This window comes from Camelus bactrianus, chromosome 11 (assembly GCF_048773025.1).
Source record: "Camelus bactrianus isolate YW-2024 breed Bactrian camel chromosome 11, ASM4877302v1, whole genome shotgun sequence".
Classification (NCBI taxonomy): domain Eukaryota; kingdom Metazoa; phylum Chordata; class Mammalia; order Artiodactyla; family Camelidae; genus Camelus; species Camelus bactrianus.
This window is the reverse complement of record NC_133549.1, coordinates 71306354-72145885: the sequence shown is the minus strand read 5'-3', so window position 1 is coordinate 72145885 and position 839532 is coordinate 71306354. Positions and strand designations below refer to the sequence as shown.

Below are 839532 nucleotides of genomic sequence, written 5' to 3'. Positions count from 1 at the left end.
AAGCAAACCATTAAAAATTAGAAGTGCTAGGTGAAGAGGACAAAAACTGAGGCAGTGGTCCTGGCAATCCAAGTTTGGGAAACACCATCTTAGTCCCGGCCCTCCCGTCCTGCCCCAGGGGCTGCAAGTCTCTGGCTCTGGTTGGGGTCACTGCCGGCAGCCAGTGCAGAGCTGGCTGGGCTGCAGGGAGAAAGCAGGAGCCCATTCTGGTCCGTGTATAAAAGCTGTTGTAGCCCATCCTGGATATGGGCTGACTTAAATCCTTTTATCTCTTTTGTGTTTTTTACCATGTAGTTGTTTCACTGATTCAACAATATGATGGGATATGATGTAATGATATAAACCAGAGCTTTCCCAGCAAACCTAGCACAGTGATCAAGAACAGTCATAAGGATGAATGAGTGAATACATGTCAAGAAGCATTTAGAACAGGGCCTGGCACTCCATACGTGCACTTCTAAGTGTGTTTGGGGTGAGGATGGTTAAGGGAGAGAATGGGCTGAGGGCTGGGGAGAGGAGACTCTCTGAGGAAGCAGATCCTTAATGAGCTCCTGCCAGTGCAGCTCAACAATCGATCTGTCTGATGTGTTTCAGGACTTGCTTGGTTTCAGGTGATTGCACAGACCTGCCAGTGTGAGCCGGGGAAAGTGGACACATTCTGCCCTGGCGCCTGGAGAAGCAGCATCTGATGGGGCCTCCACACACCGGCAGCGGCAGGATTCCACTGCCAGGGGAGCAGAACATTAATGAGTTGCTGTATCCACATCCGTCATACACCTACCCTGCGTTGAGGGCTGCGTAAAGCTGGCTGCCAAGTCGAGGAGTCTGTGTAGGTTTCCAGAGATGGGTACCATCAGGCAGAAGTGGACTTTTAAAGCTGGAAGAGATGGATTGTTCTATGCCTCTGAGTGAGTCAGCTTAAGACCAAGAGGACAGGATTAGGTGGGAACCAGGCTGCCCAGTGAGACCAGGTGCTGGGAGCCATTCCATTCACCTGCACGGCCCTTATCTTCTGCAGAGCTCTGCGGGGTGCCCGCAGACCTGGCAGTGGTTCAAGGGCAAGGCCTTGAGGAGAATGAACGTGGGTGTGCCACTTGCTGGTTGTCTAACTGCACAAATCATTTATCCCCCTGGGTCTCACCTTCCTCACCTGTAAAGTGCAGTTTGTTGTAGTACCTGCCTTCCAGGGTTGCTGTGTGGACCAAATTAGGTAAGGCAGGAACAGTGCCTGGCACTTAGCAGGTGATCAGCCAGTGACAGAGTTACCTGTCATGGTGTCATCTCTGCTGCACTGAGGGACGGGCAGCGTTCTAGAACTTATTTGACAGATATGACTAGGCTGCAGGGAGTGGAAGTGACTACTCCAAGACACACGGCTGCTAAAGGACAGAGTCCTATTTTCAAGCCCTTGTCCCCCCTACACTGTGTAATATGTCCTGGGCATGGCGGGATATCTAGCCTAGGGGCCCTCTGAACTGACCAGGAAATGGAACAATGAAGTTCAGGATCCAGAGGGCAGCCTGGGACCCCTGTATGCTCAGATACACAAGGATTTGTTTTGGTTGATTTATGTCACTGCTGTGGACAAAAATGTGGCTAAATTGTTCATTTGGGCTTGGGCAGGGGATCAGTAAACCAATGAAGACCTTTTTTACACTTTTGTGGCTAAAGCTAATCATTACAGGTTTTTGTTTGTTTTTTGTTTTGGGAGCAGGTAATTAGGTTTATTTATTTACTTATTTATTTTATTGGAGGCACTGGGGATTGAACCCAGGACCTTGTGCATGCTAGGCATGCACTCTACCACGAGCTATACCCTCCACCCTTTGTTTTGTTTTGTTTTGTTTTGCTTTGCTTTATTTTGTTCATACAGGTTTTTTACTGAGATGTTCCACTTGCCATGTACTGCCTCTGAAAAGGCACTTGAATTTTCATATGTGTTAGATGCACACAGGCTCAGGAAAAAGTCTTCTAGTGTGTGAAATCTACACTGACAGTTCAGCATGAGGCTTTGGAATCACGTTGCCTGGGTTCAAATCCTGAGTTTACCATTTACGCACTGAGATGAGTGGCTTTCTGGCAGGCATCAGCTTCCTCGTGTGTAAGTCGGTGGTGATAGCGGTGTCTGTTTCGCAAGGTTCTGTCGATTCAGATGAGGCTTAATTGAGGCTGTGCTGTAGAAAGCACTTAGCACAGGGTCTGGCGAACAGGAGGTGCTCCGTAATGATAGCTATTACCATAATTAAGACACAGAGTCTCACTTAAACTTACAAAGCATTATCTTTGCAGCCCAAGTAACAAATCGTTCTCCCCAGTTGTGGACATGAATGATAGCTCAGTCTGGAGCCCTGGTGTCTAAGCTGGATGCCTTTTACCTTCTGGAAGCCAGCTTCTGCATCTCGTGCGTCTTTATCTCCTAGCTCCCACCCCCTCCCACCCTGCCCCAGGTGTGGTGCTTGGCATGGTGGGCATCTCCGTAATGTCTGCCCACCAGAGCTGAGTGTGCCAGCCATCAGGTGGGGGAGTTGTTCCAGAGAGACAGTACGACGGCAGTGCCTGGGTCTGGGGCCAAAGGTAGTGAAGCCAGGAGGACTCTGTCCGGCAGACACCTGGCTGTGACTTCAGCGATGCCCCTTCTGATTAAAAGCAGTGCTTTCAGGGGACTTTCCAGGCACGTCTTACTTGACGCACGCTAATAGCACACAGCGCGCTTTAACACAGCTTATCCTGGGCAGGTCATTTAGCCCCTTCTGACTTAATTCTCATCTCAAAAAATAGGAGTGAAAATATCTGCCCTTGTAGGGTTTTGTAAGAATCCAAGTAGCTCATAAGTGTAATGTAAAGACTCTCTGTCTCTCTCTCACACACAGAGACACACACCTGGTTTACCAGCAGTTGGCTTTCCATCTTCCCACCCTGACAGGCTGGTGGGAAGATCGGGGGGCCCAGAAGTCCCTTTTCCCTACATTGATTTGATCCTGGAAAGCTCCGCTGTCAACTGCAGCCTCCAGAAAGAAGGGGTGGCATGCTGCTCGCTGGGCGGCAGGAGATGGATCATTAATATGGTGGTCATGATCCTACTGATTCATCACCCCGTTCGGCTCAGGAAGGCGACATTTTTCAGGTGGGAGATTCATGAGCTAAAGGTAATCTGTCCCTAAGGGCACACAGCTCGGAGGCGAGTGTGGACCGAAGCTCAGGTGCTCGCTCTGAGAGAGAAGTGCCCGCTGATGACGCCGTCCTCCCCGTCCTGTGGGGTGTGGCCAGCTCCACTCAGCTCTCGTTCTCTCCCTCCTCCGGGCTTCTGAACTGTTCCCTCCTCAACCCCAGTTCCAGCCTTGTTCTTTACAAAGCCATGTCACAGAGTCGTATGCTGATAAGTCAGAATTCAGACCCTGGCGGTCTGACTCCAAAGCCCAGACTTTTGACCCCTGCATCTTATGTGCTGCCACCATCTGGATGGGAGGGATGGATGGAAGGAAGGAAGAGAGGAAGGGAGAAAGGAAGGAAAGGCAGGCAGGCAGGCAGGCAGGCAGGATGGATGATTATCTTCCAAGTTGTGAGGAAGGAATGAGAGACTCTGTGAAAGCACCTTTATACTTTTAAAGTGTTAAAATGGACTAGAGCATTGTCATTGTTAGCTCAAAGGTTGTCCCCTTCAGAAAGAAGTTTGTCTTCTCTGAGCTGGGCCTTCGGCACCTCTGCATCTGGCTGAGACCCCCAGGGCTTTTCGGTCCTCCAGCTCTGTCCTTACCCCCAGCTCTAAGGCTTTTGTCTCCCACTGGGATGTGAGGGGCCCAGGTGTGCAGCCCAAAATTGGGGGATTTGGAACTTGCTGCCCTTGGCCGTCTCATTGCTCTGTGCCAGACCTTGGGTGAGTCCCTTCACTGCTCCGTATCCACGGCCACTTTTGTCTCTAGTGAGGAGGTTGCCCTGCGCCACCAGCCGCAGGGCTGGGAGGATCCCTGAGAGCCGTGTGTCACAGCACCTGATTCAGCTGCCTAATTTCAGGTGCTCTGTAGCCACCATGACTGCTAGGGGCTGTACTGGACAAGACAGATGCAGGGAATTTCCATCCCTGAGAATGTTCTATCGAACAGTGCTGCTTCAGAGTTTAATATTTGTTTTCAGTTTTGAGGTAAAACTTGCATACAATGAATCTTATCACTCCAGTAAATTCCCTCAGGCCCCATCCCAGTCAGTCCACCCCCAATCCCAGTAACTGCTGTTTTGATAACTTATTTTAAATATAAATTAGTTTTGCCTGTATGTGAAAGCCTTTGATTGGCATTGCCAAGTGTCCCCTGAAAGATTGCACCATTTTTCACACTGCTCAGGAGAAGGAGAGAGTCTTGGGATTAACAACGTCCATCTTCTCTCCTCCTCGCTTCTCGGCTTCGCCTTTGTCCGAGGGGCAGCACAGCTTCTCTGGGAATCTGAAGGTGGGCTGACTTCGGGGAGTTTGCTCCGTTCTGCCTGCCTCGCGGACTGGGCTGGACATGCTTCCCGCTGTGTCCCTTTCTGGGAGTGTCTGATCGGCACTCCCAATGCAGGCTTTCTGCCACCGTGTGCAGGATTGCCAGGTGGACGGGAGTGGGCTAGGACAGCAGAGGCTGTCACCTTCTAAGGACTGTCAGAGAGGGAATTGGCCCAGAGGACACTGCTCCAGGCTACACCAGCCAGTTGGTGGCTGGTGGCTCTGATCCTGTGGTGGGGGGTGGGGTCCAGGAGATTTGAATCAACTCTGAGTTGGAATGTGAGCTCTATAAATTACTTTTGGCTTCAAATTCTGGGTAAAGGGTAAGGAGCCGCATTTTACCTTTTTGCTTCAGGTCAGTTGAAAAAAGGCTCAAGAAGAAAAACCAAACTGAACTCTTTGTATAGATATTATCCCCAAGGTTTGGAAAATTCCCAGGTGTTCACAGCCTGCCCCCAGGCCAGGACCTCCCAGTGCCTGCCATTGAGGGAGGATGGCCCCAGAAGGTGTCCATGAGCTGAAAGCCAGCTGGGAGGATGGGAGCTATGATTCCAGGGACTCCTGAGCTGGTGCAGGATGACACGACTGACCTTAATCACTTTTTCCTGAGTGAGGGAAGAGGCCCTGCAACGGGGGAGGGGGAGGGAAGTGCAAGGATGAATGTCACAGCCCAGCCGGAGACTTCCTGAGCCATGGAGGGGATGGTGGATGGCTCCAGCGCTCAGCAGGTGGGACCTCTATACAAGGCCTGGAAACTCTTACCTCCTCTGTCTGTCGGTCGTGCTCACTGGGGTGTGTACTGATTGGCAGCTAAGCCAGGATGAAAGAAAGCAGCCTGTGACCTGATTACAGGAGGGGAGAAGGCAGCTGGGGACACTAGGGCCAGGGAGGAAGGAAGGTTGCAGCTGGGAGCTGCCCTGAGGACTCCCTGAAGCTGACAGGAAGGAAGCAGGCCCAGGATGGGGAGGGGTCGAAGGACTCACCTGGCAGCAGGAGGGTCACAGGTATCCCTGAAAAGGCATGGTGGCCAGGCTAGAAGATGATGGGCCAGGAGTCAGGTGTGGAAAGGAAGGCTATTTCGCTCCCTGTTTCAGGGCCCCATGAGTGAGTCAGTGTGTGTGTGTGTGTGTGTGTGTGTGTGTGTGTTGCGGGGGGGTGGGTCAGTGAGAACCTTGAGGGGCTGACCCAGGATCTTCACGTTCCCTCTGTATGAGAGGCTTCCACAAAAGTTTAGGAGGTTCTAGAGATCTGTGTTCAGGGAGGTTACAGCCTCTCTGCGGCCCCAGAACTCGAAGCACACAGCCAGGTTGCTGCCTGCAAGGGCTGTGTGGGAGGCCACCTGGCCTTTCCCTTCCCTCCACCAAACACAAATGCAGAGAGAAAGCTCTTTTCTTCCAGCTGGGACCTCAGAGTTATTATCAAGCACCTGTCCCCAAGTTCAGGTTTGCCCTGTGTTGGGCACCAGTGACCCACAGAGCTTGGCCCTAGATATGCCAGGCAGACGGCCAAATCCTGTCCATTCAACAAGGGGCGGGAATAGGGCTGCTAGGGGAGGGGAGGGGGTGAGATTGCTGTTGCTGAGAAGCATTAAATAAACACTTTAAATTTTGAATAGCTGGAGCTCTCCTACCGTAGATTGTAGAAACTCACTGGAAAGCTAGTAAACGTTCCATCACTGGTGATATCCAAGCTGAGACTGGATAAACACTTGTCAGGGATCATGTGTGTGTGTGTGTGTGTGTGTGTGTGTAATTCAGAGGAGGAATTCAATTTATACAACTGTTGTAGGTTTGTACGAGATTAATACTTACCATCCATGTATCATCTTCCAGATTTTTGACATATCTGGGACCCATTTAAATATTTATGTATTTATATATTATTTTTTCTTTAAATAATTCACTCTTTTGGACACAAATAAATAAATGTTTAAAGAAAACTTGAAATCAGTTTCTATAAAAGAAAGCCAGAATCTTGTAGTATAGATGGAGAATAATGCTCGAAATCACCACCACCACAAACTATTACCAAATCCTAGCTGGGTACTGTCGCCTGCCTTGTTGTCTAGGTCAGAATGGAAGTTAGAGAAATGCTAAAGGGAGAACTGCTCCTCAAAAGGCTTTCCCTTAAGATCATTAGAAGCATTGGGGATGAACTGAAAAGTGAGCATGCTGCTCCCTGAGTGGTTCCATCTAATGCCTGCTCACGGGGGCATCACCCCCAATCACCTGGACCCCGTGCCCCTTGGTTGTTTCCTTCCCCCTACAGCCTCACGTGGCGGGGGGAAAGATGCCCCTCACCCCCGTTCTGCCATTTGTAAAACGAGGTGCTTGGCTGGAGAACCATTGTGAGGGTCCCTTACAGCTCTAACGTTCTTTCCACCTTCATTCTCACAGGATTCTTCACCTCCTGTATCATTTCTCAGGGTGGGCTTTCAACAGCCGTCATCCAGGGAGGGAGATGGGATCCACCGTAAGCATCTGCTGGCCCTGTGGGAGAAGCCTCCTCTCCTGCTGGGCTTCTGTCTCCGAACTCCTTAGAGCCTCTCCGTGGCCCCCCCAACCCCAGCTTCCTCCTTTCCAAGTCTGGCTGCTTTGGGAGCTTCACGTAAGCTAAATGTCAGTTTAAAAAACAGAGTTCCATGAAAAGATTATTGTCTGGCTCCTTACTCAGTGCTCTGAGATGGAGCCCGTCCTTATTTGATTTGGTCCAGGGGCACTTTCAAAAGAAGGGATGGTGGTGGGGGAGCCAATTTATCACTGAGAGTGAGAGTCAGAGAAGCAGGTTTCATTTGGGGCTTTGTTTATAATTGGAAAAGTGCTTTGAAATATTTTCACCAGCAGGCAATCGACAGGATGATGCCCTGTTAAGCTCAGCACCTAAGCCAGAATACAGCAACACCTGGCTCAAAGCAAGTTCACGATGTGAAAACTTGGGCGGAGGAAGGAAAGGTAAATTAGTAGGTGATTATGCTCTTTACACAGAAAGGGTTTCTATAAGGAATCCTTTAAACAGGCAATCCCTGGTGGCTTTTAAATAAAATTTTGTTTCTTCTCAGAGTGTGGTAAGGACTTAATAAGATGACCATGTTTCAACTAGCTGCATTTTAGGAATGGATTTCCTCCTGGAAACCGTTAATCTCCTTTCCGTCTCTATGGATTTGCCTATTCTGGGCATTTCACAGAAACAGAATCATATGCTATGTGGTCTTTTGTGTCTGGCTTCTTTAACTTGGCATAACATTTTCAAGGTCCATGCATGTTGTAGCATCTATCAGAACTGCATTCCTTTTTACAATTCCATTGTGTGGATGTGCCGAGTTTTATTCATCCATTCTTTAGTTGGTCAATATTTGGATTGGTTCCACTTTTTGGTTATTGTGAATAATGCTGCTGTGAACATTTGCATACAAGTTTCTGTGTGGACCTATGTTTTCATTTCTCCTGGGTATATACCTAGAAGTGCATTGCCGAGTCATATGATACCTCTCTATTTAATCTTTTGAGGAACTGACAGTTTTCCTCAACAGCTGCACCATTTTGCATTCCCAAGAGCAATGTAAGAGGGTTCCAGTTTCCCAGTGTCCTTGCCAACACTTGTCATTGTCTGTGTTTTTGTTTTAGCCATCCTAATGAATGGTATCTACCTAAAGTGGTATCTCCTTTTGACTTTGATTTGAATTTCCCTGGTGCACACCTGGGGTTTAACTCCAAGTCCCTCAATTCCCAAATCGCTGCTTTATCCACAATATCAAGGACAAAGATGAGGAGCAATGACTTGAGGGAAGAAAAGCATGTTGTTCCACCATTCCTCCTACTGTGTCTAGGGAGGTGGATTTGTTCAGGCTCCTGTATGAAAACTATTGAGCACAACAGGAAGAGGGGACAGTCTGTTTTAGATGATGCAAAAAACTCAAACCAAAATAGACTTAAGAAGGCAAGGGCAGAGAGGACTCCATGGAAATGTGGAACCAGTTCATTTAAGATGTAATAGTAAAAAATAAAACAAAACTATAATAGTTCCCAAGAGACTGGGCACAGTGTGTGCCTACAACTCCCTCCCTCCCCTCAACCCTTCCCTGGAGGCTCCCTGAGCTATAGAGCCATCATCTCTGCTTGGGCGGGGTCTGGTCCCTCAGGGATGCTGGGGCAAAACCAGCACCGAGAACCATGCTGTCCTGGCTGCTATTTCATGGAGTCAGGCATTCCATCACTCTACCAGTGAATTATCAGTCAATTTAGGTCTTTTTCCAAAAGGCAAGTACCATAATTTTTAGCCTTTCAATCTTCAGTGCCTGGCATATAATAGTCTTTCTAAAATTGTTTGTTGAAGTCATCCATCCATTCAGCAAATATTCCTTCAGCATCTACTTTGTGCCAGGCTCTGTTCTAGGCTTGGTGGATACAGCAGTGAATAAAACAGTGAAAAATTCCTTGCTCTCATGAGGCATACCTTCTTGCAGATGAATGAATATAGTTTATAAATTTGGGTGTGAGACAATGAATGTGAAGGGAGTTTGTGAGCTTTACATGTTATATAAAATAAAGGATTATATTGAAGGAAATAAGGAAATAGTAATAATACTAGCAACACAACAGATATGTGGTGGCAATGACTATGTGCCAGTCACTGTTGTAAATGATATATATTTTATATATATATACACACACACACATACATATACACATGAGGGGTTTATACATATAAGATGATTATATATGTAAGGATTAAATGGGATTTTATACACACACACACACACACACAAACAAAATGTAAAACTTTATTTAATCCCCACAACAACCCTATGAGATAGAAGTTACTATCATCTCCACTTTATAGAGAAGAAAACTGAGTCACAGAGAGGTTAAGTAACCTCCCCAGAATCACACAGTGTGTAGGTAGAAAAGCCAGAATTTGAACCCAGGCATGTGCCTGCAGAGCTTGTGTGCTTGACCACTAGGCTGTGGCCTCTCTCAATGGACAAGAAACAGACATGCATTTGGCATGAGGTGGCTTCCTGGGCTTTGACTCCTGGCTGCCACAGGTTTTATTCATCAGGCCTCCTTTGCTTGGAGCAGGCCTGGGATACTTGCACTGGTGGCACACTAGCCGGGTCATCAGAGCAGAGGCAAGAAGGTCTTTCAGGACCCACCTCGCCATCTTCCTGTCCCCGGGGGTCGTCCTCAGCCTGCACTGCGTGACCTCGTGCCCTGGAAGCTGAGTCTCCCAGGGAGCACCCCCAGCCCCCTTGCTGCCCTTCCCATAGGTGACTTTGCGGGCACTTAACACCCGTTCCCGGCAGCTGCTGAGTGACCTCATGGCTGTGGCAAGGGCTTAAGAGTCAGGAAGCTTACTTTCCTTTCCTGGCCGGGTCAGCATCCCCAGGCAGGGCAGGGAGCCTCCAGGAAGCTGCAGAAGGGAGGTGGGCAGGGAGCAGGGGCCTAACTGGAGTTCGGTCACATTTTCTTCCTGAGTGGGGTGAGCTGTGAACGTCCTCTGGTTTCTCCCCGTAGAGGACCAGTGGCTGGTGCTGAAGGTGCCTCTGAATAGGAATGGAGACACATGTCAAGGACCCTGAGACTCCGGGATCCCGGGCTGCGAGAGCGTTCTAAAGCTAAGCAGCACACGGGAAGTGCCTGTGGAGTCTTGTCCTCGGCTGTGTTCCACTGCCTAGCAGGGCGGCACACAGTGGGCGCTCGGAGTAGCTCTTGATGAAAGGGCTGAAAGGGAAAGTAAATACCATCTGGTCCAACCCTTTTATTTTACAGGAAGGGAACTGAGGCCCAGGGAAGGGACGTAGCCCAGCTAAGCCAACATTTACAGTCAACAAATGGGACTAGCAGAGACCCAGGCCGGGCCCCGGCTGTGCACTTGAGAAGAGGTGTCCGTTCCATGGCACCAGGTGGCCGGGCCTGTGGGATGCCCTCTCCTGGAGGGAGCCTGTGCACGGGTCCCCTGCCTCTCCTCTCCCCACTCCCTCTGATCTCCACGAACATCTGATCATTAGCAGCCCAAATTGGACGGTGGGGAGGCAGGAGGAGCCAGTTAACCTCTGCAGTTTGAAATGCTTTCTTGAGGGGAAGGAGAGGAGTGCGGAAAAAAGGGAATTATGACAGTTATGTTGAAGACTATGGCTAATTAAAGACCTACTAAGTCCCAGGCCCTGTGAACGGATCTCTTTCCATGTTTTATTTTTATTTCCTCAACATTCTTAAAATATATTATTGCCCATGGTCCGATGGTCCTGGTTGCTACTTAAAACTAAGTAGGTGATGGAAACTTTCTAAATAGAATGGAAAAAAATTATGGATGGGCCCAGGTACCCCAGACAAGTGCTCAGCCCAGCAGAGGGGTGGGCAAAGCTCCCCCTGCCTGAACTGTGGGCTGCCTGTGGTCCCGGAGCCTGCAGCCCCACAGCACAAGCTAAGTACCTACGACGTCTTGGGTTCCAATACCAGCACCCCCACATGCAACCGAGTAGTAGTCCCTTTCACAACTAAAAGGAAACGGATAAGAACATTTACCTCCCAACAGTGCAGAGAGGATAAAGTATGTGGGATGAAAATGGTCTCAGGTCCATAGCACATAGTAGGTGTTTGACAGTGGTTGGTTCTCTTTTCTCTCCCACCTGCAAACCAGTGTCTACTTCCAAGAAAGATGATGGCCTTGCATCCTCTTCCCCCAAGGAAGCAGCATTTTAACCGATGACTCTTAGAAATCACATTCTGGAGGCTCAAAGAAGTGCATTTGAAAAGGTAATTGGGAGCCTAATAAAAACCACTGGCTTGTGCACTTAAGAAAACTTGAAATGCCCTACCATTGTTCAGCTGATACAGGAAAGAACCTTGACAGAGGTCTTCCCAAATGTGGTACCAATTCTGAAGATGTACATGACATCACCAATAATAATCTGTGAAGCTGAAAGGAACTTTTCTAAACTATCAATGATAAAAGCAAAATTTGGTTAAAAAAATGTTACTGGGAGAGACATGTAGGAGCAGAGGGGTTTTTCCCAGGTTGTCCCCAAAGGGCCTCAGACCCCTTAAAGACTTGAGCACATTTAGTCGCTGCATCTTTTTCTCGGCTGCCTCTCAGCCTCCTGAGCAGGGAGAATGAGGTCTGGGAGACACCTGGGAGAAAGGAAGTCCTGACCTGCCCATGTCAGCGTCTCAGGGCTCAGTGCGCCCAGCAGGTGCCCTGTGTGAAGGCTGGGGACGGGAGAAATGGGCAGTGGTGGCTGCTGTTCGGGAATTCGAATTGAGGAAGGAGGATGCTAGTGACCTCTGGCACCAGGAGAAAGGAGTTCTCTGCTACTGTGAGGGTGTTGCAGTGTCTCATCACCATCTCCCTGATGTGGGGAGGAGGATAGCGATGATAATTTACTGAATGTCCCCAGGTGGGGCGAGATATCCCAGAATGCCTGCAATTAACATTTGTATCACCTTTGAGGCATGGGGACTTGGAACAGATTAAGTTTGGTTTCCAAAAAAATACTAAAGAAAGTAGAGTTTCTTGTGCCTGAGGGTTGGGGTAAAATTTAAATATACAACAGATGCATAGTACTAGCATGTTAAGTGCAATATAGTAACACTGGATCTATATGCCCTTTTATTTTTCCTTTAATGATGTAGCTGATACTGGTTAAAGGGCAAGGTAAGAGGGTAATCATAAAATTCATATATGCATACTTTAAATGTTGTATTAATTTACAATACACTAACATATATTAATTTAGCAATTAAAAATTTTTTCATTACAGAAAATTTAAAACATATACAAAATCGGCAGAACAGTATACTGAACCCTCATGTGCCCTTCATCCAGCTCCAAAAATTATCAAATCATAGCCAACCTTGTTTCATCTGTATCTGTCTCTCCAACCTGCTGTTACTTTGAAGTAAATCCCAGATGGAATTTTACTTAATCCCTAATATTTCAGTCTGCATCTGCTATGGACTGAACAGTGTCCTCCAAAATTCATATGTTGAAGCCCCAGCCCCCAGTGTGATGGTTTTTGGAGACGGGTCCTTTGTGAAGTAGTTAGGGTTAGACGAGGTCATGAGGATGGGACTCTCATGATGGGATTAGCACCCTTGTAAGAAGAGACACCAGGGAGCTTTCTTCTCTCGCCACTGACATGCATCAAGGAAAGGCCATGTGAGGACACAGTGAGAAGGCGTCTGTCTATAACCCAAGGGGAGAGCTCTCACCAGGCACTGGCCTTGCTGGTACCATCATCTTGGATTTCCAGTCTCTCAAACTATGAAAGATAAGATTCCTGTTGTTCCAGCCACCTAGTCTATGGCGTTTTGTTCTGGCAGCCCACGCTCAATAAAACAGCATCTCTAAAAGATAAGGGCTCTTTAAAACAAACAAACGTAACAACAATAACATTATCATACCTACAAAATGTATCATTGAATCCTTCGTTTCATCAGATATCAGCAGATGCACTTACGGTGTGGGGCTAAGGCTCTTCTCCCGAGTGTGCGTCAGCTAACTGGAGTCCTGTATTGCCTTTCAGCGAAAACCACGTCCCTAATACGTGATCTACAATTTGCAGTTTCCGTTCTTTAATGCGGAATGAGAAGCTAAAGATATTTTGGAAGCGATGATGACAGAACCCTCCCAGGTAGTGATTACTCTCCCCCGCTGTCTTGTATAGTTGTCTCACACACCTATTCTGACATCATCTTGGTTTTTTTTTTTTTTAGAAGCTCCCTTTTATTGAGCATTTCCAAAGCGTTCACCTTAGCTTCCACAAAACTGACTTTTCTTTTTTGTACTCATACCTAATTAGTTTTTGTAGTATTTAGTTATGAATTAACAGTGAAGGCATACATAGATTTGGGAACAAACAAAAGTGACTCCTTCTAAGCATCTTACTCAACTTGATGGAGGAGGGTCTTGGAGTGCGGGAGAGTGGGCCGTGCTCATCACGTGGTTGCTTTTACAGAAAGACTAAGAGCATTGAATGATTTGGTAAGCCTGTTAGGAAAAGACTAAGTGAGCTGCGTCTGGGTATCTTGAAGATCTTTTTGTATTAGCACAAATAGTTCCACATCGCCCTTCTTCTATATTGCATGGTATCCATTGTACCATATGTCTTAACCCTTATGTTTCTTACTGGTAGCCATAGAAGTTTTTTCTGTTTTTCGCCTGTTCATTTTGCTTTTTTACTCAAAATGCTCCCATGAGCTTCCTAACTCATACTCCTTGCCGTACTTTAACCAGAATATCCACAGGATACATATCTTACTTTGGAATTGTTGAGTCAAAGAACAGATAGATGTATGTGAAGTTTTTATTGCTATTGCAAATTGTTCTCCAAAATTGTTGCACTAATTTAAAAGTGTGTATTTAAAAACGTGTATTGCGTGTCCACTATTACCAAACTTCTTCATCTTTACCAGTCTGGTAAGTAAAAAGTGTTGTCTAATTGTTGTTTTTATTTTAATTTCTTTAATTTTGAGTGAGCTTTAGCATTTTTCATGTGTTCAATGAGTATTGGGACTTACTTTTCTATGAACAGCGGGTTCATATCCTTTGCTTTGCTTGTCTTTTAAAACAAACTTGTGGAACTCTATTTAAGTTAGCAATATTTGCCCTTTGCTTTTCTGTGTGTGACATAAATTCACAATGAGGCTACGATGGCTGAGTGTTCATCAAAGACGTGTGCTCTCTCTCTTCTGATGTGTGAAGCTGCTCCTGGGAAGAGGTTGTCAGCTAGATGCTCCATTTTCTGGCCCCTTTTAGGGTGGGTGGGGCCATGTGACTGAGCTCTAGCCAATGGGCTTCCAGCAGGGATGATCTGTGCTACTGGGGGCCCAGCCTATGAAAATTTCCCACCAGCCCTCTGCCTTGATGGCATCAAAGCTGGTAAGACCCCTGTCAGCCTGGTCTCTGGATGATTTGGAGGAGGGCAGCTGCCCTGTTCTGTGCCATTCATTGAAACCACTGAGCTTGAGCCATTATGCATTTGAGGGTCTATCTTTTTTTAGAAAATAGTAGTAGTTAACCTCTGCCAACTGGTACACAAAATACCTAGCAAGTAGCCGATTCTAACTTAGGTATTAAATATGTATAGTGTTTGCTTTTTGACCTTTTCTGTGTTATTTATTTTTTAACCAAACAGATTTATAATTTTTCTTACATGGCATTTTTTAAATTGACTATTGGCTTTTGTGTTACCTGAAGAGAATCTCCTTACTCCAAGATTATTTTGAAAGTCACATCTGTATCTTTCTAGAACTTTAAAAATTTACATTTTTTTGTTGAAATCTTGCTCCATCTGTAATTTATTTCAACCTAAAGTATTAAGTCTCCAGTTTATCACCTCTACCCCGTGATTAGGCCATTGTTCCCAACCCATTAGTCTGATTTAATTTTTAATACTGATTTGAATTGCATTTTATTTATACCAAATTCTGATATGCATTTGGGTTTATATATGGACTCTCTTCTGTTCAGTGGATTTGTCTATTAATGCACTGTCCCAAAGTGTATTACTTACTGTAGACTGACAATGAGTACTTTTAATTATCTAGTAAGGAAGTCTATCTTCATTTTCCTCCATCATTTCCCTGACTATCCTCATATATTTGTTTTGCAGATAAACTTTTGAGTAAGTTTGTCTTGTCAAAAGAAATTATATTGATACTTTAACTGGCATTGCTTTAAATGAGGAAACTGAAATTTTTACTACACTGAAAATTTGTATTCAAGAATATATACCTTTTAATTTATGCAAATATTATTAAAATTCCTCAGTGAGAGGTTAAAGCTTTTTTTCATCTAGTTTCTACACAGTTCATGTGAAATTTATTCTCAGGTATTTTATTGTGCTTTTTCTTGTTATAAAAGGAATCTTTTCTTCCAGTATATTCTCTAACTAGCTGTCTTTTGTATAAGAAGAAACCACCCAGCTCAGTTCTCTTCTTATTTCTAAAGTTTTCCCATTGATTTGGATATATAATCATACCATCTGCAAGTCATATTACATCTACTTCCTTATTTCTAATGTATTTATGTCTTATTTTTCTCTTTATCTAGTTGCACTGGCTTGTACTTGAGGAATGATGTTCCACAATGATGTTGGTGGCAGGAATCTACCAACCAATAGGAGGGAGTCTTTTATCCTTTATTGGCTGCCATCAAACCCTCTCGGAGGAAGTTGGGGAGTTTGCTAGGGGAGGCCTCTGGGGACAGGCAGGCCTGCTGGAAAGGCCCTCCCTGGCCATGCCCTGTACCACAGTAACCCCGGTCGCCTCAGCTCCCTAACCTCCCCCTTCTCCACCCCTCATAGCACTGATCCCATGGCATAGGATACACTCACTATCTGTCTCCTCTTTCCAGGGCAGAAGCAGGTCTTTCTGTTCTCCTCCTGCCTCGTGCCCTGCCTGTTACATGGGAAACACATAAGCAGTACGTGGGCAGTGAAATGACACGATGGCAGATAGCTGCGGGCTGTCTCCTGTAAAATGTGTCCTTCCTAACAACCACCTCTCCTGTTTTTACAGTCCTTTCTAGGAACAAAGCCCTCATATTCATTATCTTGCTTTACCCTCTCATTGAAAACCCTGCCCCATTTTTTCTTCTTAATCCTTTTTTTGCAGATATGGGAAAAGAGGCTCAGAGAGGTTAAGCAACTGGCTCAAGGTTGCTCAGCTAAAAAGTGGCAGAGCAGGATTCCGTTGTAGCCTTCTAGTTCTTTCCGTTGAGCTGTGCTGCTACTTAGCTGGCCATCCCTTGGAAAGCAGCTCTGGAGATTTTCCGTCTTGATAATGAAATGTGACTGAAAAAAGCTGTCCCTTGGAAGAGAGTGACTGAGGGAAGTTGGGCCCCCAAGAAGATGCTGTTGATTTTGCCCCTGCCAGCAAAGGGTAGGTTTGTGGAGGGGGTCTGGGAAGGTGGGCTAGGGCTGGGGGTGGGGGTGTGAGGGGTGGCAGCCTGGACAATTCTCAACTCGTTATGCAGATGAACAGTCCTGAGCTGCTGAGTCTTGGAGCCCGGACAGTGATGCTACGTTGGCCCCTGGGTTGGTGGTTCTGTGGAGAGTAATGCAGACCTCTGGGCATGGGCCACCCGCCCTCCCTGCACACACAGTCCTGTTGTGGCCACTTTGGGATGGTTCGGAGGAGAGAAAAAGCACACCCAGTCCTTACCCTCAGGGGCCCACGTTCTGAAGGGAGAGAAATAATGTAGCACCTACTGTGTGCCTTTGGCCACCTCACATGCATCATATTTCCTTTAGTCGTCATCACAGCTCAAGAGTGAGCTGTGAAGATGTCCAGAAGCAGTCTCAGAGAGTGAGGGTTACCAGGTGCCCGGCTCACCTGTGTCAGGGCTGGAATTCCAGCCCTGGGTCGGCCATGACCATGCTCTCTGGTTGCTCCCCGCTGCCCTCCCTTGGGAACGTGTAGTCTCACGCAGACAGAGCAACCCAGGGTAGCAGCGCTGGGTCCCAGCAGGGGACAGGATCTGGGAGGCTGCCTGGAAGGCAAGTTGGAGGGGTGTGCGGGACCCAGGGAAGGCAGAAGTGGGCTCTGAATGGGATGGGTAAACAGTGTGGTCTGGCGGTAAGCAGAGCCCCAGGGATCAAACCCAGGCTCCGTGTGAGAGGGTGACTTCTAAGTCAGCAATCCTGAAGGCCACGTTCCCTGAACATGGAGCTTGACGAAAATGGTGATAAAGTGTAGCTATTTTTTCATCCCCTCCCTGAGCCCAGACTGGCTTCTGATCCCACGAGGCCTTTCAATCAACCACTCACTGCCCCCAACACCTGCCCCATACCTTCCCCCTCGCCCCCAACACACACACCACGAAGGGGTCCTCGGAGGCCTGGAAGCCTTCCAGGCTGTCTATGGAGAAGGAATTGCTAATGTGGGCATTTGGGCAGTGGACAAGCTGGTAGGAGGGTCTCCTGGCACCCCTTCCTGTCTGGGGGACCCCTTCTGCCTGCCCCACAAGGGGGTCCACAGGCTCAGGAAGCTGGGGAGCTCAGTGGACAACTTCCTTCCCTGCCACGATGCTGCCTCAGAGACAGCGCCGCTGGTGACTTTTTCCTTCGCTGGCCCTGGTACCAGGCCTTCTGGTGTCATGGACTCCCCTCTAACCCAGCAAAGTGGAGCAGCGATTCCGAGTGAGCGGTGGCCCGCCATTGGGCGACTCGATTTCACTATCAAGGTGGAAAATCTCCAGGGGTTATTATTTTTCCGAGGGCTGGTCACCTCCCACCCCTGTCTCCGTTAGTGTCTCCTTAAAACGCAATCCAATATCCTGGTGAAGATCACTTTGAAACCAAATCTGGTGTCCCCTGCCTTGCCTTAATCCCAGTAAGCCTCCTGCCCGTCGCTGAGAGCTGACCCAGCACTGGCCCCTGTGGCTTGATCCTAAAATGACTTGGCTTGGGAGGTGGCGTGGGATGAAAACGGAAGCTCACACTTACCAGCTGGACAAAGCGGGACAAAATCTGAGGCCACTGCTCTTGGAAATTTGGTCCCCCTCAAACTGTAGGTTAACACAGGATCTCCAAACACCTACCCCTCATCAGGCTCAAAGAACCCCTAGTCAAGGATAATAGTGACATGGAAGGGTCCTGCCAGATTGGAAGATGGGGTTCTAAGCTATAAAACAGAACTGCGGGAACCAGTTCCCCTTAAACTTTTCTGAAGCCAGGGGCATCATTGCTTCCTAATCCCTGTCTGTTTTATCCCCAACTCCTCAATCTGCCCCAAAGAACAAGAACATCAGATTAGCACTATGAAGACCTATCATGTTTCCCATCAAGACATGCGTCCTCTCTCTCCTCCCTTCACATCCATTCTGCTCACAGAAGCCCGTCCTCCCTGCTTCTGCCCCAAGACTGCAATTGGATCCATTCCTCTAGGCTAAACCCAACGTCTGCCTCTCCCCTCGGTCTCCCTGGGTACACAGCTCCTTCTGTCCTCAGAATGCAGGAGACATTTAGAACAGGGCTCAACACTTCCTGCTACTGTCACTCTTTTTGTTCCTTGTTCTGTGGGCAGCAAGCCCTCCTATCCAGCTAGATTACAAATTCCCCAAGGACCTGTGTTCTCCTCCTCTGTTACCCTCCTGTGCCTACCACAGGCTCGACACACAGTAGGCCCTCAGGAAATATTGACTATTCAATTTTGGTTTCCCATCTCAAGGAATCATTCTTAGTTGCTTAAAAAAAAAAAACAACAAAACCCAGAGTGGGGAGGGTATAGCTCAGTGGTAGAGCATGTGCTTAGCATGCACAAGGTCCTGGGTTCAATCCTGAGTACTTCCATTAAAATAAGTAAATAAATAAGCCTAATTACCCCCCTAAACAAACAAACAAGCACATAAAACTAAAAACAAAAGAAAACAAAAAGCAAAAAACCTCAAAGAAGGCAAAGCACAAGAAATGTAATCAGAACATGTTTGAGTATTTTTCACAAGATGTTCTGCGAATGCCTGCCTCTGTGTGTGGGGGCATGCCTGCCCTCATAGAGGTACATGTGGTACTTTGGATCCAAGGCAAGATTAAGCTCATTAAGAAGATGCTTGCTGACCGCTTGCATATGGGGGCATCGTCACAGTCCTAAAATTGTCCTGATTTGAGATGCTGTCTTCTTTGCACATTGTAACAAGCCCACAGTAACGACAGGGAGCTGAGGCTGGAATGCCTAATGAGCTGTGGATTAAGAGACGATGTGATAGCATCTTGCAGATTGTAATTAACACACGGCCTCTATTATGTCCAATCAGAGCTGCGTCTTCTTGCTGACAAGTAATTCCCCCAAATAATCACTTGTCTTTCAGCATCTTGACTCGAGGACTAATTGTGAAGAGCTCCTGCCTAGAAAGGCCACTGGAGCAATTTGGGGACAATTACACGGGGACCAGTGGCTGCCGGGCACAATTACCTGGACTTGCTTACATGGTGAGTGAGACCAAGCAGGGGGAACAAGGCCCTGGCCGGGCACCCAGACAGCGCCTGCCCTTGGCTGCTGGCTTCCCAATGGGTTTTCTGTGACCCTGACGTAGAAGAGTAAAGCCCTCATCAGGAGTACTTGAAAGGACTTCAGTCATTTTCTTCCTTAAATGATACTAGTCATGATTATCTGTAGAAAAATTAGAAAATATAGATAAATAACAGAACCACTACCAACATCTTGGTTAGTATAATCACTGTCGTCACTGATACCACCAACACTCCTTTTTCCAAAATGTCCAGCAGCTGCCTACCATCAATCAAATGTCAATGAAGTATTCTTGTTTCCCTTTTCATGATCCGTCATCATCATCTTCACCACAATTGTTACCATTTAGGAGCGTACACTCCATTCCACGTACTTTGTGAGGCACCTTAAATATTTTGTTTCTAGTTCTAATAAAAATCTTGCAAGGTGGGTGGTTATAGTCCCATTTTATAGATGGGAAAACTGAGACCCGCATCTGTCCCAGATCACACAAAGCTAATTATTATTAGAGGTGAAATTTCAATTCAGGTCTGTGTGTCCAAAATCTGTGCTTCCATGCCTGTTTCTGTTGCCAGCTTTATGGAGGGAGGATGACCCTTTGGCTTCTTGCCGCTACTAATAGTTGTTTTGAGAGTTGAGTAGGATACTGCATGTGAAAGCTTCGCAAACTGTAAAGTCTTGAATAGATTCAGGGCTTGTTAGGCAGTGCCTGGCATCCACCCGGGTACCATGCCCAGCTGCCAAGTAAATGAGCAATGTTCAGGGAATGCTGTTTCATTGGGTCTCATTGAGAAGCTGAGCCTGGGAAGGTTTGTGCAGTTTTCCTCTGGGGAAGAGGAAGAAAGGGAGAGGAGCAAAGCTGGGTACATGGTGTGGACATCACAAGTTGAGAGTAAAGAGAATGACTCCACCAAGTGGAGTAGAGACTGACTGTCAGGCAGTGGGGATACCCTGCCCATCAGTCACCCCAAAGAAATATGGATTCAGAATCAAAACAGTGTGCTTAACAAGCAACTGCGGCCTCCACACAAGTTCTCTTGTCCCTCTTCCATCCAGGTTGTCAACTTCTTATATCAAAATCCTAGAGCCACTGTGGATGCTGGGGACAAGGAGAGCCTACGTTTGAGGATGTGGGGTGAGCAGAGTTAAGTGTCTGAGTATGAGAGGTGGACCAGAGCCAGACTTGAAACGATGTGCTCTCTGCTTCTGCAGTTGGCCTCACCCACCTTTCTCTCTGCTTCTGCCTCTGCCATCCTCACTTCCTCTCTCACTTTCCTTTCATTCTGCCCCTTGACTTTAGGAGATATATGGAAGTCAAAAGCTTTGTCTCTCTTGTGTGTATATAAGTGTTGGAATCAGGAATCGGTTCTCATGTTAAAAGGCAGAGGTAAAGAGGCCTTGACATCCTAAATGTCTACACAGGATGCCAGCCAAGTGTCCTGCCAGGCTTGGACACCGAACTCTGCTCCCATGTTGGAGGTCCTGATGGCATCTCGAGAAATTAATTGAAGTTCTGTTGGGCAACTCTCCTCCAGGGCACCTCTCCAGCCTCCTGTGGCTTCTGCATTTGTCTTGGAAGATCACCAAGCTAGGAGTGGAGTTTGACCAAAAGTAGGTGGAATTGACTCATAAGAGCCAACTCAGGCAGTTGCTACCATCCAAAAAAGAAAAGAGAAGGTGGATGGGGAGAAAAATTGGGCAGCATCAATAAAGATGCTACTTTGCTGGGAAGAACTTACAGCCACAACCTGGGAGGGAGCAAGGCTGGATATGTGCAGCCGCACATATCCTCCAGCTGGGGTCAGGGCAAAACACAGAACCTGAACTTGGCCTCTACCTCCGTGCACTGTGAAGCAGAATCCTCCCCGGTCCCGACTCTGCCACCTGGATCTGTCCTGGCATGCTGCTGACATAATGGGGGACTGTTCCACTGACCAGGCATATTGCCGTTGGCTGCTTGACCCTGTGGTCAGTGAACTGGGAGAAGTAAGGAGCCAATGATGGCTCTCTGCACACGGCTGTGTGGTGACACCCTTAGAGAGGACACCAGTGGCCATGAACTTCCTTTCTTGGTGCTGTGTTCCGTGCATCAAAGACAACTTCTCCCTTCATTCTTGACATTGTTGCGGGGATTCACAGAAAAGGGGATGTTGGTGTGCCATTTGCTCTGGGGAGGTTTTTAGAAGGAAAGAGTGATTGATGTGAGGGAGGATGTATAATGGGTGGAGGAGATTTTCTCCATGGAGAGGAATGAATGAATGTTTAGGAAATTAAGCTGCTGAGTTGCAGCATTGAATATATACTTGGATAATTTAAGCTGAAAAATCACATAGGACTGAAAAAATGGGCACAGACATATAATCGAATTGGAGTTCAGCACCAGGGATCTGCCAACTATTAACCACTGTCGATTAGTGGACTTGATGCTGATGCCGTCCCTCCCTGACGGGCTGTGGAGTCTGCAGGGATTCCCAGGGGAAGAGAGGAGAGCTGTCCTCAGCGTCTCCCTGCTGTTCTAAGGCCCATTGCTCCTCTACTTTGTCCTGACCTGCAACCAGCTCATCACAGGGCAGCCAGAGAGAGTTATTCTGGTCAAGATGAGACTTGGCCCCTGGAATGTGGCGTCCAAAGTCATCATATCCCAGCTGAATTCTCCACCTAAAGATAGAGAGGGTGGCCTTGAGAGGGTGTCGTGAGCCTCCCTAATACCCTGCTTAGATGGGCTCACGTGAGGTGAAACTCAGAAGTGACACACTTAAATAACAGAATCTCCAGGGATTCAGTCCTGGAATCCAATCAAGTTCTGGCATTCCGTTGGCCCAGCGCTGACCTGGTTCTGGTGCCCTCGTGGGTCTCCACTCTGGAGTGAGACTTGAGGACCCATTTCTTTGAGTCTCTGACTCAAGGAGTCCCTCACTTTTGATCCTGTTCCGTCAGTCTCTGGGTCCATCAAGTTCTACCTGCTTCTTAGCTGTGTTCCGTCCCCCTTTCATGAGGCAGGAACCGCTCTCTCCTTGCCTCCCTTGTTTCAGTCTGTCAAAACATTTGATGAGGCTCTAGAAACCAAGTTTTATGAAAGATGTCTGAAGGATGATGGGATGTTCCAGCTGAAGAAGAGGAGATGCCAGAACGGACCATCACCACTCTCTTCAGCCCACTGTGAGGTGGTGTGTGTATCAGGAAGGGCAATCAGATCTTGGGTGGCTCAAGAAATAGAGCTAAGATCCATGGGTGGGAACTGGAGGGGACAAGTTCTAGGTCAGAATAAGGAAGTTAGCAGCTGCAGCAGTTAGGAGCTGAGCTGCCAGTCAAGCAGCCGGTACTGGAGGAGGCTTGTCTATTATTTACATTATCATCATCTTCATCGTCTGCATCATCATCACCGTTTACTGAACATTGATGGGCACCATGCCCACCCCTTTGCTAAGCACTTCACCTTCATGATCTCAGTTAGTACCGCTTCTGCTTACTGTCACTTGTTCTCTCTCTACCCTCCAGCGCCTCTGGCTTGTGATCTTGGGGCAGTCTGGAGCTTGGAACGAGGAATCTTGACAAGGCTGGGGAGTCTGGGGTGAGGGTGGTCCTGCTAGGGAGATGCCTACAGGACTGTAGGGCTTAGGAAACAAAGTGCTTGCCTGATGCAAAAATAGACTTCACCCTTCTCTATCTGACAACCAGGCCTTGTCCTTAGTGGAGTAAGCAGATAAATGTGTCATTTGACCCAGCCTTCCCTTTCTGAGCCCTGGACCCCACATGCTGTCCATGAGTTACACCATCAGCACTCCCCTTTGCAGCATCCTTCACCCCAACCTGCATGGAAAGCTGCATATAGAAATGAGTTACGCACCAGATTCTGTGTAATTTTAAGATTTTGGTTTCCTCTTCCAGGGCAATTTTTTTTCCTACCAGGCTGATTTTTTCATAATACAATGAAAGTCTTTGTTCTATTAGTATTGAAGGAATGTTATGGTTCTGAGAGCAAGTGGGAGTATTCCAGGGGGCTTGGCAGGGGACTTGGTTCCCTTCAAACCATGCTACATGGATAAGTGCCTGGACAGACAGGATGGAAAGAAGGAAGAATGGGGAGTTATTATTTAATGGGCACAGGGCTCCAGTGTGTGACGATGAAAGAATTCTGGAGATGGATAGGAGTGATTGTTGCACGATGTTGTGAATGGACTTAATGCCGCTGACGTGTACATTTAAAGATGGTTAAAATGGTAAAAGAAAAGAAATGGTGACTTGGCATAACATTTGGAGACATGGAGGTGGGCAGCAGAAGAAACAATGAAAAGAGTGCCAAAGGACTGTCCCTTTGTCAAACTCCGGTCTGTTGCCAGAGAGGATGCAAAATGGTACAATCCTGATGGGGAGCAGTTGGCAACATCGATCAGAATCACAGATGCTCATGCCTTTTGAGTCGATGATCTCACTATTTATTCTGTTCATTCTCAGAGTGTGCCTGTTCTTGTACAAAATGACGATGGATGAGGGTCTTCACTGCAGCAGTGTCAGGAGTAATGGAAGGTCGGCATTGGGAACAGCCCAAGAGTCCACTCAGAGGGGGCTGGTTAAAAGATCTAGGATAGAACCACACCATGGAATACGATGTAGTTGTGAGAGATTTATTGTAAGGTAAAGACATCAGGGAATAGAATAGTGTAAATAGAATTCTACCTTTGCATAGGAGAAGGGGAAGTACCTGAATACATGCGTATTCTATGTGCATAAAGGAGCGCTGGAGGATACAGGAGAAGCTAAAGAAAGTGGTTGCCTGAAGGGGCAGCAGTGAGGAAGGGAGGACAGACACAGAGATGGGGCTAGACTCTCATGGTGTGTTTTTATATTGCTTTGATTTTTTTTAAATTGCATGAATAAATTACCTAGTTAGATTTTCTGGAAAAAAAAAAGAGAAGAAAGAATGACTAGGAAATCCCTTTGCAAACTCTAAAACACTCTGCAGATATCAGGAATTAATCATGAGAAAACAATTATGATAATAATAATGCTTTTAACGCCTACCAATTCTCAAAGTGTTTACTACCTGCTGTGCTAAATACTTGACATCTACAGTCTTCTTTGTTCCCTGCACAAGGATCTTGATTTTTACAGGCGAGAAAACTGGCATTCATTAGCTGGTCCAAGGCCACACTTCCAGGAAGGCACAGAGCTGGGGTTTGAACCCAGATCCGTGTGCTGCCACATGCTGCCCTTGACTGTGCGGTGCTGCCCATCACACCACGGCCCCGTGGTAGCTGTTCTTGCATGGCAGCTTGCTTTATCTTCTACACCGCCAGCGCTTCCCCTGGCATCCACTCTCCTTTCCAAGGGAAACTCTGAGTCTCCTATGCCATTCTTGGAAAAACCAAACACCTTGACACCGCCGGTCGGCCCCCGGCCGTGCGGTCATCCTGTCCTCAAGAGGTATTTTTGGTCGCAATTTTCCTGCAATATCCGGAAAAGTGCCATGATTAGGCACAGCGGTTCTTTGCGGTTGCTCCTCACCTTCCTGAAATATCCATCCAGGACCATGCTGGCTCCGCAGCCTTGGATGGAGCCCAGAAGAAGGTTTTTATGGAACACGTCTTTAAACTGGTTAACGATTTAGGAATGACTTGGCAATGAAGGCATTATGCACACGTACGCACAACAAAACCTTTTCCTGTATTCAGACAACCTTGGAGCCGTGCACTTAAACCTGCAAATAGGGCCGGGGTAATTACATGGTCCCAGAGGACACCCAACAGTCAAATGAAAATTTGGTTGTAAAAATAATTAGATCACAGGATATTTAAAAATAGGGTCCAGAGGTAGAGCTGTGGGCTCCATCCTGAAAAGACTTCACGGAAGGGACCCCAAGTCAAGAGTAAGCTGAGATGTAAATAGTGCTGGTATTTGGCAGATGGAATTTCCGAGCTACATTTCCCAGGGCACATGTCTGCTGCTGGTGGGATTGCCAGATGGAAGGAGAAGCCTTTTCAAAAGATTCCACTGGGGAAGTTCACAGCCTGTGAGTGCCCAGTGTGTTTCCATAAATGGAGCCCAAACTACCCTTTCCCTAGCACCATGCCTGAGGACCTGTCTCTACCACAACAGTTTATACATTTTTTAAGTTAATGGTGCTCTGTGCCCAGAGAGTGAGGCAACTGACGTGCAAGTGCTTCCCTGGAGGGGTGAGTTAGGGGATGTCTAGTGGAAACTGAAGGTCCAGTTTGTTTCAGAAGAAATGGCCTTATTGTGTTCTGTTTTCCCTGTCTCAGCTGATTTCCCACACCAGCCTAGCGCATCTGGGTGTCACATTGGGGTTGGGAGAGGAGAAGGTAGTGTTTTGTTTGTTTCTTGCCATAACTGTCAGCCATGGTATCTCAGAATGCCATCTCACCCCAAGCCATCTCTTCTACCCAGGTTCTGAGCATGAGCTGACAATTCAAGTCTCCCCAGCTAACCCAGAGTTTCTAGACCATTCCCTGGTGAAATTTGTTGGCGGGGACCTGGCTTTTCCTCTCAGTGGTGGACATGCTGGAAACCCATGATGTTTTTTCCAAAGATGTCTAAGGTGGCTCATGCTAGAGTGGGGTCCGAGAGCTCTGATACACAAGTGCCTGCAAGCAGGCGCTCTGTCCGGCCGTGTCGGCGGGGATTTCCACCAGAGGCTTTGGAAGCACTGACTTCTGTGCAGCTCTCAGATGCACCAGCCCTGGCTGGTGAATTGGTGACATTTGGTAATGGTTGCTGCCATTAGCCTGTGTCTTTTCCAAGCAACTTTCAGCAAACCCCTCAGTGAGATGCTGCTCCTGCGATTTTGTGGATTTTGTGACCCCTGCTTCCTGGCAGCATTTTTGGTTTTTTAATTGAACTATAGTTGATTTATATTGTGTTATTTCCAGGTGTACAGCATAGTGACTCAGTTATTTTTTTCAGATTATATTCCATGAGAGGTTATTACAAGATATTGAATATAGTGCTGTACGGTAAATCCTTGTTGCTTATCTATTTTATATACAGCAGTGTGACTCTGCTAATCCCATACTCCTAATTTTCCCTCCCCACTACCTTTCCCTTTATTAACCATAAGTTTGTTTTCTATGTAAGTCTGTTTCTGTTTTATATAGTCATTTGTATTATTTTTTTAGATTCTACATGTAAGTGATATATAACATTTGTCTTTCTCTGACTTAACTAAGCATAGTATTCTCTAGATTCATCCAAGTTTCTGCAAATGGCAGTATTTTGTTCTTTTTTAATGGCTGAGTAGTATTCCACTGAATGTGTGTGTGCGTGTGCGCACGCGTGTGTGTGTGTGTATACACACACACACCATATCTTCTTAAGTCAGTTGTCTGTTGATGGTCACTTGGGTTGTTTCCATGTCTCGGCTATTGTAAACATTGCTGCTGTGAACACTGAGGTGTGTGTATCTTTTTCAGTTAGAGTTTTGTTTTTTCAGACTCTATACCCAGGGATGGGATTGCTGGATCATATGGTAGCTCTATTTTTAGTTTTTTAAGGAACCTCCATACCGTTTTCCATGGTGGCTTCACCAGTTTACACTCCTGCCAACAGTGTAGGAGGGTTCCCTTTTCTCCACACCCTCTCCAGCATTTATTATTTGTAGACTTTTTGATGATGGCCACTCCTCATTTTGGCTTTTCTTTTTATTGAGATATAGTTGATGTACAGTATTATGTAAGTTATAGGTGTAAAACATAGTGAATCACAATTTTTAAAGGTTATACTCCACTTGTAGTTATTATAAAATATTGGCTGTATTCCCCGCCTTGTACAATATATCCTTGTACACTGTGGTTTTGATTTGCATTTCCTGGCAGCTCTTTTGAGGAACTTGTTCCCCTGTTCCTAGAGTTGGGAACTCACTGTAGAGACACATTTATACCTGGAGCTTCTTATTCCTGAAGGAAATGTTCTTGGGGTTGCAGAGAGAGTTCACCAGTCGGTGGTTATCACGTCTGATCTCAGGCAGCCCTTGGTAACAGCTGCAGTTCTCCTCCCTGTGTCCCATTGTGGACTAACCAGGTGAACAGAATCCCGTGGATAACTGGGGTGACCTGCTGCTCCCTGAGATGGGCGTGCAAATCATCTCCAGCCTGACCTCCAGGTTACTTTCCGTTGGTGTCAGGTACCGCAGAGTCTTGTTCAGCAAACACAACTGAGGTGTGAGTGCAGACGTCAAGCTGGCTCTAAGAATATATTTATATTTTCACTGTATGGATTAGACCTCACCCATTCTTTTCTTCTGCTGAGGTGGTACAGGTCTCGTATCTCTGCTTTAGGGACGGCAGGGCCTGATGGCAACAGCTCCTTGGGTACAGGAATATTGGTTTCCCATACAGGTTGCCGCTCCCCCATTCACACTCCATCCCCTGAGGCAGGCTTCTCAACACTATTGGCATTGTGGACCAGATCACTCTTTGTTGTTACAGGCTGTTTTGGGCACTGAAGTATGTTTAGCAGCAGTCCTGGGTTCTACCTACTAGATACACCTTCCTACTGGATGTAACAACCAGAAATGTCTCCAGACCTGGCCAGACGTCCCTGGTGAGGGGTAGGGAGTTGAGTGGCAAAATCACCCTGGTTGGAAACTGCTGCTCTAGTGATGCCAACCTGCTTAGAGTTCCCAGCATGTCACTTGGCCTGCATTTGGGTCTTTGCTCATGTTCCTTCCATCAGGGATGTTTCTCTCCTCCCCAGAGGAAAGACACCTGATCTTCTTTCCACTGAAACTCTCTCTCCCAAGAATCCTTCCCTCACCTCCCTGTCCTGCCCTTGTTCCCACGGGACCTCTGCACGGCTCCACCATAGTGTTGACCATGTTGGAGTGGTCATCGCTGACACATCTGCTTGAGCTCCCAGGGGTCCAGGACAGGGTCCTGCTCTAGTCTGTATCCCTTGTGGCCAGTGGAGTACCCAGCACATCGTAGGCACCCAACTGAGGGGATGCCATGCAGCCAACAGCAGACTATGGGCTGTGTCCCCTCTTGAGGGTTGGCACACTCTGGCCACTTCAGATGGGTGTACACAAATTAGCCCCAGTCTTTTCAAGTTGATTAAAAATCATGCGGTACTATTTCTTGGGGGCAGGGATAAAGTTCTCCTCTACCCTCGCTGAGGCAGTTCTTAACTCTCTTGATTCATGAAGTTCATTCTTCGTGAATGCACTTTAGGGGGTCTGCAGAGATGCTGAAGGTTTTGTGTATATGCGCAAACAGGCATTGATTTTCCCCCCTCCCCTGCCGCGGGTGGGATCTCATAGGTTTCATCAATTTTCCAGATGTATCCATGAGTTCAGAACTGTTAAGAATGATTGCTTTAGCTAAATAACTGCTGGCTCAGCTGAGCGCTGTGGGGGCGACAGGGAGGCCCTAGACTCAGATGAGCTGTGAAACAGTTAAAGATGATTTCAGGGCTGAACTGCAGAGTACAAATTATCGGTGCAAAGAGGTTCTAGACAGGAGGATCACTTACAAAGCCAAGTTCACCGGTATCTGTGGAAGACCCCGGGAGGGCCTGTGTGCCGTGAGGTTGTTGGCATTCATGTTCTTTGTTCCACAACTTTTAGTGACTATGAAGAAAAGTGATCAATTGTCATGATTTATGATAGCTTCTTTAGGGTCAGTTCGTATATATCTTGAGAATCTGCCATATATGAAGTTCTGTGTCTATTGCTTGGAGAAGAAGTGTAGCTTTTTAGAGGAAAAAAGTCTTGGCTTCCCATCAGCTCTGCCATGTAGGAGCTTGGGGCTTTGTCAGTCACTTGGCCTGAGTCTCAGAATTTTATTTGTAAAATCATAGTAATAAAATCTACTCTTGTGGAACCCATCCGTGTGTCAGTCCCTTCTGTTGGAGGAATGCCCCTTCTCTACATAGGTTTTGAGGTTTTGGCTGGGGGTTTTGGTTGTAATACTCCACGCCCCAGGCTGGCTGGACACTTGACCAAGGCTTGTCCAGTCACAGTGGCCTGTCCTCCTGGGCTCACTGGTGGGCTTGGTCGGGTAGAACTGTGAGTCAGACTGAGCCAGTCAGAGTACTTCCTCAGGGTTTTTCTAATGGGAGACCCATCTCTGTCCTTACTTTCCACTTAGACTGATTTAAATTGGGGTTGTTTTCTGTAACCCAAATGGTCCTAACAAAGTACATGCATTGTGAGATGTAGCAAAGAAGTAGAAATAATGTATACAGAATTATTAACATGGTGCCTGGCGCCAGGATACTAAAAATATACATTAAAAAAACAGCAGAACATAATGTTACAATTAAGAAGGATCTCTGTTAATGAAGTAGTGGTTACCAGTGGGGAGAGAGGAGGGGAGGGGCCATATGGGGGTAGGGGAATAAGAGGTGCAAACCATTAGGTATAAAGTAAGCTACAAGGATATATTGTACAACATGGGGAATATAGCCAGTATTTTATAGTAACTGTAAATGGAGTATAAGCTGTGAAAATTGTGAATCACCATATTGTACACCTATAACTTATATAGTGTTGTGCAGCAACTATACTTCAATAAAAAATCCTGTCTGGGAGAATGGTAAAACAAATATGGTCAAATGGCAACATCTGGAGATTGGTGAAAAGTATATGGAAACTGTTCATGCTAATTTTTACGCTTATCTGTTGAATTTGTAACTGTTTCAAAAGAAAGAAAATTGTTATGTATAATGGTTGCGGGGGAAGAGAAGGATCTCTGTTTATGCCATGCTTGAATTTGGGCTACTGGAATTTATAAGTGTGCTGTTCATTCCTCCGTGCCTTTGCTCGTGCAGTTTTCTGTTTGCAGTGGTTTCCCCCTTCACCCACCATTACGTTATGTCAGTTCTCCTTATTCTTTAAGTCTACTTTGTCTGATAATAAAACAGTGAAACTGTTTTCTTTTGGTTAGAATTTGTCTGCCACGTCTCTCCCCACCTTTCAGCTTTTCTGGATCTTCAAATTATAGATGTGTTTCTCAATAATTATTATTATTGAGAAATTATTTAAATTATTCCTCAATAATTTAAATCCAATCAAGTGTTTCTTTTAATCAGTTGGTTGAATCTGTTTACACTGACTGTGACTTTAGATCTATTTGAATATGTTCTACCATTTTCTTTTTTTATTTCTGTTTACCTTACTTTATGCTGCCTCTGCCTTGCCCCTCTCTTTTCTGCTTTCTTTATTTCCCTTTCATCCCTCTTTGATCTGGGAGCTGTCAATTCTATTTTTATTCTTTCCGTGGTTTCCCCTAAAATGTTAACATGTGTTTACTTCACTTAACTTCAAAGTTAATGCACACCTCTAACCCTCTTGCATACGATCTGAGAATCTTAATATATTTAACCCTGAAGCACACTCTCTGTCTAACATGCTATTGGATCTGGTGTCTTGGTTCCGTCTGGTTTGGTACTGCCCAGGCTGGTCACCGATATCACTGTAGTTGTTTTAGAGATCAACGCTTGTAGCGTATTACCCACAAGGCAGGCGGTATTTTTGCTTATCAGCGTTTCTTTTTTGTTCCTCCCTTCCGGGTTCTGTTTCTTGCCCCTGAGGTTCCTCCTTCAAAGTTTCTTTCAGGGAGAGGATGCTGGTGACAGAGGCTTTCAGTTTTCCTTTGTCTAAAAACACTTAATTTCAACCTCACGGTTGAGTCACAGTGCAGCTGCGCAGAGAGTTCTAAGTTGACTATTATTCTCACTCAGCCCTTTGAAGAGACTGTTCTGCTGTCCCTGGGTTCAGCTTTGCTATTGAGAAGCCTAATTGTCACTCCTCCGTAGCTGATTCCTCTTTTCTCTCTTGTTGCTTTTAGGATTTTACTGCTTGACATCGGTCAATTGTGGTTACTCTACAAAGCCTCTGTGGGTGGGTTTTTTATTTATCCTGCCTAGAACTTTTGCTTCCTAAATTTACGAAGTCTTATTTTTCATCAGTTCTCAGCCATTGTCTCTCTGAATATTATTTCTCCTCATTCTCTGATTGTTTTCTGAAACTCTCATTAGATACTATATGATAGACGTTCTCATTCGATCTGCTCTGCCTGTCATGTCAATGCTCTTATTGGTATCTTTTTCTCTTTGTGTACTGCATTCTCGGTGTATTTCTCAGATCTAGTTGTATTTGTCTAATTCTTATAGTCCAACTGAGTCTAATCTGCTGTTTATCCTACTCACTGAGTTTTAAAATTTCAGTGACTCTTAAGATTTTCCCCCATAAGTTCTTTTTGTTTTTTTCCCCCAAATCTGCTTCTCTTTTGTTCCATTGTGGTCCCCCCTCCACTTTTCTGTTTCCTTCTTTTATACCTTTAATAATTAAAAGTTACTAATTTTATATTCTCTCTCATTTATTCATTTACCAGAAGTCCTTGGCAGTCCTAGCTGATCTTGCTTTTTTTTTTTTTTTTTTTTAATCTATTGACATTTGCCCCTGCTGTGATTGTTTTTTCATGGGTTTTGAAATTTTGGATGGTGAGTTCCTGTTCAGTGAAGCTTTATCTTTTGGAATCCTTCCCATCTTGAGTTGAGGATGTGTATCTTCTTTACACACTTTTTTATTTGTGTCCATAATATACTTTAGTGTGCATATTAGATGCCTAGTAAAGTCTTATCTTTGTTGATGTAATGGACAATTTACAAAAAGGTAGCTGACTCTCCTTACCCACCTTTTATTGGAAGGGGACCTATTTCTCCACCGTGGTCCCTCTAAGTATTTTTGCTTATGAGTCTGAGATTTTCACTGTTGTTGAGACATACATTCTTGGGACAAGAGAATGTAGCTGGCCTCGGGAGAAGAGAGCAAAGGTTCTGAAAACAGGGAAAAGAGGATGGAATAATCCTTCAGTTGCAGGAAGACATTGAGGAACAAACAAAGAGGGATAAACAAGACTGTCATCATTCCTGGGTTAAGACAGGGGAGCGAAGACAAGAGTAACATGGTGAGGGACCACTGTGGTGGAAGGAGGCATCATTGTGTGGAGGACAGGGACTTGGAGAAAGCGGGAAGAGGTACATACGCCCACCTTTCTGCTGTATTAAAGATGGCCGAGGACAGTGAGAGGCAAAGACGGCCCACGTGCCAGGGACTGTGCTAGGAGGGTATCTGGAGTCTTTCCTTTGATCCTTAGAATGACTTATTGAGGAGCTGCTCTTATTCTCCCTAATATATGGGTGGGGAAATTGAAATTGGAGAAGCTAAGAAATGTAACCCATACCCCACAGCCAGAGAGGAGAGCAAAGCTGGAATTTGAACCCAGCTCTGTCCATCTCCAGAGCAGGAGCCTGTAGGCACTTCAGGGTTAGGATGCAAAAGACTAACACACTTGGCAGGTCTTCCAGGGACCCCACGAGCACGCGGTGGTGGCGAGAGCTGCTGAGGATGGGAAGACCGTGCTAATGGAGGAGTCAGTAGCACAAAGCACCTGGCACATGTTGGGTGCTTAATAAATGTTTGCCTAAGAAACAGACAGTGGTTTTTCCCTTGTACAGTTGAGGAGCTGCGCCCTGGAGCAGCGGAATAGGACGCGTTGGGTTGAAGTGCTCTTCTCCCCGGCTCCTCCCTTGACTTTCAACTTCTCTGCAGTCAGCTGGAGAGACCAGTGAGTGCCCTGGTCACTTTCCCTGGTGAGGAGGCTGGGCTGGCTGGGATTTTCGAGAAGCAGGTCACCCTGCAGGCTGATGTGGTGACGAGGAGTTGCTGCCTGGCTGTTTGGACCCTCTCCTGGCAGGATGACAGTTTCTAGATATGGATCCTGCTGAGCCCTGATGGTCAGTCCCCATCTTGGTGATGAGAGAGCATGTAATGAAGCAAGCCCTCCCTTGTCTCACCTCCTACACACACAGCCCAGGCTCACCCCTAGCCAGTATAGACCCCTAGTCTTTAGAGGGTTGGATTCTCCGTGCTGTAGGGGCTCCCTGGACCAGTGCTTTGCAGGTAGACTGAGCATCTCAAGTATTTATTCTCCTGGGAAAGGAGAAAACCCAGAGTGGGAAGGTTCACTTGCCAGGAATTTGCCCCCAGGATTCTGTGTTTTTCCTTTATAAGGGAAATGACTTGTTTCTTACTGCGGAGCCTCCTACGACAGCTGCAAGCTGTCTGAGCTTTGCCAGGGAAGCGGAGCCCCCAGAAGACGCCACCAACTGGGCAGCTGTGTGTCTCTTTGTCTTCCCTGTGTCTCTGGTCTCCTTACTGTTCTTCGTTCCTTCTTCCCTCCCTCCTTCCCTCCTTCTGTCTTTGTTTCTCTCTCTCTCTCTCTGTTCCTGTCTCTCTCTTTCTTCCTTTAACTTTTCATGTCCTTTCTCCCCTGGCCTTCTCTGCTCTCCCATTTCCTCTCCCCTGCCTCACACTTTGGTTTCTGTGAACTTCTCCATTGCTGCATCCACCTCCCACTGCCTTCCTTCTCTCCAAAGGCACAGCACGACACTCCTTCCTGCCTCCCTCCCCCACCATGCCCTGAGAAGGTCCTGGCTTGCCTGCAGCCCCAGGGCTCAGCCCACCCAGATTCTTCAAAGCTCCCTTCTTGGCCGCGGGCTGCATCCGGAGTCCAGGGAGAGGCCGAGGAGCTGGGCTGCCTGATGCAGCTGCTGAGTTAAAAGTCCCCCACTAGGGTGCATTTCCTGGGCTCCCTGGGATGCCCAGACCCTGCAGGGTGCACAGAAGCCCCGATGCTGTGGGGACGGACTCCCTGGGTGCCGGCCATCAGTCCGGGGGACTTCTGAGGTCCTCTGTGCTGACCCACCGTGGGGGCTTACCTGGCAGTGGGCTCCCAGTGCTTCAAAGGGCCCCTGGGGTACAGAGACCCAGATCAGCATTTTAAAGAAAGGTCAGCAAGAAGGGATTTCTGAGATCTGCTGGGAGCAGAGGTGGTGATGGTGAGGGAAGTTCACCACCCCCCAGGTCCCCAGCATGCCCATCTGCTGCCCAGGTGGCATTTGAGAGGGCAGGAAAGGCACAGATAAGAAAGGGGGAGGGTTGGATTCCCACTTCAGCTCAGTCACTGGTGAGCGAAGATCTGGGCAGGTTACATAACATTTCCAGGCCTGGCTTTCCTCCATTTCACAAGTAAAAGTCAGAGGAAATGACCTCTAAAACCCCTCCAGCACTAGAGTTATGACGATCCAAGGAGTGGGCTGAGGGATGCGTGACACTGAGGTGCTGTTGTCCACTGACCCCAGGAAGGCCTTGGAACAAACACCAGCTCTTTGTGTGACTTTGGGTGAGGTAGGTGCGTAGCCTATTTGAGCCTCAGTTTCCACATCTGTCGAGTGAAGGTAATACTTATGGGGTCCTATAAGAATTAACCCAAGAGGGAAAGCGCTGTATTCCTCAGAGGATGAGCTGTGTGGCCCCAGGCGGCACACTGGGTGACGTCAGCTCATCCTCCATCCGGGCACTCACTGAGAACGTCAGGCCTGGTCAGTCCTTTCTCAAACCCAGTTGTCACGGAGACAGTAGGCGTGAGTGTGACATTCACCAGTTTCTCCTTCTAACAAAGGGCGTTCAGGCCTCTGGGTAAGGGCCCTCAGTTGCCAACATCAAGTTCTGATTTGATAACACCATTTTTATTTATTAGGTCTGTTCTTACACTTTCCCTTTTTTTCTAAATTTGCTTTTCTTATTCTTGTTTTACTTATATATATATGCTTTTTATTGAGGTATAATCAGTTTACAATGTTGTGTCAATTTCTGGTGTGCAGCATAATGCCCCAATCATACATGAACATATATATATTCATTTTCATATTCTTTTTCACCATAAATTACTATAAGTATTGAATATAGTTCCCTGTGCTATACAGTATGAACTTGTTGTTTATCTATTACATATATATTAGCTAGTATCTGCATATTTTGAACTCCCAATTTATCCCTTCCTACTCCCTTCCCCCAGTAACCATGTTTGTTTTCTATGTCTGTGAGTCTGTTTTTGTTATGTAAATAAGTTTGTTTGTCTTTTTTTTTTTTTTTTTTTAGATTCCACTTACAAGTGATATCATATGGTATTCTTCTTTCTCTTTCTTGGCTTACTTCACTTAGAATAACAATCTCCAGGTCCATACATGTTGCTGCAAATGGCATTATTTTTATCATTTTTTATGGCTGAGTAGTATTCCATTGTATAAATACACTACGATTTCTTTATCCAGTCATCTGTTGATGGACATTTAGGTTGTTTCCATGTCTTGGCTATTGTATCCTTCTATTTATTATCCTTATGTTTGTGTTTTGTCTTATTTACTTAAATTTTATTTCTTATCATTGATTTACCTTCTTTGTATGGCAACGCTGGTTTTCCATGAAGGTTGTGTTGTAGAATATCCTTGTGATAAAAATTTGAATAAGTAAAAGGAATCAATTGGAGACAACTATTAAGTAATAGTAAAGGCAGCATGATGATATGGTAAAAATTGTGAAGGTGATATAAGAATAGAGGCATTAAGTGTGGGGCCCTATAAAGTGTCCCCTCTGGTCCCTTACCTGCACAGGCCATTTCTCTGCCTGTCATGTCAGCTCCAGGTGGTGCTGATGACACCAGTCTTCCCGGAAGAGCCATGGATTAGAGTGGAGCGAGCTCTCTGGGTGGTGCAGCGTAGGGATAAATTCTGTTCAGTCTTTATACTGGTTCTGAGTCAAATCATCTCTCCCATTGAGTTTAACAGAAAGTCATTTCAATGGGCCACCAGATTATGACTCATTGAATTTTTACATTAATGATGAAGGGGCTGGAATTCCCATCTGAGCCATTGTACTTTAAACAGAATGCCTATTACCTTCTGAAACACAAAGCCACTTATGCATACCAACCAGTATGTCTCAGTAGTGTCAGCAAGACAGATAGATCTTGACAGAAGAGTCAAGAGCAAGTGAAATCAAAAACGGTTAAGTCCATGACTCTCCATCACCCAGGGATTTCCCAGGACTGTTAGGGCAGCTTGTGCGTTACTTTGTTCAACTTACAGCTTTCAGTTCTGTTACAAGTGAGGAAGAACAGAATGAGATTTATAGATAAATAAAGGGATGTTTCTGTAAGCCTCCCATCCAGGAGGCCATCTTGCAGAAAATGCATTTAGAACTGTGTCCTGGGGCTCCCTGGGGCTTTTGGAAAGTAAAGACTCAGCTGTGTGCCCGGCACTGTCTGCCTCTAACAGTCTGCTCTCTCCGAGCTGCATAGTGCAAGGTATCTTTCTAGAAGTTTCTAGAGTATCCAAAGTCTGTGCTCCAATAAGCCCATGTCAGAGGTCCCTAGGGAGGAAGAGCTGGTGAGGTGCTCAGTGGGTGCCCCCAGTCAGCTTCAGCACCTGGAGAAACTGGAGGTCACTTCTCTCTGTGTTTGGACTTGTAGGCAATTGGCATAGCTCTTTCTGGATTAGCAGGACAACTGTGCAAAGTTCCCCTTGGTGGCAGACTCAAGCACTCAGGTCGTGGCCCATAGGTGAGGATTTACCTCTCCTTCTTGTTCTCAGGCACTTTTTCTAAGACAGTGTTTCATATACTCTGAAAATCTAACAGAGTTCTGCCAAAACACGGCAAATGCCTTCCATAAAGACTTTTAATGAAGTTTCCTCTTGAACTCGGCAGTCTGTTTAAGGAGTTGTCTTTCCTGTGTGACTTATTCTTCTGCAACTCCCAGGATATTGCTGGGTTGGGTTCTTGTCTTATTTTGTTTGTTTTTGCAAAAAATATTGCAAAAGCAGAATTTTTTGGTTTCACACAGATAGCCTTACCTCTTATTAAAATACCATGGTTTATAATTTGTTAAGCCATTAAATTATTATCTCATCTCTGGGAAGCAGGAAGCTTGGCCACTGTGGGATAGATACTAAAGTTGAAGAAAGGATGTGACTTCAAGGGGGGCCAGTTGTCAGTGTGAAACTAAAAGATCCTGCTTTGGATCATGTTATGCCAAAAGCAGACACCAATGGCGTAAGTCAAAATTAGAAGTCAACAAAACCCACAGAGACGTCTGACTTTTGACTCACCTCTCCTTAGTCTCAAGAGGGTTTATCAGTGGGAAGGATGGTCTCAGCATTGTCCCTTTTTGCAAAGTGGCAAGAGCTACTAGGCAGAGGCAGGATTAAGCCCCTTGACTCATCTACACAGTCCATCCCTTTTCTGATGCAGTCATTAGAGTACCTTGGGGCACAAGGGATGAACTCCTAGACTGCCCAGATCTTGAACCAGAGTCTTCACAAAGATCAAATCAAGGCCCCTCTAAGAAAAGGATGAGAAAGTCTATTGGTCTGGGAGTCAGAGGAATAAGTGGGGCATCCTGTGGAGAATCTCTTTTGGTGCATTCTTCTCCCACTGGTGAAAGTGGGTGGATGGATTTTCGTCCTGCCTACCTCCCAGGGGCGAGGTCCCCAGTTCTGCTGTTCTGGCGGGGTGACATCGATCACAGGGATGAAGGTAGGAATCTGCAGGATCGTTATTCTGGAAGTCCGATGGGATGGAAGTGGAAGATGAATTCTAAGCAGGGGATGGTCCATGAGTTGGGTCTACTTTGACCCAGCCATGGATGTAATTGAGGGGAATGAAGACTACATTCACTCAGCTTGTATCTTGGCTAGCACTGGAGAAAATGACTGAGAATGTGCGGTGGGACCACAGACACTATTTTCCCCAGCAGCATTGGCTTTGTTGTGTTAGAAAAGGGGAGGATTTTTCTGTGGGTGCTATGTCCTGGCCTCCAAATTCTTCACTCAGAACTGGCTGATTTGAGGCCCCTGATGTGGGGAAAGGCGGGGAAGTATCCCACAGGCATGTTGGCTGGTACGTGCACCTGCTCTGGAAGACAGGCGCTAGGGCTAGGATGTACAAATACCAGTGGAAATCTTCAGGGTGTCTTGTTGACTAGTATGACTCATTAACACAGGTTTAGGACTTACTTAAAAAGATGTTAAGTTTTAGAACAACCTAAAGGTCCGCAGTACCCTTTCTAATAGAGTATTATTCAGTTATTTTTTAAAAAGTGTTTTCTATGATATTTAATGACATGGTAAAAAAAAAAAGCTTAGAATTTAATGTTAAGGGAAAATAGAATAAAAATTAGATGTTCAGTCTTACCCTAATTTTGCAAAAATACACACCCGAGAAGGAGTGTGAAAGAAATATATAAAAATATTAATAATAGTTATCTGTTGATGGTGAGATTCTAGGTGATTTTTATATTCTCTTATGAAACTTTATGAGTCTGAATTATTCTTATAATCAGAAAAAATGTTTATAGTAAACAACCCCCTCAAATCTTGCTCTCTGAGTCCTTCTCTGCATCCTGGGGACCAGTGTTCCATCCTGGTACTCAGAGGCCCTCAGCATGGTGTCAAGGGGTATGCTGCTGTGGTCTTCCTCCTTTGTTGTAAATCATAAAGAGATAAATTTCTCCAAAGATACATGCTTTCTTGTGGTAGCTTGATGGATCTAAGCCTCAGTTTCTTTGCCTGTAAAATGGGAGAATAGCTACTGCCCTTTCTTACAGCACAAGGAGATTATAAGGACTAAGAAAGGAAGGCAGGAGTACTATTAGCCACTTAGAAGATAATACAATGATAATTTAGGGAGTGGTAGGTTACCAACGGTAGTTACAGTTTAGACGATCTGACAGCAGATCATGGCAACAGTGTGAACCCTGTTAGCCAACTTTATCACAACAGTGTGTATGCTATAGAACCCTGACAGCTGGCTAATTAATATTACTGTGGTTGTAGATTTTTACAGCAAGACTTTTCTCTTTGGAATTTTCATATCTCAAAGTTCTCATTAAAGCCTCCTTTTCGAACATTCACAAAATAATGTCATGTGCCAGAGAGACCCACCAGAGGGCGCTAGATCACCTACAGAGTCCACCTGGCTTCTTCACAGAAGAATCACCTAGATTATGTCAAGAGTATCAAAAGTGTGTGCCGGCGTGATCAAAATGAAATCCAGTGTACATTACTTATGAAATTGGGCCTACATTTAAGTAAATGGACTTCTTTGTTCTTTTTGGTCATTACTTTAGTTACTCTGCTTCTTAGTTTGTATGTTTATGCACTTTTATTTCTTTTAAATCAGTTGGGATTGTTCAGATTAGAATCCTTTAGAAACTTGTGTGCTTTGAAAGCTGCCATAGGCTTCCCTCCTCACTGAGAAGCTTATAAATATGATTGAAAATAAATAGTGGCTGGTACTGAAATTTCTACTTTTGTATAGGCTTTCAGTTCAGTGCAGTTGTCCTAAGTTCCCAGCCTGCAGACACACCCAGCAAGAGATGAAATGCACAGAGGCTATTTGTAGATGCTTTTCCATACCCTTCACATGCCCAATGCTGTCCCAGGGATCTGGGAAGCAAGGAGTGGGCATGCGTGTCAGAGTTCAAAGAGCCCATTCAGCCTGGAGCGGCTCTGCCATGCCCTGGAGTCTGTCCTGCCAGTCTGTCTGTCTGTCTGCACAGGTTGCTGTGTAATGGCTGCAGCTGAGGGCAGAAGCACTGTGCCTCAACTCTCATCCCAACTGAGGGGCCTCGCAGGATGGAGGACAGTGAAGTGGGTCAGGGAGCAACAATCCTGCCCACATCCATTTCCCCCATGGCACACGTGCGTGCACACACACTCATACATATGAGACTGGCTTGCGGGTCAGAAGCTCTGGTCTGAGTTGGGCTGTCTTTTTGGGGTCGCAGTACTTACAAACAAGATCTGTATGTTTTCTTTTCCATTCTTACACATAACCCTTTGACGTAGGCAGGGCAGTTCCTGTTTTTATTTCAACTTACAAATGAGAAAACACAATGAATGAAGGGTACCTAATGATACTTTTAAGTTTGAGGTTCTGGGAGAGCTTGGGTAATGGCCTGATGAGATCTGTTTCTGGTGGATGGTGGTGGATGTTGGCACTCTCTCATTTGGTACCTACCAGCCAGGAGGTGGTGAGGACTGGGGGTTATAGCTATGGTGGGAATCTTGACTTTGATGGTGAGGGTCTCTGAGAATCCCGACTAAGCCTTGGTTTTATATAACACAGAAGTTGCTAAAAAGCTTCACTCAGCCAAGAGACAAGTGATGGAGAGAGCAGAGGAGATGATGTCTTAGGGGCCTCCCAGCATCCTCTGGAAGGATAATGAGATGATGGTGATGATGGAGGAGAAATGCAGCTGGGGATTCTGCAGTTGGGGTGATAGAAGTCATTGCAACCAGTGGCTCCCACTGGTGTCTGAGGGGAGCCCAGTCTGTGGGGGAAGTCCAGGAAAGCCTGGAGGGGATTGGTTGGTTTGCAGAAGCTCAATTATGTGGGCGAGGGAATCCATTCTGGGGGTTTCATATCCCACTGAGGAGACAGTCCTATCCTTTGCTGCTCTTTCCATGTTATGAGTGTTTTGTTTTTAAATTTCAAATCTTAGATTTGGTCCTTAATTTTCCTGGCATATGCTGAGGCCCAAAGGCAGCAAACTAGCCATTTAGAAGGAACCTCAAGGCTGCAGCCACCTTCCTCACAGCACTTCTGGGGCTGATTGCCCCTCTTCCAGCCCAGTGCTGGGAAGGACTCAGGGCCTTTGCACGCATGGGACTGATGTGGCAGGGATGCATTCAGAGTGGTTTCTGAACTCGGAGGACCAGGCTGCAGGTACCATATGGGTGACAGACAACTTCATTTTCTGGAAAATACTGTCTGTAGCTCCCTTTGACATACTACTTTTGAGGACTAAACACTGGAGCACTCTTACCTGATTCCATTTCCCTTTGACCTTGGCCTTGACTCTTTACTGTGTATAATGGATGTGTGTCTTGAGCCCAGTGAATGTACCCTGAATGAAGCAGGAGACAGTAGCTTCAAACATCCCCTTGAGCCTCTCTGCCCAGCTTGGTTTCCCTTGCCCCCTCCTCCTCTGCATCCTAGGGTCTCCAAGGGCAATGGGAGGGGCTGAGCTCTGGCTCAGGCAGAAACAGGCCTACACAGTGAAGGATGCTAACTTGGCCTTCACCACAGGGAGGGCTGAAAGGAACCTGAGAATTCCAATTAGGCTTAAACTAATGAGCTGGAAACTTTGGGGAAACCACTGTGGGCAATGAGGGGAGAGTGCGATCATCTTCCTTTTAATTAGTGCTGGAAAAACTTGAGGTCCAGCTGGTAGCATGAGGAAGGACAGCGTCCAGAGGGAGCAAAGTTTTATAGTATCAGAAGGGGGATTCCCCTGGTGGTGCTGGACAGAGGCTGCTGAACAAACCCAGATCCCTGCATCATCTCTTATGTGGAGGAGAGGGAAGACCCTAAATGGGGAAATGTGGGTTTGAATGGAGCCTGGAACTGCCCTTCTCACCTGATGGAGTCTGAGGCTGGATAAAAAAGATATGACTTTAGGGAACTCTCTTGTCTATAGGAGCCTGCACCCCCATCCCGCCCTGCCACCACACCCCATCTCTGCCTACTCTCAGCCTCTGTCGCTTAGTAAGGAAAAGGCAGAAAAACCACTTGCTACCGTCAAAGGCCACAGACCACTTGTCAGCCCCTCAGATGACCCTGCCTTCCAGCCACACGGGGGACACTGGGGCACCTAGGAAGGCGACAGGGAACAGCAAACTGGGGGTTGGTAGAACGAGGAAGTGTTTCCTGGAGAAGGGTCCTCCACATTCCAGAAGCCTGAGGATCTTGGGGCGCCCGGCCTGTGCAGTCAATAGCTGTCGCTCCTCCCCACTGGAGGGTCCTCTGGGTAAAATGGCCTGCCACGGATGCCCGGCCATCCTCCTCGGGTACCTTAGGGAGCTCAGCTGGGGGCGCAGCATCTTGGAGAGAGGTGCGTGGTCCTGCGCCTGGGTTTGGGACTCCACCTGGCGCACTCGGGCTCTGGGGTGCATGCCAGGACGCCGCCAAGGGGTCTGCCGGCCCCCTGCTCAGCCCCTAGACGAGGCGAGTCAGCACGCCGAGCCTCCTCCCCTCCTGCCTCGGGCGGCCTGAGCCCGCGCCGGCTCCAGTTGCTGCAGCTGCTGTTGCTGGCGGCTGCGGGGAGCGCGGGTCGCGCGCAGAAGAGGCTTGGTCGGCGAGGACGGGGACGAGGAGGAGCCTGAGGAAGCGAGGAGGAAGATCTAGCGAAGGCCGAGGAGGCTCAGCGGCGTGGCGACGCGGCTCTGGGATCCCGGGAGCATGGGCTAGCGGCGGCGGCAGCGGCGGGCCGGGCGCGGTGAACCTGCCGCGGCCCGGCGCACACCCGGGCGGCGAGCGGGAGCCAAGCGCAGCGGAGGGAGGAGGGCTGACAAGGGGGCGCCCGGGAGGGGGCTAATGAGACATTATTAACGAGTTGCCTACTAATAAGCCCAGAGCGGCGTGGGCGACGCACGGGGAGGGGGTCCCCGGCCGGAGCGCGGCGCACACGCGTGGCGCACGGCGAGCGGCGCGGCGCCGCGCCGAGGGCACCCGGGCAGGCGCGCAGAGGCAGGGCGGGCTCGGGGGCGGCGCAGACCCCGGGCGCGGGCGGTCCGCGGCGCCCCCTCGCTCTCGGCCCTCGGGGCCGGCGCAGCCCCGGGCGAGCGGGGGACGGGCTAGGGAGGGGAGCTGCCCTCGCTCCCCGTCGCCCTCGCTCCCCGTCCCCCTCCCCCCCCCGGGCGGGCGGGCGGGCCGGCGGCTGGGGGGAGGGCGGGCGGCGGCGGCCCGCTGTATATATCTCCACGCACCCCGCCAGGTCGCGCACAGCGCCCCGAGCCTAGGCGCCTCCCCGCCCCCCTCCCCGCGCTCCGCGGCGGTATCGGCGGCAGCAGTAGCAGCAATATGGCTGTTGATGGGTGTTTGGGGTGGCGCTGGCGGCGGGAGGAGCTCCCCCGAGCCCCTGCGCCGGCCGCCCGTTGCTAGCTATGGCAAATGGTGGCGGCGGCGGCGGCGGCAGCAGCGGCGGCGGCGGCGGCGGCGGAGGCAGCAGTCTTAGAATGAGTAGCAATATCCACGCGAACCATCTCAGCCTAGACGCGTCCTCCTCCTCCTCCTCTTCCTCCTCTTCTTCCTCCTCCTCCTCTTCCTCTTCGTCCTCGGTCCACGAGCCCAAGATGGATGCGCTCATCATCCCAGTGACCATGGAGGTGCCGTGCGACAGCCGGGGCCAACGCATGTGGTGGGCTTTCCTGGCCTCCTCCATGGTGACTTTCTTTGGGGGCCTCTTCATCATCTTGCTGTGGCGGACGCTCAAGTACCTGTGGACCGTTTGCTGCCACTGCGGGGGCAAGACGAAGGTAACGCGCGCCCCGGGCGCCCGCCCCCTGCGCCAGCCCCGCGGCTTCTCGGCGTCCCTTGCAGCCCACCTCCTTACTCCTCACAGCACCGTGCCTCCCTCCATCCCTGCCTGACTTCCCTTCGCAGCTTTCCCTTCCTTTCGCTCTCCTGGCGCCCGCCGAATGGGGCAGCGGGCGGCGCGCCGGGGGTGAGGAGTTGCCCCCAACCGGTGCGCTCCGGGACGCGGACGCCCAATCCCGTCCCCTTGTTTATTGTAGGGTTGTTTGCGGCTGCGGCTGGGGCTGGGGTGGGGGACGCGCGCTGCTCGCGGACAGTGGTCCGGGGTGGGGAGACCTGACCCGTCGGGCACCCGGCAAGCTGGGGGCCCCTGGGTGCACGTTCCGTGTGGGTTACCTGCGGCCGCTAGGCTCCTTATGGTGGGCGAGGGGGAACACGTCAGCAGCACTTTAGAAACCTGTTGGGGAGATGAGTTCGTGGCATCACAAGGCAAGGAAATTCCTTGGGGCAAGGGAGAACATCTTTTGGACTAGGGAATCCCCGGGAAGGAACATGGCCAGGGGAAGTGGGGGGACCTGGATGGGCGAGAGAAAGTTGGGGAGATGCATCCCAGTTTTGGAGGCAACCCATGAAGGCTGCCACTTTAGGAATGTGGGAGGTCACAAATCTGATGTCCCCTGCTCTCCGACTCTTAGATGTTCTCATGGAAGATACCCCCATCCCAAGTGCTTCGGCATCTGTATTCTCGCCCCCATGCCACCACCTTTAGGTCCCCGGAAATGCCACCAACAGCGTGGAGCTGGAGCGGGAGGTCCGCCTGAGAGCCGGCCGAGGCCGCGGGTTTTCACGCGAGCCTCCTCCCCGGCGCTTTTGAGGTGGCTGGATGTTGGCTTAAGCTATTCCTGGCGCAGAGACGCCCACCAGCACCGAGGCTCACTACACCTTATGTATGGTTGCTAGGCAGACTGCCTGGTCTGTCGTCGTGTGTCCCTAGAGATGTCCTCTTTTCCTCGCCACTGTCTGAAGGTGAGAGGCAGGGGCAGTTTTTCATAGAATACTGCAGATTAAAAAAGAAAGCACTGGAAAAGATTGACCGAGCTGCTTTCTTTTGGACTAATTTTTTAACCTAGGGGACTTCCCAGCGCCAGCATTTTCAGAGGGAAAGGAGATCAAAGGGGACTAGGGAACAGTGCAAGGCAGAGGCAGTCTCGGTGGGAAAGCTCACACCTTTTCTAATAAAGTTAATCCGCGGACCCCTCAAACTTCCACAGGGCATAGCAACTGGTAGCAGCCTCCTTAATCCCTGCCGGGAGTAGATAAGACAGGGGCCAGGGGTGACACCAGGGTGAAGGGATGCTTGCTCTCTCGGGATCATTAATTATACGTTGTGTCGGCTGCTGGAGCTCAGCTGTGTTTTGTGGTAGCACATTTGTGCTTTGGAAAATACTGGTGTGTTGGAAATAAGGTAGAAAAATAAAAGCCATCATTCTCTTCCTCCTCCTCCCACCTCTCCGGAGGCCTCCAGATGTTGGCCAGCTTTCTCTGGAGTTACCTTCTTGGCCATAGTGGTTTCTCCTTACTTGTCAAGGCGGAGAACCCCCCCCCCCCACATTCCAGAGCAGCCATCAGATTAAGCGAAGCCCTAACCCTGAGACCCACAAGACCATGCCCCCTGCCGAGTCCTTCTTCTGACAAGCACTTACTCATTCGCCTTCTTATTCCCGTCTCCTCTCTCTTCCACCTCCCTGACAGCCTTCGGTCTTAGAGTTTTTTTTCCCTTTACTGAGATTCAGTGACTACCCTTAGGGGAAAGAGAGCGCATAGTTGTACGAGTCTCAAATGTTCTCTAGAATGAGAGATTTTGGTGAACTTTTAAATGGCCTTTTTTATCCTTCAGAAACTGGGCAGTGTTGGTCATAATGAAAACTTTTTCTTCAGTGAGTCAAAATAAGCTTTGGTGTTTTTGTGATCCTGGGGTTTTAAACAGAGCTTCTAAAGAAAGTCTTTTTACTCTAGGGGTTACAGCGATGCCACTGCGTTGCCTGTGATGAAATGTTGATTGGATCATTCACATAAAGAATCTCTGTCTTAACTGATGACCAAGCATAACTTCTATAAGTTTTCTCAAGAAAATAGGTTTTTGGCAACGATGATTAGAAAAAACAGTCCCTATGTATCAGACTATAGTTTGTGGCTCTAAGATGTGCTGAGTTGACATAACTGGAAGTTTCTACAGAGAATCAACCTGGGGTGAGGGATGCTTGCAGTTGGTTGGGAAGACGTGAGGCCAGTGTAGAAGGAGATCAGGTCACTTTTGGTGCCATTAGAGTCCCTTTTAAAACATGCCCAGAATCTCTTAATACTTGCTCCTTGATTTGCTTAATTAAACCTGTGTAGACAGCTCATTATGCCTCATAACAGTAACTTTGGCCTTTTATAAGCTTTTTTCCCCTAACCTTGAGGTCTGTATTTTTCTGCATTTTTTTTTTAATCCCTCATTCTTTTTGCTTTCCAAGTATTTGGTAGTTGTCGAGACACTGTTCGGAAGAATGCATTTGGCTTTAAGTTGGGAATAATTATTTTAGTGCTGGGTTTCCCAAGCAAACCAAGGCTGCTTTTCCACAGAATTCTACCAGCTGTCAGGTATGATCACCCTCACCCTTGTTCAGCCCAAAGATGGTTTGACCAGAAGTTAGGGTCCAGAGGAAGGCTGGTCTTTTAAAAAGAATGTGAAATTCCAGGGGAGATAAGTTTCAGCAGGAGCTCTGGAATCACAAGCATTTGGTCTGTGGGACTGCACCATCCTTTTCCATCAAAGGAACTTGAAACTGGACGTACATCTCAAAGCATCTCATCCTTAGTCCCCTTGCCTCTGAATTCTCCAATCATAAATGACTTTACTATCTTGGAAAGAACAGTATACGGATTTCTTTAGGAAGTAAAGAAGAAAAAGAATCACATTTCCCCCCTGTTGGGAACTTGGACACAGTCATTCTAGTACTATGTTCTTTGCTGTACTTTTTCACGTTACTGTTTCATTCCCTGTTGGGTTTCATCAGAGCCTTCTATTCATTTGGCTGTGACGTTCTGAGGTCCAAGCCAGTTGCAGATGGTAGTGAATGGGGAGCTGCTCTGGCAGCCTGAATAAGGTGGTGACCTTGAAGAAGTCGTCTAACCTCTCTGGTTCTGGGCTCTTTCCCGATGTGTAAAATGTGGGGATTGAGTTCTGGGAATGCTCATGTCCCTTCCTGCTCTGTGACTCAGTGGGGGACAGTAGAAGGAGCTGGTCAACTATGAGTAAAGTTTCTAGCTCAGAACGTGTTTTGTGGTTCTCCAGCCTTGGAGCATTTCTGTGTTTTTATTCCCATCTTCTACTCCTCTTCCAGCACGCAGTCTGCTTCTCTTTAAATGCCTAGGGAAACTGAGGCCGGCTTCCTGTGGAGCTGTGGCTTGCTGGGGGGCCTCACATGGCCCAGGCTTAGACGCATCCTGCCCTCTGTTGGAGCTGACCTGCCCATAGGAGTTTGGGTTTGATCAAGTCTGGTCTGCATGTGATGAATTATGGCGGTATTGTCTCCTTGGCTGTGTCTGAGAAAACAACACGTTTTCTCTGTCAGGCTTGTGACCAATATAAATATCAGATCCCATTATGGCATGGTAATTACCCAGGGTCTGGCCTGACGCATCCAATCAGGGCTGGAACTTCAGTGCCTCCGAATTCTTGATTCCAGATTGGCCCTGGTGCCTCCTGTCATCCTGGAGATCGGCTGCATTGGACGACCTTCACATGCTCCCTTTTCATCAGCTTATTTAGGGTGGCCTTGGAGAAGTGCTTGGGTCCCAGTCACAGGGGAACTCCAGGTGACCTTCCCTCGTCCAGAGAGCTTTTGCTTTTCTCGTTCCTGGCTCTCTCTCTCTGGTAATGCACGCTTTTTTAGAGACTCTGCAATCAGACAGACCCAAGTACAAATCACGAATCTCACACCTCTTAGCTGGGCATCTGTGGCTGGCAGCCATGTTGAGCTCGGTTTCTTCACCTGCGAAAGAAGGGCGTAATGATGCTTCCTTTGTATTCCTATACGGAGTGCCAAGAATGGCTATGTAGCACCCAGCAAATGCCTGCTGCTTAGCAGGTCTGTAAATGGGAGCTATCATAGCGCCTTAAAGTGGTAGGTTTTTAATTTTCTCTTTGATTCCTCGAAATTTTGGCCCTGAAAGGGCACAGGCTATAACAAATAGAGCTTTTGAACCAAAAGGGACCTCTAGACCCTGAAGTTGATTGTCCTTGGGTCAAACAACCAGTTAGGGTCGGATTGAGGTTTGGGCTCATGGCTCTTGGCTAGTGCAAGGCTGGAAGGCTGGGGAGGGGCGACCTAAGAGGACTCTGGATGAGGGCTTGGCAGCATAGCTAGTGCTTTGATGGCCAGGGAGTCATTGTGGGGCCCCGGGAGCTGCAGCCCTAGCAGAACGGGAAGGTTTGGAGAGCAGGTGTGTCTGTCTAGTGTCTCTTGAGACGGGTTGAATTCAACCCTTATTATCCCCAGTCCAGAGCTCACAGACCTGTTCCCTTGATAATGTCGCAGTTTCCTGGCCGGGGTCCTCTCTACCTGGACCAGCTTTATCCTGACGGCCCCCAGAGCAGTGTTTCCCCAAGTGTGTTCTCGGAGCACTTGCCCTTGAAGTTAGCTTGTGAAACAAAATTATGAGTCAGAGCACACCTGCGTGCCCCTTGGAGTGTCACGTCACGGGCTTGGAGAAGTCTCGTGAGGTAGAGGAATTGGTCCAGCTACACTTTGGACCAATTGCCTTGTGACCTTGGGCAAGGACTTCACCGCTTTGTGCTTCAGTCTCCTCATCTCTGCATTGGGGATTGTAATCCAGCACGGCCCTTTGGGATAGGTCCTCTCACTGACCCCCACTTTACAGCATTTCCTGGAAGGACACTGGTGACCACAAGCTATGTGCTGGCCCTACCTCCTGGTGCCCAGGGGCCTTGTGCAAACACGAATCAGGAGGAAAGGACGAGCTGCCCTAGCGTGTGGCCTGGGGGAGAGAGGACTCCAAGGGCCATTCATTGTGTGCCTGGCACAGGGAATGCGTGCTCCCCCTCTGGGTCTCTCCCTGTCTCTGCCAGGGCAAGAGAAGCCGGGGGGGGGGGGTGGTTAAGGAGTCAGGTAGGCATTGGGTTGCAGTGCCAGGACCTCCTTCTCAAAGTGGGAAGCTGGGGTGTCCCTGGCTCACAGCGGCAGTGGCCGTGCTAGTCTGTGAATCACAGCAGCCAACACTGCCTTCCTGGGACTTCAGGGCTGTGGAGTGCCTGGAGGGCCGCCTCTGTGGTTCCAGTGAGAAGGGCTGTGTTTGTGCCGTGACGCCGCAGTTCCTGGAGCCCTGCAGAGAACACTGATCTTCCTGTGACCTGCCTGGGGGTCAGGCAAGGTCAGCCTCCCGCAGGACCATGGAAATTCCACAGCCTTTCTGTGCACAGCAGGGAGCAGATCAAGAGACTGTCCTTTTTTGAAATGCTTCTTGAGTGGGTGGAACCTTTGCTCTGGGCACATGGAGGAGGAAACTTGGGGCCTACCCTGTGATGCAGGGGTGTCCCAGCACTCTGCGTGGAAGGCTCAAGGGATGTGCAGCTGGGATATAGAGCTCTGCTTCCAGTGGCTGGAGAGAGCATCTAGTTTGTCTATTCCTGGGGCTTCTCACACCTTAATATGCACACAAATCACCTGGAGAGCTATTAAAATTCAGAGTCTGGTTCAGAAGGTCCAGGGTGGGGCCGGAGATTCTGCATTTCTGGCAGGTGATGCCTGTGCCAGACAGATCATGCTTTGAGAAGCAAGGATCTGGTCCATTGCTCAGTCTCCAGGCAGTCCCTCCCTGAAGACATGCCTGGTTTTAAAGATGGAAATTCCCAGCTCTCCAGCAGTTGGGAAGGGTCGAGAAGAGGAAAGGTTCACTGTGCCAGGGCAGCCAGGTGGAGAAAACTCAGTTCAGGCCTCTCCGAGTTGCCGCGGTTCAGTCTGGGCACTAATTGCTAAAGCTGATTGTTGGCATGTTCGCTCCCAAGGCACCCACAAGCGCTGTCAGTTTGGGGTTGAGTTGTGGCAGCCAGAGCAGCATCCTGCTAGACGTCTAGGGTACAGTGTGTGTGTTGCCCACCCGAGTGTGGGCTTTTCCTCACGCCCGCGGGTCCGGCTGCGAGGGGTGAGGCTTTCCAAAATCCAGGATGGCAACTCAGCCAAACCACCTTCCTGCAAAATTAGAGGCTCATGGTGGAGCCAGGGCTGCACCGTGCTGATGCTCCAGGAAGCCAGCTGCCGGCCACGCCCTGTGGACTGCTGAAAGTCAGCGGGCAGCAAAACTGCCAGCCTGATTTTCCATAGAGACCTGGGTGGGCCTTTCCAAACAGAGAGTCCAACTTGAAAGGAGTGGGCTCATGGCCTGATCGCTGAGTGGGGAGAGACATGTGGCACTGTGCTATGCCACCCTCCGGTGGTACTTCTTGAGAATTCTAGCAGATGAAATTGGAAGTAGTTCCTTTTCTCACCATACTGTCTGGGTTTTTACAGCTCCTACTGTCAGGCACTTTTTCCTTGAGAAGTGCTTTTTGTGTTGTTCCATCATTCAGGGGAGAACCCAGAATAAACTTTTATCATGAGCATCTTCAGCCTAAATGAAGGGCTTAGCATGGTGCCCAGCACACAGTAGGTCCTCAGAGAACTCTCATGGTTATTACAGTTGTTTTTGCTTCTATTATGTAGTAAGTGCTGTCCTCTGTCAGGAATTGAGCTAGGTGCCTGGGGAAAAATAAGACTCAGTTTGTTTGACAGCATGGAGGAGAGAGAAGGAAAATTCAGTTATCTTCTGACAGTGTATGCCCACGTCTGGTCTCTGAGTTGCCTGCAAACCCCCTGAGGGCAGGAACTGAGTCATATAAATACAAGTGCACATATGTGTTGGGAGGGCCCTTTCCATTTGGTTTGGTTGGGGGTGGCTGCGTGGGACTGTTGTAGGTGCAAATACATTTTGCTGCTTTTTTGGGTAATTTATTAGACACTATAGAGGAACTCTGAGTGAAGGGAAGGGGTTGGATTTGGTGACACATGATGTTTGAGTCATTTCTAGATTTCAATTATTCATGCCGCCCCAGTCTCCCCTGACCAGTGGATCACAAGGATTTGTTCCCGATGAGTACTTGTTTGCGAGGTGGATGAGTCAGGCAGGGGACGGGACAGCTTCAAAAGCATGGCTGCTTGAAGATGGAATTTGCTTTGGTTTTGGCAGTATTTGGTGCCTGTCTTTGGGGCATTATGTCCAATTGCCAATTTGGAAGTGTAATTGGCAGTCCAGCTCCAGAATGGATATACTCAACATCGTCAAGCCGAACCTCTAAAACTTCTCCCTATAAGCTCTCGTTACTTGTATGGCTAGTCCTTCTTTACGTGGCCCCAAAGCGAAATCATTTAAAACATCTCATTTACTTCATATTCTCTATGCTCTTTCATGGGCTTCCCTACCAGGTTTCCGCGGGGACCGGACCCAGGTGACGCCAGCCTTTTCAAAGGCACAGGAATGCCTGTGTTCCTTCTCTCCTTCCTTCTCTTCTGCCTTTCTTGGATGTCCCTGCTTCCCTAGTGATTCCTGCCAAGTCTAGGAGCAGAGGGACTGAAGTTTGCAGGTTAGTTGATCTTACAGGCATAGAAGCATGTGGAATTTGGATGTCATGGTGGTGGAAAGGTGGTTTGGGGCCGGGGTCCTGCCGCCTCCTCCGTGCCAGTGCTGGGAGCCCTTGGCCCCATCTCCAGAGCGGGCAGGGTTGGTCCTGATCTTCTCAGGCCACTGTTCCATTGTGCACAAACCCACCTTAGAATGAATGGAAAGGTCTTTCTCCTTGTGTTAGTCCCTCTTTGCTTCTGAGCTGTTTCCAAGATACACAGAACATGTGTTGGTGGGGGATAAATTTCAAATTCCAAATCTGGCCCAGGAAGGTGCAGAGCTGGGTGGGGTTTAGATGTCAGCAATGTTCTTGAGATGTAGAATGCCCACCTGTGTTGCTCCCGTGCAGGGACCCCACTTTCTTTTTCTCTCTCGTGACTTCTGGTGTCCTTCTACCTCAGAGGCCTTGAGATTTCCCCCTGCCCCATGCCCCAGAGTTTGCACAACAGCCCAACCTGGCTGTTAGTTCTGGTGCTTTACCCTGTGTGATGTATTGGGTCTTGTCAGAAGCAGTGGGTGAGGATTTGGCCGTCTCTGAGCCATCGGATCACTTCTTTGTCACTAGAACGTGCCCAGTGTTTCTAGAGTTTAGCTCCATTAGGAGTTAGCACTGGGCTTGGCTGAGAGCAGATGTGACTTGGGGAGGATGCCAGGGATCCAGATGCAGAGTGTGGATCCCTTGTTAAGAAGCCCCAGTTGGACTCTGCTTTCTAGTTGTTGGCTCTTCCCAAAGGAGAGAGAACAGACAGAGATCTTGAGCCTTTTTTTGTTTTATTTTGGATGATTTAAATACAGCTGCTCCTAGAATTGAGGATTATTCCTCTCCAACTGCTCATCTGATCTCTGCTCCTCTGGGCTTCTACACTCTAGTGCTGCCATTTCCCCTGTTTTGCTGAATAAGAAGAGAGTGTGCAAGAGAGGAGGGTGAGGGAGGGCAGGGGGAGTGGGAGATGTTTACACACATAAAAGTGGAATTTCTCTTCTGGGAGCTAGAGGTTGGCTAACTATGTGACTGGATGGGTTTTGCTTTCAGTTCCTTTACTTTTTGTCTTAATGAACAAATCATGACAAGTGGCCCCACCCCCAAGGAGTGCAGCATTCTATAAAGACCAGTGGAAAGAGTGATTTCCCTTTTGGAAGATTTTAGCTTTTCTAGTGAGAAGTTCCCTCTAATTAATTGCTAGCATGGGGCCTGTGTGGCCCGGTGGCCCAAGATGCCAGGGGTTATAAGGTTTCTTAGGGCTCTTCTTCATGTGCCTGTTATGTGAGAGCAGAATTCTCTTCTTTGGGAGAAGGTGCCGCATTAACTTGCTTTTTTCCCTTTTCGTGACTTTGAAAAGTAGACTTTTTGTGACTCGGGAAGGGGAAAAAGTGGACATATAATGATTAGCAAATGGAGAACTCAGAGATAAGGGCTCCAAGGCCCTGAGGAAAGATTTGGAAGATGAAAGGATTTATACAAGTGCTGGGGATTTTCATGACCAACATTAGGAGGCAAACGCTTAATACAGTGTTTTTCTTCTTTATGCATCTGGGAGCACTTTCCCTTACAGTGCTTAGAGGAGTTGTTTTAGCTACCCGTGAGTGTGGCCGTTTCTCTCATAGATTGTGGCAGCCACAGCCGGTCAGGTGGTAGGATTCAGGAAGAGGATAGGAGTGGTGTCAGAAGTCAATAATTTTCCTGTCCTAAAAAAAAAAAATCCATTTCTTATGTTCATGTGCAACCCTGTTTTCCCTGAAAGATTTCTTTTTCAATTTGTGTTTTACACTTTTGTCCTTAATCCTAAATGTGGCTATATTCTTTGTAGAAAATGTAGGCAGGACAGAGAGGCGATTAAAAAAAAAAAAGGACACCTCACACCCACTGGGATGGCTACTATATCAAAAAATCCAGAAAACAGCAGGTGTTGGTGAGGATGTGGAAAAATTGGAACCTGGGTGCACTGTGTGTGGGAATGTTGAATGATGCAGCTACTATGGGAAGCAGGATGGTGATTCCTCAAAAAAAAAAAATTAAAAATAGGATTACCATATGATCCAGCAATTCCACTTCTCAGTACACATCCAAAAGGAGATATTTGCACATCCCTGTTCAGAGCAGCATTATTCATCATAGCCAAAATGTGGAAGCAACCCAAATGTCCATCGATGGATAAATGGATAAACAAATGTGGTCTCTACATGCAATGGAATATTATTCAGCTTGAAAAAGGAAGGCAGTTCTGACGCATGCTACAACATGGATGAGCCTTGGGGACATTGTGCTCAGTGAAATAGGCCAGTCACGAAAGGACAAGTACTGTGTGATTCTATTTACATGAGGCACCTAGAGTAGTCAGATCCATAGCGACGGAAGTAGAAGAGGGGTTACCAGGGCCTGGGGGAGAGGGGATGAGGAGTTGTTTAATGGATACAGAAGTTCAGTTTTGCAAGATGAAAAGGTTCTGTGCAGCAATGTGAGTACACTTAATACTACTGTGCTGTATACTTAAAAATGGTAAAGATGGTATGTTTTATGTTATGTCTATTTTACCGCCATTAACATTTTTTTAAAAAGGAAAAAAATCCCTCCAGACTCCGCTTCCTGGAGATGACCATCACTGTCTTTGGGCACCTTCTTCACTGTGGTGCTCGTGTGTGTCCGTGGGGCAGCTGGTATCCTTCCTCTAAGGACTGGTAAATGGCAGTCCCAGGAGACGTGCCCAGAATGGCCTTGTTTGATTTAGTTGGTACCCAGAGTGAGAGCAGAACAGACTGAACAACCTGCTTTCTGTCCACTGAATCTGGTTTGATGGTGTGTGAAGTTAAAGGACCACTGGAGTTTTTGATTTTGACACACAAGTAGCTGTGATATCTTAAGCAAGTCATTGCCTCTGGGCCCCAGTTTTCTCATATGTAGCATGCTCTCTGATTCAGTGATTTCAATATACAGCCATTTCTTAAATCAGATTTCAAAGGTATCATTTTTACCTGATCAAGAACCCAAGGCTAACTTACTCAAGGCCATGGGGCCAGGGAGCAGTTCTGTTCCTCTGTGAATCACGAGAGTGAAATTTGATTGACATGTCCCCAAAACTTGAACATTGACTTTGGTGAGGTGGCATACTTAAGAATTACAGTCTGGGGACACAGGCCCTATTGGAAATATCATCAAACTTGTCATTAAAAAAAAAAACAACAACTCTCAGAAATAGGTTTTGGTGACTATGCTGTTACTTCTAGCGACATGGCCACGCCACTGTTGAGGTTTTAATTTTAATTTCTGGTGTCGGGGAAAGGTTGAAAATGTGTTAGATTATAGACCAGACTAGAAGCAGTGCCCTATGATAGGCTGGCTTTGTTGCGGCGGGAATAAAAAGAAACTTTTGATTAAAGAGGAGGTGGTGCTCATGTACTTATACTTTGGTGCTTTCCCTTAACTTGCCCCAGAAGGCAAACCCGGAGCCAGAATGTTCATCCCAGCCCTGTTCCACGGAGCATTGCAGCCGCCCAGAGCAGGGATAAGGTGACCGCAGCTTCTGTGGCAAAGGAGAGAGTATCTGATGGGACCCCCATCGCTATCCCCAACACTGTCAGTAAGTTCTGAAATAAAATCCTTCCCCCACCCCAAATCGTAAGCAGCCAGCACATCAGAACCGTTTGAATAGTCTCTTCGGTTATATAACACCAATCAGATTATGCTCCCGGGGCCACGTATTAAATTTTAACTTGTCACAGATACATTCTATTAACACTTCCCAGATCCACAGTGTGCCAGGTAGCTTTGGGGTGTTATGGAGCGAATTGGTGATTGTGTAGGACTTGACAAGGCCCAGATGAAAATACTTCCTTAGATTTTCTAGATGGCAGTTTTAACTCTTCTTGGAGGGTGCAGACATCCTGCATGTATTTCTTATAAAATCAACTGAAAATTTAGACTGTGGTTTTTCTATCTACAGTACCGAATGGTGGATTTATGGCCACGAACCAAATAAGACAGACATTTTTTAAAACTCTGGGAAGCTTTTCATTTTCCAGTGACAGGCAATGCAAGCACTATATTTTTAATTGGTCCCTTCTTTAAGTCAGGAGCTGAAATGTTATCATGCAAATCTCTCTTGAGTTGCATGGAAACTAATAAAATCACGAAGGTTTCTATTTGTACTCTATGAACACAGACTGTAATGAAACCGAAACAGCTATCTCCAGGGATGGTGCTATTTAAATGCTAGGCAAGGCTTTAAAACGACTTCAGTGCTGAAAACAGAAGCCAGCAAGTGAGTGGTTCCGTTCTTCCTCCCTGCCTCACCTGTGCCTGTTCACCTCTGCTCCTCTTTCTGTCCCAACCTCAGAAAGAATTCATTGAAAACAGAGACCTCTGTAATCACTAATGTAGCCTGTTTGCTACCTGCTTTAGGAATTTAGCAGTTGATCCCCAAACATCATTCTCTCTTAGTCTTTTCCCTCTTCGTCCTCAGACATTGCATTGATCTCTACACTAACTGGTGTTTTTGTTTTGGTCTTTCTTACCAAACTGAAGTAACTGGCCTTTTAGGAAACAAATTAATAACACATTTTTTTAGAAGTTACTATGCATCAAGCACTGTTTAAAACTCCTTATGTTATTATGTTATTTAATCCTCAAAACAGTCCTGTGGAGGAAACACTTATAGTTCCCAGTTTACAGATGAGAAGACTGAGGCAGAGGGAGTACAATTTTCTCTCTCTCTTTTTTTTTCTTTGGATAACAAACATTGAGTGTTTACTGTAGTAGTTTCTAAGCTGTTCATTATTTAATCCTCAAGACAACCCAGTGAAATAAGGGTTATTATCATCCTCACTTTATAGGTTAGGAAAGGGTGGCATGGAGAAGTTGAATGACTTGTCCAAGGTCACACACTTGTGAGGGGCAGAGCCAGGTGTAAATCCAGGCAGGTGAGCAGTGGAGCCCACCTGTCTAACCCCTGCACTGTCCACCTCTAGTCTTATCTCCTGTATTGGGAGAATCTCCTTGGCTCATCCCTGCCATGGAGTAAAGGGAGCTGTGAAGATCAAGGACTCAGAAGAGAAATCCATGTGTAGAGACTCACACACCATCCCTAGGGGAGATGTGAGATCCCTTGGACAAGTTCAGAGAATTCTGTACTATTGGATAGAAATGCACCTTAAAGTTTATCTAGTCCTTTTAATTTCTCTAAGTCTTGGTTTTCCTTGCTGGAAAATGGGTTCATCACCTTTTCTCTGGCTAGTAAGCAGGTGTGCTGTGTGCAGTTGTGCAGGTTGCTAACTGCACAACTGTAGGACTGCTGTGGGATTCACATCAAATAGTACATGATTGCATTTTATGAACTAGGGCGCATATACCATATCCCTGTGTTGGTGGTGGTGGGGTGGGGCGGTGTGAAGGCACAGAATACATATTAGGGCATTTTTTGAGTATCAATCTTCCTTGAAATTTTGGATAAGAACACTAGTTTTAATATTAATATAAACATGGAAGGTATTAAGAGTAGGATGAAGAATTCAAGCATATTTTAAAAACCTTGAAAGGTGTGTGTGTGTACGTATGTGTGTGCACATGTGCACTCACATGCAGGAGACAGCAGAGCAGTGGAAAAGTTTGACACTCACTCGCAAAGGCTGATCATTAAGCTCAGAACTTGAGCATCCTGATGTGGAATGGTGCTGTCTTATTCCCACATGCTATTTGCTCATATCTCAAACCCTGAAACTGTGTTATTAAAAGAGTGGAAATTCTTGAAAAGCAAATAAATATCTCTGAATTCCCTGGCCTGATATAAAGAAAGTGCATTTTGGATGTCGGTGGGACAGAGAATTTAATCTGCACACTCAGAAGGCGGTAGTGGTAACTTATTCAGTGGTTATGAATCTTCCCTTGCCTTTAGAAATATCAATTCCTTGCCCCTCTCCACCTCCATGGCTTAGAAATACATTATTGTATCACAATATGGATTTCTTTCAAGACCACTGGGCATTGTGGCCTTGTGCCTGCCAAACCCCATGCATAGAATGTTTGGAAGCAGAGATGAATTGGTCAGTCCACGAATCTTTATTTGTGTGGCTGTTCTTTTCCCAGGGACACAGGGTTGTGTAAGACATCATTTCCTCCCTGGCAGGATTGCACACTGCAGTCATGAATGATGCCCCTGGAATTGTGCAGTGCACAACCCACACGTCCATATGTGTGACTTTCCTAGGCATCTAGCTGGGTTGGCATAATACACTCCTCACTTGAGAAATTAAAAATACAGTGCAAGGCCTGTAATTCTTAACGGCCAAATAAGTAAGAGAAACACCAAGAACCTGAGATTCAGAAAAGGTGGAGAACACAGAGAATTAGTCTGAGTGAGGGTGGCCAGAGACAGCCCACTGCGAATGTGGGGGTGTGAAAGTGGACCCAGCCTGCCTGTGCCTAGGCCCAGCCCCCAGGACAGGCTGTGTCTGTGATTTCTGATCACTGTGACATGGAAGGGCCACAGGTCCTCATACTGATTCTTAGCATGAGCCTTTGAGAAGGGGGAATGCTTGGGTGCCAGCCTGTGTGTTCCTAAGGCCCGTGGGCAAGGACTGACAGGACCCCAAGGATTTGGAAAAGTCCTCTCGTTGCACGCTGTGCAATTTTTAGCTTCCTCCCACGGCCCCTGCTGTCCCCAGGTGTTTGTCAGCAAAGCATCCTGTGCTTGTACAGAAAATGGCAGTCGGAGGCCAGGCCGGCCTGTTCGGCCGCAGCAGTCTTCCCACCAGGCCTGGCGGCCGGGCTGGGGCTCAGAGGCTGGCAGGTGGCTGCGAGGGTGATTGCGTAACTGGCCTTTCTGCCGGTCGTGGTGCCTGCTGGTTCTGGGTGAGGAGGTCGAGCCAGAGTAAACAGGTCTGCCATCCACGCTCCTCCCAGAGCCCTGATGGTTTGGACAGGCTCGCGGGCCGGCGTTGCGCTGGCACTGTCAACAGCTGCTTCTTCTCTGCTGCAGAGTGCCCAGGCCTGAGCGACACACCTGTACTGGGATGTGGGGAGGTGGCCTGGCCTGGTCCACAGCTGGTCCCAGGTGTGGAAGAAAGCTGGGCAGTGGACTCAGGGCTGGCCCATTACTTCCCTTCCAACCCTTTTCTCTGTCTCCCATATCCCTCAAGGCTTGGCTCACTTGCTGGGAAGGTCACTTTCCTGGGAAGCCTTCTCTACTCGCCTGAGTCGGGTCTCGCTCTCTCCTTTGACACCCCCACTCTGTTCTCTCCATCCTGCGTGAGCATCGTCTGTTGAATGCTCCTTGTGGCTGAGGATGGTGTTTTTCTTTTTTAATCTGTGCCTCCTCCAGGTGGCTCCAGAGGGTGGGCTGTGGGCATTGGCTGATCAATAACAGCGTGGCAGCTCGTCTTCAAAGGAGGCCCTCAGTGAACCATGAGTCTGGTGTTTATGCTGTTGGCTAGTCCCGCGCTTGGAAGCAGGGCTGGCTCTGCGACTTGCTCGTAATCAATAGGATGTGGCAGGAATGATTCTGCAACTTCGAGACTAGCTGGGGAGAACCCTTGGAGCTTCCCTCTGGCTCTCCTGGAACCCTGGCTGATGAGCAGCCGGCCACCATGTAAAGAAGTCTGACTACCCTGCCAGCACCATGCTGTGGCAAGTCCAGATCTCATGGGGAGGCCCTGCAGGATGAGCTCCACGTGGAGGGGGCTGGGGAGAGAGAGAGAGACTGTCCAGGGAGCACCAAGGCACCAGACGTGGTGGCAAGAATCCACCTTGGAAGGGGTTTGCCCCACCCCACCCCCAGCTGACGTAAATAAGAGATGAACCAGCCAGCTCAGCCTTTCCTGAATTCCTGCCTTAAAAATCATGAACAAAATGAGATGACTGTTTTCAGCCACTGCATTTTGAGGTGATTTGTTATGTAGCCATAGATGATGAGAACAAGTAACTAGTGTTAAAGGCTCTTGCCCTCTGTCTGGGTTCCTTCCCAAGCTCTCTGCACTCGGCCGCGTAGGATTTCCTTCACTTCATTAAGCTTTCTGTTCTTATACCTCTGGGCCTTCCCACATCCCTGCATTCTACCTGAATTTCTCTTTCCTTGTCCTCTCTTTCCTGTTCCACTTAGCTGACTCCTGTTTACCCAGCGCTGTGCTGGCAAGTGTTTGATCTCTAGGAAGAAAGCCCCTATTGGTAGCATTTGTCAATTCCTGTGGTGTAAAGACACCCACTGTGGCTGATTTCAAGATACCAGCATGAAGTCCCAGAACATGGAGGCAGGTGCTGTTACCCACATTACATGGAAAGTGAAGCTCAGAGAGGTTTACTTTCCTCAGTAAATCATGGGCAGGTATGGATTCTGGTCTTTCTGGCCTCAAAGACCACACTCTTTCCACTGCACTACACTGTTCTCATGAAGAACCCAGAGCCCAACCTGCACGCAGGTCACATTGCTGCTGGGCTGTCCTGTTTCTTCTAGACTGGGGGTCCTTCCTTTGCTTCTCTTGAGTTGCTCCTGGCTCTTCCTCATGCTTTGTGCACCCAACCAATCACAGCTGCTAATTTCTCTCCTGGACCGTATTATGGTATCTAGATTCTGTGGTGCATGCAGTAGTCATGGAAGCACTGAACTAAGAGGGGCCCGTGAGATCATCCTGGAGCATGATGAATTATGTGTATTAGGCTAGGCCAGCTGCTGTAACAAACAACCTCAACATGTCAGGGACTTCATACAGAAGTTTATGTATTGCTCATATAAAGTACCATTGATGGGGGGGGGGGTTGGGGATGGGGTCTTGCTCCAAGCAGTCATTCAAGGTTGACTCCTTACACCTGTAGACCTGCCATCTCTTGGGGGCCCTGAAGGTCTAGGCTGAATCCTCTGCATCCCTTTGACAGATTTGGAATGAGAAACAAGGATCATGAGGTATGGTTTTGTGAAAGTAGTCCTGGAAGTCATTCACATCACTTCTGCCCAGGCAGTCCCTTGGCCAGAGCTGTCCTGTGGTACCTTAACTGCAAGGCATCCTGGGAAGTGTGGTTGTGCGCCCAGGAGGAGTAGGAGATGGATTTAGGGAACACTCAGAGGGGCTCCAGAATGCCACACTGCGGGAAAACCGGATTGAGGGGTTTTGCCATCCATAACTGTATCTGCCATAATTAACCATGACTATGAACCAATAACACTGGATGTTAATACTGAATGTTAATATTCAGTGTGAAAACTGAAAATCCAGAATATAATGCTGAATATTAACACAGGGTGCTACTAGGTATCACACGCACTGTTAAGCACGTTCCGTGCTTTATCTCACTTAATCCTTTCAAGAAGTCTGTGTTGTAGAAATTATTACCACTGTCTCTGTTTTATAGCCCAGCCAACACTGTGGCTTGCAGTGGGCATAGCACTTGCCCAAGGGCGTCACTGAGTAAGTGGCAGGGTTCCGCTCAGACTCAGACTTCTCTGGCTTCAGAATGTTAACTCTTAGCTGCTGCCTATGCTGCTCTGGGGTTCCCTCAGCTCTCCCCATTCTTGACCCTGCCTTCAGTTTGTAAGCTATTCTGCTTCTTAAACACCTCCAGCAACAAAGGGACCAAGGGGCTTACCTGCCTTCTCCCTCTGCCTTACAGAGAGAACAAAGAGAAAGGCATCTTGGCTGTGGCCAGATGACGTTGCCCCTTGTTCTCCACCATGGTGAGGGGGTGGTGAATTGATGGCAGGCACCTGCTCTCCTCCCTATGATTTGAAAGCATCCCCTCGGCTCTCTCCCTCCTTGAGTATTACCTCCAGAGGGCTCTTCGCCTGGAACGTCAAAAGCAGAAGGGAGATCGATGGCAGAGGCTGGTCCCCAGGTCCCTTGCTTTCCTCCCTGTGGTGAAGTATTTCACCCTTGGAAATGTCACTTCTCTTTAGCCCATTCCATCCAGTTCAGATGTCATGTTTTAGCAAAGCAAGTGAGTTCAAGTGTTCACTGCTGAGACAACAGGGGATCGAACGTGAGTGATAACATCAGTGATGTGGCTGCTCTTTTAAAACCCAATGGACCAGTACGCACATGTCCAGATAATCTCCAGTTAGCTTGGTGGAGTTGGCAAGAGCATGCCGTCTGGAGCCAGACTTCTTGGGCTCAAATCATAGTTCTGCTACTTGTTGACTTTTAGACCTTTTGCAAATTGCTAAAACTCTCGGTGCCTCAGTTTATTCACCTGGAAAGTGGGACTAGTAACAATCCCACTTCATGGGTGTGTTGTGAGGATAGTATGTGTTTATTGATTACGGTAGCACCTGGTACATCACAAGGGCTATATGAGTATTAGTTATGGTTGTTATTTCATGTTGTGCCCTTTTGGGAGACTGACTCTTTTCCCAACATGGACCATGACAGTCACCTCCTAGGTGGTCACTCTGTTTTCCAGAGGGGTGGCTAGCATGCCTGTCCCCCTGCTGGGTTGTAGCATTTCTGAATTCTGGGACTGTATGCTGTCCATCTTTGCGTCTGTAGTGCATGGGGCTGCGTGAACTATCATCCCCGTGTTGAGGGCTCCAAGAGGACAGGGACCTTTTAATGTTTATCCCTGTTTCCTTAGCAACCACCAGCAGGGTCCAGCATCACAAAATTCTTCTCAAATAGATGCAGGACTGAAAGAACAACTGGCTTCTTTCTTCCTTGGAAAATGAGGGTCTTTCCTTGGGAACAGGTGTGTGATAGCATCGGTGCCTTCTTTTGAATATGGCTGGGGTGACATCTCTCAGTATTTGAAAGTCAGTTTGATTTTAAGAAACTGTCTGAGGGAGTTTGCAGGCAAGCGTAATGAATAAGAGGGGAAGCCAACATGGGTAAGTTACTTCTGGTCCCCCAAATGTGTTGTTATGATTACACTTACGTGTCTGAAGGTTCTGGATGGTGTGTAAATGACCTCTGTAGGTGATTTCCAAAGAAAAGTTCTAGAAATGCTTTGAGTTTTGACAGCATAGGAGCAGCATTCGTTTTGATTTGTTACCTTTGGTCCCTTCAACTCAGGCTTGTGAACTTCTAGCTTAGCCTTGGAGCTGGACGGAGGTGGGCTTAAATACCAGCTCTCCCTTGCACTAGCTTGGTGGCTGTGGGTGACTTACTTAATCTCTTTAAGCTTACTTTCTTCATCAGTAAAATGTGAATACCGAAAATACCTGCCCCATAGGGTTCTTTTTTGTGTGTGCAGGTTAAATGAGATGATTACCATGAGCCCTTAGTGCCTCTTAGGTGCTTAACAGATGGCTCCTGTTATGAGGAGACTGAGTGTCATTTTAAACACGTCTCCTCCATCAATAGCCATAGTAAGGTTGCCGCTGAGAAGGGGAGGAAGAGGCCATTTGAGGGAGCATGAGCTAGGGGCCAGCAGTGAGCACCAGGTGAGGGTTGGTTGAGACAATTCTGAGGGTCCCTCGGTGTTTTTGCATGAATTGTGATTTTTGCCTCTACGTGTTCTGCCCTGCAGTCCCCACTTCCTCAGCCTCAGGCAGATGGAGGTAATAGCAGAGGGGATAAAAGGGATGGAAGTATTGGAGGCCCTGGAAGGTGCTTCTCCCAGAAGGGCCAAGGGGATGTGAAGGGGCTTTTGAGTCTGGTGGGCCCATCCGTCTGCTGTCCTGGGCAGCCTTCCCACCCTGTGAGTGCCCACAGGGGCCGGGTGAGCTGTGAGTGAACCAGGGGAACTTTTGGGCTGTAAGGGCCAAGAAGACGGCCCTTCTCAAGCCTCAGCCTCTCCACCCAGGTTACTTCTAATTTATTTTATTTATTTAATTTTCAAAATTTTGTTATTTTATTTGTTGGGGGGAGACTAGGTTTATTTCTTTATTTCTAGAGGAGGTCCTGGGGATTGAACCCAGGACCCTGTGCATGCTAGGCATGTGCTCTAGCGCTTGAGCTATACCTTCCCCGCCACCCAGTTCTAATTTGAGTTTCCTGAGGCTGGCCATGTGCCTGTTTCAGGGTTTACAGAAAACCTAGTATTTGTCCTCAGACTTTTTCTTCCACCGAGGATTATGTGTTCTGAGGGGCCACAAACAACTTTCTGTACACTAAGCTCCTCCAGGAAGACTTCCTGGTCATCTTTCTTTCCCCCTCCCACTGCCTCTTATCTCAGGTTTATTCTGCCACAGTTACCCAGTTAAGCAATTATTTCCTCTTTGGCAGCTTGTCCCACATGGGCTTGGCTGTGAAGAGGACGCCAGGAGCATCATTCATAGTGGGGCTTCCTTGGCGGAGCCCACAGTGGCTTTGGGGCTGGGTGATGCACACGCCACGGTACTCTTTCCTCTGCTTTTGTGGTGAGGAAGGAAGGGTGTGGGATTTGGGCACCAGGACCTGGGCTCGGCTCTTGCCTTGCCCGCTGATGGGCAAGTTTTCCGCCCTCCCTAAGCCTCAGCTTCCTTTGCCTGTAAGATGAAGACCACGGAGAAAGTTCTACTTAGCACATCAGTAGTAGTGAATAGGTAGTGGCCACCGTGTTTCTTATGGATCCAGGTGGAATGATATCATTTAGCAGAAGTCGATGGATTCAAGCCCACCGTTAATTCGCCTTAAACAAAGCACTGAGTTAGGCAAGCGATGGAGACCACACCTGGAGAATTCCACATTGCTTCCCTTGCTCAGCTCTCTGGCTAGATTGTAAGCTCCTAACCCTGGATCCTTCGGGATTTGGCACATGCTAAGCTGTGGACTTCATTTACCTCCGTATCCTGAAAACCAGGCGCGCAGCCTGACACAAGGAGGGCACTCGGTAGACACCGACAAATGAATGAACAAATGGGCATTCAACAAACTCTTGCTGTTGAAGTGACTAATAGACCACACTGGTAACATTTATATTTTGGGCACTGAATCTCTTTCTTTCCTGTGGCTTCTTTAGCACTGAGGGTATTTAATTATCTCTTGAAGCTGAGGTTGAACCTTTCAGGCCTACCTTCACGAGGATGAGACAGACACCTATCCAATCCTGGGCAGTGGCAGGATGTGGGTGCTGGGGTGAGTCTGCAAAGGTAATCTTGTCCCACCCCGCCTGCCTGTGGCTTGGCACAGGATCCTAGAGTGTCTCATGTCTGGCTTCCCCAGAAGAAAGGGGATTTGTGTGCTCTGTGTGTCTAAGTGTCGGACAGCAGTTTTCCTCCAGCAGACAGTTTCTGATAAAATGACAGATTCATTTTTTCTCCTCCCCTCTCCCCCATCTCCTTCTTCCATTCCCTGTGTGAAGGGGCCTCTGTCAGGCCAGCCACCAGCTATAGTGAGGGAGCCAAGTTCCTCGTCACACTGTGCTGAACAGAATTACTGCAAATTGGATGGAGAAGGCAATTTCAGTTCAAATACAGACATCCTGTCGGAGAACCAAGCGATGATAGTTTTTGTTGCACATGGAGAGTGACAACACAGAGGTGAATCCAAGCATCTGTTTATGCTAATTAACCCCTAGGTGTGCCCTTATGCTGCCGTGGGAGCCTGCCTGCAGCCGTAACCACCTCCCCTAAGGAAGGCCCCTGGGAAATCGAACTCAGTTGGCCCAAATGCCTCTTTGGGCTTCGTGATTTACTTGTTAGCCTCACTGGATCTGATTTTACAAAAGCATCGTTTTGGGGCCCAACTGGCTTTGGGTTCTTTGAGGAGGCACAGAGTGACTTGGAGAGAGGCACAGAGCACCCAGGGTGGGATTGGTCAATTCCATTCAGCCAGGGTTTATTGGGCCCCTGGGAAGTTTTAAACCCTGTACTGTGCCTGGGGGAAGGTTGGAGCAGGGACGTTGCCATTTCTTGAGAGCTTAAAATGTGTCATATTCTGAGCTGACCGCCTTGCGTCTCATCTGATGGAATTCTGACAGCAACCCTGAAAGGCAGATGTTGTTCAGGCGCTGAGACTCAGAGAGGTGAAGTGATCACTCTAGGGTCACACAGACATCCCAGGGGGTGGAAGACACATACCTTGAGAACTTCCAGCCCTGTTGGAAGAGGAAGAGTTCCAGACTGTAATTTATTCCCATGGTAAACAATTGTATTTATGCCTCTGCCTGGTGCAGGGGGTACCTAGGAATGAATCAGCCCAGTTTTGTCTTCCTGGGAGCAAGCAGCCTCTAGAGGACTCTTTACTTTTGTCATTTTGTTTGGGGGCCGGGAGCTGTGGCAGGGATGTGTGCGAGGCGAGGAGGCAGGGACTCATTCTTAGTGGTGAGAGAGGAAGGCTCCCCTAAGAATGTCCCATTTGAAACCTGCCTTGAAGATGAGGAGGCATCTGCCAATGTTTCACCCTTCATTTTTAAAACTGAGGTCTAACTACACACTGGGCAGGCACAGATGTTGAATGTTGAGGTGGGTGAATTTTCATGTAGGTGTGCATCCATGTAACCACCAGTTCTTGGAGGCAGGAACCCCACGTTGTGTTCTGTGTTCAGGCAAAGAGATGAGATGCGGACCATGAATTCCTCCCAGGAAATCAGAGGAGATGGAGCTCAGTAATCCTCCACACACCTGGTTTCCATCATAAGGGAAAGGAAGATGAATATTCATGCATCTGGGTCTCTTTTTGCATCATTTACGTTTTGCTTTCTCTGGATCTGAGGCTCCCCACCTGCCCCTGGGTTCTGAAGAATAATTGTTTCATGCATCACTCTCTTACTGCTCTGGGAGGAAAAGAGGGGAGAAGAAAAGAAATTAGAGGAAGACAAATGACTGGACTCCTTGAATAGTTTAGCCAGCTTTGTGCACATATCTTAGAGTGTGCCTGGGTCTCTGGCCACGTACATGGAATGCACATGTTGTCTTTGGGGTTTGCGGGAGCGAGGCCTGGTGCTGAGCCCTGATGTGCTGTTTCCTCCACACGTCCTTGGAGGGAGTGTGTTTGGATCTGGCTCTTGTGTGGGAGTAGAGGGAGCCAGGGGGAACCAGAAGACCACCGGGACTCTTATCTCCTTCTTCCTTAATCTCCTTTAGCTTTCGCTGTGGCATTGCTTAAGTCATGTCAGGAGGCAAATATATGCTGGAATGTTTTGCAGACCTTAATCACGTGCCTTGTTCTTCTCTTACATTCCTCCCCGCTACTCTCCTGGTCTAGTCTGTGCATACGGTAAGTCACCCCATGAGTGCTTGTTTGCACTGATTTTAGCATCTTTGGTGAAGTTGTTTGTGGCTTGCCATTACAGGGACATGGAATTGGATTATAAGGTGATAAGCCAATATCTAGTTATAAGCCAATAGTATTCATCTCTAGACATCTGGATGAACATTGACCCTGGTGAATAGCATAGGACAAATTTTGGGGAAAAAAAATCACAATAGTTCACACTTCGGAGAACTTGTTATGTGCCAGGCCCAGAGTGAGGGACTTTAGGTAGCTGAATCAGTTATGGTGCATTTGACTGCAGACTTTAATTGGCAGAAATGCTGACTTTAATTGGCTTAAACATTCATGGGACTTTGTTGGCTCATATAATTAAAAAGGTAGGTGACTTCAGGTAAGGCTTGATCCAGTGGCTCAAGTGATGTCCATCATCCAGTGATGTCTCCAAGGACCCAGTTTCTTCATTTTCTTTCTGTCTCTCTAATCTACTTTCCTTACAGGTGACCTCTTCTTGAGGCTGCTTTGCCTCTGGGTTCCAGGATGGCTGCCACAGTTCCAGAGGGCACGTGCTGTAATTTTCACACATGGCAGGAAATAAAGCAGCTTTGTTCCAGCATATATTACATAGGCCCTAAGGGTCACTCCAATTGGATAGACTGAGGTTGAGGGTATGGTCAGAGTCCTCAGAACTTTAAAGATCCTGGAGTGGAGAACAGGGTCTGCAAGGAAGGGGGAAGATGGACATTTGGAAAGCAGTCAACCAAAATCCCCTACACATCATGGTTGAATTTAATCTTCACCACACTCTCGAGGTTGGCACAGTTATTACTCCCTCTTACAGATAGGGAAACTGAGGTACAGAGAGGCCATGTAATTTACCTGAGTTCACACAGGGTGTGGCTCGAGCCAGGAGTTAAACCCGGATGGTCTGACTCTAAGCCTGCAATTCTGACCATTCCGTGGTGTTTTCCACTGAGCTTTTTCTTTTTTTAGCTGAGGGGAAATGTAGCCTTCTAAAGTGTATAATTCAGTAGTTTTTAGTATACCTGCCGAGTTGTGCAACCATCACCATCATCTTGTTCCAGAACATTTTCGTCCCTCCAGAAGGAAGCCTTGTACCCATTAAGCAGTCCCTCCCTGTTATGCCTCTGGGTAGTCTCTGGATTTGCCGAATCTGTACTTTTCATGTAAGTAGAATCATACAATATCTGGCCTTTTGTGTCTGGCTGCTTTCACTTAGCCAGCGAGGTTTTTTTTTGGGGGGGGGGGATAGTTAATTAGGTTTATTTATTTATTGTTAGAGGAGGAGGTACTGGGGATTGAACCCAGGACCTTGTGCCTGCTAAGCATGCGCTCTACCACTTGAGTTATACCCTCCCCACCCAGTGAGTTGTTTTTGACTGGGGTCTGCTGTGCTTAACCTCAAGGATTCGTGTTCCTATCTTACCCATCACAAAAGTCAGTGCTGTTGGCTGGCAGAGGAAGAGGGAGATTCTAGTGCTAGTGAGAGAGGGAGAGAGAGACTCCGAGGAGGGGCTCTGTTTACTTTTTGGGGTACTGCCCCGCTGGTGTCTGGGAGGTCAGGGGTCTGCAGTGTCTTTCAGATATGCACAGTGAGGGTTCCTGCTGCATTCTGGAGCACCCTTATACTCCAGGCGTTGTCCGAAGCCCTGGGAGGACAGTAAGGACAAGGGCTGGGCTGGGAGCCCGGGTGGGGTGGGGGCAGATGATCAACCATCGGCCAGTACATGGGCGATCATTTCCAGGAGACCCAGTGGAGAATACTGGAGAGGGTGATGGTATCCCAGGTGCTTGAGGGGCTGCCTTGGAGGGTGACCAACTGGGGAGGGCCTCTCTGTGGAGGTGTCGTGGGCAGAGACCTGCAGAGGAGAGAGGCAGCCGGGCAGGATTTGCAGGCAGCACATGCTCCAGGCCGAGGAGCCAGTTCCCTGAGGTGGGGAACTAGGTGGCACCCCCTTGGTTGGAGATGATAGTGACTGTCACCTTGTCTCTGCATTTGCCAAGTGGCTCCTCCCTCAGTGGGACCCTCTCTTACCTGCATCCTCTGTTCTGGAAGCGTTGGACCACTGCCTAAAGGTTGTGGTGAGGTTCATCCCTGAAGGGGCTTTATCTTCTGTGTTTTGCAACTTGAGCCCAGACTTCCTCTGGTTTCTGATTCAGGCCTGAGGATGCCCATCAGCTGTTGTTGTTTTAAAGAAAAATTTGGTTGTTCAAAGACTTTTATGTACTTTCTTTTTAGATTCGTTATTGGCCACATTCCAGGGACCTCAGCCTAGTCCAGGTGAACACCTGATGTCACTCACCCCGGGAGCTCTGTAGGCTAGGGTTTGTTGAGTCTGCTGTGTTGGGGAGTGCAGATGGGGTCTGGGGGGAAGGGGGGAAGGGGGGTCCTGAGAGGGAGACCCAGGCCACAGCCATTATGGTGTGGCTGGAAGACGGTGCGAGTGGACATGTCCGTGGCTGTGTCCCCAGAGGCAGGGTGGTGTGGCGGGGAGCGTGGACTCAGCCCTAGCCCTGCCACTTACAGCTGCTGCACGGCTTTGGACAAGCTGCATGTTCATAGGTCTCAGTTCTCTGTCAGATGGGCCCCTTCCTTATGGAGTCTGCGCCCCTGTAGGGAGCTAATATGGGTGAAGCATGTGGCATTTAGGAAGCACCCTAAGTCTGAGCTAATTCTGTTGACATTGCAATGTGTTGGCAGCCCCAGGGTGGGTGGGGCCTGGCCTGGGACATGGAAAACTTTCCAGAAAGGGGAGTGGGAGATGGCCCCCGTCCCCTCTGCCAGCAATGGCCGAGGTGGGGAGGCTGCCTGGGGCTTGTGCCAGGAGACACCGCTGCAGACTGTCCCAGCAGAAGCCGAACACTGCCCTGGAAGCCCATGTGCCGGTTGGATGGGGGCCACTTAGCAGAGGGCTGTCAGGCTGCCAAGTTCTGTCACCTGGCTGCTCCAGGGACAATGGAGGAAGAGGGAAGTGGGCAAAGCCCATGTTTAGAAGCAGACAGATGTGGCCTGAAGCCCAGTGCAGTCCTTTCCTACTTGTGTGACTTTTCAGAGTCTCAGTTTTCCCATCTGAAAGGTGGGACTCACACCCAACTTGCTGGGGGTGCTTTGGGGCTTAGGGAAGGTGCAGGGTGCCATTTACGGAGCCCTTCCAGCTGCAGTGGGGAGCCAGCTCTTTCCTGCATTCTCTGCTTGACCTCTTTCAAGGAGGGCCGCCAGTGCAGCCCCTGGCAGCTGGTAAGCGCTCAGTGAAGGGCCTTTTCTTCCAGGTGGCCTCAGACGACCTTGCAGTCCTGCGTCCCTGGGCTGCAGCTGGGCGGGGTATGGGGGAGGGAACATCCCTCTTCTGAAGGTGCTGGGGTGGCTGCTCTTGGGACTGCCTGTTTTATGGGTGTTCCCTTGTGCTCAGCCTCCAGGCTGTTTTACAGGCCACTGTATTTCTTGGAGCCACACCTCAGACGGGGCCAGCCCTTTGGGATGTCCCAGAGCCCTCCGCGTCACAGTGGCATGTGGTGGTGGCCGCCCTGAGCCGTCTGTGAGAGGAAGGGGCTTGGGGGAGGGCCAAGGCGGGGAGGCCGGGACCGGGATTTCCAGTGACCCTGAGGCCCTCGGAGAAGAGAGCCCGCCTCTGACGAGAGCCTCTGCTGGTCTGGAGGAAGGACTTCACAGCCGGGCTTCTGTGCTGTGACATCAGTCATCTCGACCTGAAGAGGAGAATTTGATAACTTTTAAAAACTAATAAATGCCCTGCCTGCTGATTGTTTTTTTAAAGAGGCTTATTTTATTTTATTGAATTTTTGTTTCATTTCCTATTTCTCTGTTCCTTACTGTCTTGACAAGAAAGGCTTTTTCTGGGCCCACTGTGGGTTTTACAGGAGGCAGTTTGGTGGAGGTGGTTAAACTTATGGGCTTAGCATCAGACAAATCTTGGTTCGAATCCTGTCCTCCCCACTCAACTGTTTTGACTGTCACCTGGCCTGGAGGAGCACTGTGAGCATTTCCTTCCCAGGGGCTGGTTAGAGTCAGCATCCTGCCCTGTATGGGGCAGCCCTGAACAAACAGGGGTCGCCCCACCCCCAGTGCTGGTAGTTTCCCTGGAGAGACGTTGTTAGTGGGTCCCCAATAACATCTGGCATCTTTTGCACACTTTTCTGAGTCACGCACTGTTGTAAGAGCTTCAGATTAACCTTGTGGTGTAGGAAGCATTACTGTCCTGTTCTTTTCTTTTTTCCCTTCCTTTTCCTTCCTTTCCCTTTTCTTTCCTTCCTTTCCCTTCTTCTTTCAGAGATGGAGAACTGTGGTTAAGTAACTTGTCCAAGGTCACCGGCTAGGGCGTGGTGGAGCTGGGGTTGGGACCCAGGCAGTCTGACGTGAGGTTGGCTCCCATGATCACCAAGCTAAATTGTTCTGAGTCCATTCTCTCTCTGGGAAACCAGGGTTCTGCATGAGTGTTAGGCAGCCCTGTGAGTGGGAGGGGTCTAGGGAAGGAGCAAGAGGTGGCACTTCCTGCTGTGTAATGGGAGGAGGTAGGTGTGAGCTCAGGCTTACATATTGCCCCAGCTGCCCCCTTCCCCACTTTTGACTCCTTTCCCTAAACAATGGCCAGGGTTGGGTGTCCAGTTGTTCAATGGCTCTGTATTCCTCTGCTCCCCTCTGCCCCCCACTAATGTAGATGCTCAGCTGACCACATGTTTGGTTCTCAAGTCCTGGACCACATCCTTGCAGTGGGACATCAGAAGGACATCTGTGCCAGCCTCATGACCAGTGGAAACATTTTCTCAGTCCTGGACTCCTTGCTGCCCACTTTGTGCTATAGACATCCATACTGAGATGCTGAGGTGGTGGAGAAAGGGAGGTGAGGCTGATCGAAGGAAGCCCAGAAGGAGGCTGGCCTTGCAGGGGCTCCTGAGAACCCTGGCAGCACAAATACCACGGCCTGTTGCTTTTATTTTTAGCAGTATGAGGGGGATGTGGGGATCCTGTTTTTCGCTCTGTCTTGCTAATGGGACCTCTAGCAATTTTTATGCCTGATTTGTTTTCCTCTGAAGTCTGTCATGCCTGCAGCCCCAAACCGTACATTTCCTTCGACACAGTTTGGAGGGACACGGATGATGGTATCAACTGTCAGGCTGGCAGTCTCCCTTTCTTCCAGCTCCAGCTTCTCCTAGGAGGAATGTGGCCATCTCTCTGGTTTCATATTCTCCCTACCCTGGGCTGGGGTACAAGCAGCCAGCTTTTCTACTAGATAAATGAATTTTCCCAGAGGTGTTTTCTGGGGCTCTTCTGAGAATGTTCCCATGCCCGCCTTGGTTGCTTAGAACCCTTGAGTCCATGCGAGGGATGAGGGCAGTTGCTTGGCAGGAGGGGCCGGCTGCAGGCTGGACAGATTTGAAGGACGGCATATGGGGTGCTGGGAGTTCCGAGGATATGATGACCTAGTGCAGTGGCAGGCTGTGAGGCTGGGGAGCCTTCCTAGCCTGGTACTCTCACTTTCCCCCTCTCCATCAGCACCATTAAAAAACAGCTTTATTGAGACATCCCTTATATACCATACAGTTTATTTATTTAAAATGTTTTCTGGTATATTTATAGAGCTGTGTAGCCATCACCACTCTCTAATTCCAGAATGTTTTTATCACCCCCCTAAAGAATCCCCATACCTCTGAGCAGTGGCTCCCCATTCCCTGCATTTCCTCAGCCTGACAGCTGCTGGATTGCTTTTGGTCTCTGTGATTTGCCCGTTCTGGCCATTTCATGTAAATGGAATCAGCGTGTGCCCTCTCTAATCTCCATGTCATGCTACGAGAATGAGCCTCTGTCCTTTTCTCTGACCACTTCTGTCTACAACAGACACGAGAGTCATCAGAACCTGAAAAGTTAGTACTATAGGGGAGTCTTTCTCTCCTAACCCAGGCTTTAGCGCTGTGGTGGAGATGGGAGATGCCATCAGACTTTGCTGTCAGCATTGGTGAGTTTCACGTGCCTTGCAAATTGGAATAAATTCAATGATTAATCAGGTAAATGGCCATTAAAAGTCATATCAATGTTTGCTGTGCACTTACTATTTTCTTAAATCTTGAACAAAGGAGTTTTCTTTGAAATCTCAGGGCTGGCCTCCAACTACAGGAGAAATTGCCACATTGAAACGTGTTTTCAACCTTACCAAGAAGAGGGAAAAAAAAAAAAAGGAGCAAAATGCAAGGTGTGGCAAGAAGTTAAGATTATACTCTTTTTGTTCTACTGGGCTATTTGGGGCAAAGAGGGCCAAGTTGAACAAACTGAAATCAGTATACAGCAAGTGGGGACAACTGGCAAGAAGTGTTCTCTAAAGGCCTCCCATTCCCTGGGAGAGAAAAGCTCCATTTTCAAGGCAATGCTGCTCATTAGGTTGCATTTCAGAGCTCTGCTTAGGAATAAATATGTCCTGGGAATCAAATGCTACTTGCACACTCAACTGAAAAGGGAAGATGTTGCTAAACATTTCCTTCTGTCAACAAAGTTCCCTTTATGGTCTCTCTGATCAGGTTCTGTATCTGGACCTGGAACGTGGTCATGGCAGTTTGATTCTCCAGTTACTCTGCAGCTCAGCCCTGGAGCAGCCCCTCCAAATCAATATGCATTTATATAGCCATGTCCACTTCCAGCAGAGCAAACAGTGCACTTAGGACAGGAAGGAGGGTGGATGCATACATACACACTGGGAAAAATGACTAGCTTGCCAAAGGCACCTCCCCTGGATCCTGCAACCTTTTCTTTGTTTCTGCCACAAATGCCCCCCCCCCCCCCCCCGATAGAGCAAGTGGCCTTGTTAAGGCTGGGATAAAGCATTCTGCTTCAGAACCCAGGCCCTGGAATTCAAGTTCCGGGGTTTGGAATTCCAGGTCTGTAACTTTGAGGCTGTATGACTGTGAGCAAATTACTTAAATCCTCTATGTCTTGGTTTCCTTATATATGAGGTATACAAAATAACAGAAATAACTTTCTAGACTGTTATGATAATAAAGCAAATATTCCACATAAAAGAAAATTTCAAAAGGCCCCTCCCACCACCTGGGATGGTGGAACGTACGAAGGATGGCCACGTTCTCAGCGCTCTTTAGTAAGGTGTAGTTTTAATGAGAAGCAAGGTTAGTTTCTTAGGTGGCATGGATCTTCTTGTATTCCTTACTGCATTCCTTACTGAGAACTCAGCACTGCCCGCGTGTAAACATTAGCCTGGTTGGGGCCATCTCCTTTGGCTCTTAGTCCAAATAGTTGGCTGCATCCCTTGACCAGCTTGATTTTGGCCATGTGTCCTTGAGGACCAAGACATTGCCTTGAGGTTCATGTGGTTTCTGGTTGAGGCCCTGGCAGTGGCCCTGATGCTTACCAGGGCCTGTGGGGAGGCGAGGCACCATGGTGATGACCTCAGACAATAAGTGGACCTTTGGAACTAGACTGTGGCCTCCAAAGGCAGGAGTTTGGTCATCCTGGGGCTGGTTGGAATGAGCTACAATAGATATTCAGGTTCCTAGATTATGAAAGAGCTGCAAATGTGTACTTCACAAGGATTTAACCATTATATGGTCCAAGTCTAAGGTGATGGCATTATTTGTGCTTGGTTGGCCAAATCATGTCTGATGGGCTGCCTCATTCACATCACCAAATAGTTATGGAATGCATATCACTCACTAACCAGCAGCACAAATTTGGCTCTGAATGTAGGTTTAATTGTAGCTCTGCTTTTTGATGAATTTTTTGAGATTGTCCTTTCTGTTCACCCGTGAGGCCTTGGGTGGGGTGGAGATCATGGTGGTCCCTGGTGTCTCAGCATATGAGTGTGTTGGTGCAGCCATTGGACCTTGGGCAGACCCTTCACACGTAAGCCTCCGTGACCCTCTCTGTCAGATCTTAGCCTCTCAGAGATGTGACGGTCAGATGAGATGTTTCTGAATATATTTCAGAATGGTGGTCAGACCCTCCTGTACGTGAAGGGTCAGGATAAAGTCTCTCCTTTGCTTCTGGATGAGAAAATTGCCTTTGCTCAGCGGAAGGTACCTTCGACCATCTCAGTCTGGGGAGAATCATTAAGTGCCCATTAGGGGCATGTCGTTGTGTTAGGCAGCTTAACAGGCAGTTTTGTGCCCTGTAGCAGGAGGCAGAGGGATGTAGTGGAGGGGTGCCAAGGCTGGAGCGGAGGCCCTCGGTGCATAGCTGGGCTGTGCTATGGGCTGGGCTTCGTCACTGGCTGACTCTTAACTTTGAGCAAAGGTGTGTGTGTGTGGATCGTAGTAACTTCTCTACGTATCCTAATACCTGAGAGGGCTGTTGTGAGGACTAAGTGAGGAAATGTGTATAAAGTGCTTGGAAATGCTTAATAAATCCTACTTCCTGCTCCTCCTTTTCCTTTGGGTTGGTCTGTTATCCTCATTTCACAGGTGAGGAGACCCCAGGCCACCCTTCATCTTGTGTAACGATATCATGGGGGGCATTCCAACTCTGTTTAAATACCCCTGGGAGTGGGGAGCTTACTCCCCCGCTGCCCTGAGGAATCCAGTTCCAGTTTGGAATAGCTTCACATGAATCTTGGAATATGCCGAGGAGGATGGGGAAGTGCTTACATCAAAGTGGTGAGATGTGTATCTTGAGAAGATAGTGTGGTCGGCCCACAGTCCAGGTGTGGGATGATTTTTCATGATGTAGGGATGGTTGGCAGTCCATGTTGTCTTGACTTGTTGTCCCCTTCATACAGGTGAAGGCCCGTGGCATTTTAGGGGGTGGTAAGCATTTGGGCTGGAGGTGGAGGAGATGAGCCTAGGGAGTTACAGGATTGAAGAGAGAAGGCGGCTGGCAGCGGGGCACTGGAGCTGAGGGAGGATGACGCCATTATGTGTAGGGTCATGGGCCTTGTCGCACTTGACCTTGAAAATCAGTGTGGGGCTGGGGTGTTCAGTGCTGTGCAATCCTCATTAAGACACAGTAAGGTGGGGGGACAACCATGTGATGATTTCTTTAATTGCTGAAAAAGCATTCAGTATAATCCAGTTGGCACTTCATTGCAGGCTCGGCACATAAGGGAACTTTCTTAATTTGATGACAGATAGCTACGTGAATCTATAGCCAGTGTGGGTATTCTTGGTAGATAAACATGGGACACATTCCCTTCAAGTAAAGACAGGAATGGGGGTTATGGCTCAGTGGTAGAGCATGTGCTTGGTATGCACGAGGAACTGGGTTCAATCCCCAGCACCTCCGTTAAAAAAAAAGAACAAGACGGCAATGCCTGCAGTTACAGTGCAGCTTGTTCAACATTGAACTGCAGTTCCGAGCTGGTGCAGTAAGACAGGAGGAAGACGAGAGAGACACAAGCCATGGACAGGAGGGAAGAAAAGTGTCATTATTTGCTGGTGAGCTGATCATCTGGCTAAAGGAAATCCTAGACTCTGCATCTGTAAATGATTAGAAGCAATGAAGTTCAGCCAGGTGACCAAAGGTCAAGTTTGAAAATGCTTGGCTTTCTAATAGACTGACAGCAAATAACTGGAGAACAAAGTGGAGGAAACCAGGGTTCGGTGTAGTGAGGGGTTTTGAAATATCCACACGGCATCCACGGTGGTGCTTGTCTCCTGACTTGTATGTGCACAGCACGATAAAGGACGCATAACTTTATTTTGTCTTTGCAGAGGAGGAACCTGTTAGGCTCAGAGAGGTTAACAGTGACCTTGCCCAAGGTTGCTCCATGCATGGGAGGCAGAGCTGGGACCTGGCCTCCCAGATGGTTCAGTGCTCCTTTGCGCTGCTCCCCACCACCTTCTTCAGACCTCACCATCTCTGCCAGTTGGTTGCATGCACCAGAGGCAGAGCTCGGTGGGAGTGATGGCCCAGAGCGTTTCTGGTCGATTAGAATGTGCTCTCTGATTTCTTTTATAAGCTTGTCCTTCTTAGTACGCTTATATACTTATGCGGGAGATGCTGAGTGAGATTAGCTTCTGCGGGCGCCTGGCCTGGGATGTGAGGAGGGACGAGAGAGGTTAGTGGTTGTTGGGCGTGGTCCAGGGTCCCTCTCCATTTTGGCTTGCCCAACCCCCGCTACTTCCTCTTAGTCTGATTTACATCTTTGCTTTTTTGTTTTATTAAATGCCTCTTCCACAACTCTGACAATAACATACGTTCACTGCTGCTGGTGGAATCACAACATGGGAGATAAGGCAGTCTTCTTTATTCTCCTCTGACAGCTTTCTTCTGCTGCACATCTCTTCTTCAGTTTCACTGACAGGTGGTAAGCCTTGTATAAATTCTCCCAGTCATTTCTCCAGGTGCAAACAGATTTTCCAGTCATTCAGTGGGAATTTACAGGTGCTGTGCTAGATGCTGGGGATGCTGCCGTGAGCAAGAGACAGAAATCCCTGTCTTCATGGAGTTTATAGTCTAGAAGGGAGAAATATCTAATAGTGAAGCATCTAAAGTGCCAGCCAATGGTAAGTTCTATGGAGAAGAATAAAGCTGGAAAAAGCTCTGCACCCTTACCCTCCTTGTAATTTTGAATGAAGAAGTCAGGGTAGAATTTACTGAGAAGGCAGGTTTTGTACAGAGACCTAAAGGATTGTGTGGGGGACATGGAGATCTCTTGGGCGGAACATTGAGGCTGAGGGTAAGTGCAAAGGCCCTGTGGCAGGATTGTACCTGGTAATGCACTCTGTCCACTGGAGCAGAGTATGTGATGTGAAAAGAGGTAGGAAATGAAGTTGTGGGGCGGGTGGGGAAGGGAAGAATTAGAGGAGGGAAGATTGTGCAGGGCCTTGTGGGCAAAAAGAGCATCTTACTTTACTATTTTCCCTAACAACTTGCTTTTCTAATTTAATAATGCATCGCAGACATCCCTCCAGGTCCACAGATAAAGATCTTATTTTTAAAAACAATTGCCAAATATTCATGTAATGATCGATTCAGCTGTTCCCTTAAAAAATTGTTTTTTTTTACTAATTTTTATAATCATTTTAAATTTTATTTATCTTACTTTTTATTGAGGTATAATTGGTTTACAATATTAGATTAGATTCAAGTGTACAGCATAGTGATTCAAAATTTTTTTGCTCCATTTTATGCTCCATTTAAAGTTACTATAAAACATTGGCTACATTCCCTGTACTGTGCAATATATCCTTGTAGTTTACTTATTTTATGCAGAGTAGTTTATACCTCTTAATCCTCTACCCCTATCATGCCCCTTCCTGCTTCCCTTGCCCCACTGTCTGCCGTGCTCTCTCTCTCTCTCTCTCTTTTTAATGGAGGCACTGGGAATTGAACCCAGGACCTCGTGCATGCTAAGCACACACTCTACCACTGAGCTACACCCTCTCTGCTGCTGTTCTCTTTTGATGGACTTTCAGGTTGTTGTTTCTTTCCCCACTAGGGCAGTGCTGGAAAAAATATTCTTGTACGTGTTGCCTTCCACTCTGGTGCTTTTATTCTACAAGTTGGAATGTGGGATTTCTAGGTCGGGGGGGCACGTGTATATTTAATTTTAATAGTTAGTGTTAGATTTCTCTCCAGAAAGGTCATAGCTGCTTTCTATGATAGAACTGCCCCTAAGTCTCAGATGGCTCACTTTGTACGCAAATTGCTAAATAGCTACTCTGAAAAGAGGGGAAATCACACCTACCAAAAAAACAAAAAAAAAGGGACAGCTCCGGCATCCTTCCTCCGGTGGGAAGGTGTGTGGCCTTTTGGAGTGTGCTGCTGGGAACAGTATCGATTGCTCTTTTTTGAGCTTGCGTTTGATGGTTGTGACATCAAGAGAGCCAAGAAGGTAAAAACACAGCTGTCGCTGTGTTGTTTGCTTTACGGCTCATTTTCCATATGCTGAAAGTAAGCGCGACAGCAGGGAGCAGCAGGGACCCAGATTCACACCTTGTCGGATACGGAGCATCTCAAGGATAAGGCCTGCCCCTCACATCCCGCCTGTGTGCCCTGTGCCCCTGTGCGTGCTGGTGGAGTGGTGGTGGTGGGCGTGTGCTCGCTTGGCCCTCCTCTCCTCCCCACCACGGTGTTCCCAGAACGATCTTGTAAACTTTGAAGTCCTCTCTTCACCTGTTTAATAGCCGTATGTTCTCGGGTGATTTGTACTCTTGGACACTTAGGCTGTTCCCTATCTGTCACAATTCAAACAATGAATCATCGTGTGTGTGTCTTTTGGCACATGTGTGAGAATATCTATTGGGGAGGTTTCTGGAAGCAGAACCACTGAATCAAGAGGGATTTGCCACTTATGTGTTGATAGATACTACGAAATCGACTTCCCTCTGGAGAGGGACCAGTGTCCCCATCCACAGGCGGTGCAAGAGAGTGCCTTCTCCCCCGACCCTCTGCAACACAGCGGCCTGAAACACGTTTTGACTTTTGCCAATCTGATGGGGAGACTGTCCCCATTACCGTTTCATCTCAGGAGTAAGGGCATACATTTCATCAGGCGGTCAAGAGCTGTTTCTGTTTTTTGTTTGTGAACCAGATATTTTTCAGATCCTTTGCCCTTTTAATTTTCCTGGTGGATTATGAGTCCTGTCTGTGGCCTCTTCCAGCACGGTCTGTCCATGTCATGAGGACATTTGACACTGTGATTAGATAACCTAATCTGTCTGACTAGTTAGAGGTCGATCCACATTGTCTGTATTGTCAGGAGTGAAAATCTAGGTGTTGGAGAAAAGGAAGTGCGTCTCAGTGACAAACTCGATCACGGCTGCATTTGGACAAGTGTATCGTACTGGTTGTTCCTTGAATAGCTTAGATGTAGCCGTAACAGGGAACTGTTAGACCCCGGAGTCCATCAGCCCCGGAACTTCTTTTCTGTGGTCTCGTTTTTCTCCCACCACAGGTTTGAGGAAATATGAGGAAACTTGGCTGTTTGCTACTGTAATATGTTTCTCTATTTGTTTGAATTTACAATTAATTCCATTGCGAGAATTTTCAAAGCAGTGACTCTATGGGGTCACTCTGCTAATACAGGCAGCTTAACTGTATCGTAAATGACCTCCAACTTCAGTAACTTAACACAATCAGAGGGCATCTCTCACCCCCATGATATTTATTATTAACACACCCATGTGGGTATTCCTGATGGGGCAACCCCTCAGATGTCTGACCAAGGATCCAGGCTCCTTCTGTCCATGGCTCTGCCCTTTCCAGGTCCCCAGAAGACTGCTCTGGGTCCCTAGCTGCCAGAGGGGAAAAGAGAGAAAGGCATTGTGTGTGGGAAGGTTTCATGGGTCAGACACTCTGCCGATACGCCGCTGGCCAGAACTCAGTCTTATGTCCCGTCTAACTGGAGGGAGGCTGGGCGGTGGAGGCCAGCATGTGCCCCAGGTGATGGGTCCTGACCCCAGGTGCCTGGTGTGCCGTGATCTCTTGAGTGCCATGTGAGACTTGTAAGTTTCCCGTGTCTTCTCAAGTGTGATCTCACTCCGTTCTTGGGCAACTCTGTAAAGGAGAGGTGAGATGAATGCTTTCAACCACTATTTGGAGCTAAGGAGGCTGAGGCCCAGGGAGGTCAGTATCCTACACAAGGTGAGGCAGTCAGGTGTGGACACAAGGTGCAGGGAGAGTGGGCTTGAGAACAAAGCTCTCACCTGAGCGGCCCTTTCTGATGTGACACAGAGCAGTCACCCACTCCGGGCGTGCCTGGGCCAACTTCCGTGCAGGGAGAATGGGGCTGTTTGGTAAGGGGATAGTGGAGACTGGCCTGAGTGCATCCTCTTCCCTGGTGTCTCTTACCCTTAGGACATACCAGCCACGAGGGTGACAGCACTGCTACCAGGAGGAAGGCTTGGCCAGGATGTCCCACGTAGGACAGAACCACAGTAGACGTGGCCTGCAGGGGAGCTGTTTCTTTCATCATTTGCCTGGGACGGTAGCATTGAGATTGGGGCTTTCTTCTTCACATTCCCATTTCCCTCTATTTAATTATTTTGAAACATCTGATGCTGCAGTGAGAGCAACATGTGAGCTGTGATATCACATCTGTTCTATTTCGAGCAGCTGGGAAACGTGGGATGAGGCTGTCGCCTCCCCTCTGGGTCAGGACTGTGTCTCCAAGAACCCACTGGGTGGACTGAGCCAAGCGGCTCTGGGCACACTTTGGTTGCTTTCTTCTCCAAGGTGGATGCCTCGGTTTCCTTGGAGGGTGAATGCCTTGAAGTAACCTGGTCGAAGCCTAGAGAGGCAGAATCGTAGGTGGATGCATGGATTGTCGAGGTAGCAAAGACAGCACCAAACTCCATAAAGAATTGAGGCATCAAGAGGCTGATGCTCAGGGCTTGGCACGCTCACTCCTTGTGGAATGGCCGCTGAACCTGGCTTTCTCATCTGTGCAAAAGAAATAACATCTTTCCCATCACTCTCACTGGGTTCTTATGAGGAACACATAAGATGAGGTGCACAAAAGTGCTTTGTAAAAGGAAAAGCACGCTGCATTATAAGGTATTATATTAAGAGTAACAACAATCATTTGCAATGGTGGTGATTCATTTGGGGTCGGAGCTCTCATCACAGCCACCGTTACTGCTCCACAGTGTACTTCAAAGCTGCAATTACCATGTGCAATTTCATTTGATGCTTAATGATCATGGAATGTTAGTCCTGGAAAGAATCTTGGGGATTAACTAACCCAGCCCCATCACTTTGTATGTGGTGGAACATACGTGGAGGGGAGGGACTTGTCTGAGGTCCCTGGAGCCTGAACTTCAGCCTCTCAGTGCAGCAGAGTGGGCTGTTCTGCTTTTTTGGGGTTATGGGTGCCTTGTGCTTTCCGAAGAGGCTAGAAACCAGGAGCTCTGGGTGGGACAGTTATCCTTAGTCATTAGGTGGAGTCGCTGCTCTGACTCACGTCTGCTTGCTCAAACCGACCCCACTCGGAGCCCCACTGCTTGAGGTTCTGGGCAAATTTGGACAGTGCTCAGAGGAGAAGCTCAGAAGCTCAGAGGGTTGGGCACAAGCTCCAAGAAAGAAGGGAGTAGGAACTGAAGTGTTTTGCCAGCAAGGAAAGGAGACCAGGGGAATTCCAGAACAGGGAAGGCAGAGGTGCCCCTGCTTCTGACCTTTGTCCTTGCCAGACCCTACCCCCCTTGTGACTCTGACTGTTGTCAGGGCAGGGGGCGCGGCGCTAGCCACCAGGGCACACTCAAGAAGGCATAGCTGCAGGACTGGGAGGCCCCCTCTGGAGAGAAGACTGAGGGGCAGCCAGTGGTGCTTTAAATATTCAGAGGACAGTCAGGCTTACTCTAGATAGAAGAATAAGGACCAGTGGGAGGAAGTTCTGGCAAAACTGACTCTGGTCTTATATTCCTTATTCTTTCACAAACCCCCCTGGTTGACCCCTTTGCTGCCTCCAGGTCTTGTCTAGGGAACCCCTCTATTTCAGCATGCGACTTGCACCCCCTACACTTTGACCTCTCTTTCTGGACTGGATGCACCATCCAAAATGTACTGAAAAACTGCAGATTAGTACCAAGAGCTCCTGTCCACCCTTTACCCGGCTCCCCCTGACGTTCACATCTTAGTAACCATCAAATGGAACAAGGCTTGAACCCAAGCGTTGACTGTTGGTATAGTGCTACTCACTAAACCACAGGCCTCCTTTGAACGTCACCGGTTTTTCCACTCACGCCTTTTTTCCTCTGCAGGTTCCAACCCAGGATCCCACTTTGCCTCTCCCTGTCACATCTCCTTAGTCTCCTCCAATCCGTGGCATGACTTCGTCTCTTGTGGCTTGACATTTGTGAAGAGCCTTGCTTGGTTATTTTTGTAGAATGTTCCCCAGTTTGGGTTTGCCTGGTGTCTTCTTATGGTTATATGTATTGATTTTATTTACTTTTTTTGTGTCTCTCCCTGAACTGGATTGTCGTCTCCCCTAGAACAAGCAACCTGATGTGTCTGGTTTGCTGATGGACCCCACCCTGCAGTGGGATGCCTGGCACACTTGCTCCATCGCTATTTGCTGAGTGATGGATGCAGTGGTGAAATCCCAGCGTTAGCAGAGCACCCGACCTGGAGGGAGAGCAGCCCAGAGCAGCTGGGTACCAGCAGAGCCTTGATAGGCGGCTGAGCTGGGTGGTCCCTGAGGCTTCTTCCAACATTCACGTTCTGTGGTTTTATAGCTTGATGATGATACATGAGCTCAAGTTCATTAAATTCCATGGGTGTTAGCTGAACATGTCCTAGCTGTGGAACCCTGTGCTGGGCATCTAGGACCCAAGCTCTGAAGTGACTTTGTGTTCACTGTGGTCCAGGAGCCCAGGGAAATGCATGAGAAGGGCCAGTGGCCATACTGTGGACAGCTAGTGGTCTAGAGTGAGGACTCTCCATCGCTGGTTCCTGAACCCCAGCCTACTTCAGAGTTAAAACACAGATTGCTGGGTCTCACCTGTAGGGTTTCTGATTCACTTGGTCTGGGGTGGGGTGCTGAGAACTTGCATTTCCAGCAAGTTCCCAGGTGATGCTGCTGCTGCTGCTCCAGGGACTCCACTTTGAGAACCACTGCCCTAGATGATCAGAGGAGAAATAGGCCACTGCCGATGCACAGGAACTAGGAAGGCTTCATGGAGGAGGAGGTCGGGCTTGAGTTGGGTGGGATTTACACCGGTGGGTGTGGGGTTGGTCACATGTGCAATCTGCCAATGCCTTTTGCCTGCTTTTGCCCTGTTGGCCTCTGGCCTCACTGCAGCGTTTTCTGGCTTCTTGGTACCTTGAGCAGTCTTGGCCAGGGGAGTCTGAGCCCCCAGAAGAGGAGACTGACTAAGCCTTTGACAGGAGTTGACCTTGGCTGACTCAGATGGAGTCACTCCGAGGCCTGGATGTGGCCCGTACCACACAGGCTGTCTGGATGTGTTTATTTGCCTGGGCCTTGCCCACTGCCTGCTGGCACTGTTGGAGGTGTTACTGTTGGGCTGCGTGGCTCTATTTCTGTTTTCCCGTCTGGCACCAGCTCAGCGGGGGCAGATGAGGTGTGCGGCCTCCACCCTTGCTTTCTTCTTGGCCCCATGTCCTTCTTGAGGCCGGCACTTGGTCAGGTAGAACATTTCAGTCTCACTAGAGTATCTGCTGTGGAAACAGATGAGTTCTTTTCCGGAGAGAGAAATTCTGGAGGAGGAGGAAAGCCTTTAGGGAGATGAATAATTAAATTATGTTTGGACTTAACACACAGTGATGGTCGGAATGTTTATGTGTGTGTGTGTGTGTTTGTGTGTTTAAACTTTCAGAGTCATTTAAGAATTTAATTCTTTTAAGCAACATTCAAAAATTGATGTCAGAGGTGAGGGGAGGCACCAGGAAGCTTGAGAGACACCATGCTGCTTGTGTAGTTGGAAGACTCGGGGCAGGAAGGCAGCATGTCATCCGAGTCACAGAACCACAGTTGGGACAAGAGGGACTTATTGGTGCTTCTGGTTCAACCCATCATTTTAACCAAGCTCTCAAAAGGCTAGCTCTGCTCAGATGTCACCTCTCAACTATCCCTGGGCAGACCAAATGACTCTTTCCTCCGTGCACCAAAGTTGCTCTATTTATAACAGACCTCTCTTATTTTGTAAGTGGTCATGTATGGGATCAGAGATCAGCAAATTACAGGCTACAGGTCCAATCTGGCCCACTGTCTGTTTTTGTAAATAAAGTTTTATTGAGACATAATTGTGCCCATCAGTTTATTGGCCTTGGCTGCTTTTGCTCTACAGTGGCAGAGGTGAGTAGTTGCTACAGAGACCCGGCAGCCTGCACAGCCCAAAATATTGACCATCCGGCCCTTTATGGGCAAAGTTTGCCAGTTCTGGCACTAGGAAGCGGGCTCCCGGAAGGCAGGCATGGAGTTTCATTTATCTCTGCATCTTCCATTCCTCGTGCATACTAGGTGCTCAATAAATGTATGTTGATGAGGCTCCAAAGGCAATGGGTCACTTGGTCAAAAGTTGAGTGTGCAGGGCTGGAGCCACCACCTGGCTGTCCTGGCTTCCCCAGGGTTCACCCCATGGTTGGACCACTCTGTGACCCAGTTTTCTCTCTGTAGCAAGAAGAGAATATTGTCTGCCTTGCTGAGTTCATTGATTTCGGTGAGAATAGATACTAAAGATCCTCAAAGTCCTACTAGAACTGCAGGGCTAACTCCCGGTCTTCCTGGTGACTCTGACCTAGCTCAGCATGGGACGTCTCTTTATGAAACTCTTGTTCCCTTGGCACCTCCCTCTCCGTGTCTCCCTTTTGCCTACAGGCTAAAGTACACACGGGGGCTTCATTCATGACCCTCCTTATTTTGCCCTGACCTACCTGTCTTGATCTGTTACTCCTCCAGTGCCACCTGCTATGTCCAGGATTTTCTGCGTATTTATCTCACCTTTGCCTGGGACCCTACTCCCCCCTTTCCCTCTCGCTTCTCTACTCTCTGCTTTTTCAGGTCCCCCTTATGCTGACCTTACTCTGGTGTCCATCTGACCTTGACTAGCAAGAGTGACTCTCATTTGCCACTCAGTGTAGTGATTGTTGTTGTTGTTTTCTAGTCCTTGGGGATGCTTGTTGAAAAAAACAGAAGCCCAGACCCCAGACCCATGGAAGTAAATCTCTAAAGGTGGAATCCAGGCCTCTTTGTTTTTAACAAGCTCCTGGTATGATTATGACTGTGACCAATGTATGAGGCACACTAAATTAAAACAGAGTGTTTTGCAGTAGTATTTATCTTCCTGGTTGTCTCTTCAAATAAACTGGAAACATCTTGAGGGCAGAGCTGGGCCCTATTTTTTTTCCGAGTTGCACATTTCTATGAAGATTAGGGCTGGGAGATTGTGTGTTGGCGAGATTATCATCTGCACCAGGCCCTGCGTCTGGGAGACGCTCCACAAATTTTTGCTTGTTGGTCGTACAAGATATGAGAGTGTTCAGGAAAGCCAAACCGGCTCTGCAGAGCGGGGGGATCATCCTCGGGGGCAGGCCTGATGTACATCTTCTACTGATTCTGCAAAAGATGGTCTCAGAGCGCAGGACGCCTGGCAGCCCAGACGCAGAAACTCAGCCCCCTGAGAGATGCTCACCAAGCAGAATCCTGTGTGTCTCTGTAGCTCCGCGCTCTTTGCTTTGATCTCCCTAAGCTGATGGGGAAAGCCTCCTTTTTTCAGTCCGCCTTTGACTTATCCCAGTAATGCAAAGCCATGGAAGTGCATGCTGCTGGGTAAAGGTCTGTTTGGACACTTGAGAATGGAGAAGAGGGTTGAGCTTGTACAGTGAGTTTTGCTTTCCCATTTAAAATGCTCAGGGAGAAGTGCAAATGTTTCTTCTCTGCCCAGCGAGTTCTACTGTCTGTTTGCACAAGCCCATCCTCTGTGGCCTCAGAAAGGGCTTCTTGTCTTCTTCAGGGTGTGATGGCACCACCTTGGTGCTGGGTCGGCAAGCAGACGCAGTGTTCGAGCCTCATGTCTTCTTTCCAGTTATGTGGCAGGAAGGTGATATTCAGAACAAATAACTTCATACCGGGCTTTGTTTAGAGCCATGGTGTGAAGTTACTCAGAACACGAGGATGCCCTCACACCCTGGCAAGACGATGTGGATAGGCCTCCTGTCAAGGTTGTAAACCTGGGTCCCGGTCAGGGCTCTCTCTAACCTGGAGTAAGCAGTTCTTAGTCTGTAGTGGAAAGAGATAAAACAATAAAAACCGACCACATAAAAACAGAAGTAGGAGTCAACAGTGAGGCCCGATTTGGAATTCTCTGTACTTCCTTAGACATTTATGGCCGTCTAAGCATGTACGTGAGCCTTGGCTTTGCAGAGTAAGTGCTCCGATGGCATGTGGATAAAAACCTCTCCTGTTGTTTCATTGTGAGCATGTTTTGTGTGGGGGAAATTGTAGGTTCTAGAACTTACTCCCCAACTTGCTTATGATTTCACTCCATTAGTATGAGGCTTAATTGTTCCAGTTTATTATATTAGAGGCTTATATTGCTTAATTTGAAAAAAATTGAATTGGTTATTACCTTTATAATAAACAATAGCATTTACTCTCTACTGATGAGGGCTCCAATCGTTTAACTTATGACTGCATCTCTGTTAGTTCATGAAATGGAACAAAAACTATGACCTATCAGAAACTGGAGTTGTTGTCGGTGCTCCTATGAATGTGGACAGTGGAGGGTGGCCCGTGCAGGACCCAGAATATGTTTCACGTGGAGCCCAAGAAGAGGCCATCAAATATGAGACACTGCAGTCTGTGTCTAAATGCTAGAATCAGTTTTCCTCCGTTGTCCCCAGAGCCAAGAGCATGGGTGGGAGTAGTTCTGTAGAGTGACCACGTGGTCCTGCGTTATGTGGAGACAGACCTGGCCTGGAGTCTCTGCAGTGATGACTGTGAATAGACTGGTGTCAGATTCGCAAGTGGAGAGTGTTCCGTACTGATTTCAGGAAAATGTGGCATGAAAATCGGGGCCCTTCATGATGTAGAGGGGACAGGAGATGTGTGTTGATAAGCACACTGTTTGGTTTGGACATTCAATTAAAGTGTGCTTCGTCCCGTTGGCTTCTGTTTCTGATGAAAATGAGGTTCCAGAAGGGAGTTTTGGTGTGTTCCTCTGCAGAAATGGCACTGCTCTAATCATTCAACCCCTGGAGGCTTGATACTGAAGAATAAAATCATGAGTGAATTCAGTCTTTGTCCTCAAGGAGCCTGTAGTCTCAGAGGACATGCAGTACACCTGCTCAGAAGGCTGTTACCAAAGGTGGTGAAGCCCTGTGTTCTTGGATGCCGAAGACACCCGAAAACAGGGCAGGAAAGCCATTCATCGGGGACTGTAAGCTAACTTACGGAGGTGGCATCTGAGCTCATCCTTGAAGAATATGTATTTTATAAACAAACAGAGATGGGGAAGAGGTGAAGGGAACAGGAAGAGGTCAAGGGAACAGGAAAAGGTGATCATGTGCAAAGCATGTTCAAGGCAGGTTAATGAATATTTCTGGAGAGCCTATTATGTGGGTGGAGCTCCATTCAAGTGAAAGGAATGCGATAAGGGCTTGGTACAAAGCCAAGCAATATTGCTCGTGCTTATCTTCACTCCTTACAGAAATTATTGAATGTACCAGATGCTGTCTTTGATTGCGTTAATTTATTCAATCATGACAGCAACCCGATGGAGTAAGAATCATAATTGTTCTCAAATTATACAAGAGGAAACTGAGATGCTTACAGTTCAGTGACTTGCTCAGGTTCACGCAGCTCGTGCATCAAGAAGCCGAGACTCACGTGTGCCGGTCCGACCCTGGAGCTTGTGCTCTTGGCCATGGCCCAATCACTGCCAGTTCTCACCCGAGGTGCAGTGCGTCGCCTGTCTGCTCTCCTGCCCCAGCAGGAAGTGAGCAGCTTGAGGGCAGGGACGTGGTTCACTCCTCTCGGTTCCCCTCATCCCGCACTCGGTAAATGTGGCCTGAGCTCGATCAATGTCTGTTGGACACAAAAGATTTGCTATGGAGGCTTTAAGGAGGGAGTGAGCACATCTTCTGGGTTTAGAGGGATAGCTCAGCGGAGGTTAGGAAAGGCATTTCAGGATGAGAGAAGAACACGAATGAAGGGCTGGAGTGGGTAGGTCAGAGGGCTGTGCGGGTAATGAAGGATGGGGTGTCCCTTGGGCAGGAGTGTGGGGTGCGTGTAGGGAGCTGGGGGTGATGCTGGAGCAGCAGGTGAAGGCCCGTGGTGGGCCGTAAGTACCAGGGAGTGCTGGCTTCTCTGGTGAACTTCTCAGGGTCTGAAGGATGAGGATTAACCTCCAACCTCTGAAGTGATCTCAGATGGCCAAACTCTCTCCAGCTCACTTTTTGGTGTCTCTATCAGAGATGGAGGCTGAGGCTGAAGGATCCACAGCCTGGATTCCAGGGAATATTTCCTTGGTTACAAACATTTATTTATTAAAAAAAATTCTTTTATTGAACTATAGTTGATTTACAATGTTAGTTTCAGGTGTACAGCAAAGTGATTCAGTTGTACATATACATACATACACACACAAATTGAATATAGTTCCCTGTGCTATACAGTAGGTCCTTGTTGATCTATTTTATATATAGTAGTGTGTATTTGTTAATCCCAAACTCCCAGTTTATCCCTCCCCCTCATCTTCCCCTTTGGTCACCATGGTACAAACATTTATCAAGCAACTTAAATGCACATTCTGTGACTATAGATGCAAATAAGGGCTGCCCACAGGCCAGTGCTTTTACCTGTGTGTTGAGCTGTTGGTGTTCATTGCTGGGGGAAGACTCGGTGGGTGGTGGGGACCAAGGCTGGCCCGAGGCATTCAGGGGGCTATAAAGCAACCAACCATGGACTGACAGTGATTCTGTGACCCTGAGTTGCTGACCAGTAAGACCCTGAATGTCTGCTCTCTGGATTTTTGTAACTAAGCTAAGCAACTGGAGAAATCAACCAGTTGTCATCAAATCAGGTCCTTGGTAAAAGATGATAATGCATGATAAAGGCAAGAGGAGAGAGAGGATATCCCTCTACCCCATCAATTAAGCTCCCTGCAATTTAGCAATCTGTCATTGATGAACGAGACTGTACTTTCGAGGAATGGAAAATTCCTTTTAAATCTACATAGGGTTGTATCACTTCAGTGTCTCCTACCTGGACGTGATCAGGATTCAGGGTCAGAGCCAGGCCTTCAGGGAGTGGGGTTGGAAGTGATGGGCTTTCCTGTTGAGCCAGCCAGCGCTGAGGCTGATCTTGGAAGGTGGGTCACAAGGATGGGCTGCCTCTGGGAGAATCCCACACAATAAACAGTCAACACCCCTGCCACAGAGCCAAGGAGGTTATTCCCCAACTCAGGACTCACCTCAACCCTGCTCTGCCTGTATGGAGAGTAAAGTCACTGAGCAGGGAATAGGGGACCATTTTCTCTCAAGGATGGGCTTTTTGTCCTGAAGCTGATTATTGTGTTACTCAGATTTCAGATCTTGGGAAATTAGAGCAGCATGTGCTCCAAGGCCAAACCTTTTATAATCATTTCTTTTTGGGATTAGAATCTCCGGGTGTTGGACCAGTCCCCAGAGAGCCTGCCTTCTGCGCTGGTGTCTCTGTGTGAGGAAGGATACCCACCCAGGCTCTGTTAAGCCTGAGTTTGCAGGACCTGGATTCCAGTAGCCATTTGGGTCTCCATCCACCTCTCTGTGAAACTTGGCCAGTGATATACATTGACCTGATTTCTGATGATCTTCCACTGCTCAGAGTGAGGTCATCTGCAGTCAGGCCAGGATGGGGCTGATACAAAGAAGCCCAGCCTGGGAGTCCAGGGAGCAGAAGCAGGGGAGGGTCAGGACCAAGGAGGAGCAGGCAGAACCACGAGGGCCGGGCTCTGCATGGTTAGAGGTGGGCAGGAGGAGCCCTGCTCATGAGTTTGGCACAGAGATGCCCATTAACCATGATAGTCCTGGACCCATGAGTGATATTTGTAGCCAGAGGAAGGTTGAAGGTTGGAGATGCTGGAATTCTCTCACCTCGCCAGAGTCAACTTTGCCCTGAAAATTGGCAGATGGGGCTGGTGGCCAGGCATGGGTGCAAAGTGCACAGGAAGTGGGGCCTCCCCAGCTGGCTGCTCTGGCCCCATGCTTTGGGGCCATGCCCATAGCTCAGCAGTCACATGTCTGTTAAATCCAGTCAGCTGAAAGTCTCATCTTAGCTACATGGAACCAAACACCTGGGTATCTGCCAAGACCTCAACGGCTCAGGTCAAGAAGGCCGCCTCGAGGGGCGCGGCTCTGTGAGCTGCCCTCATGGGTGTCCTGGTGGGGGCGGGAGCTTCCTTGCAGTTGGTCAAGAGAGGGCAATACCGCTTGCTTGTCTTGGGGATTCCAGATGGGATTGACTTAGGGCAAGGCAAAGCAGAGGCTGCTGCCTGGTACGTGTGCATTTCTTTCAGTTCCTAAATTCTAGCTTGAAGATAACGATATTAATACTAATCGCTAGCAGTTGTTAAGCTCTGACTCCGCAGATATTGACACTTTCATGCCTCACAACGACCCTGTGGGGCAGGCCCGGTTACTTCTGTTTTACAGAGGAGGCAGCTGAGGTGCAAGGAAGCCAAGTGACTTGCCAAGGGCAATCAGCTGGTGAGGGTCTAAGCCAGGATTCAGTCCCAGGCTCCCTAGCTCCAGAGCCGCGCACCAGACTCGGGGTCAGCGATGGAGTCGACGACCTTGAGGAGGAGCTCCTCCTTTGCCCTGGTGGGGCGGGGTTGAGACGCGTTTGATCTAGCTGGAGAAATTGCCAATCTTCTCAACCCTTGAAAAATGTGCGAAGTGGAACCTCAGTGCCATATCCTAAAGGCGTGTCTCCTGGTTTGTTGAATTTTTAAAAAAGAGGTTTCACTTTCTTTCTTACGGCAGGCTTCCTTGCCTGGTGCTGGAGATGGATGACGGCTTGTAGAACCGGCCTCTGTCCTGGCTGTCTCCCACCCCTCCTAAAACTCGGGTGCTCTTTGAAGTCCTCCCTTCACCTGTCAAGGGGCGCGTGCATCTGTAGTCAGAGCCAGAGAGCAGGATTGGACCAGATGGGGCGGGGCGGTCCTTCCAAGGCCGTCCGCCATGTAGCCCCTGTGCACTGTTCCCAATCACCAGCCCAAGGTCACTGTGGAGTAAATGAGGATGGCCACATGAGGAGGGATGCCTGCTCCCTACCAAGGGAAAGAGGGGTGGGAGGAGGTGATTTAGGCTCAGGGCTGATTGGCCCAGGCCACTGAGTCTTTGTCCTGCTTGGGTTGAAAGTCCTGACTTGGGTGTCAAACGGATCCTGGTGTCTGTCCTACCTTTGGCTTCTAAAAGCCTGGAATCAAGTAGGTACTTCCCACATGTAATTTCTAACTATGTCATGGTTGGGCGGGCAGGCGTTAAGAGTCCGATGCCCAGGGTCCTTGTGACCTGAGCCTCTTACCACTCAGCAGGACCAGCTGCATAACTTGCAGGGGCCTGTGCAAAGTGAAAATGCGAGCCGCTCGCTCACCAATTATCAAGAAGTTTAAACCAAACATGGAGCCTTTCTAAGCACAAGGAGCTGTGCATCTGCCCAGGTTGTATTCCGCTTTCCTCATCTGTAAAGTGGAGATGGTAGTATATCCCTCATAGGCTTGTTGTGATGTTTAAAAAAGAGAATAGTGCACTCAAAGCATTAGGCCACAGGGTAAACGCTGGCTAAGTGTCGGTGCACTTTGACAAGTGTGGTGTCAGAAATGTACAGCCTCTATTTGAGCCATTGGCAAAGGATTGTGGAAGGGGAAGGGAACCTCAGTGTGACACATGAAAATTATGAGACATTCAAATTTCAATGTCCATAAATAAACTTTTACTGGACCACAGCCATGCACATTCATTTCTGTACCTTCCATGGCAGAGTTGAGTAACTGCAAGGATGGTTACAGAAAAGTTTGCCGACCCCTGAGCTGTAGGATAAAATTAGGCTTCTTGGCAAGACACCTAAGGCACCTCTATCACTGCTGCCTGCCCGCCTTTCCCATCCTTACCTCACTTCTTCTGCCCTCTGTAGTCTTAGGAACTCCCACCTCCTTCGAGGTCCCCTGCCTAGGCCATTTTCACTTCTGTGCTTTGTCCCTTCTCTTTTCTCTATCCTTTCCCCTTCCTAGACGTCACTAACTCATCCCTGCAGAAATCACCTCCTCCAGGAGGCCTTCCTGACTTGTGTCTCTGGTTTAGACACTCCCTGCTCTGGGATTCTCCTTTTGGACGGGAAAAATATGGAGAAGCCCAAAAGCTTGGGGGCAGGGAGCTCAGCATAGGGGGAGCAGGGCCTGGGGTGGAAACAGCTCACCCAGTCAGCAGACGTGGATGGGGCGGCGGACAGGGTGGCTGGTACACACCGCGCACTCTCTAGGTGGAGAAGCCAACTCATAGACTCAGCTCTGTCCCTGTGGGTCTTGCATTCCAGTGGGGGAGACAATTAACGCGTCCATTAACACACACATGAGAAGGAGTTTCCAGTCCTCATTAGTGCTCTGGAAAGGGGGTAGGACTGATGGAGGGGTGGATCGTCTAGACGAAGAGGCCAGGAAGGTCTCCCAGGAGGTGACATCTAAGTCCAGAGTGAGGCAGAGCACCAGGCAGCCAGAAGCTCTGGAGTGAGGGAAAGAGGAGGTCTCGTCTCACCCATCCCTCACCTTTTGCTCTTCAGCCGGAGGAGATGGTGAGAGGCGGCCAGTGCTTCTCTTCTGCGCAGGCCCACGGCACCAGCAGACTGAGAAGTCACACCAGGCTCCCAAGTCAGAGCCCTCCCCTGTGGGTGGGCCACACATTTCCTTAGGCCCCTCTCTACAGCCTCCTGGCGTTGATCTCAGCCACAGGATTCCACCAGCAGCCCCTTTGTGAGCCATTGTGAAATGGCCGGAGGGACTTCCGCCACAGACTTGGTGCCTCCCCATTTCCAGAGACAAAACTGAAACCCAGAGAAGCTGAGTCCCTTGGTCACTGGGCTAATCAGAGGCAGAACCAGAATCCTGGTCTCCTGACCCTCAGAAAAAGAGATCACTCATCTTTTGGTTTTATTGGGAGGTACCAGGAGAAATCAGTCCCCAGGATTGAGATAAGGCCAGTAGAGGCCATTGGGAGGACCTTGGGACCCAAGCACCACCCAAGTTAGAAAGGCCTCTGGCCAAGGTGGGCTTCTTCCTTGAAGAGACCCCTCCCGTGTCTCACCGTTGCTCTGTGCTGGAGGTGACAGAGGCACTGTCCGGAGCTGCTGGCCTCTCATCCCACTGGTTTAATTTAGCTCCAGTCCTGTGGGAGGCTGTGCTAATTATAGCCCACTGGCCATGCTGGGAGCTATAAATAGGGCGGGAAGCACCTGTTTGGCCATTAGTAGGCATTTGTCAAGGTACCTACAAAGGATTCAGCCGTTCGGCTGGGCCTGCTGTGGGCACAGAACGCACCTAGGAAACTTGAGCCATCCTCTTAATTTATAGTTTAGTCAGAGGAAGTCAACAGTGGAGGATGGGGTCAAGAGCATGATTGGGGAACCAGGCTGACAGAGTTCAAATCTTGGGTTTTCACGGCTGTGAGACCTTGGAAAAGTTACTCCAACTCTCCGACCTTCAATTTTTCTTAGCATAGAATAATGGTCTTAATAATATGTACATAATAAGCACGTTGTAAGAGTAAATGAGTATATACGTAACGTATAGATTTCTATAAGTATAAAATAATTGTAATATGTAATTCTATTGTGTAATATAATTGTATATAAATTTGGTATTTATATAACAATCTATTATATAATGTGATTATATATTTATATATAAATACAACACATACTCTATTGTATACTATAGTTATATATTTATATATAAATAATATATACTATTTAGAAGAGCCTAGTATCCTAGGTATAAGAAAATTATTTTTTATTATTGTATGAAATGGTGTGAGGACATACACCACCATACACCACCTGCCCAGGAGTGACCATCTTGTGTGGAAGCCCTAATCTGGGGAGAGCGCTGAGTCTGGGGTCCCTAGTATTTGGTGACACCATGCTGTGTGGCAGTTAAATTTCAGTTCTGCCATTTCTTATCTCTGCATCTCGATTCTTCATCAGTCAAACGGGGCACCATAACAGTGAGCATTTCATGGGGTTTTGGTGGGAGTAAATGAGATAACACCTTAACACAGTGCACTAGTCCACAGTATCTGCAGAGCATTTAACACAGAGCCTGGGACACAGCATCTGGTAAACAACATGACGCATTGTTGCTAATACTCCTTTTCTTGGATGACTTTGGCTATGATGCAACATCTCCAGGCCAATGTAGTTCTGTTGCCTGGAGAATGTGCCGGTACCTTCGGGGGCAGAGGGCAGCCTGCAGATGGGAGGCTGGGTCGTCTGTTTTTGCAGTCCTCTTGTCCAGCTGTTAAGCAACCCTCCTCTAGGGCCCTACGGCACCCTCTCTTAACAATGCCATTTGCTTCCTGCATCTCTGTCCTTGGGCCCCTGCCGGGTTCTGAGTGCCTAGCCCTGGACACAGCACATGGTGGGCACCTGGGAAGCACATCCCAGTGGACAGTGGTGTTTGTCATGACATCGGAAGAAGAGTTAAAGGGACGGGGATTGTTTGCTTTGTATGTATTCGCTTTATCCTGTGCCTCAGAGCAAGGATGGCAGGTGGAGGTGTCAAGGAGGCTGATCTCTGTTGGGGAAAGGGCAAATCGGCGGGCCCTGGGTCTGCTTGACCGGAGAAGCCTGGGCAGAACGCCGGCGTGGGAGCTAGGCCTGCTAGTCTAGGCATGCAGCATGGGTGCCACCCGAGTCCTACTGAGCCCCCATCTGCTTTTTAACCAGATGCCCAGCTGTGCCCATGGAAGTCGGAGGAGTTCTACACCAGTGCTCCTTATGCCAGGAGCCATTCTTCTCAGTCTACCACTGAGAAAACTGAGGCTAATGTGGGCTTTGAGATCAGGTTCTCCAAGTTCTGCTTCTCTCACTGGGTCACCAGGGAGCACTATTTCTTTCCTAGACCAGCAGCATCACCCTCACCTGTTAGAAATGGAACTCCCCAGGCCCCACCCGAGAACCAGGGAATGAGAACCTGTGGCCGTGGGGCTGCACTTTAACCACCCTCCACGTGGCTCCACTCACGAGATTGATAACCAGGAGCCCGCTGGAATCACTTGGGAAGATAAACAAAGAAAATACCTGAGTCAAGAAGAGCATCTGGGTGTGGCAGGGGCGTTGGGAATGTCAGAAGCTCCCTAGGTGCTTCTCAAGTGCAGCCAGGATTGAGAACCAGTGCTTTAAGCCCATGGACTAACCCTCAGTTTTCTCAGCTGTAAATTGGGTAGAATTGGGTAGAATAACCCCACTTGCTTGCTGGCAAAGTGAAAGGGCCTGGGGGAGCCTTTCATGTAGCTGCCTGGGACCTGGAAAAGCACACAGGAGATAAGCCTGCATCTGTCAGGAAAGGTGCAGCTGGGATTCCTGGGCTGGGGGAGGGCAGATTAGATGCCCACCATGGCCTCAGGAGTGGAATTGTCAAGGTGGCTTGGCTGATCCAAGTGCTAAGTGTTGTAAAGAAGATACCCTGCTTGCTGCAATAGGTCTGCTTCGGCGAAGGCTATTGCTAGTTCCTTGAGAGCCCAGTGCAAGCTGCCCACCCACTGCTTCCAAGGCCTAATTTTGGGGCTTGCTTTTAGTGGAGTCCTCTGCTCAGTGCTAGGGAGACGATGACTTCTGCTCCATCCCAGGCTCCCTTGGATTAGAATGGTGGGGCTGTTGGGGAGCTGGGCCCCCTCACTCGGAGCACTGGTAGTGGCAAGAATGAGGTTTAGAGAAATATTTACCCGAAGTAATCCCTCTGCTATGCCACTGCCCGTCTCCCAGGAAGCTGGGTAACAAACACAGAGTTCTGGTCACAGTTTATGGAGGGATTGAGCCGAGCCTTCCAAGGGCTGGGATGAGGCAGGAAAAAGGGTGGTGGTTATGGTCTCCAGGCCTAGGCCCTGCAGCGGCCAGCGTCTTGGGGCTCATGAGAATAGCTGTTATTTCCAACTAGATAGGGGCAAGTCAGCATGATATGCTGGATTTAGAAGTGTCATGGAACACCAGATGTGCAACATAATCATCATCTAATGTTGAGGACGAGATTACACGGTACTTCCCATTGCCTGGAGGTGCTAATCCAAGTGTCACCTCATGTGGTCCTCAGTGACCGCTCCATGAGCTCCACACCACTGTTTCTCCCATTTTACATGAGCAGTTTCTCTTCAGGGGTCTGTGGTCAACCATCTCACAGGTGGGGAGACTAAGACCCAGAGGTTAGGTGCATGCTCGGGGGTCACAGTGAGTGAGCAGCAGAGACTAAATTAGAAATCAGGTCCCAATCCTTAAAGCACATAAAAAACAACAGGTTTAGTGAAACCTCTTCTTGATTTCCAGTCGGGGATGTCTTAAGTTAAATGAAGAGTCCCTGATTATGGAACACCAGAAAAATAATTCACAAGGCGTTTGTTCTGAAAAGATTCACAGGAAATCATGTAGCACAGGGTGTGATCAGGCCACCCACATGGCTGTTCTCTTGCCCTCTGTACATCCCCTGCTCCAGTACCTGCCTCACCTGCACACTTTTCACCTGACTGACGTTCCTCCGTGCTTGCCCCAGCCCCAGCTAATGACTGTTGGAACTTTGACCAGGGTAGTTTATCCGAGGGGCCGTGAGGCGCATGCGCGTCTGTTGGTTTCCCTGGTAACCGAGGAGCCCACCTGATATCAATTCCCGTCTAATTACTGACCTCCCCCTGCCCCCGCCCCTCCGGGGAGTGAAGCCTGCTGCCGAGTCCCGCCCTGCTGGCCGCCTCGCCCGCTGAGGTGTCGCTCCAGGACCTTTCTTCGTACGTGTAAGCCCCCCCTGTCCTTTAAACCATCGATATCTCTGTCGCTGACCCTGGGCCCTTACTTCAGTCTTGAAGCTGGACACTTGCAGGCCTTGCTGGCCTGCGGGGTGCAGCCCAGCAAATGGCGGAACAGCCAGGAGACTGAGGAAACTCCGGTGAGTGCTGAAATGTGAGGAAATAAGGTTGCGGAGGGGAAAGTTGTGGGGAATTGGGGCCTAGTGTGAGGCCTCACCAATGTGGGGCCTGAAAACTGGGGGTGTGATCCCGGAGTGGCCGTCCACTGACACGGGGGCCAAAAGTTGCGGGGGTAATCCCGAAAGTCGCAGGGGTGATCCTGGGATGGCCGTCCCCCAACGCGTGAGGCCCAGAGATTCCAGGGGGTGATCCCAAAAGTTGCGGAGGCGATCCCAGGGTGGCTGTCCGCTAGTATGTGGGGCCCTGCGGTGTCTGTCCTGCAGGAAAGGGTGCTGCTGAGAGAACAGTGGCCCCGAACGGCCCCAAGATTGTATCAGAGTGAACCTTTTGTAGTTGGTTAAGCTAGCTTTCTAGAAGGAAATGGTATTTCTCTGCTTGTGCCTTTGAGATGTAAATGACCTACCTGGCTCTCTAGAACTTTAACTCTAGGAGTGAGGAAAAAAAGATGTCTTTTTAAACTCTAGGAATAATTATGTCTTGGGAATGCCTATCTATGGTAGTCTGTCCAGATTCTGGTAACTTGAAACTAAACTAAGTTAAATGAAGAGAATTCATTGACTATCTGGGACATTTCAAATAGGATAAAATATGGGAACATTAATTGCCAGGCAGGTCTAAGTTTACCTACCTTTGCCTTCAAAGGAGAGGAAGACTAAGGCATAAGGTTTTTGAACAGGAAATGCTGCTATGACAAACAGTTCACAATTACTTGCTTCTTGGTTTTTGCCAGAGATTAAGATCTTTAAGGGTTAAGATTATAATCAGGTGTAATTCTAGTTCTTGTAATCAAGTTTCTTTCTTGACTGCATTGTAATATGGTGTTTAACCGTGCTTTTTAAAGTCTTCGTCATTTCTAGACAGTTATCGTTGTATTCTAAAGCTTTTGCAAAAGTGCTTCATCTTCAAGAAGATTCATAGGAAGGACGTTTTGATAAATACAGGTCTTGGACAAATTTCAGTTTATACTGCTAAACTGGGTAAGAAATGAAAGAATCCGAATGAAAAACCTGATGGCTTCATTAAAAAGTTAATGAAAGGATTGGTTACTGAGTGAAATTATGAATATGGTTACAATTTTTATGATTTTTATTTGGAATTTTACTGGTTTTAATCTGTGTTTTCCAGATATAGGGAAGCCCTTCTTCTCAAGTTAGTTATGACTTGCAGTTATAAACTGCACCTGTGGGTATAATTGAAACATTTTTCTTTTCTTTCTGCCTGGTCCCACCAGAAATTGGAGACACTTGGGTTCTGAGCAGCCTCGTCAGGTGAACAGGAAAGACTGTCTCATGGCATGTGCAGGAATCTCAGTGTTCAGGGGACCTCTGGAAGAGAGAAATTCACAGAGGCAGAGCCTGGTGGCAGGCCTTTGGCATGGCTTTCCTGGCCTTGAGAGGCCTTTTGGGAATTCAGTGTGACTCCTTCTCAGGAATTCCACTACAGCCAGTTTGGAGGAGCCTGTGTGGTCAGTTGACCAGACTTATTTTATAAACAAAATAGTCTTGATTTGGCTTTGTTTGGTGGAGGGTGCTTCTAGAGAGAAAAATATAATGTTTCAGTGGATATTAAATTCTAATTCTGATTGAGGTCTGTATTTATGAAAGTTACTGTGTTAGTCATACTTCTGCCCTGATGTTCAGGATGGAGAGAGAATCCTCTAGTGAAGTTGTCACAGAGTATAACTACTCGTGACACTGCCTGCTTTGAGTCTGCCACTAAAGGCACATGTACGGTGTTTGTGTAACCATTTGGCATGATTGATAAAACGTGGAGTCTCTAAAATGTTTCCCCATCAACAGATCTCTGAGCTTGTTCACAATATCTGATTAGTTTGCCCCGCCGACATCAGTAACTAGGCAAATAAAAAGGAGGCCTAGCACCGAGGGACATGGTCTGGTCCCAGGGCAGGCAGGCAGCATTCACCCTGGCTTTGAGGGACTTGCACTTTGGTTTGGAGAAAGATGTGCAATCGAAAGGGGAAATGATGGAAAAATTGAAACATATTCACTTGTGAAGATGTGGGGAAGTCACTCTGGCTTATGCATGGTTTAACTTAAACTTTACTGACCAGAGTGGCCTGTTTGGTAGGGTATCAGACACGTGCTGTACATCGATCTGCGCTGGCCCTTGTGGAGGGGAATGCATTTGCAAGTCAAAATGGAGTAGCTGTGGGTCCAACATCCAAGGTATGACAAGTTGGCCACTGTAGATGCGATTTTAGGCAGGTTCCTGTATTACTGACAAGTTGAGTTTTCTGAACTGTGGTGCAGACCAGGCCAAAACCCACTGGTGGGTGTGGTGTTATCTCAGAAAGCCGTTACTGCTTGTATTTTGCTTAAAGATCACGATCTCCACTGTGTTGTGTCAGATAGTTGTCTAGATGTCTTACATTTCGTCCCTAGTCTGAGCGGAGAAAACCTATTTGAAGTTGGCAACAATGGCCTCACTGCTAAATGAGTCTAATTGCTGGGTCTGTAGCAAGGTGCCATGGTCATTCTCTGGATTTCCAAGAAAAATTGGTACAGCTAATGCGGCCACTTGGGGACAACTGACAATGGGGGGAAAAACTCTCAGCGTCTTCCTGTCCTGTCCCACATGCCTAGGCATCAGAAGGACCCCCGTTGGTGAACGTTGCTGCACAGCTGACTGCCCCTGAGCACCGCAGGCTGTGCTGTGTGGAATGGAACAGGCTGGCTTTTGGACACACAAGTCCAACTAGTGGGATCAAATGTTTCTGTTTGGAAAGACCTAATGAACCCACCCCTAATGACACCCAGGATAACATGTGGTGAACACCTAAAAGAACGGTGTCATCAGACTTTTAATGTGACTGCTAATGTCTGGTTAGGCCAACAGAATGTGTCTTTTAGAGGCTGAGTCCCAAGGATTTTGGGATGGTGGATTTCAGTGTAGGTATTTTGAGAGAGAACTCATTTATCTGGGTCCACAACCCCTTGTTCACAATTCTTAAATCCCCAAAGCTCTGAAAAGTGAGGGTTTTTACATGATTGACGTGGAGACAAAGCTGCTCTGAATTGATGTGGGGCTGATGATGATCTTTATTCATCCAGCTCAGTCCGAATAGCCAGACGTCTCCCTGCAGAAATGGGAATGGGTGTGACAGGGATGTGCGGCTCAAACCCTTCCCCGCCAGATATACCTGATTAATTTTTTAAAATCGGCAATAGGCAGACTTCTAAAACACATCTGGCCCCAGGGTTTTGGCTAAGGGATGTGGATCTGTAGATATATTTGATGTGTGTGTGAGTGTGTTATTGATTAATCAGTGAGTATTTATTGAGACGAAGGAGGTAGGTGGCGGAAAGTGCAGAGGACCAGTTAGCAGCAAGTTGCCTGTTAACAGCTACAAAATGCACCTCGGAGGGTTTTGTGAGGGTGAAGTGAGCAACAGCTATGAGAACACCTGGGAGGCTGTAGTGGCCCATACTTATGTCAGGGGCTTGGTGTGTCCGATTTCTTTAGGAAGCTGAATTGTATTCTCTAACGATGCACTTATTTCCAATTTTAACAGAGGCCTGCATCTTCTGTGTGTGTGTGTGTGTGTGTGTGTGTGTGTGTGTGTGTAGGCTGAAGGTGTGTCACTTTATTTTGCTGTGTCACAGATGAGGGATAACTGAGCAAAGTAAAAGGACAGGACTGTCTCTGCATTCATTGTAGATGCTTCTCACATCTACTCTGCTCTGCTAGTTCTTCCTCCTCCTTTGTTCTTCTTTATAATAATTCAGACACCCCTTAATAGAAACTGCTGACTCCACGCTGGAATGCACTTTTCCTCCGTACTATTAGTCTTGTAGGGCATTAAAACCTCGCTGCTGCTGCTTTTCTTCTTTCCCAGGAAAGGCTTCAAAATTTCAAAGTTTTTTTTTTTTTTTTTTTAAAGCTCCTGCCTTAGAGGGCCCTGGGAACTCTGGGCTCCTGAGACTACAGAAAGGCGGATCCGGGGTTCAGTTAGCTACAGGAAAGGGCACAGATCCTGGCTCTGAGAAGTGCTTGGAAACGTTCAAAAGACATCAGGCTGAGGGCGTGTCAGACTCTCAGCCAGGACTGAAAGTGTGACCTTTACGAAGGCCCAGGAGACCAAACTTTGGGCCTCTGCCTGGTGGGAAGTTGGAAGTGAGATCCCTGCGTAAAACCAGCCCCTCCAGGGGAGCTCCAACCTCAGGGGACAGGGAGTCAACAAACACCTGCCAGAGGGCACAGAGCGCAGACAGGGGACTTACCTGTTTTGGGGAGGATGAAACAGTGTCTCTGGTGAAAATCTGTAGTCATAGATCTGCCTTCTTGTAGTTCAAGTTTGCTTTTGTACTGCCTTTGTGGCCCCGGAAACCACAAGCTGCAGAATTAATCTGATGGAATAATTTGGGGCTGGTAGCACTCCATCATGTCTGTTGAAATCAAGTGAAAATGAGCTCTGGTGGGCTATACTCGTAGCTCAAGCACTGAAGGATTCCTGTAGGTAAAACCCAGCCTTTCTGACATGAGCTTTTACCCTCACTTACAGGACAGATGAGGAAACAAGTCCCCGTGAATGACAGTCAGCAGAAAGAACAAACAGAAGAATCAGACCCCCAAGGGTCTCAGACACAAGACCAATTGGATTTAGGATGTCTTTAAAATTTTAATAAAGTAAAAAAAAATGTTGTTAAAAAATGAACCAGAAATGCTATACTAATTTTAAAAAATCTATATGTACTTGGAGAAAAACCAATAAAATGTCCAGAAATGAAAAATGTAATAACTGAAATTGACATATACTCTGAAGAGCATTAGGCACATGCTTTCACAGGTTCTTTTTATTAGAAACATCAAGACAGCAATTCTGAAAAAGGATATATCGAAGACAACATTAAAAAGGTCAACTGGCATAGTTTTGCAGGATTGGTTGCATTATAATGCATTAGAAAGCAAACAGATGTGGGTCCCAAGCAGGCTTTCATTTCATGACTGTGTGACCTGGGTTCCTTCTTAACCTCTCAGATTCTTGGTTTCCTCTTGTGTAATTTGACCCCACAGTTTTGCTTGGGGGGTTCAATTAGGTCTTTTTTGAAAGGGTCTTGATTTCCCTTCTCCCTGCACTTCCTTTGATTCTGAAGACTGTTGTCTCCCCCTTCTCCCTAGGGAAGGGTCCTGCAGTTTAATTAGACTGGCTCCTCAGGTGAATGAGGGGACGGTGTTGATAATCACTGAGAGTTCCTCCAGGGACTTGGATATGTTCAGGAGCTCCACCTATTCACCTGGAAGCTAATGGGGAATCTGCAAGGCGGGGGCCAGGATGGCCAAAGGCAGGCCGCCCATCAGAGGGGTCAGTGCCTGGTAGTGTTGTATTCCGGGGGGTGATGAATGGCAGGGTTCTGACTTTGAGAGGGGCCTGAGTGTGGTTAATATGGTGACAGATAAATATTTTGGTCAAATACAGCCTGCAAATCCTGTCCCCAGTTAACCTAATCCCAGCCCTTGGGAAATTTGAATTTTGCATTGAACTTCAACTCTTACTTCTGGGCTCCAGCCCAATCTGTTATATTGCCCTGTAGGCATCTGGTGCCCTGTTCTCTTGGTCAGCTCTCCCAGAGGACAAGACCGGCCAGGACTGTCCCAGGTGCCTAAATGCCTTAAACTGTGGGGAGGAGGAGGAAGGTTGGGGGGTACCTGGGTAGTGGTGTCCAGCTCTCCTTCCCTCCCTCCTTCCCCTTTCCCTCTGTCTCCTCTTTTAGCTTTCTTCCCACCCATCCTTCTTTTACTTTCTCTCCTATTTTCTTTCTGCTTTGATCTCCCTTCTATTCTCTCTCTTTAGCAGAGGCATGCAAGAGCATTTTTTTTTCCCACTCTGGGAAATGAATACAGTGAGAATTTGTGTGTGTGTATGTGTGTTGTGGGGGAGGTGTGGTAAGTCTCATCTGGGCTTTCCTGGACCCAGGACAGTGGTTGGTACATAGCAAGATTTTAGAGGCTGTCAAGTGAGGTTGTCCTGGACCTTGGAAAAGCTTCTGCATCTTTCATGGTGCGACACTAAGGCATGACAGTAGAATTCTACCCAAGAGGGGAAGCAGTGAGTCTGAGCTGTGCGCCCTCCAGGAGGAAATGGCAGGTTCCCTCCTCTCCAGTGACATGGGCCCAGGCCCGCCTTGGAACTCAGCATGGTCAGGCCTGTGGGTGACATCACTGGCCTTCGTGGGACAGCTGCGGCCAGCAGCAGGACACTCCAGAAATGCCAGCCGTAATTGGAAACTTTATTTTCAAATGCTTCCTACAGTATTCATGCATGGCGAGAAGTGCTTCTTCTGGGGGACTTTTCAGGTGGCTGCCCTGGAGACCAGGGGGGACCTGAAGCCTGCATCTTCCCTGGGGTGGGGCTCTTGGGGGGTGGGATGTGGGGACATTCTCCAGAGGGCTGCAGCTGTGTATCAGTGGGATTCCATTTAAATAGGCCTCCAGAGCCCATGGGAAACCTTCCTAGGCAGTACTTTTCCAGGCCCTATTTTTTATTCCATTAAAAAATTTTTTTTTCTTCTTATTTACCTACCTCTGCTGCCTAATCTCTGTGCAGCAGGTGAACATAAGAGAAACGAAGCAAGAGGGAAACACAAAGATTTTAGAGAAGAGACTACTTTGTGGAGATGCAGCTGCTGCCTTCCCACATCTGAGAGTCTGTAATGGGGAGGAGGCGTTGGCTAGTTCTGTGTGTTCCTTGATAAGAGAATGAGGGCTGCGAGGAGGCTCATTTCAACTTGAGATTCCAGTGGGGGTGGGGCGCTCACATCTCTGCACCTGCTCGGGGACAGCCGCCCTGCAGGGGACTTGCGTCTAAGCCTCAGGTGTTAGAAATAGTTTATGGCTGGGCAGACAACCTCTAGCACAAGACCCCGCTAGTTCCCAGTTTCTGGCCACTAATCAGTCAGACTCAGTGCTCAGTGCTGTACCCATCGACTGTTTCATCCTCATGACTCTTCTGTTGGGTGGGAACTATCGTTAACATCGTTTTACAGATTGGGGAAATTGACTTACAAAGAGTCCAGTGGCCCAAGGTCACAGGCTGGGAAGTGGTAGGGAAATCGAGGCAGTCTGACATCACAGCTCCCCTCTTCCCAGCTCTTAGCCACCAGGATTTACTTCTCAGCATGGTTTTAATGTGGGTTGAACCCACCAGCCCCCTTTCCCCACCTTTTTTCTCTACCTTCCTTACAGTGTCATCTTAACTGTTATATTAACCTATTACCTGATCCCATTGTTAAGAAGATACCCCTTTGAGAATATGTGCTCAACGGGGGAAGCTGTGTCCCTGCCTCCCTGCCTCCTCACTGTTTATCCCCTTTAAGGGAGCGCGTACTATGGGAGCTGTCATCTAAAAATGGACTGGCTCAGTGCTACAGGGATTCAGGAGGGGGACGGTGACAACTTGCAGGAAGTCGGTGCTGACTGTAGGGCTGGAGGACTAGAGGACATCTGAGGTCCAGCCCGGTGAGGACAGTCACTGAGTGTGGCCCTTGATGGAGCTCCCACTGTCATAGAGACGGCGCTGCCAGAAGCGTGACTCGCCTGGGGAGGCGGTGACATCCCGGCCCTTCTCACCACCTGCCTGAATTATTGCAGTTGCCTCCTGGCTGCTCTGCCAGGTTTACTTCACTCCCTTCTCCCGGCTGCCCTGCACGCAGCTGCCGCATTAATCTCCCAAATGCTGATTTCATGATGTCACTCTGAACTCCCTTTCCTCCCCTCTGTGCTCAGAAGCCTGAGCTCCTCTACCCAAAGTCAAGGCCTCTGCCCTCAGAACCCCACCTTGCCTTTCCAACCTCCCCTTCCCCATCTGCCCCCTGCAAATCCCACTCCACCCGGCCTGGTCTACAGTGCGCCTTGAACAAGCCCTCATGACATACTTGCTCTTACCTGGTGTTCCCTCCTCCTTCCCCAAGTCTCCTTGTTCGCTCAGGGCTCCATTCATTCTTTCATTCACTCAACGCTCATCTAGTAGGAGGTGACATGGTGCCAGGAAGAGGCTGGGAAAACTGAGACAAGACAGGTTCCCTGCCCTTGAAGCAGGTTTCAGTCTAGGATAAGGGCATCTATGAAAGCACCCTTGATCAGTGTGGTGAGAGTTACTACAAGCTGTGTACAAAGCCTCCTCTTACAGGGAGCCCTCTCTGATTGCTCTGTCATGGTGAATTCGCTTTTCGCTGGAGCCCTGTAGATCCCAGTCTCTGTTCTTCTCTTTCAGTGCCTTGTTTTTTGCCTGGTGTTTATTCACTTTCTTTTATTGTCAGTATCTCTTGGACTTTATCCTAAAGGAACATACCACACTGTGCCTTTTAATAGAAGTATGTGTTTATATTGGGGCTTGATTATGAAGCATGTTCATTTTGTGGTTCCCCCTGATTCTTATACTAATAGTATGGGACAGGCAGGACAGACGTGATCGGCTCCAGTTTGCAGAGTGGTGAGCGACTTGCTCACAAGCACATAGTTTATAAGTGGCAGAGCCCGGACTAGGGCCTGGGGTCTTACCATGTGTGTGTCACGCAGCCTCATGGAAGGGTGGGTTCCCTTCACTGTGGACTCTGGGCTTGCAGTGGGTGTCACGATGCATGTTAGGGTCAAATGAGAGAGTGGAGAGGAGAATCTTGCAGCTGAAATCCAGGGCATCATTAAGGAGCAAGGAGGTTCATGGGGTGACCCGGGCTGGTGAGATAAAGGGTGATTTGTTCTCCTAATTCTTCTCACCCAGGCACATCACCTTTTTTCCTCCTCTGTGGAGACTGGGAATAGCTGCTGGAGCTAGAGTAGAAGGAATAGAGGGGTGGGAGGTGGGGCAGATGGATGAGCAGAGAGCAGGTGAGCAAGGCCTGGGGGCGGAGGCAGTCAGGGGACCTGTCAGCTCCCTAGAGTTGGATGAGCCCTTGGGTTTCCTCAACACCCAGAGAGGAGGAAAAATCTCAGTCCCAACTACCCAGCTTAAAATTTCAGAATTCCATACTGTTCTTTAAAGTATTTAGTGGAACTGGCGACAGGGTATACAGAAAATGGAATCCCAGCTCGCTCTCACCCTGACTATGGATTTTTGGTTTTGCAATTACAGCGAAGACGCTGCCACTGTGAGCACAGGCTAGTGGGATGCTTGGGCTTTTGAAGCTTGGCTGTTTGAGCTACCTATGTGTTTAAAGAAAAATCTTACCTTGCTTTAACAAGAACAAAGTGTGTTTCTTTAGCCCAGGCACGAATCAAAAATAGTTGAACTTTTTTTTTTTCGCTCAAGTTTAAAAATAAAAAAGTCACCTTTGGGCTGCGATCAAGAATGGAAAATTTCAGGGAATAAGAGTAATTTTTTTCCCATCTGTTCTGGCAAGGGACGATAAGGCATTTTGGTGGAAGATTGTGTGTAAACGTCAGTTGTGAGTCCCCCTACGTGACTGTTTTGCAGGGTTTACTTGGTAAGCTGTCCTCAGTGAAAGCCCCCCTCCCTGCTCCTGGCACAACTGAATATGCAGCGTGTAGGAGAGACATGTAACTGAATATAAGCAACTAACTGGAATAGAGGAGGAGGTGATTAAAATTAATAGAAGCCTCAGCTTCTACAAAGGTGGTTTTATCCCGTAACGTGCAGGTTAGGACACCAGAAGATTAATTACTAACACTTTAGATTGGGGAATGACAAGTGTCTAGAGAGATCTGTCAGGTCTAAGGAATTGCATTGGCAAGTGAGAATAAGGTTGGAGACACTGCAGAATTTTCATTAAAAAACATCTGGTTGGTCCTTGACTACGGTAGTTAATTTTGAGGGATATTACGGTTAAAGCTTTGTTTGTTTGAGAGACTCTATTATTGCAGCTCAATATTATTAAGGTATGAAGAAGCTGTTTTATGTATGTCAATTTTACTGTTTCTGACAACATCTTCCGAGAAAGTATACTTTTGTGCAACAGACTGCCTCGGATGGTAATTCTAAATTTAGCAGCCGCCTCCAATGGATGTTGAAATCAGTCACAGAAAATTCAGGTGCTCACTTGAAAAGTCTGAATACACATGAGGCTGGTACTGTCTCTGGTGGAAATTTGGGCAGCTGAGCCTCTCTTAGGATCCCAGGATTGTCAGGGTGCAGCGTGTCAGCTGTTGACCGGGCTCTAGACATCCACAAGACAGATTTATTTTGCAGAATCAGCACGGATGGAGAAAAGACAAATCATGATGGACAAAGCCTCAAAGCACCAATCCAGGCCTCCTGGGTTTTCGTCTCACCTCTGTTACTTACTGTTCTGTGACCTCGGGCATGATGATTTCACAGAGCAGCCTTGGTTTCCTCATCTGTAAAGTGACGGTGTTGAATCACACATGCTCTGGGGTCCTTTCCAGATCCCCAACCCTGTAATGAACAAGTCCAAATTCAGAGATTCAAGTAAGAGCTCTGGCTCTTTCTTATCTGGGCTGTTTTTCATGGTCAAAATTGATAACATATATATATATTTTTTAGTGGCTTCACATTTTAGAACTTTCTTTTTTTTTTTAAATTGAAGTACAGTCAGTTACAATGGGTCAGTTTCTGTACAGCACAATGTCCCAGTCATGCATATACATACATATATTCATTTTCATATTCTTTTTCATTGAAGGTTATTATAAGACATTAAATATAGTTCCCTGTGCTATACAGAAGAAACTTCTAAAAAATCTGTTTTTATACATAGTAGCTAACATTTGAAAATCTCATATTAAAAAAAAAAACAACTCTCTTTCTGATGAAAATAGCCATTGCCCTGAGCTCTGTGAGTGCCCTTCACCACCCTGGCTCCTTCCATGACAGCTTCTGGATCTCCCCATGAAGCAACTACTGAAAGCTCAAGGTCTGGCCCTGCCGGGGGGGCGTCAGCCTAGGCTTGTGTCCGTCCTGATCGCCATGGTCCTGCCTTGGCCACTGTTAAATATATAGACCAGCCCCCTGGCTTACGAGTGCAGTCTCTGGGTGGACTCAACACAGATGATAGGACTTTTCTGGGTCTCTGTTTCTGCCCTTATACATGGAGCCAATCATAGTCAGTAGAGTGGAGGGAGCTGTGAGGGTGGGTTCTGAAGTGGGACCAACAGGGTTCACGTCTTGGCTCTGCCACCTGTCAGCTGTGTGATCGTGGGCAACTTGCCTCAGTTCATTGCCTGCGACTTATATAATAGCGCTTTATTGAGCTGTTGGTGAAATTGACTAATACAAATGAAATGCTTACAATAGAAGAACCACAGTAGAAGTGATAGCTCTGTGTATGTGGTCTCCATCTGTGCACCTGTACATAGCACGTCTCTCTCAGAGTCTCCTGGTCAGGGTCAGGGGGTCTGGTGCTAAGGTTGGGTTAGCTGGTGAAAGTCCTAACTGCACTAGAGACCACTTGAGTGCAGCTCTTGGGGGCTGAGGAGCCAGCTACTTAGCTTGCAGGAAACCTGACACCTGCTTTGATCCAGGAGAGAAGTGAGGGCCTCGGGCTGCGTGGACTGGGAGCCACCTCCGTGCTCTAGGCTCACTCATAACCTGGCGAAGCTCACTCTGCTTCTCTGGTCCCAGTTTCCTCATCGTTCTTGGGGCAGAATTAGCTAGATCGGGAGCTTCCAAACCTTGTTTTTTCCCTTGGGACTCACAGTGAGCACTCCATTTCCATTTTCAACCCGACACACCCATCTATGTATGTAATGAAGTTTCACACAGCAGCCCTTTTCTATATGCAGTTCTTTGTTTTCTATGCTGTGAAGGTTATTTTCTATTTCAGCTGAAAAATGCCAATTGTGAGCTATTAAATTGATTCTGTGACCTGCTCGTGGGGCATAACCTGCAGTTTGAAGACACCGGGCTAAAGGAGAGATGGGCGCCCTCGAGCACTGTGTGCTGTGGTTCTGCTGGGGCAGCAGTGGAAGGAGAGAGCGGTGGCTTCTTGCTTTTGGGCCAGAGACTCTGTGAAATGTCTAGTGGATGACACCAACCAGATTTTTAATTCCAGAGGCAGAGCCAGGAGCTGCTGCTTCTGTTTTGTTCTTTTCCTTGAAAACAAGTAGGTGTTGACATAGACTCCATGGTATGAATACAGCACATGTAGGGCCATAGCTCCTCCTCCACTATTCCCCCCTCCCTGTGGGAATGAAGGGAGGATCCCTGGCAGAAGAGGAGAGCTAGGGGGGTGACCCCCTCGCCCCCTGTGGAGAAGAACGGGTAGTGTGGTTCCAGCTAGTTCTCAGCAAAGTTGGGGCCTCCAGCCTTTCCCCCAGTGGGGTGCTGTGGGTTCAGCTGCGGCACCGTAGACGAGGCACACGCACAGGAGGTTTTCACTTCCTTTGTCAGTTGTACTGCCTGGGTACCAGATCAGCCCCGGAGCAGCATCCACCTACCCCACCAGGTGCTGACTCTATTGAGTTGTTGGATCACAGGGAGGTCTGGGTTTTCAGGAGAGGGGCCATGGTGATGGCAGTGGGCATGTAAGCATTTGGGGCAGAAACTACTTACTAACATGTAGAAAGTGTTTCAGTATTTAAATGCTAGTAGCACTGCACCAGTGCAGACATCTCGATTTCAGCCCTAGGCATATGCCCTGCTGCTTTAGGTTGTCCCAAAGAGACGACCATTAGACCCTACCTACCTCTTATGGACCAGCAGAGGGTAGTCTGAATGCCTTTTGAGGGGCTGACCAAGGGCATGGAGAGTGACTAGTTTTCTGGGGCTGAAGCCCCCAGGTGAGAGTAACCATCAGACCTTTTCAAACATATGGCCACAAGTCAGTCACATTCCTGGAGTAGCTTTGGAGCCTAAATGAGCATTGCTGTATTACAATGACATTATATCAGTGGCTGTCCACCTAAGGCTTACAGGTCACAACCACCTTAAAGGAAGGAGGACTCATTAGGAAGTGTCCCAGCAAATGGGGACCGTGTGAGGGGTTCTGTTAAGTTGCCTGGCTTGACCCGTACTTCCAAGCATCTGCTTCTTGGGTGTATTTTGTGTCTCTGCTTTCTTCTGTCTAGAAGGGCAGAGATCTTCCGAGGAGTTCCAGGACCGCTGTTGAGCCACTCTTGAGAGTTGGCTGTGTTCTCGACTGGTAGGGCAGGTCTGTGGACAAAAAGGTACACGGTCAATAGCAGATTTATTGTAGGAACGTATCTTCCTGGAACTGGCTGGAAGCTGGGCTCTCTCCCTTGGGACACACTTTCCAGTGTTGCATGTGTGAACCATGGGCCAGAGGTCTTGGTTGTTCCCTTCCAGGGCTTTGATGGTTCCCCTTCCTGGGCATCGTTGTGATCAGATGGATCTGATGAAATAGCTGTCTCCTCACGGCTGGGAGGGGGTGGTGCTCATCATACCCCTGTTTTTAGGCGTCTACATGCTGAAGGAGGTGCCGCCCAGATATCACCTGACTCCTGCCGCCTGTTCTACCATCTGTGTCCTTGTTTTGTAAGACCAGAATTACCAAGGTTCCAGGAATTACCTGCAATCTGGAGAAGTGAGAACCCTTTCTGAGCCTTTTCCTTATCCCTCCTGGGGGTAAGAATGCCAGCTTTACAGGTTTGTTGTGAAGAACTTGAGAAAGCTTTGCAGACTATTCAGCTCAAGGAGAAGGGAAAATAATTTATTATTATTAATTACTGTTGTTATTTAGCATTTCTTATAATCTGAACACCCAAATGCCTCGTTTGACTGGTACAGTCTTTCTATAATTCCAGTCTGGGATGTACACTTACTTGTTTAGAGAATGATGTAAAGAGAAAAAAAAAATCACTTCCCAAGCAGACTGGATTTCTTTTTTCTTTTTTTTGTGGGGGTGGGGAGGGAAGTAATTAGGTTTATTTGTTTATTTTTAGAGGAGGTACTGGGGATTGAACCCAGAACCTCATGCATGCTAAGCATGCACTCTACCACTTGAGCTATACCCTACCCCGCTGCCCAGGCTGAATTTCTTAACCTGGCCAGATGCTATTGTATATATTTTTAAATGTGAGGGAGTGGGATTCAGAATCACCCAGCAGCCCTTCTTCTGATAGCACAGTACTCCTGTTCTTTTCTACATTTTCTGTTCATCTCTGGAAACCCTAAAGGGAATGAGAATTACATTGTCATCACCCAATAGTCTCCCATGAAGCCTATAAACGATATTCAACTGCACACTCATTTCTCATAAAGGCAGTTTGGCTAATACTACAGACCTGTTTCTGTCACCTCTGGCTGTCTGGGGATTTGTATTTATCTACACATCCTTTATGCCCAGGGCACATGCCTTATAGGAGAAGCTTGTGCCCTCCCAGCTGGTGAATGCCCATAACTCATGAGCTCAACATTGAAGGGCTAATTGTGGGCCTTGATTCATAGTGCTTCTGAAAGCTTTGGGGCAGGATTAAACTGCTTTTTGGCAGTGATTGACAGCTGCCAAGATTGGAATAATGAGCCTGGAGCCCCTGATTCCCTGCAAACCACTCTGGAGTTAATTTCCTTGCACGGCTCTCCCTCCCTTCTAGAAACCTGCCTCCTGTGTTGCTCTTTGCTCAGTAGATGTCACATCCATCTCCTGCTCTTTTGCCAGAATTAATTGCCAGAATTTTCTGAGTGAGTTATTTATACTGGTCTCCAACCAACCAGCTGTGGCAGCTAGAGGACCATCAAACAGAACCTATGCTTGATTGCCTCAGTGACTTTCAGGCTTGGCCCTGGCAGGGCCCACAGAAGATGGGTCTGAGGCATTAGGGTGTGATTGTGCTTGTGGTGGACAGGCCGGAGTCTGGATCTGGGGAAATGCCCCAATGATTGTGTTTTCTTAGGGTGTTCTGGCTCATGGATGTGCATCCTCGCATCGTGACCATTGGGTGTTGATGCAAGGTGGTTCCCTGTTTGGGCATGAGGCAGTGAACTGGTTGTGTTCATGCTCGTCTTGATCCTCAGTTCTGGATGGATCTGGTCCATATCGCCAGGGCTCTGGGTTCCCCAGGATGCCGCCTGATCATGGCCTTGAGATGAGTAGGGAGCGGAGGCCCTGCCTTACTACATCGTCGTCTTCCTCATCATCAGCAACACAGACGCTTTCTAGTAGCACTTCAGCGGTGACAGAGGTCTTTCACCTGAATTACGACTGAATTCTTCCCAATCACTTTGAAAACTTTCATTCCATATTTAAAGATGATGAAACAGGCTCAGCGAGGTGGGGTGATTGGCCCAAAGTTCCCCAGATAAGTGGTAGAAAGTGGCTGAGAACCCTGATCTGAAACCCAGGCTCTTTCCCTGGCCATGCCACGTGTCTGCCCCTAGATTCTTGTCCAGTCCTCTTTGAGAGGAGCTTCAAATGCTTTCTAATACCTGCATTTTGCTATTGAGTTTTCATAGAATATCCATGTTTGTCTAAGATAATTCTTAGGCAGTGATGATCAAGAATGTGATAGTTCATTGGGATTGACCGAGCTGATTCCAGCCCTGAACTGGAGGCCCCAGACACAACCCAGGTTTCAGGCTTCTCTAGCACCACCTGCATCTCTGGGTGCCACCCTCGTGGGGCGTGTGTGTGTGTGTGTGTGCAAGAGGCATGGGGGAGCTAAGTTTGGATCTCTGTACTGTTCCCTTTTCGTCTGTTTAGTTTCACCTCCACAGCCTTATACCACGTTCTCGGTGCCAAATGGAAAATGATGTTTTTATATTGCTTCATACATCATTCTTAACTCCAGCCTGGGGGTTGGCATCTTGGAACAATTCAGAACGCACAGCACAGGGCTCTGCTTCCAGCTACGAGAAGCTCTTGGATTTTTTTGGTCACTAAGTTGGCTGAACTAGCAGAACTTACAATTTTACAGTTGTTTTTTACATTCAGTTCAGAAAGACAAGCTTGAAAAAAAACAGGTGACACTGAAGTGTCTTATTAGTCAAATTTTTTTTTTTTTTTTTTTGGTCTGTTAAAAGGGAGGTTGACTCTTCCTTGATTTGGATTTTTCAGGTTATTTCTCCAAGATCTGCATTGCTGTGTTATTTTTTTTCCTGATTTGTGGGGTTTTAAAGTTCTGGATACTCAGTTCTTCTAAGAGTGAGAACTGACCCTTGATCCCTAGAGTTTAACTTGGGCTCAGATCTAGTCCCAGAAGCACCAAAGGCCTTGTGACTCTGTCTTGCTCATCCTTCCCCTAAGGTATATCAGCCACGTCTCACTGACTCTGTCCCCACCAGGCACCCAGCTCACTTCCGTAGAATGCGTGCCCTCCCCTCCGGTCAGGGGAATTCTTCACAGATACCTGTTTCTCTGGTGCACATCTGTGTAGGGGTATGTGTGTATGTGTGTGTGTCAGAGGGAAGGGTTGGTGAGGGAAGAGGTTTTGTAGGTCAGGTTCTCATTAGGAAATGGGCTTTCTTGGAAGAGAAGTCACTTTCACACGATGGGAGAAGTTAGTAAGGTGTCAAGGCCAACCTGACCGCGCCCCCTTTGATGGTTCCTGCATCTTCCTTAGGAACTGCCTGCCTAGTCCAAGGGCATGTGCAGTGATGGTTGACTCCGTAGGCTTGGTGCCATGACCATGAAGTCAGGGCCTTTCAAGTGCAAGGAGTTTTTGGAGATGACGATGTTTCCAGGAAGAGGAAGGCCTTGGAGAGTATGCGGGCTCCTAAGCTGGAGGCAAAGATTCTTTTGGATGCATTCTTGGTCTTCTTCCTTTCCAAATTGCAAAAGCAATTTCTGGGGACTCTTCCTCACTTCATCAGAGAGGACCTTGTTCTCAGGGAATGTCTTCCGGGAGCATTTAATAGTTTGTTTTGTTTTGTTTGCTGGGCCCTGTGGCATCACCTGGGCTTTTGGAGGGTTAAAGAACAGCAGACTTGCCCTGGCTGTGGAAAGTCTGGCTCTGACCTAGTACCAACGAAGTTGCTGGGCTTGCTTTGGAGAGCTGGTGTGCCCACTGAGGGGTCTGTGTGCTTCTTCCTCTGTTGTCTGTAGCCAGTGGCCTAGGCCAGGGCTTCTCAGTCAACGCCATGAGAATCACCTTTTGGAACCAAAAAATCCAGTGGCAACAAAACCCACCCCAGACTTGCTGAATTTGACTATTTGAAACTGGAATATGAAATCTGTGTTCCTTAAGTCAGCTCTGCAGGGGATTCTGCTGCCCTTCCAGACTTGAGATCCACTGGGCAGGGGGCAGAGGCAGGCAGGAGGAGGGGCGAGAGGACCCTCAGGTGGGACTTTGTGTCTCTTCGGTTGCCCTGAGCTCAGCTCCTGGCTGCCTGCCTTCATGGTGCTGAAAACAGCCTGCTGCTGACATAACCCTGGGAGTGGGGCCTGCCGGGTGCTCTAGGTCCTGGTGGGGGTGTTTCCCTGAGATACCAGCTGCATTTGGGGAGTGGATGCTCCTTGACATCGCAGATGGGTTCATGGTGGAACAATCCAGCGACTCCTCCTGGCCCACCGAGGCGCTCAGGCCCTGGCTGGGTGTGCGTTGTGGAGGAGCTGCGGAGGGCAGGCGAGGGGCCTGCTAACTGCCCAGTGGGAGGGAGGCGGCCACACTCTGGACCAGCGTCCACTCTTTCATCTCACCCAGCAGTGCCACCTGGTCCCTGCTGTCCATCCTCACCCTTTTCTCACGACCCCAGGAGAGTCAGATTTGGGTGAGGGTGAAGCACCCCTTATTCATGAGGGCCAGTTCAGGAACATTTCAAAGATTGATGAGCTGCATTTTTTTCAAACATTCAAAACAAGAGTAGTTTCTTGGAGTCCCCAGGGGGCAAAAAAAATGAAAAAAAAAAGATTTAGATTTCATATGTCACTCAATAGCAGAATGATTTTGAGAAAACTGGCCCTGCCTTTTCGTTGCTAGAATGTAAATGTCTGTGCTACTGGGGGAGCAGCGATGTGGGGGCAACTTTCTCGCTCTCTGCCTTCTTAAATGGGACCACATATACCGTGGCAGAGGCAGGAAGAACAGAACGATGCCCCCTGGAGTGTTAAGTCCCAGCGCTTCTGTGGGGGAATCTTCACTGTATATATGTACATCAGATCACTACAGTGGACACTTCAAATATCTTATAATTTTGTTCATTATACTTTAATAAACCTGAAAAAAATTAAAAGCAATTATATTATATGTGTTACCCCAGTACTTGGAATTCCAAGTAGAAGGGGAAGAGTGAGTAGCAGCACGTACATGGGTGGATTGCCCACACACCCGGTGGTCCAGCATCCCCTTGGGTGTTTACAACACCTACAGCCTAGAGAGAGTAAGTGCTTGACCTGTATTAAAACCCTTTTCAGCCTCCCTACACCCCTACAATGTATGTGCACAGTATTGTCCCTGTTTTCAGATGAGGAAACAAACCCAGCAAACTGAACAGCCTTATTAAGGTCATGCAGCTGGTAAATGGAGGACTTAGCATTCACACCTGGGCAGGGTTCCCTGCAGATCCTCCCCGCCCCTGTACCTTCTGCGTTCCTGCCTTCTTACATATGGTCTTCCTGATCTTCTTTATCCAGTCCCTTTCCTTATCCTTCCAGTTTTCAGAAAAACCTGGAAATTGCAGATTAGTCTAGGGAGTGTTTTCCCAGATGTAGGCCTGTGCCTCTGGCACTAACATGTGACCTCCTCCCTGCCACTTCTGGCCTTTCACTGGGGCTGGGCTGTGCAGACATCTGTAAGCTTAGAACCATAGTGTAACCTTTGTGCAAATCAACATCCCAGGGCCATCCCTGGAAGGAGAGGGTGACTTCTGAATAGAATAGTGATGGCTGGAGGAGATAAGTCGCCAGCCTGGATGGTAGGGTCCTGGTCCTCCCTGTGTGCTCACACACACCATCCTCAGGGGGAAGCATCTTCCCTGAAGGATCAAGGCTGCAGCATCAGCTAAACCCTGGCTGGAATCTCAGAGCATCACTGTCCTCATCAGAATTGTTTAATTAAGGCTGCATCTTAGTAGTGTGCTGTCCCAGTCACTGGAGAGGATGAGTTAAATTGGAAATGGCTCCTGGACCCTTTCGGGAGGAGCTCCTACTTTCCTGGAAAGAGCATTAATTGTGGGGCCCAGGGACTTGGGAGCCAGTCTGCATCTGTTCTTCTTTTTCTCTGGGTCTCAGTTTTCTCATTTGTAAAATGGGGCCATTAGAAATTTGATGCACAGTGTGACACATTGTGAAACTTATACGATGTTATATGTCAATTCCATCTCAGTAAACTGGGGGGAAAAATTTGGTGTTTCTGAGAATTTTACTGAAGTTCTTAAAGGAGAGAGAAGGATAAAGGTAAATGAGCCCCCCACCTCCATCTCTTCCCTCAGATATAGCAGCAGAATCCAGAGTCACCCACACTATTCACAACATTTACGTAATAAGATTGTGCAGGTTTTCCTTTCCCTAAGTGTGTGTTTCATTCAGTGTAAAAATGGTGTCCTCTCTACATGTAATTTTTTTTCCTTTTGTCCTACCTGGTTTTGTGGGGATCTTTCTTGTCGCTTTGGTTGCATAAGAGATCTGCCAGTTTTCAGTGAGAATTGTTCCACATGTAGATGTGTTTTGGATATATTTCTTGGGGGCAGAGGTTGGGTTCCACATCCTTCTACTCTGCCATCTTGGTCTCCCTCCCTCCCCATATCTTTGAATCAATTTTATACTCCATGAGTTAGTCCCCTGAGTGGCTGTTTTTATTCCTGACGCCAAAATCTTGGGGCTTTACCTCTGGGAGGCAGAGTTTGGGGAGCAGGGCCTGGGATGTGCTTGGGTTGGCAGCATATAAATACAGTACCCCACATGGACTATTACCTTTTCTGCTTATTTGAGAGTCTTATTTATTTACTTATTTTTCTTTCAAAAGTTTTTTTTTAAATTGTAGTCAGTTACAATGTATCAATTTCTGGTGTACAATATAATGTCCCAGTCATGTATATATATACATATATTCATTTATTTGAAAATCTTATTCTCTCACTGTTTTAGTATCTTTCCTTCCCAGACTTAACAACTGTGTCAACACCTTACCTTAAAAATGCTTCATTTGGAAATCTAATTCAAAAAGATACATGCACCCCAGTGTTCATAGCAGCACTATTTACAGTAGCCAAGACATGGAAGCAGCCTAAATACCTATCAACAGATGATTAGATAAAGAAGATGTTGTGTGTGTGTGTGTGTATACATTTACACAACAGAGTATTACTCAGCCATAAAAAAGAATAAAATAATGCCATTTGTAGCAACATAGATGGACCTGGAGATTATTATCCTAAGTGAAGTAAGTCAGAAAGAGAAAAATACCATATGATATCACTTATATGTGGAATCTAAAAAAAATGACACAAATGAACTTATTTACAAAACAGAAACAGACTCACAGACAGAAAACAAACTTACGGTTACCAGGGGAGAAACAGGGTATAATGGAGGGATAAATTGGGAGTTTGAGGTTTGCAGATACTAACTACTATATATAAAGTAGATAAACAACAAAGTTCTAAGGTATAACACAGGGAACTGTGTTCAATATCTTGTAATAACTTATAGTGAAAAAGAATATGAAAAGGAATATATATATATATATATATATACACACACACACACATATAACTGAAACACTATGCTGTACACCAGAAATTAACACAACATTGTAAACCAACTATACTTCAGTTAAAAAAAGAAACATCAAGAAACTGAAAAAAAAAAATGCTCCATTTGGAAAGATGTGCTCAGAAAGGGGCACACATGGCTCTTGCTACTCCCCAGCCTCGCTTCTGCCTAGGCATGGCCCGGCTCCCTGGGGAGAGGCATGCTTGAGTCTGCGATGCTTGCGTGGGAATGTTTTCCAAGGCCCCTTCCAGCTCTTGTGTTCTCTGGGTCTGCACGCGGTTATGAAGCTAAGACAGGCATGCTGACAACTGTGTCCATGGCACAGCAATACGTTCATCCGAGAGATGGAAGAGAAAGTGAGGCAAGAGAGAACTGGGTGAAGTCCCAGAGGGATTCCGAGTCCCCCCCAGGGGCTTCCCAGTGCTTCCAGCGGCAGAATGAAGACAGCCTTGGATTCTGTGCTACCCAGGCATGTAGGCTCAAGTCTGCACTGCAGGCTTTGAGAGAGAGACCAGGTCCAGCCAGAACCAATATGGGAGCCTCTGGGGAGAGATGATCTGATCCGGCCTGGGAGCAGGGCCAGTTCTCTGTCTTCTCAACCCCTCACCCTCCCCACCAGATGCACCAGGACTTCCCCCAGAGGTGGTTCTGTCTCTCCCTTTTCTTTTCTACTTTGCTCTACCCTGGCCTTGGTGGTAAGCAGACCAGCCACGAGCTTCAATGCCCAGCTCGGGAGTGTCTCTTAGATGACAGGGCTCAGGGTCCCTGCACGGTGCCTGAATCTTGCACCTTCCTGTCCTCTTCGTTGTTGCTCCCCTCTTAGTATCCTCCCCTCTTCTGAAGTAGAAGCTGTTGTCTCCCTGGATAAACTAGCACTTTTATCCCCCAACACTGGCAGTAGAGAAAAATATATCATGTGGGCAAAAGGTAGCTGAATCTCCCTAATTCTCTCCAGGTTTGCCTTTCTCTTGGGGCGTTTCTCACTTCTTAGGGCTACCACCAAGTTACCAGTTTTAAGAGGGCCCCATTTTCCTCTAACCATGGTGGCCCAAGTTTGGGGGAATGGCTCTCCCACCTTTGCTTAATTCCTTATGCGTGGTCACACCAAGTGTTGGTTTGGCCTCCCAAAGGTGGCGTATAGGTTGTTGTGTAAATAGAACGTCTGTTACCTAAGGCACTGAGTACCAGGCCCCTAGTCCCCTTTTTGGCTTCCTGTGGGGCTGCAAGGACCCTCCAGGGACATTTTTCTATCCTTCTTTTTCCATGCAAGACTGTACCAATTATATTCTGGAAATACTATTTACTCTTAAAAAGCCTCAAGAAATAGGGCCAATCACTTTTAAAAGTTTTTCTAAATTGAGGGTTGCAATTTTTTTTTTCCTTGTAGAGGGCCAGAGAGTAAATATTTTAGGCTTTGTGGGCCATGCTGTTGGAATACTCAAACATGCCTTTGTAGCATGGAATGAGGTGTAGACAGTACATAACATGTTCATGGTTGTGTTCCAATAAAACTTTATTTACAAAAACAAATACCAGGCCAGATTTGGCCCATGGACTGTTAGTTTGCTGACCCTTGTTCTAAGTAATGCCTGTTATTTCCTTTGGTTTTGCTGTTCCTAGGTACTGCCTGAGTCAGACAATCCAAGGAGAAGGCAGTTCCATATTGAATTCTCAGTCTCTGCTTCAAAACTCTTCTCAGAGAATACCTGCTCAGGAGAGGGCCTGGGAGGTTCTGGAAACATGTGCCTTCCATGCAGAAGGCTTACTGTGTGTGGAAAGGCTGGCTCTCACCCCAAATTCCAGTTGATCTGGAAAAGCCACGCAGAGGTGGGCCTGAATGGGGGACCAAGTCTTGGGTGAGGCTGAATTACTGTAAATGCTCAGACACTTGGGTTTTTGGCTCCATACCCCCTCCCTGCCTTCTCAAAGCCAAGACAAACGAAAGGCAAGGGCTGTCTGAACTTGGGCAAAATATTTAAAGTTTAGTGGGAAGAGTGAAATAAAGTTCTATTCCTTTAGCCAAGCCCGCATGACTCCTCAATAATTCATGGTGAGGATTACAGGTCAGTGGGAAGCAGGGGGGCTCTTCAGCAAGCTGGTAATAGATGTCCGGATTCCAGGAGGTACTGGCTTCTAAGAGGCAGAGTTAGTATGATTTCTTTTTTTTTTTCAGCTCATCTTTGCACAAGGAGATTTTTTATGGAAATTTGAACACTCCCAGCTAAACACGCTTGCTCTTAGCATCTTTCATTTTGACAGAGGCGTTTTCTTCCTCGGCTCTGATGGATTATCCAGGCTGGGCTGGGTTCCTGGTGTGGAGTCATGGGCACTCTTTAGGGGAAGCGTTTGCTGTGGTGGGAAGATCACGGTTTCTGGAACTAGATTTATGTCTTGGCCGTGGGCCACTGCGTGTGCCTCTCTGAGTTTCAGGCCTCACCTCGACAAGAGGGTGATGATACCATCCCCACCTTCGCTGGAGGACTGAATGGGAGCTGGTAGGCACACACAGTAGGTGTCCTATAAAGGAAAACAACAGTTCAGTTGTAAGTTTCAGGTCTGTTTCAACATTTTGGAGGTTGTTTATGTGCTTTCCTGACCAGGAACGACTCAGCAGTAATATTTTAAAATGTGAAGAGGGCTTGAAAGAGCCAGCTACTGCATGGTGAGCGGGCATTTCTTTTCTTTTCTTTTCTTTTTTTTTTTTTTGGTATTAAGTTGTTTTTTTTTTTTTTTTCCTTTTCTTTTCTTTTGAAGTGTGGTCAATTACAATGTGTCGATTTCTGGTGTACAGCCCAATGTCCCAGTCGTGCATATATATACATACATTCTTTTTCATATTTTGAACGGGTATTTCTGAGAGTCAGCCTACCCCTTCCTCCTTCTGGTGGGAAACTTAAACCAGTTTGGGGGCCAGGCAGCATCAGGGGGAAGGGGCACATGTCTGAGACTCTTGGGAAACAACCTTCTTGTGGGCACTTTTCCAGGAGAAGGGGACAGAAGTGACCTGGGGCTCTGGGTATTTCGGGCTCCTTGCTGTGAAGAGCTAGTCTTACCCCTTTCCTTGTACCAGTGTCTTTGTAGATTCTTGGGGGCTGAACTCTTCCTTTATTCTTCTCTTACGTGAGGTACCTTCTGTCCAAACAGGATCTACTGCCCCTGCTTCCCGTGCCCCATATATCTGTGCTGGGCAGTGGAAAACGCCTTTCCTGGCCAGTGGACCAGGGGCTTTCTGTAGGCTCTCAGTGGAGTGGGGGGAGCCTCTGGCACACTGGGAGTCAGTGGGAGGCAGTAAGCCAGGAATTCAGTGGAGGAGGGAGGCCGTGAAGGCCTGAGAGGGGGACAGGATGAGGAGAAGAGAGAGGAGGAGGAGGAGGCAGTCAAGATAGTTCTGTCACTTACACAGAGAGTGAGTGATCACAGCCAGTCCCACACCGACTTCCCTCCAAATGAGAAGGGAGTGAGAAAATGTAATTTTAGCGTCTGGCTTTTGACTGATTCCCTGTGGAGGTTCCTTCTGGGCTGTGGTGTTGAGTGTCTCCCCTTCCCTGCAGGGGACAAAGGGGCCAGGATAAGTGAGTTCAGGTGTCTCCTGAGGAAGAGCCACCAGGAGGAAGTGAAGACCTCTGTATGTGCCTAAGAGGCCTGGGAGGCTGGGATTTCAGGACACAGAGGTGACATCGAGGACACTGCGGGACAGGGTGGTGGGGTCAGCAGCCCAATTCAGGAGCTATATTGGGTCTCCATTCCTCCACCGAGGCATGGCGCGATGTTTTCCAGGCGCTGTTCCATGGCCACACTGCCAACACAGGTGTGCATTTTGGTGGAAGTCTGCCCGCCTCTGTGCAAAACCGAGGCAGCGGAATCTTTCCCTGGAACCTTGCTGGGAAGTGCACAGTCCTGGGAGAATGTATTCTGGGCAAGGCCTGGGGGGCCGCTGTGCCCAGCTGCCTTGTGGCTCCTGGCATGGGAGATGCAGGCAGTATACACTGCCTGCTGGACAGCCTGTTGCATCTTGGTGTGAAAATCAGACCCAGGAAGATTATAAACCAAAGAGACTGCTCCCCCATCCCAAACCCCCAGCCCCCACCTAGCCCAGAGAGCTCTCAGTGATGGTGTGGGGAGGAGTCACACTTGATGGAAAATCTACTTAACGTTCTCATCCTACTTTCCCTCCCCTTACTGCCAGCCAACGCGTGTTAGGGGAGTAGAAACTCATTTAAACGTGAGCCTGTGAAAAAAAATAATTAGGAAGATAAATTGAAAAATGCGTATAATCCAGATATAAATTACTTGATCCACATCACTACCCCCATTCATTAACCCAGAGAGTTGGGAGTTGTCTGTGCCATGAAACTCTCTTGGGAGATCTCCCCAGGGAACCCAACTGTTAGGAGCTGTTAAAAGTGGAACTTAAATGATAGCATATAGATAAGAGCATCTTGGAAACTTCATGATTCTGTTTAAATTCATCCTTCAACAAGTCCATCACGGGTCAGAAAAAAATGCCATCTTTTTTTCTGTATCTTTTGCACCTGGTGTGGGATGGTGTGAAGAGGAAGCCTGGGCAGATGAGGGTCATGTGATTTTTGTTTTCCTACTTTGGAAGGCAATGCCGTATGGAAAGGGGTGAGACTTTTTTGGTGTGTTCTCCGAGAGCAGAGTGAGTGCCTTTGGTTAGAAATAATAGAAGGTGGATATTGGATTGACACAAGGCATCACTTTTCTAGCAAAGGATTTTGATTAAAATCATGGACGTTAGCATCAACTGGAATGTGGATTAAAGGATCTACCACCTATTAGCCAGGAAGCCTTGGGAAAATTTACTTCTATGGGCCTCTGTCTCTTCAGCAGGGAAGTGGAGAAGACTATAAAGAAACCTTGTAACCACATATTCTGAGGATCAAAGGAGAATGTAGATGAATGTGATTAGCTCATAGGGCAGTTCAATAAAAAGTAGCTATTATTGCTAGAACATATGGTGACAAGGATAGCAGTAGTAAGAAAATGAGCTGTACTATAAAGTGGAAGTTGCCCTGCAGTGGGATGGACAGCTGGGAGGCAGTGAGTGCCTTGTCATCCCCGGAGATTTTGACAACAGCTGGGCGGCTGGCTTCTCAGGAGTGCCGCCTGGAGATTTCTGGGAGAGATTTAGGAGTCAGGTTCCTGGGTGGATTCAGTGGTCCTCAAACTTGGCTGTGACCATCTCAACCACCTAGGAGTTGTTCCCCTCTAAAAGCCTTCACGGGGGAGGGTATAGCTTGTGTGGTAGAGGGCATGCCCAGCATGCACGAGGTCCTGGGTTCAATCCCCAGTATCTCCTCTAAAAAGATAAATAAATAAATCTAATTACCCACCACTAAAATTTAAAATAATAACAATTAAAAAAAAGTCTTCACAGTTGTTTTTGAAGATATCCACTACAAATAATTTAAGCAACACCAACACTCAGAGAGAAACTTTAAAAATAATTCAGAATCTCACCACCTTGAAATAACTATCTTGATAGGAGAGAATCACTAAAGAATCTTTCTATGGACATGTGCAGCTGGAAGGATACATAGATCATAGATCGGCAGGAATAATTTTACAATAATAGGATCACACTCTGCATCCTAATTTTAATGAAGAGGATTCACTTACTTGGCTTAATTATCTAAGAGGACACATCTGAAGGAAGTGCTGAGCTCTGGATAAATATTTCTTCATTGAAACAGACATTTTCTAAAAGAACGCACTAAGGTTATGAAAAATATTTAGAGGTTGGAGTCATTACTTTCTGTTAACCACTATTTTCAGTTTTAGACTTTTGAGTCCATACTCTAAAAGATGAAGAAATTAGCATTCACATACTTCCTCCAACCTCCTGCCTCTGCCTTATTTTAATAATAGTATTGTTTGTATGCTGTTAAGGTTGATAATATTTAGTAAGTCCCAGACTTGTTTAGTTTCAAGCCTTTCCCCCTGTGTAGGAATTCAGTTTTCACTTGTATACTTTCTGTCTCCATTTCAGCAATCTGAAATGGTGTTATTTTTGTCTTCAGTTTTTCTTTGATCTAACTTCTTTATAACCTAACTTTTCTTGTTTCATTGAACGTATTTTTTTTTAACATTTTTTATTGATTTATAATCATTTTACAATGTTGTGTCAAATTCCAGTGTAGAGCACAATTTTTTTAAACATTTTTTATTGATTTATAATCATTTTACAATGTATCAAATTTCAGTGTTCAGCACAATTTTTCAGTCATACATGGACATAAACACACTCATTGTCACATTTTTTTCTCTGTGAGCTACCATAAGATTTTGTGTATATTTCCCTGTGCTATACAGTATAATCTTGTTTAACAATTTCTCAGTTATACATGAACATATATATATTCATTGAATGTGTATTCTAATTAATTTCTTCTATAGCATTAAGCACTTGCAGGAAGTTTCCTTGGTTTCTTTGGTTCTTTTTCCTTCGAGACAGGGATCTTCATCTTCTGTATGCTATGTTCATAATTTTTTCCCCTGTAGTATGTGTATACGTACAAGGGCCATGATATTTTTTAACTTGCTTATGCTGAACTTGGGTAGCTTTGGTCTTTGTGATTGCTCTGATGCCGTGGGCAAATGCTTTGTAACTCCTTCTGTAACGTCTCTAAAACCTCTGCCTTTGTGTCTGAGCTGCTGTTTGAGATGATTTCTGATGCCTGATGCAGGGAACACGGGGATCTGGGAGGTTGAGGGCTCGGAGCTGAGTGTTCCTCTGGATAGGACTGCGTGCGCTCTCCTGAGAGTTTGTTTACTGTCCTGTTCCAGGGTTCATTCCACTCATGGGGGATGTGCTGTCTTCCGTGAGGGGATGCCCTGGACGTTTAGATGATCTCCTCAAGTAAGCACTGAGCCTTGGAGCCTGTGCTTCTATGAGAGAAAGAGAGGGATCTCTCATTGTTCACACCACTGTTTACAGCGCTCTTCCTGCTTGTGTCCAATTTCTCCCCCCCACTTTTCCCCTATCAAGTCAGAAAAGGGGGAAAAAATGACAATGCAACTGTAGTCTGCTTACTTCCAAACGCATAGTCGTTAGTGAAAAGTCTCATGATTTTGGCCTCACTCATGATGCTTTGGGGGTGGGGTGGGGACAGGACCCTCCCGAGTCATGCCAGATCCTGATCCCCCACCCACACCCCAGGTCTCCCACTTCATTTGTTGATGACGTCCCTTGATTGATCGCTGCTGGCATTCCTCCATTTTTTGTTTTTGTTTTGTTTTCTTTTGCTTAATTGTGTATTGGGACAGGGAGTTACTGTGATCTGGTTCCACTCTGCCATCTTTCTCCAAAAGCCTCCCTGAGTATCTTTTGGAAAAGATTGTTTCCCATGCTTGACCAGATACAGAGACTCAGATTCCTCCAGAGGTGGGGCATAGAGATCTATATTTTAACAAAGTTTCCAAGGCAGTTCTAACAATCAGCCAAGTGTAGGATCCATTTTAAGTTTCCTATAAGATTCTTCCCACCCCTAAGAGTCTGTGATTCATTCTGTTCTCTTTAAGAAGCAGGGAGGGGGCGTTAGCACAGGGATTCTGTCAGCTCTTTTCCCAGATATTCCCAGACGTGGTTCCCCCTCATCACGAAAGAAGGGGTCGCATACGTCTTAATCTAATTATTTCTTTCTTGAGCTGTTGGTAGGAGGGGTGGGGTTAGAGGGTCATCTAATTTCTGCTTCCCACGACGACCTAAAAAGTACCCTCTGTCTTTTAGGAGACATGCCCTTGAGCTGGTGTACAGATAGTTCTCAGCCCTGCCTGTGCTGTAAGATCATCTTGGAAGGTTGATCTTATTCTATTCTCCTAGTGATCACGCCTACATTTTAACATATATATTTAAACCAAAACATTTTCTAGGAACATCAGAAGTGACACAGTGTTACTGATAAAATACTGTATATAAAGGATCCAACACAGTGCTCGATGGTCATTAAAATGCATAACAAATTCCAGCTATTAGTTCTACTCTTACTACTGCCAACATTACAATTAACATTTATATCATCATTTTACCCAAAGAGCTGCTAAGCATCATTTTTATCCATGAGTACATTATCAAGCAGCTGAACATGATGAAAATTATTCGGAAGAATTTCTAGTCTGAATAGTGACAGTTTTTCCCCAAGGAGGACCTGCTAGGAAGGAGCACTGTGTCTTGGTGCATTTTGTCCCTGGCCTCATGACAACATCTTTTTTGCAGGAGTCTTCTCGCTTATAAAATGTTACACTGAGTATTCGATGGGATGAATCTTTCCAAGTGCTTAGCACATAGTAGGTGTTCAGTAATTGGCCACTATTTTATGGATACCAAGTTGCACTTCCCTTTCCTTGTGCCCCTGGAAGCCCGTTCTCCATGCATGTCCCTCTGGCTCTGATTCCCTGACCCAGATCTCCTGGAGGCTGAGCATCGATGTGACTGCTCAGCACCACCTAGTTGGGACACAGCCAGGCGGGAGGCAGCCCGGCACTGGGAAATCAATCACGATGATTCTGGGAGGAATTATTGGTGAATTAGCGGAATGCTACGAGGGACGGTCCAGATGGAGGTAGGTGTAAAGTAGAGCTTTGCTGGATGGAGTTGTTTTTGCACAACATATCGATTTCCTTGGAGTGGGAGAAAAAAGAAACAGCAGCTCCTCGCTGCTCTCACAGAGTGGCGGGTGGGAGAAGACAGGTGGGAGTCTGTGAGCCCCCTCGGCTGGCTTTTTTTAGATGTACCATCAGGTACTGCAGCTGTATTCCTGCTGCTCCCCAGCAATGCAAAGGGCAGATTACTAAGCAGGGCTGGCTGGCAGCGAGCTTTGCTCTGATTTCTCTCAGTGGCTGCAGTGTTCCCAGAGGTAGGTGGTGCAGATACTCTGAGAGGGAGTGATGCCCATGCCAGGGGCTGACATACTGAGCTTAGAACAGAGATACATGGCTGGGAACCCAGCCCCGGCTCCCCAGTGCCTGGGTTGCCTGCCTCTGATGGACCTTGGCAACACAAGGGCCTGTAGTAGGGTGAACCTGGATGCTGGGGACGGGGGACTTGCCAGAGCTGGGTCTCATGCCTGAAGATGTCTCCTCAGATCTCCCCATGAGAGGACAGAGTTCTGGTCCCCAAGACTCAGTTCTGCTTTACCTCCACAATAGATTGTCCTGGTGCTCACTTGTCCCACCTGGGTGTCTGTTCTCTAACTGTAAAATTAGAATTGCAGGTATTTTAGTGGATTAGGGGTCAGGAGATGAGACCTAGGTTTTAGTTCCATCTCCATCACTGTGTGATCTTGGATAAGCCACCTGACTTGGGTGCTTCACCATCTGTAAAGTGCAAAGTAACAACACCTGCCCTTGCGACCTGGGTCTGGGAAGTTAGGAAGGGCAGATGAGAGAGGGGCCTTGCAGGCTCTGGAGGTGGGAGAGAGTTAAAGGGAAGAGGCTTTCTTAGGGACATCTGCTTCTGACCTAGGCTAGGGGGAGCTGGAATATGGATGGCCTAAGTCTCAGAGTCCCCAGCCCCTTCCCAGGGACCCTCTTGGATAGCCAGCTGGTATTTGAATCTGTTCAGCTCCATGAGTAGATGCGGGATCACACCTGGAGGCATGAGGGAGACAGGTCACTGCTCTGCAGGAAGTGTCGTGCTCGCCAAGCAGTCTAGCCTTGGAGGTAACTTGTGCTATGTGCCAGCCCTGTGCTAAACCACTTCTCAGGCAGCTGCCAGTCTCCCACCAATGCAGCCTTCTAACAAACAGCTCCTCACAGGCATGGACCAATCAGATTAGATGCTGCTTGTGGCGCTGGAACAGGATCCTAGATGCCTCTTGTTGGGTCAGGCTTAACCCTTTAATGATTAAGTTGCAGAAGGCCCTGGTGGGAGGGTCTGTGGAGGACCTAGGGTTGGGGAGCATTTGGAAGCTCATGGACTCAGGGCTCATAATCTGGCTGGGTTGTTGAAAACTGGCTTCATGTAAGCCCAGGAGTTTGGTACTGGCACATGCCCAGCTACATATGAAGAAACTGGTGTTTAGAGAGGTTAACAGTGACTTTGCCAAGGCCACCCAGCTAGTAAGCTGGGATTTGAACTCAGGTCAGCCTAACTGAAGAGTAAGGTGGGAGGAATGATACCAATGAAAGCTCTGGGGTTGGAAGGGGCCAGAGAAAATGGCTCACAGGGCTGCTTCAGTGGCCAGAGAGCTTGGTGGGGAATCCTGGCCCATGAGACCACAGTAGAGGGTTCCTGAGTGCCGGTGGCTGAGGGTGAGAGTGTGAGTTCTGTTGGTGGGGGGTAGGCGGTGTGTAGGGTGTAGGGTACAGCAAATACGCAGAGAATTTGAGTATGTGTGAGTAGGTGGCAGAGTGTAGCTTGTGTATAGATTGTGGGTAAGTGTGTGTGGGGTGGGGATTGTGGGTGTAGAGTGAGTCTAGAGTTATATGAGCATGTGAGTGTGTGTGTGTGAATGTGTGTGAAGTGCCTCCCGAAAGGCCCTGCTCTGCCTGCAGTCTGATCGTCCATCATCATAACAGAAGCTCATTCCACTCCCGCTGAGCCCCACCAAAAAATGAGTGTGAAGGAGAGCCGTAAAGAATGTTCGTGCCCACGGAGGACCAGGCAGCAGCGTTTTATGTCCTGAACGGCCCATTGTGATGATTTGGGTGACAGTGGGGCCAGCGTCGCCACCGAAGCTCTTAATGGCTCCTTAGGAGCTGCTGTATTCTGAGTAACAGATTGTTTCCAGTTTCTCAGTGCTAGGTGGGTTTTTGAAGAGTATTTATTTCTTCTTTTCAAAGCAGAATGGAAGGAGGAAGAGGGGGAGACGGAGAACAGGAAAGACTGAGAGATTTCAGGCGTCACTGAGTAAATTCTGAAGCTCTCAGAAGAAAGATGATTCTGAGTGATTTTTATTTTTTTGCAGTCGTGAGAGGATCTTTAGATGGAAGATGCTTTCTAAACAAGCTCACATGTCTCAGGCTGTGGAAGAGCCCTTCTCAGGCTCTTCTGGGCTTTGGTCCATGGTTTGGGGAAGGCGGGCATCTGTCCAGGGTTGGGGAAGGTGGGCCAGGGGGGAGCTAGTGAGGATGAGATTTCTCCTATCAACACAGTTTGGACACTGCAGATGCATCTTGCTTCTGCTGAGTGAGTGGCCTTTGTGGCAGAAGGGCACACATCCCTTGAGTTGGCATCTGGTGAGTCATGGCAGAGGATAGATCAAAAGGGGGGCATTTCACCCAAAGTAATAAAATACCTAGGAATAAATCTAACCAAGAAGGTGAAAGACTTATACATGGAAAACTATAACTGATGAAGGAAATTAAAGAAGACTTAAAAAAATGGAAAGATACCCCATGCTCCTGGATTGGAAGAATCAATACTGTTAAAATGGTCATACTGTCCAAGGCAATCTACAGATTCAATGCACTCCCTTTCAAATCACCCAGGACATATTTCACAGAACTAGAACAAATCATATGAAAATTTATATGGAACCATCAAAGACCTAGAATTGCCAAAGCATTACTGAAGAGAAAGAAAGAGGCTGGAGGAGTAACTCTCCCAGACTTCAGACAATACTATAGAGCTACAGTAATCAAAACAGCATGGTTTTGGCACAAAAGCAGACATATGGACCAATGAAACAGAATAGAGAGCCCAGAAATGAACCCATACACTTTTGGTCAACTAATCTTCGACAAAGGAGGAAAGAATATACAATGGAATAAAGACAGTCTCTTCAGCAAATGGTGTTGGGAAAACTGGACAGCAGCATGTACATCAATGAAGCTAGAACACTCCCTTATACCATACACAAAAATAAACTCAAAATGGATCAAAGACTTAAACATAAGACAAGATACAATAAACCCCTAGAAGAAAATATAAGCAAAACATTATCTGACATACGTCTCAAAAATGTTCTCCTAGGCAGTCTACCCAAGCAATAGAAATAAAAACAAGAATAAACAAATGGGACCTAATGAAACTTACAAGCTTTTGCTCAGCAAAGGAAACCATAAGTAAAACAAAATGACAACCTACGGAATGGGAGAAAATTTTTGCAAATGAAACCGACAAAGGCTTGATCTCCAGAATACGTAAGGAGCTCATACAACTTAATAAGAAAAAAACAAACAACCCAATCCAAAAATGGGCAGAAGACCTAAACAAGCAATTTTCCAAGGAAGAAATACAAATGATCAGTAGGCACATGAAAAAATGCTCTATATCACTCATCATCAGAGAAATGCAAATCAAACTACAATGAGGTATCACCTCACACCAGTCAGAATGGCCATCATTCAAAAGTCCACAAATGACAAATGCTGGAGAGGCTGTGGAGAAAAGGGAACCCTCCTACACTGCTGGTGGGAATGCAGTTTGATGCAGCCATTGTGGAAAACAGTATGGAGATTCCTCAAAAGACTAGGAATAGACTTACCAAATGACCCAGGAATCCCGCTCCTGGGCATGTATCCAGAAGGAACCCTACTTCAAAAAGACACCTGCACCCCAGTGCTCATAACAGCACTATTTACAATAGCCAAGACATGGAAACAGTGTAAATGTCCATCAACAGATGACTGGATAAAGAAGAAGTGGTATATTTATACAATGGAATACTACTCAGCCATAAAAACCAACAACATAATGCCATTTGCAGCAACATGGATGCTCCTGGAGAATGTCATTCTAAGAGAACTAAGCCAGAAAGAGAAAGAAAAATAGCATATAAGATCGCTCATATGTGGAATCTAAAAAAAAAAAAACGAAACATAAATACAAAACAGAAACAGACTCATGGAGATAGAGTACAAACTTGTGGTTGCCAGGGGGGCAGGGGGTGGGAAGAGACAGACTGGGAGTTCAAAATGTAAAATAGATAAACAAGATTATACTGTATAGCACGGGGAAATATATATAAGGTCTTGTGGTAGCTCACAGAGAAAAAAAAATGTGACAATGAAACAAACAACAAAACCCCACAAAGAATAAAAAAAAAATCAGAAACCATAGTAAATGCAGGTACTGGGTTCAATCTCCAGTACTGACATTAAAGATAAATACATTAAAAAAAAGGGGGGGGGTGCATTTTTTGTCACTGCAGTTAAAAGCGACGAGGAAGATGATAGAGAAGAGAAGCTTGTTCTGGAGAGAAGTCACAGGTCTGGGGAGTGTTGGAGTTAGGTGACACTTCCTTCCAGCTCTGGGCTTCTTTCTGTGTGTTCCCATGAAGAGTTTAGAATCATTGCTACCCCTTGTGTAGGGCTGTCTCTGGGAAATAAACATGAACACAAAATAGTAAGGGACACCCCAGAGGGAAATGAACAAGTGTCAATACTTTTTTTTTCCCCTGCTCTGTGTCAGGCATTATACTTGGTTGTCCCACTTGCTCGGAGATGAAAGAGACCCATCATTTGCCTCTCGGACCTCACACTCTCTGCAGCAAACATTATGAGTGCTTATTTCTCAGTCATTGGCTACATTGAATTATGTGTCCTCCCTGTATCCAACAGTAAGCACCATCAGGATGGCTGTTGAGAAAATAGCGTGGAGTTTGGCTGTCTTGGGAGGAAACTAGCACTGCTACTGTTTATTGAGGATCTGCTGTGGTGTTTTAGATAATTTGACTTTTAAAGTCCAGATGGTGACCTTTTCAACTGGGTGTTTCCCCATCTCCACCTGGACAGATGTATCAGAGTGTCATGGTGAGAGCATGGGACCAAACTGCCTGCTCTTAGTCCCCCACCAACACCAACCAGTTGTAGGGCCCTGAGCAAGCTGCTTACTTCTCTTTGTCTCCACTTTCTCATCTCTAAAGTGGGGATGACAGTAATCGTACCTACTGCTATTCTCACAGTAGTGCTGTTGCAAAGAACAGATACATCCTTAGATGTAAGGCCCTTGGCGTTAGTATCTAGCACATCCTGAGTGCTACAAAATCCTGGTGTCACTATCACCAGTGAGGAGATTGAAGGTCCGTGAGTTGAGGAATTTGCATATGGTCACTTGCTGGTTTCTGGAGGAGCTAGAGTTCAAATCCAACTTCAAAGAGGGCAGAGAGTAGGGATCGTACCCCAGCTGGCCTCAGCTGCTCCTGCTCTCACCAGCTCGGTAGGGGAAAAGAGAAGCAATCTTGACTTTCGAGGTGACGTCTGATAGAGACAGGACAAGCCCTCTGTCTTCGGGGACTCAGTCTCAGTGGCATTGTCTTCAGTGTGTTCTGAACACCACTGGGAAGAAAGACTGTGGCCGGATGTAAGCCCTCTGTGAAAGCCATGCTCTGATTTTAACAAGAAGGGGTGCTGACTTCCCTCTGATCTCAAAGTCAGCTCCTACGCCCTTGCCTGAGGGAAAATTCTAGACTGTTGTTTCTAGGCTGAGGAGTTGCCATACAAAATAATTGCACAAAATGCCATGGTGCGTTTTCCTTTTCTTTCTTTGTCTTTTTTTTTTTTGTCTTAAAAAGCTGAATTAAAGCTTTGTCTATCTATATTTAAAAAAAAAAAGTGATAAACTTCTGGAACCGAACCTGATGGGCCCTGAGAAGTGTTAGGTAAGTAAAGAAGACTCGCATGGTAGCCGTTTTGACTTCTGAGCCCTGACAGGAATTTTCTTGTATGTTAGTGTTTCCTTCTGGAATTGTGACTCACTTTGTGAACTGATGTTGTTGATGTTGGAGTGTGTATGGGTGCATAGATCTCAAGAAATTATAATAACTTCATGCCTCACCTTCATGTAACATCTTCATGTCAAGATTGGCACTTGGGTGATCCCCGCAACCCTAATAGCAACCCTGTGGGTTACAGGTTGTAGATTCAGGCTGTAGGTTCATGTGTCGGTTGTAGTTTGCAGGTGTGGGTGTAGTTTGTAAGTATAGTTTGTAGTTAGAGGTTACAGATGTAGGATGTAGGCTGTAAGTTACAGGCGCAGGTTGTAGGCCTATGTTATAGATTATAGATGTAGGTTGTAGGTTATAAATATAGGTTGTGGGTGAGAAATAGAAACAAAGGGCTTTTTATTTCTCGAAGTCACATGTTCTTGGGAACAGACACACCTGAACTCAGAACTCAGCCAGATCTTTTGATGCCAAGATTTCTGATCTTTCTGAGTATGTGTTCTTCCATGAGAAATGAGATGTGTTTCGAAGGTGGTGTTTATATTTTGCTGTTATAAATATACATATATAAACACAGATAGAGAAGGGACCTTGTCTCTGGTTGGTTACCTTTTGATGTATTTCCTTGAAACCTCTTCACTTTGTACAGATTTTCAAATGATCCATTCATTGTCTTAGCTATGAGTATACTTTTAATCCAATTTTGTGTGCTGCCTGCCCCCTCCCCCGTTACTATAACAAATATTTTCTGTGCTGTTGTAAGTCTGTAAACATTTTTTATGACCCCATGCTATTCAGTATGTCTGGGCCACCATTTCTTTCTTTTTAAAAAATTTTTATCGAAGTACAGTCAGTTTACAGTGTGTCTGTTTCTGGCATACAGCATAATGTTTCAGTCATACATACATACATTGTTTTCATATTTTTCATTATTGGTTACTACGAGATATTGAATATAGTTCCCTGTGCTGTACAGAAGAAACTTGCTGTTTATCTGTTTTATATATACGCTAGTTAATATTTGCAAATCTCGAACTCTCAGTTTATCCCTTTCCACCCCCTTCTCTCCCCACTGTAACCATAGGATTGTTTACTATGTCTGTGAGTCTGTTTCTGTTTTGTAGGTAAGTTCATTAGTGTCTTCTTTTTTCTTTTTTCAGATTCCACATATGAGTGATACCATATTGTACCACCATTTCTTAGCCTTTCTCTTGAGTGGGATATTTAGGCTGTTTGTACTGTTTGGTTTTACAGCTAAGGAAACAACAATCATCTGAGCTGAGTTTTCTTGAAGATGATAACTCTAGGTTTCCCAGCAGAGCGTGGGGCTGGGTGTTCGTCAGGCCCAGGAGACGCTGGGCGGCCTGGTAGCTTCCCGCCTCGCCTGGCTTGTGTGTGCCCTTGGCAGGGGCTGCCCACCCCGAGGCCACCCCTGGGGCAGATGGAGCGAGAGATGGAAGGGTTGGCCCTTCTTCAGTCAGGAATAGGATTTTCAAGCGCAGGGCTAGGGAAAATGGGTGCTTCTCTGAGATCTTGTCTTAGCGTCTGTAGGGGTGGGCGCGGGGTAGGAAGTTAGCAGCCCCACGTGTATAACCTCTCCACACTCATCCCTCCAACATTTTTGCCCTGAGTTGTCAGTGGGCAGACAGTTGAGGCCTTCTCTCCCACAGCCAAAGCCTCAGCAGAAGACAGCCCACCCTCCTGTGTCAGGGCTTGGGAAAGCCTACTTGGTGCTCATCAGAGGGGTCTTGGAAGGCCAGTGACTGGAGGAGTGACCCCTTATAGGTTTGGGTGAATCTTGCAGGGGATGGGCAAGGGGAAGGGGGCAGAGCCTGGCACAAGAAGCGGTGGGGACAGATATGGGAAAATAACTGGTCCCTGCACTCAGGGAGGTATGATCCCCAGCAGCCCCCTTCCAGCCCTGCATGTTCCCAATCCGGGGACACCTCCTCCTTTTGTTTGGCTTATTTTTGCAAATGAAGCCGCCAAGTCCTGGAAAGGTTACATGATTTGTCCAAAGCCATGGAATCATTGAATGGGGACGGGACACTAGACCAGAGAGCTCCAGCTTCCCCAGTGCCCTTCCCACCATGTCTGGCAGCCTTGTCTTCCCTTTGGCTCTCTCTGCTCCTTGAGGGTCAGGGTTTTGTCTTACCTCATTGAATCCCCTACGTGTGATATGACCTTGTTAGGACATGATGGGGCTGTTAGCAGCCCTGAGTGATTTCCCAGAGTGAAAAGGACCTACCATGGTATCATGGTCAGCTCATATTTGGTGGCTGCATGAATGTTCGTCCCTCAGAAATACACATGCATTCATTCTCCAAATATTTTTAAGCATTTACAGTATCTGTCCCGAGTAAATCCATGACTTCTATTCCTGCAGAGGAGAAAGTTGTCAACTAGAGTTACAGAGTTAATTAATTACAGACAGTAGAAGAGCCAAGGTAGAGAGTGATTTCACATTGCCAAGAGAACATATGCAGAGGGGCATGGCAGAGTTTGGGAACACCTTTCAAGATCACCCAGATGTCCTGGGCTCAGAAGTCAAGGTGTCATAGTGCTGAGTGGTGGTGGAGGGGCTCATTGAAATAACTAGATTTTTCCACTTGGATTCTGGTTTTGGCTCTGCTGTTGACCAGCTGGGTTACTTTCATTTGCTTCTTTACATCTTGTTTGCTTTATCTAAAAGCAAGAGATTTTATGAATAACCAGATTACAAAATCCTGCTGTGAGTAATTTAACTACCTCATCACCTCCACCACCGCCACAATGGAAACACATGCAGGAAATCCTAATCCTGCTTTAAAAATGTTCAATACCTGCAATATTTTAGTGTTTTGTGCTTTATCTTTTGAGTGGGATTTGGTCATTGGCTGATTCCTGGGGGTTAAGACTAGGAGTTGTTTCCAGTTTTCAGTGCATAATAAACAAAGATCTGGAAAGAAATATGCTGAGCCAGCTCCTTCCCACCCAGTGGGAGCAGGCTTTGTATGGGATGCATCTCTCTTTTTGTTTGTTGGTCAGTCCCCCATCTGCTGCCAGCCACTTGCCCTCTGCACTTGGGCAGATGGTTCAGAGAGCCCCCTGCCCTGCAGGGGAGAATCTGCCCCTTTTGACACATCACGGGGGAGGCTCGAAGGCATTTTGATGGAGACAAATGACGTGTTAGCACATGCCTGCTTGGGGCATCCTTCTGTGCTTGACATATTGTATGTCACACGGCAGGGTTTGCATCCTGCTGAAATGCATGGCAAGACTCCTCTCTCCCAGCACCAATTCAGTGCATTTTCCCCCCAGTTGCTGCTTTTTGTAGGTGATTATTTCTGATGCATATTGTCTTGTTGCTGGAAAATGCTCCAGAGGGATAATGAGCTGGGTAGTTTTCCTCTTCATTTTTCTTTGTTACTGTTGTTGAATTCATATGGGTAACTGGGCTCTCCGCTTACACTTCATTGATTCCTGGATTTAGGGGATGGCTCTGTAATTGACAATTTTCTCCGCTCATTTTGCCCAGAGAGAAGGGCTCTACCTGTGAATGCTGACTCTGCTGAAAGCGATTTTCCAGTACCAGGGTTCTTGCCTGAAACAGAGGCACTTCTGTCCATCCCTAGTTTGACACAGCTGAGTGCCCATGGGCAGGTCCCTTGCTGCCTCTTGCCTGATTCTGGTTTTCCCTTGCTATCCTACCAGGGGTCAGACCAGATGACACTAGGGACTAGCCTTCCCATTTCTCATATTTTCCAGGCTGGGATGGAAGCCCTTTTCTTTGGTGGCGTGCTGTGTGAAGACGGCGCATCCCTGCATTCACAGATGACACCTCTGGCCCCACGTGCTCTGGCCATTGTTTTCTTAGGAGGCCTGATGGATGTGTGCTGAGTCACACGCACACTCAGCCAGAGTCCCTTGTGACTAAGCTGTGTGTTTTGGGGAGGGCTGGCATGGCTCGTGGTACACAGCCTTTGGACTGGGACAGCCTGAACCCAGCGTTGCCTGAAAGGGGAAGAAAGTGTGACCTTGCTGGTGTGGGTGAGGGGCTCCTCGAGCTGTGCTCGCGTCCTCTCCGTTCCGGTCCTCCTGGCTGTCAGCTCTGCTCATGCATGACTGAATTACTCTAGTTTCAGATTCTCATGGAAAATCTTACTGTCAAGTTCTTAGGACAGGATTAAGTAGAATAGGTGATAAAGGTCGTCAGCATTATTTACAGTCTCTTGGCTTCTTATTCACGCCTGTAGACTGTAGACAAGCTGGAGGCTTACAAGAGTGGCAGAGACTTGGCATTTGAAATCAGGCACACCCAAGTTTGCAGCCCAGCGGTGGGGCTTTGGGCCGTGTCACCTTCAGCACGAGCCTCTCTGAGCCTCCATTTTCCTTCTCTAAATGGTAGAAAACAGCACCGACCTGAGAGGCTTGCTGGTGAAGACTGAGTGAGTGAGTGCTGTGTTTCACAGCGTCCCAGCCCCCGTGGGCTGCTGTTAGGTGGGGCCCAGACGATTTTCTTATTATAGTTGCGTATTTGAATACGCTTGTGAAAAAATAGAACTAGCACATCAGAGCTCGTGATTTCACAGATATTATTGCTGAGGACAATGCTAATTTAAAGAAAAAGTGAGACAATTTAAAGTTGATTTAAAGAACACCGTGCAGTGAATTTTAGTACCGGGCAGGCAGACAGAAATCAGGAAGGTGGGCGAGTGGGACAGAATTTTGGGTACTGCCAAGCTTTGTTATACCAAAAATCTCATGTAGAATCCATAGCAGGAGCAGAGTCAGTGTGTTTTTGCTTTCCTGTTGGCTCCTGGTGCAGGGAAGGTGTAGAGCGCTGGTGTTAAGAAGCTCAGAGAAAAGTTGCTGGTAGCTCAACTTTGTGCCTGGGTCAGCCCGACAGGAGACGCTGTTCACTCCCCGCTGTGAGTTCCGCTAGATGAGTATGGACAAGACGGCCACTTTCTAGGTCCTTCCAGGGCACATGTTAGTCGTTGCAGAATTAGAGCCTTAGAGCTAGGAGAGATCTTGGAGACCGTCTACTCCAGTTTATAGTAGACTTTGATAATTTTTAAAAAAATTTTACAGGAAAAAAAAAGGACCCAGAGAGGTATAGACTTACTCAAAGACACACAAATAATTAGTGGAATGACTGGGATAAACACTTTAGGTGTTTTCCCCCGAAGATCTTTTTTTCCCTCTGTCCTGCTTTCTATCGTGAGCAGTAGCTTCATTGTGTGAAGTATATTCTTAGAACAGGACCCACCTGGACTGAGATGTGGAAGTCCAGTATCGCAAGGATCTACTCTTCGATATCTCCTGTGTTTCTCTGTTTCTCTTGTTGGTGAGAGGGTTGGAGAGCCAGCTGTTCAGACTCTGTGGGAAGAAGAGGAAATGAAATTACAATCACAAGTTTGGGCTTTTTGTACAGACTAGCTAGCTGTGTGACCTGGGTCTGCTGCTGACCTCCCAGAGCCTGAGTTTCCTCCTGTAGAAGGTGGTTTGAATGACATAATAGGTAGGAAAGACCTGGTGCCTGGCTTCCTTGGTCAACGTAGTTGAGAGATGTTACTCAGGTCACTGGTCGTGGCAGGTGTGCAAGAATAGTAAAAGAAAGGCCTGGAGGGGATAGACATAGGTGAGGGCATAGGTGAGAAACCCAGGCAGCGAGGGGTAGGCAGGAGCGCAGGAGTGGAAGTCCCTAGGTAACCCCCCAGCACCCCCAGCCCCGGCCCCTGTGTCCTTCCAGCCCCCACCAGGTAAGAGGTCTCAAGGAAGCAGGGTCTGCATGCTGTGCCTTTTCTGGGTTCTTATTTTTTTGTGTGTTTATATGTTTAAAGTATATATACACCATACAATTGACCACTTTAACAGTTTAAAAATATATGATCACATTGTTGTGCAACCATCACTGCCATCTGATTCCAGAACTTTTTCATCACCCCAGATAAAAACCTCATACCCATTAGCAGTCACTCCCCACTTCCTCCTTCCCATAGCCCCGGAACCATGGGTCTGCTTCTGCTTCTCTGGTTTGGCCAATTTTGGATATTTCGTGTAAGTGGAATCATGCACTCTTTGGCCTTTTGTATCTGGCTTCTTTCACTTAGCACGGTGTTTTCAAGGTTCATCCATGTAGCATGTGTCAGGATTTCCTTCCTTTCTATGGCTAAATAAGACACCATTGTATGGATTAAACCACGTTTTGTTGATCTCTTCATCTGTTGATGGACATTTGGGTTTTCTCCACTTTTTGGCCACTGTGAACAGTGCTGCTATAAATGTTTGTGTACATGTTTTTATTAGAACACCTGTTTTTAATGCTTCTGGGTATATGCCCAGGAGTGACATTGCTGGGTTACAGTGGTAATTCTGTGTTTAACATAGTTACCAGAGAGTAGGTTCTTATCTTGTGCAGGAGAGAATTCAAGAGCGAGCCATAGTAAAGTGAAAGCAAGTTTATTTAGAGAGATATGCATTTCATAGCCAGAATGCAATCTGTCTCAGAAGGGAGAGCGTCCCTAGGGTGTGAGAGTGGTTATATTTTGTGGGCTGAGTAATTTCATACGCTAACAAATGGGAGGATTATCCCAAGTGTTTTGGGGGAAGGGGTGGGGATTTCCAGGAATTGGGCCCCACCCACTTTTTGGCCTTTTATGGTCAGCCTGGGAACTGTCATGGCACCTGAGGGTGTGTCATTTAGCAGCGAATGCGTTACAGTGAGCCCATAATGAGGCTCAAGGTCTACTGGAAGGCGTATCTTCTGCCATCTTGGTCTGAGATGATTCTAACCAGTTTATGTCCTATCCTCAAAGGCTGTGTCATTCTTTTATTGGTGGTGCCTTGCCCCCTTCCCTGTCTCAATACTGTGGAAATTGCAGGATTCCTGGGACATTTCGGCTCCACCCTCTGCTCAGGGCCATGCCCATCTCTCATGCACTGTTAGGTACCAGCTCTAAAAGACAGACTGAACAGGTAGCCTGTGCCAGGCACAGTTTTGTATCCTCACTCGCAGCCCCAGAAGTTGGCGCTGGTCCTGTTCTCAGTTTTCAGATGAGGAAGTTGAGGCTCGGAGGGGTTTAACATCACGCTCAGGGTTGTGCAGCTGTAGCTAATGGATCTGGGGTTTGAACCCAGACAGACTGTCTCCAGAGCCCCATCTTTTCTTGATGCACCACGTGATGCCTTAAGTGGGGGGTGTCAACAGATGAGGTCACAGGCTGAGGTGGGGGGCAGGGGCACTTCCTGATGTGTGGTGGGAGGTTGTGTTTGCAGCATGAAGTCCACATGAGCCCCTGAGTTTGAGGGCTACCTGGGGCCCACTTGGCTGTACCCCCACCCTTCTGTCTTTTCTCACCTTTTGCTTCTCACCCCCTTCTCTGCCAGCCTCACCCCTCTCCCTTTTAGTAATTGAAAATGGTTTCTGGGCTCTCCTAGAAATAACACCATGGAAAGCCCCTGCCCTCTGGTTAATGAGGGGTTAGGGCAGGGGTGGGAGGGAGAGAGAGAAAGCGTTTCTTCAGCAGATCTGAGAAGAACCCACAGGGCCGTACAGCCCTGGGGTTTCTGTGGTGCCTCCAAGCCTGCAGCCGGCGTGACCCTGAGTTGGGCTTGGGCTCTGGTGTCTGAGCTCCCTGCCCCCCGCCCTGACTGTCCGCAGGACCGTCTGCTTCATCTGGGGTGTGTGCGCAGCGCTTACAGAGGGCTAGTAACTGCTTGCTGCCCTGGCTGAGGCTGAAGGTGGGGAGCCCTGGGGGTGGGATGGCTTGGCCTTGGAGGAGGGGGAAAGCCCTCTGGGAGGAAATGAAGAGGGAGCCCCAAACCAGTATGTCGTGTGGGAGCTGGCCCAGATTATGGTTTACAGTGCAAATCTGGGAGCACGCCAGGGCCATATTAATACTGCATGAGGCAGCAAGGGGACCGCAGGCTTGAAACTGGAGCTCTGGCCTAGAATGGAACTTAACAGTGGACCTTGTCTTAAAGGGACATGACGTGCTCCCAGAAGTATGTGCGGCATTATTTCTCTCTAATGCTGTTTACTATATTTGCACACAATGCCCCTGAAGGGTTTAAAAAGGAAATAGCAATGGAAGACGGGAGGTGTTTTTTATTGCACATGGTGGCACCATTTAATGCTCATTGACTGAATTACTGTTTCTTTTGTTACCTTGGTGACAGGGTGGGAGGGGTGGAGGGCAGAGGGAGAGAGAGAAGAGGAAACCTGTGCCCCTGCGTTTCTCCTCTCCCTGATACTTTGCTGAAGTCTCAGTTAGTGAGCACAGTGAGAAATCTGGGACCCATTCACAGGTAGAACAAAACGAATACCACTTTGAGAGCTCAGAACCACTGATACGATATAGAATTCTTTGCTCCAGGGGCCCAGTTTGACTCTTCTGCTCCTGTGATTGAGTTCATGGCTGGGCCCATTGTTCCCATGGAGAAGGGCAAGTCAGTGCTGTTTCTTGATGGAATATTCAGGCCACTGGCATTTGTCTAGAAACCAAGCAGCTACAGTGTGTAAATGTCTGGGTGTTATTGGCTTACGAGGAAGGAAAGGGAGGGGTATCACGGATTTATTTGAAAGTGTAACCTCCATCCTGATGGTGTCCTGCAGCATCGTCCTAGACACTAAAGGAAGATTCAGCTGTGTATAGTATAGCGTTAGTGTGAAGTGTGTGTCTTTTCAAATTGGTGGTCCACTCTTGTAGTTAGGATGCTTCTGGCTGCAAGTGATGGGGAACACTGACTCAAATCAGCTTCAACGGTAAAGAAGTATATCTCCCATAAAGAGAATAGAGGCGGCCGGAGTCGGGGTGGGGGCTCTCCAGTGTGGATGGCTCAGTGGCTGAATGGTGTCTGAGGCCCTGGCTCCTTCTGTGTCTTTACTCTGCAGTCCTTAGTGACAGCTTCACCCTAAATCTGGTTCGTTTCATGGCTGCAGTAGTTCCAGGTATCACATCTGGATGACAGTATCCAGAGGGAGGCTGAGGGCCATCCCTTCTGGTGAGGGCTTTGCAGAGAGAGGAAACCTTTCCTGGAAGCCCCTCCAGCAAGTTTTCCATCTGTCTCATGGACCAGAACTAGGCCAGTTGCCCGCTCCTAAGTCCGTCGGTAGAACAGGAGTGATACAGACTGCGTAGGACCCAGCAGCTGGCGAGGGAGTGGACTCAGCTTACCTGAGGCCCCAGGCAATGTGGAGAGGGGGTAGGAGCCTGAGCAAAACAGGTCCGTGCGAAAGAAGCGGAGGCAGGGGCTGATGTCTGGCTATCTCTTGGATCCATAAATGGCAAAAGTCAGCTCCCATTTACCTGGATGCACAAGGCAGCACGGAGTGCTAGAACTTGGAAGGAAGTGGAGATGATATACTCCAGTCTCTTCACTTTACAGATGAAGGGGCTGAGCCAAGGAACTCAGCCGGTCTACCCTGGAACCCAGGCTCCAACAGTGTGGGCACAGTGGGCGGGTGGGGGCGTTCTGGCTGGTGCTACACAGCTTGTGGAAGAGGACCAGGCCCCAGGGTGGGAGAGTGTTGGCAGGGCTTCTAGAAACTGTTTGTAGGGCCAGTCATTTTGATTCAGTGAACTTACTGATCCACCACTGAGTCTCTTAACTTGCCTTCTCTGGGTGTTATGAGGAAACGTACAGTAAGGGAGCCTCAAGGTGTCCATGTGTCCACAGGAGAACAAGTGCAAGCCCTGAGGGCACAGCCAGAGCTGGCGTGTGTTCCCTTCTGGGGACAGTTCTCATTTTGTTCTAATTTTTCATATACTCACTTCCTGATTCCAAAGACTTGCAACACATTCTGGAACACAACTGGTACTCCAGAAATGCATGTTGCATTGCATCAATTAAAGCCGCATGAGGCCCAGAAAATGCTGACTTCATCTTATTTTAACCTGAACGGGGGGGGGGGGGGGGGGGGCTATACAATGAAACGGTAGTGATTTTCTCTAGACAAGATTGTCCAAAGAAAAATATTAAACCACCTGCCTTCCTGAGAGTGAGCCTGCCTGGCCTCATTTGGGGGCTGTGGTCTTGATGGTTGGGTATTGGCCTGGCTAGGGAATCAGACGGTGATAGTGGGTGCTGGGAAAGGCTGGAGCTGGTATCTCTCCATGTAGGTCATCCATGCTGCCCTTGACCCCAGTGTCTAGAGGAGGTGTGCCTTCCTCTTGCTTCCTGCATAACCCTCGGGCACACCTCAGAGACTTCTCTCATTATCAAGGTGGCTCTGGCTGTCTATTGTAGTCTGATGTCAACTGCAGAAAATGCAGATGGGGAGTAGCTGGTGGACAACTCCAGACAGCTGACCCAGATCCTCAGTCCCTAGGTGCCACACTAAATAAAGCAAAAAAGCCACCCACAGGTGCCTCAGTGTGCCTGGCATTTTCATTTTCTCCACTGAAACTGAGTTACCAGGGCTGTAAATCATTCAGAACTCAGAACATCACACACATGCACCACCCCCCACTTCACCACCATGTTGAGGTTTCTAAAATCAGGCTCTATCTTGAGAGTGTCAGCAACTTCCAAATATTTGAAGGTTCCCAGAGGAGAACGGAGTAGACTTCTTATTATTCAGAGAGAGTGTAGTTTGCACATTCTTGGCTTCCTCAGCATTTGGATTCTTGAGCCTGGTCCGTCTGCGGAGGAAGAGCAGACCCCATCAAAGCTTCTCCTCCTGTCGTGTGGATGGAAAGTTCTCTGCATCTGTCTTATTACTCAAGCATTCCACGTTCCCTTCCAGCATCTCCCATAGCCCTGCTGCTCTGCTCGCCTTTGTGCTGCAGAGACGCATCTTACTTGAGAGGTGGTAACAGCTGAGCTCTCTGTAGGGTGAATTTTTGTGAAACAGATCCTGTTCTCGCATCGACTTCAGTTAGATAGTGAAGATAAATTTCCGTCTGGGAGGGCGTGGGGGATATGTTGTTTAATCATTTCTTTTTTTCCTCTTTTAACTGAACTATAACATGATACTGAAAAGTGAACATAAAATCTAGGCATCTGTGCAACCCAACCACACCCATATAACCAGCATTCAAATCAAGAAACAGAACATCTTCAGAATTTCTTGAAATAACCACTTAACTAGACACAAGTTACATGCACATAGTCTCTGGGGCATTTCTGCACTCCAGAATCCCCCTCTGACACTGTCATGCCTACACGTCACCAGACTGTGGGAATTTCCCTCCCGTGTGGGGTTACCTGGCTTGCATTTCCTGTGTTTTAGCTTCTGTCTTTGTCTTTTTGTATACATGTTAATTTATCTCTATTTTAAGCAAACCCAACATATGAAAAGCCATATTTACCAATGAGAGCAACTGGCAGCAGTCTTTTTTTTAACATCAGGGTTGCTTTCTTTTTAACTGTGGGTGAACTCCTCCCCTGCATTTATAAAATGATTCACCTTAATAACCCATAACTGCTTATTAAGCACCTACTATGCACCAGGCATGCTGGTGGGTGCTGTGTGTTTATCTGCGATGTGAGTGCTGTGGAGACAGGATCCCAGGTTAAGAAAGACGTGGCTTCTCTCCTCAAGGATGTGCTGGTCTAGGGGGAGACAAAATGTGCTTGGCCATGAACTTGCTACATAAGTGAGGTATCAGAGAGGAGTTGTGAGAGGTGTGGGGAAGGGGAACCACCCCCCTCTTGTGAAGGGGGAACATTTTACACTGCCGCTTGGAGACCTGACTCTAACCAGTGATGGAACTCGTGCTTCCGTTTCTGCTGTGAACAACAGCGGAAGGAGTCTTTTTGTGCTCTGAGGGTCTGTGCTGCTATTAAATGCATGAAGCTTTACTCAAAGGGAAGATTTGGGGTTTATTACAAGAAATTAGAACTTTCTGTTAGCAGTTCTGTAAGTTCAAAATGTGATACAACGGGTTTTCTTAAACAGTTGATTGCCCTGAGACTCCTTTCTCGTGCTATTGGCAGCTCGGCAGTGTTTGAACCTTTGCAGATCCCCTCACCCTGAGGGTGGAGGCCGGGAAGCAGGCCCTAAGCTAGGTCCCCAGACTCTGTTCCATAGGTATTCTCCCTTGCCAGCCTGCTGAAGCCTTCCTTCTGGGCAGCAGCAGCTGTGGGGTGTGGGTGAGGGGATGTTGCTAAGAAGACAATTCTAGCTTGCCTTGTCTGACGTGTGTGTTTTAATTAGCATCTTTAAATGCAGTTCCCAACAGTTATTCAATTTTGGAACTACTGGGGATTTGGGGGCAGGTTGAGGGGGAGGAGAGGCGATTTGAAAAGGCAAAACATTTGGGGGAGTTTTTAAAAAAGTTAAATAAAGAAAAGACTGTCAGTTGGGGGGAAGTGCATGTGTCAGAACCCCATCTGTAGATCACAGAATTTCCCTACTCTGCCCAGAGGAGCCAGTTGAAAATGGCTTGTGGGGACATACGGGAAGCCCAGAGTCCTCCTAGGGTCCCCAGAAATAAGTGTTTTGAGTGAGGATTTGGGATGGGTGCATCTGACTGATAACCATCCCCAAGGCAAGAGGGTGTTTGGGAATCTGGGTGTGGTACCAGGGTGAATGTCATTCTCTTCCCAGTCTCTACCCTTCCAAGGGGCCAGGTGGAAAAGGGGAATCTAATAATAAAAATGATGATGCTTGAAATAGATAATGACAATGCTCACCTTTATCAGGTGCCTCCTATGTGTCAGGGGCTGAACTAAGATCTTCATATCTTTTAACTTGTCTTATCCTTAGAGCAGCTCTCAGAATTGGTTCTCTGTTACCCATGGTTTACAGATGAGGGAACTGAGGCACAGAGAGGTTAAGTAACTGCCTCAAAGCACTGAAGTAGTAAGTGGCAGAGCTGGGCACTAGGGTGCCTGCCTCTAACCTTGCACTTTGCTGTCACCAGGAATTAGGCACCAGGATGGAAACTGAGGAAAATAGATGAGAACAAGAGTGTGGAAGGGAAGACAGGAGATGGGACTCAGAGATTTGCTGAGTTGAGGATAGTGTCTCCTGTGGCTTTTTAAAGATGTGGCTTTTGGATGAGAGTGACCAAAGGTGTTGGCTTGGAATTATCTGCCCACAAAGAACATGCCAAGCAATCATGTAGCCCAGGGCCTTTGCATGTACTGTTCTCTCTGGCTAGAATTGTCGTTCTGCCTGTTCTTTTGTGTACTGGCTCCTCCTCATCCGTCATATCTTAGCTTAAAGCCCCTGGTAGGGACGCCTTTCTGACTGTCCAACAATGCTCATACAGCAAATGTTCTTTGTGCATCCATGCACTTTATTCTAGGTATATGGCATGTAGTAATAAACGGACACAAATCAGTACCCATGTGGAGCTTAATTCTCTTGGGGAAGGCAGAAAATACATAATACAACATATAAGGAAAGTTTTGCAGTAAGTGATTTTGTTATTCTCTGTTTTAGCACCCTGTGTGCTTCTTTCAAAGCCCATGTCACAATTTGTAATTATTTTCTTTGTTTACTTGATCCTTGGCTGCTAACCTCCCATGATAAGTCCCATGAGGACAGGAACCTTTGCTGCCTTGGTCACCACTGTATCCCAAGTGCCCAGCCCAAAGCCCGACAGGTAGAAGATGGTCAGTAAGTGTTTGTTGATTAAATGAATGAGAAGTAAAGCTCTTGGACGTTTGGGGGGAATAACTGTACTGAGAAATTTGGAAGATTTTTTTCTGCACCTGAATCTTTTGGGATTTTTATGTCTTCCAGAGGCCAGGGTTTTTGGGGTACCTGATGCCCACGCCAACACGAGGGCTTCATCTGAGCTCTGGTCCGTGCCTTTCCCTCAGGGCAGTCCTTGAGAAAGTCTCTTGGATGCCTCACAGGCTGCCTCTTTAAAATGGGGACAGTAATGCCTGTTCCTCTCAGTCAAGGACGAGAGGGAGGGTGAGAGAGCAGCCTTTGGGTGAGCTGGCTCCCGGGAGGGGAGCAGAGGAGCGTATGGTGTGGGGTGACCAGTGGCTCCCCAGTGAGTGCTGCACTGGAGATAGGCTGAGGGGTATGGGAGGACACCATCCTTGACTCCTTTCCTGGGTTGGCATGGGGACCGAAGAGATCACATCGCTGTGCTTGAGATGGTATTATCACTCATTGCACTCATATTATGGTAGGGGCTAATGTTTAGAGAATGGTGCTCCTTGTCAGACACCCTGCCAAGCCCTTTAAGAGCATCCTCTCCCTTAGTCCTCACTAGCCCCATGTAACGTGGAACCTGCCAGTTGAAGGGACTTGCCCAAGGTCACATAGTTGCTGAGCCAGGAACCCCATCCAAGCCAGCCAGCCCCAGACCTCACCCCTATACACCTTCTTAAACAAGTCCCTCTTCTCATTTTTAGTGTCACCAAGCAGAAGGTGCTTACATTGTCAGAAGATTCCTAGTTTGAACCTTAGAAAAAATTTTCCATTCTGTGTTTCATGGAGGAAGGGCTTAACCATTGAGATAGTAGCAGAATTACTTGGCTTTATAAGCACTCGTGTTATTTATTGTTCCCGGCTATTACTAATAAAAGCCATAATAACTCAGTCTTTGGGTTAGAAAGGCGGCAGGAGGGAGCTGGGTGACCTTGGTTGGGATGCTAAGACTCTTTTGCAGTCTCCTCCATTATCCAGGCAAATGGAATGAGAACCAGTGCCCACAAATGATCATAAAACAACAATAAAAAATTGATTATCTGCTCACTGTGGTGTTGACTGACAAGGAGGGTCTAAGCCTTTTGTGAGGCTGGCCTTCCAATGTGACTCCCTTCTCCGGTGATCTGTGAGCAAGTGCGAGGTGGGAGTTAATCCCTGCTTTGCAAGTCAGGGATGGAGAAGCAGTTTTTTGCTCCGGTCTTCCATCTCTGGGTACAGATGGTGTGTGGATCTCGTCTGCAGCCAAGGTGGGGTGAATGCTGTTTTTCTCTTTCATAAAGCATCTTGGGTGATGAAGCAAGTCATCTTAATCCCCCCTGAGCATTTTGCTGGCTGTGCGGCTGCATGGAAAAATCTCAGCGGGCTGGTTGGGGCCAGGCACAGGCCAGCGTGTCTTAGAGCTCTGCAGGGCTGACGTGGCTTGCAGCTTGGAGGGAATGCAAAGGTCATAAAGGCCCGGGACGAGGGAGCGGACGGAGCCAACGGCACCGTCCGGTAACGTTATATGGAAGGTGAAATTGAAGCGTGGAGTCGTGAGATGCCGGGCGGGAGAACGAGAACTCAGCATTTTCCATGATTAACTTTCTAATAGTAACTGTGTGTGTACAGCCGGTGCTTAGCAACCGGGAGATGATCTCCACGGAGCGTGCATTAATACAAGCGCATGTGGCTTCCCACCATTGTTGGGTTTTCCCCATTTTGTTTCTATCGCTGTCATGTTCTGAGCCATCAGGGAGATCAGACCACAGACCTGCTGTCCCTGGCGGCAAAGTGGGGAGGCAGCTGAACTTGTCTCCTCTCCTAGTTGATCCATCCCCTCCCCTGGAACCCCCAGGCCTTCTGTGACCACAGAGCTCCCTCTCAGCAGTAAGGCATGAGGAAATGGACGCAGAGAGAGGTTACCCAGAAGTGGGCGCAGAGCCAGGACTGACACCCAGGTCTCCTTTCTGCAAAGCAGCCCCTAGCGTTCTCCCTGCTCTGGTGGCAGAGAAGCGGAGAACACCTCTTAGGCATTTGTGTCTCGTGTCATGGCCTGCTGGGAGGAAAGACCGGCCGGTCGTTGCTGCTCTGAGCCAGGCTGTTTCTGGAGGCTGTGGTGTTTGTTAGGTGTGTAGCTAATAATGCAGTGCCCTTCCACTGCAATTGCTTCCTGGAATCTCCAGGGATCCAGATCTACGTGGTCAGCCCTGGTGCCAGGTCACAGGAGCCCAGGCTCCTTCTCAGGAATGCTGGTGACCCCCTTGCCCAGGGAGCCTGAGGCACCTGTGCTTGGTGTAGGCCTGTGTGCTTCAGGGGCTGTTGTGATTGCCCTGTTGTTGCTGTGTAATTGCCTTCAATAATGGAGGCCTGGGTTCCGTTTACGTTATCTCCTTCCGATACGTGTGATGCAGTTCTGGTAGCAGGGAAGAGAGGGAGGAATTCTTGCTGAGGACCCAGGGCAGAGCCCTGTTCATCCCCATCTCTATCTCTCCAGCCGGAGTTTGCACCAGGGGGAGAAAGCACCGCCACCTCCTCCCACCAACACACCTTCCCTGCGCTCATGCTTGTGTGCACACGCACACATGCGTGCCTGCCTCTCCTCCCCCTCGCCAGTTTTTACCCGCACCCCCATGTCCACCAGCACTCTTGTCCCTCCCTCCCTCCCTCCCGTCTGCCCACACACTTCCACTCCCGATCACTCACCTGCAGCCCCTCCAGAATACCTCCGTGGTGGGCCCTGGCCCCCTTGGTCCACCTCCACACACTCAGATGCTAGTCCTGTGCCTGCTCCCCTCGCATGGTCACCCCAGTACATCGTCTTGTACTTAAACAGAAGGGGTTCTTGACCTGGGTTGCAGCACCTGAGCCACAGAAATGTGATGAGGTGTGAGAAATGGAAAAAATTCTGGAGGTAGCCTCCTTACTCATTGCAAAGGAGGAGGAGGAAGAGGCAGGGGTCTCAGCTGCTTCTCAGGAGTGTCGGGGGCTCAGAGGCCTTGGCTTCATGCAGTGCATTTGGGGAGATCTTATTTCCTTCTTCCTAAATCATTCATTTAGCCAACATTTATTGTGCCCTACTGTGTGCCAGGCACTGTCCTAGGCACTGGGGATACTGCCAAGGACGAAGCAGATGCATGCCATGCTCTCATGGGTTTGCATTTTAGCGATGGAGACAAAGATCCTGTTTAAGGTCTAAGTAAACAGGAAAAGTCAGATAGTGATAGGAGCAAACAGACAAGGGGGGAAGGGAAAGGGAAGTAGTAGTGAGGAGGAGGGCGCTTTTTTACACAGGGCAGTGAGAAAAGCTCCTTGGTAAGGTGAGCCTTGAGCAGGTGGATACTGGGGAAGGAACAGCAAGTACGGAAGTGCAGAGGAGACCCAGGAGGGAGGGAGCCCAGGAAACATTTGCGCCTTGATGCTTTGTCTGCCTCAGTTCTACACGGGGCTGCTTCTGTGTTCTGGGATACCTGTGCTGGCTGAGGGATGATGGTTTGGAAAAACCCAGCCCTTCCCTGTAGCAGCTCCTGGCAGCCAGCGGGATGTGTGAATATTCTGCTTGCCCAGGAGGGAAGTGCCCAGGCTGGTGGACCCAGGGGCTGGCGAGAGGGCACTGTGCAGGGAGCAGCTCTTTGGAGGAGCTGATACTTCTGCAGAATCTTCAGGAAGGAAAGGAATTAGCCCTGAATGTGAGGAAAGAAGAGGAAAGAGACATTGTAGGCAGAGGGGTGCCCACAAGGATTTGGGAAATGCCACCTGCACAGTGTATGGGGGTCGGTTTCCAGCAGGCTGGGGGCTCCAGGAGTGCTGTCTACTCTTACCTTCCCTCTGTGCTGAGCAAAGAAGGGAGCAAGACGGGCCCAAAATACTTCCCCCGGCAAGCGAGCTGACGCCGTCATGGGGCAAGCCCTGAGGCTCCCCGTCCCTGCTCCCCAGTGCCCATGACTGGGAATGCCTGGCCCACGCTGTTCACCGTCCCTCCTGCCCATCATCCTGAGTCCCTCCTCCAAGTGGTGGGAGCCAGATTTCCTGGCTCATTGGTTGGGTCTCACCTTCTGGCCAGTCCTGCTGTTTGAGAGGCAGGCCAGGAAGCCCTATTTTGGGAGAAGCAGGGAAGGATGGAGACCTCTGAACCTGCTTCCTGGAATCCAGCCACCCCCTCCCTGACTGGTGGTCTGCAAGTGTTGCATTTTCATGGTTTCTTTTTTTACATTAATTGACTACATTTACAAACAGTTTTTTTTTAATTAAAAATGGGGTGTCTAGATTTCCTTGAAAAAAGATTGAATATGGACACTTAGGGGCTGTGTTCTCACGGATGACTGGTGGGGGAGAGCAGCTGCGGCTCCTCCCACTCAGAGCCCCTTTCTTGCCTTAGCAGCCTGGTTCCAGGGGACACATGGGCAAGCTTGGACCCCTTTTTTCTGCATTAAGGAAACAAACACAGGATTGTGCTTCTGCAAGTTCTCAGGGATTGAGCCCTCAAACGCTTCCTGGTTGTTGTTATTTCTGAACTAGAAGCCAGTGGTTGGGAGCCCCTTCTCTGTTTTTACCTGTTCCAGGACAGCTGGATGTCACTGTATATCCGGAATGGAGGGGGGAAGCCGGAGTGGGCAGGGCTCTAGACCACATGGTTGAAAGGCACAGGCCACATCTCCTGACGTCTGTAGAAACGGTATCTAGATATGTGTAAAGAGCTGAAGATCAGAGGTCCCTTCCCAAAGGCTGAGCAGAGAGACCCCGTGGGTGCAGAGGGTGGGGACAGCCAGGACCTCCCTATTGTCTCTCTTACTCCCAAACCATCCTCTCCTCCCAGTCCCCTCACCCAGCTCAGTCCTGGGTGAATCTTTCTAGAAAGGAAGAGGTCATGGTTGTTATGGTGAGGGTTTAACCAGATGTTCCCCCCTCCTCCACACCCCAGAGCACAGGGTTCCCTTTGGCTTCTGAGATTCCTTCCTGGTCATTTCCAGTAAGTGGGCAGCCTTGAGGGGTGGTGGGTACTTGGAGGAGGCACTGCCTGGGGAACTTGCCTCTTGAGTCTTGACTGAAGTGGGGAGTCATGTTCTCTTCTGGGGTCCACGCTTTGAAAAGGAGATTGAAGGCACAGCACCTAGGCAGGCTGCTTTGATGTGACCACATGTGGATTAGGTGTCAGATGACCACCTGGGGAATGTGCCAGATGGGCAGCAGGACCTGGAGGGATTTGCTTTCTCCTTGCCAGTGCTTTCCAAGGTCTGGTGTTTGCCTGCAGTTTCTGGTGAGGCCTGACCTCTGAGGGCAGACCAGCTTGTCTTTGGGTACAGAAGTCTATCAGGTGGCACTGCCAGGCTCTCCAGACTTTGAACAAGGCCTGATGCACCAAGGAGGGGGTGGCGCTGGGGAGCCACATGCTGCCTGCCACGGATGTTAGCACGGGGGCTCCAGGCCCAGGTGCCAGGCGCGTAAATTGATTTTTCAGCCTGCAGAACTTCTAAAGATAGGCTCGGGTGGTGCTCTGCTGGCACCGGAGTAATGGGCCATCTGTGAATCACAGGCCCGCCTGCTGTGGGAGCGCAGGCCCGGGGCAGGCAGCACTGCAGTGAGGCAGGTCCAGATGCAGGAAGGGAGGGCTAATGCAACGAGGGTGAGTCAGCCCTGCCAGCCAGGCCAGGATCTCCTCCCAGGCCACCCCAAGGAGGGCTTCTGCTGCCTGGCTCCAGGACTGCGGCCGCCTGTAATTTATGTGGTCCCTATGGCTGAGTGGAGCAGATAAAGCCTGACCAGAATAAAAGAATCATCAGTGTGGTTTGTGCTTCTCTGGCCCATAAGCCTCAGAGATTTAAGAAAATGGGTTGCTTTGTTTATTTCCTAAACCACTATTTGAAGCCCCTCCACATTCGCCCTGAATCATCCATCCTCCCTTCCTTTTCCACCCCGTTTTCCTTGAATGACTTGGTTGGCTCTTTTGGGTGTTTGTGACACTCACAGTTGCGTTGCCCTTTACAGTTTGCAGAGCACTTTCAGGCAACACATATTTCCTAGGCCCTGGACAAGTGCTGGGGAGGCGACACTAAACAGACAGACAATGCTTGCTCTTAGGAGGGGATGATAAGCTATTGCTAACCTCTGGGGAAGCAGCAGCACGAAGTGATACCGAGCGTTTCTTTATGGTGGATGGGAAAGGCCTCTCTGAAGAGGAGATGTTTCACCTGAGAGGAAATCAACTATGCGGAAATTTGAGGGAAAAGCATTCCAGGCAGTGGGAACAGCTATTGCAAAGGCCCTGAGGTAGGAACAAGCTGGCTTGTTTCTGAAGCATCAAAAAAGCCACTCTGAATGGGATTTAGGGCGGGGGGGGGGTGGGGAAAGTGCCATAGAAGGAGGTTGGTAGGGGCGTTTTCTTGTAGAGCTTTGCAGGCGGTGGTATAGAGTCTGGATTTTCTTGCTCAGGGTGATAGGGAGTTATTGGAGGGGTTTAGGTGGCCAGGCATGTGATCTGATGATCATTTTTGAAAGCTCACTCTTACAGCAGTGAGGCCAGGAAGTTGGGGCAGGAGCAGAAGCAGAAGGACTGCGGGCTACTGTTTTCATCTTGGTGAGTTAATGGTGTGACCGTGGATTGGACTCCAGGGCTCCTTTGAGGTAATCCATCAGCAGCCCCAGTAGAGAGAGAGGAAAAACAGATGTTCAGAGAGTACCAATGACTTGTCCCATGGCTAGTAAGCAGTAGTGCTAAAAATTGCAGCCAGAGCCCCCATTTAAGGACTTGCACGCGTCCTTCTTCTCAGCTCTGGTATCTCAGGAGTGGAGACACCACTGGATCATGAGTTGGAGGCGAGGGCAGTGGCGGGGGGGTCCTTGTAGCTCCCATATTAGTTTGCTGCAGCTGCCATAACAAATACGACTGACTGGGCGGCTGTTGGTTTGCAGACTGGCCCCTGTGCATGGAGGGTAAGGAAGCATGGAAGAAAGTGGCAGACCACTCCAGATTGGTAGGTGGCAGGTTAATTAGCAAGGGAACTCACAAAGCAGGCATATCTTGGGCAGCCACAAGATGAGTAGGTCCTAGCACCCACCTGCCAGGATCTTAAGGTCTCTGTAAAGGCCTTAGCTGGATTCAGCCACATGCACTGTCCAGATGGTCTCAACAGCACCTTGCTCTCTCAAGGCTGTGTCCTTGGAATGGCTCCCACTATGGGAGCAGTGGGCAGAATGTATGTTCCAAGGACAGAGGAAGGGCTGAGGGGCCTCTGATTGCCTGGGTCCAGCTCCCGGGTCAACCAGTGTGCACGTCCTCTCACTGACCTCCCCCAACAGTGGCTTTAACAATAGGATTTGACTTTCTTGTGATTCTGGAGGCTGGAAGTCTGAGATCAAGGTGTCGGCCGGGTGGTTTCCTCCTGAGGTTAGGTCTCTCTGCTTGGCTTGCAGGCTGCCTTCTCCCTATATCCTCACATGGGCTTCCCTCTGTGCATGTCTGTGTCCTCATCCCCTCTTCTGAGGATACCAGTCAGATTGGATTAGGGCTCACTGTAATGAACTCACTTTAACTTAATTACCCCTTGAAAGACCCTGTCTCCATAGACAGTCACTTTCTGAGGTCCTGGGGGATTAGAACTTCAACATGTAGATTTTGGGGGGACTCAGTACAGTCTTTACCAGCCCCTGTCCTCATAGAGCCAGCTTGGTGGGCAGCATGGAGCTTGCACAATGTACTGCTGTCCCTTGAACACCCAGGGCCCACACTTGCTTTGTCTCCAGGACCACATGACCAGCCAGCGTTAAGATATTTGCAGGTGTCCATGTGTGAGTGTCCAGCTCCAGTGCTACAAGCATGGGGTCCCTGAAGAGAGCAAGTGCCCTTTGTGCGAGGTGGTGTGGGTGGGAGGAAAAGTGAACTATAGCATCTCTCATTGCGACCTGACAGCACACAGATTTGCCAGCTCAGGTGGTTAAAGAACAGAGTTACCAAAAAGAATAATAAAATAAATAAACAGAAAGGTTTCACTGTCTAGCACAAGGAACTATATTCAATACCTTTTAATAACCTCTAATGAAAAAATATGAAAAGGCATGTATATATGTGTGTGTGTATAACTGAATCACTATACTGTACACCAGAAATTAACACAACATTGTAAACTGACTGTACTTCAATTAAAAAAAAAAACAAATTGCAGTATGAAAACATGTAAACTAAAAAAACCAAAACCAGCATTTGTTGAGCACTTCCTAAGTGCCAGGCGCTCGCCCAGTCATCCTGCATTCTTTATTTTGACGTCACAGAAATTCTCTGAGTGAGATGTTATCATTATCATTATCCCCATCTTAGAGATGAGGAAACTGCACCTTGGAAGGTTTTAGCGACTTGTCTGTGCTCCTTTGGTCAGGGAGTGGTGGAGCTGGGACTTGCGCTCTTTCCCGATTCCAAAGTCTGTTAAGCAAACTCTTATAAAAGGCTTCCTTCAAGACCTTGTCCCAGAAGAGAATGGATGTTTCAGATTTTGAATTAGACGTGATTTCTTTGGTGTTGCAGAAAGTAGACAGATTTCATCTATGTCCAGTGTTCAACTTGTATGTGAGGAGGTTTTTACTGTCAGTGTTTCTCAAAGTGGGGTCCCTGGAGCACCAGCTCAGCATCACCTGGGAATGTGTTAGAAATACAGCTTCTTAGGTCCTACCCTGGGTCTGCAGAATCAGAATCTAATGGAGTCTGTCCAGCCTGCTGTGGTTTAACAGACCTTCCAGGTGAGTCTCATGCTTAGTCCACATCAACCCCAACATACGAGCAGGAGTTTGCATTTGGAAATCCAAGGCTGGATCTCCTCAAGGAGCCAGATTTCAAGCCTTCAGGTGGGATTAGGACTAGAGCATTATCTCCCAAAGTCAGTTCTACGTGATGTTAATGGATGTTATGCCAAAAAAGGTCTCTGGTCAGTAGGTTTGAGGAGCAGGGGTTTATTGCAGGCCTTTAATATGTGGATTATTCTTCTGATCTTTGTGGAGATACTGTTAGTGTTTCCCAAACCTGTTTGACCATGAAATATGTTTTTTTTTGTTTTTTTTTTTGTTATTCTTTTTTGGTGGGAGCAAATAACAGGACTAATGTTTGTGAAACATTGCACTCCCTGGAGGCTTCTGGGGGAGCTACAACTGATTGAGTCGGAACCGTCACAAAGATGAGATTCAGTCAGTCAGTTAAGCAGTGTTGACTAGTAGGTGTGCTGTGTTCTTTTCTGTGGCAGAAGTTATGAACGATTCCAGAAATGTATAGGGATTGTTATTTACCAAACACCTCCCCTGTGGCAGGCGGAGTGGAAGGCGTTACAGCCTTAAGGGGTTGTTACCATCAGTCTCAATTAGCAGATGAGGAAATGAGGCCCAGAAAGGTGAAAGTGCGTGTCCTACAGCTGTAGGTGGGGGAGCTGGGATTGCACTCCAGGATGGTTGTGAGCCCCGGATCTCATCAGTATCACCTCACGAAGCCTGGGGAGGGAGAAGGTAGCCGCTTCTGGAGCAGAAGACCACACCCCCGGGTGACTGCTGTGAGATGATGCTGTGAGATGCTGAGGGCAGGAGGAGGCTTGAATGAGCCCTGCAGCATTGATACAAGATAAGGTGGGCAGCATTCGATGAGCTGTCATTCAGCACAGTTTTAAAAAACAGCATTTGTTATTTTTCTGCCTACTAAAATACATAAAAATATAACAATGCCAATTAAGATGACTTTTATTTAAAAAATAGAAAATAACAAGTTGACAAGGATGTAGAGGAATTGGAAGCTTAGTGCATGGCTGGTGGGATGTAAAATGGTTACAGCTGCTGTGGCGGTTGCTCAAAAAATTAAGCATAGAATTACCGTATGATCCCACAATTTCTCTATTAGGAATATACCCCAAAGAAATGCAAAGACTCAAACAGATTTTTGTATGCCTTTGTTCATAGCAGTATTATTCACTGTAGCCAAAAGGTGGAAGCAACCCAAGTGTCTGCTGACAGAAGAATGGCTAAACAAAATGTGATATATACACCGGGATATTATTCAGCTTTAAAAAAGGAAGGACATTTTGACATATGCTACAACATGAATGAACCTCAAAGATAATTATGCCAAATGAAATAAGCCAATTTACAAAAGCACAGACATTGTGTGAGTCTGCCTGGAGACTGGTTATGAGATACCTGGAGTAGTCACGTTCATAGAGACAGAAAGTAGAAAGGTGGTTGCCTGGAGTGAGATTAGGGGGGAAAGGTGGAGTTAGTGTTTAATGGGTGCAGCACGTCAGTTGGCGAAGATAAAAAAGTTCTTGAGATGGGTAGTGACGATGTTTGCACAACAATGTGAATATACTTAATGCCACAAAACCTTCTACTTAAAGATTGTTAAAATGGTAAATTTTATGGTATAAAGGTAAATTTTATGTTATGTGTATTTGACCACAATTTTTTAAAAAGTATGAAAATGAAAGCAACTTTTGCATCCCAGAGATGATCACTCTTAATATTTGGGTATGTTTTATATCCATCTTTTCTCTGTGCATTTAGATGCATATAGAGATCTTTTCCCATTTCATCAACAGTTCTTTGAAAGTATGCTTTTCAGTGATGCATATTATTTTCTCAGGTAGATGCATTGCAGTCTACTTAAACAGATGGTTAGTCTAAGGAACCATCTCCCTGTTGTTGGTCCTGTTAAGTTAGTTTCAGTTTTTCACTGTTTTAGGCTGTGTTTTGGTTAAGGTCTGTATCTGTCCATTTTATTCACATCGCAGATGGTTTCCTTAGGACAGACTCCTAGAAGTGGAATTGTACCTGTTTTTAGGATTCTCTGTACACGTTGCCAAGTTGCTTTCCAGAAGGGTCATGCCACTTTCACTCAGTCTCCCCCAGAAGCGTGTGAGAAGGGGCATCTTTTCCCATTAGCTTTCCCCCGCTTTCCTGAAAGAGAGCCTAGAGGATGCAGAGAGAGAAAGAGCGAGGCAGCCGTGTCCCTGCAGACCTCAGAGTCGGTGTGTATTTTTCTCTTGGGCAGTGAGTGGGCACCTGGTTAGTGAGCCAGCACAGGGCTGATTAGCTCTCTGAACGGCCAGGGGTCGGAGCCTGCCTGCGGGAAAGAACAGCCAGTTCAGGGATAATCCCTTGATACTGGTGCTGTGGTTCCAGTCTAGAGATTTTTATCAGGGCTGATTACCCGGCCAGCTCTGGGCTGGAGCAGTGCCAGCAGTCTGCTGAGCCGGTCAGGTAGGGTTCACCGAGCCTCCTGATTTGGCCCTCTGATCTTATTTCGGGAAAGTGGGAGGGTAATATTCGAAAGCCATCTCCATGTTTCTTTCCTTTAATTTACCCTAGTATTACATTTTAAGGAGTGAGAAAACAGTGCCTTGCTTTCTCGTGGGCATTTTTCTATTTAATAGGAAACTCAACTAAGTTGCAAGAATATATTTTTTTCCATGGTGTTCCATACAGTTGTTTACCTTTTGAATGAAAAAGAAAATAGAGGCTGCAGAGCATTTTCTGCTTTTAAAATTTTAGGAGTTTTTGTGGATTGTAGAAACAAATGTTTGCTTGCCCCAGTCCATTTGGGAAATAGTGCGCTGCTTTTTATTCTAAGCTGACAGCATAAGCATGGGTCTGGAATGAATGGCCTGTTCCTCTGGAATTGAACTCTGTGATGGGTGGTGGGAGGGGCTTAGAACTCAGAGCCTGGGAGACGACTGGGAGCTGAAGGCTTCAGAGGAAGAACTCTCTTTTTCTCTTCCCTTTTTCTCTCTCTCCACATTTGGATTGTTCTTGAAAGGACATGTTTCCTGGCTCTAACAATACCCAGGGTGGGAAGTGGGACTCCCTTGAGTTGCACTCCTTGGATGTGGAGTTAATGGGAGGAAACAGGATGAGTCATGGGCCTGACAATCACCTCTGTCCAAGGATGCTCACCGTTGGTAGTTTCAGAACTTTCAGAACAAAGCCTAATTAGTTTTCTAACCCCACATTAGCCAGTGGGGTTGAATTCACCAAAGAGGGATGGAGAGTTACACCACAGTTTCCTAAGAGGAAATGAGGAAAAGAGTGTGTCTCCCTCAGTCATTCTCTGCGTACATTCCTCCTCTCCATTGCCTAGTTCAGGCCTCCATCACTGCTGGCCTGGGCTATTGCAGTAGTCTTCCAGCTGGCCTCATGACTCTCCCATTTCTGATTTGTCATACATCTGACAACCCAATTAAACTTTCTAAATGTTAGCTGATTATTTCACTTTCCTCATCAAATACTCTTTCAAAGCTCCTCATTGGCCAAAGGAGAACAAAAAGTCCGAACATCTTTTCTAGGTGCTCAAAGATCTCCATAATTCCTCCGTGTCTTCCCTCCCCTTTGTGTTGCTGTCCATGCACCTCTATTTCCTGCCTCACGTGGTGGTGCATTCTGTCCTTTCTGTTTCCTTGTCTGTGCACCCCTAAGTCCCACTCATTCTTCACAGCCAGCACCCTCCTCTCCTGTTCCCTCTCTTAAAGCAGTAAACTTCTGTACCTTCCGTTAGAATTTTCTGAATACCAGTCTTACCTCCTCAAGCTTTGGAAAGCTCTGATTCACCATTGCAGGGGATAGTGCCTTGTGTGGCAAATATGCTGCAATATTTAATGAATGAATGGACAGATGACTGAGGGTGTCCAGTGGTGATGTCTTTACTTTTCCCCTGCTCTGCTATTTGCTCTGCCCTCACTTGGGCTGGTTCCTGCTGGTGACAACATGCTGCCCAGGTGCCACTTCACTTAAGCACTCGTGTATTTCCAGGCACGTAGCTTGGGGCAGCGGGTTAGTGATTCATGAGGAAGTGGAAGAGGTGATCTGACAGCTGCTGACTCAGCCGCCCGCCACTAACCTGGGGCTCCTCTGGGCTGTGAATCAGTGAGCAATCGCTTGAATGAACAGATGGTCATGGAATCTCAGGAGACCCGGATCTCCTGGATCCGTACTTCCCAGCTTTAGAAGTACACAGCCCTCACGGGGAGTGCTAGGTATAAACATGCCACATTTTCCTGGAGAACCAGTTCTTCATGAGGGCTTGGGAACACGTATTCTTTCATATTCATAGTTGTCACGGACAGGAATGCAAATATGCAAACATTTCAAAAGAGAAAATGTAACCCCTTAAAGAAGCTTTCTGCCCGCAGAAGACGCTCCTCAGTTTCCAGCCTTGACTCCCCGAGGTAGGGAGGTCATTGTTCATGCTTCTTGTCTTTAGCGGCTGTGATGGAACGTTTACAAGGGTCTGGCTAGTTCAGCTGCCTCAGCTCCTGGTTGCTAATTACCCCATTGCCACCTGCCTCCCTACCCCCGTGGCCGTCTTTGGCAGGGTGTGGACTGTGACAAGAGGTTTGACTTGGGGAGTGCCCAGAGTTGGGTTCAAATCCCTCCGGCTGTGTAGACCCCAGATCCAGAGGACAATGGGGGATGGGACATTTGTGCTCTGTCTTTCCAGAGAAGAGACATGAATGCTGGAAACATGGTAAGACTGTGAAAACTACATGTGGAATAAATTACAGTTAGTGAAGTGTAAACCAACAATGATCAGCGTGAGAAAAACTCCTTTCAGGCAGGAATATAACGAAAAACAGGGACAGTTGGGAGCACTTCAGCTCATGATGCCACTCAGCTGTACCCCCTTGTAGAGAGACCCTCCAGGGCCACATCCCAGCAACCTGCGCTCCTGCCCCTCCCTGTACCCCACCCACCTTTCAGGTGTGCTGAACTTTGCCTGTAAGAGTGCCTTTGGGCAAGTCACATGCTTTACCCCTCAGTGCCTGACTTGTCAAGTAAGTAAACACCTGAAGGTGCTGTAGCAGTTTTTTTTGCTGCTTGATACCTGGTAACTGACCCTCCCTGCACCAGAGAATCCCACAGCACCTTCCGTAGTTCAGACACGGGGATGGACCTGTGATTTGCTCTTTTGGGTTTTCTGAGAAAGGGTTTAAGGAATGCCAGCTGCATGCAGGCAGGGACTTGCCTGATTCACCCTGGTAGCCCTACCTGCTGGAGCGGTGCCTGGTGCCTGGCAGGTGCTGGGCCAATGCTGATTGGATGGCCGATGCTGGAAGTTGATCCATTAACATGCAAGTGCAGCCAGGTCCCAGAGGATGTGCTCAGAACCGCTAAGAAAGTTACTTGCTAAAATGTTGTGAATTTAGTGACCTCTACCATTTGAAATAAAGCTACCAGGCTTTCTGGAACTTTCCTTAGGAGCCTGAGCGAAACTCTGGGTTTCATGGAATGCCCCAGCTGGATGGCTGGGTGAGAGTTCCCACATCTAGCTGTGTCTTGAATATATGTGAGGTAACCTTTCTCTCCAGACCACTGGTACTGGGGGGAGAGGTGAATGCAATCTCTCTTTGAACTACCTCTCTAAGCCTTGGAAGAAAGAATGGAGAAACCTCAATTTGTATTAAAACAGTGTTTGACAGGATCAAGAAATGAGTCTTGGGGAAGGACGCCATGCTTCTCCATGGAGGTTGCTTTAGCAGGGCTGGTAATTACTCTTAATTATGAGGCCATCAGCTCTGTATTAGTGAATCACTGCCACTCTCAGTTGTATATTACCTTTGATGTATTTTGCTCATATGAGTTTGGCCTCCTTCTCCAGCAAACCATTTTTTCGGAAGTGTAGTTGATGTACAGTATTATATTGGTTTCAGGTGTACAACATAGTGATTCAATATTTTTCTAGGTTACACACCATACAAAATTTTTTTACAAGGTTATAGACTATGTTCCTTGTGCTGTATATTACATCCCTGCGACTTATTTACTTTGTAACTGGTAGCTTGTACATCTTAATCCCTTTCATCTTTTTCACTCATCTCCACACCCCCTTCCCTTCGGCAACCACTAGTTAGTTCTCTGTATCTATGAGTCTGTTTCTGTTTTGTTATTTATTTGTTTTTTAGATTCCACATATAATTATGACAGTATTTGTCTTTCTCTGACTTACTTCACTGAACATAATACCCTCAGACTCCATCCATGTTGTTGCAAATGACTAGATTTCATTCTTTTTTATGGCTAAGTAATATTCCATTGTATAGATGGAATACCACATCTTTATACACTCATCTGTTGATGGACACTTAGGTTGCTTCCATATCTTGGCTGTTGTAAATAATGCTGAACGTATTTCAGCATAGTGAACATAGGGGTCCATCTGTCTTTTCGAATCAATGTTTTCATTTTTTTTTCAGAAAAATGCCCAGAAATGGAATTGCTAGATCATATGGTAGTTCTGTTTTATTTTTTGAGGAACCGCCATACTGTTTTCCATAGTGGCTGCACCAATTTACATTCCCACCAACAGCGCATGAGGGTTCCCTTTTCTCCATATCCTTGCCAACACTTATTTCTTGTCTTTTTGATGTTAGCCATTCTGACAGGTATGAGGTGATGTCACCCCCAGATGTGATGTGCCTTTTGTGCCTTTGTATACCGTATGTATTCATTACTCAAAAAAAAAAAAAGATTTATTAATTCCTGAGGTGAAGAGGTGATAGTTTCCTTTTAAAGGTCCTTTGTATACTTCCCTAAGATTCTTGACGTGGCTAGATTAGTTTCTTTACGGAAGATGAATTTTATTATTACATTTTAAATTAAGAAGTCTGTTACCACTCTGTCTCTTTCCTTATCTTAGAAAGGTTGGAGTTGATGTTTTTGCAGCATTTTAGCCAGAAAGGGTCTTCATTTGTCTGTGCTTCTTTGCTAGGGTTGCTAGGTGGTCTTGGACAAAGCAAGTTGAAAAGTCTGTATTATACACCAATGCTGTTTACCTTCATCATTGTCGTTGTTGTTTTTATTACAGTGACTTCTATTCAGTATCTGCTGGTGGGTCCTTGGAGCTTTACACGTGTAATCTCATTCAATCCTCGCAACCTAGGAGGAAGGTATTATTGTTGCTGTTTTCTAGGTGGAAAGACTGAGACCCAGAGAGTGTAAAGTGACCTGCTCAATTACACAGGGAGGGTAATGGTAGAGGTGAAAATTGAACTCAGTGAGGTGAGAGTTTAGGCTTCATTGCTGGTCCTTCTCTTGATGTCCATGGGATGCCAGAGATGTCAGGGCCATGCTCGCTATTTCCAGGTCAGACACAGCTGGACTTTTGAGGATGAGTCAGATAGTTTGGGGTTAAATCTGAGCCCTGATTCCTCTAAGAGGTCCTAGTGGAAAAGGGCAGGATAAGACCAAGTTTGCAGAGAAGGCTTCCAGGAGGAGAAAGGGATGAGAGGCAGCCCACTAAAGCATCCTGGCCTCAGTCTTTCCATCTTCCGAGGCACATTTAACTAGGAATGAAGCAGTACAGAAGGCACTTTCTCTGTATAAGAAAGTGCTGTAAAGAAAAGGCATTTCCTGTGTCAGGAGCACGACAATCAGTGGGAGTGTCAGGTAGAAACTTCTTTCGTGACTTTTTAATCTCTCTTTCCAGACACCGCAGCTGTTGTGTTTCATGGCAAACTGATGTAGCAGAAAGAAGCTCTTGGCATCCTCGGTTGCATGTTTTAGTCTTTGCTGTTAGATTTTTCTGCTGTGTGGTCTTGGGGCTGCCCCAGAGCGTCTCTGTGATTCATGGGTCTCAGTTGCTAGTTGAGAGGTTACACTGGCTATTTCCTTGGGCACTCATAGCTCTAAAATGCTTGAGTGTATGATCTAATTCTGATGACACACAGTCAGCAATAGTGAAATCCCTGTCACATTCTCAAATTTGAGTTACATCTTTATGAGTGGAAAAATTGTCTCCTGCCTCCTGGGATATTTTATTTAACTAGGACATACCTGACCCTGGTCTGTTTACAGACACAGAGAATTGCCATGTGGCCTGAGGCCTCTGCCTGCCACTGCTCCCCGCCCCAACTGGGTAGCAGGCCAGTGTTCTGGGACATGCCTTGGGCTCCCCTGTGGATTGGCTTTCTTTCCTCTGCAGATACCATCCCCTGGGGTCCGGGTCTGCCTCTGCCCGGCTCTGCCCCTGCCCGGCTCTGCAGACAGGCCAGAGGGAGGAAGAATGGGGGCTGAGAGGCAGGGATGGAGGGCAATGTGGGTGGGGGATGGAGGCTCTGAAATGACAAGCTCAGTGGGTCATTCAGCGTCTGCTCCGGCTGGAGAGAGTCAGGGAGGGGTTTATGGCGCTGCCTCATGCAACAGGCGAGGGACCAACTGTAAGATGCATGAATTTATTGTCAGGGGGCAGCTCATCTTCCCAGAGTACAGGCATGGAGGAGTGGGTACAGAAGAAGGTTCACCGAACTGGGAGGCAGGAGAGCAGCAGCAGGAGGGGCTCTGCTGTGTATCCCTGAATCAGAGTGAGAGCCGTCAGTGAATGATCACACTGCAGGCACCAGCAGTGCTTTGCGGAAATGATCTCATCCCATCCTCACAGCCATCCCCAGAGGGAGGCACTACTATTATTCTATTTGTGGATGATACATCTGAGGCACAGAGAGGTTAAGCATCTGGTCAGAAGTCACCCAGCAACAACCAAATGGGACTGGATGCTCCTGACCCTGGAGACTATAGGCTTAATCACTGCATCACTGATGCTCAGCCTTAAACTTGTATCAGAACCACCTGGAGGGCTGCGTCCCACCCCTGGCTTCTGATTCTGATTGTATCTGGGATAAGCCTGAAAATGTGGGTGTCTGTTAAGTTTCCAGGTGGTGCTGATGCTGTGGGCCAGGGCCCATACAGTGAGAACCACTATTCTGTCCTCCTCTTCCCTATCCCAGTCCCCTCGCCTGTGAGACCAGAGGGTTAGAGTCTCCTGCCATGAATGCTATCCACTGATCATTCATAATTATGTTTAGATTTGGCCAATTTATGACAGAGCAATCACAGTTTGATAAACTCCACTACTGCTACTGTGTTTCTGTCACTTGTCTCCTTTTATTTTTGACGATTTGTTCTTAGATGTTTTGATGCTTTTTTTACTCAGTGCATAAAGTCCATGACTTCTAAACATTCACTTTGGATTATATTCTTTCTTTGTATAAAACCTCTTGCATTATCTACTATCTTTTTTCCTTAAAAATGTCTTTATTTGGATACCAGTGCCTTCAGTGTGGCATCATTCCCTTTACTTCATTTTGCTCACGTATTTAGGTCCATTCTTTTAATTTTAACCTTATTTTATCACTTTGTTTAGGGCATATTTCTTATAAAAGTATATTATTTTATATATTCACCTTATATCATATGTTTTATAGTGTGTGTGTGTAGATACATACATATACATACATATATATATATAAAATGTGTGTCTTTTTTTCTAAAAGTGACCATCTTGGCCTTCTGACTTTCTTCTTTTTTTTTTTTTTTTCTGATTCTTTGCAGACTCCTTTGTCTTGCTAAAATGAACCACTTTAAATTTTGTTTTATACTTTTTTTCAGTAAATTGGAATGTTAGTGCTACCTTTGTTGCTTCTCAGATGCTTAAAATTATTCTTCAACCCTATTTTACTAACAGTTAATGTCCAGAATGTAACAGCCTCTCGACTCCCTAGTATATAAGGTAAATAACAATAAACTTTTCCATCTTTTCATCCCCCACCCCTATAAAGTTACATTTGTGCTTTTATTTTATAATCTGATATTTTAAGTCTCTGTGATTATTTCATTTTACTTTTTTATGGTTGTTATCCTCTCTTTAAAGAAGTTTCAATTTTCATTTTGGTTAGTGATGTATCTATTTTAACAATTATTTAGACCTAATGGATTTGAGTGTTCGTTGCCAGATCTTTGTTACCATGGGCATTCCCCTACTGCTGAATTCCTTATTTTGATGAATGTCTTTGTCATAAATGAGAAAAGCTTAACACCTACAGAGCCTTCCTGAGAAATTTATTCTGATTCATTGCACTTTGTTTCTTCCAATGTGAGTGACACCTTGGCCCCGTTGTTGAGTTTTGCAGAAGTCAGATACCAGCCTCGGTTTTCTTCCTTTCAGAGGTGATCTGCTCTCTTCTGTTTGGATGGCTTTACAGCTTCATCATGAAATAAATAAATAAATAAACAAACATATAGCTTGTTATCAGTGAGCCTTTTGACCTTCAGACCTAGATCTGTCTTCACTGTTAGAAAGTTTTGGGAGTGCTTTTAAGATTTGTCCTGCATGACATATCTTGTTTCAGAGGTTAAGTTCTCTTGACTTTTCTTGCAGGCATAGAATAGATGGTTTCCCCATGCTTCAGTTATCAGAGGGATTCTCATCTACTGAGAACTGTGCTGTAGGTACTGTGCTTAAGCATGTGCGTGCTTTACCCTGTAGAATCCTTAGAAAACAAGTCTGAGAGGCATGTCCTTGGACTGTTCTCACTCACTGTACAGACTGGGAAAACAGATGCACATAGAGGAAACCTCACTTGGTACCGAGTACAGGGGCCAGGGTTCAGGGTCACCCAGTTCCACAGCAGAGCCCATGCTCTTGGCTGTGAGGATCGGATGCCTTTCTAGCCAGTAATTCTTTTCAGCATCTCTTTTTCTTCATTTTGAGTGCTATGTTCTCTACTTTTTGTGTTGAGGAAGTTTTCACAGGTCTGGTGGGAGGTTTTTGTGTTTAGCATCCAGGAATGTGGACGGTGTTTGCCCATAAGTCCGGAGTCTGATTCTCCCGGGTCCCTTTACTATCCACCTCGCTGCTGATAGAATGATCTGGGCTTTTCCACCAGAGCACTGGTTGACGAAATGAGGTCTTCTATGATCCAGTGGACTGTAAGGCCAGGCGAGTGAGCTCAAGCTATGAGTTGTCCCAGAAGAGAAACTTAATCCCTGTGATATTTCTTACCCGAGTTTGGTGAGCCCCTGGCACCACGAGCCAACTCTTTGCATCTGGCTTGCCATTTGACCTGGCCCCCGTGCCAGGTACAAACTGTGCTTGGACTCGTGCTCCTTCCTGGAGCTGCCACCTGCTGTGTCAGGGACAAGCCCCTGCCTCCAGCCAGTTCTCATCTTGGTGTACCCGCCATGTGATTCCCAGGGCTTCCCAGGGCTTCCCAGGGCTGTGCTGACATGCGCTGCTGAGGCTCGTCAGTGACAGGAGGGACCTGGATGGGTGCAGCCTCTCTGCCTCGTACCTGGCTCACTGTCCCATTCAGTCCTTCAGTTTAGGCAGCTCTGCTGTGTGGATCTTTGACGGCCTCCACCCCTAGTTGCACAGCAAGACTGCTCCCGCTGCCTTCTTTCTGTCTTCATCACTTTTTTCCCCCAGAGATTCTTTTAGGTTTCTGGCACAGGGATGGCACCTCTTCCAAGCTTCCTGAGCTGTGCAAGTTCCCCAGGCTTGCTGCTCTCCTTCGGCTATGTTAGTAGGAATCTGGACTGGTGGGCATTGCAAGCCTGTGCCAGGTTGCCATGGTGACATGTAAATGGACAGTTCCCACTCAGGCCCGTTGCAGGGCCTTCCTCCCTCCACAGCCCATGCTCCTGAGTGTGTGGATGGGGGCGAGTCACTGCTTCCTCCTGACTTCTCTACTTGCATCTTCCACTTTCTCCCTTCCTCCCCACCTCAGATCTTAGGTCTGAGTAGGAGAAGAAGGCTGGGGCCTCTGGACTTGACACTGACTTGGATGAGGCCACTGCAGCCTTAGCTTCTGTGACTCTGTATTAGCACCCGTCTTGGTGATCAAAAGGCGGCAAAACTGAGCTGTCTTTTAGGGGAACTGGAGGCTTTATTATAATAAGGAGTAGGTCCTGTGTACATCACAGGCTCCCAGGCTGGGGACTCGGGGTTTCTTAGAAGCCCGTTGGAGTGTTTCTGGAACCCAGGGGTGGACACCCTAATGTGGCATTGATGGCTTGCCAGGAGGTGAGAGCAGTGGGGTCAGGAGTAGACTGAGTGTGTGAGCTTTCACTCTCATGGGCCGTGGACTTGGTGTGCCATTTCCGAATCCATCTGGGTCTGGTGTTGGGCACGCACACATCCTTGAGGTTTAGTTGATGGGCAGTCATTTCTACCGAAGTACCTGACACTCTGGAGATGTCAAATGTGATATGTGGATGGCCTTGGCTCCCAGGCTGAGAAAGGCTGATCTTTCCCCACTGGACATTGGCTATTCGTAAGTGACAGTTGGTAATAAAGCTCTGAGTTCTTCAGCAAATTCAGTAAGCGAGATAGCAGAGTCTTTCCAGTGAGAGCTGGGACGGAAAACCAAGAGGGCACACGTTCAGCTCTGTGATCAGCTGCCCAGGCCAGTTTGAGGTTTGCCGGATGAGGTGTTGCTTGCTGCCGTGTGTTGGCCTCGGTAATGACCTTGGGGGGCACTGGTCCCTTTGTTTGCTCTACCAGCAGAGTAGATGGTGATGGCCTCGGGAGGAGAAGGAATCCAGGAAGAGCAAGGTCTTAGGGTGAGGGGCTGGTGAGGAAAGGGAACAGGGAGTTGAGGGGAAGGGAATGAGTGAAACTTGGGAGAGGTTGAGTTTGAGGTCCCCCAGGACACTAGGTAAAAACAGCCAATTGATAGCAGGAGTGGGGAAAACAGGTCACCAGGGGTGCAGTGGGTGGCACTGGGCTCCTGTTTAGCCCTGTTTTGGGAAACTCAATGTTCTTGAACATCAGTCACCTTACCTGTAAAACGGGAGTGTTCATAGCTCCCTCAGGGTGCTGCTGTGACATCAGGTGAGTCAGTAAGCATGGTGTTGCTTTAGGTGTCGTCTGGTCTGGCAGGGTGCTCAAAACCTCTTCCTTGAAGGGTGCCTTTTCTGGAATATTCTTTGTAACAGTCATGAGGTGTTCTCTGATCTGGGAGGCCTGTCCCCTGGGGAGAATTTTGATTAGACGATAACAGATTGATAGATTTTGTTGTCAATGAGGTGGTAGGGCCGGGTCTGGAGTCCAGGATGGAACTGAGGGCTGGTCAGGCTGTATGGTCAGGTGGGTATGGCTGCAGCAGGGATGATTCGAGGACCCCAGGCCAGGGAAGAGGAGGTGGGCAAGAGAGTTGTCAGGGCAGTCTTGTTGGAGACTACATGCCATCCCGGACTGTCTACACTGAGCCTTCTTCTGAGGCTCCCAAGGACAGCTCTGCTTCTTTATCAGGCTGATGCTTGCTGAGAATTTCTGGCAGATGTGTCAGCCAGCCTTGGTGCCAGCGAGCTCCCCAGGGAGGAAGCCTTCCAGAGCCCGGCAGCCTTCTGTGAGAAACCACAGGGAGCCAGGCAGAAGCGGCCCAGCAGCTCTCTGCTTCCTCCTTAGGGAAACCAGATGTCTGTCTCTGGTCTGAGGTGTCTTCCCAGCCGCTGCTCAGCGTGGGGCCATTTCTTTCCCTTGCCCACTGTCTGCACTGGGGCCAGAGCACAGCTACCTGTGTGCGCCTGTACCAGCCCCCAAGGCAGCGACCTTGGCTTGGGCTTCCTTGTGGGTTTCTTGTGGGAACGTTCTAGAAGGGGGTGCATGGGAAGTTTGCTCTTTCTCCCTTTCATGAATGAGGAGACAGGGCCTGAGAAGTCAAGGGCAGTTACTGGCTAATGTTCCTGTTGGTGCGTTCATCAGGGGTACAGAAGGTAACAGGGGCAGGCCACATTCTGACCTGTAGGCAGCTGTCCAGGGCCGTAGAGCAGGACAGTGGCATGACAGACGTGGGACTCAGAGGCAAGATTTAAGGTCAGGCAGCCTGTTGCTGGAGGACATAGAAGGGAGACAGACCAAGGTCAAGGCAACCAGCAAGGAGTTCATCTACTGATGTGGGCATGGGGCCACAGAGACCCGGGCTGGGACGGAACCAGGAAGTCTTTTCAGATATCTAGCCTACTTTCAGATATCTATCTAGCTACTCTGCCCCAGTATATTAGTAATGTTAGGAATCCCAACTTGGCTTTTTAAAACAACTCTTTTTCCTTTGGGGAATTCAAGTATTGTAGGTTGAATTATGTCCCCCGCAAAAGATACTGAAGTTCCTAGTACCTGTAAATGTGACCTTATTTGGAAATACAGTGTTTGCAGATGATCAAGTTAAGATGAGGTCATTAGAGTGGACCCTAATCCAATGATTGGTTTCCTTACAGAAAAGGGAAATTTGAACACAGACAAGCACACAGGGAGAAGGCCACGTGCAGATAAAGGCAGAGATCAGGGTAATGGATCTGTGAGCCAGGGAATGTCAGAGATGGCCAGCAAACCACTAGAAGCTGGTGAGAGGCATGGAACAGTCTCCTTCGTAGCCCTTAGAAGGATCCAACCCTGTTGACACCTTGATCTCAGACTTCTGGCTTCCAGAACTGTGAGGCAATAAATTTCTGTCCTTGAAGCCACCCAGTTTGTGGTGCTTTGTGATGGCAACCCTTGGCAAATGAATACACCGAACTTTCCAGGTCCCTTTCTTCCATGCCGTGGAAAACTCCTTCTGCTGATGTCGAAGGATCATGTGTGTGACCTCCTGTCCTTGAGGAGTTTACCACTGATAAGCCCTCCTCGCCTGGGTGGCAGAAGCTGCTCTCTGAGCCACAGGCAATCCAGGTAGCTCCTGTGGGCAGAGGCTGCCAGTTCAGAGCCTGCCTTTGGTCCTAAGCTCAAAGCTGGGACCTTGTGGTCGGGGAGGTCACGGTCTGGTGAGTGAGACAGTCAGACTCAGAGGCCACCTTTTAACATCAAGTGCAACATGGTAAGTTTCTTTGGCATTGCAAGTCTCCTGCCGCAGTTCTCCCATTCTGCTGAGTGACACAGTCAGTTGTATGTTCACCCCCAGCCCTGTATGGACTTTACAATGTTTGAATCCCTCCCCTTTATAGTAGTTACAAGCTCCCTAAGGGCAGAAACCTCTCCCTGTCTTGTTCAGTGGGGCACAGGGGAAGTCAGCATTTGCCTGGGGCTTGCCTCCTTCAGCCTCTTTCAGCAGGACTGCAGGGGACGTTTTATCAGCATCATCTTCATTGCACAGGGAAGAAACCAAAACTTCAGAGTAGAGTGATTTGCTCAATGTTTCTCAAGGAGAGCCAGCACATAGTAGGTTCCCTGGAACATAGTAGGCTCACAGGAAATGTGTCACTTGTTTGGCACCACATCAGAGTTGCGTGTTTAATGATGCCCTCAATGTCCCATAGGTGCCAATCTCGTGTCCTTAGCTGAGACCATGAGCGGTCGGGGACAAGGATGACCTCTTCACCACAGGCCCCAGGCCCCCAGCCCTGCTTGGGCACATGTTCCCCTCCTGTGCTGATTGACAGGCATGGTGTCACCATGTGGCCTTTTCCAGGCAACTCTAGGAGGGCGATGAGCTTTACAGATCTGCCTGGTGCCTAAAATTGAACCACACACATAATTCACTCCGCGGACTTGCTCAGTTGAGCCCACATTCTTTCTGCCATCCTGCCTCCAGCTCACGGTTGACGCCTTACAATTCTGGACTTCTCCAGCACACAGCAGCATGGCTGGCTTGTCCCAAATTCCTGACCTTTGGGCCGTGGGTCCCTATGGGCAGCTTGCTGCCATCTGAATGGCAGGCTCTGGCCCGTGGTGAGGCTTCTCCAGTGTTCTGCAGCCTTGCCTCTGCTTTCGAAGCACTGTGTCTACCCTGGCGACTGATGGAGAAAGGGATGAGAAACCAGGGAGCCCCTGGGAAGGAGCAGGGCTCCTGATCCGCAGCCAGGGCCCCCCACTTAGAAAGCCTTGCTAGAAACCTAGAGTTGTCATTGCGTCCATTTAAAGGTCCCAGTGCAGTGCCATGACACGTGGGGATGTGAAAACACAATCACTGTTTCCAGAGAGACAAGACAACCAGCAGAGGATTCTAGTTAAAACTCAGGCTCGTTTTCACGTATCAGGTCAAGTTCAAGTAAATCCCTGTTTATTCACTTTGACCGGAGGCCAATGATTCATTTCTTTTAACTTAATTTCTTTGTAAACTTTTACGGGGTTTTTGTGAGCAGTTCTAGGTACGTGGCACATGGTGGGCGCCCAGGAAAGAATAGCTTAAAGCACCCCGGCCCCTCCACCTCCACTGCAGTGATCAGAGCTGACCTAACCCATAGACAGCGTCTTCTGTGTGGTAGACACCTTTATGGGGGCTTGGTAAGTGTTAACTCATTTTATCCACCCAGAAACCCAGGGAAAGACTGAGGCACAGACTGGTTCAAGGGAACTGTGTAAGGTTCCAAGGTGTGAAGCTGGGGTTTGAGGCAGGCAGTCTGGTCCCTGATCTGTAACGTTTACCACCACACTACGTGGCCCTGCTTAGACCAACCTATGAGACTTAGACAACTTCCTGATACCTCAGATTCCTCATTTTTAAAACTGGGACCCTTAGAGTTTTTTGAGCCTTGTGGAGGATTTAGGAGGATGCCTGGCACATCATAGGCACTCAGTAAAAGGTAGCACTAATTTCAGTAAGAAATACCTGCACAGGTGACCAAAAATGCAAGCTGTCAATGCAGACTGCCCACAAGATGACACAGCTCTCTGATGACAGGTGTTTAGAGTGTGGGGCTCAGTGTGGACTAGATTAGGAGGGGTGGAGAGAAGATGTTCTAAGTGACGGGGTCGACTTGGACAGCGGGGAGGAGGGGGCAGCAGAGGGCCAGGAGGTCAGGGTGCCAGGAGCAGAGTGTAGGTGAGAGCGCTGGGTTTGGGAAGTTAGGCTGGGGGATTTGGGTGTGGATTTTGACCTGTGGGCTGTGAGGAGGGACTGAGGGGTGTCATGCTTGTGGGGAATCATTTCGGAGTCTCCTGGCCCTTGAGCAGGTGTGCTGTCATGGATGAGACAGACTTCTCATTCATTTGAATCTGCGCCCATCCCTGGTGAACAGAGCGGTGTTCACAAAGGGAGCAACCAGCAGGGCACCTGGAATGCTGGCCTAGTCCTGCCATCTGCTCTCCCGAGGGGCTGGCCCCCAGATCCTGCGCTCGTCCTAGGCTGCAGGTTTACTGCCTTTTCAGCTGCTGTTTGTGTCACAAATGCCTGTCCCACAAGGGGCATTAAAAATAACCCAGTGGCTAATAGCATTTCTCAAAATAACTGCTTGCAGAGTACTTTGCTGGGGCGAATGGCTACTAAAATTAGACTCCCTGTACAGTGTGTATGTGTGTGTGTGTGAATTTTAAACCCATTTCCACCTAGGTGAGGCCCACAGTTTTTGCTCTTTTGTTCTGTGGTTCTTCCTGTCATCACTGGGTGTCCCAGAGCCCCGATTACCGGCTCACCCCCAAGATGCCCTCTTTCAACCCCTGGTCCTTGGTAAACTGGAGCAGCCTCTGCCCTACATTGCCTGGTTGTCCTGTGCCGAGAAGTGGAATTTTGAAGAATCTTGGGGGGCAGGGTGGCCTCATTGTAGCAGTGGCCTCATTCCTTGGTGTGCCAGGTAATAATAGCTCACTGTGGGGGGGATCTCGTTCAGCCCACAGTGCAAGGGGGAAACTGGACCACAGAACAGCCAGGCAGCCCCACTCAAGGTGCCCTAGTAACTGAGGGCATGGACACACACTCTTCCTGGCCCTCATTCCAGGCCGAGTCTCCGGAACTGTGCAGTGGTCTCCAGGGCCAGTCCTTGGTGCTACCAGGCAGTCGGGTCAGTCAGGACCCATTACGTCTCCATTCACTAATAATACAAAAGGAAATGAGGGTGTCCTTAGAGCAGTTACAAAAAAAAAGTGAGTCAGCACTTGGGGGGAATTTTGGATGGAGGACAAACAGAATTTTGAGAGCCAGAGGCTGGTTTTTCCCTTAGGTGATAACTACATTTAAAGAAGTGGGCCTCAGTGTTCCCGTCTTTGAAATGGAAGAACATTCAGTAACTTATTTAGCAAGCATTTTTTGAGTGCCTATTGTAGGCCTGGCTCTGTAGTAGGCACTGGAGTTACAGAGTGGTTCAAGGTCAAAGCCACGTCAGGAAACATTTCCAATCCAGTGTGTTATGTGTGTGTGGTGGCCCCAGAGGGCCTGGGCTTCTGTGTGGTCTTAAGGTGAGAAATGCATCCTGGACTTGCCAGCTACATCGTTGTCTCTGCTGGCTATGTACTGTTCCTAGAGGTTTGGGTCCTGGAGATGAAAGCCTTGCAAGTGTTTTACCAGGAATGGATGCCCAGAGAAGAGTGAATTTCCCAGTCTCGGTGGAAACTGCGTGTGTTGGAGTGTTTATATAGTGGAAAGAGCAAAAGCTTTGGAGTCAGGTGGATGCTGTGACTTTAGGCTAATTACTTAAGCTCTCTGGACTCATTTTTCCAACTACTAAATGTGAATCAGCATAGCACCGACCTCCAAGGGCTGCTGCGAGGATTAAAAGATAGACGCGATCCCTCCAAGGGCTGTTGTGAGGATTAAATGACGGACTGAATCCAAAGTGCCTAGGTAGCCCTGGTATGTAGTAGGCACCTCGCACATCATGGATATTGGTAGTGGTAGTTATATTAGTATCAAACTAATAAAAACTGTGTCTGCCTGAGAAGTTCCGATAATCACTTGCCTTTAGCCAGGGGGATGGTGTTTCATTTCTGAGTATGATCAACTCACTGCTGTCTGTAAGGCCATCAAAAAGCTAGTTACGCTAGAAATTGACACATTGTGACTGACTATACTTCAATTAAAAAAAAAAAAAAAAGCTAGAGTTCCTGGAAACCAGCTAGGCCAAGTTCTGAATGCAAGTCTGGGTTGAGGTAGGGGTGCATTTTTAAGAGTTCACATGTAATCAGACCTTGTAAATCACATCCTATGTTAGATTCACTATAGGAGCAGGATATATAAGAGGATTTTTTCCCCCATAAACTCATATGTAAAGCCAAACGTTATTGGCTCTTAAAATTGGCAGGGGCCCGTAGGCATCAGGACATATGGTCCTCTCACCCAGAGGTTCTCAACTCAGAGTGATTTTTGGCCCCCGTCCCCTCCCCCACCTCAAGGGACACTGGGCACGACGGGAGTGTGAAGTTACTGGTACCTAGTGGGTGGGGACCAGGGATGTTGCTAAGCAGGACAGCTCCCCACAATAGAGAACTATCTAGGCCAAAATGTCTCTAGTGCCAGGGTTGAGAAAGCCTCCCCTAATCTGAAGATGAGGGAACTGACCCCTGGCAGGGGAAATTGACTTGCCGAGGTCATGTCTGAGATGGACCTGGGGCCCGGAACTGAGTTGGTTGACCGGAGGCCAGGTCTTTTTCTGTTGTACCTTGTTGCCTTCCTGTTATTGTATGAAGCAAATTATCAACTTTAATTATGTTATTGAGATTTTACTCTATTCTTTATCACTCTCAAGGCACTTTCTCTCCTAAGTTCTGCTTTGGGAAAGCCAGAGTTCCCTATTCTGGGCCTACTGATAGAGAAGGGTTGCTAGATTTAGCAAATAAAAATACAGGATGCCCCGTTACATTTGAATTTCAGATAAACAAGGTAACAGTTTTTGGTTTAGGTATGTCCTCTGCAATATTTGAGTTATACTATTTTAATAAATTATTTGTTTCTCTGAAATTAAAATGTAAATGGGCATCCTGTCTTTGACCTGGAGACCCTCTGGTCTCTACCCACTGCCCTGAGACCACACACTGACTGTGGGACCTCTCTGCCTCTGCCTGAGGCTTCTGGCATTACTCAGAGGCCCCTCTGCCTGGAGTGGGGAGGTGGCAAGGGGAGGGTGGCCCTGAACACTGAGTAGGCATCCCTACCTCCTGGCCCACAGGTGTCTGGGAGGGACTGGCTGTCTACACTGGGCTAAAGGGAAACGGCTTGTAAGCTGAGAGGGTGGCCAAGCTGACCCTGTTTATAACTGGAGGATAGTTTAAGTGGAGTGTCAGCAAGTGAGCTGTGTCTCTAGAAAACCAGGTCTAGGGAGGTCCTGGCAGCTTTGCTCCTGAACCAGGAGCAGTGTCCTCTCCATCTCACCTGCTTCTGTAGATCATTGCCATCTGGGTCTGAGGAGCACCCAGGCTGTGGGTGCTGGCTCCTCAGCTGGGCCACAGCACCCTCTAGGACTGAGGTGCCGTCCCCCTGTGTGGTCCTTGGGCTCTAGACCTGCCCCCTGGGGTTGGAGCTGGGCAGCTGTAGTCAGCTGATGGGGAGAGGACAGGGCAGCAGGATCAGCTACCTCTGAGCTGGTGGCTCCAGCTGCTGCTAGTCCCTGTGACCTCAGCCCCTTTCTTTGGTGGAGGCTGTCAACAGGCTAGGTGACAAGGGGATGCTGGCCTGGCTGTTCTGCTCTCTCAGCCTTACCCTGTCCAGCCCCCTTGATCGGTCTTGCATCTTCATCTTCAGTGACCCCAGACTCTGGGATCCAAAGCAGTTAGAGGTCAGGTGCTAGGGACCAGTAGCCAGGGACGGGGGATGGGCTGCTACTCTGCCCCATCCCCTCCACCTCCCCACCCAAGGTCCAGGCTTGCTGCTCCTGGATGCCAGGATGCCACCTGTCCCCTCTCTTTCCTGCTGGGAGAGTTCATCCCCACAGCCATTCCTGAAGGGCGGTCAGTTGGCCGTGGCTTTGATGGTGGCCTTTCTTCATGTTGCTCAGGGACAGCCTTTGAGGGCTTCAAGGGTAACTGCTTAGGGGATTTACCACGCTGCCTGCCATCTTGTGGACATCCATGGGCCACCTGAGGACCATGGATACATCCGGCCTTTGCTGTGTGGATGCATCTAAGTCTGTGGTGAGCCAATACATGAAAGAGAAGAGCACAGTAACTCCCTATCGTGGAACGTGTCTGATGAGCAAGGCTGAAGTTACTGGTTCTCAAACTTCACTGGGCATCAGCGTCATCTGGAGACCTTGTTAAAACAGAGACCAGCTGCAACTCAGGATTCCTGGCTCTGTAATTCTGGGGTAGGAACCAAAAGCCTACATTTCTAACAAGTCCCCAGGTGATGCCACTTGTCCAGAGCCACACTTTGATAATCACCAGCTTAAATGATTGCCCTTCTCCAATGCCTTGCATTTCAGTTTTACTTTAATTAAAATATTCAAAAAGTAACTAATTAAACAAATCTTTATTGAATACCTGCTATGTCCCATGCACCAAGTTTGGGGGATAAGAAGATAAAAATGGTCTCTAGGAACTCAAAGTACAACCAGGGAGCTGCACATTAAAAACAATTGCCAGCTAATTTGATTGCTTTTACTGGAGTATTGTGTGGGGAGTATAACAGGAATATAGAAGGGGCAATCGGGAGGGATCCCTTTGAAGGCAAGTGTGACAGCGTTTCTGTCTGTGTATTGCATTTCTGTGTGGTTTGTCTCCCCAGTTGACCTGTGAGATGCCTAAGGGCGGAGGCTGAAGTGAATTTTGGTCTTCCTTTTTAAAGTGTGTTCTAGTTCTGGCGACGTGATAAGCAACCAGAGAAAGATGTATTGCTCAAAAAAAGGATGTCACTATCAAACAAGTGAATGCTTCATGGTGGAATTTCAGGCCCAGGTATTAGTGGGGGCTTACAGATTTGGATTCTATTGTATATGCCTGCTTTTAGGGCTAAACTGAATAGAGACCAGCTTAAGCTGGAGGGCACACTCCCCAGTCCCCAGCATGAACTCCCTGCCTGAGTTCATGGAGAATGCTGCTGACCTTCTACCTGCAGGGTTCTTGAAACCTGCCAGGTTCTTAGAAAGCTCATTTCCAAGAGCCTTAAGTGGTCCTGAGCTGACGCTTAGCTGGGACTTGTCTTGGCCTGAAGAGGGGCACACCTTTGCAGCAGGGGGAGGAGGCCCAGGTAACTTTCTTTACCACCTGGGGATCTGAGGATGGAGGCAAGACCCTCTGAGGTGACTGCTTGAGGCTATGAGCTCCAGTTGGAAATCAGAGAAAGGAAAAGTATGCGGCCTGTTATGAACAGAGCCAGGAGAAACCTTTGGGCTTTGCCCAGGGCCAGGGCACCTTCCCTGGGTCTTTTCCTCCACACACCCTCACTGATGTCCTCTCTGGCTTCAAGAGTGGCAGACAGGAGCAGAACTAAGCCTACTCTCCCCTCGTTAATCACAGAAGTATTCACAATAGCTCTTACTGTGTTCAGAGTGCTGTTCTTTAAAAAACACCTTAGATGTGTAATACCTTGAAAAGGGTCAAGAGAGGTGAAGAATAATCAGCACTGATGGAGAGCATGCCCTCAGAGTTCTGAAGCACTCTGCCTGTGCTCCTTCATTCAGCTTGAAAACCACTCTCGAAAGTAGGGGTGTGGTTGGCCCCATTTTAAAGGAAAGAATACCGAGGCAGCAGGAATTTGAGTAACTGTTCCAAGATCTCTCCAAAAATAGAAGGGCAGCATCAGGTTTGGATTCAGTGAGGCTCCAGAGCCTGGGTCCACTGCTCTGCCGTGGGGATGAGGAGTGGGAGGAAGATGCAGGAGAAGGTGAGGGAAGAGGGTGTCTTGGTCTGTGCTCTGTCTGTCCCTCCTGGACCCTGGCTTCCTCTGTACAGTCTGTCCCGGCTACTGCAGCCTACATCAGCCCCTCTTTCCAATCTCTGTTTTCACCTGCTCTGGACCCTTGGCATGATTTGGGTGATTTGCTACTGCTGCTACTGCTGACTACCACTACTACTGTTACTATAACTCTGTCTGAGTAGAACTGCAAAGCCCTTGAGGACAGGCACTGGCCTCAGGCTCACCCGGAGCTGGTACCTGGTCCACACCGAGGGTGACCGGCCATCCAGTGTGCTTGGGATCGTTCTGGTTTTAGCACTGCAAGTCTGGCATCCTGGGAAACGCCTCAGCCAGTCCTGGGCAAGTCAGGATAGTGGGTCACCCTTTACCTCATTGAATAGTCAAGGATGCTGGTGCCCCCAAGCCTCACTGTGATTCTTGGCGGAGGCTGACTCCAGGGCTACTCTCTGACTCAGGATCCAGTACTGTCTCCTCCCGCAGCCTCTGGAAGTGAGGCTCGGCCCCCTGCTCTGCACTTGTAAGACACAACTTTTCTAGGCAGCTACTGTCTTTCTGGATTCCTCGATGCTTCTCACACTCTTTTGAAGAAACAGCTCCCGCAGTCAAGAAGCTTTGGTTGAAAGCTCCTTGTGGGGAGCACTTGTGATATTCTGGGAGCTTATTGGAGTAGTATGTGTGCTCTAGGGGCTTATATTGGACAAATTAGAACTTGCTTTTCCTGGACCCCAGACACAATGATTCTTCCAGGGAAGGAGGTGAATGACAAATTCTCACAGTTGGATCTTGGAGAACACTGAATTCTAGGCCAACACTCTCTCCAAAGTGGGATGCACAAAACTGTCCTTTGGACTATGGGAAGAAAATATTATAACACTGATTTCTGTTTATTTTTAAGATCCTTTTATTTTACTTATTTAAAATTAAAAATTTTTTTAATTTTAATTTTTTTTTTTTAAATAGAAGTGCTGGGGAATGAACCCAGGACTTCGTGCATGTTAAGCATGTGCTCTACCACTGATCTGTTTCCCTCCCCTGCTTACGATCCTCTTAAATGACTTTCTATGTACATTTTGTAATGTATATAATATTCGCACAGTGTGGCCTGTGATGTACACACATACACACGTGGAGGAAGGTGTACCTAACAGGGCTGCTCTTCCAGAACTGCTCTCCATGCTTCTAGAGAAGAGATGCTTTAATGATAATGAGATCTTTTGGCTGGAGGCTAGATGTTAGAATCTCTTTCAGCAGGGGGCAGTCCAGATGAGGAGCAGAGTGAGTTTCAGTGTAAACTGGCTTAGAACATGTCTCTGTTGTCTAACAGATGCAGATGGTGCTTAAGTGTCTCTGGCTCTGACGTGTACCCTATTTATGGTAACAAGTCTCATGAGAGCGGTTCTGGGCCCCATAGGGGTAGCTTCCTGTAGCCATGCTTCACACACTCTATTTCATCACATCTCTAACAGGATGAACGTGTTAATTGATGGGTGCCAGGTGGCAGTGTTCGATGGAGCAGTGGTTCTCAAAGTGGGGTTCCCAGACCAGCAGCATGGGCCTCATCTGGGTACTTGTTGGAAATGCCAATTCTTGGGTTTTACCCCTAGACCCTTAGAATCAGAGGCTGGGGGTGAGGGCCCAGCACACCTTGTTGCGGCCAGCCCTTCAGGTGATTCTGCTACGCTGGCAGGAGCATGGAGTTTGAGTCCTGGCTCTGCCCTTGCTGGTTCTGTGACCTTGGGCAAGTTACCAATGGCCTTTGCGGAGGCTGGGTTTTCCCATCTGACTCATAAGGACTGTAACACCTCTCTTTCAACTTTGGTATGAAGATTGAAAAGGGGCATAATTGATGGAAAGTGCTTAGCACTGTGCACAGCAAATAAGAGTGCTCTGTATCTTCATCAGTTACTGTTTTTCTCACTAATTGGTTGCCGTGGAGTGGTTGCAGCTCCTGTAAGAAAGAGGCCCAGAAACGTCTGGTTCCCAGTTCCTTCCTCCCTAGCTCTGTGACCTTGGGCAAGTCAGTCTCTTTGTTATAAAATGTGCCTACCGACTCCCACCTAACAGGACCAAGTGACATAAGCTGCCCAAAGTGCTTTGTAATTTGTAAAAATAACAATCCAATAGGAGAAATTTCCAGAATTATTTACCGAGGTGGCTCATATTTTCTCCCGTTGGAAAATATGTCCCCCTTTCCCAAATAAGAAAGTCAGAAATTACACCACGCAGGACCTGTAGGCTGGGTGACAGAAGGCTTTCAATTGCCCCAAGAACCACTTTATTTTTCCTCCATGCCATTTTTGTTCCCTCCCACCCTGATCCTACCCACCAAATCCTGTGCTCAACTTGCTTCCCCCTGTGGTCTGATGTTGATCCTCTGTTAAAATGTCAACAGCAAGTCATGAAAACTCAGTCTGGCTTCCAGGAGGAGGGGAGGGACGGTGGTGGCCGTGCAGCATGTCCTTTTGTCATTACAATAATTGCTTAGGTGGCCGTGCCAAGACATCAAATAAATTACCTCCTCCCCTTAAGTGTCTCAGTGCTGTTTTTTGCAACACAAATTGTCCCAGTGCAGAGATAAGCTTTGCTCGTAATTTCACCAGATTCTTAAATGAGGAAAATGGGCAGACAGCTTTCCCTTCCCCACACACTCCCACTTTTTTTCCGTGACAGTGTCCAATGACAACACATCCATCATCAGAGAGGCCCAGAGCCGGCCAGCCTGGGCTGCTGGAAGGTTCTCGTCTTCCCTTGGGAGTGCTGAGGGCCCTGAGCGGGTATCTGCAGAGCAGAGAGAGAGCCAGAGATTCCCGGGGAAGAGAGCCCCCACCCTTGGATTTAGCATCAAGCAGCAGTAGCTCTTCTGCCTGATAGGAGGGACACATCACTGTCCTTCTGGTCCCCTGTCTCCACGAGCCACACGTTGATGAAATGAGCGTTTACGTCACAACCATGACTCCTCGTTGGGCTGATGGTGAATCAGGGTGGCAGGAAAAATGAGTTCGGCTTTGCTATGACATTTCTCTACTTTCCTAGCAAATGGCCGGGACGCCCTTCCCTTGTAAGTGTGGAGGGGCGTGGAGGTGGGGACAAGGGTCAGAGCAGAGAGATTTCCGATATGCTGTTAGTGGTGCAGCCAATTAAAAACAAATTAAAACAGAAATCTCTGCTGGCTGCTGGAATGTAGGAGTCTCCTCTCCTGGCCCCTCTAAACCTTTGAACAAATTAACTGGATGGCTGTTGACCGGGGGGATCAGCCGAATGCTTAGACTCCAGTTCTTTCTGTGGTGAGCAGAGGAAGGTGTGTGTCTGTGTGAGAGAGAAATTCAAGGGGTGTGGGTGTGAGTTGGGGGCAGTTCAGTGACTGAAAGTGTACTGTAGGAAATTTTAAGTGTTTTGGGATGGAGGAGACAAAATCTACTGGAATTTCATCTTGAGGATAATAAAAGGACTGGGAGAGAGACCCTCTGGAGCCCTGGAGAAAACAGTTTGAGGATGTGAAGCACTCTTGCCTCCAAATTCTTCTTTTTCTCTGTCGACTCGCAAGCCTCATGGGGGCTAAAATGGGCTGTTAAGGAAGCCCTTTGTGACTGAGAGTGTTGCTGGAAGGGGGAGGGAAAGGTCAGAATGGCCCCATGGTGCTGTCAGTTGGCAGGGAGATGGACGGGATGACTTTGCCCTTTTGCCATGTCACATGTTTGTCCTGAAGCCCCTTCCACTGTGTGGTCAGGTGACCTGGGATAGAGGCAGGAGGAGGAGGCTGCCCGCCCATTCCCCCTTCTGGGACCTGGACATTTGGGTCACCTGGGCTCCTCCCTGACCTTGTCAGGTCCTCAGCCTGCCTTCCTCACAACCTCTCTTTCCTTTTCATAGATTCTTTAAGAACTTAGGAAACAGTAGCTGAAGTCTTTTGGACCAGGGATCCGGCATGAGCATCCTGTGGTGGTCAGGGCAGGTGAGCAGGCACGGAGCAGAGAGCCCTGCTGCGTTTCTGCTTCTGGCTGATGCTCTGTCCCGGGGACAGTGGTGGCCTCCCTGGGAACGCTTCCTGCCACACACTGAGCCATAAAAGATTCAACTGCAAGGTTATCCAGTATTCATCTGCCTGATGAATGAAATGCTTGCCGATTCTTATGAATTCTTTGCTTTGATTCAATAAAATTGAAGGATGGGAATTGTCTTCTCAGCACTTTAGCAAAAGGCGAGTTGGGGCAGTTACTTTCTGCCTGAGCTCTGTCCCTGGGAACAGCTGGCACCCTGTAGAACCCACCAGCTTCACATGTCATCACTGATCTGTCTTTTTGGACTTTGCACAGGTTATGGTCAAGAAGGGCAGTTCTTTGACCAGCAGCCCTTTACAGCTGGTAAAGCATTATCCCAACAGAGCCCGGCTCCAATATCCTCAACCTCAGATAGCTTTCTGATCTTCATTTTTCTTACCTGTAAAATGGGAATAATAATAATAATACCTTACTTAAAGGATTATATGATATATAGTGAATACCTCACACCTAGCACCTAGTAGGTTCTAAGATATTTTTGCTGTCATTATTACTTTATTTCTATAATGCATGATTGAGTTGAGTATCTCCTTGGATTTGGAAAGGCATGATTTTGGAGGAGGTACCTATGTAAGCTATTGCCTGCATTTCCTTGGAGTTGTCAATTTATCAGTCCATTAACAAGCCCACCTTTTGTTCTTTTATTCATTCATTCAAGGCTGTTGGGTTCTTTCTTCAACTAGATGCACGAAGTGTAAGCAATTGGACCCATACTCTTAAGGAAAATAGACTTTTATTGGGGAAATAACACGTATACACTATGTATGTGTGTGCCTGTATCTTAATACATTCATCAAGCAGGGAGAGAAAAGGTTCATAGCAGTTGGAGTTTAACTAGAGGTGGGGTTTTTAGGAAGGCTTTACCGGAAGGAGAAAACTGTGTAGGGCAACGTGTGGGGGCTATCTCTTAGGAGATGCCTGCAGCAGCCCCTGTGGTTTCGAAAGAATTCAGAGTGGGAGCTGTAGGCCACTGTCTCCAAGTGTGCAGCACCTCTGAGGCAGGCTGAGGCTAAAAGATAAAATTGCAGGTACAGTCTTCTGCCCCAGGCCTGCATTTGCTAAATGTCCTGCCCCTGGAGAGGGGGACTGTTTCCTCATGTGCCGGGGGTGTTTTAATAGTAGAGCAGAAGTAAGCAGGCCCCTGTCTGGTGCCTGTGGCTCAACCTTGGCTGGATGAATATCTGTTCTGTTACAATTTAGGAGGGGCGTTGTGGGTGGGATCAGAGCAGACCAGAGTTGTATAACTGGGATTTGCCTGCTGGAGCCCTGGGTCCCTGTGCCGCGGGTTGAAAACTGGAGTTGGGTTCTGTGGCCAGATGGGAAGTGGCAGGGCCGGCCCTTCCCTGTCACTGGCCTACAGCCAGCCCAGGTCTGTTGGGAAGGGAGGGACACATGCTGATGTCTGAACACCCTGAGAGTTCTTGCTCGGCGGCTTAGTCCCACGGAGGGCAAATAACAACATCACAATTGCTACACACTGGCATCCTTGTTGGTTAGGTCAGTGGTTCCTGGGGGAGGTACATCCAGCTTGTGTCTTGGTTGAAGGCCAGCGTGCCCCACGGGACCATTCTCCTCATTAGCCTATTCAATCAATCGGTCGATGAGCAAGTACTTCTAGAGACTTGAGGTGTCAAGTATTAAAAAAAAAAAATTCCAGACTTGGCTCTATAGGGGGAACAGGAAGTACCCGGCAGGGACAGCATCCTCCATCCTCCGCCCAAGGGGAGCCAAGTGCAGTTGAGGGAAGCAAGGGAGCGAGACACAGGAAAGTTTAAACAACAACTAGAAGGCAAGATGCATGGGCAGCAATTCAGGAGATGTCCTAAGGCAGCACCTACTCCGTGCTGCAAATGTCCGGAGCAGGAGGGACCAGCTGGTGATGTGGGGAGAGCCTGCCTCCTTGCTCGGCATCTGTGTCTCTTTGTTAGATTAGCTTCTTTACTTGATAAGAGAGAAATTCTCTCTGTGTCTTTCCAAATCCCCACAAGGATGAATAATATCTGAGGACATTCTTTTCTATTTCCTAGTCCCCTCCCACTGCTTTTGGAAGTCCTGTGGGCACCGTGCACAATATTTGCAAAGAACAGAAGAGTGCAAAGAAGCAGAAATAAAATCACCCGTAATCACATCAGAAACATCTACTCCTATTCACATTTTGCTTTATTTTCTCCTAACCATGTTACCGTGCATTTTTCTTTTTAGTGCTGAGATCATAGAGTATGTGCAATTTAGTGTTCTGCTTTTACCTGTAACATCATCACATTATCAGCATTTCCACATGTCACTGAGAGTCTATAAACATATTTTAAATGACTTCTATTCCATAATATGCATACTCATCTGTTTTCTGTACATTTCTCCTTTTTTGTTATTATGAGTAGAATTACACTGAATATCTTTCTGCAGAATTTTGTACATTACTTCATCTGTTCTTTGATTTAAAAAGCTTTGACTATCTGAAGTGGTCAAGACAATGTGCTTTTAGCCTTGAGAGAGGGGATTGGAGACAGAGTTGGGCTTTGGGAATGTTATGGAGGACTTAGGAGGAACCATCTAAAATAGCCGAAAGTCACATAGATGAAATACTTAAGAACAAGAAGTTTTGGGATGCTGTTGTCTGCAGTCACTATCCCTGGCTTATAATAGGACCAGGGCATGTTTTCATCTCTGGAGTTACTCGATGGATTTGAAGCTGCTTCCTGCCTCCAACTGTCTGTGGTTGTAATTGGAAATGTAAGATCACCAAGGATCTCTTTTCTAACATCTCACTGAGACTATGTTTGGAGCATTCCTGGTGCACAGATGCTACTGATGGGCTTGGACACAGACTGTCCTCTTCCCCTCTTGGCCATGATCAACAGTGTTCATTTGCTCAGCTCTCCTTTTGTGTAAGTAGTTCGCGGCTTGACTGCAGCCCAGCTCTGTTTGGAATTAGCACAGAAAAAGTAGTTTGATAAATTTGTGAGCAGAGCAATCTAGGAGGGAAGACTCTTCACCAAATGCTGACATGCCAAATCTTGGACATAAGGGAGGAATTTTCTTACCACATTATTAAGCCCATGATAAACTCGAAGAACACATTGTCCTGAGAAGTGTGGAAGGCAGAAGGTCGCAGAGACTTTTAAGAGATGCCATAGAATTAAAGGCCAGAGGTTATCTGATACCTTCAGGGTATTTTATTTTAGTTGGGTGGTTCTGTGTGGCAGGGCCCAAATTCCATAGACCCCAGAAAATGGTACCCAAATTTAAGAGGTAGTGTTCTCAGTTTATAAATAGCATGACAAAGACAAGCTCGTGCATTTCAACAGGAACTGAGAGACCAGCTAAATTGCTAAGGATAGCACTTCCTTCCTGGGGTCATGCCTTTAGCTTTGCTGATTCAGAAAACTTAATTTTAACAATTCACATGGAAGAATCTGATTCAGGGGATTGACCAATAACTCTGTAACTCTTGAATGATTAGGGGATACAGCTATAAATGCATACAAGTAGGAGTGTGGTTGAGGGCAGGTATCAAAGTCATAAATGACAAAGTGCCACCTCCCATCCCTTATTCATAAAAGGTATCCTTAATCAATCAAGATGCTCTTTCCAGCTAAGCCAAGATGCAGGCTCAGGATCCTTCTTAACACAGTGCTCTAAGCAATCGCTACCAAAAAGATGGAGTTCATTTGCTCCTGGAGTAAAACCTTTTTGTCATTCCTAGACATAAAGGCATTCTTTCTCTTAATCGCAACAGCAAATGGGAAAATAAATCAACATCTAGAAGGTTCCTTGGTAAACACAGACATATGATGTCCCGATAAATGGCTTTTTGTCTAGGGATGTTTGTCCAAGGAACTAGGTACCATCTTGAGTAAGACCAATGAACATGGGAAAACACAGGTAGCCCTTTTGTTATCAGCCTCCAGGCTGAATATTGGTTCATGTTATGATAATGAGTTATGTTGTAGGCACTTCCCAGGCTTATCCCTGTGTTTTATCGTGCGTTCTCCATTGTAACACCTGTGGGATCAGCAAGGTTGGTATTATCTCCATGGAGCAGGTGGTGGAGGCTCAAGTCATAAAAATGAACTTTGTGAGGCAAGTCACACAGCTCTGAGCTTTCCGTGGAAACCATATGTCCCTGCCTCCAGGTGCCAGTTCTCTTGGTATTCTTAAAAAAATTTGTTTTTAACCTGTTGAGTTTGTACTAATGTGTATTTTTCTAGGGCAGGCTCATGTCTTGTTTCTGGATCTTTGACTCCTTTTCCTCCCCAATCTCAAGAGCTAGGACTAATCACAGGAAGTGCTCCAGAGTTTATATGCCTTGAATTCATGGCATATAAGTCAGCAGATGATTCATTCATTCATTCATGTAAGAAACAGGGAGATGCCCTTTCCCTTCCATACTGGCCTATTCCAGTCCCTTCTGGGGATAGAGAGTCCCCTGAGCTTTCATCACCAGAGCAGCTCTGGCTGGAAGCCTGCCCTGGCACATGCACCTGTGCAGCAGACGATGCCATTATCAGTTCACTGGAGGCTTTCTTCCCCACAAAGAGGCTAGTCATTAAATCCTTAGTTGCAGCTCCTGACGGCAGAAGCCACAAGCTTCTAACCAGCACAAGACCTGGGGTTAGATCTGCTTGGGTCCCTGGTAGAGGGATCCCTGTGCAGAAGGACTTTCAGAAGAGTGGCAGCACCTGTGCTGTGAAGGGAGGCGGGATGGGGGAACCGAGGTCCTTCATGCCGGGAGCTGGAGGCAAGTCAGCAGGAGAGAGGCCAATACTAGGAGCCTGGAGGGCAGAAAGTAGTGGATTTAGGGCTGGAGGGAGGGCTGGGGGCACCAAATATCTGAGCTCCCCAGTCTCCCTCTGTCCCATCTCTGAGTTGTAATGCCTCCCTTTTGGGGATGGCCTTTTGACACAGGCTAATTATAAGTTGTCCTTTGGTGCGTTCCGAGAGTTCTAATAATTAGAATTTCTAATTCCAGTCCTCTGAGCTGCTCCTAGCAGCCTTCCCCTGTGAGAGGAGCACTTGACACATTGGCTCTCCTGCTGAAAGTTACTGCAGGAGGCCAGCAGCACGCAGCCTGGAGGAGGAATCCAGATTTCGGGAGTAGGCATGGAAACCTCTCCTCAAACCACGATACAGATGTCCTGGAAGCTCTTCTCTCTGTGATCTGTTCATCTTTAGAGAGGAGGATTTTCAAGGCAAGTGGACAAGGGTGGTCTAAGGAAGAGCCCCCTTGGGCCGTGATCCAGGGCCTCACTGTGGGCCGCTGGGCAACAGACTCTTTGGACCTCAGTTTGCTCCCCTGTAGACAGAGGGAATCAGATCTGTGATCTCCCAGGGCCCTGCCAGTTCTGGGATGACTTGAAGCTATGAAACGTGGTGATAGTAAGTTGTGAGGTGAAGCCATCAGATCACACAGCGGCTCTGCCTGGGCCATCTACAGGACTTCATTTGCATGTCATTTGATAACAGGGTATTTAAATAACTTTGTTCAAGGTCAAGATAAGAGCCCAAGCCGTGGGTTTTTCCCCACCCTACTCATTGTCGTACTTAACCTCCCCAGCCTTGGTTTCTTCATCTGTAAAATGGGAGTGATAATACTTGGGAGAGGGTATCGCGAAACCCTATGTAAAGTGTGAAGCATGCGTGAGACTTCTTCATACAGTCCCTGCAGCCTTGCACAGATCCTTCGGAAGAGGCATGTTGCAGTTTCTTTGCTGCCTCAGCCCTGCGAGGGGCTCTGCTAAGCACCTTTAGGACCTTTATAGCAGTTCAGTACCCAGGATTGTCCGGGGGTGGGTGGGGGGAGAAGATAGACGTTCCAGCTCTGACCAGAGACTCACACTGCCTCCTGGGGACTCAGGCAGATGTGGATGTCAGTCCTCCAAGAGTGCACCTTTCCTTGTCCACTAGTAATGGTGAGCGTGCTTGGTGAGGTAGGGTGTTTTACCAGTACATGGCACGCACACTCTTGGTATTTTGTTTACAGGTGTCGGGGTTGCTGTGGGAGGGAGGTACCCGAGGCCTTGTAGCCAGCAAACGCAGGAACAAGACAGGGATGGGTCAGGAATGGAAGTGTCCAGCTCCAGGAAACGGCCCAGCAGCCCCATCGCGTCTCAGCACAAGCTCTGTGTGCTTCTCTTGCTGTTGTCCTGCTCTGCCCTCCAGGCCTCTCCCATCTGGGCTTGTGCCCCAGAGCTGCCCTTGCTAGCTGGCATCCTCAAGCCTGAGAACTTGAAAGGAGAGAGAGTTAGTGCTGGAGGGACCCTCAGATGTCCTTTGGCCCGGCTGTTTCACTGGGGGTCGGACTGATGCTGGAGTCGGGGCTGGGATGATGGAGCAGCTCCGTGACCACAGAGCTCACTGAAATAGCCTGGGACAACCTGCTCTCCTGACCAGGGGACTTTCTCAGATACCCTCTTGCCCCTCTTTTCTAGAAATTCCATCCGGGCTCATATACTGGTGAGAGTGAGGTTCCGGGCTCTATTTTGTTTGGCTGAGCTTTGAGAGAAAGGGGGAAAAAAGCCTTTGGACGGGGTATGTACCATTCTGCCTGTACTGGTCAGCTTGAACTGCAACAACAAATACCCCAGACAGGGTGACTAGGCAAAAGACATTTATTTTCTACCAGTTCTGGAGGCTCGACGTCTGAGACCAGGGTGCCAGCAAGATAGGTTCTTTCTGAGACCTCTCTCCTTGGCTTGTAAATGTCTTCTTTCTCTGTCTTCATGTGGACTTCCTTCTATGTGCCTGTGTCCTCATCTCCTCTTCTTATAAGGACACCAGTTAGATTGGCTCAGGGCTCACCCTAATGACCTCATTTTAACTAGTTACCTCTTTTAAAGACCTAGTCTTCAAATGCAGCCATATTTTGAGATACTAGGGGTTAGAACTGCAACATACAGGTTTGGGAGTGGGGGACAATTCAGTCCCTAACACTGTCTCTCACATTTCCCTGGGTCTGATTTACACCTTTTGGGCATTTTTGTCCAACCCTGTCTTTATGAGGGTCTTAGTGAAAGATCGGGAGAAACCTCAGGATGGAATGGATGTCCCAGGGTACTGGAGAAGGGGGAGCAGAAGGAGCTACCCGTGACCACCCCCACCTTCATCCCACGGTGACTGCTCCGCCGACCTGCTCAGTGAGGACAGGAGGACCTGGCCTGCTCAGAACGCGTGCATACGGGGCCGACGAGGGAGCTGGTAGTCCTTCTAGGGAGCGTAGCTGATTAAAATAATCATATTAACCAGCCCTCAAAGAGACAATATTTATAGCCATGGTGACACATTATTAAGGATCTAATTTGGATCAGGACTCTGGGAGTCTTATTTTTAGGCCCAGAGGAGAGCCCCACAGGCAGGTGACCAGGAGGTCTCTTGGGACTTTGTGTTCATTCTGTCCAATTGAAGACTCTTGAGCTTGGAAGAAATTCAAAAGGTCAACCTGCCCTTCTACCACCGAGGGACCATTCAGCCTCTGCTTAAATGCTTCACATACTCATCCAAGAGGCCCATCCTAGCCTAGGAAAGTGAAGAGGACTTTTCTTCTTTCTGAATCTTCCGTCTGCTGTTCTGGGGATGAGCTGAGGGATGAACGGAATATGTCTCCCCATTTGGCAGCTCCTCAGAGGCCTCAGAGACAGGGCTGAAGGACTGCTGGCCATCTCTGCTCTGCGCTGAGGGCTCCCCCTCATCCTTCAGCAGCTGCTTGGAACATAGCTCCACCTGGGTTTTTGGAAGAATGTAAATGTTCAGTTCCAGGGTTTGGGCCATCTCCAGTGCCTGCCTCCTGGGGACTGCTGTAGTTCTGGGTTCAGGTGAAACTTGGCCAGTTGTAGTCAACTGATCTTTGTTGTTGAAAACTTTGGGGGAAAATAGGCTGCTTCTAAGACAGGCGCCTGTGCTGTTGGTTTGGTGAGGAGAAAGGTGGAGGCCGCATATTGATAAAGGGGTCTGTCCCATGTGAGGGGCGGCACCACACCCCTGCGGGGACCCACTCAGGCCACAGCACCTGGGGGATCAGCTGGAGCACCTGATCCACAGTCCTTTTGGGAGTGAGCACCGGGCAGCTGTGGTTTGCGTGCCCCACCTGCCCAGCCTAAGAATGATTGAGTCCCTTCAGCCACATTTGTATGTGCCCTGGATTGAGGGGAGCCTGGGGTACATCTCCAGCTTCTCCCTGCTTCCTTTGTTGTTCTAAGGCTGAAACAAGATGAAGCCAGGGAATACACACTAGCTCCCAAGTTCTCCAGGATGTCATAGATGAAGGACTAGAAAGCTGCCTCGCCATGCATAGACACTTATATTTTAGTGCCTAATGACAGCAGCAGAACAAAAAGAAAGGAATGAGTTTCTGGTTGTGGGAGAATCAGACTTTTGAAGATATTTCATAAAAGCTGTCATAGTAGGAAAGGGCTGATTGTCCCAATTCCACTTTTTTCTCTGTTTCTTTTGAAAGCTCTCTTTTCTAGTAAAGGAAAGAAAACTATGTGTGTGTAGGGGGTGGTATGTGTGTTTTTTTAGAGCATGCACATGTGTGTGCATGTGCATATGTGTGTGTATGTTCTTTGGACAACCCAGGGGTGTTCCCCTGTGAGCAGGAATGCCTTGCCCACTGCCACTCCCCACCCCAGCTTCCTCCTCTCACCTCCTCAGCTGGCATAGTTACGCTCACATGACCTAAAGGAACACAACAGAAGACTCCAAGTTTGGGGACAAACAAATGTCTAGAAAGTGCATTTCTCAGGGAAATTGCTTTTGGTGGCTCTTCTCCAGAAACTCTTGTCACTCGAAGTAAGATGAGGTTTTCCAAGATGGACCCCAGCTGCTCCTGTGGGCAGGCTTTGAAAAACAATGAAGTAGCTCATTCTGTGTGATGAGGATTGTCGTCAAGTAGTTTCTCTCTCCTCTTCTGCCTGGCCTGCAGCTAAAAATAAGATTCAGGAATTAGGCTTTTCTTTTCTTTCCTCCCCGTAGAGCCACCTCTGTGAGCACTGGCTCTGTTCCCGAGGAGAGTCCCTGCCCAGAAACCTCGGATGGTGACCGAGTCTCTCAGCAGCTCCGGGTGCTCAGGATAAGGTGTGGGGCCTTTGGTTTTTGTTTGGGGGTGAAGCTCTTCTCCTGACTCACCCTTCCTCCACGTGGAGACTCCCTCCGGGTGCCACCCCAGGTCCTCCCTGTGCAGCGTTTAATGAGGAACTTTAATGACGTGGTTCTGTGGCATCACCTCCTTGGTTTGTTCAGTCAGGTTGCCGGACTGTCAGCTCTGCGAGCTCAGAGCCCTGGTCCATCTTAGCCATCATTGTAGCCATGACGTGGTGAGCACCATGCGTAATCATTCATGGGAGAAGTGAACATATTTCTGTTTCTGAGGTCCTCCCTGGAACTGGCACAGGGAACAGAGAATTCCACCGGCTTCTCTCTCCCAGTTCCCTCCAGTTGGTGACTAGTGGAGAAGCCGGCCCCTGGGTTTCTGCCCCAGCCACCAAATCCTACGTCCCTCTGATAGAGGCTCAGAGAGCAGAGGCACAAGTAGGCATCTGCTCCTTGCTCCCGGGGGCTGATGGGATTAATAGAGTCTTGGCAGCATCATTAGGTGTTCATCTGCTATTAGCTGATTAAAACGGGAGGGAAAAAAAATCTGCACGCCCCGACAGCCTGTTCTTAATGCAGCTGAAGAAAGACTAAGGTGCTATCAGTGACTGGCTGGCTGATGTGGCCCTATTTTTGGCCTCAAACCCATTGTGAATTGCTATCTTTTTCCCCCAACCATCGGCTGGAAAATCCATTAACAAATTAAAATTCCCTTCTGAGTCAGACCGGTTTTAGTTTCTGGGTTTCTAAATGACCTTAAGTTTCATCAACAATGCCATACAAGTTTGGAAGTAGCCACGGTCACTGAATGTCTTGCTACTTGCTGAGGCAGTGAAGGGCTGAGGTTTTACAGTTTGGCCAAGCTTCTGGGTTCACGGGTGATTCCTCTGGAAGCTTGCTTGGTTTCTGAGGGTCTTTGTACCCCTTCCTTCATTGGCTGGTCCCAGGTATTTTCTCAGGCAGCTTTAGGTAGGTTCACACCCATGAGAAGTTTTCTACCACTGCCAGTTAACTGGTTCTAGGCCCTCAGGAGTCCCCTCTGGTGACTGTTAGGTTTGGGGCCCTTTGCAAGACAAATTAAGAACGAGGCACAGTTCTCACAGTGCCACCAACAGGCTGTATTATCCTTGGGTGGCCAGGATTGCTGTGCAGAACTGGGTCAGTCCTCCAGCTTATCCCAAAGTAGAGTCTTGGCCAGAAATCTTCTCTCTCCAATAAACTGGCCGGGCAGGCCTGTGATTCCCATAATTTGGGGATCTGGATGTTGTGGTGTTGTTTTCCCATCTCAGATCTCTGCTTTCTGGAGCTCCATCCTGTGTTGTCCACCTTTGATTAACAGAAGGAGATTCAGACATCCCGCCTGGGCTTCAGAGTGTGTTGGGTGGGGACGGCATGGGGACTGACAGGCAGGTCTTAAAACAGTGATGGGGGAGCGATCGACAGCTAGAGTGGGAGGAGCAGAAGGAAAGGCCTGGGAGCGCAGGTCTGGGAATTCCCACTGCTTTGCTTCGAGGTACTTGGGGTGAAGGCGTTGTTAGGAGAAGGGGAGAATTGTTGAGAGTTTGGGCTTGCCTGCAGAAATCGATCGTTCTCTGCTTTCGTGGTAAGCCTCTGCTCACTCGGAGAAGTGAGATAAAACAGTTTGCCAAGGCCGGGCTGCGCTGAGGCTCCATGTTAGTAATAAGGAGTGTAAGAAACACTCACTGGACCTTTTCTCAGTGCCAGGAACTGGATGCTCAATACAACTCTGTGAGGAAGGCCCTCGTATTATCTGCATTTTCCCGATGAAGAAAGCGCGGCCGCTAGGCTGCTGTAACAAATATTGCAGCATGGATGGCTTTCATAGAGGTAATTAATTTTCTTACTGTTCTAGGACCTTGAAGTCTGAGATCTAGGTGTCAGCGGGAACGGTTCCTCCTTAGGGCTGTGAAGGAGGGATCTGTTTCAGGCCTCTCTTCTTGGTTTGTAGAGGGCCCTCCTGTGTCTTCACATCATCTGCCCTCTGTTCATGTCTGTCTCCAAGTGTCTTCATCTTAGAAGGGCATCAGTCATATTGGACTGGAGCCCCCTAATGGTGTCATTTTAACTTAATCACCTCTTTAAAGATCTTATCTCCTAATACAGTCATGTTCTAAGATATGGTAGTTAGGGCTTCAATGTGAATTTTTTTCAGGGAGACCCAGTTCAGCCTGTAACAGGCACAGAGAGGCTAGGGAAGTTGTGTGAAGTCACATAGCTACGGGATTAGAAGTCAGGCGGTCTAACTCAAGAAACCCCTGGTTCTGTCCATGTTGGAAAAAATTAAAAGTGAAAAAACTGCCAAAGCAGGGCTATGCAAATCGCACTCTATTTTAAATGTTTACATGAATTAAATAAAGGAGTTCTTTTAAAAAGAACAGATACAATATGACTATGATATTCAGATACTTAATTACTTAATATTAATTCCTAGAGTACTCCCAGGGATGAGATCTGGGTGACAGGATGAAGTCTCACCTTGGCAGGCAGTGGAATCTTTCTCCCACCCCGTGAGTGCATCTCCCTGGATGCGTGTATAACCTCCTCAGGGATAGCCTCGAGGTCTAAATGTGAGGCCCCTCTGAATGGAGAACCTGGCTAGTGGCCCTCTGTGCCGCCCTGCCCCCTTCGGGCAGCCTTTCTGAAACTTGGAGACCCCTCAGTCTCTGGGCTTGGACCCCTGTGCTCTGCTTCCTCCCAAGTCTGGAACCTTGGGTTCTGGTCTTGACTCTGCCAGGAAGCAGCAGTGACCTTGGGAAGGGTAAATGCCTCAAGCTTATTTATCTTCCCTCTCTGCAATTGGAGGTGTTGGAGTTAAAGGTGACCTTTATGGGCTCCGGCAGCTCCAGACATCCCTGCGTCTCTGATGTTGTGACTAAGGGCTCTGTCACTTGATTCTATGGCCGAATACTAAGCAAAACTAAATTGCAGCTTCTGGAACCCCATTGGATCATCTTCTGTGGCACGAAGGGCTTCTGGTCGCTGAGCATTACGTCCACTGTGCACTGCTCAGCCAACATCATTGTAGACGACTGCAAGGGAGGGGGACCTTCCATCGTGAAAGAATGCAGTCAGTAAAGAGGGCTTGATTAAAGTATATTTATTTGGTATGAAGCCTGTCCCACCAACAGTGTAGCAGTTATCTCTGCATGTTAAGATTTGTTTTTACAGATGGCTATCAAAGGCCAAGAGCCACAGGAGGTGACGAGACCTGTCAAATGGAGGTGGCAATAACTTTATCACATGGTGTCCTTCGCAGTCTGGCCAGAGGTCACCCTGAGGTGTTGGGAGAGGCTCCGTGTTCTTCCAGCTGGGTTTTCCCCATGCAAGTTTCTTTCTTTTTTTTCCCCCTATTCTCTCTTCTTATTTACTTTTCTCCTCCTCTTCTTTTCCCTTTCTTCATCTCTCCTCCATCCTTCTCTCCTTCCTTCTTTCCTTTTTTCTTGTAAGTCCTGTTTCTGTGATTTAGGCTTCATTTCCTCCAGGCTTTCAAATCAAAGGTGCTAACTCCCTGTGGTGGGCATCACCTTTCCACATGTCATAACACGCTTGCCCTCTGTTCTGTGACGGAGCGTTAGAGTAGAGAACTGTCTTGCGTAGATGGGTTATTTGTTCACAGCCTCCCCTCTCTCTTGTCTTTCTGGCCCCTTATTGTCTTACTGGAGTCAGATTCATCCTGTCTCATGCACTGCTCTTTCTATGACTGTTGAAGCCATCAGTGTGGATGATAAAGCCCAGTGATTCCTTTCTTGAGACTTGTCACAATTGAACGCATACATGATACAGATGTTTGTGTGCTTGGCTGATCTCTGTCTCTGACTTGAGTATAAGCAACTTGAGGACAGGGGTCCTGTCTGCCCTTCTCACTCTTACACTTCCGGACCTTTGCACAGTGTGTGGTTCACACTAGGTTCTGGCTACACATTTGTTGAATGAGTGAGATCGGTTGGGCTTTCTAACCACACTGTGATGTAGGTGGGTAGGTATGTCAGTCTTTTCTGGAGCTGAAGAACAGGTTCAGAGAGCTTGGTGGCTTGCCCAAAGCGTCACCCCTAGCCAGCAGATGACACAGATCTAGGCTTGCCCAGTTCAAGGGGATCAGAGTGACACTGGTCACTCCCCTGCCCATGGAGGGCTTCCTGGCTAGTTGAGGAGACAGGTGGGGGAGGGGAAAGTAGGTGCAAGGAGCCCATGCTCTGTAGTGTGAGGGGTGAGGCACGGGCAGCTGGGCTTTAGGGAGGCAGGGATGGGAGGGTCAGCCCAGCTACACAGCCCATCTTTGCCTCCACCTTTGGCAGCTGTGGTCTGTTCCTGCTGCTCCTGCCAAGGGCGTGCCTTTGCTGGGCTCCCCATCTCCTGTAGCTCAGCCCCTGATGAAGCATTGGCTGGGGTGGTCCTGTTCCCCACCAGGGCTGATTTGGGTCTGTCCTTTCCCTCCCAGCATCCCGTGGGATTCTCTGTAAGCTGAGACAGGGTGTGGACTGCCCAGCCCTGGCTGGGACACACCGTGTGTTAAGACCATGATGTGGGCAGTGCATCTGTAGTTGTCAGTGGCTGAGGGGTGGAACTGGGATCTGGCAGGGGCTGGCCCACTCTCTTAATGTAATTTATGAAGGAAGAGTTCATTCCCAGGACCCATCCCCTCAAAGGTTTTGTTTGATTTACATCGGAGGAGGGTACCAATGCTCATCAGATGCCTGCTGTTTGCCAGGGGCCAAGATGGTGCTTTGTATACGGTATTTTACTTAATCCTCCCAGCAGCCTTCTGAGGCTGGTACTGTTACTATACCCATTTTAGAGAGGAGAAAGCTGAGGTTCAGTGTGTTTAAGTGACTCACCCAAGCAGGCACAGCTCACATGTAGCAGAGTTTGGATTCAGACTCAGGCTCCTCCAGCTCCAACTCCTCAGATAGTTCTGTGATACCACAGTGCCTCCCTAAAACCTGGGAAAAGCCGGGCAGTTTCAGAGACAGCCAGTGCCATCCTGAAGCCACAAGGGAGGGCTGGGCCGGGATGCCTTTCTCTCCATTTGCATTAAAAAGTGCTTCGTTGCTGCAGACTGCTGGGTGCCTTGGCTTTGCCCTGGCTGAATCTGCAGTGTAAGAGCCGAGCCCTTCCCACAGCCTGGGGAGACCAAGCAGTTTGCTCTCAGTGCTCTTGGAAACCAGCTGTGGGCAAAGAGCCCGGCTTCTGCCAAGGTCTCCCTGCTGCTCCCTGCCTCAGCAGAGACTGGTTTTGGGCCCCACGTAAGGGCCCAGGAAGACCCAGGCCCGGCCTTGTCAGAGTTAAACTTGTGGATTGCTAATGCATGTGTGTTCCCTCTTGAGTATACTTATGTCTCGTGCCTGGTTTTGGTTTAGAATTTGTGCCACGTCCCATTGTTCCCTTCCCCTGTGGGTTTGCACACAACCACAGGCCTGTGTAGGAGACAGGTGCTTGGCCATCTCCACCGCTGGTGCTGATGGAGGGAAGCAATGAATTTAATGAAACCTGATAAGCAATAATTTAGGAACTTTCTCTCTGAGCCCTGTGATGTAATTTCCTCCCATGGCAGATTTATCTTCTCAATTCTGTTCAACTCAGACCAATATTAGAATGACTCCCCCCTTCCTGCTTGCAGTCCAGGTTGGCTGCCAAGGACGTGGGGACTCTGAGGTCTTGAAGAGAGTTTGCCTTAGGAGGCAGGGAGCCTGCTTTTCTCTTGGCCCTGCCTCTCACTGGCTGTGTGACTTTGACTCACTCACTTAACATCTCTGAGCCTAGAAAGCCCCTTTTCTTAATTGGGAATTTAGGAGTAATACATGGATTGTGTGAAGGCAGGGGCAGTGCCAGACCTGGAATTTCTAGACAGAATGCTCTGTCTTACTTCAGATGCCTCATATTTGTTGCTTTCGCCTTAGCAATGGGTCATGTCTTTTTTTTTTTTTTTTTTTACTTTAACCTCTCTCCCTCCTTTTTTTGAATTGAGAGCCATTAAGTTTTAAAATGAAATTAGGAGGCTATCTTCCTGGCCTCTGTGTGTCCTTCAAGGATCATCTCCCTTCCTTCCTCTCTGTGCACCAAAGACATCAAGAAAGGGGAAGGAAGTCTACTGGTGGGAATGGAGTCATTTTTTTGTAAAGGCCCTCCCACTTCTCCAAGGACTTGCATACAGAGTGTCTGACATGAACCTCCTGGAGCCCATGTGAAAGAAATGAGGCTCACTCGCCCCATAGCCCAGATGAGGAAACTCCAGCACCCAGAGAGGTCAAGCAGTTCCCATAAAATCACACAGCAATATGATGGCAACCGCTGGGCCAGAATCAGTGGTTTTGACTCCAGACCTGGTGCTTCTCAAACTTGAATACATCCAAAGAAGTTCCCGGGGATCTTATAAGATGCAGATCAGGAGGTCTGTGATGGGGTCTGAGATTCTGTATTTCTGACAAGGGTCTTGGCAATGCTGTGGACATTACTTGGAGCAGCATGGGGCTTGGAGAAGCTGGGAGCCTGATCAATCAGGAGTGGAGCCTCCCCCACCTCCTTTGTGTGTCCCCAACTCTTTCCTGAGTTTAATTTCCCTCAAGCTGTAAAGGTCTGGGCTGCCATCCCATGGCTTTCTGGCCCATTTCCCCGGTTTCATCTTGCTTAGAGGGGAAGTGAATGTCCTGTCTTAGCAGGTTTCTGCGAGGCCCCCAGGCTCACATGCCTGCTGCTCTAGGCTCACAGAGTCCCTTCCACGGAGATTCGATGCCTGAATTAACTCCCTCCTGGAGCAGTACGCCTCCCCAGGTGCTAACCTAGTTTGTATTTTTAGAGTGTGCTCCATCAGTTACTTAAGGTGCTGGCCAGGAGTGTTCTTAACCTCGGGCTTTGTGGGCTGCCCCTTTCCTCGTTCCCATCTCTCCTGAGGTCAAAGTCCTTTTCCCTTGATGCCAGTATCCTTTGCATTTAGGATGGAGAGATTATCCACCCCATTTGGTAGATGTGGTGTAAACACGGAGGCCCAGAGCTGGTGTCTGCCAGGCTTGGGCCATGCCGTGTGATGGTGCCAAGAGGTGGGGCTCCTCAGCCCTTCACCTACCCGCTGGGGAGAGGTCATGCCAAGGGAGTGTCTTTCCAGGCCCAGCAGAGCTGGGCTCTCTCTGAGCCACTGTTTTGCAGACGGTGGTATAAGGGGGAGCCAAGTGGGGGCCACATCCTGGGTCATCCTCAGGTAGAGTGAACTCCTGGCTCAGATTTTATGTATAAAGTTCAGCTGGAAAATCCATGTGCTGGGAGAAGGAGGCCAGGTCCACTCAAGCTGGTGGTTTCTGCCACATCCTCCCCACTCCAGGGGATCTTTGACTCCAGCCCCAGACAAGTCACCGATGGCCTGGTTTGAGTTTTATTAGGTTTCTGTCATCTCTGGCGAAGGTGTTAACGAGCAGCGCTTCAGCAAGAGGCAGCCTGCTTCCCAGGCCGACCGGACTGGCGGAGGCCTCTCTGGGTTGGGGGCAGAGAGCTGCTTTGAAAGGCAGGGGTAACATGGTCAGCAGCCAGGACTTCTTAACAAAGCTCTGGCCCTGGGCCCAAGGCCCAAGGATGTGACAACTTCATCCATTCTTCCAGCAGTTAAACATGAGCGCCAGCAGTGTCCATGGCACTGGGCTGGATGCTCAGAGTGCTAATGGCTGGGGGAGGGGAGGGGTGGGGAGGGCAGTGAACCAGGCACAGGCTCTTTCTGAGGGACCTCAGGCATCTTCCTGAGAAGGCACGCTGTGCATGTCTGTAAAAGTCGAAGCTCAGAATGTCAGCCAGGGTGTGCTTCTGTGTATGTGCATGTGGGTGAGTGTGCCCGACTGTACATGTGTTAGGTGTGTATGGATCTGTGTACAGGGATATATGTGTGAGCATCTGTATGTGTGTCTGTGTGTTTGTGTCTTTTTGAGTGTATGTATTTGTGTTTAGGTGTGTAAATATGTTAATGTGCATGCTTGTGTGTGCGCGCATGGGTGTGTTTGTGTCTGTGTGTGTCTCTGTACCTGTGTGCTCACGTGTGTTGTGTGTCAGTTTGTGCTTTGTGTGTATATGTGTGCATATGTCTGTGTGAACATTTGTGTGTTTATGCTGTTGCATGCATGTGTCTGTTCTGCTGTATCTCTGTGAGCATTTGTGTGTGTACAGGTGTGAGAACATGCACGAGTGTGTGCGTGTGCGGGTACCTGTGGGTATGTGTCTGAATCGGTGTGTCTGTGAGCTCAACGTTAGGCTGCAGTGCTTTGAAGCCCACAGTCAGCAGCCCCAGGTCCAGGCAGCTTCGAAGTCTGCCCTTGATACCTGGGGTAGTGGATGGGACAGGGATGCGTTCCCTGTGGAGTGTCCCTGTTTGGGTCTTTCCTGGCTGTCCCCCTGCCCCGAAGACACTGGGCAGTACTCATGGGTGCAGCAACAGGAATTAAAAACAAACAGGACCAACTCCACTTCACTGAGCGCGTGCCTGGTCCACACTGGACACACATCTTACTCAAAGTGCACCAGACTTTCTAGTGTGGGGACACGCTCTGCATGGAGGAAAGCTGAGGCCAGAAGTAAAGAGCCGCTGGAGGAGGGGCAGCCCAGCCTAAACTGAGCCTCACCAGCCCCTGGAAGTGGGCAGCAGGTGGCTGACAGCGAAGCTTCCACTACCAAGCTATCTGTACCCTTCCACCAGTATTGTAGCCTAAGACCACGCTGAATTGAGATCAGGACACCCTGTGTCTGATCCTGACGTGACCCTCACTGTGTGACCTTGAGAAAGTCACTTGGCCTCTCTGGGCCTCACTTCCCTACCTGTGAAAAAAAGGCACTGAATAATCTCTTCCAGGAACTATGAATTCTGCAGCTGAACACATCACTCTGCATATGGCAGCCTGGGACAAGTGTCATGATAGTGGAGCAAGGCCAGTTCTTTGGGGATAAGGCTGAGAAAAGAGGAAAGGTCTAGGAAGGCTTCTGGAACTGGGCCTTGAAAGATGAGTGGAGGAGGAGGCAAGGAAGAATCCTCCATGAGAGAAGAATCTGAGAGGTAGGAGGGCACAGCGTAGTTTATTTATTCATATAACAAACGTTAATAGAGCACTTACTGTAGGGCAGGTGTTATTCTAAGACAGAGGTTGGTATTGCTCTAAGGTACGGCCTGCAGGGCAGTCTGGCCCACCCCCTGACTTTATAAATAAAGTCTTATTGGAACATCTGTGCCCATTCATTTACATATTGCCTATGGCTGCTTTGGGCTCGAGGGCAGAGTTGAGAAATTGCAACAGAGACCATATGGCCGGCAAGGCGTAAAATACTTACTATTTGGCTCTTTACAGAAAGAGTCTGCCACCCCATTCTAAGTCCTTTACAAAGAGGGGCTTGTTGAATCCTCATAATTTGAGAAGGTATTACTGTGCCATCTGTAAAAGATGAGAAAAGTCGAACTCAGAGATATCAAACAACGTGTGTAGCTCCACACGGTGAGGAAGTAGATGGGGTGTGAACATGGGTGGTCAGGCTCCAGAGGGCCTGAGCTCTGGCCGCTGTGCTGTGCTGAGCGCAGCCCCTTGGGGAAGGAGAACGGGCTGAGAAGATGTTGAGTGCTGGTTGTCAGGGCACTACCTTTACCTTGCCAGGCTTTTGACTGGGGCAGTGATGTCTCGGAGCTGTGCTTTGGAAAATGCCATGTTGTGGATATTCAGGGACCTACCTGCCTAATAGGGGTATCAGTCTCCAAACTGTATCTCTTAAGTTCTAGATAGTTCTTGGAGGCAATTACTGTACGCCATTAGTCAGGCACTACTCACAAAGGCTTCTCCATAAAGACTTCCAAATTGAGTTTGTTGGTCTGTGACAGTCGCCACGTGCTGTGGTCTGTGTCCTACTTGCCTCTCGTAGAGCGTAAATGCTTGAATTGTGTCTTTCTCCATGTGTTGTCCAGGGGAGAATGGTGTCTGATTAGGCTGGAGGATTCCAGGTCCTCAGTCCTATCAGGAAGGAGCTATTGTGGAAGGTATAGCTCAAGTGGTAGAGCGCATGCTTAGCATGCATGAGGTCCTGGGTTCAATCCCCAGTACCTCCTCTAAAAATAAATAAACCTAATTACAACCCCCCCCCACCAAAATAAAATAATACAATAAGTAAGGAGCTGTTAAAATGCCTGTATCCACACAGCCTTCCACAAGAGCAGAGTTACGAGTGGGAGGGACCGGTGATGGGAGCAGATGCTGTCAGTGCCTGGCCGTGTCCCCCAGCACTCTCCATTCCTATCGCTACTGTCAGCACCTCCCACACCCCTACCCTGGCTTCCTGGACCCAAATTGTGCCAGGGAAGCTGGAAGTGCCCAGAGTCAAAGCTCCCAGGAGCAGCCCCCTTCACAGACCCTGAGGGGAGCATAAATACCCCAGATTCTGGCTCTCAGGGGCACAGCTCTGAGGCACATCCTACACCAGTGCTGCCTGCAGAAATTCCTGTGATGATGGAAATGTTCTATATCCGTGCTATCCAGAGTGGCAGCCACTGGCCACATGTGGCTATGGCGCTCTGGAAATGTGGCTAGGAAGACTGAGGAACTGAATTTTTAATTTTCAGTCATTTAAATGTAAGTAGCCAGTTGTGTCTGGTGCCTGCGGTGTTGAGCAGGGCAGTTCTGCTGTGCCTCCCAGAGGCCCCCAGGAGGACTGAGCCTCCGTTGTCTGTAGCAGTACCCTGACTGTCATCAAACTTTGCATTGAATTCCTCACCTTCCCCACTTCCTGACAACTGCCACCCAAATAAACTACAAATCTTCCTCGACCTACGATGGGATTACATCTCAGTAAACCCGCTGTGAGTTGAAAATACTGTAAGTTGAAAATGCGTTTACTAACCAACCAAACACCATAGCTTAGCTTAGCCTACCTTCATTGTGCTCAGAACACTTAAATTAGCCTACAGTGAGCAAAATCATCTGAACACCAAGCCTGTTTTATGATAAAGTGTTGAATCTCTCATGTAACTTACTGAATATTGGATGGAAAGGGAAAGCAGAGTCGTTGTCTGGGTGCAGGGTGGTACATGTTATCGGTTGTCTATCCTGGTGATCAGGTGGCTGATTGGGAGCTGTGGTGCCCTGCCACTGCCCAGCATCACAAGAAAATTGTACTGTGCATGGCTAGCCCAGGAAAAATCAAAATTCAAAATCTGAAGTATAGTTTCTACCAAACGTCTTTGGCTTTTGCACCACTGTAAACTCGAAAAATCGGTAAGTCGAACCATTGTAAGTCAGGGACCGTCAGCATTCCTCCAAGCCATATGAAATTGCCCCCTTTTAGGTGAAAAGGTAGTTAATGCCAGTCCTTTCATAAAATTCAGTTTGTACTGAAATCTCTACTTTGGGTCTGCGTCTAGGGGAACCCAACCTCAACATGTGGGGTTCCTGTGTGGGAGGAACCGTGGGAGGGTGGTTGAAGTCATTCTCTGCTCTGGGTTCCAGTCTGGCTCTGCATCAAAGTAGCTGTGTGGCCTTTGGCAAGCCACTGACCCTCTCTGTGCCTTGGTTCTCAGGATAATTCTGTATATACCCTTGCCTGCCCTAATGCCTTACAGAATGGCTGGAAGGAAAAAGGAGCTCATAGACAGTGCTATTCATTAAAAAGAAGCACAGTGAGAATGTGAGAGCCCCTCCTGTGTGGGGCTGTTCCAAGGTGTGCAGTGTCCTGACTGCACTCTCTGTGGGTGGAAGGATGCCTGCTCATGGATGACAGAATCCAGACTGTGTGCGCCTTTGATGCTCCAGGGCTGGCATTCCTGGTTGCCCCAGGCACCCCTGGATGGGAGTGCCTGAACCTGCCTTTGCATACTTGGGTGGTCTTGGCAGGGTGCACTCTGCAGCTAGTGTGAGCTCCTGAGCAGGAGCTGGGGATACTCACTGGCTGCCGCTAGATCAGAGCGGGAACACGACTTAATGAATGGCAGCTCAGAGCCTCACATTTATTTCTCTTATCTGCAGAAAGGCTGTAAACAGTTTAACTAGGTGGGGATTGTGAAGCTTCTAATTTTTAGCTTTTTCCTGGAATGGAACTGGACTGGGTGGGGGCATTGCACTTGCTGGCCGTGTGGGTTACTTTAGCCTCTTCATGTTCTTGAACTCCCTAGGGGTTTGCTCTTTCAGCTCAGACTGGCCTTTTCCAAAGCTCAGAGCCTTCCAGAATGCCCATGCTGGATGGAGTCTCATCCATCAGGGACCACTCAGGAAGTCTTTGCTCATGCCGACAGGCATAGTAGAAGGAGTTTATGTGGGAGCTACTTACTAAGGTGATGAAAGAGAACAAAACTCAAGCAGAAAGTAGGCAACCAGGAAACAGCAATCGCCGAAAGCTGCTAAGCATCTCTAGGGCTGGGGGGATGGGGAGGAGCTGGCTTCCTGGAACCCAGGATCCAGCAGCACCTGGGGATGCTGGAACTTCAGAAGGCCTGCTGGGTGGGGCGGGACCACAGAGGTAGGGACTCCCTGCGGAGGGCAGGAGACCCAGAGGTGGTAGGGCCACTCTAGAGACACTCCCCAAAGCAACGAGAAGGGGAGTGGTACCCTGGTTTCTCTTCTTCTTATAAAATGCAGTCTTCTGCCTGGATTCCTGTTATAGGCCATACTTATCAGAAGGCAGAGGAAGGGAGCTAGGGGAGGGAAGAAGAGGCATCAGGACTGGGTCTGAAGGCAAGCAGGGAAATGACTAGCACATGGGCCCAAGAAGGAGCTTTAGGGTAAGATGTTCTCATCCCGGGGCCTGTGGGGAGCTTCAGAGAGTCTGTGCACCTCTAGGAAATGCAAGCACTATTCTGTCTATGTATGCATGTGCATTTCACTAGAAGAGAATCCGTATCTTTCATTAGATTCTCACATTCATCTGAAACCACCAAAAGATTCAGCATAGCTAACAATCCAACCATCCTTTCTTGCACATGGGAAATCCAAGGGCACAGAGAAACTCCCGTGGTTCCTATTCTCTTGGTACCTATAGGTATACCTATATCTTTATCTGTTATATATACTCGACTAACTGGCTTTTATCCTTCAGTTGTCCCAGCTGAGTGAGCCTGTTAAGGAAAAGTTCCCTCTCTGCTCTGTTCCCCCAGAACCAGCTGTGCACCTCATCCTCCCCGGCAGCCTTCCTGGTGCTCCTGCCAGCCTGTAGCATCGATGTGCATCCTGGTCTAGGTGCACCACACAGGATGATGTGCATCCTGATCTAGGTGTGGGGCAGGCAGAACTGGCACTGGAAATAGAACCCAGTTCTCCTTCATTCAGTCTCCCTCCTTCAATAAATATGTGCCTTGCACCTACCATGTACTAGGCATTTTGCTAACTGCTGGGAAGACAGTGTTAATCTAGATAGGTCAGTGTCCCTGCTGTTAAGGAGGTAGAGGTAGAGTCAGAAAATAAACATAACAAATACTCATGATGATTTCTAATCATGATAAAGGCCAAAAGGATAACAGAACAGGATGATAGGTTAGAGTAATGAGAATGGAATATGGGAGCTGCTTTTGATGAGAGAGGCCTCTTCTAGGAGATGTGAAGGATAAGAGGGAGTCAGCTTTCCAAGATCTGGAGGGAAAATTTGTCTCATGGGGATAGAGCCAGTGCAAAGGCCCTGGGGTAGGAATTGGGGAAAACAACAACCACAAAGAATGGGCCTATGTGACTGAAGTTTAATGAGAGCTCCTGCCTTAGAGTCTTTGACTCTTCCAACTGGCCCTACCCTGTCTCATGCAGACTCTTCTTGCTTTAATGGGTGGATGGGCAGCAGAGTGGCCCTTCCTGAGCCAAGCCCCATTCTCAGCAGGGTGGCTAGAAGCTGGCTTTCTGCCTCCTGAGACAGTGACTGAGTTTTTTTGGTGTCTCTGAGATGCCAGGAGGATGGTGGATTGTTTCTGTGCAGGCCATCAGTTGCACAAAAGCCCTGAGATCAAAGAGCACGGGCTTAATTTATTTTGTTTATTTTGCAGAGGAAATTGTGTTTCCTTGGGCTGAAAGCTGCAAAGACTAAAAGCTGAATGGAGAGGGGGAGTCTGGATTAAATGAATGGGCTGGCCGGCTCTGACCCACTTTCCACCCAGCACAGCCGTGATGGGGGAGGGAATTACATTCTGGCTCTCTCTGCCCTGGCCATGGGGCCGGTCACCTCTCCAGCCTGCCCTTGCATGCGGGACAAACCTTCTGTGCAAGTCAGGCTTGATGGAAGTATCCTTGAAGGGAGCTCATGAGGAGGGGTGGAGGGTCACAGGATGCAGTGGCCTCATGCCCTGCTTGTGTTTGTCTTGGACCCTCAGGCCTGCCTGATGCTACCCTGTCACCTTAGCAAGTGAGGGCAGGTGTAGATTTCAGTGAAGGTCACTTTCATTTTTTTTTTTTGAACCCACAAAATGTGAATGAACTAGGAAGAAAAAATGGCTAATCCTCTAGACGGCAAAGGAGCACTCAAAAGCGGGGATTCTGAGGAGGCCTGGAGTGGACTGGGCAGGGCGGGCAGGGGGCATTCTGACCCATTACTGTGACCAGTTTAGTGCTGTGATTGCAGTGTGTGGGCAAGACGCATCCACGAGAGGCTTGGTTTCAGGAGTCCTGGGTTGGCTTCATGTTTTATTAGCTGTGTGACCTGGAGCCGGTTACTGAGTCTCTTTTAGAGCCTCAGCTTCTTCACCTCTAAAATGGGGGTGATGAGACCTGTCAGTCCCACCTCTCAGGATCGATGTGAGTTTCCAAAGGGATCCAGAGCTTGAAAGTGGTGCCAGGCCCATAGTAGGTACTATTTGTTTGCTTAAATGAAAGAATGCACGAAAGAGACCAAAGCTGGTATGTTATTCTAGAACTTGGTGACTACAAGGAACCAGGATTAATATGTCAGTGACAGGGAGGAAGTTAAGGTAGACTTTTGCAAGGTACCATGGAGATCCCCCATCCCCTTATCCATCAAGAGGGGCTTGGCCAGCTCTTCTGGGTGCCCTCATTGCAGGGCCATCTATCTCTGGATAAATTGCAGACTGTCCTGCTTACAAAGGATGGATACCTGTGAAGCACAACCCTGGGGTGCTGGGCCTCTTCACGAATTTCTTGCTTCTTTAGATTGTTTGTGGATTTCTTGCTTCTCTAGACAGCTGTTGAGAGGAGGACCTTAGAAGAGAAGAGAACCAAGAGTGATGGAAGGTTCTGAACATGGCACTGTAAGTCTGCTCCAGTAATTAACTCATTACATCCCCAAATGAATCCCCAAATGAAGAAGGAAAGGGTGAAGGAATTGAAAGAAAACATGTTCATATGCAGTAGTCCCTGACAAACTCTGATTTTTAACACACCCTTATGAACAAGGAGTAAAGAATCACTGGAGGGCCGATCAAAATAGGATCAGCAAGGCCAAAACACAAAATGAACTAAAACTGGTAAGAACAGCTCAGGATAGCCACAGACCTTTGTAAAATTAATAGGCCCAGAGTTAGAAGACGCATGAGGTGGGAGAGTATCACTACTCGGGAAAGGTGACACTGTTAGCAGAGAAACAAAATAAAAAGTGAGCATTTCTGTGTTTTCTCTATCTTCACCTAGAATGACCCTCTTTAGAATGGAAAAAAAAAATGGAGCAAGTCTCCTACAGGGAATTGGAGAATCGTTTTAAAATGCATTTGTGGGGCCAGGTGGCTTCTGTGGCAGGGTCTTAAAATACATTGTGGATGTGATGGTAGAATTGCTTGGGGGGGGGTGTCTTTTGATTGATTTTTCTTTTTATTATGGGTTGTATTTCCCAACTTCTTTGTGTGCCTGGTCATTTTTGATTGGATGCTAGACATAGTACATTTTATCTTGGTGGGTGCTGGGTATTTTAGTATTCCTATAAATCTTCTTGAGCTTCTTTTTGGGAACATGATGAAGTTACATGGAAACAGTTTGCTCCTTTCAGATCTTGCTTTCAACCTTTATTAGGTGCCTCAATCTGGGACTAATTTTTCCCCGCTAAAGAGGCAATGCCAGTCAGAGTACCTGTATTGGTTTGCTGGGGCTGCCAAAAAATGGCATAGATGGGGAGGCTTACCAGTGGAAATTTATTTTCTGTTTTGAAGAAACTAGAAGTCTGAGATCAAGGTATGGGCAGGCTTATTTCTTCGAAAGCCTCCCTCCTTGGCTTGCAGATGGCTGTCTTCTTGCTGAGTCCTCACATAGTCATCCCTCTGTCTGCATTATCTGCATCCTGATCTCTTCTTAAAAGAACATCAGTCATATTGGATTAGGGTCTACCCTAGTGACCACATTTTGATTACATTACCTCATTAAAGACTATCTCCAAATACAGTCACGTTCACAGGCACTGGAGCGTGAGGGTTAGGACTTGAACATAGGAATTTTGAGGGAACCCAATTCAGTCCATAATAGTATTTGGACTTTTGAGCATTCCTGCTCTGGCTGGTGGGACATGACCTATTCCCAGCCCCCTGTGAGTGCCAGGCAATGTTCTCTGTGCTCCTTTGGGGTGTTTCTTTCCCTTACCTTGGGCAGCTTGCTCACATGCCTGCGCTGGTCAGTACTTAGCTGAAGCCTCCAGGGAGCCCATCTGCTGATCTCTGGGGTGTTGTTTAGGCAGTGGTCTCCTCTCTGGGGCCCTGCCCTGGGAACTCTAGGTACCCAGGCCTCCCTGGAATCCCAGCTTCGTCCCCTCGACTCACTAGGACCCCTGGGCTCTGCCTAGACACCCTTCTCTACACTGCGGCCCGGACCTTCTCCAGGCTGGAGATCATGGCAGTCACAGACTCACCTTACTTGCCTTGCAGGGATCTCTGTCCTGCCCTGTCTGAGCTGCAGTGTTTGCAAACTCTTGTTTCAAATATCACGCCTGGTTTTTCAGTTGTTTCCAGAGAAGGGGTAAATCTGGTCCCTGCTGTTGCCTTTGGGGATTCTTTGAATCGTGAGGAACACCTCTAATGTTCTGGAACTTCTTTCTCTTGCTAGTATTTCTCAGTGGGTGTTAGAAGATGGATTTTGGAATCTTCATTCTAATGATATTGTAGCTTATCCCTGGGAATAATTGGCCAGCTCTTTTGGGTGCCCTCATTGCACCCATTTGATTGGCTTGTTAAACTGAGTGCTTGTAAGCCCTTGGAGATGCAAGTGGTGGTCCCAGGAGCCAACCGGTCTCCATAGATACAGGTCAGGCTGGATCCACCAGTTACTAAGAACCAGTGTCCACGTGTAGGGCTTCCTTCACCACCACTTAACCTTGAGTCATGGCCATGAGTTTTCACTATGAACCAGGATTTCCTCTGTGCCAGGTTTTGTCTTTACAGCAACCCCGTCAGGCAGGTGCTGGCGTCCCTGTTTTCCAGGTGAGGAAACTGCAGAGAGATTAAGGAAATCCCCTAAATCTAAGATCTGAACTCAATTCTGCCGGCCCTCAAACGAGATGCTGTGTTGCCCAGCATCCTCATCAGCGTCCTGATAGGGAGGATCCAAGAGCTGGAACTTCATCTCAGATCAGCAAAACGAAAACAACAGAGCAGATGGAGGACGAAGGATCCTTCTTTGTCTCAGCACTGAGACAGGAAAACATTCCCAGAAGCAAATGGAGTCTAAATACTTACTCCTGGAAAAGGCCTCGTTTTAGAAGGGAACTTAGAGATTATTCAGTCCCCAGTTTATAACTGGGATTGGTGGTGGCCAGCAGCCAGTAGCTCCTGTGACAGTGTCACTCTCATGGTATGGTGGTGTCACACCAGTGTCCCTGGCAGGACTTCACCTTAATGGCCCCAGTCTTCATTGTACGAAGGGGCTTTTCATACAACAAGTGTATATTTCTAAAGTGTCTCGTCATCCCAGTAGCTGGATGGATACAATCTTGTCGATTATAAATAAATCATCACCTCGCCTCCTCATCTCCATCAAAATATCTTTTACGCTCTAATTAAATGAACCCACTGACTTTATTCTCTAATGAATTTTTCCGAAAGTTAACTCCCCTCACTCCCCCTAGAGAAGAACCCTGGTTAGATATCAGCTGTGCTCTGCTCTCTTGGGTACCTGCCCCACTCCCCGCTCCACATCATGGTGCCGGATCTGAGACCCCGCATGTGGTCTGGGTCACCACACAAGGCATGACCAGTCTTCTCCATTGTGTGGGGGACCCAGACTGAACGGAGATGGGGCAGGTGGGGAGATGGTCAGACTTCCTCCTTACAGTGGCCAGGTAGAGGGGCAGGGGAGGGGAAGAGAGACTCTTGCTAAATTTTACTGAAACAGTGCTTTGTTCTTTTGGAATACCAGCTCATGTCCAGAGCACCAAGCAAATATAGGAGCTGTGCTTTTATTTTCACTGCTATTAGCAAAAGTTTTGGTGGGAAGTAGATGTTAAGTGGTGAGTTTAGCCAGAGCCAGGGGTGTTCCACAGAAAATACTTGTTAGGCCTGGTTTCCCATGGTGAAACGATTTGTGAATTAAAACACACGTGCGTGCGCGTGCGTGCGCGCGCACACACACACAATTAGTGAATATACACAAAAGTTTTGTTTACTGCAGGTTTGTAATTGGGCTATATGCCCTGGGAAAAAAAAACAAGCACGCAGATCTCTGGAAGTATAGATGCCCCAACGTGGCGATGCCTCCAGCCTTGCTCATAAGCAGGGGGTGCCATCACATGTGGTCCACATGCTGCAGAGACTGCCCACACCTGGGCAGGTAAGCACCTGGCCTCTGTTTGAATACACTCAGAGTGTAACCCAGTTCTCATGCCACGTCCTCTGGAAGCCATCTCTGTACCCCAGGCTGGCAGTGAGCATCCTTTGTCTGAACCCCAATCATCCTTCATCCTAATCTCTGCTGTTAGGGCTCTGGTCACTTTTTGTCTGGGATTTGAGTTAGTTACATACCTTCTGACCCCCTTGTCTGGTCTGCACCCTCCTTTAAGGACCAGGTCCAGGTCTGGGTCATTTTTGAGATCCCTTCAGTGCTTTGCACAGAGCAGGTGCCATCTCTCCCTGGAGGACAGATCACCTTAAGGGTCCAGTGGTTCTTTTTTTTTTTTTTTTTTAATCTGCCTAATGTTGTCCAGCCAGTGTGTTACTCAGGGTGAAAACAAGAGGAAGAGTCTTCCCTGTTTAATTCTGAGGTGCCTCTGGGTCAGGGTGCTCTTGTATCGCAGGGGTTCGGGGCTGATGCGGGTTGGCTTCAGCTGGGATTTGAGGCTGAGTCAGTAAGGCTTTGGGTCTGTTGTCTTTATCTGGCTTCATACGGCCCTTTCCCTCCTCTGGACTCAGGACTGTGGGTCTGAGGCAGAATGTGACTGGTGAAACTCTGAAATTTCAAAGGTCTGTATTAGAGGCACTACATCCTCTTACTAATAAGATGTCTTAAAGCTGGGAAAAAAAAAAGAGGTTTTCTTATGATGACCATATTTTGTGTTTATGATAGAAAACTCAGAAAATAAAAAAAATGAAATTCTCAAAATAAAAATGTGTAATTATGAAGAGAAATTATAGAGAAAACAATCTCATCTGTAATTCTCCAATGTAGTGATCATATTTGGGTGTATTTTATTATTATAATGAAATGGTTTTCTGAAAGCATGATTAGATCACAATATAGGTAAAGCTTTAAAATATTTCGTTTTTAAAATATAAGTAACACATATGTAAACATTCAAATGATTCATGAAGATATAAAGTGAAAAGTAAAAGTTTTCTGCCCATCCACCGCCCCCTACCCCAATTCCTGAAACTTCTCTCTAAAGATATCTGGTCTTTAAAGATTATTTTGTATTGCTGCATGGGGTTGGGGGAGGGAGGGTGGAGAGGGAAATGCATATTCTAGCTTTTATAATCACCAGTAGTTAAGGCTTATTTGTTACTTTTTAAACCTAGAAATACATAATGAACATTCCCTCCTCTTGCTATTGATATTTCAGAAACATTTAAAATGGTACCACCACGATCTATCATGGAGATGTCCCATTTAATTTATTCTCAGTTTATTTGTTATTAAAAATAACACTTTAAAATAGAAGACATCTTTACATATAATTCCCTACCTCCCCCGCTTATTTTTTTCAGGACAGGTTTCCAGAAATGGGATTACTGTAGCAAAGGACAGAAACCTTTATGGCTGTTGATAGATACTGTGAACATTATGATATACTTTTTTCTATGGAAACAGGACCATTTTTCTTGCCCATAGATTCCTTTTTGATGTTTTGAAGATTAAAAAAGTAATACAAGAAGACCTTCCCTTTATAAAACATTTCAAACAGTACAGAAGTACTTGCAGTGAGAAATAAAAGGCACACCCCACCCTCCTCAACCTCCCACCTCCACTCAGAAATAAGCCCTGATAGAACCAAACTGGGAATTGGACAGACCTGAATTCAAATTCTGATGTTTATGGTGGATTAGCTATGTAGTCATTGGGCCTTGGTTTCCTCATCTGTGAAATGGGTTTGCCAACACTTGCCATGTCAGATTGTGGGAGGAGGAAGCAGGTGTGTGCAGAGGTAGCCACTGGCCAGTGGTAGCTACTTTTATGATTATTGTCTTTGTTGAATGACTGATTGCTGTTCTGTGGTGTGTAATCCACAGACTCAGTCTGAAATTGTGCTAAAAAGCAATCCACTTGTTCTGATGAACGCTGGCCCTTCTCTGCAAGATTGCTTTTAAGTCTGAGCTGACGGGATCACGATGCTGTGAGCTCCCAAGTAGGAGACAGTGTTTCCAGCCACTTGGGGAAATAGTGTGGTTGTCCAGGCCCTTTGAGTAGCAGGGAATCATCTCCGCATTATTAGGATGGACACACCCTGGATTGCTATTCCTGAGAAATCTGACATTAAGAAGAGCCATTCGAGAGAAGTCTCAGCTTGGATGGGTTTTCAGTGTCCCCTGAAAACGTCAGCTTGTTCAAAATTGTAGGCATGACACCATAAACCCTGCTATTTTTATGACACTGAACTGCAAGTATCTTTAGTAACACTAAGCCTTGGGTTGTTTTAGCAGCATTTCTAATTATAACCTTTTTAACATTTACCATGCTGTCGTGCCATCCTGATTAAAGTGTCGTGGTGGTGAGCAAGGCGGTTTGCACCTGGGGGCAGCACTGCCAATGAGAAGGTGCCACTAAAGCTGACCTTCCAGGAAAAGAAAAGGCTGAGCCGTCACTTAGAGTGCTGAGGACCCACTGGACTACTGTCCTGGATCTCAGCATCCTAAACATCCCCGTGGTCTTTAGGCTGCACGCACGTGTAAGATGAAAGAGAGAGGGTGCGGTGTGATTCCAAGGGAGGCAGAAGAAAGCATTTTCTCGTAATGGTGTTTCTGTTTAATTGGCCTCAGCAGCATTTTGTCGACTGATCAACAGCTACTCTGAATGCGCCTGGAAGAGGGCTGGGCTCTGTGAGAGCTCGGTCAGCATGTGGAAACATTAAATTAGTCTATCTGTTTGTCAGATGTGTGTTGAGCATCCTCTATGGGAGAAACCAGGGTTGTAATATTAACGGCCAGCCGCTGAATACTAAGAGGGCATGGGCACTGGTGCACACTCGGTTCTCTGGAAACAGACCTGAGTTTGGGCAGAGGATGTTTATTAGTGATCAATGCCTCTGAAAGGAGGGGCAGAGGCACGGAGGGGGTGGGCAGAGGGGTAAGAAGGAGGCTGATACAGGTCCCACCAAGCCTCAGCCAGCCCAGCAGGGAGCTCGGAGTGAATATTGTCCAACAGAGTAAATCCTTTTGGTCTGGAGGGGCTCGCCTCTATCCCCCCACTTCACCAGATGCTGCTGGTCCCAGGAAGGATATGACCTTGGTGAAGCCACTCCTTGCAGCTGAGGCTGACCCTGATGAAGCTGACAGTTGGAGGCCGTCTGCTGCTCCCCCATCCCTGAAGCTGTGGAACGCATCCTTCCTTGAAGGAGCATGAGGGCAGGGCATCCCGCAGGCAGGCTCAGCTGAGGATGGAGCTGGGGTTCCACCTGAACCCTGAAGGGTGCCTCGGGCTTTGGCTGTCACAGAGGAATAGGGAGAGCTTTCCGGGTGAGCAGAACAGTGTGGGAGAAGGTGCGGAGGTAGCAAAATAGCACACTGCGCACCAAAGCCAGTGTGAAAATCATCGCAGCTTGGGTGTCCAGGGAGAGACCGGTCACCACTGGGAAATGGCCCAGGGGGCCACCCCTTGTATATGACCCTCCTAGCTGTTTGCTTTCTAGCTATCTTCTGCAGCCTGTTACTCCCATCACCTTTATGGCACGTGTCTTCCCAAGTGTCCTAGGATGGCCTTCACTCCGTGTCCTCCAACCAGTTCCCCTTGGGCAACTGGGGAGATTATCTGCTTCTTCCTGCACAGAGCCTGAATTTTCAGGGCTCATCCTTGATGAAGGTAGAGGTGACTTCCAGGGCAGTGGACCAGGGCCTTGAGACTCCCCTTGACCTGGACGCCTATTTTGGTTCATGGCTCTTCTGAGAGGGATTTGAGGGAATCCCAACAGACCATGCCACCTCCCAAGGGTGGAGGGGCTCCCCTCGCCCTCTGAACGGCACCTGGTAGAGGCCGCCAGCTGGACGACCGTATTTGCTGAGCATCTCAGCATCTCCCTCAGATGAAGAAAGTGTAATCTTTGGCCTGACGGTTTGTTCATTCTGATTCCTGAGACAGCTCAGGAGCGGAAGGGATTTTGGTAGGCAATGACTCTGTTCGGTGTCACTAGTGGTCTGGGGGTCTGCTTAGCCAGGCTTTCGAGGCATCAGGGGCTATAAGGGAAGAAAATGGGGACAGAAGTGTCATCCCTTGAGACAGCTTCCCTGGGCCCAGCCGGCTCCCTCCAGCACCTGCCTTCCTGCTCAGCATCCTCCTCTTCCCCACGTGCCCTGGTCCTCTCCCAGCCTCCTGCCTTCCTCTGGCTCTCCAGCCCATGCTGCCACTTGGCCGGCGAGGGCCACACCTTGAATCCCTGTTTCATGATGTTGGATTTCCTCTTGAGTGTCCTCAGAGGCCCTGGCTTGGGTGTCATCATGGTATTTTGGGACTTGATGAAGGAAGAGAGAGATAGAATGACCTGGAGGCCTGTTGGTGGCTAACATCCCTTGGCCTTGACTTACGACTGTGGTGACATGTGTGGACAGCAAGTAGGTCCCCAGTGCAGCCCCGTGAGATTGAGTTTCCCGAGTTATTCCATATCAGCAGTCAGGAGGCCAGACTGCTGGCTGCTAATTGTGCCAGCTTGTACCTGGCGTGGGGTTTGGTTTTCAGCCCCTCCCTCGCTCCCTCCCACTCAGTGCCAAGTTTTCTTAGGAAATGTTGCACAACTAACAATTACTCTACAGGTATAGTGATAGAAGTGTCCGAAGGTAAAGTTAATTGAAAATTGTCATTAAAGGATCTGGTTGAAATAGGTCGCTCACTGATATTTTTCTGATATGCACACCAGCCCTAGGGATCTTTATATATTTTTTATTTTCCATATGTGCTTGCATCATGTGTTTGTGTGTGTGTGTGAGAGAGGAACATCCTGAATGGCTTGTTTCTCTTTGGACTCCCAGCACTGCTCAGCTAACCCATGGGGCCTGCACCAGTCCAGCACATGGCATGCCTTGAGGGAACACTGAGTTGCTTGCCACATTTTCCCCTGTGGCTTCCCTGGGTTTTTCTTCAACCTGAACAGAGCTTGTTTTATATCTCTACATACTGCTGGGTTAGATTTTGCTTTTGGGATTCCGCATTCTGGGTCTGTTTGGGACAAGCCTTGGGCATCTCATAGGTGATTATGCAGCTGCAGTCGGGTTGCCATAGAAACTGAATCTTGTGGTGCAGCATGGGGCCTGTTAGTTCTCCATGTGCTGCCCCTGACCTGGGAATAACAGCGATGGTGACCTCTTTGCTCATGGCCTGAACTGGGAATTCCCTGCACCAACCAGCAAGGCTTTTCAAGCCCCCGCCCACGGCGACCACCACAGGGAATCAGGAACTCTAGGGAGCGGGGTTGGGGGTGGTTTCCCCTTGCTCAGGGGCAGCCTTCAGCTTTGGACAGTCTGCCCAGGTATCCGCCAGGCTTAGCAGCGCTACTGGAGCAGGGGGTCCTTGTGCCTTTAGGACTGCCTGGGAAGCACCCAGGATAACCTCTGGAGTCGTTGGGAACATGGGCTGATAACCACCCCAGGGGCACCCTCCCCCTCAGCGCAGAGACGATTGGGGCACATCACGTGGCATTTTACATCTCATGGGCCAGCTGCTGGGATAGTGACTGTAACTGCCACGTGGCAAATTAAGGTGGCTCCAAGTCAGCTAACAGGTGCCGTTTCATTAGTAATTCCAATCAGAGACATTAGTTACTATTTAAGGATTTAGCGATTTGGCCACCTACACCACACTTCATCTGGCTGCCTGCAGCTTTTGAACAAGGAGGGGAAAAGGTCCCTCTCTTCCCTGCTGCTCGTTCTTGGACAGTTTACTTTGGTGAAACATGGGGTGATTCTCTGGACTGAGTCTTTTCCCAGAGCAGAAGGAGTCTGGGCAAGTCACTACAATAATTCCGTGGGCTGGAAGTTCTCAGCCCCATTAAGTCAGCTGCTACTATGTGCTTGTCATCTTCCTAAATTATATCCTTGTGTTCTCAAACAGCCTATGGTGGAAGGCATTTTCTTGGTCTCATTTCTCAGATGAGCAGATTGAGGCTTAGAGAGGTTAAATGGGTCACCAGCATCCACCCAGCTATGAAATGGCACAGCTAAGATGTGACTCTGACCTCCAGGAGCCAGTGTGTGGCCAGGTTTGGCCTGATTCCTTGTGTGCTGAGGTCTCTGCACTTTCTGAGAGTTGTCATTCTCTCTGATGGTCAAACATCTCACCCCATCCTCTGTGGCCCCCGCAAAGCCCAGACTAGGGGAACTCCCCTAAGAAGAATTTTCCAAGCCATGACCATACTCATAAGTGGCTCTGAAAATGCCCACAAGGGAGTTAAGCGATGGATCTGAAGGAAGCAGGTGTCCATGGCAGACACTGTAAATGTAGGGACTTCAAGACTAAGAGAAAGAGAGCCCCTGCTGGCAGGAGCACCCCAGGAGCCTGCTGGGAGCACTGAGGAGACCTTTCCTTTGGGAAAGCATGCACGTGGAGGCGGTCTGGCCCCTCAGTGGGAGACTGGTGGCCCTCAGGGCTTTTTCTCTCGTCTGGTTGCCAATCTCCGCATGGGTACCCATCCTCTCCTGGAAACTGGGTGACCCTGGGCTGTCACTATGGCACCCATGTTGCTGGGCAAACACATTCACTGAAGATCAAACATGCTAGGAAGGAGGGCTGTCCCTGCACCTTGGTCATCTGTGCAGAGTGAGGGCCCTGGAACCAGGACAGGAGGCGGGATGATGACGGGATAAACAGTGGATGTCAGACACTTAAGAAAATCTGTTCAGATTCACACTGGACAGGATCTGGAGCCCCAAGTACAGAGGTTGAATGTACAGATTCCTGTTACTGCCCGCCCTGCTGCTGGATTGTGGAGGGGGAGGTGGGGAGAACCAGCTGCTCACAGTGTTGATTCAGTGCATGCGTGGTTGGCGAGGGCAGATTGGTGGATGTAGATAAAAGCCCCTAGTGACACCCCTTAGCATTGCCATGGACCAGGCTCCAGGAGAACACTTTCTGTGCGCTATCTCGCTAGTCCTCATAAGCCATCCTGGGAGGTCAGTACCATTCTTGAGCCTACTGTACAGATGAAGAAACAGAGCAATTGAGCCATTTGCCCAAGGTCTTACAACTAGTAAAATAGCAGATCCAGAAGGCCAGGCCAGGCTCATCTGACTTCAAACCTGGGTCCTCACTAGGGTTGCCAGGGGCTGGGAGGACAACTTAGGAGCTGGGGCGAGGGAGTGTCAAAAGACGGACATATAGAGTGCAAAAAAGCCAACTGGGAAGGCGAGGGGACCGGCAGGGCAGGAGTGATGGCCGGGGATGGTGTTGGGGAGGTGGCACAGGTTCTGGTGGTGAGGGGAGGCGGGTGCTGGGTGTCAGGCTTTCTTCTGCCAGCATTGGGAACCTGGGACAGGTGTTCCTGCCTTTGAATGTTCACTTGGCTCACTTCCCGGTCTGGGTCTGGAAAGTTCACTCTTTGGGGCTTCTGCTATAGCCTGGGAGTGAGTGAGGCCCAGAGGTAGGTTGAATATGGGCACAGTGGGTGGCAAAAAGGAAAGGCCTTGGGTGGCGGGAGCTAGGTCTGGACCCCATGGGCGAGGACACACTTCAAAACAAATGGACTTTTCCGGTCACCTGGGGTGATCTCTTTCCTGACCTCCCAACCCCCTTGCAGAACTGTGAGTGGCCAAGCCATCTCCACTGCCGGCTCATCTAGCAGAGGGGGGTCCCCAGCAGACCCCAGGCTGTTCTGAAGCTGCCTTAGGCTGTTGTGGTCTGGATGGAGTGAGTGAATTCCCTGCACTCTTCGCTCTGCCAACTGGGGACCCTGTATTTGTTTGCAAGACAGAGAAAAATCTCAGCTGATTGTGCAACTCTTCTATTTATAGCCACCAAATAATTAAGCAGATCAACCTGTCCTGGATCAGAAGGGGCCACCTGGCTGGCGGGCCATGTGGTGAGTCTGCAGGGCCGCCGTGTGGCTAATGGGAGGAGAGAGGAGGGTTTGGAAAGCCTCTTGTTGATGTTCACGCTTCATTTCTTCCCAGTGTATGTTTGGTCAACAGAAAAATTAAAAATAGCATTTAGAAAAAAATTTTGTTCACTAGATGTGACCCTGGGGGGCTCTTTGGATCATGTTTGCTTGCTTCCCTGATGACATGGTATGCGAAATTTTTAACAGCCCTAGGAGGAAACCCAACAGAAGACTTCAGGTGTCCCCCTCTCTGGTTGGTTTCTGAGGTATGTCATGACCTTAACCTCTTGCTTTCCTTTGTCAAGACCCAAGGACTCCTTGGCCAATGCCTGTGATAATTCATTGAGTCCTCCCCTTTGCCCCCCTCTGTGTATCCAGTGTATCACCTGCAGACATTTTAGTTATGATACTCTACCCTCACTCCAACTCCTCCATGGCTCCCTATTACCCACAGAATAAAGTTCAGACTCCTTAGCCTGGCCTCCAAGGCCTGGCCTTAGCCCACCTTTCCAGTTCTGTGCCCTGCTCTCCTAAGCCACTTTTAGTCACTCAGGGCTCCCCACCTCTCCAATTAGGGAGGCTGCCTCTTTGAGTTTTGACTTCTGCTCGAATGTCCTCTCACTTCCTCTAAGCCTGTTCCAGTCCTGCTCACCCTGCAAACGCCATTTCACGTTCAGTCTCCCAGGACTCTGATCTCAGAATGATCTCTTTTTTTCCCCTGGACTTCTAGAGCAATTCTGTCTGAATGCTTTCATTTGGCAATTAATCATGTTCTGCCTGATTCTTCTCCACTATTATCTCAAAGAGTTATTTAAATATTTCATCAGCATTTAAATCTTCATATTTGTCCTGCCACCTCAGCTGGACTGAGTCTCAGTGGAGGGTGGAGAGAGGCTTTGATGTTCCTCTAGCAGGCGGTGGTCGCCCACACAGAGTCCAGGATCTGCTGTGTCTCATCCTTGCTGTACCTCTTACTAACCCTGTAGCCTTAGGACAGTTTTGACTTCTCCATGCCTTAGTTTCCCCACCTATAAAATGTGGATAAAAATCATACCTACCTCATAGTGTTGTAAGGGTTCAGTGAGTTAATATGTGCAAAAAAGTGCTTAGAACAGGTCTTGGTAGTGTCTGCTAAGACTTTCCTATGCCTGCTTCCCCTCCACCCAGCCCCAACCCACTGCCGTGGACATAGTAGACAGGCCAGATTTGCTTATTCTTTTCATTTGGTGTAGTGTCATTTGTACAGATGAGAAAGCTCTGGCCCAGAGAGGGTAGGAGGGTTTCTTAAGATCACACAGCAGGAGGTGGAGGAGGGCCTAAGGTGGCAGGACTGAGACTCCAGTGCTTCCAGGTCCCCAAGGTCTTTCTTTTCATATGCATCCCCATTGAGGGTCTTTAGTTCGCAAGGGGCCCTGAGAGAAAGCTGTTGTTTTATGGTTGAACACCTTTTCCACGGAGCAGATGGACTGGGGTTGGCAGGGATGCCACTGCTTTGCAGGACTCCAGGGGGATTGTTCACATCTTATTCACCGCCCCTTGTGGTGTACAAAGAGGCCCTGGGATGGGAAATTTCCAACAACCCTCCCATCACACTCCTGGGTGATGGAGCCGGAGGCCTCCTGCAGCTGGAAAACACCAAAGCTTCAGAGCCAAGGAGTGCTATGCTGTTAATCCCACTTAATGTGGTTAAAGCCTTTGACGGTAGGTACAGCCGCCCTTTCCTATATATGGCCCATCCTGCGGTCCCTGGCCACCTTCTGAAAGACTTCCCAGGTCCTGGGGAGGTGTTTCAAGGTGGCGAGCTATTCCCCAACATGTTCCCTCCCTGCTTTGTGCCAGGGCAGAGATCAGAGGCTGGCTGGGACATGTGGTGTTATGACGCAGCAAGTGTTCCAGGATCAGTCCTCCCCTTCCAGCCTGCCCCAGCCTAGCCCACCCCCAGCCTGGGAGGGAATGAGGTGAAGGTTGTCAGAAATGGCAGCATCTGAGCTAAGCCTCGAAAATATTTCCCAGGCTTCTATCAAATGGAACCAAAGGCTACACCCTTCGGATAGACTTGTGATAAAGCAATACAATAAAATATAATGATGTTTGTGGGAGAATCTAGATGGTGAGTATTCAGGCATTCTCTGGGAAATTCTTTCAGTCTTGTTGTATGTTTGAAATTTTTCATAATAAAATGTTGGAGGAGAAGGAGTGAGGACTTTGTAGCTGACTGCCCAAGTAGCCAATCCCCACTCTGCTCCATTCTAGCTGTGTGACCCTGGACAAGTTACTTAACCTCTCTGAGCCTGCTTCCTCATTTATAAAAATAGGGCTAATCATAGGACATATTTTAGGGTGGTAAGATAATGCATTTGAAGTACTTTTTACTCAAAGACTTGGGACAGTGATTGGTGCACTTAATATCTGATAAATATCAGCCATTATTATTATCAATTAGAGAGCTTTGTTTGGATGGGCTCTTAGAAGAGGACATTGAATTAGACAATTAGAAGGTTATGCATAACTTGGAAGAATAATCCTAGGAACATTGTGGGGCAGGGAGGAGAAGCCAGATAAGGGGTTTAAACAGAGAGGAAGTTGGGTGGAGAAGTCGAGTCGACACGTATGGACTTCACTTTTGGAAGGCTTGTTAGAAACTGAAGAGAGAGCTGGGGTAAGAACTTGAGAGGGAAAGGAATTTAGGGGACAGAGGAGATTTGCTTGTGGGCCACAGGAGGAGAGAAGAAGGGCAGGAGGGAAGGAAAATTAGAGATGTGACCCCCTTGCTCCTCAAAGTGGGGTCCCAGGGACTAGCAGCAGCCTGCGTCACTGACGAGGCTTGTTAGAAAAGCAGAACTCTCATGCGCGTCAAAGCTGGAGAAGCTGCAAGCTGCACTACACGGTCAAACTGCAGGACGGGAGGGGTCTTGCCAGGCTCCGGCAGGATGCCTGGATGCCCAGTCTCACAGCCTGAGTCGGGAAGCAGAGTCAAATGGTCCAGCCAAGCATTTTGTCACCTTTCCCTGGGATCAGGGAACCTCAGATGGGGCCTTGCCTGGACCTTTGCAGAAGCTCTTCCCCATTTTAGCAACCAGTATGGTTAGTTCCACCCGGAAGTGTCCTGTGGCCCTTTCCTTGTCAGTCTGCTCTGACCGAAGTGGTGTCTTGGAGTGCGGGGCAGGGTTGCCTGCACTGTGCATTTATACAGTAGGGGGCAGGCAGCAGGCCAGCTTCACACTCTGCAGTCCTAGGCAGTTTCTGGAATATCTAACCCAGAGAACACATTCAGGGTTTGTGCTACCTTCAGGGTGTCTCCATTAAAACAAACAAACAAACAAACAAACAACTATATGCCAACAGAAAAATTAAGGGTGCCCACGTGAAGGTATAGATTTCTAGCTTCTCTTGGAAAAAGAATCAACAGGTCTGGCCACGTGGGACCTGACAATGATCTGGATCTGGGTGGCCTCTGCACTGCCTCCTTGTCTTGCGCATGTGCTGTCTAGGTCACCATAGACCTTGCTGGCCCTTTCCTGTGTCCCCAGCCTAACTCTTGAAAGCATTTGAGTTTATCCCCCCTGGTGTCAGGCAGCCTCTTGCTTTAAGGAAGTTGCCAGTGGCCAGCCAGGTTAAGGGACTTACCCAAGGTCATCCATTCTGTCCACAGAGCACAGCCCTGGCTCCCGTTGTAGGTCTTCTGCCTCTATATCTCATGGCCTCTATATCTCGTGGCCTCTCCCTCTGTGGGTGTCTCGGCCCTAACACCGGAAGCCCCAACCAATCTCTGTGAAATCCCAGGAGCCTGCTCCAGTGGGTTTTGTTTCTCAGAGGCCCCGATGGGATGTATTAGGAACTGTATGCACAACTCTTTTTTGAAATTACCACAAACCAAGTTCCCCTTGGTGAGTTGCTCTGATTTTTCTATCCATGAATGTTCCTAGACCTTTTCACTCCAAAATTTTGCCTGTTGAACAAAGCTATGTAATAAGAACTTTAAAAGATATTTAAAAAACCGGCCATAATCCATCAGCATAGTATAGCAGCTATTCATGTCTTTCATTAAAAAAAATGTTTTCAATCACTGAAAAACTATTCTTATTTTGATCATGCACCACTGACAATATATTTTAACTCAATTTCCTGCCTTCCACCCCACTTCTGTCCCCTTTCCTCCCCTGCCTGTCTTTTTCTTTTCCTTTCCTTTCGTCCTTCCTCACCTGATAACAGCTGGGTAACACGAAGTCTCCATCCAGTATTCACAGTTTATCTCCTGATCAAAAAGCATCCATCCCAGGCCCACCCTGGTGATGGGGCTCTCTGTTCTGCTGCAGGCGGGCCAGGTAAGTTCCAGATCTTTGGAGGCAGAGGGGAGGAAGCTGGGTATTGGGGTGCCCTGGAAACACATTGCTAGCCTTTGCTTCTTCATCTACTCAAGTGGAACATTCCGGCTGAGGGACTGTGTGTGTGTGGGTGTACTGACTAGGACTGGAATGGTAGGGCTTTAGGCACCAGGAATTCCCTCCCTTTGTAGCCTAGTATATTCAGATAGTTTTCCTTTGATGCCTCTGATCCATAATAAGTTTCAAGCTCGAGATGGTCATCTTTACTGTGTATGGCATTTTTAGCATTTATGTGTGTTCACTTCAAACAGTCATTGTGTACCAGAAGGCATGTTTCAGTACATGATCATAACAAGATGCAAATGGTACTTTAATGGGGAAGGCCATGCTGTGTGCTGCTGGTCACACCTGTGCTTTTGGTGCTGGCGTAGCTGTGTGACCTTGGGGAAGTTACTTTACTTCTCTGTGCTCAGTTTTCTTTTCTGTAAAATGGAGATGATCATTCCTAACCCTGCCGGGAGGGTTAATTAAATGAGATACTGTATGTAAAGCACTTACCAGAAAGCCTGGCAAACCGAGCAGGGATTCCAGTTCCCTCCCCCTTCCTTCCCCTACAAGTTTTCTTTAGAGCTTGAGAACCTGCCAAGGAGTAATAATCTGTTAACAAACACTTAAGTGTTCTGGGAAAGCTTAGACTACAAAGGATTGCTATTGAAGAGAGAAGAATCTTCTTGTAATGTAAATAGTCAACTCTAGTTTAAGGTTTTAACTTCAGTAAGCCTCTAGTTTAACCTGTTAAGTTTTCTTTGTCTAGCTCTACCGAGATCTGGCAACTGTGCCCTAATTGGGTCTTGACTGAGAGGCAGGGGTTTGTGGCCTGTGAAGGCCAGCTTTGCCAAGGTCTTCCTGATTTCCTTAGGATCAGGCTTGGGACCTGGCTGTTGTGCAAGCCTCCTTCAGCAATTCTTAGGGACCTCTGGGTATCCAGTTTTGTCTCCCCTTCCTGTTCAGACATTCTGCCTGCCAAGACTGATGCCCTGCCTCCATTGCTTAGGGGTCCTTTGGCTGAGTTCCATTCATGGTCTAAAATTGGGAATAAAATCATCTTAAAAGCCCTCTCCTTCTTCAGGATTTGGAGTCCCAAACAATAGAAGATTGAGGATGCTTCACTGTTACTGCCAGCTGGGTGAACTGGGCTCTTTCTCTCACCACTTTGGTCTTCTGTGTTCTCATTTGGAACCCGAAGACCATAGGATATATTTGACCTTGGGGTGCCGGAAAATTTGGAAACCTAATTCAGCCAGCAGCGCAGTGTTGTTTGAGCATTGACTGACATCCTTGAGCCTGATTTCTGTGACGTTAAGTCATATACCTACGGTGTTAGGAAATCTGGACGGTGATGGAAGCATTTGTTTGTTCAGGCTTGAAGGTTTCTCCCAGTGCAAGAAGCACATTGTGGGTGGGGCCCGTACCTTTCAGTGATACATGGACAAGACCTTGAATTGCCAGGAAGAAGAAAGTCCCTTTTGGTTTTCTTCCAGTCATTCTGATGATCTCAGGGAGAATGTCTCAGTTTGGGGTTTTGAACACCTCTCACTCTCTGCCACGTCCCCTTTGAGCCTTTGCTGGCCATGGCCTCTAGTTGGAATTTTGTGACCTGATTTTCCTTCACATTATGTTTATTTTGAAACTTATCTTTCATTTTTTCACAAGTAATACCAGTTTTTCACATATGGCAATGTTACAGGATTTCATCAAAATTTATTTACTTATTAAAAAATACGAGTCCACTTAAAGAAAAAGCTTAAGATGTAATAGTGCAGGTGGCGTGCAGATAGGCAGAGGTCGTGATGGGCAGGTTTAGGTGCATTTAGGAGGTACCGACTGGGTCCTTCATCTGGATTAGTCCAAAAACTGATGACCCCGACTCCATTTCTGACCTCACCATTGACAGATAACATCGGGGCAGCTTCCACCAGCCAAACAGCTCCTTGAAGGCGGGGGCACCATCTTTTTCATCCTTGCTATCCCGCATTCCTCACAGGGACCTTGACCTATCTTTATCCATCTATTTCCCACACATGTGGATGGGCTGCTTGTGCTGGGCCTAGGGGTCTGGGCGTGAGAGCCAACATTCCTCAGGCTCCCAGGGCTTGAAGACACTGGTAGATGCTGTGTTCTGTGTTGAATGTGGACGATCTTCCTATGAAAGAGTTCACACTCAGTTCTTAATGACCCAAAACACACCCCACACCAACCGATCAGCCTCTACCTGAGGAGATGGTAGAGCTGGCATCTCGATGTTGTCCCGGACATGTATGTGGGTGGTTCTTGGTCATGGCTGCTTCTCCAGAGCACAGTATCGCTTGGTTCTGGTTGCTTCCAACTCTGTCCCACCCCCTCTGGGACCAGGATCCGTGCCCACCATTCTCTCCAGTGCAGCAGGGAGGTTCTGTGTTCTGGGCAGGCTGATTTCCTGGAGTCACTTCTTCTGTGGGGAAAATGGTCCAGGAGGTGGGAGATGGGCCAGGAGGCTGCAGATGTCAGGTGTGCCTAGCCCTCACCCTCCTCCCCCACGTTTGGCTGTAAGGTTAGCCTTTGTGTGTTCCTGCAACAAGGTGAGTGCTGCAGTCATCTGGTTGGGCGGCGGAAGGGAGCTCATGTTAGCTGGTGATATGCAGATACAAGTCCTGTGCTGGGTGACGGAGGGGTCCCTTTGGGGCGACAACATGTTGGTACCGTAGAAGTTTAGCAGAGCTTCCCAAAGGGGAGGCGTTCTGTGGCCAGATGTGGTTCTGATGGCATGCCAGTTACTTTGTGGCCTGGGATCTGGGCTTGGGACAATGAGGACATTGTGCTACACTCAGGCTTGATGCCACTGTGTGGGTTGGTGATGTCAAAACAATCTGTCAAAACATAAAGTCACTTTCTTTGAAAAATTAAAGCAGACATCATGATGGTGGTGATTTCTGAGCCTCTGACCTTTTCTCAGTTTTGAAATATGAAGTCATTGTTTCCTTCTTATTTTGAAGGGGCTTTGCTGATCTTTCCTCACCTCTGACCCTACTTTCTCCCTGACCTTGACCCCTCCATGACCCTCACTCAATCCCTTGCCTCACACCGTTCTTGATCCTCTCCCGTCCCCCTCCCACCTGCCGGCCCCTCTATAAATCTGTCCCTTCCAGGTATAGGATAGCAAGGTCTGTTCTGCATTTTGCTTAATAATTAAAAAAAATTGAAAGCTTAACATTTTATTTTTTAAGTTGTACTAGAATGTCCCAACTTTCAAATGACAGTGTAGGGAGAAGGTCGGGTTCAAAGTGGGGGCCTTTAAGTTCCCTGCCTTCCAGACCTGGCAGGGCCACCACCTCCCCATGGATAATACCTGGGGCTTTTCTGTTTTCTAACTGTCCATTGAAGGTATTTGGGCTGGACAAGTGAGCCTCTTTATTTCTGAATGTCGGTCTACTCCTTGGTGTGATGATGGAGGCCAAAGCGAATCTCCAAGGCCTCTTCCCATTTTAAAGTTCCACGAGTCTGACCATGGATGGCTGGGCTTGAGCTCCATGGCTGTGAAACGAGAGAGCAGAACCTGGACAACCTCTTGTTTTGGATGGATTTTTATGAGGAAGGCATTATAATAGATCAAGTGAGCAGGGCTGTCTCCGCCTTGCTTACCACTGTGTGCCCAGTGCCTAGAACAGTGCCCATGAAATGGGCTAATGGAGTGAAAGAACACGAGGGGCTTGTGTGAGTTTTGTGCAAAGCGATCAATGAGCCTTAAGGGGGCAAAGGCCCTGTGGCTTCTCCTGCAGCATGACCTCACCCCAGTAACTCGAAGGTGCCAGCAAGAGAAGAGGGAAGGAGAAAGGAGGAGTGAAGATGTGGCTCTGTGTCTGGAACCCCACAAGTGGGAGGGGCCTGCTGTCTGCTTTTCCACTCTGAGGGTCCCAGCCTCCCAGGCCTTGGCTGTCTGTTTTCTAAGTGCACAGACTTTGGGGGAGGCTGCAGATACCCAGCAGCTGCTGCTGCATTCATGTTGCAGCTGTTGAGATAGCAGTTGGCTGCAGCTGCCCTGGGGCTCAGCCCTCGGCCTCTGCTCAGTGGCCTTGCAGTCTCTGTGGCAGTCTTCAGACTGGCTGGAGCCAGGGTGAACCAGCAGCGGCTCCCAGGCTTGCTCTCCAGCTTGGAACCCTGTCCTTTCCCTGTCCTTAGACCCCTCTGCTTGGAAAGTCACAAAGGGCTGGAAGCAATCTCTGGGAGCCTCTTCTGCTCCCCAGGGCTGAAAGCGTCTTTGGGACACCAGAGGCCTTGAGGTACAGTTAGATTTCAGTCCTTACACAAAATTACAGAGTGTCACAGCATCAGCAGTTTCCCTCTCAATATTGTTTGGATTGTGTTGCTGAGAGTTGTGCTGTGAGTCTGAGAATGAGAGCCCATCTATGGCCTATCTGGTGTTCGGTCTAGGCAGCTGAAACCACCAGGAGAGTGAATGCTCAGTTGCTGCATTTGGTTGGGCCCAGAGGGACAGGAGACTGGCACCTTGATACACTGCTTCCAGGAGGGGCACCGGGCCAGCTGATCTGAGTCGGAAATTGATCTCTTAACTCTCAGAACTGATGCCAAGTGCAGAGATGGACAGTGAACAGTTCAGGGGAGGGGGCAGCTGCTGTCCCTAAAAAGAGCAGTTCTCTGCAGCCTGGAAAAACCAGGGTGGAATGTGACCCAAGAAAATTGTGGAGAGGGCAGGGAGGAGCGGGGAGGTTTTATTGTGTTCTTGGTCACCTGTGAATTGTAATCAAGGCATGTTGACCATGAAGACCTTGACCTTTGTCGGCTATAACATACTCCTTCCACCAAACTTAACTGAGGCCCACTCTGTGCCACCCCGACATGAAGGTGCGCTGTATTGAGACAAAGCTGAGTTAGGGTGAGTGACCTGGGTGGGAATTGCACTTCGATGGGCTGGTGAGGTGTGCTTGAATGTGACATTGAGTGGACAGCTCCTCCCTCCGTCCTCCATGGTTATAGTGATCACCTCTGTGAGGTCCCTCTCCACTCTGCCTGCACAAAGTGCCTGCTTTGTTTGTTCTCCTGGGGACTGTCATGCTGTGAGTTCATTAGCTTTAGCTTTCCAGGTGGATGTTCTCAGTGGTGTTGGTGGAACCAGACTGGGAGGTGGTTGGAAGACTGCCTCCAATCTTGTGGATAACATCCAAATCATTTGTGCAGGAGGAGGTAGCCTGGGAATCAGGACTGCAGGCTTCTAGGCGTGGCTCTGCTGCTCATCTGTTAATGGGACTGAGGAGCAGGACTGGCTTATTGCTCTACTTCATCTGGTCCATGGGAGGACGGATTGCCTGGTCTATTGTGTGTGCCTGCAATACACATACGTATAAAAATCTCAGGCTGTATTCTTTGGAACATTAACTCTGAAAGATGTAAGTAGATAAAAAAGGATTTTGTTTGAGAAAATTTGCAAAATACTAGGTTAAACAAAGTTATTAAACAGGTTTCTTCTTTTTTTATCGACGTATAGTCAGTTTACAATATTGTGTCAGTTGCTGGTGTACAGCATAATATTTCAGTCATCCATATACATACGTGTATTCCTTTTCATTTTCTTTTTTCATTATGCCTATTGAATATAGTTCCCTTGTGCTGTACAGTAGAAACTTGCTGTTTATCTATGTTATATATAGTAGTTAGTACCTGCAAATCTTGAACTCCTAATTTATCCCTTCCCACCCTGCTGCCCCCTTGATAACCATAAGTTTGTTTTCTACATCTGTGAGTCTGTTCTTACTGCAGAACTTTTCAGGAACTTTCCTATACTAATATGGGCAGTTACTACAGTGGGGTACAGGATACAGTGATTCCCAAACTTAGTTGAACCTGAAATACTTGTGTTGTAGAGAAGCTTACTGAGCTAATGTTCTTGGAATCTACTTTGGGAATCTGTAGTAGATCAGTGATTCTCAGTTGATGGTGATTTTGCCCCCTGGGGGACATTTGGTAAAATCTGGAGACTTTTTGTTTGTCACACCTAGGGAGGGAGGACGAATGTTATTAATATGCAGTAGATGGAGGCCAAGGATGCTGCTAAACATTCTAAAACACATGGGACGGATTCCCACAACAAAGGTTTATCTGGCCAAAATGTCATTAGTGCCGAGAAACCCTGGGGTAGCTCCTTCACCCTCCTCCTGTCTCTAACACTGATTGGATCATTTGGTGACTCTCCGACTTGGTACACCTGTTTACCCTGAGGGATCTCTGGCCATTGAACATCACTGGTCTCTGGAAGGCAGGGGAGGTGAGGTCGTTCTGCTTCATCCTTGTCAGTACCTTTTACACTCCTGGCTCAAGAGCCCTATCCCCATATATTCAGTATTATGATCTGCATTTCTGGCAGCTCAAGGGCTGGTGGCTAGGTGAGCAGAACACAAAGTCTCCCTTTCTTGGGTCTTGTTTTCCACTCTCAGTGGCCAAGCTAGGAGAGCTCGCTTTGCTCTGTTGCCTGAGAAACTTGAGTTTCAGAGCCCACACTGCCTGCCAGGAGCCGTCCCCGCAGACTGAGCTGAGATTCCAAGAAGAATCTTCAGCTCCCAGAGATTCATCATCTTTATGACGTTTTAAAATCACAGATTCTCAAGATATTTCTGCTTTTCATGCTTCCTCTTGACCACACCTCCTTTCTCTAAGCACACATTTTTATCCGGTAACCAAAACACAGTAGGTAATGGAAATTCCATCACTGGCTGACCCACAGAGACCCGAATGGGACCAGTGCAATTATATCTGAAGCCCGGCGCTGTCAGTACTAATTAGCCTCTCACAGAAACGAATTCTCCTATGTGCAGCTGCAGGGAAATCAGCCTGCTGTGTCTCAAGATAGACTCGTTATAAATTCCCTTCTTTCTCTGGGCTTTGGAGGTACGCCTTCTCTGAGGATTCTTTGCCACCATTGGGCCACGTGAACAGTCCAACCCAAGGTGGAAATACACTTCCTACCTGCCTCTCACCCCATGCATCCTGTGCCTGTTCTCATCATTATTTTTAGGGGTATGAGCCATTGTTGGAGAAACTCACTTCTCCCTTGGAGGGCAGAGTAGTCAAGGATCAGCAGGCTTAGCGAGGCCAGCTCTGTCACCAGCAGCAACTCGGGAGGGCCTTGAGGAACCATGTGGGGATCTGTCATCTCCGTAGAGGTGGGGAGTGTTATCGTGTGTCCAGAGATATCAAATGAGATCAAATGAGTAAAATTTATATGACAGACTTTACTGGCCACTGGCCCTGGAGTGGGTGGTAGGAAACACTTTTTTCAAAAAAAAAAAAAAAAAAAAAGAAACCACTCAGTGATGGACGACTTATTGGGCAAAACTCCAGGCTCTTGCTTAATTGGTTCAGACATTTATTGAGTGTTAACCATGTACTAGGGAGAGCCACTATTTCTTCTGGACGTTGCAGAGTCTGTAAACATGGAGACACAGAGGAGGAAGGAAGACCTTTGTATGGTTTTGGGTCAGGCTTAAGAGAGGGCAGCAGAGATCTTCCATCACCACCGGTCAGCACGGATTCAGCGTTGCAAGTCCTGACACATTGTTGAGTGCTTTCTGTATCTCAGCTAATCCTCCCAGCCACCCTCTGTGGTGGACGTTAACAACCCCCATTGCCGGGTGAGGAAACTGAGACTCATGGGAGGTTAAGAACCCACCCGAGTTGTAACCAGACTTTGAACTTATTTCCAGCAGACTAAAGCCATGCTCTTCATTCTGTCCTCCCATAAGTACTGATTTGAATCTGGTTCCTTAGTTGCAAGCTGGTACCCAATCTGTCCAGCCAGGCTCAGGGCTCTGGGTGGGGTCCGAGGGACTGGCCTGGCTGTGACAGCACCAGGGTGCTCACATGCAGTAGACAGGGCTTTCCGGCTTTGGGAAGGATTGCTGTGCGCTGAGCTCAGAAAATGTATGTGCATGTGTTAGAACTGAACTCCCCGGAGAAGAATTTTTCAAGCCATGGCCACAACCCATAAATGGATCTAAAATCAATTTAGTGGGCCACAACCAACGCTAAAAATAAAGAAGATATGAAAGTACATCCATGTAATAAGGTTAGGTGTTGTTTCATGAGTTATTTGTTGCCATGACTTATATACTGGATGTGTATGGGTCACGATGTAAAACAGATTTCTTACTTTGGGTGGAGGTTACGAACTTGAAAGCGCCAGCCTTGGGGGATGTTGGCCATGCAGCCAGCACTCCAGAGAGAGGCATGCGTTGTTTGCTTTTTGAATCTTGGTTGGAGGATGAGTTGAAGGGGAAAAAGGGCACAGCAGGTCTTGGCAGGTTGGTCAGTACGGGTTGGCTGAGAGCCCACTCTGGGCTGGGCTCTGGGCCGATGCTTTGGGGGCTTCAGAGGTGATCGTGAGGAGGCCCCTGCTAGTTTTCAAGATTCTTCTTTCCACCTCTGCCCAACAAGACAAGAGGATGTAACAGGCAGCATCTACAAGAATAACAGAGTAGTGCAACATAGTTGTGGTTAAGAGCATGAACTCCAGGGCAGCCTGCCTGAGTTTAAATCCCAGCTCGATTCTGGCTTTTTATTTAAAAAACATTTTTATTGAGGTATGATCAGTTGCAATGTGTCTGTTTCTGATGTACAGCATAATGTCCAGTAGACTCTGCCTCTTACAGCTCCATGGCATTGGGGAGATCACTAACCTTTTGGTGCCTCAGTTTCCTCATCTATAAAATGGGCACAAGAACAGTTCACAGGGTATAAAGCTGTTAAGAGTATTGAGTTAGTATTTACAGAATGCTCAGAACAGTGCCTGGCCCAGGGCCACCATATGTCTTTGTTACGTAAAAATGAGCATATAAGCTTTATTTGAGTGCCTAGTGGAAAGCTTTACTGAGGCAAGACTTAGAGCAGGCCTTGAAGATTACTTTTTAATATTCCTCTTCTCATCATGATCATCCACAGTTACTGATTTCTCATCATAAGTATATTCTAGACTCTGTGCAGAGTATTTTCCATGTATGGCCTACAATCCAGGGAAGTGGGGCTTGTATGCCCATTTTACAGATGGGGATATGGAGTGTTTAAAGAGGGACCAACCCCCCCCCCCCCACGGCCTTGTCTGGTTGTCCAGAGGTCTGAGATAGATCAGTAGCCTGCTCTGCCCCCCACCTGGCTCATCCTCTCTCAGTCCCAGAAGCAAGGCCCTGGCGGGCCTGGGAGCCTGTGAGAAATGCAGGCTCCTCTTTGAAGTGCGGTGCTGAAGAGATTTTCAGACAGGAAGCATGGCCCAGCAGAGACCCATGCATTTTTAAACGTGCTCCTGCCTTTGGAGGAAGGTCCTTGAGAACAGCCGGGATCATTAGGGCTCTTAGTCATCCGGCTCAACTCTAGGGAACCAAACATCTGGGCTCTGTTCTCAGCAGAAGCCCTGCCACCTGGGCAAGGCTGGAGGGCAGCCCACCTGCCCCACCAGGGTGCTAGGCCCGCGTCCTCTTGGTCCCTGACTTATTAATGAACATTGATTACTTGTTGCACACTTACTGCATATTAATTAGGCACAGTGCTAGATGTAGACGTGTATTTGTATCTGTATCTATAAAATATAAATATCTATTCTAGATAAATGTATCTACATCTACATAATATAAATATATATACTAAGAATATACACACACACACACACACACATATTAATTGTGTTTTTATAGATTCTTACACCCTGGAAGGAGAGGCTATATTTTATTGTCTGTGAGCATTCCTTCTGTGAGCAGTGCACAGGTAAATTGTTAAATGAATAAATGAATATAGGCCTTCATTTCTAACCCCAGAGACCCCTTATGGGGAGACAGCAGGTCCCTCTGATGAGAGCACATGCCCCACAGCCAGACTTCCTGGGCTTAACTCATCTGTTTCCTGGCTGTGTGACCATAGACGAGTGTCTTGACTTCTCTGTGCCTCTGGGTTCTCATCTGCAGAATGGGAGATGTTAGTAATGTAAGGATGAAAAGGATTAGTGCATGTGCATTGCGTAGATTCGTCCTAAGCCATAGTAGGTGCTTTATGCATTAGTAGTAACGTCCAGACACGCCCAACATCTCACAAAATCCTTACAAACGCCCTGCAGAGGATTTATTATCATTTTTATCTTACAGCTCAGAAACTTGAGGTTTCAAAGGGTTTACTAACCTGCTGCAATTTGTGTGGCAAATTTAGATTTTAATGCAAAGCAAAATAAACAAAAAATGAGGCAAATCTGCAAACCCAGGACTGTTTGTCCTCCATGACAGCATGCATTCCTCTGGCTGGGTTAATTCTCAGCTCTGAGTCAGAGGCTGATATGTGGATGTTCCAGAAGTCCACTCTTCTGGCTGTTTATAGTCAACTGGACGTTTGAAATTCGATGCTGGCCTTGGAAGAGATGAGGGAGGGAACACTTAACTTCCAGGTCCGGGGGTGGGGGCATTCTGCTCTGCCCATCTCAAAGAATCAGACCTCTCTTCTATGTTTTAAGGGTCTTGGGATGGGAGACAGCATCCTGAAACTCTCGTGGTCTACTGTAGCAGGGAACGTGGCCTTGGCCCACCTATGAAACATCTGAAGTTTCACACTGACTATGGGTAAGCAGCCAGCCTGGGGTTGGCATGGACTGGAGACGCAAGGAAGGCATTTGCCTAGTTCTGACTTTTTTTATTCTGTGGCTTCTGAGCTTGAGAATAGAGTCTCCATCCCCTGGGGTCCCCTTTCTCTCCATCCACAGTCCAAGCTGTGTCCACATTCCCCTCTTGGCATCTTCCTAAGGTATCGCGTGTAGCTGTGTCTGCCTCTGTTGAGAATAAAAATTATATCCCTATTTTCCAAAAGGAGAGGGGTATAATTTGTGACTAAAACCAAGGTGTTCAGACTGAAAATATCTATTGCTTAGCTGTTTCTCTGTCGATTAGAGAGGGTATTTCTAGCTCAGACCCAGAGCAGAAGAAGCTCTTTGTCAGTGAGAAGCCATTTGTGAGTGTCTCCCAGTGAGAAATGGGACCAGTGGAGCTAGGGTGGGGGAAAGCCAAATCTCCTTAACTTATTCACTGACTCTTTTTAGACCAGAAAATAATTACATGCTTTTTACCAAAACCAGCCCCAGGGCATGAGTCCAACAAGACATCATACTAATTTGATAATCTAATTTCCAAAGAGAGACCCCAGCTCAGACACCCACCAGCTAGCAGTGATGCAGGGATGACAAAAGGATCAGAGAACGGAGGCCCATCGTTCCCTTGAAGCTTACATGGACATTCACCAAGATTAGGGCTTGGCCAGAGCTTCATCTGGGTTGTGTGTGTGTGTGTCTCATATCTGTGATGGTGAGAGACATCCTACTCAGGGGAAAGGGTGCTACAAACAGAGTGGCTTAAATAAACAGAAATTTATTGTTTCATAGTTCTGGAGGCCAGAAGTCCAAAGTCAAGGATTTGCAGGGCCATATTCCCTCTGAAACCTGTAGAGGAGAATGCTTCCTTGCCTCTTCCTAGCTTCCGAGGTGGCCATCCATCCCTAGTGTTCCTTGGCTTGTGGCTGCACCACACTAGTCTCTGCCATCACATGGCCTTCTTCCTTCCTTCCTGGTGTCCTCCTCCCTGTGTCTCTCTGTCTCCTCCTTTCATAAGGACATGGGTGATACTGAATTAAGGGCTCACTTGATTGCATCTCCAAAGACCTAATTTCCAAATAAAGTCACATTCACAAGTACTGGGGCTTAGGACTTAAACTTATCTAATGGGGGGACATAATGCAGCCCATAATATGTGCCTTGCCCCAAGGCTGGATAGATGGGCCAAGGTGTCTTCTGCCAGTGTGGGGAAGTGAACAAGTTGGGGTTCTCCTGGGAATCAGGGCCCTGGAAGGAGAGGGAAAGCTCAGGTGGAGGATGTAATATCCTTTTTTTCAGATCTGAGTTTCCCAAAGTGGGGCCCCCAGACTCGCAGCATCAGCTGAGAGCTTGAATCAGAAACTCTGGGGCAGGGCCCAGCAACCTCTGTTTTAAGTCTTCCAAGTGACTCTGATGCCACAGTTTGAGAAGAGTTCTTCTAAGTTCTTGCTTTTTGTCCCCACTGCCGTGCTGTCCCATGGGGTTGCCTGTGGATGCTGATAGATGTTTTGGCTTAAAGTAGACAGTTTTTGGTCAAATGAGTTTGGGAAGTGCTGTATTGGTCTCAGTCAAACAGGTACTCGATTAGTTCTGAGCTTCTAGGAGGCTTTATGCACTGAACATTGAACATTTCCAGGAAAGGAACAGTAGCATTTCCAAATTTCATTGATAAAAGAATCCTTTTTTGTGCTGAGTATCCCATTGGACTGGCGTTCCATAGAGTACACCCCACGAAACACTGCTCTCATCCGCATATCAAGGCGTTCAACAAATTTTTATGAATCACCTTCTAAGAACCAGACCCTGTACTGGGGGAATTCTGCAGTGAAGACATAGTTTCTCTCTCCACGGAAGTGAGCGTCTTGTGCCAGAGCTGGCAAACTGCAGGCCGAGGGCCAAGTCTGCCCTGCCATCTGCTTTTTTATGGCCTGCTAGCTAAGAAGGGTTTTTACCTTTTTTAAAGAGATGCAACGCATTTCAAATGAAGGATATTTCATGAAATGTGAAAATTATACGAAATCCAAATTTCAGCATCCATAAATAAAATTTTACTGGAACACAAGTACCCTCATTTGTTGACATTTTATCTGTGACCACTTTTATTCTATGATGACAGAGTTGAGTGGTTGCCAAAGAGATTTTAGGCTCCTAGAGAGCGTAAAATGTTCACTCTCTGACCCTTTACAGAAAGTTTGCCGACTCCTGGTCTCCTGAAGCAAAGAGGCTGAGAACAAGTATTCGCAGGTGCCTTGAGTGTCCTGGAGGAGGAGAACAAGGACCATATGACTGAAGGGCTTTCCTCACTGGTGGTGGTTGTGGAGGGGGCGTCAGGAAAGGCTTTCTGGAGAAAGACTGTAAGGATGAGTAGGAAGTCTGGAACATGACTGGGTGGAGAAGGTTGTTACAGGAAACAGTACATGCAAATCCATGAGTCATAAACGAGAACCACTCATTGAAGGAATGGGAGAAAGTCCAGGATAGCCAGAGAATAAGGAAGAGATCACCAAGAGTGGTTTCATATGTGATAAGATGGCAGACAGAGGCCAGACATGCAAGAGCATCTTCGAAGGCCATGCTGAGGACTTTGAACTTTACCCTAAGAGCAGTGGGGAATCATGGAAGAGTTTAAGCACAGGAATGATATGAGTGATGTAAACGGTGTGAGATCTCTCTGGCTTCAGTGTGGAGAAAGGATGGGGCCCTGGAGCAAGAGTGGACACAGTGCAAATAGTTATGAAGCTTAGCAGTCAGGGCAGAGAAGGTAGGGATGCAGAGAAGGGAGTGGATTTGCGAAGCAACGTCTCTCTGTGATGCTCACCCCCTCCTCCCGGATCCCCTGTGCTCCATGACGGCCAAAGAACCTTCTTTCCTTTGTGTTGGGCTTCCATCCCCTAGGACCCTGACTTGATAATGAACATTGATTGTTTATAGCACACCTACTGCATATCCATTAGGCACAGTGCTAAGTGTAGATAAATATTTATTACATTTATCTAGAATATACACGTGTATTCTATAGATGTAAGAATTGATAAGAATATATTTCTGTAGATGTGAAAATTACTAAGACCAGGCTTCAGACCTCAGCTGAGGGGAGTGATGGAGGTATCCACAGTGCTTGAATATAATGAGGACTAATAACCAGAGGAATGAATACTACTCTGAGGGGACAGAGAGTTAAGGTTGTGCCAACACCACTGGGAGATGTTAATTCCAATGAAGGGGATCTGGAGAGGCCTCAGGGTGAAGGTGGCTTTTAAAGTGAGTCTTGAAGAACATGCAGGATTTGTAAAGGAGGGGGAAGAGGTAATTAATCCGACACAAGCAGAACGATGGGCTTGTGACAATGTGAGGTGTGTATAGGGGAGCAGTGCGGCTGGAAGGAGCGTTGAGTGAAGGCTTACAGAGGGTGAAGAGGTGGTCCTGGGGCTCCTGACCTGGTTTGGAACTTGACCCAGACTCCTGATGGCTTAATGTTCTTACCACCCTAATCCAGGCTGTGCTGAGACCATGAGCAACTCTCAGGAGTAGGTTGGTGGGGCAGGGGAAGGCGTACTCTTTTTCTGATGTCCAGGGCCCTGCCTACAGCATTTCATGACCTCCCAAGGCAGGTCAGACCATAAAACCCACCCCTTCTCTATGACCTTGTTTGTAGGCTCAGTCCTTTAACCCAAGCCAAGAGCAAACTGTTGTTATCAACAGGTTCTCTGAAGGTTCCTAACCCATCCATCCTGTGACTATGTCTAATTGTTTTTGGCCTCTGCTTTGACTTCCTCCTTCTGGGGGGTACCTGGCCTCTGCTTGTGCCCCAAGACCAGGGACTTTTCAATGAAATTCTTTCTGGTTCTTGATCCTGTTGTCCAGGGCTGTGACATAGGGTTATTGGGAGTCTGAGTCTTCTGTCCTGTCACAGAAGGTACTTAATAAATGTGGGTGATGATGATGGATCCCTTAAGAAAAGTTTGATTTATTTTTTTAAAATCTTACAAATTAATGAAATAAAACAAATATACAGAAAAGCATATAAAATGTAAAAGTACAAAATAGTGAATAATTAAGAGAAAATCCTGTGTAACCAACTGGGTCAAGAAATAGAATATTGCCAGTATCCCCAGAGGCTTCTCCCTGTGTCCTTTCTCCTTGGCTGGCTTCTCACCTTTGATGCATCAATGCTAAGAAATCCCAGTAACAGCACTCTCTGTCCAGCTTCTGGTCACAAAAGCAGCTGCAGAAGGAGAAGAAAAACAGAGGCTTGAGATTCAGGCAACAATCTGACCTTTCTTTCAAAGCTGTCCACACAAAGGAGGTCTCCTCTCCATGAGTTCTAGGGGCCAGACTGACAGTTGTTATGGAAGCGTGGGGCTCACAGGATGCCAGCTCAGGTGAGGACGACAGCACTCAGACAGGGGTCCCCATCCTGTAGGGCTTTTCTCTCATTGCAGCTGTTAGAACCTTATAAAAGAGACTTCTGAGATTTAAAGAAGCTTCCCCTCTCCTGTTACCTGCCTCCCGGTGCCCACGTGGTGCAGCCAGCCGCACCTCAGCACAGTGGATGGATGGAGCATTAACAGAGGGAGAGAATGTCTCTTTTGGTCCGGGGGAGATTGTGGATGCTCAGGCGAGCATGTGGCAGAACTAACAACAGTTCAATAACAATTCACTAGCAGAATGGATTGACATGCAGGTTTCAGACATCTCTGCAAATTTCGTTTTCTAACCATTGTCTTGGTCCCCCCTCTGGTTAGCGTTTGTGTTTGTGGAGGAGGCTGTCTGGACAGGCACCAGGGGGAAACAATCTCCATCACAAAAGAAGGCTGCAAGGCTTTGCCCTGTCTTCCAGGGGAAAGGTGTGTGCCTCTTGAGATTTCAATTCTTGAATCACTTCCTCCAGTAGCTCTTCAGTATTTATACTGTGTGCATCACAACAAGATCTGCAAAATCAGAAAACTGGGGAGAAGAGAGGGATGCTGTGGGAGGTTGGCCCCCCTGTTTGTTTGCCAGTGTGTGGGTTGCATACACCTTCTTTTGGCTTCCTGTTGGCTCTATTTCTGATGTCATCTTTGGGTGGACCTGCCACTTTGTCAAGTGTGCCCTCCTGACCGAGGTCTGGAGACGCGGAGAGGGTGTGGGTGACCTGTGGGTAGCGAGCCGCCACGTCCAGACACTCGGTGTGCTCTGTCTGGGTGGAAAACCTCATCTGAAGCCAGACTGAATCACACCCGTTTCTAAGACATTCTTCAACCATGTTAGGCAAAAGAGTCCCCTGCTGACAAGCTAGGGTAGAAGGAAACCTGATATAATTTTGGAAAAACCTTCAAGAAAGGTTCTCATAGCAGCTGAGCCTCTCCCGGACATCCAGGGTTGGAGGGGTCCCAGGCCACAGGCAGGAGATTGATGGGTCCCGGGGTGCCAAGTGGAGAGCTGAGGATTTGCAGGGCTGGGGTGCTCGCCATCCCTAACTCCCAATAGAAGGAGAGGAGAGGAGTTGTCGGAACCCGATAGAAATAGAAGTCCCCCCTCCTCTCCCGGCCGACTGTTGAATTATTGTTATTATGTCACATTAACAGCCAGTCCAGATTCTCTTGTGTTTGGCTGCTGTGTTGGAAACCCAGATCCAGACTAGGGTTGTGGGAACCCAGAATCACAGGAGGCTGGGGTTTTGGAGCCCAGCCAGGCACCCGAGGTGGGTGCGAGATCAGAGCCCAGGGAGATAGGCTGCTCTGCAGGGTCCCGGGGCTCTGAGCTTGGGTCTGCATGCTAGGCGACCGTTAGCGTTGCTGGGGTCTGAGTGCATCTGTATGGCTGGTCGCCTGGCTGGCCTACTGCCTCCTGAGGTCTCTCTGACTTGTTCGGCCTTGGTTTCCTGAATTGGGGGTTCATGAAACATTGGGAAGGGCAGTGACAGACCCCCAAATAGCGGCAGCTGTTTTGACCTGAAGCCAAACACCATCCAAGTTCAACAAATTGAAGAGGTAGAAAAATACTCAGTTGGTGAGTCTATAGGCACGTACTGGATTAGGTCCTAAATCGTGGTGGAAATTTTCCTGGAATGGGACAAATCCTTTTGTAAACAAGAACATTCATCTTTTTTTTTTTTTTGACTGACGTGTGCCTGATGAGGCATGTGCCTCTCAGAAGCCCCGTGACATCTGATCTTGTTTGGGATTTGGTGTTTGTATTTGAAAATGTAGCTGCTCTGAGGAACAGCAATTTGGGAGCCAGCACTCCTGTTCAAGCTTCAAGTCATGGAAACTGGCCTGGTTGAGCCAGGGTGTCAGTGGTGCCCGGGAAAGGGCTGGCTTTTCCATTGCCTCCTGAGCCGTTTTAATTTACTCAATCAGTGCATATCTGTTAATTACTTGCTGTATGCTGAACACTCTGGATAGAAAGCAAAATGGACCTTGACTTCAGGGAGCTTTCAGATTAATTGGAGTAGTCTGACATGCATGGATAAAAAGACAAGCAGGGTTGCCAGCCAGTGCCTTTCCAGTGTCAAGTGAGGGGAACAGATTGTAGGCACTGGAGGTTGATCTACAGGGGACTGTCACCCAGGAGAGGGCTTCACTGGTCCCTTGGGGTTTGAGCTGGATGAAGATAGGTGGAGAGAAACAGAGAGGGCATCAGGGGTGGGCACAAAGGTGTGCAGATGAGGAGGAGGACCAGGTCCTCTCAGAGAAATCTGGGTGGAGAGCAGGGTCTGTGAGGAGCGGGGAGGGCAGCAGGCCGGTCTGAAGGCCAGGTCTGGAGGAGTCTGAGTTCTGTGCTGTGGGCAGTGGGCACTGGGAAGACCTTCTGAGATTCCAGAAAATATGAACAGAGTGAAAACGAAGCAAAATAAAACAAAACCCAGAAGTTGTTCAATCATTTGTTTTAACAGGCTATTAAGTCCCCATTCTGTGCTGGACACCGTGCCAGGTTCTGAGGATATGGAATGAGCAAATCCAGCCAAGGCCCTGCCCTCCTGGAGCCTTCCCTCTGGTGGAGGTTGATGGAGAACATACACCTGTGTGTAACATTAGGCAGCGATAATGGTTATGAGGAAAAGGGCAGCCAGCTAGGGGATGAAAGGGATCGGCTTCCTGGGGGGCACTGGGTGGGACTTTGTTCCCGAGTCACTCATCATTTTATCCCATGTCGCTTCTGACTGTTGACTTGGAGGGCAGTGCTCAGCCAGCCACAAGCAATTCATCTCACCTGCAGTCTGCAGGGAATTGCTTTCTCCCCATGGCCCCCCTCAGTGATGGTTTGGGGCCATGGGAACAGTGACCCTGTTTGCAGGGAGATTGTTTAGATTAGGGAGATGGTGCATTTCCTGCTGTGGGAGCAGTGAGGCTGGGAACTCAGGGCCCTGGGGTATGGCCCTGAGCCCTGAAAACGGATGCATTCCCTTCTCTTCTGCTTTCTGGGCTGCGTTACCTGAGCTGTGGGAGCCCCCAGGGACATTGTCTCCTTCCCTTGGGTCCTACTTTTCCTGGCCCCAAGGCTGTCCCTGAATGGTGTGACAGACACACACTGGGCTCCATGTAGGGGGACATGACTGCTACGAGCATGGCCTTGCTGGGGCTTAATTTCCCATCTGTAGAAGTAGGACCAGGTGAGTGAGTGGTTCCTGGACCTTCCATGGGCTACTCAATTAAACTTTAAAAATCATAGAGAATATCACAGGGTTGCCAACTTTTCATTTTGACAAGTAAGGGTATAAACTGTCAAATGCCAGCTCTACCATCATTGTCATTCCATTTAAAGGGCATATTAATACCCAAGAAAGGAGTGATGACATAACGTCAAAGAAAAGGACAGCTCTTCCCTGGAGAGGGGTGTTAGCTGTCTTTCACGGACACACACACTTTGCGTTGTGCTGCTGCTTCCGTTCCAAACTCCATCCTGGAGCAGCACTGCTCTGTGGCCCAACATGTGGACCTCAGGACCAGAGCCAGCCTCCCAGGATGCTTTGCTGTGGGGAGCCAGTCTTCTTCCTGATCCACAGGTGGTGGTGGGCTCCCTTCCAGCTTCTGCCTCCTCCCTCTTGACACTTCCACCATCTCTCTGTCTCAGTAACTCCTCTCCAGGAGTAGGGACACTCCAAACTGTCCTGGGCTGTTTTGCAGAAGGTGGGAGAGAGGAGGAGCCCGTGACCTCACTGGCCAGATGAACGAGCCCCTTGAGCATCTAGATTCTGCATCTCAGGGTAGTATTCAGTTGTTTCCCCAGCCACGTTCACATCCTTGTTTTGATTCCGTTTGCCTCTTCCCTGCTAACTTGAGTCATAAAAGTTAACTGGGTTGTGATATGGAGATTTCTCCCTTTTATGAAAATGAAGGTTTGGGAAAAAAAAAAAAAGAAAATGAAGGTTTGGGATTTCCTGTGGGTCTTAGTTATCCATATCCAGTCTGTTTTGACGAGAAACCACACTGCGCTCTACTTTGGTGAAGTAGACAGAGATGGGGTTTGCTGTCTGGAAAATCCGGATTTCCTTCCTGATGGTCTCTTTATTAGCAGGACCTTGGGTAGGTTGTCGTCCAAGGTCATACGAGTGCGTACTCTGGGACTTAGCAGATAATACTACTTACTCATGACCTGCTTTGCCTTCATCATCATGGTTGATTGAGCCTCACAGATATTCTGTGAGGAAGGTGATTGTAAGCTTGTTTTTCGATGGAGGAAACTGAGCTGGACAAGGCGGAGTGACTTGTGCCGGGTTGCGTAGCTGGAGGGAGAGGAAGCCAGGAGTCAGGCTGTCAGACAGCAGCACCTGTGCTTCCCACACTCGTTGTGCGTCTCTCAGCCACGTGGGTCTACCCGGTCTCTTACGTGAACGAGCTGTGTTTCCCTGACAATTGTCTTCCCAGGCAATGCAAGATTCTTCCTGCAAGGAAAAGGGATTTGTATTGAGTGTATGGGCCTGTGTGGGATTTATAAGGCCACTGTGCTAACCATAGACCTTCAGAAAGCCTCAGTGCCTCACCTACTCATCTTTAAAATGGGGATAATGGTGCCTAACTTGCAGTATGGTTAATAGGATTAACCAAGAGGACACAAGGCATTCAGGAAATTACATCCGTTATTAATCTTTCTGAACTGGCCCTCCCTGGTGTGGTTACAAGTTATTTCCCAACTGGGAAACACATGTGATTTTGGTCTTCTGACTTGGGCCCCTGTGATGGTGTTCTTGTCTCTGTGGTTCTTGAGCCATTCTCCCAGGAAAGGGCAGTTGCCTTGCAGACCAACAGCTCGGCCACCATGTCTTGGCAGGTGAGCGGATGACATGGATCTGGGCCTGGTCACTCCGGTCAAGGGATCAGAGCTGAGGTCTCTGTTAATCCAATTCCAAGTCTCTGAGGCCCAGATAGTGAACTTGGGTCTGTCACTTATATGTTCCCATTTTATGAAGCTGATTGACTGAGAAGGAGATCATTAATTTGCAAATGTCGTATATTGGCTGAGATGGGTGCATTAGTCCTAAAAGTTTGGGGTGGACTTTCTATTTTTAAGCAGCAAATGTGGCCATTTGAGAACACATCTCACCACGGGATATGATGTCTTATCGGTCATTCTGTTCCCAGATTGAGACCCCCTCCCCTAGCCATTATTTCAGCCCTGTCCATACTTGACTGATTATAACCAGATGTCCGTACTACAAAATTTTGTTATTTAGAAGCCATAGGGTGTAAGATGATTGTGTCAGTAGTAGTAATAAACAGCATTTTAGAAGGAGATTCAATCTCTTCTTTGTACCTTTTGCCTATCCTGAGGCAGGAAGGAGGAGAAGGAAAACATAGCCTTTGGTCTTAGAATAGAGTGGATTTAAATTTCAGCTCTACCACTTACGAGGTGAGTGATCTTGGAGATTACCTAACCTCCCTGAGCCTCGTAATATTCCTACTTTACAGGCTTGTTACGAGGATTAAATAAGATGGTGTAAAACTGCCAAGGAGAGAACATGGCCTGTAGAGGCAAGAAGGGATCAAGGATCTCCTGAGAGGCAGCCGATTCCCTCAGTCCCCAGGGGACAGGCCGGCAGCTCAGAGCATGGCCCTGAGAAGGGCCGGGAAGGAGCCCGTCCTCCCCCAGCATCTCACACGCCAGGACACGGCAAGTGAAGGACTCACAGTCCAGACCTCAAGGTCAGGCAGTTTCAGAGCTAGACAGAACCTTGGGGAGCCTTTACACGGCCCCTTTGAATTTGAGACAAGGAAACCCGAGGCAGAAAGATGGTGAGCGACTTGTTAAAGGGTTCCCACCCTTTTCCCGCTGTCACCTTTTTCCTCCCGCGAAGACCTATAAAAAGCGGATCTTACACACAGCACAGGGGAGCTCCTAGGAGTGAGAATCCGGACAGGGCACCCGGGAAGCCAAGCTAAAAATGCCCGTGATGATAAGGTATCTTGGGACCAGCAGAGAGACTCAGTCATCGTGATGGTTTTCTGACACCCCAGAGCAATTGGCTTTGTCTGAGCTTCTTTTTAAGCTCCTGCAGCCTGAGTCTTTGGCCACCGTACTTCTTCCCTGGATGTGTAGTCTGTAGTTAGCAGACACAGCAGCTGCTAGATGGGTTCCCTCGGCACAACCGTGGTACCCCCTGTGCATATGGGGGGTCCCGGGAGGTGGAGGGGGAGGCTGCAAGGGGCAGAGGAGGCTCCGTCCTGCCAGGGAGAGGTTGGATAATCAAAACTTCCCAAGGGCAGAAACCAAATCCACCACCCACTGACACCAGCTCCCGGCAGGGGCCCCGGTCTCCTGCTGCCCCATTTCCCCCCCGCCCCTGTGTGTCAGGGCGCCCACTTCCTCCTTCCTCTCCCTTTGCAGACCTCTCACTATGAAAATCCCAGCTGGTGGTGCCCACATTATGCTTTATTTGCTTGAGCTGTTTCCGGTAATCGGCCTAATCCCTAATACACGGGATTATTAGTACCTGGGAGAACCCCAGGGCTGGGCCACCCTTCCAGGATGTAAAAGAGGCTGCCCACCCGGAAAGGGGCAGGAGGGGGGCCATTTCCTCTTGGCCTCTTTGGAAGAAGTGGGGGTGGCTGGAGGACCATTCCCCAACATTTAGGCTTGGTGGAGACCTGAGGCGGGGGGTGGGGGGCAGGACAGTGGCCTGCACGGAGGTACAGGAAGCCCCATGGGTTTATACGGGCTGAAGTTCAGGTATTTCTGGGTCTTAGACCAAGCTGTGCCACAGGACACCTTAACCATTGCCCTGAAATAAAGCATCAATTAAAAGCTAAAACGGGCCTGTGAATTTCAAACTGGTTTTCCACGGAAGACCTCTTCACTCAGGTGCAGTCTAACGTAGAACCTTAATAGGTGAAAACTGTTCAGTATAGCTGAGCTTAAATTTCTAGGGGGAGGAGGGACACAGGCCTTGCCTTCTCTGCTCTCCCTTGCTAATGCCCTAAGGCACCTCACAGAACACACAATGCTGGCCTCTAAAGAACAGGAAACTATGGGTTTAACCTACTGCCCCCCTTCATTTCCCACGTGGTAACTCCTCACTCTGCTCAGAGAGGTTGAGTAACTGGCCAAGGCCACACAGCCTGCTCCTGGCAAAGCTGGGGCTTGAGTTCAGGCTTCCCAACTTGCAGCCCAGAGTTCTTGGCCCTGCTACCATTGCTTAACAGGAGACCAGGACTTCTGGAGTCCTGCTTTGTGCTCAGCGAAGGGCAGCTGTGTGCTGGGCTGCTGGGTCAGTTTTGCTGGGTGAGAGGGGGCAGGGAGAGGCGGGGGCTGCTGCTGGGGACTGGATGAAGATGGGGGTTCCAGGCTGACTGAAGGAATTCCTCGGAGGCAGGATCCATCCATGCAGGCTCAGGGGAAGTGGCTCTCTGATGGCGACCAGGGAAATTTGAGGACGAAGTGGGACTGTGAGACACTGGAGAAAGACAGATGGCGGTTTCCAGGTCCTTCCTTCCCCCACAGCCCTCTGCAAGTTGCTCACCCAAGATATGCCCCATAGCACCAAGGCCCTGGGCAGAGAGAGGTCTAGGCATGGGGCTTCCAGGGGCGGGAAGTACTCCTGGTCTCTGCTCAGTGCCCCACCCCGTAGGTACCCCTGGCCCTGCAGGACTTGCCCAGGACTGCCGGTGAAGGCCCTCCGAGGATGCAGATGGCACACGGGAAGCTGTCTTCTCCTTTGGCCGCATCTGTATAAAGAACCTCCGTGCTTAGCAGGGGGGCTCACAGCCTGTCACCTTGGCCATGTTCATTTCCAACTGGATGCTCTGCTCCATGAAGGATGATTTATGGTTCCAAGCTGGTTCTTGGCCAAGAAGGGACCTGTGTTCCTCTGTCCTTGATTTAACCACCCCCCCAAGGCGCAGGGACTTTGAAGGAGGGTCTCTGTGGCACACGCAGCACCCAGACGTGGGGCTGATTGAGCGTCCCTGACGGTGAAAGCCCTCTCCGGGGCACTCCAACAGCCCGCGATCGTTCCGCACATATCATCCTGTGGGCTCCTTGCGCCATCCCTGGGAGGAAGTCAGCTCAGGTACTTGTCTCTCTTTGGTGTCAGGCAGCTGGCTTTAAATTCTGACTGTGTCTTCCTGGACCAGCTGCCTAACCCCTCGTATGCAAGTGAGCATATTCAGACCTACCTCAGAGTTGCTCTGATGCTGCCCAGAAACAATGGCCGGTACGGTCACCATCACTACTTCTTAGTAATATTATCTGTTCTGGATATCGTGCTTGCCAACAACTGACTTCCCATCTGTTGCTGCTCCCCTTCTTCCCTCCCTTCCTCTTTTTTCTCCTCCTTTTCTCCCTCCCTCCCTACTACACCCTTCTTTCCTTCCTACCTTTCACCAAGATGTGTCCAGTGCTCACTTCCTCTGAGCTCATAATGTTTTATTGTTGAGGATACAGCAGTGAACAGAAGAGGTGAAGATTCTTCCCCTCATGGAGCTTACAGGCAATAAAAGTTGATTGAAGTGTGCAGATGGTCATATAAATGCTCTAGGGAGGCATAGAGCATAGATGGGGAGTGGGAGAGGGGTGGGTGTCATTTTCAAGGGTGTGGGCAGGGAAGTGCTCACCAGTAAGGTGAGGGTTTGAACAAAGTGTGAGGGGACAGAACAGCTGTGGCTCTCTGGGGCAGGGGGAGCAGCCAGGGCAGTCAGCTGCAGCTGGGAGTGGGCCTGGAACATTCTGGCGGCACAAGGAGGCTAGTGCGGCTGGAGTGAGCAAGCAAGGGAGTGGGAGACTTGGAGGATGATGGGGATGACGTCAGGAGTGGGACAGTTTGTGTGGGTTGGACTGTGAAGTCTGTGTCTGGTCCTCTGAGTGGGATGGAAGCCACGGGAGGGAGGTGGTGTCGGCCCAGTGGTGACACAATCTGACTTATGTTTTTAAGAGGGGCTTTCCTCTCAGATGATCACTGCTTAAACACCTTCCCAGATCCAGCTGAGATGTAATGAAACCCGAGATAGACTTGGAGCTTCATGGGGAGGGAGGTGCGGGTGGCCTCGGCAGGGATCAGCCAGGCGACTCTGAATCCTCCTGGTGGCTGCCCATCCCCTGCTTCATCCCTGATGCAGTCGCACAGCAGGTGTGGTGCTCAGAGTGGCACCTGGCACCTGGAGGGGCAGTGAGCCCAGCCGGGCAGGAGCAGGTGTGGCAGAGGCTCACAGGGAGGGTGTGGCCAGCACAGTGAGCCACCTGTCAGGGCTTGGCAATTCCAACATCCTGTTGGGGCCTGGGGAGTTAATGGGGGCCCTGCCCTGGAAGGTGCAGCTGGGCAGGGATCTGAGAGGTAAGCCACGATACCATCCTTGCCCCTCTTTGTAAAGACGTTGGTACTTTCAGAAAGTGCTGTGCTCCACCTTACCAGATTACAAAGCAGGACACATCCTTATTACAGAAGAGGCTTTGGGAAATGAAATGACTTGTCTAAGAAAGCTGGACTTTCAATCCTCAGAGCTCTTCCTGTCACACAACAGATGTTCCCAGTATACTGGGTCCAATTCAAGAAGGATGAGAGGCGGAGACAGCCTGGATCTGAGGACTAGAGGTGGTGTGGTCCTGGGATTGGCACAGGCCTGCTCCCCGTGCTGGGCCAGGGCATCTCCTACTGCTGGGGAAAGCTGGGCACTTTGAAGACAAGAAACTTTGCCTTGTGGGGCCCCCACACCCAAACCCACCTGTACCAGGCCAGGTGGAGGCTTCTGCTGGTACTGGGAACACTCGGATTCCAGATTGTAGACTTATGGGGCAGGGAGCTGATTGGGAGCGATGGGTTCCCTGGGTCTGGATTCAGAGGAATCATCCTGTCTGGGAAGCAACAAAAGAGAAGAGAAGTAGAGCCAGCTGAGGGTTTGCGTCTTGGCTCGGTTACTACCTGGTGGGGCAGGGTGGCACTGGGCACGTGACTTCCTCTAGGCCTCAGCATTCTCATCCGTACAGTGAGGGGGTTGACATCCGAAGGGATGGCTGAGGTCCCTTCTCAGGCTTTGGTCTTTGACCTGATGGTTCAGGGGCAATGCCCAGACATCCAACAGCTGTGTACTCTGGACAGTGAATACTGGACGGTTGACTGTGGCCTGGTCAGACCCTCGGCACAGGGGACATTGGAGGGTGAGGCCCTCTGTGGCCGTGTTGACAGGAAGTCACTGACGGTGAGGGTGCAGGCCCAGCCCTGTGAGAGGCAGCCAGTGTGGACATTCAGTAGGAGGGGACAGTTGGCCACTCTGCTCCCCAGTGCCCCTCTAGCCTTCTGTACCTGCACTGTCACCCTGCAGCCCTCCCCATCCTTCAGTCTGGGCACTGAGATTAGATTTTGTCCCTTGTTGTCCCCAGGAGACAGCTGTGGCTTCTTTTGCACAAAACTCTAGGGGGAGAGAGGGCAAGGCTGGAGGGAGAGGGGCCTTTTAAGCCAGACAGAGCCCCTTTCCCAGGAGAGTGGCTGTGGCTGGACATCCACTTGCCAGGACACCCCCAGGGACCGCCCAGTCTCATTTTCTCTCTCCTCCTCCCTCCTCCTTGTTCCTCTTTGTTCCAAGAGATCCTTTTCTCCATTTCAGAAAATATGTGATGGTCTGTCTGAGGCTAGGGTAGCTGGAGCCTGTAGCTAGTGGGGCTGTCTCTCTTCCACACCCCCCACCCCACCCCACAGTGATTTCCTGGAGGATGAGCAGGGACCAGGGCCAGTTCTCTCCTGACACCAGTGGGCGCCTATCTGACCCAGCTCAGGAGTCCTCCCAGCAGGGGGCTGGGTCCTTCTCTGCAGGGGCAAGTGGAAGGTCTGGGGATGGAGGGATGCCCCCTCTGTCATTCAAAACAAAGCCCCATTCCCCCCTAGGCAGCGTCCTGTGGGGCACAGGAGACAGCAGTGTGCTGGGACTCAGGGAGCAGCCTCTCTCTGGTCCTCTGTCTCTTCATCACACTGGGAGGTTGAGCTAATGGGGCTTTGAGTCAGAAGGGATCTAAGAGGTCGCTTGGTCCAGAGCTGAGTGTGTAGGGATCCCTGTCCCCGCGGTCCTAGGGGAGAGCCACACAGCACCTGCTGGAACCCCTCCAGAATTTGGGCAGGCACTTTACCTCCTGGGGGCCCATTACCTAGGCGAAACCTCATAGCTGTTAGAACCTACACTTGTTTCTCCTCTGTTCTGTAATTATTACGGTTTCACTCTGGGCCAGTGTCCATCCCAGGGCCCCAATCAATGGTGCAGCTTTAACTGAATATCCTTGGAGCCAACCTGCCCATCAGTGGGTGCTCCGTCAAGGTGGCTATGCCTGCCACACCTCAGCCCTGACCCAAGCATGGTGTGTTGTAAGTTTCACCACCACCTTAACAGGGTCTGTGTGGTTGTCCCCATTTTACACGGAGGAGGCTGAGGCTGTGAGCTAACATGCTCGAGGTAGCCGGCTTGTAAGTGGCAGAGCAGACCTAAGGCCAGATGGGCTCGCTGTCCCCAGCCTGAGTTCTCAGGCTCTGTGCTTTCCCCTGAGAAGTATCTGCTCTCAGTTGGCCTGTCTATAAATTGGGGGCAATTCCACCTGCCTGTTGGATTTATTATAAGGTCTAAGCAAGATAATGCCGAGAAGGCACTTAAGTTTTAGTTGCTGATACCCAGTTCTGGCTTGATAAATGGCGGTCAGTCACTGTTATAATGGGCTCTGCCCCTTCCCACTCTCTCCACCCCCACCCCTGCATGTCCTCAGCAAGGCCACTTAACTTTCTGGGCCTCCATACCCTTTCTCCGGAGTAGGGGTTCCACCTGTCCTGATGAGGGATGCTTTGGCCAGAGTGAGGTCAGAGGTACAGAGGGGCTTTTCCTCCAGACCAAGGAGCGCTAACCTGGCCGCCTGGCTTCAGGCTTTGCAAGGCTCCAGCCTCCCCCCCGCCAGCCACTCCCCCAGTTCTACCGCCCACGCGTAATTAAGCTCACAACATCCAGAGTAAGCAAATGATATTGAGAGCATTATCTCCCTTTAGTCTGTGTTTTTCCTTGCCTATCATAAAGTAATTAAAATAATGAATGCCTTGTAAAACAATAGGTAAGAGGGCTGGCAAGAGACCATTATCTGCCATATGCCTCTTGTGCTCTGAATTATTGATGCACTGAAACCACCGTGACTGGAGAGGACTCCCTGCCTCCCAGCCCTTTCCTTGCCGATTCCCTCCTCCAGGGTCCGCCGGGTGGCTGGGGAGCCTGCACCCCAGGATTGAGGAACAAAGAGCTAGCTCTCCAGGCCCCCGGGCCGTGGCCCTGGACCAGCTCAGAAATGTGCCTGGGAGACGCTGCCAAGGGGAAACAAGCACCTCTGATGTGAGGACCTGCTCCTTGTCCTGATCTCTTCCTGGTCTGGGTGAGAGGAGAGGCCAGCACCGAGCTGGGGGCTAAGGTTCACGCCCCATTTCATATCAGGGCAGGGATGATCATGCCACATCAAGATGATAGGCAGTGGTTCTCAAACTGGGGTTCCAGACCAGCAGCCTCAGCATTACCTGGGAAGGCTATTTGTTAGAAGTGAGGGTCGGGAGTGGGGCCCAGCACAATTGTAACAAGCCCTCTGGGGGGTTCTGGTGCCACTCAAGTTAGAGAACCATGGCTAAGTGTCTGTGGCTCTCGAAGAAGCAGGAGGTGGTGAGACTAATTAATGAAACGGTGTTTTCTGTGTCATTGGTCACTGTTTAATCCTGCTAACACCTATGGGGCAGGCATCTTACAGGAGAGGAAAGCTGAGTCTACACCTTCCGTTACTAAGGCTGCCTCCAGATCAGGGCCTCTGTCTCTCCCAGGACACCCACTTGTGCAGTCTCCACATGGCCAAGACTCGAGGTCCTAACAGGCCATTGAGACTGGCCTTGGGTGGCTTGGGCTGTGGGCTCCACAGACGTCAGCAGGTGGCCCCCAAATATGTCCATTCTGTACCCCACCTCCTCAGGCCTCCTCTTGGACTGTTCAATCACCGAGGGGGCCAGTACACTTGGAAATTAAACATGAGCGCCTGGTGTTGCTGGTCCTCCATCTGTCTGCCCAGCATCCCTGAGTCAGGGGTGGCTGGTGGGGGATAACCAGGCATTGGGAGCAGCTTCCTGCCTGCCTGCGAATCCCCAAGGGGGTGACTCATTCAGTGCCTCCCAGCCTGCCTCACCCTCATTCACTGCAGACCAAGATTTTTGCCTCTGCCTTTGGGTTTTCCTCTTCACTCCAATTCACAGTGATCCCCCAGCTCAGTTTGTTTTAACTAATTCTAGCATTTTAAATGATGAACCTATTTTTGCTGGCATCTTTTTAAACATCTATGTTTGCACAAATAATCTTAGTGGTTATTTGAGTAGGGAGCCCAGTTAAATTTAAATTCTAGACAATGAATATGTTTTTAATATAAGTATGTCCCATGCAATCTTTGGGACATACTTATACTAAAAAATTATTTGTTGTTTATTTGAAACTAAAATCTCTGGGAATCCTGTATTTTATTTGGTAACCCCTAAGCCCAGGCTCTGTAGTCAGTGAGGGGGATGACACTTATAACCTTTTTTATTCATTCATGTTTATTGAGACAACTACATGCCAGACACTCTTTTAGGTGCTTGGAATTCAGCAGCTGGGGGAGGCAGACTGTAAATTAAATAGTAAGTGAATTATGGAGTGTGTTAGAAGTTTTAAATGCTATGGAGAAAAATAAAGCAGAAAGGGCAACACGTCAGAAGACAGTTGGAATTTTAAAAGAGTAGCCAGAGCAGAATTATTGAAAATGTAACATCTCAAAGACTTGAGGGAGGTGAGGGACTAAACTGTGACCCTCTGTGAGAAGAGTACTCTAGGCAGAGGGCACATAACATGCAAGTTTTAGGGCCCTATATGGGCCCTATGTGGGGCTCAGTTATCTAATGAAGTCAGCCTTTTTTCCTCAAGCACATTTTTAGCCATGAAGGGGAATTTATTGCTTCCTGTAACTAAAAAGTTCTGGGGTGGATTTCAGGCAAAGCTGGATTCAGGTGTTCAAATGATGACATCAGTATTCTATCATTTGTAGTTTCCCCTCGTGGCTTCATTCTCAGGGAAGGATTACCTCTTATTCTTTGCAGCAAAAGCCCCAGGCTTGAGTCTTGTTGGGTTGGCACGGCTCATGTAACCATCCTTGGTCCAGTTGCTATTGCCAGAGGGATGGACTGGTCTGATTGACCAGTAGCCATTCCTGGGGCCAGTGTGGACCTTCAGTCCCTTTTGGACCACACAGTCTGGGATGAGGAGATGGAGATTTCCTTAGGAAAGCAGGGTGCACCTATGAGAAGGCTGTGAAGGCTGGGCAGGCAGAATGCTGATCTCATCTCTTTCCCAGCCATTCCATGACCCTAGACAGGTTGGTTTCCCTCCTGAGCTTCGTGATTCTTGTCCTTTCAAATGGGAAGAGAATAATTTCATTCTTTTTTCTTTCACAAAGATATTTTAAGAGGAAACAAAGGAAAAATTCTTTTAAAAAAGATTTTAAAAGAACAATCAAAGCCATAATCCATCCCTTTTTCCCAACCCCTGTGCCTTCAAGCCGTTTCCCATCTCAGTGGGGGCCCCTCTGGCTTTGATTCTTTTGGGTAGGTTGTGTTTTTAAAATCTGCTTGGTGCCTGTGTCTCAACTCTTGTTCTCTGTTGCCAGGAGGCCCAGAAGATTAACAATGGCTCAAGCCAGGCAGACGGCACTCTCAAGCCAGCGGACGAAAAAGAGGAGGCGGTGGCAGCTGAGGTCGGCTGGATGACCTCCGTGAAAGACTGGGCGGGGGTGATGATATCTGCCCAGACGCTGACTGGCAGAGTCCTGGTGAGTCCCCAGCTCCCTCCTCACAGGAGGAGGCCTGCTTTCTGGTCCACGATCTCTGTGTTTATGGGGATGCGATGTTTCACTGGGTCTTTTCCTGGCCACTGGCTATCAGGAGGTGGGGGAGAAGAGCGAGTGCTTACGTCGTCGTGGTCATGGAGGAGAGGCTGGCTTCTTTGTGCACATCTAAGCCAGTGGTTCGTGCAGGGATTTGCACACTGGGGCTGCGTCCGGGGCAGAGACGGTCTGTTGGGGAGGATGTAGGGCATTTCCTCTGCCAGCAGAATAGGTGTGCACATGCGTACACACGCAGTACACACACAGACACACACACACACACGTACACAGCTTGACACTCGTGGAAAGGAGAGAGGGTCAAAGAAATGTGTGCTCAGAATTTGTGGAAGCCCCATAAATGCTAGGCTCCAGGGAGTTCTGTGTGTATGTGTGTGTGTATGTGTGCATGCGTGTGTGTGCGTGCACCTGTGTGTACCACCTAGGGATGTTGCTGTTGTCTCCTGGCTGCCATAGTTTCCTAATCTCCCACCCTGTGTCATTGGGATCCTGCCCAGGGTGGAATTCCTCAGTCATGCCAATGGTGTAACTTGTCAGCAGCCCACCTGAGACTGTTGGCCCCGTGCTTGGCCCCATTGCTCGTGTGACCTTATTTCTGGGAGCCTGTCTCCCAGCCCCACCTGCAGCCAGGGCTCATCCTCCCCTTCTCTGTGCATTTATTGCATTCTCTCTGATTTGCTCGTGTGGAGCTTGGCTTCACTGACTGTCCTTATGAGCTGTGGGTTCTTGGCAAGGATGGTGGGTGGGACAAACCTGTAGTAACCAACCATCCTTGTTTGCCTGGGGGTCCTGGGACATGGGTCTTTCAGTGCAAAGATGGTGACGATTTGGGGTGAACAAGTGGAGTTGGTCAGCACAGCCAGACCAAGCTCCTTCCTTGGGTAGCCCTGTCCACCAGCTTTCTGGGGTCTGCTTAGAGTCAAGAAGTTCCCTGAGAAGGATGTTGTATTCCAAATGACTTCATGTGATTCTGGAAACTGGTTTGTATGGGTTGCCCTTCCTGGGCCTGAAGCTGGGGCTTGGTCAAAAGTCATTTGGCTCAGAGATGGAATAAATGGGGATGTCCTGGTGACTTGGGGGGAATTGAAGATCAGTCAGGGATGCTGGAAGATAGAGGTAATCACTCTCAATGTTTCATGGCAGAAACTCAGCGAGGAGGTGGCTATAGATGACAGAGAGGTGGTAAAACTTCACTCATCAAGAATCCTTCTTGGGGAGAACTCTACATTATGCTTGGGATAAAATATCTCACCAACAACTTAAGGGAAGGATTAAGACACTGAATGTCATCATGCTTGAGTCACAAAGGTGGTGGCCAAACGGCCTTCAAGGAGGACAGGGTTCTGTTAACTGAGGGACCTCTGGGAGCTAAGGCTTCTGAAGAATCTGGTTTTGAAGTCATGGCTGACATTAATTGGCAGCAAAATTTAAAGTTAGGAATTTGGAGAGGAAGAGAGAGAAACTGGTGAGGCCAGTTGTGGTGTGGAGAAAGGCAGAGGGGGACAGTCTGGGTCGGTGGGACCCAGGAGAGACTGGGTAGCCCTGTCTAGTGAGGAATCGAAGATGGCTTGTTGTGGGCTGTGCTATGTGACCACCACCTTCATCTCCCCTCCAGAGTCTTCAGTAAAGTCTCCATTGCCTTTTCACACTTGTGTGAGTGGATTCAGTGTTGGAAACTTAAGGAGGTTGAATTCTGGGTCTGGGTATTCACATGGGATGAAATGGAGGCAGTGCATTCTATACGGTCAGCAGTGATAGTGGATGGGGAGCAGCCAACAGTTTGGTGCACACATGTGATGCCAGCTACTTCCGTGTAGCCACTGAGGACAACAGTTCTAACTGTCTTCTTCAGCATCAGCTAAGAGATACTGAGAACCAGCTCTGGGCCAGGTGTTTTTTCATCCCCATGGAAAACCCTAATTCCACTGCCCTGTGGATGGAAGTTATTGGAGGAGTTTCTGGAGGAGAAATACTCTGAGTACAAACATTGCATAAGTTGTGTATGGCGGGGGAGGCTGAGTATAGGGAAGAAGGGGAATGTCAAGAAAGCCTTCTAGGGCTTCACAGAGAGAAAAACCTTTGAGCAGCATCTTCCAGTTCAAAGTGAACTGAGCACATTTGATGACAGTGACAATATCAAAAATAAAAACATAACTGAACTTGAAAACAAGAAAGGGGATCCCTTACGAGGCCAGAAGCTGAGAATACTAATAAAACAGAAGGCATTTGAGTTTAGCTTGGCAATGTGAGTTAGGATCTTGAAAGTCAAAGGAGAGATTATTCCAGAGCAAGGGAACATCAGGAGCAGAGCAGAGGTGTGGTGCATCGGAGGACTGAGGCCTGGGCTGTGAACACACAGGCCCTCGAGGGGATGTAAGACTGTGACAGTGAGCAGAAGGCAGCTTATCAGGTCTTCAAATGCTGAGCTAAAGCTGAATTTTGTAGGAAAAGGAGATTTTTTAGGGAGTGGCCTTGTGATTGGTGGTTGTGCTGAGAGGAACACAAATAGACAAGTAGAGACCAAATTGGTGAGGCAGGAGCTCAGAGATGCTGGGATGGTTGGGATAGTGAGCTCCCAGCACCTGTGACAGGTCAGGAGAGGGTGCCTTACTGCAGCGGACCTGGTGAGGCAAGGCCTGAACTAGGACCACACGGTGGAGGCAGGTGGCTGGATGTGTGTGGTATTTAGCAGTAGAACTCACAGGCCAAGTGCATCCAGCAGCCACCTTGAAGCTACTGCTGATGACAACATTCTTATGAGCCTCTCGGGAGCCAGATGCTGGGCCAGGCCCTGTATGTTCTTATCAGGTTGAAGGGTAAGGACCACACTGCATTCACTGCATATCTCCAGTTTGGCTGTTGTGTTGTAGGGGTTCATTATGAAGAAGCCAGGAAGCCAATCCTATCAGTGAATTTATGTCCATTTTACAGTTGAACAAACCGAGGCCTCAGAAGGGCAGTGAAGTGACAGAACCAGGCTAGTACGTGCTGGCCTCTGGACTCCTGTCTAGTGCTCCTTCAGTGTCATTACTTATCAGTTCAAGATAACGCCTTTTCTTTTCAAAGCCACTGTGAGCTCTTGCTGTGGCTGTGGCATTTTGACATTATTGTCCCCAAGTCAATTAGGTCCCGAGACTGGCCTGATTCTCTTAACATTTGTGTGGATAGTGTGGTCTGCCCAGGTCTCCTTGCCTGGGACGTCCCATGATGCCAGCTGCCGGAGGTCTCCTTGGAGAAAATGCTGCCTGGGCTGCGCTGGTGTGTTCAGAGCAAAGTCCCCCTGCTTAGAGAGCCAGCAGCTCCGTGTACCTTCGGGCAGAACCTTCAGAGCCAGCCCTCTTCTTTAGGGAAGACAGGTTCTTGCCCTGAGCAAGGAACAGATTTCATACCACATCCTCACTGCACATGAGAAAGCAGCTCTGCCTGTTCAGAACCCAGAGCTGTTTGTCTTGAACTGTCCCAGTGTTTATCTTCACCATAGCGAGACTCAAGCAAGACTAGACACCTGGTTGTTCAGTTTCCCTTTTCAATTTTTAATTTGTTTTCCTTGACGCACAGCTCAGGAGCTTGGCCTCCACATCTGGGCCCCTTTCTCACCTGTCTCACTGCCACAGGTGAGAGACTTAAAGTTGGGGTAAGGCCCAGGTGGGGAAGGGTTCGCCCAGACAACTTCAGCAGGCCCGTAGATTCACTTGTTGTCCAGGATCTCTCATCATTCAGTAAGTAAGTACTTATTTCTCAACTGCACCAGGCACTGTTCAAGGCAATGGGCATAAGGCAATGAGCACCAGAGATGCAGGGTGTGAATTATTTATATGGATAAACTAGATACAAAGTTGTAGAGCTCAATGTAAACAGTGACAAATGAGAGTCGCCGGTCACCAGTGCTTTTTATAGTTAACACCTGGGGCTTCATCACCAAGGTGATAAACATTCCTTAACCAGGTCTCAGAGTAGCCTGTCTCTGCCTTTTCTCTTGTCTGGGCACTCAGGCTCAGCTTCACAGAAACAGCAGGACTGGGCAGAGCCTTCTCTGGGAATGATGGCTGAGGGATTCTGTATCACAGTGCACCCCCAGACAGTCAAGGATGACTGTTTCCCTTATCTTTTTTAAATTCAAAATATTTGTTTTCTGATTATAAAATAGATACCTACTTAATTCAAAATTTGCGATCATACTAGGAGAATTGATCAGCTGCACTTTGGGATTTGGAGTGGGCCCACACCAAGGAATGTTTCTGTGTAGCACTAAATGCTGTTGAGATACCTCCCAGGTGTTTGGGTCTTGCTGGGGACTCTGTTCACTACATCTCACGTTACCTGCTTATGCACAGACTTGGAGTAAATAGTTCTTTGTGCCACAATTGCTGTGGTCCTCCTGGTGAACCTCTAGTAGACACTCTAACTTGGGAAAGGGCTCATGGCCCACTTTTTGTAGTAGCTGCTTGGAGCCAAGTTTGTGGCCCATTGGAAATACACAGTATCTCAGGTTTTGCATGCTATGTATTCATATCTGCCCAGCTTCATCTCTGCGTCTTTTCTCTCACTTCCCCTTGGCTTCCTATTTGAACTTTCCACGTATGTGATTATGTGCGCCATAGAGTTTTGTGAGTCAAATGAAATCTTTCTAAAAGTAAGGTAGTACTTAAAACAGACTTCACAACAACATTATTAGAAGCACAGTCTACATGGGAATATATTCTCCTTTTTTTTCCTCTTTTTAAAAAATTTTTATTTTTTACTTTTTAATTTTTATGCTTTTTATTTTTTAATCTTAAAAGATTTTCTTTTCCTCTTTAAATTTTTTTAAATTAAAAAAATTTTGACTTTTTTTGACTTTGTTCTGTTATTTAGGTATTCTGTTTTTAAATCTTTTTTCTTTTAAAATTTTTGAAAACAAATTTTAAAAATTTAAATTTGTTCTTTTTAATTTTTATTTTTATTTGGTTTTTAAAATTTTTCCTCATTTTAAACTTCAAATTTTATTTATTTAAAATTTTTTTTGTATAATTTTTGGGTTTTTTGCTTTTTTTTTTTTAGTTTTATTTCCACATCCTCTTTAAAAAAAATGAACAAATAAATAAATCACTTCAGGACCACAGCAGATAACTGATAGTCCAAAATCCATAGTGCCAGAGAGATATAAGTAAAATGAAGAAGCAGAGGAACCACTCCCAATTAAAAGAACAAGGAAAATCCCCTGAAAGAATCGTCAGTGAAATAGACCTTTACAGTCTACTAGATCATGATTTCCGAAAGGGAGTGATCAAAGCACTGAAGGAACTAAGAGAGATTGTGAATAGAGACAGAGAATACTTCAAAAAGGAAATTGAAACTATAAAGAGGAGCCAATTAAACACAGGAAGCTCAATGGCAGAGATGAGAGCTGACCTAAAGGCTGTCAAAAGCCAACTAAACAATGCAGAGGAATGAATAAGTGATGTAGAAGACAGGATAACGGAAGTCACCCAATCAGAACAGCAGACAGAAAAGCAAATAGAAACCAGTGAAAACAATATAAGGGACCTATGGGATAATATAAAACATGCTAACCTATGCATAATAGGGGTCCCAGCAGGAGAAGAAAGAGCAAAGGGGATCAAAAAGGTATTTGAAGAAATCATGACTGAAAACTTACCAAACCTAAAGAAGGAATCAGATATGCAAGTACAGGAAGCATAGAGGGTCCCAAACAAGAAGAACCCAAATAGACCTACACCAAGACATATTATAATCAAGATGACCAAAGTTAAAGATAAAGAAATGATTCTAAAGGCAGCAAGAGAAAAACAAAGAGTTAGTTACAAGGGAACCCCCATAAAGCTTTTAGCTGTTTTCTCTACACAAACACTGCAGGCCAGAAGTGAGTGGCAAGATATATTCAAAGTCCTGAATGAGAAAAAGCTGCAACCTAGGATACTTTATCCAGCAAGGCTATCCTTTAGAATAGAAGGAGAGAGAAAGAATTTCACAGACAAGCAAAAACTAAAAGAATTCGGCAGTACTAAACCTATGGTAAAAGAAATATTGAAAGGCCTACTCTAAATAGAAAAGAAGCAGAATGCTATAGAAAGGAGAAAAACATAATTGGAAAGGTGATAACTATAATGAGTTACAACAGAATAAACATGAAGAGATAAAAGGAGACATAAAAATCATAAGGTTGGGAGAGGGAAGCAAGAAAATATAGTTTTTTTTTTCTTTATTTTAGTTCTTTTTAGGATGAGTTTGAGCCTATATGACAATCAGTTCAAAACAGATATAGTAAAGGGTTAATATACTTAAAACAGGGTAACCACAAGTTCAAAGCTTAGAGTCACAAAAATCAAAAAGAAATCAAGATAATACAAAGGAAAATTATCAAACCACAAACAGAAAAAGAAAAAGAAAGGAACAAACAGGAAATACCAATCAACTGGAAACTGAGTTCAAAATTGCAATAAACACACATCTATCAATAATTACCATAAATGTCAATGGACTAAATGCTCCAATCAAAAGACATAAAGTGGCAGACTGGATAATAAAACAAGAACCTACAATATGCTGCATACAAGAGACCCACTTTAGGGAGAAGGAAACACATAGATTTAAAGTGAGAGGGTGGAAAAAGATATTTCATGCAAATGAAAATGATAAGAAAGCGGGAGTAGCAATACTGTTATCAGACAAAACAGACTGTATGTTTTAAATTTGTTAACTTTTTTTATTGAGTTATAGTCATTTTACAATGTTGTGTCAAATTGCAGCGTAGAGCACAATTTTCAGTTACATGAATGTACATGTATTCATTGTCACATTCTTTTTCACTATGAGCTACCACAAGATCTTGTGTGTATTTCCCTGTGCTATGCAGTATAATCTTGTTTATCTATTCTGCATATGCCTGTCAGTATCTACAAATTTTGAAATCCCAGTCTGTCCCTTCCCACCCCACCCCCCTGGCCCATACAAAATAGACTTTAAAACAAAGGCCATAAAGAAAGATAAAATAGGACACTATATAATGATTAAAAGAGCAATACAAGATGAGGATATTATACTTGTTAACATATATGCACCCAATATAGGAACACCTATATACATAAAGCAAATACTAACAGAGATAAAGGGAGAAATTGATGGGAACACAATTATAGTAGGAGACTTTAACACCCCATTAACATCATTGGACAGATCTTCCAGACAGAAAATTAATAAGGCAACAGAGAAACTAAATGACACAATAGAACAATTACACTTGGTTGATATTTTCAGAAAATGACACCCTCCAAAATAGAATATACATTCTTTTCAAGTGCACATGGAATATTTTCTAGGATAGATCATGTACTCTGGCTCAAAAGAAGCCTCAACAAATTTAGGAGGATAGAAATTATCTCAAACATCTTTTCTGACCACAATGCCATGAAATTAGAAATCAACCACAGAAAAATAAAAAGGAGAAAAAAATGACAGCATGGGGATTAAACAACATGCTACTAAAAAAACAATGGGTCAATGATGAAATCAAAGGAGAAATTAAAAAATACTTTGAGTCAAATGACAATGAAAACACAACCACACGAAGTCTATGGGGTGCAGCAAAAGCAGTCCTAAGAGGGAAGTTCATAGCGATACAGGCATTCCTCAGAAAAGAACAACAATCTCAAATAAACAATCTAACCTACCATCTAAAAGAATTAGAAAAAGAAGAGCAAACAAAACCAAATGTCAGCAGAAGGAAGGAAATAATAAAGATCAGGGAGGAAATAAATAAAATGGAGATAAAAAACAACAGAAAAAATCAAACCAAAAGCTGTTTATTGAAAGAGTAAACTAAATTGACAAACCTCTGGCCAGGCTCACCAAGAAGAAAAGAGAGAGAACACAAATAAACAAAATAAGAAAGGAAAATGGAGAAATTACAACCAATACCACAAAAATATAAAATATCAAAAGAGAATACTATGAACAGCTGTATGGAAACAAACTGGATAACCTAGAAGAAATGGACCAGTTTCTGGAAACATAGAGTCCAACAAGACTGAATTAAGAAGAAACTGACCACTTGAATAGACCGATCACTAGAAATCAAATAGAATTAGCAATTAAAAAAACCTCCCTGCAAACAAAAGTCCAGGACCAGATGGCTTCAGTGGGGAGTTCTACCAAACATACAATGAGGAACTCATACCAGTCCTTCTCAAACTCTTCTAAAAGATTGAAAAAGAGAGAGTACTCCCAAACTCATTCTATGAAGCCATCATCACACTGATAACAAAACCAGACAAAGACACTACCAAAAAAGAAAGTTACAGGCCAATATCACTGATGAAGATAGATGCAAATATCTTCAACAAAATATTAGCAAACAGAATCCAACAGCACATAAAAAAGATCATACACTATGATCAAGTTGGATTCATCCCAGGGACACAAGGATGCTTCAACATATGCAAATCAATCAATGTGATACACCACATCCACAAAAGAAAGGACAGAAACCACATAATCATCTCAATAGATGCAGAAAAAACATTTGATAAAATCAACACCCATTTATGATTTAAAAAAACCCTTACAAAAGTGGATATAGAAGGAACATACCTCAACGTGATAAAAGCTGCTTATGACAGACCTACAGCCAGCATAGTACTCAACGGAGAAAAACTGAAAACCTTCCCACTAAAATCTGGGACAAGACAAGGTTGCTCACTCTCACCACTCCTATTCAACAGAATCTTGGAAGTCCTAGCCACAACAATCAGGCAAGAAAAAGAAATAAAAGGGATTCAAATTGGAAAAGGAAGAGGTAAAAGTGTCACTATATGCAGATGACATGATACTATATATAGAAAACCCTAAAAACTCCACACAAAAGCTATAAGAGCTAATAAAAGAATTCAGCAAGGTAGCAGGGTAAAAGATTAATGTACAAAAATCAGTTGCATTTCTTTGCACTAATAATGAATCAACAGGAAAAGAAAGTAAAGAAATAATCTCTTTTAAGATTGCACTCAAACAATAAAACATTTAGAAATAAATCTGACCAAAGATGTGAAAGACTTCTACATGGAGAACTACAAAACACTGATTAAGGAAATTAAAGAAGACTTAAAGAAATGGAAAGATATCCCATGCTCTTGGGTTGGAAGAATCAATATCATTAAAATGGCCATACTGCCTAAGGCAATACAGACTTAATGCGATCCCTATAAAATTATTCAGGACATTTTTTACAGAACTGGAACAAATGATCCGAGGATTTATATGGAATCACAAAAGACCCAGAATTGCCAAAGTGTTATTGAAGAAAAAGAACAAAGCTGGAGGAATAAAACCCTCCCAGACATCAGACAATACTACAGAGCTACAGTATTCGAAACAGCATGATATTGGCATAAAAACAGACATATAGATCAATGGAACAATAGAGAGCCCAGAAATAAATCCACAGACCTATGGTCAATTAATCTTCAGCAAAAGAGACAAGAATATACAATGGAGAAAAGACAGTCTCTTCAGCAAGTTGTGTTGGGAAAACTGGATAGCAGCATGTAAATCAATGAATTTAGAACACTCCTCTACTCCATACACAAAAATAAACTTAAAATGGCTTAAAGACTTAAATATAAGATGATATAATAAATCTCCTAGAAGAAAACATAGGCAAAACATTCTCTGACATGAATCTTAGCAACTTTCTCCTAGAGCAATCTACTCAGGCAATGGAAATAAGAGCAAAAATAAATGGGACCTAATTAAACTCAAGCTTTTGCATAGCAAAGGAAATCATAAGCAAAACTAAATGACAACCTATAGAATGGGAGAAAATACTTGCAAATGATGCGACTGACAAAGGCTTAATTTCCAGAATATATAAACATCTCATAAAACTTAATAGCAAAAAACAAAAAAATCCAATCCAAAAATGAGCAGAAGACTTGAACAAGCAATTCTCCAATGAAGGCATACAAAATGACCAATAGGTACATGAAAAAATGCTCAATATCACTAATTATCAGAGAAATTCAAATCAAAACTATAATGAAGTTATCACCTCACACCAGTCAGAATGACCATCATTCAAAAATCCACAAACAGTAAATGCTAGAGAGGGTGTGGAGAAAAGGGAACCCTCCTACACTGCTGATAGGAGTGTAGTTTGGTGCAGCCATTATGGAAAACAGTATAGAGATTCCTCAAAAAACTAAAAATAGACTTACCATATGATCCAGCAATCCCACCTATGGGTATGTATCTGGAGGGAACCCTAATGTGAAAAGATACATGCACTCCTGTGTTTATATTAGCACTGTTTACAATACCCAAGACATGAAAGCAACCTAAATGTCCATCGACAGATGACTGGATAAAGAAGTTGTGGTATACAATGGAATAACTACTCTGCCATAAAAAAGAATAAAATAATGCCATTTGCAGCAACATAGATGGACCTAGAGATAATCATTCTAAGTGAAGTAAACCAGAAGGAGAAAGAAAAATACCATATGATGATCACTCATTTGTGGAATGTTAAATAAATAAAAAAAAAAAGGACACTGTGAACTCACCTACAAAACAGAAACAGACTCTCAGACTTAGTAAACAATATTATGGTTACCAGGGAAAGCGGGTGGAAGAGGATAAGTTTGGGAGTTTGATATGTACAAATGTTAGCCACTATATATAAAAATAGATTTAACCCACAAACTTTTGGTCAGTTAATCTTTGACAAAGGAAGAAAGAATATACAATGGAGAAAAGACGGTCTCTTCAGCAAGTGGTGTTGGGAAAACTGGACAGCAGCATTTAAATCAGTGAAGCTAGACTACTCCTTCACACTGTACACAAAAATAAACTCAAAATGGATTAAAGACCTAAACATAAGACAAGACACAATAAACCTCCTACAAGAAAACATAGGCAAAACGTTATCTGACATAAATCTCAGCAATGTTCTCCTAGGGCAGTCTATCCAAGAAATAGAAATAAAAGCAAAAAATAAACAAATGGGACCTAATTAAACTTACAAGCTTTTGCACAGCAAAGGAAACCATAAGCAAAACAAAATGATAACCTACAGAATGGGAGAAAATATTTGCAAAAGATGAAACTGACAAGGCTTGATCTCCAGAATATATAAACAACTCATACAACTTAATAAGAAAAAAACAAACAACTCCATCCAAAAATGAGCAGAAGACCTGAACAAGCAATTCTCCAATGAAGGCATACGAAATGACCAATAGGCACATGAAAAAATGCTCAATATCACTCATTATCAGAGAAATGCAAATGAAAACCACAATGAGGAATCACCTCACACCAGTCAGATTGGCCATCATTCAAAAGTCCACAAATGACAAATGCTGGAGAGGCTGTGGAGAAAAGGGAACCTTTCTTCACTGTTTGCGGGAATGATGCAGCCATTGTGCAAAACAGTATGGAGATTCCTCAAAAGACTAGGAATAGACTTACCATATGATCCTACAATGCCACTCCTGGGCATATATCTGGGAGGAACCCTAATTCAAAAAGACACCTGCACCCCAATGTTCATAGCAGCACTGTTTACAATAGCCAAGACATGGAAACTGCCTAAATGTCTATCGACAGATGACTGGATAAAGAAGCTGTGGTATATTTATACAATGGAATACTATTCAGCCATAAAAATGACAACATAATGCCATTTGCAGCAACATAGATGTCCTTGGAGAATGTCATTCTAAGTGAAGTAAACCGGAAAGAGAGAAAAATACCATATGATATCACTCATGTGCAATCTAAAAAAAGAAAAGAAGACACATGAACTTAAATATAAAACAGAAACAGACTCACAGACAGAATACAAACTTGTGGTTGCCAGGGGGGAGTTGGGTGGGAAGGAACAGACTGGGAGTTCGAGATTGGTAGATAGTGACACGTATATGTAGAATAGATAAACAAATTTATATTGTATAGCACAGGGAAATATATACAAGATCTTGTGGTAGCTCATGGGGAAAGAGAATATGAAAATAAATACATGTGTATTCATGTATGACTGAAAAATTGTGCTGTATGCCAGAAATTGACACAGCACTGTAAACTGACTATAACTCAGTTAAAAATAAATAAGTAAGTAAAACAAGATTTGTAAAAAGTTTCTCTTGTATAGCACAGGGAACTATGCTCAGTATCTTGTAGTAACCGTTAATGGAAAAAAATGTGAAAACAAATACATGTACGTATATGCAAGACTGGGACATTCTGCTTTACACCAGAAATTGATACATTGTAGTTGACTGTACTTCAATAAAAAAATAAAATAAATAAAAGTAAGGCAGTACAGACTACCTTGGTGATATTGCTGGTTTGGGTTCAGACCCCCACAATAAAGTGAATATTGCAGTAGAGCAAGTCATATGAATTTCTTGGTTTCCCAGTGTGTATAAAAATTGTGTTTACACTATACTATAGTCTATTAAGTGTGCAATAGCATTATGTTTTAAAAAATGTACGTACCATAGTTAAAAATACTTTATTACTAAAAAATGCTAACCATCATCTGAGCCTTCAGTGAGTCATTGACCAACATCAAAAGATCACTGATCACAGATCATCATAACAAATAATGAAAAAGCTTGAAATATATGTGAGAATCACCAAAGTGAAACACAAAGACACAAAGTGAGCGAATGCCATTGGAAAGATGGCTCTTACAGACTTGCTTGATGCAGGGTTGCCACAAACCTTCAATTTACAAAAAAACACAGTATCTACAAAGTGCAATAAAGTGGGATATATAAATAAATAAAAATGCAGGAAACATACAGACTAGGCTTTTGTGCTGTTTGGTTGTGCTTTATAGAATTGTAAGCCAAAATCACTATTGGAGATAGTCTAGTTCAGGGTTAAGTTTTTCTGTAGAGGGCTAGGTAGTGAATATTTTAGGGTTTGCAGGCCATAGAGACTCAGTCACAACTACTCCACTCCGCCATCATAGTTTGAAAGCAGCACAGACAGTACATGGATGGGTGTGACTGTGTTCTAATAAAACTTTATTTACAAAAACAAGTGGTGGGCCAGATTTGTTTCATGGGTCATAGTTGACTGATTCTTGAACTAATTTAACTCCTTATTTTATAAATTAAGAAATTGAGAGGCAGAAATTGAAAGAAATTCTTTAGGCAGGAATTGCCTAATATACTACAAGACTGATAGTATTGGAGAACCCATTTATAATGAGGAAAGTTAGAGACATAGAGATACACACATGCAACAGATCCACACGCATCACACCATCTCCATTAGAACCTTGTTTCTGAATATCCATATTAATTTCCACATCAATCTCAGAGCAACTGTCTCCCTAGAAAAACTACGTGTTGTGGCCAAGTGCGACCTCACCTCAAGGTGTAAGCAGAGTGCGCTGGCTGAGCTGCACCTCTGCCCCATTACAGACTCAGTGTATTGTGCTCACATTAAAGACTGGTCTTGCCCATACAGCTCTCAGCTCCTTAAGCAAAGGGAGAGCCTTTAGAATGACTCTCTTTAGTTATTTTCCTTATATTCCCATGCTACTCCATTTAAATATTGCTCCAGGAAACACGCACATCTAATCCATGAGCTGAAAATATATGCTACTTGCTTCACCATCTGGGGGATGATTTGTTGAATTAAGGAGAGAGAAAAATGCCAGTCTTTCCTTATCTTCCTAAATATAGTGCATGTGCAGCATTATACATTCACATTATATACACAGCCTGAACCATTCTATCCTTATCTCCTTGGGCCCCAAAGAAAATATGTCTCAGATAAGCCTTTCAAAGAGAAATAGTCCTACTGGTTTAGTAGAGTTAGATGCTTTCACTGCTGTGCTGTTTGTGCCTGAAATTGGACCAGTTGAGCAACATGGAAGGCACCTGGGCAGAGCTGAATCACACAGGTGACATCATTGCCTTCATTTCTCCCTTTAGGTGTCCCATGGTGCTGGTGACATTTTCTCATCAGCATCCTCTACTCTTTGATTTCAGTGGTGCCTGGTGGCAAATTCACACACAGCTCTCATTTGCATCTCACTCTCTCTTCCTCTCAACTCTGCTCCCTTCCCCTCCCTGCTTGTTACAATTTAGTCAAATCTACATAAAATTTCTCTATCACCTACAGATACCCTATGTGGCAGAAAGACCATAGGTTTTATGGGCCTGTGTTTTCACTAAGGGTACCCCCAGAATGAACAGGTAGTTCCCACTTTCAGTGCAGCTGGGAGTCAACTGAGATTTTAAGTTTTCTTTAACTCCCCTAAGTGAGATTTCTTTTCAAGGAGCTGAGTTTAATGGCTCTTTATTTTATCCTGTTCATAGAGTTTACATTTTGAGTATGAATAAATCAAAGAAAGTATGCTTTATTTATATTATTAAATATGAAGGTTTTTCTTTGTCTGATGAAAGATGCACTAGATTACACTAGATTTGTTCCCTGTGACCCAGCATCGCTGGGTGGGAAAACAAGTCAGAGAAGTTACTGGATTCAACAGGAACCCATGTAGGTAGTGAGCTGCCTGTCGCTGGAGATGCTTACAGAGAGGCAAGATCATATTTGGTGGTGCCGCTGCTGGCCGTTGTTCAGACTTCATCCTCGTTGCTTTAATTAGGTTCTGTAGAACCCTACATGTAGGAGATGGTCCAGAATGAAAATGCTTCCCTGGAAGTTGAACAGACTTTACTTCTCATCCCCTTTTCGAGATTGCTAATGTGTATCAGCAAATAAGGCTCAAAGAAGTCCTGCCGTAAGAAAACTGGAAGACTTTGTCCTGCCCAGCATTTCCCATTCCCGTTTCATCAGGGAACCCTTTCCCCATGAAACACCTGTGAGCATCACAAAGAACACGCTTTGGGAAACATTTAACCAGCCCAGGCATTGGCAAACTATAACCCGTGGGCCAAATCCGGCTCACTGCCTGTTTTGTACGGCTCACAAGCTCAGGATGGTTTTTACATTTTTAGAATGGTTTTTTAAAAAATCAAGAGAGTATTTTGTGACATGTGAAAATTATGTGAAATCAGATTTCAGTGTTCATAAACACAGTTTTATTGGGATGCAGCCACGCTCTCATTTACATATTGTCTGTTCCTGCTTTTGCAACGCATTGCAGCAGCAGCGTTGAGTAGTACCCACAGAGCCCAAAATACACCACCCTCAAACAGTTACTGTTTGGTCCTGAAACAGAGCACATTGCCCACGCCCGAACCAGATCACTGAGTTCCCCTTCTGCTCTGCAACTGGCCACTCTAAGCAGCCAACAGGACTTGTTCCACCAGCACAAGGTAGATAAAATCTACCATCTAGCCCCTTCTTATAGAGACCCTGTACGTTTACTTCCACAGGCTCAACTAAATGATGCAGTAGAGATGGCCAGAGCTGGGTGGGCCCACAAGCTCCACAGCTGGCTCAGCACGTGAATTTCCCCTTCCCAAGGTCACTGAAATACATCTGGGAATTCTGTAGCAGAGTCCCTTTCTGTCTCCCTCTTCACCTGCCTGCATCCCCTGCAGTCAGCGCAGCCCAGACCCTGCCCAGCAGCCTGGAGTCCAGTCCTACCCTGGAGGACACTCCTGGTCCGGACCTGCAGGCTGGGTGCATCAGCCCCACCAGCTGCCAGTGTGCTGGCCGTAAGTTCTGTGCCGTGTGCCGATCTCTCCAGCGCATTTTGTAAAAAGCGGCTGTTAATTTTACTAGCTGATGTGTTGGCTCCTCTGACCTCCCCTGTGAAAATGAAGGAGAAATCAGTCCTTGGACAGCTCTGGAGACAGGAAGAGCCTCCTGGCCCAGGAGCAGCCCACATCTTCCCAGGTGTTCATCCCTGGCTCCCATGGCCTCTGGTTTTTGGTGGCAAGTGCTTATGCCTCCCTCCTCTGGGTTTTTTGGGGGGAGTGGGTGCCTGTTTTGTTCTTCTGCATCACCCATCTGTTTCTTCATCCAGCTATATCTACTCATGCATCTGTCTAGTCCACATACCCTCATTGGTGTTCCCTGGCACACAGAATTGAAGACGGCACCCAGCCAGTGGAGACCCAGTAAGTAAGGCAGGACACTCAGGCTTCCCCTTGCCTCTGCTCACTCCATTTCAGCTTATTTGTCTGGGCTGGGAGATAGGAGCCCTGCCCCTTGCCTGATCGAGCATCATCAGAACTGAGGCTCCTACTCCCTTTTGCTCTCCCTTTGGCTCATCGTGTCTCTTTCTCATTTGATTGGAACCAACAGGAGGGACGTGGAACACTTAGCATCCCCAAATCACCAACTCCTGCTTTTCCTCTGTCCCTTGGATGTGCATCCTTGGGAAGGGATGCTGTGGCCTTTGGCACGTGGAGGGCTGCCCTGTGTGGTACGGCAGGGTGGTTAGGAACCCAGCCTCCTCATTCATTCTCCTGAGTCTCAGCTTGGCCACCCTCTGGGCATTTACCCTGGGCTAGTTGCTTCACCTTTCAGTGCCTCTGTCTCCTCATCTTTCCAATGGGCATAATAAAGTCCCTGCCTCTTAATTTTGTTCTGAGGATTTCATGTGTCAGTGTTGTAAAATGTTTAGAATTGTGCCTATTACATGGTTAGTGCTCAATGAACATTAGCTGTGATTATTTTTATTATTGTTGTGGGGGCCTTGTCACTGTGTCACGGAGGAAGCGAGCTAGTGTGGAGACACACGGGTGGGGAGGGGAGGATAAATCCTTTTCTGGAAAGAGATGGAACAGCCCTCAGTCCTCATCAAACTCACATGTCCTCTCAGTGCCGAGCTAGCCCTGGGCATGGCCACTTGAAGGGAATCTGAGTATCCGCAGCAGATCTGAGTGTCCCAGGACCCAGGTCTGGATCCAGCCAGCTGGTGATGTTTCGTCCGTGCACACAATTCAGGCCCTGTTGTTTCTGAAGCTGGCTCATGCCAGCCTGACTCATTATTGACAAGTCGGCCAGGAAATTCTCACTTCATATAGCCACCCTGAGCTTCCCAGGGGCTTGAGGGCCGGCTGGGCTCTCCCTGGGAGCTGTACTGTAGGGCACATGTGTCATGGGAAACATCTTGGCAGGATGACAGATGACTCTTGTGGGAAGAGGATCAAGTGTGCTCACTGTTGTCTCTACATCTAGTCCTCCTTGGAGGTGGGGTGAGGTTGACAAACACAGGGCTGGTTTCAGAGGGCCCGCCAGCTCCTTCTATGTGGGGAGGTGTCTTTAACATCCATTTTGGTAGGCAGCATCCACAAATCCATTGCAAGGATGCAAGAAGTGTTAAGTCACCAGAAGATAAGGACAGGTTCTACTACACGTGCAGGGCATCTCCTCGGAGCCGTTCATCCATTCCTTCAAGCTTTCCTGGACCACCTGCAAGGTGTCAGAAGCTATTCAAAGCACCGGGACACATACTGGTTCTTCTAGTGAAATCTGCAAAGTGAAATCATCCCAAGTGTTGAAAGTGACATGTTATATTGTGTTTTGCTACGGTGCTTTTGGGTGGCAGGGTTTTTGAAGTAATTTGGTGATAAATCAGAGCCTGGGAGCCCAACTCTTCTAATCTTGATCTTACATCCTGCGTCTTCCTGCTGCTGGACCCAAGGGGCCTGAGCAAATGTGTTTATGGTTAAACTCCCTCCTTCCCTCCCATCCAGTAGAAGCTGGCGCCCCCTGCAGGCTTTGTAGGAAATGGAACACCTGTATTTGGAGCCCACCACCTTGGGCTAGGAGAGTTTTCTCACCCAGCTTTTCCTTCAGGGCCTTTGGGAAATGCTGATGGTTTAGCAACCCTTGTTTGCCAGAAAAATATCCTGATGGACTGAGACTCCTTAGTGCCTCCATTTCAGCTGCAAGGGAGTTTGTTTAGCAGGGAGACTCAAAAATAGAGATGATGATGATGAGTCGCCAGCCATTGTCGTTGCCAGTGAGCACGTGTTTGGAAAGTCACACTTGGGACCACACGCGAGCTGATGCTTCCAAGTTTAGTTTACTTGGCTATGTTTAGGAGGAGGCAGACTGACTTGTGCCTCCAGGCCCCAAACATCCCAAATTAGTGCACTAAAAGCCCCATTTTTAAGGTCTGGGTCCAGAATGAGGCTTCTTGCAGAAAAACAACTCCTTCAGAAGAATGACAACACCAGAAATCTACCATTTGCCCTAAAAATTGTATTGCAGAAGATGTTCCCTAGTGTCTGAGTAGTGAGGGAACTAGGGCAGAATGGTTGCTTCTCTGTCTTTCCTAAGGAAATTAGGGCACTTGAAAACTCAATTAAGTGTACCCAGGCCTCTTAAGCACCAGGGCTATCTTTTTGCTCATCTAGCTAATTGTGGCTCATAAAATTGGCCTGGTGCTGCCATGGAAGGCACAGCAAGTCTGGGGAGCCAGAGGCTGGTGTGAGTGGAAGCTTGGTTTCTGGTTCACAAGTCTCTGGGATCACAGATCTTTCCTGAGGATGTACAGCTTCCCTGTAAACTGTACTCGCCTCCTCCCTGGGCAAGCAGACCTCTGGGCCTCCCTTGCTTGTTGGAGGTGGGTTAGTCTAGAAACTAAATGGACTGGGCATACTGGTTTCTTGCACCTGTGGAGAATACAGGATCCAGCACGTTAATCTGAAGGCTTGAGAAACCATCACCTTCCCAGACTGCTTTAGCAGAAAGGCTAAAATTTGACCTTTTCCCTATGTCTCTTTTTTTTTAATTGAAGTGTAATCAGTTTACAATGTTGTGTTAATTTCTGGGGTACAGCATAGTGATTCAGATTTATTTATTTATTTGTTTATTTATTTATTCATATTTTTCACTATAGGGTTTCATATTCTATTTCATGATAGGGTTAATATAGTTCCCTGTGCTGTACAGTAAGATCTTGTTGTTTATTTTACATATAGTAGTTTGTATCTGCAAATCCAGAACTCCCAATTTATCTCTCCCCACCTCCCACACTTTCCCCCTGGTAAACATAAGTTTGTTTTCTATGTCTGAGAGCCTGTTTCTGTTTTGTAAATAAGTTCATTTGTGTCATTTTTTAGCTTCCACGTATAAGTGATATCATATTTGTCTTTCTCTGTCTGACTTCACTTAGTATGACAATCTCCAGGTCCATCCATGTTGCTGCAGATGGCATTATTTCATTCTTTTTTTAAAATGGCTGATCTATGTCTCTTTTTAGTGTTTCTTTTTCCTATGTTTGGTGGCTGATGGTGAAACAACTGTCCTGAGGGAAACAGGGAGCAGCTCATTGCAAAGGAGACAGGAGGGCCAGGCCCTGTTCCCACACCAGCTTCTCTCAAATTTGGGCTTCACTTACACTAAAAATAGTTTGAAACAGAGGCCAAATCACAAAAGGGTGGCATTTCAGAGGGCAGAGGTTGTGGGCTCTCTGGCGGCCACCCGAGCCTGCTGGGTGGGTTGGCCTCTGGGCCCCAGCTTGCCCAGGAAGGTGTAGGGTATGGAATCCCATCGGGAGGGGCCTAGACTGCTCCCCTTCTGTGGCTTGCTAGATCTCTCTGAGTTAATTCTATCAGCTGGACACTCACAGAGCCTTCTGCCTGGGCTAATGCCCCAGGGATGACAAATAACTTCCTGCAAAGGAGAGCAGCTGTTTTCAGGAGCTGGTTAACCTCACAGGCACCTGCGTGGGCTCCCAGGGAAGCGGCCATGAGGTTATTGTCTCCCTCTGAGCCATGAGGTGGGCAACTTGGTTTCTTGGCCACCTTTGACCTCTGCAGGAAGAAAGCTTAGATCATTGGAAAGAAGGAATATAATTTACTCACCTGGCTTCCTGCAGTGTGTCAGTGTGGACCTTGGGGATTGATGACATTGTCAGAGATCAGTTTGGGATATGAGGGTTGAGATGACAGTCACTTCCTTTCATCTGAGGAGCTGCGATCAGCAGAAAACTGGGTTCTCACCCGAGCTCTGCCATCACCTTTCTGGTGACCTTGGACAAGTCAATTCCCTTTCAAGGTCTTAGTGTCTCTGAGGATGAAATGAGGGCATCCCAGTAGTCTCTCCCCTTGTAGCCCCGAGTGTTTCTGTGTTCTCTCGTCCCCTCTACTGTCCTTCAGTCAGTAAAGGCAGCAGAAGTTGACCTCAGACCTGTCGTGCACTTGACAATGTGCTAGACACTGAGAGAGCTGCAAAAGGGAAAGAATGGTCCTTTCTCAGCTGCCAGAACAACTGGATAGAAGCAGGGACTAGTCAAGGAGCGTTCCTGCCTGGCCCTCCCCTGCCTTTTGCATTTCATTTAAAATAAAAACTAAAACTCTCCTTGTGTGATAGGGCCTCTGCCTCTCACTCACCTCCTACAATTCTTTTCCTTTTGGGCTCCTTCTCGGATGGATCTCCATATGCAGAGAAAGAAAACATCTGGCTGAGGGAGCAGGGCCTGTGACCTTGAAGTTGGGCAGGAGGAAGGTTGTCTTGGGAGGGGGGGTCACATCCCAAAGGGCTAGTTCCTCCCTGGAGAAGTTGTCTTCTTTTAAACCATTTCAGTCTTGGATGCCCCTCCTTGAGCCATCTTCAAACACACACACACACACACACACACACACACACACACACACACACACACACACACACACACACACACTGTGTGTACATAACAGGTACTCAGTAAAGAATTCTGAATAAATAAATGCAGAGAATTCAGGATCAATGATGGAATGAGAAGGCCCAAAGAATAGCAAAACTCAAAAAGTAGTTTAAAAAACAAAAACCCTTCTGTGGACCCTGAGAACTTATTATGGTTGATTTCCTTCTTTCCCTCTCTGGCCTCTCTCTCCCAAGCTGTTCCAGGACTGGTTCTGAAGGGTCAGCCCCAGATGTCAGGGCACTAGGGATGTGCCCTTTCAAAATCGATTTTTAAGGACTATAGAAAAGTGGGACACCTCTGAGGGGATCACGTTCTCACTCGGTAACCCCACTGGCACCAAAGTGGACTCGAAGAGCCTTTTTCCCGAATGTGCGGCCTCTGCTCGGGGAGACCCTGGGTAAGATACAGCCTCTGTCCTTTGCTGTTTGCATTGCTTTGGCAGAACTGCTGCCGAAGCAAGTCGCCAAGTCCCTGAAAGTCTCTTCCTCTCTGGGCAGAAGCAGCTCCATCTCTTTGTACCTGTAAACATTTCATAAGAGGCACATTTATTTAAAATAGTGACTGGCAGAGGCACGCAGAAGGGGCTGAGGATGGAGGAAATGTTACCATGGTGAAAGTTGTTTTTTATTTTGGGAGCAAGGTCATGTACCCAGGAGGCTGGTGGGAGCTGCCGGGCTAATCCCCAAATGTACAGCAAGGATGTGAATGCTGCAGGGGATTAGTGGGTGTGACGTTGCAGAAGTTCCCCCCAGTGAAGCTTCATTTCAGGTGAACTTAGATGAACCTAAAAAACAACCACAACAAACCCTCCATTGGCTGTTTCAAGTGTTTCCAATTTAATTAACAAGATTTAAGCAAAGACGGTCCACATTCTTGGGGGTAAGGACTGAGCCTCTCCTTGGATGCTAAATAGCAAAACGTCATTGTTCCTCTGACCTGTGCCCACTTTGCAAACCAGAGGGTTTTTCTGATGGTTTTTCTTAGAAAGTTTCAGCGCTGAAGCAGATTTTCATAGCACCCTGGCCCAGAGAGAGTTACCGTATTGGGGGCTTGAAGTTCTCTCCAACAAAACAACCTCATAGAGGCAATTCCACAAACCACCCTTCCAGCCCCAAAAGGCACAATTACTCTTCTCCAGGCTACAATGGAGAGATCCAGCTAGAGAGAACAAAAATAAATGAGTAACCAGATTCTATTTCATTTAACTCTCTTTCAGACACAGCCTCTGGTGCTAATTATTTCTGCTGTAGATTTCGTCAGACCTTGAATCTCAATCCTTTTGCCATAGGTGGTGTATTTTAGAAATGCAAAATGACATGAAAAACAATCCGCTTCCCTGAAAGATAATTTTGTGTACATTAAACAGACGCATTAAGTCATTTACAAGTGAGATGTTTGTTCTCGGGGATCTGGAGTAAATCTGAATTTCTAATTCTGGGCTCTTTAATAATTTTCAAAAGAACTCAGGGTAATAATTAAATGGCTTTGAACTTCCCCGGGCTGTCTTCTCTTCCATGATCTGAAAGCATTTGAAAAGGAATAGAATTCTCTACCTCGATGAAATCCTTAAGAGGATAGAGGGGACATTGGCCCCAGGAAGAGGATTTTTTTGTTTTTTGTTTTTTAAGCAGAATGAGGGAACTTAAGGTAAAGAGGCCCAGGAAAAATGCACAAGGTCAGTTTTGGAGCTTCAGACTTGGGTTTGAGGGAAGGGCTTTCAAGCCAATTTTCTTCATAGCCTTGGCGGCTAGGGCTTTGGAAAAAAGCCAAGGAGAAGAGGAAAGAGAGGTAGACCTTAGTTAAGGGTATCTGTAATGAGAGTACACATGACATGCAGCATTTTATAGCTCTGGTGTTCAAGGATTAGAAGAGATCTACTCCAGGGATGGTGAACAGGTTTCATCTCCTGGGCCCATTCTGATTAATTGGTAGTGGTTACTGAGAATGCTTTTGCAGAAGATTCAGTGACAGAGTCATTGGGGCTACTGCTCTGCAGAATGCTATGATTGATTAGTGATGTCTGCCATGGGCGATGGCTTGGATAGTGGCAGATAGTGGCAGTACTAGTGTTATTTATGCCTTGTCATGCTTTAGCTGTCTCTGCTCTAAATCATTTTCCCTGAAGTTTACTTTATGAGTGGTTTAAGTGAGGCTTGTCCGAGGTCACACAGTCTGTCAGTCCCTAGCAGCAAATGGACAAGAACCCATGTTTCCTGACCCAGTGTAGTATTTGACACCCCAGCTCCCTACATTAGATCTCAGGGGAGCAGAAAGTTGTCAGCTTCCTGGGTAAGCCTTCTTTTTCTTTTCTTTTCTATTTATTTTCTGCATATTGCAGCCCGACTTCAGAGTTTTCCATCTGGAGACTTTCCTTAGTGTTTGGAGAAGTGGAGGGGGTGAATTTCAGATACACAGTGATTGTACAGACAAACAGAAATGCAAGCATGATTTTTCTATTTTATTAGGTCTACTCTCAAAACTCCTAGCAGAGAGCACACATTGATCACAGCCTCCCACTGCAACGCTCTCCCCTCGGCCCACTCCTGGGGTTCTGTTCTCCCAGTCTCTGCAGATGCCTTTCCTCACGCCCCACTCCCCCAACACCCTAAAAAGCTTTTGATGGGGAGTTGATGCGTCATCATTTCCTCTCTTGCTTCAGAAACCTCACCTTCTATTTCTTCCTGTTTTCTCCCTTTATGTTTTATTTCTTCAGGTATTCATGCTCACATCTTAATGGCTCTACTTACCAAGATAAATACATTTGCCTCTGACCAAAAGTTTCTATCCTGACTTAAATTTAAAAGTCTGCTAGCATTGCCAAGTGGGAACAGGGGTAGAGTCCTCAGCTTCATCCTGGTGGCCATAAAAGTTTGCTAAGCTTTTATTGCCTCCATCAAGATGAAAATGGGATTCAAAGGCTTCAAATATGATAGATAAATAATAAGGAAGACTCCAGCTTTTGTCAAAGCAACGTTCTCGGTACCAGTTTTGAGTCCACCTATTGTGTCTGTTTCCTGACATCCATTTCATTCTGATGTTAGAGAGAACCTTCCCCAGGGAGTCATGCAACCCTGGGGCTGGATAGAGGATTTCAGACAGTGGGTAGAGCTTGGAAGAAGGCTGGCAAATCATGTTCTTGGGCCATAACTCACCCCCACACTCCTCACCCATTCCTCAACTCTTTTTCCTCCCCATCCAGAGTGATAGGAATTAGAATAGAAAGCTCCATTAGCTGTTAGACCCAGGCTGGGTTTAGATTCTGGGGTGGTGACTGATAGGGCAATATAACAGACGGGACTGCAGTTTGATGTACCAGGCAATCTTTCACGTTTGAGGCGGCTGGAATTCTTTGTCACAATTGAATTTGCCATCTCGGCTTCAGTAACCAGCTGCATATAAATGGAAGGGCTCAGCCTACATTTCCATGCTCTGCTCAAGAAAGCCCCACATTTCACCTTCTCCAGAAACCAGTGTTGCAAGGAGCCCATGTGCCACCCTGGATGGCTAAGAAAGTGTCCAGTGAGTGCTCCTTGGAACTTATGTCTCATTTGAATTGTTTGGTTGGAAACTGATATAGACATCTTACATCATGGCAGTAACCACGTCCTGTGGATTTGTGCTCCATGCTTCTGCCTCCATCGCTCTGGTTTAGACCCTGTGACCTCTTCCTTTACCCAGTGTAACAACCGCTGTGTCACTCTACCCATTTGCCCCATCTCCCCCCTTTAGTCCACCTTGTATGTCATTGCCAGATGAATTTTCTCTCAAGCCAGCTTTGCTTAGGTTCCCCCATGGCTCAGAGACTTTTGGTGACATCTCATGGCCTAAAGCCCAAACTCCTTACGCACATGGTCAGGGCTGACTATCATCTGGCCCCGACTCTCTTTCCAGCCAGCCTCCTCTCTCTTCTCCAGTGCTCCAATGCAGTGCTGGGGTCTTCCCGTCCTCTGTAACCCACCACTCTTGTACACTATTCACATATGCTTGTGTATGTAACCTATATGCCCTATTAAAGGCACCACTCAACTGGTTAAGAACCCTGGCTGGAGAGCCAGGCTGGCTGAGTTTGACTTTTGCTCTGCCATGTACTGGTGCAACATTGGGCCATTGACAGTCCTACAGACAGCATCTATCTTGTAGGAATATTATGAGAATTCAGTGAGCTAATATTTATAAAGTGGTTAGGACATAAACTAAATATTATTTTATAAATTGTTTGCTAAACAAATACAGTAAATGGTTCATTCCTTGAGAATAGGAAACATGTATTTTAATATTATAATCCCCTTTGTCTTCCACTGGGCTAAAATAATCCTCAACTAGCTTGCTGTGAGCATGAAATTAAAAGAGAGGGAAAGCACTCTGTCAGTTCTTTATTCAGCCGATATTATTATCTGGAAGTACCAAGCTCTCTGCTAGGTCATTGTTGACGATCAAAATGGAATGAGACATGGTTTCAGTATTCAAGGAGCTCCTAGTCTAGGGGAAAATATAGAGCTATATGTCAGTATCTGAACACATTGACTATGACTGTATGGAAGACAAGTGACACATACTATTCTGCTGTCAGCCCCATGTTACAGATGCGAAAACAGAAATTTTTAAAAAGTAACTTAGGTCAGACCATGCATCCAATAAGCATCAGAATTGGAATTTAAACCTGGGTTCCTATGACTTGATGGCCCAGACTCTTTCCACTGTACCGTGGTGCTTCTCATAAGGAATGAATGAATCTGCGAAAGAATACATTGGATGATCCCAAAGACACATGGCTCTGGGAAGAGCTCAAAGCAGGGAATTACCATATAGGATGAGTTATGAGTTAGATCAGGCAGGTAGTAAACCCCTTAAGCTGTAACCATCAGCATTTCCTATGAGGGACAGTTGGGGGTGTTTTATTGCTTCTGTTTTGGGGGGCCACCTCACCCCTACTGTCATACCTCAGTGCCCTCCAGGCATTTGTCTCTGAGGCAGGGATGGTTTTATTTTCTGCACCTTTGGGTAATACCCAGGACAAAAGGTGGATGTGATGATGAAGACAACAGGTATGTGAGCATTCCCTCTTTAGTCTACTTTCACCATAATGGCCCATTTGGAAGGTTTCCATAGGTACGGATGGGGACAGTGCTTCTCCACTGGGCTTCATCAGCCACTGAATGATCATAGCCTCAGGAAAAAGTCTGGAGTGAGGCTGCCTGGTTTCCGTGGCAACCACTGCTTGCCTCAACCCCGCTCACATATTTCCCTCTTTCCACACAGGCATGTGTTTATTTATTATTGGCTTAACCCAGGACGTGGCTACGTAGGTGCTATCACCGCCCCCACTGCTGAGGTCATTTTCACCATTTGGACATGGACCCACAGGTGGATTGGCCAGCAGCATAAGATTTGCCCCACTGGGAAAAGCTCTTCTTTAGGCCCCCTGATCTTGTGCTGGTGTCGTCATGATGATGCTGATCTGGGGGGTGGGGGGACTTAGAGATGCCGATCTAGACCCATTGGAGTCAGACACTATGTAGGGTCCTGCAGCGAATCACAGATTGCCCTGGAGAGCTGATGGTGATGTGCATGCCTTTCATAAACAGATGGCTCATCCTTCTCCCCTGGGGATGCCCGTGGGCTGGCTGAGCCTGCGTGGGCCGGGGAAGCTCTAGACCAGGGCTGTCCAGCACAGGAGCCACTAACCCCAGGTGGCTATTGAGCATTCAGAATATGGCCAGTCCAAATTGAGATGTGCTGTGTCAAATGTGGTGCAAAAATTTAGCACAAAAAGAAGACTGCCAAATATTACTTATACTTACTAATAATTTTTATACTGATTATATCTTAAAAGAGTAATATTTAGGACAGTCTAACCAGTACCTAATCTAGGTTAAATAAACTATCTTACTAAAGTTCATTTCATCTCTTTCTTTTTACTTTTGAAAAATGTAGTCTTAGATGGAGAGTGGTGATGACTGTACAACCATGTGAATGTACTTAATGCCACTGAAAGATGGTTAACCTGGTAAATCTTAGGTTTTCCCACAATAAAAAGAAAGCAAAAAGGAAAAAAAAAAAGTCCAATGAGAAAGGAACCATCTCTTCCAGACCTCTTTCACAGGAGTCTGGACCCTTTTTACAGAGCTCCCAGGACACCTCCTCGTTTCTCTCGAGGGCCAGAACTGAGTCACATGCTTGGTCTTAAGCCAATTCCTGCAAAGGAATGAGACCACCTGGCTGGTTCAGACTGACTAGGGCTACGGAGGAGTGAGGCCAGGGTCCATTGTGGTGCATCCCTGAAGCCCAGCTCTCTGAAGGAATACGGGGCAGGGAATGGTAGCCAACACTGCAGCCTTGAAGGACAGTGTATAAGAAAATCAATGTGTGTGAGCTTCAGGTGGAAGCAATGTCAAAACTTCCTCCTTCCACTTGGAATTTTATTATTCATCATCAAATCTGTTTATAGTTGTAAATAAATTAGTTAAGTGTAAAAAAAAATGTGCCTCCTAGAAAATCTAAAATTACTCATGTGCGTTGTATTTTATTTCTTTTGACAGGGCTGCTCTGTAGCGTTAGTGGTTAAATGTAGGATCTGGGTTCCTCTCTCCCGTTTATAAACTTTGTGACCCTGGACAGACTGCTTTACTGTGTCTCATTTGCTTCCTCTGTAAAAGGGGAATAAGAGCAACACGTACTTCCTAGGGTTGTGAGCTGAGTTAATACATGAAGAGCAGTTAGAACTGTGTCTGACCCACAGGAAGAACCTGAGAAATCTCAGCTCTTAGCAGACCAGCAGCTGTTCCAGAGTCTTCCAGGCCCTTCCTAACCTGCTCACCACAGTAGGCAGAGCTCTAACTGAGAGGCAGAGGAATCGCTCCAAAGGGAGCTTTTAATCAGATGTGGCTGATGAGTGCCTGATGGATGGGTTTCCTTCTCTGGATGGTCCCAAGATGGCTTCTCCGAGATGAAGGGCCGCCTCCTGGGCCTTGCATCAGCCTTGAGGAAAATAACGAGGAAAAGAAAAGATCCAGAAGGGGAAGCCCTTCATTACAGGCCACCTCAACAGGGCAGCTCCGATTAATTGAACTCAAGCCTCCTATGCATACTCACATGCCTCCAGGATAAGCTGCTGCCTGATGCTGGGTTGCCAAGCATCCTTGCTCTCAGAGTCTGCTTTCTGACCCTTTTTAGAAGTCACCCCTGTCAGGAGGGTGTCTGAGGGGAGGAAGGACTGCGTTTAAAGTTGTTTCTCAGTCAACAATTGAAGAAAAATAAAAAATCACAGTGAATTTCTGATTGTCCTCCCAATTATTAGCGACCAAGAGCACACACGGTGGATTTGGGGGGCACTTCTGGGTAATGTGAGGCTGCTCTTTGTGTCATTGAACCTTGGATCACCGTCATTAGATCTCAACAAACTCAGTTCAGATTGGTACCTACTAGAGAAACAGAACTTCAGTGCTAGAAGGTCCCATACAGAGTACTGCAGAGAAAGAAACTGAGGCTTGGAGGGAGGAGGCTATGTGCCCCATGTTCATACAGCAGATTAGTATTATTTTTCAAAGGAGTGTTCCTTGTATTTTCTGTAACATTTATTCACTTTAAAATAAGTTTCCCCCTATTTTAAATTGCTCTCATTTCCTGTTCTCTGGATCTTTCAGTTTTTCTTTGCAAACTTATAATTCTCTAATATAGTGTATACTTTGCTCATTTTATTTCTCATCTGTCTTCTCCCATCACCACTAGAACCATACTAGCTCCATAAAAGCAAAGACTTTTGTCTGTTCGGGTCACTAAAGTATCATTAGCTTCTAGTTTCAGGAATATAGTAGGTGCTGAATGAATGAATCCATTGAATGAAGGGCTGAGAGCTAATGGGTCTCATGGGTCCATCTAATTCAAAGTCCCTGGAGAGAAACAGGAAAATCATTTCCACCCCAAATGGGGCTCTAAGGTCAGAAAGGCATAGAGTTACCCAGGACTAAGTTATAAATAATGACTTTTAAAGAGGTTATAAGTTTTGGGATTTTGTGCTCTTTTGATGCAGAAAAGTCATTTCACATCATCACGCCCACCACAGTGGTTGATGTGGGTGGTTGCTTGGGGCATCATTTCTTCAAAACAGAAGACATCTTTCATATGAAGTTCCAGTAGGGTTTCACTAGGTTGGGGGAGGGAGCAGGTGTTCCACTTGAAGGAACGCCAGAAGCACAGCTGTGAACCCAGAAGCCTACTATGTGCTAGGCTTTGAGTTGGATGTGGATCTATGACTCACTTATGAGTGCATTTGAGGGAATGAGGGTTCATGAGTAGGACACCGAGGGGGAGAAAGATTAATGTTGAACACGTCCCTAAAATGTGCCTTCATTCTTTGGTAAGGTAGACTGATCAAGAAAGTAATGCAAGAAGAGAGTGTCTTCAAGGGACCCGTGCTCGGAGCTCCAGATGGAAAGATTCCTTTGTGAAGGCAACAAAGGAAGGAAATAGAAGTGATTCTGTGGTTGAACCAGGGGCTGAAAGAAAAAATGCTTCTCGAAATTAGAGTCCAGGCTGGGCTTCCTAAGAAGGCTGGTGAGGAGGGGAGATGACCAAGCTGGAAGGCTGAGTGCGGAAGCCCAGAGGCAGGAAGGAGGTGCAGTGTGTACGTCTTTGGTGGAAAGTGCGGGATGTTCTTCCTGTGGGGTTTGAGAAGAGGATGGCTCTGGCCTTCAACCGAATAAAGAAAGGACTTTCAGATGATGATATAACATTTCCAAACTACTTAAAAAAAATCTGTACACACATCCCTTCTTTTTCTCCATCTTAGATGAACTGTAAACCCAGCTAATAACAAATGCTAATATTTATTAAAGATTTACTCAGCGCCATATATGGTGCCAAGTGCTTTCCCTACGTTACCTCTTTAATCCCCACATCCCTACCAGGAAATGAGTCCCACGTTCATCCCTATTCCGTGGACCCTCTAGGTGAAGAAACTGTGGCATGGGGAGGCTAAGTCACTTGCCTAAGTAAGTGGTAGTCCTCATAAAAATGCTGGCCCAAGTAGATATCAAATGTTGTATACAGAAAACAATATAGCATGGCATGCTTTTGAGTGGGAATGCAGTCATTTTTTTTTTATTGAAGTATAGTCAGTTACAATGTGTCCATTTCTGGTGTACAGCATAGTAACCCAGTCGTGAATATATATACACATACATTTGTTTTCATATTCTTTTTCATTAAAGGTTGTTACAAGTTATTGAATATAGTTCCCTGTGCTGTACAGAAGAAATTTTTTAAATCTATTTTTATGTATGATGGTTAACATTTGAAAATCTCAAGTCTCCCAAATTTATCCCTTCCCACCTCCTTTCCCCTGGTAACCATAAGATTGTTTACTATGTCTGCAAGTCTGTTTCTGTTTTATAGATGAGTTCATTAGTGTCCTCTTTTTTCGGATGTAGTCTGGATATGATTTCGTCTCATTAAGGAAGTAGTTACCAAGAGGCTACATGCCCTTTAATGACTGTAATTGTAAAGCTGTAGATAGCTTTAAAATCTTTCAGTGATAATCTTCTAAAATGAGAGGTTGCTTTGTGAAAGTTTCTCTTTATTTTTCATCTTACTGTTTGTTGTTTGGTTGATTATTTTCTCCTTACTTTTTTTTTTCTGACTTTCTCTTCTTGCCTGCATCCTAGAGGCCTTTCTCAATCGTTTCTCTCTGTTCCTTTTGCATCACTCTTGTTTTCTCCTCTTAGGCATTTATCTAGCTGTTTTCTTTACTTCCCCCCCTTTTTTCTGTACCTATTAGTATCCCTCAAATGCCCACAAAAAAGAATCCAAGTGTGTTCTTATTGCTTATTGAGTAGAAGAGAATTTTACGCTTTAATTTTTAAATTGTTGATGATTTAATACCTCTTTCTTTAAAGTATTAATAACATTAAATTGCTTTTTGACTTAATTAGTATCAAAAGAATATTCTGATTCTTCTGGACAGTGGTCCTTGTTGGGGATGGGGAGGAAGTCTCACCATTCTCTGTTAATCAGAGAATTTGGTCCATTGTCTTTCTTGGTTATTTATTACTCAATTTAACATGGAAGTCATTAAACAGACACTGGTTTTTCTGCAGTGTCGGGGAGGGCTTTGTTATTCCCCAGACATCAAATGAAACAATGCTTGTGAACCAAGAACTTCTGAATAGAAACCAGACAATTACCAAGGGGGTCATCAGCATCTCATCTTGGTGTTTGTAATTGAACAATGAAAACGAATGTACGTGTAAGGACCATGGAATGAGGCTTTTAATTTGAATCAGAGGACAGGTGAAGAGCTGTCATTTACAACATTACACAAATAGTCCTACAATGAATAATAATTCTGTCTCAAAATTACTTCCTTACATCCTTCCTGCCAAGTGATCACCGTAGATTAGTTGGTTTATAATGAAGATAAGAGTGCTTTGTATTTGCATACACTGAAGTTCACTTGTCAAGGTGTTCTCTCATACGCTGTCTTATTTGGCATTTGAACATTTCAAATGTCCTGAAAATAATGAGACCTAGAAGTAACATCTCTTTTTACAGTGTGGAAGCTGAGGATCAGAGAGGTTATGTCACTTGCCTTATGAGAGACAGCAAATCAGTAGTGACAGTTGACCTAATCCAGATTGCCAGACTCCACAGCTGAGGCTTTTTCCTGAATGCATATGGCGAGAGGAAGACCCCATACTATATCCATTGTGTTGAAAGTGGGAAACAGAGAACTTGGCAGTCAGTTTGCCAGCTTTGTGCCCCTCAGTTTAGCATGAGACAGTCTCCTTCCTCTCCCTGAAGAGTCACAACAAAAGCAAATGTCTTACACTCTCCCCAGCTGAGCCTCTGGCTCAAACCTCAGGCACTTGTGAGATGGAGGTGGGGCGATGAGGAGGTGCAAATACAGGAATTACAGAAAAACAGCATCCTCGCCACCTTGCCCTTGTCCCCCTGAGGCCCTACCTCTGGAGGGCAGAGTCAATGCATTTCATTTCCACGGCTTGTTGACTGCGGGGCACCGTGGGGCTGTGGTGACATAGTTGCTGCCGGTGGATGAGGACAGAGCACCCTCAGAACTGTGCCTTATTCTCTCCTATTTTAAGCAATTTAAATGCTGGGGGCTTCTTTGAACTCTCTTTTCCTCATCTCACTGCCAAAGAAGAACTTGCTGGCATTTTAAATCTCGGTGTTCCAGTTCTTCCTTTAAAAAGTGAAACATTTCATTTTTCAAAAAATTAACTCAAACTTCTACAGCAGTTGATAAAATAACTATTTTGAAATTAGCCATTTATCTTCTAGAAAAAAATGTTTCTGGCCCTTCTGATATTGGAGAAAGCTTCCTCCTCCCTCTGTATGACTTTTCAAATAATGACCATTCTTCGTCATTTACATTTATCTGAGCCATTCGAGGTCCTCAGTGACCCCTGGGTAAAAAAATGGGTGCTGTCCCATTGCGGGGTTTCCCCTTGTGTGTTCCATTGCTTCGTTTATCTGTCTGCCCAGGACTGACTCTCCTAGCTACCTGGGCAAATTGAACCTGGTGGTTCTTGTGGTAAAGAAGGTCTACAGAGCCCAGCCTCTACCTGAAACTTCCCAGCCCCTGTTGGAAGACAACTGGCTTTGCCCGTGTGGAGTTATGTCCCTCAGGGTGGTCAGAGAAACCCCCATGTGCCATTTTTTTTACCCTGGTCTCCTGCTCATGCCAACAGCATGAGTGTCCAGGACCTGGAGGGGCCAGGACCACATCCAATCTGGGCACCATCTTGGGTTTAGCAGCAAAGGAGGCTTGTTTCTGATACGTATTCAGTCTACAAATTCAGGGTTTGTTGCAAGTAGGGTTCTTGGGAAGCAGACTCAGGCAGGGGTGAGGGTGCTTATCAGGGATGTTTATCAAGGAGTGTCCATAGGACCAAAGCCCATAGGAGAAGGGGAAAGACGCAGGGTTGCATGGAGGTAGAGCTGTGGTGCAGGCCTGTTGCAGCCTCGGCCAACCCTATGGAGAAAGCTGGAACTCTGATAGTTTACCAGCATTGCCCTGGGATGAGCTGGAATGGGCTTCTGTTCCTTTGCCCCAATCAGTCGTAGGAGTTGGGTGGCCCCAAAGGACATGACCTTGGACCAGGCCGCTCTCTGCTGCTGAGCAGATCCTGAAGAGACTGCCAGCAGTCCTTCCAGCAGCTGGGCAACAAGTCCTTCCTGGAAGGGGGTCTGTGTCCGTCACATTTTCTCATGGCTGAGGCACCATCTTAAGGCACTGCAGATAGAGTGGGAAGGCTTGTCATCTCTGTCTTTAAAGTGCTTGCAGCCTTGCAGCTCAGACTCCAGCGTGATAGATGGTGGCATGGAGGGACATACCTGATGCTGCTCAGTAACCCCAGGCATGTACCTTGTCCTCCACCATCCCGTGACTCCCCTCGGCACCCCTGTGAATTATATGCTAGCATCCCACTTCACTGATAAGGAAAATGAGGCCCTGAGAGATTGAGTAACTTGCAAAGTTCATACAGCCAGTCAGGGAGGGCACCAGACTTCAAACTCACATCCACCTCTGAAGGCTGAGGGCTTCCCTTCATTCAGAATTGCCTCTGAAATTGGAGCCAATAGGATGATTGCTGTTGTGGGAGTTCAGTGGCCACCTCTCTGCCCATGCCCTGTGTCACCTCTGTTCCGGCCATTCCCCTGCCTGTGATGCCATTTCTCCACACCTCCTCCCTGAAGCCTTCTTTACTTCTGCAGCCCATGTGGCTTCCTCCTCGCCTCGACTTTTGTTCTCTGGCCATAATTATGTTCTCTAGTGGCTGCACTGGAAGTGTCCCATTGCACACTTCTAAAGGGTGGAGGTGTTGTATGTGCCCTGATTTAGGCCTTCTGTGAGGTTCCCATGCTCATAGCCCAGGCGGTTTGGTGTGGGCAGCTTCCTTCCCCCAGTAGAGATACTCCCAGTAGAGAATCTCTAACTCTCCTCTCTGGGGATCAAGGCGTTGTGAAATGCTGGTGCCCGCTCAGTCCTTGGGGTCTTGGGGGAATCCACCACCTTGCTAACTGGAAGTCCACCTGGTAGAATGTCTTCTTGTCTTTTGGGGGTTCCGTATGTCCCCTACCTCCCATACCTGTGAAAGTAGGCGTGGGGCAGACCCAGGCATCAGCAGATCTGAAGATGAACAATGATCTCCATGTTTACCAAAGGGGGAGGCCAGCATTAAAGCCTTTTGAAAGCAGATTTGGACAAAACCCAAAGGTTCCAAGGCCTTGACGTCCAGTCCCTGTGACCTACCACTTAATCAAATGGCCAAGGACATGTTAAGAGGGAGAAATGTGTAAATGTTTAGAGAGCAATGAGTTGTGAGCTGTAAATGGCTCTGGCATGTTTATAAGAAATAAGCTGGCCAGAAAAGAAATCCCAATAGCTTTTTTTTGTTGTTGATAGAATTACCAAACTGATGGATGGAGGGAGTGTTCTGGTTGTTAAATATTTGGGCCTTTGGGAGTCTTCTGATGTAGTGCCTTGTGACAACTGCTTGCACAGTGAGCTCAGGCTAGCTTAAATTAACTCGGGACCACATGTTCAGGAGGGGAGGCTAGAGGTTGGAGTAGGTTCCTTTGTAGTTGTTTGCAACAATACCATCCAAGTGTTCAGGACTCTGGTCATTGGAGTGCCCAGCCTTGGCACTGGAGAAGGGTTTATCTCTTCCAGTTTACCACTATGCATAATACCCAGGTCTGGATAATTGTGGGGAAGCATCAGATGAAGGACACCATGATTCTCAAGATATTGACATACATCTCTGTCAATCAGTATCTCTTTCCATCTCTATCTGCCACCATCCACCCTTCCTGCAGCCTTCTAAACAGCCTGCCACAGTGCTCACTGGTCACTGTGCACGTCTGCCTCCTCCTGCCTCTGCCTTTCTGCCATCAGTGGTTTCTTCAGCAGAGGATGCTTGTGTTCCCTCTCTCTAAAAGTCCTACTCGAACCTCAGAATGGCATCTCTTCCACAGAGTCTTCCTGGACCCACCAGCTAGAAGCAATCACTACCTCTTCTAAATGCCATTTCTATCAGTTAGATCCAAAGTGAAAGTGGAACCATCTTTGTTTTGTATTAGCTGGCTGGCTATCTGGGTGAGTTGACAGGTAGAGATGAATGGAAGGAAACGTGGACAGAGGGATGAATGTAATATCTTCTGATTAAAAAACACAGTGCGTCAGCTTTCTTAACCTCACCTGTCAGTGGGACTAGTAGCAGTAGCACCTGCCTCGTGATGTGAGAATCAAATGGGATAAAGCTTGATACCTGGGACTGGATAAGTGTTAGCTATGGCTGCTGTTGTTGTTATTTTTGGAAATAACTCCATTAGATGCCACTATGAGAAAAGTATTCACTTTAAAATTCCATATTAAAATAAAAAATTTCTAGGGCTTGTATTTTCCCACCCAGACCTACTCCCTTATGTTACTGATGAGGAAACTGAGCCCAAAAGAGGGAAGGGAGAGGCTTGCCCACACTCTCAGAGTTGGTGGTAGGCTTAGTGGCAAAATATAATTTTCAGAAGTTAAAAATGTGACTCATACAAATATAGAATGTGCACACGACAAAAACTACATTTTGTTCCCTAATGAGGGAGTGAGCAGAAGAGATGGAGTTACATAGATGCTGGAGAAAGAACACTGGAATAATCCTGCTGGATTAGATAAAAAACTAGGCAATGTTTTACAGGGCAATAAGATCATACAGTTTGGGAATATCTTTTCTACCGAATGGAAATCATTGGTATTTCTGCTGGGCAAAACTCTACACAGGAACACACAACTTCACAAACTCTGAGCCTTTCATTGAAAGCAAACAACAAATCAAACAAAGGTGCTTTCCCCTATACAATTACCTATTCCTTGGGTGGCTATCAAACAATGCTCCAGGTAGGACATTAAGAGGTTGTGCTGCCTTCCTTGGGCTTTAGTTCTAATGCTAGAACGAAGTCTTACCAAACCCACTCCTCCTCCTTCCTCTTTTGGCTCTCTCCATACACATGTGGAGTCTGGGTCCTTGCTGTCATTTTTCATTGGCAAAATGTGGATCATAATACCTCTCCATGGGCAGGTTCTGCTCATTTATGGCTTGGCATTGGGCAGGTGCGTGAAAAAAGGTCATATAGTCCCAGCACTGGAGGAACTTGGCATCCACAGGAGAGAGTGACTTGTGCAAATAATTGCACTGCCATTTGGCAGTGGCTGGGACAGGCAAGACCAAAGTGCTGCAGGACTGTAGGCAGAAGGGTGACTTGGCAGAGGAGGGGAAGAGAAAGGACCAAGACAGGAGTGTTAGATATGGAATTTCCAAGCCCCATGGATCTGGTGGTGGGTGAAAAAAAGAAAGGCCTGCTTGGCCAGGTAAATGGCAGATACAAAGGTGTAGGGAATAAAAAGTAAGGTGCTTTTCATTGAGTGGGTATTTGTTGAGCTTCTGTCATGTGCCAAGTTCTGTGTTTGCCCCTGGGGTGTGTGTAGGGAGTGGCAGAGATGATAACACTCGTCATTGATGAAGAAAACCAGTCCTGGTCCTTTTGGAGTTTTTCCAGGAGCCTGGGATCTTGGGTGCATTGGGAAGGAGGGGAGAGGGTCGGGTAGCGTAGAGACAAGTGAGGCTGGAGAGGCAGGAGAGCTTGGCCTTTATCTGAACAATGATGTGGATGATAACCCTTGACCAGAGAATTCATTTTTAGCCAGAACTTTCTCTATGCAGAGCCTGCAGCTGCCCTCTGGGGAAGGTGAAAAGTGTAAGCACTTGGTGAACTCCTCAAGAAGTTTACAATTTAGTTGGGGATACAGCACATGCTCACAGAAAAAGCCAGCACTATGTGATGAGGGCCAAGGTAGCTATTGGCTCAAGGCTCTTGGGGAAGGAGAGCTCTTTGTGGCCTGGGTGGGTGGGAAGAATTTCTGGAGAGGAGACGCTCTTGATTGGGTTGGGTAAATAAAAGAGCAGGGAGGCATTCTGGGCAGGGGAAAGGCTCCCAGCAGATGCATGGAAGCAGGGAGCTTTTCCAGGGTTCCTGGGAGAAGAGTTTAAACAGGTACAATGGGCCAGGTGGTGAAGCACCATGAGTATCCAACAGTGGAATCGGAGTCCGTGTTATATCAGGTCGAAAACTCAGATGCTACAGGAAAGGTGAAGCAATGAGGGAGGAGGGCCCGGTGGGGGGCCTTGATCAACAAAGCAAGAGTCTTCCCAGAGGAGGGAGCCACTGCCTCACAGGCCAGACATGGCCTTGTGGCCAGTTTGTGATTTTTCAAGGGAAGTCAGAATTCTGCATTTTTGTGAAGTCTGTTGGGTTTTTTCTTATTGGCAACGAAGTAAAAACAATTAAAATCACTCCATGGATCAACAGATAGCCATATGACCTGTAGGGCTCCAGTCTGTCCCTTCTCTGCAGGCAGTGTGGTCTTTGGAGGTCCTTACAGGCTTGGGTGCCACAGGGCAGATGGTGAGGGAAGAGGGGGGTGGCTGACCTGGAGCACTGAGCAAGGAGCAAGCAGCTTTGGGGTCAGGGCCATGTGCCATTGTGGCCAGGGCCACAGTTAATACTGAGCAGGGCTCAGCCTGACCAGCAACCATCACCACAGAACAGAAGGGAGATTGAAGGAAGCGAAGTGAGATGTCTGGTTCAGGGCTGAGGGAGCAGTGTGAATCCAGTTTCTTTTCCTTGTGGTCTTTAAAGAAGCCCAAGTGGTACTGGCCTGCACTTGTGAAGAAGGCAGAGGATGTAACCTTAACATGTGTGGGCTTACTGGAATGGTTCAGGGTCTTCACATGGTGGGGCTGTGAAAGGAGCACTAGACTGGGCATCAGGAGGTCAGGGTTATGAGATTGCTGTTTACTGAGTACCCACCGTGGGTCAAGCACCTTGTGCATATTCTCACTAATTCTCCAAATTCTCCAAGCTGCCCTGCAAAATAGGGAACACTGTGACTACTTGTTCAAGGTTAAGGTCACAGAGCTGATCAGTGGCAAGGCTGGTATTAGAACCCACGTCAGTCGGATTCCAGAGGGCAGTTCTTTCCCATGGAGACCACTACTGCTCTGGCCCATGCTGGGTCCCTCCCTGTGCTCATATCGCACCTGTTGTGTGACCCTGGATAGGTCACTTCCACCTTCTAACAAAAGAGCAAGAGATGAAATCTCAGGACCTGCCTGGTGCAACCTCAGTGTGCCTTGGTCCTGCAATTGAGATATTCATATGTTGAGATTTTATAATTCAAAAGGTCTTTGAACATTAGCTTCAAACATAGAACTAGGAATCGGAGATGTGTCATCTTCAGATAGGCTGTGGCAGCAGTGTTGAGAATGAACTTGGCAGCCCTGCAGGAAAGAATGTGTTCTCATCCTTCTTGGAAGGGCTTTTTGTAGGAAATAGGTACATGGGTGTCTAAAAAGCAGGCATTCCCGCATGGCTGTCACTGAGGTCCCAACTTGGGGGCTGAGCATGCAGCTTCTAATGTTTTTTAAAATCTTCCTGCCCTTCTATCTTCTATGAACATTCACAAACCTCTCCACCAAAGGACCCACAGCTTCAAAGAGAAATAATATTAATGCGTTAAGTCTATTTTGGCTGGCTGTGGTTGGTGCACATCCAAAACGGAAACATTAAGTTTTACATCCATTTTGTCTATATCAGCTCCTCTCTCCCCCAAATCCATTAAAAGATAACAGAAACAGAGCCCTCCTCAAACAACATCCAATTGGTTCATATTTGGGGGACCAGTATGTCATGCCCTACTTGACATAGCTGAGACATGCACTTAACCTTTACAAGGAGCCACAGAAAAAGACAGGAAGACTTCCGTTTGCCTTTAGAGATTAGAGGAGGGTTTTTCTCTCAGATATGGAGCTGTTTCTCTGACTCAGCAGGGGAAGGGGGTGGATATGAAAGCAAAAGATGTTCCTGTGCCGTGAAGCAAGTATTTTGGGTCAGGGATCTTATTGATCAGACTTACGCAATTGGACATTTTTCTTGTGCCCACACACGTTCTCTCTCTCCTCTGTCTCCTGTTACCTCAGTAACTCCCAGAGACCTTTGTGAAGACAGGAGGCAGGCAGGAAGTGGGCTTCTGGAATCTTGCTTCATTTCCTGGGTTGGGTAGGGAAATCCTCAAGTATAGGAAACATGTTGGATCAACAGAGGGGGTTGGGTAAATCCATCAATCAGAATGGCTCCTTGAAAATTCTCAGTGAGTTAACCGCTGTCTTCAGGTGATTCTAATGTGCAATGGGGCTGAGAAGCAATGAACCCATTGCATTAATCAGACTGACTTATGTGCATTGGCCAGAGCCATGGGAGCCCAGATTCTCCTAAGCCCTGGTCTGAATCTTGGGGTTCACATCTAGCTGCTGCTTGGAATCACCTGGAGAACTTAGAAAAATTCCAGTGTCTAAGCCCACCTTTAGTATTCTTACTCAATGGGCTTAGGTGGGACCCAGGCAGCCATATTTTGTAAATCTTCTTAGATGACTTCATTCTGATTTCCACTCTAGAGCAGAGTGCTTCTCAAACTCTGATATGCAGAATTTACCTGGGAATCTTGTTAAAGTGAAGATTCTAAAGACCTGAATAAGTGACAATACATACCATGTTCATGGATTGGAAGACTCAGCAGTAAAGATGTTAATCCTCCCTCAATTTCTTTGTAGATTTAACACAATTCCAATCAAAATCTAAGCAGGACTTTTTGCAGATAAAAATAAGCCGATTTCTAAAATTTATGGGACAAGTCAAAGTAGCTAGAATAGCTAAAATAATTTTGAGAAAGAATATATTTGGAAGAATCACATTACCTAATTTTAAGATTTATTATAAACTACAGTAATCAAGACAATGTGGCAATGGCAAAGGAAGAGACACGTAGATCACTGGAGCAGAATAGAGAGCCCAGAGATAGACCTACAACAAATATGCCAATTGTTTTTTGACAGAGGTGCAAAGGTAATTCAGTGAAGAAAGGACAATCTTTTCTACAAATGGAGTTGAAAACAACTGGACATCCAAAAGACAGAAACAAAACAAACCTCGACCTACACTTCACACTCATACAAAAATTTATTCAAAATGGACCACAGATAAAAATGTAAAACCATAAAACTTTTAGAAGAAAACAGGGGAAGATCTTTGTGGCCTGTGATTAGGCAAGGAGTTCCTAGACATGACCCCAAAAAAATGATCCATAAAAGAAAAATGGGTTAGTTGGACTTCATCAGAATTAACAACTTGCTCTGTGGAAACACTATTTCGAGAATGGAAAGTCAAGTTACATAGTGCAAGAAGATACTTGAAAATCACATACCTCACAAAGGACTTTGGATAGCCAGGATATATAAAGGACTCTCAAAGTTCAACAGGAAGAAGACAACCCAATGGAAATATAAGCAAAAACACTTTTTCATCAATCACTAGTGACTAACAATTTGCAAAGTGCTTCCTTGGAACTGGCTCCAGAGGTTGGGAGGATCCTAAGGAGGAGACATTGCATTATTCAGCTCAGCGCACTCTGAGAGTTTTCTTTTCTCAAAGCTCTTGTGTATGATTCTCTTTAGATACCCTGCATTTTTGTGGAATCCTAGGTAGGGATTCATCTCCTCATCTTGCAGGTAATAATCACTGAGACCCTTGAAGGTTAAGGTTATAGAGCTTGATTGTGACACAGCAAGGAGAATGCTGGTTTCTTCCTCACCAGAGTGCCCAGGACCCCTGTGAGAGACATGTTGAGTGGCCTGAAACATCATGGAGCACAAAGCACATAGCACAGGAAATTGGTTCTTGGGACTCTTCTGGGGAGTTGGCTGCAAGCTCACACACCAGGGCAAAGATGGCAGTATCAAAGGCTGGATGGAGGAGCAAGGGGAGGGAGGGGACAGAAGTGGGGAAACAAAGCATGACTGTCAAGAGTAGGTTCAAGTACATGGTGAATCTTTGTCAAGTGGTGAGTCTGCAGGCAACCATACTACAGCCACCTCCTAATTATCTTTCCTCTGCTCCTAACCAGAGGGGGTCCTGCTTGAAAGTTCCAGTGTTGAATAAGAGGCTCTTGAGAGTCAGAACATCCAGGCTGTGGTCCTGCTTCAGCTGACAGCTACCTTGTTGAGGGATCTTGAATAAGTCAATTAAAGCCTCATCTCTGGAACATCCCTGAAAAGGATATTCTGAGTTGCTCAAAGTTTGGGAGTGGAAGATGTCCAGGACTTGCTGTTGCCTGCCCTGAGGTGGCAGTGAGAGGAGCCAGGAGACCTCCAGGACAAGGGGCACCTATTTCCTAGGTTGAGGTGTTGGAGTATGACGTTTCATACTTGTGTCGTTTGTGCTAAGTATCACTGCCCTCCGTTGTGCTTTTGGTTAATAACCTTAGTTAATTCTTCTATCCCAGGGGCTCTTGCACCTTAATTTTCTTGGCAATTACTTCTCAACAGTAGCTTCCTTGCAGCATACAACCTCAATTAATCCTTAGTTAAAATAGCACAGAGATGAAAGACTTTTTTTCCCTTCTTCCCCCTTTCCCCTGGAACAGATTGACTTTGTGCAGCCCCATTGGAAAAGGAGTCAGCTTTGAAAGCAGGTTCAGATTCTAGTCCAGTTGCTATTTATGTATAGCCCGAGTTATTTCAGCAACCGCTGTCAAGTAAAAACTCTGGTTAATCAGAGGCAGATAAACGTGCCAATTCCATCTCATTTTGCCCCAGCAGCCCTCTCTGCAGTGGTGGAAGAATGATGCCACACTAGGGCTGATCCTGGCCACTGGAGGGTCAGAGACCAACACAGTTAAGATTTGCTCCCCCTTCAGTCCTGGGCACCCAAGTTATTGTTGCTTATACGTTTGGGTGGAAAAAGCAAGAAGTTATGAGCCAGAGTCTCCAGTTCTCGTTTGGCCACTTGCCGGTTCCATGACTTGTAAAATTTAGTTAGCTTCTTGGGGTCCGGCTTTACCCATCCCAAGATGGCAGCGTTACTAACTACAAGTACAAATGAGTTCACATAAGCCTCCAGGACAGTGCTTGGCAGACAGTGGTTTCTTAATTCATGGTTCATTGAATGAAAGGAGTTAGACTTTGGAGAATTGAATGAATAAATAAACACATTTGTTCATCAAAGACCATTGAGGATCTGCTAGGTGTCAGACATTATGCAGTCGGTGGAGAAAATTAGACATTGTCCCTGGCTTCCCAGAGCTTATGTGGGAGGGAAGTAGAGGATAGTGAACACAGAAATGTATCATCATACATACTGATAAGACCTGGGAGAGAGAAGAGTGTGGAATAATTTGAACTGGAGAACAGTTAGGGCGGTTGAGGCAGCAGCCTTCAAGCTGAGACCAGAAAGGAGGCAGTAATTAACTAGACAAAGAGGAATAAGAACAAGTGTCCAGTCCTGAGGCAAAGAAAGAGCTGTGCATATTTAAAGAAGGTAAAATAAAACCAGGGAGACACAAGTGTAGTGAGCAAGGAGGGACCTGGCGGAAAGGAGGCTGGAGGGGAGGGTAAGAGCACGTGGCCTTGCATCTTATCCTGGGCGCCACGGAAAGCTGTAGAAGGGTATTAAGCAAGGAAGTAGTGGACTTCTACTTACTAGGACCAGTTGAATTGAATGAAAGTTTACTAAGAAGTTCACACCACCTTTATGAAAGGAGCTGGTGCACTCAGCACTGAGGGCTGGCATGAGGCAAAGGTGACTGGTGATAATTGCCTTTGGTTCTCCCTGATTCTGGTCCTTTATGGAGCTGGGGGCAGGATCAGAGATGCTGCAGCCTCTGCAGTCCATGGGGTTCTGCCCGTCTGAAGTCATAGACTTTCCCATGACTGGGGCCCATCACATCTATGGGTCTGAGAAACCCTCGGAGTGGGAATCCAGAAAACATCAGCTTGTGGCCTGAACTGGAATTCCAACCTGATGCTTTAATCTCACTATTGATTGGAAGAGGAACAGTGAAGCTGTGGTGACAGCTGGAATAAACAGGGTTGAAGAAGTGTGCCATGTAGTTTTCAGGGAGAAAAAGTTCTTTAGAAACTCGAATGACTCTCAATATTTTGAGTCTCCTGACAGCACAGGGTGAGAATTGTATGTCTGTTGACCTGGTGATCCCGGTACTCCTGTCCCTGCTGGAGATCATTCAAGCAAAACCAGCTGTGCCTCTCTCCTCCCATGGCAGGTGGACCTGAAACACTCTGAAAGGGGACATAAGTCTTCTCCCCCCACCCCCATGCCCACTGCAGCCTGATCTGTGGAAAGGCTTGGCCCGGAGAGCAGCAGGGACTTATCCCAGTGTGCCTCCTCTTTATAGAAGCAGGGAGTCCAGGGAGAGATTCATCAAAGGCCCATTGGACAGATGCACATCTTTTTATAAGTTGACTGTCCAGGGGAGAATCCCTTCTAACTGCAAAGATGGGGGTATGGCTATGGCAGAGCGAGACAAGGGAAATGGAGGCAGACAGGCAGTGGCTCCCAGGTCCTGCAAGGCTAGAGCTGCCCTGTGAGCTGGGCAGCCAGGTCTGAGACAGGACACTGGGCATGGTACATCCAGAGAAGATCTCACAGTTATTCAGAGTCTGCTGTCTTGTGGGCCCCACCCTTCCTCCTGCCATCACGTGTCTCCCTCCCAGTTATGTTGCATTGTTTAGATGGAACAACTGAGATTCAGAGTGATTAATTACATAAAGTGCTCAGATTCATGTGGGCAAGAAGGGGTTGACAGATAATGCTTGTGTCCTTCCCCACCCCCCAAATTCATATGCTGAAATCTCATCCCCAATGTGATGGTGTTTGATGGCATTTAGGAAGTGATTAGGGCATCAAGACAGAGCCTTCATGGGATTAGTGCCCTTATAAAAGAGACCCTATAGCGAGCTCCCTAAACATTCCCACCATATGAGGACATGAAGAGAAGATGACCATCTGTGAACCGGGGGCAGGCCTTCATCAGACACTACCTTGGACTTCCCAGCCTCCAGAACTGTCAGGGATGAACGTGTGTTTTCTATACCACCCAGTCTATGGTATTCTTGTTATAGCTGCCCAAACAGATTAAGACACGAGTAGAACTAAATTAGAGTTCAGATCTTTCTGGCTCCTTCCACATTGTCTCACAGACTAGCCCAGTTTCCTCTGTGTGTGTGTGTGTGTGTGTGTGTGTGTGTGTGTGTGTGTGTCTGTCTGTCTGTCTGTCTGTATGTGTGTGTGCGCGCGCGCATGGGAGGAGAGGGTCAGTGATGCCACGCTCCCAGGCATGTCCCAGTGCTAAGATATTATCCTTAGAGGGGTGCTGGTTTGAGAGAGTCCAAATACTGCCTCTGGCCTGTCAGCAGGCCGTTCTCTTCTCTTCTGAGAGGCAGGGTCAGCGTGCCTACCTCACTGGCCTGCCCTCTGCCAGCCTGCTGGGAGCCTGGGTGAGATAATGGATGTGAAAGGTCTTTGGGGAGGAGAGAGCACGGGAGAGGAGGCTTAGATGCTAATGGACAGCCAAGACTGCCAGCAGCCTGCGGAGGGAGACCCTGGTCCTGGCTCAGCTACGAGTGGGCTCCGCTCCAAGGGAATGGGGAATTAGGCCACGGTTTGCCTGGGCAGGATCAGAAACGGCATGTCCTGAGCCCATGTCACCAGCTTCCATTTGCACGGCTGAGGGCTTGCTGGAGCGTGCTGCTTGCTGCCTGGCTGTATGTATAAGCCCCATCCCTGCTTCTAAGAGCCCAGAATGAGCTGAGGGCAGCTCTTGGCCTGTAAGATGGACCACGCAGACTAGCCATGAGCAGTGGTCATCCTGTCCTGCCTGGCCACAGAAAGTCCCTGGAGCCACTGCCAGCTGGAGCCAGTGCTCATGTGCTAGCTGGTGACCTGGACCACCAGGCCCCCCACCTCCACCCCAAGTTCTCTCACCCTCTCCTTATAGTTCCTCTGCAGTTGCCATGGGAGGTGATGGAACAATTAGTGGAAACCCTTCCGAATGCCTCTAATCTTCATGCTCTCAGAGTCTCATGAGTTCCTGTGCCCTCTTACTCTGCCTTCCTGTTCTTTGCTATGAGCAAATCCAGGGCCCAGCCTGGGATTACCTTGTTGCCCAGGGGGAAGCTGGAACCCCGGGCATGTGGCACGGTGACCTCCCCCGGAGGAAGATCTTGTGTTTGGGAGCACACACTGGAACTCCTCTGGGCCTGTTGCACTTCAGGGCAACCCTTTCCTTCTTGTCTGCCAGAGTGAAGGACTCTGGATTCAGAGTTGGGCAGCCTGGGGCCTGGTCTGAGAGATGTCTAACCTTGATAATGACGATGGTGGTGATAGTAATACCAATAATAGTTAAAATAGCTGTCATTTACCACTTGCCTATTTCGTACCAATTTTGACCTCATGACATTTGATTCTAACCACATCCCTTCAGGACAGACATCATAGTCACTTTACAGATGAGAAAGTTAATGCTCAGAGAGGTTGAATGACTGCCCAGGGTCAAACAGCTGGAAGGTTACTGAGCTGTGGTTTGTGCCCACATTCTGGTGACTCCAAGCCCAGCTCTGTCCCCTGGGGCAACCTGACACATGACTTCCCAGACCCCCAGGGTCACTCACTCAGAAGCCCCCCAGAGCTGGCAGGGCTCCAGATCATTCCAGCTCCCTCCCCCTGGCAGTGAGGAGGCTCAGGCCCCTGACCGCCCTAGCATCCTGGCTCCTTAGCTCTGCCCTTGCCCTCTGTGTGTCTGCAGAGACCCCAGCTCTGAGACTGCCTGGGCTGGGCTGGGGGCTTTGGAAAGTGCTGGACAAGAAGGAAACTCAAAAGCAGCTTGAGCCAGCTCCTCCCAGGTTTTCCTTTGAAGGCCCTGGGAACACATCTGGGAAGTGGATGGGAAGATGAGAAGAAGCAAGTAAAATGGGAAAAAAGACTCAAGACCTCAGAGGAGCAGAGGGTACCCATCTCCCCAGGTGCACAGGGAAGTGTTCATCTTAGAGTAGCCTGAGGAGGGCGGGGTGCCCGCCCTAGTGCTGCAGAGGTCAGAGTGGAGTGAGATCCTGCTCACCTCAACTCCATACCTCCCTGAGACCATCAGAGACCCAAACTAGCTGGGACAAAGCCTCATGCTCCACCAGGAGCTGGGCCTCCCCATCCCTGGGAGGGCTGGAAGGCCTAACAGCTCTTGGCCCCTGGGCCCACAGAGGGGACAGTTCTTGGAAGCCGTTCTCTCTGTCTGCACTGGCTCTCCTGCTTCTCCTCCAGACTCCCATCCTTCCTCCAAGGCCCACTCACCGTCACCTTCTCTGGGAAGTCTTCCCTGGTTGCCCCAGAATCACAGCTCCAGACCTTATTCTGGAACATGTATTGCACTGAAATCTGCCTGCCACTTTCTATATGTTTCTTCCTTTTCTCTAAGACAAGATATGAACTCTTTTCAGCCTGGGATGGTCTCTTCTTCTGTGCTTAGTCAATCCCACGAAATATTTGAAATATCACTGGCATAATTCACCATACACACTGTTTAATACTCTTGGGCATTTAAGTCAGATTATTCTCCCTTGCTTTATGGTAGGTATTATTAATTATTATTATCATTTTGCTCTTAGTTGTTTCTTCTTTGTATCACTGCTTCCCACTGCTTTTCCTCCTTTATTTGTTTATTTATTTATGTGTTTACTCGGTAAATCGCCACTGAGTGACTACTATGTGTCAGGAACTGTGCTACATACTGGACATGCAGAAATCCACCAATTTTTTGTTGTCTTATGCAATTGACAAGCACAGAATTAGGGATGATTTAGGGTGACTCTCAATCCATTGGCTTAATAATGTCACGGCTGGAGCTGAGATCCCCGTGGGAGCTCACTTGGAGGTTGAGTATTTAAGGGGCCCTTTCCTGGACACTCTGCAAGTCTTTCTTGAGTGAGTGGTTCATTGAATCATGAATGAGGCCACCCAGGTTCACAGACACTAGTTCCCAAAGTTGGAGCCTCCTTGAAAGGTTTCATAACGAGAACACGCTTTTTTTAGGGAAGCAGGTATGTGGTAGATTCTGGATTCCTTCCCGGCTGTTTTCCAGTTATTCCCAGAGAATTGCACCTCTCCAGTCTGGTTTGGCGGAGGCTGTTCTTGTCACCCCCACAGAGCTGTGTTGTTTATTCCTGGAGCAGAGAGACATCTGTCATCCTCACGGTGCCTTGACAGGTGCCACATGCAAATAGGCAGCTCCCGTCTAAACACACACGCAGCAGCAGCAGCCGCTTGGTCACTGGCACCCTGGCTCTGACACCACACCCTCGTTTCCTTGTCCTGTGGCCCGCCCTTCCTCCTGTTGGCACCACCTTCCTGCACCTCCCTGCCAGCCCACACTCTCACGCTGCAGATACAGAACCAGTGGTACCTGTGTGCGCCGTGATGCCCAGCTGACTCGAGCAAGAGGATTGACGCCTAGGAGATGCGAAGGAGGGTCTCACTGCAGAGTTGCAGGTTGTAAGCACCTGCTGGGGAGTGAACACATCTCTGCCTCTCTGGGTGGGGATAGGGCTTGGATGGACACAGTTGGAAAAAGCAGCCAGAACATCACCTCCTTTGGGATATGAATGAGACTTCCTATAGGAGGAGCCTCACTTGGTCCCTGCTGTCTTCAGGAGCAAGAGCTTGGGGAAGTGGTGTGGGCACACACCAAAAATGGGGCTTACTTTTAGTATTAAGGGGGAATTGAAGATGCTCTGCCTATATTACTAGAGAGGGAAGACTTGACTGAGGATGGTTTCTAAAGCAAGACTTAGATGAAGCAACTCTTAGATGAAGAGAAAGATGGAAGTGGTGGGATCAGAAGAGAAGAAGCAGGTGTACATTCATGAACAGTTGTATGAAGGTCTTGCAACTATTTTACTACGTTGTAGAACATTTCCTCTTTCTTCATAAAGCCATCTTAGTTTTTGACACTTTGTCACTCCCTCCCTGTGAGTGTAGCAGTAATAACCCTGAAAGGTATTTATGGACTTGTTTTGGAGAAGGCTGGATTGAGTGAAAGGGTAGTAGTGGATATCCTTCTCCTTGGCAGGCTTCTGGAAGGAGAGGGTGGCCTTGGGAAAGATGCTGGAGGGGCAAGCCCTTGGGGCCTTTGAGAGGAAAAAGAAGAGGCGAGTCCAGAAGGAGAGGGGGCACAATCAGTTATTAGGTCCTAGGAAGTGTCGTGGTGCCATGTCCCAGATGGAAGGATGGGGGAGATATGGGTTCATAGGTAACATCCTGCTCTGGTGGTTGGACATGAGAAAGTGGGGAAGGAGACTGTTAACTGTGTTTAGCCAGATCTCCTACAGAAAGTCAGTAAGATGGGTCCTACTCTTTATCGCATATGCTTATGAAAGGTCCTGGTTGGAGAAGACGGGTCTCATCCTGAGAGCTTCCTAGAAGAACTTCTGATTAGTGTCGTCACATGTCAGCTAGAGTTGTCTGGGACGATGGAGACCAGTGTGGAGGCAGCACAGTTCTGTGATTGTTGGCTGGGCTGCAGGGAGTCCTGGGGGCTGCTTCTCAGCTGATCCTCACTGCTTCACTCTAGATGCCCCTCCTCTTTGAAAGAGCTCTTTTCCTTATAGCTCTTTCTTTATGCTTTGCTTGTGCTTAAATATTTTATTTGGAAAAAGGCATCAGGAACTAAAACATTTCTTTACATCCTGGATCAGATCATCCTTAAGCTCCCTCTGACACTAAGCTGATTTTGTGAGTTAATGTTGCAGAGACAGACCCCAGACTGCTTCACCTCATCTTACTTTTTATCTCTTGGACCCTTTTTTCCTTTCTTAAGCTGACATTTGAATTCCCAGGTTGCTCTTTCTGCATTTCTCCAGATTGTATTTGTAACAAATCCTTCTCATGTTGTTTCAAGTAACGGAGAGACTTTGAAACCAGCAGTAAAACTGAGGGCCTTCTTCATAACTGTGGAAGTTTCTCGAATCTATAAAACATTTGTTTGGATACAGGAAATGAAAGTCTAAGAAATGCCAGCTTTTCCCTTAATTTAAATAACTGCATCTCATGGGGAATTTAATTTTATAAATAAATCACATATTGCAAATAAAGAGAAAAGCCCTGCTGAATAAGCAATGAAGAGGTTTACTTAAAAAATGATTCTTTATTCAGCTAGAGAGAAACCCGGGGAACAGAGGAGAAGAAGAAGTGCTGAGTGGAATTCACAAGACCAGATTTTGAAATTGAGGTTAAGTTGATCATCTCTCCTTTTCAATGGGCTCCACCTGAGCAAAGCCAAGCAGACCCTCTTCTGGACCCTCCCAAAGCCCAAAAGTGTCAGGGTGCAAAGCCAGAATCTGTTAAGGGATGGAAAGCCTCCCCAGCGTAAGCGCATGCATCATCTGGGATTTTTTCTATGCAAATGAGAGAAATCTGGATCCAGTTACTTAGGCACAAACAAAACTAAAAACAAAAACAAAAAATAAAAGGAAAAGTGGGGAGGGATTTGATTACTCTGGCAACCGAAAAGCCTAGAAGTTAAGTTTGGCCTTCCATTTACCTGACTCCAGGCACTTGAACGATGTCTCTAAGTCCCTTGTTCTCACTGGTTCACTCCATTTCTCCTTCCTTCTCGCACCTCTGCCTCTGTGTTGGTTTTATACTTTCTCCATGTGGGCTCCTGCAACAGAATCAAATGCATGTCATATTCACTCCTTACCCTTACTGCTCAGAGGAAAGACAACTTCTCTTGCACATACGTAAGTTGCAACAAAAGTTCCAGAACTAAGTATCATTGAAACAAATTGATTGACATGCTTGTTTCTGAACCCATTACTATGGCCAGGAAGATGGGGCTGCTGCCCTCACTGGGTAGACCTGGTGGACCCCCACTGCTGGAGCTGAGGGGGGACGTGGGGCCCTTGCTGAACCACGGGGACTGAGAGTGAGGGATAGTTGTATTACCAGAGGGGACAATGGATGCTGGGCAGGTAAAGACAATGGTTACCCACTGTGATATGATTTGTCAGGTAGATTTGAGGGGCCAGTCCTGGGATGATCCATGTTTGCGAGCTGATCCTGTTAGGCAGTGTCTAACATTGGGTTACCTGCGGAGTACCTCAGTTGTTGGCACAGCCCTCCGCCGTCTTGCTCCTAGATACTGGAAAGACACGCAGAGCCTAATTTGCCAACTTGGATCTAGCAAGCTCTGTACCCATAATTCTTCCCCAACTACAGAATTAACACATCACTTCTACCCAATATGATTAATCTAAATTTTTGGCTATCAGTTGAGAGCTGATATCTATTGGAGATTTAAGAAATTTTCTGTCTGTCTGTCTGTCTGTCTGTCTATCTATCTATCTATCTATCTATCTATCTATCTATCTATCTATCTATCTACTTACCTACCTATCTGTCCATCAGTTTAACTATTTGAACTACTTAATTTTATTAATTTAACACATTTTTATGAAATACCTATACCTGCCTATTATTGATTACTTGCTTTGTCCCAGGCCACTGTGTGTGTGCTCTATAAACATTGTCACATCTTTCCAACAACACTATGAGATGCACAGGTAGCCCTCTTTTGCAGGAGAGTAAGCAGAGTCAGAGTGCTGTGTGATTTGTCAGAGGCCACGCAGCCTGGGGCGTGCAGCACACTTGTGTGCTCAGGCTGGCTTCATGCATATGGGAGGGATGCAGAAGATGTGTTCTCTGCTCTTGAGCAGTGTAATTGCTGTGTGTCTACAGTTACATAAAAGAATGAGTAATATGCTTCTATTGGAATAAAAAATAAAACAGAAGGAAGTGATTAATTTTGCCTGGGTGTCGTCTCAGAGGGAGGAAGGGACATTTGAGCTAGGCCTTGACGAGTGAGTAGGAGTTTCCCACAGGGGTACGGGGCAGAGGGAGTTTGTTCTTTAGCTGAATAAAGCATGAGTTTTGTGTGAGATGGAGCTGCCAGTTTCAGGGGATGTGATCTCAGCCTGGACTCCGCCTTCTCATTTTACCGCACAGGCCAAAGTGATATACATTTGGATTAGTGCAGATGCTTTCACTTGCAAAGAATAGAAACCCCAACACAAGCTGGCTTAAACAACAAAGGGGATTTACTGTCTCATCTCATGGGAAAGCACAGAATTAGGCCTGGCATAGGGCGAGGCTTGACCCATCAGCAAGGGTCTGGTTTCTTTCCATCTCTCTGTTCTGTCTTATGCAGTGCTGTTTTCACCAAAGGCCGGCTCCTTTCGCAGCCCCAGGATGGATAACAGATCTCCTGGGGCGATGTACTTCCTTCGTTATGCCCATCAGGGAGGAAAGGTGGTTCTGGTCCCAGCATTCCCATCCAGAGCCCTGAGAGTCACTCGGCTTGGACTGGCTCTGGTCACAGGCCCAGCCCTGAGCCAATCATTGTGGCCAAGGGACAGAGTACACTGATGGAGACAGTTTCTCTGGAACCACATGAATCCCCAAAAGGGATTTTGGGGACTGATGGAAGGAGAAAGTGGACAGTGGATGCTGGGAAAGCATAAGAGAATGTACACGACGGCACTCAAGTTTGTATATTGTCTTTCGAGCAGTGACGTGGCATACTTCTGCCTCACATAACCTTGTTGGATTATGTGCTGCTCAAACCTGAGTCTTGACCTTGGGCAATCCCCCGTTGAACTACCTTTTTTCCTCCCTGCTGTCTGTTCTGAGTTAGTCCTCTGGACAAGCTTGCTTTGACTTGGTCTGAGGACACCCACTCTCTGCTAGTATACAGTGGATTGTGTGGACAGACCAGAGTTCTCTGGGCCTGAGGGCATATATACCACACAGAATGGTCTAGAACCATACAACACCTGATGTTTGAGGCCTTTTACAGAGCTGCTTTCTTCAAAGGAGGTCAAAAAATTCTGACAAAGCATTTTCTAAAACTCTTCTCCACCTCCAAGACCACCACCCTACCCTTCCTACTGGGGTTCTAAGTGTCTTCTCCGCCACAGAATGGCAATAGAGGGGGCTTCTGCAAGATGTTCTGCCCAGGTGAGAGGAAGAAATATCCAAGAGGTGGCGGATTGTGGATTATAACTGAGATGGGGTGGCTGCAGGAAGGCTGAGTAGTTGCATGCAGGCAGACCCGGTTTCAAGTCCCGGTGCCGTCACTTTTTAAGAGGCAGTATGGTGTCGGGGTGAAGACGAGCCATGGTAGCCAGACTGCCCAAGTCTGGACTCGTTTACAAGCTGTGCCTGGGCTCACACCCCAGCTGTACCAGTTACTAGGCCTGGATCAAGACTCGTCACCAGGCTCTGATCTTTCATTCACGGGGTTGTTTTCTGATGTAGTCTCTTGTGGTTTGGCCTTCCACTCTAGTGAGGAGGGTGATGTCTGTCACGTTACCGCTTTGGCCTCGTTGTTTCATCTGTAAAATATGGATAAGAGTGATATCTACCTTACAGGGTTGTTGTGAGGATTAAGTGAGTTAATATGTGGCAAGCACTGGGAACAGCAGCCAGTGAGCACTAGTGGTGAGGATAATTAGATCTGTCTTGTAGGGTTGCCGTGAGCCTTGGAGATACGTCGTATGTGTTGTCTGGCATATAGCAGACACCTGATAAATGTTTGCCATTATTAATAATAATTATGTTGATGGAGCTGTTTAATAATAATGTGAGTCATCTGAATGGAGCTTGATCATTTCTAGGGTGCTTGCTACCAATATTGTCTGCCTTAGACCTCACAACTGCTCAATGGTGGGGCTCCTTCTTTCATCCGGTGGGTCTCAGGAGAGGGTTAAATGCCTTCCCAGGGTGTCCTGGCCAGGTGGTCACTAGCGGGACCAAGGTAGAACCCAAGCTGGGGAGCTCCCCAGTCTGGATCTTGTTCCCTTTTTTCACCCCCGCCCTGCCTGGAGGCTTCCCAGCCATTTGTCACAGCCTCTTTTGAAATGCATGTGGTTCTCATTTGTAATATCCTGATTGTCCCATTAATCTCCTTTAAGCTTCATGAAAAATACAAAGGGCCGGATCAGGAAATAGTCACCAAGTCCTAATTCTGCATTCAGGGGATTGTTTCCCATGGACGTGAAGAGACTGATGTTTCCCATTTGGCATTTGGTTTTCCAGCTAAGTCGGGGAGAGCTGTCGCCTTCTGAATTATCTCCCACTTTACGAAGTTGCATCTATATTTTGCCTCTGATGTGTCTGTACCCTTTGTTGCTTCTCTATCTGCATGTGCTCTTCTTTCTAATGGATGTTAAGCTGTACCGCCCAGAGGGAGCACAGAGACATTTCTTTTGATAAGATCTTAGAGCAGCAAGAAGCCTAGAACTTCAGGAACCCCCTTATGCATATTCCTTTGACCCTGACCACAGAACCATCCTCGCTACAGAAAGAGCAGTGTTTATCTTATACACACATATACACACACACAAACTCTCTCTCTCTCCAAGGTTCTGAATTCTAGATCAGTTCACTGTTTAATATGGTAGACACTAGCCATGTGGGGCTATTTAAATATTGAAATTACACATTCAGGTACTCAGTCACATTAGCCACATTTCAAGTGGCTAGTGGCTACCGTCTTGGACAGCACAGAGAAAGAACATTTCCATCAGTACAGAAAGTTGTGCTGGACAGCATTTAGCATGAAGGAAAAAGCGAGAGGAAACTGGCACATGGGTATTAGTGACAAAAGTAGCTACAAAATACGACAAATGTTAACTATTTCTCTTTTTAAACTCTGTATGTATTTCCCCTGCAGTTTCCAAAGACCTGCATACCAGGAGAAATGAGGGACTGTTGTTCCCTGATCTAACACAAACATTCCATGAAAATAGGTTTTTTTCCTCTTACAGAGAAATATAAATGCATATTTTGTTACCTAACATAAACAGTGAACTTGGACAGCATATTTCATATGTTTCAACCCATTGGTATGGTTGTGGCCAGAAAGCTAGTGTAGAACCTTGCTTATCTTAGAGAGGCAAGGTGGTTCAGAAAAACTATTAGACTGTTAACTATTCCTCTCCAATCTGAATTGTAACATTTTTTGGTTGTGGACTACCCTGGTGGGCAAATCTACTTGTGGACAAGCCAGTCTACTAATTCATCTCGAAAGGCATATGCCAGAAATGACCAGACTTGCTTTTGATGGTGTTTGCTGCTGTTTGTTGCTACCCATAGATTACTCAGTAGTACCAGACCCAAAGAGATAAACATCATGGCATGAATACTGCAAAAATCTGTGAATCTCTTAGGAATCGACCAGACCTATTCTTGAGAATGACTAGTTTAATCAGCTTGCAGGTTTTAATTCACATCCTTGGACATGATTTCTTGAATCCTTCTGTCCTTGAGAGGGAGGAAAAGCAGAAGGTGGCATTGGCTGTCTGGGCTAACAAGAAAGCACAGGAGCATCTAGGGCTACTCCCAAGGTCTGAGATCCGAGGGTCAGAGCCCAGTGTAGGGAAGGGCCACTGTCCTGTCTGGGCTGTGCTTATTCAGCAGTGCCCAGAGCCTCTAAGTGAGTATGAAGGTGGTGTGTTCCAAATTTCCTGTGGCAGGCTTACCAGCTAGGCTGGCGTCTGGTAGAGGACATCTGTAGAATTGCCCAGAGACCAGAGGTCTCAGGACAAGATGTTAATCCTCCCCAAATGTCTTTCTAGACGTGAGCTAACTGTGGCATCCTAGGGATTTCCACACATGTTCAGGGTCATCTTTTTGGTGCCCTTTGACCTTTAGTCCCATCAGAGTTGACTGATAACATTAAGATAAGAATTTCTTGACTCCTGTCACTGATAAAGCTTTTAAAAGGTTTACAATACTCTAAAAATATCACAGTAATAAATGTGATAATATCTTTGTAGATTTTTGCAGCCTTTTGAATAAAGTCCCCCAGAGGCTTTATCCCAGTGGTTTTCAAACTCTTTTGGTGAAGGATGTCCTTCAAAGTCTTTGTTCAAATGACACCATAGCTAGAACCCAGTGTGCAGTGCAGACAAAAGTGGAGTGTGACAAGAGGGAGAGAAAGGGAGGGGTGTCATTCACTGAACCTCTGATCCCCCACCTCAAATAAACCCTGCCCTGGCCTTTGAGTCAGCCCTGTTTCCAGTGAGTGACCTGGAGCGTCACCCACTAAGTCCTCACAGTCACCAGGGAGGGCGTTGTGTCCTCCAGTCATCACAGTGGCATGGTGCTGCTCCTGGAATTGGGGGAGAGGAGCTGAAGAGGAGAGAGTGATCCCATACTCCTTGGCCCAATTCAAGGAGGGTCAGGAGTGCAGGGGAAGGGACTCATCCAAGGCCACTGGTGGGGTTGGGTCTAGATTCTCTATAGTGTTTTCTACAGTGGCGTGTATCCTCAGAGAACTTGCTTATGGTTTCCTAGGCAAAGTTAGCATTTTTGAGCACTGGCCTCCACGTAGCCTGTCTTCAGACTGGCTGTGTGCTCCATGCAGGGATTCTGCTGCCAAGACCCTCAGGAGGCTTCTCAGTCAATCTTGAATCTTCATCCAGGCTTCTTCAGGACCTCTCGCTTTGCAGACTCAGGCTTGGGCACCTGGGAGTCCCTGCCATGGTCTCCACCAAGGCTCAGGAGATCCGCCGTGCTCATTCGGCCCTCACACTGTCACCAGAAACAAAACAACTGCAGGCATAGTGTCAGCAGGTGCATTTGGCTCTTGCACAAGGATGAATGAACATTGTCCTCCAAGGCCTCTCGTCTCTGTAATATGTCACGTGGCAATGCCTCAGTAGTCTCAATCTGTGAAGTGGGCATATCAGTAAATCCATGTAAGACTCACTGGAAGATTAAAGCTCTTTGAAAATGTTGATTGTAGGTCCAGAGAGTTGGAATGAATAGCCTCTTTCTTAGAGACAGTTAACCACCACACTCCATAAAATATCACCGTTATTCTTGTTCTGAACCTGAAAAAAAGAAACCAGAGCTGTGACCTCTTGTCTAAACTTTGCTAATGATTTTCGGATTGACTCTATGTAGAGAACTGCTGATCAGTTTCTTATACGGGAAAGGGGATGATGGGGAGGAAGAGAACTGAGTTTAGCTACTGAACTCGGTTTCTCTGCTGACTCACCCAGTGGGTTGGGAGCAACATTCTGAGTCTCTGTATCCACCATAGAGATGGGAGGGATGTTTCCCTTTTGCCCCACCAGTGTGGGTGGGGGAGAATTCCAGTGATTGCATTAAGAAAGTGAGTTTCAGAGCAAAGGAACTCCTCCTCAAAGGCCAATGCAATCTTAGTAATCTTATGAAAAGCCTTCCCAACTTAGAATTAGCTCCAAGGAATCTGGCTCTAGATTTTAGATTTGTTCAGAGAGCAAGAGGGAAGGAGATGCTGCTTTTGTCTGGAATTCCAGGACTTCCTTTGCAAAGCCAGCAATATGGAGATACACCCTAAAGAACAGTGGCTACCTGTCCTTGGAACAAAAGTGCTTAATTTGGTCTAATTGTGGCAATTTCTGGGAGTCACTGGGAAATTCAGCAGCTAATAAATGTGCCCTTGTTCTGTCAGATCCCTATTAGAATCTTCAGTATTCTCTTTTTCATACTTATCAGTTAAGGGAATTACAGAAATACATGTCTGGAACCTGCTGGGGATAAGAGCAGGAATATAAAAACATCCTTTCTCACCAGAGGAGTCCCAACAGTGCAGGTGAATGTCACACCTGTGTTAAAAAGGCCAGTGATTCCCAGCAGGCTCTGGCCAAGGCCTCTGTTCCCCCAGCGTGTGCCAGGCTGACCTCCTTTCCCTGGTGCCACCCCTTGCTAGGGTCTCCATGGGTCTTCCATTCAGTGTGGGGCTTGTGGGTGTCCAGGTCTGCAGGCAGACACACTTCTACAGATCTGGACCAGAGGACCAAAGACAAAGGATGAAGGACATTGGGCTATTCATTTTCCCTTCTCTCTCTTTTTGTCTTATGCTTAGTATTTCCAACAGCTGATGGGAGACTGTTCTATCTAGAGTAAACGGCTCAGATGCGGTATTTCTGTAATCATATTTCCAGCATACTGGTTCCCCTCGCGTTCTGGGAAGGCTGCATAACCTTTCTCCTTCTTGATGATTTCCATGCACATTTACATCTTAAAGACCATGCAAGTCCTGCAGTAAAGTGACCTGGACAAGCTTGCCTCTGCTTATCCCAGAGGTTCCCAGTGAGACCACGATGCTGGGATCCTGATGTTGCTCCCCTAGACTGACTCATCCTTTGAATAAAGCTCAGATGCAGCCAGGTGAACAGCAAGGTTGTAAGTTTTCAATATCTAGTTCTGTGCCCTTGAGCAAGTTACCTAACCATGCCATGCCTCAGTTTCCTCATCTGTAAAAGCAGATAATGAAGAGTACCTACTTTATAGCATTGTCATGAGGATTAAGTGCTTTAATTAGGCTCTCAGCACAATTCCCGAAATAAAATATGGCCTCTGTTTGTTAGCTGCTATTATTCATATTAATTATTTTCTAAAGGCTTTTAACACTGTGCTGAGTATTGTTATTGTCTTGTCTTCATGTCCCAGAGCATGGAATAGGATAAGAATCCCATCTTGGGTGAAAGATGGCAAAGCACCATGGTTTTTTGAAGCCTGACGGGAATCTGACAAGGAAACCCCAGTTGTCCGGTTTTATAGCGGAGGAAGCCAAGCATACCTGAGTGGTAGAGAGACTGGTCCTAAATCACAGAACCCATGGAGGACTCCAAGTCAGGCTGGCTGGCTCCGAGTCTCTGTAGAGCTACCTGTCAACTTGCCCTTGATGGGGACCCAGAGATTGGGGCCTGGTGTTAGCTCCAATAGGGGACGCCCTCCCCATGGATCCACCATCTACATGGTGAGGGAGCCCCAGGTTCAGATCCGAATTTCACCCCTCGCTAGCTCCTTGCCTTTGTGCAGGTCCCTTGACTTCTCTGATCTTCAGTCTCCTCTGCTGTAAACAAAAAAGGTGATACCCAGGTTTTATCCACACCTTGAGGCTAATGACACGGTGTACAAGACCCAGCATATCGTTAGGGCTCAGTAAGTCTCGGTTCACAGTGATGCTCTGCGTCAAATTTGCCCCAGGCTGCTTTACATACCTGATCTCATGTAATCCTCACGACACCACCCAGAGAACTGTCCTCTTCATTTTTCAGGTGGGGAAACTTAGGCTCTGTGCAGTTAATTGACTTGCTCAAGGGCATGAGGCCACAGATTGTGAAGTTGAGACTGAAACCCCAGCAGCCTTGCTCTGTGCAGAAACGCCTTCCCCATTCCTCTTCTTTAGAGTTGTATGGCAGCATACTGGCCATGCTCCTTGGGCTGCAGGGCAGACTGACAGTGGATATTTTAATCATGACTGTGTGGGACAGTGCTGTCATGTGGGCTTGAGGACACTGTCCCTGAGCCAGGAGAATAAGGCCGGAGTGCTGTTTCTCCAGGAGGGATGCACCATCTCTGGTCTCGGGTCCAGCAGTGCCATCAGAGACGGAGGCCCATTCGTATGTGCGTGCTTGGCCAGGTTAGAGCCTGGGTCACAGCACAGGATCTGGAAACCAAATGAGCCCATTTACCTACTTAACAGTCCAGGTGATCAGAAGAGACAGCTTCTTGCAAGATGAACTGAGGAACCCCCCAGCCAGTCTTTCAGCTGATTGGGGAAGAACCCAAAGCAGTGCAGGACAATGAGAGAGAATTTTCACAAGTTCCTCATATGAATTCTCCAGATAAACTCTAGGTAATGATTGCAAAACCATGGATGCCCTTCAGCCTTAGGGACAAAAGCAAAACAAATGATCAGAGGCACAGATATAAGACACTAAAACAGGAGGAGGGATGGAAAACAAGGGAGAGTCCAAGATTGCTAGCACGCCTTTCCTGCTCAAGTGGCTTTCAGAGTCCAGGGGAAGAACCAAGGTGGGTTATTAAGGGAGTATTGACTTGAATGTGCTGAGCAGTTGGAATGTTTTTGTTTCCTGGACATGAAAACACACTTGGCTTTGCATGACTGGGTTTTAAATTGATCAGTGGAGCATCACTTGGTGTTGGCCTGAGTCTGTAAAGACCCAAAATTGGGCAAGAAGATTTACTGCAGTATTCTCACGTTTCAGGGTTGATCATAGGGAATAGCAAGTACCATTGTTTGATTGAATCAGGTTTTCCCAGGATACCCCTACTCTCTCTACCTTGCTTGGCTCAGGATGCTTGGTCCTGTAAGCATCCCTGTGGGGGAGAGGAGTACATACCCACGGGTGGTCAGTCCATGGATGTGTCCAAGATTTGGGTAGGGGGTAGGGAAGATGAAGCCAGCTGAAGCTGTGCATTCATGGGGGTGAGGGATGAAGGCAGAGCCAAGGCAGGAAGGGAACAGGGCTGCCTCCCTCATTCATTCATCCAGTCAGCATTGACTGAGCACCCACTGTGTGCCAGGTGTTGTTCAGGGTGCGGATATAAAGCTGTGATGGATGAGAACGGTGATGGATGATGTGTGTGGATGGGCCTCACACAGTCACTCACAGAGTCAGCTGTAGGGGCACAGGAGGGAGAGGTGGGGTGCATTCCACTGGGAGTTGAAGACCCATGTTGTATGATGATGCTCCCTTAATAACCCACCGTGGTTCTTCTCTGCTCTTAGAGCCAATTTAGTAGGAAAAACCCTTTGCTTTCTTCCTTCCCTCCTTCCCATGCTAGCACCTGGCAATTGGTATTTATTTTGCCTTGGTCCCCTGGGCTGAAGGGTGGACACAGGTATGAGACCCGTTTCTGCATAGAAGGTCAGCCACATGCTTCTTGGGAAAGGCACTCCCCCTGAATCTTCGGTTGGGGTTTTCTTTCTGAAGGAACTGAGTCCATGGTTTCAGATCAGGACAGTACCACCTGCTAAAGGAAGGGCCAGGAGACCTGAGCTGGACAATGAGATTCAGTTCTAAGTGCCAGACTTGGAACCAGTGCCAGGGAGAGCAGCACAGATGTGAGGGGTCAACCCAATAATACATGTAGAGAATTTAGGACCATGCCTGGTGTGTAGGAGGTCCAGTAAAAGTTGAAAACAAAGTTGAGAAGGAGAGCAGCAATGAAGGTGGTCATTCATTCAATATTCACTCATTCAACCGACAAATATTTCTTAAATACCTAAGTCAAAAGAGCATGGGTTCTGGAGCCAGGCTGCTTGGGTTCAAATCCTGGCTGTTTCATTTACTATTTTTGTAACCTTGAGCAAGTTACTTAAGTATGCTCTGTGCCTTGGTTTTCTCATCTGCAAAATGGGAATAAGCAGTAATAATAAATTGAGGTTTTAATAAGGACGAAAAGAGATCACAAGCTACATGTGTTTGTTAGTAGCTTTTTGTTCGTTTATTCCATGATTGTTCACTGGTCTGGTGTTGTGATCCAGACAGTGGAGACAAGCAAGGTCTCTGTTTTTAGCTGTCTTCTATTCCAGTGGAAGGGCCAGATTATCAAAACAAAACAAAACAAAGCAAACAAAACAAAACAAAACCAACAAATAAGCTGATAAAATATTTTAAGATAGTGATAAGTGCTCTAAGGAAACAAGAATACTGGGCAGTGAATGATTAGGGCTAAGGACCAATAATCCATTGAGAGGATGGTGGGGAGGGAAAGAGCCACACAAAGGTCATTCTGTTGAAAAACATGAAATAAGCAAGTGTTTTTTATTTCTCTCTCTCTCTCTGTCACTCACACTCACACACACAGGGAGGAAGAAGAAACTCATTCCGTGAGTTTCCAAGAGAAGCAAGCAGGATGAGCAGCCAAAAATAAATACAGTTAAATAAAGATTGATTCTGGGGCCAAACAATCTTCAAGATAATTATTTCTCCCGGTAGTGAATCATTATGGCTCACAAATGAATTCATCTTTTCATGTTTTCAGTACCAAAGGTCCTTGGTGGATGGGTTAATCCTTCTTTTCACCCGGCTTCCTTTACCTGATCCGCTCACCTCCTTGAACTGGAATAAAGGGCCATTCATTTGGAAAAACCTATTAACTCTGGGCTCCCAGACTTCTGGCTTTCCACTCAGCCTGGCTTGGGTTCCGCCTCTTAGGGCGTGAGCCCTCACGCATCTCTGCTGTCTTCTTTGGTGTCCCCTTTGGGCCTGTGGATGAGACAGGAAGGCTCACAGAAAGTTCCAGTGGCTCCTGTACCTTTCCCAGCCCTGTGGTTAAGAGAGATGGGGGAACCTGGGAGGCAGGCATCACTTTCGGGCCGAGGCAGGAGATGCCCACATGAGGTGCTCTAGTTGCTCCCTTTTCCTGTGACAGCACCAGGAAAGGTGGATGCTTCTGATGGTCAGCCTGGGCCCCAGGGTGGGTGGGTGAGCAGAGCCAACCCCTATCCCTCTGTCTTCGTGGGTCTCTAACTTCCTGACTTCCCTGGGCCTCAAGGACTTGTAACTCCTTGAATTTTGTAGGCATTCAAACAGCTCTGCCAATGAATTATTCAGCCTTGGATAGGCCTGCTTCTATTAACATTAACTTCCCCTCTCTGGAGATAACTTCCCTACCTCTTCCTGCCTGATCGCTCTCTCTGACTTCCCTGCTTTACTTCCTTTATTGAATTTGCCATTCTATGATGTTAGCTTATTTATGTGTTTATGTATATTATCTGTGTCCTCTCACTATAATCTCCCGTCTCCTTGGTGCCTGGAGCAGAGTCTGGTGCAAAGAAGATGCCCAATAAGAACGTGAATAAAGAAAACAAACAAGAAGCAGGCCCACAGATACAGAGAATAAACGAGTGGTTGCCAGTGGGGAGAGGGAAAAGGGGAGGGGTAACAATACAGGGGTGGGGTGGAGAGGGAAAAGGGTTATTAGGGAATTGTATGAAATCATGTGTGTGAAACTTTAAAAAACTGTAAAGCTATAGAATTTTAAAATCTTCCATTCAGTTAAAAAAAAGTGAAAAATATGGGAATGAGTGAATGTCAATTGTCAGGAAGGTACCTCCCCTTCTCCCTCCACTTCTCCTGTCCCCCCTCCCCTTCCTCAGGTCTCGGCCGTGTTGACCCATTAGGCAGTCGAATGAATGGTCACGATGGTGGCCTTCAGAGCCAGACTGCCCAGGCTTCAGTACAGCATGCTAGCTGTATGACCTTGGCCAGGTTCATCTGGGCCTCAACTTCCTTACCTATAAAATCGGAGAGTAGTGGTACCTACTGCCGAGGACTGTTTTTCAGATGAAGTGAGTTAATACTTGTAAAACACTCAGAAAAGTGCCTTACTCGTGGTAAGGGGCATGTAAGTATTATCATTGTTACCAATTGTCAGGGCAGAAGAGGGGCCTGTCCCCTATCTGGGCCCTTGGCCACCCCTCCCGTAGCCTAGAGACCTGGCCTCACTGCTCACCTGGGGGCCCTTGGGTCCATTCAGTAGAAGGTACAGCCACAGTGACCCTCAGTCCTAAAGTTTTCTCCCCGAGAAACGTGACTGACCCAGATGAGGGCGGAAGGTCCTTTTCTCAAGGTTGAAGCTCTCCGAGGCTCGGTGGGGCCCCACCCTCAAGGCCCTGTCCTTTCCTCTGTCCTTCAGCAATATTTCCATAATGTTATTAAAACCTGACATACGCCAGCCTGATGAGTGACACTTTCCAGTGATGGGCTTTGCTCTGCTCCTCTGGGCACAGAGGGCTCGTTCAATTACGTGCGGCCCCTACGAAGCGCCCCGTCTCAGGCACACACATTAGCTTCTGATTATACCCTTGTGAGTCTCTCTTGACGGGAAGGAAATGAATTTACCTCGTGTCACCTCTGTAGTTTGCAAGCCACCTTGGCTCCTGTGATAATAGCACCATTCACATTCTGTGAGACCAAGCAGGAAACATTCATTCCATGGCCAGCCCTTTGTAGTCTGCCTGTTCAAGCCTAGGGGTGGCTTGAGCCGATTCATTAAGTTACTGAGGAAATTTGATGAGTTAGTGCATGAAAAGCATTTTTTTCTTTTCTTTTTCACTGAAGTATGGTTGATTTACAATATTGTGTTAGTTTCTGGTGTACAACACAGTGATTCAGTTATACGTATTATATATTCCTTTTCATATTTTTCATTATAGGTTATTACAAGTTATTGAATATAGTTCCCTATGTTATACAGTAGGACCTTGTTGTTTATTTTATATATAGTAGTTAGTATATGCAAATTTCAAACTGCCAATTTATCCTTTCCCACCCCCTTTCCCCCTGGTAACCATAAGTTTATTTTCTATGTCTGTGAGTCTGTCTCTGTTTTGTAAATAAGTTCATTCATGTCTTTTTTTTTAAATTCCACATGTGAATGATATCATATGGTACTCTTCTTTCTCTTTCTGGCTTACTTCATTTAGAATGACAATCTCCAGGTCCACCCATGTTGCTACAGATGGCATTATTTTATTCTTTTTATGGCCAAGTAATATTCCATTGTACATATATACCACATCTTCTATATCCAGTCATCTGTTGATGAGCATTTAGGTTGTTTCCATGTTCTGGCTCTGGTAAATAGAGCTGATGTGAACATTGGGGTGCATCTATCTTTTCAATTTAGAGTTTCCTCTGAATATATGTCCAAGAGTGGGATTGCTGGATCATAAGGTAAGTCTGTTTGCAACATGAAAAACATTTAGAACAAACAGTGCCAGCACAGAGTAAGTGCTTGGGGATGTCAGTGCTGTTCATTATTCTGGGTGAGTTGTTTCTCTCACCAGAGAGGGAAGTTGGGTGCGGTGGAGGCCTAGAGAGGTAGGCAGAGAGAAGGGCCTCTGCAAGGTGGGTTAGTTAATGTATATAGATTTTGCTTTCCATTTGGGGCAGTAAGCTTCTTGAGAGGAGGAATTGTCCTGGCCATACTGTTCTGAGTTCAGCTAAGGAATCCTGGGCAGGCCAGAAAGGGAGTTAGGAGTGGAGTCCAAGGATGCTGTGACTCCTTCCAAAGCTCAGATCTAGCCTGGAAGGGAGCATGATTCCTGGGGAGGTGCAGCAGACCCTCTGTCACCAGCCCGTCCCCCCTCCACTGAGAGCCCTGATCCTTAAGCAACCTGTCCCCTCAGGATGCCACACCTCCCGCCCCTTCATGGGCACTTAGGAACACAGGAGGTCTGAGGGACTCACATTCGAAGAACTATGGCTGAGAGTCTGGGAAGGGCTTTCCCATGACCTGGGAGAGGGCAGGATTCCATCAGCACATCCTCTGGAAAATTAACAAACCCACCTTCCCCTAACCATTTCCTTGGAGTTGTTTACTGTTTGATTTTTAAAGTGGACCCATTTCTTGTCCCTGATGAACTCCCAGGTGACAGTGTGTTTGGATGGGACCATGAGGTCCCCGAAAGCACTAGCAGTTTGGTCTGATTTAGGTTCAGAGTCTGAGCAGGGCTCTACCTCTGAGTCCTTTCCTGCCCTTCACCGCTGCCCTTTCTGGGCCTCCTGAGATATGATGAGGCACAGCTGGGAAGTCCACTCTCAAGGGAGGTCATGATGGCCTCCTAGAGGTTTAGGGCCCCAGGTCCTTGGGTTCCACTGGCCCCCACCGAGCCCACAGCCTCATCCAAACCCAGCAGCGACAACGAGAGCCGGGGCCTGTCCTGTATGGGGACCTGATGCTCTGCCTGCAAGGAATGAGATCTTCAGAAAACTGGGAAAACCTGGCACATTGCCCTGTCCTTCCACTGTGAAAATGAATGGGAGTAGGGGAGAAGGGAAAAAAGTCAGAGAGAGACAGAGACACCTACAGAGAGATGGAGAGGGAGAGAGCTCTCTCTAGCTGAGAGAGACCAGGCAGCGAGAAAACTCTTGGAAAAAGAGTCAGTGAGACAGACTCCAGACAGACAGACTCACAGGAGGGAAAGTGGAAAGTCAGCACGATAGCTGCCAAGTGTGTACCAGGCCCAGGATCAGCGCTTTGCATATTATCTCATTTAATCTTTGCAACAGTACTATGATATAAGTACTAGTCTCCACTTTTTAAATGGTTTTTTTTAAAAAGACATTCAGAGAGGTCAGACACCTTACCTCTGGTTACATAGCTTTTGGTAGGGAGTTAGGACTAGAACCTGGGTCCACATGACTGCAAAGCCCAGATGCTTATCCCCCTGCAGGGACACTGTGACCTCAGGAGTGTGGCCAGTGTGGCAGAGCACCTCTGAGCCCCCCTGCATGCCCACACACTGAGAGGCATGTGACACTCTCTTCTGTAGTCGAGATGTGTTTGCAAAGAGACTTCAGGAAAGGTGCATGAGAGAGTATTATGCCTCTCACCTTTGGGCACTGTTGTTATATAAGATGCTTTTGGGGACCAACAGAGAGAAGCATTTTTCTGCACAAAAAGAAGTCTAGACATTGGAGGCTGCTGCTGGTAGTTCAGCTGCTCTATCATGTCAAGGTGGACCTCTCTAGGTTAAGATTCTCTTGGCTTTTCCCCATGTTCTTAAGATGAATGGGCGGCATCAGACTTTGTGTGTATTTTAGGAAGCAACGGGGAAGAGCCGCATCACGTTAAGCCGTTTCCTCTTCCTTCTTATCAGCCTTCCTCCCATGCAGAGCAGATGACATGACGATCTAGAGCTGCAAGAGGGTTGCTTTTGCAGCTTTTAAGCCTCTAGGACAGGCAGGGATCCACCTTGGTGAGCCCAGCTTCAGTGTCTGCCCTATTCCGAAGCCCACACCCACCGGTAAGCCTCACCCCGCCCCAGGGGGGGCTTACTGAGCACCTGTGAAAGCTGCAAGTGAGCCTGGACTGGAGATCTCATTCTGGGTGGAGCTGAGCGGCAGGGGCCGGGGCAGGGGCGGCAGGGGCGCTCAGCTCCTTCCTGCCCTGCAGCTGCTGGAGGCGGGATGAACACCGTCGTGTCTGTGTCTGTCATGTCTGGAAAACCAAGGCTGGAGTCTCCCAGCTCTCCACGGCCTGCCTCCTTGGCAGCCAGCTGCACAGCTCCCATCCCAAGAGAGGCAGCGGATTAGATAAGTGAAGGAGCGGAGGAGGAGTGAATGTGGATTTGACAAAAGTTTCGAAAATATTGTGTTATTGATTTGGAAGAGACCCGGGAGAGGAAATGTAAGAGATGGGCTCAGCCGAGATGGGCATGAGAGGGGCTGTCTGTTTTTTGATTGGAGGTCACATCAGACTAGCGTTTCTCAGCCAGTTTTTCATTGGAGCTGTTTCTTACTTGTTTTTCCCTAATCATCACCGCCACCCCCCAATGAAATTTTAATGTCACAGACACACTGTGTATCTGTTTAGGTACTACATCTACATCTGAGCTTACACCCAAGAGGAGTGAGGGATTTTTACACCCCCCAAATACCAGTTTTTGCTCCCCCCAGAGAAGATAACACCCCCATTGAGAGTACGTGCGTTAGACACATCTCTGGGGGCACTTGTGGGCTTTCTTAGTGGAAGAGCTGGCCCCACCCTCCACGCTCAGACTTCCTTATGGCGAAGAGGAGCTGGGAGGAGTCTCCCATTTCTTGAGCACCTTTATATGCCAGGCACCAAGACAGGTGCTTTAGATATGTCATCTCACCCGCGGGTTGTCAGAGCTGTGACCCCGTGTCACAAATGAGGGCATCAAGGTTCAGACGTCCACCCCTCCTTTGAAGTGACCACACTTGGACAGATGAACAAGGTAACACTCATCCTCTGACAGGGTGTCCAGTGGGTGCAGAGCTGGTGGGGTGAGGAGGACAGAGTGGGCTGGAGTCCGTGGTGGCACTTTCTGGAGGAGGTGGATGGGAACAGGCTTTGAGCACCCAGAAGTGAGAAGGGGAGGCGGGCCACGGAGTGGAGACAGCAGGAAGATCAGAGGCTTAGGGCCTGTGGGAGGCGACCCTGGCTGGAAGCTGAGGATTCTTACCGGGGAGCTGAGAGAGCCGAGGGTGGAGCTATCCCAGGCAGTGAGAGGAAGCCCTGTTTGTTCCACCGGGTCTGGTTAGCATGTGGGCCTGAGCCCAGTATCCAGCCCTGATATTGAGCACAGTTTCTGTGAGGCACGAAGATATTTTCTTCACGGGTCAGGGCAGGAGATAGAGACATAGAAGGCAGGAATCTGGGCTTCCTAACTCAGAAGATTTTGGAAACTGAGTGGTTTTTTCAGAGTGTCCCCATGGAGGAAATCTCTGAAAGAAAGTAGCAGAGTGTGTGACTGAAGAGAGACTAGAATCTTGTTTCCTTTTCACTCCAAAGACCCTCCAGCTCACTCATGCCCTCCCTCACAAGTCCTTTGATGTGCCTCTGCAGCGGACAGGTCCAGTCACGTGGGCTCGTAGGGACATGGCGGTCTGTGAGGGTAGGTTCCTGTAACAAACCACCCCCACGTCGCAGCAGGGCCCACACGTGCCTCATGCTCCCCATGCTTTATCCTGGAACCCAGGCTTCTGGATCCTGTATTGTTTTCCCCCAGAGCCTTATTTTCACATGTGCTTCCACTATTGCTGTGCTGGGGGAGGAGAAGACGGAGAGTGGTGCCCAGCTCTGAAAGTTTCTGCCAAGATGTGACTAGCGCCCCTTCTGTTGACATGTCATTGGCCAACGTAGGTGAGATGGTTTAGCTTCGTTTCAAAGGGAGCAGGGACACATCATCCTGCACGGGCCCCAGATGTGAAGAGCAGGTGATATTTGTGAATAGCAGTAAAGATGACCACAGTGGTAATAATGAATGATGAAGATACTAAACTGATTTTTTTTTCACTCTGTGTAGCACTCTGATTGTCTCCATTAATGGCCATATTATGCTCTTCAGTAGATATTTATTTGTTGCCCCAACTAAAGTCAAAGTCCTAAGAGCAAGGAATATGCTGAGAGACCTACAAATATTTATTGGGGACCTGCATGCTATGTTCCAGGCCTAGTGCTGGTAGACAGAACAAAATCCCAGTCGCTCAGAGTGGGAGGGGTCTCGTGAAGTTGACAGAGGAGTTGCCTCTGACTTCCAGAGCACCCTGGGCATACCTTTACCTTAGCACTAGTCTGATTGTTTGTTGATCGACTCCCTTAAGTTAGAAATGGGAAGTGGGATGGAGAGAGCTTCCAGAAAAAAAGTGCCCCGTAAACGAATGGCAAGCACAGGACCCACACACGGCAGGTGTGTGATGCACCCCTCCATAGTGCTTGGCTTTTGATGGTGGTTCATTTATCTTCGTATTGCACCTGTTCCTTTAGGTAAGGGAGAGATTCGTCCAATCGGGCAGGTGGTTAAGGAGTCTCAGAGTTGGCTCATCAACCTGGTTAGCTTAGTTCCACAAGGATGGGAGCTCATCTTTCTGGCATGTCAGCTGAGCTGGACCTGTCAAATTCAGGCTCCCCATCACTCAGCTCCCAACGCCATCAATCAAATGTTCTCAAATTGGTGGAGCTTAAAAATGACGGCCATTTGAAATTGAGTAGAATTCAGTATTATTAAAATAGCATTCTAAATTTTAATCTTGTGCTCTGACTCTTTAATAGCTTCTACTTTTGCTAAAGATTATGGACCATGCTCACAGACATTCAATTTGAATACTGTCAGGAAAGACTGATGTCTCTTCCAATATTACCAGATTCTTTCTTTCTTTCTTCCTTCCTCCTTCCTCCCCTCTTTCTCTCTCTCTCTCTCTCTCTCTCTCTCTCTCTGTCTATTCCCTTCTCTTTCTTCTTCTATTTTTTTAAAGTACTGAGTTCATTTTTCACCCCTTGGCAATTTGCAAGGATAAGAACTCTAAGAAAGAGAGCGTATTTTTATTTATGGCCCCTTTATTCTTTTTCTTCTAGTCTTTGGCCTTTTTTTCCAGTCTATCCATTGATGAGGGAAGGCAGGCTCCCCAGTGGAAGCCCGATAATGGTTATTTTTTCCTGGGACATCCTTTCTCATCAGTACCTCATTGTCATGATACAAACAGGTTTAGTGATCACTGTTGGTGCGCTCCCTGCACGTGCTCTTTCAGTGCCCAGTCTCTTTAGTATTTGGAAAAGTCTCCAGGAAATGCTGGCCCTTTATGAAGGATGCCTCTCCTTCCCTGAGGCATCCATTACTATTTTTCTTTCCCACCTTCCCCACCCCGCCAACCCCTTCCTGCCTGGTTACCTTCATCCTCTCATTCCTATCCCATTTTCTCATCTTGAACCAAGATTGGAGTGGGGCATTTGAGGAGAAGGACTGATAATGAGGGACATACAAGGGCTGATAAAGAGGGATGAGCATCAATTTTGGAGTCAGACCTGGTTTGAATTTCTTTCTTTGCCAATTGCTAGCCGTGTGACCCTGGAAACGTCACTTAGCCTCTCTCAGGGCCTCAGTTTCCTCACCTGTAAGGGGGGTTAGTTATTCCTATCTGATATGGATCAAATGCAGTGCTCAGCACTGTGGATCACTGCCTCAATAGCTAACAGGCCATTCTTTCCTCTCCTCTGTCCTGTGCTTCCTACACCCCAGCCCAGCAGTTCTCAGTCCTAGACACCATTAGAATCACCTAGGAGCCTTTAAAGGGCACTGCAATCCCTAGGATTTGCTCTAGAACAATTAAATCAGAATCTAGGGGTGTATACTTGTGACATCTTTACTTTAAAAATTCTTTCCAGGTAAGTCTGATGCATGCAAGGATTGAGAACAGCTCCAAGTCCCTAGGGTTGCCTACAGCCTGAATATGCTTTTCTTTGGAGATCAGAGGAATCTTATTTTAGTGCTTGTGGGCAAAGACCCAGATCTCTCATTAGTGCTGGAATGGGATTTTACCTTTTCTTACTGTGCGTAAGAGAATAAAGACAAGATAGGGTGGAGCCAGGGATCTCAGTGGGGGGATCTAGGCGCTCCTTTTTTTTTTTCCCTTTTCTTCTTGGGATGCCTGTGCATCCCTGCAACCACCACCCTTGCTTCCAAGGGATGGGCGGAGGGGAAAGAAAGGAGGGAGGAAGGGTGTCCCTCATGGGGCCTTCTCGAGACTTGCCTGCTCACTAAGGTCTTCCTCTCCTCTATACTCTGAAAATCCTTTGGTCTAGCCATAAGCTGTCCAATATGGTGGCCACTAGCCACATATGGCTAGTAAGGCACTTGAAATATGGCTGAATTGAGTGATGTGCTGGGGCATATGCATATTCAAAGACTACAGAAAAAAAAAGAGACTATAAATCATCTCATTGACAAAATTTTTAAAATACTGGGTACATGTTGAAATGATAATATCTGCTGGGTTGTGTAAAATTACTAAAATCAGTTCACCTGTTTTCCTTTTACTTTTTAATGTGGCTACTAGAAAAATTTAAGTTAACCTGTGTAGCTCACATTTTTGTATTTCTATCAGACAGTACTGGTTTAACCTCTTGCTTGACAGTGCATGTTTCATATATAAGTAAGGGTGTCTTAACGCTTCTTTTGAGGCCAGGTACCTTGGCATCCTGTTCATTTCCTGTCTGCCAAACACCTATAATCAAAACATATTGTACTCAGCAGGCAGTAGGAGATGTTTTCTGTAGTTGTCGCCGATGATGGTGATGGAGTTGATGTGATGTAATAAAGCTCGATTGTTAGATTGAGGCCAAAATGCAAAGGTTTTTGAAAAACCATGCAAGATGAAATGTTACATTTCTTAGACTGATGGTCTGCAAGTACATCTTCATTGCTTGATTAATTTAGACATATAAAGATCCTTCGTCCTTGGAGCAGAAATATCTTCAGTCATTGCTTTTCAGAGATGGAACAATTTTTAAAAAAGTCTTATGACTTAAACTCTTCTAAAATGTTTAATGAACTGTTGCCATGGGCCAGTACTAGGTAACGGGGCTACAGCAGTGAATGAATGAGATAAATATCCCTGCTCTTTCGACCTTACACAGCATGTGAAAGTAAACACATCCCCAGGTAAAGTGTGTATATATTAGATGGCATAATAAGCAGCCTGCAGAAAAGTAAAGCCAGGCAAAGGAGAGGAGGTGCACTGGGGTCAGATGAGTGACTTACGAATCTTCCATGGGGCATCATGGAGTAAATAACAACTGATCAGTGTCTGAAGGAGGTGAGCAAGTCTCTTGGGACTTTGTTTACCTTCTTGTTTTAGTGATTTACCTACTATCATGTGTCTTTCATTCGTTTATTCATTCAACAGATACATGTGTTGAAACCCATGTATATGCTTCAGGGTCTTTGCAGCTTAGCTCAAGGTCCGTGTATATACCTCAGGCATCCTGTGTTTACTCCCATGGGTCCTCCGGTGAGCCAAGGTGTAGTGGGTTCTTCCTCCCAAGGAATTCATGGCTGAGTCTCAGAAGCATGAAAAATGCACCAATTATATATCACACTCACATCCTCCTTAAAGTGGATCCTCAATTAGGCAGCACTTCAGCAGCTGCAGAGTGACTCTGTAGTGTTCTCAGGTAACACAAGTGCTTCTCCTCGGAAATACCCTCTAATGCAGGATGTGCTGGAGCTGTTGCCTGGGGAGAGTCCTCTCAAGAAGCCTGGGTCCTACAAACAAATGCCATGAGCCTCTAGTTAACCATTTTGAGCCCAAAATGAGTGGAGAGCTAAAAATGGTGCCGTTTCATTGCAGTGCGGAAGTTGGAATTTAGGCACAAAGGTTATCTTCAAACTGTAAGCAAAGGACTGGTTTGAAGAGATGTGATTTGAAAGGTCTGTGGGTTATTTGCCAGGTTATTCTTGGTACAAGCTGTGTCTCATCCACTTAGTCCATTGAGAGAGGAGCCAACACCCCCGTCTCCAGGGCAGTCCTAGGTGTTAGGACTCACACCCTGCTTTATATCACCTATGCCGTTGCTATTTTACCTTCTGGAATTGGCTGGCAGGATTGAGACCCACCTTGAGCACATGAAGCCATCCTGGAACTCCAGGCAGGAAGCAGGAGGGAAATAATGTGTTCATTTTACTCATGGCTGATGAGTCTGCATTCTCTGTATGAGAGCCCCAGTTGGTTAAAGAGAGAAGAATCTCTTTTTTTGTTAACTTCAACTTTGAAACTAGAAAAGATGTCATTGACTAGGTTAACACATGCACTCATTGCTGAATGAATCCAGTATCCCTCTGAGTTTGTCTGAAATTTGGAAGCTGGGATGAGGCTGACTAAAGAACTCACTTCTGAGAGCCGCATGCATATGTGGCTTCCACTTCCCTCCTTTCTTTTTCTAACCTGTCTTTTCTGGATTCCTTGCTGCCACCCTACCGATGTGTTTGTAGTTTTCTGTCGTTCCCAAACTCTCCTAGCTCTGCCTGGTGACCCCACAAATCCCCAGTGTTCCATATCTGGTGCTCTGGGGAGGGAAACAGATGGCAGGGCTGTCCATTCTGCTACACAGGGAGACAGGTGGAGGAGGGGCAGCTAGGGTTACAGCAGCAGGTGGGGAGGTGGTTTCAGGGCTGAGCCTGAAAGAGATACCCAATCATCCATGACCCTGGGGCAGAACAGCTCACCTGGAACGAGCCATGCTGACAGAAGGTGGCAGCAGCCCCTGGGGGCTGCTTCAGTTTTTGGGCAAGCAAAGAACAACACTGGGGAGGTGGCTGGGATCGCTGTATTTGTGGATTATCACTTGTTGCTCACCATCTCACATCTTTGCGGTGGCTGCACTGACGTCCTGAAGCTCTGTGACAGATGGATTTTAGCCCAGGTGTTTCTTTGATTCAGGGTAACTTCACTTCCTCCCCTGTCCTCCCCTGGCCAGCTCCTGTGCTTGCTTTACCTTTCAGCTTTAAGAAAAATGCCTAGAATTCAGGGGAAGTGCCCCTCCTCTAAGCTTCCATGGCTCCAAGCACTTGGCCCATCACACTGCTTTGCAACCTGTTTCCCACACTGGATAGTGACTTCCTTGGTGGCTGGGACTATGTCTTGTCCCTCATTGCATTTCCAGGGTCCTGAAAAGAATACCTGGTGCTGTGATTCTGGGTAGCCTTGAGTAGATCCCATCTATGTTCATGCTATCGTTTAATTAATTACAGACTTCTTCTTGATCGTCCACTAAATGCAAAGAAGTAGCAGCCTGGGGAAGCCAGAAGACCAGATAATCCAAAATTTATTTCTTTAAGGCTTTGCAGTGCTCCATAGGGCAGTTTGGGGGAGGAGGACCAATTATCTATCTTCTTAATCATTGCCATATTTATTAAATAAAAATGAGTATTTTGGTGATATTTAAATATCTATAATTATAAAATACCTTTTACTGCCTCTTTTTTCAGCATCATTTCATCCTTATTGGTTCCAGTCAAGATGGAAAAGATTGTTTATGGAAATGAATATGTTTCATTGACTCACAGTTGCCGTGATGCCATATATCATAAAGCACATTGTATAAGTTAAACATAAGGATGAGCAGGATAATCTAAGTTATTAGTTATTATATTCTCAGGCCTGCTGCTAGTCAGAGTTAGGAGCCTGGGGGTGTGCCAAGTAAGGTGAGCCAAGCCAGTATGTCATTTAAAGGTTTTCCAGATAAGACACACATGATCTCTGAGCTCTCTACCATTCAAGAAAGTGACTGGCAGGTACATCAGAGAGGATAGGGGGGAGAGAGCAATAGAACACCGGCAATTGTTTGAAGCCAGTGTTTTTTACTGTCTCCTTTAGTCTAGATTCCATGTGGCTTTGAACACTGGAAAGAGAACTGGGCTGGCCCAACAATGACAATAATGATACCAAGGTTTTCTTATTTAATTTTATCTTTGTGCCACATTATTGTTCAGCTTTCAACATCCTGGATGGAAGATACCACTTCCATTTCACAGATGAGAAAAACTGAGTCCTCATAAGTTAAGTCACTTTTCCAAAGTTGTGCAGCTAGTAAGAGGTGGGACTGGGATTCAGAATTTTCTCTAGCTGCTTTCCCATGCTTTTCCCACGAAATCTTGCTGCTTGGAGAGCCAGCCTGGGCTGTCCTGAATTTGCCATTCGCTGGTAGCTGTGTGACTTTCAGGAAGTCACATCAGTCTCTGAACCTCAGCTGCCTTTTCTGTGTAATGGGGATGACACCATTTGCCTGTTTTGGAGGGATGCTGAGAATATTGCAGGAACTAAGGTGCATGGTAGTGTTTGGAAAAGTATTGTGAGTTCAGTATCAGATGGGGTCAGTTTCACTGCTTGTTTTTCCTCCTGACTGCTGGACTTTGTGGATCATGGGCTGGAAACACTGAGCTAATGTTGAGCATTCTTCACAAGAGCCAAGCTATTGGGGCCTAGGCTTTGGTGATCTGCACAGCTTGTGTCAGCCTTGTGAGCCTGCTGAGCTCCTCTAGGGGCTGACAGAGTGATGCAGAAGCAGGTAGGGGTGGTCTCAAGCATGGCTGAGCAAGAGGTGGAGAGTGACTCCACTGTGATATGGACTGAGGACACTTAAGCTCCTCATGGCTTGTAGGGGAATTGTGGCCTTTGTGGTCTTACTGTCTTTCATTTTAAGAAATTCTGAGTTCTTTTTATGCTGAACTCGGTGGGTGGATGAGTAAACAAGCGTTCCCATCTCTTACTTGATCTGTCTCCATAGTTTGCTCAGGGAGAGATGGAAGAGAGCTGATCATAGGACCAGAGAGAAGGAAGGGTGTCTGTGAAAACCAGGATGCAGGAGGGAAAAAGAAGGTTTTATCTTTGTTAAGTCTGACTTGGAACAATAATAACAAAGACCATTATAATATTAATAGTAGTAATATCTATGATGTTCTTATGATGATATTTGCACTTTCTAAGCTATTGAGGCACATTAGCTTATTTAATTTTTAAATAACTTCATGAGCTAAATACTACTTTTAGGGGGGTGGAGGGTGGGAAGGGATAGCCTGGGATTTCAAAATTGTAGAATAGATAAACAAGATTACACTGTATAGCACAGGGAAATATACACAAAATGTTATGATAACTCACAGAGAAAAAAATGTGACAATGAGTGTGTACATGTCCATGAATGACTGAAAAATTGTGCTGAACACTGGAATTTGACACATTGTAAAATGATTATAGATCAATAAAAAATGTTAAAAAAATAAAAAATAAAATAAAAAAAACAAATACTACTTTTATGATCATTTTATTGATAAATGAACTGAGGCACAAAGAGGTGAAAGAACTTGCCCAGAGTTGCCTCCTGATAAGTGAGGAGTTAGGACTGGAATCCAGGCAGTTGATTCCAGAGCCTCACTCTTAATAAATATTCTCTGCCATCTCTTTGCAGTAGGTAAATTAGAGAATAGAAGAATTAACTCATTTCAGGGTAGATTATTCATGTTGTTCAATTTCTTATTATCCAGGCCAACAGAGGGGAGCCAATGATTCCCCAAGTAATTTATGTTAGCTCCAGTATGTATTATGAGGTTCTTTTTAATGACAACTTTAGAATCAGAAGCACAATAGATGGGGAAGCCCAATTACTAAACCAAAACACATTTATTCTCAACAACTGCACTTATTTGAACATGATTCCAAAGAATGTCTCTCTTTGCTTCTTGTCAGTCTCTCTGAAGTCATGACTTCCTACCAGCCTTTGTCCACGTGTCTCTTTCAGGACCATGGACAGGGGCATGGGTGTACATGTGGGCAAAGATGTTAGTTAAGCTATACCCATGTTCTTGGTTCAGTTTCTCTTCTGTGGGACATTTTTCTAAGCATTGTTGAAAGTCACACTAGCATTGTCTGAGTACACACATGCTGACTTGATGGGCTTGATCTTTTGCCTTACACTGTGGCCTGCCTGCCTGAGGCTTTGGTCCTTCACTGTGGTTGGTTCTAAATTCAAAGAAAGAAATAAGCATTTACCCATTCTTCAATATCATTAAATGATGATTATATTGTGGGTGATGGCAATATACATTTATTGAGTGCTTATTGTGAACCAGGCTATGCCTTAAGTATTTTGCATGCATTATTTTATTAATTCCCCACAGCCACAACAGTCCTAGGCAATGCAGTTTTATAGATAAAGAAAATGAGACACAGAGACATTAAGTAAATTGCTCAGGATAACCCAGTTAGATCATAAGCAGTGAAACAGAGCCTCAGTCTGAGCCTCAGTCTGAACCTCAGGGCCATCCTGTGTTTACTCCCATGGGTTCCTCAGAATGGAAGGGGAGGGATAACCTTTTATGAGCAGAGATGTAGGAGATGTGGTTGGTATTTGATAGGATAGGATGCTCAGCTCCTTGTTATTCTTGTGATCCAAGCTTGTCCAGATAAGAGGGTAGTGATTCTCTAGAAGCCAGGAATGGCAAGTGAAGTTGCCTTAGGAGTCATCATGCGTGGGCCCCAAAGCAAAAGTGGGTGTGCCATGCAGAAAGGTTAATAAGCACCTCCAGTGTGGCTCATTTTGCTGCAACATCTGCTGCTAACCCACTGCTGGGAGAGGGAATGTCAACCCTGATGCTGCCTGGAGTAACCTTTAAAACAGAAAACATGTGCATGTTGCAGTGAGGACTGATGTTCTGTTGGTTGACTGACACAGATCTCAGTTTCTGCTGCATCCCCCGCTGGTGTGCCTGCATTTGTGTCAAGGCATGCTGGGTAAGGATGACCCATACGGATGGAGGCTGGCTCACTTTGGTGTCAGCCAGTCTCATTAATAACCACAGAACTGCAATATTATCATGAGATAGAACCTCAGATCCTTCTAGAAAGCTCACTTTTATACAACAGGGGAAGCTGAGGCCCAGAGTGGGAAAGCAGGACTTAAAGTCAGTATCTGACCCCTAATCCAATGCCCTGCCCATGACTCTTTTCTGTTAGACCTGCAAACATGATTGAAATCAATAACATAAAATATTATCAATAGCATTAATATTATCAGACAAGATTTCCACTAAGGTTAAAGCATTAGGCTATATACTTTGAAGTTAGTCAAGACAAAGAAAGTAGTGATCCTTCCCTTCAAAGAGGGGATTGATGATTTGGAGTTTGAGATAGAAACCAAAGAGATATTATCATCATCATCAAAGAAACCTGTTTGGAACACTGAATATGTGCAATGCACTGTGCTACGTGCTTTATTTATACTTTGTCTTAATTTAAAACTTATGGCAAACCTATTATTAACCATGCTTGCAGATTAGGTTTAGAGGTGTTAAGTAACTATTACAAAGCCTTCCATTATGAAACTCCACATGGGGGATGCAGTTAATCAGGTACAATAGATGCTTACAAAAAAAAAAAAAAAAAAAACCAGAGCAGTGAAGAGGCTTCACAGAGAAGGTGAGACTTGCAGGGGACCTTGAGCTAAGCTGCAAAGGCTGATTAGGACAGTGAAAATCAATAGGTTGGGGAGGGCACTCTAGAGAGTGAATCGTACCTGAATGGTTTTTGGAGTGAACATGTAGAGTGGTCTGAGGAATGAATGAATGACTTTCTAGGTACTCCTGAGCACATTTCCCTGTTCCAGGCCCCATGAAAGTGCAAGGTGACACTGAGCATGCAGAGGTCAGAGATGCAGACCCTCCACTAAAGAATGGGGAAGAAGACCCTGAAATAGACACCCATCATCCTGATGATAAGGGCTGGGCATGGGGCAAAGTGAAGGGACCCTGTGAGTTCTGAGGAATGGGGTCAATCTCAATCCTCAATGGCTGGCTTGCTTGCTTAAGGTTTGGGCTTTATATTGAAAGCCAGAGTGAGCCAGGGAAGGATTCTGAGTGAGGGAGTGACCTAGGCAGGTCACCCATTTGGGGAGACATTGCTCATCCTGTGGGGGATGGCCTGGAAACTTGGATCAGTGCAGGGGAACACAAGGTCCCAACTGGTCATTGGCCCTGAAGGTCATTCTCTCTTCTTATCTACCAAATCCCTACCTGAGAGCAAGACAGGGAAAACTTCTGTTTGTGCCACTCCCTGGCATGGTCAGCTGCCAGAGCTTGGGGCCATCAAGGGATATCACTCCACATAAGGCTACCTCCCCTCCACGGCTGAGCTGGGCATGTGTGTGTTTACTGTGCCAGCCACTCCTGCCCTCCTCAAGTCCCAGTGCAGAGGCTGGGCAGCTGCCAAAGAGCAGGCTTCCGGGAGACCAGGCCTGTTGGGGGGAAGGAGGGGAGTGACGCAGCTGGTGCCAAGAGAAATATTAGCTTGACATTTAGCAAAAGAGTGAATCCATTTATTGCGCTGCAACAATGAGGTGTTTGCATCCTGAGTCACCTTCTGTTTTCCTATTGTCTTTCCTCCTTGATGGTCTGACCCAGCCCAGCTAAGGTCTTGGCAATTTAAGTCAGCATGGTCATGAAGGGAAGGTTTCTGGTCAGTTCAGAGTTAATATCTCTCTCTCACTGTCTGTGTCTGTCTCTGTCTCTCTGTCTCTCTCTCTCTCACACACACACACACACAGTCCTCAGAGCTATGGTGATTTGTTCTGCAGTCTGCCTCTCCCTTCCTTCTTTGATAACCCTAAATTCATAGCTTCAGCCCAGACAACTTGGATACTTTAAAATGCTTCCACCTTGGCCTGACTTTCCAGCTGTTAACACAGCCCATTTCCACACAGGGTGGAGCACTGATTGAACTCTTGCTGTGTGCATTCTGTAAGGTTAAGAACATGACAAAAATCATCTACCTAGCCGTGCAAGGCTTTTAGTATTTATGGGGCCTTTGCCCTTTTATCATCTCCCATTGGCTTGGTAAGATGGGCAGGGGGTTGCCATTCTAGTTGCAGAAGCGAGGACCTGGGCTCTTGAATACTTACAATGTTCTAGACTCGGTACTGGGTTCCTTAATTGCATTGCATCATGTAATTGTCTCCAGGATCCAGTAGAGGTGGGTCTACTTGTCCGATTTAATAGATGAAGAAACTGGAAGAGTGAGAATTTTCTCAGCTGGCAAGTGCAGATCTGGGAAGCACACCATGTCTACCTGACTCAGAAGCTGCTGTCTCGCTGATGCAGGGAGCATGGGTCAGTCTGGAGAGTGGGCAGTGTCCAGTGGGTGCCACGCTGTCTGGCCCCATCTACTCCATTAGCCTGCACTGGCCCATGGGGGCATCCTGGGTGTTAGGAGGAAGGAACACTTCTTTTGCTTCGGTGCCCACCCTGCCCCCAGATTCCCAGAGAAGATATAGCTTCTTATCCTCTTGTCTTGCCCAAACTGGATCTTGGCAACAAGCATCTGAATATCTATCTTAGGACCAGTTAGAAGCTCATAGCATGCTCTCTCCAAAAGCTGCCTTCAGACATTACCGATGACAGCTATAGGCCAGAGGATGGTTCTGTTGCTTTGAGCCCAGTCTCAACTCTTGAAAACATCCCATCCCTGAATCCCTCTGCCCCAGGCACCTCACCCTACAGCATGAGGGAGATCTCACAGGCCTGACATTGTACCTGATCTCTAAGGCTTACAGTGATATGTAAGGCAGGAAAGAGAAGTAGGAAAAAAAAAATATATATATATATATTTATATTTACTATATGTTATATAACTTTTCTTCAGTCACTAAGTTACCACTTTTAGCTCTTCCAAGCTATCTACACATTCATATCACCCCTTTCACAGCTTAGTAGGTACATGGTAAATCTCTTTCCCCAAAATTGTATTATTGTAAAGTGCTGAGTCTGACCACAGAGGGGGCATAAGAAGCAAGCCCACAGATCCAGAGTGAAGTCTTGTGCTTTTATGCCCATCCGTGAGCCTGTGTCCCAAGTGGATTCCCAAGTTGGAATGGGGTGGAAAGGGCAGAGCTTACTCTTGACAAAGGCTTTGTTCATTGGACTCTGTTCCCACCTCAGACCCACGTTTCCAGCTTATAAGTCCTTCCAGGGAGTTTCACTTGTCACTAAAGGAATAATCAAACTCTTGGGAGCCTTGGTTTCCAAACGAGAGGACCAGCTGTTTCTTTGATGCACTAGTCTGTTCTCAGTATGAACACCAGCCTCAGACTCTTTGCCCTCTATCAGATGTTGAGGGGAGCCCAGTTGTCTGCTGATCTTGATTTGGCTCAAGCCAATTACTTGGTTCTGGCTATCATTTTAATACTGAATAAATCATTCCTAGTGCTGGTGGGGAACTTGGCTGCCAAGTAATGATTGTGTATTAGGATTATCTAGGGGTGTTTATTAATATACAGATTCCTGGGCTCATCCCTACATTGATTGAATTGTAATTTCTAGAGCCTGTATATATTTTTAACATCTCAGTCCTCTTTCCAGTGTTTGGGAACAGTGATCTCATTCATTTATCATCTTCCAGGCAGAGGAAAATTTGCAGTGAACTGCTCCCAGTGTGGGTGCTATTGGCGAGTCCTCACTCCCTCCTCCACCCTGACCACTTTTATTCTGCTTTTGAGCAGCAGGGCTCTCATCAGAAGCTCAAGGTGACTTTCTTCTGGTTCATCTTCTGTTTCCAATGCACAGTTGGTAGTTCCATGTGGCACTTCTGGGATACTCGGAGGATAAAGAGAAGAGAAGAAACCTTTGGATTCAAATAAACATCTGTGTCACATACCTGGTGAGCTGCACAGTGTTCTGTATCCCTTTGTCACCTCTGGTGATGATGAACATGGAGCACAAACTTTAAGGGCTGGAATTCAAGAATGGCATGGCAAAGCAGATAACAATATAATGAAGTGTCCCAACGCAGCAAAGTGATAACCTTTGTGGAGAGCTATTTAATGACCACCAAATAACCATGTATTCTCCCAGTCTTCCAAGGCCCGTCGCAATTGGAAGGACTATGAGCAGAAATGACATGTCTCTTCTATCCTGAGTCAGTGAAAAGTCTGTCTGCTTCCCTGGGCTCTCTCTTGCCCTCTCATGATGATTGCAGAAGCTGTGTGTTAGGATGACAAATCCTCATGATAAAACTAGCCTGGGTTCCTGAGTCAGCTCTTTAAAAGAAGCTACCTTGGGGAGCCACCAGACCCAAAGTGACTTTGCATGAGTGGGAAATGATGAAAAGTTAAGTCTTTGGAAGTTTAGGGTTTCTGTTACTGCAGCATAACCTTACCTATCCTGATTAATGGGCTTGATATCGTCCTGAAGCCCACTTCCTTATGGATGAAGCCTCTAGTTCTCAGCATTTGTTGGTCGCTTCTCCTCCTAAACACTTTCTAGGAACTTTCTAGGAACTCTTTCATGCTGCAGTAATAATTTACTGAAGCAGAAAGAACATGGTTATTTTGAGCTATAGAAGAAAAAGAAACAAACTTAGGACCGTTGCATCCCTCTCAGAAAGGAATTGAAAATAGAGGCATATGGACAGGGGCAAAAAACAACACTGCCTGATCTTGTGTGGACGTGTTCTTTGAAAGTATTAATTACGCATTCATAATGTTTTAAAATGTTAATTTAAATGCACACAGCTTGTAATCTCTTCTTGTTCTGTCTGCTGGATGACTTGGGACAAAGCTTGCTGAGAATTAATTGATGAATAACAAGTTACGGCCTGTGTGTTTGCACTGATAATATCCTCAGAACTTGGCCGTCTTCAAGCTGCTATTCTATCTGTGGTTTCCTATTCAGGGAAATGTTGCCATGTAGCAGAGTTATCTAGTCTGATCCTTCTTTCTCTGACAAAGGCAAAAGTCACTTATTTAAAAATGGACACTCTTGTGATATTCTTGGAATTGTGTGTAAGGGACTTACTTGGCCTCTTAATACGATACAATGACATATAGGGTGAGGTACTCAAGAACAGATCTTTTGTGCATTGTGACATCAGAATGGTTTTCTGTCCATTGTGATCCATTGCACCTCTCTACGTTAGAGATATATCACCCCCAGAAGTGATTTGATTGGATGTAAACGCCTTCCTAGGGAGAGCAAAATAGTATGCCATTAGCAGCGTAAATTGGAAATTTCTTTAGAAAAATCCATGAGAGAATGGACACAGCTCTGTTTTTCTCTTCAAAGTATTTTCTGAGGCCCGTTCTCTCTCTCTTCTCCTTCTGGGACCCCTATAATGCAAATATTAGTGTCCTTGATGTTATCCCAGAGGTCTCTTAAACTGTTCTCATTTCTCTTCATTTCTTTTTTCTTTTTTCCGTTCTACAGTGGTGATTTCCGCTACTCTGTCTTCCTGCTCACTGATCCATTCTTCTGTATCATTTAGTCTACTATTGATTCCTTGTAGTATATTTTCATTTCAGTCATTTTATTCTTCATCTCTGTTTGGTTGTTCTTTATATTTTCTAACTTTTTGTTATGAACTTCTAACTTCTAGCTCCATGCATCCATTCTTCTCCCGAGTTCTTTGGTCAACTTTACGATCGTTACTCTGAAGTCTGTCTCAGGTAGATCGCCTAGCTCTACTTTGCTTAGTTCTCCTCCTGGAGTTTTATTTTGTTTCTTCATCTGGAACATAGTCCTCTGCCATCTCATTTTGTCTAAGTTGCCACTTTTATGTTTGTGCATGTGGTAGGTTAGTTATGTTTCTTGACCTTGCAGAAGCAGCCTTCTGTAGGAGGTGTCCTGTGCTTCCCAGCAGTGCACTCCCCTCTCATCACCCAAGCTACATGCTCTAGGGGTTCCCCCTAAGAGGGCTGCATGGGGCCTTCTGTTGTGGTGGGCTATGTGAATGGTCTGCTAGGCTCGGTTGGCCTCTAGTCTGGTTGGTTGCCAGGCCCTGCCTTGTGTGGGTGCTGCTGTTTAATGGGGCCTGTTCACAGGGTAGCTGGTTGTGGAACCCTAGGGGGTCCTGGGGCTAGTGCTGGCTCGTGGTGGGCAGAGTCAGGGTCCCAAAGACTCTGGGACTGTTGCCCCTCAACTGGCAGGTGAAGCCAGGTCCTAGGGTTACTGCCAGACTACTGGCAGGCAGAACTGGTTCCTGGAATCTGGCGGCAGGGCTCAGGGATCCCAGAGCTCATTTCAAACCATTGGTAGCGAAGAGGGACGCAGTTCCTGTCGCAGTTGAGTATGGGGCCCTGGGCTTCTGGCAGTAAAATGAGCTCCCAAATGTGACCACCTCCAGTGTCTCTGCCCCTAGGGTGAGCCACAGCTGCACCAACTCCCTCCGCCTCTCCAGGAGACTCTCTAAGTCCAGCAGGTAGGTTTGGCCCAGGCTCCTATCAAATTAGTGCTTTTGCCTTGGGTCCTGGGGTACTGGGAGATTCTGTGTGCATCCTGTAAGAGTGAAATCTCTATTGTCCAGAGGCCTGTGGGGCTCCTTTCAAAGCCAAATGCTCTGGGGGCTCGTCTTCCTGGTGCAGGAGCCCTGGGCTGGGGAGCCCAACGTGGGGCTCAGAACTCTTGCTCCTGTGGGAGAACCTCTGCACTATATTATTCTCCAGGTTGTGGGTCGCCAGCCTACCCACCCAGGGGGATGGAACTTGATTATATTGCAAGTCTACCCCTCCTACCCATCTTGTTGTGGTTCCTTCTTTATGTCTTTAGTTGTAGATCTTTTCTATAGCTTCCAGTATTTTCCTCGATGGTTGTTCTGCAGACAGTTGTGATTTTGGTGTATTCATGAGAGGAGGTGAGTTCAGGGTCTTCCCATTCTGTCATCTTGCCTGCTCTCCTATCAGATCTGTTTTTGTGGAGGATGTGAAATCAGGAGGTGAGCCTCTTAAGGACAGAGTGTGGCAGGGTGAGTGGGAGCAGGATGCTGTCGTGGAGGACACAGTCAGCCATGGACCTCTGCCCTTGGACAGCAAAGTGGGCTTGGGTGATGAGAGGTCCAGATTTGTTCAGGGAAGGCCATGGGTACCTTCCTTGGTGTGTCCTGAGAGTCCTGTGGGGTGGATTTCTTTCATATTAAGCACAGGCTTCCTAAACATTTTAGAGCTGTGTTCAGGTTTTTCCTGTAACTTTCAGGCTGGAGTCATGTCACGCCATATATAGGTCAAATGATCTGTCTGCTATCCTCAGATGTGGTGGGGTTGGCAGGTAGGAAGGAGAGAGGAGTAAGGCAGGGTCCAAATCAAAAAGTGCTTATCTTTGTGCATCTGGCCTAGCGAGTGGGCTGGGAGGAGGGCAGGAGGGGGAAGGCCTGTCATGGCCTGACACTTGTACAGTGAGAAGAGTTGGCCCAGGGACGGGCCACCAGAATGCCACCAGAGCTCCTTCTTCCTTCAAATTTGCCTGGGGTCCCAGCAGCTTCAGAGTTCTGAGCCACATTCTAGTTAGATTCCTAGGGAATCATTCCCTTCCTTTCTTGCAGAAAAGCCTTCATGAGGGTTTGGGGGTGATCACCTCCCTCTCGAAGGCATCTTATGTCCAAATTAATCCTCCTGTTTCTTGTGCCCCCACTGTGTTGACACCCACTTTTTCAGGGTGCTTACCAGACCCTATTTCTTTTGTGCCATTTAGAAGCTCCTTCTCCGGAATGCCCCGTGGAGTCTCCTCTGTTTTGTTTAGGAAAAAATATGTTGATAGGTCTCTTGAAAACTGGGAGTGAGACCTCCAGGAGAATGTTCAGCTATCAAAAGGTGCCACCAACGGCCTTTTCCAGAGTGCAGGGTCTGTTACTCAGAGGATCCTTTTTTGTTTGGTGAGCACTGGAACTAGTTGAGTATGACAGTTTGCCTGGGGATCAAGGCAGAACTGAACTGTTCTGCATCAAAGAGGCGGTATCAGGTTAGGACATGCTATGCTATGGTAACAAACAACCCCAGCAGTGGTGTAACACAAGAAAAGCTTATTTCCTGCTTAATATCACTCACGGAGGGCAGTGGGGATGGAAGGGGGAGGCTCTTCATTAAAATCACTGAGCAAACCAAACTGAATGAAGCTCCATCTTGGCATCTGCTTCCAACATCATCCTGGCCCGAGATGATGGCGCATCACCCTGGCTGATCGGTTCCATCCAGAAATGGTGCACATCACTTTGCTCATGACTCACTGGACAGAGCAGACCACTGCCACATATGACTTCAAAGGAGACTGGAAAGGATTTTCCCAATTGCCCTGAAAGTGGAAAAAATTGGAATATTTGTAAATATCCCTGATCACATCGGTAGGGGTGAAGTTCACTCTAGTGGGAGGATGAAGGTCAAGGGGTTTTGGAGAGAGAGTAGGGGCAGGTGTCAGGCTTCTCAGGATCATGTTTCTACCTGGAGGGTCTGTGTGGGGAAGGGAACCAAGGAATCCTTGGTTGAACTATGGCCTAGAAGAAACTGGGTGAACTCAAAATCTCCTACTAGACCCATGAGGTGCTTAATTTAAATCCCTTCTCTACCTTACCTGTGAAATCTTCGACAGTGTGTTGTACCCTGTTGCCTGTGTCAGGAGCATGGGGTCGTGGGGTGAGGCAGGAGAGGGTCTCAAACAGGTGTCACATCCAGGGAGGGAGTCATTCAGGGCAAAACCACAGGCTATACACCTGGGCCCAGCCGCTGGGCAAACCAGAGATGGCCAACTTTTGAGTTCATGTACGTGTTATTTTTCCTCCTGGATCATAAATTCCTCAAGGTCAAGGATTGTTTTTTCTTTGTATGTGTGTCCCCTTGCAGAGCATAGAACTACTCCGGACACAGTAGGTGCTCGATTGCTTGAGGCTTGTTTGTGGGTGAATGAGTAGCGGAGTAAGTGCATTTCTGCCTCTTCCCTGTGCTCTGAAGTCCTGCAGGGAAGGATGACTGGGGAAGGGGGTGGGTGCAGAAAAACTCTTCACTGTGGAAAGCAGCTCTCCTCACTCCACATCCAGCTTTGACTTCTATACCTGTTGTTAAAGGAACGAAGGCTCCCACTGCTCCTGAAATGGGATACGGAGCGCTTCCTCACCTGTCCTCCCCTGTGCTGGTGAACGTTTGGCTCTGGAGATGGGCTCCACTGATGTGCCAAGAGGCAGATGGCAGCCTAGGAGCCCTGGATCAGGACGTGGTGGGGGTTCTGAGGCAGCGCTGGAGGCAGGCGCCTGTGAGGAGTGAGGAATGGGTTCTGTGGGTAATCACTGGAGGCCATCCTTGGAATACCTTCCTTCACTTGCACACTCCTTCGTTTAATTATTTGTTCCTTCTCTCATTTGTTTATGACTTCATTCACTCCCTCCCTCACCCACAGTGATAATGTATGATAGTGTGTATATGGAGCTTGTGATCAATGCCTGGTACAGGATGAGAGCAAGTAAATGTGTCTGCACATTCAGTCATCAGCAGTATTTTCTGAGTGTCTGTTTTGTAGCAAGCACTCCACCAGACCCTGGGAACAGAGCAGAGAACAAACAGACAAACAAAGGTCTCTGCCCTTGAGGACCTTGCATTCATGTGGATGGATGGGAGTTGTTATTATTACTTTGAAGTATCTGTGATGTTCTGGGAAATCCATAGAAATGGACAATATGGCCCTGCTTCTCAGGGAGATTAAAAACCAGTGGCAGACAAAACACACGCATGTGGATATAATGCACAATGAGGCGGCCTATGTGGGGCCCCGCGGGCTATGCAGGTGGGGCCGTCAGACCCTGAGTGAGGGCGTGCTCATGATGGGTATCACGCCCTGCCAGGGCAGAGAGTTGGGGAAGGCTCTGCTGGGGGTGGGATGGGAGTACGGGTGGAGGAGGATGGGCTGTGACTGCAGACCCCTCTACCTCTTACTGGCTCTGTGACTGTGGACAAGTCACTTCACCTCTCTGAGCTCCTTTTCCTCCTCTGTAAAACCTTAGGAGGCTGGTGTGAGTTAATATTTTGTGACGCTTTTGAGCACTACCAGACACAGATAGCCTCTCCATACAGGTTAGTTATATCAACACATGAAAAAAGTGGGGGTTTGTAGGATCCATATTAGAAGGGGTAGCCAGCCCCATAGAGGAGAGCCCTGAATAGCACTGAAAGATTATGGGTAGACAAGAGCCGGGTAAGATGCCCTTCCCCAAGGAGACATTTCGTTTCCTTCATTCACTCCTGTCCCTCTCCCTCCTCCCTCTTTTTCACACGCTCCAGGCTATGGGGAGTATCTGATTCACCTCTGCACCCCCAGTGCCCAGCACAGTGCCAGAGAGACAGATGGTATGTAAATATTGTCCAGTGAGCCAGTAAACATCCTTTCATCAGTGTCACTGGATTTCTCATCGTTCTATTCAGGAACCAACCTCTGTCTTCCAGGTCCCCAAACTCTCACACGGGGGCTTGAAGAGGCTGACAGCCTTGTATTCCCCCAGCTTCCTTATCTACTGCATATCACCCCATCACTGACCTTGGGCTGTTGGTCTTTCCTCGGAGCCTCCTCCAGGGCACAGAGGGGAGGCAGGTCTGCCCAGGATGCCCCTTGAGTCATGGCAGGTGGGTGGTGGGAGGTGGGGCTGAACTAGTGGGAGAGAAGGGGCATTCCATCACCTATTGCCTCCATTATCCTTGGATGGTTCATTTCCATCTTGTGGTCCTGAGGCCAGTAGTAATAATGGTAACCATCGTCATCACCATCACCATCACCATCACTGTCATGGCAGCAGATAGCACTTAGGGCGGAGTGTTCTTTAGTTACCAAGCACTATTCCAACTACTTTACCTGCATTGAAGCAGTTCCCAGTGCCCACCCATATCCCCATGGCCAATAGCAGAGGTCTCTTGAGAGTAGATGCCAGAGATGTACCTCGTCTGCACAGGTGGTTCCCTGCATCTCCTGCCTGAGAATGTTCTGTCTCCATGAGTGACAGGTTTGAAGTGCCAGAAATTTAACCTCCTGGCAGTGACCCTCTAGCAGTGACAAGTGGGTTAATGGAATAGATAACCCAACTCTCACCCGCAATGGGATACGCCCCTTGGAGAGCCCCTGGAGGAACTGAAACCCGGTTGACCACCGTGGGCATAACTGACTCACCAATGCACCCATTGCTCGTTTCTTCTTTTGTCTCACTTCCCAGTGCCTCATGTTGTTTCCCTGGATTATCTTCCGCATAAATTGCTCGTACCAAGTCTTGGGCTGCTTTTAGGAGGAATTCAGCTGAAGACTCCTATTATTACTCCCATTTTATACATGCAGCAGAAAAAGTAACTTGCCAAGGTGACACAGCTGGTAAGTGGTGCAGCCAGGACTGCACCCGGCTCAGGTCCAGAGTCCCTGTCTCTAACAACTGTGCCATCCTTCCTCTCTGTCTGACTGTGATTTTTAAGTCAAGTGCTGCAGGCTTTTGGCTCCAAATCTTGGGGCCCCAAAAGGAAATGCAAATTGCCTGCACATCCCTAGCTCAGTAACCCTGAATACAGTCCGGGCAGTAACGCTCCACCTGGTCCAGGCAGAGAAGCTCTGCTGCCTCCTTTTTGTGTCAAGGAGCTGCCAGCCCCTACCCCTGTTAGTATTTGTTGGCAAGACACAGTACAAGTGTTCCTGAATTAAAGGCACAGTGAAATGACACTTGAATTCTCTGAGGAACAATTCTGCTATGATGGATAAACATGTTAATTACTCAGGATTTAACCTCCAGCTGCTGCCTCTGTGGAGATTTCTCCTCTCAGCCTGAGCTTGAGGCCTGGTGTGGTGGACTCTCAGGGTGCTCGCTCTGGCCTCTACATCCCTACACACAGCCAACACCCGGGAGGCAGTTAAGTGGAGTGATACAGAGCATGGGCTCTGGTGCTAGGTGGCTTGGGTTCACATCACAGCTCTACCACTCATAACCCCTGGGTCCTTGAGCAAATAGTTCAACCTTGCTATGCCTCACTTTTTCTATCTGTAAAATGGGTTGCTGTGAAGATTCACTCTGTTACCATCCTTAAAGGACTTAAGGACTTTGACATGTCCAGGCTGTAAAAGGAAGTATTTGCCATGCAGACGGCCACCTCAGTGCCCAGATCTCCCCCTGCAGGATTTGCTGGGTACTTTTTCTTTAGTGTCCTCACGGCCTTGCTCTGAGCATAGTGAACTTTGCAGTTCACTTTTTCCTGAGCCTGATTTCACCCTTCCCAAAGGAGAGTGGAGTGAGGCACATTTGTAAAGTCTTCTAGGATGTGTGTAGGGGCTGCCCATTTGTTCACTTATATATCAAACTTAAAGAGTGCCTACTCCATGCTAGGCCTCACAGCAGAAGCTGGGGCTGCAACCTCCAGGCAGATGTGATCCGTGACTGCACGCAGCTTTCCTGCAGGAAGGCGGAACCACAGGTGAACCATGTACTGCAGCATGAAGCCATGGGTGGTATGACAGAGGCCAGAGGGTTCCCTGCAGCACCCCTGTGACGAGGGCAGCACATGGCAGTGTGGGCTTTGGAATCCAGTTGCACCCCTACCTCATCCAGGGCCCGGGGCCACCCCCCTGTCGCCCCCAAGTTGGAGCCCCAGTTGGGCTCCAGATTCCGCAAGGAGCCAGGCACGGAGACTCCAGCCTTCAAGTTACCTTTCACAGCATCGTAAACTTCTGGGCTCCCCAGGCTGGAAATGGCTTGCTGCTGATGGGATCATTAAGAGTGCCAGCCAGATCTGATCTCCGCATTTGGAGGTTTATTAATATCACCTCAAATTTATCTTCCTCGATGGGGAAATTTTGCCAGCATCTAATAAAAGTGAAATGCACAGTGGCCTCGTGCCAACAAGAGCCCTTTGCCTGTCGTCAGCTGTTAGCAGAAAGCTCGTGCAGCAGGCTGCGACTGGGCTGATGAAAATGTAACGAGGGAGGGGAAGGGAGTTTGGTATCTTCAGTGCGGAACCTGGACTTCAAACCTCCTCCAGAGGTCCCTGCCCCTCAGCTGAGCTGTGAAAATGAATTTCAGAGCTGTGTCTCCCTCTGAGGGTGTGTGCCTCACCCTCCAATGCCCATCTGAAAACAACACCCCGATGAAACCATACTTGTCCCCTCGGAACACTTTCGTGAATCCCGCTTATCTTCCAGTCTAGAATGCAACCACAAAAGAATATCAATGAGCGGCGTGCGTGGAGCTGGCTGCCGATGAGAGGAGAAAATGCATCCTGGAGGAATGTAATAGGGCTTTGACAAGAAGGATGCCAGGTTGAGCTGCTGAGGAAGTGAGGCCCTTAGCTTTTGATACAGATGGGGTCCTCTCGGTTAGAGGAATCAGATCGTGATTCCAAGGCAGTCTCGAGTTGTCCCACTAGAGACCTGGTCGCAGGAAGCCTGAGGTGGTAGGGAGTGTTTGGGGAGGCTGAACTGATGTAAGGTGCTGAATGGAGGAGCAAGTGCTTTCAGAGCTTCTAGCTCAAAGGCATCCTTGGTCCATTATAACATGTCCAGTGCCCTCATTTTACTAATGAGGGCATGAAGCCCAGAGAGGGCAAGCTATGTGCCCAGCATCACACAGGAAGTCATTGGTGGTAGGGCTAGAACTAGAATGGGTGTCTGGCTTCCCTATTGAGCAGTCTTTCCATCAGACCATATTCCTACCTTTCTTCTTTACTTGGGTATCTTTAATTGAGCCCTTGCCAAGCGTCTTGTTAAGCAGCAGGTGTTCTTCATTGACCTCCACAGCGACCTTGGGAGAAAGATGCTCTTGGTGCCTTCTTTTGATACGTGGTGTCATGGGACTGGGAGAATTTAAATGACTTGCCTAAAGCCACAGGCAAGTCAGTGGTGGATTCACGGCTCCAACCTAGCCAGCTGGCTCCAGAGTGTTGCTTGCAATCAGCAGTCTAAACTAGTGCTTCTCAAAGTGGGGTGCCTGGAGGAGCAGCAGAAACCTGGGAACTTGTTAGAGGCACACTTTCCTGGGGGTGGGGCTAGCATCTGTGTTTGAACATGTTTGAATTGGTCTAAATTGTTTGAGCCATAAACTGCCGATTTTATAGCGAATCTTCCTTCCCATGCTCTGTAAACCAAATTGCTGACTTCTCGCACTTGAGGAAATTTACAAGGTCATTGCTACTTCTCAGCGGCCCAGTTTCCGGTGGCCTCTTTTAACAGTGGGATTATTCTGGAATCCTGGGATTGGCACCCAGAGGGGTTAAGTGTGCCTCTGAGCTTGAAGATGGCCAAATTGGCATTGCTGAACCCTCTGCTGGCCAGAGGGGATTCTGAGAGTCCCGTCTGCTTTCATGTGAACTTGGACAGTTTGGTCTAGTCAAGTGGAAAATTAACAAACCAGAAAGGAAGGGGACACAATCTGAGACCAAATGTTCATTGCAACCTGGGTGCTGCCAGACTTCTAAGCATCGCTCTTGAGAAGCCATTAGGAATCCCACACTGGAGATGTTTTCTTCTTGAGTCAACAGATATTCATCTTGCACCCACCAAATGCCAGGCATTTTGCTTAGGACTGGGAATAGGAAGATGAAAGGATGTGGTCCCTGCCTACGGGGAACCCACTGTCTGGTGTGATTATCTCGTGATGGGATTCTCCACTGGGGAAAATGCAATGGCTTTTAATTGATGCAGTTGATGATGTCCAGTTAACGGAGTGTCATAAAAATAAATTCCCCGATTACTCCGTTGGTGGTCGGTGACATTGCGTACTAATGAAGGCAGCATTTTTTTGGTGGTGTGGGATAAAACCATTGCAGCCCAGTGAAGGAGAGTCTGATGAAGACTTCATTATGTAATGAACCATGTCCTTGTGAACAGCTGTGGTATAAACCAGCCAGGACAATTATGCAAGTTGGATTATGTCTCCAGTAAATTGATTCTACTTTATTTGATTAGGTTGGTTCTCCAAAGACAGATTCTTCCAAGTTGGGTCAGGGAGAAAAATCACCACTCAAACTTGGCTTCTAACTTATAATCTTCAAAATGCTTTAGCTCTCAAATCTTAAGAGGAAACCCATGGTAGCCACTATGTTATCAGCAAGAGAACCAAGAACAATTAGGTATTTGCGATAGCTATCAGTGTGTTCTGTACAAGACTCACATAGCCTTCTCTCAGTGAGCTTGCCCACAGAGGAGCAAGAGACAGGCAGGAGACTGTGACCACTCCTTTGTGAGCCCCCAAAGTAGCCAGCCTCCAGCTCAGCAGGCAAAGTCTCTGATTTTACACACAGTCAAATATAGGCACATAGCTAAACATAGTGAAAAGAAATGGGACTGATGTGAAATTCTTCCCCCAACCCCATCCTGCCATTTTCGGAGTATTAGACATGATCTAGTCCATGATGCATTAGTAGCTTGTGAAATCTATTTAATGGGTCATCACTAATATCACTAAAAAATGAAAAAGAATAAAATAAAATAGTATAGTGCATCCAATATACACAGTAAAAATAAGTATTGCTTCATGAAACCATGTTTTGGTTTGTGCATGTAAGGGCGTGGGTGGGCCTCTGTGTTGTGGCGTGTTCTGAACCATATTGTAATTCCCACAGCAAGACTGTGGGTGGGAGGGGAGATTTCTGGGTGTAATTCATTTTCCTGTAACAAGAGGAGCCCAGAAAGTCTAGAAAATCACCTGTCCCCAATGTGGTCTCTAAGGTTGTGAAATCACTGGTTGAATGTTGGATTCAACAGTGGCTTTTGGACTTCTTAAGACAGGGTCCACCCAGTACACTTCCCCTTACTACATGTGATACGTTCAGATCTGTTCTACTGTGCTCTACTGAACTTCTCTTCTCTTCTGGTCTCTTCTAGTCTATTCCATTCCATTCTATTTCCATTTCATTTATAAAATGTTTGTTGGGACTCATTAGGTAGATCCATTTCATGATCCACCAACGGGTTACAATTTAAAAAACCACCAGATTGGGTAACATTCAAACTCCCTTTCAACCCCAAATTCTGTGACTGCAATATAAATCACCAGTATATTAGGGTGTAAAATTCTTTGTGCTGCAGGCTCCCAGATAAAGTTGTTGATTGACTGAAGACCGTCTGTTATTAACCACTCACTGATTCACCTGCCCATTTATTCCAATTATTTGCTGTATACCAGGTACAGTGCTAGGCCATGGTGATGGGGAAGGATGTAAAGTAAATAAAACAACTGCCCTCAAAGAGTTCATAGTTATAGTGGCACTGAGTAGGTTTCCTGGGATTGTGAGGGTCCCAGCAGCTGCTCACCTGGAGTTCCCCTTGGGAGGAATGACCTTTGAACTTCATTTCTATCATATTCTCCTCGATGTTCCTGGGTGATGTTCCTTAGGGTTCCTTTGGCCCTAAAGACTTGGTCCAATAGCAGAGAGTTTAACATGCTGCTATTAGTAAAACTCAAAATGAGCATATGTTAGAAAACAAACGTTGTCCCCTTTTGGGCCCTCTCAAAGGTCTCGGGAGCCCTAAGTACTTGTGTATTAATTTCCTGCGTAGACCACTGATCCTGTGGACTGACTTGCAGGGACTAATAAAATAAGAGCTCAGTGTTGGGAGCTAATCCGACTTCTTGTGTATAGACCGGCTTTCTGCTGGGGTTTAAGGAAGGACTTGCCACTCGAGTCCTGGAAATGCTCTGTTGAAGTGTTTCCCAGACGGTTAGAGGGGAACTGAGCCCGGGGGTTGGGGGGCACTGGACGTTCCTTAAGGCCATGATGAGAATCCCATCCTCAGGTGTACCTGTCAGTGTCGATCCTTCCTGAGCTCTGGACATCTGAGGGCTGTTGGGAAGGTGGCCACATTTCATTTAGAATCATGTGCTAATTTTTTTATGATGATTTTATTGCCCTGCGAGATTATATACTCCTGGTGAGGAGCGTCTGGCTAACTAGGTTCAGTCGCTCCATGGCTCTGAGTTGCTCCTCCTTGGGACGGAGAATCCGAACAAGTACCACCCACCCCAGCAGGCTCGAGGGGAGGGCCAAGTGACTATGGGCTCCCAGGAAGCTCCTTTATGGTCTCCCTGCAGCCCCTCCTGGCCCGCAGAAAGCCAGCCCTGAGCACCAGTTTTGTTCCTCCAACTGGAAAACTCTGTTTTCTCCTCTCAGTCCAGTGCTGGAATACCCTCATGTCATTAAACATCCTGACATTCTTCACACATGCTTCCACCTTTTCTCTCCATCCTCATCACATGCCATAGCCCACCTTCCACTTTGGGCCAATCAACCAGAATTGCAAGTGCTTCCCCACACCCGAGGGGCTGCTTCTGCTTCTGGTTTACCCTTTGCCCAAGGAGCTTCCCTCATACTCCCTGTGATCGGCTCTCCCCAGCACTCTCCGCACTTTATAGAATGACCTCTTTCTGTGTTCTTCTCTCCTGCGTGTCTTCACTTGAGCGGTCACAACCCAGGCCAGCCCCTAGGGAGCTGTGCACACCCGAATTTGAGGGTTGAACCCAATGACATCGTCGAGGTGGGAGGACACTCCGGCTCACCCGCCGCCCCATGGTTTGTGTGAGCCCCAGGAGACCCGCATGCCCCCAGGGATGTGTGAGATGGGCCACTGAGATGATCTCCTCCAAAGCAGACTGTTGTTAGGGAGGCAGTGTGGCTCAGGGAGTGAATACGGTTGGGGCCTTTGAATGAGGCACACAGGTTGCCATCCTGCAGAATGCATGCATGTTTATGTCTCTTACACTCAGTGCTACAAGATGAGGTGAGGCCATTCCCAGTGATGGGCCTGGTTAGAGAAGCCACTGGATCCTGGGACACGGAAGCTGGGAAGGTTTTGCTGGGTCATCTCTAGTCCACTGGATGTTCTCCCCTTATAGATGAACAGGCTGAGGTCCGGAGCTGGGGCATGACTTGCCCAAGGTCAGTGAGAGCTATCACTGCCAACTTGTGGGGTGGCAGCTGCCCAGGCTGTGAGGAAACACAGGGACCTGGTACAATTTCTTCTCCCCCTAGTTGCCACTGTCTTCTCTTGGGTGTCCTTGTCTTTCCCTGGAGCCAAGAGGCAGGGAGGGAGAAGCATCCATTGCCATGGAAACGAGCCCACAGCACGAGCAGGCTGCTCTCCCCACTAACTGTAGCTCCTTTAACAGGTGCGGGTGCTGGTTCTGCCGCGGGGCCTTGATGGGGATGCTGGGACCAGTCACCGTATCGTCTAGGAGAGAAAGCTGGAGGAGTAAATTACATAAATTGCACAGGCTTAGCAAGTGGACCACAGGGCTACCTCTCCTTTCTTACACCAGCCTCTCCTCTGTCAGAGGCTCCTACCAGGATTTAAGAATCTTTTCAAAAAAAGAGATCAGCTTTGAGCAGAGTTTGGTCTTCAGATGCCAGAACTAAAGTTTTGAACTGAAAGCAGCTCTGGCTGGAAGGTTCTGTTTGTCAGAGCTGCCAGAAAAAAATCTAAAATGAAGAGTTGGAGTTGGAAGAGAAAAAAGAAAATTTATTTTGCTTTCAGACATATTTAAGTCTCCTAAATGCACCAAGAGTTGAATTGAGGCTTTAAAAATCAACAGGCTTTCCTGTTCATGTGGGACCGACGAGTCTAGGGATTGGGAAGGGCCCTATTAGGTCATCTCATCGATCCCTCTGCCTCCGGGCCTATTCTTATCCCTCTTGTGTATAAAACTCTGGAGAAGGTGACTTCATAAGCTCCCACTGTAATTTGTTCCACTGTCTAACAATTCTTGATCTTAAAACCATCTTCCTTATAGTAAGGCCAGATTCCTCCCACTGCCTCCAAAGCTTCTCTGTCCGTAGTCCAGCACTGCTCAGAGGCAGCTAGGATTTTATGAAATGAGTGTGGACTTGGGTCTATCATCAGTGTTGAAATCTTGCTATTTCTCCTCATAGGGTAAAATGACCTTGGACAGGTCACTTAACTGCCCCAAGGCTCAATTTCTTGGTTTAAAGAGGTCACTCTGAAGGTTTCAGGAAGTAACACATGCAAATGTGCCTAACACAGCACCTGACATTTAGTGATGCTCAGCCAAGGTGCTGTGTTTGTTGGCCTGGCGGTACCATGGTGTGGGCACCTTTTGGATCAAGACCTCAGGCATTAAGCTTTTGGTTGGTGGGTCGTAGGGTTGTTGGGGGGATAGGGAACTGGAGAAGAAGAGTGGATGATCATGGTGCTTGGCCATTGGCTGCTTGCCAACCAATACAAGAGATTTCAGTATTTTAGAGGCCTGTTTGGTTACACCGGTGCATCCTGTCTAAAGTATAATTTCAGGTGGTTTCTTCAAAGATGCCAAGCAAAACCCTACCTCCACGTCTTTGTGCCACTCATATCCCGGCCCCATGCCTTCGCTGCCTTTTCAAATCTTACCCATCAAGGAAGAACCAGCTCAAATTCAACCTCATACATAAATATGATTCAGCTCTAAACCCATAAACTTTATGCCCTGCATTCCTTCTCCAGGAGGAGTGAAAGAGGAAGGAAGGTTGTTCCTGCATGGCCAGTTGAGCCATTGGCTGAGTCAGGTGATCACAAAGCATTCATCCTGAGACTCAAAGACAGGAAACCAGGCTAGAGAGGGCCATGGACTTGCCCCAGGCCCTCCCAGTCACCAAGAACCGATTTAGAACCTCGGTCTCCTGGCTCACTGCCTAGGCTCCTTGTCCAGCACCCCGTGAGTGAGGCTGTTCCTTGAGCCTGGAGGTAGAACAGAGGCAGCCCCCACCTGCGCAGCACCCCTCCTACCCCTGCACATGTTGGCTGAGTCACTTGGAGAGGAGGTGGATAAGGGGAAAACCCTTTTTTTTTTGAAGATGGCATGCCCCAATTGGGAAAATTGAAGCCAGGCAGGGAGTGTGAGTGGGGTCTCCCATCCAGATCACCTCCCCAACATTCACACCAGGGTTGGAGTGCTGGAGAAATGAAAAGCATCAGTGTATTTCTCACCCACCTGGGCTAGGGGGCTAACTTTAAGCCATATGCTGGGTGAGTGAAGTTTTGCTTTTGATTAGATCCCTGATTGGGTTAGCTTTTCTAGAACTTATTTCAAGTGGAAATTCCTTAGACAGACTCGTTCTGCTGTCAGGGAGGTGCTGACTAGCCTCTGAAGCACCTGGATTACAGAAACATCTGGAGGGGGTTATTCAGGCCAAGAGGCTGTGAGATAAATGTGTTTGTAAGTGTGTGTTGAATCTATGATCCTGTCTGCTGGCTGCAAATTCTGTCACTGCACCATGGAAAAATCCTTCCCAACTAAGGAAAGTAGCAGGTGCAAAGATGCTGATGTTGGAGCTATTGAGGAAACACAGTTTTGGTCACAAAAATGGTATTTACATGCTGGGTTGGCATGTGATTGGTCCAGATGGGGAAAATACTGTTGAGATGGCCAGGCTCCTTTGTATAAGGGACACGGAGTGGCTCCTGGGACTGCTGGGGACAGTATAGGATAGGGAAGCAGACTGCTTTGAAGAGCATGGGGTTGGAGTTCGATTCCTGACTTTGCTGCCTTCCAGCTGGTTGGCCTTAGTGACCCTACAACACTTGAGACTGCCTTGTGGGTAGGGGCTCCGTGTAAATTCTGGATTCCTTCTCTTGGGGCTTTCAAGGATAAACACAGCTGGGTACCTCAGGGATAAATGACCCATAGTTTTGAGCCTTTCAGCCTTAGGCATCAGAATGGACTCAGAGCAGGAAAATGTATGTATGGTGGTGGAGAGACCTGCGCATAAAGAGACCCCCTATGGGCTGCCATTTTGGCCACATCTCAGTGTCAGGAAGCTGCCAGCTGGCCTGCTACATTTCTTGAGCTCTGACAAGGCGGCAGCCGGAATCTTCTTTGCTGGTATCTGGAACAGCTGCTGGGATTTAAGAGTGCACTTAGAGGAATTACCTGGAATCACGGCAGGCATTAAGAAATGGGAATGCATTTCTGTAAGCTAAGCTAATGTTTGCGAGTAAGAGAGCAAGGTCTTTCCTTCCATGGTGGGTGAGACGCGAAAAGGGCTGGCCTGTGATTGTGCTCTAAATACATATGAGCAGTGATTTCATCTGGGTGTACTCAGCATGGGACTCTGGCTGGATAGTGGTGAAAATGAATGAGTGGATCTGGTTCAGGGACCTCCTTTGAGATCAGTTGCTCAAGGGAGCCACCATCTCTAGGCACCTAGGAAGTGACAACTGTCTTGGCCAGTACATGAGGACAGCTGGACAGCACAGTGCTCTGTGCCTATTCCTCTACTCACTCTTCCTGAGTTTTGTGGCATCACAATAGTCCCATTGGTATCTCCTGGTTTAATTTCATTCCCTAGTATTTAGTTGGCACTCCCCTGTGGCATCACACAGCTGGGTGTACCATGCCTGTCTTCTAGTGGTTTAAAGTATTTGGAAATGTAATTAATGAATGTGCAATTATTAGACAACAATAAAAACAGTATAAATTATGATTATAAGTTGAATCTTAGCAGAATAGATATGTATAGGGCTGATGTAAGTGTCCTTTGAGCTTAGAAGAGGGAGAAACTTCTGAAATCTGGAAGAGATTGGTGATTGGTTTTGAATGAACCATATGCAACCAGAACCCTGCACAACTGATGGGAAAACGCACCCACTGAAGGCCGCCATGCTCCCTCTGCTGACCCTGCATTTGATGACCTTTGAGCCTGAGGCAGTAACAGAGCCTGGGTTAAATAGAAGGAAGGGGGTTCTGCCTCTTCCTTTTACAGACTGAGAGCTCCATCTGGCTTGGGGACTGCTTGGGGTTTGCTATACATGTGTCATGGTGGCCTGGATAGGTGGTCACTTGGCTTAGTACCAAAACTGGCTGCTGAGTGGTTTCCAGCTCTGACTCTGGCTAATGAGGTTGGATTGAAAGCATGTTGCAAATGACTGAATGTCAGTGAACGATGGCCATTTAGTGCGTGTGCTCCTCCTAGGAGCCCTGCCCTGTGTTGTGCTGAGCACCAACAGAGCCCAAGGAGAAGCTGACACCCAATCAGTCTACCTCCTAGGTGTCCCTCTTGTCCATTTGCTTCTCACCTTGTTCAGGTACCATCACTTCTTGCATAGACTACTGCAGTCATAGTCTAAAAATATGCTGACATTCCCTCCCTATCACCCCCACTCTCCGTCCAATCCATTTTTTTCAGTAGTGGCCAGGAGGACCTTTCTAAAATGGTTTTCTGATGACATTAATTCCCTTTTAAAAACTCTTCACTTGTCCTCATTGTACTATGAAGAAAATCCAGTCTCCTTATCGTGGGTTGTCTGCTCCTGAATATTTCTCATTCTCCATGTGCTTCTCATATTGTAACTTAAAAACGAAAACAACACACCCCCCCTATGGATCCTTGTACTGGGGATGTCTCCCGTCTCCACGTCGTCCTTTTGCCTGACTCCATCCTATTCATCCGTCATGAGCGTCATCCCTTACCAGACCAGGATGGCTCCTCCTGTTCCATACCTCACAGCTTGCTGAACTTTTCCTGTGTAACACCTCGTGAATTACCATCTTTCTGCGCAGTTTTTGTTGGTTTCTTTGCTTGTTTGATGTTTCATGTCTGCTTTTCCTCTCTTTTCCTCTTTCTGCCACTCACCAGGTCCCCGAGGGCAGGAAATAGCCCCGTCCTGTTGGCTGCTGCTCAGGACCTAGCTCAGAGCCTGCAATTCAGCAGGATTCAGGACATGCTTATAGAGGTGGTGGATCCTTTGGGTTTCCAGAACTTCTTCCTAGATTCCCACCTTGTGTCCTGCTGACCAGGAAACCACCAGGGGTAAAAGGAGCTCCAGGCAACTCAGCCAGATGTTTCTGCCTTTAGATGAGCTTTATGCCTAGGCACAGAGCAGGAGGAACTATGTCGACTTGTAAACCGAGCATATTTATAGTGGAAATTGGTGGGTGAGAGTAAATACGAATCCCCATGCTGTCATTTTATGGCCTGCTTCATAGATTGTACTCACTCATTTAGAGTTTGCAGGCTATTAATTTTGTTTGTAGAGAGCCAGGACTCTTGGGGACAGAATTTACAGGGCTGTGTGTAGTGTCAGACATGTGGAGCCCGGCCTTCAACCCCTGAAGAGTTTTGGAAAAAGAATAAGCAGTCTTTGAGTGGTTGGGACTCAGGGCCCTTTCCTCTAGATTTCCTCCTGGCCATAATTTTTTAAATGTTTAAAAAAAGCAAATTCACTTATTATTTTAATGTTACCCTAGTCTTCAGGGGCCCTCCTTCCTGCAAGCTGAGTAGCTATGCAGAATTATGGATTCAACACTTGGTAGAGAGAGCTTCCCTTCTGAGAGCTTGAGGAAGGAGGCGTGAGGAGGAGTGCAAGGAGAGTTGGATGGAACTGGGTAGAATCCAGCTGAATCCCTTAGCTTGTGATCGTCATCCAGTTTTTGTTAATTTTTGACTTTCCTTTTCTTCCTCTATAAATCCTGACTGCTGCCCCAAACCTCAAAGAATGATTTTAAAGATAAAGGAGATGAAATAGGAATTCTAGGTAATAAAATGATTATGATGATTGCTGTCTTGAAGGAAGGCTAGTTCCATAGGAACAAAGTATAAACTAAATGTCAGGGCACTCGGTCTCAACTCTATCACTGACATGCTGGGTGACCTCAGGCAAATTGGTCAGCCTCTCTGGTCTCGGATCCTGCATGAGTGAAATGAGAGATTTGATCTTGAAGGTGGTGCTACTCAAAGTGTGGTCTGTGGACCAGTGTCAGCTGGAAAACTTGTTAAAAATACAGATTCTCAGGCTCCACCCCAGGCCCCCAACACAGAATCCCTTGGGATGGGGCACAACCATTGGTGTCTTAGCAAGTTCTCCAGCTGGCTGGTGGGCACAGTGAAGTCTCAGAAGCATGACTCTGATAACTTCTGGCTCTAACTCACCACCTCCACAGCCCTGACATCACATCTGATGTTGGCTCTCCAAGCAGTTGTCCTCCCTTGGAGCCTTCCTCCTTGGCATCTTGGACCACAGTGGCCTTTGGAAAGAGGAGAACAGTGTGGAGTCAGAGAATGAGACAGGATCCTAGGTCAAGACTCAGTTGGGGTTTGAACCTTATGCAGCATCTATCTGTGGAGCTGCTGCTTTGTCTCTGCCTCTTCCTTGCCTAGTGACCTTGGTTAAGTTATTTGAACTCACTGGTCCCCATTTCCCTCACCTGTAAATGAGGAGGATACTAAGACCTATTTCATATGGTTGTTATGGGGATTACATGAGTCCTGTGAGACAGGTGCCTCCAGGGCCTGCACGTCACCAGCCCTGGGTGTGTTTGCTGCTGCTGTTACCATCGGCATCCTCCTCTTCCTCCTCCTCCTCCTCAGCATCATGGCTCCAAGAATATATCTATGTAGGTCTTTGAGTAAATGGAAGATAAGGGATTGGGACTTCAGTTTCCTAATTTACTCAGTGATCTTGGGCAAATCATTGAAGCTTAGAAGGGAAAATGTCCTCATCTCTAAAATGGGAATGTTTATTTTTTCTGCTGATACTTATTGTCTATCAAGTGCTGACATCTGTCCAGGCCCTGACGATGTTGCATGGGGCAGCCAGATGTGGTCCCTGCCCCCTCTCTCTGCAGCTTTCTCTGAGCCCTGGGATCGTTGAGGGGTTTGGTGAGATAATATATGAGAAAATCTATTTGTGGCTGTCAATCAACACAGACGCAGAGCTCTGAGTTAAATCGTGTTAACTGTTCTTGTGCTAATAGACCTTTTAGAAAGAGGAGGAGGCCCTGCCTGGAAGGACTAGATATACCTCTTCCTGATGCCCTGACCGACTCCTGGGCCCTCCACCTTGAGGGCTCCCCCTCCATGTTTGGGGCAGTCCTTGGAGGTATTTCTCAAAAATCTGATGTGGAGATGAGCCAGTGCCTGCCTTTAGCAGGTCTTCTTTGAAGTCTTTATTCTCTGCCTGCTCATGGTCTGTCTTGGAAGCTTCTTTGGAGACCCAGTTAGGTGCATCAGTGCATTAGGTGACTCTCGAGGCTTTGCATCAGGCAGGAGGTTGGAGCTACGGAGGGAGACAGGTAGGACGGCAGGTCCTTTAGGGGGTGTTGGTTGTATTTGCCTTGGAGAAGGTGCTTTAAATATTTACTGTGGGACTTGCACTTGGTTGTGCCCTCAGCCTGCATATATGCAGATGAGGTCTGCACGCGGTTTAACTCTCTGGACAAGTGGAGGAGGGAGGACACGACATTTCTGCTGTGCCACATTTGAGGTGCAGCAATCCTGCCAGTCTCTGGGGTCCATAAGCACCCAGCTTCTTGTGGGGGGTGGACCACAGCTGTCAGGACCACCCTACCCCCGCTCACCTTCCAGAGAATACCTTCTGAGTTCAAATTTGGGCTCTGTGCTTTGAGCAGTGATCTGTTCCTTCCGTCAGCCTCGGGCACCATGAGTGTCTGCTAGGCGGAGGAGGGGGAAAAATGATGTCATGGGCTCTGCCTTCTAGGAGTTTGCTCTCAGACTGGTGAGATGAATCAAAGTCACAGGAATAATGCCACCACTTACACGAGGTGGAATGTAATTTATGATTTGGGTGGCGCAGGCAGAAGGAGAGAACCTGGAGAGCTGGAGTTAAGGGAGAGCTTCGTGGAAGATCGGGAGCCACAGCTGGACCTGATGGGTGGAAACACAAATGGGCGGGCTTTTCAAGGAGGGAAGCCGGCAGACCCTGGCAGACATGGGGCAGTTGTTTAGTCCGTAACTGTAGCGTTTGAGATGGGTTGTTCAGTTCACCAATGCGGGTGTGCTGACAAAATCATCTCTACTTTTTTAATCTTCTAATCAACTGAAATCTGACTCCAGATTTTCATCTATACCTTTATTGGGGGGATTTCCCCCTACTCAGGGTTGTGCAAAATTGTTGGGTCTGAGGAAGTGCCCAGTCACAGGCTTCTGGTCACTAATAGGTGTGCACCTGGTCCTTGCTGAAATTCTTATTGTGACACTTGAGTCCCTTTGGGTTTGGGGCTCTGCTGCATCCGTGCTGCCCACAGAGAATGGGAGTTTCTGGGCAGGCAGGAAACCTGTACCAGCGTCCATCCACCCCATGGTACCACGAAGTAACCCCCTCTGAGGTTTGCCTTCTCATTGCCACCAGGAGCATGTGAATCGCTTGCTTATAAGCCCCCACTTGCTATTTCTCCTTAATCTGGAGAAAATCTCTCCCTCTCTTCTGTGGTGTTTCCAAAGGTCCTCTCTACCACACATCTCTTCCACGAACCCCATTGTATGAACCAGAAGAAAAGCCTTTGTCACCAAGCCACTTTTATCTTCCCATCTGCAAAAATCCTTGCATTAAGACCACCTGCTAGATATGTGCAACCCACAGGGAGCACAGATATAAATTGATATTTCTGGAAATTAACCTGCCATACATTTTAGAGCCAGAAGAGCAGGAGTAACATCTTTAGGTAGCTGAAGTCGATCCCGTCCTTTGGGCAAATGTTAATTGCTTGGGATTGTGCTGGATTCAAGTAGTGAGTTATTCAGGAGCCAGTAAGGACCAAGGTCAGGCATATGGCAACCAGGGACTCACCTCTGGGTGACTTAAGACAAAAGCAAGTATTTCTTTGACCAGTCACCCCACAGTGTCCTCCCTAAGTCATTTTACCATCACAGCACACATTGGCCCTGCCTGGAAGACTGCCCTCTCCAGAACAAAGCAGACAAGAAGAGAGTCCTTTTCCAGTTGGCTATCAGTGTTCCCTGCTCCTGGCCTTAGGGACTGACTGCTGAGAGTTGAAGGACCGGAGTGTGTAGAGAGTGTGTATTTGGAGTCCTTTCCTTGTGGAGGTGAAGACAGGAGGTGTGACTTGCAGTAAATTGGGAACTTGAATGGGACCATCCCTGGATACCTCACAGTCTCTAAGTTAAGTCATGCTTGCTAGCTATTGCTGAGCAATAACAGATGGCAAGATAACATTATTTTTATAACCCCATTCAGTCAGCTAATAACATTCAGTCATTCTCAAAGACCTCTCTAGTTGAGGAAGATGCCTGCAGGGTGAAGATTGTGGCCTCATTCTTTCTCTTTCTTTCTTTCCCTTCTACCATTTTCCCTTCATATATTTCTGGACGCTTACATAGTCCAGCTCCATGAGCGGGGAAAAGCAGGCAGCTGAGGTGTGATTTGATGGACCCTTTAGGGTCCTGTGTGGTTCATTAATATGTCCCATTAGCTTGAAATGTCCATGTTTGTTATTTCTTTGGGTCAAGGCATGGAGACATCTGTCAAACAGCCAGTCTTCTCTCTGATGCGGAAGATAAGAAGAATGATAAACTAATTTAATATGAAAGGCTAATGATGTTTTGAAGTCAATAGAGCTGGAAATGAGTAGATTTCAGTGAATAGGATTCTCAGTTTTATTGCTGACAAAGAAACAGTATAGCTTAATGGTTAAGAGCAGACCCTGGAGCAAAAGTTCATGCGCTCAAACATCTGGAATTTGCTAGATTAGACAAGTTAGCCCCTGTTCCTTAGTTTTTTCATACGTAAAATGTGGACAATATTAGTACTCATATCTTGGGGTTGCTAATAGATGAAACTCTTGGGTTAACATATATTTAGAACAGCGCCTGGAATATAGTAGGTACTGCGTAAGTATTTACTAAAATTCTATTGCCTGAGGTTACACAGCTTGTCTCTGAAGACCTGAAACTAGAACTGGATTGTTCTAGGATCACATAGAGTTTTAGGAGCCAGTTGTTTAAATATAAAGGAATGTGGCCAAGACGTTTTGATGGGGTGATGCGGACCAAAGAGTGCTGTAAGAAGGTTCTCTGTCAATGCACATTAGAACACTGAGGGAGCTTTTGAAAACCCCAGTGCCTGGGCCTCCCAGCCCCTCATATCAATTAAATCAGAATCTCTAGGAGTGAGGCCTGCTCCTTAATATTTTTAAAATCTCTCCCAGATGACTCCGGTGTGCAGCCAGGGTGTCAAAGTAGGGGTCTCCACCTTCACAAGTCTTATTAAAGTTACCCTGTCATCTTGTTGAAATAGCTTCTGTTACTCCTCAGCCCCGGTTTCTCTGATTCCATAGCCTGGGGCCCATGAAGTGGCATTTCTAGCCAGCTCCCCAGGGTGCTGATGCCCCTGGTCTGGAGGCCACTCGGAGTGGCCAGCTGAGAACCTCGCCTAGGAGGGAATGCGTGACACTGGAAGGTTGTCCTAGGGGGCAACAGCGGGTTTAGACTTACTTACATCTCAGGCATTTTTCTGGAATGGGGGTTACAGGTGGGGAAGTGGATAGTTGGGTTTAGTAGTAAAGATTTGTCAGAAGTCCCTTCAGTTTAGGAAAATGACCTCAGTAGACTTCAGAATCTATTATGAGACAAGGATTATTAAGTACCAACAGTAAGCTAGGCCCTGAGGGGATAAAAGAAAACCAAGACTTGCCCTGAAGGGGTTTATGAGGGGCACACCCTTGCAAAGGCAGTTAAGGGGGCTGGTGCTGCTGCTAATGATGATATTAGTAATGTGAGAATGAACAGCCATTCTTATTCACTCTTCTTTCTGCCATCGTGAATGAACTCATCCAATGTTCATAGCATAGTGGGTATTATTATTTACATCTTGAAGATGAAGAAATTGAGGCTTAGAGAGGTTAGATAACTTACCCAAGGCTCCACAGCTTGGAAGTGGTGGAATGGGGATTTGAACACAGGATTGGTCACAGGACATCACTAGTTAAGCGTTTAAGGAGGAGTTAGCCAGGAGAGCAATAAGAAGATGCAAAAACAGAATTCTCAACCTAGGGTGTCTGGAATTCCTAGAAACGCCCTATTTCCTAGGTCTGGGTCTACAGGTTGGAAGCAAGTTGCTCCACCTTTTGGTGGAAAGAGGCTTGGAAGTCAGAGACACCAGGGCTGAATCCCAGTCTGCTGTCTATTATCTCTGTGACCTGAGGGGAGCCTGGCTCCAGGTGACTGTTAGAAGGAAGTTAAATGGGAAAGTACTATAGAAAGGACCCAACCCAACTCCTGGCACACAGTGTGCCTCCAGTATTTGGTAACTCTTCTTGCAACTCCACTCCCAGGTCCTGGAGTCTGGGATGAGAGGTCACCCTGCCTGGCTTTAATTGGCTTTGATTTGCCACCGAGCTCCCCCAGCTCACTGAGACTCGGCTTTCCGTTGGGTTGAAAACATTAAGCCGTTATGGGTTGTTCCTATTATAGTGATTTAAAAGCATCTTGGATGCCTCGTGTAGCTTTTGCCAATTTCTCAGAGAATTAAACATTTAGTGCCTGATCACATAGTTTCTAATGCTGGATACACGTGGAAATGTATGCACACCCCCAGGGGGTCAATTAAAGTGCAGTTGAAGCCAACTCACACTAATTCTCCATCATGGGGTGGCATCTTTGTGGTCGGTGAAATAAGCAAAGTTTATAATTTGCAGGAGTGTAGCTCCGAAGGGAGGAGATGGAAGGAAGACAAGGCCTGCAATAAAGAGAAAAGCTTGGTGCGGATGCAAGAGGGAAGAGAAAAGAGGAGGAAAAAATCCCTCAAAAGTGGGTCTAGCTTACCTAGAAACAGAATTACCTAAAATGTTAGAAGTTTGCTTCTAACAACTAATCTTACCAGTCACCATTTCTGATGAAATCAAGCCAGCGTAAAAGTTATCTTGCCTTCTCATCATGGTCGGTTTCAAGAATTAGATCACTTTGTAAGTCAGAAGATTTCTTTGAAATTCAAAATAGGTTAATACCCAGATATCTAAACTTAGCTGGCTAGGAAGAAGGGATTTTTTTTTTTTTTAAGGTAGATTTCTTCATTTCTTAGCTTAAAATAGCTTTTAGGGTCTTAATCTCATCTCAAAACAACAAAGGTCTTGCCTGAGGAAGAACCTCTCCTTTTTTGGAGTGTTCTGTGACCTAAGTTAGTGAGGGCTGTGATTCTCCTGGAATTCAGGAGGAGGCGGCCAGCTATTGTTAACTGCCAGGCTGGGAGGGCCGGAGGGGAGGGATTCAGACATCAGATGGCAACAACTAGAGCCGTAGTTCTTAATCCTGGTTGCATGTGCCAGTCCTCTGGGGAGCTTTAAAAAATCCTGATCCCCAGGCCCTACTTCCATTAATTAAATCAGAATCTCTGGGGTGGCCCAGCTCCTTAGGGATCCCAGGGAACCGTCAGGGCTGAGAACTGCTGGGCGGCATGCTCCCTCATGTTCTCCTGCAAGGCTCCTCGGAATTTGGGTTTGAGAGCACTGGACAGGGTCTAGAGGGGCTGGAGAAGGAGAAGATGCTGGCTGGGGTGGCCCCTCTTCTCCGGTGGGGCGCTGGGCTAAGCTGCAAAATTCCCCAAGAAGAAGGGAGTTTTGAACAAACGTTGCATCTGTTGCTATGTATGAAACGGTCATTCAAAGATTCTGTTTCCTTGATTCTGAAACACAGTGCCTTATAAGCTGCTCCACTGATTTAATAACTGCTCTTTTGGACCAAAGGGATGGAAGAAAATGCCGTATTAAATACATATTACAATATACATTGATGGTAAGATACATCTCAACTTCATAATCATTCCATGTTGGAAAAATGTGACTCTTGGAATGGATCTAATGACATACAATCAGTGATTTATGTAAATGTGCTCACTTCATCCTCATGACAACCCCACGACATAAGTGCTAACGAGCTCCAGTTTTACAGGGAGGGAGTTAAGGCACAAAGAGGTTAAAACAATCTGATTCAAGTCACCAAACTGGCCAGCAATGGAACTGGGATTTAATTGCATTTTGGTTTTCAGAAGTAGCCCAGAAAATATAGTGAGAGCCATGCCTGCACTTTCTCAGGTTTTTTCCCTTCCCCAGAGCCCAGGGAAATGGCTTTCCCTTAAGGGGGACAGGATTTTATGTACTGCACGGCGGCTCCTGTTGTGTTCTGCACAAGGGTGCCTGGGTGAGGGGGTGAGAGGACATGAAATCTGCTTGAGTCCCTCACCAGGCCCTGAGCTCAAGGAGTTTGTTTCTTCTGATTGCACAAGGGCTCAGTGTGAGCTGGTGGAGCAGTGGAAGTGAGCGGGGCCTCGGCCCCCCTTCCTGGTGGCTCTTTCTCCTCTGTGCCCACCTTCATGAAGAGTCAGTGCAGTGGACCTGTTTGATGGAGGATGAGGGAGAAGGGGTTTGAGCTCCTTCTAGCTCTGGGGTGTTTGCTTTTGTGCTTTCAGGACGGAAGACTCTGCTTTCCCAGGCAGTTTGCCCCAACAAGCATGGTGGGAATGGCAGAGGGTGGTGGGCTAATTAGGGAACAGAGGAGGGCAGTGGGCTGACCAGGAACCACGGAAACCAACAGCTCTGAGTTCCCGACCCCAGGCCGTCTGGCGCAGGTTTTGCCTCTGTTTTTCCCTTTTCTTGAGCTCCTTGACGGGAAGGCAGACTGCACCTCTTAGGAGCTGCATTCCAGAGCAACCTGGGTAATGGAAAGTACAAAAACAACTTAAACTTGTTTCCAAAGATTGATGGGTTACACTGACTTCTCAGAAAGCGTTCGTTTGGACCCAGAATGTGAAATAACATCTTGCAGCTCACTGGAGGAGGACCAGAGGGTTACACAGCTCCAGGCATGGGCCAGATGGGAAATCCAGACACCGGCCTGGACAAGGAGGTCCTTTTCGCTGCTCATTTGGGCTACCAAAGCAGCAGCTCCTTAGGACCCTCTCTGAAAACCTGAAAATGTTTCTCTGTGGAGAGAATCTCAGACTGGGGGGGAGTGTTTAGTCAGTACATGTGGCCTTTAGCTGGCATTAGAATGATGGTTGTTTGAAAGAAGGACATGGGTGGCAGCAGTAGGTGGGGTGGATGGGGGTTGGAGGGTGTGGTCCCTATCACATTCCCAAAAGCACGGGCTCTAAATTAACATCGTCTGCGAATGCATGCTAAGAAGGCCCCCAGGCTCCCCTGTGCAGTAAGCCTGTGCAACCACAGAGCCAGCGCAGGAGAGCAGATATATGGAAAGAGCTGCAACAACAAAATACTGACTTACTAGCCTTAAACAGGGAGGCCCATTGGATGCTCTGGGGTGCAGATTCCTTGGGTGCCTGGAGGGTGGGTGTATGGGATCATCTCTGCCCCCAGTGACGATCTCCTACAGTCTGTCCTCCTCTGCCCTGCACACAGTGGGAGCCCAGAGTGGCTGGGGGTTTGGTGGCCATCACTCCAGTGGGTCCTGGAAAAAGTGGCATTGGGTGCTGAGGCCCGCTCCTCCCTGCACTTGCTAGCTCTCAGGCAGGGAGTGGCAGGGGGCCTTAAGTGAGAGGACCTTTGGGAGGTCACCTGACGTGGTAAAGCTGGAGCTCAGCTGGGTATTGGAATCCTCTGGGGATTTTTTTCCAGTAGAGCACATTCCTCTTCCCCATCATAGGAGGTCTGCAGTGGAGCATAAACGTCCTGTGTGTGTGTGTGTGTGTGTGTGTGTGTGTGTGTGTGTGTAAGTTCTTTTTTTTTTTTAAATTATTGAAGTATAGTCAACTTACAATGTTACATTAATTTCGGCTGTACAGCATAGTGGTTCAGTTATACATATATATCTTTCTTCATATTCTTCTTTATTATAGGTTACTACAAGGTATTGAATACATCCATTTTTAATACACTTTTCAGTTATTTCTGATGGTTTGGGTGGCCCCTCTGATCACTGGTTCCTCCTGACTCTCCTGATGGGCATTTGTAGCCACTTAGTTCTCCATGTTGACAAGCTTTGTCTGGTTTGTAGAGTGTGCTAGCTTACAATTACTGTTGAATTCTTATGATATAATTTATGAAGCTCATTGGATATACAAGTTGAGGTTGCTAGTTTTTTTTTTTTTAACACTTAATTGAGTTATAGTCAGTTTACAATGTTGTGTCAATTTCCAGTGTAGAGCACAATTTTTCAGTTATACATGAACATACATATATTCGTTGTCACATTTTTTTTTTGCTATGAGCTACCACAAGATCTTGTATATATTTCCCTGTGTTATAGAGTATAATCTTGTCTATTCTAATCTATTCTGCATATGTCTGTCAGCATCTACAAATTTTGAACTCCCAGTCTATCCCTTCCCACTTCCCTCCCCCTTGGCAACCACAAGTTTGTATTCTATGTCAATGAGTCTGTTTCTGTTTTGTATTTATATATTTTTTTAGACTCCACATATGAGCAATCTCATATGGTATTTTTCTTTCTCTTTCTGGCTTACTTCACTTAGAATGACATTCTCCAGGGACATCCATGTTGCTGCAAATGGCATTATGTTGTCATTTTTATGGCTGAATAGTATTCCATTGTATAGATATACCACCTCTTCTTTATCTAGTCATCTGTCGATAGACATTTAGGCTGTTTCCATGTCTTGGCTATTGTAAATAGTGCTGCTATGAACATTGGGGTGCAGGTGTCTTTTTGAAGTAAGGTTCCTTCTGGATATATGCCCAGGAGTGGGATTCCTGGGTCATATGGTAAGTCTATTCCTAGTCTTTTGAGGAATCTCCATACTGTTTTCCACGGTGGCTGCACCAAACTGCATTCCTACCAGCAGTGTAGGACAGTTCCCTTTTCTCCACAGCCTCTCCAGCATTTGTCATTTGTGGACTTTTGAATGATAGCCATTCTGACTGGTGTGAGGTGATACGTCATTGTAGTTTTGATTTGCATTTCTCTGATAATGAGTGATATAGAGCATTTTTTCATGTGCCTATTGATCATTTGTATTTCTTCCTTGGAAAATTGCTTGTTTAGGTCTTCTGCCCATTTTTGGATTGGGTTGTTTGTTTTTTTCTTATTAAGTTGTATGAGCTGCTTATATATTCTGGAGAGCAAGCTGTTGTCAGTTTCATCGTTTGCAAAAAATTTTCTCCCATTCTGTAGGTTGTCGTTTTGTTCTGTTTATGATTTCCTTTGCTGTGCAGAAGCTTTTAAGTTTAATTAGGTCCCATTTTGTTTATTTTTGCTTTTATTTCTATTGCTTGGGTAGACTGCCCTAGGAGAACATTTTTGAGATGTACGTGAGATTATGTTTTGCCTATGTTTTCCTCTAGGAGGTTTATTGTATCTTGTCTTATGTTTAAGTCTTTGATCCATTTTGAGTTTATTTTTGTGTATGGTATAAAGGAGTGTTCTAGCTTCATTGATGTACATGCTGCTGTCCAGTTCTCCCAACACCATTTGCTGGAGAGATAGTCTATTCCATTGTATATTCGTTCCTCCTTTGTTGAAGATTAGTTGATCAAAAGTGTGTGGGTTCATTTCTGGGCTCTCTGTTCTGTTCCATTGGTCCATATGTCTGTTTTTGTACCAATACCATGCTGTCTTGATGACTCTGTAGTATTGTCTGAAGTCTGGGAGAGTTATTCCTCCAGCCTCTTTCTTTTTCTTCAGTAATGCTTTGGCAATTCTAGGTCTTTCATAGTTTCATATAAATGTTATTATGATTTGTTCTAGTTCTGTGAAATATGCCCTGGGTAATTTGATAGGGATTGCATTAAATCTGTAGATTGCCTTGGACAGTATGACCGTTTTAACAATATTGATTCTTCCAATCCAGAAGCATGGGGTATCTTTCCATTTTTTAAAGTCTTCTTTAATTTCTTTCATCAGTGTTTTATAGTTTTCCATGTGTAAGTCTTTCACCTCCTTGGTTAGATTTATTCCTAGGTATTTTATTACTTTGGGTGCTATTTTAAAGGGGATTGTTTCTCTACTTTCTTTTTCTGTTGATTCATCATTAGTGTAAAGAAATGCAACTGATTTTTGAATGTTAATCTTGTAACCTGCTACCTTGCTGAATTCTTCGATTAGTTCTAGTAGTTTTTGTGTGGATCTTTTAGTGTTTTCTATATGTAGTATCATGTCATCTGCATATAGTGACATTTTTACCTCTTCTTTTCCAATTTGGATCCCTTTTATTTCTCTCTCTTGCCTGATTGCTGTGGCTAGGACTTCCAAGACTATGTTGAAGAGGAGTGGTGATAGTGGGCAGCCTTGTCTTGTCCCAGATTTTAGTGGGAAGCTTTTGGATTTTTCACTATTGAGTACTATGCTGGCTGTAGGTTTGTCATATATAGCTTTTATTATGTTGAGATACGTTCCCTCTATACCCACTTTGGTGAGAGTTTTTATCATAAATGGGTGTTGAATTTTATCAAATGCTTTTTCTGCATCGATTGAGATGATCATGTGGTTTTTGTCCTTTCTCTTGTTGATGTGATGTATTACATTGATTGATTTGCTTATGTTGAACCACCCTTGTGTCCCTGGGATGAACCGCACTTGATCATGATGTATAATCTTTTTTATGTGCTGTTGGATTCTGTTTGCTAATGTTTTGGTAAGGATTTTTGCATCTATGTTCATCAGTGATATTGGTCTGTAATTCTCTTTTTTGGTAGTGTCTTTGCCTGGTTTTGGTATCAGGATAATGGTGGCCTCATAGAATGAGTTTGGGAGTATTCCCTCCTTTTCATTCTTCTGGAAGAGTTTGAGAAGGACTGGTATGAGTTCTTCTTTGTATGTTTGGTAGAATTCCCCGGTGAAGCCGTCCGGTCCTGCACTTTTATTTGTAGGGAAGTTTTTATTGCTGTTTCGATTTCATTTCTAGTGATTGGTTTGTTCAAGTGGTCAGTTTCTTCTTGATTCAGTCTTGGTGGACTGTATTTTTCCAAAAACTTGTCCATCTCCTCTAGGTTATCCAGTTTGGTTCCATATAGTTTTTCATAATATTCTCGTATGATATTCTGTATTTCTGTGTTATTTGTTGTGATTTCTCCATTTTTCTTTCTTATTTTGCTTATTTGTGCTCTCTCCTTTTTCTTCTTTCTGAGTTTGGCCAGAGGTTTGTCGATTTTATTTGCTCTTTCAAAAAACCAGCTTTTTGTTTGCTTGATTTTTTTCTATTTTTTTTTAATCTCTATTTTGTTTATTTCCTTCCTGATCTTTACTGTTTCCTTCCTTCTGCTGACTTTTGGGGTTTTTGCTTTTCTTTTTCTAATTCTTTTAGCTGGTAGATTATGAGGTTGCTAGCTTTTTGACAACTTCAAGGGCTTGCCTTGGGAGGAGATGGTAAGCTGAAGGCCTTTGGGATGGATACCAATTGATGCCCTGAAGATTAGTCAGTATCATTTGGTGTTGCTACAGGGACCACTGAATGCATTCATTTAGGGGGCAGGTAGTGCACAAGTCTCATCATTTGGGTTTCCCTCTTGGAATCCAGGTAGGAGAAATTAACCAGGGAAGGTTGCCTGTGATGTTCAGATCCTGGGAATACAGAAGCTGCAGGAGGGGAGAGCAGGTTTAACTTGGCTGAACAAGGAAGTGGGGTTTTTTTTTCTCCTCCCCTTCTTCTCATAGGTAAAGGCTGTCTTTGAGCACAGCCAAATTAATTATGCGTGTATTTAGAGCTTTACTAGTCTTGCCACCAGACATGTGTATAGTGCCTTACAGTTTACATAATGGGTTCACGTACTAATCTCCTTTGACTTAATGAGATGATGATTCAGTGGGTTATAAATCACTAGAGCAGCACCATGCACCATGCATGACAACCCTGGAGCTTGGGCGAAGCTGTCACTTGAATGAAAGGAAATGATAAAGGCTTGTGTTTCCCCAAGCAGAGAAAGAAAATAGCTGTGAAGTTTTCACCAAGGTTTTTCTCTGTTATATCTTTAGCTCTTTAATACTCTCATTTTTAAGGTACCTACGAATTTTGGCCACAACATCCTATAGATGAAATGGAGGTTGAGACAACTGATGGGACTGCATGTTGCATTATGTTGGGTGTGATAGGGCCGCCTGGTTTGGCTCTATTCTTAGGATGGGAGACAGTGGGACTCTGCCTTAGGTTTTGTGTAAACTTTACACCCTACAGTTTCCTCTGTATCTCAGCAAAGCCTTCTTCACGGAAACTAGGTCCTCAGTCACATGGTGAGGGGGTGGTCTTAACTTCTAGAGCAATGAGACAAATCTACATCCTCCTTAAATGTCTTGGGTGCCACCCTGTAAATGGTTCAAAGGCAGAGGGAAGTTCAGGTTCACAATGGACTTAACCAAAGTCCCAGAAAGAGCTTTGTTCCTCTCCACATGAGCCCCCTAGACATTCCTCTTAGGTTTTATAACCCCCATTAAGCAGATTGGCAGGTTGGAATCCTCATCTGTTTCCTTCCTGTCTCCAAGTCACCTGCTTGACAAATGGGATTGACACATGCTAGAGCAGACATGCCATCCTGGTAAGAGGGTAGCAGTTAGGCCAGATGGCTGAGTTCACCCCACTGTGGGGCTGGGGATGGCAGCTGTATGAGGCTGACTAAAGGAGATGTTTGTCATTCATCAGTCTTTATTGTAATTGCTAGTTATGGAAAACTTCTCATGTCTCCAGCAGAAGGATGGGTCAGGGCTGATGAGCTCGGGACAAGCCAGTCTGATTGTCCCACTTCTGACACATATATTAGACTATTTTAAAGATATACTTCTGTATTAGTTTCCAATTGCTGCTGTAATAAATTATCACAAATTTGGGGTCTTAAAACACAACACAAACTTATTACCTTACTGTGCTGGAAGTTAGAAGCCTAAAATGAGCCTCACTGGGTTAGTCAAGGTGTTGACAGGAAAGGAGGCTCCAGGGGATAATCTGTTTCCTTGCCTTTTCCGGTTTCTAGAGACCATCTGCACTGGTTGACTCATGGCCCCTCCCCCACATCCGTCTGACCTCTGCTCCTGTTGTCACATCTTCTCTGACTCTGATCCTCCTGCTTCCCTTTTACAAGGGCCCTGTGATTACATTTAGTGCCCACCTGGATAATCCAGGATGATCTCCCCCTCTCAAGTGCCTTAACTTAATCATGCCAGCAAAGTCCCTTTGGTCATGTAAGGTAATGTCCACAGGTTCTGGGGGTTAAGATGTGGACATCTTTGGGAGCCATTATCCTGTCTACCCCAAACTCCAATCAGTGATTTCTCTGTTTTCTTCACCTCAGGGAGGATAGCATTTGTTCTTTTCAAAAATCACTTAAAAGATAAAATATGTACTTGTTAAAAAAAAAGAAGGAAAAAAGAAACTGTAGCCCTCCATGCCACACACACACACACACACACACACACACACACACACACACACACGACATACAGAAAATGTGTCTTCAGTTTCGGTTCCTAGTGCCCCATTTTCCCTTCGCAGAGGTGAAAAGTGTGTTCATGGACATTTTCTAGTGAATCCGTCTGGTAAGAATCCATGCACAGACAAGCATATATGCACACATGCGTGTGGGTACGTATAAGTCTCCCATTTTTTAAAAAAGCAAATGATAGCTCATTTTTACACTATTATATTTCTCAATGATCTGTTCACAGCAGGATTTATATACTTGCCCTTTTGAACAACTACATAGTTTTTCTGCTGCACTGATGTATCAGAATATATGCAGCCAGCCAGCCCCTGGTTCAGAGACCTTATGGTTGTTCCTAATCTTTTGCTGTCATAAACAATGTTATAGCAAATGCCTTCTTACTTTTTTTTTTTTTTTTTTGCATGTGTCCCAGTATATTTATGGAGTCACCTCCTATGGGTGGCATTGTTGGGTGCCAGGTTACGTACATCTTAAACTTAGATAGTTATTTCCACATTGTGTTCCTAGAGAAATATATCAACATGCACTTGGAGGCTGTGACCCCTGGGTGTGGCCAAAAGCTGTGCTCAGCAGGGCCCTGCTGTGTTGCTCACCAGTTATCTCTGGGGTACCTCATCCTAGCCCTGTCTCTGACCACATCCACCTGAACTAGGCAGGGGTTCAGTCCTGGACTTACAGGCTCCCCCGCTGGGTTAGCCACTGCAGACCTGGACCCAGAGTAGCAACCAGGAGGGATATGGGCCGTAAAAAGGATATTCACAAAAAATCTCACTCCAAAATACTGTGTCAGGTGCTGGGGACACAACGCTGTCTCCTTGAAAACCAACGATTGCTTTTGTCTCTCTGAATTGCCAGAGCCAGACAGTGTCAAGACTTCAACTTGAGGGCCAGGGTGGCAGGCCGTTCTGGAAAAAACAGACCTGAAAGACGTACCACATTTGCCCGAGACTGAAGCCCTGCTGGCTGGCTGGGGCCAGAGTGCTTGGATGTGACACAGCTATTGTTTGTGAAAGAGATTTGATGCTTCATTAGAGAAAAACTGTGTACAGAAACCCGGAAGAGATTTCTTAATGGCATTCTGATTAAAGGAGCAAACAACCTAAATGCCAGATTAGTAGCATTTCGGGGAAGAACACACAATGGGGACTGCATTTCTATTTTCTCCTCTCCCTCAGCCTTGGTGGGCAGCACACATTTGTCACTTTGAGGAAATGAGAAAGAGGCCGGCTGATGTGGCAGAGAAAAGAGCTGGGAAGCAAACAAGGCACAGAAACTTGCAGGTCTCTGCTCGTCCAAGGGGCAGGTGAGACAGTCTGACTCCCAGAGTCTGGACCGTCTGGTTGACCACCTTGGAATGCAAGGGTAGGCTGGTTTGCACCTATATTTCCACCAGGAACCTTCTAGAATGGTTGGGGAGGGGGTGGCATCAGGACCTTTGAATGACAGGCTGTCATGCGCACAAGTGGTTACCTCTCCTCTCCTTTGGCCTTAGAACACACTGGCACTGTTGTCAAGGGAACCAGAAACCATGCTTCAGGGGCTTTGGGTGTCACCTCTGTCCCTCTTGTGCAAGTTGATTTGGGGGATGGTTAGTTGTCTCTTGGAAGAGGTAATATCTTTGGATACAGAAGCAATTTGAGGGAATTTAAGAATCTCTCTATGGATAGTAAGGGAAATTCTCTGTACCTTGGCCAAAGAGATTGTGGCTCTTTAAACACACCAAGCTAGTGTTTGCATCATGACCTTTGTCATGCTGTTTCCTCTGCCTGGGCCCTCTTCCCCTGGCCTTTCATAGGTGGATTCCACTGCACTTTTCAGACCTCGGTGAGATGTCCCCTCACCATCTGAGGTGGCCTGTGCCCCTGACTACTGCCACTTTGCTGCTAATTTCCTTCATCATCCTTAACATAACCAGGAATAGTATTTATTCATTTGTTGGATTGTTTTCTTGCCCTTTGGGTTCTCCCCCTTCAAATGTAAGCTCTAAGAGGGCAGGGAGCTGGTGAGTCATCTTAGTGCCTGTAAGGGTCAGAGCCCATCAGGAAAACAGGGTGGTTGGAGAAAGGCAATTGAGTGTGAGGAACTAGGTTACCCGGGTTTAGGAAGAGTGGGCAGGTCCCCTAGGCTACCACAGGGCAGCCCATAGGTTAGGAGGAGAGGGGAACCTGGATCTGGGGAACTGAGGGAGGAGGTGGGGATACAGAGGAGGTCCCATCACTGCTGGAGGCACCACCTGCAGGAAAGAGAGAGGCAGAGGGAAAGAGCAGAGGGGCAGGCCTTCGCCGGGTTCTCCGCCCCTCCACCCTCCAGCTTCCAGGGCTCCCACTGGTTGAACCCAGCCGTGAACCAGTTGGCAAGTCTGCTGCCAGAGAAACTTTCAGCCTGTGGAAGTTAGACCCTGTCACCAAAAACAGTGCAGTGGAAAGGCAGACAAGAGATCTGAGAACAAGCCCATGACTGGCACCTCGCTCCATGCCCAGCATCTCTGGAGCCCTTGGCACATACTCGGTCCTCCATAAGTGGTTGTTGAATAGATGTATGAATGGCGTACAGCATCCTACATGAATCTCTTCCAGTGTCAGTTCTCACAGGGCCGATCTCTGTGAAAATGCCAGAGCCGGAGAGGCAGCCCCTCTGAAGCTGGGGTTTGACGGTCACTCCTTGTGGCCCTGACAGGTTCTGAGCCTCATGTGTCTTCTCTGTCCGCTGCCCTAGCCCTGGGGGAGGGAGAAAGATCCTTATTTCTGAAAATAACACTTTCATGAGCCCTTTAAGCTGAATCTGCTGGTGCTTTTATATGTGCAAGGTGATGTTACCTGAGGAATTCCTTTGAAGGTAGTTTTAAACTTTCATTCCTTCATTCCGTTTTAAAATTTGTAATGTCTGTAATAAATCCATAGCCCTGGATTTATTCAGGGGCTCAGGGTGTTAAGGGACAAGAGCTGATTTCCACCCTGAGCTCCACCTGGTGACCTTGGGGAGCTGATTCAACATGTTGGAGCCTCTGTCTGCGGGGCGGAACACCTTGGAGGGAGCATGACATAGTGAAAGAACCACTCCAGGTAGAGCACCAGGATTGCTTTCCCATTCCTCTCCCCTAGACTGGGAGGGGGCCCAGCCCCTATCCCAGGTCCCACCCATGGCTCATCCCAGCCTCTGCCTTGATTTTCAGGTTTCCTCCTGCTGACTCTTCTCCCTGGAAGAATGTGGTTGGGCAAAGGCAGTGGTTAGCCACTTATTAATATACCTCCTTGTCGTTGTGACATTTTGCCCTGCTAAGGGAGTAATTGTGGGTTTTCCATGAATTTGTCTTTAAGGGTTTTCTGCCTTAAAAAAAATTGTAGTCTGCCTAGTCTGATTTATGTGGGTAATTTATGGAGTGCATGTTTTTCGTTTTTCTTTGTTTCCTCTTTTGCTCTTTCTTTTTGCTGAGGTGGTGCCTTGGCTGCCTCGTCCCCAGAGTTTTGCACGAGGGTTGAATTTTGAGCTGCATCAAATTTTTTTTTTTCTATTTAAATGTGCAGGTTGACTGGTGCTTTATCAAAGCTCCCTCAGTACCTTTCATTATTGGAAATCTCCGCAGGTTCAAATCTGGGGACTTTTATTTAAACCTCTCATGTAACAATGATGCCCACGTGTAATTAAGACATTTCGGGAAGTTACTTCATTTGAATCACAGACAGGAAGGTGACGGTCCTTGGGTGCTGGTGCTAAATTCCTGGGAAGGACCTGCATGAGAAGCTGTGGTCCAGGAGGAGAATGGTGTAGGATGGTTGCAACTTTCCACGTTGTCTGAATTGCTAACATGATGGGAGGCAAAGGGCGTCTTTTAAAGAACGCGGTACGTCTGGTGAACATCCTGTGTGTTGAATCTCCTCATCTTCTTCCCTCTGCCACCCCTAGTCAGCCTCATGAAACACTGGTGACAGACAGGCTGCAACTTTCTGAACAGTTCACCTCTCCCCTGTCAATTCACAGAACAGGGCTTTGTCAAGCTGGTGATGACACAGAGTTTTCCTGGCTTTGAAAAGCACTGGCTAAATCTTTTTGTCCCCTGCTCTTCAGAAGCGGAGTCATTATGTTTTGCTCTGTCGGAGGCACCGTCCCGACTGTCAGAAAGTGGAATTTCCCGCCAGACTAAAAACTTCATCAGCTTTCATTCATGACCTTAGTACTTTCAGTTTTAAGGGACAAACTTGCCCTATATTGAGCAGCTAACTCCCAATTATGGGTCTGTGCACTTAAGTAATTGTGAAACAGCATTTAAGGGCACGAAGAAACAATTTCCGCCTCGGGTGCCCCTTTCCACATGGGAAGGAAGTGAAGTTTTAAAGGGCAGCGGCCGTGGGCTGCAGGGATGGGGGGCATTCAGACCCTCAGACCCTCATCTAGTGAGAGACTGTAAGACCTAATTTGCCTTCTCTCTCCAAGCAGTACTGCCCCGATTACATCTTCCATGTCCTTTTTATTGTAAAAGCACTTCAATACATTATTTCATTTAATCTCTACTGCAACTATTAAAACTTAATATGAGAAAATCAATAGTGTTCTAAATGGATTCAATTTAAAAAAATTATAAGGAAGAGTCATCTTCTGGAGGAAAACCTGTTCTTGGGCCTTTCACACATTTTTATTTTTTACATTATCATACAGTAAAATGGACTCCCTCCCTTTTGTGTACAGTTCTGCGGATTTTAGCACATGCATAGCTGCATGTCGTCACTGTCATGATCAGGATACAGAACTGCTCCTTTATCCCATAAAGCTCCTGCCCTCTACCCAGAGCCCCTGGCAGCCACTGGACTATTTTCTGTCACTATAATTTTGTCTTTCTGAGAATGTCAGATGGGTAGCGTCTGCAGTATGTGACCTTTTGAGGCTGCCTTTTCTTACGGGCCTCTTCTGATTGAACCAGATGCTCATCCTTTGGGGTCATCTGCATCATTTCATTACTTACTCATTTTGTATAAGCTCGGAAGAGTGTGCATGGTTCCTTAAAGGAGAACTTACTCAGGGAATTGGTGACAGGGACTGACGGGAGGCTCGGAGACCTTCACTTCTGTCCCAGACACTGATACCTAGGGGACCCTTGGTAACTCCCGGCAGCTGTCCGTTTCTCTTACAGAAGTGCAGGTGTAGGTTGTGTGCCTGGAGGGAGGCCGGCTGGAATTCCAGATGCCTGCTGATAATTAGAATATTATCCACTTAGCCAAGTATGCCAGAGCCAAGGGCCGCTCAAACACAGCCCACATGTGGTTGTGGTGGTGGCAGGAACCATGCGCATGCCCTTGGGAGCCCCATGCCTCTGGGGCTGGGCTCGCTCTGCCGGGAGAATGGGGTTGTCTGCATGGGGGCAAGGGGCTGCTTGGCTCCATGTGGAGAAGGTACTGCTCCGGTGTGGTCGCCTGCCAAGGAGATAATTGGGAAAATCAGTTTGGTGATCTCCATCTGACAGCCAACAGGAGACATCCTGGGAGCTGGCGGAAGATAAGCCTGTCAAGATCCTCTCTGCTGTTTTAGAACCAGGGCTGTCACTTCTGTGAGGCGGGGCTTTGGTCCTGCCAGAAAGGGAGTGAGCATGTCAGCACGCTTTCTCAAAGCCCCAAAGCCCCAAGGAACCATGGCTAAGAGATGGAGCCCACCGTGTTGTCTGGTCAGCAGATGCCCATCATCCTGTCTTCTGGTCTAGCCAGTGGGTGGCGTTCACTTTTGCGACACAAGCCTCAGATTGTGTTATGAAATTCCATCTCTTGGTCTCAAACAAACAAACAAACAAAAGGCATGTTGAAGTGGGGGTGAGAATAGCCTTTTATCTCCAGCCTCAGATATCCTGTAATCAACATTCTCTCAGTCACTTGACTATGACTGACGGCTGCTGTGGACCAGTATTGAGAGGCACATAGTCGAGTAGTTAAGAGCAGAGGTCTGGCGCCAGACCACGTGGGTTCCAAGTCCCACCTTGGCCTCTGGCTGGCTGGGCGACCCTCGGGCAGGTTGTCGACCTTTCTGAGCTTCGGTTTCCCCATCTTTAAGGTGCAGATAACAATAGTGCCTCCTTCACTAGTCAATACATATAAGGCAACTAAAAATACCAGCCTTTCCTTATGAGTTAATTTTGAGGACTCCATATCTGGACTCATCACATGTGTTGCCACGTTCAGACTGAAAACTGCTCATCAGTCTCATCGCCTCACTTTTCGGAGAAGAAAGCTGAGGTCTTAGTGATGTGTCCCAGTGGCAGAACCAGGACTAGAGACATCCACCAGCTCCCAATCCCTTTCTTCATGCTGCAAAGCTGAAAGCTGATGCTCTGTATAAGCGGCTGTTGGGCACTCTGCTGTCTGAAACTCTCTATTAATTTGTCCTTGCATGCCCTGTCAAGGCAAGAGTAATTAGTTTTGAGATCAACAAACCCAAGTCACTGGCGAGAGATGTCACTTACACTGGTAGAGTTTTCACTTTAAGCAGATTTTTACGGTGCACATTCATCAGCATAATAACCGCCATATATGGTACGTGGAGGAGTTCATAGTGAACCGGAATGTTTGCTTAGCAAGAACTTTGTGTTCGCTGACCAGGAGAGATAACGGAGTTTATTGCCACTTGATCCCCTCGGCCAGCCCATCTGGGTCAACTTGTTTCTCTCTGCTGTTTGCTCTTTCCATTAAATTGTTCCACTGACTAACAACCTGGCTTGGTGATGACAAGTTTGTTAATAGAGGAGCTCAAGATAAGGCCGCGTTAACTCCCTTTGCCCTGAGAGTGAGCTGCCTGCCTGTTGAGTGATCGGGGACCTGTCAGCCCTCCGAGCTGCCGTGTGAGGCACTGGGAGTGGGGAAAAGCACTTGGTGTGCTTTCAGCTTGTGCACGTGTCCCCATGCTCAGCACTTAGCCCGCCAGCACGCCACCCCCTTCCAGGAAACCTCTTTCTCTCCATGCAGACGGTACTCACACCAGCTTCCATCTAAAAAATAAATGCCTTCTCCTTAGAAAATACATTTTCTTAGATGCACAGAAGGTGTCTAGAGTTCTGGCTTTTGCTCAGTCCACAAATGGGATATCCCCCATTGTCCATCTGAATGATCAGTAGTCAAATTTAGGATCCCAGATTGGGACTTCCTGTTGCTGATGGGGTCTCTGGACGAGGCAACATCATCTAACATTGCAGAAGCGGATGTGACAGGCGGGAGAGGAGGGAAGAACGCCAGCACAGAGCCTCTCCGTGCAGGTACAGGGGCTGTGCTTTCCTGGGGCAGGCTCCACGGATCTGAGGACTGCTTATGCAGTGCTTCTGTATTATCTGTGTGATGCGTTCCGAGGAAGCAGGAGCTGATTGTCTGTACAGGAAGGGGGCTCCCTCCACGTGTATGTCTTTGCTTTCTCATTCATCTTGTTAGAGTAGTGCCAACCCTGAAGCCTGAATTAACTGGTTCTGTGGCTGAATGAGTTCAGATTTGCTGAGCAGGCCGATTCAGGAACCTGTCCTCTATTCCCCTGCTGTTTATGGCATACAGACACCCTTCCTAAGTGACTGTGGCATTTGTATTGGATGAAGGCCGTAGCTCAGGATGAAACGTGATTACATGTCTACTTTAATCCTCAACAGGCAATGCTTTCCACTTAGGGTGTTTTAAAGGACATGTGTACTGGGAAACTCACACAATATTTAGGTCAAAGGCATTTAGAGACAGAGATGGGAAGTATGAACCATCAGCTTAGAAATCTAACCTCAGGAGAGATGCGAGTCTAGCTGCGGATTCATACAATTGAAGTAGCCCACCCCTCATACATGTGTCTATAACACCATCTCTAGTCAAATTTGTATGGACTTACTGATAAGCTAATAACATTGCTGTTTACCAGGGGAATTCACAGGTCTGTAAATTTCATGAATTCTAATGTCTTGCTCTGCAATTTTAGAAATGAATGGGCTAGAATTAATTGGAAGCCTTCCCTCCAAGGGAATATTGGGATCGTTCTTAGCTGCTGTGCAGCACTGTTTGTTTATCCATAAAACCCCACAAGTTGCAGCAGAAGTCGCTCTAGATGACATTGTGGGGGATGGATGTTACCAGGATTGTTGATGACATGCTGACCCAGCATCGGGTGATACAGACTCACGTGGTGAGAGGGTGATGTTTCCTTTTCCATTCTGTTTACCATAGGCGGAAAGTCTCCACTTAGTTCTGTCATATCTTTAAGGCCTCTCTAAATTGTCCTAATCAGCCTTAAGCCTCAAGCTCTGAGTCTTTGCTGGGGTAACAGTATCAAGGTAGAATCTAAATTATCTGGGTTTTCTTTTTTGCTGTAGATTGAGGGTGACCTTGGTTACGGCAAGTGAGATGGGCTTTCCATTTCTGGTAGTAATACAAAATTCCATTTAGGAAATAAATTTAGAAGGATACAGTTTCAAGAAAAACATATAAATAACTGTGCAAGTAAAACCCAATTATAACATGTTGTCTGCTGAGACAGGATGTGAATTTTGGAGGTTAGGAGACCCTGACATGGAGGATGATGAGTGCTCTGATTTCGGGGTGTGGGGGGTAGCCCAGGTGGACTCCTCCCTCACCTTGAAACCCTTTCCAGCAAAGAAATGCTGATCACCAACCTTTACAATCAGGCTAAGCAGGTACCTTTCATACATCTCATTTAATCATCCAAACAATCCCATGAGGTTTGTGTATTGTTACACACATCCTTCATTTCGAAGACGTAGAAGCTGGCACTTAGAGGTAGTGACTGACTTTTCCAAAGACACATGCCTCAAGAGGGCAGAGCTAGCATTCAAGCACAGACAATTGGGCTCCAGACCCTGGTGCTTCACCCTTATGCCTCATCCTGTTTCATAGCTAATAATGCCCTAGGCAAATGACCAGAGAAGTGGAATAAGAGGAAACTAGTCATTCTGGGTTACTACCTGTGGGCAAATTGAGTTTATAGTGAGGAGAAAGAAAGACACATTTAAAAAGGAGAGAGAGAGAAAAAAAAAAAAAAAAACAGCCTAAAATCAGGCAGTTAAAACCTGTGAGTAATCCCCATGTGACATCTTAATTTGCACCTCTGTTTCATTGTCCCTTTCCTGTTTCCCTCATGCTGATGACTGTTAAAGATCGATGGATGTCCTTGAAATTCCCTGCTTTGCTCATTAACAATTAGATTTGATTACTCTTCCTCTCAAAGTTTGGACCACCAAAGCATTTGGATTTGGAACGCTTGGCTTGGTTATCTGCCAATATTTATACGTTTGACATGAAGGTTTTTTAAACTATAGAGGAGGGATCCTTTTGCAACTCGACTTGCTCAAGAGTCCCTCAGCAGTATTCTTACATATTTAGCAACTGCATTGTAGGATAATCTATGCTGTCTATAAATATACACAATGTTCAGCTCAGCTGAATGTGTTTATTCCTTTTGTAAGTTTTGTGGTAAATTTCAAGACCATCAGGATATTGCTTGAGTTGGTAGATTTTATTAAATCTCCAAGAACATAATTAACTCACTTTACAAATTGGTAATGCTTCTAGAAACTCATGATAAATGAGACCATTTCCAAGACCATTTCTTGAGAAAACAGGAAAGGCAGCTTGTTAATGCTGGTCCCATTCTCTGAGATTGTGTGAAATAAATGCATGTTTATCACTAGCTGCCATAACCTTCACTTGAGAATTCTTTAAAAGGCAATTACATACATTTACAGAGAAATAACGCTGCCACTTATTTCAACATTTTCAGCTTAACAGTCTCCCCTGAAAGGATTACAAAACCATGTCTTGTCAGTCAAAGAGATGTTTGAGTTCATTCTGCTCTGATTTTAAACATTTTAATATGCCAGTATCACAACCTTGCTGATTTCAAGAAATAGAAAAAAAATTATCAACAGTCAATCTCAGCCTCTTTTCAATTGCGTTTTATGCTGCTCTCCCAAGAGTCCTGCAGGATTTTGGTCCAGGTACTTAAATTCCAGTTGCTTACTGTAGGGGCTGTACTTGCAGCAAGAGTTTTCCAGTGTTCCCCGAGTCACCTCTCCCTAGCCATCAGGACTGTCCTCTTCCCAAGCCCCACGTTTCCCTCTTCCTGGTGCTTGGGCTCCGTCATGTAGGCCTTGTCCAATTTAACCAGGCACTGGCACTCTTTCTCATTCACTGGGCTTATACATGCTTGTCCCTCTGGAGAATTTTTTCTCTTCTCATCTTCCCCTCCAATGCACACCTTTCACAAGGATAGCACCTACTTCTCCAGATGGCAACTCAGGCGCAACTTTCTGGAAACTTCCCCTTGGCCCTGTTCCTTTGTTAGCAAGCTCTCCTAGAATTGGATTTTGTCTTTCACACTCTTATCTCCATGGGAGTTCACTCATTCCTTGGGGGTGATGATTGGATGAGGGTCTCCCTCCCTCTATAGATTAAGTTCCCTGAGAGCAGCAGCATCTAGTTTTTACTACAGTTAGATCCATCCTCAGCATCTAACTCTGTGCCCAGCAGGTAATACGCACTCAGTTATGTGTTTGTGGGATATTAAGTGGATAGAAGTGTGAGCCAACCACCATGTTCTGCCCCTCTGCCCTCAGTGCCAAGGAATCCAACTCTCCACCATCCTCCTTCAGTTCTCACTGACACGGCCTCTGATTTTGACCTAACACAACAAGTATTAGGGATTGAATGGACCATAGAATTCCTGGCGTGTATTGGAATTTATCAAGAATTTGATGGGGAGAGTGGCCATCCCTCTCAGTCTTTACACCGCATGCCACTGTCCTGATTGGCACCATCCTGGCTAGCTGGAGGACCATTTGGGTTTCTTTTAGGGCAGCAGGACCTCCAGGCTGCAGTGGACTGGCTGATTGGGAAATGAAAGTGGGGGGAAGGTTGGTGAGAAAGGCTGCAATAGTCTTTGAAAATAAGAGTTTCTAAGGGCATATTGAAGGATAGAGGCAGAACTACCCCGTAATAAGCTCCCAGTCCTTTCCTCATCATCAGTGTCACGACATCCAGGCCACACAGCTTAGGATGTCTTGGGAAACGCCTTCAGTTCTCCACACCAACCCCCAGCCCTAGGCAACCACGAGTCTATTTTTTATTTCTATGGATTTGCCTCTTCTGGACATTTACTAGAAATTGAATCACACAATATGCGGTCTTTTGTGTCTGGCTTCTTTTCCTTAGCATAGTGATTTCAAGTTTTATCCACATTGTAGCACGTGTCAGAACTTCATTCCTTTTGCCTGCTGCTCAGCTACTTCTTGAACCCCTGAGGAAAGCATCCAGTCATGGGGCAGTCAGCAGTTCCCATGTATGGCTGGAGCGGGGTGCCACACAGTTAGTGACTGTCTGCAGTGCTGCTGGACCTCAGTGCTCTAGATAAGGTCAGCCTGGACACGGGCCTCTCAGTTTCTCTCTTGCCCTGCTGAGCGGCAGCCATCCTCTAGCTGTACATTCCTGTTAATGGTTCTGGGTCTTGGGCTGTGACTGTTCCTTCTGTCTGGGCTGCCATGTACAGTTATGTAGGTTGAGCACTGCCCAGGGAAGTCACAAGAAGGGGTTCAGATACAATCTGCATCCCACATGCCAAGCCATAAGCTCCAGAAAGAGGCTATGTTTCATCCAGAGGACCCTTCTAGAACCTTTTTCTAACCCCCAAAGCTTTGTCAGGACTTCCAGTAAGGGTATCCTGTCATTGGCATTTGTCAGTGCTGAGGTCTTGGGCCCAGTTAATGTGTCCTATATTTGAGTTAACAAGATTTAGGTAGTGACAAGACAGAGGATGAAATTACAGGGGTTTTCTGATTTACAAATCTGTTCCCATAAGAAAAATGTCCCCCTATTTGTGTTTAGAGATCTACAGCTCTATTGTGAGCAAGGGGAATTTTCAACCTCTCTGTTTGCTCCATCAGTTCTCCTCTGAGTTCTGACATCTCTTGCTGTTCCCATCTGTGTTTCTAACTTTAGGGTAGAGCATTTTTGAGGTTGAGCTGGTGTTACAAAAATTTTTTTTCACAACAAGGGTTAAAAATCATGACTGTCCGATATCAAAATGAATACATGTTAAAGATTTTTTTTTTATTCTGCTTCCTAATTAGTAAGAGAATCAGGCGGATGTTACAACCAGTTGAAAAGAACAGATGTATTTATAGATCAGAAATATTAGAGTGAATGTGCAAATGAGGTCAAAACTTTTTTTCCACAGGGGGAGAGAGATGTCAAGTGAACCTCTCTTAGACAGGACAGAATTTACATGTCTATTGACAAGCATTATTTGCTTTGCTATCATTTATCTACAATTTATAGAATTGCAAAACAGCTTCCGTACAGTCAGAATCAGATTACCCAAAGGGGTGTTCTCTAGAGTCTGACAATGCATTTTTTCTACGGAACCACACATTTTCCCCTCCTCTGGTGATTGTGGCATCTCTGGCACCTCTGTGACCCTAGATAAGCTTTTGTTGTTCCAGCTGAGATTTCAAGATGAGGACAAGGCTTCCTTCAGGCTCCAAGTGGCCTTTGGTGTGTGGTGTCCTTTGTTGGAGGAACAAGAGTCTGGACGTTTTCAAAGACACCGTGATTGGTTGAAACAGCGAGAGTGAAGTGCTCTGGGGGTGGGGGGCTTGGAGGGAGGAACCTGTTAGACCAGAGACTGGGGAATAAGGCCTGAATCTTCTTCTTAAAACTGTGACACACTTCCTGTGTGACCTTTGGGCTTGCCATTTATCTCGCTGCCTCTTTGAGACAGGAAAATAAGTATTATTTGTAAAGTGCACTGAGGTTCCCTGATGAAAGGTACCAGTTAGCTGGGAAGCGGTGTTATTAATTTGTTCAGCTCTGCCCTTTGTATTCCTGCTGGGTAGACTTGTCTTCCATCTCCTCTCCCTTCCCACCATTCATTTCCATGGTGGCAGGTGAGGCCCCCGCCATGGGACTAAGTATTTTCAATGGCTGCTTTGGGATTTTTCAAAAAATCTGATATAAAAAAGCCTAAAATATCCACCCCAGTTTCTTTCCTTTCCTTTAAAATATTTAAGTAAATCGTTGATGGAATAATGATTGTAAATGTAGTAGAGTGTCACATTGTCTTAGAAAACTCGATATAAATTCAAAATTAGTCTTGGCACAGCTTAAGGGAATTCTTCAGCTTTGCCAGGCCCAGCTCACCTGCCCCAGGGCTGTAGGTGGCAGAAAGAAAAACCCTAGAGCTTCCACCAAAAAACCCCAAAAAACAAGAAAAAGAAGTAAGGGAATGTCGTGGGACAAGATGGGCTGGTGCACAGGTGGTAAAAGAATTCACCAAAGACAAAGGGTGAAAACAGAAAGGAATTTATCAGGGACACGGTCACAGACAACAGCTGGCCACACAGACGAGAGGTGCCTGTGTGAGCCCTGAGGGTCGGGTGCTGAGGTCTTTGACAAGGGAGGGTGAACTTTACGCTCCCTGTGCTTACGTGCCGTCAGGCACAAAGCGGGTCGCAGGGTATGTGACCAGTTTGTGCACAGTTCCCTGATGGATTGATGTTGAGGTAGCGGGGAAGGGAAGGGGTTGTGAAAGGTCAGGGCTAGGGTATTTGGTAGGAGGTTGTGAGGTCAGGCTTCCAGGCTTCCGGGCATTGTACAGATGATCATTCTCTCAGCTGAGGCAGGTATGTTTCAGGAAAGGCATGGATTTTTTGTTTGTTTGTTATCTTTAAGGGGCAGCAGTCGGGTGTCTGAGGGGCTTAGAGCAGGAATCTGCCAGATGTCTGTGGACCCCACAGAAGTTAGTTCCCATGCTATTACTTTACATGTTGGGAGAAGAATGTTCTTTGTGTTTTCTGATCTATGTCTTCCTGATGTGAGTGATTAGGGCGCAGGCAGATGTCCTGTGACTGGTGCCCCCTTTGGCTCTCTATGGGGCCAAACCCCACAGGGAACATGTCTTGCTTGTCCCCAAACCCCACAGGGAACATATCTGAGATCTTGTGGCCTAGAATTGACTCTGTTCCTGTTAATCACGAGGGGGTCTTCAGGTGTATTTTCACTCTGTGAGGAAAAGCCGTTGACTCAGGAGTGTCTCTAACATTTGCAGCGCTCAGTCAACTGCACGTCACAGAACTGACTAGTGGTGGGATGGCTGATGGTAACTGGAAGACTTATTTTTCCTTTTAGCTGTGCTGCCTTAATAACTTTGCTGTTCCTCTGTTTTCTCCCTGGGTCAGTGTCACATTCTTTTACAAACTGAGGCATGTGATTCTTCACTTTTACCAAATCAAATCACTTCAACTGCTGAATTGCTTTGGGTGACCCAGCATGGCAGGGAAAATTATTTTTGTCTTCACCGCCATGACATGTTTCCAGAACACTCTGATGAGTCTGGATTTTGGAGGCTGCTTTTTTTGTTTCCAGACAAAAGTCTGGAACAGGAGTGAGGAACAGCAACAGCATTTCAATCCATTGCACTGAATATTCGTTGCTTTACAGGACTCCGTGCTAGGACTCAGTTACACTTCCCACATTAATAACTTTCCTTACTTTTGCTGGATTGTTTCCTCAACCATTCTAGCCAGACTGATCATCTGCTTCTCAATTCCTGTTTTTTTTCTCTCTCTCTCAATTTCTAAGGTTTTTGTTCTCTCTCCTACTGATCATTCTACTTAGCCAAACACAGTCTGTTATGATTGTCAGACTGTTGGTTGGGTATTCATTTTGTCAGCTAATAGGGCATACATATGTGTTAAAAGAGAAAATTATGTTTTATGTTTCCCTTTTCGTCCTCTGTAGCACCTACCAGGTAGCCGGAGTTGTCATAGGTGCTGAGCAGATTTTTGCCAAGTTCCTAAATGCAGATGGCAGTGGCTAGACTTGCACCAGTTTAAGCAGACTGTCACAAAGGTCTCCAGCAGAGCACGCTGACCACATGCATACCATCAGCAAGGCTGACTTGAGAAATAAGCCATGCTAATTTTCGAATGGGCGTGCACTCGGTGTGATCTAGCTGAATGGGCACTTCTTGGGCATTGATTAATGAGAGAGTAGACCCCTTTAATTGTGTAGCTGGAAAGGAAACATCTCCAACATTCTTTCGTCCCTTGGATGAACTCTTAAAAACTGAAAGGTCTCAACAGCCCATTTCCATGGGGATAACTGTAGATTTCTCAGGCAGCTTTGAAAATCAGTACCTGCCCAGGGGCTCCCAGTGCTCGAGGTTTGGTGTAGAATCAGGGTAGCCAGTTAGGAGAGCAGGGTTAAGACTCTGGTGCCTCGGACCCACTGTGGTGCAGTGGGAGTGGTGAGAAGTGTGAAGTGCTCAATCTCCTCAGAAGGTGGAGCCAGTTACGTGGATAAGTGGTCAGGGCCTTTGTAGTGATTCCGCAAGTCCAGAGAATGAGCTGCAGGAGGAATGTCACCCTCAGTTTGGAGATATTCTTTGTCCCCGGAGGCGAGCTGTCAGGGGCAGATCTTGGGCACTGGTGTCATGTTGTGGTCAGTCCCAGCTTCTCTGTCGGGTTGGCATGTGGACTGTGCAATCCTCTCTGCTAATCCTTCTGCCTGGGGAGACACCATCAATCATTCAGAAGTTTTAAAAATGCACCAGCTGTGGACAGTCCCTTCATCTTGAGCCCAGCCACATCATGGAAAAGCTAACAGGGTGTTGCCTCTGCATTTCACATTAGTCAGCCTCTTTATTGTGCTGGGCCGGGAATCTGAGCCTGGGACCCAGAGGTCCACAGGCTGCTCCTTTCTGTTAAGATGTGGCCTGGAGCTCAGCCCAGCAAACACTGCTGATGGATGAAAGGGGCTGAGATAGCAGCACCTCACGTCCTCCCGTCTTCCCCTGGCGGATGGTGGGTTTTTTTTTCCAGGGGAAAACAAAGCTCTCTATTTGGCAAAGACCGCTGGCTGTGAACATCTCAGCAGATCCCAGGGCAGAGACCACCAAGAGAAGGGATGAACCGTATCGCCGGCAGACATTTCAGGAAGGAGTGGCAGCTATAGGAACGTCAGCTCTGTGCCATTTACTGCTGTGGGGTGCTGGGCAAATGACCCAACAGCCCTGGGCCTCAGTTTCCTCAGCTTATGAAGTGGGTATGCTAGTAATAGTACTTATCTGCTGAAATGTCTTGTGGGGATTAAATGAGTTAATATAAGTAAAATATTTATAAGAGTGCCTGGCACAGATTATGTATCCCCTACGTGTTGGTTGCTGTTAGTATTATTGATTTATTGTGTCATATGTTGTATATTTATTATATTAAGCTATTCTCTAGTTATTATATTATTAGTATACCCCCAAGCCAGGCTCAGTCACTAGCCTTTTGCTGTGGATTTGGTTGAGCGTAGTTCTTGGGTCCATCTGTGTGAGTCCTACAGATTTCACTTATCACACAAACACCTCGAAGTGAGTACCTATTAAATCTGGATCTGTGCAGGGAACTTCACATCCATGAGCCATGCACCTGCAGTGTCTGTGCTAGAAATGAAGAAACGGAAGCCCAAAGGGTTAAGAAATCATCAGGGCCACACAGGCAGGGTTAAAGCCAGGTGTCCTGACTCCAAGCCCAGGGCCCTCACCATGGTCAATGGTTGCAGTGCCAGCTCCACGAGTGTATCCTTGTGTCCTCTGTACACTCACTGCAGTGGGAGGTGCTTTGCGGCAGTTACCCTCGACTTGCATCCAGATTCTGAGTTTGCATGTCCCTACGTCTCAGCATCTGGGTGTCAGCCTTGGTGCAGGCTCCAGGTACCTGGGTGGAAGGTATACAAAGGATGACCTCGGCTCCTGAGTGGTCTTATCATGGAGGTGATCATCTAATTAAAGTGCACAGAAGGCGCCGATTCTGTGCATGTCTGCTGTGCCCGCTCTGAGAAGCAGCCCAGTGGTACCTGTGTTGTCCATGCTCAGAAGGGGACAGTGTCCTGAGGACAGGAGTGGCTAGAGGAAGCTTCATGGGTACAGCTCCACAGACTGGTGGGATCTGTGAACATGGCAAAAGGAGAGGACAGTGCACATGGGGACACATTTGAAGAAAGATTCAGAGGTAAAAGGAATGTGGCCTGTGACAGGGGTGGCGACAACCCCCACTGGGATTTCCCCACTCCCTCTAGTGAACTGAAGACCTTCTCTGCAAAAGCAGTGGCTGTTTCACACTGTCTTCCCATGTTTTCACCAGGGAGACCCCTGGAGGAGAGATGGAAGGCAGCATGACCTCACCATTTAGTGAGAGGAGAGGAAGAAAGGGGGTCACATGAGTGGGTTGGACCTCGGCGACTGCTGGGTCTCCCTTGCCATATTCTTTTTCCTGTGACAGTGTTACACGTGCCTCCCACCTCCCTCTCACCCTGCTGCTGAATGATGAGAGTAGACCAGTGTACCCTGCTGAGAACTTCCTGCAGAAGGGAATGATGTCCATCTGTTTTCTGGGTTTTATTGTCGTTTGATGTCTTTTACCTGTGAGTAGCTTGGCCAGGTGTGCCCTTGATACGGCAGCAACCGCTGGGATTATGGCAAGATGAAGGCACACCCTCTGGGCATTTCCCTTCCGTCTTTGTCATCCATTCTCCTAATTTTGTCTCAATCTCTGACTCATAAAAAGACCTTGGACAAGTCAATTCCTCACTGGGTCCCAGTTTTCTCCCCTAAAATTCAAGCCCAGGACAAGATGATCCTGATGGTCCCTTCTCAGAGTAGCAGTCGATGACTTTTTTTGAATCTCTGGAACTCTCCTTGGTGCTAGTTCTCTTGGCTTTGAAACTTCCGCCTTCACTATTAGGTTCCTGAGCCAGGCGCAGATTTCCTGGGCCCATTCTCCTTGGAACATCCTGGTAGACTGGTGCTAGTTAAGAAGTCAAGAAAGGAATCTTGATGCCCATGGCCATGTCTTCAAATCTTAGTTGATGAACTTTCAGTTGATAAAGGCTCTCTGAGGTCAAAGCCTTCCAATAGGAAGAACCTGCCATCTAGGTGGTTGACCATCCCTGACCAGTCAGTGGCCATCGCTGAAAGAGACTCTCAGATGATAAGTCCTTCCATACACAGGATGATCATTGCCAGGGTTTTTTGCACTGAAGCACAGATCTGAGCAGGGACCTCATGATTAATCCCTGTGTCTTACCTGCAAAAAAATCAACAAGCATCACTTCCATCTAGACAGAGAATCTTCTGGAATGCAGACACCTTGGCAAGCTAAGCCCCACCCCATCCTCATCCTTATCACTTCCCTTCTCAGCTTCTCTCCCAGGACCGCTTGTGGCAGTGAGGTTTGTCATGCAATAGAAAGGAAACCCAACGGCACTTGGCTGGCAGACCAAACTGACTCCATTTCCTCTGACAATCGATCATTATTAAACACCTGTTTTCTCCCCAAATCTGTACACTTGCCTTCCTTTTGTGTCTCTGGAAGAGCAAATGGAGCCAGGATTAACCAGCCAGGGTTTGTGATGCCCAGCGTGCTTTTGTTTGTGCCTTTGGCTCAGGGGCTGTCTTTGCCGGGATGAAATAGTGGGCCTTCCACTAGGTATGGCTCAGCAGCTCTGCTGGTGTCTGTGCTTTATTGAGCAATAAATTAAAGCAGAGCACTGCCAAGGAAGCAGATAAATGGATAGGACAGCAAACACATTTTTAACAAGGAAAATGGCTTTGTTTCTCACTAGCATCATTTAAATGATTAGCCCAGTAATTGGGTGTTCCTTGATTGGGGGCAGGGGAGGGGATCCCATTAAACACATGTCTGGGAGGCACTGTGTAGGCATCTTCTGGGGGTTTATGGAAGAGATTTGTTCAGGATCCTGGGTCCTGGGAGAGGCTGGCCTTTTCATCGTGTGCGATCCAAATTCTGCCTGGGTTTTAAGTCTATAAATAGCATGTGGTTCACGGCTGGCTGTACCTGCAGGCTCTGATCAGGATAGTCACACTTGAAGAATTTAGGAGAAATCTTTTATGATTTGTCACGGTCATTAACAGCCTCCTCTGGTTAATAATGGCAAGAAGGGTGGAGAAAGGAAAAGATTGACTCTGTGAGAGGAGGCTCCTTGCTTGCAATGCAAATCTCACAAAGCCCAGAGAAATTCTCGATGTCGTCATAGAGGAAAATCTTCAAGACTCAAGAGAAAGGCAACAGAAGTAAAAAATCCTTCTCTGCCCTGTATGTGCATGGAAACAACACACTGTGCATGTCTTGTCATAACTAATTTCTGGAAAGGGCTTTTTCCCTACCAGCTGTTTAAGAAGCCTTTGTCTCTTGTTCTCTGTGATGTCCCTGGTGCTGGAAATGTTGCCCAGGATATAAAGGGAGATCAATGCAGATGTGCGGATAAATGAAATTATAAGCAGACTGTCTTCCACCATTCAGGTTCTGCCCATGATTCCCTCCTAGCTTAGTCAGACCTCCACCAACTCCTCCCCGGGCCGCCCCCACCTGAATGGACATTCTCTCCCCTGCTTGCCTGATTAACTCTTCTCTTTTCTTTTTTATTGGAAGCTGAGCCCTTGCTGTGGCCCATCTTTTCTATGGTCTCAATTTGACATCAAACTCTTACAGTATTGATCTTTTTTTATATCCATTTCACAAACCTTTTCAGGTTGCCATAAAATTTTTATCTGCGTTTGTCTAGGAAGAGATGAGTTGCATAAATGTGAATTCAGTTCATCTTGCAAGTAGAATAGCTTATCTTAATAGACCCTTCATGTAATAAGTATATTGGGAAATAATTTAGCCTTTATGAGATTTTTTTTTTCCGCTTCAAATGATCAGTCTGTATGCTTAATTGTTCAAGAACACATGTGACCAACCTCCTGATTTCTGTTTCAGAAAAATAGAAAGGGAGGAAGAATGGCAGGGAGATAGGAGGAAAGAGAATTAAAAAGAGAGAAAGAAAATATGGGTGTATATTCATGTCCATAACTTACTTTATTATAAAATGTGAGGATTTACTTGCAGCTCTCTTAAAGAAAATATTTACAAAAAGTGCCATAGGATTGGAAATTGAAGAGGGTAGACAAATTGATGTTTCTTCCGTTTTAGGGAATGTATTCTGGTGATTTCTGATAAAAGGAATTTTCAAGCCATCTCATCTCTGATGCTTATAATGCTTCCATGTATCTGTTCATTGTAGAGGGTATAGAAGCAATGAGCGCTCTTTGCCAAGGATTTGCTTTATTGGAACAAATCACGTGCAGTAGAAATGCGTTTACTAAGATTAGTGCCATTTTAAATGTAGCGTGCTATACCCCGGCAAAGGATCTTAAAGATGACTCAAAGCTTTTTCCGAAACCCTGCCATATAATTAAAGAAAACCGACTTAATGATCTAACATTTAACATTATTCTTTACAGTTTTACTCTTGGACTGGAAAATAGTTGCAAAAATAGCTTCATTTAATTAGAATGTGAAACATAACACACACATATAGATATATGTATATGTATTTACTTCATTTTACAAATTATTATTTGTAGAAATAGTCCACTCTATGTGACCAAAAAAAAATTAATTTAAGGACTGTGTTTTATCCTTTCCCACTCATTCATCAGCAAGTATTCATTAAGTGTATACCTTAACGCTGGGCATTAAGAGAAATGTACCATTCAGAAGGCAGCCTCGTGGGGCTTGTGGTCTCGTTGGGGAGACAAGACATACACACAGAAATAGTTAACTGTCTATATCAGTAGTGTGGAGCAGAGTGTCCTCAAAATGTGAAAAATGATCTGTGCTTTGGAACATCAAGCAAAGAGAAGCAGGAAAATCTCTACATCATGGAGGCAGGGAATTCATTCATTCACTCATTCATTCAGTCAGAAATTCTATAGATAACACCTACTATGTCCCAGCCACTGATCTGGGTGTTGAGGCGTATAGCAAGGACAAAACAGACCAGATCTCCATCCTCACAGAGTTTATCTTCTCTTGACGTTAGACAAGCGATGGACAAGTAGAAGGAAATAGACAAAGCGATTTCAGGGAATGATAAGCCAACAGAGGAAACGAAACTGTGAGGGGACAGGCCAGCGCTGTGTGCACCTGTGTGCACGTGCACACTCGTTCGCCCATGACACAGCTTTAGGAAGGATAGTCGGGAAAGGCTGCTATGAGAGCTGCCCTGAGCTCAGACCCGAGTAAGGACAGGAAACCTGCAGATGGGTGGCGTTCTATATTTGCCTTGGAAGACTAAGAAGATACAATTTGGAGGACAGAAAAGGGACAGACGTTCTAGAACATTTCAGATGATCAGAGCTCCTTTTCCCCCAGATGTAGGGTTGTGACACTTTGCTTAAGGTAAGCACTCAGTAACTATTTCTTTCTTTTTTTTTTTTTTAACATTTTTTATTGATTTATAATCATTTTACAATATTGTATCAAATTCCAGTGTAGAGCACAGTTTTTCAGTTATACATGAACATATATATATTCATTGTCACCTTTTTTTCTCCGTGAGCTACCATAAGAACTATTTCTTGATTGAATCAGTGGAGGATATTGTCAGCCAGAGGTTGGCAGCTGTTTATAAGTGAGAGATTTTTTTTTTTTGCATCTTTCATGAAGATCATTCTAGAATGCAGTGTATCAGTGTGCTCGGTGCCCAGTTGGCAGACACTGTGCTGGCAACTTATTTATTTAACTTTTATTTACAGAGCGCTTACTACATGGCAGACACCATCTTGAGTGCCTTACAAGTATTAACTTATTTTTTCCTTATAACCCTTTGAGGTAGATGCTCTTCTTACTCCCCTCTGAGGGATGTGGGACCTGAGGCATAGAGAGTGATCTGCCTGAGTTCACATGGTGATCAGTGTCTGGGTGCACATTTCTAACCCTTAACCATCGTGCTTCTTTCCATAAGGGTAGGGAGCATCCACGTCTCTCAGGACATCCGAGCATCCTCATTCTGGGTTGGTAGAAAGAGAACGGGGATCTTTTCTAATTGTTTAAAGGATCTAGAGCTGTGCTGCCCAAAAGAATTTTCTGCAAGGGTGGGAACATTCTCTCTCGGTGCTGTCTAACACAATGGCCATGAGTGTGTATCTGTCAGGCTTTTGAAATGTGGCTAGTGCCCCTGAAGAGCTGCATTTTCACATTTTAATTGACTTGTTAATTTCAACATAAACCTGAAAACTAAGGCAATACAAAATATTTTTCTGTTAAACACAACTTTGTTGTGTTAGTAGGTCTCCTTTTCACAAAATGCAACAACTGTGGCGTCAGAAAAGACTGCTATATTGCAGTAGGTGTGTTGGGTGCACAGATGTGTTCAGCATCTCATTAATAAATTTCACTATGAATTGCATGTTGAAGTAAAAGTATTTTGAATGTGTTGGGTTAAATGTGAAAATTTTAAATGTGAATATCACTTTTAACTTTTTAAAAAATGTGGCTGCTAGGAAATTATGATGACAAATGTGGCTTAAAATCTATTCCTGTTGGATGGCACTGGCCTATAGTTCACCCTCATGCCACCCTCATGATAGGGTATTGAACAAATTGGAACTAGGTCTTGTGTTCTGGTGGACACTGAGCCAGCATCCTGATGACCAGTTCTCCAGTGACCCCTGCATCCTCACCATCCTCATTCCAGTCCTAACGTATGCTGTTGGTACTTAAGTTTTGCAGTGGGAGTGCCACAAGATAGAGATTTGTGGGATCTTGTGTATTTACAAGACCCTTGAGTTGCTGAAAAAGATACGTGTTTGGTTGTACCTTCTGCTCTTGCCTGTTCCTTGTCAAGGACTGAGGCAACTGTCCAGCCATCCTCATGCCTGAGGCCCAAACCCTGCACCTGGACCTAAAGGTGCCAAGGAACAGGCGATGAGATGGCTGTGCTTGCTCAAGGGACCCTGCAGAGCCAGGGAACAGGCTTCCCAAACAACTCAGGCTGCTGATATTCGGGTGGCAGGAAATGGTCCGATCAGTGCCAGGCTCTGGCTCCATCCTAGCCTTCACACGTCATCTGTATCCCCCACCACCCCGAAGTTCCACATGCCACAGCCTCTCTGCTGGTCTTAGTTTCAAAGAGGAGTATGGGTGTGTGGGTGAGAGGCGGGTCTCCTCAATAACTGAGTTGACTGAGGACCATGCTTCCAGTGTCACTTAAGTGGAGATGTTGGGGAATTTGACAGTTCCCCATTTGCCAACTCAGAGCCCTGACTCTGTGTTGGGCTTCATGTACCCGGGCCCTTGGCCATCATTGCATGCTCCACTTCCTTCTGCCTTAAGATGCCTCCCAATCACTGCTCAGGTGAGCACAGATTTCAGATACGTGCTGTTAGTGGGTCATAGCCCAGGCTGTACATTGGAATTACCTGGAGATTGTTGATTACTGTATCTCCTTACCTATTGTGGGTCTGCCCAGATTTTCTGTTTCTTCATGATTCAGTTGTGGTGGGTGTATGTTTCTAGGAATTTATCCATCTCTTCTAGGTCATCCAGTTTGTAGGTATATAATTGTTCATAGCAGTCTTTTCTGCTCCTGTGTATTTCTGTAGTCTGCCTTATGATGCCTCCTCTTTCATTTATAATATTTGAATCCCCTCTCTGTCTCTCTTTGTTAGTCTAGGTAAAATTTTTGTCAATTTTGCTTATCTTTTCAAAAAACAGACTCTTGGTTTGCCTGTCTAGTCTCTATTTCATTTTTTCTGCTCTAATGTTTATTATTTCCTTTCTTTTGCTAACTCTGGGATTAGTTTGCCCTTTTTTCCTGGTTCCTTCAGGTGTAACATTAAGTTGCTTATTTGAGGTCTTTCTTTTTTCTTAATGTAGGCATTTATTGCTATAAGCTTCCTTCTTAGAACTGTTTTTGCTACATCTTTAAGTGTTAGTATGTTGTGTTTCCATTTTCATTTTTCTCAAGATACTTTTTGATTTCCCCTTTGATTTCTTTGATTCATTCGTTGTTCATGAGTGTGTTGTTTAGTTTACGCATACTTGTAAATTTTCCAATTTCCTTTTACTGATTTCTGCTTTCATACTTTTGTGGTAGGAAAAAGATGCTTGAAAGGATTTCAGTCTTCTTAAATTTTTTAAGCCTTGTTTTGTGAACCAAATATGATCTTTCCTGGAGAATGTTTTGTGTGAACTTGAGAAAGAATGCCTATTGTACTGCTATTGCATGGAATGTTTTATATATGCCTAACAAGTCCACTTAGTCTATAGTTTATTAACATATGCTGTTTCTTTATTGATTTTCTGTCTGCTTGGTCTCACCATTATTAAAAGTGGGATATTGAAGTGCTCTACTTTTTTTTTTTAATTATGAGACAGAATAGACAGCCCATATATGATCAACTAATCTTTGACAAGGGCACCAAGAATACACAATGGGGAAAAGCTAGTTTCTTCAATAAATAGTGTTGGGAAAACTAGATACCCACATGCAAAATAATCATATTGGACCCTTATCTTACACTATGCATAAAAATTCACCCAAAATGGATTTAAAAACTTAAATGTAAGACCTGAAACCATAAAACTCCTCAGAGAAAACAAAGGGAGAAAGTTCCCTGACATTGGTCTTGACAGTGACTTTTTTTTATTATGACACCAAAAGCACAGGCATAAAAGTAAAAATAAACTAATGGGAATACATCAAATTAAAAAGCTTCAGCACAGCAAAGGAAACAATGGACAAAATGAAAATCAAACTGCAGAATGGGAGAAAAATATTTGCAAACCATCTATCTGATAAGGGGTTAATATCCTACAACCCAATGGCAAAAACAACCCAATTTAAAAATGGGCAAAGATCCTGACTAGAGAGTTTTTTCCAAAGAAGATATCCAAAGGCCAAACAGTAGATGAAAAGTTGCTCAGCATCACTAATTATCAGGGGAATGCAAATCAAAATTACAGTGAAAGATCACCTCACACCTGTTAGAATGGCTATCCTCAAAAAGACAAGAGATAATGAGTGTTATTGAGGGTGTGGGGAAGAGGGAACCCTTATGCACTGTTGGTGAGAATGTAAATGTGGCCACTATGGGAAACAGCATGGAGGTCCCTCAGAAAGTTAAAAATAGAACTGCCATATGATCCAGCAATTTTATTTTCAGGTATACAACCAAAGGAAATGAAATCACTATCTCAAACATATATGTGCACTATCGTGTTCATTACAGCATTATTCACAATGGCCAGGATATGGAACAACCCAAGTGTCCACTAATGGTTGAATGGATAAGAGAAATGTAATATCTATCTATCTATCTATCTATCTATCTATCTATCTATCTATCTATCTATCTATCCATCTATCCATCCATCCATCCATCCATCCATCCATCCATCCATCCACCTATCTACCTACCTACTTACCTACCTACCTACCTACAATGGAATATTATTCAGCTATAAAAAAGAAAGCAATTCTGCCATTTTTGATAACATGGATGAACCTGTGGGACACTATGCTAAGTGAAATAAGCCAGACACATGAAGACAAATCCTGCATACGTGAAATCTACAAAAGTTGAACTCACAAAAGCAGAGAGAGTAGAATGTTGGGAGCCAGGGACTGGGTGGTGGTGGAGAGATGGGGAAATGTTAGTCTAAGGGTACAAACTTTGAGTTATAAGATGAATAGGTTCTGGGGACCTAATGTACAGCATGGGGACTATAGCTAATAATTCTGTATTGCATACTGGAAATTTGCTGAGAGAGCAGATCTGAAGTGTCCTCCCCACAAACAAAAAAACTGGTAACTAGGTGGGTGATGGATGTATGTGTTCATTGGCTTGGCTGAGGTCATCATTTCACAGTATAAACCAAATCACCATGTTGTAAACCTGAAATATATATAATTTTTATTTGTCAGTTTTGTCTCAGTAAAGCTATAAAAAGAAATAAAAGTAGCATCCTTGAGTAATTTGCTCCCACCACTCCCCTTTTTATTATTTTGTACTGAAAGCATATGACACAGGCCCAAACTCCTCTTGAACTGAAGTTCACTGTGGGATCAGAGGCTGGGTTGCTGTTTTAACCTAGAACCAATTTGGAGAGCACGTTGTGCTGGATGCTTCTCCAGCACGCAGACGCCACTTCCTGTGACCTCAGGAACTAGCTTTCATGGACGACTTTTCATCTGAAGTCTTGGTCCGTTTGCTTCTTCCCAGCATCCAGTGATTTGATTGGAATGGATCTGCTCTCATCATCTCCAGCAATTTATTAGTCATATTCTGCCAGCCGAGACCTTAAAAAGACACCCACTCATTCATCAAGGTAGCACAAGTGTCATAGAAAGGCTTCTGTCTTTCCTGTACAATGCACACAACATGAGCGTCTGTGTGCACACATGCATGAGAGAGAGAGGGGATTTGTAAGACATAATAGAAGTTTTAAACATCATCGTTCACCTGTTGGTAAGTCAGGTGGTAATTAAGCAGAGAACAAGACATTTTTCTGATGTGGCTATGAGAACACGAAAAGTTTTAAACCATCTTTTCCCATCTTCTGCTGGATATTTAGCAGCTTGTGTGTCAGGATGTGTTAGACCTCTGCAAGGGTCCAAGTGTGACTTAAAATTGGATGATCATGTTTTTGGTCATCTACAAAGAATGCTCTTTAGAATAAAAAGGAGTGTTCTTAATAATTACTCCTGGACGTCAGGCAGACTGGGATGTGTAGTCAGCATATACAGGTAGACTTAATGCAGACTCTACTGTAAAGAGCTTTTAATCTTGCCCTATTAAAATGGGATCCAAAGCTGATATAATAAGCAAATTCCTTCCCCGGTATTCCTGGACAGTGATCTCCTGCATCTGCTTGAATATCCCCAGGGACAAAAAGTTCAGTATTACATATAGCAGCCCATTCCATTATTGGATGATCCTTACTGATTGTAATTTTTTTTCCTCTTTCAGTTTTATTAGGTAGAATTATTACAGTTTGACTGCAAATATACATTATATTGCATCTAAATACATATGTACAGTATACTGCACATTTTTTAGTTTAAATATGTGTACTGATCATTGTTTCTAAGAACAGATTAGAGCTTTAGCTTTTTAAACTTATATAGTTATCAAAGGAATATAGCCAACCACAAAATAAGAATCAACAGAATGTAGTCATCCAGTCATAAAGGACAGTCAAGTTGTGCTTACACATATTCAAGAAATCAATCATCTAAGTTATAAATAACAAGTAAGTCATTTCTGTCTTACTGATGGGAATTTGATAGAAGAATTTTCCCATATAGGGTATAAGACTGGAAAATAAGCCTGTAATGTGTACAATAAAGCAGTCAACATACAATTTCCTTAGATATGGGAGAGGGTTGCTTAGGGCTTGGGAGACAAGTGGAGTCAATGCGCACTTTTTATGTCCTCACTTGGGGGGAACGTGTCTCCCATCACAGCCACCCAAGAAGACCTTCCAGCCTTGATACTTCTTCATCAAGGCACTCGGAGAAAGCTGGTGGAACTTCACAGAGTTCCACCACGGGAAGATGAGGAGGAGGGTTTCTGGGACATTGGTGGCCTCATAACCCCAAATTCAAGCATTAGCTTTGGTGTCATGGATTAAAAAGATCAAAGGCAAGGAGCCTAACCTGGATTGGACACCCAGCTCTGCCTATGACAAGACATCAAGGCCCCCTGTGCTTTAGTTTCTCCACCTTCAGAATAGAGAGACCCCTTCCTTCCTGAGAACAGTGGCTAGTGGGTTTTCATTCAGCAGAGTCAGTGTTTCACCTGCCCTCACACCTTGTCCTGTCAGGGTGAGTGTGTGACCACCTTGGTCCCTCTGCTCACGCAGCAAACACAAATGGAACAGTGGTTTGGACACTTTGGACATGCTATTTTTTGTGTGTGGAATGCTCATCTTATTCTAGTTAATTCCTTCTCATCCTTCTTCCTCGGGGACGTCTCCACCGGCCCCACGGCCGACAAAGCTCTCCTCTCCTCTTCAGGGTCAGCCTTGCCATGTGCAATTTAACTCTTCAGTGTGACCGTTGAGTGAGTGTCTGTCTTTCCTCTAGACCATTTCGTGAAGGAAGGGGTCCTCTTTGATTCTCCGCTGTATCTCCAGGCCTTGCACAAAGCTAGGTATGCAGTAGACACTCACTCAATGTTAGTGGAATGAATAAGTGAATGGTGGGGGCATAGACACAAATGATTGTACTTTCTACCCTCAAGGAGACCCCAGATGAGAGACTGGGAAGAGAGGTGGTGGCTGCGGTAGAGAATGGGCTCTTTTGGAGGCCCCCTCGGGGGAGAAGCAGAAGGGTACTTATGGAAGATGAAGAGTTGTCACCCCGCATGTGTCTCAATGGCTTGATTATTCAAATAGAAGAAACAAACAGATGACAAAGAAAAGAAAAGGAGAATCTAACCACCTTTCCAGAAATCTAACCACCCTGTGTAGTTGAAGTAGCATTTAAAACCAAATCTAGAACAGCAACTCAAAGTGACAAGAGAGGCTGCTCTTGAGCGGGTGGTACCGAGCAGACCTGCATTCTTGGGAAGGTGGGTCAGCGCTGAGCATGCAGGGCGACCAAATGATGGCCAGAAGGTTCTTGCAAGGGTGGAGCCTGAACAGAGGGCATGGGTCTTCCTCTGTCTTTTTTTTTTTTTTTTAAAGAAATCTCTCATCACAAACAGCTATTTTTACTAACACCTATGGAAAGACCGAATTAAAAAGTGGATACAAAGAAATATAACAGCTACCTTGAAGAACAGCCTTAGTTTAAAAAAAAAAAAAAGGTTTGGGAAGCCTTGTTGAATTTGCAGTTTCAGTGTCTTCCTCTGTCGTAGACATGTCTGGGGAAAATGGGCAGAAGCATGACCTTTGGTTCCTTTGTTTTTAGAGGCAACACGGGCAACTATTCTTCTTTAACACTGTTTCTTCCAAACAATAAAAGAAGTCGTTTATTGACAAGCTCCCGTTTTCCATCTGTGGTGCTAACTTTGGAAACCAGTGCTCCTCAGCCTTTACGTGTCTGTAATCCTGGGAGGAGCTAGGGCTTCACAGATCTACGCCTGTGTATTGGAAATGGAGGTTTTCATTATTTTATTGGCCATAGTGACATCATACCCAAATTCATGGCGTAGCTTTCTATGGGAGGAGATACATCAGCTTAATTAAAAAAACAAAGCCTTGCTAGAGTATGAAAATGTTTTTGAGCAGTGTTTCAAGATAAAGGATCCTAGCGAATTTTTTCTCTCCCAGAAGCCTCTGAAGTATCTTTTTGTAGATATTTTCAGTGAATTTTGTCCAAATAGTGCATACCTAAAATAACCAATTTAAGATGTTTTTTACACCCATTAAAAAAAGAAAGAATATCTTGAAAAGATAACTATTACTATTATTATTATTATTATTATTATTATTATTATTATTATTATTATTATTATTATTATTATATTTTATGAGGATTTTGAAGGTGTGATGCTAAAAATACAATCCTTGAACTGGCAGTATCATCATCTCCTGGAACTTGTTAGAGCTGAAGACTCTCGGGCCCCCCCAGACCTACGGAATCAGAATCTCTGGGATGGGTTCAGCGATTGGTGTTTTCATAGGCCCCATGGATAATTCTGATGTGCACTCAAGTTTGAGAACCACTCTTAGGCTGGGGCATAAACATCTCAAAAGGCTTTCAATGCTAGGAACCTCATCTTGGCATCTGCCATCATGTTTTGCACAAGAATGAAAGCTAGAGTTCAAGGTCTCCAAATCAGGGACCTCCTTCTCCAGGTCTGTATCCTCTTCCAGCTTGGCCTCCAGTCCACAGAGGACTCAGCAACCGTGTGCAGTGGATGAGGGAACGGAGAATGGAGTGGGGAGTTCAGAGGAATGGATGGAGCTGATGGAGAAGGGAGTTTGGTATCTGGCTGGGGCTGAAATGCATGGTCAGATTATAGCAACAGAGCCCCCAAATCCCAGGAAGGTGCTGGTTCTCCCCCCAAAAATCGAAAACTTGGAAAACCCATACAAAAGGTGGAAGGGCAGGCACCTCAGTTCCGAATCCTCCTTGATAACTATATCAAAGCTCTTGAAAATAGGAAATAAATCATCTTTTCCATATTTTTCTGGCCTCTGCCTTGCTGAGATGCTAACCGTGTGCCTGGTCTGAAGTCTGATGCAGCCCTAAACATTAGACGTGCACTCTTCCTCATTTTCAATGGCCTTCAAAAGACACACGGCATTCCGCAGCCACGTTGTGTCTCCAAAGAAGTCGTGAGGCCAAGAGAGGCAGGCAAGCTTGTGTTACCTGGTGATGCTCACGTCTCTCCACCCCCCAAACGTGTGCCCGGTGAAAGGGAGCTTGTGGTTTTCTGGCGGCTGGTCTCCAGTAAGCCCGAGCTCCGGTGACCCTGTGAGCCTCTGATCCTCACCAGGGACAGGGAGGTCCACGCAGGAAGTGGGGCAGCAGCTGGGGCTGTGGTCCAGCCTTTCTAAATCAGCCATAGTGCAGTGTTCAAAGGGACACCCAGCCAGCACTCAGGCAACCATCGTTACCGCGCTGAGGTCTGTGCCCTGACTTCTGATTTTCCTGTCTGTGGGTCTGTGGGAACTCGTGAGCATGAGGAATGCTATCTCATGAAACTTTCTACTTTCTTCAGGAAGGGTAGGTTATCTGTAAGAATTCAATAGTAACTACAAAATACATTTTCTTTTCCCCCTGAGCAAGAGATGGAGGGAGAGACATCAAAAGTGTACCATCCAGCACCTTCTCTTTGGAGAACTGGATTTCACCCCACTGTTGACCTTAATAACGGGTGCTCACTAGTCTCATTCTTAGCCCAAATGGTGTTTGCCAAGGCTAACCCATTTCTTATGGTCAGGAGTCTGTTCTACAAAGGAGAAAATAGAGTGTGATGCTTTCAGAGCCACACATGTGGTCGTGTGTGTCTGTGGCTACACCCAGCAGGGGCGGATGGCAAGTCCTGAAGCCTGGTCAATGCTGGTGTCAGTGTAATGGCTCTTCACTGTCTTTAGCCAACTCCCATGGTGCTGAGGGGTTTTGCCGGCTCTGCTTTCTAGACTGCTTGCCAGTTCCTTTTAAAAGCAACCCCCTGGGTGGTAAAATTACTGCAGAAGAAGGAAATTTTAGGTTGTTTCTTGGAGTGACTTTAGGGCCCGCTCACCCACTGAGGGACTGTGTCCAAGCCATTACTGCAGCTTGACCCTGAGGTTTAGACTTGGAGACACAGTGCCCCGTATGTATTCCATTACCTTCTAGAGAAAATCGTTGTGTGTTTTTAAAGTGGTTATAAGCCAGGGATACACTCTTTTTATTTCTTTTCTTTTTTTTTTTTATTGTCGTCAAGGGCACATTCTTTTAAAACTCTCAGTTGTGTCTGGGACTTTGACTACAGTTAGCGAAGGACAAAGGAGATTCTGACTCTAGCCGGCTCCCTGATTCCTAAGACGTCATAGCCCACTTTGTGCATCAGAAATAGATGAGAATGGGAGTGGGAGGGGAAGGCGGGAATGCAGGTGAGGTCTCTGTGGCTCAATGGGGAGAGATTCTGGAAACTAAAGGAGAAATTCCAGCTAACTAAGGGATAAAATCAAATATCCCAGAGAGGCAAGAATCACATGTATGTAATACAAGTTTCTTGGAAATAGCCACTGCTATTGAAAGGAGAGAGATTTGTATCCCTCTGAAAAGATAATTGTGTTCGAGTTTTCAAATGTAAATAAACTGCTGGATTCTACTTGCAGGTTCTTAGAATTTTTCCTCCATTAAAAAAAAAAACTGTGGTAAATACACATAAGATTTAGCATTTTAGCCATTTGTAAGGGTATATTCTGTGGCTTAAGTACATTCTCAATGTGTGAAACCATCACCACTGTCCATTTCTTTTTTCTTCAATACAGACAGACATTCTGTACACAGTAAACAACATCTCTCCATCCTCATCTCTGCCGGGTCCTGGCAACCCCGTTCTGCCTCTGTCTCTGTGACTCTGACTCCTCTGGGTACCTCATGTAAGTGGAGTCATGCAGTATTTGTCTTTTGATGTTTGGCTTGTTTCAGTTAGCAAAATGTCCTCAAGGGTCACCCATGTTGTAGCCTGGGCCAGATTTTCCTTCCTTTTTAATGCTGAAGAATATTCCATTGTATGTATAGACCACATTTTGTTTATCCATTCATCAATCAGTGGACACTTGGGTGCCTGCACCTTCTGGCTCTTGTGAATAAAGCTGCAATGAACTTGAGTATACAGATATCTGTTAGAGTCCCTGCTTTCAATTCCTTTAACTTTTTAATTAATTTTTTTTCAATTCCTTTAATTTTGCCTTTAATATACAAAAGAACTGGCAAGATTTGAAAAGTAGGGCAAAGATGGCCATAAATTTAGTCCTTGGTGACAATAAGTGGCAGCTGGTGACCTAACAGTGCTACAGAAGTTTTCTCATCCTGTAAACCTAATTAAGTTAAAAATCCAGTTGGCCAAACTCACATGCACTTAAGCCAGACAATTCCTGGAAAAGCTCGTTAGCTGCAAACTTGGGAGCTCCATCGGCAGATGGAACATTTTCCCCTGGATTTTTCAATAATTAGACAGGAAAGGTCTTTCAAATGTTACACCTTGAATGGAAGATTTTTGTCTTGTTTGCCAAAGCATCGGTGTTAGTGCCATTGGTAAAAATATGCAGAAATCAACCTTTTACATTTTATGATGCAATGACATAAGATTTCAGTGTCATTAAACCTCAACTCTCAGGAAGGACACAGGTTTTAGGAAAAATTCTATCTTAATGTTACTCTTGCTTTCCATCATTTCAGTTTCTTATTTCAGTCGTAATAAATTTAGACACTAGAGGAACACACTGAACTCTTCTGTATTTTTAAGTTGTGCAGAATGGGATGAGTGTGGTCAGTGAAACCCAGCATGAAAGATGGATGGCACTCCTGTGACTGAGGAACACTAACCTGCAGAAGGTCACATAACTCACACTCAGCACGGATCCTCAGGGGGAAGAGATTAGGCAGTTGGCTTATAACTTACGTCCCAGATTCTTCTTTGAGGAGCATTAAAAAAAAATTAGGAAGAATCCAGACCCTCTATATTTATCTATATTCATCAATTTCTCCCCTACTCTGTCCAAAAAGCCTATTATTGTACTTAATCTGTCTATATTCTGGCAGATGTGTGGTTTATAATAAATTTGTTCTTAGCTTACACTAAGAAGGAGCCCTGTTACTTTCCAAGCCTTTCTCTGTATCTGTAGTCATTTTGAAATTACTGCCTAATTTGAAAATGGACAGAGACACATTGCTGGGAATGTGGTCGGTTAGTCAGTATTGATAGAGTTCCAGCATTTATGATGAATTAGTGGAGCATCAGTTTATCTGTGTGTTCCTTGTAGTGTGCATGCATGCACACATTCATGTGTATCTATTCGTGTACCATTTATATGTTTATATTTATATTATTTTGTACCCCACCTCCCCAGGACAGGGGCTTCCCACGGATTCCTCGTCCCGCCCCTGATCTAAATCCTCAACTTCTTCACATAGCACTTGGGACACCTCCCATCTCACTTGAACCTGTTGATCCTAGAGACATGGTTTCCCTCCCTCTCTCTGTGGAGGTGGCATGCTTCTTCATAGCCCAGGGGTCACTTGGCCCTCCATTGCCTCTTCCATCCTTGTGCAAACCCTTTCCTCTTGAGTCTCCAGCCACCTGACTAAATCCTCATGCTGTCTACTCTCTCCAGTGCCATCATCTAACTACCTCCAGGCCCTGCTGCTCTCTAGTGCTGGCCTCCATCTTGGTCTGTTTCTGCTCTCAACCTCGCCTCCAGCCATCACCTTCTAGTCTGTGCACAGAATGTCCCAGTCAGCTCCTGTCATTCCAGGCACCTGACCTCCTCACTGCAGAGCTCTTCAGCCCCACTGTACTTCGGCAGGTGTCTCTTGGTCCAGCTGTTACTGGACGCTCCTCCTCAGCCCCGTCTGAGCTTTAAACTCTGAAGTCCCACTCAGTGAGGATCCGTATCTTTCCGCTCTCTTTTACTTCAACTGCAGCCAGTCTCCAAACTCATTCTCCAGTCTTTTCTCCAGGTGCTCATTTATTTCACAAATATTGATTGAGACACTTTGCCAGCTCCTGGGAACTTAGTGATGAGTGAAAATGAATGAGCACTCTGTCTTCGTAGAGTTTTTAGTGCAAGAGAGCGGAGAGGAAGTAATCAAATGACTGCACAAAGAAACGTAAAACTTCTGCTGTGCCAAGTGCCACAGAGTACCGACTAGGTTCTTGGGTACCTCCTCACATTATGTGGGCAGGGAAATGACAGTTGAGTTGAGATCTGAAGGATGAATACTATGAGGGGAAGTGAGTCTTCCAGGAGAAAGGAAGTGCTTGTGCAAAGGCCCTGTGTTTGGGGTGTATGTGTGTGCACATGGTGAACAGGAACTGCAATTTCCATCAACTGGAGTCTAGAGAGGGAGAGAATGTGAGATAAAGCCAGAGAGGAGGAAAAGGGCTAGAGTTTTCACGATCTCATAAGCTGTGTTGAGGATCTTTTTCTTCATAACAAAATCCACGAATGTCATTTGCAGGAATTGAAGGGGAGCCCTCGGCAATTTATATCACGTTACATCCTAAAAATCCAGTCCATTCTACACTGAGTACAGCTTTATGGTGTTGGATTTTTGGAAACGCCAGACCGGAATGCCCACAAAATCTCAGGCGGTTTTACTAGGCTTCCTTACATTTGAATAGAGCATGGTTTTACTCTTACCTGGAAGTCCCATGTGTTTTATTTTAATGCTATAGTTCTGAATACTGACAACTATTAGCTCTTTTTTCTCTCCTTCCTTTCTTTTGTCTTGACTACATCTAGATGTCAACCATTGTTTGGAGTCTTGCTTTCCACTGAATCCATTTACGGCCTTTTTATGTAAGCACTTACACAAGTCAGATGTAACGCACCCGGGGGTTAAGTTGGAAACTTAAGGGACCTTCAGCTGCTTAAATGGCACTGTCAAAATATTGGTTTTATCCTTTACAAATCTTCTGTTACTTAGGATAACAAAGATACCTTTTTTGGCAGCAAGATGATGTCTTCTCCTATTGAGAACCACTAATAGTTCAGGGATAAGGAAAACATACAGCTCATCTTGCCAGGTGGTGAAGGAAAAAAAATCCCTCCCTTTTCCCCTTAAGAAAACACTGCAACTTAAGTCTAAGCCTCTTAGGGTGACAGAAACATGGGGTTTTCAGAGAATCACAGGGGCAGAAGGAGAGGGGCGGGGTGAGACCACCCCTCCGTGCCCTGTCACAGTGCAGAGTTGAGGCACAGACCCAGGAGACAGCGGTCGGGGCGCCTCTAGGTTCTTAGCTTTGTGGGATGATGTGTGATGTAAGCAACTGATCATGCTCCTGGAAAGAGACTCTGAATCCACGTGTCCACGGAGTCCCCGCTTGTGCTTTTATAAGAGAAACGATCCTCTCTGACACAGATTAGCAACACGTGTGATTGCCATCATGCCGAATTATAATGATGCACAAACGGCCCACAGTTGGCATAAAAGAGCTCTGCCTTTTCAAGCCAGACGTTTTTTTACTTCTTTCCCTGAATGCAGTAACTTACCCAGGTTCCCATCCGACAGTCATCTGTTCCAGTCCGACTGTTTCACAGATTGGGGAACCAAGTCCCAGAGAGGTTACATGATGTGCTCAGAGCTGCCTGCTTAGTGGGGCAGAGTCAAGATTCAGACCCAGGCCGGCCTCCTGACTGGAGTCCGGGGCCCTCCCTGCCGCGTGTTTGCATCCCTGCACCTCTTGTCTGCCCGGCCCTGGACCAGCCGGGTGGGCCTGGAGTGTCAGGATTTCTCTCTTTCTCCTCCTTGGTTTTCCGTCCTCCTCTGCCCCTTCCACTCTGGGAGCTGACGAAGGCGACGGTGTTATGTCGAGGACCCCTGCTTCCTTGGACATGTCAGAAGCGTCTATTTTTATGTGTAGCATTTATGAAAGCCACAAGGACTTCTGAGTAAACTTCTGGATTCCATGCACGTTGAGGGCAAAGCTCAGGCCTGACTTAGCTCTTTCAGTTTTCTATCTCCTTCTCTCTCCCTCTGGGCCTTGTGCAGAGGAGTTCAGTAAAGGCTGATTGTCGAGGTGTTAAATTCAGCAGACCAAACATTATCATATGGATGCTGGAACACTGTTCTCGCTCCTCAACAAAACATCCCCATATCGTTTTGCCTTGGGAGCCCGCGTGTCTGTTTTTTTATATAGTGAATTTTATTGTATATAAATTATACCTCAGTGAAAAAAAGTAACATGCCTTTGGGATCCTATATCAAAAATTGTCCATTTTTCTGAGGAGCTGGCTGGGCCCCAAAAGGACAGGCAGAATCATTAATTAGGGCCACTTGTCTTGATGTCAGCTGAGCAGGATGTGTGAGACCTGCTCAGAAGAGAATTAATTCATCCTCCTCTCTGTACTTTTTAGAGCACTCCTAGCACGATTCCCACACCCTGCGGGCCCCATACATATGTTCTAATGGGCTAATTGTGAAGGCGACGTTTGTAAATTAATCTCTGACTCTAGCTAAGTGGTTTCCCCTAATGGGTTTAATTCAGTGACTCCCATTCTTGGCCACATATCAGCTTCACTGGAGGAGCTTGTTAAAAATAGAGATACTCAGTCCCCACTCCTCCCAGCTCTCAATTTTCTGTTTCCGGGGTGAGGCGAGGGCATCTCTGTTCTTAAAGGACAGCTCCTCAGGTGGTAGGATTCCAGTGGCAGCCGCCTTTGTGAGCCTCTGCTCCAAATCCACGTCCGAAGGCCCCTGTCACCTCGTGTGCCAATCGAAAGCATTTGGGCCTGAATCCCACAACTGGAAACCAGGTTCTAGAACAGGCAAGGTCTCTGAAGAGCCTCCTTTCCTGGTTCATTTGCCTCTGAATTCACGTCAGTGGACCCGTCTTTGCCCTGGGGAGTGGGGGGGCTCCGGTGACCTGAGGGAGGATACTCTGCTGTGCCATACTGTCTTCCATCTTTATGAACTTCTCAAGACATTTGGAAGGTCTTCAAGGCCTGCTGGAATTTCCATCCATGAAGATGGCTGTGGCCTTCTCTCTGCTCCCCGCGTATCATCAGACTCCTGGTGGCAGGTGTTGGGGACAGATATTCTTTATAGTATGCTCTGTGTGTGTCTGTGTGTGAGTGTGTGTGTCTGTGTACCTAGCATTCTTCTATGCAAACACATGTCATGTTTGATCTTGGAGTTTTAAAAATAGATGACTCACGGGCACCATCGTTGCAACGTCATTTATCAAATCACTTTTGTTTTCAGGAATCGGACACTCCTGTAAATAGCACTCAGCACTCATTCTCGCCACACAGCACACAGTTTTGCAGTTAAACCCAAGAATGTGGCAGTTAACACCATGCAGGCTAGCCAAGTTGATTTGGGAAACCCAGACTTTGAAAAGTGAGGAAGACAGGACAGGCTCTCGTGGCAGGCACAAAGTGTGCCGAAAGGGACCGCTCACATCATCCCACGTGCTAGACTGCTCACACGCTCTTGTTGGTGGCAGTGCTTTGTACAGCGCTTGGTCATTGTGAGGGGGACTCGGCGACTCAGCTCTGGGGGGCTGAGGGTTTCCCTTTCTCAGGGGTCGTGTTTTTCCTGGCCTCATCTTACCGTGTCCCTTGGGCTACAGTGCCTCTTATCCCTGGGATTACAGAAGCTCACGGGAGGATTCCCAGTGGCCCTCCCCTTACTGAAGGGATATTGGAGTAGCCATAAGATGTCGGAAGAAGGGACACTTAGAGAAGGAATTGGCTGAGACAGGAACCCCTGCTGTTCCTGCCCTTCCTTTATGCGTGTCCCACCTGGTTAGTAAGTTACTATATCCTGACTCCACTGACACGATGCAATTGAGCATTAATTACATAACAGCATGGGATTCACCTCTGTGAGGGTTACTGTGTGAAAGAGCTTATTTTATGACTCCAAGTGGACTTCTTTTCTTGTTTTTCCCAGGGCCTTATGCAAAGCAATTGTGAAATAAATACTTAGCTGATTATTTGGGGCTGCTCTGTAGCATAACCATTAACCACTTAGGCTAAAATCTGATCATTTTGTGTAGTGGGGCTGAATTTTTTCATACTTAGAGGAGGGTTCTCAGACAACGGGGTGTTAGAGAGATGGAGATGAGAGATGAACGAAGGAGGGAGAGAGAGAACTCGTCCTATGATGGGGCCTCGAAGAAGATTTCTCTCTCTTGGATTTCTGTTTTCATGGCCAAATCCAAAGGGCTGATTCCTTTTCTGCAGCACCTGGATGCAGATGGACAGTGTCATCAAGCCTGACGTGATAAAGAGCCATTGAGCAAGTTTATAAAATCACATGCATGGTTGACTCAGTACTGAGAAGCAGACCCCTGCACCCACCCCCCTGGTCACATTGATCATTTTGTGCCTGGAGGCAGATGCGGGCAGAGATGGTGTGGGACAGTTTGGACACCCTGTACCTCACTGAGAGAAAACCTTCTGGCCGAACGTGTGGACCCAAGAATAGGTCCACTCCTCAGAATCTCTACCCGCTGGGAACTTTGGAGTCATTTTTTTTTGCTGGATTTCTTCCCTCCCTTCCCCAATCAATCTGAGAAATCCTGCTGTTGGCGTTTGCGTCTGAAGAGGCTGGGAGGAGCCCTCTGCTTCAGTCACTGGCTGATTTGGTTAAATAAGCTGCACATTAGTCCCCATCGCAGAGGCCAACTGAGGCAGCTGGGACTCACGTGTCAGCTACTTTGTCTGCTGGGAAATCCTCGATGATGTGGAAGAGCTTAGATTGGAGCTTCTTTCTGGATGATGTAGATACGATTTGCAAGAACTCCTTTCCTTTCCTCTTTCCCCTCTCTCCTCCCCCCTCTCCCGTCCTCTCCTATCCTCTCCCTGCATCTTCTCTCCAGCTCTGATGGCCTAGACTTGCATAGGGCATTCTGACAGGAGCTGGGCATACACACACACACACACACACACACACACACACACACACACACACACACACACACACACACACACACACACACAGACACACACACAGATAGATACACACACACAACCGAATCGACAGAGATCAGTCTCACACTCGCTGTTCGTGAATGAAGAAAAGGTCCTTCTCCTTTGCTCTGGCCACACCCCTTCTCTTTGCAGCGTTTTGAGAATGAGGTCAGGGCCCAGATCTAACTGCTTATGTCTCAGAGACAGCAGCACAGGTCAGAATTAATCCTCAGCTGTTTGATTTGCTGCCTCATTCAGATAACAGAGGGAAGAGCAGAAGCCTGTTTTTGTTTTTGTTTGTTTTTGTGTTTACCTTTGCAACGAATGAATGTATGTGTTGCCGGGGTGGGGGGTGGCGGGGGAGAGACTGAGGTGACCCTGCCACATGGATTAACCCTGGGCTGAGGGTAATCACTGATAGGCAGCAGGAATTTCCTTGGATTCAACTGGAGCCTGCTTGAGTTTTTAGAACAAAATGGATGAATAAAATCAGCCCCCATGGTGCATTGTTGTAACCAGGTGTCCATAAGGAGAATTCAGATGCTATGAAAACACATATTCCTTATAGTGAGAGTTGTTTCAACTGCCAGTTGTTTGCTTTGCAGCCCACCATCCACGCACTGGACACAACACTGTGTAGCTCTGTGGAATTTGTAAGGTTTTAAGTGAATATCTACGCAGTTTTCACTTTCTATCAGCCAGTTCGGTGCACGCACACACGCACACACACACGACTTGATCATGCCTCATCTTCACGGAACTTGGGATTCATCTCTACCCACCAGCCAGTGCCACGGGGCTGTCCATGTGTAGGTCTGCTGGAGGCTGGCCATTCTAACACGCTTCACCCCATGTCCCTCTAGGATATTGGTCTATCTACTAGGTAGTTATTGCCTCCTGGGACTGTGTGGGGTGGTGGTGTTTGTTTTTTGTTCTCAGGCTTATTTGTTGGCTCTGGGCTTCTTTTTAAATTTTTGTGCATCCTTTTAGTTGTGCTACCAGTCTTCTCCATGAAAGAGTAAACGCAGACATTACAATGTTGAGTGAGGATAGAAGTACCAGCCAGTCAGCATCAGCCTAATTGGCTGCGTGTTCGTTTGATGGACTTCAGCGAGACAGGTATCCTTTGAGGGGGATGCCAACACTCTCTTTTGTATCAATGGTGATTAACTTTGAGTGAAGAGTGTAAAGAAAAATGAGGGTTGTCATCTCCCTAGCCTGTTGTATTACCTCCTTTGGCTTCCTGCCCCTAGAGTGTTTCCAGAATACTTGAGAAGTGTCCTAAACACACAAACACACACATTCGTGCAGTGAGTACAAACATGCATGCATACACTTACACACATATGGACATTTGTACGGATAGCTAATTTGTGCTTTTCAATTAATTTTTCTCGTATTGAAACTGAAAGTTAATTAGTAAATTAGTGTTCATTTTGTGTTGAGGATGGTAGCAGGGATTAACTGCTAACGGACATGACGAATCTTACTGGGCTGAGGAAAATGTTCTCAAACTAGACTAGGATGCTGGATGCTCAATTTGGTAAATCTACTCAAAGTCATTGATTGAACTGTACACTTAAAACAGGTGAATTTTATGGTGTGTAAATGATACCTCAGCAAAGCTGGTACAACAGGATAGCCCTGTATTTGGGTTCCTGTTGAGCCTTGGTTATGCGGAATATGAAAAATGGTATCACTGCAAATTTTCACCTGCACTTTGCCCACTGAAGTGTGTTGACTTCAGATGTGGAGAAGCTGGACCCTGAGTTAACAGGACCGGAGAAAACCCCAGTGCCAGGGGATGCAGAAGCCTGCCCTGACCCCTGTTGGCCAGCCACGGGGTTGCTGTCCACTGTGAGGGAAGGAGCCCGCAGCAGGCAGAAGTGGGCCCAACTGGGGGATGGCGTTGACAAGCCCGCCCCTGAAAGCACCACGTTTCCGAGTAGCAGCTACATGTGTCCGGAAAATAAATCAACAGCCCAGTGTTCAGCTCTTAAGTGATGGCGTTCTCTCTCTTCTTTTGCAGGTTGTCTTAGTCTTTGCTCTCAGCATTGGTGCACTTGTAATATACTTCATAGATTCGTCAAAGTGAGTATTCACATATGTTGTCTTGCCCTCTTTTCTAAAAACAGTCATGAGTGTTGACATTGATCAATTGGTTTACCTTAACACCTACCTTTGCAAGAGCCTCCTGAGTGTGGAAGACTCTTGGAGGAGGGCAGGGCTGTCTGTGCTGATTTTCTGAGTAGGAAAGCAAGCTCTTGCAAACAAGGCTGCTTTGGTTATGCTGGCCTCCAAGGGAGGGAGAGGGGTCTGAGGTCAAACCTTTTCACTGGGTGTTGCTGATTTTTAAATAGTTGTTTCCTGGTGCAGTGTCTGCACTGAATATGTCAAGAGGGCTCTGATGTGAATTTGCAACCTCTGGGAGGCTCACTCTGTCCAACCACTGAGGGTGTGAGCCATTCTTGCCTTGGTGGTAGGATCCTTTCCTTATTAGGGTTTCCAATGCTTTACTCTTATTAGAAGTCAGATTAGAAAGTACTTCACTCTCCTTTGCACCTGCCAACCAAATATGCAGCTGAAGCATCACTTGCTGGTGCTTCTTGACTCGTGAAGGTAAGGAGGTGGGACGGAGGAGTTTGTGATGACGCCCAGAGGTGGAGGCCCATGGCCATCAGAAAATTCCTCTAGTGGACACTCGTGCAGACCCCTGGGGTGCCAACTGAGGGAACTGGTGCTCTCAGGTGAGCCTAGGGTGAGGTCTCTCTGTGCCACAAACAGTAAAGGCTTTGGAGGAGGCAGAAGAGGGCACTGAGCAGAGCTGCTCAGTGATGGCCAGTTCTGGCCAGTTCCTGCAGGGGTCCCCACTGGGGACATCATTTGTTCAAGTCTTCTCTTGCGAGCCTGAAGCATCTGGGACACTGGAGCTGAGCTGGTCTGACTCCTTTCTGTGGTGACATGAATTGACAACTGGACAGTGGCCTTGAGCTCTTTGCTTGCATTGTCCACTGTGAGAGTGTTTTTGATCCCTTCAACTTGATCCCCAGCACACCTGAATGCTGGAGTTTGATCAGAGGAAACTTGCTTGGTGTCCCTGTTGGCTCAGACCCTGGTGCGCCTGAATTCTGAGCTTAGCGCTCATTTTCCATGGCTCCAGAGGGTAGCAATTTCATGCATGCCTAAACTCTGAATTTCTCAGCATCACTGGTCACCAGCCAAAGGATTGTGTGCATTTGGGTGCTGAGCCAAAGTCACGTTGGAGAAGATAAAGGAAATGTGTCCTCTAATCGCCCGTCTTTGGGCATCAGCCGCCGCTGAGAGTATCGGAGGTCCCTCAGCCCATCCCCACTCACAGAGCTGGGCTGCCTCGCCCATCTCAGGTGGAGGGGCCTCTCAGAGTCCTCCAGGAGTCGGGAGCCACAGGCTCTTCCATCAGCTCTTCCTGGCCCAGAAAGAGAAGAGCTTTTTAAGTTTGGAAAACTCCAATTGGTCTGTCATTGAAGGTAAGCCACATTTAAATATCTCTTCTTAATAATTCTTGATCATATTTGAATTGGATCAAAGATCTTCTAAAGCCCCTGGTCTTTTTCTCCCTTCTCTCCCCAGGAGTGAGGAATGCTCTCACAAGTCACCGGGCACAAGAAACCGTGCCTCAGCTTTCCTGTCAGGGCTCAGGAAGTAGGTTCGGGCATGTCATCTGTGTGCCCTAGACAGACAAACCTTATGTGGAGGTGAGTATGGTGACCAGTTAGATGGACAGATGCCTTGGCGCCTCCTTTCCTGGTTTCCCCCTTTTTGCTCCTCTGTAATTCTCAGAAATAAAATGCTCTTGTTAGATGGACTTGAATTGTGTCCTTTTTTTTCAATAGTGTCTACTATGGGGTGGGTGGTCTTTTGCTCTGTTAAGTCCTGGTGTTCTCGGCCCCATGTGAGAGGATGGAAAGGGGTGGAATTTCCAAGGCAAGACCCTCTTTCCTGGATGTCCTACACCACCTCAGTGTCCTTTGGATTTAGTTACGATTCTGCTGAGCCTGGGAAAGCCAGCACCGGGAACCCTCTCTGGTCCTGGTTTCTTTTATGGACTTGGAAAGAGTCAATTCCAAGGATGAACCGTCAGTCCCGCTCTCAAATTTTCCCAGCCAAATTGCCAAGAATCTTAGAAGAAGGATTGTCCTCACTTTTCTTGGGGACTGTTTTAGCTTTGTCCTAGCTTCAGCCTTTCTTCTCTGTCACTAAACTGTGGTTTGGCATAGTAAGCCTTTGTTTATAAAAAGAGTTTATTTTTACTTATGTAGCCCTTTCTGCTTTTCGTTGGAATTACTACATTTGCTTCTGAAGCAAAACCCCAAGTCTTTCCCGTGGGTCACCTCATCAGCATAGTCAATACTAAGGGTCTACCATCGTCCTGGGGAAAGCCAGCAAGCTCGCTCAATGTAAGTCAAGGGGCACATTGAAGTAGAATCTATAAGGTAACCTCCATGAGAAGCCATAGATTCATTCCCAGGAATAAAAAAAGAGCTCATTAGACAAATTATAGTCAAGCATGGTAAACAAGATAAAAAATTCTATCCACATATAAGATGCAAATGAAAAGCGAGCAAGAAAGCAGAATGTAAAATTCTTAAAATACATCCCTTTTGTTCAAAACTGTCATGGGCTATACACACTCATGGTTTGGCTGGCCATCTGGGCATTTTGGAAAGAGAGCTTTAAACTTTCTTGGAAGTGATACTAAATCATCACCCTGGGAAAACGTACCTAGTATTCTTCAGATGAATTTTAGTTAGTATTTATACCCGTCAAGTAAATAAGTCAAAGATAACATATAGGCTTTCCCTTGTGTGAACCTCATTGGGCGGACACGAGACATGGTCCAGGAAACGGTTTGTCTTGGTGAGTTTCAGCCAGAGCTGGCCTCCCCCGACGGGGTGGGGAGTGCCCCAGCAGCACAAGTTCAAGATGTGAGGCTCTCTGCACTCAGCCTTTTTAATAGTGCAAGGAATGCATATTGACACAGAAAGCAGGCTCCGGTTGCCTGCTCAGCCGGCTCAGGGTCAAGGCAGGCCAGTAATTCAGGTAGTGCGAGGGGACAGGAGGTTCAGATACATACTGTAACTGGTGAGTTTCTGATCTTTTTTAACCTTTCAAAGCTTATTTCACCATCAAGAGGCAGTGGACAAAGACATCCTCGTCTTCACTTCTTTCTTTTCCCATCCTTAGGACCAGATGGGTCCCGGAGCAGGTCTTTCTCATTCAGCGGTTTGCGAAGCCCTTCTCTGGGTCTAATTTTCTTAGAGTGGTCGCCGCAGAATTACTTGTGTAGCCTCACGTGATTTCTATCTGGCCGAGACAGACTGTGCTCAGAGCTCCTGGAGCTGGAAGCCAAAGAGAATTACGTTAAACTGTGTTAAAATGATGCTTTATCATCCCAGCAGTAGGCTCTCTAGAAAGACCCAAGCAGAGGGAGACGTTCCACCTAGTCTTTGGGTAGACACAGATGTCAGTTCCTTAACAGACACGGAGAAGCATTAACCCCGCCACACACAGTAGTTCCACTCCCCAAAGATATTAAATTGGCTACACGTGGCAGGTACTGCCCCCAAGGAACTCCATTTCTTTTTCATTCTTCTTTTTTCCCTTATAGTTTTATTGAGATATAACTGACCTACAACCCTGTATACATTTAAGGTGTTCAGCACAATGATTTGACTTACATATGTCATGAAATGGTTACCCCACTAAGTTTAGTGAACATCCATCATCTCATACAGATACAAAATTAAAGAGAAAGAAAACAAATTTTTTTCCTTGTGACAAATACTCTTAGGATTTACCCTCTTAACAATTTTCATTCTTTTTAAAGGTGCCCAATTTAAGGCACTCCAGCTCCTAATTCTGATGTCTCTTGGTATCTACACCCACCCTTTCCTCCCACACACTCTGATCCTCTGTGAAGCAAAGAGCTTTTTAAAAAATTATACAACCGAGTCAAAAGTGCCCCTAGACGCCCTGTGGGTGATAATGTCACCGTTGCTGGTTCCATCCCTGTCTATTTTTCCCTTTGACATAGGAACAGTAATTCTTCTGTAATAGATAAGGGGAAAAAAAGACCCAGAAATGTCAGCGTGAGGGCAGGATTCAGGGACTGCATAATGTAGCAGTTCCTGCAGCTTCTAGAATTTCAAGAGAAAGTAGGAAGAGGCAGAAGCTCAGGGCCCTGGGTATTTGCATTTTTTTTCCAGGGGCATTCTTGGAAAGGGATGCCCCACCCATGTGAAGCAATGTATTCCTTTGATTCATGTGTAAACTTGGCTACTTCTTATGCTGCAGTTCCATGGATTATGAATATTTAATGCTGCTCATCCTGAAAGTGAAGGTCAAGTCCTGCTTACTGGTGACTTCAGTGCAGGCGGGTGTCTTGGAAAGGCACGCTAACCTGCTGTGAGCAGAGTAAAGCCAAAAGGTTATGCATTGTTAAAATTTTCCTTAATGACTTGAACTGTTCCAAAATGGCTGGTACACAGTGAGGGCACCTGCTGATTTCCCAGTCTTTGCTCCAGGACTCTGGAATCAGCCATGCTCAGTGGAGGGGCATATGGACATTAAGAAGGAGGAGGGAAGAGCAGCACACACTGTGGAGAGCATCTAATGCAAGGGACGGGTTCTAGGACAACTGGTGTTACGATGTGAAAATAAATGGCCTTTCCCCTGTCCTTCAAATTAGCCATTCCCCTGTCCTTTAAAATTTACATGTGTGTTCATTGACTCATTTTGTATTCGTTCATTCATTCAAGACAGCTTCAGTGTGATCATGTCAAACATTTTCCACTCGGTAAAATTGCTTATAGTTATGGCTAAGGGAAACTGTCTTTAAGATTGCAGTGGAAATTAACCAGATTGTTTTCATCATCTCTGTAAATAACACTGGCATTGGTGATGTAACGGGGATACCCAGAGCTTTAGTGCAACTGGCTGGTTACCCCACTGTTAGACCTGCCTGAGTCTGCACACAGCCCAGCCTCTAATCCCTCTGCCTAGAATTTCTCCTCCAAAGGGTAGAGAGGGTCAGGTGGTGGGGGGAATAACATTCACTGATCATTAAGCTCTTTAAAATGAATAACACGTGCGGTCTCTAAGAATTCTAACAACTTGGTAAGGTAGGTACTATGGCCTTTCCCACTTTAGAGATGAAACTGCAGCATTTGCCCCAAACCACATAGCTAGTAAGTTATGGAGCCAGGATTTGAATCGACATGTCTGAAGGCACCTCTCTTCCAAGTGTCAGGAAGTAAATTTCCAGGTGTGGCAGCGACTACCTGGGTTCAGTGAGATGCTGCAAGAGAGGTCATGCAGCCTCATCCTGCCGGCTCAGCTGTCTTGTTTTCTCGTTTGTTCCCCATCTCCCCGTTTCACACCTTTGGGGCCAAGTCTGCAAGGCAGCCATGCTTAGCAGGGTCCTATGAGCTTTCTCCCAGGGACATGGGACATGTCCGTGGGATGTGTGCTGTCTGATGTCTGTTTGGGTCTTGATTTGTTTCCTCCTAAACTATGGCTCAATAAGACTCTTCTCTTTCATCTCAGTGGAGTGCCAGTGTTTTGCGATGGAATAAGGTCAAATTAGCAAAGAACAAGTTGATCATTTCTCAAGGGCGTCTCTCGCTTGAGGGATTCTTTCTCGGTAGAAAGCCCCTTTGCCCTCCCCATCCTTACCTAGTTCTCGGTGCCTGTTACTTGGCAAACTAAAGTAGATAACAGGAGAGGCCCTGCTTGTCCATTAGTTTCTTTTATCTCTTTAGAAGATGGCAGAATGTGGTTAATTGTTACAGTTTTGCATTGTGCACTTATCAAGCCAGTGGACTTCAGGAAAATTAGATCCAAAAGAGGTTTCTGTGGAGGTCTTTGAAACCATAGAAGATATCCAGCCTCCTCCTCCAGTCTTGTTCTTACCTACTGCGCACACAGGTGTTGACCCTGTAGAAGGCACCTGGCCGAGCTTTGAGGACAGTGTAGGTCACCTCCGGGACAATGCGTTGTAAACTGAAAAGGGCTGCAAATGCTACTTTCACTGTCACCATTAGCACATCCCTGCCCACAGCATGAACAGCTGGGCAGCCTGTGGCATAGAGAAGGAAGCTCGCCGTTTTATTTTGGATCCAACTCCTTTATGGAACCTGGTCTTTCTAGGTAGTGTTCTGAGAAGCTCGTTCCAGCTCTCCACCTTTATGCCCTTTTCAAGAACTCATGGTATGTATTTAACCTTTGTTGGGGAAGTCAACACAAATCACTGTGTGTGTGAAGCATCTCTCTGTTCTTTCTTTTTCCTTTTTAAATACTGCCCGCCACCCCCAGTTTTCTCCATCCCTTGCTGACATTTTTATTACCAGGCTTTGGTTTGGAAAATTATGGGTAGGGGAAAGTTCAAGGGCAGGATGTTCAGAACAGCACTGCACATCTGTGAGGGGAGCACAACAGGAAAGCCAGCAGCTGTTGAAAGAATGGCGTGTCAGATGGTAGGGGAGCTGAGCCCACTGAAGGCTGGGGGAAGAGGAGGCGCCTTCGGGGCACAGAGGCTGTAAATAACTCCCAATGGGAAGTCCTGTCCCCTTTCAGAATTTAACCTTGAATAGCAACCTTCAATTCCCTGACCTGGGAGCCACCCAAACTCAACCATCCTACCTCACCTGATTTTGCAAATTGCCATTCTTTCATCAATGGGGTATAAACCTGGTCGAGAAGGCAGGTGGAGAATATGCCAAGAAGTTACATTGTGCAGTGGTCTGGGCTTCCTTCCTTTCTTCTCACAGTGCGGGAGACACAGCAGTGCCACATGCGACAGCCCCTAGAGACATTGAGGGAACTGCTTATCTTTGGCATCTCCTGAGAAAAAAATCAAGGTCTGTTATAGGAGTGGGAGGGAGGATGGAGCTAGCCCTTCCAGGTTTGCTGCAAAAGAGAACTGTATAATAAAATGCTGGGACTGATAGCACTGTTCCCTGCACCTCAGCATCCTCTCCTGCAGGATGAGGCCCAAGTCACCTGCTCAAGGTCACCCAGCCAGCCAGGGGCTGAACTCGAGCCGGAAGCCAGAGCTCTCCTATCCCAGTTCAGGCCCCTTTCTACCTGATCTCTTGGGTTCTTTCTACTAAATAAGAAATTAATAAAGATGTGATAGTGAATATTATCCATTGAATAGCAAAGCAAATAAGGACTTCTCACACCAGTTCTGGAGTTTCGGGCTGTCATCACGGGGAAAACTTTAGGGACATGGAAAAGAACAAAGATAATCCCAGGTGGAAAAGACAAGGCCCAGCCGGGTGGATGCTGGGGGTTAGTTTATTTCATCCCCATCGGCAAGAGACTTTGAATTCCTTGATTCTATGATCCTGCTCCTCTGTTTTTTATTATTTTTTTTTTCTGTACTATTTCACAGGGGGAAGTACGGGTTCAGCTCTGTTGTGGAAGGTTGAGAAGGCTGAATGCATTTGTCTGGCCTGTTTGGAATTTGTTGCACATAACTTCTGAGGACATTTTGCCCTGTTGCTCATTTGTTTCTCCTGTGAAAACACTATCTGATAACTATGTCTATAAATCCATATCTACCCTCCAAAATTAGAATGAATTATTTCTGCTCTTTTCACCACTCTCTAGAATTTAAAAACAAAACCTTGGATTATCTGACACTCTCGTGGCCCTCTGGCCTTTTTTTTTTTTTTTAAAGAATGATTATTTTAGGGCAAATGAGGAAGATGCATTCCTTTTCAGGCCCACTTAGTTATTTATGTCTTCTGCAGTTAGCATGTGTTTATATCATCAGCAGCCTGGACCTTCTCCGCATTGCCCAGCTCTGATCCTCTACCTAAAGCCACAGCCATACATGCATTCAGAAACTGCCGAGAGATCAGGGTGGAAGCCGGCTGGAGGGAAAGGTTAGAGCTCAGAACAGTTTAATGCAAACACAGGGACAGAGCTCATTCTTAACACAGCCATGGTTGTCCGGAGGTGTGGTGTCGACTGGTACAGCTTCATCGTGGTGTTTATGGGCTGCAGACAGGAATGGGGATGTGACCTCTGTCATTGCTTTTATTCCTCTTGCCCTTCTTCCCGACAGCCTGACAAGTTGTAGCTTTGGGGACACCCTCGTCAGTGATGAGTCATTTGTGGCAAAAAATAGAATCCTTTGCAGCAAGAATGCTCTTGGGACCTTTTGACATACATGCCACTGGTCCCAGAATTTGGGAGAAGGGAGTGTGTTTGTGTGTATGTGCGTGTGTATGTTCGGGATAATCCTGCCCCATCTATAAATGGTTGGAAGGGCACAGCATGGGAGGATTGGCCACCAGTCTCAAGATAATAACAAAGATGAGATTGAGAGCCATGTACCTTAAAGATATCAATCAGGTCATAGATGTCTATTAAGTATCAGCTGTGTGTGAGACATTTTTCTAGGTATTGGGGGGTTTCAGGTACTATGTATAAGGCTAGATCTTTTCCATGAAGATGTTTAAATTAAATATATTTTCACAAGGGGGTCAGGAATTCCAGCCATAAATATAGAAAAATGAGTAAGAAAACAAGATAGTGAGGTATCTCTAGACTATACATGGTCAATTTCAAATACAAGCTTTGCTGACAGTAAGTGCTGAGGGCTCAGAAGCTGAAAAGATAGCTGGATCTTCTGCAGTGCTTTGGTTCTGGGGAGATTTTGAGTTGAGGAGGCAGAAAACTCAGTTTCCCCCCAGATCTAGGAATCCTTTAGAGGGGCTCTCATTCTGGCCTCCACTTTGGCCTCTTGGCTTTGATTTTTAGTACGTGCTGAGTCCAGCGACACCCTGCCTTGAAATCGGTCACTGAGGTTAAGGACTGAGAATGCTTTCCGGATGGCCTAACAGGATCAGATGCAAACTGTCTCTGGTGGTGGTAATACCTCTCTCTAATTGCACGTGGTGAAAACCTTTGGGCACTTCTGTTTGGAAATTTACAGAAGTGACTGACCGAAAGGCATCTGCTCCATCTTTTTTAAACCAAGGTCAGGGTGTAATGTAGCCTCACAGGGGCCTCACTTATGAACATGCCACATGTAGAGCATCCAGCGATGAAAGTCATGGCTTAGTGAGGCTGTGTTCTGGGCAAACCCGCTACCGCATGACCCGAGATGTTGGTGTGGAGACCAGCATTTGCCTGGAGGGCTGCACTGTGATTGTCACGGGCTCTAGGTATTTTTGCCTTCTTGGGTCCATTTCTCCGTAAAGAATAAGAAATCTTATATTTGATGACTGTCTTCATATAAAGATGAATATAACCCAAGCTAGATTCATTATTGTTGTATTTATTTTTTTCTTTTGATTTAAAGGAAATTAAAATTCAGACATTTGCTTGGGTCACTAGGAGTACAGTGGGCCCAAGACGCTGTGTCTGCGGTGCCTGATGGAGACGTTGGCTCCCGTTCCTCCCTTCCTGTCAGCCCCATCCGTCTGGAAATTTTCACAGACGAGAAAACATGCCAGAGACAGATGCCTTACACCACACCCCTCCTGGTGTCTAATTGTCTCAGATGGGAAAATAAAAATAAATACTCCATTTCAAACTACGTCTTATGGCTTGACTGTGGGAAATATTAACTTCAGCAACCCAGCATTTAACAAAAAATGACACCTGGGCATGTGTCTGTTTTTAAAAGAAAACCTAATCATCTTTGCTTTTCTGATGCGTTTTGGAGACACATGTGCTTTGTCCATCCTTCTGTCTGAAAACGAGTCTTGCCAGATGAAGAGGTCTATTCCCTGAGAGCATCACCATAAAAAACAATATTTTTTACACTGAGGTTTACAATCTCAAGCAGAAAGGGTGGGCAGACATTAGAAAGGAAGGAAGCCGATAGGGGAGGACCAGCCTGAGCCTTCCCTGCAGTGACTTCAGCTCTGGCTGACTGTCCTCAGGCAGAAATGCAGACTTCCCACGTTTCAAAGAAAAGAGAAGAAACTGGATGTTCATGTTGAATCTCCAGTTATTAAATATTGTCATAACTCCACCACTTTTAAAAGTGCCCTGCTGGCCAAACAAAACAGTTCCGTGGGCCAGATCTGGGCCTCCCGTTTTCAGTCTTTATTCTAAACGGTCTCTCTTTCTGGTCTTGAATTAGCTCTGCTGCCTGAGTGCCAGGAAACAGTCTTAACTCCTGGTCTTCCATCTCCCAAAAAGGGCTCCTTCTCTCTCCCTGGTGAGGAGTCCTTGGTCTCTACACACTCTGGCTTGTTTCCCATTTAACTCGTTTTCGAAAGCTGTTCAAGTGAATGTCCACTTTTCTCGAGGCAAATACTGTATGTCACAGCCATAAATCACCCACAACTTACTGTAACTCCCCAAAGCGACATATCCCCAACTCTATGTCATCCCTGAAAATAACGTCGTTAGGACCTCATAAACATACACTGTTTATTTAAGAACTGCAAGAGCTTTTTAAACATGGTTGCTAAGTCACAGGAGTGTATTTTCCAGGACATAAATGGAAGTGAACATAACCCCCTGAAACTGTCAGATTCTTTGTAGGAAAAGAGACCCAAATCTGTCTGTTCTGCCAGTGCATTAACTTGACCAAAACAGAGTTGATTATACCAAGTGGGTCAGTGTTGATAATTGCTCGAGACAGTTTTCTGACTGCTTGGGTAAATGGGCACATTGCATGAAACTTGGTTTAATTTCCAATGTATGTGGGTATAAAAGCATGTGTTAACATAGATAAACCCTGGCTATAGTTTTCATCAACTTTAAAGTCCCCTGTTTGCCTAGCATTAAGATCAACACTGATTGATGAAATTCTTACACTGTAGCCTCTTCGAAAACAAAATCGAAAGCATCTCTGGACCTTTCTTCCCAGATATGGTCTCAAGTCTGAGCTATATCTCCAGCTCCTGACCTTTCACATTTTACATGGAAACTTGGCTATTAATATTAGGTTAGTATTAGGCTCTGCTTGAATATAGAGCCCAGAGCTCACATCTTTTCGAAGCTGGAAAAGAGGTGACCGTTCCAACACGAAAACCCCAATTCCATGAGAGCTGCTTCTTTATCAGTCTGGTTTCCAAATGGAAAGTACTAGTACTGCCTTTCCCCCGTCATGATTCTCTCTGGAGGAAAATCTTAGATAGGGCCCCAGGGTCTACCTGTTAGGTGTTGGAATCTATGGTCAGGCACTTTTCCTTCTTAACAAAGATGCTCTACCCATGAGCCTATTCATGCAGACATCCTATTCAGACAGAGAATCCCCATCTCTTCCTGTGAGAGCTGGTGTTTTGACCTTGCCCTCCAAAACCCCTCAGAAAATGCTGAAAATGAACCCAGAGCCCAGTTTGAGATACACTTGGTCTTGATGCCCGAGAGGGAACTGTGTAGAGAAAGATGAAGAAAATGATGGTGTGAGATGACTGTACCTGGCACATGCCTTTTCCTCTAGCAGCTGGAGGAAGTGGGCACAGAGTGCATTAAGGATTCCGCCCTCTTCATAATTGCACAAACAGGAATAATAAGGCAAGGTCTGTAAAGAGCAGCATTAATAATTGAGATGTGCTCCAGGCAGTCATGCAGCCTGTCGGTGCCTCCGAGTACAATCTGTTACCAAGTACATGGTGAGGCTGGGGAGGAGGCAAGGAGGGACATTTTGTGGCTGTGTCTTGTCCACAGATGTACGTATGCCTGGAGGAGGCACAGATGAATAAGAGTTAGGAGCTACAGCAAATAAAATTATAGAAGGCACTGTGTGTAGATTACCATGTACGATGGTAGTGGCTCTTGTGAGTCAAAACCCCTTTTGGGGATTTGATGAATGCCATAGGAATTTTTTATTGCCAAGGACCCTCAAGTTGGTCCAGGGACCCCAAGCTAAGGGTCTCTGCTCTGTAGGGTTGGCTCATTTCCTCTCTCCGGTTTCTTCTGCCATTAAGATCACCTGGCAGACAGAAGGCAGTCTTCGTACCCAAAGGTTAAGCAGAAACCCTTCCCCTCCTGGCATCCAGAACACATCTCAGTGCATTTCTTTTCTTGAGCCATCATATCCCTCCTTGCATTGCATCTGAAATTGTGAAAATGCAAGGGCAATGCTAATGAGATGAGGGTAGGGAGGCCCGAGACTTCCCAGCTACTCCCTTAATACCAGGCAGTGCAGAAAGCATATGTAAGGTGATGTGGGTCTGTAAGGCAGAGCCTTCACACTCTGTTTTCTGCTTCTCTTATACATTGCGGGTGTGCACCAGCTTTTCGGGGAAATTCTCCTCCTTGGGCTGAGATGCAGGGATGCAAATATTCTCCAGCCAGAACCATTCCTTCTGAGACCCAGTGTGGAGCACCAGGACCTGGGCACGGTTGGGGTGCCCAAACACATGAGCAAACACCTGCCACTTTTCCGCGAGGCTGTGACTCTCACCCACCGATGGAGAGGCGCGGGGGACCTCTACGGGTGCATACGACCCGTCTTCAGGCCAGTTTGACAGAAGACAGAAGAGAAACTCCATCTCTCCTGAATTCCCTGCCTCCGTCAGATTTCTTGCTGCCCTCACCTGTCTCCAAGCCACTCGACTGTGACAGTTTAATTGGTGCGGGGAAGGCGGCGCGGGGAGAAGCAGACAGGGGCGACTGGCATTCTGGAAGTAGGCGATTCCCCAGAGACGAGTGAGGGGAACCGTGACAGACAGGCCTGGGAGGGCTGTGTGCAAGTGGAAGGTCACTGACCCTTGCTGGGAGAGAGCACTGACTGAACAGGAAACTTCACTGGTTTCCTCATCCTTGAGCTGCCTGGGCCAGGACTGTGCATTCTTGTGTGTTGTCCACTGAGGGGGCGGGGAGGCCGGCTGGGAGGCTCTGGCTGGGAGCAGGAACGGGTGGAAAGGAGACGCAGTGCCGCCCACTGGTTAGCAGCAGCTCTGGACTCAGACCTTCCCAGGCTTGATCCTGCTCTGCCACCTTAGTGCTGTGTGTCCTTGGGCAAGCTGATTAACCTCTCCAAGCCATAAGGTCTTTGCTTTGTGAAACGGTGAAAATGGTGATGAGAGATGATACTACTTTCCTTGGACTAGTGTGTGGAAAGAATTAGGCTCTTAGTACAGTGCCCAGCATGCAAGTGGCCAAAGAAGTATTACACATTATTACTGTTGTTGTCCTTTTGAGGTTTGTTTTGAAAAACTTTTAATCAAGTCTTTAAAGAGACAAGATGTGAACATGTTAAACTCGAGGGAAAAAGACAAGATGTATTGCAAAGCAGTGACGTGCTTAATTATCGAGGTAGTGTGCAGGACCTGCGCTGCTTAAAGCTGCCAGTCTCAGCCCATTACTGGTTTGTGAAAGCAATGGAGTCACAACAGCATTTGAAAAAGAGGAGATTGAGCAGCCTCAGGTAAAAATACTGGTCCAGAAGGTCAATGTGATTATATGAAACTTTTCTTTCAGTTGTATACACAGATCTATATGTACTGTATAAACATATGTGTGTACTGGTTTGTGAAGTGAAGATGTATTTCTTCCTGTGGGTTTTGCTAAAAAGTAGTTTGAGAAACCCTAGCTTTGAGTCCAGAAGAGGGCACACTCTCTAGGCTGCAATAATTTAGGGCACCTTCAGGAAGGAAAGGAGGTTAGAGCTGGGTCCCCAGGCATGGGTGGAGCCTAGATCATATGGAAAAAGGGGAGAGGGTGAGCAGTCCCCAAGACCACCCACTTCTGACGCCAGCTGCAAGTTTAGGGAGCTCCCCGAATCACCCCTAGCTTTGATAATCTGGTAGAAGGACCACAGAACTCATTGAAAGCTGTTATACTCACAACCAGTGTACTCTAAGGAAAGGATATAGGTTAAAATCATTCAAGGGAAGAGGTGCACAGGGCAGACCCAGGGTAGTACCAAACACAGAGCTTCCACTTTTCTTTGTCTTTGGAGTCATGACAGTGCTACTGCTCCGGCACTAATGTGTGACAACATGCAAGGAAGTTTACAAACCTGGGAAGTTTACACAGCCTCAGTGTTCAGAGTTTTTATTGGGACTCAGTTGCATAAACTTGGGTGACTGCTCACTTGGCTGACCTTAGTCTTTAGGAACTTGACAGATACCACGTGACCCAAAGCCTCCATCGTATATCACATTGTTCGGCTTTCTCTTGTGGTTCAGCAACCCCCTTGCTCCCAATCATGTTACTACCTGGCTGATCCAGGACCCCCAGGCAAAGACTTTGTTCAGACATGACATCCCAAGGGCTGAGAGATTGGCTCCTGGCAGCTGAGAGCCAAGAGCAGACTTCTCTTTGGGCAAGGTTACCATCTTTACAGCAGAGTCAGTGAGGGGGCTGGGCTGTCTGGAGGAGGGGTCTCTCCTGGAGAAGACTGGGAGTGTGTCCTTCGATCACATGCATGAATAGTAGAGGAGAGCGGAATATTACTTTACAAAATGTGGTGTTTCCAGGGTCTAGTCATGTCAGTAAAATCACCACTGAACATGACTTATCCATCCCCTTGGCCCCTGTGTATACCCAACCTGCATAACTTGTCAGGTGAACCTGCAGCTGGTTAAGTGATACTGAGCCCAGGGGACAGGAAGAGTGCTGCTGGAAGCATGCTCTATATGGGACCGAGCTGCCTCGGGCGCAGGGGGCCTCTGGTTTGACCCCATTTGCTCTCATCTGAAAGTGACCAGGACTCTTCCTGTGCCCTGTTCCTTTGCAGACCCGGTAGATGGGCCTCCAGGTGCCCTCGGCAGCTTTGGTAAGAACAGCTGTCTCCCTGCTCCAGTTTAACTTCCCTACTGTAAGGCTTGATGAGGTCAAACCCAGAAAACACTGAGATCTCAAGCTGGGGATAAAATGCAGATCCGGTCTGCCATCAGGCCAGGCTGCCCCCTTGCCACTTGACAAACGAGACAATCTCCAGCCAGGGACAGTTTGCAATTGTGCAATCAAATTAACTTGGATTGCAGCTTAATGAAGTGCTTAATGTCCCAAGTGAGGCTGAGCCCTAATATTTAGAGAAGCAAACTGGACCCCAGGAAAGGAAAGAACAGACTTCAGTTAATGCCTGTTAGTCTTAATTGCGTTTGCAAAATAAACCTTCTCAGAAATCCATCCTCTCATACGAAGCAATCCGTTAGCACCTAGTCTTGCTAAGGGGTTTTTCTGCTGTGGCTCATAAACAGGACAGTGGAAAGAACATGTTACTGGAAAGTTCTGCTGAATTCTACATCCTAGGGCATATTTCTTAACTTCAGGGGATCTCAGCTTTCTCAGTTGGTCAGTAAGAAAAATCCTTCTCTCTTTCTCTGAAATTTCTATTTTCTTCCCCTCTATAAGTGTTTTGTTTTAGTAAAAACCTGATACTCTGGAGGCAGGTAGATCTGGTTACAAATCCTGACCCTGTCACTAGCTGTGTGACCTAGAGAAGAAATTAACCTCTCTGAGCCTTAGTTTTCACAACGTTAAGTATGGATAATAATCATTCCTGCTCCTTAATGCAGTAAATGAGATACTGCACATAAAACACTATAGGACATAGGACATATTGGCACTTGTTAAATCTGATGACAATAATATAAACGTGGAATTATTTCCAGTATGAATTATACAGCACTAACTTGGTATCAGCAGTTTTTATTTTTGTTAGGATGATGATTTCCCTCTTGTTTAGAAAACGACTGATGATTCAGTAATTAACTCAATAAATATTTACTGAATGGCTATTATGTGCCAGGCACTATTTTAAGCTCTAGTCACTTACCAGTTGCAGTGCCAGAAGGAGACTGGCAGTGAACATGTTGACAAATAAATAGATAAGATAATTTAAGTTAATGATAGTTGCTGGGAAGAAAATAAAACTGGTAATAGGAAAAGCAGGGTTTCTTAGCTTTTATCTTTGTTCTGAGGACTCTTTTGGTGGCTCGTGAAGACTCTGACCCCACTTTTCAGAATATTTATAAATGCACAACATAAAAACATTGGGTTATAAGGAATTCAATTACACTGAAATACAGTTATTAGAATATAAAAAACAAATTTATTATAGAGTATGGGTGCTTCTTGATTAGTGCATTAGGTATCAAGATCAAGTATAACAGTTCTATAATTTTATATAATTTTATCCCTATAATTACCCCTATGATATAAACACCCCTGTAATTTTAAAGTAGGATTAATGTAAACGACATGCTGAGATATCTGCATCAATTATAACCCTGTATGTAAATATCTGAGATTTCTAGTGCTAACAAAGTCAGAAGTGTCATTAATACTATTCTAGTTTGTCACTCACATTTATAATGAGAGGAGATGCCAAATTTGAGTTAGAGGTGAGTAAAAATAGAGGTGTGATTTTCCCCCATCCAAGTTTGGACTTCCTGAATATTGTCCAAGGACCTCTTGGGAATCTGTGGCCCCTGCGTAAGAACCCTTAGAATAGAGTGACTTGTGATGGGGGTTGAGCTGTTTTACTGAGAGATGATGAATCATGTGATTTCTGCTTTTATTTTATTTATTTTTTTAAATTGTAACTTTTCTTTACCTTGCTTTTTTTTTTTTTTAACATTTTTATTGTGGTATAGTTCCTGTACAGTAAACTACACATATTTTAGCTGTATAATTTGGTGAATTTTGATAGATGTATACACCCATGAAACCACCACCACAATCAAGATAGCTAACATTTCCAATGTGATTTCTGCTTTTCAAAAGCCATTCTGGACATACAGATTAATGGAACAGAATTGAGAGTTCAGAAATAAACCCATACATCTACAGCTGATTGATTTTTTGATAAGAGTGCAAAGATCATTCAATGGGGAAAGAGTAGTATTTTTTTAAAAGGTGCTGGGACAACTGGATAGCAGCATTATTTGTAATAGCCAAAATGTGGGAACAACCTAAATGCTGATCAGTGGACAGTTGGATTAACAACACATGGTATATCCATGCAATGGAATATTACTTGGCCACAAAAAAGAATGAAGTACTGATACATGTCACAACATGGATGAAGCTTGAAAACATTATGCCAAGTGGAGGGAGCCAGTCACAAAAGACCACATATTGTACAACCTCATTTACATAAAATTCCAGAACAGGCAAATATATTGAGACAGGGAATTGATTAGTGCTTGCCGTAGGCCTTGCAGAGTGGGAAGAATAGGGAATTGATAGTGAAAGGCCATAGGGTTTCTTTTCAAGGTGATGAAATGTTCCAAAATTGATTGTGGTAATGGCTGTATAATTCCATGAATATACTCAAAACCATTGAACTGCACATTTTACATGGGTGAATTGTATACTCTCTGAATTATAACTCAATAAAGCTGTTACCAAAAATAGTCATTTTTGACTATGAGGCAGAGGATAGAATGTGAGGTGCAAGGTAAAAGCAAAAAGAGTTTCTGGGAGCCTGTTTCATTAGTCCCAGGTGAACGATGATGTCCTGGGCTAGGAGGGAGGCAGTGGAGGTGGGGAGCACATGCTGTGGCAGCTTGATGGACAGAATGTGCTGTTCAGTTGAAAACAGAGGTAACTCAAGGGTGACTTCTAGGTTGTGAACCTTAATAACTAGTATTTTTCTCCTAGAAGACTTGGGTTCCAGTTCCGGTCTGTAGAAATGTTGAGAGGATCAGTGGTAGACCAAAACACAACAAGCTCTTTGGATAGTTCGGCGGCAAAGTGTTATCATCATCAATTTCATCGTGCCTTTTAATAGGGAAAAATACTCATTGCATACATGCACATACTCACACATCTTCACACGCATACTCAGGCACTCAAGGCAACAACGTAAAAACCATACACTCCAGAAAGCCAAGCCAGGGCAGAAAGAATGAACCCTTAGCCTTATGACTTCTTATGCTGATGTAGATATGTTCAGTTGAAAGAGATCAGAGCAAGTAGGAAAGAATCTATTCAAGAGTTGCCATATGATCCAGCAATCCTGCTCCTGGGCATATATCCATAGAAAACTCTAATTCGAAAAGATACATGCACTCCAGTGTTCATAGCAGCACTATTTACAATAGCTAAGACATGGAAGTCACCTAAATGTCCATCAACAGATAACTGGATAAAGAAGATGTGTGTGTAGAATACTACTAGTAGAATAGAATACTACTCAGCCATAAAAAGGAATGAAATAATGCCATTTGCAGCAATGTGGATGGACCTAGAGATTATCATACTAAGTGAAGTGAGTAAAACAGAGAAAGACAAATATTATATACTATCACTTATATGTGGAATCTAAAAAAAGTGACACAAATGAACGTATTTACAAAACAGAAACAGACTCACAGATATAGAAAATAAACTTACGGTTACCAAAGGAAAAGGGAGAGGCAGGGATAAATTAGGAGTTTGGGATTCGCAGATATAAACTGCTATATACAGACTAGATAAACAACAAGGTCCTACTGTATAGAACAGGGAACTATATTCAATAGCTTGTAATAACCTGTAATGAAAAAGAATATGAAAAAGAATATATATAGTTGTATAACTGAATCACTATGTTGTACACCAGAAACTAACACAACATTTTATATCGACTGTACTTCAATTAAAAGAAAAAGTACTCTAGGATTAAAAAAAAGAATTTATGTATCTTAAACATGTCCATCAAGCATAATTTTCTCCTAGTCACATGTACAAATAGTAAAGGAGGGGAAAATGTCATTTCAGGGTCTTGGTTATTATGGGATTTTGATAATGTCAGTAAAATAATGGATAAAATAACCATGATTTCTTCTGTCACTTGGTCCCAGCTAAAGCCCAGGCTAAGTAAATTGTCAGTCCAGGTGTGTTAAAAATCCAAGTTACTTAGGTTTCTTCTCTAAAGACAGCGTGGCTTCAGTAATCAGTGAGAGCTCTAGAAATTAAAGAAGTAATCAGATTGTTAATGGAGGTTATCCGCTTCACCTCAAGCAGACGTGAATGAAACAGACTCCTCCTGAGCATGTAAATCACTCTGGTGAAGGGAGTCAAGGGTGTTCCATGATGCTGAATTTTCCATGGCTCCTGTTCACATGGAAATAGAAGGCATTTTCCCTGGGGTGGGGGTGGAGAAAGCTTTCCCAGGGGCCATAGCCTTGAGTCAGAGAGGCAGGAGTTGAGATGCACTCAGTCATGCTTGATGATATATTTCCCTCAATATTTTTTTCCTTTTCCTCTAGTGCCCCTTGGGCACAGGGATGTCCAGCTGCGTTCAATTAATTGATAGATGGCTCATTTCTAATCCTAGCTCCGCCAACAGAACTTTATTAACCTCTAGGTTAGGCAACTCAATGTGGCTCACTTCCCTCATCAGCAGGGGACAGAGTAGAATAGAGAACTTGAGAAATCATCTTCTACACTTTACTATTCTTGGTTGTTTTTCTTAAATTGAGCTACAATTCACATAGCATAAAACTAACCCTTAACCATATGACATTGTGTGATTCAGTGGCATTTAGTTCATTCACTGTGTTATGCAACCATCACCTTCATCTCGCGTTCCAAGACATTTTTATCACCTGAAAAGGAAACCCCATCCATTAACCAGTCATCTCCCGTTTCCCCATTCTCCCTGCCCCTGACAACCACCAATCTACTTTCTGTCTCTGTGGATTTGCCTCTTCTGGATGTTTCCTATAAACGGAATTATACGTGTGTGACCCTTTGTGTCTGGCTTTTTTTGCCAAGCAGAATGTTTTCAAGGTTTGTCCACGTTGTAGCATATGTCAGTACACCATTCCTTTTTGTGGCTGAATAATATTCCATCTTGTGGATACAGCACGTTTTGTTTACCCATTCAAATGTTGCTGAGTTTTTTTTTCATTTTTTGTGCATTGTGACCGATGCTGCTGTGAACACTTGTGCACAAGTATTCGTTGGATCCCTGTTTTCAATTCTTATATACCTAGGAGTGGAATTGCTGGGCCATCTAACAATTCTTAGTTTAACTTTTTGAGGAATAACTGAACAGTTTTCCACAGCAGCTGTACCAGTTTACATTCCCACCACCAGTATGTGCACATTGCAGTTTGTCCACATCCCTGTCATCATTTTTTTTTCTATTTTTTGTTTCATTTTTGTTTGCTTATAGCCACTACTCTCTGTTTTTGATTTTTAGAGTAAACGCAGCTCACACTTAGCATTTGATTCCCACCCTGGTTCATCTCAGGGGGGTTGTTCCAGCTGCCAGGACAGTTTTATAAGTGGGCCAGGAGGGCAATGTGGGGAGAGCAGGTCCTCCTGTTCCTAGGAGTGTAACCTTGGGCAGGGTGTGGTCTCTGCGAGTCTTAATCATTTCATCTGTACAGCGGCCATGACACCGCTTACCTTAACCTTGGGGTGAAGATAGGAGTAACCTCCTGGCACATGCCTGGCAGGTAGTAGGATGAATAAATCATCTTCCTTCTCAGCAGTGAATACTAGTAGAGGCGAAGAGATGGGCTTTAGACAATCTGCTTTTAAGTTCTTCTTCTTTTTGGTATTGGACTTTATCATAGAATGTCTTCTTTGCGGTGGGTTCCCTGCCAAATCATGCTTGATTAAATTAATGCTGAAATGTTGATATATTTATTCTCTATGTGTGTACCTTGGGATGGAGGTGAGGGAGATGGATCTGCATGACAAAATCAGGAAGATAAACTAGGCTACCTCTTGATCTTGAGATTCTGCAGGCGGATGGCTCACCTTTGTTTACCTTCCACAGTGTTCTTGGTTCAGGATGGACTTGGCGTGGTCATCGATCAGAACATGGCCTTCTTATCATTCAAACAAAATGAAAAACTCTTGGCCACAAACTGCCTCATTAACTTTGGAAAAATCAGCAACTCTTTACATCACTCATGTAAACCTGCATCTCTACATAAAAATTTCAGCCAAATGACACCCATTGATAAGCCCCAGCGATACACTTTCCATGGTGAATTTTTCTTTTCTTGGTCTTAAGTGCCATAGGTCCTGAATTAGCGAGGGCTGAGGGCCACTCCTTCCTTGGGGTTTGGCCTGATGGTCCTGAGCGTTTTCGGCTGGTGCCTCGTGAGGAGGGAGGTGCAGCGGGACTACAGGTGGCTGCAGCTGGAAGTTCTGATCAGTGGAGGTGGTTAAGTAAAGGGAGAAAATGAGGAAGCCCGGGAGAGTGTTTAGACCCAATGCCCAGTTAGCTCAGAATGTGGAAGACCAAGGAGATGCCTGGACAGGCTAGTGATTTTGCCTTCACGCTGATGTTCTTTACACATTTATTAAATACTTATTTAGTGAAGAGACAGAGCTTCATGTTGAGGAAGAGAAGGGGGTGGGGGAGGAGGAGAACCATCGCAGATGTGCCCCTGAGCCCTGGACAGCTGACCCAGCAGTTCAGAGACCCTCGGTTGTTCTCTGAATTTGTCCTTACACAGCCTTGCCTTCTCACAAGTGGCTCGTCCAAGAATCCTTCCTAATCGTGTGTAGTCAGTACTCTGGCTGAAAGTCCCATTTTTAAAATCTGTTACTTTTAAAAATCCGTTACTTTTCCAGGGATGTCTTAGGTATCTTACAAATTGACAACCCCTGTCCTCCCCCCCCCACCCCCGCCCCGGCCCCCAGGAAGCTGGCTGGTTGGCCCACCCTCTCATTCATCTCTGGCTGAGAATTTTCCAAAGGATTTTCAATGAAATGCTTACTCCGTGGCAGGCATTGTGTTAAGCCCCTTATAAGCATCACTTCATTTTGTTCTCACGGCAGCCTGGGTACCAGTATTACCCCCAGGACAGGTGAGGAGACCAGGGCACAGAGAGGTTAAAGTGGCAGCTGGAAGTGGTGGAATGAAGATTTGAATCCAGATCTTTACCTTTAATCTGTACGTTTGACTTGGGCAAAAATCGCATATTATTTCTTTCAAAATCAGGATTTCAGGCCCTCTGATAATGATAGCAAGTGAAAGCAGTTTGGGGAAAATTTCATCCTAAAATATCACGTGTACCAACCCTAGTGGTTTATTTCAGAGTCAAAATGGCCATAATCGTGAATTATAAGTATCCGTAACATAAATCTTTCTGCAAACTGGTGGGAGCTCCCCATGTCTAAAGGTGGTTCTGTGTTAATTTGTTTCCTAGGAAATATAGCATTTATGTCATAATTTTGTATTTGGCAGTACTTTCCAAGTTGCTGACAGACCAGAGCTTTAGAATGATGAAACCCTGAGGTTCACTGGCATCTTTGGGGTCCTGATCGACCTCAGAACCAGAACCTCGCTTTAGTTAGACGCTCAGTAAGGGAAGTGATTGATCGCTTTTCCTACCTGCAACTAATTACCGAAAAATGCCAGGAACTTAACACAGAAAATTTTCCATCTTCTGCTTTTCTCCACGGACCTCAAATTGCTCGATATTCTGTCTGTTTCCAGGGTGTTGACGTCAGAAGAAATGGCACGCACAGAATAATTATCTAATATGCTATAAACTCCATTCTATGGTCTGGCAAAGAAAATATTGCCCCAGGCAAAGGAGAAGTTGGATTATATAAAAAAGCAATAAGCTTTTCCTTAATTACTCCCTAAGAAGGAGAATTCTGGCTTTTTAAGATGAACTAAAAGTACAAAAAGAGTGTATTTTGCAATGAGGGAGGCACACCCCTCTCTTAGAGTACTGAAATTGTTTTCTGGACATTGGCTGTTAGTAAAATGAAGACCATGAGAAATCTCCAGTTATGCATCCAGGAGTGTGTGGCTGTCCCAATAACACCGCTTTTATCCAAAGCTCCTCCTTAAGGGGTGAACAGGTTTCCTTGGAGCTGGTGTGAGTTATTCCTCTTCTCTCCTGAAAGCATCAAGTCCTGGGTGGGGCGAGGGAAAGATAAATGACTCCCAGCGGCCCTGTTGTAGATTACTTAGTGCTAGTTGTCAATTCTGTTCTCCCTGGGAAGGGTTTGAAATGAGATTGTTTTCGACAGACTGTCCATGATAAATGATTTTCCGAGTAAGAAATTGCTTTCCGTGCTGAACCTCACCAAATCACCCTGACAAATGTTTGTGGCTGTGGGGGACCTTCTGTTCCCGCCTCATACTTGGGGGGAGTGGGAAGTGGGGATCTCCAGGCAGGGTGGGGTCCAGTAGAGGGTGTCTCCTGGATAAAGACAAAAGAGGGACAAGGATTTTTGTTTCTGGACTGTGCATTTGGTCTGCTTCTTTCCGCTGATGCTAACAACATTTAAGCACTTGCTAAAAATGCAGAACATTCAAGATCTGAGAGAAGAAAGTAGATTTGCTAAAGGGATGGATACATCTGTTCGTTCTGGATTATGATGATGTTTCCATGTTAGGAGTAAGGCCACTGATACCAGTTATAAATAGAGCAGCGATGTGTACACACAGCAGGGGCACGAGTCCTCTAGGCGGTGTTCTCAACCTCTTATTAGTCCATGCCCCTTCCTGAAAAACCCCAAAATAGCATATGCTCCCTCAGTGTTATTTGGCATTTCAAAAGAGATTAAATGTTTCATCTAAAACCACAAAGGCCTGGTGGGGCACGCCTGTTCCAGCTGTTTAGAACCCACCTTCTGCCCCTGGATTCTGGGAGGGCAGGGGCCTCCTGCATGAGTCACATCTCTTGGCAACAGAGGTACCAGGGCATTGGCAGGAAGGTACCTCTAGAGCCGGGGTCTCAGCCTGCAGCATCACGGGATTGTCTAGTTGGGGCCCCGGGTGAGATAATAATCCTTCGGGAGAGGCCCACAGAGATGTCTGAGCTGCAGATGGGACCTGAGTTGTTCCAGTTTCAAAGGAGGTTGTTACCCTTCACATGGATGTGTGGCCGCCATGGCTCCTTGGCTTCCTGCCACATCCTAGTCCTTGCCTCTTCCTGAAGTCACAGGGGAAGGCCACACTGCTTCTCCAGGGATGGTCACACAGTAGCCAGCAGCCCAGGCCAGCCCCGTGAGCTGCAGGGTGTCAACAGGCTGCTGTGCTCAGAGGGCCTGTGCAAGGGAGAAACTGGCTCCTAGGTGAGCGGTGGGGGGAACAGCACACCCCTGAAAATGACTGAAGATACCAGTTGCCTTCCGTTGTGACTTCAGAAGCTGGGGTTAGGAGTCGTGGGCCTCGACCATGCTTTGTTGGTTAGAACAGAAATTGGAATCACTGACCCTTTTGGGAGCAAACACATCCAAGACTAATTAGGTCAGCTGAACCCCAGGTGTGTCTGGGTCCATGGAACTGTAACATCCCGGATATACAGCAAATATAGCAAAAGGAGAGAGACACAGGCAGAGATGGAGACTGACTGGCTCACAGAGCGCTCCTCTGTCTGTGCCCCGACTTTAGCAGCAGGCCAGCAGCAGAGGCGTGGGAGAAAGCAGTCCAAACCCTTCTGTAGGCACCAGGGTCATGCTAGGAGGCAGTTGGATTGCTCACAGACTGCCCTGTTCTGGAATGTGTCTGATGTCAGGTGGATATTCCAAGCAGTGAACACTCCCACACACTTACTGCCCCAGATCTCTGGCCCTTTGGGCTGTTTGGTTCTGCAAATGAGCCAGCTCCACCTCCCTCTTCATTTTGCCCACGACCTCTGCCGAAGCTCACCTTCCTCAAAACTGTGCTTTCTGAGACCGTGCTGCCTGGGGGCAGTGATTCTCAGTCAGGGGACAAACCTCCAGGACTGAGGAAAGAAGGCGTGACAACCAGTCAGGGCCAGGAGAGAGGGCAAGACAGCCAGTTCAAGAAGACAGACTTGTAGCTTAGGGAGCCTCAGTGGCCCTGGCAGTGGCTTGTGGAGCCTTTGGCCTGACCCTCCTGCATTCCAGCTTTCCTGCCACACACCTGTGTGTCCAGTCATATCCTGAGGGATCACCACTGTCATGTGGTTCTCATTCTTGGTTCATCCTAGGCACATTCTAACTTTCCTGCACTCTCTTTTAAACCTGTTGTGGGGACAGATGGCTTCTTTAGCTGGAGAGTGAGGCTGATAATCAAGACTTTAAGGATGACAGCTCAGATGGGCAGGAGTCCCCTGAGCAGTGCCAAGAGGAGCCAGTGGCTGGGTCAGTGTCATCCAGAAAGCAGCACATTCTCTGTTACAACATGGTCTGATCAGAAAAACTATGACCACTGTAAATGGCTTCCAAATCTTTGCTCTTTAGAGCCAAAGAGAAGCAGCATAATTATTTAAATACAATTCAGCTCTACAGTAGCTCACACCAAATGCGATTCGTAGTGTAAAATCAGATATCTAGAGAATGACAGCTCCAGTCCCTGACCTACTCTTGGTTAATTAGGCTAAAGGTTGTTTGTTTGGGTTTTTTCTGGGGGTTGGGGCAACTTTGCCGGGGGAAGCAGAAACGCAAAGATGAGGTCCTCTTATCCCCACTGTTTTCCTGACCTGGAATCTGGCCAATAAAGGAGGAACCAACTAATCAGGATGTTTCTGGAATCATTTCTGCTGTCCTGGAAGCCCCAGCAGCCAAAGGATCTAGAATCATCCGTTAATATTCACCCCAGAGAGCCAACTGGCCCAGGTAGAATCGGGTTGCCTTTGGGTTGGAGAAGATGTGAATCTTGCAGCAGGACCCCTGGTGGCTGGCTGTGTGGGCTCCTTCAGGTCACTTTTGTACCTTCACAGTAATGCAACTTCACATTTTACATGATTGAAATATTCAGACCTCATTTATCATACTGTGCTGGGTGGGGAGGGGGCAGTAGGTTAATGTAGGTGGGGAAGCAGGACGTTGGAGGGTTATTTTAATCCAGATTGGGCATTTCACTATGAGATCCATAAAAAGGTATATTATAATATAATATGATCAAAAGGCGGGGGTGGGGGGCTCCTGTTATCTGATTCTCTCGGATTCCCCAGGGACCAACCCAACCTGACGGCCTTTGTAGAACAGTGACCTTTATCATTAACAAAGCCTGACATGCGCCTCCCAAAGACAGGAGAGCAAGTTCACTGCTAGTGAGCCTAGATCTACCTTTTTTCTCCTACAGAGAGGATGTTCATTTTGCTTCTTCTGTAAATGAATGCTGTGTGCTTTCATGAATTATTTTGTTGGTCAAACAATAATCCAGTAATGAAGTTGTTATTATGATTATCACTTTATAGATGAGAAAACGGAGGCTCAGGGAAGTTAGGACATTTGTCTAAATTGATACAACTTGCAAATGACAGAGTTAGGGTTGAGCCTGAGTTTGGCTGGCTCCAAAGTCCAAACTCTGTCATTCTGCATCATAAATGTCCTTGTGATGCAGTGGTTAGGTAGGTATGAAGTCGTTCTTCAATGCTTAATGCTCTTTTTTGGAAGATGATGGGGGACGTAGACTTCCTTAAGAATTCTAGACCTCTGAAAACCGTGACCTCTGGGTGGGCGGAGAGTCAGGAAACACTTTGACATCACAGTTTTGCACTCAATTTCCAGGAGTCCATGGGGCTCTGGATCCTGATCTGTGGATTATTTACGCTTGGGGGAGTCCTGGGATCTCAGGTTAAGCAAATTAGGGCTTGGGAAGATTCATTAAAAGTAAAAGATTCATTAACAATTTTTCAAGGAAAGGGTTGGGTGACAGGGAGGCCATTTCCAGACATTTCCTTTTGGTTCTTCAGGAATAAAGAGCAGGGAAGGAGAGAGGAGGATGGAGAGGAAGGGAGAAGGAAGCAGGATGGATGGCATTAAGGAATCATCTAGCAAGCAGTAACAGCAATTTGCATCGTGAATAATTAAGGTTGTTCAGACCCTGCGGACTTGGCTGAAGCTCCATTTACAAGCACTTTCTTTTCAGGTTAGAATTAATTGGAGTGTTGGTTTATTTATCTTTTCCCTTGGTGAACCAAATGATTCATCCTGATACATAAACTTTCCACCTATCCACTCTCTATTAAGGTCAGTGGGGGTGAGCGACTGATGACTTCACTGCACCCCCCCAGGGCCAGTGTCTGTAGACCCCGGACACAGGTGGCCGGGTCACTGACTTCTCAGGGCCCCAGAGTCTCTGGTTTCTTTGAAAAGGGGAAACAGGTGCCTTGTGAGTGTGGGTGTCTTTCATGTCTTCAGGTGCACTTTGTAGCAGAAACTGGACTGTATGGCTGAAAGCCGGTAAGGAGGATTAGAGCCAAGAGCTTGGGGATGTTTAGATTTCAGAACCGGACAGAGTTTCAAACCCACTGGGAAGGATATTTGATAAAGCCTCTGCTTCTTGTGTTTAGAGAAGACACCTTGAGGGTGTCCCCCTACTGTTAAGAGTGGCCCCTTTACATGCACCACAGTGACATAGAATCCTTTCATATGACTTATCTCTTCTACTGGAAGTTTTCAAGCTCCTGAGATTTCAGAAATAAATAAGGTAGGGCAACATTTTTTCCGCCTTGCTCTGTGGAAGCCGAGAATCCATCCCAGAGCCTGTCGGTCGGCCCTGAGTGACGCTGCAGAGGGGACCTAACTCCACAGGGATGCTGAGAGATCTCGGGTAGCACAGGGCGGCTGCCGTGACTCTAGACTCCGACCACGTGCGGCAAACTCTCTGGCCCAGCCCTGACCAGTGGATTGCCCTTGGTAAGTCAGTCCGGAGGTTAAAGCACAGCTTTGATGTCCAGCTGCCTGAGTTCACGTTCTTCCTGATCACTCGCTGGCTTGGTGGACTTGGACATGTTCCTGAGCCTCCTCCCTGTGGTCAGTTCCCTCTTGTGTAATAGGGAGATGATAACATCAATTGTAGCACAAATGAGGTTGTTGGGAGAATTAACTGAATCAACATATGAAGGTGCTTGGATCAGTACCTGCCGTGTTGAGAGGGTTAGAACAGCGCTCTTAAGGAATTTTAATCATTATTACTATCATCATCATTTTTTTTGTTTGTTTTTTATAGGTTTACTTATTTATGTATTATTATTATTTATTTTTAATGGGGGTGCTGGGGATTGAACCCAGGACCCCGTGCATGCTGAGCAGGCTCTACCACTGAGCTCTGCCCTTCTCCCGCACAACCGTCTGGTTTGACCAGGTGACAGCTGCTGTTGTTTACGTGGACCTAACTTAAACCACAGACGTGAAACCAAGAGTGTCCTTGTTTTGCAAAGAGGACTTTGCCAAGTTATTACTATTACCATTATACTCTCTAAGTTTCAGGTTCTCCCCTTGGAGAAAGACACTAATGATAACAGGGTTGCCGTGAGGATGATGAGCCAATGCAGCAAGTGTGTTTAGAACAGTGCTGGGTGGGGGCATTTCTGCTCAGTCAGTGTTCACAGCAGTGGTCATAACTCTAGTGACAAGAAACAGAAGGGGGCGCTTGACAGGTACCGCGTGGATTAAGCCTGAGGGTGCCCAGGAACCTCGCAGCAGGTCAGGGCCCTTGAAGTGCCAATTGCGCCCTCCCCTGTCCTGTGCGGCGTCAGCTATTGCTGAAGCACACAAGGCCCGGGGCAGCACAGCCCTTGGCACCCAGACGCCAGGCCTGCCAGCGTGGAGTTTACACCTCTGTCCGCCTCCCCCCAGCTTGGGCACCGGGAGCCTGAGTACCTGGGTGCTTTGTGTATTAAGTTTCTGGTAATGGTGCTGGTTAAAAAAAAGCTCACTGGTAATAGTGCTTTGAAGAAATGTGTGTATTGGAGTTCTTAGAAGAATGATTTCAGGATTATATTATGCTGATGTAAAGCAGAAAAAAAAATCGATGCTCCTCTCTCGGCCTGGTGCTTTAAAGGGTAAACTGAATTTATTAAGCGTGTCTGTGAAGTGCGGGCTCTAGACGCGTGACTTCAATACTGATTCTGGAGACAGCAGTGAGACAGAGTAATGACGGTCACTAGACAGAGAGGCCCGGGCAGGCACTTCCAGAGCAGAGGAGGTGAAAGACTTGGGGATGGCTCTAAAAAACAAAAATAAATTTCAAGAAAAGGAAAAAGAAACCATCTCATAAGCATTGAAATCTGACCCACCGTCGCGAAAGGACCCTCCAGAGATCATGGAGAGTTGTGGACTGCTGGTGCGGTTGGGTGAAGCCGCACTGCCCCTCACGGAAATGGTTGAACCACGTGGTGGGGCTTAGCTCTGAAGGGCCTTCTTCCTTTTTCCAGACTTAAGGTGAAAATGCCCACAGAAGTCAGGCTGGACGTAAGGAGTGGTGGGGCCTGGGGTCAGCTGTCTACAGGGGACACCTACTCAACTCTAGTGAATTATTCTCCAGTAGGAACATGGAGCAAGTGTTTCTTATCTTCTTTTTATTCAAGTGATTCTGGAAACCAGTTGTTGTTTTGAATAATGTAATACTTTTGATTTAAAAAAACTGTGTGGGTTGCCATTTTGTCACCTTTACTATGGAAGACCAGGGAGCTGGTTGTTTTGTGTGTGCGGGGTGGCCACAGGCTCATCTGGGAATGGGGGGCTCTACTCCTTCAGCTTTGGCCACCCACCCCCCAGCTGTCAAAAGAAGGGCTCACAGCTTTTGGAGGACCTGAAGGAGATACTCTTATCCTCCAAGCCTCCCCACCCCATCATCTCCAATGGCGGTCCTAGAATTCCATTCCAGGACTTACATTTCCTCATCCTCTTCTAGAAAGCATCCTTGCAGCCCTTCCATTAAAATATTATGGAAATCACTATTATAAACAGGGTAGATAGGCATGCTTTTAAAGTCTTTTAAAAATCTTTTGGTCTTATGACATTCCTGTCCACCAAGGGTCCAAGGGAGTTATGGAATGTTTATATAGAGGTGGTCCTCACTTGAAAAGAAAAAGAAAACTGAATTCCAAACAGGTTGGGAATTGACTATTCTCAGCACAAAGGGATTTTTCTCATGATAAAAATTTCCATCACAAAGTTCCATCACAGTGTTCTTGTTGAATTTACAATAGGATTTAGGCTATAAATCAGTTTGATCTACACATAACTTTTAGCAAAACATCTGCAGCATAAATTGAGGTGCACCTGCACTTCCTACCACTTTTTTCTCATTGTGGTTTTCATTTTCCACTTTGTTCTGTCTGTGTCATCTTTAAGTATTTCTGTGTTTCCATTCTTGCAGCTCTTAGGGGCTTCGTAGCAAACCCACGTATTGAAGGTAGGGGGCCCAAGAATGGCCAAAAACACTCTCCACAAATGGATTGTAATTTCCTTTCCTTTAATAGGTACCAGGTACAGGGAAGAGATGATCTAGGAAAAAGTGGGCATGACATGATGGAGTCTAATCTGGCATCTACACCTCTGTAGCTGATACTGGAACAGAATAGGGTTTATTAAAACAACAACAACAATGTAACAAAGCCCTCTTCTGTCAAGGTTTTCACATTTGAACTTTTCATATATGATGTTGTGGCAGAGTGGAGACTTAGTGACAGGGCTTAGAATCTTGGCTCTGCCAAGTACTCGCAATGGGAGCTTTCTGCAGCCCGTTTTCTTGTCTGTAAAATGGGAGCTTAATGCTTATCTTGAAGGATAGCTGTTAAGGATTAAATGAATGATGTGCTCAAAGTTAAACTCACAGACAAAGCCAGTGTCCAGCCTAGAGCACTCATTTGTTAAATATTGGTTCTTTTTTCTCATGAATGAGTTCATGGTTAGTGAATTCCCTCTAAAGAAGTAATTCCTATTTAGAAGGAGCTGATGCCTAGAACTGAAGAAAGCTACCATATTTCATTGATTTTAGGAGACAATTTTCTCCCATAGTTCAACATCTTTAAAATGAAGAAATGTCTTCATAATTGATGGCTTCTTAAGGCAAGAATTTACAGATTTTTTTTCCTTCTGGTGGCACATAAAATAATGGTCTGTCTTCTTTTATTGATGGCAAATTGAGAACTTGTAGTTTTAAAGGTGAGCCTTTAAATGTGTAATATAATCCATCTCCTTCTCCTCCTTTCCTCATTCTTCCTCCTCTTCCTCTTTTTATTAACCAATTTATTGAGGTATATCTCACATACCACAGAATTTACCCATTTAAAATAGTTCAGTGGTTTTTAGTATGTTCACAGTGTTGTGCAACCATCACCACAGTCTAATTCTAGGATATTTTAAACACCCCAAAAAGAAACTCTGTATCCATTATTAATTACTCCCCATCCCCTGCCACTAATCTTTCCAGCTCTGGACAGGCAACCACTAATCTACTTCCTGTCTCTGTAAATTTGCCCATTGTGGACATCCCACAGAAATGGAATCTGTGGCCTTTTGTGATTGGCCTCTTTCATTTAGCAAAATGTTTTCAAGGTTCATCCATGTTGTAGATGCTGTAACATGTTAGTATATACAAATAATATTCCCTTGTATGGATAATACTAAATTTTGTCTCTCCATTTATCAGTTGATGGACATTTAGGATGATTCCACTTTTTGTCTATTGTGAATGATGCTTCTATGAACATTTGTGTACAGGTTTTTGCAGGGTGTATGTTTTCATTTCTCTTGAGTGTATACCTAGGAGTGGGTCATATGGTGTCTTAGTCAGCTTGGGCTGCCGTAACAAAATACCTTATCCTGGGTGCTTAAGAAACAGATTGAGCTCTCTCTCTCTCTCTCTCTCTTTTTTTTTTTTTTGTATTCCGTGGAGGGTGGGAAGTTGAAGATCAGGATTGCTGCATAGTGGGTTTGGGTGAGAGCCCTCTTCCTGGCTTTCAGACAGCCATCTTCTCCCTGTGTCCTCATACGGTGGAGAGAGAGAGGGAGAAGGGGCGGGGAGAGGGAGAGAGAACAAGCTCTCTTGTGTCTTTTCTTATAAGGGCCCCGATTTTATTTTGAGGGCCCCACTCTCCTGACCTCATTTAAACCTAATTTTCTCCCCATCCCTAAATACCGTCACACTGGAGTTTAGGGCTTCAACATGTGAATTTCTGGGAGACACAGTTCAGTCCATAGCATATGTGTCTCTATGCTTAACTTTCGGAGAACCCTAGGCTGCTTTTATCATCAGCTCTGTTCTGGCCCCAGTTTTTATAGTGATCCCTTATGAATTTACTATGAGTCACATACTCTGCAGCCTATAGGTACCAACAACATGGTCATTCATTTATTTATTCGATAGAAACATAACCATCTGATTTGTGCAGAATACTGTAAATCAGCAAGCCAGTGAACATGATCAAGGAACACTTATAAACTAGGGCAGAGAGATGGGCAAAAAAGAAAATAAATAAATAAATAAAACAGACAAATATTTTTAAAAAAACAATTTTTGAATTCATGCTCTGAAAATAAAAGAGGAGACCAGCCAAACAAGAGGTGGGGGTGGCTTGACCTAGTGGGGTGGTAAAGTAGGAAGTTAAAGAGAAGAAAGACAATTTGGACAAGACTCACTGATGGATGGGTGTGGAGTGAAGGAAGAGGAGGAATCAAAGATCCTTCCAGATGTTTGGCTTGAATAACAGGTCGATGATGGTACCATTTACTGAGAAGGGGAGGGCTGCATTGGGAGTGAGTTGTTTGGGGAGATACAAGGGACTTTTTTCATGGTTATGTCAAGTTTGAGAAATCAGTGAGACGTGGAAGAAAAGCTTTCAAGTAGGAAGTTAGAGATGAGAGTCCAGAACCTGGAAGAGAATCTGGGCTGGAGTTATACTTTCAGGAAATAACAAGATGATTTTGAATTCATGGGGTTGGGGGAAGGGGCAGGTTATGTAGGGGAAAGTGGCCCAGGAGAGAGGGAGGATGGTCTCCAACATTTCAAGTCTGGACAAAGCAGGAGCAGCCTGGGTGAGAAACTGACAACGTGCCCCACGAGGGTGGGATGATGGCAGACTGGGGAGGAGAGTGTTTCAAGGAGGAGGGAGTGGTCCACTGCCAGGTAGGTGCTGCTGAGACATCAGGGAAGACAGGGGTCCAGAGTCATCTGCAGAAGCTACTGCATGGTTATTATTGGTGTCCTGGACAAGGGCACACTCAGCAAGTGGTAGGAAGTGAGATGGACTGTGGATGGAGTGCTTTTGGAAATCTGGCTGTAAAGACGATGAGTTGAGTATCTGAGTGGGGACGTGGGATCAAGGAAAGTTTGGTTTTATACAACGGAAGATAGCTGAGCAAGGGTCTTTTTTGATGCTAGTGCTTCAGTAGTGAGAGAGAGGTGGCTAGTCCAGCACAGACAGAACAAAGCAGAAAGAGTATCTATGAAGGGCCTTTAATAGGAGTAGGGAAAGAGGAAGGACTGGGTGCCTGTGGGTGCAGCGTGGAGGGCTGCCGGTAGGAAAGATTGAAACTTGACTTGATTCCACGTTTTATTTGTAATGACATTATGAAATGAGGCCATCAGCCGAGCGTGATGGTGCAGACAAGGACATGGGACATTAGAGAGAAGAGGAACTGTGAAATAATTGGAAATTGGAAAGCAAACCGATTCAAGAAAAATAGCGGTTTGCCAATTAATATTGTGGATCAGTTGAGATCATGAGTTTAAAGTGAACCCAGTCATTTCAGTTGTATGCTTTGATCCAGGAAATTTCAGCTGCCCAGAGGCCCGTGTGGAGCAGAGGAAGAGTTAAGACCATCGTGGAGAGGGCTTTTGTTAGGGATGGAAGGTGGCTCCAGATAAAAAGGCTGGACTGTGGAAATGAAGCTGGACAAGGAGGATCATGAAGTGAGGCAGGAGCAAATGGCTGGTCAGTGGGTTGGGGATTTAGAGGTTTCCCTGAGGCTGAAGAATGATGCCAGTGGGGACTCTTGAGCAGGTGAGCCCAAGAGGTAAGAGGTTGCGGTTGAAGACTGAGGTGTTTGGGGTCAAGCTATCAGATGTGCTGCAGGTGCTGCTGCTGACCAGGTCCAGAGCATGTCCATGGACGTGGATGGGTAGCATACAGTAAAGGGGAAGGTCACTGACAATGAGCAGAACTGTTAAGAACCGAGAGGCCAGCCTTTTTCTGGTGGTTCATCTATGTCCCAATTATCCAGAAGATACAGGCGGTGGAGGGGATGGGGAAAACTGAGCCAGGAACGTGGTCCCCAGTCACACCCTTTTGGTCCACTTGTAATTGTGTAATTGTGATCAGGATACATTTTGCCAGGATACATTTACTTGTTTCTTGTGCCTTGAATACAATTTTGAATTTAAAATTGATGTGTAGGAATGAAAGTGTCTGAAATTCAAGTCCGTCCCTTGTACCTCCTGCTTTATGTTTTAAGGATGGCTTTGTTGGAGTGACCTGTCCTTAGAGATGTGAGTGCTTCTGCTCTCGCAAGTGCCTTGTTGCCACCCTCAATTTGCACAGAGTGTAAACATCGAGGCTTCAATTAATAAGCTAAAGATGAACAGAAAGTCCAAGTTCAGATGCTGAAAGCCACTTTCCAGGTCTCCATACTCAGCTGCATTCCACACATGTAGGACTAAAGCTGCTTTTGCTCCTTCTCAGGGTGCCCTGTGAATTAGACCACATTGTTAACACATCATAATTGTATCATTGCACGTCATAACAATGGATTTCAGCAGTTATTATTGTAGATTCTAATTAAGCGATTACTCAGGCTTTCACCAATTATGTAATTAGATTTAATTACACCAATTGCACAAATAAACGATAGTCAACTACAAATTACTTAAAACAAAATCCAGAACTGTGCATACATTGGCAATTGGCCCCAAAACCAGAAAAGAAAACAAGAAAGGGGAGAAGACTCTTGAAACCAATTAGCAAGTGAAAGGAATGATGTGGTCTGGATGGATCTCTAAGGTTCGTGGCAGAGAATCACCTTGTCAAGATGTTTCCTGTCGTGTTTCCTCCAACAGAGTGTGGTGGTAAGAATTGAGGATGTCAAAGGCAAGCATACCGATCCGCCTTTGCCATGCCTCGGAGAGCAGATCACTTTTATTTCCTGAATAAGGAAAAGGGGAAGAGGAGAGAGCAAGAAGGAGGGAAAGGGAGGGGAGATTGAAGAGAGCAAATGTAACAAGCCTGACATTTAGTAATTAAAAACAGTACAGTGTGGTTTCACGTGGAGCCCAGAATCAGTGCTAAGTCAATTCCAATTTATTACTTTATTACTTGAGCCTTCGTCCTCCCTTGACCTACTCTGGTATTTCTGACTTTTTCTTTTCCTTCTCCCTTGGTTTTGTCCCTCTAACTCCTTCTGAGGTTGATGTCTGAAGCTAGAACTTTAGCATCAGGAGGAGCCTGGCATGGTCTTTTCCAGACTAAATTTGTGAGACCAAAAATTAATAGGAGAGAAACCCAGTATTTGGAACATGGAATAAATATTGTACTCAGGATCCTTTTTCATTTGAAATGTCTCCAGTTGTTGGGTAGTTTTGAACTGGGGTGCCGAGATGAACTTGAAAACTGGGGGTCTGTATCACAGGTGACCAGTTCTGTTTTTTTCGTCCTATGGAGATATCCCAGAAGGGTGGCCATGTCCGAAAGCAGGTTTTTCTCTGGCTCAAGTCTCAGAGCCAGAATAGAGAGCAGTGATAAACGTCACAGTATTTACAGCTTCCGTGCCTGGAAAAAGGGCTACCCTGGTGCTTCTAGAGAGGAGAGGCAGAGAGTACTCTGTGGAGGTGGGAACTGTGCCCGTCTCGGCAGGGGGTTGGGGCAGGGGTGCCGTCCTTGTGCTCCCACAAAGAGATATAATTGGTAGGTGCCATTTAAGCACATATATACTTAGGGAAAATTACCCACTGGGCTTGGCCAAGCACTGCATAACTACTGAGTACCACGGTTGCAGGATCTTACAGTGGTTGACAGGACGAGGATTACTTCAAAAGCACACATAATGACTGGTGTGTGTACTTAACACTGCTACAAAAATAAGTCTCAGTGCTGCGGAGGGTCAGATTAGGGGTTCAGTGTATTTGGTTAGCTCTTGCCTGCACATTAAAAATGAACAAACCGTAGCTACACTAGCACAGATGAGGAGGGAAATGTGCATTTAGGTTAAAACAAAGGCATTATTAAGGCCTATCTTCTCCTGTGAGTGTGTCTGAGGAAGCCCCCATATGGACAGTGGCAGCAAAGGGACCTTAATCTAGACATATTCATTTGTCCTTTGGTTTCTCCGTAGTGCCAGGATGGTGTTTCACTTTTTGTGTGGCCACGATGGGCATTCATTCCCACATGGAGGTTTAATGCCTGTTGAGTTCAACCCGCAGCTATGGAAAGTGGTGCTCAGGATAGGGCCATGCAGTTATGTCAGAAATTTGAGCAGGTGAATCTTGTGCAATTACAGCTAAGAGAGAAGGCCCGAGCTAGAACTTTGGAGCCCAAATACCTCTTTCCACATCTCCCCAAATCCACCGGATCCAATAAGATTGATAGGATACTGATCAACAGATTTGCAACAGTGTAGCATTCCCCTTGCCACTTTCATTCTCAGAAATGTGGAGCCTGTAAGATGAAAGATATGCTTGTATGAAGCAGCCAAATCTGTTTTCTAAACGAGAGCAAAAGACGCATAAGCAGTTTACCCAAGTCAACCTGCTGTGCTGTTATAATTTGCATTCCAGATTCTCAGCCCAGTGCTGGCCACTCCTGGTTTGCTCTTCTAAACAGAAATGCCAGTGCAAAGATGAAAGTGCCATGTGGAATGGGTGAAGGCACTAGCGGGAGCTAGCATCAGAGTCTTACACAGGCCCTTCCCTGCAAGCATCTACAGTATGCATGCAATTCTGGCGATAATAGGCTTGAGGAAAGAGATCCTGCAAAATGCAACTCATAAGCACAGGAAGCACTGCACAACCTGAACAGGTATCGGTGGGGGAAGGAAGGGGACGGGAGGGGACGGCCCCCATGTGGCCAGTCATTGGGAAGCAGCCATTCCTTCAGCCAATATTTATCAGATGGTCATGAGGTCAGGCACCGGCTTAGCTAGCTATCACTGAGGGATTCTGACTTTAGTCCTGATTTCCTCTCTCTAGGCTGATAAGCAGTTTCTATATTTATTGAGAACTTAGTAGGTGCAAAGATAAGCCCTTGACAAACTTGTCTTCCTATTCTACTCAGTAGCCCTACTGTGATTTTCTCTGTTTGATGAAGAAAGGGAAACTCACAAAGTTTAAGTAACTTACCTGAGGTCACATGGTTACTAATTGAGACCAGACTTTGAGCCCCTGGTCTGAATCCAGAGTTCTTTTTCTTAACACCAAAATGATACATCCTGTTGTACGTCAGTGTCTGTGGAACCCTGGACAATTCATCATCGTGAGCACACTATGTGTGTGGGAGATTTGCATGGGTGGGCTCACTTTTACTTAGAGTAGAGGCACTCCTTTATTAACGTACATAAGAAGAAGAGCTTTAGATTAACATGGGGCAGGCTGCCAATTTTTTCTTCACATAACCTAGAAAAGCAATTGACAAGAAAATGTTCTGTTTTGCCTTCAAGTGAGATTGGAAGTATGTGATTAAGTGTAAGTCAAAAATTAGATTTTACACATCTTTCCAGGTGCATATATTATAGACTATTAAATTACCAAGGGACTGCTTATGTTGGAATAAGAGAGATGAAAATCCTTTGATGTGGGTACAAAAGTCATATATGCATAGGAACTGAGGTGGAGGCAACCTCATGTTAATAATCTTGGTTTGACAAGGAAAACACTGTTATTAACCAGAGAATTAATCTTACTGAGCTTGAGCTAGAGCTTCAGTCCTCTCTCCCTCCTTCTTCCCTACCTCTTACCTCCCTCCTCTTTCTGTCCCTTCCTTTGGTCCTCCATTTATTTGTTTATTCATTTAACACAGTTTGTTGAGTACCTACAACGTACTATATTCCAGGCACTAGATTAGGCTCCGGTGAAGCAGTAAATAAAACAAAGACTTTTTTTTTTGCTTTTGTGGAGCTTGCCTTCCCATGGCAGTGGACAAAAAGGTAGAAATTTGGAGGAACAGAAAGAAGGTGTGTGAGGTTGGATCTTAGTGGGCAAGAGAGAAAGTGATGTGCTGTAAACTTACACAGAAGAAGAAGAGGTCCAGAATGCAGTGAGACCTACCCAGGACAGATGGAAGCTTGGTTCCTGGCTTCACATTTAACATCAACAGATAATGAGCTAATGAGCACTTACTAGGTGCCAGCAACCGTCTAAGCACTTGTCATATTGTAACTCATTTAAACTTCACAACTCCATTCGGTGAATTTGAAAACATCCCTACCAAGTTGAAAAGCAATAAATTCAATGTCAGCTTGATAATTCTAAAAACCCTTTTATTGAATTAATAGTGAGTTAGGACACAATGATACTAAGGTTTATTGGGTTTGGGGTTTTTTTGTTTGTTTGTTTGTTTTCAGTTTTAAACAGTGGTGACGCTGTTCTAATGTAGTGGCCTTAGCACTAAGAGAGACTTTTTTAACTGAGGAAAAGTATTTTCTATTTAATGGGATTGTTTTTAAGCTTTAAATTAAACTCATGTTCTCCCTCTTTATGGTGAAACTGGCTCATTTGCGAATGGGCCCACTGAATGGATTCATTTATTTTGTTCCATTCACACTATGATATTATGCTGTTTGTAGTTTCATCTGAACTAAAGTGGTGTTTTGATTCATTAAACGTTGCTGCTGCTCATAATAAATGAATATTATTACATCTTTGCTTCTGTACTGTTAGCTCACACATAACTACAGATAGTCTTTTTAGAACTGCTTACACAGAGCATGGTGTTTCAGAAGCTAGTGACAACTTTAAATTTTTCATAATTTCATACAGTTTTATAAAATAATCCTGATCTTTAAGAACCCATTTACTGTTTAGGGAGCGTATGGCTAGAAGGGGCTGTCCATCAAAGTATATGCTGATTTGAGAGGACAAATTAAAGGGAAAGCCAATGTGAAATGATTTAAATGCTTGGTTCAGAGACGGCCTCTAATGGAACCTTCCCCACATGTGCAGCATGGAGGAATATCTGTGACAGGACCCCCCTTCATCTCTGTGAGACTGTATTAGACATGACTACGTTTTTTGAAGATTAGAATCCATCATATTCAGCGTTACTGAAACAGTAGAGCATATTGGCTCATATCCAGTTAAGACTAGTCTGTTTGTAAGCACACCCTTTTGGGTCCAAATCCTCATCTGAACTCCTGCCCCCTGATTTTTATGGGGATCCTTAATTTATCTCTGTTGTTACTTCAACTTGATTCTTTGGATTGGGTTCCTGGAGAAGTGGGTCAGCAAGAGTGACCTGAGTCAATAACGTCTCTAAATTTTCCTCTTGTGCTGCTCATATGCTTAATGTCAGGATTGGACTGACCTTCCTGCTCTAGAGCACAAAAAACAGCTATCATTTGAAAAAAAGAGAGAAGAATGAATTGAGGTTCCAGTCATCTCTAAGTATTATTTCCACCCTGGCCTCCCAATGACAGAAGGTAATCCTCATATGAAAAATACATATCCATTCGTTTAAGAGAAGTGAGGTTTAATTTGGTTTTAGGCATTTAGTTTTGTGATGCCTAGTGACACAGAAGCCAAATGTCCTGGTGGAGAATCTCCTATGCTAGGATTCAGAATCTCCCATAACGCTTTCGGGGCTTTGGTTTTTCACAGCTAGCAGGTCAGGTGGCTTCACTGACTGAGGAATCTTACTATTTCCAAGACCATTCCCATTCTAAAGCTTAGAATCTTCTTGTCCATCTTAGGTGAGATAACCTGTAACTCTGCTGGGACATGGGAGGGGTCCATAAATTAGTCTTTTGAGGACACTGCATCTACGAGGCATCGTAGTAACATTGTGGCTGATGTGGTAATGGTCATACGATGTAAGTTCTCAATCCACACAGGACCCTGGGGCCATTGAAAGTCATGTCAGAAGATGGAATTTCTCCAGCAGGATTGGCATCTCATCTTGGTGCTGTTGGATTATGATCAATTTCCTCCAGTCCCTTCCATTTCCTCCCTCTATACTTTTATGTTTCTCTTCTTCCTTAAACATTTGTTCAGGGCCTAATACTTAGGCACTGTGCTAGCAGGAACACAGATGAAAAACAAAGCCCTCCCACCTTGGCCCCCTACCTCCTAGGGAGCTCACAGTCTATAGCAGGGAAGGGAGAAAGATGAGCAAACAAATAAATGACCACCTTGTGAGTGATGGGTGACACAATGGAAGCACCCAAAGAGAGGGGAAACCCAGAAAAGGGCTCAGTTACCTCCAGGTGAGGGGAAGATCAAAGAAGGTTTCCTGGAAGAGGGAACCACTGAGCTGGGTGTTCCAAGGTGAATGAGTTAAGAGTTTGCATGTGAATAGCATGGGTGTGAAACAGAAGGGTGAGTTCAGCAGCCCATTCATTCTTAGCTGCATTCATTTTTACAGGTGCCAGATAGTTCTGCGAGTCTTCTGTCTTCCACTAGCTAAGAAATTCCTTTTAAAAAATTACGGTTAGGATAGGTCCCTTCTTCATCATAGGAGCTCCTCAAGAAATGGTTTGAATAACTCATTTGTTTCCAGTTTGAGCTCTTCTGGTTGTTTGTCCTTTAAACAACTAGGGAAAGGTGGAATTTCCAGACTCCCTAGAAGCTCAAGCCACCTGCAGGGAATAACAGTGTTCGGTTAAGAGCGGTGCCACATCTTCTATTTCAGGAAGGATTGAATTGACTCTTCCTGGACATTCATTTATGAGGCTTCAGTTACAGGACATTTTATTCTTTGCACATTTCTCCATTTTTCTTTTACTCTTCTTAGAGGAAGCTTCTCAGAATGATGAGACAGTTGACATGTTTCTTGTGAAGTCATGTGGCATTCCAAGGATCTAACTTCACTGCCTTATTTTGGCCTTGGCTTCACTTCCAGTAGAACTGTCTAGGACAAGCATCATTTTAGTAGGTAGAGTGGACAGCCACCCTTGGGTGATTTTAGGTGTGCAGCAAAAACCTCTATACTCCAAAGTATCTCTCCTTCTAACTCGCAATTTACCTGAAATTCTACAATTGTAAATTCATTCTTAAAGCCTTTTTGGTTGTTTTTAAAAAATCTAAATAATTCTTAGTATCACCTTGGACCTTAATTAAGCAGGTCTCAGCTTGGCTCCTTAGGAAGGCAAGCTCTGAGTTCAGAAAGGGACAGAGAGAGGCTGAAAAATCCAGCAGAAGGATAGCTGGTCCAGGACCAGCTTTAGGCTCAGTGGGAAGGTCACTGTAGAATTAACAACATGACTCAGCATAGCTTGTTACCTGACATCTGCTCACCCGAGGGGACTCCTGTGGGCTAATTCTAGGAGTTAACAACATATTTACTGACAGTTGGTTCTGTCTTGAGAGATTGTCTATGAGAATTTACACAGTGGGGAAACGACGTTTGCCTCAAATAGTGTTCCCCTGAGGGAGGGAGGAAGACAGTGAATAGTGATTGGCGTTGCCAGTCCCTCTGGTACCTGTTTTGTACCTTTTGGGTTTGAACACATTACTGCACAGATAACAGTAATTGAAAACCAAAGAAACGCTTTTTAAAGAAATCAGTTTGTGTATTTTTCTGAGGCTCAGGTCACCACAAGTAGAACACGAGCCCAACACCTGGCTAAGGTGAAAGGAAGCAGGTGAAGTAACTGATTATTATGTTATTATAACTTGATTTTGAAATAATCAAGAAGTTGCAAAAACAATACAGAGTTGCTGGGTAACTCTCCTCCAATGAGAGTACTTATGTTGCATAATATGCTAGTTAAAACCAGAAAAATTGACATTGGCACAATATTGTTAATTCATGTGCAGACCTGTTTTGGGTTTCTGCTAGTTTTTAGAAGCACCTTTTTTTTTTCTGTATCGTTTGAGGACATTTTATCGCATGTAGATTTATATTTTTAATCTCCCCAATAAGAACACAGAACTCTTTCATCAGCACAAAGAAACAAACTCCCTTGTGAGAAACTGTATTTTAAAAAAGATCAATACATTGAAAAATATACAGCAACATTTTGATAAGGTAACACTAATGAATTTTAAAATGGTTCTAATTTCAAACTGATAGATTTGAGGTTTAAAATCCACTAAAAAACTATTGTAATCCAGTTGACTACTTTTAAATACAGTATGTGTAGGGTTTTTCTAAAATCACTTTTTTTTTTTTTAGCCTCTCCAAATAGAGGCATCTTCAAACTTTAGTCAGTTTTGTTGATCAAGATGGAAACTTGGTACCTACTGAGAAGTTATTCTCACCGTGTCCGCTCATCCGGAGTCACACGCGGATGGGGACATGTGGAGGTGCAGTCGTCCCTGATGGTTGGGAGCACAGGTCTTGGGAGGAGCAGGTGAAGCAGAGCTACTTACAGAGTTGCTGGGGAAGACGCTGGGGAACACGGGCAGAACTCTTAGCGCTTGCGATTTCCTGGTTGGTTTCTATCCGATAAGTATCAGGAGAGTATCCTGGGGAAGGCGATGAGGCCCCAATGCTGCGTCATACTGTTACCCAACCTGGAGTTCTGTGCATGTGTGTTTATTCACCTACTGGGGCAGCAGTAGGGAGAAACTGCTTTTGGTGGGTCCATCTTTTTACCCAGTTAGGAGGGAAAAGGAGAGGTCGTGGGTAGCTGACCATAATTCACACTCTTCCAGACCAAGAAAAATTTACTTCTTCCTCTGATCTTCAGAAATAACAACCACCTGGGTTGGATCTTCCCTTGTCACTTGCCATTAAGCCCTATTACATGCTCTTTTGAAACGAGGCCATGTGCCAACGGCTGCCCCACGAAGATGCCTTCCCTGCCGAGCCCAACTTTTCCCTGAGTGTAGGCTAACAGCGCAGTAGCAGCCACTTCGGAGATTGGCCGTGTGTGTTCCTACTATGAGTTCAGTTCACCCTGTTTTATCCTTCACAAGTCTGAGGACAGGTGGTTCGTGCCCCCCACATCAGCATCTGTCCTCTTGTCCCAGCTTCGCGGAAACTCCAAATTAGAATGGATTTGGAACAAACGAAAATCTGCCAAACAAATAGGGCCACATGGTCACGACAGAATATAAACAAAACTCTCCCGTTTCTGCTTCGTCAGCTCAGGGTGCAGCGTCCCCATCACCCTCCAACTTGAAAGTTAAGTGAGTATCAAACATCCTTGGTAACTTTGAAAGGGAATTCACGCTATCAAATATGGTATTTTCCCTTTTGCTGCCTTGGCTCCAACCCAAAGAAGGCTACACCCTCCAGAATTCATATTCTTAGGCAAGCCCCTGGGATCTGAGGATATCTTAAGCCCTAAAGAACAGGACTTTGCGAAGGAAAACCAGTTCATCAAGCTCACAGAAGCCTGGATGTACATAGGGTTTGCTGGGCATTTACAAGGCAGTGGAATACGATGACTTGGTGACATTGCTAACCAAGTTCTTTGCAGAGTAAGTGGAGCAGAGGAAGGGTTAGTGCTAACTCTTCTACACGCCTATGTATGTTCACATGTCAGTTGTCATAATTGTTGGCACGTGTCTAGTATGTACAGGTGCCCCCCACTCACGGTCCTGACATTTGCCCCTTGTGTGTAGATTCTAACTTTTGTTTCAAGACTGCTTCCACATAGCAGAGAGACCAACTTCTTAATAGGGTGGGTCCTTTCAAAAGATAAAGAGACACATACTCTGTGACACAAAGCCTGCAGTAGCTGAGGAGGGACATGAGAGGAGAAATAACCACGTGGTTTAGGTGGTGGTGCTGGGGGCCTAATCCCTTTCCCTGAGGAACCCTGGGCAGCAGCCTGGCTGAAGGAGGGGTGTGCTCTCCAGGATATTAGGATACTTCATGGGTGGAGCAGCAGCATTTTCTGTCTTAATCTTTGCATCAGTGACTTTTTCCCTGCAGAATTTAATTTGACGGACTAATCTCTTTTCTTCCTTCTCATTCCTGCAACTGTAACTCTGTCACCAGAGTTAACTCCCCACGAAAGAAAGATAACAGCATCGTCCTCCCGCATCAGTGTCCTCTAGGATGCAGACAGGCGAGGCTGCTGGGGCACACAGATGCTGCAGCCTTCCGTGCCCCTGCCTCTGTTCCCAGAATGCACCGTGTCCTCTTGCACCTCCGCGGTCCCCTTCACACTTAGTCCTCCTCAGTACCTTATCCCGCCTTCTCCCCCTGACAAGTGTCCGCTCATCCATCACTCAAGACCTATCTCAAAAGTTAGGTGGAAGCTACCTTGGCTTCCAAAACCCTTTGTTTCTTACCTGTATCTGAGTAATAATGATTCTAATAACTAAAAGTGACATAGCCTTTACCCTGTGCCAGCCAGCTACGAGACAGTGAACGTTTACAAATTCCTTTGTTCCTCTCAACAGCCTGAGGAGGGAGAGATTATTGGCGTTCTATACCCAAGGAGACTGAGGCACGGAGAGACTAAGTAACCTGCCCAGGGCCGTCAGGGTAGTCAGTAGAATTTTGAAGGAAGGTACTCCTGCATATCCGCTTCCAGGAATTAAAATCTGGTAGGCTCCTCTACTAAATGGAAAACTACTCAAGAGCGGGAACCATGTTTGATTGAATTTTACATCCCCCAAACTAGCAGAGGGCCTGTCCCCCCCACAAAAAAAACCTCAAAAACATTTGTTCATAAATGTGTGGACTCTTATACTTTCATTCAAAACTATAAAATGTTTTTGAAAACATTCAACTTAAACTGTTAGGTTTTTAATCAATAAAAGGGTATACATTGTGATCAGGGGGCACAGCCACATCCCGAGGTGTGAGGAAGGTGATGCTGGGAGGAATCCGGGGTCCGGCACCCAGCCACACGTTCCAGGGGTCCTGGCTGAGGTCACGCCCTGCTCATTCACACTGGCTGGGCCTGAGTCCCCTCCCCAGGCTGTAATCAATCACCTGCAGGGAATTCAAAGCCTGAACTCCAGGGGAACATTTTAAGAGGAGTACCTGCTTCTTCCATGATTTCACGTCAGAACCAGGAAGGAGAAATTGTGGCTTAGGACTAGACCACACCATCCTTTGAGTTATGTTCAATGTGTCAGAGATCATAAGAGGCAGAGGGGGAGGAAAAAAGAAAACATGTCATGTTCAATAGGGGGTTCCCAGGAAAGCAGTTCTCAGATGTCCTATGTGGCCTTGATATCAGAGGGGAATGTGATGGGCTCCTGCTCAATCAGTAGCATTTTTATTTCTTTAAGAAGAACCTGAAACTTTTATTTCATTTTATTTTATTTTGCTGTTCAATCGATTTCAATAAAAACACCTTCGGGGAATCTCACCTGTAACCAAGGTTCTGTGAAATGGTCAAGGCATATGGGGTGAACTCACTTCTGACCTGTTGTGCAGGCTGAGATGAAGAAGGGGTGGCTCCCCTCGGGATTGGGTTTAAATTCAGGGTCATAGGTGGCTTCGGGGCTCGTCCCAGCATAGAGTCACCTACCCTTGCACCACCCCGAGCTTTCATGACTGTTGGGTTCCTTCCATGCCATGTTACGCCTCGGGGGTCCCCATGAGCTCTGTAACCAATGTCTTCAGAATGTTGGCACTTAACTGTCTGTTATTTATCTGACCAGCTCAGCTCTGCTTTTTTAATGAGTTGTAACCACAGGAAACCATGGTGTGTATCTTCACGTACCTGATGCCTTGCTTCTCCTGAATTTTCAAAACATCTAAAAAATTATGGTGGATGATGTTAAAGGCTCTAACGGGGTTATTTGTTGAAGCAACACATATTATAACAAGACATGCCTATTAAAGGCTGGCCAGGGAAACCATGTCATCAACGGAACAACCAGTTCTGTCCTCACCGTCCCGCCTCTGTCTCTCCCCTCCTCGTCCCCAAAGCTGCCTCTTCTCGCGTGTAATGCCAGTGCTCTGTACAGTGTTCTGTGTATAGTGGTTTGAACATTTTTCTGCCCGTGTCTTTCCTTGCTGAAGTAACTCACCTCTCTCATATCGACTCTTACCCAGGAGCCGCACTGCAGACTCTTTGATGTAGGTCTTTTCTGCATGGCAGCTGAGGCCAAGCTGTGATCTTCCTTGCATGATGCAACCTCACCCTTTGGGTTGTCGCCTCCAGGTTTACCAGACCCTTTTCCTGCACTGCCCATGCATGCCGCGTGCTTTCCCCCAGGGCCCAGACCTGAATGGAGTGCTCCCTGGGCGCGTGCATGGAATCGAAGTGGTGAGCGTTCCGGTCAATACACTGAAGTGCGCTGGGATTGAAGGTTCTCTTTGGATATCCTTGAGGGCTCCAACTTGGCTGCGACATCACAAAGGCCACTCAGTCCCTTGACAAGTCAAGCCTAGAATGTTGCGAAAGAGCGAAATAAATCTCTTTCTAGGTGTCTGCTGAGCAAAAGCTAATGATGAGGAATTTAGAGGTGAGGGTCAGTTTTCCAAGTAACAACTTACCTACAGTTGTGCAGATTCCCAACTCTGCCCACATGTGCCCAGAGTGACCAGAGTTATGGTACCTTATCACATCTTTCTGAACACCGTTAATAACCTAAGTTGGTTTTGCTTAGATCTAATAAATAGCTAAATATATATACTAAAAAATCCCCACCTCTTAAGCTACATGCCCTGGGAAATAGTCATTAATCTTTCTCTTAGACAATTGTGTAAACAAGAATGCCACAAATTCAGCTTTAAAAGATGTAAAATGGTAGTACTAAAAAGGACCGTCATATTCTTTGAAGCATGTTGGCTTTACATTTACATTATTGATTAGTAATTTTCTCTTTTGAAATATATTTTTGCCTTAGGGCTATGACTTGCTTTAAAAGTGTCTTTTTCTTTTCTTTTTTTTTTTTAACATGTTTTTGTCTCTTTTTTTTTTTTTACTCTCTTTTATTCTCAGAATGGACTGTTATAAGACATACTTGTCAGGATCTGTTTTTTAACTGGAATTTTTGGTTCTTTCATATAAATAGAAACATTTTAGATGTACGTTGGCTGTAAAATGAGAAAGATGACAAGTGGGCATTATCAAGCTCTGATAATCCTAGGATAGAAAGAAGGGTTCTGAGAAATTCCTGATGGTACTCACTTGCCAGAGCTCCTTACATTAAAACTACGCACTCAGCGGTCATCGTGACACAAAATTGAAGGCTCTGAATCTTCTTTTTATTTTTCCCTCATGAATCGTGATTTCTTCATATCTGGGGGATTTAGTAGATTGAAGCTCTTGCCACACTTTCCCCCCCTCTATTAAACATATTCTATTCCCCCTATAGGAATAGACTTTGCTTAATGTGTCCTCTTGGTAACCAGCATAAAGGTCCTCGGAATGGAAGCAGTTCCCTTTTCGAAGGGAGCTTGGATGGAGTTGTAGTGCAGACCATGCAGAGCACGTGGACCTGACCAGCATGTTGACACGCTCTCCCTTTCCCAAAACTTGCATCTGGGGGTTTTGGGGAAGGAAGCAACTGGTCCCTCTAATGAGGTCCTTCTGCAAAGAGATCCATTCCTCTTTCTCAGAAAAACGCCCAGCTTCTGGATAAAATGAAAGAGTTTCTGAAACCCAATGTAGAATGGGGACAAGTGGACCCATTCATGGCGACGAAGGAGAAAATCATAGGAAACCAGCTTTCCTGGGGCTTCCGGGGCCCCTCCCAGAGACAGTTTTTCAGTGATAGGGAAAACAACTCTACAGAAAATCAGACGTGGCAGTGGAATGAACCAGAGGAGCTGTGGAAGGAGGGGAAGACAAAGAAGCTTCACCCCATGAGCATGTAATTCATGATATTTCTTTCTAACTTTGGATCTAAAAGGCAAGTGGACACTATGAATACGGTGGAAAGAGCTATTTTTCTGAGGCACGAACAGGACTGTTTTGATAAATCAGTGATTTCCAATGCTAACCATAAACAAGTGGGGGGAAAAAATGAAGGAAAAGAAGTGTTCCCAGAGGTAAGAAACTGTTTTCAGGGAGAAGTTAAGAAGGATATTAAAAGAGTATATACTTGAAGATGTGGTTTTATAATCATAGAATTTAACAAGTCATTACTGTTTTCCTTGTTAATGGTGATGATTTGTTTCTAAAGATAGCTTGATATTCCAAAGTGATGTTGGTCTCCGTGGCCCAAGTCACTTTGTGGCGTTCCTAAGGAATGACCCCTGCTTTGTGCTCAGCAGACTCAGGGCTTCTAATCAGCAACATCTCAGGCTCTCCTTTTTGGCTGTGAGGCTGATGGGCTCTCAGCAAAACTCCTAAATAGGAATACTTGCAAAACTTCCATGCCTCAGCTGTCAGCCAAAGACAGTGCTAAGACACAGCTATTTTATTTCCTTGAGTAATAAAGGTATGATTGTTTTCTATGCCAGATGTCAGAGAGACTCATACCAGGTCTTTCTCTGTGTCTTCTTAAAAAACAAAACCAACCAAACAAACAAAACCTCAGGATGCCAGAAACAAAGCTATCTTAATAATCCCTTAGTGTCACGTATAAATCCATGTGTAGTTTTTAACAAATGTTGTGTGACAATGTTTTGAATGGGACAACTGTTTACATAATTATTTTTTCCCATTATTTTTTTCCCAAAGGGTCTTGGGTCTCCTACCATCAGTACCAGGCAGGTCCTCAAAGCTGGCATTTTTGTCAGAGTGACTCTTTGAATGAGACCACTGAGCAAGCTATGTGCCATTCTGCTCGGTCCAGATGTGGCTGGGGGAATAGAAGGGTTGAAACTGTAGCAGGTCTCCAGGCTGCTGACAGAATATCGAAGTTCATCAAAGACAGTCGGAAAGGGCGCTGTCTCATGCATCCCCATACTCCCATCTGATGAGGGCCTGCCTGCAGAGTCAGTAGTTTGCCTTCCCCACTCTGAGTCCTGGCAGGTAAACAGAGGCATTGCCCAGGTCAGGCTGTCCAGGTGTATCAGGATTATGTCCAGGAGGAAGACAAGGATGGAAGCATAGAGCAGAAGCTAAGTAGGAGACTGACGAGTGACCAGGAAATGCCCAGAGGAGTCCAAGACACACACCTGGACAAGAAGGCTCAGAGAGAAGGATTTTGAAGTCTACACCCAATACCAGCCCTAAAAGGTCCCACGATGATTTGAAAGCCAGTTGTGCTGTGGAAATCCCAACCCTCCGGCCCAGCCTCGCCCTGACTGACTGGCCTTTGTAACTAGAGAACTCATGCTTTTTCTTAGGAGCCTCTGCCATTCTCTCTGCAATCAGGAGAGCTTCTTACGTGGGAAGCCGTGAGGCTGAAATGCCTTGAGACTGTGCCCTAGGCTATTCCTCAAGACTGCCATCTCCTTAAGAAACGATGCGAGGCCATTGCTTTCCACTGTCTAGAAGCTGACTATTGGTTATTGCTGGCTAGAGATCATTGTTCATGGGCTTCTTAAAACACGTAGGACAACATTTAACATCCAGAAACAAGGCATTGGCGGCAGAAAGCAGTGGTAGGATGGATGCTCGATTCTTCCTTCCTTAGGTCTAAACTTTTATAGCATGACTCCAGGGATCAGAGGTACTGCGCCCCCCTCATGCCAGGCATTGTGTCTGATTCCTTCTTCTCCATTCAGATGTGGGACAACTTCTTCTCCCTATTTCTAATCACCTCAGCCAGGTTGCCCTGTTTTGCAGATGGCCCCAGAGTGAGGTTGGAGCTGGGTAACGAGCACACATCTGTGCTGAAAGGCTGTGGATTTGTGCACGTGTGTGTGTGTGCGCGTGCGCCCACCCACGTGTACCACCCCTCACCTGGTTCACTGACCCTGCCCTTGAAGAACTCTCAGTCTGTATTTGTGCGTGAGTATGTGTGCACCAAGGGTGATTCGAACCATCTACTCTAGTACACCAGTCTACTAGACAAACAGCAGTCTGCTAAAGAAGAGCTGCCTATAGTCAGTGTGTAGGGAGGTGAGGGAGTTAGAATCAGTCATTCAGGACTCCTCAGACAGCGAGCACTGAGGCAGCCCTCCTTTGGCAAGACTCTGTTTTCTGTAGTAGCTCAACTCTGATTTATTACATAAAAGTTTCTGGCAAATATGAGCACTAATTCTACTCTGGTAACAACTGTGATTGAAATAATTGTAGTCTGTAGACAAGCTGGAGAAAACAAGCATTAGTGGGTAGGTTGTCTTGGACATCATTCCAAGCGTCCAACAGTGAAGAAGTACATAATCTTACGGGTGTAGAATTGGAAGAGATATTTAGAAGGCATATGACTGGTTCGTCCCTCTGCCTCTCCTCCAGATCAGTGCTAAGCCAACCAGGCCGATGGAACTCTTTCCTCTGCTCAAGACCCGGAAAAAGGAGAACGCACAGCCTCCTGTGGCCCCTCATTTAAGTGACTCATGGCTTTGTTGGCCAGGAAATTTTGGTTAATTATTTGATATTTATGAGACTTGTATGGCTCCCTTCACAAAATATAAACTTCCCAGTGTTTCTTTTTTCATATTATCCAAAGTTAATGCCGTAATATATGGAATCACACCAGATGTCAGCTCACTGCACGTCCTACTGGGTGTTTCAATGATATGGCGACACTTGACAAGGGGACAGTAAAGCAGGTACAAATAGAAAAATGAAATATGAAATAGTGGATTTTCTTTCAATTTTTGTTCTTTTGGGTGATTGCCTTTTGGGGGGCATTTTTCTACAAACAGTTCTTATTACCACTATTATTATTACTTAATTTTTAAGATAAACATCCCTCTTTCAGTAATTAGTCTTTACTCCTCTGATTTCATTTTCACAACAGCCTTTGTCTCCAGTTTATAGATGAGAAAACCAAGGTTTGGAGAGATCAGATTATGTGCTCACGGATCGTCCAGCTAGTAAGTGATAGAGCTGAGTGGGGTCTTCCCTCTTCCATTGACCTCCAGAACTTCCTAACTGCTAACCACTCTTGAGGTCAACTTGTCATGCCCACATTTTGCTTTGGATTTACTTCATTTGGGTGCATTAGTGGGTGAAAAGATACGGGATGAAGAGATTGAAATCCAGTGAGAAAATTTAGAAGAGCTCCATTGGAGAGTGACAGAGATTTTACCAGCTGAGTTTCGTGAAGACAGATGAACTGTGTGTTTCATTGAGAAACCCAGCGTGTAAGGGACTGACGTCTTTTGTTCTCTCCATCAAGCGATCTATGTCACTTTCTCTGTCTCCTGGAAGAATGCTTAATTATTAGGACTAACCATTCAGGTAGACACCCTGAGCCGCACAGCTGTTCTGAAGTCTATCTCTCTCATTGTTCTGGATTTCTCCATGTCGCTCAAAGCTCCAGACGACATAGCACACAGGGATCCAGAGAGTAGTGAGGGTTTACATACTACCTCTCCATTTGTTCCGATTCATTTCAACATGACCCTAACGAGGCATATGCTTGCGGCTGTTGGATCACGTCTCGTCAATTGAGCAGAGGCCTAATTAGAAGCCTGCTGCTGTCAGAAAGATTAATATGCCTATTGATACAAACCCATGACTGAAGACTTCCCAGATTTCCCAACAAAGCCATTTAACCAGCTGGCTTGAGATCATGATACTGCAATACTGCAGATAACAGATGTGTTTTCTATTCACATTAGAAGCACGGCAAGATCTAAGAAAAGTGTTTTAAGATAAAACGAAGGGCCCATCTTGATGTTATTATCATTAGTGTTGATTAATGATTGGACACTGATCTATCCATCAGCAGTAACAACATCTTAGAAGATAACTACTCCAGGATATCCTGTGGTGAACAGAAGCAGCCTGCTTCTGTTTGGTAAAACTAATGAAAACTATGCAACTTATTGAATACATGCCCTACCCAGGAGAAACACCAAAGCACCAAAACTGGAAAGATAAGCTCTGAAGTACATAGCTCTGAGAAGATAATTAATGCGGAGGCACTGAGAAAAGCAGGTAGAAAGTTTTCAGCTTGGATCCATTCAAGACCTGGGCAGTCTTGAGGTGCTTTCCAGTTTAGAAGGCAATGTTCTATATAAAGAGTCTTGCTTTCTCAATGACTAATTAATTTCGTGTCATTTGTACCAAATCCACTGTTGTGATTATCTTGCAAGATATTTTTCTGAGACCTAAAAGTATATGAACAATAACACTGATTTCTCATTTGGAGTACCTTAAAAGACTTGCCTCGCTTTTAAAATTTCTTGGTCTCACATATTCTGATTAGTTAGGTGCTTTTATTTCTATTTTGTAGGCAGGAAAACTGAAGCACTTTGCTTACCCAGTTTATCCTAATGTTACTAGGAAAACTTCAGATCACTCAGATTTGCTCCCTCTTCATTGCAGATAGGTTTTATAGTACCCATGACTGCAGGGTGCCATCCTTTTCTTTATTTTGATTGAATGGAATGGGACACAAAGCTTATTAATTGTCTAGTCCATGACTAGAAGTGTTCCAAGTATCTAAATACTATCATCCTTTACTATATTCATTCTTATTCTTCCAGAATAAGAGAGGAGGAGAGAGAATTGGGGCATCCATCTTTAAGCAGATGGATGACTAGGAGTTACTTCTCTACAAGCAGCAGAACTTACCGTCAGCACATCAGGGCAGGGTCCCAGGAAGGACTTTTGGAGATTAGTAATGTCCCTCCCATGTGAGAGTCACCTACAAATTGGACCGTTTAGCTTTCTCTGAGTTTTCCCAGACCATTCGGCAAGCACACGCATTTTTTTTTTCCTCGGGCAGTTTTACCCCCTCCGTAAATCAGTCACACCCCACCATTGTCAACCCCCTCTGTTTTTATATAAGCTCCACACCAGGCCCTGGGGGTAGCAGATACTATGTCTGGTGCTTTTTTTTTTTCTCTCCAAGGATATTGCACTTCATCTGGAGAAGTCAGGTAGTGTGGCAGAAAGGATAGTGGGTCCTCTGTCCCAACGCCAAGCTACGTGACCTTGGGCAGGTTTCTGAGCCTCTGTTTTCTCTCTCTGCAAAATGGGGGTTATAACCAAATATCTACTTCTTTATTTTGCCAGATTGTGAGAACCAAATGCAATAGTATGTGCAAACTCTATGCAATTGCAAGATGTTAGTATATTGAATGGAATAAGGATCAACATTATGAGACAGTTCAGAATTCCTTGCTCCTGGTGCTACGAAAGTTCAGAGATGAGGTCAGTGAGGGCAGGAGTAATTCGCTGAACCACACCTTTCGGTTGGCCTTGAAGGCTACCTGAGGTGTGAACACAAAGAGGGAGGAGAATTTGAAGAGGCCACAGCAAAAGCGTAGAATCAGAATTAGGAATATGGGAGTCACGTTCATGAAATAATGAAGGCACCAGCTCATGGTAGTCAAGAGCTTTGGCCTGGAGCACAGTAGAAAATAAAATGGGAGATGAAGGTGGAGGCTGGGTTTTAGAGATTTTTCTCTGCCAGACTTGGAGTTGATGTATGGGGCAGGAGGGAGCCATGGTGGTGGATGAATGACATCTTTTAATTAAATTAATCTGGCAACACTGCAGAGGTGAGACTAGGAGAAGAGTCTGGAATCATTAAGCTGATTGTATTGATTCATATCTGCAGCCCCTGTGGTCCATAATCCTGGTGGGAATTGAGAAGGCTCCATCCAATTTAAAAAGGGACTAGCCACAAGAGTGAGGAGAATTTAAATGTTGGAAACGATTTCACAAAGTGCTGTTTTGTTCCTCAGCTCGTCCCTTCCCTCTCAGGCGGTTATTTATTAAATCATCTCGGATGTTTAAAGCTCTTTTTGCTGTTCCTAAGCTGCTTAACATTTCTCTATCTCTTATAAAGGGCAGTCTCCATAACCTCTCCCCATCGAGTCCTCATCGTTTTTCCTTTTAATCTTAAACTAGAAACGTGCTCCGCGGGCGCTCTGGTTGTTAATTGCAATGTCATCGGTGAAGCTTGCATGGTGGCATTGTAATTACCTCCCTGTATCGTCTTAATTCCCACCCCTCCCTTGTTCACATCAGAAATGGAAAATATCTGTTCAACTCCTTGATCTCAGCAATTAGCTAAGTGGCAGGCAGCTGGCTGTCTGGGGGCGGGCTCAAGTGCTTAATCATCTTTGTTCAGGTCTGCATGGGGATCATCTCGAGCAACAAACACCTGTAACTAGTGTGTCGTTGCAGGCACATTCTTCAAGAGCTGTGGTTTTTCAGCGTGTGGTCCCCAGATGACCAGTGACATCTGGGAAATGCAGATTCTCAGGACGCCTTCCCAGACCTGCTGTGTCAGGAGCTCTGGGAGGTGGGGTCCCCCAATGTTTTAACAAGCCCTCCAAGTGCATGATAAAGTTTGAGAAACACCGTTCTGGAGACATATTTTCAAAGGGTTGGGCAGCCAGGCTCAGAGAGTTAGGAAAACAGACTTCAGAAAACAGCAGGGAAATTTAGAGGCTAAGAAGAGAGGCAATTATTTCCTTTTTGGAGATGATTCAGACATCACAACTGCTAGAAGTGAGATTTCTGTCCTCAGCCCCCTGCCCTTTGCAAGAAAACCTGAGTAGTCATTGGTTGCCTCATGCTTTGGAAAGACAGGTTTTTATGGTCTTCAGGAAGGACTGTTGGATCTTCCTCCTCAAGGGTCTTCATTGGATCTATATTGTTAAGTAGGTGAAGAAAGAGACATATGTCCCACTTTGAGTGAGTCTCGTTTTCCTCTATAGAGATGTCCAAATACTGAGGCTCTGCTTGCTTGATGGTCAGGAGGAGATCGGAGTTTGTATTTCAACCTCTGTCCTACACGCAGCATTTATGCCATAAGAAGCAGCTCTTTATTGAGAGTCTTTTCAAGGCGCCCCAATCATAGAGTCCTGATCAAAATGCTAAATTTGACTAAGGTTTTAGTATCACACTTGATCCATGGACTGTGGGAGCCTGCGTAAGCCATCAGCTTACCAAGTATCTCATGTCCTCCAGCAAGTCATTAGCTAACCAAGAGCAGTTTAGAGAAAGTCAGTTTTCTACTACCAGGATCAGAACTAGCATTTTTAATTCAGTTCTTAAAACTCTACTTTTTTTTTTCTGTTGGCATCATATGTCCATAAAGAGCCTCTTCCACAGTGGGCATGCCTCATCAGAGTGGCAATCCAAATTTAAGTGTGTGATCCAGTCACTCTCCTTTGTAGAGAAAAAAAAAAAAGATTTCTTTTCTAGCTCTTAAAACTTCTGGATGAGGAACTCTTCCATTTTACACAAGAAGGAAGAGAAGTTTGTATTTCATCCTCTGTCCTACAATGAGCATTAATCATGAAGATGAAGTCTCTTTGGGAGGAAAATAAATCCTGGCTGATATGGCCAAACCCTTTTGTTGTTGAATCCTGTATTTTCTTTTTATGAGATCAATGAACTTCTCCGTGGGTTGTTTCCATTTGGGGGCATGAAATGTGGGGCTTTAGAATCTCTGCTCAGTGGTCTCTGGTTGTGTGTGTCCATGGCCTGAGGGCGCTCAGAGGATTTATCTCGGAGGGGATGCTGATCAACCGTTCTGTTGCCGCTTGAGAAACCTAGGCAGGATGGTTCTCCTTGGGCTCTCGTGGCAAGTAGGAAAGAGCTGAAAGGAGTAGAAAACAGACTCCCTGACCACTCTGGTCCTACCTGGGTCCCAGGAGCTGGCCCTCTTCTGTCCCAGAGGTTCCTGCTTCTCCCCTTCTTCTTTGTCTCAATGGAGTGTGTTCGTGTTATTGGTGAGCTTCAGCCAGAGGGAGAGCCGCCAGCACCAGCAGCATAATTTACTTTCAGCTCAAAGTCTAAGACTCAAGGAATGATCTAAAACAATGATTAAGTCAGTCCTCTAAATTTTTGAAAGAAAGACTAGAGAAGAGGTCTGCTATGATTTCAACATTGTTCTGTGCAAATCAGGGGTACTGTTGAGGTATATTTTTCAACACAGTGTCCTGAAGCGTCAAGTCCTCTCATTGCTGCCTTTGGGTGTTGGCAGTTCAGGAGGGAGCAATGGAAATGATGAGGAAGGCAAGGAAGAGTGGAAATAGGTTGCTACAGCCTAATTCCTTATATTGTTTTAAACATCTACTTCCATTTATGTTGAACCAGAATATCCTCAGTGACACTGAACCTCTCTCTCCACTGTTCCAGTCTCTTCTGCAGCCTAGCAAATGCTGCTTCTACCAGGTATATTTCAGGGTTACTACCAAATTAACCACAGAGGCCAAGGAGCTAATAGGAGCTAGGGAACTCAACAGGACCCCCAAATATGACACCAGTAACTATTGTGAGGGCAATAGTAATGTTATTGTTTGGCCTTGGTAAAGTAATAGTGGATTTTCTATGATGGACTTGGGAACTGAGACTTTCTCTCTGACCCCTTGACTGTGTACACATCAATCTTGATGAAGACAAATTTATAATGCACAGCTAAGTCACTGCTAGCACCAGTGAAGACGAGAGTGCAATATAGTATTTACCAACAGAGCAACAGAGCCCCCCCATCCTCAATCTCTTGCTCACTGTCTTAGACACACACAAACACACACACACGCACACACACACGCACACACACACACTCACCCTTCAGAAGCACATCTTACATAGCACAGAGATGCATTGTCTCTTCATCCCTTGGGATCTACAGTAGACTCGGTAAACCTAGTTCATGCACTTCTTTTCACTGCACCTAGAGTAGCTACAAACTCTGACACCTGTGGACCTTGCGGGTGTTGTTCTTAGAACAAAATGCCCTCATGGGCTTGGGAATTGCAGAAATGTCATGTGTTAACTCTAGGCCTGGATTCTTCTTTTTCATTGACTCAATCAATCCCTGAGGAGGAGAGCAGGTACAGAGCAGTGGTAGGCTGTGGTGTTTAGTTTCTTTGGCTCCTGTCTCCTTTCAGCATCGGACTGCACAAATTCCATGCTGTCTTTCCTCCCCCTTTCTCTTAGTGAAAAACCTAGCAGTCATCATTTCCTTTATACAAGAACTGTTTTTCAGTGTTTCTTTTTTGTTCAGTCTGCTTAGTTTGTAAGTGTGAATGTAGATTCCTCTTAACGCTGGTCTGGAGGTTTTTCCGCGGATTTGTGATTTGGCAGATGACGGAGGGCATGTTTGACTTGTAATATAGATGCAGAATGGAAAAATCCGGTGCATGTAATACGGTCGCAGAGTCCCACAGACTGACCCACCGTGCCCCTCGGGGGGCCCTGCATTTCCCGAACTGCACAGATTCCTGCCTGTTGAACAACCAAGCATTGTCCTTACAGAAGTACAACTATACTAACTGGTATCGCACACAGCGATTTCCAAAGTGGTGATACTCAGAAATCCTCCATCCTGCACTTGTCAAGCTAGCCCTCTCCTGGCCCTGAGGTCCACGTTGCTTCCCATCCGGGGAAAGTACTCGACGTCTCCCCACTCTCCCTTCTCCCTTCCCTCACCTCACCGTCTTGATGTTCCTGGCCTGAGTGCTACCATTTGCTTACTGATAACAGTATACTATGAATTTTCATCCACAGCTTTGAGATGCTTACGAGGCTTTCCTGCTTCCCACCCAGCCCCAACCTTGGGACTTTTCCCACACTGATCCTCTGATCAGTCTGAAGCGGGAAAGCACACGGAAGCCGTGTACCAGTTTGTATAGTCGTGCCCTCTTGACCTGCCTCCTCTTGAACAAAGTAGCGTGTGCTGGGGGTTTGCATTGGCTGCTTGACACACACCAAGCCAATTCACCTGCATGCCAGAAAAAAAATTAACCCTTAGAGTACTGCTTCAATATTTTGGTTTAATGCTCTTGAATTTTGCCAGTTGAGCAACTGCTTCCTTCCCCAGATCAGAGTGCTGCCTGTAAGTCCTTATTTAGTCTAGCCAGAATGTCCACCAGGATCCTCTCCACCACAGCTTTCCTGAGATGCTCCTGGGTCCTTTATTATTAACCAACTGGTGGGTTTAAAAAATAAAGGTCCAAAACACAGCCACTGTGTTGAATTGAAAATGGGCTTCACTTCCATTGTGCTGGAGGGTGTGAGGGACTGATTTTAGCTTAGGATTGTGTCCTCTAAAAGAAAGAAGTCAGTTCTTTAAGGGTTAATATGAAATTAAGGAATTTGGTGGTCTCTTCTGCTTGTCCTTTCTCCAAGGTATCTGCATGATCCTCTTTAGATTCTTAGCTCAACTGTTGAATGATGATGAAAATAATACATGTTTAACGTGGCGAAAACACATAAAAGAACAAAAGACTGAATGGTTGAATGGAAAAGACCCCTTGGCAATGCTTGCTTGACGATCACAGTGGGTAGAAAGACCAAATGTTTTATTTTGTGAACATTCATTTTGTCCTCCACCCCAAGCCCCACCACTGCACAGCAACGTGGGAGACGTGACGATGCTTTTCATTTACCTCTTGCTTTTTCTTCTTCCTGTCTAATAGCCCAATAGAATCCTGCCAGAATTTCTACAAAGATTTCACATTACAGATCGACATGGCTTTCAACGTGTTCTTCCTTCTCTACTTTGGCTTGCGGGTGAGTGTGAACCACATGACAGGGTGGTGTGTTCAGTATCACGATGGGGCGTGCAGTGTCGTACCTGGGGCCCAGTCCCCATCAGCACCTGCTCTCACAGGCAAGATGAAGCCCTGTGTTTCCAGGGGTGACAGCAGACCCACATTCTGATTTTCAGTCCATGAGAGAGGCCATTCCTGGGTTCAGCATTTCCTGAAGTACATATTAATTTTGTTCCGAGGGGGAGAGACAGGGATTCAAGTAACTGTTGTACCTCTACCGGTCCACTGTTTCTCATCTCTCTATTCAAACATGAATGCATCGTTGCCTTAAATAGGAGGAAAAAAGTCTTCTGCTTTTAAAATTATGTTTATCAGTGCTCACTTAGTTGAATCGTGAGGGAACAGTGAGTTGTGAGGGTCAACTCAAGGGGGTTGATTGGCAGAATTTGGGGTTTGGGGGATTTATACTAGACCCTGTGTATGAAGGAGGCGGTACAGAATGTGGATTACAGAGATTGTGTGTGTGCATGTGAATGAAGGCATATGTATGCTTTATTTACAGTTATATTTATATTAGAGACTTTAAGAAGGGTGAGATCACCCACAGTTCCCTAGGATGCTGTTGAAAATCACAGAAAAACAGACCAGCTGATCTCCCCCCAGGGCCAACAGAGCATATTGTCACTTTCTAGAAAAGGCTGTGTACTGAATTCTAACATCAAAATAGCACGTGATTGGTGTAGACATGAGAAGAACATAACATCTCCCTCCAGGCCCCCATGAAAAACCAAAACATATCTTTTGGCGAAAGGGTAGCATTTGAATGCCGGCCCCATGCTTCTCATTTTTTCTCTCTTCTCTTTCCCCCAGTTTATTGCAGCCAATGACAAGCTGTGGTTCTGGCTGGAAGTGAACTCTGTAGTAGACTTCTTCACGGTGCCCCCCGTGTTTGTGTCTGTGTACTTAAACAGAAGTTGGCTTGGTAAGTCCATCTCTTTTATTTTCTTCTTACTGGTTCCTGAGCCGTGGCTGAAATCTAGCACCCAGGGTGCCTCAGAGGTACTGGGCTGTCCCCCCAGTAAGAAAGTTTTGTGTATTCATGTGAACAGCTCTTGGGGTTTTAGAAGTTGATGGTGCCAGTCCTCTTTGAGGATTTGCACAGGTAGTGCTTCAGAGAACGCAGTTTTATCCTTGTTGAAGCCCAGTGGTCATCACTGCCACAGCCAGAACCTCTACGTTTGTGGTTCTGTCACTTTTCATTCAACTGGGATTCAGGACTGGACAAAGAAGCCCAGGGGGACAAGGCCAGCTTTCCGAGTAGCTGGTTCAGGTGCCCCGGAAGGCCTGCCTGCCACAGTTATCTTCTATGTCCTTCTTAGTCTTGTGAAGAGTGGGACCTGCATGGTTTACTTGTAGTTGTGAGTTCTTTGTGGGACAGGATCAGGTAAAGTGTCTAGGATCACTCTCACCTGGAGAGAGATCAAGCCCCTTTCCTGTGTTAAAGGAAGGGCTTTTGCTGGTGCTGGGTTCACACCTCGCTTTCTGCCTCTGGCTGGCAGGTACTTCCTGTATCAGGACTAGGACCACTTTGGTGGGAAAGGTAACCAGCTCAGAGGATGGTCGTGGCAGCCAAAGGCTTAAAGAGGCTGCTTTGAGGTTCTCTTTGCTGCACAGAGTAATTTCTTCAGAACGCTCCTGCTTTCTCGAGTCTACAAGGAAAGAGTGGAGGCTGAAACAGGACTTTGAGGGCTATTTGTGGGTTCCTTTGTCTTTATGTTCATAAATTTTTGGTCTTTACCTAGTTTTTTCCCATATATATGTATTGTAGTTAGTGTAAACATTCAAAGATGTATAGAGAAACTATTAAGCATCTCTTCTGCCCGCATCCCTCACTGCCTTCTCCCTGGGATGCTCAGTGTTAGCAGAGTTCCACATCTCTCCTTCATGCGGATTCCACCATGAACAAACACGGATGTGCACATATAATACTTTTTTAGAGGTGGTGGTCTTTGTGCAAAATCATTGTATTAATCACATCGCACTGCACTTTGGCTGTCTTACTGCCTGATAACTGATTGCCATTCCTTCAACTCTGTGATGATTTGTTTTAAAACAGTTGCACAAAAAGCCCATACGTTGCTGTACCGCATTGATTCAGCCATAACCCCAATGATGCACCTCCTGATTGTTTTCTAGTATAAACAGTGGTTTGGTAAACACTCTCATCCACATATCTGTGCAATTCTATCTCTGTAGTTAGTTCCAGGTTCCAGGAAGAGGACTTGCTGAATCAAAGAGTATGTGTATTTTAGTTTGAACAGATATTAATGGATAACTTTTCAAAAATGTTGTATCAATTGTGTTTCCACTAGCAGTATGTCTTTTTGTCCTTGCTAGTACTGTGAACTTATTATATGCCTTGTATCAAGTATTTTAAAAAGACACATCTTTTATATGTAACATATGCAGTAATCACATGCATGTGTGTGTATGCCCCAGTGTGTGTGTATCTTATACAGATTCTGCTTTGTACTTGTTTTCTCATTAGAATTGTATTCACTTGTTCAGTGGAAACATTTTCTTTTGTGACCTGAGATGTGCTTGCTTGGATGGGGTTTTCTTTCCAGCGTGATGAGACCATTAGAGCCACGTACCACTGAGAAGCATCCCAAGTGTGTGTTCATGTGCTCTGGTGCCTGGGGTCCCAGTCCCTTCAGCTCAGCTGACTTTGTCACCTGGGGAACTCACCTTTCTTCCCTTGGCCTGCTGTTTTTCATCTGTAAAATAGAGATTGGGCCAGATGATGTCTAAAAGTTTCTTTTGGCTCAGAAAGTCTCCAAGACTTTTACATCATTCATGGGCAATTTGAGAAAATTTGGGATCTTGGTTGTTGTGGAGGACTGAGAAGTCAGTGAAATTAAATCACCAGTGTACCTGGGTCAGCATTATATATGGACTGCTCGCTGGGGCTCCTTCTAAACCATCTTGTTGCAAAGAGTTCACACACACACACACACACACACACACACACACACACACACACACACACACATACACACACACACACACACACACATATGCACACCTATCCCAAACAAATAGACAAGGAAAAAAGGAAGGGAGGGAAGAAACAGGGGAGGAAGGAAGTGGGAGGGAGGGGGAGAGACAGATGGAGGGAGGAAAGGAAGAAGTAAAGAAGCAAGAAAAAGAACCTGCCTTCTCTTCTTGGCTGTGCTCTAATTCCTCTGTGCACTTGGACAACCACTTTGTTTTTCTGAACCCTCAATTTTCCCATCAAAAAAAATGGGAGGTTTGGACTGAATTACGTTCTGGTCCTCCTACTTCCTGCATCTGACTTTTATGTCAGGGTCCCTTGTGATCCTAGATGTTGGAGGGGACCCCTTCCTGATGGTGGTGGAGACGTCCCTCCTCTGCAGCTAGCAGGTCTCACCCCAGGTGAGGGTCTGGAGCCGGGTCTCCTTTGCTGTGAGTGAGATGCTCCCTGGAAAGTCTTAGTGTCAGAAGGGCTTGGACCCTGCCTTTTTGTGGAAGATGACATCCTGATTTTTGGAGGTATGTTCTGATCTAGTGAAAATCTATCCAAGTGAACAGAAAAAGGGAAGAAAGAGAGAAGGGAGAAGTAATGAGAGATACTTTGTATCAGCTGTGGTTGCTATTCAAGAAGACATGCTCTAAAATGTGCTTTAATCTGTTAATGAATTGAACAATATTTATAAAGCACCTACTATGTGCCGGGCACTTTTCCAGATGATTAGGAAACAACAGTGAAGAAAATAGACTGCATCCCACATCAGCTCATCCCAGTGTCGCCCTCTGACGTTGCACGGGGGAAGAACAGGATTAAAAACAAGCCTAATGAGTAAATTATGTAGTATGTTAGAAAGTGCTATTGAGCCTGGAAACAGAAACCAGCAACCTTTTGGGCTATGAAATAATAACAACAAATCACCTTTCTCCTCTTGTTGGAGAAAACACCTTTAATGAGAGGCTTTTGGCTTGTTGGTAACTAAGCCCCTTGGCTAAAAAATCCAAAACTGGTCTGCCGGTTATGGTAGAGAATTCAGTATAATAATATTTCAAGGAGGTTCCCGTGTCTGATTTAATCCATGGGTTATTACACCATGAAACACTTATGGTACCGATGAGCTCCAGAGATAAAAATGAACATTCCCATGAGGTATGGCTTATAAAGTAAAAGGAATCATCCCATTAAACAGGGTGTTTCATGAAGTGCTGCCCTCCTCTCAGAAAATGAAAAGGCACTGCTTTGACGGGCTGAGGTTTGGGAGAAGATGCAGGAACCTGAGGTCGATCCAGTGCTGCAGGAGCCCTGCCGGGAGCAGAGGGCTTGTCTGTAGCTGGCACCACGGGGGGTAAAAAGCAGTATGAACACCATGCCCCCACCCTTATTTCTGCTAGAGCATCACTCACATCACGTTAGATTTCCTATTGTTCGTATATAATTGCCTATTACAGAGGAGAATATTTATTGACTTTTCTGCATGCATCATGTTAGCCCACTGGACAGGGTTTTAATAAAAACAGCTATTTATTCCAGTTGTACTAGGTGTGGGGCACTCTGATAAGCCCCTTGCGTATGTGAAGTGACCTAGTCCTCGGAGTAAACCTGTGAGGAAGGAATTATTGTCCCCATTTTACAGATAAGGAGATGGAGGCTCAGAGAGGTTAACTCTCTCATCCAGTGTCCCACAGCCTGGGAGTGGGGGACGGTGCTTTACCCATGATCTGGTCTGACTTTATGTCTGTTCTCGTATGTGGCTCTTCTGCCTCTGTCCTTACCCTTGAGAGATCTGGGGTTTTGAGGACTGGGTTGGGAATGACTGAGCTGTCTTTATGCTGGCACCCCTCCGTCTCCTCTTACTCACAGAAGCTTCCCTTCAGACAGGCAGGGAGGGGAAGAGATCTTATTTAAAAGCACCCAGCCCATGTTTCCTCTTCTTCCTAGTCTTCCTCATCCATCTCCAGTTTCTAGAATTGCCATTCAGATCAGGGAAACACACAGAGCTAGCGTGGAGTCTCCTGAGTCCCAGGGTACCTTAGCGACTTCGAGATTGGACCTGATCCACCTGAGAGAGAGAGAGAGAGGGAGAGAGAGAGAGGGCTGGGGGCTCCTACAGGTTCTCAGTCAATAGAGCTGAGTGGGTCAGAGCCAAGTTTTGGGCTCCACCACCTCAGCTCACATGGTGGCTCAGCCTCTTGCTAACAGGTCGCTTTGAGCAAGGTCATTTTCCCTGTCTTAAACTCAGTCTTCTCACCTGTGCAATGGGGACAATATTAGCGCTCGTCTCAGAGCATTGTCATGGGGTTCAGTGAAGTTGTGAGTAAAGGACCGCGTCCATGGGACCAGCTTAATGAACAGAAGCCATGATTATCCCCAGCCTCTCTTTCTAACCCATCATCTCTGAAAGCCCCAGAGAAGAAAACAAACCAGAATGGAACCAAAAATAAGGCAGTGGGATGTGAGGACATCCACGTCGGCAGGCGGCAAGTCGCTACTTATTTTAATTCCTGTTCCCACACACCAGCTTATTCACAAAATCCTTATCCTAGCTCCCTAAAATAAATGTACCTTGAAATGCGAGATGGATCTTATTTTGAGACTTGAATAACATGCTCCAGGGAGAACTCTTTTGTCTGTTTGTCTCATTCTTGTGGGAACTATGTCCCCAGGGTAGGTCACTGGGCTGTGCCTCCTTTGTTTGCTTTTTTATGTGTTTTTATCGAGGGCCAGCTTGTGTGGTTAAAAGAAGAGAGTAGAGGAAAAAACAAGAATGCGCTCACTGGCCGGTCATCTACCTGGCTGTTACTGAGAACCTACTGTGTATTCAGCCCTGGAATAAAAGGAGCAGATGTTTGGCCACCTTCTTTCCTAGTTTTACTGTGATTTCCAAAATGGTCCCTTCTTCTCTGACTGATGAAATGAGAGGATGGTCAGGAGCCCCAGTCATTGAACTGTGGTCAAAAACTAACCCTGGTTCTCTGGTCTGCATTAGACCTGGCCTTAGACCTGAGACCTTTTAGCAAACTCTGGGAGAAAATAGAAACTTCTGCTTAAAAAATAGAAAAAATGAGTTAGTGCCCAGTCATAGGGTGATTTAGGATATCTGCTTAGAAACATATGCCCAGGCAGCCCCTTTTTGTGTCAAAAGGTGATCCGAACAGGACTATTAAAAAAAAAAAAAGCACAGATTCTTAAAAACAACAGCAAACAACAACGGGACAAAACATAGTTCCTATTTGAGACCAAGGTTTCAATTTGGTTTTGGAACCAAAATAAACACACATGCAGCAACAGCAGGTAGCACCACCCGCTGTATCATTACCTCTGAAATTGCGAGGTAGAGGCTGCAAGGGCCGCAGGAGTTCAGAGGAGAGAGGGCTCGTGTGGGCGGAGGAAAGCGAGGTGGCTTCTGCGAGGGGCAGGGGTTCAGCTGAGGCCTGTGCTGATGGGTGAGACAGGCAGGGCGGGAAGCAGCGAGCATTCCTAGGAGACGGGAGCCTCCCTGTCTGGAAAATGACAAGCGCCCCTGGATGGTAGTAGCCTCTGGGATGAGAAGGTGTTTTTACAGCGTGCCACCAGCCTCACGACCCTGCCAGATGGATGTTTCAGTGTCCTGTTGCCACTATAACAAGCTGTCACAAACGCCGTGCCTTAACACAACACAAATCTATTGTCTTGCAGTTGTGGAGGTTCGAAGTCCAACATAGGTCTCTTTGGGCTAAAATAGAAGTGTCTTCAGGGCTGTGCTCCCTTCTGGTAGCTCGGGGGAAGATTCCACGTCCTTGCTTTCTCCTACTTCTGGGGACCTCCCACGTGCCTTGGCTCTTGGCCGCTTCCTCCGTCTTCCAAGCCAGCCACAGTGGGCAAGGACCTTCTCACCTTGCGTCTCTCCCATCTTGCTTTCTGTCCTCACCTCTCTCTGCCTCTCTTTTCTGTCTCCCTCTCCTACTTTTAAGGACCCCTTGTGATTACATTGGGTCCACTTGGATAACCCAGGGCCCCCTCCCCACGTCAAGGTCAGCTGATTGGAAATCTTCACTTCTCTGCTACCTTCATTGCCTTTTGCCATGTAAGTTCTCATATTCACACATTCTGGGGATTAGCATGGATATTCCAGCGGGTCATTATTCTGCCTACTAACAGGGGTATTATTATTATTCCCATTTTGCCAAAGGGGAAACTGAGGCTCCAAGGGAGGGAGTAAGTGACTTGCCCGAAGTCAAGAACCAGGGAAAATTAGGACTGTTCAGACCTGCCAGGGGCTCCACGTAGCCCTTTGGAGTCCAAAGTCTCCAGTAGGCATTTAGGGCCCTCTGTGCCCTTGACTCTTCACACTCTTCCAGCCTGTCATGGGAGGAGACCGTTGGGGACATTCCGTTTGGAGCCCAAGACACCCCCCACCCACCTCCTTTCTATGTAGTATTGTGGGGTTTTTTTCTTTCCTGGCAACAAATGAATTACTAGATAGATGTGCTTGTTATCGTTGTTCTTAAGCAAGTTACAGTGAAGTCTGGGCGCCCCTTCCTGTGGGGCTGTTGCAACTAAGAAGAACTTGTTCAGTCTGCATATCCTTTGCTTAAAAGCCCTCTTTCATTAGATCTCATGCTTTCTTGCTTTTCTGGAGTTTACTTAAGAGTAGAGAGAAACAGTTTTGGAAGCCAGATGAGTGACCAGTTGTGAGAGCGTGTCGCCATTTCGCCAAGGAAGGTGACGTGTGGGGTCAGAATACCACTTTCCCCTTTAGTGCTCGGTCTTTCAGGGGCTCACTTGAAGTACCAGGAGTCTCTGTGTTGTCTGTGCACTTCATAGGGTGTCTGGACCCAAAGCCACTCCCTTGCTTGAAGAACCCCACAGCAGGTGAGGGGAGCTTCGTATCAGGACCTTCAGTGACTAACCTCTGCATGGGGTGAGAGTAATTAAGGGTGAAAGCCATGCACCCCAATGCTCATAACAGCACTGTTTACATTAGCTAGGACATGGAAGCAACCTAAATGTCCATCCACAAGTGAATGGATAAAGAAGTTGTCATACACACACACACACACACACACACACACACACACACACACACACACATGCACATACATACATACATACATATACATACATACAATGGGATACTCAGCCATAAAAAAGAGTGAAATAATGCCGTTTGCAGCAACATGGTTGGACCTGGAGATGATCATACTAAGTGAAGTCAAATAGAGAAAGACAAATATCATATGATATCACTTATAGGTGGAATCTAAAAGAAAGACACAAATGAACTTATTTACAAAGCAGAAACAGACTCACAGACATAGAAAACAAACTTATAGTTACCAAACGGGACAGGGGCACAGTGGAGGGATAAACTGGGAGTTCGAGACTTGCAGACACTAACTACTGTATATATGTGTGCAGACTCATAAAGTATGGGGGGGATACAAGAAATCAAAACTGACTTTTTGTAGATAGCCTTTACATTTATTTAAACTGTTTCAATGCCAGTGTGTATTCTACAAAAGAGAATAGTTTTGATAAAGTCACTGAAGAGTAGGTGCTGGTGTTACACATTTTTTATAAAAAGAAAAAAGGCAAATAAATTTTACATAGTGAAATCATATATATATATATAAATAGATGAACAAGGCCCTACTGTGTAGCCCACATACTATATTCAATATCTTGTAATGGCCTATAGTGAAAAAGAATATATACATTTGCAACGGAATCACTATGCTGTACACCAGAAACTAACACAACGTTGTAAATCGACTATACTTCAACTAAGAAAAAGGAGTAAAAGCCTTTGACTGGTTTCACTTTCAGAACATCAGTACTTTTTAGTGTATTGAGGTTCAGAAAAAAATGAAACAAAATGAAAAATAAAAAGCAGAGTGTGATTTGGGCCTGGAGTGGAGGCAGTGCCAGGCACACAGCCCTGCCTCCCTGCCTCCCTTTCTCCTGAGGCTTCCGGCCCAGCCCCAGCAGGCTGCGTCCGCCCCGCTGCGTCTTCCCTGAGTGAGTCTCTGCCCACCTCTCTGGAGGTCACCCCTCTCCTCATTGATGCGCAGCTCCAACCCCACCTCCTGTGTGAAGCTTTTCCACTCTCCCAGTTGGAATGAATTCCTCTCTGACCTTAATTTACTTTGTCTTGTGATTAATGCTGTAAGAGCAATGTGACTGGTCTGTTTGCTATCAGTTGGAATTCAAGTTCTACGGGTAGTGTGGCAGGACCTTGACCATCTTGGTGGTTTGCTTGTGTCCCCGGTGCCTGGAACAGTGCCTGACACATCATTTGTGCTTGCTGAGTGAATGAATGAGTGTCTTCTTACAAGCATGATAATAATGAACAATTATTGATTGCTTATTAAGACCAGACACTGGGCTCAGCATTTCTTAGGCATTACCTCAGTTAGTGTTCCCAGCAATCCAGTGAGTAGATACTTCTAGCCCCATTTTACAATTTAGGAAGCAGAGGTTTGGAGGTTAGGTAACTTCCTCAGGTAGTAAAGAGTAGATCCAGGACTTAGCCCAAGTCGGTCTGATTCTGGAGCCTGTGCTCTTAAAATGACTCAGCCAGGGGTTCTCAAAGTGTGGTTTGCCAAATGTGGTTCCCAGGTCAACAGCATCACCTGAAAACCTGTTAGAACTGCAGATTCTTAGTTCCCAACCCAGACCCAGTGAATCAGAAACTCTGAGGGTTTGATCCAGCAACCTGTGTTTTACAAGTCCCCCCGGTCACCTTGATGTTCATTCAATTTTGAGAACCACTGTCCTAGGCTATGTGGTTCTCAGAATGTTGTCCCTTAAAATCCCTGATGAGCCTTTAAAACTCACGATGTTCAGGCCAAACCTCCAACCAATTAAGTGAGAGGATGTGGGCTGGGAGTGGAGGCAGTGACCCAGGCTCTGCATTCTTCAACACCCACAACTGCATCTAAAGTGCAAGATGGTCAAGAACCTCCTGTGTTCGCCCTCAGCTGTGAATGTTGGGTTCATTTGTCCCCAGAGGAGTGCTTCCTAAACTTCAGTGCACAGGCGAGGCACCAGGAGACCTTGTTAGAGGGGAATTTCTGATTCATGAGGTATGGGGTGGGGTTGGGGACTCTGCAGTTCTACAGACTCTCAGGTGGTTCTGCGGCTTCAGGCCTGGGGACCAGGCTTTAAGTAGCAAGGATGTCCAGTCTAAACCGTGCTGTCCAATATGGTAGCCACTGTTCACATCTGGCTACTTAAATGGAGATTCATCAAAATTAAATAAAAACTCTGTTTTTCAGTCATGGTAGCCACATTTCAAGTACTGAGTAGCTCCATGTGACTGGTGGCTAAGGTACTGGAGGGCACAGATACAGAGCGTTTCCATACAGAGCGTAGAAGAGTCTCTTGGACCCTCTGCTCAAGGATATGAGTTCTGTGAAAGAAAGCACAAAGCACTAGGGACTTTTACTTTGTGTACACCTGGAACACTCTTGCAGACAGTGGAAGCTTAACAAATGCTTATTGATATTATTTTTAGTGAAAAGACCAATGTCTATACAAAGTCTGTATCTAAAAGAAAAGTAAATAGCTTTCTTGGACGGATGCTAGAGAATTCATTAGAACAGTGTCAAAATGAACCCCTCACCACCCCACCCAAATTGAATTAAATGTACTTTAGGCCTAGGTAGGCGAAAAGGCACAAAAGAGGCCCTGGGCCCATCTCCGGCCCCAGCTTCATCCTCGGGACTCTCTCACAGCTGCTGAAATGGCCTTTTTGGCTCTGGTTCCCCCTGCAGGACTGTCCCGGACTCTGCTGCGTTAGAGTGAGATTAAGTCTGCGAAAGAGGGACCGGGAACGATAAGCTCCAACTCACAAGGGCGGTTTGTGGTTAGCAGAGGGGTGGGCACACTCACTTTGCCCTGCGTGGGCTCAGCCACTGTGACCAAGGGAGTTCCAGGTCACAGTGCCCCAGGCCTGGAAGGAAGGGCCTTCCCGAGTCTGCAGGGTTCACCTGCTCCGTAACCCATAACCCGAGGCGGCTGCACTCCAGATTCTCTAAAGCCCAGAGCCTTCTAAGTAAGCCCCTCCCTGCAGTCAGTGGTTGTGAGGCCTCTCTTTTCCGGGTGGGATGTGTTTGGGGGCAGGGAGAGAGGTTGGGAGGGAGAGAGGTTGGGAGATAGAGAGCTCTAAAAGAGAGAGCTCTTCTGTGACCAGAACAGAGTTGGATGTGTTCGTATTATACATCTCTGTGTGTGTATGTGTATGTACGTATATGCGTGTACATATGCAATAGTCTCAGGTCTTCTTCCAAACAAGACTAGGAAATCGGTGTCATTTTTAGCCCCATTTTACAGATAGGGAATCCGAACCATAGAGAGGTTCAGTAACTTCCCTAGAGTCACAATGTTGGGAAGTGGCAGTACCAGGCTTGGGACTCAGACAGTCTGCCTCCAGGGTCCATGTTCCTCAATGCTGTATTATGCTCAAGCTATAAGCTTATCCAACCAATCATTACACTAAAAAAACTAGTCTAACAGTCCAATCAGATCAAAGACTAAAATACAGCTTCTACCTTTCTCCAGTCCCCTGACAAAAGGCAGAGAGACCCTAACAGAATTTCATTGGTACTTTCAGGTGAGAGAGGAAATTAAGAAGAAGAGTAACTCATTCCTTTTTTTTTTTTTTTTTTTTTTTTGGAAAAATTGAGTTGATGATTTCTGTAACTTACCAGCCTCCAAACTACTTTTTAAAAAAAATAGCCTCCTCTTCTGAGTGTCTTAGTTTTTTCTATACAAGCAGCAAAATAAGTAAAAATAACCCATGCTACTATTGTTAGTCCATCCTGAATGGACTCTCATGTTAGAGATTACTCTTTGTCTGATCTTATATTCTGGGGAAAAAAACGCACTGGCACCATGCATCTTGGGGATAGCATCGAGACTGGATTGCGTCGGACAAGAGAAATGGGCTCATTAAGTGCTGTCCCTGAGATTGAGTTCTGAAGAAAGCAGACCCTGCAAAGTGGACCGCTGCCAGTTTGGGTGCTTTTCCGGAAGCCAATTGCTGCTCCAGTAGCTGCTGTAGCAGAAACTGCTTCTGCAGAAATGGTTCCCCTGTAGGAGATTTCCAGTCGTGTTCCCTTGGTATTGCATTGTCAGGGACGTGCTTTAAATAAGATGCCCTCTGTAGGTAGAAGAGATTCTAAATCCTCCCTGACGTGCACAGCTCGTGATGTGCCAAATTGGAAATAACATTCTAAAATGAATGTCTTCAAGGAACAAATGCAGCAGTAGGTTTTCATCGATGCCAAACCCTCTCCAGATGGCTGTACTTCATCTAGGGTATTATTGGAACAGCCTCCCCAAGCAACCTAAATCTCTAGGACTGGGTGGATATTTACCTTCCCGTCATCTTCAAAAAATAGATGCCTCGATTCTTCTGGATGAGATCAGGGCCGTGGTGGATTGACCTGGCAGTCTGAGCTGGTGGGGTGAAAATGAACACTGGGAAGCAACTCCGAGACACTGATGCGTTTATTCAACTGAACACCTACTATGTGCAACCCACTGATTCCTGGGGGGAGTGGCTTACAGTTGGGTAGCTCTGCCTTTAAGATGTTGGTAATTTAATTAGGTGGGTACTTTATAAGGAAGAATGAACAATAAATGTATAGGAATTCAGAGGAGGAACAGAGGGAGGAAAGTTGGCCAGCCCAGCCCAAAGTAGATTCCACGTATCTCAGAAGTAAGCATGTTCCTCCCAGAGCAATGTTAGGCCAGCATGTCACCTGGGAGCTCATTAGAAGTGAAAATTCTCAGGCCCGCACCCAAACCTATAGATTCTTTTGGGGGAATTTGGTTTAATAAATTATCCAGGTGATTTTGATACATGCTGAACTGTATATCAGATACACTCATATATTAGTGTACATTAGTGTCGATTATAATATGCTTGGCAGTATATTAGAATCACCTGGGGAGCTTTGAAACTTCCCACCCTGCCCTCAACCCCTTCTTTCCTCAAGCCAGGCTATCTTTCAGACCAAGTACATCAGAATCGCTGAGGTGGAACTCAGCCATCAGAGTGTTCTAGAGTTCCCTGGGTAATTCTAACCTGCACCCCAGGTTGCGAAGCCCTGCACAGGGGTGGTATTTCCATCAGGAGCATGCCTGAATACCTGAGAATCTTAAAAAACAAGAACAAAAACATGTGAGCCCCTTCCCACCTCTACTGAGGCAGACCCTCTGGCCATGATTAAGGACGGTTGCTTTAGAACATGGACACGGCAGATTCTAGACAGATCAGTGGTTCTCCAACTTGAGCATACATAAGAATCACCTACAGGGCTGGTTAAAACACAGAGTGCTGGGCCCCATTCCCAGGGGCTCTGATTCAGTGCATCTGGGGTGGGGCCTGAGGATTTGCTTTGCTGACAAGTTCCCAAGCCATGGCTAATGCTGCTCGTCTGGGGCCACACTTTGGAAACCACTGGTCCAGCCTAGCATGAGGCTGAACTTGAATTCTGGTAGTGACTGCTATGCCAGTTTCCAGGATTCTCACATTCTAGTAAACCTTTCTATTTTTGTGTGCCAAAATATCAAGTATCTTTATTGATGTAATCCCTTATTTCAGGACGTTTTCTAAATTAAAACCTGAATCATTTACATCTTGAGACATACTCAGCATCTTATATTCCACATTATAATTGAAACTTGATCAGAGGGACCCTCTTTAGAAAGCCCTCCGATCTTTCCCACGTAACCCTATCCTGAGGTATCCCAAGTCCTGGATTCCTGGTGAGAGGAAGGACCCTTGTTTGTGTTTATCAGCCGTTCATATTTCCTTCAGAGCCGGTCTGGGTTGCTCTCTCTTCCTAAACTCTCTTGAATTGGGATAGTGTTGGCTCATGAAGGAAAATAGGAAGAGGATGTGTTGGAGATTTGGGAAGACAAGGGAAGGAGGGAGATCCCAGGTCCAATTCCCTCGCTTCCCTCAAGCTTGCCCTTCTCCCTCCTCCGGGACAGGGTCCCTCAGCCCCCTTCTCCAAGGAAGGATTCTGTTGAGTCTGAACTCTCTCCACCCCCAGGATAATTTATTTTAACAAACATTCTCTCACAGTCATCCTATCTGGAGACACTGGACCTGGGCAGAAGGAAGGGCAGATGAGGGGTGATGAGCAGAGCCCCATCGTTAAATAAACACCAAATACAAGTGTGATACCATATTGCTCCCATGTGACAATCACGAAATTCAGCCTCTCTCTTTAAGGTCAGATAAGAATTTAGCAACCCACCCCATAAAGGGTACATTCACTTGTTGTCTCCTGGGTGGATTGCACAACATCCTCCTGGCCAGACTTGGGGCACAGCAAGCTCTTCCTTTTTATAAAAACTCAGTTTCACAGTCCTTGGCCTTTATATGTTAATCCAGCCTCCCTTTCCACTCCTGTTTCTGCCTCTCTGTGAATTTCTCCCCTCTTTTCTCCAACCAGTCTACTTACCAGCCACCCCTACCCCAATCGCAGATACATCCCATCGCCACAATTTCGGTGGTTCCCCCGTCTAGCAGGCGCTCTCTGTCCTCTCTCAATACTTCCTTGCATTCAACCAGTTATGATCTGGCCTCTTCTGAAACCATTATCATCTGACTCTCTAATGGGTGGTCTACTGATGTTGCTTTTTTTTTTTTTAAATAAGTGATATGTACAAGTCCTGGTTCATTGTCTAGATCAGAAATTGGCAAATCTGGCTTACTGCCTGTTTTTGTAAATAAAGTTTTATTGAAACACAGCCACACCCATTTATTTACATATTGTCTTTGGCAATGAGGCAGAGACTTAGGGCTCACAGAACCTAAAAGATTTATTAGCTGGCTCTTTACAGAAAGTTTGATCTGACCCCTGCTCTAGATCAGCAGCTTATGTATTCTTGCTTTTCCCTCTAAAGTCTGGTGTGGTGCTCTGCACATAGTAGCTACTACTAAGTTTGGATAAACTGGGCATTTTTTTCTCTATAGGAAATGGCCATCTTAGACTATTTCCCTCTTACTACATCCGTTGTCCACTATCATTACAAAGCCAATAACTTGGAATCTGTTGACAACACTGAACAGGGTACAGCAGATTAACAATGTTCTTCATGTAGTAGGTGAATATCTTAGGTAACTTAAAACACTGTCTCTTGAATTTGAAAACTGAGTCTGAAGTCCTTTTCCAAATGTTACGGCCACTGGAGCAAAGTGCACATTGTCTGAGGACTTCTTATCCCCATTTTTTTTTAATTCATTTTAGGCAATATGCCTTTGGTTCCCTCCTGTTGATCTAGTCTGGTGGAGAGGAAGGACCAGGCTCGATTGCAAACACAAGGGGACCCATGGGAAGTGCAGATGCCACATGCTTTTCTCTGCACTCACTGCCCCAAGTGTCTGCCTCTTCAGTAACTCAGTGGCTCTCCCCAGCCCCTGACTGCAGCGCCAGAGCATTTTCCAGGCCACTGTTCTGCAAAGATTTGCTGTGCAATTCTGCCATCTAATGAGAGAAAGTAGGAATGGAAACCATAGTAGCTGCTGTCCCCAGAATCCTTTCTCTTTGAATCCTGGTGAATTAACCTCAGCTGAAGTCAGGTTTAAGTTTTTGATGCTGAAAAGATAACCAACCCCTCAGAAGGTCCCCAGACTATGTGGAGAAGCCCCCACCCCCAAAGTCGAATGTCAGTCCACTAGCTAGGATTTTGAGAAGTGGGCATATACATTCAGGCTAAGCACACTGAAACCACTCCCCTTAGAAAACTGTGGACATCCAATGCAGGTCTAGGAGGGAACTCCAGACTGAAGATGTTACTGTTTCAATTGCTTATATAATCTTTTTAAGCCCAGTAGGGTATTTTCCTCCCATCTTTTGACTGAATTGGTTTTCAGATTTGAAAGAAATCTTGAAATGAACTGTCACTTTCCTTTTTGCTTGTCAAGCTGTCAGCTTCCAAAAATGAAAGAATGCAGAGATTCTGCATAGACATGTTTGTCAAACCTAAATAGGAATAGGAACTTTATTAATAAAGTTGAGTGTAGTCACAACATGTGTACCTCAGTAGAGCAGCACTGATAGAGGAAACAGAACTATGGTGTTAAAATGAGATGCCACAGTGTTAGTAAATATTCTTATTTCATTCTTTCCTCCTGGGAGGTGAGTTAGCACACAGTTACCATTGATTACCGTTGGGTGGGTTTCCAAGGTCATTTATGTGGAAGATAATAGAGTTTTTCATATGATTTGCTTTCAGTCCCTTAACAGATACAGAATAAGATGAAAAGAGGTTTAAAAAAAAAAAGTCATGATTTTTTTTCCCCTGAGTTATCATTCCTTGCGTCCACTCATTTTTAAGGGGGAAAAAAGCCTTTTTTTTTTTTTTCCTGTTCTGACATTTCTGTCATTTCCTTTGACTCTCTGGCTGGACTTCAGCAAAGCTGAAAAAACATGTATATTTTAGATGGAAAAAAAAAGATGGGAAGAAACCAGAAGACGATCGAGAGCCACAACACAGGAGAAACAGCACCCTGGATGCCCTCTTGCTATATGGAAGGTTTTAGAGTTTTCAAGGAGGAAACACATTCAGATAGTTGGCTCTGTTATTACGGGGCTGATGGGAATCCTGGAAGCATTCGAGGTTGGTCAAGGGGCCACTCCGGTTGCCGGGCTCTGGCTGCTGTAGAATGAGGCAGCTAACAGGGCGAGAAACACAAACACCAGGGGTGCAGAACTTCTTTTGCCCAACCCATTTCCATGTAGTGGTGTAGGTAGCCAAGAAAAACAGCTGCTTCTGGAGGCGAAAAGACCTAGGGAATCATCCTGGAATTAAATTTTCAGATCCCCCGTGGGATCCAGGATCTTGAAAAAAGTGATCAGTAGCATGTGTATGTACGTGTGTCTGTGTGTGTGTCCTGGAGGATGGGGGGTGGTGATTTCTGTGTCTATCTGTATGTGCATTAAAATAGCCACCCGTGTTGAAATCACATTCTAAAAATGTGTGTGGACAGAAAACCTTCATGATTCTCAGCTAATGGGCCAGTTTATGAAGCTAGCATCATCTCTCTCCTCTGCTGTTGTGTGTTCAGCCTGGCCACCCTTTATGCTAAAGACCTTGAGCAGACCTTGGCTGAAACCCCAAGATATCCTTCCTGTTCACTGTCAGCAGTGATCTGTGGAACGGATTGGTGTGGGCTGTGTTGCCTTGGGCAGAGTTCATGTGTCATTCAGGAGACGATGCATCAGGCTGCAGAAGCAGGAGGCTGCCTTATGTCCCCGGAAATGAGTGAATCAGAAAGCCAGATGGAGGCCAGCTCTAAGGACGTAAGGAATCGCAGAGAGCAAAACTGGAAGGACTTGGGAACAGCCTGTCCTGTATTGCACTTAGAGAAAACTGAGGCCCAGGGATGCCAAGGAATTTGCCCACATTTCTTCTACTAAAATTAATTAATTCTTCCGCAGATTCAACACTGATGCTTGTGTGCCTCTCAAGGGCCAAGTTTTGTTCTCAGGGCTGGGGTTATGACGAGCACGAGTGTCACAAGTCAATCTAAAGGTGAAACCTGATTGAGAACCAAGAGCTAAGGGGCAGAGAAAAGGGAGAAGGAGAAAAAGAGATCCACTTTAGTGCTGTACAGCTTGGGCACCGATTTGGCAATCTGTAATAATTACAGTAACCTTCAGTGTCTAATGGAAATTGACCCCACCCACCATTTCTTAGCACCCATCAGAACTGTCATCACAACAGTACTTGTATGATTATTTCTTAGTCTCTTTCTCCTGCTCCGGACCCAGACTGTGAGCCCCACCATGACGGTACCTTTCTTGGCTGTGTTTTATCATTAGAACCCAGCAGAACACTTCTTGGCATATGGTCGATACTCAGTAAATATCCACCGAGTGAACAGTGGAGTGAATGATCAAATGAGGGTGACCAAGTTGCGTTCTGTAGGCTGGAGCTCAGCCAAGTTCTGTAAAAAGCCAGAGAGCAAACTGGGCACCGGGGGGGACACGCAGCCTCGGTTGCCATTGTTCAGCTCTGCCCTGTAGCAGGAAAGCTGCCACAGACCACATGTGAAAGAATGGGCGGGGCCATGTCCCACTAAAACTTTATTCGTGGACAGTGACATTTTAATTTCATCCACTTTCACATCCATGAAATATTGCCATGATTTTCAGCTATTTAATAATGTGAAAAAGAAATTCTTACCTTGCAAGTTGTACAGAAAGAGGGGAGAGGTCAGATCTGGCTCACAGGCTCTAGCTCACCAAGCCCTGTTCTCGCCGTGGGTTAATGGTGAGAGTAGAGGTTCTATGAGATTTGTGATTGAGTGACTCATCCATTCAAGCATTTATGGAGTACCTGCTCTATGCCAGGCTCTGTACCAGGCAGTGGACATACAACAGAAATAAGACACAGTGTCTGTCTTCAGATGGTTTAACCCCTAACTAAATAAGATCCATGTGAGGGGGAAAAAAGTGTAATAAACATACTGTGATGTGACGTAAGCTTGGCACAGGGAAGGCATGGTCAGTTCTGTTCTGTTCACAGAGATGGTGTCGCTTGCATCAAGGCCTGAATGATGCCCAGGAACAGGCAGGGAAGGAGGCATGTGAGGAAAGGCTCTGAAGCGGTTTCTTTTATGGGACTCGAATCCCTCTCCTGTAGGCAGATGTGATGACAGAGCCCTGGAAAGACAGGCCTGGGAGGCAAGGGCCCCGTCCACCAGGACTTTGAGAAACGTGTGAGGGAGTTTGCAGTTTGCAGGTCTGATCTTTGAAATCTTTTAGAATCCAGTAGTCTACAGGAAAGAGTGTGGAGAATACCCTGTGGGGAGAAATCAAGAGGGAGTTAAGATGGAGACAGGGGACGACTTGAGACCACTTCAGGATCTAGGGAAGACATCCTAAGGGCCTGTGTTTATTAAAGCAGAAGCAGGAGTTATGGAGGGGTTGGGGGATCAAGAGAAGTATTGAGGAGGAAGCCCCGATAAGCCTTGTGGCTGCTGGATGTGTGGAGGCTGACGGAGTGGGAAAAGTCTAGAATGATTGGCTTGGGGCTTAGATGGCTCCCCATGAATGGTACCATTATCCACACAGAAAATAGAGAAGGAGGGCATGTTTTAGGAGAGGATAATTGGATCTCTGGTGCTTCCTGCTTTGGTGATTTTTTTTTAAAAAGTTCTCCTCATAAGGTTTAATGCCTGTATCTGTAAAACAGGACTGATTAATTCTGTACTTCTTTTGGGAAACGGAACTGGTATGACTAGCCTTCTTGGCAGTCGTAATGATGATTAGTCACCCGTATAAAGACAAGATCATTATCCTAAGCAGGTCAGATCTTTGAAGGATGAGTCATGACTGTGTAGTAAATAAGAACCCCACAGTCCATTTAATTAATATATGTGAGGCACTCAAAAATTAATTGGGGGTTTCCAGCCCACACCTTCCAAATGCCATAAGCATCTTTCCAATATTCCTTACTTATAGATTGGAAAATCAATGTAGGTGGAATGATTTTCCCACTGTCTCTAAGTCAATTTGCCTGTCTAGTGCTCAGAAACTTTCTGCTGGTTTTCTCTCTTTCTTTGCCCATTGGAGACTGCCAATGGATTTTTAGATAATTTCCTTAGAGATTAAAAAGATTTAGAAAAAACATTCCTAGCTCCTCTCATTTGGCTTGGATATTCCCAGTCTTCATCTTGATCAAAACTAAAGGCAATGATATTATCTCTACATTGTCGTCAGAAAACAGTAAAACTCCCTGTGTGCTTTCTTTCCTGACAATGGAAAGTGGGCCAGGAAAATATTAGTAACAATACAAGTAATGCAAAATTAGATACTAAAAGATTTTGCATAATACTGTTCTTGTTTGCCTGTTTCTAGCCCGTCTTAATTCAATAATCTATTATCCTCCAGCTAATGGTTTTATTTCTCCATCACCAATAATTTTGCAATCTTTCAGAATACTTTTGGGAATTCTAGAACAAATGGCCTTAAACACCAGCTTAATTGTCTGAAAGATTTTATTTGCGTATTAGAACTGTTGGGTCCATAGCATTAAATGCTGCATGGGGGAGTAATTCCCCTAGCTGCAGTCAGCTTTACAGTTCCTTGCTCATAGGATTATAGTTCTTTTTATGTAAAAGGATGCTTGGAATGGGGCCACTCAGAGTGCCCGTTTGTGTGCTTTTAGCTGGACCCCGAGTAATAACAATTCGAATAGAATCAGTGTACCTCTTGAAGCCTGGAAAAAGTCAGAGAGAGAAGAGAGCAGGACTTGAGGGATGCAATTAGAGATTAATAAGTGATCCATTCCACAGATAATGTATTGATCGTAGCTCTGGGGTTGTTGTGTGTGGGACTGTAACACAATTTCAGCCTAGAGTAGCTTATTCTAGTTATGGGTGTGGGAATTCAAAATACCTAAGTCATAACAGGAGTATAAAGTCTCTGATAAGCAGCATGTATATAACAACGTACACATGTAACAGAGTAATACATGTTCAGTAGAATTTAATGGAGAAATATATTTGCAAATATATTTATGTAAAACACATACCATGCGTTTATAATTACATATAAATATGCAAATTTGTATGATTTGCATTTAAATGTGTAAATATAAAATTGCATACAAATATGTAAACGTACATTGGTGAACATAACAGAGGAGTGAATAAAATAGTTAAATAATAACATTGAAGAGTAAACATGAGAAGATGTGCACTGAAATGCTCACAGATGCACTTTTTATGTTGGATGTAATTCACATGTTACCTGTGCATTGATTACATGAGACATATATGAGTTCAGCTTAGTAGGAGAGTAACTGGAGGATAGACTCTAGTGTGCCTGACTTTCTCAGATCAAGTGTCTTGTTTGCACAGGGCTGTAACTAATATTGAAGCCAGTGGAGTGTACCAGTGGATCCAAATGGAAAATTCTCCGTGTCCTGCTCACCTTGCCCCAAATGAATGAATACAGCATCAGCAGAACAGCTGTTATTTATTTCCCCACCCCACATCTGTCCTTGAAGGCCATCACACGGATGAGGAGTGGTGGGCAGACAGTATTTCCTTCAACAGGTGGTGTCAGCCAAGCCTGTGGCTGCCACACTGAGGGGACGAAACAGCCTTGGAGGGACTGGGCCTCCTAGAAAAACAGGCTTGTAAGTCAAGAGTAGGGTGTCAGCTCCCTGGGGAATTTCACAGTGAGAGTGAAAGCAGACCTAAATTATGAGTTGTTGAGTCTCCCACTTGAACATTTGTTTCTTAATTTGAGAGGGATCTTAGTGCCAAGGGAGTAGACGTAGGAAAGGAGTGTCTTCCACCGAACAGAAACCAGGACGTATCAGGATGGCTGAGTTTACGTCTCTTCATAAGACACACCGCATTTCTCCAGCTGTTCCACTGCATGAAAACATTTTGTGAATGTTGTTGTATTTAATCAGCCCTGTAAGTAGGGCTTCTTTTTCTCCCCAGTTTGCTAGAGGTGGATAAACATGTTCCAAGAGGTCTGTGATTGGTCCCATGTTCACACCTGGAAGGTGGCCCTGCCAGGCTAGAACTGAGGGTATTTTTTACCATTCACGCTCCCACTGTGATATGAGAGCTGTAGCGTGGCCCCGCCTTCTCACTGCTGACCAGTTAGTTTCGGTGTACGTTCAGATGGGGGCAGTTGTTACCTGGTGAGAGAGCCACCTGTGTGTGCGTTGAAAGCAGGTAGACATGCCTGTTCCATGGGGACTTGCTGAGGGATGCGACTTGAGTGGAGCCCTAAAGCACAGGTAGAGTTTGGCTAAATGGAGTTAAGGGGAAAGGACGTTCCAGACAAGAGAAAAAGGTAAACAGAGGGAGGAATTTGCCTGCTGCTTTGGGAGCCAGTAAGCAGAATAGGGTGGATTTTTCCCGAGCATTTATGCGGCAAGGGCAGCTGATGGATCTGCATTGGTGGTGAAAGTAACTCAAGTGGGTTTACCCCTGAAGAGGCGGGCTGGTTGAAGCCCTCTTCGGGGAGCATCAGGGAACTGGAGGAGAGCCTTCCCTGTCACCCTATGATGCTCCTTCTTTCTGACTTCCTCCTACAGATGCACAGTAGTTGCAGTTCATCCACTTACCTATCCACTCATTCCTTCATTTCACTTCATTTTGTTTCCTTCAACAGACATTTATTGTGTATCTACTATGCTCCAGGCCCATGTTAAGTCTTAGTGAAGTTACTGAAAGGAACTCTTGATGTTTGGTGAATTAATACTCGAATGAAATGAACAAAAGAAGTGGGAATGAAAGAAATGGGACAGTAACGTAAGAAGAAAGAGAAAAGGCAGTGATATAGTAGAAGAAAAGAAAGAAGAGGGGAGATGGTGATACTGAACTATTTTTTTCCTAATACAAAAGCAAGAAATGAAGTGTCTTTTAATAGCTGGCCTAGAATGCCATTCTGGGGTCTTGGGGAAAAATCCAAATGTATTAGAGCTCTTTTCAGACCTTGGAAGGCTTATGGCAGCATCTAAAACTGCTGGTAAAATTATGACCTTGTAATTCATAGCTGTGTTGTATATTCTCTAGCACACAGTGTAATTTATTTACCAAGCCAGTTGCTTTAAAAAAAGAATGGGGAAAAAGTCACACAGCAGAAAGTTTATCAAGCGTTACTATTTTAAATGTATGTCTTTTGCCTAAACCTGCATTGATAGGAGGGTGGTGGGAGGATCAAGGTTATTGACACACAGTTCTTGCAGGGGAGGGGGAGGGGTGTAAGGATTACTTATTATACTTACACACTGGGGGCAAGGCTGCAATATCCAGAACTCAGAATCCTGCCTGCCCTCTCCCAAAGAGAGCCATCCCCTTGAACCCCTTCTTCCCTTGAAATGGTACCGGAGCATCTACCAAAGCTTGACCTTGACTTGTGTTAAACCCAAGCAAGAAACTTAACCTCCTCTGGGGATCGTTTCTTCCTACAAAACAATGGGGCTCCATAGAACAGCTTGTTGGGAAGCCATAAATGGGGTTTTCACCACGTTTTTCAAGTCAGCATGTTTTTGATCCCTATTATAGAGCTAGTAAGGAAGCAGCTAGGAGCAGGCTAGGATCCGTGGAAAAGGGATTGTGGCAGATATCAGATTCAAGCGACTCTCACTTCTGTGAGAAGGAGGGAGAGGTGACCACACAGCCCATTGATCAGCGGCAAAAAGCCATGTGTTTGAGTCCAGAGACCCAGCTATGGTCCATGCTAGACACCTGCCAGTCTGGTTGACCTTGAATGACTCACCTGTACAAAGGACATAAGCTCTTGCCTTTGCTACTGAAGGGAGTTATTGTGAAGATCAAAGGAAATACTATGTCTCTTAATCCTAAGCCAACAGCTAGGGTCATCATTTTTCTCTGGCTCTGCCTGTTTCCTTTTCCTCTCATTGCACGCAGCCCATTTACCTCAATGAAGATTCTCAAGGACAATGACCTGATTCAGACTTCCTTCTCTCTCAGCATATTTTCTTTTGTTCAGTCTCAGTTCTGTCTTTCCAGTTATTCTTGACAATTTTCTGTGAGCCTGTTGGAAATCTGATCACTTCCCTGTGTAGGACTTGTTTACATTCCTTCTTTGATGGGACCACAGGCTTATTTAGATCAGACCCCTAATTCTCCTGGCTCATTTCCTTCCTGCCCCCAACCCACGGGGCCCCAGAAGCAAGGAGAATGGAGGCAGCTCGTCGCTGACCAGGACCTTGCTCTGGGGCATTTGTGATGCAGGTGACCAGAGACCATTGCTCACTGTGCTGGTCCCTGAGCAGGTGCCAGGATGCTGTTCCCGTTAAAGGCAGTGGGGCTTGTAGGACACTGCGGCATCCTGCTCAGAACCTTCCAGCCTTTGGCCATCAGTGAGGAACTTGGCCTAGGATGAGGTGCTTTGTTTTTTAGTTGGTATGTTGCTTCTCAGAAACCCTAAACATGTTTCCAGTCCCTCCAAGATAAACTCTTATTCCAACACGAAGTAGACTTTATTTTATGGATTCAAGTAAAAGATGTCTGGACATCTTAGTTATATGTTTCAAAGTAATTCTTTTATAATTTTTATTAAAATGTCACGTCATTTAGAAGAAATGGAAGCAACACAGAAAATGCAAAGAATACATCAAACAAATGAAAACAAACAACATACAATTTTCGATAACATTAGGTGAAGATCATTTTAGATATCTTTCTGTGCGTTAGATAAATGAATGCTAGATAAACAGAAATTTATATAAAATAAGTTCATACCACACATGCTGTTTCAAAAATAAAAATGTTTCAGTTTATTTGAGCATAACAGGAAAAATATTGAAATGAAGGAATAGCTAAATGTTGGTAACTTTTAGTTCCTAAGACATGCGGGTATGATTAGGAGCAAACAATTAGGAAAAATAATGGGGGTGGAGTCATGTTTTAGCTTTATCTTTAATTTGACGTAATAAGGACAAACTTTCTGCTGTGAAAGGAGCAAAAATTACCACAACTACATTTCCTCCCACATCCTTCCCCTTACTAATTAGTTATGTTATTACTTTTAATTTGTCAAGGTTTTACAACATTCTCTTCTGAAAGGAGAGTTCCCATTTTCATTTAGTCTTAGTTAAGTATTTTATTTTTATATTTTTAAAATTATTTTTATTAAAAATTTTTTAATTGAAGTATAGTCAGTTACAATGTTCTATTAATTTCTGGTGTATAGCATGGTGATTTAGTTATATATATGTGTGTGTATATATATATATATTCCTTTCCATATTATTTTTTGTTATAGGCCATTACAAGGTACTGAACATAGTTCCCTGTGCTGTACAGTAGGGCCTTGTTGTTTATCTGTTTTATATACACTAGTATTTTACAGTGTGAAGTGCTCAGCCCAGGCTCTGTTTCTGCACGGCTCCTTCTTACTGCTTTAGTGCAGGTGTCAGTAGAGAAGGAAGATCCTTGGGTTGAAGTTCAGGATGAAACCCCTGGGGTGGGAGGTGTGGCTTGGGGGAGAGGAGGCCTGTGCAGGATCTGATCATGGACTCTGGGGATGTAGAACAGTGTAGGAGAGTTGTTGGCCTCTGGAGCCGGACCATCTAGCCTTGAATCCCTGTGCCATCACCTGATTGCTGGGTGAGCTTGAGCAAGCTATGTAACCTCTCTGTGCCTCACTTGCTGTGTCTGTGCAATGGGGACAACCACTGCCCCCTCATGTGAAGTGAGTTGTTTAAAAATACTTAGAAAGATATCTGACCCACTGTAGGTGTTTGCTCTTATTAGAGAATCAGACTTTTCAGTGAGTAACAGGCAGGAAAGCACGTTCTGAGGATCTCACACGCATCTCCCTTCTCTAATCATCTGCACGGATCTTTTAAAATGTCCAGTCCTTTTCAATCCAATCATGTCCTTCACTTGCTTTAAACTCTTTTATGCCTCTCCTTGTTCTTGGAATAAACCCCAGTCTCCTCCATATGGCCCACGAGGCCCTCCGTGGTGGGCTTCTGCCCTGGCCCAGCCCCGGGGACCGCAGGCAGCATCCTTGCCCTTCCCTGGCTCTGGAACGCTGCACCTGCTGCTCGCTCTGTTGGATGCAGTGCTCCTGCCTCCCCCTTGGCTGGCTCTTTCTCATCCTTCAGTCCTCAGCCATCTCTCGCCTCCCTAGAAAGGCCTGGTCTGTCTGACCACACAGTCCAGTGTGCCCCACCATGGATGTTTGTTTACTTTGTGACCAAGTGCAGCAATTTGTAATTATTTATTTGTTTGGTTGTCTGCCCTTCTCAGCTGTAATTCCTTGAGGGCTGGGATCATGTTTGTCTTAATCAATACTGTATGCCCAGCACAGAGTATAATGCCTGGCACCAGCAAGAACTCAGCAAATGTTTACTGAACAAAATATTTATCTATCTATGTACCTATAAATAGGTAGCTGTACAGATATTGATCTATCTGTCTACATCTGTCTACCATCTACCAACCTATATCTGTCTGTCTATCTATATGTCTATCTGTCTACCTCTATATACCTTACTTTTCATTTCATAGGCTTATGCTGGTGTTAGAGGATTTGGGTGAAAATACACACACACACACACACACACACACACACATACATTTTTTTTTAGAGATGAGAAAGTAGCAGGCAGACTTTATACAGATCTAGATCTAGATAATCACTACGTGGCTGGAATTAATCAGGCAACATTCCTACCTGCTCATCATCCCATTTTTTTCTTCACATGGCAATTATCTAAGTCAACAAGAACTTGAATCAGGACCCTTGTGGGGGTGGTTAGAGCAGGAGATTTGAAAGGCAGGTGACATTCACTGAATGTTGAATGGTTTGTGCTGTATTTTACTCAGTCTTTAGAGCAGCCTGTGAGCTAGAGTCATTTTCCCATCGCACGAGTGACCCTGGGAAGGTGACTTAATCTCTCAAAGTTGGTAAGTGGCAGAGCCAGGACTGGAGACTCCTGTCCATTGGGCAGTGCTGCCAGTTAGAGAGTGTGACATAGTGACCACCAGTCAGCTTCAGGCAGATTGCAAGGGGCCCTTTCTTTGGAGACGTGAGCTTATATATGGGTCCCAGAAAGAGTCATTTCAAATTGCAAGCTAACACCAGAATGAGCCTGAGAAAAGAGAAGTAAAGGACCCTTCAGTGTGCGTTTGCATTTACCAAGAAAGGAGGTGAAAGCAGAGGATTTAGATGAAACTAAGGAAACAGTATTTGTCAGCAGAATTTGGGAGGTGAGCTGAAAATTATGGAATGCTTTCCTGGGTAAAATTTATCCATCTCAGGCCTTTGAAGCCCAAAATGAGCTTCATGAAATTTTGGATTATACAGAAAGTTGGTAAGCATGATGGAAGGAGAGCTCAATGGTCCAGTAAGTTTGGAAATTCTTAGTGTAACTGGAGAATTTCTTAACTGCAAGAATTCTCAGAGCCTTTACTATGGTGGTGCACGTTGTCAGTTTCCAAGGACAGGATGTGGCATCTGTCTGGATCTTTGGTGTCTTCAGATGCCCTTGGGGTGGTGTTCTTCCACCTGCTGTGGCCTTCTGGGGGCGTTAGGGAAGAGCCGCACTGTCTCCATATTCTGTCTTAAGAGCAATTAGACCCCCAGGAAATAAAGTCACACAGCAGAGAGCAGTGATAATGCCAAGTCATCTCTGTTTACTGTTTCATTTAAGCCTCACAACAACTCAAGAGGTGCCCCATTCATATTCCCTTACCCTGACCTACCCTGCAGGAGGAGGTGGCTGGATTTTGAATTGCCAGCCATCAGCATTTGTTTGCCTGAGGGCTTCCTCCGGTCACTGAAGCCTGCTTGTGGGCCTGCCTCCAGGTTATAAGCTCTGTGGAATTAATGCTCCCCTCAACCAGTGATCCGAGAAGGGTGATGGATCAACACTCCAGCCCCTCACCCCGTCGGCCGGGGAGCTCTGCAGACACCTTCTACACTGGCTGCGATTCTGCTCCCCTAGTGGGATTCTGCTCCCCCAGTGGGATTCTGCTCCCGGTGTCCACAGTTTTGCTTGTTTGATAAACTCTTTATTGCTGCCTTCTTTCCCACCCCTTTCTCATGTCCCACTCCCTTGCTGGTGTTTCCTGAGATCACCTCCCAGATAAACTAATTACAACCAAATTCTTTTCTCAGGTTTTGCTTTGGGGGAACCCAAACTGAGATATTCTATTTTATTAAAAACAACAACAACAATAACAACAAACAAAACAAAAACAAAAACAACTCAGCATCTCCAAGAGGTTGCAGAAGGTAGCCCAGCTCACAGCTTATAAATGATAAAACCAGGATTTAAATTTAATCAGTGCATTTACTGAGCATCTAATATGTGCCTGAAACTATCCCAGCTGCTGAGCTGACAAGATATAAAAGACCTGTCTTGAACAAAAAAACAGAAATGAATTAGTCCAGACCTGTCTTCAAAGTCTCTGCCCTTAACCAGAGTAGTCTACAGATTCCGTAAGAATGGACACTTGGCTCCTTCTGAACTAGGAGACCCTTTCCATAACAGAGCCCTGGTGACCTCTGTGTCAGATGCTGTGATACTCATCTTCTTCCTACACTGCCCTTTAGACCACCCCCAGATGTATCAGATAAAGGCTTTTGGTTCATGATAAATGCTGGCGAAAACTGCAAGACTCGCTGACTCAATGATTTTCCTGCTCGGTGTAACATCTTTCTTAATTAATGAGTTGTAATTAGCATTTATAGAAAGAACTCATTCCACAAGGTGAGGCCACTGAGATGTAACATCTTGTTCCAAAGCTGTCCTCCTGGTGTGAGTGGGATCATTCGGAAATTAGGCATCTTAATAAGCCTAGTGCGCCAGCATCAAGTGCATCTGGTCCAGCTGGGCTGGCAGGGTCTGAGACAGACAAAGGGAAGTTAACAGGAGTGAGTCAGCACTCCACAGACAGAAGTGTTTGTTCATGGTTACAAAGTAGCTACAGAAACTACAGATTCTGGAGAATGATTTTTAGTTTTCCTCTTTGGCTATTTTTAAAATATTATTTCTTTGTTCACCTCTTGAAGCACAGAGACACATAATTATAGAAATTTGATGTGGAGGAGACATTAGAGATTACTATTAATCCTCCATATTTCCTCCTTCCTTGCTTCCTCCGTCCCCTTCTCCCTCCCTCCCTTCATTCCATCCTGCCATCCTTCCTTCCAGTGAGAAACCTAAATCACAAAGAGAGAAGTGACTTGCCCAAGGTAACACAGTATGTTGGAGCACTCCTGAAACTGGAGCCCACTTCATTCTTCAAACTAAGTTCTTTCCATACCCACCAGAAATCTTAAGTTTTTATGCTTTTTATCGTATTCTCTGTCTCTCTTGGCAGCTCTGACGTAAGAATTTGTAATGAAAGGAAGTCTAAATTGTCAATCAACGTAAGGTTTTTGCCTTTTCCATGGATTTCTGCCCTGTGGACCGTGCTCTCAAGCACTCTTAAGATATTCATAGTCTTTTCCAATAAGTGATTATAATTATTTACTTGCTGTTTTCCATTTTTGCTTTTATGTTTTGTTATTGCTTGTGTTTCTTTAGAGTAGGGACCATGTCTTGCAGTGCTTCTGGCCCTAACAGCTCCCCCGAAAGAACCAAACATGTAATAGGGATGTGGTGACTTATTGCTGATTAGTTCATTTTTAAACCTATATTCTTCCCTTTCGTTTGCTGGGCTTGAAATGAAGTGCCCCTTGATCTCCTCTCTTGCCTCCTCATGCAGTCAGTGAAATGGCCACAAGGAAGGCATTTGATGGAAGAAGAGGAAAGGGCTGGCCTCTTTTACCCTCCCTAATTGAATAATCAGTCCAGAATAATGGTAGGTTGATTTTATTTGCAAACCCACACTTCAAGCAGTTGGCAAAGAAGACAGTGTAAGTAATAACATAAATGCATTGTTCATTTACATCCTCAGTTCGTCTGTGGCAGGAAGAAAGAATCCACTTATCGTTAATGATAAAGGAGTGACCCCCCCCTTATTTATTTTCACATAAATCATGTCCTGGCAGGCGTTTTCATTGTCCCAGACCAGCTTGCTGCGGTTTGTCTTCTCCATGAGATTGTTCCCGTGGTGGATGAGCTGTTTCGTAGAGATCAAGAATCACTGCTTATGTGTGATCCATCTTCATCAGTGAAGTAATACACTGTAAGGACTTTCGAGATGTTATCTGTTGCCACGTGACCATTAAGCAGATGGTTTTGTGCCATCTGTCCTGGTTCTAGGAAAGGATGGAGATTTCAGTCCTCAGCTCCTGTCGCTCATAGCTGGTGTGCAGAGACAGGTGAAGCCGTCGGAACTGGTGACGCAATGAAACCTGCCATTCAGACTCAGATCAGGGACCTCCTTGTGCTCAGGGACAAATTGGGGTTAGGGAGTCAGGCTGAGATTGGAGTCAGATTACATCATTAAGCAGTGGTACATGTGGGTTTGAACTGGACAGCCCAGCAGCACAAGGTTTGCCTAACAGATATTGTAACTGTCTGAACCAGTTGGCAAAGGTTTTTAGCATAACAGAGGGTTTATGAGCTAAGCCCAACATATATTCACTTCCTCATTTCTTCAACACATATTTAGTGCACGTTACCATATGCTGGGCACTGAGGATATGAACAAAAGAGACAGAGGTTATATGGCTATTTATTTATAGGAAAAACACGCTGATGAAAACAAATGAGCCAAGGACTTTGGAATCACAGAGTGGGACTTGCTAACTTGCTTTTGGTCAGAACCAATTGTTAGATGTCTTTAGCATAGCTTTATTGAGGACTCATTAAAAGCATGATGCACGTAGGGAAGAGGGTGACAATTCATCTTTTGGCAGAAACTCTATTTCCTCTTGGGTTAAAAAGATTTCCTGTTTTCTTTATTGTATGTATATATATATTTTTATTGAAGTATAGTCAGTTTACAATGTGTCAATTTCTGGTGTACAACATAATGCTTTAGTCATAAATGAACATACATATATTCGTTTTCATATTCTTTTTCACCATAAGTTACTACAAGATATTGAACATAATTCCCTGTGCTATGTAGTATGAACTTGTTGTTAATCTATTTTATATATATTAGTTAGTACCTGCAAATCTCAAACTCCCAGTTTATCCCTTCTCACCCTCTTCCCCACCTGGTAACCATAAGTTTGTTTTCTATGTCTATGAGTCTGTTTCTGTTTTGTAAGTAAGTTCGTTTGTCTTTTTTTTTTTTTTTTTTAGATTCCACATATAAGTGATACCATATGGTATTTTTCTTTCTCTTTCTGACTTACTTCACTTAGAATGACATTCTCCAGGCTCATCCATGCTGCTGCAAATGGCATTATTTTATTATTTTATGGCTGAGTAGTATTCCATTGTATAAATATACCACAACTTCTTTATCCAGTCTAAATAAATAAATAAATAAATAAATAAATAAATAAATAAATAAATAAATAAATAAATAAAATTCTAAATCCTTGCATATCAAGACCAGAGATGTTGAAGGGGCTCTGGGAGGGTATAGCTCAGTGGTAGAGCACATGCTTAGCATCCTCTAGGTCCTTGGTCCAATCCCCAGTACTTCCATTTGAAAAAAGAAAGACCAGATATGTGAATCACTGTTGTTCAGCAAGGGAAAAATCATTTTAAGCAAGAGCAACATGTCCAGCAGTGCCTTACAGATTAGACACAAAGAAGAGGGACAGAGCCCCTGACGTCAACAAGTTCATAGTCTGAAATGATGTGTAAATACCTGAATTAAGCTAGGAAAAGGAAGACAGTGTGATATCGGGCTAAAATGAGTGTTACAGGGAACAGAAGGAACTATCAAGTGTTACTACCTTGAAAAAACACCTGTTGGCAAGTTATTCCTTCCTTCCTCCAAAATGTCAATTAAATCAGAAGTTGGCAAGCTGTGGCCTGCAGGCTAAATCTGGTCCTCCACTTATCTTTGGAAATAAAGTTTTATTGGAACATAGCCAAGCTCATTTTCTTACGTACTTTCTGTGGCTAGTTTTCACGCTGCAGTGGCCAAGGTGAATAGTTTCAGCAGAGATTGTATGGCTCACAAAGCCTCGGATATTTATTTTTGGCCCTTTATAGGAAAAACGTTGCCCTCCCCGATTTTGATTATCCAAGTTTATCCTGTGGAGCTTCAGAACAAAGCAGAGTTGGTGGCAAGTGAATCCCCCCAAAGCAAACACTTCATTTTCATCTTCTGAATTTGCCTTCAATTAATTTTGAGCATCAGAATTAAACATCGCCACATCCCGTGGTACCTGAAGCCCTTGTGAAAATGTTTTGACTGACCTGAGATTCAGTGTTTCTGCTTTCTGCTTTTAGAGCGAGCTAAATCAAGAGCGCCCATTTGGAGGAAGTGCCTCTGTTCTTTGTAAACTGTAATTGAAGATATAATTCACTGTGTTCCTCAGTCTTTATTCACAGCCGCTGGCGCAAAAATCCTGCTTGAATTTCATTTTAGGATAACATTGATCTCTGAATTGACTTTATAGGTTTTCCCAGTTTACTGTCTGAACCCTAGTATGTTTCTCTTTTGCCACAGGTGACAGAAAGTGCAGAGCTAATCTCAGAGATGAACTTAGTAATACACTTATTGCAGGCGCCAGGGCTGGGACTAGGGTGAGGCAAGAGAGGGGCATAGGGTGCAAAATTTAAGGAGGCACTCACCCTTCAGGCGATAAAAGGCAGGTTGGCCTTACCAAAGAGGGTGCCTCCTTAAATTTTGTACCCTTGATACCTATTCGGCCTCACTCTTGTCCTGTTGTTGGCAGGTGCCTGGTAACATCCATCCCCTCTACCTCCAGATAGCAGGAGCCCTGACCTACTTTATGCCTATATGTGGGTTTTGCTTTCTTTCTTTTTCTTTTCTTTCTTTTTCCTTCTTTTTTTTTTGTTTTTTGTTTTGTTTTGTTTTGTTTTGTTTTGTTTTGAACATGTAAACTGATTCAGGTCCTCCTTGCAGGAGAAAGGGGTACAGATCTCAAAAATCAAACCTGTGCGCACTTCAATGACCAGGGACTGCCACGCGTCCCCTGTGGGTCCAAATGTCAGGCAGGAGGGAAGCTCAGGGCCACGCGTCAGCTTCCCAGGGGGCGCTCAGCATGGGAAGTAGGATTAGAGGATTATTCCAGTTCTCTTCATTGAGCTCAGGTTCTCCTGGGGGAAGAGGAGGGGATACCGGACAAGGCCAGATTCATTTGTCTGCAACATCACACGTGGTGTGCTGGGACAGACGGACCTGTTACTTTTGAAATGCAGCAAACTATGAGAACTAGGAAGTTGGTGACGTTCATTTCAATACTAGTGGAGGATGCGGGGAATGATGGGGAGGGAAAAGTGGGCCAAATTACAGACTACTCTGCCCCTTTGGATGGTTAGTTCTCTGGAGGAGGGAAGGAAGGAAGGAAGGGAGGGAGGGAGGATGGAGGAAGATGGCATATGGTGCAGGGAGGCAGATTAACTGGACATGAGGCAAAATTTTCTTGAGTAGCCAAACCAGGGACCAAAGTAAAGCATCCTCCTCCCTTGTAATTTGAAGCTGGTGAAAACACTGCAGCTTCTGGTCCCCAATTTTAAAAGGAGCAGGAATGTGAGGAGATGATCTGGAGGCACTTAGTTCAAATGGTCTGGGAATAAATTTGGGGAATCAGTTAGAGTACCACGTGCCTGGTCACAGAGTCACCCTTGACGTTTGTCTTTCCTACGTCAGATCACGGAGGTTGGATGGCTCTTCTGTCAGCTAAAAATTAGGCCATGACTTGCCCACAAGCGGAGTTGGTTTTAGTTCACAATTGCTTCACAGTTGGCCCCTTTGTTCTCTGTCCTCTGCACCTGCTCCCTTCCCCCATGCCCAAAGGGCTTTCTCGTCTTTCTACCACCCGTGTTAACCCCTCATTTCCAACTAAGGGATAAACGACTCCTGGGCAGATGGGCATTTTAATAAGACCAAACCACCAGACCCGAGGAAGAGGAGCCAAGTAGGAGAGCTTTGGAGGAGACCAGGAATGTGTGCTTACGTACACATGTTAAATCAGTTTATTTTCACCACCCTTTAGAGGCATAATTATTATCTTTATATTTTATGTGCAGTAATAGGCTTGCAGTGTTCATGTAACCAGCCCAGGTTCTCGCAGTGCATAAGGAAGCAAGCCGGGTTCAAGGCCACATCTGTCTGATACGAGGTCTTTCCTACTGTGTCATGCTGCTGCTCTGATGGTAGATTTCAGGCATCAATGAAAAGTGGGGGAAAAGTTGATTTGAGGGTCTTCTCTAAAGTAAAATGATAGAGGTAGTCATCTTTCCTGTAGAGCTAAAAACAGTTGTAGGTCGTGAACTGCTTCACAAGACTGTAAATTCCTTGAGGATGGACTTATAGCTGATGGTGTTTATATCCCCAGACGGCCCAGCTCAGTATCTGACTCACAGTAATAATAAAACCACACACTTGTTGACACTATGTACCAAGGACAATTTTAACCTTTATGGGTACATTGTTTTATTCCTTACAATCACCCTATGAGGCATTTCCCATTTTATAGCTGGGCAAACTGAGACACTGTGAGTTGAAGGAATTTGCAGATGTTCACTCCCAAGTAATGGCAGAGCTGGTGTTTGAATTTCATCATTCTGGGGCCAAAATCCTGCCTCTTTTCTAAATAGGGGCTTACTTAAAATTTACAGTTGAATAAATGTACTATTTTATCCCTTTGTATAGGATCTAGGGAATTGGGTGTCTGTTGGTTTCACTGAAGAGGTCAGTTGTGTCAGAATTGTTTGGTTAATATATTTAAAAGAATGAATTAATATTCTCATATTTTTCTTTTTTTGTATATGTATATTTTTATTAAAGTATAGTCAGTTTTCAGTGTTGTGTCAATTTCTTTTTTTTAATTTTATTTTATTGAGTTATAGTCAGGTTACAATGTTGTGTCAATTTCCAGTGTAGAGCACAATTTTTCAGTCATACATGAACATACGTATATTCATTGTCACATTCTTATTCATGGTGAGCTACCACAAGATCTTGTATATATTTCCCTGTGCTATACAGTATAATCTTGTTTGTCTGTTCTACATATGCCTGTCAGTATCTACAAATTTTGAACTCCCAGTCTGTCCCTTCCCACCACCTCCCCCCGGCACCCATAAGTTTGTATTCTATATCTATGAGTTGTTTCTATTTTATATTTAAGTTCATTTGTCTTCATTTTTTTTTTAAGATTCCACATATAAACAATATCATATGATATTTTTCTTTCTCTTTCTGGCTTACTTCACTTAGAATGACATTCTCCAGGGAAATCCATGTTGCTGCAAATGGCATTATGTTGTCATTTTTACAGCTGAGTAGTATTTCATCGTATAAATATAACATGTTGTGTCAATTTCTGGTGTACAGCCTAATGCTTCAGTCATACATGAACATACATATATTCAATATTTTTCTTTACTTACTTCCCTTCCACATTCTTGCCATTCTGTAGATGAAGGACAATGTCCCATGTTAGCAAGGGACCTTGGGCCTCCAAGAACAAATAAAACCCTCATTGAATTCCTTAGGGCAGACAACATAGGGTAGCAACCATGGGACACACTGAGGGGGTTGAAAAATGTGGACACAGTTCAGGATCATTTTTTACAATACACGCATTTCCAGAGAAATGAGCCCAAATGCACTGGAGTGTGTCCACATGTTTGCATAGAATTCTCTTTAAATTTTAAAGAATTATTATAAGAAACCCTTTTTTTTTGGTGGTGAGCAGGTTTATTTTGAGAAGTTTCCCCCATTTCAAAAGTCAGGGACTTGACACAGACTTAGAAAACAAACTTATGGTTACCAGGGAGGAAAGGGGGTGGGAAGGGATAAATTGGGAGTTCAAGATTGGCAGATACTAACTACTATATATAAAATAGATAAACGAGTTTCTACTGTATAGCACAGGGAACTATATTCAAAATCTTATAGTAACCTATAATGAAAAAGAATATGAAAAGAAGTATATGTATGTATATGTATGACTGAAGCATTATGCTGTACACCAGAAATTGATACAACATTGTAAACTGACTATAATTCAATAAAAAAAAAAATACTAAAAAAAAAAGAAGAAGAAGGAGTCAGGGACTCAAGGCAAGGTTTGAATACATTTCCCAAGAATACATGGTTCATGAATGGAGATATCGGGACCCAAATCCTAGCAGCTTGGCTCCAGAGGCCATACCAATGGGGTCTTAGGAAGCAGCTGGCAGATCTGTTCTTGGGAGACAGGAAGGGATTTGGTTATTGCTGCTGGGAGGCTGGGCATCCCTTGATGATGGGGCATGTGTGAGTGGGACATAGACCAATCTGGCCATGGCTCTGGTAGACTGATTGAGAAGAAGTTGCTGTGCACAACCTTGCGTTGGTCCCTCTGCGGGGCTTCACACACATTACTTAACCTAGACCGTCATCTGTTAAGTAGATACGAACATCTCTGTTTGAGAGATGAGGAAACAGAGGCTAGGGGGTCACGGAAGTTGTCCAACCACACAGCTGTCAGAGCAGAGCCTGAGTAGGGGTCCTCCGCTTTCCCTGAAGCCAACCATCTCCCTGCGTTGTTGGGGTTTTATGACCATCCTGTCCACTCGGAATCAGGAGGGAATTTATAGGGTTACAGCAGGTGATCTGTGTGTGAGACATCAAGTTCAATGTTCCCCAAGTTGCCTATGTTTGAATACTGGTGGCCTCTCAGGAGGCAGCCCATTTCAATATTTTTAGTGAGGGCTGTTGGACATACGATAAAAGGTAGAGATATTGATGGTGCAGTTCAGTGGGCGTTGACAGATGTATGCACTGGTGTGAAACAGTCTATCACCCATATCAAGTTGCAGAGCATTTCCATTACCCTGAGAAGTTTCCTTGTGCCCCATTCTAGTCAATATCTGCCCTCTTCCCTCAAACATCGGCCATCATTTGTCCTGATTTCTGCCACTATAGATTAGTCTCGCCAGCTTTTGAACTTCCTGTAAATGGAACCAGATTGGGGATTCCTTTTTGAGTCTAGGTCCTTTCACTCAAAGTAAGGCTTTTGAGATTCATACATGTTGCATCTATCAGTATATTGTTCCTTTATATTGTCAGCACTGTTCCATCCATGGATGCGCTGCCATTTGTTCATCAAGTCACATGCTGATGGACATTTAGGTTGTTTCTAATTCTGGGGGTTTTTTTGAATAAAATTGTTAGGAACATTTTGTCACGTGTTTTGATTTTTCATGAATAAATGCTTAGAACTTCTGAGTCATTGGATAGATGTATGTTTAACTTTAAAAGAAACTGCCAAACGGTTTTCCAAAGAGGTTATGCCGTTTACAGTTCCAGCATTAGTATACGAGAGCAGCCGTTGCTTTGTTTCTCTGCCAGCAATTAGTATTGCCAGCTTTTAAATTTTAGCCATTTTTATGGATTTGTAGTGATATTTTATCAAGGTTTCAACGTGCATTTCTTTGTGTCCTTTGTCAGATACGTGTATTACAAATATTTTCTCCCAGTCTGTGACTTATCTTTTAATGATCTTAAGTGCCTTTTGATGAGGAGTTTTACATTTTAATGATACTTAACTTATCAATTTTTTTGTAACAGCACCTTTTGTTTCCTAAAAAATCTTTACCTACCCCAATGTCCTCAAGGTAATCTCCACTGTTCCTTTTTAGAAGCTCTGTATTTAGCTTTTACACTTAAGTCTGTGATCCATCTCAAACTACTTTTGTATATAGTGTTAGGGAGGAGTTGAGATTCATTTCTTTCCCTTTACAAATATCCAGTTTTTCCAGCACCATTTGTGGAGAAGACGTTCCTTTTCTAATGGAATTGCATTGGTGCTTTTGCTGTAAATCAATTTACCGTATATATGTGGGTCTGTTTCTGGACACTAGTCTCTTTCATTAATCAGTTCGTCTTTGTTTAAGCCATAAACGCTATCTTCACACTCTTATCAGAGGTAGCTTTATAGTTTTTATCATTAAAACAATGTTGTATTTTGTCAGATTTTTTCTGACATCTGTTAAAATGATTAATGAATTTTCTCTTCATTTGTTAATGCAGTGAATTACACTGTTGGTTTTCATTTGTATTCCTGGGATAAACTCCACTTGATCATGATGTATGATCCTTTTTATATATTTCTAGATTAATATTACTAGTGTGCATTTCAGGATTGCTGTACTTATGCTGATGAGGTGTATTAGTCTGTATGGTTTTGTGTTTTTTTTTGGTAATGCCCTTGTAGGGCATAATGCCTTGATATCATAGTGATGCTGACATCATAAAACAATTTTGGAAGTTTTCCCTCTTCCTCTGTTTTCTAAAAGGGTTTGTCTAATATCAGTATTATTTCCATCTTAAATGTTAGTGAAATTCTCCAGTGGAAACCATCTATACCTGAAATTTTCTTTGTGGAGATGTTTTTAATTGAAGTTTTGAGTTCTTTAATAGATATGTGGTTGTCTAGATTTTCTATTTCTTCTTGTGTCATTCTGAAAACTTGCATTTTTTTAAATTGTCTATTTCATTTAGTCTTTTAATTTGTAGACATAATATTGTTGATAATTATCCTTCATTATCCTCTGAGTTATGTCTTCATTTTCAGAGAATTGTAGGTGTTAAAAAGTTAATCTCCCATTCGTTTTCCACACATTGAATTCCTTTCAAGTCAGGTACAGACCATTTTCTTCACACTTCAGGATATTTGTCATGCTCTTACCTCAGGCTAAAAAAAATTCTCTCCACAACCTTTATCTCTTTCCACCTGTCCATCTGCTTCTCAGTCATTAGGATTCAGAAGTAACCTGAAGCCCTTGCTGATTCACACATCACAATATGTTCCCCCCACGCACTCATCCAGATACACATTTATGTGCTGTACACATTCACACATACTCACACAGATAGCCCCTTAATGCTCTTCCTTTGCAGCACTTTACCCAAATTATTAATTCATTAAAATTATGGTAGAACCTTTATATTGTTTCTCTCTCTGCCTAGACTGTAAACTCCATCAGGGCTGGACTTGTGTTATTCCTGTTGCAAGCTGTATACTCAGCACGCATCACAACGCTGGGCACAGAACAGGTGCTTGAGACGTCATGGTTGGGTGAAAGAACTAATCTACACTGAGGAAAAATAAGTTGTTCTCTTTGAAGAGTCCATCTAATAATTTTAGTTTTGCTAGAGGACAGTGTGAAGGCTGGAAAAAGTAGGTAGAGGCCAGATTATGGGAAGCCTTGATGGACAACTTACAGAATCTAGATATTTCTCTGTTTATAGTTTTAGTATTTTCCCTCTGTCTGTCCCTACTGTATTTTTGTTTACACTCAGCACAGTGGGAGATTGAAGGGCCTGGCGCTGGTAATGAGAGGGAGATGCTGAGAATGGCAAGACGGGGATATGGGGGGGCCAAGGGCTCTAACAAATGTGTCTCCTCCCGTCTTCCTCCGCAAAGCCCAGAGTTCCTCCTCTGCCTCAGTCCTACACGTAGGATTAGCCGAAGATTTGCATATTTGGGTTATGTTGGTGGTGGGAGATGGGACGGGAGGAGTGGGACCATTGTTTTTTCTCTCTAGTTGGGCATCATATCCTGTAAAGGAGCCCATACTTTGAATCCTCCATCATCAATCAGACAGGATCACTGAAATAAAAGAAATGGCCTAGGGGGCCCCTAGCTGCAGCCTTTCCCACACTCTCTTCTGCCCACCCCCGATTTAAGGAATTACAGCCTTTTCTCTTTCCAGTCCTCTAAACCATGTCCAAAGGAGCTTATGTGGTAATTTCCAGGATGAAGCTGATTGATCAGCTTGTAGGACAGCATGGATCAGAGCGCTTCCCCCATCCCTCCCGGCTGCCTTTCTGATGCACTTCGCGCAGCTGATGCCCAGAGTCTGCTGGGTTCCTGCAAGTCGGGGGACGGGGGAGGGAGGAGGGAGCCTAGATTCGCTCCACCAGGATGTGGATGCTGGTGAGCCACACTGTGCTGGACAGGAGGACCTGTTTGTAGTGCAGGTCAGAGAAACACGGGCTCCTCTGGGTCTGTCCAGAGCATCAGCTTGAGCAAGGAGTGAATCAAAGGGAGCCTGGAACCCAGGTCAGCTCTCCGCCTCGACCATGATCTCCAGTAAGATTCTGGTCTACCATCACCCACCCAGCAGCTCCAGCACAGAAGTCTACAGACCCGCCAGGCGCCGCAAAAAGTCCTTGGGGGATCTGTTCCATAACGGCTTCCGGGTGCGGTCTGGGCCCGGCGCCCTCGAGAAGGAGGAAACCCAGGGCTTCTGGCAGTCAGTGAGGTCTTGCTGCAGGGTTTGCACCTCTTGGGGTAAGGTCCCTCTCAACCCCAGCACTTATCTGCCCGACAGCACCGTGTATCTTAAGAGGCTGTGCAGGGGAGAAGCACTCTTTCTGCAGGCTGGTTTTAGGGCGCTACTCATCCCCTGCAAAAGCATCCTGTATCCCGAGGGGCTGCTCAGGAAAGAAGGGCCCTCTCTGCAGGCTGGATTTAGGGTAATGCCTGGTGGACCGGTGATAGGCTGCTCCATTCCTCTATGCTTGGCTTACCCGCTGCACGCAGACGTGCCGGGCCAGCCGGAAAGCCCGGCCTTCCTCTTTCGATGAATATAACCAGTCTCTAGTGCTCCTGAATGTTTTTGAGCTATTAAAGAATATATTTCAGAAATGCTGGCAAATGACAGGAATAGCTTCCTTTGTGTTTAGTAAGTGGTAACAATTTCCAGTGAGTCAGCGTTTTTCAGGAGAGGTATTTGAAGCTATCGACAGTATTTTTTGTTCAGGGACAACAGCGCCATTCTGGATTGCTTTCTTCTGTCCTCACCTCGGGCCCTGGGCATGTTTTCTGGCCTGTCTTGGATGGTACTTCATTATTCTCATCCAGCAGAGATCATAAGAGCTGTCCTCTGGGCAAATTTTCTTATCTCAGTTGCTGTCCAGTAGGGATTTGGTTTTATTTGGGCATCCATAACGTGTGGGAGTTTGAAATAAGTGGCTTAACTATGCATTTCTGGATCTAAAAATTGCAGTCATAGGAAGAGATATCTTTTATTTCCAGAAAGGTTAGTGTTCCTAGGAGCTTCCTTAAAATGAAGTATAGTCCCTTGGAAATCCAGCTTAAGATTCTGATGTGGATAAACCCTGCTCGAACTACCTCAGCGTTCAGTAACTGCGTGGTGAAATTTCAATTAACAAGCAAGCGACAGGTGAACCCTAGTCAGTGCTCTTCATGAGAACTGGCAGAAGAGGCCTCCCTGGGCTGAAACGTCTGTATGAACTTCATTTGAAATCTAAATATTCACACTCCCACGTCTGTGACCCTGGATTTGCTGACCACGTTGTTACACTGCCTCTTCCTTCACTTCAAGAAAGAACTGCTTTGTGCTTTATGACAATCCAGCACAAGGGCCAGTGTTAAAGCAGCTGGAGAAATGCCAGGAAAGATGGGATTATGAAGCTAAGAGAAAATAGACCATTTCCTGAGAAAGGCTTGAGTGAGTAAAACCACGGCTTTAGCTTGGCCTTAGTCTCCTTACTTTTCCTGTGAAAGGGGTCCTCGTAAACGCATTCATTCATTTTCAGTCGTGATTGCTGACTGTGTGGCGGTCATCACTGTTCTGGAAGGTGGTGGACACAGTGGTGAACAGGTGTGTGAGGTGCCCACTGTGGTGGAGCTGACATTCAGCAGAGGAAGGCAGGCCAGTAAACGAGCAAATGAGATCCCTGTAGGCAGTGATAAATACTCTAAAGAAGAACAGAGCAATGGGGAGGGGGCTCCAGATCGACTGGCTAGAAGAGGCCTCTCTGAGGCAGTGTCACTTGAGCCAGCCTTGCAGTGATCTAGGGGAAGAACATTCCAGAAAGAAATGGAAGGGAAGACCCTGAACTGAGAATGAACTGGCAGATATTCAAGGAGCAGAGGTGCAGCTTGGAGGGTGTGAAGATGGGGAGAGCAGAAATGAAATGGATGCAAACTAGATCATGTAAAGCCTTCAGAGCAAGGTAGAGCATCTGAACTTTGTTTTTAGTGAGACGGGAGCCAGCTGAGGGCTTTTAGCTGGGAGTGATGTGGTCTGATTGATGTCTGCAAAGATCACACTGGCTGCTTCTAGAAAGTGGATGGTGGGGCATCGTGCATGAGGGGACAAAAGTGAAGACCAGCTTGGGGTCTCTTGGCCAAATTAGTGGTAACTGTGGTTTGGACCATAGTTCTGGCATTGGAAAGAGAAAGATGAGTTATTTTGCATACATTTAAGAGATGAATCAATGACTTATTTGTTTACTTTTTACAAAATATTTTTCTCTCCTTTTGGGCTCCTCTATTCAAAAAGAAGACTCTTGAAGCAAGAGATTCACGCCTGTGCTTTCAGGGTCTAGAACAGTGAGGGGCTGTTCCAGAGGCACTCACTGCACATGTATGACATGAATGAATGAGTGAAGAATGAATGAATGCATGCATAGTGAGAATCCCAGCTTGAATATCAACTGATGTTTAGTCTCTGTCAGACAAGAGGCAGGACTGGGATAAGGTGGGGAACAAAACAGCCTGAGCAATTATCTAGGAAAAGATTTGAAAATGTCAGAGGAACAAGCACTGTTTATAAAACCCAAGTTCTAACGGGAGGAACAAAAGCCCAGGGGCACTGAGAGCAAAAAAAACAGTCCTCCTCTAGCTGGGGAGGAGAGGCTCTGATTCAGTCTGTGTGGGGAATGAGAGCACGTGGCCCAGGCAGTGATGGAACTGAGGGTGGGAGGTGGGATGGGGCTGGGAGGTGGGGCCTGGGGATGGCACCGGGGTGCAGGGACCACTCTGAAGAAACCTCCCTGTGCTTGTGTCTGCCCCTCTTTGCCTGATGACGCCTGTCCTCGATCTGAGCTCTCGAGCTGCAGGGCCAGATGACTATGACCTTGTCAGACACCACAAAAATAATTGCTCTTCAGGATTTATGTGGGGGTGGAGGGATTGGAAATGACAGAGGTTTATTTGGACCTTTCAGCTTTTTGGATTTAAAGATTAAGGAGTTAAAGAGAATGGAAAATAGCAAATTGGAAAACCCTGGCTGACTTTCTACCCAAGCTGGGATGTGTTTGCTTTTGTGTTTTCTCAGTCTTGTGCTCCAGTGGGGCCTTGCTTGCAGCCACCTCCCAAGTCCTTTCTGTCCTGGGATGATGGGGACCCTGAAGGGTGAATGATTTATTATTTACCTTCATGTCCCTCAATCTCTGTCAGTACAGCAATTCTGTACTATAAAGAAAGAGGTCCTAAATCCTTTACCTTGTCTAGTCAGCCAGCACTAAAATTACATGGCGCTGGTTCTCAGGATGACCCTGGCCTGGCTGCTCAGGTCCCGGGCACCAAATTTGACCCTCTGAAGGGACAGCAGTGGCTGGGGGTCCTCCCTACCTAGAGCCGCTGTTCTTAGGTTCCTGAATCTTTGGCAGGGGCACAAGGCTCAGAGCCAGAAGACCTGTCCTCAGTCCTGACTTCCCATTAACTTTATAACAACAGCAACAAAAATTATGAATAAAAATGTGAATTTTTAATAAATATTACAGAAAAAATTTTAGACTCGAGAAAAATAAATCCAAAAATCTTGCCTCTGTAACATAACCACTGCTGTCACTATGCTTTCCCTAGTTTTTATTTTTCATACACTTACGGTTTTTGTAGTTTTATCAGAGAACATAAACTTTATATTCCATCTTTTTCAGTGTTTCAAGTTTGCTATTTTTTGTATAGTGGTAAAAACACATAACATAAAATTTTCCATCTTAACCATTTTTTAGTGCACAGTTCCGTAGCGTTAAGTATATTTGCATTGCTGTGAAACAGATCTCCAGAACATTTTCATCTTGCAAATTTGAACCTTTGTACCTGTTAAACAACGACTTTCGCATGCCGCTCTAACTCCTCAGCCCCTGGTACTTGGTACACCGTTCTATTTTCTATACCCTGCTACTTTAACTTAATATTATGTCATAAGCATTTTCTTTGCTGTTAACATTATTTTTTGAATGATAACATCCCATAAAAGGATAGACTATATTTAAGAAGACCTATTTCTAGGTATTAAGCTGCTTTCTATTTCCTTGTTTAATGAATAATTTTGCAATGAACATCTTTGTTTCCGTAGCATCTTTCCGTATTTTGTTATATTTTCTTAGGCTATATTCCCAGAAATGGAGTTAGATTGATTCATAATGTGGAATTACCTTCTGGAAATGCTGTATCAGTTTATAATTCCACCATCAAATTGTAACACTATCTCACTATAGTCATCTCTAGTAGGTGGAATTCAAATATATTGTTAGTTAAGTAGAATAAACCAATGTTACTATATTTTTAATTGGCACGTCTTTCATTTCAGCCAAGTGTAATCAGTTTTCATGGTTGTTACTATTTGAATATCCTGTTTTACCACGTGCCTGTTTGTGATTTTGTTTCCCTATTTATGAACTAATGATATGGTACATGCCTTTGATATTACAAAGAATTTATCCTTACTATATCATATTTGATTTAATTATTTTTCTAGTCAATTATAATCTTCATTACTTTTTTTGACATATAGAATTTTGATACTTTTATGGAGGCTGATCTGATATTTAAAAATTTTTGTGATTCCTTTCACGTCTGAGTATAGAAATTCTTCCCTTTCTTCAGAGGGCTGATAGATACATAATTACATTTTCTTCTGTTTTTCTGTCTTATTATTTGTATTTAATTTAATTCTTCCCAATTTAATTTCAGTTATGGTCTGAGGTGACTGTTTAAAATGAGCTCATCGTCATCCGGTGGCTCCATTTTTTATTACACATTGCTGTCTCCCCTGTGAGTTGTGATGACTTATTTATCATCTGTTAAATTTTTCTCTGTATTGTATAATCTATTCTGCCTATTTTGTGTGATTAAAAAATTATTGAAGTATAATAAAAATCAATGTTTCAGGTGTACAGCAAAGTGATTCAGTGTGAGGTATGAAGTATGAGGTGATACCTCATTGTAGTTTCGATGATTTGCATTTCTCTAATAATGAGTGATGTTGAGTATCTTTTCATGTGTCTGTTGTATAGTTAATAATACCTTTTCATGAAGCAAGACAAGAACTTTAGCACAACTTTCTTACCTTCAGGGCTTTCTCTTCTTCATACTTCCATTTTCCATGTAGTATCATCTAGAGATTTTATTTTTAGATCATTATTGCTATTTATTAGTTTTTATAATATTCAGTCAACATATAAACTAATCAGTTACTTTTACTCTTTTTCCACATTGCTTCTTGTATCCCACTTCCTTTTGCATTTATTTTTCTTTCAGCTGGTTAAATATATCCATTTTTTTAAATTCCAAATAATTTTTCCCCCAAATTGTGAAGATATCTTTCCTTTGTTTTCTCAGATCCAGTGCAGCCAGGAGAATTCTGATGATAATTTGATTGTCACTGCTTTGGGGAGTTTATATCTTCGCAATGATGTTCTGAAATGTCACCATGATATGCCTCAATTTGGGTCCTTTAAAATTTAACCTGCTAAATGTTAGCCACTGTATATAAAAAGATAATTTGAAAAAGTTTCTGCTGTACAGCACAGGGAACTATGTTCAATATCTTGTAATAACCTTTAATGAAAAAGAATATAAAAACAAATAGATGGATGTATATGCATGACTGGGACATTGTGCTGTACACCAGAAATTAACACATTGTAACTGACGGTACTTCAATTAAAAAAAATTTAACCTGCTAGACACTTAACAGATGTTCCAGTCTGAGGATGCAGATCATCCTTTTGACCTGGGAAACTTTATTCTAATGTTATTTTGAAAAATTTCCTGCTCTCTCTTGCCTTTATTTTCCCCTTCTGGAAACTCAAATTACATGCATGTTGACAGTTCCACCCTTGTGTTCCATGTCTCTTAACTTTCCTTTTGTGCTTTTCATCCCTGTGTCTCTTTGTATGAAGAGACCTGTATTTGATAGTCTAGCCCACTAGTTTGTATGGAGCTGTGTCCATTCTTCTAACAGTTGGCCTTTGAAAGTTCTGATGCTTAAAATGTTAATTTCTAAGATATCTAGTTGATCTTTGCTGAGTTGACATATTTTCTCACAACTATGTTTTTATGTCAAACTTTTTCTAAAGTTGTTGCTTTGTTAATGTTGTATCCTTAAGTGCAAATTTGCCAGAATATGTGCCTTTCTTCAAAGAAAGCTTGACTTTCCTCAAATATCTGGTGGCTCTTGATTTTCTGCTCCTCTTTGGATTTGAGATTTTCTGTTAGCCTCTATTTGAATGTTGTCTTTGCTTAATGCCCCTTGTCTGTGGAGGGACGGGGTATGTGGCAGTGTATTTTGGCCCAATGCCTGGTCTTAAACAGCTGTAGAGACAATTTCCTCCTTCTAAGAGTTACCAGTTCGCTTGGGATATTGATTTAACAACTAAAGTGCCCACACTTCCTGTTTATTCTGGTCGCTCCTGTTTGGTACCCCATCCATCAGTGAATCGTCCCAGCCTCTCTCTTCCCAGTGTCGGCTGCCTCATTTCATCTTCTGCCTTCTCCTTCCCTGCGATCTCCTCACCCCACCAGCCCCAACAGCCTGACTTGTGGAATTCCTTATCAAATTTATTGACCAAGGACATTTCTGATATTCTGTCATTATTATAGATATATGTATATTTCTACTATATATGTTGCAGAAGTGTGAAGTTAGGTTTTTCAGCTCTGCCGTGTGAATTTACAACAGAATCTCCACCTTTCATCTACCAGGACTTCGTGGTTTTCTCTTACACGCTGTAATCTCTCATCTCCTCTTTTTGTCCTCATGGGATTTTGCTGTTTTTGCCCCTTTTGTATTATTTTAGTGAGGTTTTGAGAGGGGGCAGAGATAAATCATTTTGTTCAATCTGTTATATTTAACCAGAATGCTCTGGATTATTATTTTACCTCACTGATGAATTATATATGTTGTTATTTTATGTAGAACTTTACCATCACTAATCTTAGTGAGATTAGTTTACGTTTGTGTTTTGAGAGGCAGTTGTTGGTTCCAGGTTGATGATTACTTTATAAAATAAGTTTAACAGCTTTGCATCATTTTGTGTATTATGGAATAGTTTAGAATTTCAATAAAATATAACAGTTTTTAAAATGTAATAAATTATATAGATGCAAAGTCTCTGAGGGGAAGCTCTTAATCAAATTTTAAATTTATATCTTGATTATCATTCTGTAATAGTTTTCTCTTGTGTGTATGAACTTAGAAAGTTTACTTTTTTTGGAACATCATCCCTTTCACTGCAGATTTCAAGTTTTATTAGTCTTCAATTGTGCATGACTTTCTTTTCTATTTGTTTTTTTTATTGGATAAGCCTCTATTTTATTTTATTTGTTTGTTTTATTGCTGTTATTGTTTGCTCCCATAAAATAATTTAGAACTTTTTATCACTTTTAATATTTATTCGTTCTCTGATTATTCAAGTATAAATGCTAAAGTAGAAATCATTTTTTTCTTCTAATGTTAAGATGGCTTTTTTCCTAAGCTCTTGAGCTGAATGCATTATTTTATAAGTAATCTCTTATTACACTATTGATTTCTTCTACTATATAGTAAGCTAGTATGTTCTTTAAAACTAAAGAGGCAGGGTGCTTAATGGATGTAATACTGATCTTAAATTACTCAAGTGATTACTCAGGGAAAGGGAAATTGCTAACCCTTTGGGGGAAAAAAAACTTGGTTCCTTTGGCACACTATTAACCTAAATAAATAAATAAATGCATCAAAATGGATTAACAAGTTAAAGGCTAAAAGAAGAATAGATACCCTAAATGGGTGGCTCCCAAGCTTGGCTATAAATTAGAATAGTCTGGGGAGTTAGAAAAAAATTTTTTTCTACACCCAGGTTGTACTCCAGACCAATTAAATCAGAATATCTAGGGGTGTGAGGCAGAAACCAGAGAAGTTCTGAAATTCCCTGATGATTTCAATGCCAACAAAGTCTGGGGACTGCTGTGCTGCAGGCTTGTTCTTTCAGTGTGGTCTCTGATCAAAAAGCACTGGAGACATTGTAGGGCTGGTTAAAAATGCAGGGTGTTGAGCCCTGTCTCAGACCCACAGAATAGCATCTGAATGTTAACAAATCCCAGGTGATTCGTGTGCACGTGGGATCTGAGTAGCTGGTCTCTGAAGCAGGGGCAGTAAACTAGGCTCCATAGCCTATTTATTGAATAAAATGTTACTGGGATACAGCCAGGCCCATTCATTTACGTGCCATTGACAGTGGAGTGGGTAGTTGTGACAGAACCTAAAATATTCACTACCCTTCTATTCACAGGAAAAGTGTGTGGTGCTTCTTGATCATGATGGCTCATTAGAATCACCTCGGAGCTTTAAAACTCCCTCTGCCTGGCTGTACCTCAGACCCGTTAAGTCAGAATTGGGGAGGAGGAAGTGAGACCTAGGTAGCAATAATTCTTAAAGCTTCCCAGGTGATTTCATCATGCAACCACAGCTCAGAACCAGTGCCCTGAAAGTACAGAGAGAAAATGTATGTGCATTTTTTAAAAAATCTATTTTTACGATGGAGGTGGCCATTTTTGAATATTAAAACAATGAAACATTGATGGGAAATCTGATATATTTGACCAGACAACAAACTTTGGAATTAAAAAAAAAAACCACCTTGAGCAAATTTTTAGACTTAGAGGAAAGAAAAACAACTTTGAGCAAAATTAAAAGAAGAATGATGAACTGTGGGAGAAAATAGAACATGTAACGTTTTCATTATGAAAGAGCTCTAACATAGTAATAAGAATGAGCTGCACACACAGGTAATCTGGCAGAGACTACTGCAAAGCACTTTAAAGAAGGGCATAAAAAGACTAATAATTATATGAAAACACCATTAACTTCATTTGTTAACCTAAAGAAGCGAAATAAAACAGTGATGAACTCTATTTGGGGTCGGGGGCCTCTCAAATTGGGACTTCTACTCCCCCCTCCTTCCCTTCCTTCTTTCCTTTATCAAAATACTCAGTCTGGTGGGGATGTAGGCAGAGGGCATTTGCCTGCTGGTGAAATGAAAATTGTTAAGTTTGTTAAGATGATCACAGTGTTGCAGGTGCTTACCTGAGTGCTGATATTCGGAGTTGGAACTGACCGGCCAAAGTCTGTGCCAGGCAGTGGTTACAAGCCTGGGCTTGGTAGAGGTAGATAAATTTGGGTTGAACCTGGCTGTGTGGCTTACACTCTTGTGTGCTGGGCACACTCTCTAGTCTGTTCTTCCTCAGCTATTTTCTTCTCTTGTATGGATTAAATAAGGTAGAGCTAAAGGTTTTGGCATGTAGAAGTAATTAAAAATAGATGACCAATCATAATAGATTTACATCACGATCAACAGCATTAACTCATCAATAATTTAAAGTAACCGTAACAGCATATGCCAAGTGTGTGTGTGTGTGTGTCTGTGTGGGCTTTCTTTTCTGTCCTGCTAACTTTTCTATGGAGTTGTGAACAACCCTATGCTGTTTCAGTTCTGAGGCTTCGTATGACGAAATGACCATTTATTGAGTACCTCCAGTGTGTGCGCTGCACCTTATCAGACCACTGGGTCAGCCGGCCTACGGTCTCCAGGGTAGGTTCTAATGCCCATCTCTGCAAGAGAGGAAGGGAGCTGGGACTGGGTGGAGAGCTCAGCTGCGGAGCAGCTACCGCCTCTGAGGCCTCACCCACCCCACAGGCAGTTCTGCCACTGGGTGGCCCTTCAGCGTGGTCCCAGATCCAGGCAGGGCAGCAGACCTTTGTCCCCAGTTCTGCCAGTCATGAGGGGGCCGCCTCTGGCAAAGGGTGTGACTGTGGACAAGGCCTCTCTATTCGGTGACAAATGGAGATCCTGGAGACGGGATCTGGGCTGACCTGCCCCCTCCACCAACATCCACTGCAGCTCAAGTGTGTTATTTATGTAATCAAGTCTTGGATAGGATATGCTAGTATTTCAGGTGGGATTCTTGTGGTGAGTCATCAGTGTGATGAGCTTGCCATTTTTTTTTTAAGTGTCTGGGGTCCCTATGTCCAGATAATGCCACTTTTCTAACTAATGCAGAGTACAGAGAAAGAGAGAAAAGTCCATTTTTATTACTTGACTATGTAATAGACAAGAGGTAGAGAAGTTTACTATTTTTTGATAGTTTAAAGGAACTTGCTCATAAGCCCATTTGGACTCTTGGAGAGCATAATTACTATTTTTTGGTACACACACATTTTCTTCTTCACAACTCTGGTACAGCCATTTCCTGTTCTCTAAAATTTAATTGTATTTTTAGAGATTTTAAATTATATAGAATAATAAGATAATATAGAATTACAATCAATAAGATAGAATTATACAGAACAATAAATATATAAATAATAAGAATATAGTCTTATAAAGCAGAGAAGATGCATAATTTGTCACTTAGGCATTGCCCATCTCTTGGCCTCCTTATGGAATCCAAAGTTGCTTTCCATACTCCTTCAGGACCTCTCTGGGTGCAACAGTGACCATTGGTCAAGACTCTTTTCTGGTTAGCCTTCTGCAGATTTCCTAAGACTGTCAGGTGAACCTTCAGACCGCATGGCTTTTCTCTTTAGCAAACAATATGTAGTCTCAGGGTTCTGAATGCAGAGAATCTAACCTTTAGCTGTCTGCCATCTAATTCTTTCTCAGAAGACTATTTCATTCAATTCAATTCGAGCAAGTATTTAACTGAGTATTCACCCTAGGCCAGGCACTGTTGTAGGCACGTGAAATACAGCTACGAGCAAAACAGACAGCAGTCCCTCCCCTCCTAGGGCTGGTGCTATGGAAAAGGAGACAGAAAGTAAATTACACAAACAAGTAAGATACTAGTGCTTTATGCTGAGAAGAAAAGTAACACAAGTGGAATAAAGAGGTTTTGGGGGTTGATGGAGCTGAAGGGGGTGTTGCTCTTTTAGGTAGAGTAGCCAGGGAAGGTCTCACTGAGATGGTTACATTGATTAAACACCTGAAGGAGGTGAGCAAGTGCCTCACTTGGCCATTTGAAGAGCAGTCCAGACAGAGAGAATAGCACATGCAAAGGCCCTGAGGCAGGAACATGCCTGCACAGTCAGGGATCACTGAGGAAGACAGACAGAGGCCAAGCAGGAGAGTCAGAGTAGGAGGTCAGCAGGTCCAACAGGAAATGGGGACTGGCCTGGCTTTAGGTTCTTGAAGGACTCTCACTTCTACTCTGTGTGAAATGGGGAGCATTGGAGGACTTTGAGCAGAGGGGCAGCATGTTCCATTTTACCTGGTAACAGGCTCACTCTGGCTGCTGTGCTGAGCGCAGACCACAAGGCATCCAGGGGAGAAAGCGGTCAGGGAGCTGCTATGAACTGTGACCTGAAGGATATAAACTTCAGACCAACCATTTCTCCAGAGTGTCTGGCTGGATTTGAGGAGAAAATGTAGACTGATTTTTTTTTTTAACCCATGTAGAACTTAGTTTACTCATTTGTTAGCGAAACGCAATGCTGTGACAATGACCAGCACAGGGCAGTCAAATAACAAAACCCACTGTTGTTCAGCCTATGAGAGTGTTGCTCCCGCATCACCCTGGGTCCCTCTGGCAGGGAGGCAATTCTCTTGAGTCTCTATGCTGGGAAAAACTCTTCTCCTGAGAACCAGCTTGTTTTTCTCTTTTGCACATTATTAATCTTATTGCGTCTCTCTGCTTAGTTTTCTTGGGAAAGTACTCAGACCTAGGTCTACAGTTTACCTCTAGCAAGAGGGTAGGACTTTGTGGCTTCTGAATTTGTTTTTTTTTCTACCTTTATTTTCATACACCTTAATGAAAAGAAAAGCTCTTACTCTATTATATTTTTGTGAGTTGCTTTAAAACATGACATGCAACAAACAAATAATATAGGATGTCAAAGGCATCACTTAAAGAGAAATAGAAAGAAGTCCAGTTCAGAGTTTGTGTCATTTGTGTTCTTTTTTTGTTTCCATAAATGAAAATACACCCACACCCACACATACATCAGATTTTCAGGATAAAACTATTCATGGCTAATACTTCACTAAAGCGTCTTTTATCCTTAACCAGTTTCTGTGCTCACCACCAGCCTTTTCCTACCTCAAGCTTCTAAATGTGTTGCTTATCTCTCAGCAGTATAGGACGATGGTGCTGGCGTGAGATCAGCCATCCAGGTTGAGCCGGATGCTTAGGACCAATAGTAGAGTTTATTAAAAACTCACTTTCCAGCCTGTACCCCCAATTCTGGTTTAGTAAGACTTAATGAACTTCTTTGCAATATGTTTTGTACAAACAGTGTATTTTCTGAGAACTTGGGTATTTGAAAATAATTTTTGTTGCCTTATGCTGTTGAACAGCTACTTCTTGGGACATAAAAATCTTGGGTCCTTGTTTTCAAAATGCTAAGTGTTGCTCAATTGTCTTTTAATACAAACTATTATATAATGAGATCTTAGTTGTATTAATGGTAACCCTCTCCCCTCCCTGACATGTTCTTTTTATATGGCAATTATTTTAATACTTGAAATCTGAAAGAAGAAAAAAATGGGATACTTCTTGGCATTGGTCTCTAAGAGCTGGTCATTCATTTTGCCTTTTAATCTCGAGTCATTTTTTTCATATCCAGAGAGTTCACTCCTGTTACGTCCTGGCTGTTTCTTATGATCTATGTGCTGTTTGTCCTTCCCTTTGGAACACAGTTGGTCCAAGGTTGGGTCCCTGTGATCTCCACTCCATTTCCATTTTCTTCAGTTTCAATCTTTTTTCCTTCTCTTTCCTTATGCTCTCTGTCTGTGAGGTGACATCTCCATTTCGTCCTCTGCATCCGGTCCAGTTTTCAGCAGCATTGAGTCGGCCTTTTATCAGCTCAGTTAGGACTGTGTTCCTGGCCCCTGAGCCTTTTATTTCATGCACATCCCTTCTCATCTCTGCACCTCCTTGTTTAAAAAGTAAGATGAATATCATTCAGAATAGAAGGCGGGTGTTTTCTGAGGGGAAAAAAAAAGTTTCTTTTCATGAAGGTAAATCCTTTTAGATGAGAAATTTTCCTTTTGAGCCATAGCCTTTCCTCCCTCTTGTGCAGTGGGATTTTTTCTTCTGTGGGCTTTATGTTAGTTTTTCCTTGCCACCTTGTGCTTGAAAGAGGAGTCATCTAACTGGGCCCATGTGGAGCTATGTAGGGAGAACTTCCCATCTGTCTCCTTTCCTTGATTCACTCTGGGGTCTCAAGAGAATCACCAACACTTCTTACCACTCTGCAGCCAACCGCCCAATTACAGCCTTACAAATGGGGCAGAATAAATCTCACCCATGACCTTTGAGCTGCTCGCCCACCACGGAGCCCACTCTGTACTTGGCGTGGCATGTGGCGGGGCTTAATGCTTTCAGAAAAGATGCAAAAGTAAACCCCTTGGGAGAGGGTGTGAAATCGGATGTGTCTCAAAGCTGTGATAGTCAGTACTTTATAAGCAGGTCTCTTGCACGACTGCCAAGCTTTAAAACCCCATGAGTCACTCAAGATTGTTTTTGACTCACAAATTTGATCTCAACAGAAATATATTTCACCTTTGGCTATTAAAACACAACAATAATTTATATTTTCTTTAATCCTTGACTGTGCCTTCCTTCCCTGCCTCCCTCTCTGTTCTGCCACCTAGAAGCACTGGCCCTTTTGCAGTCAAGAGAGGTTGCGGATTTAGAAAGGAGAAACATTTATCTCGACATTCAGTGAAAATGGAATTATACAAGTTTTGGATCTTGAAGTTATGGGGTGTGAGATCTTACTGATCTGATTTTTGTTTTGATTGGGAGGAAAATATAGAACCTTGTAGGACACAGATAATGCTGTGGGCTGTACTCTTCATTTTATCAGGACTGAAGATAAAGATGAAAAAAATCCACTGAAGAGGTGAGGTTATCCGATTTGTTCCTAATCTGCTCTTAGCAATTACCCTGAGCTATTCCCAGTATTTTTCAGAGACAGAATCCTCTCAAACAACCGTGTAACGTAGAAATAGTGCTTTAAATCAGAGATGGGCACATGAGAAACTTCAGTAAACTGGGCTCTCCCCACCAGATCTTCCTCTGCAGTGACTCCAGACAGGCCTCCTTTAATGAGAAAGTCAGTTTACCACCTGAGATTAAACCAGTCAAGAGTCAGAATGAAGGACTATGTCCAAGGTACCGGATGGTTCATTCTTTTGCAGGAATTTCATATCCCTTCAACCCTGGCAGCTGTAAATCCGACGGCAGAGGGTGAACATTAAAACCACCCACTGAACCTAATGTGTCTGTATTTCATGTCTCTTTCCAGGTTTGAGATTTTTAAGAGCTCTCAGACTGATCCAGTTTTCAGAAATTTTGCAGTTTCTGAACATCCTGAAGACAAGGTAAGATGTTCTTTCTCATATTTGTTCCTTAGTCCGGTCCCCAGTGCCAAGTTGTCAATATCAGATGTGTTTGCTTTCATCACAGTAAAGTTAGAATCCCTTTATTCACAGAGTGATCTAACACAGAAGTCCAGAGAAAGTCTGGCATGGGGTCTTCTGCAGGGCGGGGGACTGTGTTGTGAAGAGAGAGAAACATCTGTGCTTCTGGGGAAGTAGAAACAGTCTGAGGGGACCGTGTGGGGTTGCTCGGATATTAGCCACAGCCTCGTGGAGAGAAGTGTACAGTGGGTGAGGGACAGGTCTGCTCATTGACTGAGAAGTCCCTGCTCCCACGTTTTAAATCACCCCTTTATTACATCACTAAATAAGGAATTGAACCTGGCCATAAAAACAATGGAAGCAATGCTCTTTGAGAGGCAATCACAAACCTCACACGGCAAACAGAAAATCATTTCATCTCAAAGTACATTCTAGATGTCCACTTTATAGCCAGGGTAGCCCCTGGGGCTTGCTCTGTGAATTGCCTTCTGGGGAATACCTAAAAACCTCCTGCTGAGTGCACGTGAGGACGTCTGCTAACTGTGTTATGATCTGGAAAACACTACTGGGCCAGGAGGGAAAAATCCCCCAGAGGCCCCTTTCCGGACGGACCTGCAGGTTCTCGGAGCTGGCCTGGAACCAGGGCTGCCTTGATGAATAAACTAATAAAAGAGGTTGGACGGCCTTTAATGGAGAGTAAGTACAGGTCATAAATTTCTCTTATAGGAAATTACACTTTAAGAAGCTCACTGCTAATGTTCCATTTCCTCTTTGGTTGGCCTTCACGTGTTTGATAAATGATGAAAAACAGGACACCCCTGCATTTGTGATTTATAATGAATGCACCTGCATCTGGGGCACCTTGGGTCCAGCATCGTTTTCCCAGTCTCCGAGGCTGGGACTCAGCTTCCCGAACATGCCCCGTCCGACAAATGTGACGGGCTATTGTTGGCTTGCCTCCTTGGGTCTTAGTGTTTTTCGTTTGTTCATTTTAGTTTGTTGTAATTCCACATTGGTTTCCCCTGGCTAACTCTTCATCCACGTGAATGGGGGGAGGAGGACAAATTCACTTTCTGTTAGTCAAGTGAAAAAGATAGTGAGCCTCTAACACCGTGGGAGTCGTCTAGTGTTTCCCAGCACCCTTCACTGTCATTATCCTGGGGTCAGAGTTTACTGGTGCCCCATTGAATAGCATGTGATATTATTAATATAGAGTGAATATTATTATTCCTCATGTCTCTTCTGAGTGGCAGTTAACCTTCATTTCTACGTTTTTATGACTCTTCCATGCAGTGGACCCGTATTGCTCTTAAAATTGTCAGCAAAGCTAGCAATCCCCAATATCATATTTGCTCCACCAGACTGTATTTTTTAAAGTAGACTTGGGGAGTACCCAGTGCTGATCACAGGAGCTGTATTCAAGAGACACGTGGGGAGTGTGTTATGTGGAGTCACCCACACTCTCTAACGTGGTACAGTGCCTCTCTCTCCCTGTTGCACATGTACTGATTTAGGGGGATTTTAATTCTCGGACACCAGCGTTTTAAGAAGGTGCTGTTACTCTGAGGATAACCTGGAGGGCACTGTGTTCTCGCCTTCCTTGTGCTCCACGTGGATTCTTTGGGACTGGGGAGAATGATAAGGCATCAGAGTAAAATATAGTTTTCTGGGCTTTGGCCAATGGACCTACCAATGTCCTATTCCTTGGAAAAGATTCCTTTGGATGCAGGAAATAGCGTTTGCATCCCTGGGGAACAGTCCACCTGGTAACTGCAGTCACAGGGTCGTTCATTCTCTCTCCCAGTGCAGAGGGAGGAAGCCGAAGCAGGCAGCGAGGGATAAAGGGACTGTATACCTTGGGAGAGTCATGGGCAGCAGGCTACTGGGGAGTCTGCCATCCTGAGCCCCAAACAGCATTTCCCCAGCAACTCACTTCCAACGGAATTAAACTCCCATTGTTGGAGGGTGGTTTCCATCACAACTTGGATTGGCCCAGTTCCTGTTGCTGGTGGTCACCACCAAGTGACTGTGGCAATTCAAGTGTGAATCAAGCATTTGTACCAGCAGTGAGGTGGGTACCAGGATAGAGCCCTGCTTTCAGAGAGCTCCCTCGGGGAGGGGGAGCCAGACTGACCTGTAGTGCACCAGGTGCTGAGATACAGGCACACCCAGGGCTTGCGAGGCACGGAGAAGAGTAATTAAGCGGGGCTTGGCAAGAGCACGGGGCCGCCAAAGATCTTTTCAGGGCAAAGGGGGTGTCTTAGGTAAGCCCTGTAGAATGCCAGATATCATCCCAGTGGGGCTGGAGATCAGGCAGGTGAGAGGTGGGGGGGCGGTGACTTCCCATCAAGGAAGCTGCAAAAAGCATGTGAGTGAGAGAACACAGCCCTTGGGGGAGCTTGGAGTCATTCTATGCTCTTGGAGACTGGGATTCTGTGGCAGGAAAGGAGCAAGATGAGATGAGGAAGGCAGGTAAAGGCCGGTCACTGGGCATGTGAAAACGTCATTTACTTGTCTGAACCCTGGAGGCTGGAGACCGCCTCTGCACCGCCCCCTCCAGGGGCCTGGCTGATCTCGGCTTCGCCTCCCATGCGCCCAGCACAGACCCCCGCAGGCCCTGCCGCCAATGAGGGGAAGCCTTGGGCTTTGCAGGGCTTCGGGCCTTGAGGGATTTTCCGGTGACGCCTCTGCACTTGGCTGCTTCCACATTGACCTTCCAGGAGGGTGGGTGGAGCCCCGTAATCATCTTTAGGGGGATTTTGTTTAGCTTTCTCAAGTGGCCAATCGCCACCAGTCTGGGACATCAGGGAGGGAGGGAGGGAGACATGAAATGTGATTTGCAATAATGATATGAAATTGTGGCTTCATGTTCTGTTCTGTGACTGCCTCTCTTGGCCAAGAGTGGGAAGAAACAGGGCAGAGAAGTATTTGGTGGGAGAGAGAGGAGAGAGAACGTAGACGGGGTGGGGAAGAGAGAAAGAATTAAGACGTCAGCAAAATGATGACAGAGTGAACAGGAAGACAGAGAAAGCAGAAAATCACAGCAGTGGGACAGCATCAAGGTCATTCCCCAAACTGCCAATCAACAGAAGGGCCTAAAATGCCCTGTGTCCTGTAACTGGCATGTTGAAGGGGCCGCTGGGAGACCCCATGTCGTGGTCTGAGCTTTGGGCAGTTCCTCAGTTGCCCTGAAAACTGGCAGGTAGACTCATAGGCGAGAGGACGCTACTCTACAGTCAGAGTGACGTGAGCAGCTCCACTTAAAGGCTGTCACTGCACAGCTCATCTAATGTGAGAGATACTGATGAAGGAAACATGAATCTCCAGCGATTTTTAAGAAAAACAATTGCCTGACTGTTTCCTCTATTATTAAAGTGCAGTATGCTCATTGTAAACATTTCAACAGTATAGAGGAGCATGAAGGATAAAGTAAACGTCCCCGACACCATCGATGGTTGAGAAAACCATCACTAATACTCTACCATGTCGCCTTTTCTCCCACATAGCATTCCAGGCTGTGTACGTAGCATCTTTGACCTAAACAACACTTTTTTTTTTTTTTTGACATTTTGGAGACTGAAACCACTGTACTACATATATGACCTCAGAAATGTCTCCAAGGCTAACATGCTTAAAAAAGAGTATTCAATATGGAGACTGCAAGAAGTTGTGCAGACAGAGGCCACGTCATGAGGGCTCTCAGAGGTCACAGATTTTACTTGGAGAGCGAGAGAGAGTGGTGGAAGGGTTTATGCAGGAGGGAAACACAGCCAGGTGTACGTTTTAGAAAGATCCGCTGTTCCACCAATTGTTTAGAGAGTGGGTTTGAAACATCTTAAGATCATCAACCATGAGACTAGTTAGGGGGCAACTGTCCAGGGAAGTGGCCCTAGGGACTGGCCTTAGGAGAAGAGGGAGACAGATGGAGAGCTACTGAAAGGGTATATGTGACAGAACTGGATTTCGCTTCACTCCATGTCTTAGAGTTCGGACCATTCATCCCCTGGGATATAGTCCGGTTGGCTTTTGAAAGTATTTCACATCTGCCCAGGAGAGGTTACAATAAAATAAAATAAGGGCATTGGCACCTGGCTGTATCTTATCCAGAAAGAGAGGAAAATACTGGACAAGCAGAACAGGGGCAGATTGGTGTTTCTTTGTGGAAAGTGGGTGATATTTTCGTTATCAACTGAAACATGTGTTGTTAAATACACAGAGGGCAGAGGTGGCCCCAAAGGCTCAGGGGTTACAGCTCTAATCTTGGAAAGAGACAGACATTCAGTGTTGCAGCATCTACAGAATCAGACTCCCTCTGCCCCTGTTCTGACCTAGTTGCCCGTGGGTGATGGTTCACTATGTCCACTGATAGGAATTACTCTAATGGATAGTGAGAACTCATGGGTCAGAGACCTAGAAAGGATCATGGAAAACATGAAAATGAAGTTAGGTCCTCATGGTAAGGTCACTGTCCCTCCCTTCTCGTTATGGGGCTAGACTCTAAATGGTCCCAGTCATTCTAACCATTGGGAACTTCATGTTTGGTGCAGACCCCTGGTCTTGGCCATGAAGTCTGTGACTATCTCCAGTGGCCTCTCTGGCCATGCAGAGCCTGCAGCCCTGCCCTGCCACTCCTTCCCTTCTTCCAGGGAGCCCGATGCAACCTGGTGTCAGAACATGGAGAAAGTCTATGGAGAAAGAAAGAGTTAATCTCGCATCTTTTGCACAGACCCTGCAGATGATTGCCTGGTCCTAGAGTTTAATTTGAAAAGCAAATTCCTAATACTTAGGATCTGTAATGATGCAGATGCCATAAAAATAATCAGATTTCACTGCTTAATATGGACTCTCTCAGCAACAATGATTAAATGTTCTGTACACAAGAGCTCCCTTAAGCGCTATTAATATCACTGTGGCAGTCACTTAGAGATTAGTAATCACCATATTAGGTCGTTTTTTCCAAAGCGCCATGAGGCTCAGAGACTCCCATGGATTTAATATCTCAAGAGGGCTCCCCATGGTTGGAGTGGGACACTGCTTTGTTCAGTCTCCAAGATCCGGGGGTGTGTAAGTGAATCAACTCGGTACTTAATTAACCTGTGAGGAAATGAGCAATGCAGGCTTCCCTGAGATGTCTCCCTTTGCCCCTGGCTACCTGTTCCTCATCTGGCTCTCAGTCTCCAAAGTTAGTTCACCCAGAGGGCGGAAGAGGCAGAGGCAGGGAGGGTTTGCAGGATTGTGTCTTCCCCTTGAGAAACCATCTGGGGACAGGATGTGGTGGTGGTCTCTCTCCTCCCGGGGGCAGGACCCTCTGGCCCTTTTCATCTCCTGTACGTGGGATGTGAGGAGAGGCACAGCTTCACTTCACAAGGAAGACCTCCTGATGGACTCCGATCTGCAACAACTGTCCTGTGGTGTAGCGGCCAAGAGGGCAGACCCTGGAGCCGAACTGCCGGGGTCCCAGTTCCAACTCCTGCTGACTCCTGTGCAAACTTAGGTCTGTTTCCTAACCTTGGGATCACCTCATTGAGTTGTTATTGAGATTAGATGAGTTCAGATACGTGAAACAATTGAAACATTTAGAATGGCGGTGTGCATGTTAGCTATTCTTATGACTGTGATCTTAAGCTCTTGGAATTTAAATCTTTGGTTTCCCTTGGGAAAGAGGTGGGAGGGGCTAGAGATCAGTCAATCAAGGATGAGGAGCTGAATTGCCCTGTGGGTGATGCTGGATCCCCCTGGGGAGACGGAAAGAGAAAACAGAGTTCCTTCCTGCAGCACACAGTTAGGAACGCAAGAGTCAAATCGGAATTTAAAACGGTGCCTTCAGACAGTGGGATCCATTACCAGTAAGTGGCTGGATGTAAAAGCCATAAGTCACTTTGTATTGTCGGTGGGCAGAACCGGTTTAAGGAGGAGGTAGCGACTGAACCAGGCTTTGAAGGAAGGGTAATGTTTGGACAGATGGGAAGGGCGTTCAGGTGAGTAAGAGCGTAAACAAAGGCTGAGTGAGTAAGTTTGGCTGCGATGAAAGTTCCAGGAGTTTATGTAGGAAGAATACAGGTAGGAGAACCTGGAACTTCAGAGGGTGTTGAAGGTGGAAGGAGAGAGTTTGGACATAACATTTCAGTCACCAGGGAGCCTTTGGACAGGGAGGTGATCTGCTGTCAGCAGTAGGCAAGGAGCCGCACCCGCCAGCGGGAGTGACCAGGATGAAGTTGAGTGGGGAGGGTACAGAGGAAGAGACCAGTTTGCTCAGTGCACATCCTCAGAGGCCTTACTCTGACCAGGGGCTCAGTGCTTCCAGGGTCTAGGCTGATAAGGTCCCCACTCTTAGGGAGCTAAATATTTAGTGAGTTCCATTTGTTCTACTCAAGGAACACTGGTGGATGCTGAAAGTTTTAGGTGTAAGGTCTTTGGGGAATAGGATATTCATTTGGTCTCAGAGTCCCACTCCCCAGATGGCATGTTAATTACAAAGGGAGATGGGCACTGCTCAGTGGCAAGATCGGGTGTTCCCACCTTAAACGAGTGACCAGACAGTGTAACTGAGTTGCAATTTCCTGATGTGACGCCATTCCAGACAGGTATTCTCAACAGAAGTATTTAAACAGGATCTAGTTATGAAGGAGCAATCAGACACATCCAGAATGTGGGACATTCTAGAAGACAGCTGGCCTGGGTACACAGCAAATTAAATTGTCACTAAAACCAAATTAAAGAGGGCGCAGGGTCGGGGGTGTTACAGATTAAAGGAGAATAAAGCAGGAATTGTCCAGCTCAGTCGCCCATGGGCCAATCAGCCCCCTGCCCGTCTTTGTAGATAAAGTTTCACCAGAACACAGCCACACCCCTTCCTTTATGGCTTTCCTAAGGTGCTTTTCTGCTAAAGCAGCAGACTTGAGTAATTGCAACAGGGACTTTATGGCCCAGCAAAGCCTAGATATTGACGGTCTGTCCCTTTACAGAAGAGTCTCCTGCCCCCTGGATTAAAGCAACGTAATAACCAAATGCAATGCACGAGGCTCCAGTGCTTCCTGAATCAGGGTGAAAGCATGAAAACATCAATAAACCTAATTTCAGAGCAGCTGGAGGAATCTGACTCAGGAGTGCACATTAGGTTACATGGCTGAATCCGTGTTCATTTTCTTAGGCACGACAGTTGTGGTATGACTGTCTCGCACGGTGTCCTTAGGCGTTAAATGCTGAAGTATTTAGGGGGTTGTGTCATGGTGTCGACAGCGTGCTTTTAAATGGTTCAGCAAAAAGAAGAGGAGGAAGGGGGAGGAGAAGAAACGTAGAGAGAGAAAGTGAATGTGGCAAAATGTTTATTGGTTAATCTAGGTGAGGGGCACACAAGTGCTCATTATACCCTTCTTCCAATATTTCTGTAGATTTAAAGATTTTCAAAATAAAGATGAAAACGATAGTTTTTAACACAGTCGGAAGGGTTCACTTAGGGGCCACTTTCTGTCACTCAGATGTCATCTTCCTATAGCCTCTGGCCTGAACTACTCACGCCGCCTTCTGAGTCCTCCCCTTAAGATGCAGGGACTTTGTGGGGGTTCGAGGGGGGCTGCATCCCTTGAAAGAGGCGCTGTTACTCGGAAGGCAGCCCCAACAGGGTCTTCCCTAACTTAGAGATTTTGCTTGTTGTCTCTTTTGCACAGTAATTCCATCAAGCTGGTGAATCTGCTGTCCATATTTATCAGCACGTGGCTAACCGCAGCCGGGTTCATCCATTTGGTAAGTTATCCTTAAAGACACTTCAGTTCTGGCTTTTTCTGAAACAAGCCCCTTTCTGAGTCTTTTTATTACCTGGGAGACAAACTTCAGACCAGCTGTAGAATGCAGGCAAGGGCGAAGCAACTGCACAATTGTCTGGGTTTCCAAGCCTTTTACCCTAAACTAGTTCCAAATGGTGAGTCATGTTCACACTATTAACCTGCGTTCTTCAGCTCACTGCTGGGGGCTTTCATGGTTTTTCACCCTGTCTGCAATAACCCCTTTGAGCCACAAGATGGCAGTGCTTCCTCAGCAAACTTCTGGAAGGTTGGCAACCAGGTTGGAAGTTTGACCCCCATCTCTTCGTAAATAACAAATTTACATTCCTCAATGTCTCTCCACTTTCCCCTTCCACAAAGCCCCCTTTGATTCTTTTTTCTGATTACTTGTCAAGTTATTTTGTATCTCAAAAATGTTAATTCTTTTAAATTAACAACTCCTTTGAAAGCCCTGTATTATTAAGTCAAGCTGCTCTCACCTCCCCAAGGCAGATTTCCCCTTGCTTTTAGGGAGCACAGCTATTGTGGGAAGTGTGTTTTGTACAGACACAAACTGTTACAAGTGGAGGGGGCCTCGTCTAACTCTGAAGCTTTGAGTAAAGACTCCGCTCTCTTGCTGAGCCTCTTTCGGCGTAAGGAGTGGGAGGAGGCATTCTGTTACCTCCCCTTGGGATTTTTGTGACTATCGCCTGGAGGAAGACTGCTGGGCTGTCTCTCAGCCACTAGATCTGATGGTTCCCCACCTATGCCTTTATGCTGATGGGATTTGGGGCTGAAATCACCTTTAGATAATCACTCTGATTCTGCCAAGTGCCCAAATCACAGATACAGAGGATAGTTGGTTGCTTTCAGCGGCAATGACCTCACCTTACTATTGTGCGAAGTGCCTTCTGCTTCACTAGGAAACCTCCATGGAAAGGGCACATTGAGGACAAGCAGTGATGTGTGAAAGAGGCCAGGTCTTGGAAACTTTCTTCAGAGGTAGAGCTGGAGACCTGGGGGCCAGGAGGTCAGGGACCAGCCATCCACAGGGACCCCCTCTTGGCAGGTCACAGGTGTTGGCCATCCCACGTGTTATAGGGCTGGGATGTGGGGTAGAACTGGAGACCTAGCCCCTGTCTCTCCCTCTTTCCTGACAGTCTCGAAAGTAGCTCTCCTGCCTACCTCACAGCTTTGTTGGCTGAGTGCATATATAATGGGAGGACAGAAAGTGTTCTGTGCTGTCTAAAGCAGAGGTGGGCTGCCTGCAACCCTGGGGCTGATCCTCTTCACACCCATTGCCTCTGGCTGATTTCCTGCTTCCACTGCAGAGTTGGGTTGTCCCTATGGAGAACAGAAACCCTAGGGACCACAAAGCTGAAAATATTGACCATCTGACCCTTTACAGACAAAGTTCACTGACCCTTGGTCTAAAGGGTGTGCAAATGTGGATAATTCTCACGAGCTCACATTTTGTGCTCTCCAGGGGAGATCCCTGCAGCCATTGCTGACATTCTGTGAAGCAGGGAGAGCCTAATCAGACTGCAGGAGATACTGTTTGGGGTTCAGGCATGAGATCTGAAGGAGCAAGGTCCCCTGGGCATCTCCTTGGTCAAAATGATGAAAGGAGGAGGCCCCCTGCGAGAAGATTCAGAATTTCTTTGGGACTGAGCAGGAACTCACAGAAGGGCCAGGGCGGTGGGGGCGGGGTGCTCTCTGGCTCTTTCCTGGGAGAGAAAGCTGTAAACCGTGGCTAAAGGCAATACCCTAAAGTTCTGCTGGTCTCCTGTCTGTAACAATGAGAGGAAAAATGGCCTCGGGATACATTCCTCAGTTCCTTCCCTTCTCTGCCCCCATCAGCGGAGCAGGTGGAGTCCAGTCCACCTCCTCTGCTCTCTGCTCAGAGGTGGTGCGCATTCCTCAACAGTTGGGGACAGCAGACTCTGTGGGCTGAGGGTACCGTGCATCCGGAAGCAACCTGGATGCTGGAGCTTTGGTGTTGCTGGCTAATTACATACATAATGTTTTTCCTTTCTCTCCCCGGTCCCCTCGCTTTAGGTGGAGAATTCCGGGGACCCTTGGGAAAATTTCCAAAACAACCAGGCTCTTACCTACTGGGAATGTGTCTATTTGCTCATGGTGACCATGTCCACTGTTGGTTACGGGGATGTTTATGCAAAAACGACACTCGGGCGTCTCTTCATGGTCTTCTTCATCCTCGGGGGACTGGTAAAAACTCTTTATTATGATGTTGATTTTTGTAGTCATCAATATTTTCTATTATCCACTTTCTTAAAGCTTGTGTATTTGATACTGTGTTTCTGCAGAAGTGAGTGACTGCCTTAGTGTTACAATCAGGTTAGGTCAATCCAAATGCAAAGGTGACTTTTCTGCATCCTTCTTTAGTGTATTGAACTCGTTTCCCAGAGACCCAGGTACGTTGTCCTTGTCAGGGACAGCCGTGTGTCCCAGAGCAAACCTAATTATCTTGAGAAAGTAATGCTCACTTACCAAGTGGGAGTGTCTGTGCCTTGGTAATATAATTCAGCATCTGACACTCTGCAGGGACAGTTGCTATCACCTGACCTGGTAGATACGATGATACTCTAGACAGTTTGCGGTTTCAAGAGCTCCCCGCCCCCTTCCTGGACCTCCCAGAACTTCCAACAAACACTGTGGCTGGGGCCTTGCCCAAAAGAGAGGGTCCCCACCCCAGAGGATGGAGAGCCCACCGGTCTTCTCCGGGTGGACATCACCACGTGACCTGAGTACGGTTTTGTAAATAGCCAACCGACTGCCTGACAGCGACCCTCCAGGGATTTTTTTCCTCCCACTTTGTAAGTCAGAAAGTTTGCTTTTGTGGTCTGGGCAGCTCATCACAGTTGGTTACAATGTAATTTTCAAGGGGGATTTCTGGCAACTCATTAGCAATTGCTGCCTTTTGTCTGTCAAAGTAGCTCCTTTTTGAGATTTTTTTGCCGTGCGCGAGGTAAGCGATTAAGATCCTTATCCGCACACAACTTTCCCATATGTACACCACACACGCATTTATTGAATGCATACATGTCTCTGTTTGGTATGCATGTGGCGTATACATTTGAAAAATGTATATAAATGGATGCGTGCGTGTGTACATTAACACAGTGTTCCCACAGCATCCGTGAGGTCCCTGCAAATAACGAGACCCTCGTATCCAGCCACAAGCACAATGTTTGTTGGACAAAACATGGCAGACTTGTCTCTCCTGGCTATCCTTTCCTCCCATGTGATCTCCTAAATTTACCTTTTGTGCTTTGTAGTAATTTTTTTAAATATTCTGTTTATGTATTTTTACATCTTCTTTTGGTCTTTATTGTCCTTAATTGCTCATAAAGGCATGGATGCTTATTTGAATTTTAATTAGAAAGAAAAGTCTTCTCTTGAAATTGTGTGTGTGTGTGTGTGTGTGTGTGTGTGTGTGTGTATTTGTATTTGTGTGTGCATGTGTGATTTCCCCAGCATGCACACCCTGATTTCTCTTCAGGAAGAAGAGCTAGGTGTCACCTTGTTTATTCCTGTCTCCTTTATATTTTTCTTGACTGTGACTTTTTTTTAAGTTGTCTAGGTTGGCTCACATTTGTTTTGTCCTGTGTATTTTCAGGAGCTTGCCCCTTTTGTGGTTTTATTTTATCTTTTTTTTTTTTTTTTTTTACAATCGAACATATTAATATGTACCTTTGCAGTTCTAATCCCTTTGTGTTTTCAGATCTTAGTACCCACCCCCCCTCTGAAAAGGTCACCCCCTTTCTTTGGCCTGTCTTTTTAGTCTCTCTTCTGTCTCCTATCTTCTCCTCAGGCCATGTTTGCCAGCTACGTCCCTGAAATCATAGAGTTAATAGGAAACCGCAAGAAATACGGGGGCTCCTATAGTGCGGTTAGTGGAAGAAAGTAAGTATGCCAAGAGGTTTTGCTGCCTCCACTGTGGTAGAATCCTCTCTGCATGCCATTTTTTTTTTTTTGGCTCTTGTTTCTTTGTTTCATGCATGTAGGCAATGTTTGCCCGCTACGTGCCCGAAATTGCTGCTCTCATCCTGAATCGGAATAAATTCGGCGGGACTTTTAACAAACATGGAGGCAGAAAGTAAGTCAGTTGCATCAGAAAGGATGTGGTTGAGTGACTTTCAAGAGCCCCTGTGGCCGTGACACCTGAATCCTGCCCCTCTCCCACCCCACCCAATGGGCCTCACTCTGTGTGGGGTGTGATGTCAGAATTACCCCAGGAAGTGATCACATGTGGACCCCACTGCTGAGGCCAGTTCCCATTCACAACTTTCTTCCCTAGCCATCTTTCCAAGAGGCGTAATGAATTTACCCTGGAAGGGGTCCATAGATAACTGGGCCCATGTTTTCTGTTCTGATCCCCAACAAGTCAACCAAGCTCACTTATTCTTTATACCAACTAGATAAGTGATGACATTCTGGTTTCTCAGACTGAAGTGAGGCCATCCTAGGGGGGTTTGTGCAGCAATGACATGGGCTCACACTCCAGCAGGGAAGTCCTAGGGAGAGCAAGGGCAAGGTCGCCTTGGTTTTGGGGCCACCAGGCAATCTGTTTTCTTTTGCCACAAGGCGCTGGACTTGTCCTCAAAGGGACTCATTACTCAGTTGAACTTCCTCCTGGGCAAGAAATAGTGTATTTGTGGTATGTCAGAGCAGGGCACGCTGTTCCTGATGGGTCTTTTGCTTGGTTTCCCATACACGGATGCTTTCTTCTGGGGACTGTTGCAGTGTGTGCTCAGATCATTTTGTCAACATCACTGTCAATGTAATGGGTCCACTGTCAACCGGGAGTTTTGCTCCTAAGTAGACGCAGGGCCTGACCGCTCTGTCCTCTGCCAGAGCACCATCTCGAGAGGAGAATCTTCGAAGGGAGGCAGGGCTGGAGGCAACCATTCTGTACTTTTTTCTTTCTGAAGCTTTTTCTTGGGCACTCAGCTTTGTTTCCTTTCGAGTTTTTATTTTTGTTTTAACTTTCACACAGTAGGATGTCCACATCTTGAATGTACAGCTCAGAGATTCTGTACCTATGTTCACACCCAGTAACTACCCCCCAGATCAAGATGCAGAATCGTTTCATCACCATACTCCTTCCCACTCACAGAAGTTCCTATCACGGAACTAGGGGTTTGTTTTGTTTTGTTTTTTTCTCATGCATTTTTAAATGAACTCTTGAATAAGCCTATTTTGTTTTTAAAGAGAAAAATAAGAGCGGTAGCATCTCATTTCCCTCCATCGCCTCCTCCTTGCCTGACAGTCACGTTGGATGGAGCCAACCTCCTCTCCCGTCAGTGATCCCATGGCATCCCGAGCTCAGGTGTCCAGTCCTCCGTTCAGAAAATGAGGAGGTGGGGAAAAGGACTCATTTTCTTGAACTACCCACAGGACGCCCGTTTCCTCGCAAAGGCGCAGAGGACAGCGGGCAAGAGGAGGCCAGTTGGCGTCTTTTCCATGGAGGCAGCACAACCCCCTCCCCTCTGATGGAGTCCTCCTCTTTCTATTACCCTAACAGCGCTGGATGAGATAAGGACCAAGCTGTTCCCATTTCAGGGCCGTTGGTTGGATCCAAAAGGCCAAATAAGTCCAGAGATTTCCATTGGTCATTTATTCCCTGCCAAGAGGAAAACAGCTTCTCCGTCCTTTTTGCCCTGAAGGTGCGGACAGGTCGCCATAAAGCAGAAGGCGTGCGAGGGGCTCGGGCCCCCTTTACGGCCGCCCCACCCCACTGTCTCCGCCGGTGCTTCCCCATCACTCGCTGCGCCCGGAGAACTCAGTAAAATCAATTGCCCTGAAGTTTGTGTTGAAAACATTTCTTGACTCTCACTCGAGGTACATTCCCCCTCCCCCCACAAAATAGCTTCCGTAGCCCAGTGTGTGTAGGACTGGACGCTTTTGTGGATGGGTGACCCAGCTGAGACCCTGAGACCCATGGTCACTGCCCTGCTCCGGTCCATCCAGTCCTCCCTTTGCCTTGTCTTCCCCTCCCAACCCTGCATGCCGATGGCTTCAGATCACAGACGTCCGGCAGCTTTTGTTCTGGCTGCATCCCCGTCATCTTTTATCACCGCTTTTAGCCTGCTTCTCTCTCTTTCTCTCTTTCTTCTCCTTTTATGAAAATGCACACTTTGCTTTTAATGTTCACTTTGTGTTCTCCGATGTCCCCGGACCCTGTGGACAGAAAGTAGGTTCTGTCATCAGCACTGGGACTGCTCACTTTACTTTACGCATTGTTTCCTGGTTCAAAAGCTAATTACCAAGTAGTTTAAAGAAGCCCTTTGGTCACTTAGATCTTTCATCAGAAAATATAAGCTTGGGAAAGGAGCGGTAATAAAGGGCCATTAGCACCCTTGGTTTGATGTTGTTTTTCCAGTCAGTGGAACAAGATTGATGAAATGTTATGTTTGGCCAAAATTTGAGTTTTCATTTGGAATTCAGTGTTGAGAGAATGGGCTGTCAGAATCAATAAGTTTTCTTTCGCTTGGGATATGGGCATGTGGTAGTAATTAGCAATATAAGGTCTTTAGTGGAGCAACCAAGCATGGATTCTGGCAGCAAACATAATGAGAAGCTACAGTTGTTCTATTTCTAACGTCAAAAAGTTTCCAGATAAAATTAAATGCATTTGCAAAAGGAAAGCAGCTAAACTTTGTTGAAAGATGGAGTTCAGACTCTTAAAATAGCCTGCTTCGCCCCGTGTTTTTGTGTTTGCATAAAGATATATGCTTTATTCATGGACACACACACATGTATCTGTTGTCCCTAAGATTTCATCAGATGGATGCCTGGAAAGTCATTAAAACACACACATAGTTAAAGGATTTGTTTATATGTGCATATTTTACTCAGAAATAACCTATCTAACAATATAGTAACTTGTCTGAGAACTCAAGGTAATGCATAACCCAAAGCTACAGAGACACAAAACTTGGAAATTCAAAGATTTTTTAAACGAAAAAAAAAATTTAGGTGGTGAACCATGGGGTTTTGTGTATGCAACACCCAGTTTCAAGACTTTGGAGCGTGTGAAGATTTCATGGTACACCATTTTCAGAATGAATCTATGTGTTTGGCATAATGTAAACACTTCACGTAGCATCGCCAGAACATCCTCACCACCAATACGGCATTGAGACTCACGGAAGCTTACTCCAACGTTCTCATCAATATTTCTCTCCTCACCCTTCACAGGACACCCAGAGCCAACAGTAGGTGTAGGGAGATGTGTGCATGTGTGAGTGTCAGCCACTCTCTAGTTTATCTATTTGATGTAGGGGGTGCTGCTGAGATTAGGGACTTGGGTGTCAGTAGCCCAAAGATTTGATTAGCATCTGGGGCAGGCAGTATCTCTCTGAGTTTGAGGTCTTGGGGTCAGTTAGCTTCTTGGGCTGACATGCCAGATCTTGTTCAAAAGAGGAGCCCTCCTGCAGCCCAGCCTGCCTCCTGAGGTGACTGCCTTCCCCTCCTCCCCTTCATGTAAGCTCGAAGCTGCTCAGAGGTGGGCGGGCAGAGGGCTAAGGCTTCCATGGCCTTTGGGATCCCAGCTTGCTCTCCTTCCTCCCACAGCCCCTGCTGTTTCCCCCAGAGATTGCCTCTCTGCCTATGACTCAGCCTTCTCCTGGTTAGTTGATGAAAACTGACAAGATCATGGTCCGAGGTCACATGGCCAAGGGCCATGGGAAATAATCGGCCACAGAAAGGAATCCATCTGCTATAACGGCCTTGTTAGGGGCGGCCGGGTTGAGGTGCCATCCAGACCTTGTACTTCCCATGACGGGCTTTTGGGGCTCGAAACTGAGGCAGCCCCAGGCCAGGTGTTGGGGAGAGGGAAGAATGGATAGGTGTGGGAGGACAGAGAGAGAGGGATGGACAGTTGAGGACAAGGAGTAAGGGAAGGGGAACAGGAAACTGAATGTAATTTACTTGCAGGAAGTTCCCCTGGCTGGATGGGTCCCTGTGCCCACCTTCTGCTTGGGGAGTAGTTACCACAGACTAACCTGGTTCTAGCTCCAAACCAAGAAAGCTGTCTGTGAAGCCTATGTGCTGTGGCTCCTTTTAGAACTCTTCCTTAGAGAGACAGAGGAGTGCCACACACTTCCGGAAATGAGAACATGAGCCCACACAGCCCACGCCCTGGGGCTGCCTTCTAGGACAGTAATAATACCTACATTCACCTTCAAACTTCCTCGTCCTCACGGCAGCCATGTGTGGCAGGTGCTTCCCTCATCTCCATTTGCACTGACTCACCTGGCTTCACACAGCTAGTACAGGGTGGACCTGGGATCTGAACCCAGGGGCAGTCTGCTGCACTGGGCTGTGCTTCCCCATACACCTCTCCCCAACACCTGGCCTGGGGCTGCCTCAGTTTCGGGCCCCAGAAGCCCGTCATGGGAAGTACAAAGTCTGGATGGCTCCCCAACCCGGACCCCTATAACAAGGGGGTTATAGCAGATGGATTCTGCTGCTCCAGATCATCCCTTGAGGCCCCTTTCTGCTCTAAACTTAATGAGCTATCATTGTGTGCTTTCCTCCACCCCTGCCCATGGTGGGGCCAGAACACGGCACACATGATGATGAGGGAGAGAAAGGCCTGAGCCTCACTTCGGGCTTGTCTCCTCCTCCTGCTTATCGGGTGCCTCTAAGGAGCCTAGCCCCAGGGTCAAGGACCGAAAGGTGGAGAGGGGACGAGACCGTTTCTCCTTGGATTTTTTCCATTTCGTTAGACCAGAAATGTATTTGCCTTTTGAGCGTATCTAACAATGAGGGGCTTTCAAGGATGGACAGACAGATAGCTGACCAAAATGAGATCCGTGCCTTGTTTGTGTATTTCAACACGCTCATTCCCTCCCTGGCTCCGTCCTTTCTGGGAAGGTCATTTCCTAAGGGACCCGCCCTGGTGGATGTAATGATCTGCCAGACTTGGACTCCCTCCTGGGCAGAGCCTACCTGCACATCAGCTGAAGGAGAGCGTCCTCTGCCTGGTGGACGTGTCCACCTGCGCCCTTCGCTTCCTCAGCTGGTCTGCAGCACCGCTCAGAGCACTTCTTTGATGTTGGTTTCTTAACTGTCAGTGAGAATTAGAGTAGCAGGAGCCCCTCCTGGAAAGTCCTGGGTGAGCTATGCACCCTGAGTTTATTTCATAGCTTTTAGTGAGAATCTTAGCCCTCGGGAGGCTGCATCCTCCTGGAGGGAGTTGGGGCAGGTCTCCCTTCAACCTCAGGTGTGGCCTCAGGGTTGTCAGAAGAAGCCTTAAAGCCAGAGAGGTGGGCAGACTTTATCATGCTTTTCCATTTAAAAATGAAACAGAGGGCTTTTTATGTTCTTTAATGTCAGGGCTCATAGGGCTCATTTAAAAGAAAATTTCAAGAACAAAGAACACAGAGCACAGTTAGTTCCCTGCCTCACTGTCCGTCTGTATCATCACCTTCGCCGGTCCCCTCGTTCAGTCCACGGACGTTCACTCAGTGCCTCCGCGTCAGGCACGATGCTGGGAGGCGGTGGGCGCGGGGGACTCAGGGGTGAGCAAGTTACTCGTGGAACCTGCCACGTGGAGGTTACAGTCTCCGGGAGGTGACAGGCAATAGCAAGAAAGAAAATGCCAAGTACAGGTTTTAATCCATGCAGCTAAAACTCAGAAAAAAGACATAAGATTCTTGTAGAGCAAAACAGGAATTATTTACAGGGATGACGTGGTCCAGGGAGGTGACACCTCGGAGGAGGGGCTGCTGCAGCCTGTTCGTCAGCTACCCAACCAGCTTTTATTGCTGTCGAGGCTGAGGGGAGCTAACACGTTAGACTTTAAAATTCATATTATAGGAACTTCTCTTGCACACTCCGGTCTTCAGTTCTACCCCCGCAGGACTAAGTTTCTCTCTCCAGCTCTATCTAGTTTGCCTGTAAGAGTGCTCTCCTCTGAACGACCAGGAGAGGGCATCCTTCCCTGGTTCCCCATTACCGGGTCACTTTATTTTGTATCTTGCGTCTCCTGGACAAGCCCTTCATCTGCCTCTGCATTTTTTGTTCCTTTCTGAGACCACGCTCTATTCCCTCCTGCCTGGCTGTCCATTTTCTCCACCACTCAGGTTTTGCCCACCTGGTTCTAGACCATTAAAAAAAAATTGGAATCTTAACGATGTGCTGTGCCAGAACTAGCATTATTTATTTACAAAGATTTATTTTTATCTACCCCCTTGCCCTAGTCCACTTCCTCCCTCCCAGGAGAACTAATGTGAGTCGTGTCTTTATCTTCATCTCTTCCACGTATGTTTATTGAGTGCTTGCTGCACACCAGGCCCTGGGGACAAATGTATTTCTCCACACCCATAAACGTCTCCAAACACACCACGTCTCACTTTAGCTCTCGGTTACATTGTTTGGCCACCAAAGTGGCTGGGGAGTTCGAACTTAGAGCTGGTGGAAACCTCCCCTCTTGGTTCCCGGAGGTGACAGCCTTCCTGCAATAACATTTCCTTCTCTGCTCTTTCTGAGCGGGCCGGCCCTCGTGCTTGGGAGTAGGATGTAGGGCTGATTCTGTGGTCTGACCACCAGGTCCTTCCTTTCCCATCGACGTGTACCTTGGGCAGTACTCCCTCCCCCTCTTCACAGCCAGCAGGGTTGGGGGGGGGTGCTGGTCCTGTGAGAGATGTTCCCTGTACACTGCCATTCACGACGCCTGCATCACAGACATCACTCTGTCTGAGATGTGACCGACGCTCTGCATCTTACGCAAATGGTTGGGATGTGACCAATGCTTTGCATTTTACACAAACTTCCATGCCTCCACGAGTCAGCCCTTACAGCCCTCTCGTTGCGGGGCCCACGTGGTCCCCAGCCTGAACTCTCAGCAGTATTTTCAGATACCTAGATTTTAAAAGCCATAAATTAACAAATCATCAACATATCACCAGGAAGGATCATCTGGTAGCCATTCTAGTCAGAAGGAAACACAGGCCCCAATAACTGATCTTCACAAAGATATGAAGAACTGTAGACAGACAGATACAGTAAATAAGAAGACAAACAGATAATTCAAGTTGACAGGCCATCTTGGACTGATTAGGCATTCTGCTTTGATTAGCCTTAAAATTTTGGAGGGAGGGAGAAAAAAATGAGATTGCCCTAATACTTTGGAAAAATGACCCCTTGACTACTTCTGAAATTCAGTACCGAGGGGCAGATACCAAAAGCAAGTGTCAGTAGATGCTGTATTGTGTAATGTAAAGTGCCAGGTATCCCTTTCCAACGAGAGGGGTCTTGGTGGGTGTGGATGTGGGCACTTCTTTCTCTGCATCTGCTTTGGATTCTTATAAGCCACATCTTCAGGCCTTTCAAACTTGAAGCTCTATTTAAAGAGACTTGGATGCATATTAAATCAATTTCCTGATAATACAAATGGAATGAATGCTTGTCTCTGTCCCCCCCCCACCCCACTTTTCTGCTGTCTCTCTTCCCTTCCACACACTTATCAAAATGTTCCAGCTATTGTTCTGAAAACAAGAATAGAAATGTAGGTGGGAGATGAACTGTGTACCTAAAAAAAAAGTCATATTTAAACTTAGACTTTTGCGCTCAAATAGTCTTTCTTCCATTAAAGAAAAAGAATTCTGAATATGACTTTTCTAATTATAATCCCTGAAGATTCTTTCTGCTTAACCTCACATTTGACTGGGTGAATCCTTGCTGGGTAAGTTCTTAATCTAAAGAACAAACACAACCATCTGAGACTAAGTTGCGCTGTGTTTTCTGTCTTCCTTGATGTCATTCATTCTGATAGAAGTCTTTCCACAGTTGTGCAAGGCGGTTCCTCATAGATTTGGGGTTTATCCCATTGATGTTGCCATCATGCACTGAAAATAAACCAGGAAACTCTAACTGGCCAAGTCCAGTGTCTCTTTTTATTAAAAAAACCTTAGAGGATGATGCAGCGTGAAACTCGTGGAAACTCGATTCTGTGCCTCTCAGGGTTTGCGCCTCCACATCTTGTCCTGGGGTTGTGTAACAGTGACTTGCTCCCACCCGCAGAACTGTAGGGGCTGCTCCAAATGTGCGTTCCCCTTGTCAGTAAAAGCCATCTTATCTCCCTTTCCTCTGCCTTCTTAATAAGCAGACATGTTCAGAGAATAGATGGATAGGCGCATGCCCATTTCTGTGAGAGGTGTTATGACCTTAGCCACTGATCTCTTCTGGAAGTACCTTATGGCATTCAGAGGAAAGCTGCAGATCCCGGAAAGGACAGAGATGAGCCAGAGAAGAAGCTCTGGGATGTGCAAGCAGAGACTCAGAGAAAGTCCACATGGGGTTTCACCATCAGGATCAGTCAGCTCCCACTGCGAACTTAGGGTCACTCCACTCAAGATCAAAAAGCTCTGATTGGCCTACTTTGTGCAAAGAGCCATGATTAAAGGTCCCAAGACTGCATCTGATTGGGGAGAGGTCATTCTCCAAATTAAAAATGAGGTGCTATTGACAAAAAGAAGGGTGCATGCTGGACTGGTGAATACAACCAGTGTGTCCTACACTGAGGTTCTCAGCACTTTTTTTTTAAGACTTGGACTGAAGCTCCTTTTAGCCAACAGGATACAAAAGGTGTGTGGTCATTGCAAGTGCCCGGTGTAATTTTGTGATTTTGGATGGTGGCGGTACCGACACAGATCCCTCTGGGTGCTTTAGGTCCTGACCATCTGCACAGGATGAGATGCATCACCTTTGTACAGAAGGTTCTGGTCCGGTCAGGACATTCCAGGATTCTCTGCTGGGACTGCCAGTAGTCTGTCCTCTGACCTTGGGGCTCTGTTTTACAGAGGTGCCTTTGCTGCACTGTTGGGATCTATTTGCTCAGCCTTCTGCCCCCATTTAGGGAAACAGCCAAACAGCCTGTCTCCTCCAGAGTAGCTCTATTGACAGCTGGATAAGATGATTACTTTATTTTCTTCCTCCCTAGGAGGGAGAAGGCATTTCCTTCCTTTGTGATTAGCAGAGTACTCAATGTGGACCCTGGGTAGGCAATTATCTTATCTCCGAACCTCCTTGGATTTTGTTTTGTTTTGTTTTTGGCTTGCTTTTGTTTTTCTTTTTTTTCATTTGTTTTAACAGGAAATAATTAAAGCCAGGGTTTGGGATTGTGAGCTCCCTACCCGTCACAGTGGTTGTGTTTTCATTTTTATCCTCCTTACACATACTGTTCTCTCACCTGGTGGTAGATCTGAGGTGGCAGAATCAGTCAGTGATCTGCAGCCTTTAACTAACTGTTAAATGTCTTCTAGACTGTCTATGACATAGGGTGTTCAAGCCAAGCACGTAGCATCAGCCAGTCCATGGGTCAACAGTTCTTGGACGCCCAGCAAGTTTGGGAGGTCCTGAGCTGGGTCCGAGGGTGACAGGGAAGGACTGGGCCCACTCGGCTTGGAGTTGAAGCACCCCATGTGGAAGGAAGTTCCCTTTGGGACAGGCTCTCAGTTTAGGAGGCAGTGGGAAGACAAGACTGGAATTAGCCGTCTTCCTTTTGGGCAGTGGGGTCATCAACCTTAAGGGAAAACCTGGGTCACAGGACATGACCCAAATCAAGGGAGGCTGCCTCTGAAAACACTACCAGGTAAGACAGAATATAAAGCCCAGAACCTTCCTAAATCTCAGTTTGCATGAGAGAGGCTCATGGAGAGAGAGCTTTGTAGACCCTGAATGGTTCCGGTCCAACCTAGGAGGGACCACATGAATCTTTGTGTACTGACCACTGTGTGATTTGGATTGTGGGGTCTCTTGCCAACCCTGTGCTGCTTTCTAAGTGACAAAATGCTGTCAAATTCCCTTGGCAAGTCCTTCTTAAAATTCATTCCTATCTGATGCGATTTCCAGCGGTGGGAGGCGTTGGGGTCAAGAGGTAGGACGAGGAAAAAGTGTGATTAGAAGGCTCAGCAGAAAGACAGAAGAGGTTCTAGCATATGTATTTGATATAAATATTACAGTTTTACAGAGACATCTAGATCAACATGTGCCACATTTCATCCACCTCTTTGACAAAGTGAGCACCATGTATTCAGGGAAAGCCGTATAGGATTTTCAATTTACCCTGGATGATTTGTTGTGACAGGATAGCTATGGGCTTTTTAAGTTCTTTATACTTGTTCCAGTAAAAATGGATATAGGATCTTTAAAAATAAACAGCCCAGAGCTGTGCATTTTACATCATCTTCCTAGAGTGAGGCTCTGCTAAAGAGAGATCTAAGACCTCCCTGCCCTTGTGGGACATGATGCAGTCGGACTTGCCTCCGTCCTCGCTCTTGACCTTTCTGGGGGCGGAGGGTAAACAGGGAACTGAATTAGGAAGCTATCGCAGACATCTGGCCAAGACAGAATGGTGTGTGCTTGGGTAGGGCAGAGAACCGGAATGCTGTGGGAGGATTCATCCGTGTCTGTGGGTGCAGCCCCGTCAGTCTGGGGCTCTTTATTTTCTGGTGACTGGCCCCAGGGCACATAAGATGGGTGCCCCCTAGCCTCCTGATTCCTAGCCCAGACTCCTTTCAGGAGCACCAGCTGCTTTGGTTTCGAGGGCATCAAACTGAGTGGGTAGGTCTGTCCTTGCTCGGGGACTCCTCTTGCACTGATCTCTGGACCTCAGTTTCCACATTAAAATAATGCGGGTGCTGGACTCAACATTCACCAGGGGCCATTCTGATAGGAAGATAAACGTGAGATGTGGACAGGAGCCCATCACTAGATCCAGCATAGAACTCTTTTTCAAAGGCCATTCCTGGAGTCTTTTTAAAAGTGTGTAGATATTAATATGTTCTCATTGAGCTAAACTCAACCTCGGATCTCTGGATAGCTCATTCCCTGGGACCTGGAAAGCTTTGTCTGGAGGCCTCCTCGCTATCCTCCTCTCATGCCTCCTGCCATGAGTCAGTTCCCCTAAGCAATCCATTCTGAGAGACCCTGCTGGAACTGAGCTCTGAAACTGACATTCTGCCTCTACTGGGGCATCCTGGCCTTGCTGGCCCATCTCCGAGAAGGGAGTGGAGGGACTGAGGGCAATGTGTGGCGTTCCGCTGTGGAAGTGGAGATGGTTGCTAATTGAGGGGGCACCCCAATGTGTATTTAGTGACGATGTGCCCGTGAAACAAGCAGTTGGTAGTTTCCTGGTGAACCCTGGTAGAGTTCCTAACAGGCATGCATCATTCTGACCAAATCCCACTCAACCACATGATGCCATCCCTGCCTGCTCCCTGACACACTAGTGTTACCCACTCCTAATTTGATCCATCCCGTGTTTGGGAGCCTGTACCCAAACTAGGCATGCTTGCTTACACTGGATGAGTAACTCCTTCCCACAAAATGCCATCAGCTACTATTTTGGCCTTTAAGATGCTTCTTCATGCATCTGAAATGGCTCTTTTCATCCAAGCCATTAACATGAGTTTATTCCAAAAAAGAGTTGTTCATGGGACTTTATAAAACTTAAAAAAAAAAAATCAAGAAGTCTGTCGCATCAGAAATGGTTATTGATTTAGGTTTGGTGGCCATCATCACAAACCTAGTGGCCAGGCCCTGTACACCTGTCATTAGGATTGTCAGTAGTCTGAAAAGCTCAAGTCCAGAACCACAGATGGGAACAGCGTCAGAGTCCTTCATAGCTCTTTCCTAAATATTCCCTGTTGTCAACGGTTCATTTAGATTTTTGTTATTTTGTGGATCCTTGGGCTGGACGTGGCATATAATGTCTCAGATGAACTTTTGCATCACCTTGCAGCCCTTTGGCTCGCCACATTGTGTGGCATCAGTTAAAAGCTTGGTTTTGAGTTTCTGCTGTTGCTCAGCCTTTGCTGTCTTGAGCTGGCTGGCCTGGCTCAGCACCTGACTAGGTGCAGCTAGAATCTAGTGATACTACAACATAGTGATGCTTTACGTGAGGTTCATTCCTGTTCATCCCAGTCCCCAGGACAAGCCTCTCTCCTGCCCCAGGGAGGACCCTGCAATATCCCCTCCACTGTGTCCAGGAGGACCTCTTATTGGCCCAGCATTGTCTGTTGTGAAGGAGCAGAAGCTGAAATACCCAAGTTTCTGCTCTCTTCACTTCATCACCTTGGTCTTTGTGAGAGTTAGAGTCAGAGACCTGGATCATGTCCTGGGCAAGTCACTCACTATTTACTGTGGGATGTCAGGCACTTAAGGAAATCGAGGTTCAGAGACGTTATTTGAAAAGATGCAGATAGTAGGAACCCAGGGTTGTCTGAGGATCAGGTGAGACTCCAGGAGCAATAGAGTGCTTTACATCTGCTACATCCTGATTTACAGATATCACATTTAATCATGCTTACAATGGCCCAGACTCTCCACTAGGCCCTTCACTTGCATTATCTATTTAAATAAATCCTCAGGATAACCTCATGAATCAGGTACTAGCACCAGCCCTTCAGAGACTCTGGCTTTATAGTTGTAAAATGCAGAATTGGTGCCTTGCCTGAGACTATTTAGTTATTTAGTGTGTGAGCTGAGCTAACACAGGGCTATCAAAGTATGACTCTCACATGGTAGATTTGTAGGTGTCCAGGAACCCAACAGAGATAATTTTGGAAGAGGTTCTTTTTGGCATTCTTCAAATCATGCACCGTGAACAAGCATCACTCAGCTTCCAAGGAGGGCACACCCTGCTCTCAATCTCAGAATATTTCAATTATATTTTAAATCACTGAGGATGTGAGGAATTCTGCTTCTCTTTTCCCAGCAATAACATCCTTCCTCAAACTATTGCCCTTGGAAATTTCAAGAGTCCTGAAACTATTTCTGGAAAATAAAATTTCCCCTTTCACCATTCATCCCCTGCACTCCTGCAGGGCCCCCGGCGCTCCCTCAGATCCGGGCTGGTGGGAGCAGATCTTCTAATGCAGATGCAGAGTTAGAGAGGCAGCTCTTCTCCCCATCCATCAATTCTAACTGCATTCAAACCTTTTCAATATGTGGGCTCCTTGATAACTTCCACTGTATGGAAAACAAAATGGAGGGAAATGATTATTGGCACAAAAGGGGGAAGCTGTAAATCTTCAAATCAGATAGAGGACAGATTGGAACAATATGGGTTCTCCAAGGTTGCCATGATAATGTACCTAATAACTCTTCTTGGGCAAAAAGGCAATCTGCTTTCAATCAATCTCCCTTTTTCTGAGCAAAAATACCAATTATGTTGAAGGAATATTTTTTTTCCCTTCCTTTTTGATAAAGATGACTCTCCACCCCAGAAGTCATGCTGTAGCTTAAAGATATATATTTTCAATTGTCTCGAGTGGTATTGGACAGCTAGCACCAAATGAGAAAAGTCAATCCTTTTTTTTCTCCCCTCTCCTGCCAACATTCGTCTACTTCTTAAGAGAAGTGAAAGCTAATTAAAGGCTTAAGGGATAATATTGATTGCATTGGAATATATTTTATATGTACCCAGCACATTTTCAACTAAGAGAACCCTGACTCTTTTCTAAGGCTGAATAAATCAGCTGGCTGAGTCTTTGATTCAAGGGTGAGAGGGTGAACTCATCTCCTTCCCTTCCACTTCTTACACATCTGTCCTGGAGATGAATGATCTCAGAAGAGGAAGAGGGAGTGCTGGCAGATGTTCATTCAGTGCTTTGCATACAGGATGGGAAGGATGGATGTACTGGCACTTCCCCAGACCTATCATTGATTTGAGTCCAGCTCTGAATGATAACCAGGCTTATGCTGGTATAGAACTTGGAGCTTTGCAGTCCTTGGTGCATGAGGGTGGTGGGGTGGTATTAACCTCTCAGCTCTGTCCCCTCTTGAGTAGGGATCAGTAGCTTGCCCAGAATCACACACATCCTTGGTGGCAGAGCAGGGAATCAAGTCTGGCTTACTTTCAGGAATAGCCTCAACCATATATCTAGCCCATACGTTGGATTCATACTGGCCTTGTTCTCGATCATGGAATTTTGTGGGCAGGGAGCATTAGAATCGCCCCCAGCAGCCCCACTGCCATTTGTGAAGAGGTCAGATCAGGAGGGAGATCCTGTTTCTCCATCATGTTCTGAACACATTGGAAAGCTCAGAATCAGAAATCTTCAGAATCTGCAGATACACACTGCTATATAAGAGAGATAAACAACAATGTCCTACTGTATAGCACAGGGAACTATATTCAGTATCTTGTAATAGTCTGTAACGAAAAAGACTGTGAAAAGGAATATGTATGTATAAATGAATCACTATGCTGTACACCAGAAACTAACAACGTTGTAAACTGACTATACTTCAAAAAGAAAAATCAGAAATCTTATTCAGAACATGCATATTCATTTGCAGCCTGTTTTGTCCATATAAATGCACACATGCCACAAGTAACCCTTTAAGACATGACATGATGAAAATGTATATAATCTAATTGTTCAGTTTATATCATGGATTCTGACATATGACGTGTTTCAGGAGGGAGTTAGTCATGCGGGTTTGGGGGCATACAATTTGGATGGGTGGCCAAAGGACCTTCCTTAGCCTAGCAGTGCTGGCCAGAGAGCACAGTGATCACATTAAACGTCTCTTCGGAGGTAGCCCGTTGACATCCTTCCCTCCCCCACGAGGGCCTCTGCTAAGTGCAGCTCCGTAGCAGTAACAGCCCATAATGGTGATATTATTAACTGCATCGTGCCTATTATTGATTTACTCTTTGTTCTGCATCATTATCCTTTCACCAATGAGTTTACCGCATTATTCTCACATACTTAGTCAAGCACCAAATTACAATGGAAGGGCAGGCTCTTGTAATGGCATCTCATGGAACATTACATAAGTGATCATCACTGCCTCCTCTTATGAGCTGCCTCCAGCCGCCAGTGAGCTTTCTGCCTTATTGGAACGTGCATGGAGCAATTATGAAGTGCAGGGGGCCTAAATTTTTCCCACGAAAGTACTGTGCTTCACGTCCGCCACCTGCCCGTGCCTCAAAGCCCAGCCAGGGAGCCAGCCTCTGTCTGCCACTGTCAGCCTGAGGGGCACAGGAACTTGGGCTGAGGCTTTTGTGCAGTCTCTCTACTGGAAGCCAGCAGGCTTGGCAGTGGGGCTAACTCTCGCACCACAGGACTTACTCCTGCTTGAGCATCATATATAATGAATGTAAGTGGCCACAGTCTAGCCCGGTGTCAAAGTCACGTTGGTCCAGGAGCCCAGAGATGTTGGGAGCACTGTTCTTCCAGTAGTTCTGGAAGATGGGTCCATCTCCTCAGGGGAAGCCGCTGTCCCCAGAAACAGAAGTCCAAACCACCCTGAAACCAGGCAGACAATTCCATCCTCATCCCTTCCTAGCTTCCCCCCATCGTGAGGTAAATTTCTTTGTTTCTCATGGAAATCTCAGGCACCCTGAGGAAGCAGCTGTCTGGGGTCGCACAGCCTGCGGCATGATCTCAGATTCCATAGGTGTCCCATCCCCATTTAGCCCTGAGTAATGCTCACTTACCGTAAAGTGTTACCTGCCCCCATTGTCGGAGGAGTTACGGCGGAAAAATGCAAAATTTCCTTTTTACTGCTTATGGCCAGCAGGGCCCATAACGTGTCAAGCCGCACATTAGCCACCCTGATAAAAGTCCGCTTTCTTACACACAAAATCATCGTTTCAGCAAGATTTGTTATCTCATTACCTGATAAGCTCTATGTCATAAACCAAGACTCATTCGGTAAATCTCCTGGGAGGATGCTTTGTGGGCAGAAAGGGAGCGATATGAATCTGCAAGGGACTTGATAATGCAGCATTTAAGTGCGAGCATAATGTCACTTATTGTTAAATGCATAAAACCACTTGGCCAAACGGTTGGGCTTTTAATAGGATTTTGTGCAGCATCAGGTGAGAAGCCATATGCCTTCTCTGTCGAGGCGTCTCTGAGCACCTTCCCGCACTGCTGCTGCTTTGCCTCACAGCCCTCTGGGGAGGGGAGCTGGGCTTTATGGAGGCCTCCTCGGAAGAGGCGAATGTGTCCCTGCAGCTGCGTGCTTCCTCTATCTTGCCGGGGTTGGGTGCCGGGTCCTCGCTGGGCTGCCCTCCTCTCATTTTCCTCTCTCATTCAGGCACATCGTGGTCTGTGGACACATCACTCTGGAGAGCGTTTCCAACTTCCTGAAGGACTTTCTGCACAAGGATCGGGACGATGTCAACGTGGAGATCGTCTTTCTTCACAAGTAAGAGGCCTCTGCCGTTTGAGACCCTCCACCCAACCAGGCGCCCCTGAGGAGGACTTCCTGAGTGTCTGTAGGAGGGGTGACATGAGGGTGGCATTGAGGTACCAGGCAGAGTTAAATCAGCCGTGATCTCTGCTGGCCTCATTAGAGAGGACAATGTGGAAGCAATGGAAAGGGAAGCAACACACTAGCTCAAGGTGAGAACAACACCTGTCTCTATGGAGGCGATTCCGGCCAATAACAGTGGGTGGGGTTCATTATGGGTCAAATATGTCATTACTGTCCCCTCAGCTGTCTGGGTCTGTGCGATCCAGATGTGTCCACAGAGTCTGGTGTGGATTGTTCATGAGTGCAGGACCAACATAGCAATCAAGCAGACACAAACGTAAGAGGAAGCAGGGTATAAGGTGATAGTAGCAGTAATCACAGCTGCCGTTCCCAGAGACCTGCAGTGTAGCACACAGAGCTGGTCGCCATGCACACCGTCTCTCCTCACATCAACAGACGGAGCAAAAGTACGTGCTCAGCTCAGAGTACTCTATCTGAATCCTGACTCAACCACTTACTGAACAAGTTATTCAACCCCCTGGGCCTCAGTTTCCACATCCAGAAGATGGGGAGATCAAAATGGTTTCTATCTACCTTCTTGGGCTATTGTGAGAATGAGAGGAAGTAATCCATTTAAAATATACAGAGCAGAATCAGGCATACAGTAAGTGCTCAGTGAATGTTAGCTATTACTGTAGAAGAGAAAATGCATTAGGCTGCACAGTGGACTGAAGAGGTAAGTCTTATCCAGTTTGTTTTACAGGTGGGGAAAGCAAGGTCTCTCCCCTCCACTCAGTGCTGTTGAGACCCTTTGCCTGATCCCCTTTTAGGTAAAAGGCAGCCTGCCACTGGGATGGAGAGTTGGGAGGCCTGGGCATGTTGATGTGGGTGGCCCTGTGCTCTTCTTTTATGATCATGGGGCCAGTCTTAGCCCCAAGCTGCCAAGGGACAAAGTGCACGTGCGGGTGTTGGCTTGACATGGGGTTGGCTGCCCAGAACTCAGTCCTGCTCTGAGATCCCAGTCAGCTTGGCCCTGTGGCTGTTCTGGGCATCTCCTTCCTTTCGGCACTTGTGAACACGAAACCGGCCACCATGTTCGAGCTCTAGCATTTTTCTCCTTAGTGGTGGCTTCTCCAGGTTCTGAAAAGACCGGCCAGGCCATGGGCCCAGGAGCAGATCCCGTGCATCTAATTCACTCCTTAGCCACTGATGACCCGCAGTGGGGCCCGTCCTCTGCTGAGCGCTTGGAAGGTTCAAGAGCAGTGTAGGGTACAGGTTCTGCCCTCATGTTGGTTGGGCGTCTCAATGAGCACATAAACAATAAGGAGAGCACAACAGGGACCCTGTACTGACAGACCAAAGTCAGTTTAATCCAATGGCGGAATCATATGGGGCATCTGCATCGCGGAGAGACCACACTCCTTGCATTTCTAGGGCAGGCGGGCAGGCATCCTGAAAGAGGCTTGACTTGTGATGGATCTGGAAGACTGGTGGGATTGGCAAAGGCAGCTGCTTTTCTCTAACCCACTGATTTAGTCTGAATCCACAAGCTGGCTGCTCATGCTTCAACTGCTGGGATTCACCTTGGTGTCCCCAGCATCCATCCGTGTCAGCCTTGTAGTAGATGGCCCAGTTAATTAACCTCTCAAAGCTCTGGGTTAATAACATACCTTCCTCTAGAGTTGTTTTGAGGTTTAAATGAGTTAATACTTGTCAAGGGCTTAGAATGGTGTCTGCCACATAGTAAATGCTCAAGAACATTAGCAGTTATTATTATTACTGAGTATTACATACATGGTAGATGAAAGTTGATTAACTCAGTCCTTGGCACCTAGTAGATTCTAACTAAATGTCATCTCCCAGTGCCTAGCACAGTACCTAACAGTGAGTAGATGTTTTTCATCTCTGCAGAATTAATAAATGAATGAATAGGTCAACCATTTTTTTTTAAATCTTTGCCCTGCAATGGGAAAGATGGCAGTATGTAGCTCAGCATTGAGAATGATGAGTAATGTACACACGTGTGAATCAAGAATGGTACAGGGAGTGAATTAACTCTGTGTGTGGCTGCTCAGAGGTGACATTTTTGATCTGGGTTCTGGGTGGGGGGTTGGGGGTGGTGAAAAGCCCATGAGGTTGAGAAGCATAGAAAAGGCTTTTGGTGGAAGGAGCAGCAAGAGGGTCTGCCAGGAAGACCTTCGGCTCACCCCTGGTGTCACAGCCTCAGTTTCTCAATTCATAAAATAAGGGTTCCGTTCATAATGAAGTTGAAGACATTTTGCCTCGTAGACCTCAGACTTTGTAAAGGTTATGAACTTCTTTATTTTAACTTGGTCTTGGTTTAGGCTTTCAGCTGGGCGCGGGTTTGACTTCCCTTGAGTGCAAGCCTGTTATTTACGGCAAGAAAGAGGGCTCCTTTGAACATGGAAGCTTTTCCCCAGGTCCCTCTCTGTGAAAATTGGCCGGAATGGGGGCTACAGTACCTGAGTCTATTATGTTAATGGCTGTTTTTCTCTCTCTCTGCACAGCATTTCCCCTAACCTGGAGCTTGAGGCTCTGTTCAAACGACATTTTACTCAGGTGGAATTTTATCAGGGTTCGGTCCTCAATCCACATGATCTTGCAAGAGTCAAGGTAAGAAGGAAGAAGTGACTTCTGCTTTTACTCCATCTGGCGGGGGGAGTGTCTCTCGTGAGGGGACATGCCTCCCAGGGTGGCCAAGAGTCACCTCCAAACCCCTAAGGAGATAAACCAGATACTACCCACCTTGATACCACCCTTGCACTGGTCCCAGGACTTTGTTCTGCTGGTCCATGGTAGACCACCTATAAGCATTCCACACCTGGATTAATCATAACTGGCTAGACATTGCCAGTTCCCTTAATATCAGCATTACAGAAGGAAGTAGACCAGTTGTATGGCCTCAGTAATCTCGTATATGACATCATAATCAAGTAATTCCCATCTTGAATAGTTAGGTTCTTTTTTTTTTTTTTTTTGTGGACATACTGGGGATCGAACCCAGGTCCTCATGCATGCTAAGTGCACCGTTTACCACTCAGCTATACCCTCCTCCTTTCCCCATCTTGAATACTTAAATTGGACCTAGCATAGCTCTGAAATCTGTTATTTACATCAGAAAGGAACATTAAGATAAAGTGTAAAATAAAGTTTAACCAAGCCATAAAATGTTTTGAGCTTCTTTTCTGTCCTCACCAAGGACTAAAGGCGCAAAACTAAACACACAGGTTATCTGATAGCCCTTGGTAATGGGCTAATCTTTCTTTCTAGAAATTAATAAGTTAGAATCTTCTTATAAACCACACTTCTAAGGCTTATCAGGGAAAGGGAGGACGCCGAATGGTATCTGCTACTTTACTCATGTTGTATAGATTTTGTAAGCACGTGCAGTATTGCATGCCAGCGGGCACAGAATAACATTGTGAGCCCACTGACATCTACTTGCTTACCGTGGCCACCGCACAGTTCTGTAAATAATGTAATTGGCAAACATGAATAAGCCAAAAGGATTTAATTAAGTTCTTTGCTTTATGAAAGAAAACTAGAGACAATTTGTGATACACCGTGGAGGAAACCATGCCCTCCCACCAAACACAGGAACGGTCTGTTAAGTGCAGCGTCCCAGGTGAGGACAGAATGGAGCCAGCATGGGGATTCTTATGCTAACGGGTCCAGTTAATCTTAGTATTATCCAGACGTGATCCAAATTATGTCTGATGTGAAGTCTTACAGGAACTTGGGGAGAATGGTTATTGTTGATGGACCTCATTTAGCTGCAAGCAGTTATTAGCACAACTCATGATCCCCTCAAAGGAGTAAGTCTCTGCTGGCACGTGTTTAGATAAGTCTGGAGGTTGTATTTTGAGGGTCACCTGTAACACATCATTTCCTACACATAGGTTTGTTGGCTTTTGAATACCCGAATGCTAATTGAATATTAATCAGCACTGAGCTGTTGTCTGAGTTAGGGCTCTCATTTCCTCTTATTCCACAGTGAAGAGGTGAAAAAAGGTTAGATGAAGGACTTCGGTGTCTAAATTTCTGAATCCCCAACTCCTCAGTTAACTTGGTAGTCTGAGAGAAGGAGTTTCGCTCAGCTCACCTAACTCCATTTCCTGACAGGAAAAATTAGGATAATGCTGCAGACAGTGGGGAAAGGAGATGGAGAAGGGACTGAAAGGCTTAATTAATTTTTATCTCAAGAAATCTGGAAAGCTTACACATAAGAGGCTATGCAAAATGAAAAGTATAATTACCAAGGTACATGTTGTACCCTCCAATGGCAACAAGATGAAATGTTTATACCATAACAAGAACTTGCAACCTACACTTTTGACAAAAACTATAATCTCTCAGGATTATTTTTTTTCTTGTTCCTTACAAAGCACTAGGTTCCCCAAGAGCTGTCAGCAGAGAGAGACTGCAACCAAGCATGGTTATTTATACGTTTGTCTTCTGTGATTTTCCTTTCGGTGTCTTAGATAGAGTCAGCAGATGCCTGCCTGATCCTTGCCAATAAGTACTGCGCAGACCCGGATGCCGAAGATGCCTCCAACATCATGAGGTAACCTCAGGGAGGCAGGGAAGGCTCTGTGCTGAGTGCTCTGTGGCCACTTGCTGCACTGTCTCTGTGGGACCTTCTTTCCCCATTAGCCTCCTCACAGCTTGCCACCTGCACAGGCCCAGGGTGGGAATGGAGGACAATGACACAAGGCATCGTCAACCAAAAGCTCGTCCTTAAAAGATGGGAGCTCTGCGGCTCACAGCCAGTCTTGGGTTGGAGATACTTTAGACAGGACTAGCAAAGGAAAGATAGGTTTCACTGGGAGTAGGCCTGAAATTGGGTACCATGTTCCCTAAGAGGGAGTGGGTCTGAGAGATCTTAACTGTGGATGATTTCATCCCCCAGGGGACACTTGAAATATCTGGAGATGTTCTTTGTTGTCATAACATCTGGTGGGGAGAGGCCAGGGATGCATTTCAACATCCTGCAATGCACAGGACAGCGCCCACAGCAGAGAGTCATCCAGTCCTGAATGTCAATAGTGACAAGGTTGCAAAGCCCAGATTAGAGCTTTCCAAGTGCGTCTAAGCACATTGACTAGTACCTCTCACAAAGAGGAGTTTGTTGACCAGTAATCTTGTTTCAACCAGTTTCCCCAAATGAAAGTTTTCTTACTGAAAGCCTCCTTGGTGCTTTTTATACTACTATGAGTTTTTAAGATAATGTTCCATAGAGAATTTCTCAAACCTATTTAACTGCAAGCCCACGCCCCCTCGTTTTTTTTTTTGTTTGTTTGTTTGTTTTAACAGAACCTCTTCCTGGGAGGTGACAGTCTTTGGAAGACACTGCCCAGTGCCTTTCCTGCAAATGGGCAAGACCCATCTAAGGCCATTCCTTGGTCAACTTCAGCTCCTTATTCTTTTCTCATTCCAGAAACAAATTGTTCCATTTTTGTTCTTCCCATAGACCCATATTCCAGACATCTTGTGACCATGAAATGGCTAGGAAGTTAAGATATTTTGCCCCAGAGAGTTCAAGCTCTTTTGGATTCTTCTTTCCTGCTGCAACTCTTCTTTCCTAGTTAAGAGAGCTGGGAGGGGATAATAAAGAGGATCTTCTGGAGAAGAGATGAACTAAGAGAAAACACTTCACTCCCACTGTATTCCCAGGAACTCTTGCCTAATTGTGAACAGCCATCCTCCGGGTGGAGGAGCCCAGGATTCCCCTTGCCCTGCAGCTTGGTTTACTGTGTCCTGGGAATTTGCCTGAGCTGGAGGAGAGGGAAGTTGCCTTTGCCCAAGGACAATGCTCGCATCTCCTTTGCTTTGCTTTTGTCAGTGGCCCCGAGGAACATGAGCTTTCCCATCAGTGAGGTGGGGACAGTCCTCTGGAGCAAGTCCTCCTCAGCTTCTGGTCCTTGTGTCTGGCAGGCGACATCTGTCTGGCACAATGTTCTCTTTCCACTCGCTTTTCTTGGGCAATATGCTTAGTGTGGTCGTTTTAAGGAAGTCAGTGCATGAACGCTTGTAAGCACTGGGCTTGCCAGGCTGCTGGGAGATGGTGGAATGGGGACCTACTTCCTCTCCTGGACCCATCAGCCCCTAACCAGTCACAGCTGGAAACTGACGGCGGTGGCCTCAGCTTAGGGAGCCCAGCTGGCCCTTTCCCTGCACTGGGATTTCCATCCTTCGCATTTGTGTCGTACATAAAAATGTAGCCTTTAAGGAACATCATCTTCAGAATTTCAAACGAAAAACCACAAGAAGATGAAGCTTCGTGTTTTGACCCCCACGGAGGAATTTGGGGGTTGGAAATACCTTTTTTTTTAATTTAATAATTGAAATGATAATTGAATTGATAATAGCTTTGAAATGATGATGGCTTTGAAGTGGGCATTTCTCTTAATCACAATATTTTATTTAAGCCTGGACTACAATAGGGCTAATATGAAGATGTGGAGGTTACCAGGGTGACTGGCACAATGCCAAGGCATAAAAATGACAGAACAAAAGTGGTATCAGAAGTGTAATTAAGCCATCCGTTAACGGGAGTCAGAACTGAGGCCCAGGCCTCCGAAGGAAGTGGGAAGCTCAGGGTTAAAAATGGGCTCTGTCTTTCCCTAATTTGTATAATCCTCCTTTCTCCTTAGTTTAATGAGACCAGTCTGCCCCTTTTGAAATTAAAATGTCAAAGATCCATTTGAAATGAGCTAATGCAGCAAACTGGCTGATGCTGTGAACTGAATTCCAAGGGCTGACAGAGGCTCCAAGTCCTTGAGTTATAAGCCTGGGCCAACACAACACTTTTTCAAAAATAAAATGAAATCCTTCAAGTGCAAAAGCCCAGGGTAAATTTGTGCAGGGAGAGGCTTGTGCGTGATCCATTTCCGAAATTCTCAAGTGGGAGCTTTTCAGACTGAGCTGCTCCCTGGGCTGGGCTGCCTTCTCTCCATCTTTGCACAAAAAGGGATGGGGCTTGGGGCGTTTCCTGGTGGGAAGTTGGTGGGGGTGGTCATCGTGAACGCACTGGCATTTCTGATTAGGCTTAGGCGGTGGGCCTTTCTGTGGAATTCCATTCTTTAGCCTTCCTTGTCACAGAAGGGAATGTACAGTGTCACCTCTGACAGAGTCGGTAATGACAAAAACCATAACTTACACGTGGAGAGCGCTTTTAATGATTTCAAAGCATTTTCACATCTGGTTTTTCATGTGCTGCTCATACCATGCCTGTGAAATACATAAAGCAGGTACTGTTGCCCTCAGTGTCCAGACGAGGAAACAGCCACAGAGCGCCCAGGGATTTCCTGCAGGTCCCCCAGTTTGTTAGTATAATAGCTGGGACTGGAATGCAGGTGTTTCTGTTTCCCTGCTCCCTGTCCCTCCCATTTTAGCTCCGTGGTTGTCACGGGAAAGGAAGGGCAGTCGGGGTGGGGCCGGGCAGTCGGGGAGCAGCTTGGGGGAACTTTCCACCAGACCACGACCTCTGCAAGGCCCTGGCACTTATCTCTAACCAGCATCAAAGGCATCATTTGGATGCTGTTAGCTATCAAAGGCTGAGTCATTGGTCCTATCCCCAGAGCTCTGCACAGAAATCATTTTTGTGAGAGTGGCCATGTATGTGTGACAATTAGAATCATTTGTCAGGTTGCTTGTATGATTTGTTACTGTTGCCTCATGTTGTTAACTCGGAGAATTGGACTCAGGGCCAATTGTTTCTGGGCTCCTCCCTAGGGTATGTGAGATTGCAAACCTCTGTTGGCCCCACTAGTTGGGCTGGCTTTATTTAGATGCTTGTGGGGGCAGTGAGCCTATGACCCCTGCTCCAGAACCCCCACCCCTAGTCCACACATGCCGTCACCAAGGCACCACGGGATCTGTCTCTTCTTTGATGCCTGGGACACGGTCTGTGGCCGTTCTGTGATTTCTTTTTCACACGACCATGGCGTATGTCGGTGGAAACTCAGTTTAACTTGGCCCAGTGCCTGCAACCCCTCTGAAGGCCCTGGCGGCTGGCCCCATGTTCACTCCATTTGGATGTAATCAAATTAATCTCCCCATCAGACTCCAAGGGTAAGGCAGACCCTGGCTCAGCTTTCGTTCTTTTCTTTTTCAGAGTAATCTCCATAAAGAACTACCATCCGAAGATAAGAATCATCACTCAGATGCTGCAGTATCACAACAAGGTAGGATGGTGAAGCCTATCGCAGGCTCAGAGATGCACGCGTGGGTCCAGTCTCTTCCCCTCACGATACAGCTGCACAAGCACCTGCACATGCACACACATGTGCATATATGTGCACACATGCCCATGCAGTCCAAAGACCAAGTGAAGAGGGGTGATGGGTTAAAAACCTCCCTGGGATATTTCTTCAGTCCAAACACATTGTTTGCAGTTGGTCACTGGAGGCAAACTCCTTTGCATACTGACTCATACATTCAAGAAGCATCTCTTGGTTCCCTAGGTTCAGAAATACTGACATGTTCTTAGATCCCATTCCAGCAACTTCCATTTTTATGTGCTGCACTCATTTCTTCCATCGGTATTTATTGAATACCTAGTATGTGGTCAAACGTTCTGCCTGACTCTCCAACCCCCGATGGATATAGTGAAGTCCTATTTTGTGCCCGTAGGGATTTTGCAGTCAAGGTGTAGCGTGTCCCGGGCAAGTGATGGCACTTTTCTGTCTGAGACCAGATGAGCTTAGGGGAACGGACCACATGTTAGGTGGAGAATGTGGAACACGGCATTCTTAAGTTCAAGATGAGAATTTGCACGGCTGAATTCAGGAAAATAGTTGGCTCTCCAGAGATTAAACAGGAATTTTCCTAGCGTTACAGTTTACAAGGGGGATGGGAAAGAAAACAAACCTTGGAAATCTATGCTGTTTCTCTTGTGACTCCTCCGTAAACTGGAGTCCCGTCTCTCATTCAAAGGCCGTTCTCCTTCACTTGGCTGTCAGTAAAGTCCCAGGGAGACAGCTTTAGGGGAGGGAAGGTGGCACCTTTCCTCTGTTTGATGTGAAACCAGTTATGAGAAACCGAGGCCACTCAGTACCTGGAGCCAGGTGTCCTCTCGGAACAGAATAACTCCCTGCTGGGCTGTGAGTGAGCGTGTGTCCCATCTTATGGGCCATATTCCCCACGAAATAGGCAGTCAGGTGACCCAGAGTAGACCGCCTTCTGCCAAAAGCGCCAGCGCCATGCCATTATTTCTTAATTGCTGGCAAGCGCGGCCCCATTTTGCCGGGTGGAAAGCCCATCAGAGGCGTCGCTGAGAGGCGCCTGCTGGCGGTGACTGGGCCCCCCCTCGGGCTGCTGTCCACTGCCGACCGCTGCCCAGCCCTCCCAGGTGGTGCCACTGCAGGCAGCCTTGTGCACCAGCCAGTGGGTTTGTTGGTGGGCACCCCAGGTCACCGCGTCCTGTTTGTCTCTGGAAAACCCAGGACCCCTGAGAGATAAAGTGAGGGTATTGGCAACTCACCAGCCTCAATCTGGAGAAGTTTTTTTGACAGCAGCCCCTGCAGGTGGAGGTGCATTTTATTAGCAAGGCTGTGGCTGGTGACAACTCCCCAGGCAACGAATGCTCCCTCTTTGCTTTCTGATTTGAGATTTCATTTCGTGTGGGAGTGCTTTAAGCTGTTGTTTAAGGTTTTTGGCTGAATTTAGATTGAATAGGAAAATGAATGTTGTATGTTTAGAAAGGGATGTCAGGTCCTTTTTTTTTTTTTTCTCTCCTTCCAATGAGTGCTAATGCAGCATCTTCAAGAAATTAAGAAGGATCTCAGCTATGTGATTCTTGCCAAACTCAAAAGTAGTTCCATGAACCTAGGATCCAGATGGCACCTGGTCAGGATTCCTATGATCACAGCAAGCTGCCTGTCTCTTACAAACCTCTGCACTGTAATTACTCGGAAACAGGGGTGAAGACATCAACCAATCCATGATTATTTGCTTAAAACACCTTTTGTTGAAAACCACCCCAATCTATTAGGGTGTCAGAATTAGGAAAAGTCACGTATGAGACTTCGTCCTTGTAAGATGTGCGGGGCTGCAGGGGACATAGTGACTTTGACCCAGGGCCCCTTTCTCTACCATTTCATTTCTGTCTTGTAGAGGAAGAACAGGAAGTTCACAGGTGAGGTTTTGCCATCTCATTCCTCGTAGATGTGCAGGTGGGCATTCTTCACTGTGCTTTACAGTTTTGCTGTTTTCTAAGGTTATTTTATATACCTTTCAATGTGTTTTTCTTCCTCTTCTCTTACAATACTGTTTCGCTTCTTCTCTTGGTACTTTCACTTCACCCATGACTAGATGCTCAGAGGTCTCCATCCATTAAACTTTGTGTTCAGGAAAGAACCCAGCGCGTGTGTGTACACTTGTGTCACTGTCAACATATTCCAAAGGATAGTTAATTCCACAATTGGATACCAGGTTTAAAATATGGAAAATTTCAATCCTCTATGACCTAATGCTGGTAGTATTCTAGGACCTAGAGGGGTGCAGGGAAGCTGTCTTCTTTCTCTCCATATAAAACTGGTCCTGGGCTTGTCATCATAATAATCTCAGACATTTGTGTCGTATTTTATGGTTTTAAAAGAGCTTTGACATCCGTTTTCTCGTTTAGCCCTCATTTGACCATCTGTGCATTTTAGTATCCCATTGTGACTTCAGACCGTAGGTCTAAGCTCTGTGTCAGGCAGAGCATCTCTGGTGGGTACAACTCCTGGTCACTTGGCAGCCAGTCATCTAAGAGACAGAACTGCCAACTGCCACCTTCTCATTAAATAGAGCCACTGCATGTTGAGCCAAACTCTGGTTCCTCAAAGCAGGACCAAGAGAAGGATTCATGTTCTCCAAAGTAGATCTGTTTACTGTCAATAGAATTTATGGAAACACTCAGCCTGGCTGTCTCCAAACATGGAAAAATGATGACTCAGGGCATTTTCTGATTTGAGTGCCAATGGCTTAAAACTCTCTAAGGAAAGAATGGTTTATGACATCTTGGAAAATTGTCACTCTTGATGATTTAGCTATTAATGGACTTTTAAAAATTTCCCAGAAGGCTCTAGAGAAAGAGGTCTTTGTCTCTGACCTGGAAGCCAAGTCCCAATGGCCCAGTAAAGATGCAAGTTCGTTGAGCTTTCTCACTGTAAACCTAACACTTGAGCAAAAATGTTAAAGTGTTTTCTCTGAAATGACCTTCTTTCTTCCTCCTGGTGGCCTCCCCAAAGTTGCATGCAGAGTGAGAGACAGGACCGGGGATGGAACTCATCTTTCCTGGTTTCCCAGGACAGCCTGTTTTCATGTTATTTGTTTTTGTTTTGTTGTTGTTGTTGTTGTTGTTGTTTTGAGATGAGAGTGGCCCAGTAGCAGAAACAGAGGGAAGACCTGGTCCTGCTAGACCTGCCTTAGCAGGTCTGATAGCCCAGATTAGAGAGGATTTGCCTCTAGGCTCCTGTGTAGTAATGCTGGCATCTCCCACCGGACCCAAATTTCCCTCAAATGGAAAAGGACAGAGTTGCCAGAAACAAACAATTTGAGTTCCTGGGTCAGTCTTCCCTCTTTCCTTTGTGCACACACAGACTTCCCTTCCCTCCTTTGACATATCCCTCCTGGTTCCCTGACCTATGATTGGAGAAGATAAGATGGCCAAAAAAGAAGGCTGAGAAATGAAACAGATCTGACTTTTCTGTGTAATAGCATATAAAAAATGTCTAAGGAGTTCAGTACCAGATGGGGATGTGCAGGACCCAAGACCTCAAATCCTGGGCTTCATATGCTAGATGGCACACGGGATGTGAGAAACCATCTTGGAAATGTTTCATTTGTTTGTTTGAAGGTGCCGTGAAGGTGGTGTGGTGTCTGTCTGAGGCTTGGACCACCCAAATCTCCTTTCATACTTGATGATTTACTTGTTTGTGACTTAGATTTAATTTCTCCTCAGTTCTTCTCAGATGATGTTCATAAACATGAGTGCTTCTCCTCTTAGCCTGAGATACTCTCCATGATGCCAGAGAAGTAAAGGGGAAAAGTAGCCTTCTCAAGCCAGTGAAGGGAAGGGAGAGAAATGGGATAAGGGGCAGGGCTGAAGGCTGGAACTGAGTCTATGGTGTGGGAAGGTCTCTGATACTCAGCTTGGTGGAAATTCCCATCTGCTACAGCCCACACTTGGAGCTATTTTAACTGCTCTCATCAGGGATGATACAGTCAACTCTCCTAGGAGTAAACACTGCTGGGTTAGGGCTTACAAGATTGTTATAGAACCGGATTTTGCAAGAAGGAATTTCACAAGCGTGGTATTTCTGAAAGCCAAGCATGGAGCCACTGTATGTGCTGTTGTTTCCACAGTGGAGTCTTCCGTCTCCTTCTAGGAGCACATCTGTCGTACACAGTCCTGCAGGTGAAGGGAAGCCTCCTTGGTGCTCCTTGCATTTGCTGATAAGTGGCGAGAAACAGTAATTTCAGGGCCATAGAGTCTTGGCATTGGCAGGAACCTAGAAGGGCTTTGACTTCACCTCCCGTGCAAAGCAAAAGTCTATCTACTGCGACTTGGAGAAACACGTCCTGAGTTTTAGGGGCAAAGACCTTGCATTTTTGGAGACAGCCTTCTCCATTTATTAGACAAATCACATCTTTAGAAAGTTCCTTTAAAAAACAAGCCAAAAAATGGCTTTCTTGTAATATACACCAGTCAGACCTAATTCTGGCCCCTGGAACAAAGCAAGAGAAGCCTAATCTCACCCGTCGCAGCAGCACCTGAGCTATTCACAGGTGACCATCCTGTCTCCCGGGAAGCCTGGCCCTTCTTCAGGCCAAATGCTGCTGGTTCTCTTAACTGTTCTTCCAAAGATATTTTTGAGAACCCGCATCTCCTTGTGCTGGTCATTTTTGTCTGGGAGTTACTCTGGTTATCAGCTTCCATTTTTAAATCTGATTGTTAAAGCTGGCCCAAGTACTGGGAAACTGGCCTGACAAGTTCACAGCAGAAGGAAACATTGATTTCCCATGATCTGGAGACCATTTCTAACAAGCTCACATTGGCTTTGTCTATAATCTGCCATAGGGTTGGCCTCTTCTGAGGTGAGTTTTAGTTACCCACACACATAGGTTTTTTTTTTTTCCTGCCCCTCATGTCTGCTACCAAGTTAGGGCTTCTCATTTTGAATGTATATAATTGATTTTTTAAAAAACCTAAATGCTGTATTTGACATTAAGTCCTTTTAAATCTTTTCTGGTTGGTTTTCTTGCTCATTTTTCCAGCTCTGGAGAACTTTGGAATCTTGATTCTTTCATGTAGTGTATTATCTGTGACTCTTTGCTTCACGCCACTTAAAAATAATTGGATGAGCATGTCTCTGGGTCCTTATCTCGGGGTCTGACCTTACTGTTGAATAGGCTCAGTCCATCTGTAAGACATTCTAATGTGTCTACACTGTGACGTGCCTGATGACTGAGGGCAATGCTTCTCGAACTGTGGTTCCTAGATCAGCAACTCAGCATCACCTCGAACCAGTTAGAAATGCAAATTCTCTGGCCTCATGCCACCCCAAAAGAACCAGAAACTGTGGGGGAGGGCAGCAGTTTGTGCTGGTACAAACCCATCAGGTGATTCTGATGCCCACTCAAGCTTGGGAGCTGCTAATCAGGAGTTTGGGGAAGGCAAGATAAAAAAGGAAGATCAAATACACAGGCACCTGACAGCCTTAGAGTTTTTTGAGGAGCCAATTTAGAACAACCTAGCCAGACATCGTCGATAACATGGGCTGATGTCACATGAGGCAATGCCCTCTGGACTCTGTTTGGCTAAATGACAAACCTGAGGGGAGGACTTGGGCTGGGGAGGTGCAGAATGTTCCAGAGAGAGAGAGAAGTCCCATGAATAGAAGAGTTGAATAAAACACAAAATGCCAAGCCCAGGCATGGGAGAGGGAGGCTGAGTCTGGACAGCCCCGAGCCTTTGGGCGATGCTGCGTTTCCCCGAGGGAAGATTTTAAACAATTGAGCATTGAACCAAGTAAGGGCTCATACCTGTTTTCTGTTTTCACAGGCCCATCTGCTAAACATCCCGAGCTGGAATTGGAAGGAGGGAGATGATGCAATCTGCCTTGCAGAGCTGAAGCTGGGCTTCATAGCCCAGAGCTGCCTGGCTCAAGGCCTCTCCACCATGCTCGCCAACCTCTTCTCCATGAGGTCATTCATAAAGGTAACGTCTTGTCCTATTAGAGCACATTAGCCCCGGATTCAATTTGTCGTGGGGTTGAGTAGAGAGCACAGCTTAAACTCAAAACAGATCGACGGGCTTTAACCACTTGGGTGAAGGAGAAATTCCTTGTTACGGATTTGGGCACACAGCCAACTTCTTTCCAAATTATGTTTTTATTTTTATTTGGCACATCCATGGCCATTAAATGATTGTTCAAAGCACAATCCTCTCTCTCTTTTTTATTTCTTTTTTTTTTAGATAAACCACATGTTTATCTATCAACAAAGCCTCCGCTGTTAAAACAAAAATATGATTTATATACATTCCATATGGCACTGGAGCGCCTAAAGAAAAGAATTATCATTTTGCTCTTTTACATTGAGTGGCTGGTGGACCTCTCACTGAGTGGATAAATGCAGACCATGTGTTTGTGCCGAAGCCCAAACCCCAACAACATAATTCATTTATTTATTCCTGCACAATCAAGGAGGCCGGCAGGGCTGGCATGCCGTGGTTGTTTGAATGGAGAGTGAAAGGGGGACCTGCGTTCTGGGCAGCAGAGCCCTTTACACTGCGAGACAGGCGGTCTGCGTGTGCTCATCCCCTGGCCAGTGGTTCACCCCATGGAGCTGGCTGGGCAGCCCCTCCCAAGTCCCCAGAGTAGCCTCTGCCCGCTGGACCAACTCAGACAAAGAAAGACCCAACTGTGCTCACAGGCCAGGCCAGGGTTGTTTCCAGGACACTGGCTTAAGGGGCCAGGACCCTGCTATGAGGGCTTCTGGAGCTCTGTGCAATGACCCCAGCCCTTATCCGTGGGTTGCTCTTAGGCTAGACAGTCGCGGCGGCAAACTGGTGCAGTAAATCCTGTCTGTGTCGGGCCCCCCTGATTGGGCATGTGTGGCCATTAGCTCAGGATCTGGGCTCGTATTCCCATCCCTGGTATTGTTCATTTATTTACACCCCGCTTCCTGAATCCCTAGTGATTGAGGTGGGAAATTAGTGAGTCACCAGGAGGTCCTGCCAAGGTGCCAGAGACTCTGAAATCAAAGGTGTGAGGTCGCCAGCATTTTGCCGCCATTGTCGCCGTGTCCACCACCGGCAGGCGGTTAGGTGGTGGAGTTGCAGAAGTGGCCGTGAGTGGGATGGGTGGGAAGGTGGACTCGCAGGTGGTGGACTAACTCCATGTCTGTGCTCGCCCTCGGCGTCCACTCGTGGTGTGACTTAGAGCAGGATCTCTCCTAGGTCCTCACCCTCTGGACCCACCTGATTTACACTGTTTAGCCACTTTCTAGTGAACGTTACTCTACATCAAAGAACAAATCGGTTTTGGAGTCCCTTCAGTCCCGTTAGCAATGGACGCCTTGATGAAAACACCCTTTACTGACTCTGTGCCCAAAGACCTCAGCTTCACAGAACTCCTGGCTCAGACCCGGCTCACAGATAAGGACAGTGCCTTCCTTTCAATGTCTTCTTAAATCCGGGCTGCTAGGCCCCTGCCTGGACACAACGGAATGCAGGCAAAATGGAGGCGGCAAGGAGGTCTTTGTGGCTGGACTTAGAGACAAGCCCAAAAGCCAGATGTACTCTTGTGTCTCCCAGGGCTCTGATATTCAACACAAGGATAAAGGACTGTCACCAAGAGAGCTCCTCTGGCTTGTCCAACCAAGCTCTGGTGGTTTCTTCCAGCAGGGAGTTCCCGCAGCACCAGGCACATGGCCTGAGATGTGGGCTCTGCTTCCTTGAGCTGAGGCAGCACCGCCTTGGCAGAGCCCCGCCGCACACAGGGACTTGACGTGCGTATGTTTTGATTTTGTGGTGCCTGCGTGGAAACTCGAGCTGCCTGTCAAGAAAATTAATAAAATAGATGTGATGCTGATTCTTCAGTGTTATTACCAGCAGGGAGTAAGAACTTCTGTCCAACTTTCCTCAAGACCCTCGGGGGCCTCACCTCTGCAGCCAAGGACGTCCCCTCCAGCCCAGCTAATCCCACTGCCAAGTTCCTATTTAGGAAGAGCCTGTGGGAGAGGCCCGGTGTAACTCAAAACACATTTCCCTTGCAGGGTTACGTTTCCATCTTATTTCTGTCCGTGGCCAACTCCTCCGTGTCTGTAGGTAGCTCTCTGCCTACGGCCTTTTGACATTCAGGGGATCTTCGTGTTGGAATTTGCTCAGGCACATGACCTGGAAATAGCAAGGCTTCCCTTCCTCTATTTTTTTTCATTTAAAATCGAGACACCGTAAGCACGTGCACCCCATTCTGTGGGTTAATCTTTGAGCTCTTCTCTCTAAGTCCCAGATCCTTGTCTCTTTTAAGTCATAATAAACATCATCCCGATGCTCTCCTTGGCGTGTTTTATATGTTATCTCCCATTCCAGGGGTCACAAAGCCTTTACTTATTTTTGTCTGGGGCTTTGGATGGAAAAGGGAATCTGTACATGGATTATTGTTTACAGAAATGGCTTCCTTCCCCAGTGTCCCCCGTGTCCCCGCGGCAGAGAATTCATCAGCTCTTCCATGGGGACAGGCAGGCCTGTTAGGATGGAGGGAGGTGGGATGAGGCTTTGGCAGCATCCCGTCCCTCGAGAAGACTTAGCATTTCTGGAGTGCAGTGTGAGCTCACCCTCTCTCTGGCTCAGGGCGGGTATGGTGTCTGTTTATTACATCTGCAGAGTCCGTGGTCCTCTGCACCTGCTGAAAGGAAGAAGAGCAAGACTGAAACAGGGATGACATATCACAGGCAGAAGCACCAGGCTTTGCGAATGCATGAGACCTAAAAGCCAGGACTGACAGTGAGGGTGGTAAAGTTCCATGAAAGAGAGGAGGACTACTGGTATATGGGAGTTACAAGAGGGACCCAGCCCAGAGGCACCAGGAAATTCCAGGGAGCACCTCTTCATCCTTTCAGCAGGGTCCCTTTCAAAGACCCTCCCCCCCCCAGGGCACCACGTCATCGCCCCTGAAAGCCTAGCCCTAAATGGATCTAAACTTTTGGGGATACCCTTTATATTTTTAGCCCACATCTTTGCAGGCAACGAAGTCCTTCCATTTCTGTAAGAATTCCTAACAGCTGTTAAAGACTTTTTTCTGGCTCTTTGTCCTTCATTTGCTCCACTTAGCCTTCAAGACCTGCCCTCTGCAGATTCTGGTGTGCTGGGATTTATTTAACAAATCCGTGCTAACCTTACAGCCAGTGCATCTGTGAAAGAGGCTCAGGCCGGCCACTCAGGGGTCCTCTGGTCCAGCAGCTTATTGCTAATGATAGGTTAAGTACTTTTTCCAGCAGCACCCAGTTCTTGCCCTTGAATGCCTTGAAAGAGTGCAAGCAAACGTCCTGATTCCTGTGGCTTATCAACGTCTACCTTATCAACCGGGTCCAGAACATCCTGTTCATTTACCACTATCTGATCTCCTACTACCTGCCTGTCAGGTTCAAGTGAGAATCTTCCTAACGTCTGATGTACAGACCAAGCCGATGAACTTACATAGCCTCTCTGCCATCGCCTCATCCCTGAATAAGTGGCCACACTTGTCCTCTCCTTGGCATCCTCGCTTGGATGTCATTTAAGATCCACTGATTTAAAAGAAAAAAAAGTTTGTTTTTTTTTTGGTTTTAGAATTTCACCATGTAATACTTTGCTTTCAGCAGATCTGGTTTCAAGCTGGGGCTTGACCTGCCATCTTTGCAAATTGTGCTGTTATTTTTACTAGGATTAGGTGTCCTTGGCCGTGCTAAATTGTGCGTGTGGGTGTTGTGTATTTTAGAGGGTGATGAACTCTTAGAATTTCTTCTCAATCTACACTGAGTCTTCAGATTTAGCACGGTTAAATTGTTCTCTGGATTGCCAACTATTTTAACACTGCTAACCTACCATTTTATATACATACACACACACAGAGCCTAGAACGTGGTACGCACTCCATAATTATCTCTTGGTTGAATAAATTGGAAATGAAATTGGAGAAGATGTAGGACACCCTTCTTGTGCTTTTCCCCACCTATTTTACAAGATGTGGACTGTACGGGTGAAATTTACTTACTTTTGATCACAGCTCTGTCCCCTCCATCACATTTTCTATTTCTGAAGGAGGAAGCACTAGGGAAATCAGGCCCGTGCTTTTCAGACTGTGTCTTGGCTGAGGTGGACTTTGTGGGACGTGAAAACCATTTGTTCATCATTGCTGTCACCACAGTGAGAGAAACTTTCCGCAGCACAGTCCTAGCACCGATGGTAGCTGGAGGAATTGTTTTTCGTACCTTTATTTGGGGTTATGTGTACGTGCCTGTGTGTGTTTGTATGTGTGCATGTATAAAAACATTACACTTCAGGAGCTGGAACTGTAAGTCAGGAATCTTTCCTAATAGCTAGAGTATGTGCCAAGCCCAGTGCTGAGTGGTGTTGTAGGCCTCATCTCACTTACTTCTCACAGCGACCCTACCCAAGCTTGGCACTATTATTATCACCACTGTACAGTGGCAGACGTTGTGGGTTAAGGGACATTCAACAACTTGTGTAAGGATATAAAGCTTGGAACTGACACCCTCGCATGTCCAACCAGGCAAACTGGTTCCAAGCACGTCCCTGAGTATACCGAGAGGAAAGAAGATAAATGATAAGAGGGACCCTTAGCTAGTGTTGCCATCTCAGCTTTGTCTAGTTTATTTAATGGAAACTATTGATTCAATAGAGATTCCCGGGGAACTTACCATATTCCAAGCAGGGTGCTAATCACACTGTCAGCCTCATGGCTAGGAGGCACTTGTAAGCTTCAGGAAGCTTCTATTCTGACAGGGGTGCTTGGGCACACATTTGCACAGCTGCATCCTGCGGGTTTTGTTGGCCTTTCTCTTTTGGCCAGCTCTATAAGGTCAGAGGTCATGGCATCAAGACAGGTTGGGGGAGTTAACCTAGGCTGGAATGAGTCAAGGTGGGGAAATGAACGAGGCTCCTGAGAAGGAAATGACATGACACACTGCTGTATTCAGGGGGTGATGCTAATTGGCTTAGGTAGGTGCTTCTGGGAGATAACAAGCAGTTCTTATTGGCTGACGGATGTACGTACTGGAGACCAGAGGTGTTCATCTAAGTGAGGGAGGTATGTCAGAAGCATGGCTCAACCCTGTGTGTAGAGGGAGAAAGGCAACAGACAGGATCTCTAGAATGGGCCCAGGGCTCTAGCCAATAAGGCTGGGATCCGGGTGGCTCTCTCCTTCCCGGAGGAAATGCTGATGGTGCCAGAGTAGACAGTTTGTCTGATAAAGTAAACCTTCAGGGTGTAAGTTGGATAGTGAGATGCAAACCATTGCTTATTCCATCCCCAAGGGTGATGTCACCCTGATCACAAATAGTGTCATTACAGTGGACTTCCCCAGGTGCCCCTCGCCAGTGGAGAGTGGCTCCCAATACACACATATTCACCTCCTTGGTGATCGCATTGATCCTCATATGTCCTAAATATATAGATGACTCCCAGATTGACATCTGCATCTAGAACCCAGGCCCAGTGTCATTTATTTAATTGCCACTCAACATCTTTATTTGATTGTTTCATCTCACCTGAGACCTAACATGTCTAGAATAGAATTCACGTTCTTCTCCTGTAAACCTGGTCTTCCCCCATTGCACCGCTGGCAAGGTCATCCTTCCCATTGCTCAGACTAAAATCTTTGGAGTCCCCCTTAGCTCCTTCCTTCCTCTCACACACCATATTCAATTCAGCAGGAAATCCTCTTGGTTCGACTTTCATAATAGGCCCATAATCTAAGCATTTCTCACTGCCTCCAGTCTACTGTCAGATCCAAACCACCATCTGTCTCCTAGAGTATTTTACCAGCCTCCTAACCGGCCTCCCTGCTCTGCCCTTATCTCTCCTCTGCTCTAGTCCATCCTCATCAAAGCATCCAGAACAACCCTTCTCAAGCATGAATCAGATCCTGTCACCCCTCTGCATAAATTTCTCCATAGTATCCCAGCTCATTAGAATAAAGTTCTTACAAACGTCTGTAGGTCCTAAGCAGTGGGGTCCTGTGACCTCACTGGCCTCGTCTCATAAGTGTTCCTCTGCTCCTTAACGTCAGCCACACTCCACCTGGCTGGTCTAGGAGTTTTGCTCTTGCTGTTCTCTCTGGCTGAAATGCTCTTCCTTTAGGTAGCTGCGTGGCTTCCCTCCATCCAATCTTCCATGTCCTTGCTCAGTGTTAATTTCTCAGGGGGACCTCTTCTAAAACGTTAGAATTGCATTTCTAAAAAGAAATTAAAAACGAACTTTTGGCTGAAATATAATATACAAACAAAAGTGTTCATCTGATAAATGGACAGCTTGTTAAATATTTACAAACTCAACACTCCCAAGTAACCAGGACCCAGATTGATAAACAATGCATTCTGCATAACCCCAGGAGACCCTGTTTTCTAAGCCAGATGACAGTATAGGTGTGTGTCTGTGGTTGGGCTCTCTTGGGGAGAACTGACTTCTCTACAATGTTGAGTTCTTCAGTCTATGAAGGTGATATGTCTCCAACAAAGGGATGGTTTGTGATTTGATAGTTGTCCTGGCAAAGGCAGGAAAATCAAGAAGAAAGTAACCAAGCTCGTAAATGTCTCTGGGGCTTCTGAGGGTCCCTCCAGGGCGGAGATGTCCCGCGTCACCATTTTCTTGGAAGCATCTTGATGTTCTCTTTGGCTTCGTGGGCTGAATAAAGTTTCCATGTGAAAAAACATCAGAATTGCATTTAAAAAATTTGCATCATCTTTCTGTCCACACCCCATCCATCCACATCTTCATCTCCTCCCCTTGTCTTGTTTTTCTCCCTGGCCTTTTTTGTTTATTGCCGCTTTTCCCTGAAACAGTATAAGCATCGTGAAGCCTAGGGCTACTTGCTGTATCTCCAGTGCTTAGAATAGCACCTGACTCATAATAGGTACTCAATAAATGCATGTTGAGTAAATAAATGAATGGCCTGAGCCTGGCCTGGCCTGGCCAGCCTTTATTATAGACAGTAGGGTCGGGGCCAGGACCAGCAGGAACTTACAATTTGGGGTGATTTTGGTGCTGAAAACTCCTTCCTTTGCTACTGTACATGGTTCCCTTGCCAAATTAAAGAGCTTTGACTCCACGTAGAAACTCGGATAGCTTTGTAATCCTTGGCAAGGATGCCTGGAGGCTGGTTAGATTTGGTTATAAACCGTTTTGACTGCCAGAAAATCCCGTCAGTGTGTTGTTTAAATTCACAAATCAAAATAAACACCCATGAATTGAAATGAATTGGCTAAACCTCAGTATCCCACTTGGGTCAACACCATTGTGCATTCTCTTATCTTCCTTTTGAATCTCATTAGCTCTGTGGCTCTGCCTCCCCTCCCCCCCGCCCCCCAGTACCAGTGACTCTGCCCAAGATGACAAACACCCACCTGAATGTAGAGCAACTTCTCTGAAAACGATTTCAAATGAAGAGAGAATTAATCCATGAACTATTAACAGGGATTCTGTTCCCCTCTGGCCCTGGTAATTTCTAGAACATTGAATTAAAGAGTTCTCAGACCTTTACAAATTCTCCAGGCAAACATTATTAGCAAAGAGAAGCCCATACAGCATGTACGAAGATTGCCAGAAAATGTCAATGGAATTTCTGAATAAAACAAAAAAGGCTGAAACTCCCCTTCCCCATCTTCTCCCCTTCTCCCTCCCTCCCTCCCCATAACATGATTAGAAAGTCATTTCATGTGTCTTATATGTTTGGTCAATCAAAGGCAAACGTACATGATTGATGGTGACAGGGAACACATTTAATTCATTATTCTTTACTTTGCAGCAAAATGATTTGTGTAAACTGTCTGCCTAGCATTAAAGGTAAAACAAACTTAGAAACCCCCAAATGTTATATTTTTTTGTCTAATATTTTCCTTTTGGTTTTATAGCTGTAATCACATATGGATTCTTTTATTTGGCTCTTGGCAAGGACTGAACAAAGGGGAAGCAACACAGAAAGATTACATAATATACAGAACCCCATGCCTGTTGAGGACTTGATGTGGAAATGGGAGAAGCTGCCACTCCTGCGGGCCCTTCTCTGCTGGGAGGATATTGTCGCTAGAGTGGAGGAAGGCTCCCTTGACCACGCCTTGGGTCAGACATCTAAATGAGCTCTTTTATGGATTATTGGCCTTTAATTAACAGAGTGCATTTCTCAGTGCACCTGGGAATCCTCTTGGTCTCCCCGACTTAAAATTTCTAACTTTGGTTTTATGGGCACTGCCCATCATTGGTAATTTTTCAAGTGAGAATCTCAAAATGCTATTAAACTATTAATAGTAAAATTTCAGATTCCCTTATTAAATCTATTGGTTACCACTGTCCTGAACTGATACCAAATACAAATCTATGCCCAGAATAATGGGGAAGCTGGAAATTTGGGGTGACTATTCTACACATGTAGGGGGTACAAAGCAAGAAACCACCATTGATTTGAGAAGGGGGGTACTTTGTTAAGAATTTTAAAATTATAATAGGACCCTAAGTTTCCATAGCACTTTACAGTTTATAAGATAGCCATTTCACTTAAAGTATTTTTATTTGATACACAAGTATTTAATTGAGTATCATTTGGGAAAAGTACCAAAAGCAAAGTAGCTGGCATTTCTGACTGTTCCTCCTCTGTAGAGTAGAATAAATAGGAGAAGGGGAAGTAGAAGACTGTGCTGGATGGGAAATGGTAGAGCAAGGGCCAGATCTCCGCTAGATGGTTGGGTTCTTGGCTCAGTGCTTTCCGCGCTATTACATGTCGCTTCCCCTGGAGGAATGTCTCAAATATAAACACTATTTCGTTTTGTATTCACATCAATAGCATCTAAGAACAGAAGTCACTTTGCAATATTTGTAAAAGTACTAACCTAGGTTTCCCTAGCCATGCCAAACCACACAATGTACAAATTAAGGTATTTTTCAAAGGTAGGAAATCCTTATGTCCACCCCATTCCCTCTATGGCGCCTTAGTCTGGAAAGACCCAGGCCATGCTGTTTTCTCTAGACTCTGATGCCTTGTTGTGTTTGTCATGTGGGAGAATTTGTTGCTCAAGTCAAATGCTGCAGTGGATTAGAGGAGGGAGATGATGGCTTATTGGCTGAGGGGCAATGGAAGAAAGCTAAAAAGCATAGTCCCAACCCTCCGAAAGAGGGTGCGAGTGGGTCAGAATGCAGTGTGGTGGATTTCCAGTTCGGGAGCCGAATCAGGATAATAGGGAATAAGATGCAGAAGGGTTAAACAGAGCCAGAAAAAGGAAAAAAGGAACTTTCTAAGGGGAAAAAGTATCGCTAATCCTAATCCTTGCAAGCTCCTTCTGATCATACATAATAAAAGTATGCAAGTAACTCAAACCATTTGGGCATCGGTGCTGGGGCTTTGAATGGATGTCCTCGAGATTAGTAGAGACATCCAACTGTATTTCCCTAGTGTTTCTCCCGGCCATTTTCCATCACATGAAAATGCCTAAAGTATGTGGTTCCCCTAAATTCAGAAGTAATTTTAATTATCCAGATAGCTCCTTCTATAATTTTATTTTGTAAAATTAGCTTACAGTAAAATGGATTTGTGTGTGTGGTGTGTGTGTGTGTGTGTGTGTGTGTGTGTGTGTGTGTGTGTGTGTGTACACAGCTCTCTGCATTTGAACACATGTGTCGAGTCATGCAACCACTATCAGAATCAGGATACAAAATAGTTTCCATACCCCTCAAATTCCCTCATGCTCTCACTTTGTGGTCATACCCTCCCCATACCCCCAGCCCCTCCATGACCCTGACAACCACTGATACATTCTCTGTCACTGTCATTTTGCCTTTTTGAGAATGTCTTGTAAGTGGAGTCGTACAGTGTGTAACCTTTTGAGACTGGCTTTTTTCATTCAGTATAATTCCCTTGAGATCCATCAGGTTACTGTGTGTGTCAATATTTCATTCCTTTCTATTGCTGAATAGTATGACATTTTATGGGCGTGCCATGGTTTGTTTATCCATGCATTTCTTTAGTGGCATTTGGGTTGCTTCCAGATTGAGGTGATTATGGATAGAGCCGATACAAACATTCATGTGGAAGCTTGTGTGGACATAAGTTTTAATTTCTCTAAGGTAAACACCTAGCAGTAGGATGGTTAGATTATAGCAAAAGTGTGTATTTAACTTTCAAAGAAACTGCCAAAGTGTTTTCCAGAGTTTCTGTTGCTCTGCATCTTCACCTGCATTTGGTGTCCTTGGTGTTTGGCTCATTTTTAAACTGGATTGTCTGTTTTTTACTGTTGAGTTTTTGCCATTGAGTTTGAGTTTCTTTTATATTCTGAATATCTTCTTGGGTACTTTAAAAATATTTTTTAAAATTGTGTAAATATTTTCCTCCCAGTTTGTAGCTTGTGCTTTCGTTTTCTTAACATTGTCTTTCTCAGATAAAGGTTTTAATTTTGAAAATTTGGGGGTTTTCTCAAAATGTTAAATGTAGTTTCCATATGACCCAACAATTTGACTTCTAGGTATCTACCCAAGAGAAATGAAACCATACATAATAATTTCCTGTGGCTGCTTTAATAAATTACCACAAATTTAGTTACTTACAACGGATTTTTGCCTCTTCCTTTTCTGGAGGCCGAAAGTCTGAATTCCATTTCACTGGACTCAAGTCAAAGTGTTGGGAGGGCCGGTTCTTTCTGGAGGCTCTAGAGGAGACTCTGCCTTCTTGCATTTTCTAGCTTATGGAGGCAGCCTGCCTGGGCTCCTTCCTTCCTCACATACTCTAACCTTTTGCTTTCAATGTCACATCTATTTCCTTATCTTTAGAAAAATCTCTATCTGCTTCCTTCTTAAAAGAACACTTGGGATTACAGTTAGGGCCCTCTTGAATAATGCAGAATAATCTGCCATTCCAGAATCCTTAACTTAATTACATCTATAAATTCCCCTTTGCCTACAAAGTTAGCACTCACAGGTTCTAGGGTTTAGGGCATGGGTATTTTTAGGGGGCCGTTATTCAGCCTACCAGAGTCCGCTCTCTCTGTGCCTCAAAGATCCACATCCGTCCCACACGCATCCCACTTTCACCCCATCCAAGCATCCTTAAAAGTGTCAACCCTGCAGCATCAATTCAAGTCCAAAACCTCATCTAAGTATCATCAACTCAAAAGTCCCAGATTTTATCATGTAAATCAGTTATGGGCAAGACCCTGGGTGTCATCTCTGGGCACAATTCCTTTGTATCTATGGATCTGTAAAACTAGAAAACAAGCATTCTGCCTCCAAAATACAATGGTAGGAGAGCAATAGGATAAGTTATAGTCACTTCCATTTCAAAGGGGAGAAACAGAAGAAAGGCACTATCAGCCCCAAGTACCTTCAAAATCCAACCAATCAAATTCCATTGGGTTTTAAGGTCTGAGAATAATCCACTGTGGCTCAAAATTGGCATTAGGAAATGGATTTCTATAAATGTGTTCTTTTTCAGAATTGCTTTGGCTATTCCAGTGTTTTTGCCTTTCCATATAAACTTTAGGATCAGCTTGTCTCTACTACAAAAAATCCTACTGGTATTTTGATTGGAATTGTGTTAAACCTATAGACCAATCTGGAGGAGCATTGGCATCCATGAGCATGGGTTTCAACCCATGAATATAGCCTCTCCTCCATTTACTTAGATAATCTTTAACTTCTTTCGTCAGTGTTTTGTGGTTTTCAGTAAATAGATTCTGTACGTTTTTGTTAGATTTACACATAAGTATTACATTTTGGGGGAGATATTGTCAATGGCATCTTTAAAACACTCAGTTTCCAATTGTTCATTGGTGGTATGTAGAAATATACATTATTTTTCTGTATTGACCTTGTATCCTATATTTCACTGGTGAGCACTTCTTGCAAGATATTGAATAAAAGGAGTGAGAATGGACATCTTTGATTTATTCCCACTTTTAGGGGGGAAGTATTCATTGTTTCACCATTAAGTATAGTGTTAGTTGTAGATGTTTTGTAGATGTTTTTCTTTTGAGGTTGAGGAAGTTCTTTTCTATTAATAATTTGATGAGAGTTTTTATTGTGAATGGATTTTGAATTTTGCCAAATGCTTTTTCTGCATCTATTGATATAATTGTGTTTTTCTTTAGACTGTTAATATAGTGTATTACATTGACTGATTAGAGAATATTGAATTAACCACTGTGCATTCTAAGATAGACCCCACTTGGTCATAGTATGATTTATTTATGTCTCTATCATCTATATCTGTATCTATCCATCTATAGATATATAAATTTTATTTGCTAACATTTTGTGAAGCTTCTTTTGTCTCTATGTTTGTGAGTGGATATTGTTCTATAGATTTCTAATACTGTCTTTGTCAGGCTTTAATATCAAGGTGATGTTGGCTTCATAAAAGAGTTTAGAAGTCTTTCCCTTCCTTCTGTTTTCTGGAAGTGATTGTGCAGAATTCATGTTATTTTTTTTTCTTTAAATGTTTAGTAGAATTCACCAGTGAAACAATCTGAGCCTGAATTTCTTTCTCCAAAGGACTTTAAAGACTAGTTTAATTTCTTTAATAGTTATAGGTTTATTTAGGTTATTTATTTAATCTTGGTGAGTTGCCCCAGTTTGAAGTTTTTGAGGAATTAGTCTAATTTACCTGAGTTGCTCAATTTATGTACGTAAGTTGTTTGTAGTTTTCCATTGAATGTCTGCGGGATCTGTGATGATAACCTCTCTCTCACTTAAATATTAAATTTATGTCTCCTTCCTTCCTTCCTTCCTTTTATTTTTTTGTCAGTCTTACTGTATGTAAATTTTGCTGATCTTTTCAAAGAATCAGCTTTTGTCTTTAATATTTTCTTTATTTTTCAGTTTCTTGCTTGCTCTGGGTTTATTTTACTCTTTTTTAGCATCTTAAGATGAAACTTATGTTATTAATTTGAGATTTTTCCTTTTTACTATAAGTATTAAGCTTAAGTAAATGCATTTAATTTAATTATATGCTTCCTTCTAAGCACTGCTTTAGCTGCATTCCACAAATTTTGATATGTTGTATTTTTATTTTCATTCAGTTCAAAATGTTTTATAATTTCATTTGAGACTTACTCTTTTACCCATAGATTATTTAAATGTGTGTTTCTTAATTTCCAAGGATTTTAAGATATTCCTGTTGTCTTTCTATTATTGATTTGTGATCTGATCCATTATGGCTAGAGAACCTACTTTGGTGATTTCAATTCTTTTAAATTTGTTAAAGTGTATTTTATGTGATCTATATTGGTGAATGTTCCATGTGAGCTGAAAAAGAATGTGTTTTCTGCTGTTGTGGAGTAGAGTGTTCTATAAATGTCAGTTAGGGCAGTTGGTTGATGGTATTCAGTTCTTCTGCACTCTTGATGATTTTGTGTCTCCTAGTTCTGTCCATTACAATGAGAAGAGTGCTGAAGTCTCTACTTATAATTGTGGATTTGTCTTTTTCAGTTCTGTCAAGTTTTGCTTTGTGCATTTTGAAACCCTGTGAAGTATATACATATATTTGGACTGTTGTATTTTCTTGGTGAACTGACCTTTTTATCATTATGTATTGTCCCTGATATCCTTGGCAATTTTCTTTGTTCTGAAGTGTAGCAGACTTCAGATCTGATGTTGATAGACCCACTCAAGCTTTCTTTTTGATCAGGGTTTTCATAAAAAAAAAAACTTTTCTCATCATTTTTTGTTTGAACCAAACTATATCTTTAAATTCTTTAAATATCTTTAAAAGTGATTTTTCTCATAGATGGCTTATAGTTGTGTCATTAAAAAAAAATTCATTCTGTGAATCTTTGTTAAAAGGTGTGTTAGACCATTCATTTCTAATGTAATTATTGGTATGTTTGGATTATATCTGATATTTTATGATTTGTTTTCTGTCTATTTCCTTTGTTTTAGTTCTCCTCTGTGCTCTTTGTTTTCTTCTTTTGGGTTATTTTGAATATTTATAGTATTTCATTTTATTTGTGGTGTTTTTATTATATAACGTAGTGTTTTAACTGATTGCCCTTGAATTTTTAACATACATATTTAACTTTCCAAGTCTGCTTAGATTCAGTGATTTCCCTCTTTAAGAGCAATGCAAAAACCAACCTTACCAACCTATAGGTCTCTACTGTCCCCATTTTTGTTGTAGTTGTGTTATTGAAGACCCTATCAGACAGTGCTACAATTTTTTTCTTTTCAGCCACGAAAATGTATTTTGAAGACTTCATAAAAAAGTACAGTCTTTTATATTTATTCTGTTATTTCCCATTTCTCTTGTTCTCTCTTCATTCCTGAGGTTGCAGCTTTCCCCCTGGTGTCATTTCCATTCTGTCTAAACAGTTTCCTTTAGCAATTCCTTTTAAGCAGTCTGTTGGCAACAAATACTGTTTTCCTTCATCTGAGAGTATCTTTATTTCATTCCTGAAGGACATTTTTGGTGGGTACAGAATTCTGGGTTGACTAATCTTTTCTTTCAGTTCTTTAAATATGTTAGTTCACTTCCTTATTGCAGCCATTGTTTCTGATGAGATCTGTAGTCATTTGAATTATTGTTAACCTATCAGTAATGAGTCATTTTTCTCTGGTTGCTTTCAAGATTTTCTTTTTGTCTTTAGTTTTCTGTCATCTGATTACATAGTGTTTAAATATTATATCTTTGGGTTTATTCTGTTGGGCTCACTGAGATTTTTGAATCTCTAGGTTTGTCTTTGGTGGAATTTGGGAAGTTTTTGTTCATTTCCTCAAATATTTTTTTGCACCATACTCTTTCTACTCTTCTTCTGAGATTTCTATGACACAAGTGTTGGACCTTTTGAATATACCACAAGACCCTAAGTCTCTGTTTGTTTTTTTTTTCCCCCAATCTTTTTTCTCTCTGTTGAAATTGCAGTTTATGTTGATCTAACTTCAGGTTCAATGGTTCTTTCCTCTGTCATTTCCATTCTGCTATTGAGCCCATCTAGTGAGCATGCTAGTTATTATATTTTTCAATTACAGAATTTCCATGTGATTTTTCTTTTTACCTTGCTTCTTTACTAAGGCTTTCTGTTTTTCAGTTCTTTACAGAATTGTTCTCTCTTAGTTATTGAAGCATTTTTATAATAGCTGCTCTAAGGCCCTTGGTAGATAATTCTAGTATCTTGCCCCTTAGACATTGGATGCAAATGGAGATTTTTTCTGGCTATTCATACGTCAAGTAATTTTTTATTACTTTTACAATTACAATTACAATTTTTTATTGTTTGGTTATTTTATTACTTTTGGTTATTTCATTATGGAACTCTGGGTCTTGTTTAAATCTCACAAACATGCTGATAATTTTATTTTAGCATGTAATTGGCCTGTTTGATTTTAGACTGAAAATTCTGACCAGGCTTCTATGGGTTGTAAATCCAATGTGAGTTGAGTTTTCAAAGCATTGGCAGTGCCGTTTGAATCTGTCCCACCTCAAGCTCAGGCTGGGTGGTAGCTTATATGATAGTATAGTTCTCAAAATCTATGTATGCTACGTAGGATTAGTTTCATCCTTATGCAGCTCAGGGTGAGCGCAGGCGTTTATAAGCAATTGTAAGGGGCTGTTTTCTTAAGTCCTCTTTCTCTGTGGTCTCCAGGGAACTTTCAGCTTCTGTGGGGTCTTCCTTTTCATCCTCTGACCAGAAATCTGGGGCTATAGCTACCTTGCTTTGTTACACACATTATGCTCCTGTGTCCTGACCTGGACAAACCAGTGGGAGGACAAAGAGAGACAAAAAGTAGTAGAGCTTTGCCTCACTCTCTTAGGACCTCAGATCCTGTAGCAAGAAAAGTTTTTCCTACCTCCTTTAATCTCCTTTTAGCTTCCATTGCCTCTGCTGCTACTGCCACCACTGGATGCCTTAGGGGCTGGAGTGTAGGAAAAGAAAAGAAAAGGAAAAAAAGAAAAAAATGTAAAAACCATGATTTTCCGCATTCTTTCTAAGTGTTAGAAATTCCTGCTACTCGTCTTTGAACCAGTACCAGAGCTTCTCTTAGGACTTTCTCTGTCCACATTCTTGTCCTCACTTACAGGTTCTGGGCTTCCTGAAGTCAGGTTAGAGGACATAAGAGCAAAAACAATGGTAAACTCACTGCTGGTTTGGTGGCACTTCCAGTTCTAGTCATTTTCCCTAATCTGCTTGCTACTGTTTGCTTCTCAGAGTCTTCAGACAGCAGCTCCATGCGTTTTGTCCAGGTCTACTAGATGCAGTCAGTGAAAGACACAGGGTGGAGTGTGCCTATTCCATTTTATCCAGAGAAACGATAGTCTATATTTTTCTTTTATAGCCAGACCAGGGAGAATATGGCCTCTAAGGCAGTGTCATCATCATCACGTCCTTTTAGTATATTTAGTAATCATTGTCTTTGGGGCGAGTTTGAGGTACTCTACCTTTTCATTGGAGACTCTGAATAACATACCATGGCGAGCTGCGTTAACAGTGGAATCCTGCACATCTCCTGGTAGAACAAGGTGAGGTAGCTATTTCAACCTCAGACACATTTGGCTGATTTAGAGAAACTTTGGGACACTTATAAAATGATGCTGAGATCAATTTAGGCATCCATCTGCTATCTTGAAAAATGGCATCCAATAAAACCTTTCAACTGGGTATAATTTTTGTAGTTTTTATCATTAAATGCCACACATGTATTCCATGGGAACAAGAGTGATGCAGGCCCACTGATTAGGGTTTCAAGTTCAAAGAAATACAGTTGTCCTGCCTCAGTGCTGTGCTTTTCTGTACACTAGGGGATGGCAAGTAGGATGGGAAGTGGATGGAATTAAGTGACATATGTAAGTGAGAGATATCGCTTCCTCCCCTTTCCCTGTACTGTGTCAGGAGACAGAGTATCTCTGCCCGCTGAGAACTGACATGCAGCTCTGTGCCCACTTGGTATGTGGAAGCTCTTTGTCGTAGTCAGTCTGCCAAGAGAAGTGTGCATTTGTTCCTAGCCTCTGTATTTATGGTGTTGCTTTTTAGGACAATGGATTTAATCAGTCTCTTCTTTTTTTTTTTTTTTCCCTAGACTATGACAAAATAAATATCGTTTCTTTAGGGGTTTCTATTGGTTTCTGGTTTCAGCTCAAGTTTGGCAGCGAGAAGGCCATTTATTTTAATGGTTGGGTATTTTGTTCTTCTCCTTGAATTGACTAGTGAGGGAAGAACCAGTGCAAGAGGAATATTTGGTACCTCTTTCAGAATTTGGATTGAGTATTACACTTGATCATCCAAAGATCTTTCATGGTATCTCCCCTTCCAGATACACACATGGAACACAGTATTATCCAATGTGCCAGCACAGCCTCACCCTTCCTCTCCTCCCTCACTTGTAAAATGTGAAGGGAGTTGTGTAGCTGTGCGGTGGGCAGTGGGCTAGGGTCTGGGGGAAATTGTAAGACCCTGATTTAGGACATGATTTGTTGTAAGACCTTGGGCTGCTCACTTAAGTTTTTCTAGCTTCATATTCACCCACTGTAAAAAGTGGAAGAGCCCAGAAGATTGTTGGAAAGACTACCAGCAAATGACAGCACCTAACCCCCTTCTTCCTTCTTCGGAATGGGTGGTACTGTTTGGGTTTCTATTTGCGATGAGACCTGACACTAGACTAGGATTGGGTCACTCGTGGGAGAAAAAAGAGGGGTGACCCTAACATAAAACCATCTTCTAGGGTGCTGTAAAGGCATCCCTCCCTATATTGCTTACAGTTTTGTGTTGCCAGCATTTTTTTAACTTTTTTTTTTTTTTTGCAGGAGAGGTAATTAGGTTTAATTTTATTTTAATTTTTTTTTAAATAGAGGTCCTGGGGATAGAACGCAGGACCTCATGCATATTAAGCATACACTCTGCCATTGAGCTCTACCCTCCCCACCTGCCGACATCTTTGTAAATGACTGATGTTGGGGGAGGTCCCTGGAACTCCCTGTGGTGAGAAACAGAATTAGCAGAATTTTCTGCCTAAATGCATTTTCTAGGGCAGTAGCATTGTTCATCAGCCTAAGTGACACTGGTTCCCTCAACCCCCTCAACCTTTCTGTCAAAAACCCACCCCCAGTTTCCCAGAGCTAGAAGATTTTATCTGCATGTGTAGATGAAACCTGGGTGCACCTGTCTGGCTTTCCGCAGGCCTCTCAGTGAATGGAGATTTGCTGACTGTTCTTTTCTATACGCAACGAAAGCCCAAGCAAATGCAGCCCTACCCAGAACAGGGTCCTGCAGTGGCCATGTCTGGAAGGGGAACAGCTGTGTGCTGGGATGTGTTACCTGTGGGGCACTCAGAGACGGTAGCAACCTTCGGGGTCCTGTCTGGAGGATTGAAATGTACTATGGACTTGAACTTGGTCGTGGGACCAGCGAGCACAGGCACGGGGAGGCCTCTCCGTGACCAAACAGGATCATCACCAGTCTATTTTTTCTCATCAGTACCAACTGTGGTGTACTATCCTGGCAGTTTTCTGGGAATACTGAACTGTAACCAGTACTAAAATCGCCTAAGAAATGCAATAAGGAGAAAAATGTGCCTTCTAGAACTCTTCTCAGGAGACATAAATTTTGTGGTTGGAAGGAATACTTTGGTAAACTATTTGGGGTAGGAGGAATGTGTTCCCCTGAGGTGTTACTGCGTGTTCAAGTGACAACAGATATTTTCTAATTTGCCCTCTAAAAAGGATGAATCCACTTAACTGCAAGCCTTTTCCTTTGCTGAGGGGAGTCTGCAGAATTGGGGCCAGGACTGAATTGCTGAGGACAGTAGAGGCTGAGGGCTCTGACCAGTGGTCCTTCTCCTCTCATATCCCCACCTAGTGCTTCGCCTCTTCTCCAAATACAAGTTCAATAAGTATTATTTGTTTGAACAAACACCAGCTTTTTAGCATGCCTATCCTGGGGGCCAAGGGTATGCCAAGTATCAGTTCAGAGTCAGTCTGGCTGGCAAACAAGGAGGAAAGCCATTCACTTAGGAAGGAGGATAAGAGGTAAGAGTGGAATCCAATGAGCCCCAGTTGAGGGATGTGGGCAAGCATCAAGCCCAGAAACCAGAAGCAGCTAATCCAGTCTACCCATCAGGGTCTTTTTGGTTCAGAGCTCCTTTGAGAAGGCCAGGCTGGGTCTTCCTACATCAGATGAAAGGTACTGTCCACATAGGACCTTTGTCCTGTTTTGAGAGATAATCAGTTCCTCCAAATACCTAACTTCTTTCTTTTCATCATGTCTGTTTGGAGTAAACCTACCAGCCACTAGGAGAGAGGGCGTGAGGGAGGACCTCCAGGGAACACGGCTATCTTTTGGGGACAAACTTAGTCTGCTTAGTTTTTCTTCTCAGTCCAGAGGATCCTTTGATGATCAGTGATGTTCCAGGATTTTCTAGCAGCAACTAAGGAATAGGAAGCCCTGAATCATAGGGCCAACATCTAACTGGCCTGTGTTCCTTTGTGCGAGTAGGAGAGATGTTTTCATCACCATCACCAGCATCATCACCAGCCTCATCCGCGTTGATCACCATTACCAACATTCATTATGTCTAATGACAGCTGCCATTTATAGAACATCTATAGGAGACACACTCAATAAATGCCATCTTTTAGTGCGATTAAACCACCAAAGCAGCAAAGTCACATAGGAAACCCTCAGCAAACATGAGCTGCTTGCCAGGCACTGTGTTAGGTGCTTTGCCTGCCTAGGAGGTAGATGCTCTCATTGCTCTCATTCTGCAGGTGAGGGGATTGAGGCTGGGAGAGGTTGTGCGACTTGGCCCCGGGGGTATTCGGTGAGGCCGAGATTCGAACCTAGAGGCTACATGTGCTTCCGTACTTCCTACGTTGCTGCTGCGCTCAGGATTGTGGCCCCGCTTCAAAAGAAACTGCTAACCCAGCTAAATACCTCAGCAGTTTATAAGCTGTCCGCTTTCAGTCTCTGGACCAAACATCTTTTTGATGAGGCCTAAAACCCATGCTAGGAAGCCACAGAGGGGAATTTCTGAAGTTATTTCTAACTTCCTGTGAAAATATTCTCTAGCTGGCAAGAGATTTTCTAGATAACAATGAACACACAATGAAGCGGGTGCCTCTGCCCTGGATACCTGGCTCACGAATAACCCATTTGGCTTCCCAGTCAACCTGATACCTGCAACTAGCAGGATTTATGCTCACGGCTTGAATGGCTCTGTTCAGCCAGAAAGCAAAAGTTTATGGCTGAAACCCTTTGCTCTGAAATGAAATCTAGTCTCTTTGGCTCGACTTTATTAGGCTGTATTGTACAGCGATAGGAGACATAAGTATCCAGAATCTGCTGTCACTAAAACGGGACTGAGTTGGCAAGCGTTTTTGTCCTCACACTCAACACTGTGTCCTAAAATGGAGAAGCTGAATGGAGATGAGGGATACAAATCAGGGCAATTTTCTGAAACTTTTATTTTTTAATTGAATTAAATATAGCCATGTCATTGTTCTCTCTTTGCATAGCCCACGTTGAAATGGAAGCTAAACTATCATTGTGGTAACTGGATCAATGGAGAGAGACTATGTAGATAAATCTGGATCCCCGAAATATTGTTTAGACTAATTACCACCACAATCCAAACACTTGGATAACCATCTTGGGCTTAATTATCTACAAGCGTTCTCTGTAACTGGCTCCAACATTTAGTGATACTCGTGGAAAGCATTCTTTTTCATCTCTAACGGAGATCCTTTGGGCTATGATTGATTCTCTGGTCCTCAAAGGTGTGACGGAGAATACTTTTCCCTGTTCTTCACTCTCTTTGGGAATACCTTTACTCCTCTAAGTGTGGTCCATGTTTGGGGAGCATCAGTGCTGTCTGGGAGCTTGTTAGAAATGCAGAATCTTAGACCCCACCCCAGGACTACAGAAACCACATTTTATTAACACACACCCTTGGGTGATTCATATGCAATTCAGGGTTTGGGAAGCACTAGACTCAGAGCCTCAGACATGCCCACTGGTGAGAAATTATCCCTTGTTAACATCAGTGGATGCACTGGATTCTCCCCAAACTGTCTAAAATATTGAAGATTTTGCAAAGGCATAGGTAACTGTCTAGTGGTTTGTCCCATCAAAAGCTCATTAATTCCTGTGCTGATTCAAATGCTTTTCTTTCTAACTCCTTTCCTTTCCTCCCAGTTCTTAATTAATAATTAATTAATATCTAACAGTTGTTTTGGACCTCAACTTTAGAATTTAGGAGTCACGGAATGGCCAAAGACAGCCTTTGCTAGGCTCATTCTGTTTCCTGTTGAATGGTTGTTTGACCCTACATTGGAATCCAAAGAGTGAAATCAAGAAGACAGAGGGCTAAGTCACATGGGGAACAGCATAGTCACGAGACGAGGGAGCCAATGGGGCTCCCTTCTGCAGGGATGGCGATGGGACTCCTAGTTAGTAGGAGGAAGGACTTCGTTAGACTGGTGGCGAACACACCAGTTCCTAAGAGCTCCTTCTTTCAAATTCAAGCCTTCAAGGTATTGCGTTTAGAATTTAGAAAACCATAAGCCACTTGCTAAGTAGCCCAAGGGGTTCTAAGATGACAAAATTTCCTAGAAAATTATACTCAGTAAGAAGTGTGCTGGGGAGTTTTAAAATGACCCGATGATATGTGCTCCCTATGAGATACCAAGAATGCAGATTTTTTTCAGCATTTGGAGGCAGAAATTGGTTCACTTCATGGTCTGACACTAGATGCTGTGACATTGTAAGTGCTTCTTGGGGATTAGATGCCTGGAAAAAGTGTGCTTGTTTGCTTGTTTCTTTGTGTCTCTTCCTCCAGTTTTGTCTTGCTCAGTTTAGTTCAGTTCAACAAATGTTAATTAAGTGCCTCTTGCAAGCACCTTATAAGGTAGTGTGCTGCTGGTTCTAGAAGATACAGAATTGAGTGCGTAAGGGAGGAGCCTGTGTTTCAAATTCCACTTTATTGTAGTCTCATCAAATGTTAAAAGACCAAGATGCTGTGATGGTAGCTAATGATAACTAACCCCAAGTGCTTACTTGGAGCCTGGGCATGTTCTAAGCCTTCTTTAGCCATCATCTCAGCTAGCCCTCCCAAGCGCCAGAGGTGGGCATGATTTGTGTTCCCATTAAGGCAGGCAGAGCACATCACACTGGGGACATGAGGAAAGGCCTCACAGATGAGGTGGCTTATGATGGGAGCTTTATAGGAAGAGTTGGATTTTTGACAACCAAAAATGGCCACAGAGAGATCTGTTTCTGACAGTAGGGTCAGTCAGGGAAACAAAGCTGTGGGGAGATCAGGGAGAGGAAGTTTTTAGAATAGCATTGCCTGTGTCCATGAGCTGCTCCTTGAAATAAAGGATTCTGTAACTAAGTACTGTGTTTCCCCCTTGGAGACTTACAGTTTAATCCGTATTAACATGTGAAATGCTGTAAAAGTTGTACTAAAAAAAAAAAAAATCGCCAAGATGGCTTTGTTAAATCCAGTGCTTCCCAAATATACTTCATCCCTTCAACAAATACTGAGCTACTGTCATGTTCCATGCACTGGAGATTCAGATGAAATTTTATGCCTTCAAAATAACCTACATTTTAATAGGGGCACCATAAACTCCCTTTCTACTCTCTTATGTTCAAGGTGACCCCTGTGAGTAAGTTCAGTTGAGCTTACTTTGGGAACTCTTAGTGGAGAACAATTCTACTTTGCTGGAATTTGGGGGAAATTGTGGGAAGTAAGGTTTGTAAGACAGAGTGGGACCAGCACAAGTGTAAGTGCAGCCCGGGGACAGGTGCTGTGAACTGCCTGCTCCTTGCCCACCAAGAGCCAAGTACTGAAAATGACAGGACGTGCTTAGAGACGTTGAGAGCAATTTGGCAGATTAATTTTATATTGGTTGAATCTAATGATTAAAATTTTGGATTTGTACTTTGCATATCTTGGCTATTTTTTTTTTAATTCATTTCTGTTAGATTTTGCCGAAGTTTGAGTCTGCAAAATGATGGATATTAGAAATAAAAACAAAACCCTGGTCCTTCACCCCAAATGGGTTGAGAAGCTCTGTTCTGGAAAATCCTGCCTACCAGGGGCCAAATTGTCCTTGTGAGGATTGCTTAACAGGCACCTGCTGGAGAACATTTACTTGCTACTTGCCCTACCCAGATGAGAACTGTTTTTACTGATATTTTAAGAACCCTATTATTTGAAGCACAAATGATGATACTCTTAACTATTCTCAGGATTGCAAAATCATCAAAGCCCTATTTGGACAGATAGTGAATAGGCCCATCTTTTAAAAGGTCTGATGTCTCTTAAGCGTAAATACCTTTTCTACACTGGAGGGGAAAAGAAGGAAAAGGTAGAAAAACCTTCCACATTTTGAAAACAATGGCCAATTTCCTGCTACAGAGGCAAGACTTTCTTAAATAATTTCTGGAAGAATTTATGTTTTTATATTTTAAATATATATACTTATGTTTTAATATTTATGTTATTTAAAAACATGATATTTTTATGTCACTCTCTCTGCTCACCTTTCCTTTAACTTCAGTTCCTCTTGCATTCTGTCTTTTCAGAGAAGTCTGGGTTAGATTAACATGGCGGGGGATGCCCTGTACTCTTTTGCGTGGGGTGTGGTCTGTTAACCTCTCTCCAAATACCTCATATGGGCTGATTTTTTTTTTTCCTAATGCCTGATGGAAGAAATCTCATTTGATGTCTGCAGCCCACTAGTCTGAGAATAAGAGATTTGGTGTAAGTCCACCCCAGAATTAATCTTTGGAGTTGTTTATTTACTCGTTTAGTGCTGAAGCAACCAGTTATCTGGCATTCCATCAAATCCCAAATAATTAGTTTTAATTGACATTGTCCTGAAGCCTTTGGAAAAATCTGAGATCCTTTCATCCAATTCTCACATTGTGGAAAATGCAATCTGAAATGGGCCATAACCGTGGAATGCCAAATCGTTACGGAGTCCCTGAAATCCCCTGCTGCTCTCAGAAGGGCAGCCGACCTGAGTCCACATCCAAGAAGGACCACATTGATACGCAATTTGGCACAGAGAAGAAATATAGTCTGAAAAGGTGCAAATCACCGTTGGTTTCCCATCTCTTTTGCTTCTTTCCTTTGGTTTTAACTTTATCACCAGTTTCCTCCACCCCCAGAAAGCTGTGCAGGGAGGCAGTCTCTGTTCTGGCACCTGTGAAAACTTCAGCTAGCAAGACTCAGACGCTTTGTTTTTCAAGTCTATGAGTTGATTTCAGGATTTGTGATTATACTGAAGAATGTTGAGGCCAGGAAGGCAGGGAGAAAGAGCTACTTGCCTACTGGTAAAAACTGGGGCAAGTTTGTTAACATTGGAACATAGAGAAAAATAAAGGAGGAGAGAGAGAATCCAGGAATTGGGTCAGTGATAAAGTCTTCTTAACATTCAGTTGTCCTAAACATTGTCCTTTCCAGCAAGAAATGATTAGATGCAACACTGATTCAGATTTTTCCCAGTGACAGAGCATGCTGTTGAGGGGTGGGGATAAAGGACCCCCCTCATCTGAGTGACCGGCCCACCCACTCAGTCTGGAGCCCATAAATGCAGATTCCATGTTTATTATTGTAGTCGATAGCTTGACACATTCTGTGGGTGTTCTCTCTTTTTTATAGGAATAAATATGTTTTTGTGGGATCTAAGATACATTGGCCAGCTCCTGTCACTGTACTGTATTTTAGACTGTCACATTATAAAGGACAGTGACAATGTATTGTGTAATTTATATGTACAAATATTCATTCAGCAGTAGCTAATTAATTCTAATTAAGGACTTTTATCATTTAAAATTAGGCATCCTTTAGAGGAAGCATATCAAGAATTTGGATAGATTTTTTTAAAAATGTAATATAATAAATACTCTCTAATACAGTAGCCTTCCACTGCCAGTTTTGAGCAACGCTGGTGTGTATGTTACGATGCACCTCTTATTACAGCTATTAACATAATGGTCATTGGTTTTTATAACTTCCTCTTAGTTCCATTATTTTTTGATGTGCACAATACAACATGTATTTGGATTAAAACCGTGTACTTGTTTTCAATTAAGTGAGGCTTGGTATATGATAATCTTTGGAATTATTTACATGACTCTGGAGGTAGGGATGAACTTTTGCAAAATTATTTGACTGTAATCAACACGGTTATTCAGACTCTTTGCTGGGAACAGAAATCACAGTGATCATGTCATACCCCAGCTGGGATGGTTGATTTTTCACATTCACTGGGCCGTTAGCATTAGAGAAACACCGTTTCACTCTAATCAGAGAGAGCATAAAATATAAAAGGTGTCGTTATGGACCCACCATTAGTAGCACATGCAGAATCTGGCATCAAGAAGGTGTTAACTTCCCACAGAGCCAAGGCTGATGTTTCCAGTTGGATGGTACCTTTGATGGTGGAGCTGTCGGCTCATGGGTTGGTGTACAACCATTTACTTAAGGGATTGAACTAGACTAGTTGAAAAATTAGATAGGGAAGGGCAGATAAATAATACCATGAGAAGTGTGGACGAGCTAGCCCAGCAGCTCAGTTCCCTTTCCTCACTGAAGATCTACGAGTATTTGATGGATAAGGACCCAGAGCACATCGCCTGCTCATCTTTGCTAGGTGCTCTTGTAGAGCAGCTGGGGTTGAATGTGACAGCCAAAGGAGAAACTGGTGCCTCAGGAGATGCTTTGCCTTTGACTGATTGCTGAATGGCTGGCAAATTAGTTTGGGCACCTTTCCCTAAGTCATTTTGGTCCCATTCCTTCATTCCTCTGCTGGGAAGTGTGTATTCACATTATAGATAAAAACACGTCGACAGCACAAATGTGGAGAATAGCATGTTCTATTTTAGGAAAGAAGTTGTAGGCTGGGATGGTTCCATTTTACAGAATAGAAATGATGCTGCCGTGCTCTTAGGGGAGGTCTGAACTCTCCTTGCAGCTGGATGTAAAATCAGTATTACTTCTCTCTGACCCCTGACAAAATCTTGGGCTCCAGAGCTGAAGACACTGAGTCCTTGGGGAGCTCCTGTTCTGATATTTTTCTCTGAGGTACTTATATTCAGCAAATCCTCCATGCCTCCCCCAAATCCTAGCACCATTGTTTCCCTATCCATCTCATCTCCAGCAAGAGATATTATGGTGGGTGGTTAACAGCATGAATGCTGGATCCTGTTTGTACCACTAATTGGCTTTGTGACCGTTTGTGGGTTACTTAACCTCTCTGTGCCTACTTTTTATCATCTGTTAGAGGGGAATCATAATGACAGTAACTCCCTCTACCCTCTCTAAGTCTCTTCCTCCACTGTCATTGAACAGTGTCAAGTGTTTTAAACTCAACATTTTTTACCCTCGTTTTCCCTTTTCTAAGGATGTATTTCATTACTGCTCACAGAAGTAAAAGGAATGTGCACTTTTGTTTGTGCTTTTTTCAAGATAAGTCAAAGATTCTATGCTTGAGACATAGAAAGGTAAATTTTGCTAAGAAAGGGTAATTGACACCCTTGCCTCAAGGTGAAGATTGACACTCTGTTGTCTGAGCTTGTGACATGCTACAGTGTCACGGGTCTGGATGCTGGCTCCCTGACTCCCTGATGCGATTGCCTGTTCCTGTCATTGTTCTGTCACAACTTGTCATTCTTGCCCTTAAGGATGAAAAGGTCTAAGTGTTCATTATAACTGATTCTTCTTATGTTATACATATAGTTTTTTAATCTTATTTTTTATCGAAGTTCAGTTGATTTACAGTGTTAGTTTCAGGTATACAGCAAAGTGATTCAGTTGTACACACACATACATATATTTTCAGATTCTTTTCCTTTATAGCTCATTATAAGAAATTGAATATAGTTCCCTGTGCTGTACAGTAGGTCCTGCTTGTTTATCTATTTTATGTATAGTGGTATGTATCAGTTAATCCCAAACTCATAATTTACCCCTCCCCCACCTTTCCCCTTTGGTCACCATAGTTTGTTTTCTATGTCCATGAGTCTACTTCTGATGTGTAAGTAAAATTTGTATCTTTTTTAAGGTTCCACGTATAAGTCGTATGATCTTTGTCTTTCTCTGACTTACTTCACTTCATGTGATCATCTCTATGTTGTATGGGTTTTTTAAAAAAAATTAATTGTGGTAAAATACCATTGTAGTCATTTGTAAGTGTTTTTGGGAACACTTGGGTTTTAAGTGTGTGTAGGAACATTTATCAGAAACTGAAAACTTGTTAACTTATCAATAAGGCAACTGTTTTAAAGATGTGGAAGTCTGAAAGGGCTATGACAGTGAATTCAAACTCCTCAGCACTGACACAGGCCATTCAGTGCTGCTCTCAGGTGTCGTAGATACTGTCTGAGAATCTGCATATGTATGTGGAAGAGGTATTTTGCTTTCCAGAAAAGTTCTGTACATTTTTGCCAGTTTTTTAGACTTTCAGTCCTCAAGCATTTCAGGTCCGCAAAGACAAACCTGCAGGAAAAAAAAAATGTGGAAAAAATCAGCGAAAGTCAGAGATGTATGGTCAAATATATCTTAGCCAGGTGTATCTGGTGCTTTTTCTGGCAAAGAGAAAAATATGGGGAAGTAAATACCAGTTCAAGTAAAATTCAGTCTGTAACTAGAACGGCTCCTAAGATACAGAATATGCTCAATAAATATTTGCTGAATGAATGGGTCAATGAAACAAGCAATTTTTTTGAAGCGAAGTTCAAAAGAAAAATGAATGATATTATTATCCTACAAAGAATTTGTTTCTGCTTAAATTGAAAAAGTTTAATGATGAACCTACAACAAAAATTTGGCCTCAAGAGTAGTTCCATTAAGACATAGAGGCATGAAAATACTGGCCATAATTAAAAGAACCAAATTAGAACCAGATTAATTGAGGAATAGCACCAACAGTCAATAATAATTGAGATTAAGTTTCATATTTTCATTGTTTTTGAAAATCAAGTGTAATATTTAAATTAGCAACATAAACAGCATATTATAAAAGGAATGTCTCCTAAAAGAATAGGCTGAATTCTTCTAATTCGAGGATATTACTTGCTATTCTTGAGGAATAAAAACTATACTAGAGGATTCATATTTGGTAATTCCTCAGATAGCATCCTATTTACTGATAAAAATATGATAATATAGTGCCTCAAATATTATTTATTTCGAACTATTTACTGATGAAGACTAAGCTTTCTTCAAATTAGTTAGAATTAATGACCTTAGCTTATGAAGTCAAGAATATCTTTTATTTGAAAAAAAATGAAATCTTGTGATTCGGGTAAATTAAAAAGTTTGTGCTTAGCTAAATATATAGCTGTTAATTTTTAAAATCATAAAGTTTAGCCATAGAAAAAGGTTGAGTCTTTTTTAAAAGACTCCACTCTGGGGAAGGCGAATTTGTAGATGGACAACCATACCCAGCCGTTGCATCGCTCATGTCTCACGTGTGTGAGTAGGTTAGAAGCAGCTCAAACTAATGAAGTTAACCCACATCATCTAATCACCCAGACTGAGCACAAAGCAGACAAACAGCACAGAAGCAAGGAGCATTCAGTTTATTTCTAAATTTTTCCTAGCTTTTGTAGTTCAGAGCGTCACCATGTAGATGATAGGTGTGCATTTCCCACTGTTTCCAAGTCCAGCTTCAAGCATTGCATTTCCCCCAGTTAAGTGACTACTGGGCCATAAGCAAGGTGCCTTTTACTTCAGTACCCAGCACAAGACATTGTTAAGAGCCACAGCCTGTTGGCTGGGGAGCTCCCTTTCATCCTCCCCTTATCTAAGCTCCAGTGGAAGTGAGTGTAAGAGGCAGCAGCTTGTAGATACCCAAGGACCGCACAGCCCGCCTGCCTTGGGAATCTGTGACACCCCCAAACTCCCAGAGGGGCTGTTATTCACTTGGTAATTTTAAAAGATTGATTCCAAGCTAAAACCCTTCCAGAAATACCTCCATGAAGAGGGCTATTGGGAAGGCCAGTTGAACTTGATTCATTAGGGAAAAAAATTAATGAAATGTGGGTTAAGAGCTCTCTGAAATTACATTTTACTTTTTGTGATATTCAAGATGGGATTGGAAAAATCTACTTTTTCCCCCAAAGTAGGCATAGATGCACTGTTTCCTGTTACATGTATGCTCGTTGCAAAAGCCTTCAAACAATCAGAAATCTATAGGGAAAAAAATATCATTCTGCATCTCAGAGATTAACTTTACTGTTTTGGTATAAAGCTTTCTGGATCTTTCTAAGACTTTACAAACATTCAGATAATTATAAGGTATTTAAAAAATAAGATCAGACTGTACACACTATTTAGTAATACACTATTTATATAATTTCTCTCTGAAAAGGTATACATTTTCATCATAATTTTTAATTGCTTCCCTGTGCTCTGTCATATAAACCTACCATTTGTGGTTATTTCTAATTTTTCAAGAATAGAAAGATGTTCTTGTACATATGTATTTGCATACTAGTCTACTTGTTTCTTTGTTCTGAATTCTTAAAATGAAATAGTTGTACAAATGAGTATGTACTTTTGTACATTTTGGTAACAATTTAAAAATTGCTCTCAAAAAATTATATCAAAAAAATCGTATCAATGGGGAGGTGAGTGCCCATGCCTTCAGACTCCTGGAAATCATACAGGTTTAAGAGGAGGTGGTGCTTCAGAGGCGATGTGCAACAAGTCTGTGAGTTTAGGGTCATGGGAAGCTTCACGTGGTGTTTCAGGTTGTGTTGTGGTTGTTGAAAAAAGTCACCATATGCAACCAGTGCCTTTGTTTGCCAGTTGGGGTAACCCGAGTTTCCTTTTTGCAGCCCACTCTCATACCTTAACCCCTCCTCCTGTGTGCTTTTCCCTTAGATTGAGGAAGACACGTGGCAGAAGTACTACTTGGAAGGAGTCTCAAATGAAATGTACACGGAATATCTCTCCAGTGCCTTCGTGGGTCTGTCCTTCCCTACTGTTTGTGAGTAAGTGACCATTAACCATATGCTCTTTGGGTTTCGGGGCTGTTTAACGTGCCCCTTGCAGAAAAGACACCCCACCTGTGGCCAGCACAGTGGGGACACTCGACAGTTACCAACTGGCCTGTGCTCAACCTAGTGCGATGAACGGGAAGGTGGGTCACTGTATGGTCCTTGCCTTGGGGGTTTCTGCTGGTTCTCCTTTCCCTCCGGTCCTGAGGCTCTCAGGCTTGGCTCCATCATTTGTAATAAATGATGAGCTGCGGTTTTCCTGCATGCCTTCAGTGATGCTCCTGTGATGGAGACGCATTTAGGAAGGGTGGCAGGAACCCATGCCTCTGATTTTACCAGGGCAAAACCAAATCTTCCTAGCCCCCTGACGAAAGAAATTTTAATCTGCCTTTCAGTCAAGTCAGATCGTAAAGACATCAGAAAAGCCACTGTTCAAAGGGCTTTCACTCTTTGCTGAAGGAATGTGGAACCAAGTTGAAACAGTCCTGAGCAGTTTTGCCCCAACTCGGTCAACTCCCATGTTATAGCGGAAGAAAGGCTTAGCATCTCCTTACACTGGCTCAGCAAGATAGATTTGAGCAAGAGGTAGCCCCAGCCTGCATGACCCCTTGAGACAGAACAGGGAATCACCTAAGGGCTGTAACCTCTGGAGCTCCGGGTCTCCCAGGAAGCTTCCACCAGGATGATGCCTCGGAGTCCCCATTCAGAAGCTCAGGTGTCAGGTGCAAATCAAACAGAGGCGATGTCCCCTGTGAAAACACAAACTCCCTAAGAATGCTGAAGCACAAAGCCCCGATCCTTTGCCACTGTAGCAAAGAATTGGATTAACTCAGTCTCACTGATAAAACCTGGGAAGAAACGGGAATCTGGGCACCCACTGAGCTGAGGAAGAAAAGCTATTCCCGCGTGCTGTCTGGCTGCCAGCAGACCAAACCCACCCTCTGGAAAGAGCAGCCTGAAGAGGATAGTCCTGGGGCTCTCTGGCTCCTCTGCCTCCTAATTTTATGTTCTGTGCACAGCAGAGAGGACAGAGTGCCTGGTAGCTTGGGGTTGACCTGTCAGTGAACACGGCAGGTGCGCCCTGTCTGTCCCTGGGCCCAGACCCTAAGCAATCCAGAATGGTTCGACTGTTTACTGAAATTTCTCACCCTGCCTCTAAGCGAAGGTTTAAATGCTAAATGGACTGGAAAAGTGAATAGGTAATTGATTCCGAAGGAGTTATTTTCTGAAAATGGATGCCCTGTTGTAACTCCCGAGTGTTCCTTCCTTTGAGAGCTATTTCTCCTTCTGCCACAGAAAGAAGTTAACCATTCAGAGGCGTGGGTCCTGAAACACTGAGGCTGTCCCAGGGGATTTTCTCCACCATGGGGCTTGGCCTGTCTAGAATAGAAAAGCCCAGTAGTATTCAGGACTTAGAAGCTGGTTTGGTAAAGGGCAATTGAGGCCTCCTATATCTAATATGCAGGTGGTCTGAGCACACAGCAAACTGCCAATGCCTGGAGGGGTCCAATGGAACTGGGGGCATTAGCAGGGGAGTATGGGAAGTGCCCTTCTTTGGCTGTTGAGTCTCCTGGCTTGACTGGTATCAACAGGAGGGCTCCCTTGCAAGTCTGTTCATCTGTGTCCCCCACGCCCCCTCTCTGCTTTCCCACTGCTTCTCATATCCTGCTTCTGGGAACCAAGTCAGTCCATTTTAAGAGTGTTAACCTAGAGGGTTAGGACTGCTCCCTTTAGATGTCCCAACTGGGATACCTGGAGGTGGAAACTGGACTCACGTATTTGTCCTACACAGTGTTTAATTTCTTAAAGTTAGTTGCCAGTGTTTCAAAACAGTGGTTTTTCACTTAAAAACGGCATTCCTGGCCTCCTTGGAAAAATCTGATGAACGAACACAGGACTCACATTTATGCCAAATGCTAACTGGCTCTCGTTTTCTGTAAGGAGAGGGCGAGTGAAGGACCTCCCCTCCCTGCCCTCTTAAACCAGGCCAGATTTGCATTTACACCTCGGCTTGGTCCCCTCGCCGCGTGAGGTTGCCAGCTCTGACCCGCGGTGTGTGTGAAACTTCCCTGCCCTTGGGAGCAGGCTCAGGAGCTGGGTACTCATCTGTAAATCTTTCCCTTGATTGATTTTTATCTTTAGGACACATCCCGAGAAGGAGAAGATCCCTCAGACACACCTTGTTGTCAGAGAATTTAGTATTTGTTTGGTACAGCTTCTGGAATACAAAAAAAAAAAAAAAAAAAAAAAAAAAAACCCACCAAAAAACTGATGTGAGTGAGAATGTGTTCAACTTACTGCTATTATTCGTTTAACACAATGATACAGCAGAGGTAGAAATAATCAATAAAGAAAGGACATTTAATGAGATTTAGGAACATCCCAAAACATTGAAGCTCTCCTCAAGCATTTGATTATCTGGAGGCTTAATTATCTGTGTTTTCTACTTTAAATTAAAGAAAAGCCATAATTCAAAGTTACCAGCAGTTTAATGATAACACTCTTCAATTCAGGTTAATTAAAGCACAGCCGTAATTAGAGTGTAGCGTTGTACATCACCGGGCTGGCGCATAAGTATTTTCATTACAGTAAGAATTGGCTATTCAATTTCAAGATGACATAAAGGATGCCAAAATATATTTTAAGCTGGTTCATGTAGAAGAAAAAGAATTGGGGGATATTCTGCGTATAATAAAACACAGATAAAATATACAGATTTGTAGAGCAGTTTCTGTAATTATGCACAGCATTAAAACAGTACGCAGCCAATAATGTCTTGAAGCATGAAAGGAAAGAAGTTCGCTCTTCCCCTGGGCTGGCAGAGGGCCCCCTTGCAGGGTAGGATGGCCACACCGAAAAGCTGGGTGTTTTCTCAGAAGCTGGGAGAGTCATTCAGTGAAAAGCTCAGGGGGCAGGGTTAATGGGTGAAATTTAAGGTCATTTCCCAAGAGAACAGAATGTAGGAGGAAGAGAGGCAAGATGGGCAGAAGGCCCCCAAGGCAAGCTCTTTAAGAATTCCGAGTGGAAAGAGGCTTTCTTCCATTCACGTGAGACTTGCACCAGCTTCTCAGCACCAGCCTTTGGCTTCACTTCTGTATCACCAGAAGATGCAGCTTTGTTCCAAAAACAGTAATTAATTTGGACAAAATGCCATATCATTTCTAAATATTTCATTTATATTTTCTCATTGAATCCTCACAACAGTCCTGCGACGTTTATATGACTGTCACCATCCCTGGTTTATAAAGGACACTGCGACTCAGAGGATGTCCATATCCCCTTCCAGAGCCACCTAGCACACGAGTCACAGAACCGGGGTTCCGGTGCTGGGGCCTGGTGCAATTGGGAACAGTTTGGAGGTTGACTAATTAAGAATCCCCTGGGGAGCTTATTAACTGGAGAGGATTCTAGGCTTCCTCTCTATATTTTAATATCTGGTGTAAGACCTCCCAAATCTGCATTTTGTGCAAGTAAGTCACATGATTCTGATTCAAAGTCTTAATGATTGGGAACCTCCACCATCTCCATTCCTCCACACACAGGCTGGAATAACCTCTTATTCCCACTTTGGGCTCAGTCACTGGAATATTTTTCCTCTGACTCTGGTCAAATCATAGAATTGTAGATGGACCACATCTTGCAAGCTGATACTAAGATTTAGGTCTTTGTGTGAGCTTCCCCTGCATCATCCCTCCTTTATGAAGGGCGTCCTGCATGTCCCAGGACGTAGAAGTGCACTCTACCACACCAGGCAAGCCACTGACTGCTCTCCTACCCCCTACACCTAATCCAAGTCAGCAGAGGAAAAAGATGTGGGGTACTGAGCCCTTTAATGCTTTCTGTCAGATTTCCACTGGAGATCATAAAAGCAATTGCAAGCCGGGGAGAACAGATAAGCACCAAATGCAGAGAAGTACAGGGGAAAACAAGGACAGTTCAGGATGCAACCGGCCAAGGTGCCTCTTGGCCTTAATGGCCATTGTGATGGGTATGTCCTGGACCTTCCCCAGGATGCCATTAGGATGTTCCTTTTAAGGGCCAGCAACTCCTGAACATCTCCCCTTGGTTTTGCATAGCTGGCTTGCCCCTGGGTCTGTGTGGCAGTAAGATCAAGGCAAAGGAGCTTTGGAATCTGAAGGAGAGGGTACCTGCCATCCATTGTTCTCCAAACGCCAGAAAACCACATTTTCCCTCTTCCCTCCCACTCCCCACCTTCCTCAGCAGGAGACTCTAGAGGGTGCAGAGAGCCATCACCAAGCCTGCAGGAAGTGAGGGCCTGGGGTATGAGGCCATGGTTGCCATTCAGGGGTCCTGGTTTTGAGTGGTTCGTATAGTAGGATGCTTTGTTATATCATGGAGTGTGAGCTATGGAGTCGCAAAGGTCTGGGGTCAAACCCCCAGATCAGCCACTTGCTGGATATGTGATTTGGGACAAGATATTTGATTTCTGCCTACCTCCTTTACCAGCTGCCTGGCCTTAGGCTTGGTACTTACCCTCAGTTTCCTCTTCTCTGAAATCGGAATGATGTAACTTAATCTCTCAGCACTAGCGAGTGTCCTTTTCCCCTCTCCTGCCTCTCCTCTTCCTGCTGCCCTTCTGTTTGGCCTACTAAATATAATAGAAGTATCAAGAAAGAAAAGAATATATCATAGCATTTCCAGATTTTATTTACTCTTAACCCTTTCGAAAATTCTGCCATCACTCACCAGTCAGTCAATCGGCTAGATTATTTAATGAGCTTGGGATATTTGCACCAGTGCACCAGGCACGGTGCTGCCTCTAGAGGAACCAACCTGCCACTAGATTTGATCAAATAAATGTGCATTAAAAGATTAGTAACAATACTTTCAAATGCTGGGTAAAGGATTCTGCTTCCCTACAGCATCTGCCGTCTGAGAGTTTGCAGTCTGGCTAAGGAAAATAATACCCATTCTCAGGGAGAGAGAAGTACCTATTATTGATAAGTGTTTGATAAATGCACATGACTGGAGGACAGATGCTGAGAATTACGGGGACAGAGAGCTCCCTGTAGGCTGGGGGTGACCAGGAGGGGCTTCCTGGAAGGGATGACACTTGTGCTGTGCCCTGCATGAAGGTTGGATTCAGAGAGGGAGTAAAGGGGGAGGAGGAAATTCTAAGTGGTAGGGAACCTGGAGGCTGGGAGCCACATGGTACCACCCAGAACTCTCTCAACACCCCGATCTCTGAGATTGTCCAATGAGAGCAAACTGATTTCCCCTTTAGGTGGGAGAAGGAGACAAATCAGTTCTTTTGACATGTGATGTATTCAGGGGGAAGCAGCAATAGTGTTTTTATCATGAGAACTAGCAAACCTGAGGATGCACCCCCACTGCCGCCAGGTAGGACAGTGAGGGCAGAGGAGAGAGGAGGGAGATGGGGCGGGAGGGACAAGGGAACCCCCAGGTTCAGAGGTTCCACTCCTGCGAGAACACTATGTTCCAGGTCCTGAATCTCGTGGTGAGAGTATTACTCAGTCATTCATCACTTGCAAGATACAAAAGCTTAATTGTATCAGGTTTTTACAGCCCAGAGAGGATTAGGACAAAACATGTATTGAGAATACTGGAGTCTCTCTGTGTCCCCTTGCTGCTGATGGAGCAGTTAAAACCAGATTTGATGTGGAGCATTTAATGCCTGGGTAACTAGAGGAACTCTGACCAGATCTTCACTTTGCTAAAAGGCAGGAGTTCTGCTCTCCAGCCGAGGTGCAAGCATGGATGCTTCTGGGCTGGTTTAAGATAGTGTGGGGGCTGGGGGAGGGTTCTTCATCCCCTTATCCACTTGCATTTAGGGGCCCTAACATTCAGAAAATCATGCTCACGTCCTGCGTTGTTTTATATGGACAGATCTTGCCAATGAAGCCACTTGAGGAAACTTAAATTTCAGACTGCCTGGAAGAAGCTGAGTCTCTTGCCCAATGAAAATGACAGCTAGTTTAACTTGAGTCCTGTGAAATAACTAGTTCTTAGAGAAAGACATCCGAATTTGAATACGGAGCAGAAAGAAGCCCACAGATCCCATTGTTACAGGATAGATTTATTTAGCCAGGCTGCAGAAATGAGTATTTTATGAGAATTTATGGAGAGGTGCAAGTCTCTTTAAAAAATATTTTTCCATGAAGAACTGGCCCTATTCATCCAATTATTCTGGGGGGCAGGGTATTGTGATTAGAGCTGAGCATATGTGAACACAGACAGGAATACAACATTTATGATAATTTCTACCACAAGGACCCAGAAGATGACCAATAATCCTTCAACGTGCTAGTGACTAAACTAGTGACCAAAAGAGCTATTCAAACCCTTAACCAAAGGCTGCAGAGGCAGTGGCAGGTCTAGATTTTTCTAGAGGAGGGGTCAGGGAGGCAGTCCAGTAGGAGATACTGAGGCTTGACGATGCTGCGTCCACAGAGCAAACAACACAGGTTACGTTTGATATTTCTGATGCATAATAATAGCAAAGCTTTGTAAAAAATGCATTTATTGACATTTTAGGCAAATGTTAATTGTCCATATCAAAGGATGCAAAGGTGTTTAAATTCACACTTCTTAGGTGCGCTTGTGGAGATATTGTGAGAGTGTGTGTTTGAGGGCGGAATGTGTGGGGGTGGCGTTCGAAAATCTTCCTGCTCTGCCTCTCTCACAGCTATCCGGGAAATGGAAACTGAGCTACATTTGCATGAGCATTTTCAATCACTTCCGGTTCCCTGGTGCTAAGTCTTACGAATCCCGCTGTTTCCAATTTTCTCTAACTGGATGTTTCCCTTTTGAGAGCCTATCATTTTAAATCAAAGCTCCTGAAAGTGAATCTTTTTTTTCATCCTAGCCCCTAGATCCTAAAGATCTGGTTTCCCAATGTGTGGTATTTACATCCTCATCTACTCTGATTACGCATCTCAGTCTGACATTCCCAGGGTCCCTCTGGGTAACTGAGGAGGGGCTGGTGCTTCAGGGTGGGGCTGGGCTTGGAGGGCACAGTGAAAGCTGCCTCTCCTGTCCTGGTCCACTTAGCTCCTGGGTGAGTCATCGTTAGCAGCCCCAAACCACATCTTTACGTACCCTTCCTGAACACATTAGAAGGTGCAAACTCTACGACAGGTTTCTATGCTTAATTCACACCAGCAAGCAATCTTTCTAGTCAAGGGGGCTGATTTAATGGCAAGAACAATTTATTTCCCTCTGGGTAGGTGGAAACAGTTGGACTCTAATTCTTAAGAGCCTTTGTTCAGGAACATCTGGGTTGAAACTACTGTAGTTAACAGATGATGCTGGCAGTTAAAAAAAAAAGGCTTTGTATAATGTCATTGTCAAATTTGGTAGACCTCTACTTAATAATTATCAAGAAAGCAATATAACTTGTTATTACAACAGTTTTATTGCAGATTGCTGGTTTAAGACCTTTTTGTGACAAGTGGCTTTTTTTTTTCCTTGAAAAAAACGTCATTTCTATTCCCCTATAATTATTTTTGCAACCAGTGGCAACTTCTTGTATTGGACATATTGGGGCATTTTATTTTAGAAACCAAGAATTAAATTCTTGCAAACTTATGGCTGGTCTTATCCTGTTTATCACACTGTGAATGCTTTCTTGCTTCTTTCTTATACTCTACCTCATGCTAAGCCTCCTTTTTCTTCCCACCCCAATCCTGTATATGTTTAAATAAGCCATAAGAATGACTTTAAGGACTGGGTGAGCAAAACCCATTTTACTTTACCGAAAAAATGACGTTGAATGATGCAAGTAAATATTTAATTTCAGGACATCAATTTGAAGTGACCTGAAGCACATTCTTGCAAGTGAACCCTTTATAAACAGGATCTCTGAAGGGTTCCAAAGAGAAATTGCTCTCTGTATTTTAGAATTGTACTTACATCATGTCATAGCGGATTGAAGGCAAACATTAGATTCCCAGAGCATGTCACTGCTATTACTTCCTTCTATGCCCTTCTTCTCCTACCTGTCTGCTTCTAACCAACAAGTTAAAAAGCATCTTGTTTTCACAATTTTATGCTCACTTCCAAGCCTTCTCTGCTAAACTAGACTTTCCTAGTTTACCACCATATCTATTTCATATCATTCCAGCAACTCAGGAGATTCTGCTCCCCATTCTTTCACACATTTATTTAATAAGCATTTATTGAAAGCTTACTCTTTGCACTTGGCAGAATGCCAAGGAGACAAAGTGTGCATCGTGCAATGAAGAAGCTTGGTTTATTGGGCAGAGAGACAGTGAATGAATGATTACCACCACACCGTACCACATCCACTCCCTGTTCACTCATCTTGATCTGCTCCTCCCCTGGGCCCATAATAGAGGCTGTACCTCAGCTGTAGCCTCAAGTTCAGCTCCCCGACATTCGCCAACTCTGGCAGGAACTAATGAAAAACTGTGATTTTTAACAGGGAAAAACATCTTTCTATTTCCAGGGTAAATTGTAAATGACTCAAGATTTATACTTTGCAAACATCCAGAGGATACTCATTAGAGCAGAGAAAATAACTTAGATGCCTGTAGTGGGCAGGCAGTTAGCAGCAAAGGATTAGAAGGAGGAGGTCTGAGACGATAGGGAGTGGTGGGGACTGTGGCACCTTGGAGAGCTCATGTCCCATCCAGAGCGGTAAGTGCTCCCAAGCTCCAGTCTCTTTTAGCTGTATGAAATGCAGCTCCAGTATGGCCATACCAGATTTAGCAAGGAAAACTGAAAAGCTAGTTTTTATATGAAATTAATCTGTGGGTATCTAATTTCAGTTTAAAAAAAAATATTGTGCTGACCAAACAGTACCTCTCTGCATTTTGGGCTTCTGGCAACCACTTCATTTCCTTCACTTTTATAGAAGCATCTGTGTAGCATACTGCAGTGAGACTTGATTTCCACTTTTGACCTTTTTACATAAAAGTTGTTTAATCTTGAACAAGTTGCTTGATTTCCACTTTTGGCTTTTCTTTGGAAGGGCCATTTGACCTTGAACAAATCACTTCCCCTTCTTTGGACGTCAGGCTTTTTCATCTATCTGAAAAGGACAGGACCAGCCAGTCTTAAAATGCCTGAGTGTGAAAATCTATGGTTGTGGCACTGTTTGCATATACACGCACACCTCTTTTTATTGCATATGTCTTTGTTGCACTTCGCAGATGTTGCTTTTTTTTTTCCTTTTCTTCCTTTCTTTTTAACAAATTGAACGTTTGTGGCAATCCCGCATTAAGCACATCTTTTGGTGCCATTTTTCCAGTAGTACTAGCTCACTTTGTGTCTTTGTGTCACGTTTTGGTAATTCTCACACTATTTCAAACTTTCTCATTATTTATTTACTATGATGATCTGTAATCAGTGATCTTTGATGTTACATTGTAGTTGTTTTGGTATTTTTTAGCAATAAAGATTTTTTTTAATTAAGGTATGTACATTATTTTTTTAGACATAAAGCTATTGCACACTTAATAGACCACAGTGTAGTGTCAGCATAACTTTTATATGCACTGAGAAACCAAAAAGTTCATGTGACTTGCTTTATTGTTATATTTGTTTTATTGTGGTAGTCTGAACCGAGCCCACAATATCTCCAAGGTGTGCCTGTAATGACTTAGTTTACATTACTCTGTCCCTCTCTTCTTCATCCCTTTGGCCAGTGAACAAAAGCTTGTTTTAGGTCAAAGGATTTTTAAAAATAGGTTTCTATAAGGCTGTGTAAAATCATCTTAGATATAGATTTGAATGTTATGAGAGCACTCCAAGATCTGCTGGCCCACCCTGTGCTAGGTAAGAAATACGCACAACGCCATGTAGATTTTGACTTTAGAAAGCTCCTTTCTTTTTATATCTAGTTGGTAAATGGTATCTAAGTAGCTAAGAAGACATAATTCGCCATTACTGTGAACTGTTTCTTCCCTTCTCACCAATAAGATCAGGTCATTAGAGCAATTAAGATCCTCCATCCCCTTAACCACCAGCCCCAAATCGGAGTGGCGGTTGCTCGTAGGATTTCAGCAAATTCTGTGCTAAGATCGGCCTTCTCCTTGAGTTTGGCACTTAGTTGCTATTTACATTAGAAAGTGCTTACTTAACCTGGTAATTTGTTTCAACAAATATTGCATAAGCCATCTGATATTTTAAACAATTTAAGCTTCAGAAGTAACAGTCCCATAAAGGGTGTGTGTTAGCCTGCACTGTATGGAACATAAATTAAGAAGAGCATTTTTCCAGCTGTAGTGGATATGTGGGTTGGTGTTTCAGCAGACTGCATAATCAGCACAAAGCCCAGGTCATTAGAGTCTGCTGGCAGGAATCAGAAAACCTGCAAATCACCGGGAGAGCCCAAATACGCCTGGATGGAAGTGGTCCTTTGAAATCTGACTGTCTGTTGAAAGCAACACGGGGGCCCATACCCAGGCAGCAATGAGCAATCACTCTTGTTCCCATCAGAGAGCTTGCAGCCTTCACCAGCATCCTGCCTGCAAGCTGCACATCCACAGGTCCAGCGCATCTGATAATGTCGCTTTTCTATTTAAAACCAACCCAGAGCCCCCCATTCCACTTAGAATAACTTGCAGACTCCTTGCTGTGGTCACTCCCTGACCTAATCACTGTCATTCTTGACTTTGCTCACTCAGCTGCAGCCTTAATGGTGGTCTTCAAACACCCCGACTTCCGTCCTGCCACAGGGCCCTTGGACTTGCTGTTTCCATTCCCTCAAAAGCTCTTTCCCCACATTCTCTCATTGCCTGCCTCTTCTCATCCTGCTCCAGTGCTCTGTGCTCTAGTGTTACTTTCACAGAGTGGTCCTCCTGGACCATTGCACATAACACACCTTCTCAGTTACTCTGTCTTCGAAGGTGTTTTATTTTCTGCACAGTACTTGTCCTCACTGGGAAACTTATTATTACTTTTTTTTTTCACTTATATACTTGCTTATTGCGTATCTCTCCCAAAATAAAATAGGCTTCACTGGGGATGAAGATGTTGTGTATCCTGTCAAGTACTAGCTGGGGGCCTTGGGCGAGTTACATGAGCTTTCTGAACCTTAGTTTCATCACTTGTAAAATAGAGATACCAATAGAAGTCTGAGTAACTGGGGTAACATCTCTCTCTTAGGGATCTTATAGGGGATTAAATGAGAACACGAAGGCCCTGACCTGTGACCCAGCACCTCCTGCCCCTTACAATGCTGGATAACCATCAACTCATTTCTCAACCTAACAGTCAACCACTGTTTTACTACCCAAAAGTCCTTAAAACATAAGCGATAATGCCCATTTTAGAAACCCGTAGTACATAATGCGTATAATTCTTTTTTTGTTTGTGTGAGCTTTTATTTCTATGAGTTTTTAAATAGAGATTTGTCACCTAACTGTACCAGGTTATTTACATATTTGTACCTATGTAATGTTATTTGTTGATCTTATACCTGGAAATAGTCTTCAAAAAGTCATTTTGAGTGCTAATAGCATATTGTACCCTACTTTATCTAACCATTGCCTTTTTATTGGACATTTAGGTTGCTTTCCATTTTTTTAAAACTCTATATTAGTATGACTTCCTTGAACATCTTTACACATTCAATGCTTGACTGAACCTTTTTTAGTTTTCTTGAAACTAAACCCCAGTGAGCGGATATCATTTGTTGAAGTTTCTCTGTATCAGTACTTCCATGAGCAGGACTATGGGGAAGTCCAAACAAGTCCACAAGCTTTAAAGAAGTAGTACTGGTGGGAGAGAGGAAGTTCAGACACATGAAACAGTAGGAAGTGATCAGAGCCGGTCTAAAATCAACTAAGGGCTAAATGACGTGGCTGCACATGAGATGCTGGAGGAGTTCTGAGAACAGAAAATCAGAGGGTGCCAGGAGCTGGAGGAAGCCTAGATGGAAGGTTAGATGTGACGTGGGCCTGGAGCACAGATAGGGAGGAAGGAGAAGGCATTCTGGGGCTAAGAACTGCTTGAGTGAAGGCCTGGAGGCAGGAACCAGCCAGCCTCGAAGCAGCCTGGGCTGTGGGCAAGAGCAGAGGGCAGATGCGGTGAGACAGCTTGGACGGTGCCAGGAGTAACGGTTCCATCGTCATGTGCTGGGCACTTACACGGAGGCTAAGGATTATTACCATCATTCCGAGCGCACAGGGGTCTGCTCGGAACAACAATATGAGCCATTTGTGCAAAAGACCGAAATGGGATCCAAATAACAGGTCCAGCTGCTCCAAATACCTCCCTCCCCCTGCAGTTAACATTTTACTACCCGACCGAGTAACTAATGAATCTGGCCTGGCATAAATCCCCAGGCACAGATCCCTGTTTGGGGTCTGTGTCTAGACATCCAGACCTGAGTGTAATTTGCACTTTGAACGTTCAGCACCTTATCGCTCGCGAGAAATCAAGTCTAATGGGTTAGATGCGGAGGTGTGGCTCCCATCCCCCTCCCATTGGCACAGTGACCATAGCATGAGGGTACCTTGGATAATGACCGCATCAGGAGATGGAAAGAGTGTTTGTTATGTGGCTCTGGTCGTTCTGAAGCACTGACTGGGCGGTTTCTCCTCCTCATTGCAGGCTGTGTTTTGTGAAGCTCAAGCTTCTAATGATAGCCATTGAGTACAAGTCTGCCAACCGAGAGAGCCGGTAAGTTTGCCGCGAACCAGCGGGTGGCTGACACTTATGATGGTGAGCGTGCCCCCCGGGAACGTTCAGTCCACTTCTTTCTTACACATTATTTATTTGCTTGGAATCCTAATGCCACACTTCTCTGCCTCAAAGGCACATTTCAAGGCGTGTTCGACCAGACACAGCTCTTCTATCCCAGGCACTCCTGGCATCCCAGGCCCCACCAGACATTCAGAGCGTTTTCTCCTGGGGAAAGGGATGAGGCATCCAAACCTCCACCCGGTCATGCTGGCTTGCACTTTGCACCCTCTCAGCATAACTGAGGACAGACCTTGACCTTAAACCCATTTTTACTGCAAAAAGCAGGTGGACTCTGGCCTCCTTCATAGCAGGCATGGGGCAGAGCCGTGATGGGAGATACCAGCTCTCTTGATAGCCAAATTACAAGCAGCCTATTGTGTACCATATGTGTTTCTCCCGGTGCAACTGAAATCCAGGTGGCAGAATATCAGCTTCATATAAATCAGCCAGGAGAGCAGGGCTTGGAGGCAGGAGCCTTCTTTACTTATTTATTTTGCACTTAATTATGTGCAACTCAGACTGATGAGGGACTGGGTCTGGTCGAAATAGATAACACCTCAGTCAATATATGGGTTTGCCTGGAAGAAGGAAGCATTGCATTAACAAGGCATTTTGTTGATAGAGTACTGTGTGCATTGCAGATAAAAGAGAGATGATTTTTGCTCCCTAATTCTTATCGATAGTTTTGGAAGGAAGAGAGCTCACTGAGAAATGCTCAGGGCTTTGTCCTCTGAAATGACATCCATGGTTTGTTCTTAGCTACACTAAATAAGTCTTCCTATAGATGCCCAAGGATGGGGTGCATATACCCTCCAACATACGCCTCCATAACTGAGCAGAGAACAGGGCAAGACTAGAAAGTTCCGGCTATCACCGTTTAAGGAGTTTTCATTATCTGGATGAATGACCCGATAAAGCCAGACTTCCAAATGCACAGTCCGTTGTCTCAAATACCAAAAACCAAACCAACAAACAAACCAGACACTGGATTGTAAGCAAGTCAATCCAATGTTCTCTTGTTACCTTAACCACCAGATCAGGTTGCTCACAAAGTCAGTCTGATCACATGGGAAATTATCTTGAAAATCCAAATCAACCAAATGGAAGACAACATGGTAGATTTGGTGGCCACGTGGTAGAACATGGCAGCAGCTGTTAACAAATGCCTATTGTAGACATATATTTTCCTTTTCTGTGTTGGCAAAGTGAGGAATATTATTTGCAAAAAACAAAAAACAAAAAAACTGAAAGTTCTTGGCTATTTGCTGTTGAACAGATAAGGTGGGTGTTTCTGGGCTTGTGGGCTGGCCCAGGCTGTTGCCAGTACTCACCTGTACCTGTATAGGGAGATGTGTATCCTGGGTTTCTGCAAATGATATTCTCCATGTTGCCAAGTCAGTAAATCTTTGTGTAGTTCAGTGTTCTCTCTTTATCACTTTTGTGCATCTCTTTAAAAAAAAATGTCACAATGCGGGTGATGCTGTGTAGTGTTTCTGGATGATTCTGGAATAATTTCATGGCAGAAGACTGCACCTTGAACCTTGACCCGTCATCTCCCACCTGCCACCTTTTGGTCCCAAGGAGGGGGAGAGAAAGGCCCTTCATGGTTCGATGTGAATCCACTGTTGCCATCCTAAGAAAAATAACTCAGAGCTTTCTGCGAAGACAAAATCTTTTATTTGATGGAGGCTCCAAGGAATTCACGAATCTGAGATGTTTTCAACAAAGCCATGTTTATACATGTAGATAGTTTTTTAGATTTATTTTTTCCAGAAAATGGTGAAAAGAACTTGTTTCACTTGGTTTTGGCTTTCTGTGTGCAGTTGCCAGCTTAACCCTCAAATGTGGCTTGGTCTCAGTGTGGAAGCACATTGGTTCTTGTGGAAAAAGGTGTGTTTGGGGGAATGTGGATGATTCCTCTGAGAAAACACGGGACTTAAACATAGTAGGCATGTTAAAAAGAACTGCATTTCTGACCCTTCCTTAGATAACAATGTTCTTCATTTAAAAGTGTCCAATTTCCCTTCCTCTCACGGGTCCTAAGTGACCGGGTGTTCAAATTCTGAGAACTCGCTTCTCTTTCCCACCCCGTGCCTCCGACCTTTGTGAACTACCTCCTTTGTTGCTGTTCCACCCCATGATACTGTTCCCATGCTTTGCTGGAAAACCTTGTTTTCACATGCATCCTCAGAATAATTTGAAACAAAGGTTTTATTCCTTCTTTCTTTCTCGTGTCAGTTGATTTATTATCAAATTGTTTGATTTTCAATTCTTTTCTTGTCGTTTTGCAGAAGCCGAAAGCGGTATGCCCTCTTCGTTAACTTTCCTCCCAACCTCCACCCTCTGTCTTCACTTCCAACCACAGGACTAACCCTTTGCCAAGATTTCAGGAAGATAGAGATTATATATATGTGTATATGTATATATAATCTTTTTCCCTTGTCTAGTAGATACATATATATGTGTGTGTGTGTATATATGTATGTTTATATACAAACCTCTTTCCAACCAGAGTACCTAAAAAGTGCAAGTAGTATATTGCTTTTCTTGTTTGATTTGTTGATTCATTCGGATGACGCACTAACTTCTTTGCAGGAAACCTACAAAAAACCAAAGGCCCCATCCTGTTTTCAGTCATGGCACCAATGATAGGAACCAATGCTATTAAAGCTGAAAAGGACGATGCTTCTCTCCAGCCCTTAGTGTCTGTTTCTGTCCTGTCCTGATGTGTCTTTGTGTCCACCAGACTCTGTGGTACCATCTGTCTGCATACCACATCCACATTCCCAGTGACCTCCCCACTGTGTCTGGTTTCCAGTTTGTAGACCTGAATTTGTGTCCTTTTATCCACAAAACAGAGACCAAGCCCTTATACGTAACTCTTTTCCCTTATGCTCATTTTGATGACAGCATTTTGCGTACTTTCTTTCTGGGCCAGTACTCAGTGCAGACTTAGCACACTGCCACTAAATTGTCAGATTACCACATTTGATTTACTGAATGAGTACTGTTTATTGAAATGACCTCATGGCTTTCTTTTTTTTTTCCCAGTGTGTTTGGGCATATTTCTTAATATAAAGTATCTCAACTTTTACTGTGTGACTTCACCCTGTTTTGCTGCTGTTTTATGTTGCATGAAGCATGACAAAATCCTCACTGATAATTTTTTTTCCCTAACATTTTGGGTAATATTTCTGGTGTAGTTTTTTTTTTTTTAATAATGTGTTCTCTAAGACCGTATTGTTGAAAACATTCTATTGAGATGCCTACTTGTTCATCTTCTCAAGAGTTGTTTTGCTCTGTGGTTGTATTCACTGTCACGTGTTTGTGTTTGTAATTGTGTGTGTGTGTGTGTGTGTGTGTGTGTGTGTGTATTTGTCTGGAACTCTCTCCAAAGTCAGATTCTTGTGTGATTTTTTTGAGTAGAGGTGGCTTCCTGTCAGTTTGGTATTATTGCTATGATCCAACTGCGAGAAGTTACTGCAACACTTTGCATCTTCAAAGGTCCACAGTGGTTGCACCTCTGCTGTTGGCTTTTGGCCTTTGAGTCCTTTTATCTTGTGGTGGAAGCATGTTGTGATGTAGGCATGACTTGTCTGAAAGTGTATCAGAAAGTGACGTGGCTTGCTCCCAGAACCAAATTTCCAGCCTGGTCCTTCCCAAATGAACTCTCTCTTCCCCATCCCATATGGCTACTGTTTTCCTTATGTGCAAAATAGATTTTAAGTTGCTATTTCTAAAATTATTGAGATGGATTCAGGCTAAGCAAGTCCTTGCCTCTGTCATTGGCAGACCACAGTGGCGGTCACTCAAATGTGACCAACTGGGAGCAATCTTTATTATGCTGTCTCTGTGTAAGTGACTTGGGCTCAGGTATATTGAAGCATGGAATACACACTGGGCTCTTACATATATTCTTTAAGTAAACGTGCGTGTGTCTAGTTGTGTGGGAGTCCAGCAGAATATATTTTAAAGCCTAGAAGAAACGAAAAGTTCCAGGAAGGCAATAAGATTTGAGATTTGGGGTTTCTGTAGGCTGTGCCCTAACACAGCCCATAAACTACAGGGCAACTGTTGGGTCAACAATCGTATACGACCTTGTGTGGTCAGAGAGGCCACTTCCCAGTGGCATGATTCATCTGGGCACAGCATGAACTGAAGTCCTAGATGGCCCTTATCTTCTCGCTCTAGTTAATGACATCCCAGTAGCTGGCTGGACATAGACATAATCACCATGTTATCAAGTACAAAGTCTCTTCTCATGTGAGTGATATTTTTGTAATTGCCCAGGGAATGGTATGCTACCCCTACCAAAATTGAGAGGAGTGGAGAGAAATACGCATCTGTCATATTTATCCATAATGGATAAATGTTTCCTTTAAAAAATACCTGTCTCAGTTGAATTACTGATCCTTGGTTTTCCCCTCAAACAGCTAACAAGTCGAGTTCATGATGATTGACGGAGGAAGGCCTAGATGTTTCCCAGTTGTTATGCATAAGTGGTGGAGAAAAGGAACACATCATTTTGCCCCATTAAGCCCCAAATCTCCAACCTGACCAAAGTTCAGTGAAAGATACACCATGAAATGAGTTTCAGCGTGAGGTCTGGTGCCCCCTCCCGGAGGAACCTGACGGACACGCTTCCCTGTTGGGCTGAGCCCCACTAGTGATTCCATGTGAACGTGGACACATATTTCAGTTCTAAGGGAGTGGTGGATTTTCCGTATTGAAATCAGTTGTGCCAACTCTCCAAAGGACTAGCCGTTTCTATATCTGAACATTTACGTACTTATATTTAATGCATTTGGGAGATTGTTAGCTCATTTGCCAACACCCCTTAGAAGAGACATGGTCCCTCCTCTGGTAGCCCCGACGGATGAGAATTGCAGCTCGGTCTTGGAAAGAACAGCTGTGACTACCTTTCTCTTTATTAGAGAAGGAAAGAGACACTTTTGGAACTGAGACCAATGCTTATGGTTTTCATTCGTTCAACAAATAGTTGAAATTTGCCTATTGCCTGCAGGGCTGTAAACTGGCTACTATGAGACACTTATTTACAGAAGTAAATAAAACAAGATTATGCTTTTCACCCCTTTATTTCACTATGGGTTCCCTATATCCTTATCCACAGGGTGGATAAGGAGCCAAAAGAGTAAGTCCAGGTACAAAACTAGTTTGAGAGCAAAAGAAAGAGAAAAAGAGAGCAAAAATCCTTGGGAAAGGGAATCACACCAGCCCTTTGCCTCCAGCTGTTACTGAATGGTTTCCATTGAAATTAACAAGGTCATAGAAGAAGGAGATAATTTATAGTTCCTTGAAATGAGAGAACATCCACCCCTGCCAAGAATGTATCCCTGTTGGAATTCTGCTAATTGATATATGGACTTTTTTCTTAGAGATTTTCTTGATTCTTCACATGACACATCTTGAAGTTTATCTCTGATAAGCTAGTGAATTAGACAAAATTGGAGCAAGAGACTGATTTAATGTGATGCACACGGGGACGTTTGGCAGTCACAAGAGCAAAACAAACTTAAGACTGGATATTCTTTTAAGAGATCAAAGATCTTTGGGAAGATTTACATATTCCCATTAGACGGTCAATAATGTATTCTAAGGGTAGCAGGCACTTGGCTGGAAAAAAATGTTTCTTCTGTCTAAGATCCTTATCTTTTTATATTTTCAAAGAGAGGAGGATTTACTCCATTTAAACTTTCTAGATTTGGAACGTGGATAGAAGACTCAATGTCTAAAATATCAAAAAGGTAATATATTTTCTCAAAGAGACTTTGAAACTTTGTATCCTTACTCAGGACGTATTATATGCAGTGGTCCCCTGAAATCAGGGGCACCTTTTTCTTTACCAAACCCTTACATCTATGAGTGGAATCCAGCACAATGAGCTTCTTTATGTATATAGATTTCTTCATTTATTCTCCAGAGCTGAGCTCAGTCTCTCGATTCCCACCCAGAAGGCTGCCTTAGCCTGATTGGGATATTTGCAAATGAGGCAACCTCACATCTTTCATGAGATAATTTAAAGCCTCTCCCCCATCCAAAAGAGAACAACAGGGCATCCTGGAGTCGCACAGTCAGTGATGTCCTTGGAGGTGCTTTTAGTGCCTTACACAATCAGCTGTAAGTTTTAAAGAATAGAGGTACTCCACTGTGCAGCCAAAAGCCAGTGCAAATGAGCCCATCCCCAGGTGTTGCAGGAGGGTAAAATGTTTTGGATACTGCTATCAGTACAAAGATCTTTCAAGGCCAGTAGAGTGCCTCATATGTAGTTTTTTAGCACCAAAGACAAAACGGGGAGCTGTGATGCTGTGAGAGATTATCTACCTCTCGTTTACTTGTGGTAATTATTTTGACCATGAATTAAAGACCTACCATGTGGCCCTCAGCACACAGTGTGTCCTTTAATTCTCTTAGTGACACTGTAAGCTAGTGATTATTCACCCCATTTTACAGATGAGAAGAGTGAGGCTTAGTGGCAGGTACACGCCCAAAGCCAGGACCTAAGCTCGTCAGCCTGACACAGTCACATGCTCACTGAACCAATGTCGGCCAAGAAAACTGAGATTTGAACACAAATCTGCCTTACATCAGCGCCCACAACATTTCCTCTCTGCCATGCTAACTTGACTAAAGCAAGCCCGAAGGCTGTGACAAATTATCTCAATCTGCTGTCTCCAGAATGACAGTCCTGAATTCTCACTGTACGCCAGTTCTTATTCACTTTGTTACTAGAGAACAAAGGAAATGAGAAGAAACTTTCCATTGATGGGAACCTTGCTCTCACCGAACTCCCACCATGATGCAATGGGCTTGATCACTCTGTGCAATTAATGAAGCACAGGATGTAAAAAAAGAAAACAGGGTTCTGTGCGAGGCTTGTTTTGCACATATATGTCACCAAGACATTGATGAGTGTCAAATTTCCCCTTTTGAATTGTATTGTTAAAAATCATGATGGGATTTTTTTTTCCACTCAAGAAGCCTTTTTACACTTTTATATGAATACACATCAAAATGTAGGCTTTTCTAACTTTAAGGAATTAGCTCCTTTAAACTCCAGAAGGATCCAGAGCTTTTCATTATGTCCCTGTATATTTATTATTCTTGAGTGAACAGTCCTTCATCTCATTATGGGGAGGATATTTTGATAAGAAGTCCTGGGTTCCATTCCGTGGGGCCAGCTGAAGCGATCATTTCATTAAAAATGAAATACACTTTTGACTCTTCTTGGCCGTTATAGATAATAAAAATGACAGTAAGCAATCTGCACTGAGCTTTCTGTGCCTTATCTCCCTGAATCCTCTGAAGAAAGACTAGGCTGATCATCACCATCTTGTAGATTAGGCAGTTAAGTTCTAGGGAGGTTTAGTGACTTGTCCCAAGTCACACAGCTACTGAATGGCAGGGCTGGAATTTGGATCCAATTTCTGATTGCAGAGCCAGGGTGCAAAAGAACTGCCCTGCAGGCAAGGGGGAAAGGAAGTACGCAAAATCCAGCATTCTGACCTTCTAAAGCATTGCATTTCATTGGCTTTGAAAAAGGACTCCATCTAAGTGGTAGAAACTCTGGCCCTTTTCCTCTTATGATCGTGAAAAGTCAGAGGGCTGTTAAACCTAGGTGAAGAGTGTTGGAGGGGTAACTAGGAGGTGCCAATGCAGCGCCCCTGCCTGTCACAAGCTGCGCTGTTAGCGTGACCTGCTGCTTCCTGACTGGTGAGGAGTCTCTCTATTGCCTTTGGTTCTAGGGCAGGACACTCAAATCAAATCTTCATGGACTCCTATTACTTAGTGTTAATCACAGCGATGTCACAGGACTGGTTTCCTCCTGTCAGGTCTTGTTACGGGTAATAATGGATGCTCTTGTGACCACAAACATTTTGCAATAATGATCTACTCTTGAGTTCTCAGAACAGAACAGAAGTTCACCTGGGTCCTTCCTGCCTTGCCACACATACATCACTCAGTTGGTCCCAGCACTTTTCTGGAATGATTTTACCAGCAGTGAAAGATTCCAGGTTAAATACTTCCCTCCATTTTGATTGTGTTAGGCAGTTGAAGACTTCCTTGAGTCTGATTCCAAACATCTATTACCTTAAACACCAGCTTTTCAGATCAAAGAATACGTCTGCTGTGTCTACGGCTGCATTTAGAATGCCTAAATTCCATGTCCATTAAGCCCAAAGCCTCATCTCAGTCTCTGTGTAAGATATTCCTGTATTCTGTTATTGACCTGAAGAAAATTAAACTTGTTTGTTTCACCCATTTATTAGATTAGGATACACTTATCTCTTCTGTCAGTCCAAATCCAACTTGGTCAGCTAATCTATTTATACCACTTTGAAATAGGACAGTGTATATTTAGGTTCCTACCTCCCTGCGGGGGAAGTTTCTTTTTTTTTTTTTTTAAGGGCTAATTTGCATGTGTTTTTTAATTACAATTGGCCCCCATCAGGATGTACTAGACCTTGAATATACCTTATTCAAACACTCCCTTACATTTTTGTAAATAGACTGCGATCGTTAAGTGTTTCCCATTGCTGGCATTTTTCTTTCTCCTTGCTAAGGTAGATCCAATTCTTTCTACATCGGCTGCACATGGAATCCGCTTCCATGTCCTTATCAGGGTTGTGCGGATGTTCCGTTTACTTCTGCACTGGTTACAGTGGTCTCATACCATTCCCTGGGCAATATGTGGTGTGTATACACGTATGTTTCTAAATGCATATAGGGGTCCCATGAATGCTATGTTATCAAATGGAAAATTTTTGTAGCAATAGCTCTGTTAAACCAATCACAGTCAACACTGACCTTCAACAGCAGTTTCCTAACGGATACATTTAGGAACTTTGCTTCAAATCAGAAGCCCACAAAGGCAATCCCATTGTTCAAACTCAGCTCCCAAACCTAGATTTGCTTTGATATCTGCGACTGGGGCGATGCCAGCCTGGGAACTGGGCAGCGGAGATTTATGATGGTAATATCCAATTACATGTGTGGGACAGTGGACGTCAGGCTCTAGGCAAAATCTTTGGGGGAAGCATTAGACTAGTGGGCCCCCTATAAAATAACAGTATGGTGTAGCCAACAAGGTTTTCTTCAGAACATGACCTTACAACTGTGTCTTCTTTCTTTGTTTTTGTTCACTGAGCAGTATATTAATTAATCCTGGAAACCATCTTAAGATCCAAGAAGGTACTTTAGGATTTTTCATCGCAAGTGATGCCAAAGAAGTTAAAAGGTAAGAGTTTATTTTCATTTGCCTTCCTTTCTGGCTCAGCCATAGACATCTCCATCCACAGAGGTGGGCATGCTTCCAGGATGCACCGGGCTCTAACCCCAAAGCTTCTTAACATGGCTATGAGCATCAAAGGGTGCCCAGTCTTAGGAAAAAGAGACTGTGCTTTCAAATGCTTCCACAATCAATGTCACATCTTTGAATCAGAATAATAGCATTTTAGAACTAGGAGGGTCTAGATACCTGCTCTTTCATTTTCCAAGGGAGGAAAGTGAGTCCCAGAGAGCCTAATTGGTTGTTCAAAGTCATCTTGATTCTTGATGAGCCGGAATGACACAACATGTGACATCTGGCCCCTTGTCTCATGCTCTTCACCAGTATTATCCAGGCAAATTTCCTCTAGAATTAATTATTTTCTACTGGACATGCTGAGTGGAATCTCAAGTTTCTCAGATTAATTTCAGGTGAAACACTAAACTGGCTATATTTCGATTTGTGGCCTTCTAGGTAAGTGGCTGAAGTTGTCAGGTTTAATTCTTAAGCCTCTGTAGGTATAGCCAAGGATTTCATTGGTCCCCATGTTTCATGGCACTTTTATTAGTATCCTTAAACCTGTTTAAGCAGCCCAGGAAATCATAGGGCTTTTTGCAGAACACCGTGGAATATTGTGATATTTGGTTCTAACCTGTGAACTAGGAAAAAAATTTCCTAGCAGAAAATATAACTCAGATGGTCAGATAGATTGCTCAGCTAAACAACAATGCTACATAAAATATTTTAAATACATAATTAATTTTCAAGGTCTATAATTATTTATATAAGACTGTTGCCTTCGTTTATTGCACTCCTACTCGGAGCCAGGGCTGCGCTGGGTGTTCTGCGTCCTTTGTTGCTCTTCCTTAGAATAACCTGTTGAGATAGGTCTTCTAAAACTCTGAGAGCTTTGGTTTCCTCATCTGTGAAGTTGAGACAAATGATTTATCCAAGACCGTGAAGCACATGTCAGAGCCCAGATTGAAACAGGACTTTCCTTTTCTGAAACCCACATGTTCTACCACCCTTAACAGTGCCAGTGAATTCTCACGCAGAGTTCAATGTGGGCTAGCGCTGGTCTAAGCACCGGCTTCCGGATGTCAATGAACTCACTTAATCCTCTCAACAGCCTACCAGACAAGTAGCATTACTATCCCCATTTACATGTGAGGAAACTGAGGCACAGATTGGGTAACTAACCAAATATGCCCTGCTAGTGGGTCATAAAGCCAGGATTTAAAACCAGGAAGTCTGGTTCCAGAACTTATGCTCTTTTTCCCCCTTTCTTTCTTTTAAAAATTTTATTTATTTATTTATTTATTTATTTATTTATTTATTTATTTATTTATTTATTTATTTATTTATTTATTTATTGGCATAAGGTCAGTTTACAAGGTTGTGTTAGTTTCTGGTGTAGAGGAATAGTGGTTCGTTCTTAATTATTTGCCAAAAGGTGAGCCTGCAACGCAGAGCAGCAGACCTATGAGATTTGACAGCTGACACTTACTATTTTCTTTCTCTTCACCCACTCTTGCAAACTAACCATAGTAGTTATAAAACCTTTTAGGAAAGAAAAAAAATGGAGCGCAGCAGTGAAAAAAAATCCTTGAAATTGAGCTTTCTAATGACTTAAATTTACTTCTGCAAATTGGGAAGGGATTGTCATCATTCAGGTATGGAAGAGGAACATCTCCTTATCCAGTTCCCCCACCAAAACTGGGTTCACTGGAGAGAGGAAAGTGGGGGTAAATGGGACTGAAGCTCCTCCAGATCTTCTGGAAGAGAAGGTTGTGCCCTGGTCCAGACTGCAAGGCACAAAAGCTGGAAACAGCATCTCAGCACCACGCCGGGGGACTGGGGAGCAGAGCAGTACCATCGATCACGTGTCCCCTGCCGGATAGCAAATAGAACATGAACATTTGTGTAATTCTGTTTCCTCTTGCATCTCTCACTAATGAATGTCACAAATACCAGGCAGTCCAAAAAACAAATTACCTCCTGTATTAGGGAGTGCAGTATGTCTCATTTCAGTGCTTTATGGCATTCACAAGTACATGCTGGCACCATCAGCCTCAACACCAGCCTGTAATTTTCCGTGCTGTGTGATGTGTCAAGAGCAAATGCTGTCAGTTAGGGGATTCAATAGATGAAGACTGCAGAAAACTGCAGAAAGCACATTGGAGGTTTGAATGAAACTAAACAAGTTTTGTAAAAATGGAAAAGTTGATTATGATGATCTAGTATTGGGTTTGCACCCTCTGCTGCAAGAGAACAACAGAGAAAGTTAATGGATTTGTAGCTCCTAGAAACTTCCCAATGCAAAGTTTTAGAAAGAGAGGCATGAACCCCTCCAAGAATTCTCACACTCATTTGTACATCAAATGTCTGTAGGACACTGACTTTTGAGAACACTCTGTACTAGGTGCCAGGGAGGCAGTGGTGAACAGTGGAGAGAAGACCCTGCTCTCATGGGCTCACATTCTGGGGAGGAGAGAATTGCAGTTTTGTTTATTCGTGATGCAAAGAATTAATGCAAGTGTCACTGACTGAGACTGGGTGTAAGGGAGAGCTACTTGAGCAGGGATGGGAAAGAATCCGTCATACAAAGATCAGAAGGGAAGAGAAGGCATGGTGGGGGAGATTTCGTTGTGTTCGGGGAGCCTCCGGGAAGAACATATCTGGGTCAGATGAGGTTAGAGAGAAGGCAGGGGCTGGTTTCCATAGGACTTTCTGCTGAGCTTGCGCTTTTTATAATATGGCTTTATACTGGCAGTGATATAGTCTGATTGATGTTGCTAAAAGGTGTTTCCTACTGCATTGTGGAGAATGGGGTGTAGTAGGATAGGAGGGGAGGCTCATGGACTCAGAGACTACTGCATAGTTTAGGCGGGAGAGGATAGCTGGGACTAGATTGGTGAGTACAGGTGGAGAGAAGTAAGACCAATTCAGAACATATTTTAGAGAGTCTGTAGGACCCATTGATGAACTGGTTATAAGAAGTGGAGGAAAAAAAAGGAATCAAGAAAGGAGCCTAGATTTGGAGCTTACATGATTGGGTAGATGATGGCTCCATCTTACTGAGATGGAGAAAACTGGAGGGGGAGCAAGTTTGGGGTGGTCAGAAATTCAGAATTCTAGCTGGGCTAAGTTAAGCAGGAGAGGCATGGTGAGCGTACACATGGAGATATCATAATGCCAGTTGGATTTAAGATTCTGACATTCTGGGAAAAGGTGAGGACTGGAGAAGTAAGCTGGGGTGCTGTATCAGTGAGGGTCCTGGCAAGAAACAGATGGCACACTTAAATGGGAAAATGGAGGAGAGTTTGATGAAGGGACTATATAAAGTTGTGGGCAGAGAGTTAAGGAAAACCAACACTGGATGGCCAAACACCCCAGAGCTAGTAACAGAGGGGCACCACTCTCAGCCCTCAATCTGCAGTCTCAAGGGGAAGGAGGGCTCTCAGAACCTGGAGAGAGAGGTTGTAGTGCAGGAAAGGCTGCCTGGCAGGAGCTGGGTCCTTCAGCAGAGAAATGTTGCCACGACCATTTCATGACCTCTTTCACCCTCCAGTCTCTTGCTGGCTTCTGCCATTGGCCAAACGCAGCAGGAAACCTGAAGGCAAGGAGATCCTAAAGGCCAGCCTTGCAGGACACGGCTCTGGTCTTCCTGATGGTGCATGGGGCAAGGCTACTTGCCAAGGGCTGCTTGGAGCAGGCGTGGGGTGAGGAGGAGAGGGCGTCATGAGGAGAGCAGAGAGGGCTGAGGTGGGAGGAGGAGGGATGGGGGTACCCACTCCCGAGCAGTGTGAAAAGGCTTCTGGAATCCACAGCCTTGGATTTAAAGTGAGATCAGTCAGCAGAGGCGTGCCCTTTCCCCAGTAGTGCGCAGGTGTGCAGTAAGGGGTGAGCATGAGAGGCAGAGGTGTGTGGGAAGAGAATGATGCTTACAGAGAAAGACCATTTGGCAGAAGTCAGCTGGAGTTAGTACTCTGTCCCCTTCACTTGGGGGGTGTGTCTCCAGGTCACCACAGACCTCTCCCCGGACGTCCCGCACCCCTATTTTTTTATGAACTTTACCTGCTGGATCTTTGTGTAGTTCACTTTCAGAATTCAGCTTTAATTCATGAAGTAATTATATTTTATCTTTTCAATAGTCTATTCAGACTCATTCTCATCTCACCGTCTCTTTAGTGGAAAGATATTAGGACCTTGGGCTCTGGGACTATATTATGTGGATTTGAATCCTGGCTCTGCCACTTTTAGCTGTGTGACCTTGGGCAGAATGCTTAACTTCTCTGTGCTTCAGTTTCCTTATCTTGTATAACAGAGATAATAATCCTATCTCCTTCAAAGGTTTGTTTGAGGATGAAATATGTTCATTCTTATAAGATGCTTAGAACAGCTCCTGGCCAATGATCTGTGCTCTATAAATGTTAGCTATTGTTTTTGTTACAATTATTATTATGTGTAGAAGTATCAAAAGGGGAAGAAAATAACCAAAGGCAGTGGAAGCAAAATCTCTTCCTTCTTTCCTGTCCTTCCGCTTTCCAGGCAGGTCATCACTGATTGGGTCCTTAGTGGCATTGCCACTCAGGCAAACAATTAGCTGGCTTTTCTTTTTTGTCCATGGACAAAAACTGGCATTTAAATAGTGGATGAGCTGCTAGGGTGGAAAGAGCACTGGACTTGGATTCAGAAGTCCTGGAGCCGGCCAAGGTCCAGAAAGGATGACTTTGGGCAGGTCACCACAACCTCCTCAATTTACAGATGAGGACACCGAGTCCCAGGGACTTTGGCTGCAAGTTCTCCATGGTCTCTTCCAAATCCTGAAGTCTTACTGTTGGTTTCCAATCAGTGCCAATCGTAAATGAAGTCTTGTGAAAACCATAAAAAGGAACCAAGAATAAAAGGGTCAAGAATTATGTTGATTTCTTCCTAGCACAGGTCGAAGAAAGACCATGTTCCTCCCTGGCATTCAATTGCCTACTGGGAGTGGTGAAGGAGGTAAGCCAGGAATTTTGTTAGTCCCAGTATCCAGAAGGTTGTTTCAATGAATTTTATCACAGAACCCTCAGGACTGAAAGGACACAGCCCCTCAGTGAATTTTAAACAGTGCTCCAGTGATCTTGTTTTGTCTCATCCAGGGTATCTCTGACGCAGCCACTGTACCTTGTAATCACATATCAACACTTGAATCCCGTGAGGGGATTTGCTTGTTGATTGCTTCCTCTGGGTCTCCTTCTATCCACCTCAACCCTGTAATACTGTCTGCCCACCTCAGCCCAGGGGGCAGCTGAGCTGCGCGCCTTAGAGAGAAGAAAACCTTCACTGATGGCGTGTTATCAGGCTTGGAGAGCATGGGAGTGGGTCCAGCCAGTTTGAGAGTGAAATATGGGCTCGAAATCCCAGAAGGACTTGCCCTGTCCTTCTCAGCCTCTCTCTTTGGCTGACCAGAGAAAGCACTTTAAAGTCACAAGGCTAATATTTTTATTTGACTGAGGAATGTCATCCTTGTGCCCCTTTAGTTCCTGTTTGAGCAGACTGTCAGGATGTTGAAGGTGTATTTAACTTCCCACCGAGGGCCCAGCGCTGGTTTCCCACGTGTTCTGATGAGCAGCATTCAGTGCTGTCCTCCACAATGAAAGAGGAATGAGCAGACGTGGTGTGTCACATCAGCAGTCTTTCTCCCGGCTCCTTTTCAAATAAAAAGTTCACGAAAAGAAGCACTAACTCAAATTGCAGAATCCTATGTTTGAAATGAATGGTCTTGCAACAAACATTTCCGTCTGTAAACGTCTAAACTTTTCAGAAGATTAAAGGAAATTAGTGCTGGCGTGTTTCATTAATTTGGCACCACGATGGAGGAAATGTGGTCTTCATTTCACTTGGGTGGATTATGAAACGTGTCAGTTTTTCCATTCTCTTTCTCCAGGGCATTTTTTTACTGCAAGGCCTGTCATGATGACATCACGGATCCCAAAAGAATTAAAAAATGCGGCTGCAAACGGCGTAAGTAGTGTTTCTTTCCCCCTTCCCTCCCTCCTGCCTTCCTTTTCCCCCAAAATTCATTTCCCTTCTCCTTTCCCCTTTCAAGAAACACTAAACATCAAGAGGTTTCTTGAATATGTTTATGTTTCACCCCGCAGTTTAAAGAGACAGGAAAGAAATACCTGTCCTTGCTTGATTAGAGCAGAGGATGAAAAATCACCGCTGTCAACACCTGGGCATGAACCTCATGCCTGATCCTCACTTCTTGACTCTAAGGGGATGCCTAGGTAGATGTGTCCAGTCGAACACTGTCAATACGATGTATGAAAAGGAGGGCAGGCGAGGCCTGGGAGGAGCGAGTGTTTTTGCACAGTGATTTCCGATGGATGGGGGACCACCACGTGTAAAGATGGCTGTGCTAGGGCTGAGAGGGGAACTGAGTCTGAGGACTTGGTCTCCCAAATGGGAGCGGACTCTTTCCATTTGGGGTTCCTGCAGTTTTGGGTACCGAAGCCCAGAGTTCTCAGTTGTGATACCCTCGGATTGGCCCAAGAAAAGAACTTGGTCATCACCAATGGGCTTTATTTGCCATTGTCCCAGTGACCAACCTCAAACCCCATTGCCCTTTGGGGTAGACTAGATTGGGCTCACGATAGCTTCTGGTGTATCCTGTTTCAAACTCCTTACAAAGCAGCTTGCCAGCGGGACCTCTTCAGAAAGATACAGTACATCAGGAATGTTGGAGGGTGAGCTTTCGAAAAGCTAGCGCTTGAAGTGAGGTTTGCAGTGAGTAGGTTGTGTCGCCTGATGAAATTGTGCACAACCCTAGAGGAAACAATAGCGATGCCTCCCTCCCTGTGGTGACTGAACGTTCCCAGTGCTCGTGGTGATCATCATCCCCTTTGCTCCTCACCATGACCCCGTGTAATTGACAGGGGGTGTTATTAATCCCATTTTATAGAAAGAGGAGACTGAGGCTTCAAGTTTAGTGGGAAGATGAGACTGCTGAGAATCACACAGGTCTGGCAGACCAGGTTTCAGGCTCACCTGAAGGTCTCTCTCGATGCTGCATCCTGATCACTTTTGCAAGAGAAGGGCAAGGTGGATGACCTTGGGTCTGAGGAGTAAGAACCCAGTTATAAGAGATCACTCCATAAAATGCTTTTCACAGGTACAAACCAGACAGAAGGGCCCCCATTCCTGAGATATACTGATCGAAGCCAGGACTTCCTTCACAGCACCCCTAAAAGGGGGCACAGTAAATGCAAAATCAGTGAGATAGAAGCATTGCTCTGCTGGAGCACGGAGGAGACACTCAACCTCGTGGGCGAAGACCCAGGGGTAGCACTCTTGGTCCAGAGCAGTTTCTATAGAAATCCTCTCAGGCTGGTTGCTCCCCCTTCCCCACTGACTTAACACCCATGGCCCCTCATCCACCAGCTCTGACACCTCCCCAAGATGAGTCTCCGTATCGCTTGACAAGAGCTTCTAACTTCTTGGGGCCTAAGAATTCTCCAATCCCTACAACCTACCAGGAAGAGCATCTAGGGGCCTGTCTGTCAAGGCACAGAACAGACTCACTCCCCATCCATCCCCCAGATGCAGTGACTCAAATGGCCCTTCTCACCAGGCCGAGCACCCAGCTCAGCACAGCTGGTTGGAAACACAAAAACACAGCTCAGATGACCCGGCATTGCCCAAATCATTTCCATCCGAAGGAACACAGCACCCCAAGGCGGGAGTTCAGGAGAAAGGGTGAACTCTTTTGTGAGGGAGCACTGGTAGTGGAGGGGATTGGGGCGTGCAGGAGAGCACTGAGGCCTGTAATCCATGACGGGATATTTGCCGGAGAACCTGGCCCCTTGGGGGTGTCAGTGAAATGGTAAGGCTTCGTTCCCCTGTCGAGTAGCCATTCATGTGTTTGTGAGGGCCTTCTTTGTGCCCAGTCTTACTCTTGTTGCTAGGGATGGAGCGGTGAGTGAGCTAGTCCCTGCCCTCCTGAAGCCTTCACTCTGGTGAATGGAGACAAGCAAGGATCATAGAAATAACGAAACACCTTTAGAGAGGGACAAGTGCTCCAGAGAGAAAGGGGATGGGCTGTGGGTGTGAGGAACCTGTTATGGATGCTGTTTTAGCTGGGAAGATCTGGAAGACCCCCTTTGGGAGGTGACATTGAAGCCGAGACCCAGTCCAGGTAGGCAGAAGAGCAAGGGCAAAGGCAGGGATAAGTGAGCGGTGTTGGAGGAAAGGAAGGCAGGCCGGTGGGGCTGGTGGGACTGGGGAGAGAGTGGTATGAGATGAGGTCAGGGAGGAAGGCAGGGGGTATGGTAAGAAACTTGGGTTTCGGTCCTGCAGTACATACAACCATTGGAAAAGTTTAAGCAAGGTAATGATATTGCCAGTTCTTATTTTAAAGGGTCTCTTTGGTGACTGATCAGAGAACAGGCTCTCGGGAGGCAAGTGTAGAGATGGCAGGAGGAAGAGAGACATCTCTGACTCTTGCTCTCACGCTGGCACGTTCCTCGCAGGGCCATAGTGGTACCCAGCACACAGTTGTTTTTTTTAAGTCCCTAGAAATGAGGATTTGGCCTCTAGGATACTTTTCCATCTTGGTTCCAGGGAAGCAAACAGCAGCTGACTTTCACCTCACCCTGGAGAGAGAGGCACATAATTGTTTGAAATAATTCCCCTCTCTGCATTTCCTTTAGCATTGGCTCAGCTAGTGAGTCGAATGATTGCCCATCCTGCACAGCACAGATTGCTACTGAAGGGCTGTCTTGGCGAAGCCAAGCTGGTGTGACAAGGGTCTCACTCCCTCTCTCTGCACCCCTCTCCCTCCTTGGGCTCCTCAGCTGTGAGGTTAATATTTGGTAACAATCAGAATTGTCCAAAGATTGTTTTTCCTAATGAAAAGGCCATAGCAGCCTGTGTTACAGAGGGCGGGTGCAGCTGTGTATGTGTAAGGGGTGGTTAGACTACAATGAATTATTAAATGTGAGCTTCCCTGGGTATGCCAGGCAAGTTAAGAAATTGGGGAAGACAGGGTTTGGTTGCAAGGAAACTTTCATTAGAAGGAGCTAGAATTATTAATAATGCACTGGGAGGTTCCCCTGCCTTTGGATGTGTCCTCAGTTGGAGAGGGCAGCTGACTCACGTAACCAATTGTCCAAAGCTGGAAGGCCACGTATTAATAGTTCACCCTGGAATGATACCGCTCCCTGAGGGCAGAGCTGATGACACCCCTGGTCTTTATCCGCAGTTTTCTAACCCTCCCCTCCCAACCTAGCTTTTCCCTTTCCACACCCTCCTCCACCCCGCCCCCAACCTCACCATTCACTGATAAATGAATTCACGTTCATTCAACCACCTTCAACGTATTGTGTCATACTCTGGAGAAATATCGAACGTGGCTGTTCCATTCCTGGAAATTCTGTGGTAGTACAGCTTAACGTTTGCATTTTCCCCCCCATTTCTTCATAGTTCTCCAGCAAGGAAGAGAGTCAAATTCAGCCGTCTGGCCAAGGAGCAAGCTCTCAGAATCTACTGTTTACCCATTTTCTTTTCCTGTGTAACAAGCCTGGTCTAATGAGTTACATTTTCTCCCCCAGCCTCTAGAAGTTGGCCGAAGGGTGGACTCCTAGGGGGCAAGTCATGTCTAAATTGCTGTGTTTGAAGGAATTTCCTGTAACTTCTAATCATTGACGTATTTTTTGATTTATTTTTTTTCTCTTTGCTGCCTTGGAATACGGCCCCTACTCTATTTTAACTGCACACTGGTAGTGATATATTGTGAGTAAAACGGGTTCCCAGCAGCCCGGAGTCCAGTTCCCCCTGTCTTTCTCTAGAAGAGATACTTCTTTTATTTTCTGTACAATTGCAGTTCCTTTTTTCTTTTGGTATTTATGTTGCATGTAGCAGTGACATCGTGCCCCCAGCTCCTTCATCCAACAACCGTCCGCAGAGTAGCTTGGAGCTGGAGAACCTGCGAACAGGGGACCCTTCCTGTTCATCCACCCTCTCCTCGCCCCCCCAGCCTCTTGCCAGCTTCTGGCGCTTGTCTTATTTTTCCATCTGAAAATAAGACCTTGACAACCAGTGTTTCTCTTGAAGGCCTTGTCTCAGGACCTTTAGGGGACGCTGAGTCGGCTGAGGTCATTACCACTAGCTCTAGAGGCCTCGTCAGTGGGGGGGGGGGGGAGTCATTGCCATGCTTGCCTTTGATAAATTATACTTGGTATCCTCTGCTGTCAAGCTTGAATTCCTATCCTGAAGGGAACACATAATGCTACATATATATTGCCGTGTTGTGATATATATATATGTATATATATATGATACGAACCAGTACATTATATGTAAAAATGTAATTTTTATATATAAGCGTTGAGATATTTTATAGAGAGAGTGATGTATTTATTATAATATATGTGCCTCTCTCTACGAGAAAGTGCTTGTTAGAGAATGAATTGGACACCCAACTTTGGGACAGTAAGTATCTAAATTGCCTTCCTGGAGACAAGTATTTCCACAGTGGTAATTATTTCCTATGGTCTCTGAAGTTCCCTTGCTTTAAAATAAAGTTTCTCCTTCAACAGTCCTCACTGGGACATACCCAGTTCCCCTTTGGGTGTTAGGCATCTTGCAAGATGCTTTACGTGTTTAAGGCAGAAAGAGATGACTTGAAGAGAGCATTGCATTTCATTGATGAGCGGTGTGGAGGTCTGAATGAGTGAATGTAAGGCTGCATCCCTCACTTACTCAGGGAGTAGGAGCCCTCACCCCCAGCAAGATGTGGCAATTGGTGGGGAGCTTTTAGGCCAGTATTTCTGTGTGTGATTCAGAGCGGTGACACCAGCAAAGAGCATCGGTCTTTACTTACGTATATAAGAGACCCAGCCTGCAGACCAGTTGAGTCCAACGGCCCTGGAATTTGGAGGAGATGTCTCTGCACCTGGCCCTCTCCAACTCCTCTGCAGCAGAAGAGGCAAGTTGGTCATCTGGTTTGGGCTCGCCTTCAGAGTTTGAGGCTATAGAATGCTCAGTGTACCATTAAAACAAAATAGTGACCTCCTTCAATTCGAAGCAAAATTCGGCCAAACTTGACTCCAGGGCTCCCTTTATCTGCAGAACACCTACAAAGATGGCTTGAGGGCATGAACTACTTTCCTACCTGCAGAGCTGCCTACTGTATCTAATAATGATCCTTCAGAATTGGAGGGAAAGCGTGATGTCAATCAACAAACAACTCGAGTGCCAAATTCTTCTGTCTTCTCCAGCCACAACATGGCATTGAGGGCAGGACCAGCTAGCTCGGTGTGCTCTCTACTGCTGACACTAACTCGCTTTTCCTTCCCCTTCTTTCTGCTTTCTTGGAAAAACCACCTGGAAGATTTTTCTCCTCTCTCCGGAAGCTATTAGGAGGAATTTTGCTAAGTGAAGACATCCTCCCTCATTTACAGGACTTGAGAGAATGCTCTCGGATTCCCAGTGTCACATCAAACAAATGCCTCAACCTGACACCTTGGTGACTCTTTCTTCCATGGATGTTTTTACTTATACTTTTAATTTCTGCCGAGCATATGAAGAGCAGTTCCAGAGTTCAGGCTTGGAAATAATCCTTCCTTCACTGGACTGATTTTAAACACGACATTGCAATCTGACAAATGTCTATAAATTGAATGGCAGAGATTTTTTTTTTTTCCTTCCACACCAGTCTTCCCTTGAATTGCTCCATTTGAAAACTGAAATCTCTTTCCCCCAGCCGCTGGAACACTCTACCCGAGGCTTTCAGTCCAGCACCACTTTTCCTGCCCCGGCCAGCCCACCCTGGAAATTAAGATCCTACAATTGGAAATTGGCTGACAACTGGGTTGCTGATGCAGGAGGCAGATGGTGCTAAGAACGGGATGGAATCCAACTCCCTTTTCCATTCCAGGCTTGGCTCCGAAGGGCTAACCAGCAGAGAACCTGAGCTTGACAGCTGATTGTCAGTGTGACCCGAGGAAAGAGGAGTCACTAAACTATGTCTGCAGCAGGCACTTCTCCACAGCTTTCCCTTCTTCTGGTCATGACCTTTGAAAATAGAGGAAAAGTTGTCCAAGAGGACGTCTGAGAAACCTTCCAGTCTGAAACACTTCAGAGTAAACAGCTTTGATGATGTCCATTAGGGAAATACTTTTATTTAGTCTCTACAAATAGCACTAGGAAGTCATAATGGAAATATTGGATGAATAGCTACTTCACTGGGGTGAAGGCGAGCACATAAAAGCTTTTCCTCAAATTGGAAACCTGCTAGGACAGAGTTCTTAGAGGAGGGAGATGTGACCCAGGGTCCAGTTCTCGGCAACCACATCACCAGTTTGAATCTGTGGCACCGGTCCAAGAGCAAGAGCCTTATGATGTGGGCCAGAGAGAAAACTGAGTCCCCAGAGGCTTATATTTCTGCTTTCCCAGACTTAAGTCCGCCAATGGGGGCAGTTAATTGAGCGTAAAGTTCCAAGAGCCCAGAGATGGAATGACAAGTAGCTGCGGGGTTCGCACTGCCCAGAGACACGGGAGAAGCTAGAGCAGGGCTTTTAGGAGACCCAGCCAGCCAGTGCTGAAATGGCCCTAGTCTGCAGGACCCATGTGCTTGCAAGGTGCCACTTTTGACCACCTTAGGGCCGTGTCCCAGAACCCCTCTCCCCTTCGTCCCCGCTCTTCCCTGAGCATCTGCTGTGGATTCGGAGAAGCCATTGAATTGAAATGCCATTGAGCACGTTTTAGTTCAATTCACAGCATCCTCTTCCTGATAGTTCAGGTGCTGTGTTAACCAGCTGCTCTTCCACACAGATCCACTAGATGTCCTCACAGATCTACTTAGTATTACCGTTGAGCTCAGGGAAAACTCCCTTTTCTGAGGCCTGAGACTGGGGAGGAGAGCATTGGGCCACGAGGTTAAAAAGAAAACCAGCAAACACCACCAGAGAGAGGGCACTTCCTATGGCCAGGGAGACTATAGGAAACTTACTCCTGTTTTAAATAAATGTTGAAACTTGCAAAATCGCTCTTTGAAACCTAACCTTGGGAGTTTTTAAGTGGTACGCTGGTATCTGAAATTAACCTTCGAACCTACATCAGCTCTAGAAAAGGAAATGATCATGGAGGCGTGGAACTAAAATACCAGTGGTTCTGAATCTTCACGATTCACTAAAACAAAACCGAAGGATTAGGAAGCCAAAGAGAGAGCCAAGGGGGGAATGAAGGATGGTATTTTCTGAAGGAGGAGGTCCACGACTTAATTTTGATAGAATTTTATTTTACAACTCGAGAGCGTAATTTTACACAGAGTGTCCACATCTTCTGGAATAGCGACCGCCCGGGAGGCACATTCTCATCCGTTCTTAGTTAAAGAGCTTGTTGGTGACTCACATCATGACCCAGAGGGAGGCTCTTCCTGGCTGGAACACACGTCCTTCAAAGCCTGACGGATCACAGCCACCAGTCAGGATGTCAGAATGGGCCTCACCTCTTGAGAAAGTGGACACAGATGTTTAGAGGTGAAGACATCTGACAAGGGGTCGGTGAAAATGGATTATTCCAGAAGTAGAGTAAAAACAGCCCACCTCCCTTGGTCTAGACATTGTCATTCACAGAGGTTTGTCAGTGTGTGGGGCTCCATCATTTTTAACTGTTTCTGTCTTGTCTTTGAGCCTTTCATTAATATCATTCTTGCTGATTTCTTGTGTGTGTGTGTGTTTGTGGTGGTGCTTGTTTGTCTTCTGAGATTTCTATTTTGAATTTGGTGTGAGTGTGTGAAACTGATGACTGGGAAGGAATGACGAGAAATAGCATGTTTTCTTTTTTATGCATATGCTGCTTGGAATGTGAGTGCTTATAATTTACATTTAATCTTCTTATAGCAAATGGGGTTTTGGGGGGAGGGGTTTGCTGCTTCAATGACCAGTTTCAGCCTGTGCCTGCATGCTAACACTATGAAATTTTAGAATAATGCATGGTCTCCTGAGGGGCCAACAATAACAACTGCAAACCGTCCCTGAGGGGTACTGGTTTGAAGTTGTTTCCTCCTGTACCCTTAGCAAGTGGGAGGTTTCAGTCACCCATTATGATGGACTTCCCATCCTCCCTCCCCTTGTTCTTAAAGACAGTATGTGTGTGTGTGTGTGTGTGTGTGTGTATTTATGTGTGTGTGTGTGTATATATATATATACACACATATATATACATATATATACATATATATATATGAGCTTTCTTTCCCTATAAATGTGTCAGAGTCTATTATGGTATACGAACCCAAAAATGGTGTATGGAAACAAAAACCAGGCACGGTTGCTAATGAGAAGCATAGCATTTCAGAGTTTGATGGGCTTCTCTTCTGCTACAGCATTTGATTAAAATTTTTTTTTCCAAAACAGTTTATCTACAGTGAAACAAAACATCATTTTTATTTCCCTCCTCTGTGTAAATAACCCATCCATATTTCCAGTAAAAGAACTAAGAAGGAATAAAACAAGCAAGTGGTCTGCAAGTGGTCCCCCAGATCTGGATGTACTTAAAATAACTTTATTTTCATGTCTTCAGCTGAAGACTGTTTTCCCTTTCTTGACTTCAGCAACTGCTGTTTGGGGTGTCTGGGCAATCACACCGTGCCTTCTAAATTCTGATTCAAATGCTATAGTGGAACTTTTTTTTTTTTTTTTTTTTTTTTTTTTTGGTAAAAGCTGAGCTCAGGAACGATGTACCCTGCCTTGAACAGGGGTGGGGCTGCATCATGATGATCTGAACAGCTGACTGGCTAGGATGCTCAAAGAACACGTCACTAAAAATGTGAGCCAGGGTTACGGGACTGGTGTTGCTGCTGAAGCAATTCTCATTCATCTCCCCCCAGTGCCTGTTCCTCACGATCATAACGTTACCCCTGCTTGACAAATATACTGTATGGCAACTCATAAAGGTCTTAGAACAGGACTTGACCCATTCAAGAGATTTAAACCCCTCTTCCTGGTGACTGGAACATTCAAAGAGGGCAAAACCACTAGTCATATTTTAAAGTAAGAGTGCCACCATTCTCCACAAAGGAAAGGAAAAAAAAAAAAGATGGGGGAAAAATGACTCTCAGAATGGAAGGTGTGGACACAGGGAATAACACCTCTTCCCTTTCAAGTTGCTATTTGGCTGTGATGCTCGGAGGAAACATGAATTCTTCTCCCATCTTGTGAGAGAGGCAGGCAGGTTCATGTCAAGGATAAGCAAAAGTGGTGGCCTGCTGCAGCATCAGAATGAGGTGGAAAACGCTTCTCGTTGTACTGAAATAGAAATTGGCATTGTGCTGAAATATAAGATGAAGCACCCTGAGAATGACCGCAGTGATGTCCAGCAACTCTGGTAGGTTAGCGCTCAAGCTGGACTCCCAGGCAGCGTAGAAACTTTGATACCAGCTCTAGAAGAGCTATCACTGCCTCATGCAAATCTCAACAAGATATTTTACATGGGATCTGTTCTCTCATTTCATGTTTCATAATTTTTCATCTATTTTGGCCAGTATTTTCTGTATAAGGAAAAAACTAATCATTAACCGATAGCCCAGTTGCCTTCTGAATTTTTGGTAGGTGGGGAGAGAAAAGCAGATGCGATTTTCAGATTCTCTCAGCTTTCAGCAGAAAAATACACCCATGAGTAGCTAAATGAATTCCAGTAGACCCACATCTCATATGCTTTTGGTGATTTCTGATTTGCAAACTGCCTTTAATGTCAAATACGCAGCGTTAGCCTTGAGTAGCTGCATTTCTTATATGGACAGATTTGGATATTTGTTCTGTCAAGAGTAAATTTAAATTCCTGTAGGCATCATGTAAACTCACTCTGGGGAAGTTCAGCAGAGGCAGCCTCAGATTCTACATTAACACGTAATCGTTTCACATCAAATTAGATGCAAGCTTGTCCCGGCCTCTGCCTAATGCCCAGAAATGGATGGAAATTAGAAAGCCGACATACTAGATATTTTTGCATCTTGCAAAAAAACATTTATTGGGCCAAATCAGCAATTAATTGATCGGCTGTGTGTATATTTTGTCCTCCTGTATCAATCGCGCCAGGGGAAACGGTGTTGGTTACACTTCTGCTGTCTATATGCGTGCTGCTTCTCATCCGACAACCCGGTTGTCATCAGCCCTGCCCTTTCCCGTGGTCACCCGCTTTACTTAGCGGAGAAAAACCATGTGCAATAGACAGCCTTGGGGGACTATAAAGGCAATTTGTATTTTCTCTGCTTTTTCCGATGTCCGACTGAACTGTTGCCAACAGTCACTCTGCATTTTTTTCCCCTGGGTCAAGACTGTTATGTGAACTAAGACCTGTGTTCACTCCCTTCAGCTCCCTTCCAGCTGCCTTGCTGTGTGTGACCTTGTCATTAACTACCGCTCTTCCTCTCCTCCCATCCAACCACACGGTGATAGCCAAGATGTCCATCTACCGGAGAATGAGACGGGCATGTTGTTTTGATTGCGGACGTTCTGAGCGTGACTGCTCATGCATGTCAGGCCGTGTGCGTGGTAACGTGGACACCCTTGAGAGAGCCTTCCCACTTTCTTCTGTCTCTGTTAATGATTGCTCCACCAGTTTCCGTGCCTGTAAGTTTAACCCCAACACATGCACTTCCGTGTCTGTGCTGTCTGTGGTACCATCCCCGTCTTGTGTTGTGCCCTGTGGTTCTGTGCGTCCGTCGGGCTGCTGTGTTCTTCCCGCTGTGACCATGTATGTGGTGATGTGACGCCCATGCTGCCTGTGTCCCTGTGTACGTGCCGGGGAGGCCTCCCTCCTGGTTCTGTGAACTTGCTGTGTTTTCTTGTAACAGTGCATAGTCTGTGATCTTATAACCTGGTGATATTATTCCTCTCTCCTTTAAAAGCATATAAATTGGAAATTAATGTGACTGCAAATCAAACACTATACTGATACAGAGATGCATGGAAATGTATATCTTACTATTTGGGGAAAGAGGTTAGACGTCAGATGGGGTCAAAGGGAGGAAGGAAAACGGTGTAGAGAGAACAAGCCAACTCTGGCATGAAATTGCTTTTAGTGAGCTTAGATAGTTTCCCAAATACAACAGGGTTGCGATGCAGCTGGCTTTTTATTTTATTATTTTATTTTATTATTATTATTTTTTTTTACTGTGTCTCCCTAACCTGTATCTCATTCCTCCAATGCCGGATTGCCTCCTACGCTCTGAAAGAGTATTATGAATTTGCCAACCTGCACAGACTGGTGGATTTTAGAGCCTCCCCTCAATATGATGACCAATTCAAAGGCTCATTCCATTAATATCTTTTGTTTTTCAAAAAATATAGTCCCCCGTTTAACTAAGGTATCTTGTAGCGATCATGATTCCAAACAACAACAAACACCATCAGCCAGGAACTTCCATGGTTTCCTTGAGCCCATCACGCAGGCCTTTGGGGTCAGTCTTACTTGTCACCCACAAGCTCAGAGCTGTTGAAGAATCTCTCGAGGTGGCAGCTGAGACCACCCCCCCAATCCTTGTCTTCGGCACTGACTTTGCTGGTGTTTTACTGACATGGTTCGTGGGTGATGTTATAGAAACTTCCAGCTTGTTCACTGAGGGTTCTCGTCTAAGGGCAGAAGAGGTTGTGGTTTGCGTGAGGACTCGGATGCCTTAAAGTCTAGCTGTCACCTTCTTTTCCCTTGTTTTGGTAGCATGGGAGGAAGAAGACCATTCTTCCATCTGTGTTCATCCCTTCCTCTTGTAAGCAGCCACCACATTTGTTGGTGACCATGTTGTCATCCACTCTCCTCTCTTCCAAGTGCCCAGAGCCAGTTAAACTAAATTTTCACCAGCAGCAGTTAATTCATGCAGGTAACAAGGAGGGAGAAGAGCCCTTCACTCTTGAGAATTTGTTCCCATGAAGAATTTGCTGACCCACATGCCGGTGTTGAAGGCGGTCCCAGCACGGGGTGCTGGCGCGGCAGTGATCCGGGGCTTCCGGGGCGGAGCCTCGCTTCACTGTATGCAGTGGAGCCGTGTGCCTTGCCGGGTGCTGGTATCTGAAGACGCAGTTCAGGTCGGAGACATTATTTGTGCAGGGAGCTGTCTTTGAGGCATTTGGGAAAGTTAGCTCTAGGCCCGGAGAATCATTATCCTCTCTGATTTGTGATTCACTGCTCCTTCAGAACAGTGCCAGGGGACAGGATTCATGTGTTAAATTGATTCTGAGTAGGCGTTGTGTTGAGAGGGGTTTTGGACTGTCTTGGTCACATTGACCTAAAATCCTAGGAAGGAAATTTCCTTTAATATCTTTCTTACAGATGCCACAGTATGTGTCCTTCCTCCTTTATTCTCATCACGAGAGTTCTCTCTGGCTCATGTGATACCGCCAAGGTAAACTGGGTCGTACCACAGAAAGAATTTGTTTGTCTACAATGTGTGGCAAGACACTGGTTCAGACAGGAGCTGGAGGGGAGAGAGGAGGGGTGGGCGGTGGTGGCACAGTTGGGCCACATCTCTGATTGATGGTGGTGGATGTATCCGCCAGCCCCCCCCCCCCCCCCCCGTTACCCGTCTGCCTGAGGCACAGCTTCTATTTTCAAGCAACCACTAGGCTCTAAAACCTTGGCCCAGAGACCCAGTGGAGAGAAGGAAGGAGCCACTCAGACTCTAAACTGAGGCCTGTGGTCATGTCTTGGCACCAGCCACCCATATCAATTGCAGTGAAATCTGTGTTCCCTGCGGGAGGCCCGCAATACCCAGTGTGTGCAGTGGAGAAACCCTCCTTGGAGGGATTTTTCAGCTCTGCAGTTTCCTCCAAGTGTTGATGGAGGCCAGGAGGAGAAAACCTTGGGATGGGAGGGTCCCGGCTTCTCAGAAACATCCTGGGCTTGAGAGGCTTGTGCTTCTGTCCCTCCACCATCAGCCCCACCGTGGAAAATGTGGAGCTTTGGGCTGTAGGTTGAAGGCTTAACTGGTACTGACAGCCTGGGGTGGGGGGCTGCCTCTCTGTTTCATCAGTCTCCCCGCCGTCATCACTCCCATCAAACAAAAGCAGATTTCATCCATCCCTGTGTGAGTCCACTCACCTTTGACCGTTAATAATAAGTTAGAAAAATCTATCCCAATTTGAGCCCCTTCATGCAACCGCATAAGCCCTTCTTCTCCAATTAAAAAATGTCTATCTCTACGCAGAATTCCACAGGCAGAGCTCCAACAGCAATCCCCGGGCTTCCCTCGCTGGTGGTGGGGTTGGATGTGCCCATTGGACAGAGCTGGTTGCCTCCAAGAGCGGTGGTGAGAGTGGGCTTTTCATTAAATATGAGCAGATGTGAAACGTAGAGGGTTTGACAATTAGAAATGGCAGGAGAAGGGCCCTTGAATCAAAGTGAGGTCAGATGGGCAGATCAGATTACTTCTCTTACATTCTTTAGTTGTTCTGAAAATCATTTTGAATTAGTGTCAGCGGAGCCATGATGGGTTTTGCCCTTTGTCTTTTATGCTAGGGCTGTATTGTTTCCCAAGACACTCATTAAAGGTCATTATATTATTATAGAGCTTGCTTTGGTCGCAGTTTCCCAGTTGAGCGAGTGAGCTTTGGAGACAGCCTAATTCCTTCTCTTTTGCCTTTCGTCTACCCCTTTACTATTTTTTTTCTCATAAGGGGAAAGATTTCCGTTTTCAAGGGACGTTAAATGGAAGCACAAAGTCCCATTATGTGTTTTCTGAAGTGGGAAGGGAAGTAGCCAGTCCCCAGGGGGGCGGCAGTATATTCCAAGTGTTCACGCAGTGTCAGAAACCCGCCTTCTAACAGCAGGGCCTGCCCGCGCCGCGCACCTCTCCTTGGCGGTGTGGCCTGTCCCCGTCCCTGTGGTTGTTAAGCTGCATACTTTTCTCCCAGTAGTCTCCTTCAATAGAACTCGTGGGATGTAAGGCCACACTGTGCTGAGAAAAAGATTTGCAGAGAAGTAGGACTCCTTTACAAAAGACTTAAAAAGCAGTGTCAGATAAATATGAGTGACTCATAAGGATTCATCACAAGACTGTTCTATTTTGGGCAAGACTGAATGATTCAAGATGGTGGGCTGGAATTGGTATGCCGAGCATCATTTTCTGATCATTTCTATTTTGTTTCTCCTTAGGGGGATGCTGGGCAAAAGTACCAGATCGCTTAAAAGATTCTAAGATGGGGTGGGCCCCAGACTTTTCACAAGTAGCTATGTTATAGTACATCAAATATAAAAAATATACATCTAGCAACATACACACATAAATATACACTGAGGTTCTAATCTGTTCCACTATCTCTCCATGTAATTTTGCAAAATAGTACCTTTTCTCTGTTCAGAATTTATTCTTGTTATTTCAATTCTTGCTTGATATCTGATTTCTAAGTCTAACAGAAAGGGACAATTAAAATGATGATGCAGTGACAACATAGGACCCTATTGATTCAAACCTGCTGAGACCTGCCTGACATGATGCTGGCCACAAACCGTCAGTAACCCCGGCATGAACAAATTAATCATGCGCTCAAAGAGGAACGGATCTTTAGACTTGCACTTAGAAATAGTTTTAGCTAAGGGACGCATGTGATCACTCAAACCTTTCAATCTAGTAATAATTTAAACCTGCGCAATCACATACACCCATTTGCAGACTACTGCAGCTCATTTTAAATGGTGCACGACTTTTATTTTGGGTAGAAATATATAATTTAAGGAGGCATTCAACTCCAATGGTTCGGTTGAGAGAAGTCCAATACGATTAGGTTGAAGGGAGACATACCAAAGTCAGTTTAGTGTAATCTTGAGTCTTGTCAGATAATAAACAAAAATCAGCTTATCCCAAGTAGCCTTTGGTTTGTACAGGCAGAGAATTAACATTGTCAATAGAACTAAAGTCACTCGAGGGGACTAATGGCATTTTGAAGTACATAAAATCAGATACTAGGGCAGGGGGTGGAAACAGCTCCAGGACAGTGTCTATAATGGGACAGACCCCGTGCTGACAGTCACCGGCGCCTATTGCAGGGAGATTTAATAAGCTGTGTTTGACAATCAGCAGCCTGCAATTTTCTCATTTCTTTCATGTGTGTATAGTTTTGGGTGCTTTCTTCAAGCTCCCCGATCTGAAGTTGTATTTGTTTATTTTACTCTGAAACCAAAGAGTCTCTCTTCTTCCACCACTGCCATCAGTGACAGAAAGATAGAAAAAGGACAGCCGGATAGCCAAAGCAGACCCAGCCCAAATCAATTTACTCGTAGTTTTCCATGTGTTTTTTAAAGCCCATTCATTTTGGAGGCACAGTTTCTCCCATTTTCTGATGCTTGCTCGTGTGGTGTCTCCCTCCCTCCCTCTCTCCCCTCCTCCTTCCTTCCCTCCTTCCTTCCCCCTCCACCCTCCCTCCCTTCTCCCTCACCCCCTCCCCCTCTCCCTCCCTCTCTCTCTCAATATCCATGACAGCAAACACTAAAGCAGCCTTTGGATTCTACCCTAGCTCTTTAGCTAGCCTTGGCGCATGTGTCCTGACTTGGCCATCTGCACTTCACGGCAGGAAGTGAAAACAGGAAGGCAGCTTGACCTAGGCAACCGCTTAATCATTCCATGAGACTAATAGTGGGCCTGGGAGGGCGTCCTGGGGCACTTTGGCTGGTAGCAGGCAAGGCTGCAGAAGCCAGTGCCTCTTGCTTGCTTTTGTGGTGGCCACAGTCAGCAGTGGGTTGGCATGAGGCACCGTCCTACGTGCTTCTACGGTGGTCAGCTCAGTGCAAGGCAGCCATCGCGCTTGGGCAAAATTTCTTTCGGAAAGAATCCTGTTGATGGCCCATCTCTAAAGAGCTCCAAACCAACCATGTTTTTTATTCATCATAATTTTTATTTCTTAATTCAGTCTAGTGTCAGGTGAAGTAACTGACTTGCATTTTGGGACCTCATCGTGCTCCCCTCCCTGCACCCCTCCCCCACCTCCAAAATAGTACTGCCCAGTTCTTTAAGATAAATAAGCTGTAAAAAACAAAACAAAACAAAGGTAAATAACCTGTGCAGAGCCACCACATGTAGAAAAGGGAAAGGGAACGGTGGACAAAAACAGCCAGCTTTTCAATAGGAGTCCTTTGAAACAGAGCAGGGAGACAGGAAGTCGAAAGGTCAGAATGAGGAAAGAGGAAGAGATGCTTTGTGTGTATTCCTGTCCCTGGGACACCTCCCTTCCCAGGGATGTGGTTCTTTACTAAGTGACGGGGCTCTTCAAGGACAAACCAGAAAAGACATTGGCGTGCCACAAGTACGCTAAGCAGAAGTCCTTATGCAAGGTGACATGGAAATTATGTCTGCATTTTTAATTCAGGACAGTGGCCGGTTGTCACGATACTCACCCTGACAGCTCCGACCACCAGGCAGCGGAGTTTCCATCTTACCTCCATGGTGGAGGACAGATGTGGCCAGGGAGCGCTCCATCTCCCCCCTCCCCTGCTATCTCGGGCGACAGATGCCAGGGCCAGCCCGCCTTTCACTTGAGCTTTCTTGTCAAGGCTGTGCCTTGAGCCCAAATCCTGACCTTTACTGTATGAAATCAAGTACTGATGAACAAGCAGAGGTTTGAATCAGAGCAGGCCTGGAGCAAATGTCAAGTCCATCTGCCTCCCTCCTCCACCTGCACCAGGAGCCTGGATGAGACCCAGGCTGGAGTTTGCAGCGCCTTAGGCTTTGTGGGTCTGGGGAGACATAACTTATTAACAAAGAGTTATTAAATTTTTATCAATTTTACAACACAACGTAAATGCCTCCTATGAATCTACATTGTATTCATTATCATTTAAAACGTTAATTAAGTCAAAGTTGCATTTAATTTCTCTCTAAATGGGCCTCTGGGAAGAGGCTTTTAGAAACATCTGTGGGAGCGCTCGGCTCGTGGAGACAGGGAATCCCCCGGCCCACATTCAGGACAGCTCCCCGCGTTGATTGCTATCGCGTGTCTGTGGCTAATTTGTTGTGATGCGATTGGGCATTGTCTGGAATTAGTCTCAGACCCCTGATGGTGTAAAGCCACTGGAGAGAGGCTTACAGGGCAGCGGCTCAGGCTGTGCTGCTTCCTGCCTGCAAATCCCCTCCAGACGGAAACGAGCGGTTGCTATGCGGCACCTCTGGTCTCAATCATGCCTTGGGATCCTCCCTTCTCATGTGGTGCCGATCCTTTCTATTGGATGCTTCCTTCATCTGAGATGGATGTTTGTCCTCTGGCCCAACAAGTTGAGGGTGTTTGCCAGCATGCTTAGAGGAAAGTTCTCAGTGTTTGGGATCTTTGATTCGCATTGAAGCCTAGAAGCAACGGAGCATGGAACAGTGTAATGGGAACCATTTTCAGAATAGAGTGGATGTAGCGATATAGACAGGTCATACTTGCTGGTGAGGAGGGAAGAAGAGTGATGCCTCTTAGAGGTGCTGAAAAATCACTTTCTCCTTCTGAGGCGAGGTGGATACATGGACTATTATTATATATGTATTCCATTGCCCAGGAGCCAAGGCTTGGTAATGTGGTAGTGCTAGGAAGTGGTCAGTTGCTTAACTTGGATTTACGTTAAGACTGGGCTTAGTGTAGTGTCTGCCTTGTGATCTGCAAGGGACTCTGCCAACACCGCAAGGGGGTGTGTGTACATGGATGCATGCGTGCTCATTATTGTTATGTCTGTTTAATTTAACCCACGCATGGCATTTGCTGCATTGCAGGCACAGCTCTGTGCCCTTTACAGAGACTGATTTCATCCATATCAGACTGTTATTTGCAGTTGAGGCAGCTGTCAATGGAGGTGACTGTGAAAGGTGCCATGGGTCACACTGCAAGTCGGCACTGGGGCTGGCACTGGAGAACAGGCTGGCTCCACAGCCTGTGGAGCAAGTTCAGTTCCTCACTTACTTACACAGTTGAAGGAGACAGGTCATCTGTCTCCAAGGAAGGAGGAGAAAGATGAGGATTCCTCTACTGAAAGCTAGAGACAGGGTGGGCGGTGTTGGGAGAGAGAGAGGTACAAAGTGTTTGTCAGTACAAAGGCCCAGAGGTCACCTCCTGTTGATCAGCTGAGGAGAGGTCCCACAGGATGTGACAGTTCAGAGGTGCCTTGGAGAATGGGAGGAAAAGGCTGTCCTGCCTGATAGCGTGAGAAGGGACTTGTGGGCAGGGAGCTAGGGCCTGGAAATTCCTGCTGAACAGCTGGTCACCCAGTTGGGTTGCAGCTTAAAACCTGTTCCTGGGAGTGCAGGGAGAGGAGCCTAGAAGGGTGCATAGAGCCTTGTGATTGGCGTGGCATTAACATGTAATACGGCGGAAAGCATTCACGGTATCTGACCAGGGGAATGAGCGACAGAGGCTTTGTTTTGAGAAGGCTTCCAGGACCCCTGTGGAGAAGGGGCCTGGAGCTGAGGAGGCAGGGGGGAGCCGCCCTCTAAGGGTGGAGAAGACCCGCGGAGGGGAGGTCGTGCCAGGAGGAGGCAGGAGAAGTTGCTCTGAGAAGCCTGAAAAAGGGAGGTGTGATCTAACAGCCTCTGGGACTCTCAGCAGAAGCACGTTAGCCAAACACAAATCCAAGCAGTTAAAAATCTTTTTAAAGAAACTTTAATTGATGGTGTTGAAGTGGTTGAAGCCCGTTAGTTAAATTTCTTGAGCTTAATTCTCCCCAGCTGACCCAGCCGTCACTGTGACTCCTGTCTGGGTTCCGTGGAGTTTTCTTACTGGGGAACTTACTGAAGTCTTGGCTGGGCCTGGAGACCTACTGGGCTGCCTCCACTGCCCCTGGTCTTGGGAGCCTATTCCATCCATTTCCTTTTTCTAACCTTTTTCTTCTCCCTCCTTTACTAGCCTCCCCATTTCCAACAAGACCTACATCTTGAGTGTGTAGATGAGGTCACAGCCAGGCAGCTCTGAATTGCTGGCATGAATGGCATTGACCCAGGCTGGGCAGCGGAAACAAAGCCAGTAGGGCCACCAGCTGGGACATGTGACCAGCCCTGAGGGTTCTTGGCTCAAGGTGTATGCGGTGGTTTCAGTTAGAGCTCATGGGAATTCTGTTTTAAATCCCTGTGTATGGCAATATGACCTTCTCCTCCCATCTTTCTCAGGGAGACAGCGTGTCTCCTTCCATCGATGGAGGGAACAGGATAATAAAGTGCTTCACATCCCATTCACTGAAAAGCCACTGTAGTTTTCAACCACTTATCCTACTCCAGTGAAAATACAAAACACATTTCCTGTGAAGCTCTGCCACACAAAATCCGAGGAAGTCATGTGGCATTTCTAAGTACCATGGCACAATTTTCTTTTCCTTTTGATTTCTCTGTGCGCAAGGACTTGGTCTGCGTTCATTGTGTCTGTAAACGTCAGCATCGTGACTGGAGGATTTATGCCCACCATCGACCCCAAAGGGTCGTTAAAACAGCACAGGGAAGCACTTGAGTCCTGAGTTCCCACACGGTGGTGGGGTGTGCGTGCTGGGAATGCCAGCTCCTAGGAGTGGACGAGGCAGAGTACATGCACCCAGCGGCCCTGTGGTGTCCTTTCTCTCTCAGAGCTTTTCTCCCAAACCACCATATTGAATTCCCCAGATAATTGAGGACTTTTGCATCCTCACATGTGCATACCAGAGTTTTGCTTCCTTGGCCAGACGTGTTTCCAAGGCGAATCGAAATGGATGGAAACACGACCAGCGTTGTCAGAGCCACACATTGGAAATTTCAGAGAGCAAAGACCCCTTTGTCAATAGACAGTGCCTGGTTTGCAGAGAGATTCTAGACACGCCCGTAGGTTCTTGTTCTGGGGAGACCTTCTTCTTCTTCTTTTCCTCCTTTTGTGAGGAGACATTCTTCTGATGTCCAGCTAAGAGGAGCTGGGGAAAAGTTCTGGAGATTCCAAAGTAGCCTTTCTTCTTGTCATTTCATTTGAACATCCGTGGGAGGAGCTGTCCTCCCACAACCGAGGGAAACAGCCAGAGAAAAACTCTTCTGGCTTCTAGTAAAGCAGAAAGCCCTCATTTTATCCCATTCAATAGGGCAGGGTGAGCACCACCAAATATTCCTAGAGCTCCAGAGAAAACCTGCCAACTCAAAGTGGAAGTTCTGGAGGCAGGTCTGCATCAGGGATGGTCAATGGCCCTGAGAGACTTTGGACTGAAATGAGAAGGATTGCTCCCCAGAGCTTGAGCCACACAAAGCAGCATGTTGAGGGGCATCTGTAGCTCACAGAGCGGGGACCATCTTCTGGGAACGGAGTGGACTACTGGCCTGAAAGTGATCTCCATTTTGGCCAATGCCAGCTTTCTGGGCTGGAGCCTGTTGGATTGTATTCAGTCAAGAAAAGACCTAGGGGCTGCCTGCCTTCCCTCCAAGGCCAGAAATGTAACTAGGTTGCATCCTTGGCTGGGCTTTGCGTGTTGGCAAGAATGCCTGAGTAGGAAGTGGCCTGAAGGATTCCAGCTCAGTAAATATTGGATGAGTAAAAGGATGAATAAATGAAGGGATTCTCAATCATCAGTTAAAGGAATAGGTGGTCTGACAGAAGCAGGATGGCGCTGGATCTATAAAGTTTCCTGAAACTTTCTAAGCTGCTTATAATATTATGTAGATAGCTGGATAGTATGATGCATACAGTCTGTGTATACAGTCTTCTTGTGTCCCAGTTGTATACACACACACACACACACACACACACACAACTGGGACACAAAGATTCAGAAGGGATAATGTAGCAAGAAAAAGAAAAACTGGGACATAACTGAAGAGTCTTGAAAATTATCATCTAGGAGGTACAATCCCTATTCTTTGTGAAGGTTAAATATTAGGGAAGAAGTTCTGGGAACCAAGGCAGAAAAAAATCGCAGTAGGCCAAAATCCACCAATGAAGGGAGACAGGGGTACCAGCATACAAAGTGTACGTGTGTAGGTAGAGCCTTTGTCCTAGAAAATCAAGGACATGTGACATTTGCATTCAGTTTTGCTAATTTTGATGACCCCGATCATGTTCCTGTGAGTCAGGGTAGCACAAAAATGTGAATGCTTCAGGTAGGGCCAATGTGAGGAAAAGGGCCCATTGGTGGAGAGCTGTAACCATTTGTGAATGACCAAGTCACCTGCCAAAATGCGGAGACAGATTTAAGGCTGCTCATGAGTATTGAGATTGTCGACTCTGACCTGAGGGGGCCAAATCCAGTCCCACAGCACCCAGGTGACAGTTCCTCCCACCTCAAGGTGTCCAGAGGCTGAGTGTCTCATAGGCATTTTCTCTTGTGTCATCACACTGGGTATTTCGCTCGAGACAAGGGGTGGGCAGGGAGCTTTCTCGACTGCTCACAGAACTCTCTCAGGCTGTACCAAGCATTCTCTTCCCTTTGAGTGGCTTTGAATTGCTCTCTGCATTTTGTCAAGGTTGATCTGGCCATTTCTTCAGTGCAGATGAGTAAATTTCCACATATGGCTTGTAACATATCCAACTGAGAGAACACTTCCAGCAGGGAGGCTTCAAAGCCAAAGCCCTAAACAGGTGTTACTGAAAAAGGAGGTACAATGACCTGCAGAGACAAAGAGATGCGCAGTGAAAATGACAGGATGAAACTTGCTAAGAATGCAGATGGGAAGGAGGTGGAGGCTCAGGGCACATGGCCTGGCAGCCTTGGGACGTGGATGCGAAACGTGCAAGGTGCTAGTTGCTGGAAGGGTCACTGCTTCACAGATTTCTCTCGTGAAGATGGAGTTGGGCGTCTGAGAGACAGACATCTCCTACCTTTTCTCTGCTTTATAATAGGGGATTCCCAAGCCATTCCCCTCACTATGCAGTGAGCTAAAATGATCTCCTTGGCAATTGAAGCCTGAAAGTCTAGGGAACCTTAGAGCAGGGTAAAAGAGAGAAGGGGTGGGATTTGTGTGTTTTCCGGGCACAGGACTTTGCAGTCAGTCCTGGTGCAGTCATGTTTTGATATGTTCACCAAATGGATGCTCAGTGGATGCTGACTGCTGTAGTAAGAGTACTTGTGCCTTACACGTGTATGAGTCTTTATACTTCTCAAGGCACTGACGTCATCTTGTTTTATCTAGGCACTCGCAGGGTAGGTGTCATCCCTCGATAGCACGGGGCTGTGGGCAAGCTCCAGACCCTCTCTAGTCCTTAGTTTCCTCATCTGTAAGGTCACAGTAGGACCCGTCTCACAGAGCAACTGTGCCCCTGTGTTTCTTCATTCCTCATCTTACCGGAACTGCCCTATGTCTCTTCCATCTCTAAAATGGACAGGGAGATAGTGAATTTGATGTGTTCTCGCAAGATGAAAATTGGAGAGCCAAGAATTGGGGAACAGATGGTGGAGAGAGATCACATTTCTTTCAAGTTCCATCAGCATTTCTTTTCTTGATGGTGGCTTTGACCTCAGCCCGTCTTTGAGATCTGAATGGTGTTGAGCCTTCTTCACATCATCACTTTTCCCAAATGTCTTTATGGGCAGCTGGGCTCTGCTGCTGGCTGACTTTCACACTCATGAGATTAGTGCAAGGATCCAGGGCCAAGACAGGGTCCACGCCCTTTACCTGGGCCCCACCTTTGCCTCTTCCTTTGAGCCGACCTGATGTGAGGACAGGTCTAGCGGTGGGTTGGTAAGTATTGACAGACGTTTTGAAATCCTGAGTTCCGCGATCCTGTTCTCTCCTCCATCCTACTGAGGGCCAAGTTCTCTCATTTGACCACTGGCCGACCTTTCATACCTTCTCTTCTCATTCTCGTGGCACTGCCAACCTCAAGCCCTCATTTTTTTTCTCATCTGGTCTGCCACCACAGCCCTCCAATTAATTAGTCTCTCTTGCCACTAAACCACCACTAAGTTTATTATGGTAAAGTACAATTTGATCGTGTTATTACTCCCTTTTAAAGAGAGAAAAAGGAAACTTTGGACGGGTCCTTGTTTTTTATGGGACAACCTCCAGCCTTCTTAACATGGCGTTCGAAGCCCTTCATCGTTTGGCTTCAACCGGTTTTTCTAGTTCCAGTCTCCACGTGAGCGCCTTTCATCTGGCCATTCTTTAAAATGTCCTGTTTTTGTCTTGTGACTCATTCCTATAGCTTTTTCCTGTGCCGTGATTCTTTCCCCCTCCTCTTCTACCTGATGGAGGCTCACCCAGCCTCTGAAGTAGGGTGTCAGCAAATCGCGGCCCTTCTGCTTGTTTTAGTAAATAAAGCTTTATCATTAACAGTCACAGACATTCATTCATTATTGTCCAAGACTGCTTTCAAGTCGAAGCCTCAAAGTTGGGTGTTTGCAATGGAAAGCCCCGAACATTTCCTGCCTGACTTTTACAGAAAAAAGTTTGCTGACTCCTGCTTTAAACTCACGGTCCAGATATCGCCATCTCTGTGAAGACTTCTTGGCTACCCGACCCACCTCTATGGATGGATCTCTCCTCTGTCATTCTGTCACAACTCATATAAAACTCATTTCCAGCAGTTTTCATGTTCAGCGTTCTAGAAGTCAGCAACAAGAACAAACAACTCTCAGTGGTCTTCGAATTCCCAGCATAAAGCCCACAAGCAGCCAAGGCTCACAGTTAGGAATTCAACAAATATTTGCTGAGTCACATAGAAACCATGTCGGGAATGTGTTTCCATAGTTCATCAGGCACATATCTCAAAAGAAAAGAGAGTCCTGAGCCTAGAGATCTCGCTGTGTGTTCCCTCGTGCCATCTTGAGCAAGGCACTCCTTTCTGAGCAGCAGCTTCCTTTGACTGGGAGTGCTCTGGAAGAGCTGGACCTCGAATTGAGCATGGCTGCTCCTGAAGGCAGCGCCTCCCTCCCCCTGCTCCAGCTCGGCAGTGTTTGGACTCGGCAGTGGATCTGGGGGTGAAGATGTATTCCCCTTCCATAGGGCCTCGCCGGGTATTTGAGTCCAGTAGGGAGACGTTCCATTGTTTCTCTCCTCTCCGGGTGACCTCGCTCTGCCCTTCAGGTCCGCGATACCTTTCTAGCTCAAACAAGCTCTTTTCCTGCAACTCTGAGTTTCCATTAACTGAATGTTTCCCTACTGCTCTGAGGGCACCTTTAACCACTCAGACCCCAGCCAGCTGTGGGGACCCTCTCTTGCTGCGCTAATACACTGGCTGACCCACTGGGAGTTATGTCGAGGCAGGTGAGCCCCCAGCTCCCATCTCGACAGCCCTGAGCTCCACCAGAGTCCCCCACACCCTCCACATCTGCCTGAAATTGCTCCTGGCAACCCTGTCTCTCCACAGCAAGTGGGAACCAGCGGAGGTGGGAGATGACATGCTGTCTGCCCTCGCTTGAGACACTCGCCTTCAAGTCCCCGCGTGATAGGTAACCGGAAACGCTCTGGCCTCACAGGAAGCACTCTGACTTTCGATCTCTTTACCCCTATGCCTTACCCAACTTAGAAGATGGAAGAACGGAACGTAAAGGGATTCCACAGTTCCCAACAGAACTAGCAAAACAGAGTGTCTGTGTGTGTTTTAAGGGATACCCTTCTGAGTGCTGCATGAGCAGTCTTTTTCACTGTAGTTCTTAGAGATTAAATCTCAATAACTTTTTGAAATTAGGGTGGGCTTCCCATCAGCCGAATGGGCAGAGACACTCACCCCCTTCCCATGACAATCCAAGAACAGCCTTGCCCCTTCTTAAGCTCTGGAATCTTATCAGCATGGTGGTTTTCCTTGAGATCAAATCAGGGCAACATAGGAACTGTCATTTTTCATTTACTGGGGCCCTTTGATCCCATTTGGGGTTTATTTGTTTCAAGTGAAAATACGATTCCTATTGCATACATCTATCCTTTAGAGTGCTTTTTTTTTTTTTCAGTTAGAGATCAAATCAGAGTTGTTAGTAGCGTGGTCATTAGTTATCACCACCAGATTTCACAGCCGACACTTTATTTCTGTTCTTACAAAATCACCAGCCTTGCCTGTTGCATAACAATCACTTGCAGTGAAGCTACACTGTGCCTTTCGTGGGTGCTTGGGTGTTAATTTATTTCAGTTTCCTTTGCCGATATAATCAGAGTCACCTATCACGTTCCTGTTTCTTCCTTTTATTGTGTTCCTTTGGTATCGCATTTGTGTGATCTTTTTCTGGAAAAATGACAGGTACTGTTTCTCTGCTCAGTCTATCAGTGACTTATACGCTCTATGACTCCTCTATTGCCATTTAAAAATATATAAGATTTTATAAGTGTAATCTTAGTTATTTATAACTCTGGTTTTGTTATATGAGAAAATTCCCTAAATGACACCTTGGTTTCAGTACAACTTTTTTAAAGGCAGGGAAAAAATATTCATTGCAAAAACATTTTCCTCTAAATTGTAAATGAAGGGAGAGCTCTCAGTAAGATTATATTACATTTTTCCTGATTTCTTAGTACATTGAAATATATGAACATTATTTTTATGTAAGTGATCAAGTTGTGGTATTTAATAACATGTTGTTAGAGGGAAAAGAGCTATCCCTTTTGATTTATTTGGATATTTACTGGGTGACTTACAGTGCTTTACATATTAGAATTGGTTTGTCAACAATTAACATTCTAGGTTTTTATATAACCCATACTTCAGGTAATAGAGGATTATTAAACTGCAACCAGTGTGTTAGAAATCTTCCGACTGGTAATAAAATTCTTATGTATAACAGCAGCTGAGAAATACTGCTGTGTATTTATGCATAGATTGCAAGATAGATGACCGCCGGCCAACTGCAGAGAGCCTCGAAATGCAGATCTACCAGCAGGTGGCGCTGCTCTTCTATAAATGAAACCCTCTACCTGGCTGTACTCTAGGTACTACCCACCCCCTACCCTCCCTATCCCAAGCCCTGCCACTTTCTGCTTTTTCTTTTCCAGATTCTCTTTCCTTTATTTTCTAAAATGGATGGCTAAAACTGTGTGTGTTTGTTTGCTGAAGAGATAGTCTTCCCCTAAGACAATACCTTTTCATCGCTAAGATTTCCTTAAATCCAAGTTGGTTGATTTAACGCTCATTTGGAACCAGTCCTAGTTAAATAAATGTTACAGTTTTTAAAAGGTAACTACACAATAGCAGAGTCTCGCCCCTAAGACTGGATTACCTCCGCCATCTGATCATTGTTATGCGGCAAGTCCCATTTTTAACTAATGTTTATTTATACAAATTAATTCCCTAGGCTTCGTTCCATACCAGGATAATGAGGGACATTTTTATAAAGGGGGCTTATGTACTAGATTAATGGGCTATGTAAAAATAATTTCAACATAATGCTCTCTCATCAAGAATTACTTTAGATCCAAGTTAACCAAAGAAGGTTGCTTTTCTCGCTGGACCAAAACTAAATTTCTGAGAAAAAAGGCCAGAAGGTTTTTGGGGGGTTTCTTTTTTTTTTTTTTCATAAGGTTGTCTGCACAAAGGCTGATCAGCTCATCAATTTGAGCAACAATATGAAAAGTAAAAAGCAAATATACAAGCAGAACTTTCTTTTATTTTGTTTTTCTTTTAATCCACATATAGACTATTTTTCAGTCTTTAAGAAAATTTTTTAGAGACACAACTATGTCTTTTTCCATTTTTTTTCTTTTACCTACACTATTCCTTTTATACAGGGTATTTGGGTACACACACGGTCTGTTTAGGAGACAGTGGATTTACTGAGGTTATGTAACGGGAGGACTAAATCCCAGGATAACTCCTGTATTTGTTGATTTTCATTGTTGTCAAATTCTACCTAGAATTTTGAGTGCGAGTATTTTACTCTTCATAATTTAAAAATTTGAGGGAATCCAATGGGAATTTTCTCTTTTGAGGTTTTTTTTTTTTTAATTTTTTTTCTAGGCGTACCAAGCTAAGGGGTGCGGATCAAGGATCCAGATGGCATCACGTGCATCCTTATTCTCTTCACTCACGTGTTTTTGACAGAGAGAACCCTGAAGTGTTGTTGATTAGCTGAAACCAAGGAGTTGAGGACTGGGGGCAACATTTCCTTCTCGGTGAATCCACTCGAAAGCGGTGGTTTTGTTGAAAATGGTTTTCAAAGTACTGGTTGCAGTTTTCTTGTGAAAGCCAAACCCTGACCACTTTCCCTCCAGTTCTTTTTCTAGGGAATGGGATCAACATAAATAGCTGAAGTTAGGGCATAACCAGCCCAGAGTGAAGGTTGGAACTGGCTGGGCTATGAGGAAGCAGCTTTGTGAGTTTCACAGGACCCCTTTCCAAGGCATTAAATAACTTTATTTTCCTGTCAAATACGCTCCACAGAATAAAACAGAGTGGAACTGGACCATTGCCAGGGGCCCCCTCGTTTTTGGCTTCATGCACAGATGTGTGCATCGTATCTTGGACACTTGCAAATTTTAAGTGGCCAGAGAGAAAGTAGCCTGAGTGAGGGAGATTTTTGATCGACTTTTCCAAGATGCAAACCACCCACTGTCTTCTCTGAATTTGAGTCTTGAAATCGAAGGAATAGTAATGTTCAGAGATTCCGATTATTGCCAAGTATTATTCAGATTCTGCCATTTGGCATTTAAAGCCTTACGTTATCTGCCCCTTATACCCTGCAACTGTGCCCTCAAATGAACCTTCCTGCTCCAGCCACACTGATTTTCTTACAGTTCCCTAGCTTAGTGCCTCTCTGCCTCCTTGCCTTCGCTCTGGCTGTCCCCTCCACGTAGCGTGCCCTTCCCACCCTCTGCTCCCCACCCCTTCCCAGTCTATTCAGCATCCTGGCTTGACTGCCCTGCATCTAGTTCTGGAGATACGCAGGTGAATAAGGCTGATGTCTCTGTCTATCCAACTCTTGTTTCAAGTCTTATTTTCCCTGACCACCCAGACCTTCTAGGACTTACTGTCTAAGGCATTTCATTTAGGCCTCACCTGACACTGTCAGGCAGCACCTTTCATAGTGTATTTCATATTACTTGTGAGAGATAGATATCTGTGTCTAACGCAGTGATCTCATTTCTCCAGCTAGACTTGTGGTTCTCTCTTATTGTGCATCTTTAAAAAGATTTTTGAATGAAAGAAAAAGGAAAAGCAGTGCCAAGCCCCCAGCCCCTCCAGATGTGTGTTGACGCAGTCAGAGGAGCGACTCAAGCACTGGTGTTTGAGTTCCCCAGTTCGTCTTATTGAAATGCAGAGCTGAGAACCACTGAGCTGGACCACACTTCCCTTGGACCAGGAACCCTGCTTTTCCTCTTCTGTAGTGCTTTGGGGTTGAGTCCGGTAGGAAGTTCTGGATAACTGTTTGTGGCCGTAGGGTCATGAGGCCTTCAGTCCATGGCTGGCTCCTGTGATACCTGTGAAGTAACAGAGACCTGTTACGAATCCAAGCTGGAAAACTCCCATGCTTAATGAACACCAGGCCTCCAGCAGGGGCGGGGTCCTGCCAAGGCCACACTAGTGATCCCAGCCGGGACTAGAACCTGGGCTCCCCACCACTAGGCTGTGCGCCTCCCCTCTGCAATGCCACCTCTCTGGCAACTAAGAACTAGTTATTTATTTATTAGGAACGTTACCAGGGGCTCAGTACCATGAGAGATTCAGAGAGTTGTAGACTGCATCAAAGAACTCTTAAGTCTAGTTGGGGAGGGCACATTGAAATAGAAAACAAACTGTAGTGCAAATACATAAGATGTAAGAGGGGTGTGAGATGAGAGGTGTCAAGGGAGTTTTAAAGAAAGGTGGGATTCCACCTTGTTACAGTCATCTGGGAAGGCTTCCTGGAGGAAGCAGGCTAACCTCTTTCTTGAAGGGTGGATAGAATAGGGAGCTGAAAGGAAGAACCAACGGAGAAAAATAAAGGAGTTGCTACTCCTCTACCCCACCATCCCCCTGCCTCTCCCTCCATCTCACGTACACGCCCCAATCCCACGACATCCCTCCAAAAATTCAAGGGAAAAGACCCTCACAGTCAGGCAGCCTGAATTTCCTGTCATTTTGAGGGAACAGTGGGGTTTCTCCACATTTCCATCTGACTTTCATTTGTTACTGCTCTAAACAGTCCCAGCCTTCTCCAATTGAGGCCCGTATTCTGGCTTTTCTTGTTTTTATGACACTTGGCGTAGCCTAATTATTTTGACCTGAGCCATTCATTGCAGCCATGTGAAATATAGGACAGAGGTGACCGTCGAACGAGATGCAGAGAACAGGGTTGGGGGTGATGAGTCTCACCCCAGTCTGGTGGTAGGACACCGGGTCAGTTGTGTGGGGCGGAGGAGAGATTGTGAACCCATTTGAGTAGAACAGTCAGAAGAAAGCAGACTGGACTTGCAGAGAAGGACCTGATGGCAGAGAGCTCTAATTACTTTGATTTCCGAAGCCAAGATAATAACGATGAGTAACATTTATCAAGAGCCTGCCAGGAACCCTTCTAAGCACTTTTTATGTCCTCGGTCTGTTCTCACAACAACCCTCGGAGGAAGGTACTCTGACTATTCCCACCTTTCTAGGTGAGAAAATGGAACTTCAGTAGAGATGCTAACACGGGGTCTCTGCTGTATGACTGGGGTCCAGATGGTAGCATCGGGGGGTTTGAAGAGCTGGCAAGCTCATGTCCCATGAGACAGGTACCCTCCCAGAATGGGAGCCCAGTCTTCCACAAGATTTTAAAGCAAAAGTTAGAAATCCGTATTTTTATGGATAATCTTCACATAAGATTGTCTTGCACATAAAATCCGGAGGCGCAGTAGGGTGGTGCCAGGCAGTGCACACCAAGATGGTATTTGTCCTCAGGCTGTCAGCACGTGGGCTCTGGTTCTCTCATTTAACCCCTCAGCGTCTCAAAGCTGGGTGTCCTCCTCTGTCCAGGGGGGTGGGGACCTTGTGACCTTGGGGTGTTGAGTAACGTGAGAGTCAGAGCTAGGACTTGGACAGGTGGCCTGCTCTCATGGGCAGGATTCTGACAAAATGATCTGGATTAGAAGTCAGCCGACCTGGGTGCTGGTTCTGGGTCTGCATATTCATATAGCCGTGACCCAAAAGAGGGTGAAGCCTGCACCCCCTAAACCCTATCTGGCCCTGCTCTTGCGTTCGATGCTGTGTTCTCTGTGTTGACCAGAAAGGGCTGACCATGTGCTAGCATTTAAAAATGTTGCAGAGTCTACGTCTGAAGATGAATTATGGTAGAATACAGATAATGATTTTATAGCTCAGGACCATCTTTAGAAGGTGACTATGCCCTTAAGAAATACACTAAATGCTGTGTTTAGTGTAAAATCACAATCCAGACTGGTCCTTACCTCCCAAGGTTAAAAGCATCCAGTATTTCTAAAGTGTTTTGGCAGAACATCCTTCATCAGGCCGTGCGGTGCACCTGGGTTGCACTAAAAAAACGATGCATCTTACCTTTATCGGAGTTTCAGAGGAAGTATCAGCACAAGCATCTGGAATACGTATTAGAATTCCAGGGGGCTCGGTGACAAACCTGGCTTAATGGAGGATGCGGTGTTTATGGATGAGCCGATAATAGTAATGATATTAATAATAATAATAGCCCTTATCTGTGTACTGTCTTACGATTTAGAAAACAGTTTCACATACACACAATTAGATTCTAGGCTGGTCTTCAAATAGAATCACTGGGGCAAGCATTAATTTAAAAAATGTAAATAGCAAAGTGAAAATGGAAATGAAAACATGATTGACGTTTTCTGCCAGTCATGTTTCCTTGAGGCTGTTTAGCAGGGGGAGGAAAAACAAGAAGAAAAGGGAGGTGACATCTGAGTTAACACATATAAGCAAATAAAAACTTTTATCCCAAAGTGGAAGTATAAGTCAACGTTGTGTTAACCAGGAGAATTTGATGTGAGGTGTGAAATTAAGTCCAGGAGAGGCCCGACCCTTTCTCTCTTTTCTGTTTCTCACCCTGGGCGGGTGGCAAATCTCAGATTCCTGAGGCAACACCATCTTCTCTCCACTCCTTTGGGTGTCTGACAATTTGTAAATCCACAAGGAATTCTTTCCTGCAAGGGTTTTCCTGAACAATCTCCTGCAAACAGCATGAAGTGGTCCAAAGAATAACTCTCAATTTATATTTGCCTTGTCCAGTTCTGCAAGGGAGCCTGTAACACACCTGCAGAGACCAAAAAAATAAGGTCTTTGTAACGACAGACAGGGAGGCAGATCCAGCCCCTAGAACACCCTCGAGACGTGGAGGGGCTGGGACTAGAGTAGGGAGAGTGAGATATTTGCCTTGGACACCAAATTTAAGGAGGCACTCAAACCCTGAGTAATCAAGGTAAACAATAGTTTAATGCAATATTTTTTTTAATCCAAAAAGAAAAAAACGTAATAAATAAAACATCAGAATTTCAAATAAAGACAGGATAAATAGCTATTTTAACGCTGGTATTTAAGTACTGAATTTCACGCATCAGTGGGGGTTACAGCTTTGCTGTCTCTGTGAGCACTTGAAGTGTGCCAGGAACAGTGTTCAGTACCTTACAGGTGTTTTCTCTTGGTACATTTCAGAGAGATCCGATTTATCCTACAGTAAATCCAAATCTATTTGATAATATTAGAAAGAGAGTTCCTTTACAGGATCCATAAATTCCATTACAGTCCATTTTGTCTTTGTTAAGCGTATGAGTTGAAAATTACAATCCCTTTATTCACAATGACCATTTTAGACAAGCAGCTCAAAAAGATCAGCATTAAGCTTAAAAAAATATATTAGCGTGCTTGTATCTATTAAGCACCATTGCTTTGTAGGCTCCAGCTGATGATTTTTACTAAGTATACTGCAGGAGGGGAAAAATCAAGGATAATTATAAATTGGTAAATACATAATTCATTGCCATCAAGTGATTTTAAGGGAATGGATGCAGAATGATCTACTTCCTCAAGAAAATCGCAGAGATGTTCTGATTAAGCCCATAATCTAGTAGATGTGAAATTCTAGCCAAAGTGATGGGGCACATTTTCTTTTCTGAAACAACCTTTGATAAGAAATGCATTACAAACTCATCAGTTTGGCTTCCTGTTAACAAAAAGACAGCAGCCGTCTGGATCATTCTGGATTCACAGTGAAACTGCCACACCATGTATCCTCCAACTAAAGCTGTGCAAGTTTGACAAGGGGCAGATGAATCCAGGAGTTATTGTGCAGGGGTTTAAATCTGTGCGGCAGCTGACGGTTGAAATAATCATCTATATATTGCTCTGAGCTAGCTGGGGAAAGGTTGAAGCTGTATATTTTCAACATATCTAGTCTAATGGTTAATCTGTTGTCTTGTGCGGGCTCTCACAGGGTGGACTTGCAGCTCACACTGACAGCTCCAAGGAATTGCTCGTGGTAGATGTGGTTTGCCTTGATTCTCAAAGTGCACGGTGGATAAATCTAACTTAACCTGAGCTGGAAAGTGGGAAACTCACCTGGCTGGTCTCCCCACATGCAAAGGGACCTGCAGGACCAAGAGCAGGGCGGGTGGGAGGGACACTGGAGTCACTAAGCTACCTCTGTCCCTCCCGACCTCCCCACATCTGTGCACTTGAAGTGCGTTCTGCGAGTGTTTCTTTTATTGTCCGGCTCGTGAGGAAGAGCATTGTCCTTTGTGAAAACTGGAAAGTTAGGGAAAGATGAGAAGATGCGTGAGAATAGGAATCGGCAGACCTTCTCTATGAAGGGCCAGCAAGTTAATTGTAAGCTTTGTGGGCCACACCATCTCCACTGCAGTTATTCCACTCTGGATTGTAGAGTGGAAACAGCCGCAATTCGGGAAAATAAACAACGGTGGCCGTGTTACGATAAAACTTTATTTATATAGCCACTGAAATGTGAATTTCTTATCATTTCACTGTGTTGGGGAATAGTCTTCTTCTTAGATATTTTTCACCCCAACCATTTAAAAATGTAAAACAGCAATTTTTAGCTCCTCAGTGCTACAGAAATATGTTCCAGAGTATAGCTTGCTGATCCCAGAAGTCGAGAAATATAAAAAGAAGGCAGCTGTGGGTGCCAGGAACTTGGCAGGTTTCACCCCATCCTCTGACACGTGTCCCCCACAAACATGTGCTGCCTGTGTCAGGGTTACAGAAAGGAGTCGGGTACACTTTGTGGCCTCAGCGCCTTTACCATCTTGTTGGTGCTGGGAGTAGGGAACAGGGAGAGAAGGAAAGGAAAGTGGAGAAGAGGCTGGTTTGTTGAACTGCTGTCCATCTTCTTCTCAGTTTGATTTAAAGTAAAAGTTATCTTCTATTACCTTCTCTATCTCCAAACTCCAGAGTGGCAATTCAAAGAAATTCTTGCATCTCTCATTTCCATTGTGTGTTTGCTTTTAGACGTCCATTCTTCTCTGTGTCTCATCTCTAATAAGCTAATACCTAGTGATCTTTGCTGGAGACTCTTCTTTGCCCTTGAGGTAATGGAGACAGTCTATTCCAAGAAAAAGAAAAAGAAAGAAAGAAAGAAAGAAAGAAAGAAAGAAAGAAAGAAAGAAAGAAAGAAAGAAAGAAAGGAAGAAAGGAAGAAAGGAAGAAAGGAAGAAAGGAAGAAAGGAAGAAAGAAAGGAAGAAACCAAAGGCAGCCAGATTGCCAAAAGGAGCTTTCTACCAAATACTGAGCAGGCTGAGAGCATTGGGCAAGTTATAATGACAGGTCAAGTTTTTAGTATAGAACTTTGAGCTGAGATTCTGGATACAGGGGACTCTGATGAAGGCTAGACTCTAGGATGTGTATGGAACACAAGGCTATGGTTTGAGATGGGGTGTGTGGCTACAGTAGGTACATCTAATTCATCAACTTTGATTCTAAAGGATCTGTTAGGCCATGGTATTTCTGTAGAGAATAATGCAATCGAAGTCATGTGGATTCTGTTAATATATTTATATGGTATTTCTTTTCTCTCCCGTGTAGGAGCTGAATTCTTTCATTGCTCTGTGTTGATGGGCTCAAACTTACACAATTCAGGTTTCCTTGACAGTGAATAGAGCCAGAAATATACCCTGTGATTAACTTCTGCATGACCTATTGTTCTTTAAAATCTCCCTCCCCATTCTCCTATTAGCTCCACAAAAGCCAGAAATGAAAAAGCTCCAACAAGCCTCCCCTCCCTGCCCCCTCCGCCTACCGTGGGGCGCCGCTCCCTGTGCCTGGGTTAGGGCAGCCAGGGCCACTTGGAGATACTTTCCATCCTTGTTCTACGTAATAACAGGTCGTGCTTATTTCTAGCCTCTAGGTTTTCCGAATAAATGTGTTTACTATTTCTCGGCTAGAAGTTGTGAAATTATCCTGCCTGGTAATGTATATGATAAAGTGATTGTTCCATTGTAGAAGGTTTTATATATCTATATAATATGTTGGTGATATTATTATTGTTGGCATTGCTTTTGAGAGAGAACACCCTTCCTCTTTTCTTTATCTGTATACCATGAGCTTTCAAGAAAAAGAAGCTTTTGGGGGTTGATCCTATCAATAACACTGCAAAGTGTTTACCAAACTTCTTGGTGACACGTTATCCCAAGGTTGACCAGAAACTCTCATCCCAGTGATATCACCCAGTTTAACTCCCCATGTTCTGATGTTGAGCTGCCCTCTGACCCTCTAGGCATAGAGCTTGGCTCCGATGCCTGTCTTACCTGAGCTGCTCAGCCTCACTGATGGGCACATGGCACCCCCACCACGAGGTTCATCCTGAGACAACAGTTATGTTCCCTTGACAGCAGTTACAGGACCAAACTCACAGTGTGGGTTATTTATCTGGCATTGGTTGTTCTGTTATTGTTGCCATAGCCCAGGATTGCTGTTTCGTGGCCATGTTGTAAGATCTTGAGTTAACTATCCTGGATTTCCTGCTGAAGGCCTTAGGCAGTCATATTAGAGAGAGGTTGGATCAGCTTGAGAGTCTTTTGTCCATTGTGAATTACTTTATGGCCAAATGACTGTACTACTGTGACTTAACATGATTTTTCTTGGGAGGACAGGAAGTTTAATAAACCCACAGGAAATAGGAAGCACACTGTTCAGTCTCGAGTCGAGTGATTCCATAAACTGCCATTTTTAGTAAAACAACATTCACATCCTGAAAGACTGAAAACACACTCCCGATTTTCATTGATGTCATTCATGAGGCAAGGAGATGCTATATGTACCCTTTCTTAAGAGTGGCAAACCCAGGGCATTTAATGCAAGTTAGGCAGCAGTGTCGTAGCCAAGGGGGCTGCCCAAGCCAGCAGTCCGAGATGAAAACGATAGTTTCACATGGAGGGTTGATGACTTGGACAATAGTGATTATTCAGTAGGATGCATGTTAGCAGGTTTCAGGAGATGATGGCTCTGGTCTTGGTTGCAAAACTGTTTTCTGTGTCTGAGTATGTCATAGGGGAGAAGGGAACTCTGTATTTTGGGAAATTATTGCACAAACAAGATTGTCTTATGACATATTTCCCATCTGACATCGATGACAATAGCACAGCAAAAAGAATTTCAAGAAGTCATTGGGGTAAAAGAAAAGACAAAAAAAACACACACACACACACAAAAAAACCCCCTGCAAATCAGCTGTGAGTGAGGAAACTTCCATTTTAATTATAAACTCTAATAATTCTAGTCAATGTTAAAACTGGTTTGGAATTTTCCTAATGAAAAATTTTCACAAAGGATTCATTTCGATTCTCTTTTCTTGTTATTGTTTGGCAGTCAAGGTTGGAGCTAGATCACGCTATCCCAAAGACCCATTTGAGTTCAAGAACACGACTCACAATTCTCGGCTTGTGACCGAGCCAGGTGAAGGAGTTCTGGAATCCATCCCAGTTTTTAATAACTGCACCCCTCAGTGTTCTACCTTCACATGCTGAGCTCAGTGGAAGAAGAAAGACGTACTACTGTGGATTTCAGCATGCACTTAGCTTGTTGGGCAGCAAAGTCCTGAAGAGAAAACCCCTAAAAAAATGAGAAATAATAATTCAAACTACCCTCCCCCAAAACTAGCAGCTTGCACTAGGCTTCAGTTGGAAGCCCTGTTAGCTAGATGCCTTTGCGTTCAAGCCACTTTGCATGCCTCTTACTCTGAGTGATTCCAGTGTGAATATGACATTACTAATGACCTGCTAAGTGTGTGCAGATGTGGGTTTCTCCAGATGTGGTGATTAATAACGTAATGGAGATAGCCAGTTGACTCATGTTTATGGATTGTTTGCCTTTTATTACGTTTCCGAGTTTATTTGCTTTGAACCATTTTTTAACTGCAGCCAACAAACTCACCTTTGAGTCTCAAAGGGCATCATCCCCCTAAAAATCCTGTTGAGGAAACAGGGAAAAAAAAAAATGTGCCCCAGGCTGGAGCTAAGCGTCCAGTCCATTACGGGGCAGCACTGGATGGACTACTGAGGAAAGCTGAAAATTGGAATCGTTGCCCCATTTTACTCAAAGTGCCCACAAAGAGGCATTGGGGAATCTTGACACAGTGTTTGCAAGCTGGCTAGGCCAGTAAAGAAAGGGATTTTTCATTAAAAAAAAATCAGTGACATATATGATCATCTTGAAGTGAGCCCAGAGTTCTGGCCAGGGTGTCTGGAAGATGTTGCCTTGCTTTTGCTGGAAAACAGAATGCCGATGAAAAGTTGAGTAAAATGTTGTTACAGATGTTCGACTCTGCATTAAGGCTGTTGGAATTACCACCACATCTTAAATCAATTCCCAGAACATTGTCTGGAGGTTATGTCATTGAAATAATGAATCCTCTTTAGTCAAGTATAAGCAAACATGTTAAAACATCGTTGTAACTTTAAATTAAACTCCAGCGCAAACCAAGGGATCTGAAGCCTCATTAGACTCGCCTGACATTTTTCTAGCACAGAGTCTTCCCCAACTGTAAAACTGTTAGGTTCAGAGCCTATTAGACAAGCGAGCCCTGGGAAGTTACAACAGCACATTAAGTGTTATACTTAGGGATGTGCAAAAACAAGCCCTTCAATTTTATGAGTACTTGGAGACTGGATGGAGTTCAGCTCCTATAAAAATTCCACATTGGATTCCTGAACTTGTTTGTGTTTTAAAGAAGCTGGTAAGTCAGGTTCCTTTAAAAGATCATGTCTTCATGCGGCTTCCACAGCAGGAAGACACACGTGGAGATGCCGGAGACAGGGATGTGTTGTAATTAGCCAGAAACCAGGCTGGCTATGAACCTGTAAGTGTGCCTTAGCATAAGGTAGTGGCCCATTAGTTCAGTGTGTTTGTCTTTCATGAAAGCAAGTAAATTTAAGTCTCCCTTTTAACTCAATTTGTATTTCTCTCATGAAGCCACAGAAGCCATGAAATGAAAATTCTATTTTATAGCTTAACTAAAAGTTTTCCTAGATCTGCTTTCTTTAAATATGCAGGAATTGATAGGATCCATATACAGGATAGTAATCAGATATGGTTTATGTCCTACTTAGGAGAAAGAAGTGATCACTGCTTCTCTTGTGGGACCTAAGCCATATGTAATGGTCTCCATCACGCAACGTTCATATATTTAAGCTGGAGACAGTTTCCCCCATCTCTTCAGGGAACGGATCTGCGTTTCCAGGCCATGAGTGCAGGAGGAAGCCTTTGAACGTGCGTTCCATTTAAGAGAACAAATCCCAGTGCTTTATGATTCCAGTGCTTTATGATTATGATAGATGATCTTTCTGAGTCACGATGAAACTAAATAGTTTCCTTGCCTAGAAGGAGGCATGACTTTAGCACCAGAACAAGGTGTTTCCCTGGAGCTGGCAGACAGGTATTAACTTGCAAGTCTTCCATCTGAAGATCACTGCAGGTAAACAGACAGCGACAAGGTGCGAGGATAATGGGCGCTTAACCAGAGAGGATTGTGTATTGTAGGCCGAGTGCAGATGGAGAGGAGAGAGTGAAGTTAAGCAAAAGAATCTGACCAGAAATGCCAGTGAGTGTGACATCTTAACAGATACAGACTCCATGTATAATTGGACAAAACCATAGCAACATCTGGTGGCCTTGAATAAAGCTAGCAGAGTAGACTAGGTTAGGTGAAGGACCTTTGGGGATATTTCGTTCTAACCATAAGAAGAAAAGAACTTTCACCCCCTACTAAACCCATTCACACGCACATACAGACAGACAGACAGACAGACAGACACACACACACACACACACACAAACACACAAGATTTAGTCCATTATGCTACTCAACTAATGCTAGGTCATCCTGAACACAATGCAACCATTGCAAGTGGTCCATATTAAAAGATGACCCTCTGTTATAGGGGCGGAGTCAATGCAAGACTTTCTACCCCATTCTAAGGTGGGGAAAGTGTAAAAGTACACTTCCACACACGTACATTCTCTCTCTCTCCTCTCTCGCTCAGTCCCAGTCTCACTGCCTTTCTCCCCCATTATTGCCTGGGATGCCGGCCCCCGGTCCTCTGAAAGGAAGATGAATGCAGGTCAAGCTCTGAGTGCCTGTTTGCTTGCCGAGAGATGCATATCACCTCTAAGTGATTTTTTTTTCGGTACCATTTATGTGGCTTGTATTTATTTCCTTTAATCTTTTAAGTGCTATTTAGTCTCTGGGTGATTTGCTGTGGATACTCATTTCTGATAAGATGCGATATCCTCCCAGCCACATAGTTCCTGCCTGGACCCCTAAGTGACTGATATGGTCGCAGCCTGAGCCTGGGCCCCCAGGGGAAAGGGCAGGGGAAGCAGGGGGACAGGGTGTGGCATTTGCAGGTACTTTCTTGCCATCATAGCTCCTGGTCATGCTCTCACCTTGAACCCCATTCTTGTTCCCTTTCTCTGTGTCATCTAGAAGTTAGCCAACTCCAGACTGACAGTAGAATAAGGGACTTCACAGAGTGTGATACTTTGAAGCAGGTAGTTGAATTATTATAATCCCTTTGGAACCATGTTATCATACATGCTAAATTAGAGTTCTTAGGGAAGTACCACAATGCATGTTCCGATATGGGTCCTCCTGGATAATATCAAGTAGCTGAGATGGCATTTCCACCCCCACCTAAGATGTGCACACTGTTAACTTGTATCTGGTTTCTTTTGATGTCGCCACTGCTAATATTTCTCTTCTTAGCTTTAAGGTAACTGCGTGCATTTCGAGTTTCAGGGATGCTTCCACCCAGTCTGTGTTGCAGTCAACTATGAGTGCGAGGACCCTATTTTTCCTTCTTGACCTTACAGCTTTGGCCCCAAATTGTGTAGGGGTGGGGAGAGGAAGACTAAAATTTTGCTGCCGTTGCCCTTGGGTGATAGGCTGTGTATGCATCTGCTAATTACCAAGCAGCTCTCTTAAAAAGCATGATGCAGGCTAATAACGTCTACAGAGCTTTTAAGTGGGTGTCTTTGAAGCAAAAGCCATAGAGTGTGCTGTGCTGTTGGTGGACGGAGGTTCCCATTGCTTAGCAATCTGTGTGGTTTAGCCATTTGGAAAACAACCTGTGGTTTCCAATCCCCTCTGCTGCCCTCCCTCCCTGCCCCGCACCCCATCATCAGAGATATCATTCAATGGCAACCTCCTCCTTCATTTGGGCGCTCTTCCCTGGCCTGGTTCTCCAGCCTTGCAGCCTGGTCCTCCCTTCTTAATGAATTAAGAAAGGGCCCCTCCCCATGTGCACGTCCCCACGTGCCCTGTCGGGAGCTGGAAGGACAGGAGCCGAGTTGGGCTGGGATTCTTGAGCCAGAGCTCACTGATGTTCCCAGTCCTGCCTGACTGAAACATTGGCTATTCAGGCCTCAGATCCTCGCCTCTCTCCCAAGCTCTTTCCTCTGGCGTGCAGGAGTTAGGGACCAGTCACGATGGTTCCTTTGCCGAAGCAGCACACTGGCAGCTCTTAATGCTGCTACTTCAAATACCACTTTATTTCTGATTTTGGTTATGAGAAAAACTATTTGGTGACCCAGCAAAGCAAAGTCACCAAAATTCCTTCTAAGCGTCATGATGGAGTGTTCCCAGATGTAGATGCACATGTATTTGTGTACAGATGAATGATCATTTCTTTTCTTTCTGATGGCAGGGTGTTTACAAAGGGTTTTAGCCTGTTTAAAGTGCATGTTCAAACGCTGGAGTGTTAGGAGGTGGCGCTTCCACCTTTTCTAAGCCGGCCTCTCTGACTAATGCATTGGTCTTTGTCATTGGGTCCTAAGAGACGGCCATGAATTCCCTAGTGAGTGCCTGAGCCGTGAGTGTGTGTCCTTTGATATATCTTGCCTGTATTTCGCAGTCCGCCCTCACACTGTTCATAATCTCATGAGCTGCCTGTATTTCCAGTTGAAGATGAACAGCCATCAACACTGTCACCCAAAAAAAAGCAGCGGAACGGAGGCATGAGGAACTCACCCGGCTCCTCACCCAAGCTGATGAGGTAAGGAGAGGGGCCGAGGGCCACGCGGTTCCCCCTCTTGCTCCATCTCCCCTCCCCCCCACCCCCTCCCCACCCTGCCCCGGGGGCCCAGAGTCTCCCCTCCCCAGTGAGCTCCAGGCGGGGGAGGGGACCAGATCGTTAGATGGCTTCTTAAAGGCTGGAGTATTTATTCTGTCAGCTTGTCAGCAGTTAATGATAGAGCTGGAAAAATTCTGTCATGAAAAACAGTTTGAAAAGCTGTTTGAAAAATACATAGGCTTTAAAGTCGGAGCTGTCACCATGTCCTGTCTGTGTGTAGTTCCTAAACAGCAGTGGCACTAATGACGGCAGCAACCAATCAGAGGAGCGCGTGTGGTGAGCTTGCCTCCGGCAAGTCTCTTTCTGCTGCCGGCCCTCCGAGGACTGTTTTCTGTACTTAAGGCCATATGTGAGATGTATCATCACAATCAAAAATGGACCTGAAGATTACCTTCTCTTTATCCTGTCGATTGAAATCACATTTCTGTTAATTGATTTTGACTGATTTAAAAAAAAAGTCTAATAATCTGTGGACTTGCCAAAGCAAAGTTCAAAAGTAATCCAGTTCTGCTCAGGCTAAAAGCAATATTAATTATGAAATGCAGGTTGTAGGCACGCTTTTTCTCTCTCTTTTTCTCTCTCTCTCCTCCCTCCCACCTTTCCTTCCACCTCTCCTTGCTCCTTTCCTTCCTTCTGTCTTGACCACAGCTTCCTCTAGGAAGTGGCAGATGGAGCCAGTTTCCAGTAGAGTTCTGCTCAGTCCTCTTCTTGGACTCCTCCTCCTTCATCTCCCTTTTTTGCCTGCAATTCATCTGCCAGTCCCAGGGTTGGTCTCCTCAGACATCCTAACCCTCTAGCACTTCAGTGAAACCATAGTGAGTTCAGATTTGCACTGCTTTCCCTCCACGGTTCTTGCCACAGAAACACCTGCCGTCCTGACGATAATTTTTTCTTCTCGTTGCTGTTAGCCACTCTCCTCTCTTTGATTCTTGAAACAAAATAATGGTGATCTCCTCCTCCCTCCTCCCTCCTCCCTTCTCTGAGCATTTGCCTCTTCCCGGCTCTCCATGGCCACCTTTCTAGGATGGAGACAGGGCAGTCCTTCTCCAGGTGGTGGAGGACACGGGTCCCAGGAGAAGACTCACTCAGCCCCGTGTCCTTTTCCATCATGATCCTCTTTCCCTGTTAAGTGTTTCCCTAGCAGTCCTCTTCTGCCCTTCCACTCAGTCTTGCATGGGGGTTGCTGATTTACATACTTGTTTACAGTTTATGAGGAGGAAGAAAATGTGCCAACTGCCAACCTTCTCGTTTTTATGATGCCAGTTGTCGCACTAGCATCCGTTCTGTGTTTACTCGCCTTTAGGTAATCGCCTGATCCAATGCTGATCATTTTATCCATTTAAAGTAGAGAAAAGCCCAGGCACTTTTCTTTCGCCTAAATTTAGAGACGCAAATAAATAAATAAAGAGAAGTCTGAAAAATCTGAAACCTTTGGAGCCAAATTCCCTGTCCCTGTTTGCTATGTAAAGTATGATTCCTTTCTTTGATCTTGAGTAATAATAATTCTGAGGAGTTACACTGTTTTCATATGCTTCAAAGCTGTGTCAAAGTTTTGCTGCTTAAGGGTACTTCTTTATTCTGTTGGCTCTTGGGTACCAAGATGACAGGTCTTCTGTACGAGGTGGAAGCTTTTTTAAGTCGTAGCCTTCAGCAAAACATCAAATTACCAAATCCAGGGTAACATACTTCTACACAAATGCCTTTCCTGTAGATATATTATACCATATATATTAAATACTTTAGTGTTACACGCTACATTTTATGTGCAATAGAAAGTGATGGTTTGAGGTAGCCTTGGGGGGACTTTTTTTTCCACAAGCAGAAAAAGCTAGTGTATACCGTATCAAGTATGGTTTTTACAGGACTTTCTGCCCGAAGGCCTTTGTAAATAAGTAATGATCAACAGATTGGCTGTGGGTTTTTGAAAAGCATGCCTATGTCAGTTTGCATGATGGGGGAGAATTTTCAAAGTGGGTCTTGCTTTCATTGCCTGTCGGAGAAGGGCTGAGGGAGGCAGTCATCCTGGGCTGGAGCTGTCTGCTCCGTGATACATCAGAATTGCTAAACGTAGGTCAGGCGGGGAGCTGAAACTTGCCAAGCTACACAACTCGGGTTTGCGGTGTCCGAGGCTTTGGGCTGCTTCTCTGGCCATGGCTGTTGTCACTGGGGCATTTTACCCCACCAGCCACAACCATCCCCGTGGCTGGAATGGACTATATCCGTGACAAATCAGAAAGTCTTAGACCCTCCTCCTTCACCATGACTTTCTGTGTTCTAGGTGTTCTTAAGACTCTGTCTGACGTGAGAGCCCAGACAGGGTGCTGAGCCCTCTCCCTTTCCCTTCCTTCCCAGGGTATGGATGAAGAGCCCGTGGGCGGTTTGGTTCAGTTTGAATCCCGGCCTTGGCAATGAGGTTTCCGGGGCTGGTTTTTCTAGCTCTCTCTCACCGATTGACAAAAAACCGATTGGCTCCTGCACCATCTTGCGGCTTCTCTGCGTTTCCCCCACGTCTTCAAACATTCCCTTTCTACTCTCCAGAAGATAGGACTCCCAGGTCCTATTCCTTCTGACCTGAAGCATCCATAAAGGAGGCTAATGACTTATTTGAAGTGGGTGTTTCGACACGAGTTTGTGGCTTGCAGCTTGAGCAGAATCAATCATTCTGCACACGGGCAGGTTTTAGAGGCCTATGGGCAGTGATAGGAACAGCTCCAGGAGAAACATGAGAGCTCGGAATGGGCTGGGATGGGCTTTCATTTACCGCTGTGGCCCCTACACATAAAGCCAGCTTCTGCGTGAAGGGTCCTGGCAAGCCGTCTGCCTGCATGAAATGCAGCAGGGCCTCTGCACCGATGGGCTTTGCCTCCCCTTTGTTCTGGGATGAGGCCTACCCTGGTTTTTAAGGGGCACTTAACTCTCTGCACAGTCATCAGATGAGCAGCCTCGTTTGGGGTGTCTGGGTCCTGATGCAGCATGTTGTGCAGTCGCCCCACAGAAGACAACCCTTACGGCCAGACTGAGCCACACGGTGAGCGTCTGCGCTCTAGGCCAGGGGTCCGCGTGTCCTGCCAGGTGCCTGTGGCTTCATGCCCCGCGGAGGAGCAGCCGAGGAGGTGACCAGGACTGTGCTGCTCACCTCCCGGTTGGTCTCTTAGCAGGGACCTGTTTAAGGAGCCTCTCCTAGTTTTCCTCGAAAGTCACCAAGCACCTGCTGCCCAGTTCTTGCCACTCAGTGGGTTCGTGTCCTGGAAGGAAAACTGCGTCTTCCTTCAGCGGCAAAGCTTTAGAGGGCAAGAACTTTGTCTTTAAATAACTAAGTCAAAGCTTCTTAATTTGGGGCCCTCCTAGACCCTACTGAATAGCCAGTGAAAGTTCTGTAGAAAGTCTCTCTAGGAAAAAAAAAAAAAAGATCCATTAGATACCATTTTTGACGACAGTTGAAAAAGGTCCATGGATTCCCTAAATCCCCGTCCTCGTTGCCAGTCACATTCCGTCCATCCCACAGTCCCCTTCGAGCAGTTACCTTCCCAAACGCCTCTGGGCTGCTGAGAATGTATCTTCAGTGGGTAGGCAGTATGGAGGAAATGCTGGATCTCATTCTGTCCTCCAGTGCAACTCAAAAGGTTTTTCTTTTTTTTTTCCAGCAGCCTGTTTCTATTTCTTTTCTCAGATTAATTCTTATCTGGGTAATGTTTAGAGAAAGCCTACCGTATTAAAGATGTTGTGGAAGGTCTTTGAGGGGTGTAAAGTAGGATGGGTGACCGTCTTCAAATTACATGGCATACATGTCTTCAAAATGCTCACGGTTTAATGGAGGAGACAGACAGGCCTATGCAGCAGTGTCGTAGAAGGACAGTTGAGAGATCTCCCAGCATGGGCTGGGAGAGCAGAGAGAGCTGCCGTTACCTCTGGTTTGGGACGCCCGCCTGGTTTGTGAAGGAGATTTTATTTAACTTAGGCTCGGATTACCTACTCCTGTCCACTGTCTTACCGGGGACCGGGCATCGTTCCAAGAGCGTTATGCCTGTTGATTCACTGACTCCTGACCTCAGCTCCGTGAGGAGGGATTGCCCTTTCCTCCACTTTACAGATAAGGAAGTTGAGTCCCAGAGATGTGAGGCATAGTGAATCTAGTGAGTCGTACCTAAGTAGGAAGACCTGAACCCAGATGGTCCAAAACCCGTATTGTTAACTTCTTCACTCTTCTGGCCAGTGGAGGGAGTAGATGTGGCTGGAGCAAGGGGTCCTTAGAATGGCGTAACTGGGGTTGAAAATAGGAGATTCTGGCACCCAGTCATGAGAACCTCGCCTGTCATAGGCAAAAACCTGGAAGGGTTTCAAGGAGACAGTGCCCTGACTTGTGTTGGGAGGTGCACTGATGGCAGGATAAAGATGGCTTTAGAATCCTCCATGAGGGCCTTCTGGAGACACATGTTGCATAAATTCAGAAGCGGGAAGAGAAGGCCCAGCCCCGCCCCAGCCTCTGCCAAGGTCCTTTGGGTGCCAGACAATTCAGGATCTGCTGCAGAACTGGGGACCAGAAGTGGGCTACGCTGTCTTCCCAACAAGACACACAGCCTTCCTGACATCAGATACACCTCCTTCTCCAGGCGCCAGGGGACGGGGTGTAAGATGCCGCGGGCCATGAGGATTTAGCCAGCACGGGTTGGGCGAACACTCTACACAGAGAGATAGCCCCCAGCCAGGCTAGCAAGGATAACCGACAGCACCAAAAGCAGACGCTGAGCTCCTTGAAAGGAGCTTCATGTCACAGGACCTGGGTAACGTTAGATACTCATTTTCTGAATGAGAGTGGAAATATGATTTGAGGAAAGCAGATTCTCCTCCTGGACACTAACTGATCATTAAGTGAAATAAACTCCTCTGCTTGTGAAGTCCCATCCCCTCTCTTTTGACTCATACCTTCCGTGGGGTCTTTTCATTAGGACTGCCGGCCTGACAGGTTTCAGTAGTCGAGAAATGGCAAAGTGGCCTGAGCCCGCTCCGAGTGGGGGACAGGATGCCACGCTCACAATTCCTTCCACCAGGCAGAATCAAGAAGGAAGGCAGGGACAGCTTAGCTAAGTAAATTCACCTCTTAATGCGCAAACAAATAGCAAATGACAGGCCCCCTCGGGACTGGAGAAGAAAGAAATAGTGGGTCTCGTCATACCAAGGCTTGGGTGGATTTGACGCAGGTCCTTGGACACGTTGCATGTTCAGCAGAGGGTCATCCTGTCCTGTCGTTTCAAGAGCATCTCGTATGCTCTCCTCCAGGACTGAAGAACATGTCAGCTCTCCTGGGTTGTCTCCCAAACCTAAAGGCAGTCATCTCCTTCTTCCTCTGAGAATGGTGGCTGCCTAGCCAGAGATGACAGACTAGGTAACAGCAGTTCCTGATTGTTTTCTTCTTGGGCAGAAAAAAAAAAAAATGTAAGGAGAGAGATACAGAAAGTCCAGAGTGGCCTGAAGGTTTTCTCAAGGTGGCTCCAAGGATGGCGGGAGAGAAGGGCAGCTGTGTCTCCGGAGAGATGATCATTACCCTGGATGGTGGAGGTAGGGTTGAGGGATGAGTTAGGGCATGAGCCAGAATCCAAAAGTCTGATCCTTGGAATGTAGCAGGAAATAAAATTTATCCAGAAATAAAACACAGCCGAAAATGAGGCAGATCCGGTCAGAACCATTTATGGTGCTGAAAACTGAGGTATGAGACCTTTTGGGGAGACCACCTAAGACCCACTCCAGTCTCCGGTGGCCGGCACAGCCAGAGACCCACCTGTGTGGCCTGCTGCTCTTGAACAGTGCTCTGAAGGACTTAGTTATTAACTGCTCGTTGTCTTCTGTGGTGTGGAAGAAACGATGGGGAGAAAGGAGGGTAGACAACTGAATTGTAAGTTTTACACTTGATAAGAACGAGTAGTTAATTTGTGTTTTTAGGCTTGTTTCTTTGCTGAAGGGGTCTTAGAAGTCAGCAAGAAAGAGGCATTTGTATGGCTTCCACGAAAGGAATCCCCATCAGGTGTTGACACCACCCCTCAAGTTCCCAAGAGTCATAGAGAGAGTCAGAGCAGGCCACCCGGATGTGCCTGTGTCACGAGACCTGCACTCTGCACTCTGCACATAGCAGCACCAGGACGAAGGTGAGGCATATGAGGTGCCTCCTTCAATTGTGCACCCAGGCCCCTTTCTTGCCCAACTCTAGTCCTGGTCTCATTGAATAGAACCATAGCCTTCTGGTCTGTCTGTTGCAGATAGCTGCTAACTTTGGTAGGATTGATTCAAACCACAAAGTTTCTCCATCTGAGCAAAACTTGACAGCAGTGATCCTCAAACTTCAGCCTGCATCAGAATCATCTAAAACACCTTGTTCAAACAGAGCTTGATTCCACAGGGCTGGGCTGGGCTGGAGAACTGCATTTCTCTCAAGCTCCCAGGTGGCGCTAAGGCAGCTGGTGTGGGGCCACATTTGGAGGACTGCTGCTTACACGAACTGGGGCCGTGGGAGGAGCATCCTGTGATGGAGACCCTTCTCCCAGAAATGTTCAGACCTGGAATTGGAGCACTAAATAGTTGCTTAATTAGGAGCATCTGTGTTGACCACCACTGGACATGAGACAGGAGTCTTTTCTGCTGATCAGTTACAGCATCTGGCTTTGGCCACACTCTAGGCAGCCTGACTGGTTAGAGACGTGTTATAGAGCCTCCCTTCCAAGCACAATGCCCTCTTTCAGATACTGTCCCTGTAGAGTGAAAACCAGTGCAGGAGCTGCGGTGGTTCCCCAAACAAATTGTTGCAAGATATCAAAGGTGAATGGGCTCTCTCTGGACACTTTTTCTGGTCCCCATAGAAGGTCTGGTGAATCACCATCAAATGGTTTGAGATGCTCAGAGATTAGAGGCCATTCATCAGCTGCCCTTGGTAGCTGGTTGTTTACTGAGCATCCACTGAGTCCTCTGCTAGGTCTGGAAGTGCAGGGAAGAGTGAAATAGGAGTTCCCTGCCCTGAAGGAGGTCACCAACTAATGGATATGATTATTACCTCTGAAAGAGCATCTCACATCTGAAGGAGTTCCCAGGAAGGGAAAGCGATGTCTGTCTCTGGGGTTATGTTCTCAGGAGGAACATTTGAAGCCAACTGTGAGGCTTCAGAAATGTCCTGAAACCTATGGTGCCCGACATAATAGGTGCTCAGTACAATCAGTATTTGCCACTGGGATGAAAGCCCTGCAGAGATAGGAGAAATTGCCCAATTTTATCCAGCCTACTATTGCCCAAGGAGCCTCTGCAGGGTTGGCCTCCATCTGGATAGGATGCATGTAACGGTAGGAAAGTCCTTATCGTGTGAAGAGAAATGAGGTCCTGAAAATCAAGGAAGGAAAAGGATGTGATTTAAAAACCATCCTGTACCTTCTCTCTGGGTTGGTTGGTTGGTTTGGGTTTGGTTACTTGTATTTGAATGTAAATTTCTGCAGTTCAGCATGGAACCCACTGCCAGGGGGTGGAAATGGGATTTTCCTCTAAGGGCAATTGTGCTCTTTAAAATATAATGCTAGCTTCCTCACAGCAGGTTTGCTGGAAAAGGGATTTGCGGTTTTGCTTTAGGCTGTTGTCTTCAAGGCAAGCTTTTTGTGTGTCTGCTGTAGCTGGGCATTTAGTTCACTTCCTGAGATTAATTGATAGCAAGTGGCATTCCTACCTCTACCAGCCCTCAAAACAATGATCTTTTATTCTTTTTTTTTTTTAAGTCAGGCATACTTAATTTCTAGCTGTGGACTTTGGAGGTGTGAGCTGAGATTCAAGGAAAGATACGAAAAATTGAACTTGCTGGGGCTCCTCGGTTGTTATAAAAGTGTGGCTGTTCCTAAATGGAGTCTTCAGATATTGGGACATGACAAAAGCTTGTCCAGCCTTAACTGATTATTGAGGGTCTCCTGAGCACATCGTCCTGATGGGGGCTCATGGGGAAATTTTCTAATGATTATTCACATAAGCTGTGCATTTCATGAATGCGCGCGTGCTGCTCTGCCTCGCTCTGCAACGCAGGGCACTGCGGCCCGGGGGCGCTGCCTTACAGGGTGAGCAAGATGCAGCTGCCTCCTGCAAGCAGGAGGGGTGAGGTGGGGGCCAGGCAGCCCTGACTTCCAGGCCAGAAGTCAGTCTCTGTGCAAGGCCTGGTTTCTCCTCCCACTGGCTTTGCCACCTTAGCCCCATTTCCTATCCACTCTGTTTCCCATCCACGTGAACGCGTGATAATGACAGAAATTACCTGTAAGTGTTATTGTGATGAGTAAGTCATAAAACGCAGGTAAAAGTTTTAGCACAGCAGCATTGGTAAGGGCTCAACTCATGGTGGCTATTCATCTTAGTATCCGTAGTAAATGTAGTGGTAGTAATAGTGGTAGTAGTAGTAGTGGTGGTAGTAGTAGTGGTGGTGGTGATGGTGGTGATAGTAGTAGTGGTAGTGGTAGTAGTAGTGGTGGTGGTGGTGGTGGTAATGGTAGTAGTGGTAGTGATAGTGGTAGTAGTGGTGGTGGTAGTAGTAGTGGTGGTGGTAGTGGTAGTAGTAGTGGTGGTGGTGGTGGTGGTAATGGTAGTAGTGGTAGTGGTAGTAGTGGTGGTGGTAGTGGTAGTAGTGGTGGTGATAGTGGTAGTAGTGGTGGTGATAGTAGTGGTGGTGGTAGTGGTAGTAGTAGTGGTGGTGGTGGTGGTGGTAATGGTAGTAGTGGTAGTGATGGTGGTGGTGGTGGTAGTGGTGGTGGTGGTGATGGTGGTAGTAGTGGTGGTGGTAGTGGTAGTAGTGGTGGTGGTGATTGTGGTAGTGGCGGTGGTAGTAGTGGTGGTGGTAATGATAGTAGTGATAGTGATAGTGGTAGTAGTGGTGGTGGTAGTGGTAGTAGTGGTGGTAGTAGTGGTGGTGGTGGTAGTAGTAGGAGTAATAGTAGGAGAACCCCACATCTTTATGATTGAACCACTCCCTCTTTCCTGTCTCCTTTCACCATTGTAAGAGCTACAAATATATGAGTGGTTTCTAAGCGAAGTATAAAGAGTGATAATAATGATAGTAGTTAACACTTATTGAGGGCATGTTCTGTCAGGTTTCATGCTAAGTACATGCCGTGTCTTTACTCATGTCATTCCCAAACTGAATCCATTAATTAATGATGAGGTTTAACATTCCCATTTTACAGATGAAGAAACTGAGGCAAGGCACAATGTAGCAAATACGAGATGAACCAAGACTTGAAGACAGATGTTTTGGTTCTGGAGCCAGTGTCCTGAGCACTATGCTATCTTGTCACTAAAGAAATAGTTGGTTTTTGTCTTCAGTGGTATCCACCCCAAATGCTCCCTTTGGAGATCAACTCTCTTGGTTCCAAAGAACAAGTTTACTCTAGTGTGCAGGCTTCTTCTTTTCTTTGGGTTGGGCTGTCATAGGTACTGATCCTCAAATGTGGAGGTAAGTTAAAGGCCAGGGAGGACTTCCCCTTCAGGCAGAGCAAATCTAATTGTGTGTGTATGTATGTGGCCCAACTCTTCCAAGAAGATACTGTGTATTTCTGGTATGGTTTGATGTCTTCCTCTCAGCTCTTCAGGAATGTCTCAAATGATGAGAAATCCACTGCCTTCGGAGACAACTCATGCCATTTATTTTAAACCCTTCCATTTGTATAGCATTCTTCCTTTTTGGAGACTTGAGTTTGGCACTGTCTAAATCCCTAGTCTGCTCTCCTTCAGTCATACTCAATGAGTTGACTCCATCTCTTCCACTTGACGGCCATTGCCCATCTGAGGACAGCTTGTGTAGTACAACATCTCCAACCATGGATCCAGGTGTCTTTCTTTGGCTCTTTTCTCTTGGACTTCAGTCCTCTAAATGGGTCCTAATGGCTACTCATGGATCATAAAATATAATGCGATTCCTCCTCACCTTTCAGAGCTCAGATCACATGTTACCGTCTTTGCAAAACCTTCCTTTGATGTTACTCTACTACCAGGCAATTAACAGCTCTCTTGGTGTTCTCATACCACCTTGTGTATTACTTCCCTGTAACACTTGCCACAGTGTATCACAGCTGTGGGTTGACATTTTCTCTCTTGCTCGCTATATTATAACCCTCTCTTCAACCAGGGACTGGTCACCGTAATCATTGTAGGATCTTCCAGTCCTGGCACAGAAGAGGGGATTCATGTTTATTAGTTGCTTTGCTGATTCGTGAAACCAAAGTTCAAATTTCAGGTACCATGACTGGTCAGAAAAGGAAATATCTTTGTTCAGGGAACTTTTTGATGGTCTTCAGATCTGACCCTTTTAGGAAAATCCTGGATGACCTATCTTTAGGCTGAGAGACTTGTAGGAAGTACAGAGTGCCGCGTGGCATACCACTGAGACTTCCCGGATGCTTCTAGATGTTCCAGTGCAAATCGTGGCTTGCAGCCCTAGTGTCATATAGCACCTGGTGTGCCCAAATCCCCACCCTAGTTAATGAGACTTGACATTAAAAAGCTGTCCTTTTTCTTCTCATTGAGGGGCAATCGGTCCTCAGGCTTGTTTACTTACTTTTCTAACAGAAGGGTTGGAGGCCAATGTAATCAAGGGATGATTTCTTCCCAGAAAGATAGGAAGTCGACATGTATCTCCTCTCTCTCAAGGCACATATTTTCTGAAAGGAATTTTGGCCAGCTTGCTACAGCATTTGCTTGCTTGCTAATATTATATGAATATAAATCCTGAATGCATTGGGGGTAGGTCTCAGACCTTCCTGAGATGATACTTCCACTCTAACCAATAAACAACCTGGCTTTACAGCTTCAGGACAAATTTATTAAGATCCTCTTGCAACTAAAATACATTCTTCTAGGGTTGGGAAGAAAGAATTTATTTCGTTCATTTTCTCAAAATTCTTTATGATGCATAGAGATTATGTATCTAGATCTATCTATCTAAAGATTCCTCAAGAACAAAAACGTTCAAAAATTGTTCTTGTTCTGATCTGTGACCCATTCTTATCAGTAACTGCCCTTTTATTTTAGCATTTTTGACTGAGCTCAGTGTTTGAAAGGTGACCTGGTGGTTTACAACACCTCCAGACTTCCCAGTAACCCAGCTACTGAGATGCTATTCCGAGCTGATTGTTCTTCTCCTTTTAAGGTCAGACGTGACAGTTCCTGCAGTAATCTAGCACGTTCAGTGATGGTGACTTTGCAGGATTGCCTCACATGAAATTTGTCATCTGGTGTCGCCTACAAGAAAATTCTCAGGAGTGAATAAACACAGAGGCTTCCTATCCTAAGTGGGGTTGGGAGGCCTATTAGGAAAGCCAGGGTAGATATCCTGAAAGCTTAATTCTAGGTCTATAGGCCATGTAGGAAGGATTGCTGTCCCACTGCCTGTGTTCGGAACATACAAATGAGAAGTATCAAAGACATTTCAGAGGAAGAAATTCTAAGAACTAAGTAAAGCTCATCCTTTAATGCTTGAAAGAGGTGCTTTAAGAGGTAAAAATCACTTTACAGTCATGTTTCAGAATTTGAACTAATTTAGATTTTCTGTCTTGAATTGACAGTATTATTCAGGGACAATAGCTCAACTGAGCAGATAGCTGACCACGCCTGGGACATTATCCTAATTTTATGCGGCCATTGTTGTAGAAACCCAAATACCTCCCTCAACACTGAGCTACAGAGTCACTGTCAGAGATGGAATCTAGACAGTGGGGCATGGGCCAGGATGCAGGATTATATTTCTCATGCTGCAAGCTCATTAGAGCTGCCTGGTTCTATTGTAATTCCTGAAGTTGTCGGTGAGATGCTGCCAGTCCACTGGAGGGGAGGCCTCCATAGAAGCATGTTTCTTTTCCACCAGTAAACAAGGCAAGCGAGGATGCACGTCGCCCTGAGAATTCAAGACAAGTTTATTAAGATGCGTCTGAGCTTGAGGCACTTGTCTAAGGAGTGTGGCAGCTGGGAGGTGACGTGGGGGTGGGGGGAGCGCGTCATTGGACAGTTCGTGCAAATACAGTTGTCAAGGCAAGGAGAGAGGGTGTTGTTTAGCATTGAAATCATGTATTCCAGAGGTGGGCATTTGGTAGTCAGTCTGCTCTGAAGTGACATGCTGCTGAATCTTTAAAGGGCTTCAGCCAGGGAGAGCAAAATCTGATTGGGCAAATTGCTAAAATATTTAAAGTGCAGCCTGTTAAAGCTTTTACTGAGAAGAGCATCACGTCAGAAGTTGTAGTCAGAAAGAGCAAGTAATTGGCTTTCCATCCTCATGCCAGTCAGTCAGCATGAGGCTCTGTTCCGATTCCTTCCTCTTCATTGCCAATGCTAATAACTACCCTTCGGGGTGTGCACGTGTGCGTGTGTCCTGCAGCGATTGTATAGCTGGTAAAATGAGAAAAGAAGGAGTGAGACAACTGTAAGAAGGGAGACTAAATCCACACGATGACGTGAAGTCCATCTTAGAAAAAGGGGAACAGAAGAGAAAGGCAGAATTATTACCTGACAGAGGTCACCGGCATGTCCTGGTGGTTTTGGGGGCAGTTATCTTTCAGAGGTTGGGTTCTGCAAGCCAAAGAATGGCCTTCGGTGACAACCACTTCCTCTGCATCTTTCATCTCCTCTGAGATATAACGCAGGGGGCACTTTCCATGTATAATTTATCACATTTTCCACTTAGGTTTTCCTGTCCTTTTCTCCCCAGGCATGACCCCTTGTTAATTCCCGGCAATGATCAGATTGACAACATGGACTCCAACGTGAAGAAGTATGACTCTACTGGGATGTTTCACTGGTGTGCACCCAAGGAGATAGAGAAAGTCATCCTGGTGAGTGACAGATTGCAGAATTGATGCCATCCACTTCTGTCCCAAATTACACTTGCCAGGAATGAGGTTTTCCTAGCTAGATGGTGGGATGTTAGCCCCTGGTCCTAATTATTTTTGATAATTAGTATTCAGGATATACATTGAAGCAGCTAGAACTCTTTATTAGACCATGAACTGAGAGTGGAATTCTCAGTCTCTGAATATTCATTGGCTTATTACCATAGGGGGTGATCACATGCTGTGTGAAAGGCATCATGGGAGGCAGTGTGTACCATCATTCCTGTGGACGTGGCTTTGGGGCCAGAGCCTGCCTGTGCCATTAGTAGCTGTGTGGCCTTGGACAAGTCACTTGACCACTTTGCACTTCAGTTCTTTTATGTGTAAGCAAATGAGATGAGAATGACCCTAACCTATAGGTTGGTAGTGAAGATTAAAACCCAACATATGACTCAATAAACTTACCTACTAGTATTGTTAACCATGAAGAAATCTGAATGCTACCTGTATTGTTGTTTGTTTATAACAATGCCTTGCACATTTGTGATTCTTCTTAGCACAGGTTGTAGGCAGGCAGATCACATTTGCTGATGATAACAAGGGTGACAGTGGTCCACCTCGGGAAGAGTGAGGTTCAGAGCCCTGGTTCATGGTTGGCTCATCTCAGTAGCAGCAGTGAGCTTCCTCTGGTCTGTCCCAGGAATGTCAGCATAGATAACAATCCATTCTACTCCTTAGACTTGTCCGATTAACAGCTTTAGGTTTTAATGCCTACATAGGCTTTCCCACTGTTTATTGTCTTGTTAATCCATGAAAAATGGATTAATAATCAGGAAGTCATATGGAAGGGTTCTTTCTCCCTTGTGCCTTCTAATCCCCAGATGACTGTGGCCTGCTCCTTTATGTCAGCCAAGAAAATCCTATCAGTTCTGATGTCATGGCCGCCCTCCCTAAGAAAGGACCATTCCAGTTCCTCAGAAGGGCTTTATACTCTAATCCGCTAGATTTTCCCCTGTTTTATTTGAATGTGTGTGTTTTCTCAATTTAATTATACTCAAGCATTAAGAGCCAATACAGCATTGTGCTGGAGGCTGTCTGGGAGGTGTGAAAGGTGCAGCCAGAAGGACAGAAAAGGCAGAATTCTCAGAAACAGCCCTTGTCCATGGAGTGCAAGTGGTTCTTAATCACAAAACCATGTCATGTGTTTACCTTCTAATCTTGTATCTGCCCCACTTGTTCCTCTGGGGATGTAAACTCAGCCTGGTGTTACCCACCTGGGGCAGGTTAAAGGCTGGCTTGGCATTTGGGGGATCCAGGGTTTCAATGACTTGCCTACATAATCCTCAGGAGTGTGTGGGTAACTGACATTCCAAGTCCCCTACAGGCATGAAAGAGTTTAGTGAGACGAGTTACTACTTCTGTGATCTGAAAAGTAACATAGTTAACAAAACATTCATAGCAATCCTGTTACGTGTTAGGCACTCTTCTTGCTGCTGGGAGTACAGCCCTGACAGTGACTTGCTCATAGAGCTTGTAGTCTTGCGAGGGCACAGAGAAGGTACCCAGGGAGACAAAGAATATGTAATAACATTTCAGTTATTGATAAGTGCTATGAAGAAAATAAAGTGGGGTCATGGGCTAGAAATGGACTAGGAGGTGCTATTTAGACAGTGGGGTCCCAAAAGCCCCTTCTAAATTAACCCTGGCACACAGATGGGAATGCTCGGAAGAGCTAGCTCCATGAAGATGCTTTCTGGGCACAGGACACTAACTGCTTTGGGGGGTCAGAAAATATGAGATGGCTGCAATCTTGAGGAAATGACCATGAGACAATATATTTAAAGCTAAGTGTTATGAGGCACAAAGTGCTGTTCGAATCTAGTATGTGTGTAAGTGGTCAGGGAACCTCGTATGTATTTAGGTATGTATTAGATACAAACAGGTTGAGTTTGGAAGTGTTTTACAGCCATTTAGGCCCTACGTGGGTTAGGCCTTAAAGGATGTGTAGGAAAGACAAGGTGCACACGTAAGTAGTTTCTCTCTTGGGTCTTAAACCTGGCAGATTCAGTCTCCCCCAGGGCTGAGTCCCGAGAACTGGGACACTTACTAGGTTGTCCAGGTGATATTGCTGTGGCTGGTCTAAGGATTGGTGTTTTGGTCCCCAGATCCAAGCTCCTGAGGTCAGCATCTGTGCCTTGGCCACTGCTAACTGGAGCCTTCCCCACCTTCCTATTCTAGACTTCCAGTCTGTATTCTGGACCCAGGTTATATTCCTCAGGCTTGCCGAAGGGAGCTAGCCTCTCAGGTGACCTGGCCAATTAAAAATAACTAGGAGTCTCATCACAGCATGTTGCAGTCTGGTTGACCCTCTTTTGGTGGTACCCAGGCACTCACACTTCCATGCAGCCAAGATAACTAACTCTACGTTTTATCCATGAAGCAGTGATGTGGGGTGTGACTCCCCAGCAGGGCCTCCTTGGTCACCATTTATAAGACATTTTTTACAGCCTGTGTCTTAGGTGTCCCTGTACTGTTGGCGGAGAGAAGCCAATAATGGTGACAGCCCCTGCTTTATTCTAACGATCAGGGAGTGAAAGGTAGCTTCTTCCTCTCCTTGGGGGTTACTGTAATAACCCTGACATTGTCGTGAATTGCAATATTGGCATTTAAACGATCAATACACCGGTCAATTCTAGGGATTAAATCGAGCAGGGTTTGATATGTGCGGTGGACATTAATATGCCTCCCCCAAAGCATTGTAAACCACATGGGGCCATCCAGACACGCAGGGGGTGGACAGGGAGGAAGAAAGGCGAGCTGGGAGGCATCGGACCAGAAAGAAAGGCAGAGAAAGGCCCACGACTGGCCTCCTGTGTTGTTCTCTGTGCTGACACAGTGAGCAGTGGCTGCGCATTTGCATTTCCTGGGAAGCTGTAACTGGGGTGGTTTTATTCTTTCATTTGTCCCCTTTGTAAATACAGACCTAGAGTCAGGGGAAGACATGGGCTTGTTGTTCTTCCGTTTTGTCTCTAGATCCGTTTAGTGCTTCCTTGGGAGTCTTCCTCCAACGACTTACATAGGTGGCCACTGCGGGCCTGTCCCTGGAAACCCCAGGGCAGCAGTGGACAGCAGTCAGCTAACACTTTATGTAAAGGGTCATACAATAAATAATTTAGGTTTTGTTGGCCGTACAGTCTCTGTCACAACTAATCACCTCTGCTTTTGTAAAAGCAACCACGGGGAATACGTAAATGAGTAAGATTGGCTGTGTTGCAACACAATATTTTTGGAATTTGGATTTCATCTAATTTTCACATGTTCTGAAATATTCTTCTTTTGACTTTTTCCAACGATTTTCAAATGTAAAAACCAATCTTAGCTCACTGGCCATACAAAAGCAGGTGGCGGGCCAGGTTTGGTCTGTGGGCCATAGTTTGCCAGCCCCTGGCTCAGGACATCGAGTGCTATCTACTGATGCAGTGATGTACTGGGAGGTCCTGATGATGGGTCTAGAATTTAAAACTCATTTCTCATGCCAAGGCCTGCATGGGTCGCACTGTTTTATCATCATCTCAGCAAGGGAGGCAGAAAAGGCAGCTCATGTTATCAACAATTTCCTGGAAACTAAGACTTCCTTTTCCAAATGACATAAATATTGCTGTTCCCTCTAATTTTTCCCTCCTGAAAATTATTATGAAAGATCTTCAGCTTGTATGTATGGATGACATGTCTTCCTTAAATCTTTTCTCAAAGAAGGTAATGATATGTGTGAATATATGCTTACAGATATTTATTACACAAAATAATTTATACACACATACTCAAATTATAAATAAATATGGCATGTATATAACAGTGAAGAAATTAAAAAATAATAGCCCAGAGTCAGCACTCAGCCAGTGTTTCCTCGGTATTTGACATAATGATTTTTCAGTCCTTACCGCAGCCCCCTGAGGTCTTCTCTCCAATGCATGTGCCTTCTCCCTCTGGCAGACTCGGAGTGAAGCCGCCATGACCGTCCTGAGTGGCCACGTCGTGGTTTGCATCTTTGGCGATGTCAGTTCAGCCCTGATTGGCCTCCGCAACCTGGTGATGCCACTCCGTGCCAGCAACTTTCATTACCACGAGCTCAAGCACATCGTGTTTGTGGGTTCCATTGAGTACCTCAAGCGGGAATGGGAGACGCTTCATAACTTCCCCAAGGTGTCCATATTGCCTGTAAGTCCAAGGTCACATAATTGATGCTTTTTTCTTCTTTTTCATTCACAAAAGAAAAATCCCTGATGAATGTAATAGCAGTAGCTTTGATCCTGCCTCTGCTTCTTCGTCTGGTTATGGGCCTGAGGACTCAGCCCTTCCCCTGTGCTCTGTCTAGGAAGATCCAAACCCTGGGAGACCTTATTAAAAGGAATTTGCAGCCAAGTTCAGTTGCTCATCAGGCATGGAGTTTAGCTGGTATCAAATGTGTTAACCGTATCAGTGTCTAAACACTCTCTTACCTACCTCAACCCAGTGCTTTGCAATATTATGATGCTTACAGCAGAATTTACATATAGAACTATTTATACCATTTTATTTATGACATTATTAATGTTTGGAGAAATCTTATTTTACCATGTTCTGTTTTTAACTGAATGTATTTAACAGAGTTCTTTATTTATTTCTGCTGTACAAAAGCCCAACCCCTCCTGGTGGCCAGCCCCTACCTCCCAGTCATTTAGAAGCTCAGCAAGGTTTTCATGAGGTTGTATGTGTGCATGTGATGTTCTTGATTACAAAACACTAGGACCCAAATCTAAAAGGAACTATGTGGGACTCCACAATTTAGCGTGAGGACCTGGGGCACGTGATCTGCGAGTCATGTAACTAATTACTTCCTAGTCGTTAACCAGTTTATTTTCTATAAACTTTCAAATAATTGTAGAGCGCTGTACATTTCAACATTTGACATGGTTCTCCAGGTCACAAACCCATACAAATATCACTTACCCTCCAAATATTTTTCTTGGAAGTTCACATTCCTAAAACTGAGGAACATGAATTTGATTCTATTGAGGAACATGAATTTGATTCTATATTTCAAGAAGTCTAAATTTTTCCACACTTATGGAGCTAGAAATCCATTATTTCTGTTATCTGCTTATAGAACCTCAGAAATGGAAAAAGAAGAAGCAAGGTAATATAATTCAATAAAGAAGACCTAAGAATCTATCCACAAGTAATACCCCTTGTATCTACCATGTAACTCAACATATGCCTGACACAATAGATGATAAATATATAAAGAAGTGAGAAAAATATAGACAGATATCTTTTGGATGCTGGGCCCAAAACTCACTGCCTTAATGAACACATGGAGTTAAAAATCTTTACCTGCGGAAAAACAAATAGTCACACACGTAGAAGAGCCTAACTAGATACGCACCTTGCTAATTTCAGAAACATGTACATTTCTGTGATTATTTATCTTCCTACACGGGCTCTTCCACGTGGTCCTTGGGAACAATGAACTGGAGTTTCAAAATCTTTTGTAAAGAGCTCATTATTTTTCTGGGATACAAGAGTCTATGTATGTGTGTATGTGTGTGGTGTGTATGTGTGATGGCTGTGTGTGATAGCTGCTATGTGTGCATGCTTGGTGTGTGTGTGTGTTTCCTTCTGCACGCCCTAGAACACATCCACTCATCGCCTGCACCTATATGAATAACTTCTCCTATTTGCAGGGCCTTTTCAAACCCTCCAAAATTAGCACCTGCCAGCACAACGTATTTGTACAAAATGGGCTTTCACCTCTGTCGTCACATAATTTCATTGTTTAAACAGGGCCGCACAGATAGGGCCAGCCTGGAGAAACACAGGGTGTTTCTGTGTATGTCGTCTGTATTTCTTGAGTTTTGAAATCATGTGTGCATAGCTGCACAGGGATTGTCTTATATCACAATGACTGCTGGGTTCCCTACAAGGTGAGAATTCAGAGAATATGGATGTAGACAGTTGAGGTTTAAGCAATGGGCTTAGGAAATGATTCAGGAAGTTGGTCAGACTTATTTTGTACCAAAAGACCCCAGGAAATGAGGGGAGATGTCTGCTTTTCTCAAAAGATACTGCTCCACAGCCTGGAACTAGTAGCTTTCCAGTCCGTAGCACGATGTGCCTGTTCCTCCGTAAGTCCACTTTGCAGCAGTATTTTGGAGGCTGAGGTGAGAACCAGGACTGCCACTAAGCTGTAGAAGAGGGCTGATGGCCTTGATCTCTGCGGCCAGGTCCAATCTTCTCAAAGCCCCGTTTCCATGAGGGAGACTGAGAGGAAGGCAGTCACAGATACATGGCCGGTGACACACCTCTCCTTACACAGGCAGTGTAGTTGAAGGTCACTCAAGGGCTACTGAAAGTCACTCAAGTCTCCATGAGGGCAAATCAGAAGCTGGATTTAGGCTGGAGGTCCAAAGAGGCTGGTGGCTGGCCATGAACTCCAAAATGATGCCCCTGGGACCCTCTGATGTGGGATGACCTGATGAGTTCTGCCGTGGCCCCTTCTGAGGACACGGAGCACAAGGACTCATGGTCTCCTGCTCCGGCCCTAACCCTTCTTTCTACCAGTGGCTGCATTCCCAGCCTCTGTCATTACCTCCTTCATCTGGGGTTTTTTCCACTGTTTTTGGTCGTTGTGGGATTTTTTTTAAGTCTGTTTACTAGCTTATTTATTTTTAATTACTCCAGTAATATACAAATACGTCCTTGTTATAAAATATTCAAACAAAACAGAAGCATATGAAGTCAAAAACAAACTTTTCCTTCACCCCCAATCTTACTCTCCTTCCCAGGGGTAATTACTGTTATTAGTTTAGTGTGTATTTTTCCTGAACCTTCTCTCGGAATGTACATACATTTATAAATACATTCATAAACATATAGTTTTAGTTCGTGGATTTCTTTTTACATAAATGAAATCATACTTTTCGAGTTGTATAGAGCTTGGCTTTTCCTGTTTGTTTGTTGTCGTTTAATCCTCTGTCTGAGATCCTTCCAAGGCAATACCTACACAGAGAACCCTTTCAGCCTCGTTACCTGCTGCATAGACTTCCATTGTTTCTATATCTGACTGTGTGTTTAACCATGCCTATATTCTTGGACAATTAGGCAATTTCCTAATTTTTTTCTTGCTGAAAATATGCAATGAAATCATATGACCTGAAGCTTGACTCCTTTCCATTTCCCCTTTGCAAGATGGGTGTTAATTTCTCTCTCTCCCACATCCTCCAAATTGAGCGGTGCTTTCAGCCCCACCTCATCACACCATTCTCCCTGCCTATTTCCCCTTGGTGGCCTTGGAAATTCTAGTTGGAGCTGCTGTCTTTTTTGCTCAAGCCAAAAGTGACCTGCTATTAAAGAAACAGGCATTTGAAACCCACTCCCTCATTACATTCTGAAAGCCAGAGGTTGCCACAGGACAGTTACTTAAATCAAGACAATTTCCGGGCAGGAAGAAGATGTAGAACCCTGGCATTATTCCTCTCCCTCGTTAGTTAGTAATAGCTTGATTGAGTATTGAGAGCAAGCCTAAAATGCTGCCATCAGCACCAACTACCCTTTAGATTAGCACACAACTCCTATTCCCTTGAACGTGGTTAGGCCAGCTTAATGTCAAAGCATAAAAAAGATACTTGTTAAATAATTTCCCAAAGCTCTGGCTCCATCTTTAATTTGTTTTTATTTTTTTTCCCCTCTTCCCCTCTCGTCCCTCAGTCTCATTTTTGCTTCTCCTTTTTTTTTTTTTTCTTTCTTCTATGCCAAAGGGTACGCCATTAAGTCGGGCTGATTTAAGGGCCGTCAACATCAACCTCTGTGACATGTGCGTTATCCTGTCAGCCAATCAGAATAATATTGATGATACTTCGCTGCAGGACAAGGAATGCATCTTGGCGTCACTCAACATCAAATCTATGCAGTTTGATGACAGCATCGGGGTCTTGCAGGCTAATTCCCAAGGTAAGGACAGCCTGTAATACTTCTCTGCTGTGCCTGTGGGGGACAGGGGCTGGCAAGAGGGATATCCTTCACTTGGTAATTCAAAGGGGCTCACATCAGCCTGCCTGGTAGGGAAACCTGCGGTGGCTCTGATGACTTTCAAAGAGGCATCTGCCGCCTCTTCTTGCCAGCCCGGGAAGCGGGCTTGAGACCTGAACACCCACGCTCACAATAGGCTACCTTCCCTGAGAATCACCCAGCCTTTAAAACGCCACCCTCTCAGCCTTCCCAAACAGTGGCTTTGTCACCAGGGTTGCCAGCTAAGTGTCAGAGCCCTGAAATGATGCTGTCTGAATGATTCCCAGTGTTCCTCCTCAGTATGTATTTTTGCCATTGACCTGTTTTGAGCTTTGCCATTGTTTCAGCTGCGCAGGGGTGTTGTAGGCTGCCCAAGGGATGGTGGTCTCTGGAGGGTGGGCACTGTATGGACGGTAAAAGTCATTTAGCGAGAGGTGACACTTGTCAGCCCATGCATTCTCTATAGGAGGCGCGGCAGCATTAGATGACACAGTGCTCTGCCCCAATCGTCCCTGTCATTTGCTCTGGGATGCTGGGCAGATGGCTACAAGTAAAGATGTCATCTAGGTGTCTCAGGGAGTAAAGATGCTGTCTCGGCTCTCAGAGAGACGTTACCACAAAACCCCTGTAACAAATGACCTCGCTCTTCAGGGCCTTGGCAAGGACAGGATGGGAGCCATCTTCCTCCAAGTAATGCGTCTGTGTAGGCCCACCGTGAACTGTCGGATCATTGTCATGGGTGGTGTTGGGTGCCTGGTGGAGCCCTGAATACCATGGTCTCAGGAGCGAAGGCAGAGGGAGCACAGCCTGTGAGAGCTGTAGCTTCTGGGCTGATATGCACCATCGCATTGATACGATGACGCTCCGCTCAATCGATCGGTCGTGCAGCCTAGACCCAAGGGCTCCGTTATCATTTGTCAACTCAGCATCACCACCCCCTCCTTCCGACGTCCCCTCGACATTGCAGCAAAGCCAGGAACAATAGTTCTTAGAATCCCCTTCCCTGCCTGGTTCTGGGCAGGCGTCTGCCAATGATGAGAGAGGGGTACTGGGGTGAGATCTGGAAAGCAGAAGAGAACCTTGATTCTTGGGAGGCAGCTCAGACCCTGAGTGCAGGTGCGAGGGTCAAAACAGCTCTCAGGGGAACCTGTTGAGAACCCGTAGCTTTGCTGCTGGAGATGGAGATGGGGGTGCGGGCTCCCCCGAGGGTCTTGAGACACACAGCCCCTTCTGGTGAAGTTCAGGAGACCCTGCCCCTTAGTGTTGCAGGTAAAATGGCTAATGGTGGCCTCTTTGACTTTTGCTCCCCCAGCCCTTCCCAGGGCTGTGTCAACCTCTAATTTTCATCATGCTTGGCTTAATAGAGTGGCTTCTATTCTTGACCTAACCGTAGCTGATACAGCCTGAAGCTTGGTTTTGACCTCTGGACTCCCCACTCCTCTGCCTCTCCCCCACATCTAAATCTTGGGATCCATTTGCTCAGCTGTGCCTGCAGGACAGAGCAACGTGTCTTGTCGGGGCCCTAAGAGAGAGCCGAAACTCTTCCCTGCCCCCTGCCCAGCCTGCTCAGGGAGCTGAGGTGACAAAGGGTGGGAGGAAACAGTTCTCTGGCCTTCTAGGAGGTGGAAAAGGCAAGCTAGCAGTTGGTTCCTGCCTTTAAGTAGTTGATCTTCAATGTGGTCTCCCCAGCCGCACCCCAACATGGGCATCACCCAGGCACCTTGTTAGGAATGCAGAATCTCATGACCTACCAGCTCGGGTTAGTGTCTGCATTCTAACAGAGTTGCCAGGTGACTCGTGTGCACTGCTTTAAGGCACGATAAATCCTCATGCTCACAAAACCGGGTCCAGAGAACATGCTGACCAAGACACTCCCCTTCCCTGGGCAGGAACTAGCAGAGGGAATGGAAAGACAGGGAAGCAGCAGAAGTGCTCCCTTCAGGGGAGATGGAACCGAGTGGGGGCAGGGAGACACTCCCTCTCCCCAGCGTGCCTGTTTCCTCCCAGTTTAATAATCCCGATTTTCAAGGTCCTAGATTAGAGTCTCAGTGTCTAATTTAGTTACACATGCATCTGACATACGTGTTCCTTCCAGCTCTCATAAACCTTATCCCAGCCTCTCAGATCCTGTTTGATGGCCAAACTGGTAAAAATGCTTCCCCTTCCCTCTTCAGATACTCAGTTCGCAAAAGCCTTCTTTACTGTTTTTAACACAGGAGTAAGCAAGACAAGTAGGTTTTAGTGGGAGAGAAGGAAGAAGGGAAAAGGGAGCTTGTTTCTCCTGCATTTAAAAGGGCTTCTTCTGTGCGCACACACACACACCCAGAAGAGGCAGAGGATGCACTGTGAGGCCAGTGGTGGTTTTCAGAGACTCCTGTTCAGCACTGGAATGGAGCATTCCCCCCCACCCCCCACCCGCCATAGCCAGCAAGCATTCTGTTTGGCTCTCAATGAGAGACCATCGAAGCTGTAGACCCACTGAGCCCTTATTTCCCCTTGTTTTCTTGCTCTGTCTGCTCCTCTCTTGTCCTCAGTTTCTAATACAACCCCTCTGTCTAGTGACACTCTGACCTTCCAAAAAGCAGTGGTCCAGTGGTGACCATTAACATGGAAAGTCCCTTCCTCCCCGACGGGTGAGCATTGTAAGCTCACCTCTGGGTGCTCACCGTCCAGCCCACTTCTCAGGTTCATCCCAGCCTGTGGGGTCAGAGGGATAAGCTGAGTTTCCAGGCTGCTCCCCTTCCTCGAGACCCTCGTGACCAACTGGAATGCCCATTGGCCTCAAATATTTTGGTTACCCTTCCTCTGGCCATTTGGCACAGCCGAGCTCCAAGTGGGAATTACTGAGTCCAAAATGGATTTTACATTGCTCTTTTCATTTTTGGGAACAAAGCTAACTTCCCCATGAGTGATAAATACAGAGATTTCTAGCCACTGCCACCTCGCCTTTCATCACTTTTTGTTCTGTAGTCTTTATAAAACCCATTCCTTTGTTTTGTCTTGAGAGCTATGTCACCATCTCTCCAGAACACAGCACAGAAATACGGACCCAGGACAGATGTGTGTGCTCTTGGGTCAGAGTATTCATGCAATCTTAGAGAAAGTTGTTCTAAAATGAAATGAAACATGAAAGCGTATCTTAACATTGAGGAGATAGAGGCTTCACTGGGATTTGTGTTCGGACACTTGCCACCGCTTGTTATTTGGTCTCCCAGACTAACAAAACCTCTTTTCACATTCCCTTTTGGTGTCACTGTTCCAGCCCACATGGTGTCAGGACTGGCCCAGCCTAGGGATTCTGGACTAGATACTTTCTGAAAAGATCTAAGATGTGATGGCTGGTTGTCAAAAAGAATTACAGAGAAAGGTGGCGTACACCATGCTGGACGGTATATCCAATGTGACAGTTGGGTCTATGAGATGCAGTTTTAATATACAGCAGGCAAGACTGCAGTGACAATTACATAAAGCAGGTGAAGTCGCTTCTTGCTGGTCAGCAAACATCAGCTCAGAACCACTTCACAGCTCTTTACCAGCAACTAAGTGCCTCTATTTACAGAGCGCCTGTCACTTCCCTTTGGCTGGAGAGCTGGTGTATTATTTAGCACGCATTTATCTGGGGAAAACATTTCAATTTAAATCAGCTGGTACAACAGTGGCTCTTGCCAGACTCTCTCCCTGTGGTTCTAAAAGACAAGAACTGAGTCTGATCTTGGAAGGGAGGGTGAGCAGAGGGAAGCAAAGTCTATTCTCAGAGAGCCGTCAAGTCAGTACCTGAAAGGAAGGATCATACAATTGCATTTCCCAATATGCTTTTTTTATTGATAGGTTGTTGATTTACAATGTTATATTAGTTTCAGGTGTACAACAGGGTTCTGAGCTCTTTGATTCAGTATTTTTATAGATTATGCTTCATTTAAAGTTATTATAAAATGTTGGCTTATTCCTTGTCTGTACAGTATATTCTATATTTTATACATAGTAGTTTGTGTCTCTCAATCCCCTAGTTCTATCCTGCCCCTTTCCCTCCCCTCTCCCCACTGGTAACCACCAGTTTGTTCTCAATTGCTGGGAGTCTGTTTCCATTTTATTATATACATTCACTTGTTATATTTTCTTTTAGATTCCACATATAAGTGATAACATACAGTATTTGTCTTTCTCTGTCTGACTTATTTAACTAAGCATGATACCTTCTAGGTCTGTCATGTTGTTGCAAGTGGCAGAATTTCATTCTCTTATGGCTGAATAGTATTTGTGTGTGTGTGTGTGTGTGTGTGTGTGTGTGTGTGTGTGTGTGTGTGTGTATCACATCTTCTGTCCATTCATCTATTGATGCACACTTAGGTTGCTTCCATATCTTGATTATTTTAAATAATGCTGCTGTGAACACTGGAGTACATGTATCTTTTTGAATTACTATTTTTGTTTTCTTCAGATATATACTCAGGAGTAGAATTGCTGGATCGTGTGGTAGTTCTGTTGTTAGTTTTTTGTCATTACGCTTTTATATCAAGTTATGAAATGAGCATTTATAGTTTCTTCCCTCTTAACCTTTCAGTAAGGGTAAGTCTTAAGGGAAGGAGAGAGGAATAAGTGAGTGAGGATTTATATGCCAAGTACTGTGGACACAGAGTGGCTACCATATTGGACAGTGTTGGTCTAGAGCATAGGCTTATTGCCTTGCTAAGATTTGGATTAAAAGGAAGATGATGATTAGATCCATCTTTTAAAAAGATAATGGGCAAAGATATGAGCGTGGCTTAGAGGTGGAAAGAGATAGTGGCATGAACTATATAAGATGACCACTGTAGTGGATTGGCAGCAGTGGGATGAGGGCTGAGAGTATGGCTTTAGTGATGTCAGTAGTGAGGACCAGTCAGAAAGTGAGATAGATTTGAAATAGAGAAAATAGCCATTGAAGACTACTTGATGGGAAGGAGGTGTGGATAAATAAGGATAAGAAATTGGGAATGAGTTTTGAGACTGGCCGCTGGGTGGATGTAAAAGTGATTAAGTAAGCAAAGGACCCAGAAGGCGAAACAGGCTTGGGGCAGAAGGTAAAAAGTTTGGTCCTGATTCATTTCAGTTGAAATTATCTGGAGAATATCCAGCAAGAAATAAGAACATATGGTTACAGGGATAAAGTTAGCTTGGTGCCATAGACTTGGAAGTCATTGATGATGGACAGTGTATAGGCCATGAGAGTGGATATTTCCTAGGGAGACAGGCAGGGCAACTAGGAGAAAAGGGAGCAATGTGGAACCTTGGGAAACATCAACATTGAAGGGACAAACAGAGGAAGAGAGAGGGGCTGGGCTGAGGACGAAGATTTAGGGGAGTAGGAGTGAGTGGTATGAAGGTCAAGGAGAAAAGGGTTGAATAAATTCCAGAGTAGCAATCGAGAATATATCCTAATTATTTGTCACTGTGTGTTTTTTCTTGAGTGACTCTGAGCTCTTTGAGAGGCAAGAACTCTTTCTCATCTTGCTCGTCTTCATGTCCCCAGTCCCTTTAGCTTAGGACCTGACACAGAATTGGCATGCCATAAGAATTTGCTGGGATGAACTGATTTGAAAGGAAACAGTGATTAGCACTGTCAGATACTACAGGAAAGTCAAGTAGATGAGGACCTAAAAATGGCAACAGCACATTTGACCCTCAGGAAGTTGCTGACAATCTTAACAAGAGCAGCTGAGTAACTTGTTGCCAGTAAAATCTGGCATTCTGGGGACTAAAGCATTAATGGGAGGTGAGAATTAGAGACCGTAGATTAGTCTTTTACTTGCAGATAGGGAGAGGAATAGGATATTTCAGAGGAGCCCATCCAAGAAAGGATTTCCTTTTGGTTCTTGGAGTGGAGATAAATACACTGTATCTGTTGGCTATAGTAGACTAAGGTGAAGCCCCATGGAGGGGAAAAGTTTGGAGCTCTAGGAGAGAGTTATTAAATGTTAGAGAGGGAGACAAGGAGAAGCAGGAGAGATGATGTGTCCTTCTAAAGGAGAAGGAATGACACTGAGACAGAGGGCTGGATGGGGAGGATGAAACTGGAGGAAGCTCAGTCTGATGTCTCCTGCTTTCTCCATGATGCAACCAATTTGGCTTTCCTTGAGGAGTTAAGGGAGTGGGACAGTTGGGACAGGGAACTGATGGTGATAAAGGCTCAAAGCAGACATCGTGGAAAACATGAAGGGGATGACTGGCATTAGGGGACAGCACTAGGAGTGTTGGTGAGGACCAGCTGAGGTTGGGACTGTGATGGTGTAATGAACGCAGGCAGCACAGCCCTGCAGCTCTCTCTGTGATGCCTGGTAGAAAAAGCACAGAAATTAGAAATTGGCTTTAGCTTGGGAAGGAGATATGAAGGAGGCAAAGGATTCCTTGGTGCTGTTGAGAGATTATTAAACTGAGTGGCCCAGGGTCTAAGATGGTAGGTGAAGAAATCAACCCAGGGTTGGGGTTCATAAACCAAAAGGCCACAAATGAAGCAAGAAATAAATCTCTGTGAGGTCAAAGAACAGGAATGTGGAGTCAAGGGGCAGGAGAGCCAAAGGGTGGGAAGTTTGATCAGACAGGAGTATGTGATCACCTCAGAGATGAAATACTCCTTGCAGAGCCAGAGCAGAGGTTGCTGATGTTACACTGAAAACAATTCTCCATGAAAACTCTGAGCCCAAAGCAAAGCCCATCAGATCACCACCATCACCACCATCAGCACCACCATCACCACCACCACCAACTGTAACAATAACGCTTCATGAATGTTTCCTGCATAGTCGGCAGTATGTGGTAGGCATTTTGCTAACCAAGACAATAGGCATTACTTAGGTCACTGGTTTTCACTCTTGGCTGCACATTATAATCACCGGGGAAATGTTGAAAATATCAGTGCCTGGGTTGCACCGTAGCTGTTGTGATTTAGCTGGTCCGGGGTACAAACTGGGCATCAGGGGTTTTCTAAGCTCCCTGGTGATCCCCAGATGCAGCCAGGGTAGAGAACCACTGCCCAAGCTGGCCCTCAGAGGAGGTGTATGAGGTGAGAAGTTTCCTATTTTGATTGTAAAGAGGAGGAAACTGAGGCTTAGAAAAGTTAAGTAATCATTTTAACCAGGGTTTCCTGGTTTCCTGAGAATCCTAAACTTGAAACCATTTTACTTCTTTAGGACAATTCTGTTGTCTCAACATGTTGGTCTGCCTTCTTCCTTTCATATGTTTTGGATGGTCATTAGCTTTCCCAAGACTGAAAATCCTTAACTGAAGAAAAGTGGTAGGGGGATGCAGCAGGGAACCAGGCTGTGTTCCCTGCCCAGCTGGATATATTGGTCATCTTGTCTCTGTCATAAGTCTCAAGGTGATAAATAAAGGGTATTAGTTGCCCAGTGGACAAGACTTCTTCTTTATTTTTTTATTTTTTTATTTTTAATTTTTTATTGATTTATAATCACTTTACAGTGTTGTGTCAAATTCCAGTGGACAAGACTTCTTCTTGACCATAGCTTTTGAAAGGCAACAGGGCTGAGATCCACACTTCACAGATATCAAACACCAATGTTACTCACCTCCAAAGCCATCAGCATGCTCCTCCCAGTGTCTGGGTCTCTTCAAAAAGATGGAGCATGTGCATTTCAAAGCCTGGACTAAATTTGGGTGTTGGTGTTAAGTTTCCTCTCTCGTTCCCTTTCCTGTTCCATGCTCTGCATTCATCTGCTTCATGCTATCCTATCCTGAAGGTGTCGATCCAATCCCATGAATATTTATTAAGCATCTGCCATGTGCCCAGACTGTGCAAGGCAGGCACTGCCGGGGAGTCAGGGGTCATGGACCACGTTCCCAGTCCTTGCAGCAATATATCTAACTCTGCTTCAGAGTGCTGCTGTATCACTGTGAGGGAATGACCGTCTCTGGAGGGTAACACTGGGACAGAAAGAGAAAGAGAGTGCATGTGAGAGACATTCTGAAAAAAAAATGGACAGGATTTCAGCAGGTGGAAACAAACGGGACCGGCTACAGTCAGAGAGAACAGAAGTCAGGGGGCAGAGGTTCATGGGGATGTGAATGAGGGACAGCAGTGAGCATAGTTTGGTGGGAATACAGTGTGTGTATAAGGCAGCAGGGAGACATAAGGCTACAGTGCATGCTAGGCACTGAGGATTTTTTTTTCAGCTAGGAAGCTGTAAATAATTTTTTATGACTCTGAGTTAGGAAGCTGTAAATCATTCAGTAGGCACTGGGGAGCTATGGAAGATTTCAAAGCAGGAGGCTGATGGGATCAGACCTGCACTTTAGGGAGATTGATCCGGCAGCCCTGTGAAGCACTGTTTGGGGTAGTAAAGAAGAGGATGCAGGTGCACTGGGTAGGAACCGTGGTTATCCAGGAGGAGATGGGGAACTGTGAACTGGAAAAAGAATGAGAGGTTCTAGTGTGAGGTGAGTGGATGTAAAACAGACTGCGTGAATGTGAGCTTTCTTCCCTGTGATGGAGGACAGTGGCCGCTCACTGGAAGAGGCCTGCAGGGAGGAGGTACTGGCTGCAGGAGAAAGCATGTTGGTTGTGTTGGGTTCTGGTGATGGTTCATTTCCACATGGACTTGGTGGAAAATCCAGGTGGGCATGAAAGGCAGTACATGGGGACCTTTCAGGAGAACACGGTGGAAATGAAGTCCTGAATCCAGGAGAGGGTCACAGTTAGAGACCTGCCCCACTGCTCATGGTCTGGCAGCAGAGGAGAACCTCAGGGGAGAGGTTGAGGAAAGAGAGTTGAAAGGCACAAGTCTGAGAAGTGTCTTAGAAAGGTCAGAGGGAACCATTGAACCATTGGTAGAAGCTGAGGAACCACAAGCTGAACCGAGTTCCCAGTGGCCCTGGGAAGAGGGGAGCCTGTCTTGGGACAGATACCCACTGCCTGATTTTCCTCACCTTCTCTAAATTTATTGTTCTAGATTTTATGCCTCTTTGTAGCCACAAGTTTAAAAGATTATAGCAGACTTACATAAACACACCAGCAGGTGCACACACACACACACACACACTCCAGTGTCCCTCCAGCCCTTCATGACCCTCAGGCACAGTTACACTAAATGAAGTCCACATATAAGCAGATGCTCTCCTTTGTCTGCGTTTCAACAAAAGTTAAGAGCCTCGAGTAAGAAATGACATTTTTCTTTGGAAGTACGGCTCTAGTCCTTGGAGAGACAGCACTAACTGGGGGCATAGGGTACTTCCTAAAGTCTGAGGTAGCTGTTACTGTTCCAGAGAATAAAATGGGACTTCTAAAAAAAACCCCAAAAGTCAACAGAAGGAAATAATAAAGATCAGGGAGGAAACAAATAAAATTGAGATTTTAAAAAAACAGAAAAAAAATCAATCAAACCAAAAGCTGGTTTTTTGAAAAAGTAAATAAAATTGACAAGCCTCTGGCCAAACTCACAAAGAAGAAAAAAGAGAGAGCACAAATAAGCAAAATAAGAAAGGAAAATGGAGAAATCACAACAAATAACACAGAAATACAGAATATCATATGAGAATATTATGAAAAACTATATGGAACCAAAATGGATAACCTAGAGGAGATGGACAAGTTTCTGGAAACATACAGTCCACCAAGACTGAATCAAGAAGAAACTGACCACTTGAACAAACCGATCACTAGAAATGAAATCGAATTAGAAAAAAAAAAAACAACAAAACTCCCCACAAATAAAAATCCAGGACCAGACAGCTTCACTGGGGAATTCTACCAAACATACAAAGAAGAACTCATACCAGTCCTTCTCAAACTCTTCCAGAAGAATGAAAAGGAGGGAATACTCCCAAACTCATTCTATGAAGCGACCATCACCCTGATACCAAAACCAGGCAAAGACACTACCAGAAATGAGAATTACAGGCCAATATCACTGATGAACATAGATGCAAAAATCCTCACCAAAATATTAGCAAATAGAATCCAACAGCACATAAAAAAGATTATACATCATGACCAAGTGGGGTTCATACCAGGGACACAAGGGTGGTTCAACATATGCAAATCCATCAATGTAATACATCACATCAACAAGACAAAGGACAAAAACCACATGATCATCTCAATAGATGCAGAAAAAGCATTTGATAAAATTCAACACCCATTTATGATTAAAACTCTCACCAAAGTGGGTATAGAGGGAACATATCTCAACATCATAAAAGCTATATATGACAAACCTATAGCCAGCATAGTACTCAACGGTGAAAAACTCAAAAGCTTCACACTTAAATCTGGGACAAGACAAGGTTGCCCACTATCACCACTCCTATTCAACATAGTCTTGGAAGTCCTAGCCACAGCAATCAGGCAAGAGAGAGAAATAAAAGGGATCCAAATTGGAAAAGAAGAGGTAAAAGTGTCACTATATGCAGATGACATGATACTATATATAGAAAATCCTAAAAGGTCCACACAAAAACTGCTAGAGCTGACTGAAGAATTCAGCAAGGTAGCAGGTTACAAGATTAACGTTCAAAAATCAGTGGCATTTCTTTATACTAATGATGAATCAATAGAAAAAGAGAGTAAAGAAACAATCCCCTTTAAAATAGCACCCAAAGTAATAAAATGCCTAGGAATAAATCTAACCAAGGAGGGGAAAGAATTGTACACAGAAAACTATAAACCATTGATGAAGGAAATTAAAGAAGACTTTAAAAAATGGAAAGATATCCCATGCTCCTGGATTGGAAGAATCAATACTGTTAAAATGGTCATACTGCCCAAGGCAATCTGCAGATTTAATGCAATCCCTATCAAATTACCCAGGACATATGTCACAGAACTAGAACAAATCATAATAAAATTTATATGGAACCACAAAAGACCTAGAATTGCCAAAGCATTACTGAAGAAAAAGAAAGAGGCTGGAGAAATAACTCTCCCAGACTTCAGCTACAGTCATCAAGACAGCATGGTATTGGTACAAAAACAGACATATGGACCAATGGAACAGAATAGAGAGCCCAGAAATGAACCCACAAACTTTTGTTCATCTAATCTTTGACAAAAGAGGAAAGAATATACAATGGAATAAAGACAGTCTCTTCAGCAAATGGTGTTGGGAAAACTGGACAGCAGTATGTAAATCATTGAAGCTAGAACACTCCCTTACACCATACACAAAAATAAACTCAAAATGGGTCAAAGACTTATACATAAAACAAGATAAAATAAACCTCCTAGAAGAAAATATAGGCAAAACATTATTTCACATACATCTCAAAAATGTTCTCCTAGGACAGTCTACCCAAGCAATAGAAATAAAAGCAAGAATAAACAAATGGGACCTAATTAAACTTACAAGCTTCTGCACAGCAAAGGAAACCATAAGTAAAACAAAACGACAATCTACAGAATGGGAGAAATTTTTTGCGAAAGAGGAAACCGACAGGGGCTTGATCTCCAGAATATATAAGCAGCTCATACGATTTAATAAGAAAAAAACAAACAACCCAATCCAAAAATGGGCAGAAGACCTAAACAAGCAATTTTCCAAGGAAGAAATTCAAATGATCAATAGGCACATGAAAAAATGCTCAATATCACTAATTATCAGAGAAATACAAATCAAAACTACAATGAGGTATCACCTCACACCAGTCAGAATAGCCATCATTCAAAAGTCCACAAATGACAAATACTGGAGAGGCTGTGGAGAAAAGGGAACCCTCCTACACTGCTGGTAGGAATGCAGTTTGGTGCAGCCACTGTGGAAAACAGTATGGAGACTCCTCAAAAGACTAGGAATAGACTTACCATATGACCCAGGAATCCCAGTCCTGGGTGTGTATCCAGAAGGAACCCTACTTCAAAAAGACACCTGCACCCCAATGTTCATAGCAGCACTATTTGCAATAGCCAAGACATGGAGACAGCCTAAATGTCCATCAACAGATGACTGGATAAAGAAGCTGTGGTATATTTATATAATGGAATACTACTGAGCCATAAAAACCAACAACATAACACTATTTGCAGCAACATGGATGCTCCTGGAGAATGTCATTCTAAGTGAAGTAAGCAGAAAGAGAAAGAAAAATATCATATGAGATCGCTCATATGTGGAATAAGAAAAGAAAAGAACATAAATACAAAACAGAAACAGACTCATAGACATAGAATACAAACTTGTGGTTGCCAAGGAGGAGGGCGGTGGGAAGGGACAGACTGGGAGCTTGAAATTTGTAGATACTGACAGGCATATGCAGAATAGATAAACAAGATTATGCTGTATAACACAGGGAAATATATACAAGATCTTGTGGTAGCTCACAGCAAAAAAAAAAATGTGACAATGAATATATGTATGTTCATGTGTAACTGAAAAATTGTGCTCTACACGGGAAATTGACACAACATTGTAAACTGATTATAACTCAATAAAAAATGTAAAAAAAAATTTAAGAAAATGAGACTTCTGTGTTATGTATGGGGGAGATCATGTGGGTTAAGTTCTCTCAATTATATTGGACAGCAGGAATCAGGATTCAAAAGGACCTTCCTAAACTGGAACTTTGGGACAAAACCCATAGGATGAAATGGAGTGAAGGCCACTGAGCATTAAGTTTCGAATAATTACTCAAGACAGGCTGGATAAACCTTGCTGATGGAAGTGTAATTTATTTGGAGCAGTGATTGCTTCATCCTGGCCCGTCTGAGAGGGAGTGTGTTGAGAGTGATGAAGATTTGAGGGAAGGAATTGACAAACAGGGAGTGCTGCCAAGGAGACGACCAGAACTGGGACGTGCTTGGACTGCGTGTCACTTGTCTAGTGGTTAAGAGAACAGGGCTTGGGGATCCAAAGGGCCATTTAATCTTCTGCTACATTGGACAAAACCAGCACCGATAGCAAGTGATAAAGGAGAAACAGGTTTTAATCCCACATAAGAAAGGAACGTCTAGAACAGAACGGGCTGCCTAAAAATACAGTGAGCATCCTCTCACTGTGTGACTGTTCGCCAAAGGAAAGTTCTCGGCATGATCTTTGTGATCGGGGTGGGGAATTGGATGAGATGAGTTCTGTGGTCCTTTATAACTGAGAATCTAGGGTATTGTCTCGATTTTGATGACAAGGAGAGCTGTGTTTTCGATAATCTACATTCTGACTCTGGAGGGAGGGCCATGCTGATTGGGAGAATTGGGGTCATAAGGGGTCTTTTAATGGAAACTTTCACGTCCCTCCAGAATGACATGGTCTTTGTGTCTAAGATGGGGGAACAGTCTGCATGGGAGTGAGCAGCTGCACATCTGGCTTTTCCATTAATTTGACAGACCACCCCCATCTTCAACTCCCATGTCACCCCTCAACACCTGCCCTTCCCAGGATTCTCCCCCAAGCCTCGCCCCCACCCCCACCCCACACACCAGGCTGCTCTTGCTTGCAAACCTACCTCTACACGTATCATCACACACCTGCCCCCTCCTTGAAATCAGAGAAGCCTTTTTTTCAGCTGCTCTCATATAACATTTCGTTACCACAGTATTCTCTCTCAATTCTAAAAGGGTGGTGGGGGAGAAGCCATTTCTCTTTACAGCCACCCAACGAACACAGCTCAGTGCTAAAATATTTTTCTTCCATTGTAACTGAAACGGCTGTTTGGCTTCTGTCCCAAAAACCAGGAAGACAATTATACTTAACTGTTTAGAGATTTATAAATACCACACTGGAGTAGCCTCTAGGTAGTAACTTTAGATACCCAGCCCAATCATTTTCTTTTTATTGGTTTGTGATTTAGATCTTATTTTGAGTCCTCTATAGTAAGAGTAGTACATTTCATTAGAAGAACTTACTAAACAATAAAGAAAAGCTGGCCAAGGGCTCCGAGCGGGTCTCAAGCACAGAAAGGGGACTGCCCTGTCCCGTTTCTTCTGCGGACATCACGAGACGGAGCTCAGCAGGGCGGTGCAGAGGCATTTCAGCACAGCAGCCACTGCAGACGTTTTCTAAGTCACTTCAACTTGGGAGGGTTTTTTTTCCTTCGTAGCGTATTTCACCACAGGAGAGACCCTCTGAAGCCAGCCATTGACTCTTCTGGTAATAGATTCCCAGTGAAGGAAACAAGGAAAAACCACCACCACCACCAGAGGCTGTAACAAGAGATCGAGGAACCTGGACTACTTTCTGACCCTGTGGAGGCGTTTAGACCCTCCGTAATCAGGGGCCTAACTCGAGGAGCGGATGTGAGGAAGAGAAAGTAAAAATGGACAGCTCTGCCTTTCCTTCCAGCTGCCCACAAAAAAGAGATTCACTTCCCCGCTCAGGCTGTGCCCTGCTTGAGACAGTCACAGTGAAAGGAAAGCTTAGCTTCAGACACAGAAAGCAGATGTGGCATGGTGTTGGGGATGTGCTGAGCCATCGTCCCAGCGTCAGGCTGCTTGGCTGCTCAGAACTCAAGTGCCTAGTTCATACTCCTTTTAAAAAATGATATTTCCTTTTTTTTTTCCCCAGGTGAGTCAGGCACCAGGCACATTTGTAGACAATATCTCATGTAATGTCTCCAATCACCTCCTCAGGCAGAGGTTATTTGTGTCCATTGTACAGATGAGAAAGCTGAGGCTCAGGAAAATTCAGCAACTTGCCCAAAGCCTGATAGATTGCTCAGCTCCCCAAACTGTCTGATTCCAAATCCTGTGCTTTTCTCACCATGTCTGTCTGCCCCATAAAAGAGAACAAGTGTTATTCTGAGGAGAACAGGCCTGAATCTAGACATCCGCTTTTAAGGGTCCTGGGAACCTCCCCAGGGGACAAATGTTCAGGGAAATGGAAGCACTCAAGGCATGTCAAACTCTCAAACTGCTTCTTCTTCTCTTTTAATTAAATATTTATTTTTCAACGTTTAAAAAAATTTGGGGGTGGGTATTAGGTTTTTTTTGTTTTAATGGAGATACTGGAGATTGAACCCAGGACCTTGTGCATGCTAAGCATACACTCTACTACTGAGCTATACCCTCCCCCCTCAAACTGCTTCTTGCAATCAATGGTTGAGTTTGTTTTGAATGTTCTTGTCTCTGTGCATCCCCCGTTTTGTGGGTCTCTGGCTCTCCTCACCCCAACAATTAGAGACACTGGGATCCTCTTGGTCTCTGACTTCCTTGCCACAGCAACTGGACAGACAAGAGCAGAGTTAAGAGAAGTATGAAGAGTTCTGCTTAGCTGCCACAGTATAATTGTTTGAGCTTTTTCCCTTGTTAATAGAGGTTTGATTCTGGAGCTGTCATAAAGAGGGTGTCAAGTTTGAGACCCAGAAATTGCTTTCTTTTGTTCAGAAACATAAGATGTTTCCAGGTTTTATCTACTCATCTCGCTTTCCTGGTGGAAGTTTCCATGGAAGGCAGAGAATGAACAGACCACTCTAGCCCTCAAAGCTGAAGATTTCAGGCTGTATGTTACACTCAGAAAAATGGTCCCAATAAACAGTCCTGTGGGAGGAAAGTGCGGTTGTGTGATCAGAGGACAGTGAAAGAAGTCCCGTCATCCCACGGACTCTCTAAGGCTCCTGATGGGATTCTAGATACGAATCAGCCCTTCTTTTCCTGAGCGTCAGTTTGGTTTATACCCTATGCCTGAGATTAGTCCCTGCTCCTTCCACGGTCCGTGCCCTCATGGTACTAATGGGATCTGCAGGCAGAGGTGACGGACATATAAAGTAAGTTGTATGGTGCAACTTGAATTCACGTATTTAACAATGTGGGGTCTGGAACATTCCAGAGTACCTAGCAAAATGCATGGTGTGGGGCATTTGTAATTTTCTGAGGCATGAATGAATCCATGTGCTGTGAAAATAGCAGGCATGCCCCATGCTAGCAGATGAGCCCAGCCAGCCGTCCACTGTATGTTTGTCTTTACCCATCCTTTTATAGGCAAACCATCATGTGAAGTCCTAAAAACCTTGATTTCCTTTCTTAAAAATAGCCCTATAAAGAAGGCAACTGACGTATAAATGACTTGAGTTCTGGATTGAGAGAATATTTAAGGGTATGAATGCCCCTTAAGGACTTCAGTTATACTTCGTGGAATGTTGTGGGGGAAATTATTCCCCCTAATTCAAGAAAAGCAGCATAGTAGTCATTAAGCATCTTGTTACATCCTGTAAGAATTTCTGCGGGTTGTTCTAAGTGCCACATGGATGTCACCACACAGGGTGTTATGAGAAGGGAGAAGTTGCTTTGGGTTGCAATGATCCAGAGGTGGGGGTTGCTCCAGAGTTTGTGGAGTCGAAATTGAAAATAGGTTTGATTATTATAAGTAAAAGGGTGATAGACAGATGGAAAGGACTGGGGCTGAGTGAAGAAAGGCACCAAAGCGGGAAAGGCAAAGTTTATTCACGACAGAGTACTTGGCTCATGTCTACTAATGACATAGCTGAGGGGCTTAAGGATCTCAGGGTGTCAAAGGAAATGATTGTAGATGAGGTCCCTATTAACTTGGGACCTCTATAAAAAAGCAGAAGAAACATCTCTGCTTTCTGCTCCAGGGAGCGTTGAATGGTCCCTCCGAGCTTCCCTGGCCACGTGGAGGTGGACGCTCTCTCTTCTCAGCAGCAGACAGGCAAGATGCTCCATCACCTGGGCAGGGTTCAGCAGCTGGGTTCTGTTGCTCTGCTTAATGATGGTGAATCACAAATGGGGCTGTCAGAGGGACGACTCCGTCATGTAGGGTCAACCAACAAAGTTTTAAATCCCACTTATGTCGATCATGTGGTATTTGACTTTGGATAAACACTCTGATTTCATTTCTTCATCCCTGAAGTGGCCCCACCTAAGTATCATGAGGGGGGGTGTGTGATTCCAAGAAGACGACTGCAGAGTAGTTTTACAAAATATCAAAGGCTTTAGAAATAGCATTTTGCTGTCAAGTTTAACCACGGCACGTGAGGACTCTGGAACTAACTTAAGTTTGAATGCCAGCTTTGCTACCTGTTAGATCTGGGCAGAGTATTTAACCTCTCTGTGCCTCAGTTTTATCATTGACAATACTGCTTGCACATGGTATCAAATTTTGGTGAGAAGTAAATGAGATATAGGGCTTTCTTTAGTCCATACATACCTTCAGGTGAGTCAGAAAAAGTCACTCCTTTCTTGAGACAATTTACTTCCATCTGTTGAAAAATCCTTATGATATACTGATTATGTTTGAACAGTATGCTTTTCTATCACCTCCTAGGAAAAAATATTGTAATAAATATGCAAATATACCATGTCCATGATATGAGTGGGGCCCACTTAGATGAGCTATTAAACAGTGCCTGACCTTGGCAACCATACATGGCAGCCCTGAATGAATGGATGTAAGGTACTTAGTACCTAGGGTGTAGTTAGAGATCAAGCAACATTAGTCACTTTTCTTACTATCAATATTGGATAGTTTTACCATTTTCTTTCATTTGGTCCCCCGAAATAACAATTAGCAAGGTAAGGTTATCCATTTGTACCTAGCAGCCAGAGTTACTATTGATTCTGCTTGTCAGTAGATAGGCGTGGAAAGTGGATGATGGTAGAAACCAAGACACCTTTGGGAAGTGAGCAGTCCAGGTGAGGGAGTCTTCCAAAGCCTACATACAGAGTTGTTGAGGAAGAACGGGGGCCAATTGACAGTGACCACTTGAATTTTCCCTCCTTGGACAGGCCAGTGTGGGACCACACAGTGGAGCTTCCCTAGGAAGCAGGGAGGCGAGGCCTCAGACAGCTCACTGGAAGAAGACCTCACACACATCCACTCTGTGCCAGTTGGTTACAGCAGGAGCCCTGATGTTTAGGTGGAATGACCCAATCTCATATTGCTACTGGCCGAGTGGGGCTCAGGCTGCTCCAGCTAAACTATGGTGGCGCCTGGCCTCCCTCCTTTACCTCTTTTCCTCCCAAAGAAAGTAATTTTGCCCCTTAGCCAGGAGCTCTGGGGATGATTTGTTCTTACCTGGGAAAAGGGTCTTGGATCCTTTTAAATACATAATAAAATGATGGATCTTCTCTGTGTCCTTCCCCCTACCTCCCCATAGGTGTATGCAGAAACACTTACATACACATTCAAGATGTTGACCTAGCATAGTGGCTTTCCACCGTAGTTGCACGTTATAATCAACTGGGAAACTTTTAAACTTTGCTGTGCCCAGGCCACATCCCGGAGCAATTAAATCAGACTCTGGGCATAGGATGTACAGCGATTCCAAGGTACAGCCGAGGCTGAGAAGCACAGATCTAGGTTCTTCTTTACCCAAGATAACCATCTGTGAGCCTCTTATCAGGGCTGTGGATTCACTAAGCTTAAATCTCCATAGAACTGGCAGCCTCCTAAGGATGATTTCTGGGAACTTAGGATGGCATATAATGGACATTATGAAAATGCTGCATATATGAGAAAAGAACTTTGACTCATGAACTTCCAGGTGGCTCCCAGCCCTACGCCAACCTCATCTAGAAAGAGCAGCAGAAATAAACCAGGGGAGTTCCTGGCAGATGTCAAGGCAGGTGGGGGTAGGTAGTTCTTAGAATGCCTAATTGGCCTAGGAAATGGAAAAATTTTGAAAATCAATCAGACTCAGGTTCTAATGACAAGGAGGGACAGTAAATAATGAGAGCGTCAGGGTTGAAGTTTCACACTTAATCTATAAACCTACTCTTACTAGGCCTCCAGGTGATGATAAATTCACGGTGGCTTTCTTTTTATTGGATTATACGAGGCTGCTCCACGTTTCTAAAGGAAGTCCAGGTGTGTCTCTTATTTATTTATTTATTTCCATGTAAGATACTGAGGAATTAAAAAAAAAAAAAGAAACCCTCCTCTTTACAAACATTAATTATATACCATGCAAGGAAGCAATTGCCTCTGTGTTATGAAATATTAAATCAAAATGCTTCCCATTCCCCGATGTCACAGAAATAAATACAGCAGTATTTTGAAGCCCCTCTTGGAGCTGTTTTGCCTGCAAATTTATTGTTTTGTCTCCATTTTCAGAAAGCCCTGTTTTCTGTGAAGTATAGCACTCTAGGTAGTTTTTAAGGCGCAAACTCCTCTGGAGTTGCCTGTGTCGGCAACAACTCTTACGGAGATGGTACACGAGGGATGGCGTGTTGATCGGCTCCTTTAAGATGACAAATGGGCAGAGAGTGTTATTGTCTTTGATTGCACGCCTTACATCATCTGTATATAGGAATAAGAGGGCCATACTTTATCTTTAGCCATTTTATAAATATTTAAGTCCTTATAGTTGCCTAAAGATATTAAAGCATATTTTACAGTAGTTGGCATATAAATATTATATATAGCACAAGATACCAAAGTAGTTTAATGAATTCATAATTTTCTGTTCACATTTATTGGAATGTGTTGTATGTTCCAAAAGTTCCATTTAAAGAATAAGATACCACTCTGCTTCCTGACAACACACCAAGTGTTGGCTGGCGTTTCGGGTGGGGTCTCAGTTCCAACGTCTACAGAGGCTTTCATTGGGAAGCAGGGAGGCAGGAAGTGAGGGCCCTGGGATGTATTTCCAACATCTCTACATTTAAAACTATATATAAATAACTTTTTTGAATAAACATTTCTGGTGCTTATTTAAATCATTAAAGCGTTCCAGAGAGAAAACTTTTTATAGCCCCTCTCCTCCATTTCAAGGAGATTAATTCAGAGAACATAAGAACAATAAAGATGTAGTGTACAATGTTCCCTTCCTCCCCACCCCCTTTCATAACCGGGGAGACAGACCCTGTTTGCCAGTGTGCAGCCGGATTCAGGGTACTGTTGATTTGGATAGTGCCTTCCCAGTGCATGCTGAACCTTTCGCCCCAAGTTAAAAGAGTTCCAACTTGCTCCTTCCTCTTCCTAAGTGCCAAGAAGGGACAGGGAGACTATTACTACACTTCTTTTCAATTTTCCAGTGAAATATAAAGACTTTCCTCTTTAATATTTCACAAACTTTCTCCAGCTCCCAGTGGGAGTCCTCGCTGGGTAATGTTTGCTAATTACCAACAACAAAACTAGACATACAACGCTGGTAAATTACCTGACCCTTTCCATTTTAATGAGACAACAAGGATTTTGCAAAGTGATGTTGTTTCACTGGTTAATGGTGTCAGCAGTGTTGTAATTGTGGGTTGAGATACATTAGCTGAACAACCACATGTAGAAAGGGCTTTCTCTCGACAGGCCCTTTGGAGACTAGAACCATATTATCATTAAGCCTCTGTCATTTGCATGCTGCTAATCACTTACTTTATTATCCCACATATCCATTGTCTTTCTTTAATTGCTCTTTAAATTAAAATTAAAAATAGTCCTAAAGCTCACAATGGCTGGGGTAGCATCTTGATTATGAAGATAACTTCAAGAAAATGGAACAACTGATAACATATTGCCAGGATTATGAGCGAGTCCCACTGTTATGTACTGTGCCTGCAGGCCCCAGGGGCCTAATTGGAGCGGCTTCTCTTCCTTCAGCCCATACTGTTTGTTTAATAAATGGTTATTTATGGCCTTTTCGGCCATTATAAGCAACTTTGGAGAAAGTACATCCTTCTCATTGGTTTGGGCTCTGAAATTTCATTCTCTGGGCAAAAGTATAAAATTGAATTGAAAGGCAGGATCTGCATTAGAGCTTGTGATTCCCCTTGCTAGTTTATTCTGTACCAGCTTTTTTTTCAATTTTGGAGTCATGAAAAAGACATAAACTTAAGTGCTGAAAGGGACTTTAGAGTCATCCCCATTTTACAGATGAAGAAACTGAGGACCAGAGCAGTTGCCATGACCATGATCACATGGCAGGAGATGAAACTGGATTGCCTGTTAGTGAGTGGAATGGCTGCAGGGCTTCTGGGGGAAAGATGATGCCTTGTGGGTGTACACCTGAGACAAGGTGTTATCTCACGCCTAGAGTTGTGATGTGCACGCTGCATGGTTGTCATGGGCAGTGCACTTAGTGCATGTCTCTTATATGCCTGTATCTTTGTGTTTTTTGATGCAGTCTCTATGCTAGGATACTGGAAGAGAGGGCTTCTGTTTTCCCACTTCTTAAAAAGGCAACCCCAGGAATGAGTGTGATCATTCCTGAATATTGAGTGATCAAACCCAGAGTGATCATGGTTCCAGTATTAAATACAGTGCCCCAGAATTAGGATGATAGGGATTGAGAGCCAGAAGCAATTGGAGCGTTGCTTTGTCTGCCTCAGTTTTACAGGTGGGAAAACTGAGTTTGGAAAAGACATTGAATCTCTCTGAATTCTCACAGGGAGTTAAGGGGTGACCTGGAGCTAAAACCTGTGTCTTTTGATTGTCTGTCTATTTTTCTGTCGGCATTACCAGTCTATCCTCGAGGACATCCTCTTCATCATCATCAAAGATAAGTTAGTACTTAAATAAGATGCTTACTCTGTGCCAGGCACTGTTACAAGCAGTGTATCTGCATTATTTGATTCATTTAATCTTGATGACATATTACTCTTCCATTTTACAGATGAGGAAATTGAGACAACAAATTTTAGGAGATTGGCCCAGATCACAGAACTAGAAACTGAAGGAGGCAGCACTCAAATTCACACAGTCTAGCTGTAGCACTCCGATTCTTAACCACAACATTATGGCTTATTTCATGTTGTGGTCAAAGGATATTGATCATGGTGTAAACAGAGATATTCAAAATCAAACTAGCACCAATCAGCCTCTTCTTTAGTGAAGATTGCGGTGGGGAGGGAATGCCTGACTCTCAAGATCCAAGATCCCAGTTACATGTTCATCTGCCAGCATCAATATGTATGCAAGAAAGCCTTTAAAACTTCAAAGAAAACATTTACAGGGCTTTCTTTTAAAGGATTATCAAATGTTTGGAACCTCAGCCGCTATCTCCGGCCAGGCGTCCTGTCTCTAGAACCTGTCAGAGACAGCTGGCTGCAAGTTGTCAGTGATGGGATTCCTCTCTTCCTAAAATGCATGGCAATGTCTTGGACCACTTGGAAAATCCATCTTTTATAGCTACTTAATTTTCTGTGTGCTTAAGAGATGGGTGTTTTAGTTTGCTTGTGATTTCGTAGCTCTGGTTTTTGCTTATGCTGGCCATTGGTTTGTACTAAACCAAACAACTGGGACCCATTTGGCATTTGGTGTTTTAAATGTAATAGGACATTTGAACTACTTGACAAATGCTGGGAAACAAAGCCCACAGCACTGAGAACATAAAGAAACTGTTTATAATGTAAAGGTGGTTACATTTTCAGTCAATCTATCACTTTAATGAGCTCTTTGCATTTCTTTGATTAATGCTCACAAAAGAGGGAGAAAAAAATTGATGGAATGGAAACAAAATGGTATATAGTCTTGGCAGCATGAAGGTTTGTGTGTGTTTTATTAGTATCCACTTCATATCGCTGTCTTGCAGTGTGTATGTCTACCTTTTCCCTGGCATTTTATGCCTCTAGTTTACTGGAAACGTGATCCAGCTTGGAAGAGGAGATTCTATATTGGTGGCAACACAGCCTTTGTCCTCTTGTGATGGCACCAAAGAGGGAGGGTCCAGACCAGGAATTAAGAAGTAAAAATAATAATGGTGAAAAAGCTGACATAGTTCATGCCATATTGAAATGGAGAATCCAATAGGTATGAATGATAAGAAAAGAGAACATTAAAGATACTTAAAATATTTAAGCATTAGTATGCAGTAATTGGTACATAATCAGTAGTAGTGCTTGCAGTATAAAATAGTGAATAAGGGAATGGGAAAAGGGCAGCAGAAGATATCTTTGTGAAGTAGCTAAATGGAGGGAGAAAAGTTATTCAGGACAAGCTTCCTGGAGAAGGTGAAGGAAGGGCAGGAACTGAGCTGGGGGAGAAGTGAGGAGACAGCATTGCTGAAGTGAGTACGACTTGGTAGGAGCTGGGATGAGAATCATCAAGGGCCACTCTTCTGTCTTGGAAACCAGGTCTGACTGCTCCTCCTCTCAGCTGTATGCACAGAGCATTGTGGGTTTCCATGGGCTCTTTAGAGCCATGGAAGCGCTCAGCATCCTTTGCTCTGAGATTGAGTGGCTCTTACAAAATGGTTGGAAGTTGAAATAGTAGAAAACTGGGAACCCTGAAAACTCTATTTTGGCCCTATGTGTCTGAAATCCCTTAATCTGTAACCTTTGGTCACTTCTATCCCAGAACCTTGGTTTCCCCAACTTCTAAATCAAATAGGTCAATATTTGACATTAAGATCATTGCAGCTCAGCAGAGTGAGTCCATCCCCCGTGTCAGCCAGCTCTTCTCAAGCCCAGGAAGATCACATGAAGTTCTGAGGTTTCAGGCTTTTTTCTTTTATTAATTTATAATTTGGGTACAGTTTTTTTTTCTCGTTGCACAAACAAAATATATTCATTTTTAGAAAATATAGCAACTACATATAAACAAAAAGAAGACAAGTGCACATTCCCTATCATTTTAGTGCTCGGACAAGAAAGGTAACATATTAGTCTTGTTCCTGCAGATGTAAATATTTTCCCTCTCAAAAATGGATGACACGTAATAGTATATGACCTGTTTCTCCCACAAATAGTTTATCATGATCATTTTTCATGTTACTAAATGTCTTTCTGAATTATTTTTATTGGATGCATACTTAACATGATCAGTTTCCTAAAAATGGATATTCACTTTGTTTTCATTTTAACACCATTTCCTTAGTAACTATGAATGAAGAACATTGTAACTAAATCTTTAGTACAAAGAAACTGTGGCTGTGCACGTATTTTTAGAAGTAAAATTGCTTACGCCACAGGGTAGTCAGATTTTATAAGTCATTTGATTTGTGTCGCCAAAGTATGTCTTACTTTCAAGTTGTAAGATGAATTTGGAGGGGGTAAAAATAAATTGGGAAGTTGTGAAGAATTCATCGTGACACCGTGACCTCTCAAGCAAATGAAGACGTTATACCAGGTGAATATCAGGTTTCTTTCCAAATCTGTAGTCTGAATTGTGTTTGACTTGTAACTAGTTTCCTTCCCTCCCTCCCTCCCTCCCTTCCTTCTACCAGCCCCTCTGAGAGACAGATATTAGGAACAGCAAGCAAGCTCTTAAAGCTTACTTTAAGGGCAGAGGCTGTCTGCTTGGAGGGACGACTCTTGCAAATATGTTTGTTTCTTGTGTGTGAGACTTGTCTAAGTGCTGACTGTATCTTATGAGACTTAATGGGTAAATAGCTATAGAGAACTTTGGTTGGTTGGTGATTGGTTGGTTTAGTTTGCTTTGGTTTAATTCAGACCCAAAACAGAAACTTTAAAAAGATGAAGTAATTTGTGCAACTTCCTAAGGCATTCATTAAATACAGTCTGTAGGAAAGAGTACTGTTAAAAATATCAATGTTACTTATTGTAAATAAAGAAATGGATTGAGGGGGATGCATTGACCCAGGTCTTGTCCCTGGTTCCTTGAAGAGAACAAGAATGCTTGAATGAAAATATAGTCACTTGTTTCAACAGAAACTTAGACATGTGTGAGCCATTTACCAGGAAAAGAACAGAGATTTTTCTCAGTTACTGTACTATTTGGGCATGTTGGTTGCAAAGGATAGAAATCCAATCCAAAAAGGCTTAAATAAAAAGGGAGTCATACAACAGAGGTGCCTCTGGTTTTAGGCACGTTAGTCTAGGAGGCTGAATGATGTCGTATCATACCTCTGTCTCATTCTCTTCACCCCTTGATTCGTGTGCCTGTTTTCATTTGCCCCTTTGGGCCAAATGGTCACCAGCAGCCCCATACTTACCTCCTTCCAGCTTTGCAAGCATCTTTAACATTTTTCTGTCAGGTCTTGGGGAGAATATGGTTTGCCCCATCTTGGAGGACTGGTCCACCTCCAAACCAGCCATCTGTCTAGGATGATGAGGGTCCATCTTGCTGGCCCTGTGAAGTCAGACTGCCTGGCTTCATGTTGCCACTCCAGTGGCCGGGGTGGAAACAGGGTTGCCTCCCTCCCTCCAAACACTGTGGTATGAATTCCCCCTGTAGGTGGAGAAGGGGTTGAAGGGGAGCAAAAAGCAGCAGAATCAACTGTCCTGGCTCTGCCACCAACTGTTTCTGTGACTTTGGACACAATAACTTCTCTGCTCTGAGCGTCTGTTTCCTCGCCTGTTAAATGGGAGGTAATGACTAGAGGATTTCCAAAATTCTTGCATCTCTAACAGAGTGATTAGTAAAGAGGCAGGAGAGACCCAGATGGTGTAGTTTAGGTTTCTCAGAACTATCTGTTAGTATAATTTCTAAGCTCTGTCTTTAGGCTCTGCGTAGGGGACAGTTAGCAGCTCCAAGCTCATGAATCACTTGGAATAAGTTGGCAGGAGTGTTCCCCCGTGCCTGCCCCCAGCATTGGCCTCCAGCAGCCTGTCGGGGGCAGGCACAGCCTCCAGCTCCTAAGTGGAAAGTGGTCGGTTGGAGCAGTCTTTGGGCAGTGTCAGGAGAAGCTGCTGCTCTGATAACTAATTATTTTTCACTGAATCAACACTGGTCAGCTCCTGACTGTCATGACTCAGGACTCCAACTTTATGGAAAGCCACTGAAAACATCTATGAAAAAATATTACAAGGTTACACTGAGGTTTTTCTCTTGGCTGGATTTCTCTTGCAGACTTTTCTAAAATCTGTTTCCCAACTCAAGCCTGTGCATGTGGACTTTTCCCCCCTACAAGTTAGAAAGCAATCATGCTTCTATACTTGGAATTTTCTTTGCTTCAGCAGCTGAAGAATTTGTTGGAACACATAGTGCAAAACTGACTGCTGTGGCTATTACTGCACGTGCTCAGGGGAGCTATTCAGATGCCTCATTTATTGGAGCTTAATAGATTAAAAGTCCAAATTGAGTCTCATGATATAAGCCTAATCAAGTTCTAATCTGCATAATTTTCCCATAAGCAGCAATGGGAAATTTGGATAATTTATGTTTCAGCAGTTGCCAATCATGTGTTAAATAGCATTGTTGCATTTACTTATCAAAATATTTTTATTGATCTTCACTTCATCTGACATTTGGCTTTGGGATTTTTTTTTTCCTGGCGTTAACAGAAAATTTAATTCATCTCCTAGATGATGTAATATGAGATGTTTCTCTTGATTTTAACATGTCTTTATAGATCATTTTTAACGGTGATCTTTCCCTTTTACAACTTCATTGAATACCTGTCTCAGCAAACCTAGATGACTCTGCCTAATTTATTTCCCTAGTTTAACGTAGCATATGGATTTCTAACCATCATTTATATGCACACAATAAAAGATAATTTGCCCCACCATTTGAACCAATTCCTATGTTAAATCTATGGGGGAGGGGGAGGCACTTACCTTCATTTCTCCAACTCTTCTAGGGGAGGTGATTTATAAGAATTTCCATCTCCCTCTCTCCCTGGAAAGGCTTGGGGATTTAACTAGGGAAGATTTAGAAAGTACTTCGTGTTTTCCCCCATGGAAAAGTACTGTAATAAAGCATTTATTATATGTACTGAGTTGTGCATGCTACCATACCAAAGCAGGTTAAGCGTAACTACAATGGGTCCCAGCTGTTGTCTGCTATTGTTTAAAAGTGAAAACAATAAAAGAGTAAGGCTGGCTCAGGCCTCAGACTTGCCTGCCAAGGTCAGCACATGAGAAAGAGAGCGTCACACACAGAGGGAGGGCAGCGTGGAGCGTGGTCATCCCTGGTCTGTGAAGTCAGACTGTCTGGCTGTAGCCCCACGACCTGCCACTTTCCAACTGGGGATGCTGGAGGAAATTCTTTGACTGCTCTGAGTCTTATTTTCCTCATCTACAAAGTGGTAATATTAGCAGTTCCTACACTTGTAGGGTTGTTAAGAGGGATAAATGAGGTGGCCCATGAGAAAACCCTTAGCACAGCTTTGGCACATAGTAAGAAAAAATATGGCATGGTGACTTAGAGGAGACTCTGGAGCCAATTTACCTGGGTTCAGAGCTGAGGCCTGCTCATTCCTGGTATGTCCTGGGGCAAGTTGCTTAACGCTGCTGTGCTTCAATTTCCTCATCTATGTAATAGCAGTATCCCCATAGGATGGTTGAACAAACGAAAGTTACAACATGAGCAGATTTTAGTGTATACTGAGCACTCAGTAGATGTTGGATATTAACTGTTTTTTGCTTAAGGTTCTCTTTAAGCCTACCTTCTTCATTCTCAATTAATTAATCTAGATCTAGAACATTCTTACCTTTGCTTTGAGTTCCGCAAGGACCATGGCATTGAGTCTTTCTCATTTTCGAATGTAGTTACAACTATAATACCCTGGAGCGCTCTTCTCACCATTCCCACTGGTAGATCTTATCTGAGTCACAGCATCTCTTAGCTTGTAACCACAGGTGCTACGGATGCTGTGTCTATATGCGTGCATGCAGCAGGTCCCCAAAACAATTAGTAGAAAAAAGAAATGAAAGCCTTGGTGATCTTGTTATTCCCGAATCTCTTCTCCTTGACCCTCTTAGGAATAGGTCAGGTGTTTTTGTGTTAAATTCTTTCATTTGAAGCCATCTGAACTAAAATGCCCTTGTTGAATTTAACTAAAGGTAACCTTCCAACAACTTCCCTGGCACAGGCCAAGTGCTGCCAGCCAGTGAATAACCAAAATCATGAAAAGAACCTCAGATACCACAGATTTTGTTCAGCTGAACCCAACAGTGGTGCATATGGTTGAGAAGACAAATGCTGAAAAGGAATGTAGAGAGTAGTTTAAAAAAAAAAACATTTCAAAAGCCTGAGAAACAAAAGAGGAAATTTTATGTCCTTGAATAATTAAAGGACTTGGGAAATTAGGTCTAGAAAACAGAAGACTCCACAGAAGCATTCTACAGATGCTAGAAGGAATTAAGAACTTCTCTTTCACGAAGACTGGATGCCAGTTTTTCATCACACCTAAAGAAAATCCGAGCCACCCCGTATCCCAAATATTCCTTCCTTAAATATTTTGGGCTGTGTTTTTATCACTGGGGTTGATCTAATTATTTTTTACCAAAATATATCCACACTGTTACTGCCTTCCCATTAATTTTCCAGGATTTTCTCTGTGTGAAAATTCTTTTTAAAAAACCCGAAGCTACCTTTGTTCTTTATCGGTAGAGAAGGGGTGGCAATGGGTGCTGTTCCTAGCCACAAATATTTATTGTGTACTTAGTAAAATATTAACATCGGTAGTCAACATTTCAAAGTATTTACTTCATGCCAGGCGCTGTAATACATGTTTTGAATATACTATTTTATTTTATTCTCACCACTGCCCTTTGTAGGAGGTACTTTCAGTTTAGAGACGAAGAAACAGAGGTTTGGAGAGGGTCTGTGTTATGCTCATGGTTTGGTGGTTAGTAAGTAGTTGAGCCAGAACCTGAAGCTAAGACATCTGACTTCCAAGCCCATGCTCTTAACTGTTCCACTCCGTTTCTTCTCTGTGGGCCAGGAATTCTGTAAATAGTCTGGGATGTTGAAAGAAATAGAAAACCCAGTCTCTGGCCTCAAGTTCTCCCAGAGCATAGGGAGTGGGCATGCTTGGCAGGGGGCAGTGTTGGGCCCATCTATACCCAATGCCAGAGGAATAGAGCAGGTAACAGAAGCCCATCACATCTGCCCCTGAGGAATGGAATGGGGAGAGCCCTTCAATTTAAGGAGATCAGTTAGTCTTGAAAGTTATTTTCAGCCCCAAACCTTCCTCCCATGTCCATGCTCAACAGAGAGGAAAGGGAACACATTGAAAGAATCACGAGGCTGTCTTGGTAAGAGCTTGGGCTGGAGTTAATTAAACTTGAATCTTTTCTTAATTGAGAACTTCTCATTCCTTCTTTCTAATGCCAACATTCTTCGTTCATCTCTTTCTGGCGAAACAAGTGGTTTTTTCTAAAATTAATTTCCCGAGTGTTAGTTTAACTAAGGAAAGGCACGTTTCCCAGTTTCACTGTCCTTCAGTTGTAGGTTAGGGTCCCTGGAGTATAATCCACGTGCCAGTGCTTTCACTGCAGAACGGGAGCCCTGCTTTATGTAGGGGGACTTAGAGTTCAACCAGAGATGTACCCAGTGCAGCAAACTAAAATGGACTAAGGAGCAAGACAGTCAGAGATCTGGACCCCATTTAGACCTGCCCGTTTATCAACAGCCGCTATGATGAATGGGGTAGATGCCATTAAATGGCTTCAAAGGCCGGTTGCCTCATCCCTTCGGAAGGAAGGTACCTGATTTTCTTTGCTTTCCAAGGTCACTTTGGGAATCTGGGTCAGCCCTGCCATTTCAAACCACAATTTTTCCCATATATGGATCTCTAAGAAAGCAACAATGCTAATAAATTCTGTTCATCTTTAACACACTATAGGAAGAGGGAAGAAAAAAGATAAAACCTATTTCTTTTGTCTTTGCCTTTTGCTTTTGAAAATGTGTCGCTATGAAAGTAGCAAAATAAAAAGTGACATTATCATAGCTGAAGTCTTCTTTCCAACAAAAGCACCCTGTTCTTGGGGTCATGTATAGGAGAGAGAAGGACCTTTAATGGAGAGATGTCTTTGGACAGCCACCATAGTTTGTCAGTTGCAGATGCTAATGGAACCAGGCTTGGCGACTGAAGGGGAAAATGGAATATGAAAGCGAAATGAAAGAGGCCTATGAGGCAAGCATGTCATTTCTAAATGAAGGTTTCATGCAAAGGAATTGAGTCTTTTCACAGCTGAAAATGGAATCTTTAAATAAGATAAAATAAAAGGATGCTTTGGCTTGTTGCAGGTTCTGTAATGAAATACAGTTTTCCTAATACCGTGTGACCTGCTTTTCTCCCTGTTTTATGGGTGCTATTCCTTGACGTACAAACCCGTATTTTCTCAAGTCAGCATTTGATGATGGATGTCAAAATACAGGCCATGTATTATGCATATAGCATTACCGATTTAAGGTGTTTACTTGTCAAGTTGAAGAAATTCAAAAACGTCACATCCACTGAATCTGCACAGCTGTCACTTGCAGTTTTTCATGCTTTTGAATGAAACTTCTGATGAAAACAGTTTAGTTTTCCCCTTCACTCCTCTAAGGGAAGAAAACAACTAGCATTTCAAATGCATCCTCTGGGTTACGTGATTGGCTGAAAAACACATGTTCCAAAGTGTAAAAAGATGGACACTACACTGTGATTCAAAATGGCTTACCCTGGCACAGTATATCCATCTAGAGAATAAAATTAAGCACAATTAGGGAATGAATGGTAAATAAAACTTTTTTTTTTCTTTCTGAAAGTATGGCAGTCAGTGGTATGGAATTTACACACAGGAGAGCAGAAAATAGGAAAACTCTTTCATATTTTTCTGGCATTTCATACATGGCGCATCTCCAAAACAATAGGCAATTATCGAGCACCTGTCATTTCACCCCTGGTAGATGAAGAGCCACAGGCACCTCAATGCCAGAATCAACCCAGTCTTGTCACATTACTGGAGTGAGTCAGGAATCTGGTCACAGCATCTTTGGAATTTTGTTCTTGGAAACTTAGCGAGTGACTTTGAATCTCTGCTTCCCTAATCCATTGATAAGCCCAGGTAGCCATCCACCAAGGGCAAAGAAGAGAAAGCTGGTGAACGTGAACTTCTGTCTGCCTGTCTTCTGGTGGAGGGAAGGGGCACGGTGGTGCCCCTTGCCATGTGCTTCACTGGGGAAAATGAATGTTCACCAGATGAATGTGTGAGGGAAATAAATGCCTTGTGTTTATATGTCTCTCTGCACATCCTTAAAGAGGTGCCCATTTGGCCTAGCTAGGATGACTTCCCACCCTCCCTAGACTTGAAGATGTGCTTGGGCCAAGCTTACCCTAATATGTACTTGAGATCTGGGTCTGAGACCCAACGAAGCACAAACTGCAAAAATCAGAAACCAGGCAGGCTACTCTCCAGTTGACTGTGCTCACATCTACCCTATGTAGTCTGTGTCAGGTGCACTGGGAAGTTCAAGGGTCCACAAAAAGCAGGTGCATATGCAGTGGTCAGGACGGTTTCAGTCACAAGTAAAAAGACTCCTCAGTTTGGCTTAAATAAAAGGGAAAAAAAAATATATGTATATAAATATGTGGTTGCATATATATTGTGTGTGTATATGTATATACACATACGTGTTTAATAAATAATACAACATACATATACATAAACATACATTATATATCTCATTATGTATATAATATACATATAAAACCTCATTATTATATTTTATATTATAATCTAATTTATTAATGTGTAAAATCTCATGTAGTAAGAAATCCTGAGATTACTTGGTTTTGGTTCTAGGGCTGGTTAATTCAGGACCTAAGGAGAGGTCTTCCAGTCATTCAGTTTTTTTATCATTCCCTTCAGCCAGGTCATTAAGTTGGCTTTGTCCTTGACTGGTGCCTATCCTGGTTAAAGGTGGTTGCTACAGTTCCAAAAGCAATGTCCAGTGGATTAAAAGGGAATCTCTTCCTACGTGATTCTTATTAAGAGCAAGAAAACTCTGCCTAAGTCCCCCAGACAGATGTCCTCCCACTTCCCTTTGGCTAGAACTGTGTCAAAGACCCAGGTTTAAGTCACTCACTGGCCAAAAATAAGTAATCTGCTGGTTTAAGATCACGATCAGGATAGGTTAGGTTTTGCTGTGGTAGCAAGAATAACACAAGCAACAACAAAACAAATCCCAGTGGCTTAAAGCAACAGAGATGGATTTTTCACTCAGAATGCTTTGTGTGTCTGGGCTTCTGTCCAGGGCTGCTGCCCAGCCTTCATCTCCGTGGTAACTTGTGTTCCCACTGTTGCCGCAGCCTGGGAAGAGAAGTGGCGAGTCAAACACTTGCAGTGCTGATACACATCATTGTGTTTACTCTCCCGGGCCAGCGCGTTTGCTTTGTCACACGTCATATCTAACTTCCAGGAGGCAGAGAGGTGACAGTCCTCATGTCTGCCTGGACAGAGAGAGGAACAAAAATCTGTGAGCAAGATCGATGATTGGTGTAGAGACTGGCTTTTAGGGAAGGATCCAAGTGGGTTAGACTGATCTATTGTGGTCTCCTACTTTGTCCTTCTGAAAACAACTCATCCAAGTCTATCCTGGGAGTACTCATTTTTGACTTGTAAATAATGCGTACGTTACTTTTTTTTATTGTGTCGGTACACTGTACTCTCATTATTTCCAAATTTTCAGTGTTTCTGATTTTTCTCCTTCTTCTGTTTCCTTCCTTCCCACCAGGGTTCACGCCTCCAGGAATGGACAGATCCTCTCCAGATAACAGCCCGGTGCACGGGATGTTACGCCAGCCATCCATCACGACTGGAGTCAACATCCCCATCATCACTGAACTAGGTAGGCATGCATATCAGCTTTGGGTAGATTTTCTGTCCTCTCTTCTAACCACCCTGGATATGATGAGGTTGACATATTTCTTAGCTATCTCAGTGTGGGAGGCTTGTTTGAGGGGTTTGTCTGGGGGAAGAGTAGAGAGAGGTATGGGTAGAAATATGACAGATGACCAAAGGGAAAACTGATCTGTCTTCCCTCTGAGATGAATAGACAGTTTCCCTCATGCTGGTCACTGCTTTCAAAAGAACATGGGATGATGGATTTGAGATTGGGGCATTAATTAGGGAAGGGGGAGGTAGGCAGGAAAGGTATAGTCCAAGGAATTTTTTCCAGTGATTCTCATTGGAAGCATCTGTGGAAGTTCCCTCCCCTGAGGCACAAGCCTCAGGTCTAAGCCAACCCCATTTTGAGAACCTCGTAGAAACGCTGGGCTACTGTGTGATCATTCTGCATTTAATCTATCCTAGTTGAACTTTTCAGCTAAAGGCCATTTTCAGTGACTGCCACTCTGGTCCAAAAAATGATGGGGTTTGGAGGACCATGATCATTGGCCACGGGGATCCAACTTTTAACCTGTTCATGGCACTCCCTGCTGCTATTTGTGAGTTTGCAAAACTGCTACATGGTCTCTCCCCCTCAAAGACAAATACTGACTACCTGTGGTCCTGGGTCCCTTTACTTGAGAATGTTTCCTCTGTTATTCCCTCACTCTTTTCTTTTTCTGTACTTTCCTCCACTCCCTTTCCCCAACCCTTAAATGCTGTATCCAATTAGCTAAACCTGGCAAGTTGCCTTTGGTATCAGTCAATCAGGAAAAAAACAGTGGGACGCACATTCTAATGATAACTGAACTGGGTAAGAAGCACTGTTTTCTTTCACATCAGTATCTCCTTTTGTTTTGTGGTTGGTGTTTCCAACGATCATCAGCTTGTTTTTTTTTTCCCCCACCGGCTGTAAGAGAAAGCCTACCCCATGGCACTGCTTTGAATGTGTTTTATTTGTGGCTCTGGTTGGAATTGACTGTCTTGTTCTGGCCTTTCTTAATGATTTTTTTTTTCCCCACACAGCATCAGTGAACCTTTGATCACACCCATCTGACCTGGCAGTTGTTTCCAAAGCATCTTTGCTCTAATTCATTTTCTTTGGCTTGGGCCTTTTTTTTTTTTTTAACCATGCGTCCCCCCTGCTCCCCCTCCCGCCTTCTCCCTTATACTTCTCTTCCAACACACTGTCAGTTTGACTGACATGTCTTCACAGCTCTCAGAGGAAGTCAAAGGAGAAATATAAAAATTTTAAGATAAGAAACCCGAGACACTGCCTTCCCTCCAGCTGTTTATTTTCCTTTATTCTGACTTTATTTGCCTTTTTTTTTTCCTACTGAGCCCTTTCTCGGAAGCTCTGGTTCTGAAGCCATAAAAGCACCCAGCTCCTAGGGGACCCTTTCTTAAAGCCAGGTCTTAAGAAGGATGCAAAGGATGAAGTTAGCAGCCACCAAGGCGCAGCCCTGTGCTCTGACCCCCACCCCGCCAGCCCAGAGCCCTCTCTGGGAGGTTCAGGGTGGACTCATCTGGAAGATGAAGGGCTCCAGTCATGACGGCCTTTGTCAGACTCTTCCACGATTCCCCAGGACTTGGTTAATAACTCTCTGAAAGGCCCCCATCAGCAGCAGGTCTCAGCCCTGGGGATTGATCTTCTAAATAGAGGCAGCAAGCGCTACTGCGTGGAGGGTGGGTAGAGAGGTTAGGAGCACCTGCCTCCCAACGACTCACAAATGAAATGAACGTGCCATTTTCTTGGCCCCCAAATATATTTCAAAATCAAAGAGCAGGCTTTTAACACAGTCATCTCACTTGCCAGGTGTCTGGAAACGAAGAAATAAATTGTCCACCATTCAGCGCTGCATGATTGTAGACTTCGCTGTTTATCAGGATGAATTCATTCAGTCAAGGAGCATCATGCTGTTTTCCGTTTCCAACAGTAGGAGAGGTGTCTTTCTCATGTTTAGAGAAGTTGGCTAAAAGCCTAGGTTTCTGGATTGCTCTTCTCAGAACCTTAGGGTTGTGAGAGACCCAGGGAGCTTGTGCAGCCCAGACCTCTGGCTGGAAAATTCATCTGAATATCTCTATCTCAAAAAACTTGAGCAACATTTCAAAATCATCACTGCCAGGAATTTCTTTGTCTATTTGGAATTCCTATGCTGTCAGCTAACTAGGATATCTTGATTTGCGATTAGTAGAAAAGAAAAGAAAAAGCTTGGTGCCTCCAATCTGAGGCTACAATTCAGACATTCCATTAGCATCATTGAATGTCCTGAAGCCTTCATCTCTCACCAGATTTGTTTTATGAGCTCAGAGAACCTTCCGCGTATTCACATCATCCTCGCCTTCTGCCTTAAGCCCAATTTTCCTCCTGGCCATACCACCTTTGGCACTCATACCATCATCCCCTGCCCGCCTCCCCTCCCCTCATCCCCACAAATATTTACTATTTACCTATGTGTTCTGAGATGTGTTCTGCATTACACCAGGCCAGTAAAATGCCTTTTTGAAAACACAGCAGGTGCCAAGGTCAAACAAGTCTTTTAAGCTGTGTAGTATGTTCCAGTCTTCATCCACTTGGAGTGTCCCAGTGGACGTTAGCAGGTCAGAGGCTCCTGGAAGTTCCACAGAAGCTGTTCAACTGGTTTCCCATTGTATTTGATCACAGACATTTTGGGGTCATTTGAGTCACCCCTTAGCACCCACATAATTACTATTGTGTGAAAGAGGCTTTGGGTAACCCTGGCTGCTCTCCCTCTGAGGCTGGGTAACACCAGACAATACCCAGGATACTCACTGACCCCTGGCTGAAAAATCTAGTCACCTCTCAAGTCCAGTACTAACCTTTCCCCATCGTCTTGAAAAGAGGTAACTGATACTGTTCCTTTAGGGGTGGAGGAGCACACATCTCTTCAGCTCCTACAAGTAATTAAAACCATATCTCTCTGCATCTTGTCCCAAGTTCACATTGTCTAATTCACAAAGCAGGAAGACCAAACTAGGGTGCACATCATGCTTCTGGGTAAATGGAGGGAGGAGAGGAAATGTTACCATGTGACCTTGCTAGCATCCTGAGCAAAGTCTTACCTCTGTGTTTCTGAGAGGGGTGGAGGGGAGCTGGGAATTTTCATAATGTAGTTGATGGACAGGAAATGAGGTCACAAGAGCAGCTGCCATTCATCAAGGTGTTGGGCCAGGCTCACCAAGCATAATCTCCTACGAGCCTCCTGACCATCTCAGGAGAGCTGCTAATATTTCCCCCATTTTACAGAGAGAGAAACTAAGGTGTCAAATGATAAAATGCTTTGCCCAAGGGAGTTGGTGACAAAGCTTGCATTTGCTGCCCAGTTGTGAGATCCTGAATTTTGCATTTTCACTTGCCTGTAGTTCAAGTGCTGTTAAGACAATGGGGACCCAGAAGTGATAAACTTTGGAAGAACAGAGCGAAGATTTTCCCCCGTTAGGATCTTGCTCTAGGGAAACAAGATGGTGTCACTTAAAAATAATTCCATGCCTAGCCTGTTATCCCGTTATCATTTATTCTGCCTCATAGGATAAACAAACAAAAGGTTAAAAAAAAAAAAAAAAGAAAAAGAAAAGTTATCCCAAAAGTTCCTTTCGGAAAAAAAAAATTAAAACAATAACTCTAGGAAAGAGAATTAGCTGCTGATACCTTTAGAAAGGAATCAGAAAAAGGAAACCTCATCTATTCTTTTCCTAAAAGCACGATAATTATTCCAGAAATCACGAGCACTCATCTTCTCCCCCACCACACACTTTCCTCCCTATTACTTGCGCTGCAAAACTGATCATTTCTGAAGCCGAGATGGGAATGGAAATTAATTTGTCATTTAATTTTTAATAAGTTAAAGACATCTCAGTGACACAGCCAATCAGTCTGCACGTGCGTACCAGAGGAGTCCTTGAGGAATCCGCAGATGGAAATGAAATATAGCATCAAATGCTGCATCTGCTTGAGCTGAAGCCCACAAAAGATTGAGCTGTTCAGAAGGGGAAAGGGAGAAGGTGGGCGTCCCCATGCAACTCGGAATGCAGAGCAAGTCTTTGTCAGCAAGCATCCGAAAACAGCCAGGGATTTACCCCACCTGGGGTCGCCTTTGTGTTGAACCGGACTTGTTGGATGTGGGTCTGGCCCCGCCAGACACCAGGCGCTCCCCAGACCCAACCCCCGGGGAGGCAGTGGGTTGTGCCTGAGGGTGGATGCCTTGCTACTGGCCTTTGCTGCTCCCAGTCTGTTGCTCTTCACTCTCAATCAATTGCTTTCTTTTCCTTGTGGCTAAACTTACCATCCCAGCATGGCTACTCATGGCTCCTCATCCTTGAAATATGTCCATCTCTCAAAGGACTTGGCTACCAAAAAGCGCTCCAGGGTGTTTTTTTGTCATGATCCTAAAACTCTACCAAAGAATTGACCAGCACTGCCCTCCAGCTCTCCACCAGCCTGTCGTGGAGCACGTCTGCTTGACGTCACAGCTCTCCAGGCCTGGGGACCTCAAACAAGCACATCGGAGCAGTCCGTTGAGCCCACCGACCCCCACCCCGAGATCCATCGAAAGCTTCTCCCGTGCTTTCCTTTCCTTTTCAGTGACTTCAGTGTTTCTAAACCAGTAGCCTGTTCTGTCTCTGACTTGGCTGCCCACATGTGGTCTTTTGAGCTAATTCTTACTTTGCGCTTTTTCTAGTGAATGATACTAACGTTCAGTTTCTGGACCAAGACGATGACGATGACCCTGACACAGAACTGTACCTCACGCAGCCCTTTGCATGCGGGACAGCGTTTGCCGTCAGCGTCCTGGACTCACTCATGAGCGCGGTGAGTAGGTAGGGGACACGGGGACTGGGCACCTCCCGCCTCCAGTCTCCAACCTCCAGTCTGTGAAAGGCACGGGCTGAAGCCTGAGCTTCAGTGGAGAGCAGACGCACGCCGAGCTGGCCTTCTGGAGGGGAGACCCAGATTAATAAACTAACACACGAACATCTGACTGTAAATTCCTGAAAGGGCCAGGAAGGCTCTGAACAAATATAGGTGAGTGCCCGATGTGATCTCAGGATCAGAGAGAGATTTCCCCAAAGAAGGAATATGTTTTCTGTCAAGATCTGAGCCATAACGAGGGGAGACATTGTGGGGAAGCATATCCTCCAAAGGACAGCAAAGGGGAAGGCGTTGTGGGGGGACAGTGCCTGACAGGTGCAGAGGAGGCAAAGCAAGAATGGGTAGCTGGACCTTGGTGAGAGGAAGAGGGGGGACGAGGCAGAGGTAGACCCGCAGGACCTCAAAAGCCATTTTCATATTTTTGGTCTTTTTTTTTTTGCAAAGTGGATTTCCAGTTGTACCATCTAAGGTTTTGTTGTTGTTTTGTATTTTATTTTAATTAATTCATTTATGTTTTAGGGGTTTTTTTGGGGGGGAGCAGTAATTAGGTTTGTTTACTTATTTATTTTTAGAGAAGGTACTGGGAATTGAGCCCAGGACCCTGTGCATGCAGAGTACGCACTCTACCACTTGAGCTATACCCTCCCTATACCTCCCCTGCCCCCGTCTTTTACTTAAGAGCAGAGAGGAGGCATGGAAGAGTTTTAAGATGGCAAGTGATGCGATCAGCTTTATGTTCTCAGGGGATTGCTGGGCGGGTGTGTGGAGAAGGGGTCGGGAGGCAAGACAGCAGCAGGAAGAGGCTATCGCGGCACGGACCAGGAGAGAGCTGGCAGAGCTGGAGGGAGGTGGACGGACTAGAGCGCTGTCCATCAGTACAGTTGACGGGACTTGGGAATAGATTGAATATGAGCAGAGGGTGGTAAAGGACAAAGTGTCCAGCCCTGCCAGTCACTGAGACAGAGTCCTGGGAGAGGAGTGGCAGAGAGAGAGGTGGGCTGGCTGAGGGAGCCAGAGCATCTTCAGTTTCTTTTATAACTTGATGTGCATCAAAGAATCAAGGCTTTTGTGTTTTCACTTGTGAGACCGAAAACATAACGGTTAAAAAGTAGGTCCTGTCTTAAAGGAGCCATCTTGAACTACCGAAGGCAAAGCAGACAGCTGGCTGGGGATTGTGCCGTGTTCCCAACGGAGTATCTTTATTTACTCCAGAGAAAAGCCCTTTTTATTTTGGAATTCTCAACTTCACCATAGGTAGAAACACAGACATGGGCTGGATAAAAGCAGACCTTTGGTGAATCCACTAAAAAAGGGTTTTATTGAACACACGAAAACTGTAAACATAGCTCAGAGAGTTTTCATACACATAGATTTCCCCCAGTGCTTAAGAAGGCTGCTCTCCTGCCTGTGTTAAATAAGTCATGTGCTAATTATGCATCAGTCTCCTCTGTTCATTAAAGCTAATCCCAGAAGGACCTCTATTTGAGGAAAGGAAAAACATAAAGCTTTTTAAGACTAATTTAGGTTATCCTATATTCCTGAATATGGCCCAACTACAAGCATATTTTAGTTAAAAATCAGAATTATGGATTTAAAAATAAATATGAAACAACATTCATCTGAATTAAGGTTGACTGGGCTTCATGCCATCCCACTGCCTTCCAAGCCAAGAAGGGGAGAAGAACGGCCCCTCTTGGTTTCCCTGGGCTCGTGACCTTTCTGAGGACCTGAGGATACTGAACCGCATCTTTCTGCTGGCCAGTGATGTTGGGCTCAGTTTGGGCAAACTCCTTAAGCAGAGACCAGAGGGAATGATAAGTGCTACAGGGTGTGCTCACTGCGGTCCCATATTCTCCATAACAGTCCTCACCGTCTTCAAATGTACTTTCATACAGATTTCTGTAATTCATCTCCTCAGAAGTTCCATTTCACTTCTGATCCTAGTTAGATTTCAAAAGACTCTTCTCACCAAGAGGCGATTAAACCGTTTATAGTAGATTTTTTCAGAACTGCAAAGTACTGTATCCAAATTTTAAATTTTATTTATTTATTTATTTTTATTTATTGAAGTATAGTTGATTTACAATGTTGTGTTAGTTTCTGGTGTACAGCGTAGTGATTCAGTTATACATAAATGTATATATTCTTCTTCATATTCTTTTTCATTATAGGTTATTATACATTGTTGAATGTAGTACTCTATCCAAATTTTTAAAAATCCAAATTTATAAAATTGTTTGTACATACCAGACATTCAGTATATTCCAGGCGGGACCAGCTACATAATTTGAAAGGCTACTTTTTCAGAAGTTACTAAGAATTGCAAAATGGTGACAGCAGAACATTGAACCAAGTGAGAGGTCCTTCTGAGCGTGGGCCCTGGGTGACAGCTACAGGGGGGCACATGGTGGCCGTGGGGTGGGGGAGGGGGGCAAGTCTAGATGTGAGTTACACAGCTGTCTGTCTACAGCATTGCAAGGGAGTCAGTTCTTGGAAGCTCAGATGAGAAATCAAAGTGGATTGGTTTGAAAATGTTTTTGAGACCTGTCTCTAATCTCCTTTGAAATGCAAACTACGATGTTTGGGCTGAGGCATGTATGAATACCGCAGTCTGTGAGCAAAGCAGCATTTCTTGTGAATTTTAGGCTGGGAAAAAAGGGTGTCAGGAATCTGGTAACTGTCATTGTCATTATCATTAGCAGCATGATTTATTGAGGGTCCAGATCTGTACAGAGCACTTCATTATTATTATTTTGGGCAATATTATTTTGTACATCTTATTTTGGATGATAATGTGAATTAGCCTGATTTAAGTATTGGAGCAAGACCTGTTTGCCTGATCCACTGTTGTGACTCTTCAGATCATTAATCAAAATGCTGAGCCACTTATTCCAGGCCTTGACTTCTTTGTCTAAAATGGACGAGTTCCACAGTGAGATCTTAAACTGGATCTGGTTCCACAGACCCAATTGGGTCCAGACCTTCTGATAAAATGTTCCTTGTAATTTTGTTGCATTCTTCCTCAACCTTAATTTATTAAAAAAAAAAAAAAAGAGGAGATGGTCTATGACCAAGGCAGTAACTAGAAAGAACTAAAAGAATTGGCAGGAATATAAATTGAGAGAGCGGGACTGCAAACAGCAGGAGCCAGAGGTAAGCTTCCCTCTCAGACATTCGCTTACAAGCAACATCACAACATCCACACACACATCCCTTTAGATGTCAATGATCTCCCTCTTCTAGCACTCCTCCCCAAATTGCCATTTAATCATGTGTCTAAACATTCTCTGAACATTGTCCTTCATAACTCAACTCCTGCTGCTTACTGCTTCATTTGTTAAAAAGAAGAATGTTTTGATTCATCTCATGCATTCCTGGGACAGATAGGGGTGTTACAGACATGGCCTCATGGCTCTCTCCTGCAAATCAACAGCAGAAACACATGATGAGAGGGAATAATTATGCTCATGGGTATATGCCTCTAAGAAGAAGATCACAAGAAATGTAGTTTTCAGAATGATCCAGCTGAATGCTCACACACACATGAAAAAGATGAAAGGAAGGCTCCCTGTGCAACTGGCACATGAGTATGTAGATTTCTTTGCTACACAGCCACCACTTTCCCCTACACTCACCCCAATTTGAGTTCTGCCTGGGCTCCCCCCCAAAAGAAAAAAATAAGTCAGGGACTCAAGAGCCAGGCTGCTGGCATGTAGAGCCCAGCACTGCCACTTACTGGTTGTATAACCTTAACCTCCTTGCGCCTTAGTTTTCTCATCTTTAAAATAGGGATAATAATGGTACCTACCTACCTCGTAGGACTGTTGAGATGATTGAATGAGCTAAGGTTGCAAAGTGATTAGTGCAGTGCTTAGTACATACAAGCTCTCTGTGCATTTCATGTTATGAATCAGTACATTTATTGGGCACTTACTACATGCCAGGCACTATTGTCCATGCTGGGGATCCAACAGTCATAAAGAAGGATGAAGACCTTGGCCTCATGTGGTCTGACCTGTCATTCCAGTGGGCAGTCACTACGTACATGACAGTAACTGTGTCAGTGGGTACGTGAATAATATCAGATAGGGGTAATACACTTGAAGAGCATCAAATGGTGTGCATGGGGGTAGAAACCTGTATTAGCCCCAGTGGTCAGATCAAAGCTGTCTCACAAGGTACCTTGGAAACTGACAGTGAAAAATCAGAATAGAACAGCTGAGGGGTGAGGACGACTCACTTTCCCAGGCAGAGAGCTGGCCTCTCCGTTTGCCAGAAACAACTGAACTTCTGCTGGGAAGGCTGGAGGCTGTGACCATCTGGAGGATGGACCCACATGACTTCCTCTGTTAACTTTACCTGCATTAAGGGCTGGACCCTTGAAGGGTGTTATGGAGAAGGCTGAGTTCTTTGAATCAGCGCAATGCATGTGATGTCAGTTCCAGAAACAAATGACTGCCCCGCGGCTCTAGTCCTCACCCTCAACTCAAGAGCCACCGTTTGTACTGCTCACGAGGAGACAGACAGTCCGTGGGCCACCCCATGGCAGATGAGCTAGCACACATGTCAGCGTGGCAAACGGTGGTAGGTTCCATTGGACTCAGAGCATACCATCCCCGTCACACATCAGGCCCGGCAGGCCAGGGATTGAAAAAAAAAAAAGTCAAATTGTTCACATCCCTCATGAAAGAAAAATACTAAAAATAAAAATCTACACCATGAAAACTAGAAAATATAAAAAATGGCAGCTATGACACGGAAAATGACAATTTTCGAGCAATTATAAACGAAAGGCAAAGTGCCATTAAAGTTAAGGCAATGTTATTAAAAGATGTGTTAATTTTCAGTTAAATTTTCTATAAAAGACCAATTAGTTTAAAAGGCTTGACAGCATTAACTGTGAAACATAAGCTCTGGTAATTATACTTAAAAAAAATAATTAAAAGGAGGAGATGCTCTGGAGTGTTGGAGACACGCATGGAGGGGGCCTCCCCGCAGCGGACTAGGTGGCGCTGCGGGCTCGTATTTCCCAGCTGTAGTCAGCGGGTCCTTCCCCAGCATTTCTCGGTTTCCTCAATACTGTCTGCTTACGGAATCTGAGAATCCCCAGGGAGGCTAAGGGGACACGCGTGGGATCTGGGCCAGCTCTCTGATATCAGAGCTGAGAATGCAGGGGCACAGGGAGAAAGGGATTTTCTAACTTGGTTGCATTGTTCTTTTCATAAACTACCATTTATTGAGTATTCATTGTGCATTAGAAACTACACAGAGTATCTCATTTAATGCCATGCTATAATCTGGGGTTTTGGGGTTTTTTTAAATCCCTGTTGTATGAATGAGGATTCGAGACATAGGAAATTAAACAACTTTCTCCTTGTCCTAGCTATTGAAAGGCAAAGCAGGGATTTAAATCCAGAACAGCTGAGCTCTGAATTCTGTGCATAGAACCAGGGGTGCCATGTTGCTGTACTTAGAAGAAAGGCTGTTTTACTAGGTGTGGAACCCTGACCTTGGCACTGGAAGAGGGGCTCCCATGTTCCTTACACGACACAGGTCTTCACATCCCAGGCACTGAGCAGGACCCTGGAGAGCTCAGTTCTTGTGCGCTCCCCAACCAAATGTGACACACGAACAGCCATGGCAAAGGCCTCTGCCCAAAGCATCCCTGGAGGCTAGTCCTTGCCAGGGTTGGAGGTTCTATGCAAGACGCCCTCACAAGGCTTCTAGCACAGTTATAGTGAACATGGGCCATGGTAGGCACAGGAGAGACTAGCAGTACTAAAGCTTAGCAGGGCTAAGGATCATATCTGCATATTACAGAATTCTGTGTTTCTTCAATTCTAGTGTTTCTGTTAACCCAGAAGAGAACTGGGGTCAGGTGAGTTGTAGAGAGGTTTGTTCTAACTGGCACATCGTCCACATCAGTAGTCGTTGATAATTGGCATGTGAAGTCCTAGCACCTGGTTTGCCCCATGGTGCTGAAACAGCCACTTCTAGGCAGAAAGCCCTGGATAGGATGCTTAATAGCACACCTCACTATGCTCTGTGAGTGGTACCCTGGCCCCGTAAAGAAATGCATGCCCTCCAAAATGACCAACTGGACTTTTTCAGGGAAAGTATTATCTTTCCACCACGCTGCTCAGATCACAAAGAGACCTTGATACATGCTCAGAGCACACCCATATGCAATGCTCAAAGTACTTCCCCGCAGCTGAATACTGACTGAGGCATCAAAACAGGAGCAAGACTGCTCTGCTGACAGACATCATTATTCTCTGTCATAGCAGACACTGTTACCTACAGCTCTGCTCCTTGATGCCTGCATGGAAAAAAATCAAGGCGAGAAATGAGGGACACAGTGCCATCTCAGAGGGCAGAGAGTTGTGTTCAGTGTTGTGAGTGGTTCCAAAATTGTTCAGGTACCTGTGAAACCCTCTGACCCGCCCTGAAATTATACCCCTTGATGGGCAATTTTGAAAGCGACACACTCTTTGGCTAGCATACGATTTCAGGCCAAAGCAAGACGCAGGGATTAGTAGGTGCTCAATAAATGTCAGTGACTGATTGATCAAAAAGATGATGCTGTTTCAGCATAACTGATTTCAACACAGAAGGGGAGACGTGTTGAGGTCAAATCCGAAAGATCTGATGAAACAATAACCCTTTGTGTTGACCTTCTAGACTTATCATTGCAAAGCAGAGCTTAGAGGCTCAGTTGGGAAATTTGGAAAGCACAGATATGTATATAAAGAAGAAAATTTAAATGAACGATACTCCCAATGCCCAAAGGTATTTTGGTGTATTTTCTTCCAGATGGATAGATAAATGTAGAATAATCCAGTTTTGTATCTTGGGTTTTTTTTTTTTTTCTTTCCATAGTTAGTATTTTTCCCAGAGTGTTTGCTTATGTCATATTCTTAAGTATCATGATTTGCAAGCCTCCTAGGGCTTCCTGAGACTCAAACGTATGGATGTTCCAGAGTCTATTTAAACATCTATTGTGGCGCATTTCAGTTTTTTACTTTTTTTATTATAACAATAATTTACCCTATGATAAACATTATTGCACATAAATCTTTAAACAAGAAGTAACTTATTATCTTGAGGTAAACTTACCGGGTTTTTAACAAATATGAACAGATTTAAAACTCTTGGTACATATTACCAGATTATCTCCCAGAAACAATTGTACCAATTGCACTACCATCACTGGTGTGTAAATGCCATCTCTTGCACTCTGGAGGGTACTAATTATCATTTTTCTTAAGGGGCCCTTTAAATGCATTGATGACAGTTTTGAAGTATATGAAATTTTACTGTGTGTGTAACCATGTAAATGGCATATTTTGTTCTGTGAATTCTTCTATAGTTTTTATGCTTTAAAAGTGGTTGCTCACCAAGAGAACTTACCAGGTATCCTGAGATCAGTTCAATATTCAGCTATACTTTCATCAGGCTGTTTATGGCTCCATTTTTTTACCTTAAACTATTTTATAACATTTACTTCCTTCCCCACCCCCAACTTTATTGAGACATAATTGACTTGTAACATTATATAAATTTAAGGGATACAATGATATCCATAGATATTGTGAAATGATTACCACAATAAGGTTAGTTAATACATCCATCACTTCACATAGTTAGTTTTTGTGGTTGTTGCTGAGAACTTTAAAAGTCTACTCTTTTAGCAACTTTCGGATATTATCGATATTTGTTTCTGTTCTGTTAACTATAGTCACTATGCTGTAATACATTACATCCCCAGAATTTATTCATCATATAACTGGACTTTGTGTCTTATGACCATCTTTACCCATTTCTCCCACTCCCCACTTCCTGCCTCTGGAAAATACTAGTCTGTATTGTTTCTATGAGATCAGTTTTTGGTTTTTGTTTTAATTTTTTTAGATTCCACATATAACTGAGAGTAGACAGTATTTGTATTTCTCTGACTTATTTCATTTAGCTTAATTGTCTCAGGAGTCATCCATGTTATTGCAAATGGCATAATTTCCTTCTTTTTATGGCTAAATAATACTAATTTCATATATATATATATATATATATATATATATATATATATATATATATATATATATATATATATATATATCCCACATTTTCTCCATTCATTCATCTGTCAATAATCACTTAGGTTGTTTCCATGTCTTAGCAATTGTAAATAATGCTGCAGTCAACATAGGGGTGCAGAAGATACCTCTTTGAGATGGTAATTTTGTTTCCTTTGTGTATATACCCAGAAGTGAAATTGCTGAATCATGTGGTAGTTGTATCTGTAACATTTTCAAGAACTACCATACTGTTTTCCATAGTGGCTGTACCAATTTACATTCTCACCAACAGCACACGAAGGTTTCCTTTTCTCCATATTATCACCAACACTTGTTATTTCTCATCTCTTTGACAATAGTGATTCTAACAGGTGCAAGATGCTATCTCACTGTAGTTCTGATTTTCATTTCCCTGATGGTTAGTGATGTTAACCATCTTCTCATTTAACTGTTGGCCATTTGAATACCTTTTGTGGAATAATGTCTGTTCAGTTCCTTTGTTCATTTTTTTAAAAATCAGGTTGCATTTTTTAACTGTTGTATGAATTCCATTTACTTCCTTTTTTAGAAATTCCATTTATTTACTTTTTTAGAAATTTTAAAAAGTATATTTTCATAGTAGAAAATATATAAAATAAATAAAATTAAAGGAAAAAATACCAGAGTTCTATCCCCATGAATGAATCACCAAGTAAAATTTGGGGGTACTAAATACAGTATTTTTATATAACTATAAATATGTCTGTTGAGGTTTGTGCTTTTAACATGAGTTGGAGATCATGGTGTTTTTTGGGTCCTGCTTTTTTGAATATTTTATTATTGTGTCATATAGTTGCTATCATGCCATTAAATATTCTCTGAAACTGTAATATTAATATTGTACAGTATAAATCATGTAAGTGTACCATTATTTATTTTGTCATTACCATACTGTTGAAAAACTTTTTCCAGATAGCCAACTTCCTCTAAATAGTTTGTTGAGCAGACATTCCTTCTCCATAGTGCATGATGCTTTCTTTATCATATTAAAGAAGGGATCAGCCAACTTTTTTTTGTAAAGGGCCAGATGGTGAATATTTTAGGCTTTCAAAATCCATTCAGACTCTGTTGAAACTACTGAACTCTGCTGTTACAGCACAAAAGGCATTAGTAAACAAATGGGCATGTCTGGGTCTCAATAAAGCTTTATTTTAAAAAAACAGATGGCAGTCCAGGTTTGACCTAAGGCCCTGATTTGCCAACTCCTGTATTAGGGTCTTATAACTACTAGACTGTGGTTCTCAATCCATTCTGGTGGATTGATCTTCTAATTTTTAATAATTGCCTATAATGCTTTGTTATAAAATCTTTACTATGTATTATAATACCTGGGAGGACAATTTCATAAAGTGTTTCCAGAGGAAATTTAGCATAATTGTATCAAGTTTAAAAACAGTCCAGTTGAATCTATAATTAGGCATATATAAAACTTAAACATATTACTAAAAAAAATAGCATAATAGTGTCCAATTTATGTGTTAAGAAACTTGGAATTTCTCTCCTTTTTTTTCTAATAATCTCTGTCTCTCTGTAGATGACCATTACTTTGCTTTCTGCTGAAAGCAGAAATGGTAGCCAGTCTTCTTACATCCAGTGACTGTGTTATTAAAGAGAGCTTCCAGAATAATAGTGTCACCTCTCAAACTTACTTCTGTTTCTTACTTCTAATTTTGCTGTTTTTTAAGTTATATTTGTTACAGGTTTGTTTATTTTTTTAAATAATTATTTCTATGTATCAATTTACTACACATCCTCTTGCTGTTTCATTAACTGATGCTTTATAATTTCATCCTTCTGTTCTTCTCAGGTAGAAAAGAACAACAACAAAAATAATTCTTTTTATGTTTAGAATTATTTGTTGAAATTCTTTCATATTTAATAATAAAAGCATTTCAGGCACTGAATTTGTCTCTGTAGCTTTGGCCCCACTCCATGACATTTTTGTAGGTCATTTTCAAATAGTCTTTAATTTTTGAATACTTTGTATTCTAAGTTTGACTTTCACCTTGATCCATAGTTATTTAAGATACTTTTAAAAAAAAAACTTGGAAGCATTGGAATACTTACTTTTGTTTCTACCTCTGCATTAATTTTTTAAAATATAGACTGTGCATTTTATCATTTAATAGGTATATTGAGATTTTATACTTTGGGTCATTGATCATGCTTTGTAATTATGGTTCAGAAGCTATCTAAAAATACTATAAAGTTCAGCAAAAATCTACTAAATGCCCTTATTATATCTTTAATTTCCTTCTATTTTGGTTTGTTTGAGATGTGAAAGCAAGAAACACTGATATTTCACACATCACTTTTAGATATCACTCTGAGTCCATATTTATTTTATTATAATTACTCATTCATTTTGCTGTCTATATTTAAGTTATAATATTTTGTCCATAGATGTTATATCTTTATTGTAGATTTTAACTATGAACATAAAGTTAACTTGCTTAACATAATATTTGAAAATTTTCTCTTTAAATACATTTTTCTTTGCCTGTTTTGTTTTGTATTTTTCTTGTTTGTCTCTGAAGATTGATAAGAGTTTGTTTCCAGTTTTTGAATGAGTCTGACAATCTTTGCCATTTTATCAAATCATTTAGCTCATTTATGTTCAGTTATGTAACCTATAATGCTAAAATTTTGCATTGGGTTTTAAATATGCTTATATAATCATGTCTTTTATTATCTATCTTTGTTATATGTTCTATATTCTATATGCTTGTTTTCTCCAGTGATATGTAAATTATGCATTCTATTTTTAACTTGTTAGTGGTTACCAGACACTATAAATATCCTTGAAACTATATTTTCTAAGTATTATCTAGAAAAATTTAGTAGCTCTAGACTCCTCCCTGTATAAGATCAGAGAATTTACATATTGTTACTTCCATCGTCCTCTTATCTCATTTTTCTGCCTTAAAAATAACTTATTATTACTGTATTAACAGCTAATTTTATGTCATATTTTTTCTTTCACTAATTACTTTTGACACTTAATTCAGTTTTATAGCAATATATCCTTTTTAAAAACTCCTTGTTTTAATATATTTTACCAGTATTTTTAAACCAAATTTGTTCATTCTTAAAATTTTTAAAAGTTTAAAATAATCTTGAAGGAAGATGACTTTGCTTCTGAGTATTTTGTTACATGAAGTAAATCAATAAATGCTTAGGTACTTAGAGACTAAAAATATTTCTATTGCCTCACAAATGATTGACAGTTCAGCTGCATATAGAATTCTTGGAATAAATTTATCCTTTCAAAACTCAGTTGATAGTGCTCTTTTTGAGAGGAATCTCTGGCTAACCTTATCTTGTACATTGTTTTTCTTACACATTATGTTAGGCTACTTTTTTCCTTCATTTACTGCTTAAATTCAAATGTTCATCTCGTACAGGTCTAGGCGTTGGCTGTGTTCACTCGGTGAACCATCCTCATCCTCAGTTCATTCTTCAGCTCAGGACAGGTTATATTCGTTTGTTCGCTTGCTTGCTTGGTCATCTCTACCTGGTTGAATTTTGTTTACAACTTTAACTTGTGAACACTTGCTATTTATCAGTTTGACTTCTATTGTCTTTCTTCAAGCAGTGTTCTCAAAAAAAAAAAAAAGGAAAGAAAGAAGAAACTGTCTATACATTTCTCTGTGTAGTTTAGGTGATCTTACTTCTACTTCCACATTTTGTGTGTGCGTATGTGTGAGTTTGTGTGGTTTCCAGTTCTACAGCTTACTGCTTCTTTATTTTTTTTATTGTGGTAGGAACACTTAACATGAGGTCTACCCATTTAACTCATTTTTCAGTGTATAATACAGTATTGTTAGTTAGTGCTTCTTAACAGATAGAACTATGGCCAGTACAAATTTAGTCACCTTTTACCTATTACTTTAAAAAAATCTTTATTGAGATATAATTAACATCATGCAATTCGCCCATTTAAAGTGTACAGTTCAAAGATTTCTAGTATAATCGCAGATGTCTACACTCATCACCATGGTAGATTTTAGAACATCTTTAGTGGTTCAAAAAGGCACTCATACCCTTTAGCTACCCCTGCTACCCCTCCGTCTCCCTCCCCCAGCCCTAAGCAACATTAATCTCCTATCTCTATAGATTTGCCTCTTCTAGACATTTCATAAAAATGGAATCAGATAAGAGGTAGTCTTTTGTGACTGGCTTCTTTTACTTAGCATGGTTTCAAGGTTCATCCATGTTGAGGCATGTGTTCATGCTTCATACTTTTTATGGCTGAGTAATATTCATGCATGGACATAACACATTTTGTGCATTTATTCGGTGATGGACATTTGAATTATTTCCACCTTTTGGTTATTATGAATAATGCTTCTATAAGCATCCATATACAAGATTTCATATGGGCATATTTTTTCATCTTTCTTGGGTAAATAAAGGGAGTAGAATTGCTGGGTTATATGGTAACTCCATTTAATCATATGAGGAACTACCAAACTGCTTCCCAAAGTGACTGTATCATTTTATATTCCCACCAGTAGTGTGTTAGGGTTCTACTTTCTTCACATCCTCACCAATTATTGCTGTGATCTGTCTTTCTTATTTTAGCCATCTTAGTGGGTATGAAGAGGTATCTCATTGTGGTTTTGATTTGTGTTTCCCTGATGACTAGTGATGTTGAGCATCTTTTCATTTGTTTGTTTAACACTTGTATATCTCTTTTGGAGAAATGTTTATTAAAGTATTTTATCCATTTTAAAATTTGGGTTATTCTTCTTTGTTGTTGAGCTGCAAGATCTGTTTTACAAATATTTTGGATACTAGACCCTTATGGTATATATGATTTGCAAATATTTTCTCTCACTTGTGGATTTCTTTTCACTTTCTGGATAGTGTACTTTGTGCACAAACAATTCTCAATTTTGATGACATTTAATTATCTATTTTTCTCTTTTGTTGCCTCTGCTTTGGGTGTCGTATTTAAGAATTCATTTTCAAATCAGAGGTTGTAACAATTTACTTCTATTTTTTCTTCTAAGTGTTTTATAGTTTTACTTTTTATATTTAGGTCTTTGATCCATTTTGAATTAATTTTGCATTAAGGTATGAAGTAGAAGTCCAACTTTATTCTTCTAAATGTGGATACCCAGTTGTGGTAGCAACATTTGTTTAAGAGACTGTATTCTTTCTCTGTAGAATGGTCTTGGCACCATTGCTGAGTTTACTTATGGACTCTCAGTTTAGTTCCAATAATCCATTTGTTGATCATTAGAGCAATACCACACTCCCTTGATTACAGTAGCTTTGTTGTAGTGTGTTTTAAAATCAGGACATGTGAGTCCTTCAACTTTATTTTTCTTTTTCAAAATGATTTGATTATTTGGGGATGCTTGCAGTTTCACATGAATTTTAAAATCAGCTTTCCCATTTCTGTAAAATGGTCTTTGGCATTTTGATAGAGATTGCATTGAATCTGTAGATTGTTTGGGGGAGTATTGCCATCTTGATAATACCACATCTTCCCATCTGTGAACTCGAAATGTCTTTCCATTTATTGATATTTTCTTTAATTTATAGCAACCATATTTTGTAGTTTTCAGTATACCAACCTTGCACCTCGTTGATTAAATTTATTCCTAAGTATTCTACTCTTTGCGATGCATTTGGAATGGGAATTGGTTTTAGTTTTGATTTTATATTGTTCATTGCAAGCACATAGATACCCAAATGATTTTTGTATATTGATTTTTATATCCTGCAACCTTGCTGAATTCATTTTTTACCTAGAATAATATTTTAGTGGATTGTTTAGGATTTTCTTATATACAAGCAGCATGTTCTCTGTGAATAAAGAGAGTTTGACGTCTTCCTTTTTGATATGGATACTTTTATTTCTTTCTAGCCTGGCTAAGACCTCCAGTGCTATGTTGAACAGAAGCCATGAGTGAGAGCTGGCTTCCTATTCTTGTTCCTGATCTTAAAGGAATGCATCCAGTCTTTTACCAATAAGTCTGATGTTAGCTGTGGATTTTAATATATGCTGTTTTTCAGGTTGAGGAAATTCCCTTCTATTCCTAGTTTGTTGAGTGTGTTTATCATGAAAAGGCACTGGATTCTTTTTAACCAATTTTTTATCACATTCATTTTAATTTCAGTGTCTTACATTAAAAAATAATTGGATGAATTGTATGAAGTCAGCTTTCTTATCATCTGATCTTTTGCTTGTTGTAGATACTGTATGGTTTAAAAAAATTGATTTTGATTCCAAAATAAACACTTCCTAAATTTTTCTGCTTCTTCCAGTAACTATTTAACCAGTCAAATGGATGCTTTTCCTTTATATCTTAAACACCATTGATTCCCTTTGTAAAGATATTTATATTGGCACTTTCTTTCTCTCTGTACATTTGAGCAAGGAGAGGTCTGTTTTTCAGTGTAAACAGTCATGAATGTGCTGTGGTCCACGTCTCAGGTCAGTGGACTCCTCCCTCAGTGTTGATTTGAAGGGTAATTATAGCATAAAGCCCTTATCAGAGTTCTGTGTCCAGCACTCCCTCATTTAATGTGCCTCAGTGCTTGGGGCGGTGGGGGCAGGGGATAGTCTCCTGCTTCTAATGATGGGCAGTTGGACTACAGAGAAGGGGGTTTACCTCGACGACTTTGGGAAATGTTTTCCTATGTGCCCAGACCCAACCTCCACAAGAGTGCACCTCTGGTGGCCCGTTCTGCTGCCACTGTCATAACCCAGGATGCGGTCCCCATGGACCCCCACTGTACCATTCCTCAGCCTAAATGGGGTCTTAGAATGGAGGCAGCCTGAGACGTGCAGATCAAGGGTAAAATGAATGGCTTGGTTTGTATCCTCCCCCACCCCCCCAAAAAAACCCAGAAAAGATATTTTTAAAAGGAAGGCTGGGAATGAGTTGATCGTTCCTCTCATCAGCAAAGCCTGAGGTTCTGATGTCAGACCAAAAGTATCAGTGCTTCCTGTGCACAAGGCGCTTTTCCAAGTGCCTCACACATATTAGTTCTATAGTCCTGACAACCACTCTGTTATATTTTACAGATCATGACACTGAGGCACAGAAATGATAACTTTCCAAAGTCACTGAGTGGTGAAGTCAGCACTAAACCTCCAGTCTGACTCTCATCCCTTAACCGCTCCAGCAACATTTCCTCCTTTCCTTGTTCTTGTTCGACTTCTCTGCCCCGGGGCACATCTGAGCTCCAGTAGACGATACATTCTCCTTAGGGTCTGACTGATTCTGAATCACATTCCTAGTTTCCTTTACTGTTGGAATTTAGTATGACTTTGTGTGTTTCTGTGTGCACTTCAGTGAAGAAAGTGAATCCAGCCTCACTAGCAGCTGTCACCTTAACTCAGAAGTCCTCATGGAATTCTTTGCATACAAACTTGATCTTAATGACCGTGCTTATTTTACGGATGAGAACATCAAAGCCCAGAATGATTAGGTAACCTCTCCCAAGACAAAGAGCTAGTGATGGGCCAGTAGGCCAGAACTCATCCTTACCTAGCTTCTTCCCCTCTAGGTTTGTGCTAGGTAAACTGTCCGAGAAACTGCCAGAGTAAAAATGCAGCTGTCTTCCCTAACCTGCTCCCAAAGGTCCATCCATCCTCAAAAGCCACAGGCAAAATTTAGCTTGCTATTTTTCAGCCTGTTTGATTTCTTCTTATGCTGGAAAAAGGAAAGCAGACCTTTCACTGAGATTTTTTTCGAATTAGGCTGCATGACAAAAGTTTTTTTGAGCTCTGTTATTTGACATCCTGTTAATCTTTTAAAGCTCCCATTGTTTTGTTCCTGACAGACCTGTAATGTTTCAGATGTGAGACAAATGTACACATAGAGGAAAACTTCTTTAATGAGCCATATTTGCCTCACTCTGCTGAGGTTATTTAAAAAAAAAAAAAAAAAAACCAGAAAACACCACTCGTCATAAATATATCTGGTATACTTAATTGATTGAGACTTCTGGTTTAGCCTGTTATCAAAGCATGTGATGAAGTGTTGAATGTGTGGCCTTAATGATGCTCTTGGCATCTCATTCCAACAAAGAAGCTCTGCCATCGTTGGGGGAGGCAGCTTCCTGGCACGTGGGTTACAGAAGCCCAGAGGCAGTCCTGCCCTTTATTACACAACCCCCAAAGCCACTTTGCAAGCAGGAGAGGGAGCCATAGTTCCATCCCTACTCACACCGATTATGGTAAACGCCAACCATGTCGATGTCAGCCCTTTAATAAAAATCCCCTGAAATGGTTTTTTAAAGTCAGGCTCTCATGGCAGAACCAGGTAGGAGAGAAAAGAACGGAATAATTGGAGGCTGCTGTCTTTTCACTTCCCACATGAAACTATTTGAAGAGACAGGTCAGAACTTGAAACAGGAGAGAGCAAGAAAAGTTCCAATTTGAATGTCGGTTTTCATGACTTTCGGGTGTTTGCTTAAAGGATTTTCCCCTCCTTTCTCTTCCCAGACATACTTCAATGACAACATCCTTACCCTGATACGGACCCTGGTGACCGGAGGAGCCACCCCGGAGCTGGAGGCTCTGATTGCCGAGGAGAATGCTCTGCGCGGGGGGTACAGCACCCCCCAGACGCTGGCCAATAGGGACCGCTGCCGCGTGGCACAGTTAGCGCTGCTGGACGGGCCGTTTGCGGACCTGGGGGTGAGTTCGCGGGGCAGCGCTCGCCTGAGCCCTCTGTCTGGGAATAGCCGGATCCGGAGGAACTGGGTGTCAGGCAGTGACAAGCTAGGCCTCTGCCTTTGCTGCTTTCTGCAGGAAAACGGCTGGAAGACGTGACATTTATGCTTTGCTTGTATCTGGCACTGTGCTTTACCTGTATTCATTCATTTTAATCCTCGTTGACAACCCTTTGATGTAGGTTCTATTGTTAGATACTTTAAGGAAACTAGGGCTCAGAGACTGAGAACTGGCCCTATCAGGAATTTGCACTGGGGGTCCTGGCTTCAGAGCCTGTGGGTTTACTCACCTGCCTGACATACCTTCTGCCACAAGATGGGAGGCAGTGGATGATTCCAAATGCAGCTAGGGCCGGGAACCCTTTCTACAGGTCTTAGCAGAGGGAGAGTGACTGAGACCAGCAGAAGAATTAGGAGACCTGGGTCTGGAATTAGAGACAATAAAGGATCCACATGAGATACTATTTGTTTCTAGAGGTGCATAATGAGCTGTGGTGTGTTGAGAACCACTGATGCCAGCCAGGGTCATGCCCAGAATCTTGGGGGCTGCCCATGGCCACTGGTGGTTTTTAAATGCTCCTCCAGGGCTGCTGATTCTGAGGCTGGACCCATGACTCTCCCCTATGCTCTCCCTGCTGCAGAAGCGACCCGTGCCTCCCTTTAGGTTCCGCGCACCAGCCTGGTTCAGGCACTCTGGCAAAAGTATTTGGTTTTGACACTTATTCCCAGCCCAGCTCCACAGATGCATTCAAGGGGTAGAGCCACCAGTCTTGGGAACCAATAAATCCATTGTACAAACAACAGTGCCACCCAGAAAGTCCCAGTAGTGGAAAAGGAGCCAAGGGAAGGGTCATTTTCTCCATTTCTTCTGAAACCCTGATGCCAACTTGCACTCTCTTTTAGTTTGGTTGTGGGCATGGATCCTTGTAAACTGGGCTTTTTTAGAAGTCTATCTCTGTAGCTAGTCGTTCTTTTTATCTATCATTTACTTACTGATACATTTTAAAAGGATAAAGACTGTAAACAATGGTGAGACTTGTCTCCGTTTTTGTTCTCTAATGTGATGCCCACATGGAAATTTCAGGAACAGGAAGGACAGATGCAGTCACTTTATTCCCAGTGAAGGCAGCCTTCAGGGATCTTCCTGTAATAATGCCTGCCTGAAGCCTCCTGGCTGCAGGAAGCCGGCGCTTCCAAGTGCATGAGTTTGCTTTCACATTCCGCCTCAGGCCCCAGACCCTTGGAAGGCGATTGTGAACTGATTTAGAACTGTGAATGCCAGTTATTCAGCCTGGAGACCTCCAGCTCCCAGGGAAACACATACTCGTCCACCCTTGCCATCTCTGAGGTCTGTAAATTGTGCTTTTCACACAGCCCATACCTGAAAGAGTCTGTCACCATAGCACCTGATGGGGTCTTTTCTCCTGGCGGTGATTTTAATTATCACTCGAGCAGTTTTGACAACACGGTCAGATCGCAGTGATTACAGCTGAGCTGGGGCTGAACAGAATCACCATTTTGCAGAGCCAGTTTCTTCTCCTCAGCTGAACAGACATCTGAGACCTTCAAGCTTATGCCATCACTTAAAGTGAGGGAGCGGCACCGTCTCCTTAGATCTCTCATTGCTGCAGATGGAAAACTAGAGAGAACCAGAGGAAAGCGCATCATTACTTGATCCCCCAAAATCACCAGTATTGGGGTGTAGTCAGTAAACTCCACTCACTTCTTCAGCCACAGCCCCTCGGCACAGACCCTCCAACCCAAGAGATGCCAAAATGAGCTTTCATGAAAAGGCCCTTTCCCCACCCCGGGAATTCAACTTTCAGGCAAATAAAAATGATTTTTCTCTGTGTTCTTTTGTTGTCTCCCAGGATGGTGGTTGTTATGGTGATCTGTTCTGCAAAGCTCTGAAAACGTATAATATGCTTTGTTTTGGAATTTACCGGCTGAGAGATGCTCACCTCAGCACCCCCAGCCAGTGCACGAAGAGGTGAGTGTGTTTCCACTCGGCCCCCCATCCCCAGGGCGGAGGCATACATGCCCTCTCCCGTCCCCCACAATGAGGGCAAAGGTCTACATACCTGCTCTCAGGATGCAAACTATCCTGCCCATATTAAATCCAACACGGAGTTTGGTGGTTACGGGAGGCTATTTTCTTTAATTACTAATAGCAGATGTAAAGACATCATGGGAAGAAATTCAAGTTTTATAGGATAGTTCCATCACCTAGTTACATCTGTCCTCCAAACTCCTACTACTGGGATAATTCTCTTGGTACCTAATATGTAAATATTTCATATTCTTAGTGTTTAAGATAAATGGTTCCTTTGCTGTGTCTTAGACAGCTGTGTATTTTTCTCCATTTTTATTTTTAAATTATTATTATTTTATACAATTTTAAAGGTTACTTTCCATTTATAGTTATTACAATATATTGGCTGTATTCCCTGTGTTGTACAATACATCCTTGAAACCTATCTTGCAATCCAGTGGTTTGTCCCTCCCTCCTCCACCCTTAAATTGCCCCCTCCCCGGCTGTAACCACTAGTTTGTTCTCTGTACCTGTGAGTCTGCTGCTTTTCTGTTATATTCACTAGTTTGTTGTATTTTTTAGATTCCACATATAAGTGATATCATACGGTATTTTAGACACCTATATTTTTACTTAATATATTTTTCAATTGACTCACTTCTTTTACTTTCATCTATTTATTTTAAAGAAAACTGTATGTTATTACCTTGAGCAGAAGAAAATAATGGTTCATGTGTGCTAGCTATATTTTTCTAATATGCATTCGAGTAAATTTATTGCAGCCTAAAATTAAACGTACATCCTAGAATTGCAAAAATCGGTGTGTTTCCATGATACACCACAGGAAACAATGCCATAGAGATGAGTGTTTCTCAGACCTGCTTGCATATTAGTGTTACCAGGGCTGCTTTTTAGAAGTACTCTGATTAGTTTGACTTAAACGATATGGGATAAAGATATGTGGTTTTAATGCCCAGAGATTACAGTTTGGAGCCAGAGTTGAGTGTAATTGCTGTAGATCGTGGCTTCTCAAAGGTAGGTGAACATAAGAATCTTCTGCAAAACTGGTTAAAACACACATTTCTGGATCCCACGCCCAGAGTGTCTGACTCAGTAGGTCTGGGGCGGGGGGGGGACGGGTGTTGCTTAAGGATCTGCATTTTTAAATGTTCCCAGATGATGCTGATACACCCTGCCTGAAGACCACACTTTTGAAATCCACAACAATAAATGAAACAAAGTGATTTTTAGTTACATCTGGTGTTAACCAAAGGAAACCTGATCAAATTAGGGAGAATAGCTAAAGCCTGAGGGACACACAGGCAGGAAGGTGTTTTATATTCTTCCATTTAGTGAAAACCTCCACCAAAGGTAAGAAGAGAGGAAGGACTCTGATTTTGCTAGATAGTGGTTAACGAAGATCACGTGATGGGTGTCTGGGATTGTGGGAACATACTGCTATGAGAGGCGCAGTGCAGTCCGTGAAAGCTGTGTGCCCTCAGGCTACTCAGGTTCAGAAGTGAACTTGACACCGTATTGAAGGGGTGCATAGACCATAGGAAGTACCATTTGGTTCTCCCGTGACTGGCACTAATTCAGCGTCTCTGCCAGGGTTCATGGCTGGCTTCCTCTGTCCAGCTAAATAAAGGAAGATCTGGTTCCACTTGGAAGATGATGTTTAAGGCCTTGGACCAGCTGGAAGTCCATCTTCCAGATCCTCTGGTACACCTGGTTTGCTTCAGAGAGGTGAAATCTTCGCCGAGTTCTCCTCATCCTGTGACCTCTTTGCTCTCCCCATCCAGGTATGTCATCACCAACCCCCCGTATGAGTTTGAGCTCGTGCCGACGGACCTGATCTTCTGCTTAATGCAGTTTGACCACAACGCCGGCCAGTCCCGGGCCAGCCTCTCCCATTCCTCCCACTCGTCCCAGTCCTCCAGCAAGAAGAGCTCCTCCGTTCACTCCATCCCATCCACTGCAAACCGGCAGAACCGGCCCAAGTCCCGGGAGTCCCGAGACAAACAGAAGTACGTGCAGGAAGAGCGGCTCTGATATGTGTATCCACTGCCTCCATGTGTGAAACTGTATCTGCCACTCATTTCCCCAGTGGGTGTTTCCAACAGTAACTTTCCCGTTTTCCCCTGTAGTCTCCCCCCTGCCTTTTTTTTTTTCACATATTTGCATATGTATGATAGTGTGCATGTGGTTGTCATTTTTATTTCACCACCATAAAACCCTTGAGCACAACAGCAAATAAGCAGACGGACCAAAAGTTATTTATGATTCTAGGGGAAAAATAACCCAAAGGCATGCTCCAGACATAAATAGCTCACTGCAGGAATGAGTTCACAGATTAGAAGGAAGCGCTTGTGATCCACGTCGGTTATGCAAAGCTAGTTTAGTTAATGTAGAGGAAAAGTCTATTCTGATTTATCAGGATCATCAGGGTGCTTTGGGTTTTGATTTTGTTGTTGTTTTCCTTTCTTTCTTCCTTTTGTTTGTTTGTTTTTAATACACACGCAGTAATATAGACACACGTTTATTTGAAACGAGCTACCCAAAAGCAACGAAAACGTATTGGTTGTTTCCACTCTCTGGCCGAATATCTATTGTGAAGCATTTGAAAGGCTTTTGCCATTTGTGTAGATGAAGACTAAGCACTTGCTTGTTATAAGAGAACATCAGAGATTTTTTTAGTTACTTTCCAAGGCGTTTTGTCCCAGAGCTTGCTTCCTCCGGGAGTTCCTATGAACACTTCTGTCCTTACTGTGGAGGAAAGAATAGTATTCCGTTTGTGGATGTAGCTAATTCTAAGTCATTTAAGTAAAGGGAAAAGAGCTTTGATTGCATATTAAATTGTTATTCTGTCTCCTTATGCTGCCATGTGAATAACTATTTTTTTCTCTCACTTTTGACATTTGGGATGAAAAGCCATATGTATCATAAATATCAGATGTAAGTCATTAAAAACTGCCTTCCTGGGACTTTTACATCTTTTAAAAGGTGAATTACTTACCTTATGTACAGAATAAATAATGCTCAGAAAAGAGCAAGTATTTTTCCATGCATTCTCAGGGGACTTTTCTACTCCCCTTTGTTTGATTAGCTAGGGCCCCGATGCCAGGGAGGAACGAGGGCTGGGGCCGTGGTAGAGAGAGAGGAAGATCACCCAGTGGCAGATCATGCTTTTCCAGGAGCCAACCTGCTGAATAAATCAGGATGTAGGAGGATCAAGCCACAGGTGACTCAACAAAGACAAAAGCCAGCTACCGCCTTCAACTGTCGGCACAGCTGCGGGAGGCTGGCGGTCCCAAAGCAGAAAGCTGGTGGGGAAAACTCATCGTCAATTTCCGAGCCGTAGCCAATTCACTTAGGCAGGTGAATGACAGTCATAGAGAATGACCCCTTGTCATGAGGTGGGAGGGAAGGAAAAGAGTGTGACAGTGAGCCAAACACATTTTGGTATAATTATTTTTTTCTTTTGTTTTCTTTCTTTCTTCCTTTTTTTTTAAGTTAGTAAGCATGAGCGGAAAGGTAGAAGAATACCCTTTTTTTCAATATACAGTTGTCAGATGTTTTACGCATGCAAATAAATCATGCTTTAGGCAGTGCAGTAGTTCCTCAAAATCAGCCAACTCCACCATAACCAAATTCCTGTATGGATGGACTAGCCCCGGGGCTGCTAGCTATGTATGTGAGATGTTTCCTTGAAGACAAAATTCCATCGAAGAGAATAGGGGGTGGAGGGGAGGAGACAGATGTCACAGCTGTACCATCTCTAAAAAGGTGTTTTTATGGTGAATGTTTTGGGTTTAGATTTTGGATCCCCGTCCCCCACCTCCCCCAAGCATGATAGTTTTGGAGATTTGCTTGCTGTGTGAATTGACAAGCACTTTTACTGACAAAATGGTGAGGCTCAGTTAGAACCTCCATCCCCACACCAAAGACAGGGCAGTACAGTGTTCAAATCAGTATGGGGGGGGCATAATTGTATACATGTCTATGAAAAAGCCCTAGGAATGGAAGATTTTTTTCAAAATTATTTTTTGTCCCTATATATATTGATTTATATATTCCGTATAACTACCTTTTTATATATAACTATATATACACATATATACCTATATATGTATATATATATATGCACACACACATGTCCCCTAGTTTTGATCATGAAGAGCCCTTCATGCATTCTTTGCAAAGGAGGTTATCAAGTGAGGCCCTCAGAAAATTTATAACTATAAGAATGTGCCAGTTAAAGTGCTCGACAGGAAATAATGACAGTTGAAAAGCATTGTAAAACTCACATAGCTTACTTCTCTCTCTAAAGTGCAACAAGGATGAATAGAATGGGCCAAGGTATGACAATTAACGGTTCTGCATGACCTAGCCACTGCTGGCGGTTTTCTTCTCTAACGTTGTCCTTGTGAAAACTTTTGTGAAATTAAAAAAAAAAAAAAAAAAAGGAGTTACAAATTTTATTCTGTTATTGGTTTGTTTATTTTGATTTATATTGTTCTGTTTGTGGTTTTATTTATTTTTGTTTTGCTTTTTTTCTCCCCCTCCTCCCCATCTCCCCTTCTCTTCCCTTCCTTCTCCTTCCTCCACTTTCTAAATTGCTCAGCGCCATGAGGCTGTAACTGCTGCTACCGCTAGACAACTTAGAGTTTGTTTTGGTGTTCTTGGGTTTGGGGTTGGGTGATTTGGGGGGAACTTCTCTCCATCTGGCTTGCCTTTCAATCTGCACGTGGCCTCCCTGCCCACCTTGGTACCTTGCTCCAAGTCCACAAGCATTTTCCCATCAAGAAACCCAGCTTTCCTCCACTCCCCCCCCCCACCTCCCCGTTACCACCACCCCAACCCAGTCCCCCATCAGTCTGTCCACATCTCTGGGTTTATCTTGGCAAGACCTACTAAATCAAGTGATGATGCCAGGTGATAAACTTTTCTGGAAAACATTTGTAGCTAGCTATTCCATTCGGCAAACCCACTTCCTGGTTAATAGTTGATCTTCCTTTCGATTTAAGCCAGGAAGGTTATTAATCACAAAAAACACTAGTCACCTTTATGTTTAATCAGGACTAACCCCCCCCCCCAAATTAAAACAGTTCAGCTGTATGTGTCAACTCAATAGCCCACCCTCAGTTATCGGGGGTGGGGGTACTGATGATTCAGTCTTTTTCTTACCCAGGTCTCTTCTGCCGCCTGCCTTTTCAGACATTTCTGAAATCCCAACCAGAGATTGGGCAGATAGAGATAAGTTGATCCCAAATGCGTTCTATATACAATCTGTTAGCAGCTCTGATGAGATGATCTTGTGATGGGAATGGAGTGGGAACAGACTGTGACTTGAGATGAAATTTGGGGATGTTCCCTGGACTTCAGGCACGCAATTGAGAGTTGATTGGTTAATGACATAGTCAATGATGGAAAAGGTGTCATTATTACTTCGATTTTTTTTGTGTGATCACAAACTCCTGTATTACACTTTCCTCATGTGAATGAATAATCTCTTCCACTGTTTTCCTTGTGACCCCAAACTTCTCATTCCTCTTTCAGGTTCTCTTAGGAAGGAGGTATGCAAGGTTTCAAATTATGTCTCTCCTCTCCCCTCTCCCCACCTGAAGAAAAACAAGAACAAAAACAAAAGCCTGAGTAGGTCAGGGTGGAAAGTGAAAGAGTTATTTGATGAGAAAGTATGTGCACTTAAAAAGAACAACAGCTAGAAACTCAATTATCGGCACCATTCTCACAGAGAAGCGATTTGTAAGCCATTCAATTCAGTTTGTTTTAGGCTTTGAAAGGGGTGAAACTTAAGTAAGTGAGTAGACCAGGAGGCCCAGTGAAACCCTCAGCCTCAACACTCAGACAATCATGAAATCAGCATCCCTAATAACTGCTATCCAGGGTCCTTCTGGAAGTCAGTCCAAAGGGATAAAGAAAAAGTTGCACCCTTGTATTTAGATATCTACCACTATTAGGAGAGGTTTCAAATTTTATTTGTGCGTTAATAGAATTTATTATGTTATGACCCAGAATCTTATTTGCACTAGGTGCTCAATAATATTTTTGAAATCAATTGACTTTAAACATTGTTATATATCTTTAATCATGTGATAAATTATCTTCCCCTCCTTGACTTATCTTTAAAAATTCAAGGAATGCCCTGTAGGTGCTTGACGATGCTGTCATGCTGTTGGCACTTTGTCGAGCTGAGTACACAGCTTCTGAGAAAGGAAAACAGCCCTGTTCATTCAGTGAGTGGAGAGATTGTGCCTCCTGCCAGCATCGTCAACATCCCAGATGACCAGAAAAACCTTTTGACTGACTCTTCTTCTTCAGCATGGGAAAAGCCGAAAGGTGTCTGTCCCAACAGAGACAATTAAATCAACCTACCAGGTTCCTATAGCAACAAGCTCCTGAAGGAGAAAAAGGAGAGTGCAGAAACTTCAGGGCCCACGGAAGTCAAGACAGGGTAAAAAACAAATCAGTGTCTCAATCAGCTTCTTTCAGCCCATCCCTGCTTTGTCATAATGTGATGAAGAGGTAGCTGTCACTAACCTGGGAGACGCTCTCCCAGCGGGAAGGTGTACATTCATCGCAGAGGGAGGTGAGAGCGGTTATCCCCTGCCATCTGAAAGGGAGGAGTGAAAAGTCTGCCTTCGGGGTACCAACTGGATTGAGGGCCACAGAAGAGGGCAGGCAGGGGGCAGGTGCTTTGCCAGGAGAATGGTAGCATCAGACTTACAGTTAAAAAGGGGCAAATGGAGTTGTATTAGACTATTGTAAAGAAGCAAGACAGTTTTTATAATGGTTCTGGTGCAATTTTCATTTCTATGACATAGCCATGGAGAGGGAAGGAGGCAGTGTGTGGGGAGGGGGAGGGTCCACTGGGGCCTTGGAGTCTGCTGGGCAGAGGGCGAAGTCCAGACCAGCTCTCAGAAGTGTGAGATGTGAGAGGTAGCAGTGTTAGCTTTGAAGGCTTGGGCTCCTGGTTAGCTCCTCCTGTTCTCAACTGTTATCTCTATCCAGACGGAATCTTTTCCCTCCAAGCCCTCTCTCTCTAAACCTCAGCTTGTGGTGCAGGTCTCCCCTTGCATGCTTTCTTCCTTGGGGAGCAGTTAAGTGAGGAGGCTAAATCCCACGGCACTGACAGCCCACAGAGCCAGCAGAGGCTCCATTTTCCCAGCCCAGCCTGCTGCTGTGCTTCTGGGTCCTCAGGCCCTCTGAGCCTGGAGGAAGTCCTGACCCTCATTCTAGCCCCTTTAATTTCAGTGATGAAAGTAGCCATGGACAGTGCAGATGGCCTGCAGGTGGAGTAGGGCACCTGTCAAATTGAAAGCCACTATTTTAAAGAAAGAAGTCCCATTGAAGGGTGTCACTCCGTCCTCGCTTCACCTCCCTAAGGAAGGCTACCCAACCAAACCCTTCTCTGCCATCTGTGCTGCCACAGTCCCTGCTCTTCCGGCCAGCACCCTAGTTACACAATTCAGTTCTCCACACCCAGTTCATTTGCAATCACACCAAAAGTTGTCACCTACCCTTAGGTTATCCTTTAGTACAGAGAGAACTCACGTTAATGCTAACCTTATACTAAAAGATAACAAACACCCAGTGCTTGCCCTGGGCCAGACACTCTTCTGAGTACTTTACATATATTAACTCATTCAAGTTTCAGCATAACCTCAGATGTAGATGCTGTTAGCATTTTCCATTTGAAAGATGCAGAATCCAAAGGACAGATTTGTTCAAAGTCACCCAGCCAGGAAGTGACAGAGTGGAATTTAAAACTAAAGTCGAAGCACTTTGCCACTATGCCATAATGCCCCCTAAAATTACTAATAATACTGATAATCTTAACAGCTCACATTGACTCCCCATGTATGTGAGTGAGTGCTTCATGGGCACCAGCCCCTTTCATTCAGACAACATTAGGAAGGTCCTGTCATTTGCTCTATTTTACAGAAGAGAAACTGAAGCTAAGATAAATTATGCAACAACCTGCTTAGAGCCATGCAGCCAGTATGTGAGAGAGCCAGATTCGTTGGCCCTTAACCCACCACCCCATGCCATCTCCCTGATCGCAGTGGATAGTTCATGGCAGGGCTGGTCTTGGTAGGTGACATCTCCCAGTGGCAGTGTCCCTTCTTTTGCCAGCATCTCCCCACAGTTATTTCCTGGGTTTTATCTTGTTCTACCAGCCCACCTGCCACAGCCTGTGAAATGCCACTCCTCCCTTAACCTCAGGCAGGTCACACATTCTACTCATGGTGATGACATCATGCATCACATCTTCAAGAAGCTTATTAACAAGTGGATTTATTTTTCTTTGGCAGTGAGGATGCTTTCAAAGCTGGATCTATTGCCCTTCTCATCTTAGGGATGAAAACAAAGCCCCCAGAAATCTTTCTGGCTCATGGGATGAGGCAGGGAGCAGAGATCAACTTAGGGATTTGGCTCTACCCTGGGCCACTTCAGCACTCACGTGACTTCTTTCCTTGAGTATTCTTCCTTATGGCCAATTTTGTAGGTACCCAGTAGGGCAATTCCTTCTTTGGAAGGCAAGATTTGATAAACCAAAGTGTCACTATCATAGCAAAGCTCTCTCCATTGGCGCAGAATGACTGGCACTCATTAAAGTGTGGTTCCTTTGAAGCTCTTCGGGAGAAGCTCTTCATAAAATACCTTTGCCCCCAGTTTAGTAAAATGCTCAGAGCATGCATGTATTTCCATTTCTTCAATAGCCTGTGTAACCAAATCTCCAACAACACGTAGATGTATATCTTGCCAGGCACCTGAATTAAAAAGCCTGTTTCTTGGACATAATGAAAACTTCAAGTCATCAGCAGGCTACGTGTTAATACAGCTCCTTCTTGTGTTGAAGCTGAACAGCCAAACACAGGGACGACTCTGCTTAGAGAAAGAAGCTTAAATGGGGAAATAATGCTCTCTTTCTTACAGACAGCAGAAGGAAATTGATATTCTCTCTGCTGTGAAAGGTCAAAATGCCAACTTTGAATTGAACTGTAAAGACTAAATTCTGAACAATTATTCTCCGCAGCAGTTGTAAAAATTTCAGCAAATTGCAGCTGTCTTAGGTCTTTCACCCAAAAGACCTCCTCGTTGCCATCAGCAGAGTTTACTCTCCCTTCCAACCTGGTGTGTCCAGCCTGGCACTAAATCCCTTTGCAAAATCTGTCCACCAAACGGCATGGCCAAAACCAAGGGCAGCTCAGGCAAACAGCACAGACACTGGGCTCAGCCCTTCTGAAAATCATCTTTACACATAAACCATTGGGAAAAGTCATAGTTTGAAATTGTTTCGGCGGCCTGGCAATGCTTTTAAACATGATAACCATCACACTTTACTTCTCTCTGAAAGGTTAGCTTAATCGTAGATCACAAAAAAAAATTGGTTTCCACAAATGCATAATGGTTCATCTATGTCATACTTGAACTAAATGGTTTTTTAAATGGAGCTGAAATTATTTTGATGTGTACACAGTCCCAGATTTCTATACAACCTTTTTTAACCAGCCCATCAGGAATCTTGCCTCTAAAGCCTCATTAATAATTCAGATGTGCTGATGACTTTAAAAGATCTATGGAATTGAAGCTTAAGAGAAAAAAAAAAAACTCTGCTTGACAAAAAGATAAATGAATGTAGAAAGAAGCTGTAGGAGTCTGGCAAGCTGTAGATCATCTCAGAACAGATTGTAACTTTATCATTCTGTCAGGGGGAATAATTTAAAGCACTTAATCAGTTAGCTTCACTGTGAGGATGTAGCATTATGAATTCCTATCGTCCAATCTGTTCAAATCAAAGTGAACTTAATTATAATAGGTGAGAGAGCCAGTGCAGGAGAGCGGGGGATGGAGACTGATCCAAGAGGCAGGAAGTTTCCTCAGGGGGTAAACTGAGCTGCTGAACAAAGGGGAGTGAGTGAGCTTTCACCCAGGCTCATCCCAGCTCCAGCTCAGTGTCTGTACTGGGGGCTCAGGGCACTGGACACCAGTAAGAGAAACTATGGATCAAGGAGAAACAAGCAGAGTGGTCATGAGCCGATCATAGAGGTCACGTCAATAAATCATTAGCCAAACAAGCACACACGCACACGCACACAAAATTGAGATCAAGCCAGGGGAGCAATTTCTGCCAACATACCAGTCCAGGTCCACGGACCAGGCAGTTAGGACTTGTCCTGGTAGGCAGAAAAGGAGGCCAGAGAGGCCATTGTCTCTCTAGCAGTGGGTGTGCTTGAAAGGCTTTTCCCTTGTTCTTGACTTTTCCGAAGCCACGAAAATCAGACATATGATTCCCAAGTTAGAATGCGCTCTTTGCCCCCGTCCCTTCTTATCTACCCACATGGCTGATTTCCCAGAAAATTTCAATCCTAGAAAGAGGCGGGGATGAGGGCTGAGTCTTGTGAAATAGCGCTAAACTGCTAAGACGGCGCTAGGCCACTTTCGTCCTCGCCCCGGCCTCTGAATGTCCTGACTCAGCAGCCTCTTGCAGCCATTTCCGGGTTTAGGGTGGAGATGAAGTGCCCAGACTTTGCCAAGCCCTCTTGTTGACAGCTTGGGTTATTATTGTCGGTTAAGATAGTGCCACTAGGAATTCTTTTCCTAACTTTAGACCGACAGTTTTCGTTCTTGAAATAAAAGCCATCTCAAAATCCTCTTTAAACATTAGCTGCTATTCTAATTTTCACCCTCACTGGCCAGCAAAAATCTGTGGGCTTTTTTCAAGTTCTCCAAAACTGGCCGCAAAGAAATCAGAAGATTTGCTTGTTACAAGCAAAGCCAAGCCAAGGCTGGGAGAAGGAGGTCCCACGTGAGAGTCTAGATCACTCAGCCTGCGGCAGGGACAACATTCCTCATCTTCCACTCAAATCAGTGGATGCACACATCTTTCTTTAGGTGCAATGTTCATACCCAATAGTTGTCACATTCATCATCTCCTCGCCTCCAAAGCTTTTCAGGCCACCAAAGGAACCCCAGAGAACACTGCCAGAGTTTCTCTTCCGTACCCTCTTTATTCCCAGAAGTCCATCCCTGGTGCCTCCAAGTCCCAATAGCCCGTTGGGTCATCACTTGCTACAGGCAGCAGAGGTATGTTTCAGGTTCGGGGGTTCTCCCTACCCTGCACTGTCTCTCTTAGCAATTACTCACTGTCAGCTTCTCTCGGTTTCCTTTTTGCATTTTTCAATGAACTTTCCAAAGTCTGTACCCTAGGACTAATTAAGCTTCTCATTTCTCCTTCTTGTTCTCTATCCGTTTTGCCCTTTAGCAGAAAAGAAATGGTTTACAGATGAACCGGATAATGCCTATCCCAGAAACATTCAAATCAAGCCCATGAGTACCCACATGGCTAACCAGATCAACCAATATAAATCCACAAGCAGCTTGATTCCACCAATCAGAGAAGTTGAAGATGAATGTTGACTCCCAGGAGACCAGAACTATTTTTTTAAAGCCTGACAAACTTCATAAATGGTGACGTGACTTTTCTTCCTCTTACATGCTGAATCACTGGTGGAAATGTTAGGAGAAGCAAGAATTGCAAGAAAAATAGACAGATCTTTCTCTTTGTCTGCCTTGAATATTGCTTCCATGTATTTTGGAAAAGAGAATGATTTCATTTATAAATGAACATAATACAATAGTCATGTATAGCCTCTAGCATTTTAAATTATTTTTATTTATTAGAAAGAAAATATATTTTTCCTTTTTTTTTTCATTGTCAGATATCTTCCCTATATCGAACAATGCAAAATCAAAATGAACAAGTGGCCAGACTCCTTAAGGCATATTTCTCTTCTTTCTCTGTTTTTTCTTTGAGGAGAATGATGGTCACCACCACGATTAACTGTAATTAAGGGAAATGGATTATTACAACAATTTTAAAATGGTCCAACGATGTAAGCATGTATTTTAGTAAATTCAAAAAAAGAAGACAAAAGGGGGGCAGGTGAATCTCCTGGATGGGTGTGTATTTTGGCTGCATTGACACCAGCTCTTAATAAATGGAAACTTATTTATTTTCACAGTTGACAGTCATATTTTTGTAGTTTTAGTTTTCATCCTGTATTTCTTATCCCTTTGTTCGTATGTTTAAAGGGAAGACCTTCTTGCAGCTTTTCAACAATTGCCAGATCAGGTGTACCCTGCCAGCTATAACAATACCAGGAAGGTTGTGAGTGTGCCTGGGATGTGGAAGTTGAGGACCTGATGCACACAAGGCATTTCTCTGTTTGTTGTTCTAATGGTGGGGACTCCTACATGCTGTCACGCTTCTCATTTCATATCTCCAAACCAACAAAGCAAGTCATTTCAACTTTGGAAAGGTCTGGTGGACTCTCTTCCCTCTCCCCAGTTTCAGGGCTTTTAGCCTGAAAGCTTGTAAACACCGATGAGTAGTTTTCCTTAACGACAGCATATGCTAACACATTCGTTCTATTCACTGAGTTTTTGTGTAAAAGCCAGAAACTTTCTTTGATCGAGGAGATGACTTTTGCCCAGATCTTAATTTTGCAGGCTTTCCTTTAGTTGCTGGGACAAAACACACAACTTGTTACAGCAACATAAAAAAATAATAACCACCAAAGGACAGCAATGAATGCTTTTAATACAGACTGTTAGAAAAGGCCTTTGAAAATTACCAGCAGTGAAATCAAATGTATCCACCACTTCAAACTGTGGTCAGAAAGATTTTTCTAGCCATCAGACACAATTCCGATGCCTCCAAGCTCGGCTGTTGCTTGCATGCTCAGTGTAATGTCGTCCCAGCAACTGTTCTGGTCCAAATGACTTTCAGCTTCAAAATTACCCATCACTGAGAGAATCGTCAGGGTCTCTGGAGAAGCATGGATGTGTTAATGATTTTCATTTTCTTAAAAATGTAAACTGTGGACACTTGAAGAAACCAAACGAACCAAAATCTCTCCCCAAGTGTCATGATATCTATTCCATTGGGCCATGACCCTGTGGTACCTAGTAGGCTAGTGCAAATCAGATCAGAGCCAAGCAATGAGATCACCGTGAAAACATACGTCCACCAAGTACTCCAATGACCAGCGTAGGCAAAATGAGCTTCCACCTCTGTCCAGTCCCCGCAGAGCCAATGTAGTCGTGTTTCCACCTTGTAGGCGCCGTCCTGAAGTGACTTGTCAGACCGTGGTTATCCTGTCGTCATATTTTGTAGAATTAGTTCTATAAAAGTATTGTGAATATAATGTATGTCCAATTGGATTGTTTAAAAACTACTTATAACCTACTCTACTTGGCAGACTAAAATGACGTCAGCAGTCTATATTCAGGCTTATCGACATTTCTTGGTTAACAACAGGAGTAAAATGGTTTGCGGAATGAATCCCTTGCTAAGATTTTACAACTTTCCTGAAAGTTAGGCCTTCTTCTGCGTAATGATTTTGCATTGGGGTCATCTTCATACATTCTTAGTACCTCAGTCCACGCTCTTCTTTCCTTCATGAACCCTAGTGGGGTTGATAACTTGATAACCATTTTTGAATTTGTCATAACTATTTGGTCTCCTCTGGCAGGCAATGGTGGCCACCACCTAAACCATCTTCCATCAGAGGAAGTTAGGCCACAGTATCCCATGCCTGCTGCGCTCTCTTCGGCACCTCTCCCTACTCAGGCAGTTTGGAAACAGGCGTACAAACTCCATGCCCATCACAGCTAGAGATTTGAATCTAACCTTTGTTTTTTTAAACCACAATGACTAAGATCCTTTCCTACAACAAAGGCTTCCCTCAAAAAACCAATAGGCAGGAATCCATTTTCCTCTAAGGTAGAACAAGGTCATACTGTGTTGCCTCTGCAATAATGAATTGTTTGGGGCCAGAAAACAAAATCAGGCTTTTTTTTTTTTTTTTTTAAAGTGTGCAAAATGACTGGTTGGTGGCTCCTTTGGCAAAAACTGGTACCCAGTAGATTGAAAAGGAAATGAAAACAGAAGCAAGATTATAAGATCATTGAAGGGCTTAAGGGAATGCCAGAGCTTCCTAATTTGTTTCTATTTGTTGAGTTCTCTGGCCCTGAGAGAGTCCTCAACCAACCCCACTCTGACAGACCCATCTTTTCGGCTACATTCAGTACAGACCAATGATGGTCTTCATTGGTACAGTCCGTGCTATAAGGCTCTGATGTCCCATCCCAGTTGAGGATTTCAGAAAAGCTATTCTCCCAAATGAGTAACTCTTGGGTGCTTTGAGAATCGGACTCACCAATAGGCTATTTAAAGAGCAGAAAGCACCTACTTGTAAAAGCCCCATCTCCATCACCATCTTTCTCATTAAGTAAACTTTGACTTTCATCTGAGCAATTTTTATTTTAAAACATCCCCTTGAACCAAGATAAAACACCTTAAATAAAAGTGGTTGTGACTCAGGCATGTTAGGAAACACCCAGAAGCTCTTTCCTTCCAAAGCCTGGGGCATCTTATGATGTACTTTGTACAAAATTTGATGGAGGACTTTAAATAAACAGGGGATTAGAACTGTTTGGCTAGGGTTGGAAAGGGGGAAAGTGAGAAAGCACAAGAAAATTGGGGGCTAGCGTCACATCACAGAGGGAAAGAGTCCAACCTTCCTACTTATGGTTTAGTATGAGGGTTCGCAAGCTACACCTGCAAGTAACTAGCTATACACTTTGAAAATGTTCTTTAAACTCTCTGAGTCTCAGTGACATTTGTAAATGAGCATGATTCATCTAGATGACTCTAAGGTCCTTTCAGGTGGGAGAGGATGTGATCGGAGTTAAAAGTGGGAGCCTGGGAACATGCCGAGCCCTGGAGACAATCTTGTCCTGCATCAGAATAACGTGCTTCTTGCTGCATCAACCAAGCAGTACTCCTGAGGGTAATGTCTCATGCTCCCGACATACAGTAGTTAGGTTCATTCCTCTGCTTTATGTTGTGGAGTCTCCTTAGGTTCAAAATGCAAATTTCAAAAATCAAATTCACCTGAATCTTATCACTGAGTTTTTTTTCTGTGTGTTCCCAAGGGTTTCTTCTCAATCTCATCCCTGCCTGACTTTTTTAATTGGTTCAAGGCTCAGTCCCCATCAATCCCTTCATCTCCTACCCATGTCTCCAATTTCCAATGTGTTGTTAGAGGCTCACAACATTCCTGGATTCCTGTAGTTTTCCTCATTTTTATTTCCACCTGTGGATCTGGGCTCTAGGAAGTTACCAGTCTTAATTATCACTTCATTTCCTGTCCTCTACTTATTTGATTCTTCTTTTCTCTTCATTGGTATACCAACTATTTCTTTGGTACTTATATTTGTAAGTCTAATTTTGATCTAACATTTTTTTATCCCCTCAAAGAGAATCTCAGTGAAAAGAAAAAGGAAGGGAGGGACAAAAAGACAAAGAAAGGTAGAGAGACAGAAAAAAAAGAATATCAAACTAGTTGACTGGGACATGAGTTACCTTACTTACAGGAGATTAAACAAGTCCATTCAGACTAGACATGGAGTTCCAGGGCAAAATGTGTCCACTTTCCCTTCTGACCCTATAGCCTAATTCCTAGTCTATTCCTATTTACTACTTGTGGAATGGTGGTAAAATCACCAACTGCTGTGATCCTTGAAAGGGTCTTCACTAATTAGAGCTTGACTCGTCCTCTGTAGAGAGCAGAAGGAACTGAGAATTCACTTGCAACTTACCTGGAAAATTACCTTTCTGCCCCTCCTCCACTCACCTCATGTACCCCAAGGGTATTTTTTTTTCTATCTAGTTGAGTTGATTTAAGATTTAAATCCCATGATTCTTTGAGGACATAATGTGGCCCTTTGAATTTATTTATGAGAAAGCAGAAATTAGAAAGGATTTCCAGTTTGTACTAGTGTGGCCTTTTTAATTGTTTAAGTGAAATCTGTTCTGATTGGTTGTTGCCCATGCAAGGCCAGTTGTTAATATTTTCAAAATTGCCACAGTATAAGACCATTCAGAGAATACTTTTAGCCATCATTTTATTTTCCAAGGAACTTCCCAGCTGCTGAAGACACCACACTGTCACAGCCCCACGTGGTTAGACTGAGGAGGAATTCTGTATTAGAGGAACTGGACCAAACTTTCCTTTTTGCCACCCTCCTCTTTTAGCATGAAAATGGGCTGGAGACTTCTACATCTAAAGACAGGCCAAACTCAGGGTATATATCAAGGAAGAAAGAACAAACTTTTGGATTAAACAGCATTTTAAGGTGCCATCAGCCAGGCATTTATGTGATATCGAAGGTCGGTGCTTTGGGTTGGAAAGGAGAAAGGGACTGCACTGAACTATACTAGATTGAGAGGAATGCAAAGGAATATAATGCTTGGTGGGCTTTTGAGGTATTTCTATAGGAAATAAATGGAGAAATGTGGAATACGAGGGTTTTCCAGGGAGAGGAGGCTTAATGGGCCATGACCATTGGTAGGAACACGATTTCAACACATAGACCATTTTGTCTAGGGTGACAAGTTCGTCTAGGGGAGAGGAGGGAAACAAAGATGAGACTTCGGAGAAGGGGCTAGAAAGTCAGTTGTCTTAAGAGCCAAGCTAAGAGGTTGCGGCTTGATTTAGAAAGTCACGGACAGCCACAAAAAGTTTTCAAGAAGGAGTGATGAACACTGGTATCTGTGCATTTTTTGGGTTAAACGTTTTGAGATGTCAGTTCTCCTCAGAAGTCATCAGGAGAATATATGCAAAGCCGCACATCTCAGCAGCACGGAGATCTCAGTCGTGCCCACTCCAAGTCGAAAACTCAGCATATGAGTACGTATACCGTCCTCAAACATGGGTTGCAGATCCTAACAGTTACAGAGGCTTAGCCGGAGTTGTAGGGGCTGGTTTGTGCGCTGGGTGTTGGAGCAATGGCTGGAGAAGGTTCTCTGTGTAAAGAGCACTTAATTTGGACCCCGAGGGAAGAAGCTCGTGGAGGGATAGAGAAGAGTGGGGGCAGCTGCCAGGGAGCGGCGGCAGCTGAGAACTGTTGCACTAATTCATTCAAAGTGGAAGCAGCTGAGAGTCGTCCGCAGGGGCAGAGCCCGCGGGCAGAGGATTCTGGGATGTGCGGCTGCGCAGAGCGCGCGGGGATGGCGGCCATGGCGGCGGCGGCGGCGGGCGCCGCGGGTGTGGAGGCCGGAGTCGCATCGGTGCGCGCAGTGCTGGGAGCGAGGCTGAGTTCTCCAGAGGAGGAAAGGTAGGTGTGGAGGATTGTTTGAAGGCGGAAGAGTGTTAGAGGGCTGCAGCCATGTTTTTAAGGGCTAAAAGGAACAACGTTAAGTCGACACTGCTGGGAAAGGAGATGTGGGCTCCTTCGGAATCTGGGGCGCGGGAAACTGGAGAGGGAGCCTTAATTTAAGAGAGGCTGGGGCATCTATGAGGTTGGAAACGAAGGGTATTGGAGCTGGTGACTCAGAAGTAAAAGAGACTTGGCTTGTTTGTCTTCATGCCCAAGGCTTGTCCGGAGAGCCTGGCTCTGGGTAGGTGATGGGTTTGTGACTCCGGGTTACTTTGGATGCCGCAAGCAATGGAGGTTAAACAGCTCTGGTAGGTCGCTGGCACTCTTCCTGGAGAAGGACTCAAAAGAGAGGGGTCTGGAGGTGTGCCTTTTCTTTTACCTCCCCGTTCGCGTCACTCCTTCCTTATCCCCACACACGCTTTGGTTTGGGTGCTCTTAAACCCGACAGTCTCTTTGCTTTGGTGGCTTTTCTGGACAGGCAGGATGAGAGCGTTTTTGGCTTGGTGAAAAGAAAACCAGCCTTCATTTCTAGGTCGATTTTAAATGTAAAAAGGTTTCCTTTGGTCCATTTATCCCGTTGAGGACTTCTGTTTCTCCTCCTCCACCTTGCTATTCAGCAGAACAGGGGCAGAAGTGACAGCAAAACTCTCCTGTGTGCCTGTCGTAGGAAGCATTCCAGGGCCCACTTTCTGGAATCTTAGATGAAAATGTATACACGGCACTGCCGCACTCCTGCCCGAGCAAACCAGGGTTCCCCCGCCATAGGATTGAGGGTCAGTGTGAGAAGGCAGCCAGTAGGTAAGGGGAGCCCTGCCAACAAGGCTGACGAAGCCCCACTGTCAAACTAAATCAAAGCCCCCGCAGCCCCAAAGTGGCCTGCTCCCCTCCCTTCCGCTGAGTACAGCCAGAGATACATCTGACCAGAACTGCAACATTTCAAACATAAACCAAGATCTGCCTGGAAATCCTAATTTAAAAAGTTCCATTCCCAGGTGGCACAGTCACATCCTGCCTAAAATTTCTGGCCCACGTCCCACCACCCAGATGCTGAAAAGAAACCTTCTCCCACTTAACACAAAAACCTGCACTCCACGTGTCTTCAGGGGGGCAAAGGAAAAAAAAAGGATGCTGACACAGAGGTCAGGCCCATGTGTTCATTAAGGAAAAAGAGCGTGGCTTATTCATCTGTCTTTCAAATGTTTGATTGTTGGCATTTTGCGGATGATGATGATTAATTATATGACCTAAACGGATTGGAGGAGAGACTAAAATGCTGGTGCTTTGAAATGATCTACCCAACTCTGTCATCTGTATCAACCAGTGATAACTCTCTTGTCTTGTTTAAAAAAAAAAGGGTTTGTACATAACTTGTACATGGTTTCATTTTGTATTTTTCGCAGATTAAAAATTTATGTATTTGTGTTCTAAAGCAGCGAGTGTTCCTTGTGTCTCTGGAGCACCCACGTGTCCGTGGGGGGTTGGGGGGTGGGGTTGGTGGTGGAGTGCCCGGGTTCCTGTCAGGCTGCTGGGGTTCCCTCTGATGATGGCAAAACTGCGGACGTTGGGAGCCATGGGAGTGCCCTTACATTGCCCTTGCAGCTTTGAGTGCAGAGCCTTCCACCTCCAGGGAGATGGTCAGCAGGGGCCAGCCCAAGACTGCGGTGGGTAGTGGGGGAGAGGAAGAGGCGCTGTCACTAGATGTGGTGCCCGGGAATCCCTCCGGGGTCATACCCCGGCCGGAGGGCCCACATGTTCCTGCAGACACCTCCAGCAGGCAGGTGGCTAAAGAAATTGGCAGCCTTTCCTTGGGCCCCTGGGAAGCTAGACTGTTTCTCTCCTCAGCCACCTGCACTGAAGCTAGTTTCCCTTTCCTGACCTCTACATGGTGAAGCAGTGTTCTTTTCCCTTGCATTTAGCTTATCGAAACCCAGGACAACCTTCAGAAGTCTTGAGTCCCCCTGCCCCACACTCACCTCCACAGAACAATAGATAAAACTGCATCTCAAGGCAAAAAAAAAAAAAAACAACAAAAACAAACAAACAAACAAACAAAACTCTTAAAAATTAGTGCTGTGGTTTCAGCTCCCTGATTTAAATCATCTTCAGAATCCTGAGTCTGAACTCTTTTAGGGAGGCTGGACTCCCAAAGTTAAGGCTGGTGTAGCCCAGAGGAAAGGAAGGAACTGGAGAGTGGAGAAAAGCCATCCAGTGTATGTGTAGGTACTGTGTATGATGATTGGCATTTAATGTCTTCTAGAGATTGTTCATCAACCACATATTTACTATGAGGTTCAGATTCCTCCACTGGGAGCTGGGGCTACAATAGTGAGTTGCATCAGGACCCCAGTCTCCAACCTCGGGAGGGATAGAACCAACAAATAAACAGGTAATAGTCATGTATTAAAAATTAACCTATCAGGGTGAACACTACCATAGGGAGGGCATAAGAGAAGCACTTAGTCATTTCAAGAGAAATCTACCATTGACTGATACTTTGAGAAACAAATTCCTGTTCTACATAAGCCTCTACCAGGCCAAACCAGAACTCATTCCCACGGGTCAGCAAAAGCAGGTTCACCTGTCAGAATGTGCCAATGCCTGACAGTCTTTGCACTCCAGTTTCTCACCCTGCCTTCTCCAATATTTGCTAACAAATCTGAACGTCGTTGGGGAATGTAATTGCAGAGCATATGGTCCCCATTAGTTAGGCAAACTGCACTGCCAAATTCGGCTCCAAGAAAGGAGTCTGCATAAAGGATGAAGTATTAGGAAGAGATCGACAGTGACAGAGAAAGCAAATAAAAGAGATGAGACAGCGAGTTACAAAATAGCAGGCTTGGCATCCTCAGCACAATGAAAGTGGAACGTTTTTCTGTTGGGAAAACAATATATGTGAATTTGTGCAAAAATCTCCCCATAGCGAAAATCAAAGCAGACCATTCACTAGAATCAATGTTAACTGCTTTGCAACGTCAGATAAGATAGATTCTGCCTGGGAGAAAAACTGGGGGGAACAGAATAGACAGTGTGCCAAGGAAATAAAGCATGAATGATACCAAATGTAAATATGGGCTCAGGACTATTTTAAATGTTAATTGACCCGCCCTTTGAGAGGAGAGATGGAATCTCATGCTTACTAACCTTTCACATTCAGAGAGTCTGAAACTGTAGGCTAAAAATTGGAGTTAAGCGGTCCCTTGAGACCTTGAAGGAATGACTGGGTGAGGTGGGGCCGTAGGGTATCGTCAGGCTGAAGGCAGTGCCCCTGCCCAGTCCAGCCTCAGAAAAATTGTGGAGGAAGCAGGACTGCGCCTGTACCCAGACACACCTGGTGGCCTGGCCTGTTCTTTCCAAAGAGCTAAAGTGGGGGTCTCCTTGCTCATTGTCCACCTCCTGTTCCTTGGGTTTCAGTCTCTTGCAGTTGTCTCACTCGTACCTCATTTGACAGATTTTCAAAAAGCCATTTACCTTAATTAGATCTTTCTAAAAATAATCAACTTTGTTTTTGTCAAATCAACAACCTCTTAGACATCTATTTCTTTGGTTCACATACAGTTTAACTGCATGGCATCCTACAAGAACAAATGTTTTCAGCCAGCTGGGGACTGCTGGTAAGCTCAGCTGGAGAAATACAAGGAGACAGGTGGAGTAAGGAGCACCCCACAAGGTGTAAAATGTCTGCACCATGTACGGTAGTGGGCATGTTCACAGTGGGTGGAGAGGGAGCAGCAGCTGACCCAGCTAGTTAAGTAGTGCTTGGTTAAAGAGGGCTGCTAACACAGAAAATTGTAGGTATCGATCAGTGAGAGACGAGTGAAATGAATTTATTCATCCATTCAGTGGAGTACTAGACACTCAAGACAAAGGATGAAGTAGATGTATGTATATCAGAGGTTGGCAAATTACATCTCATAGGCCAAATGTGGCCTGATGCCAGTTTGTAAATAAAGTTTTATTGGACCATAGTTATGCCCTTTCATGATGCATCATCTTTAAGCTGATTTCCTGCTGTAAAGATAAGTAATTGTGTCAGACTACTTGGCATGTCAAGTCTAAAGTATTTACTGTCTTACCTTCTATAGAAAAAATTTGCAGACTCCTGGCCTGTATTACACAGGGTGAAAATGTAACACACAGTAGGATCCCATTACTGTTGACTGATTATGTGGATTTATACATTCATTAAAATTTGGAAGAAAATAAGGGTCAAGCCACAAAATTGATTCTGAAGGTAGGACAAGAGGCAGAGGGGAAAAATAAGGAGACCTACGAGGGACTTTTGCTTTTCACTTTATACATTTCTGTTTTGTTTAGGTTTATGTAGGTTAAGCATGCGTAATTATCATCAGGAAAACTGCTTCTTTTAGGAAAAATGAATGTATATGGGCCTAAGACCACAAAGGATATAAATAGCCTTATCAGAATGGGAATGAAGTTCTGCTCATTCCATAGACCATTCTGGGGCTCTGCATTTCCTAGTGCTGCAGGAAAACAGATGTGGGGCATGAGGAGGGCTGTGACCCAGGCTTCCGTTGAGCCCCTGGGACGTGCCCAGCCAAGTGTGGGTCCCTGGCTTCGTACAGGAAAGAATTCAAGGGTGAGCCACAGTTGAGTAAAGATAGATTTATTCAGAGAGATACGTTGAAAGGCAAGAGAAAGGCCACGAGGTGTGGGGGTTGTGTGCTCAGATTGAAAGTAGGTACACACTCCATAGACAGAGTGTGGGCCATCTCAGAACGGGGAGAGAGAGAGGGGGGCAGCGCCCGTGAGGCGCTGTGCTGCCAGTTTTTATGGGCTTGGTGGCTTCACGGGCTTGGTGGCTTCATGTGCTAATAAGTGGAAGGACCAGTCTAAGCAGCCTGGGGAAGGAGCTGGGATTCCCAGGAAGCAGGCCATTTCCCACTCTGACCTTTTGTGGTGAGCCTTGGGACTGCCCTGGTGCCTTGTGGACATGTTATTCACCATGCCTATACATTACAATGGGCGTATAATGAAGCTCAAGATCTGTTAGAAGTTAAATCTCCCATCATCTTGAGCCTCAAGGCCTACTAGGGGTTGAATCTTTCACCATTTTGATGTTAATTGCTGTAGCATTCCTTGAATGGCTGTGTCCTGCCCCCTTCCTGTCTCACTAGCTCCCAATTTCCAAGTATCCTATATACTTCAAGCAAGCATGAGACACAGAGACATTTTCCCTTCCCCTCTGAGTTTGCTGCAGTTGTTGAGCTCTGGACCTGCCAGATCAGCAAGAATGTGTCATATTCCATCACAAACTGTTCTTCCTATACTTGCGTACCCGGCACCAACACAGCCCCCTCTACGCACCCACAGGAGGAGGCTGCAGGACTGAGCGGCCCACATCCACGCCCCACGGCTCAACTTCCACAGGCTTCAACTTGGCAACACCGGGCTGGATCGTGGCCTTACTGTGTTTTGCAGTCTTTTTTTAAAAAATCTTAATTGACATATACTTAATTTACAATGTTATTAATTATGTTAGTTTCTGGTGTTTAAAGTGATTCCATTACATATGTATGTTCTTTTCAGATTTTTTTCCATTATAATTTATTACAAGATATTGAATATAGTTCCCTGTGCTATACACTAGGACCTTGTTTATCTGTTTTATGTATGGTAGTGTGTATCTGCTAATCCCAAATTCCTAATTTATCCCTCCTCACCTTTCCCCTTTGGTAACCATAAGTTTGTTTTCTATGTCTGTGCCTTTGTTTCTGTTTTGTAAATAAGTTCATTTGTATCTTTTTTTTTTTTTTTTTAGATTCTACATGTAAGTGATGTCATATGATATTTGTCCTTCTCTTTCTGACTTCACTTAGTAGGAAAACCTCTAGGTCCATCCATGTTGCTGCACATGGCATTGTTTCATTCTTTTTAGGGCTGAGCAATATTCTGTTGTATAAATATACCACATCTTCTTTATCCATTCACCTGTTGGTGGACATTTAGGTTATTTCCATATACTGCTGTGAAGACCAGGGTACATGTAGTCTTGATTTGCATTTCTCTAATAATTAGCAATGCTGAACATTTTTTCATATGCTTTTGGCCATCTGTATGTCTTTGGAGAAATGTCTATTTAGGCCTTCTGTCCATTTTTTGATTTTGTTGTGTTTTTTTTTTTGATATTGAGCTGCATGAGCTGTTTGTTTGTTTTGGAAATTAAGCCCTTTTCAGTCACATTGTTCGCAAATATTTTCTCCTATTCCTTAGGTTATCTTTTGGTTTTGTTTTTGGTTTCCTTTGCTGTTGCATAGTCTTTTTTTTTTTACCAAGGCATCTCCCATAAAAAGGATATGCCTTTCAAGGACCTTTTATTCATTAATTAAAACAAATTTTTAGTCATAGTAGATCATGCAAACTGGTTGCACATATTTTAAAGGTATAAAATAAGTGAACAGTGAAAGTAAGTCTCCCTCCTAGTTCGTAACTTAGCTCCCCTCCTTATAGACAGTTATGGTTAATAGTTTCTTTATCCTTCTAGAAATAGTTTATGCATATAAGCATAATCCAAGCATAGCATGCTATACACCTTGTATACATTCTGTATAGCTTTTTAAAAACAATACAATGTATAGATTGTCTTTTAATCCATCCATCAATCTTTCTAAGGGTTACATATTATTCCATATAAAAAGTAATTTACTTAGCCTTTTCTGCTACTAATAAAATTTAGATTGTTTTTAGTCTTTTTCTATTTCACCCATAGCTTCAGTGAACATCCTGTGCATTTATCTTTGTGCCCAGATGTAAGCGTAACAGTAGAATAAATTCCTAGAGCTGGAATTGCTCTGTCATTTAAAACATTTTAATTGTCTTTTTTTTTTTTTATGTCTTGATGACATTGACATGTATTTATTTATTTTATTTAAACTTTTTTTAAATTGAGTTATAGTCATTTTACAACGTTGTGTCAAATTCCAGTGTAGAGCACAATTTTTCAGTTATACATAAACGTACATACATTCATTGTCACATTCTCTTTTCGCTGTGAGCCACCACAAGATCCTGTATATACTTCCCTGTGCTACACAGTACAATCTTGTTTATCTGTTCTACATTTTGAAATCCCAGTCTGTCCCTTCCCACCCCCTGTCCCCCTGGCAACCACAAGTTTGTATTCTATGTCTATGAGTCTGTTTCTGTTTTGTATTTATGTTTCTTTGTTTTTTTGTTTGTTTTTTTAAGATTCCGCATATGAGCAATCTCATATGGTATTTTTCTTTCTCTTTCTGGCTTACTTCACTTAGAATGACATTCTCCAGGAACATCCATGTTGCTGCAAATGGCATTATGTTGTCGGTTTTTATGGCTGGATAGTATTCCATTGTATAAATATACCACTTCTTCTTTATCCAGTCATCTGTTGATGGACATTTAGGCTGTTTCCATGTCTTGGCTATTGTAAATAGTGCTGCTATGAACATTGGGGTGCAGGTGTCATTTTGAAGTAGGATTCCTTCTGGATATATGCCCAGGACTGGGATTTCTGGGTCATACGGTAAGTCTATATTCCTAGTCTTTTGAGGAATCTCCAAACTGTTTTCCACAGTGGCTGCACCAAACTGCATTCCCACCAGCAGTGTAGGAGGGTTCCCTTTTCTCCACAGCCTCTCCAGCATTTGTCATTTGTGGATTTTTGAATGATGGCCATTCTGACTGATGTGAGGTGATACCTCATTATAGTTGTGATTTGCATTTCTCTGATAATTAGTGATATTGAGCATTTTTTCATGTGCCTATTGATCATTTGTATGTCTTCCTTGGAGAATTGCTTGTTTAGGTCTTCTGCCCATTTTTGGATTTGGTTGTTTGATAAAACATTTTAATTGTCTTTGATATTGCCAAATTATCCCCCAAAGAAGATGTCTTAAGTTATAATTCTACCATCCATGACTGAGTCCCTGGTTTTCCACACCCTCTTCAACATGGGATATTCTGTTAACCAGGATAACTTTGACTGCAAGTAACAGAATACCTAGCTAAAGTGGCTAAGACATTCTGTGTTTATCCTCTGATTAAATGGGAAGTCCAGAGGTGAGTTGGTCACAGGATTAGTTTATGCAGGAACGCACCATCTTTACCAAGAGTCTTGATGTTTTCCATTTTTGTGCCCTGCTGCCATCAGCATGTTGAGAGTGTCTGTGCTCATGGTCAGGCTATAGGTGCAGTTACTTTAGCAGCCACATACAGACACAACAAGGTCCTGTGAAGAAGACGGCATTTCTCTCTCCTGTTACTCTTCATTACAGAGGAAACATTTTCTAGAAGCACCCAGTACACTTCCCTTCAGGGTCTGTTGGTCAGGATATGGTCCCATGCCCACACCCAAAATAATAACCATAAACCAATCTGATAATTATGTGTTTACTCAGACTTTGAACAATTATGGTTTATCCATGTTAGACTGGGGGGTGAGGTCACCTGCCTCTTACATGGGTCAGGGATCAAGCAAACAAAAGAAGCAGAAGTGATCACAGGGTAGCCATCAGATTGTCGGCTAGTCTAGGAGTTGAAAGTGAACTTTCATTGTCATTTAAATTAAAATTTTAAAGTTATGAACAAAGTTAAGTATCTTTTCCTATTTTTATTGCCAATTTTTCCATTTATATTTTTTCCAGTTAAACTTCCTATACAATTTAGTTTTAAGTTACAGATTTCTTTAACTTCTTTATTAAATTTCTCTTTAGAATTTTAAAGGTAGCACAAGCTCACCTTAAAGAATCAGAAGATATAGGGGGAGGGATGATATAGGTCAGTGGTAGAGCGTGCGCTTAGTATGCACGAGGTCCTGGGTACAGTCCCCTGTACCTCCATTTAAATAAATAGAGTCTAATTACCCCCCAAAATAAACTTAAAAAAAAATTGAAAACAAAAAGCAGAAGCTGTAAAAGTCATCTCCTCATACCTTTTTATCCTCAACCCTCTCAGTTGTGAAACCAACAATGGTAACATATGCGTATATGTAAAATTATGTGGAAAAATGCTTAACAGTTTTATTTTGCAAAAAAGGGTTCATACTATAAATATGAATATACAGCTTAGTTAAAAATAAACATCACCCCTTCAGATTAAAATACATAAATTTAGCTTATTTTTTATATACTAAATTATATTGATGAAAAAATAGAGACTAGTACTATTCCGTATTATGCATAAACCTAAGTTAAAAAGCCACTCATTTTTTTAATGATGTTCGGCTTGTTTCCTTCTTTTCCCCAGCCTCTGGTGCTCCCTTCTCTCTGGCAGAGCAGGAATGATGCTCTGCTACGAAAACATGAAGAGCAGGTGGAATTAAGACGAAGGCCAAGCTAAGAGTTTTAAGGGCTCCTGCTCTCTTTGGCCTGGGCCATCGGCCCAGCTGCCTGCTCCCCTTCTGAATCCCTCCCCCAGCATGGCCACACTCTGCGCCCTGTCCTGTCCCCTTCTTTGGTATTTGGAAACAACATGTAATAAATCCTGAGATGGATGTTTTCTTAAAAAAAAAACACAAAAGTTCCACATGTATGAAAAGATATGCATGTATACATACACACACATATACTAAAAACAGAATACACTCCTTTTTCATTTATCCATGGAGCAGTCTCCAAAATATATCATGTATTATTCTGCAAAAAAACCAATAAATGCCACAAATAGAAATTACATACATTTACTATTTAATACAAGAAAATTAGTAACTAGTAACAACACAAGAAAGGAAAAACAAACCTACTAACTAGAAATTAGTTTCTTAAAGCAAAAATCAAAACCAAAATGAGCGATTATCTAGAAAATGACAATAGTAAAAATACTACACTGCAGCATTATGAAATGCTGCTGAAACACTGCTCAAAGAAAAATTCATCTCATGTATAAATTTAAGCACAAAATGAAACAGATTAAGCATACAACAAAAGGAGTTGGAAAGAACATAAATGAAATCAACTTTGGAGAAACTTTTGCTTCTCTAAATTTATAAAGATTTAAAGGAATTAAATTTGTAAAGATGACATCAGACATTAATAAAAAAACAAAAATGTTGTAGAACTAATGCATATGAAAGAGCAATTCTATGAGAACAAAAAACGGATAACAAGATAAAGCCCAAATTCATAGAATAAAAATACGAATGGGGAAATGACTGCAGATACAAATAATGATTTTCAAGTGCATTTAGCTGTATTACAGTGAATTTGAAGATTCAGGTGAAATGGAAATCTTAGAAAAATATAACTGATGCTGAAAGAAATAGGAACAGAAATTAACTGATTGCCATGGTAAAATAGTGAGCATTGTTGAAGCACAATCACCCCTAATGAACAGCTTGTTAGGCCAATATAATTTTGCAGGTGAATTCTACCCAAAACTTATAGAAATTTCCAATGCTTTTTCAGAGCATACTAAAAGAATTAATGCTCCCACCTATTTTATGAAGTGTTCAAATCATTGCTTGTAAAACCTGCCAATTATTTTAAAAATTATAGACCAGTTTCATTTATGAATATTCATTCAACTATAGTAAACATTATAAAAATGAGGCCTGTAGCATGTATACAAAATGCATATTTTAATATTAGGGGTTATAATAATGTAATTCTCCATACCAACAGATCTGAGGTGAACATCATGATATCATTCCCATATGTAGTGGAAAAGATTTGATAAAATCCAACATATATTCTTGATCAAAACTTACAGATATCAATGGTTATTTTTTAACATTATAATTAAGTTAAATTCCATTTAAAAATCTGCATTACCCATAATGAGGGAACTCTAGAATTCTTCCCATTCAAATAACAATTCAAGAAAGAATTATTATGTCTAGCTTATTTTATCACACAATAAAAATAAGTGAAATATCTTCACATTTGGAATGGAGGAAAGGTTTTATAATTTGCAGATTATAATTATGTCTATGAAAAACCCAAGAGAATCAACTGAAAAAACATTGACAAGTTATAGAAGCATTAAATAAGATGGCTGGGTGAAAAATTGAACTGCAAAACTCAGTAGCTTTCCTAAATACAATCACAAAATGTATAAATGTAAAAACTATTTTAAAAATGAAAGCTCATAAAACAGCTAAAAATAAAATATAATAACAAAAGAAATGTTCAATGAAATGGTGCTCACTTAATACCATTAGTCATCAGGGAAATGTAAATCACAACTATCATGAGATACCTGAGATACTGTTTGCATCCACCAGGATGGTTAAAATTTAAAAGACTGACAACACCAAAGGGTATGAGGGTGTAGAGCAACCAGAACCCTCACACATGCTGGTGGGAATGCCACTTTGAAAACTGGTTTGTCAGTGCCTAGGAATGTAACACACTTTCAGTAAAATCTGCAATCTCACATCTAGATATAAAAATGTGTATTCATAGCAGCTTCATTCATTATATCTGCAAACTGGAAGCAACCCAAAGTCCACCAATAGGTGAATGAGTAAAAGAATAGTAATATATCCATGCAATGGATTACTACACAACAGTGAAATGAAATGAACTAGCAATGCATGCAAGAAAATGGATGAATTTCAAAAATATTATGCTGAACCAAAGAAGTAATACAAAAAAGATACATGCTGTATGATTTCACTTATGAAACTGGTATAAAACTCTAGGAAAATCACATCTCCACTGACAGAAAGCATACTGTGGTTGCTTCGGGACAGGCATGAGAGGAGAGGATTGACTGGGATGCAATATGAGGGAAATCTGGGAGTGATAGAAACTTCTGTATCCCAATTATAGTGATGGGTCTGTGGTTGTTTAAAATGGTCACGATTAATGGAACATAAAGTTAAATCAGTGCATTTTATGGCATGTAAACTATACCTCAGTATAATTAATTTAAAAAAGACAGGTGACATGTTATAAAATGACAATAATCAAAACTGATACATGACTTGACCAAATGATTAAAGAAATAGAATAAAGAGACTGGAAATTTCTCCCAAATATCTGGTATTTAGAATGCAATAAAGATGGCATTGCTAACTAGTGGAGAAAAGGTGGTAATTCAAGTGATACTGAGATACTAGAGTCGGCATGAGAGGGAAATAAAACTTCATGCCTGTTATGAGTAAAATTGTATCCTCCAAAAAGGCGTGTTGAAATCCTAATCCCTAATCCCTCAGAATGTGAACTTGTTGAGAAATAGTATCATTGCAGATGTAATTAGTTAAAATGAAGTCATGTTTGAGTAGGGTGGGCCCCTAATCCGGTATGACTGGTGTCCTTATCGGAAGAGACAGAGACACAGCTGGAAGATGGCCACGTGAGGGTGGAGGCAGAGAGTGGAATGGTCAGTCTATGAGCCAAGGAACACTAAGGAAGGTTGGCCACCACCAGAAGCTAGAAAGAGGTGAGGAAGGAATGTAGCCAGTCTCAGAGGGAGCCTAGTCCTGCTGACACTTAGACTTAGGACTCCTAGCCTCAGAGCTGAGAGAGAATATATTTTTGTTATTTTAAATCACCCAGTTAGTGTTTATTTCATTATTATCCTAGGAACTAATATAAACCTACCTAACTCTTTATGCAAAATATAAATTACTTGCAGGATGAGTAAATTCTTGATCTGCTATGCAATGTTGTGCCCATAGTTAACAATATTGTATTATATACTTAAAAATCTGAGGGCAGATCTCATGTTAAGTGTTCTTATTGCAGTACAATAAAAAATAACTAACTAAATAGATAACTGAAGAATTAAAAAGTAGTAGAAGAAAATATACCAGGCATGAAAAGTAAACCTCAAATTGGAAGGTATTTTAGCTATGACACAATATTCAAAAGGCATAAATTAAAGCATTACTGTAAATAACCACTTTTAAGATGTGCATATCAAAAATAATAAATAAAATACATATAATAGTATAAACCTACTTGTCAAAAGTCAGACGGTATTTTTATTTCTCATAATCACAAACTGATAAATTGTTCCAAGTGTTTGCTGAGAACAACATTTATCTATGTCAATCTAGCTTCTCTTTATCAATTTTTTTAAAGACAGAATTTTTTTCTGAAGGCATTGGTGAGCTACAAAAACAGTGACAAGTTAAAAGGTCAAGATTTATAACTACATATTTCTTTTTCATGAAAATTTAAATGAATTCATTTTTGAAAATTTCATATTCTTTATTTGTTTGTCACATACAGAGATTCATATACATTTTAGTATATTGACCATGGATCTAGTGACTTTCCTAAATGTACTCATCAGTTCTAATAATTTGGCTTTATTCCTTTGTGTATCTTGCATACGTAATTATATCTACCAACATGGAAGTATTATTTCTTTATTTTCAATTATTATGCTTCTGTTAATTTTTTCTTTGCCTTATTGCTTTAGTGAAGACCTCTAGTACAATGTTTAATAGAAAAGGTGTAGTGACCATACCTGTTTTGTTCCTAGTACCAGGGAGTATGCTTCAAATATTTTAACCTTAAGTATTATGTTTGCTGTAGTTTTCTTTTGTAGTTACCCATTATTAGATTAAAGAAGTTCTCTTCTCTTCTTAGGTTATTAAATTTTTTATTTTAACATGAATGAGTGTTAAATCTTATAAAATTCTTCCTCCCCCTAATGCTCTTGGAGATGATCATACAATTTTTCTCCTTTTTTTTTTTTTACTTATAAGTGGATTGCAGTGATTGACTTTTAATGCTAAACCACCATTGTATTCCTATTCTCAACCCTGCGGTATGTCACGTTTTCATACTTGTATGTCTCTCAATTTGATGTGCTAAGTTTTAAGGATTTTTCTGTGTTCATGAGGGATATATCCTGTAATTTTTCATTCTTTGGAAAGATTTTCATGCACTGTAAAGTCTGGCTATAAAGATTATGCTGGCCTGATAAAAATGTGGAAAGCGTTCTCACTTTTTCTGTTCTCTGAAAGTTTGTGTCAAATTAGATTTCCCCCTCTAGTTATTGGAAGAATTTCCAGGTGAAGCTGTTTCTGTTTGAAGATTACTTTTTAAAAAACCACTTTATTGAGTTAGATAGATTTACCAAGCTGTACATATTTAATGTTTATAAATTGATGAATTTATAGTTAGTATACAGCAATGAAAGCATCACAGCTGATCCATCACTTCTGAAAGTTTCCTCCTGCCGTCTTTGTTTGTGTGTTTATTATTTGTGATAAGAACACTTAGAAGATTTACTCTCTACTTTAGTAAATTTTTAAGTATGCAATACAGTATTAACTATAGGCCCTAAGCTGTACAGTGTATCTCTAGTTCTTACCTGTGTAGCTATAACTTTGCACCCTTTGGCTAATACGTCCCATTCTCCCCTCCTCCACACAACCAGCATTCTGCTCTCTGCATCTATGAGTGACTATTTCAGATCCATCAAATAAGTGCTGTCATGGAGTGTTTATCCTTCTGGGTCTGGCGTATTTCATTTAGCATAATGACGTCCAGGTTAAACTGTGTTGTCACAAATGGCAGGGTCTTCCTTTTTAAGGCTGAATTATACTCCACTGTATGCATATTCTATATTTTTGTTATCCATTCATCTGTCTGTGGACATTTAAGTTGCTCTCATGCCTTAGCTCCTGTGAATAATACTGCAGTGAACAGGAGCGTGCAGATAGCTCTGTGAGATCTCTTTGATATCTCAATTCCTTAGAATATATAACCATTTGGGGGATTACTGGATCATACAGTAATTCTAATTTTGTTTTTTTGAGCAAATTCCATACCGTTTTCCATTGTGCTGTACCTATTTGGGGTGTCCCAAAATTGTGTTGGCCTGCTGGTGTGCAGAAGCTGGGGTGAACAGGTCCCTGGATAGGGTCTGGCCTGATATGGGGTTGTGGTTTCTTGTGCCTGGAGTCTGCCCCTGGGTGGGTAAGGCTGGACTAGAGGCTAGAGCAACTCCCTGGAGGCCAGGGCTGGTGCCTGGCCACTGGTGGGTGGAGCTGGGTCCTGGCCCTCTGGTGGGCTGGGCCATGTGCAGAGGTGCCTGTGGGCTAAGGACATCTTTAGGCAGTTTGTCTGCTGATGGGTGGGGCTGTGTACCTATCCACTTAGTTGTTTGGCCTGAGGCATCCCAGAGCTGATGCCTCTAGGCTGTTGGGCCTGTTGTTGAGCTAATGAGCTTCCCTGTGGCAGAAAGAGCTCCCAAATATGGCTGTCCCTGGTTGTCCATGTCCCCACAGTGAGCCACAGCTGCCCCCAGCCTCTCAGGGAGACTCTCCAATCCAGCAGCTAGGCCTGGCCCAGGCTCCTATCCAATTACTGCACTTGCCCTGGGTCCCGGTGCACGTGGGATTTGGTGTGCGCCCACCAAAGAGTGAAGTCTCTGTTTTCTGGAGGCCTGAGGGGCTTTCCTTCAAAGCCAAGTGCTCTGGGGGCTCGTCTTCCTAGTGCAGGACCCCCAGGCTGGGGAGTCTGCCGTGGGGCTCAGAACTCTCAGTCCTTTGGGAGAACCTCTGCAGTGTAATTCTTCTCCAGTTTGTGGTCGCCTGCCGGGGCGGTGTGGGGAGTGCTTCTCCCCGGAGTCTGCCCTCCTACCACAGGGCTGGCTGTGCGACGAGGGCTCTTGAAACTGGGTAATGAAGACGTAAGTTCTGTTATACATTTCTATTTTTTATATGTTCGAAATTCTCCATTGAAAACCTTAATTTTTTGACATCACCAAGTTTTAGTAAGAATTTGGAGTAACTAGTACTCGAGATGCTGGTAAGTCAGGAATTTAATACACTTTTGAGTAGAAACATAGCAATCTTGAGTATATTTGAAGGTGTATGTAACCGACAACCAGTCAGTTCCTCTCCTGCGTGTGTACTGCAGAGGTACCTTCATAGATGCATACAAGGAGGCAGGCAGGATACTTTCAAAACAGCACATTTTTGCATGTGAAAAATGTTGGAAGCAACGTAGATGCCCATCAACAGGAGAATAGACAGATTGTGGTATATTCATCAAATGTATTTCAATAGATCAGTGAAAGTTAATGAACTGTAACTTCATAAATTAACTTTGATGACTTACAGACACAGTCCTGAAGTGGAGAAAAAAGAAAAAGGAAAAAAGCAAATTTTAGAAGAACCCATATATTTTACATAAAGTTTTAAATGTATTTAACAATGTTGTACTCACATATATGAGATTAATTGCAGATGGTATAAAGATGGTATAAAATTACAATGAAATGCAAAAGAATGAATGACTGATGCTGAATTTTGGAGAGTAGGTACAAGTAGAGGAGGAAGGAAATGTGTTTTGGGAGATACACAAAATGGGCTTGAAGTATATTGTAATGCATTAACTGTTATGCTTGGTTTTACACATTACACAAGGGTTCATTTTAATATTTCAGATCATTTTTTAATGCCTGAAGTTTCACAATTTTAAAATGTCAATGTGTGAAGGGTTAAAATAGAGGTTATGAGTTTGGTGGAGTATGAGCACAAAAGAGGAAACACAGACCCAGCTTCAAGGCTCATAGAAAACTTCACAGTAAGATGTTTGTGCTGAGTCTTGAAGGATGAAAATGAAATGAATGTTTTCTTCTATGAGACAGAAGCAGACAGAATGTTCAAGGTAAGGTGTATCATTTACAGTTGAGGAGCTGAGAATGTTTTTTACATTTTTAAAAAAATGGTTACAGTTTTGTATAACTGAAAAATTGTGCTCTACACTGGAATTTGACACAACATTGTAAAATGACTATAACTCAACAAAAAATGTTAAAAAAAAAAAAAGTCACATTTTAAGTGGCTATATAAGCATTTACATAATATCCTCAGTTTTGCCTCTTGGTCCATAAAGCCTAAAATATTTACTATTTGGTACTTTAAGAAAAAGTTGTTTAATCCTTGGAACTTTTTTTAAAAATTGAAGTGTAGTTGATTTACAATATTATATTAGTTTCAGGTGTACAGCATAGTGATTCAGTATTTTTGCAGATTATACTCCATTATAGGTTATTACAAGATAACGGTTCTAATTCCCTGTGCTACACAGTATATCTTTGTTGCTTTGTTCCAATCCCTGGAACTCTAAATGCTTGTTTCCTAGTAATTCTGGGTGTATCTTCCTGATCCTGGGACAGAAACAAAAAAGAAAACACTTTTGGTTGTAAAAACTGCTTATGGTCTCAAGGGAGTAAATGCAGGTTTAGATTATTTGCAAAGGACAGAAGTATAACTAAATCTACCTTAAACAGAAAGAGTGAACTGTTTGCTTAAGGGTCTGAAAGTCCAGGGTAATGGCTTCAGATGCAGCATGATTCATGTGCTCAAATTATATCATAAGAATTTTGTGTCTGTGTCCCTTGACTCTACTTTCCTCTGGGTTGACTTCATTATCAGGAAAGCTCTTCCATTGTGATGGAAAAGACAGCCAACAGCTGCTCCAGGCTTGTAACTGAGCAGCTGCGCAACTTGCCATTCATGATTGTTCCAGGAAAAAGTCTGAGGATACATATCCCTTATCCTGGATCAACTGTCCACCCCTAGGTCGGGGGATGAGGGTGTCTCCTTGGCTAACAGGGCCCAAAAGTATAGGAAAATTACAAGACTGTTTCACAAGAAGCAAGACTGGACTCAGATGTCCCCTAAGCGCTCCTGCTTCAAGATCCCAAGGCTGATGATATACTGACTTTCCTGCTCGTTAGGTTTAATACATTCTTCATATTCTTCCTATCTAGTCTGCTCTTTTTTGTGCGCCACATATTTGATTTATCTCTGTTTTAATTTCACTATATAGCTTTGACTTCACATTTGTCATCTCCTTGTAACTCAATGGCTTTTTTGCTTTGATTTCTTAATAGCACTTTTGAAAAGTCAACTCTTTAGATTGCTCCCTTTCTGTGCATATTAGGAATTAGTGGAAAGTATGATATATGCAAAAAACCAGTGATGAACTGGTATTTGGAACACCTATGAAATAAACTTTTGCCTTGCCATAGATTCAACATAATTAAAAAGCTTCCGATGGTAACTCATTTCGTTAGCCAGTTTTACCAAATCCCAGTTCCCAACTAGGAGTAGGAATAGGGAAAGAAAAAAAGGAAGTGAGGAGGGAGAAATATTCTGCCATATTTATAGTGAAAATTGGCTAAAGACTGTTGACCTGAAACAGACTGCCAGTTATTTCTCCAGCAAAAATGAGTTTATTTGGGATCAGCAAAGGATTATAATTCAGGGTCGGCAACCATGGTGAATCAGGTGCAAGTCTCCAGTGAAAATGAAGAGGAAAATTCTTTTTAAAGAGGGGAAGAAGTTGAGAGGGCTATAGTAAACGAAGAGTCCACTGGAGAAATGAGTCATCAAGGTCCAGTGACTTTTCGTTGGATGAATAATAAGTCTCTCATTGGCTGAGCTTTTCCAGGCAAGAAGAGGAAGTCTTTCTTCTTTCTGTTGGGCTCTGCTATCACTGTAGGACATGAGAGTTTCCCCTTCTGTCCTCCTGACTCTTTTAATTGAAGTTTCTATTTATTAATTTTTACAAATCACATTTCCTCAATTCAAGACAACAGAATAAGAGTGTTCAGCCTTAGGTATTGTCATCAATATGCCATCTGATTAGACCACATAGTCGTTAGATCATGCCAGGGAATTGATCACAGGCAAAATGTTCAGGTCCTGGCTTAAAGCAAGAACTCTATTAAATAATCAGTTTTATAGAATAAAAAAAGAAGCACACAGATAAGGACTACCTCATATCAAATTTGGAGAAGAGATATAGGGATTTTAGAAACTTTTCCTCTTTGGACTAAGCCAGATTACTTGTGGCTGTAGGACCAACCATTAGACAGCCAACTCCAAAGACTGTCTTCCAGCAGCTCTCTTTCCAGCCCCTCACACAGCCACCCCCAGCCTCCGGTCATATTCCCCTTCTGAGTGTCTCTCAGTTACACAGGCTCTTGGCATGTAGGCAGTCACTCCATCTCTGGCTTTGGAACTGTCTCCCCATCAATGGGTGCATCTAGTCCTTCCCATGTACAATTTTCTAATCAGAAGCTAGATGTCCCAATCCCAGCTGTACTGGCCCCAAACACAGTGGGTCCTGTGTGATTGAAAGTCATCATTCAAACAGTCAGGGTCCTGGTGTCAACCACTTAAAGCAACTGTCCTTCCAAAACACAAGCCCTGATGGATGAACCTCAGTGCAAGCCTCAGAAAGCTCAACTCCATCCCCTCTGACTCATCCCTGTGTACACCACGTCCCCTTCTTCCCATACAGATGCCAGGCCACACTGTCCATGTAGCACGGCACAGCCAGGAAGGCAGCTGGGTACCCTGTGGCCACATGCCTGGATTTGAATCCTGCTTTGCTGTCCATGAGCTGTTGGCCTGTCTCACCTTGTGTTCCTCAGTTTCCCCATCTGACAAAATAGAGATGATAATAAGTACCTACAATCAGTATTATAGGGATTATGTGAGTTAATATTGGTAGCTGTGCTTAAGACCATGCCATGCACATACTGCTATATGTGATGACCAAAATAACAGCCCATCAAATGCTAAGACTTCTTTAGATACAGTTGTTAGTTTCTAAGCCCTCACATCTGCATTTCTAAAACTAGAAAAAGGAAACCTGCCAAGGATAATGACAAACGGAGGAGGAACTGAGCAAAGGAAACCTGGAAAGGACCAATCAAAAGGCCACTACTTAGCCCATCCCAGGAAATAACCTTGAACCCATGCTAGCTCCCAAGAAGCCAGGATCTAAAATCTCAACCCCCACTCACAGAAATGAAGGCACAACCAACAGAAGAGGAAGCAGGAGGCTTCAGCCACAAAATTAATAAGCTCTGTCCATTAAAAAAAAAAAAAATCAGGCAGAAGTCCCTAACTGTAGCTACTGAGACACTTCCTGGAGAAAGGTGGCTGACTTTTTATCAAATGCGTCACTCGGAGAAATAATTGCTGGCAATAATGGTGCAGTAGCAGTCTGCTCAGAGTACTATTTATCCATGTCTGTTCTATCTTTCAACTTCAAAGCGCCCACTGCCTCACAGAGCACATCAAAATGACACCACTGTTGTTAATGACAGTGGCCTAACGCAACACACAGAAGTAAAGTGGTTTCTCTAGGCAGGCAAAGGAGAAAAATCTTTCATGGAGAAGCAAGGCTTGCAGTGTGCGCGCATCCTGAAGCTCTGTTTTAATTCACAGTTTGGGGAGATGGAATTGGACTGCAGATTTATTCATCTTCAGGAAACACTAGAATCTGAGGAAGGTGAGGAGCGGTGGGACATGGATGAATAAAACCAATAAAGAGAGTACAGAAAGGGGATTATTTTTCTTGTTTTACCAGTAATTTGCCCCCCTATTGCTGGTGACCGAGCCTCCTTGTTACATCAGAAAAAGCATGGAATTGATGGTGACTAAGAGGACAAAGGCTTCCGTTGTCTTTTACCTGCATTCCACTTCAGTAGCCGACTTGTACCACCAAACCTTTATCTGACCATCCCTCTGCACCTCTCCTGTCATTCACTGTGGGCAAGTGAGGTTGAGACATCCCAGCATCCTTAACATCCTTAACTTTGGATAAGACTCCCCATTAATCATCTCCGTCCTGGGATTGCTTCTACCCTTCCTGTGTGGTTAAGGTAGCTCAGTCAAGTCGGCTACACTCTCTTAAACACCTCAGGTTTATCTTCTTTTTGACCTTTTGCTCACGTATCCTGTAAATTTCACATATTCTGGATCAACAGCCTCCCTTCTCTTTCCAAGCTCATGTTGAGAATCTGGTAACCATGGTGATAGGCTACTTACATGTTTATGATGTCCAAGCTCCCCTGGACCCATATTTCTCCATAATCCATTTCCTCATCTCTGACCAGTCACCTTTCTTATTTCTATAGCCACCCTTTGTGAAGTTCAGTGTACATTACAGCCAGTTGAGGGACTTATTAAAATACGTATTTCTGGGCTCCTTTTCAAAAGATTCTGATTGAATAGATCTGGGATGGAGCCTAAGAACTCACAGTTCTGACAAGCTTCCAGGTGATATTAGTGACATTGGTCCATGGGCTGTACTTTTTTGGGTAGGGGAGGGGGTGGCTGGACCTTTTGAGTAGTACTAATATAGAGCTCCGGACATATTGTACAGTTTCATTATATACTTGCTTCGAAGACATCAATTATTTCCTTTCCCCACTTCAGCAGCATCTTCTATGTGGCAAAAACAGCAAAAATTTCTGTAAAATACAAACTCTTTAAACTTACTTTCTTGGCCCCCTAAACATGTTTTTACCCAACTCTAACCCTTCCCTTCATGTGTCAAAGGAAGAAGTAGTGAGTCTGTTGCTACCTTCTTGAAGTAGAAAGGACAAGGGGAGGTTTACAGACAAAGGCCTGGGTCTGGTCTTCAGCTGACTTACTCCGTGCTCTGTCCTCAGCACTGCAGGGAAATAAAAGGAGGAAAGGTTAGGGACCTTCTCCTGGCCAGTTGCAGAAGTCTGACACAGCTAACCACTTTTTCTTTGAGTCTAGAAAATGGGAACGTGCAATACAAATGGAATAATAGCACGCAAAGGAATCTGGGACCAGGCAGACCTGAGCTCATACACAAGCTCTGTCATTGTCTCCCTGCATGGCCTTTGGAAATCACCTTAACCTCTTCTCCTAAATGCTGTTTTACTGATTATTGTGGATATGAATCTTTGACCACAAGTGTAGCACTGCAAGAAATATAACTTGCTTTTTCTCCAATGTGTAAAGCCCCTATTTGGCTAGGGGACATATACTTGATATCAGTCATTTCAAGGATTTCCTTTTTCTTTTCCCAAGGTTCTTTCTTTGTTCTTGGGGATTCATTACAGTTCTAAGGTTTGGATTGAGACTTTCTCATCCTGGATTAGTCAAGATCTGTCCACACTGACATTTGCTGAGAGGCCCGTTCCCATCCAGGCTTTTGTTGTCAGTCCATGCAGGCTGTCCCTGAGTCATGCTTCATTCCTGAACCCAAGGCCTTGTCAAGTCCACCTTGATCAGAGCTAGCTTTATGCCTGTTGTGTGTGTACAGGAACCAGTCTGCCTCTCCCTGGTTTTCTCTGGCTGTGAGAAATTTGGTGGGGCTTTTTAAGATCCTTCCCCACTTCCATACCTCTCCCAGCTTGAACCCTTCTACTGTCCTTGCATCTTGTTGCGATCTCAGGGGCTCTGTGAGTCTGTCTGTACCAGTCATTGTGGGTACACCAGGCCTTCCAGCTCTCTCCAGGGCTCTAAATGAGACTCAGAGACACAATGCTCTTGGTTTTCAAATTCTCTGTGTCTATTTATTTTTTGAAAATTAAAGTCATAGCCTCTTCAAAGTCAAAAGCCTTTTCCTCCTCCTTTTGTAACATTCATTCTGTGAATCATTGAGTGCCACAAGGGAAAAGGCTAATTAGTACAAAGATATTCCAGGAAAAGTGTCAATTAATACTTCGAAACATTTCAATCACATGTATAAAGTAGGATATGATAACTTTTAGCTTACTATGAAGATTCAGTGCCATTAAACAGATGTAGATAAATATTAGTTCCCTTCCCTTAGTTCCTTTCACCTTTCTGACCATTTGTCTCTTCCTCAATAGCTTTTCTTCACCTACCCTTTCCCTGCCTGTTATTCAAAGTCAAATTGTTATGTATTCAATTCCCCAAACTTTTGACTTTTTCTAATTCTCCTGAACACCCATAGACACCTCACACTCATCTTGTCCAGAGCTATGCCTGCCTGATGTTACTTCCCCAGATTTCTCCTTCATCCTGGATTCCCTGTGTCAGTAATAACACAACACTCACAACTTAGCTTAAGAGAGAAACCCAAGCAACGGTCTTTAGCTTCCTTCTGCTCCAACAACTCCCACATTGAATCAGTTAAAGAATATTTCTCCATCTTGACCCCTCCTGTCTGTTCTCACAGCCACTGGCACGGCTAAGTTCCTCAGTAATTCGTGCCTCACACCTTCTCCTCCTAACTGGTCCCCTACCGACCTTCCTATTTCTGGCCACTCTCCAGCCATCCGCTGACAGTATTCCATTTCTAACTCTTAGGTATGATTATGGCGTTCTCCCACATTACTATTTACAGAAGTGCTTCATTCCCTAAAGTAATGGTGTTTAAGTGCCTTGGATATTTGGTGCCAGTCCTCATGTCCATTTGTAATCCTCTCTTCTTTCCCTTCTCTGTTCTTCACCCACATACCAAATCCATGCTCATCAATGGTGTTATAAACTTGAGGGGATGACCGGATGTGATGTGACACAAAAACTTTAGTACTACTAAAAAATCAGAGGTTTGGAAATGTATATATTGTATGTAATATATATAAATTATCTATTAATTCATGTTTATTATAACTGTACATATATATATATTATACATACATATACATACATATATATATATATATATAAAATTGCTTTTAAAAGACCTCATTCCTTTCCTTTTTCCACTTCAGCAGACCTGTTACTTGGCAATAGCAACACAAATTACTATAAAATACAGACTCTTTTAACTTGCTTTCTTATAATTAAGTTTCTTGTATACATAGTAGTATATATGATATAATATATATTAGTGAGTTCCTATAATAGTGTCACATTCGTAACAGAAAAAAGAAAGGGAAAAAGAAAAAGCTAAGTGTCAGTACTGTATCCACGCTGTTGACCTAAAACAAATAGACTTCCGGATCCTTCTCCAGCAAAGATGGGTTTATTTGAGATCTGTAGAGAACTGCAGTTCAGAGTGTCTGCAGCCACGGCAAGCCACGTGCAGGCCTTGGCACAGCGAGGTAAGGAGAGCACTTCTGTAGAGGGGAAAGGAAGTTGGGAGGGCAAGGGTAGATAGAAGAGGCCATGGCTTTTCATTGATGAGTTCTTGCCGGGCCTCTTTTTTCTTCCTGTTGTGCTCTGCTCTCCTCACAGGGTGTGAGAGCACCCTCTTCTGAGCTCTTGGCTCTATTTAATTGAGGTTTCTATTTTTTTTTTTTTTTTTTTTACATTTCCCCCTTTCAATCAAGATCTTTCTCTAAAAGCATTGCTAATCAGGAGTCAGGTTTCTCAGTTTCAATGGCTTTTTGTCCCTCAGTACCCAGGGGGACACTGGGACTTTTCCTGGGTGTAGTGTCTCACATCAGAGGGGAAGTGTACAGATTGGAAGCCTACTGAGGTTACATCTGAGTAACAAGGAGGGTAGGAGGGAGGACTCTCTTTTTATCATAGACATTGAAGATGATTGATGCATTATGTCATCATCAAAGATTCAGTGGCAAACTTCCCACAGGCTTGGTCTGGCTGTTTTGGGAAAGCTGTCTCATCAGATGTTACCTGCTTCAATTCTGGGAGGTCTTTACTTTCAGGCTACCAGACAATGCACGGGCCAGTCAGGGTTTGGTGCTTTCTTTCAGTGTGTCGTTTGACTCCAAGAGGCTAGTCCTTGGTTTGGTGGTGTAAGGTTTGATTAGCAGTACCTGATGGAGGCCTCTCTGGCAAGGTTGAATGGAGTTCTTCTGAAGGTATCTTTCCCAACAGATGAAATTTCCAGGTTGCAACATAAGATGCTCAAGGTCTTCCATCTCTTGAGAGCACATTGTGAAAAGATTGCTCTATCAAAGCGTGGTTATTTTTAACAGAAGCAGTTAGGCCTTTACAATGATGTGGTATCTCTCCTTTTATAAGTTGTGGGTCAAGAGGCGAAAGACCCAAGGAGCTTTGGGTCTTCTATCACTGTCTCAGAGGGTGAGAGTTCATGAGTTTGAAAAGGGGTAAATCTGAGATTTGGAAAGAGACCAATAGTAATGCTTTTGGCCAAGGTATTTGGAGGGCGTCTACAAATTTTGCGAATAGATTCTTAAGTATGCCTTTAGTGCAACAGAATAAACCAGAGAACTGAGGGTGGTAAGTACAGTATAAGTGCTGTAAGACGGAGCAAATAGTACAAACTTGTCTAAGCACCTGGCCAGTAAAAGGGGTTCCTTGATCATTATGAAGTTCAAGAGGAGTTCCCCAGGTAAGGATAACTGTTTTCCATAAGGAATTTATCCACAGAGGAGGCAGTAGCCTGTCTGCAAAGCAAAGCTTCAGTCCAGTGTGAAAACATACAGACCGTGACTAAAACGCATTTACATCCATGAGACTGAGGAAGTTGTATGGAGTCCATTTGCCAGAACGCAAGTGGTCCATTAGATAGTTTGAAACATCTGGGGGCAACACCCAGGAGCTTCCCTGGTTTGTGTTTTGGACAAGTGGGCAGGTGAGGCGGGCACCTTTTGTGGCCTTGTTGATGTTTCTGCATCGATGTTGATTCACGAATACTGTCATTTTCCCAGCAGACCAGTGGCTTAATGCATGCATAGTGGTGAGAAGTGAACGTTTTAGAGTCTGTGGTAGGGGGTTGTTATTTGGTCCAAACCAGAGCTTTATCTTTCTGTCAAACCAACAATTGTTGGATTGCCACTCATATTTTTCCTTTTCTGGGGCCAACTGTTGGGCTTCTCTAGCCAGTTTTCTAAACTGTCGTTCGGGGAAATATGCCTTTGGACCATGACAGAGGTTTGGCTGCTGTTGGTCCCTTTTATGGGCAGCATTCCTTGAGGAACTATCAAAGGTGATTTCCCTTAGCTTCCAGAGTCAAGTTTCAATTCCCGGGACTCTTAATCAGAGCTAAAGTGGCAGGTAAAAGCATTGCATTTGATGATTCCTGAACATAGAGGCCATGCTAAATTTTATTTCTCCTGGAAGTAAGGAAGCCACGTTGCTCCTACAACATTACAAAATCATGAGCTACTCCAAAAGCATATCTATGATCTGTATAAATATTGGCAGTTTTGTCCTTGGCTAAAGTACAAGCTTTTATAAGAGGGTAAAATTCAGCTCAGTGGGCTGACGTAGCCACGGGTAAAGATGTGACCTCAACGTCATCAAAAGCAGTAGCAACTGCATACCCAGCACAGTATTTGCCATTGTCACCTTTTAAGTACGAACCATCAGTGAACCCTGAGAAGTCAGTTTACTCAGAGGACTTATTGTAGATCACCAGGAGGAGTCAGGAGGTGATCAGTCAGTGTTACGCAGTCATGAGGGAGTTTGTCAGTGGCAGAGAGAAGAGTAACTGGGTTAAGGTTACTGCAATGCAGAAGAGGTACACGAGGAGCAGTTAACAAAGGGCTTCATAGGAAGCAGGGGAGCTGACTGAGAAATGTTGAGTGTGATGAGAACTCAGGAAAAATTCTACTACATGAGGTACAAAAATGGGTGAAGGGGGATCCCATGACAATTTTCTCAGTGGCCTTAACCAAAAAAACCATGATGGCTCTGTGGCAAGGGTGGTATCCCTGGCTGCAGGGTCCAGTTGCTGTTATAATACCTGATGGGTTGTTGGTGGTCCCATGCTTTGGGGTGAGTACCCCGGGAGCATTCCCTTTCTTTTCATATGCAAAAGAAACAAAGGGAACATAATTGGGATGCCCGAGGGCAGGTGGGTTTATTAAATTCTCCTTTCAGGCCTTGAAAGGTATGTTGTCCAGTTTTTCCCATAAAATTGTGTCAGAGTTGTTACTGTTTAGTAAAACATACTGAGGTTTGGCTGTAAGAGAGAAATTTGGAACCCAGTTCTGGCAATAATCAATTCACCAAAGAAAACTTCATAGTTGGCACTTAGTTTTGGGTTTTGGGAATGTTAGGATACCATGAAATCTATCTGGACCTAGATGTATCCAGTTCTGAAGTCAGATGCCCTGAATATCAAACGTGGATTTGGGCAAGCTAAAAATTTTCTTTGGCAACCTTATGTGCCTTTAAGGTTAAAAGCTTCAGCAAGTGGATACTGTCTTCCTGTGACGAGGCTTGAGAAGGACAGAAAAGGAGCAAATCACCCACATATTGCAATAAAATAAAATCTCTAGGGAACTTTATATCATCCAGATCAGCCTTCAGACTTTGTGAGAAATAAGAAGGACTCTCAGTAAAACCCCAAAGTGTTACTGTCCAAGTGAATTTTTTCCCCCCAAATGAATGCAAAAGGTATTGGCTAGCTTCATCAACTGGAATATTAAAGAATGCACTTCATAAATCAGTTACAGTGAAGACTTTACTTCAGTGGGAATGGATGTTAGTGATGCAGGAGTGCTGGGAACAGCAGGGTGTCCAAGGGTAACAATGTTGCTTATTGCTCAGAGGCCCTCAACAAACATCCACCCTTGGCCCTTAGGTTTTCTCACCAGTAAAATAGGGGTGTTCCAGGGACTAGTGCAAGAGATAATGATGCCTTGAGCCTTGTAATCTTCTATTATGGACTTTATGCCTTGAAAAGCCTCTTTATTTATAGAGTATTGACTAATTCTGGGAAGGAGTTTTGAGGGATCTATTTGAATCTTAATGGGAGGTACAGTGTGAATTTTGCTCATAAGGAGGGTGGTAGCTGATTGAATTGGGACAAATGGTCAGTGTTCTCAGAACCAGCTTTAGTACTGTCAGAGATGAAGCAAGTAATAGATGTCAAAGTGTCATTTAATTCACCTGGTTGGCTGCACTGATGACCACGGCCAAATTCTAGAATTGTTCCCCCTTTTGAGAGAAAGAAATTCTGGCATGATACTTCTCTAAGAAGTATCAGCTTAATAAATGCATAGGGGCTGAGAAACTAAAGTGAAGAGATTGTGTATCCCTCAAGGGTCTAAACAAAAATAGAATAGGCCCAGAGACAGGAACCTCCTGAGGTTCATCAGAGGTCCCCACCATTTGAGCTGTTTTTGTACTCCAAGGCAGGTGCTGTGTTATAGTAGTGGGGTTGAGCACCCAGAGTATGGTTCTCATGTCAATTAGGAAGAGATTCACCCCCAATCTGGAGAAATGTTTCTCTAAGCCAATTTGGAGGGTGGATTGGGAAGAGCCCCTGCACTTCCTCAGAACCTTATCATTAGAATTGGGTGGACATTGAAAAGGCTGGTTAGATGGCTGAAGGTGGCCAAAGCGTTTAAATTTGTAGCAATCTCTTTCCTAATGTCCTGACTCTTTGCAATAATAGCAGAAACTAGAAGCATTTTGATTCTGTTTAAGAGCCTTCATCTGCTGGAGTTGAAGACTAGGAATTTTGGTGGTCTTCCATTTAGGTGATTCGTCTGGAGTGGGAGAGAGTTGATTTGCCAAATTAATGAAATCTGAAATGAATATAGTTTGCAATTTCATCCTGGTCCATTTTACTAGGAGGGAAAAGTCCTGGTTCAGCTCATTAATAAACATAAAGTCAAAGTCCTATGGAATCAACATCTGAAGGGAGACCAGAAGTCTTTAAAAACAATCTGAAGTTGATTGCAACAGTCATGAATAGGTTCCTAAGATTTTTATGTGCAAGTCTGAATTTTTTTTCAATCAGCAGGCTTTAGTAAAGCCCTAGGAATTGATGAAGTTGTCTAGCGATTGCTTGAGCCTGATTACAGAGGTTAGCAAGTTGGTCTCCCAGCTGTAATTCTAGAGACCTTGCAGGATTTTCCCAATTAGTGTTTTTCCTCCAATGCTGATCCTGGCCTTCACCAATAAGTATTTGAACTTGCCAAGTTATACTAGGTTGATAAGTTTGAATGATCATATAAAGTTCCTCAGCAAATCTATGCAGATCTCCGGTTTCTTTGGGAAAATCTTTGACTGTGGTTCATAGTTCAGCTTTAGTCCTGGGCATATAAGAAATAAAAGGTTTGCAAGAGGGAAGGTATAGCTCAGTGGTAGAGTGCATTCCTAGCATGCGTGAGATCCTGGGTTCAATCCCCAGAACCTCCATTAAATAAATAAATAAGTAAATAAATAAATGAATAAACTAAGTACTCCCCCCAAAAAATTGAAGGAAAAAAAAAAAGAAAAGAAACAAAGTTTAGCCTCTGGATCCTTGAAAGCCTTATTTTTGAAGGGACAGGTTCTGACAAGCTCAGAGGAAAAGGGAATGGGGAGAGTTTCAGAGAAAATAGGAAGTTCTGGTGAGAAAATTAATACAGAGGAAGCATAGGCAGGGAAGATAAAGATGGTGCCAGGGGCAGAGCCTAAGATACAAGATGGTGCTGGATGCAGAGCCTAAGACAGAGATGCCAAGGAGAAGAGCCTGGGGCTTCAGAGGCATTTTGTCTTTAATCATTGGTTTGCCTTAAAATCTTATTTTTCAGAGAGGCAATTTTAGGTTCCTGATAATGTTTGGGAGCCTCAAAGTGCCAATCAAAATAGGCATAACCACCCAGTTCTGGAGATTTTTTGAGTTATCATAAGCCAGTTCCGTTTCAAGGAAATTAAGTCTGGGTATATCCAGAGTTTCCCATAATGGCCATTGCTATTCTGAATTGCCTTTTATCAGGTTGGTCCATTTAGTTGGAAATGCACACGAGGAAGGAATGGAGTTTTTAAACATAAAATTAGCCAGAATCCCTGTAGGTGGCGTGTCCTCAAAGTATTTAGATAACTGAAATCCCATTTCTCAGGAATTTTCTCTAGAGTAAAAGGACAATTTTTTAACAACTTAAACAGCTTGTAGCACAGATCTCAATTCAAACAACTTGCAACTCAAACAGCCTGCAAGCTAATACCAGCCAGTTCTAAAAGAATAGCTTGGTCCCTGAGAAGCCAAGTCAAAGATTTTTTCAGCCAGTTTCCAGAGAACAGCCTTTATTGCAAAGGAATGGGCTGACAGCTTCTCAGCCAGCTTCAGTGGAAACAGACTGAAGTGCCGAATGAGTGCTTGCATACGTAACAAGGCCTTAACCAGAAAGATGAAACCTTACAACAGAGCCTAAATAATGTCTAGAGAGCTTCAAATGCAAAAAGGAAATAAGCTTGGATCCAGGAGAAAGATGAAGCTTCAAGCTCCAGGGTTGGCCACAAAAGCAGTGAGTGACAGTGGGCTCATTTGTGGGTATTGTACCTGTGTGCTCACCAGCCCGGGAACCTTTGGGGGTCTTCTCCAGCTCTTCTATGGGCCACCAAAATGTTAACCTAAAACAAATCAACCGCCAGATATTTTTCCAGCAAAGATGGGTATATTGGGGATCAGCAAATAATTGCAGTTTGGGATCTGCAACCATGGTGAGCCACATGCAAGTCCTTGCACAGCAAAGAAAGGAGAATTCTTTCATAGACGGAAGGGGGAAGTTGGGAGGGCTATAATAAACAAAGAGTCCATGGCTTTTCATTGGCTGAGTCCTTGCCAGGAAAGAAAAGGTATTTTTCTTCTTCCCATTGGGCTCCCCCTTCTGGTCTCCTGACTATTTAATTAAGGTTTCTGTTTATTAATTTTTTTATAACATTCTCACAGTGTTCATTGCATAGTCCACTTCTTGGAACACAGATTCTCAACAAGAAGTTCCTGAGTAAATGAATGTGGTATTGGAGGCTTGGCTGCTGCTCTCCTCTCTGCCTTGCTGGGGCCCTCCCGGTAGGTGAAGACTACAAGATGCCACCTCCAGGCACACTGCTGGGAACCCGCTTTCCCCACTGAAGCCGTTGCATTTTCTACCTGGCACAATTATATGCATTTTTTTAAGCTCAGCTTAAAATACCAGCTCCTCTTGTTAAGCCTTTCTTGGCTTTGTAGATTATCTCTCCCTTCCCAGAGAAATGAATCATTTCCTTCTTTGGACTTCCACCCCATTTGGTGAATGCAGTTTACAAGTGCTTTAGCACTATAGATTGATTATTTGGTATATTTATTATATCTTATTCTTTCATTACAAAGTAACATTCTTGAAAAGCCTTTCTTCTTTTGATTTATAGCATCAACATGCTATGGTGGATACTGTGAATTTTTATTTGATTTAGTTGGGCAGAGGACTTGAAGACAAGAAGATTAAGAACTGTTAACTCAATCACACACATTAAACAGGTATGCCTGGATTTAATTTTTAAGCAAAAAAAAAAAAAAAAAAAAGAAAGAAAAATAATAATGCCTTTCCAGGATGTTAGAATCTTTACCTGATATTACTTCCTTCTTCTTGTTGGCTCATTGGTCCCAGACATAGGGAAAATCCAGGTCCTTCTTCCCCAAAAGTTTCTGAAAGGACAGCAGACTTCAAATTCTTGGATTTCTTGCCTCCAAAACTTCCAACATTCCAATGAACAAACATGCATTTGAAGACCCTCTGTCCAAACCAAAGCAATGATGTAGATCAAGCTGCAACAGAGCAGGAGATTAGTTGTGGAAGGTCAATGAAATTTTGTCCTCCTGGCATACAGAGCTTTAGAACGTAGTGGGATTCCAGTTCTGCAACCCTTCCCATACCCATTTGGTTATGGTGTATTACAGTTTCTGAGACACAACATCTGCTCCCTCTCCCAGTGAAGGTTGAAATATATAGTCCAGTCTTTGAAGGTAAACATAGGTCCCCACCTATTTGCAGGGGGTTTCTGCAAAAAAAACTCTTCTTGTTGGCAAGTTTCCTACTTCTAGCTAGAATTCATCCTGTTACTTTACTGTAATTTACACTTCTGCAGAAAAAAAGACACTCCAGAAATATTGAAGACCAATTTTTCAAGTTGTTTGCGTTGAGAAACTCAACTGAAAAACTGTCCCACCCTCCCTAAAGTACCCTAACTCCTAGATGAACACTGTCTACAGCCCGGCTGGTCTCAACCCCCAAATATGGAAGCTAATTATTGAAGTCACATCCTCTTTGATTTAAGATCTTTTAATGGACAGCTAGAAGCTTGGCCATCACTTCACACCTGCCATAGTGTCAATCATTTGGAGGGAAAAAAGACATTTTTATGTCAATCAAGAAATCCTTGGGGGATGTTGTTACCTGTTATGATGCATTACCCTTTGACCACTGTGACTTAAAGGCTCTGGCATTAAAGAGCATGTGCCAGAAATAATTAGAAGCTAATCTTAATTGTACTCACATGTAGATGAAGCATTTAGCCCGAGAGTGTTCATGCTGTCTGGACAAGAAGGCTGAGGAGTCCATCTTCCTTGGTGCCACCATCAGCATCACTATTAATCAAATGAAGTGAGTTGAGATTCAAAGCTATTGCCCTAACACTGCAAATATTTAACACCAATGTGATTACTATTACCCTGTATTAATGTCCTGCCACAAGTGTTAACAAGGCCAGTATAGCAAACTGACTAATTCTTAATGCCCCTAGCACCCTGTGGTGAAAGAGATGGATTCTCCAGGAAACAGCCATTGTGGAAAACAGTAATATATAGGGCTGAGGCTGGCCTTACACATTTTAGTGGTTACAGAAATGTCTCCCCCTGCCCCCTGTGAGTTACAGCTCGCTAAGGTATGACACTGAATCACCTTATCTCTCCCCATAACTGCTCTGTTGTGCCTGGGCCCAGGGGCATTCATCTGACTGACACCAACCTCAAAATCAGAATTTGGGCTTTAAATCTTGAGTGTGTGATGTTTTTCTTTATGGGCCGGATTTCCAAGAGCCCCAAAGAAGAGAGAGCATCTCCACCAGACACCTGGCTTGCACTTGTTCACAACTCATCTTGGCCGTTGCAACATCCTGTCCTTAGAATGACCTTACAGAAAAAGGAGAGCTAAAGGGAATAGCCACAAAAATGAGAATGGCTGAGAAGTAAATAAAACAACAGGAAGGCAGCCAGGGGCCGCGGTGCCCAGGCTGAACCAGAATAAAACAAATTCATTATACTGTAAATTGCTCACACTATATGGGAGTCTATTACGAGGAGTTTGTGAGAACTGGATTCCAGCTATGTTCAGAGCCCATGGATCACTCCAGCATCCCCAGAGCCAAAGAAATCTAACTCCTGATGGATCGTTCACAGTTGTAGAGGGTGAGAAGAAAGCAGGTAAATTAACCCCCCAGATGGCCCTATCCGTGGTGCGAAGTGCATCACAGGTCTTCCTTCTGCATTTGGGCTGCGAGTGCCTGAAGGTAATTTGCCATCCACGGGGCCCGGTACAGGGCCAGCCAGTGTGTCTAGTGCTCAGTATATTTCTGTTGACTCCAGAGGATTGTCCTGAAGTGTTAAAGTACTTAGCACATAGTAAGCACCCAGTAAATATCAGTGATTCAGTAGCAGAACAACCGCCTTCTCCATTTAAGCTCCTCCCCTCCACCACTGATGTATCATCCACATTATAAGATATATGACCCTTCTCATTCTCACATTACTACTCCATTCATTCCTTCACTCCTTTCATTCATTTAACAAGTTTTGGTAGAGTAGTTCCTATGTGCCAGGCACTGTCCATCATGTGTTCTGGAGTCTGGTAAAAGCTTTGGCACTGCATAGATCTGGGTTCAAATCCCAGCTCTGTAATATTGAGTAAGTTCCTTAGTGTCTCTCAGCTTCAGTTTCCTTGTATGCAAAATTAGCATAATAATAATTCCTCCCTTGAGATGTGGATTAAAAGAGCTTGTGTAGTGAGATATTTAGCACAGAGCTTAACACTTGGTAAGCTTTATGAATGTGGTAGCTTCAAGGTTCTAAGTAAATCCAGGCGTCACTGACCCTTACTCTCCCTTACACAGCCATTGTTAATTCTGTCTTCTGAACTCAATTAGTACTTGTTGTCTGTTCTACCAAGTTGAGATCTTGGCTTTCTAATTTACTTAGTAGTCTTTCTTCCTTGGTCTATTATTCCATGAACCTTTACCTTTGACTGTGCCTATGGAGAAACACAATTGCAGAGGAGTCCAGGCTGTGAGCAAATTAGGAGCTGGGGACTGGGTCCAGATGAAGATCAGTGCAGGGAAAAATCTCATCTTCATAAAGTTAGAGTGAGGCTTGATGAAGTTTGAACAGAATCCTTGTTGGGAAAAGCACTATGAAGCCCAGAAAGGAGAGGAACCCCTTCCTTCCTGCAGTTATTCACAGGTGAGCCTGGTTAAGATGCTTCCTTGAGCTAAAAACAAAGGTATTTTAGCTTAATGCTCATTCTTGGGAGGCAGGGTTCCCAGAGATGGGCCATCATGTGTAACTTAAGCTTATACACAACATCCCTTCAGTGATGAACTTGTAGCAAAAGCAATAGAATACAGATGTTAAAGTAAAAGAAACCTATCCAATATGGAGTCAGATGTGTTCTTTCCTATTACACTATTTCTTCATCTCAAATCTTTAACCCTTGTTGGCTATATGCAACTTCAGTCTCATTGGTAGGAAGAAAGTGTCCCAGAGTCTGCGCTTTCTGAGACCCATGGTACATCTGAATGTCCAGTTATTTGCTGGGATCCAAGAGCATAATTCTAAAGAAGGGACTGATAAAAGTGGCAGAGAAGGAGTAGCAGAAAGAGATGAGAAAGAGGCACTTATGGCCCCTGAATTTTAGTGTTACTGTTTTTGAAGTGGGATTCTTAACCCTCTGAAATTGTGAGCTGTTTTTCCCCAAGAAGTGTCAGTAGATTTCATCAGATGCTCGTAGGACTGTGAATTGCCCTTGCCCTGCTTTGCTCAGAGGAATGATGTGGGATGGTTTACATTGACTAGGGGAAAAAAAAAGCACAACCTTAAAGTTGAGAGTTATGTTTTATTCAGCGGACATTTCTGAGGACTTAAGCCCGAGATGTGGCCTCTCAGATAGCTCTGAGAGACTGCTCCAAAGGGGCAGGGAAAGAGCCAGGAAATATAGGAGTTTTTGCAATAAAGACTAGATAGTTGGAACATCAAAAGATTACTGTTAAAGAAAACCAGATAGCTCAAGTTAAGGAGTTTAACACTTTCCTGTGTATGGGAAGATGCAAGAGTCTGGGCTTTGTGAAGTCATTCCTTTGATGTGCACCTCAGCTCTCTAGGGCCAGTATCTTGGGCTTGCCATCCTGAATCTCTGGGTGCACCACTGGGGGTGGCTGCCGAGGCTGAGGGCTTGTCAGCAGGCAGCCTGCTTGTCTCCATCCTGAATTCCCTCTGGCTCACTTTTGGGGTGGTGGTAGTGGCATCATGATGGCTGCAGCATCCTTTGCTTACTGATAGGGCAGGCAATATTTTTCATTCACATCTGTGAACCTTAACATCCACTGAACATTCTCAAGGGCTGCCACTGGGGGCAGCAGCAGGAGGACAGAGAATACAGGGCAGTTCCACCCTGCCCCCAACTTCAGTAAGAGCAATTTTTAAAATTTATTTTTTTTCACATAGAAATATTTCTATACTATACAAAATTTGGAAAAATAACTAGGAAAAATGAAGAGTAGGATTGTCTAGCTGAAGAGGGTCCTCTAGTCCTCTTGTATCTACCTCCATCACTGTAGGCAGGCATCTTGTAACAGGGTGCCCAGTGCTGTGTCCAAGGCTTCATCTGGACTGCAGCCACACAACACATTGTATGCTTTATTGATTTCCCAACTGGTGACTCCATTTCTCATCTCCTGGTTTCATTCTTGTTATGTGGACAATTTAACTGACACTTAAGAAAATTATTTAATGGCACATGAAAAATATTTATGATTAAATCCTAAATGAAAAAAGTAAAACCTAATCATACAAAAGCTTTTTGAGAAGTAATGAATAAAAGGCAAATTATTTGAGATGTTGCAGACCTTTATGATTCTCCTGGTTATTTCTGATGGTTATAAGATGGCTGCTGCTGTTCTAGCCATCAGATCTACATTCCAGCAGGAACAAAGTATGAGAAATAAGGATAAAAGGATATTGCCTAAATCGAGAAGCAGAAACTTGCCCAGAAATCTCAAAGCATGATTCTACATATGTCCCACTGGCCAACACTTTGACACATGACCAGAACTGGTGGAAACTAGACAAAGAAAAGGAGGTTGGGAATGGGGTTGGGATCTGCCAATTGATGAGTGCCCCAGGTGGTCGCTTAAAAGTCACCCTATCTAATTTTTGGGCTTAAAGTAGTTTATCACAGTAACCAGTGAATCAGGTCAGGCCAGACGATGAAGAGAAATTTTCTTCCTCTCTTCCTTCTTCTCTCTTTTATATTGTCAGGCTTAAAATGTCAAGTGCTGCCTTGACAACTGTGAGCCTCACTGGGCCCCAAATCCAAAGCTGTGAGTTTTCCTTTTCTTACCAGATATCCGCTCCACCCCTCCCAACCCAGCAGGAACGCCTCCCTCCCTGGCAAGTTCCCTATCAGCAGAATCAGCTGCACCTTACCTGGTCTTCAGCCTAATGGATTTCACCTCCCTGTCAATCGTGAAATTATTCAAACAAGCCAATCACATCCTTCCACATGAACTAAGGTTTTCCTCACTCTGGTCGCCACTAAGCCGACTCCCGCCGGCAGCCTCTGCTGGCTCACTCCACTCCCAGGCGTGATCCCTGTGTGGTCCTGCCTGGCTCGTGGTGGCCTCCTCCCTTGGGTGGTGAGTACTTACGGCTGTCTGGCATCTGGCGGTGTGTGTTCAGCCACCTCATACTGTTGAGGGTGGAGGATTCTTCCCACAGCAGTGAGGTGCATAGGATGTGATCAGAATACCCTTCGTTCTTCCTTTTTTCCTTCCTACTTCGTTTCTTTCCTTCTTCCTGCTTGCCCGCCTTCCAGGACTGCATGCCACATGCTCCTCTAGGTGCCAGCCTCGCAGCAGTGGACAAGGTACGCCCAGGCCTTGCCCATGAGTGGCTTAGCAACTAGTAGGGCAGATATTTGCCTGTATTCTGTGTTTGCTTCTCCAATTTCTGGCTAACACTGCTGTGAGGGCTCGTGTCAGGAAGAAGATATCTCGAGTGGAGCCCATGCGTGTGTCCATCCCGACGTCAGAGAAGGCTGGGCTGACAGGGAGGTACCCAGACTGAGGGATTAGAATAGTGAGATGGGGACTTGTAAGCTTGGTGGCTGCAGCTGACCATTTGAAGAGCTGAGAATGTCATAGAGAGGCGGCTCAGGAGAGCTGGCTGAGGAAAAGCTAAGGAGGAACACAGAGGCCAAGTCCAGGAGAGCCTTCTCAGCAGAGGGGGGAAGTTCAGGCTCCCACGAGCGAGCACTGGAGTGCTGTCTTCAGCAGGAATACATGGATGGACACTTGCTTTTGGAAAGCCCTCTGTGGCTTCCGTGTGGAGGCAGGAGGGCACCACATTGGAGAACAAGAAAACTGGGGAGGCTGTGGCAGTGGTCGAAGCAGAGAGGCAAAGCCATACGGGAGGGCTGGTCTGTGAGGTCGTAGACCAGTAGAGGGAGAGAAATCCGTGGCCTCTTTGTGTGACTACACTCAGTGGTTTTCATTTTTACCATCCTTCTAAGGGGCAGGGAAGTCAAAGTTACTGGCTCACATAGGACAAGGGTTCAATTGCCCATGACACAAGTTTTCCATTGGAACATGCTGTATCTGCAAATAAAAGAAAGTTCACTTCCCGTGGCTTACACAGATTCAGACCTGTGCTTTTCACAGAGAGGTGATTGGCTCAAAGATACCAGAGCAGATACCCTCTGGGCGTTTCCCTCGTGGTTGCAGGATGGCAGCTACAGCTGCAGCCATTATGCATTCAAAGCCATGGAAAGTGGGAAAGGCTGTGCCAGCATTTGTGTCCTCCTATCAGGAAAGAGACATATTTTACAAAAGACTTTTCCAAAAAGACTTCTGCTTTTTCCTCAAGGACCCTGGCTACCCCTAGCTGCGGGGGAAGCTGGGATGGCAAGGATTGGTATTCAGGACCCTCTAGAAGGAAGCAGACAGGGAAAAGGGTGCTGGGAATGGGTCCTTGGCAGCCAGTCAGCGGTGCTTGCAATGAGTGCATTACAAGCCTGGGTTATATTTGAGGGGAGAGGGGGAGGCTGTGGAGGCAAGCATGTAGCAGAGGTCAGTCACAGCCATGAATTTTATGAAAGGTTTGCTGGGAAACTACATTTAAGAAAATATATATGGTGACTACGATTCCCCCGACAGCACGACTGGGTGATTTGCAACGTACTTGCATTTCATGGCCCCAGTTCCAAATACTGTCACTCACTTTGATGTCAGACACTTGAGTTGTTTCAGAATCGCCAGGCTGGCTGCCTATTAAGTGACATAGACGTGCACACACAGACCCTTTAGGAGCCCCCAGTGGATGGTGAGAAGTGTGCTTGCCCTTCCGACGGCTGCGGCATCAGCACTATTGATTTGTTTGGGCAAATCGGCTTCTTTGTGAGACTGGAACTGCAGGAAGGTTAGAACTCCCCTCTGCCCAAGGTCTCTTGCCATAGGTCTGGAGTCTAGATTCCTTTAAAGCAGTTTTATGCCCATAGTATCATTGGATTCTCAGGGCAGTCCTGCAAAGCAGGCTTTGCTTACTATTTTAGAAGAGGAAACTGACCCAAAGAAATGAAATGATTTGCTTATGAGCATCTAGTAGAGTGTGGGGGTCAGAAACCCTGCTCCAAAGGAAAACTTCTTGGATTCAAATCCCAGCTCCTTCTAATGCTGGATGACTCAAAAGACTCTCAGGGTAGCAGCAAAGCAAGGCCACTGAGAGAAGAAGGAAGACTGGCATTGATAAACTGAATGCTAATTCTAGTTTTTGTTTTTTTTTAAATTGAGGTATAGTCAGTTTACAATGTTGTGTCAATTTCTGGTGTACAAAACAATGTTTCAGTCTTATAGGAACATACATATATTCATTTTCATATTCTTTTTCACCATAAGTTACTACAAGATATTGAATATAGTTCCCTGTGCTGTACAGTATAAACTTGTTTATCTATTTTATATATAGTATCTGCAAATCTCCATCTCCCAATTTATCACTCTCCCCCTTTCCCCTCTGGTAACCATAAATTTGTCTTCTATGTCTGTGAGTGTTTCTGTTGCGTAAATAAGTTTGTTTATCTTTTTTTTTTTTTTTTTTTTTGAGATTCTACATATGAGTGATACCATATGGTATTTTTCTTTCTCTTTCTGGCTTACTTCACTTACAAAGACATTCTCCAAGGCCATCCATGTTGTCACAAATGGCATTTTATCATTATTTATGGCTGAGTAGTATTCCATTGTATAAATTTACCACAGCTTCTTTATCCAGTCATCTGTCAATGAGTATTTAGGCTGTTTCCATGTCTTGGTTATTGTAAATAGTGCTTCTATGAACACTGGGGTGCATGTGTCTTTTTGAATTAAGGCTTCCTCTGGATATATGCCCAGGAGTGGGATTGCTGTATCATATGGTAAGTCTATTTTCAGTTTTTGAGGAATCTCCATACTGTTTTCCATAATGGCTGCACCAAACTATATTCTCACCAATCTGTGTAGGAGGGTTCCCTTTTCTCCACACCCTCTCCAGCATTTATCTTTCATGGACTTTTGAATGATGGCCATTCTGACTGGTGTGAGGTAATACCTCACTGTAGTTTTGATTTGCATTTCTCTGATAATTAGTGATAGTGAGCATTTTTTCTTGTGCCTGTTGGCCATTTATATGTCTTCATTGGAGAACTGCTTATTTAGGTCTTCTGCCTATTTTTGGATTGGTTTTTTTTTTTTTTTTCTAATTACGTTGTATGGGCTGTTTATATGTTCTGGAAATTAAGTCCTTGTCAGTCTCATCTTTTGCAAATATTTTCTCCCATTCTGTAGGTTGTCTTTTTGTTTTGCTTATGGTTTCCTGTGCTGTGCAAAAGCTTATAAGTTTAATTAGGCCTAATTTGTTTATTTTTGCTTTTATTTCTATTGCTTGGGTAGACTGCCCTAGGAGAACATTGCTGAGATTTGGGAAATCTGGAAAGATTCTGTTCCATTTGTCTGTGTTCTAACAAAACACCCTGAAACTTAGTGATATAAACCACCAATTATTTTATTATGCTTATGGGTTCTGTGGTTAAAAAACTCAGACAGATCATAGTGGGGATGGTTTATCTGCTCTATGATGTCTGGGGCCTCAGCTGGGTAGAGTTAAATGTTTGTGGGTTACTCCATGGCTAGAGGACGCAGTCATCTGAAGACTTTCACTCACATGTCTGGTTCCTGGGCAGCGATGACTCCAAGGCTGGGCTCACATAGGACTATTGATTTAAGTGTCTCTGTGTGGCCTCTCTGTGTGGCTTGGGCTTCCCCTCAACACGGCCCCCTCAGGATAATTGGATTTTTTACAAGGTGACTCAGAGTTGTAAGGGATTGTGTTCCAGTGAACAAGGCAAAAGCTGAGTGGCCCTTAGGAAGTCATATAGTGTCACTTTCTCCATAATCCATTGGCTTAAGGAGCCCCAAATCCACATAGATTCAAGAGGAGGGGATTCCTCTTGATGAGAAGTGTATCGGAGTACATGCAGCTGTGTTTTAAAAACCAGTGCAAAACCCAATCCATATTGGTTACCTTTATTTTGAATTGATATTGGGAAGGAGAAATGATTTCTACTTTCTTTCAGAGATTTTAATTTCTTAATGTGTCTATCTGGCCCTAATGCTATCACTTATGGTGTGATCATGCGACCTTACCTAGCATTTCTGAATCCCAGTTTCCACATCTTTAAAATGGGGATAATACTTATACCTACCGCACTGGGCTTCTGTGAGAAGGAAATATGACCCTATTTGTGAAGTGCTTAGCAAGTACCTCTTCATATTTATTCAACACATACTTCTAGTATTTATGTGCCAAGCTCTGCATTTCACAAAGACTACCTCATTTACCCCTGTGACGTAGACACTGTTATTGTCCCTAGTTTAAGGATGAGGAAACGGACTTGCCCATAGTCACAAAGCACATACGTGAAGACCGGGACTTGAGCAGAGCAGTCTGGCTCTAGAACTCATGCTCTCAACTCCTCTGATGTCCTGCCTTTCAGTAGATAGTATAGATGTGAATTTATCCATGCATATATAATTTCTTGAGCACCTAAAAGTAACAGTATGAGCCCGGATTTTGGTTTATGTAAATAATCTGTTCATCTAGAACAGGAGTCTGCAGACAATGACTGTGGTGCAAATCTGAACACTCCTATTTATTGTCTATGACCCTTGACTGCTTTCAGGCTGTAACAGTAGAAGGGAATGACTGTGACAGACACTGTCTGGCCTGCAAAGTTAAAAATATGTATTATCTGGCCCTTTGTAGGATAAAGTTTGCCAAGCCTTATTCTAGACCTTACCTGAAACATTTTATCTCGAATTTCTTGGAATTTCAAACATGTTAAACCTTGACCTTAACCTTGTTAATTCCTTATTTAACAAATGTTTATTGAGCACGTAATATATGGCAGTTATTGTTCTAGACTCTGGAGCTACTTCGTGAATGAGAGAGACTTGGTCCCTGCCCTCAGGGAGTTTGTGTTCTGGTGGAGGGAAATTAAAACAGAAGACAAAACAAAGCAAAACAAAAACCTACCAAAACCCAATAAACAAAACCCGAATGATTGTAGATTATAATGTTTACAATGGATGAAATAGATAACTGAGCTTAGAGAGAGAATTTCTTATATATAGATGCCATTGTAGGTGAGAATTATATTATTGCCGCTAAAAGCATCCCAGTAAGAAAGTTCACGCAGAGGAGAAAGTATGAAATTGTCATCTCTGAGAGAGGAACAGAAAGCTTCCTAGGAAGTGTGGAAGGATGGCTGCTTAGCACAGAGGGCCCACCTCAGGACATGATGGTGACCTGAAGGTGAACGGCCATCCTGACCTTATGGCATTTCTCTTCTGCAATCTGCAGCAACTTGGATGCAGATATGGAGAAAGCAGAGTGAGTTCAGTGGAAGTTGAGGTTTTAGGCGCTGGAAATAAGGTGAGAGGTGAATGGGCAGATTTAGCCTGGAGGCAGATTTCGTTTGGCTCACACACTGTATTAAAACTAACTCATTTGAATGCCTTTTGATGAAACACGATCAGTTTGGTTCAGCACGTCCCTACACGTTCTCGCTGTGTTCTGTCTTGCTTGTTTCACTTATTTATGTTTTCTGCCAGACCCTGTAAGCTTCTGAGATTGCAAACACTGCGTTAAAGTAATAGATGACAGGCTCTTTCCTGCCTGAAGAAAGAATGGAAAGACAGAGAGACCTGAAGGATTGTGAGGGAACCTTAGAATTAATGAATTGGAGACTGACACTTTGATGAGATCAGATGAGAGCTAAGGAACTATTACAGTAAGAACTGGAAGTACAGGGAAATCTCTTAAGAGTGGAATATTAGAAATCAAGATTCTGAAGGTAGTAGATGGATGTTTACAAGTTAAAGAGTGTAACGCTGGAAATGAGTAGCTGAGGTCGGGAGAAGCAAAATGTTACATACATATATGAAACATGTGCATAGAACGAGCATATATACACCTCCATAAATTCATACACGCACATGCTTTGAAGTGCTTTTGAGAGGCTTCCTGGCATTCAAATTTAAGAAGATACCTCTACACAATGAGGATGTACTCCTTCGTGGTTTTTCCGGACATATGATGAAAAGAGTCATTAGGAAACAGCCAAAATGCCATCAGCCAAGGGCAAACCTAGGCTCGAATACAGGAAATCCTTTTTTTCTGACAAAACAACTCTTCTTTCTCCTACAGAAAAACCAGGGCACTTGAATTATTAAAAACATAGCTAAGGCTTCCCAAGAGCCACAAAGACTGCTGCCTAGGCGGTGTCTCCCTGTATATCTATATCCAGGTTTCGCCCACTCTCCGAAAGAGGAGCGATCCCGTGAAACTTTTCATAAGTCAGAATGGTGTGAAGTGAAGAAGCAGTTATCTTAGGACACCTCTTGCTAACAGATGCGCAAAACAAATGGAGGTAGAGCAGAGATGCTCACAGACACAGCGCGGAAGTCCGGCAGCTGGGTGCTGGGACGCCGAGTGTGGCTCCCGGGAAGCTGGGCGGCGCTTCTCTCACAGGGCTGCGCGCTGTGTGTTAAGGGCCGCCCGCAAATCAAGTGCCGATTTGTGTTTGTGTTTTTCTCCTGTTCTGTAAAGGCGAAAATCTTCGGATTTCTTTCAGTTAGGAAAATGGTACTAATGTAGGTCTTTCCTAAAAGTAAAGTGGCGTAAAGCGAACGTGGGAGAAGTGGGGGGGGCGGGGGGCGGGGCGTGGCGTGCCTGTACGTCCCAGCCCTGCCGCTTCCAGGCTGGGGGGCGGGGGCGGGCCTTGGCGCTAACGAGCTAGAGGGAGAGCCCAAGATGGCGCCCAGCAGCACTGGCTGCTTCCGTGTGGCGGAACGAGCTCCCAAGCGTGGCTGCTGCCAGTGTCCACGCCCCTAGGGTGAGCCACAGCCATCCCCCACCTCTCTGGGAGAATCTCCAAGTCCAGCAGGTAGGCTTGGTCCGGGTTCCTATCAAATGACTGCTTTTGCCTTGGGTCCTGGTGCACATGAGATTTTGTGTTCTCTACTTCCCCCAGTCCTGTGGGGCTCCTGAAATCAAGCCCCTCTGTCCTTCAAAGGCAAATGCTCTGGGGGCTCCGTCCTAGTGCAGGACCCCCAGGCTGGGGAGACTGACCTGGGGCTCAGAACTCTTGCTTCTGTGGGAGAACGACTGCACTATAATTTTCTCCAGTTTGTGGGGCGCCCACCCCCGGGGATGGAACTTGATTATATTGCGAGTCTGCCTTTCCCACTCGTCTAGTGTGGTTCCTTCTTTATGTCTTTAGTTACGGGAGATCTTTTCTGGTAGGTTTTGGTCTTTTTCGTAGATGGTGGTTTTGCAGGTAGTTGAGGTTTTGGTATGCTGGTTAGAGGAGGTGAGCTCAGGGTCTTTCTACTCCACCATCTTGGCTCTGCGCTGTGGCAGTTCTTTTTACTATGTCAGGTAACGTATTTTTAAAATGCTGGGGATCGGCGTGCAAACATATTTGCAGGGACATTCAGCTTACCACAGTCCTATAGATAAAAAAAAATTTACAGTGAGTTGAGACACCAAAGTGTAAATTTTCAAGGGAAGTAACAGTGATTTCATGACTCTTGAAACCCTCAGCCACTCGCTGGGCGTCAAATTGTCAAGAGTGGATTTCTTTGGTGAAAGGTGGGCTATGAGTCCTAAGTAGAAAAGGAGAGGACATATCTACTTCATTACTTAATGTCTTAAGGAAAACCACTTAGGGAACTTATATATGTCCCTTGGAGTTTGATTGCTGTCAGACCCGCGTCTGAGAAATCTCAGAGGAAAAGACTGTGGTTATCAACCTGAGCATCAGGGTCAAGGGAAAGTAAAGGTCTGCATTTGAAATTAACTCTGCACCCAGCAAAGCACAGCATTGCATGTGTCCTGTGGAAAAAAAGGTAGGGTATACCGAGTAAAGAGAGTGAACCTGGGGCCATCTGAGAATTCTACCATCGAGTAGCACCTAGAGAGGTGATAGGATTATAAAAGGGATAGGTCTGGGAAGGGGAGTTCTCAAAAAAAAAAAAAAAAAATTAGGCTGGGGAAAGGTCTGGAGGAAGATAAATACTTTTCATGTCACAGGATTATAGCCAAAGGAGCTCGGAAAGCACCTCTAAGAAAAATCATCACTTTAGACTTCACTTTACCTGCCCTGTGAAGGGAAAGGAATCCTTCAGAAGAAGTTAGTATCAGCATGCATCTCTACATTTATATTATATATTTATAAAATAAACAAATTGATGGAATTGAACATGAACATGTAACTAGAAACGAACGTGTAAAAAGGTACTAAATATCATTAGTTATCAGAGAGATACAAAATAAAACCACTAAAAGATACTATTATATACCCCTGAACATGGCTAAAATTAAAACAACTGATAAATATCAGGTGTTGGAAAGAATGTAGAATCTTATGTCTGGGGATTCCCTGAAGGTCTGTGACTGAGAATTGGGCTGTACTTGCACAAGACAAGATTAGTTGAAAGTTTCCAAAGAGCAGATTCTACAGAGAGGAGAATAAGATATTTGGTAATTTTTTTGGAAATATTTTCTAAAGCCAAGGACCCATATACACTCCAACCCAATAATTCCACCCTCTGATATGTATCCAATAGAAAGGAGAGTTTATATATATCAAAAGTAATTTACAAGAATAATTATAGCAACTACAATTAAATACCCCCACCTGGAAGCAACTGTTATGTCCCTTAAGAATAGACTAGTAAATAATGTGTGTTACATTGAGATTCTGGAATAATACACACAATGAGAAACACAAACTACTGATACACAGGCCAACATGGCTGAGTCTAAAGACATCATAAAGGAATTATATTATGCACAAAAGGGTACATAAAATGTTATTTCATTTACGTGAAAATTAAGAACTGATCTGTAGAGAGAGGTTACCTCTGTGGGACTAGTGACTGGGAGGGAATATAAACAAGTCTTCTAGGATTCAGAAATACTCTATTATCTTGATCTAAATGGTTGTTACATAGTCATTACACATAGGTAATGATTCAAAAAATTGTCAATAAGATTTAAAAAAATTTTTTTTGTTATACATCAACTCAAATGAACACCAGTTACACAAAAATACAGGACTATCTAGCCAAATCTGAGAAAATAATACAAAAAAATAGAAACAGACCCATTATGATTTGGCTTAAAAGCCTTTAAATCAATGTGATAATTTATTCAAAATCATAGAGATAAAGATGGACTGTATAAATTAAAAGATAATTTCACTAAGGTATCAGAATCTATAAGAAAAGTCAAATAAAATTTCTAGAATTAAAAAAAAATACAATATCTGGATTTAGCTTTTAGCTATGATAGAGAAACTCGTATTGAACTAGCCCTACCGTTACTAATAAATACAGAAACCCCACAAAAGTTTATAAAACTTTGGACAACAGAGACCACAAGACTGTGATCCCTGAAGAAGAGAAACTAGACAAACAGGCCACACTTACAGATGCTTGTTCTAGATCTCTGCCTGGGGGCAACTTTTAGATCTTGGTGCAATAAACTTAGGTACAACAGAGTTCCGCAATCTTGCTGAACTGAAGAGGTGGAGATAAGACTTGGGGGAAGCTGAAGAGACTGGAGTCTGTGGATGGGACATGAGAAAGGAGGAAGCTGCACCGAGGTGAGGCCCCAGGAGTACGTGTGGCAATTCCCTGGAAGTCTGTGACTAAGTGCTGGGCCATGTTTACACAGGACAAGATAAGCTGAGGATTTCCAGAGAACAAGTTCTTCAGAGCTGGGAGTAGAACAGAGAAACTAGAGGTCAAGCAGTGCTAGGGAACAAGGCACGTCCAGCTGGGGTGGAGCGTTCTCCTTAACTCCTTGTGACATCTCAGGCATCCAGCTGAGACAGCAAAAAGGCCAAATCTTAAGAATAGGAACCTACTCTCGAAATCTACACTACAGCCTCCCTAGTAAAATCTAAAACCAAGACGTGACAAAAACCTATGGGGAGCGCAGAGTTTGGAGGGTGAGTTCTTTCAAGTAAAAACAAAATTTTTTTAACTAAGAAAAAGTTTAGGATTTTCATCCTAAGTCTGCCCTAAGAAAGTAGAAGAACAAGCCTACACAGATTCAAAATTGATTAACCCATAAGTGAACTGTATGCTTGAATGAAAAGTAATTTTTTGCAGAGGGCTATAATAGAATCTAGAATCTCTCCAGTGTATCATCATCAATATTTAGTAGAGAATAAAAATTTACTAGATGTGGAAAAAAATTGGACAAATGTAGCCCCCTCTCAAGGAAAAAGAAACATAAAACAGACCGGACTTGGCCCAGATGTTAGATTTAGCAGACAGAAACTTTGAAGCAACTATTACAAATATATTTAAAGAACTAAAGGAATATATTCAGGGAACTAAAGGAAAATGTGGTCTTCTTAAAGGAAAGTCTATTCAGAGAATTAGAAACTATAGAGAAAGAAAAGCAAATGAAAATTCTAGATCTGAAGAAAAAAATGCTGAAATGAGGCGGGGGGAAGATGTGCTTAACATCCAGTTTGAGATGACAGAAGAAAGAGGGAAAGCAAAGAGCTGACTAGAAATTATCCAAACTTAAAAACAGGGAGAAAAGAGTTGAAGAAAAGTGAACAAAGCATCAGGAACTTTGGGACAATATCACACAGCCCAAAATATGTGTCATGGGAATCTCAGAAGGAGGAAAGAGGGAAGCTTAGGCAGAAAAATATTTTGAAAAAAATAATAGGAAATCTTTGCTAAATTTGATTAAGAATTTTACTTTTCTGAGATTTAAAAGAGTCAGAAAACCCCAAGTAGGATAAACACACACACTTCCCATATTTAAAACACAGTAAAATTGCAAGGTAAATTTTGAAAGCATAAAAAGTAAAACACACTTTATACCTTTACATAAAGGGAAATAATAACATGAATTAACAATGACTTCTTAGAAACAACAAAGACCAGAAAACAATAGCATGTCATCTTTAAAGTGCTAAAATCAAGAAACATATATCCAGTGAAAACATCCTTCAGAAATGAGGGTAAAATTTTTGGAGAAACAAAACCTGAAAGAATTTGTCCGCAGCAGAGCTGCACTGTAAGAAATGCTAAAGGTGTTCAGGCTGAAGAAAAACAATGCCAGATAGAAAGTCAAATCTATCAGGATTCTAAAGCAAAGTAGTGTGAGGTGTGTATCTATTACAGTGCTCTTTGCAAAAGCAAAAAATTGGAGACACACTAAATGTCCAACAAGAAGTCGTTCAATTTCTTTGTGTATCTATTCAAGAAAAACTATAAAGGCAATAAAAATAAAAGACCTAAAGGACATAAGAAAATGTTCATTATATCCTACTTTTTATTGTTAACTGATAACTTCTGAGAGATTTGTGTGAAATATTCCACTATGATTGTGTGTGTTTGTTGTTGTAGCTGGATGCATATGAGTTTATTATGGTTTTTAAATAGTCTTGAAAAATTGCTACTTCTGTCTGTAGTCTTTATACGTCCAACCATACTTTTTATATTAAGTTATATGTTGTTGATATTGGCAGAGCCATACTAGTTTCTTTTGGTGATATTTTCCTGCTTTATCCTTTTTTCCAAAATGCTGTATGTAACTTTTATGCATAATTTTTATGGCATTTGCTTATTATTGAGTGTTTTTATCATTCAGTCAGTCACTTAAAATTTAAAATTATGTGATTACCTTTTCTAACCACGATAAAATAGTTAGAAATAAAAAAATTGAAGATAGTAAAGAACACAACATGAGTTTGAAGTTGAGCATTCCTGTCTTTAACACTTGAATTAGAGAAGAAGCTACAAAGAATTTTCACACATTTAGAATCCCAGTAGGAATATTGCATGTAAAATCTTGTGAGATGCAGCTAAAGTATTACTCAGAGGTAAATTTATGTCCATATGTAAAATAAAATAAAAAGGGACTGAAAATAAAAGAGGTAATCCTGCAGCTATGTAAGAAAAGACAAAACAAACTATGACTGTGTATCAGAGTAAGTAAAATGAAGAACAAAATAAAGTTAGAAGCAGGAAATAAAATAAAGAATAAAGAAGTGACAATAAGGACAATAAACTTAAAAGCTTTTTATTAAAAGAATCAGTAAAATAGACATCCCAGGTTATGTGGATGAGGAAGACAAAGTACATAAATGATATTAGTGAAGGAAAAGAAGGCTCAAATCTAGATACTAGATAAAACAATCTTTAAAAGTGAGATGAGTAATTATGACAATAAATTTGAAAAACAAAGATGAAATGGACAATAGACTATGAAATTACAGATTGCTACACTTGTCTTATGAAAATTTGAAGACCTGAATAAATCAATAAGCATCAAAAATTGAATCAATTCTTAAAACCCTTTCTTCCCCCAACAACAACAGCAAAATAGTTTTATGGGAAATGTGCTACCCTTCAAGAAACATTATCTGAAACAATTTATAAGACATAAGAGAAGGGACAATGTCCTGCTCACTCTCTTAGGTTAGTATAATTCAGATAATGTAATCAGACCAGAATAGATCAAGAAAATAAAGTTGCAGCCTAGTTTTATCTATAAGCATAGAATCCAGAATTCTGTATATAATATTACTAATTATATGTCCGCATTGTATTAAGTATATGATGCCAAATATTTATATTAAATGTAGTATTATGAATATATATTTACATATAAGATTAATACATGTGATGTATATGGTTTACCTGTTTATGTATGAGAACTATGCAAGCATAGTTCATCATGAAGAAAACCCTATGTGTTCTGCTCTATTACCACTGATTATACTAAGTATGTAAACATGATATTTAGGTGTTAAATATATAATATACTCTTTCATGTATTAAATAAAATTAATATATATGATAAGAGTTCTATATATATTAAACCAAACAAGGATAATATTTTATTAGGAAATTTCTTCATGTAAGTTATGAGATAGAGTAAAGAGAAGGGTATATGGTCATTTTAATAAACAGAGAAGAAATTTAATAAAATTTAATGTTCATTGTGGATTTTAAAAAGGGAATAATCTTATCAAAAGTGCAAAATGAAGAAATCCTTCCTTAATATGATAAAATATTATTTCTCAAAAACCTCCTGAAAACAACTTTCTTAGTGGTAGGACTTTAGATACTTTTAAAATTGGAAGCAAATTTTGGATTCCTGCTATTATTCATGCTTCTATTTAGCATTTGATTGGAGTTCCTAACTAACACAATAAGAGAAGAAAAAGAAAGTATAAATATGTGGGGGGGGGGAAGGAGGCAAATTCTGTTGTGAGAATATTTTCTTTCACATTAAAAAATTCAAGAGAATTTACAAAGTATTAGAAATAATAAGATTTTAAAATAGGAGATCAGCATTATAATTGGTAATATTTCTACATGCTGGCAATGACTAATGCAAAAATACAACTTAAAAGGTAGAATTCCCAACAGCAACAAAGGTTTTAGAACATCATGGACAAAAGAAATTTTATTGATGGACATAAAAGATACCTAAATAAGTGGAGAGGGATATACTGTGTTTATTCATGAAAAGCTTCAATCTTCACAGTTTTTAAAGTTTTCTCTAAATTTATGTGTAAATTACATGCAATTTTGATCAAAATGATCAAATTAACTTCCGTTAATGCTGGAAAGCAGATGGCAGGTAAAATGATCAAGAAGGCTTACTGTGAACATGCTTTCAAGTGCCAAGACAGACCAGTGTCAACAAATACTGTCTTGACTGGAAGCCTTGAGTTTTCAGGGGACATGATACCATCTTCAAGTGTAAAGGAGTGGTGGTGCAGCAAGGATTTAGGATTTTTTGGATTTGGTAGCACCCACAGTTGCACTTTCTCAGCGCCATTGGATTAGTGTTTTGGGTCTCTGTTTATGCCTGACAAAAGCAAGCAATCATTAATGCATAAGAAGGAAGAAATGAAACATCATAAACACAAAGAAGTTCACTTTTTTAAAAGTCAAATTTAAAATGATCCTGTCCAAACACCAAAATGTTGTCAACAAGGAAATCTTTCTTTGCACCTTGCTGTAAACTTTCCTGTTCTACCTCAACTCAGTGTTTTTTCATTCAGCACCCTCCATGTAGGAAACAAAAACAAATTCCTGTCTTGACCTCAAGTGGTTCAGCCTCATTTAGAGAGTAAGCACCTAATTAGAGGTGTTGACCAAGGACATCTCCAAACAGTGCTTTAAAACCACGAGCTGTGCCTGTGGTGTCTGTGTCTAAACTGATGGATAAAATGGAAGTGAACCCAATTTGGCAAGACTTAACATTATTGTAGATTTGGAGGAAATTATGGTTCCCGACACCGACCTGCTATGAAGCGTATCAGCTCTGCATACAGCACTAGGGCAACAAATATTTCCAATCTTCAGGAGAAATCAGGGTGGGAGGGATTTTGACTTGAAATTCCTAACCCCGTTCATTGAAAATCCATCTCACTAGCAATTATTTTTTGAGTATAGAGAGGGTGCAATTCCCTACACTAGGTGCTTGGGGTACATTTAGTGCTCTAAAGAAGACTGGGGGAAATGTCATATGCATTCATTGCAACTACTCTCAGCTGTCTTCCAGGATTATTAAGGACCCAGCACTGTAAACTCCTACTTGTTTCTTTAAAAATTGTTAAAGCAGAAATGCCAGCATGTCAATAGCAGGGTAATATCCAAATCGATATATTATTCCTTCCAAGAGGCTTGAAAAGGCAGCGTACCTCCCCCGGTGAGGACAAGACTAATGGTGAAGCTAGTGCCAAGCCTGTGGAGATTTCCCTGGGGAGCTCATCATTTTATCGCATGTCAAAGCTTCGCTCAGTCTCAACATGCTCTCCGGAGCAGGTTCCCTTTCTTCCACAGGCGCCAAAGGGAAAAGAGCTTTCTATAAAATCTACTTAGGACAGGGCTGGCTAGGTTCAGGGACCCATGGTAGCAGCACAATAAGAAAACACACAGAGAGGCACGGAGGCCCTCCCTCCACCTAAGAATAGTGATTTGACTCATGCTAGCATCTAGACCAGAAGTTGGTAATTGATGGTCACTACTTAATTTGGGAACCTAGGCAAAACAAAACTGGCTGCCAACAGCCCAAGAGTCATTCCTCCTTCCACTTTTGGTCGTCTTCTCCCCTTCACGTGCATAGATATGACAGGCTTTGGGAACATGAGCATGTTTGCATACATGTTTGCACACACGCACGCACATACACGGACACATATTTAGATGGGAAGTTGTCGATGCAGTTTGCTGCTCTGCTTCTGTAATCCCTGCTCAGCTAGGTCAGGACACATAACTCCAAGTCACAGAAGGCTGCGAGATGTTGCATTACAGCCTTTCTCCTACACATAGATTGTTTAAGAAGGGTTAACCCTGTCACTTCTCCCAACATCTGTAAAACAAAATATCCCCTCAGCTTTGATCATTTTGACCCAGTCCTGAAAATCTAGAGCAATGCATTAATTTATCCATTCAGGATAGGTACAATTAAATCTTGTGACGGTGGAGAACAGCAAACTGCCAAGATGCAAAGTGTTGAGAAGTCACAGCCACCCATTGGTTGACATAGCCCGAGGTCAGTGGAAACCAAAAGCTTCCACTAGGAACTGAGACCTCAGGCAGGTAAAGTGATGGAGAAACGGACCCCAGGCAGAGCACAATATTGGCTGCAGGGTCAGAGACCCTGGGGGTTCTCTGGGGCTTTTCTGGGGTGGGGGTGGGGGGGTAGGTGGGACTCTTCCCAGCTCTAAAACGCAAAGGTTGTGGCTCAGAGTTGGCTCTGTCTTGCTAACCAAGGGGGAAAAAAAGTTAAATGTTCACTGAAGTGGCGTTGAATTGACCTGGCCAGAGATTAAAATGTTCTTTCTATCCTTTTATTCTCCCAAGTTCACCGTCCTCTCTCAGCCCATGCTTCTGAGCAAGCCAAGATGGACAACAGGGCGCTGTTAAATAACTTGCTGACAGTGTACAGAAATGAAGAGATTGTCAGCAAAGACTTCTGTGAAGGTTGCAGGGACGGGTGAGGGCAATTGTTTTCTGAAGTACAGTTGTCACTCTGTGTTAATAACTGCATCTGACCTTTCCCTCACAAAGGCTCTTTGCTGGGTTCCATATTGAGCGGCCAGAATGATTTAAAATTTAAGTCCTGACAACAGGGGACAGTCCTTTTGAGCGAGCAAAGCACTGCACTTTGTTTTCTCCAAAGCTTTACCTGTCATGGAAGCTCTGTGGAACGCAAGAAAGAAGGGTGAAAAATCATCCCAGGGCCACTCCATGGAGCATGCTGTGCTGGTAACTAAAGAGCCTTGCGCTGAGGACTACAATTCAAGGACTTTGTAAACATCAACTAAGGCACCAGTTCTTCTTTTGCCTCAGGGATAAGTGACTAAAATAGCTAATAAATATTTGTGAATTCCTTTCCATCACTACACCTGGACTCATCTTCCTCTATAGACTCCCCCTTCATTAAAACTGATCTTGTTGTTCAACCCCGATTCTTCAGTTCATGTCTTGGTGCAATTCTTGTTTCAGGTTCTGCCTCCTGGCTTTCCCCTAGCCTCATGTACTTGGATTCAAGCCCATGCTTCCCTGAGCTGTTGGCACTAATTATGAGCTCTCTGTGGAGCTTTATGGTATAATATCCTCTGTTATTATTTAGCGAGAATCTTCTCTCTTACATCGGCATGAGCCTATCCAGGTTGCCTTGTCTCTAGCAGCAATGAAATTTCAGTAGCAAAATATTGATTCAAAATGGGAACCGAGGAGTTGAAGACATTGTATCAGGTCTGATTGAAATGCAGAGAAGGGTCAATTGTAAGCTTTACCCTCAAGGTACTTCTGGTCCAGTGGTGCAGGGGCAGCCAGGGTGGGAACTGATGGAAGAGGCCATTCAAGGCTGACAAGACAGCTTTCAAACTGTGTGCAGTTGGCAGGAGAGTAGGAGCCAAGATCAAGGGAGTTGTAATGCTGAAATTTCTGCAGTTTACATGTGTCTGAATTGAGGCATTCGCCCAACGGGTAAAACGATTTGCTAGTGATAAGGATGAGCACAGTCAAGATGGTATAATACTAGAAGGAGCTAATAACAGTGATCACAAACATTTTATGAGCTCTTGCTCTGTGCTATATAAAATACAGGGGCTCATGTCATCCTCACCACAACCCAAGAGCTTGGTCCTGTTGTTTTTCTCCAGGTTTACCAAGGCTGAAATGGAGAGATTAACTGATTTTTCCAAGGTCTCAGAGTTAGAGAGGGAGTGAGCCAGAATGAGACACCAAGGCTCTGCTACCACAGTCATTGTATCTTTGGCTCTGTATTCTTGCTCTGACTTCTTTCAAAGAAGAAGAAAAAAATCAACTAAAGAAGTTAAAACTCCTTACCAGTGTGCGTGAGTTCTGTGCTTTTTGTGGACTCCAGGTGTCATGAAAAGCATTGATCCTAGACAGGATCTTTCACTACAGGGTCGTGGTTACGTCCCTTGTAAAATGAGAGGGTTGGACCAGATAATCTCTGAGATCCCTTCTGGTTTTTACAGTCTATGATTCTATGATTCCAAACAAAGGTTTCCATCCTCAAAGACTAAATTTCAACTTCTTTCACAAGCCCTAAAGAGGAAGGAAAGGAAAGAACTGATTGCATGCTTGTGCAAATTTAAGTAATAGAGAACGGGAGATGCCACCCTTGTGAATTCCTGGGTGATATGCATGACTCGGAAAAAGAAGAAAGGTATTTCATACAATACCATAGGGCACCCTTAGCTCAGCCTTTCTTCCTGAAATAAAAATACAGCTGAGTTTTTCAAGTTAGTTGGTGATGTATCACTCAGTTCCCCCTCATCATTCTTGTACAATTCAACAAACATTAGAAATTTTTCTGCTTAAATTCCTTCCTGCAACAGAAGTAAATATCTTACTTTTATAAAATACATTTCTTAAAGATGAAATACAATTCTACAATGCTGTTTCAGATAGATTTGCCATAAATCAGATACCCTTGTTCAAATAATGGACTATGAATGTAATCCGTCTTGGGAGTCAGGAAGTACAGAACTTGCTCTTATTAAGGTGCTCTGTTACGAGGCCCAGTCACCGATACAATGAATTGTTTTTCATCTGGGCTGTGGCTGCCACCATAAGTCCTCGGCTTGAATGAAAAGCAATTAAGAAAGGAAGTTGGAACAAGAAACTCAAGATACTCTTCTTTTTCCAGTGCTAACATAATTAAAATGGTGTTTAACTGCCAGTTGGCTAAAACTAAATAAAAGCATGCAATTAAGGGCACTGGTGAGACTAACTATATCTCAAAAATTCTCTCTCCTACTAGTGCCATTTGATTCTTTTCTTTCTTGCAGAAGTTTCTTTTAAGATGCGGTAGACTCTACATGTGGGCAATGGAAAGGTTGCATTTCCCAATTTCCTGTTTCACAACCTTTGGCTATGCTAGAGTTGGTTGGCTCTGACAGACATAATGCACTGCCTGCTGCTTTGCACAGGGGCCATTAGCCTGAGAGTGTTCAAAATCCATAGCCCAACTTCCTTTCTTACGTAACCACGAGAAGAAAGCCTTAGTCCCCCAGGAAGGTAAAGATTGTATTCCAGCAAGGGCTGTGTTAGCAATCTATTGCTATGTAATGAAGTACCACAAAACTTAGTGGCTTAAAAAAATACAGAATTACTGTCTTACAGTTTCTGGGGGTCAGGAATTTGGGTATGGCAGTGATGTCATTATTTTGGGGGGCTTTCCCAAGGTTGCAATCAAGGCTTAATTGAAATAGGATCTGCTTCCTAGCTAACAATTGGTTATTTTCAGTCTTCAGTGCCTTGACGGCTATTGGGCTGAGGGTCTCAGTTCCTTGCTGGCTGTTGGCTGGAGGTCATCCTCAGTTCTTTGCCACATGGCCTCTGCAGTATGGTGCCTTTTTCATCCAGGCCAGCAAGACAGAATCTGTTAGCAAGACAAAGTTACAATCTTTTGTAACCTAATCATAGAATTGTTATCACATGACCTTTCCACGTTCTGTTGGTTAGAAGTAAGTCAGGAAGTCAGTCAGTCCACGCTCAAGGGGAGAAGATTGTACAAGGTTCTGAATACCAGGAAGGTAGGGATCACTGGGAGGAGTCATCTTAGATGTCGCCTACTACAGGACACATGGTTCCAAGGCTTGCCCAATATTCATACAATAATTAGAGGCCAGGGTCTAATCAGTCAGCCTCCTTCCCAATTTTTATAGCATAATCATCATTCTAGGAAGAATATAAATCATCAGTTATAGGTGTTCCTTCTCATTTCCCCAACTACCTACACATGTGTGATCTTCATGGCTACTACTTGGAATCTTTTCCTGTGTAGGAGTTAAAATTACACTGTTGTATTATTTCTCTCAGAATTTACAATAGTAACTCTTATAGTTTAGTTGCTGTTGGTACTGGTGTGACTTAAGTATATAAAACTATTCTGAGTCTACCAATAAATCCTTGTGGCAACTTGGGCAAGTCACTTCCCCACTTTGGGCCTCAATTTCCTTACCTAAAAAGCAAGAAGTGTGCTTTGGATGGTGATGAGCTCCCTATAGCTTTGTCATTATATGGTTTTAATTTTGGGTCCATCAAAAGAAGTACTAAAGAAAACTTTGCTGCATTTCTTTATGGTTGATATGGCTAGCTGATTGTATCCAGTGTCCATCTCCTAGGGTTCTCTATTTTAAGCAACAGAAATGGACTCTGACTATGGTTTGAGGGGGGAGGAAATTAATTGGAATAATAAGGGGAGCTCATAGACTGAAATGAAGAGTGAAATAACTAGGCCACTGGCAGGAAGGCAACCAAGGCACCTCCAGGGCTCACAGCAGTGGGTCCGTCTCTCTGGGTCCCCTCCATATGGAGGCATGGCACCAGTTATCTTACATTCTTGTACATATCCTCTGATTAAATAGATACTTAAATCCATAGGAGAGAGGTTCTGATTAGCTTTACCTGGATTATCATCCTAACCCTGTAGTCAAGGGAAAGAGTCTTATGATTGTTAGTCCCATAAGGACCACAAGTGATGGAGGAGGAGCATTTTCCAGAAAAGAGGTGATGTTGAATACATTAAAACAATTCACATCACTACTTTCAGCCAAAAGGATGGACATTTGTGGGGGATAACTTAGGAATATGTTATCCACAAAATTTAGTGGCTTAAAAAAATACAGAATTATTATCTCACAGTGGTGGGGGGATCAGGAGTCTGGACATGGCTTAGTGGGTCTCCAGCCTTATTTATGGGTCAAATTAGGGTTAATCAGACCAGCTTTGATCTAAGCATGACTTCATCAAGCAGTAGGAGATGGTGTAGCCACATGTATTCCACTGGAGTGTAAGCCCCGTGAGGTCAGGAATCTTTGGTTTACTGATGCATCACAAGAGTCTAGAACGGGGCCTGGCCCATTGTTGACTTTGAATAAGTACTGGTTGAATAAATGCATTGAGTGTGCATGGCTGGCACCAGTATACCCTGGTACAAGTAGACCAGATCTCACACACAGGTTAGATTCTGATGTCAGTTTGTAATGGAGAGCTGCGTGTCATAAAAATGACCACATAATGAATATCATAGGGGCTTTGTAAACCATTTTGAACTTTGCTGTTTTAAGCCATTTTTTTCTGTATAATGACTCCAACAGGGTTTGTTTTTTTCTTTCTGAAGTTTCTTTTGTTGAGCACCATAAAAGTGACTCTTTTGCACTTATTGGCCATGCTGTATAAAAATGTGTATCATTAAACCTTTCATGACAGGCCAGGACCCGAGGGCTGGGCGTAAGCAGGTTCCTCTGTCCTGTCTTGTCCACCCTCCAGCATGTACTCTTGCACCTGTGCTGCCATTTTGGAAAATACCAAGATCCTTAAAAATGTTCACACTATTGGACCCAGTAAAAGGACAATTTGGAAATTATCATAGGAAAATAACCAGGGCCCTATAGGGTTATATATTGTAGTGTTATTTTTAATAGAAAAATTCGAAGCTATTAAAATGTCAAATAGGTAAGGGTAAAATAACTCACGGATCTGGTGAGTAATTTATGTATATATAATTAAGTACTCTGCAGCTTTGGAAACTCTTGCTTTTGGGTAGTCAAATGTTAGCACACCCATTTTACCAGTGGAGAAGCTAAAGACAGAGAGATTGAATTCTTTGTACAATGCTCAAGTGTCATTTAATCTCTGTTTTGGAAAGTTGACCTCCAGTTATTTAGTCCAACTCTAATTTAGTGTGGGAAGTCTTCTCCATACTGTTTTAAGGGGTCCTCTCACATGCTTGCTACCTCCAGTGGATGGTGTGATAAGCAGAATAAAGACTTCCAAAGATGTCCACATCCTAATCCACAACCTGTCAACATGTTATTTACATGGCAAAGAGGAACTAAGTTTGCCGGGGGGGGGGGGAGGGTGTCCAGGGGGGGCAGTGTTGAGGTTGCTAACCAGCTGACCTTTAATAAGGAGGTTTTCCTGGATTATCTGGGTGGGCCCAGTGTAATCACAAGAGTCCTTAAAAGTGAAAGAGGGCAGTAGAAGGAGAGGGAGAGATGACTCTGGAATAATGGTCCCAGGCCATGGGGCATTGCTGGCTTTGAAGAGGCAGGGAAGGAACGCATATCTATAGACTCTAACAAAGGTGAGGGAACAAGTTTTACCTTAGGGCCTCCAGGGAGGTGCTGCCCTGCTGACACTGTGACTTTAGCCCAATGAGACCCATTTTAGACTTCTGACCTCCTGAATTCTAAGATGATAAATTTGTTAAAGTCACTAAGATTGTGGTAATTGGTTAGATCAACCATAGGAAACGAACACAGATAAGTAGTTTGTCACTTCTCAAAACCACTTCCACATTTCAGATCTTGCAAGGCCATGCAGAAAAATGGACTAAACATTTATTGACCAGGATGTACCTGAAAGATGGTCTTTAAAATACATGTCTGATGTCTCACCTCAAATCTTAACATAAAACCACATTCAAATACATTGAAATTATCCAACAGATCTTAGAACACTGTCTTGCAGTTATTCGCTGCTTTTGGCTCTCTCAGTTTGGATTGCCTTTCAAACCTGGTGGTACACAATGCCTTGAATTCCTCTGCTTTCTGAAATTCTTAGACACGGATCTGGTGAGTAATTAAATGTCTTTGAAGAAGTGAATAGAGTATAACCATTGATGAAGTTGCAGACCTACTCAAAGGCTTATTCATAACCTATAACCTAAGCTTCTCAATAGGGATTTAATAGTGTTTTCCTCTCACACAGTTTACCAGCCTTGAATTGTTAGAGAGGGAATCAAGGAGTCATCAAGTTATATGGTTACATATTACATTAGATTTTATAGTTGGTCACAGTTATTTTATTTATTACCATTTATGCATCAGATGCAATATTCAGAAGCATTTAGACAGTTACATATATTCAGGGGCTTAGAACCTGGGAAAAGTGGGCTTGGTTTCTCCGTGTGCCCTTTGTTTACTTGTATAAACCAAAAGATGCATTTCTAATTATATCAGGACATCATCCAAAGATGTGACTGTTGTGAAAAGATCACAAATTAACTGGCAAGAATGGAAGGCAACCCGGAGATTTTTGAGAGCAATCTTAGAGCTTGGAGAATTCATAAACCAAGTAAACCTTCTGACATAACTATAAAATGTGGTATAAACCCTAGAAAAAAATGGCCATCTTGAAAGGGTAACAGCACTTTTATGAGAATTCCAACCGCACCATGGCAACATCAAGCCGTCAAAGCAAATGAAGGGTAGTAAAAGTAAAATTAAACATGATGAAGGGGACACCAGCTTGCTAACAGCTTTCCAAGCAGTAAAGCTTTCAAATGTTATCTCTTCATTGGTCTGTTCAATCACACATGCCTGCTACCAAGCTTTATCATATTATGTATCTTTCTCATCACTGCAGCCTGCCACGGGTTTGATGGACTTGTCTGTATATTCACAAAGGAGGGAAAGGGAGCGCTCCCCTCCCCCCACTGCAGCCCCCTCCTCATGAGCCTTCATCTCTCTTTCCTGTAATTCTCTCCCACTGTCCTCTCTTGCCCTTGTTCTGGTGTCCAACATGAGTGTCTCTGGCATAACAAAGGTTGCCGTGCAGCACTGAGCTTTGGGGACTAAATATAGATCAAAGCCCCATCCCACCCTCAGTCATCCAAAAGACAGCTTCCAACGTGCATCTGACTTTGTCCTCTTTGCTTCTAAAAATCAGCATCCTTCTTTCTTCATGCTTCTTTTTCCTCCCAACTAATCTCTCCTCCCTACCCCTTCTCCACCTCCTGCTGGGAGAATTGTGAAGGCATTTTCATGTGTTAACTAACAGACTAGCTAATCCCCTGGACTGAATGCCTTTGCCCTGTTTTCAGGGACCCAGAAATCTCAAGGTTACATTTATTCTCTGACCTACTCAGCCACCAGGGAGTCAGGACAAATTCTGGCCTTTCAGTGCTTTAAACTTCTTGCCGACTCTATTTCCCAGTTCTAAACAAATAAGGTTCCCATTCATTGTGTGTGCATTTTCGCAGTGCCAAATACCTAAGCCTGTAGACCATATGAGTTATTCAACTGCATGGGAAGGAAAAAGAAAAACAAATGACTAATCAGCCAGCTCAGGCTTCCCATAGCCCACCCAGTGACGAGGAGATTCAGGGGGGGAACAAAGCTGGGGTACCACGCTGTGGCGCTTATAGTCAATGGGGGTGGAAAGGGAAAGGAGAAGCCGAGAAAAGAAAGGCAAAGTTGCTGCAGCCGAGTGTCTCATAAAATTGCCATGTTGTGGCCGGAGTTTATTGTCTGTTAGTGTTGGTAATTGAATTGCTTTCTCTACTGTGGGCTAGTATGTGAACCCACCTCCTTCCTTTGATTCATTCATCCATTAACATATACGTGCTGAGATTCAGCTGTGTGCAGAGTAGAACTTGGAGTGCATTTGAGGTCTGAGAGAGGGCGACACAGAACTTAGCCATGGTGCACACTGGGGAGAAGATCCCTAAATGTGCTGGGTGCCTCTTACCATCTCTGTCTCTGAATGTTTCTCTCCAGGTTTGCCTCGTTTGAGTCCAGTCTCAGGCATTTGGTGGTCCTGGCCCTAGCTTCCAGCCAGGAACCCAGATGTCTGCATTTGCTGATTTTCCATCTCTTCTTCTACTCTTATAGGGTTATTAAAGCCTTCTGTACCTCCTGTCTAAGTTGCTGCTTAAAGCATGGGCATTTATTGGGGGGGAGATATTAAAAGTATGAATGAGATTATGGTTCCAAAAAGAGCCCATGAGGATTCTGATAAAATTTAGTCACACTGTGTGATTATGTGCATGCACAAACATGTATATCAAAGCCTGCTTGCAAGCACACGTGAGCATACATGCCCACATGTGCACACTTCTGTTGCTTTATTCTTTTTGGGGGGTGTTAATATATATTTTTATTGAAGTATAGTCAGTTTGCAATGTGTCAGTTTCTTGGTGTACAGCATGTTTCAGTCATACATGAGCATACATATATTCATTTTCATATTCTTTTCCACCATAAATTACTACAAGATATTAAATACAGTTCCCTGTACTATATAGTACGAACTTGTTTATCTATTTTATATATAGTGGTTAGTATCTGCAAATCTCAAACTCCCAATTTATCCCTTTCAATCCCCTTCCCCCACCCCCATAACCATAAGTTTGTTTTCTATGTCTGTGAGTCTCTTTCTGTTTTGTAAATAAGTTTGTCTGTCTTTTTTTTTTTTTTTTTTATTAAAGATTCCACATGTAAGTGATATCCTATGGTACTCTTGTTTCTCTTTTTGGCTTACTTTACTTAGAATGACAATCTCCAAGTCCACCCATGTTGCTGCAAATGGTATTATTTTATTTTTTTTATGACTGAGTAGTATTCCATTGTATAAATATATCCACAAATTCTTTATCCTTCTGTAGCTTTATTCTTTACTTAAGTTGATTCTAATATATAATCAAATCAATCAGGCATCTTCTCCCAAAGTAAGAAGTTGTTTATGTAGTTTATGATGTCAAAGCCAAGACCTTGTACTTCTTGGATGATCCTCACATAAATTGAAAATCACATGGATTGAATCATAGCATCACAGAAATTTGGGGTTGGAAGGAGGATTGAGAGCTAGATGAGCAGAGGGCTGGTTTTCAAATCACAGTCTCCTACCAATTTACTCTGTGGCCTTGGACAAGTCACTTTTATTTTAAAACATAGACATAAACATAAATAAAATTATAAATACAAATCTATCTATCTGTCTATCCATCCATCCATCTTTAGCACCAATCACATGTGACTGTCTTGTGCCAGCTGTGTAAGTCTGCTAGGGCTACCATAACAAAATGCATCTAGGGGGTAAACAACAGAATTTTATTTTTTCTCAGTCCTGGAGGCCCGAAGTCCAAGAGCAAGGTGTTACGGGTTTGGTTTCCTGAGGCCAGTCTTCTTGTGGATGGCTGAGCTCCGGCTGTGTCCTCATGTGGCCTTCCCTTTGTGTGTGTTCATCCCTGGTGTCTCTTCCTCTTCTTACAGTGGCCTCATTTCAACCTAATCACCTCTTTAAACACCTTATCTCCAAATATGGTTACATTCAGAGGTAGTGGGGTTGCGAGTTCCATGTAAGAATTTGGTGGCAGGGAGAGGGGATAAAATTCAGCCCCTGACACTAGGTGTAAGGCAACACAAAGAAGGGGGGCATAGTCCTTGCCCCTGGGGTGCAGTCACTGAGACAGAAATGAAGTTAATTACACTTCAGTGTAAGAAACGTAGAAATAGAGGCGGATACTGAGTAGAGTGAGAGCACAGGAGAACCAGGAAGTCAAGTTGCCTTTAACTCGATCCCAGAAAGTGTCTGGAGGGAGATAATAATTGTACTGGGTCTTGCTGTCTTAGTAGGAATTCTCTAGGCCAGTGGGGAAGGACAAGGAAGGGAATGGGCATTTGATGTGGTTGGATGTTTAGGGTCAAACCAGTGGCTCATGCAGGCAGTGCTGTCTCATACTGAGGACTTCCTGTGATACTTAGGAGTATTGTGTGCACAACGGGGTGGGCCGGTGACGCGGGTTGGTAAAAGAATTTACCAGAGGTTAAGCATAAGGATAGAAAGGAGTTTATTAGGGTGCACTGTCATAGACAACGACGGGCCACACAGACGAGCGGTGTCTGCATGAGCCCTGAGGGCCGATTGTTGGGGTGTTTCACAAGGTCGGGTCACAAGGTGCCTGGATCTGATTGGCTGCAGGTGAGCTAAGAGGTTTAGGGTCCGTGAAGGGCAGTGGGGTTTGACTCTGATAAAGTGGGCATTACCTGGGGCTATTAGTTTGTTAGGGGAAACACGCCCAGTAAAGAATGTCCTTTATCTGTTGAGGGATCACAGGAATGGGGGTTGTCAGACTCTGAAGGACATTAGTTGGCCCAAAAAGGAGGAGAGACTTGTATCCCCCTGTGCTTAGCCAACTAGATCCCTGACTGATCTAAATCTCATATGAGCCTATTTGAGCTGTGGTGAACGTAGGTCTTCACTCTGTGTGCAGTGCTGTCCCACGGTCCTGGAGCATAGAAAAGACATCACCCCCATCTCCTCATACTCTGAATAAGGAGATCAGCTACAGTTGAAATAACTGAAACAACATTACAAAGCAACATATGAATAATTTCGAAGAATATTCCTCTTTCCCTCAGGATGAAAAGAATACTGTATTAAATCTTCTTTACATTCTGTTCAAGGGATCAAATGGTCTATGAAAGTGTCTCAAACTTGAGTAATACATTTAAAAAATTCACAGCTTTCCCTCATGTTACCTTAAAGAGCATAGATTTAAGAGCCATACTTCCTGGGTTTGAACCTTAGATCTACCATTTACTGGCTGTGTGACCTTGGGCAAATCACTGAACTCTTTGCCTCTGTCTTCTATCTGTGAAATGGGGATAATAGCAATACTTCTATTCATAATATTGTTACGAGAATTAAATGAGTTAATATTTGCAAAGCACTTAAAATAGATACCTGGCATATAATAGGCATTACATAAAATTTTCTATCAATGTATAAATATAAAGCTAGGAACGAAGTCTTTATGCATATAGCTCTTACTCAACTGTAAAACAGAACGATTTGAAACCTATCAACTGTAATGCAAAGCAACTTTTAAATTAAGTACAAACAAAACTATAAAACCAATACTATAAAACCAATAAAATTCAAATTTATAATATTAATTCAGTGTGATAGATAATATTGTTTATGGTGAAACCAAATCATAGAAGTTGTCATTAATTATAGAAAGATTTAGCCTCAGATCTTGTTCTCCAGTGGACTTTTTCTCCTGCATTTTGAAATTTCGAAATGAGGCAAATGCTATCCAGACTTGGTTTGCTAGATCAGTACAATCAGAGCTCATTCTGTGTCAATAATTTACTAGTTAGTCCTATAATGCCAATTTTAATTAAAGATAATGTCAGCACTACATTATTAGGGAAACCTGCATGAAATTGTTCTCAAAATCACAGAGTTGCTCAAGTCAGAAATTCGGAGGCCATTCATGATTCTGCCTCTTGATCCTCAGGCTTTAACTGAGCAAGTACTCCTCTAAAATATTCTGACTCATCTTTTTATCTCCTCCTAAATGTATGAACTCCTGAGAATATGTATTCACCCTGTGGAGTCAGAGACCTTAGTTTGAGTGAGGAGGTAGGTGTCCCATATACGCTAATAATCTCTGTGAAGACTGTACAGGAGAGTGGTTGCATGGGAGTGCTGCTTACGGAAGCGAGGCTAGAGGGTCACCACACTTGCACCTTTTCTTTGTGTTTCTGTTGGACAGAACTCTAGGCTCTAGGCTAAGCTCGAGGTACCCATTGGTGTGACGAAGTGGAAATGTCAAAGCAATTATCCTACAGCCTTCTGAGTTCCCAACTCTGTATTACAGTCGGGTCTAACCTGGAGGCTCCTTTCTCGTTGGATCTGTTACGATGCTGTCTGTCACCCTCTCCCGCCTGAATCAGTACGTCTCACCATTAAGAAGTTCACTTTGCCTTTCAGCTGAACTGGGGTTGGTGCTGAAACGCCCTGCTCTGCTGGCCTCTGGGACTGGCCCTTAATGGAACAAGGCAGAATGTATGTATGTTTGAAGCACAGAATCATGGAAGGCCAGCGTGCGGTTAGAAACGAACAAGTCCAGCCCCCTTGTTTTACATGTTCAATGCTGAACTTCCCAAAGAGAACAGAAACCTTAAAAGCCTCATACTTTTTGGAGCATCTCTGTTGAGTGTGGAGAGACTTTCCAGGTTAGAAGCAGTGCAGTCTAGTTCAGGATGCTCTGGGATGGCCTCAGCACATCTGTCATTTGGCTACATAACTTTGGCTCAAATAGGGGAGCCTTTCTTGACCTGTTGGTTAATGCAGAGATCTGACTCCTCTGTCCTCAGGCTGCTCAGGCCATCAAGCTGTCCCAGCCTTTGTCACAGGCCATCATGTGTGCATGTCTGTCCCCTTCTACTACAGAATCCCCAAATAATATGAATTCATGTCTTGCTGGCAGAACGGTTCTGCAGTCAAATAATTGTTGAAGTGCAGAGTTAAATAGTCAAGTTGTCCTAGGACTTCTTAGAACATGTAATATGCCCATGTGCATTGCGAATCTCCTTCAGGGAGATAAGGGGAGGTTGAAATTCACACTTTTTTTTTGACCCAGAGACCTTTATTTTTAGCGCACATCTGGTGGGATCTAGATAAACACTACTTTGCCTAGATGTGAATTCCCTGTACCCAGTTACAGTGTCTTAGTCCTCTTTGTGCCTCAAACACGGAGCACTGTGCTGAGGACATGATAGGTTAGCGAACATGTTTAATGAAAGAATGAGTGAAGTTACTATTTCCCTGAGTTCTCAGTTTGCTCATCCATGCTATGTAGAGTTAAGATCACGTGCTGTTTTGCTTGGTGGTTTTAACATGTTCAGAAGGAGAAGGATTTGAATGAACGTAAATTGTTAAACTGGAAAATAGTTTGTGTATTTTGCGTTACCATCAACACTGCAACCACTACTGGTCTATTGCTATTACTAAGTGCTTCACAGAGAATTGTGTCTTTTAACCTCTGCTTTACATGGGGTATTAAGTAGCTCATAAGTTTTATCACTGTAATATATATAGCTTTTAAACAGAACCAGGTAGGATGAACTGCAAGTTACCAAACACGTGTAAATGGATGAGTTGTTGGATCCTTGCTTTCTAAGTTGCCTAGGCCTGAAAAAGGGGAACTCATGTTTGTAGATAAAATATTCACCTGCAACCTCATTCATCTGGTTATAACTATAAATATATGATAATTATTACTACAGATATATGCGTGTATATATTTGTGTTTTGTTGTGTGTGTGTGTGTGTATGTATGTATATATATATATGTGTATATATATATATATATGCATGCATATGCATATTGAGCAATTACTATGAGCCTGGTATGGTGACAGGCACTTTCCATTTATTTTTCTCATCTTCACAATAAGTCTGCAAAAGCTGGCATGATTACCCCCTATTCTAACGAGAGAACGCTAAGGCCTAGAAATACTAGGTAACCACCTAGAAGCATAGGGACCCCCGTCTTAATTCTCTGAAAGAATCCACCAGATGTGCTTGTTCGTCTGTTGCATTTATACTGCTTACTGTGATAAGCTATGGCCCATGCCCAGAACGAGAATATCCAACGTGAATTGGAAGGCTGACAGTAGCGAAGCCACAGAGAGGAATATTTGAAGCCTAACGCTTATTACTGTGACTCAAACCACTCAGGGCCCAGAAGGAGGGCACTTTGCCTCAAGTCACAGTGAACATTTCCGTGAGGCTATCACACAGCTGGCATGAGCCTCAGCTTTTTACCTTGCTCCCGGTCCTCACGACGACCACACACAGGCTACAGTTATTTAAGCCATTTTGCAGATAAGGTGAAACAGAGACCTAGAGAGTTGGAGCCATTGACCCGTGATCACAGAGCTAGGAAACGGCCAGCTAGGACTTGCACCCACGCAAAGCAGGAATTTAGCAGCTGGGAACTTAACTCCTAACCCGGTACCAGCAGTTTCAACACACCTCCTGCCTCCTTAAATCCTGCTCCACCTCGGTTGCCAAGTCCTAATCAATCCAAGTTTCCTTCTAACCATGTTATCTTGTAACCATTACCTTCGACATTGCAGTCCCATCACTGTCTCCCCAGGGAGCCACTGGTTCTCCCATATGTGCCTCCACAACCTCCCACCAAAGTCATTGGGCCACAGGCATTCACCTGCTCTCCCTTGCAGTCCAAACTACACCCATAGTTTTGTCTTCTGATGCAAGGTGTACAGGGAAGTCATCATCACACAATTACCCTCAACCATGCAGCGTTGACAGTGCAATCATCTATCTGCAAATGAGCTGAGCCCAGCCTGCATGAGGCTGTCTGGACTACATTTGGCTAAGTCAGATTACCTTCATGCCTTCTAACCAAACACAAACGATAGGGCTCTCCATCACCCAGAATGGGAGCACAGTTTTCTTTGGCTTTCTTGACCCTATGCTGAGAAGCCACAAAGGTAGAGGGAAAATATCTCAAGACAAAAATGCCTTTGTCCCATCTCTTTAATTAAAGAGTTGGACTCGTTTTATAGGAGGCTCTTGGAAATTATAATATTCTCTACACATCTTTTCACTAAGGAGTGTGTTCCTAGCGTTACGTGGCAGGTTTGTCTTCTGGATAATCAAAATTTATTTAGTCAGCAGATAAGGTAAAGACTGATCAGAGATCCGTGGGACCCTCAGACAAGGCACAGAGCCCCTGTGTGCTATTAATGCTGACCAAGTGAGGAAGACACTCTTTCTCATCTCTCTTTCTCCTCATGAAAAATTTCCGATGTACAGAAAGTTAAAAGGGTTTTACAGTGACTCCTCACCCTCACCCCTACTTAGGTTTTATTATACTTGTTGTATGTCACATCTCTCTGTCCCTCCCTTGATGCAATTACCAATCCATCCTATGTTAAAGTGCATTTTAAAGTTAAGTTACACCTTACACCATACACAAAAATCAACTCAAAAGGGATCAAAGACTTAAATATAAGACAAGATACAATAAGCCTCCTAGAAGAAAATATAGGCAAAACATTATCTCACATACATGTCAAAAATGTTCTCCTAGAACAGTCTACTCAAGCAATAGAAATAAAAGCAAGAATAAACAAATGGGACCCAATTAAACTTACAAGCTTCTGCACAGCAAAGGAAACCGTAAGTAAAACAAAAAGACAACCTATGGAATGGAAGCAAATTTTTGCAAATGAAACTGAGACAAAGGCTTGATCTCCAGAATATATAAGCAGCTCATACAACTTAATAAGAAAAAAACAAACAACCCAATCCAAAAATGGGCAGAAGACCTAAACAAGCAATTCTCCAAGGAAGACATGCAAATGATCAATAGGCACATGAAAAAATGCTCAATATCACTAATTATCAGAGAAATGCAAATCACAACTATAATGAGGTATCACCTCACATCAGTCAGAATGGCCATCATTCAAAAATCCACAAATGACAAATGCTGGAGAGGCTGTGGAGAAAAGGGAATCCTCCTACACTGCTGGTGGGAATGCAGTTTGGTGCAGGCACTGTGGAAAACAGTATGGAGATTCCTCAAAAGATTAGGAATATAGGCTTACCATATGACCCAGGAATCCCGCTCCTGGGCATATATCCAGAGGGAATCCTACTTCAAAATGACACCTGCACCCCAATGTTCATAGCAGCACTATTTACAATAGCCAAGACATGGAAACAGGCTAAATGTCCATCAACAGATGACTGGATAAAGAAGAAGTGGTATATTTATACAATGGAATACTATTCAGCCACAAAAACTGACAACATAATGCCATTTGCAGCAATGTGGATGTTCCTGGAGAATGTCATTCTAAGTGAAGTAAGCCAGAAAGAGAAAGGAAAATACCATATGATATCACTCATATGTGGAATCTAAAAAACAAAACAAAACAAAAAACAGAAAATCCCAAAAACAAACAAACAAAAAACCCCAAAGCATAAATATAAAACAGAAATAGACTCATAGACATAGAATACAAATTTGTGGTTGCCAAGGGGGCAGGGGGTGGGAAGGGACAGACTGGGATTTCAAAATTGTAGAATAGATAAACAAGATTATACTGTATAGCACAGGGAAATATATACAAGATCTTTTGGTAGCTCACAGAGAAAAAAATGTGACAATGAATATATATATATGTTCATGTATGGCTGAGGAGTTGTGCTCTGCACTGGAATTTGACACAGTGTTGTGGAATGATTATAAATCAATAAAAAATGTTAAAAAAAATTGCAGACTTTGGTACATTTCACTCCAGATACTTCAGCACACATATCCTTAATTAAATTTAATATTTATTTATACTTCTCTCTTACTTTTGAGTTTTGAGGTAAAGTTTGCATACAATATAGTGGAGAAATCTTAAGTGGACCCTTCACTGAGTTTTCACATCTCTATACACCTGTGTAATCCAAAGTCCTGTCAAGGTGTAGAAAATGACAGTTATTCCAGAAAGTTTCCTCATGCCACATCCCAGGTAATCTACAACCACACCTCTCTGGAGGCAACCAATATTATAATTTTTTTCCCACCATAGATTAGTTTGCTTTGCTCCAGAGTCTTATAGATATGGAATCATAGAGTAGGTACTGTTTTGGGTAAGGCCCTGTCCTCAGCATGATGTTTCTGAGGTGCATCCTTGTTGTTGTGTGTATCAGTGATCCGTTCTTTTTTATTGCTGAGTAGTATTCCCTGTGTACAGATATACTACACTTTGTGTATCCATTCACCTGGTGACGAATACCCAGGTTGTTTCCAGATTTTGGCTATTGTGAACAAGGCTGCTGTGAATGTTCATGTACATATGCTTTCATTTCTCTTGGGTAAATAAGTAGGAGTACAATTGCTGGTGATAGGCTATGTGTATGTTTAGTTTTATAAGAAATTGGAAACCTTTTTTCCAAAGGAGTTTCTCATTTTACACTCTCACCAACCATGTGTGAAAATTCAGTTTGCTCTATGTCCTCACCAATGTTGGGTGTCGTTGGTCATTTAAATTTTATTCATTCGGATGGTGGTGTAGGTATCTCACTGAGGCGTTAATTCACATTTCTAAGATGAAAAATGATGTTGAGCACTTTTTATTCCATGTACTATGTCCATCCATAGAGCTTCTTTTGTGAAATGTCCATTTAAAACTTTTGCCCATTTTTTTAAGAGGGAGGGCCTGGGCAAACCTTGGCCCCAGTTCCAGGGAGACAAATCCACAACCTTGTGCATGTGCATGCATTGGGAAGCCCCAATCCATTCCGGCTTCTCTACCCCCTTCCCAGGCTCAAAATAACCTGAAGAGATAATTTTTGAATAAATGTTGGTTGCACTCCTTATTTGCTGGGCGCTGCCAATAGGCAGCAGGAATTGACGGCTTGTTAGCAGAGCCTGGCCCCTCTGTGAGATGTTTTCAGAATGATTGATTTACAATAAAGTGGTTCCTGGTGGGTGCATGCAGGTGGAACTGATGCCGATCGATTCCAGTGGTGCTAACTAATCAGCTGTTTAAACTGGCAGGGGGAGTGCTCAGTGACAGACACCGTGCGACCATCATTTTCCCTGTAAGATTACAAATTAACTTGTTGGGGTTTGCTGGGGTGTGTGACAACCTGGAGCCCAGCCTCAGAGGAGGGGATGCTGGCTGTGCCTTCAGGGAGGCCTCTCTGGGATCTGCCTTCCTGTAAGGCTGGACCTGGGCAAACAGCACCCAGGGCTGGAGGAAGAGCAAGCTCATCTAGGAGTGTGTGGTGATTTTTGTCCTCATCCAGGGGGCAGAGACAAATTTTAAAGGGGTCCCTCCTGTTCCTCTTTTCTTTTTCCCCACTAGCTAATTTGCTTGATGCCATAGGAGACCCCTCTTTCTTCCTTTCTTCATATAGAATGCACATACCAGAAACCGTCATGTTTCCTCCCTCTGGTCTTGAAGAAAACTCAATAGTCTCAAGTCCAAGCTCTTCTGGGTTAAGGAGGGCCACTGTTTTGTTTGTTTTTAGGACTCTTTTCTTTATAGCAGGATTACATGGTGGTATCCTTTAAGCACTGAGGTATTCGCCTTTACAATATTAATTACAAAACTGGATCCTGAAAGTTGGGAGGTTTTAGGCTGAGGAGGCCAGGTAAGGTGATGAAGATAATATGGAAGAGGCTGATGTAACTGTGGTACAGTCATGGCCACAAGAGGAAGACCTCACTTAGCTCCAGACTCTGGCACCTATCTCGACCTCTTGCCCATTAAAGCTTTTTCATACACTGCCTCATATTTGCGATAGCTTTATGTAATGCACGTGGACCACCCTCTTTTTTTTTTAAATTGAAGTAGTCAGTTACAATGTGTCAATTTCTTGTGTACAGCACAGTGTCCCACTCATGCATATACATACATGTATTTGTTTTCATATTCTTTTTCATTAAAGGTTACTACAAGATTTTGAACTTAGTTCCCTGTGCTGTACAGAAGAAACTTTAAAAATCTATTTTTATGTGTAGTGGCTAACATTTGTAAATTTCAAACTCCCGAATTTGTCCCTTCCCACCCCCTTTCCCCGGTAACCATAAAATTGTTTGGTATGTCCGCCAGTCTGTTTCTGTTTTGTATTTATGATTTTTTTTTTTTTTTTTTTTTTAGATTCCACATATGAGTGATATCATACGGTATTTTTCTCTTTCTGGCTTAGTTCACTTAGAATGACGATCTCTAGGTCCATCCATGTTGCTGAAAATGGCATTATTTTATTCTTTTTTATGGCTGAGTAGTATTCCATTGTATAAATATACCACAGCTTCTTTATCCAGTCATCTGTCGATGGACATTTAGGTTGCTTCCATGTCTTGGCTATCGTATATAGTGCTGCTGTGAACATTGGGGTGCATGTATCTTTTTGCATTAAAGTTCTCTCTGGATATATACCCAGGAGTGGGATTGCTGGATCATATGGTAAGTCTATTTTTCCTTTTTTGAGGAATTTCCATACTGTTTTCCATAATGGTTGCACCAAACTACATTCCAACCAGCAGTGCAGGAGGGTTCCCTTTTCCCTACAGCCTCTTCAGCATTTAGCATTCATGGACTTTTGAATGAGGGCCATTCTGATTGGTGTGAGGTGATACCTCACTGTACTTTTGATTTTTATTTCTCTGATAATTAGTGATATTGAGCATTTTTTCATGTGCCTATTGGCCATTTGTATGTCTTCATTGGAGAATTGCTTGTTTAGGTCTTCTGCCCATTTTTGGATTGGGTTGTTTGTGCTTTTGTTGTTGAGTTGTATGAGCTGTTTATATATTCTGGAAATTAAACCTTTGTCAGTCACATCATTTGCAAGTATCTTTTCCCATTCTGTAGGTTGTTTTGTTTTTCTTATGGTATCCTTTGCTGTGCAAAAGCTTATACGTTTAATTAGGACCCATTTGTTTATTTTTGCTCTTATTTCTATTGCCTGGGTGGACTGCCCTAGGAGAACATTGCTAAGATTTATGTCAGAGAATGGTTTGCCTATGTTTTCTTCTAGGAGATTTATCGTGTCTTGTCTCGTATTTAAGTCTTTAAGCCATTTTGAGTTTATTTTTGTGTATGGAGTGAAGGAGTGTTCTACCACCCTCTTCTATAAGAGAAAGCAGAAGTCAAAAGACATCCTTACGTAGATGTTGAAAGTGGTGAAACCTGACCTCAAATGCAGGTCTTGGATTTTAGTGTTTCCAATGACAGCTCTGTAAGCCTGAATTAGCAGGCTAAATATTGTATGTGCTGTATGAAGTGTCTGGAATGGCATTTCAGTCTGAGAGGGTTAACAGCCTCCAAATAAACATTTCAAAAGGATTTGTTTCTTCCGAACTTGCTACTGGTATTCTAAAGTGCTGCTGGAGGAATAACCAGGTGAGAGCTGGGACAGGCTGCAACCAGATATTAAAACTTCATGTAAAGCTCCAATAATCAAATCTGTGTGCCCTAGGGATAAACAGACAGACAAAGTAGAATAGGTGACTTTGTAACAGGTTCTAGCTAATACTGAAAAAGAAAATATGATAAAGGAGGTATGAAAACTTGCAGAGAGAGGAGGGGACAATTAGCAAATGACTCTACAACCACTGGAAATTTACTAAGGGGAACAAAGTATACTTAGATCCTTAGTAGATGACATGCTTCAAAATAAATACCAAATAATTTCAAGATTTAAATGTAGAAGTCCAAATGATAAGTCTTTAAGATACTTATCTAAGCCTTTGGATTAAGAAAGGCTCTCAGCAGAAAAGCAAAGGAAACATCACAAATGAAAATATTCACAGATATAATGCATAAAAATAAAGTTCTATGTATCTGCAAAACAATACAAAGATTAAAAGCCAACAACAAACTGGGGGGAATGTTTGTAAAAATTTATGTTGAAGGGTTAATGTCCGTTAATATATAAAATCTTGTTCAAATAGTCCAGAAAACCAGGAATCTTACTGGATGTAGAGGTCAAGAAAGGAAGAGATAAATTATAATGGAGGAAAAAATATTACATTATCTTTTCTTCATAAATTCACCAGTAAACAAAGGATTAAAACTTAAAATAATGGGATATTTTTCATTTATCAGATTAGCAGAGATGAAAATATGTTAGTGATACTACGATAAAACATACACTCTCATAGGCTTATTTTCTGGTCTGTGTGCCTAGATTTTGTTCCTGTTGACCTCTCCAGTCTTACCTCATACTGCTTTCTCCTTTGCTCTCTGCTCCAGGATAAGGGGATTTTTTTTTTTTTTCATTTGTCCTCACACAGATTTTTCCACATGCCTAGAAAGCTTTGAGACTTCCCCTCTGTTCCCTCCCTCTCACTTCCTCCTCCTCTTCATTTCCCTCCTCTTTCCTCTTCCCTCTTCCTTAAGCCCTCCACCTCCATTTTCTTTGTGCCTCCCCTTCTTCCATGTTTATCCCTTTTCCCTTCTATTCTTTCACTTCCTGGATCGCTTCCTCTCCATCTTCTCCTAGTTGAGACTTCCTCATCCTAGAAATCTCAGACCAAATGTTATGTACTCAATGCATTCACCTTATTCTCCCTGAAAGTGTCACATTATCTGGTTATTCACTCTCACAGCACCTTTTAACTTTCCCTTATAATACTAATCACAATTGAAATTTATGTAGTTTTAATTGTTTGACTAATACAATTTTCCCTCCCAGAATTATAGGGACTGTTGTCATCTTTAGTCAACATTGAATCCCCCATGTCTAGCCAAAAAACAAGAGTTAATACATATTTGTTGGATGTTTTGACTGCTGACTTCCCAAAACACCACTAGAATAAAGTTGAAGCTTGAGCAAAGCTAACTTTATTAAACCAACTGCAGTTAAGAGAGAACCTACCTTGACAAGGTCTTTGTCATGTCTCGAAAGAGGGTGGTCATGGATAGAAATCTATAGAATTTGAGGATCTGGGCTCATGTGGTTTAAGGCACGTTTTAAAGTAAAGATCTGATACGGAATAGACAAAAGTATGATGATATTAGAGTTTAAGACTGGTAAGCACTGCAAGATAAGGGTCTTTCAGCAAATCTTCTAAGTAAAACTGGTTTGATAGGTGAGCTATTTGCCCCTATAAACAAACTATGGTTTTGACAAGGAGGTCTGTTTTTCTAGTTGAACAAAATTAAGTATTCATATAACTTAGTTTTCAGAAAAGTTTTGAAATTAACAGTGAAGTGATTTATTGGTTTATAGCCTTATCTTAATGGGCAACAGTTTCTAGGAAGTAAGAGTAAAATCATACTGACACACCTGTCTTGGGTTCCCAGTCCTGGAAGTTAAATGATGTAATTGCAGGAGGACTCAGTTCTGAGATGAATAAATGGAATGCCATTTTGGCAATATATAATAAGGTCCTTAGAAATGTTTTTTACAGTATTTCCTAATAGCTCCTAAGAGTCTATCATTTAAAAAAAAACTAGCAATACAAACTTTGATGTGCAAGGTTTGGAAGTCTCTGGGAAATTGGGGGCAACCATTAAAGAACAAGATGACCCAGCCCTTGAGAAAAAAGGAGGAGCTTAATTACTAAGGAGGGAAAGGAGAGGTGAGGTGAAAAGACTGCCAAGGATTTTTCAGTTTTCCTTTGATCAGTTTATGGAAGTCATATTCCATATCTGTTGAGGCATTTTCCTCTTCTTGGCCCAGAATTGGTCACATATTTGTAAAAAACACACAGATGGCTCAAGCTCATGGGATGTCTACCATTAAAGCTCTGTCTCTGCAGTTAATCAGTGAGTGGCAGACATGGAGGTCCTAGCTCATGTCATAGAAGCAGGCATCTGATGATACTTCGGGGTGGGCAAAATGCTAGAAATTCTGCGTAGTGACAAGGCTGGGGTTTTTTCCCTGAATGTCTGAAGCTCTTTCTTTGACTCTTTATCACAGCGGTGCTTATAATGTGCAAAATAAACACATTTTCTTTTGGTTTTTTTGGTCAAAGGAAAAAAAAATTTTTGTACTGAAATCTGTGGTACTGAGGGTGTGGCAACTAAGACCCTAGGTGGTTAGTAAGATTGTAGGAAGTGAGGTATGGTTCTGCCTGAGTGCCTAGCTCCTTAAGGGCTGGCCTTATATCCTGAGGCATGAAGACTGCTTCCAAATAAGATCCCTCACATTAAGAGAAGTGCTAGGTGATAAGAGAGAGATAGCATTTGTTTTTCTAAAAAGGAAAGTCATGACAAACTGCACATCTGAGATATTCCTGATCTAAATTACAAGCTGTTTTATGGGAACTGAGGAGCAAAAGCAGTTCCCACCAGGACCTATGCTGGAATCATTAAGAAAAAGTCATGACAGACAAACCCCATTTCCTGTTTTTGATATTGTTCCTGGATTTTTTTAGTGGCATTTGACCAAGTCCTCAAAATATTGTAGAGAATTAGTTAGGTGGCTAGTACTTGGCTGAAGAATTGTATCCAAAGGGTATGGATTTAAGTATTTTTAACCTGCACTAATATATTCATTTCCACCTCTGGCTATTCAGAATACTATGAACCAGCAGAGGTCAGTCATAGTGCAATAAAGCTTTTTTATGTAGTGTTAACATCCTGTTGGACCAAGGTCATATTCAGGGTCAATTAAAACTCGGTGTGTCCTACAACAGAAAATCAGTCAATGCCTCATGTCTCACAACCTTTTAAAAAGTTGTTAGATTTGATGCTTTGATCGTGATGATGATGATGATGATGGCAATGGCAATGATGGTATTTTTTGTCAGAGTTACCTGAAATCAAAAGCTCCTGGGTCAAAATATACAGCTTCCTTGAATTATCTAAACAGAGTATAGAGTCTTATTTTCATAGTACACATCAATGTCCAGTCTGTTTTAGCCAATAATTGTTAACTTCAACAAGCTCACAAAACTTGTAAATGAGCTGGAGCTAATTTTGAAACAATTAGTCAAACTCTGTGAAAATTAGAAATACATGAATGTTATGTTGCTACACAAGAGTCATTCACCTAGCATGTATCATTGTGTTCATATCACTCCAGTTATCATCGAAACCACATTAGAAAGTCAATCTATTAACATGTGATGACATCATAAACAATTAGGTTATGGATGTCAATTAATTTCTATTTACACATAATGTAAATCTCATAATGTATGTAGTAACCAGGTAGGAAATAGAACATCACTTTTAATACCACAACATAATATATTCTATAAAAGTGATGGGAAAGTATCTTTTATTCCAATGAAGGGGGGACCTTTGGATTGATTCCTGAATTACTAAGCAAAATCAGCCAGCCATGTGAGGATGGGAGCAGACATTCCTAGGCAGATGGAAGGAGGGAAAAAGTTCTGCAGAGGGAATGAGCATCGTATACTCTAGGCACCAAAGATACCTTTCATAGCCGGGGTGGAGTGAAGGGGCTAGAGTGAATCTGGTTGAGGCTAAGAGGTATGCAAGGATCAGTTCACGGAGTGACTTGCAGTCCAACGACAAGAGGTTGGGTTTCAGTCTAAGCAAAGCGGGAAGCCATCAGAGAGTTTTAGGGAGGGAAGCAATATTACCTGATTTGGTCTTAAAATGGTCTCTCTTGGCTGTTGAAAGGATTATGGAGTGCTGATGAGTAAGAATAGAAGCAGGGAGACCGTTAGAAAATGAATGCATTAGTTTAGACAAGAAATGGTGTTGGCTTGCGCTAGGGAGGAAGCTGAAAGATGAAGAGAAGCAGAGGCATTTGGGATGTATTGTGAAGGCAGAGCTAAGAGGATCTGAAGTTACAGACAAAGTGGAGTGTGAGGGAAAAGGCTGCTTCAAGTACAGTGCATCATTTGGGAGCTTGAGTGAATTTAGTGGGTGGTTGCGCTGGTAGATATATATTAAAAATATATACTGAGCATCTCCTGTGTGGAGGATACTTTTTTGGGGCAAGATATATTTTTCTAACTTCTAAAGTACTTTTATTACTAACAGATTGTGGATGCAAGTTACATAAAAATATAATTGTCATCAATATTTCTATTTTATTTCAAGCAAATATTCTAAGTAAGCATTTTCCCCCCTACCTCTCTCATTATCTTCGTTATTGTAACATAGATCAGGGGTCGGCAAAGGTTTTCTGAAAAGATCCAGATATTAAGTATTTTCGGCTTTGCGGTCTTTGTAAACTCTTGTTGCAACTACTCAACCCTGATGTTGTAGTGTGAAAACCACCATGGGCAGTATGTTAAGGAATGAATGTGGTTGTGTTTCAACAAAACTTTATTTAACAAGCAGTGGGACATGTTTGGTCTCTGGGTTATAGTTTTCTGACTCCTGACCGACTACAGATCCCTAAACAAGACAATCTAGAGTGAAAAAGAAGATCAGGCTATGAGTAAAGAAGCCAAATACTTATTAATTGACAGCGATGCACAGTGGAAACTGTAGTTTTTATTTAATTTTTCTCTCAGTGTTTTTTATTTTTTTATTTTATTTTTTAATGAGATATAGTTGATGTATAATGTTAGTTTCAGGTGTACAGCAAAGTGATTCTGTTATACATACACATACATACATATTTTCAGATTCTTTTCCATTATGTTATTACAAGAAATTGAATATAGTTCCCTGTGCTATACAGTAGGTCCTTGTTGTTTATCTGTTTTATATATATAGTAATGTGTATCTGTTACTCCCAAACTCCTAATTTATTCTCAGTATTATTTTCAATAGTCCTTCTCCTAGTTTCTTCAGGATCCTTCACTCCATGTAATCCTAAGACTAAATCACGGTACTTCGTTCTCTGCCACAATAGTAGGTCCTTACCCAGTCTGGACGAACTGAATAGTCTCTTCCCCATGGTCACAGGGATTGGGTTAGAGGTTGGTGCATGATCCAAGCAAGGCCAATTAGAATCTTCCCTGAACTTGATATGTGAATAGTAGGAGACAGTTTTCTTCATGGAGGGTCTGCTAAGAGAGGAGGCTGACGATCTGTAACTTACACTGGCTCTTTTGCCAGTCATTTGGTCAGTGCTTATGTTGAGAGCAACTCCAAGCAGAGATGAAGAGTCAAGAGTCATGGCAGCATTGTTGGGGAAGCTTAATCCAGCTATTTCTAAAGCCCCAGACATGCCAGGACTGCCTAGTTATGTGAACCAGCAAATTCCTTTTAAGCTTAAGCTAGTTTGAGTTGAATTTCAATCAGTTGCAGACAGAGGATTATAGACAAATATACTGCTTCACTGAATCTGGAAGGGGAAGACAATGAACATTTGAATTCCTTGAATTTGCCAAGCATAATACACACTAAATCTTGGTTAAACTTAAAATAGCTTTATGTTTAAGGTTGAGAGAACAGGGGCTCAGAGATAAGTGATTTGCCTGAAGTTACGTAAGTTTTTGGTAGAGTTATGATTTGACTGCTAGTATTTCTGACTCGAAGACCATGCTGCTTATATGGTACCATGTACTAAGGATGCATGGAAGTGAAATGGAAAAGTAATAAAATACAATATTTAGATTTCTCTCTATTTCTGATAAACTAGTTTCTTCTAGGGCTCCAAAACTCAAGGAGAGAATAAAGGTGATTCTTGAAACATCAGGAAGATAGCCGAGTACGTTTCTTAGTAGATGTACTCTATAACCTGTTAAGCCATCAGTTCTGGATGGACTTTTCCAAGCTGCTTTGAATCTCAAAATAGAATGTTTCTAGCCTAACTGTCCGCAGGCTAAAGCTGGAAAATGTTCCTTTTTTCCTCCTGCTTAGGGAGACCAGATTTCATATGTATGCAGGAAATGCGGTGCAAGGCAAACCGTTCATTTCCATATCGCTAAGTAGGCTGTGTGAGCTTGACAAGGAAGGGCAAGTAAGGGATATAAAATCACCATCAAAGATTCATGCTGAGGAAACTCTTCTTGAGAGCTATATGGAGACAGAAGTACGAGAGGGGCTTCTTTGTAGGTGGAAAGAGGTGATAATTAAACATAATTTGTAGAAGAAAATTAATAGTGATGGACTTGAATCCTTTATAGCAAATGTAAATTTCAAAGCAATTTTGTGTGGAGAAGTAAAAAGCTATAATATATGGCTGAGTGGTATATGCTGACAGTAATGGTCCTCTTGTGCAGTGAGTTATTAAAGACTTTCATCTCGTGGTTTTCAATAATGGAAAGGGAGGCAGTTTGGGGGCACTTTCTGAGATATGTCCCTTGTGTTGATTTAGCTTGTGAAACCAGTAGGTTATCTCAGCAGCTGTGTGGAAAAGGTTAAATTTGCTAAGGGTGTAAAAGACTAAAGTGTGAGAAGCATGCTAGTTTAGAAAAAATGTATTCTTTCTTCTCTGAGATGAACACATTATGACCTTGGGCAAGTCATTTAATCTCTGTGGGGCTTGATCTCTACATCTTGTCCAAGGATCTTATTCATGGCTTTTTCCAACTGCAGTAAGCCTGATTCCTTCATATGATAAAAATACTCTCGGGAATGAAGAAACCTCAGAGACGTTTTGCTTGGAGTTATTTTTTCTCTCTCTCTTCCCTTATTTTTGAAACGGATTCCAGAATCAGCTTCAAGATGGCATCTCCTTCACTGAGCAAGATAAAGGGATAGTGAAGAATCAGAGCCATTTCACAAAGCTTGATGCTCAAGCTTTCACAAAGGTCTACAGAAGGAAAACTTGTATGGAAACCAATAGCTCAGCTGACCTGGGTCACTGTGCAGATGACTCTGGGTTTGCGGTGTGCTTGAATGGTCCTGGGTTTGAGGACTGGCCTATGAGGAAATGAGAAATGAGGTTGTGAAGGAAAGAAGAGATCATATACTGCATTTATTAAACTTATGAGGGGTTGAGTATAGGGGCTGAGTGTCAGTGTATCATGTTTATAACCTTAACCATTCATATTCTAGAGCAGAACTGAGCAGTCATCTCACACTAGTGTACGTGTCAAAACTGTGTAACTAATATTGACACATTATTGCTAACTGAAGTCCAGACTTTATTCAGATTTACTTAATTTTTACCGAATGTCTTTTCTCTGTTCCAGGGTCCATCTAGAATAGAACATGACCTTTGGTCAGGATGACTCGCTTAGGGCTCTTTAGACTATGACAAGTTCTCAAATATTTCTTACCTTTGATGACTGCGACACTTTAGAGGAATACTTGCTTGCGTATTGAGTAGCATGTTTCTCAATTTGGGTTTGTCTGATTTTTTTTTTCTCATGATTAAACTGGGCTTGCAGGTTCTTGGAAGACCACAGTGTTTACAAAGTGCTGGTCTTACCGCATTGTGTTAAGTGCACATGCCAGCTGTATGATTTCTCTCTGAAGATGTTAAATGTGATCATACGGCTGAGGTAGTGTTTGTCAAGTTTCTCCACTGTAAAGTCACTTCTTCCCCTTTTCCATACTGTATTATTTAGAGGGAAGTCAGTCCTTCCCACAATTAAGGGAGTGAGGAATTATGATCCACCTAATGGATGAGAGAGGAACTACATATATAGTTTTGAATTCTGGATGGGAGATTTGCCTAATCTTACTAATTAATTATTTTAATTATTTATTTACATCACTATAGACTCAGATATTTATGTTTTAGATTTATACTTTGTGTTACATTTTAATATATGTTATTTATTTTGTTATTCAAAGTTTCAGTTTTGGCCATTGGGAGTGCTCTCAGTTGGCTCCTGTGTCCCTCTGACACTACCGGATGCTCCAGGCTCATCCTGTCTGTCCTTGCCTCAGCCCTAGTTCCTTTTATTGGAGAATGGTGTTTGAGGGAAGGAGAAATGGGGAGTTAATTTTTAATGGATACAGAGTTTCAGTTTGGGAAGATGAAAAAAGTTCCAGAGATGACTGATGGTGATGGTTCCACAATAATGTAAATGTCCTCAGTTAATGCCACTGAACTATATACCTAAAATGGTTAAACTGGTACATTTTATGTTATGTATATTTTACCACAATTCAAATATAATTAATCTAAAAAACAAAAACAAACCTTCCAAGTTGTTTCTGAAATACTGCACCATTTCGCATTCCCATCAGGATGAATGAGTGTTTCTGTAGTTGCACATTCTTACCACCAAATTTAGTTTTCAGGCTTTGGTCTTTGTTTTCTGTTTTAGCTGTCCTGAGAGGTGTGTAGTGATGTCTCATTGTTGTTTTAAAAGTGGTTTTTTATTTTTGTTTTAATTTGCATTTCCCTCATGAGATATGATGTTGAGCATCATTTCATATGCTTCTTTGCCATTTGTATATCCCCTGTGCTGATGTGTTTGATATTTTGCCTTAAAATTTTTTTTGGTTGGTTGGTTTCTTATTGCTGAGTTTTAAGAATTCTTCGTACATTCCAGCTATAAGTCCTTCATCAGATCCTTGATTTGCAAGTATTTTCTAACAGTCTGTGGCTTTACATTCTCTTAACAGTGTATTTCAAAGAGCAAGATTTTAACTTTAATAATATCTAATGGCACCATGTTTTTCCTTTTGTGGATCATTCTTTGGTTATGACCTTTTAGATAGGAAAATCAAATAAATATCATACAGGTTTCCTTCTAGAAGTTTTATGGTTTTGCATTTAACACTTAGGTCTGTATTCACTTTTAGTTAATTTTTGTGTAAGTTGTGAAGCCTGTGTCTGTATGTAGAGACAGGTGTCCAGCTGTTTCAGTACTGTTCACTAGAAAGACTATTTTTTCTCTGTTGAATTGCCTTTGCATCTTTGCCAAAAGTCAAGTAACCATGTTTATATATCTCTGTTCTTTTCCACTGATGTCTGTGTTTATTCTTTCAACAAAACCTTAGTTTCTAACAGAAGAGTAAGACATATTATGCCTTGAAATTTGGTAATGTGATCCCTCCAGCTTTGTTCTTTTTGATTCATTAGGTAGCTATTCTAGGTCTTTGGCTTTTCTATATACATTTTAGAATTAATTATTAAAAAAAAGCTTGCTGGGACTTTGGGGTTGCATTAACTCTATAGAACAAGTTGGGAAGAACTGACATCTTAACAATTTTGAGACTTCTAATGCATGAGTATGGAATATCTCTTCTTTTATTTGCATCTTTTTTGATTTATCAGTGTTTCATAGTTTTCTACATATAGATCCCCTACATTTAAAAAATGTATAGCTAAGTATTTCCTTTTTAGGTGCTATTGTACATGGTACTAAATTATTTAAAATTCCAAGTGTTTGCTTATATATAGTAAAGTAATTGATTTTTGCATACTGATCTTGTGTCATATAACTGTGGTATACTCACTAATTCCAAGAGTTTGTTTTTTTATAGAATCATTGAGTTTTTCTACATACACATCCAGAAATAAAGACAGCTTTATTTCTTCCTTTTCAGGCTGTATAACTTTTATTATTTTCTTATTGAACTAGCTAGGATTTGCATTATAATGTTGAATATATGTAGTAAAAGAGGGTATCTTTGTTTTGTTCCAAAACTCAGGAGGAAGGTCTTATACTGTTAGCTATAGAGGTTCTTTAATATAGGCTTTTACTGGTTAAGGAAATTCCCTTTATTCTAGTTTTTAAAAATCCTAAATGGGTATTGAATTTTATTAAACTTCTACATCTGTTGATATGAGAATATGATTTTTCTTATTCAGTCTATTAACAGTGAATCACACTGATTGATTTGTGATACCAAATTATCTTTGACTGCCTGGAATGAACCCCTCTGAGTAGGGCTGTATTATCCTTTTCATATGATGCTGGAGTCAATTTATTCATATTTTGTTAAGTCTTTTGTCTGTTTATGAGATAAATGTATCAGCCTGTAGTTTCCTTTCTTGTGGTGTCTTTACAGGATATTTGTATTAGGGTAATGCTGGCTTCTTAAAATGAGTTGGGATGTGTTCCTGCCTGTCATGAAAAAATTTTTTTGAAGATACTGTGGAGAATTGGTATAGTTTGGTAGAATTCACTGGTAAAATCAGCTGGACCCAGTGATTTCATTTTGGAAGACTGTAAATGATGAGCTCAGTTTCTTTAACAGTTATGGTACTATTCATATCTATTTCTCCTTAAGTGAGATATGGTAATTTTTGTAATTTAAGACAGTGGTCCATTTCATCTAAGTTATCAAATTTGTGGGTGTAGAGTTGTTCATAGTACTTCTTTTTTACCCTTTTAATGTCCTTGAGAGTAGCAGTAATGACCCCCTCTTCTCTCATTCCTGATAATTGTAATTTATATCTCTTTTTCTTTTTCAGGTTTAGCCTGCCTAGAGGCTTATAATTTTTTTAAAAAATCTTTTCAAAGTGCGTTTTAGTCTTATTTTCTGTTTCCCTAACTTTTCTTGATTTCTCCTCTAGTTTTTATCATTTCTTTCCCCTGCTTGCCTTAGGTTCAGTGTGTTCTTCTTACTGTAGTTTCCTTAGTTGGGTATTTAGGTTATTAACTTCAAGTTCATATATTAGAAAAGAAGAAAGATTTAATGTTACACGTCTCCCTCTAAGCACATTTTGATGTTATTTTAAAGTATTTTTAAATTGCCTTGAAATTTATTTGACCTAGAGATCATTTAGAAGTGTGTTGTTTAATATCCAAATGTTTGTACCTTTTGCAGCTATCCTTTTGTTACCGATTTCTAGTTTAATTCTGTGGTAATCTGAAACCATACTTTGCATGATTTCTATTCTTTTAAAAACGTTAAGGTGTATGTGATGGCCCAGTATATCATCTATTTTGGTGACTCTTCCATCTGTGCTTGAGAAGAATGTGTATTCTATTGTGGTTCAATGGAGTATTCTATTTACGTCAGTTTGACCAAGTTGGTTTGTAGTGTTGTTCAGGTCACTTCTGTCTTTACTAATTTTTGGCCTGCCTAGTCTATCAATTACTAATAATTGTGTTGAAATCTCCACATATAATAGGAGACTAAACTATTCTCCTTTCTATTCTATTAATTATTGTCTCATATATTTTGATGCCCTTTTATTAGGTACATACATGTTTATAATTTTTTTATATGTTCCTGTAGAACTCACCTCCTTCTCTATGTAATAAATAGTCTTTATCCCTGATAATCTTTCCTCTTCTGAAATCTGCTTTATTTGAAATTCATATAGTTATGCCTGCTTAATTTTGACTTATGTTAGCATGTTAAATTATTTACCATTCTTTTACTGTAGTCAGGGTCTTTATATTTAAAGTAGCTTTCTTTTAAATGGCATGTAATTATGTTTCTTTCTCTGGTCTGACAGTCTCAGACTTTTAATTGTGGTGTTTAGACCATTTACAGTGAGAGTGATTATTCCTACAGTTGGATTAAAACCTGCTATCTTTTTATCTGTTTTCTACATATTACATTTGTTCTTTGCACCTCCTGTTTGTTTTCTTTGGTCTTAATTGAGCATGTTTATCTTTTATCTCCTCTTGGTGTATCATTTATATTCCTTCTTATAATATTTTTAGTGATTTCCTTAGGGTTCACAATAGAGTAAAAACAATCTAAATCAACTTCCAAGTAACACTATACCACTTTATGTATACTGCAGGGCCCTTATAACAGTATTTCCAATTCCTTCAACTTTCCCTTGTGAAATTTCTGAAATATCTTATTCTTTGATATTGTTCTTTTTTTTTTCTGTTTGTGCTTCAATTTGGAAGTTTTTATTGCTCTATTGTCAAGTTTATTAATTCTTTCCTTGACTATGTCAAGTCAGCATATGAGCCTTAAGTCTGTGTTTTTGATTTCTAACATTTTCTGTTGAATTTTGTTATAATTTCCACAACTCCCCTGACATCCATTTGATTGTACATGCAGTTTTTCATTAGAAGCATTAACCATGATTACATGCTTACTTTAAATTCCTGAAATTCGTTACTTGTTAATTCACATATCTGAATGTGGTTTTGATGACTGCTTTGTCTCCCCAAACTGTCTTTTCTTGCCATTTGTATGCCTTTTAATTTTTTTATTAAAGGTTGACATGTTGTATCAATAGGAGCTACTGAGGTAATAGACCTTTTGTGGGCAGGATTTATGTTAATCTGGATATGTGTTGGGCTGTCTCTCATGTTTTCTGTAGCTATAGATAGTGAGACTCCAAATTCCTCTAGCATCATTATTTTTATTTCCTCTCTTAGCTTTAAGGCTTTTCTTTGTACTACTTCTCAGAGGGGTCTGTGTTGATAGCTTTTCTGTTGCAAGTCTCTGCTATACTGAGGGTTTGTTGACGGGGTAGCTGAGTGCGGAGGAGGGAAGAAATCTCAGTCTTAGTGGAGCTCTGTCTCAGGTGGGCTCAGAACTGTTTCTGTCCCTCTTCAGGGCATATAGCTCCCCCCATCTTTCTTGTACCCAGTTCCCGGTACATTTCCTTGAAGTTCTGTCCCCTATTAACTTTTTCTTTTCCCCCCTTAGGTGGAATACAAATGGTAGAAGGCCTACAAGAGGAAGGAGAGCTCTTTCCCCAAGTGAGGTAAGGTTTTTTAAGTACTGCTGTGTGGCACAGTATAATCTAGTCTATGTATCTGTTATCTATCAATGTAGTGGTGAGGAGGAGGTGGCAGCGGTTAGTGTCCTTGTCTCTCTCTCTCTCTCTATGTAGCTGTGTATCTCTGTAATGGAGGAGGAAGCTTGTCAAGATCCTACTGGAGCACACCTCTTATGGATTTTTCATATTCTGTAAGTGTCATCAAAAGCATTTGCAGCCCTTCTTAAGCGAGAGGAAGGAAAATGTGTTGTGGGTATAACGTATGATGATCAATCCCGTTGTTACCATCACTCATAGGGGAGATGCAGAAATCATAAGATATGAGTTATCCCTCACTACATCATTCACAGACATGTCATCCCAGCATTCAGGCAAGATACACATACCAGGAATGGTGAAGAACAGTATGTTGTCCCAGTAACTCGGATATTATTTCCTGATAAAATGGCAGGATGAGGGAAGCAATGGAAGCCTGTGGAATAAAATTACTGTGCCACCAAATGCAATCTTCATATTTATTTGGATAAAAATTCTCCCAGTGTTTTGGGTGTCTAGTAGTTACAACAACCAGAGTCCCTAATCACATCTATCTGAACATGAAATTGGCAGATTCAGGAAATGGGTCTCTGGGTTAGTCCTTGCTTGCATGATTTAGGGAACCACAAGACACTGCACACTTCTGTGAGCAATGACCCTAAAAACATAGCTTCAACTTTTTAACCCTGATCCCATTCTTCACCTTTCAGCACAAACATACATCTCATAACACGACTGGTGTTAATTTGTATGCACAATGGCCGATTCCTGGATTTGGCATCAAGAGCCTCATTTAAGTGTTTTCCCATATTGCAACTTTGGTATGATTTTCACAGCTCCAAATACACAGTCAATGCCTGTCTTTCTATGAGATATCACCCCCAAAGTTGCACTTCTACAGGAATTGTGAGGCTGTGCTATTACAATCCTGTAAGCTATATGTAAAGAAATCCAGTGATACTTCCTGTTCCATTTATTTTTCTCCCCAGCAACATGTAGCTCTTTAGAGATTGTTGTTAAAATATTAAACATATTTCAAACTGTCTTACACTTACCAGTCCTGTTATACGTCATCCTTGCAAAGCAGCACGGGAACTTAGAGAAAAAAATTAGAAGACCACTCCAGGAAGGTTTTCCGCATGGACTCTTGTTTGTAGCAAATTCATCTTTCACCCTTAGTGAGACTATTAGAACTGCACGGGTACCTCAAGGACTGTTAGGATGATTAAAAGTCACATTTAATAGTTGCTCCAGTAGCATCTTGACAAACATTTT

General features: G+C 45.0%; 2 protein-coding genes, 1 long non-coding RNA gene and 1 other non-coding gene across 18 annotated transcripts in view; 3 read left to right on the top strand and 1 right to left on the bottom strand.

Moving 5' to 3' along the window:
• Positions 1-42390: 42390 nt before the first annotated feature.
• On the top strand, positions 42391-747794 carry KCNMA1 (potassium calcium-activated channel subfamily M alpha 1). 15 transcript variants are annotated; one of them, XM_074374292.1, is made up of 30 exons: positions 42391-43620; positions 250815-250976; positions 406049-406110; positions 464064-464157; positions 465009-465120; positions 518074-518149; positions 525856-525931; positions 528007-528177; positions 529784-529875; positions 546037-546147; positions 548724-548829; positions 550698-550780; positions 554333-554402; positions 560267-560422; positions 590295-590404; positions 602972-603040; positions 612273-612359; positions 618322-618398; positions 628835-629008; positions 654009-654095; positions 658597-658690; positions 671469-671592; positions 675583-675807; positions 679386-679578; positions 711849-711962; positions 712734-712814; positions 716701-716831; positions 733473-733667; positions 735574-735692; positions 737537-740215. In XM_074374292.1, the coding sequence occupies exons 1-30, from the start codon at positions 43249-43251 to the stop codon at positions 737784-737786; spliced, it is 3873 nt and encodes a 1290-aa protein (XP_074230393.1). In that variant the 5' UTR covers positions 42391-43248; the 3' UTR covers positions 737787-740215. The 15 variants fall into 15 exon arrangements, with proteins under 15 accessions (XP_074230393.1, XP_045378731.2, XP_074230391.1 ...); XM_045522775.2 differs by lacking the exons at positions 628835-629008; positions 654009-654095 and adding an exon at positions 747028-747794 and having other exon boundaries at positions 42392-43620; positions 737537-737761; positions 740065-740093; XM_074374290.1 differs by lacking the exon at positions 712734-712814 and adding an exon at positions 747028-747179 and having other exon boundaries at positions 42392-43620; positions 737537-737761.
• Positions 75563-75635, top strand: TRNAT-GGU (transfer RNA threonine (anticodon GGU)). Its single transcript has one exon. It is a non-coding gene; the product is annotated as a tRNA-Thr (tRNA).
• Positions 633792-653971, top strand: LOC141579162 (uncharacterized). Its single transcript, XR_012510333.1, has 2 exons — positions 633792-644187; positions 645212-653971. It is a non-coding gene; the product is annotated as an uncharacterized LOC141579162 (long non-coding RNA).
• Positions 747795-830196: 82402 nt separating the features above from the next.
• The window catches only part of LRMDA (leucine rich melanocyte differentiation associated), a 1104131-nt gene continuing 1094795 nt past the window's right edge, over positions 830197-839532 (bottom strand). The window contains exons 9-11 of the mRNA XM_074374287.1: positions 839313-839532; positions 832472-832538; positions 830197-832355 (exon numbers count right to left, since the gene is read on the bottom strand). The exon at positions 839313-839532 is cut by the window's right edge and continues 1914 nt beyond it. The gene's annotated coding sequence lies outside the window, so the exon portion shown is untranslated. The remainder of the gene's footprint in view (positions 832356-832471; positions 832539-839312) is intronic.

What these genes read in the sequence shown, in the direction of transcription:
- KCNMA1 (XM_074374292.1), top strand. Translation starts at nt 43,249, where the DNA reads ATGGCAAATGGTGGCGGCGGCGGCGGCGGCAGCAGCGGCGGCGGCGGC. An exon ending in CTTAAACAGAAGTTGGCTTG is followed by an intron (nt 465,121 to 518,073) that starts GTAAGTCCATCT and finishes GTCTCTTTCCAG; the next exon opens with GTTTGAGATTTTTAAGAGCT. An exon ending in TCTAATGATAACTGAACTGG is followed by an intron (nt 712,815 to 716,700) that starts GTAAGAAGCACT and finishes CGCTTTTTCTAG; the next exon opens with TGAATGATACTAACGTTCAG.